Raw genomic sequence first — 1,153,433 nt, 5'->3', positions numbered from 1 at the left:
AGCACATATTTCCTGCTTGACACTTCCTCCTGATGCTGTGACCAAGCTCGTGCACGGTATAATTCTATGCCCCTAACTACTTCAATGTGAGTCTAAAAAATCACTGTTGTTACATGACAGAAACTCTCACAGGTAAACATTATACACTCCTAATTATCATAGAATTACAGTGCAGAAGGAGGCCATTCGGCCCATCGAGTCTGCACCGGCTCTTGGAACGAGCACCTTACCCAAGGTCAACACCTCCACCCTATCCCCATTACCCAGTAACCCCACCCAACACTGAGGGCAATTTTGGACACGAAGGGCAATTTATCATGGCCAATCCACCGAACCTGCACATTTTTGGACTGTAGGAGGAAAACGGAGCACCCGGAGGAAACCCACGCACACACGGGGAGGACAGGCAGACTCCGCACAGACAGTGACCCAAGCCGGAATCAAACCTGGGACCCTGGAGCTGTGAAGCATTTGTGCTAACCGTGATGCTACCGTGCTGCCCTAATATGGGTTAGTTGGTCTTTTATGCGGTACTTAAACACGATTGTGCAAAGTTCGATTCAAACTTCAGCCTGCGGTGAAGGTGAATGAGGAATAAAACTAAAGTAGAAGATTAGAACAACAATTTAATCAAATCTGTCCTTTATTTGAGGGGCAAGAAATAATGTTCTTTGAATAATACAACTTTGAAGCATTATATGGATAAATATACTGTGGATAAATCCATTGCAAGTTTCACCCATTCACTTTCAATGTCCACTTCCTGTGGTTAATTATGTAATGTGATGGAAGCATTCAGAACTTATTGATAATCAGGTAAGGGCGCAGTGTGTGCAAAATGAGCATACGCACGTTACAAAACCCCTCTGTAGGCTCAGTTGTTTTTATGCTGGCAGGCTGAGTTTTTCAGAGATTGTACTCGGGAGGAAATGCAAAGTAGCAACATCCCGTCCTGAGTGAGCCCCCATAGCCGCAAAGGGTTTGATGTGTTGCAAAACACTATCAATGTCCTAACTCATTGTAAGGTTAAAAAAAAGCAAGCAAAACTCCATCATGACCTGTCTCACTTTGTCAGAGAATTTTAACGCCCCCATAATCTCCAGATACCCTCCCTGTAACCTCCTGACCCTCTTCCTGAAGCCTCATGATTCTATCCATCACTTTGGTCTCCTGATGCCCTCCTCTCAACCTCATTAGTCCCTCCCTGCAAGATCCTGAAATCTCCCCGCAGCCTCCTGAATCTCTATCAGAAACCTTCTAATCCCTTTCTTGCAACTTCCGGGTCTGTTCCTGCAACCTGCGAACCCACTATCTGCCAACCTCTGACCCCTTCCCTGAGACCTTCAGGCTCCCTCTAAACCTGCCTCCCTAAGATGTCCAGAACTTCTGTACTGTGTTCTCCAGTCCTCCAAAACTGAGAACTCCAGACCTCCAACGCCAAGATTTCCAGTTCTCCCATTCTGAAATTTCTAAAAATCCCTTCCTGGGGTCTGGAGATACCCTATCCATGATTGGCCAACCCTCGGCTCATGATCCAACCTTCAGTCCCCTGTTCCATGATCTCTCCACCGACCACACATCAGTCCCCATTCTCTGGTGCCCAGCTGTGAACCTGAACATCGGGACATCAGATTTTCCTGAACAGGAGTCAGCCAGCTTCCCAATCTGGCCAGCTGCAACGCAGGACACTGGTGATAAAATTCAAGTGAGCTCCTGCCAGTAAATTCAGCTGGAACTGTTTTTCCCAATTTTCGATACTTCCTGGCTGCTGCCAGCTTCTCACACACTTTCCCCACCTCCTTGTAAACATCAGAGCCAAAGGGCTGCATGTTATTTGTCATCTTTCACAGGCCAATTTTGCAGATGATACAAAGGTGGGAAGGAAAGCACGTTGAAAGGAGGATGTAAATAGAGATATATTGACAGGTTAAGTGAGTGGGTAGAGACTTGGCAAATGGAATTCAATGTTGGAAAATGTGAGATTGTTATTTTGGAAGAAAGAATAAGAAGGCAGATTATTATTTAAATGGAGAGAGACTGCAGAAAGCTTGTGGGGGGTCCTTCATGAAACCAGTAAGCTAGCACACAGGTGCAGAAGATAATAGGAGAGGCAAATGGAATGCTGGCTTTTATTTCAAGGGGGCTGGAGTACAAAAATAAAGAGGTGTTGCTGCAAATGTATACGGTACAAGTGTGGCCATATTTAGAATACTGTGTACAGTATTGGCCCCCTTATTCAAGGAAAGATATATTATTACTGGAGACAGTAAAACGGAGATTAACTCGGATGATCCCGGGTATGGAGGAACTGCCATGTAAGGAAAGATTAACAGGTTGAATCTGTACTCCTTCGAAGTTCAGCAGAATGAGAGGTGATCTGATTGAAACATCGAAGATTCTTCAGGGATTAGACAGGGTAAAGGTTGGTAGGATGTGTCCACTCATGGGAGAGTGCAGGACCAGAAGGCATAGTTGGCGAAGAAGGGGGTGCTCATTTAGGATGGATTTGAGGATGAATGTTTCCTCTCCAAGAGTGATGAATTTTCGGAATTCTTTACCCCAGAAAGCTGTGGAGGCCGATTCCTTGAACACCTTCCAGGCTGAAATCGATAGGTTTTTAACCAGTAGGGGAATTAAATGTCACAGAGGTAAGTCAGGAAAGTGGACTTAGTGAGTGTTAGATCAGCCATAATCTTATTAAATGGTGGAGCAGGCTCGAAGGGCAGAAGCCTCCTCCTGTTCCTATTTCTTACAGTATTATGATGGAGGGAAGGTCATTAATGAAGCAGCTGAAGAAGATTGGGCTTAGGACACTAAGCCAAGGAACATCTGCAGTGCTATCCTGGGACTGAAATTATTGATTTCCAACAGCCACAACCATGCTTGGTGTGACTCCAACCAGTGGAGAAATTTATCCCTGATCCACATTGACTCCAGCTTTGCTGGGGATCTTTGATACCGCACTCAGTTAAATGTTGCTTTGATGACAAGGACAATCACTGTTACCTCACCTCTTTGTCCATGTTTCAACTAAATATGTAATGAGGTCAGGTGCTGAATGGCCCTGGCAAAACCCAAATTGTGCATCAGTGAGCAGATTATTGCCATGTAAGTGCCACTTGATAACACTATTGATGATCCATAAGAACATAAGAAATAGGAGCAGGAGTAGGCCATCTGGCCCCTCAAGCCTGCACCGCCATTCAATGAGATCATGGCTGATCTTTTGGGGACTCAACTCCACTTTCCGGCCCGAACACCGTAACCCTTAATCCCTTTATTCTTCAAAAACTATCTATCTCTATCTTAAAAACATTTAATGAAGGGGCCTCAACTGCTCCACTGGACAAGGAATTCCATAGATTCACAACCCTTTGGGTGAAGAAGTTCCTCCTAAACTCAGTCCTAAATCTACTTCCCCTTATTTTGAGGCTATGCCCCCTAGTTCTGCTTTCACCCACTAGTGGAAACAACCTGCCCGCATCTATCCTATCTATTCCCTTCATAATTTTATATGTTTCCATAAGATCCGCCCTCATCCTTCTAAATTCCAATGAGTACAGTCAGAGTCTACTCAACCTCTCCTCGTAATCCAACCCCTTCAGCTCTGGGATTAACCTAGTGAATCTCCTATGCACACCCTCCAGCGCCAGTACGTCCTTTCTCAAGTAAGGAGACCAAAACTGAACACAATACCCCAGGTGTAGCCTCACTAACATCTTATACAATTGCAGCATAACCTCCCAAGTCTTAAACTCCATCCCTCTCTAGCAATGAAGGACAAAATTCCATTTGCCTTCTTAATCACCTGTTGCACCTGTAAACCAACTTTTTGCGACTCATGCACTAGCACACCCAGGTCTCTCTGCACAGCAGCATGTTTTAAGATTTTATCATTTAAATAATAATCCCTTTTGCTGTTATTCCTACCAAAATGGATAACCTCACATTTGTCAACATTGTATTCCATCTGCCAGACCCTAGCCCATTCACTTAAACTATCCAAATACCTCTGCAGACTTCCGGTATGCTCTGCACTTTTTGTTTTACCACTCATCTTAAGTGTCGTCTAGAAACTTGGACACATTGCACTTGGTCCCCAACTCAAATCAGCTATGTAAATTGTGAACAATTGTGGGCCCAACACTGATCCCTGAGGGACACCACTAGCTACTGACTGCCAACCAGAGAAACACCCATTAATCCCCACTCTTTGCTTTCTATTAATTAACCAATCCTCTCTCCATGCTACTACTTTACCCTTAATGCCATGCATCTTTAACTTATGCAGCAACCTTTTGTGTGGCACCTTGTCAAAGGCTTTCTGGAAATCCACATCCATTTGCTCCCCATTATCTACCACACTGGTAAAGTCATCAAAAAATTCCACCAAATTAGTTAGGCACGACCTGCCCTTTATGAACCCATGCTGCTTCTGCCCAATGGGACAATTTCCATCCAGATGCTTCGCTATTTCTTCCTTGATGATAGATTCCAGCATCTTCCCTACTATCGAAGTTAAGCTCACTGGCCTATAATTACCCGCTTTCTGCCTACCTCCGTTTTTAAACAGTGGTGTCACGTTTGCCAATTTCCAATCCGCCGGGACCACCCCAGTGTCTAGTGAATTTTGATAAATTATCACTAGTGCATTTGCAATTTCCCTAGCCATCTCTTTTAGCACTCTGGGATGCATTCCATCAGGGCCAGGAGACTTGTCTACCTTTAGCCCCATTAGCTTGCCCATCACTACCTCCTTAGTGATAACAATCATCTCAAGGTCCCCACCTGTCACAGCCTCATTTCTATCAGTCACTGGCATTTTATTTGTGTCTTCCACTGTGAAGACTGACCCAAAATCCTGTTCAGTTCCTCAGCCATTTCCTAATCTCCCATTATTAAATCTCCCATCTCATCCTCTAAAGGACCAATATTTACCTTAGCCACTCTTTTTTGCTGTATATATTTGTAAAAATGTTTACTATCTGTTTTATATTCTGAGCAAGTTTACTCTCATAATCTATCTTACTCTTCTTTATAGCTTTTTTAGTACCTTTCTGTTGCCTCCTAAAGGTTTCCCAGTCCTCTAGTCTCCCACTAATCTTTGCCACTTTATATGCTTTTTCCTTCAATTTGATACTCTCCCTCATTTCCTTAGATATCCATGGTCGATTTTCCCTTTCTACCGTCCTTCCTTTTTATTGGTATAAACCTTTGCTGAGCACTGTGAAAAATCGCTTGGAAGGTTCTCCACTGTTCCTCAACTGTTTCACATAAAGTCTTAGCTCCCAGTCTACCTTAGCTAGCTCTTCTTTCATCCCATTTTAATCTCCTTTGTTTAAGCACAAAACACTAGTGTTTGATTTTACCTTCTCACCTCCATCTATATTTTAAATTCCACCATATTGTGATTGCTCATTCCGAGAGGATCCCTAACTATGAGACCATTAATCAATCCTGTTTCATTACACAGGACCAGATCTAGGACCGCTTGTTTCCTCTTAGGTTCCATTACATACTGTTCAAGGAAAATATCGTGGATACATTCTATAAACTCCTCCTTAAGGCTGCCTTGACCGACCTGGTTAAACCAATCAACATGTAGATTAAAATCGCCTATAACTGCTGTACCATTTCTACATGCATCAGTTATTTCTTTGTTTATTGCCTGCCCCACCATAATGTTACTATTTGGTGGCCTATAGACTACTCCCTTACCATCCACTCTGTCCTTCCGAATAGTTTGATACCCTCGGATATTTAACTCGGATATTTAACTCCCAGTCTTGACTATCCTTTAACCATGTTTCAGTAATGGCCACTAAATCATAGTCATTCACGATGATTTGCACCATCAACTCATTTACCTTATTCCGAATACTACGAGCATTCAGGTACAGTACGCTTATGTTGGCTTTTATACCTGTTTTGAATCTTAACACCTCGATCAGTAACCTCTCCTAAGTTATATTTCCTCTTAACTTTTCTCCTAATTATCCTTGTCGTTGAACCCATATCTTCATGTAACAACCTGCCGCATCGCTTACCATTTAAGTTTTTACTTTCTGTTTTATTCCTTTTAGTATTACTGGGTCTATTCAGTGAGCTCCCCTCAGTCACTGTACCTTGTACTGTCGCTTCTCTGCCTTAAACTTTCCCCCTTACTGCCTTTTGTTTCTGTCTCTGTTTTACTACATTCCGACTTCCTTCATTGGTTCCCATCCCCCTGCCACATTAGTTTAAACCCTCCCCAACAGCTTGAGCAAACACCCCCCCCCCCCTAGTACATCGGTTCCAGTCCTGCCCAGGTGCAGACCGTCTGGTTTGTACTGGTCCCACCTCCCCCAGAACCAGTTCCAATGCCCAGGAATTTGAATCCCTCCCTCTTGCACTATCTCTCGAGCCACGCATTCATCCTATCTATCCTGACATTCCTACTCTGACTAGCTCGTGGCACAGGTAGCAATCCTGAGATTACTACCTTTGAGGTCCTACTTTTTAGTTTAACTCCTAACTCCCTGAATTCAGCTTGTAGGACCTCATCCCGCTTTCACCTATATCATTGGTGCCTATGTGCATCACAACAACTGGCTGTTCAGCCACCCCCCCCCCCAGAGTGTACTGCAGCCGCTCCGAGACATCCTTGACCCTTGCACCAGGGGGATCCCTTCCATCACTTTGCTGATGACTGATAGCATGGTAATTGCTTAGGTTAAATTTGTCCAGATTTTTGTACAGGATAACTGAGCAATTTTCCACATTGCCAGGTAAATGGCAGTATTGTAGCTGTACTGGAACAGCTTGGCTAGGAGCACGATAAAGTCTGGAGCACAAGTCTTTCGTACTATTTACGGAATATTATCAGGGTCCATATCTTTGCAGTATCGAGTACCTTTTGCAGTTTCTTGATATCATGTGGAGTGAAGTGAATTGGCTGAGGACTGGCATCTGTGATGTTGGGGACCTTAGGAGGAGGCCAGGATGGATTATCCACTCGGCACTTCTGGCTGAAGATTGTTGCAAATGATTCAGCTTAGCTTTTGCCCAAATGTGCTGGACTTCTCCATCATTGAGGATGGAGATTTTTGTGGAGCTTCTTTTGCCTGTTTAATTGTCCACCACCATTCACGACTGGATATGACAGGACTACAGAGCTCACCTCTGATTGGTTGATTGTGGGATCGCTTAGCTTTGTCTATCACATCCTGCTTACATGTTTATGAGAAGAAAGAATAGACAAATACAAAATGGGACGTTTTAATCTAGCTACCCATGGAGAAACTGTCCAGATCGGATCAATGCTGATCTTTCATGCCACCTGATTTTATGCACCATTAATGTCACCAGTGACTTAGCAGCAGGAGTGGGCACCTTTGGGCACAAAATGGACTGGCCACCGTAATGGCTACCAACAGATTTCTGGAACGTAAGATTGGATGAGAATCCCACTTGGGAGCCTCCATTTTAATAAGTCCAGAAGAAAGAATACGTAAGGGCTTAACGTTCATCATGTTTGACATGAGTCTACAACTATCTTCATGTTCTCCTTCAGACTTGGTTTTAAAATCAACTGTTCAATGAAGAACATCAGTTTCAGCAATTTTTGAACAAAGCCTAAAAATGCATTGCTAATTACTGCCAGTGAATTGCATTTTGACTTTGGTTTCTAAGGTAACAAACACTTTATTTGAACCCTGCACGCTGACCTTTGCTTATTGATGTTGAACATTTCCTTGCTTTCTGCTTTTCATTCAAAAGCAGTGCCTAAGTGTCTTGAGCACTCAGTAATTATCATATGTTCTCTCTTTGTTGTGAAAAATTTGTAAATCGACGGGGGAACGGGGGGGTGGTGGGTGGGGGCAGAGAGCGAGTCTGACATATACTGTGCTGCGACAGTCTCTGTTGTCCAATAGTTCCATGCCTCATATTAGCTCCATTCAGTGAGAGGTAGTGGATAGTTTGACAGTAAAAATATTTGCATTGATAAGGCATTAGCATTTTGCTTTTGTTGGTGGGATTTGGTGTAGAACCTGTATATAAAACGCTTCAATATCTTTCTCGAGAAAGAAAGTCCAGTAAATTTGTAGGCTTTGGTTTCTGTCATACTTGATCTCAGATTCGGAAACTTGTCAGACATTCATGAGGAGATTGCCAGCTTTTAACTTTTCTCAGCTCCACTGGATTGTTCCCATGATGCTAGGGTATGAACAGGGATGGTCTACACCCAGTGGAAGATAAGGTTCGGCCCATTAAAGTTTCCCGACCCCAAAGAACACCTCTGAACTCCGCTCGTTCCTAGGCCTGGTAAAGTATTACAGAAAGCTCAACACCAACCTTGCCACCTTATTGGCTCCACACCATATACTGTTGAAGAGGATCCAGAAGTTGTTCTGTGGTGCTTCACAAGATAAAGCATGCGCCGGAGTAAAGGAGCGTCTGTCGTCCACACAGCTCCTCGCTCACTATGATCCAGCTCGACCGCTAATCCTAACATGCAATGCCTCTCCCTATTGCATTGGGGCAGTGCTGGATGACAGATAGGATGGTGGCACAGAATGCCACGGAATGCCCAATGGCTTTCGCCTCAAGGTCCCTGGCAGATGCTGAGCGTCAATATGCTCAAATCGAGAAGGAGGGTTTGGTGGTAATATTTTGAGTCAGGAAATTCCAATAATATGTTGCCACTGCTCTATTGTGACTGACCACAAGCCCCTGCTCAGCCTATTTAGGAAGGTTAAGGGGATCCCCACCCATCGTATCAGCTAGAATTCAGCGTTGGGTGCTTCTACTTGCCACATATGTATACATACAACATCACCCGGGTATGCAGATTTCCCATTCCGACACTCAGTTGTCTACCATTGCCATAGGTTCCCCTTCGCCAGCAACTTTGGATGAAATGATTGCCACTCTTAATTTTACAGATAACCTTACCAGTGATGGCTACTCAGGTGCATACATGGATGCAGCGGGATCCGAGACTGGGGAAACTCTGCCACATGCTTTTGAGCACTGGATGGAGGGGACCCTTCCTGTAGCCTCCAGCCTTTCTTCCAGAAACTCTTAGAGCTCAGCATGGAGGAGGGTGTCATATTGTTGGGACTTTGTGTATTAATCCTGCCACAGGATCAGCAAACCCTGCTGAAGGACCTACACAGTGGGCACCTGGATACATATAAGTTAAGATGTTGGTACATAGTTATGTCTGGTGGCCCGGTATCCATAGGGACATTGAGAGTCACACGCAGCTACCAGGTGTGCCAGGAGCATCAGAACCTCCTGCCGGCGGCCTCCCTTCATCCATGGGAATGGCCGGGACGTCCATCGGTGCGACTGCATGAGGACTTTGCACTGTCTTTCATAGGGTCCATGTTTCTCGTCATCATAGAAGTGGCTTGACGTGTACAAGATGGCCTCAATGACATTCAGGGCTATGATAGAAAAACTCCAGTGCTTGTTCAGCACCCATGAGATACCTGCGATCCTGGTAATAGAATTTACAGTGCAGAAGGAGACCATTCGGCCCATCGAGTCTGCACCGGCTCTTGGAAAGAGCACCCTACCTAAGGTCACCACCTCCAGCCTATCCCCATAACCCAGTAACACTAAGGGCAATTTATCATGGCCAATCCACCTAACCTGCACATCTTTGGACTGTGGGAGGAAACCGGAGCACCCGGAGGAAACCCACGCACACACGGGGAGGATGTGCAGACTCCACACAGACAGTGACCCAAGCTGGAATCGAACCTGGAACCCTGGAGCTGTGAAGCAATTGTGCTATCCACAATGCTACCGTGCTGCCTAGAATGGAAATGGAACACGTATGGAATGTGTAATGGAAATGGGACGCCTTTCATGAGTGAGTCATTTGCCATGTTTACAAAATGAAATGGCATCTGGCATATCAGAACTGGCCCCATCCCTCATCCAACAGCCCGGTGGAGACTTTCAAAAAAGGACAAAAAGAAAACAACCACGGGCTCCAAGGGTATGCAATTGACACAGTTTCTTTTTAACTGCATATCGCCGCACATAACAATGGGAATCACCCCTGCACAACTGCTGATGGGCCAAAGGCTTAGAACCCGGCTGAGCCTCACATTTCTAAACTTCAGCAGGAAAGTGGAGGTGCAGCAGGAAGCACAGAATGGAACAAGGACTTGAGGACTCAGGGGATGCAGTCTATGCCCGTAACTTTGAAGACGGGCACTTTGACTCCTAGGTTTTGTGCTGCAGAGAATCAGACTGGTCCTGTACAAAGTTAGGATCCAGGAGAACGTTCAGTGGAAGCATTTGGACCAAAGAAGCAGGAGCCCACGCTCTGCAATGCCCAACCGGTAGCAATGACGTCCCCTCCATGCCAGGAACTGCCCCTCAGCCAGGGAACACAACCATCTGTATCCAAACGCCTGGTCTAACAGGAGGAGGATACATCCGGCTCAGAAATGGACACAGAAGTATCCATGCAGACAGATGATGTTATGTCCAGGACCGAGGTCCGGCAATAACACTTTGGAGGTCGACCAGAAAAAGGCGGTCGACGAACCTATTTTCACTACCCGATCCAGAGACACCACAAGCTGAAGCACAGCCTCTGGCAAAGCGGCATAGAAGGCCCCCATCATTGGCGACTGAAGCGGAACGTTCGAACTTTCAGGGGGGCTGGGGTGACATAACCCCCATGAAGACTACAGAGAAACCATTGTTGATCTCCCTGTGAGACTCGTGGGGGCGGAGGCCACCCAGCTGGAGCTTGTTAGAGGCTACAAATAAAAGCCGGCCCAAACAGAGCTCGCAGTTGCTGGTTGTCCTAACAAGGACAGGATTTGGATAGAGTTATTGCCGTGAGCTATGGTACATAGTTCAATACATATTTGTTTTCATGATTGCTGACATCCTCAATTTACTGACGTTTCCATGATAATCAATGATATTTTCATTGCACCATTGCTCAGCTTTCAATTCCAGAGTTTTATGAAGTGAATTTAAATTCCACCAGCTGACCTCATGGGATTTGAACCTACATCCCCCAGGAATTAACCTGAGCCTCTTGTAGCCTGTTCTAAATGAGGCCAGTTTGAATGTAGGGTGACAACATTTCTCACTAGTACAAGGCACAGAATCCATGGGCTGGATTCTCTGCCCCGCCGCACCACATTTCCATGTCACCCTGCCGGCGGGTTGCTCCGTTATGCCAGCCGGTCAATGGGGTTTCCCATTGTGGGGCTGTGGCCATCTATAACGGCCGCCCACAAAGGATAAAGGGAATTGTGGTCAAGCCAGGACACAGACAGTGCACAGCCTCTGCGTATTGAGCAAAGGAAAACCAGGCCGAATTGAAACTTGCACCTGTTAAAGGTCAATCACCGATTTCCCCAGGACAATAGACTCAAATTAAGAAATAGCAACAGTAGCAGACTCCCCGGCGCCACCTCCCCTTATTTGGAAAGGCCTATGGACTTGGAACAATAACGACAGGACCCGCCCAGCCATCAAGGTACCCGCCAGTAATTGACCAGTATCGATCAGAGTGATCGAGACCTTATCGATCCATTGGATTCTGAGTTAACCCCACCCAGAAGGGCACGAAAGAGGATGAGAAACCCTGCACACTAGGGATCGGCCTCTTTTGGGACTGGCCTGTGTCCACTCCAATTGCAGCAGTACGACCAGCCTAGTTCAAGAACACGATCGCTACCTGAAAGAGATGAGCCGCAGCTGAGACAAACCTGACGCTTTCCAACCGACACACGTGGGGACTCAGATAAAGGCCTTATCTGCCCGCACAGAGCCGGTCATCCAGAAGTTAAATAAAGATCATCTTAGTTGATAGATGTAGTTTAGTGCGTAGCCACTTGTATCATTGCACAGAGAGATAAGTCTTGTGTCTAATAATAAACTAACATACTGGTTGTGTGGTCATTTGGTTAATACAAGAAACGTACTCGCTGCTTGTTGTTTGATAATAAAGTGGCAACAGTGCTGCCCCATGCTGCCAGGAAACCCCCAGGCTGCGGGCAAAACGGAACATCCCGCGGGCGGAGAATCCAGCCCCATATCTCCAACTAAATCATTGGTCTAACACATTAGGGGATACATGCAGTAAATTTTATTATGTATTAATCCATCTGTGAGATGAAGTACCCTGCAGAAATCGACTGCTGTGGCATTAATGGTGATATAGAGACTGCCACTTTTGGTCTGTCATCTGTAGTAGCAATGTGTCCAGTTAATAAATATGGTGTGGCAGTCATAGCACAGTAACCTGTCGCTTTAAGTCGCCCTGCTTGACATGGTTTTATTTTAAAGTCGAATATGTTTCAGGGCATGCATTTCTGATTTATGCTACGTTTTTGTTTTTTATGTCATCGTCATCGCGTGTGTTGCACATCATCGTTGCCGTCGCCATTGACATTGTGTGTCATCGCTGCTCATCGCTCATTGTTTGATCTAACGTCAAGCCTCGTGCCATGATGCCAACATTGTGATCCAAGTGAGGCGTTTGCACTTAAGGGAACATCAATATTTGTTTTAATAAAACGCGGCAGCAAAGTTCTGAAGAAAAAATATCCAAACCAACAGGATATTTTTGAAAGCAAAATGTGGAAGTCAGAGCTGCTCATTTCTACGAAGGAAAGGCCGACTGCTTGAGTCTGTAAGCTAATGTATGTTTTGGAGCCCCGGGTGTGCCTGCTGTGGGTGAGGCACAGAAGTCATTTTGAAGTCTGTACAAGAGAAGCTACTGTACACAGGTAAAATTGCTTGACTTATCTCATGGTTTGGAAGAACAATGTAGGGTACAATACTTAACTTCCAGGAGGCTAACTCTGCAATTATCCGATTCATTTTGTAGCCTCAAGTCTGCAGCAGGTGAAGCAGGGGGACCAGCACTATCTGTCTTCAAGGGATCCCCTAAATCCAGTGACAAGAATGGCTGTGCAGCAGCTAGGGCCACCACATAGTCTCTCCCACCCAAGCCAACATACCAGCGTCAAGGCACTAACTCGCTCACACCCACCTCCACTGAAATGCTTTAGGGAGGTGGGGGCATAGTGGCAATGTCAATCCATGCCAGTGATCCCCACATCCCGTGAAAGAATAAAAAATAAGACACGAGGCGGACTTTTCCAAAATCGGCAAAGGTCAATAGCAGGCAGGAAAAGTGCCGTTGAAGTCGCCATACCCAACAGCAGTTCTCACCATTGTATCCGGGATTTAGTCAAAAAATTGGCAAGAAGCGGGTCGCACGTCACACTGGTGGGATAGGCTCTGATTGAGCACGCCCCGCCAGCAGCTTAGGTTTTTGAAGATTGGTGCACTATGTAGAAAGGCCATCCCAGTGCACAGGCGTTAACCAAGAACCTCAGAGGGCAGTGCCTGGGTGGTGCCAGGGGCAGTGCCGAGGTAAGCCAGGGGCAGTGCCCAGGCAGGACCTTCTTCTTCCTGAGTAATGCACCCACCTGTGCTCCTCTAGGAGGTCAAATCGGCAGGTGCATGCCTTGGGAGTCCAGTCGGGTTTCACGCTGGTCTGCCCTCACACCGACATGAATGGATTGTCTTATGGGGAGGGCGGTGGGGGAGTGAGTCAGGCATAGAAGCCTGATAACGTTATACTAATGTATGGAAATCATGTTCCTGACATTGAAACATCAGGAATCCTTTTACATCACTTTTTTTATAAATGTTTTTTATTGGGTTTTTGAACAAAGTATATTTACCGTTATGTACACAGAATAAAATATATATACATATAAAAGAGAAGTGCACACACAAAAAAAACAAGAAAAAAAGATAAAATAAAATAACTGGTAGGGCATTATGCACGGGCTCAACAACAACAACTATGTACAAGTGGCAATATTATTTTGAACACATAAGTCGGCATCTGTTTGTCGGGGGCGGGGGGAAACTGGGGAGGTACATATACATTTGGGTGCCGGAGAAACAATTACAGAGGGTAATACGGGAATGGATCTGGTGTTGGTGTTGTCACTTGCTTCTCCCGGACAGGTTTCGCTACCGTTGTCGTCTCATGTTCACCTCCGCTTCAGCCGTTCGTCCCGTCTTTCGCCCGTATTTTCCTTGCTCTCTGTTCCTGTAGATACCAAGTTTGTTATCGTTTCCCGTGCCCTCCTTCCGGCTGTCATTCCCTTGCCTGCCCCCCCCCCCCCCCCCCCCCCCCCCCACCACCACCACTCTGGTTCTGCTCTATTGTTCCCTGTCTCCTTCCTCTTCCCTTCCCCTCCATTGTTCCCTGTCTTTCCCCCCCCCCCCCTCCCCCCGGTCTATCCCTCCCTCACGCCTTGGCTACTTTCCCCTGATTCGTGGCTAACTGGCTATTCTTCTGCATGTTCGTTGGCTACAAACAGGTCCTGGAACAATTGGGATGAATGGCTCCCACATTCTGTGGAAGCCGTCGACTGATCCTCGGATGGCGAATTTGATTTTCTCCATTTGAAGAGATTCTGAGAGGTCAGACAGCCTGTCTGCAGCTTTGGGTGTTGCTGCTGACCACCAACCGAACAGGATTCTACGGCAGGCGATCAGGGAGGCAAAGGCAAGGGGGTTTGCCCTCCTCCCCACGAATAGATCTGGCTGGTCTGATACCCCGAAGGTGGCCACTCCTTTTACGTCACTGGTGGGAAGGAGACAATCATGTCGTGCTTTTACGTCTGCATGAAACGCGATTTGGGCCTCTCGTGAGCTTTTGCACTCTGGTCGCCAAACCCTCTTGGAAGAAACGGGAGAGGAAAATCCTGGCCACTCCAATTTTTGCTGAGAGGAAATACCATTTCCGCAATGAAATCCATGCACTTCTAAGGTATTTGGATGGGGGAATTTGAATCAGTTACCGAAGGAATGCATTTAGCGACACCATATTAAGAAAGGGGAAGGGATAAGAATGATAATAAGGTGGGAGGTGGCGTGCATGATGGAGAAACACCAACATAGACCACCTGGAAAATAACCTGTTTCACTGCTGTAAAGAATACCGTGTGGAATTGTTACAACCAAGTGGAACGTGAATGCCTTTCAGAAACCAAGCCCACTTCAGTTTTTAGCTTTCAAGTTCAGGCTTCAGATAAAACATGTAAACTGAGTTACATAGAAATAGGTAGAATAAACAGTAGAGAGAGACTGTTCGACCGAACCAGCCGATGTAAATTCTTATGCTCTATTCAAGCCTCCTCCAATTATTCCTCATCAACTCTATTCCATTCTCCCTCATATTCTTAACTGGTTTCCTCTTAAATGCACCTGTACTATTCACAGCAACCAGTCAGCAAGTTCAATCTTCTCATTACTTTCTAGGTAAAGAAGCTTCTCCTGAATTCCATGTCAGAATTCTTGGTGACTATCTTACATTGATGGCCTCTAGATTTGCTCCTCTCCACAACTGAAGACACTCGTCTATCAAAAGCTTTCAGATTTTTTAAGTCATCCCTTGGCCTTCTCTTTTCCAGAGAATAAAAGACCAGTCTCTGGTACAGTTTAAAAATGTAAAATAGGTCTCTATTCGTTCTTTCAATATTTTATTGAGAAATTCAGTCAACTGTGTACAAATCTAGGTAGAATGTTGGGTGATGTGCTTCTATGGTTTCCACAAATGTGGCTTTGAATGTCTTCAGGTGGTGAATGGGAATTCTCCAGAGTTGGCCTCGGATTATTTTGCATGTGTTTTTTACCTCTCTCAGGAGATTCCATAGTTCCTGATGGATGACAGGTCATGCAGCTTAATTGGGAAATAACTGCATGGGAAAGGCACAGTGGGCCAACTAGTCTTTTGCTGTCTGTCATTTTCATAAGTTGAGAATCGGTTTGAGAAAAATGTAACAAGCTGCTGATAACACTGGACTCCTGGTGATGAACGGTCTTGTTCAGGCTGTACCTGGAGCAAGAGCCAAAAAGGCACATCAGCCAGAATAGATTTCAGTTCTCTCTTGTACTACTACTGGTCTTCACAGGCAGTTGCAGATGTTGTGTGGGGATTGGGCGCTACTCTGGTCAGCAATTGCCAGTATTAGCAGTTAATGCATGCAAATAATGGCTGTTGACAAAGCAAACTTTGCAAAGTAAAGAAATAAATGATTTGATCGACAATATATTTGGTTTTTTTTGTCGAGCTCATGAAAGTACTCATGCTTTTGAGAATTTGGCTACTTACTTTTCCAATTTCAGCATCAAATATTTCCTCCTCAGGGAGAGCATGGAGTGGATGAAGGCTAAGCTCGCTTTACTCTGCCTTAGACAACATTAGAGTAGAGAAGGCCTAATGCATCAATGCACAGAGGCGGATTTACAGTTAGTGGGGCCCCCCCGGCCACCTTTATTTCTGCCCCCCTTCCCCAACCTTAAACCACTCCCACCCACCCTTGCCCCACAAAATTCAAAGATGGAAGCCACAAAAAAACACAAAGTGACTGTTTCGTCACTTGCCATAGAATTTACAGTTTAGAAGGAGGCCATTCGGCCTATCGAGTCTGCACCGGCCCTTAGAAAGAGCACCCTATCCAAGCCCACACTTGAACCCTCCTTCCGTAACCCAGTAACCACAGCCAACCCTTTTGGGCACTAAGGGCAATTTAGCATGGCCAATCCACCTAACCTGCACATTTTTGGACTGTGGGAGGAAACCGGAGCATCCGGAGGAAACCCACGCAGACATGGGGAGAACGTGTAGACTCCGCACAGACAGTGAACCAAGCCAGAATCGAACCTGGGACCCTGGAGCTGTGAAGCAACTGTGCTAACCTCTGTGCTACTGTGCTGCCCACTGCATCTGTAAAAATGCATCTGTATAAAAAATTGCTGAATTGCTGAAATCCAAGTTTCCCTCTTGTCAGAAGTACGATATAGATGGTCGATATTGTGATGTGTGTCTTGAGGCGAGCAAACATGGAACTTGCTGATGAGGAGCGAGATGGCAAATTCAGCCCATGATATCGCTGCAGCACAGGCGAGTGCAGGATAGAATGAGCCAGTCCAGTGCAGGAGCAAATACTCCAATCAACAAGATGCCTATGCTGCCATTCAGTATTTCAGAGTCTCATTCAGTATCAAAAATAAAGTTAACATCCATACTTCCTCTCACAAAATCAATGAAGTTATTGCCATAAATTCTCGTAAGTGGAGTCCAGTGCGTCCAAGTCCAATATCAGTGGTTCTGTCTGGCAAGATTCCGTTCTTTGTCCGAGAGACTTTCTGAAGGCCAGTCTTCAGAGCAATAGCTGTAGCCATTATATCAGACCAGCAACGGTCCATTTTGAAAAACCAAACAGAGGTTGCCTCAATGAAGACCAGAAGTTTGACTCTGGTAAGATCACATCTCAGTACTTTCCTCCAAGATCACTCCTTTTCAAACTCAGCCGATAACGCAAAATCAACTTTTCCAGATAATGTACAACTTTGAATGACTGCACACATAGCTTTAATATGAGCTTTGGAAGCTTCATGATCAGCAATGCCTTATCGTTCCATTGTCATTTCAGAGTCCATTTCTTGTTCAACTTTTTCAGGCGATATGGCATCTCCAGAAATCGGCAAGTTTAACCCATCAGTTAATTCAGCCATACCTTTGGATGAGGATGAACTGTTCAATATTTCAAACTTTTTAAGGTAAAATTACAAACTGTTTTTTTGCCAAGCTTCATCCTCTTTCCCCACCTTTAATTTCCTGGTGTCACTTCATATTGCTGTAGAAAATTATCTTGATTTTAGGCAGCTGATAAAATGTCAGAAAGAGCAGGAACGTCAATCATATGTTTTTATCAAGCTCTGCAAAAAAATCATCTTTTAACTTTGAAGCTGTGATTCTGACCATGGATTTCAAATAACACTCTCCTCTCCTCCTATTCACCCCCCCCCCCCCCCCCCCCCCCCCTTCACAAACTCTCTCTCCCCTTGAACCCTGCAACCCCATCGCAAACTGTCCCTCCATGGAACCCAGCCCTCACACTCTCCCTCACTGTAAGTCTGCAACCCAATCCCTTCCCTCTCTCCCTCCCGCTGCACCCTCACACTCCAGTCTCCACCCACATCCTCTCACAATCTCCCCCCTACCCTCCACACTCTCCCATTCTCACTCACCACGCATGCCTGGGGTCTTCAAAGCAGACTGCCTCACCCACGCTATGTCTCCAACATAGCTGGCATGCCTCTCCCTCACCTCGGAGCATCCGTTGCGCGTGCAAACCTAGTGCGCGGCTCCTCGTGGCTGGTTTTCGGGGTATCACCCCTGCCTTTGCAGGATTGGGAGGGGTCTGCTCCGCTCTGCTGCCGGTACAAACCTGCCCCACTCGGCTTTTCCTCTGGTGGCTGTGGGGCATCACGCACTGTGGCTGGCCTGAGGGGGTTCATTCTACTGGCACAAGCCTTAACAGCTTCCCTTGTCAAAGCCGGCCACCTCACCTCGTGGTCTCACGCCGCCTGCTGCCAAGAACCTTTACTTTTCCCGCTGTTCGATACTCATCCAATCAGAGTCTGATTTTGCTCTGTATTTGCTGCTGATAGGCTCATTTGTTTGAGCCTATCAGCAGCAAATACAGAGCAATCCACCTCTGATTGGATACCCTATCTACTCTGGCCCTTTCAAGCTGACACTTACCAGGTCTGCCATGGGGTTGGGATTCTGACCCGAGGCATTGTGTTTCATTGTAAATCCACCTCTGCCAATGTAGCATTCCAATTAAATCCTTCTGCCCTCTCTATTAGTGCCAATTTAGTGCCAGGTATAGACAGTTCTGTTGTGGATTCATGCCCAGAAATGCACTATCTCTGTCCCTTCTTGTGGGGAGCCGAAAGTCAGAGAAGTCTAAGCTGCTTTCAAAAACACACTACAAATGATAGCCAACCCCACTGCCCCGGTCAGGCTCTTCGCTCCCATGGTTAGCATAAATGCTTCACAGCTCCAGGGTCCCAGGTTCGATTCCCGGCTGGGTCACTGTCTGTGTGGAGTCTGCACGTCCTCCCCCTGTGTGCGTGGGTTTCCTCCGGGTGCTCCGGTTTCCTCCCACAGTCCAAAGATGTGCGGGCTAGGTGGATTGGCCATGCTAAATTGCCCGTAGTGTCCTAATAAAAGTAAGGTTAAGGGGGGGGGGGGGTTGTTAGGTTACGGGTATAGGGTGGATACGTGGGTTTGAGTAGGGTGATCATGGCTCGGCGCAACATTGAGGGCCGAAGGGCCTGTTCTGTGCTGTACTGTTCTATGTTCTATGTTCTTCACCAAATCTTGAGAACACATTTGTATGCTAAAGTTACTGGAATTTTATAGATAAAAAAATCTATGAGGTCTGTTGCCATCAGTGCTTCTGTGGTTTCAACAGACTATTAAATCCACATGCAAACCATCAGGAAAACAGGAGACATTTTTTGCAACATTATTGTAATGTTGTCATATAACAGGAAACAAGCTTATGTGGCTAGTTTAATTCAATTGGAAACAAATAGACTGCAAATGTCAAAGATGAATAACGAAGGTGTGAAGGCAAATGGTTTGATATGGCCATGAACAGAGGGAGCCAGGAGAATAAGAAATTACATAAGGCAAAGAAAAGAAATGGTTTGTAGTTGGATCCTGTATTTCAAAAGAGAACATATAGGATTGGATGTTTGTAAATAGATGAGGCAAAATACTGCAAGTGTACCAGCCCGTACCAGCCTCCCGGAATGTGGTGACTAGGGGCTTTTCACAGTAACCTCATTGAAGCCTACCCGTGACAATAAGCGATTTTCTTTTTTTCATTTCAAAATATAATAGCTGTAAATTTAAAAAAAGGGGAATGACCAATTTTGGGAAAAGGAACTTCTAAAAGATTGTAGAAAACAATAGAGAGAGAGAGAGAGAGAGAATGTGTATGAGTTCCCAAGACCTCTGAACACCAGTTCACTGGCACCCTCAGAGAATATCCTAGAGGATTAGGGAATTGTATGGTAAAGTTACTGGAATTTTATAGATATAAAAATCTATGAGGACTGTTGCCATCAGCAGGAATTTATTTCCGTCACACGGTCCCATTCAATCCCTGTGACTGTGCCATCTCCCCCTGGGACTATACCATCTCCCTCTGTGCCTGTGCCAAATCAGCCAGTGCCAGGGCAATGCCACCGATGTTGCCAGCCATGGCATGCCGTGACTGGGCCACGCTCAGAAGTGCCGCTGCAATTTCCAGTTGGCTCTGGCACATGGCTGCCTGTGAGATGGCAACCCTGCCCTGGTCCTCGGCCAGCGCCAGCACAGAATGCTCCAGGCCTTTGGCATGCTGATCCATAGCCAAAACCCTCCCCTCAATGCCTCCACCGTGGTCGCCACTGATGCAGTGTTCGACTGGGTGGCACGCATGGTCAGCACCACCTCCTGCTCCTGCAGGCGGTTGGACTCCTCCAACTGAAAAAAATGAAATGAAAATCGCTTATTGTCACAAGTAGGCTTCAATGAAGTTACTGTGAAAAGCCCCTAGTCACCACATTCCGGCGCCTGTTCAGGGAGGCTGTTACGGGAATTGAACCGTGCTCCTGGCCTGCTTGGTCTGCTTTCAAAGCCAGTGATTTAGCCCAGTGTGCTAAACAGCCCCTTGCTAAACTGCACCTGCAGGTGCTGGATGCTCGCCAACAACCCCTCATGTAGTCCCTGGCTCTGTGACTGCATCTCCACAATCGATGGGACTGTCCGTTCCAGAAGCTCAAAACCGGTCTGGATGGCAGCTGGTCCCTGGGGTCCATCTGCCCTCCGACCGTCCGTCCCCTCGTGAGATTCCACCTCCACATGATGTACCGGAGCAGCCATGTGGTGAGCACCAGACAGTGTCCCATGAGCCTCTCCACTGAAATGCCCAATCGTGATGAGTGTCTCTGGGATGGGGGAAGGTGTTGGAGACAGCTGTGATGGGAAATCCGTGTCATCTCCAGGCACGGGCTCTGGGGTGTCCTGCATCACAGGAATATGGCTTCCATCCATGCTGCTCTCCTCACCGCTGGTCGGCACCCAGGCGGGGGGGCTCCAGCTGTGGCACTGGCTGGGAGCGGGGTCACCAGATGGACCCACCCTATCATCAGCAGGTCCTGCAAGACAAGACGCATGATTAGACCGCGGGTCGGGGGGAGGGTGGAGGCGAGGATGAGGGTGAGGGTGGGGGTGGGTGTGAGGAGGGTGTGGGGGTGAGGATTGGGGTAAAGGTGAGGATGGGGGTAAGGGTAAGGGTGGGGTTGAGGGTGAGGTATGAGAATGGTCTGGGGGTGAAGGTGAGGTTGAGGGTGGTGCCTCACAGCTCCAGGGTCCCAGGTTCAATTCCGGCCTCAGGTTACGTGTGTGTGGAGTTTGCACTTTCTCCCTGTGTCTGCGTGGGTTTCCTCCAGGTGTTTGGGTTTCCTCCCGCAAGTCGACAGCAGTTCAGGTTCGGTGGATTGGCGATGATAAATTGCCCCTTAGTGTCCAAAAGGTTAGGTTGGGTTACAGGGATAGAGTGGAAGTTTAGGCTTAAGTAAGGTGCTCTTTCCAAGGGCCGGGGCAGACTTCATGGGCTGAATGGCCTCATTCTGCACTGTGATTTCTATGATTCTATGCTTCTGGGTGCGGCGCCAGTTTTGCTGATGTGGAACTCCACAAGACCTGTGTTTGCATCAATACTTAGTCTCAGGAATGGAGAATCCAGCCCTATTTATATCAAAATGTCTCACATTAACTTCCTAATAATTAAAACAGATGTTTATGTTTTATAAAGTGTGAGTGCTTACACATCGCCACTTTCCTGGTGACAGGTATACACTAAACAGTGCTGCAACATGTAAGTCTTAAATCACCCGTACTACTGTGGTGTAGCTCATCGGTAGTGCATGTAAGGAAAAAGGTTAAAACCTGTCTCTAAACCTATTTGCCAGATCAAAAACTGTAGATTAATCTGGCACAGACTGGCCAGAGTAGGTAATATGTATCACTTGCTCGAGCTCACGGATTAGTGTTATGTAGTGTGTGCTAAATTTATCCATTTTGTCCCCATCTGCTAATTCAATTCTGTACGGTATTATTAGCAGCTGTTCCAAATGAGTGGTGTACAATGTAAAACAATGCACGTTGCCCTGATTGTACTCTGTAATGAATCAAACAAATCCTATTTCTGGCATGAACGGTTTCATTCTGCGGAGCAGGGAAGCTATTTGAATTGCAGGGCGAAGCATGGATTAAATCGCTGAAAGGTGGGCTGAGCTGGTTGTTTCCCAATTATGGTGTCAGGCTGCAGTTGGTGCTGAAGCTACGCCCTCATAAACCCTGTGCTCACAACCCTCAAAGAATCTGTGAACGTGGACATTGTCTCTCGCAAGGCAGGTCTTAGCAGAAGGATTCCGATTCCATCCAGCAGATGCAGTACACAATAGACAGTTAGGAGCCCTGGTAGAACTTTGAATGAAGTGCTCCTTAGAAGAACTCAGAAGGTCTACTGATAGGTATCAGAGAATACTTCAATCAGATACATATATAGCAATCCAAGAATGTGTTTTACACTTTATCGGTAGATCCTAATGAGACCTTCTCAAGAACTCTTCAAATGTATGCGAGGGCTCCAAAATGTCTAATGTGCATTGGCTTTCATGGCCAGAAACCAGATCGTTCCTCTGTGAACTGTGTACCCCCAAAAGGGGATTTTGATGCAATATTAACACTATTTGCAAGGGGGGCTGCACCATAGGTGGGGCCAACTATTTCATCCACTCAGTAGGCCCTATAAACAGTTTCTAATATCAATGCTTGCCAGTGCAGTCAGAGTGCCCCACACAACAAAACCCAAATAATGTCAGAGAGTAAAGATGGAGTTAGGGCTTTTCACCAAATCCATTCCTGCTGAAGGAATAGTTCACTGTGTCCTTTAATATCACCATTTATTGGAACGGATTTGGATCTGATTTTGATCCATTCATATGTGAGGCACTGGCCGGGATTCTCCCCTACCCGGCTTGGCGGGGGAGTCCCGGCATGTTGGAGTGGTGTGAACCACTCCGGCGTCGGGCCGCCCCAAAGGTGCGGAAGTCTCCGCACATTTAGGGGCCAAGCCCTCACATTGAGGGGCTCGGCCCGCGCCAGAGTGGTTCCCGCTCCGCCAGCTGGCGTGAACGGCCTTTGGCACCATGCCAGCCGGGGCCAAAAGGACTTCGCTGGCCGGCGTAAGTCCGCGCATGCGCCAGAGCGTCAGCGGCTGCTGACGGCATCCCGGCGCATGCGCAGGGGAGGGGGTCTCTTCCGCCTCCGCCATGATGAAGACCATGGCGAAGGCGGAAGAAAAAGAGTGCCCCCACGGCACAGGCCCGCCCGCCGATCGGTGGACCCAATCGCGGGCCAGGCCACCGTGGGGGCACCCCGGGGTCAGATGGCCCCGTGCCCCACCCTCCCACCAGGACCCCAGCGCCCGCCCGCGCTGCCAATCCCGCCGGTCAGGTAGGTGTTTTGATTCCCGTCAGTGGGAGAGGCTTGACAGCGGCGGGACTTCGGCGCATCGTGGGCCGGAGAATCGCCAAGGAGGGCCCGCTGACCGGCGCGGCGCGATTCCCGCCCCGCCGAATCCCTGGTGGCGGAGAATTCAGGACCCGGCGGGGGCGGGATTGATGCCTGCCCCGAGCAATTCTCCGACCCGGTGGGGGGTCGGAGAATCCCGCCCACTATGCAAGCCACAAGAATATACAAATAAGATTGAATCAAAACTATTTTATTTTACACTACCAAACTAAAATGAAGTTCACACACTCTACTGAGTTACAGATAATAAACTAATAATACTGAATCTCTAGTACAGTATTCAATATCCTATCTATTAAACTACACTATGACTTGACCTATATGTCTCTATTCAACTTTAACTCTGCTCTCTTCATGTTCTCTTCAGCTTCTTCCAGAATTCCTAGAGCTGCTGTCTTATATACAGTGAATTAGTGACCCCCTATATTTACATAGATTCAGATATTAACCCTTTACTATACTGTCATTATACATATCATTACAAAATCAATTGGTTAATTGGCAACAAGAGCGTTGGCCAAGGACAGTGTTCTGCATGACAATGGTCAGTGATTTGTTCCTGTGTGCTGCTTTATGAGAGAACAGGGTAGAAGCATTTAGACTTTGGAAATTAAAGGAACTCTCTCTCTCTCTCTGTCTGTAAAATATGTATCTGAAGCAATATGCCCATCTAACTGCAGGAATATGCCATCTAACTGCAGGATTATGCCATGTAACTTCAGGAATATGCATTGTAACTGCAGGAATATGCATTGTAACTGCAGGAATATGCCATCTAACTGCAGGATTATGCCATGTATCTGCAGGAAAATGCCATCTAACTGCAGGAACATGCCGTGTAATTGCAGGAATATGCCATTTAACTACAGGAATATGCCATCTAACTGCAGGAATATGCCACATATCTACAGGAAAATTGCAGCTAACTGCAGGAATATGCCGTGTATTTGCAGGAATATGCCATGTATCTGCAGGAAAATGCCAGCTAACTGCAGGAATATGTCATGTATTTACAAGAATATGCCATGTTACTGCAGGAATATGTCATATAACTGCAGGATTATGCAATGTAACTGCAGGAATATGCCCTGTAACTGCAGGAAAATGCCCTCTAACTGCAGGAATATGCGATGTAACTGCAGGAATATGTTGTGTAACTGCAGGAATATGTCGTGCAACTGCAGGAATATGTCGTGTAACTGCAGGAATATGTCGTGTAACTGCAGGAATATGCCGTGTATCTGCAGGAATATGTTGTGTAACTGCAGGAATATGTCGTGTAACTGCAGGAATATGCCGTGTATGCCATGTAACTGCAGGAATATGTTGTGTAACTGCAGGAATATGTCGTGTAACTGCAGGAATATGCCGTGTATCTGCAGGATTATGCCATGTAAATGCAGGAATATGTTATGTAACTGCAGGAATATGTTGCGTAACTGCAGGAATATATAGAACAGTACAGCACAGAACAGGCCCTTCGGCCCTCGATGTTGTGCCGAGCCATGATCACCCTACTCAAACCCACGTATCCACCCTATACCCGTAACCCAAGTACTGTAACTGCAGGAATATGTTGTGTAACTGCAAGAATATGTTGTGTGTCTGCAGGAATATGTCATGTAACTGCAGGAATATGTTGTGTGTCTGCAGGAATATGCTGTGTAACTGCAGGACTATGCTATGTAAATGCAGGAAAATGCTATGTAACGGCAGGAATATGTTATGTAACTGCAGGAACATGGGGCTGGATTCTCCGCCCCGCCGCGCCACATTTCTGCCTCAACCTGCCGGCAGGATTCTCCGTTACGCCAGCCGGTCAATGGGGTTTCCCATCGTGTGGCAGCCCCACGTCGTCAGAAAGCCCCAGACGCCGGGTAAACAGAACAGGGATTGTGCTGGTTGGTGCCAGGGGATTCTAAGGTACAAGCTTGAAGATCAGATATTGGAGGGGGAATAGGAGGTGCCAGCCAGTGGATTGGGGGGAGGTGGGCGGGGATTGGGTAATTGAGGGGTGGCAGGCGGAACTGATGCCAGGAGAGAGGTGGCAACCTACCGTTGCAGTTTATTGGAGGTCATTTGTCTTCTTCCAACATTGGACGGCAGTACTTCTGGTCATGCTGCCCGCACTGCCAGCTGCTGCCACTGCCTTCTTGCTACTGGTGTTCCGAGCCAGTGAGTGGTGAGAGAGCATTTCAAAGCAGTTCTCCCTTGTTAACAGCGAGCCGCTGAGATGTGAGTCGGGTCAATCAGATGGCGAGGCAGTTGGGCATGTCGAGAATCACGTGGATGCTCATTTTCGGCACTAAATGCTGTTGCATATGGTCCGTGATGTCGCCAACATGGCCACTGAGAAACACCCTGCCAAATGCGGCCAAAAGCGCACTTTAACTTTTTTCCATGAATCGGACCCTCTGTTTCTGTTGCCATACCTTTTGTCTTCATATTTAAGCAAAGATATTGCAATATTTCAAAAGTCTTCCAACTCACCAGCTGGCTATTCTATAAAACGTCTCCCAGAAACTTCATCCGGGACTTTTAACATAGAAGAGAGGTTTCGAGTTAGTGCCAGCTACAGCAAATGGCAGTACACTATTATTTATTTTTACACTGGCAAGGTGCTAATGCGAAAAAAGATAAAAATTGTAATTCAGCAGATTGTTGCATTTGTACCTAAACCATTTGGAGCAACAAGAAAACAGTTCATGTTTTGTCTCCCAACAACAACCAAACACAAAGGTCTATCCAATGATAATAGAAATGTTTAATCTCCCTGTTTGCAACCCAGTACCAAAATACTCATATCTTAAAAAATATATTGAAAATATATGTGTCTTAAGCACTCTTGGCCCTCTCATCTCATGTTCCTGTGCATGCAACCATGGGGCACTCAAAGGCAAGGCCTTCATATATGTATTATTGTGCAGCATACATGCAGAATGGAAAAAGGCAAATTACTGCGGATGCTGGAATCTGAAATGAAAGAGAAAATGCAGTAAAATCTCAGCATGTCTGGCAGCTTCTGTAGGGAGAGAAAAGAGCTAACGTTTCGAGTCAGATGACTCTTTGTCAAAGCTGCAGAATGGAAATCTTAGTTCCTATCATCCTGATATTCTATCAACATGGCCTCCTTCTGCACTGTAAATTCTATGATTCTATGATTTACCTATGCCGACATTCCCCATTCATTCTTTCTGTGTCAATAGTCATGGCTCTGACCTGTTAGGTGTCTCTGTGCAGTGAGTTTCTAAAGTTAACCAATTCTGTGGCCATCTTGTATATTCAAAAGTAACTTATTTTCAATTACTGATCGTGGACTATGTTTTTAATGTTACCATTTAAACAATTTAAAGATAACTGCTTCAATGTTGGCTTGCTTTGAAATGTTTTCCCATTTGTTATAAAAAGCATTGGGCGGATCGCCATCGCAGAATTCGTGGACTTTCACGACAGAAAAACTGGTGCCACACCAGGACTGATTCCGTGATTATTAAGTGGCAGCACCAGTGCCACGTGAAACATAATCGATTCCGATGAAAAATGGTGCGGGATTTGCCGGGTCCGTGATTGTCACTCGGGAGGCTGACATGCTGCAGCTGCACATACACATTACACTCCCCACACACACTTATCCCAGCCAAAAAGATGGCACTGGTTGTGCTGGAGTGTGTCCAAACAGCTGATGGGTCTGCTGGGGCCAGAGGCCCCCCCCCCCCCCCCACCCCGGGGACACCTATACGGTCAGTGGCACTAAGTTCAAAGTGGGCTGTTAGCGGTGTGCGCAGTTGTCTGGCTGCCTTGCCAGCTGCGGCAATGGTATTCCATTCCCGTCCACCCCGACCCCATAGCCCACCTCCTACCCACCCCTCTCTACTCCCCCTGGCCCTGGCAGAAGCCCTAGGACCCCAACCAGCGGCACAACTGTTAGCAAATTATGGCGATGTTGGACACTTTCCGTACTCTTCCCCCCCCCCCCCCCCCCCCCGGGTGAGGGAGCAGGAGGTGAAGGAGGCGATTGGGAGGATGCAGGCAGGGAAGGCAGTGGGGCCTGATGGGTTCCCAACTGTATTTTATAACAAAGTTTAGGACAAGCTGGCATGGTTGATGGTGGGAATGTTTGAGGATACGATAGGTAGGGGCCTTGCTGCAAACGATGAGGCAGGCTTCCATCTTGTTGTTAAAGAAGCAAAAGTAAACGGTGGAGTGTGGGTCATATAGGCTCATACCTCTGTTGAATGTAGATGCCAAGATATTGGCGAAGGTGTTGGCATCAAGGTTGGAAGGGTATTTCTCGTGGGCCATTGGGGAGGACCAGACAGGGTTCATGAAGGGAAGGCAGTTGTTCTCGAACGTGAGGAGGCTGCTGAATATGGTCCTTTCTCCAGCAGAGGGAAGGGAGATGGTGGTGGGGCTGGACGCAGAGTTTGATTGGGTGGAGTGGGGTTACTTGAGGGCAGTATTGGAGAGATTTGGAATTGGGCCGATGTTCGTGACGTGGGTGCGGCTGTTGTAAAAGGAACCAATGGCGAGTGTTCGCACTAACAGCATGAATTTGGGGTATTTCGCACTGCACTGGGCTACGAAACAGGGGTGCCCTATGACCCCCTCTGTTGTTTGCATTGGCTATAGAGCCGTTGGCCATTGCACTGAGGAGCTCGGGGTTGTGGGATGGAATGGTGAGGAGGGTGGTTGGAACATATGTCCCTATACGCCAATGATCTGCTGCTGTATATTTCAGAACCGAGCACATCAATGGAAGCATAATGGAGCTGCTCCAGAGATTCGGGAAGTTCTAGGGGTTGTGGTAAACCACATTATTGCATGATATGTATTGTATTGTATTGTGCATGCTTGTGCATGCCTGGGCTTGTCCAGGCTGGCTCCGCCTGTGGCTCCTCTCCTTAGGCTTATGTATAACTGATGTACCATCAATTGAACGTGAGACGAGTTGCTGAACAAAAGTATGGCTTTAATCTACTAGATGTTAGCCCTGCGGTCGATTACAGTAGAAGGACGACCGCCGGGAGTACTGGGTATTTATACCCCCCCCTGGAGGCGGGGTTAACTCAGCCTCTCGCCCAATCGGGGAGCCGTCACATGACTGGTCTCAACCAACCGGTCGAGAGGCACATGACCGACCAGGGCCAATGGTAAGCCGGTGTTCTGCACCAATGGCAGGCAGCTATGCTAATCATACCACCACAATAACGGTGGCAAGTCTCCACCTCCGGAGACTCTCCAGCAGCCCCTGGAGAGCCCAAGTGGTGGTCATCGACTATAGCCAGACCATCGACCGGTACAAGCAGCTCGATGCGTACCCCCTCCCTCGCATATCTAACATGGTCAATCAGATTGCGCAGTATCGAGTCTTCTCCACAGTCGACTTGAAGTCCGCGTACCCACCAGCTTCCTATCTGCGCGGAGGACCACCAATTCACTGCCTTCGAGGAAGATGGCTGCCTCTACCACTTCCTCAGGGTCCCCTTCGGCGTCACCAACGGGGTCTCGGTCTTCCAAAGGGAAATGGACCGAATGGTTGACACGTACGGGCTGCGGACCATGTTCCCGTACCTAGACAACATCACCATCTGCGGCCATGACCAGCAGAACCATGACGAGAACCTCTGGCGCTTCCTCCACACCGCTAAACTCCTGAACCTAACTTATAATAGAGAAAAATGCGTCTTCCGTACAACCCGCCTAGCCATCCTCAGCTACGTCGTGGAACACGGAGTCCAAGGGCCCGACCCCGACCGCATGCGCCTCCTCCTTGGACACCCCCTTCCCCACTGCCCCAAGGCCTTGTAGAGATGCCTGAGGTTCTTCTCGTACTATGCCCAGTGGGTCCCCAACTATGTGGACAAGGCCCGTCCAATATAAAATCCACTATTTTTCCCCTGACTGCTGAGGCCCGACTGGCCTTCAGTTGCATCAAGACAGATCTTGCCAAAGCTGCACTTCTATCGGCCTGACAGAGCATATCTGGTAAAGGCCTCCCGCCCCTTTGAGCGCCTCAGCATGGACTTCAAAGGACCCCTCCCCTCCACTGACCGTAACATGTACTTCCTCAACATCGTTAATGAGTATTCCAGATTCCCCTTCGCCATCCTCTGCTCTGACATGACCTCTGCCTCCGTTTTTGAAGCCCTGCATAGTCTTTTCACCCTGTTCGGGTTCCCCACCTACATCACAGTGATCGGAGCTCCTCCTTTATGAGCGATGAGTTGCGTCAGTTCCTGCTCAGCAAAGGCATTGCCTCCTGCAGGACGACCAGCTGTAACCCGGAGGGAAATGGACAGGTGGAGAGGGAGAACGCGACGGTCTGGAAGGCCGTCCTTCTGCCCCTACAGTCGAAACGTCTCCCAGTCTCCCACTGGCAGGAGGTCCTCCCCAATGCGCTCCACTCCTTCCGGTCGCTCCTGTTTACAGCCACTAACGAGACTCCTCATGAACGTATGTTTGCCTTCCCCAGGAAATCCACCTCCGGAGTCTCACTTCCATCCTGGCTGACAGTCCCAGGGCCCATCCTTCTCCAGAAGCATGTGAGGAGCCATAAAACTGACCCCTTCGTCGAGAAGGTCCAGCTCCTCCATGCAAACCTCCAATATGTCTACGTGGCACAACAGGACAGGCGGCAGGACATGGTCTCCCTTCAGGATTTGGCACCCGCAGGATCCCCGGCGACCATCACCACCACCCACCCTACACCATCTTCCCCCGCCCCTGCCCACCTCCCTCACAAGATGACACCCACAGGCCCACCGGCGACAAGCACCACCACCTCCGCCCATACACCCCCCCCCCCCCCCCCCCCATCGCTGACTCAACATCTGGGTGAAGAAGAAGACGACAGCACGCTCCCGGACGGGCAGGTCCCGACGGCGGCACCCACACCACAGCCGGGACTGAGGCGATCACGGCGGAATGTCAAGGACCCCGACAGACTTCACCTTTAAGACCACGTCACCCCCGCCGGACTCTTTTTTTAAACAGGGGGTGAATGCGATAAACCACGTTATTGCATTATATGTATTGTATTGTGTATGCTTGTGCATGCCTGGGCTTGTCCAGGCTGGCTCTGCCTGTGGCCCCTCCCCTCGGGCTTATGCATAAAGGTGGCAAGTCTCCGCTTCTGACCCAGTTCAGGTCCAGAGGCAGGAGGCTTGCTGTTTAGTGTATTAAAGCCTCAGTTACGTTCATCACTCGTCGTGTGTTATTGATGGTGTATCAGGGGTATAAATTGAATCTAGGAAAAAGAGACTATTTTCTGGTCTCCCCACCGGGATTGGGAGTGGGGTTGGGGGGGCTGCCATTCCTCTTGGTGACAACCCACTTTTGGTATTTGGTGGTGCAGATAGCCCGACATTGGGCAGGACTTAGGAAGTTTAATTTCAGTTCCTTGGTAGGAAGGGTGAAGGCCGATTTGTCGAAGTGGGACAATATGTCATTGGCGAGCCAGGTACAGGTAGTTAAAATGAATGTTTTGCCACGATTCCTGTTTTACTTCAAAATCTGTCGGTCTTTTTACCTAAGACCTTCTTCAGGGGGGGTGGGCAAGTTGATCTCCTCCTTTATTTGTGCGGCGGGGGTGAAGGTGGCCAGGATTAGGAGGGTGGTATTGCAGAGGAGACAGCAGGTGAGCAGGTTTGGTCTTCCAAACTTGCTGTCTTCCTATTGGGCAGCGAATGCAGAGAAGGTGAGGGGCTGGAGCAAGGAGGGGCAGGGCTCTGTGGGTAAAGATGGAGGCGGGCATTTGTAGGGCATCGACGCTGTGGGCACTGCAATGGTGCCGATCCCTGTGGCCCCAGGAAAGCACTCGGTGAGGTGGATAGGAGTGGCCACATTGAAGATTTGGAGGCAGCTTAAGCAGCACTTTAAGCTGGCAGCCAGGTCAGGGGGGAGATGCCGATCAGAGGGAATCATGGGTTTGAGCCAGGGAGGATGGATGCAAGGCTTCAGGTTGGATGAGAAGGGGGATTAAGGAAAGTAAGGGTTTGTTTCTTGGGGAGGGCGATTCATGATTTGAGAGGAGCTGAGAGAGAAGTATGGGTTGGCGCAGGAGGAAGGGGTTAGGTACATGCAGGTGTACGACTTTGCAAGGAAGGTTTTCCCAACCTTCCCAATGGCCCTGGCCTCCTTGTTGATGGAGATGGTGCTGTCAGTGGGGGCGGGGGGGGGGGGGGGGTGGCGATTGGAGAGGGGGTTGTTTCGGCGGTCTACAGGAGGCTCCTAGAGGAGAATAGGGTGTCCATGAGGGAATTAAGGCAAAGTAGGAGGAGGAGCTCGGGTGGTGGTGGGGGGGATACTGGAAGAGGGACTGTGATGTGAGGTGCTGGAGGGTGAATGCCTCAACCTCGTGTGTGGGGCTGGGGCTGACACAGTTGAAGGTAGCTGTGATACCCTCAATCACGACACAGGAGAGAAGATAGATGATTCAAAGGCTTTAATCATCTGAGAACTGTACAGCAGCCGAGAAGTGTGCTCATCACATGTTGCCTGAGTGAGCCTTATCTTATATACCGTTTCCTGGGGGCGGAGCCAGAGGCGGAGTCCCCCAGGGTTCCAAGCCTGGTCTTAAAGGGCCAATGCATTAAAGGTAAGGTACCATTATATCAGCTACTGATAACATTCATCACATTCACCCCCTGTTTAAAAAAAAACACATAGTCCGTCGGGGTGAAGTGGAGTTACAAGTTCAGTCTTGCAGGTGGTTTGATCGTCCGTGCTGACTTTCTCTGCTCCGGTGGTGGTGCCGTGGATACGGTCGGTATTGATGGTGGTATATCCGGGAGCACGGTTGACTGAGCCTTTGCCCGCCTTGAAGCGGGGGTGGGGGGGGGGGGGGTATCCGGGCTGACTAGGGTGATTGGTGCCGGTGACAGCTGGGGGGGGCAGGGGGCGCTATGGGGGGGGCGCTGTCGGGGTCGGTGCGGTGTTGGGAGCGTCGGTAGGAGGGGGGGGGGGTCGGTGGGGATAGCGTCGGGGTCGGTGGGCGAGCCAGCGGGGTCGGTGGGAGAGCCGGCGAGTGCCAGGTCTCGCAGGAAGACGGTTTCCTGCCTGCCGTCGGGGTGCTTGACTAAGGCGTATTGAGGGTTTGCGTGTAGCAGTTGGACCCTCTCGACTACGGGATCGGATTTATGGCTCCTCACGTGCCTCCGGAGTAGAGGCGGTCCTCTGGGCGGATAGGGAGTTGATGATAGGCCAATTTTAGGTTGACCGTGGAGAATACCCGATACTGGGCGATGTGAGTCACCATTTCTGCTATGCAGGGAAGTGGGTAAGCATCGAGTTGCGTAAAGCGGTTTATGGTCTGGCTATAATCCACTGCCATTCGTTGCTTTTCCCCGGAGCGAACTACCAATACTTGAGCCCTCCTAGGGCTGTTTCTGGCCTCTATGACCCCCTCTTTTAGTAGCCGCTGAACCTCTGACTTGATAAAAGTCATGTCTTGGGCACTGTACCGCCGACTCCTGGTGGCGATGGGCTTACAGTCGGGAGTGAGGTTCGCGAAGAGGGGGGGTGGCGCAACTTTGAGCGTCGCCAGGCTGCATACCGTGAGTGGGGGCAGGGGTCCGCCGAACTTCAGTGTCAGGCTCCGGTGGCTGCACTGAAAGTCCAGATTGAGCAGCAGGAGGGCGCAGAGTTGAGGAAAGATGTCAAGTTAAAACGGGTGTATTCAGGGCCTTGAATTGCGAGGTCAGCGACACAATACCCCGTGATTTGAACCAAATGGGACCCAGAGGCGAGGGCGATAGTTTGGGAGTCGGGGTGAGTGCGCAGGGAGCAGCGTCTTACCGTGTCTGGATGGATAAAGCTCTCTGTGCTCCCTGAGTCGAATGGGAAGGGAGTGTCGTGGCTGTTGATTCGCACCCGCATCATCGAGTTACGCAGGTTTTTCGGCCGCGATTGATCGAGCGTGATCGCTGCTAGTTGCGGGTAGTCAGAGTCCTCGGTTAAGTCGGACTCACAAAATGGCCACCTGGAGTCACAAAATGCCCACCGCCGTCGGTCGCACGTGTCGGGGTTTGAGGATGGCCGCCGCCAAGATGGCCGCTCCCATGACTCGCACGAGGTCGATGACGCATCGGAAGTGGGCGTGTCCGGCCGCCACGCGGCTGCGTTGCGGGGCCTGTGAGACCGGGAGCTTGATTTCTGGGCCTGGTGAGCATTCTTGATCGTGGAGGAGAGTCGGTGGCCCACCCGGGCATGTAGTAGCTTGCGAGCGCCGTCGACATCAGTCGCTGAGGAGTCAATATAGTCATCAAAACACCGCAGTCAATATTAAAAAATTTCCGGGGCCTCTGGCGACCGAACGTCTAGGTTGAGTTTCTCCGGCTTTAGAGCGCTGTCCATCTTGATGTGTCTGATGATTAAATTGAGATACCCTCAATCACGACACAGGAGAGAAGATAGATGATTCAAAGGCTTTAATCATCTGAGAACTGTACAGCAGCCGAGAAGTGTGCTCATCACATGTTGCCTGAGTGAGCCTTATCTTATATACCGTTTCCTGGGGGCGGAGCCAGAGGCGGAGTCCCCCAGGGTTCCAAGCCCGGTCTTAAAGGGCCAATGCATTAAAGGTAAGGTACCATTATATCAGCTACTGATAACATTCATCACAGTAGCGTACAGAGCACACTTCACAAAATCAAGGATGAGCAGCCGGCTGTTCGAGGGGGGAGGATGTCTGTAAGCGATGTGAGAGGGGTCCCGCGAACCATGTTAATATGTTTTGGTCCTGCCCGAACCTGGAAAGGCTTTGAAGGGCGGTGTTCAGTACAATCTCGGGGGTCTTGCACATGGTGTGGAGCCTGTTCCCCTGGAAGCCATATTCGGGGTGTCAGACCGGCCCGAGTTGCAGGCGGGAGCAGGGATGGATGCTTTAGCCTTTGCCTCGCTGATCGCTCGTAGGCGGGTCCTGTTGGACTGGAGGTCAGCTTCTCCAACTGTGTCCCGGCGTGGCGGGGGGGGGACCTGCTGGAGTTTTTGACCATGGAGAAGGTGAAGTTCGAGCTGAGGGGGGGTGAAGGAGGGCTTCTACAACTGTTGGGGTTTGTTCGTTTTGCACTTTCGGGAGTTGCTTAGCGTTGATCGTTTGGGGGTGGGGGGTGTCAGGGAGGTACCGGGGCTTCTTTTTCTTTTTGGTTTTGTTTGGTTGGGGTTGTTTTTGTTTTTTTAGTTTGGAAATGGTGAAAATCTGTTGAATAAAAATACGTTTAAAAAGTACGCGGTGAAGACAAGGTAAAATTTTGTTTTAAAAATAGGAAAGAGAGAAATGGAAAAAGCGAGGAGAAAAGTACTCCTCGTGAAGACTGAAGAGTGAAGCATTTTAATTTAATCCCTCCATTCTCCCCTCCCCGCTGCCTGTTTTTGCATGGGACTCATTGACAGGGTATTCAAATAAAATGTCGCAGGACTTGTGTACTCGGGAGCTTACCGCCTGCTCCATACTCCCCCCCCCCCCCCCCCCCCCCCCCCCCCCCCACCATCCCGGTTCCTAGCCCGAGTTGAAATGGGGGAATTCCCTTTTTAAAAAGGAAAATGCATACTGAGAATGCGAGAAACGGAATCTATAAAAGGAAGGATTGAACAAATGGAAACAAAAGGTCAATATCACTACCACTGTGAGGCTTTGAATCCATTCCTCACACGAAGGTTTTATACAGGCTTTTCTCGACGCAGAAATTTAACACGAGCATTAAGCCTGAAATTTGTTTGCTGCCAGAAACTGTCATCGTGTATGAGTGGATAATACTACAGACACAGGGCAATCCAAATAAAAACAAGAAATGTTAGAAAGGCACATTCATTCAGTCAAGTCGGTTTTTGAATTTTACAGCATGTAATCCTTCAAAATTCTCAAAACGTAGAACAAACATTTTCCTTCAAAGTTATAAAATACAACAGTACATGCTCATCGGAATGTTAAGTTTCCACCCTAGTCTAGAGTTTTCAGCTCAAAGAGCCTCAAACAAGTCACATCTTTTGTGTAGACTTTTCAGTGCAAAAGGCGGCCATTTGGCCCATCGAGTCTGCACCGACCCTTGCAAAGAGCACCCTACTTAAGACCACGCCTCCACCCTATCCCCGTCACCCAGTAACACCATCTAACCTTTTTGACACTAAGGGGAAATTTAGCATGGCCAATCGACCTAACCTGCGCATCTTTGTACTGTGGGAGGAAACCAGAGCACCCGGAGGAAACCCGTGCAGACACGGGGAGAAAGTGCAAACTCCACCCAGACACCCGGCGCTGGAATTGAACACAGGACCCTGGAGCTGTGAGGCAGCAGTGCTAACCACTGTACCACAGCGGTGCCCACGGCGCCCATATAGCTGTGACATATCTGGAGGAGAGTCTGCTCTGCTCTCTAGAATTGCAGGGATAAGCCTGAATTACATTTAGAGGTGACGGTAGGATAGCCAAAAAGATTGCTGAATCCCAGTCTGCCAATCCAGCAGAGCTCTTGGTTGCTCAAACCCAAAGAACTGGAGCCTGATCTCATTTTAAGGGGACAGGATCACTTTCATGGTCAGGATGTGCCATATAAGTACATCACACTGACATTCGCCTGGCACATTAGAGTAGGAGGTCCCATAGGAAGCTGGTTTTTTTAGACTTGTGATCCCATTGAAGCTATTGGTGGATTATCTTAAAGTGACTAATCTTGTCTGGATTGAGTGCCTTCAATTACAGGACTTTTGACGCCTTTCCTGAATCCCAATGGGATTTTTACCTTCTTATAGCTGCCAAGGATACGGTGGCTAAAATTATCAGAGTAGTCTGGCTCATACTGTTGATATTCATAGATATTACAGTACAGAAGGAGGCCATTCAGCCCATCGAGTCTGCACCGGCTCTTGGAAAGAGCACCCACCTCCACCCTATCCCCATAACCCAGTAACCCCACCCAACACTAAGGTCAATTTTGGATACTAAGGGCAATTTAGCATGGCCAATCCACCTAACCTGCACATCTTTGGACTGTGATATTCATGTGGTAGGTGACTGTGGGAGCAGGTAGGAGACCTATCCTCCCTTCACCACCCGAATCTTACCACCGCCTTTCCACATATGCACAAAGCACAAAAAGCCAGGGTTCAGCCCTGGTCTCTGGCCCCTCGTCTAGCTGTGCCACTGGAGAAGTGCTACACTCCCAAATTGAATATTTGGATCCCTAATATTAATATTACAATGCGATTATTAAATAAATGTTTCAGTACATGTTTGGTGTGTTGTATCATTGTGCACGTTGGTTATCATCAGTGGTGCAAGTCTAAATGTGATATTTTCACAATTATAAATGTTAAAACTGAAAGTGGCCATAAATGTATCTGGAATATCTGCTTGGTTAGTATCAGGGCTGATAAATGTGCAATAAAATAAAAACAAAATACTACGAATGCTAGAAATCTGAAATAAAAAAGAACATGCTGGAAAAACTCAACAGGTCTGGCAGCATCTGCAGAGGGAGGAGCAGCGTGAACAGGCTGGATTCTTCCGCCATGCCCGCCACAAGAATGCCACGGGCGAGATGGCGACAATGGAGAAGTCCATTGACCTCGGGCGGGATTCTCCGAATAGCGGGCGGACGCAGCCGGAGAATCCCGCCTCACATTTCAAGTCCAATGCGACTGTTCTTCGGAACAGCAAAATCCACTCTTTGGACTCTTCCTCCTTCGAAGAATCATATTCAACTTGAAACATTAAATCTGTTTCTCTGTCCACAGATGCAGGCCCCCCTGATGAGTTTTTTCAGCACTTTCTATTTGTATTTCATTAATGTGTACGCTGGCTACAGTGCCATGCAAGCGGTGGTCTCTGTTTCCATTGGCTCCTCAGCAGTGTGAAGTAGAATCCTACATGCAAGCCAGTAAGGATGCGAGCAACAATGCTCAAGCTACAAGCAATCCAACAGCTTTGAAGACAAATATTCTCTCCTTTATATATTATTTAGTAATAGAGAAAGGAACCAAAATGGAATGTTGCACTGCTTTCACCCAATGTTAAATGGTGCTCACTATGCAGACAGCTACCATTTGTAATAACGTGTGTGGCCTTTACATAAAATGAAGAGACTTCAGAGTGATTATGAAAGTTCTTTTGATAATTATGTCATGTGTTAGGGAAGGATGTTACGCAATACAAATTCTATGATTATATCACTGTACTTGTTTATTCCAGTTATTCATTGGTTAGAATAGTCTATCATATATTGCATTCACTATCTACAACTTAGAAGGTAGAGTTTAATTGGTACAATGTTGTAATGCGTCAGCTTTACTGAATCACTTGGGTTCCACACAGTGCTTACTGAAAGCTGATTCCAGGATGTGGCCGTGATGTTAAGCTATATTCTAATGTCTGACTGCTGTGTCAATGACTGGTCAATTTTGGTTGTGACATCAGAGTTCAGAACCATCCTTCCTGGGTGGGGTTGAGCATGGTCCAGATGGTTAATGTGTCAGCTATTGTGGAGCATGTTCCACACTGACCAGCTGCAGCAGCGAAGTGACAACAGCTACCAAGAGCCAAAAGATTCCAGTGGCTGTGTCTTTTTGCGACAATGTAAAATGGTGATAACGAGTCTGGCTGTTGGCTTTTCCCCTCTCTCTATTTTTATATACCTGGACGCAATTGGAAATAAAATGCAGGACAGATGTAAAGCACCTGCCAATTCACGGCCACTCATTTTACACAAACACACAAAGTCAGAATCAGCTCCTTTTCTTGAGCCAAACTGTTTTCTAAAGTGTCTTCATTCATATTGAACAGGGTAAGATAGCTTGCTACACTTCAGGGCCATTGTTAGTGAAAACCAAAGGCTTTTCCCATGTTGGTAAGAGGAGGAATCATAGGTTCCCTATAGTGCAGAAGGAAGCCATTCAGCCCATCGAGTCATTTATCTCAAGAGGATTGGAATATAAAAGCAGCGAAGTGCTACTGAGCCTTTATAAGGCTCTGGTTAGGCCCTATTTGGAGTACTGTGTCCAGTTTTGGGCCCCACATCTCAGGAAGGACATACTGGCACTGGAGCGTGTCCAGCGGAGATTCACACGGATGATCCCTGGAATGGCGGGTCTAACATATGATGAACGGCTGAGGATCCTGGGATTGTATTCATTGGAGTTTAGAAGGTTAAGGGGAGATCTAATAGAAACTTACAAGATAATACATGGCTTAGAAAGGGTGGACGCAAAGAAACTGTTTCCGTTAGGCGAGGAGACGAGGACCCGTGGGCACAGCCTTAGAATTAGAGGGGGTAAATTCAGAACAGAAATGCGGAGACATTTCTTCAGCCAGAGAGTGGTGGGCCTGTGGAATTCATTGCCGCGGAGTGCAGTGGAGGCCGGGACGCTAAATGGCTTCAAGGCAGAGATAGATAAATTCTTGATGTCGCGAGGAATTAAGGGCTATGGGGAGAATGCTGGTAGGTGGAGTTGAAATGCCCATCAGCCATGATTGAATGGCGGAGTGGACCCGATGGGCCGAATGGCCTTACTTCCACTCCTATGTCTTATGGTCTTATGGTCTTATGGAGTCTGCATCGGCCCTCCGATAGAGTACCCTACCTAGGCCCAATCTCCTGCACTATTCCCATAACCCCACCTAACCATTGGGCAATAAGGGGTAATTTAGCATGGCTAATTCACCTAACCTGCACATCTTTGGACTGTGGGAAGAAACCAGAGCACTCGGAGGAAACCCACGCACACACGGGGAGAATGTGCAAACTCCACATGGTCACCTGGGATCGGAATCGAACCTGGGTTCCTGGCGCTGTGGGGAAGCCATGCTAACCACTGTGCCTCTGTGTTGCATCACTGAAAGGGAGGACAATGCTGGTTTGATTATGTATTCCATGATCTGTGGAATGTTGTGCAGCATCTTATGTCATTAGGATCAGGATCTTTGTAATCTTCCTTTTATCTAACAAAATTCACAGAAAAGGTAATCTCCAAGTGCCAAGACATTTTTGATTCCATGTGCCCAGGAACAGCAAAAGTAACTCAGGAGGGAGGGAGGGAGAACTTGCGAGTGCTTTTCCAAATATGTGACATCACAAGACCTTGTCCATTCTGTCCAATGATTTTCCAATTTGTACTGGTGGCAAGGACATGAGAGTTGGAATGCGCCATTAATGCCTTCCATAGAACTACAGACATTACAGGGCAAAATGCGCCCATTCAACCCATCATCATGTCTGTACTAACTCTGTGCTGCAGAAATCCAAGTTAATCCCACTGTTCCACTCTTTCCATGCGACACTGCATTATTTTCTGCACTATTCAATTTAAAACGAATAATAATCTCGGTTTCAAATACTCTCTCATGCAAAGCATTTTGTTCTAAAATAATTCTTTACCCAGGAATTTTTCAAAACTACTGCCTTTTAGTGATCATTTGAAATCCCTTCTCACCAACTCAACACCCAGTGTAAATAATGTTTCCGTATTCACTGAAAGAGGACTATTTGGAATTTTAGAAATCTTTATTGAATCTCTGCATAATCTTCTATGCTACAATGGACATCATAATAGCTTTCCAAATCTCTCATTATTATAATTAACTTTAGTTTCTTGTTCATGGAAGCATCCTGTCGAATGTATGTTGAACATTTTCTCTTGCTTTAATGCCCCTTTCTATGATAGGAACATAGGAACATAGGAATTAGGAGCAAAAGTAGGCAATTCATTCCTTCAAGCCTGCTCCATCATTCAATCAGATCATGGCTAATCTCGACTTGGTCTCAAATCCTCCTCTCCACATGTTTCCCATATCCTTTTAACCTGTTTTTTTAATCAAAAATGTTTCTTGAAAACATTTAATGATTCCGATTCCACCGCACTATGGGGCAGTGAGTTCCACAAATTCACCACCTTCTGCGGGAAGTAGTTCCTCCTCATCTCAGTTCTAAATCTACCGCCTCTCAACCTATACCCATCACCTCTCGTTCTAAATTGCACCATAAAAGAGAACATTTGGTCTACGTTTACTTTATCATTCCTGTTCAGCATTTTATGCACCTCGATCAGATCCCCTCTCATCCTTCTAAACTCTAGTGAGTATAAGCCCAAACTGTTTAATCGCTCCTCATACGTCAAACCATTCATCTCCGGAATCAATCTGGTGAACCTCCTCTGAACTACTTCCAAAGCCACCACATCCTTCCTCAAATAAGGAGACCAAAACTGGACACAATACTCCAGATATGGTCTCACCAACACCCTAGACAATTGTAACAACACTTCTCCACTTTTATATTCCAGTCCTTTTGCAACAAACGCTAACATTCCATTTGCCTTTTTACTTACATGCTGAACCTGAATACTGACTTTCTGCAATTCGGGCAACCAAAGTTGTGAATTGCCCAATCAATGTTTTGTTTAAATTCATCATGTTCTATGTTATAAAACCCCAATATCTACTGGCCAATTTTACAACCATTTCTGTTTACCAAGGTGATTAAACATTGTTTTGACAGGCAATTAAGGCAGTCATTTGACTATAAGTGAGATTCAGGACCATTTCCAGGTCCTGACCCTGCACTGGCTGTCAGGACAACCATCAAAGGAGATCTTACCAGAGGCAGCCAATTGAGAAGTTTCCTCTGGGACTGCTATCCAATGAAGGATGGGGAACAGTTCCTTGGTGCTATGAGCCCAATCTGACCTGTAGCCTTGGAAGAATGGTATCTGGTTTCTGGTTGCACTGCGTTGATGCTAACTACATATTGTGGTTAGGATGAGACCTGGTAACGCTGCTTTTCACATCTGGGCAGTCTCACGGCCAGAGGTGGGCACTGTTACATTGTTTGCTCCTTTTGTATCTGACAGTTATGGGAGCCACAGGAAAACAAACAATTTCCAACAAAAACATTGGTTCTATATTATAATTTGAACTGGAACATACATGTTTCATATATGTCTTACTCTGTTGGTCTACACTTACAACTCTTGGCTCATGTGAGATGTCTTTTCCTTCAGGGATCATTTTCTTCAGGGATTCTCCACTTGCAATCTCTGAATGAGTCCACAACAGGCATTCCCACTCTTGGAAGGGTATCATGAGGGCACCTCCATCTTTAGGTGAACTCTGAAGAGATACCGATTCAATGAAGTGAACAGTGGTGACAGCTACGAGGCCACCCCGCTGAAGCTGTGGCCCACTGATGGCTGTAGCTCAGATAAGTGCAGGGTTAAAGCAGGAGGTCTTGTGGAAGCCTCCCCTATCACAGCAGGCCAACTACCAGCAAGTCGCCTCCACGTACCTGCCAGGATTAGTTCTCAGTTGGAGTAGTGGGGATTGAAGGGGGACATGGGACCCAAGAGGGAGCAACAATCGGCACACAAATACAGGTTGATAATCCTTTATCCTCAAACCCAAAAACAGAAAACATCAAAAAACTATGCTTTTTATTAACTTCATTGACTTTTAGCGTGGGAAGAATAATCATAGAATTCATAGAATTTACAGTGCAGAAGGAGGCCATTCAGCCCATCGGGTCTGCACCCAACACCTCGAAATGGGAATGCGTCAGCCGGCTTAACCCAAGAGATATTTCTCACAAAACTCCTCCCAGTCTCGCCTTCAAGGCTGTGGGACCTGGAAAATCCCACTCGGTGTAGGCAGAGATTTCAACTCTTGGTGTGTATGTGGCGGTAATCCTGATGGAGCAAATGCTTACTTCAGCTCATCCTAATCCATCTGGTAAATGATTTTTTAGGAACAGCTCAATCATAGTAAACCATGCTTCATGAGCTGATGAATGTGGCCCACCGACAAGGGAGTTTGGAGGCACTTGCATTCACCTCAGAGTCGGCATGTGTCTTCACAGGGACCGAGCCAGCAGACAGCCAGAGTCAGGGTGGTGCCACCTACTCTGCTGCTAATCTGCTTACATGTTGGGCTGACACAACCTGTGACAGAATCGCTCAGCTATCACATGAAAATGAAAATGAAAATCGCTTATTGTCACGAGTAGGCCTCAATGAAGTTACTGTGAAAAGCCCCTAGTCGCCACATTCCGGCACCTGTCCGGGGAGGCTGGTACGGGAATCGAACCGTGCTCCTGGCCTGCTCGGTCTGCTTTAAAAGCCAGCGATTTAGCTGAGTGAGCTAAACCAGCCCCTTTACATTAAACCCGGGCATGGATCCTCCTGCACCTTTCGTTTTGTCTGTTATCTCATAATTCCCTGCTTATTAAACCTTGGCAATGGCTACTAATGGTTGTGCTGTCTGTTGAGCCTTCCTGTAGGCCTCCAGAATGTTTTCAGTGCCACTGCCTCCCCTTTAATTGTCCACGTGCCCCTAAGTTGTATTTCAACTTAAATCTGTGCTCCCGTGACTGGTGTCCCCCGTACACATGAGAACTGAGGTCCTCTTCCAACCAGCTCCCACAGTAAAACACATCCCCCCATTGATTACGATCAATGGTGAGATCCTGGTAAACGTGGACCATTCTCCATTGTTTGGGAGTGCCCTGTTCAATCAGGCGGACAGACAACAAAATTCATCATGGTCTCCAATGTGCCAGCTCAGTCTTCAGCTATCTGAGGAAAATGTTTGATGACCAGAATCTAAAGTCGTTGTTACAAGGCAGCAGTGAGCCCCCTGCGTTCCCATATGTTTGGGAGTCTCGGGCAACCTCAAAGCGCTGGAGAAATACCCACAATTATTTGTGGCTTCACACGATCCTCCGAATTCGGTGGCAGGAAAGTAGGTTGAACAGCAAGCTGCTTCCGGGCACCGGTCAAGCCAACTTTCCCAGCATCAAGGCGTTAATCTCTCAAAACCAGGTCCACTTGGGAAGGCATGTCATTCATAAGCCTCACACCATAGAGCAATGATCACCCTACTTAAACCCACGTAACCCGTATACCCGTAACCCAACAATCCCCCCATTAACCTTACACTACGGGCAATTTAGCATGGCCAATCCACCTAACCCGCACATCTTTGGACTGTGGGAGGAAACCGGAGCACCCGGAGGAAACCCACGCACACACGGGGAGGACGTGCAGAGCCCCCAGAGCAACTGTTCTACTTAGTTTCGAACTGTTCTACATTTCTGTTTGCTATTGTCAAATTGTTTTAACTTGTCTCTGTCATAACCTCCACAAGGACCACGGGGAAGCCATTGTCGACCTCCTCATGGCATCCCGTGGAGTACAAGCTTCCCAGGTAGGGGTTAGAGACCATCTAGCTGAAGCTTCTTAGACCTACACATAAGTGCCGGCCCAAGCAGTGCCTGGAGCTGTCGGTTATCCCGGATTGGATTGTGGAGAGTTACTGCCGTGGACAGAGTACTGTATATAGGTTAAAATAAACCCTTGTTCTACTACTACTGGCTTCCTCAGTTACTAAACTGGCGATAAGGACAAAGGAGACTCCAGGCTCGCTTGTGGAACTGCCCAGCCGCCCCGGAAATTTACTATCCTACAACATGTGGACATAAAGTTCAAGTTGCCGCCACCATTCTGTGAGCTAGAAACCTTTGATGCAAGCCTGAAAGACTGGTGCCAGTACGCTGAACGCATGAGGTACTTCATCCAGGCTAACGCTATTCTGGCCATCTGCAGGGCCCTGGCTTTTGGAGTCATAATGAGTCTCAGTTACCCGGCTGCATCAGATTCCAAATCGTTTGACGCGCTGCTGGCATTGGTAGCTGAACATGATGATCCTAAACCTTCTCTTATCATGCAATTGTAGAGGTTTAACAGCAGTGCAATCTCCAGTGAATCGGTCACTGACTTATTCTCCTGCCCTAGACAACGGGCAAGCATTGCGGGTTCGGGCCGTCCCTCTCAGTAATGTTGAGGGATAGGCAGCTTTGTGGGATAAACAACAGAGACACTCAGAGGAAGCTGTTGGCAGAGCCCATTGTAGACTTAAACTGGGTCATCGAGCTGCCAGTGTCCGATGAGCAAGTAGAGGAAGGGGTGCGGGAGCTGCGAGGGTCCATGGACTATGGTATCCATAGTTTAGCCTGCCTTTCATTTCAAACGCTCACTGCATCATGAACAATGCCAGTCAAGCCAGATGAACTCCAAAAGGGCAACCGTTGCCGGGTCAAGCGCTCGGGAGCCACCGCTGACCTGTGGGATACCTCCACTGAGGGTGAAGTGTAGAGCCAGTCACATTGTCAAATGTGTGTTTGGTGGACACATGATGGCCAGAGCCACCATGTCCGGCACAGAGATTGCCGTCCAAGGCAGCCGCCGAGATCAGCGTTAGCCAAGGCCTTGCACTTATCCCCCCATACGTAGCCATGAAGGTAGCGCTGATCTGGGTCACATTACAAGTAAACGGTCATCTTGGAGTGATGGGAATGGGCACTGGAGCTGTCGTCTCAACCATGGACCATCAGGTTTTCCAAAAACTGCGCACAGGGATCATACCACTGACATAACGCAATACCAAGGCGAGGATAGCAACCTATATCGGAGAACCATTGAACATTGTGGGGACCACCGTAACTCCCATAACATCCAGGAAACAATCAGTCCGACTTCCGTTGATTGTGGTACAAGGACCCTGGCCCAATTTGCTGGGGCGTGGTTGGTTGTGAATCCTCAGTTTCAACTGGCAGCAGGTTTTTCGGATGGGCACCGGGAATCTGTATGACATCCTGGACAAATAGCCTGAAGTGTTCCAGGATTCTCTGGGCAGAATGTCTATATGGATCCTGATGCTCAATTTAGGTACTTTCGGGTGAGGCCTGTACCTACGCATTGCTTGCCAAGGCTGACGCGGAGCTATAGGGTGGGATTCTCCGACCCCCCGCCGGCCCCCACCGGCCGCCGAATTCTCCAGCGCCGGAGATTCGGCGGGAGCGGGAATTGCACCGCGCCAGTCGGCGGCCACTCACTGCGCCCCCCCCCCCCCCCCCCCCCCCCCCAGCGATTCTCCGACCCCCAATGGGCCGAAGTCCTGCTCATAATATGCAGGTCCCGCCGGCGTAAATTGGACTAGATCCCTTACTGTCAGGACCTGGCGGCGCGAGTGGGCTCCGGGGTCCTGGGTCGGGCGCGGGGCGATCTGGCCCCGGGGGTTGCCCCCACGGTGGCCTAACCCCCGATCGGAGCCCACCGATCCACGGGCGGGCCTGTGCCGTGGGGGGCACTCTTTTCATACCCGCCGGCTGTGTCAGCCTCCGCGATGGCCGGCGCGTAGGTGAACCCCCCCTGCGCATGCGCGGGGATTACGTCAGCTGCTGCTGATGCTCCCGCGCAAGCGCGGACCCACGCTGGCCGGCGGAGTCCCTTCGGCCCCAGCTGGCGGGAAGGAAGCACTCCAGCGCCGGCCTTGCCCCTGAAGGTGCGGAGGATTCCGCACCTTTGGGGCGTCCCGTGCCGGAGTGGTTCATTCCACTCCGCTCCTCCCGCCCCACTGGGTACTGAAGAATCCCGCCCATAGCAGCTTAAGGATCTGGAGATTATACGCCCGGTACAATTTGTAGAATGGCCCGCACTGGTGGTGCTGGTGATGAAGCCCAACAAATCTGTCCAACTCTGCCGTGATTAAAAGATTAGCGTAAACAGAGATTCATGTCTGGATCAATACCCAATGCCCAGAGTGGAAGATCTGTAAGCATAAGTGGCTGGATGGTCCTTTATGAAACTCAATATGAGCCACGTCTATTTGCAGTTGGAGCTAGATCCAGCATCCAGAAAATTTGCAACCATAAACACTCAAAGAGGGTTATTTGAATAAACCCCGCTCCCATTTGGGATCTCAACAGCCCGGCGATTTTCCAGCGAGTAATGGAGAGTATCCTGCAGGTTGACCAAAGGTGGTCGTCTATCTAGATTATGTGCTCATCGCGGGCACCACCGAGAAAGAGCAAATGGACAACCAGCAGGAAGTGATCAGGTGGTTTTCCCAAGTGGGTGCCCAGCTGAAGAGGAGCAAGTGTGTGTTCCATGCAAGAGCAGTGACTTATTTGGGATACAGAGTGGACAGGGATGGTCTGCACTCAGTGGAGGACAAGGTGCGGACCTTAAAAGGCGTCCAAACTCCGAAGAACAACAGTGAACTCCAGTCGTTACTAGGCCTGACAAATTATTATGGGAAGTTCACCAACCTGGCCACCTTATTGGCTCCTCTTCACGTATTGTTGAAGGAGGACCAGAAATGGTTCTCTGGTGGCTCACAAGACAAAGCATTTGCGGGGTAAAAAAACATCTGTCATCCACACAGCCCCTCATTTATTATGATCCAGCTTTGCCGCTTATCCCAATATGCGATGCCTCCCCCTATGGCACCAGGGCGATGCTGGACTACAGGTTTGGATGACGACATGGAATGTCCCATCATTTTTGTCTCGAGGACCCAGGCGGAAGCTGTACAACAGTATGCCAAAATCGAGAAGGAGGCCTTGGCGGTAATTTTTGGAGTTAAGAAATTCCACCAATATGTTTATGGGAGGCAGTACTCCATTCTGACTGACCACAAACCCCTGCTCAGCCTTTTTAAGGAATTTAAAGGGATCCCACCCAATGTATCAGCTAGAATTCAGCATTGGGCGCTTCTACTCGCGGCGTACGAATATTTGTTTCAATACCGCCTGGGTACGCAGATTGCCCATTTCAGAGCTCAGCGTAGAGGACAGTGACATATTGTGGGGAGCTCGTATAGTAATCCCGCCACAGGATCAGCTTTTACCCATCTGGGCACAGAAAAAGAGGTCAGAACTTCCCCAAAAATGGGTAAAGTGTCAGGTTCTGACTGAAAACCGGTGCAAAGCAAGTTTTCCGGCAAGATCTTCCCACACTTTTTTGAAGCGAGGGTGTTTCGTGCCATTATTGTGAGGGGCGGGGCCTGAAGGCGCAGGCAAGCCCAGCTCAACAGACATCGGGGTGCTGTTTTAAAAGCGATGTCAAACTGAAATTAAGAATACTCCTCCACCCCATGGACATCGGGGCCCCCCAATCAATGATCACCGGCCCCACCAACATCCCCCCTCCACTGCCCCTCCCCCAAGATTCACTGGCATCAATCCCTCCCCGCTCCTCAAGAGTCGCAGGCATCGGGGCATTAGGGCCCACCCAGTGGGTTTTCCTATAAGCCCTGGACCTGTCACTACCAGGCCCACCCCATTCAGGCCTCTCCTCTTCAGGACCCACCCCTGCCTGTATCAGTTTGCCACTTCTAGATTGGCACTGCCAAGCTGCCAGGGCACTGCCCTGCCATGTCTCTGACCACCCGATGGTTACACTGGCCTGTGAGCCCTGGCATGGTCATCACATCTGGTCTCTATCTCAGTCGGTATCAGTACCAGTACTGATTCCCACTGACATCACTTCACACCGGCAGGTGGGAACATCTGGCATTCCGGAAATATTTGGCCTTCCGGAAAAATTTGGCGTCAACCTGCTATTAGGCAGCTCGGTGGCGCAGTGGTTAGCACTGCTGTCTCACGGCGCTGAGGTCCCAGGTTCGATCCCGGCTCTGGGTCACTGTCCGTGCGGAGTTTGCACATTCTCCCCGTGTTTGCATGGGTTTCACCCCCACAATACAAAGATGTGCAGGGTAGGTGGATTGGCCAGGCTAAATTGCCCCTTAATTGGAAGAAATTAATTGGATACTCTAAAAAAATTAATAACAAAATTAAAAAAGAACTGATATTAAATATTTAAATATATTAAAATGTATAGTAATCAGGTTCACGTCCTCACTGGGCATGAAGCTGCTTTTGTCAATCTGAAATCTTCCATTATGGCCCCTCACTTGGGTTTCTGGCCTTAACGGGACTTGCACTGGGTGTAAAGGGCCCAGAAAATCGCGCCCCCAAAAATTTAATCCGCTTGAAACTATTTATATTAAAAAATTCTCTTTATTTTCCGAACAAGGGGTGGAGTATAAGGAAGTATACCATGAAAGGGGCCGAGGCATGTTTGTCCATAGAACTCTGAAGGCAGAAGGGCAGGTTAATAGGTTGGTGAAAAAGGCAGATGGAACATTTGCCTTTATCACTCAGGGCATAGATTACAAAAGCAGGGAGGCCATGATGGAATTAAATAGAATTTTGGTGAGGCCACAGATGGAGTACTGCGTGCAATTTTCATTGCCACATTGAAGGAAGGATATAATTGCACTGGAGGGGGTGTCGAGAAGATTCACCAGAATGGTGCCTGGGATGGAACATTTTAATTTATAAAGGGAGGTTGGAAACGCTCGAGTTGTTTTCGCTGGAGCAGAGAAGACAGAGGGACGACCTGATTGAGGTGTACGAGATTATGAGGGGCATGGACAGGGTGGATAGGGAGAAGCTGTTTCCCTTGGTTGAAGGGTCAGTTACGAGGGGACACAAGATCAAAGTGAGGGGTGGGAGGTTGAAGGGTGGCTTGAGGCAAAATGCTTTTACCCAGAGGGTGGTGAGGTCTGGAATGCACTGCCTAGGACTGTGGTTGAGGTGGGATGCCTCACATCCTTCAAAAAATACTTGGATGAGTACTTGGCATGCCATTACATATGGAGCAAGTGCTGGTAAGCGAGATTACGTGGGCAAGTCAGGGTCTTTTGTGCGTTGGTGCAAACTCGATGGGCCGAAGGGCCTCTTTGCACTGCAGTATTTGTGATTCTGTGATACAGGACAACTATAGGTGCTGCTGCTCCTGTGAATCTGCAGCCTTTGTCCTTCTCGCTGCTAGAGCTTGTGCAGTTGGCTGGCTCTGTTCCAGGATACTTGAAGACTTGCTGCTGCACTGCTGCCACGCTGCACAGGTGATGGAGGGATTGAATGTTGAGGGTCCTGGATGGAGTGTCAATCATGTGTCTGCTTTATCCTGGCTGGTGTCTGCTTCCTGAGTGGTCTGGAAGCTATAATCATCCTGGCAATTGGAGATTATTCCGTCTCACTCCTCACTAGTGCCATTCACTTGGTTGTTGGGTTTTAGGGAGTCATGAAGTCAGTTAGCAGCCACAGGATTAGCAGGAAGAGTTCCAGAGGACTGAAAAGTGGCTAATATAACACCGCTGTTTAAGAAGGGAGGCAAGCAGAAGATCGGATATTATAGGCCTGCTAGCCTGACTCAGGCCATTGGTAAAGATTAGATTGTGGAGTACTTGGAAGTGCATGATAAAATAGGACTGAGTCAGCACGGCTTTGTCAAGGGGAGGCCATGTCTGACAAATCTGGTAGAGTTCTTTGAGGAGGTAGCAAGGAAGTTAGACAAAGGAGAGCCAGTGGACGTGATTGATTTAGATTTCCAGAAGGCCTTTGACAAGGTGCCGCATAGGAGACTGTTAAATAAGTTAAGAGCCCATGGTGTTAAGGGCAAGATCCTGGCATGGATAGAGGACTGGCTGACTGGCAGAAGGCAAAGAGTGGGGATAAAGGGGTCTTTTTCAGGATGGCGGCATGTTACTAGTGGTGTGCCTCAGGGGTCTGTGCTGGGACCATGACTTTTCATAATATACATTAATAATCTGGAAGATGGAACTTTAGGGCACTGTTAGCTAAGTTTGGGGCTAAGTTTGCAGGTGATACAAAGATCTGTAGAGGGACAGGTCGTATTGAGGAAGCAAGGGGGCTGTAGAAGGACTTGGACAGGCTAGGAGAGTGGGCAAAGAAGTAGCAGATGGAATACAATGTGGAAAAGTGTGAGGTTATGCACTTTGGAAGGACGAATGGAGGCATAGACTATTTTCTAAATGGGGAGATGCTTAGAAAATCAGAAGCACAAAGGGATTTGGGAGTCCTTGTTCATGATTCTTTAAGGTGAATGCGCAGGTTCAGTCGGCAGTTAGGAAGGCAAATGCAATGTAAACATTCACGTCGTGAGGACTAGAATACAAAATTAGGGATGTACTTCTGAGGCTTTATAAGGCTCTGGTCAGACCCCATTTGGAGTATTATGAGCAGTTTTGGGCCCTGTATCTAAGGAAGATGTGCTGGCCTTGGAAAGGGTCCAGAGGAGGTTCACAAGAATGATCCCTGGAATGAAGTGCTTGTTGTATGAGGAACGATTGAGGACTCTGGGTCTGTACTCGGAGTTTAGAAGGATGAGGGGGGATCTTATTGAAACTTACAGGATACAGCAAGGCCTGGGTAGAGTGGACTTGGAAGGGTGTTTCCACTTGTAGGAAGAACTAGAAGCAGAGGACACAATCTCAGACTAAAGGGATGATCCTTTAAAACAGAGATGAGGAGGAATTTCTTCAGCCAGAGGGTGGTGAATCTGTGGAACTCTTCACCGCAGAAGGCTGTGGAGGCCAAATCACTGAGTGTCTTTAAGACAGAGATAGATCGGTTCTTGATCAATAAAAGGATCAGGGGTTATGGGGAGAAGGCAGGAGAATGGGGTTGAGAAATACATCAGCCATGATTGAATGGCGGAGCAGACTCGATGGGCCGAGTGGCCTAATTCTGCTCCTATGTTTTATGGTCTTATGGTTTTTTAACAAGAGGGAGAGAGAGAAATCTGGAGGGGTGATGCCTGAGCTCTGGCCCCCTACACAATATGAACAGCAGGCTGCCGAGATGGCAGACCATAAGGAGCAGAAGTAGCTTATTCGGCCCATCGAGTCTGCTCCACAGGGATGACCATGATCTGCCTGTACCAATGGCGAGGTCAGTCTCCTCTGGGCATCTAATGAGGAAGAATGCATAATCCAGAGATCGTCCCTAACTCTTCCTGGAGCAGATAGACAATAGCTCAGGATGAACAGCAGCTCCACACCTTGCTGGACCTTGTTGTCATGAGAACCCTCTGGGCCAGACTTGCTGCCATGTGACCTGCAGCATGTAGCGAGGAATAGAAAATGAGAAAGCGCTCATACAGCTCCATATCTTTAGTAGGGTTCCCCTTTAGTTGTGCAGTTGTACTGACCTTGATGAGCAAACCCTCCTCCCAGCGATGTTTTTCACTTGGATATTGGGGTGTCACCATGGTGTGGAGCTGGTTCTGTTCTCAGAATGGTGTATGTTTCATTTCAAACTGCCTCCCCGATCTTTTAGCCTCCCCTAATCACCCTTCCTCCATTCTGACCAACTCCCCCCAGTGTCACCCTCACTCTCCCCTTGGTTACCCTTGAGCCTCCCCCATCACCCTGACCCTGTCTCTGTTAATCTGCACATGCCTTACTTCCCTTCTGAGCCAACACCTGTCACCGTCCCTATGGCCACCCTGATCCTCCCCACTCCTAAATCCAGATCAACATCCTTGTCCCCCTCAATGGCTGCCTGGATGAAACCTATACCCCCCCCCCCCCCCCCCACCATGTCCCACTTCCCCCTCTCACAGTCACTATCCTCTCATATCACCCGCACAGCCTCTCCCTCCCCCTCCCCCATGGGAGTTCAATGTCGACTCGACTGATCCCTTCCTTTTTTTTTAGTGAACATTTTCTTCAAGGCATTTTTACATACACACAAAAAAAATTCAGCAGAACAAAACAACTCAATGAACAACCACACCCGACCTACCTCACTGATGCCACCCCCCCCCCACATCTTGTCTTCCCCATTTTAACCCCCTGATAACGCACCCAAAACCACTCCCCCCCCCACCACGCCACCCTTGCTGACCCCTCAATCCTCTTTAAAGAAATCGATAACTGGCTTCCACCTCCGGGTGACCCCCTCTGCTGACCCCCTCAGAACAGATTTGACCTCCTCCAGCCTCAGGAATTCCGCTAGGTCACTCACACACACTCCCGCTTACAGTGGCTCTGGCTGAGATTCCCTGAGTGCACGGCGCGTCAATGGGTCTCCTGGCCCATCGATTCAGCGGCCCACAGGGGGCCAGCACGGTGCCAGAGTGCTGTGCGTTGCTCCGGTGCCGAAAGGCAGCCCTGCACTGCCGGCGCAGGTCCACACCTGCGCGCGGCAGGCGGCTCCGCGCCGGTGCATGCATGCAAAAGCTGTCTCCCTCCCGGCGGCGCAATGGCTGCCTTCGCGCCGCCGGCACGCAACATAGCGGAGCCCTACAGCGGGCCCGCGCGGAAGGCCCCCTCTAGATCGAGGGCGCCCGCCAATCAGTAGTCCCTGATCTTGGGCCTGGACGCCGTGGAGGCCCCCCCCACCCCGATTCTGATCCCCCCCCCCCCCCCACCAGGATGGCCACCACAGCCGTGGGTCCGAGTTCCTGCCGGCTGGTACCAGGTTGGAACCATGCCGGTGGTAACTTGGCCGGTCGACCGCAGAGAATCGCCGCGGGGGGCCTCTTTCAACGGCTCCGACCGGCGCCACGTCGACTGCACAGCTGCGATTGCCGCCGTTTCTCTAGCCACCAGAGAATCGCATCCCGGCGTTGGAGCGGCGTGGCAGGAATTTCCGCGTAACCAGTGATTCTCCGACCAGGCGCGGGCTTGGAGAATCCCGGCCTCTGTGTCTCGCCACTCTCGCAAAATCCTTCTCCAGGCTATCAGGGAGGCAAAGGCCAAAGCATCGGCCTCTCTCAATGGTGCTTCGAAAATGTGTTCCTTCTTCCTCGACCGTGACTTCCCAGCTACAGTTGTGGACAGGGCCCTCAACAGTGTGTAGTCCATCTCCCGCGCCCCTACCCTCGCCCCCTCCACTCCCTCTCAGAACAAGGATAGAGTCCCTCTCGTTCTCACATTTCATCCCACCAGCCTCCGTATGCAAAGCATAATCCTCCGCCATTTTCACCAACTCCAGCGTGATGACACCACCAAACACATCTTCCCTTCACTCCCTCTGTCAGCATTCCACAGAGACCGTTCCCTCCAAGACAATCCAGTCCACTCCTCCACCATACCCAGTACCTCTCCCATCACCTATGGCACCTTCCCATGCAATCGCAGAAGGTGTAACACCTGCCCCTTTACCTCTTCCATGCTTAACATTCCAGGCCCAAAACACTCATTCCAGGTTAAGCAGCGTTTCACTTGCATCTCTTCCAATTTCATCTACTGCATTCGCTGCTCCCAATGTGGTTTCCTCTATATCGGAGAGACCAAACGCAGACTGGGTGATCGCTTTGCTGAGCATCTTCGGTCTGTGCGCATTCAGGATGCTGACCTTCCTGTTGCTTGCCATTTTAACAAAAGACCCTGCTCCCACGGCCACATGTCTGTTCTTGGCCTGCTGCAATGTTCCAGTGAAGCGCAACGCAAACTGGAGGAACAACATCTCATCTTCCGGTTAGGCATGCTACAGCCTTCCGGTCTCAACATCGAATTCAACAACTTCCGAATATCAGCCCCACCTCTACTCATTTGTTTTCATTTCATTTTAACTGTCTTTTACCATTTCTTTCTTTCCTGCATCTTTCCTGCACCTTTCTCCTCTTTGCTTCCCCCTTCCCCTCCCCCCACACCTACAGCTCATCCTCTGATGTTAGTTTCCCTGCTGTTTGACCTTTCACATCTTTTGTCCTCTCTGGGGACTGCCATTAACACTCTTTCCCCTTGGTATCTGTGGCCGTTAGCACCCGGTTTCCCTGGGTTTCTGTGGCTATGACTCATCTTTCATTCTCACTCCACAGTATAAATATTTCCCACTCTGTCTGTCTGTTAGCTTTGACAAAGAGTCATCGGACTCAAAACGTTAGCTCTTTACTCTCCCTACAGATGCTGCCAGACTTGCTGAGATTTTCCAGCATTTTCCCTTTCGCCTCTCTCATCACCTGGACTCCCGGGACTTTCGACTCCCCAAATAGTACCACCTCTGGATCGGAACCACCTCCACACCCAGAACTTCGGACATCATGTCCAAGAACCCCTGCCAGAACCCCCTCAGCCATGGACATGCACAGAACATGTGGACATGATTCTCGGCCCCCCTGCGCACCGCCCACACCTATTTTCTACTCATGCAAAGAACCTGCTCATTCTTACCACCGTCATATGAGCCCTATGCACCACTTTGAACTAGATGAGGCTTAACCTCGCACATGACGAGGACACGTTCACCCTCTGCAAGGCCTCCGCCGATGTCTCAGTCCCCACCTCCTCATCCCATTTATACTTAATGTCTCCCACTAGAGCTCCCTCCACCAACTCCTTATAGATATCCAACACCTTCCCCTCCCCTATTTCATCCTTCAACAGCACCTTGTCCTGCAACCCCGGGGGAAGGCAGGCCAGGAAAGGACGTCACCTCTCTCCTTATGAAACTCTGATCCTGCAGGTACCTAAAGCCATTCCTCCTGGGCAACTCAAACACTTCCTCCAAGTCCTCCAGCCCCGCAAATCAGTCCCATATGAACAAGTCACCAAAGCGCTCAATTCCTGCCTGCTGCCACCTCCTAAACCTTGCAACCACCCCCACCGACGCAAACTTATGGTTATTACAGATCGGCGCCCATACTGAGGCACCCTCCAGCCCCAAATGCTGCCTCCACTGCCCCCACACCCTTAGGGCCAACACAACCACTGGGCTCGTGGAGTACCTGGCCGGTGAGAATGATAAAGGTGCCAACGACAAAGCCCTCAAACACATACCCCCACACAATACCACCTCCCCCGCTCCCATACCAACCCCTCCCACAAGGCTAATTTCCTAACCATACCAATGTTCGCCACCCAAAAATAGTTCAGCATCTTTGGCAACATCAGTACCCCCCCCCCCCCGACTCGAGAAAGCCCGCCTGACCTGGGGGGTCTTCCTCACCCAGAGATCAGCCCATCGACCTTCCTAAAAAATGACTTGGGAACAAAGATTGGGAGGTTCTGAAATACAAACAAAAACCTCTGCAGCACCGTCATATTCACTGTCTGCACCCGCCTGCCAGTGACAGCGGCAACACATCCCACCTCTTAAAGTCCACCTTCATCTGCTCCACCAGTCAAGCAAAGTTCAGTTTATGCAACTGTGCCCAACTCCGTGCCACCTGGATACCCAAACATTTGAAACTCACCGTCACCACCCCATACGGCAACTCCGCTCCTTTCCTGCCCTCTGGCCTCAACCAGGAACACCTTGCTCTTTGCCATATTCAATTTGTATCCCCGGAATCTGACCAAATTCCCTCTGGGTCTCCATGATGCCTCCGATACTGCCTACCAGGTCCGAAATATATAATAACAGATCATCCACATACAATGAGACCATGTAATCAGCCTCTCCTCGCCCGCTCAATTCTTCTCCAGTCCCTCAATGCCCGAAGCGGCATTGCCAGTAGTTCTATCATCAAGGCAAAAAGCAATGGGGAGACTGGCATCCCTGCCTCGTCCCACGATGTAACCCAAAGTACCCCAAACTCACTTGGTCCGTCCGCACACTCGCAACTGGCGCCATACACAACAACCGGAACCAATCCACAAACCCTGCCCAAATCCAAACCACAACACCTCCAACGAATACACCCACTCCACTCAATAAAACGCCTTCTCTGTGTCCATCGCCACCACTACCTCCACCTCCTGCCCCTCCGAAGGCACCATAGTTACATTGAGTAGCCTCCTCATATTCGCCGACAACTGCCTTCCCTTCACAAAACCGTCTGATCCTTGCCTATTACCCCCGGCACACAGTCCTCAATTCGTGATGCCAACACCTTCGCCAATAAACTTGGCATCCACGTTCAATAGTGATATCAGGCAGTATGACCCACACTGCTCCGGATCCGTATCCTTCTTTAAAATCAGGGAGATAGAAACCTGCAACAATGTAGAGAGGTGATCCCCCTCTCCCTTGCTTCATTATACACCCTCACCAGCAGCAGCCCCAGGTCCGCCCCAAACATTTTATAAAACTCTACCAGGAACCCATCTGGACTTGACCCTGCTTGCATCGGCCCCATACGATCTGTCACCTTCCTCAGCCCAATTTGGGCCCCGAGCTCCTGAACCAGCAACTCCTCCACTTTGGGAAACTCCAATCCATCCAGCAACCGCTGCATCCCCTCCTCCCTGGCCGGGGGACACCGACTCATAGAGCCTCCTCTCACAGGCCTCGAACACCTCATTCACCACTTTCGGCTCCATCACTACCTTACCCTTATCAACCTTAACTCTACTAATCTCCCTCACCGCCTCCGGTTTTCTCAACTGGTAGGCCAGCATCTTACCTTTTTCCCGTACTCATACAATGTCCCTCTGGCCAACCGCAGCTGCCCAGTGCCTTCCCCATAGAATCTAACCTCAACGCCATCTGGCGCCTCTGCCTCTCCTTCATCAATCCTGCCTCTGAGAATCTCCTGTCCACCCTCAAAATCTCATCCACCAGCCTTGCCTTCTCCTCACGCTCCGCCTTCTCCCTACGTGCCCAAATTGATATAAACTCCTCCCTAATTACCACAGCTTAGCGGCTTTAAACTCCCCCATGTCGTTCAGCTCCATGTACCCCCGAATTACAGCCTTGCTCCACTCACTCATCCGCCACCAACTCCATATCCAGCCTCCCATGCGGTCATTGGGCTTCCCTCTGAACCGCCCGCAAATCTACCCAATACAGCCCAAGGTCAGTAACCACAATAACAAATACTCTTGAGTTGCCACCCCTGCCAGTAGTGTCTTGCCCAACACAAAAAAGTCAATCTGGGAGTACACCCGGTGCACATGGGAGAAGTATGAAAACTCCTTTGCCTCGACTTCCCAAGCTTTCATGTCCCCCCCACCAACCGCTCCATAAACCCCTTCAGATCCTTCGCCACTGCCAATACCATCGACAACTTGGTACTCGACTGGTCCAAGCTCGGATCAATGACCGCATTAAAATCACTCCCCATAAACGACCGATGTGAGTCTAAGTCCACAATCTTCCCCAACACCCGCCTCATAAAATCCACGTCGTCCCTGGCATAATATCCACTCATGTATATCATGAGATGCAGACAGGCAGTGATTGACACACAGGATAACCAATGAACACACACGACACAGAACAACCAATCACCAGACAGGACACCACCACTATAAGGCATTAAGGCTCTCCCTCTCTCACAGGACATGGCTAGGGAGATAGTCGCAGTGCACAGGCCAATGAACATCATCACCATGTGATAGAGAGCTAGTCTTGTCAAGCCAGTAGGAGGTTATCAGTTTGGTTAATAGAATGTCAACCCACAGCAGATTATGTACAGCAATCAACAGGTTCAATAAAACAGTGTTGGACCATCTCCTGTGTCAGAAGCCTGTTTCACTTTTTACTGCATCCAGTTGCAGTCGATGTTAGACCAACACAGACAACACATCATGGTACCAGAGAGCTATTAACTCTAAGAAACATACCTCGAGTGAATCAACAACGACCAGCATGCAGCCATCCAGCGGCATGGAAAAGATCCAACCTCCTCCGCAACTCCGGATCTCCGGCAACCACGGCGCCAGCTGGAAAGCCGTCAAACAGAAGTTCCTCCTGTATAGCGAGGCCTCCGACCTCGAGGCAGCATCGGATGCCCAAAAGATCGCGCTGTTCCTGTCCACTGCGGGGGACCACACCATCCACATCTATAACTCGCTCACGTTTGCCGATGGCGAAGACAAGACGAAGCTCAAGACGGTTCTGCTGAAATTCGACAACCACTGCGACATTGAGGTGAATGAGAGCTTCGAATGGTCCATCTTCCAACAGAGGTTTCAGGGTAAGGATGAACCTTTTCAGTCCTTCTTGACCCATCTCCGCATCCTAGCGCAGTCATGTAATTATGACTCGACGGCTGATTACATGATCCGGGATCAGATCATTTTCAGGGTCCAGTCCGACTCCCTGCAGGAGCAGCTCCTCAAAATCAAACAGTTGACCCTCTCCGTTGCCATCGAAACGTGCGTTGTCCATGAGCATGCCAGGAATCGTTACTCCAGCATCAGGGCAGCAGAAAATGCAAAACTAGTCTCCCATGAGGCAGAAAGGGTGCAGGCCATAGCAAAAATGCAAGGCCTGAGCATCGAGGAGAGTGGCCGTTTCACGCGCTTTTCCCGGGTCCCTACGGATGCGCGCCACAGCCGGGTGGACGACGAGGCTGAAGACCCGATGCGCATGTACGAAAGTCAGCCGACCACACTGCGCATGCGCGATGGCGCACGGAACGCACTGATGTCAGCGTCATGATGTGTCCAAATTGTGGCTCCGCCCATTTAAAGCGGCAATGTCCAGCCAAAGGAAGGCAATGTCTACAGTGTGGAAAGCCTGGGCATTACGCGGCCTTATGCAGGTCCGCTCCACCGACCAACAGCCAGTGATCCCAGCTGCAGCGCAGACGTGTCCGCTGCGTACAACAAGGCATGCAGGATTCAGATCCCAACAGCCCAACGGACCCCGGTGCTGACTGCCTTGAGTCTCCATACCTGGTGGGCATAATCACCACGTGCGAGCTGGCCTCCACCGTGCCTGCAAACCGCCTTTCAATCCTCACTGTGGATTCTGACGACGAGTGGTGTGCTGTCGTCACGATGAACCAATCATCCGATTTAAATTGGACACTGGCGCATCTGCAAACCTCATATCACAGTCGGACCTCGACAGCATCTGAGTCCAACCTAGCATTCTTCCACCAGCCTGCCAGCTCCTTGACTACAATGGCAATGCCATAGCTGCCAGGGGATTGTGTCAGCTAGGTTTATCTCGCAAGGCAATCAAAGCGACGTTACGATTCGAGATCGTCCGGCCTGACAAGGCATCCCTGCTCGGTGCTCGCGCATTCAAACTCCTAAATCTGGTCCAGCACGTCCATGCCATGTCCTCGACACCGGCGACTGCCTCGCCCAATGTGAATCTCCAGGCTGAGATAGATGACATTCTCACGCAATACCACAACGTGTTTGATGGAATGGGCATGCTCCCATATCGTTACAACATATTGCTCAAACCGAATGCCATCCCAGTCATCCATGCACTGCGCCGTGTGCCGGCCCCTCTCAGGATCGTCTGAAATCGCAGCTACGAGAGCTCCAAGACCAGGGTATCATCACAAAGGTCACGGAACCAACAGACTGGGTCAGCTCCATGGTCTGCGTCAGGAAGCCCTCTGGTGAACTCTGCATTTGCATTGATCCCAAAGACCTGAATCGCAACATCATGCGCGAGCACTACCCGATCCCAAAGCGTGAAGAGTTAACCTGTGAGATGGCTCATGCCAAATTCTTTACCAAGCTGGACACCTCCCATGGGTTCTGGTAGATACAGCTGGACGAGTCCAGTCGGAAGCTGTGCATGTTTAACACTCCGTTCGGCAGGTATTGCTACAACCGCATGCCTTTTGGTATCATATCAGCTTCCAAAGTATTTAATCGCATAATGGAGCAAATGATGGAGGGCATCGAGGGGGTGCGAGTCTATGTGGATGACGTGATCATCTGGTCCACGACGCCTCAAACAAGTTTTCCAGAGATACATGAAAACGGCCTCCAGCTCAACAGGGCCAAATGCTCATTTGGTAGGGCCGCTATCAAGTTTCTGGGTGAGCACATTTCACAGTAGGGTATGCAACCTGACGCTGACAAGGTGCTGGCAATCAATGCCATGAAGACCCCAGAGGACAAAAAGGCGGTCCTCCGTTTCCTCAGGATGGTGAATTTTCTCGGGAAATTCATTCCCAACATGGCATCCCACACTACAGCCCTCCGGCATCTCGTTAAAAAGTCGACAGTGTTCCAGTGGTTTCCCGCACATTAAGCGGACTGGCTTGAGCTGAAGGCGAAGCTCATCACAGCCCCAGTACTGGCGTTCTTTGACCCAATCAAGGATACCAAGATATCCACAGATACAAGCCAGGATGGCATTGGGGCGGTGCTCCTCCAGCGAGGCGACTCCTCGTCCTGGGCTCCAGTGGCATACGCCTCCAGGGCCATGACTCCGACCAAACAACGGTATGCCCAGATCGAAAAGGAGTTCTTGAGTCTCCTGACAGGAATAGTCAAGTTTCATGACTACGTATACGGCCTGTCAAAGTTCACGGTGGAAACAGACCACAGGCCTTTAGTCCACATAATCCAAAAGGATTTAAATGACATGACACCTCGGCTGCAGCGAATTCTTCTTCGTCTCCGCCGATATGACTTCGAACTCGTCTGCACACCGGCTAAGGAGCTGATTGTCGCGGATGCCCTATCCCGATCCGTCACCACGCCGTGTAAACAGGGCGACTTCATTCGCCACATTGAAGCACAGGTGCAGCTGTGTGCCAGCAACCTCCCAACCACTGATAAACGGGTTATACAAATACGCGAAGAAACTGCCAAAGATCCCCTACTGCAGCGCGCGATGAAGCACCTCGCCCATGGCTGGCAAAAGGGGCAGTGGCCCCAGTTCTTCAATGCTAATGACAAGCTGATGGTTGTTGAGAGGATCCTTCTTAGAGTAGATAGAATCTTCATTCCCCAAAGCATGCAAAACATGGTGCTCAGACAGATCCACGAGGGTCACCTGGGGGTCGAGAAATGTCCTCGGCAGGCAGTTTATTGGCCTGGTATCAGCCAGGACATTGCCAACACAGTCCTCAACTGCACAACATGCCAGAAGTTTGAACCAGCTCAGCCCAAGGAAACGCTGCAACAGCACGAGATCGTGACCTCTCCGTGGTCCAAGGTGGGGATAGACCTCTTTCGCGCCAATGGGCGTGATTACGTGCTCCTGGTCGACTACTTCTCCGGCTACCCGGAAGTGGTGAAACTGTCGGACCTCACGTCCATGCCCGTCATCAAAGCCTGCAAAGAGACGTTTGCCAGGCATGGGATACCACTCACGGTAATGAGTGATAACGGTCCATGTTTCTACAGCCAAGAGTGATCCGGCTTTGCACGATCCTAACACTTTAGTCATATCACATCCAGTCCCCATTACTTGGAATCAAATGGGAAGGCCGAGAAAGGGGTCCATATTGTCAAGCGGTTGCTGCAGACTCAGCCTTGGCTTCAACCTGGCGCTATTGGCATACAGGGCAACCCCTCTGTCGACTGGTTTGTCTCCGGCGCAGTTGCTCATGAACTGCAACCTGAGGACGACTGTTCCAGCCATCCATGTTCCAGACCTTGACCACCTCACGGTGCTGCAGAAAGTGCAGCGATCCAGGAACTAGCAAAAGATCACGTATGATGCTCATGCCACGGATCTGCCTGCGCTGGCTCCAGACGATGTTGTTCACGTTCAGCTGCCTGAGAGAGGTTGGTCAGCCCCAGCTATTGTCGTCAGACAGGCTGCTCCCAGGTCTTTCGTTGTCCAAATGGCTGATGGCTCGAATTTACGCTGCAACAGGAGGGCGCTGCGTAAAGTTCCCTGCCCATCACCCGACCACACTTCTCCGCATGTCATCATGCCTCCTCCGGATGTCTTGTACCACGAGGCCACCAATCTGGCAGCGATCCCACCTGTCCACAAGGCCACCGAGATGGCAGCCATCCCGCCTGTCCAGGTGCCGGCGTCCCCCCCTCCACCTCTGCGGCGATCGACGAGAATTCGCCGCCCACCACAAAGACTGAATCTATAGACTTAAATCTTGTAAATTTTGTTCAGTTTGCTCTGTATCTGCACGGTAGACACCTTCCCATGTATGTGTTCATTCATTCCCCACTTGTACATAATTATGCATGCATATACAGCCACGTTCCAAAATTTATTTTAAAAGGGGGAGATGTCATAATATCCACTCATGTATATCATGAGATGCAGACAGGCAGTGATTGACACACGGGATAACTAATGAACACACACGACACAGAACAACCAATCACCAGACAGGACACCACCACTATAAAGCCCATAGGGCATTAAGGCCCTCCCTCTCTCTCAGGACAGGGCTAGGGAGATAGTTGCAGTGCACAGGCCAATGAACATTATCACCATGTGATAGAGAGCTAGTCTGGTCAAGCCAGTAGGAGGTTATCAGTTAGGTTAATAGAGTGTCAACCCACAGCAGATTATGTACAGCAATCAACAGGTTCAATAAAACAGTGTTGGACCATCTCCTGTGTCGGAAGCCTGTTTCTTGTTTTACTGCATCCAGTTGCAGTCGATGTTAGACCAACACAGATAACACATCAGTCCCAGTTTGGGGCATAAATATTTACCAGAACCACCGGCACCCTCTCCAACTTCTCATTACCGATCACATATTGCCCCTCCAGATCAGCCACAATGCTCCCTATCTCAAATGCAACCTGCTTATTGACCAACACCGCCACCCCCTCCTCTTCATATCCAGCACCGAATGGAACACCTGCCGCACCCATCCCATTCTCAGCCTCATCTGATCCCCCAACTTCAGGTGCGTCTCCTGCAAAAAGTAATGTCTGCTCTCAAACTGCTCAAATGCGTGAAAACACGTGACCGTTTAACTGGCTCATTCAACCGCTTCATGATCCATGTGACCAGCCTGGTTGGGGGCTCCCTGCCCTCTTCCCCTGCCAATAAGCCACATCCCTTTTTAGGCCAGCCCCCAGCCCGCGACATCCGTCCCTCCAGGCCCGCCCCCGGATTCCACTGCTATCGATCCCTTCCCAATGGCACTACACCAACCACACCTATTTCAGCAACCCTCCCCCCACCCTCAAACAACAAACCAACCCTCCCCCCCACCCTCAAACAACAAACCAACCCTCCCCCCCATGCCTTCCTCCTGGCAACCCCCCATTTAACTCCCGTTAACTAGCCCGCCAGCTAGCATGGTGGCCCCCACCCAAGGGCTATAAACACCCCTCCTCCCTCCAGTTCCCCTGCACCCTCCCCGGACCATCCCGACCCCTAAAGAGGGTCAAAAGAAATTCTCACCATTACTGTTCCCCCGTCAAGACCTGCAGCGGAATACCCACTCCCAGACACTTTAAAAAGCACACAAAACTACTCCAAAGTTCAATGTACTCACACTCCTCCCAGTCTATTATCCCTCATAAATTCCATTACCTCCTCTGGCGTGTCGAAATAAAGCTCCTACCCACTTTGGAAAGTGATCCATAGGTGGGCCAGATATAATACCTCAATTTCACCTCCTTTTCAAAGAGGGCAGCCTTAATCAAATTAAACTTAGGCCTCCTCTTTGCCAGCTCCGCACCCAGGTTCTGCTTCACCCGCAATTCACTCCCTTCCCAGGGTACACTTCTTTATCTGCCATTGGAGGATCTTCTCCTTGTCCAGAAAGTGGTGCAACCTTGGCCTTGGCGGCTCACCCGCCTGCGGCTTTCTCCTCAGCGCCCTGTGTGCTTGGTCCACCTCCAGGGACCCATTAAAGGCCCCTTCACCCATCAATCTCTCCAACATACTTGCCACATACACAGCAGCCTATGCACCTTGAATGCCTTCAGGCATCCCGACAATCCTTACATTTTGCCTCCTGAGGCGATTCCCCAGATCCTCCACCTTCTCCCTCAGCTTCTTCTGTCTCAATTCTTCTGAGGGCAATTGCTCCTCGCATTCTCCCACCGCCTCCTCCACTTTCTGGATCGCCTAGGCCTGGAACTCCAGCCTCTGCACAACCCTCTTGATCCCAGGTCTCAGAGGTTCCACCACCTTGGCCAGGTCTTCCAGGGAATCTTTCTTCTGCTGCAGGAGCTTATTGTTCAGGAACTCTGCCAACTGCTCTGTCGACCACTGGTCCAGCAGCGCGCTTCCCTTGTCCTCCGCCATCTTCACCTGTGGTGCCCCATGAAGACTCTCCTGCTCCCGCTGCTCTTTCTTTCTTGCACCATTTTGTGTCTGCAGATCTGTCCACTAGCCACACCAGAGGAGTAATACCTTCCCTAGCCACTCCTGTATCATTTGCCCTCAAATACTATGCCCTTCAGGCAGGGGAAAAACCGAAAAATCCGCCTCGAGCAGGAGCCACCAAATGTGCGACCACTCACTCCATGGCTGTCACCAGATGTCAGAATAACCCCTTCCTTGAAACACTCTGGCCCCACCCCATCCGCTTATCTCCCCTTTCCCTCTTGTGCCTTCATGCATCCACCACAATGCCTTCCTTTTCTTTCCCCCTCACTCCATCCACACACACAGCCTTCTTCTCCTCTGGATATCCTCCCCTTTGGGTCCTGCACCCATCCACCTCCCTCCCCTCTTTGGGCCTTCCGTGCACATCATACCTGTGGCCAGCTCCTATTGTGCAGCCACCTTCAGTACCAAGCTGAGTGCTTTTAAATTCTTTCACCGGGTGAATGCGCCGAATATCCAATTAGGATACAGAATAGCGTAAATACCCACTGGGAAGGGGAGAAGATTTCACAGTTTGCACACAATTCTGGTCCGTTGGGGTTCTAATGAGCATGCACGAGAGACAAAATGGCTTTTTGCTGAGATTCAATGGGAGCCCCAATCACCCTCAAGGTCAGGAGAGGACAATCCTGACTGGTTTCCTGACAGCAGGAAAGTCATTTTCTGCTCCCCACCCCAACATATCTTCTGCCCCCACCACCATAAATCCCGTGGATGATAGGAGGACAGATTCTATCCATAGTCTATTATTATCAGCACTTTCATTTTTGTCAGCCTTCTGAGTCCATTATATTTTCTAAAGTCCTTTACAATTGTGCTAACTTTCTGGGCATTAGTACTGCGATTATTTTTGATGTTCACTTGCTATAAACAATTGCAACTCATAAATACTACTTTCCATTAATTGTTTTATTATAGCAGTGAACCTGATGCTCCCCTAAATGTGGTTAATAGCCTTTGGAAATTCATTTTGCTTCAATTACTTCCAGCGTAAAAATCATTCACTTAATAATTGAGGCTCTGAGCTCCTCTCATCTCTCATTTGATAAATGCACTCAAAGTGGAACTTAGCCATACTGAATGGGAAAGTCTCAGTCTGATCCCTTGTTTGTGCTGCGTTTGCTGCTCTTAGCAATAGGTACTTTTGGGTTCAGGAAGGGAAAAAAGCATCAGGTATCCTCTATCCAGTGGCCTTTTGCCAGAAGATATACAACAGAACGGGTAAAGTATGGGGTAGGAACATGTCCAGATGTATAGCTCCCATGTTCAGCTATCCAGATGATGTCCACTAGGGTTACATTCAAGAATGGCTGCCTACATAAAGAATCTCAGAAGGTTGGGAGGGGGGTGGTATTGTATAGGGCATGAGGGACAACTGGTTCCTAAACAATGCCACAATATGAGTTGGTGAGATGAAATTGGGGTGCAATGTAACTATTTGTCAGGTGCGGAGCAGGCATAAAAACATACTAATTTAGCAATGAGACAGCATGATGTGTTTGATCTGCGTAGGCATTGTTCCCACCATGAAAAGTTTAGTCACCATTTTACAGACTGAGATACCCTCAATCACGACACAGGAGAGAAGATAGATAATTCAAAGGCTTTAATCATCAGAGAACTGTACAGCAGCCGAGAAGTGTGCTCATCACATGTTGCCTGAGTGAGCCTTATCTTATATACCGTTTCCTAGGGGCGGAGCCAGAGGCGGAGTCCCCCAGGGTTCCAAGCCCGGTCTTAAAGGGCCAATGCATTAAAGGTAAGGTACCATTATATCAGCTACTGATAACATTCATCACACAGACGTCCTAGGTGATTACCTAAAACAAACTTCAGGCCCCCTGATTGTGTTGATTAGAGGTTTAGTAGCTCTTGAAGGAGCATTCTTTAAAATTAGTAGACGATGAGAAGGATGAACATGGCTGGGATTCTCCGATCCTGCGCCTGGTCCCACCACCGCTCCAACGCCGGGCTGCCGATGCTCCGGCGACCGGAGAATTGGCGGCAATTGCGCCGGCGCAGTTGCCGCGGTGCCGGTCAGGGGCTGTTGAAAGCGCCCCCGCCCCGGCGATTCTACGCGCTCGACGGGCCAAGTGCCCGCTGACGTCCGCCGAATCCCGCCGGCGTCATTTGCATATGATCCTATCCAGCGGGACCTCAGCTTTTTAGCTGTGGGACCCATCCTGGTGGGGGGGGGGGGGGGGGGGGGGGGAGCCAAATCTGGGGGGGTGCCTCCTGTGCAATCACCAATAACATTTTAAAATATTTTAAATCTTACTTTGAAGTCAGGAGGAACAGGCATTGCAAGTGCCAACCCTCCCCTCCATAACCCACCCCGAGCCTCCACCCAGGACTTCTTTAACTGTCTTTGTCAACGAGGCAGTAGCTCTATATTTGTTTCTCCCATTGGGTGAACTGCCTGTGGAGACACAATCAGCATGCAAAACTGGGCCCAAGTGTGTCAATTAGGCCTTCGAGCCTCCAGCTTGTAGCATTGAGTCCAAACCCTTATAATGAACCCAGACTAATTACTACCCCAATGTAACTGGGACACAGCAAAATAAAATGGTCATCATATCTAAAAACTGTAGACGGGTAATTATGATTTTGAGAGGTCCAGTTAATGCATGGAGAAACTTAATTTGCAAATGAAGAGTAAATGCGAATTCAGGAAATGAATATTACATTTAAATAACTTGGTGGATTTTTTAAATGTGGCCTGTAGGGATGCATAATTAATTTTATACAGTTAATTATCATAAAGCTTCAAACCAGGTTTTACATTGGTGTTTAATTCTTAAACTATTGTCAGAAAGAAGCACAGACAAAGGCAGATTAGATATAAGTAGGAACTTTTTGGACTATTAAGAAATTGTGAACATGTACTCCAGTCCTGAGAACTTGCCGTTCTTCACGTACATCCGTGGTGCTGTAAGGAAGATTTCCACATTTGCAGGTTATCCCAAAGTACAAGACAGAATGAATATTGAGGAACCCAGGCAACCAGATTCAGGAAAATATACATCTCTTCGGATAATGGGTCATAGGTGTAGGGTACGGTATTGGTAAATGTAAATTTGTCAGTATGTGTGTAAGACATCAAAAGAAGTATTATATTTTCTTAAGAAGTAATATATGTTAATCAGAACAGTAGTGTTATATGTTTATCCAGAGAAGGGTCCAAACTTTATTGGAAATAAATATATGAAACTGTGTTAGCTTAGTCTGTTCCCCTATCAAACGTTGATCCGAGCCTTGCTGCAGTGTGTGATTCTGGTTGTCATAGGCAGTAGAGAGTGGAAAGGTAAGTTACAAAGGTTATCATAGAATCATTGAATCCTTACAGTGCAGAGGATGCCATTCAGCCCATCTAGTCTGCACCGACCCTTTGAAAGAGCAACCGACCTAGATCCAATCCCCCTGCTCTGTCCTCGTAACCCAAGAACTCCACCTAATTTGGACACTAAGGGGGCAATTCAGCATGGCCAATCCTGTACATCTTTAGAGTGTTGGGGGAAACCGGAGCACACGGAGGAAACCCATGCAGACACGGGGAGAAAGTGCAAACTCCATACAGTCAGTCACCTGAGGCTGGAATTGAACCTGGGTCCCTGGTGCTGCGAGGCAGCAGTGCTAACCACTGTGCCATCCCAAAATATATTTTTAAAGAAAATGTCTTCTTATTGATTTTGATGTCCCTTGCAAGTTTCTTTTCATAATCCATTTTTTTTTAAAATTCTAATTAAGGCGCAATTTAGCATGGCCAATTCACCTAACCTGCACATCTTTGGGTTGTGGAGGTGAGACCCAGGCAGACACGGGGGGGAATGTGCAAACTTCACACGGACAGTGGCCCGGGGCCGGGATTGAATCCTGGTCCTCGGCACCGTGAGGCAGCAGTGCTAAGCACTGTGCCACCGTACCACCCAGATGCCAAATAATGAGGAAAGATTAAGATGATTGGGCTTTTTGTCTTTAGCCAGGAGGAGACTATGAAGTGATCTAATTGAATTGGTCCAAGTGTGCTGTTCACAAGATAAAATTGGACGCCAGAGAGAGCAAGGAGCATCATATGGTGGAATAGTTCATGGATTTGTGGCTGAGGGAAAGCAGTTGGAGTGGATACAGTCGGCCCTATTTTAGGAATGTACAGTGGAGGGCACCTCACTTACCAACTACACAACCAGAAAATTATGGAAACATTTGTTCTTCGAATGTGTGCATTGCTGGCATTTGCCCATCCCTAATTGCCCTTGAGCTGAGTGGCTTACTGGGCCATTTCAGAGAGGAGGTGTTAAGAGTCAACCACATCGCTGTGCGAGTCTGGAGTCACATGTAGGCCAGACCAGGTAAGGGCGGCGGATTTCCTTCCCCAAGCAGGTGGGTTTTTACAGCAATGGCTTCATGGTCATCATTAGACTTATAATGACAGATTTTTATTGAATTCCAATTTGACCATCTGCCAGGGTAGGATTTGAACCTGGCACCTTCGATCATTGCGTTGGGTCTCTGGATTACTATCCAGACAATACCACTATGCCACTGGCTCCCCTTGAACTCTCAGTACCTTCATTTTAACAGGCAGAAAAACATTGATCGAACAGTGGGTGACAGGAAAGTTGGGTGATGGGGTGTGGATGGAGTTAATCGATTTAGAAAAACCTTACCCATTTGGCTGGGTGAACTATTTCATTGTCACAAATATCAATAGTCCAGATTTAGCTGTAAAAAGAATGGTTTGTGAATATTGATGGTGTTGTTAGTGTGAAAATCAGCAGACAGGGATGGTACGGAGGGGATACCCGTGAACTGTGAATCATTCCAAGCATTTGCACCAATCCACCATTAACTTATTGAAAAAGTAATCTTGCCCTTAACGTCTCAGTGATTGTCATGCCATTTCTGAATTTGCATTTAACTGCTCCTTAAACTTACCACAGAATGTTAAGGTTAGTAAATAAATGCATAAATGTCAATTTAAATTAATATTTTAAAATTTAAAATAAATTTTAATTTAATTTAATAATTATTCAAAGGGGGAAAGCCAGAAAGTGAACAATTGGAAGCATGGGGTGGAATCTTACGGCTAGTGCAGGCTAAACACCCCCCACCACCACCACCTCTCCCGTCCCTCGCCCCCGTGAAGTCTATTGTGAATTGTACCACCAACTTTTTTAAATATCAGATTAACTTTTCCTTTCTGCCTTACCTTCTCCCTCTAAACCAACTTTCCTTGCCCTCTGCTAATTTCCTTTTTGTCCTTGATCTGACCTTGAATTCACCCATTGTAATTCATCCTCATTTCTTCCTCTGTTTATTTCTCAGTCCCTTCGCTCTAATTGTTTAAGGATCATTATTATTTGCCCTGTTCTTTCCCAAGCTCCAGAAGCCCTGATGCCCTCGCCATGCAATTCTCAGCTCGCACTTCCAGCAACTTGCCGGGTAATTCTTTTTCAACTGAAATACAAACAAATTTAATTAGCAGGACACATGGTGAAGTGCCCCACTCTGGCAAAATCCGGGCTTACAGAGTCAATGCTGCATGACTCATTTCCAGTTAGTACATCTTATGTTCTCTTGAATATCTTTATGTCAATTGAGCTGGAAAATGACGGTGTTAAAAACGTAGTTAGACAGTTACAATCCATGCTCACCAAGAGGCTGACATTTAAGTGGCTTTAACAACTGTGGATAGAATCATTAAGCCCCAAAACTGTTAAACAGTGCTTTAAAAATCTGATGACCAGCTTGTGTGTGGAGGATTGACGTAGCTGGAGCCACAAGTTTATCACGTTTTATTATCTTGTCCTTTTTCTGTCTTCTAATCTTGGGCTAGTCAAAATAATGGAGGAACTCCAGCAGATTCTGAGGGATATCTCAAAGTGCTCAAAACTTGTTTAGGGAAGGAACCTTTATAAAGTAAACTGTTGTGAAGTTTGTGTTTCTGTATGAATAATATTTAGTGATGACCTGTGACATAGACTGATTAACACCTAAAATAAATCTTTTTGAGATGTAGTGCAGAGTGTTATGTGAAAGGTTTGTTTTAAAGTGCATTATTGTTTGGCTGTTGTAAATTATTGATTGTTCCAGTCCCAATAGTTGCCTGCTAATTCATCTCCCCCCTCTCCTCTTCTCCATACCAAACTCTTCTGCTGGATTTAGTCATTGATTTTAGTTTCAGATGCTCTACATATTTTATAGTGCATTACATAGATTATTGAAATCTTACAATCTGACTGGCTGCTTGGCTGGCATTAATCTCCGTTAAGATCCAGTATTCTTAGGTGTTCAGTTGGGCATTATTTCACAAAGCGCTACTCTGTGGATTCTTAAAGTGACCATGAATCTCGCTATCCACAACTCACTATAGGCTTCTGTTTTTGAGTCGTGACCTTGTGCTAATAAACACTAGCTTCATTTGATCGTTGTAAGATAGCTATGTATGCAAAGGACCGCAGCACTCTCGGACACAAACATGCACAAGGTGTTATACTCAAAGTTTCTTAATCCATTTCTAGAACCACAATGTGCAGTGCGGTTAAAGACCATGGGTGAAATTCTCCTAACAGGAGACTAAGGGCGCGATTCTCCGACCCCCACGCCGGGTGGGAGAATCGCGGGAGTGCCGGGCGATTCCCGCCACGCCGCCCTGGCACCCACACGCGATTCTCCCACCCCCCCAAAACGGCGTGCCGCGTTTCACGACAGGCCACTCTGAGAATCGCCGCTCGCCGTTTCTAACAGGCGCCGGCCAACCTGCGCATGCGCAGGTGGCGTCATTTAAGCGCCGCCGGCCGTGTCATTTACACGTCACCGCTTTGACGCGGCGCCGCTCCTAGGCCCCTGGGGGTGGGAGAAATAGGGAGCAAGGAGCGGCCTCCGACGCCGGAATGAAACACTCCGGTTTTCACTCCGGCGTCGGCACTTTGTCTCCCGTTGGGAGAATTTCGCTCAAAGTGCCGGCGGCGCTTAAATGACGTCACCCGCGCATGCTGTCCTCCCTGACGGGAGGACATGGAGGATTGATCTTGCGGGGCGGCGGAGGAAAAGAGTGCGTCCTTTAGAGACGCCGGCCCGCCGATCGGTGGGCACCGATCGCGGGCCACACCCCTACTAAGCACCCCCGTGGTGCTCGATCCTCCCTCCCCCCCACACAGGCCGCACATGCAGTGTTAGAGTGCTGTTCACGCCAGCAGCGACCAGATGTGGTTGGCGCCGGCGTGAACCCGTCGGATTGGGCAGGCTGCTCAGCCCATCCGGGCCGGAGAATCACCGCTCGCCTGTTAGAAACGGCGAGTGGCGATTCTCCGAGCGGCCTGTCGTTTTGGGGGGGGAGTGGGAGAATCGCATGCGGGTGCCAGGGCAGCGTGGCGGGAATTGCCCGGCACTCCTGCGATTCTCCCACCCGGCGTGGGGGTCGGAGAATCGCGGCCCATGTTAAAGTCTCTGCTGGGGTTTATGTTTCAAACCAGTCTCGTCCCATCCCTCTTCATCTAGCCCTCTCACCAGATCCTTCTCTCCCTTTCTATCTGGTGATTATCTAATGTGGTAGAGAGTTCCACATTGAAACCATTTTCTGGGTTAAGGCATTGTGTCTAAATTTGCTGTTAGATTTAACAATTTAGTGGCGCGCTTCAACCAAAAAAATGATATGTCCGATTTCAGGCACGCTTAGCGGGGAGATTCTTGACAACTGCAGTGCCATGAAACACCCCGCTATTCAATGGTACTTTGCTCTTTTATTTTGGCCTCGGGGAGTTTCTCTACACCAAGGCCGCCCTCTGCTCCTTGTGGATCGGGGCGCCATTTTGGAAGGTTGCCCCAATATTTTTGTTTCCCACCCAAAACTTGGGGAGGACCCCGGAATTATCCCCTCACCCCCATTCCCCCTCCTCCCCACCCCCAGTAAGGCCCCACCCCCAGTAAGGCCCTCCTGGGCCTGATCCCTGGAAGTGCTAACCTGGCACCTGGTAACCTTGGCACTGCCAGCCTGGCACCCTGCCAGGTGCCAGAGGCTATGCCAGGGTGCCAGGATGTTTCACCTCATGGGAGAGTCTAGGACCAGAGGCGTGCCAATTTAAGAATGAGATGAGGTGGAATTTCTTCTCTCAGAGGGTTGTAAGTTTTTGTAACTCCTTGCCACAGAGAGCTGTGGGTTATTTAAGACTGAGATGAATAGATTCTTAATCAGTAAGCGAATCAAGGGTTCTGGGGAAAGGGTGGGGCCTCACGGTAGCATGGTGGTTAGCATCAATGCTTCACAGCTCCAGGGTCCCAGGTTCGATTCCCGGCTGGGTCACTGTCTGTGTGGAGTCTGCACGTCCTCCCCGTGTGTGCGTGGGTTTCCTCCGGGTGCTCCGGTTTCCTCCCACAGTCCAAAGATGTGCAGGTTAGGTGGATTGGCCATGCTAAATTGCCCGTAGTGTAAGGTTAATGGGGGGATTGTTGGGTTACAGGTATACGGGTTACGTGGGTTTAAGTAGAGTGATCATTGCTCGGCACAACATTGAGGGCCGAAGGGCCTGTTCTGTGCTGTACTGTTCTATGTTCTATGTTCTATGAAAGTGGACGAGAGGAATGTCAGATCAGCTATGATCCTATTGAATGGCAGAGCAGGCTCGAGGAGCCAAATGGCCTACTCCTGTTCCTATTTTTGTTTTGAAAGAAATGTTATTGAAGGCATTTTTAATATATACATGTTCAAAAAAATACAAAAGCCAACTGCGGCAACAGGTAACAAAATCCTTCCCACCCTGCGTTTCCCCCCCCCCCCCCCCCCAACCACAGCCGCCGCTCAACCCCCACCACCCTGATACCCACCTCCCTTTTCCAACCTATCTCCCCGCCTCTTCTGCTAATGACTCAACACTCTTTAATAAAGTCGATAAACAGCTTCCACCTGAAGGTGAACTCCTCCACCCCTCGAATGGCGAACTTAATTTTTTCCAAGTGGACAAAATCTGCCAAATCATTTATCCATATCCTCAAACCCCCCCCCACTTCCACCCCGACCTTTGGCGGCTCCAAATCCCGGCAACACAACAGAATGCCTCCTATCGGGGAGTCAAAGGCCAAGACGTCGGCTTGTCTGCCCCCTGGACTCCCATATCCTCCGAAACTCCAAATATTGCAACCTCTGGACTTGGAGCTACCTTTACCACCAAAATCTTTGACATTACATCTGAGAATCCTTCCAAAACTCCCCCAATCTCAGACACGACCAAAACATGTGCACTTGGTTCGCCAGCATCCGCCACACACCGCCCACACCTATCCTCCAGGTCTGCAAACTTTTCTCCTTAAAAAAATCCCTGAAGTACTCTATCCCCGCCTGCCGCCACCCCCGGAACCTCGCATCCAAGTGCGGCGGAGCAAATCTATGATTGCCGCAAATCGGCACCCAACGCGACATACCTTCCAATCCAAAGTGTGTCTACACTGGTTCAAAACTCTCAATGCCGATACCACCAACGGACTCATGGATACTGAACCGGTGAGAATGGAAAGGGTGCCAACAACAGTGCCCTCCAGCTCGACACAGGGCCATCTCCATCCGCCCTCACATCGACCACTCCTCCACTGCTCATTTCCGACCCATTGCGATGTTTGCTGCCCAGTAGTAATTCAACAAGCTTGGCAATGCCTACAGCCCCCCACCTCCTGTTGATCCCTCTTCAAGGACACCCTCTTCACCAGTGGACCCTTCCCTACCCACACAAACCTCAAAATCAACCCATTTACCGTCATAAAAAGGGACCTCGGAACAAAACTCGGAATGTTCTGAACTATGAACAGAAACTTTGGCAGCACTGTCATCTTCACCATCAGCACGCAGCTCACCAAAGACAATGGCAACACATGCCACCTCATGAAGCCCATCTTCAATACTTCCACCAGCTGCAGCAAGTTCAGCTTGTGCAGCTGAGTCCAATTCTGCGCCACCTGTATCCCAAGATAATAAAAGCTCGCCCCCACCATCCGAAACGGCAATTCTCCCAGCCTCCTCTCCTGTCCCCGTGCATTAATTGGGAACACCTCGCTTTTCCCTATATTCAGGTTATAGTCTGTAAGGCGGCCAAACTCACCCAGAATCCCCATGATCCTATTGAATCTCCCGACCGGGTCCAAAATAACAGCAGGAGGTCATCTGCTTACAGAAAAACTCTGTGCTCGCCACCCCCCCTCCCCCCAACTCAACCCCTCTCCACCCCACGAAGCACCATTGCCAACGGTTCTATCGCTAGGGCCTATTTCTTATTCTGATGGTCTTATATTACACCTCATCAATGTTGCTTCACAGAAAGAAGAAAATCTTTATGGCTGAGCTACAAAAATGCATATCCTATCAATCTTTCAGTACCGAGGGGACTTTATATTTTTCATGAAATGTAAAAGAGTAAACAAGAGCAAAGACAGAACAGTAACTGCTGTTTGAGAATCGTTTGTTGTAGCAGTATTAGGGACATGAATACACTTTACTTACAGACTACAATTAGAGAGAGAGTTTTTTTCTCAAAAACATTTCTGCACAAGTTAACTTTTATTAACATTCTACTTTTATTTAAATGCTTCATTTCTCAAATTTGACCTCCTATTACTTCCCAGAATCAATTGTGTGATGACTGTTGCAGAGCTGTGACGTTCCTGGGATATGGTCAGTTGTGAAATCTGAGGTCTATGGTGCATGGCAGTTCATGATACTGCAGAGAGGTGAAAGATCACTCATTGTACAAAACAAATTTGTGCAAAGTACAACAATTTGAGTGTGAAAAATATTACAATTAAGAAAAGTCCTCAACCATTCCTCAACTAAATGTTCCTCATCGCTGATTCTATCAATATTTCACTTTGCAGTCAATTATGCTCTCATAATATTTAGCTCAAAGATTTAAAAAGCTGTAGCCAATTCTATATTCCATGTGTGAACCCCAAGGGCAGCTTTGTACTGACTTTAAGATGCAGTGTATTTATACCCTGAAGCATGCTCACTTTAGACTAAAATCAGTATTGCTGTAGGGCATTCCCACTGTACAGACAGTGTAAAAATAATTGCAATTTCCAACTGTCTCAAAGGTATCCCTTCTCACATCATTCCATGTGAGTGTTCCTGGGATTTCAATAATTACACACACCAAAACATATTATACATCTTGAAATCCAATAACCGTCCACATCCAGTATTTCTGTGAGTCAAGGTAGGTGCCGTAACTAATCTGTTCGAGGAAAGTGAAACCTCAGATATTAAGGAATTCTGTTTTATTGTATTAATTCTTATTGACATATTTACATTACCATAAAAGTTCTCTTATTTTTGATTCTCTCTCATTATTCACTCAATGATGTTTCTCTGCAATGACAGCAATGTCATTATAGATGCAATGCTTGTGTGAGACACCTCACGTCAATACTTCATTCTTATGCAGATGATCACAGGGAATAGGTTTTACAATGGCTATCCACATTGGCCATCATGTCATTAACCAGTATTTCTCTTTGAAAAATTGGTACCATGGCAGCACAGGCAGACTAGGTGCAGCAATGACAGGAGGTATCCTATTTAAAATTAGTGCTCAAACACTCATTATATTTTTGGCAATGGACCTTTCTGTTTGCCCAATTTCTTGTGGCAGTATGGCTCTCATTGTTTGTAAACTAGGGTCCTGAGTCATGTCAACAGCAGTTAGCCCTTGTCGCCCAGTCACCCTTTTGTTTGCTGTCGTGGGTGAAGTACAGCTGGCATAGCAGACTGCTGCAGGCTGAAGGCATTGTGATTGCTGACAGGATACTGGGCAATGACGTGTATGGTACACTACCTAAGGGCATACACTGCTGGATGTTGAGGGACGGGAATCCCTTTCAGTCCAGGTACATGGATGAGTTGACATGAAGCATTGTGCCTGCAATCAATTACACACTGCATCCATTGGGGAGCCTACTTAATGAGCCAATCCTCGTGCTTGCTGTCTGTTTCTCTCTCTGGCAAAAGGGAATTAAATGAAATGAAATGAAAATCGCTTATTGTCACGAGTAGACTTCAATGAAGTTACTGTGAAAAGCCCCTAGTCACCACATTCCGGCGCCTGTTCGGGAGGCTGTTATGGGAATCGAACTGTGCTGCTGGCCTGCTTGGTCTGCTTTCAAAGCCAGCGATTTAGCCCAGTGTGCTAAACAGTGAAATGATCTCTCTTTGAATCAAAAGCTTCAGTGGCCTCCCTCATTCAACAGTGTACTGCAGATTATGAGATGATGTTGCTAATATCTACAACAGCAGCCTGGAAGGAACTGGAAATATCAAGGTTCATTATCATGGTCACCCACAGCCATTGGCAACGGGTTCCTTACTCTGCTGAGAGGTTGGAGTTGTGGCAACTTTCAGCCAAGATCTTCAGGAATTGCTCCCTGAACACCTTAGGTGAATAACGCTTCCTGTTGAGGGACCTTCCCTCCTCCTCCTCCCTCTTCCAGCAGTTTGTCCTGTTTTGTGTGACCTCAGCTCATTCTCCCAGTCACACTCGATTGTAAGAGGAAGGCTCATTTGTGCACTCATTTCAGGGACCAACGGATTTTTGCAGAAGCCTTAATGTCAGTAAAATGTATCGCTACACGTTTCAGATCATAAGTAGCTAAGGCCCCAGCACTGATAAGTCCACAAGCACTAATCACTTTACTAGAAAAGAAAAAAAAGAGAAAATTGTTTATTGTCACGAGTAAGCTTCAATGAAGGTACTGTGAAAAGCTCCTAGACACCCCATTCCGGCGCCTGTCCGGGGAGGCTGGTATGGGAATCGAACACGGCCGCTGGCCTGCTTGGTCTGCTTTAAAAGCCAGCGATTTAGCTCAAGGGGCAAAACCAGCCCCTAATAGGGCATCCAGTGTGTTTTGCATTAAATGTGTGCATGAGACGCTGAGGATCCATTTAACCCTCAAAAATTGGGACTTCCTTGACACATTTTGCCTTCTGCCTGTCTCAATATGGATGCTTCAATGTGGATAGTTAAGTGTCACCGTGTTTGTTGCCCTGCTTACATGTCACACATCCCTCGTAGAGGGGGCTGCACTGAAATGGATCTCTAAATACCATTAGTTTCCACTCAAACGTCCACAAAAAGTGTGAGGTCTTCCTTTGCGCCAACCACAAAATCAAGGCCACTGTTTGGTTATAAATAAGAAACAATATCAAAGGCAAAAATTAGCTTTTACTAATAGTACCATGGATGTGCTTGCTGATAGATTTCCTTATAGCACAAAACCAGTTTCTCTGTGAGTAGGTTCCTGTATATGGAATACTGTGCACATTGGATTAACAATAGGGAACAGATGGAAAAAAATATAGCTGGGGAAGATTTAAAACATACCTCTTGGGAGGCTTGTTTGGAGGCTAGGGTGAGGGTGGCTGTGTAACTAGGCAGAAGGGTGAAGGGTGCAGATCCGGCTGCCTTCCTGACTCCCCAGCCCAGATCAAGCTCTGGGCAGGCAATGTGGTGGATGGCCTTCCCGCACAGAAGTCAATTGAAGCTCTTAAGTAGCCATTTAGAGCCAACTTATGAGCTTCAACCTGCCACCACAACAGTGGTTGGCAAACTCAGAATCCAGGAAGACCACCCAGCTCACCCTGATAGCTATGCCTGTGGCCTAAAACAAAGGGTCCTTTGTTCCCAGGCATGAGAAGTCCAGTATTTGGAGGAATGTGCACTCTGAAAATCCACCCCAAGCATTGCTTTTGATGGCCCACCTCCCACCTCACAGGCACCCTCTCCTCCCCCCTTGTTGCCACCTCTCCCCCTCCCCGTTACCCCCATCCCGGCCACAATGATCTCTCCAGGGATTCAGCATCAATCCCAAGTGCAATACCGGCATTGGCACCACTCCTGGTGGAGCCTCCGGTGCTGGAGAGCTGCCAGCCTCTTATTAGCCAGTAGCTCCCATGGGCAGGATTTCTACCCTGCCCATAGCTTAATTTGAACAGGAGGCCCAATGCTGTCCAGGTAAGTGCCTGATTGTCTTGGAATAGTTTCAAGCCTCCCAGAGAAAAATGATCGCAATAGTTTTTCAGCGGTGGACAGGACCTCCATTGCTGGCACTAAATTCTGACCATTAGCTTTCCCAGGACAAATACACATACTTATGTATCATCTACACGTGCTTTTTCACTTATCCATGTTTGGTTATATTATTTTTAGAAGTGGTTTTCTCAGTGAATGCTCACAATGTGAAGGTTAAAGTTCTATTATCAGCACTCTAAGTGAGTGTGTTATAGATTTTACAGCACTGTAATGGCCAGTCACTACATCGATATTCATATTGATTGAAGGTTTTGCTTGTAAGCTGGTACTGCGCTGTTTGGTAAGATGTATATTGCCTGCACCAGTTTGTAAAGCTGAGAAGCATTCTGCAAGCCAAGAACTTATATCAGCTGTTGATTATATTGCAAAATTACAATGATTAAACTACAATTGATCTTGCTTTGAAGCAACCATATATGTATATTCAACATAATTAACATTCCAGTCCCAAGAACTCACCTCATAATCGTATCTATGGAAATGCTTGCAAACGCATTAATGATTTATTACGTTTTATACTTTGTTTCAGTGTTGAATGCACAGCCGTAGTTTTGAAGTGGGTCTGTCACACTTAGGGAATTATGTTTATTTCCGAATGCATAAAAGCCCATTATTAAAAAGGGCACTTATTTTCTGCTCCTTTTAAAGAAATAATTGCAACAACAGAAAATACTCTGTAATTGGCTTTGTGAAATAAGCCTTATTCACTGCAAGGCATCACGGCTGCCTTAACAGCAGAATAATCCATTGGATGTTCGATGGTATCATGCTCCAGTCCTGGTCAAACAGCTGTCCTCTTGACTTACTGTAAGAAATTCCATGGGAGGTCTGATGGACTGACAGTAATAAAGTTAGTCTTGACATTTGAATAGTTTTACATTGTGAGATTAGGCTTTGTTTCAGGGTCACATTGTGTGAACTAAGAATGTTTAAAAATGGCTGGCCCAAGGAGTTTGGATTTCTCAGAAGCTTCTGGCAGTCTGAAGATTAATATGGGATCAAATAGCAACAATAATTGATGAATATCAAACAAAATTGATGACAAACAAGGTATCGAGATTCACTTCATGAGTTGCTTGTTACCACTCCATGTGCGTGTTTTTCCCCTTTATTTATAGTTTAAGACTAATTAGCAATAGACTAATAAAGTTTATTGGAGGTCAAAAGTCATAAATCTGGTTCAATCTTGTTCCAGGGCTGTAAAATTACTGGCACACTACATGAGCAGCTGTCTCCTTAACCCAAGAATTACACACAGTATCTAATCTCTTCCTCTTTAATCATCCACAGTTCTCTATCATGTCAGTGGCAATCTCAAAATGTGGTACTGATTTATTGAATGAATATTATTGCAGTACTAAGTGGATTTTTTTTGATTATCCGATTTTCAATAACTGTATTCTTCAGCTAATTATATAATGAACTACATGATTTATGTTGAAAAACAAAATCCACAACAGGCCCTAAGTTGTTTTTCCGATTCTGAAGTAACTTCTGGGCCATCAGCCTTTTGTCATAAACAAAGTTCATACAGGCTGCAGTTGTTCTTACCATTGTTACAAAGATTTATGAGCAAATATTAAAGGGGCAAGGATGCTTGGGTAGATAGCCATGAGGGTGGCACAGTGGTGCAGTGGTTAGCACTGCTGCCTCACAGCGCCGAGCACCCGGGTTCGATCCTGGCCATGGGCCATTGTCCGTGTGGAGTTTGCATATTCTCCCCATGTCTGCGTGGGTCTCACCCCTCACAACCCAAAGATGTGCCTGGTAGGTGAATTGACCACGCTAAATGGCCCCTTAATTGGGAAACAAAAGAATTGGATGCTTTAAATTTATAAACAAAACGGATACACAGCAATGAAAATTAACAGGGATTTTCTGTTTATTTTATTGCAGTGGTAATTATTTTAATCTGTATTTTTATTTAGCACACCTACTTGTAAATTCACTGTATAGCGGAAAACTAAGTGGTTCTTACCCTTGCAAAAACTCATTTTGGATTGTTTTAATTCTAAGTCCTGCTTCTGTCATTTTATAGGAAACTTGCCACCCATTTTCTTGCAACAGCTACCTCTTCTTATTAAAGTGGTTGTGTGCTTCGACGAGGCAGCACTTGCTGACAAATTAGGTGAGTGTGCCTGGGAAAGTACAAGAGTGACCCACAATCTCCCAATACTAATGCAAAAAACTGACAGAATTTAGGTGAAGCAGCTGGTTGAGAATGTTTTGTTTCCAATAGCAAAGTGTCTCGTTAATTAATTATTTACTCGGTGGCCGAATGAATGTATTATCTGGTTTTCTTCAAGTGAGCAGAATACTACTGTGATATCTTTTTTTTGTCAATTGAATGTCAAAGAGTCATGGAGTTTTTACAGCAAGAAATAGGCCCTTCGGCCCATCATGTTCACGCTGGTGGTCAAGCACCTGTTTACTCAAATCCCATTTTCCAGCACTTACCCCGTAGCCTTGTATGCCATGGCATTTCAAATGCTCATCTAAATACTTCTTAAACGTTGAGAGGGTTGGAGACTTCCAGTGGGGGCTGTGAGGTAAGCGGTTGCACATAAGGTGGTTCCCGCTTACAAGTTTGGATTTTGGCCCTTTTTCGCTGGTGAACAGGCGCAGTTTTGGGAAGAATGGTGGAGTAATTGAAGTTTGTTGGTTTCTGCTCCGGTATGGGATGTCCACAGGGTACTACACAAGAAAGAAGTCGAGTAAAGGCCCATTATCAGACTCAGAAGGCCTTTGTGGCAGAGTGGAAGAAAAAATTACGGAGCCCACGCTGTCCTCCCAATGGACAACGGGGAGGTTGTGGAGTTCCTTACGGGGATATTCCAGAAGCAAAGACAGGCGAAGTTGGAGGACTGTACAAAGCGATTGAGGCGATGGTGGCACCCATTCGCGTGACTTTGGATAGGGTGGAGTCAGGGCACAACGATTCAGGAGGTGGAGGAGACCACAGTGACCTGATTGCCTCTTTGGAGGCAGCAGTGGCGTTGTTGGCAGAGGCCCAGAAGGTTTTGAAGGCCAAGGTGGATGACGAGGAGAACTTGTCCAGGCACCATGGCCTGAGAAATGTCTGGTTGCCAGAAGGCATTGAAGGCACGAACGCCACTGAGTAGGTTTTTTGGAAGCTGGTGGGGAGGGGGTCTTTGTGAACTCTCTCCCGAAGTGGACCGGGCCAACAGGTTGTTGCAACAGAAGCCCAGATCTGGGGAACCACATTGGGGGGTCATAGCCCACCTCAGTAGATATCTGGACAAGGAGCTGATTTTAAAGTTGACGGAGGCCACGTGAGAGAGTAGATGAGAGGGCCGTACCATCCGAATTTATCAAGACATCAGGACAGAACTGGCAAAACAACAAGCTGGGTTCAACAAGGCTAAGGCGACGGTCTACGTGAGGAAGGTGCAGTTCGGAGTGGTGTGCTGGGCTAGGTTGTGGGTCACATTCAAGGACAGAGACCATTATTTTAATACACCAGAGGAATTGAATGACATTGTGAGGAAAACTGGACTGGGAGGAATCTGATTGTGGTTGTTAGATGTTATGGAGTTTTGAATGTTACATGTTCATGTTTCCTGCCCTAACTGTACTTTTGCTATATTGTTTTCTGTTCTTTCTTTCTCGTGGTAGTGTGGGAAGAAGGGCGCTTTTTGGAACTGGGTGGGTTGGTTGTCTGAAGTTGAAGGGGGGTGAAGGTTGAACGGTGGGGATGGGGGAGGATTGGTGGCTGGGAGATCGGGGGGGGGGGGGGGTAGAGTGCTGGCAATGAAGATTTATTTGTTTATGGGTTTGTGTGAGGGTGGTGACGGTGGCCATTTTGGGTGGGCCTGGAATCCAGGTAGGTTTGGGCCCTGTTGGGTCTCCTTACGGGTGGGATATGGGTGATTTAGTTGGGGGGGGGGCAGGGACCCCCAGTTAGGATGGTTTGATCCCAGCCTGTCACTGTCAATGCGGAGTTTGCACATTCTCCCCGTGTCTGCGTGGGTCTCACCCCCACATCCCTGGTAGGTGGATTCGCCATTCTAAATTGCGTCTTAATTGGAAAAATATAATTGGGTACTCTAAATTGATTTACAAAAAAGGATGGTTATGTGGAACGTGAGGGGGCTAAATGGTCCGTTTAAAAGGTCCCGGGTGTTTGCACATTTGAAGAGTTAGAAGACAGATGTAGTCGTTTTGCAGGAGATACATTTGAGGGTTCGGGATCAGATGAGGTTAAGGAAGGAATGGGTGGGGCAGATATTCCTTTTGAATTTTGATGTGAAGATATGGGGTTGGCAGTGATGATTAACAGGAAGATAGCATTTGCAGTAGCCAGTATTATGACAGACCCGAGGGGGTGATATTTAATAGTGAGTGGGGCATTGGCGGGCACACCAGTGGTTTTAATGAACAACTATTCACTGAATTAGGACGGCTCAGACTTTATCAAGAAGGTGTTGGTGGCCAACACCAAGCTAGATCTGCATCAATTGTGTCTTGGACCTAAGGATGAACGAGTTCCAAGTCTTTTGTAGCTTCAGGGATGGTAAAAGAACTGACAGTGTTCATGAGGCAGATGGGGGTAGGATGGATCCGTGAAGGTTTAGAGATCCGAGGGAGAGGGACTTGTCCTTCTTCTCGTTAGTGCATGGTGTCTATTCCCGAATAGATTTCTTTGTGGTGAGGAAATCGTTATCCAAGGTGGTGGTAGTGGCTGAGTACTTGTCGATTGTAATATTGGACCACGCCCCACATTATGTGGATATGCAGCTGGAGGACGGCCAAGCCCAGCGACCCCGTGGAGATTGGATACGATGCTCCTTGCAGATAATAAGTTTTGTGAAAGGGTAGCCTCGGCCAACGGGAACTATGTAGCTTCTAACAAGAATGGGGAAGCATTAAAGGTGGTGGACAGGGTTGAGATAATTTTGTATAAGGCCCACAGAGATGCGGTTGGAAAGGTGGAAAGGCAGAGGTTGGTTGACTCCATTCTGGAGGCGGATCGGGCAATACTCCACGGCCCTGACTGCGGAGTTGTTAGTGCAGAGAGAGGCTGCAGATTGAGTTCAAGCTGGAATTGACGGGGAAGGCTGTGAATGAGCTTTGTCGCTTGCAAGGGGCATTTTATGAGTATGGTGAGAAGGCCAGCAGGTTATTAGCTCACCAGTTGAGGCGACAGGCAGCAGCATGGGAGATAGCCCAGGATAAGGATGAGGGGGAAGGGCTGGTTACTGCTCCAGATAGGATTAATGGGGCATTTGAGGCTTTCTACCAGGGGCTGTACAAATCTGAACTTCCGGAGAATGATGTGGGGATGGACCAGTTCTTGGATGAGTTGGACTTCCTGGTGGAGGAGGGGGAGAAGGCGCAGGGGTTTGGGGCACCGCTGGGGCTGGAGGAGATTATGGACTGTAATGGTTCTATGCAGTCAGGGAAGGCACCAAGGATGAATGGCTTCCCAGTGGAATTCTACAGTTTGCGACTCGTTGGTACCACACTTATTGGGGATGTTTAATCTCTGACTCGGGGGTGCTGCCAGTCATGTGGTGCAGGCATCGATCTCTTAGATCCCGAAGGACAAGGATCCTGTGGAGTGTGTGTCTTACAGGCCTATTGCACTGTTGATTGCTGACGCAAAGTTATTAGCCAAGGTGCTGGCAATGTATCTGGAGGGATGCTTGTCGGAGATGATCTCTGAGGACCAGTCGGGGTTTGTCAAAGGCCGACAGTTGTTGACCAACATCAGGAAACTTTTAAATGTGGTCCTGTGTCCCTCCTTGGGGAAGGTTCCAGAGGTAATCATCTCCATGGATGTGGAGATGGTATTTGATCGGATGGAGTGGAGGTATCTCTTCGAGACTTTGGCCGATTTGGATTTGGGCCAATATTTATCTCCCGGGTTAGGCGACTGTATAGGCCCCCCCCCCCCCTCCCCATGGCTAGTGTTCAGGGTACTTCCAGTGTATAGGAGCACAGGGCATGGATGCGCGCTGTCCCCATTATTGTTAGAGCTGGCGATTGAGTCATTGGCCATTGCGCTTAGATCATTAGGTAGGTGGAGGGATATAGAGAGGGGGGAGGAGCATAGGGTGTCACCTTACATGGACAGCCTGATGTTGTACATTTCAGATCCTCTCTCTCAAAGGAGGAAAGTGGAACTGTTGAGGAAGTTTGGGTCCTTCTCAGGGTACAAATTGAATGTGAGCAAGAGTGAGATCTTCCCAGTGAAACCCCTGGAGAAGGAACCAGATTTGGGGAGGCTGCCGTTGAGTTTGGCCAGGATGCAGTTTTGGTATTTAAGGATTCAGGTGGCTCATGACTGGGCCTTTCTGTATCAATTGAACCTGGTCCCCCTCATCCTTAACCTGGGCTACCTCCCATGCAGCTGCCTGTCGCCTCAACCGGTGAGCCAATTCCCATCCGGGGGGGGGAAGTTTGTTCAAGGGTCTGCAGGTGCTAAACATTGTTTGTAAGGAGCTGTCTTTGTTCCCTTGGCTACCGGGACCTACACGTATGGACAGGATGCTATCTCGAGATGAGTCAGTCTGGTGGAGGGGGTGAAGGGGGACTTGAAGAGGTGGGATACCCTTCCATTGTCCTCGGTGGGGAGTGTGCAGACGGTCAAAATGAACATTATGGCAAGGTTCTTAATTGTGTTGCAGTGTCTCCCAATCTTCCTCCCTGAATTTTCTTTTTGTAAGGGTTGATATGTTGATGTCGGCCTTTGTCTGGGGGGTAAGACACCCAGGGTTTGAAGAGCTTTCCTGCAGAGAGCACAGCAATCTGGTGGGCTGGCGCTGCCAAATCTGATGTTCTATTACTGGGCGGTGAACATCGAGAAAATGTGAGGGTGAATGAAGGCGCTGATGTCGATGTTGGGAGCGGATGGAGGAGGCTTCCTGTGTAGGTTCTTGTCTAAGAGCGTGTTTATGGCTGCTCTCTTTGACCAGGTGCACTACGAGCCAATTTAGGCAGTATTTTAAATTGGGAACAGTGTCATTACTGTCACCAATCTGTGAGAACCATAGATTTGTGGCCTCCAGGATGGATGTAATTTATCAGATTTGGAAGAGAGAGGGTGTCGAGAGGTTCAGAGGTTTGTTTGTGGAGGGTAGGTTTGAGGGACTGGAGGAGAAGGTGGACATATTTCAACACCCGAGGGAGAGCTCGTTTAGATGTTTGCAGATGCTAAACTTTGTTTGTAAGGAACTGTCTTTGTTCCCTCGGCTACCGGGACCTACACTTATGGACAGAATGCTATCTGGAAGTGGGATGGGGGAGGGAAGATATCCAATATATATGGGTGGTTGTTGGAGACAGGCAGAGCACCGTTGGAGGAAGTGGAGGGGATGTGGGAAGAGGAGCTGGGCCTGGGGCTGGATGGAGGGGTGTGGAGTGAGATTTTGCACGGGATGAATTCCACCTCATCCTGAGCCAGATATAGTTTAAGGTAGTTCACTGAGCGCACTTGACTAGAGCGCGCACAAATGGATTCTTCCCCAGAAAAGAGAAGGTGTAAGCATTGTTTGAGGGGGTTGCCAAACCTTTCACACATGTTCTTGTCCTGCCCTACGTTATCTGAGTTTTGAGCTCTTTTTTTGAGACTATGTTGGAGATTGTGGAGGTCAGGCTGGAGCCGTGCCCATTAGTGGCGATCTTTGGGATGTCAGACTCGGCTGCTCTCCTGGAGGGGAGGAAGGCTGATGTACTGGTCTTCACCTCTCTGATAGTCTGGAGGCGAGTCCCATTTGGATGGAGATCGTCGGCCTCAGGCACCGGCATGATTGGGGACTTGGCAGGGTTTCTGAGATTAGAAAAGATTAAGTACATCATTAGAGGGTCGGAGGAAGGCTTCTATTCTCGGTGGAAGTCATTTATCACTTTCTTTAAAGACTTGTTCGTGCCCAACAACTAGGGTTGGGGGAGGGGCATGGAAGTAGTGGATTGTGGGGGCTGGGGGAAGATTAGAGTTATTATTGTTATTTTGTTTGTTAAAAAATAAGAAATTGTTTGTATTATGTTGGAACGTTTTGTATGTTTTAATCTAAAAAATTTTGGAATAAAAATATTTATTTTTAAAATAATGTTGTGAGGGTTCCCGCCTCCACCACTCCTTCAGGCAATGAGTTCCAGATTCCCACCACCCTCTGGGTGAGAAGTTTTTCCTCACATACCCTATAAACCGCCTGCCCCTTACCTTAAATCCAAAGCTCCCGGTTATTGACCACTCCACTAAGGGCAAATGTTCCTTCCTATCTATCCTATCGATGCCCCTGATAATTTTAGGCGTCACAATCAGGTCCACCCTCAGCCTTCTCTGCTCCAAGGAAAACAACCCCAACCTAACCAGTCTCTCTTGATAGCTGAAACGCTCCTGCCCAGGCAACAACCTGGTGAATCTCCTCTGCACCCTCTCAGTGGCACAGCAGCGGGTGACAGGCTGGAGGTGCAGGTGCACCTGGTGCAATAACACGCCCGGAATCCACATGATGCCATTGCCAAAATTTCAAATGTGAACTGTGTCCCCGGGCATGAAACAACGCAGTGGTACGCGTCTGTCCGCGCCTGATTCAGATCGGTCTTGACCGCGGTGGACTTTCTGCCCAATGTCCGGGATGAACAGACTCATGTCCAAAGGCGTCGCCTGTGCAATGCCAGTGGTGGCGTGCGGTGTGGCCTGGTAACAAAACAAAAACCGGGCCTATTTTATTCATGGCCCGTTTGAATGCGGCGGCATGGTGGTGCAGTGATTAGCTCTGCTGCCTCACGGCGCTGAGGACCTGGGTTCAATCCCGGCCCCCAGTCACTGTCCGTGTGGAGTTTGCACGTTCTCCTTGTGTCTGTGTAGATCTCACCCCCACAACACAAAGGTAGATTGACCATGCAAAATTGCCCCTTAATTGGAAAAAAAGTATTCGGTACTCTAAATTTATAAAACAAAATGACCTGTTTGAATGTCTGGATCGCCTGTTCAGCCAACTAGTTAGACACTGGGTGATATGGGTCGGTCTGCATGTAACCAATGTTGTTTGCAGTCGTGAAAGCCCCGAACACCACACTGGTAAAAGCTTCCCTGTTGTCGTAGACCAGCACTTCGGGAATGCTGTGGGTGCTGAATGTGTGCTCAACCATACCACAGTCACCCATATGGTGATTGGCTGCATCTTGTGGACTTCCAACCACTTCTAATGGATGTCCACAAAAATCAGGAACATTGCCCCCTGAAAAAGACAGGCAAAATCAATGTGGAGGTGAGACCATAGTCATCCCCACCAGAACATTCTGGTTTCCTTGGCATGGTCCACAACACTGAGCCAGCTATCTCGGTGTCCTCGGCAGTCCTGGACCACCAGACGTAGCTGCAAGCCAGCATCTTCATCTTGGACACCCCCTGGTGCCTGTTGTGGAGGTCTGATAAAATGGAGGCGTGCCCAAGATCCAGGATGACCGCCCGAGTCCCAGTGACACCATCCTCAAGATCTTTGAGGTATAAGCCTTTAGGTCTTCAGGCAAAGCCCGGTGCGGGGCCCGTACAGAATGATGTAGCGGACCCGGGATAACTACGGGTCCGTCTGGGTCCAATCCTGTACACAAGCCGCTGTGACTGGCAGGGTATCCATAAAATGGAGGGTGGCAACGACTACTTCGGCCGCGCAGGTGCCGGCGATTTGGCGGAGAGGGGGAGGTGGCTTAATGCATGCGCCTAGGGAATCTTTGTACCTGGCCAGTGCTCCCAAACATACTCGTACGTCGCCAGCTGCAGGGCCCAATGATGGATCCTAGCTGATACGAGAGGGGGAGTCACCTGATCCTCTTTAAATAGACCCAGCAACAGTTTGTGGTCGTAATGACCGTAAGTGCATATCCATAGACGTATTGGTGAAATTGCTTCACACCAAAAACGATAGCGAGTCCCTCTTTCTAAATTTGTGCATAATTATACTACATGTCGGCGAGCACTCTGGACTCAAACATTATGAGCCGTTCTGAGCAGTCACCCATATGATGGACAAGGACAGCCCTCACCCCATAGGGCAATACGTCGCAAGTCAAAAGGAGCTGCTTGGCAGGGTCAAAATGGGTGAGCAGTTTGGAGGAGGACAACTGCTGTTTCGCTGCAGAGAATGCCTCCTGCTGTGGCTAGGCCCATTCCCAAGTGTGTCCCTTTTTTTCAACAACCGGTGGAGAGGGCTGAGTAGCATCACCAGATTTGGGATGAACTTCCCACAATAGTTAATTGCCCTCCAGGGATGTGGGCCTGCTTGACAGGCCATACCTTGTCCTCTCCAGGCTGTGCCATGGCGGTCCACCCTATAATCCAAGTATGTGACCTTGGGGGCATTGAAAACGAATTTCCCCCAATGGAGATGGACACCAGCCTTCTCAAAGTGCTGGAGGACTTTGGCCAAGTTCTCCAAAAGATCCTCATCGGATGATCCAGTAATGAGAACATCGTTGAGGTAGAAAGCTACACTGGGCAAGCCCTGCAGAACGTTCTCCGTCACTCTTCGAAAAATCGCGCCTGCTGAGGAAACTCCAAACAGCAGCTGATTATACTTGTATAACCCCCCGAGGTCTTTGAGGAAAGCCTGGGAACAATCAAAGAAGCGGTGGCGGCGAACCACCAGCAGGGGTCCAGGACCAACTGCAGGTACTCATGGCTCATGTCGAGCTTCGTGAAAGTCCTGCTCCCGCTGAGCTTGGCTGAGGTCCTCAATCCGGGGAGCAGGTAATGGTCCAGATGGGAGACACAGTTTACCATCAACTTGTAGTTGCCACACAGACGTACAGAACCATCAGGCTTCAGTACGGGCGCCACAGGGGTGGCCCAGTTGGGGAACTGAACAGGGCAGATAATGCCCAATCTCTCCAAATGGTCCAATTCAACGTCCATTTTCAGTCATAAGGCATATGGGACCAGTCAAGCTAGGAAATAGCGGGGTGACACTAACGGGTCCACGCTGATCCTGGCCACCGGTCCGTTCGTTGTTCCCAGGCCTTCCTCAAAGACCATGGGGAATTTTGTCGAACCCTCTCGGGGCCATTCAGGCACGTACGGCAGACTCTGCCAGTCCAGTTTCAGGTGTCATAGCCAATCATGGCCGAACAAACGTGTTCCTCCGCCGTGGGCCACCACCTACAGTAGATGTGTCGATTGTTGGCTCTATGCCAAAAGGATGAAAGAGTTGCCTGCAATCATAGAATTTACAGTGCAGCAGGAGGCCATTCGGCCCATCGAGTCTGCACCGGCCCTTGGAAAGAGCACCCTCCATCCTATCCCCATAACCCAGTAACCCCACCCAACCTTTTTGGACACTAAGGGCAATTTAGCATGGCCAATCCACCTAACCTGCACATCTTTGGACTGTGGGAGGAAACCGGAGCACCCGGAGGAAACCCACGCAGACACGGGGAGAACGTGCAGACTCCGCACAGACAGTGACCCAAGCCGGGAATCGAACCTGGGACCCTGGCACTGTGGAGCTACTGTGCTAGCCATTGTGCTACCGTGCTGCCCATAATGGCCAGTGGCTCTCTGTGTATGTGGCCAGCCTAGCGTCGGTATCACGGGGTGTCAGTATCCATAGGCCGGTTTGAATTCTATCAAACGTGCAGCGGCTAACGACCCAGACCACCACTCTGGTACCGAGTTCCATATTGATGGAGTGTCCTTCTCCATCAGCATTACCTGTATCAGGGCCACCCGTGGCATGGTTACTCAGTGCAGCTGCTGATAGGAATCATCCTCATCGTCCACATAGTATGCCCGGTCACGAGACGGGTGGACGCACGGGTGTGGCGGTGGCGGGCATGATCCTCCCGGGACCATCTGGGGCCTTGGTCCCGGCATCCAGCCAACTACCTGTGGCCACTGTCTAGCTTTCCTTGTTCATGAGATCTGTCTCAGCGGCCCTCAGGTGCCCTGCGGATGTGACCTACGTCTCGGGGACGTACACACCACTGCTGAGCGTGCCGTTCCAGGAAAACCTGGTCGGCGCTCGGTTTTGCATTCCAGAATAAGGACCGCTATCCCTTGGAGTTCTTGGACCCCTAGCTCAGCCCTCTCGCGGGAGACGGCAATTATGACCGCCCGCCATAGAGTGAGATGAGTCTCCGTCAAAGATTTCCACTGAGTGGTTGAATCACGGATGCCACCAACAAATCAATCTCGGCGAGTTTACACAATCACGCCAAAAAAGTCACTGTTGGACTCCCTCTGTAAGAACACAAGGTTAAAGTCCAACGGGTTTGTTTTGAATCACTAGCTCTCGGAGCGCAGCTCCTTCCTCAGGTGAATGCCCTTGTCTATTCCGGGGACTGGAGAATCGTGGAAGTGGCGTCGGACCAGATTCGGCATAAATGCCCATTCTCCACCCCCACGCCGGAGGCTCGGAGAATCCAGCCCAAGGTACGCTTGAAATTGCTCAATCTTTTATGTTGATTTGGCCAATTCTGGGCAAATAGAACCAGCGCAACCCAGGAGAAACTTTACCCCAAGGTATTTTTCAAAGGAAATTGTCCATGTTAAAATTTGATCCATTGTAGATAGCAATAAAATAATTATGAAAACAAATTGTTTCAATGAGAATTAAATTTTATTGTTTTAACTAATACTTGCAACTTGTGAAATCCAGAATTAGATAAATGTCTCAATATATGATTTTCATAAAATCATAGAATCCCTACAGTGCAGAAAGAGGCAATTCAGCCCAGCGAGTCTGCACTGACCCTCTGAAAGAGGTCCCGACCTAGACATCCTATCCCGTAATCCTGTAACCCCACATAACCTTTTGGGCATTAAGGGGCAATGTTACATGGCCAATCCACCTAATCTGTACATCTTTAGACTGTGGAGGAAACCGGAGCACCCGGAGGTAACCCACGCAGACACGGGGAGAACGTACAAACTCCACGCAGTCACCCAAGGCGGGAACTGGACCCTGATCCCTGGCGCTGTGAGGCAGCAGTGCTAACCACTGTGCCACCGTGCAGGACCTGATTTTATATTTTCTTTGAGTTTGTGTTGCTACAAAATTAGACTAAGGGCTGAATTTTGAATAAGGCAGCTCCTGATGGTGGGATATTCCGGTCCCACCAATGGTAAACCCCCTGTGGCAGGTTCCCCAGTACAAAGTGGTGTTGACTTCAGCAGAACTGGAAAGTCTTACTGCCGGCCAATGGCGAGCAGCGAGCTGCCTCCACTGCCGGCCAATGGCGAGTGGTGAGCTGCCTCCACTGCCGGCCAATGGCGAGCAGCGAGCTGCCTCCACTGCCGGCCAATGGCGAGCAGCGAGCTGCCTCCACTGCCGGCCAATGGCGAGCGGTGAGCTGCCTCCACTGCCAGCCAATGGCGAGCAGCGAGCTGCCTCCACTGCCGGCCAATGGTGAGCGGTGAGCTGCCTCCACTGCCGGCCAATGGTGAGCGGTGAGCTGCCTCCACTGCCGGCCAATGGCGAGCAGCGAGCTGCCTCCACTGCCGGCCAATGGCGAGTGGCGAGCTGCCTCCACTACCGGCCAATGGCGAGCAGTGAGCTGCCTCCACTGCCGGCCAATGGTGAGCGGTGAGCTGCCTCCACTGCCGGCCAATGGCGATCAGCGAGCTGCCTCCACTGCCGGCCAATGGTGAGAGGTGAGCTGCCTCCACTGCCGGCCAATGGCGATCAGCGAGCTGCCTCCACTGCCGGCCAATGGTGAGAGGTGAGCTGCCTCCACTGCCGGCCAATGGTGAGCGGTGAGCTGCCTCCACTGCCGGCCAATGGCGATCAGCGAGCTGCCTCCACTGCCGGCCAATGGTGAGAGGTGAGCTGCCTCCACTGCCGGCCAATGGTGAGCGGTGAGCTGCCTCCACTGCCGGCCAATGATGAGCGGTGAGCTGCCTCCACTGCCGGCCAATGATGAGCGGTGAGCTGCCTCCACTGCCGGCCAATGGTGAGCGGTGAGATGCCTCCACTGCCGGCCAATGATGAGCGGTGAGCTGCCTCCACTGTCGGCCAATGGCGAGCAGTGAGCTGCCTCCACTGTCGGCCAATGGCGAGCAGTGAGCTGCCTCCACTGCCGGCCAATGGCGAGCGGCGAGCTGCCTCCACTGCCGGCCAATGATGAGCGGTGAGCTGCCTCCACTGCCGGCCAATGGCGAGCGGCAAGCTGCCTCCACTGCCGGCCAATGGTGAGCGGTGAGCTGCCTCCACTGCCGGCCAATGGTGAGCGGTGAGCTGCCTCCACTGCCGGCCAATGGCGAGCGGTGAGCTGCCTCCACTGCCGGCCAATATCGAGCAGAGAGCTGCCTCCACTGCCAGCCAATGGTGAGCGGTGAGCTGCCTCCACTGCCGGCCAATGGTGAGCGGTGAGCTGCCTCCACTGTCGGCCAATGGCGAGCGGTGAGCTGCCTCCACTGCCGGCCAATAGCGAGCGGTGAGCTGCCTCCACTGCCGGCCAATGGCGAGCGGTGAGCTGCCTCCACTGCCGGCCAATGGTGAGCGGTGAGCTGCCTCCACTGCCGGCCAATGGCGAGCGGTGAGCTGCCTCCACTGCCGGCCAATGGCGAGCAGCGAGCTGCCTCCACTGCCGGCCAATGGCGAGCAGCGAGCTGCCTCCACTGCTGGAAAATACGATTTGGAGTGTTTCATTTCAATTTCAAGCTTTGTCATTTCAAGCTTTTCTTAAAATAGTTCACCTGTTCACAGGTTTTTATTTCCCTTGTCAGGATATAGATGAGACCATAAGAAATAAGAACAGGACTAGGCCATTCAGCCCTAATAACTTGCTCTTTCATTTAATAAGATCATGGCTGATCTAACATTCACTACAGCAACATTCCTGCCTTCTCTCTGGAAAGTCCAGCATTTACTGTCCAATCTTAGTTGCTGAGTGTAAAGTCTCAGGCAAGCGACCACTCGGAAGCGACGACTGTAGAAAAAGTATGATTTATTTGCTGATATATTTTCATCTCCTACTCCCCGAAGGGTCTCCAGCGCCCAGCCCACACTTGGACCGGGGTATTTATGTCCCAGCAGTCTCTGGTTTAAGGGGGTAGCTCTGTCCCCCTCACCTGGGTAGATCGTACTCAGATGAGGCCACAGGGACTCCAAGGTTGCAGATCACAGGGCCTCCTGAAGGGTTATAATACTGAGGATTGATAAAACAGAGTGGCTCGCTAAGACACTTGTGGAGGTAGTTAGGAGTCAATCATGTTGTTGGGGGGGTGGCACGATAGCACAATGGTTAGCACTGTTGTTTCACAGCTCCAGGGTCCTAGGTTCGATTCCCGGCTTGGGTCACTGTCTGTGCGGAGTCTGCACATTCTCCCCGTGTCTGCATGGGTTTCCTCCGGGTGCTCTGGTTTCCTCCCACAAGTCTCAATATTTTCAATTCTCCCTCTATGTATCCGGACAGGCGCCGGAGCGTGGCGACCAGTGGATTTTCACAGTAACTTCATTGCAATGTTAATGTAAGCCTACTTGTGACAATAAAGATTATTATTATTATTATTATTATTACTAGGGCTGGAGTCAGATACTAAGCAGACTGGGTAGGAATGACAGGTTTCATTCCCGAAAGGATAGGCACATGAACAGACGGTGTATAGAAGGATACAGACGGTTAGTCGAGATAGGACACGTGATCGGCGCTGGCTTGGAGAGTAGAAGGACCTGTTCCTCTGCTGTATTGTTCTTTGTGAAGGACCCTAGTGAACCAACTGGGCTTTTTTGACAAGCTGGCAGCTTCAGGTTCACTCATACCGGTAGCAGCTTTTTAATTTTGAGGTTTTTTTATAAAAAGAACTGAATTCATCTTCTCAAACTGCTCTGGTGGAATTTCAACCTGGGTGCATTTCCTGATCCTTTACACTTGATGCAAATACAATGTTGTAAACTTTACTGCTCAGAGTCAGGGTCTGTGCTAGTATTTTCACCTCACATTTGCAATAATGATGTCACAATATTTGTGGCTACTTTACATTTATGAACCTCAAAGACATAATGAGTAATTCAGAGAGCGCACTTTACAAATTCACTTTCATTTAATTTTGAGTACAGATTAGACTTTGAAACTGGGCCCAAGTCCCCACAGGGACTTAAAAATGCACAGAGTAAACTGTTAAAGCCAGAGGTTCTTATCTAAATTGAAAGGCAGTGGCTGATTTCGCAGCGGAGGCTCTGTGTGGTAAGTTATGGCTTATTCTGTCATCAGTCTCCACCTGGTCCTTCAGATCAGAAAGCGAGCAGTCCTCTTCCCTGCTGAACAGCCTCGATCCTTTCATCGAAGCACCGCAGCTTAGAAGTTCCCTGTTAGTTGTGTCTAACTACTTGTCTGAAAAACCCCCTCTGAGCGTCCCTGAGGTGAATCAGTTTGTAAACATTCTACAAAAATGATACCAGAACTTGATACTTGCATCAGCTTTGATCTCAGCTTTTCAACATTACAAATTTGCCAGTGCTTCCATCGGAAACAATGCAACTGTCTTAAAGGATTCAACATGACTCCCTTTGTGCCTGGCTGAAAGCTCAGAATCCAGCTCATGCAAGCGATATCTCATGAAGCCACAATTCTTCAAAACCAAATGCAAAACTCACTTAATTCTTTTAAGAAGATTAGCCCTTGTGTTATGGGCCAGGGTTTAGAGAACCCCAAAGTGTATCATGGAGTTCACCTGATCCACAACTTTCAATAGATTAGAACATAGAACAGTACAGCACAGAACAGGCCCTTCGGCCCTCGATGTTGTGCCGAGCAATGATCACCCTACTCAAATCCACATATCCACCCTACACCCTATACCCGTAACCCAACAACTCCCCCCCCCTTAACCTTACTATTAGGACACTACGGGCAATTTAGCATGGCCAATCCACCTAACCTGCACATCTTTGGACTGTGGGAGGAAACCGGAGCACCCGGAGGAAACCCACGCACACACGGGGAGGACGTGCAGACTCCACACAGACAGTGACCCAGCCGGGAATCGAACCAGGGACCCTGGAGCTGTGAAGCATTGATGCTAACCACCATGCTACCATGCTGCCTTTTTTTTTTCATTGGACAGATTGTGGTATGGGGAGCACACAGCCCACTCTACAGGTGTGGTAGAGCAGAAATGGAAAAGTATTTTTAAAAACAAAACAATGTTTATTCTATGAACTCAAGTTAATCTTTTTAAAACGTAGTGGACATCTTAGCAACCATCAATTCAAATACAACCCCCAAGGAATACAACACTAAGTAATCCTTAATAACTTCCCAAACAACATCCAGTAGACAAAAGAAGCACCTTTTAACAGAAGCATATTAGATTTACATTCACTACTGAGAACATTTATAATTCTGAATTCACCAAATGATCAAGAGATAGTCTTTTCATGGCAGACAGGTCAACAGTACACCTGCTCTATCTGGCTTCAGCTCCAACACTGAAAATGAAACTAAAACACACCCTGCAGCAAACAGCCTAAAACAAAAGTAAAAAGCTGACAGACAGCCCAGCTCAACCCACACTCTGGTCAGAGCTCCATTATTGGAGAATTCCGCCCCTTATGTTCAGCATAAATTGAATTTAAAAATTGTTTTTTAAAATCATTGTGCGAGAAACCAACCCCACCCACAGACTGTGCCTGTCGTGAGTTAAGGAGGCTCTGCAAATTACATTGATAAACACATCTTCCACTGCATTGTTGGTAATAAATCAGGAAAAACATTTTAATGCAAGGCAAAATATAAATGTTCCAAAATGCGACTGAATTGAGCTGACTCTTGGAAGATTTTATGATCGCAATTTATGGAACTAAGCTTGAATGCAAATTTCAACCACTTTTTCACTTTGGAAAATCACTGCAGCTTCAAAGGCAATTTGTGACCATTTGCCTCCAAAGCTGAAACTCAAGGCAGAATTCAGTCCCCTCTTCCATGGTGAGTTTGGTGATGGGAAGGGCATTTAGTCAGGTAGAACGGCAACGTGCCACCTTCCCACCTCTTTCAGAATTAAATCCAGAGCAGGAAGGCTTATGGATCGCTTTCCCAACCCTCTGTTAATTGAGGCTCTTCAGTGGGCAATTAATGCCTAACATATTTACCCAGCAGTGGGCAAGCCTGTCATCATGTGGGAAACCTGAATGAAGTGTTGATTTTGAGAATTCAAGGGGTGGGGGTATCTACATTTGGCTGGCAGCTCTCAGTGAGTGGGACTTCCACACTGGGGTCTTGGATCGTGGGGAAGGCCCATCACTGGCCATTTAAACACTGAGAGGACTTAATTCAGTGGATCTTCTTGAAAAGAGATTATGTGGGACACTTGCCAGCTCTGCACCTGGCACGTGATACTCCCCATCACCTCCATTAAATCCAACCCTCTATTGCCAAATATTTTGCCTTTTTTCTTCCACTTTGTCCAGTTTTCTGCTGTTCTCCATTCAAGGTACTCCAGCCTGAAGTCTGGCACATCAGCAGTTCTCTATTACCTCACCCAGGCAACCATTCTTCATGTGTAAGCCTTAACAATGAGCCTCCATTTAAACATGGAGGCCATCTGTTATAACCCACACGAGACCTACAGGGATGGACCAATTAGCTTCCCCGTAAGCCACATGGAATAGGAGCTTCCCTGCTGAGGTTGGGGCCCAGCAGCAGACTCTGTCGTCAAAGCTGACCCAGATGGGGGCCGAGCATGAGTAGTCCTGATTGGGATCTGGAGTGTATATAGTCTACTTTGTAATAAAGTAGTTTCTTTATACTGCGAGATCTGCACAATGGGCACCCAGGAATATCAAAATTATAGTGCTCACCCAAGGTTATGCCTTGTGGCCAGTTCTGGATGTGGAGATAAAGCGACTAACAGTGTGGCCTTTGCCAGGAGCAGCAGAGGCTCCCACCCGCTGTGCCTCTTCACCCATGGGAATGGCCAGGTCAGCCTTGGGGGCAGCTTCATGCTGACTTTGCATTCCTCTCCAGGGCTCCATGTTTCTAGTTGTTGTGGATACCCATTCAAAGGAGCTAGAGGTCCACAGGATGCCGTCTACTACTTCAAAGTCCACGATTGAAAATCTGCGACTCTCATTTGGTAGACATGGTATCCCAGTTTGGTCACCGACAATGGCATGCCCTTTAATAGCAAAGAGTTTGAGGGCCATATGGTCCCCTACCACCCAGCTTCAAATGGGCTGGTCGATGTGGTGGTGCAATCTTTTAAAAGAGGCTTGAAGAAGCAGACTTTGGGGTCACTCAATGCACAGCTGGCCAGATTTTTCATTTGTTACCGTTAAATTACACAGGCTGCGACCAGCGTAGCACTGGAAGAACTTTTAATGGGCCGAAGACTCTGGATCCGCCTCACCCTCGCTTGCGTTCCCAGACATTAACAGGAAAGTACACCATAGTCAGGAGCATCAGCGCGTTGCCCAGACAGGCAAATGCAGACCACACAGTTCGGACTGGGTAACACAATTTACATTCAAAACTTCAGTGACAGCACCAACTGGGTCCAAGGAATGGTAGTTCAACAGACAGGGTCAGTTTTATACATGGTGTGGGCTCAGGGCCGAGTGATGAAGAAACATGTAAACCACCTCAGAAGCATGAGAGCTGCTGTATGCGAGACCCCCTCCGGAGGTACAGTTTCGAATCAGACAGACCCAGCACCAGGGCATTCATTGCGTTACCCCAGAGGGCCAGATACAGAGATATGGGAGATCGAGGACTCTGAGTCCGATATGGAGACTGAGACATTGAAAGCTTCTAACAGTGAACAGGCCGGAGTACTTTGGGGTCACTCGATGCACAGCTGGCCAGATTTTTCATTTGTTACTGTTACATTACACAGGCCGCGACCAGTGTAGCACTGGGGATCAGAAAGGAAACTGCGTTTGCCGCCTAGATATATGCCTCCTGATTCAGCCCCACAGGCACAAAAGATGCCCCCATGGGCAAAAATGAGCAAATGCCCTCTTGCACCACTTTCTTCAGATGGGTCTCCGGACTTTGGGGAGGGGCAGGGAGGGATGTTACAACCCACACGAGACCCACAGGGATGGACCAAACAGCCTCCCTGTGAGCCTTGTAATCCCCAAGCTTTCCCGCTGCAGGGTGGGGGCCCGTCAGTGAAGTAATGGACTCTGTCCAGATGGAAGTAGAGCATGAACCGTCCCGGCATATTCTTGGAGTGTACTGTATACTAGATGGAATACCCTTCTCTTGACTGGATGCATCCAACTAGAGCAACACTCAAGAAACCCACACCAGCCAGGACAAAGCTGCCCAATCCACAAATTGAAACCTTGACTTCCTCCACCAATGCACAATGGCAGCAGTGTGTACCATTGACAAGATCGTAGCAACTCATAAAGCCTCCTTCAATACCACCTCCCAAACCCCCAGCCTCCACCACCCAAAAGGTCAAGGGCAGCAGACACATGACAATGTCACCAACTTCAGTTCCCCTGCAGCCCCACAGACGACTGGCTGACTCGCTGGGTCACTCGGTAGATTGGCAGCACCAAAGATCCAAGTATTTGAGAGTAATGCTTAGCTGTGTGTAATCACAATATATAAATGCTTTGAAAAATCGGTCTATGAAAATTCAACCAGAATTTTAAACCTCCTGGTTTTTTAATCCTGGGCTTTACTTGCCATTGTTGGGTGATATTTGCAAACTATTAGCCCAAGTGCGTAATGGTTACTGTTTGCAAACAAGCCTTCCATTAATTGGAATGCCACCCTGGGATTAGCATCCTGTATAAGTGGTCAAATCCTCCATTCTCACAGCTGGACACGGTGGCTTAACATGCCAGAAGATCAAGAGCAAAAAACCCCATTTAACAGAAGTGAGTCGAACTTACATAGAACATAGAACATAGAACAGAACAGCACAGAACAGGCCCTTCGGCCCTCAATGTTGTGCCGAGCCATGATCACCCTACTCAAACCCACGTATCCACCCTATACCCGTAACCCAACAACCCCCCCCCTTAACCTTACTTTTATTAGGACACTACGGGCAATTTAGCATGGCCAATCCACCTAACCCGCACATCTTTGGACTGTGGGAGGAAACCGGAGCATCCGGAGGAAACCCACGCACACAGGGGGAGGACGTGCAGACTCCACACAGACAGTGACCCAGCCGGGAATCGAACCTGGGACCCTGGAGCTGTGAAGCATTTATGCTAACCACCATGCTACCCTGCTGCCCAGAACTTGTTTTCGAAATCACTGATATTATCGTTCCAACTGCAGTAAATCTATCAGTTAACTGAATTTGGCAAATAAAGTGAATGCTAATAGACAACATGCTGAGTGAAGAGCAGTTCAATAGGCAGTCGGGCTTCTATTAGCACGGTCTATTGATTTGGAATAAAACTATTTATGTGGGAACTTTATATCGGTCCAAATATGTAAGACCTATTTTGTACCAACTGTGCTAACATCATTTTCAAACAAGTTTAACCTTTGACCATAAATGGGACTTCAGTGGGAATTTATGAAGGAGTTAATGATTTAGTAATATTCCACCCCTCTTCTCCTCTCCCAAAATTGGAAGCTTGTTTGACGATTCCCACTTTGAATACAATTCCATTGTTCCATAATCTCATTTCAAACCCTCACCATTCCTCACATGTAAGCTTAGCTGGTGAAATGTGGTAAGATATTCTACTGTATGGGTCTTTGCGGCTGAACCTGTTCCTGGTGGCATTGATGTGTGCACACAGGAACTTTCAGCGGAATGCGAAGGAGGAACCAGAACCGTAGTCATTTGTGCATTTTGAGATACAGGGTCGCTTTGCCCAAAACAACTGGCACAAAGAACTGGATTCTCCGCACCCTGATGCCAGAATCACGGCCGGTGCTGGGGCGGAGAATCTATTTCCCCGCACGGAAACGGGATCAGCGCCGGTTTCCCGATTCTATGGGCCCCGAAAAGTGACGAACTCTCTGAGTACACCACACCACCTAGCATCTACCTGAGGCAATTTCTTGAGGCCCACCCCACCATTCTGCGCCCCCGACTGGCCGAAGTCCTGATCGCGTGGATCTAATGTTGTCCTGCCGGTCAGGATATTAGCGGCCACCCTGGTCGGGGGTGGGCCAAATGGAGGGCAGGGAGGGCTTTATAAGTGGCCAGGCAATGTTTGGGTCATTGTCGGGTGTGCGGCTGATCGGGGGGGTCTATTTTCAGGGTCCCACTCTGTGGTCCAAGTCTGCCATGGAGTATGGCGCGGCCGCTGGAGGCCGCCGCCGTGCGCATGCGCGGCTTCAGACTGGGAAGTGCAGGGGCCCGTATCCACAGCAAAAGCTGATAGATTTACGCCAGGTCCCTGCTGGCCCACTACAGGGCTAGGAATATGTGGTCCTTTCACGCCAATATTTCTGGCGTGAAAAGTCTACAGTTTTGAAGCTAGCGTGGGGACATAGTCCCAAAAATAGAGAATCCAGCCGGAAGCCTAAATTCTGATACACAGGGTTTCTAACCTTCAAGATAGGAAAGGCTATCACTCAAGTCCCCTCTCCCAATTTTGGGGGACAGTGGCATGTTATTGTTCTCCTGATCCAGAGGCCCAGAACTAATAATCTGGAGACGCGAGATCAAGTCCCACCATGGCAGCTGGGGGAATTTAACTCAAATTGACTAATTAAATCTGGAATGAACTGTTTGTCTCATTAATAATGACCATGAAGCTACCAGATTGTAGTAAAAACCTGCCTGATTCACTAATCCGTTTCATGAGAGGAAATCCACAATTCTTAATCAGTCTGGCCTACATCTGACTCCAGATCTACAACAATGTGGTTGACTCCTGACCGTCCTCTGGAAATGGCCCAGCAAGCCTCTCAGTTGTATCAAACCACTACAGAAAACAAACCACTACCTACACCACATGGATTGCAACAGCTCAGGAAGTTGGATCACTACGATCTTCTCGAGGGCAATGAGGCAATAGATTGTGGTACTGCCAATGATTCTCACATCCCTAAAACAAATAAAACAAATAAAAATAGGGATGCCCAAGTCCCTACAGGAAAGTCTGTACCCACCCCTCCTGCCAACCTCGGCAGAGCTGCCAGCCCTCTACCTTCTACAAAAGGAGCCGTGGAACAGCATAAGGATTTTGCTAAAAAATTGTTATTAAAAATTTGCTCATTTTCGGGCATGGGGTTGATGATTCAGAACCTACCTCCACCCATTTCTATTGGTGCAGGCAGCATACAAACTCATTCACCTGATTTTAGCATTGGTCTGGGTGTGGCTCATGCTGATAGCTGCCTGAGCACTGAGCAAGGCACCATGCAGCCTGAGATGAGCTCATGTTGTGCAGCCAGCCAGTTCTTCTTAAAGGCAGTCTGTCCCTTTTAAAGGGGAGCTGCACGCAACTGAAAGGAGCTGTTGTTGGCTTCCTGTACTGGCACTGGCTGAATGTCAGAGCATGTAGCACTAAAGAAGAGAGATAGCTTCAAGTTTCATGAACATGATACTTTAGCCATAGATGTGGACTGGAGGAGAGAGGCCATGTTTCCGCAGAAAGCCCCTCAAGAACCATTGTCACAGGAATCACCGCAGGTGGCCAGGGAGGCCAATATCCTGACTCTGGTTTAGAAGACAGCAGTGCCACAAGAATTCTCATGGCCTCATAGAGGTGCTCGAGGTCAGTGAATGCATCTTCAAAAAGTACCCCATGCCCACCACACCACCAGCTCCTCTCGCTGCTCAATGCAGCACTAACCCATCAGCCCTCCCTGGTGCTCAGGATTACACTAACACTCAGATACTCCATCTCACCCTCACACACATTCCAATTATGCGAACTTCAGACCCAACTCCTGCTGTTTCCACATAGTTCCAGCTGTTCAGTGTGGCGGGCACAGAATTCAAACACAGTACAATATCATTATTCACATTCTGCCTCATCTACCTCACAGGCCAAGATTGCCTGGGAGCAGAACAGAACCAGGGAGGGACCAGGATGCCTATGTTCCCTAAACTCTATAGAGGAGATGTTTCTCTACGTCAGGAAGCCAGCTGCGACAGAGCCCCAGCATTCAGTGTCAGGGTGACGGTGTTTACCTTCCCTATGCCTCTTCTCAACTCACAGCTCCTGTTGTCATGCTATCAGGCAATGATGAGCTAGCTGCTGATGGTGTGACCAGGCATTTTCTGTTTCCGAGTCTATCCCTCCTACCCTCATTAAACCTTCTCCTTCTGATTTCCTGCTTTCAAACACACAAATATTCCCACCTCCTGAGCCACAGCTCATCATGAAGTAGAAGAGAAACAGCTCAGCCTTAAGAAGAGGCTCAACAGCACAGCCCTAATGTAGAGGTTCATAATGTAGAGGTTAATCAATTACAGCCCTAATGTAGAGGTGCATCACTTGATCTGACACCCACACCCACCAGTTCTGGTTGATCATCAAATATTAAAGTGGAGGAATTTGGTCCAACTTGACAGAGGGTATCACACAGAACTTGCCCTGGCTGCACCACTGCTCCATTTCCTTTGTGCGCTGCAAAGACACTAGTACCTGCTGCCCCCAATAGCTTTTACAGTCTTTGTCTAGACAACTCAATGAATCCTTTGCCCTCTGTTAGCAATTTACCAGAACACCTCCCAAAACACTCTACAGTGAAACTTTGCAATAGCAGAAGTTCACCTTGTACACCTTAGCAGCATGTTGGGTGTCTCACCTCTTCAATAACGCTATCAATGGGTCCTTCACAGGGGTGTACAAATGTTCTTTGGTGAGTGACAAGCAAATGCATTGAAAGGACCCACATGATCCAAGTTTGTAAATCATGGGTCAGATCAGTCATTACAGCTGTTTGATATTGCAATCTGGCTAGCTGGGAAACTACAGGGACATGCATGATACATCCATGTGATGTGCCCTTCTCAACATGGGATGCCAAGCAGACCATGCTGGAAGCAACGAGGAGTACTGTTTACCTCACTCACTTGTCCATCAGCTCCCATAGTGCTGGCTACAGCAGCACTATGAAGTCTAATTTTACGCCTTAGATGGTGAAGAATACAACTCCATTAAAGCTAATACACTGGTCTTGTTTCAAAGGGATGGAGTCGATGTTCATTTTGGTGGGGCTTTTACTAGAATTGCCTCTGGAATACTGCAGTCCACCTTAGTGACAAGTCAGGAAGCATATATTGGCCATAAATAAGATACAACACAGATTTATGAAAATTAAATTGGGACGGGATTTTGTCCAATAGCAGCAAAGTCCAATTGTGGACAGGAAAAGCGGTGTTGAGACCGCGGACGGTAATGGCAGCTTTCTATTCCATGTAATGCTGGACTTAGAAAAAGAGGAAGGCAGCAGTGCTTCCACAACATATTGCTGGTGGGCGGCCTCTGGTTAGACTACCCATCATCAACTCAGCGCTTCGATAATCCAGGTGCCATTAGGTGGCACGATAGCACAGTTAGGTGGCATGGTAGCACAGTGGTTAGCACTGTTGCTTCACAGCACCAGGGTCCCAGGTTCGATTCCTGGCTTGGGTCACTGTCTGTACGGAGTCTGCACGTTCTCCCCGTGCCTGTGTGGGTTTCCTCCAGGTGCTCCGGTGTCCTCCCACAAGTCCCGAAAGATGTGCTGCTAGGTAAATTGGACATTCAGAATTCTCCGTCCGTGTACCCGATCAGGCACCAGAATGTGGTGAACAGGGGCTTTTCACAGTAACTTAATTGCAGTGATAATGTAAGCCTACTTGTGACAGCGAAGATGATTATTATTATAATAAAGGCCACTCCAGCACAGAGTGAGCACACCAGAAAACTGGCACCTCCTGGCACAACAGGAATCAAACTGGCATCAAACTGGTATCCCTGGCATCCTGGCACGACTCTCCCCCTTCTGAGCACTGTGCTCACCTCTGACCTCCACTGGGAGTGCTGCTCACCAGGTGAAAGCCTTCTGAGACCAGTTGTTCATCGCACCATTCTGATATCACGCTGCTGTGGATGCATTGTATGACGTGGTGGTTTAATTCCGATATATGGACCCAGTAATGACATGCAAATCTATTACAATGAGGTCCCCATTGTTGAACGACAGGAAACGTGGTCCGTCACTAACAGTGGGAGGCAGTAGTCACTTCCTGCTTTTATGTCAATATGAAACACAACCTTGGCCTTTTCACGATATTCCCTGCTCGCATCGCCAAACCCACCTGACGCAAACGGGAGCAGGAAAATCCCAGCCTGGGACTAAGGATTTAAAGAGTTAACATCATAGAATTTACAGCACAGAAGGAGGCCACCCGGCCCATCGAGTCCGCACCGGCTCTTGGAACGAGCACCCCACCCAAGGTCAACACCTCCACCCTATCCCCATAACCCAGTAACCCCACCCAACACTAATTTTGGACACTAAGGGCAATTTATCATGGCTAATCCACCCAATCTGCACATCTTTGGACTGTGGGAGGAAACCGGAGCACCCGGAGGAAACACACGGGGAGGATATGCAGACTCCACACAGACAGTGACCCAAGCCGGAATCGAACCTGGGACCCTGGAGCTGTGAAGCAGTTGTGCTATCCACAATGCTACCGTGTTGCCCAATTAAATTATGAGAGCAGGTTACATTAACTTTATCTGTGTTTGTGTGAGTTTAGAAGGTTGAGATGTGACCAAATTAAAATAATTAAGGGTCTCGATGGTAGATACAGGGAATATATTTTCTTTGATGGGTAAATCCTGAAATGGGGTTGCAGTGGGAGGGGGGATACATTTAAAATTTGAGCAGGGCCATTCGGGAGAGCAATCAGGAGGAAACATAAACAAGATATGCAAAGAGTAGAGGAAATCTGGAACTGTCCCAAAAGATCGTGGGTGCTGGGGCAATTGAAATTTTTAACATTGAGATCAATAGATTTTTATGAGTTGAGAGCATCAAGGGATATGGGCCAACTTGGGTAGGTAGGGATGAGGTACAGTTCAGCCATGATCAAATTGAGTGGTAGAAGAGGCTTGAAGAGTTGAATGGATTACTCCTGGACTGCAGTATACATCTAGTCAGTGCCTTAATCAACTGAGCTACCGGGGGAGCTCATAAATTGTCCTTATGTTATTTGTTTTACTTTATTGATTGATCATTCATTGTTCTGGTACATATTTTTAAGCACTGAGCATTAGGCATATTTTCCACTTAATGAGATTTCCTTTCATTGTATGTCTTTAGACAGTGCCTTTCAGTCAACGTTGCATTGTCTGTCCGGGAATAGTGTGCCAGATTCTGACAGTCTCCAAAAGTGAATTAAAGCTGCAGTGTCCTGTAACTATTGCAAAGTTATTTACCGATGAACGAAGGAAATACTGTAGTTATTTACCAGGGCTGGTAATCCAAAATTCTGGACTAATGATCTGTGAGGCATCAATTCAAATCCCACCAAGACAGTTGGTTAATTTAAATTCAGTTAATTTTTGAAAGACCCATTTACAGGAGGAAGGCATCGCCAGCTCGTCCAACATTTATTGCCCATCCCTAGTTACCCTTCAGAATGTGGTGGTGAGCTGCCTTCTTGAACTGCTGCAGTCCCTGAGGTGTAGGTACACCCACAGTGCTGTTCGAAAGGGAATTCCTGCATTTTGACCCAACAACAGTGAGGGAACGGAGATATATTTCCAAGTCAGGGTGGTGAATGACTGAGAGGGGAACCTCCAGGTGGTGGTGTCCCCAGGTATCTGCTGCTCTTGTCTTTCTAGATGGGAGTGATTGGGCGCTTGGAAGATGCTGCCGAAGGAACCTTGGTGTGTTCCTGCAGTGCCTCTTGTAAATGGTATACACTGCTGCCACTGTTCACTGATGAAGGAGGGATTGAATTAATGGAATGAAATAAATCTGCAATGAAAAATGAAGCTGGGAATCAGGAGTGGATGTATATTTAAAATGGCACTCCCGGGTGGCATGTCAGTTTCCTGAAGCCTCTGAAACATGCTGGAATTTTCAAAGTGAGGACAGGGCAGAGGTTATAGGGTGGGCGGAATCAGGAACCTGCTCAGATCTAATTAACGGCCCGATAAGCTCTGAATGGAGCCATGAAGGGCCAGAAGGCAATTTCAAACTCATAAATCACTGAACCAAACAGCCTGGTGTATGTGAGTACACAGCTGTCAGATTCAATGTGGGGACAAATTAGTGATCTTTTTTCTGATGAGAAATTTTTGGCATGAGCTGATTTTATCCCTGATCAGGTATAGTATCTGTCAATTGGCTGTTTAGACACTTCTGGGCAGCTGGCTCTCCAAGGTGCTGCCTGCTCTCCTCTGCAAAGGCAGCAGCAGGCCCCATCATGGCTTCCATCAGCCTTTGCCCTATTACAGTGCAGGCAGCTCCCACCCCCTGGTAATGCCCAATGCTACCAATAGGGAGAAAAGCTCAATCCCATCCCAATTAGGACATATACATTTGAAGACTATGTTTCATGAGCTATGCAGATGTAGTGTAGGGTCAGGACTTGAAGATGACCCTGGCTTTGGGTTACTGACCCCGGACTGAAAATAAAACCCCTTGTATAATTATTAGTGACTATTATGCTAATGGAGTGTCATAAAAAACAATTTGGTTCATTCACATCATTTAGGGAAATAAAATGCATCCTTACTTGCTCTGACCATTGTGGTTGACTCATAACTGCCCTCTGAAGGCAAGTTGTTCTGCCAAAATTTTACAATAAGAGTAAAACCGGATGAACCACTAGGCATCAAACTCGGGCACTGGATCCAAACATGGCAAACAAAGGCACACACTTCACAGTCAATGCTGCAAAGTCCACCTCACTAACAGCTGGAGACCTGTACCAAAATTGGGAGAGCTATTGCACAGACTCATCAAACAACAGCCTGATATATTCATGCTCACAGACTCAGACCTTTTAGCCAATGTCCCAGACGCCTCCATCACCAGCCCTGGGCATATCCTGTCCCACTGGCAGGACAGACCCACCAGAGGTAGGGGCACAGTGGTTTACCTACTGCCGCGGTTCAAGAAAGCAGCTCACCACCACCTTCCCGAGGGCAATTAAGGATGGGCAATAAATGGTGCTTGAGCCAGTGATGCCCACAACCCGTAAGTGATTTTTTAAAAAAGGAGGGAATGGCCCTGCAAGTCCTTAACATTTGCTCCAGATCACACAAAGTTTCATACTATCGGGCCAAACATGGGCATGGGAACCTCCTGCTGATTACCATCTACCACCGTCTCTCAGATGATGAATCGGTACTCCTCCATATTGAAGAACACTTGGAAGATACACTGAGAGTAGCACGGGCACAGAATGTACTCAATGGCCACCACAGGCTGTGACTCAGTCATAACACTGCTGACTGAGTCCTGAAGGACGTAGCTGCCAGATGGGCCTATGGCAGATAGCGAACACATCCAAAATGAGGAAAAATCAACAACCCCAACATCTGTAACATCTTTACTGGAACTAATCTTCCCCAGGCATTTATTAGTGTGTTAGAGAGCAAAATTTGACACAGAGTCACGTAAGGAGATATAACAGCCAATGATCAAAAGAGAGGGGAAGAAGATGAGAGATTTGGAAAGGAAATTCCAGAGTTTAAGGTGTAAAAAGCCAAAGGTACGGCCATGAATAGGGAAATGATTAAAATCAGGAATGCTCAATGGACTACAATGTGGTGAGCTGATCTTGGAGGGGTTTTGGGCTGTTGGAAATCACACAGATAAGGAAGACAAGAACTCATTGTAGCAGCACCACACAAAGGACACCATTTGGGTCACCTTGCCAGTGCTTTTCCACTGCCTTGCTCTTTCCACATGACTATAATATTTTAGGCCCAGAGCGTTAGTGCATAAGAACCCGGGCCAGGTGACTTGAAACAAAGCGCCATGAAAGACTAGTGTCCCACATAGGGGACAAGGAGTGTGGGGGACAAAAAAAATCCCAAAAGGAAGTTCGGGGGGCAGAGGCAGTTGAATTAAGGAAAATGTGGGGAGCACGGTGGCGCAGTGATTAGCACTGCGGCCTCACGGCGCTGAGGACCCGGGGTCGATCCCAACCCCGAGTCACTGTCCATGTGGAGTTTGCACATTCTGCCCATGTCCGTGTGGGTCTAACCCCCACAACCCAAAGATGTGCAGTGTAGGTGAATTGGCCATGCTAAATTGCTCCTTAATTGTAAAAGAAAAATAGGGTACTCTAAATTTTTTTTTAAATTATGGAAAAAGAGAGGAGCAGAGAAACATGCTCCAAACTCGAAAAGACCTGTATGGAGCAGACTTTACGTGAAGTAACCAGCCAAAGGCTGGTGGCTGCGGGCTGCTGGGGCAGAGGGAACCCTTTGAAGCAGTCGCGATCTTCTATGCATAATCGAAGATCTGAAATTGTGCTATGAGTTGATGTTTGAGTGTATTTTCGGAAATCCAGGGGAACAGAACCTTCGGTGACAAGATTGAAACCCTGTGAGGTGGGCCATTCACAGAATCACACAGTGCAGAAGATGCCTTTTGGCCCATCGAATCTGCACTGACACATGAAAAATGCCCCACCTACCTATCTGATCCCATTTGCCAGCATTTGCCTCATAGCCTTGAATGTTCTGATGTGCCAAGTGCTCATGCAGGTACTTATTAAAGAATGTGAGGCAACTTGCCTCTGTTGCCCTTCCAGGCAGTGCATTCCAGACCATCACCATGCTCTGGGTGAAAACATTTTTCTTCAAATCTTCCTGAAACATCCTGCCCCTCACCTTGAACTTGTCCCCTCGTGACTGACTCTTCAACTAAGGCTCCCTATCCACCCTGTCCATGCCCCGCAAAATCTTGTACAACACAATCAGAATGCCTCTCACTCTGCTGCTGTGCTCCAATGAAAACAACCCATGCCTATACAACCTCTCTTCATAACTTAAATTATGAATTTAACTTACTCACTGAGAAAGCGCCTTGAATTTCAAACTTTGTCTACTTTAAATGAAAATATTATCGGTCCTTAACCAGATTCTACCAACAACTTGGGGTTCTGGCCAAAGATCATAACAGCCTTGGAAGAACAAGCCCAGCGTCACCTTTCTTTGCAGATAACTGACATCACTCTTCCCTGGTACCATTCCAATAAATCTTTTCTGCACTCTCTTTCAGGCCACGGCATCCTCCCTGAACTGTGCTGCCCAGAATGGAACATACTATTCCAATTGAGGCCAAACCAATGATTTATAAAGGTTTAACATAATGTCCCTGCTTTTATATTCCATGTTTGAATCTCTCCAATTAGATTGGTGGCCTGGATACAGTACTGAGACGGCTCTTATGTAATTCACAAATGACCGTATTTATGACAGTGACCAAGATTAACTGACCCTCTGACCTTTCTTGACCTGTTGCAGCTTTCAACAGAGTTGACTACATTGTCATCAAACATCCCCCTGGTCCTCCCTATGGGGGAAACTTCATGACTTTGGTTCCGTTCTTATCTTTTCAATCATAGCCAGAGAACAATCTGCAATGGTTTCTCATGCCAATTTCACTCTGTTGCCTTGGGAGTTCTGGAAGGGTCTATTTTTGGCGCCTAACCCTTCTATTTCTTAACTAGATGGTTAAAAGCAGAACATCAGGCTCCACCTGTCTGCCAACAATACTCAGCTCTATTCATCTGTACCTCTTTTAGCCCCTCCCCTCCAATGTATCGCTCTGTTTGTCCAACATCCAATATTGGAGGAGCTCATATTTCAACCAACTAAATATTTGGAAGAGTGTCATAAACTTCATTCCCTGTCCACTCTTCCCAGCCGTGGTAACCATCATAAACTGAGTAAAAGCGTTCACAACCTTGGTTTTGTGTTTAACTCTGAGTTACGTTTCCTACTGATATCCACACCATCATCACGATCGCCAACCTCCGCCTCAGTTTAAGTGCTTGCCTCTGACCTTTCATCAGCTCACCTGCTGCTGAAACCCTCATTGACGCCTTGACTATTTTAGTACCCTCCTTGCCAACCTGCCTTCCACTCCACATGAACTTGAACTCATCCGGAGCTACTCCCTGCATCTGCATGTTTCACATCTCATCCACCCTGCATCCCAGCAAGCTTCACTTGTTCTTGGTCAGTAACACTAAGGGCTAAATTGCCCTTAGTGTCCAAAATTACCCTGAGTGTTGGGTGGGGTTACTGGGTTATGCGGATAGGGTGGAGGTGTTGGCTTGAGTAGGATGCTCTTTTCAAGAGCAGGTGCAGACTCGATGGGCCGAATGGCCTCCTTCTGCAATGTAAATTCTATGAACACCTCCTTATCTCTGCAAACTCCTCCAAGCCTATAGCCTTCCAAGATATCTGTGCTCATCTAATTCCGCCTTCGTGACCTTATGGAACCATCAATTCACCAGACACGTGTTTCCGATATGAATCTAGGCTTTATTCAACTTACCTCAGAGCCAGCCTGTTACCCGTTGATGAACTCTTAGTGAACTCTGGACAAGGGTCTTTATACAGCTGCACTGGGGGGGGGGGGGGGGGAGTCATGGGCGGAGCCAAGGGTGGAGCCTAGTACAAGTTCCTGAGTACTCCCGGCGCTACTCCCCCTAGTGGCAGGATAGCGCTACTGCACTTACAAAGACAGTGTGAATTAACATATATACATCTATATATTACATTCACCACATGACCATCCCCAATTTTAATCACCCTGCGAACAGCAGCCATGCCTTCAGCGGCCTGGGTCTTAAACTCTGGATATTCCCTCTCTAACTCTCTCCTCTTTTCCTCAGACCCTACCTCTTTAACAAATCACTTGCACATATTTTCTAATCTCTCCTTGGTTAAGTGTAAAAAGAAATCAAGATATTTTTATTGATATTGCTCTTGTTAAGCACTTGGACCTTTATTGTTTGTTAAATGAACTTTATAACTGTAGGTTATTGTTGTGCTCTACTCTCTATTCATAAAGGTAAGGACCCCACCTGCATTTTAACAGCACTTCCAATTTATCCTGTCAACTTCAAAGACTTGTGTACGTAAAACCTGAGGTAGCCATGTTCCTGAACCCCCTTTAAAATTGTACCATTTCGTTCATAATCCCTCTCCCCTGCATTTTATTCCAGTAATGTTTCAGCAAGGGATTACTGAAGTTTAGCACTGAATAAAGAGAATGCCCATTTCGTACTTCTCTACATTATCTGGCATGTGTTTGCTTGTTTCACCAATCTGTCGCTGTCCTCCCAAAATCTCCTACGAACATCGAGAAACACAACGATGGTCAAAATATTGCTGTTTGGGAAAAAAAAGTTGTCTGAGGTCACCAGCTCTTCAGATATTGGGTTTTCCCCATGCTGAGTACCTGTGGAATTCAATATAATCACTTGTCAACCAGAAAAAGGAAGACATTAAGTAAAGATATAGAGAACCGAAGCAAGGCCCAGAAAAAAGGACACATCTCTAGAGAAAGACCATCGACTGAAGGAACTGGGAGAATATCACAGCATGACAGTATGGATTTTAATAAAAACCTTTGCAAGGTCTCGAGACCAATTCATTCCAATGACATATTTTGATAGTTAGAATACGCATCTTCTCTTCAAACGTTGCCTGAGGAGAGAATGTGGCTGAATTTGTCTGGGGAACCTCCCACTCACTCGCGATAACTTCACAGATCTGCAGAAACCCTGGAGATATAGTTAGTAGGAGGATCGAGTGGATAGTCAAGAAAGCCTCTGTGGATATTCCGTATTCTCTTCCCAATGGGGAGTTGGGTTACAGCCATAATAATATCTATGTATAAGCATCCTTAATGGAGGTATATTGAATGAAGAAATAGTATAATCATACTTAGGAATGTGGACTTAAGGATTTCTACTTTCCTACATTTCCTATAAAACATGGAAAATAGGAGCACAAGGAGGCCATTCAGCCCTTCGTTCATTATGATCATGCTGATCATCCAACCCAATAGCCTTATCTCACCTTCCGCCCATAGTTTTTGATCTCTGATTTAACTGGTTTTCTGAGGATTTGAATGAAATATGTAAGTTGCAAATTCAATAACTAGGCTGGATGCAGCTATGCCAGATCATTTTTAAAGAGGCAAAATGAAGGAACAAAGCAGCTTGAAACCAATACGATGGATATGAAAACCTCTCTCTTTTCGTTACTACATGGGCACTGACATAGGAGATTCCATTTAGTAGGGCTGAAGTCAATTGTGATGCATTGGACTATTTGTACTTTTTGTGAATCAATAACAGGAAGCTGAAGTTCCTGTTCCTGGATCCAAAATACAGTGTTAGTGTAACATTTTGTTCAACAGATGCTGCACACTGACAGAATTACCAGTTCCCCAATTTTATTAATTTAGAGAACCCAATTATTTTTTTCCAATTAAGGGGCAATTTAGCGTGGCCAATCCACCTAACCTGCACATCTTTGGGTTGTGGGGGTGAAACCCACGCAGACACGGGGAGAATGTACAAACTCCATACGGACAGTGACCCAGGGCCGGAATCAGCACCGTGAGGCAGCGGTGATAATCACTGTGCCACCATGTCGGCCATGCCTCCTTATAAATAACATATGGGCCGGTATTCTCTGAGCCTCCACGCCAAAATGGTGCTCGGCCGCGGGGCAACCGGAGAATCGGCGGCAGTTGCACGCGCGGTCAAGTTCACATATTGATCCACCCGACGGGAGCTCAGTGTCACGGCTGAGGTGGCTGTCCTTGTGGGGGGGCAGAGCAATTAGTCTCTGGGCAGGGGGGGGCCCTCCACAACAGCAAGGACCGCAATCGGGCGCCACGGATCGGCGGGCGTGCGCGATCTGGAGAGACCTACTGTCTTCCGCGCCGGCCTGCTGTGTGGCTCTGCCATGTTCCATGGCTCCTCCACGAGCATGCGCGGACCCGCAGCGAGCAGTGCAGGGACGCGTATGGCAGCTGGAGCAGCGCGGAGCACTCCAGCGCCATGCTGGCCCCTGTGGGCGACAGAATCACTGGGCCAAGAGGCCCGTTGACGTCAGCGTTAAACACTCCAGTGTTTACGCGGCGTCAAAACGTAGCCGCATTTTTGAAGAACACCACCCACAAAGTTAGCTGCATGGAGAAAGATTGAAGGCAGTGTTACCCTTCATGAATTTCTTGCTGAAAATTTACTGGAATAAAGTATAAATTCGTACATATCAGCCATATTCAGTAATGGTAGAGTCAATCCTGCTATATAGTACTCTAATCACCAACAGCTCATCATCTAACCTGATTTATTAGGTAGAACCTGACTTCACTGGGCATGAATGATAGGCAATTGTGTGTTTGTTTATGAACCATTGCTTTATCTAACCACAGACCTAATAGAAACAGCTTTTATTAAATGACAATAAAAAACATTTAGAGCATATCTGATTCTGTAAGTATGCCAAATGGTTTTCCTTCTAATTTTCCAAGTTTATTAAGACTATGAGTGTACAAGATCATGAGGGCATGGACATGGTGGATAGGAAGCAGCTGTTCCCCTCAGTTGAAGGGTCAATTACGAGGGGACACACATTCAAGGTGAGGGGCAGGAGGTTTAGGGGTGACTTGAGGAAAAAAAGCATTTACCCAGAGGGCGGCGACGGTCTGGAATGTATTGCCTGGGAGGAAGGTAGAGGCTGATTGCCTCACATCCGTTAAAAAGGATAAGGCGTGGCAGGAGAACTCAAAGTCTTGGTTTGCTCCACCTGCTCCATGTGGGAGGCCGGGAACATTTTTGTGCCTGGAGCCAGCATGTGTGCAGGAAGTGTCTCCAGCTGCAGCTCCTGGAAGCCCAGGTTTCAGAGCTGGAGCAGCAGCTGGAGACACTGTGGAGCATCCACAAGATGGAGTGTGTTTTGGATAGAACGTATAGAGAGGTGGTCACACCGCAGGCTCAGATTCCACAGGCAGAAAAGGAATGGGTGACCACCAGGCAGAGCAAGAGAGCAAAGCAGGTAGTGTTTGATAATTCCCCTGCAAAACACATATACTGCTTTGGATACTGTTGAGGGGAATGACCTCTCAAGGGAAAAGCAGCGACAGCCAAATTCATTGCACCACGGTTGGTTAGGTGGATACCTATGCTAAATTGACCCTTAGTGTCCAAAGGTTAGGTTGGATTACGGGGATGGGGAGGAGGTGTGTGCTTGTGTAGGGTGCCCTTTCCAAGGGCTTTTTCAGACTCGATGGGCTGAATGGCCTCCCTTCTGCACTGTAGATTCTATGTCATTTATTCTTACTGATTGTGGTCTTTGGGTCTGAAAGTCAGGGATCCAGTTGCAGAGGGCGGAGACAAGTCCGGGGTTTTGGAGTTTGGATATGAGCTTGGCTGGGATTATGGTGTTGAAGGCGTAGCTGTAGTCAATGAATAAGAGTCTGATGTAGGAGTCCTTGTTGTCGAGATGCTCCAGGGATGAGTGTAGGGCCAGGGAGATAGTGTCTGCTGTGGACCGGTTGCGACGGTATGCGAAGTACAGTGGATCTCGGCATTCTGGGAGTATGGAGTTGATGTGCCTCATGACCAGCCTCTCGAAGCACTTCATTATGATCAATGTCAAGGCCACTGGACGATAGTCATTGAGACACGTTTCCTGGTTCTTCTTTAGCACCAGTATGATGGTGGTCTTCTTGAAGCAGGTGGGGACCTCGGAACAGAGTAGGGCGAGGTTGAAAATGTCCGCGAACACACCCGCCAACTGGTCCACGCAGGATCTGAGTGCACGGCCAGGGATCCCGTCCGGACCTGTCGCCTTCCGAGGATGCACTTTCAGGAAGGCCGATCTGACTTTGGAAGCTGTGACGGTGGGTATGGGTGTGTCCGAGGCTGGTGGGCAGTTGACAGAGGTTGATGGTTTCCTGCTCGAACCGAGCATAGAATGCATTGAGTTCATCGGGAAGGAGTGTTCTGCTGACGGAAATTCTGCTTGGATTCTCTTTGTAGCCCATTGTGTTGTTTAAGCCTTGCCACAACTGACGAGAGTCTGTGATGTTAGTCTGTGACTCTCGCTTGGTCTGATATTGTCTCTTGGTATCTCTGATAACTTTTATAGGTCGTACCTGGAGTTTTTGTGTCGGTCAGGGTTGCCTGATTTGAACGCCTCAGACCTGTCCTTCAGTAGGGAGTCAATCTCCCGATTAAGCCATGGTTTCCGGTTGGGGAACGTACGTACTGCTTTCTTTGGCACGCAGTCTTCCACACATTTGCTGATAAAGGTGAATACGTGGCTGAAGACATGGTGTGAGGGAGAGGGTTTCAGATTCCTGGAGCATTGGGACCAGTTTCTTTACCCAGAGCATGGTGAATCTGTGGAACTCGCTACCACAGAATGTATTAAAGGCCAAAACATTGTGTAATTTCAAGAAGGAATTAGATATAGCTTTTGAGGCTGAAGAGATCAAGAGATATGGGTGGAAGGCAGGATCAGGATGTTGAATTTTTGATCAGCCACGAACATAATGAATGGCGGAGTAGGCTCAAAGGCCCAAGTGGCCTTCCATTGCTTCAATTTTCTATGTCTCTATGTAAGTACCTGGCGCAGTGGTTAGCACTGCTGCCTCACAGCATCGAGGACCCAGGTTCAATTCTGGCCCTGGGTCCCTGTTCATGTGGAGTTTGCTCATTCTCCCACAACCCAAGGATGTGTAGTATATGGTGATTGGCCATGCTAAATTTCCCTGAAATTGAATTTTTGTTTAAGTACCTGGATAAGAACTTCACACGTCATAACATTAAAGGCTGTGATGGGATTAGTTAGGCAGATCAGGAGTGGGATTTAATCACCAGGGGGCGCCGTGAATCCCGCCTTGCTGCTCCGACGCCGGCTGCTGAATTCTCCGGCACTGGTTTTCGGGTGGGGGCAGTGATCACGTTGCATCGGTCGGGGGCCGTTGGCAACACCCCCCCCCCCCCCCCCCCCAGCAATTATCCGTGCCCCAATGGGCCGAGCGGCTGCGCGTTCCTGGCCAGTCCCGCCGGCGTGCTGTGGACATGGTCCATCCTGGCGAGACCTGGCTTGTCGGCCGTCTGGCGGGGTCCTCGGGGGGGTTGCAGGGGGATCCGGCCCCGGCGAAAGGGCCCCCACGGTGGCCTGGCCTGCGATCGGGGACCATGGATCTGCGGGGGGGGTCTGTGCCATGGGGGCACTCTTTCTTTCTGTGCCGGTCTCTGTAAGGAAACCCCCTGCATATGTGCAGGAAACATGCCAGCGGTTCTGCACATGCGCCAGAACATGCCAGCGGTTCTGCACATGCGCCAACGCATGCCAACCTGCGGCGGCCCTTCGGCACCGGTTCGCACAGTGCCAACCTTGCCAGCACCGGCCTAGCCCCAGAAGTGCGAAGGATTCCACAACTTCCGGGCGGCCCGACGTTGGAGTGATTCACGCCGCTCTTGGCGCCGGTACGGGCCGCTCTGCCAAATCCGGGAGAATCCCGGCCCAGGTGTTTGTGATATGTCGGTGGAGACTAGATGGGCTGAAGAGCCTCTTCTGCTCTGTATTACTATGTGAATCTGTGATTAAATAAAATAACTGAAATACTCAAGTTAATGAATTTGAGTATTTATCACTAAGCTCCAGGAACCCCACGTAATCGTTAATGTTCTGATGGCATATCATTTTTCAATTTATGTTGTGTAGAACAATCTTTACCTCTGTAAGATTCATACAGAGTAGCATCTGCATTTGGGTAGTTGGTTACAACCTGTGTCACTGAAAACCAAGATGTTCAGTGGACTGTTGGACCATATTGCTCTCAAGTCTGTTCACTCTCCAAAGGGACTCATCGAAGAGAGACACTGTCAGATAGAAACACTACAGAATAGCTTTTTATACACATTTGGAAGCTGCTGTCAATAGCTGGCAAAGGTTCTGAGCTATCCCCTCAGTAAAACTAATTACTTTTCTCTTAAAACATACAGCGAATCGATCTGAGGATGTAAAAAGCTAATCGTAATGGTCAGGTGCATCAAAGGACCCCCAGTGAAACCAGATACAAAGTGTGGCTGGCAGCTGCCTCCTCTCTTTTGGTGGCTGTAACCTCAGGCTTTTGCCGTGACTGGGTTTATTCAGGTATAAACTGCTTAAAGGGGCAGGTTAAAATGGCAAGGCCTGAGGCTTGATCTGTCGAGTTGAGAAGAAGTTAATAGCTGTCATTACCTCTGTCCAGATCATGATAAATTGGTGACCAGACAAAAAGGAATCAGATATCAGGACTTAAAAAGTTGGAAGTTATCCACTTTCAATTTTTGCTGATGGATTTGTCACTCATTAGGATGAGGAGGTTAAAGTTTCTGACCTTTCCTTTTCAATAAGTGTCATCAGAATAAGCAGTAACTATGAGGACTTCACATGATTTATCACGTATCATTTATAAATGACTCAGACATCATGCTAGGTATTTTGTTTTAAAATGTGATATTCTCTATTTTTTGATGGTCAAATTTAATAAAGACATAAATAGAGTCAACTTTTTTTTTGTCAATAAAATCGAGAGGCTGGATCTACGGAGCAGCAGTGCTAATGAACAGATTTCTGCTGCGCTCAAAGATTCTCCCAACCTGACAATGATGTACGTTTCTTCCAGGACCTTCCAATTGTGGCTGTCACAAAAATGTGCAGCAGCCCTCTGGGGACTCTGTCAGAGAAGAATAGATGCAGGGAAAGATAGGACACACCCCCTTTTGTGTGGCCTAGCTGCTCTTCTCACTAACCTAACCTATTCGGTAGAGCTTGATTCACTGAGCTTGAATAATAGGCAACTGTATATCATTTATGGACCATTGGTTTTTCGAATCACAGGGGGTAATCAGGTCCAGGGGTTGGTCGGGTCAGAGGCAAGGTCGGGTTCGGTCACGAGGTTGTTGGGTGAATGGGTGGATTGGATTGGATTTGTTTATTGTCAAGTGTACCGAGGTACAGTGAAAAGTATTTTTCTGCATACAGTTCAGGCAGATCGTTCCATACATGAAAAGAAAAGAACGTGGGACAAACATAAAATACACAATGTATATACATAGACACAAGTATCAGGTGACGCATACAGGAGTGCAGTACTAATCAGTAGAGAAGATGTGTGAAGAAATCAGATCAGAGCGTAAGAGGGTCATTCAGGAGTCTGGTAACAGCGGGGAAGAAGATGTTTATGAACCTGTTAGTGTGTGTTCTCAGATTTTTGTATCGCCTGCTCAATGGAAGAAGTTGGAAGAGTGAGTAAGCTGGGTGGGAGGGGTCTTTGATTATGCTGCCCGCTTTCCCCAGGCAGCGGGAGGTGTAGACAGAATCATTGGAGGGGAAGCGGGTTCCTGTGATGGACTGGGCTGTGTTCATGACTTTCTGTAGTTTCTTACGGTCTTGGGCCGAGCAGTTGCCAAACCAGGCTGTGATGCAGCCAGATAGGATGCTTTCTATGGTGCCTCTGTAAACGTTGGTAACAATCAATGTGGACATGCCGAATTTTCTTCGTTTCCTGAGAAAGTATAGGCGCTGTTGTGCTTTCTTGGTCGTAGCGTCGACATGGGTGGACCAGGACAGATTGTTGTTGATGTGCACACCTAGGAATTCAATGCTGTCTTTAAAACAGAGCTAGATAGGTTTTTGATCAATAAGGCAATCAGGGGTTATGGAGAGAAGGCAGGAGAATGGGGATGAGAAAAATATCAGCCATGATTGAATGGCAGAGCAGACTCGATGGACCGAGTGGCCTAATTCTGCTCCTATGTCTCATGGTCTTATGGTCTAACCATCTCCACCACAGCCCCGTTGATGCAGACAGGGGTGTGTACAATGCTTTGCTTCCTGAAGTCAATGACCAGCTCTTTGGTTTTGCTGGCATTGAGGGAGAGATTGTTGTCATTACAACACTCCACTAAGTTCTCTGTCTCCCTCCTGTATTCTGACTCATTGTTGTTCGAGATGCGACCCACTACGGCTGTGTCGTCAGCAAACTTGTAGATGGGGTTAGAGCCAACTTTTGCCAGACAGTAGTGTGTGCATAGGGAGTATAGGATTGGGTGGGTGAGTGGGTGAGAAGGGTATGTGTGTAGTTAGATAGGTAAGTGGGTAAGTGGATGGGTGCTGAAGTGCATGAGTGGGAGATGGGTTGGTAGGTGGGTGCTGATGAGCACGAGTGGATAAGTAGGTCGGTAGATGAGGTGAGTAAGTAAGTCGGTACTAAGGTGCATGAGTGTGTAAGTGGTTAGGTAGGTGAGGTGGGTAGGTAGGTGTGTACTGTGGTGCATGGGTGTTAAGTGGGTAAGTAGATGAGGTGGGTAGGTATGTGGGTACTGAGGTGCGTGACTGTGGAAGTGGATAGGTGGATGAGGTGAGTAGGTAGTTGGGTGCTGAGATGCATGAGTGAGCAGGTGGGTAGGTGGCTGAGGTGAGCAGGTAGGTGGATGCCGAGATGAGGGACTGGGTAAGTGGGTAGGTGGGTGAATATCCAATCATCCGGGTGAGGTTGGGGGCTAGGCGGGTGTAGAGTTCGATAGATTGGGACGAGGGTTAATTAGGTCGGCTGAATGGGTTTTCAGGTCAGGCCGGTGGCTGGTTGGGTCTGTTTGGATGTGTGGGGGATAGTCAGGTCGGATCGGGGGTGTGGTCAGTTTGAGGGGAATATTTGGGTTTGTTCAGGTGGCGGGGTTAGTCAGGGCAGGTTGGGTGTTAATCAGTGTGGGGAGGTCAACTGTGGGATAATCCAAGGTTTTAATCTAACATTTCCGTGTAACATTGTGGCTTGAATCACAATATAGTCCAGTTCAAATCCTTGCTTCTGACCATTGACTTGGGGCATGATCCAACTGAAAAGAAATAGAGTCCATTCTGGGCGGGATTAGCAGGGACATTCCTGGTGCTTGTGGCTATCTAACAGCACTCTGTTTTTTTTTAGTGCCCGGCCATGGAATGCTACCCCTGAGGCCGCACTCAGCCTCATTTCCTGCGGAAGTCCTCAGTGCAGGATGACATTGGGACGGCATTTTTAAATGGTGTCCCGATCTCTCGACCCCCTCCCACCTCCCCGCCGGCGACACAACCTACTGACTCTGTTGCAAGGTCCTCGGGCACCCTGCCACCACCCCCCACCCCCCCCCCCCCCCCACCCCCCCCACCCCCCAACACCCCTCCTCAAGTGGACAGGGCACCCCTGGGCCAAATCCCTGACGCAGGTGTCCAAATGGCACTATTAGGGTGACAGCATAGCAGTGCCAAGGTACCAAGCTGGCACTAGCAGCACCAGGGTGCCACCCTACCCAGAGGTCGACCACCCCGGGGGACCTCTGATCACCTGGGAGGCTCCACCCCCACCCAGGTACTATTCCGCCTGGTCCCCGTTTTGTGGGGACAAGTATTGAGCAGCACCTAGCTGGGGTCTCCTCAGCGAGGCCGATAGATGGTGGGAGGCCGTTAGAGCCGGTGACAGCATAGCTAAGTGGGTATATAAACTCACTTGGCTGTACGAGACTAGGTCCTGCCCATTGTAGCCGGTATCCAGATCGCACCATTGGAAGTCCTCTTCCGGGATCTCCCAGCCACATCTCACCCTGAACATGGTCAGTAGATCACGCCCTTGATAAATAATCACATTTCGAGATATATTAACAACTTAAACATTATCAGCAAGCATTAGACCAAATCAATTCATGGCATGCTCTATTTGTTGATGATTTTAAACTGACTGCTTTAAATATGCTCTGCTTGCTCTTTTTGAATCAGATATATGTGTGTTCATTAACGTTGACTGTCTTTTATTGAGGGTGTTCCAACAAATTGGAAACTGATTTTCTGAAAACCTGATGTAATGGAGTTATCATTTTCTGCCAATAATAAGCTTGGAAGAATTAGCTTACTGGAAGTTTGTTGTACAAAGTTAGTTCAAGGTACTGCCAACAGCACTGAGGTTGATGGAGCAGGTGGCAAGGTAAAGCTGAATGTCATTGACATGCATAAAGTCATTGTGGCACAGACGCCATTCGGTCCATCGAGTCAAAGATAGTTCTTTGGAGAGAAATCCAGTCAGTCCCGTTCCCCAGCTCTATCCCTGTAGCTCTGCAAGTTTATATATGTGATAAAATCTCATGCTTTCTGATAACATCACTGTTGTGTTATGCTGCTTCAGATAACACAGGCTGCTACTTGATGCAGTCTTAACTAAAGGATGCTCCAGACTCTGAAATTAGTTCAACGTGTTTATTGAACTATTAACACAATTCTCAAATGAGTTTGACTCTCTGCTAATCTAACTGTAGTAACTCAGTCTAACTGTGCCAGCTTGCTCTAAGCCACGTGCAGTGTTGTGATGCTGCTGAACAACCCTGTCTAACTCTCTAGATGTCTGTCTGTGGAAAGAGGCAGGGTGTGAGTGCCTCGTCCCTTTTACAGTGTTTATGTCATGCCCCCTTATGGTGATGCCACCTCTGAGTGTCCTGACTGCCCATTGGTTGTGTCCTATTCTGAGTGTTCATTGGTTGCATATTTGCATATCATGACAATCACTATTACATGTCTCTGTAGCACATTGTTACTGGTGAATCTTACAAACTGTCCAAACATCCTCTGTTCAGAAGAGTGCCCATACTGCCCAATATTTAACAATGCAATAGCATAATAGTACCCCTTGTGATCTGTCTTTCATTTATACTCCGCTCTTTTTGAAGATAAACTGAAATAATTGGTGAAACAAGATGAGATATGAATCAGTAAACTGAACTATTTTCCTGACATACAAAATGAAGCTGATAGAAAATTCCTCTTAACCCAATCCGGCAAGGTAGCACAGTGGTTAGCACTGTTGCTTCACAGTGCCAGGATCCGAGGTTTGATTCCCAGCTTTGGTCACTGCGTGTACGGAGTCTGCACATTCTCCCTGTGTCTGCGTGGGTTTCCTCCGGGTGCTCCCATTTCCTCCCAAAAGTCCTGAAACACGTGATGTTAGGTGAATTGGACATTCTGAATTCTCCCTCAGTGTAATCTAACAGGTGTTATAGTGTAGGGACGAGGGGATTTTCACAGTAGCTTCATTGCAGTGTTAAAGTAAGCCTACTTGTGACACTAATAAAGATTATTGTTATTACATTATTCTGTAAAAAGGCCAAGAACTAATCAGCCACGTCTGTCTCAAAATGTTCCAATTTCTTGTTTTTTGGGGATAATCTGGACCTCAACCCTGTACTTTATCGTCTCTTGGTGTGATTCCTCTCACAAGTCTCCCCAGTGATTTAACATCCTGACCAACATTGAGCAGAAACTGAACTGGACGGGTCATATAAGTACTGTGGTTACAAGAGCAGGTCAGAGGCTAGGGATCCTGTGGTGAGGAACTCACCTGACTCCCCAAAGCCTGTTACCATCCACAAGGCACAAGTCAGGAGTGTCATGGAGTACTCTCTACTTGCCTTGATGAGTGCAGTACCAACATGACTCAAGAAGCTTGACACCATTCAGGACAAAGCAACCCACTTGATTGGGGCCCCTTCCACAAATATTCATTCTCTTCACCACTGAAGAACAGTGGTATCAGTGTGTACCATCTACAAAATGCACTGCAGGAACTCACCAAGCCTCCTGAAACAGCACCTCCCAAACTCACGACCATTACCATCTAGAAGGACGGAGTAGCATATACTTGAGAACACCACCACTTGCAAGTTCCCCTTCAAGTCACAAATCATTCTGACTTGGAAATATATCACTGTTCCTTCACTGTCACTGGTTCAAAATCCTGGAATTACCTCCCTAATAACCCTGTGGGTGTACCTGCACCACATGGACTGCAGCAGTTCAAGAAGGCATTACCTTCTCAAGGACAATAATGAAATGAAGTGAAATGAAAATCGCTTATTGTCACAAGTAGACTTCAGTGAAGTTACTGTGAAAAGCCCCTAGTCGCCACATTCCGGCGCCTGTTCGGGAAGGCTGGTAAGGGAATTGAACCGTGCTGCTGGCCTGCTTGATCTGCTTTAAAAGCCAGCGATTTAGCACAGTGTGCTAAACCAGCCCGTGTCTGGCCTAGCCTAGCCTAGCCGGTGAAGTCCACATCTCATCTCATGAATAAATATATATATATATATTTTAATGCCAGTAGACCTGCGAATTAAGAACAACTTCTTCTTGGGGTGTGGGTTTGAAGAAAATCTTTACCACTCAGGGGGTCTTCTTGGGCAATGGCACTGGACAGAGACAACTGACCCTCATGGTATTGGTTTGAAAGGGTCTGTGAGCTGTGGCACCACATGAACTGTCCACTGACTTTACTGTACTGCTCCAATATCATCAGGCTCTGGCATTCTTCATGTAAAACTGTGTGAACTCAACCGTTTTTATTGACATACAATCTGCCCTCATATCTAAAATTCTCCAGTTCTGGTAACATTTCAAATCTCACTAAATCTGCAGGATAGGAATATGTGGCTAGTTTGACTGATCATAGCACTAAGGAGTAGAGATTTGATGGTCAGGTGTTGCAACAGGAGGAAATCAAGTGGGCAGCTAATGAGCTTCATAGAAGAGCTAAGTTGGTGACAGCAAGATGGAATGTGAAAGAGAGTCCATGGAGTAAGGAAATGTGGAAGCCTGAGGGAGGAATCAGCAAGAGGAAAGCTGGAAGGAGTCAGAAAAGTCAACAGCAGCAAACTGAATTCCCTGGATGCATAAAGGTCAATAAGATCCTTACATTTGCAGTTAGATGTGGGAATGACTGAAGGACACAATTTAACATGAAGAGATATTTTGAGGTGATCTCAACCGAAGAGTACTTGACTATGAAAAGGAAGTGGCAATGAATCTTTGAGATGTTCAAGCCAAATGATCAAGGAACTTTAAGGGCAGGTTCTTTGGTGTGGCCATTCTTACATCAGTCCTAGATTCACTGCAACAGTAACATTCATTTCTTGAAATTTTCACGAAGATGTATTGGCCAGAATTCTTCAGCCGTCTGTTGGCGGCGGGATTTCCTGGACCCGCTAGCAGCTCACCCCTGCCAGTAAGTTTCCTGGCGGCATGGGATGACTTCAATTGGAATTCCCATTGACAGCAGCGGGACCAGAAAATCCTGCCTTCAGTGAATGGCGCGCAGACCCCACCCCCCCCCCCCCATGTTCCATGTCCTAATTTCTTCCAAAACTGCACAGCATATCCATGGTAGGTTTTTAAAGTAAGAGAGCCTGAGAAAATAATGAGCTTGATTTTCTCAAAGATTATAAATAATATGTAATTTATAAGCTTGCCTCAGTTATTGACACACACCACATACCAATTGCACTGGAATAACTCCGATCCATTCTCTGGCTGTGAACAACAGGAAATAAGACAAAATCTGGGTCACAGGCTGGGGATAGGCTACTTTGAAACAGGATGCTGCACAGCTAATCTACTTTTTTTTAAGGAGAGATCTTGCTTTTGTCAAATAAAATGGCCTACCGATGTGAGGTACACAATACACAACATGCTCTTTAGTTGATATCATTTTGTGAAAACAAGTTCTGCTGATTGAATGGAGTGAGTGCTGTCAAAGCTACCATTCTGCTTGTTCATTTTATGGGAAATAAAGCATCTTATTTGAATCAGACCATGCCTCTGCAATTATATGCCCCAGCTAACTCTCAGGCAATCGCTAGCCCAGCCAGTGATGCCCATATCTCATGAAACAAATGAAAAAAAAGGGCAGATTTGAAGCAACACACCTCTAAAAGTATTCCACTCATGTCAGAAGGTGGGCACTGCTGGTGAGCTCCCAGGCTGCACTGCCACAGAGGATAGATATAGGTTAGTCGCCGTCAACTCCAACAAACCGGAGATGTTCGGATCAGTTAAGAGAGTGATCAACACCAAGAAGGCCTGAATTTGTAAAAGCAATATATTCGCTATGCTTACCATATTTTACCAAATAAATAAAATATCAACAAAGTCCACACAACATAAAGGGTACTGCTGTATTTAAGCAATTATACCCACATCTGCTTTGTAATTAAATCTTCCTTATGTATCGTTGAGTGTTATGAAAATGCACATCAGAACTAAATTGTACTCTTTGAATAATGTAAGATTTTGTAGTGATTGATTTCAGCAATACACAGTTTATGTATTCGCACTGACCCCATGCTTTCTGCCCAAGGGTTCTTGCCAATCATGAAGCCAGAACCCAGGGGGGAAAGGGCAGAGGTCAGTGATGTGAGCAGACAACTTCTGACATAGCTACCAACCAGTGTTATTTAAAGGTCAAAGTCTGCTTCTGTGTCAGTTTCCTATAATTGCACAACAGATTAGGAGCATTTGTGCATGCCAGGTGCTAACTCGTAAAGTTGTGTCCTGTCCCTTTAAATAATTCCACATTAACTTCGCAGCAAGTTACAGGTTCGCTGCATTGACAAGAAGTCAAACAAATAAATTTCATGCTCTTAATGATTAACAAAGAAGCATCAAGCATTTCCAAACTTTGGCTGCTTCAATTGGGAGGTCTCCTACTTTAGCTTGTCTGTTCGACAGCTGTTACAGTACAAACTGCTAATGACACAGTTTTCAAATGGTTCACATAAATGGTTTCAAACATACCTCTATAGTAATGAAATCAGGCTGGATGTGACACCTCTATTAATTATTCAACAGATTAAATAGAATTATGGATGGTTCAGAGTGAGTAATAAAGCTGTTATTTAAACACGGAATTTAGATGATATCATAAACCAGGGAGAGCAATCTTTGAGTAATTTATCATCGCTGCCTGAACCCCAAGATTGAATAATTACTCCCAACTGCCCATTATTTTTCCCTAATACACATTATGACGTAAATTAAATGAAAACAATGTTAATGAGAGCTAAAAGCTGTGGCAAAATTACTTTGATTGAAGACTCTGAAAGGTCATTGTGAATGTAATTACTACACAATGATACTCTCATGTGATTCAGAGAAGGCTAGAATCAGGGAATTATTTAGTAGATCAAAAGCAAAGCTATAGGACCATGGGGACCATCAAATAAGTACTATTGTGAAAACAATGCCTTTCGAGTTTTGAAGTAAAACCAGAGACGATTCTGCTTTAACGTTTCAGATTGATTAATTAACGACATGTAGCTTCCTTTAGCTGAAGAATGCAACAAGTCTCTACCATAAATGTCACTCATACTTCACAGCGTGTTTTGTGTGACAGGAGTTACACTGCTATAGGGTTGCACTAATCCTCCTGGTGTTTTCTCCCTGTCTCTCCTCTTCTGGGCAAAGGTGGGAGAAGCCGACTTAACAAGGTGAGTTTGAATGACAGCGAGATTAGAATTGGAATCCCCCCTCTTCTAGCTAGAATGATTGCTACTTTTTCAGTGAGCCATCTAGGCGCTAAGTGTGCTTGAATACATTTTGACTGCAAGAGACATGTCGAAAATGATCAATTCTGTCCCCTTTCTCCAGGATGATGTCTGACTGAATGTGTTGGGACTCTCTTATCTGACATAACATTTAGGGCCATTTCATCTGTAATGCTTCATAAATGTTTGATTTACTTCCTGAAACTATGGTATTCAAACATGACAATAAGAGACAGCCCCTAATACGGTGTCTTGAGAAGGTACTTTATAATTCATATTTCAGTCCACTAACAGCAGTCCATGGATCAAACTGAACTGCTGATGGGGATTTCCCGTAACTCATAACACTAAGAGCTACTAATAGCCTGCAGTTTGCAAATCTGACAGACATGGCTACTGCCACTCATGGGTCCCTCTGCGCATTACTAGTAAGTTGCAAGTATACAATATTTAGCACTGCACAGAACTAGTGAAATTCCTCCACATAAGAATGATGCAATGCAGTGGATACTTTCTCAACTTCTTTCTGCATTTTGCCTCAATAATATTGGTGCAAGTTCAAATAATAAAGTAATAATACAAAATGTAACTGCAGCAAAATCTCACCCAAAAAGTTCCTACCAAACCTCAGTGTTGCAAACCAAATTGGTTCCTTGCAATGTAACACTCACACCATTCCAAACACCGGAGAATCTAACCACCACCTTTTGACATTCGCTGCCATTACCATCGCTGAATCCTCTCACCATCAGAATTTTGGGGGTTTCCATTGACCAGAAACTGAACTGAACTAGCTATATGAATATTGCAGCTTCAGGAGCAGGTCAGAGGTTAAGAATCCTGCGGTGAGTAACTCACCTCCCCAAAGCCTGTCACCATCTAGATGGCACAAGTCAGGAGTGTGAAGGAATACCCTCCACTCGCTTGGATGAGTGCAGCTTCTACAACACACAAGAAGCTTGACACCATCCAGGACAAAGCAGCCCACTTAATTGGCACCCCATCCAGCACCTTCTGCATCCACTCCCAACATCACCAATGCACGGTAGCAGCAGTGTATAGCATCTACAAGATGCACTACAGCAACTCACCAAGGCTCCTTTGCCAACACCTTCCCAACCCATGACCGCTACCATCTAGAAGGGCAAGGGTAGCAGATGCATGAGGCACCACCACCTGGATGTTTCACACCGAGCCACACACATTCTGAATTGGAAATATACTGCTGATTCTCCACTGTCACTGGGTCAATATCCTGGAACTCCCTCCTTAACAGCACTGTGGGTGTACCTACACCTCATGCACTGCAGTGGTTCAAGAAGGCAACTCACCACCACCATCCTTCTCAATGACAATCAGAGATTGGCAATAAAAATGCTAGCCTATCAGCAATGTCCATATCTCATGAATGAATAAAACAAAGTGAAGTGGCAGTGAGATTACTAAAAGCATTTGCAAATTCTAATTCTCCATACTTGATCTTACCAGTTGTTGATTTACGTGTCTCCAGATCACTTATTGAGGAACAGCGTTATGTCGTCTGTAAACTGTACATACCAGAAAATCCTAGTTTAGTATTGTCTAATACTGTAGGCACTAGCCACCTGCATGTCCTTGCATTTCTGATTAGTAAATAAAAATTACACCATCATTGAGCAGGTGATCATTTGCACATCGCATCCACGTGTAATTCAACCTTTGTGTACATTTGTTTGTTTGCAGAGTGTGTGAGTGTGGGGAGCTCTGTTACTTCCATGGTTACGGAATGATGGTAAATGTGGGTGAAGATTCCTGTGAAGTACAGTTACCTGTACATGGCTCGTGTAGCTAAAGGGTTTGTATTGTGGTGTAAGCAATGTCATTGTAATCCCAAATCGTGAGCCAGCAAATATTATTGGCCAGCTCAGTTCTGTAAATGGTGACAGATCAGATAAAGCTTCTACTCCCCATCACTATCAGGCAATTCCTGCTGGAAAATGTGGAAGTATGGATTTGAGTGATAGTTGGCTGAGGTGAAATATGTAATCAAAACACTTTGTTGATACTCACTGTGTTGAATCATCTCTGAAGAACCAGAGCACCATGGCATCAGATCTCAGCTATTGTCAGCAGTTTCAGGAGAATGGGGAGAAACTTACACTCGGGAAGGTTATTTTACTTAGTGGGGTTGGGACCGAACTTATTCAAAATAATTTACTGTGTTTTTAGGAAGGCGATATTTGGATGATTTTTTAAAATACCGTTGCTCCCCCAATTAAGTTAATTTTATGTTTGGTTGGTCCATTCCCTTTTAAAAAGTGGAAAATTGCTTAAAGTCCTCCTTCGTATTGAAACAAAAAAGCAAAATATTACGAACATGTGAAATAAAAACAGACAATGTGCTGGAAAGACTCGACAGGCCTGACAGCAGCTTGGAGAGAGAACCAGAATGTTGAAGAGGTACATGGACTCGAAAGGTTAATCTCTGTTTCTCTGTCCAACGCTGCTGCCAGACCTGCTGAGATTAGCCAGCATTTTCTGTTCACATTTTTAATTCTTATTTCCTTCTGCTATCCATTGGTGAGGTACTATATTGGATATTAGCATCATTTGAAACGTAACTGCAAAAGGCACATAAATGTCGTGGCTGGAGCTGATGAGAGGCGAGGCATTTTGCAGTGAATGGTCCACCTCCAGAACTCCCAAGCCACCCCACCACCTGATACCAGTCCGGAGTGTGATGGAATGCTCTCCCGTTGCCTGAGCTAGTGCAGCTCCAACAACATTTGAGAAACTTGATGACATCCAGCGCCCCACCCACTGGTTGAAATAACCACTCCCTCCAGCATCAGCATGGTTTCTTTGACAGCATGTTTGAAAGTTGAGTCATCCAGCACCTAATAAAGACAAGCGTAGCAGGTTCGTGACAAAACCAACACCTCCAGGGTCCCCTGCAAATCATACACTCTCTAAACTCCATCATTGTCACAGAGTTAGAATTCTGGAAATCTCAAACAACATTGAGGGAGCATTTTCAGCGCGTGGATTAAGAAAGAAAGCCTGCCATCACCTCCTCAAGGGCAACAAGAGATGGGTGAAACAATGACACTCTGTCAGTGAAAGCCATAACTCGCTAACGAATTTTGAAAAAAATGTCCTGTTTGGAACATGCTAGGTACGATTCAACAAAAAAAAAATCTATGTCCTGTTTTGGGCGTGTTTAGCGGGTTGTTTCTCGACGGCTGCCGCACTCAAAAACACCCCACTATTCAACGGCACTTTGCCGATTTTTGTTTTGGCCTCGGGGAGTTTCACTCTACTGAAGCTGCACTTGAAACATTTCCTGCTACTGAGCTCAAAAGATCATTGTGTGGCTGCTTCAATCCTCCCCCTACCCCGTGCAACCTCAGGGAGGCCCCCCGAGAACACCCTTTCATCTCCCCTCCAACTGGTAAGTCCCTCGCCAGACCCATCCCTGGCACATGGGCACCCTGCCACTGCCAGCTTGGCACCCAAACTGGCAGGGGAGCTGTCCATATGCCAGAGGGAATGCCAGGGTACCACCCTGCCCTGTCCCCGACCACCCGGGAGTCTATAATGGCCTGGGAGCCCCCCCCGGGTTTCATTATGACTGGTCCATGTTTGTGGAAAGCAGTGCGCCCTAGCGAGGTCCCAGGCACAGCCAGTCCCGGGCACCAGGAGAAGCCCGCGAACACATATTTAATAGCTCATTTAAACATGCAGAACTGAATCACACATCGTGAGGGTGTGATCCAGATTGCGACGTCTCACGAGATTTCGTTCTGATACCAAGTCGGGCGTGGCGAGGCCGCTGAATCGGGCCCGTGGTTTTCCGGAGGGTGTGTGAGTCATTGGCCTTTGTAATTGCTGTCAAAGTGAATCCTGAGGTCAGTGGTTGTTTTCATTGTGAAAATCTGAAGTGAAAGGATTAAAAAATGCTCTAAAAGACGAGAAAGCAAGGAAAATCAAAGCTGACAACCAACTCATCAAAAAGGGAATGAGAGGAGGAGGAACAGAAGTTTAGTAGAAAAATGCAGACAGAGTGAAGGACAAACAAAATCTCACATCACCTTGGTCGCTAAGAGTGCAATCCAGGGACAATAGGGCAAAGATGTGTTTGACAGAAATATTAAACCAATGAGATATTGGTTCCTTTAAGGTGAGTATCATGTTATGCACCATTATATAATGCATAACTTTTGAGATTCACAGGGTGTGATTTTACTGGCATTGTAGTGACAGGGAGTTAGGGGGCTGGTAAAATGGTGGAGGAAATTATCAGAGTGAAACCCAGATACCTTCCTGTCCCCCTGGATAAATTTCTCAGGGGCAATAGGGCAATGAGCAAGCAATTGAGCAACCAAATGACAGCTTTGAAGGGCATTTAAAATGTTCCCTGAAGCACACCGGAGTTCTGTGGAGCATCATTAGCTCACCTGCTTGAAGGAAAAGAGAGCTCAGAGACAAGTAAGTGGTGGCTGCAGAATCAGAATTCCTACAGTGCAAAAAAAGGCCATTTGGCCCATCATGTCTGCACCCACCCTCTGAAAGAACACCCTACCCAGGCCAACTCCCCACCCGATCCCCGTAACCGCACCTAACCGGGGCATCTTTGGACACTAAGGGAAAATTTTAACATTGTCAATCCACCTATCCTTCACATTTTTGGACAGGGAGGAAACTGGAGCACCCAGAGGAAACCCACACAGACACGGGGAGAAAGTGCAAACTCCACACAGTCACCCAAGGCCAGAATGGAACCAGGGTCCCTGGTGCTGTGAGGCTGCAATGCTAACCACTGTGCCAGCGTACTGCCCCGCGTCAGCTGCAGGTTTCAGCCATTGAAACCAGCTGGCTGACATTCAGGTGATGGATTGGAAAGTTGTAGGGATGGCACAGTGTGAATGCCCTCTTCATTTGTGCAGGAGCACTCTAGGTTTGAGGTCAGTGCCTGGGCAGTGCCAGGGAGATGTGCAGGCAGTACCCAGGCAAGACCTTCCCCCTTGAGCGCTGCACTCATGTGAGCTCCCCTGGGAGGTCTGCACGTCAGCTGCATGCTTCGGAAACCAGTTGTGATTCACACTATTCTGCTGTCACGACGCCATGGGTTGATTTGCTGATGGAGGGATAAGTCCAGCGTTTCGACCTGAACATTTTATTAGAATGATGTTTCCGGCGTTGAATATTGGAAAACGCACCCTGTCACTGCCGGGGGAAGAGAACAATTGTGATGTGTGTTTACGCCAGTGAAAAATGGAGCTTCATACTTCTTGCGATATTTTCCGCTCCTGTCGTTGAACCCAAACGATGCAAACGGGAGAGGAAAATCCCGGTCAATGTCTCACTTACTCAATTCATCCACACTATCATTCATACAAAGGTTAGATCCAGATAAGGTAAAATCAATAGAATTACGATGTTTGATTGCCTCAGTCGCTCTTGTGGCAGGCCTGTAGTGTCTCAGATGAGTTGTTACTTTAGTTGAAGTGAAGATTGTGTGCAGCAGAGGTTTTTCAGTAGGCTGGGAAGCCTCTGACAATTGACTTTAGAGTAGGTTGTTTCTCAGGTGAACTTGAAGTTGGGACAGGTTAGGGAGAGTCCTTCTGGCATCTTCAAGGTACAGTTGTTTATTCCCTTGGCTGCCTCGTTGATGTGCAGTTGGTTCCATGGTTGATGCATTTCTCTCTGCAAAGCAGCAACTTGGTGTTTTGAAAGCAAGCAACAAACATGACTGTCTCATCATGTAGCCTGCCACAAGTCTAAAGTCCTTTTCCAAATAAGGTGGGTGGCTAAGTAAGCTCTACATCCTGTGTGGTTGCTTTCACAATTTCTGAATTTGAGATAGCTGCTGTCTGTGTATCCGAATGGCCCATTCAATTTGAAATGACCCTTTACCACGAGTTCTGGAAAAGGCATTGAGCCAAACTTAGTCTAGAATATTCCTTTTGTCCCCTCTTGAGACGGGGGTGGGTGGGGGTTGGGAGGTCAATCCACAAGATAAGCAGGAGGGCCTCAGACAACCATCTTCTTTGTAGCCTTTAGTGTTTTTTAAAAATGTCAAGTATTGACTGAAAGTTCATAATATACTGGAACATGTCATTCTCACACATATAACACTTTGACATTCAGCAAGAGACTGCTACACAATGGAACACCAAATACTACTCGGTGGATTTACGTAAAAACCACCTGGTGCTCCTGTGTTATGCTGTCCCAGCATATCCAGTTGATTTGGAGAGAGACTGCTGCCTTTTCTGCTCCCATGCAGGGAATGACCATGGTAGATGACTTCTGGCTGCCCACCCCTTCAAGGGGCCTGGCACATGGGGAACCACCTACATGGGACACTCCAGTTATCAGGGTATTTGGGAGGCCATTCCTCCAGCCTTTTAAGGTCTATATGCCCTTCACTGCTGAACTGGAGTGGTTGAAAACCTGGAAATAGTTTCAGGCATCTCAGGCCCATCTGGCCTATCCATTGATCAACACAAAGATGAGGCCGTACTGTGGAGGTCAGATCACACCTCCTGCAATCACTGGGTTATGTTCTGCATGTGGTTCTGTATGAAGGTCACCATTTTGTCAATGGAGGAGCTGTGTGCTCACAGATCAGAATCATAGCACCACTGATAGCAATGATGGACTCCTCCATTATATATCCATGGGAACAAACAGCCTCTGTCAACTCGAGCATTCCACACTGCCTTTCCAACATCTGCCACTTTGCTGACGACTCTCAGGGCTGAGCAACTGTATGAAGTTGAGCACTCCAATGGGGAGTGATCTCAGATGTCACTGCCTCCAATAGTTGCCCATAAATATCAGTGCTGGCTGCTGCCATCCCTACTATCCACATGGTAATGGCCACCAATGTGAGGATTGACACCGGTGGAGGGTATGCCAAGTTGATATAGTCCTATCTCCTCAGATGCAGGATCCTTCTCAAAGTCTGGTCTGATTAGTAAGTTCGCAGATGACACCAAAATTGGTGGAGTGGCAGGTAGTGTAAAGGGTTGCCAGAGGATACAGCAGGACATAGATAGGTTGGAGACTTGGGCAGAGAAATGGCAAATGGAGTTTAATCCAGACAGATGTGAGGTGATGCATTTTGCTAGGTCTAACATAGAGGGGAAATATACTGTAAATGCCAAAGCTCTTGGGAATATAGAAAGTAAGAGATATCTGGGCGTGGAGGTCCACAGATCTTTGAAGGTGGCAACAAAAGTGGACAAGGTAGTCAAGAAAGCATACGGAATGCTTGCCTTCATTGGATAGGACATCAAGTATGAAAACTGGCAAGTCATGCTACAGTCGTAGAGTACCTTGGTAAGGTCACCCTTGGAATATTGCACACAATTCTGGTCACCACATGCCAGAAGGATGTGGAGGCTTTGGAGAGGGTACAGAGGAAGTTTACCAGGATGTTGCCTGGTCTGGAGGGTGTTAAGTCTGCAGAGAGGCTGAATATACTTGGACTGTTTTCATTAGAACAACGGAGGTTAAGGGTTGACCTGACAGAGGCCTACACAATTATGAGGGGCATGAATAGAGTGGATGGGCAGGCACTCTTTCCCAGGGCGGAGGGGTCAGTCACCAGGGTGCATATTTTTAAGGTCCATGGGGCAAAGTTTAGAGGAGATGTGCAAGGCAGGTTTTTTTACACAGAGGGTGGTGAGTGCCTGGAATGCGTTGCCAGGGGAGGATGTGGGAGAAGATACATTAACAGCATTCAAAAGACACCTCGGCAAATACATGGACAGGATAGGTATAGAGGAATATGGCACAAAGAGGTGCTGAGGATTTAGGCCAAGGGTGGTATCATGACCGGTCAGGCTTGGAGGGCCGAAGGGCCTGTTCCTGTGCTGCATTGTTTTTTATTCATGGAGTCCTGGAGCCATCGCCATTTCTTTATCTACTCCTGGACCTGCAGAAGAGACAAGAGTGCTGTTCGTCCAAGTATATTCAGCCTCTCCGCAGACCTAACACCTTCCAGACCAGGCAACATCCTGGTAAACCTCCTCTGTACCCTCTCCAAAGCCTCCACATCCTTCTGGTATGTGGTGACCAGAATTGTGTGCAATATTCCAAGTGTGACCTTACCAAGGTACTCTACGACTGTACCATGACTTGCCAGTTTTCATGTTGTACTATCAATCAACTCCTGCTGCTTGTTTCTGATCTGGAACCCGCTGTGTTCATTAAGGCCAACAAAAAAAGCCATTCCTAATACTCATCAGAAGGTTTGATGTCCACATCCATATCATTACTCTCTCTCTCTATGGGCTCCACACCTTGCCTCACCAAGAGGCTGCACTGCTGCAAGTTACCATACTTCCATTAGCTACACCTTTAACGGTGTTACTAGAGCTTTGAATAGCACATCACATCCAGCGCTTCTCCACTCTTTGGCATTGTGAATGATGTCAATGCATCATTCAATTCAACCTTGATCGACAATGAGCCTCCTGTGTGAGGGTATTCTGTATCTCAGTTTGGGTGCTGGTCCCTGGTCATGATCAATGGCAAGGGCCCCCTCACCACACATCTTTTAAGTGTTAGTTAGGGCATCCAGGGATATGTTAATGTGAATGCTGCTCACTTTGCTAGACCTCACTAAACCGTTCAATCACTTGCAGTACTGCATTCAGGTTCTTGCCACCGCTCCATGGCTGTTGACCTCCTCATCGACCTTCAGCAATGCCTTCCTCTTGAGACGGGCTGATCTTCTCTTCCTGTTTCCTGTGAAGAGCACCTTTCTCCATTCCCTCACCGCCTGCTGGACAACTTCCAGAGAAGCATCACAAAATCCTGGAGCCTTGACTCCAGCCATTCCTTCACAACCTGCCTTGCTCAGCTTCCTTTCCAATGGCCTCTGTGTGCAGCCTGCATGAAGGTTGCTCAGTGCCCTTTAAATATGTCACCTTCCTTTGATATGCCACGATTACCTGTCATTCACCATTCATTACAGTATTGGTCAGTTCCCCCACTTGCCAGACATTAATTGTCTGCAGACAGAAAAATCCCCAAGGGTGTCCTGCTATTCGCCCATGCAGCTAAGCAATCTGAATTTGACTTCAGCATTGGATATTCTGGGGCAGCACGGTGGCCTAGTGGTTAGCACAGCTGCCTCATGCGGCTGAGGTCCCAGGTTCGATCCCGGCCCTGGGTCACTGTCCGTGTGGAGTTTGCATGTTCTCCCCGTGTCTGCGTGGGTTTCGCCCCCACAACCCAAAAATGTGCAGAGTAGGTTGATTGGTCACACTAAATTGCCCCTTAATTGGAAAAAATAATTGGGTAATCTACATTTTTTAAAAAAGCATTGGATATTCTCCAATTTAGGGAATTCCTGCCCTTAAAGCCATTTTTAAAAATTGTAACGGTATCAAGAATGACAAAGGTGGTCTTTATGCTGTCATGCCCAGTACAATCATGTCATAATATGAACATTCGGTCAATAATTTTAAAAATTGGACACAAACAAACTGTTACGATGGCTGCTACAAATCATGTGCCCTTTGACATTCGGACCACAGACATTATAAAGTACCAGGGGAATACCAAAGTAACTATAGACAAAGTAAGGGTACCTCACAGCCATCTGTGGAATTCACACATCTCACTGTTTAAGGATGGGTCAACACCTAAAGACTATGGAGTTTCCAGACTGCCTATCTCTTTGTCAAATTGTCTTATTAGTCTAAAGGGGAGATCAAAACCCAATGGTTTGTCAACTTCCCATTGTATCATGATGGCCTTCCCCATCCAAATTAGACTGGGTAGGCCACAAAGGTGTTAACCCAGCTGTCATGTGGTCATAGCTGGTCCCAGCAGATCCAACAGAAACCTAAATCGTCAGCAAATCTCAGAACCAGTCTCTGAAATGAGCTACAAGTCATCAAGCATGTTCCAGTTTCAAAGTTCAAAGACTGCATTAACTGTGATCTGTATAAGGGCACTATATTTTTTCCCAGTTGAGACTGGAAGGAAAATATATATACACATCTCCGTAATTTGAAAAAATTATTTTTCTCTCTGATTTGCAAAATGGACAATTGCTGGGCTGATATGACGACTCAAACTGATCACATGCTAGCTTCTGGATGTCTCTGAGCAGTTTTAAAGCTAACCTCAAACACCCTGGAAGATAACAGTCCTTGCATCATCTAAACATTCTAGCCAAGCCAACAAAATGGCTTCGCGGACAAGCTGTCTGACCCAGCCAGACCTGAACAAAGACAGCTTTTTGCAAATCCTAGAGGGGATTTTCTCACCTTACTCACCAGTAGGATCTTCCAGTTTCAACAACGGCAACCCACCACCACAGGTTTCCTGGTGATGGAGCGTAGATCCAATGGGAAATCCCACTGTCAGCGGCGTGACCATAAACACGGGGGGGGGGGGGGGCATAGAAAATCCTCCCCCTCCAGTCTCCAATAATTTCTAATGGCCTAAATATTACCTGTTCCAAAGCAAAAATGCTTTTAACCAGAGGCATTGTTTAACAAATTGAAACCAGTGTCACATAACTGAGACTTAAGCTGTCTGAAGTTGTCGAATTAACAAGCTGTTGAAGTTCTAGACAGTCACTGTTTGACCTCTGAAGAGAAACAGTAGCTCTAAGGCAAGCAACCTGCACTGTCTACCATCTTACCATCGAGCAGGTGACATGAGAAAGAACTCTAGCCCTAATCAAAATTGCTAACGACTGAAACTTGGCCATCAAGATTAATTGAACTTGATGTGCCTTTTCCCTGTGGAAGTCACATTTGTTGAAAGACGGATCATCCTGCAACAGTCAACCACGTTCTGAAGAGACATTCCACTAGGCCTCTGATTCTGGACTCTGGACACCACGTAAAACCTTAACTTGTATTTTATTGTGGCCTGGCCCTAAACCACCTTCCTTTTCTTTTATCCCTACTTGTATTGTATGAGTGAAAAGAAGTGGACATTGTGAAACCTCTTTCCATCATATGTGTGTGTGTGTGTGTGTGTAAAAATAAACCAAACCCTTTATTTTATCTTATCTTGGTTTGCTGTGTGAGTTATTCCTACAGGAAGGGAACACCCTAAATTTAAGGGTTGGGGGTAGTACGTCACCACTGAAAAAGGGGGAAACAAAATAAACACCTTTCTGTTTACGGGTGAGTTGCACGAGGAGATATCAGGGCATTTTTAATGAATCCCCCTCCGGTCCATGACATTTTATTTGTATCCAATGTGTGAGACTGAATATGTGATGTTACATTAATTTGGGGTAAATGTGTGAGATAAATAACCCTCTTTCTTTCAAATTCATGAAAGCTTGCTGCTGTGGAATGCACACTCAAAGGATAAGAAAGGCCTTCAAAAGAGCAGTTAAAAGTTTTAGGTATTTGGGGGTGCAGGTGGCAAAGAACTGGGGGACCCTCCACAAGTTGAACTTTTCCAGACTGGTGGAACAGATGGAGGAGGAGTTTAAGAGGTGGGACATGGTGCCGCTGTCGCTGGCAGGGAGGGTGCAGTCAGTTAAAATGACGGTCCTCCCGAGGTTCTTGTTTTTGTTCCAGTGTCTGCCCATCTTCCTCCCCAGGGCCTTTTTCAAGAAGGTAACGAGTAGTATCATGGGGTATGTGTGGGCACATGGCACCCCGAGAGTTAGAAGGGTCTTTTTGGAGCGGAGTAGGGATAGTGGAGGGCTGGCGTTACCCAACCTTTCAGGATATTACTGGGCGGCAAATACATCGATGGTACGAAAGTGGATGATGGAAGGGGAGGGGGCAGCCTGGAAGCGCATGGAGAGGGCGTCCTGCGGCAACATAAGCTTAGGGGCACTGGTAACGGCACCATGGCCGCTCCCTCCCACGAGGTATACCACGAGCCCAGTGGTGGCGGCCACCCTCAAGATCTGGGGGCAGTGGAGGCGACACAGGGGGGAAGTGGGAGGTCTGATAGGGGCACCACTAAGAGGGAACCACAGATTTGCGCCGGGAAACACAGGAGGGGGATTCCAGAGCTGGCAGAGGGCGGGTATTAGACAACTGAGGGACTTGTTTATAGAGGGGAGGTTTGCGAGCCTGGGAGAGCTGGAGGAGAAATTTGGGCTCCCCCCGGGGAACACGTTCAGGTACCTCCAAGTGAAGGCATTTGCCAGACGACAGGTAGCGGGGTTCCCCGCGCTCCCCGACAGGGGGGTGAGTGATAGGGTGCTATCAGGGGTCTGGGTCGGGGAGGGGAAGATCTCGGACATCTATAAGATTATGCAGGAGGCGGAGGAGGTACCAGTAGAGGAGCTGAAAGATAAGTGGGAGTTAGAGCTGGGGGAACAGATAGAGGACGGGACATGGGCAGACGCCCTGGAGAGGGTCAACTCGTCGTCGTCATGTGCGAGACTAAGTCTCATTCAATTTAAGGTACTGCATAGAGCCCACATGACGGGGACAAGGATGAGTCGGTTTTTCGGGGGGGAAGACAGGTGTATTAGATGTTCGGGAAGCCCTGCGAATCATGCACATATGTTTTGGGCATGTCCGGCACTGGAGGAGTTCTGGAAGGGGGTGGCAGGGACGGTGTCGAGAGTGGTGGGGTCCAGGGTCAAGCCAGGATGGGGACTTGCGATCTTCGGGGTTGGGGTGGAACCGGGGGTACAGGAGGTGAGGGAGGCTGGAATATTAGCCTTTGCGTCCTTGGTGGCTCGGAGGAGGATCCTGATTCAGTGGAGGGACGAAAGGCCTCCGAGTGTTAACACCTGGTTAAACGACATGGCAAACTTCATCCAATTGGAAAGGATCAAATTCGCCCTGAGAGGGTCGGTGCAGGGGTTTTCCAGGCGATGGCAACCCTTCCTAGACCTCTTGGATCAGAGATAGAAACTGAGGCCGTGACAGCAGCAACCCGGGAGGGGAGGGGAGGGCGGGAGGGAGGGGGGAGGGGGGGGGGGGGGGAGGGGGGAGAAAGACGAAGGAAGTACGGTAGCGGTGGTGGCACGGGCAAGGCCTGCCCGAGGACGCTGCTAGAAATGATAAGTTGGTCTGACTGTCGGTGCGCCGGCGGGGGGGGGGGGGGGGGGGGGGGGACGCGCGGGTAGGGGGGGGGGGACTTTTTTTTTTTCTCTTTCTTGTTAAGTAGGGGGGTTTGACTTTGTTTTGTTATAATTTAAATGTGAATGTAGGGGGGGTTAAAATGTTTGTATTTTGAAAAATTCAATAAAAATTATTTAAAAAAAAAAAAAGGATAAGAAAGGAAACATTTATTTCCATTCAAAACATACTAATTATGGGCAGTAAGAGAGCAGATATATTCTGTCCATGACAATATTATATCACTGACACTGTCACAGTGTGTTTAACCAATCACTCCCTGCATAATCTTAGTTCTTTACTTCAAATCCAATGTGTCATTCCACAATTCAATGGTTTCATTTGAACTAGATTTTTAAAAGCTTGCATTAAACAAGGCCCAAACTTAATTTTAGCCATTTTCTCGGACAAAAATCCCAGCAATTCTCAATGCTCCAATTTCCACGTTATTGAAATGAAAGCATGCTACTCGGATTTGCCAGTGTTTAAAATAAAGGATTTTGCAGTGAATTTTAGTATACTGAGTGAAAAGTTAAGATGGTTTTGCCTGTTGCAGAAGCATTCCTCGAGAGAGACAACCCGTCAATGGGATAAAGGTTAATTTGAAGATAAGTTGGAAATAGAAAATGGCACAGTTGGTGAAGAATCTGCTCAACGTCTGTACCTTGAGGAAGAAAAGTCTAATCCATATAGCATTCCAATTGAATTAGTTAGAATTCAATCATGAATGAAGTAATCTAAGCTAAAAACAGAAATGAAAGAACTTCAACGGCAAAGAGGGGAAAAGAGAAAGAAAGGGAACTGCAAAAACTTCTTCCAGCAGGAAGAAAAGGAAAAAGGCATAGACTTTACATAGAACATAGAACAGTACAGCACAGAACAGGCCCTTCGGCCCTCGATGTTGTGCTGAGCCTTGTTCGAAACCAAGATAAAGCTATCCCACTCCCTGTCATTCTGGTCTGCTCCATGTGCCTATCCAATAACCGCTTGAAAGTTCCTAAAGTGTCCGACTCTACTATCACAGCTGGCAGTCCATCCCACACTCTAACTACTCTCTGAGTAAAGAACCTACCTTGGACATCCCTCTTATATCTCCCACCCTGAATCTTACAGTTATGCCCCTTTGTAACAGCTACATCCACCCGAGGAAATAGTCTCTGAACATCCACTCTATCTATCCCCCTCATCATCTTATAAACCTCTATTAAGTCGCCTCTCATCCTCCTCCGCTCTAAAGAGAAAAGCCCTAGCTCCCTCAACCTTTCCTCATAAGACCTATCCTGCAAACCAGGCAGCATTCTGTTAAGTCTCCTTTGCACCCTTTCCAATGCTTCCACATCCTTCCTATAGTGAGGTGACCAGAACTGCACACAATACTCCAAATGTGGTCTCACCAGGGTCATGTACAGTTGCAGCAGAACCCCACGGCTCTTAAACTCAAGCCCCCTGTTAATAAACGCTAACACACTATAGGCCTTCTTCACGGCTCTATCCCTTTGAGTGGCAACCTTCAGAGATCTATGGACATGAACCCCAAGATCGCTCTGTTCCTGCACATTCCTCAGAACCTTGCCTTTGACCCTGTAATCCGCATTCAAATTTCTTCTACCAAAATGAATCACCTCGCACTTATCAGGGTTAAAATCCATCTGCCATTTTTCGGCCCAGCTCTGCATCCTATCAATGTCTCTTTGCAGCCTACAACAGCCCTCCACCTCATCCACTACTCCACCAATCTTGGTGTCATCAGCAAATTTACTGACCCACCCTTCAGCCCCCTCCTCCAAGTCATTGATAAAAATCACAAATAGCAGAGGACCCAGCACTGATCCCTGTGATACACCGCTGGTAACTGGTCTCCAGTCTGAAAATGTTCCATCCACCACCACCCTCAAAGAGTAAAAGGAAAAGAAAGCCTTGGATTCCCATGAGAGAGGAAAGCCAAAAGATTTGAACCTGACAGAGAGAGGCTTTGATGACATACATAGTGAGTAGCAGGGTGACTAGATGATGAGTCAGTTTTAACTCTTAATTGATTTTGCAAGCAATATTCACTTAGTACCTAAATCCTCTGAAGAAGGAGTTGAAATGCATTGTGTATCATTTAAGAAAGTTGTTACCAAGTTACAGTGGCCTCGAGAAATTTGGACAATTCTATTACAAGGATCAGACCTATGTGGAATTTGCGAGAGAAAAAGAAATGGGATTTGATAGATGGTATAGAGCGATGGAGTTTGAGCAAGATTTTGAAAACAAATTGGAAGAATTCAAATCCCACCTAGCAGACCACAAAGTTTCTAAAATGAATTAGACTATAGGTGTGACTGATGGTTACAAGCTATCCCAAAACACTGGGGCAGTAGCAAATATTTGTTTGCAAACCAACACAGAAATAAGAGAAAATATAATGAACAACTGTAGAAATAAGAGAAAAGATCATGAACAGCATACTTGTTAGATAAAAGCAAATTACTGCAGATGCTGGAATCTGAAACAAAAGAGAAATGCTGGAAAATCTCAGCAGGTCTGGCAGCATCTGTAGGGAGAGAAAAGAGCTAACGTTTCGAGTCCAATGACTCTTTGTCAAAGCATACTTGTCAGAGCAGAAACAAAAGACAGAAGCTCCTCAGATCTGTTTGTAAAAAAAACTGAAATGGGCAATAAATATGATTCAGGAACCAATATGTTTTTTCCATGAGTGAGGTCAAGTAAAGGTCAAGTAAAGGCAGATTGTAAGAGATTAAAACCCAAAAAGGTAACACTTATCAGCATGCATGGCGTGACTTCAGAAAACGTTGCACGAATAGGTAATAATAATAATTGCTTATTGTCACAAGTCGGCTTCAATGAAGTTAGTGTGAGAAGCCCCTAGTCACCACATTCCGGCGCCTGTTCAGGGACAAACCAGTATCTTTGAATGTATTTACTGTTGGTAGAAATCAAAGAGTAGAGGATTATAAGGATTTTGTGTTCGTGGATGAGATCTTTACATCTTTATTCAGTGAAGCAGGCAAACAAATAAATATTTCAAGGGATTTAGGTTCAGCCCAATCGCTAATGGTGGTAAGTAACGCAAATCATCCTCTAGAACCATAGTGGGAAATCTGCAACCCACACGCTGAAGGCAGTCCCTCAGGGTTCTGAGTGCAGCTGGCTATACATTTTGTTTTTTTTGATAAACAATTTTAATGAAGTATTTTTTGGCATTGTAGACAGTAAAATTACTGAACGTGAAAACAAAAGGATTGTACAATAAACAAAGTACACAGTGCAATTGCCCTTCCCGTCCAACCCAGATCTGCCTAATTGACCCCTTACATTCCCCTAACCTTCCCCCCCCCCCCCCACCACCACCCCCCTCCCTCCCCCCCACCACCACCCCCCTCCCGCTCCCCTGCTGACAATTAATTCTCCGCAAAGAAGCCAATGAATGGTTGCCACCTCCGGGCGAACCCTAACAACAACCCTCTCAAGGAGAACTTGATTTTCTCCAGGCCCAATAAACGCGCCATGTCTGACAGCCAGGCTTCCGACTTCGGGGCCTTTGACTCCCTCCAAGCCAGAAGTATTTGTCTCCGGAATACCAGGGAAGCAAAGGCCAAAACGTCAGCCTCTTTCTCCCCCCCGGACTTCCAGGGCCTCTGAAACCCCAAAAATCGCCACCTCCGGACCCATAGCCACCCTTATGTTCAATACTCTAGACATGACATCCTCGAACCCCTGCCAGTATCTCCTACGTTTTGGGCACGCCCAAAACATGTGGACATGGTCTGCCGGTCCTCCCAGACACTTTAAACACCTGTCCTCTACACCGACGAATCTGTTCATCCGGGACACTGTCATGTAGGCCCAATGAATTACCTTAAACTGAATCAGGCTGAGCCTGGCACATGTTGCAGTCCCATTAACCCTGCTCAGGGCGTCCGCCCACAGGCTCTCCCCAATCTCCCCTCACAACTCCTCCTCCCATTTGTGCCTCAGTTCCTCAGTCTGCATCTCCTCCGCCCCCATGAGCTCCTTGTAAATATCCAAGACACTTTCCTCCCCCATCCATCCTCTAGACACTACCTTACCCTTAATGGCAAGAGTGGAAAAGATGGCACCTGCCTGCGCAAAAAGTCCCGCACCTGAATATACCGGAATTCATTCCCCCTCATCAACCCAAACTTGTCCTCCAGCGCCCTCAAGCCAGGGAAGCTCCCTTCCAAGAACAAATCTCCCATCCACTCAATCTCCACCCTCCGCCATACCCGATAACCCCCCGTCCAACCTCCCCGGAGCAAACCGATGGTTGTCACATATTGGGGACCAGACCAATGCTCCCGTTGCTCCCGCGTGCCTCCTCCACTGTCCCCAGATCTGAAGGGCCGCCACCACTACAGGACTGGTGGAGAAGCGCGCCGGCGGGAACGGCAGAGGCGCCGTCACCAATGCCCCCAGACTGGTACCCCTATATGAGGCTGCCTCCATCCGCTCCCAAGTCGACCCCCCCCCCCCCCCCCCCCCCCCCCCTCCCCACCACCACCACCAACCACTTCCTTATCATGGCTATGTTAGCCGCCCAATAATAGTTGCTGAAATTCGGCAGTGCAAGCCCCCCTTCCCCCCCCGGTTCCGCTTGAGCATCACCCTCTTCACTCGCGGGGACTTGCCCCACCCATACGAAGCCCAAAATGATCTTGCTTACCCTCTTAAAAAAAGAACGTGGAATGAAAATGGGGAGACACTGGAACACGAATAAGAACCTCGGGAGGACCTTCATTTGAACAGTCTGAACTCTCCCAGCTAACGGCATCCCACCACCGGAACTCCCCTCGCATTTGATCTACCAGCTGGGACAGGTTCAGCTTGTGTAGTTGACCCTATTCCCGCGCCACTTGTATTCCCAGGTACCTGAAACTGTCCCCAACTAGTCGGAACGGCAGCTCCCTCAGCCGGTCCCCTTGGCCCCTCTCCTGAACTACAAACATTTCACTTTTTGTCATATTCAATTTATACCCCGAAAACCGGCCGAATTCCCCCAGGGTCGCCATAATTCCATCCATCCCCGCCATCAGGTCCGAATCGTACATTAGCAGGTCATCTGCATACAATGAAACCCTATGCTCCACACCCCCAACCCCGAACCAGCCCCTTCCAACCCCCAGAAGCCCTCAGAGCAATTGCCAGCCGCTCTATAGCTAGCGCAAATAGCAGTGGGGAGAGGGGGCACCCCTGTCTCGTCCCACGGTACAGCCTGAAATAGTCAGAAGTCGTCCTGTTTGTCCTCACACTCGCCTCCGGGGCCTGATATAACAGCCTGACCCAGTCGATGAAAACCACCCCAAATCCAAACAGTCCCAGCACCTCCCATAAGTAGTCCCACTCTACCCGGTCAAATGCCTTCTCCGCGTCCATAGCCACCACTACGTCCACCTCCTTTCCCTCGGGGGCATCATGATTACATTGAGCAATCTTCTTATATTCGCCCCCAGTTGCCGACCTTTAACAAACCTTGTTTGGTCCTCCCTAATAACACTTGGCAGACAATCCTCAATCCTAGTGGTCAAAAGCTTTGCCAGCAGCTTGGCATCCACATTAAGAAGGGAGATCGGCCTATAAAACCCACACAACTTCGGGTTCTAGTCCCGTTTTAAAATAAAGGAGATGGTAGCCTGCAACATTGTCTGGGGAAGCACCCCTCTGTCCCTTGCCTCATTAAAAACTTTGACCAGCAGCGGCCCCAGTATCTCGGAGAACTTTTTATAAAATCCATCCGGCCCCGGGGCCTTACCTGACTGCATGGCCTTTAAGCCCTCTAATATCTCCTCAACTCTGATTGGGGCACCCAGCCCTTGTACTAGCTCCCTGTCCACTTTTGGGAATGTCAGGCCGTCAAAGAAGCATCTCATCCCCTCCAGCCCCGCGGTGGGCTCCGAGCTATAAAGTTTGCAATAAAAGTCCTAGAAAGCTCTGTTCACACCTGCCGCATCCCCTACCAAGTTACCGCCTCCCTCCACCACTTTACCTATTGCCCTAGCCGCCTCCCTCTTTCTGAGCTGCTGAGCCAGCATCCTGCTGGCTTTCTCTCCATGTTCATATATCGCCCCCCTTGCCTTTCTGAGCTGCTCCACTGCCTTGCCCGTGGACACACCCCAAACTCCACCTGCAGCCTCCTCTGTTCCTTCAGGAATTCCGCACTCGGGATCCCCGCATACCTCCTGTCAATCTGCAGAATCTCCGCTAACAGTCGGTCCGTTTCTGCCCTGTCCGCCTTGTCCCTGTGAGCCCGGATTGAAATCAGCTCCCCTCTCACCACTGCCTTGAGCGCCTCCCACACCACCGCTGCTGAGACTTCCCCCGTATCATTGACCTGCAGGTACTTTTGTATACACTTCCTCACCCTCTCGCACACCCCTCCATCCGCCAGCAGTTCCACATCCAGCCTCCACTGCGGGCGCTGGAAGCTCTCTTCACTCACCTGAAGCTCAACCCAATGCAGGGCATGGTCGGAAATGGTGATTGCCGAATACTGCGCATCCACCACCCCTGTCAGTAGATCCCTACTCAGTATTAAAAAATCAATCCGGGAGTAGACCCTATGAACGTGCGAAAAGAAGGAAAACTCCTTCCCTGTCGGCCTACCAGACCTCCACGGATCGGCCCTCCCCCATCTGCTCCATCTACTCCCTCAGCTCTTTTCCCATTGCTGACACTCTGCCCGATCTTGAGCACGACCGGACCAGGCCTGGATCCATAACTGTATTGAAATCCCCTCCCATAACCAGCTTGTGGGAATCCAGGTCAGGTATCTTCCGCAGCACCCTCTTTATGAAATCCGCATCATCCCAGTTTGGCGTATACATGTTGACCAGGACCACCTTCCTCCCTTCCAGCCTACCGCTAACCATAATGTTGCGACCTCCCCCATCCGAAACAATATTCCCCACCTCAAACTGCACCCGCTTGTTCACCAGAGTCGCGACTCTCCTGGTCTTAGCGTCTAGCCCTGAGTGGAATACCTGACTAACCCAGCTCTTCCTCAACCTGATCTGGTCAGCTACCTTCAGGTGCGTCTCCTGCAACATTATCACGTCCGTCTTTAAAGCCCTAAGATGTGCGAACACTTCAGCCCTCTTCACCGACCCATTTAGCCCCCTAACGTTCCACGTAACCAGCCTAGTTGGGGGGCACCGCACCCCCCCTCCCCCCCCTTGCCGGTCAGCCATCCCCTTTCCTGGGCCTGCCCCCAGCCCCTGCCCCGTGCCTCTGTAGCCCCGCCTCCTGGCAGCGCCCATCCCCAACCTCTTCTCCGCTTCTAAAATCAAACCCCTCCCTCGTCAGCCAAGCAACCCCTCCTGCTCCCCCCCTAGCAACAACACTCTGCAACCTAACCCCATCCCTAATCTGATTGTATACCCCCCCCCCCCCACTGTGCTCCCATAGAGTAGCTCACCCAGCTAGCCTACTGGCCCGCGGCTCTGGCGCCAGCATGTCTCCCACCTATTGTTGCCTACCTGCCCTCCCCCCGCCCCTCAAAACCATCAACCCAGCCCCGACAGCCACCCCCTTTAAGAAACAGACACCACCCAAAGTTAGTATAAAGCAAAACAAAGCCAAACTTTCGCCATAATACAAATCAAAGTAATACCACTCAAAATAATACAAAGTCAAAAATCCCCAACACCAACCCCCTCACAACACAGAAAACCCACTGAAATCAAATAATTTTTTTAACGACTTTCCCCTTTTTAAACAAAACACAATTATCAAAGAGAAAAGCCAAGAACGAAAACAAACAAACGAATAAATCAATGCAAACAGCGTTTGAAATGAGCAGAAAAAACAGTTTCTCAAACTTAGAGCAGAATGTTCTCAATTTGGCACCAGTCCTTTCTTCCTGGCAAACTCCATAGCGTCCTCAGGCGACTCAACGTAGTGATGTTGGTCCTCATGCGTAACCCAAAATCGCGCCAGATACAACAGACCGAACTTAACCTGCTTCTTTAACAGGATCGACTTGACTTGATTAAAGCCTGCCCACCTCTTGGCCACCTCCACGCTTAGATCTTGGTACACCCGCAAAATGCTGTTGTCCCACTTACAGCTCCGCGTGCGCTTGGCCCATTGGAGAATACGCTCCTTATCCAGGTACCTATGGAACCTGACCACCATCGCCCGAGGGGGGTCTCCCTGCCGCGGCTTCTTCGCCAGCGCTCTGTACGCCCGATCCACCTCCAACGGTCGGGGGAAAGCCCCATCTCCAAGCAGCTTCTGTGACATGTTCGCTGCAAACTCCCCGGAATCAGCCCCCTCCGCCCCCTCCGGGAGGCCGACAATCCTTAGGTTCTGCCTATGGGACCTGTTCTCCAAATCCTCTACCTGTTCCTGCAGCCTTTTTTGCCGGTCCCTCAGCATCTCCACCTCCATCTCCACCGCCGTCTGGTGTTCCTCTTGTTCAGCTAGCGCCTTCTCCAGTTTCTGGATCGCCCTGTCCTGGGCATCTAGCCTCCGCTCCATCCTCTGCACTGTTTCCTTAATTGGGTCCAGACATTCCCATTTCTGTCTGGCGAAGCCTTCCCGGATGACCTGCATCAGCTCCTCCGTTGATGGTTGGGTCAAAGCCCCAGGGGTCTGTACACTGGCCTCTTGTCCGCTGCTGCAGCCAACACCCAGCTCGAGCCTGACTTTTGTTTCTTCCCTTTCGATCTCTTCGGGCTCTCTGTTCCATAAACCAATATATACACCGAACACTTGTTCACTGTTTCTTCAAATCCAGCGCTTAAAAGCACAAACAAAGTCGGGGGGAAAGGTCCGAATGTCTAGCCAGAGCGGAAGCCATCAAATGTGCGACCTACTCTCTCATGGTCGCCACTGGAAGTGCAATACATTTTGTTGACCATTGCCCATGCAGGGTTGCCAGATTCCACTGGTTTCCGTCACATATTTTTTTCCTACCGGTTTAACTAAAGTGATACAAATGTAAAGCAAGTGCATGTGAAGTGATAAAGTGACTGCACACAATGGCTGTGAGAACTGCGTGCTCCTTCTGCATGTAATGCAAGCACTGCTATAGTTCAATCGCTGCAGCCTGCCTTAAATGCAAGAAGTGCAACAGATGCATGGAGGGAAACCTCAGTGCTGAATTGGGAATTGTCTGCACATCCCTGAGTATCAATCTAAGAAACCCTGTGGAAGACGGATTCAACCAGAAGACGCACTGAGTATGATGTAAGCCAGGTAAGCGTAAGTATTTATTTTGTGATTACCATTTGAAGTTAATGACAGTTCTATTAATATAGGAATGATTAAGCATTTTCTGTAACTTGTCATGGCATATTCGTTGTGCATTAAATGTAGTTAATCTTATTCATGGGGTCATGATTAGTGCATAACCCAATTTCAATCTTGCAGCCCACTGAGGTGAAGGAGGGCCGCATCATTGGCCTAGGTTTGTTATCACTGCTCTAGCAGGTATGCAATTTCGACTGTATTGATTAAGAGTGAAAACCATTCCATTTCATAAAGTTAATTTAAAATATGGTTTTGTTTCTGATATTGTAATGGTGGGAATTGTACTAATGTGTACCTATTAATGGTGTTGATTTTATACGAGGAAATTACCATGCTGGAGAAAAAGCCCTGCACTGTAAATTCTATGATTCCATGATGATCCGTCCGGTGATGCCAATCAAGACCAGCGAAACGGTAACAATTGAAAATGTATCAAATACACCAAGTGACGAATAGAAATCTGTAACTATTTGTCCTCAGACTATGAACATTACAGTTCCAACTAAAGATGTGTTTAATGATTCAGGAGCTTAAGTTACAAGAATATTGAACATCAGACTGGCAACAAAGAGATACACGTAGCTGCAAACAAATATAAGCAAAATTAAACCTGCTGGCAGAATCTAATCCACAGTTTTCAAAATAGCATATAGTAGCAGCACTCCAAACTGATGGAGAAACAAAGAAACACAGTGCATTAAAACAAAATGATTTGACAGTAACTATTACTGATACAGTGGAGTTACGTGGAAGATGTGAGTCTGGAATGTGAATTCAAACCTCGGAATGATGGAGCTGTTACTCTTGAGAGAGAGAAGTTATGCAAAGTTCATGCTGAGTCAGGGAAATACTTTAAAATAATTCATAAACTGGCTGGATAAGAGTATGGCTGATTATTTGGCTGATCATCAATGTGACCTTAATGAGATTCATAAAGCAGCAACGGAGAACCATAATCCTGCATTTAAATGGGAGAAGGATAATTCAGTTGTTTAGCTGGCTGATACTTTTTTTAACAACGTGGACTATAAAATCCCAACATCCATGGAAGTGAATGGAGATTCATAGTTAAAACTTGAACAAAGAGGTTTACAGACTGTGTTTAAAAGTCAACTCCCAGTTGACAATGTAATGTGGATTTCAAAGAACAACAGGACACACTGAAGTCACATGGGAAGAGGAGATGTGATAGAAGATTTTGTCTCAATTTACAGCTTACGCCTAATAGAATCTGAAAATCACAAGGATTGAGAAAGTTATCCAAACTAGACTAATTATACCATGGTTTAAACAAGGACACTGGGAAAATATACAAATGAGGCAAAGTGAGAAGAGCGATATTCTGCAACATATAATGGAAGGCAAGACCACCAGCAATAAACTCAATTCACATGTATATGAGAGAGAAAGACTTTAAAAGACTCGTGTAAATTAGATTTTAAACCCTAATGGTTATATACAATTCATAGTGATGTGTTAATCCATGTCAGAAAGTTGATGTGGATTGTGTATTGGTGAGATGGGACAAAAGGGAAGATATTATTAAATATACTATATGTAGTAAGTTAGTTGTTAAAATATGCAGAATGTTATAAGTTATTTTGTTTTGTATGGTATTTTTGAAAACTCGTCACTTTAGTGAATATTTTTCATCTTTTGGGGCAGTGTTACAAATATGATTTTGATGAGATTGTTATGTTTTGGAACTGTCTCCTTATTTTAAGAGAGAATGAAGGCCTCATGTGACCTGTTATCAATTCTGAGAACAAGCTTTGCTGGCTTGTTTTCTGGGGGACAGTGAGGCCCAAATTGATTTACTAGGAAGAAGGTACAGGAGGTTCACACCTATAAACAATGACCAAAGCAGCTGTGCTGATGGTGGGTTGACCTTTAGTCTCCAAGTCTCACAAGGAGATGTTAGGAATATCAGGCATTTAAAATAGTTCAAACCATTTAATTAATTTCAAGATAGAATGAAGTTGGGAACCTAGGGGATATCTATTTACATTTCTACCAGATAAAAGGCCGATGTGCTTCCCTTTGCCATGGAGATGGGCTTTGGAAAGGGGCAAGTCCATTCGAAGCCATTGTAAAATTGGGTTGCAGTTTTCATAAAGACATTCCTGAGCCTCAGAGACACATCAGTCTGCAATAATCTGAGAGAGCAAGCAGAGGGATAGAGGCAGCAAGTCTTTATTGTTCACCATGCTGAATACGGGTGGGAGCTCAAACTTGAATTGAAGAGACCAAATTTGTGAGGATTTAAAGGAGGCTAGAAGATTTGCCCAGCTTTGGATGGAGGGAGAAATCGCTGGGGTAAATCTCAATATGAAGGTTAGTTCAGGGGTGAGAAGCCATCTGACTAGAAAAGGAGAAAGGAAATAGCTATCAGGAACTAAGAATCATTTTGGACTGATTCCTGGAGAATGAAGTGTAAACGTAATGAACAAAGTAAACGGGAATCAACAATCATTTTAAAAGACAAGTGAGAAAACATTTTTGCAGTTTAGAATAAAAGTTGCCGATTGAAATCCTGTTTGGTCAATATTAATTTTAGTTTGTTTATTACAATAAAAGTCTTAAAACTTGAAATCTTTTGGTCTGATCCTTCCAGCCAGACACTGGCAATTCAAATACTTTTCTAAAATGTATCAGTCACTACAGGGAACACAAACCTGTGATAGACTGTGGGTAAGGTAATCAGGAGCATAGGCTTGTAAATAGCTTGGTGTTAGAATGTAAGTATTTCTGTGTCTTGATGCATAAACCAAAGAAAGTTTACTTAATGACTAATAATTGCCAGAAATAGAACCTAGTAATGAATTAATTAACAATGTTAGAATCTGTCTATTTTGAATGACCAAGGCAATTATCTTGTATCATGCAAATGTATCTGTATTTTAATTCATTGGTAACCACAAAAGAATGGGGAGAGTTATCCTGAAATCTTTGAAATTTGAATGGCAAAAATTAGAAAAGTCAACAGCCTGGTTTGCTGAAGGCTGACAATATTTATTGCTGTATTAAATGTAATGATGTTGATAGTTGTCACATCACAGGGCAGGTAAAGATGAAGGTAGCCTTTCAGTCCATTTGATTTAATCCTTCTATAATATTAATCGTAGTCCTCGATTACAGCCTCTAGCTGTTTTTTAAAGGTGTTGTGTTAACTCTGTCTAACTTTTGCAGTTATTGATCCTCTTTTGTGTCATGATATAGTTCCTATAGATGCCCTGTAGAGGGTGCCAACTGAAAAGGATCTCTAAATACCAGGAGTAGCTGCTCAAAAGGCAGAACAGTGTGTGGGCAGCTACAAGCATGATAAATGTTGAGTGCAATTTCATCACTGCTGACCACAGAAATCTGGGCCAATAATGTGATTACAGGTAATTGCCACTGAATTATTCTGGGCCACCTCCTGCGGTAAGTTAAATCTGCAAACACTTATTTTATGTGAGATCTTGAGCCATCTCTATCTATTTTATTATAAATGATATTTGAGCATTGCATTCGAATTGAGTTGAACCGCATAGCATGCATCGCATTAGACATGCACAAAACCCTGGCTCCTCTTGATGGCTCAGTGTGTTACTGCCATATTATGTGGCATTGTGCCGCAGAGACCAGGGCATTTCTAGTTCCAGTCACTGGTCTGCACTATCATGGTTGATCTCACCTGACAGTGACAGCATTTTATCTGGACTTGTGGTATTCTGTGTATGGTAAGCAGGATATCGACCCTGATAGGTACCCAGTGCTTCATGCTGCAAGGTTTATATGTTTGAGTGTTGGTGGAGATAGGACAACGTTCACTCTGATGCCCTCGGCAATCAAAGAGTCTGTCAACACTTGCTGCCCAAATTCACGTGTGAAACTGACAAATTGACCAGGGTACTTCACTTTGCCAGTCTCTGAGTACTCTCTTTGTCAGGGGGGTGGGGGGCTTGGAAAAAAATGAAGGGACTTAATGCTTAAGAAATTCTGATCTAATTCAGTACAGCAGAGGCTGATCAGTTCATTAAATCGAACAAATTGGGGGAGGAACAGCCACAGCAGTAATGAAAGCCACATGGGCGGAAAAGAAAAGAAGAATCAGAACAAGGAGCGGAGGACAGACCGCAAACAGAGACAATAATAGCATGAACTGTACACATTTGTTTTCTGTTTGGCGCAGGACTGTGCTGCCTCGTTTTCGGGCTCATTTCTTCTCTCAATGCGATGGGGGGGAGCGGAGCAAGGGAAGCAAGGATGGGAAAAGCAGACAGGAGCGCGAGACAAGGGCTGGAAGGAGGAAGGTAAAGAAAGGCCAGGGCTGTGCAAGTACTGGGAGGAGAGACACCGTACCAGCGAGGAGGGCCAACACAGGAGGGCAGGAAAAAGGGACGGCCGCGCGTACCTCTCAGGGGAGAGGGAGCGCCTGGCATGAAGAGTGGGGGGGGGCAGAAGGGGGGGAAGAGCACAGTGGGCGGACAGAGGCACAGGGGCTGGGGGGGGGGGGTGAGAGGGGTTGGGGGAACGCAGAACAAAAGAGAAGCAAAGAGAAGGTTGAGGTAGAGAAACAGGACGGACATAGGCCTTGCCAGGCATGGAGCAGGGTGAGGAACCAAGACAAACAGCCACTCGTGGGGGGACCCAGGGCGAAGAGAGACCCCAGAGTGCAGGGGTACATCCACGTGGCATACACAATGCTGGCAGCCATGTTAAGTGCCCCCTGGACAAAGGGGAACCCCGGAGTGCAGGGGCGCATTCACCGGATAAATCTGGTTGATCCCGCAGGCCCGGGGGGGTCAGAAACCTCCCCACCACAATTGTTACCTGGAACGTAAGGGGACTCAACGGCCCAGTGAAAAGATCCAGAGTCTTCGCCTACTAAGAAGCCTAAAAGCAGACATAATCTACCTACAAGAGACGCACCTGAGGGAGAAGGACTGACTGCTGGTAAGGAAGGGCTGGGTGGGACAGACATACTATTCATGCTGCAAGACGATGGCTAGGGGGTAGCAATACTAATTAACAAGAGGACGAGGTTTACAGAAACCAAGACAGTTACGGACCCAGGGGGACTGTACGTCATGGTCAGCGGTATTCTGGAAGGGGCACCAGTTGGTAAATGTGTACACTCCCAACTGGGACAACACAGAATTCATAAGGAAGACCATGGTGGAAATCCTCGATCTTGACACACGCCGACTGATTATGGGGGCGACTTTAACTGCGTGCTGGACCCACTGACCGACCGATCTAACCCCAGAGCAGAGAAAAGAACTGGCATGGCGAGGGAAGTAGGAGCTTTCATGGAGCAGATAGGGGCAGTGGGCCCATGGAGGTTCCTGCACCCAGGAGAGAAGGAGTTCTCATACGTTTCACAAGTGCACAAGGTGTACACCCATATCGACTTCTTTGCAATGGGGAAATCGGTGCTTCCAGGGATCAAGAGAGCAGAATATTCAGCAATTGTTATCTCCAACTATGCTCCATACTACATGGATGTGAGGTTGGAGACAGGCCGTGCCCAGCGCCCCACATGGAGAATGGACACGGACCTCCTGACCAACAAGGCCTTCTGCCAAAGGCAACTACGATAGTAACAACCAAAATGGGGCGGTCTCACCCTCCATGTTTTGGGAGGCACTGAAAGCCGTGATTAGAGGAAAGATCATAGCCTACAAGGCAAGCAGAGATAGGGAAGAGAGGGTGGCCAGGCAACAACTGGTGGACTCCATTCTAGAAGTTGACAGGAAATACTCCGAGGCCCCGAATGTAGAACTGCTGGCGGAGAGGATAAAGCTGCAAATGGACATCAACTTGCTGTCCACTGGAAAGCAGTGCACCAACTCAGCCAGACATGGGGGAACTTCTACGAATATGGAGACAAGGCTAGCCGCCTATTGGCTCACCAGCTGAGAAAGCAGGCAGCCATGAGGGAAATAGTGCAGGTAAAGGATAACAGAGGCAGACTCATAACAGAGCCAAATGAGGTCAATCGGGCATTTGAGAGCTTCTACCAGGACTGTACACCTCTGAGCCTCCCAACGGGAACGCAGGGATGAAGCAGTTCCGAGACGGACTGGAACTACCAGTTGTGGGGGATCTCAGACGGGGGGAACTGGAAGCAGCAATAGATCTGGGAGAAATCATGGAGAGCATCAGCTTCATGCAGGCAGGGAATGCATCATGACTCGACGGATTCCTGGCGGACTTTTACAAAAAATTTGCACCTGGCCCCACACCTAAGGGACATGTTCGAGGACTCACTGGCAGGAGGCACCCTGCCCCCACGCTAGCGCAGGCCACAATTTCACAGGTACCCAAAAAAGATTCCCCCCCCCCCCCCCCCCCCCCCCCCCGGGAGAGAACACCAGAGTTGATCATCTCCCTGGACGCAGAAAAGCCTTTGACAGAGTCGAATGGAACTCTTCGAGGTACTGGAACAGTTTGGGCTAGGAGCAGGGTTCACCACCTAGCTGAGGCTCCTGTACAACGCTCCCAAAACGAGTGTCCGAATGAACACCACCAACTCTGGATACTTCCAGCTACAGAGAGGAACAAGACAGGGCTGCCCACTGTCCCCACTCTTGTTCGCGCTAGCGATCAAACCCCTGGCGATAGCCCTGCGGGATGCGAGAAGCTGGAAGGAAATCCGGAGAGGAGACAGAGAGCACAGAGTCTCACTCTATGCAGATGACCTTCTCCTTTATGTCTCAAAGCCACAGGAGGGAGTGAAGGCAATACTGCAAACCCTGAAAGAGTTTGGAACCTTCCCGGGCTACAAACGAAACCTGGGCAAAAATGAGGCATTCCCAGTGAACCGAAATGGGGAAGGGGCAGAGCTGGAGGGGCTCCCATTTAAAACAGCCCAGAACAGATTCTGCTACCTGAGGATCCAGATAGCCAGAGACTGAACACAGATTCACAAGTGGAACCTGACCAGCCTGGTGGAGGAAGTAAAAAAGGACCTTCAAAGGTGGGGCGCACTCCCACTCTACCTGGCGGGGAGAGTGCAGATGATCAAGATGAATGTACTGCCAAGGTTCCTTTTCCTGTTTAGATCCATACCGACATACCGATCTTCATCCCCAAGGCCTTTTTCCAAAATGTAGACAGTCTAATCATGGTGTTTGTGTGTGTGTGTGTGTGTGGTTGGGGGGGGGGGGGGGGGGGGGGGGGGGGGGTGGTAAGAACCCAAGAATTCCCAAACCGACACTGCAAAGAAGGAAAATCAAAGGGAGCTTGGTTTTACCAAACCTACAATACTACCACTGGGCAGCAACCGCAGAATGAGTGAGGGGATGGGTACAAGAACCCGGCACAGATTGGGTACAAATGGAGGAGGCCTCCTGTAAAGGAGCAACCCTCCGGGCCCTGGCTACAGCAGCACTCCCAACCCCTCAACAAGATACTTAACCAGTGGTGGCGGCCATGCTGAGAATGTGGACCCAGCTGAGACAACACTTCGGCATAACTAAAATATCCCCCATGGCCCCCATCTGCGGCAATCACAGATTTCCCCCAGCCATGCTAGATACCACCTTCAAAAGATGAAAGCGGGACGGGGTGTTATGGGCCAGGGTTTAGAAAACTCCAAAGTATATCATGGAGTTCACCTGACCGACAACTGTTTATTGATTTTGGTTACGAGGAGCACACGGGCCTACTTTTCAGGTGGCTTACAAGAGGCTGTTTAGCACAGGGCTAAATTGCTGGCTTTGAAAGCAGACCAAGGCAGGCCAGCAGCATGGTTCAAATCCCGTATCAGCCTCCCCGAACAGGTGCCGGAATGTGGTGACGAGGGGCGTTTCACAGTAACTTCATTTTTTTGAATCCTACTTGTGACAATAAGAGATTTTCATTTTCATTTTCATTTTTCAGGTGTTATTCAACAGAGGCCTTAAGCACTTTTAATCAAAAACAAAGTTTGTTCTACGAATTCAGTTAACATTTCTATAAACACACACAGTAAGCATTTTATCAACTAAAAATATAAATACCCCACACAGCTACAGTACTCTATATATATGACCCTAACTAACTGCGCGTTCAACTGTTTTAATTTCATAACAACATCCAATACCAGAAAATCCCTTTCACCCAAAACAGTAGGTTTGCATTCTTTACACAAGACAGTTATCACATTTAAATTATCAAGTGATCTGGACACCTTTTAACATGCAGAGAGAGAGAGAGACCAAATAAACCTTCTTTGTCTGAATACAGCTACCAACAGTGTAAACCAAAAGTAAAACTCAAAGCCACAGCCAGCTCCACCCACACAATGACATCACTGCAGCCATTTGAGAACGGTGCCCGAGGAGCCCGAGGGCCAACCACTCCACATGTTCTGGGCTTATCCCAAACTTACTGGGTTCTGGGCAGCCTTCTCCGAGGCAATGTCCAAGGTTGTGGGGGTAAAGGTGAAGCTGTGCCCAATAGTGGCAATCTTCGGGGTATCGAACTACAGATGGGGAAGGGGGCCAACGCCCTTGCTTTCACTTCCCTAATCGCACGCCGGAGAATCCTGCTCGGCTGGCGATCAACAGCACCCACACACAGCTGCAGACCGGCTGGCTGACCTCTGGGTATTTCTCCACCTGGAGAAGATTAAGTACATCCGAGGGTCGGAGGAAGGCTTCCTGGATACTTGGGGGCAGTTTGTCGTCCTGTTCCAAAACCTGTGTGAGGCCAGCAATGAGGAGTAAGTTAAGAATAAAATAACAAGATAGATGAGGAACCAAAGTACTGCCCAACCCTGGGTGTGGGGGGTAGGGAGGGAGGGGGGAGATGAAAGGAATGTGGGGAAACCACTAGAGATGAGAAGAGAAGGGAAGGGGGTAACCCCCCCCCCCTTTTCCCTGAAAATAAAATCAAAACACAGGTGAAGCGGAGGGGGGGGGGGGGGGAAGGAAGGGAGGGGGAGAGGAAGGGAGTGGAGAGGGGGAGGCAGGAGGGGAGACGGACTATAAACCGATCCAGAGGGTGGCGAAATGTATATAGGGTCAATTAAATGAAAGACAAAATAAACCTCTCTGTGCAATAAAGTAAGTTAACGGGGGTAAGAAAAATGTCTATATATATGTATACAATTGTTTATAAAGATGAGAAATGCCAATAAAAAGACTTCAAAAAATAAATAAATAAATAGGGATTCATTTGAGTATTTGGCAAACCTTGCAGTAAGCAAATTCATTCCCTCCCCCATCTCGGTCTATTCATTGAACATTTACTGGCTTTTGTGTACCACTGGAGCAGAATTCTTTGTAACTCCTGAGGTGACAGTCTTGTTAAGAATCCTGAGTGTTTCAAAGAAAGACTAAGACCGGCCCCGGCGGTCAGCAGAGTTCATACAGACCTCTGGAAGAGGCAGTCCACCTCCTAATAATCAATGTCTATCTTGAATTTAGCAACCAGGCCGCAGTTGGATGAGCGAGACAGGATGCTTTAGAATTTTTTTCCCCCTGTTTAATAAGTGAACGTGGGCTGCTGGGTGGATTACAAGTCATTTCTCTCACATTCTATTTCTTTGTTTCAGGATGACTCCTCTTTGAAAGGAAAACATAATTTTTGTTGAATCCTTGTCATCATAATGTGCTCTCTCAGCTTGTGTTTCTGTGGGATTTTATATTTGTGTCTTCTAATCTCAAAAGAAACATAGTGTTCTTTGGCATTTTTCTTTTAGCGATGTTGGCACGCTGAACTGAAAGGAAACAATTGGGCTTTCTGTTCAGGCGCTAGTTCTTGCAATTCTCCTGAATACAGGTGTGTGGTTCTATTGATTCCATAAATTGCCATGTCTTATTTTGAATGCTGCTTTTCTGTTTCAAAGATTGTGATTCTGGACTCGTATGACCTTGGAAGAAGAAAAGCATGAAGCTTCTCTACAGAGATGGAATTCCTCATTGTTAGATACTTCTTTATTCTCTTCTTCCCCTCTTCCCCTCTTATTTTGTCGTGTTATCTCTTTCTTTTTTCTGCACACCAGAAAATTGTAATGATTCTATACGATAGCTTCTCTTTCTCTCGGGGGTTGCTACTGGCAACGGCGTGTAGCTTTCTGCGAGCTTTTCTGAACAACAGTTCAAAATAGACAGTGGTGATGTTTTCCTTGGCTCCTCACAGTTCAAGCAAGGCGCTTCCTGTGACAGTTCTTGAACAAAACTGTGTCATGCTCAATGGATGTTCCTCATCCCTTCCTATTTACATCAGGCCCAAAAGCTTTCAACCAGGCAGCGACCTATATGGGTGAGACCTGCAGCTGTGCGGTCATCTTAGAACCAGAGGAAATGTTGTTGAAGCACAACGCATTTCAAACTCAGTCTGCCCTATTTTTTTGACAGATGTTCATCCCTGTTGTTCGCTGTTTTGTGTGTGTCACCATCTAGGTCTCGCTGTTCACACCAGATTCCAAACCGCACACTTTTGCCCTGGTTAATTTTGCATGTTTGTGTGAGGTCAGTCCCTTTGATGATAAACAGAGACTGTTAAGAGTAAAGTCGATTCCAAGTCAGTTCCTTTCAGCTGTAGCAGAGATACAGGTGTGATTTTTCACAAGGAGGTTAATCTTTGATGAAGAACAGATTTATCACACAGAAGTTTGTTTTGCACTTGGAATCGATGTTCTCGTTTGCGTGAACTTTAAATGCTGAGTCAAGTCATCCTTATTACCAAATCCTGCCAGGACCTGCTGTTGGCTTGGCACTGGTTGAGGCACCAATGTTTGTTCCACCTGTATGCAGGCTCAAGCAATATGTTGGTAACCCAGTGCAGTAGTAAACATTGATCATGTCCACTCTCACACCATTGTGCGGCATATCCTTTCCATTACTTGATTACAATGTTTCATTTATTGGAAAAGTGACTACATTACAAAATTACTTCATTGGTTATATAGCATTGTGCAATGTCCTCAAAGGTGCTATACAAATGCAAGTTTTCTTATCTCATTGAAACTGAGCAATTTGTAATTGAATACTCGCGATCAATAATCACTAGAGAAGGAAACCCATTTGCATGGCTAACTAGATAAAAGAATGTCTTCTCCCATGGGTTATATGAGAAGAATCATACATGGATCAGTAGAGACGGAATAATTTCCAAAATGGACCAGTAGAGAAGGAACACTTTCCTATAAGGATGAATACAAAAGGAACACTTTCCATTGGGAACATTTTACAATTGGACTAGTCAGAAGGAACACTTTCCTTAAGGGACCAATTGAGAAGCAACACTTTCCTATTGGGACTGGTAGTTAAGGAACACTTTCCTCAAGAGACCAATAGTGAAGCAATACTTTCTTATTGGAACCAGTAAAAAAGGATCACTTTCCTTTAGGGACCATAGAGAAGGAACACGTTCCTATTGGACCAGTAAAAAAGGAATACTCTTCTTTAGGAACCAGTAAAGAAGGAACATTTTCCTATTGGGACCAGTAGAGAAAGAGCACTTTCCTAAAGGGACCAGTAAAGAATGAGCACCTTCCTTTAGGGACCAGTAAAGAAGGAATATTTTCCTATTGGAACCAGTCGTGAAGGAATACTTTCTTATAGGGACCAGTAGACAAGGAACACTTTCCATTTGAGACCAATAGAGAAGCAACACTTTCCTATTGGGACCAGTAGTTAAGGAATACTTTCCTCGAGAGACCAGTCGAGAAGCAACACTTTCGTATTGGGACCAGTAGAGGAGGAACACTTTCCTTTAGGGACCGAAGAGAAATAACACCTTCCTTTAGGAATCAATAGTTAAGGAACACTTTCCTTGAGAGACCAGTAGAGAAGCAACACTTTCCTATTGGGACCAGTAGAGAAGGAACACCTTGCTTAAGGAACCAATAGAGAAGGAACACTTTCCTATTTGACCAGTAAAGAAGAAACACTTTCCTTTTGGGACCAATAGATAGGGAACACTTTCCTTTAGGGGCCAGTAGACAAGGAACACTTTTCTTGAGAGACGGTAAAGGTTGAATGTTAGCCTGTCAGGTGTTTGGGCGCAGACCTGGCTGTTGGGGTTTGATCAGAGTATGCTTGGGAGTCGAGGGGAACTAGACCTGTACTGTACTGTTATACTGTTCTGTATATAAAATTCTTCTAAGTTAAATAAATCACCATTGTGATTTACCACTGCCTTGCAATACAGCAGTACCCACAACATAAATAAGACCAGAAAAGAGGTTCTGCTTGGGAATTATGAGCAAGTAGGGGCTAAATTAAAAACCATAGCCAAAAATCTAATAATCTCTGCATTAGTAGCTGAGCTACAAACAAATCCCACACAATCCCACAGCCAATGGATCGGGCCTAAGCTCTGCAGTACTGCTACATCCAGACATGAATGGTGGTGGACAATTAAACAACTCACTGGAGAAAGAGGTTCCACAAATATCCCCTAGATCCTAGCAAAACTGAGTCAATGGGAATCTTGAGGAAAACTCTCCACTGGTTAATCTCATACCTGGCACAAAGGAAGATGGTTGTAGTTGCTAGAGATCAATCACATTAATGCCGTGATATCACTGTAGGGGTTCCTCAGGATAGAGTCCTCGGCACAACCATCTTCAGCTGCTTCATCAGTGGCCTTCCATCCATCATAAGGTCAGAAATTGGGATGTTCACTGATATTACATAATGTCCATTTGTGACTCCTCAGATAGTGAAGCAGTCCATGCCCATATGCAGGAAGACCTGGACAACATTCAGGCCAGGTCTGATAGGTGGCAAGAAATTGAACTGGATCAGTCACATAAATTCTGTGGCCACAAGAGCAGGTCAGAGGCTGGTAACTCACCCCCGACTCCCTGAAGTCTGTCCACCATCTACAAGGCACAAGTCAGAACGGGATGAAATAGTCTCCACTTGCCTGGATTAGTGTAGCTCCATCCACACTCAAGAAGCTCAACAACTTCCAGAACAATGCAGCCAGTTTGCTTAGCACCCCATATCCACCATCTTCAGCATAGGAACAGGAGTAAGCCCATCGAGCATGTTCTGCCATTTAGTTAGATCATGGCTGATCAGCTACTTAAATTTCCATATCCCTTGATCTCATTGGTCTTCAGAAATCTATTGATTTCTGACTTGAACATGCCCAATGACTGAGCTTCCACAACCCTCTCGGGCCCAGAATTCTAACGATTCACCACCCTCTGAGTAAAGAAATTGCTCCTCATCTCACTCTTAAATAGCCCACATCTTATTCTGAGATTAACAGATCCTGACAATGCCCATTCCCTCCACCACCGACTGTGGTAGCAGTGCAGCAACTCACCAAGGCTCCTTAGACAACACCTCCCAAACCTGCAGCCTCTACCACCTAAAGAATGACACGGGCAGCAGATGGATTGGAACACCGCCACCTGCAAAGTTCCCTGGCAAGCCACACACCATCCAAACTTATAATTATATTGCCATTCCTTCACTATCGCTGGGTCAAAATCCAAAATGATGGAACTCCCTTTACTGCACTGTGGGTGTACCTACACCATGTGGACTGCCATGGTTCTTCATTCACCTGAAGAAGGAGCCGTGCTCCGAAAGCTCGTGTTTGAAACAAACCTGTTGGACTTTAACCTGGTGTTGTAAGACTTCTTACAATGGTTCAAGAAGACAGCTCACCACCTTCAAGGGCAGTTAGTGATAGGCTATAAGCATTCTGGCATAGCCAGTGATGCCCACCGCCTGGTAACTATGATTAGGGGCATATATGTGGCTCTCAACGATTTGTTTGAGAAATATGTTTCAATTCATGGGCACTGGCAGGAGCACCAAGCAAAGTGGGAGCTACATCACTTAGGTGGGCTTGACCTGAACTGTGGCTGGGACCAATGTTCGAACGAGTCATATAACTAGGACAGTAGATAGAGCATTAAACTAAATAGTAGGAGGAGATGCGGCAAATCAAAGGAAACAATCAGGTAATAGAGAAGGGCAATGACAGGGATAGTGTACAAACCTAAAAGTGCACCAACAGATAAGGCCAGAGATTGTAAAAATGGTAAAAAGACAGAGTTCAAGGCATTGCATCCGAATGTGTGCAGCATTCGTAACAAAACAAATGAATTATTAGCAAAATGGAAATAAATATGTATGAACAGGTAGCCATTACAGGGATATAGTAGATTCTCAATATTGATGGGTACTTGACATTTTGAAAAAAATAGGAAGCTAGGAAAAGGTGGAGGGGTATCTCTGTTAATTAAGGACATTATTAGTACTTTAGTGAGAGATAACCTTAGCTCAGAAGAGCAAGATGTAGAATCAGTTTTGGTAGATATACAAAAAAAGGAGATAAGGGGTCACTTGTGGGAGTAGTTTTAGGCCCCCAGCCAGTAACTATACTATCGGTTGGAGTATCCTGGAAGAAATAAATGGAGCATGTAAGAAAGGGACGTTAATAATCTTGGGTGACTTTAATCTACATGTACACTGGGCAAATCAGATCAATGGTGACAGCCTAGAAGATGAGTTCATAGAATGTATTTGGGACAATTTCTTCGGGCGGCCTATTCTAAAGTCAACCAGGGATCACGCTATTCTAGACTTGCCAATGAGACAGAATTCATCAATAACCTTCATCAGAATTCATCAATAAAGGAGACTCTAGTTGACAGCGATCATAAAATGATAGAATTTCACATTCAGTTTGAAGAGGAGCATGGTGGGTCTTATAGTAGAATTTTAAACTTGATTAGAAGTAATTATAAAGGTATGAAGGCAAAGTTGGTGAAAGTGAACTGGGAACAAGGTTACTAGGTAGGACACCAGAGATGCAGTGGCAGGCCTTTAAGGAGATATTCAATAACTTTGATAGGGTGATACCGGGACGATGTTACCTCTTGTGGGGAGAATAGAACTAGGAGATACAGCTTAAGAATAGGATGCGGGATTCTCCATTGATGGAATTCTCCGCTCTGCTAGCAATGCACCCACGCCCGCAGGTTTCCCGATGGCGTGGGATGGCCACAATGGGAAAGCTCATTGGCCGGCGGCTAGAACAGAGGATCCTGCTGCCGGCGGGGGCAGGCCAGACAGAGAATCCCACCCATGATGTCTTCTTTTTAGATGAGATGAAATGTGCTTCTCTCAGAGGGGTCATTAGTCTGTGAAATTTTCTTCCTCAGAGAGCAGTGACGGCTGGGTCATTGATAGATTTTTGATAGACAAGGGAATCAACAGTTATGGGGGGTATACAGGAAAGTGAAGTTGAGACCACAATCAAATTAGCCATGATCTTATCAAATAGCGGAGTAGTCTCAAAGGGCAATGTGGTCCACTCCTCCAATGTCCTAGTTCCTATATTCCTCATACCATCTGTGTCACTTCATCCCCTTCTACCCACTCCCCATGGCCTCTTATACCCTCCATGCTAATTTGGAGAGAACTCATACCAAAGCATGACCCCTCGCCACCACACTTTTCTGTTAAACCCTTCATGCCAACTAATCCAGTAACCCTTGTGGGCAGACATCAGGAACTGAGAATAAATAAAATAAAGTTCTAAGCGCCTATTACAGAATTCACTATAGCTAAGAAACACTCTCATTGATAAAAGCCCATTCAATACATTTAAATCAATCCAAGCCCTTAATCCCGTAAAAATATACATGTCCTTCAAGTACCTAAACCCTTATGTAAAAAATAAACATTTGTGTTCATAGCTCATATCAAAGACAAGTAATCCTGTTAAAATCATTCAGAGCTGTCAATCAAACTGTAAATTTACAGCCCCCAACCCCAATGTAATAATGATAGGTTGTGGAAGCAGTTTAGCAGCACTGTTGCTGTAATGATAATCCTCCGTCTTATGTCAACATACATCTATTCAAATTGTAAGCACTGATTGTTTTTTCAGCTGAGAGTCACAGCAGGCTGGTTTTTCAAAATGTAAAGGGCAGGTGTTTTAAATGACTTGAAAGCTTGACAATTACATAGAACCTATTAACCTTTCAAACACATTAACCATTGTAACAATCCCAAACTGATACTTGAACCTTTTCTAAAGTCTACCTCCACCTCTGCCAAAGGGTTCTCAGCCTCTCCAAAAATCTCTGGTAAAGTTAGACCTTTTCGTCAAATGTCTAAAACCCGTGGGCCGTGTTTCAGAAAACTGGTGACAAAATTGCTTCTGTGTCAAGGAAGTTGCACTTTTAAATGTGCTATTGCCTTTGTGAACTGTGGATGTGTGAAATATGTTTCACCCTCTTTCCCCAGCAAAAATGGTGGGTGCCTGGTTTGGGTGTTGAACCTCCAGAATCAGGGTTCCAGCATAATTTTGGCTGCAGTACAGAGCCCTTTCAACTCAGCATAAATTCAGGCCCAAATATCCGGGTAATGTTCCCTTTCTTGATGCATCAAAGGAAGCTCGGACTCGAACTCATCAACTCAGAGCTGAAGTTCTTCAAGCTGCAGACATTTACTACATATGTGGTTGTTTTGGATCCCGGTTTGGACATGCTACAGCTGCAAAACATCACCGACTCTGACATTGCTATTGTGTTTTATTTGACTAATTAGGTTTCAAGTTATAAATTTAATGGAATCCTTCTATATCCCAGTACTGGTTTAACCTACTGTCCACATTTGGTGGGATAAAACCTTTTTAAAAATCACTAAAGAATCACCTACCTGCTCACCTAATTAAAGCCTTGAATATTCTCCAGCTTCTGGAGGCTGCAAAAAGATATAAAACACGGAAGCTCCTTCCCCCTCTGCACTGAGTTCCCATCTACATTGAATTCCTAAGTTTAAACTCATACCTCGTTGCACTCGAGCCTCATCACACTGTGCCCCCACAAGCAGTGACTGCACTTTAAAAATACTTGAATGCCGATTAAAGATTGTTGAGATATCCTGAGGGTGAGAATATGCAACATGAATGCAAGTCTTCCTTTAATTCTATGAGAACTATGACAGTCGTAATGTATGTGAGTCCAACCTATCTTCAACCAACTGCAGTGCAAAATATTTTGCATGTGAGTCATTCAAAAATGAATGCAAATGACAGTACCAAATAGGATGTGGATACATAGGCAACAAACTTATTATGGAGGAGGATATTAAAACATATAGCATAGAAGGTGTTATAGAATCGTGATCTATGCAAGATCTTTTACAGTGGTGTTGGTAATCGAACACAAGTATTGTTCAGATAGGCTTGTCAGTGTTTTATTAAAGTTGTGGGAATATTTACTCGCAAGTTATTTTTTAGAGAAATCTCCTGGTAGTTTTCTGAAGTCATGCATGCCTTTTCCGTTTGTTGTAATTGACTATTTTTCTCCATCTACTCACTTTGATTTTGTTTTTAACCTGTCCAGTTTTCTGTCCGTCATTTCTAATTGGTTTCATCATCTGCGATGTGCTCCCATTTGCTATTCCTTAATCTTCTCTGTATCCCTCTGAAGGGTGATTAAAGAGCTGAAAGATTAACTCGGTTCCTCTTCACAGATGTTGCCTGAATGGCTGAGTATTTACAACATGTTCTGCTGTTTTTCCCCCGATTCCAAAGACGTGCAGTGTTTTGCTTATGTTCTGCTCTAGGCTTATTCAGATGGAGAAAATCCAATTTTTACCTTTGTCCCTTGGACATTGCCTGGGCGTTGCACAGAAATCGAAATCTGATAGGAAAGTCAATCATGGAAACTGCCCAATATTCCTTTTTTTCAAATGAATGAAAGGAAAGTGTTCAAGAGTTATGTAAAGAACATGCAATCCTCCCTGACAGATTTTTTTCTCTCTGTTTGTGCTCAAGCAATAGCTAATGTCCAGACACTAAACATAAAGTTCTACTCCAATATATGTAAGGCAGCTGATATTAACCTTCCTTAACCTGTGCGACCACCTCTGCTCACAGTTCACACAGTGTGATTTGCTGCCTGAGTGGAGGAAATTTGTTTTTAAAATTCCAAGATAGAGTTGAGCGCAGCAATAGTTGAACAGTAAATTCAGCAGCAAACAGGAGTGAGATGGACATGATTGACCAGGGAACCAGTAGGGGTTTCCCTGAGAGTCTATGGCTGTGATCTGTTTTGGCCCCCATGTCCCCGTAAATCACCTGCACTTAATACGAGGAATTATCAGTTTATTCTGTTCTTCAACAATCCAAGAATGACAGTCAAAAAACACACTCTCTTGCAATATTCCAAGATTTAGCCGAGTTGCACACTGTTAAAGCTCAACAGATTTGTTCTAAAACTGTGGAGAAGCACAGCTGTAATGTGTTGGAGCTTTGCTTGTCCTATGTATTTGTGTTAGGTCTGATGAGGCAGTAAAATATGATTGCAGCAGAACCGATGTCTGTAATCTGGTGCAAAATTAATTGCATGCAAATAGTACATAAAATAGCAATCAACAGCAATTAGGCTCACTGTTCTTTGCCCAGGAAAGACTATGGGCTGGATTCCCTTTTGGCGGGATCCTCCATTTCGCCGGCAGCGCACTCACGCTCGCGGATTTCCCGAAGGCATGGGAGTGCCCACAATCGGAAACCCCACTGACCAGCTGCCGAGACGGAGAATCCCTCTGCTGGCGGGGGCACGCTGCACCAGAAAACGGGTGTGGCGGAAGGGAGGACCCCTCCCTATATATGTTGCTATAACTAACACATCCACTGTGACACACCATCGTGGCCAATCGCACAAAGAGGCACTACAAGAGATGTATTTTCTTCTGAAAAGAATTAAAAATTCAAGACTGGGAGGTACCTTAAATTTCAGAGGAGGTTCACCACATTGATTGGATGAGGGGTTTGTCTTATGAAAAGAGATTGAGAGGTTCAGGCCTATACTCTCGAGTTTAGAAGAATGAGAGGAGATCAAGTTGAGGTATATAAAATCATAGAATCCCTATATGCAGAAGGAGGCCATTCAGCCCATTGAGTCTGCGCTGACCCTCCAAAAGAGCACCCGTGATAAAAGGTATTGACAAAGTAGATGTAGAGTGGATGTTTCCTCCTGTGGGACAATCTATAATGAGAGGTCATAGTTTTAGGGTAAGGGGTAGCAGACTTAAAACAGAGATGAGGAGAAATTACTTCTCTCAAAGGTTTGTGAATCTGTGGAATTCACAATCCCAGAGTGCAGTGGATGCTGAGACTCTGAGTAAATTTAAGGAGGGACAGATTTTTAATTCATAATGGATTGAAGGGTTATGGAGAACGGGCAGGAAGGTGGAGTTGAACCCGAGATGAGATCAGCCATGATTAAAATGAATGGCGGAGTGAGCTCGAGGGGTGAATTGCCTACTCCTGCTCCTAGTTCTTACGTTCTTATGTAGCTACCATCACCTTCAAATATTCCCAATGTAGAAAAAAAACAATGTGAGGTTATATGATGCTTTTAACATTACACTGGTGCTTCACAGATGGGCATACAGGAAACTAAAGACTGATTTTTGCTTCACAAAGAAGTCAAAGGTTATGAGGAGCAGGCAGGACAATGAAGTTAAGGCCAGAATCAGGTCACCAGGATTTTATTGAACAGTGGAGCTTGCCTATTCCTATTTCTATTTTCTTTTTCCAGGTTAAAAAACTTAATGTTTCTTCCAAAAGATGGCACCACGAATTCCCAGTGTCACGTTGTCAGCCTGGAGCCTGTGTTGAATTGTCTGGAATGGCGCTTGAACCCACAACTTATGACACAGGAGCAAGAAGAGTGGTACCACTAACTAGTATTATACAGGAATGTTCATTAACCAATAACTAAGTAACCACGGCTGAGCAAAAATGGACTGCTCAGATTTGGAAGTTGGGGGGGGGGGGGTCGATGTGGGAGCAAGTAGAGGCGGCATCATGTAAGTGCACGGGTTTGATGGCATTGGTAACAAAAGAAGAACAAAGAACAAAGAAAAGTACAGCACAGGAACAGGTCCTTCGACCCTTCAAGCCTGTGCCGACCATACTGCCCGTCTAAACTAAAATCTTCTACACTTCCGGAGTCCGTATCCCTCTATTTCCCATCCTATTCATGGGTTTGTCAAGATGCCCCTTAAACGTCACTATCGTCCCTGCTTCCACCACCTCCTCCGGCAGCGAGTTCCAGGCACCCACTACCCTCTGTGTAAAAGACTTGCCTCGTACATCTCCTCTAAACCTTGCCCCTCACACCTTAAACCTATGCTCCCTAGTAATTGACCCCTCCACCCTGGGAAAAGTCTTTGACTATCCACCCTGTCTTTACCCCTCAGAAATTTGTAGACCTCTATCAGGTCGCCCCTCAACCTCCATCGTTCCAGTGAGAACAAACCGAGTTTATTCAACCTCTCCCCTCCATACCAGGCAACATCCTGGTAAATCTCTTCTGCACCCTCTCTAAAGCCTCCACATCCTTCTGGTAGTGTGGTGACCAGAATTTGACACCATACTCCAAGTGTGGCCTAACTAAGGTTCTATACAGCTGCAACATGACTTGCCAATTTTTATACTCAATGCCCCGGCCAATGAAAGCAAACATGCCATATTCCTTCTTGATTACCTTCTCCACCTGTGTTGCCCCTTTCAGTGACCTGTGGACCTGTACACCAAGATCTCTCTGACTGTCAATACTCTTGAGGGTTCGACCATTCACTGTATATTCTCTACCTGCCTTAGACCTTCCAAAATGCATTACCTCACATTTGTCCGGATTAAACTCCATCTGCCATCTCTCCGCCCAAGTCTGAAAATGATCTCAATCCTTCTGTATCCTCTGACAGTCCTCATCGCTATCCGCAATTCCACCAACCTTTGTGTCGTCCGCAATCAGATCAGTTACATTTTCCTCCAAATCATTTATTTATACTACGAACAGCAAAGGTCCCATCACTGATCTCTGCGGAACACCACTAGTCACAGCCCTCCAATCAGAAAAGCACCCTTCCATTGCTACTCTCTGCCTTCTATGACCTAGCCAGTTCTGTATCCACATTGCCAGCTCACCTCTGATCCCATGTGACTTCACCTTTTGTTTCAGTCTGCCATGTGAGACCTTGTCAAAGGCCTTACTGAAGTCCACATAGACAACATCCACTGCCCGACCTGCATCAATCATCTTTGTGACCTCCTCGAAAAATTCTATCAAGTTAGTGAGACATCTAGCTAATACGTCCATTTGCTTCCAAATGGGAGTAGCTCCTGTCTCAAAGAATTCTATCCAGTAATTTCCCTACCACTGACGTAAGGCTCACTGGCCTGTAGTTCCCTGAATTATCTTTGCTACCCTTCTTGAACAAAGGAACAACATTGACAATTCTCCAGTCCTCCGGGACATCACCTGAAGACAGTGAGGATCCAAAGATTTCTGTCAAGGCCTCAGCAATTTCCTCTCTTGCCTCCTTCAATATTCTTGGTTAGATCCCATCAGGCCCTGTGGACTTACCTACCGTAATATTTTTGAAGATGCCCAACACCTCGAATTTTTGTATCTCCATGTGACCAAGGCTATCTACACACCCTTCTCCAGACTCAACATCCACCAATTCCGTCTCTTTGGTGAATATTGATGCAAAGTATTCATTTAGTACCTCGCCCATTTCCTTTGGCTCCACACATAGATTCCCTCCCCTGTCCTTCAGTAGGCCAACCCTTTCCCTGGCTACCCTCTTGTTTTTTATGTATGTAACGGCGCCTCTGCCGTTCCCGCTGGCACGGTACTCCACCAGCCCCTTGGTGGTGGCGGCTCTGAGAGTCTGGGGGCAATGGAGGAAACATGTGGGAGCAGAGGGAGCATCAGTCTCGTCTCCAATCTGCAATAAACATCGGTTTGCCCCAGGGAGGCTGGATGGAGGGTTTAGGAGATGGCAAAGAGCAGGGATTGAGAGGATGGGAGATCTGTTCATAGAGGGGAGCTTTCCCAGCCCGAGGGAGTTGGAGGACAAATTTGAATTGACGGGTGGGAATGAGTTTAGGTACCTGCAGGCGCGAGATTTCCTATGCAGGCAGGTCTCAACCTTCCCGCTCCACTGCCAAGGGGGATACAGGACAAGGTAGTTTCCAGAATATGGGTGGGAGAGGGGAGGGTTTCAGACATTTATAAAGAACTCATGGGGTCAGAGGAGATGCCGACCAAGGAGCTGAAACACAAATGGGAAGAGGAGTTAGGAGGAGAGATAGAGGATGATCTCTGGGCGGATGCGTTGAGTAGAGTCAACACGTCCACAACATGTGCCAGGCTCAGCCTGATACAGTTGAAGGTCGTTCACCGGGCACACATGACAGTGCCCTGGATGAGCAGGTTCGTTGGCCTCCATGGTAGCCCGGTGACAGATACTATTGGCTTGGAGGAACTCAAAGCCCCCGAAGTCAGAGACCTGGCTCACTGACACGGCTAGCTTTCTCTGTCTGGAGAAAATCAAGTTCGCTCTGAGAGGGTCAATGTCAGGGGTCGTCCTGAGGTGGCAGCCGTTTGTCGACTTCTTTAGGGAAAATTAACTGTCAGTTTAGAGGGGGGTGCAGTTTAGGCTCTAGTTTAGTTTAGATTAGTGTGTAAGAAAGGTGGGACCTGTGAGAGAGGAAGACAGCCTTTGCGCTATGTTTATATTTGTATGTACACTGTTTCTTCTGTTATTGTTATAAAATCATAAATACCTCAATAAAATGTTTATTAAAAAAAAGAAATGGACTGCTCAGTTATTAGAACAGTGGCAAATGGAATTCAACCCGGAAAAGTGTGAGATCATTCAGATGGGAAGGGGTAACAAGGCCAAGGATTACACTTTGAATGGTAGGACCCTAGCAAGTACTGAAGATCAGAGGGATGTTGGAATGCATATCTACCAATCCCAGAAGGTGTCAGGGCAGGTAGATAGGGTGGTTAAGAAGGCATATGGAATACTTGCCTTTATTAACCGAGGCATAAAATACAAGGATACAGAGGTCATGCTGAAACTGTATAAAACACTGATTAGGCCATGGTGGCACGCGGCACAGTGTTTAGCACTGGGACTGCGGCGCTGAGGACCTGGGTTCGAATCTCGGCGCTGGGTCACATTCTCCCCGTGCCTGCATGGGTTTCACCCCCACAACCCAAAGGTGTGCAGGTTAGGTGGATTGGCCACACTAAATTGCCCCTTAATTGGAAAAACAATAATTGGGAACTCCAAATTTATATTACAAAAAACACTGGTTAGGCCACCACTGGAGTACTGCATGCAGTTCTCTTTGCCAAATTAGGATGTGACTGCACTGGAGAGGGTACAGAGGAGATTTACCAGAATACTGCCTGGTTAGATGGTCTGAGCTATCAGGAAAGATAGATAGACTGGCTCTGTTTTCCTTGGAGCGGTGAAGGTTGAGAGGGAACCTGATAGAGGTGCATAAAATTAAGAGGAACATAGATAGGGTGGATAGAACATAGAACATAGAACAGTACAGCACAGAACAGGCCCTTCGGTCCTCAATGTTGTGCCGAGCCATGATCACCCTACTCAAACCCACGTATCCACCCTATACCCGTAACCCAACAACCCCCCCCCCTTAACCTTACTTTTATTAGGACACTACGGGCAATTTAGCATGGCCAATCCACCTAACCCGCACCTTTGGACTGTGGGAGGAAACCGGAGCACCCGGAGGAAACCCACGCACACAGGGGGAGGACGTGCAGACTCCACACAGACAGTGACCCAGTCGGGAATCGAACCTGGGACCCTGGAGCTGTGAAGCATTTATGCTAACCACCATGCTACCCTGCTGCCCCATAGGAAGGCACTTTTTCCATTCGTAGAGGAGTCAATAACCAGGGGACATCGATTTAAGGTAAGAGGTAAAAGGCTTAGAGGGGGGTTGAGGGGAAACGTTTTCACCCAGAGGGTGGTAGGAACTTGGAACACACTGAGGACGGTTGATTCAGAAACTATCGCAACATTTAAGAAGTATTTAGGTATTCACTTGTGCTGCCATAACCACCAGGACTATGGGCCAAGTTCTGTAAAATGGGATTAGTGAAGTCATATTTTTGTTGACTGGTGTGGACATGATGGGCTGAATGGTCTTCTGTGCTGTAAACTTCGATGAAACTATGAAAATGGAAATTCTTTCTACATTCATTGAATCTTCTAATGTCGACCCAATGCACCACTAGCATTCAATTTCTGATAATATTATGTCCTGATTCTCATCACAGTGAAATTTAAATGAAGTGCTCATTTTGAAGTAATTGTTTTCGAAAAATGAACACATTTTCCCTTTTAGTAGTTTAAGAACTTCTTCCAGAGAAAATGTTAATGACTGAGAACTCTTTGTAAACAGTTGAAGTGGTTTCTATTCAAGGTTCAAGGTGTCAAGATCGGATCCAAAACATTTAGAAAGGGCTTGATGTTTTAAGTTCATATTTATAGATTTCTCAAATTCTAAGTTAACAGTTTGCGCACTGAAGGGGATTTGTGACTCTTCAAATGCAAAAGTCTACAGTTCTGTGTCATTAATTTCATTGATGTTGTTTTCACTTTTTAAAAATAAATTTAGAGTACAAATTATTTTTTTCCAATTAAGGGGCAATTTAGCATGAGGGACGAGGCCCACGCAGACACAGGGAGAATGTGCAAACGCCACATGGACAGTGACCCAGGTTGGGATCGAGCCCGGGTTCTCGGCGTCATGAGGCAGCAGTGCTAACCACTGTGCCACCTTGTCGCCCTCAATGCTTTTTTCACACAATGTTATTGATGCCATCTCATTTTCCACTGACGTTTAATGCTAATGGTTTACCATTGCTGTGGTTGTGACCAAATGGATGGGGGTAAGTAAAGAAAGAAGAATTTAAAGATTTGCATTTATATAGCACCTTTCACAATCTCAGGACTTTTAAAGCGACTTAGTGCAAATTAAGTCACTTTGAAATGTAGTCACAACAAGCTCCCACAACTGCCACAGCGATCAGTGCTGGGGCCTCAACTTTTTACTATTTACATAAATGACGAGGTTGAAGGGACTGAAGGTATGGTTGTTTAATTTGATGATGATACAAGGTAGGTGGGAAAGTAAGTTGTGAAGGAGACATAAAAGGGTGACAGAGGTTAAGTGAGTCTATTCTGGCAAATGGGCTATAGTGTAAAATTGCCCATTTTGGCAGGAAGAATAAAACAGAAGCATATTATCTAAATGGTGAGAGATCATAGAGCTTAGAGATGCAGAGGGATCTCAGTGTCCATGTGCATGAATCACAAAAAATTAGAATGCAGGTACAGCAATTAATTAGGAAAGGTAATTGATTGTTATTGTTTATTACAAGGAGAATTGAATACAAGAGTGGGGAGGTTGTGCTTCAGGTATACAGGGCATTGGTGAGACCACATCTGGAGTACTGCATACAGTTTTGGCCTTCTTATTTAAGGAAGGATGTATGTGTGTTGGAAACAGTTCAGAGAAGCTTTACTAGACCGATACCTGGAATGGGAGGTCTTATGAGATAAGGTTGGATAGGTTAGGATTGTATCAGATACAGCTTAGAAGATTGAAACGTACAAGATCCTGAGGGGCATTGATAGGATAGTTGTGGGGAGGATGTTTCCTCGTGTAAGAGTATCTATAACTAGGGGTCACTGTTTAAAAATAAAGGGTCACCCATTTAAGACAGGGATGAGGAGAATCTTTTTTCTCCCAGATAGTACTGAGTCTTTGGAACTCTCTTCCTCAAAAGGTGCTGCAAGCAGTGTCTTTGAATATTTTTAAGGCAGTGCGTTAGGAAAACAAAGGACGTTTTAAAGGATTTAGATTTGTATTGATAAACATTAGAAATGGGGTATAGTTTTAAATCTGTTTAAAGGGTAAAACCTACAGTTAGATTCCATGTTGGACAAAAGTATTTGTATGTGTGGGGGTTGGTAAAGTTCCAACTGTGTTTCTATTGTGCTTAGAGAGGGCTATGGTATGAGGAATAAATAAACTAGCAGTGGTTGCTTAGCAACTGGGGCCTGATAATGTAGAAAAAATGTTTCAGTTTAGATAATTTGATTGCTCTTGGAGATTGGTAGGGAGAGAGAAAGCAGCTCTCACAGCTCTTCTAGAAGCAATTGATTTAGAAGGCTGGAGAGGGCACATCTCTCTTAACTTTTCCAGGAGGAAAGCCAAACCATGGAGCAATGGTTAAAAAAGCCAGTGCAGAGATCTAAAATAAGTTAGTTAAGGCTACTAGAGAAATGAAGAGAAGTTGCTAAGGTGTCTGAGGTTAAATGTACTAGAACAGAGCTGAGAAGAAAGCTGAGATGCCAGGAAGACATCTGAAGTGGTTTTCATGTTTGTGAGATTTTACTACAGCCTGTGGAACATGACTTGAAATAATTGTTGAAATTGGTGGCTGGGTCTCAGATTTGTGTAGAAGCAGTTAAGACAAAGGAAACCTGAAAGAAGAGGTGTAACATCCTGGACTGGATTGGATTTACTGTTAAAAGTGGAGCGGAAGCTTGGGTTAAAAGAGTCATATGTAAACCTGGATTGGATTTCGGAATGCAAACTGCTAAGGGAAAGCATTATTTTGAGAGAATATTTTAAAACTTGCATTTGGGAGTGGAGTTTGGAAACTCTCATGACCATCATCTCGGAGGAATCTGAAGAAAAAATCCATAGACATCTAACTTGGGTTCAGAGTGGAGTGCATGTATTTGACCACAGTCATCTTGTGTGCTTAAAAGGGACTTTTTATGTTAATAAGACTATTGTATTGTGTAATCCATGTTAATCTTTAAACATGAGTGTGTTAGTTAAGCTAAGGGAGGTAGTAAATGGTATTGTATTATAATCCTATATTTCCATGTTTAATAAATGTTTTTCTTGTTGTCAAAACTTATTAGCGGTCCTGTGACTCGGTTCCCTCGCTCAGTACTACACTGAAGAATCACCCTAAATTTTTCTCTCTAGGTTCTATAGTAACTATTTTTCATAAGGACATTGGGAGTCCACACTGAATAAAATAAGAACCACATTTTATTTACACAAACGATGTATACAGTACCCTATAGATCCCTACCGGATTCCTCTCTGGTCGGTGCCTTACTAGCCATCCTCATATACATTGGTAAATTGAGATACCGCCCCTAGTTGGGGAACCCGTACTCTGCAAGGAGCACAGGGAAGACAAGCATTCCCACCCCTTGGGTCCCATGGGGGATATTACACCACTGCTCCTGACTTCTGAATATTACAACTTATGAGCAGTACCTTGATGAGCAGCACCAAAAGCAGCACTACACCACCCAGCCATATAATAAATAATTGGAGTTAACTTCTCATTAGAAAGACCTCCAACCATATGCGATCATGAGAGTGAAAGGGTGCAAGGGTTACTAGTTACGTACATTAGAACCAGTTCGCTCTTTATTGCTGGGCTGGACACATTCCTCTCCTTTTGCAATGGCAGTATCAGACATTAAAAACACCAAATCACACCACAGAGATAGTAAGTTATTGAATTGGAGCCTTCACTATCAGGGCCAAACCATGATTGCTCACTGTAAGCATCGTCACTATCCATCAATGAATTTCCTCCCCCCCCCCCCCCACCCAACACTAGAAATCTCTCCTCTGTTGCATTCTCAACTGGAATCTGCTGCAGTGCAAACATTCACCAGTGGTCAGCCTCACAATGTTTGAATGAAGTTTTCAGAACATTCTGTTCTGAGAATTGGGTATGGTCAAAGATCTTCTCCAACACAGTGACACAGGCACTTTAACTTCTGAGTTTTAAACTGGACACATGCTTCAGAAAGCCTCATTTGCAAGCTTGGCCCTTGTGCTATAGGTTCCAGTAAATAATGTACATCCGCTTTCAGATTCATCTGACTCAAATCTATGACCTAATTGCTGTTGATTTTAAATTGTATGCAGTTTGCATCTCGCAGAACTGTTTAAAATATTGGAAAGCTGCAGGATTTGAGGTATGCAAATCTCAGACCTGTAGGCGAGTTCTAAATCCTAAAATAGTACTGCATTAATCAATAATCTGTTAATATGTAGCCTTGAGACTAAGGTTAGTAATGCAGCACGAAGCTGGATCCAAAAGCAATCATATTAATATTCCAAGTATTCTATAATGGAAAAAACCTGTGCAGAATATGTTTAACATTTCACGTTATTCCCAAAAGACATAGACATAGAATTTACAGTGCAGAAGGAGCCATTTGGCCCATCGAGTCTGTACCCGCCCTTGGAAAGAGTGCCCTACCTAAGCCCACACCTCCAACCTATCCCCGTAACCCAGTAACCCCACCTGACCTTTTTGGACACTAATGGCAATTTTGCATGACCAATCCACCTATCCTGCACATCTTTGGACTGTGGGAGGAAACTGGAGCACCCGGAGGAAACCAACGCAGACACGAGGAGAACATGCAGTCTCCGCACAGACAGTGACCCAAGCCAGGAATCGAACCTGGGACCCTGGAGCTGTGAAGCATCAGTACTAACCACTGTGCTACCATGCCACCCCATGTGCTACCGTGCTGCCCCCTGTGCTACCGTGCCAACCCGCAGGAGTGCTTAAGCAACCTCGTAAATGGAGGGAATATCTGACGAGTTAGAAATAAGTCTAAACTTCATAAATAAAGATGACTAAACAGCAGAAAAACCACTAAACTACATGGGTAGCATAGTGGCACAGTGGTTCGCATTGCTGCCTCACAGCGCCAGGGACGTGGGTTCAATTCTGACTCTTGTCTATGTGGAGTTTGTGCTTTCTCCCCATGTCTGCATGGGTTTCCTCCAGCTCCAGTTTTCTCCCACTGTCCAAAGATGTGCATGTTAGGTGGATTGGCCATGATAAATTGCCCCAAAGGTTGGGTGGGGTTATGGGGATAGGGCAGGGACTGGGCCGAGGTAGGGTGCTCTTTCTGAGGGTCAGTGCAGACTTGATGGCCCCCACTGTAGGCAATCTATGATTCTATATGCAATTGTTGAATAGAAAATTGATGTAGCAGTGAAGGACAATGGACATTTCACAGATGATAGACGCCTGATATATGGCACTGTTATTAACTGCACCATCATTTGTAGCTTTGCATTTGCAATATTTGTGTGATATAGTTTACAAACAAGAGAAATGCAATTCTTATCAGTGGGATTTTGGTCACCTGCCGTCCTTTCATTGTAGATTAATTGATCGTGTGCCACTGGTTTCCAACATTGCAGTACTCATTGTGGAATCAGCTTGTTATCAAAGTACAAGTGCCCATGCAATTCAGCTATTTAGTAGTTTTGTGCAACTGAACCTTGATCAGACATTTGTTTTGTGCTATTTTATTCAGATTATGATTTTGTTATTTAGTTGTAGTCTGTTATTTATGCTTTGCTGATGATATCCATAGGGCGAGATTCTCCCAAAACGGGAGAAATCGTAAAGCTGCCGTAAAACCCGGGCGGGTTATACGGCAGCGCGCCCCTTCCCGACCGGGGACCGATTCTGGTCCCCGGTCGGGGCTAGCAGCCCGACGCCGTAGGCTCCGGCAAGACGGGCTTAACGAAAATCGTTAAGCCCGCTTGCTGGAGTTAGCGCCGGCTGACGCGTCATATGACGTCAGCCGCGCATGCGCAGTTTGGAATACTCCAACCCGCGCATGCGCGGGTGACGTCATCGCGTTTTTGCGCGAAACCCGCGCAAGCGCGGGCCGGGTTGCCCCTCAGCCGCCCCGCGAATGGATACTGCGGGGCGGCGGAAGGACAAGTAGTGCGCGGGCATCGGGCCCGCTGCCCGCGATCGGTGCCCACCGATCGCGGGCCCATGGCACCCTTGGCACGGCCGTGGTACTGCCGTGCCAATCGGTGCCATGGTTATTAATAGCGAGTTTGTGACGCCGTTTTCACGAACGGCAAGACCAGGTGTGTTTGCCGTTCGTAAAAACGGCGGAAAGGGCTGGGACTTCGGCCCATCCAACAGCTGAGAATCGCTGCCGGCCGTAAAAAAACGGCGGCAGCAATTCGGGTCGGGACTTCGGGGGGGGGGGGGGGGGGGGGGGAGAATGGCGGGAGGGCGGCAAAAATGTCGGGAAGGCCCTCCCGCTATTCTCCCACCCGTCGTGGGGGTCGGAGAATTTTGCCCATAGTGTCTGTATGATTCTTTGTCTATTTCCTCATAGCTTCAAATAATTATCAAATCATACCTTAGAGCTAATGATCCAGATGCCTCCATCACCACCTCGGGTAAGTCCTGTCCCATCTAAGGACAGCAGGCAGTACACTGGTACACCATCAGAATGTGGTGGCTGCGGGAGTTCTCAACATTGTCTCTGGCAGCAGGTTGAACCAGACAAGGAAATCTCCTGCTAAATATCATATGCCACCCTCCTGCAATTGATGGGACCAGTCCTCCTCCATCTTGAATTTCACTTGGAAGATGCAGTGGGGATGGGAAGGGAACAGAATGCACTCAGGGTGGGAGACTTCAATGCCCAACCCCAAAGGTGACTCAGTAGCACCACATCTGACCAAGCTGGCCAAGTCCTTTTTTAAAAATTTAATTCAAGGGATGTGGACATCACTGACTAGGCCAGTATTTATTGCCCATCCCTAACTGGCCTTGAGAAGATGGTGGTGAGCTGCCTTCTTGAACCGCTGCAATCCATGTGACGAAGGTACACTCACAGTGCTGTTCGGGAGGAAGGTCCAGAGTTTTGACCTTGTGACAGTGAAGAAACTGTGACATATTTCCAAGTCAGGATGGCGAGTGGCTTGTAGGGGAACTTGCAGTTAGTGGTGTTCCCAGGTGTCTGCTGCCCTTGTCCTTCGAAGTGGTAATGGCCATGGGTGTGGAAGGTGCTATCTAAAGAGTCTTGGTGAGTTGCTGCAGTGCATCTTGTAGATGGTACACATGGCTGCCGCTGTTTGTCAGTGGTGGAGGGTTTGAATTGTGGAAGGAGGAGCAATAAATCAGGCTGCTTGGTCCAGAATAAATCTTGATTGCTGTTGGAGCTGTACTCAACTAGTTAAGTGGAGAGTATTGCATCACACTCCTGACTTGTGCCTTGGAGATGGTGGACAAGCTTTGGGGAGTCAGGAGGTGAGGTACTCACCACAGGAATCCTAGCCTCTGACCTGCTCTTGTGGCCACAGTAGTTATATGGCTAGTCCAGTTCAGTTTCTGATCAATGGTAACCCCCAGGGATGGTGATAGTGAGGGATTCAGCAATGCCATTGAATGTCAAGGGGTGAAGTTCAGATTCTCTCTTGTTGGAGATTGTCTTTACCTGGCACTTGTGTGGTGCAAATGTAACCTGCTGCTTGTCACCCAAGCCTGGATATTGTCCAGGGCTTGCTGCTTTGGACATGGGCTGATTACCAGTGGGAAGGCCATTTTTACCAGATTGGGCCAGTGACAGTTAGCGACAGATTGGGTCAGCGAGAGAACAAACAAGAGGAAAAAACTGCTTATCCTCATCCGCATCAATCTGGCTATTGCAGATGCATCTGTCCATGCCAGTATTGGTAGAAGTGTCCACCGCACGGTCCTTGTGGGAATCAAGCCTGGTTTTCATGCTGAGGGCACCTTCCATTGTGTCATGTGACAACACCACTTACTGCATGGAACAGATTCAGAACAGTTCAAAACTGGGCACCCATGAGATGCTGACGGCCATTAACAAAAGCAGATTTCTGTAAATGTTGACTTCCAGCATCCGCAGTATTTTGCTTTTGCTTTGTACCACACTCTGTAATCTCATTGCCCAGCATGTCCCTCACTGTACCATTACCATAAAGCCAGGGGCCAACCCTGCTTCAATGAGACGTGTAGGAGAGCATGCCTGAAGCAGAATCAGATATTCCTAAATATGGAAACAGCATGCGATAGCGAGAGCTAAGTGATCCCATAACCAAGGGATCAGATCTAATCTCTACAAACCTGCAACATCCAGTCATGAATGGTGGTGGACAATTAAACAAATATCTGGAAGAGGAGGTAGAACATAGAACATAGAACAGTACAGCACAGAACAGGCCCTTCGGCCCTCGATGTTGTGCCGAGCAATGATCACCCTACTCAAACCCACGTATCCACCCTATACCCGTAACCCAACAACCCCCCCTTAACCTTACTTTTTAGGACACTACGGGCAATTTAGCATGGCCAATCCACCTAACCCGCACATCTTTGGTTTCACAATTTCACAATTGGTTTCACAAATATCCCCATCGTCAATGATGGGGAAGCCCAGCACAACAATGTAAAAAGGCTGAAGTATTTGCAACGATCTCCAACCAGGTGTCGAATGGATGATCCATCTCGACCTCCTCCTGACATCCCCAGCATTTATAGATGTCAGCCTTCAGGCAATTCAATTCACTCCATATGATGTCAAGGAAAGGGGATAGTGATAGGAGGGGGTGTGGGCCAATATAGGGTGTATTTCGGAGGGTTGGTGCAGACTCGATGGGCTGAATGGCCTCCTTCTGCACAGTCGGGATTCTATGATTCTACAAAAGGCTGAGCACACTGCGCCCAGCAAAGCCTTTGGGACCAAACAACATTCTGGTTGAACTGAACAGTCGACAGAGGGATCATGGAGGTTAAGTGAGTGGGCAAAAACATGGCTGATGGAATATAATGTAGGAAAATGGGAAGTTATGCACTTTGATAGGAAGAATAAAGGAGCTGAATATTACTCAAATGGAGAAAGACTGCAGAAAGCTGCAGCGCAGAGTGATTTGGGGGTCCTCGAGCATAAATCACAATAAAGCCAGCTTTGCAAGTTCAGCAGGTAATAGGGATTGTTGGCCTTTATTTCAAAGGGAATGGAGTATAAAAATAGGCAAGTCTTGCAAAACCTATTCTGCACCTGGAATACTGTGAACAGTTTTGGCCCCTTATCTAAAGAAAGATTTACTGGCATTGCAGGCAGTTCAGAGAAAGTTCACTAGGTTGATCATGGGTATGGAAGGAGAGGTTTAGCCTGTGCTCATTGGAGTTTAGAAGAATGAGAGGTGGCCTTACAGAAACAAAAAGGATTCTCAGGGTACTTGACATTATATATTATAAAAGCTGAGAGGTTGTTTCTCGCTGAGTCTCGGACCAAAAGACGTAATTTCAGAGTAAAGGATCGTCTATTTAAGACAGAGATGATGAGGAATTTCTTGTCAGAGGATAGTGAATCTGTGGAATTATTTACTGCAGAGAGCTATAGAGGCTGGGTCGTAAAGTATAATCAAGGCTGAGATAAATATATTTTTAATCAGTAATGAAATCAAGGGCTCTGGGTACAGGGCAGGAGAATGAAATTGAGGATTATCATATCCGATCCAGCATGACCTAATTGAATGGCGAAGCAGACTCAATGGGCCGAATGGCCTACATCTGCTCCTACATGTTATGATCTTATGAGGACCTGTGTTCCAGAACTAGCCATGCCCCACGGAATAGGACGAAATAAATGGTGTTCTTCACCACCACACCCAGGCCACAAGCAGCATATCATTTAATTCTTGAACCATTATAATCTCTCAGAGATATTTTGTGACTTCTTCTAATCAGCTGAATTTTTTGATTTTAAAATCAGCCATGCTGATTAAATTGGCTTTGGCACCAGTGTCTAACTTGAATTGGACCACTGTACCATTCACTTCAAGTGGTAGCAGCCGTTTGTCTTCATCAACATCATTTATTTTAAATGGAGCATCGGTTTGCATTTATTTTAAGTGCTGGAGAATTTTTATGTATCCAAAAAATTATTCTTTGTTATTACCCCAACAAACAGGTTTCATCACTGGAGACTGTGTCATCCACTGTGCTGACTGACCTGGGGGTGAACTTAGAGTAACAATTCTGAGCAAAGTGACTTTTTTCCTTTGCATCTGGAACAAAACTTACCAAACACTGGACACTGCCTGAATTTGTGCCTTTTTTTTTAATAAATGTTTTTTATTGAGTTTTCATATTTTATATCCGACAAATTACAAATTATTAGAGAGAGAAAAAATAAATTAAAAAATACGCAAAAATTAACATGTATATTTACAGGTAAGCATCTTCATAACTACAACTGTGGCCGCCCCCTTTAGCCGGCATACATATTTTACATTCCCCAATATGGCCGAGGTACATGTTTATAGGCATTTATTTACAGTTTGGTTTTGGGCCTTAGCTAGCCATCAAACCCCCATAACGAACCCGTAGCCCCCCCCCCCCCCCGGCTACTTCCCCCGATTCCCGTCCATTTTCCCCTGATTCTTGGCCACCCATCTATTCTTCCTCTTGTACGTTGGCCACAAGCAGGTCCCGGAACAATTGCATGAATGGCTCCCACGTTCTGTGGAAGCCGTCGTCTGACCCTCGGATGGCGAATTTGATTTTCTCCATTTGGAGAGATTCCGAGAGGTCGGACAGCCAGTCTGTAGCTCTGGGCGGTGCTGCTGACCGCCAGCCAAACAGGATTCGACGGCGGACAATCAGGGAGGCAAAGGCAATGGCGTCCGCCCTCCTCCCCAGGAATAGATCTGGCTGGTCTGAAACCCCGAAGACCGCCACTATCGGGCATGGCTCCACCCTCACCCCCACCACTTTGGACATAGCCTCGAAGAAGGCTGTCCAGTACTCCACAAGTCTGGGGCAAGACCAGAACATGTGGGAGTGGTTGGCCGGGCATCTTTGGCACCGTTAACATCTGTCCTCCACCTCCGGGAAGAACCTACTCATACGGTTTCTTGTTAAGTGGGCTCTATGTACCACTTTTAGTTGCGGCAGGCTGAGCCTTGCGCACGTGGAGGTGGAGTTGACCCTATGCAGTGCTTCGCTCCAGAGTCCCCACCCTATCTCAATCCCCAGGTCGTCCTCCCATTTCATTCTTGTTGCGTCCAGTACGGTGTCGTCCCTTTCTACCAGTCGGTCATACATGTCACTACAGTTCCCTTTCTCTAGGATACTTGCGTCCAGTAGGTCTTCCAGTAGTGTCTGTCGTGGCGGTTGTGGGTACGTCCTTGTCTCCTTTCGTAGGAAGTTTTTGAGCTGCAGGTACCGTAGCTCGTTCCCCCCAGCTAGCCAAAATTTCTCTGTCAGTTCGTCCAGTGTTGCGATCCTGTCGTCCGTGTATAGGTCCCTAACTGTCAGTGTCCCCCCGTCCTGCCTCCACCTTTTGAAGGTGGCGTCAGTCAGTGCTGGTGTGAACCTATGGTTGTTGCAGATGGGAGCCTTGGAATTTGTGCCTTTGACCACATCTTTTACACAGTAATATTTTGCCCTGATCTTTAACCTGTTTGTTGGTGTGCAAGGAGCTGCAAGAGGTTTCCCGCCTTTTTTCAGAATTTTTCCACCTTTTTGGAAAAAGGGCAGCAACCGGAGTGCTTTCCTCCAAGAAGACACCGCCATTACTGAGAAACATTTTAGAATGCTGTGCTGCTAGCTTGTGAGCCTGACAAAACTTAACTGTTCCAAGGACATCTCCGATTCCCTCAGCAACCATTCCCTCAGTTTATTTTCATTCACACAAAATACAATTTGATCCTGAACCATGGAAGATTCCACTGCAGCAAAATTACAGGTTTTAGCTTTTAACTTTAAATCAGTGATAAAATAATCTATGGACTCTTCTGTCTTCAGTAAACGTAATCCAAACACATAGCGTTCATAAATTTCACTCTTTCTGGGAATGCAATGTTCATCAAATCTTCGAATTACTTTGTTAAAATTTTTACTATCTTCATCGTTTGCAAATTTAAACGTTTTAAACAAACAATTGCTTTGGGCCCTGCCACTGTTAGGAGCATCGCTACCTTGCGCGAATCTGATTAATCTCCTAATTTTACTGCAGTAAGAAACAGATTAAATTGTTATTTAAACAAATGCCAGTTGTTTTCCATTACCATGAAACCTGAGACTCATTGGTGGCTTCAACGACTCCATGTGATTCATTCACGCAATCTGCAAACTCTTCAAATCTTTGTAGACCTTGTGGCAGGCTTCACTCGATGATGTCATAGTTTTTTCTCAGTGTTTAATACCACCCAGGCCTGGTACCATGTACTGTTCTTGTTGAATGGCCTGATTTATATTACAAGAATACTTGTAGCTAAAGCTATCAAGAATTTATTGACATTAACTCTGGGTCAAATATATACAAAACAACAGATGAATAATAGTCTGAACATGCACAAGCAACCTCTCTCCCAGCTCCCTAGTCAGTCTGAGGTCACCTGACTCTAACATTCACTAATATTATAATGAGACTCCTAGTAGTCAGTCGGTGAATTACAACACAACCCATGATATCACTACACAGCTAATGGATATAAGCGAGCACTCAGCAGACAGGCAGGTATCAGACTATGGCATAGATTGAGGAGCACCAGCGCTCAGCTCTTTGTGGGTTGTCAGAAAAGCCCCCCACCTCCTGCCCTCAACAGTGACCCGCTGGCAGTGATGACACATAGTCCCAGCACCCTGGATTGATGTCATACAGACCCTGGGAGGGTGGGAAATGGGGGGACGGTACGGTTGAGGGGGAAAGGGTAACAATGACGGACTAGGCCACGTCCTACATGAAGCGGGTGATGATGAGGGCCTCCTTGGCCCTCTGGGCTTGCCGTACCTTGCCGCTGCCACCTGTCCTCCAGCCTCCGGTTGGTCCTGAGGTTCCTCCCCGGAATCGTCCTCCAGCCTCTGCTGATCCGACGCCTCCTCTTTGTTCTCATCCACCTCTTCGGAGCAGGCCACATGTTCTTCACCTTGAGCACATCGCCCTGCTAGTGTGCCAGGTTATGGATGACACAGCAGACCACTACAAAGCAGGGGACCCTCAGGGGGAGTGTACCCAGGGCACCACCGGAGCGGTTATGGTATCGGAACCTCATTTTGAACAGACCGGCGCACTGTTCAATGACAGACGAGGTGGTTGCATGGGCCTCATTGTACCAGGTCAGTGCATAATCCACTGCCTTTTATATTCCTTTGTATGAAATGTTAAAAATGTAATCAAAATTATTTCCCCAAAAAATCTTCACAAACCAATCAGCACAAAGTTAATTCACCTTTTGCTTCACTTAGTACATCTTGTGGTATACTGGACCCCAATCCATGATTATCGTTTCTTTCACAGTTACAGCAGTGGAACAAAGTGTGACTCTGAGAAACCACCTGTCTACTCCTGAAACTTACAATGTAAAGCAATATAAGATTCAGAAATCTTCATCTCTACTTGGTTAAAATGGGCGGCAATCATCAAAAATTGCATTTTTTGCATTGTGGAAAAACAGCCGCAGCACTGAAAAAAATAATATAATTGGAGTAAAATTACCCTGAGAAGGAACTGCAGTATTTCTAGTATATCGTTCAGAGAAATGCTGTGCTAATACTAATGCTTCAGGATACAGGAAAAGGAGGGATAATAGATAGTTAGTCAAGTCTACTGAGAAGTATTATGAGTCACATTCTGTGTGTGAGAGGAAGGAATTGGTCACATATTTGATGCAGGAAGAATGACGGCAGGTAATCAGATATACTGATTCATTCATAGCAGGACATCCTTATTTAGATGTTTCTCTTTCCCAGTTTCAGTCCAGTGATTGCCTCAAAATGTCACAATCCCCATGGTTTTGGCTGCTCCGATGTGTCTAAGAGCCTGGAGCTGTCTACAATAGCAGTCTCTAACTGCAATGAAGTGTGGAATTCCATAAGGTTTGTCTTGGTTCTGTTTCAGCTCCAAGGTAAATTGTGGAAATGCAAATAAAGGGTTACTTTCAAAGAGGGGGTGTAATGGCTTTACTTTTAAACGCTTATTAATTCATAAATTGAGATAAATATACATGCATTGATAGGGCAAACAATTCTGTTTGACAGCGGACAATTTTACTCCAGTGGTTTTGGATGCTTGGACTGGAGGCACAATCTAACAATTAGAACCAGACCTTTCAGGAGTGAAATTACGAAACACTTATACATGCAAAGGGTAGCACGGTAGCATGGTGGTTAGCATAAATGCTTCACAGCTCCAGGGTCCCAGGTTCGATTCCCGGCTGGGTCACTGTCTGTGCGGAGTCTGCACGTCCTCCCCGTGTGTGCGTGGGTTTCCTCCGGGTGCTCCGGTTTCCTCCCACAGTCCAAAGATGTGCGGGTTAGGTGGATTGGCCATGCTAAATTGCCCGTAGTGTCCTAAAAAGTAAGGTTGGGGGGGGGGGGGGGTTGTTGGGTTACGGGTATAGGGTAGATACGTGGGTTTGAGTAGGGTGATCATTGCTCGGCACAACATTGAGGGCCGAAGGGCCTGTTCTGTGCTGTACTGTTCTATGTTCTATGTTCAAAGGGTAGAATGTAATGCTCTCATCTGATGCAAGTTTAGAGGCTGAGGGACGTTTAATTGTGTGGGTGGATGTCAGGTGGAAGCCACATCGCCTTCCCATCTCTGCCGCAATTAAGTCTGGGGCAGGAGACAGCCACACCACTTAATTAACTATCTTGAATTGGGACAGTGGTCAGGGACAGGAGGGTGTGACTATCAGTGAGGCAGATAGAGGTATCCAGGAGGTAGGATTTTGTGAGTCTCTGTCCTTGTCCTTATCCAGCAGGTTTGAGATCCTTGCTCCCTATGTGGTTGAGAGAAGGGACTGTAGGAAGGATGAGAAAATTGACCACAGACAATGGTACAGAGAACCACTCAAGTGGGGAGAAAAGAGAAATGTTAGCCTAATTGGGGATAGAATATTTGGGGGCATACACACAGTTCTCTACGGCCAAGTTTGAGAGCCCCAAAGGCTGTGTTGCCAACCTTGTGCCAAGGTTCAGGAACTCTCATCTGGACTGCAGAGAAACTTGAAGTGGGAGGGGAAAATCCAGTTGTTGTGGTCCACCTAGTTATCAACAATATAGGTAGAAGAAGGAGAGAGGTTCTGCTGAGGGAATATAAGCAGCTCAGGGCTAAATTAAAAAGCAGAAGCAAAAAAGTAATAATCTCTGGATTACTACCTGAGGCATGAGCTAATTGGGACAGGGTCAATAAGACTAAAGAGATAATTTTGTGGCTCAAAGATTGGTGTGGGAGAAATGGATTTAAATTTGTGGGACATTGGCATGACTACTGGGGAGGAGGGAGCTGTTCCGATGGGATAGGGTTGACCTGAATCATGCCGGGAGCAGAATGCTGGCGAATCGCATAACTAAGGCTATAGATAGGGCTTTAAACTAAATAGTGCAGGGGAGGGTTCAGTTGCATGGAATATTAGAAACTCAAAGTTCAAGGAGAAGGTAGGAGCGCGGGTTAGTGATGCAGTTGATTGTTACCAGAAAATAAAATGAAGAGACAGAACAGGTGAACATCATATTGCACAAAGGAATCAAACAAGAGTAGTGAAATTTGATAATAGAACAAACTTAACACTTTGTATTAAAGCATTTGGAATAAAATCAATGAGTTATCAGTGCAAATAGATACAAACGGTGTTAAGTACTGAGACATGCTAGGAGGGGTCCTAGCCTTGGGGGGGGGGGGGGGGGGGGGATACCGGGTTGCTGCTGGAATGGCCAGGAAGGGGCTGGTGTGGGACGGGGGGTAGGTAGAGGAGAGGCGTTATCGTCATGGGGAACGGGTCGGGCGGGGTGTGCTGGCCTGGGGCGAGCAGTCGATGAGCTATGGCTAGTCGGCGGGGGAGGGGGGCGGGGTGCCCTCTGATCCGGCTGATCACCTGGAACGTGAGGGGGCTGAATGGGCCGGTTAAGAGAACTAGGGTATTTTCTCATCTGAAGGGGCTGAAGGCGGACGTGGCTACGCTCCAGGAGACCCACTTGAAGGTGGCGGACCAGGTTCGTCTGAGGAAGGGGTGGGTGGGGCAGGTTTTCCACTCAGGATTAGACGCGAAGAACCGGGGGATGGCGATTCTGGTGGGGAAGAGGGTGGCGTTCGAGGCGTCTGAGGTGGTGTTGGACAAGGAGGGCAGATATATTATGGTGAAGGGTAGGCTGCAGGGAGAGAAGGTGGTGCTGGTTAATATATATGCCCCGAATTGGGATCATGCTGGCTTTATGAGGCGCATGTTGGGCCACATTCCGGACCTGGAGGCAGGGGGCCTGATCATGGGGGGAGACTTTAACACAGTGCTGGATCCCACACTGGACCGGTCCAGTTCAAGGATGGGTAGGAGACCGGCGGCGGCCAAAGTACTGAGGGGGTTTATGGACCAGATGGGAGGGGTGGATCCCTGGAGGTTTGGGAGGCCGAGGGCGCGGGAGTATTCCTTTTTCTCCGATGTCCATAGGGTTTACTCCCGAATAGATTTTTTCATCCTGAGCAGGGGATTGATCCCGAAGGTGCAGGATGCTGAGTATTCGGCCATAGCAATTCCAGACCATGCTCTGCACTGGGTCGATTTGGAGATGGGGGAGGTGTGGGACCAGCGCCCGCTCTGGCGCCTGGATGTGGGGATACTGGCTGATGAGGAGGTGTGTAGGAGGGTCCGGGGAAGTATTGAGGGGTATCTTGAGACCAACGACACGGGGGAGGTCCGGGTGGGGATGGTCTGGGAGGCTCTGAAAGCAGTGATCCGGGGGGAGCTGATTTCCATCCGGGCCCATAGGGAAAGGAGGGAGAGGAGGGAGAGGGAGAGACTGGTGGGGGAGCTCCTGGATGTGGATAGGAGGTACGCGGAGGCACCGGAGGAGGGGTTGCTGGGGGAACGGCGTAGTTTTCAGGCCAAGTTCGACTTGTTGACCACCAGAAAGGCGGAGGCACAGCGGAGGAGGGCGCAAGGCGCGGTATATGAGTATGGGGAGAAAGCGAGCAGGATGTTGGCGCATCAGCTCCGTAGGCGAGATGCGGCTAGGGAAATTGGTGGAGTGACGGATAAGGGTGGGAATGTGGTGCAGAAGGGGGCAGAGGTGAACGGGGTCTTTAGGGACTTCTACGAGGAACTGTACCGGTCGGAGCCACCGATGGGGGGGGGGGGGGGGGCATGATGGAGAGCTTCATGAACAAGCTACGTTTCCCAAAGGTGCAAGAGGAGCTGGTGGAGGGGCTGGGGGCGCCAATCGAGTTGGAGGAGCTAGTCAGGGGGATTGGTCAAATGCAGTCAGGTAAGGCGCCGGGGCCGGATGGGTTCCCGGTGGAATTTTATAAAAGTATGCAGATCTGGTGGGCCCCCTGTTGGTGCGAGCCTTCAATGAGGCATGGGAGGGGGGGCTTTGCCCCCGACGATGTCACGGGCGCTGATCTCTCTGATCCTGAAGCGGGATAAGGACCCCTTGCAGTGTGGATCATACAGGCCTATCTCACTCCTCAATGTTGACGCTAAGTTGCTGGCGAAGATCCTGGCCACCAGGATAGAGGACTGTGTGCCAGGGGTGATACACGAGGATCAGACAGGATTTGTCAAGGGAAGGCAGCTCAACACGAATGTGCGGAGGTTGTTAAATGTTATTATGATGCCGGCGGTGGAGGGGGAGGCGGAGATAGTGGTGGCGCTGGATGCAGAGAAGGCGTTTGATAGAGTTGAGTGGGGGTACCTGTGGGAGGTGCTGGAGCGGTTCGGATTCGGGGATAGGTTCATCAAATGGGTGAGGTTGCTCTATCAGGCCCCGCTGGCGAGTGTAGTTACCAATGGAAGGAGATCAGAGTACTTCAGGCTCTACCGTGGGACCAGGCAGGGGTGACCCCTGTTCCCCTTGCTTTTTGCACTGGTGATAGAACCTTTGGCTATGGCGTTGAGGGAGTCAGGGAGATGGAGGGGTCTGGTGCGGGGTGGGGAGGAACATCGTGTATCGCTGTATGCGGACGACCTGCTGTTGTATGTGGCGGACCCAGAGGGGGGAATGCCGGGGGTGATGGAGCTGTTGGCTGAGTTTGGGAGCTTCTCGGGCTATAAGTTAAATCTAGGCAAGAGTGAGGTATTTGTAGTACACCCGATCAGGAGGAGGGAATTGGGAGGCTCCCATTTAAGAGGGCAGTGAAGAGTTTCAGATACCTGGGGGTGCAGGTGGCCAGGAGTCCTTTTACCAGGATGTTGCCTGGAATGGAGAGTAGGTCATACGAGGAAAGGTTGAGGGTGCTAGGCCTTTTCTCATTAGAACGGAGAAGGATGAGGGGCGACTTGATAGAGGTTTATAAGATGATCAGGGGAATAGATAGAGTAGACAGTCAGAGACTTTTTCCCCGGGTGGAACACACCATTACAAGGGGACATAAATTTAAGATAAATGGTGGAAGATATAGAGGGGATGTCAGAGGTAGGTTCTTTACCCAGAGAGTAGTGGGGGCATGGAATGCACTGCCTGTGGTAGTAGTTGAGTCGGAAAATTTATGGACCTTCAAGCGGCTATTGGATAGGTACTTGGATTAGGGTAGAATAAGGGAGTGTAGGTTAACTTCTTAAGGGCAGCATGGTAGCATTGTGGATAGCACAATTGCTTCACAGCTCCAGGGTCCCAAGTTCGATTTCGACTTGGGTCACTGTCTGTGTGGAGTCTGCACATCCTCCCCGTGACTGCGTGGGTTTCCTCCGGGTACTCCGGTTTCCTCCCACAGTCCAAAGATGTGCAGGTTGGGTGGATTGGCCATGCAAAATTGTCCAAAATTCTATGATTAACCTAGGACAAAAGTTCGGCGCAACATCGTGGGCCGAAGGGCCTGTTCTGTGCTGTATTTCTCTCTAAGCTTAATTTTACCAGGCTTGTGGAGCAGATGGAGGAGGAATTCAAAAGGTGGGACATGGTGCCGCTATCACTGGCGGGTAGAGTGCAGTCCGTCAAAATGACGGTTCTCCCGAGGTTCTTGTTCCTCTTTCAGTGTTTGCCCATCTTTATCCCTAGGGCCTTTTTTAGGAGGGTGACTAGCAGCATCATGAGCTTTGTTTGGGCGCATGGGACCCCGAGGGTGAAGAGGGTCTTCTTGGAGCGGGGTAGAGATGGTGGGGGGTTGGCGTTACCCAATCTCTCGGGGTATTATTGGGCGGCCAATGTGTCGATGGTGCGCAAGTGGGTGATGGAGGGGGAGGGGGCAGCATGGAAACGGATGGAGAGGGCGTCCTGTGGAGATACAAGCCTGGGGGCCCTGGTAACGGCGCCGTGGCCGCTCCCTCCTACGAGGTATACCACAAGTCCGGTGGTGGCGGCTACCCTCAAAATTTGGGGGCAGTGGAGGCGACATAGGGGGGAAGTGGGGGGCTCGATGGAGGCTCCGTTAAGGGGGAACCATCGGTTCGACCCGGGGAACATTGATGGGCGGGTTCCAGGGTTGGCACAGAGCGGGCATCAGACAGCTGAGGGGCCTGTTCATTGATGGGAGGTTTGCGAGCCTGGGGAAGTTGGAGGAGAAATTTGGGCTCCCCCCGGGGAACATGTTCAGGTATCTGCAGGTAAATGCGTTTGCTAGGCGGCAGGTGGAGGGATTCCCTTCGCTTCCCGCGAGGGGGGTGAGTGACAGGGTGCTTTCGGGGGTCTGGGTCGGGGAGGGGAGGATATCTGATATCTACAAGGTAATGCAGGAGGTGGAGGAGGCGTCAGTAGAGGAGCTGAAAGCTAAGTGGGAGGGGGAACTTGGGGAACAGATCGAAGATGGGACATGGGCTTATGCCCTGGAGAGGGTTAACTCTTCCTCCTCATGTGCGCGGCTTAGCCTCATCCAATTCAAGGTGCTGCACCGGGCCCACATGTCCGGGTCTAGGATGAATAAGTTCTTTGGGGGTGAAGATAGGTGTGTCAGGTGTTCGGGGAGTCCAGCGAACCATGCCCATATGTTCTGGGCATGCCCGGCACGGGAGGGGTTCTGGAAGGGGGTGGCGAGGACAGTGTCGAGGGTGGTAGGATCCAGGGTCAAGCCAGGCTGGGGACTCGCGATTTTTGGGGTTGGGGTGGAGCCGGGAGTGCAGGAGGCGAAAGAGGCCGGTGTGCTGGCCTTTGCGTCCCTAGTAGCCCGGCGGAGGATCTTGCCACAGTGGAAGGATGCGAGGCCCCCAAGCGTGGAGACCTGGATCAATGACATGGCGGGCTTCATTAAGCTTGAGAAGGTCAAATTTGCCCTGAGAGGGTCGGTACAAGGGTTCTTTAGGCGGTGGCAACCTTTCCTCGACTTTCTGGGCTCAACGATAGGGTACTGGGTCAGCAGCAGCAGCAACCTGGGGGGGGAGGAGGGGAAAAAAAGGGGGGGGGGAACGTTGACTATGTTTGCTTGTTTAATTTTAATTTATTTTTAAGTTCTCTTGTTGTTTACTGGGTTTGGGGGGGCGGGGTGGGGGGGTGAGACATGCGTTGATATGGTCTTGGGGGTGTTACAGTTATTATGGTGTTTTATTGTTGCTTTTCATTATTTGTTGTTATATTTTCTGTAAAGAATTCCAATAAAAAAATTTTTTTTTTTTTTTTTTAAAGTACTGAGACATGGTTACAAGGAGTCCAGTCTGGCGGAAGAATATCCAAGGGTACTCAGTATTTCGGAAGGATGGACAGGAAGAAAAAGGAGGTGGTGTAGATTTGTTAGTAAAGGAAGGGATCAGCGGTGTATCGTGGCCAATCCACCTGACCTTCACATCATTGGGCTGAGGGAGGAAACCGGAACACCCAAAGGAAACCCAAGCAGACAGGGGGAAAAATGTGCAAACTCCACACAGACAGTCGCCCGAGGCCAGAATTGAACCCGGGACCCTGGAACTGTGAGGCAGCAGTACTAACCACTGTGCCACCGCACCTGGAAAAACCAGGGAGCAGGTTTTTCTGGATTTGGTACTCTGTAAGAAGGAGGGATTAATTAATGACCTCATAGTTAAGGATCCTCTAGGGAAGAGTGATCATAGCATGTTGGAAATATATATGCAGCTTGAGGACAAGCTGGAGTCCCACACTAGCATTCTGGAGTTAAACAAAGGTAATTACATAGGCATGAGGACAGTTCTGTCACTAATGGATGGGGCAGGAAAAAGACAGGACAATTGCTCAGCTGTGGATGTTGTTTAGGGAGATATTCAATTTCTCCCAACTAAAATATATTACAAAAAGGAAGAAAGATTGTAAGAGGAGGAAAAAACATTCATGGCTGAGCAAGGAAGTTAGTGATAACATAAAGACAAAAACAAAGGCATAGCATATTGCAAAGGCCAGTGGCCATCTGGAAGATTGGGAAACTTTTAAAGATAAACAAGGGTTACTAAAAAGGTTATAAAAAAGCAAACAAAAATCATGAAAGAAAACTGTCGCAAAATATAAAAAAGGTATAGCAAAAGCTTCTGTAAATATATAAAAGGGAAGAGAGTAGCTGAAGTAAATGTTGATACCTTGGAGGATGGGACCGGGGAGTGGGGAACACTGAAATGGCAGAGATGCTAAATCAATATTTTGCCCCAGTTGTCACGGTGGAGGACACTAGCACCATCTCAATAGTGACAGGTAGCACAGAGGTAATAGAAAGTGAGGAACTTAAAACAATCATCAAAAGAGAAGAAATTATGAACCAAACTATTGGGATTGAAGGCAGACAAGTCCGTAGGGCCTGATGGCCTACATCCTAGGGTCTTAAAGGAAGCGGCAGTGGAGGTAATGGATCTATTAATTATAATATTCCAAAGTTCATTGGATGTAGGAAAGGTTCCAGTGGATTGTAAAAATGCTAATGTAATGGCCCATATTCAAAAATGGAGGGAGGCAGAAAGTAGTAAACTGTAGACCAGTTAGTTTAACATCAATTTTTTAAAAAATAAATTTAGAGTACCCAATAATTTTTTCCAATTGAGGGGCAATTTAGCGTGGCCAATCCACCTACTCTGCACATTTTTGGGTTGTGGGGGCGAAACCCACGCAGACACGGGGAGAATGTGCAAACTCCACACGGACAGTGACCCAGAGCCGGGATCGAACCTGGGACCTCAGCGCCGTGAGGCAGCTGTGCTAACCACTAGGCCACCGTGCTGCCCTAGTTTAACATCAATTGATGGGAAATTGTTAGAATACATTATTAAGGAAGCAATAACAGCATATTTGGAAGTCAAAATGCAATCCATCAGAGTCAGCGTGGTTTTATGAAGGGTAATTAGTGTTTGCCTAATTTGCTTGAGTTCTTCAAAGATGTAACAAGCCAAGTGGATAATGGGGATCCTGTAGATGTAGTATATCTGGACTTCAAGAAGGCATTTGATAAGGTGCCTCACAAAAGGTTAATACAAAACGTAAGAGCACTTGGGGTTAGAAGTAACTTATTAGCTTGGATAGAAGACTGGCTAACAGACAGAAGACAGAGAGTCATGATAAATTGGTCTTTTTCTGGTTGACAAGATGTAGCTATTGGGGTGCCACAGGGTTCTGTCTTTGGGCCCTTTTTTGACCAAAATGGATAACCTCACACTTATACACATTTTATATTTTGCGATAATTTTCTTTCAGAATTTTTGTTTGCTTTTTTATAACCTTCTCAGTAAACCTTCTTTATCTTTAAAAGTTTCCCAATCTTCCAGATGGCCACTGGCCTTTGTAATATGCTATGCCTTTGTTTTTGTCTTTATGTTTATAATATATATTGATGAATTTGATGTCGGGATAGAAGGTACTATAGCCAAATTTTAAGATGCCACTAAAATAGGTGCAATGAGGAATGAGCAATGAGCAAAAATAGGTGTAAGTTGCAATGAGGAAATAAGAAATTTACAAATGGGTATGGATAAGTGAGTGAGCCAAAATTTGGCAGATGGAGTTTAACGTGTTTAAGTGTGAGGTTATCCATTTTGGTCAAAAAAATAGAAAGGCAACTTATTATCTAAATGAGAGAAACTTCAGAGTGCATTGGCACAGATGTACCTGGGCGTCCTCATGCATGAATTGTGGAAAACTACTATACAGGTAATCAAGACGACAAATAAAATTTTGCCATTTATGGCTAAAAGAATAGAGTATTTTGTCATTTATTTACGGGATGTGGGTGTCACTGGCTAGGCCAGCATTCATTACACATACCTAGATGCCCATAAGAAGGTGGTGTGAGTTGCCTTCTTGAACTGCTGCAGTTCTTGATGTGTTATTACACCCACTGTGTTGTTAAGGAGGGAATTCCAGGAGTTGCCCTCGTGACACTGAAGGAACGGCGATATATTTCCAAGTCAGGATGGTGAGAGACTTGGGGGGGAACTTCCAGGTGGTGGGGTTCCCAGGTATCTGCTGCTCATGTCCTTCTAGATGGTAGTGGTCATGGGTTTGGAAGGTGCTGTCTAAGGAATCTTGGTGACTCACGTGATGAAGGAACTGCACTCCGAAAGCTGGTGATTCGAAACAATCCTGTTGGACTTTAACCTGGTGTTGTAACTCACTTCTTGGTGAGTTACTGCAGTGCATCGTGTAGATGGTACACATGGCTGCCACTGTTTGTCAGTGGTGGGGGGTTTATATGTTTATGGAAGGGGGAGCAAGCAAGTGGACTGCTTTGACCTGGATGGTGTTGAGCTTCTTGAGTGTTGTTGGAGCTGCACTCATCCAGGTAAGTGGAGAGTATTCCATTACACTCCTGACTTGTGCCTTGTAGAGGTGGACAGGCTTTAGGGAGGGGGGTGGGGGGGTGGCAGGAGGTGAATTACTCGTCATAGGAGTCCCAGCCTTTGACCTGCCCTGGTAGCCACAGTGTTAATGTGGCTAGTCCAGTTCAATTTCTGATTAATGCTAACCCCCCAGGATGTTGATTGTGGGGATTCAGCAATGGTAATGCCATTATATGTCAAGCGGTGATGGTTAAATCCTCTCTTGTAGGAGATGGTCATTACTTGGCGCTTGTGTGGCACGAATGTAACTTGGCACTTGTCAGCCCAAGCCTGGATGTTGCCCAGGTCTTGCTGCATTTGGAAATGGACTGCTTCATCATCTGAGGAATCGCAAATGGTTCTGACCATTGTGCAGTCATCCACAAACATCCCCACTTCTGACCTTATGATGGATGGGAGGTCATTGTTGAAGCAACTGAAGATGGTTGGGCCTAGGACCTATAAAAATAGGTAAATGTTGCTGCAACTGCAGAAGGCATTGATGGATCGCACCTGGAATATTGTGTACAGTTTTGGTCTCCTTCTTTGAGGAGGGATTACTTTAGAGGCAGTTCAGAGGAGGTTCACGAGATTGATTCCAGAGATGAGAGGTTTGTTTTAAGAAGCGAGATTGAGCAGTTTAGGCCTATACTCTCCAGAGTTAAAAGAATGAGGGGAAATCTAATTGTGGTATATAAGATGATAAAAGTTATTGACAAAGCAGATGCAGAGTGGATGTTTCCTCCTGTGGGGCAATCTAGAATGAGAGGTCATAGTTTTAGGATAAGGGGTAGCAGATTTAAAACAGAGATGAGGAGAAATTACTTCTCGCAAAGGTTTGTGAATCTGTGGAATTCACAATCCCAGAGTACAGTGGATGCTGAGTAAATTTAAGGAGATGGGCAGATTTTTAATTAGTAACGTGTCAAAGGGTTATGGAGAAGGTAGGGATAGTGAAGTTGAGGCCAAGATGAGATCTGCCATGATTGTATTGAATGGTGGGCCAGGCTTCAGGGGCTGAATTACCTAAGCCTGCGCCTAGTTATTATGATCATATGAAAGGCTTGCCGATGGCCTTCCCACTGCACCTCCAATTGAGGCCCTTAGGTGGCAACTATTATCCATTTAATGGCCTTTTCCCACCATCATTAGGTTGGGCAGTCTCCATTCAGAAATCCCAAAACATCCCTGGCAGATTTGAGAGATGTTCACTTCCCAGTGTCCTGTTTCCAACTACAAAATATCCAGTTAAAATAAAACTTGAAAGCTTTTTTTTTACCTTACAAGGGCTCCAGCTGCTAAGCAATACCTACATACCTCTGCTGGCCTATTTATTCTTCACACCGTAGCCCCCTCTACGCACAACAGAAACACAGTTAGAACTTACCCAGTCCCCACACATACAAATACCTTTGTCCAGCATAAAGCTAACTATAGGTTTTACCCTCCCAGGCACAGAAAGATTGAATTCAACACACTTAAAACTATATCTTATTTCTAATGTTTAACAATAAAAATATAAATCCCTTAAAATAACTTTTGTTTTCCTAACAAGAATTAAGTTACAGAAGGAGTCACAAGATGATAGCAGGGGAGCGGCTGCATTTTCGTGAGCTCCAGCTGTGCTCATCTTTTAATCCTTTTTTTTAATCCATTTGCACATTTCTTTTTTGTCTTTTTTTGGTATTCATAGTTTTTAATTTGTCCTGAGATTTATTGGTCAGTATTTCAGCATTACTGAGTTGAGGCAAATGTTTAAATCCTCGCTGATTTGTGGCAGCTGGAGGGGGTTGGAGTGGAACCTTCTCATTAGTGGTACAGCTGCCTTTGGGAGGCTTCCATTCAAGATGGTGCAGTGTGTTCAACGGATATTGGCTGCTGGTAATGATGTTGATCGGTCTGAATGTTTCAGCTCGGTGATGCAGGTAGTATAATTTCAAGAGTTATGAGGTGTTTTTATGGAGGTGCAGGAGGAAGTTCTGGTAACAAAGAGAGCATTGCCCTTGGCAGATCAAAGGAGCACATTTAGCCCTAACTCTGAGGCCTGAGGTTGGGTTGACTTTCCAACCCCTGTACCTGTGTTGTCCCGATGTCGGTTGGGAGGAGTTGGAGATTGCTGAGCAGGTCGGGCCATACCTCCCTGCTGGAGCCTGGGAGGTTTGCCTGGCCCGGTTCAGCTGAGATGGCATGTTGGAAACAATGAGGTTTCGTCCTTGGATCATTGAAATCCTTGGAAGATCCTGAAGGTTGCTCACCATTATTGACCCTGCTTTATCCTTGATTTCTGCTTTCTTCGTGATAATTATGGTGTTGTCTGTTGATGTTGTCAACTTATTTGTTTGTAGGGAAGTGAATTAGTGCGGTATGATGTCCTGCACCGTTGATTATTCTGATTTAATAAGTCTATATCATGTTAAGATGAACGTTGAATTTATGATGTGTGCAGAGTATCTTTATCCTAATGTATCCCCGGCGCGAAGACGAGCAGAGCCAGAGTGAGAGGAGGGGTGGAGGGTTTGATAGGTGTAATTCTGTCCTCGCTACATTTGAGGAAGGTCCCCTCAGTGAGATTAAATCTCATTTTTTGTTTAACGCCCTTTCCCTTTTCAGGCCCAGGCAGATTCTGTGCTATCCTGTTGACGACTGAGATTTGTTTGGCTAGAATTGATTAATGGTGGTACCTGGTCCTCTCCTTGTCATTCTGTAGTTATATTACAGCGATCAGTTCTGGCCTGGGCCTGGACAAGAAAAGAGTTTAATTTAGGGTGTGAGTTTTAATCAATTTCCCACTTGGTCCTGGGGTTCTCGAGATATTGTTTTCTTCCTTCTGTCATTTTGTTTCAAAGGTGTAGATCTGTAATGTTGCCTGTATGGTGCAGATGGCACCTGTCACCATGAAGGGAATATGTTGGGGATTTTGTCCCTGATTCATTCGGTTTTATTTGTTCCCATTCTTGCAGTGACTGTTGTTTTAAGCTGAACATGTTGTACATTGATACTGATGGCTTGTTTTCTTCCTCTTTTGTTTGTTATGAGGCAATTTTTGTAAAAATGTAAAATTCCAATAAAAAGACTTTATTAAAAAAAGATTTACGTTGGAAATTAGCCGTGATTTTATTGAATGGCGGGCGGATCAGACTGGAGCGACTAAATGGCCGACTTCTGTTCTCATGTTCCTAAAAGACACTGAAAACCTATATTACAGCTGGATTTTAGTGTTCCAAAACAAGAAACAATCTTTAAATGTGCAGACAGCAACTGATAAAATGTTTCTGTCAGTTAAGAATCACCTGTAATTTTCTAATCTCTTTGGTGCCAAACATCATTAAGGTACTTGGCTGGCTGCTCATAGAAAAATACGTAAACCAATTCTACTGGCAAATTTCTGCAGGATCTTTTTAATCTCCGTGTAACAAAACAAAAACGTCCTCCTTCCCCCAGTGCAAGCACCTCCTATTGAGTGAGCAGAGAACAGCTGTGACCTGTTCGTCTGCCCTTACTGCTGGCGAAGGATATGTGTTGATGAACAACCATGAAAGAAGAGGACAAAAGAGGGAAACCTGTATTTAGCAATAACTATATCCTTTGCATGAGCTCAGTGTAGTTCAGCAGGAGAGGAAAAACAATTTCAAAGTGCAATGCCCAGTGAACTTAACAACTGAAATGTAATCATCAGTAACTTCAAGATGTTGGCACATTATAAATACTGTGATCATCAGTTTGATTACACCCATGCAATTCTACCACCATTCAGTTGGTGTAAATAGAGCATTGTCCAAGAAAGTGGATCAACAGAAAGAGCCAATGACCCAGGTTAGTGCATGGTAAATTTGTGCTTTGTGGGCATGTGCGGAGTCTGCACCGGCATGCGTGGGTTTCGTCCGGGTGCTCCGGTTTCCTCCCACAAGTGCCGAAAGATGTGCTTGTTAGATGAATTAGACAATCTGAATTCTCCCTCAGTGCACCCGAACAGGCGCTGGAGTGTGGCGACTAGGGGCTTTTCACAGTAACTTCATTGCAGTGTTAATGTAAGCTCTTCTGTCCTGCGGGACCAGGAGCTAATGTAGGACAATGAGGACAGGGGTGAAGGGTGAACAGGAAATAATGCATAATAAGTTATGGTCAAAGGAGTTTGGGATGAGTTTACAGAGAATGGTGGATGGAAGAAACAAAAACAGAAAATACTGGACAATCTCAGCAGGTCTGGCAGCATCTGTGGAGAGAGAAGGAAGCTGATGTTTTGAGTCTGGATGACTCTTTGTCAAAGCTAGTTTCAGGTTACCAATGGCCTGACACAACATTTTCCAGTGTAAACAGACTGGTGGAAGTTGAAATTTGTCTTTATCCCACCCACCTTACAGTTTGTTATATTTTCCCACTCCAACTGGCCTCACTTCCATCTTTCCCTTCCAATCTCACCTTTGGGAAAGACCCTTCATCCATTTTGTTCCAGTCTCAGGAACTCTAAACCTAAATGTACTGTGTACTGTAGAATAGTACTCCTGAATATATAAATGAGACCAGGACTTCACATTTTATGGATCTCTGGGACAGGTCTTGGAGACAGCAGTAAATCCACTCCTTCTTACACTTGGCATTGCTCACAATCACAGGCAGCAAGCTGATATATTAAAATTGGAGAGCTAGACATTTGATCAGTGTTAATATAAAAACATGCTCATATTACCCTTTTATCTATCCAAAACTGCCTATCTAAATCTCACTGTTCGCTGATTGTTTTCAACTGTATGTATATATGAGATGGCATAACGAATATCTGGCACTTGGCTTAAGGCAGTAATTCAATTCAAGGGTTCGATTCAGGATCATAAACCACTCAAGCTTGCTTCTGTGCTTTATGACATTAGGCCATTCAACAGAATTACTGCTCTCTAACTTGCTGTCCTCTATCTAGCATCCTATATATAATGCAAATAAAGTATTTTATCCCCTTGGTATGTTCTGAAAAGGAGATACTAGTGTGTTGAGCCTTTGCGTAATTTATACATTTGCAATTTATCCTGATTCCCCATCATTTTTCATATAATACCAGCTATTCAGTCATAATCAAAATGGAACAAAGAATTCTTAATCAATCGAAAACATGGAATAGTGAAGGCCATTCAGCCCATTCAATGCTGTTGCTTAGACAGTGTTGTGCACACTCAAGTTTAATAGTATACTTACAGTATTTAATTCGGTCCATGACATTCCAAAATTGCACAGCTGCATATTCTTGTCAACGAAGTAGTTTAATAATAGCACCTTGAAAATAAAGGCCATTGTCTTTGCAGTGTACACAATCATGCTGTACATCACTTTAATATACCAAGCTTTTAACCTATTTTCTATACCTTCACAGTACTGAGGATAGCAGGAGCACCGCTACGTGTTTGCTTCACATTCTGTACATTTTATTTAGCACAGTTGAGATGTAATAATTTGATATATTATGCCTTACATTGCTGCGCCAAGCTGGGATATATTTAAATAGCAATGTGATCAGGCAGCCATGATTCTGCCCATCCACACTGTTGTTTGGTGTGGAAAGGTAGAACTCCACATTTTACACTCGAACACATGCATTGCACACTGGCCTTTCACTGCTGTTGAGATAACTCATGATCAGTACTAGCTGCTACTCAGGTAAACTGTTTTCCAAATCCAAACAAAATCTACAGTTTTATTTTGTGTTTGGCATCCATGTTTTACAACATATCTGATGCATTCGCACATGTTAAGGAAGGTCCCAATAGTAATGTTTATTATTTTAAGATTAACCTGTGTGTAGTACTCTATCACACGATAAACTAGCTTCATTTTCCATATGAGTGTGTCAGTCTCAACTTCCATGTTTTGATTGTAACGTCTCTAAGAAGTGAAGCTGGGATTTCCTGCAACTGAGCTGTCAATTGCTGCCACTGATAAAAATCTTAGGCTACATAGATCTGTATTGTTTACCAGCAATCCATTGCAGATTAAATTCCAGTGAACTCTCAAACGATTGTTTCATCAATTTAATCTTTCAATAAGCACAGCATGGTACATTAAGTGATCCCTGTCACTGAAGTCAGCTTTGCCACCTCCCAGCACAGGCAGCAAAAGACAGCGGCAGCCACTCTACATTTCACCTGGCAAAAAGTTCCCTGCAGGGTCTTGGGGGTGGAGGCAGTAGGGGTGTAATTTCCTACTCATAATTGTATCAGAAAGTTAATGTGAGTTCAAGAACTTCCAAACTTTATAAATTGGCTGATTTCCATGGTAAAATTATGGGTGAGAGATGTCACCATGAAGCTTTGCTGCAACAATTTGTCAAGAATATTTTTATTGTAATCTGTCAAAAAAAATTTTAATGACACAGATGAATAGGGTCTACCATTTCCTTATTGATAGCAAGGTGGAAGAGTGTTTCTCGTGTGATTCCATGTGACTCTCTACTAGATCTCCTGCTCTGCTTGGTAGATATTAATTGTTTAAACCTAGGTGGCAAGACTAAGTTTGCAGATGCTACAAAAGTTGGCCGTATGGTTGATAGTGAGGAAGAAATCTATAGACTTGGATATCAGCGACAGGTCGGGTGGGCAGAAAAGTGGCAAAAGGAATTCAGTCTGGAGAATATGTATATGGGGAGGGCAGACATAACAATGGAATGCAAGCTAAATAGTATAAAACAGAAGTGGGAGAGGAGCAGAGCGACTTTGGGGTGCATGACCACCGATCTCTGGAAGCAGCAAGATGGATAGGTAAGGTAGATAAGAAGGCATAAGGGATACTTTACTTTCTCAACCAAGGAGCAGGGCCTCAGGTACTGTTAAACTAAATAGTGGGGGTGGGGGTTCAATTGCATAAACAATTAGAAAATTAAAGGAGAAGGTTAACGATGAGGACTTTAAACTAGTTAAAGTAGGGGAGGACTCAGGAGAGGTTCGTAAAGTTTCCAGAACAATAATGAAACAGAGGGTATGGAAAGCGGCAGGAATCTAACTTCAGACATCAACAGATAAGGGGGCAATATGAGAAGGTGAGCAGTCAACGCAGGATTGAGGGTGTTGTACCTAAATGCAAGGTAAATGAGCTTAAAGCGCATATTTAAATTGGTGGGTACGATATTGTGGGCATCATGGGGACGTGGCTACAAGGGAATCAGGGCTGGAATCTAAATATCCAAGGATAGGGGAGGCAGTGGTGTAGTCGCTGGACTAGTAATCCGAGACCCAGGGTAATGATCTGGGGATCCAGGCTCGAATGCAGATGTTGGAGTTTAAACTCAATAAAATATCTGGCATTAAAAGTCTAATGATGACCATGAAACGATTGTCATTGTCATTAAAAGCCTATGTGGTTCATTAATGCCCTTGAGGGAAGGAAATCTGCCACCCTTACCTGGTCTGGCCTGCATGTGACTCCAGACCCTCAGCAATGCCTCTTAAATGCCCTCTGAGATGTCCCAGCAAGCCACTCAGTTGTATTCAACTGCTACAAAAAGACAAGGAATGAAACCGGACGGACCACCCGGCATCGACCCAGGCACCGGAAACAGCAACGGTAAACCCAGTCCTGCCGACCCTGCAAAGTCCTCCTTACTGACATCTGGGGGCTTGTTCCAAAGTTGGGAGAGCTATCTCACAGACTAGTTAAGCAACAGACTAACATAGTCATAGTCACAGAATCATACCTTACAGACAATGTCCCAGTTACCACTTATCAGCATTCCTGGGCATGTCCTGTCTCACCGACATGACAGACGCAGCAGAGATGGCGGCACAGTGGTACACAGTCAAGAGGGAGTTACCTGGGAGTCCTCAACATCGACTTTGGAGCCCATGAAGTCTCATGGCTTCAGGTTAAACATGAGCAAGGAAACTTCCTGTTGATTACCAAATACTGTCCACCATCAGCTGATGAATTAGTACTCCTCCATGTTTTTTTATAAACATTTTATTGAATTATCAAATATAAACTGTAATACACATATAGCCAAGATACACATACAAAATAACTTTCACAACAACTAAATTCAAATCTGCCCCCCTTTACTCCCCCTCTCCCCCAAGCCCTCTAACGTGTCCAGGTCCTTAAAGAAAGAAAGAAATGGCCACCATCTCTGGTAGACCCTCCCCATTGAGCCTCTGATGTTGTACTTGACTTTCTCCAGATGCAAGACAGATATCAAGTCTTCCATCCAGTCTGATGCCCTGGGTGGAGGAGGGATCTCCAGTTGACCAATACCCACCTCCTGGCTATTAAGGAGGCGAAGGCAAGAACATCCGCCGTCATTCCCAAGCAGAAAGACAGGAGATAGGTTTCCTCATCCCACCCCACAGATTTCTGGTGTACACCATCGGAGTTGTCTGTTTCACTGGCTGGTCAATGGGTTTTTCCATGTGGGGCAGCCCCACGCCGTCAGGAAACCCCCCGGGCTGCCGCCAAAACACAAAATCCTGACGGCAGAGGATTCAGCCCCTGGAGTCCGAAACCCCAAATATTGCAATCAGAGGGCAAGGTTCTAAGATTGTCTGCAAAATTCTGGATATTGTGTCAAAAAAGGAGGCTTCAAGAGAGTCGGTGGCAGAGGTGACTGTAATGGCATCACTAAGGAGAAGGTGCCAGGGAAGCTGAAAGTTCTGAAGGTTGATTAATGACCTGGACCATATGGACTACGCCCCAGGGTTCTGAAGGAGATAGCTGAGGAGATTGTGGAGGCATTGGTGGTGATCTTTCAGGAATCACTGGAGTCAGGGAGGGTTCCAGAGGACTGGAAAATGGCTAATGTAACCCCGCTGTTTAAGAAGGGAGGAAGACAGAAGATGGGAAATTATAGGCCGGTTAGCCTGACTTCAGTCGTTGGTAAGATTTTAGGGCCCATTATTAAGGATGAGATTGCGGAGTACTCGGAAGTGCAAGATAAAATAGGGCTGAGTCAGCACGGCTTCGGCAAGGAGACGTCATGCCGGAATGTTAGAATTCTTTGAGGAGGTAACGAGGAAGTTAGACAAAGGAGAACCAGTGGATGTGATCTATTTGGATTTTCAGAAGGCCTTTGATAAGGTGATGTTCAGGAGGCTGGTGTTAGTGATGAGGCATTGACATGGATAGAGGATTGGCCTACTGGCAGGAAGCAGAGAGTGGGAATAAGGGAGTCCTTTTCAGGATGGCAGCCGATGACTAGTGGTGTTCCACAGGGGTCAGTGTTGGGGCCACAACTATTCACAATAGACATTAACAATCTGGAAGAAGGAACTGAAGGCATTATTGCTACATTTGCAGATGATACAGGAACATGTAAAGGGACAGGTAGCGCTGAGGAAGCGGGGAAACTGCAGAAGGACTTGGACAGGCTAGGACAGTGGACAAAGAAGTAGCAGATGGAATATAATGTGGAAATGTGCGAGGTTATGCACTTTAGTAGGAAGAATAGAGGCATAGATTATTTTCTAAATGGGAAAAGACTTCAGAAATCTGAAGCACAAAGGGATTTAGGAGTCCTAATTCAGGATTCTCTTCAGGTTAACGTGCAGGTTCAGTCAGCAGTTAGGAAGGCAAATGCAATGTTAGCATTCATGTCGAGAGGGCTAGAATACAAGAGCAGGGATTTACTTCTGAGGCTGTATAAGGCTCTGGTCAGACTCCATTTGGAGTATTTTTTCAGTTTTGGGTCCTGTATCTAAGGAAGGATGTACTGGCCTTGGAAAGGCTCCAGAGGTGATTCACAAAATGATCCCATGAATGAAGGGCTTGTCATATGAGGAGTAGTCAAGGACTCTGGGTCCGTACTAGATGGAGATTAGAAGGATGAGGGGGATCTCACTGAAACTTGCAGAATACTGAGAGGCCGAGATGGAGTGGACGTGGAGAGGATGTTTCCAATAAGAGGAGAAACTATAACTTGAGGGGACAGCCTCAGACTGAAGGGACGATCCTTTAAAACAGAGATGAGGATGAATTTCTTCAGCCAGAGGGTGGTGAATCTGTGAAACTCTTTGCCGCAGAAAGCTGTGGAGGCCAAGTCACGGAGTACCTTTAAGACAGAGATAGATAGGTTCTTTATTAATATGGGGATCAGAGGTTATTGGGAGAAGGCAGGAGAATGGGGATGAGAAACACATCAGCCATGATTGAATGGCGGAGCAGACTCAATGGGAAAATGGCCTAATTCTGCTTCTATATCTTATGGTCACCACAATACAAGGAGAATGTGATCAAGCTGGAAATGCATACAGAGGAGACTTATGATGATGTTGCAAGAACTGGAGAATTTTAGCAATGAAGAAAGTTTAGATAGGCTGAGTTTTTTTTTGGATCAAAGGAGTTTGAGGGGAGGTTTAATTGAGATGTATGAAATTATGAGGGACCTAGCTGAAGTGGATAGGAAGGACCTATTTATATTATCAGACGGGTCAATAACAAGGTGCAAAGATTTAAAATAATTGGCAGAGAGGAGTTGAGGAGATATTTTTTTACCCATGGGTAATGTGGCCTGGAACCTACTATCGATAGGATGTTAGAGGCAAAAAATCTCTCATCGCATTTAAAAAATACTTTTATATACGCTTGATGTGCTGCAAGCTACAGGGCTAGGGACCAAGAGCTGGAAAGTGGAATTAGATTGGATAGCTCTTTGGATAGACATGGGTTGAGTGGCCTCTTCTATGTCATAAACCTTCAATACAAAAAGATTGAAGAAAATTACACCAAAGTCAAAGTCAAATATACAATACAAAATCTTTAATTTAGGTGATGATTATTATTATTGAGCCAATATTTCTAAGGTTGTTCTTGAAGAAATTTAAAAATTGCTTCTACTACCTAGGCTTAAAGCAGTTCATTATGATCCCATACAATATTTTTTTTAAATAAAGGCCGTTATCTGATTTGTAATGACTCCAAAAGATCCAATTCAGGAGAAAATTAATTAATTAATGAATACGTTAAATAATTTCCCACTATACAGCAAGAAAAAAATTCCTGTTTTGCGGTGCCTACAGTATAACTTGAACCGGGATTAATTTGCGGCGCCAGAAGGCTGATTGTTGCAGTATATGGGAATACTGTAGTATCTGTGTTCACTTTTAAGTTGTCGGTAAAGATGCAATGCTGCAGTAAAGAGAGTTTTTAGTTGGATGTAACCACGGCCATATTTGTAAGTGGAACTGTTCCATTCTCATGTAGTGGCATCACTCACCTTGATGAGCAAAATCTGTCACCAAAATATATTTATAAAATACTTTGATGCATTTGTCTCCCGAACAAATACTGCATAACAAAGAAAGTAGGTAAACTGCTTTGAAGGAAAGAGTTATGTTTGAGCACAGTGATATACATACAGTAAGTGACATGGTCACACGCACTATTTATCTTTCACACAAATCTGCAATTTGCTGACATTCATCCCACATAAACTTTATGTATATGTAATAGTGCAATTATATATTTCCTACTGACTTGATCTTGTGCATTAACCATTAGCTCACTGGGTTATGAGATGAGAGAGGATGTTTTCAATATTTAGTTTCAAGCTCAGAGAATTTACCAACACATCTGAAAGGGGATCATCGGGTTTCTCATTCCAATGCAGTGCTGTGTTTCTGGATATAAGTGCAGACAAATTGTGAAATCTGAGCATTGGACTAATTGTCAGCTCTTGCCCATGGCAAACACGCCTTTCATACTTTCTCCCTTTATGTATGAGCTAGATGTCATGAAAGCTTGGTATTAGTCACTCAGCCCTCGTCGACCATTGTCAATGCCAAAGTACTGACTCTGTAAACACAAGAATATGTTTCCTGCTGAATGTGAAAAGGGAAATATTACTATACAATATCAAATCAAAACTCCTATGTAATGAGAACAGCAAAAATAATTTAGATGAAATGAAATGAAAATCGCTTATTGTCACGAGTAGGCTTCAATGAAGTTATTGTGAAAAGCCCCAGTCGCCACATTCCGGCGCCTGTCCGGGGAGGCTGGTACGGGATGAAGATCATGTCAACAGAATATTGGGCACATTGAGATCTGGAATCATTTTAATGTCTGTTTCTACTTCAAGTCATGGGGTAAAGTGAATCGATCTGATTCCGAGCATTGTAGCAGCTAATTAAATATTATTATGCACGTTATGCTAATTCCCTGAAACCTGCAGTGAAATGATCCCAATGTCGAGAATAGCTACAATCACATGATTGACTTGCACGGACCTGACATCACCCATCGCATGAAGAATGATAGTGGCATCTTCATGAAACTAAACAAATATATAGTAGATAATTAAAATCAATTTTTAACTAGACAGCCTGATTACTATAACTTAAAAAATTATTTGTAATTCACTTATACCTGTATGTACACAGCTACTAAGAACAGGAAACAGAATAGCCTCGACCTCCATAATGACATGTTGACCATTGAATTAGGAGACATTTCCCAAAATTAAAAATCATCGGGCGGAATCTTACCAAAATTTGGCACTGTTTTGGTTCCGGTGAGAAAACAGGCGCAAAACCTGCCGTTGGTGGGAAATCTCACGGAATATTGAGCCTCTTTAACAATTTTTAATTTTAATCATGTGAATCACGTTAATTTGCAACTTAATTTTTGCAATCAATGGGGAGCTCCATATAAACGCCTCCCCAGTACTTGTTCCATTCGAAGGGATGGCCGCCAAGGAGCCAGCACTACATTTCTCAAAGGGAGTCCTGACCAGAGTCCTGGATGCAGTGCAGCAGAGGCTGGTGTCCTCTATCCACGGTCCTGCATACGTCCATCCAGCAGGGGCCACTTCTGCCTGGGAGCTAGTGGCAAACTGAGTCAGTGCCAGCTCACTGCAGAAAAGGATGGGGCAGCAGTGCCGCAAAAAGATGAATGACCTTCTTCGTGTGGCCAGGGTAAGTCTGTGCCCTCCAGTCTCTCACTGCACCCTCGCATCTCCAAGGTGATCTCTTAGTCAGCCACCACATGGGTTGCCAACATCTGCCACAAGGCCCTCTTTTACCTCACACCCCCCAACCCCCATGGTCCCCTCCAGTATCTACTCTGCTCTTCAAATCCCCAATCCCACTCAGTGATGCCTTACCCCTGACCATTCCCCATATCCCTCTCAAAACACTGGTGTTAGGTGAAAGGGCAGTTGAGTGGATGCATGAGACCAGCAACTGCATCCACGCCGGGTGCCTCATGATGTTGAATGGGATAAGTAATGATAGACATCACCATGCCTTGCATAGGAGGACATATCAGTGTTATCTGTGTAATATTAACGCTTATTTGAGCCAACCCTTCCAAAGGGTTAAGAACTTGGCTTCAATCAGTGACACTGATGCTTAGCTCTGCAGATTTCATTGGCACAATTAACTAGTCAAGGAAGGGCATGGTAGCATTTCAGGAAAATGTCCCTCTTGTGGAAGATGAGGGACAGCTGATTGGAGTGAAGAATGGAATTAGTATGCCGAGCACTTCCCAAGAGGGCACCCTCGTTCTCCCAGGTCACAGGAGCTGCAGAGTTGACTAGCCTTCCATCGGCTTCAGCCATCCATCCCAACACTAATTGCAGACAGTCAAACATCTCTGACAAGTGGATTTGAACTCCCAAGCAGCTTCACCCCTTTGTCCTCACAATGTTCTCTGAGTGTGGGGCTTAGCTCACACTGCAGTCGTTGTCCCTGCAGTGAAAGGGTCTTCATGCCCCATGAGGCAGATATGCACCCCATTCCTGATTCTCCAACTCTGCCCCGTAGCCTGGCCACCCAAGAACCTCACAGTCGCCCCAGTGCTGACTGACCATTTATATATTCACCTCTCCCCACCCACTTTCCAGCTCCCCCTCTGGAAGGGCGCTCCATCAGCGGTGATTTAGACACAGGAAGTGCTGCCTGCATGCCAGCCTTCAAACCCCATTAAAGCAAGGGTTGTCCCAACATAAAGGGTGGTAAGATCCTGCCTCCAAGTTTGTGATGCTGAAGGCCACTTCTATGCCAAGCTGCACATACCTGTGTCCCCCACATCCAATCCAGTGCCCCCTGGTTTTCAACACTCTGGAGGGTGATGGCTGCCTGAGCGTTGACCTCTGAAATCCCCCTCGAAGGTAAGGTCGCCAAGTGCACATTTATGTAAAGCTTTTGTAAATAATGCCAGTGGTTGGCAAACTATCCAGTGCTGGGAGAAGTCCCGAGTGAGTGCTTACTAACGACATGCTAATGTATTAAAATGAGTTTCCTGGTCTTCCGCGGTGTGTTTCACATTACCCCCTCCCTTACCCAGTGAGGGGGTTTGAAAATTGTGACCTCGCTGGAGAGATTTGCGTTTTCCAATTCTCTTTGGATTTTGTACCCGCATTCCCATGCACAGCTAGTGTGGGCTCAAAATCACCGCCATTATTTCCTTCAGTACTCAATTTGTCCCCTACAGACACCAATTTCTGACATTGTTTATCAAAAGCAAATATAGTTTGTAGAGAACAATTTCTAATACCTTTATAAACATATATGGATGTTACTTAAGTATGATCCGAAAAAACAATTCATTCATTTTAGTCCAATTGATTGTTACACCGAAAGTTAATGATTTTCATCTTTTAGATTAATTGATGAACAAGATATTACATTGGGATGCAGAGGCATGAATTTAGCAGAAAAGCTAAATAATATAATCGTAATATCTGTCACCATTTAAAGCTCTGTTGCTAATGTGCTGGTGGATCAGCTAAAGTACCATTATAAATCTTTACCATGGCCATCAGAAAGGGCGTCCTAAACCTACGAGTCTTATACTCCTGGAGCATGTTGTGTACTTGTCATGCTGAAATCAATAGCTTTTATGCCCATGTAAAAACACCAAGCGATCTCTACAACTGTGTCTATACTGAGCCTGGAATAGCAGTATTTTCCAGCACCTGAAGAATTCTTTCCGGTCCTTCAGATCAATAAATGCTTGTTTCTCCCCAGACGATTTAGTATTCAATACAGCTGTCATAGGTTTTAAAACATAGGAGGTTTATATACATTTGTTATTGGATGTTAACTAAGATTTATATGGTAGATGTTGGCCATTGAGGACAAGGTACTATGCTTCTTATCTTTGTTCATTTATTGACAGGAATTGGTGTTGTGCTGATCCATCATTGAGTGTCACTGCAATGTGCTCTTGACTGCAAGCATTTAAAATGAAATATAGGAACTCACCAATACATTGTATGATGACTGCCAGTGGCTTTGAGTAAACCACCTTACTTATAATTAATCAATTAAATCATTTTATCAAAGCTGCATGTTAAACCGTGTGAATTCTGAGGATTAAAGAGTGATTATGTACATGGGTGATCTGAAAATAAGCAACTCTGTTAGCAAACCCCAGTAAGTTGGAGGTACGCATTTATTGTTTATTAATTTTAATTAAAGGGAAGGGCAATCTGAAGGAAGAATCTGTTTTGTTCCTGTTTTTATCAGCTCAGGATACTGAAGTGTAATTGAATTTCCAACAAATTTCTCATCAACAAAATAATTAATTTATTGGGTCATCTGGGTAAAAGGTGCAATTGGCCATCTATATATTTGTTTTATTCCATTATTTTCTTTACTTTTTGTTATACCCTCTCTATTTAGAATGCAATTCCAGATGACATTCTGTATCTTTTGTAATTTGGGAGTTGGCGGGTGATTTCTCTCTGCTTACATTGGTTTTATAGTCGCTCAGCCCAAGTTTCTTTATGTCCACTAAGCTTCATATCCAGTGTAACAGAAACAGTACTTGATTTTCACTGTGCCTCTACATGCTTTCTCTCCACTGTTATAGCTGTGTTTTTCTTTCATTTCAGCCCAATTTATAGATGCTCTATTATCAGTGAAACATTGGCCGGAGTTCTCCAGCCGTCGCTGGATGCCAAGATCCTCACCATGGCCATCACCGACTGCACGACTCCTTGGACACCTTCACTCATAGTGCTGGCGTCGTGCACCAGGCTCTCCATTGCAGTCACCACCCGAGTAGTTTTGGCCTCGGTGCCACGCATTGCCGGTGACATCTGTGCCCTTAGCCTCTGGGACTCCTCCAATCCACTATGGATTTGCTGGAGTGACACTGACATTTCCCTGCATGGTATAGCCTCCCACATTGTTCAGGCACAGTGTCCAGGAATCACAGTCTTATTGGGATTCTAGCCAATAACTCCCATATGCTACATGGCACGGCAACCCACGGGAATCAACTTGGGATGAGAGAAGTGCTCACTTAACTACCATTGCCAGGGACTTCCAGTGCCGACATATAGTTGGAGGTGGCATGTGAGGTGCCTCCTGATAGAGCTTTTGGTTTTTGGCCCTTCGCACCCAGTGTTTGGGAGAATTTATTAGAATTATTTGTGTGAAAGTCTTAGCCGACCAAAGGATGTCTAAAATCTAGGAAAAGAATCCGGAGGATAAGGGGATGAGTGAACGTCTGCCAGCAAGTTCAGTGAAGAGTCCAGCGGGAGGAAAAATGGTGGGGGCAGGCCTGTCAAGTGGGGCCACACCCATTACGGTGGATAAGCTGGCCGAAGTGATGGCGGGGTGTTTGAGCGGTTGTTTTCTCAGCACTTTATAAGCATCGCAAGAAGATGATGACCTCCCTCAAGGACTGGGGGATGAGACTCTTGTCCCAATGAAGGAGGCTTTGGCAAAGATGTCAACAGAGGTGTGGGAGCAAGGAGAGATGTTGAAGGGAGTGGAGGAGGCATTGTAGCAGCACAGCAACCAATTCACCTCGATGGGAGAAGAGCTGCCGAGGGTGGTAGTGTAACAAAGGGATGATGACCTGGAGAACAGGTCAGGAAGGCAGAATCTAAGGATTGAGGGACTGCCTGAGGGGGTGGAGGCTGATGGCGAACAACCCCGCAAAGTACTCCAAGTCAATGGGGAGGGAGGAGGACCCCCTCCCTCTGAGTTGGACAGGACTCTCCGGTCGCTCTGGCCAAAACCAAGAGCTGTGATGGTATGTTTCCACAGCTATCAGGTGAAGGAAAAGGTGTTGAGATGGGTGAAGCTGAATCGAGAGGTGAAATGGGGAGGCGTTGCTTTTCGGGTTATCAGGATCTCACGGCGGAACTGGCGAGAAGGCGGGGGGGTGGCCTTTGGTCGGGCAAAGGTGGAATTGTATCAAAGCAATGTGAGGTATGGGGTGGTCTACCTGGCAAAGACACAAAACTCCAAGGACTTCTACTTTGAGATGGTGGCGGAGGTGTTCGTGAAGGCTGAAGGACTGGGACTGAATTTGGACGCTGGTGGTAGTAATCTTTTTTCTATCGAGTTTTTGTTTCTTCCCCTTTCTTTTCTGTTTGTGTTTTTTCCCCTCTGCTTAAATTGTATTTGGGAAGGGATGGACTGAGGCTTTGGAGTGATTGGTTGGGATTTGCTTCTTTTGGGTTTGAGGGATTACTGCTGTGTTGGGAGTTTGGAAGGTTCGGGTGTGGGAGGTGTTGATGTTGTTTTTTCCTGTGTGGGGGAGGGAGCTCTGGCTGGGGCCCCCTCGCTGGCAAACGTGAGTTGGCTAGTGAGCAGGCGAGAGGTAGGGAGAGGAACTGCAGTCATTGGAACCTATATGGACAGGTTTTCGATGGGCCTGGGAGCATGTGAATGGTGAGGGAATGGGGACTGATAGAAGGAGCGGGGGCAGGTGAGAGACCCCTGGTCCAGGTGGCGACCTGGAACGTGCAAGGGCTGGGGGGGACCGGTGAAGTGAGGGAGAGTTTTCCAGCATTTGAAGTTGCAAGAGTCCCAGCTGAGAGTGAGGGGCCAGTTAAGGCTTCAGAAAGTTGGGTGAGTCAGGTGTTCCACTCGGGCTTTGATAGTAGGGCCCCGGGGGATAGCGATTCTGGTGGGTAAGAGGGTGAGGTGTCTGATCAGGGGGTTAGGAACGTTATAGTAATGGGTGCTGTGGAGGGCAGGTTGGTGGTATTGGTTAGCGTATACGCCCCGAATTGGGGTGACATAAAATTCCTGAAGAAGATGTTGACTGACACACCAAATTTGGATACGCACCAGTTAATATGTTGTCTGCGCTTAACAGGGAATTGGGAGGGGCGGACCCATTCTGGTTTCTGCACCCACGGGATAGGGTGTGCTCGTTCTTTTTGCCAGTACACAATGTGTATTCAAGGATTGAGTTTTTTGGTATGGGCAGGGCGCTGTTGGCAGGGTTGAGGAAGGCAGAATATGAGTTTGGAGAGAAGGCCAGCAACTTGTTGGCGGGCCAACTCCACCGTCAGGCGACGAGAGAGATTGTTCAGGTTTGGGATGGGACAGGGGAGCTGCTGATGGCACCAGAGCAGATAAACAAGGCATTTGAGGAGTTCTGTGAGGACCTGTATAAGTTAGAGCCTCCAGAGGATGAGTCGGACTTGAGGGAGTTTTTGGGGGGGATTGGAGTGCCCCGAAGTAGGAGAGAAGGAGAGGGCAGGGTTAGAGGAGCCAGTGCAGGTGGGAGGTGCGGGTGGGTAAGACAACAGGGCCGGATGGTTTCCCAGTGGGTTTTGGATAAGTTGACGTCGCTGCTGATGGAGTTGTTTGAGGATGGGTTGGCTAAGGAGGCACTGCCAGAGACAATGGGACAGGCATCCATTTAATTGCTGCTTAAGAGGGACAAGGACCCAGTGGAGTGTGAGTTGTATAGGCCTATATCTTTGTTGAATGTGGATGTCAAGATATTGGCCAAGGCGCTGGCGCTTAGGTTGGAGGAGTGCCTCCCGAAGGTGATTGGGGAGGATCATACGGGGTTCATAAAGAGTAGATAGTTGTCGCCAAATGTGCGGCATTTGTTGAGTGTGGTGCTCTCTGTGGCAGAAGGGAGGAGGTTGGAGGTGGTGGTGCTGGATGTGGAGAAGGCGTTTGATTGTGTGGAGTGGAGCTATTTGTTGGTGGTGTTGGAGAGATTTGGGCCTAATTTTGTGGCATGGGTGAAATTGTTTTATAAGGATCCAATAGCACATGTGTGCACAAATTAGATGAATTTGGGGTACTTTCCGTTGCATCGGGGAATGAGGAATGGGTGTCCTATGCCCCCCCCCCCCCCCTTCTGCTTGCGCTGGATATAGAGCCCTTGGCCATAGCACTGAGGTAGTTGGATAAATGGAAGGGGATAGTGTGTGTGTGTGTGTGTGTGGGGGGGGGGGGGGGGGGGGGGGGGGGGGGGTAAGGTGGCCCTGTATGCTGATGATTTGTTGCTGTATTTCTCTAACCCAGGATCTTCGGTGGGGAATATAATGGGACTTCTTCAGAGATTTGGAGCTTTTCCAGGCTATAAATTAAATTTGGGAAACAGTGAATGTTTTGTGACGTCTTTTCCAGGGGTGGGAGTCGAGGCGTGGGGGTTTCCATTTTGGGTGGCAACAACTCAATTTAGGTATTTGGGAGTGGGACTGGCTCCGTAAATTGAACTTTAAAAATCTGGTGGGCAGGGTCAAGGCATATCTATCGAGATAGGATAGCCTTCCCCTAGTATTGGCAGGTTGGGTGCAAGCAGTTAAGATGTTCATTTTGCCGCAGTTGTAATTTTCATTTCAAGTGCTTACTGGTCTTTATGCCAAAATTGTTTATGGGGGCGAATAGGTTGGATTCGACGTTTGTGTGGGCAGGTAAAGTGGCGAGGATTAGGAGGTCGGTACTTGAGAGAGGGTGACAGTCGGGGGAAGCTTGGCCCTTCCGAACCTGTTGTACTATTATTGGGCAGCGAACGCGGAGAAGGTATGGAGTTACGGGAGGTCAGTGGGGAAGGCGGGCAGGGGTTAATGCCCACCCCCCTCTTTACTTTGGAAATCGAGAACAATTTGGGGCAGGATATCTGCAAGGAATTGGAGAGATTGTGAGACTGACCACCAGGTGCGGTTTCCATCCTGTTACCCTCTAATCCACCTTTACATTGCCTCCCATCTCTCAGGATGCCACCCGCTTGAGCTGGAAGACCCTGCCCTGCCCGTGCACTACCGGCCACAGCAGGGGTCCAAAAGCACTGAACCCCAGACGTGTGTAGTTCCCCCCCTTGCATCTTTCCCGAAACCCCCCCCCCCCCACCACCACCCAGCACACACACCTCTGGTCGTGGGGGTGTCCCCAATGCTGCGGCCCAGCTCTATGGTGTATGATTGTTGGCTGCTCTCCCTGTGGTTGTGCAGCCTCCAGTGTTAAGGCAAAGTGTCAGGGCCTCAAAGTCTGATTGGGATGCTGGGCGGTCACATCCACTTTTGACATGGCCCACCTACCCACGGGAATCCACTTGGAAGCTGTGAAGTGCTCACATTTCTAACATTGCCAATTCCCAATTTGCGATAGCCTCCCGCTGTGTGGTCAGAGGCCGTCACGATTAGTGGGGGTTAAAGTGACCTGCACCATATTATCACAGACAGGGCTCTGAGCTGGATGTGTTTGGTGGGATGGACAGGCAGAAGCTGAAGTTGCCCTGGTGTGGGTATACACAATTCAGGGAATGGCATGTTCGATCCATAGGTGCTGAGCCCCCCCCCCCTCCCCCCCCCTCCCTCCCCCCTCCCCCCCTCCCTCCCCCCCTCCTCCCGCCCCGCAGCCTAGGACTGATACCCCCACCGGCGGCGGCTAACACTCCAACCGGATCCCTCCCCTCCGGGGACACCCAAAGCCCCACCTCCCCCCCTCCCCGAGCAGTGGGCAGCAGTGTCCCCTGGTTGACTGCTCGTTTCCCAAAATGCTTACTTACCTCCTCCGATCCCCACAGCAGCCATTTGACTAGCGTCAAGTTTTTAAATAGGTGTGTTAAATAGCATCCGCCTGACCGCTGGTTGGGGATCTGGTTAGGTCACGGGTGGCCGTTCGATTAGGGGACCTCCCCGTTAATGGGATCGATATTGGCCTTAATTGGTGATTATTGGTTTCTCGCCTCACCACGGAGGGTTCCGGATCTTGCCAACAAGAGCAGGCTGGTTAAATCAGAAACCAATTGCCGCCTGGCGCTCTTCCCGATTTCTGACTCTCCAGCTGTCTAACCGGCCCCTCGGATTCACGCCCGGTGCGGCCGTTAGAGTGCACACTTGAGCTCAATATTTGCCCAGATTGCCAATTGCACCATAAGTGGAATGCTGACCAAACATCCATTGACAGCCTTTTATCCACCATATTAGTATCTTCAATTAGATTGACCAACTGACCTGCCAACATTATTTCGGCGGGGGGGGGGGGGGGGGGGGGGGGGGGGGCTGGGGTGGTGTTGTGGTATTGTCATTGGACTTGTAATGCAAAGATCCAGAGTAATCCCCTGGGGACCTGAGTTCAAATCCCACTACAGCAAATCATGAAATTCAAATCCAATAAAAATTTGGAATTAAAAATGTAATGATGAACCTATCATATATTAATCCCCATCAGGTTTACCTGAGGAAATCTTTGGCTGATTAAATGGCCTAGTGAACCACTCAGTCCAAGGACAGTCCACATCCAATGAATTTTTTTTTAATTGACTCTCTTTCATCAGCCAATACTTACTCAAAGGTTTGGTTATTCCCTCCAATTTAGCATATCAAAGAATCTATCAAACACCTCATGATTATATCGAGGAAATGATAATCTATCTATGGGGTTCCATGCACTTTATAGGGGGCGATGTTAAAAGTGAAATGATGTATATTTAAATTCTGATGGTTCCGAGCTGACTTGCCCTGGCTATATCAAGCCGCAGCCCAGATCAGAATCATTTTTCCTCACAGTGATTGACAACAAAATGTCTTGAATCTAAGATTTCAGCTGGAATGCAGAATGCACAACGTCCATCATTTTAAAAACAAATATTAATGGATTGGGACTGGATAACCTCAAATAGCGGCACTGTAATGAACCCCAATTGGCTTTATTGGTTGGCCAATTGGAGTATGAGCTCCCTCAATGATAGCTCATTGAGGGGGCCCATATAATCACCTGTGTAGGCTTTGTGAGCCAGTCTTAAGTTGACTGGACTGCTAGCAGCACTGTTTGTAGCTGCTCCTGTAATATCGTTATTGTAAATAAATATTGATGTGGTGACGGAACTCCTGCCTCCCGTGGATTACTACAGGCACCTAAAATCCATCCTAGATCTCTTTCTGTCTATTGATTTTCCAGTTTGCCAAGTTGTCACTTTGCAGTTGAAATGTTCCAACCATTGGTCTCACAACAAAATGGCCAACAGTGTGTTGTTCTATGGCTATGCACTGAAGTGGAAAGGTTTTAGCGCCGGTAGTCTACATCTTGATGTAAGGCTCGATTTAATTTGGACTTCAGACTCTTCTATACACTACTCTTTGCAGGCACATTTTGCTATTACAAAGTAGTCATTCTTCTTATCAAGGGGTTCCTCGCAAAGATTCAGTTCTTCCACTCACCATAATGCAACTTCGTGAAAGACCAGAAAAGCAGGGTATAGTTTCAGTCATCATAGTAATAGCATGAAAAACATTAAAATATCTGACGTCGTGGCAACGATACAAACTATTTCCATCTGTGTGTTACCGATCTAGATTCATTTGGCCTCCATCAGGCAAACAAGGCAACATTTCTACCTGAATGTTAGAAAGTATTTACAGTGGATTTAGAATTAAAAATTAAGTTTGACTGACCTTTCACCTTTTGGAACACTACTCTATTGTAATCCAACAGATAAGCCTCAGCAGAGAAGACCTCGTGCGTGAATGCTGTGAAACCTCAATATTTTATCACAGAACTTTCTTCACGGAAGAAAAGAAAACAATCTGAATAGTGATCTATTGCAGGCAAAACAAGGCTAGTGACTTGGGGGATTCTTATATCAGTGCGTACTTTTAGGACTAACTCTGTAAAACAATCTATTTGTACGATGCTTTAGAAATTCAGTTCTGAGAAAGGGTAATCTGATAAGTACAGTGCTGTCTGGTCCATTTTCCCGTTGCTTTCAATTAGCATCCATATTGTGCTTTTATTGTTAGGTTGAGTTCTGGACAGCGCGTTACTTGATGGGCCTGGCTTTTTCTGTTGTTAAAGATTCAGCCCCAGATTCAGGATCGTGGAACTTTTAATAGCTGTTCCATTAAATCCCCAAGGGTAGCAGGTTCTACAGGGTCAATCATAGAAAGATGACCATGTTGAAGATGCTGACTTGCGATTGTACATCTAGCAAATATTGATCACTGAAACATATTTGGAGCCTTGCATCACTGAAGTTGCTTACAAGGGATATTCTATCAGGTCAGCTAAAAACAGTTAAAGCTGCTCTGTTATGATGATGAATAGCCCTCCCTTGACAGATTGTTCTTATTCACCCAAAGCTGCAATTTGTACCTTCCTTTAGGCCACAACCTATTTGATTTTCTTTTCAGATGACAGATTTATTGCTATCTTATGGAGGAAACACAAAAGGTATCAAAGGCTTGGTTAGACTACAAATGTAAAATGTTGAAGCTAGAATCTAATGGATTCAATGCTCCTTTGCTCAATTTATAATTGATTTCCATCTTTATAGTATTACAATTTTGTGCCAGATAAAATAAACCCGATCTGATATTTTTTTTTTAGATATTTTAATCCTCGCACTAATGCTTTTGACAGCTTCAAATGTGACTCGAAACTTCAACTGCATATTTACTATGGTCTTTCTCTGCTTTTATGTAAGTGTGCGCGACTGAAGAATACAATGGTGTCCAGCTTTCTCAGGGCTCCAGAAGCCACCACAACGGTGATGTATGTCACAATACTGCGAATGGATCCCGAAACCTAACATAACAGCTATACCTTTGTGGCTCAAGAGAGTTTGGAGCGTTGTGTGGGTTCTGCAGCAAACTGCAGAACTCTGAAGTCAGGTACCAATTCCATTGGAAAGAATGCGCAGCTAACGAGAAGTCTGGACGTTTTCCAGTTTCATGCTGATGTGATTGCAGGATGTTTTCAATACTCCATGCTGACCCGGCATGCATTATCCATACAAGCAAGAGAGAGGTTAAAACATTCACTCTGTGACCTTGCGAAACCTTGTGAAACTAATCATTTGTTCTGGTAAAGCAATGCAATAAAGAACATCATCAGAAATGTTTGTCGCCCAGCAGGAGAGGCCATGCTTCCTGAACAGAGTGAGTACCAAACTTGCAAAGCTGACTGCTCTGACACTCAGATCCCTGTCACTTCATTCCAATGTATTGAGTTAAAGAAAATAAATAATGCCTTCCAAAACCTGATGAAGTCCCGAAATGTTTTACAGCCAATAAAGTACTTTTATGTATTTGTAATAGAAACTACTCTGAACTGTAGTATAAGGGTCTGGCATAAAAAGGGTTAGCGTAGGACTGGAACAAGAACGAAGAACAAAGAAAATTACAGCACATAAACAGGCCCTTCGGCCCTCCCAGCCTGCGCTGATCCAGATCCTTTATCTAAACCTGTCGCCTATTTTCCAAGGATCTACTTCCATCTGTTCCCCGCCCGTTCAGATATCTGTCTAGATGCATCTTAAATGATGCTATCGTGCCCACCTCTACCACCTCCGCTGGCAAAGCGTTCCAGGCACCCACCACCCTCTGCATAAAAAACTTTCCACGCACATCTCCCTTAAACTTTCCCCCTCTCACCTTGAAATCGTGACCCCTTGTAATTGACACCCCCACTCTTGGAAAAAGCTTGTTGCTATCCACCCTGTCCATACCTCTCATAATTTTGTAGACCTCAATCAGGTCCCCCCTCAACCTCCGTCTTTCCAACGAAAACAATCCTAATCTACTCAACCTTTCTTCATAGCTAGCACCCTCCATACCAGGCAACATCCTGGTGAACCTCCTCTGAACATGAACATCGCTTATTGTCACGAGTAGGCTTCACTGAAGTTACTGTGAAAAGCCCCTAATCGCCACATTCCGGCGCCTGTCCGGGGAGGCTGGAACGGGAATCGAACCGTGCTGCTAGCCTGCTTGGTCTGCTTTAAAAGCCAGCGATTTAGCCGAGTGAGCTAAACCAGCCCCTTTAAAGCATTAAATGCACCCTCTCTAAAGCATCCACATCCTTCTGGTAATGTGGCGACCAGAACTGCACACAGTATTCCAAATGTGGCCTAACCAATGTGCTATACGATTGTAACATGAACTGCCGACTCTTGTACTCAATACCCCGTCCGATGAAGGCAAGCATTCTGTATGCCTTCTTGACCACTCTATTGACCTGCGTTGCCACCTTCAGGGTACAATGGACCTGAACTCCCAGATCTCTCTGTACATCAATTTTCCCCAGGACACTTCCATTGACCATATAGTCCGCTCTTGAATTTGATCTTCCAAAATGCATCACCTCGCATTTGCCTGGATTGAACTCCATCTGCCATTTCTCTGCCCAACTCTCCAATCTATCTATATTTTGCTGTATTCTCTGACAGTCCCCCTCGCTATCTGCAACTCCACCAATCTTAGTATCATCTGCAAACTTGCTAATCAGACCACCTATACCTTCGTCCGGATCATTTATGTATATCACAAACAACAGTGGTCCGAGCACGAACCCCTGTGGAACACCACTAGTTACCCTTCTCCATTTTGAGGCACTCCCTTCCACCACTACTCTCTCTCTCCTGTTGCCCAGCCAGTTCTTTATCCATCTAGCTAGTACACCCTGAACCCCATGCGACTTCACTTTTTCCATCAACCTGCCATGAAGTCCATGTATATGACATCTACAGCCCTTCCCTCATCAATTAACTTTGTCACTTCCTCAAAGAGTTCTATTAGGTTTGTAAGACATGACCTTCCCTGCACAAAACCATGCTGCCTATCACTGATAAGTCTATTTTCTTCCAAATGTGAATAGATCCTATCCCTCAGTATCTTCTTCCAACAGTTTGCCTACCACTGACATCAAGCTCACAGGTCTATAATTCCCTGGATTATCCCTTCTTAAACAAAGGGACAACATTAGCAATTTTCCAGTCCTCCGGGACCTCACCTGTGCTCAAGGATGCTGCAAAGATATCTGTTAAGGCCCCAGCTATTTCGTCCCTCGCTTCCCTCAGTAACCTGGGATAGATCCCATCCGGTCCTGGGGACTTGTCCACCTTAATGCCTTTTAGAATACTCAAAACTTCCCCCTTATGCCGACTTGACCTAGAGTATTTAAGCATCCATCCCTAGCCTCAACATCCGTCATGTCCCTCTCCTTCGTGAATACCGATGCAAAGTATTCATTAAGAATCTTACCCATTTCCTCTGACTCCACGCATAAATTCCCTCTTTTGTCGTTGAGTGGGCCAATCCTTTCTCCAGTTACCCTCTTGCTCCTTATATACGAATAAAAGGCTTTGGGATTTTCCTTAACCCTGTTAGCCAAAGATATTTCATGACCCCCTTTTAGCCCTCTTTATTGTGCGTTTGAGATTTGTCCTACTTTCCCGATATTCCTCCAAAGCTTCATCAGTTTTAAGTCGCCTTGATCTTACGTATGCTTCCTTTTTCATCTTAGCTAGTCTCACAATTCCACCCATCATCCATGGTTCCCTAATCATGCCATTTCTATCCCTCATTTTCACAGGGACATGTCTGTCCTGCACTCTAATCAACCTTTCCTTGAAAGGCTCCCACATTTCAAATGTGGATTTACCCTTAAACAGCTGCTCCCAATCCACATTCCCTAGCTCCTGCCGAATTTTGTTATACTTGGCCTTTCCCCAGTTTAGCACTCTTCCTTTAGGACCACTCTCGTCTTTGCCCATGAGTATTCTAAAACTTACAGAATTGTGATCGCTATTCCCAAAGTAATCACCGACTGCAACTTCAACCACCTGGCCGGGATCATTCCCCAATACCAGGTCCGGTATGGCCCCTTCCCGAGTTAGACGATTTACATACTGCTCCAAAAAACTCTCCTGGATGCTCCTTACAAATTTTGCTCCATCTATGCCTCCAACACTACATGAGTCCCATTCAATATTGGGGAAGTTAAAATCTCCCATCACGACCACCCTATTGCTCCTATATTTTTCTATAATCTGTCTACATATTTGTACCTCTACTTCACGCTCGCTTTTGGGAGGCCTGTAGTAAAGTCGCAACAATGTTACTGCACCCTTCCTGTTTCTTAGCTCTACCCATAGTGCCTCAGTGCTCGAATCCTCCATAGTGCCCTCCTTAATCACAGCTGTGATATCATCTCTGACCAGTAATGCAACTCCTCCACCCCTTTTACCTCCCTCTGTCCCTCCTGAAGCATCTGTATCCTGGGATATTTAGTTGCCAATCTTGCCCTTCCTGAACCAAGTCTCAGTAATACCAATAACATCATATTCCCAGTTACTAATCCAAGCCCCAAGTTCATCTGCCTTACCTGCTACACTTCTCGCATTAAAACAAATGCGGATTCTCCAAAGTGAGTCCATCCGCAGCTCCAGAGTTATCATGCGGGCTAACAGGAGCTGCACCTGGATACATGAAGGAGTCAGGGGCATCGGCCGCGTCCCTGAACTCCCACATTGAGCACGAGGAGCATAACACAGGTACAGTGCCCTCCCACACAGCGATGTAAATGAACACATGACCTGAGTCTAGAGGGAAGTCTTGTGTTGGACAGAGACGTAATTAAAGGCAAGCATGAAGAAAGTTCCTGGTTTATACCTTACACTACACATATGTACATAGTTATAAGTAGTTAACACTTATTGTTAAACTAGGCAAGATTCAGAATCTCTTTGTGAAATTTAGCAAACTGCACACAACAACTTACAACATAGTGGCAGTAGCCTACAAGAAGTTTTGAAACTTGGCCTAAAGGTCACCATTGATACAGAGCATAAGCCAGGGGCAGCAAGGTAGCGCCGTGGTTAGCACTGTTGCTTCACAGCACCAGGGTCTCAGGTTCGATTCCCAGTTTGGGTCACTATCTGTGCGGAGTCTGCATTTTCTCCCTGTGTCTGCGTGGGTTTCCTCCGGGTTCCAGGTTCTCCGGTTTTGTCACAAAAGACGTGCTGTTAGGTGAATTGGACATTCTGAATTCTCCCTCCGTGTACCAGAACAGGCGCCAGAATGTGACGACTAGGGGATTTTCACAGCAACTTCATTGCAGTGTTAATGTAAGCCTACGTGTGACAATAAAAATTATTACTGATTAATTATTAAGATAGCAAAAGTGTTCGCCCAGAGATTCTGCCTACGTCTCGTGAGATTTGCATTGGAGACAATAACGGGAATTCTCCGACCATTGTGATTCTCTTTTCCCACTGGCAGCGCATCCCCACCCATGGGTTTCCCATCGGCATGGAGTGGCTTCAATGGGAAATACCATTTTGAGTAGAGGATCCCACTGCCAGCGAACAGCGTGCCACCAAGGTACACACAGCTGGGGGACCGGAGAATCCTGCCCAATATACATTCAGGGAATAAAGGAAACAACGACAGACACACTTTCCAGTGCAAGTCAACCTTCCAGCAAAATGTGATGTTAACCTGATCCGGAGCTGTGCTAAACCACTGTAGTATATTATATGTGTATTGTGGTAAACTGCTACTGTATTACATGTAATCGTAAACCACTGCCTGATGGCTCTGCCTCCCCTCAGGCTCGGTACAAAGGTGCCTGGTCTCTGCCTCTGCCCCAGTTTGGGATCAGAGGCCAGGAGGCTTTCCGTTTAGCTTATTAAAGCCTCAGCTACGTTCACTACTCGTCTTGTGTTCATTGATGGCGCATCAATTTAATAAGCTAAACTTCTAAGATGAATTAATCGCTCAAGCCTGATCGCCTGGAGCTGGACCCACAGGCAGCCAACGCCACTGCAACATTCGAGCACTGGCTAAGCTGCTTCGAAACTTACCTCGGATCCTCCACCGGAGACTTCACCAACCTCCAAAAGCAGCAAATACTCAACGCACGGGTGAGCCCGCCTCGTATATGGAGGCGATAATGCTGCTGAAGGGACAATATGTAAAATCTGTAAACGAGCTGTATGCTAGGCACCTTCTTTCCATGAGGCAACAACGCCCTGGAGAAGCACAAGCTGAATTCCTGCGTGCCTTGTGGGAACTCGGCCGGAACTGTGCTTGCCAGGCGGTATCGGCTACCCAATACACGGAGCTGTTGATCAGGGACGCCTATGTTGCAGGCATTAAATCGAACTACATCGCCAGCTATTGCAAGAAGGGGGCAACTCGGCCTCCCAAAGACAGTGCAGCTCTCAAACTCGCTGGAGGCGGCTTTCCAGAACATGGAGGCCGACACCTCCAACCACGCGGCACCCTCGCGGACGCCGCCATCATCTGACTCAAGTGCGCCGCAAGTCTGTGCAGCGCAGCAGCCCGCCAATGCCGGAAGCACAAAGTGCTACTTTTGCGGCCAGGGTAAGCATCCCAGACAATGCTGCCCTGCACGGAACGCGACTTGCAACGGGTGTGGGAGGAAGGGCCATTAGCGAAAGCCTGCCAGGCCCGATCTCTCCCTAAAACTCCTAGGCCCAGCAGCTAGTATCCAACTGCCGCGCCACCCACCATGTGCAACCCATGGGTGCCGTCATCTTTGCTGCCACCTGCCATGTGCGACCCATGGGGGCCACCATCTTCGCCGCCATCTTCAATTTCGCCCGTCACGCGGGACCCATGGAGGCCACCCTCTTGGGACCACTCCGCAGCCTCCCGGGAGCCCTACTCACCCGGTTGTACGCTGGCCGCCGCTATCTCCGACCGGCCTACCAATCACCTTCCGAAGCTCGCCTTCATCACGCTCGACCAGTCCCAGCCTCATCACCTCACAAAATCTACGATGACCGTCCGGATCAACAGGCACGAGACGGCCTGCCTTTTTGACTCCGGGTGCGCAGACAGCTTCATACACCCAGGTACGTTAAGGCGCTGCTCCCTCCCAATTTTACCCGCGAGCCAGAAAATCTCCCTGCCTTCCGGATCACATTCAGTAGACATCCGGGGGTACTGTGTTGTGACCCTTACTTTACAAGGCGTAGAGTACACTAACTTTAAGCTCTACGTCCTTCCTCATCTCTGCGTTGTCCTATTACTGGGGCTCGACTTCAAGTGCCACCTCCAAAGCCTTACCTTAAAGTTCAGTGGACCCCTGCCCCCCACCCACCCCCAACCATCTGTAGCCTCTTAAGGTCGCCCCACCCTTGCTCTTCGCTAACCTCACCCCGGACTGTAATCCCATCGCCACTAGGAGCAGATGATACAGTGCCCGGGACAGAGCCTTTATCAGGTCGGAGGTCCAGCGACTCCTACGAGAGGGGATCAATTAGGCTAGTACCAGCCCCTCGAGAGCCCAAGTGGTGGTCGGCAAGATTGGGGAGAAACACCGGATGGCCATCGACTACAGTCAGACCATCAACCGGTACACGCAGCTCGATGCGTACCCCCTCCCGCGCATATCTAACATGGTCAACCAGATTGCGCAGTATCGAGTCTTCTCCACAGTTGACTTGAGGTCCGCGTACCACCAGCTCCCCATCCATCCAGAGGACCAAAATATACTGCCTTCGAGGCAGATGGCCACCTCTACCACTTCCTCAGGGTCCCCTTCGGCGTCACCAATGGGGTCTCGGTCTTCCAACGAGAAATGGACCGAATGGTTGACCTGTACGGGCTGCGGGACACGTTCTCGTACTTAGATAATGTCACCATCTGCGGCCATGACCACCAGGACCATGACGAAAACCTCCGGCACTTCCGCCACACCACTAAACTCCTTAACCTCACCTACAATAAGGAGAAATGCGTTTTCCGTACAACCCGCCAAGCCATCCGTGGCTACGTTGTGGAAAACGGAGTCCTAGGGCCCGGCTCCGACCACATGCGCCCCCTCCTGGAACTCACCCTCCCCCACTGCCCCAAGGCCCTGAAGAGATACCTGGGGTTCTTCTCTTACTATGCCCAGTGGGTCCCCAATTATGCGGACAAGGCCCGTCCACTTATTAATCCCACCATTTTTCCCCTGACGGCTGAGGACTGCCTGGCCTTCAACTGCATCAAGGCAGATATTGCCAAAGCCGCGATGCACGCTATGGACAAGTCCATTCCATTCCAGGTGGAGAGCAATGCATCGGACTTTGCTCTGGCTGCTACCCTCAACCAGGCGGGCAGGCCCGTTGCTTTCTTCTCCCGTACCCTCCATGCCTCCGAAATCCGACACTGCTCCGTCGAAAAGGAAGCCCAAGCCATTGTAGAAGCTGTGCGACATCGGAGGCATTACCTGGCCAGCAGGCGTTTCACTCTTCTCACTGACCAATGGTCGGTTGCCTTCATGTTTAACAATACACAGCGGGGCAAAATCAAGAACGACAAGGTTCTGAGGTGGAGGATCGAACTCTCCACCTACAACTACAAGATCTTGTACCAACCAGATGCCCTATCCCATGGTACATGTGCCAGCGCACAAGTAGACCGACTTCGGGCCCTCCACAATGACGTCTGTCACCTGGGGGTCACCCTTTTTTTCACTTTATCAAGGCTCGCAACCTGCCTTACTCCATCGAGGGGGTCAGGACCGTGACCAGAGACTGCCAGGTCTGCACGGAGTGCAAACCACACTTCTATCAGCCAGACAGAGCGCACCTGGTCAAGGCCTCTTGCCCCTTTGAGCGCCTCAGCATCGACTTCAAAGGGCCCCTCCACTCCACGAACTGTAACGTGTACTTCCTCAACATTGTTGACGAATACTCAAGATTCCCCTTTGCCATCCCATGCCCTAGGTGGCACATCATGACGGACAACAGGAAACAGTCTCCCTCCGGGATTTGGCACCTGCAGGTTTCCTAGCGACCATCACCACCACCCCCGACCCGACCCTACACCATCTCCCTCCACCACTACCCAGCTACTTCAAGATCTGGCACCCGCAGGCCCACCGGCGACCATCACCACCACCGCCGCCCATACACCGCCCCCCCTCCACTGACTCAACTACTGGGTGAAGAAGAGGACAACACGCTCCCGGACGAGCAGGTCTCAACACCGGTGCCCACACCACAGCCGGGACTGAGGAGATCACGGCGGAAGGTCAAGGCCCCCAACAGACTTGATCTTTAAGTCCACTTCAGCCCCGCTGGACTCTTTTTTTTAAAACAGGGGGTGAATGTGGTTAATGTAGTATATAATATGTGTATTGTGGTAAACTGCTACTGTATTACATGTAATGTGGTAAACCACTACCTGATAGCTCTGCTTCCCCTCGGGCTCGGTATAAAGGTGGCTGGTCTCCGCCTCTGCCCCAGTTTGGGATCAGAGACCAGGAGGCTACTCATCTTGTGTTCATTGATGGCACATCAGGAGCTCAAAACATACCCTCAGTTGGTGAGAAGACACCTGAGGGCTCCCAGAAGTAAATGTCAGCATATCCACCAAAGACAAATGGCGGACCCACACAGCGGCCCAGCCCCGACAATATAGGCCCCCCACCAGGGCAGCACAGTAGCACATTGGATAGCATTGTGGCTTCACAACGCCAGGGTCCCAGGTTCGATTCCCCGCTGGGTCACTGTCTCTGCAGAGTCTGCACGTTCTCCCATTGTCTGCGTGGGTTTCCTCCGGGTACTTCGATTTCCTCCCACAGTTCAAAGACGTGCAGGTTAGGTGGATTGGCCATGCTAAATTGCCCTTAGTGACCAAAAAGGTTAGGAGGGGTTATTGGATTACGGGGATAGGGTGGAAGTATGGGCTTAGGTGGGTCGGTGCAGACTCGATGGGCTGAACGGCCTCCTTCTGTACTGTATGTTCTATGTTCCGATCGTGCGCGGCCACCGATCGGTGGCCTCCAATCAGAACCCTGGTCGTCCTGGAGACCCCCCACCCCCCCGGTGACGGATCCCTCTACCCCCCACCTGGGTGCCGCAGACTGGGTCTGCAGCTGCCACTCCGAGTGCCTGCTGGGTGGAACCATGAGTGAGCCACGCCAGTGGGAACTCGGCCAGCTGCGGGCTGAGAATCGCCGTGGGGGCCTCTTTCAATGGCCCATGACCGGCGCCATGTTGAACACGCGCCGGCCAGCAATTCTCCGGTCCGCGGGAAGACGTCGGTCCTGATCGCGGGTCTGACGCCCCGTTCTCCGCCCCCGTGCCAAGCGCGATTTCGGCGTGGAGGCTCAGAGAATCCTGCCCAGTGTGTCCCAGCATGGCCCTGACAAGGTGAACCTTGCTGTGGGCCAAGGAGGTAAGTATTTAATGTATGTGCCCCATTGGAGAATCCCCTCTCCCCCACAACACAAATCCTGCCCACCCCACCACTAACTCCCCCATCAGAGCCTGCCACCAGAGATCACCATCAGAGACCCCATCAAAGACCCCATCAGAGACTCCCATCAGAGACCCCATCAGAGACCCCATCAGAGACCCCATCAGACCGCCTCACCAGAGACCCGCATGAGAGATCCCCATCAGAGACCCCCAGCAGAGAGCAGCAACAGAAACCCCCATAAAATCCGCACGAGAGACCCCCATCAAACCACCTCACCAGAGACCCGTATGAGAAACACCCATCAGAGACCCCCAGCGAGGAGCAGCACCAGAGACCCCCATAAAACCGCCACCAGATCCGCACCAGAGACCCCCCCATCAGACGCCCCACCAGAGGCCCCCACTCCCCCATCACTCTCATCAGACCCCCACACCTGAGATCCCCATCAGAGACCAGAACCCCACCAGAAACCCCCGAATCAGACACCCCCATATCAGAGGCCCCCATATCAGACACCCCCATATCAGAGTCCCCCATATCAGAGGCCCCCATATCAGAGGCCCCCATATCAGAGGCCCCCATATCAAAAACCGACAAATCAGAGACCCCCATCAGAGACCCCCATCAGGGACCCCCATATCAGAGGCCCCCATATCAAAAACCGACAAATCAAAGACCCCCATCAGAGACCCCCATATCAGAGACCCCCATATCAGAGACCCCCATATCAGAGACCCCCATATCAGAGACCCCCATATCAGAGACCCATATCAGAGACCCCCATCAGAAACCCCCATCAGAAACCCCCATATCAGAGACCCCTTATCAGGGGCCCCCATATCCAACACCCTCATATCAGAGACCGCCATCAGAGACCCCATTATCAGAGAAACCCCCATATCAGAAACACCATGGACGAGATTCTCCCCTGCCCGGCGGGGCGGGGGGTCCCGGCGGGACGGAGTGGCGTGACCCACTCCAGCGTCGGGACGCCCCAAAGTTGCGGAATCCTCCGCACTTTCAGGGGCTAGGCCCACCCCGGAATGGTTTGGCCCTGCCGGCCGGCGGGAAAGGGGCTTGGCGCCACACCAACCGGCACCGAAGGACCTCGGCTGGCTGGCGCGAGTCAGCGCATGCGCGGGAGCGCCAGCGTGTGCTGGCGTCATCCCCGCGCATGCGCCGACTCACAGAGGGATTCGCTTCCCCACCGGGAATAGCAAAGGACCACAGCCTCCAGTGCGGAAGAATAGAGTGCCCCCACGGCACAGGCCCGCCCGTGGATCGGTGGGCCCCGATGGCGGGCCAAGCCACCGTGGGGGCACCTCCCGGGGCCAGATCCCCACGCACCCCGCACAAGAACCACGATGCCCGCCCGCGCCGCCAGGTCCCGCCGGTAAGGGACCTACTCTAATTTACGCTGGCGGGACTGGCAAAGAACGGGCGGGACTTCAGCCCATCGCGGGCCTGAGAATTCGTGGAGCCCCAGGACCCATTGAGTCGCGCCGGTCCCCGCCATTCTCCCAAGCGGGCGGCGCGACTGACACCGTGGCGATTTTTGGGGGCAGGATAATTTGGAGGACAGCAGGGGCGGGATTCAGATCGATCCCCGGTGATTCTCCGAACCGGCGTGGGTTCAGAGAATCCCGCCCCATATCAGAGACCCTCATATCAGAAACCCCCAGATCAGAGACCCCCCATATCAGACACCCCCAGATCAGAGACCCCCTCATATCAGAGACCCCCTCATATCAGAGACCCCCTCATATCAGAGACCCCCTCATATCAGACACCCTCATATCAGACACCCTCATATCAGACACCCTCATATCAGTCCCCCAGATCAGAGTCCCCCAGATCAGAGTCCCCCAGATCAGAGTCCCCCTCTATCAGAGACCCCCAGATCAGAGACCCCCAGATCAGAGACCCCCAGATCAGAGACCCCCAGATCAGAGACCCCCAGATCAGAGACCCCATATGAGTTCCCCCCAACAGAGACCTCCCCATATTAGAGACCCACCCACTCAGAGACCCCCCCCCCCCCATTAACCACCATTGTCTGGAAGCTAAAGTGAGGGGCAGACAGATACAGTGAAAATCTCTGCTTTTCCACTCACCTGTCCCTCACACTTGCTGTCTCAGACAGAGATGTAGAAAGCAGCAGCTGTCACTTCATAGAAAGCAAAACCACATAATAAGGCTTTAAACTCCCTCAGATCCTTTGGTCTGCAAGTCTCCATTCACTTTCAAAGATAAATATATTTTAGTCCGCTGTAATTAGCAGGGAAATAGCTGCAGAGAGCCAGGTGTCTGGATTGTTTATTTTCATTTTCTTTCACGCTTGAATGTGTCTCAAGTACTCTGCTTTGAATCTAACCATAATGTTTATAAACATCTAGGAGTTACGTGCTTTCACTTCCTCTTTTTCACAGCAGAAAGCACTTAACTGCTTTTTATGTGGTCAGGAGCTGACAATCATAGCTATTACCCTGTCTGGTGGGGCTATCTGGTGGGGGTCTGATGGGACAGTCTGATGGGATGGTCTTAAGGGAAGGTCTGATGGGCTCTCTGATATGGGGGTCTCTGATATGTGGGATCTCTGATGAGGGTCTCTGATGATGGGGTCTCTATTATGGAGGTCTGATAGGGGTCTCTGATGGGGGGGGGCGCTGGTGGGAGGGTCTGATGGGGAGGTTCTGATGGGGAGTCACTGGAAGGGGGGGCCTAATGGCAGCAGGACCAGAGAATTTCACCGGCAGAGAACAGCCAGAAAACTCCAACCTTAGTCAGTTTTTTGGAGCCTGTGGAAAGTCTCGCTGAATTCACCCACACTTAGAATTTTTTTGGAGTGGGGATCAAAAAGGGTGGGCAAGGCCAACATTAAGGAGATCGGGGTGCCAGATCTCCAGAAAACCCCAATAGCACCCATTCCCTACACACCAGGAGAGACCCTCCCCTTCGCATTTATAGATATCAACCACCCTCATTACGGGTACCAGTGACACCCCACTATGGGGTTGCCAAAGGCCCCCTTTGATCTCCCCTTCCCTTTCAGGCCCCACTCCATTTCATGCCTCCCCCTTTCATGCCCCTTCACTTTTCGGCCTCCCCCTATCGAGCCTCCCCTTCATGGCCAAGCTGCTTCTTAAGCCATGCCGCATGGCAGCGCCCCTTTGCACCCTGGCACTTCCCCTGGTTTCCCAGCAGTGGCCCTTGGCACCCAGACTCATTTAAATATGCAAGCCTGATTAACAACCAACGAGGGCATGATCCAGATTACCTCATGTCCCACGGGCTGGGAGCATTGCGCTCCATTCAGCGACCGGCGGGAACCCTATTTAGGGGCTCTCCTGCTATTCCCAGAGATGCAAGTGTAGAATCACGGCCAACATCTTCGAGCATGGAGCAAGCTTGGTGCACTTTAATTACACCCTCCTACCAGTGATGGTGCTGTAGCACTTTGATGTGTGTCTTCCAATTCTACACTTTGTACGGCAGACATCACAACAATGCCCTCAGCCAAATTGATATGCTATTTACCTATGAATAGTTGTACAGAATCAGAGTATTGTTTTCTGGTAAGTACAGAATGTGACTTTAAAATGGAGACTAAATTACACCTGTAATTCCTGGTCAAATTATTCCCCAACCTTAAAATTCTGCTTTGCTTGAAGCCTTGACTGCCTGTGAACAGTGCCCTGGTAGATCAACTGGTAATCTGTGAAAATGCCATTGGCCTGGTTACAGATGGTCCACTCTGTCTCTTAAAGAGATGTTTTCACATTGCTTCAATTCTGCATAAAGTCCCGTTTCAATTATTTTGATCATTTTATCCAGCCTGTCTATCTTTTAACCTTCTCAAACTCTGAACTGCTGAAAGTAATGTCACCCATGTTTCTCAACATGGCTTGCTGCACTCCCATCAGTTTTATTTTTTCACTTTTTTACTGGACACTTGGTTTATGATCATTACTGGCTCTTAAGGGGAGACTTCTTGGATTGTTTATATATAAAGGTACCTGGCACATGCTGCACTGTGCACCTGCAAAGGGCAGACTGCACATTTTAGTTCTCTAGACTGCTATGGTGATACAGAATCGGTTTGACTAACCGTAGATCGTCTGCAGAGCTGAATTGATCAAGGGACATCAAAGGAGTTTCTGAAAAAGGCCACTTTGTATTACTGGAATACCAACAGTCAGATAATTGGAAGCCCATCAGAATCGAGGAGGCAGGAAAGTGAGATGAGTAAAATGCTAGATGAAGGCAGATTTGAAAAAAAAATACATGATTTTATTTCTGTCAGGTGTGTCACTAACAAAAATAACACCAAAACTCTACCTCTTTTTTTGCTGAATGCATAAAATTTAGGTGAGAAAAAAGTCTTAAAAACACAATAACGTCATTTCTTTTAAGACGCTTATTTGATTGAATTTAAATGGCAAAAAAATATTGACAAATCCCTGTGTGTTCGGACAACGTATTTAAACACTACACTCTCATCTCTAATAGACCCAGGAAGCATTAAGGCAGCAGCCCGCATAGGGAAAGGGAGAAGACACGGCAGGATGCAGTTGTGTCTTGAAGGGAATGGCTCAAGGTCAGCACTGACCATCGAAAAGATTAATAATGTAACAAAATAGGAAACGCTTATTTTTTGCTGAATGTATGAAATTTAATTGGTGACATGTGTTGACAGCCTATTGGTTCTTGTTAAGTTCATTTTCATGATGGTTTTAGTATTTTTCTGGGGGTGGTAGAGGGGAATGGAATTCCTGAATAATTAGGAAAATTTTGCAATAAACCAAGAGCTTGAGAAACCTTTTTTTAGGCGGTGCAGGTGCCTTTCGGTGCTGCAGCAGTATTGGTCAGATAAGCTGCAGGAGGTTTGCAGTTGAATTCTGGTAGTGGGACATTTGTTGGTCTGCCTTCCTCCTGGGCAAGTGACATTTGCCAGTGTGGCTGAGGGGGTCCCACACAGCACAGCACATCTCTGATTTATGCTGTACCTGGTACACTCAGAAATGAGGCAACATTCTCCGTTCGGTCAACTATGTTCTCCCGCCGGAGTTGAATTGCTGCTGATTTGTGCACCTGCGATTCCCAATCCTCAGCCATGCTAATTTATGCATGCCGAGGATTGAGAGTGATTCCCGAGGAAATCCTGTTTACGGCTGCCATTTTGAGCAGGTAGCCCGATACCAAGGCCCTGCGGCTGGCCACTCCTTTCCTCCGCATGGCACAGCACCCCCACGCACCATGGACCAGCCCCCCTCCCCCAGATTTTCTTCCTCAAAGTATGGGGGTGACCCGACCCACCCACACTCCCCCCAAGATACCCCCTGAATAGGGGACCCCCAGAGACCCCCTGTGTAGGGGAACCCCCCCCCCCCCCCACAGAGACCCCCTGAATAGAGGGACCCCCCTGAGACCAACTGAATAGAGGGATCCCACGCCTGCCAAGAAGCCCTGAATAGGAGAGCCCCCAGAAGCCACCTAACTAATGGGACCCCCCCTCAGATAGCCCCAAACTAAAGGAAACCCCAAGACCTCCCCGCCCAAGAAAAGAGACCCCAGTCTGGAAGCTAGAGAGCAGTCCAGACAGGGGCTGTGAAAAGAAGTTGTAACATCACATCTAAGCTCTGTAGTCATCGAATCATAGAGTTTAGAGTGCAGAAGGAGGCCATTGAGCCCATCAAGTCTGCACAGGCCTTGGAAAGAGCACTCTACTTAAGCCCACACCTCCACCCGATCTCTGTAACCCAGTAACCCCACCTATCCTTTTTGGACACTGAGGGCAATTTAGCATGGCCAATCCACCTAACCTGCACATCTTTGGACTGTGGGAGGAAACCGGAGCACCGGAGGAATCCCATGTAGACACGGAGAAAAAGTGGGAACAGTCACCCAAGGCAGGGTTGAATGCGGATCCTGCCACATCCAGCTGTGTATGGTGATGGACAATTAAACAACTCACTGGAGGAGGAGTTTCCACAAATATCCCCATCTACAATGATGGAGGAGCCCAGCACAGATGTGCAAAAGAAAAGGTTGAGGCATTCGCAACAATCTTTCGCCAGAAGTGCCGAGTGGATAATCCATCTCGGTCTCCTCCAGAGGTCGCCAGCACCACAGATGCCAGTCTTCAGCCAATACGATTCACTCCATGTGATATCAAGAAATGGCTGAAGGCACTGGATACTGCAACGGCCATGGGCCCTGATAATATTCCAGCAATATTACTTGAAGACTTGTGCTTTAGAACTTGCCGCACCGCTAGCCAAGCTGTTCTAGTACAGCTACAACACTGGCATTTATGCAGCAATGTGGAAAATTGCCCAGGCATGCACAAGAACAAGACAAATCCAACCCAGCCAGTTACTACCCGATCAGTCTACTCTCCATCATCAGCAAAGTGCTGGAATAAGTCATCAACAGTGCTGTCAAGCGGCACCTACTCAGCAATAACCTGCACACGGATGCTCAGTTTGGATTACGCCAGGGTCACTCAGCTCCTGACCTCATCACAGCCTTGGTTCAAACATGGACAAAAGAGCTGAATGCAGAGGTGAGGTAAGAGTGACTGCCCTTGACAGCAAGGCAGCATTTGACTGAGCATGGCATCAAGGAGCCCTAGCTAAACTGGAGTCAATGGGAATCAGGGGGAAATCTCTACGCTGGTTGGAATCATACCTGGCACAAAGGAAGATTGTTGTGGTGGTTGGAGGTCAATCATCTCAACTCCAGGACATCACTGTAGGAGTTCAAGCTGGCACCCTGATGGTGGGGATGTTTGAAGAGGCGATAGAGAAGGGGGTGTTGCCATAAACCTTGGGGCAGGCATCGATCTCCCTGTTGCTAAAAAAAGATAAGGACCCGACGGAGTGTGGGTCGTATAAGCCCATATCACTTCGGAATGTGGACGCAAAAATATTGGCCAAGGTACTGGCGGGTAGGCTGGAGGAGTGCCTCCCGAAGGTGATAGGTGAAGATCAGATTGGGTTCGTGAGAGAGAGGCAGCTTTTTCAAACATTAGAAGGGTATTGAACGTCGTTACGGCAACAGCAGAGGGGAAGGAAACAGTGGTGGTTGTGGTATTGGACACTGAGAAGGCGTTCGACCGGGTAGAATGGCAATTCTTGATGGCAATTCTGGAGCGGATTGGGATTGGACCAAGATTTGTGAACTGGGTAAAGCTACTATATAAGGAACCGAAGGCGAGTGTCCACACAAACAATATCAGTTCAAGATACTTTCCTCTCCACCGTGGGACTAGGCAGGGATGTCGTATGTCCCCCCTGCTGTTTGCAATTGTGATTGAGCCGCTGGCCATCACGTTAAGAAGTTCGGGGGTATGGAAAAGAATAATGCGGGGCGGGGGGATAGAGCATAGGGTGTCCTTATATGTCGATGACTTGCTGTTATATGTGTCGGAACATAGTGTGTCGATAGGGGGAATATTGGAGCTGCTGCGAGTGTTTGGGTCTTTCTCTGGGTACAAGCTGAATCTAGACAAGAGTGAGTATTTTGTGGTATCCCGGCCGGGTGTGGGGGCAGGGGTGGGGTGGGGGGTCTGCCATTCCGTAGGGCAGCGACTCACTTTAGGTATCTAGGGGTGCAGGTTGCCCGGCGGTTGGGGGGGGGGGGGGGGGGGGGGGGGGGGGGGGGTGCTCCACAGGTACAACATTTCTAGTTTGGTTGGGAGAGTGAAAGCCGATCTGGCAAGGTGGGATGGTCTCCATCTGTCACTGGCAGGTCGGGTACAGGCAGTTAAAATGAACGTGTTGCCACGATTTCGGTTTATTTTTCAATGCCTGCCGATTTTGCTGCCAAAGGCTTTTTTCAGGGAGATTGAGGGAAGGATTACCTCGTTCATATGGGGAGGGAAGGTGGCCAGAGTGAGAAAGGTGCTGCTACAGAGGGGAAGGCAGGCAGGGGGTTTGGGTCTCCCGAACCTGATGTACTACTACTGGGCGGCGAATGTGGAGAAGGTGCGGAGCTGGGTCAGAGGGGTTGATTCCCAGTGGGTCAGAATGGAGGAGAGTTTATGCAGGGGGTCAGGATTGAAAGCACTAGCAACAGCGCCGCTCCAGATAGCCCCAGGGAAATACTCGGAGTTCGGTAATAATAGCTTCATTGAGAATTTGGAGGCAGTTCCGCCAACACTCCGGGTTGGGGGCAGGGTCACGGGAAATTCAGGGGACCCACAGATTTGAACCAGGGAGGTGGGATGGAAATTTTCGGAAATGGGAGGAGAAGGGGATTAAGACACTAAAAGATTTGTTTCTTCGGGGTTGGTTTTCAGGATTGAGAGAGCTGGAAGTGAAGTATGGGCTGGTGCAGGGGGAAATGTTTAGATATATGCAGGTTCGAGATTTTGCAAGAAAGGAGATACAGAACTTCCCGGAGGAGCCGGCCTCCACGTTGCTGGAGGAGGTGCTGACGACAGGGGGACTGGAGAAGGGGGTAGTGTCAGTGGTCTACAGAGCTATTTTGGAGAAGAAGACACCGCAGGAAGGGATCAAAGCAGAGTGGGAGGAAGAGTTGGGAGAGGATATGGAGGAGGGGTTCTGGTGTGAAATGCTGCGGAGAGTGAATGCCTCCACCTCGTGCGCGAGGTTGGGGCTGATACAGCTGAAGGTGTTATACAGAGCACACATCACACGAGGGTGAGGAAGAGCCCATTCTTTGAAGGAGTAGAAGATGTGTGTGAACATTGTGGGGGGGCCCCGCTAATACGTTCATATGTTTTGGTCCTGTCCAAAGCTAGAAGATTACTGGAAGGAGGTTTTTAGGATAATTTCTAAAGTGATGCATGTGGAACTGAACCTGGGCCCCCGGGAGGCCATATTCGGGGTGTCGGACCGGCCAGGGTTGGAAACGGGTGCGGAGGCAGATGTTGTAGCCTTCGCCTCATTGATCGCCCGAAGGCGGTTCCTGATAGGTTGGAGAGCAACCTCTCCACCCTGTGCCCTGGCGTGGCGGGGGGACCTGTTGGAATTCTTGACCCTTGAGAAGGTTAAGTTTGAACTGAGGGGAAGGATGGAAGGGTTCTACAATTCGTGGGCATTATTCATTATGCACTTTCAAGAACTGGATAACATCGAACATTAGTTGGGGGGGGGGGGGGGGGGGGGGCGATGGTGTTAATGGGGGCTATGGGGGATTCCTGATTCCTTTTTGGCAGTTGTTTATGTGAACGTGCGGGCTAATGTTTGGGGGTTGGTGGGTCGATGTGATCGTTGTTATTGTTATGGGGATTGACATATTTGTTACTGATTATTGTTTATTGTTGGTGGGTGTAAATTGGGGAGAAAATGCGAAAAAGAAGGAGAGCAAAGAAATATACTTTTTTTAAATCACTGTAGGAGTTCCTCAGGGTAGTGCCCTAGGCCCAAACTTCTTCAGCTACTTCATCAATGATCTCCCTTCCATCATAAGGTCAGAAGTGGGAATGTTTGCGGATGACTGCACAATGTTGAGCACCATTTGCGATTCCTCAAATGATGAAGCAATCCATGTCCAAATGCGGCAAGATCTGGACAATTTCCAGGCTTGGGCTGACAAGTCGCAAGTTACATTCGCGCCATACAAGTGGCAATGACCATCTCCGACAAGAGAGGATCTAACCATCGCCCCTTGACATTCAATGGCATTAACATTGCAGAATCACCCTCAGTCAATACCCTGGGGTCTACCATTGATAAGAAACTGAACTGGACTAGCCACATTAATACTGTGGCTACCAGGGCAGGTCAAAGACTAGGAATACTACTGTGAGTAACTCACCCCCTGACCTCCCCCCCAAAAGCCTACCCACCAACTACAAGGGACAAGTCAGGAGTGTCATGGAATACTCTCCGCATGCCTGGATGAGTGCAGCTCCAACAACACTTAAGATGATCGAAACCATCCAGGACGAAGCAGCCCGCTTGATTGTTCCCCCTTCCATAAACATTCATACCCTCCACCACCGATAGACAGTGGCATCCATGTGTACTGTCTACAAGATGCACTGCAGTAATTCTCCCAGGTTCCTTAGACAACACCTTCAAAACCCACGACCACTACCATCTAGAAGGACAAGAGCAGCAGACACCTGGGAACCTCACCACCTGGAGGTTCACCTCCAAGTCACTCACCACCCTGACTTGGAAATATATCGCCGTTCCTTCACTGTCTCTGGGGCAACATCCTGGAATTTCCTCCCTAACAGCACAGTGGGTGTACCTACACCTCAAGGACTGCAGCGGTTCAAGAAGGCAAGTCATCACCATCTTCTGAAGGGCAACTAGGGATGGGCAATTAATGCTGGCCTAACCAACGATGCCCGCATCCCGTAAATTAATTTTAAAAACCATCAACTGGGCATACATCTGCTGGCTCAGACAGAGGAAGCCCCTTGTGTCCATTCATGGAAAGAGAAAAGCAATGACTTGTGTTTAAAACCTTCAGATACTCTCGCTGGAAGCCATTCATTCATTTCTCTAAGTGGGCTGCGATTGTCAGCTTCCACAAACACAGCTGTTAGTCTTGCTTCATTCATCTTCCTTCATGGATGAGTACCTTAAGTGCTGTGACCACGATGTATACAAACATCAACCAGTTCCAAGGGAGTTCAGTGCATTGACTTAGCGGGCCGGGCATCACACTACCGGGCCCTCTCAATTCTGTGGTCCTGCGGGCCGGGAATCATGTGGGCGCAGATTACAACAGGTATGTGCCATGATATGCAGACATGCACATAATGAGATACAGACAGGCAGCTAATGAGCACAGAGAGCTGGACATAACCAATAAGCAGGCAGAATACTTGGGGGTGGTTTCCCATTATAAAAGGCACAAGGCACTCACACTCTGCCTCTTTCCACTAGGGACATCTACAGAGTGAGTCCGGTGTATATATCACGTAACGCATACAGCACGTGGCTAAGAGCTAGTCTGGTTCAGTCAGACAGAGAGATCACATTTAGGTTAGCAGAGAGTCGAACTCACAGAGAACTGTGCTAACTGTGTGACAGGTTCAATAAATCAAATTAGGGGGCCTCACGGTAGCATGGTGGTTAGCATCAATGCTTCACAGCTCCAGGGTCCCAGGTTCGATTCCCGGCTGGGTCACTGTCTGTGTGGAGTCTGCACGTCCTCCCCGTGTGTGCGTGGGTTTCCTCCGGGTGCTCCGGTTTCCTCCCACAGTCCAAAGATGTGCGGGTTAGGTGGATTGGCCATGCTAAATTGCCCGTAGTGTAAGGTTAATGGAGGGATTGTTGGGTTACGGGTATATGGGTTACGTGGGTTTAAGTAGGGTGATCATTGCTCGGCACAACATCGAGGGCCGAAGGGCCTGTTCTGTGCTGTACTGTTCTATGTCTATGTCTAAATTGAACTAACTTCAAGTTCTGGAGTCTATTTCAGTCATGGCTGCATCCAGTTGCAGCCCATGTTATCTCAGTGTGCTTAACATGACAGTATGGACAAACATGGCCTGACCTGGTGGACCTTACCATGGCCGGGAAATCCACCCAAGACTGATTTACATCCTTCCACTGGCGCGCAAGCGGGAACCCCAATCCCGTCCCCAGCGGGGGGCCGGAAGATCACCCATTTTTACCCCTGTTGCCCAATTCTCCACCACATCGGGAGCCCCACTACCAGCGGCGGGAGTGGAAATTTAGCCAATGTCTATCAATGCACTCCCGAATGACTAGTGTGTGCGTATAGTGGATAACTGCAAGTGGACTGGACAGCAGAGGAGAGCCATGTGTGTGTGACTGTAAAATAAATAGTGCCAGTGCACTTCTCCAGGAAACAATACAAATTTTCTTTGTTTTAACCCTAACAATCTTAGTTGCATTTATGCTGAGGTTTCTGAAGTTCCTGTTTATTCTGCAGGGTGACACTAGGTAGGCTATAGGTCAGTTACAATTTCCTCCCAGCAACCAGGGTCCAAATTCTGCTTGCTTCAGCAACACTCTTAGATTATATTATAATTCTAAAACAAACTAACAGGTCAGACGGAGGCCATTTAGTCTGTCTTGCCAGTGCAACTCTTTTGAAAGAGTGACTTAGCCGTGTCTCACAGACATTCGCCTTACCTGTAATTCAAGGGAAATGGACAACGATTTGCAACACACCCCATTCAGAATTTGTTTCCAGTTTAGTATTTTTCTCACCCACTTGCATGTATTCATTCCATCTAGTTTAGAATAAGTCCAAGCTGCAGCTGCACTGGACTAAGACTTTTAAAGGAAGGACTTGGCGACCGTTAGAGTTCCAGTTCCCCGCTGGACGAGACACGGGAAAAATGGGAGGAAGAACAAGGGATTGAAATAGGGTGGGGACTCTGGAGCGAAGCACTGCACATGGTCAACTCCACCTCCACATGCACAAGGCTAAGCCCAATGCGGCTGAAAGTGGTGCACAGAGCCCACCTAACTAGAACCCAAATGAGCAGGTTCTTCCTGGAGGCTGAGGACAAATGGGAACTGGGCCAGGGAGGTGCGGCCAACCACACCCACATGTTCTAGACATGCCCCAGACTTGTCAGGTTCTTGACAGCATTCTTTGAGGCAATGTCCAAGGTTGTGGCGATGAGGGTGGAGCCAAGCCCGGAAATGGGAGTCTCAGGGTATCAGACCAGCCAGAACTCTTCTTGGGGAGGGGGGCCAGTGCCCTTGCCTTCCTCATCACCCGCCAAAGAATCCTGCTCGACTGGCGATCAGCAGCACCACCAAAGGCTGTAGACTGGCTGGCCGATCTGTTGGAGAAAATCAAATTCGCCATCCGGGGATAGAAGGGGGCTTCCACAAGACGCGGAAGCCATTCACCAACATGTTCCAGGACCTGTTTGTAGCCAACAACCAATAGAGCGGGGGGAGGGGGAAAAGAGAGAGAGAGACAGGATTAGGGGACACACACACACACACACACAAAAATGAGCCACAGATAGCAAAGGGGGAAGGGGGGCAGAGGTGGAGGGTGGTAAAACCCCACAAGAAGACCACGAAACACAAGGGGCACAACTGCAGGGGAGAGATACAGGGTAAAACAAGGACCAGAGGTTGTAGCAACAAGTGGAGAAGCACAAGCCAGGGCCAACAACAGGCAGGGCAGCAGGCGCAGACCAGGCAAATAAGGCCCACATACACCGAAGGGAGAGAAGCAGGCAATTGTAAATATGTATAGCGAGCCTCACCTGTTTGTACTTTGGTTGACATTTTCTCTCTTGTATAAACCAGAACCACACCCAGATTGCCTTTGTCAAATAATACTCACAGGTAGAACACCTGTAATTAAATTTTCAAATTAAAATATGATAAAACCAATAAAATATTTAAATAGTTGGGGAGGTGAGAAAGGTGGAGGTATTTGTTTATATTGTTGTATGGGGAGGGGAAGTGGAGGGGGTTATTCCTCTTGTTATGTATTATTATTAGTAAACTTTGTATTAAAATTGTAAAAATTTCATTTAAAATATTTTTTTAAAGTAAGTATGGACTTGAAGTTATATCGCATCTTCCATGACCTTAGATTGTCTCAAAGTGTTTTGCAGCCAACAAGGTATTCAGATCCCTACGATCTTCGTCCCCAAATTCTTCTTCACCAAGGTGCTTAATATGGCTTTTATGTGGGCTGGAAAGAACCACAGGATGCACAAAACTATCCTACATTGAGGGCAGCGCATGGGAGGGCTTGGTGCTAGTGAACCTCTTCCTCTACCACCCTCAGACAGGGTGCGGGGGTGGCTGGGAGAGATGGAGGCAGATGGAGGAGATCTCCTGCATTGGAACATCAATTCAGGCACTTGCCACTGCCACACTCCCATTCCCGCCAACCAAGTACTCTAGAAGCCCGGTGGTAGCAGCCAAACTAAGGACCTGGGACCAGCACAGACACCAGTACAACTTGGTACCATGTCTGTTGCAGCCCCCATCTGGAGAAACCATAGATTCCTCCCGGTGAAAATAGATGCGACAAACAAAACGTAGAGACAGGACGAAGGGTACCACAAGTAAGGGGCATTGTTGCTTCACAATGCAGGGATCCAGGTTCGATTCCCGGCTTGGGTCACTGTCTGTGCGGAGTCAGCACGTTCTCCCCGTGTCTGTGTGGGTTTCCTCCAGGTGCTCTGGTTTCCTCCCACAAGTCCCAAAAGACATGCTTGTTCGGTGAATTGGACGTTCTGGATTCTCGCTCAGTGTACCGAACAGGTGCCAACGTGTGGCGGCCCCCACTCATGCGGCTGCAGGGCACCTCACAGACCTGCGACCATCACCACGGCGGCCACTATTGCTGGTTGAACGCCAAACGCCATTGTCTGCAGGGTGTGGAAGGCCAACAAGTTAGCATGGTGCATACTCCCATGTCCAACCAGGTTCGACGGGCTACACGGTGACCCTGGTTGGCACTGCTTTCTCATGCATGTCCCTCCCCCACTCCCGCACCCCTACCCCATCAGTATCTTGCACCACCGGTGTCCCCGGTCCTGGCACCTATTCCTGCTATCAGAGGTACCGTTGGCTTGCACTGCCCTCACTGGGGGCTGCCTTGGGGCTGGCCCAGGTGATCCCCCGGTGGGTGGCGGCCAGTTGGGCGAGGTGTTTGGTGGCGGGGGAACGCGATGTGACGGGGTGTAGGGTGTGGGGGTGGGTGCACCCATACGGTCGGTGGCACTGTGTAGAACCATTGGGCGAAGGTGGGTGCGCAGCAAGATGGATGCCATAATGGCGGTCGGTGCCTGGGCATTGCTCCAGTCCTGTGGGGGGGGGGGGGGGGGGGCTGTTTGGCCTGTCGCCCTCATCCTCCTCATCGGGGCAGGATTCGTGGACTTCCATGACAACAAAACTGGCGCCGCACCTGGACTGATTCAACGTCCATTGAGGGGCTAGCACCAGTGCCATGTGAAACACAATCGATTGCTGGATTCGCCGGGTCCACTATTGACACTCAGGAGGCTGACAAGCTGCAGCCGCATATACGCACTTCACTCCCCACACACACCATCCCAGCCAACAAGCTGCAGCCGCATGTACGCACTTCACTCCCCACACACACCATCCCAGCCAACAAGATGGCAGCAAGATGTGCAGCACCAAGGTTCACAGATGCCGAATTGGAGACCCTGATCGATGTCGTGGAGGAGAGGGGATGACCCTATACCCGGAAGGAGGCTTCCACCCTGTGCTGTTCGCCATGCCTGGGCACAGGTGGCAGAGACCATCAGCGCCATGCGCAATGTTGCTCGTTCTGGGTAAGGGTGCTTTACACTCAATTTGGCTCTGTTTCGTTCCTTAGCTCTAGAGTCGCCAGGTATCGTTAAGATACCGCCACAAGTTTCAAGTTCAAGTTCAGACCAATAACTCCATACACCAGTTAGTAAGTTCAAACAAGACACGTTTATTATAATAGTTATCTACTAATCATGCATATAAAACTACAAGTCTAGGCTAATCCTACCACTAACAGGCCAATACTTATCTGGAATAAGGGAACTGCCGGATCAGGGAACAACGGCCTCTAGCTTTGTCCTGGATCCGCAGGCTTCCAGTCGGTGTGGACGAAAAGGCTCAGGAGTTTCTACTCTCGTATCGTGCGTTGTGTGACACTTACTTGGTGGTGGCTGCTGACCAAGCCTCTCCTCTCCGTGGTCAAGTTCGAGAGCTGCTACAAAGGTGTTCTTGTTGGGAGGGCCGGCTGAGAGAGCTGGTCAAGGAGAGGCTGGCTAACAGAGCGAGCTGGGGTCGGGGTCTCTGTCTCATACCTCTCCCAGGGTCTCGCGCCCACCTGGGCGGACCCTCTATACACTCGCAATCGTTTGGGTCTATTCCCAATCGATTGATTTGAATTTCCCCAATAACGGGGCAGTCCCTCGATCACTGGGCGGTTCTTGGGGCTTATTGTTTTGGACTTCTCTTGGCGCCGAGAAGTCTGGCCTTCTATTCACTGTAGCGATTTGAGTTAACTTGTTTCCATTGTACCTGGGAATCACCCGGTATCACCTCATTAGTATGCTAACTTGTTTCTTTCACAGTGCTGTCTGGTTTCTGCAGCAGTCAGAATACACAAGCGCTTGCTGCTTGCTTTTGCAACATGTCCATTTTCCCTGCATTCTTTGTAATCTTCCATTTTGTGTTGGGCAGTGGCCACCCCAGGTGGCTACAGCAACACCACCCAGACCGCCTGCAGTGTCAGACAAAACTGCACAACCTCCTTACGGAAGCCAAGGTGAGTAGGTAGCATTGTTCCCCTGGCACCAACCCCCGTCCCACACACCCAAAACCCCACCCCGCCCAGCAGCCGGAGGGCAGACCAAACCCCACCCTGCTGCACATGCTAGCACCCATACCATCCGCCATGGGTGCCCTGGCCACTGAGACCACCAGTTTCCTACCCCCAGACTGTCTAACCATGTGCGTCTTCTTCTTCCACCACCCCACCGCCCCCCAAGAGAAGGCCGCCCAAACCGTGGTGGGTGGGAGAAGACTGGAGGGGGACCGCCGGGCCTGGAGCTCCTCACCTTGTCTGAGTAGAGGGCCCTGGACGTGGTTGGTGTCCTCGAGGAAAGGGATGTTGTCGAGGTGGAGATCGGCCGTGGGCAAGTAAAACCCCGCTGAGTTGCAGTTCCCCATGTCACGTATGTCAAACCCTCCCAACACCACTCCACGCTCACCCTCACCCTCACCCCTACATCACCCTCACACCCACCACCCCCATTCTCCCCGCGGTCTAATCATGCATTGTGTCTACCAGGACCTGCTGGTGATGGGATGGGTCCATCTGGTGTCCCCGCCCCCACCCCAGTCACAGCCGGAGCCCCCCCATGAGCCGAGGAGCGATGAAAAGAGCAGCTTGGAAGCCAGCCCTCCACCCGAGATGCAGGACATCCTGGAGATCGAGTCCGAGGATGACACTGACCTCCTGTCACAGCTGTCTCCAACAGCCTCCACCATCCCAGAGACACTCTCCTCAGTTGGGCACTTGAATGAAGAGGCTCCTGGGACACTATCTGGTGGGCACCACACAGCTGACCCAGTACAGCAGGTGAAGGTAGGAGAAGCCGAGGGGGCGGACAGTCGGAGGACGCTTTTGACCCCAGGGACTAGCTGCTGTCAAAATGGGTTTTGGGCTTCTGGAACAAACAGTCCCATCTATAGTGGAGATGCAGTCACAGAGCCCGGGATTGCATGAGGGGCTGTCGGCGAGAATCCAGTACCGGCAGGTGCAGTTGGAGGAGTTGGGGGTGGTACTGGTCATGCAAGCCACCCAGGCCAAAACCGCACGTGGGCGGCCGCAGTGGAGGCATTGGGGGATTCTGTGCAGGCATTGGCCGAGGCCCAGGACAGGGTTGCAGCTTCACAGGCATCTATGTGCCAGAGCCACCTGGAAATTGCAGCGCCACTCCTGAGTGTGGTCCAGTCACAGCAGGCCATGACTGTAAACATCGACGGCATTGCCCTGGCACTGGCTAACATGGCGCAGACACAGGGAGGTGGCCCTGTCCCAGGGAGAGATGGCGCAGTCACTGGCTGATGTGACACAGACCCAGAATGTGGTGGCACAGTCAGTGGGTCATGTGACACAATCTCAGAAGGCGATGGTCCACTCCCTGTGCTCCATGCCGCGAGCATGCGGACCCTGGCCGAGACCAGAGCGAGCCTCCAGGACTGGCAGTGCCAGGTAGTGGGGAGCTCAGGAGATAGCTCAGCTTGCACATCCGTCCCATGGAGTAGCCCGTGGGCCATCGGGCACCCTGAGGGAGGAGGAAGTGATGGGGCCCGTGCCAGTGACTCCCGCAGGGGAGGTGCCAGAACACCGCAGCAACTATGACTTCCCCCCCACCCCCTCCTGTTCCTGGTGCATCTGGTGGACAGCGGGCAAAACAGCAAGGGACCATGCCACTTGCGACACCCGAGCAGCAGCCGGGCCCATCCAGGTCCAGTCGCCACAGAAGGCAGCCGCCAATGGGGACCAGGTCGCAGGGTGCTAATCACAGCAGGCCGTCTCCACCTTGCATCCAGCCCTGCCGGAACAAACCTACAGTTACTGCAGATCGGTGCCCACACCAAGGCACCCTCCAGTCCCAAATACTGCGTCCACTGCCCCCACACTCTTAGGGCCAACACCACCACTGGACTCGTGGAGCACTGGCAAGAACGGTAAAGGCGCTGACATCAAAGCCCTAAACTCGTTCCCGTACACGACGCCACCTCCATCTGCCTGCACACTGACCCCTCCCCCACGACCCATTTCCTCACCATTACAATGTTCACTGCTCAGTAATAATTTATCATATTTGTCAATGCCGCCCCCGCGCCCCATTCCAAAAATGGCCACCCCCACCCCCCATGCGGGGTCTTTGCTATCCACACAAACTCGGAGATCAGCCCATTGACCTTCCTAAAGAATAACTTGGGGACAAAGATCAGGAGGTTCTGAAACACAGATAGAAACCTAGGCAACACCGTCATTTTCACTGTCTGCACCCACCCTGCCAGCGACAGCGGCAACACATCCCACCCCTTAGAATCCACCTTCATCTGCTCCAGCAGTCGAGCCATGTTCAGTTTATGCAATAGTGCCCAGCTACACACCACCTGGATACCCAAATACCTGGAACTAAGCCCACCACCCTAAATGGCAACTCCCCCAGTCCCCTTTCCTGCCCTCTGGCATTAATTGGGAACACCTCACTTTTTCCCATGTGAAATTTATATTCCAAAAAGCTGCCAAATTCCTCCCAAATCTCCATAATACCTCCAACACTGCCCACCGAAATATATATCAGATCATCTGTGTACATTGAGACCCTATACTGAACACCAACTCGCCCCTCCGCTCAAACCCCCTCCAATCCTTTGATACCCTAAGCGCCATTGCCAACGGCTCTATCGCCAAGGCAAAAAGCAATGGGGAGAGTGGGAACCTCTAACTCGAACCCCTGGTGTAGCCCAAAGTACCCAGAACTTACTCGGAACGTTCGCACGCTCATAACTGGCTCCTTATATAGCAGCTGGACGCAATCCACAAACCCGTGCCTAAACCTGAACCACTCCAGCACCTGCAGCAAAAATGCCCACTCCACCCGATCGAAAGACTTCTCCGCGTCCAACATCACCATTACCTCTACCTCCTGCCCCTCCGAAGGTATCATAATTACATTGAGTAGCCTCCTCGCATTCGCCGACAACTGCCTTTCCTTCACAGACCCCATCTGATCCTTGCCTATTACCCCCAGCACACAGTCCTCAATCCACGTTGCCAGCACCTTCGCCAATAACTTGGCATCCGTATTCAATAATGATATCAGGCAATACGGCCCACACTGCTCCGGATCCTTATCCTTCTTTAAAATCAGGGAGATGGAAGCCTGCGACAATGAGGGGGGGGGGGCGTTTGCCTCTCTCCCTCGTTTCATCATACGCCCTTGCCAGCAGTGACCCCAGGTCCACCCCAAACATTTTATAGAACTCTACTGGGAACCCACTCAACCCCAGGGCCTTATCTGCCTGCATCGCCCCCATACCATTCGTCACCTCCCTCAGCACAATTGGAGCTCCAGACCTTGAACCAGCCCCTCCTCCGACTCGTAAAGCCTCCTATAAAAGGCCTCAAACACCCTTTCACGCCCTCCAGGTCCATCACCACCTATCCTCATCATCGCTAACTTTACCAATCTCCCTCTCCTCCTGCTGTTTTCTCAGCTGATGGGCCAACATCCTACTTGCCCTGTTCACCCTGAAGATCTCATCCACCAGCCTTACCGTCTCCTCCCACTCTGCCTTCTCCTTGTGTGCCCAAATCAATATACACTTCCCTCTGACTACCACCTTGAGTGCCTCCCACAATGTGGTGACTGTGACCTCCCCCGTGTCCTTCAACTCCATGTAGACCCGAATGGTAGCCCTCACTCGCTCACACACCTCCTCATCCGTCAGCAACCCCACATCAAGCCTCTACTTCGGCCGTTGGGCCCCTCCCTCAAGCCACCTGCAAATCTACCCAATGCGGCACGTGGTGCTCGGAAACCACAATCAGACACCCTCCCACCCTCCTGCCCCACCAGCAGCTCCTTGTCCATCACAAAAAAGTCAATCCGTTAGTGTGATTCTTACTGTTTAGCTAATCGGAATTCATTACGTTATGCCTCCGCACTGCCCTTTATATCTAGTTTCTCGACCTGACAAATTGCCTATTCTAACCTCGAGTGTCGGACACAGAAATGTAAAGCTGCAGTATAAAATTATCTGGAGAATGAAAGCCCTCTGATAACCCTATCTTGCACTCTTCTATTGTCCTGTTTTTTGATTGGCTCCTTACAATGTCAATCACCCTTCTTGGTCAAACAACTGCTGGGTTTTCAAGCTGATAGATCAGAATGTATATGTGATGCAGACATACCGGGCATTGTTGGAACAATCTACAAACAGAATCACCACTAGTTTCTGCTCAGCTTTAATTCGAAAGGGGCAAAGGTCAACCATGAAAAATGGAGCAACATTTTAGACTGTATTCCATCATTGGCAAGTTGTCTTTCAGAATAAGGATGGCATCTTGATCAAGGGTTTGATCAATACCTGGGGCATTTGGGTGGTCAATATATTTCCTCCCAAAAGCTTTGTAAAGTTTACTGGTTCAAAATGTGAAAGTTGAGCATGCTCACATTCAGTAGAGATAAATTCAAAGTTTCTTGGTGCAGTTTGGTCACTGATTTTTCTGCCTCTTTCAATCTTCCCATTTCTATTATGCAGCTTTAATACACAATAGAAGGTATTGTAGCATTTGGCAGTACCTGTAAACGGGGCAACATCAGCTCAGCTATCCCAATATACACATAGAGCTATCCCAATATGCACATAGAATCGAAAGCTAGAGCGTCTTCTCGTGTCCATTAAAATGATGCCCAGCTTGGTCAATTGTAATCCTCACCTGAGTCAAGCTGTCCCACATTGGTGACAGCACTCACAGAATTGGAGTCAAACGCTTGCAGATTCAAGCCTTATTGCAGGACCCGAGCGCACAGTCTCGGCCGGCACGGCAGGGTAGCACTGAGACAGTGTTAGACTGTTGAAGCTGCTGTTTTCCGCATTAGAGTTTAAACAGACTGCCCTCTCATGTGGATGTAAACCATGCCACAGATCTATGTGAAGAAGAGCAAGAGAATTCTTCTGATGTCCCATTTGGTATTTCTCCCACAACCAACAACACCAAAGATTTTGACTGGTTATTTATTCAATTCCTGTTTGTGGGATTTGCTATTTGCCATGTTTCCCTAAATTCCGACAGCGGCTATGCATTCAAAAGTAATGCAAAGTTCTTTGGAATGTCCTGAAGTTATGAAAATGATGTTACATGAATGCAAGGTCCTCTTTCTCATTTCAACACTCCTTAATTTATTTCTCATTTTGTTGTTCTTACAATTGAACAATCGTGTATGGGGATGACTGTCCCATTTAGGCTGGTGTTAAGGGACTGTTTGTATTTGGTAGGATTTCCTGATCTCATTAAATTTTTCTACATTCAAGAATATCTACTTGTTATCCAGAGGATATTTGAATCCCTGTGTGCTGATCTGCAAATGTGGGCAGACATCGTCCATATAAATCACAGTTTACATGTCAATTAGGCATTTTCAAGGTAGCCCCAACCATCTTTGCTGAGTCTTTAGTAGAATGACCCTGTAAAACTAGCATGAGCCAGTGACAATCTTATTCATGATGATGTGGAGATTACTGAGATGAAAGTTTCTTGAGATGCTTGATGTAAATGAGCTAACAGTTGCTCTGCATACTTCCATCTTGGTTTTGGATTATCAGGCAATGGTGTTCCTGTGAGCGCTTCATCAGACAGACAACAGTCATTTCTACTGGATGAAACCTTTCCTGCCAAGGGATGGATCTGAGATAGATAGCAATAAGCCTAAGTCACTGACTAGTGTAGTGCTAATCGGCCTACCCTAATACTGGATCTACTCAATAAGAGTGACTCAATCCAAAGCAATTTAGTCAGATTTTTTCAAATAATTAGAACTAGCATTTATATATCATTTTACAAAATCCTGAGGACATCCCAGAACCTTTCAGATCCAATTAATTATTTTAGAAATCCATTCATTGTAGCTCTTTAGGTAAATAGTTCAAATGTAAATAGGGCAGCACGGTGGTTAGCATAAATGCTTCACAGCTCCAGGGTCCCAGGTTCGATTCCCGGCTGGGTCACTGTCTGTGCGGAGTCTGCACGTCCTCCCCGTGTGTGCGTGGGTTTCCTCCGGGTGCTCCGGTTTCCTCCCACAGTCCAAAGATGTGCGGGTTAGGTAGATTGGCCATGCCAAATTGCCCGTAGTGTCCTAAAAAGTAAGGTTAAGGGGGGTGGGGTTGTTGGGTTACGGGTATAGGGTGGATACGTAGGTTTGAGTAGGGTGATCATTGCTCGGCACAACATCAAGGGCCGAAGGGCCTGTTCTGTGCTGTACTGTTCTATGTTCTTACTCAAAAGGGTGTGAACGCTGGATCTAGTGAAAATTTCCAGACTTTGATTGGCAATTTTTTATTAAGTGAAGTGTCTATGAGAGACAAAAAGGGGATATATACTTCAAGGTGTAGGGTAAGGCTAGATTATTTAATTTGCATTTTGTATCTGTATTTACTAAGACAGATAGTGCTGTCAAATTATCAAATTGGAACTGGAGATGGTGGAGGTAATGAATGGGATGAAAACTTTTAGTCTCGGTGTCGTGGAAAGTTGGCGATGCTTATAGTGAATAAGTCACCTGTTTCAGATAGATTATATCCCAGGTTGCTGAAGGAAGATGGGGGTAGAAATAATAGAAGAACATGCCACAGTCTTCCAATCTTCCCTAGATATGGGGAAGAGGCCAGAGGATTGGAGAGTGGCAAATTTCACACCCTTATTCAAGAAAGATTGTATTAACATCGAGGAGCTACAGGGAGGTCAGTTTAATATCAGTGGTGGGTAAGGTTTTAGAAAGAACAGGGGAGGTGGTGGTGGTGTAGTGGTATTATTGTCGGTCTAGAATCCAGAGACCCAGGGTAATGATCTGGGGTCCCTGGTTCAAATCCCACCATGGCAGATGGTGACATTTGAATTCAATAAAAATCTGGAATTAAAAGTCTAATGATGACCGTGAAACTATTGCTAATTGTCATAAAATCCCATCTGGTTCACTAATGTCCTTCAGGAAAGGAAATCTGCCTTCCTTACCCGGTCTGGCCTACATCTGACTCCAGACCCACACAGAGATGCGGTTGAATCTTAAATGCCCCCCTCTGAAACGGCCCAGCTTCAGTTCAAGGGCAATTAGGGATGGGAAACATTTATTGGCCCAGCCAGCGATGCTCAGATCCCAAGGACAATTATTTTTTAAAGTCAGATGAAACATAATCCGCACTTAGCTTGGGTTAATAAAGGAAAGCCAGCACGGATTGGGCTTGTCTAACCTAATTGGATGTTTTTGAAGGAGTTACAAAGCAGGTTAATGAGGGGAATGTGGTTGATGTTGTCCATATGGATTTTTAAAAGGTGTTTGACAAAATCCACATCTCTTCCTTGAGCCCAACTTTGCACACAGCAAGTCCTGCACTCTTCAAATCAGCCTCCTCTCATTCACCAAGTGGGCTTCTCTTCGAGCAGGACTCAGTAATCTGCTTAAATAGTCTGATCAAATGGCACAACTGATTCTTATTACACTGATTCCTCATCAGCGTGTCAGGAGACATCCTGTGGCCATCTTAGTCGGGGAAATTCTGTCCAGAAACTGGAAGATAATACGGGGGAAATACAACCCTTCCAGTACACAGTCCTCGTAGAAGCACTATATATATATAAATTTGCCTTTGATGCCAAACTTGGAGGTATGGCAAATAGTGAGGATGATGCCAGTCGACTGAAATAGGACATAGATAGGCCAACAGAATTAGCAAACAAGTGGCAGAAGGAATTTAAAACAGAAGAGGCAAATGATGCATCTGGACAGAAGGGATTGGGAGAGATGATTTACATTAGTGACAATACTTTAAACAGCATGCAGGGGCAGAGGGGCCTGAGGGTTCAGATGACCAGCCATACTGAGAGAATAACTAGCAAAGCGTAAGGATCTTAGGCTTCATCACTAACGGTATTGAGTACTAAAGCAGGGAAGTGATGCTGAACCTTTATAAAGCTCTGGTTAGACCACAATTAGAATATTGCGACCCGTTCTGGGCCACCACACTTTGGTGCAAATGTCCTGGAGGGGGTGCAGAGGAAATTTGGTTGGGTACTTGAGGAAATTAAATGTGCAGGAATATAGGGATAGATCAGGGGAACAGGACTGACTGGACTGCTCGAGAATGAGCTGGGATGCACATGATTGGCCAAATAGCCTCACTCTGTGGTGTAATGACTCCATAAGCAAGCTTTTACTGGCCCCTGGGTGGTGGAACAAAATAATGAAGAACTATATCTTGGATTTGGTACTTGGTAATGAACCAGGACAGGTGATAGATTTGTTAGTGGGGGAGCATTTTGGAGGTATTGACCACAATTATGTGACTTTCACTTTAGTAATGGAGAGGGATAGGTGCGTGCAAGGTTTACAATTGGGGGAAGGGTAAATACAATGCTGTCAGACAACATTTGAAGTGCATAAGTTGGGAACATAGGCTGCCAGGGAAGGACACAAGTGAAATGTGGAATTTGTTCAAGGAACAGGTTCTGCGTGTCTTTGATATGTATGTCCCTGTCAGGCAGGGATGAGATGGTCGAGTGAGGGAACCATGGTTGACAAGAGAGGTTGAATGTCTTGTTAAGAGGAAGAAGGAAACTTATGTAAGGCTGAGGAAACAAGGTACAGACAGGGCGCTGGAGGGATACAAGATAGCCAGGACGGAAATGAAGAAAGGGATTAGGAGAGCTAGAGAGGGCATGAAAAATCTTTGGCACGTAGAATCAAGGAAAACCTCAAGGCCTTTTACACATATGTGAGAAATATGAGAATGACTAGAGCGAGGGTAGGTCCGATCAAGGACAGTAGCGGGAGATTGTGTATTGAGTCTGAAGAGATAGGAGAGGTCTTGAACAAGTACTTTTCTTCAGTATTTACAAACGAGAGGGGCCATATTGTTGGAGAGGACAGTGTGAAACAGACTGGTAAGATCGAGGAGATACTTGTTAGGAAGGAAGATGTGTTGGGCGTCTTGAAAAACTTGAGGATAGACAAGTCCCCCGGGCCTGACGGGATATATCCAAGGATTCTATGGGAAGCAAGAAATGAAATTGCAGAGCCGTTGGCAATGATCTTTTTGTCCTCGCAGTCAACAGGGGTGGTACCAGGGGATTGGAGAGTGGCGAATGTCGTGCCCCTGTTCAAAAAAGGGAATAGGGATAACCCTGGGAATTACAGGCCAGTTAGTCTTACTTCGGTGGTAGGCAAAGTAATGGAAAGGGTACTGAGGGATAGGATTTCTGAGCATCTGGAAAGACACTGCTTGATTAGGGATAGTCAGCACGGATTTGTGAGGGGTAGGTCTTGCCTTACAAGTCTTATTGACTTCTTTGAGGAGGTGACCAAGCATGTGGATGAAGGTAAAGCAGTGGATGTAGTGTACATGGATTTTAGTAAGGCATTTGATAAGGTTCCTCATGGTAGGCTTATGCAGAATGTAAGGAGGCATGGGATAGTGGGAAATTTGGCCAGTTGGATAACGAACTGGCTAACCAATAGAAGTCAGAGAGTGGTGGTGGATGGCAAATGTTCAGCCTGGAGCCCAATTAGCAGTGGTGTACCGCAGGGATCAGTTCTGGGTCCTCTGCTGTTTGTGATTTTCATTAACGACTTGGATGAGGGAGTTGAAGGGTGGGTCAGTATATTTGCAGATGATACGAAGATTGGTGGAGTTCTGGATAGTGAGGAGGGCTGTTGTCGGCTGCAAAGAGACATAGATAGGATGCAGAGCTGGGCTGAGAAGTGGCAGTTGGAGTTTAACCCTGACAAGTGTGAGGTTGTCCATTTTGGAAGGACAAATATGAATGCGGAATACAGGGTTAACGGTAGGGTTCTTGGCAATGTAGAGGAGCAGAGAGATCTTGGGGTCTATGTTCATAGATCTTTGAAAGTTGCCACTCAAGTGGATAGAGCTGTGAAGAAGGCCTATGGTGTGCTAGCGTTCATTAGCAGAGGGATTGAATTTAAGAGCCGTGAGGTGATGATGCAGCTGTACAAAACCTTGGTCAGGCCACATTTGGAGTACTGTGCGCAATTCTGGTCACCTCATTTTAGGAAGGATGAGAAAGCTTTGGAAAAGGTGCAAAGGAGATTTACCAGGATATTTGCCTGGAATGGAGAGTAGGTTTTACGAGGAAAGGTTGAGGGTGCTAGGCCTTTTCTCATTAGAACGGAGAAAGATGAGGGGCGACTTGATAGAGGTTTATAAGATGATCAGGGGAATAGATAGAGTAGACAGTCAGAGACTTTTTCCCCGCGTGGAACAAACCATTACAAGGGGACATAAATTTAAGGTAAATGGTGGAAGATATAGGGGGGATGTCAGAGGTAGGTTCTTTACCCAGAGAGCAGTGGGGGCATGGAATGCACTGCCTGTGGAAATAGTTGAGTCGGAAACGTTAGGGACCTTCAAGCGGCTATTGGATAGATACATGGATTAGGGTAGAATAATGGAGTGTAGATTAATTTGTTCTTAAGGGCAGCACGGTAGCATTGTGGTTAGCACAATTGCTTCACAGCTCCAGGGTCCCAGGTTCGATTTCGGCTTGGGTCACTGTCTGTGTGTAGTCTGCACATCCTCCCCGTGTGTGCGTGGGTTTCCTCCGGGTACTCCGGTTTCCTCCCACAGTCCAAAGATGTGCAGGTTGGGTGGATTGGCCATGATAAATTGCCCTTAGTGTCCAAAATTCTATGATCTATGATTAACCTAGGACAAAAATTCGGCACAACATTGTGGGCCGAAGGGCCTGTTCTGTGCTGTATTTCTCTATATTTCTCTATATCGGAGCAACTCCCCAACGCAGACCCAACTAAGGGAGGAGGGATGTTTGTCAGCAATGGGCTGTGAGGCAGATTGGAGGGGGTGATGAAAAGTTCTACTAAGGGTCATTTTATGGAACCATCAGTATTTTGCCAATGGTGGGGTGCCCCAACTGTAAGGTGATGCCACCAGTTTAATGGAGGCAGCCTCCTGGCAACAGTCCAGGAGCCTATAAGGGCTCTATTACCCCCCCCCCCCCCCCCCCCCCCCCCCCCCACAAACACCCTCCGAGGAGGCTGGAATAGGAAAGAAAGCCTCCATGACTGCAATTCATGGGGGCTCCCCATGGCCATCCTGTATTTTAATTACTACTTACCTTTCCAACGGCTCCTCCATATTGAGTTGCCCTCAAGGTCCCTTGCCTGCCTTAACAATGTTCACCTCTCCTGGTGGACCTAAGGTTTCAGAGCTGCCTGCCCTCTGCTTAGGTCAACAACATCCACCACACTTAATTGGATGACTATCCCACTGACGGCCAATTTGGATACCACCTGCAGTAAACCCACTGAGCTTGTCCCGTTGCCAACAAGTGCAAACTCCAGACCAAATTTCATCCCGAAGTCGGTACTGAAACCTGTGGTCAAATCCAGCCCGCTGACTCCATGACAGTCTACTGAAGGGTGGAAGATGACATCCGATCTCCAGGGACCACATGGCACATATACTTTTGGTGAACAGTTTAATGGAGAAGGGTTCTTTCTTTTATCCATTGATGGTATCAGTTGAATGATTGAGCAGGGGTTGGTGGGGAGACAGAGGGGAGGGTGGGGGGAGATGTTTGGTGTGTATAATCCTTTCCTTTGCAGAGTAGTTATTTTCTCAATTTAGCATTGTGGAGTGGATATTCTTCATCTTCATCTACTCACAGAGGAGCATGCGTGACTGCAGTTTGACTTCAATCACTAGAATTTTACACACTCTAAAATAAAAACAAACATCTCCTACAATATGCACAAAAAACAAACATACTACACACACACACAAATACATGCTAAACACACACAGATATACACACCACACACATACATGCACTACACACATACACACACAGATTCATGCACCACATACACGCACCACACACATACACACAGAGATACACAAACCATACACACACACAAAAACACGCATACACACAGATACTCACAAAAGCACACCATGTACAGATACACTCAAAAACAGACACAAATAAACATACAGATACACACACCACACACACATGTATACACAAATACACACAGAAACTGACACACATAACCACACACAAATACATACATGAACAGATATACACACACAGATGCACACAACCCTGACATTCATTCCTGTAGCACTGATTAAACAAGTTGATTACTATATTGCACTGCCAGTTAAAACTACTTGTGTTCGCACTTTAAACCCAGGTCAGGGAGGTAGGCTGGCAACTAAGCAGTTTGATTTAATGAGCAAAAATTGTCAAACAGGTTGTGAAATAGTCTCTTTATCTTTAATCTATTTTGGGATTTGGTGAACATCAATCCAGCTGCCTGGTATAATATTGCAGAAATGTTGATTCAGTTAAAGAACATTTTATTAAGCCACAGCAAAGAAAGTCCAGCTACAACTCCAAAGTAGTGCCACAATAGAACCATTCCTTCATCTCTCTTGACTTCTGCTTCTCAAAGATAGGCATCTCTGGAGGCAATGGCAACAATCTATGTGTGCAGTTGATATTGCTACATGGGTGATAGCCCCTGACTGAAACTAAAGTTTCATTTAACGCAGGGATTTTATTTTGCACAATTTTCTTTCCATCTGAATTGAAAAGTTATGTGATGCGCGAAAGCAGCAACATCGCAGAAAACAATTAAGACTGATATTTTAGAGTGGTGGTCTCTGATCTATTTAAATGAGCTCCCAAAGTTATTGTGTAACAATGCTCGTATTTTCCTTCAGACAATAAACATATTACAAGTTCTGCCTCTAATACCTGGTTAAATATTAAAGCTCTACTTCCCATCCTGCAATTGCGATGCAATTAAGTGTCCACAAAGTCCATGACAAGATTATATAGCCTTCTGGGAGAATTCACAATGGAGGTCGATCCAGTTGTTCTATTTTGTTTTGCAGGACACAGATCCAGCCTGGCAGATGCATGTTACAGCATCTTATAATCTCCTCCATCATTGGCGTGATAATATTGTTAAGTCTAGCACACAATTCAAACAAATGTACATACAGAAAACTGTCAGCTACCTGTACAAGAGCAAAGGTACACGTGGTGTTGATAGTGCAGCAGAGTCAAAGACTTATTTTATGTTGCTCCTCTCCAGATGATAAACCTCAGTCAAATCACTGATCCACTAAGAATGTTTTGTACAAATCTCTTCGATTGTCATTTCTAAGTGACCGTTTGGACAGGCTCATCCGCTGGTAAAGAAAGATCATTTAAGCAGCTTTGTTTTATTGACAGAGGGCAGGTTTACAATCCCGGGGGAGTTAAAATTTGTTGTCCAATCCTTCCTTAATAGCAGATCATCACCTCGTGACTGTTGACTAACAGTCAAGCAATTTTGCAAAGCTGTAAATCGATGCAGCATATGTATTATTAACTTCATGCAGTATTGTGTTATTTTAACTTAAAACAGTATTTGTGTAGTGAAGAATGTATCCAATTGTCAGATCTTGTTGCCGTTTTAGTACTTGGCATTCCAATGGAGGCTTGGTGCAAACATGGCTGACTGGTTAATGGTTAAGCGTACTGTTTGCACTCCCATACATTAATTTGACTGCAGCAGCACAATAGCAACAGCTGATGAAAGTACAGGCTTGTAAAGAAAGGGTTCTTAACAGTTCAGGACATTGCTATGACATGCCCATCAAAAACATGCAATACAAAAGGCTTAGTTAGCATATTGGATCAGTCGAAAAGTTTGTAGCTGTGATCACATTTGAAAGAAGTCTTAAACATGATTAAAATCAATATAGTATCTTAATTTTGAGGGAAAATACATTATTATTTTCCGTTCCAATCTTTTTGTAATGTTGCATCTTTGCTTTTTGGCTGTATTTTCATTTTGTGTTTATCATAACTTGTTTGTTTGCAAACAGCCAATATATCAAACATGCATCATCATAACCCTGGTGTCATTGTGTTCAAAATGATTCAGATTTTCATTACCTATCCCAATGAAATAAAGCCATGAGTGAGCAGTTTCTCCGGAGGGTGGTACCCATTCAATATTGTTTACTCCTTTACACTTAGTTTAATAAGAATTTCTGAATCAGAATGTTTCACAGTATTGAGGCATTTAAAACAGCAACATCCAGTGCTGAGAAATCATGTGGATACTGCAGTAACTGCATGTTGAGGGACACAAATTCCTCTCCTGTGTTTATAAAGGTTGGGGTAGATGCTGTTATATTGGTTCCTAAGATACAGGAGCAGAATTAGGCCAGTTGGCCCATCGAGTCCGTTCTGCCATTTGATCATAGCTGATCTCATCCTGGCCTTAACTCCATTGTACTGCCTGTTTTCCAAAACCCTTCAACCCATTACCAATTAAATATCTGTGTAATTCCTCCTTACATTTACCCACTGTCCCAACCGCACGCTGGGATAGCGAATTCCACAGATTCACAACCCTTTGGGAGAAGTAATTTCTCCTCAACTCTGTTTTAAATTTGCTACCTCTTATCCTAAGACTATGACCTCTCATTCTAGAATGCCCCACAAGATACACTCCACGTCTACTTTCTCCACTCCTATTATCATATTGTATACCTCAGTTTTATCTCCCCTCATTCTTCTAAACTCCAGAGAGTATAGGCCTAAACTGTTCAATCTCCCTTCATATGACAAACCCCTCATCTCTGGAATCAATCCAGTGAACCTCCACTGAACTGCCTCCAATGCCTACATTTTTTCTCAAATAAGGGGACTAAAACTGTGCACAATGCTCCAGGTATGGTCTCACCAATGCCTGATATAATTGCAGCAACACTTTCTTACCTTTATACTCTATTCCTTGAGCTATAAACACCAACATTCCATTCACTTTCTTTATTATCTGCTGTATCTGCATGCTAGTTTCCTGTGACTCATGAACGAAGACCTCCAAATCCCTCTGCAAATTATGGAGAAGGGTTTCATTTAGCTGACTCGGGTATAATACTGAACTTCTGTAGTTCATAATATCGTCCTCCATAAGTGTTCCAGTTGTTCCAGTGGAGTATACTGGTGTAGTTGGTAAACAAAAAAAGATTTCTCAACATTTTGCCATTAAAGATTGTCCCTTTTAAATATTTAGAATAAGCTATTTTTTCATTCCGGGGAATGTGATTTCACGATAGAACATAGAATAGTACAGGCCCTTCGGCCCTCGATGTTGTGCCGAGCAATGATCACCCTACCCAAACCCACGTATCCACCCTATACCCGTAACCCAACAACCCCCCCCTTAACCTACTTTTTTTTTAGGACACTACGGGCAATTTAGCATGGCTAATCCACCTAACCCGCACATCTTTGGACTGTGGGAGGAAACCGGAGAACCCAGAGGAAACCCACGCACACACGGGGAGGACGTACAGACTCCGCACAGACAGTGACCCAGCCGGGAATCGAACCTGGGACCCTGGAGCTGCAAAGCATTTATGCTAACCACCATGCTACCGTGCTGCCCCTTTCTTGAAATATTGGTCCCAGTGCCACAATAGAATGTTTATGGCCTATAAAAATATGTCTGGTTGCAGCCAATAACAAAACCATTATCTGTTTCACCTAATCTTAAAATTCCTTCAAAATTTTATTTAATCTGTGATGTGAGTAAAAACCTTGAGAAAAGATTGCCTTCCTATAATATAATTGTAAATGCATTTGCAAATGCAATTGTAAATACAAGGGGCTGGTTTAGCTCACCAGGCTAAATTGCTGTTTTTTAAAGCAGACCAAGCAGGCCAGCAGCATGGTTCGATTCCCGTACCAGCCTCCCCGGACAGGCGCCGGAATGTGGCGACTAGGGGCTTTTCACAGTAACTTCATTGAAGCCTACTCGTGACAATAAGCATTTTTCATTTCATTTATAATCTTGTTAGAGTTTGGCTCCGCTGCAGCACTCTTAACTGTCAGTCAAAAGGTTGTAGGTTCAAGCCCCACTACAGGGGTATTTACACATAATCTAATATGCAACAGTGCAGCATTGAGGGACAGTCACACTGAGGGAGGGTCACATTGAGGGAATGTCGCACAGTTGAAGATCCAATGGCATTATTGAAAGAATAGAATGGAGTTTTCTGGCCAGCTTGCTTCCTTCAGACGACACTGGCAAAAGCAAATTAATGGGTTACTCGTCTCATTTACTTGTTGTGGAACCTTGCTATGTGCAAATAGACTGCCACATTCTCCAGATAATGTCAGTGGCTTCAGTTTAAAAGGTAATCTGTTGAAGAGGTTCTTTGAGGCGTGCTGGGGCCTAATGTATAATTACAAGTCAATTCTTATGAATATCATAAGGAGGAATGTTTCCTTGTGAATGAAGTTAATATTAAAATGGTTTAACATCAGGGATGGAATTCTCCCATCCTGCCATGGCGGGTTTGGTGGTCAGCGGGAGCAAAGATGCCAGCGGGAGCCGAAAAGTTGGGATCCCACCGGCATAAAGTCATGTTGCAATTCCCTCAATAGTGGGTTAATGGTATCTTGGTCTTCCCACTGGCTGTTGGTGTGAGTGCCATTTGTATTTGTTTGCATGCCATGAATGTTCATTGAAACAGTTGCCTGCTAGTGTCCCGTCAGGCTTGCCAAACATGCGTCATGCCAGTGTGAATTTACATCAGTCTGAATCCCGACCTCTAAAGAGTGATGTGGACAAGAGAGTCCTGAGGTCGCATGAGACTTCAAGGTGAGTGCTACAAAGGCCTTCTGCTGGAGTGTACCACTGTTACTGAAGCTCTGTACACCATTCTGCCGGGGCAGACAGGTTCTTACCCTTCATCTCCAAACCAAACTCATCTTCATGGACAACACCATGCTGCTGGGACATGCGGGCCCTCCTGTGTCACCGGGTCGGATCAGTACTGTGCCTGGGGTTGGAGAGTCTCCTTCCTCCCTGGTGCCGCACACCAGCATCTATCTGGACAGCATTGGCATGTGTGACTCATATAGCCACCACAACAAAGGTACAAAGTTTGACCAGTGGTGGAGTGAGAGGTGAGGGGAAGGAGGGAGGGGCAGTAGGGCGAAGGCTCACAATGGCAGGCATAAAGGAAAGGAGGTGGATGAAGAAGACGAACAGTGGATGGCAGAGGAAAAGAGGGAAGACCGAGGGGAGAGAATCAAGAAACAGCCTTCTTCTTGAGGCTGCTGGCCTTTTCCCTCTGGGTTGCTGACATCCTGCACAGTCTGGTGAAGACAGGTGGGCTGGAGAGAGTGTGCTGCTGTTTAAATATGTGCCAAACCTTGTAAACGCAAATGCTAGTTATATCATTGGGGGAATTACCTTGTACAAGCTGTGGAACATAATGGGACAAGTAATCACTGTGTGAGTCCCAACTCTTTCTCAGCTCCACAAAACAGTTGACATTAATTACTTATGCAAAAATATTAGGTTCTGTAGTGCCATCAAACTGTGCCCAAGTGTCCATGTGTTTGTCCTCACCACATTCAGTATATTCACTAATATGTACGTTAATGCCATGCGATGACTGTGATGCGCAGTAGTACTAACCTAATCAGCCATTTTGATGTTTACTTGAGCCAGGAGATTGACCTTTACTGGCTACTTGTAAAATCGCTAATTATTTTTCCACTTTTTAAAAACTTTGGAGGTTTTCTCATCCTCGGGTCTGAATTCTATTTATAATTCACTTCATTTATGCTGGCCCCATAAAGCATCCAGGCAGACTTACTACACTGCATCTGATCTGTAAACTCTTCCTGTACTTTGCCAATAAGGGTGAAATCACAATCCTTGGCATAGGATCTCTCACTTAACTGATTGAAGCTGGCACACCGACCATCTGAACTCACACTAAGTTTCCTCGCGTCTATTCCTGTCGGTGGAGCAACATTTGGCTCCATTGAGGGTGTGCTGCAGCTGGTCTGGGGATTCAACTGTACCTGTAAAAAAAATGGATTTTATCAGAATATAAATATATCAAACCCTGAAAAAGCATCAGGTACCTTAGTGCATATCCTTCTCCAAGACTCCCTACAAGTACACTATTGTTGAATGAGGTAAATGCTGTGAGGTAAAAGCTGAGCCCGAAATCCATCAACAAAGTTATTTTTCAAACCTACTTTTGTGGACATTCTTTCTGAGTGATTCTGTGAACTCCAGCACCTGGTCGTGTTGATAATGTATTTTACAAAGTGCAATTAAATAAAGGTAAATACACCAATGTTTTATGGCACTAATAATTAAACTGAGTGTTGCTGGATCTCCTGCCAGTAAGTGTGTAGAACCAAGAAGATCTGTTATTGTTTCATTGCAAGTAAATCTGACCATGACCAGGAGGACATCCTTGTTGCCACAGTTCCTCTGTGCATTCCAGTTGTTTGCATTGGGATCATTTTAACCCAACTCAGCCAGTGGGGAACCAGCAGCAATGGGTAAAAATGCCTGTTTTAAATCTCATATATTATTGCTTCCCACTGACTTCCATGGAAAGTAAAATTGTGCAGAATGGAATACCCACATTGTACCTGATCTCATCCAGCTTCCTAACATGACTCCACTTTTTACTGTCAGAAGGGTTTATTGGTATTGTATGATTATCAACTTCACCCTCAGACCCAAATAGCCCATGGCTGGAAAGGGATCCACAAATGGAACCTCACCAGTCTGACGGAGGAAGTAAAAAAGGACCTGCAAAGATGGAACACACTCCCACGCGGGGAGAGTCCAGACGATCAAAATGAACGTACTGCCAGGTTCCTCTTCCTGTTTAGATCCATTCCGATCTACATCCCCAAGGCCTTTTTCAAAGTGCTGGACAAACTTATCATGGCGTTCGTATGGGGGGGGGGGGTAAAAGTGCTAGGATCCCAAAGAAGGTCCTACAAAAAACAAAATCCAGCCCTCCCAAACCTACAATTCTATCACTGGGCGGCAACAGCCGAGCGAGTAAGGGGATGGATCCAGGAGCCAGAGGCCGAGTGGGTGCGTGCGGAGGAGGCCTCCTGCATGGGGACCTCCCTCCGGGCCCTCGCCACGGCAGCACTCCCATCCCCACCCAAAAAACACTCCAGCAGCCCAGTGGTGACAGCCACCCTCCAATCCTGGAACCAACTGCGGCAGCAATTTGGCCTGACCAAAATGTCGGACAAGGCTCCCATCTGCAACAGCCATAGGTTCACACCAGCACTGACTGACGCCACCTTCAAAAGGTGGAGGCAGGACGGAGGGACACTGACAGTCAGGGACCTATACACGGACGGCAGGATCGCAACACTGGACGAACTGACAGAGAAATTTCGGCTAGCCAGGGGGAATGAGCTACGGTATCTGCAGCTCAAAAACTTCTTACGAAAGGAGACAAGGACGTACCCACAACCACCACGACAGACACTACTGGAAGACCTACTGGACGCAAGTATCCTAGAGAAAGGGAACTGTAGCGACATGTATGACCGACTGGTAGAAAGGGATGACACCGTACTGGACACAACAAGAAAGAAATGGGAAGATGACCTGGGGATTGAGATAGGGTGGGGACTCTGGAGCGAAGCACTGCATAGGGTTAACTCCACCTCCACGTGCGCAAGGCTCAGCCTGACGCAACTAAAAGTGGTACATAGAGCCCACTTAACCAGAAACCGTATGAGTAGGTTCTTCCCGGAGGTGGAGGACAGATGTGAACGGTGCCAAAGAGGCCCGGCCAACCACGCCCACATGTTCTAGTCTTGCCCCAGGCTTGTGGAGTACCGGACAGCCTTCTTCGAGGCTATGTCCAAAGTGGTGGGGGTGAGGGTGGAGACATGCCCGATAGTGGCGGTCTTCGGGGTTTCAGACCAGCCAGATCTATTCCTAGGGAGGAGGGTGGACGCCCTTGCCTTTGCCTCCCTGATTGCCCGCCGTAGAATCCTGTTTGGCTGGCGGTCAGCAGCACCACCCAGAGCTGCAGACTGGCTGTCCGACCTCTCGGAATCTCTCCAAATGGAGAAAATCAAATTCACCATCCGAGGGTCAGACGACGGCTTCCACAGAACGTGGGAGCCATTCATGCAATTGTTCCGGGACCTGTTTGTGGCCAACGAACATGAGGAAGAATAGTCGGGTGGCCAAGAATCAGGGGAAAATGGACATACGGGGGTTTGTTCTCATGGTTTTATGCTTATTTATTTTTCTTGTTAATTTATTGTTTTTGTATTGGAGGGTAGGGGTTACTGTTTTTCTCTGTTGTGATAAAATTTGTTGTTGAAAACTTGAATAAAAATTATTTGTCTGATGGCAAGCTAAGGCCCAAAACCAAATTGTAAATAAATGCCTATAAACATGTGCCTCGGCCATATTGGGGAATGTAAAATATGTATGCCGGTTAAAGGGGGTGGCCACAGTTGTTATTATGAAGATGCTTACCTGTAAATATACATGTTAATTTTTCTAATAATTTGTAATTTGTTGGATATAAAATATGAAAACTCAATAAAAAACATTTCCAAAAAAAAAACTTCACCCTCAGACCTATAGAGGTCCACTTGCTTCCATTTAGTTGCAGATTCTTTGTTGTCCACTCTTTTGCAATGCTGTGGGACTGTGATACCCACATGCTAATTAGGAGCTGTAGACATCCAGGAACACATGGAACAAATAGTGATCATCTAACCAATCCCTTCCCATTCAGTCAGCAGTTAGGATGTTGGCACAAATTCATGGTACCTTCAGAAGGAAGGTTCAACAACATTTCTATGAAAAATCAATAGAAACAAAGCTCCAGAGCATTTATCCAACCTTCACTTCTGATGTTATTCACCTTTCTTGGAATATTTCCATGCTCCCTGCAGCGAAACAACAGTCATATTAAAAACAGCTCTTTATAATGCCATTGTTAACCAGACTCATCCAACTCTTATTTTCCAAGATGTCAAACATAACATTGACCACTTTAACTGCAAGTCTCTACTGGATGACGAGAAGATGGAGAACCGTCACGTCTCCTTGGATGAGAAGGAAGTCGAGATGGGCAACAAGGGGCAAGGGGGGGGGGGTGGAATAAGGACCTCAGGCAGTGGCCAGAGGGAAATTGGGCACAAGGCTAGGGACGCCCTGAATGCCTCCCGCTTTGGGGTGACTGGGTCTAAGGTGGCCAGATTTGTCCTCCCATGGGGTGTGAGACCATTAGACTCGTGCTCTGCCAGTGGGAGATCACCATCTTGACCTCTCCTTTCATGGGCAGGGTGTGAAAGCAGTATGACTGGATGATGCAGGAGGATGATGATAGCTTGCAGTGAGAATAGTGCAATGCTTCTCATATCCTCAGCGATTGTCTGACTCCTGCCTGACAGACACGTGAGTGTGACCTGCCACTGAACAGGGTGATCTGGGGACGATGAGACCCTGAATGACACATCTCGCCTGCTGCTGCCTTCTCCAAGGTCAGGGGTCCCGGTCTAGCTGGGCCTCCATCTACTGAGGACATGGACAGACTCTCACAAGGAGGTGTGTGGGGCGGAGACTGCCAGGATCATCCGTGTATTCTAATGTCACAATGGAAGGGGGGGAGAGCCATTCATCTTCCATTCTCTCAGGGAAAATGATGGAGGGTGTGTTGTCTGGGGGTTGACAGAGCATGCCACAATTACGTGAGAGCAGGGAGGAAGTTTATGGGTGATCAATGTAACGTTTATTATATTTGATGACTTATCGCTACTGATGCCGAAGTTCATCTGTGTCCACCATGTGACTATCTTTTCTTTGCGTTCCTCACTCTCGTGCTATGTAAATGTGTATTCCCAGGATCTACAGCTGGGGATGAGGTGGCCTGGTGACTTCCATGTCCTGTTGCATGAGATGACCTTGGCAGGTATCCCCTGGAGGGCCAGGGCATTGAGACTGTCTGCTTTCAGGCTACACTGGAGTTGCAGTGCTGCCCTCTTCGGCATGCGGTGCTGGAGGTGTGTCGATTACAAGGAGGGGGGAACTCAGATGGGCTGGACGTCCCCAGGTTCTCCTGGGTGGAAGTCCCCAGGCTGTGCATCTGCCGATTCTTTTCCCTGTGGGTGCCAGGGGCCATGGGGAACCTCCATTGGATAGAGGGGTAGGTGGAGTGAAATCCAGCCATCCTCCGGTGCTGACACTCATGGATTCCCATGCCTGCACCATACAACCATGCAGTTGATGGCCTACACAATGTAGCTCACATCCTCCGAGGTGGAGTGCATGACCTGGACCATGGAGAGGACATTCTCCGCCAATGCATATCCTGCACCAAGTTCTCCTGATGATTCCACCTTGCAGACTCGCCCTCGTTGCCTCAGAGTGACAGCCCAATCTCTCCGGGCAGAAGATGATGGAACTCCTCCAGTCAGCCTTGCCATCCAAGGGATCCCTGGGACTTCCCAGCCTCTGCCTGCTGTGGATCAACAGCTTGAATTGCTACAGGATCTCTTATTTTCTCTTTTAAAGAGAACCGATAGTCCGGTTGATTGGAGGTATCAAAAATACAACTTTATTGCTAATTATTCACTTAAATACATTTAAATAAGAACTGAATCAAAACTGAGAAACAAAATATTAAACAATACATACAAGGGTCAAATACATGGCAAAAAAGCATTAAACATAAAAGCATAAAGAAATCACTTTAAACACAAACTAACGGATAGATTATTCAAGGGTGGCACTGTAGCACAGTGGTTAGCACTGTTGTTTCACAGCGCCAGGGTCCTAGGTTCGATTCCCGCTTGGGACACTGTCTGTGCGGAGTCTGCACGTTCTTCCCATGTCTGTGTGGGTTTCCTCCGGGTTCTCCGGTTTCCTCCCACAAGTCCCAAAAGATGTGCTTGTTAGATGAATTGGACATGCTGAATTCTCCCTCAGTGCACACAAACAGGGGCCAGGGTGTGGCGACTAGGCGGTTTTCACAGTAACTTCTTTGCAGTATTAATGTAAGTCTACTTGTGACACTAATAAAGATCATTATAATTCAGGAACAAAACCTTGACCACAAGGTCTTACTTTTAAGGGAATCCTTATCGATGGTCTAATCCCTCATTTACTCTCATTGGTACCTAAGTCTCAGCTGAAACCTCCTGATTTGTTCAAATAGATGTCTGTTACTTAGACTAGAGGATAATTTATTAATTAAACATTGGCCATTACTTAAGATTGACTGGTCTCAATCAGGAATAATTCAGTGTCTACGTGCGTCGCCTTATGAGAATGGGATTCTCATATCACGGCTAGCCATCAACCTTGCTGTAACTAATTATTTGATACATTTTTATCACTGAATGCGCTGGAATACAATGGTCTATTCATTATATGAAATATTTGTTGACACAATGTCTGAATTTCTGCAGACATGAACCTAAAGTTCAATAGTTTATTCATTATCTGAAACAATGACTATCTTTTCACAGTCATGGAAGGTATTTTGAATAATTCCATTATTTTAGCTATGCACTCAATCAGTACCTAAAAACATAAACCAATAACTCAATAAGCCCATAATCTATCAAGTACTCACCAGTGAGTTACCCAGAAGCCTGCCTACTACAGGGCAGCATGGTAGCACAAGTGGATAGCACTGTGGTTTCACAGCGCCAGGGTTCCAGGTTCGATTCCCCGCTGGGTCACTCGGAGTCTGCACGTTCTCCCCTTGTCTGCGTGGGTTTCCTCCGGGTTTCCTCCCACAGTCCAAAGACGTACAGGTTAGGTGGATTAGCCACGCTAAATTGCCCTTAGTGACTCAAAAGGTTAGAAAGGGTTATTGGGTTACGGGGATAGGGTGGAAGTGAGGGCTTAAGTAGGTCGGTGCAGACTTGCTGGGCCAAATGGCCTCCTTCTGCACTGTATGTTCAATGTTCCATGTTTATTCCCACCGAGGTGTGCGTATTACCACTGGTAGAGGATATGGGTGACAGCTGTGATGCCTCTTCAATGCTCATCTCCGAGATGTCTCCCTTGGAGCTGCTGGGGCCTGTAGTCTCCAGAGGCTGTGAGGTTCATCCGGGTTGGTTGATTGATTGATTTCCAAGCGAAGCGAGATGGCATTAGTGCATCACAGGGACAGACTGATGGAAGAAATTTAACTCAGGTGAGATGTGCACAATGGCCAGTTTTTGAGGGCCCTCGCTTTTGTCTCTTGCCCCACTTTACCTTCTGCCCAGGTGCCAACCAATTCCTTGCCAGCAGTTCAAGGGCTCTTTCCTCAAAGAGGTTTTTTTAGGGTTTTGAGCTTGGGCATAAGTCTGGGAGATTGTACCTGCTCACGTCGGTTGTGCTCGGGTTTATCCAACAATGAGACGGATGTGGAGAATGTGGGCAGGAGTTATGTCAGGTGAGATGGTGAAGAAGTCTGACCTGCATGGGAGGTGAGTGGGAGTGGGGATGTGAGGAGCAGAGGAACTACTGGGGAGATAATGGGGAAGGGAGAGGATTGGCATGATAGGTGTTGGGACCCCTTGATGTGGCTGGGAATGAGATCACCGTGGACATATGATGGTGCGTTAAGGGGTGCAGCGGGAGACATGAGGAGGCAGACATATCCTGGCTGCATGAATAAGATCATTAATCTCCTTCCAGCATTGAAGGAGTTAGCTGGTACTCACTATCGCAGCCACTGCCTCACAGGCACTATCGCAGCCACTGCCTCACAGGCACTATTGCAGCCACTGCCTCACAGGCACTATTGCAGCCACTGCCTCACAGACACTATTGCAGCCACTGCCTCACAGGCACTATCGCAGCCACTGCCTCACAGGCACTATCGCAGCCACTGCCTCACAGGCACTATTGCAGCCACTGCCTCACAGGCACTATTGCAGCCACTGCCTCACAGGCACTATTGCAGCCACTGCCTCACAGGCACTATTGCAGCCACTGCCTCACAGACACTATTGCAGCCACTGCCTCACAGACACTATTGCAGCCACTGCCTCACAGGCACTATTGCAGCCACTGCCTCACAGACACTATTGCAGCCACTGCCTCACAGACACTATTGCAGCCACTGCCTCACAGGCACTATCGCAGCCACTGCCTCACAGGCACTATCGCAGCCACTGCCTCACAGGCACTATTGCAGCCACTGCCTCACAGGCACTATTGCAGCCACTGCCTCACAGGCACTATTGCAGCCACTGCCTCACAGGCACTATTGCAGCCACTGCCTCACAGGCACTATTGCAGCCACTGCCTCACAGGCACTATTGCAGCCACTGCCTCACAGACACTATTGCAGCCACTGCCTCACAGACACTATTGCAGCCACTGCCTCACAGGCACTATTGCAGCCACTGCCTCACAGACACTATTGCAGCCACTGCCTCACAGACACTATTGCAGCCACTGCCTCACAGGCACTATCGCAGCCACTGCCTCACAGGCACTATCGCAGCCACTGCCTCACAGGCACTATTGCAGCCACTGCCTCACAGGCACTATTGCAGCCACTGCCTCACAGGCACTATTGCAGCCACTGCCTCACAGGCACTATCACAGCCATTGCCTCACAGGCACTATCGCAGCCACTGCCTCACAGGCACTATTGCAGCCACTGCCTCACAGGCACTATTGCAGCCACTGCCTCACAAGCACTATTGCAGCCACTGCCTCACAGGCACTATTGCAGCCACTGCCTCACAGGCACTATTGCAGCCACTGCCTCACAGGCACTATTGCAGCCACTGCCTCACAGGCTCTATTGCAGCCATTGCCTCACAGGCAGGGTTGGTGACCTTGCCTGCTGGACATCTGGCTGATCGGGGGTAGAGGATGTCATACCTCTGCTCGAGACCATCCAGAGGTTTGCTGAGGGCTCCCTTCCGTGAAACGTGGTGCTAGGTTCCTGACAGGCATCCCCTGACTGGACTTGGAATGAGTGCTGGGGAGGTATTTAAAAGGTGCGCCCCTGTGGCGTTAACAATTGCACACAGAAGACTCGATACGGTACAAGAGAGGCTTTATTACAGTGAGATGCTATTCCTTCGGCTGCAGCTGTAGAATGGCATCTCAGAGAAACTTATGAATATTTATACAGCTCCCTGAGGGCGGAGCTGGCCGGCAGGGGCTTACCAGCAAACCTGTAATACAGGTACGGCCATACATCCCCTAATGCAAGCACACACATATATACAGTGGTAGAGATCACCACATTCACCTCCTGTAACAAAAATGAGTCCGGCGGGTGTGACGTGAAACTATAATACATAAAGGTGATATAATTAATGAGGGGGGGGGGGGGGGGGAAGGAACCAAGAGTCCATCGGGCAACTCTGTGCCCATCACAGGTTGAGTCGGACCGGCGGTCGGACGTTCCGTTGTGAGCGACGCAGCAGTGGTGGCGACATCTGCACAGGCGGTGTCGGCGACGACGGCGTAGGTGCTGGTGGTGTTGGTGCTGGCCAGTGGCGGGATGACTCCGGGAGCGAGCCGAAATCTTCCATGTCCTCTAGTGTGGGCAGGGGAACAAGAGATAGACCTGGTGGGGCTGAATTCGGGGGCGCAGGAGAAAAGGTGGGTAAGGAGGAGTGTGGGCATGGGATCGGCACCCGAGGGAGCCAGGTCCCTGAGCGAGACTGTATCCTGGCGGCATATTGGGGGTTCACGTGGAGCAAGCGTACCTTGTCCACCAGAGGGTCTGCCTTGTGGTACCTTACATGCCTACGAAGAAGGACTGGCCCTCGGGCAGCGAGCCAAGTCGGGAGCGACACCCCAGATGTAGACTTCCTAGGGAAGGCAAAAACACGTTCATGGGCTGTATTGTTAGTAGCAGTGCACAGCAGTGACCGAATGGAATGGAGCGCATCAGGGAGGACCTCCTGCCAGCGAGTGGCTGGGAGGTTTCTGGACCATAAGGCCAGCTGGACGGATTTCCATATCGTCCCGTTCCCCCTCTCTACCTGCCCGTTTCCCCGGGGGTTGTAGCTGGTTGTCCTGCTGGAGGCGATACCCCTGCTGAGCAGGAACTGACGCAGCTCATCACTCATGAACGAGGATCCCCTGTCACTGTGGATATAGTCGGGGAAACCGAACAGAGCGAATATGGAATCAAGGGCCTTGATGACGGTGGCAGACGTCATATCCGGGCATGGGATGGCGAAGGGGAACCTAGAGAATTCATTGACCACACTAAGGATGTAGGTGTTGCGGTCGGTGGAGGGGAGGGGCCCTTTGAAATCCACGCTGAGGCGTTCAGAGGGGCGGGACGCTTTCACCAGGCGCGCACGGTCTGGCTGGTAGAAGTGCAGCTTGCACTCAGCACAGACCTGGCAGTCTCTGGTAACTATCCGTACTTCCTCGACGGAGTAGGGCAGATTGCTGGCTTTGACCAGATGGTACAAGCGAGTGACCCCCGGATGGCAAAGGCTCTCGTGCAAAGCACGGAGCTGGTTCACTTGTGCACTGGCACATGTATCTCGGGAGAGGGCGTCTGGGGGCTCGTTGAGCTTGCCGGGGCGATACAAGATCTCGTAGTTATAGGTGGACAGCTCGATTCTCCACCGCAAGATTTTGTCGTTTTTGATCTTGCCCTGCTGCGTGTTGTTAAACATGAAGGCTACTGACCGTTGGTCAGTGAGGAGAGTGAATCTCCTGCCGGCCAGGTAATGCCTCCAGTGCCGCACCGCTTCAACGATTGCCTGGGCCTCCTTTTCAACAGAGGAATGTCGGATTTCGGAGGCATGGAGGGTGCGGGAAAAGAATGCCACGGGTCTGCCTGCCTGGTTTAGAGTGGCGGCAAGGGCGACATCTGAAGCGTCACTCTCTACTTGGAAAGGCAGTGTCTCGTCTACTGCGTGCATCCCGGACTTGGCTATGTCAGAGCGAATACGAGCGAAGGCCTGTTGTGCCTCGGCCGTGAGGGGAAATTGTGTGGACTGGATCAGTGGGCGGGCCTTGTCCGCGTATTGTGGGACCCACTGGGCATAGTAAGAAAAGAATCCCAGGCAGCGTTTGAGAGCCTTGGGGCAGTGGGGGAGGGGAAGCTCCATGAGGGGTCGCATGAGGTTGGGATCGGGCCCCAGTAGTCCGTTTTGGACTATGTAGCCGAGGATGGCTAAGCGGTCTGTGCGGAACACGCACTTCTCCTTGTTATAAGTGAGGTTGAGGAGACATGCGGTGTGGAGAAATTTGGCAAGGTTGGCATCATGGTCCTGCTGGTCATGGCCGCAGATGGTGACATTGTCTAAGTACGGAAACGTGGCCCTAGTCCGTACCGGTCAACCATTCAGTCCATTTCTCGCTGCAATACCGAGACCCCGTTAGTGACGCCGAAGGGAACCCTAAAAAATTGATACAGTCGACCGTCCACCTCGAAGGCAGTGTAGGGACGGTCCGATTTACTGATGGGGAGCTGGTGGTAGGCGGATTTCAGGTCAATCGTTGAGAAGACCCAGTACTGTGCAATCTGATTGACCATGTCAGATATGCGAGAGAGGGGGTACGCATCGGGCTGTGTGTACTGATTGATGGTCTGGCTGTAGTCCACGACCACCCTGTGTTTCTCCCCAGTTTTAACCACCACCACTTGGGCTGTCCAGGGACTGTTGCCGGCCTCGATAATACCCTCCCGAAGCAGCCGCTGGACTTCGGACCTGATGAAGGTCTTGTCCTGGGTGCTGTACCGTCTGCTCCTGGTGGCGACGGGCTTGCAATCCGCAATCAGATTGGCAAAGAGGGAGAGAGGGTCAACCTTGAGGGTCGTGAGGCCGCAAACGGTGAGGGGAGGTAGGGGTCCGCCGAATTTGAGGGTGAGGCTCTGGAGGTTACATTGGAAGTCCAGGCCTAGTAAGAGTGTCGCACAGAGGTTGGGAAGAACGTACAGGCGGAAATGGTTGAATTCAACGCCCTGTACGGTGAGTTTAACCAGACAGAAACCCCGGATCGGGACAGAGTGGGATCCGGAGGCCAGGGAGATCCGCTGGTTGGCGGGATGGAACGCGAGGGAGCAGCGCCTCACCGTGTCCGGATGGATGAAGCTGTCCATGCTCCCGGAGTCGATGAGGCAGGAGGTCGCGTGGCCATTGACAAGCACCGTCATGGAAGCGGTGGCCAGGTTGCGAGGACGGGATTGGTCGAGCGTCATGGAGGCGAGTAGCGGGCGATCGACCGAAGAGTCCGACGAGTCCGATGAGTAGCGGCAGTGACCCGGGTCCCGTGGCCTAGTCCCGAGGGGAGGACAAAATGGCGGCGTCTGGAGCACCTGCGGGGAAGATGATGGCGGTGCCCATGCAGCGCACGCTGTGGGGGCGGGGCAAGATGGCGGCGACCATGGAGCGCACATGGAGTCGGAGGATGAAGATGGCGGCGCCCATGGTGCGCACATGGCGGAGGCGGTGAAAGATGGCGGCACCCACTGATTGCACGTGGAGTCAGGGAAGGAAGATGGCAGTGCCTACTGATCGCACGTGGCCCCGGGGGCGGCGGACAGCAGGGCCCATTGCGCGATCGGCTGCGGCTAGGGGGGGAGTTCGGGCGCGATAGCGGCAACTGCGTGGGACTGACACACCGCTGCATAGTGGCCTTTCTTTCCACAAGACTTGCAGGTCACGGTGCGGGCCAGGCAGCGCTGGCGGGGGTGCTTCTGCTGACCGCAGAAGTAGCAGTGGGGACCCCCAGTGTGCGTGGTGTGGTGAGCAGCGCAGGCATACTGCGCGGGAGAGGCCCCAGTCGGGGGGTCCGGTTGCGGGGTCCACGAGGGGTAGGATGGGTGGGCCGCGCGGCTGGCAGGATAGGATCGCACATTACGGGAAGCGGCTGTCATTGAGAGCGCTAAGGTCTTTGTTGCCGCAAGATCGAGAGCGGCCCCTTCCAGCAGTCGTTGCCAGATGGGGCCCGATGCAATACCCGATACAAATGCATCCCGCATGAGTAGATTTGAATGTTCCGTGGCCAAGACGGCCTGGCAGTCGCAGTCCCGTACTAGAGGGGTAAGGACCTGCCAGAATTCCTCAATCGACTCACCCGGTTGCTGAGCGCGAGTGGCAAGTACATGTCTCGCAAACAGAGTGTTCGTCGATTGAGTGTAATTCTCTTTGAGCAGTTCCATGGCCCGGGCATAAGTAGGCGCGTCCTGAATCAGCGGGAACACACTGGAGCTCAACCTTCAGTATAGAGGTTGTACCTTCTGAGCCTCCGATGGTGCAGGGTCCGCTGAGGAGATGTAGGCCTCGAAAACAGCCAGCCAGTGGTTAAAGTCTTTCCTGGCGTGTGGCGATTGCGGATCCAGCTGCAGGCAATCAGGTTTGATTCTGATGTCCATGATGTTGGAAAATCTCACTGTAATAAATTGTGGCGCTAACAATTGCACACAGAAGACTCAATACGGTACAAGAGAGGCTTTATTACAGTGAGATGCTATTCCTCCGGCTGTAGCTGTAGAATGGCATCTCAGAAAAACTTATGAATATTTATACAGCTCACTGAGGGTGGAGCTGGCCGGCAGGGGCTTACCAGCAAACCTGTAATACAGGTACGGCCATACATCCCCTAATGCAAGCACACACATATATACAGTGGTAGAGATCACCACAGCCCCACTTACAGAGATTAGTGGTGTGATTCTCTGGCCTCATTATGAAGTCGCTCGAGCAAAGTGAGGCCAGTGAATAGCGGGAGGCTGACACGCTGCAGCTGCATATACACATTACACTCCCCACATACTCCACACTCCCCACTCATCCCAGCCAACAAGATGGCACTGGTTGTGCTGGAACATGCCCATACAGTTGATGAGTCGGCTGGGGCCTAGGGGGAGTGGCCTGGAGGAAAACCTATACGACCCATGACCCTATGTTTCACAGTGGACTGTTAGCAGTGTGCGCAGCTGCATGGCTGCCTTGCCGGCTGCGACAATGGTGTTCTGTGCCCACCACCCCGACCCCACATCCTGGCCATCCCCCGCTATTCCCCCTCAGCCCTGGCAGAAGCTCCTCGACCAGCGGCACAACTGTCAGCAAATTATGGCGATGTTGGACACTTTCCGCACCCCCTCTCTCTCCCTCAGCAGCCACGACATCAGTTTCACGATTCTTAAACGCACAAGTGAACCGCACCGTCGGGAATTCGGCCCGTCGGAGGCAGAGCACCACAGAGGCCCCGGAGAATACCGGGTCGGGCCCGCTAATGACATGCAAACGGTGTTTACCATTCGTCCGTCTGGACCTCATTGACGCCGCTGTTGAGGTGATGGAGAATTGCGATTTGACGTCACATCGGCCTCCACTGCGAGTTTAGCGCCAGAACCTATTCTCCGCCCAATCGTGGTTCGTGATCTCTGCGTCAGACAACGGAGAATCCCGCCCCCTAACATGCAAAGCTATGGGCCACGTGCTGGGAAATGGGATTCGTGTAGATTAGAGTATTTTTTTCTTGATGCAGGTTTGATGCGCCAAAGGGCCTCTCTGTGCTGTGTGATTTTATGATTCTGTGATCAGAAAATTCCGCCCAATGTTTCAGGTTAATGAAGGGTCATTCGGTTCTTAAAGCTTTGCTTCATGTTAGTTTGCAGTCTGAATTCCATAATCTCTCTTTTGTTCATCAATGTGTTTTTGAATATAAGTTACCTAATGTTGTGAATTATATTTGAAAGGTGGCCTCAATAATACCCTTGATGCAAGATAAAAGCAATTCCCCCCCCCCCCCTCTCAACTGATGAGTCAGTATTCCACCATGTTGAACATCACTTTGAGGAAGCACTGAGGGTGGCGATTCCACAGAGTGCCCTCTGGGTGGGGGGACTTCAATGTCCATCAACAAGAGCATTACTGGCCAAACTGGCCAAGTCTTGAAGGGCATATCTGCCAGGCTGGACCTGTGGCATGTGGTGAGGGAACCAACAAGAGGGAAAAATCTACTAGACCTTGTCCTCACCAATCTGCCTGAACACAGACTCATCTGCCCATGACAGTGTACATAGAAGTGATCACCTCACAATCTTTGTGAAGGCGACTGACCACTGAGGATATCCTCCATCGTGTTGTTTGGCCCTCCCACCATGTGAAGTGGGATAGGTTTCAAACAGATCTAGCAGCACAAAACTCAGCATCCATGAGGCACAGTGGGCCATCAGCAGCAGCAGCAGAATTGTAGACAACCACAGTCTGCAACCACATGGCCCACTCTACCGTTATCATCAGGCCAGAGGATCAACACGGGCTCAATGAAGAGTGCAGATAGGCTTGCAAGGAGCAGCACCAAGAAATGAACTGTCATCCTGGCGAAGCACAGTAAGAAGTCTTACAACACCAGGTTAAAGTCCAACAAGTTTGTTTGGAATCACTAGCTTTCGGAGTGCAGCACCTTCAGGTGAGTCATCCTGGTGAAGATACAACGCAAGACTATTTACATGCCAAACAGTGGCAGTAGCAAGTGATAGTCAGAGATAAGTGATCTCACAACCAACAAATCAGATCAAAGCTCTACAGTCCTGCAACATGCAGTTGTGAATTGTGGTGGACAATTAAAGCACTCACTGAAGAAGGAGGCTCCACAATAGCCCAGCACCTCAGTGCAAAAGACAAGGCTGGCATTTGCAGCCATCTTCAGTGACGAGTGGACAATCCATCTCGGCCTCTTCCAGAGGTCCCCATTGTTGCAGATGCCAGTCTTCAGACAATTCGATTCATTGCACATATTATCAGGGAAAGGCTGAAGACACTGGATACTGCAAAGACTATGGGCCTTCATAACATTGTGGCAATAATACTGAAGACATTTTGCCCAGAACTAGTAGTGCCCCTCTGCAAGATGTTCCAGTATAGCTACAACAATGTGGAAAATTGCCCAAATATGCCCTGTCCACAATATGCAGGACAAATCCAATCCAGCTAACTAATGCTCCATCAGTCTGTTCACGATCATCAGTAAAGCGACGTGGGCTCAACAACAAAACTATCAAATTGAACTTGCTCAACATAATTGCTCACTGACACTCAGTTTGAGTTCTGGGAGGGCCACTTCATTCCTGATCTCATTACAGCCTCAGTCCAAACATGGACAAAAGAGCTGAACTTCAGACGTGAGGTGAGAGTGACTGCCCTTGACATCAAGGCAGCATTTGACTGAGTGTGGCACCAAGGATTCTAAGCAAAATTAAATGGAAATAGGGGGAAAACGTTCCACTGATTAGTCACACCTGGCACAAAGGAAGATGGTTGTGGTTGTTGGAGGCCAATCATCTTCGTTCCAGGACATTGCTACATGAGTTCCTCTCGGTGGTGTCCTTTACCCAGCCATCTTCAGCTGCTTCATCCATGTTCTTCCCTCCATCATAAAATCAGAAGTGAGTTGTACGCTAACAATTGCCAATGTTCAGCACCAATCGCAACTCCTCAGATACTGAAGTAGTCATTGCCCATATTCAACAAGACCTGGCCAACCTGGGAATATTTCTGGATGGGCTGATAAATGCCAAGTTCATTTGTGCCAAACAACTGTTCGCCAATAGTTATCTCCAATGAAAAGGATCTAACCATCGTCCCTTGCCACTCAATGACATTACCTTTGCTGAACCTCTTGCTATCAACATCCTGGGGGTTACTGTTGACCAGAGACGAACTGGAACAGTCGCATAAATACTGTGGCTGCAAGAGCAGATCTGAGACTAGGAATTCTGGAGAAAATAACTCACATCCTGACTTCCCAAAGCCTGTTCACCACCTACAAGGCACATGTCAAAGGTGTGATGGAATATTCTCCACTTACCTGGACAAGTGCAGCTCAAACACTCAGTAAGTTCAACACCATCCAAAACAAAGCAGCCCGCTTGATTGGCATCTCATTCAACAACTTAAACATCCACCCCCTCCACCACCAATGCACTGTGGCAGCAGTGTTTACCATATCCAAGATGCACTGCAGAAACTCACCAAGCCTCCTTAGACACAACCTTCCAATCCCACAACTGTCACCGTCTAGAAGGACAAGGGAAGCGGTAATATGGGAACACCACCAGCTGGAAGTTCCCCTCCAAGTCACTCACAATCCTGACGGGGAAATATGTTGCCATTCCTTCACTGTCGTTGAGTCAAAGTCCTGAAACTCCATTCCTTTTTATAAAAATATTTTATTGAGGCATTTATATTATAAATTTTAACACAATGAACACCCACACACCAAGAACAAATCCCAGCCAGCATGGCTTACATAAACATTAACATCCCAATGGTTCCCTACCAACGTAGCCCCTACCATGTCCACCTTCCTCTGCCTCCCCTTTTTAACAGCCCACCCTCCCCGCCCTGACAGCTTTGTCCTTTCCAAAGAAGTCGATAAATGGCTGCCACCTCGGGGCACACCCTAACATCGAGCCCCTCAAGGCAAACTTGATTTTCTCAAGCCTGAGAAACCCAGCCATGTAACCCACCCACAGCCCCGACTTTGGGGGTTCCGAATCCCTCCATGAAAACATGATCCGTCTCCGGGCTACCAGTGTGGAAAAGGCCAAGACATCGGCCTCTCACGCCCCCTGGACTCCCGGGTCTTCTGACACACCAAAGATCGCCACTTCTGGACTCGGAACTGGCCTTATCTTCAAAACCTCCAACATGACATGGGGCTGTTTAGCACAGGGCTAATTTGCTGGCTTTGAAAGCAGACCAAGCAGGCCAGCGGCACGGTTCGCTTCCCGTAACAGCCTCCCCGAACAGGCGCCGGAATGTGGCGACTAGGGGCTTTTCACAGTAACTTCATTTGAAGCCTACTCGTGACAATAAGCGATTTTCATTTCATTTCATGACATCAGCAAACCCCTGCCAGAATCCTCCAAGACTCAGACATGCCCAAAACATATGGACATGCTTTGCGGGCCCACACTGCCCACACCTTTCGTCCACCCCTTCAAAAAACTGTGCTCATCCGGGCCACAGTCATATGTGCCCTGTGGACCACCTTAAATTGTATCAGGCTAAGCCTGGTGCACAACGAGGGCACGTTAACTCTCCTCAGGGCATCCCACACGCAGCCTCCAACTCCCTACCCAACTCTTCCTCCCACTGCCCCTTCATCTGCCCTATCGGGGCTCCCTCCCACTCCATCAGCTCCTTATAGATTTCCGATACCTTCCCTTCTCCACTCCCATTTTTGAGGTCACCTCATCTTGTAGCCCCTGGGGCAGCAGGTGTGGAAAGGTAGATACCGGTCTGCACACAAAGTCCCTCACCTGCAATTAGAGGAACCCATTACCACCGGGCAGCTCAAACCCCTCCTCCAGCTCTACCAAGGAAAGCCCCCATCTATAAACAGATCCCAAACCGCTCGATCCCCTCTAAATCCCTCATCTAGCCGCCCCCCCCCCCCCCCCCCCCCACCACCACCCCCGGAGCACATCAGTGGTTGCCATATATCAGTGCTCACACCGAAGCACCCTCTAACCCCATGAGCTGTTGCCACTTTCCCCACACCCTCAGGGCTATCACCACTCCCGGGCCTCAGGAGTACCTCGCCGGCGAGAATAGTAGAGGCGCCGTTAACGGTGCCCCCAAACCCGTGTCCCGATATGAGGCCGCCTCCATCCACTCCCATACCGACCCCTCCCCCACTACCCATTTCCTGACCATCGCTACATTCGCCGCCCAATAGTAATTTATAAAGTTGGCGAGCCAGCCACCAACCCCCCCCCCCCCCCCCCCCCCCCCCACCACCCCGGTCCCACTTCAGCAACACATTCTTCACCCACGGGGCTTTACCCGCCCACACAAACCCTGACATCACCGCATTCACTTTCATAAAAGCTCCTTGGGAATGAAGATTGGGAGGCTCTGAAAAGCAAACAAGAACGTCGAGGGGACCGTCATCTTGACCATCTGAACCCTAAGGGCCAATGATAACGGGAGCGCATCACACCGCCTAAAGTCCCCCTTCTTCTGCTCTCCCAACCAAGTCAAATTTTACTTATGCAACTGCTCCCACCCCCGTGCCACCTGAATACCCAAGTACCGGGAAAAAAAACCCCCCCCCCCCCCCCCCCCCCCCCCCACCACCTTGAATGGCATCTCCCCCAATCTCTTCTCCTGCCCCCTCGCCTGGATCGGGAAGACCTCACTCTTTCCCATATTCAATTTGTACCCCGAAAGCTTACTGAATTCCTCGAAGATCCCCATAATTCCTCCAATACCACCCAACAGGCCCGAAATATACAGGAACAAATCGTCCGCATAAAGCGAGACCCTGTCGTTCCACCCTTCCCCCCCCTCCCCCTCCCCCCCCTCAGCACTATCCCCTGCCAGTCCCTCGATGCTCTCAACCCCATCAGCAGCAGCTTTATAGCCAGGGCAAAGAGCAATGGAGAGAGTGGAAATCGTTGCCCCTTCCCCCAGTGTAGCTGAAAATAGTCCAAGCTCACCCAGTTCATCTGCACACTCGCCACCGGTGCCTGGTACATCAGCCGGACCCAATCCACAAACTCCTACCCAAACCAAAACCGCCCCAAAACCCCCCACAATACTCCCACTCCACACGATCAAATGTCTTTTCCGCATCCATGGCGACCCGCACCTCCACATCCCGTTCCTCGGGGGGCATCTTTATCACATTTAAAAACCTCCTAATATTAGCCGCCAGATACCTCCCCATCACAAGCCCAGTCTGGTCCTCCTCTATCACCCCTGGCACACAGTCCTCTGAAACTCCATTCCTAACAGCACTGTGGGTGTACCTACACCACATGGACTGCAGCAGTTCTAGAAGACAGCACACCACCAGCTTCCAAGGGCAATTAGAGTTGAGAAACAAATGGTGGCGATGCCCACATACTGTGAGTGAATTTGAAAACTAATACATATTTTAAGAGAAGCTTTAAATATTTGGGGTTGTATTAGGATTGGATTCCATCATCACCATCACACACCACATTGGGTGGAAATGTATCAGAAAGAGCAGACAAGAAACGTCTGTGATGTCTTCTGATATGTCTGATCTAGTAAAAAGAGATAATAGTGAAGTATGTAGCACTTTGTACTGATGTCCTCATCTTCCATGTTAATCTGTATACTGCACAAACTGAGTGTAATGGTGTTTCAGGTTAAAAAAGATGTTACTTTGTCACAGTCAGAAATGAGTGGTACAGTAAAATTGCATCATGCTTTTGACATTTCTGCCGTCATCACACCTGAATTGTAGTGTATTTTTTGGAAAATGTAATCATAGATGACCTGGCAAGTTCCTTGCTTTGTCAAGACAATTCGAATGTCAGTTGTTGGATTGTGAATTCTGAAATCTAAGTGTGAAATGTACTAATGTTGTCTGAAATGCATCAATTATTCATGTTAGTTACAGTGAAAATCTGTTCTGTGCAATAGATTTGGAGGGGTATAAGAGTTGTTCATTTATAAACAGCCTCGAATAACAGAACAACATAAATATCCTTAGCTAGCATTTGCCCCAGATTTTAGAATGTCTTATATATGTGTGCAATATATATTATTAACTGCACAATGTACATATGTCTATGATTATGGAAAGGTATTAATGTAGCATTGGACTTTCAGACAGTGTAGGCACAATTCGGAACATGGCAACTCATCTGTCTACATTGGATGAGCTTCATTGGTTCTTGGCTGGTCCACTAGATGGAGCACTTAACATCCCAGCCCTCCGCATTAGATGGTAGGCGACTGGGATCTAAAACAGGAAACGCCAAAAAGCCAAGGTCTGCCCAAAAAGACATATCTCTAAAGTTGGGTACAATTAAATAAAACATGTACTTAGACTCTTCCAGTAAAAGGCAACATATGACAAAGGGTGGTCAATATGGGGGAACCTCAAAGTGGCATTAAAGCAAGGCAAGAGGAAATGAAAGATTGTCCAAATGCAGATCCATCAGTAGTGCCACCTTTTAAGAATTACTTCCAAAACATTGCTGTTAATCTTAACATGTTATTATTGTCCTTTTTAAGGCTAAATGTGAATGATGTCATAAAGAGAGCTGATTTGAATGAGTTACTTAAAGCACTTATATACTTATCACAGAGGCCCAGAGGAGTGGTGTGCAAACACTGACATGTCTCCATAAGATATTCTCCCATTTATGCTTAATGGTGTTGTCCCTTCTCCAAATATTTTTTCCCAGTAATGGAGAAGTGGAGACTGACCCACAACCCATAAACACAACCCATAAACACAACTCATAAAAAGGTGGGTTTCTGATGACATTGGGGGTCACCACTCTTAGCATACGAGTGACTTTTGCCCAAAGGTTTTATAATCAAATGAAACCATTTAGTGCTGCATGTTGTAAAGAGAGACTTATAGAACTTAATTTGTTTTCATTAGAAAAACATAAGATTGAGTGAATGTATCTTTTAGGTTTTTAAATGATCAATGATATGAACATAAGAAATTGACAGATAGGGAAAGATAAATTGTTTCATCAAACTTATTCCATACCATGCTAACTCCGGACCATGGTGATGCAAACAGCTATTTAAATTTGATAAAGAATGCAGAACTATAAAATATGAGGCTCAAGAAAGAAACAATTTTTCCTTCACAATAGACTTCCAGGTGTTCCCATTGTTTTAATATTGATACAAATAACTAAGTAAAAGATCTGCTTCAGAATGAGACTGCATGCTGCTGGTAGGGGCAGTGATGACAGACTGGGGGTATACTGAATGGGTTGTCACAGATATCTGTGCTGCAGCCCCAATTGTTTCTAATCTACCTAAATGATCTGGATTCAGAAACACAATGCAATATGGTCAAATCTGGAGCAGAAACTAAACTAAAGGAATGATATTGTAATCTGAAGGAATGCCTAAGGAACTGCAGAAGGAGCCCAACAATATTTGCAAGTGGGCAGAACTATGGCAAATGAAATTGGAACAGATACGTTCAACACACTACAAATTGGAAGGAAAAGATGGAATTAATTCCCATTCAATGGGATGTGTCAAACTGACTAGGGGAAAGCCTGTGAGTAATAGTGGATTGAACACTTAGCAGTCCCAGTTATTTTAGTGCAGCAATCATCAAGGTAAATGGAATGCTGCATTATAATGACAGATCAGTTGATTGTAAACCTCAGGTCCTCCCTACCTTAGCTTAATTTATGTTTCTCTCTTATCTTTCATCATGTCCTCTCTAAGCTCATTTTTCCCATGAGATCCATCCCCTGCTCCTTTGATTCTATTCTAACCAAACGGCTGAAGGTGAAACTTCCCTTCCTGGTCCCTTTGTTAGATAATGTTGTTAACGGTTCCATCTCCTCAGGTAGTGTTCCTGGCTCTTCAAATCTGCCATCATCACTCCTCTTCAAATAACCTACACTTGACCCCTCGGCTTTTGCAAACTACAGCTCCATCTCCCACCTTCCTTCCTGTCCAAAGTCCTGGAATGTGTGTCACCTCTCAAATTTGGGCCCTCCTGTTCTGCAAGCTTGAATCCCTGCAAATAGGTTTATCAAAGTCACAGCCTGAGTGAACTTGGCCATGATAAAATATCTCCCGTCAAACTTGTTGACATGTCTGCAACCTTCAACAGGGTTGACCACATCATGTTTCTCCCCTGTCATCCAGCTGGGTGGGACTGCCTACTTCAATTCTTATCTATTCAGTAGTAGCCATTGAATGACTTCCAATGACTTCTCTGCTCAGTTCCACACTAATTTCACCAGTGTTCCCCAAGGATCTATCCTTTGCGCCTCCTATTTCTCTTCTGCATGCTGCCCTTCTACAACATCAGCTGAAAAAGTAGTCAGGTTCCACATGTGAGCTGACAGCCCTCATCTCTAAATCAATGCCACACTCACAACCCTTAACTGTGTAGCCACCTAAAATGGACGCTGAGCTACAAAATAAGCCAAGCGCTAAGACTGCAGGGAAACAGGCAGTTTAGCCAGAACAGCAGTCTGCAAAGAGAGCATTTTGCATTCTGCAAGTAGCAGAAACCAGTTTGGGCTCAGGTGAGAAGACCTTAGCTAGGTGCGAATGGCAAAACGCTTTGCATGCTAATGAGGCAATCAGACCTGAACACCCACACAATAGAAACATTTGATTCTGAATGGACACATTTGAATCAAGGCCCAGACATCGAGGCACCAGAAACCTCCAAACAAAAGGGCATAAGAAACGCCCCCCCCCATCACGGAGACCCCCTCGCATTGGGGAATTAAAACAGTATCGATGAGGAATTGACCCAATAGATATCCAAAGGTTAAAGCCCGCCCAAGAAGAGGGAAGGACAATGGGATCCCTATAAAAGACAGGGACCTCGTGTTGTCCGGTCTGTTTCTGTGCTCCGGCTTAACTTCGGTCAAGGTCTGTTTTCCGTGCTCCGGCCCTGACCAAGAACTTGAAGATATACTCTGACTCCAGCCGTCGAGCACCAGCCGCCGAACCGTAAGTGCCAGTACGACGCTCGCTACGCGAACTAAGCCCGCTAGAACCCCCAGTGACCAGAACGCTTGCTGAAGGTTGCAGCCCAAGACCAGGACGAAGGCCTCGCTCCCTGACCTTGCCTGTTCCTGTTAGATAAGTATTCTGATTACTTTAGTTTAGTCATAGCTTAGTCTCTTAGTGTGTGCATGAGTATTTATTATAACTGTATAATAAATATTATCGTTTGGACCTTACTAATCGGTGTATCGTCTTTATTACTTTGAACTTGACCTTGGAATACTCGTGACGGTGTCTATACGGCACCTGGCGACTCCTAAGCTGAATAAATACATAGAACAGAGCCTAGTGGTGTTAAGCACTTGGAAGTTAATACACCCCAATAAACGCGTTTTGCGCCCATAGCAAAACGTGCAACAACTGCCTCTGTTTTGTCAGACTACTTAGAACATATAGTGCAGAAGGAGGCCATTCAGCGCATCGAGTCTGCACTGACCCACTTAAGCCCTCACTTCCACCCTATCCCCATAACACAATAATTCCTCCTAACCTTTTTTGGTCACTAAGGGCAATTTCTCATGGCCAATTCACCTAACCTGCACGTCTTTGGACTGTAGGAGGAAACCGGAGCAGCCGGAGGAAACCCACGCAGACACGGGGAGAACGCGCAGACTCTGCACAGACAGTGACCCAGCGGGGAATCGAACCTGGGACCCTGGCTCTGTGAAGCCAAGTGCTATCCACTTGTGCTACCATACATGACTGACATCCTCCAACTAAATTGGAACTAAGGAGGACACTGTCTTTGACCTCATCGAAATCTGCTCTCAAACCACTGACCCCATCCCTGGTAACTGCCTAAGGCTGAACGTGACCATTCACAACATTGGTATTATAGTTGGCACCTAGTTGAGCAGATATCCTCTGCAGCATTGCCTATCTCCACCCTGCCTTGACTCATCTCGTGCCCAAACTCTCATCCATACCTTTTGCTATCTTTAGAATTGGCTATCCAATACTCACCCGGCCAGCCTCCCATCTTACACCGTCTGTAAACATGAGTTCATCCAAAACTCTGCTTTCCCCTCCCCTAAATCACCAAAGCCCCATCAACCAATTGTGCCTCAACTTTCCCAATCCTGATCCAGCAACGGCTCAATTTTTAAATTCTAATCTTTTTTTTAAATCTTTCCCTGATCTCAAACTTCCTTATTCCTGCAACTTACTTCTCCGCCCCTCCAATTCTGGCCTCATGTGCAACTTTAATTTCCTGTGTTTTACCATTACTGGTCACAGCTTCATCTGCCTAAGCTCTAAGCTCTAGAAGTCCCTCAATAAACCTCTTTGCCTCTCTATTCTCCTTTAAGATTATCTTAAAACCTACTGCTTTGACCAAATGTTTGACACAAAGAAAGGAGGAAATCAGTCTGAAAAGGGAAATTGGAAGGTTAAGTGAGTGGGCAAAGATTTGGCAGATAGAGTATAATGTGGGAAAATGTGAACTTGTCACATTGGCAGGAAGAATAAAAAAGCAGTATACTTTTTAAATGGAAAGAGATTGTGGAATTCTACAGTACAGAGGAATCTTGGTGACCTTATACATAGATCACAAGAAGTTAGTATGTAGATACAGCAAGTTATTTATTGCAAGGGGAAAGGAATACAAAGGCAGGGATGCTTTGCTACAGTTGTACAGGACATTGATGAGGCCACATCTAAAGTAGCATGTAGAGTTATGGTCTCCTTATTTAAGAAAGGATATAATGGCATTGAAACAATGCAGAGATGGTTCATGAGGCTGATGCCTGGGATGTGGAAGTTATCTTATGAGCAAAGGTTGGACAGATTGGGCCCATATCTATTGGGGTTTGAAAGATTAAGAGGTGACCTTATTGAAACATATCAGATCCTGAAGGAATTGGCAGGGTGGATGCAGAAAATGTTGTTACCCTTGTAGGAGAAACTAGAACCTGGGGACACAGTTTCAAAATAAGGGGTCTCCCATTTGAGACTGTGATGAGAAGGCTCCCCACCTTCAGAGGATTGTTCTTCACCAGAGATTGGGGGAGGCAAGGTCATGGAATATTTTTTAAGGCAGAGTTAGAAAGATTCTTGACTGATGAGGGAGTCAAAGGTGATAGGTGGTAGACAGGAAAGCCAAGGCCTTGACCAGATCAACGATGATTTTTTTCAAATGGCCGATCAGGCTTGAGGAGCCAAATGGCCCACTCCTACTCCTAATTTGTGTGCCCGTAAGTTTGCATCTGAAGCTTCTTAGATAGTTTTGCTGCACTAATGGCTCGATACATAAAAGTAAGTAGATGGTGCTCTGGAACGTCATCTTAGGTATTGCATTCAGCTCTGATCAACAAGAATAAAAATAAGCACATAAGTTGTTTAGAAAAGAAACCAAGGGCTTGATTTCATGGCCCTGAAATTAAATCATACAATAAAAGAAAGCAAATGTTTAACGTGTTTTTCTGAAATTCCATCCTGCACTTTTGTTTTACGTGACAGATGTGATAAAAGTCGTTCATTTGCGTTAGTCTATGTTTGACTTGATGGCCTGACGCTTTCAAATCAGTCACAATGAATTTGAAGCATGATTCAGTTTTTTTTAAAGAAACAAATCCAGGTCCTCACAAAAGTCAACACATTTGTTGCAAAGATGAATCAAATTGATTTTTGAACTGTAGGCACCTCGCCAATTTTGGACAAGCACAAAGTGTGTAACATCTGCAGTTTTTTGTGTGACAGTAACTATATATGTTATGAAAATGAAAACACAGTGAACAGTTAGTTAGTGGGAGTTAATTGAACCCACTGGAATATTCACAGGAACGGATAAAATACATGAACATAATTCTTGTAGTTGGTGGAGATTATAAGGAAAGAGCTACATTTATCAGCATTAGATATAAAGGAATTGCTTAACATTACATAGCTCATTTTTTTCACTTCATGGGTCAGATAATAAACTTTCTACTATATTGTATTATATATCAGTTAGATTATTTGCTTCTTCTTTGTTTGTTTGGTAAGTTTACTTTATGTTGTAAACTTAACATGAGTTCTGATGTGATGCTCTGTCACTTCAAAAACTGGAGAGAGACCCGGTGCAGCCATAAGATAAATTCCAGTAACTTAAAACTACTTAGGATTTGCTGTTGATTATCCCAGAAACATTCCTGGAATTATGTCTCAATGCCAGGATGAACGGTCTTGATAGTTTGCAGAGGTGGAGCTCAACAATGAGAGTAATCTTGGATATGAAAGTTGAAATAAGCCACAGTAATAATCACAGAATGATACAAAATAGAATGAGACCATTCAGCCCATTGTGCTGGTTCTTTGAAAGAGCTATCCAATTAGATCCAATCGCCTGCCCTGTTCCCATAACCCTGCATGTTTTGCCTTCAAGTATTTAGCTAATTCCCTTTTGAAGCTATGATTAAACTTGCTTCCAATACCCCTTCACGCAGTGCATCCCAGATCATTCCAACTCTTGGCTTAAAAAGAATCTCCTCATCTCACATCCAGTTCTTTTGTCAGTCACCTTAAATGTCTGTCCTCCGGTCAATGGCCATCTTCCTCTTATTTACCCTATTAAAATCCTTCATTATTTTGAACCCCTCTGTCAAACTTCCCATTAACCCTCTCTGCTCTAAGGAGAACAACCCCAGCTTATTTTATCTCTCCATGTAGCTAACGTCTCACACCTCCATTGCCACTCCAGTAAATCTCTGCCAACTCTTTGACATCCTTCCTAAAGTATATTCCGCAAATGAGCAGCAGTGTACAAAAGATTCAAGAATATATCAGGCGGGATCAACCTATTCATGTAAATGAATTAAGGACTTTTCTGGAAAATTAGCACGAAGAATTCCAGAAAAACACATTTAACATTCTGACACTAATACACCACGGCATTGTTTCAGTGATCTTGTGGTGGAGGATTCAGTTGTGTAAAAAGGAATGCTCCTCAGCTTTGAAAGCAGCTAAATCAGCGAGGGCTAACAGAGACACATGGAATAGGAATGGAAGGGAAAATCCTGAATGCCAGTCCAAGTTAAGCTATGATTGGTTTAAAGGGAAATAGGTGTAAATGGTTAAAAATAGCAAGTATAGGACTAATATTAGGAAGCACCTCTTCATACAGGGTGATCAATACCTTGAATTCTTTAAATGGTAGGAGAGTAGAGACAAAATCCTGGAGTCATTCAATAGCTGGTAGGATTTTGTATTGGGAAGGCTGGTGCTTGCTATTTAAGGATAAACTGGAATTCATTTTTCCATTTTCTTTATTTTTGAGAGGATATCTAGTGTCAATACCAGCAGGGCTGGTTGAATATGCTCTCCATGTGTGATCTCTGGACTGCTGGGACCTGGAAAATATCATGTTGAGGAGTCTTAACCTGCCCCAGATTATATAATGCAGGATCTAAGAATAGTTGGGTTTTAAGCATACATATAAGGGGGGGGGGGGGGGGGAAGCTTTGCAGAAGCATTCCTCGGGCAAGAAAGGATTGTATATGTTCTGCAGTAGGTAGGTAGGATGTTTGTCTGAAGTGTTTTGACCAATATCTTAACATTTGAACTGTGTGTGTGTTCATGCCCTGTTCAGATCAGCACCTCCTCAAACTCACTTTTCCTCATGCCATCAACACTAGGAACATAGAAATGTTCAGAATCAAATACCCAATGGAAGTAAGCACTGGAGCAAAAATGCACGATTAAGTTAATAATTATGGTAGCAGTTCTAAATTTAAACAACATTGAAACAATCAGAACAAAACGAAATGTATGGTAAAGTTAGCCATGGCTTTCTTTTGTAACATGCTTGATTTTTAAAGGTTGGCAACATTTTCTCTTTCCAGAACAATGACACAACTGTACTTGCCATTTAATGTATAACTAGGCCTTAGTGAATGAGTGTGGAATGATCGATAAGGCTGGAGCTGAGTCAATGCCTGGGAATATGTCCAGTCCACAGTGTTTAGCAATTGAAATGAGCATTTTCTTTCCTTTCCCCCTGCCAATTCCCACCCCCTTCCATCCAATTCCTGATGTTGTTAGAATGTTCTCCCTTTTCCCAAATAATTTCCTAAAAGGTCAAGCGAATAAAAAAGCATTTTTCCCCACGACCTCATCAACACCAGATACCAGGCCAGAACATGTATGGCTTCATTGTCTGTATTCCTCGCCTGGTTCCTCCACTCAGTAACTCTCTGGGATATTGCTGGAAATGAGAAACATGGAAGAATGGGTGCACTGCACGGAACATGAACCAAGTGAAAGGCTCACACACTGCTGATGACCCCTTCCATTTCTGTGTAAGAGTGTCTTCTCCAACCCTCACGCACCAGTGGTATTTTTGACCTATAACTGAGAGAGTAAGCAGGTAATTACAAAAACGCTGCGCCCAAAATGTCCGATCACGTTTTTGCAAACAAAATAAAAGGGACTAGTATTAAAGTGACTCGCAGGAATCCGCAGAAGTGTGTTGATAATAAAGGGAATATCTACAGTTCACTGACTGGGTTGCTAATGACACAAACATGTCGAATCACAAAGCATTCGTTTGCAGATGCCGAAGTACGGTTCGGTCAGGTACTTATCCACAGAATGTGATCTCTTGACCCTCTGCCAGCACCTAAAACTCGAGTGAGCCGGAGGCCCGCAACATCTCTCACTCCTCTCCTAGTTAATCATTGATCTGCCATTATCTGAACAGCGTTCTTATCTTGCTTGCTTGTCAGTTTATAACAGGGCTTTCTTATCAACCTGGGCAACATCATGTGGCCATGCTGGGCCTGTAGCAAGCCACCAATTGCCCATCCTTCTCACTAAAGGGCAGCGTGTAATGGCGCGCACGGTTCACTGCAGGTCGCTGATCAGAGTCCGGCCAGACACATGCATCGCAGCCTCCACACATCTGCACTGATGTTTTAATTCCAGTTTCTGCGAAGGTTACCAAACTGCACCTTCTCGTCCCAAGGTCGGCAAAGTTTACAAGCCGCGCCTGTGTCGCTTGATGTTTTAAGCTGCACATTCAAGGGCGTCAGATTGGCAGCTAATAATGTCCAGTGGCCCTTCCTTCGGCAACTCACAGGCGGCCACAACCCCTGACCCAAGAACTCTTGGTAAGTGGGACTTCATTTGTTGAACGCTGCCGTTCAGACTGTGGGGGATCGAGAGATCTGACAGCACTCGGGCATGTTCCAGGCAAGGTGGAGCTCACACACACCCGCTGTGAGCTGGGGAAACAGGGGAATAAGCGAAATGAAAATCGCTGATTGTCACAAGTAGGCTTCAAATGAAGTTACTGTGAAAAGCCCCTCACAAAAATGGGAAATGTAGCAATGCGTGACTTCGCCCCTCTTCAGGCTGCTACTGTCGTTGCTGGGGACTTAATAAAGAAATCTGGCTGTCAACTGGTAAATTCAGCCCCTTCCTGTCGGCGGCTTCTGCTTATTTAAACCCCTGGTCTATTGATGTATTTGAATAAATTGTCACGTCTTAATTCTTCGAAGAATTCTTGTTTCTCTTAGAAACGGAAAGGCCCTTTACCTCCATCGAGTGAAAAGGGTTCAGTTCAAGGATAGGGACCATCTGTGACAGAGGCGGTTAAGATTCCCTTGTCGGATTTTCCATGGAACGGGGAAATATTATCCTGAAATAATGCCCCCCTTCCCCGGGAAGGGCTGCCTCCCGTCAGCTGGGAACACTGAAGATTGTTTTGCAGATGGTGTGAGTGGGCACACGCTGCCCCCTTTGCCAGGTCCTGGCTGCGGAGCTGGCACCAAGGCGTTGTGGGTCGGTGGTTGTGCCGGCAAACTGCACCGCACTTGGGTTCTTTAAAACGGGCCTGGAACCGGTCATGGACAGGCCTGGCTCAAGGAACAAGGTCGGTGCCACTCGGTCAACTCCGGGTACTTTAACATTAAAATTGAAGACAATTTTTCCCCAGTTGTAACTATGCAGGACGAAGTGCCCTGACAGTATAAAGTACACTGAAAGTTTTGGTAATAGGCACGGACATTCATATATATAAAATTATTGATGTGTTGCATTTCGCGCCTGCACTTTGAAGGGATTTGAAAATGAACATAGAGTATAGCTTCCTTTCACTGAGTATATCTTTGAATTTCCCAACATACTCCCTTTGAGTTTGGGGGTTTGCACACTTGTATTTCCCCGTACTAAACCCGAAACTATTCCCAAATCGCCCGCATTGCTAAATGCGTTGGGAAAGGCGTGTGGTTCCTGAATCCCGGGATCCCAGGAGGAGAGCAGCCGGATCCACTCACCCGCTGCTGAGGACGGGGCTGAAGTCATTTCGACCTGTTCGTTTTTACCGAAGTCAAGTGGACAAATAAAGATTCCAAAGGCAGTTTGGTGTCAGTGCGGGAGAAGGAATTGCTGAAACAGCGCTGCAGGAAAACTTGAGAAAGGTAGGCACATTCAGAAAACAGCAATTAAGAATAAAGGGAGATGTATGTCGGTGTCCGCAGGTGTGGCCCGAGTGGATATAGCATGATTAAAATAATGATTGAGAATTACCAGGGAGTAAGATTGATAACCGGTCTATGCGACTATCTTTGTGGAAGTAGTGAGAGTGTATTAAAGGACGCGTGGATGGACAGGTTGACAGACAGCCTGATAGATCAGTGACAGACACAACTGTCCAAATCACATGGCTTACTCGTGTGGTAATAACACAGGTTTGGATTGCTATATATTTAAATAGTCAAAACGTAACATCTTAATCAAATTCAGGATGGGCGTTCCCTGTTATCAGCTAATTGCAGTTCACTTCACCTTATTGGTCATGTATTTTTTTATCATATAGATATATTTATCAAGGCGAGAGAAAAAAGGGCTGATAAGTTAATACAAATATGAAGTGTGTCAAAAAAAAAAGCCTGGGAGGGAGGCGAGCAAATGGCAATAATTGAATTTTGCCCTGTGTTTTATTCCTGGCTCTGCTGAATTTGTGCGCGAATTCCTGAGACTTGGCTGTAATGTATTGACGGGGGTTGGGGGGGGGGGGGGGGGGGGAGAGAGAGAGAGAGAGAGAGAGAGGGGGAGAGAGAGAGAGAGACCTTTCCAAGCATGTGAGCTATCAGGAGGCACTGAAGAATAGTCTGGCAGTATTAATGACGGTCGCTTTTCAAAGGGACAATGTGGGTTTAATCTGGGCTAACTCGCTCCGGCTAGTATTACACTTGCAGTGGAACTGGCAGACAGCAACACACCAGGTTGTTTGGTTGGAATACAAGCTGAAGTCTGTTGCGACTCCCGTCAATCGACGTGAATCTCTCATAGCGGACAGATTAAAGATCAGGATTGGAGATTCGACAGTCAAGGGCGAACTCCTGGAAGTTTCAAATGGAGATTGGGGAATTGTTTCCCTGCCAGCCCAGCTATTTGATGTTGAAATGAAGAGCGCTTCCATCAATAAACTACCCAAGCTGGCTCAGTCACCACTACCCACTGCACCTTTTTACCTGCATTTGTCACATCTCCGCTCTCGCCAGAGACCTTCAGTCGGAGTGGCAGCTCTCTAAATTAATTGAGGGGGTTCTTTCCCTGCATTGAATGGGTGGGAAATTGAAGGGAAGAAGCGCCGACTGATCGAAGTTGCAGGATCGAATACGTCGTGACTTCTCATCAAACTACCAGTTTGTGTGAGCATCGCTTTCTGTGACAAAACTCACTCGCTGTGCACGAGTCGGGAACACAGTGCCTGGGGAATATTTACGGGCAGTCTGAGGTTGGCTTTGTGAGGGTCACGTGCAGCTGTATTGTAAAGCTGAAACAGCCAAACACCAAACTATTTCAGTGTTTGTTTTTCGCCCCTTCTGGAAATCCAACTCACCCCGTTCTTTTTAGATGGTCTGGAAAGAAGCGAAGCTGATTGGGACCGTGTCCTTTAAATTGCATTCGTGCAGAATCGAATGACAGGAATATAAACAGGTTGATAATCCCAAATTACACCAGAAATCCCTCCAAAATATCCCGCTATTTCGCACCATTTTATTAAGATTGTCATGTCATTTAAAACTTGTTTTGTATTCAACTTAAATGACGTGAATGATTCTGCAAAACCAACTGAGGGGGTATAAACAGAATCAGGGTGAAGTTAGTAAACTGTTCCTGGTTAATTGCAACTAATCTTGTTCCACATCGAAGCAAAAAGCCGTGGGTTGATCGTTTAAGAAATGCCGAGGTGCAAAGGTTCTCTTTTGATTCACCCGGGACTGTGTCAGCCTTTGGAAATAGCAGATACAAATCGTCTGGAAATTGCTTGCTTATTGGGCCAAGGTTCCCAAAGTACCTAATGAAGCCGCTTTCTGTGCACACCCCACCACCAACTTCACAACTTGCCCTTCCTTCTACTGCCGTCCCGCCAGGGGCTGGGAGTCCCGCCAGGGGCTGGGGTCCCGCTGCCGTCCCGCCAGGGGCTGGGGTCCCGCTGCCGTCCCGCCAGGGGCTGGGAGTCCCGCCAGGGGCTGGGGTCCCGCTGCCGTCCCGCTGCCGTCCCGCCAGGGGCTGGGGTCCCGCTGCCGTCCCGCCAGGGGCTGGGAGTCCCGCCAGGGGCTGGGATCCCGCTGCCGTCCAGCCAGGGGCTGAGGTCCCGCCAGGGGCTCGGATCACGCTGCCGTCCCGCCAGGGGCTGGGATCCCGCTGCCGTCCCGCCAGGGGCTGGGGGTCCCGCTGCCGTCCCGCCAGGGGCTGGGGTCCCGCTGCCGTTCCGCCAGGGGCTGGGATCCCGCTACCGTCCAGCCAGGGGCTGGGGTCCCGCTGCCGTCCCGCCAGGGGCTGGGGTCCCGCTACCGTCCAGCCAGGGGCTGGGGTCCCGCTGCCGTCCCGCCAGGGGCTGGGGTCCCGCCAGGGGCTCGGATCACGCTGCCGTCCCGCCAGGGGCTGGGGTCCCGCTGCCGTCCCGCCAGGGGCTGGGGTCCCGCTGCCGTCCCGCCAGGGGCTGGGGTCCCGCTACCGTCCAGCCAGGGGCTGGGGTCCCGCTGCCGTCCCGCCAGGGGCTGGGGTCCCGCCAGGGGCTCGGATCACGCTGCCGTCCCGCCAGGGGCTGGGGTCCCGCTGCCGTCCCGCCAGGGGCTGGGGTCCCGCCAGGGGCTGGGATCCCGCTGCCGTCCAGCCAGGGGCTGGGGTCCCGCCAGGGGCTCGGATCACGCTGCCGTCCCGCCAGGGGCTGGGGTCCCGCTGCCGTCCCGCCAGGGGCTGGGAGTCCCGCCAGGGGCTGGGATCATGCTGCCGTCCCGCCAGAGGCTGGGAGTCCCGCCAGGGGCTGGGATCATGCTGCCGTCCCGCCAGGGGCTGGGGTCCCGCTGCCGTCCCGCCAGGGGCTGCCACCCTTGACTCTATCTCTAGCCACCATGTGAATTGTGAGAACATATATGTCAAGTATCATTTACGATTCTACTTGCTGGCGTGGATAGTTTGTTAAAACTTCCTGCAAGATTTGATGTGACACATGGAACAGTAACAAAGCCCTACATACAGGAGGATGTCAAATTGGATAGTGGTGAAATACCAGTGATACTGTGCAAAGTACAGGGAGGATTATTCCCATTTCATTTCCTTACACTTTATTTCAGGAAGAATGTTGATACTATCCGGGAAAGGGGGAGGGGCTCCTGCTCCCTAGTGTTGTTCTATTGGCTCACTCGAGCTGACGTTCGGTCCGGCTGAAGTCCCGATTGGTCGGCGGGCTCCAGGTCGCTTGTAATCAAGGCTGGGAAAGCGCGGGTGAAGAGGAAGCGAGAGATTGAAGTTCAGGCAAACCCCTCAATGCAGCAGGCAGACTAGAATGAGTCCATGTCAGTCTGACCCGGGGGAGGGGGACAAGCCATGAGTCCTGACTCTTCCTATCACACACGCTAACACACAGACACATACAGAGAGACACACAGACACATACAGAGAGACACACAGACACATACACAGAGAGAGGCACACACAGACACAGGGAGTGAGACACACAGACACATACACAGAGAGAGGCACACACAGACACAGGGAGTGAGACACACAGACACATACAGAGACACACAGACACATACAGAGAGGGAGACACACACAGACACATATAGAGAGAGAGACACACACAGGTACATACAGAGAGACGCACACAGACACAGAGAGTGAGACACACAGACACACTGCTCGGTGAAGTTACACTCGATCTCATCTGCAAGTCAAGCTGTTTGTATCGCGCTCTGTGTCTCTCCCCGTTCAGGTCTTCGGTTACTGGACGGAGCGTCTCCCCACAGCCAGGCCGGGAGTAGTGCCATGCTGCCCAAAGCCGAGGCAGAATCCATTGCTATTACCCGCTCGCATGGGGGTCGGATGCCGGGAACAATGCACGGTAAGGGAACTGCGTTTTGTACTCAACAACCTGGTCAGTTCATCGATTTAATAAACCGCTCATCTGAGGACACCGGGCTTCTGGGCGACCCCGGGGTGGGTCGGGAGGAGCGGGGGTGTCAGCTCTTTGAGCTATAACACGTTAGGAGCTCAAAACTGGATAACAGGACAGTTGATATTTGCGTGCCTTGTCAATCCCAATGCTTCTATGATGCAGATAGGCTTCTTTCTGTGGAGGTGTCCAGAAGTTCAGCGATGTTAAAACAAGAGACTGGATTTGGACGAGTGTGATGTGAACCGTGTCTTGCTGTATTGACTGAGTTGTTCCTGTGCGTTTGCTCTTGTGTGGTTGCACACTCACAGCTCCCTTTACAAACTGACAATTTCACTAACTCAAAAAGTTCATTTCTCTCCCCTCTCTCTCTCTCTCTGTGAGGGTGGAGTAAATGTCTGTTAATTCCTCAGATGAGAAGTGTCAGGCTGGTTTTAGACCTGATGTTCGAGCTCAGGTTGCAGACAGCGCACGAAAGTCTTTTCTCCGCCGTTCAGAGTGGGGGGGGGGGGGGGGTTGCAGATAGTTCAGGGTTATCCAGAAAGGATGCACTTGGATAACCAATTTCACAGCAAAAGCGGAAGGAACTTTGTGTAGTTACATGAAGGTTCAAATGTCACTTTGTCAAAAGCGTCACCGCTCAAAGCTGTACATCGGGCTACATGGACGCACCTAATATTGGCCTGTGAAATAGCCGGTTAGCACACCCCCATCTACTGAGCAGGCCTACCCTATGTCGACCTTTAAATCAGGGGCAGAGAGTCATGGACAGAACCAGTGTAATGTTTCCGAAATGTAAAAGAAAACAATCCCAATTCGGTATGAATTTGACCTGAAATCCTCATTGACACAGACAGGGAAACGTGTCTCTCTGCGCTTCATTGCTGGCCAGCTTGGATCAATTGGAACGAAAAGTTTCTGCGCGTTTTGATCTTGCCCCCAGGCCGGAGGTACAGCCACACAACCGTCAGTTTTGTCTTTTATTTAATCGCCGTGTAATTTCTGGCTCGATCCGCTGACACTTCCAGGCAACACCCCCGCTGCTTTGTCCCTTTATTTTGTGTGTGAATGACCGGGTTTAAGCCCCCCTCCACACTCGGGAAATGAATGCTGAATAGCTCACTTCCCCGGGGCTGGACTTGGAGCGGCTGCACTGGGAACTGGAATGGGGATTTTCCATGGGACACTCCGGATTGTCCTGTTTATGAAGCAAACCGGGCCTTTCTGTAAGAACACATTGCTTCAACCGGTCCTCACCACACTGCTCAATGACAGAGACTTGAGTGCTTACTGTCTCCGGTAGCGCGGCCACATCATTGACTGTATGTTCATCCAAACCAGACAAAATCTTGAATTCCTCTTCACCCCTGGCCTGGCGTTTTGACCTGTGTGTTTAACGCTATTTGAATGATCCTGCCTGGTCAGAACTGCAGCAGAATCTCGTCATGCCCGCACCAAGGAATGATGTACCCCTCTCCTCTGAATGTTTCCCCTTTACTGACACCAAGTATGTTATTCCTCTTCAGACTCCTCGCACACATCATCATATTGCTGCTGGCTTTATCTTCCTTTCGCGGTGTGAGCAGTTGGACTTTTACTTTAGAGCTTCCGCGAGCTGAGCCCAACCACTGGAATTCCAGGGAATAGTGGGAAAGGCCAGGGGCCTGGGAGAGTCTGCCTTTGCAGAGCTTGGCCCGGGAGTGTCTGCCTTTGCAGAGCCAGGCCTGGGAGAGTCTGCCTTTGCACAGCCTGGCCCGGGATAATCTGCCTTTGCAGAGCCAGGCCCGGGAGTGTCTGCCTTTGCAGAGCTTGACCTGGGAGAGTCTGCATATGCAGAGCCTGGCCCGGGAGTGTCTGCCTTTGCAGAGCCAGGCCTGGGAGAGTCTGCCTTTGCAGAGCCAGGCCCGGGAGTGTCTGCCTTTGCAGAGCCAGGCCTGGGAGAGTCTGCCTTTGCAGAGCCTGACCCGGGAGTGTCTGCCTTTGCAGAGCCTGGCCCGGGAGAGTCTGCCTTTGCAGAGCCTGACCTGGGAGTGTCTGCCTTTGCAGAGCCAGGCCTGGGAGTGTCTGCCTTTGCAGAGCCTGGCCCAGGAGAGTCTGCCTTTGCAGAGCCAGGCCTGGGAGAGTCTGCCTTTGCAGAGCCTGGCCCGGGAGTGTCTGCCTTTGCAGAGCCAGGCCTGGGAGAGTCTGCCTTTGCAGAGCCTGGCCCAGGAGAGTCTGCCTTTGCAGAGCCTGGCCTGGGAGTGTCTGCCTTTGCAGAGCCAGGCCTGGGAGAGTCTGCCTTTGCAGAGCCAGGCCTGGGAGAGTCTGCCTTTGCAGAGCCTGGCCCAGGAGAGTCTGCCTTTGCAGAGCCAGGCCTGGGAGTGTCTGCCTTTGCAGAGCCAGGCCTGGGAGTGTCTGCCTTTGCAGAGCCTGACCCGGGAGTGTCTGCCTTTGCAGAGCCAGGCCTGGGAGAGTCTGCCTTTGCAGAGCCTGACCTGGGAGTGTCTGCCTTTGCAGAGCCTGGCCCGGGAGTGTCTGCCTTTGCAGAGCCTGGCCCGGGAGAGTCTGCCTTTGCAGAGCCAGGCCTGGGAGTGTCTGCCTTTGCAGAGCCAGGCCTGGGAGTGTCTGCCTTTGCAGAGCCAGGCCTGGGAGAGTCTGCCTTTGCAGAGCCTGACCTGGGAGTGTCTGCCTTTGCAGAGCCTGGCCCGGGAGAGTCTGCCTTTGCAGAGCCAGGCCCGGGAGAGTCTGCCTTTGCAGAGCCTGACCCGGGAGTGTCTGCCTTTGCAGAGCCTGACCCGGGAGTGTCTGCCTTTACAGAGCCAGGCCTGGGAGTGTCTGCCTTTGCAGAGCCAGGCCTGGGAGTGTCTGCCTTTGCAGAGCCTGGCCCGGGAGAGTCTGCCTTTGCAGAGCCAGGCCTGGGAGAGTCTGCCTTTGCAGAGCCTGACCTGGGAGTGTCTGCCTTTGCAGAGCCTGGCCCGGGAGTGTCTGCCTTTGCAGAGCCTGGCCCGGGAGAGTCTGCCTTTGCAGAGCCAGGCCTGGGAGTGTCTGCCTTTGCAGAGCCAGGCCTGGGAGAGTCTGCCTTTGCAGAGCCAGGCCTGGGAGAGTCTGCCTTTGCAGAGCCTGGCCCAGGAGAGTCTGCCTTTGCAGAGCCAGGCCTGGGAGAGTCTGCCTTTGCAGAGCCAGGCCTGGGAGAGTCTGCCTTTGCAGAGCCAGGCCTGGGAGAGTCTGCCTTTGCAGAGCCTGGCCCAGGAGAGTCTGCCTTTGCAGAGCCAGGCCCGGATAGTCAGCCCAGCTTGCTCGCAGCTCCAGAAAGCACCTGTCTGGCGGGGTACACGTGCGCATCTGTGTTATTCCAACCACTTTAATTCAGAATATTACAATAAGCATATAAATAACGAGACCCAGGAATAGAGCAGCTCACATAGTTCTGTAAATAGCAGAGGCAGCCGCAAGGGGGGTTATCTATCTTAGAAAACGAAGCGCCGCCCCGCTGAATCCCAACCAAGACTGCCATTGACACTTTTTTTTTTAAATCCCCAAATTGGGTGTTGGGGAAGGAGAGGATCGTTTCTCGGTTCTCCCGTTTTGTGCCACTTCCTAATGTGGAACCTCCTTCCTCAGGCGAGGGTGATCTGCTTTGTAAAATCGAAGCGGTCTTGCTGGACACTTTTGCACATCAGAACGACCAGGAGTGGTCCTGGCGGATGAGACAGGCGCCAACTCGGACAGAGCCCGCCGCTGCTTTCACATCTTAAACTCCTCAGATGAGCCCCAAGTCCAGCGGCAGTTTTAACTTTTTGTTTTTGGTTGTCGAAGCCACTCGCGGGGAAAGCACCGAGTTAACATTTCACCTTTCCAAAAGAGAGAGAGAGAAACAGCTTCTTAAGGAATGTGAACTTTGAAACCATCAACACAGCCCGAAGGAAAGGATTAGACCCGTTTACCATCGAATATTTCAGTAATTACAGGGAGCATCCACATATTTCCCTCTGTCTGGACATTTCACAGCTCAGACCTAAGAGGTGTACATGTGTGGATGTACACACATCTGTTTGTAAGCCTTCCAGATCAGGTGCTTGGCAGATCTCGTTGGGGCAAAGTTTTGCTGAAGGATGTTTCTCACTTTCCCCCGTCCCAATAATCAGTTTCTGATCAAAAACAGCATTCAACACTCGTCCAGTCCAGCTGAGCACTGCTAATTTGCAAAGGTTGGGGTTGGGAGGGGGGTCAGTAAATAGAAATCTCCAGCGAGGTATTTTGAAAGAAAATGCATTCTGTTGAAACCGGACAATCGTTCATACACAGCGGAGGCAGTGAACTTGTTCTTGTTGTGATCTGCAATGGTCGGCAATGATCTGCTTTCCGCTCAGAGATGCAATGGGAAATGTTAGATGTGATGTGAGCAACAACAACAAAAAAAAATCTATTTTATGGACCGTGACTTGTCTTTCAAATCCAGCGAGGCTTCCTCTGGTTGCATTTTGTAAGTGATCCAGTGTCCTGACCTGACAGTGATCTAAATACCAGACAATCTCTGGCACTGCAGCCAAGCAAGTCGACACAGAGGACAAATCTCAATATTTCCATCTCCCCCCTCCACCCGGACGCGTCTCTCTGAGATATTTTATTGGCCCGGTCTTGTGGCCGGGGTGATGCTGTTCGACTTGTCGCTGTTTCTTTTGTGGGACGGCGGATGCTGATGGGCCTTAGAAGGTGAGATTCATCTAGCTTTTAATAAAGGCTCTTTAACAGCGAGGTTCCAGCATTTAGAGAGGAAGACCTTAAAGGCGGGACCCTTGCAAGTATAGAAAGAAGGACTTTTATTAAAGATTGAGGTTCTGACTTTATAATAAAGGCAATTAAAGGTAAGTTTCTACTTTTTAAAAAATGTGTTCGCCATAACCAAGTTAAATAAATGTCAGGCAATCCAAAATGAGATGAGCACGGCGCTACCAAGGCGAACGGCACGTCGTAAAATGCACAGGTTTGCCGTGTTCAACTTCCATTCTGAATTCGCCTGCAGAATCTTCCAGAGTGACCTTTCGAAACTGAGGAACGTGCAGGGAGATCAAATAGGAATTAGTGAGAATTTAGATCCCGCCTCAAGCTGATAATCAATCAATAAAATAATGTGTTAAAAAAAAACAAGCGTGAGGGAATGGTTCTAAAGTTTAATATTGCAGAGTTTGGTTTGCAGTCAGGCGGGATCTGTATGGTTTCAATTCCCTCAACCCAAGTTGCCGGTCGCCTCCATCTATTGAGAGCGCTGTAGATAAATTCCACTCTGGGATCTTTTTGTATATATATCTCCCAAAGGGCGTCAACCCACCTTGTCCTGTGCCGGGATGCAGGCCCCCAGTGAACCCGACGCACAGCAAAAGAACCCTCTTTGAGCAGCTGTCTGAATTTGATTCGTCCCCATAAAGTTTCTCTCAATAGTTATTTACATTTTATTGCAGTCACCTATCCGCTGACGCCAAGCACCTAAGTCAGTCTGAGAGTCAAAACAACTTTGCCCGAATTTGAATTCTTGAAAGTGACCTGAAATTGACGAGCTTTAGTGTTGAAACAAAAAGGACCCACCCGTTTTTGTCAGTTTCACAAGGTGCGTTACCATTACATGCACGTTTTGGTTACTTTTCCTTCCTCTCTCCGCCTGCTTTCTATCAGTAAAAACCGGTGTTAAGATTCCAGCTCTTGTTATGTGATGGTCAGTAAACCCTTTATTTTTTTGTAAATGGTCATGACCACCCCCCCCCCCCCCCCCCCCCAAGCTTGAAGTTAAAAAATACCCCCCCCCTCCCTTCCCATCCCCCTCCCATCCAATCGCTTCCTCCCTCCACTCCCATCATTTCGGCTGTTAGATGCTCCCAAGTTCGTAAGTGTCTGGAGGGAAGGGAATAAATAAACCGCGTGTGCATCCCCCTTCCAAGCCGGACTCCGGATCGATGCTGTATTTATAGCGGAACTGATTTACACCCCGGCGCGGTGTCATTACAATTGACTTGTCTGTCTATGTGTGTGTGTGTTTGCACACATTGTGCTTTCTGAAGAAGTGTGCTGTTCTTCCCTCTCCGCAGCCACCCAGTTTAAGATGATGGAGTATGCCTACGATGAGGATTTGGACGAGTTGTGCCCCGTTTGCGGTGACAAAGTCTCGGGCTACCACTACGGCCTGCTCACCTGTGAGAGCTGCAAGGTTAGTGTCGCTGGCCCCATTCCCCGCCGCACCTTGCGGCTTGGCCATCGGCGTGCTCCGGACGGGTCGGGTGGGGGGGGGGGGGGGGGACAGGTCGCATTTGTGCAGCTACTCATCCCACCCCTCCCCCCGCCCAGGATTTGGCCTATTTTAACACACTTTTAATCCAAACTCTATTTCTCCTTTTGGCAACTTTCTGCTCCCCGGCTCTAACTGTGGGAAGAAGCTTCGAATGTGTCCAGTCTCCCGGCCGCTTCTTTTGCACTCATTACAGTGGATGGTGCCCGGGCCCGGGGGGAGACCTGGACCTCCCAGCTCACCCATCCCCCTCAATGCATACCTACCCCACTGGGGGGAGGGGGCCCTTCCAGCTCACCCCATCCCCCTCAATGTACCACCCACCCACTAAGGGGGGGGGGGGGTCCTGGACCTCCCAGCTCACCCCATCCCCCTCAATGCATACCCACCCCACTGGGGGGGAGGGGGCCCTTCCAGCTCACCCCATCCCCCTCAATGTACCACCCACCCACTAAGGGGGGGGGTCCTGGACCTCCCAGCTCACCCCATCCCCCTCAATGCATACCCACCCCACTGGGGGGGAGGGGGCCCTTCCAGCTCACCCCATCCCCCTCAATGTACCACCCACCCACTAAGGGGGGGGGGGTCCTGGACCTCCCAGCTCACCCCATCCCCCTCAATGTATACCCACCCCACTGGGTGGAGGGGTCCTCCCAGCTCACCCCATCCCCCTCAATGTACCACCCACCCACTGGGGGGTCCCGAACCTCCCAGCTCACCCCATCCCCCTCAATGTACCACCCACCCACTAGGGGGAGGGGGACCCACCAGCTCACCCCATCCCCCTCAATGTACCACCCACCCACTGGGGGGTCCCGAACCTCCCAGCTCACCCCATCCCCCTCAATGTACCACCCACCCACTGGGATGTGGGGAATGTTGAAATCGGGAGCAGCTTCCAGGAGACAGGGCTCCACAAGAGCTTCATTGGACTCCAAAAGAGCTCCAGGAGACAGGGCTGAATTTGATAGAACCTTCCAAAGGTGCGACTTTGAGCGGACTTTCATGTCCGGGACAACCCCTCCCGAGACCCACAAGCCGGGCTGCTTGTCCGCCGGGTGCTGGAATAGATAATTCTGTCCACAACCTGGATATTCAGGAGACGGGCTGCACCTACAGCTCGTATTCCTGTCGTGGTTTCTCACTCCCAACTAACGGCTCTCCAAACTGCATCAGATGAAATGTGCAGCGGCGCTTTGCAGGTAAATGTCTTGCTGGTTTCAGTGATAGCGAGGCGCTCCTCCAGCGAGGGCGGTTGGGGCTGATTCTCGGGCTGGGTGAGCGTTTTATTTAATCCCCACCCCCTACCGAACGGTAAAGATGGAGTTGGTTACATGCCCCCCTCTCTCTGTTTTAAGGGTTTCTTCAAACGCACTGTTCAAAATAACAAAAGGTACACGTGTATAGAAAACCAGACCTGTCCCATCGACAAAACACAGCGGAAAAGATGCCCCTATTGCCGCTTCCAAAAATGTCTGAACGTCGGGATGAAGTTGGAAGGTAAGAGACAACTTTCGGCTGAGTGTCTCTGCCGCCGGTTCAGTTGTTTGATGAAGGGGTTTGGAATGAATTGACTTCCCCGGGACACAGAAGCCCCCACTTCAGACAGCAGAGGAAGGGTTAAGTCAAGCAATTCGGGTAAAATCTAAACACAAAATAAAGCGGACACAAATCGAGTTTGATTTGATTTGAAATATTCTGCCATGTGCAGGGTTGGATGATATTGTACAGCATCTAGCTGTGAAGTTGAATTCTGTTGGCAAGTCCACAGCAAGCACAGGGAAGCTGGATTATCTGAATCACACACTGTGTTCGCTTCTTGTAGTTGACCCAGGACTGGAACAGCGAGTGCTTTAACCTCCCCCTCCCTCAAAAGGTCCCGGCGTTGGGGTTGACAATGTAATATCACAGATAGCAAGGCGCGGGTTCGCAACTAAACCTTTCACGGGAGTGTAGAAAATAACTCCGAGGGACTTAGTATTCTGAATGGTTCGACAGGTGGCCACGGGAGTTACCCAGAAACCGAAAATCAATTGGAAAAAAAAACAACTCAAACTGATTTTAACCAAATCAACAAATCAGTATGTTACCTGATTTTTAAAAAAACGGAATTCACAGATTGTTCAATGATAGCGCTCAATTAGTAATAAAGTAGCAATGTCAAACAGCAGTTGGAACCAACATGTACTGTCTTCAACGTGCACACAACTATATATAATATATAAATATAGATCTAATTGTGTGAACGTTCTATATCAGCAGTTGAAGGCATTGCTGTAAATTCTTGTTAATTTCAGGGCATTTGTGCAGTAGTTTCCACTTACTATTCTGCAGCCTATGGGGTCAGAATCATTTGCAAACTGTGCGGACTCATTGTAACTTGACCATGTGTCTATTTCCATGCTGACTGGGAAAGTGACAGTGCAGTCCCTGCAGTGTGCGGCTCGCTGTCCATCCCCACTCATTCAATCTCACCGCCCAACTGAAGCAGCTGAATTACGCATTCGGAAGTTGAGCGACTGACTGTACCGCCCAGTTCAGAATGCCATCCTGCCGATGGATATATACTTAACAAATATTTCAACTGGTACCAGCCCCTGGAAAGGTCTTTTAATCCTTCTGTAATGGAATTGATAAAAGTATACTGATGCACTTTCGCTTTATAATTAATAAGACATCCAATGTCACAATAACATCCAGGGTTCCAGTTTGTCGGAATTTGCTAATACTAATAGAGTGTTGTCCTTTTTCATTTACATTTATTTCCCCTTTCGGCTGCCATTTTTTTGCTGCCGATTTTTCTCCCGCTCTCCCTTTAACAGCAAGATTGGGAGATGTTCCCGTGGCTGGCAGACAGCCTCTACCCCCTGTAAAATTGTGCCCGAACACGGCCGCTCAATCTGATCCTGCCTTACCTGCACCCAGAGCCGGAAGCCTAAACCGTTTTCCCTTCCAAGCGTTCCCGCTCTTTAATTGTTATCCCAGGGAATGCCGAAGCTATTTGGATCGTCCCCACCAGCCAGCCCTCTGGATAAGGTAACCTCGGGATGAAGCAGGCTGGGAGCTGCCTGACCCATTCAGTACAGGAGTCCGGGGCTAATTGTGCTGTGGACATGTACTGTTGTTGAAGAATCACCTCCAGGATAGATGAGAATCGCAAGCTGGAAGGCTCACACAAATGAGAGGAAATCGATTTTGGACAGTGAACTTCTGAATGTTAGATCCTGTTATTATTTACATTATATCTCTAGCCTCTCGCCCGCCAATCAGAATCAGCTAGGAATGATTTCTGTACCGGAAAGGACCAGAAACCGAATTCCGTTCTTTTTAATGGATTCTGAAAACAAATGTCAGTTCTCACACTCAAAATCAACCGACATCATAGTGGATCGCCTCATTTCCATGAGCAATCTGGGCCCTCTACCAAACCGTGGTCACTTGGAAGTCTCCCACATCTTCCTATACCTTGGCACAATCTCTTTCCCACACCAGGCCATTCCAATCTGCTCCGTCCGCTTTCTTTTTGCATTTAATCATCCTCTCCGTCCTACACTGCGCTACACCATGGGGGTGTCAATATGTTTATTGTCCATTTTCTCTGGGTAGAGGATATACATATAGTTTTGTCAACGTTTCTGGTTTTGCAAAAATAAAAATCTTAATGTGAGGACATTCTCACAAATACATTTACGTTGTCATTCCACGTGAAGGACACTTTAACTCAGTGTGCTTCCTCATTACACTACATTATATATTATTTATGCTTGCCCTGTCTAGTGCCACTCTTTGGAGGACAGTGTGAAGTATTCGAGGGGTTCATCAGCTGATCGGCTACATTGTGAATGTTCCTCTGGTGGCCATTTTCAAATGCTGGAGGGGTCTGTGAACCCAGGTCCTTCTGATTGACTGGCATGAGTGCTACCGATGCACTCTGTATGTTAGTTAATCTGACCTATCACTTCCCATTCCTATAAAGCTACCTGCAACTTTCCCCACAACTACCTCACTCATGAGACAATGCTAGTTTAAAACTACATTTTTCTGCAATCCCCACTTCAATGCATATCAATGCACATCATTTGACATCAGTCTAACTTCAGTTAATTGCATTTAACCCTGAAGTATTTAAGGAATTAGGGATGTGAGTCACAAACACTTCTAGAGTTATTGTGGCTGTAATTCATCATTGTCTTCAAATGGCCACTTGTAGATGTAAATCTTTGCATCCAACATAATAGCTATCTTGCATAGTTTGACAATTTATTCATAAATAAGCAGAGACAGAAAGTCTTGCATTTAAATAGTGCCTTTCACAAAGTATGTCCCAAAGCATTTTACAGCCAAAGATTACCTTTGGAGTGTAGTCATTGTTGTGATGTAGCGCAGCAGCCTATTTGCACACAAGATCCCACACACTGCAATGTGACAACGACCAGATGAATCCCGTTTTGTGATGCTGATTGAGGGGTAAATGTTGGCTAGGATATTGAGGGTAGCTCTCCTGCTTTTCTTCAAATTACTGTCAGTGGATCTATCGCTACCACTTGGGAGGAATGGCATCTATGGCAGTGTGGCGCTCCCTCCGCGTTGCACTGGAGTGTCAGCTTAGACTTTTGTGCTCAGAACCATTCAAAATAATTCTTCTGTAAATTCTCAAAATAAATAGATTTAAACAAATAGATTTAAACAAATTTTAAAAATTAGGACTATATGAGAGAGATTTTGTTTTAAAAAATCTCATACAAACTGCATTATATGAGCTTCGTATTATTCCACCATACAGGCAGGAGAGGCAGTGGTGTAGTGGTATTGTCACTGGTTTTGTGATCCATGATGATGCTCTGGGGAGTTGGGATTAAATCCCACCATGGCAGATGGTGAAATTCAAATTCAATTAAATCTAGTGATAATAATGAAACCGTTGTTGTAAAATCCCATTCACTAATGCCCTTTAGTGAAGGCAATCTGTCGTCCTTACCTGGTCTGACCTACATGTGACTCCAGATCCATAGCAATGTGGTTGATTCTTAAATGCCCTCAGGAGTGGCATAAATGCTGGCCCAGCCAGCGATGCCCAAATCCCATAATCAAATTTTTAAAAAGGCATGTCCTGTTCCAGGAATGAACATACTGGATATCAAACAGACAGCCACTGAAATGTTTCTATCAGTATTTCTATGGTTCATACTGCTGCCAGAACTAGCATGTCTTTTACTGTGTAATGACGGCATTTTTAAACAGACTTTTAATGGAGATCATTCAAAGTTAAATATGCGACTGAATTAAAAATGAAAATTACTCCTATCTCCCTACAATTGTAGTCAAATTTTATATTTAGACTCGACCACTGCAAAATTCTGAGATGTTTTGATGGCAAATATATATTGCAAACAAATGAACACACTTATTATAGGCACATAAATGCAAGCACTTGACCAGACATCATGAAGCCAAGAATGTTTTCCCAAGGGTATTCACAATTAGTTACTGGTCTGCATTCTACCATGTAGGTTTGAACCTCTAATTGTCAAAAGTTCTTATAATGGATACACAAGGCTTGTAATAAATTTTTAATGTGGCACTAATCCCAAAGATAAAATGCTCCAATTGTAACCTCAACTATAAGTCACAGCAGTTTCAACATGTCATATAGCTGTCAGAGGTTTCTGTTTTTCTTTAGTCACCAATAGCCAAAACTGGCTCAGTTGGAATATTTCAGTAGCTGTTAGATGTTCTCAGTGGTGACAGACACTACTGTGACAGAGACCATTAAAACAAATCCCAAGGCATCTGCTGAATTGGATTTGTTTTAATTATTTTTTAATTCCTGAGATATTAGAAGATATTGCGGTGACATTGGGGCTCTCAATGAGCTTGTGTTTGTTCACATGGGAAATATTAAAATGGGGCTTTGCTAATGTATGGCTACTTTATAGCACCATTCAAGCAGGAGGATGAAGGGAGGAGGCAGAAACACGAGCAGAAGGGGCTGAAAATAGAGATTAAACATTTTCTACCTTTCATGACAATAAGATCGGCACGGTGACTGAGAAGACATGGTGCATTGAAACAGACAAAGTCAAAAGTTTAAAAGTAACAGTTGATTAAGGAATTTTCAGAAGTGCAATCACTGTAAAAACTCTATTCAATAGTATTTTTTCTTCATATAAGCATCATTCGAATGCATGTAATGTTAGGATAATCCCCTTTCTCAGAAAGATAACGTATGAAAGAGTACTCTGAAAATTAGATGGATTTCTAAAGAAGAGGCCTTTGATATTAATGGGGCTTGTTAAGACCCTAAGTCATACAAACAACCTTTTCTTCATTTATTTGTGCAGTACACGTCAATGTTTCTTTGCTTTGATTTTTCCCTCACTGCCAATATTGAACATGAGGTGGTTTGCCCCAGTAAAGAGTATTCAGTCAATCTAGAGCAGAACTGTACAGTGATATTTTAGGACATGTAAACACCCAAAGTACAGTCACATGTGTGACTGCCTGTATGAAAAGCCCGCTTCTGTCAGATGAACGTAAACTAAACTGAAGCATAAGCTTGCGGGCACATTTTCTGTGTAATAAAGATCTCTATTGCAACGTGAAATTCTAATCAGTATGTAAAGTATAATGCTAAGAGCCACAACCCGGCCAGAAGGAATTCATTTCACATCTCTATTTTTTGGAGATGCACAAAGCATAAACCTGGACTGTAAAAGCAAAACACTGCAGATGCTGGAGATCTGAAACAGGAATGCTGGAAAAACTCAGCAGGTTCTGGCAGCATCTGTGGAGAGAGAAACAGAGTGTACATTTATGACTCTTCAGTTCAGTTCCAAAGAGGAGTCATATGGACTTGAAATATTAACTCTGCTTCTTTCTCCACAGATGCTGCCAGACCTGCTGAGACTTTCCAGCTCTTTACGTGTTTAGTATGAACATTCACAACAGGGCAGCACTGTGGTGCAGTGATTAGCACTGCTGCCTATGGCGCTGAGGACCCGGGTTCGATCCTGGCCCTGGGTCACTGTCTGTGTGGAGTTTGCACATTCTCCTGGTGTCTGTGTGGGTCTCACCCCCACAACCCAACGATGTGCATGGTAGGTGGATTGGCCACACTAAATTGCCCTTAATTGGACAAAAAATAATTGGATCCTCTAAATTTATTTTAAAAAACATTTGCAACTAACCTTGAACTAATTTGCCTTTGTATGCATAATATTTATTTCCTTATTTTTCCATGTTTGAAAAACAAATCAAAGCAATGTGAATTTTATAGAATGAATATACATGTTCCCTTTTGTGCATCATTTCTGTACTGATTTTTAATAATGTATGTATTCCACAGCTGTAAGAGCTGATCGCATGCGTGGAGGTCGAAACAAGTTTGGTCCAATGTACAAGCGGGACAGGGCTCTGAAACAGCAGAAGAAAGCTCTGATACGAGCAAATGGACTTAAACTAGAAGCCATGACTCAGGTGATGCAGACAATGCCAACAGACCTGACGATATCTTCTGCTATCCAAAACATCCACTCAGCCTCCAAAGGCCTACCTCTTAACCATCCTGCCTTGCCACCAACAGACTATGACCGAAGCCCATTTGTAACATCTCCGATTAGCATGGCAATGCCGACACATGGCAGTCTGCAAGGCTATCAGACCTATAGTCCTTATCCAAGTCGTACTATCAAGTCAGAGTATCCAGATCCCTATACTAGCTCCCCAGAGTCTCTAATGGGCTACTCTTACATGGACACCTATCCGACCAGCTCTCCATCTAGTATCCCACATCTTATAGTGGAACTCTTGAAGTGTGAACCAGATGAACCCCAGGTACAGGCCAAGATCCTCTCCTACCTACAGCAAGAACAGGCCAGCAGGGGAAAACATGAAAAGCTCAACACTTTTGGGCTTATGTGTAAGATGGCAGATCAGACCCTTTTCTCCATTGTTGAGTGGGCTCGAAGCAGCATATTCTTCAGAGAACTTAAGGTATGATTCTACTTTTGAACTACAATTATATTACAATGCTATTGAGAGAAATACCCATCCATTTTGTGGCTTAATGCCTGAAGATTGATGGCCCATTAATTTGTGATCTATTTGACATTTTAAAATGGCTAGCTACATTAAAGCACATTTTCAATACAATGGGGTAGACTTTCTTCTGTATCACCTGAGTGATAATGATTGCCCGGTTGAAGAGTCAGGGTGGAAAAATCATGAGGGGAAGGGTGACATTCTGATTACAAAAACGATTTGATTTTCCTTCCATTGGCAAGATCCATCATAGATATGCTGTCTCCCCTCCAGCATTCCACTCAGGCAATACTTTACATCCAGGTGCTACAGATGGAAATGTGCTTTAAGTGCGTTCCTGATCTGAATGGTGTAGTGTTAACATATCACACCCTCCTCAGGCCTGCAGTGATTGTTTACCATTCTGGGATTTGTGTCATTATATGATCTAAAAATTTTTAGATGTGTTTTGGACCATAATCTAATTTCCACAAAATATTGGGCATAAATCTAAATCAGTGCTCCTTAGTTTGTATTTGTATCTACCCTTTTCACTAATAACATTAAAGGGGAACATGTAATGCCATGCATTTTATATCATATCTTCTATTTGGATCATATTAGAAGTGGATTTTGGGTAAGATAACTTTAAATTTCATGTGGTCGAACTGTAATTAGGAGCTGATATAGATATAGCTGTATTTGTTGTAAAGATAATGGATGTGGATTTGATGAAAATGTAAGAAGATGTTTTAAAATTACGTATGCATTTGGGGAAAAAAACTTGCCCAAAATATATTTTGCAGGTAAATTACCATGATGATTTTTAACTGCAGAAGTCTGAAAAGTTAATAGTTTCGGCTATTTTATGTTCTATGCGTCATTCATGAATAGAGACAAAAAATACTTTGAAGTTCATTATATTTTTATCACTCTGCTGCCTTCAAAAACTGCCATTTCACTGTCTGCAGATTTTTAAATACAATATTACATAGCACATGGGAAATGCACTGTGTGTGTGGTAAATGTTGAATTTAGCATGTCATGAAACTCATGATCATTCACTCGATTCATTGCCCACGACTCAAACCTAACTACAAAAGGAATATTATCTGGTCAGCCCCAAAAGGTTGATGTTGTTTTCAGATCAAGGTTGGAGTATTAAACAGCTGTCATGAATGACTGAATTTAGTGAAAACATTGGTTGCAAGTCCCTTTCAGATCAGAATATGCACAAAGCTTGTTCATAAGGAGTGTTTCCATATACAAGTTAATGACTTTCTGACTACCTTCTAACTGGCAAACATAATGTTAGAGTGTAAATTGGAGAACTAACTGAGATCCCACTTTGCATCACTTTTGATGTTTATTTCAGTTGACTTCAGAGGAAAATGGGTTGCTGACTCATTATCACTCATTCTCCATGAGAGCATAAACAGATCTATCCTAATATGTTTAAAAAGTGCGCATAAGGAGTGCGAATCAGCAGGTACTGCAGGTGTTCTCGTAATTGAGGACAGGACTCCAGTAATTTCAATAAGCACCTGATTTAGGCCTTTTATACATTCTGATGTGACAATTAAAGGAATTTCAAAAACGTTCTCTCCCATTAAACAACCCTCTTCTAAAGTACAGTAAGAAGTCTTACAACACCAGGTTAAAGTCCAACAGGTTTGTTTCAAACACGAGCTTTCGGAGCACGGCTCCTTCTTCAGGTGAATCTGAAGAAGGAGCCGTGCTCCGAAAGCTCGTGTTTGAAACAAACCTGTTGGACTTTAACCTGGTGTTGTAAGACTTCTTACTGTGCTCACCCCAGTCCAACGCCGGCATCTCCACATCATGGCTCTTCTAAAGTGTTAGCCATGGTGTGCTGGATAGCATTCTTGCCTTGGAGTCATTAGGCTGTGTGTTGAAGTTCCATGCCAGGGACCTGAGTGCTGAATGCAAGGCTGACACTCTAGTGCAGCCCTGAGGGAGTGCTGCACTTTCAGAGGTTTCATCTACAGGGTGACATGTTAAACTAAGACCCTATCGGCTCCCTCGGGTGGATGTAAAACTACCTTTTCTGCCTAATGAGATTGACCTCCAGGTATTTGGGGAGAGTGTTAGTTTTGAGTCGGAACCTCAGGTCTCATATGCCCACCTTGCTTTTGCTCATTAATGCAGTTCCAAATTTAGATATAAAAACGGGTCTCCTTCCATTAGGCGCAGGGAAACTGCAATGGTGGAGAATCTGGCAATTGCTTTGAGAGCCCAGTGGAACACCCCCCCTCACTTATCTAAACCAATATATCATCGTTTTGCAGTGAAGAGCATTCAAATCAACCCAAACTTTAAATTCTGTTGTCAACCAAAATTTAAAAAAATTGAACCATAATCCATGTGAAAGCCAGCCTAGAAAAAAAAATTGTGAAAAAATCTGTTTAGGAAGGACGCATGTTAGTCCTTCACCATTCCACAATACACATGCTAGAATACCAAGGAATTTGGAGATTTGGGGTCTATTTTAGTTTACATCAATTGAGCAGTGGGTGAGGTAATGTTTCACCAGCCCCATGGCCAAATCAGTTGTCAAGGTCAGCCCTCATTTAAGTGGAATGGGCCAGCTTCCACCCCTAATTGTGCTGCCTTGGAAAGCCCACCATTTGGGAGGGCGGGAAATCAGGCTGGGCACTTTCACAGCACATTAAAGGGAGCAGAAAGAGAGCAGCAGATTTATGTGGGAAAACTTAAGAAAATTCTTACGGCTTAAAAGTTCCAAAAAAAGACGGAAGAAAAGTAATTTGCAGCCACATCCCACTTTTATCAACTGAAGCTTAATCAGTGCTGCAAATGTCTTCCAACTTGCACTGCCTATGGTTTGTAGGTGAGTTAAGGAAACAAAGGTGGCAGTACAGGTTGGCACCAAAATTGTTTTTGAGTCAAATGCTGATTTAATGATGTGAACAAAGCTTCTGCCCACTTGTGGCAAGACTGCTGATTGGCAAAATTGATTATAAAATCAGCACATTCTGGAATTACTCAGGTCAGGCAGCACCTGTGGAGAGAAAAACCAGAGCTCATTTTCTGTCGGATGACCTGATGAAAGATGCCTCTTGACCTGCATTTGTAGCATTTTCTGATTTATTTCAGAATTGCAGCATCTGCAGGATTTTGCTTCTGTACTCGTGCCTAGCTTGATAAAATCCAGCAGTAAAGTTGATCATTTGTTCTATTATTTTCCTCTGCCTCTTCCCCTTGACACCGAAAGATGGACAATTCCATGCCAAATATCAGTGTCACTTCCCCCTTCCTCACTTCTGACTTCTAGATCATTCATCTAGATCACTAGATAGGTCTGATGGACTGTAATTTGGCAAGCAAAGTATAAAACAATCTGTAAATGTATATCTGAGACTGAATCAATGCCAATATCTTTCTGCTTTCATATCCCTTCAAATATCAGTCAGTAACTGTCTCCAGCCTGCTAAATAAAATAACTCACAGTTTTTGAAAGGTGTTATCTATGCACAGAGGCGAAATAACCTGGCAGAGAATCACCAGAATCAACATCTATAATTTAGATTTTTCCACATTGCCATGTGTTGATATAATTTATTCAGGAGTTAATTCCGTGTAAAAGATGAAAAAAATTTAAAATGTGCCATAGAACATATTTTTGAGCACAACTAAAAATCTTTTGCTGTTTACAGTGGAGAAATTGCCAGCTAGGCTTGCCTCAGTATTATTGTGAAATAAAGTCCAAGTTAATATTCCAGTTTTCTTCTAAATTAGTTACATGGAGACCTCTTCACAAACTGTCTCTTACTGGTCCCAATGGATCGTTCCTGTTGAAACATCCCTACTGTGACCAGTTCAGAGAAAGATCAGAATACTACAATGGCATTTGGATTTTTTGCATTTAGGATTGCTTTCTTAGTGTAAATCCCCATGCACCTTACAGAATGTGATTTGAAAGGTTGACAATAGATTGCTGTTTGCTCCTTGTTCCTTCTGCCCCAGCATCGGAGGCCAACCCTTTAGCCACCAAAATAATATTGCACGATCCGTTTGCTTTGTAATTCCTGTCTCCAACTTAGAAATTATCTTCATGCAAACATATTTCTTCAAACTCAGTCTGTCACCTTAAACTCCCTGGAGGCTGATTGTGACTGTGTGATTGAGTAAAACTGGTGCCAATGAGTCAGCGGCATTTTGGCAAATTTCCGTTGACTTTGATGAAAATAAAAATCAGGAGTAATTGCCAATTCACGATCACCTATCTTACAGTCATGAATCACTACAGTGCAGAAGGAGGCCATTTGGCCCAGTGAATCTGCACTAACCCTCTGAAAGAGCACCCTACCCAGGCCCATGCCCCCATAACCCCACCTAACTGTTTGAACACAGTGGGCTAAACAGCTGGCTTGTAATGCAGAACAAGGCAGCAGCGCGGGTTCAATTCCCGTACTGGCCTCCCCGAATAGGCGCCGGAATGTGGCAACTAGAGACTTTTCACAATAACTTCATTGAAACCTACTTGTGACAATAAGCGATTATTATTATTAATTTAGCATGACCAATCCACCTAACTGCACATCTTTGGACTGTGGGAGGAAACTGGAGCACCCAGAGGACACCCACACATACACGGGGAGAATGTACAAACTTCACACAATGACCCAAGGCTGGAATCGAACCCAGGTCCCTGGCGCTGTGAGGCTGCAATGGTAACCACCGTGCCACACACTATTCCCACAAAGTCAAAATTGACCCCCCTTGCCTTTTCGAAGATGTTCAGAAGCATCATTCTACAGGGCAAATGCTTGCTAAGTATAAACTGTGTTGTACTGGATACATTCTGGTCCTGCTGGCTTGTTCTTGTTCAGAGGTCTCCATGGTAAGCAGTCCAGAAGAATGCTAGAATACTTTGTGAAACTTTGTTTCACCAGTAAAATGAAACATAACAATCCTGGCTCTTCCCTTTCTCCAAACCAAAAGTGTTGTTCATCCTGGTGACCAGCTGTTTTCAATAAGGACAGTTGTACTCGAGCTATTGTTACTTTCAACGTGGAAGCCAAAATGGTGTCAATCAGCATTAAGTGACACAAGAGGCATTCACTTTCTGCCCTCAGATGAACTGTTTTGGACAACTGTTGCTTTAATGTTGCTTCCTGTTTTGGTGCAAGTACGTGCTCTGAGGTCTCTGACTGGTGTGACACCAGAACGATACAGTGTGCACATATTCGATGCAAAGGAGTATTAATAGATGGGAATTGGCAATGGAAAGTGTCATGTTTATTAGAATTGTAACAAGCCTTTGATACTTTGTTCATTTAACACCATCACTGATATGAGGGTTGAAACTTTGTTACTGGTCCCAATTCCTGCTTCCCTAGTCAGCCCAGTTTCTCAACCCAGTTTAACACCACACCAACAGATTGATACAGCATTAAGTCAAAAGACTTAACTCAAAACAATATTCTTATGGATCTATTTTTTTTAGAAAATCAATTGAATGGAGATTTATTGAAAATAAATAAACAGTGGGTTGGTTAGTTCAGTTGGCTGGACTGCTGCTTTGTGAAAAGGTTATTCAGGAAGACCCAGCCTTCCCAACCTTGCCCCTCAGGTTAAATCACCACCAGTCAGCTCTCAAAGGGAGAACAGCCTATGGTCCTCTGGGACTGTGGTGACATTTACATTGAAAATAACAAGCAAAGCAACAATGACTAGCAGAAAAGCAAGGAGCGGATCATAACTGGAATGCACTGTATTCTTAAAATGCAGCTGGTGAATCTATTTGCTTTCGTTACCTTCGCATGCACAATTGAAAGGAACTGCCATCAGCTTCAATGACATTCACTTGACTTATTTTTCACGATGTAAGGTCTGGTTAACAAATGGCTAAGTGGCAAAGGGCAACATTTCGCTGCAGTGACATGCTCTGTCTGGGAGTGGTGGCAGACAGCAAGTTCCTGACCTCTGCCAGTTCATTGGCAGGAGATGCTAAGGGGAGGCTTGGTGAACTGCACACAAGGAAGCAGTGGGTTAGGGAGAAGGAAATCGATTACAAGTAGAATTCTGACACACTTCCCCATGCCCAACCTTTGCATGGCATTGGTAGAAGCTTGGACACATACTGCTTGTTCATCAGCTCATTCAAGCCAAGATGATTGACTAGCAGGTAGATGAAGGGGGGGAAAAATGACTTGAATGCAACAATCAACTGCAGTAAAGATAAAGTTCTCTCCAGTCCTGTACTGATTAGTGAGCAATCAGTACAGAGTTAGATACTTAAAGGCTGACTGTTTGCAGCCTTTTCAGTTTTTCGTGCTCTTACGTCTGAGTCAAAAGTTTTGTGAGTTGAAAGCTTGTTCCAGGATTTCAGCATGCATTTGAAGCTAGAAATCAGTTTGGGAATGCTGTGAGATCAATGATAAGCCATGGTTCTGTCTGCTTGTTCAGGTGTGTGTGAAAGATTCAGTAACATGAATGTACAGAAGCAGAGAGTTGTCCATGTGTACTGGCCAACACTCCTCCCTTAACCAGCAGCATCAAAACCAGATTAACTGATCAAGTTTGTGGCTGATGGTCACCCATATTGAGCTTCTTTCACACCATTTTTAAAATCATGTTAATTACAAGCTAACCACTGAATAGGAATTGTTGCTTTGGTTACCCCCTACAGAACATTGTTAATGTAAACTTATTGAAATGACCACCCCATGGGAATGCCAAAAACTATGCTCAGCAAAGGGATACATGATCCAGCCTTTCCACTTTCTCTTGACATATTTTAATTCCCTTGTATTTGAGTCAAATGGTTCAGTCGTGCATCCCCCCCACCCCCCCCCCCCCCCCCATCCCTTGATCCCTTTAGCCCAAGAGCTAATTCCTTCTTGAAATGACACAATTTTTTTTGCCTCACCTACCTTCTGTTGTAGTGGATTCCACAGATTCACCACTCTCTGGGTAATGAAATTTCTCCTTACCCCAGTCCTAAAAGATTTACTCCTTATGCTCAAACTATAACCCCAAGTTCTGGATTTCCCCCACCATCGGAAACATTCTTTCTGAATCTACTCTATCAATTCCTGTTATAATTTGATAAGTTTCTATGAAATCCCTTCTCACTCTTCTAAATCCCAATGAATATAATTCTAACCGATTTAGTCTCTCCTCATATGGCAGACCTGCCATCCCAGGAATCAGCCTGGTAAACCTTTGGTGCTCTCCCACCATAGCAAGAACATCCTTCCTCAGATGTGACAGCAGAATTGCACACAATACTCCCGGTGTGGCCTCGCCAACACCCTGTACAATTGCAGTAAAACATCCCTATTCCTATACTCAAAACCTCTTGCTATGAAGGCCGACATATCATTTGCCTTCTTTACTGCCTGCTATAGCTGCACGTTTACTTTCAGCGACTGATGCACGAGGACACCAAGGTCTCACTGAGTATCCACTTCTCTCAATTTACAGCCATTCAAATAATAATCTGCCTTCCTATATTTGCTACCAAAGTGGATTACCTCCCATTTATCCATGCTATACTGCATCTGCTGTGTATATGCTCACTCACTCAGCCTGTCCAAATCATGCTGAAGCATCTCTGCATCCTCACCACAGCTCACTCTCCTACTCAACTTTGTATCATCTGCAAATTTGGAGATAATACATTTAGTTCCCTCGTCCAAACCATCAATATATAATGTGAACAGTTGGGTTCCAGAAAAGACCTCTGCAGTATCCGACTAGCCACTGCCTGCCAATTGGAAAAAGACACAATTATTCCAACTCTTTGCTTCCTGTCTGCTAACCAGCTATCTATAACTACCCGCAATCCCATACAGGGTGGCACGGTAGCACAGTGGTTATCACTGTTGCTTCACAGCAACAGGTGTATGGACCAGGGTCCCTGGTTCGATTCCCGGCTTGGGTCACTGTCTGTGCGGAGTCTGCACGTTCTCCCTGCGTCTGTGTGGGTTTCCTCCGGGTGCTCCGGTTTCCTCCCACACGTCCCGAAAGATGCGCTATTTGGTGAATTGGACACCCTGAAATCTCTCTCAGTGTAGCTGAACAGGTGCTGGAGTGTGGCGACTAGGGGATTTTCACAGTAACTTCATTGCAGTGTTAATGTAAGCCTACTTGTGACAATAATAAAGATTATTATTATTACACTTTAACTTTACATAGTAATCTGCTTGTGAGAGCTTGTTGAAAGCCTTCTGAAAGTCTAAATAAACAACATCCACCAATTCTCCCTGGTCAACTCTACACTATCAAACAAAGTCAGAAATTGCATCCTATCTGATTGTAACCACGGTGCGCTATCCATCCTAATTCTCCTTGACTTGTCTGCAGTCTTTGGCCCAGCTTACTACACCGTCCTCTTCCCAAGCTTCCTTTTGTCCATGCTTACCCATCCAGTAGCCAGAGAATCTCCTGCAAATTCCTTCGCTCCCTGCCTGTATGGCTTCATTTCTGAAGTCATCCAAGGATCCATCTTAGATCCCCTTCTTTTGATTAGCTACATGTAGACATTAAAGAAGTGGAAAATGAAGACCTGGTTTATCTTGTGCCTTTCCTGACCATCAGACCTCCCAAAGCAAGTTTACAGCCAATTAAATACTTGAAGTGTGGTCACAGTTGTTATGCAGGAAATCTGGCAGCTAATTTGTGCATAGCAGGCTTCTGCAAATAAAATTGTGAAAAATGATCAGGTAATCTGTGATATTGACTGAGGGATAAATATTGGCCAGGATACCAGGGATAACTCCCCAATTCTTCAAAATAGTGCCATGTAAACTTTTTTGACCAACTGGGAGGACTGATGGTGTCTTGATTAATGTCTGATCTGCAAGATAGCATCTGCCACAGTGCAGCACTCCCTCAGGAGTGCCAGCCCAGATTGATGCCAGGGAGTAGGAGGTGAACTCACGCCCATCAGACATAGGGATGCGAATGATACCAACCAAGTCCTGGTTGACACAAAACCCTTAAAGAAAGAATGTCAATTTCCATATGGACGCTGATGACACCCAACTACACTTTACCACCACGTCTCTCTACCTCTCCACTCTCGCTGTGTTGTCAGACAACTTGTTATTCCCTCCTTAAAACTCTCCACCTCTTTACTGCTCCCTCCTGCTTCAGATCCTCCTCTTCCATTAATGCTGTGATCACCTGTCCTGATGTTTCCAATGTGGCTGTGTTAAATTTTGTGTCATTACATTCCTGTGAAGCACCTTGGATGTTTCACTACAACTGGGGCTGGTTTAGCACAGTGGACTAAACAGCTGGCTTGTAATGCAGAACAAGGCCAGCAGCGCAGATTCAATTCCCATACCAGCCTCCCCGAACAGGCGACTTGGGGCTTTTCACAGTAACTTCATTGAAGCCTACTTGTTATATTAATATTATTATTATTATATGAATATTGTTTGCCATCCAATTCTGGGTGAACCATATTTTCCTCCAATTTAATACTGGGAAGATGGAAGCAATCATCCTCTGCCCCACCACAAACCCTATTCTCTCACCACCAATTCCATGCCCCTCTCTGACCACTGTCTCATGCAATTCCCAACCTTGGCATTCTATATGATGCTGAAGTTAGCTTCCAACCCTGAATCCTCTCTATCATAAAGTTCATCTTCTTCTACCTCCACAACAGCACTCATCTCTGCTCATGCTTAAGCTAATCTGTCAAAATCCTCATGTTCCTCCAAACTCAGCTATTCCAATTCCCCCCTAGGCAACCTCCTGTTTACCACCCTACAAAAAGGTGGACTCATCCAAAACTCTGTGGCACATATTTGAATCTGCACCAAGTCCCATTTTACCATTGCCCCTGTGCTCGCTGACCTATGCTGGCTTCCAGTCACACAACATTGTATGAAAGGCGACATGGTGATAAGAGCAGATGCAGAACTTGCACTTGTTCTGATAACCATCCCATTCAATTGAAAAAGGAACGATTTCAGAAAATGACCTGTTCCATTCCTTGTTGCTCAAGTAAAGGCATAATTTTGACATTTTCGAAAACGCATTTAAATTGGTTTGTGAAGTGAGTGTACAGGCAATAAATGTAAAATTACACCCACACCTTCCAGATGTTGTAATTACTCCAGTGTGTGCAAGGAAGTTGGCAGATAGATTTTATATTAAAATGGTGCAGCATCTGAATGCAGTTGACATTAAAGTCGTGTTAGCGTGGTACAGCATGTCAAAGTACCGCAGTTGATCTCCTACATTCTCATAGCACAGGTTAAAAGTCTTTTATTTTTAACTTTCTTGTTATTAATAGGTTCATACCTCTCAGAATCAGGCCTGACTCTCTTAACTATGTAATAGAGTAAGAGTTTTAAAAATGCTTTCAATGTTTGGGTTATATATTTTATCTGTTTACTCAAATCATATTGTAGTATTTCCAACTTTAGTTTTTTAAATGACTACAATATAATGGCCATACAGCTTTTTCTTTGCATGGCAAGCTGTTGAAAATACAAGGTGATAAAGTCACAAGGGAAGCCAGGCATCTGGGACCTGAATGAACAGGGCAAGCAACTGTGATTTTGTTAACTAATTCAACGAGTGGATTATAAAATTAATAGCACATGAATTGTGAAGGAATTGAAATTAGAGTGGGTTAATTCAATGTCAAATCAGGTACAGAAGGAGAAAAAAAGGAAGGAATAATTGGATTTTTAAAGGTTTGTTCATGGGATGCTGGGCCAACATTTATTGCCCATCCCTAATTGTCCTTGAGGGGGGCATCTAAGAGTCAACCACATTGCTGTAGATCTGGAGTCACATGCAGGCCAGACCAGGTAAATTACACATCCTAAAGGACATTAATGAACTAGATTTTTTTTAGTACAATCAACAATGGTTTCATGGTCATCATTAGACTTTTAATTCCAGATTATTTTATTTGAATTAACTTTTCACCATCTATCATGGTGGGATTCAAACCCGGGTCCCCAGAATATTACCCTGGATCTCTGGATTACTAGTCCAGTGACGATACCACACTGCCACTGCCCCCTTTTGTACGTCACTGCCTCCTCATTAAGTGAGGGGAGCTGAAGTGAAAGATAAACTTTAAACATTTTTAATACTACAGCAATAATTAAAACCTAAAGGTGAGAGATACCACACTTATGATCATCAATTTTCACCAGTGGCTGGGCTGACAGACAGAAATTAACATATATCATGTTGTTAAAAAATTACTTTACTGAAATGTATGATGCGTAACGTTTTGTGGTTAGATTAGTTTATTTCTATGCTGCAAATGCAGGAACTTCATGCTTTTCATTGCATTTCAATGGTGAGGACGACATGGAGATACTGTTTTCACAAATGGCAGTTTCTCAGACAGCAACTGTTGAATATCTACGATTATTCAGATATCTGCTCTCACCTGAAGTTGCTATATTATTTGCGCATAAATAATATCAATAGTCATTAGTCTAAGCATTATTTTGACAGCAAGTAATGGTGCATTATTAAATTTACCTTGTATTTTGTGCCCTCCTTACTTGGGCATAACACTGTCTTGCACGCAACTGGGCACACCTACCAATAGGGAGAGCTTCAAAAGCTCTAGTAGTAGCAGATCCCTACACCACAGCATTGCTAATGTCCCTCTAAGGAAAGTTAACTTTGTGCTGACCTTTCACTGGCAAAGCCACAAGAGATCCACGGGGTGATAGAAAATTGTTTTCCAATCTCCCCACCAATATTGCACTGTGACAACTTCTGTGGTAAACCACACAGTTCATGTCATTCTTACACAGCTCAATAGATTAGCTTTATGGCTGCAATACTGTACATGTCTTGACATTGTCGAGCTGATTTTTCTGGGTCCATGTCTGGTAGGGAGATCAAATGAATTGCTGAAGGTTTCATCAAATGACTTTTCTCCCACACTCCAGCCGTTTGTCAGCCAATAAATCCATGTTTGTGACACACTGCTTTCCTACACCAATAGTTAAGCAAAAAAAAGTATTACTTTATTGGATGATACTTGACTGTCAGCCATTCAGACTTTTGCCTCCATTTCCAATATTTTTATATCTGGTAAAGAGAAATTTTCAAAAGAAATGATTTTTAAAATGTATTTTTTTAAACGTTCCAATGTTTTTTCTCCAGGGTTGCACACATCAGTGTCCTGGAGATTGATCTTCAATTCCTGGGGACTCCAGGCCAATCCTGGAAGGTTGGCAACCCTCTGGCAATTCAGGAACATTTCACTTTGTAACTGCTTCCAAAAATTGGGAATCTAGGCGAATTGCAGTACCCACGTTTCAATTAATTAATGGATATGCCACACATTTCCTCCAACTGGACATCAGGAAAATATAGTCATATTCTGTGGCCTCATCATTCCAATATCAGAAGCACGTAACCCAACCCTCTTAATCCGTAAACTGTCTGTGTCCATGTGCAGAAAGACCTGGACAACAATCAGGCTTCGGCAGCTAAGTGCCAAGTAACATTCATGCCATACAAGTTCCAGGCAATGGCCATCTATGACAAGAGAGAATCCAAGCATCTCATCTTGACATTTAATGGCATTTCCTTCACCGAATCCACCACTATCAACATTCTGGTGGTTACTATTGACAAGAAATTGAACCAGACCAGCCATATAAATAATGTGAGCAAGTCAGAGACCGAGTATTATGTGACAAGTGACTCACCTCATGACTCCCCACAGCCTGTCCACTATCTACGAGGCACAAGTCAGGAGTGTGATGGAACACTCTCCACTTGTCTGGTTAAGTGCAGCTTCAACAACAGTCAAGAAGCTTTAAGATATGGAACGGTATAAAGAGAAAATGGTGGGGTGCGCAGGTCGGCCAGTGTGGGTCGCGAAGGCCGGCCGGCATAGGCTGCGAAGGCCGGCCGGCATGGGTCACGAAGGTTGACCGGTGAAGATCGCGAAGGTAGACCGGCGTGGGTCGCGAAGGTTGGCCGGCGTAGGTCAGCCGGGTTGGGTCGCGAAGGTTGGCGGTTGGTAAAAATGGGTCCCCGGAAAAAAAAAGTTTGAAAAACACTGATCTGGAAAGGCAAATGCAGCAGATACATGGGAACCCCACCACCTGGAAATTCTGTTCCAAGTCATTTTGACTTGGAAATATATCACCATTCTGAAATGAAATGAAATGAAAATTATTTCACTATCCTTGGGTTAGAATCCAGGAGCTTCTTCCACTGTGGGTGTACCTACACCACATTGCGAGTAATTAGGGACTGGCAATAAATGCTTGCCTAGCCAGTAACCCTGCGTCCTGTGAATGAATAAAATAAAATTCTCTGTAACTGACTGACCTTTCATACCGTTCCATATCTTAACCTCCTTTCCTCCCTTTAAAAATTGCTTTACAAGCCAGCATTTGAACACATTGAAGACTGTGTGAAGCACATCATTTGGAGAGCCGGTGCACACACCATGTGCCGAAGGGCCTCCTTCTGCGCCGCAGGAATTCTGAGCCATTTTTCTGTATTGAGGGCACAATGTAATTGCAAAGTTGTGGTAACCTAATTTTTATGTGGCAACTTTAAATTGCAGGATTAAAATTGTAACAGAATTTGTTTAGACTGACAGCTTCAGTCTAGTGTTTGTTGCACTGCGCTGTCCCTTTAAAATTGGCGCGCAGCCGCGCACTCACTCCCATCTGAAAAGGGAACAGGCAGTTTACTGCCTGGGTTGCAGCCTGTGCAAGTTTAAAGAGGACATTGGAACAAAACCTTTTTAAAGCAAGCTAAACCTCGAATTGCTGAAAGATCCTGAACATTGAATTAGTGCTAAATAAAATGGAAAATTAATACGCAAATGAGCATAAAATTTATATGTATATATTAAAGGAAACAAGATTCTAGCTGGTTGGTTTTAGTATTCAATGATTTGGCCAAAGCTGATTGTTCTCTGAACTGCCTGAGGTTATGGGAGAGTTAGAGTGATTGAAGCTATTCCATTCCCTGGATACTAAGAAGCAAAGTAGGAATTGGCTGTACCCGTTGCAACCAACTGCATTGGTAACACATTATCCCCGGCAGCTCTCATCCGATACTCATCATTTTCATTTCAGTTCATCAGTTCTTCTAACCGGAATTCCAAATACACCACTTACCACAATCAGTGCAATACTACCATCCAAACAAATAAAGCATTTATAACTCCCCCACAATGCCAACTCCGTTACTTTTTCAAAAGTCTCTTTTTGGAGTCTCGTTGCCCCCCATCTCTGGTGTGACAATGTGACTGTGGTGATGGTACCGCGATAGGCAGAGAGTCACTCGCCTTCCTGTAAATCGCTGCTGGTTTCTGCTGCCCTGTCTGTGCCGATATTAAATGGACAGTTGGGCGAAGACGTTGTTTAACAGGCAGCATTGCATTCTTCAAAGTGCCGAAGTTATGAGTCCCTCCGATAAAGCAAATTAAAAATAAAGGGAAGAGATCCGCTCCGGTGGCAGAATTGTCATCGCTCTGGGGGCAGCGATTGACACAAGAATCCGGGGAAATCATCATTGAACGCAGCCAGTTGTTGTGGTCTGTAGTGCAATGGGTGGAGCCGATAACTTTCAACAGGGAATTTGATAAATACTGTACAAGAGGGCAGCAGCTAATTGGGCTGTTCTTCCAAAGAGTCAGGATTGAATAATGGGCCGAACGACCTCCGCTTTGTGTTGTGCAATTTAGGACGTTTAAAAGCCCGTGGTCAGTTTAAGCATCACTGGGATTATTTTAATCACAGAATGCTATCCTAGCCTATGGAATTTCTATTCTGGACATCGCCACATAGTTTTTAAGTGCTTGATTCAGAGATTTAACAACATTTGTTTTATTTTAATATATATTAAATGTTTACCGTCAGTCGAGTGTATTCGTAGTTTGGGTAGATCAGTCTCTTTCACACATGCTCTGCTCCAGAAAAGTGGTGGGGGAGTGGATTTGGGAAAGATCCTCCCCCTCTCCTGCACAGTGACCACTCGCACTCTTGTACTCGCCTCTCCAGGTGTTTCCAGCTGTGTGGCCTTGCACAAAGGAGGAAATGGAGAGGGATACTGGTAACAATTACAATTCCCCCTCATCGGGCAAGAGCTGGACCAGTTTTCAGCTCATAGACTGTTCTCGCCTGCAATCGATCCTCTCATTTGAAAACAGCCGCTCTTCCCAGAACACCAGGGTAACACTATATTCCCAGCACCGATGTTTCTGATTGAATTGTAGAAGGTTCAGCTGGCGTTTGGAGTGATCTGGACCGTTCCTTTACAGCCGCTTGACTTACAGGGGTGATGGTTTTGATCTTTCCCTTCCTGTTTCCAGCAGTAGTTACAGTGAAGTTTATGCATTTGTCGGCTGCCTTTAAGTCTGTTGATATTGATCTGCATTCATTTCAACTTGCAGCAATAATTGAATTGGCTGTCGCAGTGCAAGGATAGAGGGGAGTTTATGAGCATGTGTGACTTTGAACATGTTAATATAACTGGCCAGGTGGCATCTCCTCCCATTCTTTATCGATGCAACTCACCAATCGATTGCTATTGTTACCTGTCCGCATGTTTTTAGCCATTAGTTATTTCTTTATTGTTCATCTCCAGACTATTTAAGAAAAATCATGTTGAAATTTCCATGACCTCCTGGAGATCAATTCATTTGTTTTCAAAAATTCTACACTTTATCTTCATTTTGGTCGTGATCTTTTTGTCCTTAAAGATTCTTCCAGTTTTATTTTCTGACATAATCTTTATTAGTGCCACAAGTAGGCTGACATTAACACTGCAATGAAGTTACTGTGAAAAGCCCCTAATCGCCACATTCCGCCTCCTGTTTGGGTACACAGAGGAAGAATTCAGAATATCCAATTCACCTAACACACGTCTTTCGGGACTTGTGGGAGAAAACCGGAGCACCCGGAGGAAACCCCGCAGGCACTTTTCTCCCTAGCCATCCCATCTCTTATTCTATCGACCTGGGCACATTCTTTCCATGGATTTCTCGGTCTGCTGCTCTGTCACCCAGAAACTAAGAAAGGGTTCTCATGATAAAATGCATTCCTTGAGCCTCTTGTTCTCTTCCCCCCCCCCCCCCCCCCCCAGCCCCCCAACCCATCCCACTCACTTACACACACATATGAGCTTGACAATCACTTTTTGGGGATCACAGAAGGAGGCCATTCGGCCCATCAAGTCTGTACCTAACCTGTGAAAGAGCACCCCAATTCTGGCCCATTCCCCTGCCCTATCCCCATAACACCACCTAACCGTTGGACATTAAGGGGCAATTTAGCATGGCTAATCCACCTAACCTGTGCATCTTTGGGCTGTGGGAGGAAACCGGAGCGTCCGGAGGAAACCCACGCAGCCATGGGGAGAATGTGCAAAACTCCACACAATCACCCATAATCCGAATCGAACCCAGGTCCCTGGTGCTGTGAGGCAACCGTGCTAACCACTGTGTTGCCATGCTGCCCAAATACAGTTTGAGGCTAGAATGTGAATTTCCGCAATGGGTTTCTGACGCACTGGTGGAACAACTTCAAAACTACTCTAATCAGTTTCCCACTTACATATTGGAAGTTTTATGCTTGATTTGATAAAGCTAAAATGATTAGGATATCTTGCAATGCCACACCATCTCAGTTTCTGGCTGACGGTTACCAAAGCCTACACTAGGATGTTATCTGCCGCTAGATACTTACAGGAGCAATTATGCCAACTGCCATTGCGCTGTCCTGGTCAGCATTAATGTTCAATGGAACGGGGGCTGTAATAATTGCTTTCTACTGCTAATTGATCAATTTTTGAATTGGAATGTCCATGCACACACATATTCACACTCTCTCTCTTCCTCCCACTTAAATATCTCTAAAGTCTTGTTATCATTGGAGTAGGTCACCAATCTCAGCATGTCTTTTAAGTTTATGTTGGGAACACCACTATCTGCACAAGGGGTCCATTCATCAGGAACCAGCAACCCTCAGATCTCTACTAACCCTGACATGAAATCAGCTTAGTAGACTTGGAGTTCAAGAGCATAGGAGAAATCCCACGTGGTTTATTTTTAGTAAGAGTGACGGGCAAATCATTTGAAAAGAGATACTTCCTTCTTTCAATGATTTGCTTGTCAATTTGAAATCAATTACTTCTATATTGAAAATGAAAAAAGGAATGGGAGTTCCAAAAGCAGTGGTTTGTGCATCCTCCTGCTGATTGGAAGTTGGTATTGTCAGGAAATAGATTGCAGTACAAAAATGTTCACTGGGGAATGGTGAGATGGGGGTTTAGTCTTTTACTGCCAAGAATTTCAGTGATTTCCAGTGATATGGTGCCAATGACCAATGTAATGCAACCAATCCCTGAAAGACATCAATCTTCAGATCACAATCGACAAATGTCTGTGGTTCCGATAGCTAATTTAAAATATTCTGTGCAGCATTAATGTTTCACGGAAGTTTTTCTGTATGGGAAGTAGTCAGCATAATAACTTGGAAGTTGTAGCTCCTATCTATTCCAAACTGTTCTCTCTATTCTGTTTAATGGGCCCTGCATAAAATGAATTGTGGGGCTACCTCAGTCCAGTTCACAGTTGAATAAATGCCTACAACACTCCTCATTAACAGTCCAACTCGAAAAGGTATAACAAGTAGACTTGAAGGGAGGGTGGAAACTAGATTCAGAATAAGTTTCTGGGTGGAATAAATCTGTGAAATTGTTAATGTGTTTGTTAGGTTTCATGGTATATTTAATTTTCCAACATTTGAAGTGAATCTGGTCTATCATTTTTATTGCACTACTGAATTATACAAATTTTAACCCTTAATGGTTTGGGAGAATGGTTTTTAAGCAGTAAAACCAGGCTACAATGTGGGTGGCTTGCAGAGGCAATAGTGTGTCAGCTTGATGATTGGACCGGGAAATTGAGTTAACACAACTGATGAATCACTTCCTACGGTACTCCCATTAGAATTTGCAATCTTCACAGACTGAGAAGAGGATTGTGCTTCTGTGTACAACTAAAACCTGTAATAATGTGTGTCGAACAGAAGCTCATTATCATAATCTCCCTTTTAAGGTGCTTTTCAAGCTAAGTTCCACTGTTGATAGTACAATCAGCCCAGTGCCTAATAAGAACACATTTGCCAGTTCCCATAAAATTGCAATAATGAAGGTGTTGTTTGCTTAACATATCAAGTTAATTATATTGTTTAATACAGGGTATGTATTAACATTTAGTTCAAATTAACTTGAAGAAGCATATATTATTTGACTGCTGAAGCTTATCATGTAGATTTCCTCATTGTCAGGACGCCGGGAGAAAAAAAACACAAATATATCACAGGTTCTTGCAAGTCCTCAAGCTCTACTTGAACTTGTAAATATTACGTGTTAATTAAATAGCCAAATTTGAAGCAATGTGCCCCAGAACAGACTCAATATAAAACTACCGGAGGCTAAAGTATTGCATCCAATCTCCCTGCCTCGTCCATACTTCACATATTCCAGAAGATCAGAAGCAGTGGAGGCGGTAGCACAGTGGTTAGCACTGCTGCTTCACAGCTCCAAGGACCCAGATTCAATTCCAGCTTTGGGTCACTGTCGATGTGGAGTTTGCACATTCTCCCCGTGTGTGCGTAGGTTTCCTCTGGGTGCTCCGGTTTCCTCCCACAATCCAAAGATGTGCAGGTGAGGTGGATTGGCCGTGCCAAATTGCTCTTTCGTGTCCAAAATGTTAGATGGGGTTACTGGATTACAGGGATAGGGTGGAGGCATGGGTTTAAGTAGGGTGCTCTTTCCAAGGGCTAGTGCAGACGTGATGGCCCGAATTGCCTCCTTCTGCACTGTAAATTCTATAATTCTATTTTCTTTTAATAAATTTAGAGTACCCAATTATTATTTTCCAATTAAGGGGCAATTTAGTGTAGCCAATCCACCTACTATGCACATCTTTGGGTTGTGGGAGTGAAACCCACGCAGACAAGGGGAGAATGTGCAAACACCTCACGGATAGTGACCCAGGGCTGGGATCGAACCCGGGTCATCAGCTCCGCAGGCATCAGTGCTACCACTGCGCCACAGTGCCACCCTGATTCTATGATTCTAGTGCAACAATGAGTGGGTCGGTGCAGACTCAATGGCCTGAATGGCCTCCTTCTGCACTGTATGTTCTCTGTTCTAATAATAATTACAAAAAGTGAATTCAGACCCAGACATAAGAAAGGCATTTTTGGTTAGGATCGTGTTCTCCATGAACAGAGGATCTTGTTTTAACACTTTCTAATTAGATTAAATCTGGAACTGAGTATCCTCAGTCCTGACGACATATAAGAATATCTCTTCACTTGACACTTCCACATTATCAGACCTCACAGCAAGCCTAAAGGAAGCCAGAAAGTGGTACTTCGCCAGCAAATATTGAAGGTAGAATTGCCACCAAGTATTTGGAGCGGCACAGTGGCACTGTGGTTAGCACCGCTGCCTCACAGCTCCAGGGATGTGGGTTCGATTCCAACCTTGGGTGACTGTGTGGAGTTTGCACTTTCTCCCTGTGTCCATGTGGGTTTCCCCTGGGTGTCCCGGTTTCCTCCCACAGTCCAAAGATGTGCAGGATAGGTGGATTGACCATGCTAAATTGCCACTTAGTGTCCAAACATTAGGTGGGGTTATGGGAATGGGGCTTGGGCCTAGGTAGGGTGCTCTTTCAGAAGGTCAGTGCAGACTCGATGGGCCAAATGGCCTCCTTCAGTACTGTGGGGTCTCTATGATTCTATGAAGGTAAAATGGAAGAAAATTTGGGACCAATCACTTAGAAACACCATTTACCAAAAAATGACGGAGAGCCAATTCAATATATTTATTGTGCTGCACACGCATACACTCCGCAGGTACCAGGTTGTGGCAGCTGAATGCTGTTGAGAATGGCACCAAACTCAAATACCTATATGCACCTTCTCACCATGTTCCCAAATTCCATGCAGTGATTCAGAATGCTATTGAGCCATGACTATGATTGAAATCTTCTTCAGAGCCGTATACTTACCTACTTGTCCTGGCTTCAAGAGTATGAGGACTGCCTGTGCTATGAATCCTAACACATGTCACACTGCTAATAGCAAGAAACAACAAAGGTTGCAAAATAGATATGGGAAAGAAAGGCCATTTAGTAGGCTCAGCACATCCATATAGAATTTGCAGTACCGAAGGAGGCCATTCGGCCCATCGAGTCTGCACCGGTTCCTGGAAAGAGCACCCTACCCAAGGTTAACACCTCCACCCTATCCCCATAACCCAGTAACCCCACCCAACACTAAGGGCAATTTTGGACACTAAGGGCAATTTATCATGGCCAATCCACCTAACCTGCACATCTTTGGACTGTGGGAGGAAACCGGAGCACCCGGAGGAAACCCACACACACACGGGGAGGATGTGCAGACTCCACACAGACAGTGACCCAAGCTGGAATCGAACCTGGGACCCTGGAGCTGTGAAGCCATTGTGCTATCCACAATGCTACCGTGCTGCCCGAAAGGTCATCTCATTCTCTCCTGTTATGACATTCAGCTTAAATGATTCCATAGTTTTAAAGTCCATGACCCCATCAAACAATGCAAGCCCTTTGAAAAAAATTTCTAAAATCAGCTCTAACTTTCCCTTTTATTAGTTTTGAACCTGAATCTCCTTGACCTACTGTCGTCATTCAGTTTGAAGCATTTTTTAATGTACCTATTCTATACCATTAATTATATTATACGCTTGTATAAAGCAATATCCCAATTGTTTCCTCTTAATGTTGAAAAGTTGATTTTTAAATCATATGTCTAATAGTACAAATCAGTTTCAAGCTCGATTCTTAATTTTCACCAGGGTACAAATGTCTCTCTTGTGTCAAAAAACGTGGACATGGTACTTTTAAAAAAATATATTTTTATTCTCCTTTTGCACATTTTCTCCCAAATTTACACCCACCGACAATAAACAATAATCAGTAAGAAATATGTCAATCCCCATATCAATAACAACAATCCCATCCTCTCACCAAACCCCAAACATTAGCCCGCATGTTCACATAAACAAATGGCAAAAAGGAATCAGGAATCACCCATAGTCACCATTAACACACACAGTCCCTGGACATGGTACTTGAAGCGTAAGCTGGCTAGACAACTATACCATTGCCATATGATTTCCTCTGATTTGCATTTGAATGTTTTGACCATTTACTCTTGTCAGTTGCTGCTCCACATGCTTAAATATGTCCAGCGTCAAAACTACCAAAGTCCCTAGATCCTTTTCAACTTTATCCTTACTTACGTTGGCTCCCTTCATGGACTGCTCAAGTCCTTTTTGATTTGTTCCTATTTGTGGAAGATTAAACTGTTCATACTCTATCCATTATCTGTATTTCCTGAAATGCTTCTTGAGAATTAAATGTCCATCTTAGTCTGGTATCATGTTTCAGTTTGAGTTCTGAACCCAAGTCATTGATGTAAATCAGGTATAAGCCTAAATAGCAACACTCTGTCATGCTCTTCGGAAATCAAGATTTACCCACCTGTTATGATAAGTCCCTCCTCCATGGACAAGAAATGTGCAGGTACTGACCTATTACATAGAACTACGATGATATTGGAACAAGTGTTGCTGTTCTTATCCAATTTTCTTCAAAAGATTGCATGTACCTCAATTGTTAGTTGTTAAATTTCACTTGGAATGATACTTGTTTATGTGTAATGATTAGCTCGTCGACAGCTGTATTGGCTACTGACTTGCATGAATGTTAAATTCAGAAATGTGAATGGAAATTGGTATATAGAATAAAAATAGAAGCTTAAGCACCAACAACACAAGGTAACATTGGGAAGTCTTACTCCCTGATGCTCCCATTGTTTACAAAGGGAAAAAGTGAACTCCTGGCAACATCATTGAATCACACAGTAGAAACAACAGATTACCTACATTTAATGGAATAGCACTTAAAGAAGTAGGATTTAACTGAAAATTGAATATCTCTCTTTTTTTACAATGCATGGCTCAATATATAGAACTTTACCATGGTGCACAGATGGATTGTACACAGTATCTGATTAATGTCTCTTAAATTCACTCCATTCCTCTATTGCATTCACTATTCTGTTTAAACTCCAACCAGACTGTGGAAGGAAGCTCACATTCAGCTCTTGTTTCAGTCATGTTGGAGCTCCTTACCAACATTTTTATCGAGCCTTTTCTTCATTAACCGATAACAGAATTTGATTTCTATTTTCTCAATAACGACAGAGCATTTATAAAAGATAAGTGTGTCAAACTTGTTTACTCATCAGATTCTTGTTGAAAACTGCATGCCATTCTTAGAACACAATAAGAAATATTCTTGGCAGGAAACTGTATTTGATTTTCAAAGCTTCATTGTGCTGCGTCTTTGTTGGGAACAAGAATTCCTCAAACTGAAAAATGTTTCCACTGAAAGAGTTTCTAAAATCGGATTGTTCAGATTTCTTCAGGATTCACCTGTGTGGTGTATCCACTAATTCCAGATGGACAGGAACTTATAATGTACAATCCCTTTCTGTGTTTCCCCTTCAAAAACTGAAAAGAGCGTGTAGAAGGTTTTCAGTCAGCACTTCACAACACATAATTTGCAGGTGCCTCTCTTAAAATAGCCGTAAGAGACACTGTAAATCTATGTAGGGTGAGTTAGAAAATGTCTCACAGGCCTTAACTCATAGAGACCGCACAACGTATAACTGTAATGGGCTGCTGAACTCAAGGTACAGTAATATCCAGTGACCTCCTCATGTTTGCAAATATCATGATTGTGAACTTGTGATCGACAAAATAGTCCCTCTTATTGAAGGTTAGCCATCTTATCAATTCCAGAACACCCATATATCATGTTCCTGCTGGTTTGAGGGTGAGGAGAGACTTATTGCTCCTAAAAAAAAAAAACCTGTAAAATTAAAGCCTTTTGTGCATTTAAAACATGCAATATTAAAAATTAGCGATATAATGTTTGTAAAATTAGAGTTTGGTATGACAGGAGGTTCGCATTCACAGAGTTCATTATATCGGGAGGTTTGCATAACTAAAGGTTTGTAATTGCAGAATATCGCAACAGCAAGTTTATAACAAAATATGTTGTTGCAAGAGACTTGAAATGCAAGAGAATGTTAACATTTGTAATTGGTAACAGAACGTTTATAATATGGGTGCTGTATATTATAATTGTGGCTTTTCAATATCAGACTGTGTTATAATAGAAGGTTGCAATGTTAGCCTTATTACACTAGGTATTGTGCAATATCAATGTTTGTTATAATGAGTTTACTATTCAGTTTAATACTTAAAGCCAACTAATACTAGAGTAGATTATAACAGGAAAGTAAGGTCAGTTTATTTTAATTGAAATTTATTGAGTTTTTTTATTAATTGGTGGGTGTATTGTGACAGTTTTTATTGTGTAATGAAAAGATTTTAATTAGATAGCACCTTACAAGACCTTAGGACATGCCAAAGTGCTTTTACAGCCAATTGATTAGTTTTGAATTAATACTGGTGTAATGTAGGTAATGTGGAAGGCAATCTATGCCCAGAAAGTCCCACAAACAACAGTTAAGATTTTTGTAGCTATTTTGAAGGACAAATTTTGGCCAGAACACTGGAGAGCAACTCACCTGCTCTTCTACCAAATAGTGCAATGTGTTGTTGTTGCTGAGAGGGCAGATGGGGACTCAATTTAACATCTCATTGCAAAGGCAACACTGGCTCTTGGTCTGGAGTGGGACCTGAAACTACAAACTTTTAGCTCAGAGGACTGAATACTAACTGCGCAATCATGGCTGATATCTCCTTATTTTACAATCTTTGTTTCTCCTCCGTCAGCCACTTCATTCTTTTGTCCATAGGCTGGGAGGATATAGGGATTACTTGCAGGCTCTCCACAGTAGAGGCACTGCTGCTCAACAGTAAGTGCACACAAATGACGTAATTTAGTCACCACTGGTAGGTAAGTGGGCTGAAAGCTGGTAATACCGCTGTCAACCAAGGCAACTTTGACGCATATCTTGAACGTCACTGCAGAAGATTCAGAGTAGTAATATTATATATCATTGCCCATATTGTTTATAGTTCCTACACCAGCAATGAAAATAAAACTGAAAGCTGAGTATAATTTTCACATGCAGCTCTCTGGGTACACTGTGGAATATCACTGTGGATGCTGATATCTCAAGAACAAAGGCACATCAATCACAGAACATATCTTGAATGACCCTGTCCATCAAAACCACCATTGCTTGCGATATTTCACAAATACAAAATAATATGTCACTATCTTTGTCGAGTGTATCTATCCACTGCAGTGGTTTGTATGTTTGGGCTGATGTTTTCCATGAGAAAGATCTTATGATTCATATGAAGCCACAGTAATTTAGGGGCCTTTATACATATGAAGTGATGTCACTTCATATAGGCTGGGGTTTCTCTGCTGGGCTGTTGCTGTGAGGATAAATTGATATTAGAAACTTTGTGTAGTAGCAGAGGTGACTGGTGGAATCTCAGCTGAGGTAACTGGCCATCAAATCTTAAAGAGGGGATAAAAGAGGGGATACCTCTTTAGGTATTTTTACATACCAACGTCTCTGTGCTGCCACCACTATACAACAAAACTGCAGAGCTGTTGGCTCGCTTGAAGCTAGGAAGTGTTGGAAACTGGCAAATTATTTTGTCTGAAGCGTTGGTGATCTTCTGTGATTCAATAAATACTAACATCTTGTACTGATCTGGCAATTTAACATTTCAGCAGGTGAATTAAATCAGAACAATCTCAAACAGGCGGGAGGGTTTTGCATTGACCCAGCATTTCATATCAGAGGGAAGGCAAACCTAATATGGCTGACTCATTGTGCTGCAAGTTGGCATTGTGTTGGCTCACCATCGAGCAGCCTTCATAGCAGCCATTAACAGGCCTCAGGCCTGAACGATCTCGTCACTCCGACTGGAACAGATGACACTGTCGACGACAACTGGAATTTATATAACACCTTTAACATAGCATAAACAATTCAATGTACTTCACAGGAGCAATTATCAAACAATATTTGTCATTGAACCATATACGGAGATATTAGGAAAGATGGACAAACACCTAGTCAAAGAGTTAGTACTCCAAGGAGCATCTGAAAGGAGGAGAGAGGGTCCTGCAGCAGCAGGTAGGGAAAGAAAGATGAGTTTAAAATAAAATTCAAATCAACTAAATTTGAATAAAATGACATCAGAAGTTCCTCCAATGGCTCACTGGTGAGAGGTCAGGCCATAGCTGTCAAGAAGATCCCAGACAGTCTGTGCTGAGTTAGTCAATCTCAGCCTGGGTTAGGGCAAGGGCTGTGAAATGTGGTGAAATAAACACAGAAAGTGCTGGAACCAAAGAGAAAATGCTGGAAAATCTCAATAGGTGTGGCAGCATCTGTAGGGAGAGAAAAGAGGTAACGTTTCGAGTCCAGATGACCCTTTGAGATTGAGATATATCAATCTGTTGAGCTTTTCCAGTTGAGATTTTTCAGCATTTTTTCTTTGCTTTCAGATTCCAGCATCCGCAGTAATTTTCTTTTATACAGAAAGTGCTGGGATTACACCGTGGGTCAGGCAGAATCTATAAAAAGAAACTATGTATTTTGATTATGCACCCTGTAACCATTTTTTTTCTCTTTACTGATGCTGGTTAACCTATGCATTTTCCATTTGATGTTACAGTCACTTGGTGCCTTATTTTTCAGTAAATTGCAGCCTTGTTATTGAACTTGTGTGTTGCAAAGTTTCCAGTTAAACTATTTTTGCAGAGAGGTGAACAACATAGGCAGATATTATTGACTGGGCCAGAGAGAAAGAAATCAAGTAGTCCCGACTGAGAACGAAACCATCGAAAGTAAACCTGAAATCATTGCTCAGTGAAAATAAAAAAAAAGCAGATGACAATTAATCGATAGAGCATTGTTGAAGAAGGATGAGTTTTCCATGCCTTCCTTTTGATACTGTACCAAAACTTTCAATGGGAGTTAACATAACGGATCTCTGTAGTTCAAGGATCTGTGAGGTGCAGCATCATATTCCAATCAGCTCTTCCCCATTTCAATACCTAAAGGCAACATAAGAATCACTGAATAGAATAATTAGCCCAAACTTTTCAATTCGCTGAAGGCTAATGGAGAAAAGAGTTCATTCATACTGTTAAATACTGTCTGATGACATTTTATGAAGTGCAAAAATGATAAAATCATGAATATATTTATGGTCTTGTCAAGTATTGAGCTGGTTGCAAGGACGCTTATTAATTATTACAGCAAGTGAGCAGCACACTGGATAATTTTATAAATTGCCTCACTTTTACAATTTTGAATTATTTTAGAAATATAATAGTAAAAATTATCTCCAATAAACAAAGGACAGTTCTGATTCAGAATGGTTATGATTAATTGCCCACTTAATTGCTGTTTGGATGAATACAGAGTGCAACACATGGAAAATAAAATTAGCATTGTGTTTACAAGAGGTTGTTGTGCTTAGAATAAATTAAGTGAAGTTTAATGTGGAAAAGCAGAAAAAGGACAGTATGGTGCATTTGATGAGCTTGATGTAAACTCTTCCTGCTTATCAGCACTATTTGAAGGCAGCAATAGTCATTTTTTAAAGGGACACTCAACGTCTTGGTGGACAAGCAGCCATGTTTATTTCCAAAGAAAGGATGTTGTGATATAGGTGGGGTTAAAATAGCAGCTCGGTTCTAAGGTACTGTAATGTCCCTAGTCATACTACCACAATCACCATCGACCTTACTTAACACTCATGAGGAAGCAAGGCTTTGCTAGCATTTCTCTCTTCCCAAGCAAACATAAATTTAGTGAAAGCTGTACTGTGAACAAAGGATCATGAGAAATAGGAGGAATAGGCCATTCAGCCCTTTGTGCTTGGATCCCTCATTTAGTAACATAATTGATCTTCTACCTTCAACTCCTGATGAGGCGGTATCTCATAGAAATCTACAAATTTCTAACAGGACTAGACAAGGTAGATGTAGGAAAGATGTTCCCGATGGTGAGGGTGTCCAGAACCAGGGTTAATAGTCTAAGGATACGGGGACTGAGGTGAGGAGAAATTTCTTCACCCAGTGAGTGGTGAGCCTGTGGAATTTGTTGAGGCCAAAACATTGTATGTTTTCAAGAAGGAGTTAGACACAGCTCTTGGGGTAAAAGAGATCAAAGGATATGGGGAGAAAGCGGGAACAGGTTACTGAGTTGGATATCAGGGGTATGAAGTCGGGGAAGGCCCCTGGGCAGGATGGGTACCTGGCGGAATTTTATAAGGAATTTGCGGCAGACCTGGCACCACATCTGTTGGGGGCGTTTAATGAAGTACTGGAGAAGGGGAAGTTGCCGGAAACGATGACGCAGGCAGTCATCACACTAATCCCCAAAAAAGGTAAGGATCCAGTGGAATGCGAGTCGTATCGACCCATATCACTATTGAACATGGATGTGAAAGTATTGGCTAAGTTGTTGGTGGGAGGATGGAGGACTGTGTCCCAGGGGTGATTGCAGAAGATCAAACAGGCTTCGTGAAGGGCAGGCAGCTCGTGAGTATTATAAGACGGCTGTTGAATGTGGTGGTGAATCCGCCGAGGGCTCTGGTACCAGAGATGGTGGTGTCCATGGACGCGGAGGAAGCATTTGATCAGATGGACTGGCGGTACTTGTTCGAAGATTTGGGAAGGTTTGGGTTTGGGCCGAGATTTGAGGCATGGGTGCGGTTTCTGTATGTGGCGCCAAGAGCGAGGATGAGGACGAAGGATATGAGTTCATGAAGCTTTGACTTACAAAGGGGTACGAAGCAGGGGTGCCCACTGTCGCCATTGCTGTTTGCGCTGGCCATAGAGCCATTGGAGATGGCTCTCAGGGGGTCGGCAGAGTGACAGGGGATAACGAGGGGACAGACGGAGCATCGGGTGTCGCTCTATTCTGATGACCTCTTGCTGTATGTTTCCGATCTGTTGGAGAGTATGGGAAGGATTATGGGCCTGTTGGTGAGGCTTGGAGGGTTCTCAGGGTACAAGCTGAATGTAGGGAAAGGTGAGGTATTCCCGGTGAATGAGCTGGCACAGCGGGCTAATTAGGGGGATGTCATTTACAGTAGCGAGGGATAGGTTTATGTATTTGGGGATTCAGGTAGCAAAGGAATGGACTGGGCTCCATAAGTGGAACATAACAAAGCTGGTGGAGGAGGCCAGGGAGGATCTTAAGAGGTGGGATATACTGCATTTAACATTGGCGGGGAGGGTCCAAGTGGTGAAAATAAATATTCTGCCGAGGTTCTTATTTTTCAGGCTCCCCTGATCTTTATACCAAAGGTCTTTTTTAAAGTGGACACAATCATCTCTGACTTTGTATGGGCGGGGCAGGTGGGGAGGACCCAGCTACAGAGGCAGAGGCAGCAGGGGGGGTTGGCGTTGCCAAACTTACTTCATTATTATTGGGTGGCAGTGGTGGGAAGGAGAAGGGGTAGAGTGGGCTAGGATGGAGGAGGAATCTTGTAAGGGGTCTATTTTGAGGGCTATGGTGACGGCAGCATTGCCAATAGCTCCGAGTAGGTATTCAGGGAGCCCAGTGGTGCACTCCACGGTGAAGATATGGGGCGCAATTCTCCACTCCCCATGCCGGGTGGGAGAATCGCGGGAGGGCCGGGTGACTCACGACACGCCGCCCTGGACCCCCCCTGCGATTCTCCCACCCCCCCCGCTTGCCGAATCGGCGCTCGCCGTTTTTCATGGCGACCGGCGATTCTCCGGCCCGGATGGGCCGAGCGGCCTGCCGTTCCCGACCGGTTCACGACGGCGGCAACCACACCTGGTCACTGCCGTCGTGAACATGGGCGCCAGATGCTCGTTTGTGGCTTGTGGGGGGCGGAGAGGGGAGTGAGCACCACGGCCGTGCTCGAGAGGGGACTGGCCCGCGATCGGTGCCCACCGATCATCAGGCCGGCGTCTCAATGGGACGCACTCTTTCCCCTCCGCCGCCCCGCAAGATCAAGCCGCTATGTCTTGCGAGGCAGCGGAGGGGAAGACGGTTGGAGCCATCAGCCATCGTGATGTCAGATCCGATTGCCGGGATACACCCTGTTGGAGCTGGCCAACCTGCGCATGCGCGGCTGACATCACTTAAGCGCCGCCGTCTCGTCAAGGCCCGGCGGCCGAGAATAATGGAGCGCCGTTCCTAGCCCCCCCGGGTGGGGGTGAATAAGGTGCGAGGAGCGGCCTCCGAGGCCGTTGTGAAACTCGGCCGAGTTAACGATGGCCTTCCCGATTCATCGCGGAGGCGGTGAATTCCGCCCACGGAATCAGCTGAGGAGGCATTTTAGGGTGGAAGGGATGTCGGCGCTAACGCCACTGTGCGAGAATCATGGGTTTGAGCCGGGGAGGATGGATAGTGTATACAGGAGGTGGAGGGAAGTGTGGCTGGTCAAGGTGAGGGATTTGTATTTGGAGGAAGGGTTTGCCAGTCTGGAGGAGCTCAGGGAGATGGTTGAGCTGCCGAGGGACAGTGAGTTCAGGTATCTACAGGTTAGGGACTTTGCATGAAAGGTCTGTAAGGGGTTTCCTAGATTGCTGGGATACACCCTGCTGGAGCGACTGCTGCTTCCAGATGTGGAAGGGGAGGGAAGAATTGGGGATATATATAAGTGGCTGGAGGGGGGGGGGGGGGGGGGGGGGGGGAGGCGAGCAGGTGGTGAAGGTCAAGGAGAAATGGGAAGCAGAGTTGGGAGGGGAGATCAATTTGGGAGTATGGAGTGAGGCACTGCGAAGGGTAAACGGGACCTCCTCTTGTGCAAGGATGAGCCTGATACAGTTTAAGGTGGTGCACAGGGTGCATATGACTCGGACGAGAATGAGTGGGTTCTTTCAGGGTAGCAGATGAGTGTGAGAGGTGTGGGCGGGGGCCAGCGAATCACACGCACGTGTTTTGGGGTTGTGAAAAATTGGGAAGATTCTGTGCGGGAGTGTTCGCGGTCTTAGCCAGGATAGTGGAGGAGGGAGTGGACCCGTACCCTTTGGTGGCGATATTTGGGGGTTTCAGAGAAGCCGGAGCTCATGGAGAGGAGGAAGGCCGATGTCATGGCCTTCGCCTCTCTAATTGCACTGCGACAAATTTTGCTGGAGCGGTGGTCGGCATCGCCACCGGGGGTAGCAGCATGGTTGGGTGACCTGTACAACTTCCTGCGGTTGGAGAAGGTAAAGTATGAGTTAAGGGGCTCAGCAGGCGAGTTTGAGAAAAGGTGGGGGATGTTTGTGATCGTGTTTGAGGAGCTGTTTGTCACGGGGGGGGGGGGGGGGGGGGGGGGGGGGTGATGGGGAGAGTGGGGGGTGAAAAAGGAGAAAAATCTGTACAAACTGTATAGCTGATTGTTGGGAAGTATGTTTCCCGGGGTGTTTATTTGCTGTAACCTACTTTGATACAAGCTTGTTATAAAATGCGTCTAAAAAAAAAAGCTTACTGAGTTAGATGATCAGCTATGATCCATACTGAATGGTGAAGAAGGCTCGATTGGCCGAATTGCCTAATCTGCTCCTATTTTCTATATTTCTATGTTTCCTACTCAATCCCTATATCACTCAATTCCCTTAGCATCCAAAAACCTATCAACCTGTGCTTTGAATATATACAACAGCTGAGCATCCGCACCTCCCTGCGGTAGAGAACATTATAGATTACTTCTCTGTTTGACTGATCCCTTATTCTGAACTGTGACCCTTAGTTCTGGACCTCCCAGGCAGGGGAGACATCCTCTAGCATCTGCATTCTAAAGGCCCTTAAGAATTTTATATGTTTCAATGGGATCACCACTCATACATCTAAACTCTTGGGAATATAGGCCTAGTCTACTTAGTCTCCCCTCAGAGAGCAATCTCGCATCTCAGGAATGAGTCTAGCGAAGGCAGGTTGCACTTCTTCATTTGGGAAGGAGGCCAAAATTGTACACAGTGCTACAGTTGTGGTCTCACTAAGAACCTACATAATTGCTGTAAGGTTTCTTCACTCTTCAGCTCCAAACTCTTTGTAATAAAATCAAACATTCACTTTCATAAGAACATAAGAACTAGGAGCAGGAGTAGGCCATCTGGCCCCTCGAGCCTGCTCCGCCATTCAATTAGATCATGGCTGATCTTTTGTGGACTCAGCTCCACTTTCCGGCCCGAACACCATAACCCTTAATCCCTTTATTCTTCAAAAAACTATCTATCTTTACCTTAAAAACATGTAATGAAGGAGCCTCAACTGCTTCACTGGGCAAGGAATTCCATAGATTCACAACCCTTTGGGTGAAGAAGTTCCTCCTAAACTCAGTCCTAAATCTACTTCCCCTTATTTTGAGGCTATGCCCCCTAGTTCTGCTGTCACCCGCCAGTGGAAACAACCTGCCCGCATCTATCCTATCTATTCCCTTCATAATTTTAAATGTTTCTATAAGATCCCCCCTCATCCTTCTAAATTCCAACGAGTACAGTCCCAGTCTACTCAACCTCTCCTCATAATCCAACCCCTGCTTACTGCACCTACATGTCAACTTTGGTGACCTGTCTACAAGTACAACAAGGTTCCTCTGAATAACAACACCCCTTATCGCTCACGTTTTAAAAAATATTCTGCTTTCCTGTTTTTCTTACCTAAGTGGATAACTTCACATTTCACCACATTATATTCTGCTTGTCGTGTTCTTACTTAACCTGTCAGCATCCCTTGTAAGCTCCTTTCATTGCTCCTCACAACCAAAATACCCACTTAACCTTGTATTGTCAGCAAACCTGGAATATAATACATTCAGCCCCATCATCTAAGTCATCTGCAGTTTGTAAATAGCTGAGACCCAAGTACTAATATTTGCAGTACCCTCCTAGTTACAGCCTGTTGGCGCAAAATGTCCCATTTTTTACTATTCTCTGTTTTCTGTCCATTAACTGATCCTCAATCCATGCCACTATATTATCTCTAATGCCTAAACCCCAATTATATTTTATAACCTCTTGTCTGGCATCTTATTGAATGGGTTTTTCCTTATGAATTGCATCCGACAGTTTCCCCTTATTTACCTTGTGAGTTACAACTTCAAAAACCTCTTAACAAGTTTGTCAAACCCAATTTCCCTTTGATAAATCCGTATTCACTCTGCCCAATCATGAAGCGTCCCTCTTTTAAGAGAGTAACTTTCAGTCAGTGCTGCAAAGCATGTTTTGCATTTTCACATTTTCACCTGCTTATGTGTCCTGAAACTAAATCCATCAAAAAAAACATTGAATTTTTAATGAATGTAGTGCTGATCTGCTGTTGGCTGGTTGATCATCAGACAGATGGAAATGTGTGAAAGAAGAACAAACTTCTCCATTGAAAACATTGGAGCAAGTGAGGGTGATGCCGAACCAGATCTCTCTTGCTCGGCTGCTAATGGTTAGCTCCAGAGTGACATTGGCAAGGGCATCTCCATCTCTGCCCAATTCACTACCCATACCAGAGAGATGTAGGAGATGGGGCAGAAAGCAGAGAGAAAAAAATTGGAATTGCAAAAACAAATCATGAAAGTGTAATGGTCCTGAAATATATCAAACATTTTACCAAAGTACTGAAACAATTTTAGAGCAGTTTCATCTAATAGGTTGTATCAGATGTGGTTTAGTTGGTCACACTCTCACCTGAGTCTGAAGATTTGGGGTTTGTGTCTCAGTTTAGAGACTTGAGCACAAAGTCCGGACTTCATCATGATGAGCACGACACTGTCTCCCCTCTCAGGTGAACACAACAATTCTCGTGGCACAATTTAAAAGATGAACAGGCTAGTTTTCCCCAATGTCTTAGTCAACATATAGCCCTCAGCCATCCGCACTTAGAAAATACAGATTATCTGGTCATTATCTCACTGCCATTTGTGGGAGCTTGCCAGGTGCAAATTAGCTGCCACGTTTCCAACATTAGAGCAATGACTACATTTTCTAAGTATTTCATTGGCTGTCAAGCATTTTGGCACATACTGAGCTCAGGAAAGGTGCTATATAAATACAGGTCCTCTCTTTTTTGCATCCAATGCATTTCAGAATTGCAATGTCCAATTAAAAATAAACTTGGATCAGAGTAAAAACCAGGAAATATCACTTGCTTTTTGTTGCTTATGCAGCCTGATTGTACTGTGTGACTATAAATACACAGTGAAGAGAGATGCTATTCTTAGCTGAGCATACACAAACCAACTGTTTACAGCAGAATCCTAAATTGGTCATTGGAAGATAACTAGTATTGTGTCAAAACCTTTTCAGAGACATATTCCCATCAGCAGTAGTCCCAGAGGTCACCAGAATAACAACAACTTGTACTTAATACGCCTTTAATGTAGCAAAACGTCTCAAGGCACTTCACAGGGGTGTTATCAAAAGAAAGCTAGGCAGCAAGCTATGTAATATTACATTAGCTTATTGAAAGCTTGATTAAAGGGGCATGTTTAATGGGTGGTACAGTGGCACGGTGACACAGTGGTTAGCACGACTGCCTCACAACGCTAGGGACCCGGGTTCAATTCCAGCCTTGTGTGACTGACTGTGTGGAGTTTGCACATTCTTCCCATGTGGGTTTCCTCCGGGTGCTCCGGTTTCCTCTCACAGTCCAAAGATGTACAGGTTAGGTGTAATGGCCATGCAAAATTGCCCCTTAGTGTTCAGACATGTGCAGATTCGCTGGGGTCATAGGGATAGGGTGGGGAAGTGGGCCTAGGTACGGTGCTCTTTCAGATGGGCCGAAAGTCCTCCTTCTGCACGGTAAGGATTCTATGGAGGAGAGAGAGGAAGAGAGAAAAGAAAGGTTTTAGGAATTGACAACGCAGCTTTGAGCTTAGCTAATGGAAGCTATTGCTGTTAGTTGTGAAGCAATGGAAATAGTGGATGCAAAAATGGCCACAATTGAAGGAGCGAAAAGGTCTCTGTGGGTTGTAGGCTAGAGATAAACATAGCAAAGTGTGCAAAAAGGACCCAATGTACAATAATTCTGTTCTACCAGCTGTGTTTGAAAAGTATACAAGTCTACTTGTATCCATTCTTAGACAAGTAGAGTATATCAGCTACATCACTCATTGTCCCTCTGCGAGAATACAGAGAAACAACGTGTAATTTGCTCATGCCTAGCTTTAAGAGGGAAGGAAAGCAGCAAGATCACTTTGAAACAAGCTGTATGTTCAAGCTTTCCTGATATTAGCTGAAGAAAACAAATTGTAATAATAAAAGCAGAGAAATACAGGATGGTGCAATTTCTCACTGTCTAACTGTAAAATTGCTCTTTAGCAATTTTGAGAGCTAGACCTATTCTTTAACATGTTGTTGCTTTTCTCTTCATACTGAGACCATAAACTGGCCCTGTATCAGAAAGAAAAAAATAAAATCTTGCCTACGAAACCTTTTTTAAATCACAACGAGCTAAAGCACTTTTCTAAAATGAAATGTTTGGATGTGTAATCACTGTGATATTGTTGGATGCATGGCAATCAGTTTGCACAGAGCAAGCTCAAAACAATCAAATAAATGACCAAGTCGTCTGGTTTTGGCTGAAGGACAAATATTGGACAGAACACCCAGGCAAACACCTTGGCTCTTTTTCTAAATAATGTCAGAGAATATTTTACATCCACTTGAGAGAGGAAAACAGTTTTACATCTAATCCAAAAGATGGCACCTCTGACAATGCAGCACTCTCTTTGTACTGTGTTGGAACATTAGCCTACATTTTGCACTCAGGTCTCTGGAGTTGCACTTGAACACATTACTTTCTGACTCGGGTGAGAATGCCACCAGCATAATAACACATTTGATTTGTGAAATTACACATAGTTTGATCAGACGAACAACAAGATATTTGTTGACATTTGAGAAATAGTGTACCCATGGACTTTTACAGTGCTGAGGGAGTCCATTCGGCCCATCAAACTTGTACCAGTTCTTGGTAGGCTATATCAACTTAATTTTTCAAATATTTATTCATATTCCTTTTTAAAGCCTTATGAATTATTTTTCTCACAGGTTACCTGGCGTTTAATAATCCTTTACATAGGAGCAATTCACCAAACCTATTTGTTCTTTAATGCTAACATTACATTTACAATATCACCGATGAGTGGAAGTAATTCTTGATTTAAGCTCTCAAAATCTCTGATTATCTTTAAAGACCTCAATCAAATCTCCTTTTGACCTTCATTGTAATAAAATGGTGGCAGGTTTCTCCAGGACCTCGTCGTAGCTAAGACCTCTTACTCCCCAGTATTCAAGGCCACAGAGCTTCCTTTGTTATAGAAACATAGCAAATAGGAGCAAGAGGAAGCCATTTAGTCCTTTGAGCCTGCTCCGCCATTCATTATGATCAAGGCTGATCATCCAACTCAAGTCTAATCCTGCTTTCCCGCCATATCCGTTGATCCCCTTGGCCCTAAGTGCTATATCTAACTACTTCTTGAAAACATACAATATTTTGGCATCAACTGTTTCCTGTGGTAACGAATTCCACAGGTTCACCACTCTCAGGGTGAAGAAAATTCTCTTCATCTCTGTCCTAAATGGTCGACCCCATATCCTCAGACTGTGAGCCCTTGTTCTGGACACACCCAGCATCAAGAACATCCTTCCTCCATTTAATTGTCTAGTCCTGTTAGAATTTTATAGGTGTCTGTGAAATCTCCCCCCCCTTCATTCTTCTGAACTCCAAAGAATAGAATCTTAACCGATTCAATCTCTCCTCATAAATCTGCCCTGCCATCCCTGGAATCAGTCTGGTAAACCTTTAGTGCACTCCATCTCGAGCAAGAACATCTTTCGTCAGGTAAGGGGACAGAAACTATACACAATATTCCAGGTGTGGCCTCACAAAGGCCTTGTATAATTGCAGCAAGACATCCCTGTTCCTGTACTCGAATCCTCTCGCAATGAAGCCAGCATACCATTTGCCTTCTTTACGCCTGCTCTAACTGTATGCTTACCTTTAGTGACTGGTGTACGACGGCATCCAGAACTCGTTGCCATGCCCCTCTCCTAATTTATGGCCATTCAGATAACAACCTGCTTTCTCATTTTTGCTACCAAAGTGGACAACCTCGCATTTATCACATTGTAGCACAGTGGTTAGCTTCACAGCACCAGGGCTCCGGGTTTGATTCCCAGCTTGGGACACTGTGCGGAGTCTGCACAATCTCCCTGTGTCTGCGTGGGTTTCCTCTGGGTGCTCCGGTTTCCCCCCACAAGTCCTGAAAGACATTCTGTAAGGCAATTTGGATATTCTGAATTCTCCCGCTCTGTACTTGAACAGGCTTCGGAGTGTGGCGACCAGGGGCTTTTCACAGTAACTTCATTGCAGTATTAATGTAAGCCTACTTGTGACAACAAAGATTACAAAATATATATATACTGTATCTGCCATTCATTTGCCCACTCAACTTGTCCAAATTACACTGAAGGATCTCTGCATCCTCCTCACAGCTCACCCTCCCACCCAACTTGGTGTGATTTTCAAATTTGGAAATATTACATTTTGTTCCCTCATCTAAATCATTAATATATTGTGAATAGCTGGGGTCCTAGCACCATACCTCACTAGTCACTGCCTGCCAATTTGAAAAAGTCCTGTTAATTCCTACTTCTTGTTTCCTATCTGCCAACCCGTTTTCTATCCATCTCAATATACTACCCTAATCCCAGCACTTTAATTTTACAAGTTAATCTCTTAAACTGGACTTTGTCAAAGGCCTTCTGAAAGTCCAAATAAACCACATCCACTGGCTCCCCCTCATCAATTCTACTAGTTACATCTGCAAAGAATTCCAGTAGATTTGTAAAGCATTTTTTCATCTTCATAAATCATGCTGACTCTGTCCGATCCTGTCACTGTTCTCTCAGGACTCGGCTATAACATGTTTGATAATGAATTCTAGAATTTTCCCCACTCCTGACATCAGGCTTACTGGTACATAATTCCCTTTTTTCTCTCTACCTCCCTTTCCAAATAGTGGAATTACATTAGCTACCCTCCAATCTTCAGTAACTGTTCCAGAGTCTATAAAATCCTGGAAGATGACCATCAATGAAACCAGTTTTTCTAGCGCCACTTCCTTAAGTACTCTGGGATGTAGATGATCAGGCCCTGGGGATTTATCAGCCTTCAATCCCATTAATTTCCCCAAATGCTTCCTCAAAGAAATCTTACTTTCCAAGGCTGGTTCTTCACTTCATGAAGCCGTGCTGACTTACCCACCAAAGACTTCATCCTTCCCTACGTTTTTCATTTTCTCCTTACTCAGGATAGCCTCTCGACATTTTACTCACACATGTCTGATTCATTGTCCTATCATTTCCAGTGCAGTCTTGGCCAACATTTACCCATCAAACATTCCCAGCAATTACTGGTCAGAGGTCACAACTGACCTTGTACAGATCTGCACTGAAAGACCTAATGATCTCAGTACCTCAAATTTTACCGCTGTCAATGTTCAGTTGAGTGTTGTGTCCTTTAATAACGATTCTAAGTGCCCAGTTCCACTGGTGTCAGCAAGCTCTCTGTGCAACCAATCATGGTAAAGAATTCTCAGATAGCAAACTCGGAAATGAAGAGCACTGATAATGAAATTGTTTTTTAAAAATTGTACATAGAGCAACATAAGGATTTGGATATATATATATGATAGAAGCTGAAATATCATGAACAAACTTTAATTATTTAAAAACATTATGTTTAAAACTGCTAGCAATTCAACATTATGAAGAAATTGAACAACATTCCACTATTTTCCACTACTAGATGTTGCTCAGCAATTGTTCCAACTCAGATTCCCGTTACAAACCAGGTGTAACTTTATATGGGGGTTCGAACAGTGATATGAAATTGAAAAAATGGAAATTCTTGCCAATTAAATGGTTTCATTGATTTTTGGCCCTGGATCGGGACAGTACACAGCCTGTGACAGAACGGTGCATGACAGACGATAACTTCGGGATGTCTGTGTTAATCTGCATTGCCCAAATCCCGAGGTGCTGCGCAGATCGCAACAGTTCAAAAATAGCCCTTAGGCTGTGATCGGCTTTGGGACACCCCAAGGATGTGGAAAGTGCCAGATAAACAAATCTAAATAACTATTTCACTGCAGAGAGCTAATGCAAATACTAGTGATGCGAATAACGACTGAGATATACTACAGATATCTAACAGATACTCAGTTTGCCAAGTGCTGACTGAGGCCTGGAATACTTGCGGAATATTTTGTGCCTGGATGTGATTTACGACTGTGAGTGTGCTGCCTGGATCTGGAATGCCGTTGATGGAAGTGAACGGAAAATCAGTTCGGAGTTGTGCTCTGTGATCAGAAGTGACTGGGAATCGAGATGGGATGATGGGGGGGGGGGGGGGGGAGGACGAGGGAGTAAAGCAATGCAAATCTAACAGAATGAGTATGTCGTGCTTTAGAGGTTGTTTTTATTTTTCCTGTGCGGATTGGTTGCAGATTGCTCAGCCAGATGTAATGCCAACAATTTCCAGTTTCCTTCTGCAGGATTTTGTAGCTGATTCACTCCAGGGCCCAGGCCACTCACACTGTCTGCGTGTATCAGCCCGAGAGACGGAAACAGATGGTCTGGGGGACAATACAGCTTTTGCTGTCAGCAGCAATGCGCTGTGGCTCTTTTCCCATTCTGTAATTGTTTAACAAACTGGAAAGAACGCAAGGGAGTAATTCCTGCCTTGTGAAGAACACCTCACCGTCATGGGGCAGCTCATTGTTCGGAGGGAGAGCCGGCACAGAGCCAGCAACCCGACCGACACCCGTCACGTGCTGCAAGTTTCCAGACTGCCAAATGGCGGGCTAATTTTAAAGAGCTCTCTCCCTCGACCTGAGTGTACTCTACTGCTTTCAGATAACATTTAACAGGAGCGTTCAGGATCAGTTTGGATACATTCAAGAGGGGACCAAGAGCACAAAGTTGCTCTTAATTTGTTACTAATTGGCGGACTGTTATCATAATTGGTCGCCTCATTAAGAGATATCTCCTGATGATTGGTGTTAGAAATGAGGAGAAAAATGCCAACTTGATATAGGAAGGTGCATTTTCCGGAGACTGAGAAACATTGTATTGAATTTACAGCACAGAAAGACACTATTCAGCCCAACAAGATTATGCTATCCTTTAAGCTCCACATGGACCTCTTCTGGCCGTACTTTATTTAAATCCCCTACCGTTTCTTTTTATCTCTTTCTCCCCCAGGCACTCATGCAGTTTCCCCTTAAATTGATAAAGTTATTAGGGAAAGGCTTTCCTCTGTACTGAGCAATGCTGTGCCTCATTGGGATCACTTACTGGGGGAACTAAATGTCTAATCTAAGAAAGTATTAATTTTCCAGCACTACAGCCTCAACTGGTACTTGGAAAAATTTTCCTCTGTACTCTTCCACTCGGGAATTTTCACATGAGGTGCACATTGAGTTAGTCGATGGTCACATTAATTTAAAATGTTCAACAGGTTTTCCTTGAATTCAGTCCTTGAGGGCATAGAGGTTACGGTTTATGGAAGATTGTTTCAGTCCTTAATTGTTCTGGGGGGGGGGGGGGGGAAGGAGGGGGAAGTATGTTGGGGGGGGAAAGAGGGAGATGTATGGTGGGACATATATAGTTGGAGCTGTTAGTTATGAACTCTTTCAATGGGGCCACATTTGAGCCAAACTTAATGATCAGTTGTAATGAGAAAGCAAGTTTTCTATTAATGTCATGAATCTCAAAAGAAAATAAAACATGTTGTTATGATGAATTGGGTAAATATCCTGTTGCTATAATAAAAAGTGCAAAATGCTGGAAATGCTCAGCAGGTTTGGCAGCAGCTGTGGCGAGACAAACGGAAGCCTGTGATCCTTTATCAGAACTGAAAGGTGAGAAATGTAATAGGTTTTGAGCAAAGGTGGGTGGGTAAAAGGCCAGTGATAGGATGGAAGAAAGAGGAGCTTCAATGCCTGACAGGGCCAAAGCAATGGTGATGTGGCGAGACAAAAAACAAGAGATGTGCCAAGAGAAAGTGTGCTGCTGACTGCTAATTAGAGAAAAACTGAAACATGCAAAGAAAAGGAACACAAAGGGCATCATGATTATGATCTGAAATTCTTTATTTTTACATTTTTTTAAAATTTAGAGTAGCCAATTATTTTTCTTTTTCCAATTAATGGACAATTTAGCAAGGCCAAACCACCTAACCAGCACATCTTTGGCTTGTGGGGGTGAAACCCACGGCAACATTGGGAGAATGTGCAAACTCCACACGGACAGTGACCCAGGGCCTGTATTCGAACCCGGGTCCTCAGCGCCACAGTCCCAGTGCTAACCACTGAGCCACATGCCGCTCCTTTGATCTGAAATTCTTGAACTCAGTGAGTCCAGAATGTAATGTTCCCAATCAAAAGGTGAGGTTCTGTTCCTAAAGTTTACATTGAACTTCACTGGAACACTGCAGCAGACTGTGGGCAGTGATGACAGCATGAGAGCAAGGTGATGAATTAAAATGGCAGGACATAGGAAGGTTGAGGTCAAACAGAGATCTGCAAGTGGTCACAAATCTGCATTTGGTCTCCCCAATGTAGAGGAGACTGCATTGTGAGCAGTGAGAATAAGATAATAAATCACTGCTTTACCGGTAAGGTGTAAATGAGGGGAGTAGAGAAGAGAGAAAGGCCAAGTGTTACAGCTCCCTGAGTTATTTTTATATAAAAAAAGTTTTTATTCTCCTTTTTCATATTTTCTCCCAAATTTACACCCAACAATAAACAATCAATAAACAATAATCAATAACGATTGTAATGTCAATCCCCATATCAATAACAACGGTCCCATCCTCCCACCAAACCCAGACATTAGCCAACATGTTAACATAAACAAATGACAAAAAGGAATCAGGAATCACCCATAGTCACCATTAACACATACAGTCCCTCTTCCCCCCAACCCTCCCAGCACCCTCCCGCCATGTTCGATGTGGTCGAATTCTCAAAATGCATAATGAATAACGCCCATGAATTGTAGAACCCCTCCATCATTCCCCAGAGTTCAAATTTGACCTTTTCAAGCGTCAAGAATTCCAGCAGATCCCCCCGCCATGCCAGGGCACAGGTGGAGAGGTTGATCTCCACCCTAACAAGATCCACCTTCAGGCAATTAGTGAGGCGAAGGCTACAACATCTGCCTCCGCGCCCGTTTCCAAACAAATCAAATGAAATCCTGTTCTTTTATCACCTGTTTGTTTCATCACTTCATCGGCAGCACTTCAATTTTCAAATGTTCATCGTTGTTTCAAGTTCGACTCTTGGCCTCCCGGCCCCCCTCCCCCGGCTCAATTCTGTAACCTCCTCCAGCTGTACCATCTTCAGCACTCCGCCAATTCCAGCATTTTCAGTGTCCCTGATGTTTTGCACTCCACCATTGTAACTTCAGTTGTCTCAGCCCCAAGCTCTGAAAATTTCCCCCCATAACCACTCCCCCAATCTATCGCTCTCCTCTTTGAACTGCGATTTTACTCTGCGAAATTCACATAATAGCTCATGCGGGAAATAAATAAATTACACTGATGGAATATTGATAGTTTTTCTGAGATTGGGGCATATGGAACGAGCTAGAAGGAAGGTCAAGAAGCGTGACACCATTCAGGCCAAAACAGTCTGCTTGACTGACACGCACCTACAAACATTGACTCCCTCTACCACTGACTCACAGTAGCATCCACAGAATGCACTGCAGGAACTCACCAAGCTCTTTAGATAGCGCCTTCCAACCCATGATTACTACCATGCACACACGGGGAGAACATGCAAACTCCGCACAGACAGTGACCCAAGCCAGGAATCGAACCTGGGACCCTGGAGCTGTGAAGCAATTGTGCTAACCACTATGCTACCGTGCTGCCCTGATAGGTGGAAGTTGACAAAAATGTTATGGACAAAAAGACAAAGGGAATGTAAATGGTGGTGATCGTGACTAGGAAGGGTGTTTATGGTGACACATTTTGATCTCTTAATGTGCCACCATCAGCACCTTTCTTAGTCATTATCACCGCATTCCCTTTGTCTTTTGTCCTTGACACCTTTGTCAATCTCCACCTATTGCTGGCCCTGTATCCACTGCATCACCCCACTGCTCCATGCCAAACCGCCCCCCCCCCCCCCCAACAACAGTATAAATGTGACCCTATTTCCTGTTCTCTGTAGCTTTGACAAAGAGTCATCCAGACTCAAAACATTAGCTCCCTTTTCTCTCCACAGATGCTGTCAGACCTGCTGAGATTGTCCACAGTGGGCTAAAGAGCTGGCTTGTAAAGCAGACGAAGGCCAGCAGCACGGGTTCAATTCCCGTACAGCCTCTTTGAACAGACGCCGGAATGTGATGATTAGGGGCTTTTCACAGTAACTTAGGGCAGCAGGGTAGCATGGTGGTTAGCATAAATGCTTCACAGCTCCAGGGTCCCAGGTTCGATTCCCAGCTGGGTCACTGTCTGTGTGGAGTCTGCACGTCCTCCCCCTGTGTGCGTGGGTTTCCTCCGGGTGCTCCGGTTTCCTCCCACAGTCCAAGGATGTGCGGGTTAGGTGGATTGGCCATGCTAAATTGCCCGTAGTGTCCTAATAAAAGTAAGGTTAAGGGGGGGGTTGTTGGGTTACGGGTATAGGGTGGATACGTGGGTTTGAGTAGGGTGATCATGGCTCGGCACAACATTGAGGGCCGAAGGGCCTGTTCTGTGCTGTACTGTTCTATGTTCTATGTTCTATGTTCATTTGAAGCCTACTTGTGACCAAGCGATTTTCATTTTATTCAGTATTTTCTATTTTTGCTTCAGATTCCAGCAGCCACAGTAATTTGCGATTATCAGTTACAACTGAACTGTTTATAAGCTGATGTATAACAAAATGGTTGAAATGCAGGGCTAAATCTTTTACTATACAAGCATCTTAAAAAGAGCCAGCTGATGCATGTTGCCTGCATAACCATTGAATTCTAACCTGGTATCAATAATGTTTGAAGAACATCCAAGGGAGTAGCGAGGTCTTAATGGAAGTGAATGGCACTACGAAAGCAGATCGAGTACAGAAGCTCCTAAACTCTTATTGATCCAGCAGCCATGAAAGGTTTACCCCCTTATATCCCCAATTGGCTCTGCGGAGAGGTTGTGCAGTTTAATGCTGCAATTGGTTGGCACTTCTTTTCTTGGATTGTTTGGGTCACAGCACAACCTCTCATTTGATTGGGTTCTCCGTTCAGAATACAAACTCCCCCTTCTCATTGCCATCTTCCCAGCTGATTGTGAACACAGCAAAGTTGGGCTCAGGCAGCAGGCTGATGCCAATACTAATCCCCTGGCACATACTGGCATTGAGGGGGGGGAAAGCACCTATTGGGCAGACTAGGCATCCAATGCGGAGGGGAGTTGAGGACTGGCAAGAGTATCTTCAGTTTTGGTTTGTTGTGTCATAACATCCATAATCTGAATCGAAATGCAAAGTGCATTTGTGTGAGATACGCTCAGCTGATAATGCAGTCCTGACCATACTCGGTCTCTCAGGTGCACTCAGATAACCACAACACCAAACATGACATTCGTCCTTGTAAAGGCACTTTGGCCTGCAAGGTCACTGAAAGGGTTAAAGGTGCTTGCTTGGTGTATCATTCTCTAGTCTGCGTCCAGCAGTGACATGTATCTGAAAAAAACTGGGTGAAGCTTGGCAATTGACTCCTTGTGTTTAAAAAAAAAACATATTGCCATAATGCCTGCTTTGCAGTTAGCTCTAACAAATAAAATGAGTTAATTATTTAATCTGGGATGCAGAGGCCTGTCGTTCTACTCACTTGACAATCTTTTTCCCCTCACGTCTGTGTCACAGAGGTCACCTGGCGCAGGGCTGACAAACTGCCTTTCACTGTCACAGTGCTCCTGGCAGAGATTTGTAACCATGTCCCTGCTCCAGTGGCTTTGAATTATTCCACAGCCCCCTCTGTTTTATATTACAGAGCAGGAAGATGAACAGGGAGTGAGAAAAAAAAATCAAGGGCAGGGGATCATCGTGAAGGACAAGGGGAGACAGGTGTGAGGTTAATGACTCTAAAGTGTATCCACCAGCGCCTGTGGCTTGATATATGGTCTTCGGACTTGAAACGGGCATTGGCTTTTAAAAGATATATTATTTCATTTGAGAACTAGCATTCCAAAGTTCCTGCATTTGTCCACTGATAGATGATCTGCTGTCCGCAGTTGGTGATGGCGTGTGAGTTTTGCTTTAACCTCATCCCGTATGTAAAAATGTTGCTGAGCTCTTCAACCTCAGATTCTGGCGTGTGCAAGCACTGCCCAGGAGCTGCTGGCTGGCTGCTATTTCCGAATCTGCCAGTAACAGTATACGCTTGTTTGGGAGAATTATAGGTGGGTGGGGGGTGGGGGGGAATTTGGAGGAGTTTCCATATCTGTTCATTCATAAATAACGCGGTAACAAGCGAAGCTGTCGAAAAAGAAATTACATCTGAGCCAACACATGCTCCAGGATTCCTAAGCCAAGCCACCTGAGTTAGTATTTTACTGGACAGGTCAACAGCTCCTGTGCACTCCATGCATACTGAGTGGGCAAATGGCTGGGTTATTCAGTTTGCCGCTCACTTGTGGTTCTGATAATTGATTGTTCCCACAGGTTAATGGTTAGCTGGCAGCCAAATCAGCGGGCAGGATCTTCAATTCATTGGAGCTGGATTAATATCATAGCCCCTCCCCCTTCACCGTCAACCAAGTCAATGAGTTGATGCGGATCATTAGGACAGCTAGATTGAATTGTCACCAGTACCAGGCATCTGTCAAACTAAAGCAGAATACTGTGGATGCTGGAAATCTGGAATTAAAAATAAAAAACTGAAAATGCTGTGGACATTCAGCAGGTCTGGCAGCATCTGTGGAGAGAGAAACTGTTAGCGTTTCACGCCGATGACCTTTTCGCTCAGTTCTATGTGTTCCTAATTTTCCATTTTTATTTGTCACTCCTTGCAATGCTACAAAAATGACATTTTGTGTTTCGATTTTCCTATGATTGCACAGCATATCTATGAGTAAGAGAGGGGTTAACATACACTGTTTAATCCTATGATGCACAATCAATGGACACTTCCAGGTACCGTAATACCGCTAATCATACTACCACAGCCTGTTAGAGAAATAATTGAATACTAGCTGGAAATCAGGCCAGGATTTTGGAGTTAATTTGGAGTGAACGAACAGTGTTAACCATTCATTACACTTAAGCGTGCCCTCACACTCACCAAGAGCTTTCCTACTGGAATTTGCACTAAATAAAAATCCTAACCAGCACAGCAACCTCTACGGAGCATAGGGACCTGTGTGAATTCAAGCAGATTTAAAATTCCTTACTGAGATATGCAGGCCACAAGATTGAGCTCCAGAGCATCATTGGTGCCAGTGCTATGGAACCCAGGAACCCTGCTTCTGGACACGTCCAGCAGATGCATGTGGTGCCAATGTGAGAGTGCAGAATGAGCAGATATTGGTGCCAAATAGCATCTAACTCTGCTTTGAGGTCTGACTGCCATTTAGCAGCTCACAGGTCCTGTTATATCCTCTCTTAATGATACGCATGAGGGAACCCTCCACCCACCAGTGTTATTTATTGGGACGTTCAGGTGGAACCTTTTTTTTTACTGTGGCAGGACTGAATCCAAATATTGCGCTCGGTGCTTTTGGAGGAGTTTGGAAAAGCTTTATGGTGCATGGGGAATAATGCTACACTTTGACAAGAATAGAAAAGGAGTTGGGGTGCCTGTCAGCAGGAGGATTGTTTTCACTAATGGGAGCTACAGTCCCTCTTGGACTGTAATGTGCCAGGCAGCAGGGAGGAGAAGCTGTGCACTGAAGGATGGGAAGGGCTATCAAAAGAAGCCCGTGCCCACCAAGGATATTCAGAGAGTATCTCTTCCTCCTGCCACCTCAATGAGGAGCAGTGTGGTAGGCAGCTATGATTCACCAGGCAGTGATGCTAACATTTGACAGTTTGTCAAACAGTGCTGCATGATGGGAGTGACAGAGGCCCTGTGCAGAAGGGCAGGAGACTCCATAGTCTTCTCACTGGCTATAGATAATCAGGAGCAGTGTCTTTACCAGGCTAGTGAGATTCACAGTGGTGCAGGGAGCCATAGATTCAACACATGTGACTCTGCAGGTCCAACACATTAACAGGGCTATGTAAGGGATACCAGTCTGTGCAGTATCATGTACAGAATTATGTTGGTGAATGCACACTATCCTGACAGCAGGTACAACATATTTATTTTGAGCCTGTCAGCCGTAACCACCAGTGTCCTGAAACAAGTATTCTGTTGTCTGGATTGTTTAGGGGAGCCCTGATCAGGTACCAAATTCATAGGGGTCTGCTGCATCTCCCAAAACTTGGCTGTTGTGAGGATACGGCCCTTTGAAGTCAGGCCTTGGGAGGAGGCATTTGGTGTACCTTCTGTCTGGACAGACTGTCTGGGACCATTTGGCTCCCCAGAAAATTGATCCGTCCATTACCTTTACTCCATCATTCTCCACCTTTCAATCGATCCACATACCATCACAACTTCCTCCTGGATTAAAATCCAAAAATAACACACACTACCAAAATGATTCCATAGCAGCTTTATCCAACAATATTGACAATTCTACAAATAAAACTGAACTGTTCACTTTGTGCATTCCCTAAATACATCCTCTTGCCTTTAGCTGCCTACTGTTCCTTCACAATACTATACCAGTGGTTGCAGCAGAGTTGCTGGAAGCTTGATGAATTTTCATGGAGGAGACTGCAGGTGGTCTTGCAGGACACTCTCAAGCAGTTCTGGGCCATGAGGCCTGGACTTCAGACTTCCCTACCTTGGCTGGTTGGAAGAAATCAGCAAGGACCCTGGTGGACTGGCAGTGATGAGAGCCTGATAGGGCAGCAGTGGGCACACCACAGAGCTACGTCCACTCCCCTGGGGAAGCGTTTCAGCAACCTTGTAATCTTCTAGATCACGGATCACTGGCATCCCGTGGGAGCCTACACTCCCCTTTGAGCATGTGAATGGACAGCTATAATGGCAGCAGTCTACACCATGGCTGGGTCTACAACGTCTCCCAGAATGTTGACCATTGCGTGCATGCCAGAAAGGATGGTCTCCAAACTCTGTGCAAAGCCCTCCGCAGCGTTGGAGATGGACGTTGTCTAAGCACCTTGACAGTGATAGCAGGCTTGTCACAGAGCCCCTTAATGCTCTAAGCATGTGCAGCAAAGCACGCTTGTACATCAGCCCATTAATGTCCTCATCTAGGTCTTCTGCAGCTGAACCTGTCTGTGAATATACCCTCTGGTTAGCTTTCACAGATGTTATTTTTACCTATTCCTAAGCAACAGTGGACGCATGTCCCAATAATTAATCACGTGAAGATTTATACGACCATTTAATGTATGCCCAGTGCCAGTATCGGAGCTGGTGGCTATGATTATCAGATCAAGTGATGCTGCTTTTCCATCAGAGGTCCGCTGTCCATCACAATGAGGCTAGTCTAGTTGGCCAGGTGGCTAAAGTTTAGTAACTGAGAACAAAAATGTGGAAGGGTAAGGTTGATGTGAGGGATGTGGGGATGGGATGCAAAGCATGAGGTCCATGATTGCACCATTTGCAGTTTGCACATCATTTCAAATAGCAGGATGAGGGTGAAGTGGAAAGTTAGTAGTTGCATAAGGCAGGAACAGCTCATCCTCAATATTCCTGTCCATTCCAGATGAAGCCATCTTAGTCACTGCCACCCTCCTGATGCAGAGCATCATATCCTTCAAAGGGTGAGGAGATGGAGGTATTTCTATCCCCTGCTGGTTCTGTGCAGCTCCCTGCAGTAATTCATTACCTTGCACTGCAAGAGAGAGCGAAATGCATCATTGATTGTGTTGTAAGGTGCTTGTGTGATGTGCCTGCCATAGCTGAATAGCTGGAATGAAATGCATGAGGTGGTTGTGAGGCTGGCAGAATGGCAAGCGTGTGGGTGGTGAGGTGGAGCATCTGAATTTAAGCCACAAATCCTGATTACTGATGGCTGAGTGTTGGGGCTTTAATGCATTTAGCAGCATGGGAGGTTTTTGGTGTGGTGGCAGGAGATGGCATTTGAAGATGCATTCACTGACGTTTTTTAAAAAATTCAAATTAAGGGGCAATTTAGTGTGGCCAATCCACCTACCTGCATATCTTTGGGTTGTGGGGGTGAGACCCACACAGACACGGGGAAAATGTGCTAACTCCACATGGACAGTGTCTCTGGGGCCAGGATCGAACTTGGGTCCTTGGCGCCATGAGGCTTCTACATTCACGATGTTGACCACTTGTGTGAGATCATTGAACTTTTTCTGGCACAGCAGCCAGGTCCTCGGGACAGACTCTGAGAATTGACCTTCCTGATCATCTATTCCCAATACAGGGCAGACGCCTAGGGCCGCTTGGCCCCCCCTGTGGAAATACAGCTTGTCCTCTACTCGAAGTACATCAGACAACACAGGAGCCCACTTCTGGCCTGCTGCTTCCATTATCAGTCTTCTTCCTTCCATCCAAGACTTCCTGAGACTGTTCCACCAACTGCTGTGCTCTGAGTGCAACAGGAGATGGCTGCCTTTAAGAAATGTAGACTAGCTGCATGTCATGCCAGCCACGTACACAGCTGGGGAACCTGTTGAGCATGCAGCCAGACAGCAGCATGTTACACACACCACAATCATGGCGATAAGCAGGCAAAAAGGAAGTTTACATGCTGCCCACCTCAACGGGACTGAGCGCAGGGATCACAATGCATGATTATTCTCCCTCTACATTTTGCTTTCAGTACATGATTTTACGTTAACTATTCTAACTTACACTTCTTAGTTTAGACTCAGAGAGGAAAAACTCTGTTGAGACCCTGTTGATGGATGCAGGGATCACATGCTTAACCTGCAGGGTCTTAACAGACATTTTCCTCTCTTTGGTCTAAACTGAGATAGTGAAATGTAAAAGCATGTATTGAAAGCAAAATATAGAGTAGGGAGGAAAGATGGAATTAAGAGAGATTAAAAAAAACAGAAAAAAATGCTTAAAACTACATATATATTTATTTTAAAATCTCCAACATTAAAATCTGAAGAATTACTTTGCAGTGCCAGAGAAGATGTTTTGAGGTAATTAGAACTTTATCATGTTATTAAAAATTCACTTACATTTGAGTGCACAAGCTCGAATGCTTGCTGAGTTTGGTGGGTATCTCGCAGATAAGTAGTCCTACTTCAAATTTAATCTCAGAGTTCAGGTGAGTTTACAATCTATTTAAGGTATGCTCTTGTAGCTTTGATTAGATTACTGCCTTATCGTTGCTTCTAGATATCTGTAATGCACCACTTATAGCACAAATATGGTACAGTTTTATGATGTTACCACTGATTTCCGAGAGGTATTTCTAATTTCATAGAATGATTACACTTAGTGATCAAGAACTGTAGATATCCAAATTGACAATAATATCCAAAGGTTGAAATGTGATGTGTTTTCCAGCAACTATTATTCTTGGGTATATCATTCAAAAACAATGCACCTCTCCATATCACACTGTTATATCATCCACTCACTAGGCTGGCATCAAATCATGTCATGTTTAAACATAAATTCAGCCTGAGTATTGCTTATAAAAAGAGACATGCTATCAAAGCTTTTCATCTTGCACCCATCAGGACAGCTTGCAAGAAATTACCAACATCAAAGGGGGACAACAATTCATACTGCATGAGAAGAGAGTGCTGATTGGTTGGCAAGTGGATTCTGATTAGTGGAGGAATTGCCATAGAGAATGCAGTATGGAACAGTTAACTGCCCAGCTTTGTTCAAATTCAAGCCAGGCAGGTTGACTCTGGTCAAGACATTGCCCAGGAGAATCCATGATGTCCTGACCAGTGCAGGATGAAAAGCATTGATAGCCTGTCTCTTTATCAAGCAATAAATTCCCTATATTTCTAACCTTCCCAACATTGTGATTAGCAAATCTCAATGCCCAGCTGCAGCCCTGAGAAAGTTATTGAAAATGCATATGATAGCAAAACATCCAATAACTGTGGCATTAACAACAACTTGTATTTATATAGTGCCTGTAATGTGGTAGAACATTGCATGACACTTTACAGGAGCATAATCGGATATTTTTCAATCAAGAAATTAAGACCCTTTTTAAGGTTAACCAGATTTATTTTTTCCTGCACGTTTGATGTAACCTGGCAATGCTGGCTTTGTCCCTGCAAACAGTTTGTGTTTTTGCAGAACTTATTAAATAAGTAGCATATAATTAAACAACAAGATCAATAGCAGGCGAACATAAAGCTTTACTGCCCTCATTATTATCTCTCTGCTCCACTGCTGTAAATCTCCAACTGGGACAGAGGCTGAGTAGGTCTCCAGATTTTTCTCCGGATCAATGTCTCCACAGCTTTAAATACGCTGGGGCGCATTTGCTTGTTGGTTTATAAGGAGCTGACAGTTTTCTAGTTGTGCTGGGAATGAGGGTTGAGTGGGACACATTGGAATGTCGGCTTGGAGCCATGACATGAACACTCCTACATTTACGACTGATTTCTGACGTGCAAATAAAATGTATGTCAACAACGGCGAGAAAGATATCTCTGACAAAGGGAGGGTAGGCGCATGGGCAGAGGCACATTTAAAAGAGGACAGAGGTTGCAGCAGTAGCCCCTCATTAGTTTTACCAATGAAGTCCTGGAGGAAAGGAATTCTGTTGGTGGAGTCACATGAACAGGAAGGAGGACTGGGGTCAAGTGATTCATAAATATTTACTGTTTAAAACACAATCAGTGAGCAAAGTGCAAGATGGCATGCTACGAGGCAAGGCGACCACACATACCAGGTTCTGAGTGTGGCCTTTCATGAGCAGGCAGAAGAGGAGTTCAGTGACACCCCTTTGAACCCCAGAAGGACTTACAACTCATAGGCTGTGAAATGGGAGTTCACATGGGAAAAAACTAAGAGGAGACACAACAACCCTGCAGACTGTGAGTAAAAATATCTCAAAACTAAGACTGCTAACTCTGGTTGGACCCATTTCAAGATTTTCAATCATGTGATCATTGGCCTCCAATAGCTCCACCCAGTAAGGGAGCATTTTGTAAGCTCTCAAACATTTTTGTAACTAATAAACAAGAATGTTCAAAGAAAATGACAAAACCATGCAATTCATTTTGATGGCCCTTTGATTTTCCCCCTGGGTTTTGCTTGCAGCAGCATCCAGGAGATTAATGTTCAATTCCGGAAAACTCCAGAGTAGTATTGAAATATTGGCAACACGACCTCAAACACAAACGTCATCTGGTTAATTAATCCAAATATGGCCGTCATATCTCAGCACAGCCTGAGGCAACTTTAGGTGACATCCCCAACAATGGGTACGGCAGTAAGAGGCTGGGAGGAAAATAAACTTTTTTTTTTACCAACTGACTTTGCAAAAATAATTCTTTAAAAATGTTATTTGGAGCCAGTGAAATGAATTAATGAAAGAGTTAAGAGATCACTATCCAATAGATGATCTGACTAAATTTCCTTCATTCCAACATTGTAATGAGGTGACAATGGTGGTAGGTTATTTTTTATATTTGTTGCTGGTAATTTGTTTTGTTGTTTTTTTAGTGAAGAAACAAGTTTTGCCTTAATGCTAATTATACCCTCCAAATGCTATTGATCCAGATCCTTAGTCTCTTTAGAAATTATTCTGTAATACACTGTGCTGAAAATTGACCAGGCAAGTTTCACAAATACACATTTTCCGGTCAGCTTTGCTACCAGATGTTGTTGAAAATGGATCTTGCACCTCCAGCATTTGCACACCTCCGCACAAACCCAGTACTGAGCAGGGCATGAATGTGCAGCCTCAAATAATTGATGAATAGACTATCTCTGAACAGTACACCTTCACAGTTATCCTTGTTGTAAAGCTTGAAGGAGACATGCACACTTCATTTCTGACACCCACTCACCTTTCCAACACCGTCTTCAATTCTCGCCTTCACCTCTGGTTAGTGCATAGAAAATTCTGGCTTGCAAGCGGAAGTTCCCCAATGATGAATGTCTCTTTACAAAAAAAAAACAAAAAAAAATACAAATCAATTGAACATCACAAAATGGTTTTCTCTTTGTGCTTGACACAGGCAGTACAGAAGATGTACAGTAGGTTGTATAGATTTTCTTTCATTGGGCACCGATTGATGACCCCACAGTACTATTCGTTATAAAGCCAAACGTTTTCCAACTGGCACTGGGTAGGAAGCATTAAATGAACCTTTTTGTTCAGGGCAATGTTTGTTTACTTGTCAAAATGATGTCCAAGAGATCTTTTACATGACCTCAGATTGTTAAGGATCCACTAGTCATCCTGTCTGTTTTATTATGCACTTATTCTGCAATCTGTTCCACCCTGACACTGGGGTTCATACAATTTACAAGGAGGCCATTCAGCCCATCGAGTCTGCACCGGCTCTTGGAAAGAGCACCCCACCCAAGATCCACACCTCCATCCTATCCCCATAACCCAGTAACCCCATCCAACACTAAGGGCAATTTTGGACACTAAGAGCAATTTAGCATGGTCAATCCACCTAACCTGCACACCTTTGGACTGTGGGAGGTAACCGGAGCACCCGGAGGAAATCCACGCACACACGGGGAGAATGTGCAGACTCCACACAGACAGTGACCCAAGCCTAGAATCGAACCTGGGACCCTGGAGCTGTGAAGCAATTGTGCTATCCACAATGCTACCGTGCTGCCCATGAAAGACTTTGCATTAAGCTAGCAAGCAGGAGACCGGAGCTCTGTGATGTCGTTCAGACTCAGACAGTAGGAAGGAAATGTGTGTGGCGTTCTGTATGTGTGTGTGTGTGTGTGTGTTAAAAGGAAAGATTTAGGGCTTTTAGTACCTCTGGAGAATTCTGATGCAGAAGTGTTAGCAGCAAGGAGGGATCTGTTCATTCACTTGTTGCTTTGATGTAGGATGAGAACTTGGCACAGTGCAAGAGGTACCAATCTGTCTGAGGCAGGCTCTGATCTTGGCATCCACAGGGAGAGATTTCCTTAAGCTTCTTATTATGACGGGAGATTAGTCATAACCACAGCACCTCGCCAACATAATACACTCTATATTAATTTATATATAAACAATAGAAATCTTGTAAATGTTATTGTTTCACTAATCTAATTAGAGCCCTTTCATTAAATCCTAGTAAGTGTAGAGTCAATGAAATTTTAACAGTGTTTGTCAATATTAGCTATCAGGCGTTTGTTTGATTTTACTGCTGAACATTTATTCTCGTGACTGTTTGTTGATTATTCTAAGTGACATGAATCCTTTTTCATGACCTACCCAGAGACTATATTTCAAAGCATCACAAATCAAACAAATTTGTGTAGCGACTTTGTAAAGTCAGTTTGTCAGTGCTGCAGTTTAATTATTAGGGGCCATTAAATGAAGATTTTGGTGGACTGTTCAAGACTTAACTGGGTATATTTCCCTAAAATTCTCGGAAGATCATCGAGTAAGGGAGCAGAAAATGTCAAATTCTGAAAATCTTTATGGGGCTGAAAGGAGGAATATGTGGTTCTGTAAATCCAGAAATGAAGTGTGCCTTTTGTTGTAGTTTCGTAACCTACTGTCAAACTTAACAATTCTTTGAATATCAAAAGTCCTGTCAGTTTTCAAAATTATAGCAACTTTTCATCCTGGAACATCTGGTGAAGTGATTCATATAGAACTCTAATACATGGCTATCAGAAAGAAACATTTGAAAAGCCCTGTTCTTGGATAGCAGAACATGAAATCTGTGGAGTCAGACAGAAGATTTAAATTCACTGAGGTAAATGTTAATCTCAGATGGGATTAAAAAAAACAGGTGATGTCATATCAACTGCCTAGGGCACATCCAGCCCAGTATTCAATTCCGTTGACTTCAATATATGATAGGACATTTGATCAGTCATCAAAGCAATATAACGTGGTTTGCACTACCAATCAAGGCAAATTTTATATCCCATTAAATACTATTAAAAAAAAAATAATAATTTCAATTTGCCAGCTGCTTATTTGCCATAGCCACATTCCTGCACTTTGAAAACAGTTAAATGTTGGAGCATGTACAGCAGTAACCTTTCTCTCCCTCCCCCACTAGTGTGCCCCCCACCCCCACCCCTTACAATCCTCTCCACACTACAGCTCAAACTTCAGATACCAAAACATACACAATTTTTTTTTTTGGTCTCCAAGCAGTGTAGTAAAACAGTAATGTAGATCGATAGATAAAAGCTTCACTTGCACTTTGGTCCTGAAGTACCTTCTTGTCTTGCACCATGAATCTCTGCAGGGCTGCTTCTGAGGAACAGCTATCGTGCTTATTACATGTTAATTTTCACAAGGATTGATTTGTGTGGCCCTCCTGACACAATCTTGATCATTCCAATGATTACTTCATCTTTGGAAAATTTGTAGCTGTATTGTGCAGAATTAACATAGATTATTGATTTTCTCCACGATCAATATATCAATATTTTCATATTCCCAGCACTGATATACCAATGTTTCAATATTCCCATCACCTACAGAGTGCTTAAAAAAGACAATCGATGAGAGAGAGAGATAGAAAAAATAGTTTGTGCTTCCACATTATTGGCATCAAAATGAGTTTCTCATCAGTGTTAAGAATCCATTTGGTAAATGCTCAGAGCAGACTTTGACATGTTTTAGTGAGGGTAGCAGTAACTGCCACTACTAGCACATCAGATTTCTGGTTGCCAATAACTAATTTATGATATTGCTCATTGAACATTATATAAAAAAGCGTGATGGTACAGAATGTTCAGTCACAGTTTGTTAGGGACCACATTGCAGAAATTAATCAGTGGAAATCTACTTCAGTCAGTTAACTGAGATGTGTTTTTCTACGCTTCCTATTTTGAGTTGAACGGTGCATACCTCTTGGCTATTTTTGCTAATGTCAGGTTTCCAAGATGCATGTGACACGTGTATGAGGAAGTATTTGCAAGCTGAAAATTTGTGCATGAATGCAGATTGTGTTATTGACAAGCGAGGTTATTTAGCTTTACAGTTAGACTCCCAAAGGAGGGTCGCACTAATTAATAGGAAGCAGGGACCTTTGACCTGCATTACTCTTATTTTGGAAATGGGGAGGTTGAATAGAATATAAACCTTAGCGCTGGTCAGAGTTCACCTTTAGGAGTCTGTTAATGTTGTCTCTGAGGGAATTGATCAATCTCCGTACCTCAACATATTGATCCACAGCCCCATCAGCCCATCCCACTTGGCCACCATCAGTTGGTGTGCAAACGAAGATTCCAAAGAACCAATAGAAAATGTCTTGTGAGACAGACTGAGTGTATTTACATTACCATTTCATTTTAGCAGCCTGCTGCTTGCCTTTGCTGATATGTGGGTGATAGCAGGGAGGAGCAACTTCTAATTGTTTCATTGATTCCCAGACTCCCTGAGGGTATTCGCATCAGGACAAGAGTTTGTAACCACGTTTTCTTTATTTCACTAAATCATTTTAGAAAAGTCAGATCAGGAGTGACCAAATCGTGGAAATTTATGTATTGTCCTAGACGTCATTTTATTTTTCCAAACACCCTACTGTATTCCAAAACCAAACTAGGTACATATAGATTGCATTAAAATAGAAACAATTTCGACCAATTTATGGAATTTCTGTAATGCTGTCATGAAATGTAGTAACTTTAAACACGCTCTTTAATAACCAATAACAAAAGTGTTCCTGATATGCCAAGCTAATAGGAGTTTGAAACTGCTAAACAGATTATTTAAGACACATGGATAACCTTCAGTAGTTAGTTTGTCCCATGAGATTCAATAGGATTTTCTGTTAAACCTTTAATAACCTAACAAGCTCCAAGGAGGTTTTTGAATGGAGTGACAAGGCTGCTAGATAAATTGTGGGATCTGCGCAGTATTACTGTAGTGTTTCTGGATGATGGGCATAGAGCCCATTTCATTCAAAGCTGAACTAAAGATCACACATTGAAAATTTGTACTGCACACGTTTAAAGTTGAAACATGGGCATTATTATGTCCATCATTCTTTTATATTAATGAGTTCCAAAAAATCAGATTAAAATATGCAGAGCTGTTGGCCCATGGGATTTACCTGGAAAATAAAATCAGTGCTGCCGTACTTTGTGCATTGGGAAGGGGATTTCTTTGACACTGATTCAAGTCTACCCCCTATGGCTGCACAACCCTCTGGAAAAAAAGTCAAGGCAGGGCAGATATTTGGGAGATCATGTTTAGACATGAATCATGTCACGTGGAAGCAATAATCTCAAAACACAGTCCATAAATATGATCGAGAAAGAGAGAAAAAAAATTATAAACCAAGTTACCTTAGTTAACTGGTTTGGGGGCTGCTGAAAGATCTGACAGTCAAAGAAATCCAACTCCTGCTCTGCTCATCAGTAACATATTTTAAACAAGGGTCCTTCAGCAGGTGTTAGGCAATATGTCAGGCAACATATTTACCATCACTTGTTTTAGATGGCTACCCAGCATGCCTAAAGAAATAGGCCCCACTAATTTAGCTCTAATGCCTACACAGATTAGGCAAAGTCCAACTCAATGATGAATTGCTACAGTTTGCATCCGTTTTACATCCGAAAATTGGGCACAACGAAGACCAATTTCTACCCAATATTGTGTGATAAAGATCATATGAGAAAGAACTTATACAGGGTTCCAAAATGGTTGAAAATATACTTTGATGACTATCCAATGGGTTGGCACCTGCACCATCCTTCAATTAGTGAAATTCCAAACAGAGCAAAAGCTGTCAATTTTTGCTCTTAAATTGAAACTAAAATGGGCTGGAATTTTATATTTCCTAACCCTGGGGGTTAAATGACAGGGTGCAGGAAAGTGGGAAAGCTTGCTGTCAAATTTGATGCTATGCCAGCTGTGCTGTCCCTGCTGTCTACTATCCCCCGCCCACCTCCACTGCAATTTTAACAGTGGCAGAGAAGGCATCACCCATGGGACTATTGAAGCCCTTATAGTGATCACTTTAAACATTTCGTCCTGCTGTCTCTGGGATTTTACCTATGGCAGAGGAGGCCGGCGGCAAGAGTCCTTGCGGCCACAGGTGAAATCTGGCAGATTGGTGGCTGGGCAGGGGTAAGGATCTCCTTTATGGACCCCCATTTCACCCACACCCCCATTTCCCCTTCCCTTACACCCTACCTATCCGTATTCCACCCCTCTCACCAGACCCAATGAGCCTTCCCGAGATGAGACCCCAGATTTAGCTATAACTCCAGTTCCACTGCAGTTCACTGTCCTCGGGAACTGCTGCAGTCCCAGCAGTGGCCGTCGCTGGAGGCACTGATGGGACTAGAGAGGGCTGCGGCCATTTGACTTGACAGCAAGTGTCCGAGGCAGGACTTTCTCCTTGATGTCGTACAAACCAATTAATCTCCCAACTCACATTGATCGTTGTGGGAACCCCGCTCACACTATAAAGTTAATGCTCTTTTGAGACTAATAATAAAAGGCCAGTTCTCATTTCGCTCATATAAACGAAATGTAGAGGCCATAATAATCTCTCATCAGATGAACTGGATCGGGCATATCAACAGAATGCCGAACTCGAGATTGCCCAAATTGGAGCTCCACTCAGAACTATGCCAGGGATCCCATTCACATGGAGGCCAAAAACATTTGAAAGACAATTTTAAAGCCTCCAGGAAGATCTGGTCTATTAACATCAGCACATGGGAAGCAGACACCAATGATGATGAACAGAATGATGAGCCTGGTGAAAAATGGTGTCAAGACCTTCCAACCAACAGGAGCAGCCCCTGAGAGAGAACAGCAAGAGAGACAGAAAAAGAGGGCAGATGGTTGAGCCAACAATCTACCACAACCTCTCCCAGTCGACAACCAGTGTCCTCCCTGTGGAAAGTCTATGAGACAAAGGTAGGGTTCATAAGCCATCTGTGCACCTACACCCAACAATGAAAGCTCCCTTCCATGCAGTTATCCGTAGAAAAAAAACATCCTTGTGATGAAGAATTGCTCATAGACACAACCAAGAGACAACCACTGTGTTGGAATTATCACCACACTCTTTAAGAAACTCACTGTGAGTAGTCGCTTAGCAGAGAATATATCGAAATCCCTCTTTAAAATACACTCGACACCCAAGATTACATTATAATGTGTTGAGATTTTAAGTTATGTTATTATACTCCTTGAAGAATTTTATCTTGCAACGGGTAGTAATTTCTGTTTTCTCTTCCAATCTTAATATATATTATTATCAAAATATCAAACCTGTCATTTCAGAGAAAATATGGGAAAAAGAGTGAGGTGAAAGACCAAAAAAAAGAATCAGTTAAACAGCATGACCTTGAAATTAGTTTTATTCGTCCCTTATTCCAAAGTCTCTTTTAATTTGCTGATAAACCTTCAATTGAAGGTTTCCTAGTGATGTCATTAATTCCTGTTATTTAACAAACTTTGCGCAACAGCCTTGGTCAGATTTATTTATTTTCTGTCCCTGTGGGACTTTGCACATTCTACCCGTGTTTGCGTGGGTTCCACAACCCAAAGGTGTGCAGGGTATGTGGATTGGCCACGCTAAATTACCCCTTAATTAGAAAAAATAAATTGGATACTCTAACTTTATAAAAATGTTTTAAATTTATTTTCACCCAGCGTGATTGTGTTGGGAGAAATGAAAAGATCACAGGCAAAATTCTCCCCTACCCGGCGAGGTGGGGGTTCCGGCGTAGCGGAGTGGCGCCATCCACTCCGGAGTCGGGACTCCCCAAAAGTGCAGAATTCTCTGCACCTTTAGGGGCTAGGCCTGCGCCGGAGTGGCTCCCGCTTCACCGACTGCCGCCAATGGCCTTTGGCGCCACGCAGACCGGCGTCGGAGCTGGTCGAAAGGCCTTCGCCGGTCGGCGTGAGTCCGCGCATGCGCCGGAGTGTCAGCAGCCGCTGATGTCACCACTGGCGCATGCGCGGTGGAGGGGGTCTCTTCCGCCTCCGCTATAGTGGAGGCCGTGGCGGCGGCGGAAGAAAAAGAGTGCCCCCACGGCATAGGCCCACCCGCCGATCGGTGGGCTTTGATCGCGGGCCAGGCCACCGTGGGGGCACCCCCCGGGGTCCGATCGGCCCGCGCCACCCCCCCCCCCCCCCCCCCAGGACCCCGGGGCCTGCTCCCGCCAGCACAGAGGTGCTTTAAACCACGCCGGCGGGAGAGGCCTGACAGCGGTGGGACTTCAGCCCATCATGGGCCGGAGAATCGCGCGGGGGGCCCGCCGATCGGCAGGGGGGGGCCCGCTGATTGGCGGGGCGCGATTCCCGCCCCCACCGATTCCCAGGTGGCGGAGAATTCCAGCCACGGCGGGGGCAGGATTGCTGCCGGCCCCGGGCGATTCCCCCACCCTGCGGGGGGTCGGAGAATTCTGCCCCACCTTTTCAGAAAGAGACTTCTTCCCAGTCTATGACTGGGGGAATGATTTGGGTCAGCTCTGCTTACCATCTGGATTAAACAGCCCCATTGTAGACAGCAACGCTCTGGAGAAACAAATTCACCTCTAGATTTGGCTGAGGTGGTGGAGGGGCGCAATATGGTGGTGGGTGGGGGGGGGGCAGGTAGACGGGGAGGGCGAGCATGAGCGGGAAAGCGGCTGGATTTGAGGGCATAAGATTTCAATCAGGCCCCCCCCCCAAAAAAAAAGGGTGAGCCATGGATGAATTTGGTTTACACTGACGCTGGAATCTCCAGAGCCAAACATGGTAAAACACCAGAGAGGTTGAGGTCTGGAATCTGGCTGTGTGGATCTGAGTGAGATTATAAAACAAGGTTGGTCAATGTGTGAATCCACTTGTGTGTTTAAACAAGAGGCACAGGCTTAAAGAAGGATCAGAGTGGAGCAAACAAACCAACAAATGCAGCCTGAGATTCCCCCCCCCCCCCCCCCCCCCCCCCCCGCCCCCGGGGTAGAATGTTTACTGCTTCAACTGCAGAATCTTTTAAAATCATATACCGCATTTCACGCAAAATACATTCTTCCAGCATTTTGAAGCAGAGCCTATACAATAACATTTATTTACAGCACCGTATTAGAATGATTGATCAGTCAGTTTCTAAATCCCCTGACCTCGTACAGATGTTTCCTGAATCCACTAGTGTGAATGCTGAAGCTCCGGTTACAAATTACTGCTGGTGACATTAAGGAACAAATGCTTGATGAGTTCTGATGACATTCCTCGGCCAGATATTGTAATGTTAACACTTTGGGCTTCATTTTTTTTAGGTTGACCTCCCTGGGCAACACTATTCTGTCACCTCTGGGACCTGAAATTCATATCGCAAGATCACAAGATTAAATTGGATGAGGAAGGTCATTTTGCCTATCCTAGTTCATCCATCCAGAATGACCCTGTACTCACCCCAAGTCCCCACTGCAACATCTAATTGTTTCTGTAATGACCAATCCCTGGTTTTTACCGCCACCATTCTACCAGGAAATGCATGCCATGTATTGATCCCTCATTGTGCCACCAGCCCCCAACTCGAAATGTGCCATTCGTTAATTAGAACCTGTAGCCCCATCACTTGTGATTCAATAAAAACAGAAAATGCCAGGAACATTCAGCAGGGGTAGCAGCATCTGTGAAGACAGAAACAGAACTAGCATTACAGGTTGATGACCTTTTTGTCAGAACTGCTTTTCCAAATTAGTTTGAAATAATATTCTAGGTTTGCCTAATCCGCGCTGACTGCTTTTTGTTTATGGCTCGAAAAGACCATCCAATATTTAACAGGATGAATGGTCCTACATGAAATGAATTTATGTCGCCAAATTTTAGTCCTTCGAGGAAATGTTCCCGCCAGTGAAAGTAATTTCATCAGCAGAAACTGGATGACAGGGAAAAGAGAAATAGTGAGCACCAAAACCTGCTGACTCTCTACTCCCTTCACAAGTGACGCACTCCCCACTACTGCTGCTCATTCTTACACAGAATTGCAAGTGTTTCATTTAGCCTTGATATGCAAAAAATGTAGCTGTGGTTATTTGTCTTTGCTGATCGGTTCCTGCATTGAACTACGCCCAGCATATTAACATGGCAAGAAGGGAGATTTTACTGGTATCTTCAAAATATCTATGCTGGTAGAGAACTGGTTAGATTCTTTTGGGATACATGCAGTTTGAACTGGCAAACTTCAACACTATCCCATCAGCACCGAGAAGGCACCCATGGTGCAGGCATAGTCAGGGGCGTTCCTTCGAAGCTGAGACTTGAGCACAAACTCTAGGCTAACTCTCCGATGTAATCCTGAGAGTGAGCGGCATTGTCTGATGCTCCCCGTTCTCGGTCAACATCCCCTCTGCCCTCACAAGTAGAAGATCCCATGACACAATTTAAAGAAGAACGAGGCAGCTATGCCATCGTGTCCCGGTCAACCAATATCAGTAAATGTCAATGTCAATCAAAAGATTCTCTTGTCATTTCACTTTGGTGTTTATGGGACCGAGCATGAAAATTGTCTCGCACAACAGTGACATACTTCAAATGGGCAGCACGGTAGCATTGTGGATAGCACAATTGCGTCACAGCTCCAGGGTCCCAGGTTCGATTCCGGCATGGGTCACTGTCTGTGCGGAGTCTGCACATCCTCCCCGTGTGTGCGTGGGTTACCTCCGGGTGCTCCGGTTTCCTCCCACAGCCCAAAGATGTGCAGGTTAGGTGGATTGGCCATGATAAATTGCCCTTAGTGTCCAAAATTGCCTTTATTGTTGGGTGGGGTTACTGGGTTATGGGGATAGGGTGGAGGTGTTGACCTTAGGCAGGTTGCTCTTTCCAAGAGCCAGTGCACACTCGATGGGCCGAATGGCCTCCTTCTGCACTGTAAATTCTATGATAAATAAATATTATTTGACTGTGAAATACGTTGGAATGTTCTGGCATTGTAAAAAGCACTATATACAAGTTTTGTTTCATTCTGTTGGTGCCAAAAACAAAGAATGGGCGACACGGTAGCACAGTGGTTAGCACTATTTCTTCACAACGCCTCGGTTCCAGGTTCGATGCCCGGTTTGGGTCATGGACTGAGCGGAGTCTGTATGTTCTCCCTGTGTCTACATGCGTTTCCTCCGGGTGCTCCGGTTGCCTCCGACAAGTCCCAAAATATGTGCTTGTTAGGTGAATTGGACATTCTGAATTCTCTGTGTACCCGAACAGGCGCCGGAATGTGGCGACTAGGGGGTTTTCACAGTAACTTCATTGCGGTGTTAATATAAGCCTACTCGTGACAATAAAGATTATTATTATTACAAAAATGTAATTCTGCATTCAACCCATGGGACTGAATTTTACAAGTGGCAGGGTTTTTCACTCTGTTATCCCAAGAGTTGGCAGGGAAAACATCAAAATGGCGGTAATTATTCAGAGCCGCGATTTATGCCTCTCCCTCTCCATACTGCCTCAGCAAACTGCTGGCCAATCTGATTGGCTGGCAGTTCTGTAGACCTAGCAGAACCACCAGGAGCAACTGGAACTACAAGCAGTCTCCAGATCCAAGTCATGGGACTGGGTCTGGAGGTCATGTGGTGGTGACAGGAAGGGAGGCCTGAAGTGTATTGGGGCAGAAGGTTGAGGATCCTGTTGGCAAGGCAAGGTGAGGTGGGAACCTCAGAGGAATAGACATGCGGCGGGAGGGGTGCCCTATGCTGAAAGGGGGCCAGCAAGGGAATCCCTCTCCCCTCCTTCTCACTTGAGGCCTGATCAGGATCACCCACGAGGCACCCCCTCCGGTCCCTGACCTCCTCCCACCAGCCTCAAAGTTAAAGCCGATCAGGTAGCCACTTGGGGAACTGTACCCCCAAGACCTACAAATCCAGTGCTGGGGAACCGTGAATTTCTGCACTTGCTGTCGTTCATCTGGGACTATTCAATGCTCGGCGTGTGGAAAATATAAAAACGTTTCACAGCATTTTAATTCTTCAAGTCAAAATGCAAACCATCAGCCAGAAAATGGCCATGATTACTTGCAGGTTAGTACTGGCTTATTGTCACAAGAGGGCAGGAATCGGCAGCAAGGTCTCATCATGGACATATTATGGATAAAATAGTTATTTTTGTAAGATATCCTGCTTACCTTTAACACATTAATAAATGTTCCATGAAAGATAAACAGGACATTTAAAAACAACATTCTAGTTGGGGAATTTTAAGTGCAGCATGGAAGAATTCTGTCAAGGTGAGTTTTTAGCCCATGGAAAATGGGTTGGGGGAGATGGGGAGAGTTGCTAGAGAATGGAGATAGGAGAGTACAGAGAAAGAAGGAGGATAAGAATGAAAGGAATGCACACAAACAGTTTTGGAGATTGACCGTCCTCCAGACACTGGGTTTCATCCTTATGAGTGGAAAAGACCTTCTCCCTCTCATTAGTATTGAAATTACACTGAAAGGGGCAAAAGTCAGTTCTGCAGTGTCAGCTATTTACAATCTCATATTAGTAACTTGGATGAAGAGGCAAAGAGTAATTTTTCTAAATTTAGTGACAATACAATGCTAGGTGGGAATGTAAGCTGTGAGGAGGTTACAAAGAGGTGGCAAAGAGATATAGGCAGATCAAGGCAGTTGACAACAGGGTGGCAAATAGAGTATAACGTGAAGTATGATGTTCACTTTGGTCACAAATATAGAACAGCAGAATATTTTTTAAAAACACGACCTTTGTAAAGATGCTGTTGTTGAGAGAAACTTGGATGCTCTCATAAAAGGAACACATGAAGTTAGCATGTAGGTACAGCAAGCAATTAGGAAGGCAAATTAGGGGCTGGTTTAGCTCACTGGGTTAATTCGCTGGCTTTTAAAGCAGACCAAGCAGGCCAGCAGCACGGTTCGATTCCCGTACCAGCCTCCCCGGACAGGCGCCGGAATATGGCGACTAGGGGCTTTTCACAGTAACTTCATTGAAGCCTACTCGTGACAATAAAGTGATTTTCATTTCATTTATTGCGTGGGTATCGAAGTAGAAGAATAAAGAACTCATACTACAATTGGATAGGGTTTTGGTGAGACAACAGCTGGAGTACTGCGTGCAGTTTGGTCTCCATTTTTAAGGAAAGATATAATTGCATCGAAGGCAGTATAGAGAAGGTTCACTTGATTGGACTCTGGTATGAGAGAGTTGCCAGACCACCAGAGGCTGAGTAAACTAGATTTACACTCTCTGGAGTTCAGAAGAGTGAGACATGATCTCGTTGAAATATATAAGAATCTGAAGGCACAACAGGGTGGATACATAGAATATACAGTACAAAAGGAGGCTATTCTGCCCATCAAGTCTGCACCAACCTACTTAAGCCCTCACTTCCACCCTATCCCCATAACCCCTCCTAACCTTTATGGTCACTAAGGGCAATTTATCATGGCCAATCCACCTAACCTGCATGTGTTTGGATTGTTGGAGGAAACCAGAGCACCCGGAGGAAACCCACGCAGACATGGGGAGAACGTGCAGACTCTGCACAAACAGTGACCCAGCGGGGAATCGAACCTGGGACCCTGGCACTGTGAAACCACAGTCCTATCCACTTGTGCTACCGTGCTGCCCATACTGAGAGGTTGTTCAGAACATGGACACGTTTGACATTTCTTTCCTCAAAGGATTGTGAATTTTTGGAATTCTCGACCTCAGAGGGCTGTGAATGTTCCATCATTGAACATATTCAAATTTGAGATTGAAATTTTTAATCTCTCAATAAGAGGTTATAGGAACAGGTAGCAAAAATGGAGTTGAAGTCAAAGATCAGCCATGATCATATTGAATGACAGAGCGGGTTCAAGCGACTGTAGGATCTGTTGCTGCTCCTGTTTCTTATGTTCTTATTTCCCTGGAAGTAGCAGCAATAGCCCTGCCGAGCTACGATGAGGGGAGGTAGCCTGGCAATTATTCCATTCTTCCGCAGTACTTATCTACTGAAGACCCAGACTGGGGAGCATTGAATCTGCCACAAAGTCTCTTGCTTGCTAATGGTATATAAGTGAGATTATCTCTTTCACATCGGCAGCCTCTCTCTAAGTCGCGGTAATCCTACAGGGTGTTTAATCGCAACTGATTCTCCACCCAGGCAAAGAGAGAGCTGTTACTGCAGATTCGGAAGAATGGGTGGAAATCTTGCTTCACCTGAATCAACCCTTAAAGAAGAGAATCCTGGCTGCTTGCTGCAACAAATATGATAGCTTCACATAACATTTTGATGTAGCCTTTTCACAGCAGCTGCTCTATGTTATTTGGAGCAATAGACCCTTTTAGTAACAATATTTCATTTGAGTCATGCATTGTTGTGTTGTCATAATTTGAGAGTAAGGTTAAAGTTCCTGCCTTCAATATCAGGGCAGCATTCAAATAAGTTCAGCATCAAGGATCCTCAGCAAAACGATGGTCAATGTGGAGGTCAAAGGGAATGCTGGATCAGTAGCTGAAATCATATCTGACTCAAAGGAAGATGGCTGTGATTGTTAGAGACCAGTTATCGTAGTTTCAGAGCTTCATTGCAGGGGAACTTATGGAAGTATTCGCAGCCCAACAATCTTCAGTTGTTTTATCAACAGTCCCTGTGTGATAAGGGGCATGATCTATCAGTTTGCCCGGGTGTGAATCCAAGCGAGCCGGTTAGATCGCGGGAGAGTCCGAAATCAGGAACCGCGCCAGGTGCCGATCAGTTTCCTATCTCACTGGCCTGCTTCCATTGGCAAGATCCGAATCCCACTGCGATGTGGCGAGAAACTAATAACCACCACTAAAGGCCACTCTCCATATCGTTAAAGGGAAGGACCCCTATAGAACGGCCTCCCATGATCTAACCGAAGCCCCAGCAAGAAATCACGCGCGTGCCGATTAGTATTGGTCCACGCAAATGTGGACCAGGCATCACGTCACCTGGGAGTCTCCTCAGCATTGGAGATTCCTGGGTGGTCAAGGACAGGACAGGATGGCATCCTGGCTCTCCCTCTGGCATCTTGGCACTGCCAGCCTGGCAAGGTGCTTGGTTGGAACTGCCATGCTGGCAGGAGCATTGCCAAGGTGGCACTGCCAAGGGTCAGGGTACGTGGGGGGCCATGTTCAGGAAAGGAGAGTTGTGTATGTGTGTGTGAGGGGGGCGGGGGTGAAGGGTGGGTATGAAGTGGCTTCCGGAAGGTTGGGGGGAGGTGAAGGTCCAGGGCCCCCAAATGACACTGAGAAATCTTTCCGTTAGAATCGTCCCCGTCCCCCCCCAAGGTTGTGAGTGAGGAAGCTCAATGCCTCCACCATGTTTAGTTCCAATCTCAATTGATAATCAAATAGTTATGCTAGCAGAGTCTGGTTACAATCTGGCTTGGACTGATACATGGCAAGTAAAATATACAACCCATATGTGCCAGCCATCTCCCTCGACCTTCAATGGCATCGCCATTATTGCAGTATCAATCAGCCATATTAACACTTCATCTGCAAGATCTGGGAAAAACCTGCGTAATCTGCAATGATTGACTCCACCCCTAACTCCTCAAAGCCCATCCACAATTCACCAGCCTTAAATCGGGTGGGGAGGGGGGGCGCAACGGAATAATCGCCACTTAAATGATGAATGGGACTACAGCAAAACTCAAGAAGCGCACCGCCATTCCAGTAGAGGAAACATAATTTGATCTTTGCCACTATTATTGGGTTCAATATCTATTCTCCTAACAAACACTGTCTGCAGCAATGTATAATCTATACGATTCACTGCAGCAGCTCACAAGGTTATTTTAAAAACCTTGTTACTTTGAGCAGGAAGGAAAAGAATGTTGTAGGGAACTCCACATTTCCATCAAAATAAACTAATCTAACTTGGTCATCATGTAGCAACATTCCTTCATTATCGTGAAATTCCCTACTTAGCACCATTACAGAAGCACTAAAAACATGAAGGCTGCAACGGTTCAACGGGAAGACCCACTGTGGCCTTCTCAGAGTAACAATGGTTGGACAGAACCGTAGAATTTCAACAGTGCAAAAGGAGGCCATTCGGCCCATAGGGTCTGCACTCACCCTCTGAAAGAGCACCCGACTTAGGGTCACTCTCTTGCCCTATCCTTGTAATCCCGCCTAAACTACAGGGGCGGGGATTCACCCCTACCCGGCGGGGCGGGGGTCTCGGCAGGATTGAGTAGCGTGAACCACTCCGGCGTCGGGCTGCCCCAAAGGTGCGGATTCCTCCACACCTTCAGGGGTTAGGCCCGCCCCAGAGTGGTTGGCGTCCCACCAGCCGGCGGGAAAGGGGCTTGGCGCCATGCCAACCGGCACCCAAGGGCCTCCGCCGGCGTCATCCCTGCGCATGCGCAGAGGGATTCGCTTCCGCACCGGGAATGGCGAAGGACCACAGCCTCCGGTGTGGAAGGATAGAGTTCCCCCATGGCACAGGCCCACCCGTGGATTGCAGGCCAGGCCACCATGGGGACAGGTCCCGGGGTCAGAATTCTGCCCCACATCTTCAGACTCTGAGAGGAAACCGGAGCACCCGGAGGAAACCCACGCAGACATGGGGAGAATGTGCAAACTCCACGCAGTCACCCAAGGTCAGAATTGAACCTGGGTCCCTGGTGCTGCGAGGCAACAATGCTAACCAGATTGTAGAAGCAGCCTCAGCAGCAAAGGCTAGGTCCTGAGAATAATTTTTTTAAATAGCTGGAAGAAAATGTTACTGTGATTCTCTGCATTCGGTAATAATTCCAAAATACTTTATCACTCTGGGAAACAACCTCATCATTAGCTATTGAGTGGTAAGCTCAATACATCTGATTAATTGAAAGATGCACAGTATTAGACAGTAAACTCTTCCTTAAAAATGTCAGAAATAAATTTCTGCAGTTTATTGTTAACCACTAACCCTTTCTCAGTGTCATAGGTTTCATTACCAAATTGTGACATCAAAGAGACTTCAAGAAAGAAGGGAATAGATTGGCTAAAAAAAGGCATTTGGAATTAAAATCTAAAGTTTATTGTAATACATCGCTAATAAATAGTTTAGCACACTCAAACAGTATTCAATTGGCCAGACCGTGCACAAAAATATCTGCTTTCAAATATAAATCTACTTTGTCATTAGTAAATTCTGAGTTTTATTTAGTCAGTAAAGAACTTATTTAAACAAATCCTTCTATGTTTTATTCTTCCAAAATATAATTCTCAACATAAGAATGGATCAGTTGGACAAACTGAAACTGACACAGTAATTACAATGTTTATTTTTGCTCTGTTATATATTGGAGGGACAGTAGAGAAAATAGCCAAGGCTTACATCTCTTTGTCCATTGACACCTGCCATTTGGGGTTCCCATTCAGAGTTTCGAGTTGAAAGTCTTGGCCAGGTCCAATCATAAACAAGGAGAAAGCTTGCCAAAGGAACGGAGCACAAATTATACGTTCCTATAGTGCAGATCCTGGTATGTCACTGCTACCCAGCATCAACCCTTTTTTGAGATATACCAGAACATCCTTGTCTGCCCAACTTACCCCGATAGGACAGATTAGAAAAAAATATTCAAGGCAAGGAAAAAGTAAAAGAGGGAGAAATGACAACCTGCCTAATGCTAATAATGACCTTGTGCACTCTGTCAATGATGAGGTTTTCACAATATACAGGATTCAGTGCACTTTGGCAACGTACAAAATTCTCAATGTTTTAACTGGTAGAGTTTAAGGAATTTGCAGTTACAGTTAAAACACCTCACTATTTGCACAAGTATCATAGTTAAAATTGTGACTTTTAAGAGTGCTTTTGTATTTTTAGATTAATCTGAGAAAATAGTGTTGAGTTCCAGAATCTTCAGTTATCAAGCCTGTTCTGCCATTCATTTAGATCATAGCTGACTTTAGCTCCATTTACCCACCTTAAATTGTACCCTTTTGTTTTTAGAAAATATTTTTATTGAGGCATTTATAATTTTAGCAATTTTTGAACATCAGGTTTCAACGGGAATAAAACAATATAACCAACACCCCCCCCCCCCCCCCCCCCCCCAAGTAATAAACCCAGCCAACGTGGCTTACAGAAACATGGCTTACACAAACATGGCTTCCTCAGCCCCCTTTCTACTGGTTCCCCTGCCCTTACTCGCTCCTCCCATGCCTCTTTTTTTCTTAAATTGTACCCTGACTGAACAATCTCAGTCTTGAAATCACCAACTGTCAAACATCCACAGCCTATTTGGGGGAGTAAATTCCAGATTTCTCCTACCTCTTGTGTGAAAAAGTGCATCCTTATTTCCCTCCTAAATGGCCTACCTCCTCATTCTGGAGTCGACATAAGAGGAAATATCAAATTCTTTTAACATGGAATGGGAAGGAATGTCAGTCCCGAACCGACGGTTAAACAAAGCCATTATGCACTTTCGGTAGCCTTGAGGAGACGAGGGTGGAACTTTTTCCCCTCAGTGGGAGGAAGCCTTGCCCTGGAGAGCTGCAGGCTAATCTGATTGGCCAGCAGCCCTGGCAGTCCGAGTGGCACCAGAACCCAATACTGTGTACTGTTAGGACAGACAGCAGGTAGGCCCCAAGATGAAAATGACATGGCCTCTGGAGTGAGGTAAGTCTATGATTGTGGATGGGGAAGGATTGTGGAGCCTATGCAAGAGGGCCAGGGGCATGGTTTTGGTGGCCAGGTGGAAAGTGACAAACTGGGCTGGGCAGGGCAGCCAGCAATGCGCCAAAGGCTCCCCTTTCAGGATGTATATCCCTTCCTTCCCACCTTTTAACCAGTTGTGTTAAATAAACCTTTCCATTCTTCCCTGCCTGCCCACGCCAACCGTGGGATATTTAATTTGTTAAGAAACTCAATTTTCCGTTTATTTTTTAAAGTGGCAGGTGGACTACCGAATCTGGCGCCCGTCCACCTACTGTTTATGGAGAGCGGGTTGAGAGTGGGCCGGCAGGCGGTGAGCTAGCCACCCACCTATGTTTCATACCCCCTCCTTCACTGAAGAAAGTGCTAGGAAGGGGCCGTAAAATCCAGTGCTGAGTATTTCGAGTGGATTTTCTCTGCTTAGTAGATACCATACTGTCAAATATTTCAGTGGACGTAAGATGACTGGGGACCTGGAAATTTCTCAAGTTGCTCAACTACATGAGAAAACAACACTTTGCACCTCTGATCCTTTGATGAGATTTGTGGGAGTAAACTTTACAGGCATCTTAATGTCGTATTCGGAATCAATTACTTCAGCAACTTGACAGCTGTGTTGATCTGTATCAGGCGACTATTTATCCCTGGTGAAGGGAACTGTAAGCATAGATGCTTGTCAGCAGTAACTGGCCTAAGGGACTAAAGCCAGGTGGCATTTGGTGACTAATGTTAACGGATAGCTGTACTAATCAGAGTCAGAGCTACTCACCAGGAACATAACCAATACCCTGTAGTAGAAATGCGGCAAAGTGATTAGTAAAGATAATGGAGGTGGCAAGAGCAAACTTACTTGGTTTCTGAAATCCCAAGAGATTTAGTTAACACCGGAAAAACATGAGAATACCTGTATATGGCATGACTGTTTGAGATTTCCATTCATGTTTAATGCATATTAAGGTATGTCATAGTGTTGCTGCCTGAATTTATTTCAATCATAACAGTAAGCAGTGTAATAAACAAAGTGTTTCCTGAATTTAAGGTTGTTTCAGAGGCTAGCGTTTATAGTGATGGGTGCCTTCCCCTGGGTGACTTGTGTTCCCTGGAACATATATCTACCACTGTGCTGAGGGTCCTGAGTTCTGACATTGTGCTGGGTATAAATATCGTGTTCTGATTCACCTGAGTAGAACAGTACCTCCTGCCATCTGGTCAGGGAATGCTACTGGCAATGCTAATGGACAAGTTACATCTGAGTTTTAGAAGATTATGAGTCGGAAGTTTCTCAGAGTTGCTCCAGGTCCTGCACTGCAACCTCACCAATGCATGTTGCCCATCCCACTTAGGTGCATAAACTGGAGTTGCCACCAAATTTTCAGTGGAGACACAGGGACAGGCAGGAGCATCTCAAAGGAAATTTCCAACCGATACAGACCTGTAGAAAACGAATAAATGCAACAGCTTCAAATGGAATGATATAGCTCCAGAATGTATTGAGCTCAAAACTTACTCTGAATTAAAGTTTGGCAGCAACTAAACGTGCACCAGGACACATGCTTTTAAATTAAGCCACAGCCTATTCAGCATCCATACATGAAATCCTAAACAGATACGAATGGAGATCCTGGGGTCATTTGCTTGACTTCTAACATGTTGGCATCTTTTCCAGTAGTTCAGAATCCATAATAAACTAAAGAATTAGACATCTGCGAACTTTAAACAAGAACTGCTTTCTCAATGTCATTTTTGAGAATTGGTTTTGTTTTGCTTTGTAGATTAAAACTTAATTTCCCAACAGCAGCAGATAATTTATTACTGGCAGACACATTGCAAAGTGAAGATTTAGACCTGGTCTTAAGCAGTTAAGAGCGCTTGAGCAGCACTTGAGGTATGTCTATGCTCACTTTAGTCTGCAGACATGAACATACAGATCTGGCCCACAGAATGACAAGTGTCTGCATCAAATGTAGATGGTTAGCATTTATGATTGGGAGTCAAGAACTTTCAGTCATTAAGTCAAGTTACTGTATTTCTTCCACTATCATCAACATTTGATGGGGAAAGGAATTAAAAATATTTTTGTGAAGTTTGGACTACAAATTAGTACTTAAATGAATGGAGTAAAATATTTGCATTGTTGTCTGTGTTACCTGTGAATTTCCTAAATTACAACAGTGCCTACATTTCAAAAGTACTTCATTAGTTGTTAACCGTTTTCGGACATCCTGAGGTCATGAAAGGGACAATATAAATACAAGTCTTTGCTTTAAATCTGTGTGTCTGTATCACACTCAAGCTCAACTTCTCTAAGGCAATGAAGCATGGGCAATAATTACTGGATCTGCTACTCAGACCCATATCCCAAGAATGAATTTTTGAAAATGCAGTGATACACGAAGATCAATGAACAGTGGTTATGGAAAGGGTAATTCTCAATTTTAAAGCCAAATGTCAGGGAATTGAAAGCCCAGGTAATAGGGTGCGATTTAATAGCTGTGTTGCACCCAGTGAGGGTCTGTGCATGTCGATTAGATTGTGGGAGAGGCCCAAATCTAGACCACATCGGGATTGCGATCTAAGCGGCTCGCATCTAGGCGGGATTCGGATCTCGCCTAGATGCAACGCGATGCTAATTGAGGCCAGTTAAAGGCAATCTCTATCTCATTAGCGAGATGGCAGCCTGATCTAATGACCTCATGTTATCTAACTGGCTCCTCAGTGAGAGGTCATGCGGGCGCTGATTAGTATTGGTCCACACAAATGTGGGACAGGCGCCATGGCACCTGGGGGGGGTGTCCATTGGATTCCCCTGGGTGGTCAGGGACAGGGCAGGATGGCACCCAGGCTCTCCGTCTGGCACCCAGGCACCTTGGCACTACCAGGTTGACACCTTGGCACTGCCACCCTAGCACTGCCAAAGTGCCCGGATGGCACTGGCAGGGGCACTGGCAGGCTGGCAGTACCATGATGGCATGTGCTAGTGCGGCACTGCCACAGGCCAGGGCCTGAGGGGGCCATGCCCATGAAAGGAGGGAAGAAGGGTGGGGGTCGAGAACAGCGGGGGTGGGGGTGGGGGGTGCGAAAGCAGGCATGGGAAGCTCTGAAAAGGAGGGCTCTCAGCAACCTCATAAGAGTGTCCTCACTTGGGGGTGGGGGGTGAGGTAATGCCCATGTGTGTGGGGGTGACATTGCCTACGGGTGGGGGGGTGTGGGGGACCCTCAAACTCACTTACAGATCGGGACATCCTTTCAAAATGGTGGCCTAATCTCCGAGGAGCTGGTTTAGCTCAGAGAACCTGAAAAAATGACATTAAGTGTGGTTAGATGGTGTTGAGGACAAACCCCCAGCTTGAAATGACATTTAGAAACTTTTCCGTTTGACCACGTCCATATTCTAACATGATTTTGCTTAGTTTAACATGCAAATGTAACAATGGAGAATGTGGATTACAATTGTTACTGACAGATGAGCGGTACCAAACTTGTGAGACATCTATGGGTTGAACGTATAAGTTCATAAGATATAGGAGCAGAATTAGGCCATTCGGCCTATCTGGTCTGCTCTGCCATTCTATCATGGCTGATGTGTTCCTCATGTACCTTCAATGTTACAAACCAAGAGCTGGTTTGCGAAATCAGACAGAGCATCTCCTCCCTAGAACACATGGCCTAGGAGCAGGAGTAGGCAATTTAGCCTTCCGAGCCTAAACACTCTCAATGCGATCATGGCTGATCCCTTCCTGGCCTCAACTCCACTGTTCTGACTGTTCTCCATAACCCTTCAACCCATTACCAATTAAAAATCTGTCTAACTCCTCCTTAAATTTACTCACTGTCCCAGAATCTACCACACTCTGGGGTAGCGAATTCCACAGATTCACAACACTTTGGGAGAAGTAGGGCGCGATTCTCCGCTGCCTACGACGGGTCGGAGAATAGCGGGAGGGCGTCCCCGACATTTTTCATGCCCTCCCGCTATTCTCCCCCCCCCCCCCCCACAACGGCCGCCCCACGACACGAATCGCTGCTCGCCGTTTTTACGGCGAACAGCGATTCTCCCCAGGCCGATGGGCCGAGTTCCCAGGCCTTTGGGAACACACCTGCTTGCTGCCGTCGTAAAAACGGCCACAACATGCCCGTTCTGGGCATCCAGGGCCCCGATTGGCACGGCAGTACCACGGCCGTGCCAAGGGAGGCATGGGCCCGCGATCAGTGGGCACCGATCGTGGGCAGTGCGTCCGTAACGGACGCACTCTTTCTCCCTCCGCCGCCCTGCAGGATCAGTCTGCAGGGCGGTCGAGGGAGATGACGGCCCCGCGCATGCGCGGGTTGGAGCCGTCTCATCCGCGCATGCGCGGCTGACGTCATCGTGCGCGTCCGCCGGCGTGACGCTTGGCGCGCGGATTTAGCGACGGTCGCTAAGGCCGCGATGCCGTGGTTCACGGGGCCCCACTGCTAGCCCCGCCCGGGGGGGAGAATCTGGTCCCGGGAGGGGGCGCGGAGGCTGCCGTGAAACACGGCCAGTTTCATGGCAGCCTTTACGACTCGCCGCATTTGCGGAGAATCGCGCCCGTAGTTTTTCCTCAAATCTGTTTTAAATTTGCTGCCTCTTATTCTAAGATTATGACCTCTCATTTTAGAATGCCCCACAAGAGGAAGCATCAGCTCCATGTCTACTTTATCCAGACCGTTTAGCTTTTTTTATTCCTCAATTAGATCTCCCCTCATTCTTCTAAACTCTAAAGAGTATAGGCCTAAACTGTTCACGTGTGTGTGTGTGGACAAAAGGCTAGAAACCTAGCAAAACTGGCTCTAATGATCATGTGGTGAATGCACTGCCTCAAACTGAAGCCACCAGACCAGTAAGCTCTCTGATTCAGTTGTCTGTGATAGTTAGCTGCTCCCACATTGAGGGGTACAATTTCCAGTCCCACCTGCCTCGGTAACCATCACGGGCGGGATGGAAATTTGGCTGACTATTTAAAGGTCCTCGGATGGGAATTTCCAATCTCGGGGCAGGCATGTCCTGTGAACGACCTGCAGCTGAGTTTCTGTACTACCGAAAGTGTTCAGCAGAGAGAGTGCTGAGTTGCACTGCCTTTTGAATCAGTCTGTAAAGTGCAGAACAGATCAAAAGTCACACTATGACTTAAACGATGACTGAACACACTAAAGCTCTGAGGCAAGAGACTCCTATCTGCCTTTTTATCAGGATTTCTTCCCACCTAGTACTGTATTAACTCCAACCCGTAGGTGTACAATTTGAACTAAGGGGCCTCAGGCACACTGCCCAGTGAAGTTTTCCTTGGTCAAGAAGTGTTGCAGATCCAGGATCTCCCTGCCCCACATCATTGTAAGCAACCAACAAGCATGGAGCACAATATAAGAACGCCATACACTGGAATTGGTCTCCCATCAGCTGAAAAATGAAAGGTTGCATGTATACAATGACGCCTTTCATGTCAGGACATCATAAATTAATTTGGGGATGGTGAATTACTTAAAAGTGTAGCCACTGTATGGAATGTGTTGACCAACTTGCACATAACAAATTCCCTGGAATAACAATGTGATAATGACCAGAGAATCTGTTGTGACGCTGGTTGAGGCAAAAATATTGGCCGCAATGTGGAATGGTACACCTTGATTTAACACGGTAAAAAATACTTCCACTATGGAGAGAATATGACAATTTTCCCTTTTCTTAAGGAGAGTGATAAATAGTCATTAGTGGAATGTCACAGAATGTACAAAGGATGATTACACAGCAGAGATAAGAGGAACACAGATGTCATTTTGCCTCTATATTAGAGAAATTTTTCTTCTGCTCTGTTTACTAACTTCATTTATCAGCAACAGTTTAAATGAACTAATGTGAGGAGGTGTGGGAAGAGTAACGTATGCAACAATAATACCCTTGTTCAGCCTTTGACTCCTCCATATTTGATGACACCTCAGGCATTTCTTTGGCTTGCAGCCTCTCTTGCTTAAGATAACCCCTTACTATAATAGAATTAATAATAAATGATTGTACAGACCTTGTCACAAAGTCAGCAAATTACTTAATTAATAACTTTAACAAAGGCAGTTCATGCCAGAGGAAACACCGATAAGTTATATATTTTGAGATACTGAAGGAGCTACCGTATTTGATTGTGGGTAAAAAAAGACGTTGAGTGGAATTTTCCCATAATTTGTAAGAGTGCTTGGCTCTGACTGAAAATCAGCGAGTATCTGTCCAGGCTAATAACTCAGTTTTCAAATCTACAGCCATTCTGACAAAAAAAATTGGAGGTGTGGTTTACGCTGTAAGCCTAACAGGGCGGGGCTGATACAGTCAGCAAGCCTAGCACCACAGAGATTGCGGCACAATCTTTTTTTCAAAATTTAGAGTATCCAATTATTTTTTTTTCCAATTAAGGGGCAAATTAGTGTGGCCAATCCACCTACCCTGCACATGTTTGGGTTGTGGGGGGGGGGGGCGAAACCCACGCAAACATGGGGAGAATGTACAAACTGCACACGGACAATGACCCCGAGACGGGATCGAACCTGGGATTTCAGCGCTGTGAGGCTAACCACTGTGCCACCGTGCTGCCCGTGGCACCATCTTTAAAGGGTGCCCCGATCAGATGAAGTTTAACTCCACCCACCCCTATGGAAAGGGAGGACTCCCTATCATAAAGGTATTGGGAACTATATTTGGTTGCTTAATTGGAATTAGTGGCAGGTGGAGTTAGTAAGTTAAAGTTTTTCCTTTTATTTAAGAATAATTTAACTGTTAATTGTAAAGGCATTTCTCTGGGGGTTAATTCTGTGTTTAAATTAAAGTTTATTTTAACTGAAAACTATTGGCCAATGTTATCATTCCTGGGGTGAAGTATCCTTTCCTTACAGTTTTACAAATTGAAAAATTAGTTGGGGTTCTCATCCAGTATCGTAACAAACGTTGGGGTCTGGTCCTGTATCCTAACAGAAATTGGGGCTCTTTACTGGGATTAAAAATTCTAATTCCTTGTTTCACCTGAGATTATTGAATTTAAAGACAGTGGGTATGAGGAACTAGTGCTTTTTCCTGGTGTTGAATTTTGTCAGTGTAAATCGGGAGTGATTTGTGAAATGGCTCTTTGAGTGACTTAGTTTCCTGAATGTGGAAGAGGTCATGCGGGGTAGTTTGCAAAGAGTAGTTAAAACAAAGTTTTTGTATTTGGCGGGCAAGCTGCAGTTCACTAAAAGATACCTATTGGGTCAGAGTCATCTCTCCTGAGGTCAAGTATCCTTTTCTCACAGTTTTACAAATTGCATATTGTTTGGGGTTCTCTTGGCGGGAAGGGTTGAAACGATAAAGATGACGGTCTTCCCGAAGTTGTTCTTTGTGTTTCAGAGCCTCCTGATTTTTATTCTCAAGGCGTTTTTTAGGAGAGTGAACGCAGTGATTTCAGAGTTTGTGTGGGAGGGTAAAACCCTGCAGGTGAAGAAGGTGCTGCTGGAGCGTGGGGTTGGGGGGGGGGGGAGCCGGAGTTGGCTCTCCCAAACTTCATGAATTACTACTGGGCGGCAGTCACAGCGATGGTCAGGAAATGAGTAGTGAGGGAGGGGTCGGTTTGTGAGCGGATGGAGGCAGTCTCAGGACACATGTTTGGGGCATTGTTAACGGCACCTCTGCCATCCTTGCTGGGCAGGTACTCCACAGGTTCGGTGGTAGTGGTGGCCTTCAGGGTGTGGGGACAGTGGCGGCAGCACCTGGGGCTGGAGAGGGCCTTGGTTTGGGCACCGATATGTCTCAATTATGGGGCAATTTAGCGTGGACAATCCACCTACACTGCACATCTTTGGGTTGTGGGGAGAAACCCACGCAGACACGGTGAGAATGTGCAAACTCCATACGGACAGTGACCGAGGGCCGGGATCGAACCTGGGACCTTGGCGGATTTCGGAGGTGGCAGCGGGTGGGGATCAAGCGGTTTGGGGATTTGTTCATTGTCGATGGCTTTCCAGAGTTGGGAATGCAGTCGGAAAAATTCCCAACTTGGAAGAAAATGCCCTAGATGTTTTAATTTCCATTTCTGAGGGCAGGTGTTAACGGGAGTCAGGCCCACCATCCCTGCTAACAATGCAGATGCAGCCGCAGAGGTGCTGCTGCGTGCCTAGTAGGGTTGCCCACTCTGGTTGGACATATTCCTGGACGTCTTACCACATCACCTCCTGACTCCAACACCCCTGCCCCTGCAAGCCCATACTCCTGCCTTTGGTCCCCAAGGCACCCAACCTCATGGTGCCCCACCTTCAATCAAAGAACAGAAAGTCTTCATCACATCACTAAATGCTGCCCGACTGTCAGTCAAGTTGTCTTCTTCCTCAATTCTGATACTTTTCATTACAATTAGCCAGAGTGTTGAAAGAAAGACACACTTTAAGAAGGACTGATGGACATTTGAAGTGGTAATCAGCTGTTTAACTAACCTGAGGGTCACTGTTCCTCGCACTTTGACAAGTTTGTATCTTGCAATAAATGGCAGCTAAACAAATATTGCAGCTTACAATCCCACTTTAGTCACCTTGCGAAGCAGTTGACATATTCACCCCAAGTGTTTACAAAAATTGCTGATCATGTGCAGCATTTTAATCCATTTTGAGAGCACTACTGTAGCAAAATTACTGAAAAGGGTCCTTCTCAAAACTGGTGGCCCAGAAATTCCTTGAATGTATTAAATATGTTAGTGACCCTTCAGGGTGGCGCAAGAAGACTTTCAAAACCACTTCAGAAGTTGTCACCCAAGTTTTAAACATTAGTCAATGCTTTGATGAAGCCGTACAAAGTCATGTTCACTTACTGTTGAATTCTTGGGTGCGATTTAATGGGGGGAAAGAAGAGTCTTGTTTTAGGCACGTTTCAAGTGCCAAGAACGACCCCGCTATTAAATAGAGCTCTTTTTTTCGGGCCTTGGTGAGGAATGCCCCGCCGATGCCACACGTACATCATTCCTCAGCTCATCAGTGCAGGAAGAGATTGAGGCGCATTTTTAAATGTCGCCCTGATTTCTTGACTCCCACCCTCTCCACCGCAGACTCCGAACCCCACCCCAACGCCCAACTTACTGATGGGGGGGTCCTCGAACCTCCTCCTCCCCACCTCATAAGGGCACTCAGAGTCCCGATCCCCGACACGAGCAACCTGGCAGCCAGTCACCTTGGCACTGCCAGCCTGGTAATGGAAAGGAAGGGAGGGGTGTGGAGTACCCATCGCCTTCCCGATAGGAAGCTATTCACCTAGTGGCTGGGAATGTCATGGATGGCCTTCCTTCCTAAAGGCTAATTGAGGCCACTAATTGGCTAAATAATGGTCATGTAAGGGCCTCTTCCCACTTGCATTGCCAGAACCCTTCCACTGCATGGAGAGTTTCCTATAAAAGCTGGCAGCTTCGCTGGATTCTGAGATGGGCACTGATTCCTAAGCTGGCATTGTTTGCCCCACAGAGGATACACCCAGAAGGAAGAGTAACCCCCATAGAATCAGCCAACCACTGGATCTCACCAACAACCCACACCACAACCCACCCCGCTCCTTCTGGGGCCTACTTGGCTCATCCCAGAAATTCCAGCTCCGCCTAACTGGGTTCCAGGGTGGTGTCCATGATGCAGCTGTGGGCTGGTTGCAGTTCCAGCAGTAGCCGTTGCTCCTGGTGCCTCTGCTGGGTCTGAAGTGTTGTTATCACTCTGATTGGCTGTTAGCTCTTGGAGGTAGAATCTTCTCCCTTAAAGGGCCAGAACCGTATGGCCAGGGAATAAATTGCCTGGTGGACACCAGTAAGGGATTGTGATCCCACAAACGGTTGAGGTGGGGTTGCTCCCAGCTTTCCTGCCATCGAGGCCACTGCCACCTGTGTGAATTCAGCCCATTTAACGGAGAACAGAAAAACATGTTATTTTTCTTTCTTTTTCTTTTAATGCAACCTACAATTCGATTTAACTGCTTTAATTACTGTGATCTTGAAGTTTTATTAGAAATATTGTGGGTGGTGCTCCAGCCGCATTATTTCGGGAGACTTCCGGGAGAGCCATGAGACAGCATTTGTGCCGGGCACCAAATGGTTTCCGATGGTCCTGGTCCACTCCAGCTGGCATCATCAGGATCACTCCCAGAAAGGGCGAAAACCTGACGTGAGATCATTTGCATTCATGTTAAACTCAATAATGTGATTAAAATTGGATGTAGCCTTACGGTTTGCTCACTCCCTTATGCCCCTCACAGGAAGTCACCTGGGCACACATCACTACTAGTCCTTAAAAACGGGGACCCAGTGCTCTGAGGTGGAGCAGAGAGCTGAGTGCCCCTCTCCACTTACCTCCAGGAAGCACACGAGATCAGCAGCCGCTAGCCATATGCCCAGGGGAGAGAGGATTCTTCAAGGGAGCTGGAGGTGGGGAACTCGGGCTGGGCTGGGGGAAGCCAGGTCAGGGGTCTCCCCCAGGATGGGGATCACCCATAACAGGGCAAAGCACAGCTGCAGCCTGTCCTAAAGTCTCTAACAGGATAGGGCAATCCTGCAGTTTCTCTCTTAGAGAAGCATTTCACTCCCCTTGAAGCTTTGTTCGGCTCTGTGGTTTCAATGTTCCAGTATGATTGCTTTTCTCCCTTTGTTCTTGCTTGTTACATTGAATTTTACACCCCATTGACTTTTATAAGCTTCTTGATTGACAGCTGAAGGCTATCTCAAAGGAGGGTTTAGCTTTGTTTGTTTTTGTAGAGCTTCGTGGTCCATTAACTCTGCTGTGCGTCCTCTTTTGAGCAGGTGTCCTGTCTGACATGACCTGTCTGAGTAGAATTCTTTTCCACTCTGAAGTACTTCCCAGAAAGAATAGATGCTCTGTCTGACAATAATTTTTTTGGACTGGATCTCTTTCAACCTCTGCTGCCTGCACAGCATGCATGCACTGGAGATACCTTTCCACCATAGGAGCAGTTGAGACCACTCATACATTATAGGCCAAGGGTTCCTCAATTAGGGCCATCTCACAGCCACTGTTGAATTCTCTGGATAGACGTGTTGAGCACGCCAGAGAGCTCTGAGGCCTTTGTGAAAAATGAAAATGAAAATCGCTTATTGTCACGAGTAGGCTTCAATGAAGTTACTGTGAAAAGCCCCTAGTCGCCACATTCCGGCGCCTGTCTGGGGAGGCTGCTACGGGAATCGAACCGTGCTGCTGGCCTGCTTGGTCTGCTTTAAAAGCCAGCGATGTAGCCCAGTGAGCTAAACCAGCCCCCGGGCTGCCAGGAACATGACTGGACAGTGCCCTGGCACTTAATCTGGCACCCTGGCACTTCCAAGGGGTGGGGCCTGAAGGGGTGCCTGAGGTGGCTCCCTGAAGGAAGGGATCTTTGGTGACCCCAAAGCAGGGTGCCACTCACTTGGGAGGATTACAGTGATTGGGAAGGTGGTGCTTTCCCAGTGAGAACGGTTGGAGGGGGAGGGTATTTTCCGGTGAGAAAGGGGGGTTGCCGATGATAAGAGGGGGGCGGGGGGGAGCTGTGGGGTTATTCTGAGAACAACGTTCTCTGAGGTTCTGGCCTTGTCGGTGTCTTCGAGTCCCGCACTTCACATTTTTGGTACAAATTGCCCTGGGATCAAAAGAATTTTTAAGCGTGTGTGGATTGCATTCTGGATCACGCCAAACCATCGGGCAGGAACCACATCTCATTTCTTAGAAATCTTTTGGGAGAATTGCGCCGATTGTTTTTAAAGTATAATTTTTTTTAAATCACAAATTGATCATTCCAATTATATTTCAAATTAGTTCATATGATTCATAGCGATTTGAAACAAAATACAATTCAGATGTTTCAAACCACCTTCTTATCGGTGGACAATACACAGGCTGTGGTCGTCTTTTGTGCCATCTGTGACTCAGAGAGGAATAACACGATTTGCTTGGCAATGACGCCAAGGTTGCACAGAATTCTTTGAACTAAGGCCTTCCTTGCACAAACATATTATTCCAGTTTCCTTTTACTTACGAGAGATCATATTTATAGTATTCATATCTGAAGCAGAATTACCCAAAAGATGTTTGTTCCCACTTCCAGGTAATCACTGACTGCTAATTATAGACACTACTATATTCCTCTGAGTCCCACCATGGTTTTTCCTTTAGTTCTCTGACTGTAACCTTGATGTAATTACAAAACTGGTGTGCGAAACATCAAGACTTGGAGAAAGGTGCAGAATTGTGTAACTATTGCTTTACTTCTGATGTTGGCCCAGAAGTATTGCTGCCATCCTCACTATTCTGAGGGGGAGAAATACCACATTGGTAACATAGAACAGTACAGCACAGAACAGGCCCTTCAGCCCTCGATGTTGTGCCGAGCCATGATCACCCTACTCAAACCCACGTATCCACCCTATACCCGTAACCCAACAACACCCCCCCCTTAACCTTACTTTTTAGGACACTACGGGAAATTTAGCATGGCCAATCCACCTAACCCGCACATCTTTGGACTGTGGGAGGAAACCGGAGCACCCGGAGGAAACCCACGCACACACAGGGAGGACGTGCAGACTCCGCACAGACAGTGACCCAGCTGGGAATCGAACCTGGGACCCTGGAGCTGTGAAGCATTTATGCTAACCACCATGCTACCGTGCTGCCCTTGCCTAACATTGAAGAACATCCTGTGAGCTGTTCAAGTAGCGGCCCACAGGCTGCCTGCCCCTGGGGAACTGACATAAGTCACCAAAAGTAGGATTACGTGAGTTTCTCCCCTTCCGGGTTTTAATGTAACTGATTTAATATGGTTTAGTTTCACATGGCATGAGGTGGTTTGGTTTTTAAACAAAATTCTAGTGACTATTCGGAAAGGTGCGATACAATCGAAGCATCTTGAGGAATTAATCAAAGGCTGATCTTGGTCAGATTTTTATGGTCATATTTTCTTTTTTGAATTGCTGTTTCCCCCAATTTGAAGCTTTAATGGGTTTACAGTGAATGGCAACTATATGGCATATAAACAGTAAAAGAGTGGTAAACAAGGAATTAGGGACCTAAAAGGGTATTTATTCATGGAGGGAAGGAAACTGGCTGAGATACTAAATAACTACTTTGCACTTGTCTTTACCAAGAAAGAAGATGCTCCCCAAATCATGGTGAAAGAGGAGGCAATCAAAACACTTGATGGGTTTAAAATGTATAAGGAGGAGGCATTGGGTATTAGTTAGGCTATCTGCATTTAAAGTTGGTAAGTCGCCAGGATCAGAAGAGATGCATCCAAGGATACCGAAGGAAGCTTGGATGAAAATTGCAGAGGCACTGGCCATAATTTCCAATCAGCCTTGGGTACAGGGTTGGTGCCAGAGGACTGGAGAATTGCAAATGTTACACCCTTGTTCAAAAAATTGTGTCAATTATCCAGCCCAGCAACCAAAGGCCACTCAGTTTAATCTCGGGGCTGGGAAAACTTCTGGAAATTATCATTCTGCACAAATTGTTTAGTCTCTTGGATAGATTTGGATTAATTAAGGAAAACCAGTATGGATTTATTAATGGCAAATTGTATTTAACTTATTTGATAGAGAGTTTTTTGATGAAGTAACAGAGGGGTGATGACTTCCAAAAAGGCAGATAACTGACTTCCAAAAAGGCAGATAACTGACTTCCAAAAAGGCAGATAAAGTGCCACACAACAGACTGATGAGCAAAGTAGGAACTCATGGAATAAAATGAAAGTAGTAGCATGAATAAAATATTGTCTGAGTGACGGGTAGTGGTGAATAGATGTTTTTTAGATTGGAGGAAGATTTTTGGTGGAGTTCCTGGACTTTGGTGTACAGGGTACAATTTCAAAATTTGTGGATGCACAAAACTTGGAAGTATTGTGAGCTGTGAGAAGGATAATGTAAAAACACATAGACAGATTGGTGGAATGGGTGGACAAATAGCAGATGAAATTTAATGCAGGAAAGTGTGAAGCAATTCAGTTTGGTTGGAAGAACGGGGAGAAACAATATAAATAAAGGGATACAATTCCGAACTTGGAACTGTCACTGGGTCAAATTGCTGGAACTCCCTCCCTGATACCACTGTGGGTGAATCTACACCACATAGACAGCAGCGGTTCAATATGGCAGCTCACCGTCATTTTCTCAAGGTTATTTAGGATGGGCAATGATTGCTGGCCTAGCCAGTGATGCCCACATCCCTTGAATGAATTAAAAAAGCACAATATGTTGACGCCAGCCACTTGACTATCAGAAAGAAATCTACTGACTTGGTCGATGCACGGTGGGGTGGCACGGTAGCACAGTGGTTAGCACTGTTGCTTCACAGCTCCAGGGTCCCAGGTTCAATTCCCAGTTTGGGTCACTGTCTGTATGAAGTCTGCACATTCTCCCTGTGTTTGCGTGGGTTTCCTCCGGGTGCTCCGGTTTCCTCCCACAAGTCCCAAAAGACCTGCTGTTAGGTAATTTGGACATTTTGAATTCTCCCTCAGGCGCCCGAATGTGGCGACTAGGGGCTTTTCACAGTAACTTCATTGCAGTGTTAATGTAAGCATACTTGTGACAATAAAGATTATTATTATTACATGTCATGTTGTAGCGGGAATTAATTCAATGACCTGGATAGCTTTTCCTTATCCATCCTTTCGGTGACTAACAATGGTATTTCTCAGCAGAATGTACAACACATCTGGGAGTACAAACGTATAAAGTTCAAATCTCCAGTCGTCAATTATTATTAAACAGTTTAGACCTTTGATGTAATATAATCAAGGTGATCTTGCAAGATTAAATATTGAAATTTTCAAAATTTGAATTGAGTTGGTTTGCATTGTCAATTTGAATTTGCTGCACCACATTTTGATAAAATAATTAGTGGCATTTTGTCAATTTATAACTGAGCCATACGGGACCTCCAATTTTGAGATATTAAACTGATTGGAGTGCAGCATTCTGAAGCTATATTTGGTATTTTGTTTACACTTGTGGAATACCAACTCAATCTAATATATTTAGAAACATGATCAAATTGAGAAGAGAAAAAATAAAACAGAATGACAATGTTGCGGTCATGTTATAAACAATTACAATAAGTTAATCATAATGTATATTTTTGTCATCCATAAATTTTAAACCATGTTGACAGACGCCTTGCGTCTATACAGATATACTATTCTGGATGCAAGATGGAATAATTATATTGTTAAATCCATTGACACCTGTACAATGGTTACGTCGCACTCCAGATAATATTCCCTCATTGTCCAATGCAAAGACTCAACTCCCTATGAACTGAAATACAACCTTTTGAGAATAGTATTCTCTGATCGCAGATCACAGGGTGAACAATCAATCAGTGATCCTGATGAACTCTGCATTGAAAATAGTGCAGTTCTGGAAGATAGCACACCAACAGACTGTTAGTCTTGGACAGATAGAATGAATAATACGAAGATAGATTAACACAGTGTTTTAAGAGAAGTAGCAGATTTAGCCTGGTTATAAAAGGCCATAACGTCCTGGATCCCCAGTGTTGGACTGAGGGGATGTGAGGTGGTGGTGGTGGTGGAGGGGGGAGGGGGGGGGGAGGGGGGGGGAGGGGGGGTTTATCCTGAAGATGTGCCGGGGAATCCCGCTTCGAAGTTCCCACAAAAGGAGTTTGTCCGCCAATTGTCCAGAAATGCTGACTTCCCCTGGGCTGGGAACCATCCGACAAAGCAATTGAAATTGCTAACTTTGGATGATTCTGCCAGGTTTACACTCATAATTATTCTGAAAGAGTTAGAAGTAAAAAAAAACACTTCTAACTTCAGAGTAACTAACACCCAGGCCAAGTCCTACCTCTTCCCCCCTGCTAAGTACCCTCCCTCCGGCCTGCCCCCTCAGACTCCACCCCACTTTCTGCTTACACCCCCCTGACATCCAGCCCTCCACCCGTGATGTTCAGACCACTCCTCCACCCCCCATGACCGCTGATGTCTGGATTTCAATCCCCATGTCCGGATCACATCTCATTCACTCACCTTAGACATTTATCTTCCCCCTTTCGATGGGACGTTTAAACTCACCTCCTTTATAACAGCTAGTGCTGTAAAAAGGAGGCATATCCTCTTTTGCTCTGTTTCTTTTTCATTTTGCTGCTGGAGTCAGGGACATGCTTTATTTCAGTCTCACCCAGCTTGAGTCATGAAGGTCGGGCAAGACTGACGCTTTCCATTTTGAGGCAGGTAGGTCGCTACGGAGTGACATTCCATTACTGATTGTCGCTCTGAGGAAGTTATGGGAATATCTTTTTCCCATGGGCAGCACGGTAGCACGGTGGTTAACACAGGTGCTTCACAGCTCCAGGGTCCCAGATCGATTCCCGGCTTGGGTCATGGACAGCGACCCGGGGCCAGGAACTGTCTGTTCTCCCCATGTCTGCGTGGGTTTCCTCCGGGTGCTCCGGTTTCCTCCCACTGTCCAAAGATGTGCAGGTTAGGTGGATTGGCCATGCTAAATTTCCCTTAGTGTTCAAAAAGGTTGGGTGGGGTTGCGGTGATAGGGTGGAGGTGTGGGCTTGGGTAGGGTGCTCTTTCCAAGGGCCGGTGCACACTTGATGGGCCGAATGGCCTCCTTCTGCACTGTAAAATCTATGATTCTATGTACTAACTCCCAATGTCACTTCCAATTAAGGGGCAGTTTAGTGTGGCTAATCCATCCACCCTGCACATCTTTGGGTTGTGGGGGTGAAACTCACGCAGATACAGGGAGAATGTGCAAACTTCACATGGACAGTGATCCGGGGCCGGGAAAGAACCTGGGTCCTCGGCACCATGAGGAGCAGTGCTAACCACTGCGCCACCCGAAAAGGAAGAAGACTTGAGCAACTGCCTTCAGCAATCTTGGTAACCTGGATTATGCATTCATCAAAAATTTTTTCATTGTTTTTATGTGAGAAATGAATGCTTAGGAAGTCCTTTATTATTCTTTGCAAACAGAGCTAGAAAGAAAGAGGAGAGTAAAGACTTTACTTATAGATGTATCTCTCTCTCCTCTTGGATGGTATAAAGGAAGATAAACAAATATTATTCATCATGAATAATCCACAATGAAGCATTCTTTACTCTGTCAACCACCCATGTTTGACAGGTGACAGGATGGTTTCTTGGATACCAGACAAGGAACTGACATGCACTCAGGATGCAGTCAAACTGTGATAATCTTGCTGAATATTGATAGAAAAAGTAATCGATGCAAGTTTAAGAAATTTATCAGCATTCAGGCCTGCACATTCAGGAGAATGTCCCATTCTGTGAACCTGACTCCTGGGAAAACTGCCCCAGATGATCAGATTTTCATTCCAAAGGGGTGGGAGGTAATGGGAGTTATGCCCACTGCCCTCAGAAAAAGTCCGGAGGCAGCACAGTGACTGCCCAGTGCGGAGGTGGGCTGGGCGAAAGGGTGGCATCGATGACTCGACTCTCCTTTTCATTTTGCTGTGTAGGAAAACACAAAAGACAGCCCTCTAGCCCTCACCCCCTCACAGCCACTCACCCTCACACATTCTGCAAGCTCCATCAATCTTATCCATACCAGCTCATGCCCCCAACCAACCCAATGGCCGCTCATAGCATCCATGCCAATCGAAGCCCCTCAACCAACTACCATGACCCATATACACTTGAAGCCAATCAATGTGTAGGATCTCTTATTTTTAAATAAGAGACGTGGGTCCAGTGGTAGTTTGAGATTGAATTTTATTGCAAAAATCTAGTTAGTACTACACTTTCAAATACAAAAATAGAAGAAATAAAAGCCCAGCAGGGTATAAGGAAGAAAACAATAGAAAGAGAACAAAGGTGAAGGGAGCGGGCAACATGTGCACCAGTAACTTTATACCTGCACGATTTGATACAGCCCCCTCTCTGCCCACTGTTGGCTTACAGGTTTTGAATTGTGACTTCTAAATAGTGGTCCTTCCCATCACTCACATTGGTATCTAACTTACTGGCTGTATTTACTTTGTTACATTGTCACATTTGTAGTCTGGATTCTGAAAAGCTGATGTATTCCCACAGTATACTTTCCCACAGCTACAATATTTTAAAAACTAGATTTTAATATTTCCCCATACTATATCACTCCACACATCCCAGGGCCCTTTATAGCATCTGTGCTAACTTAGTGCCAGCTCATGCCCCTAACCCACCACCCTTTGCCCTTACACCCTCCATGCCAACTCACTCAGTATCTGTCATAAGCAGACCTCAGGACTCGCGCTGAGAGGAAGTAAGATAAATTTCTAAGTGAATGTTGATGAATTCACTATTTAAAAAAAAAAACACGTTGATAAAAATGATTTAATCCCTAAGAACAGCAAACATTTGTGTTCACAGCCCCACACCAAAGATGAATAATCACTTGGAGCTGTCAAATTGTTAACTGACAGACACCTGACTGTGATAATGATATGTTGTGAAATCAAGCATGCAACACAAATACTATAATGATAGCCCTCAGGCAAATGTCAGCAGACAGAGTGAAATAGCAAGCATTGTTTTTGGTTTAACCTGCAGGCAAACTTTAAAAAAAATTTAACCCTAGGAGATTTTAATTTCTGGGCTGATTGCCAGTTGCAATGAGTTTTGACAGTTCCCTTAACAGCTTGACTTCTCTCTTGACAGTCCTCCTGACAGCTTGACAGTTCAAATGAATTTATCCACTTTCAGCACAAATTCATGTCTACTTTTAACAATATCAAAGGACACTTGACCTCTCAAAAAGGGCAACTTCACTCTCCAACGGACAACTGACCTTTCCCAATGGTGTCCCTGGACCTCTCCAAAGAACTCCGGTAACGTTAGACTTTCTCCCGACAGGTCTAAAGTTCATATGTTGTGTTTTGGATACTAACGGAAATTGGATCTGACCGAAGGCAGCTGCCTCCATGAAACCCCCCCTAGTGAAAATGGCAAGTACGGAGATTGGGCAGGAGACTTCCAAAATCGGCCCTCTGACATTTTTCATGAGCCAGGGTCCCGCTCCATCTGTGTGAAAGTTCAGGCCTCAGTGCTTGGCAGACAATGGGTGGGATCCTACTGCCTCCCAGCCACATGTTTCTGGGTGATGGGAGGCATTGCGCCATTTGCTGCCATTTTGATTTTCTGGTCTCGCCACTGTCAATGGAAATTCCCACTGAAACCAGGCCACGCTGCTGGGAAACCCACGGCGAGTATGGTTCTGGCAGGACCAGAGAATCCTGCCGGCATTAACGGCCGGAGAATTCCAGCCATTGTCTCCCAATTCCTCTTAAATAATCCACTTAATCAGAGGGGGGAATAAAACTTAAACTTGACAAATGTAAATTAGCCAGCTTTGTTTAGATTTGACCTCCCCCAATACAGACAAATATAAACAGCTATATGGAAGTTCATAAAATATATTTTCAACTTGTGTCATTACTGGCAAGTGACAAATTCCAAGCAAGTAATAGAGCAAATTTTCCTAGTTTTTTTTATCAGCTTTCAAGGTATCTCACTACATGCGAAGGTTTGATATATTTAGTCCAATATGTACAGATTCATGATTTGAAACAAAACAGATGCTTGAGTTTTCCATAGCATAACCTCAAGAAATAAAAAATGAAAAATGAATGAAAATCGCTTATTGTCACAAACGGGCTTCCAATGAAGTTACTGTGAAAAGCCCCTAGTCGCCACATTCCGGCGCCTGTTTGGGGAGGCTGGTACAGAAAAGTGGGTGGGATTCCATTCCCCCAGCCGTATGATTCTTGGAGATGCCGGCGGGATTCTATCTTCCCACCGCTTGTCAATGGGATTTCCTTTGGAGCCACCTCACTCTGCTGGGAGACCCATGGACGGGGTGTGCTGCTGGCGGGAAAATAGAATCTCGATGGCTGGAGAATTCCGGCCAGTATTTATAGATGTAATTTTATTCTAAAACCAATGTAATATAAATTCCCAGTGGATTTTTTTTACCTTTAGGAATAATATGCTTCAAATATAGAATGCCTCTTTCATTCCTGAGAATTAGTTCCTCTGCCCAGGTGAGTCTATATATTGGCAAATTGACTCGTTTCAATGGAGGGAATGTCGCCAATTTCTATAGGAGACAGAAAGGTCCTTCCTGTTGTTCCTATTTATCCCGTTTGTTCACTTATTTCCCCTTTCTTTTATTTTTGTTGTTACATTTTTGATATATGGATTATTTATGGACATGCATCTTTAAAACAGCCTGTATAGACATAGAATTTACAGTGCAGAAGGAGGCCATTCGACCTATCGAGTCTGCACCGGCCCTTCGATAGAGCATCCTATTAAAGCCCACACCTCTGCCCCATACCTGTAACCCAGCAACCCCACCCAACTCCTTTGGACACCAGGGCAATTTAGCACGGCCAATCCACCTAACCTGCACATCTTTTGACTGTGGGAGGAAACTGGAGCTCCCAGAGGTAACCCACGCAGACATGAGGAGAATGTGCAGACTCCGCACAGACAGTGACCCAAACCGGGAATCGAACCTGGAATCCTGGAGCAGTGAAGCAACAGTGCTACCCATTGTGCTACCGTCACACCCTCAAGCAAAAGAAAGCAGTGGCCTGTGCCTCCAATTCAAACTGACGATTTCAGCAGGAGGAGAGGTCACTGTGTTAGTCTGAGCTGGTTCAAGCCGGAGCTGTAGACTGACAGGCACCAAGATTAGCTGGGATTCAGTTTGATTTATTTGGCTAATGGCCAATGAATTGACCCAAAAGGCTGTGTTCTGCCCGGTAACAGGCGGTGGTTGGATATTATTCCAATGCAAGACTTTTCAATGTCCCGAGGTTCCAGTTTGGTTTCAGTTTTGATTATGGCAGCCTGATGAAGGGATCTAATTAACTCTCTCCAAACAAAATCCAACTAATTCTCTCCAGGACGTCACTGTGAGGGCTGACTCTCTCTCCAGCAAGTCAGGGAGTCATTCTCTTGAGACTGCAGAGGCCTGAAGTCAAACCATGAGCTTAAAGCCAGGTTTGATGTGAAACGGAGTGTCTTTACAGAAAGATAGAGTCCTGACTGCAACCTCGAGCTGAAGACCCAGTTTGATGAGAAATAAAATGTCTCTCCAGAAAGCCTGATGCCTGTGAGTACTGCATTTTCTAACTTGCAGTGACCCCCAATAAATAACTCTGCAAAGAAGACCATTACTGACTGTAAAGCAGAGACTGTAACCAACAAGCGTGTGGTGAGGAAAGTGTGCTAAAGAACCACCATCTGAAGAAAAGACTTACCTTTTGACCTTCATCCTTATTATTTTCAGCACTTTCCACTCCTTTGTGTCTTGTGTGTGTGTGTGTGGGTGGGTGGGTGGAGGGTGGGACAGTTAAAGGGGGTAGTAGGTATTAGCTTGTTGTTATCCGTTTTTATTTACTGCACATTTCATGATAATCCTTGGTATAAATAAATAGTAATCATGTTTAAAATTACACACCTGGTGACTGTAATTATTCGACGTTGGGAATTTCTATAAGAATAATTGGTTTATTCACTTGTGTTGTGACTCTGTGATGAGTGGGGCTGGAATTGAGCACGTACTTGCCCAGGGTGTTGTAACAGAGAATGGGCATCAGGGAAAAGGTCAAATTATCACTAGCACATGGATCCTTTGCACAGATGCACCTATTCTCTTCCTCAGCAGCTGGCCATTCATTCTTTTCTTAGAATTATGTTTCATTCACTTGTATGATTTCACAATGGGCACTGATTGTAACACACAGAAACTCTGAAAACATACAATCTCCCAATACACACGAACCCAAAATCCATGTGTCTATATAGAGAGAGAAGATTTCAGTTAAGTATTTATTGATTACCTGTCAGCCATTACAAGTTATATATTGAAGTTATTAATATTGCCCTGAAAAACTTAAGGTGAAGACTGCATAGTTATTAAAAGGCTATTGATACTATTGATGCCATGTTATTACAGGATTCTTTCATTTCTCTTTTGCGGCAAAAGCTGCTTTATTCAGATGTTTAATTATTTTTCAAACTTTATTCCAATGTTTCGTTTTTCTTTTCAATTTAATCTAATAATGAGAAATTGTGCAGTCCTTTCAGTGTTTGAATCAGTCTTTGTACCTGTCTTGGCTGCGTTACTGAGATGGAGCTGGAGAGATGCTGCTATTATCTGCACATCTCTGGCAAAGTGTTAAACTAACCCAGTGTATTTTTGTGTTTGGCAGGTTGATGACCAAATGAAACTTCTTCAGAACTGCTGGAGTGAACTTTTAATCTTGGATCACATATATAGGCAAGTGGCGCATTGGAAAGAGGGTGCAATCCTCCTTGTTACTGGGCAACAGGTAAGTCTGGATGAGGTTTTCTTGACTCCAAAAAAGGTCTTGGGCACAAGTTACCTTTCTCTGACCTTTTCATAATATTTGATTTAGAGGTCAATGAGAATGCATGATTCAATCTTGCTTTTTTCCAAACGTGCCCAATGTTTGCTTTCGGCTCTGTGATAGGAAAACAAATGTCTCTCAGCATAGAAATACTCATCAGCATGCACTCATAATTTGTTGTTGATTGCTATAACCATTCAATGTTAACCCCCTCCATTTGGGATGGTAGTGGTTACGTTAGCGGACCAGTAATCCAGGGGCTGGACCGATAATCTCAGTTGGAGAATATCAAACGTCTGGAAATAAAAGACAATCAGCAATTTAAATAACAAATGGTCAGGAATCTGTTGTCATTAACAACCTAACGGGTTCACCAGTATCCTTCTGGGAAACAAACCTGCAGTCCTTACCTAGTCTGGCCTACCTGTGACCCCAGCAATGAGGTTAATGCTTATTTGCCCTCTCCTGTGACCTCACAAGCTACTCCGTTGTCTCAAACTGCTACCATTGTTTCAGGAAACTGGATTATCACAGAATTATACATGAAGGAGGCCATTTGGCCCTTCACATCTCCACGATTTTGCTTTTGCCCCCAACGAAGGCCATGTTACTCCATCAGTGATACCTCATGGGAGGTGAAAGGTACACTTCTGCTTCAGCTCTGTCAGTGTCACAGACTAACATCTGCATTCTGCCAGAATTTATGAATGCATGTGGTTGACAATGATCAGATACTATTAGACCATCTCAGGGCAGTTAGGGATAGGCAATAAATACTAGTCTTGCTGATGGTGCCCACATTCTGAAAAAAAATAAGGAGTCATGGATTGCTTTCAATTACTGAAAAATCTATTTTTTTTTTACACTTCTGGGAACCAGTTATAAACCAGTTTTAACCTTGCGGTATTGCAATGAGCAGCTTTATTCTATTAATTAATTTGATGTTCCATCTGAATGAATCTACTTTCTAAAGGTGATGATGTAGAGCTGCATAAAGCTTCTTTTTGAACGGTAGTTTTTGTCATGGTGTTTCAGAACTTCACTCTGCGATTCCTTCTGAAGAATTTAATCATTATTTCAAGCTCCATTTTTGTCACTTTATTTTTCAAATATAACTAACGGGTGTTTGAATGCCTCTTAAATGCTGCAGTCGGAGACATCTGACTAACTCCTGGGTTTTGATGGAAGTTCATACCTGAAACTTTAGAACATAGAACATAGAACAGTACAGCACAGAACAGGCCCTTCGGCCCTCAATGTTGTGCCGAGCCATGATCACCCTACTCAACCCACGTATCCACCCTATACCCGTAACCCAACAACCCCCCCCCCCCCCCCCCCCAACCTTAACCTTACTTTTATTAGGACACTACGGGCAATTTAGCATGGCCAATCCACCTAACCCGTGTGGGTTTTCTCCGGGTGCTCCGGTTTCCTCCCACAGTCCAAAGATGAGCAGCTTAGGTGGATTGGCCATGATAAATTGCCCCTGAGTGCCCAAAAGGTTAGGCGGTGTTACGGGGATAGGTGGGCTTTCCAGGGGCTGGTGCAGACTTGATGGGCTGAATGGCCTCTTTCTGCACTGTATATTCTATGATAATTCTATGATAAGTCCTCTCTTACTCTTCTAAACTCTAGTGTTATACAAACCTAACGTCTCCAACCTTTCCTCATAAGACAACTTGCCCATTCCTCGTTGTAGTCTAGCAAACCTTCTCTGAACTGACTCTTAAAATTCACCAGCAATTGATGTACCCTTCTTTCATTTACATTATTAGTACTTATTGTTCATCACTGCTTTATTTTCTCTGCCCTGCTTTTCTGATGACAGTATAAGCAGTAGAAATTATTTGGCAAAGTTATGGAGCCCAACAGTGGGATGGAGATAAATGAGCAACTGTGGAGAGGTAATCACAAACCTAGGGTGCTTCAGCCATGCTGTCATTTTAAATTAGCTACATGCAAAAAGCATTCTCTGTAACATTTCATCAACATAACTTTGATTTATAGAGCACTGTCAATACAGATAAATGACCTAGTTCAAAACAAAATGGATCCTGTCTCAAGGAAAGAGATGTTAGGAATGGTGGCGAAAAGTTTGGTCAAAGTTTGAAGGAGGGATTTAGGGCTGGCCTTTCAGAGACAGACCTAAATTGCCGAAGCTGCAACCAGCTAATTAGGGGCAGGGGGGATGGGAAACACACAATGATGCCATTGGAGGATACAGAGGGAAGAGGCCATGAAAGAGTTTAAACATATGGGGTTAGAATTTGAAGTTTGAGGCGTCGAAGAACCAGGAGTCAATGTAGCTTAGCAAGGCCAGGAGTGATAGGTAAGTGGAAGTTGATGCAGGATAAGATACGAGCAGCAAAGTTTTGGATGAACTGATGTTTCCAAAAGTTGAAGGGTAGGAGCAACCCATGGTGAGCATTTGAAACAATCAACCGTCAAGGGGAGAAGCTACTGTGCTACAGTAACCACCCTTTCCTTTAAAGTAATGACAGTGGAGAATTGTGTACTCTTAAGAAATTACGTGCTTATCTGGTACAGAATTATCCAGTCTTTCTAACCTTTTCCTGAATAACTGAACTTCAAATATATAGAATCAGTATTTTTTTAAGGATGCAGCGCTCTTAATTCATTCTGTGGTTATGAGCTGTAAATGCTTAACAGTAACAAAATACTATTTCCAATCTCAGTATCTTTCATAAGTTTATCTTCCCAGTATGATGGCCCCTGTTTGTTTGCTGACGTGTACTTTGGTGTTTCAACCCTGGAGTCTCTCTGGTCACAGAGCTGTGGACACGTAGTAGATCTCAATTGTATGAGTGCACAAGTCACACCATAGAGAGTTTTCACGTGATGTTTCATCATGTGAACATAAAAATATTTACAAGTACCATTCTATAGCTTTGCCTTGTGTGCTCAAAATTGTTTTACCTTCAAGTCGTACTTTCTCCAATCCTGCAGTGGTTATTTTGATCAGAAATCTACAAGTCATTCCCCTGTGCCTGCAGAGCATAAAACACCAGCTATCAGAGTGTGACTTGCACACTACTCTTTAAAGTAATTAAAGGACGCGGCAGCTTAAATTACTGGCCATGACTGGCATGTTCCTTTGTTACTTAATCAATAGTTCTTGAGAAAGTTCCCTGCCTCACTGGCGCTAATTTTTCTGCAGGCTTTTGTTTGTTATCTAGTCTGCACATAACACGATAGGTTTGATATATTGTGTGTGACATAAGAAAAGCAGCCAAAGGCTAAATAAAAGGAATAACAATTTTTTTTGTCTTATCGCATTATCTGCATGCAGACTATTGTTTGTGTTTTGATTGGTATCCTAACAGCAGGTTATTTATAATTAAGGCCTAATGCTTTGATGCTTCTTCAGAGAAGCCTAAAGGATTTTAAAAGCTTTGAAGTTTTGCTGTAATATGTTGCAGAAAAACAGCTTAGACCTGCTAGATTAAGTTGTTTTGGATTTTTTAACTAATTATAATAAATAAAAGTCAGGTTAACGTGTAATTAAAATGTATCTTAAGGGGTTTTCTTTCCCCAGCAGAATGCACATGCTTCTACTTTACATGCTAACCTCCAATGTTTTCTATATCAATAAGTTAACAAAGTCCATTCACCAAAAACATTTCCCGCTTAAAAAAGTTAACATCCCTCTCCAAGTCACACGCCATCCTAACTTGAAACTGCAATGCCACCCGGTCAAAATCCTGATGCTTCCTGACTAACTGCACTGTGGGTATGCCAAGATCACATGGATTTGAGATGGACAATAAATGCAGGCCCTTCCAGGAATTCCCACATCCCTAAACTAAAAATTTCTCAGGTCTTCAGATACTGTAGTTCATAATTGTACCCTGCAAAATGGCACTAAACCATATTGACTCAATTCCCATCTTTGACCTTGGCCTCAGTTAATATCTGATAGTAGCCACAATGGGAAAGTGGTGGGAGGGACATGAGGGCAGTTTTTAAGAGTTGATGGGGCACTTTAAAAAAAAAAATAATTCAAGGGGTATCGGCTTCACTGGCTAAGCCAACATTCAATGCCAATCCCTAATTGCACTTGAGAAGGGTTTTGAACCGCTGCAGTGGTATCCCTACATTACTGTTCAGGAGGAAATTCCAAGATTTTGACCAAGTGGCGCTAAAGGAAAAATACTATATTTCCAAGTCAGGATGGTGAGTGGCATCAAGCGGAACTTCCACCTTGTGGTTTTCCAATGTATCTGCTTCCCTTGTACTTCTAGAAGGTAGTAGTCGTGGATTTCGAAGGTGCTGCCTAAGGAGCCTTGTTGAGTTCCTGCAGTGCGTATTGTAGATGGTACACACTGCTTCTGGAGTGAATGTTTGTAGAAGGGTTGCCAATCACGCACTTTGTCCTGAATAGTGTCAAACTTCTTGAGTGTTGTTGGAGCTGCATACATCCAAGCAAGTGGAGAGCATTTCATCATACTCCTGACTTGTGCGTTGTAGATGGGGGACAGGCTTTGGGGAGTCACGAGGTGAGTTACTTGCAGCAGGATTCCTAGCCTCTGGACTGCTGTTGTCGCCACAGTATTTATATGGCTAGTCCAGTTTAGTTTCTGGTCAATGGTAACCCCCAGGATGTTGATATCCTGTGGGGATTCAGTGATGGTAAGGCCTTCGAATGTCATGGGGCAATGGTTGGATTCTCTCTTGTTGGAGATGGCCATTGCCTGGCACTTCTGTGACACAAATGCTACTTGCTACTTGTCAGCTCAAGCCTGGATAAGATCCAACTCTAGCTTCATTTGAATATGGACTACTTCAGTATCTGAGGAGTCATGAATGGTGCTGAACATTGTGCAGCCATCAGCGAACATCTCCACTTCTGACCTGGTGATGGAAGGGAGGTCATTGATGAAGCAGCTGAAGATGGCTGGGCCTAGGACACTACCCCGAGGAACTCCTGCAGTGATGCCTTCCTCACGGTAAGGCACCCCATAGTTGGAAGATTTTCCACGCAAAGAGCTGCTAGCCAATCAAAGGCTGGCAGCTCTATTGAACAACTGTGCCAATGGAGAGGTAGTAACTGCTGCCAATGTACCCGGGATCTGTATTTCAACCACAGCTGAGTAATCGCAGGAATGGGGAGCCGGAGGCTGAGGGGCGGTTCGGGAGAAGGGGGGATTGGCAGCAAGGGTGGGGTGATTGACTCAGTGCAAGGACCCCTTTTCTCGATGCCAGGTCAGTCAGTCAGTCACTGCTTGTCTTTGAAAGAGGGAGCCTTTTTCTGGGAGCTTGTAGGCAATCCTGCATGGGTTTGCTTGTCATTCCTGCTGCTCTGTTAATATCAGTGGCCATGGGATGAGGCTTTTAAATTGGCATTAATTGCCCTCTTAAGGGCCTTAATTAATGATGAGGCAAGAAGGCCGTCCATGGGACTTCTTGTCACAAACCGTCAAATGAAATCCCCTTCGGCCACCAAACTCATCGCAGGGGAGGGCATTAAATTCCACCTCTAAATTGGTTTGACCAACCTATGAAAGATTGGTTAAAAACCATTGCCAATTCTGAATTCTACCCCGCAGTCCCTTTCTGTGAAAGAGGGAGATTAAGATTGTGTAAATGTGCAAAATGTTGAGTGAAGATAGAGTTTGGTTTGACTAAGATTGGTCACAAGCCAAATAGATATTTAGATTTGGTTCATTCTGCTCGCATACAAAGAAGGACTGCTGAAGTACCAGAGGCTCACTGTAACAATGGATTTGGCTCAGTAAGCACAATAATGTAAGTGACTGTCTTCATTGCTGCATGTGTATAACATTTCACAACACTTCGAAAACAGCATCTCATTTCATAGCTCTTTATTGACCCACTGAGTTGAGGTGAGTTTGAATCATTCATATTTGATTTGAGTATCTGGGCCAAGAGGCTCTACTTTGGGCACAATTAGTGGTCCTGATGCACTCAAAATTACATTTGTTTCATAAAGTGAATTGTTTGCCCTTTAACTGCATTTGCACATTGCCAGATGACAATCAGATGCATTTTAGAGCGTAATTTTGTTTTAAAATTTTTGCATTAAAAATACCTCTTGGTAACCTGGTGCCATTTTATTAAAACAGGGGAAAATGGTTTATCACAAAAAATAAGTACCATTAATCAGAGTCACTAATTCTTGATCTATGAGTAACCCGATTATATACAACCGAAAATGGCTTTTATAACTTGTTCAGAATCATTTACCAGTTACACTGACCAAAATAGTCAGTATCTAAGTGCAGAATCTTACGGCCCATCGCAACGAATCGGCACTGGAAAATGCAGCGAGCCGTTTAAAACTTCATTGACTTCAGTGAGACGGGAAGATCCCACTGACAGGAGGGCCCCAAGTAAACTTTTTCAAAAAGCTATTTAAGGTGACTATTAGTGTCCTACAATTCTTCGGAACTCTTCCTCAACATGTGGTGGAAGCAGAGTCTTTGAATATCTTTGAGGCAGAGGTAGACAGAACTTTGATAAACAAGGGGGTGACAGGTTTTCGGGGGTAAGCGAGGAATGTGGAGTTAAGGTTACAATCAGATCAGCCATGATCTTATTGAAAGGCGGAGCAGGCTCAAGGGGCCGAGTGGCCCACCCCTGCTACTAATTTGTATGTTCAGCGGGACATTCAAATTGGTAATACACATTGGTCAGGTGCTAACGGGCGCTGTTTGATGTCCAAGATGGTGTGTGCAGTGCACATACACACTTCTGTGGAGGGATGCACCAGATGCAATATTGGTGTGGGCATTAGCGTGGGCGCAGTGAGCGGCCATTGGAAGAAAGAAGCGTAGGTAGATAATGATGCAAATCAGTGTGCAATACTAGTGCCACTATTCTGGAGCTTACTGCTCTCACTAATGCTATTTTTCTAGCCTCGTGTTCAGCAGCAGGAAGGAGCCCCCACCAATGCACCTATTTAGGGGTTAGTTGCTGATTGATTTCTTCTGGTCATTGCTTCATAGTTTGCTGGTGAAGGTCACTGACCCTTCCCTTGGCAGAGAGAAGCAGGCAGCGCAAGCACACAGCTTTGCTAGGATAGCAGACCTCCCCATTATGTAGCGTGCCATTGATTGCACACACAGTGGGCACCACCCCAGAACTGAGAGAGTTTCTATTTCCTCAATCTCCAGTTGGCCTGTGACCAAAGGCAGAGATTTATGCACGTCAATGCCCAGTATCAGGCAGCAGCCTTTGTTCTATGCATTCCACTGTACCAATTGTATTTAAGCCTCCACAACAAACCTGAGGGTGGTTACTGAATGACCAGGGCTATCTGCTGACCAGGTGGCTGATGATTCCAGTGTGCAGCCCACATGTTTACAGCCTACATACGCTCAAATCCTATGTGATAGAGCAGATCATTGGCACGCTAAAACAACCCTCCCATCGCCTGGACCATCCTGGAGGAGCCCTACTGAACTTGACAGACCAGGTATAAGATCCATGGTGGTCTGCCGCATGCTGCACAACCTCACCAATGTTGCCTTTGTCACCAGCTGCATGACAAGTAGCTGAGGAGCAGGAACATGAGGGGGATGAAGCGTAGCAGCAGGAGGAGGTGGAGAAGGCAGAGGCCTCAAAGTAAACATTCCAAATCAAATATATGATTGAGAGTGAGTCACCTAATCACTCTACTTTACTCTGTCAGTGCCTGCCTTTGGTGTACCTTTGCCTATCCCAGTGCTCCTGGTGCAATGCTACCCCGGTGGCTGCAGCATGGCTGGTGGAAGGCTGTTGACTTTCAGAGGAGGAGACTGCAGATAGTCCTGGGAGCAGATCTGGGCCTAGAAACTCCAGCCTTGCAAGGCAGTAGTCTTGGCTGGTTAGCTGGCAAAAGCATGGCGGGAGTGGCAGGGGTGAGCGGATGAATGGTACCTTCCTGAGAGAAGGCAGCAGGTCTGTGCTTCATGGAGCCACTGTCATTCTCCCGTGTGGGCGGTGCCTCAGCAATCCCCGAATTATGTTGCAGGATAGATTACTGGTTTGCTTTGACTCCCTGCAAACCATTCTGTATTGTAATGCACAGCCATGATGGCAGAAAACTGAGCTTGGGTGACTTCAATCTGACCTTTCAGTGCAGAGGTTGGAGGCTTCTACTTGTACTGCAATGGAACTTCTACATTGGCCACCAGATGCTACACCACAGTTGGACCCCAGGTATCCTCGTGGAATTGGCCACCACTTCCATTCATAAAAAGGTGGAAGCCAATCTCTGGGCAAACCTCAGCACCAAATTGGTATTGGATTCTCCCATGCTACTTAATATTGATCACAGCTTTCCGACAGGCCTGTCAATGCAGCAACCTTTTTTGCTGTGGATAGTAATCAGGCTTATTCTGTAATCTGTCACATCAAAGTGCTTATCTGAGTCCTCTGCTGCAGAACGCCTGCACAACCTCACCCTCCATTCAGGTGGCATGCTTGATGACCATTTCCACCTTGTCCAATGTCCCACCACATGTAGATCCCGCCTTTATGCTATCCTCATGTAACGTGCTGTGTCAATATCTGAACCGGTAACTGCAAGTGCGAAATCAATGTGCCAAGTCTTCATTGTCACTGAAAGCTTGGTGTTCCTCCAGCACTTGGCCAAGTTACAGTTCTTAGGTATTCCAAAGGAGAAAGGCACAAGGTTAAGGATGTGGTGTGGGGGGCGGGGAGGGGCAAGTAAGAGGCACATGCTTCTGCTATCTGCAGCTTGTAAATCAGAAGGGGTGGGATGAGGTGGGGAGTAAGGTATGAGAAGAAAGATTTTTTTTTTTTTTTTTTCTTTTTTTTTTAAATTTAGATTACCCAATTATTTTTTCCAATTAAGGGGCAATTTAGCGTGGCCAATCCACCTACTCTGCACATTTTTTTGTGTTGTGGGGGCGAAACCCACGCAGACACGGGGAGAATGTGCAAACTCCACACGGACAGTGACCCAGAGCCGGGATCGAACCTGGGACCTCAGCGCCGTGAGGCGGTTGTGCTAACCACTAGGCCACCGTGCTGCCCTAGGTATGAGAAGAAAGATGAAGTGCAAGCATGCTGCCGTCTTCAGTGGTTCCACTGACCTTGGCCTCAGCAATGAGTGTGCGGACAATGAGCAGCAGCAGATGTCCCATTCAGCCAGCTCCTGCTGCCTCTGGTTGTGCACTACCTTGTCCTGCAAGAGAGAGGAAAGTATGGCAGTGAATGTGATACAATGGGCACGATTCAGTTACCGCATTACGCTCGAAGGAGAGCACGACAACCTGTTAAATAGCAGGAGAGGCCAAAAGCGGGAACTGCAGTGGGTGCCAGTCTGTCCGCAATCCAACAGGCCCGCTCCCGTAGGCAAAATCAGGATCCTGCTGTAGCATGGCGAGAAACCAATCAGCACCATTTAAGCCCAATTGATGGTAGCCATCTCCTATCCGAAGGCCTCCCGCGATCTAATCGCTTCCACAGCAAGTGGTCACACTGGCGCTGATTTGTACTCCTTTTTAAAAACATGAACCTCGCGAAGGGGCTGCTGTGGGGACCCGAGGAGGCGAGTAGCCATCTTAGCTCACAGTACCAGGGTCATGTACCCGGCCTGAGGGTGGGTAAGTGCAATGGGGAGGGGATCAGCCCCCGGTCCAGGTAACATTATATGCGAGTGCCTGGGGTATAGGGTCAGTGGACCAGGGAGTAGGAGCCCCCACTACAGAAGAGGTGCATGGGCAGGGCATGCTAGGTTGGTGGGGGTGTGGTAGGAGGAGAGCAATGGAGGCATTGGAGCGCCCAAGGATGGAAGACATTGTTGTTTATCAATCTCACACCCTCTCCCAATTCTTTACAGATATTGAATGTGGTATTGCTGATTATCTGGACCTCACGGACCTTGCTCTAGAGGTGCTGCTGGCAGGACGGGCGGCCAGACGCTGGAGAAGGTGATGGCAGCAGCATCTTCGACGGAGGCTTGAGGCAGCGGCCCATGTGCAGGACCCGCCCCACACGCTGAGGACCCGGCCATCCGTCGGGCCAGGGTGAGACCTAGAGTAGGAGGACTGCGATGGGCCACGGTGTACAAGCATCACTGGTCTTTCGAATAGATGACGGATAGCTCGTGCTGCAGGAAGCTCCTCAGCAAGCAGACTGTGCGACATCTGTGCCGTGTCTTCATGGACTTGGCACCAGATGGAGAAAGAGGATACCCACTCCCAGTGGACTTCAAGGTCACTGCAGCCCTGAACCTTTACGCCTCAGGATTATTCCAGGGCTCGAGCTGGGCTTGTGTGGCATCTCGCAAGCTACAGCGCACAGGTGCATCCAAGGGGTCACGGATACCCTGTTTGCCACAGCCGACTGTGTAAACTTTGACATGGACCAAGCCCAATAGGATGCCCAGACAGCAGGATTCTCCGCTATTGACGGAAGCCCCTTGACTACTTGCGTGCACCCAGTCATATGGGCGAGCCCTACCTCAACAGGAAGGGGTTTCACTCCCTGAACATCCAACTCATGTGCGACCACAGCCTGAAGATCATGCATGTGTGTCCACGCTTCTTTGGGAGTGTGCACGGCAGCTACAAGTGTGCAGGACAGCTACATACTGTGGCAGTCGGACATTCCCAGTCTCTTCGAGGACCACCCCAGGATGGCCGGTTGGCTCTTTGGGATGAGGGATAATCGCTGAGGACCTGGCTAGTGATGCCAGTACGTAGGCTGCTGACCGATGTAGAGACTCGATGCAACGGGGCCCGTGCGGCTACCGGGTCTGTCATTGAGCAGTGCATTGGACTGCTGAAAATGCGGTTCCGTGCACCGACTGATCTGGTGGTGCACTGCAGTACACCCCCAGAGAGACGCCCACTTTGTGGTTGCCCTGTGTCCTCCACAACCTGGCAAAACAGTGGGCGACGTGCTGGAGGTGAAGGAGGAGAAGTATGTGGCCACCTCCAAGACAAAGGCGGTCGCAGAAGACCAGGAGACTCCGGACGAGGAGGGGCTGGGGGCGTTCCTGGGGAGGAACCAGTGGACCTGGGGAGAGCCAGACGCTGGAGGACAGGAGGCAGCAGCAAGATTCCTGGAGGCCCAGGGAGGCCCTCATCCTCGCTCACCGCATAGGCCTGTTTACATCAATCCAGGCTACTGAGACCGTATAGGCACTATCAGCAAGTCACTGTTGAGGGTAAGGGGATGAGGATATCCCATTGAGCACTGGTGCTCCTCAATCTATGCCATAGTCTGACCCCAGCCTGTCTGTTGAGCGCTTGGCCACACCAAGCATTGCTCACGGGGGATCCAGGACCCCCCCATGTCTGGGGGGATGGGGCATTTGATTCGGCTCGCATTGCGGAAAAAAGTGCCAGAGGAGTTGTACTGGTTCTGGTGAAGGATTTTTAATGTCTGTCACATAATAGTGTCAACCACTGCCCCGATGATGCCGGCTCACTCTCCCCAACACCCCCGCCCCGCCATGCCCTCTCAGTTATCCTCAACGTGCTCAGCCTTCTGTGCTCTACTGCTGCGACTAGGTGTACCCCAGCCATCTTCTTACCACGTCCTGTGGGTCTTCGTGCCCCTGGTGTCGCGGGTGTCGGGAGGGCCTTGACCCACTTCCTGGCGGCACATGCACAGCTGGGCCACTCTGTTCCGGAAAGTGCTGACACCGAGATGCTCAGAGGGGTGGTACCCGCGGGAGCTGGTGGCCACTGTCGCCTGTCCATAGGATGGGTCCGGGTTAGCATTCTGGTCGGTGCCCCTAGGGCTGTGGGGTTCACCGCGGGACGGAGGGACAGCTGGTTCCTGTCCCGGCTGCCCCTGTGTCGTCTGGCTCTGTCAGCCCTGGCAGCTCCCCAATGTCTGCAGCACCATGTCAGTGCCCTTAGTGATGCTCCTCAGTGACTGGGACATGCTCTGCAGCACCTCTGCAATGCCCACCTGCAACTGGGACAAGCTCGGCAGCGCCACGGCTGTGCCCATCTGAGAATGGGACATGTCCCGCAGCGTCTCATCAAGGTCCGCTTGGTACTGGGTCATGTCCCCCAGCGAGTCGGACATTCTGACAAGGCTTTCATGGACTGACCCACGCCATGGACCCTCGACTCATGCTGCTGACGTCATGTACCAGACTCTCCACTGCAGTCGCCACCCTAGCAGTGTTGACCTCGGTGCCATGCATTGCTGGCGTTATCTCCTGCCCCCGTAGTTTCTGGGACTCTTCCAATCAGCTATGGAACTGCTAGAGGGTCGCTAATGTGGGCAGCATAGGTGGGCCAGGGCATGGCACGGTGCTGGGCAGGGGCGGTGCAGGTGCACTCTTGTTTGGGGGCATCTGGTGCCAACTCTCCTGTGCGGCCGGTTGTTGACCTTCTTGCACCACTGGAAGCCAGTCCTCCTGACATGCTGCTGTAGTTGCCGGCTGCTGCCATTTCCTCCCAGGTGGCACTGGCTGCCCTACGGCTGACCTCCGGGATCCTCGGGGGAACAGAACATCCTTTTTGGCCTCAACTGCCTCAAGGAGCTTCCCCTGGTCTACATCCCTGAATCGTTGGGCTGGACATCGCGGTGCCATGTATGCGGGTGGAGTGGGGTTGGCTGTGCCAGGGCAGTTTAAGTGCTGCTCTACTTTCGCAGGGGGTTGGTGAGCGGGTCCGGGTGAACCAGCTGGCGAGCCATGATTTGCGACGTGAAGTCCGTGGAGCCTCCTTAATTGGACGAATTAACGTCGGATTGCGGTGACGGCCTCGGCGGGATGGGCAGCGGGAAGCTGGCGGACGGTCCCGCTTGCTCCCACACTTAGAAACTTTTTCATGCCGCGTCTAACGTGATTGGGTGACGTGGCTGTCATGGTTGAATAACTGTCACTGTGAAAGCTGTGCGATGTAGTGTGAGGCTTGCTGACGTGCTCAGTGTGTGAGGGTGAGCTGAAGCAATGATAGGACTTTTAATGAGTTGTGACTGACAAATGTTTGTTGGTAGGTGTGAGAGTGGGAGTGTGGTGCGCTGAGCAGAGTGTGGTGCAGATGGTGGGATTTGAAGAGCGCAAATCTTACCTTGACCACTTGAGCTTCTTGCCGCACTGCATCCAGGTTCATGGGCTTGACTCCTGGCATTGAATCTCAGGGCTGTCTGCTCCAACTGCCTTTTGCCTATAGCCAGAATTTTCTGGACCTCTACAGTGGATACTTGCATGGCCAATGTGGAAAGCCATTCAAATGTCTATTAGCATCAATGGGACCGGAAGATCCTGCCAGTGGGATGTGCTGGAAAACTCTGGCCTGTGTGTCTGACCCTATGTGAATACTTTACATCTCCTCCACCATAGCCTCCAGTATCGCATCTGAAAACATTGGAACCCACATTCTCCTACGCCGTGCCATTAATCAATGTTTCTAGGGCAGGTTCAGCTCACAAATGTCTCCCAGTACTGCCACCTACCACAACGTATCTCTGCTTTAAGAGATGCAAGCTGGGTTTAACAGTTGCAGGCTAGGATTAGCAGGTGCCAGCCACTCACAATAAGGGCCCCCTGCTCAAGGAACCATTCAATAAATAGTGTGGTTAGTGCTGGCTGGCTGCTGCTATCACGTACAACAAGCTGAGCACGAGCAGAAAAATCTCCTTGAACAAGAGAAAATACTCCCGACCTTTTCATCTTCCTGCATGTCCCATTCTCATGATCAGTTCTGTACTGGTATCACGCTCTACATGTAAATGTGCATCTGAAGTACAGGTGACTAAATCCTAAATATTTGACTCAGCTTTCCAAAATTCCCAACGATCCCTCATGATTGTGAGTGCTACTCTAAACAGGAATTTCACAGAACTTGATGTAGCAAAGTTGAACTTAAAAATTACCTCACTTTCAGCTGACAATTTACTCTTCAAAACCCAATATTTGAATCAAATAGCCAAACCACTTTTTCTCATCGGAGCCTTTTGAATTCTGGGGTTTTGACGCAGCGGAAAGTCTGATTCACTCTGCGTATCGAGAATCCTCAAGTGTAATCTCACCTCAGCATCCTCTTTAGCATTATTAGATCATTTGAGTTGTGCTTCTGCCTGTACAAGAGGCATGTGGATAATGTGTTGCTTTTAAGTTGTCCTGATTCATTTGTTAGCTGCTAGGGGGTGCTTTTGCTTTAGCAGTAAGTTGCCCTTCTTCCCATTATTGTCCCTGAGTAAACCTCCCTCTTCCACCCATTAAAACTCGGTTTACATTCATGCTGAGAAACAAGAAGGGCCCAATTCTTTGTTGTCTGCTAGCGTATAAGTGTTATATTTCTCTAGTATTTGCATACTTTGATTAATGAACATCTGGTGTTGCACTGTCACTGGGGAAAAGCTGGATGCCAAACAGTTCATTATCTTCTATTATTTTACACTCTATTAAAGTGGCAGGTTTCAACAAGCATCTCCCGACAAAGTTAGTTTATTAGGAAGAGCTTGTTAATAGAACATTGTCCTCCTGTTGCTACTGTTTCAAGTACATCAAGCGGATGTCAATGTAACATCTTGGTTGGATGTGTAGTAGCACTTTGTACTTCTGTGTTGCACATTTAAAAAAGACTTAAAATATGATGATGAAAAGTGCACAGGCTTTGTCAAATCTGTTTTCAAAGTTTTGTGGTAAAATAGATTCACAAATATAACTATTTGCTTACAGGGCATGCTGCCCAGCAGATGGTGTTCATGATGGTCAGGAGGATTGCAAGTATCTGTAGCTCTCTGGTTGTAACACCTTTCAGGGCATCAGCAGAGTGGCACAGTGGTTAGTACTGCTGCCTGAGAACACCAGGAACCCGGGTTCAATTCTGATTGCCATTCGGCCCATTAGGTCTGCACTGACCCTCTCTGAAGGAGCATCCTATCTAGGCCCACTGCTAGACACCCTTTTCAAAGAATGGAGACAGGATGGGAGGAGGCTAACAGTCGGGGAATTTTACATGGGGGACAGACTGACAGAGAACCTGGGACTACCGATAGGACAGGAACTTAGACACCTCCAGTAAAGCACTTTCTCCGCAAGGAAATGGTAGAGTACCCCAGGGTCCCTGGGAACCACATTACTGGAAGATCTGATAAACATGGGCAGTAAGGAAGGGGGAAACTGTGGGAACATCTACGGGCAGCTACTGGACTGGGCAAGACTGCCACTGGATGAAGCCAGATGAAAGGAACTGGAGACAAGAGTTGGGGTGGGTACTCTGGAGCGAAGCACTGGGCAGGGCCAACTCCACCTCCTCCTATAGAAAACAGTTCATACAGTTCAAGATGGTGCACAGATCGCACCTGACCATAGCCCGAATGAACAGGTTCTTCCCGGAGGTTGAAGAGAAACTTGAGCGGTATCAGAGGTGCCTGGCCAACCACACCCACATGTTCTGGACTTGTCCCAAACTTGTACGGTTCTGGACAGTCATCTTCGAGGCAATGTCCAAAGGTTGTGGCAGTGAGTGTGGAGCCGTGCCCGAGAGTTGAAATCTTCGGGGTAGCAGAACAGCCAGAGCTACACATGAGGAAGAGGGCCGACGCCCTAGCTTTCGCTTCCCTAATCGCATGCCGGAGAATCCCACAGCTGCAGACTGGCTGGTAGACCTGGCGGAATTTCTCAATTTGGAAAATATCAAGTACAACATCCGAGGGTCAGAAGAAGGTGGCAGTTTGTCGGCCTATCCCTAGACCTGTTTGAAGCCAACAGCGACTAGGGAAAAAGCTCGAGATGGGCGAAAGCAGACAGGGGCACACAACTCTAAGGGGAAGGGGGGAAGAAGAGAGGAAGAAACTCAGGGGAACTGCAGGGAGAAGCATGGGGGTGGGGGAGGCTCCTCCACCCTCCCCCTCCTAACCCACAAGGCTGGCAACAGAAAACATAAAGGGAAGGGGGGGGGGGGGAGAGAGAATAGGAGCTAGGGGACAGAACACCCTGAACGAAAGAGGGGATTGACAATGAGGGGCCAGAGAGGGGGGCACAGGGAGAGTGGAAGTGCCTGCCCCCCCTCTCTCTCTCTCTCTCTCTCTCTCCCCCCTCCCCCCCAACTTCAAGTGTTTTATTCTTCTCTTCCCTTCTTTAGATTTCTCAAAGCCGGACAGGAACTGCCAAATGATAGGCAGGCACTCTGGGGCCTGAGTCAGAGCTTAAAATGACCATGTGTGGATGCATTCCCTATTCCTCCTTGTCCCTCTATCACAGAAAAAATATCTGCTTCTTAACTATTGCCATTGTTGCTTAAAATGGAAATGGTCACTGTTTGAATTTTCTGACATCAATATACTTCCTTTGACAGGGTACATCAATGTCTTGCACTGTTTCAAATACTTATTTAATTCAATCATTTGGCCCTTCCATCCTTTGCTCAATATGGACATGTTATTTACAGCACATTCACAGAATGATGCAAGTCATTCCGCTTCACAGGTCTCTGTCAGTGTTTATAAGAGCATAAAAAATACGAGCAGGAATGGGCTATTCTGCTCCTCAAACCTTCTCTCAGTAAGATGATCTCAACTCCACTTTTCTGTCTGCCCCACATAACCATTGACTCCCTTGCTTTCAAAAATTTGTCAATTCATCTTTGAATATGTTCAGTGATGTGGCTTCCACTGCCCTCTGGAGATGAGAATTCCAAATGCCAATGACCCTCTGAGAGAAGAAATCCTTTCTCATCTCTGTCTCAAATGGGAAACGTCTTATTCAAAACTATGCCCCTGAGTTCTAGATTATTCTCCACACATACATCATCCCAGTTTACTTTCCCCGACCTTGTTGCCATAGGCTTCTATTCCTTTCTCCCTCATGTACTTTTCTAACTTCCCCTACATCTATGCTATACTTCAATCACTCCATGTAGTATCATGGAGATTCAGCAAGTTTCATGTTCTAACTATCAATTAGTTATCAACTAGAGATATATGTATTGAATCAAACAGTATTATGTAAATTCTTCTGGCTGCGTGATGTGTGTGTGAGTCCCTTAAACCAGTGAAATACAAGGACCAGAGATTGTGGCCCCTTTGTCCATCACTTGATGTCAGCAGACAGCATTGTTTTCCCACTGGCCGATTCTATGAGGCTGAATGTTGGTTCACACTTCATACACCCACATTGCAGATAGGTATATCGCAGGACAAAGAATGACCAATACTTCAGGAGGTCCCCTGAAATTACATACAAATAGATCAAGCACTAAACTCACTCTGTCCGGAAACATGTAGGTAGCATCATTAACATACTCTTTGACACAATTAAATTGCTGTGATTTGATTGACACCTTTGGGTGCTCATTTTACTGACATCATTATTTATACTGATCCATTGTGAGAGAAAGAGCTGGCTAGCATCTAAAATTCTCCAGGCTTGCAGTTAAAACTAAAGATTCTACTCATCATATTTACCCAATAAAAAATTCCAGTCTGCCTTGTTTTTAATTGCAAATCCTGCTCCAGGGACTGGCTCGCTTGCTTAAGAGGCAGCAATGTTCCATTCACCACTGAACATACTGCAGTCAATTATGGTAATGAATTGTCAATAAATATAAAAATTTAATATAGTCGGCTCGGAGTGAGTGGCAGATATGGACTTGCCTCACAGACAAATCTGCTACCGCTGCAAATATTAAGTGCACCTGAAAGCTGCTGGCAGGCGGACAAGCCTATAAGGACCTACAGCACAGCTCAGGGAGTTACCAAGCCCAATGGACATGTCCCATGTGATCGCATTTCACCGCGTACTTTGAGACGTCATCCACATGAACACTGTAAAATACTTCACAGTTAAGATCAAAGGTCTATATTAAAAATGAACACAAGAAAGCAAATTTGGATTTCCTCTTAGAGAACACCATTTCCTAATGAGGTACTCCTTTAACAAGTACTGCGTACTTGATATCTGATTGCTAGGATTAAATAAGGGTTGTGGGAAACCACACCACAAAGAATGGCTTTGGGCTGTATCCTCTATTAATCTGTGCTCCATTGTTAAACCACAAAACTCATGAGTAAGCACTTATCTCCTCGCTCAGAGATTAAACAGCATTTCATTTCCGATGTGGTCAAATCTGAAGTTGAGGCAGAGAACATAAAGATAAATCCTCGGAATAAAATTGGCACTGTGAATTACAAATTTTAAAGATCAGCTTGTTTTGTTTTTTCCAGGTGGATTTCTCTGTAATCGCCTCACAGGCAGGGAGCACTCTCAATAATCTCATGAGTCACGCTCAGGAGCTTGTACTGAAACTTCGCTCCTTACAGCTTGACCAGCGAGAGTTTGTGTGCCTCAAGTTCCTTGTACTCTTCAGTCTAGGTAAGTCTATCCTATTATCATTCAACCTTATGTTATTGCATTCAGCCGGACTCCCTGAACTAAGAAAGTAGACTAGTTGGCTCTCAGGTTAAAAATTTATGGGCAGTTATGAAGGTATTTGTGCTGTCAATCATCGATGTAGGGAAAAGATACAAGACAACTTCTATCCACCGATCAACAGAAACTGCTGGGTGATAGGTACTCCTATAACGAAAACACAGGATAATCTTTGAAATGATTGAGGAACATAATTTTATAATTTGCATTATTTTCCAACAGAAATGAGAACTGAATTTGTCTCCTCCATTGTGCTATAACAGAATTCATGGAAATATAAATGCGGAGCAACTTTTTTTCACTGATTTTCTTAACACATATTTTTATATTCATGAATAGCAGTGTGGTGATTGTCCCTTTAAGGGCAACACAGCGGAGTAAGGGTCACAAGGCCTGTGTGACCAATTGGGACTCTGAGTGTTGAATCATCCCATAATGAGAGAAGCTCCTAGGCAGAGACATTTTGGGAGCGAGCTATAGCCATGAAGGTGTTGTGCAATTCTTATTAATAAATACCTTTTGTATTCATTAATGAAGGCTGTGAAAGTGCATCTTTACAAGCAGGTGCCTGAGTTGTTGACAGACAGCAAACTTAATGAGTTGATTAGATTATCTCATAAATTATAAGAATAAGCCCAACTCAGCTAATAACCATTAGTCAAACCCCCAAAGAGAGAAATAATTGCCAAACACTTTTTATGTAAAGGATGTGTGCACACGCACACTTGCTCGCTCTCAGCAGCCAGCGTGTAAAAATATGCGACTTATCTACTGTCCCCAATTTCCCACCTAAATGTAAAAGTGAACATTTTCTAAGTAACATAAAAACTCGTCACACAGTGATTGTTTTATTCTGTTTACATTCCTGTCTGTTGATAGTGATGGTTGCTGTGACTGCCATTGATGGCAAGCACATTACTTTTAGTTGATCCATAATGATATACTCAATGGGCAAATCATCGTAATGACACCAATGCAAGTTTAACAAGTGATTTATTGGCAGTGAGACCATCACATTCATCACCTAGAAAATAACAAGTCAGTATATGTGTTTACGAATATCCAGAATATTATCAATATTTGAATCTGGATAATTTATAGATTTAAAAAGGTTGCTTCTGCCTATCATTGGAATGGTGCTAGGCATCGCAATGGTTTCAATTACCCCTCCCCAACAAAAAGAGAGATTTTGAGACTGTCACTTGATCAACAGCACCCTGTTCCCAGCCACTACTGTGGCCTTCACTAGTTTGTCTGGCTTCTCAAATTAGGCGGCTGTGAAGCAAATGCATATCCAACCTACATATTTCAATTGGGATCCTTTGATGCCCATCAGACCCTAATGCCTTTTTAGGACACTACTAGGGGAAGGGTGCAGCACAGATTCCATCTCATCACCATCTGACAGCCCAATCAAAGAAGAGCCTGAATTTAAATACTCCTGTGTTTATGGTGGGCCAAGAGGAACATAGCTGTTCGACTCTAGAATCAACAAAAGATTTTTAAAAACAGGGGCCGTGATTCTCCCAAAGGGAGCCAAAGTGCCGACACCGGAGTGAAACCCGGGGCGCGATTCTCCCAGACAGGGAGAAATCGTAAGGCTGGCATCAAAACCGGGCGGGTTTGACGCCAGCCTCCCCCTCCCCGACCGGGAACCGATTCTGGTCCCCGGTCGGGGCTAGCATGCCGCGGCCGTGAACTCCGGCACCGCGGGCTTAACGAATTTCGTTAAGCCCGCTTGGCAGAGTTTGCGCCGGCTGACGCGTCACATGACGTCAGCCACGCATGCGCGGATTGGAAGACTCCAACCCGCGCATGCGCGGATGACGTCATCGCGCATTTGCGCGAAACCCGCGCATGCGCGGGCCGGGATGCCCCTCAGCCGCCCCGCGAAGTGATACAGCGGGGCGGCGGAAGGACAAAGAGTGCGCGGGAATCGGACCCACTGCCGTGCCAATCGGTGCCATGGTTTTTACGAACGGCCAGACCAGGTGTGTTTGCCGTTCGTAAAAACAGCCGTAAAGGGCTTGGACTTCGGCCCATCGGCCAGCTGAGAATCGCTGCTGGCCGTAAAAAAATGGCGGCAGCGATTCGTGTCGGGAGTCGGGCGTGGGGGGGGGGAGAATAGCGGGAGGGCGTCAGACTAGCGTGGCCGTAAAAATTTACGAACCCCGCTATTCTCCGCACCGTCGTGAGTGCGGAGAATTGCGCCCCCGGTGTTTCACTCCGGCGTCAGAGGCCGCTCCTCGCCCCCTATTCTCCCACCCCCAGGGGGCTAGGAGCGGCGGCGCGTCAATCTCGGGTGCCGGGCCTTGACGCTTGCGTCAAAGCGGCGCCGCCTGAATGACGCGGCCGGCGGTGCCTAAATGATGTCACCCGCGCATGCGCGGTTGCCGTCTTCTCCTCCGCTGCCCCGCAAGACATGTCGGAGTGATCATGCGGGGCGGCGGTGGGAAAAGAGTCCGTTTTTCAGAGACGCCGGCCGGATGATTGGTGTGCACCGATCGCGGGCCAGACCCCTCCTGAGCACCCCATTGGTGCTCGATTCTCCCTCCGCCCCCCACAGGCCCCAAACGCAGCGTTCGCGCGCTGTTCATGCCAGCAGCAACCAGGTGTGGTTGGCGCCGGCATGAACCGGTCGTATTAGGCAGGCCGCTCGGCCCATTCGGACCGGAGAATCGCCGCTCAACCGGAGCGGCGATTCTCCGAGTGGCCTGTCACAAAACGTGACACGCCGTTTTGGCGAGGTGGGAGAATCGCATGCGGGTGCCAGGGCGGCGTGGCGTGATTCGCCCAGCACTCCTGCGATTCTCCCACCCGGCATGGGGCCGGAGAATCGCACCCAGGATGTGGGGAATGGGTTATTCTTTCGAATAGCTGATCTATGCATTCCTTTTACTGATTCTGGGGCTTTTCATAGTTTCCTCCAGCAATTTCTCCCATTTGTTACCATCTCTCTCCAATTCCTGATTCCACTTACACCATTCTTATAATCTTTCTTTTATTTTTCCTCTCAGCTCTATAGTTAATTCAGTAAACGATCTGGAGAGAAACAGAATATAACTGGTACCTCACGTCCCCCTGCATGGGTGAACAGTGTATCCCTAATTCTAGTATGATATTGATGACCTGCTAACTTCCATTGTACTTTCTCTGATCATAATATGAGACGGCCAATCGAGGTTGAACCAGAATTGATTGCATTTTGATTGTTGATATTCTGGAATCTGCCCCATTTGCATTGTATATTTAAGAGGCCAATGGAGGAATGCCTGCATGGAGAGAAGTGGCTAACTTTTATTATCTAATTGAGCAACTTTCTTCCCAAAGAAGGTGGTCCTCATGGGGCAGCAATGCAGTATTACGATCCCAGACTTGACCCCAGCATTGGCTAGGATATTGGACCAAAACCCTAATATTTCAGTTTATTTTGTAAGACTGTGCAGAAAGAATGATTTGCTTTAGAAGTGATTGCATGAAAAAATAGGGCTTTGGAATTTTAAAACAAATCTTTATTATGATTACAATGTAAAACTTTTTAACTTCATACCCGAAAAGAACATTTAACCCTTACATTTAACCCTTAATACTACTACTCAGTTCCCCATTAAACAACAAGAAAAGAAACATGCAGCTCTCAATCCATCTTTAAAAAATCATCAGGACATGGAGTATTATTGTTTTGCAGATCAGATTTTGGCCAGGTTAGAATCCCTGCAGACTCTGGCTGAATATCTTCAAATAGCTGCTTCAACTGGGTTGTTTCTGCCTCTTCCTTGTCTTCAGGCAAGACTGCTCTGTTTTAAATATTATTACTCTTTTTTAAACTATCCTACTGGGAAAAAAAACTGCCTTTACTTGTGGATAAAAAAAAACAAGGGTTGCGAGATCAGACTTCAACTCTTCTCTCCAAATGATCTTTCAAAAATCTCTCTAAATCTCTTTCTCCCACCAGCACTGACATCATCTCCCCAAGCTGAAATACAAATTAACTTTCCAGGGAACTAAAGCACAGTAACTCCCAGGGACACTCCCTAGTCAGACCACAGTGCACTAGCCCAGATTGAAAACCGCATTCCTCTGTCAATTTCACATTCTGGCTGCTAAAAGCTCCCAGGACCTGCAAAACAAAATTATTTAAACAAAACAGGACCACTGCAATCAATCACATTCTAACCCCAGCCTTTTAACCCTTAAATTGCCCAATACATTTCTAATCCAATTTTCCTAAAATTCTCCATTCGTCACAGCAGAAAATTAGTTGTTTAATTCTGTGGGCTGTTTGGCTTATTCAGTGATATGGGGAACAAAATACTTTGTATGGGTACTGTTATCCAACATTAATCCATTGAGCATTTCAATCCTAGTTGAGGAGCAAGTTAAATCTCCATAAAGGTAGATGCTGAGTGGGAAGAGGATCATGAGTAAGAAGTATGAGTATTGGAAGATCATGAAATTACCTGAAGGAAATAGGGAGGGAAGGCCTACATTCAAATGATCACTGCCATACCGTGGTACATAAGATTGGTACAGCGAATGGAGATAATTCAATAATCAGGAACACCAAACTATATTTTCAAAATTCTCTGAAGAGAGAGCGGTAGAATTATCAGTCATGGTGAATTGCCCACATCAATCAATTGCTCAGTCCATCACAGATTCTGAGTCATTAACAGTGACATTTGTGCAGATTTAGCTCCGTCTTTCCTGCAGACAAACTGTCCATTAAGATGAATATTCACTTGAGAGACGGACTGATGCACCAGCTCGGTAAAATGTCCCTTCAAGTCTGGGACTTGTGTTCAACTCAGGCTCAGAAAAATAGGATTAAACTCTGCACAGTCAGCCATCTGTATAGGCTGTCTGTGAGTGACCTCAACCACTTGTACATCTTGTGCATTTGTAATTGTACATCTCAATTAGGTCACCCCTTTAAAAACACGTGTGTAAAAATATGAGGGACATTGATGGGCTAGATATGAAGAAACTTCCCCCTTAGTAGAGGGGCCAATAAGCAGGGGGCAAAGATTTAAGGGAAGGGACAGAAGATTTTAAAAGGATTTGAGGAAATATTTTATTACCCAGAGGGTGGTGAGAAACTGGAACTCACTGCCTGAATGGTTGGTAGAGGCAGAAACCCTCACAACAATTAAGAAGCATTTAGATGAGTACTTGAAACGTTATAGCATAGAACCATAGAATTTACAGTGCAGAAGGAGGCCATTCGGCCCATCGAGTCTGCACCAGCCCTAGGAAAGAGCACCCTACCCAAGCCCATGCCCACACCTCCACCCTATCCCCATAACCCAGTAACCCCACCCACCCACAAGGCTACGGACAAAGAGCTGGAAAATCGGATTAAATAGAAAGGTGCTTGATGGGCAGCACAGACACAATGGGCCTTTCTGTGCTGTAAAGCTCTGTGACTATGACTCTAATCTGGTTACCTGTGAGCAAGGGCACTGGGAGCCAAAATGCAATTATCATTAAAATGGGAATCCCACTCATATTGGAGGAAAGAGAAATATAACGCCACGGGATTGTTGGTGTTAAAGCAAGTATTTGAAGCAGCACAGAGGTCAGAATCTAGTCTTGCTAAGTATGATCTGAAAGCACTTGATGCTGACATTGAGAGGGAGAGTCCATAACACAGCACTGATACCCTTCACTTTCATGAGGCAAAAAATTTAATCAGTGGCAAATTATATAGTAAACATCCAAATAAACAGAAAGGATTGAAGTCCTAATCCGAAAAGCTTTTTCAATGTCCATTCACCGTTTACACTGGATGTGAAGCAGATAAGAGAAATGACTTGCTATTGATCCTCTCTATTTAGAGATTCTTTACTTAATCAAATATTTAGGTGGAATACTGATGTACATCTGACATATGAGCAATGTGAAATGTGGTTTCAGCATTCCATCAACACCTGTTTCATGTATTAGCTTGGATCAGGCAAAAGAGCTGGGTGTGTTTGCATTACAAGAAGCAAAAGCACAGCCACGGTAATCACGTTATCATCTTCTAGGCACCAATATCTGTGCAGAGCCTTTAGGATTCAGCAATCGTGAACTTATATCCATTTGCACGGGAACTCTGTGTTTAGGCCTGCATACATCTGCATTGAAGTTATTTGCCATTCAGAGAGAGGACCGTGGTGTGAGAAAGCTGTTTTACTTTCTCAAACCTTGTGATTGTACTGTGTTCAGAACGCGGATTGTTAACCAGTTTCCCCAGTGACGTCGGCAGTCATTACTTGGCGTCACTGTGTAGCAGTCATTTAAACATAGCATTGGACATGCAAGCAGGGCAGATATAAGTGTTGTGCATCAGCGAATTTGCTTTTTTTTATTCATGGGATGTGGGCATCGTTGACAAGGCCAACAATTCATTGCCCATCCCTATTTCTCCCTTGAGAAGGTGGTGGTCAGCTGCTTTCTTCAACCACTGCAGTCCATGTGGTGAAGTTGTTCTCACAGTGATGTTAGTCAGCGAGTTGCAGGATCTGGACCAAGCGACAGGTAATGAACAGCGATATAGTTCCAGTTCAGGATGGTTAGTGACTTGGAGGGAAACATGGATGTCTGATTCCCATGAACTACTCGGTACCTTCCAGTTGGTAAAGTTGCGGGTGCCCTCATTATACCACATTCACATTACATAGACTCATCCATTAGAAGCCTGCTCAACAGTGGCTTCAAAAGGTAAAGGTTGAGACGTTACAGAATCCAAGCAAGTTGAATTTTAAGATACTGTAATAATCATGGAAAACTCAACAGCTGGCAACCATATATGAGTAAATGTTTTCAAGCCCTTTGGCACAGTTTGAGTTTGACTTCTTTTATATGACAAGGTAATATATCCTGGCTTCCCGTGAGATGTTGCAAACGAAACCTTGGAGCAAAGCGGTACTTTTCTTCATGTTAATATTACACCTGTATTGAAAAAAGATGAACAAAATTCTATAAATGACATCAAAGAACATGGCCGCTGCATATCATATTAAAAATGTTTGATCCTCTTTCATGTTGGTCATTGTCAATTTTGACACATCAAGCAAGTCTCATTTCTATTGAAATAAGCTGGAAGGAAAAGTCCGGCGTGTACTTTGAGGCTAAGCAGATATGTAGAGAGCTCAGGTTTTAATTTCAGGGATAAATCCACCTCTTTCCTCCTCAGAATTTGATTATAAAACAAATGCATCCAGGTCAGTTGAAGCTGAAACATTGATATATTGAGATTAAGCGTGAAATTGTAAAACTGGAGGAGCTAGGTCATTGAACAAGGTTCTGAATATCATCTGCCATGGTGAAAAGTTGGTAAACCAACAGCATCAATTTGGAGAGAGCTGTGACAGTGAGGTTTCATTAGATGGGTAGCAGGATGACTAAAGTGCAGTATTTCATGTAATTCAGGTAAAGTGACTTTTTCATGGACTGGTCAATGATTGGTCACAGGCCGGTGCACACACCTGACAGGCTGTGCATGTGCAGGATGAATGCCTTAAGTTTTAAAGGTCGTTTGCTCTTGCTCTGAATGATAAATATTTATGTCAGAAGCACAGCATTCTCTGCCATATTATTGATGGCACAGATTTACCTCTTAACAAGACTGCTCATAGTAAAGGTACTGACTTTAGTTTATTATCTGCAATGTAAATGTATGGGGCGGAGGATTGCTAGTGCATAAACTGGAGCTGTTTCATTATTTGGCCTAACTCTGGTTTGTGAAACTGTTTGTATTCAAATACTGAATTACCTGTTCCACAATGAGCAAGTTAAATAACTTTAACCATTAGATCACTCTTATGCTCAGAAAATATAACTGTCATTAACCATGGCTCCTTGCCTGTTTAGTTTCTATTTTAAACCGGTTGTAAAGGTTTGTTGGCTATGTGAGAAGCTGCTATAAGGATGTGGCATCCAATATAGGAAGCACTGCGAAAAAGGTCCAAGGTGTGAAGCCACATAGAATTACATATGATCTTACGGCACAGAAGCAGGCCATTTAGCATGTGCCAGTGTTTATGCTCCATACGAGCCTCCTTCATCTCGCCTTACTTCATTTCACCCTATCAACATACCCTTCTATCCCTTTCTCCCTCATTTACTTATCTAGCTGCTTCCTAAATGCGTCAATGTTAATCACCTCAGCTGTTACACGTAGTACAGAGCTCCACATTCTCAGAGTAAAGATGTTTCTCCTCAAATCTTTGTTGGATTTATTAGTGACTACATTATATTTCTGATCCCTAGTTTTGGACTCCAGGTGAGTATGGTATTTCAAGGGTAGAAGTGCCAATAATTCAGTTTCAAATTCAATATTACATTAAGCATATTTTAAAGCTAAAAACAAGAAATCAAAGCAATTCATGTCTTGATTCCCACTATTGTGGAAACCATGCTGAAGAGGTCACATTCAGTTTAACAACAACATGTACTTATCCAGCACCTTAACATAATCAAATGTCTCACGGTACTTCACAAGAGTGTTAAGAAGCAAAATTTGACACCAGGCTGCATAAGACAATATTAGGGCAAATGGACAGCAGTTTAGTTAAAGAGTGTCCTTAAGAAGCGCCTTAAAGGAGAAAAGAGAGCTTTGGATGGACTTCCTGAGCTTAGGGCCTATGCACCTGATGGAATGGGCAGCAATGATGGAGCAATTAAATTTGAGGATACTGAATTCTGAGCCAGAATTATATGAGCACCGATTACTCATTTGGGGGATCTCGGCATCATCCAGCAGGGGCCATTATCATGAGTGGCTAGCACTATTTAAAACTAGCCTGCACGTTTTAACAGGGAGGTGATATTCTGACTGGAGCTGGTGATGGTGGCCATGCAGGAAGTGATTCAGACCGGAACAATATTGAGGAATCGCACAGCATGGAAGTGCGCGGACTCCAAGGTTATTGGATACTGCACTAACAACCTTGGTAAACAGGGTGGGAAAAAGGAGCGATTTCCTGTAACCCCACTGGGAAGGAGGTTCTCTCAACACATAGTCAGAAGGCAATGGGAGCAGATAGCTATGGAGGTCAATGCCAAGAGGTTTGCCCCGAAGACCTGGATGTAGTGCCACAAGAAGTTCATATGACCTCACACGAATGGCCAGTGAATACATCTTCAAATTCCATATCCCAACAATTGTATTACAAACCTCAGGCACTGCTAAACTCACTCATTTAATAGGCCTCCCACTCACATCTCACAGCTTGAACATACTGCTAACTATTCAACTACAACAGACACAACACTCAAATGCATTGCACCACGCTCACTGAAGTACTTCTTTCTTTCTTGTAGGACACAACCGTAGCTAGTAGGAGTGAGCTGAAGGGGAAGAGCTGGAACTGCATGCCCTAACCCTGGAGGAGATGATGCTGTCCATCTTTAGGATGATTATTTACTGAGGCCATGGCCAGCCGTGGGGCTGAAACCATTAAGGAAGTCAGAATGCTCATATCTAACCATAGTTGTGACACCCTACCACCTCATTACACACACTCTCCTCATTTACAAGTTGCAGATGGTGTTGGCTGTGTCTCTAATTTCTCCCACTCTCCCCACTCCACGAGCTGAATAATATGGGGCGCGTGGATTGCACACCACCCCCACCTCTGTTCACCCCCCTCCCTGGAAACCACATCGGCATGGAACCAACATGCTCCATGCCAACCTGCTCCGCAACCATAAAGCACTGTGGGCATGAATAATGTGGGCTCAGTGGGATTTTGGCTCCTTATTGGGGTCAAAGCCCTGCCTTCTGGAGCAGCCAGTCAATCGGTTTGGTCAGAAGTTTCATCAGTCCTGGAAGCATCAGGAAGACAACAGTGGCTGCTGCTAGGGCTGCTGATGAAGAAAGGACCCCAAGGCCTTGGATCCCTGGTATAGGTAAGTCTGGAACTTGTACTGGGAAGGTTTGGATAGGTTAGCAGGGCAGAGTGGGGTGGGGTGGGAAGGAAGTGGGGGGGGGGGGGGGGGGGGTGTCATCTCAGGATTGGACGCCCCACAGTCGCAAAGAGCCCCCAAAGAGCTAATCCTCCCTTCCTTCCAACCCTTTTATCACTTGAGGTAAAAAAGCGGTCTTCCTGCTCCCATTCTGCTGCCCCCACCAAGTGGATTCTGGCATGGGCAGCGTATTATCTGTCATTTGCTTGATAAAAAGTCTAACTTATCCTCAATTGTTCATTTAAATATGGCAGATGGATGCCAAAGTTGGCAGCCTGCCCAAACCTTGTATTATGGGGGTGAGCTCAAGGATCGCTAGGCAGAAGGTGGGATGGGTGCCCACATATTGTACAGCCCCCCTCCCATTTCAAGAGGGACAATGTAGCCAGGTAGTGGAGCAATGTGGCAGAGTGATGATGAAAACGTAGCAGCACCATTTCATTTCCCACTCGCAGCCACCAGCTCAGATACTGACATTGTGCATATCTTCTAGGATAGATTAAAAGCCGAGTTCTCATGTACTGGGACAGCAGCCACATGTGAACAGCAATCAGGACAGAGGGAGAATACAGCTAAGGTGCCGCTTGTCAGGGTGAGAGCACACCAGCGCTCCATTGCAGTAAACTCACACAAGGGGCTGGATTCCCCGCAGCCCGACGCCCAAATTGCGGCCGGCGCCGGGGCCGAGAATCCAGTTTGACACCCTACTCGGGCCAGTCGAAGGTTCGCCGATTCTCCGGGCACCGAAAATCAGAGGCACCGTGGAGTACGCCGTGCCGCCAAGGTGCCATTGCCACAGGCCCACTCACCAATCCTCCACTCCCGATGCCGTGGAACGAACCACCTATTGCTAGTCGGGATGCTTGCGTGGCGACTGCAGAGTCAGTCCGCAGGCGCCCTGGTCAGGGGCAGGCGGATCTGAGGCGGGGGGGGCTTTATAGGCGGCCAGTTATTAAATGTACAGGGATTGAGGCTGGGGCACACGGCCGATCGGGGGGTCTCTTTCTTCGCTGGAGGCCGCCACTGTGCGTATGCGTGGCCTCTGACCCAGAGGTGCAGGGGCCTGTATCTGCAGCAAAAGTTGTGAGATTCACTCCGGGTCCCTGCTAGCCCCTGCAGGGCTATGAATTTATTGAATTTATTTGCAGGAATTTTAGGAGTAAAACTTCACCATTTTTACGCCGGCGTGGGGACATGGGGCGGAATTCTCCGACCCCCCGCAGGGTCGGAGAATCGCACGGGGCCGGCGTAAATCCCGCCCCCACCGTGGCCGGAATTCTCCGCCACCCGGGAATTGCCGGGGGCGGGAATCACGCCGCGTCGGTCGGCGGGTCCCCCGCGGCCATTCTCCAGCCCGCAATGGGCCAAAGTCCCACCGCTGTCAGGCCTCTCCTGCTGACGTGGTTTAAACCACCTCTGGTGCCGGCGGGAACAGGCGGTGCGAGTGGGCCCCAGGGTCCTGGGGGGGCACGGAGCAATCTGACCCCAGGGAGTGCCCCCACGGTGGCCTGGCCCGCAATCGGGGCCCACCGATCGGTGGGCGGGCCTGTGCCGTGTGGGCACTCTTTTTCTTCCACCGCCGCCACGGCCTCCACCATGGCGGTGGCAGAAGAGACCCCCTCCACCGCGCATGCGCCGGGGTGACGTCAGCGGCTATCGGCCAGCCGTGGCGCCGGTCGGCGGGGCGCCAAAGGGCGTTCGCGCCGATTGGCAGAGCGGGAGCCACTCCGGCGCAGGCCTAGCTCCTAATGGTGCAGAGAATTCCGCACCTTTGGGGAGGCCCGACACCGGAGTGGTTCTCGATACGCCGGGACCCCCCCGCCCCGCCGGATAGGGGAGAATCCCGGCCCTGGTCTCAATTTCGGAGAATCCAGCCCAAGGACTTTGGGGAAACCTGTCAAAGAAGGCTGATGGCTATATATAACAAAATGATTGGTTCATTGGGAAGCCTACCAGGGAACCTGTGGTCATGGAGGAGCCCGGCACCAACCTGACACTAACATAGAGCTTGGTGTCCATCCTTTCCAACAAGGAGGTAGCAGCCATCTGCATTCACACACTTGTGGACCCAAGCATGAAACAGCATAGATTGTCTGATGTTGCAGCTTCCATTACAGCAGAAGCAGCAGAACCCAATATTAGAGTGTTGCAGTGGAGGCTCAGACTGCTGTTATGCAGTTCTGTTTGCTGCCATCATGGCTGCGAATACCAGTGTTCAAAGGGTGTCACAGCAGTCCAGCAATCTGTCCTCTGGCAGGTTACTACCATTGCTGAGGCATCTCTTCCCCCCCCCCCCCCCCAACCCCAGTTCGTTCCCCACTGCCCACCCAAGGGAGTGGCTGTGGCTCTGTGATGTATAAACATTTCCCCCCCTTTTTTTGATATAAATTTAGAGTACCCAATTCATTTGCACAGTGGGCTAAACAGCTGGCTTGAAATGCAGAACAAGGCCAGCAGCGCGGGTTCAATACCCGTACTGGCCTCCCTGAACAGGCGCCAGAATGTGGCGACTTGGGGCTTTTCACAGTAATTTCAGTGAAGTCTACTTGTGACAATAAGTGATTATTATTATTATTTCCAATTTTGAGGGCAATTTAGACTGGCCAATCCATCTACCCTGCACATCTTTAGGTTGTGGGGGCGAAACCCATGCAAACACGGGGAGAATGTGCAAATGTCAGGGACAGTGACCCAGAGCCGGGATCGAACCTGGGACCTCGGCGCCGTGAGGGAGCAATACTAACCACTGTGCCACCGTGCTGCCCATGTAATGTATAAACTTGCTCCCCTTTGTCAGGATGATAATATTTGTCCTCATATTTCTGACACATTGCCAGGGCAATGTCAGCCAGCCAGCCTAGATTACTCCTGCCCATGTCAAGAGGGGCCTTCTAGGTTCAGAACTGCTCAAGGTAGACTTGCAAGAACATCTGTAGCCTCACACACTGAGGGCGGAATTTAATAGAAACATTTCTAAGTTCATTTGTGACGGATTTCTCAGGGAGCCAGTGAGGTCAATGATGAGTCAGAGTACAGGAAGGAGATAGAGAACTTAGTGGCATGGTGCAATGACAACAATCTCTCCCTCAATGTCAACAAAACTAAGGAGCTGGTCGTCAACTTCAGGAAGTGAAGCATCAACCACGCCCCTCTCTGAATCAATGGTGCCGAGGAGGAGATATAAAGCTTCAAATTCCTAGCTGTGCACATCACCAACAATCTGTCCTGGATCACCCACATTGGCTTTATGACCAAGAAAGCACATCAGCCCCTAAACTTGCTTAGGAAATTAGGGAAATTTGGCATGTCTCCAACAACTCTTACCAATTTCTATAAAGTACCATAGAAAGCATCCTATCTGGCTGCATCACAGCCTGGTATGGCAACTGCTCGGCCCAAGACCATAAGAAACTACAGAGTCATGAACACAGCCCAGTCCATCATGTGAGCCCGCCTCCCATCCTCCTTGGGAAAGCAGGCAGCATAATCAAATACCCCTCTCACCTCTCTCCAACCTCTTCCATCGGGCAGAAGTTACAAAAGTCTGAGAACACGCACTATCAGATTCAAAAACAGCTTCTTCCCACTGTTACACGACTCCTGAATGACCCTCTTAGGGCCTGAAGTAGTGGTATTAACTGAACTGATCTTCCCACTCATCTTCTCTGCAGTGGTAGCACTATATACCGTATACTCCACCCCCTGTCTATGTTTATGTATTTTCATTATGTTTCCTCATGTATTTATCATATGTTCTATGTTTTCATGTATGTGCGATCTGCCTGGACACAGGTCAATGCTTTTCACTGTACCTTGGTACACATGACAAGGGGCGCGATTCTCTGGCCTTGTTCCGCTCTTGCTCAAGCAAAATGAGGCTGGTGAATAATGATAATAATAATCACTTATTGTCACAATAGGCTTCAATGAAGTTGCTGTGAAAAGCCCCTAGTCGCCACATTCCGGCGCCTATTCGGGGAGGATGGTGCGGGAATTGAATGCGCACTGCTTGTCTTCTTCTGCATTACAAGCCAGCCGTTTAGTCCACCGTGCTAAACCAGCCCCTGGTGGGAGAATAGTGGGAGAGGCCAAAATGCAATTTTCTACTACCGTAGGTGAAATCGGGATCTCGCCGTAGCGTGGCGAGAAACCAATTATCATCACTTAAGCCCTATTTCCGAGAACCACCCCCTATACAACTGCCTTCCATCATTCAGCGGCCTACCCAGCAAGTGGGCACGCTGATGCCAATTGGTATTCCTTTTGAAAAACATGAACCTGGCGGAAGGGCTTCTGTGGGGAGCCAAGGAGGTGAGTAGCCATCTTTGCTCACTTGCAAAGAGCCCGGGGGCGCTGGTCTTACCACCCCAGTGCTCGTTGGGGGATGGGGGACCCTTGGCTGGGGGTGGGGGACACTCTGCAAGGTGTGCTACCATGGAGGGTAGGGGGAGGGTGCGCTGGGGGGAAACCGCTCGTGGCACCACCATGCCAACCACTGGATTGTGTGCATCCGTTTGAGGTGCAACCCTTGTCCCTGCCCGTCTGCCCCACCGACCACCCATAGCCCCCACCAACTGCCGAGGCCTCTGGCCCTATGGATCTTGTGGAGTGTTGCTGACAACTCCCTCTGAATGTCCCAGCCACTCCCTCACGTCTCATCAGCTCCGGGTAACCCTTCCACAGGCTCAGCATCAGACTGGGACAGCTGGGTCCTGGGGTCCAGCAGCATTCCCGACTGCTGTGTCACCTGAGGGTTCCTGCTTCAATCTGACATACAGGGGCAGCACGGTAGCACAGTGGTTAGCACAGTTGCTTCACAGCTCCAGGGTCCCAGGTTCGATTCCCGGCTGGGTCACTGTCTGTGTGGAGTCTGCACGTTCTCCCCGTGTCTGCGTGGGTTTCTTCCGGGTGTTCCTGTTTCCTCCCGCAGTCCAAAGATGTGCAGGTTAAGTGGAATAGCCATGCTAAATTGCCCTTATTGTTGCAAAAATGTTAAGTGGGGTTACTGGGTTATGGGGAAAGGGTAGATACGTGGGCTTCAGTGGGGTGCTCTCTATAAGTGCCGTTGCACACTCGATGGGCTGAATGGCCTCCTTCTGCAGTGTAAATTCTATGATTCTATGATCAGTAACAGTGTGGTGCTCACCAGATTGTGCCCCAGAAGCCTGACCACTAACATTTGCCACCGAAGTTTGTGTATCTCCCCTGGTGAAGGGTGGGGATGACTGCTGTGATGCAACTATTACTTTGGTGTTGAGGATTCTTATGCCCGGCCCACCACTGCCAGTCTGGGCCCTCTCCTGCCGATTGTGGGAGAGCTTTTCCTAAGAAGGCACAGAAATGGCATTGTTAGCCACAAAGGTGGGGGGGGGGGGGGGTGAAGGAGGGGTTGAGGGGGTTTAAAGGTGGAGGGAGAGGAGGAAGGGTTGGGGGGAGGGTTGAGGGGGGGGTAGATGCTCCATTGGGGGGAGGAGAGTTCTCAGGTCTCAGGGGGGTGGAGGGGGGTGGGGGGTGGGGGGGGTGGGCTATGATGTCTACTCACTCATGCTGCCCAGTTCAGGTCATTGACCTCTTCCCGCACTGGAGGTCAGTCCTCCTGGTCACACTCCCAGTGCTCACAGCTGCTGCCATCTCTACCCAGGCAGCAATGGATACCCTATGGCTAACCCTCCGGGACCCCCAGGGGAACAGGACATCTCTCCTGGCCTCCAAAGTGACTAGCAGCCTCCCCAGATAAGTGTCCCCAATATTGAGGCTGGTCTCCTCGGCGCTATTGTAGTGAGCTGGTTGGGGTTGGCTGAATAAGTGCTGCTTAACCTTGTTTTGTCATAGAATTTACAGTGCAGAAGGAGGCCATTCGGCCCATCGAGTCTGCACCGGCTCTTGGAAAGAGCACCCTACCTAAGGCCAACACTTCCACCCTATCCCCATAACCCAGTAACCCCACCCAACACTAAGGGCAATTTTGGACACTAAGGGCAATTTATCATGGCCAATCCACCTAACCTGCACATCTTTGGACTGTGGGAGGAAACCGGAGCACCCGGAGGAAACCCACGCACCCACGGGGAGGATGTGCAGACTCCACACAGACAGTGACCCAAGCCGGGAGGTGGGGGGTGGGGGGGAGGGGGGCTGGCGAGCATGGTGCCGGCGAATCAGTTGGCGAGCCTTCATTTGCGTCGAGAAACTTGTGAGGCCTCGTTAAGTGGACCAATGAATGTTGAGTAGCATTGCCGGCCTCGCTGGGCCGAGCGTCGGGAAGTTTGCTGAAGTTCCCGCTCGCTACCACATATAGAAATCTTTCCTGATAAATACGCCCAACAAATCTAAATCTAAATCCCCACTGCTATCGAATAACACTTCGTCACTGTTTTGGGCTGTGGGGAGTTTCTCATTGGTTTAGCCCACACTTAGAATTTTTTTCAGCACTGGGGAGCTGAACTGGGGAAATTGGCACGCCATTTAGTTTTTTCTTAAATTCAGAGTACCCAATTTTGTTTTCTATAATTATGGGGCAATTTAATGTGGCGAATTCACCTACCCTGCAAATCTTTCAGATTGTGGGGTAAGACCCACGCAGAAACGGCGAGAATGTGCAAACTCCACATTGATTGTGACCTGGGGCCGGGATTGAACATAGGTCCTCGTTGCCGTAAGGCAGCAGAGCTAACCACTGCATCACCGTGTCGCCCTAGGGGCCACCATTTTAAAAGTGTACCCCAATGTCTAAATGAGGTTGTGGGTCCACCCATGGACAATGTCACCCCCCCCACACAAATGGGAATTACCCCACATCCCCCCAAGTGTGGACACTCAGATATGGGGGTTCCCTGTCTTCAGGCCCCCCCACACACACTTACAGGGCTCCCCCCTCCAGGACCCCCACCCGTCACCTCCTCCCTCCTTCAGCAGCTGGTACTGCTTTGTGTGACCTCTTTCCATTCTCCAAGTCATGTGTAATCCAAGGGGAACAGTTACTAATGTACCTATGGGAGAAAGTGGTTTGAGCAGAAGCCTTCAGGTCAACAAGACATCCCAGAGCACCTGCCACACCACTCCCCGTAGACTTTGAGAACTTGAACTAATAACAAACAGCACCAAATACTTATAGAATCGAAGCAAAATCCAGGAGCAATCAACTATGTTAACCTGTAAATAGTTACAGATAATTAAAATAATATTTGAGGTGGAGGAGAAGGGTCCTTACTGCTGTAGTTTTCTGAGGGCAAGAGAGATGGATGCTGATTGATGTTATTATCTGCATTAATATGGTGTCTGGCACGATTCACCCCAAAAGTATGTGCCTATCCCCAGCTGCCGCCAATTTTGTTTTCAACAGCTTTTCAAAATGTACAGTTAATTTTTGTAAAAACATGTTATGTTTCTAACTACTACCGTACTACTTTTTCTTTTAACTCAAAGCTCTGTTCAAACAACCATCAGTTGAATTGATGCGAAGCTAAAAGGTAAAGTCTCCCCCTTTGAGGGGGAGAGCTGACTGGTGGTGATTTAACCTGAGGATTACCACACCTTAGGCGAGAAGCAAGGTTGAGAAGGCGAGGCCTTCATGAATAACCTCAGCCGGTACAGGAATTGAACCTGCGCTGCTGTGAACCAGCTGTCTAGCCAATTGAGCTAAACCCCAACCCCCATCCCCATTGATGCATGCTCGGCTGCAATTGGATATAAATTATTTAGCTATTTACATAAATGTAGGACAGTGGGTTGCCAGAGCTCATGATTTCTCGATGCATTTTCCCCCTGTACCTTTACACAAATTAGCCATTAATAACAATCAATTTATAATTCTGATATTTAACCCTAGTTGATGCCCTGTGAGTTTTGATGACAGTGCTTTTAGCAAGAGTGAAGTGACTTCTTTGAATAACTAAGTGTTTTCACATAATACAGTCTCTGAGGTAAGTGGAAATAATTCAAAGGACATGTGTAAATTGCAGAGCATAATTAACAACTGATTTTTAACATTTGTCAGCTCAATCTAAAATTGTGGTTAGAATGAATGAAAAGAAAGACTTGTATTTCTAAAGCACCTTTCATGACCTCATCAAACAGGGGCTGTTTAGCACAGGGCTAAATCGCTGGCTTTTAAAGCAGACCAAGCAGGCCAGCAGCACGGTTCGATTCCCGTAACAGCCTCCCTGAACAGGCGCCGGAATGTGGCGACTAGGGGCTTTTCACAGTAACTTCATTTGAAGCCTACTCGTGACAATAAGCGATTTTCATTTAATTTCATTTCATCCTGAGTATGTTACAGCCAGTGAAGTACTTTTGGAGACGACACTGTTGTAATAGGAAACATTGCTGCATGAGCCAATACAGAAATTGGTATCCATAAAAGGATTATTCCGTTGGCAGCTCAATATTATGGGGCTAGTGATTTGGAGAGTCTGTCATTTTATATAATTCCTAGCCAATGAGTATCTCTGAGGAAATTACAGTCGCTCCTCAACTTGTGTTGCTTGTTATGCTAATTAAAGGGAGTGGGTGGGAATGTCCATATCATGAAGAAGGCCTATAGTGTGTTAGCATTTATTAACAGGGGGCTTGAGTTTAAGAGTCGCGGGGTTATGCTGCAACTGTACATGACTTGGTGAGACCACATTTGGAGTATTGTGTGCAGTTCTGGTCACCTCACTATAGGAAGGATGTGGAAGCATTGGAAAGGGTGCAAAGGAGATTTATCAGGATGCTGCCTGGTTTGCAGGATAGGTCTTATGAGGAAAGGTTGAGGGAGCTAGGGCTTTTCTCTTTGGAGCGGAGGAGGATGAGAGGCAACTTAATAGAGGTTTATAAGATGATGAGGGGGATAGATAGAGTGGACGTTCAGAGACTATTTCCTCGGGTGGATGTAGCTGTTACAAGGGCGCATAACTATAAGGTTCAGGGTGGGAGATATAGGAGGGATGTCCGAGGTATGTTCTTTAATCAGAGAGTGGTTAGGGTGTGGAATGGACTGCCAGCTGTGATAGTGGAGTCGGACACTTTAGGAACTTTCAAGCGGTTATTGGATAGGCACATGGAGCACACCAGAATGACAGGGAGTGGGATAGCTTGATCTTGGTTTCGGACAATACTTGGCACAACATCGAGAGCCGAAAGGATCACACCCCCTTTCAATGTGGGGCCTCTTTTGGCCCCAGCAGTGGGACTTTGAAGTAAGCAGAAAGATTATATTACTTCTTCAGAATAGAATTTGTGCCCATTCAGATAACTGTGAATTTCACTCTGTTTGATAATGAGTGCCTTTCTGAGAACTCTAACATCGATTTTGTGGAGGAGGTGGGGGGGGGGGGGGGGGGGGGGGGGGGGTGAGGTGAGGGGGAGCGGTGTGGAATCAGGCAATGGGGATTGCCGAAGGTTGTCAGATACATGCAGTAATTTAAAGTGAGGGGCAGTTTTGAAGAATTCCACAATCTTGCTGATTCTCGGACATTTCTTTCAGTCTACTGTTTTGGATATCCTCACTGATGGTCCTCTCATCAACACAGCTGCCTGCTTTGGCCATTGAAGATATTTGATATCATTTTGTTCCCCAGATTGACAGTGGGTGCCTGTTCTGTTGTGGGATTTCTACCATCCAGTATTGTGAAGCTGATAATGATGGGGATTGTGATATGTGACATCATCCATTATTATTGCATATGTGGGCCTCTGTGGCGTCTGGTGGAGGTGGCATCACTTGTTGGAGCATAGAGGAAGTGGGGATCTCTGCAACATAATCCTTAACAATTCTGCATCCCTGTCCTCACCATTATAGCTGTCAAACCTGCAGAGAAAATACGGGAATTGTTGTTAGAACCACAGAATCCCTCCAGTGCTGAAGGAAGCCATTCAGCCCAGTGAGTCAGCACCAACCCTCCGAAAGAGCACCCTAGGCCCACTCCCCTGCCCTACCCCCCGGACGCCCACCTAACCTGCACATGTTCTATAGGCAGGAAAGGTGGACACAAATCGAGCTTCAGAAAATCTGAATTTTACTACTTGCTAGATAGTTCTGATGGCAAAGCGTTAGGGTCTCTTTAGCGATAATGCTTTTGTGATTCAGCTGGCTGACATGGCTGTGGGTTGCGCTTTCTAGTATCATGAAATACGTTTGTAAAATGCAGGACATTTTCAGTTACATAGGGGAGTAATCATTGTTGTCTTTTTTGTGCACATATTATTTCTCCCAATCAAAAACAATGCTGCTGGAAATGTGAAATATAAACAAAAAATGGCGAAAACACACAGCACGGTAGCATTGTGGATAGCACAATGGCTTCACAGCTCCAGGGTCCCAGGTTCAATTCCGGCTTGGGTCACTGTCTGTGCAGAGTCCGCACATCCTCCCCGTGTGTGCGTGGGTTTCCTCCGGGTGCTCCGGTTTCCTCCCACAGTCCAAAGATGTGCAGGTTAGGTGGATTAGCCATGATAAATTGCCCTTAGTGTCCAAAATTGCCCTTAGTGTTGGGTGGGGTTACTGGGTGATTAGGATAGGGTGGAGGTGTTGAACCTGGGTAGGGTGCTCTTTCCAAGAGCCGGTGCAGACTCGATGGGCCAAATGGCCTCCTTCTGCACTGTAAATTCTATGATCTATGATCTGGCAGCATCTGCAAAGCGAGAGTTAATGTTTCATCAGGACTGGAAGACGCCAAAGATTAATAGTTTATGAACAAGTACAGCTGCAGGGAAAAGGGAGTTGGGTGAGGGTAAGGGAAGAGAATGAAAGGGAAGGGCTGAGACATTTCCCAATATTCACTTCTCTCCTTAAGGCAGTGATTCTTGCCCTCTTGCTTATTCAGTTGTGTCCCTAGACTGTGAATGTTGACAGACTATTGAGCTATAAAATATCCATTGCTTCCATTATAGCACAGAGAAAGGATAGTGACTGTCAGCACCCTCCTGTGGCCATTTGTATATGTATGTATATTAATCAAACTGGATTAAACCAGTTTTCACTTGGTGCTCGACTTTATGTATTTATATCCTGCAAAGGTAGCACCAAGGATGGATCTAGCTTGAGGGAGACCTCCGATTTCATCTTGCCCCACACCCTCCCTGTCAGGATTTGTAGAAGTTCAAAAGCACAAAGTTGTGGGATCTTCCACCCCCCTGTATTCTGCTCCCTTGTCCTGCACTCAGTGAGGAGATGCCAAACGTTTGAGGAGTGCCTGCAATGACAGCCACCTTGCATCCTTATGTCTCTGAGTAAATAAAGATCCATCTTGCAGCTGGGTTTCATTGAGCTCACGCTTTGTGGGATCACAGATGGTAACATCAAAACTGGGTCCAGTTTTACTTGACAATTAGAAGGTTTGCCTTGCTGAAACATGACCATTCACGGAAGGCTATGAAAGACCCATTTGAATGCTTTTCAGTAGGCCTCAGTCAAGGAAAATCATTGTATACTTGTGCTGTATACTTTGTCTGTCTCCTGAATATTGGAAAACACAGGTTAACTTTCAACTTCATCATCTGCTTCCAGCTTCTCCAGATGGTGGGGATTGCATTCAGAATTTGTACCAATACAGTCAACACAATTGTCATCTGGTGTCGAGCCCCAAACTGCCCGCCAGTTCAACTGCCCTTTAGCCCACTTGTTGAAAGAGCACTGATAGATCACTGAATGAAAGTGTTCAATAATGTCACTGATCCATCAAGATGTATGTAAAACAAAGATTTTGGAATGCGATTTCCTTCTTGACCAAACAAAACCCCTTGTCTTTAAAGGCAGCTTCACACATTCTGCACTAAGAGCTCACAATCTGGGAAAATCAAGGGAAGTCAATCACCTCAAAACACAAGCACATATCTCATAATGCTCTGGTCCCATCACCTCATCAGTATGATAGGAAAAGATATTCAGTAATCAGCACATGACGAGAAGAAATGTTGATTTGTAATACGGGTGAACACAGTTAGATTTGTAATGCGGGTGAACACAGGAATAATACACTTGCTCCACAGTTGGAGCAAGTGTATTATTCCTGTGAAAAACTGGGATCTTTGGCGTCCTTCTCATGACACTAATAGCTTCTTGTATTGCTAAACGATCTCCCCCATGGATCAGCACAACAATTGTTGATTAGTCATTACTTGGAAGACATTGTGTAGGAGGGCCATTGTTCTGAGATGACAATGCCAGTGCAGATTTTTGACCCGAGCGTTACAGACTGTAGGAGAAATTGGAGCAAATTAATTTAGAATGATTTAATATTCAGCACTTTTGTACAATGACAATCTTCCAGGAGAGCCATAATGGTCAGAGTGCTGATTCTGCTGAGTTACAACAGAGCTTGGTTTTTCACCTGCAACCCTTCCAAATGCTGAAACCTGGAAGTTGGACTGGAGTCTCACAGTCCTTGCAAATTATCACGGTCAAAATCTCTATTGGGATGACAATTGGAAGATTAGTCAGTGGTGGCACAGATGTGCCAACCAATTATTCTGTGTAGTCAACAAACATAGTAGCAAGGTTGAAAGTCAAGAGAGACAGGCAGAATGAGTGAACACATGCAGAGTCAACACTCAATATTTCCACCAAAGGCTGTATTTTTAGCCCTCACTGGGGGTGTGAACAGAGAGGTCAGATGAGGGATTTTGTGCTGCCAGCCAGGGTGCTGGCTTCCTGGCTCCATCCCATCCATGCATCAATTTGAGCCACTTAAAGGCCTCACAAGGCCTGTTGATGGAGGCCGACCAGGGTTCCCCCTCCCTCTCTTTGCCTGGGTGCAGCTCCTCCACTCCCCACGCCTGCATGATGTACGCTATGGTGGCCTATTTGCAAAGGCCATTTTTATTTGAAATTTAGAAAGAAAGTGTCTCCATTTGCCTCAGTCATGCTGCTTTTCAAGCTGGAAGGCCTCTTCATAGATATCATAGAATTTACAGTGCAGAAGGAGGCCATTCGGCCCATTGAGTCTGCACCGGCTCTTGGAAAGAGCACCCTACCCAAGGTCAACACCTCCACTTTATCCCCATAACCCAGTAACCCCACCCAACACTAAGGGTAATTTTGGACACTAAGGGCAATTTATCATAGCTGATCCACCTAACCTTTACATCTTTGGACTGTGGGAGGAAACCGGAGCACCCGGAGGAAACCCACGCACACACGGGGAGGATGTGCAGACTCCGCATAGACAGTGACCCAAGCCGGAATCGAACCTGGGACCCTGGAGCTGTGAAGCAATTGTGCTATCCACAATGCTACCGTGCTGCCCTTCTTGGGCAAAATCACAGGTGAGTGACTGTTCCCCACAGAATGCGGGATTTCTGACCTCCATTTGATTCTGATGGCAGGGATTAGAAACCTGCAGGGAAACTCTGCCCCAAGCAGAGTGGACGAGCCAGTGCGATGATTGTGTAGAAAAGCAAGTGTATTATTCCTGTGAAAAACTGGGATATTTGGTGTTCTTCTCATGACACTAATAGCACATAAGATTGATTGCAACACTGAATATCCCGAATTAACACAGGAAAATTGCAGAATAAGATGGTTTGCTAAATCCAAGCACTTTAGTCCATGAAAATTGGTGAGATAGTTGTTAACAGCTACTGATGTTTGTTTGGCAGGGGTCAATTAAAGTGTGATGGAATAGAACAGCAGGAAAAATGTGAATCAAAAAATACCTCATGTGGCCCACAGATGCTTAAAAAGCAAATTTGCTGTACTGCATTGATTTACTAAACCGTGGACAAGACACACACTGACAATATATGATGCCCATTAAATCAGCTGTAAACAGCCAGATCAGATAGAGTCTGTGACTTCATTTTAATTCCTAGCCAAGGAAGCTAAAGTAAGTGCGGGTTAATAGAGTTTTAATCCAGTACAATATGGCTTTAATGGGTAAAACAGTTAGGGCCTGCATTAACCAATGCTGGCAGAGCAGATAAGCAGCAATTTGTCACTAGCTACATTTGACCGGGTGCCTGTAAAATGAAGTGCCAATAAAAAGAAGGTTAGACATTACTTGACCCATGTTCTCTTCATTCAGCAACTTGTCTTTGCACTGAGCACAATCCTGAAACAAGCACCAAGTGACTGGCACCACATTACAATCACTGTCAAGCCTTAGATAAATGTAGTTCATTTAAAAATGAAGGGTTTATCAATGGGCAAATAATTGCTGAGCGCTATTGATTCCCTGCATCTCACTCAACCTAGGACATCAGGGTTTGCTGAAATGGTAAACATTTAATCAGCATGCATGTCAAACAATAGATTCCATTCAGCTGCTGCAAGCCAATGCAAAGAAAGACCAAAAGAGTTCAAACACCACCATGACCTGACCTGCCAATACATATTTAATCTACTGTGTATACCTGTTATATGGTGCAGGAGAGGATATATTTTTTGCTTTTTCCTGCCTGATAACAGAAGCATTAGCAAATTGACACTGCCGTCTGTGGATTGTCTTAAAGACAAGATCCAGAGGTTGGTGGTATTTGAGGATCACAGCGGGGGCTGATAATATTTGCCGAGTCTGACAGGGCTTGCTGTCCCCTTCCAACCAAGAGGTCAGGGCATTGTAATAGTAAATCTGAGTGCCCTAGCCTCTCCATCATGTTATTGCACAGTTTCTGATGCATTGCATACATATATACATACATCAGTTCTACTACGTAAGCATGGGTCACAGTGCACTGCAAATTCAATATTTTTATAAAGTTGGGTGATTATCCCTCAGCAAATAAAAAGACAATGAGCTCATTAAAGCAATAATTGAATATTGGCACAGAGTGTGTGAAGGCAGCTGGTTCCCTTAAATTAGAACTATGGGTCGTCTTAAAAGCGAAATGCACAGGGTCTGATGATATTTGCAGAGCACTGGGGCTACACATTCCCACCTTTATTTTATGCCATGTTGCAAAGCAGGGAATTACAATATGCTGTCACATAAGCCTTCAAAGACAGGTAATGCCAACTGATCAAACTGAACAGTAACTTGATGTCGGTTTCCTCTGGTGCTGAGCACACTATTAGTTGCAAATGGATTTCTAAACAACAGATTTACTGTTTCACTGCACCTCTCACTGCAGATTCATCCACAATCAGAAATGAAATTCATACTACAGGTCAAATATCCTTTATCTGTACATCCAAAAATCCCACTCTTTTTGAAAAGCTTTGCAGTTAATTTGTATGTTAATATAATGTTCTATTACAGGCATAACACATGTGTTAACAGTTAAGAAGTAGAGTGTGAGAGTTGGAAATGGAGAAAAAACCCCTTATTTATAGACTACTGCTCGCCTCGGCTTAGGCTATTGTAATGTTAGTAAGTCTAGGCCTATCGTATATACGGTAGATCCAAAAATCCAAAATATCTGAATACGAAACGCTATCGGCTCCAAAGCTTTCAGATAAAGACTACTCGACCTGTAACATTTATAATCACGATATTTTTCTGTCACAGAAATTTCTCTCTGGGCTTAAATAATTATATTGTTTTAGGAAATGTTAATGGTGCAATATCAATTAATGAGCAGTCGCTTATCAGGTCACATTATTTGAACAAAGCATTTTGGAAGTTGAGGACACCACATTGGCAACATTATCATTTGTCATTCAAACAGACATCTTATTACCGTAAGGAAAGCGTCTATTTAAGGTTTAAGGTCAGAAGTACCTTTGTTAATTCATAGCCCTGGTGGTTGAAATCACATTGCCCAATACTAGTACATGTTTTCTGTTAGAATAATTAAACAGCAAAAAGTGGAATTTCAAACAGCTCCATTTACAACTGCATTCCACCCCATTAATGATTTGAATTCGTCCAGATTGGCAGCAAAACGACCAAAAGGGTTAATTTGAGAATAGACATATTCCCAAAGAATGATTCTGAATGGTTGGTTATCAACTGTGCATTATTTTCTGTTTGAATCCTCGGAAAAAAATAACCTAATTAACCACAGATACTATCAGCTGTCAAAATTGATGTTCATTTCTTTATAATGTGCATACAAGGGAGTTTGTGGTTACGTACTCCAGGGACAAGAGAACACTGTTTGCAAATTACCATTTCTTAAATATATGAAATAATTTTAAATTCCGTAAAGATTGATTAACATTCAGTAGCAGTGACGGTTCGATATTTACACCTTTGAGAGTTGGCAGAAGCACATTATGGTGCATAAAACTGCTAGTACGTCTTAATTAACTGCAAGATAATAGGAGTGTTTTTTTTCCAGCGAGCAAAGCAGTTTGGCAGCTCCTGGATATAAGTCATTTCCAAGTTCAGAGTTTAAGAACAATCAATATGGACATAAGACAGAAAGAGGGGCACGTGCTGGGAACTAAGAGTATTGGGCTCTTTGAGGTGTGACAAGCAAAAGGATCTGAGAAATGTTAAAAAGAATCAAAAGGAAAACTCAGGAAACAAGTTAGGGACACCAGAAAAGACTGCTGTGGTAACCAATGGTTGTAAACTTATATTCAAATTGAAGCACCAGAAGGTGAGCGTCCTGAGTAGGGGGACATTTTACTATTATACATTGCAACTCACTGTGCGCTAGGACCTTGTTCCCTAAGAGAGTGTTTTTATTCACATAATATGCTGAAGCTGTTAGTTGTGTGGCAAGTATCTTCAAACAGATAAATATCTAATAAAGAACAAGAAGTATAAATACTAATAGATTTGTTTGAAAGAATTAATCTAAATCCTGTGTTGTGTGGTTACGTTGACACTCCTGCTTTATCACTGATAAACTCCTCTAATCTAACCAGCAGAAAACAAATACTCCAATTGTGACTGTAGCACCAGATCACCCCGACAGTCCCAGTTTCTTCATGTTTCCTTCATTACACTGCAAAATAGCAGCAAATGAAAAATGAAAAAATGAAAAACACTCATTGTCACGAGTAGGCTTCAAATGAAGTTACTGTGAAAAGCCCCTAGTCGCCACATTCCGGCGCCTGTTCGGGGAGGCTGTTACGGGATTTTTATTGTGTGGGCTTTATAGTTTCATGTTTATTGCTGGATTATAGCGACACGTTCAAAACTTTTAGCCGTCCACTCATCAGGACAGATTTTCAGAAATACCAATTGTAAAGGGGGCAACAATTTATACTGCATGCGGAGAGAGCGCTGATTGGTTGGCAAGTGAACTCCGATTGGTAGAGGTGTTGCCATGGGGAATGCACCAGTGAACAGTTAACAGCCAAGCTTTTCTTTAAATTCAAACTAGGCAGGTTGTCTCTGATGGTCAAGACATCATCATGGGGGGTGGCTGCCCCTCCCCAGGCTTTTGTTCAATTGAAAAAGGCAGAAATCCTGATTGTGCTAAGATTAAATTGGTGGTCCTTGTAATTATTAACACAATCAGTATTGTTTATCTGGTGCTGTGCAATCAGAGTCACATCTAACATTACGCAACCATGTTTTGAGTTTGGCAAGCACAGGCTGGTTGGTTAGGGTCAGTACGTTCCCTATTGCGAACAACTGAAGGAATGTGCTGTTTGATACGTCCCACCAGCAATATTCGCAGAACTACCAAATGAATAGTTTCATGTTTACACAGTGGAGCACCAACTATCTAAAATAACAGAAGTGTTGAAATAATGAGGAAGGGTAACTTGATGAAGCTGAGATACGCAGCAAACTGTCAATGGAACAACTAAGATATGGAAGGAAGTCAGGGCACTATAGCCCTGGGCCTTTAAGGTAGTTCATAAAAATAGAACTAACCAACAATTTGTTAAAGTAGGGCATCTCATGGTGTGCCCTATTAGACTTATTCCTTCACCCAGCAGCTCAAAACCTTTCACCCTGTAGTTAGCTGGAAGTGTGAGCTGGTAACACCACAGTGAGGGCAATGGGCCACCTAGGATCTTCGGGAATAGTAGAACGAACAGTTTGTCGCCTTGGCCAAAGAAATGTAAAGACTGACAAAGAAACAGAGAAATGGGTGAGAAGGGAATAGGGTGAATTAAAATCAAATTTGACGCAGAAAGATAAATGAAGTGTGCCATGAGAAGAAGCATTCAACCCATCAAGGCTGCACCTCCCACAGATCGGACATGGCTACCTCAATGATGAACTCTTGCCCCACCCCCAGAAATGTTTTGCTTCCTTCCGAATACTTCTGTGAATCAAAACATGTCTATTCATAAACAGCCAAAATACTGCAGACGCTGAGATAAAACAGAAAATTCTGGAAATACTCAGCAGGTCTGGCAACATCTGTGGAGAGAGGCATCTCCCGAGATCTACCGGCCACATCCTGTCCCTATAGTGGCAGGACACAACTGGTACATCATGCCCAAAATGTCAGCAACCAGAAACTTGGGTCATGGTTTTCCGGCAGTGTTGCGCTCATGGGTGAGCACAACGCGGCTGAAGAATCCCGGGAGAGCTCTCCAGTGAGCCTCCTGACAATCTCCATGCCTTGCGAGATTCTCCGGAGTCCCGCAAGATATCGGAGTCGGACCCCGGCCCAAATGGGCGGGACCGAATGACTCTCACGCAAGTAAGTCTTAAACCTACTTACGGCCTACCTGCTCGGGATCCACCGGCTCCCCTCGATTCTTCGGCCTCCCCAAGGAGGCTGCAGCCGGGCGCTGATCAGTGCCAGTCCACACCAACATGGACCAGGCGGAATGGCACCAGGGGGACTCCCTGGTCACTGGAGACCCCAGGGTGGTCAGGATCAGTGCATGGTGGCCCCTTGGAGTGCGGGCACCTTGGCATTGCCACCCTGGCACTGCCAAGGTGCCAGATGCTGCCAAGTCAGCAGGAGCACTGGGTGCCAGGGTGGCGTGCAAGGGTGCCCGAGTTTCAGGGTGGCATGCCGAAGGTCAGGGGGCGATGGGGGCAATAGCCATGAAATGAGGGTGGAGGGGGGGTTTAAAGGGTGCAGGGCAGGTAAGTAGGGGCCTCCGGGAGTATGGAGGGGTGATGGTGGGGGTCCTATAAGAGGGTTTGGGGGGCCTGAAGAGGAGGGACCCCAGTGACCCCATAGTGAGGTGTCCTCACTTGGGGGTGGGGTAGTGTCCATGTGTGTGGGGGGTGACATTGCCCATGGGTTTTGGGGACCCACAAGCTCACTTAGAGATCAGGGCACCCTTTCTAATGGCGGCCCGATCTCGGAGTTTAGCTCCCCAGTGCTAAAAACAATTTCTAAGTGTGGGCTAAACCGGTGAGAACTGCCCAGTGCCCAAAAAAGTGACTAAGGGCTAGATTCTCCTGCTCCGCCTGCCGCAATAACGTCACGAGCGAACAGCGCGAATGGAAAAATCCATTGACGTCGGGTGGGATTCTCCGGTCGGTGGCTGAAGGTGGCCATAGAATCCAGCCCTAAGTGTCATTGAATAGCGGTGGGGAACTCGCCAGCAGAGCTGGCGGGAAACTCCCTGAAAAACCCGCACAAATTAACTTCGAAATATTTTGGGAGAATAGCGCCCTTGAATTCACTCGGTGTTTGTCATTTTAATTGTCCACCTTGCTCTCAATCTGTCCTCGATATCCTGCTGAGTTCCAATGAAGCTGACCATGTTTTAAGAACAGCACCATGGGCGGGATTCTCCGATCGCCGATGCTGAAATCGCATTCGGCGATCGGCCTGGGAATCCCCGTTTATGCCGGAATTGGGGGTGGCACCATTTTTGCAAAGCTTTGCCTGCTCAAAAACGCCGTACTCGGGGAGTACGCCGCACGCCTTGTGGACGGCCTCAGGACGCCACCTGAGGCCCTCCCCCCCCGATGCTCTGCCCCCGATGGGCCGAGTCCTCGCCGGCATGAGGCGCGTGTGCTCACACCGTTTGGGAACGTTGCGTGGCGGCTGCAGACTGAGTCCAGTACCACCACAGTCGGGGGTGGCTTTGGCGGGGGCTGGGGAACTTGTGGGGGGTATGGTCTCGGGGTGGCGCGGCGGCAAACGGGGTCTGTTTTTGATAGGCCGGGTCTGCGTGCGGCTGCCGCCATGTTGCGTGGCTGCCGCATGCCACCGCCATGCGCAAGTGTGGCCACGGACCCGGCCATTCTCTGGCTGTATCCGCAGGTAAAGTCGGGGTGCGCAGCTGCTAGCCCCTCACCGGGTGGAGGATCGGTGCGGGGGCGCCACCGACTTTCTGGTAGTAAGACCAGACCAATCAGAGAATCCAGCCACATATCTTTTGATTAAGTGCTTGACATTAAACTTAACATTAGGTTCAACAACTTCATACCATAACCTCTGCTCACATTTTCTTTCCTTTTCTTTGCAGGTATTGACTTCCCTCTTGTTTTTCTCACGATTTTGCTTTCAGGTGACGGCTGTTCACCATTCAGCTATCCACACCTCCAAGATGCATCTTTTGTTCCTTTACCTCTCCATTGCCTCCCCCCTGGCCAAGCAACACCACCACGTGCTATTTAACCTATCCTGTCTTCCAGTCTATCACAGACCTCTTTTTTCCCTCTTCACATTCCCAGCATTTTCTGATTTTAAATTTATTCATATCCCCAGTGATGTTGGCCCAACATTGCTGTTCACGTCAGAGGAGGGGAAACATTAGAAATACAATGGCCCAATACTGAGATCAGAGATGAGGTTTTGATCAGAGACTGAACTAACTGCTTCTGAGTCAAACACTTTTTTGCTGCTGTTGCACATTCTGGGCTTTTGCAGCATTTTCTGTTTTTGCTCCGGTTATCAGGTTTTTATTGTTTTTCCTCCCCTGGGGAAAAAGAAAAGTTGAAGTCGAGGAGATACTCATTTTATCTGGAATGACAGATCAAAATCGAGGGAAATCTAGGAATTCACTGGGTTTGCAGAGGTTGCCATATACTTTTCATCTTCTGTGAGTCTTTTGTAATTGAATATTGCATTGCTTGTGGTCAAATTTTGTAACATAAATTTGTTAACAGGGCAGAAACTCTTCAGTTGCCAGCAAGAAACAGTGAAAAACCCTATAAAACCTATAAAATGCTAACAGGACTGGACTGGGGAGATGCAGGAAGGAAGTTCCCGATAGTGGGTGCATCCAGAATCAGGGGTCATAGTCTGAGGTTACGGGGTAGACCATTTAAGACAGAGATGAGGAGAAATTTCTTCACCCAGAGAGTGGTGAGCCTGTGGAATCTGTTACCAGAGGAGGTAGTTGAGGACAAAACATTGTGGGCAGGATTCTCCGTCTTGCCGCACCCGTTTTCTGGTGTGGCACATCCCGTCGGCAGTGGGACCCTCCGACCTGCCAGCTGGCCAATGGGATGTGCTATTGTGGGCACCTCCACGCCATCAGGAAATCTGTGGGTGTGAGTGCGCTGCCGGCGAAGCGGAAGATCCCACTGATGGAGAATCCAGCCCTGTATGTTTTCAAGAAGCAGTTAGATATCGCACTTGGGGCAAAGAGGATCAAAAGAAAGCGGGATTAGGCTATTGAGTTGGATGATCAGCCTTGATCATAATGAATGGTAGAACAGGCTCAAAGAGCTGAATGGCCTCCTCTTGCTCCTATTTTTAATGTTTCTATGACAAAGGAAGCTCTGTGGCCATTAATACTGGGAATGAGACGTCTTTACTACAAGGAGATCCTGGAGAAACCTGCCACTATTTTATTAAAATGAAAGTCGAGGAGATCTGATTGAAGTCCTTAAAGATAAAAAGAGGTTTTGAGAGATAAAGGGCCGAATGGCCTCTTCTTGTTCCTATTTTCTATGTTTCTATACATAAGATAGTCATTGTTAATCATGCAAATAGCATGTTCTAAAGAGGGGCATTTAGTGCATTTCTCTGTTCGTGAAGGAGCCATAATTTCATGTCAGAGACCATGATAAAGTGGTGGAGTCTTAAACCACATTTTGATCATAACAAAATGTTTCAAAGGGATTTTTAAATATGAACAATGAATGGAGATACTTCATTTCCTTAGACCATCATTCTCAAGTAGTCAGTGTGCATGGATTGTCTCCAGTTGAATTTTATTTGCTTAGAATTTCAGGGTATTAATCTAAATGATGCTGCCATTGCATATCAGCTCTGGGATGCATTTGAGGTCAAGAAGATTATGTCTTTCTTAATTTTGCTTCACAGTGGCAGGTTGGTATGGTTCACAGAAAATCATTCGCTTTTTGGCTGTTTCAGAGTAGGTCTGTGCCACAAAAAGATGACTTCTCATAAAGTTTGCTGCTTCACCTGAGAGCAGCCTGTGGTGGTTGTCCCCTTGGTAGGCGTGATCAGCTGAGGGGGTCACATGGTCTGGGTAACCAATCAGGAACCAGGGTGGGGATCTCCCTGGCAAATGTGGTTTTCTGTATCAGCTCGATCCTGGAAGCTGACTTGCAGCCATGACAAACCTCTGCATTGTAGTTATATGGAGATACACATTGCAGTTATTTACCGCAGTGGTGAACGGGAAAAATTACAGTCAGTCTGGATCATAGAATGTTTATGGCATTTAATTCAAGAATTAGCCCGACAACGATTGACAACATAGTTGTTTAGTTGGTACTGAAGGTAACGTGGAAGGATCTATTTCAGACGATCACTTAAGCAGGAGGCTTTGAATAATCTTTATTAATGTCACAAGTAGGCTTACATTAACAGTACAATGAAGTTACTGTGAAAATTCCCTAGTCGCCACACTCCAGTGCCTGCTCTGGATACACTGAGGGAGAATTCAGAATGTTCAGTTTACCTAACAAGCACGTCTTTCAGGAAACTGAAGCACCCGGAGGAAACCCACTCAGACAGTGACACAAGCTGGGAATCGAACCCGGGTCCTTGACGCTGTGAAGCATCAGTACTTACCACTCTGCTACCGTGCCGCCTTCATTGGTAAGGTAAAATAGTGTATCCTTATAAGGAAGGAAGACTTGCATTTGTTTAGGGTCTTTCACAACCTCCCAGAACACAATGTAGTACTTATGAAGTGTAGTTGCTATTGTAGTGTGGGCAAAGTGCCGGTCAATTGCACCTGGTAAGATTCCACAAAAAGCAATATGATGATTACCAGGAAGTCCACTTAGTGATGCTAATTGAGGGATAAATATAGATATAGAGATATAGAGAAATACAGCACAGAACAGGCCCTTCGGCCCACGATGTTGCGCCGAACTTTTGTCCTAGGTTAATCATAGAATTTTGGACAATTTTTCATGGCCAATCCACCCAACCTGCACATCTTTGGACTGTGGGAGGAAACCGGAGTACCCGGAGGAAACCCACGCAGTCACGGGGAGGATGTGCAGACTCCACACAGACAGTGACCCAAGTCGAAATCGAACTTGGGACCCTGGAGCTGTGAAGCAATTGTGCTATCCACAATGCTACCGTGCTGCCCTTAAGAAGTTAACCTACACTCCCTTATTCTACCCTAATCCAAGTACCTATCCAATAGCCGCTTGAAGGTCCATAAATTTTCCGACTCAACTACTACCACAGGCAGTGCATTCCATGCCCCCACTACTCTCTGGGTAAAGAACCTACCTCTGACATCCCCTCTATATCTTCCACCATTTATCTTAAATTTATGTCCCCTTGTAATGGTGTGTTCCACCCGGGGAAAAAGTCTCTGACTGTCTACTCTATCTATTCCCCTGATCATCTTATAAACCTCTATCAAGTCGCCCCTCATCCTTCTCCGTTCCAATGAGAAAAGGCCTAGCACCCTCAACCTTTCCTCGTATGACCTACTCTCCATTCCAGGCAACATCCTGGTAAATCTCCTTTGCACCTTTTCCAAAGCTTCCACATCCTTCCTAAAATGAGGTGACCAGAACTGCACACAGTACTCCAAATGTGGCCTGACCAAGGTTTTGTACAGCTGCATCATCACCTCACGGCTCTTAAATTCAATCCCTCTGCTAATGAACGCTAGCACATCATAGGCCTTCTTCACAGCTCTATCCACTTGAGTGGCAACTTTCAAAGAACTATGAACATAGACCCCAAGATCTCTCTGCTCCTCCACATTGCCAAGAACCCTACCATTAACCCTGTATTCCGCATTCAGATTTGTCCTTCCAAAATGGACAACCTCACACTTGTCAGGGTTAAACTCCATCTGCCACTTCTCAGCCCAGCTCTGCATTCTATCTATGTCTCTTTGAAGCCGACAACAGCCCTCCTCACTATCCACAACTCCACCAATCTTCGTGTCATCTGCAAATTTACTGACCCACCCTTCAACTCCCTCATCCAAGTCGTTAATGAAAATCACAAACAGCAGAGGACCCAGAACTGATCCCTGCGGTACGCCACTGATAACTGGGCTCCAGGCTGAATATTTGCCATCCACCACAACTCTCTGTCTTCTATCGGTTAGCCAGTTTGTTATCCAACTGGCCAAATTTCCCACTATCCCATGCCTCCTTACTTTCTGCATAAGCCTACCATGGGGAACCTTATCAAATGCCTTACTAAAATCCATGTACACTACATCCACTGCTTTACCTTCATCCACATGCTTGGTCACCTCCTCAAAGAATTCAATAAGACTTGTCAGGCAAGACCTACCCCTCACAAATCCGTGCTGACTATCCCTAATCAAGCAATGCCTTTCCAGATGCTCAGAAATCCTATCCCTCAGTACCCTTTCCATTACTTTGCCTACCACCGAAGTAAGACTAACTGGCCTGTAATTCCCAGGGTTATCCCTATTCCCTTTTTTGAACAGGGGCACGACATTCGCCACTCTCCAATCCTCTGGTACCACCCCTGTTGACAGCGAGGATGAAAAGATCATTGCCAACGGCTCTGCAATTTCATTTCTTGCTTCCCATAGAATCCTTGGATATATCCCGTCAGGCCCGGAGGACTTGTCTGTCCTCAAATACTGGCCAGGCCACTGAGAACTGCCCTGTTCTTCTTTCAGAGAATTCCTACAGCGCAGAAAGAGGCCATTCAGCCCATCAAGTCTGCACCAAGCCTCCGGAAGAGCACCCCACCCAGGCCTCCACCCCACCCCGGAACCCCACCTAACTTTTTTGGGCACTAAGGGGCAATTTAGCATGGCCAGTCTATCTAACATGCACGTCTTTGGACTGTGGGAGGAAACCAGAGGAAGCCCATGCAGACACAGGGAGAAAGTGCAAACTCCACACAGACATTCACCCAAGGTCAGAATTGAACCCGGGTCCTTGACGCTGTGAGGCAGCAGTGCTAAACGCTGTGTCACCCAGTTCTTTGAAATAGTGCCACAGAATCTTATACATTCACCTGAGAGGGTGCTCTGCTTCACATCTCACTTGAGCGATTGCACCTCCAGCAGGGCAGCACTCTCACTGTACTGCACTGGAGTGTCAGCCTAGAGCTTTGTTCCCAGGCCTCTAGAGTGCAGCCTGAACCCATGAACCTTCAAAGAAAAAAGTTGCCTCCTGAGCCATGGTTCACGCATGATCAAGGAACATTTATGTCATCTTAGATCAAGTTCTGATATTGTTTTTTATCAGTGAGTACCAGTGACCTCATGGGGGGAACTGGTTTGGAGAAGCTGATGGAGTGAAAATATTAAAATACAATAGGTTAAGATATAAAATAGCAACACTTTGTTTTGCTGGTATTTATTCAGCCGTAAAAACATTAGCACTTAAAACTTCTCTAAACTAATATCAGAGGGCATACCATCAAGACTAAAGCGTTCAGATAAAAATAAATCAGCAAACCAGAGAAATAAAAGGAAATGAAATGGATAATGCCCGAAAGTCTTTCTGTAAGATGAGCTCTGTAAGTAAATGGGGGAAGTAAATAGTGAGTTAATTTTGTCGTTATCATAGAATAAAAGCAGAGGCAAATAGAAAGATCATTGATTATTGCAAAGTGGTACAGTATTAGAATCGTAGCAGCATCTTTACACACTTATGTGGATTGGAATGTTTACAGAGGAAAGGTTTGTCATAAAGTCATAGGTTCCAAGCACCAGACACATATTGACTCTTCAAATGGTGATGTGCTTATTTGTTACAGCAGTCTTTTTTTCCACCTCATCACAAATGTTATACTTTACCTTTCCTGTTGATGTATCAAGTGTCACTGTTAGAACCCACTACAAGAAAATCAATATCCACTCATCACTATCGGACGTATGAACTAAGTGGGGAGTATCACTCTGTACTATCAGACTCGCTGTTTAATGAGCACCAAAGACTGGAGTATGATAGCACAAAGTGATTTAATGGATTTGTTTACCAATCTTCTACTCTCCTCCTCCATCAGGATGGTTCCCTGCTGTTTCTGTCTGAATTGCACATAGACGTCTCTTTGATTAGCCCCGATCTGTAGCTCATGAGGGATAATTCTCTGACTTCAGATTTCTAGCGAGAAGCTTTACCCACTGTCTGTGCCTATTGGAAATCTGGGTACACAACACATTGATTTTCCAACCATTTGAATTAATGATCGGCGCAATGTCTGACATACTTCTGAATTACGGACGCGTACTTCAGGCAAACACCTCTGCACCAATTCAGAACGTTAGCTGTTCGTGTAGATTAAATCAGTCCATTTGAATGACTGCAGAACCAGCTATATTCCTCTACCTTATCTTTCTTGATCTCTCTGCTGCCTCTGTTTGCTTGTCTAGTCTTGGATGTGTCATCATTTATTTCCAGTCATCAGGACCAATGTTTTAGAAAGTAGTCAAATCTATCCACTTATAATTCATACTTGCCTACATTGGAATCCATTTGTGATAGTTCTGATGAAAGATCGACACATGGAAACAGGAAGTCTGTTTTCTCTCCAGGGATACTGCCTGCCCTCCTAAATAAATCCAATGTTTTCTGGTTACGTTTCAGATTTTCAGCATCTATTGTATTTTGCTTATATATCAGTGTCTCTTTGCACCTCCACTGCTTCTAGCATTTCATTATTTCAAAAATGTCACATCATGGAGCGCCTGCCCTGGATCCCAACTCACCGTCCCCTGCTACTCACCCAGTTTTCTAACCAAATCAATAATTTGTCTTCAGTTCCATGGATTTCAACTTTTGTTGACAGCCTCTCATAAGAAACGTTATCAAATACCTTCTGAAAGTCCCCATAAATAGCATCCATAGATATTTTCTCTCTCCAAATGTTGAGTGTTTCCAGCATTTTCTGTTTTTATTTCAGATCTCCACCATCCGCAGTATTCTGATTTATGATGCGTAGACACTCCTCTGCCCATTTCTTTGGTCGGCTCTTCAAAAATCTCAATCAGGTTCGTCAGGCAAAAATCCCTCTCTGATCAGCTGAAAACTTTTGAAGAGTTCAGTCACCCAATCATTAATAATAGATGGTGGGAATTTCTGGACAACAGATGTTGGGCTCACTGGCCTGTAATTCCCTGGTTTCCCAGTCTCACTTTAAATAGCAGAGTGATGTACAATTTCCCAATCTAAAGATACAGTTCATGAATCGACAAACACCTGGAAGATTATAGTTCGGACATCTGCAGTGTTCTCACCCACTTCCTCTCCCTGGGATGAAAACCATATCTATCTGATCCTGGGAATTTGTCATTCTTTAGTGCCATTTTTTCTGAATTACTGTTAGTTTGCTTATATTAATTTTGGTGAGTGGCAATCTGTGTTTCAATATGAGTCTTAATGGAATGCCCAACATGCTACCCTGTTCTTCTATGGTAAATACTGAAGCAAGGTGCTCATTCAACATGTCCACCATTTCTTTATTTTAATTTACAATTTCACCATTATCAGTTTTTAAGGAGTTCATATTTTTTCCGATCACGCCTTTTTGTACCTCACAAATGCACTGTTTCTCGTTGAACATGAGGAGGTAATGTCTCTGTCCTCCCTTTCCTTCCTCTCATCATTGTTGGCTGTGGCTTCAGCTGTTGAGACCCTAAGATCTGAAACTTCCTCTCAACTGCACCACCCTACACTGCACCAACCTCTCTTCCTTTAGGGACCGTTTCGAAATGCAGCAATTTGGCCAAGACTTTAATGACCCAATCTAACATGCTTATATAGTTAGATGAGAAGGGTTGAAAGAAGGCTTTTGTGATGCATAAACACAGGAATAGACCATGTGGTGTAAAATTACAAGTCTTTCAATAGATACTTTTGCTCAGTGAACCATGAACCCTTGTGAAGTATTTCTGAGATTTCTCCTACCTGTAAGGTTCAGTAGAAATATAAGTTATTGCAGTTATGAATTCGAAATTATATAATTCTGACTTCCATAAGGCTGTCAAATGTCAATCCTCAGCACAGATGAATTGCCAATGCCGTTACATTTTATTTTCCACGAGTAATATTTCATATTTACTTTGTTCTCAAGTATTCCATGTGCTCCTGAAATAGACACTTCAGAAATCAATGGAAATTGAAAGTAATTTCCAGTCCAAGGTTTCAGTGCTACCTAGTTAAAGGGTTAAAGTGAGATGGAGGGTCTTTCTTTGTTTCAGTTTTCCTAATGGTGGTCGTTGGGAATTATACGCAACTTGGCTTTCACGATCCCAGGACCAAAATTTCACATTGCTCGGGCGGGCACGCACCTTACCTGGAACCATGTAACATCGCACGTCCCACCGTCATCTTGCACATGCAAAATAGTTTGCTCGACAGTCATGCGTGAGAGTTAGAAATGTGCCCATAGATGATCAAGCCGGCAATTGAGCTCATTCAGGTGCCCAACTGAACACAATTTTACGTGGTCTGTCTGCGTTTACTGTCAGCGGCCATGACAATTGGCCAGGCGGCCGTTACATTTTAGCTTCAACCTCGATCCAGGGTGGGATGAAGTGCCATGGCTGCAATAAAATTTAAAAAGGTGTCTGGGAGACTGAGGTTTGTGTCTCAATGTGCTGCCGAGACACTGCATAATTATTCCATCGCTGTTTTTTTTTACTGATCTGCAGCTCCCTGAGGCAGCTCCGCAGCGACTGTTCGCTCTATTTTGTTACGCTCTTGACTTAGCATAAGCTGCTTCCTTGATGTACACTCTGACAAAGGAAGGTTCAGACTTGGAGATAGCTTTAACACATTTATTAAACTGTTCACGATTCTCCTACTTGGATTCGACTCTCCTGTTAATCCTGCTATAGCTACTCAGACTGACGAACCAGTCTGCTACAATCCACGTGGTGGGTGTGATGTGTTTCAAATCAACCCTGTGTACTCACGAAGTGTCTCCACTGGAAAGAGGAAGCTCATGTGTGCTGTGTCCTTATATATGGGTTGGTATAATGCCCCTCTGTGGTAGTGTCACCTCTGTGTGTATCGTGAATGCCCATTGGTCGTGTCCTATCTTACAGACCTATTGGTTGACTGTCTGTGTGTCATGTCTCTGGTGCTCCCTCTAGTGTCTAGCTAGTCTACGTGTATTTACATTAACCCCTTGTGTATTTACAGTGATGCATAGCACCACATCCTCCCTTTTTTCGTGTTACATATTTTCTGTACACTGTTAAAGAAAATTGAACAAAAACAGGTAGATGAGTGATGCTATGTACAAGTTATGATAACTGTGATGACTATACCATAGTATACAAGACCAAATAATAGTTGCAATGACTTTGAGGATAAGACAATACAAAATAAAAGTTATGAGTCCAATAGTTCATGAATTTATATGGTCTGTTATGGAAGTGTCAATGGTGACGTTGTCAGTCCACTGTGAACGCCGTCAGGGTCCTGGTGTTTGGTCATCAGGAGGTGTTCAAGTGTTCTGATCACTTCATTGACTGATTTGGAGTCTGTTTCTTTTTTTTCGATGCTTATGGTAGCAATTCTTGATGCCATCTGTCCTGAAAGGTGGGTTCCCTGTCGGTAGTGCAGCAAACGTGAATTAGAACATAGAACAGTACAGCACAGAACAAGCCCTTCGGCCCTCGATGTTGTGCCGAGCCATGATCACCCTACTCAAACCCACGTATCCACCCTATACCCGTAACCCAACAACCCCCCCCCCCCCCCTAACCTTACTTTTTAGGACACTACGGGCAATTTAGCATGGCCAATCCACCTAACCCGCACATCTTTGGACTGTGGGAGGAAACCGGAGCACCCGGAGGAAACCCACGCACACACGGGGAGGACGTGCAGACTCCGCACAGACAGTGACCCAGCCGGGAATCGAACCTGGGACCCTGGAGCTGTGAAGCATTTATGCTAACCACCATGCTACCGTGCTGCCAATTGGTAAGATGCATCGTCCTGCCATGGTATGTCATTGTACTGAGCTGAGCAGTAACAGTGTCCCTCATGGGCAGAGTTGTACCTTGTCGTACCAGTCGTTGTTCCATTGTTGTTGTTTCTGTCGTGCTTGCTGTCGACGTTGTTGTTGTGTTGGTTGGTTTTGTTGTCGTGTTTGTGGCGCTCAAGGACCACACTCTGTGGATAATATGAGTCCTTCACACAGTTACTCGTGTCAGCGTGCTTTGTGGCATCTGCTGTTTCCTTGAGCGTGCCGTCACTGAGTTCGCGGCGCTCCCCGTCTGGAGTCATGTCCGGCTTACTTGAATCAGCTTTGGCTTGTGGATGCCCCCCGTCTGGAGTCTGGTCTGTTTCACCCGAGTCAGTTTTGGCTTATCGATGCTCCCCGTCTGGAACCCTTTCTGGTTCACCTGAATCAGCTTTGGTTTCTTGCCGCTCCCCGTCTGGAGTCATTGCAGGTTCACTTGAGTCAGCTGAGGTTTCTTGATGCTCCACATCCGGAGTCAAAACGTTCAGGAATGCATTTGCTTGTGGAGAGGCTCGAGAGAATGAGGTTTGAAGTAACATGGTGTCACCGGAGTCACCAATAGTCTCACCGTGATTGTCGAATGCCTCTGTACACACTAGCTGAGGTCTGTCACATTGCACATCTTGTATGGGAAGTGGGATGCTGTAGTCACTTGCCGCACATACAGTAGGTAGAGCCTCAGTGTCTTCTTGTTGTTCACTTGAGCTGGGTGTACAGAGGCACTCGACAATCACGGTGAGACTATTGGTGGACTGTCAGAGTCTTCTTCTGGTGGCTCAAACAATCTGGGTGGACTGTCATAGTCGCTTTGTTGTTCACTGGAGCGTGGAAGACTGTCATAGTCTTCTTGCTGTGCACTTGAGCATGGCAGACCTGCATCGTCTGCTGCTGGTTGCTCAGATGAGGTTGCTAGACCCTCATGGTCTTGTTCATGCAAGGACTGCGCTCTAGAGTCTTGCGTTGCTTCTATCATGGAGGCTGTCCACGAGCTCGCTGTGGAGCCTTATGTCACTGGAGTCACTTTCTGTGTGGAGACATGCAGCTGTCTTGCTGTGGAGTCTTTCATCACTTTCTGTGTGGAGGCTGGGACCCTTCGTGGTGTGTGGACCAGTCTCTGTGTGGAGTCAGGGACTCTTCGTGGTGCGTGGAGCACTCTCTGTGTGGCAGCAGGCCGCTCTCTGTGGGCTTGTACCGCTCTCTGTCTCTTGGCGTCAGGCTGCAGCATAATCCTGCACTGACGAGTCGGGATGTCATATATGTTGGGCTAAGGATTCCCCAATCTGAAGAAATCGTCGTCAGGGTCTTCAATGTACAAGACGTCTAGTTGCAGTTCGGATTTGGTACTGGGGTAGCCACCTCCCAAGATGAAATCATCGTCTGAGTCGTTATCTTCCAAGACCATATCATCACGTTTTGTGTCGGAGCTGGTATTGGGCTCGTGATGTCCAAAGAAGAATTCAAGGCCTGAGTCATAGTCTTCAAGGACTGTATCATCTCTTTGAGCGGTGCTAACTGCTTGTTTCAGGGTTCTGCGGAGGTTACTTTCAGCTACTGGTCGCATTTCTGGCATTGTGCTGTCGTTGCAGGTGAAAGAATCGGGTTTTACGGCTTTAAAACTGTTGTTTCATGTTTTGGGACATTTCCCCTTTAAGTGGGCGTGGTCCGGGGCCTCTGATGTTACGAAGCGTGTGACGTAGGTCGTAGGAAGCGATTGCGCATGCGCATATCCCTGTTCCTTTACTTGGGGCCTTTTTCGCAATTGTGCATGCGCAAACGGACCTTCCCGTTCTGTGCGCTCTTCGCGCAACTGTGCATGTGCAGCACCTTTTCCAAGATGGCTGCAAATCAAAACTGCCGTTCGTTGCTGCAAGCCTACCTCGTGCTGAGATTTGGGGCCTCTTTTACCGTTTTTTCTTGTATGTTCCTCGCAGAATTCTTGGCATTTGTCCAGGACTGCCGAGAAGTCGCTCTTGTTTTGCCCTTTTGAGTATTTGAAGGTCTGGAAGATTTCAGCTCTCTTGGACCCACGATGGTAAGCAGAAGCTTTATTTTCTCTGCATCCGCCACGCTACCTAAGTCGGACGCAACCAAGTAGATCTTGAACCTCTGCCTGAATGCACGCCAGTTTTCACTGAGATTGCAATAGTACCTGAGCTGCTGTGGAACCGGAATCTTGAACATCATCTTGCCTGGCTGCTGTTGCTGGTTGTCACTGTTTGCTGAGTTGTAACTATATGAATTTAAACAGTTCACTCCTTGGTACCATGTTTTGTTATGCTCTTGACTTAGCATAAGCTGCTTCCTTGATGTACACTCTGACAAAGGAAGGTTCAGACTTGGAGATAGCTTTAACACATTTATTAAACTGTTAATGATTCTCCTACTTGGATTCGACTCTTCTGTTAATCCTGCTATAGCTACTCAGACTGACTAACCAGTCTGCTACAATCCACGTGGTGGGTGTGATGTGTTTCAAATCAACCCTGTGTACTCACGAAGTGTCTTCACTGGAAAGAGGAAGATCATGTGTGCCAAGTCCTTATATATGGGTTGGTGTAATGGCCCCTTGTGGTAGTGTCGCCTCTGTGTATATCATGAATGCCCATTGGTCGTGTCCTATCTTACTGACCTATTGGTTGACTGTCTGTGTGTCATGTCTCTGGTGCTCCCTCTAGTGTCTATCTAGTCTACGTGTATTTACATTAAACCCTTGTGTATTTACAGTGATGTATATCACCACATGCTCGAGGGAACACAACGGAAGGGCTGGCCCGCACCCTCCCTTTCCTCAGCAGCCGCCTTCTTCCCGTCCTTCCCAGCAGTGCTGCGCCTTTCCCAGTGCGTGTTTTATGCCAGCTGCCAGTTAATTGGTCCTGATTTGATTACCTGCAAATGCCTGCATTCCAAGCATTGTCCAGCATCTCTGACTTTGTCTATATAAATGTTTCTGGAACATACCTCGCCATTCACCTGAGGAAGGAGCTGCGCTCCGAAAGCTCGTGTTTGAATCAAACCTGTTGGACTTTAACCTGGTGTTGTAAGACTTCTTACTGTGCTCACCCCAGTCCAACGCCGGCATCTCCACTTCATGGCCAGTTAATTGGGCAGTCAACACAAAATCGTGTTCTGGGACCAACCGTGGCCAGAAGAGCATTTTGCGCCTTCTTCCAGACCCACTGAGCGCGTGCCCCCGAACAAACAATTCAGGTCCAGGAGAGACTAAAGCTGTGCTACCTCATTATCCCACTATTTTCCCGTGGTAGCTTGAGGGAATAATGTGTACCTGTTAATTGTAACCCATTGAAATGGCTGGGAAATCCCACTGAATATGTTAGAGTCGGTGTGCAGTGCTGAGTTGCAGCAGAATGATGTTTTCTCTCCCTTCAGTTTCTTTGCAAAATGCGGCAAAACCTTCAGAAAAAAATCACTGATCTTTGGCACATGGCACAATTCACAGCACGATTTCCAGTTTGTGAAGAATGGAGATACTTACACTGCTGTAGAGATCGAAAGTTAACTTTCCATTCCTGAAATAAATAAAGTTCAGCAGCTGTGCTTGTTAGGTGAATTGGGCATTCTGAATTCTCCATCAGTATACCCGAACAGGCACCAGAATGTGGCGACGAGGGGATTTTCACAGTAACTTCATTGCAGTGTTAATATAAGCCTACTTGTGACAACAAAAATTATTATTATTATTATTTAAAACCCTCAAAACTTCAAAGGCATGGCGAGTTCGAGGACAAGCCTCTTGAATGTTTTCATCGGATGCAATGGAAACATCAATTAGCTGAAGTCCTTAACATTGAATGACAAAGCAAGTGAGATTGTGAGGACCAAGCAGGCTCACCTGTTCCATTAAAGGTAAACAAAAATGGTGGGTCGCGAACGTCAGCCGGCATGGGTTGCGAAGGTTGGCTGGCTTGGGTCATGAAGATGAGTTGCGAAGGTCGGCCAGCATGCGTCCCGAAGGATGGCTGGTTGGTAAAAATGGGTCCCAGCAAAACCGTTTGAAAAACACTGCTCAAGAGGATGACAAAAACACTTTATAAATGTCTTCAAAGCATCACTGAAGAAGTCCCATATCCTCATCGACTCATGGGAGTACCTGGCTTGTGATGACCAAAATGGAGAAGTTTTATTTGGGAAGGTACTGAACACATCAAGGGAATTTATTTGGAACACACACAGCCGAAGTTGAGGTATCGGAGAGAGTGCTCAAAGCTCTGAATAACTCATCAACCCAGCCTTTCAAGCATGGCCTACCAATCGGTAGATTGGACTTACCAACCACCTCAGAACCCATCAAACTGGAGTGGAAGCAAGTCATCCTCAATCCTGAGGGAATGCCTAGGAAGGAAGGAAGAAGGTTGTGGAACAATGAAAATAGACTGAGGAATATTCTGGCGCAATCATGGGAGCCGAAAGATTCCTTCTCATAAATCCTGAACAAAACTCCTTAATGCCACCTGCATAGTTTTGTGGGGTGTGTTTTTTTTTGAAACAGTTCTTTCATCTTCCAAAAACTTCAATCATCAAGAACTTGATCTCCAGCCATAATGTGCAAAGTGGGCTGAGCGCCAATAATAGGCACTCAAAGATGAAGGCCAGTGTTTTTGCTGAATGTTGATCTCACAAAACAGGCATGAAACAGTAACCAATCCCAGGATTTTTTATGTTCACTCAAGCTTTTGGAGTGGACTTTGAACCTAAGAAGCTGTGACTTCGAGATAAGAGTTTTAACATTTGGTCAAGTCTGACACTACTGTCCAGGGAGACGTTTCTCTGATTTCATGCCGCTGGAACATTACGAATGCAAGCTTTTTGTGTCCATGAGTTCCTATGAGGTACTTTGATCACCACATAGACTATCTGCAACACTTGCCACACAAAAGAACTCCCTCGCATCCTGAAAGCTCTGAGCTCGACTCAGCTCAAGTCTTCCTTCCGTGAGAGCAACGGTGAAGGTGTTGTCCCTTGCAAACTGCATTTGATTCTTGATACATGTGAACCCTGCAGATTGCTTCATGTGCTTTGGAAGCATTTGTCCGCCTGAAAGGTTCATGCCGTAGTAACATGCACACGTAAAGGAAGAACCTATTCAAAAAGTCTTCCCGAAACTTAAGATTTATATAGTTGTGTGCTACATACATATTATATAAAATCTGTATTCTTGGTAATGTTTATATTTCTCATGCTGCACTAAAAGTTTTCGATGTCCATTTTGAGCATCAAGAAAATACTTGGTGATGAGCTTTATGAGCACATCAGTGAGAAAGATTTTGGCAGCGGACTTTGTGTTGCTAATAGCAGGAGGGAGAGGGGTGTTGTGTGAGGCAGGCAGGGAAGGAGGGGTTTGGAGGTAGTTTGTACTGGGAGGTTGGGGCCTGATGTTTTCCAGATGGGAGTAACAGAGTTTGTAGCACAGCTGGGGAGGGAAGAACCTGGAAGGTGAACTGCAGATGCAGCAAGATGGAGGCTAGTATTGGTTCCAGGTCAGTGCACATGTGTTTTGAAAAATATTGCATTGCAACATCTGCACAAACCTCTTATGATATACGAAAAAAATGCTGTTCATCCTTCTATGAGTGCGACCAAATGCTTATGAAATTAAAGATTGCAGAAGCAGAACTGAATGTTGGACGCAGAGCCAAATGCTGAGGGATGGGGCTAAAGGTACTCTAGTGGGATGGAGGATCAGGGAAGCAATCTCAAACCCTTCTTAATAAATTTTATTCTGAGTAATGGATCACTGTTGACTATCTCGATAGGGAGCAGGGGCATCTTTCGATCTCTTGTATCTTGAAATAATTGTTTTGTTAAACCCCAAACAATTTGAAGCAGCAGCATCTATACCAAATTTATCAATTATTTATTCTTCACCTTTATTGATCCGGTGCTGAGGTTTATTTTTTATTATTTATAATGGACACGCCTTCATTTCATGCTTCTCTCATATCTCAGAAAAGCTTTGCCATCATCAGTTTAGTGAAGATGGGATGGAGGGGCTGAAATGACACTTGTCAATAACTTGAACTAAATAGCACAAACAAGTACAAAATGGGGCTTCCGCATGCGTATCTACTTGACAACATTACTGACAGAAGGAATTTCTCCAAACCCAAGTTGTTCATACAATTTTAAAACAGGAACAAAGTTATTGTATTTCACAAAGCATATTGAGGAGAATCAATGATGAAATATCCCAGTGAATCTAAAGTGGCTCTTGTTAATTGCAAATTTGAACAACCTGATTCAACTGATAAATGGGTAGCTTTTAGTACAAGCCGTTACTTATTGCCCAGTTAGTGTATCAAAGGAGTGAGGCTGGTTGGTTGAGAAAATCTTGATTGTTTTTATTGTGAGATCATGAGCCTTTTCCTTCCTATGACAGAGGGGGCAGCGTGCTGAATTTCCTCTCAGTCAAATGCAGCATACCAGGACTCTGCTGCCTGTGAAGCCCTGGAGCTATTTGCACTTTTGGCGACTAACATCATGCCTCCAGAAGGCCCGAAGGCTCCATGATTGCTCTGGGCAGTGAAGAATTTTTTCATTTTCATACAATAATGTTTTGATCTCCAGGGTGCCCCTGGGATTCCTGCAGGCCGTGTAGACTGATGGGGACCTGGGGCAGTCACCTGAGTTTGGACATCCTTCCTCCCCCCTTCAGATGAAGTCACATTCCACATTTGCAGTCTTAACCCTGTCCTTGCACAAAGGCCTGGTTACACTTTGTTGGAAATCCCAGGGATGCACACTGGAGATGGAGGCCTAACATGTTCCCAATTTCTCAATGCTGTGCCTGGGAACAGGGCACTTTTCAGCAACAGAAGAAAACCTATTTACGAAAGCACTCAATGGAATACTTTTATAAGATCATCCATTTTTCTTGAAGCATGTAAGGAAAAACAAATACAAATATTCCCACAGACCAGTGCAATGGAAAATATACCCCAGTTTGTGCCGTATCTGTGTTTTAACACATGGTGGGAGAAAAACCTCTGGAAATTTTGCCTTAATGAGGTTTCTTTACTGTGCTTTTGAAACAGCTGAAATGTTTACAGAGCTCCCATGAACATTGATAAAGGTTCAGTGCTGTTATTAATTCATCCATAATGACTTTGGGAATTTTCCTCGGAATAAACAAATGTAAATGACAGCGAGTTTCTCCAGTCAGCAGGTACTGCCACTTATTCCATCGTGAAACTTTGAAAAAGAAAAGAAAAATTTACAATATGGATTACCTGTCCTTCACACACAAAATATACATCCCAAGACACTTCAATGAATTATTAATTAAAATTTGTCAAAAAATTATTGATGGAAGCTTAGCTTTAATGACCTCATTAGGTGAGTAGTTTCCAACCGCAGGCCTGTGAGGTTCCATAGGTTTTGCAACAAGACCAGATACTTGACCCCAGAATGATTTTCTGTCACTTTAGGCCTCTTCTTACCAATAGTCAGTGAATATTAAATTTAATTCAACTCTTGCTGCTTACCATTTCAGAGCGGAAAATCTGCTAGTGTATGTACATTAACAGATGTAAAATATTAATAAAATCTTATCTAGTCTTATGCACTGTGTACTACTTGCTAAAATGCGCTCAGTTCACCCAACAAGTATATCTGGAATATTAGACAGTAGATCTTAGTTACAAAGCACTAACATCATTCGGGGGTTTTGACAATTTCATTAATTTTGTGAGTGCAAAAGTCAGGCAGATCATATGTACAGTTGCATCCAGATATTATACTGCTGTGAAGCAGAATGGTAGTATGATGGACAATGTAGTTGCCAAAATAAAACCTGATTGTGCTGTAATGCGTAGAAAATACCTTTTTTACCCCAGCACCTTTGGCTTATCGCTACTTCCTCCACACTCAGTGGACTGGAAATTGAATGGGGTTGTAATCTTTACCAGTGCAAAATGGGCATAAGAAACAATTTCTGAGACCAACATCCCATGCCCAAAGGATACATAAAAGATGTCCAACCCTCTGTTGGGTTGAGCCATTTTCAAGTACGCCTGGCAACAACCTAAAGTAGTTGATCGATAGGCCCTTACATATGTAAATGAAGGCAGAAAATGCTTTGGGATGAGTGAAACAAGAACCAGGTCGTCTCCATTTAGGAATCTTCAGAGGTCATTGCCGCGACCGACCACAGGCAAGTGTTTCTTTTAAAACTTTAAAAGAGTTGTTTTCCTGACTCCGAAGTATGGCAGCCCCATGTTGCGCTAACCCCTTCCTCCTCCCAGCCCCCAGAATGGACCCAGATGTATTTTCACCCAAATAGATATAGTTCTAATAGAGGAATGGCAAAAAGAAAGTCAATTACATGAGTGAAATTAATTGGCACAACGCTGCTGAGGATGAGTTGATCTGGCGGTGAGAAGGTATTGGGGTGGGGGAGGGGAACGCACATCTCAAATGACTTCAGAAAGACATGCAGTGTTTCCTGACTTGTTCTTGGAAATTAAGTAGTGTTCTTTACCTATTACAGCGGGGGAATGTGCTTGTGTGTTTGCTCCCTTCACATGTCTCAATTAATAGGTCAGTCCATGAAATAACCATTGTGTTTCATAAGCACACAAACCCCTTTAATGTAGATCCCTTGGAAAGAAATCAACATTTCTAACTTTAAATTGTTTGCAGGTTCTATTCCTAAAGTTATCTATAACGTTACTGCAAACAAAATGTTACCTGTTTTTAACTGCAAGCAATTTGGAATCATGGAGTCATTTATGACACAGATGGAGGCCATTCGGCCCATCAAGTGCATGCCAGCTGCCTGATGAGCAATCCAGCCAGTCTCATTTCCCCCTCACTTCACTCAAAGGGTTGTGAATCTTTGAAGTTCTCTACCCCAGAGGGTTGTGGATGCTCTATTGTTTAATTTAAGTCTGGAATTAACAGATTTTGGTTTCTCAGGGAATCGAGGGAAAAGGGGAGTGGTTGAGAAAAAGTAGTTGAAACCCAGTCTCAGCCACGCTCGTATAAAATGTCGGAGCAGGCTTAACAGGCCATATGGTTTCCTCCTGCTCCAATTTCCTGTGTTCTTGCATATTCCCCCATAGCCGTGAAAGTTTATTTTATTTAAGTGCCCATCCAATTTCCCCTTGAAATCATTGATCGTTTCAGTTTCTGCCACCATTTTAGGCAGTGTGTTCCAGGTCATTACCACTCACTGCACAAAAAAGTTCTTCCTCCCATTCCCCCATATCTCTTGCCCCAAATCTTTAAATCTGTGTCTCTTAATCCTTGTACCATCAGCCAATGAAAAGAGATTTTCTCTGTCTACTGTAACAAAGTCTACTGTAATTTTGTACAAATCTAACAAATCTCTCCTCAATCTCCTCTGCTTCAAGGATAACCCCCAGCCTTTCCAACCTCACCTTGTAACTAAAACTCTATATTCCTGGAGCCATTAGAACATAGAGCATAGAGAAAAACAGCACAGAACAGGCCCTTCATCCCACGATGTTGTGCCGAACTTTTGTCCTAGGTTAATCATAGATCATAGAATTTTGGACACTAAGGGCAATTTATCATGGCCAATCCACCCAACCTGCACATCTTTGGACTGTGGGAGGAAACCCACGCACACACTAACCCTAACCATAACCCAAACTAACCCTAACCCTAACCCATTCTGGGAAATCTCCTTGGCACCCTCTCAAAGATGTTCACATCCTTGCTGAATTATGTGGGCAGTGATATTGCCCTGGATTGATGCTGTTGGAGCCTAACCAATGGTTGATAAAGGTGTTGTGTTAAGTTAATTCGTGTAACATAAGCTGCTTCTTTGATGTAGTCTCTACGAAAGGATGCTCCAGACTATGAAATTAGTTCAATGTATTTATTGAACTATTAACACAGTTCTTAAATGAGTTTGACACTCTGGTAATCTGCCTCTCTAGTAACTCAGTCTAACTATACCAACTTGCTCTAAGCCACGTGCACGGGTATGATGCTGCTACTGATCAACCCTGTCCTACTCTCTAGGTGTCTGTCTGTGGAAGAGGCAGAGCCTGTGTGCCCTGTCCTTTTATATGGGTCATGTAGTGCCCCCTTGTGGTAATGCCACCTCTGGGTGTCCTGATTGCCCATTGCTTGTGCCCTGTTCTAATGACCCATTGGCTGTATGTCTGCATGTCATGACATCTCTGGTGCTCCCTCTAGTGGTTACCTAGTTGTAGTGTATTTACATTAACCCCTTGTGTATATACAGTGATGCATATCACTACATCCCCCCTTTATTTTGTGTTACATATTTTCTGTACTTTGTTAAAGAAAATTGTACAAAGCAGGTAGATAAATGATGACATGTACAAGTTGTGATGATATTGATGATTATACAATACCAATTAACATTTATGAGTCCAAACTTTAGGAATTGGTACGGTCGAGTGGCTTGCTTCTTTTGTCGTTGGAGTGGTGATGTTGATGCTGTCATTTTCTTGTGAACGCCGTCAGTGTTCCTGTGATCATGAGGTGTTCGAATAGTCGATTGACTTTGTTGTCTGATTTGGACTCTTTTTTTCTATGCTTGTGGTAGCGATTCTGTATGTCATCTTTCCTGAAAGCTGGTTTGCTTGTTTGTAGTGGAGCAAACGTCAATCGGTGAGATTCGGTATCATGCCATGGTATGTCTGCACTCTTGCCAATGTCTTGAGCTGTCCTGTCACATTGTCCTTCATGTGCAGAGTTGTAGCATGTCATCCAAGTCGTTGTTCTATTGTTGTTGTTTTGTTGTGTTTGTCGTGCTTGTTGTTGCTGTTGTTGCCTTTGTTATGCTTCTTGATGTTATTTTTGTTGTTGTTCTTGTAGGTTTTGTTGTGCTTGTTGCGCTCAATGACCGTTCCGTGTGGATAATTCGAGTCATTCTCAAAGTTACATGTGTCAGTGTCCTTTGTGGTATCTGATGCTTCAGTGAGCGTTTCTTCTTGAGGATTGTGAGAATGATCTGGTGTGGCATTGATCTTGGTGACATCACTCCTTTGTGGTTGATGTGATACCTCTTTGATTCATAGATTCATAACTTCATAGATTCCTTGGTGCTCTGTTTGTGGAGTCATTTCTGTTTCACTTGAATCATCTTTGGTTTCTTGATGCTCCTCGTCTAGAGTCAAAATCTTCAAGATTTCATTTTCTTGTGGATAGGCTCGAGTAGATGAGGTTTTAATTGATGTGGTCGCACTGGACTCACAAGTAGTTTCACTTGGATTGTCGAGTTCCTCTGTACATACGAGCTGAGATCTGTCAGTCTCACTGTGATGTTGCACATCTTGTATGGGAATTGTCATGCCTTCATCACTTGTCTCACATACAATGGGTAGACCTGCAGTATCTTCTTGTTGGTTAAATAAGTTGGGTAGACTTTCATAGTCTGGTTCTAGTGGTTCAAATAATCTGGGTAGACTGTCATGATCTTTTTGTTGTTCACGTGAGCATGGTAGACTTGCATCGTCTTTGCTGATTGCTCAGATAAGGTGGATAGACCTTCATGGCCTTGTTCATGCATGGACTACGCTATGGAGTTTTAAGTTGCTTCCACTGTGGAGTTTCTCAACGAGCTCGCTGTCGAGACTTATATCGCTCTCTCTGTGGAGTCTGGCATCGTTCCCTGTGTGGAGTCGTGCAGTGGTCTCGCTGTGGAGTCGATCTGCGCGCTCTCAACGGAGTCGTGCAGTGGTCTCGCTGTGGAGTCTGTCATGGCTTTCTATGTGGAATCGGGGACTCTTCGTGGTGCGTGGACCACTTTTCGTGATGCGTGCACCACTGGTGTGGTGTCAGGCTGCTCTCTGTGGGCTTCGTCTTCTTGGGTATTTGACAGGTTGCTGTCATCCAATGTATCGATGAGCTGCCATGGCATCATGGTATTGGATTTGTCTACCTTGAGTAGAGTTGTGTTGAGCTTTGCAACCGTGTTGCTGATGCAATGATCCTCAAATCCGAAGAACTCATCCATATCTGAGTAGTATTCTTCAATGTACAAATCATCTCTTTGTGGTTCAGATGTGGTATTGCGCTCGTTATAGCCAATGATGAAATCATCTTCTGAGTAGTATTCTTCAATGTACAAATCATCTCTTTGGGTGGTGCTAACTGCTTGTTCAAAGGCAGCGCCGGCCCTAGGCTTGCTGGCGCCCCGGGCAAGCTGAACTTCAGCGCCCTTCGGGGGGGGGGGGGGGGGGGGGGGGGGGGGGGGGGGGCGGGGGGGGGGGCCTGGGGGGGCGGGGCCGAGGCGGGGGCGGCCGGGGGGGGCGGGGCTGAGGCGGGGGGCAGGGGCGGGGCCGAGGCAGGGGGCGGGGCCGGGGAGGGCGGCTACCGCGCATGCGCTGGTTGGCACCGGCCCAACTGCGCATGCGCGGGACCCGAGTCTCTGGCGCCCCCTAACACATGGCGCCCCGGGCGACTGCCCGAGTTGCCGTTACCTTGGGCCGGCCCTGTTCAAGGGTGCTGTGGAGGTTATTTTCAACTGCTGGTAGCAGTTCAGGCATTGTTCCGTCTTTCGAGGTGAAAGAATTGTGTTTTGTGGCTTTAAAACTCTTCTTTTTAACGTTCGGACATTTCCCCTTTAAGTGGGCTTGGTCCGGGGCCGCTGACGTCATGATGTCATGCGTAGGACTCCATTGCGCATGCGCATGCTGAGGTTCCTTTACTGTGCGCTCTTTTCGCAACTGCGCATGCGTGGCCTCTCGCGCATGCGCAAAACACCGTTTTGCCGATTCGTGTCTTCTAGGGAAATGCGGATGTGCGGACTGGTCTGGCTGGATACGCGCAAGATGGCTGCCAATCAAAACTGCCATCTGTTTCTTCTTCAACTCTGCCTCGTGGTGAGTATTCGCGCCATTCTTACCTATTTCTTTCGTCTCTACCTCGCAGTGGCTGTCGAATTTTTCCAGGATGGTCTGGAATTCCGTTCTGTCCTACCCTTCTGAGTATTTGAAGAAGTTGAAGATCTCTATTGCATGTTCACCCACAATGGTGAGTAGAAGAGCTAACGTCCGAGCATTGGCCACACCATGTAGGCTGGATGCTTCCACGTATGGTAGGAATTTACGTTTGAACGAACGCCAGCTAGCACTAAGATTGCCATTGTGCTGAGTGGATGAGGAGCCTGAATCTTGTTCCTCATGCCTGGGTTCGATTGCTGGTTGTCTCTAACCTTGCTGAGTTGATCTAGAGAGATTGAACAGTCACTCCTGTACCATGTTGTGTTATGTTACTTCGCGTAACATGAGCTGCTTCCTTGATGTAGTCTCTACGAAAGGTTGCTCCAGACTATGAAATGAGTTCAATGTGTTTATTGAACTATTAACACAGTTCTTTTTGCCCCATGTATCTCTGCTTCTACTATTGTTTTATCTGATTCCTCTTCCTGAGTAAACACTGGTACAAATAACTCAAGTGTCCTAACCTGACTCTATGCCTCTAAGAATATATCAGCCTCCTTGTCCTTAATAGGACCAATTCCACCTCTTACTACCCACTTGCTATTTATATGCTGGCAGAAAAGTTGGGGGTTCCCTTTTATATTGATGCCATTTTATTCTCATACTCCCTCTTTTTCAATCTAACTTTCCTCTTCACCCCCCTCCCCACCCCATTCAACCTATTGTACTTCACCTGGTTTTCACGTGAAAGATTCACCTGATATGTATCACAATCAACATCCTGGGGGTTACCATTAATCAGAAACTGAACTGGACTAGCGATATTAATACTGTGACTACCAGATTAGGTCAAAGGCTTGGAATCCCACATTGAGTAACTCACCTCCTGATGACCCCCCTACAAAAAAAGTCATGTCCACCATCTACAAGGTGCAAGCCAATAGTGTAACAGAACACTCTCCACTTATCTGGATGAATACAGCTCCAACAACACTCCAAAAGCAGCCCGCTTGATTGGCACCCCTTCCACAAAAATTCAATCCCTCCACCACCGAACAGTGGCAGCCATGTGCACCATCTACAAGATGCACTGCAGTAACTCGCCAAGGTTCCTTCGGCAGCAACTTCCAAACTCACGACCAGTATCATCTAGAAGGACAAGAGCAGCAGATACCTGGGAACCCCACACCTGGAGATTCCCCTCCAAATCACTTACCTCCCTGACTTGGAAATATATCGCTGTTCCTACACTTCTGCTGGGTCAAAATCGTGGAACTCCCTCCCTAACACCTACATCTCAAGAACTGCAGTGGTTCAATAAGGCAACTCACTACCACCTTCTGAAGAGCAACTCGGAATCGGCAATAAATGCTGGCTTAGCCAGCGAAGTCCACATTATTAAAAAAAAGATATTTTTTTATTGTATCACAATCCCTCTCTCCCTCGCCATCCATTCCTGTCAGTCTCTAGTTCTAATTTACGATGGATAGATCCCATTTCATCATGTTGAAATCAGTCCTCGTTTGATTTAAACTTCTGTATTAGATTGTTCCTTGCTCTTCTTTATTACTAATCTAAACCTAATAATATGATGATCACTATTACCCAAATATTCCCCACAGGCACTTGGTCCACTTGGCACAACCCAGATCTCAGCAATGCCTCCTTCATGGTAGGGCTGTGAACATACTGATCAATGAAGTTCACCTGAACACATTTCAGAAAATCCTCTCCCTTCTTGCCTTTACACTAACATTCCTCAAATCTATATTTGGGTAATTGAAGTTCACCAGTATCGCCACTTTCTATATTTCCCAGTGACCCTTGCCAACAGAGGGAATGCAGCAAGGTTACCATTTTTATTCATTCTTGGGATGTGGGCATCATAGGAAATGTTGTCATTTATTGCTCATCCCTGGCTGTCCTGAGAATGTAGTTGGTCTACTTGTTCAACCACTGGTGGCAGATTGATATGGGAGTTACAAAGACAGCAGCTTTCCTTCCCTAAAAGACAATAATGAACCAGTTCAGTCATTCGGACAGTTTCCCGATTACTTTCACTGACTTTATTTCCAGGCGTATTTTTCAAAACTGAATTCTTCCATTGAAATGATGGGATTTGAACTCACATTCTCTGGATAATTAGCTTGGATAATGCCAGTAACATAACCATTGCACTTCCAATACCATATCGCTGTCAATCATAAATAATCTCTCCCCTGTTGCAAAATATGGATATGTTGATAATGATTAGAAGCAGCCTTAATGCATGCCGGGAGTTCACTGCACAGACCACTTAGCCACAGTCTGCACTTGTTCAACCTTTGAGCATAGTCTGCTGCCTCTTTCCAGCAAGATTTGAGTTGGCATAGCAAGAGCAGCAGAATGCCCCGTTAACTTAGGCGTCGGATTCCTCAGAGGGATCAGCTTCGAACTGAAAACATTGCTAGAAAATGTTCTTAACACATGAGGGGCAGAGTGCAGCTGAGTTTAATTGATCCTTGGTAACTTTTCTATGTTTTTCTGATAACACTGCCAACTTTATTTTCAGCACTAAGTTTCTGACCTGAGGGGAAAAATGGCAGCCAAAAAAGGATTTTCCAAAAATATTTTGGCCAATTCAAATGATCTTCCATTTTAATGGTGGGTTCTGCAAGCTGGTCACTCAGGATTGGTTGCTTTCATACATCCTGCTGAATATTTAATAGGATGTTTACCTTTCCACATGCAGTAGGTACTTTCCCTTCCTCTTCAGTTGAAAATTTGTGTATATTTTACAAACTTGAAATTAAAAGCGAAGGATACACTAAATTTGCAGTTGAAAGATGTGAGGTGTACAGCTTTGTAGTGGATCCCCACACCCTCGGCATTGCTCAGTCAAGTCAGCGGAAGGAGTTTTCTAAGAACAGGTGGTCGATTCTCCAAAATGGAGATGAAGTGTTCGCGTTTCACGACGGCGCGAAACGGGCACAGGGACGACGGATTCTGTCCCCCACAGGGGGCCAGAACGGCACTGGAGCTGTTCCCGGCGCCAAATGGTCACCAAACAAACCCGCGCATGCGCATTTGGGCCGCGCCAACCTGCGCATGCGCGGGGGACTTCTGCAGCGCGCCAGCCCCGACTCAACATGGCGTCGGTGCCGCGCAGGAATGTAGGCCCTGGGGGGGGGGGGGGGGGGAGAGGCCGGCCTGCAATCGGTGGGCCCCAAATGCGGGCCAGACCCCATCGGAGGTGCCCCCCGGGGACAGAGCCCCCTTCCCCCCCCCCCCCCCCCCACCCCACAGTCGGCCCCAGGACCCTACGCATAGAGTTCCCGCCGGCAGCGACCAGGGGTGAATGACGCCGGCGGGACTCTGTCGTACCCGCGCGGCCGCTCAGCCCATCCGGGCCGGAGAATAGGCGGCGCCGCCATTTTCAGCGGCCGGCGCTGCGTCAAACGCGGTGGCACAATCGGCGCTGATTCTCCGCACCTCGGAGAATTGTGCGCCAGCGTTGGGGCATCGTGGCACGGTTGCAGCAATTCTCCGGCCCGGCGCGGGACTCGGAGAATCGCCCCCGGGAGCTGGATAAATGCAAGACTCAGATCACTCAGTCTCACTGCTGATTGATTAACAAAGTTATAGTTTGGCAAGCCACTGGATGGGGGCACCATCTTTAAGTGATTGGCTTTTTTTTTAAAGTACAGTAAGAAGTCTTACAACACCAGGTTAAAGTACAACAGGTTTGCTTCAAATCACTAGCTTTTGGAGCACAGCTCCTTCCTCAGGTGAATGAAGAGGTGGGTTCCGGAAACATTTATATAGACAAAGCCAAAGGTGCAAAACGATACTTTGAATGAGAGCGTTTGCAGGTAATTACGTCTTTACAAGTCCAGATGGAGCAACTGGAGAGAGGGATAACCACAGGTTAAGGAGGTGTGACTCTGTGATTATCCCTCTCTCCATTTACTCCATCTGGACCTGTAAAGACTTAATTACCTGCAAAGACTCGCATTCAAAGTATCATTTTGCATTTTTGACTTTGTCTATATATATGTTTCTGGAACCCACCTCTTCATTCACTGAGGAAGGAGTTTTACTCCAAAAGCTAGTGATTCGAAACAAACCTGTTGGACTTTAACCTGATGTTGTAGGATTTCTTACTGTGCTCACCCCAGTCCAACACCAGCATCTCCACATCATTCTTTTAAAGTGCAATTGCTCCGGTCAGCCAGAGAGTTACAGATGTTTTAAAGTACTGCGTCAATAAGGTACTTTGTTGTTTTGTACATTCTAAATGATTGACTCACATTCTCCTTAGCGTGAAAAGTCTTCACTAAAGTGTTCAGCAGAAAAGAACATTGCATGAACTGGTGTGGCAAATTGTGTTGATCACATATTGTAGAGAGAAGTGCGGAACATTTACTGGAATAACCCGATCTCACGGTTCTGCTCCTATTCACTCATTGACAGTGTCCTCAGAAAAGGTGACTGATTTTGTGACTTTTACCTCACTTCCAGAATGTGTCCGCCAGCATGTAACACTGTGTTGAACTCGGGTTTGCATCTTTTGTCACTTATTTTAAGGGCAGGGGCAATCAAAAGTATTTAATATTTATATCGAACCTTGAGCGGATACTGGGCATTGTTACAAACATTTTTGTCTTCCAATTGAAAATGGACAGTTACTAACAGGCATTCATACAGCTGGTTCCAGCAGCAGCTCTTGGCATTATGTACTACACAGATTGATTGTCATCTTTATTACTCTGAGTGATAGCTGCATTAGAGAGATCGATTATCATCTTTACCAAACATTTCTCTGAGCCATTTCTATTTATAGTACAGAGGAGTTGAATGCATATATGTAATGTTACTGAATATATATCGGCAGCAGTTTCACAAAGTTACTTTTCTCTAGCCAAATTTCTAAGAGTCAGAGGAACCAGAATAACTTTCTGCACTTCAGCAAAACTAAAGCAGCGATCTTGCTCAAATTAACGTCTACACAAATCCTTTGTTATCTCCTCTACCCCACGCCAGCTCATCCAAAATCCACTCCCACAGCCTCCCTACCCCCACTCCCCCACACCCAATTTGCACCCACACTCTCCCACAACCAGCCCAGCCAATCCCCACACCCCACCCCACCTAATCCTCATGCCCACCCACTCCTCCTTACTCCAGCCCACCCAATCTCCACCTCCATTCCCCTACAACCAACCCACCAAATCCTCACTCCCCCACACCCCAGCCGACCCAATCCTCGTCCCCACTCCCCAGTCCACCAGATCCTCATCCCCACTCCCCCACATCCCAGTCCACCCAATCTCCACCTCCAGTCCCCCACACCCCAGTCAACCCAACCCTCGGCCCCACTCACCTACACTCCTGCCCACCCACTCCCCCACACCGCAGCCCTCCCAATCCTAACTCAAACTCTTGCGCACCCCAGCTCACCAAATCCCCACCTCTGCTCCTCCACAACCAGCCCACCTAATCCTCATCCCAATTCTTCCACACCCCAGGCCATGCGGATCATTGGAGCATCTTTTGTCACTTATTTTAAGGTGCTTCTCCATCTTGGCTTAGGAGTTTGGAGAAGAGATGAAGTCCTCTTAATCAACATGTCTGGGAGCATGTGCAGAGTTTCCAACACAACCTTGCTCACCCCTTTAGCGTTCCCTGTCAATCAACTATTCTCCCTTTATTCTACACCACTCTAAAATTCCCCCTTCAATGTTGACTCCTTTACCATTGCCCCTTACTCACTCTCCACCCCTTACCATTGTCCCTTTACTCACTCTTTGCCACTCCTCCATTCCCCCTTTACTCTCCACTTCTCTACCTCTCCTTTTATTCATTCTTTACCCTGCACCATTTCCTCTTTACTCACTCTCTACACTGTACCATTCTCTTTATTCACTCTCTACCCTCCCGTCACCATTTACTAACTTCCCCTCTTTACTCAGTCTCCGCCCCTCTATGATTCCTCTCACTTTTCCTTTTCAGACTTGATCCTTCTTTAAATTTTCTTTTTTTTTTAAATAAAATTTAGAGTACCCAATGAATTTTTTCCAATTAAGGGGCAATGGCCAATCCACCTGCCCTGCACATTTTTGGGTTGTGGGGGAGAAACCCACGCGAACACGGGGTGAGTGTGCATACTCCACACGGACAGTGACCCAGAGCCAGGATCGAATCTGGGACCTCGCTGCCATGAGGCAGCAGTACTAACCACTGTTCCACCATGCTGCCCTTTCTTTAACTTTCCTTTGATCCTCCTCGCAGTTTGCTTTTTATTTTGTGCTCCTTTGCTATTCTTCCATTCCTTTTGTTCCAATCTCCTTTTTGACTTTTTGAACTTCTTTATGTCTCTCTGCTATTGTTCCTCCCTCACTGTTTCATTGCTACGCAAGAAATAGGAGCAGGAGTAGATCACATGGCCCGTCATTCAATACAATTTGATCTTGTGCTTTAACTCCACTTTCCCGTTCTTCACATCTCTCAATTCCCTGAGAGACCAAAATTTTGTCTATCCCAACCTATTGTTCTGTATTCAACAATAGAGCATCCACCACCATGTGGGTAAGAGAATTCCAAAGACTCACAACCCTTTGTGTGAAGTAATTTCTCCTCATCTCAGTCCAAAACAATGGGCCTCTTATCCTAACACTGTGCCCCTGTGTTTTTGATTTCCCAGCTAACGGAAACAATCTTCCAGTGTTCACCCTACCAAAGCCCTTCAGAATCTTGTATATTTCAATGAGATCACCTCTCATTCTTCTAAACTCCAGTGAATATAGACGCTTTCCCATCTGTTCTTCGTAACCCTTCAACACATTGCTAATTAGATATCTGGCCACCTCCTCAAGTTTTACTCCAAGTGCCGACATCCACTGCACTCTGAGGTAGTGAATTCCATCGATTCACAACCCTTTGAGAGAAGCAATTTCTCCATATCTCTGTTTTAAATCTGCTACACCTTATCCTAAACTATGACATTTCATTTTACAATGCCCCACAAGAGGAAGCATCTGCTATACGTCTACTTTGTCAATGCCTTTTATCATCTTATATACCTAAATTAGATCCCCTCCCATGTTTCTAAACTCTCGAGAATATAGACCTAAACTGCTCAATCTAACCTCCTCTGAACTGCCTCTAATGGAATGACATCCTTCCTCAAATACGGGGGTCAAAACTGCACATAGTACTGCATGTGCGGTCTCACCAATGCCTTGTATAGTTTCAGCAAAACCTCCCTACTGTTATACTCTATTCCTTTCGCTATAAAGTTCAAAATTCCATTTGCCTTCCTTATTACCTGCTATACCTGCATGCTGGTTTTCTGCGATTCATACACAAGGACACTCAGATCCCTCTGCACCGAAGCATTCTGAAGTCTCTCTCCGTTTTGATAATAAGTTGCCTTCCATTTTTCTGACTAAAATGGAAAACCCCACATTAAACTCCACCTGCCAAATTTTGGCCCTCTCACCTAACCTATCCATATCATTTTGTAAATTTCTTATTTCCTGATTGCAACTTCCAATCCGCCTATTTTAGAGTCAGCTGCAAAATGTAGCTATAGTACCTTTTATCCCTCCATCCAAGTCAGAATATACACTGTAAAGAATGGGGCCCCGAGGACCAAACTCTGTGGTACCTCACTAGTTACATCTTGCCAACCAGAAAAAGACTCATTTATCCTGACTCTCTGCCTTCTGTCGGTTATCCGGTCCTCTATCCAAGCTAATAAATTACCTCTAACCCCATGTGATCTTACCTTGTGTATTCACGTGCCATGTGCCTAACTAATTGCTTTGTTGGACCTATATGCTAATACAGAACACATTTCTGTGTATTTTGTACATGTACACCCAAGTCTCTCTGGGTGGTGTACCCAGCAAGGCTTCAAGTCATGTACGTGCCGAAAGATCATTATTTCAACATGTTGGTGGAGGCCTTTGTTAAAGGACGCAGTCTTGGACTCGGAGAACTGTGACGGTTGTTGATGGGATGGGTTCGTTTGGGATTTTGTGTATAGTGTATATATTTGTTGTTATTCGGGATTTGCGTATGTTTTAGAGGGGTTGGGGGGACCAATGTGGGTAGGGGGTAATGGTTAAGGTAATAGCAATGGAAATACATGGTCCCAGGTGAGAATTGGAACATTGCAGGAGTGTTGGATTTTGTTTTCCATATGTGCAACGGGAACAGGCATGGGAGCTTCTTTTCTCTCTGTTCGTTAACATGTACCCTGAATGGGGCTGTCTTGCTGGCAGCAAGGCTTTTAGCTAGCGACCGTAAGCGTGGTAAGGGGAGGAACTTCAGCCTGTTGGTCTGTTGGCGCATGGTAGCACAGTGGTTAGCACTGTTGCTTCACAGTGCCAGGGACCCGGGTTCAATTCCCGGCTTGAGTCACAGTCTGTGTGGAGTCTGCACGTTCTCCCCGTGTCTGCGTGGGTTTCCTCTGGTGCTCCGGTTTCCTCCCACAAAATCCCAAAAGAAGTGCTTGTTAGGTAAATTGGACATTCTGAATTCTCCCTCAGTGTACTCGAACAGGTGCTCCCGGAGTGTGGCGACTAGGGGATTTTCACAGTAGCTTCATTGCAGTTTTAATGTAAATCTACTTGTGACACTAGTAAAGATTATTTTTATTATTAACTCTCCATTTAAATAACATCCTGCACCATGGTGCTATGGACAGTCTGATAATCCACCCTGCTGTCCTTCTACTCATTCAAACAGGTAGTTGAGTTTCCCTATACCTGCCTAACCCGTAGTCACATCCTTTTGTCCCTGACCATTGACCAACTGTAAAGTTCTGCCTAACCTAAGGGGTGTGACTGCCTCCTGGAACAAAACACCCAGATAAAACTCCCACCCACCCTGATGCCCCCCCCCCCCCAATGTCTGAAACTCAGACTCGAGCTCAGCCAGTCTGAGGGAATGGCGTAGTGGTATTGTCGCTGGATTAGTAATCCAGAGACCTAGGGTAATGCCCCAGGTTTAAATCCCACCATGGCACGTGGGGACATTTGAATTAAATAACAAAATCTGGAATTAAAAGATGACCATTGTCGATTGTTGTTAAAATCCCATCTGGCTGATTAATGTCCTTTAGTGACGGAAATCTGACATCCTTATGGTGGTGGTGGGGGTGGTGGGGGGTGTGTGGAGGGAGGTTGGGAGTAGGCTGGTGACGCATTTGGTTTATTGGCTGGGATTAGGTGAGGATGGAGGGAGGTGCCATTTTGGATGGGCCCAGGCTAGTGAGGGGACAGATGGTGGAGCAGGTTTTGGATTAGGCGATGATGGCAGACCTCAGCAGTGAGGGGGGTCAGCATTGTAACCTGGAATGTGTGCAGGTTAAATGGTCCAATTAAATGGTCTTGGGTGATTCCGCACGTAAAGAATTTGAGGGCCGATGTGGTTCCTGCAGAAGACACATCTATGGGTGAAGGATCAGGTGCGATTAAGGAAGGGATGTGCGGGGCAGACTTTCCACTTGGGGTTTGATTCTAAGTTGAGGACGGTTGTGATCCTGGTCAGTAAGAAGACGGCATTTGTGGTGGCCAGGGAGGTGCGGGACTCAGGGCGTAGGTTTGAGATAGTGCGTGGGCTTTTAATAGGGAGTCATTGGCAGAAGGGAAGAAATTACAGGGGCAGTTTGATCGGTTGACAATGGGGAAGGTGGTGGGTCAGTTTCACTGGTTATAGGGTGGGGGGGAGGGTTCGGTATCAGTATGGGGCCTGCTAGTCCACCAGGTAAGGCGGGAAATTGTGCAGGGTGGGGGGGTGGGGGGTGGCATTGGTGACAGCACCATGGAAAGTCAATGAGAGTATAAGGCCACTTAATGAGGGTTGTATAGATCTGAACCCGGGGGGAGGACACAAATGTGGGGCACGTTTTGGATGGATTGATGTTTCCGGAGGTGGAACAGGAGAAGCAACAGGCATTGGAGGCGCCATTGGGGCTGCAGGACATAATGGCGTGTGTGGGGTTGATGCAATCCGGGGAAGGAAGGGCTGGGAATTGGGATGGGGTGGGGGGGCCTGGAGTGAAATAATTCATCAGATCAACTTGGCCTCCTCTTGTGTGAGGATGAGCGTTACACAATTCAAGATGGTGCACAGAGTTCATATGACACGGTCCTGGATGAGTTTTTTTCCAGGAGTGGAGGATGTATGTGAGAAGTGTGGAAGGCGGCATTCGAGACCATCAAACTTAAATGGCCCAGCCCAGGTATTTACATTTTGTATAAAACCCCTGAATTAAAGATGTGTACTCCCTGTCTACAATTGGTGCACTGGGCAGTTTTCATCTGCGTGCATTTCATTCGGAATTTATAATGAACAAGATAATTCTGGGAAAAGGGGACGATAGTGACATTTAAGGGGCATCTTGACAAATACATGAATAGGGTGGGAATAGAGGGATACGGACCCAGGAAGTGTAGTAGATTTTAGTTCAGACGGGCAGCATGGTCGGCACGGACTTGGAGGGCCGAAGGGCCTGTTCCTGTGCTGTACCTTTCTTTGTTCTTTGTTCTCTTTGTTCTTTGAAAATGACTGTGCCTATCCTAACCAAACGACAGTGGAATCCTTTGAATTGATGCAAAGGCCCAAAACGAGTTAAGTATGTTTCGTTCTTATAATATTTTAACCATTTGCTTCAAAAGGTATGTTTCAATTGGCTGCTCAAAGCTCTAGTAAACACAATTGCTGGCTACACACTAGGGCAGGATCTTCCCTTCAGGGTGGGAAACAGAGGTTGAGATATTCTCCAGGTGCCAATGCCACCCCCAAGGGAGTACAGTCACTCATTATAATTATCACAGAGGCACCCCTTTAACTGCCCTGGAGACAGCCTCGTTGTCCAATTGAGGATGGACTCTGGAAGTTGGAGGGCCAATCAGAGACCTTTCAGTTTGAAAGGATGATCAAGCTGCAATAGAGGGTAGGTAGGGAGAGGGTGCTTCAAGATGAAAAAATGGGGCCTTGCACACCCGTGGATGTGGAGTGATGTGTTGGAGTCCCTCAAGAGGCAGCCTGTATACTGCTCCTGCACTCAGGCAGACAGGGAGGGCACCTTGGCCTGCGTGGAACACTGGCCCCACGGTTTGTTGCTGGCAGGTTTCCTCCAGGTACCTAAACTTGTCTGCATCCAGATCCCACAGACTGACTGGAAAACCTCAGCCAACCTCCTTTAATTGGACTTGATAGGGTCTTATTGAGCTGTGGTGGCTGCTTGTCATTTGCAGTTAAGCCATTCTGCTGACTCTCCCATTTCACCTCTGCAAAAAAAGACTCAGAGGTGGAATACAGCTGGGGGCACTGCACGCTGGCCGATGGGGCTATTTTAAACTCTCACCTGCCTCTGTTCCTGGTCCTGGTATGGTGCAAAATTGAAAAACTACTTTCTTATCTATCATAAATGGTAAAAGAAAGATTTTAGTCAGCTGGCATTGAAATATTTGTCCATTGGTAATTGCATTCCAATAATCCTGCTGTGACTACATAACAAATTGACCTTTCAGCAAGAATCTCATTATATATGAACTGAATGAAGTCCTAATGTCAGCTATGACGTCCGCTATCAGGAAAATACAGCTGTAAGCATTGGCAACAGGTTCAACTTAATTTATATGTTGAAAAGAATTAGTGTATAGGAAAATGTACAGTTGACAGTTCATAAAGCCAATAATAATCCCAATGTTCAGATGATAATAACCACTCAAGCTTTGGCCTTGCAGTTTGCGACACGCACTGGCCTGCTTTCTGATGTCATTTTCTACTGGATACTGCCACTCATCCATTATTCTCTGTGTTATTGCTCCATAGGTAATTTCTAATGCTTTATGTTTAAAAGTTCCCCTTTTATGTGTTAAGTTCTCCAACAATACCAGTAATTTTGGCTGAAATTTTACAGGATCTCCCAGAGTGGGTGCTATTGGGAAGGCTTGTAAAATGAGGTGGAGTGGCTGGAGATACTGTGCCTGTCACTCTTCCAGCACCACTGCTATTTTACTTGAGTCTGAGAAGGTGGCATTGATGCCCTAAAGTGGACAATTAACTGCTTCAATGTCAATTAAAACCCATAAATGGCTAACTGAGGGCCTCTCCCTGCCGCCGCCAGTGTTTTACCTGGAAGCATCCTTTCAGGTTTGGGGTAGGGGAATGGCGGTACCCTCCTAATCAGCCTGTGACCCATGGAGTGCCCTCAGCAGCAAGGACTTACACTGCTGATCAAGCCCCCCATCATCAACTTCAGGATCAAATCCCAGCCGCCCCCTCAAACCAGCGAGTTGCACAAAAAAATCTGCATGTTGGGCCCTCCTCCATGTTAGCTGGTCCAGTCCTGCTGCAGCAGTGGCCGTTGCTCTCAACTGCGTTATTCTGTCTCAGATTAACCCGCGGCTCTTGGGGGGCCTTAAAAGTGAAGAAACCTGGACTGCAGGCAGTAATTGCCCGAGAACTGTAAAATCCAGTCAGTGTTTCCATGATCAGCCGAGGCAGAGTTGCCCCATACACACTAACTGAAACTTACTGCAGTTCTATAAAATCTCGACACGAGTGCATTTACCATGTGTAAAACTACTCCAACTAATCTGAAAGCATATTTTGAAGGACCAATGGGTAGATTAACCTTAGGGAGGCAGACAGACATAGCAAAATGGCCAGAAATGCTCTTCTCTTACAATGTTTATTTATTTAAAAGCATGACCAAGGTGTGACAAAACTGAGAGGTAGGAAGTAAATATGGAAACAGGAAGTGCATGTTGGGCATAAAACTTTTGACAATAGATATGTAGATCTGCAGTTGCATCACACACAATGCAAAATGTAATTTTCAGGTGAAGCAGGGTTCAAGGCCAGGAAATAATTAGACCAAGGCATATAGAGACCATTCAATCTCCATTATGAAGGTAGTATGACAAATTTACAAAGACAGTTTCCATTATAAATGTGGACATAAGAATGTATAATGGAAAAGTTGGCAAGAAGTGCAGAAAGATATAAGAATCGATCTGTTGTGGCATTGAACATGGTGAATTGAGACCAAGTGCGGTCTTCAGATGTAATGGATGTGGTGGACAAGGAATAATTGAACGATAGCACACAGACATAATTCAATCTCTTATTTCTATATTTCTATTATAAATTGCTATGCTCACATTTAAAATGGAAATGTCTGCGTAAATGGCATATGAACACTGTAATTATACACTCCCATAAGTAGCAGCAGTCAGCATGAAAAGCTTAAGTAGGCGGTGTTATTATGAAGGTATACATGGAAAATTATGATGGAAAAAGTTTTATTGATATACTAGTAGGCCTCCTGTGGTATTGTTCTCATGAGTATGGGGATTTAGTATATTATTAATGTATGGGTTTTATATCAGTATATGTTTAAGGGGTATATGTGGACCACAGATTTATAATGATTAAAGTCAAATTTCATTTTTATTAACATGTATTCTTTACCAGTTTCTTGGAACAGAATCCCACAACTCTGTCCATCATTCTATGAAAATTATACATAAGTAGCCACTATGCATATATTATACATATATATGGCACAAGTTTTTAAAAAACATATTGCGATTTGCAAATGTGTAGCATCTTGAAAAGTCTTCAAAGTTGCAATAATGCTCTGTCTGTGGAGCTTTAATTCTTCAAAATCTCTAAAGTCCTGACTGTTGCTATCATGTTGTACATGGTGTGCGTGAACAGTTTGGGCTCTTTGAATTCCCATGAGCTGTCACCATGTTGTGTATTTTTCTATCCATTAAATACAAATTCACAAATCATTCAAGTAAGACTGATAAATTGATCAATAGAGGGGTTTTATTCAAAGATTACAGTAGTTCGCACAAGTTGCTGGTGAGCTCTCAATAGTACATCTTTCTTCATCATCTAACACATTCCAACTACTGTGTCAGTGACAGATTACCTCGTATTCAGTCTGATGATGTACATAGATTATGAACATACTCATTTAAAGACATACTACAACAATAGTCTTCCCTGTCAATGCAATAAAAATAAACTATCCAATGTAATAAATGCTACTGTTAACATTACTGGAATAGTTTGACAATGAAGGTAGCTGAGTTATTTTGTGATGGCAGGAGATGGTTGTCACCGGAATGTCACAAACCCTATTAACACGTGATCACTATGTCAATAGTCTGACAGAAGAAAGATGAAGATTTAAAAAATAACAGATTTATGGCTATAATCATCTGAATTAGAACAAGATTAACACAGTCCTTCAAATAGTATTTTACTTCACTTTCCTACATTAGGTAATATTGTATCCAGGTTTCAGTCACTGTCATACATAGCCAGTAAATGAGAATATAGGTGATGCAGTTCTGAAATATAGCTCGGTTCCTCTTACTATTTAAATGCGATCATAGGTTGCAGGAAACTTTCTTCACCACAATCATATCCGATCACTACACAAAAGCATCATGTGAATTTGAGTCACATGAATAGATTTTTCAGAGTTTCTGTTGGAATCTATAATCGAAGCAATGGTTCTTTGTTTTTGGAAGCGATCTCAACTGAGACCTGTAAGGGTTCTTTTGAGTCCAATCACAGCAAATAAATAACCAAGAATGTTAAACTATTTAATTTATCTTGGAATAAAATTATCAGGATATTTTGCATACTGCATAATATTAAAGATTACTTTTTGTTCTTTATTCAGTTTCTAAAGTTGTTCATTCTCCGGAGCTTTAACAGCCCAGTAAAGTTACTGTGATTAGTACCAGTCTCTAGAATACTCTCCTATTCTATAAGGTTAAACTTTTCCCTTTCATATTGTTTCCCTCTAACATGTTATTTTCCTTCTCTGAAAAGCTAGATAGAGAAAACATGTATCAAACAGAGATCCAAAGATTTTTTATTGACATTAGAAATGGCACAGTTGCGAAAGTTTCAATAGTTTGTGCTGTCCAAGCATCTTTTTCATCATTCATGCACACAGAAACTGTGGGTGAATTATATGGAAAAATCTTGAAGTTCATTTGTGGTGGGTTTTTCAGGGAGTTTCCCACTGGTTCTATCGGCATGTTCCCCACCGCTGTTCAATGGCACTTTGTCACTTTTTTGTGCCCCTGAGAGCTTCTCACCGGTTTAGGCCACGCTTAAAATTTATTTTAGTACTGTGGAGCTGAACTTAGAGATCGGGCCGCCATTTTGAAAGGGTGCCCCGATTTCTTGAGTGAGCTTTTGGGCCTCTCAACCATGGGCAATGTCACCCCCCACAAACATGGACACTATCGGTCCCTGGGGGTCCCCCATCTTCAGCCCCCCCCCCCAAGCCACAATATAGCACCCCAGCTCTTCCAGGACCCCCACCCATCACCCCCTCCCTAACCTACCGCAGGCCCCTGCTCTGCACTCCCCCCCCTCCTCCAAACCGCCTCCCCCCCTGCTCCCACCACCCTCATTTCATGGGCATGGCACCCTTCTGGCCCCTGACCCTTGGCAGTGCCACCCTGACACTCAGGGACCCTTGCATTGCCACCCAGGCAGTGCTCCTGCCAGTTTGGGCACCTTGGCACTGCCAAGGTGCTCGTGCCAAGGTGCCAGCTGGGCAGTGCCAAGGTGCTCGTGCCAAGGTGCCAGCTGGGCAGTGCCAAGGTGCTTGTGCCAAGGTGCCAGCTGGGCAGTGCCAAGGTGCTTGTGCCAAGGTGCCAGCTGGGCAGTGCCAAGGTGCTTGTGCCAAGGTGCCAGCTGGGCAGTGCCAAGGTGCTCGTGCCAAGGTGCCAGCTGGGCAGTGCCAAGGTGCTCGTGCCAAGGTGCCAGCTGGGCAGTGCCAAGGTGCTCGTGCCAAGGTGCCAGCTGGGCAGTGCCAAGGTGCCCACGTTCCAGGGGGAGGGCCAGGGAGCCACTCTGCACTTAGCCTGACCACCCAGATGGCCCGGAAGATACCCCAGGTGCCATTCTCCCTGGTGCTCGCCTGTGTGGACTAGCACTGATTGGCGCCCGGCTGCAGCCTCGCTGGGGAGGCCGTAGATCCTGGGTAAGCTCGCCAAAGTCAGTTTAAAACCGACTTCGGTGAGTGGTATTTGGTTACACCCCTTTATTGCGTTTTCTGACTCCGACACCTCATGGGACTTGGGTAAATCCCGCGAGGCGTGAAGGCTGCCGGGGAACCCGGGGGAGGCCTCTCCTGGCATCCAGCAGCTGCACCGCTCTCGAGCGAGAGCACAACGCGGCTGGTGGATGTGAGTCATAAATGTATACAAATGTCTTGTCCTGGGAACTTTTCACAAGGACAAATCAACCTTTTGATTGAACTCACTTCAATAATTCAGTGCTCCATTTAACAGGAATACCTGCCCTGGACAGAAAAGTAGTCATTATGAATCATGCAAACATAAAGAATTATTTATATGAACCAATATTATAAATGTTATGGTGGCATTGCAGTTGTGTTTTGCATTTAAGCATGGGAAAATTGTACGAACAGAAGTGAATGGAGCGAGCTTCTGTACAATACTGTGAGCGATCTACCGGCTGTTCATGTCAGTGGGATATTCTAGTCCCATGGCGGCACACTGGGTTTCCCGGCGACGAGGGGTGCAGTCACCAGGAAATCCCATTGACAAAGGCGGGGTCGGTAAATCCCGCCGGCAGGCCGCCTCCGCTGCCGATACACACGGGGCAGGTTGGTCGGTAAATGCCGCCCACATCTTTTTGCCACGAGAGCAATTCTCTCAAATCAATTGTGCGTACAGAGTGACAGTGCAATCATTTTGGAAAGTAGACAGTATAATTTCACTCAGAGTCATCTAAGTCTTTGTTGTCCATAGTGCATTCTGTTGGCATAACCAATGCATCAAGAGTTTCCTCGAGAGTCTTCCCAATCAGGTGCCAGAACTGATCTCCGTTTATGAATCTTAATGACACACATAAGATCTTGCAGCGACTTGGTAGGGTGGATGATGAGAGGATGCTTTCCTTTATAGAAGGGACTATAACCAGGGGACACCGTTTAAAAATGAGGGGTCTCTATTTTAAGTCAGAGATAAGGAAAAACATTTTTTCCAGAGGGTCATTGGTGTGTGGAATTCTCTTCCCCAGAGAGCAGTGGAAAGTCCTGGAAATTGACATCGGGTCAGGATCCCAATGTCATCCCGCCCTCTTCTGGCATTCCTCGTTGCGGGATTGAAGGCGAGTGGGCAACCCCCTTGGACCTATTGGGTAAGTAATTAGGAGGTTGTTGAAGTAGTTAAGATGAAAAATTAAGACCTGTTTTAATCCTGAATCCTGTATTCCCCAGACCTGGAAGCTACTTATCAGCCTGACAACAATTTACCTGGTTCACCGCAGTGGGCAAGGTTTTGATCAGTTACATTCAAGAACACCAGCCATGGCCATTGAAACACTGCTGTTCAAAGCACTTTTTGACATTCTCTGGGAGGAGGTGGTTGCAAACTTCTTGAAAGGCACTTTACTAGTCTAACACTTTACCCATCTTCAGCTGCATTTCTCTGCTGTCAACCACGGCACAGATACAGTTTACGCAGCTCCAGCTTCCACCTCTGCTGAGGGTCAAGAGCGGAAGCCGTACCATCACAACAGCTCCAGCAGCAGCAGGAAAGACTCCACCAACAGTACCTGCTGCCTTCTCCTCAGCCACCTGCCCCTCCACAGGCTAGGTGGGCTGGACATGAGACCTCAATACAGGGTCTACAGACTCTCTGAACATGTCTAAGCACCAGTGCCTCCGGAGGCTCAGGCTCAGTGGAGCAGGTGGGTACACATTGCCAAAGGTTGACAAAGTGCCTGAGGCCACCCATCCCAACCTCCCAGGGGCAGAGCTTTACCATCCTGTCACAGCAGGGGTGGGGGGTGGGAGAAAATGCGGTGAACCATTCCAAAGTCCGTTGACTTTGTTGGGATCGGAAAATCCCACTGACAGGAGGGGTCACAGAGGTCTACAGCACAGACCAAGATGTCTGCGCTAGTTAGAAACAACCACCTAAGTATTCGAATCCCATTTTGCAGCACTTGGTCCATAGCCTTTTATGCATGGCATCGCAAGTGCACATCTAAATACTTCTTCAATGTTATGAGGGACTCTGTCTCCACCACCTTTTCAGGCAGAGAGTTCCAGACTTCCACCTCCCTCTGGATGAAACGTTTTTCCTCACATCTCTTCTAAATCTCCTGCCCCTTACCTTAAATCTAGGCCCCCTGGTCATTGATCCCTCCACCAAGGGGAAAGGTTTCGTCCCGCCTATTCTATCTATGCTCCTCTTAATTTTATACATCTCAATCATGTCCTCCCTCCATCTCCTATACCCCAAGGAAAGCAACCCCAGTCTATTCAATCTCTCTTCGCAGCTGTAAAAGTCTGCCCAAGGTCTCTGCCTCTCACCACGTTGTGTCCTTTTCTCCTGCAAGGAGAGAAAAGCAGAGAGGTGTGAGTGTTAGAAATGGCTTGTGTGGAGTGCAGGGAAGGCACCATTGTTTAGCGTAACTGTGAGGCATGGGGGCAATAATCTGAAGGTGTGTTTCTGAGTTGGCTACTTGAATTGTAATGTGAGATTAGGAAATAAGTGGAGCTGCAAGGGATGTTGACCTCAGGTGCACTGTGAAGAATGGTGGGAAAGTCTGAGTGCAGGGCTTGATGAGAAATTGCTACGCCACTCGCCTTTCCTGATCTCTTCAGGTATGCATCCTTTGGGTGAACTGCCTCCAGGTTGGAGAGACCACATTTCTGCTGCTGACTACCTCGGTCACTTCCATCCAAGCCCGCTTGGTGGAAAAGGTTGCCCTCTTCCTCCCAAGCTTGGGGCACTCATCTCACTGCAGCCCATCTTATCCCCCAGCAGGACTGACAGGTTAAGAGTGAGAGACCCAAGAAACAGCTATCCCAACCTTCTCTCCATTCCTGTAGTTGCTGCAGTCTCAGAAATCCAAACCCTGTTGAACCTTTGTAACCCATGGACTGGTCCCTTTAATTAGAAATCCTTCCCATGATAGAATGGCCACATCTTCCTGCCCACTCACTCTGATTGGTTGGGGAACCCAATGCCAGGTGCACAAATCAGTGAGCCTGGTTCCCAAACTGAAAATAGTCCTGCCATTCTGACAGAGGCTGAGGTGAGGATACTATGCAATTGCTTCTGACATGCTAAAAATTGTCAACACTGTCTTTGATTTTAAACAGTCAATTCTGTTTTTATTGGGGTAATGTTTTATTTTTGTGCCAAACAGTATTTTGCTTATATGTTTTAATGTGGATTTCATGGATAACAATTTTAGTCAATAATTTATTTGTCCAACAGAGTTGTTTGTTTGATCCCGCTGAGGTGATGGGAAGGCATGGTGGGCAGTTTAGGAACTCTTAGGTGGCCAATTAATACATGTCAGAATGAGTTGTTAAATTTGTGATATAGTTTGCACATTCTCCCCATGGGTCTCACCCACACAACCCAAAAAGATGTGCAGGGTAGGTGTATTGGCCACACTAAATCGCCCCTTAATTGGAAAAAATAAGAATTGGGTACTCAACTTTTTTTTTTTTTAAATTGTGATGTAGTATCTCTTGCAGAGCAGACAATAAGTATAGACTTTCAATTCAAGAGAGCATGGCATTGTAAATAAGAATCAATTTGACAATCAAAATATCGTGTAGCTAATATAAGTTATATAGTTTTCCTGCAGGTTCTCTGTGAACCATACAGATGAGAACAATCCTGTCATCTGGACTGGGCTGATTGAGAGATCCCAACCAGGAAGGCGATGCAAGCACGACAATTCACTCAAGTGATGGGGGCATCGCTGGCTAGGCCAGCATTTATTGCCCATCTCTAATTGCCTTTGAGAAGGTGTGTTGAGCTGCCTTCTTGAGTTGCTGTAGTCCATGTGGTGTAGGTTCACAGACAGTGCTGTTAGAAAGGGAATTCCAGGATTTGGATCCAGTGACAGTGAAGGAACAGCGATATATTTCCAAGTTGGGATGGTGAGTGGCTTGAAGTGGAACTTCCAAGTGGTGGTGTTTCCAGGAATATGCTGCCCTTGTCCTTCAAGGTGGTAGTGGTCATGGCTTTGGAAGGTGCTGTCTAAGGAAGCTTGGTGAGTTCCTGCAGCACATCTAATTAGCCTTAGCTACCTAGAGCAAGGGAGAAACAGCTCCCAATAATTATCCAACTACCTTTACTGGATGAACAAGTGTGTGGGCATCAGCAAGATGAGAATTGGTCATGGCTGTGATGCCTCTGGAGTTAAGTTGATCAATCTAATGATCATTATGTTGTGATTTCATGTTGACCTCAATGCTACAACCAAAAACAGCCATGTGATGGTACAACATTTTGGGAAAGCAGATTTTGAAGCTATGAGAAAAGTCCTAGGGAACATTAATCGGGAAAATAAGGCGCGGCTTATGGGATGGGATCCTCCAGTCCCGCTAAAATCAACAGGGATTTGAAAGACTTGTCGCATCCACCATGGGGAAACCTGTGGGACTGGAAAGTTTCGGTGCATATTTCAAAATAGAACAGGAAAATTATATTAATAAAGGAAGATACTGCAGATGCTGTAAATTGAAATAAAAACAGAAAATGCTGTCTAAACTCAGCCGGCTGGCAGAATCTATGGAGAAAGAAACACAGTTAACCTTTCGTGTCTATATGACCGTTCTACACAACAGTTCTGTATAGTTCTACAGTTCTTTAGAAAGGCCATAGGAAAATTACATTGATGGCCATATGTCAGGGGAACACAAAGAAATCAATTATTCGACTATAAAAGAGAAAGATCAACAGACTTTTAAAGAGTAGAGAGTATGCCTTGCTAAAACCAGCCAGTAGACTTGAGTGCCAGTTTCATGAGGCATCATCATAGAATTATAGAATTTACAGTGCAGAAGGAGGCCATTCAGCCCATCACGTCTGCACCAGCTCTTGGAAAGAGCACCCTACCCAAGCCTACACCCCATCCTATCCCCATAACCCAGTAACCCCACCCAACACTAAGGGCAATTCTGGACACTAAGGGCAATTTAGCATGGCCAATCTACCTAACCTGCACATCTTTGGACTGTGGGAGGAAACCAGAGCACCCGGAGGAAACCCACGCAGGCACGGGGAGAACGTGCAGACTCCGCACAGACAGTGACCCAAGCAGGGAATCAAACCTTGGACCCTGGAGCTGTGAAGCAATTGTGCTAACCACCATGCTACCATGCTGCACTTTTTTCAAGTGATTTGAAAATACCTGAAGAAGGTGACAGATCAGGATTCATACCAACGACTATAAGCATAGATAAAGGAGACAAATGGAGAAGGAGTAATCAAAGATACTTTGTGGGTATACATTGGTGGAATTGATGATTGGAGATAGCAGATGGGGTTCATATATTTAAAAATTAGAGCATGGGTGCTCTTGAAAATTGCTTATTGTCACAAGTAGACTTCAAAAGAAGTAACTGTGAAAAACCCCTCATCACCACATTCGTTGCCTGTTGGGGGAGGCTGGTACAGGAATTGAACCCACGCTGCTGGGCTTGGTCTGCTTTACAAGCCAGCTATTTAGCCCACTGTGCTAAACCAGCCCCTTAGTTAGAAGTCCGCTAGCCTAGAACCTGTGGTGGGGAACATAACTGAGAGCATTCTATAGAATGTTAAAAGAACACAGATATCATAAGCAGCAATTAGCATGGTGGTCGGAATCAGACCTAGCAAACTAACAGTCCTTTGAGGCAGTAATGGATAATCGGGTAGCTGTGCTTGGATTTTCAAATGATGCTGAACAAACTTTCTTCATGGGACTAATAAGGAGGATTAGGACTTGCAGGTTAGATGATTAAATAGGCCAGATGGATTAAGACCTGGTTTAACAACAGAAGGGCGGTGAAAAATTGGAAAATGGGCATGATCGAGGACTGCTGTTGATCACAATACTTATAAATATTATAGAAGAGTAATACCATTAAAATTGCTGATGAGGTGAAACTCTGTGGGCAGATAATGAGTTGAAAGTAAATTGGTCCCTGTCTATGTAAAGCTGATCAATTATGTAGATGGGCTGAAATATGGCAGAAGATTCTTAATGTGGTTTTAAATAAAAGATAATGCATATAGGAACAGGTAATCATTAAGCGAAAGGGTTCTATTTTATAGCAAGCTAGTGGATTTGGAATTGCATGAAGGCCAATCCTATGGAATCCTTTCAGCAAATGCTTCCCATTATAGGGAGTGCATCTGTATAAATTCAACAAGTGGTTGGGCGAACCAAACAAAAAATAACAAAGCAAATCTAAATAATAAAGATTAGTACTGCCCTAGACTAGAAACTGAAAACATTTTGGAGTGGACATTGATCATACTCTGATCTACATGAAGAAGTTACCAATAAGACAAGTGAGGTGTTGTGATGCATATGGGAAGCAAATGTGAACAAGTTAACAGTGTAACCATTCAGATCAATGAGCAATCTACAATGTGTCAGGTTTTGGTCACCCTCACCTCCAAAATCATACAGATACTTAAAAACTTATCTAAAGTGATGAGGACGGATTGAGGCATTGGGACAATGTGAAACAAGGCTCACTGGAGAAATGAAGACTGAAGGGAGACATCCTGGGGGTCTTTCAAATAATAATGGGGAGTGAAATTGAAGTAATACTTTACTTGGGAAATGGGTATATGACTAGAGAATCACAGAAAAATACAGTGCAGGAAAGGCCTTTCAGCCCGTTGAGTCTGCACCGCCGCATGAAAGGCACCTGATCTGCAAATCCTAATCCCATTTGCCAGCACTTGGCCCATGGATTTGAATGTTAAGATGTACCCAGTACTCATCCAGATACTTTTTAAAGGATGAGGCGACCTACCTCTACCACCCTCCCAGGCACTGCATTCCAGACCGTCACCAATGTCTGAGTAAAAACGGTTTTCCCCAAAACTCCCTGACCTCCTGCACCTCACCTTGAACTTGTGTTCCTTCGTAACTGACCCTTCCAGTAAGGGGAACAGCTGTTCCCTATCCATCCTATCCAGGCCCCTCATAATCTTGTACATTCTGATCAGGTTGTCCCTCGGTCTTCTCTGCTCCAGCAAAAAAAAAAGCAAGCCTATCCAACCATTCTTCATAACTAAAATGTTCCATCCCAGGCAACATTCTGGTGAATCGCCTCTGCACCCACTCCAGTGCAATCACTTTCTTTCAATAATGTGGTGACCAGAACCGTATACAGTTCTCCAGCTGAGGCCTCACCAATGTTCTATATAACTCCAACATGGCTTCCTTGCTTTTGTAATCTATGCCACGATTGATAAAGGCAAGTGTACCATCTGACTTTTCATCACCCTATTAACCTGCCCTTCTGCCTTCAGGGATATATTTACAAACATGCCACGGTCTCTTTTTGTTCCTCAGGATTTCCCATGTGGTTCCATTCATTGAATATTTTCTTGTCAAATTGCTCCTTCAAAAGTGTAACACCTTATGCTTTTCAGGATTAAATTCCATCTGCCGCTTTTACCATCCATCTAAATATCTTTCTGCAATCCAAGACTCTCAGACTCACTATTAACCACCCGGCTTATCTTTGTGTCATCCGCAAAATAACTGATCCTACCTCCCATATAGTCATCTAAGTTATTTATATAAATGACGAATAATAGGGGACCCAGCACAGATCCCTCTCGTACACCACTGGCCACTGGCTTCCTGTCACTAAAGCTATTTCCTACCATTCAACCAGCTTTGAATCCACCTTATCAAGCTCCCCTGTATCCCATGTGCATTTGCCTTCATTATAATGCTCTCACGTGGGATTTTGCCAAATGCTTTGCTAAAATCCATGCAAACTACATCAACTGCACTACCGTCATCTACACTTAATCAGTGCTCAAAAAATTCAATCAAATTTGTTAGGAACGATCTCCTCTGACAAAACCATGCTGACTATTACTAATAAACGTTGCCTCTCTAAGTGGAGATGGATTCTCTCCTTCAGCGTTTTCTCGATTATTTTCCCCACCACTGATGCGAGACTCACTGGCCTTTAGTTCCCTGTCTTATCCCTACAGCCTTTGTTAAATAGTGGTGGTGATGTGGAGATGCCGGCGTTGGACTGGGGTGAGCACAGTAAGATAGTTAAATAGTGGAACCACATTTGCTGTTCTCCAGTCCTCTGGTACTTCTCCCATGACCAGAGAAGAATTAAAAATTTAGATCAGGGCCCCTGGCAATCTCCTCCCTCGCCTCCAACAGCAACTTGGGACACAATACGTCCGTCGTTGGAGATTTTTCCACTTTAAGCCTGCCAACACCTCTAATATCTTGTCCCTCCCTCTGACAACTTGCTCAATAACCTCACAGTCTCTCTCCCCGAGTTCCATATCCGTCACCACATTCTCTTGGTGAAGACAGATCTAAAATAGGGTAAGGAATTTGGTGTCCTTCAGAAAATTGTACTCTTTATCACCTGACATGAAGAATGGCTACACTGGCATAGTGCCAGAGGGTGCCTCGCAGTTGAAGAAGACACTAGAGCACGAATCCACTCTCTCCACCCTCCAATCAGCCTCACCACCTTTAGAAGAGCAGGAGCAAAGGGTTGGAAAAACGAACCACTTCATTTTCGCAGAATAAACAATGACTTTGAGAGCCTACATTATACAATGAGTGATGCATTGTACAGTAGTCAATAGGAAAAGTGATGAAAAAATGATTTCCAAACATTACCTTGTGGTGTGAAAAGGTTCAGTCCTCAAAAGAATCTGCCAAACACGCAAACATATTTTGTGTGGTTTTGTCACGTACACAAACTCTGCGAGACAGAGTGCAGTGGCTGAAAGGACTAATTGGCTCTTGAAAAAACCAGGAATCAACATATAATAGCTGCATTAGCGGTTCAACTGAACAATATGTGCAACAAAACTCACAGTCTGCCATACACTGCACACTATTAACTCACAGTGATAGGCACCACAAGATTGAAGTGGGGCTGGTTCATGCAAACAATTGGTAATTAATCCCTAAGTGAATAATATTTAATGTAATATAAAATATATCACAGCACAGTGATCTAAAAGACGCTGCTTTCCCACTGGCTATGATTAATAATTATTCACAATTCAAGATTTGCTTTGAAAATTCTTCTCCAGGTCATTTACTTACATCTTTATTTTATTTGTTCTTTTCTCTTTGGAACTGAAATGTATTCTGAATGTCTTGCAGATGTGCTTAGTCCACACGCATAATTTGGTCAGCTCATGGTGCTGAGACAATAATAATGCAGTCAATTAATAACTTAACTGACTCTAAGATTAGAAATGATTTTACGTAAGTTCAGAAAATGGAATGGAGGAGGAGCTCCCAGCACAAGGGGCGAGTTTATAACCCAAGGAGAAAATAATGACTGGTATTGATTTAAATTACTTTCCATGATTTGATGGATGGAAATAATCACAGATCAATCCCTGAACACTATTGAGGTTTGAAGATAGACCACAGGTCACAGTACTGTATCCCCAAAATGCCTTTGTACAAATATCTGCCATGTACTCCAGGACTCTGTTTTACTTGGAGAGTAGCAAGAAGAAGCCTTCCTTGGAGACCCTAAGTACAGAGTGCTGCTTAATGGCAACATTTTTTTAAAAATCAGGAATTAAAACATAGAGGAACATTTACAATAGAGGTTCTGGAAGTTCAAGATTACTTTAGTTGTCACTGAGTATAGACAGTAGTCAAAAGTGAATCAGACCACTTTAAGGTGCAACTCCTTTCATACTGTCCTTTCACCACAGAAGGAATCAGTGCGAGTTATGAACACTTAGGGAACCTTTAGGAAAGTGGAAATTTCAAATGTGCTTTTTTAATATAGGCATAAGGTCAAAGGGCATTCCAATGTAGTATCCTTTATGAAGGACATGCACTTCATTTGCGTACAACTCATCAGTCAGGAAGAGTCTCTGTCCGAAGGTTTGTGCAGCAGATTATTTTAGGAGCTACTGGAGTGTACCAGATGGTTCATTAGCAGTGCATGCACAGGTCAGAGCCTTTCAGAATCATTTAGAGATGTCAAACTGAAACAAGGGCATTCTCAGCTTTTAACCACAATTTACAGCCAAAGGTTTGGATGTTAATTCAAACCTCGGGTCAGTAAATTAATCAGGGCTTAGAACTGTTGTATTATGTATATTTTGGATATATAGGCAGCAGAAAAGGGGCTGGTACTCGGTCATGTTGTAGCTGTCAGAATATTTCCGAGCACAGTTTCTCACTCTGAATGTTAAACACCTTAACCTAGCAATTACAAGCCATACCAAATGTTGCCTAACTTGCCGCTGTTCTGTTTGTTCTTTTACAAACATAAAGGAAAACTAACAGCCTCCTCTTCTCAACAGGACAGCAATTCATAAATTCTTGAAAGTGAAAAAACACAGACCTTAATATAATTACCCCTAACCTTTTTACAGATGTTGGTTAACATGCTGTGTATTTGTAACATTTCAATTTTTAATTAACATGGATAATTCTATTTGTCCCTAGTTCATTAAGGAGCAATGCAGCTGTTGAAAAAACTTTCCATTGATTACGTTTATTTTATATCTTTAGCGTAGAGTACATCTGCAAATGACAAATGAAGTGCTTTTCCCCCTGCATCTCCTTATTTGTCCCTGCCCCCCTTGTACGTCATCCCCTTTAAAGAGTTATTAATCATGGATCAAATGTCTCTTTCAGATGTAAAAAACCTGGAGAACTACCACCTTGTTGAAAGTGTCCAGGAACAAGTTAATGCGGCATTGCTAGACTATACGATGTGTAACTACCCTCAGCAAACGGACAAGTTTGGGCAGCTTCTCCTGCGATTACCAGAAATCCGGGCCATCAGCATGCAGGCCGAAGAATACCTCTACTACAAGCACCTAAATGGAGATGTACCCTGCAACAATCTTCTCATTGAAATGCTGCATGCCAAACGGGCCTAAAATGACATCCACGGGGCCTTTGCATCTTGAGCAGAAATTCGAAGCTGCAAGAAACAACTGATTTTTTTTTTAAAAAACAAACATTTCAGTGCACTAGATGGAAAGAGGACAACATAATGAGATCCGTTTATCATTACATGAGTGATGTATCAGGGTATTGCCATGGGATCTGATAACTGTGAACCCAACACACCTGTGCTACACAGTCCCCCTATCCCCTACCTCCCAAAGGAAACCTCTGTGAGGCCTTTAAGGAAGCGCTTACTCATATGAAGTTCACTTTGTCAAACTGACCAAATTAATAACGCATAATTGTTTCCAATTTGTTTAGATTGACCATCAATTCTAGGAAATTTAAGAATAAGCATGGGAGTTGTGCACTAATGGCAATATGGTTGGGCCTTCGAGTGCACTAAGAAACCCTTAGATTTCAAAGCATGTGGGATACAAAGCAAATCTGGTAACAGTAATGAGCCATCATAACCTTCTCAATCCCTCTTCTTCCCCAAAGCTCTATCCCCAGTGACCATCGATGTGGTACCTGATAGGGGATCAAAAGGCTCGCCTGTAGTTGGCTTCACTCTACATTTGCTCGTTCAAATCACAAGAGCCTATCTATGTGTGAGGCCTGCAAAGGCTGCAAGGAACCATCTGTCAAGCAATTAGTTTGACAACCACCTCACCTACCCATTAGGTTTTTTTAGCCAAAGCGAACATGTTATTTGAAGTAGACCAAAGCCTGCTGCAGAACACTAACGAGAGAGGGGAATAAAACTATAACTGACCTAGAATTTAAAAACTCATCTCACATTCACAACTCTTAATACTTAACATACTAGTATTAAATTTGTGATGTCACAGTTAAGTGAGTCTTGCCTTATTTCTGTGAATCTGAATATATGGAAGAATATAATTGAAGTATTAATACTGTAAATTCAGCAAAGAAAGGTGTTTACATTTACTAGCTCCTGTGGGAAAGAACTGTGATGATCTGAATTGCAAAGCAATGATTTCCTTAATTATATTTGATTGGTAACTTTTTTACCAGTACTTAATTATGTCGTGAGACACTAAAATCAAAAAGGGAATCTCACTAAGACTTTAATTTGAACAGACAGATCTTTGGCCACATGATCACTTGTAGAGATTGTATAAACAATTAGTTCTTTTTTAGGACTGTTGGCTTTGTTATTGGAATAGTACCGTTTATATTGTACATCATAGTTTAAACTGTAGACAATTATATCACTAATTTATTTCTTCATTGTTTCACCTTTGTGTAAGAGAGCAAGAATAACAAAGCCAAACAAATGCATTTGTTCACTGTAGCGCCTTTTGAAATCAGCAGCTACAGCCAGTTCAGGGACAAACGTATATCTTAAAAAGAATCACACAGTTCATTTAAATATATATTATATATATATATATATAGTACAAATCTGAAAATGTAATAAAAAGGGTAAATCTGCTGCAAATGATGTGAACTATGGCTTCATCTTTAGCTGAATGGAAAGATTTAAAGTTAAAATCTTGCATTAAATAATAAATTGTCTTGTAAACTGTATGTTCTATACCAAAGACTGTAGTTAGCTTATGTTTTCTGTATTCCATGGTCTCACTGCAGTGCAGAATGTAAAACCGTGATACTTACTTCAATGGACACAAGCACTCAACTCGCTTTGTCTGCTACAAAATGCAGATAGGTGGACAGTGTCTCCTTTCTGTACCTTAGCTGCCTGCTTCAGGTCGTAGGAAACCCCTTTACTGACGTCTTACAGAACATTGTAAAGTTAATTCTCTTGTGTTGTTTACAGTTATTCTGGAGAGTATTATATGGGTGCATTGCCCAGAATTCAATCAGAACAGTTCTACCTTGCAATTTCAAGGAAACTGCCAGGCCAACAAAGGGTTTCCAACACAGTGAGTTGTAAGAAACAGCTGTGGTAATTGTTTCACCTGGCAAGTCCTGGTAGTAAATATAAACAGATGCAGAAATCACAAAATAATGTTAAGCTTTTACTGTTTTATTATTGTGCTCCTTTGTGTGAACAGACATTCTGTCTTGTCAGTACTTTGTATGTATTGCTGATGTTCTGCAGCTGCATTGGACTTTAGACCATTCAACTCCTACTCAGTGTGCAGTTACTTGGTTCATTACTCGAAATGTACTATAATAAGTGGAATGACAGACTGTCACGTCATTTCTTGCCAAGAGTTTCTTTACACTGATGGAATTTTTCAGTATTTCAATAAATAATGGTATGCGTGGCATATCACTTGTTGAGTCCAAAACTTTTGTCATGTTTTCATATGTGGACCAGCTTTTGGTTTAATTAAAGAAACTGCAAAATGAACATTGAACAGCAATGTTTGTTGTCAAAAGTAACTAATCTGCAGTGACAATTGCATTTTGCCTCGTGAAGAAAGTTTTCCATCCCCACAAACACACACCCCTCTGGTGTCATTATTTAGCCATAGCAGCGAATCACTCAGAATCCATTGAGTGAGACATCCGTGCTTGACACCAAACTCCCCGCAGCAACTGCTCTAATCGGAACTCGGTCATGGCAGGATATGCTCAGAAGGACAACGGAAACTCTTTATGGATGTTCTCAAAGCATCCCTGAAGAGATCAAATGTCCCCGCCAACTCATGGGAGTCCCTGGAATGTGACTGACCAAATGGAGAAGGTTTATTGGAGAAGGTGTCAAGCACAGGCTCTTTGCCAGGAGGCAAAGTTGAGGTGTCAGTGAGCGACAGAAACCCCCCAAACAACTCATCTGCCGAACCTTTCAAGCACAACCTGGCTCTCATGTGGCTGCGGCTGCAGATCATTGGACTAATCAGCTATCTGAGGACTCATCAAATTGGAGTGGGAGCAGTTCATCCATAATCCCAAGAGAGTGCCTAAGACTATATTCAATTGGACTGTTCCTGTCATGTTTAACATGTGAATAGCATAGCAACAAAACAATTTATGATAATCACAGTTGGATTCTATTTGAACACCATGGGCGGGATTCTCTGACCCCGACCACTGGGTCGGAGAATCGCCGGTGGGCGTCGTGAATCCCACCCTGCCGCTCCGACGCCGGCTGCTGAATTCTCTGGCGCCGGTTTTCGGGCAGAGCGGAGAATCGCCAGTGGGCGTCATGAATCCCACCCTGTCGCTCCGACGCCGGCTGCTGAATTCTCCGGTGCCGGTTTTCAGGTGGAGACGGGGATCACATCGCACTGGCCATGTGAAATGGACATGGTCCATCCCGGCGGGACCTGGCTTGTCGGCTGTCTAGCAGAGGCCCGGGGGGGGGGGGGGGGGGGGGGACACGGTGGCCAGGCCCGCTATTGGGGCCCACTGATCTGCGGGCAGGCCTGTGCCGTGGGGGCACTCTTTCTCTCTGCGCCAGTCTCTGTAAGGCTCCGCCATGGCCGGCGCGGAGAAGAAACCGCCTGCGCATGTGCAGGGAACACGCTGGCGGTTCTGCGCAGGTGCCAGAACATGCCGGAAGTCCTGCGCATGCGCCAACTCGTGCCAGCTGGCGGTGGTCCTTTGGCACCGGTTGGCGCGGCGCCAACCTAGCCCCCGGAAGTGCGGAGGATTCCGCAACTTCCGGGCGGCCCGACGCCGGAGTGGTTCGCGCTGCTCTTGGCACTAGTACGGGCCACCCCGCCAATTGCGGGAGAATACCGCCCCATATGTTTTAACATATACTATTTCTGAGCATCCCTTCTTGCTTGATTCATAAATAGCTATCACTTCTGGAATCAGTTTCTGCCCTGCACAACACCAAGATTCGTACACATGCACTAACTTTTATAGTTGTCACAGGTAACAGTTGCCCTCGTCATTTTTAAGTAGAAGTTGGGATCTGAACCTTTCCCTGATAAAACATTGAATCTTTTCATCCATCTATCAATGATCAATTTGACGACTGCATTACCTTTTGAAGTTCATCATATCCTGGTCTAAAATTTAAACATAGCAGTGGGATGACACTATTTCAGAATCACAAACGTTCTGTAAAAGGTGAAGGAACAGCCAATGTTGGAAATCACAAACTGTAACAGAAAGTGGCAGGAATACAAAACAGGCCACGCATTCAGCATCTGAAAGAGAAAGGTAAAGTTAACCTTTCAGGTATTCACCTCAAACATTGAGCTATCTTCCTTTGTCAAATTTATCGTATTTTCAGATTTTCTTCTCCTCTAAATGCATAACAGGGAACTGTTTTTCTCTTCAATATACTTGGCATTATTCCCCTCCTCCCCAACTGCTGGAACTCCATGTTGAGTTACAGCTTCCTGTACATCGGAACCCTCCTGGAGCTCTTCCAAAGGGCCATTATTCATATACTGTAGCAGGATTCTATAGAAGGATATGCACGTGGGGCACAATCACATCCAAATTGACCCTGTTCTCACCTTATGTCCACGCACATGTAATCCCAGGAAGGACCAGAATATCCTGGCTCATTTTATCCTTCTGCCCGGCCTGACTCACCCCAGCTAATCCAGCACAGTAAGAAGTCTTACAACACCAGGTTAAAGTCACACGAGCTTTCGGAGCACTGCTCCTTCCTCACCTGAGGAAGGAACTGTGCTCCGAAAGCTCGTGTTTGAAACAAACCTCTTGGACTTTAACCTGGTGTTGTAAGACTTCTTACTGTGCTCACCCCAGTCCAACACCGGCATCTCCACGTCATGGTAATCCAGCACAATCAGGGAAGTAAACCAATACGATGACAATGCTCTGGTCAGACCACTGTGTCTAGTCCTGGTTGCCAAGAAACAGAAAATATTCAAAAGAACTGGGATCAGTGCAGTTCAGAGCCACAAATATCGGGACGAGATTCTCCATTGGCTGACACCGAAATCAGGAAAGACGATCGGGTTCCGATGCCAAAATCAGTGGTCGCTGATTTGACTCCAAATCGCGATTCTCTGTCACCTCGACAGCGGCGCAAATGCTTTCCGGAACGCAGGTACAGTAAACACCTTTTGTATATCTCATTAGCAGGCCTGATCCGGTATTCTCCAGGACCTTCCTGATTCTCTGGCTCCGATGGGCTGAGTTCCCAACGGCACGGTTCACTTGTGCTTTTAAAAATTGTTAAACCGCCGTCATGGCTGCTGAGGGAGAGAGAGAGAGAGAGGGAGAGAGAGGAGGTAGGGCATGGAGAAGAGCCACTGCAGGCTGCTGGGCCAGACACTGGCCGGGCTGGCTGGGGTGGGGGGATGAATTGGGGGAAACAGGCTGAGCGGCTGGGGTGACCCCCCGCTGGTGTGGTGACCCCCCCCCCTCCCACCCCCCACAGGTACAGACCGCCATTACCACGGCCAGCAAGGCAGCCATCTTGCTGCGTGCCCCACTAACCACCCACCCTGGCCCCTGGTTCTGCAGAGTGACACCGACTGTAAGGTGATGGGGCGGACCCATCAGGTGTCCCTGCCCCCCAGCCAGTGCCACAGCCGGAGCCCACCAGTGAACCGAGCAGCGATGAGGAGAGCAGCTCGGAAGCCAGCCCTTCGCCCGAGACGCGGGTGACCGGAGCTCAGGTCGGAGGATCAGAGTAATTCCCTGTCACAGCTGTCTCCAAACACTCCACCATCCCAGAGACACTGCATGTTAGTGAAGAGGCTCCTGGGACGCTATTGGGTGTGCACCACACAGTTAACCAGGTACAGCAGGTGGAGGTAGTAACACCAGAGAGGTCCTACTACCCCTGCAACCTACATTCGGCACCCCCTACCCGGCCACCACCCACCGGCGGCCTACCCAGGGCAGCACCCACAGTACTCCTTATGGGGTCCTTCCAGGTGCCGAGTGGGAACCTCTCCGGGATTTCACAGACCTCGGTGCACATGTGCATCTGCGCAGTCACGGAGGCCCTATATGCCCAGGTGGCTCAATACATCCATTTCAATGTGGACCGAGCCCACCAGAATGCCCGGGCAGCTTGGTTCGCTGCCATTGAGGTGTCAGGGCCAGGAGGTGATCGAGCCCGGGCCATCCACAGGATCCGCCCATTTCCCCCTATAACTAAATTGCGCCCTGCACCCGGGCCAACGTAACTGGTGTGTAACTTCCTGGCCTTACGGGCCCCAATGCTACATCTAGGTGGTTCCCCAGATGGTGCAGCAGGAGTAGAGGCAGCGTGCTGTGATTACTACCTGCGACATGGGTCCCTGTTGGCGGTGGTCTTCTAGGGAGACCGGGCCTGGATGGGCCCGGCTGCTGCTTGGTTGTCCTGGGTGGGGTGGTGCCGCCCCGTTCTGCCCGCTGCACTCTGATCTCGACCAGGGTCTGCATGCTCGTGACCATGGAACACAGGGAATGGACCATCTCCGTCTGGGACTGCAGCACATCATGCTGTGACTTTACCACCACTTCTGGGTTTGTGTTACATTAGCCAGTGACCACCTCCTGCTCCTGCAGGCGGTTGGACTCCTCCAACTACACCTGCAGGTGCTGGATATTCACTGACAATCCCTCATGTAGTCCCTGGCTCTGCGACTGCCTCTCCATCCGCTGTTCCTCCACGCGGCCAAGAGGGTCTTCAGCTCGGCATGGGTAAACCTCGGGGCTGTTCTTCTCGCTGTCATCTTCTTGGCTGGGATGGTGTGTGTGGGGAGGCAAGTGTGTATATGCGGCTGCAGCTTGTCAGCCTTTGTGTTTGAATTGCAAAACAGGCAATCTGGTGCCGTTTCTCATTAGAATCGATTGTGTTCCACATAACGCTGGTGCTAGTCCCTTAGTGGTAGCAGAATCAGTCCAGGTGTGGCGTCAGATTTTCTGCCGTGAAAATCCATGATTTCTGAGTTGGCGGCAACACTTAGTCTCAGAAATAGAGAATCCCGCCCAATCCTTACTCAGTAATTAGAATTATGGAGAAAGTCCAGAGAGGCTTTGGGGAAATGTTCATATGGATACCACCCTGATCATGGGGCAACCAGCTAATGAACATTGACTGCCTTTCCAAGGCCTGACCCAAAATGACACCCATGTCAGTTTGCACCCAAAACAGGTGAGAGATTTCTTTAAGTATTTAGATCAGGGTCGTTCATCCATTATACGACCGCAACACTATTGTCACGTTGTAATGGACCGGCATGTGCCTCAAAGATTCTACTGATTGGGCCTAGTAATCCTTTTAAAGGCTGTGGTACTATGACTAGGGGTATTACGGTACCTGGGAGTGCGAGCTGCCATTGGTGCAGAGGGCTTGCTGCTCATTGGCCCGAGTATCGTGTTCCCTGTATTCTTATTGCCAAGAGGTAGGTAGCTCTGCCTACAAGGCGGGGTATAAGAACCCGTGTTCCCCAGCAGCCAGGCCATTTCTGTATGTCTGCTGCCGGGCTCACTTCTTGCTGATCAAAGCCTTTCGTTTCGGACTTCACCTACGTTTCGTGTCCATTGATTGTGCATCAAAGGCCAAAGCAGACCATTCCAAAAAGAGGTCCATTCTGCACTCATGCGTCACCAACTGCAGGGTACTCTGGTCCAACCATGTGGTTCGGCCATCTCGTGCTGCAATTTGGTAAGCAGCACCATCGTTCTGCCTGATTAGTGCAGCAAACCTGATTTGGTCCCTTAGCCTTTTCAATCTAGACAGAGGTATACCAAACAGTAAAAGTTAACTCAGAATATTATTTAAATTGAAACTGTCAGGCAAGAACTGGGAGGCACATTTCAAACAGCAAAAGATGTCTTCATGGTGATCGCGTGGAATCTTTCTTCATACAAAGATTGATAAATGCGGGAAATAGAATAAATCAGAAACTGAAACAATGGGATTTAAACTTTGGGAAATGTGAGGGTCTCTCTGAGTAACTGTAGGCCAAGTAACATTGCTCATTGATAATCACATAATTAACTTGTGATTCCGCCAATCACCGGGGAAACTCAACCTACCTTTAATTCCAATTCTACCTTCCATTTTGTCTATCTCTATATTTCCAGACTTCTCCTGGTCCATAAACAGTTTGCCAGCCAAGGTACCAGGAAAGAGTGAGCTCAGATGTACGATCATGTATTTTCCCTTCACTATGTGGCAAATCTGTTTGCCTCACTAATGCCTTGTCAGGTATACCAATACCTTTGAGCTGTGTTGGTCTGATGCTGTCTGACCCACAGTGTTTCAAGCAGTTTCTGTTTTTATTTCAAATTTCCAGCATCCGTTACATTTTGTGTTAAACCCACACCTTAGTGTGCTATGACACAGCCGTCTGGTTAATCAACAAGTTTGAACACTGGACCTACTCATTATTACCAAAACATTGGATTAAAAAAGGTTTGGTGTATCTTATCTTGTGAAACTTGGGCCACATCAACATTCATAGATGAAAAAGATACATCTGACAAAATTGTATTGTAGTACAGAATAGTTGACAGCATAGAAAAGCTGTACACATAAGTAAGTAGCCGTGTTTTACAATATTCAAAGAGCTTCTGAGTGTGTACCTACAGCATTTCGAGAAACTACAGAATTACTTGAATTAAACCATTAATTTCACTTACTTGTAGAACCAAAATCAGGCTCGTGAACAGGAATTAGCACAACACAGTACAATCAATTTGAAATGTATGACACGGAGTAAGTGGCAATTTTGTGGCCTGCCAGAAATCCCACCAATTTGTGGGGGCTTCAGTTCTCACGTTTCCCTGTTAATTTATCACAATTGCAACAATTGTGATGATGTACCTTTGCCTTCACATAAAAAGGTGACGGTTGTTAATTCTACTTGTCCCATTATGTCAGTACATCACCAGTACTGCGACATTTCCACTCCAGAAATGAGACACTTTAAAACTACAGGTTCTAACTAAAAGATATTTGCAGCATTCCGATTCCTTTCTGTATCGGATAGCTTTGTATTATCATGCTCTCAAGCCAAATGTTTAGTGCACCCTGCAGTTCCTTAAAGCAATCTAATATCATCTTTCTATGCAAAATTCCAACAAGAATCAACACTGCTCCTCATTCTTATCGACTTAACTGATTCACATTATTGACTTACTTAAAGAGCAACACAAATATCCAGTTACCGTTCATAATTAGGACAAATCCTGATTGATGCTGAAAATGGTTAAAAGTGTTATACTCCCATTTAATAAAGGAATCTGCAGCAGTGTCTGCTGTTTTGTTTTCATTTGTACTTTTTAAACTGGGAAACTTTGACCGCAGTCTTTCCTATGTGGCTTCGTTACTAGAATTCATTTAACTATGACTTCAGCTACCTTCTTTATGTTGCCAATCAAACTTGAGATAAAAAAAGCCCGATAAATATTTTTTGTGACACGTCTTAAAATCAAAAACTCTATATGCCATTCCTCATGGGAGTGTTGTTGGTCTCATATATTTGAGTCAAGTAGAACAGAGATGGAGCTAAAATGGAGGCTTACCTCCCTGATCTTGCGAATGATAGAAAACTTCTAGGTACAGTCAAGGGCTTCACCTTTAATGATGACAGAATACCCATTATCAATCTGCTTTATCTGTTACCTTAAAGACACTCAAGAGCTTTCTACGGCACACACAGAGGTTCCACCATAGCATCATCACTTTCTAACCCAATGCACAACACAAGTCAGAAGGACACTTGTCATCTTGACTCATCAGTCCAAATATAAGCTGCCAACTCGCTTCAGTGACATGACATTTAGCGAGGAGCAGGAGCGATCCTCGAGCTCTGCGGGAACGTGCAGACTGCAGCCATCCTCCATATCCTCCTGTCTGCTGGAAAAGGGACAGTCAACTTTGCAACCCTGTAGGTAGATTGAAAAAAAATGTGTTAGGTTCTGGCAAGGAGCAGCATTTCTTTTTCTTTACGAGCTTAAATGTCCCGGAAACTATTACTATCTATCAAAAGAGTTATGGGTGAGTGATTTGTGCTCCCAGTGGTAACTGTCTGGTCCCTTTTAATTGGTTTGAGTTGTACTGACAGATACCACCTGTTCCTGTAGAATTGACCCAACTGCAGCCGTTAAAGCTGATGGACATTTTTTTCACCTTACTTGCCTCTCTGAATGTTCATTAATCATCGGGCATCAAAGTTATTGCAGTAAATATTCCAGTATTATTACCGTTGCCGATTCAAAATTTAAATTTTAAGTAATATTTTTGAAAAGCAAATTGCATGCATTGATGTTGACATCAACTTATTTCTTTTAATAAACATAACTTTTGCAATTCCTTCCATTTGTTGCTAGGCTTCATAAAATAAGAATGGCCACGCAGTAAATTCTATTGAAAAAAACCCTAGTTTTTGGAATGTGGTTTACATCAACCACCAATAAAAATAAATAAATTCACAGCATTCGGAGATATTTTTTAGATTGTATTAATGAAAGCTTTTGATTTTTCCTCCTATTCAGTGGTTACAATCTATGAAGCCTGATGCCAACATTTCCAACATTCCTTTAATTAACAGAACAATGGACACGCTTTAGAAAACCAATCTGTCATTTTATAAATAAAAGCACACAATTCAGCCTCTTCAGTCACAAAACCTTACTGTGGCATTTAAATTGTACAGACGTGGCATAAAAGATTCAAGGCTACCTACAATCGAAAGCCCAAGCAAGTGGATTGACAAAAAGAAATCCATTTGCCAGAAAAAAGAACTAAATAAAAGATGTCATCCTTTTAAAGATGGCTTTAGTGAGAATTCAATTCTCATGTTAGCTGTTTTACTTAATCATGTTTTTTTTTCTTTCTTTTCAGTAACTCTGCGCAAAGCCCCAACACATATTGGATCTGGACCCATGTATATGCTCTGAGCCACTCTGAACAAGCTTGCTGATAAGCAGCCCAGTGTACCAACTATTTCCTTGTGTATGACCATGGACATTCATTGGTAGCCTGGGGCCTCAGGGCCTATAACTGAGGCCTCTGCAGTAAGACAAATATGTAATGCCACCCTACAAATAGGTAATGCATCCCCTACACTACCCATGTTCTTGCATGTAGTGGCCAATGATTCACCACGCAATGATTCTCCTCTAGCCTAACCTCTGAAGTACATATGGTGCCAGTCTTTGAGCTGGTGCTGGCTAGGACCAGATTGATCTCCTCTTTCTAAAGTGGCAGAGGGTGTTCAATCTATTCAGCACTTGAAATAAAAAATAGGGACAAGCGTTTGCTTTGAATATGAAGGAAGAGGAGAGCAGGAAGTGTGGCAGGAGAAAGCAGAGGCAATTTATCATACAGAACATGTGGAGTGAGAAAGAAACAAGAAGGGTAAAAGAGGATAAAGTGTGAAGCCACCCAGTATGACATCTCCTCCAGCATTGTCAATGCATCAGTTATGACGCTCCCCTACATGTGACAGCTAGCACCTCGTCTGCCACAGCGAACAGGATGTGTAGACAGGATCAGACCCCTACATGTGACAGCTAGCACCTCGTCTTCCACAGCGAACAGGATGTGTAGACAGGATCAGACTCCACTTCACCACCTGCTGCAAGTTGTGTGCAACCGTCTCTGGAAAGAAAGATGACAGTTTTCTTGCAATATTTAGTGAATGTGACTGTGCCAGTTGAATACCTTCTGTGATGTATGTAAAATGTGAGGTTTGTGAGAGTGAAAGTTGCAGTAGTGGTGAGAATAGGAACACAGAATGAGTGATAGTGTTACTACATCTGGGCTAGTGCACGGATCCAATTTCAGCCCCACTTGACCCGGAGTCACAACACAAGTGAATTAACCAATAATTCTTAGAAAAAATGGCCCTTGGCTGTCCAATAATTACAGTCACCAGATTTGCATAAATACAATTACTGTTTATTTATAACAAGACCTATAATGAAATCTGCAGCAAATACAACTGGTTAACTATTATCTAATTCTTAATTCCCAAATTTAACTTGCCCCCACCTTCTCTACACACACACAAGCACACAAGACAGACAAACACAAAGGGGAAGAAAGGGGGTTAAAAACATAGAACATAACAGCGCAGTACAGGCCCTTCGACCGTCGATGTTGCACCGACCTGTGAAACCCCTCTGAAGCCCATCTACACTATTCCCTTATCGTCCATATGCCGATCCAATGACCATTTGAATGCGTTTAGTGTTGGCGAGTCCATTACTGTTGTAGGCAGGGCATTCCACGCCCTTACTGCTCTCTGAGTAAACATAGTAAAATTCGAATGAGAAGATTCTTCCCGGAGGTGGAGGACAGATGTGAACTGTGCCAAGGAGATCTGGCCAACCACATCCACATGTTATGGTCTTGCTCCAGACTTGCTGGGTATTGGACAGCCTTCTTCGAGGCAATGTCCAAAGTGGTGAGGATTAGAGTGGAGCCATTTCCGCGTGTGGCAGTCTTCGGTGTATCAGAACAACCAGATCTCTTCATGGGGAGGAGGGCTGATGCCCTTACCTTTGTCTCCCTGGTCTGCCGCCGAAGAATCCTGCTCAGCTGGCGGTCAGCATCACTGCCTAAAGCAGCAGACTGGCTGTCCGACCTATCGGAATTTCTCCAAGTGGAGAAAATCAAATTCGGCATCCGTGGGTCGGAAGAGGGCTTCCACAGAACATGGGAGCCATTTACTCTGCTGCTCCAAGACCTACTTGTGGCCAACAACTAGGTAGCCAAGGACAAAGGGAGAGTAGCCACAACAGAGAATGGAGGAAGGGAGGGGAAGGGGGTGGGTCCGGGGAAATAGGAAAGTACAACCAAACCCAACAGGAGAGCCAGGGGCCACAGGGGAGGGGGAGGGGTGGGAGAGCTGGGAAAACAGCGGTGGAAGTCAGGAGGGAGAAAAGAGAGGGGAACATAGGCGGGGGATGAGACACAGGGGACCACAACGGCCACAGCCTCAGCAAAAGCGGCAAGGAGAAGACAAAAGAGCGAAAAGAAGAAATGGCATAAAATCCATGCAAACAGCTGAAGCCAATCGTGATGTAAATAAATTTAGGGGTACTGCCGAGGTGCTCCCTTGCAAAATTCTCCTGTTCTGTTTGTATTTATATCTTTTATGTATACCAAAATCCAATAAAAGCATTTTAAAAAACAGAGAAAAAGAGTCTTTGTTTCAGATAGGTGTTTCTAGCACATTGCTCCTGTTTATACTTTGCTTTCAGTTTGAGGATTTTATTGTAGATTATTCAGGTCTCTGTAGTTTTAAGAATACGGTACTCACAGTCTTTCTAGAGAGAGAGAGAGAGAAAGTCCTGGAGCGGGACTCTCCACTTCTCAGACTAAGCGTTGACAACAACAGAGAAACCGTGGACTTTTACAACAGAAAAACCGGCTCACCTGGACTGAGTCTGCTACTGTTGAGGGGCTAGCACTGGTGCCGCATGGAACACACTTGATTCCACTGAAAAACAGTGCGGGATTCGGCGGGTCCCAGATTGACACTCGGGAGGCTGACAAGCTGCAGCCGCACATACACATTACACTCCCTGCACAGGCTAATCCCAGCCAAAAAGGTGGCATGGATTGTGGAGTGCACCTTTACAGCTGATGGGTCAGCTGGGGCCATAGGTGCCCTGGGGGTGGACACCTATACAACCTACGGCCCTAAGTTCACAGTGGGCTATCAGTGGCGTGTGCAGCTGCATGGCTGCCTTTCCGGTTGCGGCAATTGTGCTCCTTGTCCATCCACCCTGACCCCACAGCCCACCTCATGGCCACCCCTCGCTTCTCCCCCCCAGCTCTGGCAGAAGCCCCCTGGTCAGCGGCACAGCTATGGTGATGTTGGACACTTTCCGTACACCCTCTCACTCCGGTTTCATGATTTTTAAAAGCATAAATGAACCGCACCGTCGGGAACTCGGCCCATTGGAGGTAGAGAATCGCGGAGGCCCTGGAGAGTACAGGGTCTGGCCCGCTAGTTTTATGCAAATGGTGCCTACTGTACGTCCAGAGTGAAATGCATTGGCACTGTTTTCGAGGTGGTCACGGTTTTTGGCATCGGAAGCTATTCTCCGCCGAATTGCATTTCCCGAATTTGGCGTCAGCTAACTGAGAACCTTGCCCCTGGTCTTTGACTGCAACCTGTTATGGTTTTTCTGCAGATTCATTTATTCAGGTTCTCTGCAATCTCAGGAGAACAGCCCTCACAGCCTTTCTGGAGAGAGAGAGATGAAAAAAACAGACTTGTCTTTCTTTGTCCCGAAATCAAACTGAAACTCCTTTGGACTTTGAAAACCATTCCACTGGGATAGAATCCAATTGCCACCTGCTACCGGGCAGAGTACAGCCTTTTGGACCAATTCATTGGCCTCCAGCCAATCAATCAAATCAAGTCCCAGCCCATCTCTCTCTTTCTGGTGCCAAGCCTGAAACCCATGTTCAAACTAGCAGAGTGTTCTCTCCTGTAACTTCTGAATTCCTCATTCTATCTGCTGCTTGACTTAAAGATGTCCATTAATCACCCATGGATCAAAAATTATAATGGCAAAATAAAAGAAAGGGGAAATAAGGGAATAAACAGAAAGGACCCTTACAGTAGAAGGAGGAGTAGGTATAGTGTTTGCAGGAGAATTTTGTGAGTAGTGAGGCTGGAAGTGGTGAAGATCTGAGCTGAATGTAAGGGAGCAGGATTATTATCTCAACAATCCTGGTGAGGTCACTGATTTTTTTTACTGCTTTGCAGCCTTGGCCTGGGAGCTCGGCTTCTGGCATTTACCTCCTCATTTACTTGTTCCCATTGGTGGTGAAGGAGTTGCCTGGAGGGCTTTCTGCCTCCCTGAGGGAAATATGGTCTCCCTCATTCTGTCTAACCACTGGACCAGGGCCTCCAATACAACAACAGAGAACCTGAGGTCCTGTTTGGCAGATCTTGAACCTGTATGTTTCTTCAGATGCCTCCCTCTCCATCTGCCAAGAGAACACACATCCCCTTTAAGTAGGTACTGACTGCCTTTAAGTAGCATCAATCAAGCCCAATTTCCCACCTCCTGTGAACAGGTGCACAGCCAATGAATAGGACTGGTTGTCAGCTTGAGCCACAATAATAAGCTGATGGCAGCAATTTCATGGTGTCCTGCGATTACATGAACAGGGATAAGCAGCACCACCCAATCTGGGCCTGCTCTGAACCTACACATCCACACTCTCCCTATTTACCTGTTTTTATGTGCAATCTCATTTCTAGGCTATTGTATCCGAGCCAAAAAACAGTCAGAGTGCTATTCAGCTGCAAAACTATTGTGCATCCACTTTGTTAAATATAGTACAGGCATTAGGACAGAATGGTAGCATGATGGTTAGCACAATTGCTTCACAGCTCCAGGGTCCCAGGTTTGATTCCCAGCTTGGGTCACTGTCTGTGTGGAGACTGCACGTTCTCCCCGTGTATGCATGGGTTTCCTCCGGGTGCTCCGGTTTCCACTCACAGTCCAAAGATGTGCAGGTTAGGTGGATTGGCTATGCTAAATTGCCCTTCGTGTCCAAAATTGCTCTTAGTGTTGGGTGGGGTGACTGGGTTGTGGGGATGTGGTGGGGATGGGGATGGGGTGGGGGCGAATGGCCTCCTTCTGCACTGTAAATTCTATGATTGGCTGAAATTGCCACAGTGGACAGTTCACTTTTTACATTTTAAAATGTGTGACACATTTCATATTCCACAGCTCAGGTACAGCTGCTTTGCAAACGGGCACTATTATTACCACAGAGCAAAGTTCTCAAAGTGTGAGCTGCAGGCTGATTCAAAATGCAACGCCATGGGCAAATGAGAAAACAGACCAGAAACTTCACCCACAACACGCACATAGAAATTACAGTGCAGAAGGCCATTCGGCCCATCAAATCTGCACCGGGCTTGGACAGAGCACCTAATTTAAGCCCACGCCTCCATCCTGTCCCAGTAACCCTTCCTAACCTTTTTGGACACTGAGGGCAATTTATCATAGCCAATCCAACTAACCTGCACATCTTTGGACTCTGGGAGGAAACCCACGCAGACACGGGGGGAACGTGCAGACTCCGCACAGGCAGTGACCCAAGCCGGGAATCGAACCTGGGACCCTGGAGCTGTGAAGTAATTGTGCTAACCTGTGTGCTACCGTGCTGCATGATATTATATGAACAGGATTGGCTTCTACTTGGACTAGCAGGCACAAGCCATGAGCAACAACAATGTAGTTTTATAAGAAAAATGTACATTACTGTTAATTTTAAAAAATATAGTTGGAAGATACATTTTTTAGAGGGACATTATTGAGATTTATTTTATAACATATATTAGAGTGTTTTAAATAAACCTATTCTCTTGCAGTACTAATGCTTTGCATATTAAAATGTCTATCTTTTTGTTTCAGCATGAATCAATCATTTACTTATGCTATGTAATAAGAAAGTAACACTTCTGCAGTGATAAATCAAAGCGGGATGTAGTACGATCATTAGGTGGGCTGGGGTTTTTTGCCCTGCCTAAGTGGTCCGCCAGCAAAAATGACATTTGTACATTGATGTATAAATAAAAGACTGCTAAAATGGCATGAGCAATACGCAAACAAATGTATTCGTTGTGGGCAGGTGATATTTTGAATCAGATGATCCATCCCAAGCAGATTGCAAGTAGCCTGTTAAACAGCGTTGCAAACATCCGTGTGCAACCACCTGACCAATACCGTCCAATCTCTAGACATGAAAATGCTAAAAGTAGCCAGTTCCACTGGAAGATAAATTTACCTCAGCAAAATGCACTTAAATGTCAGGTCTTTTTACATCGATTGTCTCAAATGTTGCAGCTGAAACATTGCACTAACAAGTGTTACTTGACTGACTTGAACCCCCTTGAGTGTGTTGTTCTCAAGCCTCTGTAGAGCTGGAAACTAGTCTAGTGGCAGTTACTAAATCAGAAACAGCTTTGTTGGTTCTTAGCACCAAATAATGTGCTTAGACTAGAGATACATCCCATTCAGCCAAATTGTGATCAAAGGGAATATTGGATTAGCAGAGGGAATATAGTTTGCATTCTGTAGCAATTTAGCACTGTTTCTTGTCACTATAAGCACCGAACTGCCAACCTGTCAGCGACCTATCACAGCTCCAACTTGTTAGACTGCCACCTCCTCAAGTTCCTGTCAAAGTCAACAGCTCTTACACATGGGAGCCTAAAAGAGAAAGAGAATATTGGTCTGGGAGATTTAAAAATGCTTCGGGATTAACAGGGTGTGTAACAAGGGGATGCTTTCCAGGATTGTGTGGAAGTGTAGCTCATGAGGTTACTGAAGTTTTGTTAGAGTAAATCATGCACTGTATAAAATTAAGTAAATGCAACATTTAACCAAAACCTAAATTGGCAAAGAGCAGAAAACCTGGAATTACATATCTGAGAGCTGATGTCAAAGGCAGTAATTCGTTGTCACGTCGACAATGAAGGGGGAAAATATCAGAAGAAATTTAGCACATTTTTAATGGTGGTTTGTGAACACTTATCAATCCATTTATTACATTCCCAAACAGAAAGCTTGGCCTGAATTTTACATTCCACAGTCAGGCGCACACGACCCGAATGCACGTAAAACTGCACAAAATGACTTTGGCTCCTTTCATGCAATACTGAGGACGGCGGGAGAGTGGGTGGGCAGGTGTGGGTGGGAGTTGGATCCACACCGCCCACAATTAAATGGTTAATTAAGGCCATTAAAAAGTCTATTGACCGTGATTTTACGTTGTCCGTGCAATTTTGCTCTCACTGCACAGGCAAAACAGGCATCTGGACGATCCTTTTTTTCATGATGTCATCCAAAGGTGGGATAGAAGGGCGCTGCCACTGTGTGTAGTGAGGAGTTTAGGTGTAGTTTTCTAATGGTCGCTTAGTGAAATTTGACAGCTTTATCTCTCTTTTTAGCTTCTGTCTTTGCGTTGCTAGCCTTCATTTCAGGAGTCATTAATATCGCCAAGGCTGCTGTAGGATTTATACCATGTGATGCCTTCCGGTCACCAGATAACTTGCTGTTTCTCTGGTAACTGGGATTCTCTATTCGACTAGTGTGCCCTCTTCCATGAAGGAAGGCAGGGGCAGAGGGACAGGGGACAGGAAGCTAGGTGTGCAGGCAGAATCCAAGGGAGCGCAGGCACAGGGGATGTAGGGCCAGAAGGCAGTGCAGGGCCAGAAGGGAGTGAAAGGTCGAATGGGCCACAGAAACCTCCCTATCCAGAGTGTACAGGCAGCAATCCAGCTATGTCAACATGTCAGAGGTGCAATGCCAAAGCAGACTCCACCTCTCCAAGGAGACTGAGACCTCCAGATATTACATGATTGGGCTGGAGATCACCTTCAGCTGTGTGGTGGCCACCCTATACCAGTGGCTCTAAAAGTCACTTTAGCCCTCAACTTCTATGCCTCTGATTCTTTCCAGGGATCAGTGGGGGCTCTATGTGGAGTGTCCCAGTCTGCAGCCCACAGTTATATCAACCTGGTCACTGAAACTCTGTTCAGACAGGTCATGATATTTACCAGACAAACAAGGTCAGCCAGGCTGAGTGAGCCAGAGGTTTTGCTGCGATTGCTTCCTCTGCATCCAGGGTGCTATCAGCTCCACTCATGTGGCCAGCAAGGCACCAGTGGGTGAGTAGAGTGCTTTCATGAATGGGAAAGGCTTCTACTCCATTAATAATGTGAGCACAAGATGCAGATTCTGCAAGTATGTGGAAGGGACCCTGGCCGCTCCCATGACGCAGTCTCCAACGCTCACAGGTGCCAAGACTGTTTGACACTCCAGCTCGGCTGAATGGTTGGCTGCTGGGTGTCAAGGGCTACATTGAAAATGTGGCTCATGATGCCACTCCAGCACCCAAAAGACAGGTTTAATTGGAGTGATATCTCCACAAAGGCGGTGTTAGAGAAGTTAAGATGCCTGGACCATTCAGGGGGACGACCGGAATCCTCCACAACATTTGTTTCTTATAGTCATTGCATGCTGCACCCTCCACAATCTGACTCTGGCAATGGGAGATCAACTAGAGGATGAGGATATTGAGGCAGCTCCACATACTGCAGATGATGACTGCAGTGGTGGGTCATAAGAGGTGCCTGGGGAAGAACACAGTGAGGACCTGGAGGCAGACTTCTGGAACCTTCAAGGAGACAGGGACACCAAGGAAGCCTTGATTCAACAAACCTTCAACTAGGCGGCCAAGGCATTGCTCCTTACTAAAGGTTTACAATGACCTGCTCCATTTAACCCAAAGTCCACTTAGTACCTGTGCAATAACGTGTGTAGTCTCTCATGTCCAGCATGTGACACTGGCATGCCCTGCTCCTTTAAAACAAGTGAAGCATACTTAGGCCATTAACACAAAAGCAAAGTGTATATGCCTTGGCACTTACAGATAATGAGTTTTACATTATAAGGTGTTAACAGCCACATCTGTAAACAACTTAACAAATTATGATAGAACAGAAAATTAACAGTCAAAAGTACCTCTTGTGTTCACGGTGATATAAGCATGTTTGTGAGTGCTGCATCTTCATCACCCCTTCATCACTTCATCATCAAAATTTGCACATGACTCACTGGATACCAAACAAGGCCAGAAACCTGGGAAGATTATGCACTTCCTAAGACCAGGAAGACTGTGGTAGTCACCACTGTTGTATTGTGTATACTGCATACAAGGGTATTACGGTAAGGCCCCTGTACTGCAGGTGCGGGGGTAGATCCCTGCCTGCTGGCTCCACCCAGTAGGCGGAGTATAAATGTGTGGGCTCTCCGAGCTGCAGCCATTTCGGCAGCAGCTGAGGGAGCCTCCACATCTCTGCGTAATAAAGCCTCGATTACTCTCTACTCTCGTCTTGTCGTAATTGATAGTGCATCAAAGACTAAGGGAGGGACAGGGAGAAATCGTAAGGCTGGCGTCAAATCCGGGCGGGTTTGACGCCATCCTCCCCCTCCCCGACCGGGAACCGATTCTGGTCCCCGGTCGGGGCTAGTATGCCGCGGCCGTGAACTCCGGCATCGCGGGCTTAACGAATTTCGTTAAGCCCGCTTGCCAGAGTTTGCGACGGCTGACGCGTCACATGACGTCAGCTGCGCATGCGCAGATTGGAAGACTCCAACCCGCGCATGCGCGGATGACGTCATCGCGCATTTGCGCGAAACCCGCACATGCGCGGGCCGGGATGCCCCTCAGCCGCCCCGCGAAGTGATACAGCGGGGCGGCGGAAGGACAAAGAGTGCGCGGGAATCGGACCCGCTGCCCGCGATCGGTACCCACCGATTGCGAGCCCATGGCACCCTTGGCACGGCCGTGGTACTGCCGTGCCAATCGGTGCCATGGTTTTCAAAATCGGGACTTTACGGCCGTTTTTACGAACGGCCAGACCAGGTGTGTTTGCCGTTCGTAAAAACAGCCGTAAAGGGCTTGGACTTCGGCCCATCGGCCAGCTGAGAATCGCTGCTGGCCGTAAAAAAACGGCGGCAGCGATTCGTATCGGGAGTCGGGCGTGGGGGGGGGGGGGAGAATAGCGGGAGGGCGTCAGACTAGCGTGGCCGTAAAAATTTACGAACCCCGCTATTCCCCCCACCGGCGTGAGTGCGGAGAATTGCGCCCTAAGACTGCGACAATAGCAATGCCTCTACCAACTTCAGATCAGTGAGCTGCATACAGCCTGGAATCTTCCTGGGCTGCAGGTCCAATTTCACATGGATTGGTACATTTACCAATTGAGCTATCACACCTCGCCCCACAATCTGCCTTTGTAAAGGGAATTTTTTTCTTGAATCTGTAAAGCAAAGGGGTTAGGCTTACAAGTGACCATGAGGTACACCAAACGATCTCCTTGCAACATCAGATTTATTGTTTCTTTCCAGACATGAGCAGTTGTACAAGTTAGTCACATGGTCCAGCCTAACAAACAGAAACAGGGTTGCAACTTAACTGATTTTGCTGAAAGAAAGCTCTTTTGGGAGCACAAATACATATTCAGATTTCAGTCAGCCTAGGGCAGCACACAGGTTTATAAAATAAACAATAATGTGACCATTTGCACACTCTCAAGCTCCTACTGATAAACAAATTAAGTGTGAGAGGGAAATAATCACACATCTTGCCTCTGGCGGCCAGGCATTTCCATGCCTGCTGAATTCCAATTGATTTCAATCGGGGAATTAACCTCTGCCACTGCCATGTACCCAATGCCTAACGGGGCTCTGCCCTCTTTGCTTGTAAAGACCACAGAGAGTTACTGGAGAGTGAGAAGCCTTGCCCAAATTGTAAAAATATCAGAGTCTGCCTTCAGTTTCCCCAACAGGATAGGATATGCCAAATCTATCAATGCGGCAACCTCACACCCTTGGCAAAGGATCATGCAAATAGATACCATATTAATAGATTACTGAAACAATATCAGATAGATCACAATAAATTATTTTGAACATTTACCTCACAGGGACAATCAATGATTAAACATCAATAAACAAACCAAAAGCTTGCCAGTATTAGGTGAATTATACACAGCTGAAGTAAACCCTGTAAGTAACAGGCTTCTGGTCATTTCCTCACTCATCATTTGTCTATCTTTTATTCGCACATATGGAAGGGCCTGAATGAAGAATAGTGACAGTTCCTGAGCCATCTCTATTTTCGTGCACACAGTCTCCTTCTTTCTTTTGAGTGTTGCTTTGCTCCATCCAGTGCTTCCGTGTTGCCTTTGCACAGGCTCTGTAAACTCAGTGCCTCACAGTGTGGGCTGGCAGCACTCGATGTGTTACATGGCAATTGGTTCTGAGAGTTCACCATATGAGAAATCGGTATCATTGGGTTAGCAAATAAACAGATTGTGAGGACTGGAATTTCACAAAGCGCGCAGAAGTAATCAGATCAGTCATATATCGTGGGCTGGAGTTTCCGTTTCTGAGGCTCAAGTGTTGACTCCAAGGGAGAATCTGTGGACTTTCACGACAGAAAAATTGGCATCACACCTATATCGATTCTGGCACTAATAAGGGGCTAGCACCGGTGCACAATCAATTCTAGTGAGAAACGGTGCAGGATTCGCCGGGTCCGTGATTGACACTCAGGGGACTGACAAGCTGCAGCCGCACATACACATTACAATCCTCACACACATTATCCCAGCCAAAAAGATGGCACAGGTTGTGCTGGAATGCGCCCATGCAGCTGATGGGTCATCTGGGGTCAGAGGGCACCAGGTTGAAAGTGGGCTGTTAGCGGTCTGCATGCCTGCCTTGCCTGCTATGGCAATGGTGCTCCGTGCCCATCCACCCCGACCCCATAGCCCACCTCCTGGCCATCCCCCACAACTCTCTCCAGCCCTGGCAGAAGCCCCCCGGACAGCAGCACAACTGTCAGCAAACTATGGTGATGTTGAGCACGTTCTGTACCCCCTCTCTCTCCTTCAGCAGCCGCCACGCCAGTTTCACTATTAAAAGAACAAATGAACCACGCTGTCAGGAACTTGACCCATTGGAATCGGAGAATTGTGGAGGCCCCAGAGAATACTGGGTCGGGCCCGCTAATGATACGAAAGGTGTCTACTGTACCTGTGGTGTGCAATGCATTGACGCCATTTTCGAGGTGATGAAAAATCGCGATTTGGCAGAATATAATCGGCGCCTGTCCCAATTTTGGCATCGGAAGCCATTCTCCAAACGCATTTCCAGATTTCGGCGTCGGCTAACGGAGAATCCCGCCCCATATGAATGTTTACTTCTGGATTACATCAATGAGTACCCACACCCAGGTTCCGTACAAGTATGCAAGCATGCAATGTCAATATAGCTTCCCAATAGACCATCCCAATGCTCTATAAGCCAGCCCCCTCCATATTTTTCAGCAGTCAACACACTGCTGCTATAATCAACACACTTATTTTGGGTTAGGTGTTATCTTAGATTAGCTGCTATATCAGATATAATGAGAAATCAGATTTTCTGCTAGTCAACACTTCAAAGCTGACTCTTCCAGAGCCTATCAAAACAAAACACAAAGCTCAGAGTGGTACAGTGGTTAGCAATGTTGCTTCACGGCGCCAAGGACCCGGGTTCGATCCCGGCCCCGGATCTCTATCCGTGTGGAGTTTGCACATTCTCCCTGTGGCTGCGTGGGTCTCACCCCCACAATCCAAAGATGTGCAGGCTAGGTGGATTGGCCACGCTAAATTGCCCCTTAATTGGAAAAAAAACGAATTGGGTACTCTAAATTTATTTATTTTTTAAAGAGAAAAAAAGGTTACTGCAGCTCTAGCTTTGTTTGTCTTTCTTACTTTCCCTTCTCATTGCAACATTCCCCCCAATCCCCCTCCAACCCATGACATTGCTGAGGCATAGTTCCAGCGACCTTGCCCACTTCCCAGTACCTTGCACAGCCAACTTTTCATCCTATGAGAATCTAAACTATGTTCACCCAGCTAACTTTTCATCCTACGTGAGCCTGAATTCTATCACTGCTTCAGACTTCAAATCTCATCTAAAGTTCACACATGCGCACTTTCAGCAATGGCTGCAAGGTAAAAATCAGGAGTGGGCAGATTAGTGATTTCGCCCCCTACTAACCCAATGGTGCTGATGTCAATTGTAGCACCTCAAATATTTCCTGGCTGAGATGAATCATCTGTGCAGCAGTCAGATAACTAGCCCGGAGTCATTGAAGTGTATATTCAATGACTCATCCATTGACATAACCAGTGAGGCCTCAGTGAGGTTATCGGTGTGTTTTGGTTTTCTGGGCTGGTTAGAATTGACCGATTTATTGTTCTTAAAATGCTGGAATTGTTGGAGCTGGCATACAGGTTGGGAATCGATTTATTAAAGTCATTGCATTTTGGCTGATGGGGAGATGCAGCAGGTGCCTCAAATCAATCTAAAAGTGTAGGGAGATGCATTAACTTTACCATCAAAAATAAAACTACAATCACACTGGTACTGCAATGTGATACTGGTATGTCTGAAATGAAGCAGTTTACAGAGTGCTCTCCTGTGTTGGCCTGTTACAACCAGGACTAATATTGGTCTCTGAGGATGCAACAGTCTTTTCAATAGGTCAAGGTGTTTGTCAGCATTCACTCGGGAACATAGTGGGAGTTGAGTAGCCAGTTTAGACACAGTGGTGGGATCTGGGTTTTGATGTCACTTTTAAAATGTAAATATTGTGAAATCTTATATGCTGAGTCCAAAGTAGAAAGGACATCCTGGTTCTGTTTTTAATGCACACTATCAATCTGAGATTCAAACAACTGTACAAAAGGTACTTAATGTGCACCTCCGGTATATTAAATGTCATCGACTGTCCTAACAAAAATAATTCCACCGGGCAGGAGTGTCCTACTTAAGTACAAAGGAACATTATAAATCTCCTCCCTCGAAACAGGTTGCTTTGCAGCAGATCACGGAGGCTTGGCTAGCCAGTTCTGTACAATGAGTTAAAAAGATGATTGTTAATCAGCATGCAAACGAGAGATCCTGTTCATAGGCTTTGTCTGCCAAGTTTACTGCAGGTGGCCATAGCATACAATAGAAGTACCACGTCTTGTTGGATGATGGTAAGTCATCCATTGTACCACGGTACTTTCCACAATCCACGCTTTTACTGGGTGAGGGATAAATGTGTGGTGAGTGGAGGGGGTGGTGCAAGGATTGGGGGAGTTGCTTGGGTGCGAGTGTTAAAAGCATCCCCTATATCACAGTATGGATTACTCCACAGGTTTCACTGCAACAAACCTACAGAGACAGCCAGAAACTGGGAGGAGAGTAAATAACAGTTCATTTTGAACTCTATTTTTGCATTGATTTTCTGACTCAAATGTAATGTACAGTTCAGAAAGGCACAAAAAAAAACACTTGTGTTGTGGGCATCATAACAAACATAAACCTCCAGTACTCATGAGAAATGTGCTGAGCAGCTTCTCACGGATATTCAACTATTATTTATACTTCTCTTCTCGTAAATATTTTTCATTCAATAAATGTTGTTTCACCACCGTGAAATAACATTCCGGGGAGAATTGGTCTGGTTACAACATTCTAAGTTGCTTCAGAATGATTTTCTCTGGCCAGCAATACCCATAACAAATTGCGATCAGAATGGATTTGGCAATTCTATTAGAAATATTATGAAAGGAAATTTTTATGAACGTACTCAAATGAATACTCAGTACATAACCAAATTGTGACATTTAATCTCCTCTTATTGCCAATTGCCACTTTCCAAATGGCCTAAACAGGGAGGGGGAGAGTCAACAAAAAAAGTAACTCATGGACAGTGTTCATGGTTGAAAGCATTGCGCCCATCTCTTCTACAAGGTTTTGCTGTAAACTAGGGTGGAATTCTGCGCACCCTGTTGTCAGTGGCATTTTGTTGCCCTGCCCCCACTGTGACAATTGCTCCCTAGATTGCAAGTTGCACTCAGAGCTTCCTGGGGTAAAATGGAATTCCATGTCAGCCAGTGTGAGGCAACCTATTTCAGTAAACAGATAACCCCAGTAATTATACTCTGAACAGAAGTGAGCTCAGCACAGTGGAAGAGTTGTGGAGCTGGCTGGGTTCTGCCCACCATGACGCCGACATATAGAGCTTTCCATCGGCATTCACCAGCTGGGCCGAGAGATCTGTTTCTGTGCCAGAACTACTGTGCAGCATTGTTTATAAAATTTACTTTTCAGCTTGACATCGATATGGAATAAGTATATATCATTCCCCTGTCATTTCTGGGCATTTTAATATTGCACTACGCAGAATATTCTAGTATTTCCAAAGATTATTTTACAATTTATGGTGTTTCTTTGGAATCAGGAACTTAAAAGCGGACCCATTTCTATATGCTGAAATTCGTTTAACATTTCGCCATTGTAGAAAAAAAGGAAGATATTTTTCTAGCACCTTTCATGAACACTGGATTCCCTAATGCACATTACAGCTAATGAAGTACTTTTTCAGTATAGTCACTGTTGCAATATAATAAACACGGCAAAGTCCCACAAACAGAAATGTCATAGTCTACCAGGTAAGCTGCTTTTGTTAATTATTGCCATAGAGAGAGTGCAATAAATGTTCACCAGACTTGTTCCTATGGGACTGTCCTATGAAAAGACTGGAAAACTGGGCCTGTATTCTCCAGAGTTTCAAAGAATTAGGTGATTTCATCGAAACCTACAATATACTTAAATGTTGGACCGTGGCACAGTGGTTAGCACTGGGTTCAATTTTGGTCTTGGGTGACTGTGTGGAGTTTGCACGTTCTCCCTGTGTCAGCGTGGGTTTCCTCCGAGTGCTCCGGTTTTCTCCCACAAAGGATCCAAAGATGAGCAGATTATGTGGTTTGGCCATGATAAAATTGCCCCAGAATGTGTGATTTTGGTGGCGTTATGGGGATAGGGCAAGGTGAGTGAGCCTAGATAGGGTGCTCTTTCAGAGGGTCGGTGCAGACTTCATGGGCCGAATGGCCTCCTTCTGCACTGTAGGGATTCTATGAATTCTAAACTGATAGACATGGTAGATGCAGGCAAATGCTTTGCATAGTTGGGGAGTCCAGAACCTGGGAACATAATTTGAAAGGGGGAAGGCATTTAGGCTTGAGATTAGAAGAATATTTTGTACTCAGAGGGTTGTGAATCTTTGGAATTCTCTGCCTAGAGGGCCGTGGGAGCTCAGTCATTGAGTTTGTTTAAAACAGAGACTGACAGATTTCTAAACACCAATGACATAAAAAGCTGTGGGGATTGTGTAGGGAAAACAGCATTGAAGTGGATGATTAGCCATGATCATATTGAGTGGCGGAGCAGACTTGATGGGCTGAATGGCCTACTTTTGTTCTTACGTCCCTATGATTGAGAGATAAATATTGTCTGGGACACAACAGCTTAAATTTATTGTTACAGACAAGAGGGGGTAAATTTCAACAGCACAAATTTTTCCTCTCACCTCCCAACTATAAACAGTAAGATGTTTTGATTTGTTTCCTCTTCACAAGCAGTGGCATATTTCCTCTCAATTTGGATGTAATCCAATTTTCTAATAATAACCCCACGGTAAACTCAAAGATGGAATGAACACAAAGGGTTAGTTCATTTTCACACACTCAAAACGTGAAACGAGAGTTCACAACTTCCCCCTCACCTTCAAAGTGGTAAAAAAAATGAGATAGAGAAAAGAAAGATTTATGGTACGGAGACCACAGAGGGAATAATTGTTTCTTGCAAATTCCAGAGTCCAGAATAAAAGTCCAATGAAATATTTCTTCAGGGAGGTTGGTGGGCTAAAACCCAATGATATAGGATTCACTTTGCAAGTGGTGTTGACTTCACATGATGAACTAGATATGCAAAGAGATCAGTCTTGTAGGTGATGGTACAGGGTTTCCAGCAGAAGCCGTGTTGATGGGGCCAGGTGTTCACCTGGGCAGAGCTCCTTCGCTGTTAGGCAACCAGTCAGATGATGAACAGCAGACTGAGTTTTGCAGTTCAGCAAATCAAGATTACTAGTTCCACAAGCCAGAGGCCCATGTCATGTGACTCCCACCTCTCAACACTGCATTTCACAAAGGGTGTGGATCCTTTGCCTAGATCACCAAGATTGTAAAATATCTCAATGTTTAAGAATTGAAAGGAAGGTTGCAAGCTCTTTGTCCTAGCAGCCGAGGAGACTACTGTTGGCCAGCGTGGGTTATGAACTGCAGATGGCCATGGTATAGCTCTCTTTGAATTTAGCCTGTGCAGCCCACAGGGCTCCTCAGAGATAATGATGTGCAGGGTTTCCCAATACTGCCATATGGCTTCTTTTGTTTGAGGGTCACAGACAGACATAGATTCAGCCATTTTTAAACATCTTTGATTAGTTTTTAAAATTTCTGAAATAACCATGAGGATATCTATATCTATATTTATATTTATGAAAATATACAGTGCGACATTTTAGCCCCTCACATTATATAACACTTTTAAACAGTGAAATATCCTAAGGTTCTTCACAAGAACATTTTAAAATAAAGTATGGCACTGAGCCACATAAGGGGATATTAGATCAGATGGCCAGAAGCTTGGGAAAGAGGTAGATTTTAAGGAGTATCTTAAAAGAGGAAAGCAAGATTGGGAGGGGGGTGTAGAGAGGGCATTCCAGAGATCGGGGCCTAGATAAAGGAAAGCTTGACCACCATTGGTGGAGCAATTACAATTGAGGGTCCAAAAGAGGCCATAAGTAGACAAGTACATTTACCTCCAAGGATTATAGGGCCACAGAAGATTACAGAGATAGGGGGAGCGAGGACATGCAGGGATTGCAAATAAGGATCAGAGTTTCAAAATCAAAACATTGCTTAAGCTGGAGCCAATGTGGGCCAGCGAACACAGGGGTGATGGAGAACGAGACTTGCTGCGAGATACGACACAGGCAGAAGAGTTTTGGATGACCTCAAGTTTACAGAGGATAGAATGTGGGAAACAAACAAGAGTTGGAATCGTTGAGTCTAGAGATAACAAAGACATGATTGAAGTTTCAGCACCAGTGTGAATTCATGAGATGTTCCGGAGTTGGAAATAGGCAATCTTAGTGATGATATGGATATGCAATCAGGAGTTCATGTCAGGATCAAGTGTGACAGATTGCGAACAGACTGGCTTAATCTCCAGGTTAAGGGACAGTTTGTAGTAGGCCACAACATTTGGACTTTCTCTGGATACAATGGCTTCAGGCTTCTCAATATTTATTTGGAGGTCATTTTTGCTTATCCAGTAGTAGATGTCAGGTAAACAGTCTGATAATTTAGCAACCATGAATGAGCCAAAAGAGGTGTGTCGAGGAAGAGCTGGGATGACTCCTCTGTTCTTCAAAGTAGCGCATTGGGATTATTTACGTCAACCTGAAGGGAAGATGGGGCCACAGTTTTATTGTTTCATCTAAAAGATGGCACCTCTGACAGTGCAGCACTCACTCAGGCAGAGGAGTTTTGGATGACCTCAAGTTTACAAAGGATAGTATTACCACCCCAGACCAGACCCCAACAGTGGCTAGAATACTGGACCGAAATCCTAATACTTTTGTTTATTTGAAAGACTGTGCAGAAAGAATGATCGCTCAAGCAGTGATTGCATGAAGAAATAGGGCTTGCTTATTTTTAAAACAAAACTTTATTATGACTACAATATTAAACTTTGTTCACTTCACACCCAAAAAGAGCAGCTTACAATTTAAACTCTACTACTCAATTTCCCATTGTATAACAAGACAAGAAACATACAGCTCTCAATCTATCTTACTGTGGGAGAATTGTGGATCAGGCAGATCAGAATTCCACTCCTATATCCAAAGTTTCTCCACCAACTGCCGCTCTCCACAGCTTCTCAAAATGTCTCTCTGCCTTCCTCGACTCCACCCAGCAATTACCTCATCTCCCCAATCTGAAAAACAAATTAACTTTGCAGGCTGTAAAGCACTTTAACTCCGTGGCACTTTCCCAGTCAAACCACAGTCCATTAGCTTAGACTGAAAACACAATCCATTGTCAATTTTGCCTTTTGGCTGCTAAAAACACAAAAGGCCCTGCAAAACATAATTATTTTTTTAAAAAGCAGGACTATTGCAGTCAAGCACTCTAACCCCAAGTTTTTAACTCATAAATTGCCCAACACTTAGAATCTAATATTCCTAATGTCTTCCAGTCATCACACCTCCCCCCTAACAAAAATGAACCAATGTAAACAGATAACTTCATTTTTCTGAAATCCCTTTTAACGTTAAACATTTCTTTAGATTACATACAACTTATACTCTATACAGTATATAATTTTACATTTTTAGACAAGCTAACATCAACATAAATATAGCCCATTTTAGTCTTTACACATGTTACAATTGTGATAAAACATCAGCAATCATATTTTCTCTTCCTGCCACATGTAGAATTTGTAAATCAAATGGTTGTAATAATAAACTCAATCTGAATAGTCTTGCGTTTTGTGTTTTAAATTTGTCCTAGAATTATAATGGATTATGGTTTAGGTATACAATTGTGTCAGATAAATTGTTACTAATGTAAATATTAAAATGTTGTAATGCTAATACCAAACTCAATGTCTCCTTTTCGATGGTCGAATACTTCTTTTGGTGAATGTTGAGTTTCCTAGAAAAATACCCGATTGGTCCTTCAATTCCTTCACCATATTCCTGCAGCAGTACAGCACCAACACCCACTTCACTTGCATAAGTTGCCACCGTAAAAGGTTCAACATGGTTAGGTGTCAGCAGAAACCACTCATGCCCAGAAATCTCAGAACTTCTCTCCTCGTTGATTGTATTCAAAATTCTCTAATAGCTTTCGTCTTCATGTTGCGTAGAACCATCTGACTATGTCCAATGGTATGGCCTAAGAAGGTGACTTGAACTTTTGCAAATTCACTCAGCCAAATTTACCACCAAGCCAAATTTACCACCAACCCAGCTTCCTTTAATTGATCAAGTAATTGTTTTAAATGTTCCAAATGTTCTTTGCATGTTTCGTTGAACATCACCAAATCATCAATGTACACTGCACAATTGTGTAGACCCGAGATAACCTTGTTAATCTTTGGAATGTTGCTGCTGCTTTCTTCATTCCAAATGGCCTGACCTTAAATTAATACAGACCATTTGGCATCACAAAAGCCAAAACTTCTTTTATCCTGTCTGTTAAAAGCACTTGCCAATATCCTTTAAGTAAGTTAAGTTTCCTTCTCACGGTAGAAATTAAATTTAGCCAAGAGTGAATATTTGTGGTGTCTCGGCCGGGGGTGGGGGCAGGGGTTGGGGAGATGCCATTCCGTAGGGCAAGGACTCATTTCAGATACCTGGGGGTGTAGGTTGCTCGGATTTTGGGGGGGGGGTTTGTAGGTACAACATTTCTAGTTTGGTGGGGAGGGTGAAAGCTGATCTGGCAAGGTGGGACGGTCTCCCTCTGTCACTGGCGGGTCGGGTACAGGCTGTTAAAATGAACGTGTTGCCGCGATTTCTGTTTATTTTCCAATGCCTGCCGATTTTCCTGCCAAAGGCATTTTTTAGAGAGATTGAAGGGATAATTTCCTCGTTCATATGGGGAGGGAAGGTGACCAGAATTAGAAAGGTGCTACTGCAGAGAGGAAGGCAGGCAGGGGGTGGGTCTGACGAACCTGATGTATTATTACTGGGTGGCGAATGTGGAGAAGGTACGGAGCTGGGTCAGAGGGGTTGACTCCCAGTGGGCCAGAATGGAGGAGAGTTTGTGTAGGTGTTGGGATTGAAGGCACTAGCAACAGCGCCGCTCCCGATGGCTCCGGGGAGATACTCAGGGGGCGCGATTCTCCGCTGCCCACGGCAGTTGGGAGAATAGTGGGAGGGCCTCCCGACATTTTTTGCGCCCTCCCGCTATTCTCCCCCCCCCCCCCACGCCCGATCCACGTCGCGATTCTCCGCGGCCGGTGGGCCAAGCGGCCGGACCTTTACGCCCGTTTTTTCACGGCAGCAAACACACCTGCTTGCTGCCGTCGTAAAACAGGCGCTGGATGCCCATTTGGGGCACCCAGAGGCCCGTTTGGGGCGGGAGCAGCACCGTTGTGCTCGGGAGGGGACAGGTCCGCGATCGGTGCCCACCGATCGTCGGGCCTGTGTCCAAAAGGGACGCACTATTTCCCCTCCGCCGCCCGACAAGATCAAGCCGCCACATCTTGTCGGGCGGCGGTGGAGAAATGCAGAACCGCTCATGCGCGGGTTCCATCAATGGCGTGATGATGTCACCCGCACATGCGCGGGTTGGAGCCGGCTCCAACGTGCGCATGCGCGGCTGACGTCATACAGACGCCAGCCGCGCGTCATCTTGGTGCGCGGCCTTAACGACGGTCGTTAAAGACCGCAACGCCGTGATTCCCGGGGTCCCGCTCCTCGCCCCGATTTGTGGGGGGGGGGAGAATCGGGTCCCGGGAACGGGCGTGAAGGCTGCTGTGAAACATGGCCAATTTCACGGCAGCCTTTACGACTCCGCATTTGCGGTGATTCTCGCCCAGGGAGTCTGGTAGTAATAGCTTTGTTGAGAACTTAAGAGGCAGTTTCTCCAGCACGTTGGTTTGGGGGCAAGGTAAAGGGAAATGTCGATTCGGGCGAACCATAGATTTGAGTCAGGGAAGCGGGATGGAACTTTTCGGAGATGGGAGGAGAAAGGAATTAGGACATTAAAAGATTTGTTTCTAGGGGTCAGTTTGCAGGATTGAAGGAGTTGGGAGTGAAGTATGGGCTGGAGCAGGGGGATATATTTAGATACATGCAGATTCGAGACTTTGCCGGAAAGGAGATCAAGAGCTTCCTGGTAAAGTTGACCTCCACATTGCTGGAGGAGGTGCTGACGTCAGGGGAACTGGAGAAGGGGGTAGTATCAGCGGTTTACGGAGCTATTTTTGAAGAGGAGAAGGCACCGCTGGATAGGATCAAGGCAAAGTGTGAGGAAGAGTTGGGAGAGGGTATGGAGGAGGGGTTCTCGTGTGAGGTGTTCCAGAGGGTGAACGCCTCCACCTCGTGTGCGAGGTTGGGCTGATACAGCTGAAGGTGGTATATAGAGCAGACTTCATAAGGGCGAGGATGAGCCGGCTCTTTGAGGGGGTAGAAGATGTGTGTGAATGTTGTTGGGTATGGAGGGTAACCACGTTCATTTGTTTTGGTCCTGTCCAAAGCTGGAGGATTACTGGAAGTAGGCTTTTAGGGTAATTTCTAAAGTGATGCGCATGGAACTGGACCCAGGTCCTCGGGAGGCCATATTCGGGGGGTCGGACCGGCCGGGGTTGGAAACGGGTACGGAGGCAGATGTTGTAGCCTTCGCCTCTTGAGAAGGTCAAATTTGAACTGAGGGGAAGGATGGAAGGGTTCTAAAATTTATGGGCGTTATTCATTATGCACTTTCGAGAATTGAATTACATCGAACATTAGGGGTGTTTGGGAGGGTTGGGGGGAGGGGGACTGTATGTGTTAATGGAAACTACGGGTGATTCCTGATTCCTTTTTGTTATCTGTTTATGTTAACATGCGGGCTAATGTTTGAGGGTTTGGTGGGAGGATGGGATTGTTGTTATTGATATGGGGAATTACATTGCATTCGTTACTGATTATTGTTTATTGTTGGTGGGTGTAAATTTGGGAGAAAATGTGAAAAAGGAGATGAATAAAACTATTTTTTTTTAAAAGTAGGTGTCAAATTTGGTAATAAAAAGTGCTTGTCCCACTTTTCAACACAGTCTTCCAAACAATGAATAGGATATGAATCTGACTTCATAACTGTGTTGACCATTCTATCGTCCACACACAATCGTTGTGTTCATCCGGTTTTGGTACCATGACAATCGGTGAGCTCCAATTGCTGGAGCCCACTTCGATGATATCATCCTTCAGAATGCTGTCGATCTCCTTTTGTGCCTGTGCTAACGTTAGTGGATTGAGCCTATTTGGATGTTGTTTAATGGGAATAACATTTCCTATATCTGCGTCATACATAATTACTTTCATACATTACAATTTATTCCCACGTAGGGTTCTATGTGTCTGTAATAACCCTTCTACGTCATTTTGATTTGCCTCCGGAAGGTAACTCAATAATTTATCCCAATTTTTAAATACTTCCTCATTATTCAATCTAATTTGAGGAATGTCAATTCAGAATCATCTGGATTTATCTCTTCTCCCTGAGTTACAATGACAACTATTTCCTCCTTCTTTCCTTCTCTATCAAAATACCTTTTGAGTATATTAACGTGACACACACTATGAGTTTTCCTTGTCTGACATTCTTATCAAATAAGTCACTTACCTCAATCAATTTCCTTTCAATCTGATATGGACCACTAAATCTTGCTTTTAATGATTCACCTACTATTGGAAACAAGGGACGAAATTCTCCCCTACCCGGCAGGGCGCGGGGTGCCGGCGTAGCGGAGTGGCGCCAACCACTCCGGCGTCGGGACTCCCCAAAGGTGCGGAATTCTCTGCACCTTTAGGACGCCGGAGTGGCTCCCGCTCCGCCGGCCGGCGCGAATGGCCTTTGGCGCGACGCCGCTCGGCGTCGGGGCTGGCCAAAAGGCCTTCACAGGTCGGCGTGACACCGCGCATGCGCCAGAGCGTCAGCGGCCGCTGGCGTCACCACCGGCGCATGCGCGGTGGAGGGGGTCTCTTCCGTCTCCGCCATGGTGGAGGCCATGGCGGCGGCGGAAGAAAAAGAGTGCCCACACAGCACAGGACCGCCCGCCGATCGGTGGGCCCCGATCGCGGGCCAGGCCACCGTGGGGGCACCCCCGGGGTCCGATCGCCCCGCTCCCCTCCAGGACCCCGACGCCTGCTCACACCACCTGCTCCCGCCAGCACAGAGGTGGTTTAAACGACGTCAGCGGGAGAGGCCTGACAGCGGCGGGACTTCGGCCCATCACGGGCCGGAGAATTGCCGCGGGGGCATGCCGATCGGTGGGGCGCGATTCCCGCCCCCGCCGATTCCCGGGTGGTGGAGAATTCCGGCCACGGCGGGGGCGGGATTTACGCTGGCCCCGGGCAATTCCCCGACCCTGCGGCGGGTCGGAGAATTCCGCCCAAGGTAAGTACTTTCTACCCACTAACAAAACTACAAGGGCGTGATTCTCCGCTGCACACGACGGGTCGGAGAATAGCGGGAGGGCCTTCCCGACAATTTTCACGGCCTCCCGCTATTCTCCCCCACTCCGGCCGCCCCCCGACACGAATCGCTGCTCGCCGTTTTTTACGGCGAACAGCGATTCTCCGCAGGCCGATGGGCCGAATACCGTGGAGTTTACGGCCGTTTTCACAGCCGCGATCACACCTGCTTTCAGCGTTCGTGAAAACGGCCGCAAAGTGCCCGTCCCGGACAACCATGGCACCGATTGGCACGGCGCACCACGGCCGCGCCAAGGGTGGCATGGGCCTGCGATCGGTGGGCACCGATCGCGGGCAGCGGATCCGATACCCGCGCACTATTTGTTCTTCCGCCGCCCCGCAGGATCAGTCCGCGGGGCGGCTGAGGGGCATGATGGCCCGCGCATGCACGGGTTTGACACGTCTGCGTGATGACGTCAGCCGCGCATGCGCGGCTGACGTCATCGTGCGCGTCAGCCGTCGTGACGCTTGGCGCGCGGACTTAGCGACGGTCGCTAAGGCCGCGATGCCGTGCTTCACGGGGCCCCGCTGCTAGCCCCGCCCGGGGGGGAGAATTGGGTCCCGGGAGGGGGCGCGGAGGCTGCCGTGAAACACGGCCAGTTTCACGGCAGCCTTTACGACTCGCCGCATTTGCGGAGAATCGCGCCCTTATTTGATTTCTTATCGGCCTCTTTTTTTAATCACATGTTCTGACAATTGAAGATATTTCCTAGCTAAATCACCAATCCTAGTTAATCTCTCCCTAAAATTTGACACATAGTCCAACACCGCTTTCTCTTTGATCAATGAAAGTGTTTCTCTCACCTCTTGACCAAAAATCAATTTGAATGGACTGAATTTAGCTGATTCATTAGGTGCATCTCTATTTGCAAACAGTACAAATGGAATTCCTCTATCCCAACTCTCCAGATAATCTTGACTATAGACCCTCAACATGGTCTTTAGAGTTTGACGCCAACTTTCTAACGCCCCTTGTGATTCCGGGTGATACGCCATTCAGGCCCTCCCGCTATTCTCCGACCCGTCGTGGGCAGCGGAGAATCGCGCCCTTAGTCTCCCGATGGGAGAATTTCGCCCATGGTTTGTGACAACTGAACCTCAGTCTCCCTATCGGTGCTCCTCAAGTTCTCTTCTTCCTGTCTCAATCAGTGGCTTTGTGATCTGGTTACCACACAATCAGGAGACATGGCTGGACATACTTCTTGCAACATCTCAGTTGTTTGACTTTTCACTGGCTTTTCAACCACAGTAGGTTGCACTCCCACCTGTGAGCCATTACCTAAATAAACTACCCCTGAAAAAAGGTAATTTTTCTATTACTCCTCCTACCACTTCACCAATTTTCACTGGACTCTCTAACCTTACCTTACCTAGTGGCACACTACTGCTCTCACCACTAATTCCACATATTAACTACCACCTTTTCTGGCCATGCTCCTTCCAAACTACATATCTCCTTACCTTTTACCTTTGAATATTGACTTGCTCCCATATCCCATAAAATCTTAATCTCCTTACCTACTCCGCCTTGTACATGAGTAAACCATGGCAGCACGGTGGTGCAGTGGTTAGCACTGCTGCCTCATGGCGCCGACGTTCCAGGTTCGATCCCGGCACTGGGTCACTGTCCATGTGGAGTTTGCACATTCTCCCCGTGTTTGCGTGGGTTTCGCCCCCACAACCCAAAGATGTGCAGGCTAGGTGGATTGGCCACGCTAAATTACCCCTTAATTGGATAAAATTAATTGGGTACTCTAAATTTTAAACAAAAGTACATGAGTAAACCGTTTGATTGCTGAATACAGGGTTAAAGGCAGGATTCTTGGAAGTATGGAGGAACAGAATGATCTTGGGGTCCACGTACATAGATCCCTCAAAGTTGCCATCCAGGTTGATAGGGTTGTTAAGAAGGCGTCTGATGTGTTGGCTTTCATTAACAGGGGGACTGAGTTTAAGAGCCGCGAGGTTTTGCTACAGCTTTATAAAACCCAGGTTACATCACACTTGGAATGTTGTGTCCAGTTCTGGTCGCCTCATTATAGGAAGGATGTGGATGCTTTGGAGAGGGTGCAGAGGAGATTTACCAGGATGCTGCCTGGTTTGGAGGGCAATTCTTATGAAGAGAGGTTGAGGGAGCTAGGGCTTTTCTCACTGGAGTGAAGAAGGAAGAGAGGTGACTTGATAGGTGTGTACAAAGTGATGAGAGGCATGGATAGAGTGGATAGCCAGAGACTTTTCCCCAAGGCGGACATAATTTTAAGATGATTGGAGGAAGGTATAGGGGAGATGTCAGAGGTAGGTTCTTTACACAGAGAGTGGTGGGTGCATGAATGCACTGCCAGCAGAGGTGGTGGAGTCGGAGTCATTAGGGACATTTAAGTGGCTCTTGGACAGGCACATGGACAGCAGTAAATTGAAGGGGTGGAGGTTAGGATGGGTTAGGTTGAACTTAGATTAGGATAAATGGTCGGCACAACATAGTGGGCCGAAGGGCTTGTATTGTGCTGTACTGTTCTATGTTCTATGTACCCTCACAATTACAAATCCTTTAAACGTTCTGGTATCTGCTTATCCACCAGCCTCTGAACAGGCTGTACACTCTGTTGCACCTGTCCACTGGGACAATGGTTTTTCCTCCCACTTTAGTAAACGCACTGACTTACCATGTTTTACTGTGTCTGTCTTTCCCAGTCTTCTCTTAAGCCACCAACACTGTGACTTCACATGTCCAACTTTATTACAATGAAAACACGTAAGTTTTCTTAACTCTCTTCCCCAACATAGGTTTCCTTTATACTGAGGCATAATCTCACAACCATCACCGTCTGCACCTCATCGGCATTGACGACCTGTGAATTTCTCATTTCCCCAGTTTTTATCCTTGACCAATTGAAACTGATGTTGAAAACCAAATTTTGCTTTATGAACCAATTCAAAATCGCCAGCCATTTCTGCGGTCTGTCTAGCAGTTGTAATTCTTTGGGCGCAATTCTCCCATAGGGAGACTAAGTCCCGACGCCGGAGTGAAAACCGGAGTGTTTTACTCCGGCGTCGGAGGCCGCTCCTCACCCCCTATTCTGCTGCCCCCAGGGGGCTAGGAGCGGAGCCGCGTTATTTGCGTGCGCTGGGCCTTGGCACCGCGTAAAAGCGGTGCCGCGTAAATTACACGGCCGGCACCACGTAAATGACGTCACCCGCGCATGCGCAGGTTGGCCGGCGCCAACCCATGCATGCGCGGTTGCCGTCCTTCCCGCGGCTGCCCCGCAAGAAAATGTTGGATGGATCTTGCGGGGCGACGGTGGAAAGGAGGTCCTCCTTCAGAGAGGCCGGCCCGCCGATCGGGGGGCACCGATCGCGGGCCAGGCCCCGTTTGAGGCCCCCCCCTGATGCTGGATCCCCCCTCCCCCCCCCCCCCACTGGCCGCCCCCCCCCAGCGTTCCCGCGCTGTTCCCGCCGGCAGCAACCAGGTGTGGACGGCGCCGGCGGGAACCTGTCGTGTTCGGCAGGCCGCTCGGCCCATCCGGGCCGGAGAATCGTTGCTCGCCCGTTACAAACGGCGAGCGCCGAAGTCCCGCCGCTGGGAGGCTTCTCCCGCCGCCGAGGTTTGAACCACCTCTGGAACGGCGGGATCAGCGGCGCGAGCAGGCCCCCGGGGTCCTGGGGGGGCGGGGGGCAATCAAACCCTGGGGGGTGCCCCCACGGTGGCCTGGCCCGCGATCGGGGTCCCCCGCTCAGACACCGGGCCAGTGCCCTGGCTGCACTATTTTCCTCCGTGGCCGCCACGGCCTCCACCATGGCGGAAGCGGAAGAGAACCCCGCATCGCGCATGCGCCGGCAGTGACATCAGCGGCCGCTGACGTCACTGCCAGCGCATGCGCCGACCGGCGAAAGCCTTTCGGCCAGCCCCGCTGCCGGGGGCGCCGGTTTTTTGCGCCAGTCTTCTGGTGCAAACCGCTCCGGCGCGGGGCTGGCCCCCAAAGGTGGGGAGAATTCCCCACCTTTGGGGAGGCCCGACCCGAGTGGTTGGCGCTACTCCCCTACTCCGGGACCCTCCGTCACGCCGGGTAGGGGAGAATGCCGCCCAAGAAAAGAAACACACAGACCTCAATCTATCTTACTGTGGTTGAACTTTGTTCTCAACATCAGGCAGATCAGAATTTAACTCCTCTTTCCAAAGTTTTTCCACCAACTGCCTAATGTTTTCAAAATGTTTCTCTGCCTTCCTTGGTCCCACCCAGCAATGACATCATCACCCCTAGCTGGAAAACAAAAATCTCTGCGGGCTGCAAAGCACTTTAGTTTGAGTTTACCAGTCAAACTACAGTCCATTAGCCTAGACTAAAAAATACATTCCTTTGTCAATTACACCTTATGGCTGCTAAAAACACCCAGGCCCTGCAAAACAGATTTTTAAAAAAACATAACCATTGCAGTTAAACACACTCTAAGCCCAGGTTTTTAACCCTTAAATTGCCCAACATTTCAAAATCCAATATTTCCAAAGTCTTCCAGTTGTCACAATAGAATGTGGGAGAGCAGCCAGGAGTTGGATTAGTTGAGTCTAGAGATAACAAAGACATGAATGAAGTTTCATCAGCGATGAGCTGAGACAGGGGTGAAGTCTGGAGATATTCTGGAGATGCAAATAGGCAGTCTTAGTGATGATATGGATATGCAGTCACAACCTCCGCCCGGCACTGGAGTGTCAGCCTAAATTGTTGTGCTCAAGTCCCGGTATGTGACTGAACCCGTAACTTGCTGACTGAGAAGCAAGACTGCTGCCAACTGAGAAACAACTGATGCATGTCAACAAATGTTTAAGCTAAAGGTAACTTCATTCTGGAGGCCATTCCTATGACCTATTGTAGAATGCCCTATGACTGTGGATTAATATAGCACACGTCACGTTATAATTCTATCCACACAAAAATTGCCAATTGCATGTTCATGTAGACATTACTTTTTTTTTTAACACAAGGGACAAAGGAGTCAATCTATTAAAAGAAAATTTGCAGCATTACCGTGATATTGAAGTGAATTCAGTAAAGATTTGTGTCAAGATAGGCACATTGTGCACACATTCATTGTTTACATTCATGACCTCTGCTCTTCACAGCTGTGTTCTGACTGATCACAAAGCCTACAGCACTCGTACAAAAACCACATGCTCCTCAAATGTCCGCTGAAAGCTTGAAATATCTCTGGTGTCAAGTAAGTTAAGGGTTATTGCAACAGTTGTGGACACTGCAACTTTAGATATCATCAAATTTATACATCAGTGTGCATGAAATGTGTATATATGTCTCAAATAACATGTTAATGTTCTGTTTTGACATCTTGTTGTCGTTTCTTCTCCTTCCAAACGTGGATTTCTTTGATGCCTGCTTATTCTCTGAATCAAGCTCTTCCCAAAACATTTTGAAGGTGAGAACTATTACGTTTAAAACTAATTGGTCAAAAGGGAATATACCAGAGAGAGAGAGAGAAAAGGAGGTTTGAGACACAGACTCTATCAATACACATACATATATTTTCACAGATCTCTGTGGTATGAATATATTATTTTATAACCATAGGCCTGTTATTGATAGTGCAATAAGGAAAGTATTGTAAGAGCTATTCTAACATTTGAAACAAAACGTGCATTAAACAAAGGGCTTCTTATTTATAAGTGATGCAAAGAATATGGGGCAAGAAACTGGAATAAATCATTGTACAATAAGTGAGCAAGATCTTAATAGTTCTTCCATGTAAAGTAATTTATGACAAATTAAGTAAATTTGTTTTTTTCAGCATTTTCTACTTTCTTTTGTAATCTGCTTTTAGTTACAACTTTAACTGCATAAAAGAAACTTTCCTCCCCACAGATAAAAGTGAGAGGTAACATTGGGCGCGATTCTCCGCACCCGCGGAAAATCGCGAAGTTGGCCGTGAAAACGGCCGGTTTGGCGACGGCCCGACACGACCCATTTCCCGAGGTATTCACGTCCGGGAAATGGGCTAGGAACGGGGCCGCGTCAATCACGTGCGCGATGACGCCGGAACGCCGGAACGCTATGAATACGCCCACGTGACGCCGCCCGACGCCGTAAAAAGGCGCGGGCAAGCACAGAAACTGTAGGCCAAGATGTCGGAGCTGAGGAGAGCAGCCCCGCAATTTGTGGAGGCTGACATAGAGATGCTGCTCGATTCCATCGAGCAGAGGAGGGGCATTATCTGCCCGCATTGAGGGCATCGCCATCCTGCCAGCGCGGTGCGCCAGGCCTGGCATGAGGTTGCTGCTGCCGTCAGTGCTGTGGGGCAGACCCCTCGCTCTGCTGACCAGTGTCGGAAGAAGATGCACGACCTCACCAGGGCTGCCAGGGTAAGTGCCAAGAGGGTGCCCCCGGGTCACAACCATCACTCCCCCCCCTTTACTTAATCACCCACCTCCCCCCCCCGGCACGAGGGGTGGAGGGGGATTGGGGCAGATGAGTTGAGGGTGGTTCACAAAGTTGTCACAGACCCAGCGCTCTGGCCCCTGTGGAGAGATGCAATCGTCTTATTACAACTTGACCCCCAAACTGTGCCAGTATCTGAACGGACTGCTGATACCTGCCGTATTGTAATGATCTACCTATGCCCCCTCCCCCAACAGGACAAGACCGCTCACAACACCCGTGAGCGGAACAAGACGGGAGAGGGTTCGCCTATCCTGCGGCCCCTCACCACTTCTGAGCAGAGGGCTCTAGACCTTGTTGGCGGATCTGCCACCCGGGAGATTGCGCAATGCGAGGTTGGCGGAGCTGCAACAAGTGAGACAACCCTGCATGACAAACACCCCCCCTCCCCCATCCTCTGTCCCTTCACACACCCTGCCCACTGGGACACCTCCCCCATCCTCTGTCCCTTCACACACCCTGCCCACTGGGACACCTCCCCCATCCTCTGTCCCTTCACACACCCTGCCCACTGGGACACCTCCCCCATCCTCTGTCCCTTCACACACCCTGCCCACTGGGACACCTCCCCCATCCTCTGTCCCTTCACACACCCTGCCCACTGGGACACCTCCCCCATCCTCTGTCCCTTCACACACCCTGCCCACTGGGACACCTCCCCCATCCTCTGTCCCTTCAAACACCCTGCCCACTGGGACACCTCCCCCATCCTCTGTCCCTTCACACTCTGCCCACTGGGACCGTCCAGCGCCCGGCCGAGCGTCTCTAAATAAGCCGTTTCATTCTCTTCCCGTGGACGTGATGCCGAACGACCAGGGCCGTCTGGCTCCAGACGGACACAGGCATCTGCCCCCACCTCACCCGGGGCCGCACGACAGAGGGTGCCCAATCAGCGGGGAGTCCCATCCTCCCCAACAGAATCTGTGGAGCAGGACGCCCAGAGGGCGGCGACACCCCTAGATGAAGAAATGGCCCGCGAACGCCCTGCGGCCTCTCAGCGGGCCGATGACATTGAGGAGGCATCCACCCAAGAAGACCTCATGATAGCGGCACAGCTTTCTCCAGCACCATCCACCATCCCAGAGACACTCACCCCGGCTGGCTTATTTAGTGATGAGGCTCCTGGGTCACAATCTGGGTCGCACATCACAGCTGAGCAGGTACAGCAGGTGGAGGTCGGAGCAGCCGATGGCCCGGACTGGCGGAGGCCAGGCCAGGCCCAGCATGCAGCTGGCTCCCAGATATTTTCAGATTTCCTGGACTTTCTCAACCCACCCGCACAGCCGATGCATCAAGAAACCCAGGGAAACAATGACGGGATGAGGGCTGTCTTCCAGACTCTGCAGACGCTGTTAGAGGAGTCGAACTGCGTCCACGAGCAGGGAGTGGTGCCGCTCATGGCAGAAACCCAGGCCGACACCGCACGGGTGGCATCCGCGGTGGAGGCAATGGGTGAAAGAATTTCGGCCATGGGTCAGGTTATGCAAGACGTTGGGCTTAATGTGCACGCGTCATCCTCGGCCCTGGACAGGGTTGCCCTCTCACAGGCAGCAATGTGCCAGAGCCAAAACGACATTGCCGGCGCGCTGCGGGTCTTGGCCGAGTCTCAGCAGGTCATGGCCCAGTCGCAGCAGTCAGTCGCGGAGAGCATCAACCGCCTGACACACGTGCTGGATGGCATCGTGCACTCACAGGTTGAGGTCGCACAGTCCACGGCGGGAATGTCTAACTCCCTGGACTCCGTCTCTGCAAACCTTCGGATCCTGGTGGATACCGTTGCAGGCCTCCAGGACTGGCAGCGCCAGGTGTCGGTGGCGCGACGGGGCACCTCCCCGCTCGCACCTCTGTCCCAAAGTGAGGCCCGGGGGCCACCGGGCTCCCCGAGGGAGGAGGAGGTTTCGGGGCCCGTCCCATTAACTCCATCACGGGACGTCCCGGAATTCTCGGCCTCCCCCCGTCCCATCCCTGGTGCATCGGGTGGGCAGCAGGCAGAGCAGGGTGGCACAACGTCACCTGAGACGCCCGCAGAGCAGCCTGGCCCATCAAGGCCGGGTCGCCCCAGGAAACGCTTGCCGAAGGAGAAACTAGTCGAAGGGGGCGATTCGCAGCAGTCCTCCTCCACTCCTGCTGCATCATCTGGGGAATCACTTAGACGTAGTGGTAGGGCCCGTAAGGCAACAAAGATAGACACTGAGTAAGTTGGCACGGGTGAAGGGCACAGTTTAGTTGTAGGGGCTAGGGCACCTGTAAATGTTTGTTCACATTAAACGCACTGTTCCACCTTACTTGTAATACCGTGTGATTGTTCCACAGCCACAGGAATCGTGATGGTGACCGAGTGTCACTGGGGTTGACGAGCGGTGAAACTTCGGTGCCGGGTGTGCAGTCCCTTCCCCCCCTGGGGGGTGGGCTGTCATCATTCCACATGGCACTGATCACACCCGCTGACACAGCCATCGATGTTGTGCCATACCGTCTGGACCCAGTGGTAAGGGTGATGTCGAAGTGGAGCAGCGTACACTGAGAGGGGGTGGGGGGGGGGGGGGGGGGGGCGGTTGTGGTGGTGGCAGTTGTGTGTTGACCCTCTGCACGACTAGCGATGCAGGTGGTGGTTTGGTGTTCAGCGGGGACGTCACATACGACGCATGAACCGTGCTGCCACCAAGGTGTCGCGTGCCCGCCGTCCTCGCCGGGTCCGTCGTGCCGCCTCCGGGACATCACCAGCACTTGGGTTGTGTCTGCGTGCTGCGCCCGCCACTCCGCCAGCCTCCTCCTCCTCCTCCTCCCGCTCCTACTCCTCCTCCTCCGTGCTGGCACCAATGGCTTGTCCCTCCGCCTCCTGCAGCAGGTCATCTCCCCTCTGCATCGCGATGTTGTGCAGCGCACAGCAGACCACAACAGTGCGAGCGACCCTGTCGGGCTGGTACTGCAGGGCCCCTCCGGAGCGGTCCAGGCATCTGAATCTCATCTTCAGGAGGCCAAGGCAGCGCTCCACCACACCCCTGGTTGCTGCATGGGCCTCGTTGTATCGGGTTTCCGCATTGGTCTGAGGCCTCCGTATAGGCGTCATCAGCCAAGACCTCAGCGGATAACCCCTGTCGCCTAGCAACCAGCCCCTCAGCCGGGGGGGACGCCCCTCAAACATCGCGGGGATGTACGACTGCGCCAGAATGTAGGAGTCATGCACACTCCCTGGGAACCTTGCACAGACGTTCATGATCCTCATGTGGGGGTCGCATACCACCTGGATATTCATGGAGTATGTCCCCCTCCTGTTTGTGAACACCTCCCTGTCCCCTGCAGGCGGGCGCATGGGGACGTGAACACAATCGATTGCCCCCTGCACCATCGGTATCCCGGCCACGCTGGCAAATCGACGAGCTCGTGAGTCTTGAGTTGCTCGGTCCTCGGGAAAGGTGATGTAGCGATCGGCGATGGCATAGAGGGCGTCGGTCACATCCCAGATACACCTGTGGACCGATGACTGGGAGATCCCGGAGAGGTCCCCGCTCGGAAGGAGCCGGTCGCATAGAAGTTAAGAGCGACCGTCACCTTGATGGCAACTGGGATCGCGTGTCCTCCCCCCGTTCCACATGGGGCGAGGTGCGCCATGAGGTGACAGATATGTATCACCATCTGCCTACTCAGCCGGAGTCTCCTCCTGCAGGTGATGTCCGGCATTGTTAGGAAAGAGATCCGGACACGGTACACCCTCGGCCTTGGTTGTTGCCTCTGGTGTCGTGGTTGCACCCTCACTCTCTCCTCTTCCTCTTCCTCCTCCTCCTCCTCCCCCCCATGCTGCTCGACGACTGGCAACTCCTCGGCCCTTCCCTCTGCTGCTGCAGCTGGCCCTGCATCCACTGCGGGTTGTGGGTGTGGATGCTGCTGCATCTCCAAATCCAGTAGAGCGGCCCCAATCACTGCGCAGAACATAGCCGTTCTGTTCACAGACATTGTGCTAACCTACAGAAGGGTGGTGGGGCAGAGAAACGGGACATGTTAGACGGAGGTTAGTCGACAACTCGGCAGCCGCCAGCCACGGGATACCTGTGTGTCCTGGTGGCCTGGACGCGCTGCTGACACGCGGGCAGCCTAACCCCTGGTCACTTTCTGCATCCAACATGCAGTTAACTACGTCCTCTTCACCGATGCGTCAGTGGCCTGTGTCCGTAAGCCACAGGGGAACCAGCGGCCTTGTCCTCGTGACCGGCACGCCATGGCATGGTGGCAGACATTTTGTAACCGGGGTTGGACGGGTCACTCGCTCACTCTCTCCCTACCCCCCCACTCCTACTCCCCCCCGTCTCCCCCACTCCCCCCCTCCAACTCCCCCACTCCCCCCTCCATCTCCCCCACTCCCCCCTCCATCTCCCCCACTCCCCCCTCAGTCTCCCCACTCCCCCCTCAGTCTCCCCCACTCCCCCCTCAGTGTCCCCCACTCCCCCCCGTCTCCCCCACTCCCCCCCTCCAACTCCCCCACTCCCCCCTCCATCTCCCCCACTCCCCCCTCCATCTCCCCCACTCCCCCCTCAGTCTCCCCCACTCCCCCCTCCATCTCCCCACTCCATCTCCCCCACTCCCCCCCTCCATCTCCCCCACTTCCCCCTCCATCTCCCCCACTCCCCCCTCCATCTCCCCCACTCCCCCCCTCCATCTCCCCCACTCCCCCCCTCCATCTCCCCACTCCCCCTACATCTCCCCCACTCCCCCCTCCATCTCCCCCACTCCCCCCCTCCATCTCCCCCACTCCCCCCCTCCATCTCCCCCACTCCCCCCCTCCATCTCCCCCACTCCCCCCCTCCATCTCCCCCACTCCCCCCTCCATCTCCCCCATTCCCCCCCTCCGTCTCCCCCACTCCCCCTTCCGTCTTCCACACTCCCCCCCCCCCCCCGCTCTGGACCCCCCCCTCCCGTTCTCGGGGATGCCTTCCCCGTTGTGGCCAGACTCCAGCAGTGCGCTAAGCGGTGCGCTGAGCGGTGCGCTCACCTCCTCGAAGCTCTCGTCAGCCAGCACGACTGGTTGACGAACTTGAAAAGCAGCTGTGTTGGCCGGCGTGAAAACAGTGCGTGATGACGTTGGGACTTCGGCCCATCCGGGTCGGAGAATAGCGGGGGGCCAATAAGTAACGATTCTGGTCGTGTCGGGGGCGCGTTCGAGGCGTTTGCCGGGAATGCCGACGTGTAGTTTGTGCGGGGTTCGGAGAATAGCGAGAGGGCGTCGGACCAGCGTCGCCGTGAAAATTTGCACCGCCCGCTATTCTCCGAACCGGCGTGAGTGCAGAGAATCGCGCCCATTGTACCTTTTCAATGTTGGGTATAGTTAGAATCTGTTCAAAAATATTGGAAAAGTACGTGATCATTACTGTAAGTAACTGACAGTGATTATCCAATTAATTCAATTGACCCACTCTATACAATCTTTAAACATTTGTCTTTTAGATTAGCAATAATCCAGGTTTACCAATAGACGAGGGGCAGCACGGTGGCGCAGTGGTTAGCATTGATGCCTCATGGCGCCCAGGTTGCAGGTTCGATCCTGGCCCTGGGTCACTGTCCGTGTGGAGTTTGTACATTCTCCCAGTGTTTGCGCAGGTTTCACCCCCACAATCCAAAGCTGTGCAGGGTAGGCAGACTGGCCACACTAAATTGCCCATTAATTGGAAAAAAAAGAATTGGGTACTCTACATTTATTTTGTAAGAAAGATTTACCAATAGACTCCTTTTTAACTCCTAAAAGGCAGGACAAAGGGATGTTTAAATCATTGCAGACTATTCTTTCTGGGATCTTTAACACCTTGTGCATCCCAGTGTGGGACACATCTTTCCTATCCTCGATCTGGGAGAACTTTTTAAAGTCTCCTCATTAAAACTGTTAAAACCTTCTTCAACCATTTCATTATTATGCATTTTACAGTATTTCCGATATTTGCATATGAAGGAAATGAATGAGAATGTAAACAGTGATGCCATAACATTATAAGCTACTTATGTTCCAATGGCCTCATATTCCCTCATCTTTAGGAGCCCAATAGGTGAAAGACACCAGGTGTACATGCCCCAGGAAAGGGCGCAGTTGTCCACTGAAGGCTGGAGCCTCACTCCGAGCAAGAAACAAAACCAAATTATAGACTTGATAGAGCTGGAGTTGAACTCCTGGCTGTCAGCAATAGATAATAGCAACTAGAAGACACCCGGCCTATGGATTGACCTCAAGGTGTACGGAGATGAGAATGGAAACTTCCCTGATGAGTCTCCAGCATGTTCCAGGACTCATGCAGACTCAATATTCTCAGGGAACGGGCAGCATGGTGGTGCAGTGGTAGCACTGCAGTCTCACGGCACCGAGGTCCAAGGTTCGATCCCGGCTCTGGGTCACTGTCTGTGTGGCACATTCTCCCCGTGTTTGCGTGGGTTTCGCCTCCACGACCCAAAGATGTGCAGAGTAGGTGGATTGAACATGCTAAATTGCCCCTTAATTGTAAAAAATGAATTGGGTACTCTAAATTTATAAAAAATATATCCTCAGAGACCCAAAACGCAGAACTTATCTGATCCTTGAAGAACTACAGTATAGAAATCCGCACAATGTCAGAGTCCAGTGCAGTGTAAAGGTATCCCACAGACCACAAGCTTTTATTTGAGTTCAACTGTCAAAGGAGCTGCTGACAACTCTAGACAAAAATCCAACCTTGAATACACCTCAATAATCAGTCTGCTTTTGTAAGTCGCAGACCTAACACGATTTTGAAATACTGTGTAAACTTGATTAGATTTTGTGGGCGGGAATCATTGAAACTAACAGTTAGAGCACTGGGTGATCCTACCAGGAATATAATTGTGGGTAATTTATTTTTCAAGTAATTTTCAATTAAAGCGGTGTGTGACATTGGCCACTTTGGGTTTTTTAAAAAAACTGTACCTCTGTAGGATATTCACAAGATTCTCATTGTCAAAGAACTGAAGAGCTAACTACAACAATGGGAGGGACTAAAACACTTCCAACTACTGTCACTGGTCATCCTAAGGGGGTGAAAGGAAAAACAATCAAAAACCTGGTTAATTCAATGTGATCTGAAATGATAATGTCCCTGTTCTCGCCATTGAGATGGACTGAACTGCTGAGGGCTTCTAGAGTTTTTATCTTCATGAATAGCAAGAGGTGTTTTGAATTGAAACAATGGGAAGATTCAGTGTTGACAAACCTGTCAAGAGAAAAAAGGTCATGCCCACCAGCACCATATACCTTCATTTATAGAGACAAAAAAACTGTAAATAACATTCATCATCCTTAATGTAAATGGTAACTTTCTGCACATTTTGGTTAAATGTATAGAAAAAAATGTACATAATTTACTGAACTGAATTCAGCAGTGCACAATGTACAATAATCTTGAGGCAAACAGTTACATTTTACAATAATGCAGTGATAATTATGTAGCGATATAGACTTATCTCATTTTGTAATGAGGCCATCTGGGCATTAGTTCAGCCTGTTTATTGATACAGTTGCTGGATGGCTTCATTATGAATTTTGTCTGATGTCCAAGATTGGTTAATGGACTAAGCTGTGCAGGCAATGTTGACACAGCTTTGTTTGATTGACGTCTTTATTACCTTGGAGGAACCTGACCTTTCTTTGAAGCATTTTTCAATGCCTGTGTGTTTATTTGCACAAGATTAAGAGGCTTGATGTGCAACACTTCTGATTAACAACATTTAGGGAGACCGTTTTTACAATGGTCAGCTTCAAAGCCTCATTGCTTATTGTGTCATTTTCACAAGCATTTTAAAGACTTGTCAAGCTTTCCAGTGTCTCATGTGTTCTGTGCATAGAGGATACTGCAAGACTGGGCATGGAGGATGCATGAACAGCATGGAAGGAGCATGGGGGGGGGGGGGGGGATTAGGAGAGGGCATGGGAGATATGAGGTGGGATAGGAGACACACTGGGCATGGATGCATGAATAGGGCTTGAGGGAATATTGGGGGCATGAGTGGGCATGGGAGACAAGAGGGGGAAAGAGGGTCTTAAGGATGAGGGGACTGAAAGTTTGTGGTCCTGGCAGTCATGGTTACGATGAAGTGAATGTCCCAGTAAATGACATTGGGCTTTCAAGTCCACCAGCCTCACTTACGGCCATTCCGGTGCTGCCTCGGGCCTACCTCCAGATGCAAGAGGCCTGACTCCATCCCACCCCACCAACCTGCCCTACCTCCCAGGCACAAATATACGGCAGGTAGGAGCTTCCATAATGAGGTAGGCTCGCAGAGTCAGGAAGTTTACTAACTCCCTCTGCTCATCTCCTTCACGAAAACCCTTTTTTGTTGATGTTAAATAGTACTAAAAACGAGAAAGGTGGTCATATATTTAGTGCTGGACTCTTCTGAGCTTGAACCAGAAAATGTACACATATGCACAATTAACCCCTGTACATCTTTCACAATTTACAAACAAGTTGAATAATCTAGAGTTATTTATCCAAGTTAATTCAAGAGAGTCCTTGAAAGGGACAGGTTACATTAAACACAACAACAAGATAGCATTTCTTCCAATTTACAATGAATTGTACCAAAGGAGATTGGATGGCATTTTAAAATCATACAAGGCGGCTTTCAACAAAACTACTATTAATCCAAACTTGAATTTCAGAAGACAAACAAATAATTTTATCCTAAATCTACCAATTACCTTACTGGATTGTAATTCATTTGGAATATCCAATACCTTGTGCATAATACAAATACACACACACTTGATCCCTGGTTATTTTCTGGAAGTGAAATCTCTATAAAACACATGTTCATTGTTTAGTATGCAGATTTTTATTCTGTAATTCTGTGTCCCCCGTGCTCAACATCCATTACTCTCCCTCACATGCAATGACATGACTCATTGTTCTTCTTAAGTGATGGTTTCCTTACTTATCCAGTTAACTCATAATGACATGCTGTCAGCTACCTTGCACAATTCAAACAAGGAAGGAGGAAACCATGTTGTATATATTAGACAGAACAACAGGCTCTCTTCGGCGATTAATTAGAGGCCTCAATGTTGAGGTTGACTTTATGTATGGATGAGGCCCCATTTACTTCACTGCACGAGTGACAGCAGGCCAACAAAGGTCTGCCAAAGTCTAGGACGCAGGCTGTTCTGAGAATCACCTCAGAAGCTGGATTTTCTGAGCGGGATATAAACATAGACAGCCTCCTTCTATTGCTGCCATGGTGGGCTCAGCCTGTACATTCAGGACAGTAGTGTGGTGTATTGTCATTTTAATTTTTCACCCTGCTTGCACTCTGGTTTCTCTACTCTCTGCTTTCCACACTAATGAAGGTCTACAGAAACTTGATGAACATCACTTATCTTTTCATTAGGCATGTTGTAGCCTTATAGAACATTAAGATCAATAATTTCAGATCATAACCTCTGCTTGTATTTTTTCCTTCTAGCAAGTTGAAGATAATGATTCTGAATTTGCCTAGCTCCACTGATTCCATCTTTTCCTATGATCATAATAGGAGCAGGACTAGGCGGCACAGCCCCGAACGCCTGCTCTGCCATTCAATAAGATCATAGCTGATCTGATTTTGGCCTTATATCCAATTTCCTGCCTCATCTTGAGGCCCTTACAGGTCAGAAATCTGTGTAACTAGGCCTTGAAAATATTCTATGATCTAGCCTCCAGTGAACACTTGAGAAGGGAATTCCAAAGACCACTGAGAGACGAAGGTCCTCCTAAGAACCTAAGAAATAAGAGCAGTAGATCACATGGCCCATCGAGTCTGCTCCACAATTCAATATGGTCATTGCTGTTCTTCGATTTCAACTGTATTTTCCCGCCCATTCCCCACATTCATTGATTCCCTGAGAGACCACAAATTTGTCTATCTCAACCTTAAATGTATTAAATGATGGATCATCCAGGACGTTCTGGGTAGACAATTCCAAAGATTCACAACCCTTTGAGTGAAGAAATTTCTCTATATCTCAGTCCTAATCGATTGGCCCCTTACTTGAGACTGTGCACCCCCATGTTTCAGATTCCTCTCAAGTCCATCTTAAATGGGCCACATCCCTTATTTTTTCCCATTACCATTCCCTTTACCTATCACCATCACCCCTTTTGTCAGTTCATCTCTCTTGCCTTCTGCCCATACCTTCCTTTTGTTCTTTCCTTCCTTCTGATTTTGTTTAAAAGCCGTTACATCTCTAGTTTCAATTCTAGCGAAAAGTCACTCCACTCCAGCATCCCTTCCCAGCAGCAACTGGGTGCCACGCCAACTCACGCATGTGCAGTTGGGCCGCGCCAGCCCGTGCTGGCGTTGTTGGGCCGCGCCAACCCACAAATACACGGGAGACTTCCTCAACGCGTCGGCCCTGACACAACATGGGGATTCAGGGGCCGGCAACGTAATAAAATAGGGCCGGGGCTGGAGAGGCCGCCACACTGATCGGTGGGCCCCGACCGCAAGCCAGACCCCATTAGAGGCCACCCCCGGTGAAGGAGCCCCTCTTCCCCCCCCCCACACAGACCGCCCCAACCCTACACGCAGAGTTCCTAGTGGCTGCGAGCAGGTGTGAATGGCGGCGGTGGGACTCTGCCGTTTCTGCGCGGCCGCTAGGCCCATCAAGGGAGGAGAATCGGCGGCCCGGCTGCGGACAGCGCGCACGACCGGCGCCGCGCCAAATGGCCCGGCGCAAATGGCGCTGATTCTCCGCTCCTCGGAGAACCGTGTGCCGGTTTCGGAACGACGCCGCGGGAAAAAATGCGCGAACGCCGAATCTCCCATACAGCGCGGCATGGGAGAATCCCGCCCATTAACTCTGATTCCCCCCAGACATTTCCAGACATACTGGGCGGTATTTTCCGCTCTCCCGATAAAAATCGGGATGGCTGTCGTGAAATCGGCCGAGGTTCACGACGGCCTCGGGGCCCACTCCCCGCACCTAATTAACCCCCACCCGGGGGGCTAGGAGCGGGCCTCCATCTTTCCCGGCCGCGACCTTGCCACGCCGGAAATGATGCGCAAAACGGCACATTTGTGAGGTCATCCGCACATGCGTGGGTTGCCGGTTCCAACCTGCGCATGTGCGGATGACTTCATCACGCAGACGGCGCGAACCGTGGATGCACGGTGACCGTCTTTCTCCTCAGCCGCCCGGCAAGACATGGCGGCTTCACTTTGCCGGGCGGCGGACAGGAAAGAGTGCGTCTGTTTTGGACGCTGGCCTGACGATCGGTGGGCACCGATCGCGGGCCTGTCCCCTCCCGAGCACAGTTGTGGTGCTCCCCTGCCAATCGGGCCCCTAGATGCCCCAAACGGGCATCTGGCGCCCGTTTCACGAATGCAGCGACCAGGTGTGACACTCACCCAGCAGAGGGCAGCAGAGCAGAGCTACTGATCAGCTGTTCTGGGGAAATTTGCATACGTGCAGTGCGGTCAGCCTAAGTTGAAGGTGAACCTGCGAAGGAGACCCAAGGAGTTTGAGTGAAGGCAAATATCCAGCAGAGGGCAGCAGAGCAGAGCTACTGATCAGCTGTTCTGGGGAAATTTGCATACGTGCAGTGCGGTCAGCCTAAGTTGAAGGTGAACCTGCGAAGGAGACGCAAGGAGTTTGAGTGAAGGCAAACATCCAGCAGAGGGCAGCAGAGCAGAGCTACTGATCAGCTGTTCTGGGGAAATTTGCATACGTGCAGTGCGGTCAGCCTAAGTTGAAGGTGAACCTGCGAAGGAGACGCAAGGAGTTTGAGTGAAGGCAAACATCCAGCAGAGGGCAGCAGAGCAGAGCTACTGATCAGCTGTTCTGGGGAAATTTGCATACGTGCAGTACGGTCAGCCTAAGTTGAAGGTGGTTTGTGGAGGGGCTGTTGTAAAGTGACAGTTAAACCCGAAACACATCGTGAGTGTTTCCCACCCTACCTCCTCCTCTAACCAACCCCCCCCACCCCACGGTGGTTGGGAAGCGGGAGCAGGGGCCTGTCGTGAAGGTGAGTGAGTGCCTTTAAATTTGCTTACCTTTCAGCAGGGTTTGAGGTAATATCAGGTAAGCTCTTCCTTTCTTTTTCTTTTTCTTGTTTTTTTTAAAAATCTAGAGGTGATGTCAGGGAAGGCAGTACAATGCTCCTCCTGCAGAATGTTTGAGGTGAGGGACGCCGTCAGTGTCCCTGCTGATTTCATCTGTGGGAAGTGCACCCAACTCCAGCTCCTCAAAAAACGTGTTAGGGACCTGGAGCTTGAGCTGGATGAACTTCGGATCATTCGGGAGGCAGAGGGGGTCATAGATAGGAGCTTCAGGGAAGTAGTTACACCAAAGACTGGAGATAGATGGGTAACTGTAAGAGGGACTGGGAAGAAGCAGTCAGTGCAGGGACCCACTGCGGTCGTTCCCCTGAGTAACAAGTATACCGTTTTGGATACTTGTGGGGGGGGGGACTTACCAGGGGTAAGCCATGGGGTACGGGCCTCTGGCACGGAGTCTGTCCCTGTTGCTCAGAAGGGAAGGGGGGAAAGGAGTAGAACATTAGTAATTGGGGACTCAATAGTCAGGGGCACAGATAGGAGATTTTGTGAGAGCGAGAGAGACTCACGTTTGGTATGTTGTCTCCCAGGTGCAAGGGTACGTGATGTCTCGGATCGTGTTTTCCGGGTCCTTAAGGGGGAGGGGGAGCAGCCCCAAGTCGTAGTCCACATTGGCACTAACGACATAGGTAGGAAAGGGGACAAGGATGTCAGGCAGGCCTTTAGGGAGCTAGGATGGAAGCTCAGAGCGAGAACAAACAGGGTTGTTATCTCTGGGTTGTTGCCCGTGCCACGTGATAGTGAGATGAGGAATAGGGAGAGAGCGCAATTAAACACGTGGCTACAGGGATGGTGCAGGCGGGAGGGATTCAGATTTCTGGATAACTGGGGCTCTTTCTGGGGAAGGTGGGACCTCTATAGACAGGATGGTCTACATCTGAACCTGAGGGGCACCAATATCCTGGGGGGAGATTTGTTAGTGCTCTTTGGGGGGGTTTAAACTAATTCAGCAGGGGCATGGGAACCTGGATTGTAGTTATGGGGTATGGGAGATTGAGAGTATAGAGGTCAGGAGCACAGATTTGACTTCGCAGGAGGGAGCCAGTGTTCAGGTAGGTGGTTTGAAGTGTGTCTACTTCAATGCCAGGAGTATACGAAATAAGGTAGGGGAACTGGCAGCATGGGTTGGTACCTGGGACTTCGATGTTGTGGCCATTTTAGAGACATGGATAGAGCAGGGACAGGAATGGTTGTTGCAGGTTCCGGGGTTTAGGTGTTTTAGTAAGCTCAGAGAAGGGGGCAAAAGAGGGGGAGGTGTGGCGCTGCTAGTCAAGGACAGTATTACGGTGGCGGAAAGGATGCTAGATGGGGACTCTTCTTCCGAGGTAGTATGGGCTGAGGTTAGAAACAGGAAAAGAGAGGTCACCCTGTTGGGAGTTTTCTATAGGCCACCTAATAGTTCTAGGGATGTAGAGGAAAGGATGGCGAAGATGATTCTGGAAAAGAGCGAAAGTAACAGGGTAGTTGTTATGGGAGACTTTAACTTTCCAAATATTGACTGGAAAAGATATAGTTCGAGTACATTAGATGGGTTGTTCTTTGTACAATGTGTGCAGGAGGGTTTCCTGACACAATATGTTGACAGGCCAACAAAAGGCGAGGCCACATTGGATTTGGTTTTGGGTAATGAACCAGGCCAGGTGTTAGATCTGGAGGTAGGTGAGCACTTTGGAAACAGTGACCACAATTCGGTGACCTTTACGTTAGTGCTGGAAAGGGATAAGTATACCCCGCAGGGCAAGAGTTACAGCTGGGGGAAGGGCAATTATGATGCCATTAGACATGACTTAGGATGTGTAGGTTGGAGAAGTAGGTTGCAAGGGTTGGGCACACTGGATATGTGGAGCTTGTTCAAGGAACAGCTATTGCGTGTTCTTGATAAGTACGTACCAGTCAGGCAGGGAGGAAGGGGTCGAGCGAGGGAACCGTGGTTTACCAAAGAAGTGGAATCTCTTGTTAAGAGGAAGAAGGAGGCCTATGTGAAGATGAGGCGTGAAGTTTCAGTTGGGGCGCTTGATAGTTACAAGGAAGCGAGGAAGGATCTAAAGAGAGAGCTGAGACGAGCAAGGAGGGGACATGAGAAGTCTTTGGCAGGTAGGATCAAGGAAAACCCAAAAGCTTTCTATAGGTATGTCAGGAATAAAAGAATGACTAGGGTAAGAGTAGGGCCAGTCAAGGACAGTGGTGGGAAGTTGTGTGTGGAGGCTGAGGAGATAAGCGAGATACTAAATGAATACTTTTCGTCAGTATTCACTCAAGAAAAAGATAATATTGTGGAGGAGAATGCTGAGACCCAGGCTATTGGAATAGATGGCATTGAGGTGCGTAGGGAAGAAGTGTTGGCAATTCTGGACAAGGTGAAAATAGATAAGTCCCCGGGGCCTGATGGGATTTATCCTAGGATTCTCTGGGAAGCCAGGGAAGAGATTGCTGAGCCTTTGGCTTTGATTTTTAGGTCATCATTGGCTACAGGAATAGTGCCAGAGGACTGGAGGATAGCAAATGTGGTCCCTTTGTTCAAGAAGGGGAGTAGAGATAACCCCGGTAACTATAGGCCGGTGAGCCTAACGTCTGTGGTGGGTAAAGTCTTGGAGAGGATTATAAAAGATACGATTTATAATCATCTAGATAGGAATAATATGATTAGGGATAGTCAGCACGGTTTTGTGAAGGGTAGGTCATGCCTCACAAACCTTATCGAGTTCTTTGAGAAGGTGACTGAACAGGTAGACGAGGGTAGAGCAGTTGATGTCGTGTATATGGATTTCAGTAAAGCGTTTGATAAGGTTCCCCACGGTCGGCTATTGCAGAAAATACGGAGGCTGGGGATTGAGGGTGATTTAGAGATGTGGATCAGAAATTGGCTAGTTGAAAGAAGACAGAGAGTGGTAGTTGATGGGAAATGTTCAGAATGGAGTTCAGTTACGAGTGGCGTACCACAAGGATCTGTTCTGGGGCCGTTGCTGTTTGTCATTTTTATAAATGACCTAGAGGAGGGCGCAGAAGGATGGGTGAGTAAATTTGCAGACGACACTAAAGTTGGTGGAGTTGTAGACAGTGTGGAAGGATGTTGCAGGTTACAGAGGGACATAGATAAGCTGCAGAGCTGGGCTGAGAGGTGGCAAATGGAGTTTAATGTGGAGAAGTGTGAGGTGATTCACTTTGGAAAGAATAACAGGAATGCGGAATATTTGGCTAATGGTAAAATTCTTGGTAGTGTGGATGAGCAGAGGGATCTCGGTGTCCATGTACATAGATCCCTGAAAGTTGCCACCCAGGTTGATAGGGTTGTGAAGAAGCCCTATTGTGTGTTGGCCTTTATTGGTAGAGGGATTGAGTTCCGGAGCCATGAGGTCATGTTGCAGTTGTACAAAACTCTAGTACGGCCGCATTTGGAGTATTGCGTACAGTTCTGGTCGCCTCATTATAGGAAGGACGTGGAAGCTTTGGAACGGGTGCAGAGGAGATTTACCAGGATGTTGACTGGTATGGAGGGAAAATCTTATGAGGAAAGGCTGATGGACTTGAGGTTGTTTTCGTTAGAGAGAAGAAGGTTAAGAGGTGACTTAATAGAGGCATACAAAATGATCAGAGGGTTAGATGGGATGGACAGCGAGAGCCTTCTCCCGCGGATGGAGGTGGCTAGCACGAGGGGACATAGCCTTAAATTGAGGGGTAATAGATATAGGACAGAGAGCAGAGGTGGGTTTTTTACGCAAAGAGTGGTGAGGCCGTGGAATGCCCTACCTGCAACAGTAGTGAACTCGCCAACATTGAGGGCATTTAAAAGTTTATTGGATAAGCATATGGATGATAAGGGCATAGTGTAGGTTAGATGGCCATTAGTTTTTTTCCATGTCGGTGCAACATCGAGGGCCGAAGGGCCTGTACTGCGCTGTATCGTTCTATGTTCTATGTTCTATGAAACGGGCGTGAAGGGCCGGCCACTCGGCCCATCGGGCTCGGAGAATCGCCGTTCACCGTGAAAAACGGCGACCGCCGATTTTTCCAAGCCGGGGGGGGGGGGGGGGGGGGGGGGGGGAAGAATCGCTGGGGTCGCCAGGGGGGCGTCAAAAATGTCAGGAGGCCCTCCCTGCGATTCTCCCACGCCGCGTGGGGAGTGGAGAATTCCACCCACTGAGTATTTCCAGCATTTTCTGTTTTCTTTCAGATTTCCAGCATCCTCAGTATTTTGCTTTTATATTAGTGTGGTGTCTTGATTCACTTCCTAGCTTACATGTTACTTCACCATTGACATGCTGGTTCAGTGTCAACTTAGACTCTCCAATTCGCCTGGACTATAAGCAGGGGCATGAGTTTCAGGTCCCAGTGGGAGCGTGTGCAGAGACAGGAGGGCGCAAAAGTTCACAATGCCAACAAATGTGGTCAGGTGGCACCATCCCACCAATGGACCACTTTCCTGGATGTAGAGGTGGGTAGTCAATTAAGGAGATTAAATGTCCACTTAAAACCTCTTGTCAGGAACCAACTAGAATTTTCCAGTCAATCTCCGTGACGCATTAGAGACGAGACATGAAGAAGGCCTTCGAGCCGCAGATTATGGGACCAGTACTCCAAGCTGGCTTTGAGGTCCCTTCCCACCTGCCTCGCCGTAGCTACGGCCAAAGGCCCCACTGCAGAGGGGCCTTCCCTCCACAAGGTTGGCCTGGCTGCTGAAGCCATTGTAAATATTAAAGTTTAGAACATTGGAGAGAGGGAGGCAAGCTCTCTGTTCCTTACCGGGACTGCAGGCTTCATCTCCTTCGCAGTTGGAGGGCCACTTTTGGATCTCCAGCTTTGGGAGCCTGACCACATTGGACAGGCCCACTGGTCACTAATTGGCCAATTCAGTCAAAATCACTGCTGGGTGACTGTCCCCCATACAGTGCAAGGTTGTGACCTCCATTGACCCCAGTGTCAAGGTCCTGATCCAAAATCTAAAACTCTGCCTCTGGTCTTAAAAAGCGAGACGTTCATCTGAACCCCTCAATAGTGTGACTTTTGTTCCATGGTTTAACACTAACTATTACAGACAGCTTGCGTGTTTATAATGGGCAGCTCCAGAAACCAAAAGGGGTACTTAGTCAGCACATTATTTTCAAGTCCCATTATGATTACATTAACTAACCAAACATCTAATCAGTAACTATGGTTTCAGCACTTTCACAAACTGATGCCATGCAACTGATCGTTACGTCACTGAACCCCATTTTAACTGGTTAACTATACTTGGCTTTTGCAGCCTTAGATCCTTAGATTTAAGATCATTACAGAACTTCCTGATGTAGCTGGGAGCTACCTGTTTAAACATGCATCTGTCACAGTGAGAAGAACATCTGCTGAATCTATCAGCTGGCTAAAGTGCTAGTGATCTTAGAATTAACATGAAATCAACACTAGTTTTAAATAGTTCTAAGGTCAACTGGTACAGTAACCAATTGATGAGTCGAAAGGTAGTGATATAAGGCTTAATCCTGCTCGCTAAATCCAATTACACACAGGTTTTCCTTTAGTTGTATAGATGAGTTTGGGCAAGATAGCTGCACAATGGGCGATCAGTACCACGGAGCATTTTAAACAGCTGATAAAACAAATTGCTGTCCCTTTTCTCTCGCCCTTTCCTCTTTCGTAGTCAACTTTGTTTTGCACCATTCATTTGGTTCATAGCTGTCACTCTTGCAGAGCGCGACAAAGCATCTCCTGGCAATTTAAACACCTGACTGCACCATACAGCTGAGCAACATCATGGGCATCGGTATAGGAACCAGTTGGCCAAACCGAACATTTCAACACTGGCCAAATTAATCACGATAACTGGATTTGACTGTACAGTTTGCTGCTCACCCGACTCACTGACATTGCAGAACGTTTACGTAATTTGGTCCTGGGTGAATTTGAAGTCAACAGTAACCCATTCAAAGTTTGAATCTGCAGCCTGCAACTTCCAAAAACATACACTGAACAGACAATTTAAATGGACAAATAACTTGGCTACAAACTAGCCTGCGATAAGCAGCCCGTATTCTGGTCTACTTTTCACTCCAGTACAATGGCTTCAATAAATATTTTAAAAATCTGTTCATTAATGGAAGCCAATTAAGATTAGCTCCAATGAATGTCCTGACCTATCAGGTGTATCTGATTACCTTAGCATCCAAACTGACTTAGATACGTTGTTAAATTCAGTTTTTCTCCCCCCCCCCCCCCCTCTTTGGTAGAATTAAGTTAATCTTGTGCAAATTTAGCATTGCAATAAGTTAAATCCAGGCATGTTCCTATTTCATGAATTCCTCTTACATACCTAAAAAAAAAACATGTTGAGTGCTATAGAAATTTATTGCTGATCCCACAAAGCTTTAGATCTGTACCATCTTATTAAACTTTTATGAAAAATCAATGAGTTCAATCCTGTTATAGACCATACCACAAACCTCCGTCAGCTGTGAACTAAGGTTGTTGAATACATGTATTACTGTTTGTGCTGCAATGGTCCAGGTTTGGAGACAAATAGAATTACTTGAATCTATATACCACCAGACTAAGACAGACTCAAAGTGGTCCAGGCCTGTAATTTGTATTAATGATCACTTCTTGTATTAAGTGATCCCAGTCTGGCACAAACACTTCCCCAGTTCCAGCAGTAATGATTTTAATGGAAATTGCACAGTCATTTGTCTCTCAGAGCAGATTCTAGCGCGACAAGAGAGCAAGCACAGAGGTCTCTGAAGACCAATGACACACTCTTTCCACTACTTTCAAACGTACAGTTTGAGTACAGCAACAGAATTAAAACCAAGTTTCTAAAAACCTAAACCTGAATCAAAATAAAGTTGAGAAAAATCTGTCGAAGTATTAGATCAAATTATAGTCTATTACTCAACCATGAGAACATGGTTCTTTTTAACATGTTAATTTGGATTATTTGTAATAATGCCTTTCTTAATGAAACAATCTATACCAGCGTCAAACACATGGACAGTATAGTGACTTGCTGTGCCTGGACCAGTAAATAATGGCACAGGTATTCCATGCCCAACCCCTCCTCCGTACCCCTATTTATTAGAAAGGATAACACAAAAACTAAATAATTTAAAAGTGTTTAGCTTTCACTGATCCTGAAGTTGAAGAACTGGGCCAACTATTTGTATGTACTTTCAAGTCAAATAAAAGCATCATAGAGTAAGCAAGGAAATAAACAAAGAAAACAAAAAACATCTTTTTGAATAGTGCCTTTCATGATCTCCGGCCTTCCCAAAATGTTTTACAGTGATATAATAGGGAGATATTAGGAACTTGGGTCCAGATATGGGGTCCAAAATGTAGTGGACAATTTGGGGGTTAAACAGACTCAAAGATAACATCAGACTCAGAGGGATACGCCCACAGCCTGAGTTACCTTGTTCCATTCAGACTTAACCTTGTTAACGGGGTGCCCCAGTTCACCAAGGATGATCTACGCAAGATCCATTGTCATTCTGGACAAGCCATTACCGCATTACATGCAGTTTCTTACCCTTAACGTTAGTTCCCATCGAACAACACTTTTCATGAAAATCCAGCTTGTGTTCCACCTACACATGCAGGCAAAGGCGACACTTGCATTTAGGAAGCAATCTTTCTTCTGTTCAGGACATTTGTTCAGAATCCTTTTCCAAAGACTTCTCACTGTTGCTTTTTTCATGACCTCTTCGATGGCTGCTTACCTCCTTTTTTCCTTGCCTGTTCTAAATCGATTCTCTGTGAATTTGGACTGCTTGATTTTCCACTCCAGTTTACACAAAAGACCAGGGGCGGGATTCTCCAACTCCCCGCCAGGTCGGAGAATCGGCGGGGGGCGGCGTGAATCCTGCCCCGCGCTCCAACGGCGGCTGCCGAATTCTCCGGTGCCGGTTTACGGGTGGGGGCAGGGATCACGCTGCGCCTGTCAGGGGCCGTTGGCAGTGGCCCCCCCCCCCCGGCATTTCTCCGGGCCTTGATGGGCCAAGTGGCCATCCGTTCCTGGCCAGTCCCGCCGGCGTGAAATGGATATGGTCCATCCCAGCGGGACCGGGCTTGTTGGCCATCTAGCAGGGTCCTCGGGAGGGATCCGGCCCCGGGGGGGACCCCCACAGTGGCCTGGCCCGCAATCGGGGCCCATCGATCTGCGGGCGGGCCTGTGCCGTGGGGGCACTCTTTCCCTCTGCGCCGGCCTCCGTAAGGCTCCGCCATGGCTGGCGTGGAGATGAAACGCCCTGTGCATGCGCAGCAAACACACCGGCGGTTCTGCACATGTGCCAGAACATGGCCAGCTCGTGCCAGCCAGCGGCGGCCCTTCAGCACCGGTTGGCATGGCGCCAATTCCTCCAGCGCCGGCCTAGCCCCCGGAAGTGCGGAGGATTCTGCATCTTCCGGGTGGCCCAACGCCAGATTGGTTCACGCCGGTCTTGGCGCCAGAACGGGCCGCCCCGCCAATTCCGGGAGAATCCCGGCCCAGAGCTATGCCATTCATATGCTGGTTCCTAATATCGCCCCATCATGACAACAGTGAATTATATTTTTTGACATCTAATCACTGCTGTAATGTAGGAAACATCTGTTGAACAGCACGACACTCTAACTGCTCAGCTATCCACTGAGCATCTCTGTGACTTGATACTTGGAGCAACATTCTGAAGTTCTTAGCCCATCTTGATGACAGACTTCCATGCGTCCTCCGGAGGCTGTGTGGGTTTTTGTTCATTAGTACAAATCAGACCTACTAACTGTGAAGAGAATCATTCCAAAATGGACAAGAACATTTGAGTCTCTTCAAATGTTATTCCATGGACTGGGTCAGTGCACCTTAAATGGCCTTATCACAGTCCAATTAATTAATATTAAAAAATAATGAAAGGAAATTACACCTGGCTGCCCAACTCATTCTGTTCAAACCACTCAGTGAAATGAAATGAAAATCCCTTATTGTCATGAGTAGACTTCAATGAAGTTACTGTGAAAAGCCCCTAGTCGCCACATTCCGGCGCCTGGTACGGGAATCGAACCGTGCTGCTGGCCTGCTTGGTCTGCTTTAAAAGCCAGCGATTTAGCCCAGTGAGCTAAACCTGTTGATCAGCCCCAGTTGATCTGATGATAAAATTGCTTGAGAAAAGATGGAGGATTATTGCTTCTTTCAGCTTTCTGTTTCCAAAATGGCACATCTTTCAAAGTTATCAAAAGTTATGCTCAGGGTAACAACAAAACACAGACCTTCTAGGAAGTGATTATATCCTGAAAGACAGCAAATCAGTTAGAAACTCCTGCTGCTTTCCTGTTGTTCTCTGTATCCTACATCCTCCCATGGGAACACCATCCTGCACCACACTCCTAAATCTGACTCACTACAGACAGGAAAACCCACGTGCTCCCCGGTCCCTAACATCCTCAATAGTGACTGTTCAGACATTGGGAGCTTGATTTTTTTTTAAAGGGCAACTTCAGGAACTGCAGCTCTAAAGCAGCGGAACAGAAATGATAAAAAGAACAGTCAACTCACTCTGAGCAGGAGTTCACTATGAGCTTCACGTGAAAGTTATCTTTTAAAGGGACAGCAGTGTGAAAATAAAAAAATATTGTAAGAGGTTCCAGATTGCAGAACTTCAGGTTGTGGCATGTCGGAGAAGGTCGCACACTAGGTAGCTCCCGCCATGGTACTTTCTTTGGTCCTTCTTTGCCCGGATCCTGGGGAATTTTGGTGAACAAACTTGGCACATCTAAAGGTTTAGTGAGACTTTCAATGAAATAATGTTGAAAATCTCAATAAAAGCTCGTAGAAAGAAAGATGTGAGTGGAAACCCTTCGACGGATTTGGAAAGTCCACGTGGCTCACCAGGAGGGAAGATGGTGAATACAACTCCAGCAGGTGCATCCGCTCCTATCACAGAGGATATGCTGCCAGGGGTACTGGCCACCGAGTCTGAGAAGCACTTTGGGAAGCATTTTGAAAAACAACGGCAGGTGATGATGGAAACCCTAAAAACGCCGATTGAGGAGGCGCTTGGTCCGATTCGGCGGAGAACACCTCAGAGGCTGTGAAGGAACACGAAGAGGTGCTCAAGGGAGTGAATGATGCTCTCTCAAGGCATAGTCAACAATGTTGGAGTCTCAAAGAGGTGTGGGCGGGGGCCAGCGAATCACAACCAAAAATCAATGTTTTGGGGTTGCGAAAAATTGGGACGATTCTGGGCAGGTGTGTTCGCAGTCTTAGCCACGATAGTGCAGGAGAAGATGGCTCTGGACCCATTGGTGGCGATATTTGGCGTCTCAGAAAAGCCGGAGCTCATGGAGAGGAGGAAGACCGATGTCTTGGCCTTCACCTCTCTGATTGCACGGCGGTGAAGTTTGCTGGAGTGGATGTCGGCATCGTCTCCGCGGGTAGGGGCTTGGTTGGGTGACCTGTACGACTTCCTACGATTAGAGAAGATAAGGTTAAGGGGCTCTTCAGGGGGGTTTGAGGAAAGATGGGGGATGTTTGTGACTGTGTTTAAGGGGCAGTTCGTCGCGGGACGGGGGGGGGGGGGTGAAAAAGAGGGACAATCTGTTCAGATTGTATAGTTGATTGTAGGGAAGCATGTTTCTCGGGGTGTTTGTTCGCTGTAACCTTTTTTTTGATATATGTTTGTAATAAAATACATTTTTTAAAAAAATGTTAGAGTCTGAAGTCTCGCTAGTGGCGGGAAGTGGGGGGGGGGGGGGGGGGGGGGGGATCCTGAAGGCTAACATGGATGATCTGGAGAACAGGTCAAGGAGACAAAAGGTTTCGGGGAGTTGCCAGGGGGGATGGAGGGCGTGAATCCCACTGATTATTTTTCTCAGATGTTCGGTCAACTGGTGATGGTGGGGGGTGGGGGGTGGGGGGGGTGGGGGGTGGATGAACAGATAACCCCTCCAGAGGTTGATAGGGCCCACCGAACTCTCCAACAGAAGCCCCCGCCGAATGAGCCACCACGGACAGTGTTTGTAAGATTCCACAACTTCCGAGAGAAGGAGAGGGTTCTGAAGTGGGACAAATATAATTATTGGAGGGTTATTTTTCTGACACAGTACAAAGAACAATACAGCACAGGAACAGGCTCTTCGGCCCTCCAAGTCTGCGCCGATCATGAAGCCAGTCTAAACTAAAATCTTCTGCGCTTCCGGGGTCTGTATCCCTCTATTCCCATCCTATTCATGTATTGTCAAGATGCCACCTGCTCCCCGCCCCCCCACCTCGCCCCCCACTTCCCCAGCAGCGACTTCCAGGCACTTACCTGCCTGTGTTAAAAACTTGCCTCACACATATCCTCTAAACTTTGCTCCTCGCACCTTAAACCGATGCCCCCTAGTAATTGACTTTTTCACCCTGGGAAAAAGCTTCTGAATATCCACTCTGTCCATGCTGCTCATAATTTTGTAAACTTCTATCAGGTCACCCCCCGTCATTCCAGTGAAAACAATCCGAGTTATCCAACCTCTCCTCATAGCTAATAACCTCCAGAGCAGGTAACATCGTGGTAAACCTCTTCTGTACCCTCTCCAAACCAAGCATAGTGTGGCGACCAGAATTTTATGTAATATTCCAAGTGTGGTCTAACTAAAGTTCTGTACAGCTGGAGCATGACTTGCCAATTTTTATACACAATCCCCGACCGATGAAAGAAAGCATGTCTTCTTGACTACCTTAGCTACCTGCGTTGCCACTTTCAGTGATCTGTGGACCTGTATGCCCAGATCTGTATGCCATGGGGCGGCACGGTGGGACAGTGGTTAGCACTGCTGCCTCACAGCTCCAGGGTCCCGGATTCAATTCCGGCCTTGGGTGACTGTCTGTGCGGAGTTTGCACTTTCTCCCCGTGTCTGCGGGGTTTCCTCCGGGTGCTACGGTTTCCTCCCACAGTCCAAAGGTGTGCAGGTTAGATGGATTGGCCATGATAAATTGCCCCTTAGTGTCCAAAAGGTTAGGTGGGGTTACTGGGTTATGGATCAGGGTGGAGGTGTGGGCTCAAGTGGGGTGCCCTTTCCAAGGGCTGGTGCAGACTCGATGGACCAAACGGCCTCCTTCTGCACTGTAAATCCTATGATTCTCTATGATTCTATGATCTCTCTGCCTGTCAATACTTCTAAGGGTTCTGCCCTTTACTGTATACTTTCCACCTGTACTAGATCTTCCAAAATGCATTACCTCACATTGATCCGGATTAAACTCCATCTACGCAAGTCTCCAACCGATCTATATCCTGCGGTATCCTCTGACAATCCTCATTACTATCCGCAACTCCACCAACCTTTGTGTTGTCTGCAAACTTACTAATCAGACCAGTTACATTTTCCTCCAAATCATTTGTATATGCTACAAACAGCACTGATCCCTGTGGAACACCATTAGTCACAGCCCTCCATTCCACCGCTACCCTCTATGACCTAGCCAGTTTTGTATCCATCTTGCCAGCTCACCTCTGATTCCGTGTGAGTTCATCTTTTGTACCAGTCTGCCATGAGGGTCCTTGTCAAAGGCCTTACTGAAGTCCATGTAGACAACATCCACTGCCCTTCCTTCATTATCGTCACTTCCTCAAAACAGCCGATCAAGTTAGTGTGACCTCCCCTTCACAAAACCATGCTGCCTGTCGCTAATAAATCCATTTGTTTCCAAATGTGAGTAGATCCTGTCCCAAAAAGTATCTCCAATAATTTCCCTACCACTGATGTAAGGCTCACCTGCCTGTAGTTTCCTGGATTATCCTTGCTACCTTTCTTAAACAAAGGAACAACACTGGCTATTCTCCAGTTCTCTGGGACCTCACCCGTAGCAAATGAGGATACAAAGATTTCTGTCAAGGCCCCAGCAATTTCCTCCCTTGCCTCTCTCAGTATTCTGAGGTAGATCCCATCAGGCCTTCGGGACTTATTAGAACAGTACAGCACAGAACAGGCCCTTCGGCCCTCAATGTTGTGCCGAGCAACGACCACCCTACTCAAACCCACGTATCCACCCCATACCCGTAACCCAACAACCCCCCCTTAACCTTACTTTTAAATATTTTTTTTAGATTTTCATAATGCTTTTCAAGACACCCAACATCTTTTTGATAACGACATGACCCAGACTATTTACACACCCTTTCCTAGACTCATCATTCACCAAGTGCTCGCACATTTCCTCTGGTGCCACACATAGATTCCCTCCTCTGTCCTTGAGTGGGCAAAACCCTTTCCCTGGCTACCCTCTTGCTCTTTATATAAGAATAAAAATCCTTGGGATTCTCCTTAATCCTGTTTGCCAACAACTTTTCATGACTTCTTTTAGCCCTCCTGACTCCTTGCTTAAGTTCCTTCCTATTTTCTTTGTATTCCTCAAGAGCTTCATCTGTTCCCAGCGTTCCAGCCCTTATGAATGTTTCCATTTTCTTTTTGACTAGGCTCACAATATCCCTCGTTATTCAAGGCTTCTGAAAGTTGCCATAATTACCCTTCATCCTCACAGGAACATGCCAGGAACAACTGGCATTTGAAAGACTCCCACATGTCAGATGTTGATGTACCCTCAAATAGCTGCTCCAATCAAAATTCTTCAGTTCCTGCCTAATATTGTTATAATTAGCCTTCCCCCAATTTAGCACCTTCATCCAAGCACTACTCTTATCCTTGTCCACCAGTACCTTAAAACTTACTGAATTATGGTCACTGTTCCCGAAATGCTCCCCCACTGAAACTTCAACCACCTGGCTGGGCTCATTCCCCAATAGCAGGTCCAGTAGAGCCCCTTCCGTAGTTGGACAATCAACATATTGTTTCAAGAAGCTCTCCTGGATGCTCCTTACAAATTCTGCCCACTCTAAGCTCCTGGCATTAAGTGAGTCCCAGTCAATATAGGGGAAGTTAAAATCACCCACCGCAACAACACTGTCGCTTTTACATCTTTCCAAATTCTGTCGACACATCTGCTCCTCTATCTCCCGTTGGCTGTTGGGAGGCCTGCAATAAACCCCCAACATGGTGACTGTACCCTTCCTATTCCTGATTTACCAATATTGCCTCGCTGCATGAGCCCTCTGAGGGGTCCTCCTGCAGTACAGCTGTGCTATTCTCCTTAACCAGTAATGTAACTCCCCCACCACTTTTACATTCCCTCTCTCCTGCCTGAAGCATCTGAACCTTGGAACATTTAGCTGCCAATCCTGTCCCTCCCTCAACCAAGTCTCTGTAATGGCAACAACTTCATACTTCCAGGTACTAATCCAAACTGCCTTACCTGTTATACTTCTCGTGTAGAAACAAGACCACCAGTCCCACTGTGTTCAGCAACTTCTCCCTGTCTGCTCTTCCTCTCAGTATTGCTGGTCTTCTTCACCAATTCCCCCTCAGTTATTTCACCTGTTGACCTTCTGCTCTGGTTTCCACCCTCGCCACACTAGTTTAAACCTTCCCGAATGACACTAGCAAAACCTCTCAACCAGGATATTTGTGCCCCTCCAGTTTAGATGCAAACCGTCCTTCTTGTACAGGTCCCATCTGCCCCCGAAGAGCTCCTAATGATCCAAATATCTGAAACCCTCCCACCTACACCAGCTGTTTAGCCACGTGTTTAACTGCTCTATCTTCCTATTTCTAGCCTCACTGGCAAGTGGCACAGGGAGTAATCCCGAGATTACAATCCAAGAGTCCTGTTTTTTAATTTACTACCTAACTCCCTAAACTCTCCCTGCAGGACCTCGTCACTCTTCCTGCCTATGTCATTAGTCCCAATGTGTACCACAACTACTTGCTGTTCACGTTCCCCCTTCAGAATGCTCCCTGCCTGTTCAGAGACATCCTGGACCCTGGCACCAGGGAGGCAACATACCATCTTGGAGTCTCTTTCACATCCACATAAGGGACTATAGAGTCCCATTTGACTATTGCTTTTCTGTGCTTTGTCCCTCCCTGCTGAACAACAGAGCCAACCATGGTGCCACTGTTCTGTCGGCTGCTGTTGTTTTCCCCTGATATACCATCCCCCACAACAGTGTCCAAAATGGTATACTTGTTAGTGAGGGGGCTACTAACTGCCTGCCTCTTCTGGCGGTCACCCATCCCTCATTCGGTGTCTACGGCTTTTTTTGGCTCACATTTTGGGTGGGGCTAGCAGTCATCTTGGGTGCGCCTTGGGCCTAGGTATTTGGTGTGGGTATGGGACAATCCTTTGTGGTGTAAATGGCTGACTCTGGGTTGAGGGGCGGGGGTGAGAAACCCTTGATTGGGTTGGAATGTGCGGGGGTTGGGGAGAGTAGTGAAGAGATTGAGAGTTTTCTCTTACCTGAAGAATTTAAGGGGAGGATGATGAGCTTTTGCAGGAGAGTCACTTGTGGGTGATGGACCAGACCAAACTCAGGAGGAGGTGGGCAAGCCAGGTATTTCATTCGGGCTTCGCCAGTAGGGTCCGGGGGAGAGGGGTGGGTGGCAATTTTAATTAACAAGCGGATTTGCTTCTTTGTGGATGAGGTTGTGGCAAACCTACGTGGCAGGTATGTGATTGTTACTGGGTTATTGGCGGGGAAGCTGGTAGTATTGGTAAATGTATATCTCGAATTGGGATGCTGTGACATTTAGAAGGAAGCTGTTGACCTCCATCCCGGATTTGGACACACAACAGCTGATCTTAGGGGGGGGATTTAAATTGTGTTCTGGAACCGAAGTTAGACTGTTCTAAGCTGAGGTTGTCGGCTCCTTCGGGGGTAGCGAAGGCGCTGTTAGCGTTTATGGAAGAGATGGGGGGGGGGGGGGGGGTGGCAGACCTGTTGCGGTTCATGCATACAGGAAGTAAAGAATTCTCATTCTTTTCCCCAGTTCATAAGGTATACTCCAGGATCGACTTTGCTGATGGGTAGATCTCTTCTTCCCAGGATGAGGAAAGCAGAATATTCGGCTATAGTCATTTCAGACCATGTTCCAAACTTGGTGGCGTTGGTTTTAGAAGTGGACTTGTTCAACGTCCGCTATGGAGACTGGATGTGGGGCTACTGGCAGATATGTGGTTTTGTGGGCGTATTTCTAAGGCTACAGATGAGTATGAAAGGTTCAATGGGGATGGGTCTGTTTCTCCCTCCACGCTGTCGAAGGCCTTGAAAGCGCGGTTATCAGAGGGGAGATTATATCATACAAGGCACACATGCATCGGGAGATAAGGGAAGAGCATCAAACGTTAGTCAATGATATTCTGGAGGTGGACCGCAAGTATTCAAGTGACCCTATGCCAGAGCTCCTGGTGAATAGAAAGAAACTGCAGATGCAATTCGATTTGCTGTCTTTGGGAAAGGCGGTGCATCATCGGCAGCGTTCGAGGGGGATTATCTATGAGTCTGGGGAGAAGGCCAGCCATCTCCTGGCTCACCTGCTGAGGCAGCAGGTGGCCTCTCGGGAGATCATTCAGGTCAGGGACTCAGGCGGCAAGCTGGTGCCCCCCAGATAGAGTTAATGGTCATTTGAGGCTTTTGATAAGAAACTTTACAGGTCAGAGCCACTGGGGGGAGGGGGTGGCGGAGATGTTGGAGGGTCTGGAGTTTCTGTAGTGTGGTGGGGGGGAAGGGTTGGAGGCACTGTTAGGTCCTGGGGAAGTTTTAGCAGCTATAGGACGGATGCAAACAGGTAAGGCCTCAGGGCCGGATGGGTTTCTGGTAAAGATATATTAGACATTTGCCAGTCAGTCCTGTTGCTGGTGGATATGTTTCAGGATTCTCTGACCAAGGGTTCCCTTCCGGTGACACTGATGCTGGCATTAGTTTCCCTTTTGTTGAAAAAAAGATAAGGACCCGATGGAATGTGGGTCGTACCATCCTATTTTGTTGCTGAATGTGGATGTCAAGGTATTGGCTAAGGTGCTGGCGTTGAGGTTGGAGTCTTGTCTCTTTGGAGTGATAGGTGAAGATCAGACAGGATTTTTTAAGGGCCGGCAACTGTCGTCTAGCGTCCGGCAACTGTTAAATTTCATTGTCTCCGCGCCCGCGGGGCCTGTTCCGGAGCTGGTTGTGTCTTTGGACGTTGAGAAGACATTTGCCAGGGTGGAATGGAAATATCTGTTTACCGTTTTGGAGAGGTTTGGGCTCAGACCAAACTTAGTTTCTTGGTACATGTACTGTATAAGGCCCACTTGGTTAGTGTGCACACCAACAACTTGAGTTTGGGGTCATTTCAATTGGTTAGGAGAACAAGTCAGGGGTGTCCAGTGTCTTCCCTCTTATTTGTATTGGTGATAAAGCCCCTGGCCATGGCTTTGAGGGCTTATAGAAAGTGGCAGGGGATAATTAAAGGGGTTTAGAACATGGTGTGCCACTGATTTACTGCTTTATGTAACGGCAGGTCCCCACTATGGGTGATACAATGGAGCTACTGCAGAACTTTGACTCTTTACCGGGATACAAGTTGAATCTGGGAACGAATTAGTATTTTTCAGTTGACCCCACGGGGAGGGGAGCCATAGGGGAGGGGGTGCTTCCTTTTCGCTTTGCCAGATCAAGCTTCAGATATCTGGGTGTTTGAGTGGCCTAGGATTGGGCCCAACTCCATAAATTGAACTACCTCAATCTGGGAGTAAGGTCAAGTCTGATCTGCAAAGGTAGGACAACCTTCCCCTGTCCTTGGCAGACAGGGTCCAGTCTGTAAAATTGAATATTTTTCCACGACTGCTGTTTTTTTAAATGTCTTCCTCCCTAAATCCTTTTTGGGATTGTTAATAAGTTGCTAACAACTTTTATATGGGCGCGTATGACTCCGAGAATCCACAAGACAGATTTACAGTGAGACAGACAATTAGGGGGCCTGGTGTTGCCTAATTTACTTTTTTTATTATTGGGCGGCCAACATGGAGAAGATTGGTGCAGCGACCTGGAGGCCGCTTAGGTGCGGGTTGAGGCGGGGCCATGTAAGGGGTCTGGATTGGGAGCACTGGTGACAGCTTCCCATTTTCGGCAGCAAAATATTCTGCGAGTCCGGTGGTCATATCTACTATGAGGATTAGCGACAGTTCAGATACCATTTTAAGCTCTGGTCTCTGTTGAAGTTGGCCCCTATTTGTGCCAATCACCTGTTTGAACTGGCAAAGCTAGGCACCTTGTTTGGGAAATGGAGGAGAAAAGAGCTGGAGAGGTTAAAGGACTTGTTTTCGAAGGGCAATTTTCCAGTCTGGAAGAATTGACAGTGAAATAAGGGCTCATGGGGTTGAATGCGTTCAGATTTCTCCAGGTTCGGAATTTTGTACAGAAGGCCTTACCAACATCACCGCAGACATTTCTTATAGAAACGATCCTTTTGTTTGAGAGGGCGGAGGAGGGTAGCACATCTGAGAGGAAGTGAGCCAAATTTGGGCTCACTTTTTTGCCAAATTTGGGGTGTTGGACTAGCCAGGATTGCAGACAGGGGCTGAGGTGGATGTTCTTGCCTTCGCCTCACTGATTGCCCGCCGGCGAGCTTTGCTGGGTGGAGGCCCCCAACCCTGCCCAGCACCTCGACGTGGTTACGGGACCTAATGGAGTTTCTGTACCTGGAAAAGGTCAAATACACCGTGAGAGGCTCATTCAAGAGATTATACCGTAAGTGGCGGTAAGGAACTAATAACTGTCAGTTGCTAGTGGGAGGGGGGCTGGAAAGAGGGTGGGTATGGGTTGTGTGAATTTGTATACATTTTAGTTATTTTTTTCTTGTATGTTGGATGTGTGAATTTGGACAAATTAAATTTTTTGTGATATTTGGTAAAAGTGAAAAACTTTAATTAAAAAACAAATGTAAAGAAAGAGGATTGAGATTGCTTCTAAATCGAGGGGGCGAGCCCTCTGACTGCCCACCTCCAAATCACTCCCCAGGAAATTCAACATTCAGTCCTCTTTCCTTTGAAAGGGAGATATGTGTGAGGGTGAGTATAATCAGTGGTTAATTTCTGTTGTGCTATAGATGTATTGGCCTTTAGCAACAGTACACAAAGCAAACAGCTCTCTAGATGCCATAGGTGCACAGAAACTGAAGTGTCAACTGGCAGATTTGAACAAGGGTGATGTCAGATATGCGAGCCAAACAATTAGATATCACAAAATCTGTCAATAGGCTGTGTGCAGGTGAGTGAAGCAACACTTACAGGTCAAGGCTGAGGAATGTTAAAGAACCTCCTTATATTGAAGACATTAATAATGGTGGTCTCATGGAGCACTTCAACATAGCGAGTTGAAGGTGGCAGACATGCTCAGTCCAATGCTTTGTTGCAAAATGTGGCTCACTTATTTTATCTTCCCTGCCCAGGGACGATCATTAAACTGTTTGTGCACCCGGTGTTAGGATCAAGAATGCATGACCTACGAATTTGGTGTCAGTGGATTCAATCGTGGCTTTCAAAATGGAATTGGATGTTTATCTAAAGAGAAAATATTTGCTGGGCTGCTCTTGCAGAGAGCTGACACAGACACAATGGCCTATGCCTGCCCTGTTATCAATCTGTGATTCAATGAAATGAAAAACAAATCATTACAAATGAGCTGAAAATGAGGTACAATGTGTAAATACCCTACGGTAATGTATGAACTGAAGCAGGCAACAAAACTGTTGATCCATTCACGTACCTTAACAATAAGTGGCAATTGTGGTCATGAGATTTATCATATCAGTACATTAATACTACAAATGGAAATTCAAAGTGAAAAGGCTTTAACTTGCACTAATGCTGCAATTATACTATTAATACAATTCTTGTCTAGTATTAAGGACCCAGTTGATGTTTGGCTTTGCTTTATATTCAGTTTTGGGTTTCACACTCAATCTACACCATGCAAGGTTAGGTTTTGTGCAAATCTAAAATCACAATGAGTCTAAACAGGTGGTGTAAATATACTGTTAAAGAGAAGTATTTTCAAAGCAAGCTATTAAATACCTTGCAAAGATGCTTCATAACCAACAGCTTAGCCTGGCTAGATGTATGAAGTTAATAAAATGTGCGTAACAGTTTCCTGTATCCTAGATCAGACCATCTTCAGTTGCTTCATCAATGACCCTCCCTTCACTGTTTGGTTCGAATGTTTGCTGATGATTTCTGTGTTCGGGTCCACAGATACTGAAACACTCCATGCCCACATGCGACAAGACTTGTACAACGTTCAGGCTTGGGCTGATAAGTAGCACATAACATTTGTGTCACATAAGTCCAACAAGAGAGAATCTAACCGTCTCCCCTTGACACTTAATTACATTACTATCTCTGAAACCCCCAACACCAACATTCTGGGGGTTGCTGGTGACTGGAAGCTTAACTGGACCAACTATGATTACAAAAGCAGGTTATAGGCAGGTCAGGGAATTCTGCAGTGAGTAACTCATCTCCTGATTCTCCAAAGCTCACCTTCTGCAAGGTACCAGACAAGAGTGTGATGCCATATTTTCCACTTGATTGGATGAGTGTAGGTACAATAATACTCAAGAAGTTCGACACCATCCAAGCAAAGCAGTCCACTTGATTGGAACCCCACTAACCACCACCAACATATAGGAGCAGCAGTATGCGCCATCTACAAGATGCACAGGACAACTCAACAAGGTTCCGGCAGCAGCACCTTCCTAACCTACATCATCTACCTCACAGAAGAACAAGGGAAGCAGGTGCATGAAAACACCATCACCTGAAAATTCCTCTCCAGGTCACATAGCATCCTGACTTGGAATTTAAAAAAAATTTGTTTATGGGACGTGAGCGTCACAGACTGGGCCGGCATTTATTGCTCACCCCAAATTGCCCTTAAGGGGGCAGTTAAGAGTTGACCACATTGCTGTGGATCTGGAGTCAGTCACATGTAGGCCAGACCAGGTAAGGATGGCAGATTTCCTTCCCTAAAGAACATTAGTGATCCAGATGGGTTTTTACGACAATGGTTTCATAGTCATCTTTAGATTTTAATTCCAGATTTTTATTGAATTCAAATTTCACTATCTGCAGTGGCGGGATTTGAACCTGGATCTCTGGAGCATTACTCAGTGTCTTTGGTTTACTAACCCAGCGACAATACCACTATGCCTCCCCATATATCGCTGTTCCTTCACTGTCACAGGATCAAAACCCTGAAACTCCCTTTCTAACAGCACTGTGGGTGTATCAACATTGCATGAACTGCAGTCCAAAGATGTGCGGGTTAGGTGGATTGGCCATGCTAAATTGCCCGTAGTGTCCTAATAAAAGTAAGGTTAAGGGGGGGTTGTTGGGTTATGGGTATTGGGTGGATACGTGGGTTTGAGTAGGGTGATCATGGCTCGGCACAACATTGAGGGCCGAAGGGCCTGTTCTGTGCTGTACTGTTCTATGTTCTATGCAATGGCTCTAGAACTTTCTCAAGGGCAATTAGGGTTGGGCAATAAGTGCTGGCCTTGTTGGTCACATTTACATCCCATGAAGAAGTAAAACTTTTATTGTAAAATATTCTAAAACTTAGATCTTGCATTCGACAGTAGACAGAAGGCTGAAACCTAGATGGTTTGTATTATTGCAGAGTGATTGCAGTGAATAGCCCAAATAAACATCAGGGGCGGGATTCTCCGCCGGCCAAAGCCAAAATCGACAAAGGCGATTGGTCGGAGAATCGGTAGTGAGACCAAAATTACGGCTGGCACCTCCCGGAATGCCATGCTCCGGTGTCTCGACAGCTGCGTCAATACATTCTACTCTGCACGTCCAGTAAACACTGTTGGCATATCATTAGCGGGCCTGACCCGGTATTCTCCGGGCATCCGCCATGTTCTGCCTCTGTAAGGAGGAATTCCCAACGGCGAGGTTCACTTGTGGTTTCAAAAATTGGGTAACAGGCGCCGTGACTGCTGAGGGAGAGAGAGGGGATACGGAAAGTGTCACATATCACCATAGTGTGCTGACAGTTGTGCCGCTGGCCGAGGGGGCTTCTGCCAGGGCCGGGGGGAGCAACGGGAGTTGTCCAGGAGGTGGGTCGTGGGGTCGGGGTGAACGGGCACAGAACACTATCGCCGCAGCCTGCAAGGCAGCCATGCAATTGCGCACAGCGCTGACTGCCCACTGTGCATTTATTGCCACGGGTTGTATGGATGCCCCCCCAGGCCACCCCCCTAGCTACCCTCTAGCCCTAGTCGACCCAGTAACGGGATTGGCACGCTCCATGCAACCAGTGCCATCTTGTTGGCTGGGGTGATTGATTGAGTGATTGATTTGATGTATTGTCATGTGTACCGAGGTACAGTGAAAAGTATTGTCCTGCATACAGTCCATACAGATCATTCTATACATGAAAAAACATAGGACATACATAAATACACAATGTAAATACATAGACACAGGCAGAGAGAAGGTATGTGAAGAGACCAGTTCAGCCCATCAGAGGGTCTTGTAACAGCGGGGAAGTAACGGTTTTTAAATCTGTAAATGCGTGTTCTCAGACTTTTGTATCTCTGGGAGAATACCCCAGGTATTGGGAGAGAGAATCCGCCATTGGGAGGGGTCTTTGATTATGCTGGCCACTTTCCCAAGGCAGCGGGAGGTGTAGACAGAGTCAATGGATTGGAGGGGTTTCGTGTGATTCACTGGGCTGTGTTCACGATTCTTTGTAGTTTCTTACGGTCTTGGGTTGAGCAGTTTCTACACCAGGCTGTGATGCTGCCAGATAGGATGCTTTTTATGGAGCATCTGTAAAAATTGGTAAGAGTCAATGTGGATATGACAAATTTCCTTAGTTTCCTGAGGAAGTAAAGGCACTGTTGTGCTTTCTTGGTTGTAGCGTTCACGTGGGTGCACCAGGACAGTTTGTTGGCTGAGTGTGTGTGGGGAGTGGAGTGCTAATGTGGGCTGCAAATTGTCAGCCTCTCGAATGCTAATCCAGACCCCGGCGAATCCGACACAGTTTTTCATTGGAATCGGTCGTATTCTACATCGCGCCGGTGCTAGCCCATTAATGGTTCCTCAATTACTCCAGGAGCGGCAGCAATTTCGCTGTCGTAGAAGTCCACCGGTTCTTTCCCGCACTTAGTCTCTGAAATGGACAATCCCGCCCCAGATACTGGTGGTAACTGATATGTGGGTGATATGGGGTAAGGAGACAGGGGGGGGGGGGGGGGATGAGCACGGTTTGAAGATATTAAAGAATGGCTTGAAGTGAAGAGAAACCAAATTATACAACCTTCTCATGATCAAGGGATGTTCATCATTAAAGTTGCCAAATCTTCACGATCACAAACAGCACCTGGTGAAAGCGATATGTCCACACAAACAGGCCCAACATCTGCCCACGTGTTGCCAAAACTGAACTGAGTGGAGTGCGTTTGCAGAGTGGACTTGATCTGGATATGAACAGAATTAAAAACCATTCTGCAGCTTAAACCTTCCCCCATCTTCTTATAACCGTACAATCCTTGGCCTTGATTTTACTACACACGTTGCAATTGGTATTCGGTCAGTAACTTAGAGCTGTATGTTGCTATCTGGTATTTACAGCTGACAAAAGGCAGAACTGTGTGCCTAAATCTCCACAGGCGTTTTCCCACTTCCAACAAGCAATTTTGCCACAATCACGTTTTCTCTATAATCAAAAATTTGTCATTAGTCTACAATTTCCCAAGATGCATAGGCTACATGCTGGGAAGCTGCGCAATCATTTAATTATGGTAAATAAATTATAGACTGTCAGAGTGGCTATGCGGTGTGGCTGAACAATCAAAACAATCTCCATATCATTGGTGTAAATGTATTGCATAATGTTTCACAGCAGTTTGTCTCGCTGAACTGATCCAGTTCAGCCTGAATCCTTTGAGAAATGAATTTCTGTAGCAGTCTGTTTAATATCACAGTTACTCCTAAAATTATATTCTGTGAACGTTTAATGTTGTAAGCAACAATAGGAAACTAACTTTAACATTCTAACCTCACCATATTTCTGGATAATGTACAATTGTGGATCTGGATTGATTTATAATCTAAAACTTGATAGATGCTGTTTATACAACTCTTCCATTACACAACTCTATACACTAATAGTAGGAACCCCATATCCACTCCATCACTACGATCACCTACTTCCACCACTGTAACGTCACCAGACTCTGCCCCTGCCTCAGGCCATCTGCTGTTCAAACCCATGCCTTTCTTCACTCTGGACTTAACTAGACTAGTTTATCGTTCTTCAAGGGATTGGTGCAGTTATCTATTCTAGCTAATTCCTGTCTCCTGGTATAACACCAGCACCAACTTGCATTGATGTACCATTTATAGTGTGGCATCAGGCACTTCACCAGAGAGCTATTAAACAAAACTTGACACTGCCCACATGTTTTGGGCATGCCCAGCTTTAGAGAAGTTCTGGAGGGGTGTAGCGAGGACGGTGTCAAGGATGGTGAACTCCAGGGTTAAGCCAGGCTGGGGGCTTGCAATATTTGGGGTTGCAGGGGAGCCGGGAGTGCAGGAGGCGAAAGAGGCCAGTATTCTGGCCTTTGCGTCCCTGGTAGCCCGGCAAAGGATTCTGTTGCAGTGGAAGGATGTGAGGCCCCCAAGCGTGGAGGCCTGGATCAACGATATGGCGGGGTTTATTAAATTGGAGAGGATGAAATTTGCCTTAAGGGGATCTGTGCAGGGGTTCTTCAGGCGGTGGCAGCCGTTCCTAGACTTCCTGGCGGAGCGTTAGGAGATGGTCAGTAGCAGCAGCAACCCGGGAAGGGGGGGGGGGGGGGTTTGTTTATGTTGGAGATTTATTATTGTTTATTGGTTATTGTTTATTGCTCCCTGTTGACGTTCATTGTTTATTTGTTTATTTAGTTTCGCTGTTTCACTGTTCTGTACAGGGTTGGGAGAAGTTTCTATTTTTCTTTTCTGTTATTTATAATGTAAAAATTTCGAATAAAAATATTTAAAAAAAAAGAAAACTTGACACTGAGCCGTGTAAGGGGACATTCGGACATGTAAGCCAAAAGCTAGGTGAAAGAGGTAGCTTCAAGGATCATCTTAGAGGAGGAAGGAGAAAGGAATGGAGAGGTTCAGGAGAGAATTCCAGAGCTTGGGCCTAGATGCTGAAGACTGTAATCTCTAACAATATATTGGTGAGTTTATTAGTGAGCCTGTGCTCCCTAATTGTGTTTAGAACATAGAATCATACAGTACAGTCGACTGTAGCAGCTCTTTGAAAATCCCATTCCCTTGTTCTTGCCCCATAGCCCAACAAATTCTTCCCTTCAATATTTCAGCTTTTAAAATCAGGGGAATATTGGTAAGTAGATTTTCTTTTTTCTTTTTCTTTTCATTGGTATATTTATTTTTTTCTGGTTTTTTTTGGAATTGTAGTTGTATAAGTTAACCGAAGGTTTAAGACATGGCAGGAGAACCCCGACCCGTGTCATGCTCCTCGTGTGCGATGTGGGAGCTCAGGGACACGTCCACTGACCCGGACTCCTTCACGTGCAAGAAGTGTGTCCAGTTGCAGCTCCTGTTAGACCGCTTGACGGCTCTGGAGCTGCGGATGGACTCACTTTGCAGCATCCGCGATGCTGAGGACGTCGTGGATAGCACATTTAGCGAGTTGGTCACACCGCAGGTGTAAGTTACTGAGGGAGACAGAAAATGGGTGACCAAAAGACTGAGCAAGAGTAGGAAGGCAGTGCAGGTGTCTCCTGCGGTCATCTCCCTGCAAAACAGATATACCGCTTTGGATACTGTTAAGGGAGATGGCTGACCAGGGGAAGGCAGCAGCAGCCAGGTTCATAGCACCGTGGCTAGCTCTGCTGCGCAGCAGGGCAGGAAGAAGAATGGCAGGGCTATAGTGATAGGGGACTAAATCTTAAGGGGAATAGACAGGCGGTTCTGCGGACGCAATCAAGACTCCAGGATGGTATGTTGCCTCCCTGGTGCAAGGGTCAAGGATTGGAGCGGCTGCAGGACATTCTGGGGGGGAAGGGTGAACAGCCAGCTGTTGTGGTGCACTTAGACACCAACGATATAGGTTAAAAATGGGACGAGGTCCTACAAGCTGAATTCAGGGAGTTAGGAGTTAAACTAAAAAGTAGGACCTCAAAGGTAGTAATCTCAGGATTGCTACCTGTGCCACGGGCTAGTCAGAGTAGAAATGTCAGGATAGATAGGATGAATGCATGGCTCAAGAGATGGTGCAAGAGGGAGGGATTCAAAACTCTGGGGCATTGGAACCGGTTCTGGGGGGTGGGACCAGTACAAACTAGACAGTCTGCACCTGGGGAGGACTGGTACCGATGTCCTAGGGGGGTGTTTGCTTGAGCTGTTGGGGAGGATTTAAACTCATGTGGCAGGGGGTTGGGAACCAATACAGGAAGCCGTAAGGTAGTAAACAGGGACAGAAACAAAAGGCAATGAGGGGGAAAGTGTAAGGCAGAAACGCCATAGTCAAAAATCAAAAAGGGCGACAGTACAAGGTACAGTGACTGAGGGGAGCTCAGTGAATAGGCCCAGTAATACTAAAAGGAATAAAACGGGAAGTAAAACATAAATGGTAAGCGACGCGGCAGGTTGTTACATGAAGATATGGGTTCAACAACAAGGAAAATTAGGAGAAAAGTTAAGAGGAAAGATAACTTAGGAGAGGTTACTGATTGAGGTGTTTAGATTCAAAACAGAGGTATAAAAGCCAACATAAGTGTACTTTACCTGAATGCTCGTAGTATTCGGAATAAGGTAAATGAGTTGATGACGCAAATCATCGTGAATGACTATGAATTAGTGGCCATTACTGAAACATGGTTAAAGGATGGTCAAGGCTGGGAGTTAAATATCCGAGGGTATCAAACTATTCAGAAGGACAGAGTGAATGGTAAGGGAGGTGGTGTAGCTCTGTTATTTAAGGATGACATCCAGGCAATAGTGAGGGATGACATCGGTGCTATGGAGGATAAGGCTGAATCCATTTGGGTGGAAATCAGGAATAGTAAGGCAAAAAAGTCACTGATAGGAGTAGTCTATAGGCCACCAAATAGTAACATTATGGTGGGGCAGGCAATAAACAAAGAAATAACTGATGCATGTAGAAATGGTACAGCAGTTATCATGGAGGATTTTAATCTACATATCGACTGTTTTAACCAGGTCGGTCAAGGCAGCCTTGAGGAGGAGTTTATAGAATGTATCCGCGATAGTTTCCTACAACAGTATGTAATGGAACCTACGAGGGAACAAGCGGTCCTAGATCTTGTCCTGTGTAATGAGACAGGATTGATTAATGATCTCATAGTTAGGGATCCTCTCGGAAGGAGCGATCGCAATATGGTGGAATTTTGTGCTTAAACAAAGGAGATTACAATGGGATGAGAGAAGAACTAGCTAAGGTAGAGTGGGAGCAAAGACTTTATGGAGAAACATTGAGGAACAGTAGAGAACCTTCCGAGCGATTTTTCACAATGCTCAGCAACGGTTTATACCAACAAAAGGAAGGACGGTAGAAAGAGGGAAAATTGACCGTGGATATCTCAGGAAATAAGTGAGAGTATCAAATTGAAGGAAAAAGCATATAAAGTGGCAAAGATTAGTGGGAGACGAGAGGACTGGGAAATCTTTAGGGGGCAACAGAAAGCTACTAAAAAGGCTATAAGGAAGAATAAGATAGATTATGAGAGTAAACTTGCTCAGAATATTAAAACAGATAGTAAAAGTTTCTACAAATGTATAAAACAAAAAAGAGTGGCTGAGGTAAATATTGGTCCTTTAGAGGATGAGAAGGGAGATTTAATAATGGGAGATGAGGAAATGGCTGAGGAACTGAACAGGTTTTTTGGGTCGGTCTTCACAGTGGAAGACACAAATAACATGCCAGCGACTGATAGAAATGAGGCTATGACAGGTGAGGACCTTGAGATGATTGCTATCACTAAGGAGGTAGTGATGGACAAGCTAATGGGGCTAAAGGGAAACAAGTCTCTTGGCCATGATGGAATGCATCCCAGAATGCTAAAGGATATGGCTAGGGAAATTGCAAACGCACTAGTGATAATTTATGGTATGGCAAGCTCTTTCCTTTATTTTCGCATAATGCAGGCATAGGAGCAGGATACCTGTGGGAATGTTACCCTGCTGGAAATGAAGTCAGAGTTTGCGTAGGTTTCGCCCCCACAACCCAAAGATGTGCAGGGTAGGTGGATTGGCCACGCTAAATTGCCCCTTAATTGGAAAAATTAATTTGGTACTCTAAAATTAAAAGAAACGAAAATGAAGTCAGGGAAAATAAAAGATGTGCAGTACCAGGGAGTAAATGAAATGTTCAATGAGGAACAAAGGGATATTTCTGAGATGCCACCACGGTTCCAGTTTCAAAATCGGCTAATTTCAAGGGAAAGCCAGCTAACCTAGCCCCACATAGACCACTCAGTTTGGAATCTCGGGGCCAGCTCATTAGAATATTGCTGGGTATTGCAAGGATACAAGTTCTGCTGGATATTGTGAAGAGGCCTAGAAAGCTCAGATGGAAGGGGAGTAGGAGAAGACAATGACTGGACAGAACTGCAGCATTCAACATCAGAAGTTTCCTTAAAAGGCACCCTTGTAGCAAAAAAACGCACATTTTTCAGGCAGTGATCTACATATCTTATTAATCAGGGAGAAGAGGGCATATGGCAGGAAGCTTTTTCACCATGAAAAAGGAGATGACTTTTAATAATCCTTTCACCACGACCAGTAAACTTCTGCAAAGAAGGAAAAAACCTAATGACCTGACAAGGGCAGCCGAGGTAAGAGATGAGCCCAGTGTGTGCCCCAAGTGCTCTGCATATCCTTTGATGCACAATGCTACTCTTCACCTTTGCAGTATCGTTCAACTGCCCCACTCGAGTGGTCTGAGCCTTTTTCAAGTCCCACTCTTAATCTGAGTGCCTATCTTCCTTCACAGTCTCTTGTCTAGCCTTAATAAATGATCATTCACATCCCATGTCTTTTCCTCCTTCAAGCTCACAGAATCGCTTTGTTTTTGAATGCTAACCTCATGAACTGAATACTCTGTGGCATCGTCCATGTGTATTTCATATTGGGTGCGATCTATCGGCCTCGCCACACCCAAATCAGGACATAATGTGAGAGACCTCTTATGAGATTTACCGGTCTCGTCCCACCTCGTGGGATTGATCTGGATCCCTCCCATTGAAGTCAGGACCCAGATTTGCATATTCAAGTGAGCAGTTAGTCCCACTTGAATATGTCTATGCTGGATCTACCCAACGAGCGGGTGCCGTTTAGCACTGGTTTCAACCAACGTGGACCAGGTGTACGACACAGGACTTTGTTTCATTTCCATTAAATTGCGCCCATTATCTGTATTCTTTCCATGACAGAAAACAACCCTAATACCAGGGAGAGGCTGGTTAGTGGGGAGGGATTGCTGAATATTTGTTTGTTGATCACATGAGGGAAGCTATAGTGGAGGAGATGCTCTGTCCATGCTGTGGATGATAGAGAAAAGAGTGGCTGGGTGCCCACATTTGGTTTGTGGTTATAATGTGCTTTTTTCTGTTGTGTGGAAGCACAACCAGCCTTCTTTCCAGCATCCCCCAAGACCATCTTTAACCTCTTGTCTTGTTCCTTCCTTACAGATTTCAAAACAGAGGAAGCAGTATAATGGGGCAGAAAGATCAGGAAGAAAGATTATCAAAGGCCTCTCCTCAGGCGCACATCAGCATCTCATCACCCACCACGTTATTTGTCTGATCAGATTCAGCCAGCAGAGGAGACTCAACCAAAAGGAAACAGGATAGTGGACCCTTTGAACTACCCAATTCACAGAGCAGAGTACAGCCAGAAGAGTCGGAAGTGGAAATTGAGCCAGTCAGCAGTGGCTCAGTAAACATTAACCGTCCATTCAGAAGCCTGAGACTCAGAACTGCTGTTGGCTGAAGGTCACATGTGTTGCAGCATCCCCAGGATGGTTGGAATTGACTAAGTGATGGCAGAGTCCAAACTCCGCTCCAAGAACACGATCCAGAATGAGCTTTTCAACCACCCTGCACCCTGGAAGAAGTAGCTGTTCCACAAAGTTCTGCATTCGTGCCCACTGATAGGGAAGACTCCAGACCAGTCAGTTTTTAAGACATTTATTCTTTCCTGAGATTTTGGTTTTGTTGGCAAGGCCAACATTTTTTATCCATCCCTAATTGCCTTTGAAATGAATGAATGGCTTGCTATCACCAATTCAGAGGCAGTTAAGAATCAAATTGCTGTGGGTGGAGTCACATGTAGGCCAGACCAGGTAAACGTGGTGATTTCCTTTCCCTGAAGGACATTAGTGAACCAGGTGGGTTTTTATAATGATCAACAATGGTTTTGTGGTCAAATTTACTGAGACCACCTTTTGATTCCAGGGGCAGGATTCTCCGAACCCCCGCCGGGCCGGAATATCGCCTGGGGACGGCGTGAATCCCGCCCCTGCCAGCTGCCGAATTCTCCGGCGCCGGGGTTTTGGCAGGGGTGGGAATCGGCCACTGGGTACGGCTCACCCCCGCCGATTCTCCGGCCAGCGATGGGCCGAGCAGCCACCCGTTTTAGGCCAATCCCGCCGGCGTAAATTAGACCTGGTACTTACCGGCGGGACCTGGTGCTGCAGGTAGCCTCCGGGATCCTCGGGAGGGTGCAGGGGACCTGGCCCCGGGGAGTGCCCCACGGTGGCCTGGCCCACGATCGGGGTCCACCGAACTGCAGGTGAGCCTGTGCCTGGGGGGCACTCTCTCCCTCCGCATCGGCTGCTGTGGACCTCCGCCATGGCCGATGCGGAGACGAACCCCCCTTGCAATGTGCATTTCTTCAAGCATTTATTTGTTTTTGAAGTTCATATTGAATTTGTATTCACTACCCTATCAGACAATGCATTCCAAATACTAACCACTCACCCCACAAGAAAGATTTTCATAATTTCTTCTGTGGTTTTTTTCCCAATACTTGAAATCTGGGCCGTCTGATTATTAACTCTTCAGTCATTCCAGAGATGCAACCTGCCAAGGATCCACCAATGCACTCTGTAACTCTGGGTGGGATTCTCCAACCACCCGACGGGTCGGAGAATCGCCGGGGGGCGCTTGAATCCCGCCCCCGGGGATTTGTCGGGGGCGGGAATCGCGCCACGCCAGTCAGCGGCCGCTGGTAGTGGCTCCCCCCTGGCGATTCTCCGGTCCGCGCTGGCTTGAGTGGCTGCCCGTTTTCGGCCGGTCCCGCCAGCGTATGTTACGACAGTTAATTACTGGCGGGACCTGGCTCTGAGGGCGGCCTCCGGGGGTCCTCGGGAGGGCGCGGGGGGAATCTGGCCCGGGGCGGGGGGTGGGGGGGGGGGTGCCCCTATCGTAGCCTGGCTCGCGATCGGGGCCCACCGATCCGCGGGATGGCCTGTGCCATGGGGGCACTCTATTCCTCCGCGCCAGCCGCTGTAACAGTCCGCGATGGCTGGCGTAGAGATGAACCCCCCCTGCGCATGTGCTGGGATGACGCCAGCACACGCTGGTGCTCCCGCGCACACTCCGGCCGGCGGAGGCCCTTCGGCGCCGGTTGGCATGGCGCCAAGCCCCTTCCACGCCAACCGGCGTGGCGCAAACCACTCCGGCGCTGGCCTCGCCCCTGAAGGTACGGAGGATTCCGCACCTTCGGGGCAGCCTGACGCCAGAGTGCTTCACGCCACTCCTTTGCACCGGAGTTGCCCGTCCCACCGGTTTCCGAAGAATCCCGCCCTCTGGCAGAGAGGGGGATACCTCATTTCCAAATGATTCATGCTAGGGCCACCTTTCACGCACCTAGAAACAGCACCATAATAGGACAGAGGGGAAGAGGTGCAAGCACAAGGGACAAGTGCAACATCGGTATCCCTGAGCTGATGTATTTCTGTGCAGTCCACTCTCTGTGGGAGCGGTTTGCTTCTCCAACTCCACTCAACACAATACTAGGGAGTGTACCAAACCCAAATTCTAGCAGTCCAATGGTTGCTCTATTTTAATGCGGGTGATCATTTGTGCATCATGTTACCTCTGTTCTGCTTCATCGCTGGTTCTCCAGAACGGTGTCATCAACATTAGAAGTAGATAATTATCCCCGAGACCTTGTCTGGTAACTGAAATATTTTTCGCACACAAGATGAATGAACAAACAAACTTGCTTTTAGGTTTTCACAACCTCAGGATGTGCCGAAGTGCTTTGCCAATGAATTACTTTTGAAGTACAGTCACTATTATGCAGGAAACACGGCATCCGATGTTTGCACAGCAAGGAGCAATGGGCTTAATGACGAGATAAACTGCTTTTGTGATGTCGTTTTGAGGGCTAATTATTGGTCAGGACAACCCATTCAAACCTGCAAATCCATTAAAATTCCAGACTGTGTTGCTTTCCATTTTGTATGTTATTACAAAGGATGGTCTCTGGTTTAAAAGGTGGGGCTACTATTTTTCTGTGCCATTGCTAGAGCAAGATGAATAATACGGGACTGGTGTATCATTAAGCATCATGTGTGCTTTTGCTGTTAACATTAGCTTCTAAAATATCGAGAAAATACTAAGGATTAATATTAAATTATATAAATGGCATTCCCAGGATATTTACCTCAAGGTAGGTCAGACCAATGAAACAAAAGATAACTAAATTTATTTGGTGAAAGGTAAGAACATTTGGAGCAATTTAACAAGCAAATATGGAAGCAAAGCCATGCAGGGAGTTGCAAGTGGATGGTTAGCAGCTTGAGTTGTGGTATTGGAAGGACAAGTTTAAATGTATCAAATTATCTTTTATCATCACCAGCTTTTTCTTACTCCCTCTGTATTAGCCATTTCCTCATTCATTATGGAATAACTAAGAAATCCGTTTGACCGGAATCATGCATGACATGTAATAATAATCATTTATTGTCACAAGTAAGCTTCAATGAAGTTACTGTGAAAAGCCCCTAGTCGCCACATTCTGGCACCTGTTCGGGGAGGCCGGTACGGGAATTGAACCCGCGCTGCTGCCTCGTTCTGCATTACAAGCCTGCTATTTAGCCCAGTGTGCTAAACTAGCCCCTGTATATAAGCAGAGAGAAGTGCATTGCTACAATTGTATTCTGTCTATGGTGCTTAATTGATTCTTAGTAGGGAGCAAATCTGCTTGACCAGTAATCCATCCACAAGCATCCAAAAAGCATATCATCCTGTGCTAAAATAAGACACAAGTCACCTGAAATTCTGACGTCAAAAGAAATAGCAAGTAAAAAAACTGGTGCTTTTTCAAATCTGAGTTCTGGAGTTTAGTCAGATGGAGGACTCCATAACATGTGGTTTAAATTAAGTACATCATGTTGCAATTCCAAATGGCACAAATACCCAATAGCTGTTCAAACAAATAAATCTTGCAAAAACAATAACAGAAAAAAGTCTGACATCATGTTTGCTTCAAAATATGTTCGTGGAAGGCTAAGTAATGTATTATCATTTTTGTTTCATATTCTACTTAAAAATATTTTCTGAGTTCTTTTATACTTCATTTTCTAATTATTATGAGTAACTGTGTCATTTGTTGTATCCTGAGAAAACTCTGGTTCATTTGAGGACAATGTGCAGTGCAGCCATGGACTCAATTTGATCCAGTAAACAGATTTTTAAAAATTCATTCAGGGGATGTGTGTGTTCATTCAGGGGATGTGGCAGCGCCATCAGTTGCTGTCTATCCTTAATTGCCCTTGAGAAGGTGGTAGTGAGCTGCCTTACTTGAACTACTGTAGTCCATCTGGTGTTGGTACAGTCACTGTGCTGTGAGGAAGAGAATTCCAGGATTTTGATCCAACAACACTGAAGGAACACCCAGCCAGAATGGTGGGGAACGTGCAGGCAATGGCGTTCCCATGCACGTTCTGCCCTTATCCTTCTAGGTGGCAGAGGTGGTGGATTTTGACAGTGCTGTCAAAGGAGCCTTGGTGAGTTGCTGAAGTGCATCTTGTATATGGTACACTATATATAAAGTAATTTCTAACCCAAGGGTATTTAGGTAAAAATAAATTCTTAATACAAAATATATAACCAGTGGATCTGGTGAAAGAAAACAGTTATTTGAAAAATAAATTGCACAAAGTAAAAAAAAAATAGAATGTTGTTTGAAATGGAGCATTGTAAAATTGCTGCAGGAAAATTCTGCAGTAGGAAAGGGGAAATTCTGGATTTTTTTAATAGGAACATGTGGAGGGTTTCAACCACAATGGCTTAAAATTGCGGTGTCTGTAAAATTGAATCCAAGAATTTGCACATCCCTGGCCACCCCACACACAACAAGCAGAGTAACGACATTCACTACTAAGCATCAAAACCGGTGCATAAACTACAAAGAAACAATGAACTATTGTACAGTAGACCACACCCTTTCCCTACACTGGTTGACAGGTCTATGAAAATTAAAGGTAAGCACCAATACATACCCTGCATTGGAAGAATCAGATATCCCCATCGTCAAACCTGCCAAACTCTACAATACATCATGCCATTTTTGCTTTTGGAAAATATTAAATGTTCCATTTTAAATTTAAAATGGCATCCTAAATGACAGATAACGATCAATTGTTATTTTTGTAAGAACATAAGTAGGAGTAAGTCAAACAGCCCCTGCACTAGTGTTCAAAAAGAATATAGTTGATCTTAAATCACTTTTTCGCTTTCCTGTCTGATCACCATATTGATCACCTTGATTCCCTTAAAATACAGAAAGCTATTGAACTTGATCTTGAATAAATTCAACAACCAAGCATTCAGAGCTCTCTTGGATCTGTCCAGAACTGGAAATCAGCTGTGGGAACAGCACCTGTATTGACATGGGACCCATTCCTGTTCAGAAGCTGTGGGAGCTGTACCTTTACAGGAGCTGTGAGAGCAGTACCTGCACAGATGTTGTGGGAGTAGTCCCTGTACAGAAGCAGTGGGAACAGTACCTGTACAGAAGCAGTGGGAGCCGTACCTGTACAGAAGCTGTGAGAGCAGTACCTGTACAGACGCTGTAGGAGTAGTCCCTGTACAGAAGCTGTGGGAGTAGTCCCTGTACAGAAACTGTGAGAGCAGTACCTGTACAGACGCTGTGGGAGCCGTACCCGTACAGAAGCTGAGAGAGCAGTACCTGTACAGACGCTGTAGGAGTAGTCCCTGTACAGAAGCTGTGGGAGTCGTACCTGTACAGAAGCTGTGGGAATAGCACCTGTACAGAAGCTGTGGGAGCCATACCTGTACAGAAGCTGTGGGAGCCGTACCTGTACAGAAGCTGTGGGAACAGTACCTGTACAGAAGCTGTGGGAGCTGTACCTGTACAGAAGCTGTGGGAGCCGTACCTGTACAGAAGCTGTGAGAGCTGTACCTGTACAGAAGCTGTGGGAGTCGTACCTGTACAGAAGCTGTGGGAACAGTACCTGTACAGAAGCTGTGGGAGCTGTACCTGTACAGAAGCTGTGGGAACAGTACCTGTACAGAAGCTGTGGGAACAGTACCTGTACAGAAGCTGTGGGAGCCGTACCTGTACAGAAGCTGTGGGAACAGTACCTGTACAGAAGCTGTGGGAACAGTACCTGTACAGAAGCTGTGGGAGCTGTACCTGTACAGAAGCTGTGAGAGCAGTACCTGTACAGAAGCTGTGGGAACAGTACCTGTACAGAAGCTGTGGGAGCTGTACCTGTACAGAAGCTGTGGGAACAGTACCTGTACAGAAGCTGTGGGAGCCATACCTGTACAGAAGCTGTGGGAACAGTACCTGTACAGAAGCTGTGGGAACAGTACCTGTACAGAAGCTGTGGGAGCCGTACCTGTACAGAAGCTGTGGGAACAGTACCTGTACAGAAGCTGTGGGAGCCGTACCTGTACAGAAGCTGTGGGAACAGTACCTGTACAGAAGCTGTGGGAACAGTACCTGTACAGAAGCTGTGGGAGCTGTACCTGTACAGAAGCTGTGGGAACAGTACCTGTACAGAAGCTGTGGGAACAGTACCTGTACAGAAGCTGTGGGAGCTGTACCTGTACAGAAGCTGTGGGAACAGTACCTGTACAGAAGCTGTGGGAACAGTACCTGTACAGAAGCTGTGGGAGCTGTACCTGTACAGAAGCTGTGGGAACAGTACCTGTACAGAAGCTGTGGGAGCTGTACCTGTACAGAAGCTGTGGGAGCCGTACCTGTACAGAAGCTGTGGGAACAGTACCTGTACAGAAGCTGTGGGAACAGTACCTGTACAGAAGCTGTGGGAACAGTACCTGTACAGAAGCTGTGGGAGCTGTACCTGTACAGAAGCTGTGGGAACAGTACCTGTACAGAAGCTGTGGGAACAGTACCTGTACAGAAGCTGTGGGAGCTGTACCTGTACAGAAGCTGTGGGAACAGTACCTGTACAGAAGCTGTGGGAGCCATACCTGTACAGAAGCTGTGGGAGCCGTACCTGTACAGAAGCTGTGGGAGCCGTACCTGTACAGAAGCTGTGGGAACAGTACCTGTACAGAAGCTGTGGGAACAGTACCTGTACAGAAGCTGTGGGAACAGTACCTGTACAGAAGCTGTGGGAGCTGTACCTGTACAGAAGCTGTGGGAACAGTACCTGTACAGAAGCTGTGGGAGCCGTACCTGTACAGAAGCTGTGGGAGCCGTACCTGTACAGAAGCTGTGGGAGCTGTACCTGTACAGAAGCTGTGGGAACAGTACCTGTACAGAAGCTGTGGGAGCCGTACCTGTACAGAAGCTGTGGGAACAGTACCTGTACAGAAGCTGTGAGAGCCGTACCTGTACAGAAGCTGTGAGAGCAGTACCTGTACAGAAGCTGTGAGAGCAGTACCTGTACAGAAGCTGTGGGAGCTGTACCTGTACAGAAGCTGTGGCAACAGTACCTGTGGGAGCATAGCAAACCAGTGGGAACCAGTGGTGTTCCTGATATTGAAATCCCTAAACAAGCACGCAGTGAAGCATTCGCTGGGAATCCTATAGTCATATGATTTTGAAACAAATCTGGAGGATCACTTCGGCAAAAGCTAATGGAGGGATTTCCATGTAGTTTCATACCTTGGTGAATAACTGGAATACCTGTGGAGAAAGCAAAGTGATCTCCGGGAGAGTCTGTGGCATACCTTTGGGTTGGTATCAGGAAAAGTGAATTTGTCTTTAAGGTTCTTGTAATGTCTCTGGGAACTATTTGGGGAGGGGGGTGGCAGATGGGGACCATTGGTTCTTAGTGGCTTGCTCCCACAGCAGATTGCCAACTCCTGACAGATGCCTTGGGCAGGATTCTGCGGGAATCGGCGGGGCGGGCAACTCCGGTGCGGAATCCTCTGCACCTTCAGGGGCTATCAGCCATGACTGAATGGCGGAGCAGACTCGATGGGCCAAGTGGCCTAATTCTGCTCCTATGCCTTATGGTCTTATATAGGTTTATCTCTCTTTTGAACGTGCACGCCAGGCTTTTGGCTAAGGTGCTGAAGCTTCAATTTGAGTCCTGTGTCCCGGACATAATTACAAAGGGCCAGACAGGCTTTGTGAAGGAGTGGCAGCTATCAGCTAATATGTGGCCATTTCTGAATGTTGTCCTCGCCCCTTCTCCAGCCCCCGAACCAGAAGTTTGTGAGAAAGCATTTGACAGGATGGTGTGGGTGTACCTTTTTGAGATGTTTAGGGGATTTGGACTTGGGCAGAAGTTTATCTCATGGGTTTGGCTGTTGTATAAAGCCCCTGCAGCCAGTGTATGCAGAAATTTGGCTCCTTTTCGGGCTATAGGTTGAACCTGGAGAAGAGTGAATATTTCCGCTGTCCCCAGCCGGCAGGGCCCAGACAATTAAGATGAATATTCTGCCAAAGTTCTTATTTCTGTTCCAATGCGTCCCCATTTTCCTTAAAAAGTATTTTTGCCAAGGTGAACAAGTTGGTGACCGCTTTTATTTGGGTGGGTAAGTTACCAAATTCATTGGATGTGCCTTCAGAGGGATCGGCAGTCTGGGGACCTGGTGTTATCCAATTTTCTCCTTTATTATTGGGCGGCCAATGCTGAGAAGGTGCTAGTTGGCTGGGGGAATTCAGACTCCATATGGAGGGGATGGAAGAAAGTTTGTGCAAGGGTTCGGGTTTGCGAGCTTTGGTTACTGCTTTGCTCCCGCTCTCTCCAGCGAGGTATTCTTTGAACCTGGTGGTGGTCTCTACGTTAAAGGCATGCAGACAGTTTAGGCAGCATTACAAGCTGAGTGCCGTGTCACTGCTGGCCGCCTTATGCGGTAACCATTTGCTTATGCCGTCGGGTTTGGATGCGACGTTTAAGTCGTGGGAAGGAAAGGGCTTAGAGTGCTTTCGGGATTTCTTCATGGAGTTGGGAGTTCTCGGCAAGATTACAACTGTCAGGAGCACACTTGTTGCAATATTATCAGGTACTGATTTTATCCATAAGGCTTGTTCTAAATTTCCCTTAGCGCCACAACCCTTCCTTCTGGGGAGAATCCTATCGTTGCCATGATCTTGGGGGCGATGGAGCATTTCATATATTTATGGTCAGATCTTGTCAATGGAAACTGCTCCACTGGAGAGGATGAGGGAGAAGTGGCAGGGGAAGCTGGGACCCATTCTAGGTGAGGATGTATGAAATGAGGCCCTTTGTAGGGTGAATTCTACCTCCTCCTGTGCAGGGCTCAGCCTGATTCAGCTTAAGGTGGTAAATAGGGCTCACCTAACTAAGGCTATGCAGAGTGGTTTCTTTGATGAAGTGGAAGACAGATATGAGCTGTGCTCTCGTGGGACCGCTAATCACACCCACATGTTCTGGTCATGCCTAAGGGTGGTAAGCTTTTGGGTCTCCTTCTTTAACACCGTGTCAGCAATTCTTAACATTGATCTGGTGCCTTGTCTGTTGGTGACCATGGTTGGAAGACATCATGAAATTTCTATATTTGGAAAAGATCAAGTACACTGTCTAGGGATCGGTGGAGGAGGTCTATGTGAGGCGACGGCCATTCATCTCACACTTTAAAGAATTAGTCACCATCAGCTGTTAGAAGCGGTGGGTGGGGCGACGGTTAGTATTAATGTTGGGAGTAGGTTATTTTTGTTAGGTTGTTGGGAGTTGTAAGGCCAGTTGTGGGCATCTTTGTTTTTTTTTTAAAAATAGATTGTTATTATGATACTGTACTATGTATGAGTCACTTTTTGGGCTGTTTGTTATAAATGAAAATTTTTTAATAAATATATTTAAAAAAAGAAAATAACATCTCTGTAATTTCTTATTATTTCTCCTCTAAGGCACCTACATTTAACTACTCTCGTCATTTAAACATCTTGTAGAAGCTCTTCCAATTTTCTCAACCCCTACCAATCCTCAGGCTCACTACTATTCTTGACAACAGTACAAGCTTCAACTTTAGATGCAGTGTGATCACCTTTAATCCGTCACAGAAATGGTCATATAACACTGATGCTTTGGTAAGCATGCCAATTACATAGGCTGAATATATTTATAATCTTATAAACCAGCACAGCAAAGTGGTACCTCAAACAAGCAACAGGAGGCAACCAATAAAGCCGGGGTGGCCATACCTTCTGAATCTTAGAGACGCATACAATAATCTTCAGACATTCAAGAGTCACAGGACATGGACAAACCTTACAGACACATTTCTATTGCTATTGCACACACTTCTGTGAGGAAACCTTCAGCGTCTTTCTCTCTAATCTATCAGGTTTCCTTCACACACAATTCAGATATGGCAGAAACAAATCTGTTTCCCTTGTCACACATCAGAGGTAGCACATGCTCCCTACTTTAGCTGACATTGACAGTGTGTAAAATGTGGAAAATCAGTCAGGAGGTTAAAAGAAAAGATTGGTTTTACTTGGGGAAAAAAAGTTGCCACCACTACTGAACAACGCATTTGAATACCTGTGCCACAACACAGTAGACTTCTACATTCCTGTCTGTATGAATTATTTTCTCCCTTTCTAGGCAGAGGCCACAAGCTGGAGGGCCAGCAGTGAGAAGGTGGATCAGGGAGCCAAAGAAAATGCCGCTGAGGGTCATGCGGCTCTACTAAAGACCAGCAGGAAATGACACAATAAATCTGGGAAGGGCATGCAAATAAATTGCTGATCTAAACACTTCTCCCAGTGGTCCTGCATGCTCTCTGATTCTCTTACGCTGCGGAGCTCTTCATGGCCAAGGTTGCAACCGACTGTTTATCTCCCTCGAATGCGTGATTTAAAGAGTGTCACAGCCCAAAGAACGAGTTGCACTCTCCGCATCAAAGAGCCACATGCGCCGCAGTTTGGCGACCCTGCAATAAAGTCTCAAATGAAAATCGCTTATTGTCACGAGTAGGCTTCAAATGAAGTTACTGTGAAAAGCCCCTAGTCGCCACATTCCGGCACCTGTTCGGGAAGGCTGTTATGGGAATCAAACCATGCTGCTGGCCTGCTTGGTCTGCTTTCAAAGCCAGCGATTTAGCTCTGTGCTAAACAGCCCCTCATGCAGTTTTCAGTGATAGATGATGTAGTTGTGCTTTATAATGACAGATCTGTTACAACGAGCTGTAGCTGGTTTCAAGGCAGCTGGAACAGTTTTATCCCATTTTAAATCATCAAAGGCCCAGATGAAAAACAACAAAAGTAGCAATTATTGTTTTGGATTACTGTTGTAGGAAAGTAGAAATTTCTTTGCACACTAACGAATTAGTTCCCGCTTTGAGCTGAGATTCCTCTGTTCAGCACTCGAGAGAAACTGTTGTGAACATGTTAATTGCTTCATTAAAATAGCATAAAGAGGAGTCTCACCTGTAACCATTAACCAATTCATTAAGGGCACAGAGGAATTTCTGCTCCAAAGTGCCATTATTTGTATAACGTTTTCAAGATTAATAAGGTCAAGATTACATTATATGCTGTTAATGGACACCATATTAACATCAGATATGGAAACATATTTAGAGATTGCATTTGTTATACTTTAGATGGCAGCGGAAAAAGCTATTCCATGATGGAACTGGGAGACACAGATAAAGCATTTTGTGCCTTGATCCTTTTGATAATCAAGTGTGTTGTCTGATTTTATGACTACTTTCTTAGGCTTCCAAGCACCTACATTCTGAAATTCACATTTGGCACTGATTCCTTCCATCCCAAAACTTGCAATTGGTCAGAGGCACAGGCCAGTATTGGAGTCCAGGAGATCAGAAGAGATTGGGAGAGATCAGGATAGGAAGAAGGCAGACAGTTGAAGCAACACAGAACCAATAGGAATAGGAGGAGACCATTCAGCCCCTCAAGCCAGTTCCACCATTCAAGTAGCCCATGGCTGACATACACCCCAGCTCCACCTGTCCCATAGCTTTGAATGTTATCACTAGTGATTTGAAACAAACTTGTTGGACTTTTATCTGGTGTTGTAAGACTTCTTACTGTGCTCAGCCCAGTCCAACGCGGCTTCTCCACACCATTTTGAACGTTGTGACATTTCAAGTGCTCATCCAAGTACTTTTTAAAGATTGTGAGGATTCCAGCCTATCTATCCTCCCAGGCAGTGCATTCCAGATTCCCACCACCCTGTGGGTGAAGATCTTTTCCCCTCAAATCCCCTCTAATCCTTTCACCTTAAAATCATGCCCTCTGGTCATTGACCCTTCAATTGCAGTACTGAGGTTCTGCGGCACTGTTGGAGGTGCCATCTTCCAGATGAGACAGTAAACCAAATCTGCTCTCTCAGGTGAATATTAATGATCCCATTGTCCTATTTTGAGCATGAGCAGGCGAGTTATTCCTGGCGTTTTAGCCAATATGAATCACCCAATCAAGGTCAGAAAATATAAATTATCTGGTCATTATCAGAATGGTGTTTATGTGAGTTTGCTCTATGCAAATTGGCTGTTGCATTTCCTACATTAGAACAGTGACTACATTTAAAGGCACTTCACGGACTGTGAAGCGCTTTGCAACATCCTGAAGTCATAAAATGCACTGTATAAATGCACATCTTTTTTTCTAATCACCAGAATAACACGTTGCATTGGTGTAAAGTGTCTAAAAGATCAATATGATTGAGGGGTGTGAACAGATAAGCGTCAGGTTATCAGGGAAACTGACAGACACAGTTATATAGGTTCTGGAGTGGACTGGAGTTGGGGTATCACTATGACTAGACCATCAGTGAATTTAAATATGATTAGATAATAACATCACTGGAGAACAGAAGTGCATATTTTTATATCAGTGCATGAAATAGAACTTTGTGAGCACTGAACTGAAATTGAACATCAATGTTATGACGGCCCTCGACTGCAGGGATGTTGTATTTCACGGACACCAGGTCACCAGGGACAGACCCCAGATGAAAATACAACAGAATGGCGGTGATTTCCCAGCCTCGCTGTGGTGGGACCCATTGCAATGAGTGGTGTGGGCCAGACTAAAGTCCACTGACTTTCTGCACAATCGGAGATCAGCTCTCCAGCTCATTTGCACTCTTTAAAATGCTTCTTAAATGTTGGTCAAGCTTTTGGTCATCTGCCCTAATGGACGCGATCCTCAGGCCTCGTTGAGCTCTTGCAAAGTACGGTGAATAGTGGGAGAGGTAGAAAACGAGCACTGCGGCAGGCGCCAAACAACTTGCAATGCAACCGGCCCGCTCCTGTAGGCGAAATCGTAATCCTGCCGTAGCATGGCGGGAAACCAATTATCATCACTTAAGCCCCATTTTCATAAAATTAACGGGAGCAACCCCAAATTCAACGGCCTCCTGTCATTTAGCGACCTCCCCAGCAAGTGCTCACACTGGCGTCGATTAGTACTCCTTTTGAAAAACGTGAACCTGGCAGAAGGGCTCCTGTGGCGAGCTGGGTAGGTGAGTTGCCATCTTCGCTCACAGGCAAAGAGCCCGGCGGCTCTGGACTTGCTGCCTCTGTGGTTGGCAGGGGGGCACTGGAACCTCGGCTGGTGGTGGGGGGGTGGGAACCAGGGGAAACTGCTTGCAGCACCATCATGCCAAACCCTGGATCATGTGTACCCGTTCCAGGGCCGTTCCGTCTGCCCCACCGACTGCCAAAGTCTCTGACTGCGCGGATGAAGGCTATTGCTGATAGGGAATTGGCAATCATGGTTAAGTGAGCACCAAGTGGATTCCTGTGGGTGCGCGGGCCATGTAGCATGTGAGAACCATTGCCTAACATCCCAATCACTATCTTCATGCTTGGACACTGTGCCTGAACACTGTGGGAGGCAAAACCACAGATGCAGCAGGCAACATCTGAACACCCAACGGATGGGACAGAGCTCCGGGGACATGTCCACGGCCAGAGGGTGAATGAGTGCTACAGGGAGGGGGAGGTTGGCCCGCATGCAGAAGAAAGTGACAGAGGTGTCATGCTGGTTGTGCGCAAGTGTTCTTAATGTGTCACGGGTATCATACAGTTCCCCACCTCCGATGGTGCCGCCCCACTCTCCCCACCATCCCCTCACCCCCCCACCCACCCCCCAGCGTCCTCAGTGATCCTTGATGTGCTTTGCCTTCCTAACTCTACCGCTATGTCTCGGTGTCTCCCCAAGTTGCACACCTGAGGCGGAGGCAGCCAGCTCCTTATTCATCCCGTGGCCTTCAGTGCCTCTGGCGGGTGTCCTCTGGGGGCTCTGAGGCCAAAGGACCCCGGCGCACTTGTCAACATGCACAGCACAGCACAGTCCCGTGTGCTGGCATCGAGATGCGGCCCCATCAGAGGGCTGGAACTCTAGGGAGCTGGTGGACACCGTCGCCACTCCATGGATGGATCTGGGTTGGCACCCAGCACCCTCTCCTCCCGGTCGGTTCCCATAGGGCTCTGGGGTTCCCCTTGGGACGGTGGGCAGCTGGTTCGCGTCCTGGCTGTCCCTGCATCATTTGGCTCTGCCACCCTGTCAGCTCCCTGATGTCTGCACCAAGATGTCTACGCTCTCAAGGATGCTCCTCAGTGATTGGGCCATGCTCTGCAGTGCTGGAGTGTCCCTCTGAATGTCCCAGTCATTCCCTAATGTGTGTATCAGCTCCGGGTAACCCTGTAGCAGAGGCTCAGCATCAGACTGAAACCCAGTTGGGTCTAGGGATCCAGCAGACCTCCGACTGCTATCTTGCCTGTGGGTTCCTGCCTTCACCTGATGCGCATCAGCAGCTGTGTGGTGCTCACTAAATTGTGCCCTAGAAGCCTGACCACTATCATTTTCCACTGAGGTTTGTGTATCTGCGCTGGTGGAGGGGAGGGATGACAACTGTGCCGCGTCTATTATGGTGGCATCCTCGGAGCTCTCCTCTGAGCTGTTCTCATGGGAGGCTGGGGAGACGGCCACCTGGGATGGGCCGGCGCCGTCGGCTGGAGGACCAGCAGGAGACTGGACATGTGGTCAGTGGGAGGGATGGGTCCGTCAGTAAGGCAGTAACAACTCAAGTTTGACAGGTCCTTTGACTGGGGCCCGGTAGTTTCTCACCGTCCTCGGCCAGCCCAGTCACCTCCGGGGACCGCACCCAGGGCCGGTTTTAAGCCTATTTGACCAATTTCATCAAATTGGGCCCCGCGCCAGCGGCGACAGAGTTACCATTTGAAGCCTTTTCTGTATTCTAAGAGGAACTATAGGGTAGTTTTTACTTTTGGGGAACGCACCACATTACCGTCGACAAATCCTTCAGCCCTGCGCCGCCAAATCCTTCCGCCCGGGTAAGTAAGTTTCAAAATTTTAGTATATCAAGCATTTAATGTTTTTTTTTGGTTAAAGACGAGCATACTACACGAAATATAAACATACATAAATTTTTACTTTTGTAGAGCCATTACTTTTCTAATTGGGCCCGCAATTCCTAGCACCGGCCCTGACCGCACCCCGAAGGTGGTTAGGTTTCTTATGTCCAAAACCCCAACGCCAGTCTGGGCCCTCTCCTGGCAAGTGTGGGAGAGCTTTCCTGACAAAACACAGAGAGGGCATCTTTAGCCACACATGTGGTACACAGTGGTGGGAGGAGGGGTGTGACGGAAGCGTTGGTGGGGTTGAAGGGGGGGGGGGGGGGTGGTGGGAGGTTGGGGTCACATGGAGGGTTGGGGGGTGGATGCTCGCCTTTGGGTGGAAAGATCATGGGGGAAGGGGCAACGTTGGTGTCTACACACTCATGTTCGGTTTAGGTCATTGACCTTCTTCCTGCACTGGATGCCAGTCCTCCTGGTCACACTGCTGGAGCTCACAGCCGCCGCCACCTCGTCCCAGGCAGCACTGGCTGCCTTGGCTGACCCTCTTGGACCCTCAGGGAAGCAGGACATCTCACTTGGCCTCCACTGTGTCTAGGAGCCTCCCCATATCTGCATCCCTGAATCTTGGGGCCAGTCTCCTGGGTGCCATTGTTGCGGGCTGGCTGTGGTTGGCTGAGCAAGGGCAGCTGAAGCGCTGCCCGACCTTGTTAGCACTCTGAAATGGGTCAAGCTAGCCACTCAGTTATATTCACTACGAAAACGCCAAAAAGGAATGAAACCGGACAGACCACCCGGCATCGACCCAGGCACCGGAAACAGCAACGGCAAACCCAGTCCTGTCATCCCTGCAATGTCCTCCTTACTGACATCTGGGGGCTTGTGCCAAAGTTGGGCGAGCTGTCTCATAGATTAGCTGAGCAACAACCTGACATAGTTATACTCACAGGATCATACCTTGCAGACAATGTCCCAGACACCACTATCACCATTCCTGGCTATGTCCCAGCAGGCCAGACCCAGCAGAGATGGTGGCACAGTGGTACACAGTAGGGAGGGAGTTGCCCTGGGTGTCTGGACCCCAAGACATCTCATGACTTCAGGTTAAACATGGACAAGGAAACCTCCTGCTGATTACCACGTACCGGCCACCATTGGGGGCAGCATGATAGCATAGTTGCTTCACAGCTCCAGAGTCCCAGGTTCGATTCCCGGCTTGAGTCACTGTCTGTGCGGAGTCTGCACGTTCTCCCTGTGTCTGCGGGGTTTCTTCTGGGTACTCCGGTTTCCTCCCACAGTCCAAAGATGTGCAGTTTAGGTAGATTGGCCATGATAAATTACCCTTAATGTCCAAAAAGGTTAGATGGGGTTACAGGGATAGGGTGGAGGTGTGGGCTTAAGTAGGGTGCTCTTTCCAAGGGCAGGTGCAGACTCGACTGGCCAAATGGCCTCCTTCTGCACGGTAAATTATATGATCAGCTGATGAATCACACACACAATTTACAGTGCAGAAGGAGGCCATTCGGCCCATCCAGTCTGCACCGGCTCTTGGAAAGAGCACCCTACCCAAGGTCAACACCTCCACCCTATCCCCATAACCCAGTAACCCCATCCAACACTAAGGGTAATTTTGGACACTAAGGGCAATTTATCACGGCCAATCCACCTAACCTGCGCATCTTTGGACTGTGGGAGGAAACCGGAGCACCCGGAGGAAACCCACGCACACACGGGGAGGATGTGCAGACTCTGCACAGACAGTGACCCAAGCCGGAATCGAACCTGGGACCCTGGAGCTGTGAAGCATTTGTGCTATCCACAATGCTACCATGCTGCCCTCCTCCATCTGTACTCCTCCATGTTGAACACCACTTGCAGGAAGCACTGAGGGTGGTAAGGGTGCAGAATATGCTCTGGAGAGGGGACTTCAATGTCCATCACCAAGACGTGCTCAGTAGCCTGGTACATCCCCCACTCTACTAATACCACCAGGCCAGTGGATCAACCCAGGCTCAATGAAGAGTGCACAAAAGTAGGCCAGGAACAACATCAGGACTACCTAAAAATGAGGTGTCGACCTGGTGAAGCTACAACACAGGACTACTTGTGTGCCAAACAGCATAAGCAGCAAGTAATAGACAGAGCTAAGCAATTCTACAACAAATGTATTAGATCTAACCTCTATAGTCCTGCCGCATCCTGCTGCGAATGGTGGTGGACTATTAAACAACTCACTGGAGGAGGAGGCCCCACATGTTTCCCCATCCTCAATGATGGAGGAGCCCAGCACATTTGTGCAAAACACAAAGTTGAGGCATTCGCAACAATCTTCAACCAGAAATGCCAAGTGGATGATCCCCTCTGGAGGTCCCCAGTACCACAGATGTCAGTCTTCAGCCAAAATGATTCACTCCATGTGATATCAAGAAATGGCTGAAGACACTGGATACTGCAATGGCCATGGGCTCTGACAATATCCCAGCAACAGTACTGAAGACCTGAAGCTGGATTCTCCGCATCCCGACGCCAAAATTACATTGAGCGCCGGGGCGGAGAATCCAGTCCCACTCATGGAATCGGGACCAGCGCTGGTTCCTTGATTCTCCAGCCTCCAAAATGCGGTGTATTTGGAGAGTATGCTCCACCGCATATCCCCTACCTGTGGCCATTGCCAGAAGCCCGCCACGCTATTCTCCGTCCCCGACCGGCCAAAGTCTCGACGGCGTGGGCCGCTCATTAGTCGGCAGCCGCCACAGTTGGGGGCGGGCCGATAGGAGGGCACTATTTGCACTATCCAGCTCTGCAGACTGAGTCTGCCATGGAGCAGTGTGTGGCCGGTGGAGGCCTCTGCCGTGCGCATGCGTGGCCTCTGACCCGGAAGTGCGGGTGGCCGTGTCTGCAGCTGGAGCTGTGAGATTCACGACAGCTCACTGCTTGTCCCCTGCAGGGTTGTGAATATGTGGCCTTTGGCGCCAGTTTTCCTGCTGTAAAAGGCCAGTTTTCACGACGGCGTGGGGACCTAGTCCCTGAAATGGAGAAACCAGCCCCTGTGCTCCAGAACTCGCTATACCCCTAGCTAAGCTGTTCCAGTACAGCTACAACACTGGCAGGAGGCGATTTACTCGCCATAGGCTTCCTCGCCTTTGACCTGCCCTGGTAGCTGCAGTATTAATGTGACTAGTCCAGTTCAGTTTCGGATCAATGGTAACCCCAAGGATGTTGATTGTGGTGACTCTGCGATGGTGATGCCATTGAATGTCAAGGGGCGGTGATTAGATCCTCTCTTTCATAGAATTTCATAGAATTTACAGTGCAGAAGGAAGCCATTCGGCCCATCGAGTCTGCACCAGCTCCTGGAAAGAGCACCCTACCCAAGGTCAACACCTCCACCCTATCCCCATAACCCAGTAACCCCACCCAACACTAAGGGCAATTTTGGACACTAAAGGCAATTTATCATGACCAATCCACCTAACCCGCACATCTTTGAACTGTGGGAGGAAACCGGAGCACCCGGAGGAAACACACGGGGAGGATGCGCAGACTCCGCACAGACAGTGACCCAAGCCGGAATCGAACCTGGGACCCTGGAGCTATGAAGCAATTGTGCTATGCACAATGCTACCGTGCTGCCCATTGTAGGAGATGGTCATTCCTTGGCACTTGTGTGGCACGCATGTAACTTGTGGAAAATTGCCCAGTGCACAAAAGTCAGGATAAATCCAACCCAGCCAATTACCGCCCTATCAGTTTACTCTCCATCATCAGCAAAGTGATGGAAGGAGTCATCAACAGTGCTTTCAAGTGGCACTTACTCAGCACTAACCTGCTCACGGACGCTCAGTTTGGGTTCTGCCAGGGTCACTCAGCTCCTGACTTTATTACAGCCTTGGTTTAGACATAGACAAAAGAGCTGAATGCCAGAGGTGAGGTGAGAGTGACTACCCTTGACATCAAGGCAGCATTTGACTGAGCATGGCATCAAGGAGCCCTAGCTAAAGTGGAGTCAATAGGAATCAGGGGGGAAACTCTCCACTAGTTGAAGTCATACCTGGCACAAAGGAAGATGGTTGCGGTGGTTGGAGTACAATCATCTGAACTCCAGGACTTCACTGCAGGAGTTCCTCAAGGTAGTGTCCTAGGCCCAACCATCTTCAGCTGCTTCATCAATAACCTATCTTCCATCTTAAGGTCAGAAGTGGGGATGTTTGCGAATGACTGCACAATGTTCAACACCATTTGCAACTCCTGAACAATATCCAGGCTTGGGCTGACAAGTGGCAAGTTACATTCGCGCCACACAAGTGCCAAGGAATGACCATCTCCTACAAGAGAGGATCTAATTACCGCCCCTTGACATTCAATGGCATCACCATCGCTGAATCCCCCACAATCAACATCCTGGGGGTTACCATTGATCAGAAACTGAACTGGACAAGTCACATTAATACACTGGCTACCAGGGCAGGTCAAAGGCTAGGATGTCTATGGCGAGTAACTCACCTACTGACCACCCCCCCCCCCTCCTGACCCCCCCCCCCCCCCCCCCCCCCCCCCCCCCACCCAAAGCCTGTCCACCATCTACAAGACACAAGTCAGGAGTGTAATGGAATACTTTCCACTTGCCTGGATGAGTGCAGCTCCAACAACACTCAAGAAGCTCGACACCATCCAGGACAAAGCAGCCCGCTTGAATCCTCCCCCTTCCACAAACATTCAAACCCTCCACCACCGATGAACAGTGACAGCCGAGTGTACCATTTGCAGGATGCACTGCAGGGTGAGAGCAGCAGATACCTGGGAACTCCACCACCTCTAGGTTCCCCTCCAAGTAACTCACCACACTGGCTCGGAAATATATCGCCGCTCCTTCACTGTCGCTGGGACAACATCCTGGAACTCTCTCCCTAACAGCACAATGGGTGTGCCTACACCTCAAGGACTGCAACAGTTCAAGCAGGCAACTCACCACCACCTTCTGAAGGGCTTCTGACACTGGGATGGGCAATAAATGCTGGCCTAACCAGCGAGGACCACATCCCGTAAATGAATAAAACATTGTCTTTAAATGTGGGGCAGATTTTAGTTTAGGCTGAGCAGTGGGAGCCCTTGTCATTTCTTTCTGCGGTGGTCGGTGTAATTTAAATGCAAACGGGTTCTTTTTTTTAACATTTTATTAAGGCACTTAGGGTTTTATAACAATAAAAGGTACAAATACACATGTAAACGTAGTTCAGGGCGTAACGCATCACTCCATCTCCTGCCTAATCTAGACTCCCCCCTACCCCCCATTCTCGCTAACCCCCTCCCGCTTACTGAACTGAATCTGCTGACAGTTTTGTTTTCTCCGAAAAAGTCGATAAACGGTTGCCACCTCTGGACGAATCCTAACGTTGATCCTCTCAGGGCAAACTTAATTTTTTTCCAAGACTGAGAAACCCAGCCATGTCACTAACCCAAACCCCTGATTTTGGGGGCTTCCAGTCCCTCCACGCTTGTAATATCTGTCTCCTGGCTACCAATGAGGCAAAGGCCAAAACATCAGCCTCTCTTGCCCCCTGGACTCCCGGGTCTTCCGACACTCCACAAATCACCACCTCTGAACTCGGCGCCACCCTTGTTTTTATACCGCGCACATGACATCCGCTAATTCCCGCCAGAATCCCCTCAGCTTTGGGCATGCCCAAAACACATGGACATGGTTTGCGGGCCCTCCTGCACACCTCACACACCTGCCCTCTACCCCAAAAAATGCAAACGGGGTCATAACTGTCCAGTGTCAGGCATCACCCAGGTGATCAAAGCACTCAAAGGGTGGAAAACCCAACTCCATTCGGTGCCAGCCAATCAGAGGGTGACAGCTCGCCATTGCTTCTGCTACTGCTGGTAATGCGCTGACGACTTCACCAGGAACCATTGTTGGATCCCTGGTGACAGGTGAATGGAGTTCGATGGGGGCTGCACGGGTTGGCGTTCGGCATCCCCTCCTCTTCCCAACACCAGGTTTCTCTATTGCATGCTTCACGAATGAGGGAAACCCCAGTAAGCTGCTGGCTGTTAAATTGCTGAGTCACCATTACATTCTGATGAGCTGAGGAATAATTGGCTTGCTGTGGCTTATTAGTGAGCCTAACTGACATCCTGCCATTGGTGTGTGGGATTCCCATTTTGGGCGCTTCCCTCCCAGACTAAATTAATTAAGTCACGGCTGTGAACAGTGAACTCAAAAAGGGGACAAGAGGAAATGTTAAAAGTCAAAAGAAGAATTTATTGAATTATACAAAGTTGCAGCATGGGAAATGCTTTCTATTATTTTGGATCTTAATATTAAAATGCAAGCAGGTTGGTAGTTATTAATATGAATCATGCAACCTTCACAGACTAGAATAACTTTAGTACATTTTCACTTGATGAGCATTGAGCCTTGTACAAAAGATAAATTGATTACATGAGCTAATGGTTCAGCACGAGCATTCACAGCAAATTTGAGTTATATTGTGCTGATCTGATCCAGGCCGTTACCTTTAGAGGCTGAACGGGTTTTAAACTCATTTTCTATGACAGATAGATCTGTGGCTGAAAAATAAAGCAACTTTAAAAGATGGTTCAGTAAGATGAAGAGTTGAATTTGGTTTCAAATTCATTCTCGAGGGCTCCAGATACATAGAAAATGTTTTACCTGCCAGATAACTTCACGACTAATCTTCCATTACTTCTCATCAAGCTCGACTAATTTGAGAAGCTTCTAGAAATGGGCCTAACCATTTTTGAGTTGCTCAGTTATCCTCAATTTCCTGGAAAATAAATGTTTCTGATCCTTTATTTTTAAGCATAGAACCTAGTGTAATGGCGCAATAAGCATTTTGATAATCCATGGTGACTTCTAACCTTTAAGAAGCACAAATACAAAGAGATTTGGCTTTCTTCAAAACGAGTTATGTTTGTTTATAAACATTTTATTACAGAATACCTCTCCACCTATTCCCCTGTGACATGTTTAGTCATATTCTTTATGTGCTTATCAGAATGAAGGATGTCTCTGCATAGAAATAAATATTGTTCCACTTAATGTGTTGGAAATAGATGGATAGAGTACTGAGAGGTGCAGCAACCCTAACCCTAATCCCTACCTGAGAAGAGAATCACATTGATATTGTTCTGTTCTGGTTTGTAAATCCTGGCCATCGTGGAATCGAGAGAGGGACGGAAGTTAAAGGGATTTTTATGTTATCCGTCATCTGCTGAAAGCTTGATTGACATTACTGTTGCTAAGTTGTGTGATTTCCCTGCAACTGTCAATAAAACAGGCAAGCAGACATCTTTACACCCCTTCTCCGAGGTGTATCAAAACACAGGCCTCCAAAAGAAAGACTAGTACTTATACTGTCTTTCTTTGGAGGTCTGTTTAAAACAGCCTGGGATGGGGAATAAAGACGCTCTTGCTTGGGACAGAAAAAAGACCAAGTTCTCAAATGATTGGTCCCCATAAAACGTATGAGCAGAAGTAGGCCATTCGGCCCATCGTGTTTGCTCCGCCATTCAATCAGATCATGACTGATCTAATGTAATAATCTTCAACTCCACTTTCCCATCTTATCTCCATAACCCTTGATTCCCTTTGTGATTAGAAATCTGTCTATCTCAACCTTCAACATACTTAATGACCCAGCCTCCACATCCCTCTTCTATGACGAATTCCACAGATTCACCATCCTCAAGGAGGGGAAATTTCTCCTCACCTTAGTCTTAAATAGGTGACCCCTTACACTGAGATTATGCGCTCTGGTGCTAGACTCTTCCATAAGGGGAAACAACCTCTCAGCATCTCCCCTGTCAAGCCCCTCCCTCCCTCTGCCTATACTCTAAATATGTTTTATTTTAAATTACTTCAAAAATTCTCAGATAGGGTATATTAATCCAGTTCCATTTTTGTAACTTGGGTGGAAATCGAACACAAACAATACTAGCTCTCTCATGACTATAAAAATACTAACATCAAATATGTTTGTACTGCCTCAGTCAAACAGTAATAGGACACCAGTGATTAAATTGACCATCTCATGCAGAAATGCTGAACAATTAGCTAGGGTGGGGATATGGAAAACCCACAGTCAGGCCACATTGGTGAAGTAGAACAAAAAGCTTTTAAATCAATGAGTATATGTGATTCTGATACTTCGTGCCAAAAGTGGAAAAAGTGACACTCTTCCCCACACAAAATTCCACAAGAAGGTACAGACGATCAAAGAATCTTTTTTATGAAAAACATGTGGGAATCTGGCAAGTCCAATTACCAAAATTCTAAATTACGAAGGAATATTCTGTGTCTGACGCCGTTCTTTGGACATAGGCATGTAACTGGCTGCAAAGTGATTCTAACCGCAATGTATTAGCTAGAACATTTGCCATGAAGTACTGTTATTGAGGGTAATATTACATTGTAGTTTAGTGTTGGTTTATGTTATTTGCTGAAATGAACAGAGAAAGCTACTTGTTTGAGTAAAGCATTAAAGACAATTCTAGACTGAAGTCCAAAGGCAGTTCAAATATAATCTTCAGGCTGCAAACAATGTGCATTCAACAGACAGAACTTTCCTCAATATCTGGTTCTAGGGATAATCTTTTGGCACAGTAAGTGGCGGATGTTCATTTGCATGACTGGCTATTAACTGCTTTTTGCTCAATGATTATTTTTCAGTGTTGGAGGTTGGTTTGAAACTATTTGCTCCATGAATGAAATATTTTACTGCTTTGTTTTAAAGACTCAGCAGACAGAGGATAATCACTAATATGCAAACCCCTTTTGCTCCAATTAAATCACTGAAAAAAAGGAAGTCCTCTCACGTTAACTGTTTCAACGTCTTGTGCATATATAGAATTTACAGTGCAGAAGGAGGCCATTCGGCCCATCGAGTCTGCACTGGCTCCTGGAAAGAGCACCCTACCCAAGGTCAACACCTCCACCCTATCCCCATAACCCAGTAACCCCACCCAACACTAAGGGCAATTTTGGACACTAAGGGCAATTTATCATGGCCGATCCACCTAAACTGCACTTCTTTGGACTGTGGGAGGAAACCGGAGCACCCGGAGGAAACCCACGCACACACGGGGAGGATGTGCAGACTCCTCACAGACAGTGACCCAAGTCGGAATCAAACCAGGGACTCTGGAGCTGTGAAGCGATTGTGCTATCCACAATGCTACCGTGCTGCCCCCGATCTGCAGAACGCGACTGGGACTACGGTAAGAATTTACTGACAGATGTTCATCGGCACCCTGGAGTGAGAGGACTGCTGGTATTCACTAACTGAGTCAAGATGCCCCACCCCTCTATCCCTCACCCCGCCAAATTCTCTCACTACCCCACCACCAGCCTCCCCCCATAATCCGTCACCACACATAATCTAACTTTTCCCTCTATTAAGTAAAAGAAAAATATTGGATCACTTTAGGAATGTGAAATTAACTCTGACTAATACATTAATGGGACCACATGCCGATCCATATTCAATAGTGAAAGCACACTGACTAAAAGAACGGGGAGCAAAGGAATGAGTGCTGGTCTCCAGCCAGTGCCGAATTATTTAAGTAGACAAAAAGACGAACTCTTCTGCAAGAGCGAGTTAGGAAAGATATGACTCATGCTTCAAAAGTATTACGGGATGCTTATGAAGAAAGTGCGAGTAATGTATGCAAAAAATTATTACAGACTGAAATAAAACATTTAAAAACTAATAAATAGCAGCTGGACATTGGCTTATAAATAACAACTCCTTCTGAATAACTAACGGAATACGATGCCACCTAGTGCTACGAGCACTCTGTATACTAAAGAGAACTGAATAAGATATTTGTTGCAGGACATAAAAGATTAAATTCACTCTTGTAGTTTTCAAATAGTGATCTTTTCACCCTAAAGAGGTTGCTAGGCAGCTTGCAGCATTGAACTTGGCAATGTGCCTGTAATTTTGATATTGCAAATATTTCTATAGTCAGTGCTAATAAAAAGTCACTTCTGCGATGATGGCACTGCCCTCGCTCACGTCATCTACACCCTCCTTCAGATGATTTACTTTAAATTGTCACTGGGACTGTATTAATATTTCCGGGAGATTTCTCTCACAGGAAAGTTTGGTGACTGAAGGAAAGAAAAAGTGGTGGTTAATACCAGCACCACTTCACCAATTTGCTGAATTTTCTTGTTATTAATTTACGGGATGTGGGCGTCACTGGTTAGGCCAGCATTTAATGCCCATCCTTATCTGCCCTACAGAAGATGGTGGTGAGTTGCATTCTTGAACCACTGTAGTCCCTGAGGTGTAGGTACACCCACTGTGTTGTTAGGGAGGGAGTTCCAGGCTTTTACCCCAGCCACAGTGAAGGAGCGGCGATATATTTCCAAGTCAGGGTGGTGAGTGACTTGGACGGGAACTACCAGGTGGTTGTGTTCCCAGGTATCTGCTGCTTGTCCTTCGAGATGGTAGTGGCCATGGGTTTGGAATGTGCTGTCGAAGGAACCTTGGTGAGTTACTGCAGTGCATCTTGTAGGTGGTACACAGGCTTCCACTGTTCGTCGGTGGTAGAGCGACTGAGTGTTAGTGGAAGGAGGAGCAATCAAGTGGCTGCTTTGTCCTGGATGGTGTCGAGTTTTTTGACTGTTGTTGGAACTGCACTCATCCAGGCAAGGAGAGAGTATTTCATTACACTCCTGACTTGTGCCTTGTAGATGGTGGACAGGTGTTGGGGGGCGTCAGGAGGTGAGTTACTCATCATAGGATTTCTAGCCTTTGGCCTTCTCTTATAGCCACAGTATTAATTTGGCTAGTCCAGCTCAGTTTCAGATCAATGGTAACCCCCAGGATGTTTATTGCTAGGATTCAGTGATGGTAATGCAATTGAATGTCAAGGGGCGATGGTTAGATCCTCTGTTGTAGGAGATGGTCATTGTCTGGCGTGAATGTAACTTGCCACCACAAGCCTGAATATTGTCCAGGTCTTGCTGCATTTGGACATGGACTGCTTCATTATCTGAGGAGTCACGAATGGTGCTGAACATTTTGCAGCCATTCGCAAACATGCCCAGTTCTGACCTTATGATGGAAGGGAAGTCATTGATGAAGCAGCTGAAGATGGTTGGGCCTAGGACACGACCCTGAGGAACTCCTGTACTGCAGCTGAAACAATTGACCTCCAACCACCACAACCATCTTCCTTTGTGTCAGGTATGATTCCAACCAGCGGTAAGTTTTCCCTGATTCCCACTGACTCCAGTTTTACTAGGGCTCCTTGATGCTATACTCAAGTCAAATGCTGCCTTGCTGTCAAGGGAAGTCAATTTCATCTCACCTCTGGCATTCAGCTCTTTGACCATGTTTGAACGAAGGCTGTAATGAGGTTAGGAGCTGAGTGACCCTGGCGTAACCCACACTGAGCAGGTTATTGCTGAGTAAGTGTGGGCGGCACAGTTGCACAGTGGTTAGCACTGCTGCCTCACAGCGCCAGGGACCCGTGTTCAATTCCCGCCTTGGGTGACTGTCTGGAGTTTGCATTTTCTCCCAGTGTCTGCATGGGCCTTGGTGGAGCCTCTTTCAGAGAGCCAGTGCAGACTTGATGGTCCGAATGGCCTCCTGCTGCACTGTAGGGATTCTATGATTCTATGAAGTGCCGCTTGATAACACTGTTGATGACTCCTTCCATCATTTTGCAGATGATAGAGAGTAGACTGATGGGACTGTAATTGGCTGTGTTGGATTTGTCCTATTTCTTGTGCACAGGACTCACCTGAGCTATTTCCACATTTCTAGGTAGATGCCAGTGTTGGAGCTGTACTGGAACAGCTTGGCTAGGGGTGCAGCAAGTTCTGGAGCAAAAGTCTTCAGTACTATTGCTGGGATGTTGTCAGGGCCCATGGCATTTGCAGTATTCAGTGCCTTCAGATGTTTCTTGATATCACATGGAGTGAATTGTATGGACTGACGACTGACATCTGTGATGGTGGGGACCTCAGGAAGGGACCAAGATGGATCGGCCACTCGGCACTTCTGGCTAAAGATTGTTGCAAATTGCCTCAACCTTGTCTTCTGCACATATGTGCTGGACTCCTTCATCATTAAAGATGGGGATATTTGTGGAGACTCCTCTTCCAGTGTTTTGTTTAATTGTCCACCACCATTCACGGCTGGATGTGGCAGGACTGCAGAGCTTAGATCTGATGTATTTGTTGTGGAATCGCTTAGCAAGTCTATTACTTGCTGCTTATGCTGTTTGGCACACACGTAGTCCTGTGTTGTAGCTTCACCGAGTTGACACCTCATTTTTTGGTATGCCTGATGTTGCTCCTAGCATGCTCTTCAATGAACCAGGTTTGATCCCCTGGCTTGGTAGTAATGGTAGAGTGGGGGATATGCCGGGCCATGAGTCTGCAGATTGTGGTTGAATACAATTCTGCTGCCACTGATGGCCCACAGTGTCTCATGGATGCCCAGCGTTGAATCGCTAGATCTGTTTGAAGTCTATTCCATTTAACACAATGGTATTGTCACACAACGTGATGGAAGGTATCCTCAATGTGAAGATGGGACTTTGTCTCCACAAGAACTGTGCGGTGGCCATTTCTCCCGACACTGCCATGGACAGATGTATCTGCAGCAGACAGGTTGGTAAGGATGAGGTCAAGTTTTTTTTCTCTATTGTTGGTCCCCTCACCACCTGGTGCTGCAGTCTCGCAGCTATGTCCTTTAGGACTTGGCCAACGTGGACTGTGGTGGTACTACTGAGGTGGTGCTACTTGGTGATGGACATTAAGGTTCCCCACCCAGAATGTTTTCTGGGCCCTTGCCACCCTCAGTACTTCCTCCAAGTAGTGTTCAACATGGAGGAGCACTGATCCATCAGCTAATGGTGGACAGTACATGGTAATCAGCAGGAGGTTTCCCAGCCCATGTTTAACCAGAAGCCATGAGACTTCATGGGGTCCAGAGTTGATGTTGAGGACACGCAGGGTAATTCTCTCCCGACTGTATACCACCTCTGTTGTGTCTGTCTTGTAGGTGAGACAGGACATACCCAGGAACGATGATAGTGGTGTCTGCATATCTGTAAGGTATGATTCTGTAAGTATGTCTATGTCAGGCTTTGCTTGACTAGTCTGTGAGACAGCTCTCCCAACTTTGGCACAAGCTCCCAGATGTTAGTAAGGAAGACATTGAAGCATCGACATTGCTGGGTTTGCCATTGTTGTTTCTGGTGCCTGGTCGATATGAGTTTGATTCCTTTTTCATGATTTGTAGCAGTTGAATGCAACAGAGTGGCTTGCTTGGCCATTTCAGAGGGCATTTAAGAGGCAACCATATTTCTGTGGGTCTGGCCACATGTAGGCCAGATCAGGCTGGCAGTTTTCTTTCCCTAAAGGACATTAATGAGCCAGATGGGTTTTTACGACTATCAACAATGATTTCATGGTCATCATTAGACTGTTAATTCCAGATATTGTATTGAGTTTAAATTTCATCACCTGCCTTGATGGGATTTGAACCAGAATCCTAAAGATCATTACCCTGGGTCTCTGGATTACTAATCCTGAGACAATACCACTACACCACCACCTTACCTTGTTTCTAAACCCTTGCAACTTGTGTGGATTTTGGATGCCTCCTTTTAGATAAAAATCTTACAAAAACAACTCAATTATATTGTACTACATGTTCACGTCAGAGTAAGCTATTATCCAAAGAATGGCAGAATGCTACACAGATAATTGAGTAGCCAGATCTTTGCTGTGAGAGAAAAGGAACATCATTGATGCCTTATTTGGTATTTAGTTCACATATACATAGTCAACAGAACTTTAGTCATCTTAGAATATCTCTATCACCAACATGCAAAGTGTGTGGGACATCATTCAACTTAGTTAGTGGATGTGATTCAATGACATGCGCCATGTTCTCCAGGACATTTGCTGGCATCTTGGAGACCCCACAGGAGAAGGTCTGAGTGCAACTTCCCTGACCACAGTTCCTAACCACCCGCTGTTCCTACCCGCAGCATGGCCAGTTGAATCCTTGTTGGTGGCCTGTGTGGACAGTGATGCAACGGTGATTTGTAGGAGCTTCGCCATTCCTTTCTCGACACCACTGAGTTGATAAGAAAAAGCCACAAGGTTCGGGAAAGTTGACCATTGGGTATCTCAAATTGGTGAATAAAACAATCTGAAGTGAATTGGCCTCGTGATTTTCTCACTAAGTCTATTAACCACTTTTGCAACCACCTCCAAATGAAGATATGGAGGAGCTAGATTATAGAGAACTGCTAGCCATGTGAAGGGTACAATGTGCCTGCCACACGACATATATCATGCAGTTGCAGATACAACAATTAGGAAGGCAAGTGATATGTCAGCCTTTATTGCAATGGGGTTGGAGTAACATACCTGCATACTGTTTTGATCACCTTACCTCAGAATAAGCTGGATGATGCGTCCAGTGATGATATATTGATAACAATACTGCAGCAATGGCATCTCAGCTGCTACTCTCACAAGGAAACAAGAGTTGAGCTGAAGCAACCTGCTTTGTACCTTGTTTATTTTTATGTCCTTGATCCGTAAACCATTACGCATTTGCTTCCCAGATCATATAAAAACACCATCCATGCAACAAGCCAGCTCATCAAACGTAGACTCAGAGAAAAGTAGAAAACACACCGACGCCCTGCTGCTGTCCTTACTGCCAGTTCATCATACTGCTCATAAATACTTCCAACAGTGGTGTTGGTTCCAACCACAGCAAATTAAAAAGTAAATACAGCAGTTAAAAATTGCTTTTAAAATATCTGCAACAACACGAGTGCGCAGTGTGCTTATTCAGCACAAGTGCATGAAGATAGGGTGACTTAAAAGAAAAAGATCGGTTTGATTTGGCTTTTAGTTTTAGAGTGATGGTGGGAGAACAACTGAGTTTATCTGAAGTTATTTATCAGGGGAGGAAACTAACAATAAGAATGGCAGGGATTGTACATCAGAGTTTAAATGGACAGGGAAATATCAGTTTCCAAGTGGCCGTGGTAAATAGGTCCAACTCCTGAGCTTGGGCAAGTGACACTGCCAATACATTCAACCCATTGGTCAATTCTGTATCTGAATGATCCTGATAGATGAGCCCAACTCCTGAACTAGACTTGGCCATAATGATACAAATGCAATTTCTGAGATACACCTTTTTGAAGTGGCTTGCCAATTCAACTACAGACTATGAAGAAGTCCAGGTTTTAGAGAAAATTGGCAATCATAAACAAGGTACAAAATTCAGTCTCTTAGTTCAGTTGTCTTCCTGTGTGAACAATAACCGTTCTGACCAAAATATGTTTAACAAACATTTTTTTAAAATCAATCTACAGATAATGATGATGAAGAGAATTATGTGTGGAAATGTTGGACTTTAAAATAGAACATAGAACATAGAACAGTACAGCACAGAACAGGCCATTCAGCCCTCAATGTTGTGCCGAGCCATGATCACCCTACTCAAACCCACGTATCCACCCTATACCCGTAACCCAACAACCCCCCCCTTAACCTTACTTTTTATTAGGACACTACGGGCAATTTACCATGGCCAATCCACCTAACCCGCACATCTTTGAACTGTGGGAGGAAACCGGAGCACCCGGAGGAAACCCACGCACACAGGGGGAGGACGTGCAGACTCCACACAGACAGTGACCCAGCCGGGAATCGAACCTGGGACCCTGGAGCTGTGAAGCATTTATGCTAACCACCATGCTACCCTGCTGCCCTAAATTACATAAATCTGCCCTAAATCTGCTCACATAAATTATGTGAGTTTTTTTTAAAAAATGGACACAAACCCACAAATGGCCGAGAATGTACAATCAGCCACTGACAGGAATATCTGCAGGGTGATTGTCTGATGGACATTGGAACCTCTCCCTGTTTCCCGACAAGATACCTTTAAAGCATCCTGAGACTGATTACCATCTCCGGTAAAGATGAAGTGATATAATGACCATCTCATTTCAAAGGACCCTGGGCGTGATCTTCTGAAAAGGGAACAAAGTTCCCGAGTGAGCGCGTTTAGCCGCGTGTTTCCCAGCACTCACAGTGCCGAGAGACACGTGGCTATTCAACGCTACTCGTGTTGAATAAGTGGCCTAAATGGGAAACGCGTGGCTGACACCGCACATAGACCCATTTTTTACAACGGGAAACTCCACTCGCCGGAACTGCCCGTTGTAACGAGAGACCGGGACACCATTTTTAGATTCTTAAATGGCATCCCAATCTCCGAGGGCTACAAAACAAAAACCCCGAGCTCCCCCTAGCCAAAACGAAACATGGGAGAGTCTCCCAGCCTCCTCATTGCACCCCGCAACACCCACAGTGGGTATGCCTGGCCCAAACGCACCCTGCCAAGGTGCCAGGCTGGCACTGAGGGGGCACACAGGTGTCACCAGCAGTGCCAGGGCACCACCCTGCTCAAAGGTCATGCAGCTAGGGGCCTCCGGTTCCCTTGGAGACCCCCACAAATGCCATTCCGTCTGGTCCCTGTTTATGGATATGCAGATTTGCCAAAACGTGATCCTGCAAATTGTGGCTGGGATTCTCCTTGTAACGCATTGCGTGCCGGGTGGATCTCAGAAGCAGCGTCTCCCGACTTTCCCCAGCCATGTTGCACCGCAGCGAGATGTTTTCCGGCGCAGCATGACCGGAAAATCGCGCCCCCTGTGTGGCAAGCCTGGACGGATGAGTGGATTCCGTTTTCCATTTGGAATAAACAAAGAAGGGGGTCTGGCTGTGTGTGCTCTGTGAGCATAAGCAGCTAGCTATAAGTGTTCAAACTGAAGATATGTGATACAGTAACAGAAGCAATCGGCAGTACCTCTGCAAAAAAGCCATTCTTTTGCCGGCATTTATATCTCTCTCTCACTGAGAAAGTCAGCCCAGTCAACAAAGTGATAGCAGCTGGAAAGAGAACTGAAATTTCTGCACCAAACCACAGAACACAGGAATTGAAGAACCAAGTATTCATTTACCAAAGTCAAATGTACTGGAATCAAATCATAATAGCTACACACTTCATCTACTCCTTCTGAATCAAGGGCTGTTCCAGAAAACCCTTTTTTTTACTATTCTCACTTCTAATCTGTATCAATGTATAGGCATGTGCTTTACCTATTTAGCATGAATAAACTTACTCTATATTTAACTGGTTACGTTTTCTCCTTTTTAAGCATAACTTTTGGGTCTGGAAAAGGTACTCACAGGAAAGGGAACTTTGTTAGATTCAAATCTTGTTGCTGCCAGCAGAGGGGGTTGAATTCAGACGAAGCCTATTCATCCTCACTCACCCGGGTTTGTAACAATTTGGGGGTATCGCAGGCGGATGAAGACCAATCAAGGGATCTCGCCCAGATCAAAAAATTGGGGAACCTCACCTGGGGATGGTTATAACAGCAGAGAGAAGATGCAAAATAACAACAGAAGATGAGAAATACTCTGCAGATTTGGAAGCCTCTGTGGATAGAGAAACACAGTTAAGGGCCTGAATTTTACATCCCCCCACCACCCCCCAACACATACACACACTCCCTCCACAGCGGTTTTAGAGGTGGGGGGGGATGCAGGAGAGTGTGAAATTGCATGGACTAGAGATCTTTTGGGATCCCAACTCCTGCGACCTGGTTGCAATTTTGCAATGGGATGGGCAGGGCCTCAGATTAGAAGCCCGCTCTTGCCCCAATTCAGGCCCTTCATTAGCCACTAAAGGGCCTTTTCCTACCCAGTTTCAATTTTTAGACGGGCAGGCGCCGGAGGGATCAGAGTTGGAAAGAGAACATTTTAAAATTCTATGGGCCTGATCTTCCGGCCTCATTTTGCTCTCGCTCAAGCAAAACGAGGCCGGTGAACGGTGGGAGAGGTCAATAACAAGAACCGCGCCAGGCGCCAAACAGTTTGCGACGCAACCGTCCCGCTCCCGTAGGCAAAATCAGGATCTCGCTGTAGCGAGGCAAAAAAACAATTATCACCAAATAAGCCCAATTTCCATACAATTAACGAGAGCCACCCCATATCCAATGGCTTCCCATGATTCAGCGGCCTCCCGAGTGGTCACGCTGGCGCTGAATAGCACTCCTTTTGAAAAACGTGAACCTGGCAGAAGGGCTTCTGTGGGGAACCGAGGAAGTGAGTAGCCACCTTTGCTCACAGGCAAAGTGCCCGGGAGTGCTGGGCTTGCCGCCCCAGTGCTTGGTGGGGAGTAGGGGACCCTCGGCTGGAGGTGGGAGACCCTCCACAGGGGTGGGCAGCCATAGGAGAGGGGGTAACCAGGGGGCAACCGCTCGCAGCACCACCATGCCAACCCCCGGATCCTGTGTACTTGTTCCAGGGACAGATCCTGTCCCTGCCAGTCTGCCCCACCGACCACCCATAACCCCCACCGACTGCCGAGGCCTCTGGCCATGCGGCTGAAGGTTATTGCTGATAGGGAATTGGCAATCGTGATTAAGTGAGCATTTCACACATCCAAGTGGATTCCTGTGGGTGGGCACTGTAGCATGTGGGAGACTTTGCATAGCATCCCGATCACAGCCAGGGAGGATGCATAGTGTATATGGGAGATGGAGGGAAGTGGGGCTGGTCAAGGTGAGGGATTTGTATTTGGAGGAAGGGTTTGCCAGTCTGGAGGAGCTAAGGGAGAGGGTAGGGCTGCTGAGGGGTAGTGAGTTCAGGTATCTGCAGGTTAGGGACTTTGCACAAAAGGTCTGGAGGGGGTTCCCTAGGTTGCCGGGATACACCCCGCTGGAGCAAATGTTGCTTCCAGATGTGCAAGGGAAGGGAAAAATTGGGGATATATATAAGTGGCTGGGGGTGTAGGGAGGTGAGCGGCTGGTGAAGATCAAGGAGAAATGGGAAGCAGAATTGAGAATGGAGATCAATTGGAGAGTATGGAGTGAGGCACTGGGAAGGGTAAACGGGACCTCCTCTTGTGCAAGGATGAGCCTGATACAGTTTAAGGTGGTGCACAGGGTGCATATGACTCGGGCGAGAATGAATGGGTTCTTTCAAGGGGTAGCAGATGAGTGTGAGAGGTGTGGGCGGGGGCCAGAGAATCACATGCACATGTTTTGGGCTTGCCAAAAATTGGGAAGACTCTGGGTGGGAGTGTTCGCGGTCTTGGCCAGGATGGTGGAGGAGGGAGTTATGTGGGGTTTCAGAGAAGCCCGAGCTCATGGAGAAGAGAAAGGCCGATGTCTTGGCCTTCGCCCCTGATTGCACGCAACAGATTTTGTTGGAATAGCAGTCGGCATCGCCACCGGGGGTAGCAGCATGGTTTGGTGACCTGTATGACTTCCTGCGGTTAGAGATGATAAAGTATGAGTTAAGGGGCTCAGCGGGGGAATTTGAGAAAAGGTGGGGAATGTTTGTGACCATCAGCCTTCATTTGAGGTGAGAAGCCCATGAGGCCTCATCAAGTGGACCAATTAGTGTTGAATTGCATTGCCGGCCTTGTTGGACCGGGAAAGCCATTCCCGCTCGCTACCACACTTAGAAATGTTTCCGGAGAATTGCGCCCTGTAGCACAGTGAGGAAGGTGGGGCAGAGGATGCATCTATCAGAAACCCCCTTCTCACTGGGGGCACTCTCCCCTCAAGGAACGGACAAATCTGGACCTCCGCCCCAACCAGGCCTATCCATCAATACCCCGATGTCCTCCTCGTTACATCCTCCAAACCTCCCCCGCTCCCAATTAATCCCCCACCCACCCCTCTCTAGGCTCCATGCCACTTACTTTGGCCCCTTGTCTCGGCACTTAGTCCCAGGCACATTGCTGCAGTGCCTCTTCCGACCACTGTAGTGCACTGCCTGGATGGGCTGGAGAACTGTCGACTAATCTAATCAGCCAGCAGCGCTCCAAGGCAGGAACCATGTGAAGGCCCAAAGCCCATCTGCTGCCAATCAACGCTCATGAGTCCGAAAAATAGCTGTGGGCCCGCTGGATTCAGCGGAGGTTGTTCTCCATCGGCACCCTAGGGGTTCTAAATATTCAGGCCAATGTTTCAGATGTATCCTGCATGCTTCATCCAATACCGGTGCTTATGTAGTTACATTGTATACCTTGTGTTGCCCTATTATGTATTTTCTTTTATTCCCTTTTCTTCCCATGTACTTAATGATCTGTTGAGCTGCTCGCAGAAAAATACTTTTCACTGAACCTCGGTACACGTGACAATAAACAAATCCAATCCAATCAAGATCACTACTTTCATCACTGATTGCCCATCCCGAGTTGCCTTTAAACTGAGTGGTTTGCGTGGCCATTTCAGAGGGTATTTAAGAGCCAACCACATTGTTGTGTGTCTGCCGTCATTAGGGCATCAGTGAATCAGATGGGTTTTTATAACAATCAACAGTGGTTGCATGGCCATCATTCGACATTTAATTCCAGATTTCCTGTCATGGTGGGATTCAAACCCGGGTCCCCAGAGGATTACCATAAATCTCTGGATTACTGGCCCAGTGACAATACTACTACACCAGCCCTTGCCCTCAATATCCAATCATTTCCTTATACAATACCAATGCATTCAGTTAGACTCCATATGAAAGGCTGCAATGTCAGGTTTGCCAGCAGCACCTTCTTCACATTGCTGGGTTTCAGCGAGGCACCACTCGGCCCAAAATGTCATTGTTACTATTTTGTACAGGCACATACAGCAATTCAGAGTTCACACAGGCTGTGGAACAACAGAATATCATGTTATGGGATGGTTAATCTGTCAGGCTGTCAGTTCATATCAAATTGAACTTCATATTAGTCCCAATGTGTAACCTACTCCTCAGACTGATCTGTAACATTCAAACCTCACTATTTTCACTGCCAACATGAGATTAGATTTTGTAAGATGTCAGGCCTGATTTGATCATTAATTGACAACCTAAATCAGGTGTGAACGATTTGGTGAGTACGTATTAAAAACTTCATCAAGAAAACCCGCGTTGGGGGAATGTGATACATGTGATGTTACGGTATGGGGGGGAATTGTGGGTGTTATGGGGCTGTTAGTTGCATATTACTGCTTTTTGCTATACTTTTTGTTATATTTTCTGCAAAAAATTCCAATAAAAAAATTTAAAAAAAAAAAAAAAAAAAAAAAAAAAAAAAAAAAAAAAAAAAAAAAAGAAAACCCGCGTTGCCCTGATTTCAAAAACCAGTCAGCGGTCATTGTTGCTTGCACTCAAATAATGGTTTTCTCCAGCATTAAATATCAAACTTCCAGACGTGACAGACTGAGCATTTGTACAATGATGGAGACTAATTATTACTTTCACCATAAATGCTCTTCAATATGAGATGCAATAATCTACATGGTGCATGATATTCAACCCTCACTGTGCAATCTATTGGACTGAGCACCAGAGAATTTGAAAGGCCTTTGATTGAGCAACACGTCAGGCTCATCCTCTCACTGATCTGTAATAACTGCTCAAATATTTCATATAATTTATAAAAAGCCACATGTCGTTAACTGTCATCAATATAAAGAAGCAGAATTTCCTTCAAACCTGCTTCCAGGGCATATGGAGAAAATTTAATTATTGCTAACTAAGGTCAGAGGAATGACAGATCGGCCATTTTGCGCCGTGGCACAGCCCCGAAAAAAGAGCAAATAAATGTATTTCAGTTCATCGGGTGGGATTCTCCGTTCCCCGACGCCGATATCGTGATCGGCAATTGGGCAGAGAATCCCTTTTGACGCCGAAATCTGGGGCGCAGCCAGTTTTTGGATGCTCCGCCCCCTCCAAAATGGCATCATCGGTAAGTACGCCGCACGCTGTTGGGACATTACCTGAAGGCTCTCCCCCCGATGCTCCGCCCCCCAATGGGCCGGGTTTCCAATGGCATGGGACACGTGTGCTCTGAGTTTTCATCAGACTCGCATGGCGGCTGCGGACTGTGTCCAGCACCGCCACAGATGGGGGGGGGGGGGGGGACCATTCCGCTGGCCGGGGGAGGGGCTTTGGTGGGGTCTGGGGCAACTGATGGGGAGTGGTGCGGGGGTAGCGAGGGGGGTTACAGGGGGGGGCACTATCTGCCAGACCGGGTCTACGTGCGGCCATGGACCCGGCCATTCTCTAGGCGTTTATGTTGGGAACGCCAGGAATTTTACGTGGCGCGGCTGCTAGCCCCCCACTGGGCGGAGCATTGGTGCGGGGGCGCCGCCGACTTTTCCATCGTAAAACTTGACACTTCCTCCAGACATAGCCTCAAAATCGGAGAATCCAGCCTATAGTGTTTCATAGCAGGGCTGATAAATTCATGATTTTGGAGCATCTACTTAATTGGTATCAAAATGAAAACCTTAGGCCCTAATATTCCTAGGTTTAATAAATTGATGCTTATTGCAGGTGCTGAAAGCACGGGAATTAAGATTCCAACAGATTACTTGAATGATAAATGAGTCCGTTCTCAATGATTCTCTGGGGTGAAAATACGCAGCTGAGGGCAGCCTGGTCAGGATGTTTAACTCCACACAGGCAAAACAGGAAACTAAACATCTTGATATTGGATTGACAGAGGGGCCTGAAATTAGCAAACTGAAAAACCAAAAAGGACAAGGTTTGGACCACATCAGGTGGCATGGCACACCAGTACAGAGCCCCCAGTGTCACAGTGTTCGCCTGTGGGGTCAAACTTCAGCAGAACCAGAAAAACAGGTTGCAAAAAACAGGATGTCATCTCCTGGCGCTACTGATAAAACCAGACTACTCAAATGATAACCAAGCCTTATCAAGGCACAATGGTCAACCTTTGCTAAATGTTTGAGTATTGCCCAGGAGGAGCTAATGATGCAAGGTGAGTGAAGTGAGTTCTGGACATTTCAAGAAGTGTCAACACTTTCAAAACATCAATTTTCATTGCAATTGCAGAATCAGAAAACCACCATTGTTAGATACATCAAGACTACATTGTGCAGACCTCATATAGATCTTTAATCAACTTCCCAGCAAGCTTAGCATCTCACGGCTTCAATGAAAGTGGACTTCAGGGATGAGGAGAAATGCATTGCTGCCTGCTTTAGACAGAATCACTGCCTGGCTCCACACAGACCTGGCATGCTACATATCATTTCAACGATCAGGAGTCCGATTGAAATCAAATGTCCACTTAACACATGGAAAGAAATAGAGGAAAAGGCACCACTGGAAGGGATCAAGGCAAAGTGGGAGGAAGAGTTGGGAGAGGGTATGGAGAAGGGGTTCTGGTGTGAAGTGCTCCAGAGGGTGAACGCCTCCACCTTGTGCACAAGGCTGTGGCTGATACAGCTGAAGGTGGTATATAGAGCACACCTCACAAGGCCGAGGATGAGCCGGCTCTTTGAGGGGGTAGAACGTGTGTGTGAACATTGCGGGGGGGCCCCGCTAATCATGTTTTGGTCATGTCCAAAGCTGGAGGATTACTGGAAGGAGGTTTTTAGGGTAATCTTTAAAGTGGTACACATGAAACTGGACCCGGGTCCTCGGGAGGCCATATTTGGGGTGTCGGACCAGCCGGGGTTGGAAACGGGTGCGGAGACAGATGTTGTAGCCTTCGCCTCATTGATTGCCCGAATGCGGATCCTGTTAGGGTGGAGATCAACCTCTCCACCCTGTGCCCTGGCATAGCAGGGGGGGGTCTGCTGGAATTCTTAACTCTTGTAAAGGTCAAATTGGAACTGAGGGGAAGGTTGGAGGGGTTCTACAATTCATGGGCGTTATTCATTATACACTTTTGAGAATTGGGTTGCATCGAACATTAGGGGGGACTGTATGTGTTAATGGTGACTATGAGTGATTTCTGATTCCTTTTCGTTATTTGTTTATGTTAACATGTGGGCTAATGTTTGGGGGTTTGGTGGGAGGATGAGATTGTTATTGAGATGGGGATTGACATTGCATTCGTTACTGATTATTCTTGGTTGTAAATTTGGGAGAAAAAGTGAAAAAGGAGGAGAATAAAAATATTTTTAAAAAACACATGGAAATAAACAGTGAAGGAGGCACCATCTTGTTGTTAGAGCCTGTTGCTGCAACGGGAACAGAAATGCAACATTTTGAACTGGGTGTGGGAATAGCTCTGTTTTCTGTGGGTTACTGAGGGAGACAGAGCGAGGAGTGTCAATATAAATAGTGAGAGTGAAGAGTGTCTGTGTGAGAGTGAGTGAAGAGTGTCAGTGTGTGAGTGAGAAAAATGTGTCCGTGTGAACTACGAGAGTGAAGAATGTCAGAGTGAGAGTGAGTGAAGAGTGTCAGTGTGAGAGTGAGTGAAGAGTGTCAGTGTGAGAGTGAGTGAAGAGTGTCAGTGTGAGAGTGAGTGAAGAGTGTCAGTGTGAGAGTGAGTGAAGAGTGTCAGTGTGAGAGTGAGTGAAGAGTGTCAGTGTGAGAGTGAGTGAAGAGTGTCAGTGTGAGAGTGAGTGAAGAGTGTCAGTGTGAGAGTGAGTGAAGAGTGTCAGTATGAGAGTGAGTGAAGAGTGTCAGTGTGAGAGTGAGTGAAGAGTGTCAGTGTGAGAGTGAGTGAAGAGTGTCAGTGTGAGAGTGAGTGAAGAGTGTCAGTGTGAGAGTGAGTGAAGAGTGTCAGTGTGAGAGTGAGTGAAGAGTGTCAGTGTGAGAGTGAGTTAAGAGTGTCAGTGTGAGAGTGAGTGAAGAGTGTCAGTGTGAGAGTGAGTGAAGAGTGTCAGTGTGAGAGTGAGTGAAGAGTGTCAGTGTGAGAGTGAGTGAAGAGTGTCAGTGTGAGAGTGAGTGAAGAGTGTCAGTGTGAGAGTGAGTGAAGAGTGTCAGTGTGAGAGTGAGTGAAGAGTGTCAGTGTGAGAGTGAGTGAAGAGTGTCAGTGTGAGAGTGAGTGAAGAGTGTCAGTGTGAGAGTGAGTGAAGAGTGTCAGTGTGAGAGTGAGTGAAGAGTGTCAGTGTGAGAGTGAGTGAAGAGTGTCAGTGTGAGAGTGAGTGAAGAGTGTCAGTGTGACAGTGAGTGAAGAGTGTCAGTGTGAGAGTGAGTGAAGAGTGTCAGTGTGAGAGTGAGTGAAGAGTGTCAGTGTGAGAGTGAGTGAAGAGTGTCATTGTGAGAGTGAGTGAAGAGTGTCAGTGTGAGAGTGAGTGAAGAGTGTCAGTGTGAGAGTGAGTGAAGAGTGTCAGTGTGAGAGTGAGTGAAGAGTGTCAGTGTGAGAGTGAGTGAAGAGTGTCAGTGTGAGAGTGAGTGAAGAGTGTCAGTGTGAGAGTGAGTGAAGAGTGTCAGTGTGAGAGTGAGTGAAGAGTGTCAGTGTGAGAGTGAGTGAAGTGTCAGTGTGAGAGTGAGTGAAGAGTGTCAGTGTGAGAGTGAGTGAAGAGTGTCAGTGTGAGAGTGAGTGAAGAGTGTCAATGTGAGAGTGAGTGAAGAGTGTCAGTGTGAGAGTGAGTGAAGAGTGTCAGTGTGAGAGTGAGTGAAGAGTGTCAGTGTGAGAGTGAGTGAAGAGTGTCAGTGTGAGAGTGAGTGAAGAGTGTCAGTGTGAGAGTGAGTGAAGAGTGTCAGTGTGAGAGTGAGTGAAGAGTGTCAGTGTGAGAGTGAGTGAAGAGTGTCAGTGTGAGAGTGAGTGAAGAGTGTCAGTGTGAGAGTGAGTGAAGAGTGTCAGTGTGAGAGTGAGTGAAGAGTGTCAGTGTGAGAGTGAGTGAAGAGTGTCAATGTGAGAGTGAGTGAAGAGTGTCAGTGTGAGAGTGAGTGAAGAGTGTCAGTGTGAGAGTGAGTGAAGAGTGTCAGTGTGAGAGTGAGTGAAGAGTGTCAGTGTGAGAGTGAGTGAAGGGTGTCAGTGTGAGAGTGAGTGAAGAGTGTCAGTGTGAGAGTGAGTGAAGAGTGTCAGTGTGAGAGTGAGTGAAGAGTGTCAGTGTGAGAGTGAGTGAAGAGTGTCAGTGTGAGAGTGAGTGAAGAGTGTCAGTGTGAACTGGGAGAGTGAAGATTGTCCGTGTGAAATTTGAGTGGAGTCGTATTCCAGCATCCGCAGTAATCGATGCTTCGGATAAGGGTTCCAGCACGTTCTTGAAGGATGTGACAAACAGGAACTGAGTTTTGAGGATGGGAATTTGGGGCAGAACAGAAGTGCCTCCTGTGTGAGCTGGAAGGAGTAGAGAGAAGAATGCTTTCTTACCCACTGTGACAACCACATAGCCAATTTTCAAACCAGATTGCAATCAATTTCTGCCTTGTTTACCAGCTCTGCAAGTGAGAGGATAATAGTTGTACATGCAGCGAGCTGGTACAATTCATGCCTTGCCATTCTTTCAAAGTAACTGCAAGTGAATATTCTTATGAGTTTGTGACAAGCTATTGCTGAAATTTTGCTAGTTTTGTTATGGTTTGTTATGCAAATCGTGTTTATTCCCGGCATAAAAGGAGAAAATTGGGCTCCCGATGTTTGAGCTTTGCATTGTAAATACTGCATTGTTAATGTGTATAGCTATGTTTTTATCCTGGTATTGGATGTTTGCTCTTGATTAAAATCCTACTAACAGAAATGTGCTGGGCTGAGTCAGCAGCAGTGAATTAATAAAGAATACACCTATTGACATGCTGTCTACTTTTGATAGACGATGAGATACATGCTTACTGAAACCCGCACTGGGTTTGTACCTTCTTTACCTCAATTTGTAAACCGAATTTGCAACTCTCGACTATTAAAATTACACGTGCACAATAACAAATTGCCATGTTCATTACATGATCTGAAACAATGTTTTCAGACACAATGGGCGGGATTCACCATAACCTGACACCGAAATCGGGATCGGCGGTCGGGCGGATAATGGCTTCCGACATCGGATACGGGGTAGGTGGCAGTTTGATGACTCTTCGCGATGCTCCGCCCCCTCCAAATCGGTGTCATCGGGACACACACCGCGCGCAGTTACAAGGCCGTTGGCGGGTCTTCAGCCGGCCCACCAGTGATGCTCAACCCCCGATGGGCCAGGTTTCCAACAGCACAGGCCACGTGTGTTCACAGAGGTCGGGGAACCCGGTGTGCCGTCTGCGGACAGTGTCCAGCACCGCCAGACTCGTCCGGGATCCGTGCCACTAGCCAGGGGGGCTTCTACTTGGACTTGTGGGGGAGTGGTGGGGATGACAGGGGGTGGGCTGTGGGGTTGGGGTGGGTGGGTTAGGGTTCCAGCGCGGCCAACGCCATGTTTTCCGGCGCGACCGGTGCAGCCCTGCACATGCGCAGCCCTGGACCGGATGCTCTGGCCATTTTCCGCATGATCCGCGGGGTGGTTCACATAGCACCGGTGCTAGCCCCTCACTGGTACCGGAATCGGTGAGGGGGTCGCGCCGATTTTCCCATCGTGTCCCACCTGCGATTCTCTGTTGGCGCCGGCAGTTAGCCGCAGGGACTGGGAGTTGAACCACAGCGCCTGACTTCAAGGCAAGACTGCAACCAAATGAGGTTTTTCAAAGGCAATATTTGCCCAAGAACCCTATGGGAAGTATGGAGGAGTAAAAAACAGTTGTTTAAATTATTCGAAAATATGAGGAAAGAAAGTAATCATTTTGACGGAGTTGTAAAATGTAAATAAACAACATGACTGGCAAATTAATCGAAGATTCTGGGCTGGATTCTCCACTGCCCTTTGCTGGTAGAGATGTTCCCGATGCAGCAGAGAATCCAGTCAGCCAAAAAACGGATTGGTGCCTTGTCCAATGCTCCAGTCCCCCATTGGCGGCAGCATCGAGGTTCGTACCCCGCGCAACACATTTGCATCCTGTTAATGGGCTGGGCACTGGATTCTCCAAGCCTGTGTGAATCTCCGGTCCTCTGAGCTGGGATTCAGGTGGACGCGAATTGATGCAGGAATGTCCCAGTGTGGGCCAGACACGGTGGACCTTGCGGTGGGCCAATGAAGTAATTCTTTAGGGATTTGACCCCAAAGTCCATCGGAGGGCCACCTTACCCCCCCCCCCCCCCCACAATGCAAATCCCCACCACCACCCCCTCTCCAGAAGCCCCCCACAAGAGAGGCTTGCACCAGAGACCCCCCCCCCCAATAAGAGAGACCCCACCGTAGATCTTCCATAAGAGGAACCCCACCAGAGGCTCCACCCCCCTCCCCCCTCCCCCCCCCCCCCACCCCCCCCCCCCCCCCCCCCCCCCCCCCCCCATCACAGAGAACCCTGTCTGGAAGCTAGAGAACAGTCCAAACAGAGAGTGAAAAACAACACTGCATTAAAACTCACCTGTGCAATGCACCTGCTGCCCAAGAGCTGTCAATCATAGCTAGATGTTTATAAATATTGCGGTTAATTTCACAGCAGGCTCCTTGAAACCTTCTCAAGCGTGAAGGAAAATTAGACTAAACAATCCAGACAGATGGCTGTGTGAACACTGTTCATCACAGCCCAGTAAAATCAATTTTACATTGATGTGAATGAAAGCCTTGTAGATTAAAGATCTGAGGGGGTTTAAACCCAGTTGATGTGGTTCTCCCTTTCTAGGAATTTACAGGTGCTGCTTTCTCTGTCTGAGACAGCAGGTGTAGGGGAACAGGTGAGTTTTAAAGCAGTGATTTTTTTTTCACATTTCTGTTTGGCTGCTGTCCAGGTTCCAGGCAGGAGCCTTTGTAATGGGGGGCTTCCAGGCAGGGGATCTCTGTCACGAAGGGCTTCCAGGCAGGGTTATCTCTTATAGGGGGCTTGCAGACAGGGGCCTGAATTATGGGAGGTGTCTCTGATGGGGTCTCACTTATGGGTGGCGGGGGTTATGGTGGGAGTCTCTGTAATGGGGATCTCTAGTGGGGGGGGGGTCAGGTCACCCTCGTACTGTGGGCGGGCGTGACCCAGAAAATGACATGGTGTGGGGGACGGGGGAATTGTGTTCTGGAGGGGGCCCAGGCGCTGGAACTTGCTACCAGGCCGCCTGTTCAAAATGATGGCTTGATAGCAGGATTTGCAAAATAATCTTTTGCAAATTTGCATGGTGTAGTAATCCACGGGAGGCAGGAGTTCCGTCACCACACCAATATTTATTTACAATAACGATATTACAGGAGCAGCTACAAACAGTGCTGTTAGCAGTCCAGTCAACTAAAGACTGCTTCACATAGGGTGATTATATGGGCCCCCTCAATGAGCTATCATTGAGGGAGCTCATACTCCAATTGGCCAACCAATAAAGCCAATTGGAGTTCATTACACCCCCCCCCCCTCCCCCCCCCCCAAAGGTCCGAGGAATTCCTGCCAGCTGGCATTCCTCTGAGCTTCTTCCTGCTCCTCATGTCTGGGTCTGTCATCTCTGTGTCGTCCACCGGGTCGTTCTCCGAAGTGGGCGGGGTGTATCTTATAGGTGCCCGTCTTTTCCTTGACGACCTCCTTGGAAGTTGTTCTTCCTCCTCCTTGGGGAGAGGTGTCGCGGCGGCCTCGTCGAGTGTGTCCATCTCCGACTCTGATGACTGGATAACGGGGTCTGGAGAAATTGCTTGGGGCTGGGGTGTGGGTATCCTTTCCGTCTGGGCTATCCCAGCTTGAGGCGGTCCTGCTTCACCTGCCTCCAGGTGTGGTTCCGCTGCCCTTATTTGGTCTAGGTGTTTCTTCAGCACCTTACCTCCTATTGAAACCTCATAGGATATGGGCCCTGTTTGGGACTCTACCGAGCCTTTGACCCACGTTGGTCCATTCCCATCATTCTTGACCCAACCGGTGCCCCCACCTGGAAATGTCTCTGCTGCCGACTATTATCATGCCCCCTGCGTTGGGCCTCCTGTTGTTTCTCCACTTTCCCTGTTAAATTTGGGAAAAGGAGACTCAGCCTCGTTCGCAGCCGCCTTCCCATTAAGAGTTCAGCTGGCGGTATGCCCGTTGTGGGATGCGGTGTGATCCTGTAATCAAACAGCCAGCGGGAGAGCTTTGTGTCTATTGACACTGCCGGCTGCTTCTTGAGTCCCGCTTTAAGTGTCTGGTCCGCTCTCTCTGCCAGGCCGTTGGTCGCTGGATGGTAAGGGGCCGTTTTGATGTGACGGACTCCGTTTTCCTTCAGGAATTTTCCAAATTCCCCACTTGTGAATGCCGTTCCATTGTCCGACACCAATACCTCTGGAAGTCCATGTGTTGCAAACGAGGCCCTGAGCTTTTCAATTGTCGATGCTGTGCTTGCCGTGTTTACCCAGTGGACGTCCAACCATTTGGAGTGGGCGTCCACTACCACCAAAAACATTGAGCCCATGAAAGGGCCGGCGTGGTCAACATGCAGGCGGGTCCACGGTCTGCCTGGCCATTCCCACGGGTGCAATGGCGCCGCTGGTGGCACTCTTTGCCCCGTTGGCACTCCTGGCACCGACGTACCAAGGCTGCTATGTCTGTGTCCAAACCTGGCCACCAAACGTAACTTCGAGCTAGCATCTTCATTTTAGACACCCCTGGGTGTCCGTGATGTAACTCAGTTAAGATTGCCTGACGGCCCTGAGCTGGGACGATTACCCGGGCTCCCCATAATAGGATACCGTCTTCTACGGTTATTTGGTCCCTTCTGCTCCAGTATGGGTGCATCTGGGGCTCCACTGGTCTTTCCAGTTCCCCTGTTAGCAGTAAATGCTTCATCTTGGCTAAAACTGGGTCTTTTTGCGTCCACAACTGAATATGTTGTGCGTCTACTGGTAGGGAGTCCAAAAAATTTAGAGTCATTACTGTCTCCTCTACTTTTGGTATTTGCGGCGGAGTGTCCGTGAGGGGAAGTCTGCTCAAAGCATCTGCATGTGCTACTCGTGTTCCCGGTCTGTGCTCCAGAACGTATCTATATGCCGCCAGTAGCAACGCCCAGCGTTGGATTCTAGCTGATGCAATCGGGGGTATTGACTTGTCTTTTTTTAATAACCCTAATAACGGCTTATGGTCCGTCACTATGGTGAATTTCCGCCCGTACAGATACAGGTGAAATTTTTTTACTGCGAATATCACCGCCAGTCCTTCCTTCTCGATTTGAGCGTACTTCCTCTCAGCCATCGCCAAGGTCCTCGAAGCATAGGCTATTGGCCGTTCTTCCCCATTCCTTCCTCTATGGGCTAAGACGGCTCCTACCCTGTAGGGGGATGCATCACAAGTGACCACCAACTCCTTCCTTGGGTCATAATGCTCTAGGACACTTTCGGATGACAGCTGTTCCTTAATGTCCCTAAATGCTCGGTTTTGGCGGGTGGACCATTTCCATTCTTGCCCTTTTTTTAGTAGCTGGTGGAGGGGTTCTAGGATGGACGCCCTATTTTCAATAAATTTCCATAATAGGTTACCAACCCTAGAAATGATCGTAACTCCTGGACCGTGGTGGGAGCTGGGGTTTCTTTTATTGCCCTTACTCTGTCTTCTAATGGATGTAAGCCTGACTTGTCTACTTTATATCCCAGGTACGTCACTTGTGGGGCCAGAAAAACACATTTTTCCCTTTTTAGCCGTACGCCTGCCTTTGCGAAACGCCTGAGCACTTCCTCCAGGGTCCTTAAGTGTTCCCTGTTTGTCCTATCCGTGATTAAGACATCGTCCAAATAAATCGCCACCTGCAGTAGTCCCTGCAGAATATTTTCCATCGTACGCTGGAATATAGCGCAGGCTGATGACACTCCAAAAGGTAGCCTAGTATAACGAAAAAGGCCCTTCAGGGTGTTGATCGTAGCGAACTTCTGGGAGCCCTTGTCCAGTTTTAACTGCAGGTAGGCGTGGCTCATGTTCAGTTTTGTGAACAAAAGCCCACCTGCCAATTTGGCATTTAGGTCGTCTATTTTCGGGATTGGGTATTTGTCCAGCAGTGCGTATTTGTTTACTGTCTGTTTGAAATCTCCACAGAGACGTATCGAGCCGTCTGGCTTCAAAATTGGTACCACCGGCGCTGCCCATTCCGAGAACTGTACTGGTCTGATAATGCCGTCGCCGTAACCTTTCTATTTCGTCATCTACTTTCTTCCTTAATGCAAAAGGTACCGGCCTGGCCTTACAAAATGTCGGAAGGGCTTCTGGGTCCACGTGCAAAGTTGCTTTGGCGCCTGCGATTTCCCCCAAACCTTCCTGGAAGACCTCCGGGTATTTTTGGAGTACTCCACTCAACTGCCCGCTTCCACTCTGGAAAATTCTCATCCAATCTAATTTTAGGTCTTTCAGCCAGTTCCGTCCAATTAAGCTTGGTCCGGAGCCCTCTACTATAGTCAAAGGTAATCTGAGCAATTGTTTCTCATATTCCACGGGTACATGAGTCGTGCCTAGAATTTCCAGGGGTTCCCCCGTGTAGGTTTTAAGTTTCGTCAATGTTTTTGTTAGGGTTAGTGGCTGGAGTCCATCTTTGATTTTTCTAAATGCTGCGACTCCCATTACTGATACGGCCGCACCCGTGTCTATTTCCATTATTGCCGGCCGCCCGTTCACCCGTGGGGTAATCCTAATGGGTTCTGCTTTCTTCGTTGTAATATTATATAATTGTTCCCCTTCGGAGGAGGATGGGGCGTCTAGGTTGTGTACTTCCCTGCGTCCCCACCTGCTATTCCTCTTTTGCCACCTCCTTCTAGGGTTTCTGTCGTTGTTACCCCACTCTGTCTGGTGCCAGAAACGGTCCTTCTCTGTTGGGGGAGCCTCAGCCGGTACTTCCCTCTGTCTCCCGTTAGTCCTGGCAGACTTGGAGGCAGTTCTGGGGTTTTTCTTTTTCCCTCTATTCCTCAGGTTTTTCCTGAGAGCGGCTATCTGGTAGCAGGACCCGTTGTGGTAGTCCCTCTCACAGGTATCTACCTCCATTGGCGTGCCCTGTAGTTCCTGCGCCTCACTTGCTGCCTTTTCTAGGGACAGTGCGAGCTGTAACGCCTGCCTGCAGTCTAGTTCTGTTTCCGCCAACAGGCGTTTCTGTATTGTGAGGTCATTTATACCACACACTAACCGGTCCCGAAGCATTTCATTTAGCGTCGGGCCGAACTCACATTTTTCCGCCAGCCTTCTCAGGCGGGTCAAGAAATTCGTGACTGACTCCCTGTCTTCCCGCTTCGCTGTGTAGAATCTGTACCTACGCAAAATTAGGGCTTGGTTAGTCCAGTCAACTAAAGACTGCTTCACAAAGCCTACACAGGTGATTATATGGGCCCCCTCAATGAGCTATCATTGAGGGAGCTCATACTCCAATTGGCCAACCAATAAAGCCAATTGGAGTTCATTACACATGGCAAGGGACAGTGAATCGTGTCTGATTTACGCTTCCAGCGCGAGCGCAAATCAGAGGCAACTCATCTCCGGCAGGAGAATACGGTCTCGCAAACGGAGAATTCCAGCCAGTAAATCGACCATGGAAGGTGTCCTGGCATTACAGCACCCTGGTCATATTTGTGGATCTTGCAATGGAAGGTAGAACAAGATAGATCTTTCAAAATATAACTAACAGAGAATCAGAGCCTTTGGGAGGAAAGCACACTTATTCTTAATTGAGTGATGGCAAAGCTGGTAAATAAATTGTTACAATTATGATAGCAGTGGAAGGTACAAGGGTGAGGGGGGTGAGAGCAGGGCAGAGGGACTAGTTTTGGGTAGTAATGACGAAGAGCTCACAGTGACACCCATGTTCAACGGCCTTCTTTCGTGCATGTAGAGTTCTACAACTATAACTGTGTATTTTGATATTAGCATATATTAAATCAGTGATGTGGTAGTTTGCTTCGGTACATTCAATGTTGGATGAACTGTGATTGCATTAAGGCTGGAGCAGCAAACATTAAAAAATCTTATACCAGGTTCTGGTCTATTGATAAGCAACACCCTGGAACATCTACTGATGATTAAAGAAATGGTTCAACTTCCAAAAAGTTCCACACAGTTTCAAATTCTGTTTGCCCTTCCTTCTAAAGGAACACTCACAAATTGATAGAATTATGGAAGCGATTTCAATCCATCCACTTAGAATTTAGAAATGGGTTCACACTTTAATATTTGCTCTGGTCTGTAATACTGGCTGTCAGTCATAAATCGGAGTCTACTGCAATGATGTAATCAATGCCTCTGCTCATAAGTCACTGACATCCAATCAGTTGTCACCTACGAACAGCAGACAATTCCACACATCTGATAGTGAGCATCCTTACGGAAACCTTCATTTATCATAACGTCCAAATTGAACAGAACCAAAATCACTTCTTCCCTGGGAACCTATAATCTTGTTAGTATTGCTAATTTGTACAATACAAATTGTGAGGGATATCCAGGTTTAATAAGCCAATACAAACGGCTTATAGCAATCATAAGCGGAGTACTGACTCCTACTGCTATTATTTTGAAAAGGTTGAAGTCTCAAAAGAATATGTAAATCAATTCACATTAAATGCTCTGCAGTCACAGTTCCTCACTGAATGTTATTTAAGGAAAAACACAGTACATAAAGCATAGAGGGTATAATTTTGAGGCTGTTAATAACCATTCGATATATTGATAATGAAATCTTGAAGGACTTGATCGTGTAGTGGGGTTAAGGTTCTTGCTTCAGTTTTCCATGCTCGTCCATCATAGCATGCTATGATTCATGAACAGATGCCACGCAGAAAGTGAGTTAGAGTGTGTGAATGAATGTGCGAGTGACTGTGTGTCAATGTGTTTGTGCACATGCTTACTTCATTTCCAAGTGAAGCAGGGATGGGAAAGGAGGTTTGAATGGGAATTGTCCATCTTATTCTGTGACAAGTCAGATTATATTTAGTTGAACTAAGCGCTACATTGGCAGTGGCCAAGAAAGAGTGGCCAATAATCTGGTGCAAAAATAACAGCGTGATTGACGCACACCTATTATTATTCAAATTGCTCAGTCACAAGTATACAATACTGATTTCATCACAGAATGATTACAACAGAGAAGAAGGCCATTCAACCCATTGTGTCTGTGTTGGCCCTGAGAAGGAGCAATTCACCTACTGCTACTCCCCACAGTCCTGCAAATTTTGCTTTTTCAGATTATGATCCAATTCCCTTTCAAGAGCTTAAATGACCCCATCTCCACCACATACTCGGACAGTTCGTTTCAAATCTTAACCATTCACTCCTTGAAAAATATTTTTCCTCAGGTCGTCATTGCTTCTTTTGCCAATTACCTTAAATCAGTGGCCTCTGATTTTCGATCCTTTCACCAGTAGGGATTTCTTGCTATCTTCTGTGTCCAGACTCCTCATGATTTTGAATACCTCTCAACTTTCTCTGCTCCAAGAAGAATAGTTCTTAATTCTCCAATCTTTCTCCATAAATGAAGAAGTTCCTCATTCCTGGAACCATTCTCTGCAACCTCTCTTATACCATCACATCCTTCCTAAAGTGCGGTGGCCAGAACTAGGTGCAATACTCCATTTGAGGCCAAGCCAATGGGCGGGATATACCGGCTGTTCACGCCGGTGGGAAATTCTGATCACATGCCAGCGCAAAGGGTTTCCCGGCAACAAAGTGTGCAGTCAACGGGTCATCCCGTTGACAATGGTGGGACCAGTTAATCCTGCTGGCAGGCTGCCTCTGCCGCCAAAAAACATGCGGATCAGTGGTCGGTAAATCCCGCCCAATGTTCTATTCATGTTTAACATAACTTCCTTTCTTTTGTAATCTATGTCCCCAATAATATTGCCCAGGATGCTGTAGGCTCTATTGACTGGTCTCTCAACCTGTCCTGCCACCTCCAATGATTTATGCACATACACACCTCGATTCTTCTGTTACTGTATCTCCTTTAGGATGGGTAGCCTTTATTTTATTTGTCTCTGTTTTCTGCATTAAATTTCATCTGCCCCTTGTCCACCCATTCCACCAACCTGTCTGGATTTTTTAAAAGTTTTACACTCTCCTCCACATGCTTTACAATACTTCTGAATTTCGTATCTTCCCCAGATTTTGAAATTGTGCCCAGCACGTCAAGGAAGAACAGGGGTCCGAACACCAATCCCTGGAGAGCTACACTATAAAATCTGTCTTTAGTCCAAAAAGGAACAGTTCACCATTCCCCGGTTCGTATTATTCAGCTAATTTCATATCTATGTTTTTTTTAAAGAAACATTTTATTGAGGTATTTTTGGTATTACAACAACAACAAAATAATCAATATACATGAAACTATAAACATAGTGCAAAAGCTGTCTCCCTCCCTTACAGGTCCCACCTTTATTAACCTCCTACTCTAAGCTAAACCCCCATGCATACTTCCCGGGGCAAACCGGTGATTGTTACAGATTGGGGACCAGGCCGATGCTCCAACTGCTCCCACATGTCTCCTCCATTGAGCCCAGACTCTCAGGGCTGCCACCACCACGGGCCTGGTGAAGTACTGTGCCGGCGGGAATGGCAGAGGCACAGTTACCAATGCCCCCAAACTGGTACCCTTGCATGAAGCCGCCTCCATACGCTCCCATGGCGACCGCTCTCCCACCACCCACTTCCTGATCATGGCTATATTTGCCGCCCAGTAATAGTTACTAAAATTTGGCAGCGCCAGCCCGCCCTCTCCCCAACTCCGCTCAATCATTACCTCCTGACTCGCGGGGTATTGCCCGCCCAAACAAAGCCAGTGATCACTTTGTTGACCCGTTTAAAAAAGGACCAAGGAATAAAAATGGGGAGCCACTGAAACACAAACAGGAATCTCGGGAGGACCGTCATCTTAACTGTCTGCACCCTCCCAGCTAATGAACAATGGAAGCGCGTCCCATCTCCGAAAATCGTCCTTCATTTGGGCTACTAGTCGGGCCAGATTAAATTTATGCAGTCGGTCCCATTCCCGCACCACTTGAATGCCTCGGTACCTAAAGCTTCCCCCTACTAATCTAAACTGCAGCTCCCCCAATCGCCTCTCCTGTCCCCTCGCCTGGACCGCAAACATCTCACTTTTCCCCATTTTTAGCTCGTAACCCGAAAACCGGCCAAATTCCCCTAGAATCCTCATGATTTCTTCCATTACCTCTATTGGGTCCGATACATACAGAAGCAGGTCATCTGCATAAAATGAGACTCTGTGCTCCACCCGTCCCCAGACCAGCCCCTTGAAGCTCTCAGAGCAATTGCCAGCGGCTCTATAGCTAGCGCGAACAACAGTGGGGAGAGGGGGCATCCCTGTCTCGTCCCCTGGTGCAGTCTAAAGTAGTCCGATGTTGTCCTATTCATCCGTACGCTTGCCACAGCAGCCTGATATAGCAACCTGACCCAGTCAATAATGCTCCGCCCAAATCTGAACCGTCCCAGTACCTCCTACAGATATTCCCATTCTACCCGATCAAAAGCCTTCTCTGCGTCCACTACGACCACTGCCTCCACCTCCCTACCTTCCGGGGGCATCATGATCACGTTTAATAGCCTTCTTATATTGGCCACCAACTGCCTACCCTTAACAAACCCTGCCCGGTCCTCCCCAATAACGTCCGAGACACAATCCTCAATCCTCGAGGACAAAATTGTGGCCAGCAGTTTGCCGTTCACATTCAACAAGGATATTGGCTGAAGGACCCACATAGCTTCGGGTTCTTGTCCTGCTTCAGGATCAGCGAAATCGTGGCCTGCGACATCGTCGGGGGCAACACCCCTCTATTCCTTGCCTCATTGAACATCTTCATCAACAACGGTCCCAATATCCAGGAGAACATTTTATAGAACTCCACTAGGTACCCGTCTGGCCCCGGGGCTTTACCCGACTGCATGGCCTTCAGACTCTCCACTATCTCTTCTAACACCGATCGGGCCCCCAGAACTTCTACCAGCTCCCGTCCACCTTTTGGAAATTCAGCCCCCTAAGAAGTGCCTCATCCCCTCTGGCCCCGTAGGGGGTTCTGACCTGTACAGCCTACTGTAGAAATCCCTAAACGCCTTATTCACCCCTGCTGAATCTCCAACCAGGTTCCCATCTCCATCATTTACTTTCCCTATCTCTGTGGCTGCCTCCCTCTTTCTAAGCTGCTGTGCAAGCATCCTGCTGGCCTTCTCTCCATACTCCTAGATCGCGCCCCCCCTCGCCTTTCCCAGCTGCTCCACCGCCCTCCCTGTGGTTAACAAGCCAAACTTCGCCTATAGCCTCCGCCGTTCCCTTAAAAGCCCTGCCTCTGGGGTCTCCGCATACCTCTTATCGATCTGTAGTATCTCCTTTACTAGTCGGTCCGTCTCTGCCCTGTCTACCTTCTCCCAATGGGCCCGTATCGAGATCAGCTCCCCTATAACCACCGCCTTTCGTGCGTCCCAGACCACCGCTGCTGACATTTCCCCCGTGTCGTTGACCTGCAGGTAGTTCTGAATACATTTCCTCAGCCGCTCACACAACCCTTCGTCAGCCTCATCTAACCTCCAGTACGGGCGCTGGTTACTGTCTTCACTGACCTGCAGGTCAACCCAGTGCGGAGCATGGTCTGAGATTGTGATCGCCGCGTACCCCATGTCCACCACCCCCGTCAGTAAAGTCCTGCTCAGAATAAAGAAATCCATCCGGGAGTACACTTTATGCATTTGTGAGTAGAAGGAGAACTCCTTCACCCTCGGCTGCCCAAATCTCCATGGGTCCACTCCCCACCATCTGCTCCATGAACCCTTTTAGTTCCTTTGCTATTGCTGGCACCCTGCCTGTTTTTGAGCTTGACTGGTCCAAGCCAGGGTCAATAACTGTGTTGAAGTCCCCTCCCATGACCAACCTGTGCGAGTCCAGGTCCGGTATCTTCCCCAGCATCCACTTTATAAACTCCACATCAACCCAATTTGGTGCATACACTTTTACTAATACCACCTGCACCCCCTCCAGTTTCCCACTGACCATAATGTACCGACCCCCCACATCCAAGACTATTCTACACGCCACAAACACCACCCGCTTATTGATCAGGATCGCGACCCCTCTAGTCTTTGAATCTAATCCAGAGTGAAAGACCTGACTGACCCAGCCTTTCCTCAATCTAATCTGGTCAGTTACTCTAAGGTGCGTCTCCTGCAACATTACCACGTCCGCCTTCAGTCCCCTCAGATGCATGAACACACGTGCCCTCTTGACCGGCCCATTTAGCCCTCGTACATTCCAGGTGATCAGCCTAGTTGGGGGGCTCATTGCCCCCCCCCCCCCCTTTGCCAATCAGCCATCCCCTTTTTTGGACCAGCCTCCAGCCCGTGCTCCGCGCCTCCACCGGCCCGCCCCCAGGCACCCTCCACCCCCAACCTCCTCTCTGTCCCTTGGCCCAAGTCCTTCCCTCATCAGCAGAATATCCACCTTCTCCAGGAGCTTCTTTTGTTGGTCCCTCAGCATCCCCACCTCCAACTCCACCACAGTTTGATGTTCCTCCTGATCAGCCAGCGCCTTCTCTACTTTCTGGATCGCCCGATCTTGGGCGTCCAATCTAATCTCCAGCCGCTCAATTGACTCTTTTATTGGGTCCAAGCTGTCCTGTTTCTGCTTAGCGAAGCCTTCCTGAATAACTTGCATCAGCTGCTCCGTTGACCGCTGGGTTGACGAACCAGAGGTTCGTCCTCCGCCATGCTGTCTCCCGCTGCAGCTTCAGCCCAAGCCTTTTCTGTATTTCTGTTTCTGCCTTTACAAGGACTTCTAGTCCTTCTCTCCATGCACCGAAGTGGGAATTCAGTACACAATTGCCTCTGTCATCAATTTTTAAATTCAAGTCCTGTAGAAAATCGGGGGAAAAGGTCCAAAAGTCCTACCCGAGTAGGAGCCACAAAATGTGCGACTTACCCCTTCATAGCCGCTACCGGTAGTCATTTCATATCTATGTTGTCCCGTTTATTCCATGAGCTTTACCTTTGCTCACAAATCTGTTATACGGCACTTTATCAAATTCCTTTTGGAAGTCCACATCAACACAGTAGCACGGTGGTTAGCACTATTGCCTCACAGCGCCAGGGACTTGGCTTCAATTCCACCCTTGGGTGACTGTCTGTGTGGAATTTGAACTTTCTCCCCATGTCTACGTGAGTTTCTTCTGGGTGTTCCGGTTTCCTCCCATGGTCCAAAGATGTCACAATTAGGTGGATTGGCCATGATAAAATTGCCCCTTAGTGTTCAAAGATGTGTAGGATATTGGGGTTACAGGGTTGCAAGGATAGGGCAGGGAATGGGCCTAGGTAGGGGTGCTCTTTCAGAGGGTCGGTGCAGACTTGATGGGCCGAATACCCTCCTTCTTCATTGTTGGGATTCTATGAAACAGCAATACCCTCAACAACCTCTCTATTACTTCATCAAAAAAACTCAAGCAAGTTAATCAAATAGAATTTTTTCTTGACAAATACTGGCTTTCCCAAATTCATCCACATAAGAGAGCATATGCAATCTTCCATTCTTCTGCTACCGCTCCAAATCTAAGGTAGATTGGCAAATTATGGCCAGTATCTCTGCAATTTCCGCACACCTACTTCAGTGGCCTTGTATATATCTCATCCAATCCTGGTGCCTTATCAACCTTAATCACAGACAGACAGTCTCCCAATACCTCCTCTTAATAACCCTGAAACTCCTCCAATGTCTGAACTACCTCCTCTTTCATCATGACCTAAGCAGCATCTTCCTGGGTAAATAAGCCACTTAACAATCATACTCATCAATTGTTTTAGGAAAAACAAAATGTTCCAAAAATTCACAACTCTTTCAGCGCTTATAATGAAGCAGACCGTCTCAACCCGAGGTCAACAGGGTCAGTTGTGGTGGTCATCCTGACACTGATGTGAATTTTCACCCCAATTTATGCATGTGTTTAAGTAAGTAAATGTATTATATAATAATAATCCTTATTAGTGTCACAAGTAGGCTTACTTTAACACTGCAATGAAGTTACTGTGAAAATCCCCTAGTCACCACACTAGCTCTGCATGTATCATATATGTATATATATACATATATACATGTATATATTTACTATGAGTGTGCTTATGGGCTTATTTGTACTATGTACACATAATGCTGATTAAATATAAAGGAAACAAATTAAATGTTTTCAATATACTCAGTTCTGCAAAGGTTAAGTCAGCATCTAGACATGTTTATCAAATATAGATGATCTCAGAATGAACTCCGCTACTAATATAAAACAAGGTTGTGATTTTAAAAGCTTAGCAAGTGAAAGGAAAGCCTACACCCTGAGTTAAGTGCTCCATTGTACCTTAGTGGAGGCCACTGGGCTCTGAGAACAGCACGACAACTCCTCATCAGGTCCTCGTGGCAGGCTGGGGGTTGACAGCTGTCCTAGAGAACAAGAGGAGGAAAATTAAGGAAAAAAAGTCAAGTAAAAGGTTGCTGCAATTTTATTCAACCATCCAGGACTGCAGCAAAAGTGTCAGCCGTGCTATTTGTTAAAGGGAATTTGAAAGCATGGGTTCACCTTGATGTGCAGTTCCAGAGATGTCAGCCACATTCTGGCACCTCCCCTTATTCAAAAATAGGCGGCCTCACAGCCAAGTCCTACCCCAGCTTGATGCTTATGTGTTACACCATGAGACTCAATTAAGGTCAACATTTAAAATGAGATGAAACAACACGGTAGCACAGCGGTGAGCACAGTTGCTTCACAGCTCCAGGGTCCGAGGTTCAATTTCCAGCTTGGGTAACTGTCTGTGCGGAGTCTGCACGTTCTCCCCGTGTCTGCGTGGGTTTTCTCCGGGCGCTCCGGTTTCCTCCCACAGTCCAAAGATGTGCAGGTTAGGTGGATTGGCCATGATAAATTGCCCTTAGTGTTCAAAAAGGTTGGGTGGGGTTACTGGGACGGGGTGGAGGTGTGGGCTTGGGTAGGATGCTCTTTCAAGGGCCGGTGCAGACTCAATGGGCTGAATGGCCTCCTTCTGCACTGAAAATTCTGTGATTCTGTGAACTTACAAATTAAGCAGGGAACTTTGGATTGGCTTCTTCAACAGTACTATGTTGCCCATAAGGTCACTATGTACTGTGTTTACACTTTTACCTTATACATGGACTAATTCACAGTGAGGGATGCATTTTAAAAAAAATTTAGAATTTAGAAAAGTACTCCTCCCCCCCCCCACTTCCCTTTGAATAGTATTGGTTCATGATGAGATACTGTTCAAGGGATGACATTTATCTTCTGGTTCCTCTTCTTTTCAACTATTCATCATGGATGATCCTCAACAGTGAGTATCTATCCAAAACTGGGAGGCATCAGGCCCAAGTTTCATCTCATCTTCACTCTTATGTTTGCACACAAGCCATTAGGTGTGTTTGGAGTGAACAAGTGCACCTATAAACTCAGAAGAACTGCATTTTCTTAAATCGCCATCCATCATCGTCTGTAATAATACCCCAAGTTTGTCTACAGGGCTTTACTGTGCAAAAAGGAAACACACAGGATGATAATGAGCAGTGGAACAATTGCAACTGGGGATTCAGTCTAAGGATGAACATTCAGATTAGGTTTGGATATAGAATTCCATTTAGAATTTGTTACCTCACTATCAAATGAGAAGCTATTTAAGACAACTCCGTCACTTGTATTATATATTTGCCAAATTTATCCCAAGACACTTCACAGGTGCATTACAATGTAAAATTTTATACCGAGACATAAGGAAATATTAGGGCAGATGACTGAAAACTTGGTCAATGTGGTAGGTTTTAAGGAAAAACTGTAGGTCTAAAGGACGAAAGAGAGGTAGAAAGGCGGAGAAGTTTAGGGAGGGCATTCCAGAGCTGAGGACCTCAGCAACTGAAGGGATAACCACCAATGAAGAAGCAATCAAAATCAAGGATGCTCAAGTGGCATTGAAATTAAATGAAAATCGCTTATTGTCACGAGTAGGCTTCAATGAAGTTACTGTGAAAAGCCCCTAGTCGCCACATTCCGGCGCCTGTCCGGGGAGGCTGGTACGGGAATCGAACCGTGCTGCTGGCCTGCTTGGTCTGCTTTATAAGCCAGCGATTTAGCCTTGTGAGCTAAACCAGCCCCTTACCCCTAAAGAGCACACTTACCTCAGCGGACTTTGGGGCTGAACAAGGTTACAGAGCAAGGGAGGGATGAGCCATGGGAGGATTTGAGAACAACAATGAAGATTTAAAAGGAGCCGTTGCCTAAATGGAAGACAATGTAGGTCACCGAGGAGAGGGTGATGAGTGAATAGGACTTGCTGCAATTAAAGACACGGGCAGCGGAGTTTTGATTTACCTCAAATGGGAGGTTGGCCAGGAATGCGCTGGAGTAAGTCTAACGTGTGGGAGTGAAACCCCCCACACACCTGTAACCCTCCCCCCCCCCCCACTAGGAGGGCAGTAGACCCCCCACCCTGCACCACATGCATCCCATGCACATTGGCTCTGGTATACAAGTTATGCGCTCTCCCGTGTCCCATGTCCTTGCCCATCCTCATCATCCCCTGCATCCTCCTCGGCAGAGGAGGCCTGACGTTCATCCTCCTCCTCCAGCACGTCACCCCTCTGCTGCGCAATGTTGTAGAGGACACAGCAGACCGCCACAATGTGTGCAATCCTCCCAGCATCAAACTGGAGGGTCCCATCAGAGTGGTCCAGGCACCTGAACCGCATCTTCAGGATGCCGAAGCACCGCTCGATCACGCCCCTGGCCGCTGCATGGCCGTCGTTGTAGTGGGTTTCCGTGGCAGTCTATGGCCTTCGGATAGGTGTGATCAACTGTGACCACAGCGGATAACCCCTATCGCCCAGGATCCAATCCCCCAGCCAAAGGTGCCCCTCGTTGAGGCCGGGAATTGTTGAGTGTGCCAGGATGAAGGCGTTGTGCACACTGCCCAGGTATAGGGCACAGACGTACATGATGCACATCTGATGGCCATACACCAGCTGTACATTCACTGGGGAACGCCATTCGGTTTGTGTAGAGTGGCCTCTCATCTGCTGGTGCTCGTAGGGCGACATGCATCCCTTCGATCACCCCCTGGGTCCAGGGCACATCAGCGATGGTGGCGAACCCCGCTGCCAGGGCATCCTGATGGGCTTGGTTCATATTGAAATGGATGTATTATGGGTGGCATGGTGGCACAGTGGTTTGCACTGATGCTTCATGGCGTCAAGGACCCGTGTTCTATCCCGGCCCTGGGTAACTGTCCGTGTGGAGTTTGCATATTCTTCCCATGTCGGTGTGAATCTCACCCTCACAACCCAAAGATGTGCAGGGTAGGTGGATTGGCTATGCTAAATTGTCCCTTAATTGGAAAAAAATGAATTGGGTACTTTAAATATTTATTTTTAAAAAAGAAATGGATGTATTGTGCCGAAATATAAGGCATATAGGGCCTCCATGGCAGCGCAGGATGCACCTGAACTTTGTGAAGTCCCCGACAGGTCCCCACTCGGCACCTGGAAGGGCCCTGTGGCGTAAAAGCTCATGGCGACCAACGCTTTGACAGCCAGCGAGAGCGGGTCCCCTCTCCATTCACAATGTGCCAGATATGCCATGATCTGGCAGCTATATCGCATTGTCGCTCTGCTCAGCCGGAGTCTTCGCCGGCATGCCCGGTCTGGCAGGTTCTTAAATGACAGGCGCTGCCGGTACACTCAAGGCCTCAAGGGGCATCCATATGGCCGGTGAAACTCTGCAGAACCAGGCGCCAAGGTGTCTGATCACTGGGGTGCGCAGCAAGATGGCTGCCTTGCAGGCCACAGCAATGGCAGTCCATGCCTGGGCACCACCCCAGTTCCGTGGGGGGCCATCCCCACCCCACAGCCTTCCCTTTCCCTCCCCCTGCAGCCCCCCCAGCCAGCCCGGCCAGTTTCAGGATCGGCAGTCCACCGTTGCTGTGTCTTACCTTCTCTCTCCCTCATCAGCCACGCTGCCAGTTTCACGACTTTTAAAAGCACCAGAGAAACCTCGCCGTCGGGAACTCACTCCGGTAGAGGCGGAGGTTCACAGAGGCTCCAGAAAATACTGGGTTAGGCCCGCTATTGATGCAAACTGTGTTTACTGTACATGCAGAGTGGAACACATTGACGGCACTGGTGAGGCCCCAGAGAACAGCAATTTGACGTGAAACCAGCGCCCTCCACAATTTTGGTGTCATAACCGATTCTCGATCCAATCGCATTTCCCGATTCTCGATCCAATCGCGTTACCCGATTCAGACTATGGATAATCCCGCCCAATGACTTTTGTCTTTCCAATAGCACTGACAAGCCAGTCTTGTTGAATCCTTCTGTAAGGTCCAAAATACAATTTTCAAAATTACAGGCAGACCATGGAGACATCTGAGGCTACACTATTAAGTAAACCTAATAAATCACTGAATGGGCAGGCAGGGACTCAAATACAAGCTAAGATCCAACCTTTCCTTCAATCCGGCCTTCCCTCCACTCACCCCAACACTGTCATTGCACTGAACCTTAACTGTCCTCTTTATGTTAATTTTCCTCCAAGCTCTAATTATCAATGGCGATAGTTCTGATCTTTAATCGCTGGCTTTGAAAGCAGACCAAGGCAGCAGCCTCCCCGAACAGGTGCTGGAATGTGGCGACTAGGGGCTTTTCACAGTAACTTCATTTGAAGCCTACTTGTGACAATAAGCGATTTTCATTTCATTTCATTTCATTTATTCCTTCAGCAATGCATAATTGCTCAAAGGGACATTATCAGTGGATTCATCTATGCAAAAGGAGTGTGGGTACAAATTAGCATTGTGGTGATTTCTGTACAGAGCAATCATCATTGTCAGTGCTTTCTCAGCCTTATCAAGCTTCACTGACGACTTGTGTGCAGGAACTAACAGTTTTAGGTTTTGAACACCAATGTCCACACATAAGTTTGCAAAAGTAGAAGGGGAACCTGTTGGGAAGAAAATCCAATTCATGTCATAAAAAGTAACAAAACATTAGCTATTGGATCTGGTAATTTCAGGAGAATAGTATGTGTAATGTTAGGAATCTTAGTTAATCATTCATCATTACAATTCTGTCACAAAAATAGCATTTGCCTTTTAAATTCGAATCTATTCCATTGCCTTGCGTCTGATGACGATTAATAATTTGATAAGAACAAATTATTTAAAGGAAAAAATGCACAATTTAAATCTCCAACTTGAGGGACAGAATGAGTTCACAATATCTCTGAATTAATTTCGGGAATTCACTTTTTTTTGCCTATTTGTCGCATTTAAATGTTGGGAAGTTGAAAACGGAGGCTGGGAGTTGTGAAGGAAGCAATACCTGGAACCGGCATACTTGGCATCCTCTGACCGCTTATTTGGAGCACAAAATAAACTAGACGTAACACTGGAAGTTGATGTAACCAGCTGGAAATAGCAGTTCACATCTTGTGCACTTTGTTTAAGCCATCTGGATGTTCCATTGTGTTTGGTCAACATCGACTGTCAATGTGTGACAGTTGATATATGTTTAGTTCAAGTAAACTGCCGTAGCCTGCTCCTGGGACTGCGCGCTTCGGGTTTCAGCGTTTACTGGAAATTTCTGTCAAACTGCAACAGAGTTGTCTGTATCCTCTGTGGCAGCGCTCCAAATTCCTCGGGCATTTTATCAGACCGGTGTTCTGCTTTAGTGCTTTATAGGTTATGAAAACTATGCCAAAGTTCTTGTGGGCAGCTGGTTGAGTGTCAGCTGACAGGAATGATTTTTCAATATGTACTACAGAATAAAGAGAAGGGGTAGTCCTGTGAGAATCAGAGTTCTGTTTGTTTGACAAGAAACCCGTTGGACAAACCAGGCACATGAAAGAAGTTGCACAATTGCTGTTTGATGTTCTTCTGCCTCTGCAGCACGGAGATCTGACAATAAGGACTTTATGGAAGTACCTGCGGAAGGCAAGCATTTTCTGCTAACTGCACAAACACATTGCTACATTTAAAGCTTCGTAACATAGCTGTGCGCCCGCCAGACCTCGACAAATGGATCCCGATTACTAACTTAATTTTGTTTTATACCAGTTTTAGTCAATAACTCTTCACCAGCTTCAATAGACTTATGAATTCTGCTTATTTCATACTCAGCCCGGAAGTGTTCTCGTTCCCTCAGAGATAAAAAAAAAATCAATTGGCGCAGTCCCCAAATACAATATTTGTCACAAGAGGATTATTTTGCTTGCCACTGCGATTTGACTTTTGTCCTCTTGTGCTCCGCTCCATGGTGAGGTCAGGTTGCCAACCCTCCCGGATTGTCCTAGAGTCCCCAGAATTGGAGATTAATCTCCAGCAACCCAGATGAAACAATCAATCAAAGGCCCATCAAACAACTCTTTCGCTTTTTACCTTTCTCTGAGCATTTTTGTTTCTTGGTTATGGAAGATGGAAAAGAAAAGGGTAGAACAGTTGGAATTGAAATATGACTCCTCCAGGAATACGTCCCACCAAAATTGCTGGGTCGGGAGAGGAAAAAGAGAGATTATGTAATGTACAACAATAAAAAGACTGGGTGGGAGATCCTGGATTGAGTCCTCGATCACACTGGCCTGAAGCCAACTTCCAAATAGCTATAATATTTGAGCCAGTATGATTCCAGATGGCACAATTAGGCAAGGTTACTTGACAATTTTGCTTCAGATTCACTCCTGCATAATCAATCTGGCATTGATTTAATGATGTGTTTAACCCTTCCAGTTTTGTGAATAGTAATTGCACATTGCAGGCAAGCAACCAAATCAGAATTTGCACTCCTCTCTGAGGAATGTGCAGCCCAGAGAAGCTAAACATCACCTCAAAACCATGTCACAGTTAGAACTTCAGGCTAAAAGAGCCAGTTTAAACGATTGGTTAAAAATATCGGGCGCAATTCTCCAGACAAATTTCTAATTGTGGTAACGAGTGGGAATTGTAGCGAGCTTCCCAGCGCTTGGCCAAGCGAGGCCGGCAATGCAATTCAACATGAATTGGTCCAATTAACGAGACCTCACGGGCTTCTTTCCGCAAATGAAGGCTCACCAGCTGATTTGCCGGGACCGCGCTCGCCAGCCCCCTGCTAACAAGTTAGAGCAGCACTTTAGCTGCACTTGCTCAGCCAACCCCAGCCAGCTCACAACAATGGCATCGAGGAGACCAGCCCCAAGATTCGAGAATGCTGACCTGGGGAGGCTCCTAGACGCGGTGGAGACCAGGAGGGATGTCCTGTTCCCCCGAGGGTTCCGGAGGGTGAGCCACAAGGCAGCCAGTGCTGCCCGGGATGAGGTGGCAGCAGCTGGCAGCTTGGGGAGTGTGACAAGGACGATGGGCCAGCAGTGCAGAAAGGTCAATGACCTGCACTGGATACCACAAGTGAGTAGATACCAATGCACCCCCCACCCCGCAACTCCCCATGCAACCCCCAACCCTCCCTCCCCCTTCAATCCCCCCTTAACTCCACCTTCACACCCCTTCTCCCACAACTGTGAACCATGCGGTGGCTAACGATGTCCTCTCAGTGTCTCCTCAGGAAAAGCTCTCCCATAATTGGCAGGAGAGGGCCCAGACTAGAGGTAATGTGCCAGACGTAAGAATCCTCATCTCCTTCGAGGAGTGGGCCCTGGAGGCGACCAGTGTGGCTGAGGACAGATTGGTCAGCCATGCGGATGCTGGCAGACTCCGGATAGGTGAGGAACCACCGGGCTACACCCAGAGGACCTGCCAAATTTGAGTTGTATTGCATTTCTGACTGATTGACCATCCCTCACACTGACCACATGTCCATTCTCCTGCAGGTCCTCCAGCTGACGGAGCCGGCCCATCCTGGGCAGAATCCTCTCCTGACTCAGAGAAGAACAACTCGGAGGAGAGCTCCGAGGATGCAACCGCAGTCACGGCACAGCTGTCATCCCCACCCCCTTACTACCACAGATATACGCAACTCGGTGGGACATGTTAGTGGACAGGTTTCAGGGGCACAATCTTGGGAGCACCATACTGCAGATGATGCAGATCAGGTGAAGGTAGGAACCCCCAGGCGAGACAGCAGTCGGAGGGCTGCTGGGTCCCAGGACCCAGCTGGGTCCCAGCCTGATGCTTAGCGTGTGGAACAGAGGTACCCAGAGCTGATGGAAATGATAGGGACCAACCTGGGCGTTCAGAGGTAGATGTCAGCGAGATCTCTCCAGCAGATGCATAGCTGTTTGGAGGAGTCCCAGAGGCTAGGAGATGGCCAACACTGCTAGGGTGGCAACCACAGTGGAGAGTCTGGAGCACAAAGTCAGCAGCATTATTGAAGGTGTCCAAGGCATGGCACAGTCAGTGACTGCCACGGCTGAGGGTCTCGGCGGGATGTCTGACTCGCTAGGGGATGTCACCCAGCACCAGACCAACCTTAATGAGGTCCTGCGGACATATCCCGCTCTCAGATGGGCATGGCCGAGACGCTGAGGTGCTTGTCCCAGTCACAGGTGGGAATGGCCGAGGCGCTACCGAACATGTCCCAGTCACTGAGGAGCATCGCTGAGGGCGGCGACACAATGGTGCCGACCATGGGGAATTGCCAGGGCTGGCAGAGCCAGATGATGCGGGGGCAGCCGGGGCTCAAACCAGGGTGCTGTGGGCAACGACCGGGAGGAGGGAGTGCCGGGTGCCAAGTCGGACCTGTCCCATGGAGTGACGATGGTGGGCACCAGCTCCCCGAGTTCCACCCCTCTGATGAGGTCATATCTTGCATACAGCACACGGGACAGGGCGGCATGGCTGTGCATGTATCGCCGACAAGTGAGCCGGGGCCCTCTGGCCTCAGAGCCCCGAAAGGACTCCCGCCTGGGGCATCGAAGGCCATAGGACGAGGTAAGCAGCTGGCTGCCTCCACCTCTGATGTGCTTCCTGGGGAAACACCAAGACGCAGTGGCAGAGCTGGGAGGGCCAAGCACATCGAGGACCAGTGAGGGCAACGGGGAAGGGAGGAGCGGCACCATCAGGAGTGATGATTTCACAGCACATTAAACACCTTTTCGCAAAACCATTATGATGCCTCTGTCACATCCTTCTGCAATGCGGGCTGACCCCCGGACCCTTTGCCCATCTCCCCTCCACCCCCATGGCAGCCCACCCCTGTGGAAGATCCCCCAGCCCCTTCACTGAGCACTGGGGTGGCAAGTTCTTTGCCTGTGAGCAAAGATGGCTACTCAGCTCCCCACAGAAGCCCTTCGGCCAGGCTCATGTTTTTCAAAAGGAGTACTAATCGGCGCCAGTGTGACCACTTGCTGGGGAGGTCGCTGAATGACGGGAGGCCTTTGGATATGGGGTAGCTCTCATTAATTGTATGGAAATGGGGCTTATGTGGTGATAATTCATTTGCGCCATGCTACGACGAGGTCCCAATTTCACCTAGTGGAGCATGCTGGTTGCATTGGAAACTGTTCGGTGCCTGCCGCGGTTCTCGTTTTTGGCCTCTCCCGCTATTTACCGGCCTCGTTACGCTTGAGCGAGAGAGCAACAAGGCCAGAGAATCGTGCCCATTCTATCCAACAAATGCTAAATCTAATTCATACTTATTGGTCCAAAATTAATTAGATAGCATTTGATGTTTACAGGTCACTTTTTCGTGATGTCAAGTTTCTTAGATTCAATATTCAGGGAATGAAGCAAAAGACAGACAGGCATTCAGGCTGTTTCCACAGACCTGATCTGGATCAGTGCAATTCAAATTAAATCGCTAAAAGTGGCAATGTTTTTTAATATGTACTGCAGAATAAAGAGAAGGGCGAGAACTGTGAGTTAGTCACGCTACACCATGACAATTTAATAATGTATCACTGGTATCTTGCTGAGCAGATTTAAGAAAAATTCAATTAGTTATATTCTAACTGATTCAGTCTGTTTCTGAAAATGATATCAATATAACCTTAAATATATTTTGTAAAATGCTTGATTACTAGCTATATATCTGCATTGAATGAGATAAGGGCAACACGGTAGCATTGTGGATAGCACAATCGCTTCACAGCTCCAGTGTCCCAGGTTCGATTCCGGCTTGGGTCACTGTCTGTGCGGAGTCTGCACATCCTCCCCGTGTGTGCGTGGGTTTCCTCCGGGTGCTCCGGTTTCCTCCCACTGTCCAAAGATGTGCAGGTTAGGTGGATTGGCCATGATAAATTGCCCTTAATGTCTGAAATTGTCCTTAGTATTGGGTGGGGTTACTGGTTTATGGGGATAGGGTGGATGTGTTGACCTTGGGTAGGGTGCTCTTTCCAAGAGCCGGTGCAGACTCGATGGGCCGAATGGCCTCCTTCTGCACTGTAAATTCTATGAAATCTATGAATACAGCCATTGAATGTTCGGTTCTTAATGAATTCAGTTGCTTGACTTTAATTTACACAAAATAAACTTTTTAAATTTGCCCACAGTAGATCCAAAGAATACCTACAGTGCAGAAGGAAGCCATTTGGCCTATCGAATCTGCACCGACCCTCTGAAAAAACACCCTACCTATGCCCATTCCCTCGCCCTATCCCTGTAACCCCATCTAACCTGCACATCTTTGCACTGTAAATGCTGGTGAGGGTGCAGAGATTTACTGGAATGGTACCAGGCATGAAGGACTTCAATTAGGTGGTGAGATAGGTCTCCTTGGAGGGTGGGATGTTAAAGGTAGACTAAACAGAGATAGTCAAAATTATGACAGGTTTTGATGGATGGGATACGAAGATACCCTTGCCATCGGTTGGTAACCAGAGGATGTAGATTTAAGACAATTACCAAAAGAACCAGAGGCAAGACAGGAATTTCTCTTATGTAGAGAGTTGATATGATTTGCCTGCTGGGCGGAGGAAGGAGATCCAATACTAACCTTCAAAACAAAATTAGATAAACACTTGATTTTGTCTACATGCAGGGTTATGAGGAGAGAGCAGAAGAGCAGTACCAGTTTGGATAGCTTTTTCAAAGAACTAGCACAGGCACATTTGTGCTGTATAATCTATGATTCTGTGGCATCAGTGTAATCCTAACTACCATCGGCCACATACAAATGGCACTGGCTGCTGCAGTTTGTTGTCACAATGGATGCTATAGGTCCTGTGGAATAGAAAACTTCTATGAAGAGAGAAAAGTTGCTGATCTTTTAGAGACTTCTGTTATACTGTACTTAAGGTTATCCCGTGCCCACTGCAAGAAAGAATAATGGCAATCTTTTGTTACCATCTGATTTGGAACCATTAAGATTCAAAAATAAACCTGAATATCTTGTTGTAAACAATAGTTCTGTACCACAAGATTCCACATTCTTTCTTAACAAAACAAACTAACAAGCAATGTTAATTTAACAATATTCTTTATGCTCTCAGGTTTACTTCTTACATCCCCCAATAATTATCTTATAAGACACATCAATCTTACTGTTATTAACCTCTGTAGGTAAGTTTATTAGTAAGTATGCCGCCATCCTCTGGAGAATTCTCTTCAGCCCAAGCTTTCTGAGGTAAAACTTTGATTTACCATCTCTTAAATGTGGAAACCTTGGTCTCTTGTTCTGGTCACTTTTCCAATACTTCCAAGCTAATCCGATTTTTCAAAAAGGCATTGAAACCCACTGTAGATTCCCCCTCCAGCTTCAAGCTAGACAATCTTCAAGCATCTGTTCCTCACAAAATTCAAACCGAGATTAAGCCACGTCCGTCTTCCACATGGTCAATGATGAAGTTAATATTTTACACTGCTTATATTGCAGGTCTATTATTAATTCATTTTGGCTAACTTCTCTCAGTGAGCTGCCAACCACACAAGGTCCAAACTGCAACTAAGAAACTCTCCCAGCAAACATCCAGATGAATTGAAACCATAAAGCCTTCCTCAACTCCATCCAGCTCCATAACAACATTGCCTGCTCTGGTCTATCCTCAAACCAATCTTTAATGTAATTATCCCTCATTTACAATTTCAATTTAGATCTGATGGAGTAAATGGATTTTATAACCTTTGGGTTTCACTGAATGCTTTTAAAATAATTTAGCACTGACTCCCAAAACAAAAACATCTCTGCACTGCACTTCTTTAAAACCAGTGTAGACATCACATCTCCAGCTAAGTAAGTCCATCTACTGTTTTATAGCTCCTCCTCTCCTGATTGAATTAAACAAACATAGGTAATCTCCTGAACTTCCATTTTCTGGCAATAACTAAAGCCCAGCTTTTTAAATTACCATTACTTCACAATAATAGTCTTCCCATGAACTAAACATTACCTCGAAAATATCAACATGAACCATGAACTAGATATTCACAATGCTATCCCTAATATCCATCAGTCCACATGGGATTAATGCTGATTGTTCAGTAGGAATCAAGTGAAATTCGGGAGCATGTAATCAACTGTTATTTGATTTTGTGGTTGCTATTATTTGTACTTTTGACCTAATATTAAGAATTTCCACATCCTCTTCCCTCTTTTCCCATAGTCACTTGACATGAACTTCCTAAAATCACCACTGATTTCATATTGTCACATATGTTTTGAATGTTTATCCTTCTTCCAATTTTTCCATTGTGGGATATTTGATCATGAAACTTTACTTCTCTTGCTAACAGGTTTGGGATGCTATCCTGTGATTGGTCACCGGGGGAGGGGTGTGATGGGAACACACATGCAGGCCTGGAACCCACAGACACGGATGCCGAGATCCGGAGGGAGATTTTGGAAGAGGCAGTCTATTAATTGATTCCTCTCTTGGAGCTCCCATCCAATACCGGAGAGCCAGCCGAGGCCATTCACACTGGATGACTGACAGCCACACTGTTAATGTAGGTTAGAGAACAGAAATACTCCCTCAAGGGGAGGAGCCCTCTGAAGTGTTTGCAAAGTTTAAAAATAAAACCGGACTGGACTGGGCTTCCCCTCCAAAAGGCGTGATTGTAGCTTTCCTCCTCTCACAATTGCGGCAGTAAGGGTAGCATGGCGGGTTTTAAATTTATCATGGCATCAATGGTCCCCCGGCCTGCCAGAGGAAGGCTGCCTCCAGTCATTGGGCTCCAACCTCAAAGGGGGCCTGCATGCAGTCAAGAAAATTCCAGACGACCTCTGATTAGTGCCCTAAATGGACAATTTACTTTGCCTAATTGGCTATCCATCGCTAATAGGCAGGTAGTTGTCACATCCCGTCCCTCATAATAGCGTGAAGATGGGACCATGGTGGTAGACTGGCATGGCAGCTGATAGCAGGAAATTGCCAACATGCCTGCCTCTAGTCCTGCCTCTGAATCGTCATGAAAATTTAGTCCCTTGTGTCTGTGAATCATATGTACTGCATTAGAGTTAGGGTAATGTTTCAGCAATTAAACATTGCTTTGTATTAAATATCCTTCAACATAAAAACAAAGGTTTGCAGAAAATGAGCCTTTTAAATATTGCATTATATTAAATTTGGCTGTACTAAATTTTGGAAAACAATTTTACAACCACAGATCCTACAACCTGGGACCTGGGGCACAATATTAATGGAACTGTTTATTCAGTACTGTACATATGAGTCTTAGATTTCTCTGGCACAAAGTGAAATAGTTTCTAAATTTTATAGGTTAACAAGGAAGCACAAGGGACTTGAAAAGAAAAACTATATAATTATTGTAATTTTAAAATTGCTTTCAACAACCCCCGTTGTAATTGTTATGCACTGATCTTTAAACCTTCTTCCAAATCATGGTAAATCATTAACCAAGGAAGAGGAAGCATACTGAAAATATCCTTACATATTTACAGAGTAGAAGCATTTTATACAACTAAATCTATAGGACACTATAAAGTAAATTCAATTATAATTTAAAAACAAGTTGCTTTGTAACCAACGTAAAGGAATTAATGATATTTAAATTGTGAAGATGATAATTTTGCTGATGAAGTTGTTGTTTTCTCTGGTGCCCTATTCATTATGTAAAGTTAAAAAAAAATGTATTGTGTGTCTGTAGTACTCCCATTTCTTAATGATCTCCTGCACCTGCTCATCTGGTACATTTTTAATTAACACTCTAAGGAGGTTTGTCAGTAGTAATCAAAAACATTGTCACTTATAAAGCTGTGGCAAAAAATCAATAGTTTTTCATCAGAAAGGGTTATTTCTGGCATAAGTGAACCATTTAATTGCTTCATTCCAATAAACAAAACTGCACATTTTAATGACTTGATTCTATGAATCAATACAGCCATACATTTTATTAAGCAGCAACATGTGGGAAGATATTTTGAGTCCTACCAATCAAGGCAGAAGCATTTTCCTTATTTTCATTTACTTGGTAACTGCAATAAGTATCAAAACCCACGCAGGTCCATGATTTATACAGAGGAATTGACCCCCATGGCAGTAACACAGTGATGGGTGACTGGTTTTCAACAGTAAGCTACTGGCACTTGACAAAGTGCCTGAAGCAGAATGAATTCACTTCTTTTTGCCTCACTCATCAACAGGCGCTGCCCTGACCCCCTCGTCCTGACTGATGTGACAGGGACTTGTCTTTTTGACTGTGAGAAAACCTATTGGTGGGGTTTATTTTTCCAACATTCTCCAGGTTCACTTTTCATTCACCTTCTTCAAAAAGAAGCACAACGCAGAACATGAAAGGATTTTCAAAACGAACATAACATTTGCGTACAGTTTAGAAACCATGACACTGAGATGCAACTCCTGACAAAAAATAAAGAAGAGCATTAACTTTCAATTCTCCTACAGGCATTGCTTCACAGCTCATGGCTATTGCTTTTTCAATTTCTCCCCAGAGAACCAGGAGTTATTACCCTTGTCGATGGAGGAGAAAGGGATGTTATTCCCCTGTCACCCACCCAACTCTGGCATATTCCCTTCCCTGATCTATAGCCTTCCATAGGAAAAAAAGTGTCTGACATGCTGTTAGTTCTCAACTATGTCAGATTCATCTACCTGTACCACTGGAATTATTTTCCAGGGCTAGAGTGACACAATGTCACAGGAGTCAGAAGAAAAGAATTTCAAAACAAATGTGGTGTGTGAGACACCAGGTATAATGAAGCAATCACAAAAAGGACATATTTGAAGCTTAAAGTCTGGGTTTAATTATTAGCTAAGGTTACAATAAAACAAACAACCCCCTGTGTTTTGAACAAGTCGGCAAGTCTCTTAAATTGTTCTAGTATGTGGTAAAAAAGTGTGGAAATTAGAGCATTTTAGGTCTAAACCAAAGAAAGTAGCACCAATAACTGATTATTTTTTCTTTTACCTAATGACGGAAGAAAATAAAGGCTTTTTCTGTGGTCAATGAATGTGCTTTTATATCGTATCTCCGAAGTATAGATTTTTCTCTGCAATGACAGTCCCACCTAAGCTGTGCTTTTAAGTACTTCATATGTAAACAAAACATTAAATATCAAATTCTCCACATATTTCGATGAGGACTCACTTTCCTGATATCTTAACAGAAATACATGAAAATATGCTTATCTGAGATGAAATATATATTCAGTTAATATAATTTGTAGCCACTTAGAACCAAATATTTTAATTTTTCAGTCTGAAAAACTGGAAAAGTACTAAGCATATACAAAAGGCTCGTAATGTGGAAAACAGTCAAAGTCTGGGAATTTTCAATTACATCAAATTAACATTACTTCAGACAGCCTGGTTTATTCAGTACACCTGTGATTCAATGATCCAAAAATTCATTATTAGGTGTTTTTTTAAAATATGCAGTCATAACAAATATCAACTTGGGACATAATGTAACCGTATCATTAAAGTTCCAAATAAAAATAGCAAACTGCACACCGCTTCACAAAATATTGGTTAAACTGACAAAAGATTTTGTGTCAAAACCTCTGCGCGCTGTTCTGAAGGTGTTGGAAATGTTTAACAAGTTGAGTTTCATTTTCCCGAATGTAGAATGCACACATATTTCTATGCTGGAAATTACTGTGCTGTTACAGGTTAATTTTTATGCTCGGGCATAAACACGTTTGGTAAGTGCCATTATAAGAAGAATGGGACACATACTGGAAATGGAGTGAATGTGGCAACACTCAATGCATAGTGGTCATGACACACTTTATTTACTGTAACTGAGCTGCAATTAATGCCAGAATCGGAGGAGCACCAGCTGTTAAATGGTTGACAAAGAGGGGAAGTTTAAAGCTAGCTTGGACTTGAATTTAACAGTCCCCTTAGGAAACCGAATCTGAGGTCAAACATTTTTTTAAATTTAAACTGTATTGTTTTTTTTGTGGTGCATGTCATTCCTGGGGATTCTTCTAAATTAAACTTCACCCAGGGCGTATTCTCACGGAACCAGCAACCAGTGTCGTGCTACTGTAATTTTATTTTTTAACTATGGGGTACACTTTAATTAAATACATTCAACTCAACTCAAAAGAAGTTGCCCATTTATTTTACAAATTTACGAGAATGGTTTTGAAACATAAATACCTGAAATGTGAAGCATAACATTAAAAAGATCGCAGTGAGAAATGGCCATCTAGCCAAGTCCTATGAAGAGACCATGTGCAATCTGCAGGGTTAGAGACAACTTTCAACTTACTATTTTTAAAAAACCTGAAACGATGAATAACCACAACCTCAAACAACATGAAGCAGGATTAAGTTTTTTTTTGCTGGTTTCACTCCCTTCTCAAGGTAATCAAGCAAACCTTTCAGGATACTGATCTAGTGTAGCAATCTACATTATTCAGTCTGATTGGCAGCGTTATCACCCATTGAATGGGGGAGTGCTGAAACCGAGACTCTCAGTTTGTTCTGGTTGTTCAGGCAGGTATGTCGCCATTGTGAGAGGAGAATGGAGTTCTCTCAATTCCATGATGGCATCCCTCCCTCATCCAATACCAAAACAAAATTGGTCATTTACTTAATTGTAGAATCTTGCTGTGTACAAAATGGCTGCCAGATTTTGCCTATAAAATAAGAATCTTGTAACTTGAACAGATTCTCCGAACCCCCGCCGGGTTACAGAATCGCTGGGGGGCGACGTGAATCCTGCCCCACCACTCCGCGCTGGCTGCCGAATATTCCGGCGCCAGTTTTTTGGCGGGGGCGGGGATCGCGCCGCGCGAGTCGGGGGCTGTTGGCAGAGGCCCTCCCCAGCGATTCTCCGGTCCCCGATGGGCTGAGCGCCCGCCCGTTTTCGGCCAGTCACATCGGCGTGGATTAGACCAGGCCCGTACCCGGTGGGACCTGACTCTGAGGGTGGCCTGCAGAGTCCTTGGGAGGGGTGCCGGGGGATCCGGCCCTGGGGGGTCACCCATGGTGGCCTGGCCCGCGATCGGGGCCCACCGATCTGTGGGCAGGCCTGTGCTGTGGGGGCACTCTTTCCCTCCGTGCCGGTCTGTGTAATGCTCCACCATGGCCGGTGCGGAGAAGAAACCCCCTGCGCATGCGCAGGAAACACGCCAGCGCTCCTGCACCAATTCACACCAGCCAGCGGTGGCCCTTCAGCGCCAGCCTAGCCCCCGCAGGTGCGGAAGATTCTGCACCTTCCAGACGGCTCACGCCACTCCTTGGTGCCGGTATGGCCCGACCGCCGGATACCGGAGAATCCCGGCCCAGGTTTCTGAGTGATGTGATAAGGTGCTGTATAAATTATCTTTTTTTTCTTTGACTGCTTTACCTGACGTAGAACTTCCATGGTGCCACACAAGTCTGATAGGATATTTAATCAGCTGTGACAATGCTAATCCTTATCACTTTCAATCTCATTCTGAATCATATCTTCATTAGTCTCCTTTAAAAGACATGATTGGCATAAAATAAAACACACCTTTGTTTTAGTAATTAGCTCAACATACCTACTGCTCACTGAGGAAGGAAATAGTTTCTAATCTCTGCTTTCAGCGGGAGCTGATCGCTGCTATGTCTGTGTACTTTATTTATGCGAACACGACTAAATTAAATAATCTCTTCATTAAATCCACATTCCTCACTTTCTTTTAGAAGATCTGGATCATGTCCTCGTTCAGTTTTTTTTTGCTGATGAAAATAAATTCAAGGACTTCTACTCAGGAGAGGAGCTATAGTTTTACATCCTGGGACCATCCTGGTCATTTTCACAGAACCCTCTTCAATAAAAAAAGGGGAGAATTTGCATTTGCGTAGCACCTTTTTCAACCCCGGGTCATCCCAAAGTACTTCACAGCCAATAAAGTACTTTTAAAGGACAGTCACTGTTGCGATCTTGGATATATAATTTTTTTAAGAGTTGCTTAAAATTGCATATATCAACACATGGGGCAGAGTTTTGAGGAGCCCATCTGACTCTGGAGACCTTTAAATATTGTGGATGGGACTCGGATGCTCCGGTATATGCCATTTTTGCTGGGGAAAGGGGAGGCCAGGGTGTGAATCACAGTTGTGGGAAAACCAAACTCAGTGGGGCCATTTGAAATTACTGCCGAAGTTCAAACACACCCCTTTCTCTGTTCAGCGGCGTTAATTCACAATGTGAGAGTCGTGACCTGATGGAGGAGACATACACAATTTCAAAGGGCAGAAAATATCTGTCATTATCTGAAGTTATTTAAATCCACAACCCTTTATATATGAAAAAAACTAAGTTGCAGCTGGCAGTTAGAATATGAAAAAAACGCACACTGCTGGAGTGCATTGATTGACAGGCTTTAGAAAGAAAATTACTGGGCGGGATTCTCAGGCGGCGTGATTCTCCGTTTTGCTGGCGCACGGGGGTTTCCCTGATGGCATGGGGCTGCCCCACAATGGGAAATCCCATTGACCGGCCGGCGTAATGGAGAATCCTGCCAGCGGGTCGAGGCTGAAAAGCGGCTTGGCAGAGCGGAGAATCCAGCTCACTATCTGAACCTGCAGTTTCGATACTCTTCATTGTTGACAAATCCCACAGGCTGCTATTATAGCTGAGCCTGTTATGAATGCTAGGCTGAGTTTCAACAGTCAAAAATCACTTATCTCAGCAAGGGGCTAAGTTAGCATTCTGATTGACTGCTTTAAGCGGCTATTAAAGGATTAGCTATCTAGAAATTTGTTTTTATAATATACTGACCACTTAAGATGATTTACATTCTTTGAATGTGTTTCACAAATGAGAGATTTTTTTTCTGTACCAAGTGAGTATGAGGGAGAGCTCTATTCGATTTTTAGAAGTTATTTTATTTCTATCTTCACATGACTCCTAAAGGCTGTCCATAGAGGATATGGGTGATAACTATAGGGTTGGTAGAGGGCATAATGTAGGATGGAGATAGATGGGGATATAAGATACTTGGAGCTGGCAAAAGGGTGGTGAAGGGTGAGGGCTAAAGGGCCTGACCATCTTTTTTAAAACTGGGCTAAAATCTTAAAGTACTGAGGCAAGCCTTCCAACCAGCCTGCCTTGGCACTTGCCTGCCTACAAGGCAACCTCCAAACAGCCTCCAGAGTTAACAGGCCTGACTCGAACACATCCCCGTCCCCCTGGAGCATTTCCATGGATACAGGTCCAACAGGTCAGGAGCTTTTTCAACTTGAGCTTCCCGCTTCCACGGCCAAAACCCCACCTATTTTCATTGTTCATTAAAGTTAGTGAAAATGATTACCAGTTTCACCATTTTATACATCATTCACGAAGGAAAATATACCTCACAATTCCGATGTGCTAGGGTATGAATAATTTTTGAGAGACGATCTGAATAAATTTTTAGAGCTGGCAAGACTAGAGAATCTGTTCTTAGAGCAGAGACGGATACCATAGAATCATAGAATTTACAGTGCAGAAGGAGGCCATTCAGCCCATCGAGTCTGCACCGGCCCCTGGAAAGTGCACCCAACCTAAGCCCACACCTCTACCCTATCCCTGTGACCCCACGCGTTCTTTTTGGACACTAAGGGTAATTTAGCATGGCCAATCCACCTAACCTGCACATCTTTGGACTGTGGGTGGAAACCGGAGCATCAGGAGGAAACCCACACAGACACGGGGAGAAGGTGCAGACTCTGCACAGGCAGTGACCCAAGCCGGGACTCGAACCTGGGACTGTGAAGCAACTATGCTAACCACTGTGCTACCGCACTGCCCCTGGGGAGATCAAGAAAATAAGGAAAAACTGATCTCATTAACAGAAAGTTTGGTAACGAGAGACACAGATTTCAGATCATTTTAAAAGAACTAGAAGAGAGATGAATAGAATGTTTTTTAAGTATCTATAAGTTGCACAACCCTGCCTGGTGATAAAGAGTCAGCGCTCTCTTTCCAAAGGGAATTGGATGTGTACTTGAAAAGAAAAACAATTGCAGAGCAATGGAAAAAGAGGATGGGAATGTGGCTGATTGGGTAACTCTTTCAAAAAACAGGCATAGACAAGAGATAGAGATAGAGAAATACAGCACAGAACAGGCCCTTCGGCCCACGATGTTGCGCCGAACTTTTGTCCTAGGTTAATCATAGAATTTTGGACAATTTGTCATGGCCAATCCACCCAACCTGCACATCTTTGGACTGTGGGAGGAAACCGGAGCACCCGGAGGAAACCCACGCAGTCACGGGGAGGATGTGCAGACTCCACACAGACAGTGACCCAAGTCGAAATCGAACTTGGGGCCCTGGAGCTGTGAAGCAATTGTGCTATCCACAATGCTACCGTGCTGCCCTTAAGAAGTTAACCTACACTCCCTTATTCTACCCTAATCCAAGTACCTATCCAATAGCCGCTTGAAGGTCCATAAATTTTCCGACTCAACTACTACCACAGGCAGTGCATTCCATGCCCCCACTACTCTCTGGGTAAAGAACCTACCTCTGACATCCCCTCTATATCTTCCACCATTTATCTTAAATTTATGTCCCCTTGTAATGGTGTGTTCCACCCGGGGAAAAAGTCTCTGACTGTCTACTCTATCTATTCCCCTGATCATCTTATAAACCTCTATCAAGTCGCCCCTCATCCTTCTCCGTTCTAATGAGAAAAGGCCTAACACCCTCAATCTTTCCTCGTATGACCTACTCTCCATTCCAGGCAACATCCTGGTAAATCTCCTTTGCACCTTTTCCAAAGCTTCCACATCCTTCCTAAAATGAGGTGACCAGAACTGCACACAGTACTCCAAATGTGGCCTGACCAAGGTTTTGTACAGCTGCATCATCACCTCACGGCTCTTAAATTCAATCCCTCTGCTAATGAACGCTAGCACACCATAGGCCTTCTTCACAGCTCTATCCACTTGAGTGGCAACTTTCAAAGAACAATGAACATAGACCCCAAGATCTCTCTGCTCCTCCACATTGCCAAGAACCCTACCATTAACCCTGTATTCCGCATTCAGATTTGTCCTTCCAAAATGGACAACCTCAACTTGGGCAAATGGTCTCCTGTGCTGTATGATGCTGTGAAATTCATCCCAATATTTGATTCACTATATCGATAACATACTCACTTTAATTACATATTCTCACCAACTAGTCAATGATCACAGCAGATCATTCCTCAGGAAGCTAGGCTGTAGTTCAGTGCAATACTGAAGGAATGCTGTACTGTTGGAGATGTAGAATTTCAGTTGGGATGTTAAACCCAAGGTGCTCTCTGCCCTTTCAGATAGACATAAAAGAACCCATGGCGCTGCTTTGAAAAACACCAGGGGTGTTCTCCCAAGCATCTGGCTAATAACTACCCTTCAATCAATGTTACAAAACACAGATTATCTGGTCATTATCACAGTATTGTTAGCGGTACTTTGTGGTGCATAAATTGACAGCTCTATTTCCTACATTACAATATTAACTCGGCTTTAAAAATACTTCATTGGTTGCAAAGCGCTTTGGGATATGCTTAGGTGATGAAAGGCACTATATAAATGCAAATCCTTTTTATCTTTCAAAGCGATCACAATACCTAGCATTTAATTAATAATGTGTCACATTTGGTATTTTCTAAACTATCCATGAAATTAATCGACACTGTAAACAATTGTGCCACCATCTAATATCAGAAGTGCTTGACTTGCTGTGTGTCACATTCCTGATACTGGCCACATTGTTGAAAGAAGCACAGAGCGGAGGTCTGGCTTTTCTCGGAGAAGGAAGTGACCATTGACCACACTTGTGCCCCTCATAATGCCCACCTCGACAGTGGTCATGGAAAATGGTCTGAGCAGATCAGCATGTCGATGCTTCAAGCTGGGAAACTGCATTGTGCAAAGAGAACCAAAAATAAGAATAGGAAATGAGTTTCATATTTTATTTTTGTAAATACTGTATTTTCTCCCCACAGCCTCTGATAGTAGTACATCTGTGAGAGAATACCACAGAGCCCCTCTAGCTGTACTGTCTCCTCATTATGCAATTTTCTCCACCACTAATATAATTCAAAACACATTTAACATGCAGCGACACTGCTCAGGCAGCTTTATGCTGTGCATTGCAGTCTTAGAATTGGTTTCTTAAGGGAATTGATTAAACTCACATACAAACTGATGAAATGTGTAAAGTCTCAGATAATTGCCTTCCATACCATCACACATTTTAATAACTATAAGCATAATGATCTTTGATCCTCCCTAGAAACTGCATGAATTATAGAATCAGGCCTATGTTATGTATTTTGGTGACTAGCGAGGACATATGATTTTTATGTCACAAGTGAACCTGGTCACTCAGAAGTGAAGGCATAAATTGTTTCTGTCAAGTAGATTCACAGAACATCTCAAAGCTGTATACCTCAACAACAGGCATTTGATGAGAAGAACATATAACAATGTGAAATCTTACCAATCCAGAATGATCAGAATACAGACCAGTATTAATTCGACCCAACGGGTGGAGAACCAGTGGAAGGCCCACATCACTTCTGTGGGAAAGGCCTGACCTAATAAAGAGCCTCTCAGGTGCTTCACAGGTGTTTAGTCCCAGAGATGGAAATCCTGCTCCCAACCAGAGGCCAGCAGCTCTCCGTTGCTGTGAGCATCATCTGGATTGGGATCACGCAGAGTACTCAAATTTTCAATATTTTCCCAGATCTTCCAAGACCAGACATACGACCCAAGATACATGTCGAAATACTGCGGAAGTCAGGGTCCCCTGACCTCCATGAGAATTATTTGGAAAATTTGGCCTTCCGATAGGCATTTCTCCTGCTTCCCCGAAACGCTCTGAAAATGTCTCCCTATGTACCGATCCTCATAGTTACCCACGAAATGTTAGACTGGAAAATCCTAGCCTGAACCTGAGGAACAACAGAACTGACCCTACCACCACCCCTCTCCCCCCACCACCGACCGCCCCACTTGACCCACCCACTAAACCCCCAGACTAGCCCCGACACAAATACCCCCAACCACCCATATATCCCCAATTCCTCGATCTGACTTGGCTAATCCCCTGCTGAACACCAAGCTATCCTGCCAACCAGAAATATCTGCCTACTCCCCTCCTGACCCAACCTGACTAGCCTGAGATCTGACTACTCCTCCTGACCCAACCCAATTACTTCCCTCCACCCACCTGTCACCTCACCCAACTACCACCCTACCCAACCCCAACCCTACCCACCTGCTCCTCACCCACCTGCCATCTACCCACTTACCTACACATTTCACTAACAACCCTTTACCACCCAGGTATCTCCGATGACCTGCGAGACTCTCCGATGTCGTTCTGCCTGTTCAACATTTGTGTGGACCAGCACTGATCTGCACCCAGCCGCAGCCCCACTGGGAGGACAGAGAATAGAGGGAAGCTGGTGCATCCCGGGTAAGTAGGTCTTATGTAGCTTTAAGACCTATTTCCAGGAGCGCCATTTGGTCACGCCCATTTTTGTGCGTGAGTTCTGACCCCAACGCCTCTCGGGACTTGGGTGAATCTCGCAAAGCGCGGAGGCTTCCGGGGTGCCCATGAGAGGGCTCTCCCGGGATTCTCCGGCCACGTTGTGCTCTTGCTTGAACGCAACGCGACCAGAAAATCCCGCCCATTATTTTATATGTAGATATTATGTGCAAGCTGACTCCAAACAATGTTGGTGAATAGTATCCCAATCAGCGATGCTCATGGAATCGTCACTGTGAATGGATTTTAACATAAAGGTAAAATTTATCGCTTTCAGTTCCAGTGACAATTGTATGATAGTGCACAACTAGAATTAGACTAGGAACTGGCCAATGGAGGGAGGCATTAGAAAGGGTGATCAAACGTTACCCACAGCTCAGAATGTAGTTCATAAACCACCAAAGGAAACTTTGATGGTAGCTTTCACAAGGATTTTCTGTTTGAATATTATGGTTCATCACTCTGTTGGCATAGTAACAGAACATCTCTTTGTATTAACTTAACACATTTCAGGGCGGCACGGTGGCGCAGTTGTTAGCACTGCTGCCTCACGGCACCAAGGACCCGGGTTCGATCCCTGCCCCGGGTCACTGTCCATGTGGAATTTGCACATTCTCCCCGTGTCAGTCTGGGTTTCACCCCCACATCCAAAAGGTGTGTAGGCTAGGTGGATTGGCCACGGCGGCTCCTTAATTGGGAAAAAAATTAATTGGGTACTTTAAATTTTTAAAAAACTTAACACACATCTCACCTTTTACAACAGATTAATGTGCGCTGGGCAAGAAATGTAGATTGTTTTTAAAGGGAGAACGAATTTAGGCACAGTTTTAGAGAGTGGGGACAGGTTTGCTGTGTTCCTTCTTGTTGGCACCAAATATTTATGCAATTGTGATAATCAGCCTGCTGATTTGTGTTCTTTATTGAGGCTATTGTTGTCTTAATCACCTGTGGTGGTAGACTCAGACCTCAGTTAGTCTCTTTCAATGACCAGGCTATTTGTGTTTAGATGGCGGCCTTCTGTCTTGTATGATCATGATGTTTAGGCTGTGGTGGTAGACTCTCATGTTAAACATACCTTACTCTGACATGGCACATTTACTACAGAGGATGACAGTGGGCCGAGAAGGGCGCACAATTTACAGGCCTCTGCTTTTCCCAGCCCCTGTTCTTGGCCAGCTGAGCTTCTTGTTTCTTGCCTTTCGAAGCCCTTCCAAATAGTAAGCTTACAGAGGTCACAGCATTCAGCGACTGTCTCTCAGTTGTCAGTGTTAATGTCCATGATTTTCACGCTGTGCTTGCCGGCGTCCTTGTAGTGGAGCTGTGAACACCCAGGAAGTTGTGATCCAGTAGCTTGGTGGTCTTTGGGTACACTGCCCTCATTCAGCTGAAGAATATGGCTGAGCTAGCACAGACATCATTGGAATCAGTGTTTGCTGATGGAATTGGCATGCTCCTGGGCTTCTGAGGTGGTGACCTTGGCCTGCCAAGAGTTGCCAGGGATACGTCGGAGATAGGGAAGATGGAAACTGTTCATCCTTTCTCCTGTCTAATCTTAATATTAATTAGTGTCATAAATAGGCTTACATTAACACTGCGATGAAGTTACTGTGAAAATCCCCCAGTCTACTACGGTGGCTGCTCAGGTACACAGAGGGAGAATTTAGAATGTCCAAATTACCTAACAGCACGTCTTTTGGGACTTGTGGGAGGAAACTGGAGCACCCGAAGGAAACCCACGCAGATACGGGGAGAATGTGCCGGCTCCGCACATTCCTGGCCCAAGCCGGGAATCAAACCCGGGACCCTGGCACTATTAAACAACAGTGCTAACTGTGCCCACATGCTGCCAATCTATGTTATCCAGGTCTTAACACTGTCAAGGAGAGCACTGAGGTCACAGACTTCATGGCCTCATAGTCTGGTGTTCTCAATCAGGTTGCTGTTGTTCCACACTGCCTTACTCAGCTTGGGCCTAACAACCTCAGCGTTTGTGATAGGTGCGTTGAGTCCAGGATCAAGTGGCAGATTGGCGGTGATGTGGAGCTTAGATATGTGAAGCTGTCACCAACCTCCAGTGCAATATTGTCAGTTCTGATTGGAAGTGATATAGTAATGCCCTGGATCCATGACATTTTCTTCCTGATGCTGATGGCCAAGCCAAATTCTTTACAGGTAAGAAAGTCTGTTCATTTTCTGTTGAGAGTGTTCCTCAGTATTAAATGTTAGTTAGCATCAACAGCGTAGAACTACTCTTGATAAGGACTTGACACATGTTTGTTTTGGATCTTAAGAAGGCAAGGATGAACAGCTCCCTGTGGGTTCGGGCATGGAAGTAGATACCTTGGTGCATGTGACAGCAGCAAAGCTAAGAATATGCCAAAGAGTGTTGTGCCAAAAAAGAACCTTGTTTGACTCTACTATGGAATTAAAAGGCTTCCATGTTGCCCCGTCATAGCTGACCTTACTCATCAGGTCATGAAAAGAAGATCACATTGGGCAACTTTGGTGATCAGCCATTTTCTTCAGGGGCTTAAATAGACCGCCCCTGCTCAAACGCTCAACTGCCTCAGTGACATCGATGAAGGCAATTGGCCGGATTAGATTGGTCCTGCTTTTTTTGGACAGAAAACATTTGGACTATTTTCCACATTCTTGGGTAGATGTGAGTACAGTACTAGTACTGGAAAAGCTTGAGTCAGGGCGCAGCTAGCTCTGGAGCACATGTCTTCAGTACGACAACAGAAATGTTGTCATGGCCCATAGCCTTTGCTATATTCCGTACCTTCAGCCATTTGTTATCATGCGGGATGCATCAAATGGTCTGAAGACTTGCATCAATGGGAACCTCGGGAAGAGATCAAGATCGGTCATCCACTCAGCACTTTTGGCTTAAGATGGTTGGCTTAAGATAGTTGTAAATGCTTCAGCCTCGTCTTTCACACTGAAATGCTGGGATCAGCCATCACTGAAAGTGATGTTATTTTGGCAGTTTCCTTCTCTAGTTAGTTATTTAGCTATTGACCATGATTCACGATTGAATGTAGTAGGACTGCAGAACTTTGATCTGATCCACTGGTTGTGCAATCGCTTGGCTCTCTCTTGTTTTGCTTCTTAGCATGCATACACCCCTATGTAGAGTGAGTGGTATGCTGGGCCATGCATTTACAAATTGTGTTGAATGCAATCTTTCTGTTGCTGATCACTAAGATGTCCAACTTTTAGCTGCTAGATCCATTCTGATTCTATTCCATTTGGCAAAATAGTATTGACATGCAACACAATGAAGGGTATCCACAATGTGAAAATAGGACTTTGTCTCCACAAGGACAGTGCAGAGGTCATTCCTACCAATACTATCACGGTAAGAAGTCTTACAACACCAGGTTAAAGTCCAGCAGGTTTGTTTGGAATCACTAGCTTTCGGAGCGCAGCTCCTTCTTCAGGTGAGCGCCAGTCACCTGATGAAGGAGCTGTGCTCTGAAAACTTTGATGGGCTTTGAGAAAGGGGAGGGAGTAGATGCATGCTTACACAATCTGGCGATTGTAAATCAGAAAAGACTGTGGGATGAGGGGGAAGTGGAATATGAGGAGGATTGTGTAGGGAGTTACCATGATCTTCAATTGTATCAGCACCGTGGTTTGGCATGACCTCAGCAATGAGGTCACCGACACATTCTCCTCCATCAGAGTGAGGACATTCAAACTGCTGATTAGGTGCTGCCACCTCTTAGCTCATCTTTTCCAGCGCGAGGGAGAAATGCATCAATGAATATGGTGCCATGTCTTTGGGTGATGTGGCTGTGATGGATGACTAGCTGACAATGTGTTCCAGCTGTAAAATGTGGGCGTGAGGTTGCAGCAATGCTAAATCCATGAAGTGAGGTGCAGCTGTAAACATTATGGATAAATCATGATTGACAGAGATTGCTGGCAGGTAGCTGATTCAGGTAGCTGACCAGAAGTATAAATGTTTCTTTGAACAGTGTGTGAGGCTAGTGATGCAGTGGGTAGGTTATGGCAGTTGAAGATGCATTCACTGACCTTGACCATTTAAGTGATGTAATTGAATGTCTTGCAGTACTGTATCCAGTTAATCAGGGCTTAATTCCCGTCATTGACTTTCACAGTTAGTTTTTCCGACTGCCTTTGCGCAGTTTATCTGGTGAGCCTTGTGGTGCCTTATCTACAGATGATTTCTCTCCTCCTCACTACCTCTTCTACCAAGGCATCCAATACAGCATCACAGTAACATAGGTACTTCCTGTCCTGCTGTGCCAAAATGTAGTGACCTTCTTGTTCACACCTTTTTCTGCATCTGCACCAACCTGACTGCACTGTCCCTTTAAGAAGTTCAGGCTGACTTTAGGTTGTGCATGCTAGCTTTAAATGGTGCAAACCGTACACAAATTTGGGTCCCCTGCTGAGGGACGAGGCCACTCTGCATCTTATGTGACACTGACTGCATGCAGCTCTCCTGTAATTTAGCAGCCACTACAAAACGCGTGTGCCTCCTGCATGGAAGCAATAAGCGTGGATCATCACCAATTGCGATACCCATGTCTATTTTTGAGTTTTGTTCAGTTTTCTGGCAGTAAAGTTCCAAACCAGAAGTATAAATGGGGAAATACGATTTACATTTAAAAGATTAACAGAAAATTAACATTTAATAAAGATTGAGGAATACAGATGAAATTAAGGAAATGAGACAAGAGACTGAGAAAAAAATGTTGAAATGTTTTTTAAATCTGCCACATTATTTTTTTGTCTGAAGGACTGAGTCTCCATGCTTCTTGTGTTCATTTTTCAGGACCAAAGAGGTTATTCGGCAGTAATTATCACTTAACGCATCGCTAAAAACTCAATTACTCCTGAAAGTACCAGCCTCAACATTTTCAGTTATTTCTGGTGCAGAATTGGTAAAGTACAGCACATTGACATTGTTACCAGCATTTCAGAGCAGGCTTTATTGGTGAAGACAGTAACAGCACACGATGTGGAGGAGTGGGACATTTCTGACAGAAACATTGGAATCCAACATTTAACAATATATGTACATTTTCCAAATTCCTGTCAGGTCCATTATAAAGCTTGAGGCTGGCAGGGCAGGTTGGCTGAATGGTTAATAAAGTATATGGGATTCTGGGCTTTATAAATAGGGGCACAGAGTACAAAAGTGAGAGGGTTATGATACATTTATGCAAAACACTGGTTCAGCCTCAACTGGAGTATTGTGTCCAATTTTGAACATTCTAAAACACATTTCAGAAAAGATGTGAAGGCCTAAGTATTGCTATCCTGGACCATACACACAACAGTTGCTAGGATACTGGACAGAAACTCCAATATTTTATTTTATTTGTAAGACTGTGAGGAAAGGATACTTTCATCCAGGAGTGACTCCATGAACAAATAGGGGTATGGTATATTAAAACAAACTTTATTACTAACACAATATTACTAACTTTAGCACAAAGAAAATAGCTTACAATTATCAGTTAAACAATGATTAACAACAAAATGAAACACCTAACTGCTGTCTTCCATCTCCACTCGAGCAATCTCAGGTCAAAATCCACATTTAAATAGAGTTAGCAGACTCGTGAATACTTGATGTAAAGTGATGTCTTGGATAAACCGCTTTGAGAGAGACCTTTCAGGAACCAGCTTGCAGATTGTTGCCTGTGTCAAGTACTATTTAACTTGCCAGCCTTTTCAGAAACTGCAGTTGTGTTCACAGGCAAAATCTTTTTAACTAAACTGCTTTAAGTGGTTAGTTTGTTCACAGACAGATGAAAACTGAACTCCAAAACTCAATACCTGACTTCTGGCAGCCCCTGGTTCCTCCCATTAACTACATCATCTTACTAAAGCTAAATACAATGTCTCGAGCTAAAAACAAATGTCTCTAATTAGCTACTCCCCAGGGAACCATCTTTATAAAAACTAATTTCCATTAGCCCTACTTCAGGTAAACAATATACATGGCTGGAATGAATGATGATTTCATATTTACGATGCTTTAATTGTACGTCTGTAACCCAAGTGTCTGCTGGTCTTGTAAAGCAGGATTTTAAAGAAAAAATACTACAGCTGTCGCACATACACTAATCCAGGCTTTTAGCCTTACTGCACCAAATGCAGAGAATACAATATTTAATTCCTACATTCGAGGCTCTCGGTAGCACGATGTGAGGGGGGAACGCGCATGAGGTGGCTCCCGCTGGAAAGCTGATACTTTGCCATTTTATCTGGTGCCATGGACCATTTACTTCTCAGGAACTCTGGTAATTTGGCGGGATAGAGTTTTCCTTTCTTGGAGCTGCCCAAAGGGAAGCAAAGCCCAGAGGAATGCGAGCTGAAACCCTTCGACTGATTCTGAGGTTTCTCAGGAATCATCTGAAGGTCAGATGGCAGGCGTGGCTTCTTCACCTCCAACAACTCCACTAACGGCCGAGACTCTCACCAGCATTTTGCCGAGCGAGTTTGATAAGCGCTGACAAAGCCTGTCGGTGGATGTTAAAATATCTCTTCAAACAAAAGTAAGACTGTCAAACCCCATGGGGCTACAATGAAAAGTATGGAGGCGGCATTATCGGATCACCTCTCTGGAGGCTGATCTTACTTTGGTGGTTGAAGCCAACAAATACTTAAAAACCAAACTGATTGACTTGAAGAATAGATTCAGGAGGCAGAACATTCGTATTGTGGGGTTACTGGAGGGACTGTGGGCCACACCCCTACTGAATATTCCTCGGATATGTTGGATGAGGGTGCATTTACATCCCCCCAAGAATTAGACCGAAGCCTCAATCTGGAGATCCGTCTCATGCAGTGATCGTAAGATTTGATAGTTTTAAAGAAAATGAACAGGTTCTTTGATGGGCAAGGGAACATTGTGATCTCAAGTGGAAAGTCCACTGCATTAGGCTACACCAAGACAGGAGTGGGTATCTGGCAAAAAGAAGAGCTGCTTTTAATGGGGTGAAATCCATCTTCTACAAGAATGGACTCAAGTTCGGAATGGTCTACCCAGTTCGCATTCGAGCGACGTTTGGGGGAAAAGACCCCTTTTTGACATGCTGGGAAATGCGTACCCCTTTGTTTAAAAGGTCAAGTTAGATGCCGATTGATCTATTTTATGGCTCTGTCGACGGGTGTGGTAGTCACCACTAGTAGTATATTACATGTATTACGGCACTGCCCGTATAGTAGAGGTACATGGGTAAATCCCTGCCTGCTGGCTCCGCCCAGTCGGCAGCGTATAAATGTGTGTGCTCGTCGGTGCTGCAGCCATTCTGGTTCCAGCTACAGGAGGCACCACATCTTTCTCAATAAAGCGTCGATTATTCCACTACTCTGGTCTTTGTGGTAATTGATAGTGCATCAATTTATTGAGCAAGATTTTTTAAAACGATGGATCTGCGCATCAAGCCTGATCATCAGCAACTGAGCCCTCAAGCAGCCAACGCTACGTCTGCCTTTGACCACTGGCTAGCCTGCTTCGAAAGCTACCTCCAAACAGCCGCTGAGGAACCCTCGGACTCGCAGAAGCTCCAAGTTCTCTATTCACGGGTGAGCCCTGACATTTTTCCTCTCATCTGGGATGCGCCCACCTACTCCCAAGCGATGGAGCTCCTGAAGGGACATTACGTTCGACCAGTCAATCAAATATGCGCCAGGCACCTCCTGGCCACGAGACAGAAACTCCCTGGGGAGCCTCTGGACGATTTCTGGCATGCCCTGCACATCCTAGATAGGAACTGTGACTGCCAGGCAGTTTCGGCAGTCCAGCACACCAATCTTTTAATTCGAGATGCTTACATTATGAAGTCTGCGTGCGTCCGCCAGCGGCTACTGGAAGGGAGTACACTTGATCTTGCGGGAACTAGGCAGCTACTAATTCGTTAGAAGTGGCCTCCCGTAACATCCAGTCCTATGCCCCTGACCGCGCAGCACCCTCGTGGGCATCGTGGGCCGCACCAGCTGCCGACTGCAGCTCACCGTTAGCCTGCGCCACGTGACAGCCAGTCAACTCTGGGGGGCCCAAGTGCTATTTTTGCGGGCAAAACAAACACCCCAGGCAGCACTGCCCGGCGCGGAGCGCGACCTGCAACGGCTGTGGGAAGAAGGGACACTTTGTTTCTGTTTGCCAGGCCCGGTCGGTCACCCCTGTTTCCAGGCCCGGCGTTCCGACACCCGCCATGTGCAACCCAAGGGCGCTGCCATTTTCCCCTTCACAAGCCACGTGCGGCCCGTGGGCGCCGCCATCTTCTTCACCACAGGCCACGTGTGGCCTGTGAGTGCTGTCATCTTTGATGCCACCCGCCATGTCCGCCCCGCGGGCACCGCCATCTTCGGCGCCATTTTGGACAGCGCCTCAGGACCCCTACTCGTGTGGCCGTTCATCGCCTGCCGCGACCTCCAGCACCGCTGACCAGCCCGGGATCTCCCAGCATGTGTTGCAGCTCGCCTCGATCACCTTGGATCAGTCCCAGCCCCGCAACCTCATGACCGCAACGACGACGGTGAAGACCGATGGCACAAGACATCTGCCTTTTTGACTCTGGGAGCACAGAGAGCTTCATCCACCCCACTACGGTAAGGCGCTGCTCCTTACTGGTACACCCTGTCACCCAGAAAATCTCCCTGGCCTCCGGATCCCATTCTGTGGAAATCCGGGGGCATTGCTTCGTGACCCTCACCGTCCAGGGCATAGAGTTCAGCAACTTCCGGTTTTACGTCCTCCCCCACCTCTGCGCTGCCCTGTTACTCGGCCTGGAATTTCAGTGCCATCTCCAAAGCCTAACCTTAAAATTCGGCGGACCCCTATCACCGTATGCGGCCTCACGACCCTTAAGGTCGATCCACCTTCCCTGTTTGTGAACCTCACCCCGGATTGCAAACCCATCGCCACTAGGGGCAGACGTTACAGTGCCCAGGACAGGACCTTCATCAGGTCGGAGGTCCATCGGCCTCTGTGGGAAGGGGTCATTGAGGCCAGTAACAGCCCCTGGAGAGCTCAAGTGGTAGAGGTGAAGACTGGGGAGAACCACAGGATATTCATTGACTACAGTCAGACCATCAATTGGTACACGCAGCTCAACGCATACCCCCTCCCACGCATATCTGACGTGGTCAATCATATTGCGCAGTGTTGAGTCTTTTCCACAGTGGACCTGAAGTCTGCCTACCACCAACTCCCCATCCGCCCTGAGGACCGCCAATACACTGCGTTTGAAGCAGATGGCCGCCTCTATCACTTCCTCAGGGTTCCCTTTGGCATCACTAATGGGGTCTCGGTCTTCCAGCGAGAGATGGACCGAATGGTTGACCGGTACGGACTGCGGGCCACCTTCCCGCACCTAGATAACATCACCATCTACGGCCATAATCAGTAAGACCACGACGCTAACCTCCTAAAATTCCTCCAGACCGCCAAACTCCTTAATCTCACGTACAATAAGGAGAAATGCGTGTTCCGCACCAACCGCTTAGCCATCCTTGGCTATGTCGTGGAAAATGGAGTCCTAAGGCCCGACCCCGACCGCATGCGCCCCCTCATGGAACGCCCACTCCCCCACTGCCCCAAGGCCCTGAAACGATACCTGGGGTTTTTCTCCTACTATGCCCAATGGGTCCCTAATTATGTGGACAAGGCCCGCCCACTCATTCAGTCCACAGTTTTTCCCCTGACAACCGAGGCCCACCAGGCCCTCAACCACATCAAGGCGGACATCGGCAAGGCCACGATGCACGCGGTCGACGAGTCCCTCCACTTCCAGGTGGAGAGCGATGCATCAAATGTAGCTCTGGCCACCACCCTCAACTAGGCGGGCAGGCCCGTGGCCTTCTTTTCCCGCACCCTCCATGCCTCCGAAATTCGGCACTCCACTGTCGAAAAGGAGGCCCAAGCTATTGTGGAAGCTGCGTGACATTGGAGGCCGGCAGGAGATTCACTTTCCTCACTGACCAACGGTCAGTTGCCTTCATGTTTAATAACACACAGCGGGACAAGATCAAAAATGACAAGAACTTGAGGTGGAGGATCGAACTCTCCACCTATAATTATGAGATCTTGTATCGCCTGGGGAAGCTCAATGAGCCCCTTGATGCCCTATCCCACGATACATGTGCTGGCGGACAAGTGGACCCACTCCGGGCTCTCCACTATGACTTCTGCCACTCGGGGGTCACCCGGTTCTTCCATTTCATTAAGGCCGCAACCTGCCCTACTCCATTGAGGAGGTCAGGGCTGTCACCTGAGACTGCCAGGTCTGTAAGGAGTGCAAGCCGCACTTCTACCGGCCAGACAGAGCACACCTGGTGAAGGCTTCCGGCCCCAATAGCTCTCTGCATGGACTTCAAAGGGCCCCTCCCCTCCACCGACCGCAACACGTACTTTCTGAATGTGATTGATGAGTACTCCCGGTTCCCTTTCGCCATCACATGCCCCGATATGACTTCTGCCACAGTAATTAAAGCCCTCCACAGCATCTTCACTCTGTTCGGTTTCCCCACCTGCATCCACAGCGATTGGGGATCCTCTTTTATGAACGATGAGCTGCGTCAGTTCCTGCTCAGCATGGGCATTGCCTCGAGCAGGACGACCAGCTACAACCCCCAGGGAAATGGGCAGGTGGAGAGGGAGAACAGGACGGTCTGGAAGGCCGACCTGCTGGCCCTGAGGTCTAGAAATCTCCCGGTCTCCCGTTGACAGGAGGTCCTCCCCGACGTGCTCCACTCCATCTGCACTGCCACTAACGAAACCCCTCGCGAACGTGTGTTTGCCTTCCCCAGGAAGTCCACCACCGGGATCTCGCTCCCAACATGGCTGACAGTTTCTGGATCCGTCCTCCTTCGGAAGCATGTGCAGACCCATAAGTCGGACCTCTTGGTCGAAAAAGTCCACTGCTACATGCGAACCTGCAATACGCTTACGTGGCACACCCCAACGGGCGCCGGGACACAGTCTCCCTCCGGGGCCTGGCACCCACTGGATCCCCACCCACGACCCCCGACCTGACACCGCCACCCCCCCCCCCCCCCCCCCCCCCGTGTCACTCACCCTCCCTCCTGCGAACCTCACCGCAGCCCCTGCCCCAGTAGGATCCGTCCTCCCACTGGTTCCACTCAGGGGTGATGAATATGAGGACTACACGCTCCTGGAGTCACAGGTGACCAAGCCGACGCCTGCATCACCACCAGGACAGAGGCGATCACAGAGGAGGGTCAAGGCCCCCGACAGACTTAACTTGTAATGTTGTCCACTACACCCGCCGGACTCTTTTTTTAACAGGGGGTGTATGTGGTAGTCACCACTAGTAGTATATTACACGTATTACGGCACTGCCCGTATAGTAGAGGTACATGGGTAAATCCCTGCCTGCTGGCTCCGCCCAGTCGGCAGCGTATAAATGTGTGTGCTCACCGGTGCTGCAGCCATTCTGGTTCCACCTACAGGAGGCACCACATCTTGCTCAATAAAGCCTTGATTATTCTACTACTCCCGTCTTTGTGGTAATTGATAGTGCATCAACGGGCACTTCACATTTCATGTCCAATGTTTGGGTGTGCTCTTAATGCCTTAGGTTACATTTGTGCTATTTGTTACTTACATCAATCTATTGTTACTTGTCTCTTTTCATCGTTGTTGTTGGGGATGATAGTTAACTCTAGTGTGGCATTGTTTTAGAAGGTTTTATTTTCCAGTTGGGATTCTCCCCTCGAATATAGGTGTTGGTTAACAGGAGAGGTGTCAGAGGATTTTCTGCAGCTCAGTACAATAGGTTTTTAAAAATTAGATTAGAGTTTGTGTTTAACTTTGTTTTGTTAACTGTAGGATTTAGGATATAATCTACACTGTCTGTCACTGCTTCGGTATGGCGTATTCGGGTCGGGGTGATGGTTTAGTGTTAGTTTGCTGACGGTGTCTGATGGTCTTCCTTTGTCGTGTCATCTGACTTGGCTCGGCGGCCATCTTGCGTGGATCTTTTAACTATATTTTTTCAGTGTCCTTTGGTGGGTTTCTCTTTTTGGGAATGGCTGACTCTGGATTAAGGGATGGGGGAGGATCTCCAATCTGTTTGGTTACCTGGAATGTAAGGGGTTTAGCTGGCCCAGTAAAACGGTCGAGAGCATTCGCCCAACTTAAGAGTCTGAACTCTGATGTTGTTTTGTTACAGGAAACCCACTTGCGTGTCAAGGATCAGAACCGGCTACACAAGACTTGGGTTGGGTAGGTTTTTCACTCCAGTTTCAATGGCAGGGCCAGGGGTATGTGCAATTTAATTATTTTTAAAAAAATATATTTTTACTGCAAGATTTTCATTTTATATAAACAAACATATCACACACATAATCCGATTATACAAACTAACAGAAATAAATATTATACCTCTTTGAATTCAGCCTAGACACTATGCGATTAAACTATACACTTGTGGCACGCATTTTTCCAGAGTGTTTAATATTTACAGATTGTGACAGGTACGGTAGATTAACAAAAATAATAGAAGCAAAATGAAAAACTCCCCTTGGTGACGCCCGAGGGAAAGGCGGGTATTCCCATCGTACAGCAGCTGAGGGCAAGGCCCACTGAAGGTGGTGAGGCCACATCTGGGAACTTGGCCCTTCTCTTGGGGCTGTAGTGCTGATCATGGGCCCCCAGGCCCCCGTTGTATCTTACGCCTGTCACTTTCCTTGTGTTCTGGGTGCGACCTCCTCCCCTCCCACCTCCTCTCTCCCTCCCGGGTTCCGGTGCCTTCCCTGACTCCATGGAATTGATGCATTCAAAATCTCCTCCAGTCCTAACAGTGCTTCCAGTCCTTGCTTCTTTTCCTCCGTCACAGCTGGTATGGCCAGCCTGTCCAGGAACTGTTCAATCTTCCGAGTGCCCCTTTGGGGACTCGGAGGTGTACATTCCCCAGTCGAAAGTCCCAAAGGCTCCGTTGATCTCGTATGAAGCAGTGACTACCCCTCCCATTCCCATTCCTTACCTGGACTATCGCTCTTGTGACATCCTGTTTTCTCCGCTGGAAGCATACATAAGATCTAGGCGACTTAAAACTGATGAAGCTTTGGAGGAATAGCGGGAAAGTAGGAAAATCTCAAACGTGCAATAAAGAGGGCTAAAAGGGGTTGTGGTGATGTACATCACTGTAAATACACAAGGGGTTAATGTAAATACATGTAGACTAGCTAGACACCAGAGGGAGCACCAGAGACATGACACTCACACACTCAACCAATAGATCAGTTAGATAGGACACGACCAATGGGCATTCACGATGCACACAGAGGTGACACGGCAACAGGAGGGCATTACACCAACCCATATATAAAGGACACCAAACACATGATCTGCCTCTTCCCAGTGGAGACAGTCAGTGAGTACAGACACAGGGTTGATTCAATATCACTCCCATCACGTGGATTGTAGCAGACTGGTTTGTCAGTCTGGGTAGCTATAGTAGGATTAGCAGTAGTGTCGAACCCGAGTAACAGAACTGTATATAGTTTAATAAACGTGTTGAAGTTATCTCCACGTCTGAACCTTCCTTTGCCAAGTGCACCACAAGGAAGCCGCTTATGCCACACTGATAGCATAACAAGACAGGGGTCATGAAATATCTTTGGCTAACAGGGTTAAGGAAAATCCCAAAGCCTTTTATTCGTATATAAGGAAAAAGAGGGAAACTAGAGAAAGGATTGGCCCACTCAAAAACAAAAGAGGGAGTTTATGCGTGGAGTCAGAGGAAATGGGTGAGATTCTTAATGAGTACTTTGCATCGGTATTCACCAAGGAGAGGGACATGACGGATGTGGAGGCTAGGGATGGATGTTTAAATACTCTAGGTCAAGTCGGCATAAGGAAGGGGGAAGTTCGGGTATTCTAAAAGGCATTAAGGTGGACAAGTCCCCAGGTCCGGATGGGATCTATCCCAGGTTACTGAGGGAAGCAAGGGATGAAATAGCTGGAGCCTTAACAGATATCTTTGCAGCATCCTTGAGCACGGGTGAGGTCCCGGAGGACTGGAGAATTGCTAATGTTGTCCCTTTGTTTAAGAAGGGTAATCCAGGGAATTATAGACCTGTGAGCTTGACGTCAGTGGTCGGCAAACTGTTGGAGAAGATACTGAGGGATAGGATCTATTCACATTTGGAAGAAAATAGACTCATCAATGATAGGCAGCATGGTTTTGTGCAGAGAAGGTCATGTCTTACAAACCTAATAGAATTCTTTGAGGAAGTGACAAAGTTAATTGATGAGGGAAGGGCTGTAGATGTCATATACATGGACTTCAGTAAGGCGTTTGATTAAGTTTCCCATGGCAGGTTGATGGAATAAGTGAAGTCGTATGGCGTTCAGAATGTACTAGCTAAATGGATAAAGAACTAGCTGGGCAACAGGAGACAGAGAGTAGTGGTGGAAGGGAGTGTCTCAAAATGGAGAAACGTGACTAGTGGTGTTCCACAGGGATCCGTACTCGGACCACTGTTGTTTGTGATATATATAAATGATCTGGACAAAGGTATAGGTGGTCTGATTCGCAAATTTGCAGATGATACTAAGATTGCTGGAGTTGCAGATAGCGAGGAGGACTGTCAGAGAATACAGCAATATATAGATAGATTGGAGAATTGGGCAGAGAAATGGCAGATGGAGTTCAATCCAGGCAAATGCGAGGTGATGCATTTTGGAAGATCTAATTCAAGAGCGGACTAAATGGTCAATGGAAGAGTCCTGGGGAAAATTGATGTACAGAGAGATCTGGGAGTTCAGGTCCATTGTACCCTGAAGGTGGCAACGCAGGTCGATAGAGTGGTCAAGAAGGCATACAGCATGCTTGCCTTCATCGGACGGGGTATCGAGTATAAGAGTCGGCAGGTCATGTTACAGTTGTTTAGGACTTTGGTTAGGCCACATTTGGAATACTGCGTGCAGTTCTGGTCGCCACATTAGTAGAAGGATGTGGATGCTTTAGAGAGGGTGCAGAGGAGGTTCACCAGGATGTTGCCTGGTATGGAGGGTGCTAGCTATGAAGAAAAGGTTGAGTAGATTAGGATTGTTTTCGTTGGAAAGACGGAGGTTGAGGGGGGGACCTGATTGAGGTCTACAAAATTATGAGAGGTATGGACAGGGTGGATAGCAGCAAGCTTTTTCCAAGAGTGGGTGTGTCAATTACAAGGGGTCACGATTTCAAGGTGAGAGGGGTAAAGTTTAAGGGAGATGTGCGTGGAAAGTTTTTTTACGCAGAGGGTGGTGGGTGCCTGGAACGCTTTGCCAGCGGATGTGGTAGAGGCAGGCACGATAGCATCATTTAAGATGCATCTGGACAGATATATGAACCGGCGGGCAACAGAGGGAAGTAGACCTTGGAAACTAGGCGACAGGTTTAGATAAAGGATCTGGATCGGCGCAGGCTGAGAGGGCCAAAGGGCCTGTTCCTGTGCTGTAATTTTCTTTGTTAGTAGGTGGTTGGCCTTGGTCCCCGTGTTAATAAAAATGTTCCTTATGCCTGACGGAGCTGGTTCACTGCTTTCCAAGTAGAGAGCGGGCCAAGTTCCAGTTGGAACTGTCCCCCCCTGCCAGCAGCCCCACGGTCCAACGATGTGCAGGTTAGTTGGATTGGCCATGCTAAATTGCCCCTTCGTGTCCAAAATGGTTATGTGGGGTTACTGGGATAGGGTTGGAGCGTCGGCCTAGGTAGGGTGCTCTTTCGGAGAGTCAGTGCGGACTCGATGGCCGACTGGCCTCCTTCTGGACTGTAGGGATTCTATGATTCTAACTCCCTCCATAGACGGCATCATGAAGATGTTTAATACCTTTGGCTCCTTCTCTGGCTATAAATTCAATCTCGGTAGGGGTGAGACCTTTCCACCTCTCGAAAACAAGTTCTCGCTATTTTGGGGTTCAGGTGGCCCACAATTGGGCCTCACCTCATAAGTTAAATTACTCAAGCCCGATTAATAATGTTAAAACGGACTTACGGAGGTGGAACACTTTCCTCCATCTCTGGTGGGTAGGATCCAAACAATTTAAATAGATGTACTTCCTAGGTTTTGTACTTACAAGATTTCTATTTTTCTTTCAATTTCTCCCCATTTTTCTACCCAAATCCTTTTATATTAAGGATAACATCTGCTTTTATTTGGATGGGTAAGAATCCAGACTCTGCAGAATTCTACTCCAAAGGCACAGATAGACAGGGCTTGGCTCTCCCAAATTTGTTTTACGATTGGGCTATTATCATCCAAAACATTCTGTTGTGGATCAGTGACCCCAATTCTATTTGGGGCTACTTCTACTTTCCATGCCATAATTACTGCACTGTTGCCCTTTTCCCCCACTAGATTTTCCTCAAAACCAGTGGTGGTCTCTTCACAGTTTTGGCAACATTTTAAGCTCCTTTCCCTGTCTTCCCTGGCCTCTATTTGTAACAATCACCTTTTCTTACCTTCTGGATTGGACTCAACATTTGAATCATAGAAAGCAAATGGACTTGAGTATTTTGGGAATCTATTTGTAGAGAGGAGGTTTGCCTGTTTTAGAGAGCTGGCTGACAAATTTCACCTACCAAGATTCTAGCCTTTTTCTTTATTTTCAAGTTCGTAACTTTTCGCGTAAGGTTTCCCCTTCCTTTCCTTTGGTTCCACTTTCCTCGTTGCTGAAGAGGACTTTATCCTTGTTCAGCATGGTGAGGGGTCTATTTCGGACCTTTATGGCTATATTCTCGCATCGGATCCCGCCCCAATGGGTTAAGGGCGAGGCGGGAGAGTGACTTACTAGTGAAGCTTGGAGGGAGGTCCTTTACAGGGTCAACTCCACGTTCTCATGTGCCCAGTTGAGCCTAAGTGAGTTCAAGATGCACTTGACCAAGGCAAGGATGAGTGAGGTTTTTCAAAACGTTCAGGACAGATGAGACTGCTTGCTTGCCCAGCTAACCACGCGCACATGTTTTGGTCTTGCTCCAAACTCGCCAGCTTCTGGGCTTCCTTTTTTAGCACTATGTCGGAGATAAACCGGGTGGTTTTAAGCCCATGTCCATTAGTAGCCATATTCGGGGTTATGGATTCACCGATGTTTTATTCTGGGGTCGGGGCAGATGTTGTCATCTTTGTCTCTCTGATTGCCCTGAGGCAAATATTCTTTAGTTGGAGGTCCCCCATTCCGCTCAGTGCTTCTGCCTGGTTGGCCGATTTAATATAACTTCTACACTTAAAGTACAGGAGAAAATTAAATGCACCATTAGTGGGTCAGTGGAGGTGTTCTACCTGAGATCTAGATCTGTCACCTTTTGTGTGGGTGGGGTTAGTTATAGTTGTTTAAGTTTAATTATGATGTTTTTGTGTTATATTTGCTTTTTGCTTGTAATTTTAGTTTCTGCGCTCTTGCGTTCTCATTGGTTGCTTGTTCGTTATTTTCTGATGTAAAACTTCGATAAATATACAAAAAAAAAAGAAATTCCTCCATTCATCGCATTCAGAAAAGATAGTGCCTGGGATGAGGAACTTAATTTATATATACAAATTGCAGAAGCTGGGGCTGTTCTCATTGGAGAAGAGAAGGTTGAGAAATGATTTGATAGAGGTATTAAAAATCATAAGGGCTGTGGACAGAATAGACCGCGAGGAATTGTTCCGATTGGATAAGATCCAGGACACTGATTTAAGGTGACTGGCAAAACAAGCAATGGCAAAACGAGGGAATGTTCTTTTAAACAGAGTGAGTGGTTAGGATCTAGAATGCAATTGTTGAGCCAGACTCCATTATGGCTTTCAAAAGAAAATTTGATCATTATCTGAAGAGGAAAATATTGCAGGGCTACAGGGGAAAGGCAGGAGTTTGGCACTAGGTCAATTGCTGGCTCCTTCTGTACTGTAACCATTCTATGATTCTTCAATGATTTTATGATAGCCTCACTATAATTTCTGATATTATTCGTTCTCTGATATCCTATGAACTCTGATAGGTATATTCTCCTCCATAGTTCTCTGTAACCCTCATGAAAGAGAAAGAGAATCCATACAAAACAATCTCGTTGACGCCACATAGCAAGTGCACTACTACATTTGGGAAATAGCCTGGTAGTTTACCAAATCCAACATTTTTCAGATATTTATGAGTGGTTTCACTGAATAATTCAATATTCTGATCACTTTACATTGACATTTTATTTGATATTTCTGATAAAAGGTTGTGCCTCAACAGACAACTGTTGTAACTCAAAAGACACAGCTAAAACAAAACTCACTCTCATTAGTAGCGGCTGGGTTTTCATAAATGACACTGTTGTCATAGAAAGACAGTTTGCAAATGCCTTGCAGGTTGGTTCCATCTGTAACCTGTGGCCCATCATCTTTAGCAAGGCTTTCCGACCCTGTCACAGGTGAACTAGCAGGTCTGGAGCTGGTCAAAGAGCTTGATGGTCGGGAGGTAGCACAGTTCTGTAAAACAGAATACAAATAAGGTTTGAATTATTTGTTGATCTCACTGAATTCAAATTCAGAATCAGGTTTTAGCCCTTTGAGAACTTTTCAGTCAGACATCTCATACAAAAATGAATCGCCCTATTTTGTTTTTAAAAGTACAACACTGCAGGGTAGCACGGTGGCGCAGTGGTTAGCGCTGCTGCCTCATGGCGCCAAGGCCCCAGGTTCGATCCCAGCTCTGGGTCACTGTCCGTGTGGAGTTTGCACATTCTCCCCGTGTTTGCATGGGTTTCGCCCCCACATCCCAAAGATGGGCAGGCTAGGTAGATTGGCCACGCTAAATTGCCCCTTAATTGGAAAGAATGAAGTGGATACTCTAAATTTGGAAAAAAAATTACAACACTGCAAATGATCTTGGAATAGAAAAGAGAAAAGAACTGAATGAAAATTCTGGAAAGCAAAAATCAAAACAGAAAATTCTAGAAATACACAACAGGCCAGTCAGTATCTAGAAAGAGAAAGAGCAGGTTTATTGTTGCTTCAGGTGTGTACCCTGTAAAGTGCATCCAGTCTTCAAAGTCTAGTTATTTATCTGTACCAGTTAATGGTATCTCAGAAAATTAGCTGAAAGCTGGAAATATTGACGGGAATGAGGAATCACAAATGCTGCTGGAACTTGCAGGCCAAACTGGAACTGCAAGTTGCTGAATGGCCTTCGTCACCATGATATATGGAATGCTGGTTTTGCTGAGTATTACAACCCAGTAAACAAGTTATTTCAACTGGGCACGTCCGAACACTCCTGAAAGCTTCCAAAATGGCTAACATTGTGGCGACACTTCTAGATTTGATACACAACAATTCCCCACAACAATAACCAGCTAGCACCAGTGCCTATATCAATCTTTCCATGGGTGGTTTTTGACTGGGTGGAAAGGAAATCCCTGGAGCTAATTTCTAACTGATGTCTGGTCAAATGTGGTCATCTCCCAAAGGCCTGGAACTCGGTTCCAATGTCAGGAACGTAGAGTTGGGCCTTCCCGGGCTCTGCAAATCTGACCCGGGAAGGTGCGAATTTTATTCAGAGGGTGGCGGGGCTCTATGGAGATTGTGCCCACCATCCCTGGAGTGAGTGCAGAAGCTGCCGGGTGCGGAGGCAAGCTGGGCAGAAAGCCTGTGCCCCGGCACGGTGTCCAAGATTTTCAAAAAAGCCATAAAACAAATGAAAAAAGCCGTACAGCTCTCATTACCCCCTACACATTCCCCATGCCCCCTCAAACCCTCCTACCCATACCCTCCATGCCAGCCCATGCCTCTCTACACACCCCAATGGCCAAGTACAGGGGTAATTAAGCATCAATCGCATTGTTGTGGTATTCGAGTCACATGTAGGTCACATCAGGTAAGGACAGCAGATTCCCTTCCCTAAAGGACATGACTGAACCAGATTGTTTTTAGAACAATCCTATCATTACACGATCACCATTGCTGATATTCGCTTTTTAATTCCAGAGTTATTTAATTAACTGAATCTAAATTCTCCAGCTGTCATGGTGGTATGTGAACTCATATCTCTGGATCATTAGTCCAGGCCTATGGGTTATTAATTCAGTAACGTAACTATTGTGTTATCATTCCTGGGAATTATCAACTGGTAAGACCAGGTTTTTCATAAGTTTTTTGTCCCCATTGAGCTATTACCCAATGTCAACTACAATTCATAACTACATTATTTGATATAGTTAGATAGCCCGGATTATTTAAACATCGATCTAATTCAGTGATAGCACTCACAGATCTGAGTCAAAAGGATGTAGGTTCAAATCCAGTTTCAGCACCTGAGCACGATCCAGGCAGGCACTTCAATGCAGTACCGAAGGTGTTCTACATTATATTTTTTGATAGGACATGAATCCAGTTCCCCATCCACCTTCTCTGAACCCATCGTACTGTCCAAAGAGCAAGGGGTTACTCCCAACTAACCCCGCCAAAATTCATTGTTTATTTATCTCATTCCACAATAGGACTGCTATGTTCAACTAAAAGCCAACAGTGTCTATGCCTCAATAGTAATCATTGGATATGAAACATTTAGGGACACCACAAGGAGGCAAAAAGCAGTTTATACATACAAGTGCGTTCTTCTTTGGTATCTGAGCACCATGGACCTATTTAAGGCCTAATAATGAAAATAAATCATTGATAGCATTCAGATATTTTAGGAGTCCAAATAAAGGATAAATACAGAAAGAACTTAAATACTACTTTCTACTACCCTCTGGATGCCAGACAAGCAAATACCACTGGTATTATCCCAATGATAGTGGAACTCTAGCTGTGTGGGCAAACATAAAGATTCAGATATTGACTGGCAAGGAGTCATTCTATCTGTCTGATTTGGAGCAGTCCAGCATCGTATATTAATTCACCGCAGCCATTCTGTTTAATTTATGAAATGAAATTAAATGAAAATCGCTTATTGTCACAAGTAGGCTTCAAATGAAGTTACTGTGAAAAGCCCCCAGTCATCACATTCCAGCGCCTGTTCGGGGAGGATGGTACGGAAATTTATCCTGTACTACTATCTATATCTCAGAGCTGATGAGTGCTGAGAGTTCTAAGAGTTACTTTCTAGTTTTTCTCTTCAATTTAGAAATGAACTAAAAATTACTTTAAGTTAAGAGAATGTAAGTTTTATTCCAGCCTTGAAACAGAGGTATTCAAGCTTTCTGGGATGTTTTCTTAACAGTTCTCAACCACAGGATACATTGAGGGTTCAACCCTGATGTTTCGGAGCATAAACCACATCCATGACAATCACAGTCTTGCGTTTAGCATGTCCAGTGTGGGTGATGGAGTCCCTGATGATATTTTTCAAGAAGCCCTTCACAACCGCACAGGCTTCCACATAAGTGAGGTCGGAGATGCATTTAACGCCCCATGGTTAGGGAGGTGGTCACACTGCAGGTTAGGAGCATACAAGTAGAGGGGGAAATGGATGACCACCAGATAGTCTAAGAGAAGCAGGCAGGTAGTGCAGGAGTCCCCTGAGTCAATTTTACTTGATAATCAGTGAGTCCCTGAATATTATCTTGGGTGGATTTTCTGGTGTCTTTTCGGACCCCTTTAATGAGGCCTTAACCTCTTCCGGACAGCCTGCCCAGAGACAATGCCTAGTGGCGATATACAAGCTCACTGAGAGCTAGCTTAAACTGGTTTTCAGAAGCTGGGATCAGTTGTTTTTCAGGGAGCATATAAACAGTGCTACCATATCTGCGCTGATAGTGAAAAATGGGAGTACCAATTCTGACCCCTATAGGGGGCCAGCACGGCGCTGGAGTGGTTCACACTGCTCCAGCCTCCCATTCCGGTGTGAACTGTGTGCTGCCCCAACCCACGCATGCGTGAGGGCCTCCCGCAATGTGCCGGCCCCAACACAACATGGCACGGGAGTTCAGGGGCCGGCGCGTAAGAAAATAGGCCCGGGCAGCGAGAGGCCGGCGCGCCGATCGGTGGGCCCCGATCACGGGCCAGGCCCCATCGTAGGCACCCCCTGGATGCCTACGAACACATCTCCAGGAATTGTCATCCACCTAGCTGCAGAAACTTGAGGCGCTGGGTTTGGGACTGAAGTGGCGAATGGATCACTGTGATACATCTGCAAGGCACAGAACCACATGGATAGCGTGGTTAGGGAGGTGGCCACACTGCAGGTTAGGAGCATACAGGTAGAGGGGGAAATCAGTTGATTATTACTTGATAATCAGTTTTCCATTTTGGATGCTGGTCAGGGCGATGGTTTCTCAGGGGACTGCAGCCAGACCCAAGTCTGTGGCACCACGGGTGGCTCAGCCACACAGGAGGAGAGGAAGACTGGAAGATCTTTAGTGACAGGGAATTCAATAATCAGGGGACCAGACAAATACTTCTGCAGCAGTAAGTGTGACTCCCTAGTGCCAAGGTCAAGGATGTCATGGAGTGCTGCAGGATGGCCTTCTAGAGGAGGGTGAAAAGCCAGAGGATGTGGTCCACATATAGTAATGACATTGGTAGGAAGATGGATGAGGTCCTCTGAGCAGATATTAGGGAGTTAGGAAGAAAATTTAAAATAATGACTTCAAGGGCAGTAATCCTACTATTATTCCCAGTATTGTGTGTTAGTGAGCATAGGAATAGGATGATTGATCAGCTGAATACGTGGATGGAGTGTTGGTTTAAGAGGGTGAGTATCACATTTCTGAGGAACTGGGACCAATTCTAGGGAAAGTAGAACAAGTTGTACCTTAACTGGACTGGGACTAATATCCTCACTGGGATGTTTGCTGCTGCTGTTGTGGAAGGTTTAAAGTAGCTTGTGAGAGGGTTAGGAACATGAGAAGTAGCTCAAATTGGGAGTAAAACTGGTAACAGGAAGTAGAGAAGTGGCAATTGAAATTAGAAGGCAGGAAAAATGAAGGTGAGCATCACCTAAACTTAGAAGGCAGAATAATGTCTAAAAGACAAAGTTGAAGAGACTGAATGGACACAGCATTCACAACAAGGTGGATGTTTAAAGGCATAAATAGAGATAAATGGGTATGATCTAATTGCCATTACAGAAACATGTCTACAGGGTGACCAAGAGTATTCAAAGATATTCAACATTTAGGAAGGACAGGCAAAAAGGAAAAAAAGGTGGATTGTGATGATAAGGAGGGATGGGATCAGTACATCAGTAAGAGAGGATTTCAGATCAGAAGACCAAAATATAAAATCTGTTTGGGTGGAGCTGAGAAACAGCAAGAGGCAGCAAACGTTTGTCCGAGTTGGTTATTGGCCGCCAAACAGTGTTGGTAGTGTGGGGCATGGTGCGAACCATGAGGTTAAAGAAGCATGCACCATGGGTAATACAGTAATCATGGGTGACTTCAATCTGCAGATAGACTGGGTAAATCTAATGAGCACAAATGCAGTGGAGAATGAGTTTCTGCAGTGTGTTAGGGGAGGTTTTCCAGAGCAGTATGTTGAGGAACCGACTAGAGAACACAATATTTTAGATCTAATATTATGTACAAAAAAAGGGTCAATTAATGATCTTGTTTTTAAAAATGTTTTTATTAGGGTTTTCTTTTAACAAAACAAAGATGAAAGTGAACATACACAGAAACTATAGACATTGGTTACAATTCACATTTTTTACAAGTGCCCAGTTTTGACATGGCCTCCTAATCCCTACAGCACGATAGCACAATGGTTAGCACAAATGCTTCACAGCTCCAGGGTCCCAGGTTCGATTCCGGCTTGGGTCACTGTCTGTTTGGAGTCTGCACATCCTCCCTGTGTCTGCGTGGGTTTCCTCCGGGTGCTCCGGTTTCCTCCCACAGTCCAAAGATGTGCGGGTTAGGTGGATTGGCCATGATAAATTGCCCTTAGTGTCCAAAATTGCCCTTAGTGTTGGGTGGGGTTACTGGGTTATGGGGATAGGGTGGAGGTGTTGATCTTGGGTAGGGTGCTCTTTCCAAGAGCCGGTGCAGACTCGATGGGCCCATTGGGCTCCTTCTGCACTGTAAATTCTATGTAAATTCTATGTGTCTTCTTTGTTCATTGGTTCATCAAACCTGGACCTATTGGGGTAGCGTAGTGCTAAATATGTTGCTTCGTGTTAAGTTGCCCGCGTGGGGTATGGTTTGCTTCTGTGCCTCTTTGCTCCCTCCCTCCTTCTCCCCCCTACAACCCCCCCCCACCCCCCACCCTCCCCCCACCCCCCCCCCCCCCCCCACCCCCCCCCCCCCCCCCACACCCCCCCCCCCCCCCCCACAACCCCTCTCACTTTCCGTTTGTGCCTGTGGTTATTCTGTGGACCCCCCTCCCCCAGGTTTATTTGCTGATGGCCACAAACAGGACTTGGAACAGGTTGGTGAATGGTTTCCGTGTCTTGTGGAAGCCCTCTTTCTTCATTTGGAGGTTATCCAATAGGTCGGACAGCCAGTCCACTGCCTTGGGTGATGCTGCCGATCACTAGCTGAGCAGATTCTTCGGTGGACGATTAGGGAGGCACAGAGTAGGGCGTCGACCCTCCTCCCCATAAAGAGTTCTGGTTGTTCTGATACCCTGAAGACTGCCACGTTTGGGCATGGCTCCACCCTCATCCCCACAACCTTGGACATTGCATGCCTCGAGGAAGGCTGTCCAGAACCCAACAAGTCTGGGACATGACCAGAACATTTGGGTGTGGTTGGCTGGGCCTCCCTGACACTGTTCACATTGTCCTCCACCTCCAGAAGAACCTGCTCATTCGGGTTCTGGTTAAGTGTCCTCTGTGCACCACCTTCAGCTGCATTAGGCTTAGCCTTACACAAGTGGAGGTGGAGTTGACCCTGTGCAGTGCTTCACTCCCCACCCAAATTCAAACCCTAGGTCTTCCATCTCTGGTCTCGTCCAGTGGAGAGTGTACCTTTTCCAGTAGTTGCCCATACAGGTCCACTGGCAGTTTCCACCCCCAAGTTGTCCATGTCCACTAGGTCCCCTAATAACGATTGTTGCAGCACTTGCAGGTATGTCTTTGTTTTCCTACATAGGAACTTTTTAATTTGCACGCATCTTAACTAGTTTCCCCCGGTCAGTTGGAACTTCCCTAGTCAGTTCCCCCAGTGCTATCAGTCTGTTGTCTGTGTAGAAGTCCTTAACTGGTAGTGTTCCCCCCTGTAATGATATCATGGTTATGTTGCAACTCACCGACTGACTACTAGGAGTCTCATTAGTATATAAGTGAATGTTAGAGTCAGGTGACCTCAGACTGATTGGAGAGCTGGGGGAGAGGTTGCTTGTGCATGATCATATTGTTACTCATCTGTTGTTTTATATATCGATGACTCACAGTTAATATTAATAAATTGTATATAGCTTTAGCTACAAGAGTTCTTGAACTATAAATCCGACAAGAACATTACACCCGTGTCCGGACTCCACCTTTTGATGATGGCGACCATTTTTTGGCTGGCGCAAACCTATAATTGTTGCAGATGGAGCGCTTGATGGACATTTTCGGTTCGACCGAAGTGCTGCCTTAGTTGGTTCCACGACCAGAGTGTGGCTATCACCATTGGGCTCTGGGCTTGTTGAGTTCTTAGTCAGTGGGGAAGGCAGCGCTGCCTTGGCCAGGGATCAGAGGGATGTTCCCTGTGCAGAAACACTCCTCCATTCTTCCCCATTCAGCTTCCCGTTCCTTTATCCTTCTCTTTACTCTTTCCGCTGTTGCTGCCGTTCTTTGCAGGACTTTTATGGGGACCCTTGGTTCCTTTCCCCCCCCCCCCCCCCCCCCCCGCGCACACACACACACACGCAAACACTATGAACTTTTTATTTTTACTGAGTTGAAAAAGGCCTTGGGGATGTAGATTGGGATGGATCTAAATAGGAAGAGGAACCTGGGCAGTACATTAAGCTTGATCATCTGCACCTCCCCGCCAGGGAAAGTGGGAGTGTGTCCCACCTTTGCAGGTCCTTTTTGACTTCCTCCACCAGGCTGGCCAGGTTCCACTTGTGGATCAGTGTCCAGTCGAGGCGATTTGGATCCCCGGGTAGCGGAATTTGAGTCGGCCTTGTTTAAATGGCAGTCCCTCCAGCTCTGCCCAACTCCCTTGTGGGTTCACCGGGAAGATCTCACTTTTGCTCAGGTTGAGTTTGTGGCCCAAGGAGGCTCCAAACTCTATCAAGGGCGTCACGATTATCTTCATGCTGCTTTGTGGGTCTGCAACGTAAAGGAGCGGGTCATCTGCATAGAGCGGGACTCTGTGCGCTCTGCCTCCTGGGTGCAGTCATTATCACGTTCAGCTGTCTACCCTTAACAAAGCCTGTCTGGTCCTCTGCAACCACCTCTGGTGCGTAGGTATTCAATCACCTGGCTAGGATTTTCGTGTCTACATTGAGCAACAAAATGGATCTATAGGACTCACACTGTGTTGGGTCTTTGCCCTTTTTGGGTATCAGCGAGATTGAGGCTTGTGCTAGTGTAGCGGCTGGTTGTTTCTCGCCAGTGAGTCCATGGACATTTCCTGCAGCTGCAGGGCCAGTGCTATCGGGAATTGTTTGTAGAAGTCCGCCAGGAATCCGTCAGGTCCCGGCGCCTTCCCCGCCTCCATGGAGTTGATGCTCTCCATGACTTCTCACAGTTTTAATGGTGCTTCCTATCCTCCCCCACAACTGGCATGTCCAGTCCATCGATGAACTGTTTCATCCCCAAGTCCCCTTCGGGGGGCTCAAAAGTGTGCAGCCCCTGGACTTCAAATGCCTCGTTGACCTTTTCCGGTTCCGCTACCAGTTTCCCCTGCTGTCTCTAATCTGGGCTATTTCTTTTGTAGCTGCCTGCCTTCTTAGCAGGTTAGCCTGCAGGCGGCTGGCTTTGCCTCAGTGCTCGTATAGGGTCCGCAGTGCTGCTTTCCTCATGGAGAGCAGGTCAAAGTCCCATTTGTAGCTTTCACCTCTCTGCAAGGAGCTCTATGGTTCGGGCCCGCAAAGTATTGCTGGTTTACCTCCAGTATGGAGTTGACTAGCTGTTGCCGAGCCACCCTCTCGTCCTTGTCTTTTCGTGCTTTGCAGGCAATAATTGCACCCTTGATCACAGCCTTCAGTGCCTCCCAGAATGTGGATCGTGAGGCCTCCCCACTCCAGTTGTTAGTAATATACTCATTATGGCCTGTGATATTTTCTCGCAAAAAGCCTCGTCGGCCAGGAGGGCCGTGTCCAACCTCCATGTCTCTACCCTCATATCTAAGTAGTGTGGAGCCTGGTCAGAGATTATGATTGCGGAGTATTCCGTTCTTACTATCTCGGGAAGCACCGGTTTCCCCACTACAAGGACGTCAATCCAGGTGTATAGGTTATGTACCGAGGAGAAGAAGAATTCCTTCTCCCCTGGGTGAGTGAACCTCCATGGGTCCATTGCCCCCATTTTCTCCATGAATGTGCAGAGTTCCCTTCCCATATTAAAGGCCTTCCCTGTTTTGGGGTTCGACCCTCCAAAGTGGCTGCTTGTGACGCTATTGTGTCCCAACTCGCCACACATGGCCTGTTGTAGCCAGCCGAGGGCTGTAACCATCCTTGTCCCAATGGTCCCCCTATGATTCTTTCCCGCCTGTGGTGATATGATTTGCATACTGGTCTGCCATTGTGGCAGAACACCGGCTTACCATTGGCCAAATTATACCATCTGGAAGACCATACTACTGGCCCTCCGGTCCAGAGATCTCCCTATTTCCCGATGGCAAGAGGTTATCCCCTATGCCCTACATTCAATCCGCTCACTCCTCTGTACCGCAACTAATCAGACACCTCATGAACGTCTTCTTGTTTTCCCTAGGAAGTCATCCTCCGGATCCCCTCTCCCGACGTGGCTGGCCGCCCCCGGACCCATCTTGCTCCAGAAGCATGTGCGGGTGCACAAGTCCGACCCGTTAGTGGAACAAGTCCAGTTACTCCACGCTAACCCGCAGTATGCGTATGTGGAGTACCCCGACGGTCGGCAGGACACGGTCTCCCTCCGGGACCTGGCACCCACCGGCGTGCGGCCTTCCCCCCCTTCCCCACAGACCCCCCCCCCTGTTTTTTTCACCCCAGCGCCCCACTCAGGTCACCCCTTCCCCATCCATGGCGTCTCCACAGCCAGCTCGGGTGACGGAGACTGTTCAAGGACCATCGCTCCCGGACTCCAGGACGTCAGCGGAACCACCACCATCGGCTGAACCGACGTCACCTACTCCACTGCGGCGGTCTGCCAGAACGTCACGGGCCAAAAAAAGCCTGATCGAATCGTTCTAAATTTCGACAGCTCCATGGACTTCTGTGTAATATCGCTTATTATCTGGGCCAGTGGGAAGCCCCCAAATTCGATAACAGAAAGGAGAGAAAATTTTTGTCCTCCCGGCTGCTACTCATATCACCAGTTCTCTCCCCCCACCACCCACCCCGGCTCTCATTCATACCCCCCCCCCCCCCCCCCCCCCAGGCTTCTTTCTCCGCAAGGGGTGAATGTGGTGATATGATTTGCATACCTGTCTGCCATTGGGGCAGAACACCGGCTTACCATTGGCCCTGGTCGGTCATGTGCCTCTCGACCGATTGGTCGAGAGGCTGAGTTAACCGTGCCTCCTTGCCGAGGTATAAATAGTCAAACGTCCGGCGGTCGTCCATTTTCTTGTAGACGACCGCAGGGCTAAGTTCTAGTTTATTAAAGCCTAACTTTTGTAAAGCAACTCGTCTCTCGTACAATTGATGGCACACCACTGCCCCTTGTCTTCGCTGCCCCCTTTATTATTGTCCCCCTCCCTACCCTCCTTTCCCCATTTAATCCCCTAGCTGCCCCCAATTGGTGTTGTGTTCCCCTCCCCCGTTGCCAGGCACTCTCTCCTCTGCAGGATATGCACCAAGGTCCCCCCTTGCACCTATCTCATGGTGCTAACTTGCCTGCTAGTTTGGTGGACAGCCTCCTGGGTTCAGTTAAGTGTCTACACCTCGCCCGCTTTATGGTTCCTCTCCTGTTTTCCTCCTCACCCTCTCCTGTGCTCCCCTGCCCTCATCTCTTCTTTCCTACATTTTGGTTCCCGTATTCAGAATGAGGCAGTGCAGTCCGTACAAAGTGTTTCTCAGGTTAATTCTGTCCTTTTGGTGATCTTTTCACCGTTGCCTTTGCTGCTGTTTCCCAGTCCGTTGCTCTGGACAAATTTGTTCCACCATGTTGTACGGCGCGACCACTGCAGATCATCGCCTTGCGCAGGCGCGGCCACGGACCCGGCAATTCTCCAGGCGTTTATATCGGGAAGGTCGTGTGTTTTACGTGGCGTGGCTGATAGTCCCTTGACGGTCAGAGAATCGGTGCGGGGGCGGCGCCAACCTTTCATCGTAAAATCAGACACTTCCTCCGGTCATAACCTCAAAATCGGAGAATCCAGCCCCAAGTAATTGATAAAAGGGAGAATAGAAAATGAATGTAAACCAGCATAAAAATGGACCGTAAGAGCTTCTTTAGATATGTAAAAAGGTAACATCTGGCAAAAACAAATGTAGGCCCATTACAAGCAGAGTCAGGAAAACTTATGGGGAACAGAGAAATGGCACAGAAGCCAATGATTACTTTTTGTCTGTCTTCACGGAGGACAATACAAGAATTCTCCCAGAATTAAAGATCTAAGGGACTAGAGAGAATTAGGAATTGAAGAAAATTAGTAATTAGTAGGAACGTTGTTTTGGAGAAATTAATAATTGATAGGTCCCCGGAACCGGATTCTTCTACATCCCAGAGTGTTAAAAGTGGTAGCTATGAAGATAGTAGATGCATTGGTGATCATCTTCCAAAATCTAGAGATTCTGGAATGGTTCCTGCAGATTGGAAGGAAGCAAATGGCATCCACTGTTTAAGAAAGGAGAGAGAAAAAAACTAACTACAGATCTGTTAGCCTTACATCAGTGTAGGGAAAATACTATAATCTATTCTAAAGAATGCGAAAATGGACACTTGAATGATAATGATCTGATTGCACATAGTCAATGTGGACTTACGTATAGGAGATCATGTTTGACAAACCTGTTGGAGTATTTGTGGGATGTTACTTACAGAATTGATAAAGAGGAATCGGTGGATGTAGTATCTTACGATGGGAGAATCTCGCCCAATATTTCCAAGTTACTCAGAGCACTGTGAATCTTTGGAATTCTCGATCCTAGAGGACTTTGGCAGAGGATATTTCAAGCAGAGATTGATAACGACATAAAGGGTGGAATTTTATTGCCCCGTCACAGTGGGGGTGGGGCAATAAAATATGGTGAGATGTTCGAAATTCCATTGGTGTAAAGTTCCACCCAAAGGGATGGATAATATGGAAAAAAGGCATTGAAGTGGATGATCAGCCATGATCATATTGAATTGGCTCAACAGGTTGAATTGTCTACAACCTGCTCCTGTGATCCTCTGTCCTGGATGGAAAAAGTGAGTGCAAATATCATTATCATATAATTTACATTGCAGAAGGAGGCCATTCAGTCCATCGAGTCTGCACCGGCCCTTAGAGCACCCTACCCAAGCCCACACCACCACCCTATCCCCGTGATCCTATCTAACCTTTTTTGGAGACTGAGAGCATAGCCAATCCACCTAACCTGCACATCTTTGGACTTTGGGAGGAAACTGGAGTACCCGGAGGAAACCAAAGTAGACACGGGGAGAATGTGCAGACTCCGCACAGTCAGTGACCCAAGCCGGGAATCGAACCTGGGACCCTGGAGCTGTGAAGCAACTGTACTAGCCACTGTGCTACCAGGCTGCCCACAGCTTACCCAACACCAAATGCCTCAGTCCAATGTATTCAATGCAACTAGAGTCATCTTGGATTGTATTGCTGTTGTGCTACACCTAGTATTATTTTCCATTTGTAACTTGATCCCAAACCTATATTTATTTCTCCCAAAATCTAGCCATGACGTACAGTTTTTCCATATTTCCTATGATACCACAGCTGCAAGAACATTTAATGAATATTGTGCACCACTTTAAACCCAGTACACTTTAAGACCTACTTGAGAATAAAGCTGAAAATGGAAAGTATTAACTTAGCAAGAGTGCACTTTCATTGTCTAATTCTTCTTGTATCTTGTCATAACTTGAATTAGGACCAAAAACTAATCTGCTTCCAATTTTATTCCATATTTCATTCTTGTCATAACACCGTGTGGCAAGTATTGGAAGACTGTCATTTTTTATTGTGAATATGCTACAGGACAGCTTTATTTCATGAAGCAATTTGACACTGTGCCTACCACCTGCAGGTCAGTTAGGTCATCTGCCACTGCGGGTCCTGGCAGGTAAGACGACTTTTTCAGCATCGGCTCTATTGCAGTCCATAAAATGAAAAGTACAAAGTCGTGAATCTTATGCTTTCAAATCCATGTCCGTTGGAATATGACCTACAGAATAAATCACCGCACAAAGACCACAATAACTAACATCAGCACAGTCTTCTCTGAAATGCAAATGCCTGCTGTATTGTGTAAATCTGCAGCATGACACCATCAACATGAAAACAGGGAAGGATAAACAAAAAAACACCACCTTCTATTTAACAGCCGTTTAAAAATACACAGGAACTACATTGCTGACCAATATTAAAAAAATAGGCAAAGTTCAGAATATACAAGAAACGGTAAATTAGAATAAATTAATTTCAAATTCTACATTGAAGACTGTAGTGTTCTAGAGCAGGAGTGACCATGTTGTTGGCTTCATGTATCAGAGAGCCAGGCAAAAAGGTTAATTCCATGTTCCACTAATTTACATGGATCTCAAGCTTGATGCCAACAGAGATTGCTGCTAGGAGTTAGAATGTTTTCATCAATGAGGCAAAACAATCTCCAGATGAACCAATTTGAAATGGCAGGGGCGGCGCCAGAAAGTAAGAAACATAAGCATAAAATGGAGCCTGGACTTTGAAGTCCAGATGGCCAAGCTGTGGGTGGGGGTGTAGATTTAAGTATGGTTGGTACACACAGCTGCCACAGTACACTAATGGTGGAATGGATGTTTATACCAAGGGTTAGGTGCTGATCAGTAACATTGTCCTGGATAATGGCCAGCTTCTTGATATTTGTTGCTGTGGAGAATGTTCTATCACCTTCCTGATCTGTGCCTTGGAAGTTCTGGGGAAACTTTGGGAAGTCAGGTGAGTCACATGGCATGCACTTCTGTATGATTTCCTCCTAATATCAAACGTTCATAATCATAGAGTTTTACAATACACAAAGAGGCCATTCGGCCCATTATATCTGCACCGGCAATCAAGCACCTATCTATTCGAATTCCAATTTCCAGCACTTGGTCAGGCGCCTTGTATGCTATCTTGTGCAATATTAGAAAAATGCCCAAGAACCAGTCTCAATAAAGTAAGCTTCGCACAAAAGAAAGTTTACAGGGTAGCTGTTTCAGGTCGATGACCTTTCATCAGAGCTGGTAAAAGGTAGAAATATAAGAGGTTTTTAAAGAGGTGAAGTAAGGAAGGGTAGAAAAATAACAGAAAAGATGTGTCATGGGCTGAAAAATGGAAAACATTAAATGACAAGAGTGGGTGGTAATGGGTCAATAAAGAAACAAAGGATTTGTCCTGAGGTGTAAAAGGATGAACAATCATCAACTGCCATCCAAAAGCAAAAATGAATAAAAACCAACACATACATATATACGGAACACAACAGCTGGCTGGGTAAGAGATTATAATCTGAAATTGTTAAACTCACAACCTTCTGGACTCAACACTGACTTCCACAATTCCAGACAGTATCTCTGCCCCCATTTTCTTTCTCTCTCAACAGACCGTGGCAAGTTTCCTCGTGCCTGTTGACTGACCACAATTCAAGGATTGAATTGATCTACCCAATGAATCTGCTGAAGCTTGTAATGGTTACTTTTGATTCTTCAGGATTAGTTTGGCAATGATTTATAACATATTGAGGTTTATTATACAGTGGCAGGCACCCCCTCATGTTATTGGACCCAGAAGATTGCAAATACCTGAAGGCAGTGGATGGGGGAGTTTATTTTGATTAGGGAGCATAAGGTGAGGGCCGAGTGGGCAGAGAGGCTGAGGCTGATGGAGGCCATTCAGGCGGTGGACCAGAGATACTCGACCCCGCTTGAGAAGCCCCTGCTGCAGAAGGGGCAGAAGCTCCAAATGGAATTTGGGTTAGTGCCGACAGAGAAGGTGGTGGGTGGGCTGAACAGAGCCAGAGGGGCAGTGTATGAGTATGGGGAGAAGGTGAGCAGGGTGCTCACGCATCAGCTGAGAATGAAGGCAGTGGCGAGGGAAATTGGGCAGATACGGTCAACAGGAAATGGAGCTGGAGGAAGTAAATAGGGGTCTCAAGGCTCCCTTTGGAAATTGTACAGCTCGGAGGCCCCGGTGGGGGGTGAGAGCATGAGTCAGTTTCTGGATGGGCTGGAGTTCCCAAGGGTGGTGAGGTGAGGATACAGGAGCAGGGAATCCTGTTGTGGATTGTGTAGGGACGATATAGTCGGGGAAGGCCCAAGGCTCGGACAGGTTCCAAGCGGAGTTTTCTAAGAGGTTTGGGATGGAACGGGGGTCCCTGTTAGTGTAGATGTACAATGAGTCAATGGGGAGGGGAATGCTTCCTCCCACACTGTCAGGGGTCTATCTCCCAGAGCAGTGTGGGTCGTGCCGCCCGATATTGTTGTTAAATGTGGATGCAAAGCTACTGGCGAAGGTGCTGGTGGTATGGAAAGAGAATTGTGTGCCGTGGGTGATAGGGGAGGACTAGACAGACTTTGTGAAGGGGCAGCAGCTATCGTCCAAGTTTCGGATGCTATTGAATATGATAATGATGCCCTCAACAAACCGGGAGGTGGAGGTGGTTGTGTTAATGGACATGTAGAAGGCCTTGACCATGTGGAATGATTGTATTTATTCGAGGTGCTTGTTGAATGGGTGCGGTTGTTGTATAGGGTTCCTAAGGCGAGTGTGTGGACCAACAGTCTCAATTTTGTGTTGCACTGGGTGACGAGGCAGGGATGCCCAATTTCCCCTTTGATGTGTGCCATAACGTTTGAGCCATTGGCAATGGCACTTAGGGCTTCGATGGCGTGGCGTTCAAGGGGGGCATGGAGCACCGAGTTTCTTTATATGCTGGTGACATCTTCTTATATATTGAGAACCCAGTTGAAAGTTTCAACAAGATTATGGGGATCTTGGGGGCATTCAGTCGTTTTTCAGGGAATGAGCTCAATAAAGGGAAAAATGAGGGGCGCGATTCTCCCAAAACGGGAGAAATCGTAAGGCTGGCGCCAAACCCGGGCGGGTTTGACGCCAGCGCGCCCCTTCCCGACCGGGAACCGATTCTGGTCCCCGGTCGGGGCTAGTAGCCCGACGCCGCAAGCTCCGGCATCACGGGCTTAACGAATTTCGTTAAGCCCACTTGCCGGAGTTAGCGCCGGCTGACGCGTCATATGACGTCAGCCGCGCATGCACGGATTGGAAGAATCCAACCCGCGCATGCGCGGATGACGTCATCGCGTATTTGCGCGAAACCCGCGCATGCGCGGGCCGGGATGCCCCTCAGCCGCCCCGCGAATGGATACTGCGGGGCGGCGGAAGGACAAATAGTGCGCGGGCTTCGGGCCCATGGCACCCTTGGCACGGCCGTGGTACTGCCGTGCCAATCGGTGCCATGGTTATAAAAAGCGAGTTGTTCCCGCCGTTTTTACGAACGGCCAGACCAGGTCTGTTTGCCGTTCGTAAAAACAGCGTAAAGGGCTGGGACTTCGGCCCATCGAACAGCTGTGAATCGCTGCCGGCCGTAAAAAAACGGCGGCAGCGATTCGTGTCGGGAGTTGGGCGGGGGGGAGGGGGAGAATAGCGGGAGGGCGGGAAAAATGTTGGGAAGGCCCTCCCGCTATTCTCCGACCCATCGTGGGGGTCGGAGAATTTCGCCCGAGGTCTTTCCAATCAATGCCCGGGGGGAGTTTAAAGAGGTTGCTGTTTCAGTTGGTCGGGGTGAGCTTTCGTTATCTTGGGATGCACGTGGCACAGAGCTGTGCCCAGCTGCACAAATTAAATCTGGCAAAGCTAACGGAAGGAATAATGGAGGATCTTCGGACGTGGGATGTGTTGCCCTTGTCGTTGGCTGGAAGGGTCCAGACAGTAAAGGTGACAGCGTTGTCAAAAGTTTTGTGTGTGTTTTAGAATCTCCTGATTTTCGTACCAAAGTCTTTTTTAGTAGGGTGAATTAAATGATACTGGGTTTTGTGAGGGCAGGCAAGGTTCCCTGGACCAGGAGGGAGTTTCTGGAAAGGGATGGAGGGGCATAAAACTGAAGAATTGGGCAGAAACATAGCAATGATTAGGAAGTTGGCGGTGGATGAGAGGCTGGTGTGGGTTGGATGAAGGAGGTTTTGTGTAAAGGGACTAGTCTGAGGGAGCTGTTGTTGGCGTCTCTTCCGTTCTCGCCAGCCAGATAGTCCACGGGTGCGGTGCAGTATCAGCCTTGAGGGTGTGGAATCAATGTAGGCAGCACTGTAGGATGGAAGACATGTCCCTATGGGCGCCAATTTGTCACAACCACAGGTTTGTTCTGACGGGGCTGGTTGTAAGGTTGCAGGGCTGGGGGTGGCTGGGGATAGAGTATTATCAGCATCTCTGTGTGGGGGGTACATTTGCAGAATTGGAGGAGCTTGAGGAGGTGTACTTGCTGCCAAAGTGGAATGGGTTCAGGTACAGCAGGTGAGGGACTTCTTGAGGAAGAAGATAGGTGTGTTCCTGCAGCTGCCGCCTCCAGCACTACAGGACAAGGCGCAGTCCAAGGATGAGATAGGCAGGGGCAAGGTGTTGGATATATATATATATATATATATAGGGAACTGATGAAGAAGGCGCACCAGCGGAGGAGATGCAGGTGAGGAGAGGCTGATGTAATAGCCTTGCCTCCCTGATCGCCTGGAGGCAGACTCGAAGCCGCCAATAGCAGGAGTGTGGGTGAGTGACTTGGCAGAGTTCCTCCACCTAGAAAAAGTCAAGTTTACCATAAGAGGGGCAGAAGAGGGGTACTCCGCAAAATGGAAGCTGCTCATTGACTTATTTAAGGGACATTAACACATCAGCAGAGGGGGCCTGGTTCTGCGTGTTTTGTCTTGAGGGGCTGGGTGTAAAAGAGGGATGGAGGGAGTGGCACGGGGGAATAGTGTTCATTATATATGGTTTGCTGTTATTGTTTGCACGTTTCTGTTCTGTATATATTTGAAAATGCCTCCAATAAAATATGTTTTTTAAAAAAAAAATTAAATAAGGGATCCTGTCTGACTTGGAAGGCCCTCGTGTCGCAGAAGGGGAGAAAATGGCGGACAACTGGGAGGCTGATGGAATTTCTTACATAGGAGTTCAAGAAACAGGGAAACACGGTCTCTGATGACCTGGCGAAGGCAACTGAGATGGCGGTGGCATCCATTCGTATAGCTTTGGACAGGGTGGAACAATGGCTGGAGGTGCAGGTCTTGACGATTCAGAACTTGGATGGGACAGTCACGGAGCATAGTGATCGGACTGCTTCTTCGAAGGCAGAGGTGGCCATGTTGGCAGAGAGGCAGAAGGTATTGAAGGCCAGGACCGATGACCTGGAGGATTGTTCCAGGCGTCAGAATTTGAGGATCATCAAGCTGTCGGACAGCATGGAAGATACAAGGGCCACGGAATATGTGGCAAAGATGCTTGGGAAGCTGGTGGGGGAGGGGGCCTTCGCGAACCCTCCCAAAGTGGACCAGGCCCACTGGTCGTTGAGACAGAAACCAAGGCTTCGGGAGCTGCCGCGGGCGATTATAGTCAAACTCCACAGACACTTGGATATGGAGAGAATCCTGGGGTGGGCGAAGGACACGCAAGAATGTAGTCAGGAGGGTCATTCCGTCAGGATTTATCAGGACGTCGGTGTAGAACTGGGAAAAAGGCGTGCAGGGTTTAATAAGGCCAAGGCAGCTCTTTATAAGAGCAAGGTGCGTTTTGGAGTGGTTTACCCAGCTCACCTTCGGGTCACGGTCAAAGATCGGGACTATTATTTTGACACGCCGGAGAAGGCAAATTACTTTGTAAAGAAGCATGGACTGGGGGAGAATTGAATTACACCTGATTTTTGGTTTTTTGATGTGTTCTCCTGTTTCTTTGCCTGCTTTCTGGATTTGCGGTTTGTTTGTTTTTTTTACCGTATTGGGAGAAATGTTTGGGGGAGAGGGATTGGATGTGGGTTTATGTGTGGTTTTTTTTTCTTTCCTGAAATGTTTTATATTAAAGATGGATTCGGGTAGGGGCTCTTTGCTGATCCATTGTGTCGTAAGTTGATTTTTCCCCAGGTGGGGGTCACCTGCTCGCAGTTATGCTAGTTAAAGACAGCAAAATGGGGGAGAGAACTGCGGCTGGTTACCTGGGCAAGGTGGGGGAGGGGGTTGTTTATATTGTTCATTAAGATAATGAACCTGGGTTGGTTGGGTTTTCTTTGTTTGGGATGGGGGAGGGACGGTGCTTGTTGGAGCTGGGTGGGGCTAGAGGGGATGGGGAGGAGTAGATTACTGATAACAAGGTTTCTTTGTTTATGTATTGGTCTGAAGGGGGTGAAGCAGCCATCTTGGGGGGGCCTAAAGCTGGTATAATTTGTGGCCCTGGAAGACTTCCTTGTGGATGGGATATGGCTGATCATAGTAGAGAGGGCTGGTTTACATGGAAGGTGAGGGGGTTAAATGGGCCAGTCAAAAGGTCCTGGGTGCTTGAACATCTAAAGAGTTTGAAGGCAGATGTGATTTTCTTGCAGGAGACACATCCGAGAGATCGAGACCAGACAAGACTATGGAACGGGTGGGTGAGGCAGATATTCCACTTGAGCTTTGTGCGAGGACGAGGGGGATAGTGGTGCTGATCAATAGGAGGGTGACCTTGTCAGTGGCTAATATTTTGGTAGTCTTTGGGGAAGAAATGCGATAGTGAGTGGGGTGTTGGCAGTTGCTCTGGTGGTCTTAGTGAATGTATATGCGCCCAACTGGGATGACACGGACTTAATTAGAAAGGTGCTGGTGGCCACCCCCGAGCTTGGCTCGCGTCAGCTGAGTATGGTGGGGGGAGGGGGGGGCTGCTTTAATTTTGTGATGGACACAAGCTGGTCAGGTCATGCCCAAAATCCTTTACAACATCAGGGGTGGCAAAGGAGCTGCTAGTGTTCATGGAACAGATTGAGGGGGGTCGTGTGTGGGTTGAGCCAGCTGCGTGGTGCGAGAGGGACATTTTACCTGTATGGGGAGAAGGCCTTGGCTCAGCAGCTGAGACAGCACACAGCCTCTTGCGAGACAGCTCCGGTTAAGGACTCAGGAGGAAGGTTAGTTCCTGCTCTTGAAAAGGTTCATGGGATATTTGGGCCATTTATTGGTGCTTTAACAAATTTGAGCTGCCGGAGGGAGACTAGACTATGGTACAGTTTCTGAATGGGTTAGTCTTCCCAGTGGTGGAAAGGTAAAGAAAGCAGGAGCTGGAGGCGCCACACGGGCTGGAAGAAATTAACTATACTGGTCCAATGCAGTCCAGGAAGGCAGTGGACTTGGACGGATTCCCTGTAGAATTTTAGGGCGCGATCTTCCTGCCTTGTTATGCTCTCATTCAAGCGAGGCTGGTGTACAGCAGGAGGTGCCAAAAACGAGAACCGCGCCAGGTGCTAAACAGTTTCTGATTCAACCATAATCTTTATTGTCACCAGTAGGCTTACATTAACACTGCAATGAAGTCACTGTGAAAATCCCCTAATCGCCACATTCCAAAGCCTTTTCAGGCACACAGAGAGAGAATTCAGAATGTCTAATTCACCTATCAGCGCATCTTTTGCGGCTTGTGGGAGGAAACTGGAGCACCCGGAGGAAGCCCACGCAGTCACAGGAAGAACGTGCAGACTTCACCTAGATAGCGACCCAAGCCGGGAATTGAACCCGAGACCCTGGCGCTGTGAAGCCATAATGCTAACCACTATGCGAGCATGTTACCATCCCACTCCTGTAGGCAAAATCGGCACCTCAACATAGAGAAGCAAGAAACCAATTATCACCACTTAAGTCCAATGTCCATGCAATTAGCAAGAGCCACACCTTATCCAACGGTCTCCTGTCATTTAGCGTCCTCCCCAACAAGTGCCCACACTGGCGCCGAAAAATGTGAACCTGTCAGAAGGGCTTCTGTGGGCAGCCAAGGAGGTGAGTAGCCATCTTTGCTTGCAGACAAAGAGCCCGGGGTTGCTGGGCTTGCCAACCCAGTGCTCGGTTGTGGTAGGGAACCCTCGGCTGGGGGTGGAGGACCCTCCGCAGGGTTGGGCCGACTTAGAAGGGGGAAGGGCACGGAGGAGCTGGGTGGGCAACCTGGGGGAGGGCAACCGCTAGCAGCCACCATGCCAACCCCTGGATTGGGTGTATCCATTCCGGGGGCAACCTTTGTCCCTGCTAGTATGCTCCCTACCACCCATAACCCCCACCGACTGCCGAAGCCTCTGGCCATGCGGCTGACGTCTATCACTGATAGGGAATTGGCAATAGTGGTTAAGTGAGCACTTCACACATCCCAAGTGGATTCCCATGGGTGGGTGGGCCATGTAGCATGCGGGAGTCATTGCCTAGCATGTGGGAGTCATTGCCAAGCATGCAAAGCACACCTTGATGCCTGGATGCTGTGCTGAAACACTGTGGGAGGCCACACCACACACATAACAGCCAACATCCGAACAACCAGCATTGTTGGCGTCGCTGCCACGCATTGCCGGCGATATCTCCAGTGCCCATGGTCTCTGGGACTCCTCCAAGCGGCTATGGATCTGCTGGAGTGACGCTGATATCTTCCTCTGAACACCCAGGGTGTTTCCTATCGTCTCCATCAGCTCCGGGTACCTCTTTACCACAGGCTCAACATCAGGCTGGGACCCAGCTGGGTCCTGGGTTCCAGCAGGCCTCCGACTGCTGTCTTGCCAGGGGGTTCCTGCCTCCACCTTATGTACATCAGCAGCAGTGTGGTGCTCACCAGACTGTGCCCCAGAAGCCTGACCACTAACATGCCCCACCGAGGTGTGTGTATCTGCTCTGAAAGAGGGTGCGGAAGACAGCTGTGCCGCGACTATGACAGTTGCATCCTCGGAGCTCTGCTTTGCGGTGGTCTCATGGGAGGTAGGAGAGGGTGCCTCCCAGGATGGGCTGGCGCCATTGGCTGGAGGACCTGCGGTCAGTGCGAGGGATGGGTCAGTCAGTAAGGCAATAACAACTCATGTTTGACAGGTTCTCCGGGTGGAACCCAGTGGTTCCTCACTTCTGTGGCATCTGCCAGCCTCCGCATGTGTGACCACCCCATCTTCAGCCACCCCAGTCACCTCTAGGGCACGCCCCTCGAAGGTGGTGAGGATTCTTAGGTCTGACACCCATATGCCAGTCTGGGCCCTGGCCTGACGATTATGGGTGAGGTTTTCCTGAGGAGACACAGAGAGGGCATCGTTAGCCACACGTGTGGTTCACAGTGGGGGGAAGAGGGGGTTGAAGGGAGGGTCGAAGGGAGAGTGTATGCTCCTTTGGGGTGGGATGGAGGCCATTGCTGTCCAGTGTAGGTAGTTGACTTTTACCGGCACTGAAGGCAGATCCTCCTGGTTACACCCCCGAGTTCACAGTTGCCGCCACCTCGCCCCAGGCAGCGCTGGCTGCCCTGTGGCTGACTCTCCTGGACCCTTGGGGGAACAGGACATCCCTCTTGGCCTCCACTATGTCTAACAGCCTCCCCAGGTCAGCGTCCCTGAATCTTGGGGCTGGAGTCCTGGATGCCATTGTTGCGAGATGGCTGGGGTTGGCTGAGCAAGTGGAGCATAAGTGCTGCTCGACATTATTAGCGAAGGGCAAGCGAGCACATTCCTGGCGAATCAGCTAGCGAGCCTTCATTTGCGGCATGAAGTCCATGAGGCCTCATTAAGTGGACCAACTAACATTGAATTACATTGCCAGCCTCACTGGGCCCTGCACCGGGCAGCTCGCGGCAATTTTTGTTTGCTACCACTTCCTCGGAATTGTGTCCTTAGTCCCATGGGAGGGGACGGATGTTGCTGGCCACACTGGCGCAGATATCAATCTCCTTAATTTTGATGGATAAAGATTCCATGGAGTGTGGGTCATATCGGCCTACGTTTCTGTTGAATGCTGATGCAAAGCGGTTGGCTAAGGTGCTGCTAAGGAGTGCCTGCCGGGGGTAATTTTTGAGGATCAGATGGGATGTGTGGAGCAAGGTTCTGCGTAGGATTAATTCTACCTCCTTGTATGCAAGGCTGAGTTGATTTATTTTATGTGGTACACAGGGCGCACTTGACCAGGACACATATGAGTGGGTTCTTCCCAGGTGTAGAGGACAGATTCATTGTTCGAGGGGGCCGGCGAACCACTCTCATATGTTTTGGTCTTGGCCTAAGTTGGTTACGTTCTGGGCTTCCTTCTTCGAAACAAGGTTAGAGATTTTGGGATGTAGAGTGGAGCCTTGCCCAATGGTGGCGAGTGTCACACTTGCCGGGGCCACAGGAGGGGAAGAAGGCTGATGTCTTGGCCTTCACCTCTCTAATAGCTCGGAGGCAAGTCTTGCTCGGATGGAGGCTTCGGCATGGTTGGGGAATTTGTCAGCATTCCTGCATTTGAAAAAGATAAAGTATGCTAGAAGACAGGGTTTACCCAAATTGGGGGTCGCGACCTCTAGGGTGGATCACGGGCGGGTGTCAGAAAGGTCACAGAGTTAAGGATCCCTGTCTGCACTTTTGTTAAGGCGGGAAGTGAGAGTGAGTGAGAGACAGAACTGCAACCGAAGAGATGGGGAAAATATCAAAGCAATGAATAGTCGCTAAGCTTACTCACTATGTGCAATTAATGTCTTGTGCTGGGCTGTGTGCTTCCTCGCTCACTGCCCATAGCCCCACTCCCGACTTGTTGCAACTGCTCAGTGTTGGGAGGCAGTTGCTGTCACCAGAATCCATTGAGCTGGAGATTTATTTTGACCCACACTAAAGCACTGACCCCTCAACACTTTGGACCAGAAGTAGGTCCCAGAAATACTCTTGAGTGACATAGCATCCGAAATCTGCGACCGTTGCCTCGCAGAATGATAGTGGCAGCTGGTGCATGGCAGGTTGCCCTCTAAATCTCAGCTTTATGACAAACTATTTTTGGAATGGTGGCAAGAAGGATAATGTTTTGGGTACTGAAATGGGAAGGTAAGTGATTCTGCATTTTTATAAAATATTAATTTGTAAATATTTCAAAACCTTTAATGGGTTTTCTGATATCTGTGGGTGCAGTCTTTCAATTTCACAAAAGAACTGTTCCTTTGGCTTCCCACAATTGGTGTGATGTGGAAATGCACAGACCTCCTCAGGTTTTGCTTGATAACCGGTGGAAGTTATGGGGAAATGTTGCCGACGGAGATTAACTCTAATTAGAGTCGATCATAGAATAGCGTTTCTGGATCTTCCGTCATAGCAGTATTTTGCATTAGCAATGGCATAAGGCTAAACACCAGAAAGATACTGGATAACGATTCTGAACATGAACACTATATAATCTTCTTTCCTTCCCTTGCCTGACGCAAGAAAACATTCGTGTCCCAAACACTGCCTTGAGTTAGGGTAGACTGGAAAAGCGAATGTGGTCGGCCAGTTGTCAAAATGGGTCCCAGGAAAAAAGTTTGAAAAACACTGCAAAAGAGATTTGGCGGAGGGGTTTTAATCTAGATGGCTGCCGTTCATTACCTTCTTTAAGGAGCTGGTTTTGTCAGGAATTGGGGGGTGGGGTAGGGGCTGGGTTGTGAGGTTACTTTCATGAAAATTGTAAAAATTTATTTGACCATTTTGTGTGTCATAATTGAAACTTTTTTCAATAAAGGGCATCACGGTAGCACAGTGGTTAGCACTGTTGCTTTACAGTGCCAGGGTCCCAGGTTTGATTCCCGCTTGTGTCACGGTCTGTGCGGAGTCTGCACGTGTCTGCATGGGTTTCCTCCTGGTGCTCCGGTTTCCTCCCACAGTCCAAAGATGTGCAGGTTAGGTGGACTGACCATGCTAAATTGCCCTTAAGTCCAAAAAAGGATAGGTGGGGTTACTGGGTTACGGGGGAAGGGTGGAGGTGAGGGCTTAGGTAGGGTGCCCTTTCCAAAGTGCCGGTGCAGACTCAATGGGCTGAATGGCCTCCTTCTGTACCGTACATTCTATGATTCTATGATAAGATTTTTTTTTAATGTGTACAAGCAAAGTGGGAGGAAGAGTTGGGAGGGGGGAAGAGTTGGAGGCTGGATTATGGGAGGAGGCCCTGCGGAGAGTTAACACTTCCTCGTCAGATGCCAGGCTCAGCCTGATCCAATTCAAGGTGGTCCAGAGGGCTCATATGACTGTGGTCTGGATCAGCGGGTTCTTTGAGGAGGTGGGGGACAGGTGTGGGCGATGTGGGGGAAGTCCTGCGAATCATGTCAACATGTTCTGGGCATGTCGAAGGCTGAGGGGCTTTTGGCAGGGATTTGTGGGCGTCATTTCAGAGGTCCTGCAAGGGAGGGTGGCTCCGAGTCCAGAGATGGTGATCTTTGGAGTGTCTGAAGACCCGGGAGGGGAAAGAGAGGCCGACGTTTTGGCCTTTGTTTCCCTGGTGGCCTGGAGATGGATTTTACTAGGATGGAGGGACTCGGAGCCCCCAACGTCGGGGGTTTGGATTAGCAACATGGCAGGGTTTCTCAGGCAGAAGAAAATTAAATTTGCCTTGAGGGGTTCGTTACAGGGGTTTGCTCGGAGGTGGCAGCCATTCATCGACTTCTTCGAGAAAAATTAGACTGTCAGCAGGGGGGGAAAGGGGAGGCATGGAAGTGCCGAATAAGGGTAGGAAAACCAATAGCGGGAGGGCCGGCGGTATGTTTATATAAGCCATGTTGGTTGGGGTTTGTGTTTGGGGGAATGATGGTTATGTCGTTGTGGGTTCGTTGGATGTTATTGTTGAAAGGTGTTAAAATTATAAGTGCCTCAATAAAATATTTTCTAAAAAAACATGTACAAGCACAAAATGGTAGGAAAGTAACTGCTCCTTCACATTGTAAAGTTGTGCAGCACATGCTCATAATAAACAAAACAAAGAACAAAGAAAAGTACAGCACAGGAACAGGCCCTTCGGCCCTCCAAGCCCGTGCCGACCATGCTGCCCGACTAAACTACAATCTTCTACACTTCCTGGGTCCGTATCCCTCTATTCCCATCCTAGTCATGTATTCGTCAAGATGCCCCTTAAATATCACTATCGTCCCTGCTTCCACCACCTCCTCCGGCACTCACTACCCTCTGTGTAAAAAAACTTGCCTCGTACATCTACTCCAAATCTTGCCCCTCGCACCTTAAACATATGCCCCCTAGTAATTGACCCCTCTACCCTGGGGAAAAGCCTCTGACTATCCACTCTGTCTATGCCCCTCATAATTTTTTTTAAAAAGAGAAAAAAGAGCTATCCCTTTTAATCATGGCCTGTGATCCTTGTCAGGAACATGGGCACATAACTTTGGACGGTTAGGGGTGTGCTCCTCCTAAATGGATCGGGCAGTGAGAATTTTTCTTGAGCACACCGCTATCCTGTTCAATTATATTTCTGGGCTTGGTATGACTCTTATAACTAGTTCTGCTTTTGTGCCCATGTTCCTGACAAGGACCACAAGCCATGGTTAAAAGGGATAGCTCTTTTTTCTCTTTTTAAACAAATTTAGAGTACCCAATTATTTCTTTTCCCAATTAAAGGGGCAATTTAGCGTGGCCAATTAACCTAACCTGCACATCTTTTTGGGTTGTGGGGGAGAGACCCATGCAGACACTGGGAGGATGTGCAAAAGAGATAACTCTTAATGTCACGCCATAGCCAGCCTATGGTCCAATGGTGGCACAGAGAACGGATGCAGGATGAATAATGCAGGACTGTGGCAGAACACAGGGCTCTGGCCCACAAGATGGGCTGCTTGTGGTTAAAAACAAGCCAGACATTGAAGGTGTGGGTACTCTCTCTGTTCAGACAGGTGCCAGGATGATGATGAAGAATGCAAGAAAACATAGGTGCAGTCTATGGCCATGATGTTCCTACCTTGCTGTGGATCGGATTGGATTGCATTGGATTTGTTTATTGTCACGTGTACCGAGGTACAGTGAAAAGTATTTTTCTGCGAGCAGCTCAACAGATCATTAAGTACATGGGAAGAAAAGGGAATAAAAGAAAATAGATAATAGAACAACACAACATATACAATGTAACTACATAAGTACTGGCATCGGATGAAGCATACAGGGTGTAGTGTTAATGAGGTCAGTCAATAAGAGAGTAATTTAGGAGCCTGGTTACAATGGGGAAGAAGCTGCTTTTGAGTCTGTTCGTGCATGTTCTCAGACTTATGTATCTCCTGCCCGATGGAAGAAGTTGGAAGAGTGAGTAAGCCGGGTGGGAGGGGCCTTTGATTATGCTGCCCGCTTTCCCCAGGAAGCGGGAGGTGTAGATGGAGTCAATGGATGGGAGGCAGGTTCGTGTGATGGACTGGGCGGTGTTCACGACTCTCTGAAGTTTCTTGTGGTCCTGGGCCGAGCAGTTGCCATACCAGGCTGTGATACAGCCCCGCCGCAGGAAACGTGGCACACCAGCCAAAGTCCATTGACTTTCGGCAAAACCGGACGATCCCAGCAGTGGGTGGGGCCGGAAAATCCCCTCTATGGCACATTGGACCCGAGGGAAGCTTAAAATGTGGGGCAGCTCAGCACTCTCACACTCCAGCTTTCAGATCAAACGTTAAACTGAGGCCCCATGTGCCTGCTGGGTGGGTGAAAAAGCTCCCACCATTATCTCAAAGAAGAACAGGGGAGTTATCGCCTGTGCCCTGGACAATCTTTATTCATCATCAAGATTACAGAAAACCGACTATCTGGTCATTTGTTGCTGTTTGTGAAAGTTTGCTGTGTGAAAGTTAACTGCAGGGGTTCTTACATTACAACAGTCACTACACTTCCACAAATACTTCATTAGCTGTAAAGCACGTTGAGATATTTGGCGTCATGAAAAGGGCTTGCAACTCTTTCATTTTCTCTTTACCTACTTCAATCTTTTCTTGGGAAGGTGTCGTTGATGCTTCTCTTGATAAAAAAAAGAGTTGTTTTGATTGACGTCATGCAGTAAAATGGGACTGTCACTGATGAAACGTGGAATGAGCCCATGGTGTAAATGTTAAATGACTTTGACAATCAAAGGCAGTTTGAAGTTCCAACTGTGGCTGCAGAATGTGACAAAATTCAATGACAGGTTTCTTGGTGAAGCACAGACACCTCATACACTGCTCCTCAGTTAAGTTGTTATCGGAAATGGTCCCCAAAGACCCCCTATAGATTTGATCACCTGCACAGCAACCATTTCCTTTCGTCTGCTCTCAGATGCTCCCGCTCTCTATCTTCTCCACTGCTCCCCCTTGCCCTCTAGAAGACTTACCAGACCACTCATGGCTGCAAAATACACCAAACCTGTCCAGCACCAACAGACCTCAGAATTCAGTTGTGGAACTCAGAAAAAGGCAACAATTACAGCCCAGAAATTAGCCAGCAGCCTAAGGCAACAAACCAGCAACTAACCTGCATGAAGTAGAGAAGCCCTTTAATCACACTGCTGCAGAGTTCTTGTGTCTCTTCAGTTGCAACAGGATGTTGGCTGAGTTAATCATATGGTGAGTTCAGCACGTGTTTCATGGTACACGTGCTCAGTCATCATGGCGATGGCAAAATGAACAAACTTGGGCAGTGGTCACTAGAGGTTTGTGCACAGCATGGACTTTGTGTCACCAACATTTTCTTCCAGGGCAAATACCAGAACATAGCACCATGCAAGACCTGGCCACTGGCACCAAGTTGACCTGATGATCACCAGAAGACATGGGCCAGGATTTTCCGAAATCCCGGCCAAGTGTTGGCGCCGGCGTAAACACCGGAGTGGTGTACGCATGCGTCAATGGGCCCCCTGGCCCAGCAATTCACCGGTGTTCAGGGGCTAGGACGGCGCCGGAGTGCTTCGCGCTGCTCTAGTGCTGGAAAGGCAGCCCTGCATGGCCAGCGTGGGTCCACGCATGCACGTGGTGGCCGTCTCCACGCCGGCGTGGAGCAACATGTCGGGGACCTAATGGCGGACCCGCGATGAAGGAGGTAGGCCGCCTCCAGATCACGGCCACCCGCCAATCGGAAGTCCCCGATCGCGGGCCTGAACCCCATGGAGATCCCCCCCACCCGGAGATCCTCCCGCCATCCCACCAGGACGTCCACAGAGGCCGCGGGTCCGAGCTCCTGCCGGATGGTACCAGGTTTGAACCACGGCAGCGGGACTCGGCGTGGGTTCGGCCCGTCGCCCGGGGAGAATCGCCGTGGGGGCCTATTTCAGCAGCCCCCGACCAGCGCCGCAGTGACCGGAGAATCGTTGGCCCCGCGTCGGAGCAACGTGGCGGGGATTACCCGTCGCGGGCTCGGAGAATCCCAGCTATGATCTGTCCAATGTTCTTCAGACCTCCACTTATCACAGTGCAGATTGTAATAATGATCATTTGCTTGTCAGCAGCAGGTGAAGGTGCAACCACAGGAAAATACTTAAACCCAAACATAAAAACCTGCCAAGAATCAACATACCTCACACAATGGAAGATGACAAATCTCATAAATTCTCAGGATTTCTCAGGCAGTCTCTTCCACCTGAGGGCTCACCAGATAATTTTGCTAATGCAGGGAAGTCTCTATGATCATTCAGCTATGAACCTACTTTGGTGAAGGAAGGAACTGGAACAAAGTTTGATTTGAGACCCATCTTGCAGAAATTATTCCTGTCGTTGAAGCGAAGAGTGCAGCTCAGCTGGCTTACAACCTGATATACCTTCAATTCACAGTGAGGCAGAGAGAGCAAGTGAACAGTAGGCTTTATTAGTCATGAACTTGCCTAGCTAGAGTCAGTAGGACAGATGAATGCCGGCCACAGGAGGCCGGCCTATATATGGCCCTGGTGTGGGCGATGCCAGAGGCGGAGCCATACCGGGGTTACAGTACAGTACCTGGAAGCAGTTCATAGCACCACTTCCAGGTCATAGGTCACAGGTTACGGTGTCATGCATGCATTATGGTGAATACATTCACCACACAACCAATGTCCTAACCCTAAAGCATGTGAAAAATTGTATGCTAGCCAAGGTATTTGTGCAGAAGATAGCAAAGTACATGTCAACAAGTATTGGGTTAATCTATGTGAAGAAATCCGCTAGTGACATTAAAAACGCTGGCAAAAAAATGCTTGACCCCAACATCACCAAAATTACTCCTTTGAAATCCATAAATGGGGTAGTATTCACTAACAGGAACAAGTAAATTGTCTGCAGGATAGAGCACTCTCTGAGCTAAACTCGTGTGAGACAGATATCTCTCTGCTTGTGTTTGATCTTCTGCAGCTACCTGACATCTTTGAGCTTTGTGAGGAACCCTCATGAGTTGATCTTGAAAAGGTCAGTGACGCCCGATGAACAAGAATGCACCTGGAAAGGACAGAATACCAGCCAAACTACTCAAGAAAGGAAAGTTCCAGCTGTCATACCTCCAGGAGCTTCTCCTCCACTGCTGCAGAAAAGGCTCAATCCCACAGGATATGCAAAACACAGGCATCAAGAACAAAGGTGATTGAAGAGGTTGCAACAACTACCAGAGCAGGTAGAAGGTATTTTTTTTTCCAGAGTCATTCTAACAAGGGTCCATAGTCAAGACAATGGAATATAACCAGAGGCAAAATGTGGCTTCAATGTAGATGCATCCACTAGAGACTTGGGGCTGGATTCTCCAAAAATGGGGCTATTCCCCATTTTGTGGATCTCACAAAAGTATTTGACAACATATGCAGGATAGGCCCCTACCTCACAGTAGAGGAAATTAGATGCCCTGCCAAGCTTCCCAATCTCATTCTGCCCTTCCATGGCACCATCCAGTTCATTTGGGTCCACTGCTAACAATTTTGAGACCAAAAATGGGGTGAAACAGGGCTCCTGATCTATTCATTCCTTGCCAACATGGAAGGAGTGTACCTCCACGCACATTCTCAATCTGCCAAGATGGAAAGCTAAGACAATAGCGCAACATGTTCTGGTCAGAGAGAGGACTTCTGGCTGCTGATGATGCGATACTAGTTGCCCAAAGAGAAGACCAGCTCCAAAAGCTCAGGGATATTCTGCCTCCTGCTTGTGTCTTGCTCTCCCTCACTATCAGCATCATGAAAACTGTAGTTATGGACAGTTCTGTCTCCGTGTGTGATCAGACTCACCAACATACCACAGAAACCAGTCAGCAAATTCTGCTACCTTGAATCTGCAGTGACAGAGAACCTGGGTGGGATTTTCTGCTCCGCTGCACAGGTTTTCTGGTGCGGCGCGTCCCCGCCAGCAACGGGATTCTCCGTCACGCTGTGGGCATCCCCAAGCCCTCGGGAAATACCTGGATGTGGGTGCGCTGCTGGCGCAAAGGAGAATCCCGACAGCGGAGAATCCAACCACCTGTCTCTTGACAAAGAACTCAGCACTCGGCCATGGCATCCAACAATTGTCACTGACTAATTAGCAGGCATGGAAAAACAATTAGCTGACCCGGGAAACAAAGATGCTAATCTTTAAGACCCGTTACTCAGGACATTGCTGTGTGACAGTGAAGACTGGACAACTTACACCTACCACAAAAGAAGTCTCAAAAACATCCATCTCCATGTGTTGGTCACCTCCGCAGCATCGGATGGAAAGACAATGCCATCAATGAAGTAATACTTTTGAGGCAAACATGCCAAGCATGTTGTCACTATTTAAACAAAGACGGTTTCACTGCTTTGGGCTTGTGCACAGAATGCAAGATGGCATTATCCCCAAGGATGGGCTATATGTGGGCGGCATGGTAGCACAGTGGTTAGCACTGTTGCTTCACAGTGCCAGGGTCCCAGGTTCGATTCCCGGCTTGGGTCACTGTCTGTGCGGAGTCTGTCTGTGCGGAGTCTGTCTGTGCGGAGTCTGTCTGTGCGGAGTCTGCACCTTCTCCTTGTGTCTGCGTGGGTTTGCTCCGGACATTCTGAATTCTCCCTCCGTGTACCTGATCAGGCGCCGGAATGTAGTGACTGGGGGTTTTCACAGTAACTTCATTGCAGTGTTAATGTCAGCCTGCTTGTGACAATAAAGATTATTATAGGGAGGGAGCTCATGACATGTGACCAGCAGGTCCTCAAAAGCTACGATTTAAGGATTCCATCAGAAAGACATGAAAGTCCTCAAAATCAATCACAAGTCGTGGCAGCACGATGGCACAGTGGGTTAGCACTGCTGCCTCACAGCACCGAGGTCCAGTTTCGATCCCGGCTCTGGGCCACTGTCTGTGTGGAGTTTGCACATTCTCCCCGTGTTTGCCTAGGTTTCGCCCCCACAACCCAAAAGATGTGCAGGGAAGGTTAATTGGCCACGCTAAATTGCCCCTTAATTGGAAAAAATGAATTGGGTACTCTAAATTTATAAAAAAAGAAAAAAAAAATCAATCACAAGTGGGAAACTCTGGCTGACGATCAATGACGACACCAGTTGTGGGCAGGAGCTCACCACCACCATGATATGAAGATTCAGAAGCTCCAGAGCAGTTGCCAGTCCTGCAAACAAGGTGTAGCAGAGATCATCCTGCACCACCAAGAGACAATTTCATGGCACATTAGCAGACAACGCCTTTCCGGAATCGATTTGTTTAGCCACCAAAAGAAGTGGAGATGATCTCACCACATTTCCACGACTACATTCCCATTATCACTCGCAGATGGAAGGTCGTCAATCAAGTTCAGCTCTGAGGCAGACAATTCCAGAAATGTTATTTACAACAAGCATAGAAGCCTGACTTAAATATTAAAATGACTATTTTCAATACATGCAACATGTTATGGACATATGAGCAGCACGATCCAATGTGACAGAAGGCACTACTCTGGAGTGGAATGACCTTGCGCATGTCGCCCACTTCATAGATACCCATTTTACATGGAGCATAGCCAAATTTCTAGGCAACATCTCCAATGAAAGGAAGAAGGCTAGGCAGTAAAAGTATGTATATATTTTTTCAAAATGGACTACCTTCCTTCACCGGCAGCCCCTTCAAAACATGGAAAATCACTTTGTGTTACCAACAGTATGTCAGCAGCCTAAATATATTACAGACTGATCATTTTTTACAAGTCACAATCTTTGTAGTGTCAACCTGTCAGAGGTCAAAGGGGAAAACATGCAAGATTCCCAAATCAATCTGGCTGTAGAAACTGTCTCATTTCATTTCAAATTACCTGCTGTGCCTGCAGTCTGGGACAAACTGCCTGTTCTCATAAAGCATGACAACTTGGGTCGAGCTAATGTGATCATTCATAATGGACAAGTCATGCGGTAGCTCCTATTAACTATTTTTAAACCAGTTCACTGAGGTACATGATCTCTGCCAGAAGCACAAAACATAAATACACTGTTGACAGGTTAATGCCAAAGGACAACGCTAAAGGGATTTGAAACTTTGTAGCTTTATAACAAAGTTGGCTCTATTTTCCCTGGCCTCGTGACACAAAGTGATTCAGTGGAATACATACATTGATTTTTTTTTTTAAAAATTTTAACGCATTTTATTCAAACTTGTATCAAAGTAGGTTACAGCAAATAAACACCCGGGAAACATTCTTCCCAACAATCAACTATACAATTTGTACAGATTTTTCTCCTTTTTCACACCCCCACTCCCCATCAACCAACACCTCCCACCCCCCCCCCCCCCCCACCCCCTGCGACGAACAGCACCTCAAACATGGTCACAAACATCCCCCACCTTTTCTCGAACTCCCCTGCTGAGCCCCTTAACTCATACTTTATCTTCTCTAACCGCAGGAAGTTGTACAGGTTACCCAACCATGCTGCTACCCCCGGTGGCGATGCCGACCACGACTCCAGCAAAATTTGTCGCCGTGCAATCAGACATGCGAAGGCCAAGACATCGGCCTTCCTCCTCTCCATGAGCTCCGGCTTCTCTGAAACCCCAAATATCGCCACTAAAGGGTCCGGGTCCACTCCCTCCTCCACTATCCTGGCTAAGACCGCAAACACTCCCACCCAGAATCTTCCCAATTTTTCACAACCCCAAAACATGTGCGCGTGATTTGCTGGCCCCCGCCCACACCTCTCACTCATCTGCAACCCCCTGAAAAAAAACACTCATTCTCGCCCGAGTTACATGCACCCTGTGCACCACCTTGAACTGGATCAGGCTCATCCTTGCACAAGAGGAGGTCCCGTTTACCCTTCGCAGTGCCTCACTCCATACTCCCCAATTGCTCTCCATTCCCAACTCCGCTTCCCATTTCTCCTTGATCTTCACCCACTCGCCTCCCTGCTCCCCCAGCCACTTATATATATCCCCAATTCTTCCCTCCCCTTCCACATCCGGAAGCAGCAGTCGCTCCAGCAGGATGTATTCCGGCAATCTAGGGAACCTCTTCCAGACCTTTCGTGCAAAGTCCCTAACCTGTAGATACCTGAACTCACTACCCCTCGGCAGCTCTACCCTCTCCCTTAGATACATACATTGATTTTAACCATTCAATTCATTAATTTGGAAAACAAACATTGCGGACTTTTACAGTGAAATATTTGTGCTATTTATATCCCTTTGCTACTAGAAAACCGCTAACTGAGTAATTAATTGATGCATTGACCAACTCATCTAACTTCATTTATCATACAGAGACTCAGATTCCATGCAACCACTAATTTTTGCTGTTCGAAAGATTGCTGGAAACTTGCTGGCACAAAAACTTAAAACTATCAATTATATGGCAGTGAGTTTCAAATTAAGCATTTTCTTTGTTTCCGAACAAGGCCTCTTTCAAAATAGTTAACATAACTCTGGGGTTAATATGGTAATTACACTATTATATTTCAATTATATCGTCTCAATAATTAACGCACTTTGCTAGGATTTTACAGTTGTAATGATGGTTAAACTGTCGGCGGTGACCTCATTACTCTGCGAAACTGATGGTAACCTCTGGCATCTTTACATGCACAGTTAAATGTGGGAATTTAGAAGTTGCTGTCAGTGATACCCCACTCCTCCACATGACGCACAGATGGAAATCTAGGAAACCATGTGATTTGATGTGAACTTCCACTTTTTCTGCTTGCTGCAAAAATCTTGAAAAAGATACACCTTGCTTGAAGCAGCATGCTAAGTCACAGTTACTTTTGACTAACCTTTCTGGCTCTGAAAAATTACATGTTACAATTTGTGAAATGTTAAAAAGTCTCCATTATGAAAAACATTCCACGGATTTTTAAAGCAATAGGTTGTTTTATGTTTGAACTTCTAACTTAATCCCATGTGTATGTTCCAGTCTTTAGTTTGCGCCCCTTCTGCCTGCTCAGTAGGGGGATGGCAGGGGCGGTATGTAAAATAATAATCAATGGCATTATTTCAAACAAAGACAGGGATTATTGCAGGTGGCCTCGCTAATGCTTATCCTTCAGTCAATAATGGAAAACAGAGTATCTGGTCATCATCACATTGCTGGTTGTGGGAGCTTTCTAGGTGCAAATTGGCAGCTGTATTTCCAACAGTGATTAACACTTCAAAAGTAATTTATTGTCTGTAAAGTGCTTTGAGACATCTGGTGGTTCGGAAAACACAATTATAAATGTAAATCTTTCACTCAAAGCCCCCGAGTGTAGAGACGTGGGTTAGTGACGTGGCTGGGTTTCTCAACCTCGAGAAAATAAAGTTCGCCTTAAGAGGGTCAATGGTCGGGTTCACCCGGAGGTGGCAGCCGTTCGTCGACTTTCTCGGGGAAAATTAAAATGTCAGCAGATGCATTATTCCAAGGCGGGGGGGGGGGGGGGGGGGGGGGATTGTTGTTGATTGAGGTGGGTGAAGATTGGGCTGGGGGGGGGAATGTTTATTTTACCAAGTTGATGGCAGTGTTTATGTTACTGTTATAAAAAAATTTCAAATACCTCATTAAAATATTATTTAAAAAATAATTAAATAAATGTAAATCTTTCTTACTCTGTAAAATTATTAAAAAGTGAAAGGTGTTTGGTGCGATTTACTTCTTAGTTTGCTGCCTGTGAAAAGTCTCCAATGTGACTGGTTGCTTAAACTGATTGTTGACATCACTATTGTTAGATACCAGAAATCCTCTTGAGCTGATACCGAATTAAATTCATGCTGGTAAAGGTAAAATCTGTGCTGCAGAGATTGTTAGATCTTTATGGGCAGTTTGCTTCGAGGTCAGCAGTCAGCACTGTCACTTTGGAATTGCCGGAAAATCTCTCTCCCTCTCCCGGTTTGCTTTTGTTCTACAGTCTTATAATTATTGTTCTTTTTAATTTCGCTTTCTTGATCTGTCCCACTTAGAGTCAAAATTTTCTTTCCAAACGTCTTTTTTCATGCTTCAAAGGACTGATTTCAACCTTTAAGGATGTGGCGATAAACCAGGAGGTAGTAGATGTTTTCACAGGAGCCTTTGCAGTGTCAACATTGTGCATTGTCAGGTCAGGTACAGAATTCTCTGGCTTTGTAATATGTCACAGCCTCAGAAGAGCAATTCATCCTTCCCCAATGTGTCAATTTAATATACTAGCCATCTTGCAGTGAGATAGTCAGTTAAGGACTTTGCTTTCCTTGCTGCGATATATTTGTTGCTGCACTGATTAACAAATTCTATCTCGATTCATTCTTCCTTATTTTAGTACCTCTGTTATAGCCTTTTCATTGGGAACATGTTAGCCAATAGGCCAAAAAAATATAGGATTCAAACCCCATGGTCGCAACTTCGGTGAAGTTGGCCCAAACCTAAATGGATTGAAACTGTGCAACCTCATTACACACAGGAAATGGACAGGCAGTTATCGTATTAATCCAGGCAGGGCTGTAGTTCAGGGGCTCAGGGCCTTTCAACCTATGCAAGCAACCACAACATGGGCTGATGGATCCCCCTGTTACATACCTCACAAAATGGACAACAGACGTGCAACCTATATATGTCCCACAACGCAGATCAACAAATTGGCTACCAGTTATACATGCAACAACATAGGGCGAGAGATTCATTATCTATTATACAATCAGCAACTTGGGTAACAGGTCTATCAATAGCAATGCAAGGTTTGATTTTTCCCTTTAATGAAGCTACTGCCAAAGAAAAGCCAGAAATGGTGTATGGTGATATACATCAAACCCATATCATTGCCCATTTTTAGACCTTGCTGCTTATGTTCAATTTTACCCTCAACACTTAACTCATTGCTTCAACAAAGAAAAGTACAGCACAGGAACAGGCCCTTCGGCCCTCCAAGCCCGTGCTGCCCATCTAAACTAAAATCTTCGACAATTCCTGGGTTCGTATCCCTCTATTTGCATCCTATTCATGTATTTGTCAAGATGCCCCTTAAATGTCACTATCGTCCCTGCTTCCACCACCCCCTCCGGCAGCGAGTTCCAGGCACCCACTACCCTCTGCGTAAAAAACTTGCCTCGTACATCTCCTCTAAACCTTTCCCCTCGCACCTTAAACCTATGCTCCCCTAGTAATTGACCCTTCTACCCTGGGGAAAAGCCTCTGACTATCCACTCTGTCTATGCCCCTCATAATTTTGTAGACCTCTATCAAGTCGCCTCTCAACCTCCGTTGTTCCAGTGAGAACAAACCGAGTTTATTCAACCGCTCCTCATAGCTAATGCCCTTCATACCAGGCAACATCCTGGTAAATCTCTTCTGCACCCTCTCTAAAGCCTCCATATCCTTCTGGTAGTGTGGCGACCAGAATTGAACACTATACTCCAAGTGTGGCCTAACTAAGGTTCTATACAGCTGCAACATGACTTGCCAATTCTTATACTCAATGCCCCTGCCAATGAAGGCAAGCATGCCGTATGCCTTCTTGACTACCTTCTCCACCTGTGTTGCCCCTTTCAGTGACCTGTGGACCTGTACACCTAGATCTCTCTGACTTTCAATACTCTTGAGGGTTCTACCATTCACTGTATATTCCCTAGCTGCATTAGACCTTCCAAAATGCATTACCTCACATTTGTCTGGATTAAACTCCATCTGCCATCTCTCCGCCCAAGTCTCCAAATGATCTAAATCCTGCTGTATCCTCTGACAGTCCTCATCGCTATCCGCAATTCCACCTACTTTTGTGTCGTCTGCAAACTTACTAATCAGACCAGTTACATTTTCCTCCAAATCATTTATATATACTACGAACAGCAAAGGTCCCAGCACTGATCCCTGTGGAACACTACTAGTCACAGCCCTCCAATTAGAAAAGCACCCTTCCATTGCTACTCTCTGCCTTCTATGACCTAGCCAGTTCTGTATCCACCTTGCCAGCTCACCCCTGATCCCATGTGACTTCACCTTTTGTACCAGTCTACCATGAGGGACCTTGTCTAAGGCCTTACTGAAGTCCATATAGACAACATCCACTGCCCTACCTGCATCAATCATCTTTGTGACCTCTTCGAAAAACTCTATCAAGTTAGTGAGACACGACCTCCCCTTCATAAAACCATGCTGCCTCTCACTAATAGGGGGGCAGGGGGGCACTAATGGGGGGCAGCACGGTAGCATGGTGGTTAGCATAAATGCTTCACAGCTCCAGGGTCCCAGGTTCGATTCCCGGCTGGGTCACTGTCTGTGCGGAGTCTGCACGTCCTCCACGTGTGCGCGTGGGTTTCCTCCGGGTGCTCCGGTTTCCTCCCACAGTCCAAAGATGTGCGGGTTAGGTGGATTGGCCATGCTAAATTGCCCATAGTGTCCTAAAAAGTAAGGTTAAGGGGGGGGGGGGTTGTTGGGTTACGGGTATAGGGTGGATGCGTGGGTTTGAGTAGGGTGATCATGGCTCGGCACAACATCGAGGGCCGAAGGGCCTGTTCTGTGCAGTACTGTTCTATGTTCTATGTTCTAATACATCCATTTGCTTCCAAATGGGAGCAGATCTTGTCTCGAAGAATTCTGTCCAGTAATTTCCCTACCACTGATGTAAGGCTCACCGGTCTGTAGTTCCCTGAATTATCCTCGCTACCCTTCTTGAACAAAGGAACAACATTGGCTATTCTCCAGTCCTCCGGGACATCACCTGAAGACAGTGAGGATCCAAAGATTTCTGTCAAGGCCTCAGCAATTTCCTCTCTAGCCTCCTTCAGTATTCTAGGGTAGATCCCATCTGGCCCTGGGGACTTATCTACCTTAATATTTTTCAAGACGCCCAACACCTCGTCTTTTTGGACCTCAATGTGACCCAGGCTATCTACACACCCTTCTCCAGACTCAACATCCACCAATTCCTTCTCTTTGGTAAATACTGATGCAAAGTATTCATTTAGTACCTCGCCCATTTCCTCTGGCCCCACTCATAGATTCCCTTGCCTATCCTTCAGTGGGGCAACCCTTTCCCTGGCTACCCTCTTGCTTTTTATGTACGTGTAAAAAGCCTTGGAATTTTCCTTAATCCTATTTGCCAATGACTTTTCGTGACCTCTTCTCGCCCTCCTGACTCCTTGCTTAAGTTCCTTCCTACTTTCCTTATATTCCACACAGGCTTCATCTGTTCCCAGCCTTCTAGCCCTGAAAAATGCTTCCTTTTTCTTTTTGACGAGGCCTACAATATCTCTTGTTATCCAAGGTTCTCGAAATTTGCCGTATTTATCTTTCTTCCACATAAGAACATGCCGGTCCTGAATTCCTTTCAACTGACATTTGAAAGCCTCCCACATATCAGATGTTGATTTACCCTGAAACATCCTCCCCCAACCTAGGTTTTTCAGTTCCTGCCCAATATTGTTATAATTAGCCTTCCCCCAATTTAGCACATTCACCCTCAGACCACTCTTATCCTTGTCCATCAGCACTTTAAAACTTACTGGTACATTTTACTGATAATGCAATATTCATTGTGTATTTAATCAATTCAGCTGTGGTGCAGCAATTTAAAGTGGATAACTAACTCCTTTCAAATTCTATAAGAGGATGGTTATAATGATGTCAAAGTTATTCCATGTGCTTCATTTATTCCATTTCTAAAATTAATTCATAATAAGTAAAATGTACTCAAATAGCTAAACACATCATGCACAACAGCCAAGATAATAACTTAGATAAAACACTATTTAATAAAGAACATTTTACTTACTGAAAAGTTCAGAGCTTTTCTTCTTTCTTTTAGTCTTTTGATTGTACTCCTTACCTGTAAAACAATAAACAGGATCATGCTTGAAGAATAGTGCAGGTCTCTGAAATAAGGTAGCCCTTCAGTTAAACTGCAACACCTCAACTGCACTGATCATGTCAAGGCTCAAGTAAAATTTTTATTTTACTCAACGTCTAGTCTTTATGTTGGGTAGAATTTAATGTTCCCTCGTGGGTAGTGGGGATCATATAATGGGAAACGAAGCTACAGGACAGAGAGTATCACTGCCTTCCTACTTCATACCTCCCCCCCCCCCCCCCCCCCCAACGATTAATTCCAGGGCGGGATGGGTGGAGGGTCACCTACCCACCATGGGAAGGGGAGGGAGCACAGGTGGGCAACGGAGGTCCTTACGTGGCCAATAAAGGATCCCATTCTGCCCTCGCTGGAATTCACCCAATGGTTTGTAGGGACCACACCATGAGGGAAAATCATCAGGTAAACCCGAGCAGTTATGCAGTCTGCCTGGTGGTGAGGTGTTGGGGACAGGGGTGAGAGGTGTTGGGCGGAGCTCCTTCTCAGATGCCCTGAGCTCAATGGAGGCACCCAATTGCAGAAACAGAGGAATCCTCTGGAAGTCATCCCACCCTGCCCATAACAATGACCCCTCCCTCTCCTCCCACCAAGCCTCACTGTCTAGCTGCTGCAATTTTGCCCAATCACCGAGGTGCAGGGGTTCTAGTAATGATAATCAGCTTTAGGTCTTTTGCCACTGTGTCCAGTGCACCACGGGTACTTGGAAATTGTTGCTCTCGGATTGGTCAGAAGCTGTCAGAAGTGGGGCATCAGGGCAGCACGGTGGCGCAGTGGGTTAGCCCTGCAGCCTCACGGCGCCGAGGTCCCAGGTTCGATCCCGGCTCTGAGTCACTGTCTGTGTGGAGTTTGCACATTCTCTCCATGTTTGCGTGGGTTTCGCCCCCACAACCCAAAGATGTGCAGGGCAGGTGGATTGGTCACTCCAAATTGCCCCTTAATTGGAAAAAATGAATCGGGTACTCTAAATTTATAAAAACAAAAAAAAAGGAAGTGGGGCATCTACCCCACACCAAAAGGACCAATCTAAGGGTTAGAATCATAGAATTTACAGTGCAGAAAGAGGCCGTCATGATATGCAAACATGCAACCAATGAACACTCAGAACAGGACACAACCAATGGGCAGTCAGGACACTCAGAGGTGGCATCACAACAAGGGGGCATGACATAACACTATAAAAGGGATGAGGCACTCACACCCTGCCTCTTTCCACAGACAGACATCTAGAGAGTTAGACAGGGCTGATCAGCAGCATCACACCCCAGCACGTGGCTTAGAGCAAGCTGGTACAGTTAGACAGAGTTACTACAGTTAGATTAGCAGAGAGTCAAACGCATTGAGAACTGTGTTAATAGTTCAATAAACACGTTGAACTATTTCAGAGTCTGGAGCATCCTTTGGTTAAGACTGCAGGGAGTTAAGACTGATTCTCCGGCCTTGATGGGCCGAGACGCCGCGCGAAAATGGCAAAGTCCCACCGGTGCCGTCCACACCTGCTCGCAGCCGGTGGGAACTCTGCGCGCAGGGTCAGGGGGCGGCCTGTGGGCGGAGGGGGGGGGGTGGGCTCCTTCACCTGGGGGGCGGGGGCTCCGATGGGGTCTGGCCCGCAATCTGGTCCCACTGATCGGTGGGCCGGCCTCTCCAGCCCCGGCCCTATTTTGTAATGTGGCCGGCCCCTGATCCCCCACGCCATGTTACGTCGGGGCTGGAGCGTTGAGGAAGTCCCCCACGCATGCGCAGGTTGGCGCGGCGTCCAGTTGGCACCGAGAAGGGAGGCTGGAGCAGCGTGAACCGCTCCAGTGCCTTGCTGGCCCCCTGTGGGGGCCATAATCGGTAGAGGCCACGCCCGTTTTGCGCTATCGTGAAATGTGACGGCGTTCACGACGCGTGGATACTCTGCCTCCATTTCGGACAATCCTGCCCCCTGTCTCTTTTTTCAGCAGTACTCAAATTAGGTATGTGTGAAATAGTATTTGGAGAACACCACCCTATATTTCCACTCGCAATGCATGGTGCCAGTCTGTGGTAACAAAGAAGATTTTGCATTTGAGCCACATCAAAAAGGAGGAAAAGCATTCGCAAAAACAAAGAGAAATTTTACCACATGAAACTATCAGCATATTAACTTTGTTTTTAAAAAGAAAACAACTTAGAGGCAACTGAAAACCGCCCGAGAAATTCTGAATAATAACAAATGTATTAGATAACAGCCAGTATTCATTTACAGAATTACTTGTAAAAATTAATGTGTCCATAAAATTCTTGCCAGTTCTCTTTAATTTAGAGTTCCCCCGCCCCCCCACGAAAAAAGCTCTCTTCTCTCACGGAAAATCTAGAGCTATTTTTCAAGTCAATGTAAAATAGATGATTAATTGTTTTTCTGAGTTTTTCCAGCTCTTTCAGTTTTTATTTCAGATCTCCAGTATCCACAGACTTTTGCTTTTATATTAGATTATTAATGGTCAGTTCATGTAATCTAAGTAATCAAGTGTCAGTTTTAATAACTCAACAATATGTAATGCAATGTAGAAATACCCTTTGTTAGACTTGCTTCAACGATAATATTGATGCAGATGACGAAATTGCAGATCATGTACATAAGCAGGGGCAGGGAGAAGGGATGGGTTTTAACCACTGATCCAATCAGTAATCACTCATTCCTAATGTTCATCATGAAAACTAACACTCAATGCGGCACCGGAGATGTGAAATGGTTTTTAAAACGGCAGAATTAGAAATCATAAATAAAAACAACCACCCATGTCGGGGCGGGGAAAAAATTGAAAGTGACGCATAGGCTGTGAAAACAGAGGAGATGGCTGCTTTGGGCTTTAAGTGATCATGTGTCACACATAGCTCACAGAGGCACTCAATTTGTATGGCTTGTGTACTCGAATATTGACACAAGGTTAGAAGTTGTAGCTGAACAGATTGAAGTTGCATGCACCCACTTGAAGGCTTGCCAGCGGTTAATGAACAGGAACAATAGGCTGTGCACATGTAGGTTATCTACTCGTGATACAGCTTATAATACAGTGCATCCTTATGATGCTGTACCTGTCTGACTTTGCAAAAGCAATTTATTCTACATCCATCTCACTTACCTTGCTGTCCAGAATGTATTGCGCTCCTTTAAAAAAACGTAGTTATATTGTTTTATTTTACACCCAGCACTTTTTTTCAAATACATGGCCATTTTATTCTCCAGAGTAGAGAGAGAGAGAGACACTTACTTACAGGCTGCTAAACCAATATGATATCAAGTTTCCAAAGGCTGGTATTCTAGAGTCAAGGGAGATTCTAGCCTTGGCAACCACAGTGGGTAATCCTTTTTGAATCAGGACAACTTTAACACATTACAGGATGTTTAAACTCTGATAACCAGATCACAAAGGATAGAATACTTATAGCCCAGTCTTTCTACTCTTGTAAACTTTTATTTACGGAGGCACATATTACATATTGTGCACCGGCAACCAACAACCCAAATTTCAACCTAATCCTATTCACTCTTTTGGGGCAAAACAAATTAACCAATCACTGTGTCCATTTATACTCTTTTGGATTGGCCCAATTAAACTAAATGAAACAAACTAAGGGACAAATCAAAATAGCAGCCCCTTAAAGGGCTACTGCATCACCCACTCCAATATATATGAGCACTGTATTGACAACACAGCTCACTTAATATTGTGCTGCCACCTGGAAAAATGTGTGCTGATGGATGAACAGGGGCTGGATTCTCCCCTACTCGGCGGGGCGGGGGGTCCCAGCGGGATGGAGTGGCGTGAACCACTCCGGCGTCGGGCCGCCCCAAAGGTGCGGAATCCTTCGCACCTTTAGGGGCCAAGACCTCACCTTTAGGGGCTAGGCCCGTGCTGGAGTGGTTGGTGCGCCGCCGGCCGGTGGGAAAGGCCTTTGGCGCCACGCCAGCCGGAGCCGAAGGGACTCCGCCGGCCGGCGGAAGTCCGCGCATGCGCGGGAGCATCAGCGGCTGCTGACGTCATCCCCGCGCATGCGCAGGGGGAGGGGTCACTTCCGCGTCAGCCATCGCGGAGGCTGATGCCCGACGCAGAAGGAAAAGAGTGGCCCCACAGCACAGGCCCGCCCGCAATCGGTGGGCCCCGATCGTGGGCCAGGCCATCGTGGGGGCTCCCCTGGGGCCAGATCACCCCGCGGCCCACCCAGGACCCCGGAGCCCGCCCGCGTTGCCTGGTCCCACCGGTAAATACCTTGTTTAATTCACGCCAGCGGGACCGGCATAACTTCGGCCCATCGTGGGCCGGAGAATCGCCGGGGGGGCCTGCCCCTGCCAAATATCCGGTGCTGGAGAATTCGGCGGCCGGTGGGGGCGGGATTCATGCCGGCCCCCGGCGATTCTCCGACCCGGCGGGGGGGTCGGAGAATCCAGCCCCAGATCTAAGCGCATCATCAGGCAGATCCAATTGGAAACTTCAGATTCCAATTTCATGTGTGAATCTAATTCAAGATTTTGGGCTGGATTCTCCGTTGCACCAGCTGCGCACCCACGGCCAGGGATTTCCTGATGCAATGGGAAACCCTAGGCGGGATTCTCCGCCGGCGGGATTCTCCGTTTTGCCAGCAGCCCGGGTGTTTCCCAATGGCGTGGGGCTTCCCCACAATGGGAAACCCCATTGACTGGCTGGCGTAACGGACAATCCCGCCGGTGGGTTGGAGAAATGTGGCGCAGCAGGGCGGAGAATCCAGCCCCCCATTGGCCGGCTAGCGGGACGTAGAATCCCACTGTTGGCGGGAACTCTCTGCAGCAGAAAACTGGTGCACCGGGATGGAGAAGCCCGCCCTCTGTTCTTTACATTTCCAAACCTAGACTGGATTTACATTCCCATCTTGCGCCCATTACAATCTGCCAAGCTTTGCCAGAAACAAAGCCAGTGGGGCTTCAGGTACGTCTTTGTTATGATGTGAGAACGTCTACATCAGGCCAGATCCAAAAGGCACTACTGAAAGTGACCCAACTGATCCAATCATACTGATGGAGATTAATTGGGATCTGTCACAGCTTTTGCAGTTTATCCACGATGCAGAAGGTCACAGCTGACTGTGAATAATGCTCACCACATCACATGCAGTTCTGCATTTGAGAATTATCAAAAAATGCCAACTCTGTGACTTATGACATGAATTCTTTTTGACAGAACACAAATTTCAACTTTACAATTAGCAATGAATGATATAGTGTTGCCACATGTTGTTCTTGTGGGATGGATCAGACTAAATCCACACGTCAGGCACTGCTAATGGAATTTGCTATTTAGGTGATGTTGCCATGGATGTCACCACCTCAGTATATTAAATGTACCCACATTGGCAATCCCATTAGCAATCAGGGAACAAACAGCAGTGGGCCATTCAGACCCTGAAATCTGTGTTTGATCCTAACTGATCTGCATCCGAACTCCATCCATCCAGAGTTCGAAGCATTGGAGTCTCATTCTATTCATGTCGATTTCCTGTTGGCCATTACACCATTTTCAAAAAGTTTTAAGAGTTGCAATGGGGCATCTGGAAGGAAGGTCGGCACAATGAAGTCCAATTTAATGCTCACCAGTGTTCAAGGTGTTCCATTGTCCTCAGCGCTGAGAGAATAGCATGGTGGGAAGCAACAACACTTGCTGGGTTGCTGTTACAATGCACTATCCAGTAGACCATACAGTAAGTGTTCATGCATGGACCTCTGGTAAAGACCGGATTTTGCCCACTAGTGAAACTCTGACAGACAAATAGCCCAACAGTCACTGTCCAGCTGATGTACAAATAATGGCCATTCAACCATGATACTGGAGGTTGAAGCCAGCCATGGCATCACACTCCTGCATGCAGAAGGGCAGGAAGAAAGTCAAAGGGTAGAAAAGTTGAAAATAAATGTTTGATAAAAAGAATATCTAAGCATGTTGTCACAGAGTACCTGTTTGCACTGAGGTTTGATATTTTCCACTATTTATCACTTTGATTAAAATAAATGGGAAGATCTTGCTCAGTCACAATGGCTCACTGCTGATGGTCACTGACACTGCAAACACAACGGGCTGCACCAGCGAATCAGAACTGAATGTAGGGGAAATATAACAAAACACTGATCAAAAGCAACTTCTTAAAATTAACTCAGTAGAGGAAGCTCCTCATGAAAGCCAAAGCTTCTACTTTCAACCTCAAAAGCAACGGCTAGGCAAACCGCAGGAAGTTATTCAACCAAATTCTGAACAAAAATCAAGCCAATGTGTCAAATCTCTTGCATGAATTTGAATGTAAAATACACTGTGTCCAAGAGTTGTTGAGCTGTCACCACACTCCGGCAGAAAGAACTTTCTATTGAATCAATGAAGTGGGCAGCACGGTAGCACAAGTGGATAGCACTGTGGCTTCACAGCGCCAGGGTCCCAGGTTCGATTCCCAACTTGGGTCACTGTCTGTGCGGAGTCTGCACGTTCTCCCCGTGTCTGCGTGTGTTTCCTCCGGGTGCTTCGGTTTCCTCCCACAGTCCAAAGATGTGCAGGTTAGGTGGATTGGCCATGCTAAATTGCCCTTAGTGACCAAAAAAAAGGTTAGGAGGGGTTATTGGGTTACGGGGATAGGGTGGAAGTGAGGGCTTAAGGGGGTTGGTGCAGACTCGATGGGCTAAATGGCCTCCTTCTGCACTGTATGTTCTATGGCTATGGCTATGTGCATTGCTGCTTCAAACATTTGAGACAAAACCAAAATTCACTTTGTGTGTTCCTGTAAATAGGTGAGGCAATACAGCTAAATATGCCAGTGAAATATCTTGGGCCCAATAACCAGACAGAGCACAGAACAGTGCAGTGATGGGGGTTGTTGGACGGGAGAGGATTTACAGACAGGAAACCGGGAAGTATAGGTTTCTTGCAGATCTTAACGAATGTAATGGTAGGACCTGTTTTAAGTTTTAATTCCTGCCTCCACACATTATAAATAAAATAAAGTTAGTATTTCATGGTTTTTTTTGTTATTTTTGACTCCCACGTGTCTTGAGGAGGAGGGGGACATTAAAATAATAATAATAATAATAATCGCTTATTGTCACAAGTAGGCTTCAATGAAGTTACTGTGAAAAGCCCCTAGAAATATCCACATTTCTGGTAATTGCTCAAGTCTCCTTTCATCATAATTTTATTTCTATATATATATATATATATTACTCACTCCACACCCATAGGTTCTGCTAGAAAAAGTATGTGCGCCTCTCCATGTAGGGCTGCAACTTTTCACCGAACATTTCGGTGACCAATCTTTAAAATGCTTCGGATTTGCTTCTGTGGCTTCAAACAGAAAATCATGAATTTATTCAAAGGATAATGGCTGGAGCAGAAACCTAAAAGGGCCAAAGTGCCCTTCATTTACAATTCTTAATGGACCTGTCAGAGTATTGTTAAAACCAGCAAAGCAACACATACATCTTCTCAATTGAATTCATTTTTTAAATCAGAAGTGATCATTTGAAATAAAGTGCGAACGCATTTGTTGAAGAATTTGGTAAGCATAAACTTGATGTGGTTTTGAATAGAAGTGGAATCAAGGTGACATTGATCAGCTCTCAGAAGGTTCAAGACCAGGTCAGATCAAAGTTTAACATATGGCGACTTTCCCCTTATTGCTCAAAGCTGAAAAAGCAATGAGGCCAATGTGAGTTCTAACTACTGAACTGTAGAAATAGTAACTGCATAATTTACATTCATGCATGATATTACATATAAACACATATTTTATACAGTAATAGAACATAGAACATAGAACAGTACAGCACAGAACAGGCCCTTCGGCCCTCAATGTTGTGCCGAGCCATGATCACCCTACTCAAACCCACGCATCCACCCCACACCCGCAACCCAACAACACCCCCCCGCCCCTTAACCTTACTTTTTTATTAGGACACTACGGGCAATTTAGCATGGCCAATCCACCTAACCCGCACATCTTTGGACTGTGGGAGGAAACCGGAGCACCCGGAGGAAACCCACGCACACAGGGGGAGGACGTGCAGACTCCACACAGACAGTGACCCAGCCGGGAATCGAACCTGGGACCCTGGAGCTGTGAAGCATTTATGCTAACCACCATGCTACCCTGCTGCCCCTAATACTAATATGGTCATGGATATTGAGCACAGTGCAAAACGTATACAGTTCATTTTGTATTAACCAGAATTCTCAGGTTCTCCAGCAGATCTTGCGTGTTATGTATACAGTGAACTGAATATTATGACGTCTGCAAGAGCAGCATAGGGAGGTGAAGGGGACCAGAAAATGGTGAGAGGAGATTGGGGGGGGGGGGGGGGGGGGGGGGGGGGGCAGAGAAGAAACGAGGTGAGGTTGGAGTACCAATCCCATTCACACTGTTATGGCATTTTACCAACAGCAGAAAAGGTGGAGGAGAACATGCCCCCGTCCAGAAGTCAATTATGCCACTTACGTGGCCAATTAAGGGCCTTTTCCCGCTGTTGTATTCTACCAGCTGCGAGCTGACCTTCCGCATATGGGAGACTGCCTGGTGAATTTGTGACATTATGTGAAATGTTCAGATTACAATGGGTTAATGTCATATCATAATTAACCACTAGATGGAGCTAGGTGCAGAACTATATAAAGCACTGACTCACAGGCTTCTGGGAGAAGGCTGCAGAAGGGCAGTGAGAAAGTGTAGAGTACAGTTATAGATAGAGTGTAGAAACTTGTGTTAGTAAAGTGTAGATGTAGATTACTAGATTATTGTTTACTATTGGAGTAAGTGGTCAAGCTTTAATAAGTCATGTAAACAAAAGTTAGCTTTGTTAATGAACTTGGCTTCTGTGGTCTTTGTTAACACTACAACATCCATCCTAATAACAGAATCACAAAGAACACCACAGAATTCTTCCCCCCCCACCCCCAGCAATAATCAGTAATAACCAGCTCCCGGCTACACTCCCCCCCCCCCCCCCCCCCCCCCCGCCCTCATCAGGCAACCCTCCCTCCTTGTTGGCCGCAGCAAACCCTGATCCCACTTATCTCGCCATCTCTCCTAGCCTGGTGCAGTTCCGGCAGTGGCCACAACTCCCAGTGGCGCTGCTCGGACTGAAGAGCTGCAGGCCTCAAATTGGCTGGCAGCTCTTCGGGGCAGACTCTCCGTACTTAAAGGGACCAGAGCCCTGATGGAAGCATACTAACTGCACAACAGACCTGAAATCTGGTTGTAATTCCCTTCAAACAACCAAGGTGGGGATGCCCCAGCATTCTGTCCCAACTAAATTCAGCCCAGTGTATTTTCCATTATGAGCTTCAACATTTTCTGAAGGGCATTACACTTTGTATCCCATTGCTCCTTCAGTTAGAAGCAGAGTTCTCAGAATTACTTATGCTATCTAGCTTCCATCGACAATAAATATGTAAAACTTGTTTACATGCTGGGCTGGATGTAGCTCACAGAATGGAACACGTGAATCTCAGTGAAGTCAGAGGCACTGCATTCACTGTCGAATGCTTCAGCAAAGCACACATCCCATTTCTGCCACTCCACCTGTCCAGTGCTTCATTACAGAAGTACAAACTTAATACAGACAGCAAGAAAAGAATGATAGACAATCTTAAAGCTTTGCCCAAGTTGTCACATCTTGAGAAAAATACCTAATTGAAAATACACTGTTTAAACACCATGCAGGACCAATTATAGGGAAGCTGGCTGATTACTGTGCAAAATATCATTGGTGTTGTGACTGTAGATTTCTCAGAAACCAGCTGCAAAGAAAGTCAGACAGTTTTCTGACTGCGATTTTTAGACTGTTTATTCTTTGTGGGCTACACATTCTGTTCATTGACTGAGGGCAGGCAAGAAAATCTCGCAAGTCACTACATAGACTAAAGGAGTTACTATGGCACAATGTTGTAGGTTTGTGCAAATCCATGTCTTGAATCAGTAAATCCTGGAGGTAATATATTTCATATTAATGTTAAATATTAAAACAATGACCTAATAATGTGAAGTCCATAACTTTGTATGAGATTATATGTACATTTGGTTCTCATAATTCAATAGGTTGAAGTTTTATCTTCAAAGTGCATTACATACATTAAGAGAATGATGCAAAGCATATCCATCGACAGAACATGTAAATATCAAATATAATGGTGAGACTCCCACATAACGACCCAGATCTTCCAGCCTCAAGATGCACTATGGGACCCACTGGCAGTCATAGAAACATACATGGAAACAAGAAGGAGGAGGAGGCCATTTGGCCCTTCGAGCCTGCTCCGCCATTCATTATGATCATGGTGGATCATCAAATTCAATATCCTGATCTTGCCTTCCCCCCATTTTCCTTTACCCCCAAGAGCTATATCTAATTCCTTCTTGAAATCACACAATGTTTTGGCCTCAACCACTTTTTGTGGTAGTGAATTCCACAGATTCACCACTCCCTGGGTTAAGAAATTTCTCCTCGCCTCAGGACTAAAGGTTTACCCCTTATCTTCAAACTATGGCCCCTAGTTCTGAACTCCTCACCATCTGGAACATTCTTTCTGTATCTACTCTGTCCAATCCTGTTAGAATTTTATAATTTTCTATGAAACCCCCCCCCTCCGCCTCACTCTTCTAGACTCCAATGAATATAATCCGAACTGACTTAGTTTCTCCTCATATGACAGTCCCGCCATTGCAGAAATTAGCCTTGCAAACCTTTGCTGCACTCCCTCTATAGCAAGAACATTCTTCCTTAGATGACCCCTAGTTCTGGACTCCCCCCTCACCACCATCCGGAACATTCTTTCTGAATCTACCCTGTATAATTCTGTTAGAATTTTCTAAGTTTCTACGAGATCCCCTTTCACTCTTCTAAACTCCAATGAATATAATCATTCCTCAGATAAGGAAGGACACCAAAACTCTACACAATACTCCAGGTGTGGCCTGGCCAATGCCCTAAACAATTGCAGTAAAACATCCCTATTCCTATACTCAAATCTTCTTGCAATGAAGACCAACATACAATTTGCCTTCTTTACTGCCTGCTGTACCTGCAAGCTTTCTTTCAGTGACTGTCCAACACATTTGTGGGCAGCACGGTAGCATGGTGGTTAGCATAAATGCTTCACAGATCCAGGGTCCCAGGTTCGATTCCCGGCTGGGTCACTGTCTGTGCGGAGTCTGCACGTCCTCCCCGTGTGTGCGTGGGTTTCCTCCGGGTGCTCCGGTTTCCTCCCACAGTCCAAAGATGTGCGGGTTAGGTGGATTGGCCATGCTAAATTGCCCGTAGTGTCCTAATAAAGTAAGGTTAAGGGGGGGTTATTGGGTTACGGGTATAGGGTGGTTACGTGGGTTTGAGTAGGGTGATCATGGCTTGGCACAACATCGAGGGCCGAAGGGCCTGTTCTGTGCTGTACTGTTCTATGTTCTATGTTCTATTGGCTCCATGGGAATTATCCAGGAAGTTTGATCTTCTGAGGGGTAATTTCTCTGCTGCCTGGGAAACTCCACAAAAGTCTGCATTCTGAGTTAGAGTCTGTAGCCATCTCAGATTGCCACCTGCAAAGGAACATGGGAATTATGGCCAACCCAGGACTCAGATAGACTCAGAGCTTGTGTGTATATTTGCAACCCAGATAGCTAGACGCAATCGAAACCCCTGCTTGTTTGCATTGTGATGGCCCATTTCCCCAGAACAATAGGACTGCACTGAAGAAACCGGTACAGATACAGACTAATCGGCGCCACTCCCTTTACTCAGGGAGCCCAAACAGCCAAGGTCAATGACCGCTAGGGACACGCCCAGCCATCAAGGCACTCGCCCCTTTATTGGCCAAAATCGAAGGCAGTGATCGAAGCCTGTCGAATTATTGGGTCCAAGTTAAGGACCACGCCAAAGAGTGCAAAATTCCTGAGGAATAAGAAGAGGCACAGCCATGTGCTTGGTCTCTCTTGGATCCTGCCTATGCCAACCCAAGTGCAGCATAACGACCAGACAGACAAGTTGAAGACCAACGATCGCTACCAGACGGATGAGCCCAGCAGAGACAGAGTCACTTCTTCCACCCAGTCACGCAAGATCCAGACAAAGGCCTTATCCATCTGCATAGAGCCGGTTGCCCTGATGTTACGTATAGGTTATTGTAGTTGTTAGGTGTAATTTAACTTGCAGTGTTTTGTGTTGCATGTCGAAGTAATCCTTGTGTGCAAATAAACCATCTTTGAACTTGAACTGACAAACTGGTTGTGTGATCCTTTAATCGATATCCGGTAAAGCCTTGTGGTGGTATAATTTGATACCTGGCGACTCTAAAGAGCATCATTATTAATTGGCAACATTAATTGGCGACTTCGGTGCCGATTGGCAACAGGTCTTCGGACAGTCCTGACTCACTTAGCTGAATATTTACCCAAGCAATGTTAGCCAGAGAAATCCTAGTGTAACTTAAGGGGAACTATACAACTGACCGCCACACCCCTGACACCCCCCTCGACCCTCCTACTGCCCCATCCCAACCCAACCTGACTCTGGCGTGTCCCCAACTCCCCCAGTTTTCCCTGTACCCCCAACTCCCCCCGACCTTAACGTCCTAATCCCATAACACTTACTTCACTGTCCCTACAACATTCATTCACTAACACACTGAAAAGTTGTTTAAAGTTCCCAAAGCTTTTCAGTGTGTTAGTGAGCATTTCCAAGAATATGGCAGTGAGTGCCGTAAAAAGAGTGCGTGGCTTCTGCACAGATTCCCTTTGCTGGTGTCACTGAGGTTTCCTACGCTGATTAAGGTCTGGTGGATCCACCATCGAATGTCTAATCGGAAAGACTGGCGGAAGCTAAGTGATCAGGTTTGTTGCTGATTAGTGTTGGAAATCGTCGGGGTTCTGACCAAGATCAGAAGATTGCCTGTTTAATGTGAAGCAGGCAGCAGGCTAACGTCATGATTGCAGCTTAGAGCCACAGCACGTACCCTGCTGTTGGGTGGTTGCATATCCCATGAGGGGGCCAATATCATGAATCATGAGAGATTAGCACCAGTTAAAGCCAGGTTGCACCTCAGTAAGGTTAGCTATATTGTGACTTCATCAATTGCTGAAAGTCATTCTACAATTGATTCTGACCTGGGAAAGAAAGAAGAATAACACAACATGGGAGAGAGTGAGTTCAAGGATATTCATTGGTGGAGAAGTGGTAAAGGAGACGAGTTGCCTTGTATCCACTAGGGGCCGTACAGTCAGAAGGCAATGGAAGCAGATACTGTGAAGGTCGGGGGGGGGGCAAGCCCCAAGGAACTAGTTGCAGTGACACCAAGACGTTCAATAGGCGCGATTCACCACCCACCACGCTGCGTGGGAGAATAGCGGGGGGGCCTCCTGACATTTTTCACGCCCTCCCACTATTCTCTCCCCCCCCCCCCCCCCCCCCCAACGCCTGACCCACGCCACGAATCGGCGCTCGCCGTTTTTTACGGCGAGCGCCGATTCTCCGAGGCCGATGGGCTGAGCGGCCGGGCCTTCATGCCCGTTTCAACACAGCAGCAAACACACCTGCTCGCTGCCGTCGTGAAACGGGCGCCAGATGCCCGTTTGGGGCATCTGGGGGCCCGATTGGCACGGCAGTACCACGGCCGTGCCAAGGGGGGCATAGGCCCGCGCGTCCGTTTCCCTCCGCCGCCCCGCAAGATGAAGCTGCCACATCTTGCGGGGCGGCTGAGGGAACAAACGCCAACTGCGCATGTGCGGGTTGCCGTTCTACAACCTGCGCATGTGCGGCCGACGTCATCGGCTGTGTCAGCTGGCGTGACGCTTGATGTGCGGCCTTGACGACCATCGTCAAGGCCGCGCCGCCGTGACGCATGGGGCCGCGCTCCTAGCCCCACCCGGGGGGGAGAATCGGCCCGGAAGTGGGCGTGAAGGCTGCCGTGGGTCAGGGCCTGTACCATGGCAGCCTTTACGATTTTCCGCAATTGCGGAGAATCTCGCCCAATGTCTTTACACAGAAGATGTGGAGATGCCGGCATTTGACTGGGGTGAGCACAGTAAGAAGTCTTACAACATCAGGTTAAAGTCCAATAGGTTTCTTTCGAATAACTAGTTTTCGGAGCACTGCTCCTCCCTCAGGTGAATGAAGAGGTGGGTTCCAGAAACACAGATCGACAAAATCAATGATGCAACACGATACTTTGAATGCGAGTCTTTGGAGGTCCAAACCTTCACAGGTCCAGACGGAGCGACTGAAGAGAGGGATAATCACAGGTTAAAGAGGTGTGAATTGTCTCAAGCCAGGACAGGTGGTAGGATTTTGCAAGCCCAGGCCAGATGGTGGGGGTGAATATAATGCGACATGAATCCAAGGTCCCGGTTGAGGCCGTACTCATGTGAGCGGAACTTGGATATCAGTTTCTGCTCAGTGATTCTGCGTTGCCGCACGTCCTGAAGGCCGCCTGGGAGAAGGCTCACCCAAAGATCAGAGACTGAATGCCCTTGACTGCTGAAGTGTTCCCCGACTGGAAGGGAACCCTGGGCCCTTCATCGTCCAGTACTTCCTCGGAGCGGAGAAACTACGACATCTTCTTCGCAGCCTTCAACACGTCATCAATGAAGATGAACATCATGCCAAGGTCATCCCCACACCCCCACTACTTGCCTTCAAACAACCGTGCAACCTCAAACTAACCATTGTTTGCACAAGTAGTCTACAGACAGGGCACAGGGCAAGAATAGAGCAGATGCCAGCTTGCTAGAGGGCAAGACTCTGAATTCTGCTGCAGATGATTCAAATCAGCAGTGTACGGAAGGTAACCAACAGACCTGCACACACTGAATTGCTTGATGCATTGGCAAGCCTGCCAGAAAGCCTGAGTTACTGTCACAGACCATTGAGAAGTCTGGCAGCAACTTCAGGGCATGAGGCAGAGGCTGGAGCACATTCTTTCCTCCTTGGAAGTGGTGGCACAATTCTGTGGACTCAACAATGATGAATTCTCTGATATTTGATGTCTTTGTTTTCATTGCAGCACAAGTAACCTTCACTAAAAGTCAGATTGCTGCAGTGGAAGCTCATGGAAGGTTAGCTTGCTGCCATCTTCGCCAAGAGTGGCAGTGCAAAAAGATGCTTGTGGAGTATCATGGCATTCCAGCAATTACCTTTGCCCCAGGGGAGTGGCAGTGGCTCGCTCCCTGGGAGCACAGGCTTGTTGCTTTCTCTCCGAATAGAAGTATTTGTCCTCTCACCATTTCTATATCCTGTGCCCTTGCTGTTGCCTGGTAGCCAGATAGCACAGGCAGTTGCCACCCATACCAGGATGGTGCAGTTCACATTCAAAGGTCAGCACCCTTCCACAAGCAATGCTGTAGTCATTGAGACAGCACTGTGCGGGAGCACTGGGGCAGGCAAACACAGATGGAATATAGGCACAAAGAGAATGCACAAGGATAATTAGTTGCCTTCTATGTGCAACATGGAAAGATTTCATTTGTAAATGTAGTCTGGAATGTTTCGTTTGTGGTGGCTTTTACTTTTTCATTGTGACTATTGTGATGGTCAGTGTTGGAGGCGGGAAAGTAATGTGTTGGTGAATGGGAACTGAAGTTGTGGTAATGCACTCAGATGAGTTCTTCAGAGACAGCCTGATTAGAAAGGGGCAGTTTGCTGTCTGCCTTCTGTTCCTCAGCTACTCACCGTACAGATCAATCCCCCTCACAACGGGAAAGTTGTGCAGCATGCAGCCAACCATTATGGAACTTGAGTACTGAAGCTCTCTTGCAAAGCATCCATGCAGAAGAAGCATTGTTGTGGTAAAACCTCAGATTTGACATATGACACCCACAAAGCAATATGCATGGAATCAATGGCATCCTGCATTAGAGTTAGGGTTAGGGAGAATACTGCCATTCTAGCAAAGCCATGTGCTCTCTCTGTCAGCTACTCTCTGGCAAGAGAAAATGAAACACAGTTAGCTCTCAGTGAATAGTGTGTATCAGTGATTGCCTTCATAGAACAGCAGAAGGCACACTGTGAGATGTTGTAAATATTTCCAGATCCAGGCTGGAAGGAGCCAGATGCATTCAAGTGCATCGCCATGGTAACCTTCACAGCCTCCAGCATTGTCATCCTTGTCCTGTTCAGAGATTGAAGTTGTGGCTGTAGCAAATGCCAGATTTCAGTGAGGATATACCTAGGGAAGAGCAAACAACTCAAAAGCTGTTTGTCACCGAGGTTCAGGTAAGGGAACTCCTTCTTGAACATTCTGAGCAGGTAGGGCCTTCCACTGAGAGCACTTGGCCTCCTCTTCCAGCAGCTCATCCTGCTCTCAATTCATTCTCCCATTCAAACTGTATTCCAAGGGGAATACTATTAGTGCCTGGAAGAAACTGTGTAGAAGCCTGAGGTCAGTAAACACTGCCATCATCACCTACCACCTGGGGTAGTGTCCTTCCTGCTAGTTAATATGTGTTCAGCTGCATGTGATTAAAGAAGAGCATTAGCTGGAGCACTGAGATCCAAAATGGCTGTACTCCAACCAGATCAGCATTGTACATTGGTTAACATAGTGATCCGTCTACACTGATATATTTCTGCTGAACATTCACTACACATGAACCAATGCTCTCGCCAATATGGCATCCGATGTGACTCACTCCAGAAGGGGTTTCACATACCCTCGGATGCCATTTTGGACCTCATGATTCCTGTAGCATCCAAACACCAGGCGCTTGTACTTCAAATTTCAAGGCATTCATCTTCTGATTGTGGTGAAGGCCTATGCTTGAACCTAATAGTTTCCTTTCTCTGAAGACATTGCCTGACTTGCTGACTGCTATTAGCATTTTCTATGGGTATTTTTTATGGAAAGAGAGCTCATTTCCACTAAAGTTCTGCATGGTTATTGTTTTGGATTGATAGGATCTCCTGTCATAAATGCATTGTTTATCACCCACCACTATCTCAGTAATTTATGCTTATCTAATCCATCCAGATACTTGATTTCAATAACATGCAACCAGAAAGGAAACAATTGCTGCTGTAAATTACATCATCCTCTTCATATAAGCAAAATGGGCCTTCACGACCTTAACACTAACTGTGTGAGTATACAACACAACAGTTCCGCTGCCTTGTTCTGAAAGCCAATAAAGCATGAACTTCAGCAGAAGCGATATACGAAACAAGGCATTCTGAAAAAAATAAGCTGACCTCGTTTCCTTTTGAAATATTCTGCTATAAAGCAGTGCTATAGAAAACGGGAATATGCAAACATCTAATAATATAGCTAAGATCAGGTGGACAATAATTACCACATGACTATTGCCCTACAGGGTGCATACTCCTTATAGAGGAGATGTACAGAATTCCTTTGGTTGTGGGGACAGACAAGTCCTTTATCGTGCTGATGCTGCTCGGCTAAGTGATAGCAAAACAGGTATCTCACCCTACCTTCTGATTCAGATGAAGTGACATCCGGGCAGTGCAGCAGTCACCGTAGGCCTTTGTGTCAACAACTGTAAGGTCATAGGTAAAGAAGCCACACACCCTTTTATACGGCACTAGCTGCCATAAACCAGATACGTTTAAAGGAGCAGCCAGATTTAAAGGTTGGGCTGGGCCTTATGGTGGGATTGGAGGAGGGTGTCGGTTCAAGCCTGGGGGAGGGGATTGGTGAAATGTCAGGCCCTGTGCTGGGGTATGGGTGTAAGACTCGAGCCTCTTGCATGGAGGTTGACAGTCAGGCCTGGCGGTAGTGGGGTTGGACTTTGGCCTGGCGGGGAAGTGTCTCTGAGGTGGGGGTGGGGGAATAGTCTCCATGGGAGAGTCCTGTGGGACGGTAGTCAGGGGCTGCGGCAATCCCATGGCAGGGGGATCCCACGGGGGGTTGTTGGTGGGTGGACGATTCGGGTGCCTCGGGGGCAGTGGCCGGAGTGTGAGGGGAGTCCCCTGGGGGTTCCAGGATGTTGAGGGTGTCCAATGGGAGGCTTGTTTGGGACTGTACAACATTTGCCAGAACCTAGAATTAATTTTAATTATTTTGACTTTTTCTGGTAATTATTGTTATATGGCAATCAGAAGCATCTGAAGTTTGCTCTTTAAATCACAATTTCTGATGGTTCCCAGCGCAGAGCAATTGTCCAGAGGAAGTTTATAATTTCCAGGCAATTGCTGTGCAAAACCTATCTTGAAATTTCCAGTGGGAGCGTTGATCAGTATATCTTTAGTTACCCCCAAATACAATGCCCTGGAGCTCAGAAGGTACAGCCAACATCTATAGGGTCCTTGTGAAGAGGATTTGTGTCACATTGACACTGTAGCACGGAACCAAAGTCTGGAGTCAGTGTCACGCCTCACACTGGAGTGCAGCTGTGTACAGTTCCACAGAGGTATGAGGAGAGTGTTTTACCTTCATTCACATTAGATCTCACTACATGAGTAATTGTGCTGAATGTAAGAAATTGCCATATTTTATATTTGTTTTTTGCAGTGGTTATTAAAACCTGGATTAAGATGCATACAGACAGTATGACTGCTTCAGCTGTGATTCAAGTGTCATGAAAGTAAGGTATCACAGAATAATACAGTGCAGAGGAGGCCCTTGGCCCATCGAGTCTGCACCAACGCATGAAGGACACGGCAGCACGGTAGCCTTGTGGATAGCACAATTGCTTCACAGCTCCAGGGTCCCAGGTTCGATTCCAGCTTGGGTCACTGTCTGTGTGGAGTCTGCACATCCTCCCCGTGTGTGCGTGGGTTTCCTCCGGGTGCTCCGGTTTCCCCCCGCAGTCCAAAGATGTGCAGGTTAGGTGGATCGGCCATGATAAATTGCCCTTAGTGTCCAAAATTGCCCTTAGTATTGGGTGGGGTTACTGGGTTATGGGGATAGGGTGGAGGTGTTGACCTTGGGTAGGGTGCTCTTTCCAAGAGCCGGTGCAGACTCGATGGGCCGAATGGCCTCCTTCTGCACTGCAAATTCTATGATATCTATGATGACACCTCACCTGCCTACCTAATCCCATTTGCCAGCACTTGGCCCGTGGCCTTGAATGTTATGATGTGCCAAGTGCTCATCCAGGTACTTTTAAGGATGTGAGGCAACCCGCTTCTACCACCCTCTCAAGCAGTACATTCCAGATTGTCACCGCCCTCTGGGTAAAAGCATTTTCCTCAAATCCCCCCTAAACCTCTTGCCCCTCACCTTGAACTTGTGACCTGTTGTAGCTGACCCTTCAACTAAGGGGAACAGCTGCACCCAATCCACCCTGTCCATGCCCCTCATAATCTTGTACACCTCCATCACACCTCTGTCTTCTCTGCTCCAGCAAAAACAACCCAAGCCTATCCAACCTCTCTTTATAACTTAAAATGTTCCATCCCAAGCAACATCCTGGTGAATCACCTAGCATCCCCTCCAGTGCAATCACATCCTTCCTATAATGTGGCGACTGGAATTGCACACAGGACTTCAGCTGTGGTCTCACCAAAGTTGAATACATCTCCAACATGATCTCCCTGCTTTTGTAACCTATGCCTCGTTTGATAAAGGCAAGTGTCCCATATGCATATTCACCACCCTATTAACCTGCCCATCTGCCGTCAGAGATCTATGGACAAACACGCCAAGGTCCCTTTGTTCCTCAGAACTTCCCAGTGCCAGGCCATTCATTGAATACTTCCTTGGCAACTTATTCCTTCCAAAGTTTATCACATCACACTTTTCAGGGTTAAATTTGATCTGCCTCTTTTCTGACGATCCCATCTATATCTTCCTGTAACCCAAGACACTCAACCTCACTGTTAACCCATCCAGCTAATCTTTATGCCATCCGCAAACTCACTGATCCTACCCCACATAGTCATCTATATTGTTTATATAAATGACAAACAATAGGGGATGCAGCACAGATCCCTGTGGTGTGCCACTGGACACTGGCTTCCAGTCACTAAAGCAGCGATCTGTCATCACCCTCTGTTTCCTACAGCTGAGCCCATTTTGAATCCATCTCATCAAGTTACCCGGTATCCCGTGTGCATTTGCCTTCTTTATAAGTCTCCCATCTGGGACCTTGTCAAAGGCTTTGCTGAAATCCATGTAAACTGCATCAACTACACTACCCTCATCTACACATCTGGTCACATGCTCAAAAAATTCAATCAAATTTCTTAGGCATGACCTCACTCTGACAAAGCCATGCTGACTATCCCTAATCAAACCTTGCCTCTCCAAGTTGAGATAAATTATCTCCTTCAGAATTGTATCCAATAAGGGCAGCATGTGGCGCAGTGGATAGCATTGGGACTGCGGCACTGAGGACCCGGGTTCGAATCCCGGCCCTGGGTCACTGTCCATGTGGAGTTTGCACATTCTCCCCATGTCTGCGTGGGTTTCACCCCCATAACCCAAAGGTGTGCAGGTTAGGTGGATTGGCCATGTTAAATTGCCCCTTAATTGTAAAAAAAAATAATTGGGTACTCTAAATTTAAAAAGCAAATTGTATCCAATAATTTCCCTACCGCTGATGTGAGACTCGCTGGTCTATAGTTCCCTGGCTTATCCCTACAAACGTTCTTAAATAATGGGACCACATTAACTGTTCTCCAGTCCTCTGCCGCTTCCCCCGTGGCCAGAGAGGAATTGAAAATGTGGGTCAGAGTGCCTGCAATCTCCTCCCTCGCTTCCCACAGCATCCTGGGACACAATTCATCCTGGAGATTTGTCCACTTTTAAGCCTGACAATACCTCCAATGCCTTGTCACTCCCTATTTGGTCAAGAACCTCACAGTCTCTCTTCCCGTTCCACATCTACCTCCTCACTCCCTTAGGTGAAGACAGATGTGAAGTATTCGTTCAGCATCCTACCAATGTCCTCTGGCTCCATCCACAGCTTTCCCTTTGGTCGCTAATGGGCCCTACTCTTTCCATGGTTTTCCTCTTCCCATTGCTATACTTGGAATCATAGAATTTACAGCAAAGGAGGCCATTCAGCCCATCGAGTCTGCACCAGCCCTTGGAAAGAGCACCCTACTTAAGCCCATGCCCTCCACCCTATCCCCGTAACTCAGTAACCAACCTAACCCTTTGGACACTAAGGGGCAATTTAGCCTGGCAATCCACCTAACCTACACATCTTTGGACTGTGGGACGAAACCGAAGCACCCAGAGGAAACCTACGCAGACATGGGGAGAAAGTGCAAACTCCACAGAGTTACCCGAGACCGGAATTGAACCGGGGACCCTGGAGCTGTGAGGCAGCAGTGCTACACTGTGCCACCGTGCCGCGTGTAGAGGATCATGGAATTTTTCCTACTTTTACCAGCCATAGCTTTCTCATATCCCCTCTTTACTCTCCTAATTGCTTTCTTAAGCTCCATCCTGCACTTTCAGCACTCCACCAATGCCTCCGTTGATTTGCTCCCCTTGTATTTGCTAAAAGCCTCTCTTTTCCTTCCCATCCTATCCTGGGGCGGGTGGCATGATGGCACTGCTGCCTCACAGCACCAGAGAGCTGGATTTGATTCTCACCTTAGGTAACTGTCTATGTGGATTTTACACATTCTCCCTGTGCTGTGGTTCTGTCTCCTCCTACAGTCCAAAGATGTGCAGGTTAGGTGGATTGGCTATGATCATGTGCAGAATTATGGGGATGGTGCGCGGGAATGGACCTACGTAGAGTGCTCTTATGGAGAGTCAGTGCAGACCCGATGGGTCGCATGGCCTCCCTTTGCACTGACGGAGTTCTATGGATTGATTTGCAGGTGAAGTGTTCTGCTAATAGATCTTGAGAACCGTTTACTTATTTACAGGTAGCTAGCTAATGGAATGTTGTTTACATCATTTGAAGGGCCCTGGTGTGTAGATAATTTATGAGGGGCACTTTGTTTGCTCCTGGCTAAACAAGTCAAGGAACATCTTGTAAAAAGAGACAAAAGAATGCCGTATGCTTTTGGTACAGATGATGTAGTCAATGGGAGGAGCCAGGTCAGTCTGAAAAGTCAGTTGGAACTCTCATCTGAACAGTGGTGTTTCAGTATGGTCCTGAAAGGTTCTCTCCAAAGATTCTACATCGAAAAAAGCAAGTAGAAAACTGGTTTTAATTTCATTCGGGAGTGGTATTTAAAATATATTGATTTACTTAATTATTATATAGTGGCAGGTTTAGGAAGTTAAGGTTTTCTCTTTTACTTTTGTTAAAAAAATTCTTTTATTAAAGATTTTCCATTTTACAATAAATTTTACAATAAAACCCACATTACCAACAGCAGATGATACACAAAAACCCTAACCAACCATATCCAACCCATCCAACAAGAGAAGGAACAAAACCAAAAACAAACAAATCGAGACATCCCAAAAACTCTCCCCCTGGCTCAGCAACTGACAGTGACAATAGCTCCATTATATCACCCATAGTGAGGGCAGGGTCCATAACATAAAGCAACAGATCATCGGCATATAGAGACACCTTGGACTGGATTCTCCGATTCTGAGACTAAGTGCTGAAGCCGGTGTGGGAACGTGGCATTTTCCGACTGAACAAACGGCACAAAATGGCCACCGATCCCCCATCTTGTGGGGGGTGGGCTAGCAGGCATGCAGCATAGAGCACCCGGCTCTAGCTGCGGATACAGCCGGAGAATTGCCGGGTGCGTGGTTATTTGTTATTAATGTGGTTAATTCTGTGCTTAAATGAAAGTTAGTTTAATATAAAAAATACCTATTGGTCAGCGTTATCGCTCCAATGGAGGGATGTCTCCACCAGTAGGAAAAACTAGAACCCGAAAGCACAGCCTCAGACTGTAGGGGCGATCCTTTAAAACTGAGATGGGAAGGAATTTCTTCAGGCAAGCGGGTGGTGAATGAAGAACTTGTCATATGAGGAACAGTTGAGGACTCTGGGTCTGCACTCATTGGAGTTTACAAGGATGAGGGGAGACCTTATTGAAACTTACAGGATACTGCAAGGCCTGGATGGAATGGACGTGGAGACGATGTTTCCACTTGTAGATGAAACTAGAACCAGAGGACACCATCTCAGACTAAAGGCACGGTCCTAAAAAACAAAGATGTGGAAGAATTCCTTCAGCCAAAGGGTGGTGAATCTGTGGAACTCTTTGCTGCAGAAGGCTGTGGAGGCCAAATCACTGAGTGTCTTTAAGACAGAGATAAAAAGGTTCTTGATTAATAAGGGGATCAGGAGTTATGGGGAGAAGGCAGGAGAATGGGGATGAGAAGCATATCAGCCATGATTGAACGGCAGAGTAGACTTGAGGGACTAATGGCCTAATTCGGCTTCTATGTCTTCTGGTCTTATAACATTGCCTCACAGTTTTGCAAATAGAAAATAGATGGGTTCTCGTGCGGGATCCTAACATAATGCCACATGCATAATGCATAATGCACATGCTTCAAAACTCCTTGCACTGGCTAAATTCAATTGTAGATGCACCCTATTGTTTACACAATTTCCAGGGAAGCGTTTTTACATAACAGTGCTGATTGGAGTCTCTGTGGGCAAAGTAGCTAACAGGACTCACTTTCTCCAAAATGGTATTTCAAATTACGATAACCAGTGTCAAACAAAGTGTGAAACAAATTCTGAATTTTCCTTGCCGGAGTCTCAGGCAGCAACCATCTCTGAATCCTCTGGACATTTCTGCTGTTCATATTCTCTTCAAAACTTTCACACTCTTGGCTGACTTTCTAAAGTTGAATAATATAACTGCAAATTTTCTAATTAGCATTACAATAATATTTCATTACGCTGTCTTCCATCTTCCTCAACCCTTTTCCAAAGTGTTTCCTACAATCGATGTGTAGCAAACGGAATGAATCCATGGACTGTTCCAGACATGGGTGATGTAACTTTTTGCATTCATTCCGTGGTTTTCACATTAGGAAGCCATTAAGGCACTTCAGAGGCACATAATAGGACAATTACTGGCATTGAATCAAAAGAGGAAATATTAGGACATGGGGCGATACACTTGGTCAATCTTTTTAAATTAATTTAGGGGATGTGAGCGAGCTAGGCCATCACTTATTGTCCATCCCTAGTTGCCCTTGAGAAGATGGTGATGAGGTGCATTTTTGAACCGTTTCGGTCCATGAGTTGTACATAACACTCACAGTGCTAATGAAATAAGTTTCAAGGAGGGCCTGAAGAAAAAACGTTTTGAGATGGATGTCCAGTTTTGGGCCAGGGTGATTAAAAGTCAATGGTAGGATTAAGGGAGTGCAGAATTGGGGGAACAGAGGTCCGGGAGGGTTGTGAGGCTGGAGGAAACAATAAGAATGAGGCCGGACCATGGAGGAAATTGATCACAAGAAGGGAATTTTAAAATTAATGTGTTGGGGGGACCTGAAACAATGCTTAACAGCGAGCACAGAATGATGTGTGAACTGGTGCATGTTAGAACCTGGACAGCAGTTTTGAATGAGCTCGAGTCTATGAGGGTGGAAAACGGGTGGCTGGTCAGGAGGGCACTGGAATAGTTGAGACTGAAAGTAATAAAAACATGGATGAGCTTTTAGAAGCAGATAATCTGCGGCAGTGCAATGTGTTATAGATGTGGAATTAGAACATAGAACATAGAACGGTACAGCGCAGTACAGCCCCTTCGGCCCACGATGTTGCACCGACATGGAAAAATCTAATGGCCATCTAACCTACACTATGCCCTTATCATCCATATGCTTATCCAATAAACTTTTAAATGCCCTCAATGTTGGCGAGTTCACTACTGTTGCAGGTAGGGCATTCCACGGCCACACCGCTCTTTGCGTAAAAAACCCACCTCTGACCTCTGTCCTATATCTATTACCCCTCAATTTAAGGCTATGTCCCCTCGTGCTAGCCACCTCCATCCGCGGGAGAAGGCTCTCGCTGTCCATCCTATCTAACCCTCTGATCATTTTGTATGCCTCTATTAAGTCACCTCTTAACCTTCTTCTCTCTAACGAAAACAACCTCAAGTCCATCAGCCTTTCCTCATAAGATTTTCCCTCCATACCAGGCAACATCCTGGTAAATCTCCTCTGCACCCGTTCCAAAGCTTCCACGTCCTTCCTATAATGAGGCGACCAGAACTGTACGCAATACTCCAAATGCGGCCGTACTAGAGTTTTGTACAACTGCAACATGACCTCATGGCTCCGGAACTCAATCCCTCTACCAATAAAGGCCAACACACCATAGGCATTCTTCACAACCCTATCAACCTGGGTGGCAACTTTCAGGGATCTATGTACATGGACACCGAGATCCCTCTGCTCATCCACACTACCAAGAATTTTACCATTAGCCAAATATTCCGCATTCCTGTTATTCTTTCCAAAGTGAATCACCTCACACTTCTCCACATTAAACTCCATTTTCCACCTCTCAGCCCAGCTCTGCAGCTTATCTATGTCCCTCTGTAACCTGCAACATCCTTCCGCACTGTCTACAACTCCACCGACTTTAGTGTCATCTGCAAATTTACTCACCCATCCTTCTGCGCCCTCCTCTAGGTCATTTATAAAAATGACAAACAGCAACGGCCCCAGAACAGATCCTTGTGGTACGCCACTCGTAACTGAACTCCATTCTGAACATTTGCCATCAACTACCACTCTCTGTCTTCTTTCAACTAGCCAATTTCTGATCCACATCTCTAAATCACCCTCAATCCCCAGCCTCCGTATTTTCTGCAATAGCCCACCGTGGGGAACCTTATCAAACACTTTACTGAAATCCATATACACCACATCAACTGCTCTACCCTCGTCTACCTGTTCAGTCACCTTCTCAAAGAACTCGGTAAGGTTTGTGAAGCATGACCTACCCTTCACAAAACCATGCTGACTATCCCTAATCATATTATTCCTATCTAGATGATTATAAATCGTATCTTTTATAATCCTCTCCAAGACTTTACCCACCACAGACGTTAGGCTCAACGGCCTATAGTTACCGGGGTTATCTCTACTCCCCTTCTTGAACAAAGGGACCACATTTGCTATCCTCCAGTCCTCTGGCACTATTCCTGTAGCCAATGATGACCTAAAAATCAAAGCCAAAGGCTCAGCAATCTCTTCCCTGGCTTCCCAGAGAATCCTAGGATAAATCCCATCAGGCCCCGGGGACTTATCTATTTTCACCTTGTCCAGAATTGCCAACACTTCTTCCCTACGCACCTCAATGCCATCTATTCTAATCCTCCACAATATTATCTTTTTCCTGAGTGAATACTGACGAAAAGTATTCATTTAGTATCTTGCTTATCTCCTCAGCCTCCACACACAACTTCCCACCACTGTCCTTGACTGGCCCTACTCTTACCCTAGTCATTCTTTTATTCCTGACATACCTATAGAAAGCTTTTGGGTTTTCCTTGATCCTACCTGCCAAAGACTTCTCATGTCCCTTCCTTGCTCGTCTTAGCTCTCTCTTTAGATCCTTCCTCGCTTCCTTGTAACTATCAAGCGCCCCAACTGAAACTTCACGCCTCATCTTCACATAGGCCTCCTTCTTCCTCTTAACAAGAGATTCCACTTCATTGGTAAACCACGGTTCCCTCGCTCGACCCATTCCTCCCTGCCTGACTGGTACGTACTTATCAAGAACATGCAATAGCTGTTCCTTGAACAAGCTCCACATATCCAATGTGCCCAACCCTTGCAGCCTACTTCTCCAACCTACACATCCTAAGTCATGTCTAATGGCATCATAATTGCCCTTCCCCCAGCTATAACTCTTGCCCTGCGGGGTATACTTATCCCTTTCCATCACTAACGTAAAGGTCACCGAATTGTGGTCACTGTTTCCAAAGTGCTCACCTACCTCCAGATCTAACACCTGGCCTGGTTCATTACCCAAAACCAAATCCAATGTGGCCTCGCCTCTTGTTGGCCTGTCAACATATTGTGTCAGGAAACCCTCCTGCACTCATTGTACAAAGAACGACCCATCTAATGTACTCGAACTATATCTTTTCCAGCCAATATTTGGAAAGTTAAAGTCTCCCATAACAACTACCCTGTTACTTTCGCTCTTTTCCAGAATCATCTTCGCCATCCTTTCCTCTACATCCCTAGAACTATTAGGTGGCCTATAGAAAACTCCCAACAGGGTGACCTCTGTCCTATATCTATTTCTCCTCTCCTTTCCTGTTTCTAACCTCAGCCCATACTACCTCAGAAGAAGAGTCCCCATCTAGCATCCTTTCCGCCACCGTAATACTGTCCTTGACTAGCAGCGCCACACCTCCCCCTCTTTTGCCCCCTTCTCCGAGCTTACTAAAACACCTAAACCCCGGAACCTGCAACAACCATTCCTGTCCCTGCTCTATCCATGTCTCTGAAATGGCCACAACATCAAAGTCCCAGGTACCAACCCATGCTGCCAGTTCCCCTACCTTATTTCGTATACTCCTGGCATTGAAGTATACACACTTCAAACCACCTACCTGAACACTGGCACCCTCCTAAGAAGGCATTTTGTAGCATATGAGATCGGAAACTCAGCTCAGGGTCAAATAAGATCCTGTGGTTAGTTACAAACAGTCTAGTTCATCTAAGATGGTGGCCAGGGAGGGGATGGAAATAGTAGCTAGGGTTTGTGGCAGGGGATGAGCATGATGGCTTTTGATTTTCCCAATATTTAATTCCAGAAAATGCCAGTTCATCTATGACTGGAGGATACAGGACAAGCAGTGTGACAAGATCGAGGCAGTAGAGATGATGGTGAGGTTCAACAGGGCGTTGTTAGCATTCAAGTGGAAGCTGAATCCAAGGATGGAGTTCCCCCTTGCCGCCGTGGTGGGTTTGGTGTAGGGCAGGCGCAGATAAACTAATGGGAGCCGAAAAGTTGGAAACACGTCGGTGTAAAGTTACGTTGCAATATTCCCAATGCCGAGTTCACTGGTAGGTGGCACGAATGCCATTTTCATTCATTTGCATCTCATGAATGCTCATTAAAACAGCTGCTCACTGGCATCATGTCAAGCCTTCCAAATCTTGTGACAGGCCAATGGGAATTCACATTGGCGTCAAAGCTGATTGCTAAAGAGTGGTGTGCACAAGTCAGACCTCAGTTCACCAGAGACTTCAAGATGATTCTGAAAAAGCCATTCTGCCACAGTGCTGCACTGCTCCTGATGTGCTATTCACCACTCTGCCGGGGCAGACATATTCCTGCCCACATCTCCATGCTGAGCCGAACTTCATGTACAGCATCGTGCAGCTGGACCCATGGACCCTCCTGTGTCACCGAGTCAGGCCAGTATCGCACCTCAGGTTGGGGAGTACATGCGTCTCCTTCCCTGTGGTGCCACACACCAGGATCTATCTAGACGGCACTGGACTGAGGGGCACATACAGCCACCACAATAAAGGTCCGAGATTAAACCAGAGTTGGAGTGCGAGGTGTTATTGGGGGTTTTGTGGCCGCACAAAGACAAGTAGGCAACATGGAAGGAGGGATGTGCAAGGGTGAGAGGGTTGGGCGAGGGCTCACGATGGCAGATAAAGGGGCTAGGAGGTGGATGAAGACAATGGGCAATGGAAGGTAGAAAGAAGACCAAGGGGGTGGAAGCTGGTCCCCAACAAGGCTGCATGGAAAGCTCACAAACAACGGGGTCAAAGGGATACCACATCATAGGCTGGTAGGGGATTGATGAAGATTCCAGAGGCGGTAGGTAGAGGTTCACTTGGGGCTTGGATACCTCGCAAGTAATGGGCTCAGGGTGGGTGGATGGTTGAATTGAGGAACGGCCTACTTCTTGAGGCTGCTAACCTTTTGCTTCTGGGCTGCTGACATTCTGCGCAGTCTAGAAATGGCAGGAGGGCTGCAAAGTGTGTTATGCGTGTGCTGGACTGGTATTTAGATATGACGCCAAGACCTTCAAACCTGCCAGCTGAGGGTGGGTGGACAAATCAGCTGCCAGTCCCCCAGGTGGTTTGGAGCAGAACTTGGCTGTGCATAATTAATCAGATTCCAAGCGCAGAACCTGGCACGGGATCCTGCCATTCTGGTTGGCGGGAGAGGCACTGCTGGAGCTGCCCGCCACCGCACCTCATCTCAATTGGGAAGAATTCCATCCCATGTCTTTGGATGATGTCGCTGGTATCAGCATGAAGATGAGAAAAACAGGGACCCGGGATAAATCCATGAGGAACTCCAGAGGTCATCTAAGGGTGTAAGGTACCTAGTCTGACATAGGCTAAAATATTCACATTTCCATCTGTCAAACCTTCCTTAAGTAAGTCATTGGCTACAGGAATAGTGCCAGAGGACTGGAGGATAGCAAATGTGGTCCCTTTGTTCAAGAAGGGGAGTAGAGATAACCCCGGTAACTATAGGCCGGTGAGCCTCACGTCTGTTGTGGGTAAAGTCTTGGAGAGGATTATAAGAGATACGATTTATAATCATCTAGATAGGAATAATATGATTAGGGATAGTCAGCATGGTTTTGTGAAGGGTAGGTCATGCCTCACAAACCTTATCGAGTTCTTTGAGAAGGTGACTGAACAGGTAGATGAGGGTAAAGCAGTTGATGTGGTGTATATGGATTTCAGTAAAGCGTTTGATAAGGTTCCCCACGGTCGTCTATTGCAGAAAATATGGAGGCTGGGGATTGAGGGTGATGTAGAGATGTGAATCAGAAATTGGCTAGTTGAAAGAAGACAGAGGGTGGCAAATGTTCAGAATGGAGTTCAGTTACGAGTGGCGTACCACAAGGATCTGTTCTGGGGCCGTTGCTGTTTGTCATTTTTATAAATGACTTAGAGGAGGGCACAGAAGGTTGGGTGAGTAAATTTGCAGACGACACTAAAGTCGGTGGAGTTGTAGACAGTGTGGAAGGATGTTGCAGGTAACAGAGGGACATAGATAAGCTGCAGAGCTGGGCTGAGAGGTGGCAAATGGAGTTTAATGTAGAGAAGTGTGAGGTGATTCACTTTGGAAAGAATAACAGGAATGCGGAATATTTGGCTAATGGTAAAATTCTTAGCAGTGTGGATGAGCAGAGGGATCTTGGTGTCCATGTACATAGATCCCTGAAAGTTGCCACTCAGGTTGATAGGGTTGTGAAGAAGGCCTATGCTGTGTTGGCCTTTATTGGTAGAGGGATTGAGTTCCGGAGCCATGAGGTCATGTTGCAGCTGTACAAAACTCTGGTACGGCCGCATTTGGAGTATTGCGTACAGTTCTGGTCGCCTCATTATAGGAAGGACGTGGAAGCTTTGGAACGGGTGCAGAGGAGATTTACCAGGATGTTGCCTGGTATGGAGGGAAAATCTTATGAGGAAAGGCTGATGGACTTGAGGTTGTTTTCGTTAGAGAGAAGAAGGTTAAGAGGTGACTTAATAGAGGCATACAAAATGATCAGAGGGTTAGATAGGGTGGACAGTGAGAGCCTTCTCCCGCGGATGGAGGTGGCTAGCACGAGGGGACATAGCCTTAAATTGAGGGGTAATAGATATAGGACAGACGTCAGAGGTAGGTTTTTTACGCAAAGAGTGGTGAGGCCGTGAAATGCCCTACCTGCAACAGTAGTGAACTCGCCAACATTGAGGGCATTTAAAAGTTTATTGGATAAGCATATGGATGATAAGGGCATAGTGTAGGTTAGATGGCCTTTAGTTTTTGACTTCCCATGTCGGTGCAACATCGTGGGCCGAAGGGCCTGTACTGCGCTGTATCGTTCTATGTTCTATGTTCTAACGTTGCAAGGCCACGGATTAGCAAAAAAACTTTATGATTTCTGGGAAGCAGCCAATCAGTGTTGAACATGGCTGATTAGTCTTCTGATATTGCACCACGTTTTACTCACAATGATGCTTTGTTGAAGTTAGCAAAAAAAAAGATTTAAAACATGTGAATTTTCTTTTAATTCATTCAGGAGATGTGGGCATATCTGGTTAGGCCAGCATTTTTTGCCTATCTCCAATTCCCATTGTCTCCAGTTTTGTTAGGGCTCCTTGATTCCATAATCACTCAAATGTGACTTTGATATCAATACAGTCACTCTCTGGATTTCAGTTATTCTGTTCACGTTTGAACCAGGGTTGTAATGAGGTCAGGAGCTGAGTAATCTTGGCAGAACCCAACCTGAACATCAGTGAGCAGATTATTGCTAAGGAAGTGCCACTTGATAATACTGTTGATAATCCCTTCCACCACTTTACTGATGATCGAGAGGTGACAAATGAGGCGGTAATTGGCTGGATTGGATGTGTCCTGCTTTTTGTGAACACCTAGGCTATTTTCCACATTGTAGTGTTGGCCCAGTATTGTAGCTGGACTGAATCAGCTAGGCTAGATATGGCAAATTCTGGAGCACAAATCTTCAGTACTATTGTCAGAATATTGTTTGGGGTCACGGCCACTGCCTGTAAAAATATTCAGCCTCTGAACAAAGGGAGCAATTTGAGGAGGTGAGACGTAATTTCAACACCCTTCACAGTTATATAGTGGCTTTCATGTAATAAAATGGCCAAAGGTGCCTCACAGGAGCATTATAAAACAAAATATTGGCGCAATTCCTAGTGACCGGAAATTCCCACCTGAGGTCAACATCGTCCCCATCCCGTCTGTGGCGATCTTGCGATGGGAGTGGCTGAAGAATCCAGCCCTATGTTGAGCCACATAAGGAGATATTGGGTCAGATGACCAAAAGCTTGGTCAAAGAGGTAGCCTTAAAGGGGAAAGTGAGGTAAAGAGGTTGACAGTTGGAAGGAGGGAATTCCAGAGTTTGGGGCTCAGGCTACTGAAAGCATAGTCAGGGATGAGCAAAGATATCGCGGAGGGTTGTGGGGCTGGAGAGGATTACAGGTATAGAGGGGACGAATTCATGGAGGAGTTTGAAAACAAGGATGAAAATTTTAAAATCTGCACTCTGACCGGGAGCCAACATAAGTCAGTGAGCACAGTGGTGATAGTTGAACAGGACTTGATGCAAGGCGGGACATGGTCAGCCGAGTTTTGAATGACCTCAGTTTCTGGGGAGTAGAATTTGGCAACCAGTCAGAAGTGCATTGGAATAATCAAGTCTAGAGGTACAAAGGCATGAATGAAGGTTTTAGCAACAGATGTGCTGAGGCAGAGGTGAAGTTGAGCAATGTTATGGAGGTGGAAATGGCGGGTCTCAGTGACGATATTATATGTGGTTGGAAGCTTCTCTTGAGGCCACATAGGACACCAAGACTGTAAGCAGGCTGGTTTACTCTTAGACTATTGCCAGGGAGAGGGGCTGAATTGTTAACCAAGGAATAGAGTTTGAAACAGGGATCAAAAACAATGGTTTCAGTCTATCCAAAATCTAGTTGAAGCAAGTTTTTGCCCATCCAGTACTAGATGTCAAATAACCATTTGATAATTTTAGAGACCTTAGAGGAGTTGAGAGAGGTAATGGTGAGGTAGAGCTGAGTGTCATTAGAGTACACATGAACACAAACTCTGTCCTTTCACGTGACATTGCCGGGGGCAGCATGCAGATAAAGATTGGAATGGGCCAAGGTTAGATCCTCGGGGACAAGAGAGGAAAGGGTGCAGGGAGGGGAAGTGCATTGCAGGTGATGCTCTGGCTGGGGTTAGACAGTTATGAATGGAACCACGTGAGAGCAGTTTCACCTAGCTGGGTGACAGTGGAAAGACATTGGAGGAGGATGGTGTGGTCAACTGTGCCAGATTGCGGAGAGGTCAAGAAAGACGAGGTGGGATAGTTTAGCTTTATCATAGAGGAAGTTATTTGTGACATTGTGAAGAATGGTTTCAGTACTGTGACAGGGCAGAAACCTAATTGGAGGGATTGAAACATGGAGTTCCAGGAAAGATGGGCATTAATTTGTGAGGTGACAACACATCCAAAGGGCTTTGAAAAGCAAAGGGAGGTTGGAAACGGATAGTAGTTTGCAAAGATAGTGGGGTCAATGGTTGATTTTTAGAGAAGAGGGGTGATGATGGCAGATTGAAAGAAAAGAAGGCCAACACCTGACAAGAAAGAACCATTTGCAATATTGTCTGACACTTTAATTTGAAATCTAGCATGTGTTTCAAACCACTCAACCATTTACTCTCATGCTATTTGAGTCCCTTATAATCAGATTACAGGCTTGTAATCATTCCCTGCTATTTGTTCGTTCTGTATGTTGTCCACCAGTGTTAAAGCATAAATTCCTGCACTGCACGTCTCAACCTTTGCCCTAAATTGCTTAAACTCAGGCTCATCAATATTTATATGCAGCCAGCTGCCCTTGTAAATGACCAATGTTCTGGCCAGTCTTGTTACCAATTTCCATGGTTAACGCACTACATTCTCAGGAGAGCAATCAATTCTCATGAGAAGCTCATTTCTATAATGAATGTCTGCCACATACTTTATTTAAAGAGACTATAACATGTGCATTGATACCATATCACACTTGTACCTACATGTCAGAGGCAATGAGAGATTTGTCCCTGTTAGTAGGGCACAGAATCTCATCTCAACGTCTTCAAACTACTATAGTACTCCAGGGATATGATTGTCAATGTGATTTTTAACCATTTGAAGATGAAGCAATTTTCAGTGTCAAAGGAAAATGATAGCAGAGTTGAGACGTGTAATCATCCAGCCTGGTTTTCTACCTGTGGTTGTGCAAGAGTGGGCTAACAGTTACTCACAGAATTTGTGTACACAAGGACATTGCTCATTGACCTCATCCCTCATTCCTCTTTCCATGTGGAAAATAAGAAACACCATCCAGAATTTTCAAACTACTACAGCAAATTACATCAAACTTTAATTGAAATATCTGTATTCTAGTATTTACTGCCCCATGAAGCTCTTATTGAGTTCTTGGTAGCATCATTTTAACAAAACGGGCCCCAGTCATACCTTTTCATTCAGTTGTGCACCTAATAATGACACAATCATTTACAAGGTAAATTACGCAATGCCAATTTTAATCATTCTAGTTATAGTTGATTTTATTCCTGAGCCATCTCTATTGAGTTTACTATGGTCATGTAATCACTCTATACAGGTCTTTTGAAATGTATGGTTATGGAAGAGTATAGAAATTCAATTTAGTGGTATATTCCACCTTAACTGATGTTATTCCTCTGTAAGAATATCTATTTATTTTCACGTTTGGTATTTCAATGCTTTCACTGTTGCAGTCGAATAGAATTGCATGCTTATCCACTCTTATGGATGTTCTTGGTGGAATGAGTGCACACATTCAAGAGTCAACTCAATAGAGTTATGCTAGAAGGGAGCTACATTTGACACATGTGAAAAATAGTTTTTACTAGCTGTGAGAGAATAACCTTCAGTGACAAATTAAGCAATAACGCCCGTTTGCTGTATTGGGAAATTGAGGATAGGCTGGACAATTGAAGGATGAGACCACGGGTCCTGTCCTTCAATTGCCTGGTATACACTGAATTCTCTTCGGCTGCATATGTAGAAACATGTTTCCGTTAAATTGTCATAGCCTCGATGTACTGAAGAGACTGATGGGCAAACTGATCTATTTTCTTGTGGCACCACTTTCACCTCAGCTCACCTTCTATCAAGATTGAAACTATGGCTTCAAACCAATTGGAATTGTTCACGAAACATTTTTTAAATCTTGAAATTTGATCTTACAATGCAAATTTACTAAACTACTTCTGATTGGTATATTTTATACATATATACATTGTCAAAGCAATTACTAATGGGTTTTAAGTGGAAAATAAATAAAATATGAAACTAATGCTATTCTAATGCAGCACAAAAACCATTAGCAAACAGATATATAGATCAACTGTTTCTCCTGAAAAATGATCGAAAGATGGTCAACAGAGATATACAGAAAAACCTCATGAGAACTAAAATATTAATGTTATACTTGTTAAATTTTTATTCAACATTACCTCTACAAGATCGTACACCTTGGTATTAATCTTTCAGCGCTCGTCTCAAGATCAGTCTATCAGGCGATGAAAAGTTCTAAATCTTAAAAAGCCATCACTCTGTAAACTTAGCTTGTTTGAAAAATAAAATGGACTTTGAAATATTGGTAAGTGACTATGAGAAATGTGTCCTTTTCCATCTGGTTGTCAGTGTTTAATGGTAAACCAGAATGCATATGGGGCAGTCCAAGCATGAAGGGCAGTAGGACACTCATGCGAAGAGCTGCTCTGTCCTTCTGTGAGATCTGAAGCCTGTCACTTCTCTCATCCAGACTGTCAGCCTTGAGACACTATAACTAGCCTTACCTCTGTGTTGTACACTCCATATATCAGAAAGATGAAGAGACCCTATAAAGACAAAAGGAGGGGAAAAAGCTGTTAACTGTAATCATTTTTTTTCACTCGCAATTCTGAAACAAAGTTTGCTGAGAACAAACACAAAGAGGCTTTTGCAGCTGACAAGGTCAATTTTTATTTTTCAATTTCATGAACCAGAGCTCAAGTATCTACCACAGAGGAAAGCAGCACTTTACAAATCTCTGCGAGCCTTCATTGTTGGGTACCAGGACAATTGGGGTCCTTGAAAAGAAACTGGTGCCATTGAAATTGCCACCACAATTAGTACAACCAGTTTTGATGCAGAACCTCATCAGTATGAATAATATTACACATTTTGCATCGTTACAAATTTAAACCCAGTTCATAGCAACACAAAACATGCAGCATAAATTTTGCTGAAGCTGCACACATTCAAGGTTTTGCACCATTCTGACTGTCGGTTCAGTTCTCCTGACAGCACTGTTGTCTGCGACATCAGGTCAAAGGTTAAAGCCCACTCCAGAGCCAGGATTTTTAGGATGGTGGGGTTTGCTTTCCCTCCATCCAAGGAGTCAGCAGAGATCACATTCGCGCTGATACTGCCTTCCCTGCAGTCATTTAATGTTCCAATAAGGGTTTTTCGAGTGGAGGTGGGATTTCCATCCCTCCCTCGAGAGGAAGTCCCACCTCAAAGAGCTGCGAGCCATTCAGATTGGTTAGTAACTTTCTCATCCCAACAGCGCAAGTAACTGCAGTGGTTGGGACTGGGACTATAAGCAATCCCCAAAGTCTAAGTCCCAGAAGTCCAGGACCACGTAGGTTTGTGGGGTAGGGAGGTGAGGCCCAAGGAGATGGGGAGAAGGGATGGTGGGGGTGTGCATGGAGAGGTTGGGGAGAAAGGGAGGACATGCAGGAGCAAGTTCTTTTTCGGGGCAGCCAATATTAAAAAGAAGATGGTTATGGAGGTGTCCTCCCCTCCTCTCTGCTCGAGGCCTGAACAAGCTGACATTTCAGGCTTCCCTCATGCCCCTGAACTCTTCCCACCCGCCTGAAAACTGAGGCTTGGTGTTAAATGGTCCTTAGGTAGTCATTAATTGGCCGCTGAAGAGCTTCAATTGGGGCAAGGGCGTTCCAGATGGCTAAGGACTCCATCCCTGCGCAAAATTGAGGAGTGGCCGGGGCAGGGGGGAGCTTGGTGGGAAGGCCATCCAAGAAATTTTACAGCCATTCCCTGCCTACAAACGTACCAGTGGGAGAACGTAACATTCTGCCACAAGATTTCACACATATTCAACTACATTCTAGGTTGTCAATTTAGTGCAGCATTGTCGGAGTGCTACATTGTCTGACATGGTACCCTTTAAATAACCTATGAAACACGGGCCTTGCTTAGCAAAGAAGATGGGGAAAGTCACAAGGCAAGAATCAAAGAGCAGGAAAGTTCCTATAGAATCCTGATCAACCAGCACAATCAAAAAAATGAGTCATTCATCCCAACCCTACACAAATTAATTATAATGATTAATTAAGTACTTTAGAAAATACACTATTTAAATGCTAATTTAACTTCAGCTGTGAAGTCTTGCACCACTTTGTTTTCATGTCAGTGTTTAACTATTGTGTGTAAATGTTATTTTAAATTTAAAAATCACCTTGAACATTTTAACAAAAACTAACAGAACTGTTTGCTCTTCACCAACATTAGGTATCTGACTGGTGCCACAAAAGCAATTTGAGGAATGCTAAGGCAGCAGAATAATTTGCACTGCCTGTTCGCATCACTTTGAAAACTGTACTCATGTAAAACCAGTCTGTGCCATAACAAATGAGTACAGGAATAGGAGCAGGCTATTCAGCCCTTCCAGCCTGTTCCATGCCAAAATTAGATCATGGATGATCTAAGACCATAAGACCATAAGACATAGGAGTGGAAGTAAGGCCATTCGGCCCATCGAGTCCACTCCGCCATTCAATCATGGCTGATGGGCATTTCAACTCCACCTCCCAGCATTCTCCCCATAGATATTTTTATCCTAAATGCAGCCATCTACCCCTTCTCCAAATTCCTGAGTGCCCTGGCGTGCAAAAAGCTAATCAATATCAATTTAAAATTACTAATCCAAACAGCATCTACTTTCTATAGGGGAGGATCTACCCTTCCAACCACGTTTTGCATAAAGAAGGGTTTCCCAATTTCTTTTCTGAATGGTCTGGCTCTCATTTTACCGCTATACCCTCTTGTTCCAGACTCCATTAGGAGTTTCTGCCTACCCTTGCATTTTCTTTCAAAATCCCAAATCAAATTACCCTTAAACTCTTGATATTCCAGGAAATACAAGCCGAGATGATAAATAGTTTCTCCTCAAACTAACTCTTGGAGCCCTGGTAACATACCAGGAAGTCTGTGCAGCATTCATTTCAGGGCCAAAAAATCCTTTGGTGCATGGTGCCCAGGATTGTCTGTGGTACTTTAGATGTGTCTATAACCAGGGCTTTGTATAACTGTAGCAAAACGTCCTGGTTTTGATATCCTGGTGTATTGATTACAAAGGTCAAAATTCTATTAGCCTTTTAGATTATTTTTGCACTCAATTATTACATATTAGTGATCTTTTGCATGTACCCTGAAATCCCGTAACAGCCTCCCCGAACAGGCGCCGGAATGAGGCGACTAGGGGCTTATCACAGTAACTTCATTGAAGTCTACTCGTGACAATAAGCGATTTTCATTTCATTTTCATTTCATCTCTTTGGACTTTTTCCATTCCAAATCTTCCACTGTTTCAAAATTACTTGGGTCCAACTTCCCTGGTCCATAATGGATGACCTCATACTTGTCTGGATTGAAACCCATCTGCCACAGTTTTGCTTCCCCATTTAATCAAGCGATCTCTCACTGTAACGTTATGCTCCCATTATGTTTATTCCCAATCTTTGTATTAGCAGCAAGGTGGATATACATTACTCAAGTCTGTTATCCAAGTCATTACTAAATATAGTAAATAGTTGAAGCCCCAGCACAAATCTTGGTAAGACAACAGTCAGATTCTTTTAATTCAAGTATATACCCATTATGCTAACTTTTCTATCATCTAACCAATCGCCTAATCAGGTCAATAATTTGCCTTCAATTCCATGAACTTTAATTTTAGCAATAATAGGACTCCCATTTAATAATGTGCTACTGTACTATATTATGAACATGTACCCACAAAGAAAATTGCAAAAGTCAAAGAATATTTACTATTGAAGAAATAACCAACTAAAGAAAAATGGAATCTAGCTTTGGATAGAAGGCTGACTCTTATATTAATATATTGTGGGTACATGTTCATAATATAGTACAATAGCACATTTTTAAATGGGAGTTTTATAATTGTTACTGCTAATTCTACTGACTATTATTATAAAGAGATTCCTCTTCAAATGACAGAAGAATAATTGTGTGATCAGGACATGTAGTCTAATGACCCCTAAAGTTAAGGATTGATTTAATTAAACACAACACAAATCGTATGCAACATTATAGAATGCTATCAAAAGGTACCATATATTTTTCCCCATCTTTCCTTCATTAGAAGTATTTCCAGTGTATTGAATCATCACTTTCGGGGAATTTTCCCAGGCCAATGGAGGTAGTTTCCAAGGTAAACAGGGTGGGAAATTCCCAGAAAGTGGCTTCAATTCAGGATCTCAACATGACCCCACAGGCAGGCAGCTTTCCCCTGGGGTGGAATTGCAGGAGAGCAGGGTGCCTCAATGGGTCTGGTATGTGAGTACATTAGAAGTTCAGGCAGTTAAAGCAGCAATTAAGACCTGTTTTAGCCCTGTATCCTGTATTCCCCACCTACGGAAGCTGTTTCCCGGCTTGTAGAAAAACTCACTGTTGTCACCAAGGTGAGGGAACAGCATCTTCAGTGAAACTAACAATCTTGGGAGGCTTTGATCAGTTACACTGAGGAGCTGCAGCCATGGTCAGCTGAGAGGTTGATGTTCAAAGTACTTATCTCAGAATGCTTGACAGGTGGTTGGAAGTCACTTCATTTATGCAGCACTTCACTCATCTTCAGCTACACACTCGTGCTATCAGCCTTCACCATGGCACAGAAACAGTTTATGCAGCTCCAACTTCCACCTCTGCTGAGGGTCAAGAGCAGAGACCACATCATCACAAAAGCTCTAGCAGCAGGAACAACAGCAGGAGTGGCTGTTTTTTCTTCAGCTGCAGCATGCTCCTCCACAGACAGAGAATTAGGCACTGAGATCCAGCTGGAAATAGGCAAGACTCCTACCTAGATCTCCTTCCCAGTGGACCACGTGGGTATGCATTGCAATGGCCGTGAGGGGCGTCACTGGAGGCCCACTCTGTAGTGATATCATGGCTGTGTTGTAATTCACCGACTGACCGCCAGGAGTCTCATTAGTATATAAGTGAATGTTAGAGTCAGGTGACCTCAAACTGACTAGGGAGCTGGGAGAGAGGTTGCTGGTGCGTTGTCATACTATTATCCATCTGTGGTTTGTATATATATGACCCACAGTTAATGTTAATAAATTGTTCATAGCTTTAGCTACAAGTGTTCTTGTAATATAAATCAGGCCATCCAACAAGGACATTACATGGTACCAGGATTGGATGATATTAAACACTTGAGAAAAAACTATCACATCATCAAGTGAAGCCTTCCACAATGTCCACACAAATTTGAAGATTTTGAAGACTGTATAAATGAACTACATAAAGTTGTTTAAGCCACTAATGAGTCTCAGATTTCCTGGTAATGTGGACAGCAACTGGCATGTGTTTAAACAACAATTTAATCTGTTTCTTACTGCAGTAAATTTAGGAGATCAATCAGATTCACATAAGGTAACAATGCTCCTAACAGTGGCAGGGCCCAAAGCAATTGCACTGTGTTTAATACATTTAAATTTGCAAGCGGTGAAGGTAGTAAAAATTTAAACAAAGTAATTCAAAGATTTGATTGCAACCCCAGAAAGAGTGAAACGTATGAACACAATGTATTTAGATCACATTTAAAGAAAGCAGACGCGTTCATAGATCATTTCATCACTGATTCAAAGTTAAAAGCTAAAACCTGTAATTTTTCTCTGGTGGAATCTTTCATGATTCAGGACCACATTTTGTTTGTGAATGAAAATAAGCTAAGGGAATGGTTGCTGAGGGATTCGGAGCTGTCCTTGGAACAAACAGTTAAGATTTGTCAGGCTCACGAGCTAGCAGCATAGCATTCTAAAATGTTTCTCAGTAATGGCGGCGTCTTCTTGGAGGAAAGCACTTTTCCCAAAATGGCGGGAAACTTCTCAAAAAAGGCAGGAATGTTTCTGCAGCTTTTCACACACCAACAAGCAGGTTAAAGATCAGGACGAAGTATTTCAGTGTAAAAGATGTGGTCAAAGGCACAAATTAAGGCAGTGTCCAGCGTTTGACAAGTTTTGTTCCCGATGCAAAGGAAAAAAATTAGTTTGCTCAGAATTGTTACTCTAAGCTCAACCCCAGATCAGTCAGCACAGTGAATGACACAGTCTCCAGTAATGAAACATCATCGTTTGTTGGAGTAATAACAGAGAAGAAGAATTTTTGGAGACATCAAAGAATTCTCCAGCACTTAAAAAAATGCAAACCGATGCTCCATTTAAAATAAATGCGGTTGATGAAGCCAAATGGCTGCTACCACTTGAAGTGAACGGTACAGTGGTCCAACTGAAGTTAGACTCTGGTGCCAAAGCTAATTTAATCAGCATGACTGATTTAAAATAATCTAAAAATTCAGCCGATTAGAAGTCATGACAAAATATCTCAGAGATTATAATGATGCAAGCATTAAATGTTATGGCCTTGTGACCTGAATGTGGTGGTGAAGAACACAGTGTATTCCATCACATTCTGTATTGTATCCAAGGGCTTGATTCATTATTAGGTAATCAGTCCTGTGAAGAATTAAGTCTAGTACAGTTGGACTATAGTATCCACAAAGGATTGGATCAACACTCCCACGATTCTGAGAACATTATCATCAAGTTCAGCGATGTGTTCACTGATTTTAATGTACTAACATCCACCAACGAGATACAATTTAAGGAAGATGCATTATCTAAAGCACCGATACAAACTATTAGTGGTGAAATTGCTGAAGGTGTAGATCTGCAAGTCAATCTCATTTTTATCCACCACCCGCTTCAGAAGTTACCAAGACGATAGAAGAACCTACCAATGAATGGGGTAAATTACATGGTATGTGTGAAACAAAAATATGGTGATGCTCGTCTAGGCATGGATCGCAAAGATGTGAATGAAAAAAGTGCACATATTGCAAAACAACCATTACGGAAAGCAATGGATAGCCAACCTGATCCATGTCTCGCAAAATCATGTTACAAAGCATTACCATTGTCACATGGTAGATCGCCAGCAGAGTTACTCATGATTAGAAGGTTGTGCAGCACACTTGGAAAAGGAGGAGAATGCAGTGGTACTGCAGCAAATGCAAAACATGAAAGTAAAACAAAAGCCTACAACTTTACCACCTGTGAATAGTGATGACATTGTGAGAATAGAAGATTCAGGCAATTGGTCGAGAAAAGCCTTTGTACTTGAAGAAGTAGCACCTCGTTCCTACAATATACAGGCAGAGAAAGGGTTGGTTTTAAGAAGAAATCATCGCATGCACTTGAAAACCAGAGAAGACTTTCACAGCAACATGATGGATGATGAATCTTCATCAGAATCAAAATCAGCTGCAGTGTCAGATAGTTCATCAGTTCCTGAGCATGAGAATGTCATGGAGAACATTGAATCTACAAGTTCTGAGCAGCAAGGTCAAACTTTGAGAAGATCAACCAGTGTCAGAAGAAACCTGATCGACTCAATTTGTAGATTTGGATGATTGAGCTACAAGTGTTCTTGAAATATAAATCAGGCCATCCGACAAGAACATTACACACTCACCTTTCCCCTCACCCCACGCCTCTGCCTCTCACCAACTTGTGCCGCTCTCTTCCCCCGCAAGAGGAGAAGGCAGGGATATGTGAGGTTTTGTACTGGTTTGTGTGCAGGGTGGGGAAAGAACATTACTTGTGCAGTGTGACTGTGAGGTATGGGGTGAGAGGACAACAGGCTGAGAACAACTCTCCGAATTGGCTGCTTCGATGGGGATATGAGATGAGTAGTGAATAAAACTGAAAGGTGTGTTGACCGGAAAGTTACTGTGCAGGAGAATCCTGGGCAAATCAGAGTGTGGGGATTGATACCATAAATTCCTACACCGCTCATTTTTCCCCCCCTCCTGAGGTCCTGGATCCTTTGGGTGCACAAGTCTCCAACTTGCATGAAGTACATTCCTACTGCTTATTTCTTTGGTCACTTCCATGCCTGCTTCATCAGAGAGGCTGTTCTCTTCCTCTTGTCCTCGAGTGAGCTCACCTCACTGCAGCCCTCAGGAAGACCTCCAGGTAAGAGTGAGAGGCAGTGCTGTCGTGGTAGTGTCACTGGACTAGTAATCCAGACACCCAGGCTAATGATCTGGGGAGAAATGCCATCCCGGGAACTGGTGCAATTTAAATTCAATTAATAAAATCTTGAATTGAGAACTCAATGATGGCGACCATGAAGCTATCTTCGATTGTCGTTAAAAAACATCTAGTTCACTAATGCACTGCAGGGAAGGAAATCTGTCATCTGATCCCAGTTTGGCATACATGTGACTCCAGGCACACAGCAATTCTTAACTACCCTCTGGAATGGCCTAGCAAGGCACTCAGTTCAAGGGCAATTAGGGATCTGCAACAACTGCTCGCTTTGCCAGCGATATGTACAGCCCATAAAATAATATATTTTAAAAGTTTGGGGGGGGTACAGGGAGGGGCATCCTTCCCAGTTCCCTTCACTCCTTTGGGAGTTGCAGTCTGACAAAGCCATGTACTGGTGAGCTTTTCTGAAATATGCCATGGCCCCGATAATTAAACATTCTTCCCTTGACAGAATGGGTGTGTCATCCTGCTTGCCCTCCCTAATTGGTCAGGATGCCTGAAGGCAGGATGACAATTGGTTTGCTTTGGGAAAGAGCAACGACAATACCAACACATCATGAATTCAGGCTCCAAATCAAATAAGGGTCCCATTGGCCTTGTGTAAAGGGACCTGTCTGAGGGCACTATTGTTGGCACCTCTTCTGGTCTCGCCAGCCAGATACTCCACGAGCCCGGTGGGGTATCAGCGTTGTGGGTCTGGAACCAATGTCAGCAGCACTGTAGGATGAAAGGCATAGAGCAAATGCGGAGAGTCGTAAAGGCTGCCGTGAAACTGGCCGTGTTTCACGGCAGCCTCCGCGCCCCCTCCCGGGACCCGATTCTCCCCCCCGGGCGGGGTTAGCGACCGTCGCTAAGCCCGCGCGCCAAGCGTCACGGCGGCTGACGCGCACGATGACGTCAGCCGCGCATGCGTGGATGGGCACCGATCGCGGGCCCATGCCACCCTTGGCACGGCCGTGGTGCGGCCATGCCAATCGGTGCCATGGTTGTCCGGGACGGCACTTTGCGGCCGTTTTCACGAACGGTGAGAGCAGGTGTGTTTGCGTTCGTGAAAACGGCCGTAAAGGCCTGGGAACTCGGCCCATCGGCCAGGGGCGAATCGCTGTTCGTCGTAAAAAACGGCGAGCAGCGGTTCGTGTCGTGGGGCGGCCGTGGGGGGGGGGGGGGGGGGGGGGGGGGAAGAGAATAGCGGGAGGTCGGGAAAAATGTCAGGAAGGCCCTCCCGCTATTCTCCGACCCATCGTGGGCAGCGGAGAATCGCGCCCATAGCGTTGTGGATGCAGATTTGTGGTAACCAAGGGTTAGTTTCGGTTGGGCTGGATCCGAGGTTTCGGGGATGGGGTGGTCAGGGATAGAGTATTTTCGGGACCTGTTTGTGGAGGGTATGTTTGCGGAATTGGAGGAGCTTGAGGAGGTGATCTTGCTGCTGAAGGGGAATGGGTTCAGGTACCTGCAGGTGAGGGATTTTCAGGAAGGAGTTGGGTTTGTACCCATGGCTGCTGCGTCCAGCGCCACAGCACAAGCTTCTGTCTTAGGAAGAGATAGGCAAGGGCAAGATGTTCGATATATATGGGGAGCTGATGGGGAGGGCACTCCAGTGGATGAGGTTTGACGCAAGTGGGAGGAGGAGTTGGGAGGGGCAATGCAAGCCGGGGTGTGGAGTGAGGCCTTGAGGAGGATAAACACTTCTTCACTGTGTGCAAGACTGAGTCTCATACAGTTTAAGGTGGTGCATAAGGTTCATATGACAGGGCCTAGGATGATTAGGTTTTTTCTAGGGGTGGAAGATCGGTGTGGGCAGTGTCCGGGGGAGTCAGGTGAGCCATGTCCATATGTTTTGGGCATGTTCAAAGTTGGAAGGGTTCTGCAAAGAGTTTGCTCATGTACTCTAAAAGATCTTTGGAGTGGAGCTGGCGGCAAGCCGATGGTTGACGATTTTTGGGGTGTCAGAGGATCCGGGAGTGCAGGTGGGGAAAGAAGCTTATGTGGTAGCCTCCCTGATAGCTGGGAGGTGGATTTTGTTGTGCTGGTGGGACCCGGAGCACTGAAAGTGGAGGCATGGGTGAGTGACTTGGCAGAGTTCCTCCACCGAGAAAAAAAATCAAGTTTGGCAGAGGAGGGGTTCTCCACAAGATGGGGGCTGTTCAGTGACTTCTTTAAGGGACAGTAACAAGTCAGTGGAGGAGGGGAGGAGGTGCTGGGCTTCTTTGTGTTCTGTTTGGAGGGGCTGGGTGTAAAAGGAGGGGATGGTATGGGGGAGTAGTGGCGGCAATTGTACATTGTTAACTGTTGTTTCGTTTGCCTGTTTCTATTCTGTATATATTTGAAAATACCTCCAATAAACTATTTTTTTTAAAAAGGGCCCCATTGTGTTGCCAAGACTAAAGTAGCAAACTTCTGTTCAATATCTTCATTCCAGTAGATTAACAGGTCAAACAGCTCACCGCAACTAATTTTGTTTTTTAGTATTGTTCCTGGTTTTATTTATTCGACAATGGATTTTTTGTCTTTATTACACTGCAGAAATAAAATGCTAAACATCAACCTACAGCGAAATAAACTGGATGTCCAAAGCTCTGATGAGTGCAATGATTGACCTTAGGGGTTAGCCCACATCGCTGGGTCAAAATGTTGGAACTCCCTTAATCCTAACAGCACTTTGGGTGTACCTACACCACATGGACTGCAATGGTTCAAGAAGGCAGCTCACCACTATCTTTCCAAGGGTGATTAGAGATGGGAAATAAGCTGTGGCCTTGCCAGCGATGTCCACCTCCCATTACAAAATATGAACAGAAAATCCACAGCTCACTGAGAGGCCTGTGTTTTTTCTGCAACAAATAGCTAACGCGTTTAGCCATGTGTTTCCCGGCGCTCGCAGTTCCAAGAAACACATGGCTATACAACCATCGGCGACTCGTGTTGTATAAGGGGCCTCAGCATGGTGCAGGCGGCCGAGGCTGCACATAGCCCTGTTTCATACGCTGGGGAGCTTGATTCACCGGAACCCCCCAGTGTAGTGAGAAATCAGGACGCCAGTTAAAAATGGCACCCTGATCTCAAAGGCCCTAGAAGCATTCCCCCGGCCCCTCATCCAGCCCGAACGTACTATGGGAGGGTGCCTGCCTGCATCCCCCCCCCCCCCCAACACACACGCAGATCACCCCCAGCCCAATCACATGCACCCACAAATACTGTCAGCTTGGCACCATGGCAGTGCCAATCTGGTACCCTGGCAGTGCCCATGCCAGCTGGCAATGCCACCTCAGCAACTTGGCAGCACCAAGCTGGCACTTCCAGGGCACCACCCTGCCCAACGGGCATGCAGCTGGGGGCCTCTGATCCCCTGGGAGGCCCCCACGAGTGCCGTTCCATCTGGTCCCCATTTGTGGGGAGCAGTGCTGAACGGTGCTCACTCAAGGTCTCCAAGGCAAAGGGGTGAAACCCAAAGCCTCAGGTACCTGGGGACCTGGGGAAACCCAAAGCCTCAGGTACCTGGGGAAACCCAAAGCCTCAGGTACCTGGGATACCTGGGGAAACCCACAGCCTCAGGTACCTGGGGACCTGGGGAAACCCAAAGCCTCAGGTACCTGGGGACCTGGGGAAACCCAAAGCCTCAGGTACCTGGGGACTTGGGGAAACCCAAAGCCTCAGGTACTGGGGACCTGGGGAAACCCAAAGCCTCAGGTACTGGGGACCTGGGGAAACCCACAGCCTCAGGTACCTGGGGAATCTGCACATTAGAGTCAGACTAACTGTGTTGCTCTAATATGCAGATTTGCCAAAAAGTGACCCCACCCACAACGGACAGGATTTAAATCACAACGTCTCACGGGATCACGTTGGATCACACAAGGTGTTGCGAGTCGGGTAGATTCCGGAAGCAGGGTCTCCAGCCTTTTATCAGCCATGCTGCGCCGCAGCGAGTTACTTTTCATGTGCAGCGTGGCCGTTGGATCGTGCCCTCAGTGTTAGAATTTACAGTGCAGAAGGAGGCCATTCGGCCCATCGAGTCTGCACCGGCTTTTGGAATGAACACCCTACCCAAGCCCATACCTCCACCCTATCACCATAACCCAGTAACCCCACCTAACACTAAGGGCAATTTGGACACTAAGGACACTAAGGGCAATTTGGACACCTAACCTGCGCATCTTTGGACTGTGGGAGGAAACCGGAGCACCCGGAGGAAACCCACGCACACACGGGGAGAACGTGCAGACTCCACACAGACAGTGACCCAAGCCGGGATTCGAACCTGGGACCCTGGCGCTGTGAAGCATTTGTGCTAACCACTATCCTACCGTGCTGCCCGTGCTGTTCTTAACATAACATATTTCTTCAAACCTTTGCAGCAACAGCTCATATTTTCCACGGCATCGTCAATTGCAAACTGCAGAAAGATGCTGACTGTTAATGAATAAAAGTCAGGAAATAGCCAAGGAGTTAATTTAAGTCTATATGCAGTCTAAATTTCTAATCAATGTAGATAAATTAATAAACCCAATGCATTGATTAGTCTTGCCACACAAAAGGTTGCTGCATAAGATAACGATGCATGGCATTAAGGGTAAAGTAGTAGCATGGATAGAGGATTAGTTAATTAATAGAAAGCAAAGAGTGGGGATTAATGGGTGTTTCTCTGGTTGGCGATCAGTAGATAGTGGTGTCCCTCAGGGATCTGTGTTGGGCCCACAATTGTTCACAATTTACATAGATGATTTGGAGTTGGGGACCAAGGGCAATGTGTCCAAGTTTGCAGATGACACTAAGATGAGTGGTAAAGCGAAAAGTGCAGAGGATACTGGAAGTCTGCAGAGGGATTTGGATAGGTTAAGTGAATGGGCTAGAGACCCTAGACCGGCAGATGGAATACAATGTTGACAAACGTGAGGTTATCCATTTTGGTAGGAATAACAGCAAACGGGATTATTATTTAAATGATAAAATATTAAAGCATGCTGCTGTGCAGAGAGACCTGGGTGTGCTAGTGCATGAGTCACAGAAAGTTGGTTTACAGGTGCAACAGGTGATTAAGAAGGCAAATGGTTCCTGGGGTGGCACAGGGCGGGCATCAGGAAGTTGGGAGACCTGTTTATTGACGGGAGGTTCGCGAGCCTTGGTGAACTAGAGGAGAAGTTTGAGCTCCCCCCGGGGAATATGTTCAGGTACCTTCAGGTCAGGGCGTTTGCTAGGCGACAGGTGGAGGGGTTCCCTTTGCTGCCCCCGCGGGGGGTAAGGGATAGGGTGCTTTCGGGGGTGTGGGTCGGGGATGGGAAGGTGTCTGACATCTACCAGGTAATGCAGGAGGTGGGGGAGGCGTCGGTGGAGGAGCTGAAGGCTAAGTGGGAGGTGGAGCTGGGGGAGCAGATTGAGGAGAGGACATGGACGGACGCCCTGGAGAGGATGAACTCCTCCTCTTCATGTGCGAGGCTTAATCTCATCCAGTTCAAGGTGCTGCACCGGGCCCACATGTCCGGATCTAGGATGAGAAGGTTCTTTGGGGACGAAGACAGGCGCGTCAGGTGTTCGGGGAGTCCAGCGAACCATGCCCATATGTTCTGGGCATGCCCGGTACTGGAGGAGTTCTGGAAGGGGGTGACGAGGACGGTGTCGAGGGTGGTGGGATCCAGGGTCAAGCCAGGCTGGGGACTCGCGATATTTGGGGTTGGGGTGGAGCCGGGAGTGCAGGAGGCGAAAGAAGCCGATGTCTTGGCCTTTGCGTCCCTAGTAGCCCGGCGGAGGATCTTGCTGCAGTGGAAAGATGCGAGACCTCCGAGTGTGGAGACCTGGATTAATAACATGGCGGGATTCATTAAGTTGGAGAGGGTTAAGTTTGCCCTGAGGGGGTCGGTACAAGGGTTCTTTAGGAGGTGGCAGCCTTTCCTCGACTTTCTGGCTCAACAATAAGGTACTAGGTCAGCAGCAGCTGGGGGGGAGGGGGGGAAAGGGGGATAGTGTTTAAGTTAATTTGCCTATTGTTAATTTATTCTGTTGTTTATTGGGGTTGGGGGGTGGGGGGGGGTTTGTTATATGCGTTGTTACGGGTGCCGGGGGGTGTTTATTATTATTATTGTTATTATTGTTTTGTTGATATATATTTTTCAACAAATTCCAATAAAAATTATTTAAAAAAAAAAAGAAGGCAAATGGAATTTTGTCCTTCATTGCTAGAGGGATGGAGTTTAAGACTAGAGAGGTTATGCTGCAATTGTATAAGGTGTTAGTGGCCACACCTGGAGTATTGTGTTCAGTTTTGGTCTCCTTACTTGAGAAAGGACGTACTGGCACTGGAGGGTGTGCAGAGGAGATTCACTAGGTTAATCCCAGAGCTGAAGGGGTTGGATTACGAGGAGAGGTTGAGTAGACTGGGACTGTACTCGTTGGAATTTAGAAGGATGAGGGGGGATCTTATAGAAACATTTAAAATTATGAAGGGAATAGATAGGATAGATGCGGCAGGTTGTTTCCACTGGCAGGTGAAAGCAGAACTAGGGGGCATAGCCTCAAAATAAGGGGAAGTAGATTTAGGACTGAGTTTAGGAGGAACTTCTTCACCCAAAGGGTTGTGAATCTATGGAATTCCTTGCCCAGTGAAGCAGTTGAGGCTCCTTCATTAAATGTTTTTAAGGTGAAGATAGATAGTTTTTTGAAGAATAAAGGGATTAAGGGTTATGGTGTTCGGGCCGGAAAGTGGAGCTAAATCCACAAAAGATCAGCCATGATCTCATTGAATGGCGGAGCAGGCTCGAGGGGCCAGATGGCCTACTCCTGCTCCTCATTCTTATGTTCTTATGTTCTTGACACACCGGGCGCGATTCTCCGCAAATGCGGCCAGTCGTAAAGGCTGCCGTGAAACTGTCCGTGTTTCACGGCAGCCTCCGCGCCCCCTCCCGGGACCCGATTCTCCCCCCCGGGCGGGGCTAGCAGTGGGGCTCCGTGAAGCACGGCATCTCGGGCTTAGCGACCGTCGATAAGTCCGCGCGCCAAGCGTCACGCCGGCTGATGCGCACGATGACGTCAGTCGCGCATGCGCGGATTGGACGGCTCCAACCCGCGCATGCGCGGGGCTGTCATCTCCCTCGGCCGCCCCGTGGACTGATCCTGCGAGGCGGCGGAGGGAAAAAGAGTGCGTCCGTTACGGACGCACTGCCCGCGATCGGTGGGCACCGATCGCGGGCCCATGCCCCCCTTGGCACGGCCGTGGTACTGCTGTGCCAATTGGGGCCCTGGATGCCCAGAACGGGCATGTTGCGGCCGTTTTTACAAAGGCAGCAAGCAGGTGTGTTTGCTGCCGCAAAATCGGCCGTAAAGGCCTGGGAACTCGGCCCATTGGCCAGGGGAGAATCGCTGTTCGCCGTAAAAAACGGCGAGCAGCGATTCGTGTCGTGGGGCGGCCGTGGGGGGGGGGAGAATAGCGGGAGGGTGTGAAAAATGTCGGGGACGCCCTCCCGCTATTCTCCGACCCGTCGTGGGCAGCGGAGAATCGCGCCCACCTTATTTGATTGACAATTGAGTGCTTGGCTTTGTGTACAATCATTGGTCATTACCCCAGTTAGGTCATTAACCTAGTTAGGTCATTAACATAGTGTAACTAAGCTTTTATTGAATTTCCCCTGGGGCACTCGGTAAATCATTTATTCAATTGGTAAATCAATGGATGCCACCTACATGTGCCCAGCTGATGAAGACAATGTAAACAAACTAATTACTGACTGGATCCGTTGAACTACTTATGCCACGAGTCTCAGTGATATCTTTTCCCTCTCTGCTGTTCTAAGAACTCTGCAAGGATCAAGAATCTAGTGCAATGTAATTTGCTCTCTTCCCATTTTTTGGTACAACATATATAGTTAGAAGTGCTGCAATTACAAGACAGATTTACTCGTGTCTATCCTACAATCAGTTGAAACCTTATAGCGATCTGTCTATGTTCAGAGAAGGATAAAATTATATTTTATAGTAGAGCTGGTCTTGTATATTTATCCAATCAGGGCAATTTAGTGATATATTTAGGTAATTTGTAAAATATGTTTGCCCATATCACTGTTCGGATATTTTAAAATAACTGAATATGGTCTTCCTCTGGAATGTCATAAAATTCAGTGTATATATGAAGCTGAAGTCCAAGTAGCTAATTAAGCTCCAAAAAGGCAATGAACTTTATCACCAAAACCTAACGGTGCAAATGATATTCCCAGATGATTATATGTGTACAACAGAAGCAAAATATCCAGGCTTTGTGTATGGTACCTTTCACTGTACTCTGAGTGGGTGCTGTTCTATACAAGTTGAAGAAATCTCAAAGTGGCATTGTCAAAAGTTAAATGTACTTCCATCAATCACAATATTACAGTTAGACAAATGCCTCTCATCATCTCCGCTTATGCAAGGATATCTATTATGTGGTAACTGCTACCTAGTTCAACACTAGTTTGATAAATGTTTCTCTAATTTGTTGAACTCTCCAATAGTGTGTGTATTTTGTGTGTATGTTGGTGAGGCTTATGTTATCGTGGAGTAGGTGGAGGATAGTGATAAATTTGAGGAAGATACTCCAATTGACAAAAGTCAAAAAAATTTTATGAGGTCAAAAAGACCTCAGCTGGTGCTGTTCCTCGTACTTTTCTCAAATTTGCAGGGCAGTAATGATCATTGTCAGAGTTTACCCACCAACCCGGCCACGTGTGTTTTGGCAGCAGAGGCGGCCCGCCAGCGGGATTATCTGGCCTGCCATTGTCAACTGCACCCCTGAAACCCTTGCACCATTGGTGGGACTGGAATATCCCGCTGGCGTGAACAGCCTGTAAATTCCACCCCATGCCTCTGGTGCCTCTCAAAGGGTGAGAACTGTGGCCAGGATTTTCCGTTCCCATCGGGCAGGTATGGCGACTGGAACAGAAAGTATCGTGAGAAGGCTAAAGTCGCATTTCACGACAACGTCCAACCGGGAAATGATTGTTCCCTCCCCCGTCAGTGATGGACCACATTTCCCAACATTCAATGTTGAGAACCTCATTATAATAAATGAACATATAATTATCAGCCCCATCCTGTAGAATCATCCTTTCACATTAAAAACAAAATTCATCCACGGCAGTGAGATATCATAGAACATAGAACATAGAACGATACAGCGCAGTACAGGCCCTTCGGCCCTCAATGTTGCACCGACATGGAAAAAAAAACTAAAGGCCATCTAACCTACACTATGCCCTTATCATCCATATGCTTATCCAATAAACTTTTAAATGCCCTCAATGTTGGCGAGTTCACTACTGTTGCAGGTAGGGCATTCCACGGCCTCACCACTCTTTGCGTAAAAAACCCACCTCTGACCTCTGTCCTATATCTATTACCCCTCAATTTAAGGCTATGTCCCCTCGTGCTAGCCACCTCCATCCGCGGGAGAAGGCTCTCGCTGTCCACCCTATCTAACCCTCTGATCATTTTGTATGCCTCTATTAAGTCACCTCTTAACCTTCTTCTCTCTAACGAAAACAACCTCAAGTCCATCAGCCTTTCCTCATAAGATTTTCCCTCCATACCAGGCAACATCCTGGTAAATCTCCTCTGCACCCGTTCCAAGGCTTCCACGTCCTTCCTATAATGAGGCGACCAGAACTGTACGCAATACTCCAAATGCGGCCGTACTAGAGTTTTGTACAACTGCAACATGACCTCATGGCTCCGGAACTCAATCCCTCTACCAATAAAGGCCAACACACCATAGGCCTTCTTCACAACCCTATCAACCTGGGTGGCAACTTTCAGGGATCTATGTACATGGACACCGAGATCCCTCTGCTCATCCACACTACCAAGAATTTTACCATTAGCCAAATATTCCGCATTCCTGTTATTCTTTCCAAAGTGAATCACCTCACACTTCTCCACATTAAACTCCATTTGCCACCTCTCAGCCCAGCTCTGCAGCTTATCTATGTCACTCTGTAACCTGCAACATCCTTCCACACTGTCTACAACTCCACCGACTTTAGTGTCGTCTGCAAATTTACTCACCCATCCTTCTGCGCCCTCCTCTAGGTCATTTATAAAAATGACAAACAGCAACGGCCCCAGAACAGATCCTTGTGGTACGCCACTCGTAACTGAACTCCATTCTGAACATTTCCCATCAACTACCACTCTCTGTCTTCTTTCAACTAGCCAATTTCTGATCCACATCTCTAAATCACCCTCAATCCCCAGCCTCCGTATTTTCTGCAATAGCCGACCGTGGGGCACCTTATCAAACGCTTTACTGAAATCCATATACACCACATCAACTGCTCTACCCTCGTCTACCTGTTCAGTCACCTTCTCAAAGAACTCGATAAGGTTTGTGAGGCATGACCTACCCTTCACAAAACCATGCTGACTATCCCTAATCATATTATTCCTATCTAGATGATTATAAATCGTATCTTTTATAATCCTCTCCAAGACCTTACCCACCACAGACGTTAGGCTCACCGGCCTATAGTTACCGGGGTTATCTCTACTCCCCTTCTTGAACAAAGGGACCACATTTGCTATCCTCCAGTCCTCTGGCACTATTCCTGTAGCCAATGATGACCTAAAAATCAAAGCCAAAGGCTCAGCAATCTCTTCCCTGGCTTCCCAGAGAATCCTAGGATAAATCCCATCCGGCCCCGGGGACTTATCTATTTTCACCTTGTCCAGAATTGCCAACACTTCTTCCCTACGCACCTCAATGCCATCTATTCTAATAGCCTGGGTCTCAGCATTCTCCTCCACAATATTATCTTTTTCTTGAGTGAATACTGACGAAAAGTATTCATTTAGTATCTCGCTTATCTCCTCAGCCTCCACACACAACTTCCCACCACTGTCCTTGACTGGCCCTACTCTTACCCTAGTCATTCTTTTATTCCTGACATACCTATAGAAAGCTTTTGGGTTTTCCTTGATCCTACCTGCCAAAGACTTCTCATGTCCCCTCCTTGCTCGTCTCAGCTCTCTCTTTAGATCCTTCCTCGCTTCCTTGTAACTATCAGACGCCCCAACTGAAACTTCATGCCTCATCTTCACATAGGCCTCCTTCTTCCTCTTAACAAGAGATTCCACTTCTTTGGTAAACCACGGTTCCCTCGCTCGACCCCTTCCTCCCTGCCTGACTGGTACGTACTTATCAAGAACATGCAATAGCTGTTCCTTGAACAAGCTCCACATATCCAGTGTGCCCAACCCTTGCAGCCTACTTCTCCAACCAACACATCCTAAGTCATGTCTAATGGCATCATAATTGCCCTTCCCCCAGCTATAACTCTTGCCCTGCGGGGTATACTTATCCCGTTCCATCACTAACGTAAAGGTCACCGAATTGTGGTCACTGTTTCCAAAGTGCTCACCTACCTCCAGATCTAACACCTGGCCTGGTTCATTACCCAAAACCAAATCCAATGTGGCCTCGCCTCTTGTTGGCCTGTCAACATATTGTGTCAGGAAACCCTCCTGCACACATTGTACAAAGAACGACCCATCTAATGTACTCGAACTATATCTTTTCCAGTCAATATTTGGAAAGTTAAAGTCTCCCATAACAACTACCCTGTTACTTTCGCTCTTTTCCAGAATCATCTTCGCCATCCTTTCCTCTACATCCCTAGAACTATTAGGTGGCCTATAGAAAACTCCCAACAGGGTGACCTCTCCTTTCCTGTTTCTAACCTCAGCCCATACTACCTCAGAAGAAGAGTCCCCATCTAGCATCCTTTCCGCCACCGTAATACTGTCCTTGACTAGCAGCGCCACACCTCCCCCTCTTTTGCCCCCTTCTCTGAGCTTACTAAAACACCTAAACCCCGGAACCTGCAACAACCATTCCTGTCCCTGCTCTATCCATGTCTCTGAAATGGCCACAACATCGAAGTCCCAGGTACCAACCCATGCTGCCAGTTCCCCTACCTTATTTCGTATACTCCTGGCATTGAAGTAGACACACTTCAAACCACCTACCTGAACACTGGCACCCTCTTGCGAAGTCAAATCTGTGCTCCTGACCTCTATACTTTCAATCTCCCGTACCCCAAAACTACAATCCAGGTTCCCATGCCCCTGCTGAATTAGTTTAAACCCCCCCAAAGAGCACTAACAAATCTCCCCCCCAGGATATTGGTGCCCCTCAGGTTCAGATGTAGACCATCCTGTCTATAGAGGTCCCACCTTCCCCAGAAAGAGCCCCAGTTATCCAGAAATCTGAATCCCTCCCGCCTGCACCATCCCTGTAGCCACGTGTTTAATTGCTCTCTCTCCCTATTCCTCATCTCACTATCACGTGGCACGGGCAACAACCCAGAGATAACAACTCTGTTTGTTCTCGCTCTGAGCTTCCATCCTAGCTCCCTAAAGGCCTGCCTGACATCCTTGTCCCCTTTCCTACCTATGTCGTTAGTGCCAATGTGGACTACGACTTGGGGCTGCTCCCCCTCCCCCTTAAGGACCCGGAAAACACGATCCGAGACATCACTTACCCTTGCACCTGGGAGGCAACATACCAAACGTGAGTCTCTCTCGCTCCCACAAAATCTCCTATCTGTGCCCCTGACTATTGAGTCCCCAATTACTAGTGTTCTACTCCTTTCCCCCCTTCCCTTCTGAGCAACAGGGACAGACTCCGTGCCAGAGGCCCGTACCCCATGGCTTACCCCTGGTAAGTCGTCCCCCCCACAAGTATCCAAAACGGTATACTTGTTACTCAGGGGAACGACCGCAGGGGGTCCCTGCACTGACTGCTTCTTCCCAGTCCCTCTTACAGTTACCCATCTATCTCCAGTCTTTGGTGTAACAACTTCCCTGAAGCTCCTATCTATGACCCCCTCTGCCTCCCGAATGATCCGAAGTTCATCCAGCTCAAGCTCCAGGTCCCTAACACGGTTTTTGAGGAGCTGGAGTTGGGTGCACTTCCCACAGATGAAATCAGCAGGGACACTGACGGCGTCCCTCACCTCAAACATTCTGCAGGATATCAGAATGGCGTGAATCACAACTGGTCTCAGAAAGCGGGCTCCTGGCAAGCAGTACTCCTAGGGGAGATTGGAGGAGAATGCATCACTCAGAGATGATCAGATAGCACCAGGCATGCCATGGGGATTGCCACGGGGGTTCTTCCATATGCTCTCTCCAGAGAGCACTGCCCACCTCCCTGCCCTTGACAAACTCCCTTCAATGCTTGGCTTTCAACGGGGTGAGCACTCAAGTACTTGTCCATAGATTGTCTTGACAGTGCTGAGGAAACAGTGCATATCGGTGTCAATGAGTTATCAGGGGCGGAATTCTCTGACCCCCCCACAGGGTCGGGGAATCGCCCAGGGCCTTCGTAAATCCCGCCCCCACCGTGGCCGGAATTGTCCGCCACCCGGGAATCGGCGGGGGCAGGAATCACCCCACGCCGGTCGGCGGCCTCCCCCCCGCGGTGATTCTCTGGCCCGCGATGGGCCGAAGTCCAGCCGCTGTCAGGTCTTTCCCGCCGACGTGGTTTAAACCACCTCTGTGCCGGCGGGAGCAGGTGGCATGAGCGGGCCATGGGGTCCTGGGGGGGCGCGGGGCGATCTGACCCCGGGAGGTGCCCCCACGGTGGCCTGGCCCGCGATCGAGGCCCACCGATCGGCGGGCGGGTCTGTGCCATGGGGGCACTCTTTTTCTTCCGCTGCCGCCACGGCCTCCACCATGGCGGAGGTGGAAGTGACCCCCTCAACCGTGCAGGCGCCGGGGTGACGTCAGCAACCGCTGACGCTCCGGCGCATGCGCGGACTCACGCTGACCGGCGAAGGGCTTTCGCCCAGCCCTGACGCCGGGTGGCATGGAGCCAAAGGCCGTTGGCGGCGGTAGGCAGAGCGGGAGCCACTCCGGCGCGGGCCTAGCCCCTAAAGGTGCAGTGAATTCCACACCTTTGGGGAGGCCCGACGCCGGAGGGGTTCTCGCCACTCTGGTACGCCGGGACCCCCCGCCCCGCCGGGTAGGGGAGAATCCCGGCCCCAGATCTTCTAAATTCTTTCTACGCGCCATTTGTTCTTTCTGTCACATGTTTTTTGCTGTACCGCTTCCTTCTGCTGCCTGTAGGATTACTTTTCTCTTGATGTTTCCAGTCAATGAAAGCTTTACGCTTCTGCTCAACGAGGTCTATCTCTTGGTTGTTTTCGTCAAACCAGCCATGAAGTTTCCTGAGATCTCTCTTCACAGGTGCTTGAAGCACAGGATAAGAGAATTTTCACAAGATCCTTACAAATCCAGTGCTGAGAAAGACAGTCCAGCCGCAACATCCCCTAACGAGCCGACTTTCCCAGAATCAAGGTGCAAATCATTCAAAACCATTTCTGCTGGGCATATGTATTTATATGCCTGACACCAGCCTCCTGAACAAACTACTCTACTTAGAACTACCTAGAACTCCAGGGGGGGGGCTAGCCCTCCCGAATCTACAATTCTACCACTGGGCGGCAACAGCCGAGCGGGTAAGGGGATAGATCCAGGAGCCAGAAGCCGAGTGGGTGCTTGCGGAGGAGGCCTCCTGCATGGGGACCTCCCTCCAGGCCCTCGACATGGCAGCACTCCCATCCCCACCCAAAAAACACTCCAGCAGCCCAGTGGTGACAGCCACCCTCCAATCCTGGAACCAACTGCGGCAGCAATTTGGCCTGACCAAAATGTCGGACAAGGCTCCCATCTGCAACAACCATAGGTTCACACCAGCACTGACTGACGCCACCTTCAAAAGGTGGAGGCAGGACGGAGGGACACTGACAGTCAGGGACCTATACACGGACGACAGGATCGCAACACTGGACGAACTGACAGAGAAATTTCGGCTAGCTGGGGGGAACGAGCTACGGTACCTGCAGCTCAAAAACTTCCTACAAAAGGGGACAAGGACGTACCCACAACCGCCACGACAGACACTACTGGAAGACCTACTAGACGCAAGTATCCTAGAGAAAGGGAACTGTAGCGACATGAATGACCGACTGGTAGAGAGGGACGACACCGTACTGGACACAACAAGAATGAAATGGGCGGACGACCTGGGGATTGAGATAGGGTGGGGACTCTGGAGCGAAGCACTGCATAGGGTCAACTCCACCTCCACGTGCGCAAGGCTCAGCCTGACGCAACTAAAAGTGGTACATAGAGCCCACTTAACAAGAAACCGTATGAGTAGGTTCTTCCCGGAGGTGGAGGACAGATGTGAACAGTGCCAAAGAGGCCCGGCCAACCAAGCCCACAAATCTTCCAGCAGAAAACTTCATCAACCCAATAACCTGCAAAAAAGGTAATCAGTTAGCAATTAAATAACACAAGAGGAGACCAGACTAATAAAATAGCTCACAGTCATCCTGTCATAAAACAGCTGCTGAAGACTGTACAGGACTACACCAGTAACATCTTTACCAGGGAGAAGGATATGTAAATATGAACTAAGCACCGTGGCAATGGATTTCAAACCACAGTTGAAGACGACACCGTAAAGTGGGAGCGTTTGAGATGTATGTAAAGGAGGCAATTGTTGGAGGTAGTGATGGGGGGGGGGGGTGGAAATCTGAGGGCACAGCATTAATTATGGCGGGGAGGGGGGTTCCTCCTGGTTCCACATTCTGGTAAGTTGAGAAGAATTTACCGGTAGTCTTCTGAGTTTCTGAGTGGTGCCAAGGAGCACTGGTTAGGCTGCTGTCAAGTTTAAAAATTAAAGCTCGCAGCAATTAAGTTCTGACAACTTTTCATCAATTTCAGAAAGAATTGGACAAAGAAATCTCCGTTCAATATTGAAATGAGGCTCACACTCATGTATGAGCCACTAGAACCACCTAAAAAATAACCTGGTCAATTTAACAATGAACGGACATCTATGCAAATTCGGCGCATGTTTCCCCCACTGCTAAACTTCATCACTGCACCCGTTTTACATGTGGGAGATGGTGTAGCCACCTGAGATGGCCACTAACGAACACAAAATGGAAGACTGCAAAGAATGCAGGGAAAACGGACATGTTAAAAAGCAAACAGCTTGCAGAGCAATTATGTATTGGGACAACTGCAGAAACCAGTTTCTGACTGCTGCAGAGACCAGGCAGCGCTGTGAAAGAGAAGTCGTTAGCATACTAATGAGGTAATACCGGGCAAGTCCCAGATACAATGGACACAAATTAAGTATCAATCGATACATTCTATAGGAGACCAGACCCAGTGGCGCCAGAGAAGCCCAGGACAATAAGTCCTAAGAACCGCCCCAGCAACCAAGGAATGGCCCTATGATTGGGGGGTTCAAAACATATCGATTGGGAAGAGGCCCGATCGATCCCAAGCAGGTAAGGGAGTCCGCCCAAAGGGGCGCGGACCCCCTGGGACCTATAAAAGAAAGGTCCCACACATGGTTCAGTCTCCTGTCTCCGGCCTCCGGCTCCAGCCTCCAGACCCCTGACTTCTACATCAGCCGTTGAGCAGCAGCCACCAAAACGTAAGTGCCTAAACGACGACCGCTACCTGAAACCGGCATTACTGACACCCTTGCCAATTGATAGCGATCCGAAGCTTGCAGACCAGAACAGAACAAAGGCCTTGTTCCCTGACCTCGCAGTTCCTTCATAGCTAAGTATTAGTTGTTTAGTGGTAGAAGTAAGTTTAATCTTTAGCGTGTGCATGAGTGTTATTATTGGATTGGATTTGTTTATTGTCACGTGTACCGAGGTACAGTGAAAAGTATTTTTCTGCAAGCAGCTCAACAGATCATTCAGTACATGGGAAGAAAAGGGAATTGAACAGAATTCAAGAAAATACATGAGAATACATAATAGGGCAACACAAGATATACAATGTAACTACATAAGCATTGGCATCGGATGAAGCAGACAGGGTGTAGTGTTAATGAGGACAGTCCATAAAAGGGTCATTTAGGAGTCTGGTGACAGTGGGGAAGAAGCTGTTTTTGAGTCTGTTCGTCCGTGTTCTCAGACTTCTGAATCTCCTGCCCAATGGAAGAAGTTGGAAAAGTGAGTAAGCCGGGTGGGAGGGATCCTTGATTATGCTGCCTGCTTTCCCCCGGCAGCGGGAGGTGTAGATGGAATCAATGGATGGGAGGCAGGTTCGTGTGATGGACTGGGCGGTATTCACGACTCTCTGAAGTTCCTTGCGGTCCTGGGCCGAGCAGTTGCCATACCAGGCTGTGATGCAGCCCGAGAGGATGCTCTCTATAGTGCATCTGTAAAAGTTGGTAAGGGTTAATGTGGACATGCCAAATTTCCTTAGTTTCCTGAGGAAGTAAAGGCGCTGTTGTGCTTTCTTGGTGATAGCGTCGACATGAGTGGACCAGGATAGATTTTTGGTGATGTGCACCCCTAGGAATTTGAAACTGCTCACCATCTCTACCTCGGCTCCGTTGATGCTGACAGGGGTGTGTACAGTACTATGCTTCCTGAAGTCGATGACCAGCTCTTTAGTTTTGCTGGCATTAAGGGAGAGATTGTTGTCGTTGCACCACTCCACTAAGTTCTCTATCTCCCTCCTGTATTCAGACTCGTCGTTGTTCGAGATCCGGCCCACTATGGTCGTATCGTCAGCAAACTTGTAGATGGAGTTGGAACCAAGTTTTGCCATGCAGTCGTGTGTGTACAGGGAGTAGAGTAGGGGGCTAAGTACGCAGCCTTGCAGGGCACCGGTGTTGAGGACTATTGTGGAGGAGGTGTTGGTGTTCATTCTTACTGACTGTGGTCTGTTGGTCAGAAAGTCAAGGATCCAGTTGCAGAGTGGAGAGCCAAGTCCTAGGTTTTGGAGCTTTGATATGAGCTTGGCTGGGATTATGGTGTTGAAGGCGGAGCTGTAGTCAATAAATAAGAGTCTGATGTAGGAGTCCTTGTTTTCGAGATGCTCTAGGGATGAGTGTAGGGCCAGGGAAATGGCGTCTGATGTGGACCGGTTGCGACGGTATGCGAATTGAAGTGGGTCAAGGCGTTCCGGGAGTATGGAGGTGATGCGCTTCATGATCAGCCTCTCAAAGCACTTCATTACAACTGACGTCAGGGCCACCGGGCGGTAGTTATTGAGGCACGTTGCCTGGTTCTTCTTTGGTACCGGTATGATGGTGGTCTTCTTGAAGCAGGTGGGGACCTCGGAGTGGAGTAGGGATAGGTTAAAGATGTCTGTGAAAACCTCTGCCAGCTGGTCCGCGCAGGTTCTGAGTGCACGACCAGGGATCCCGTCCGGGCCCATCGCCTTCCGTGGGTTCACTTTCAGGAAGGCCGATCTGACTTCGGAAACTGTGATGGTGGGTATGGGTGAATTATGGGTTGCTGGGGCACTTGATAGCGGGTTGTTGGTTACCTGCTCAAACCGAGCATAGAATGCGTTAAGTTCATCGGGGAGGGGTGCACTGCTGCCAGAGATACTGCTCGGCTTCGCTTTGTAGCCCGTTATGTTGCTATTATAATTGTGTTATAATAAACTCTAATTGTTTTGGACTTACTAATTGGTGTACAGCTTTATTGCTTTGAACTTCACCTTGAAACCTGTGGCGGTGTCTTTACGACACCTGGCGACTCCAGAGCTTAGAACGTGAAACAGAGCCAAAGCGAGTGTTAAGCACACTCACCCATAACGACCAACAATGAACACAATTACCCACAAACCCCAGAATATATTATCCATGCATGCTTACTCCTAAGTCCTATGTTCCTCTGTCAAGATCTTAAAACACTGACATTTCTTCAACATAATTCACTGCAACTGTATCTCAGTAAGTACTTTCAACAGAAAAAGTGCCAACGTACACTAATGATTTGCAAATCTCCTGATTAACAAGACTCATTTGATTTAATGAGTTCCAAATCAATAGTGAAGATGTTTGCCACTCACTGTACATCCTGAAATTATCTCTTCAATTTATCTTAACTTTATCTACACTAAATCTTGCTGTGGCAAGAATAAATATTATTGCAACCATTTTAAATGTTAATACAAAAATGTTTGAAAGCAATAGGGTAATTTTTCATTGAGGTTTATAATTAAATTAGATGCCCAACCAGTTTATTTTATGTTTTCGGTGTACTTTATAAATTTTACAATTTCAGTTGTTTTTCTTGTCTGGTTTGTATACATTCTTTCAACTTGGTTTGAGTAAGCTCTAAAAATCAATACCTTCCTCCCCCCACCATTTTCTCAGCAAAATAAACTGTCTTTACCCCCTTGATCAATAATCCCATTTAATTTGCTTCAGGGTGAAATTTGCTGTCATCCTGCCATCTGTCAATTCAAATTTCTGGCAAAATAAGTATTATTAGCATAGCAACCATAACCTCGTGTTTCTATAGTTACTGGTTTAGTTGACAGCAGCTTTTAGGGTTGGGTTCCTTAATTGAGGCAGGAGCCCCATCATCGATCCCCAAAAGTGGGGGTTCGGAGAGGGTGGGGGTTGGGAGATGTTACTCTTCTTCGGAGGTCTTCAAGATCCAGAGCCACATCTTGTCTATCAGTAGTCAATAATTGGATGACCATCCCTATTAAGAACTCCTCAAAACTGCCAGCCAATCAGAGGACCAGCAGCTCAGTAGTGCCATCAGGAGTGGAGGGAATGGTGATCACTTGACCGGAGACGGTGAAATGGACAAATCACTACTGCACAGCCAGTTGAATGAGGCCTCGGGATGCCAGGGCCAGTAAGACAGGCCCCAGTAAGTTTGGGGTAGAATTGGTGAAGGCATGTGCCACAGTTGCCCTGCGGCTGCCAGTGCTACCAGGGGAGGGGCCCATCCCAGGGGCAAAGAGTGCCGATTAGAAAGGCCTTACAACAGGCCGCACGGTAGCATTGTGGATAGCACAATGGCTTCACAGCTCCAGGGTCCCAGGTTCGATTCCCGGCTTGGGTCACTGTCTATGCGGAGTCTGCACATCCTCCCCGTGTGTGCGTGGGTTTCCTCCGGGTGCTCCGGTTTCCTCCCACAGTCCAAAGATGTGTAGTTTAGGTGGATTGGCCATGATAAATTGCCCTTAGTGTCCAAAATTGCCCTTAGTGTTGGGTGGGGTTACTGGGTTCTGGGGATAGGGTGGAGGTGTTGACCTCGGGTAGGGTGCTCTTTCCAAGAGCCGGTGCAGACTCGATGGGCCGAGTGGCCTCCTTCTGCACTGTAAATTCTATGATAATCTATGAAACAGCGAACCTGCTGCGAGCCACCATGGTTTACTTTGGTCTCCCCACATGGCAGAGTACATCCCTCCCCATCCCAATAACTGGTAAAATGCCAGAAATGTTGGGAAAACGCTCTTAATTGGCTACTTGAATATCTCGATTGGCGTAAGAGCAGGAGGGCTATGCATCTCCTTTCCCCTCCCCCAATTGGTGAAATGGAATGGCAGCAGGAAGATGATGAACACCCCACCATTTTATGACTACAGTCCAACCTACAAGTGGGCTGATAAACCTTGACCTTCAGAGTTAGCTTGTAACTCCAGCACACCATAAGTTGAAGAAATAAGTATTGCATTCCTTGTAATCGGCATAACTTCTTGATATCTCTAGTTAATATTAAATTTACACTTAGTCAGCAATGTGCAAATATGTACTACCCTTCACAGGCATTTATATAATGTCTTCAATATCAGAAACATTACAAAGTGTTTCACAGGTAAAAAGAAACGTTGGATTGGGGGGAGAGCGGATTTTAGTAAAATAAGGCAAGATCTGGCAAAGATAGACTGGGAAGAGTTACTTGTGGGGAAATCTACAGAAGAGCAATGGGGACGGGGGACATCAATAAGAAAATGGGGAGGGTACAGGTCCAACATGTTCCCTCTAGGGTGATAGGAGAGAGTAACAAGCCCAGAGAACCATGGATGGCCAGAGATATTCAGGATACGACGAGAAGGAAAAGAGAGGCTTTTAGCAAGTGCAAGGGGAGTAAATCAGTGGAGGCATTTGTGGAGTGCAGAAATGCAGGGTAGAGCTTAAGAAAGCAATTAGGAGAGCAAAGAGGGGCTATGGGAAAGCTCTGGCTGGTAAAAGTAAGGAAAATCCCAAGATATTCTATAAGTATATCAATAGGAAGAGGATAACCAGGGAGAGTAGGGTCAATTTGGGACCAAGGGGGAAATTTGTGGGTTGAGTATATTGGTAGGGTGGTGAATGAATATTTCACACCCGTCTTCACCCAAGAGAATGAGAATGTAGGTATGGAACTCGGGGAGAGAGACTGAGGTCCTTGAGTAAATTGACATAGGGAGTGACAAGGTATTGAAGGTGTTGGCAGGCTTAAAAGTAGACAGATCTCCAGGTTCGAATGGATTGTGCCCCAGGCTGTGGGAGACGAGTGAAGAGATTGCAGGGACTCTGACCTAAATTTTGAATTCCTCTGTGGCCACGGGGGAGTGGCCAAAGTACTGGAGAACAGCTAATGTGGTTGCACTATTTAAGAAGGATTGCAGAGATAAGCCAGGGAAAGACAGACCAGTGAGTCTCACGTCAGTGGTAGGGAAACTATTGGAGAAAATTCTGAAGGCGAGAATCTATCACCTTGGAGAGGCAAGGTGTGATCAGGAATAGTCAGCATGACTTTGTCAGAGGGAGGTCATACCTAACAAATTTGATTGAATTTTTTGAGGAGGTGACCAGGTGTGTAGATGAGGGTAGTGCAATTGAATTAGTTTATTTGGATTTCAGCAAAGCCTTTGACAAGATCCACATGGGAGACTTATCAAGAAGGCAAATGCACATGGGATACAGGATAATTTCATAAGGCAAATTCAAAATTGGCTTAGTTGTATGAGACAGAGGGCAATGGCAGATGGTGCCTTTAGTGACTGAAAGCCAGTGTCCAGTGGCGCACCCCCTATTATTCGTCATAAAAACAGCATAGAAGTTTGCGGATGACACAAAGATGGGCTGGGTGGTTAACTGTGAGCTGGAGTCTCTTGGATTAAAGGAGGATAGGTGGGATGGTCAAATGGGCAGATGAAATTTAACCCTGAAAAGTGTGAGGTGATGCACTTTGGAAGGAGTTATTTGACAAGGAAATAGTCAATGAATGGCATGACACTGGGAAGTTCCAAGGAACAAAAGGACGTTGTAAATAGATCTCTAAAGGCAGCAGGTTAATAGGGTGGTGAAAAAGGCATATGGGACACTTGCCTTTATCAATCGAAGCATAGATTAGAAAGCAGGGAGATCATGTTGGAGCTGTATAGAACTATGGTGAGGCCAAAGCTGAAGTACCGTGTGCAATTCTGGTTGCCACATTATAGGAAGGATATGATTGCACTGGAGGGGAACAGAGGAGATTTATTAGGATGTTACCTGGGATGGAACATTTTAGTTATGAAGACAGGTTGGATAGGCTTGGGTTGTTTTCATTGGAGCAGAGAAGCCTGAGGCGGACTGATCGTGTTGTTCAAGATTTTGAGGGGCATGGACAGGGTGGATAGGGAGCAGCTGTTTCCCTTAGTTGAAGGGTCAGTCACGAGGGGACACAAGTTCAAGGTGAGGGGCAGGAGATTAAACTGGGATGTGAGGAAAAACTTTATAACCCAGAGGGTGGTGACGGTCTAGAATGCACCGCCTGGAAGGGTGATAGAGGCGGATTGTTTCACATACTTTAAAAAGTACCTGGATGAGCACTTGGCCAGCTGGCAAATGGGATTAGATCGGGTGTTTTTCATGTGTCGATGTGGACTCAATGGGCCGAAGGCCATCTTCTGCATTGTATTTTCTGAGATTCTGTGTGGCATCAAGTCACCAAAGAGATATTAGGGCAACTGGCCAATAGCTTGGCTAAAGAGGTGAGGTGTGTCTTAAAGGGGAAAAGTGAGCTGAGCAGGCTAGAGAAGGAATTTCAGAGCTTAGGGCCTAGGCAACCAGAGGTATGGCCACCAATAGTGGATTAATTAAAATGAAGGATACTCGGGACAATTGGCGGAGCACAGTTATTTTTTGGAGGGTTGTGGAGCTAGAAATTACAGAAGAAGGAGTGGTCAAGACCATGGAAGGATTTGAAAACAAGGATGAGAATTTAAAAATTGCGTCATTGCTTAACTGGCAGCCAATGTCAGTCAATGAGAAGGTGAGTAATGGCCGCACTGGACCTGATGCAAGCTGGGACACAGTCAAGTTTACAAATCCGTTCAGATTAATTTGTCAGCTCCCTTTCCTGATTATCCCTGGTCAATTTGGAAAGTTTAAGGAAAAAGAACAAAGAACTTTGAGTGTCTCCTCCATTGGTGCCATTAACTGGACGAGAAAGGAACTGGTTCACCTCGAATGCAGAACACTCAAAACTGCCTTCCAGATGCCCTGCTTTTTATTTTGTTGATTAAATATCACTTCTAACAATCAACATACAATAAAAAATGCATTTAAATAATAGAACAGAGTTCTTTATTACTATGTAATTTACGTCAATAAAAACTGCAGCACTATGGTATATTTTCATAGCATAAAATGTTACTTCAAGTCACATTGAGCTGAGTAAAATACAATGAATTAGATATATTATGATTAAATATAATAACTGTGACCATACCTGCTATAAACCTTCACAGAATCTATTCAACCATGTAGTAATTCCCAAAGCTTCGCTATAATGTAGAGCACAAATATTTCTGTTCAAATTTGATGTGATATATCAGTGAAGCATTTACTGCTAAAAAGAGATTGAGAGCAAATGTATCTTCCGCCACTATGAATAAAAGCCCTAGTTTCTCATTACATTGTGACAAGACCCAGGAATTCACTTTAGTTTTCACTTAGGCTTTCTGCCTCAGTTTATGGATGTATGCCTTCATGCTTTTATTCCTTCTTCGCTTCACACATATGTAATAAATGATTATAAATTTCCACAGACGACCGCCTCTCTTCCTCACTCACACTAAGTGCACAAACTTCGGAAGTTGAGAGTAAAACTCAACAAACAGATTTATTTATGATGTTGTCCTTGGTAACCGAAATTTCAATGTACTGATGAAAAGTATGATTAAAGACAGAGCATGCCACGACAAGGAGAGCCAGGGACAAGTTTCTATTTTTCACTGCAAATATATAATAGCACTTGACATCGGTTTCATACAAATTTCACCAGCTACAGCGATGGAAAGAAGCGAGGGGTGGAAATGGCCACTTAAAAAAAAAATTCTATTACAAACATTTCACAAGAAACGGCGTTCAGGATGAGTGACGCCATATCCATTTACCAAGTTACTCTTCAAATTATCAATAGCCCATCTAACTATCTTATCTGCATAACCATCAGACTCTCATGCTTGCAGTCTTCTGAGGAAATATTAAAAAGTAGCCATTATTCACAATTCAGCGGGTGTTATTACAATTGAAAATCAAATCATTTACTAATTCCATGACGATTTCTTAAAATACTTAATCCAAAATTATTCTGTTGCAGAGTACTTTCCCTCCGATTTTGTATCACATATTGATCAGTAAATTAGTGCAAGTTTCTTCAATGGTTTGTTCTTCTGTTTTCACCCTTTTCCACCCCCACCCCCATCCTCTCCCCTTCCGAGATTTTACTGACTGAAGGTCGCGTTTTAACAACTACTTACATGCCTCCCAAAGCAGGATGTAACGGTCTTTCTTTCCAACCATTAGGAATGTTGCCCTCGGATTGTTTTAAGGGTCTGAAGTTGTTGCACCAATTAATTAATGTGAACTGCTGATGTACTCAATTGAAAACACAAAGTGACCTCAACATTTCAGTTGTGATTCTGATAACCCACTAACTTGCATTGGAATGCTTAATTCAAAGATGGAAATAATGTCCCACTGCACCAATATTGCTAATGATTTATCCCTCGTTACCTCAAAAAGGTGACCAATGGGCACTTGAATCTGTACCCTTCCCAAAATAAACACGGGAAGGTAGTGTGTTTTTGTAATAGACTTTTTCTTTCAGTAACACACTCCAGTGACCCCTCCCACTACCGGAAGTATAAAATGCTGCAGCCGTAAGCCCTGCTCTCAGTTCCTCTGGTCGCAGGCTGGCTCAGTTGTAAGACTATTAAAACCACAATTTACTTCCAATCGTGTCTCTAGTGAATTGATGGTCACATCAATTTAATAGTCTTAGAAAACTTGAAGAAAACTACTAGGGAATCAGCCCTCAAACCTGATCGACTAGAACATGACCCGCAGGCTGCAGAGGTGAAATAAATCTTCCTACACTGGCTTCGATGTTTCAAGGCCTACCTGGCTGAATCAAGCACATCTGAGACTACAGAGGAGCAGAAACTCAAACTACTGCACGCACGGGTGAGCCATCGTATCTCTACGCAACTCAATTGTACCACCTCATATACTGAGGCCCTGGCTATGCTCGACCGACTGTACGTGCGGCCGATTAACAAGGTCTATGCGCGGCACATTTTCACGACTCGCCGCCAGCGCACCGCATAGCGTTAGAAGACTTTTTGCGCGATTTAAAAGCCCTTGCTCAGGACTGTAATTTTCAGGCTGTAACAGCCTCCCAACATATGGAACTCGCTGTACGTGATGTATACGTTTCAGGGCTTAGGTCTAACTATGTGCGCCAGCGATTGCTTGAAAAGGGGGCCCAGAACTTGGAGGACACGGTAGAGTTAGCTACGACTATGGAGGTTGCGTTCCGCAGTTTGAACTCATTCCCCGCGCACCAAGCAACCCCATCGTGGGCCCCCGACCAGCGACTGCCCCAAGCCTGCGCCGAGCGGCCACCCACCCACTATGGAGCGCCAGCGTGCCATTTTTGTGGCCAGCCCCAACACCCACGGCAGCACTGCCCGGCCCGCAATAGAGGCCAGTAACAGCCCCTGGAGAGCTCAGGTGGTGGTCGTCAAGACCGGGGAAAAGTTCCGAATGGTGGTTGATTATAGCCAAACCATTAACCAGTTCACGCACCTCGATGCGTACCCCCTCCCCAGAATTGCAGCTGCGGTCGCAAAGGACACTATGCCCGACTATACCTCGCAAAATCAAAAACTCCAAACTCCCCCGCAGTCCAGAGCACTCGCCTCCCAAACTCACAGGCCCGCAGGCCCCGTAATGCTGCAGCGTGTCTACCTACTCCGCCCCTACCCGACATGTGCGACTCATGGGGGCCGCCATCTTGGCAACCCTCCTCCACGTGCGATTCATAGGGGCCGCCATCTTGGACGCCATCCTCCTCGCCGCCGCTACGTGCGATCCACGGGGGCAGCCATCTTGGGCGCCGTCTTCTTCAGCACCCGCCACGTGCGATCAACGGGGGCCGCCTTCTTGGCCATCAACTGAACCGAACCTCAACAACTACGACCTCAGCGGACAGTCATCACGGGGCAGCACAGCTGATCGAGCCGCCGACTACCCGCAACTCAACGCAGTCACATTGGACCAGTCGCGTCCGTAGCGCGGACAGTCATCACGGGGCCACTCCAGCACAGCTGGTCGAGCCGCCGACTACCCGCAACTCAACGCAGTCACGTTGGACCAGTCGCGTGCGAAGCACCTCCAGAGCTCGATGATGTCCGTTAAAATCAATGGGTACAGGACACCGTGCCTCTTCGGCTCCGGGAGCACCGAGAACTTTGTACATCCTGACCTGGTAAGACACTGTTCGCTGCCTATCTTCCCTGCACGGCAAACTATCTCCCTCACCTCGGGCTCACACTCAGTACACATACAAGGGCGCACCGTCGCGACCCTAATGATTCAGGGCGCCAGCTATTCTAATTTCCAGCTGTACGTACTCCCCGACCTCTGCGCCCCACTCTTACTTGGACTCGACTTCCAAGTAATCTCAAGAGCCTCACACTCAGCTTCGGTGGACCTCTACCTCCACTCACTATCTGCAGTCTAGCGACACTAAAAATCGACCCCCTCCACTCTTCGCTAATCTCACTTCAAACTGCAAACCCGTAGCCACTCACAGCAGGCGGTATCGCCTGCAGGACAGGGTATTTATCAGATCCGAGGTCCAACGGCTCCTACATGAGTGAGTCATAGAGGCCAGTAACAGAGCTCAGGTGGTGGTCGTCAAGACCGGGGAAAAGTTCCGAATGGTGGTTGATTATAGCCAAACCATTAACCGGTTCACGCACCTCAATGCGTACCCCCTCCCCAGAATTGCAGACATGGTTAATCAGATCGGCCAGTACCGCATATTCTCCACGGTGGATCTGAAGTCTGCTTACCACCAGCTCCCAATCCGCCCGGAGGACCGCCACTACACGGCATTCGAGGCAGACGGCCGCCTCTTCCATTTCCTCCGGGTCATCTTTGGCGTCACGAATGGGGTCTCGGTGTTCCAACGAGCAATGGACCGAATGGTGGACCAATACGGGCTGCGGGCCACGTTTCCGTACTTGGGCAATATCACCATCTGCGGCCATGATCAGCAGGACCACAACGCCAACCTCCAGCGATTTCTCCAAACTGCCCAGAAACTCAATCTCGCCTATAATACGGAGAAATGCGTTTTCCGCACTACCAGATTAACCATCCTCGGCTATGTCGTGGAAAATGGAGTCCTGGGAACCGACCCGGACCGTATGCGCCCCCTCTTACAACTCCCTCTCCCTCATTGTCCCAGGGCCCTCAAAAGGTACCTGGGATTTTTCTCTTATTATGCCCAGTGGGTCCCCCAATATGCGGACAAATCCCGCCCACTATTTAAGACCACACTCTTCCCACTGTCGGCTGAGGCCAGCCAGGCCTTCAACTGCATTAAGGAGGACATCGCCAAAGCCGCCATGCGGGTGGTGGATGAATCAGTCCCATTTCACGTGGAGAGCGACGCCTCAGAGGTCGCTCTCGCCGCCACTCTTAATCAGGCAGGGAGACCAGTCGCCTTCTTCTCCCGAACCCTCTCCTTTCGGAACTTCGACACTCCTCAGTCGAAAAGGAAGCTCAAGCCATTGTGGAAGCCGTACGGCACTGGAGGCACTACCTCGCAGGTAGTAGGTTTACCCTCATCACCGACCAAAGATCGGTTGCCTTCATGTTCGACAAAGGGGCAAAATTAAAAATGATAAAATCTTGCGGTGGAGGATCGAACTCTCCACCTATAATTACGATATCATATATCGACCGGGGAAGCTCAACGAGCCCCCAGATGCCCTGTCCTGCGGCACATGCACCAGAGCGCAAGACGACCGCCTGAAGGCTATCCACAATGACCTCTGCCACCCGGGGGTCACCCGGCTTGCCCACTATGTCAAAGCCCGAAATCTGCCTTTCTCCACAGAGGAGGTCAAAGCCATCACCAGGATTGCCCGATCTGCGCTGAGTGCAAACCACACTTCTATAGACCAGACAAGGCCCACCTGGTAAAGGCATCCCGGCCCTTTGAACGCCTGAGCATCGATTTCAAAGGGCCACTCTCCTCGACCAATCGAAATGTGTACTTTCTGAACGTCATCGACGAGTTCTCCCGCTTCTCCTTTGCCATCCCGTGCCCCGATATGACCTCCCACACAGTCATCAGAGCCCTGCACAGTATCTTCACCCTGTTCGGTTTCCCCAGCTACGTCCACAGTGACAGGGGTTCGTCCTTCATGAGCGACGAGCTGCGTCAGTACCTGCTCGACAAAGGCATCGCCTCGAGCAGGACTACCAGTTATAACCCCAGGGGAAACGGGCAGGTGGAGAGGGAGAACGCGACGGTCTGGAAGACCGTCCTACTGACCCTCCGGTCCAGGAATCTCCCGACCTCCCACTGGCAGGAGGTCCTCCCTGACGCGCTCCATGCAATTAGGTCCCTCCTATGCACCGCCACCAACCAGACCCCTCATGAACGACTATTTGTTTTCCCTAGGGGCACTACCATGGGAGCTTCGCTCCCATCCTGGTTGAGGACACCGGGCCCGGTTCTCCTCCGGAAGCACGTCCGGACACACAAAACAGACCCGCTAGTGGAGAGAGTGCTACTGCTTCATTCAAACCCTCAATACGCCTTTATTGAATTCCCTGACGGCCGTCAGGACACCGTTTCCCTCCGGGACCTGGCGCCTGCAGGATCCAACACTACCACCACCGCCGAGGTACCCCTCTCACTACACCCCACCCAACCCCCCATGCCCTGCGCCTATAGGTTCCCTTCCCCCTTCCCATGCTCGGCGCCCCCGCGCCTATAGGTTTCCTGCCCCCCCCCCCCCCCCGTCGCCCGTCGCACCGGTCAGGTATGAAGCTCGGACTGAAACACCCCCGGAGTCCGTCCTCGTACCCTCACCGATCGTCACCACCCAGCCACTCGAAGAGGCTGCAACCCCGGTGCTCCGCCGATCCCAAAGGACGACTCGGCCACCAGACCGGCTCAACTTGTAGACCCGTCACCCCCGCCTGACTTGATTTTTTACAGGGGGTGAATGTGGTGAATTCATACTGTATTGTAATTCACACTGTATTGCATTGCATGGTATTATGTCCTTGTGGGCTCTGTATATGAGCCATTGTGCGGCTCTGCCCATAGGGGGAGATGAGGAGCTTGTACAGGGCTCCACCCGTGGCTCCGCACATGGCTCTGCCCATGGCCCCTCCCACTACCGGAAGTATAAAGTGCTGCAGCCGTAAGCCTGCTCTTAGTTCCTCTGGTCGCAGGCTGGCTCAGTTGTAAGACTATTAAAACCACAGTTTACTTCCAGTCGTGTCTCTTGTGAATTGATGGTCACATCACCCAGGGTGGGAGCCACTGCTGTTTGTCAGTCTAACTCCATCTTCCAATTCCTTACAGATATCAAACGCTATGGCAAGGATTTTGGACCCAGCAGAACTTGCCCCAGCAGTGCTGCTGCTACACTGGGCAGCAGCAGCAGTGTCAGCAGATGCTCGAGGCGGCGGACCATGTGCTGGACCCCGTTCCACACCCAGAGGAACCAGCCACCCATCAGGCCAGAGAGGGACCAGAGGGAGAGTCCCACGATGGCCCAGAGAGTACAGGCATCGCTAGTCATTTTACAGATGCCGGACAGCGTGTGCTGCAGGAGAATCCACCCAACAACAAGATGATGCGACACGTGCCATGTCCTCACGCACTGCTACCACCTTGAGGAGGAGCACACCCACTCCTGGTGGCCATCAGGGTCACCGCAGCCCTGACCTTTTACGCATCGGGATCATTCCAGGTCTCGAGTGGGGACCTGTGTGGAATCTCACAGACCCCACTGCCCACAGGTGCAACTGATGAGTCACAGATGCCCTGTTTGCCAGGCGAAAAACTACATCAACTTTGACATGGACCAGGCCCAGCAAGATGCCTGGGCAGCAGGATTCTCCACCATTGCCAGGGGGTAATGGCTGGCACGCATGTTGCTGTGTGGTCACCGAGCCATCTGGGAGTGCCCTACATTAACATAAAGGGGTTCCACTCCCTCAACATACAGCTCATGTGTGACCACGACATGAAGATCATGCACATGTGTGCACACTTCCCAGGGAGCTTCCACGACAGCTACATCCTGGGGCAGTCGGTCATCCCCGGCCTCTTTGAGGACCACCCGAGATGGGCGGCTAGCTCTTGGGGGAATAAGAGGTGCCCGCTGAGGACCTGGCTGATAACGCCAGTACGGAAGCCGAAGACCGAAGTGGAGACCCAGTCCTAAGAGTTTATGTAATCATGAGGGGTGTGATTGAGCAGTGCATCGGGCTCCTCAAGATTTGGTTCCGATGCCTTGACCCCTCCAGTGGTGCAATCAAGTACAATCCAGAGGGTCGCCCACTTTGTGGTGGTCTGCTGTGCCCTCCACAACCTCACACAGCAACAAGGCGACGAGTTGAAGGTTGGTGATGAGGAACATGTGGCCACCTCCAAGGATGAGGATGAGGAGGATGAGGATGAGGAGGATGAGGATGAGGAGGACGAGGATGATGAGGCAGCGTCGGATCAGCACGGGCTGGAGGATGAGCCCAAGGAGGAACCGGAGACTGCAGGACAGGCGACAGCAGCAAGGGTCCGGCAAGTCCGGAGGCCCCTCACATAGGACGTGGCCTAGTCCATCATCGCTACCGTACCCACCCCCATCACCCACCCTCCTAGTGTATGTGTTACATCACTCCAGGGTGCTGAGTCTGTGTCGGCACCATCAGTGGGTCACTGCCGAGGGCAGGGGGTTGATGATAACCCGCAGAGAGCTGAACGCCGGTGCTCCTCAATCTATGCCATAGTCTGACTCCTGCCTGTCTGCTGAGTGCTCGCTCACACACATCACCTGCACGCAGTGTGCCTGGGAGGTTGGAGGGTGGGGGGAGAATGCCTGGCGAGATGGCCAAGGGTTTGGAGGTCAAAATGCATTGCAGAAGAAAGTGACAGAGGCATCACACTGGTTGTGCACAATGGTGTTTATTATGTTTCACAATTCCCCACTCTCTTGATGATGCCCCCCCCCCTTCACCCCTCACCTAGCTCCCTCTCTGCCCGGTGCCCTCAGTGATCCTAACTGTGTTTAGCCTTCTTAGCTCTACCGCTACATCTAGGTGTGTCCACAGGTTGCTCATCCGAGGTGGAGGTAGCCAGCTGCTTACCTCATCCCATGGCCTTCGATACCCCTGGTGGGTGCCCTCTGGGGGCTCTGGGGCCGGAGGGCCCCGGCTCACTTGTCGGCGGCACATGCACAGCTGTGCTGCCCTGTCCCAAGTGCTGGCTGTAAGATGCGGCCTGATCAGAGCAGTGTTAATCGGGGGAGCTGGTAGCCACTGTCGCCACTCCATAGGGCCCTGGGGTTCACCTTGGGACAAAGAGGAAGCTGGTTCAAGCCCCGGCTGACCCTGCATCACCTGGCTCTGCCAGCCCTGGTGGCTCACATGGTCTCTACCATCGTGCTGACGCTATCAGTGATGCTCCTCAGTGATTCGGCCACGCTCTGCAGCAGCTCAGCAATGTCCACCTGCGACTGGGACAAGCTTCGCAGTGCCGTGGCCATTCCCATCTGAGAGCGGGACATGTCCCACAGAACCTCATCAAGGTCAGCCTGGTACTGGGTAACATCCCCCTGCGAGGCGGATATTCTGCCGGCCGAGACCCTCAGCCTTGGCCGTCACCGACTGCGCGACCCCTTGGACACCTTCACTAATTGTGCTGGCATAGTGTGCCAGGCTCTCCACTTCAATTGCCAACCTAGCAGTGTCGGCCTCAGTGCCACGCATTGCCGGCGACATCCACTTCACCTGCTGCCTCTGGGAATCTTCCAATTGACCATGGAGCTGCTGGGGTGTCGCTGACATCTTTATATGAATGTCCTGACCACTCCCTATCGTCTCCATCAGCTCCGGGAATATCTCTCCCATAGGCTCAGAATCAGGCTGGGACCCAGCTCTGTCCTGGGATCCAGCAGACCTCCGACTGCCATGTTGCCTGGGGGTTCCTGCCTCCACCTGATGTGTACCAGCAGCCTGTGTGGTTCTCACCAGATTGTGCCCCAGAAGCCTGACCACTAACATTTCCCACCGAGGTGCCAGTATTCTGCACTGGTGGAGGGTAAGGATGGCAGCTGTGATGCCTCGATCGTGGCTTCCTCGGAGCTCCCCTCTGAGGTGGTCTCCTGGGAGGCTGGAGAGGGGGCCACCTGGATGGGCCGGAGCCAACGGCTGGAGTACCTGCAGGAGAATGGACATGTGGTGAGTGGGAGGGATGGGCCAGTTAATAAGGCAACTCATGTTTGACAGGTCCTCTGGGTGGAGCCCGGTGATTCCTGACCTCAGTGGCGTCCGCCAACCTCCATGTGGATGACCAGTCTGTCCTCGGCCACTCCAGTCACCTCCATGGACCGCTCATCGAAGGAGGTGTGGGTACTTAAGTCTGGCACCCCACCGGCAGTCTGTGCCCTCTCCCATGATTGTGGGAGAGCTTTTCCTGAGGAGACACAGGGAGGGCATCGTTAGCCACATGCGTGGTTCACAGTAGTAGGAAGGGATGGTGTGAAGGAAGGGTTGCGGGGGGAGTTGAAGCGAGCGTTGGGGGTCGCATGGAGAGTTGGGGGGGTGGATGCTCGCGTGGGGGTGGAAGGTTCTCGGCGAGGGGGGGGGGGGGGGGTTGGTGTCTATTCACTCATGCTGCCCGGTGTAGGTTGTCGACCTTTTTCCAGCACTGGAGGCCAGTCCGCCTGGTCACACTGCCGGAGCTGACAGCCGCTGACACCTCATCCCAGGCAGCACTGGCTGCCCTATGGCTCAATCTACGGGACCCTCAGGTGAACAGGACATCAATCCTGGCCTCCGCATCGTCTAGAAGACTTCCCAAGCCTGCATCCTCAAATCTTAGGGCCGGTCTCCTGGGTGCCATTGTTGTGATCTGGCTGGGGTTGGCTGAATAAGTGCTGCTCGACCTCGTTAGCGGGGGGCTGGCGAGCGTGGTGCCAGCAAATTGGCTGATGAGCCTTAATTGGTAGCAAGAAGCCTGCGGGGCCTCGTTAAGTGGACCGATTAACGTTGAATAGTGTTCCCGGCCTCAATGGGCCTGAGATACCCTCAATTACGACACAGGAGAGAAGATAGGTAATTCAAAGGCTTTAATCATCTGAGAACTGAACAGCAGCCGAGAAGTGTGCTCATCACATGCTGCTGAGTGAGCCTCATCTTATATACCGTTTCCTGGGGGCGGAGCCAGAGGCGGAGTCCCCCAGGGTTCCAAGCCCGGTCTTAAAGGGCCAATGCATTAAAGGTAAGGTACCGTTTCAGCAGCTACTGATAACATTCATCACAGGGCCGAGTGCCGGGAAGCTCGCGGCAGTTCCCGCTCACAACCACACTTTGAAATCTTACTGGAGAATGGCACCCACTGTCAGAATTTGGCTTAAGATGTGGCTTTAAAAGCAAAAAGACCAAAAATAAAGTGATTTTGGGTGAGAGTTGCAGGCTATGGGAACTCAAAGGTGTAGGATTGGGCTTCAATACTGATATATTAGTGATAGACAAATAGTAATCCTGTTTCTATCAGCTTGGGAGTGCTTGACAATGACAGTCGGTCCCCAAAGTGTAGAAATATCTGATTACCATGCAGCACTTAAACCTGCAACTTGATCAGCAAATTTGTTTTAAAAAGTACTTTCAAAAATAGAAAACAATATCTGAATTTTGGGCATCTTGAGCTGAGGGTTTAAAATCAAACTTAGAGTGCTTGTCTCTGCTTCGATAAGAATCACACTTAAACTGGCACAATGTCACAATGGCAATGTTTTGGATGTTATTGCTACCAATGTAGTTTAAAGGCATGAAATACGGATAGCTACTGGGGACTTGATGAGGAAGAAATGGCCAGCATATTGTTCATAATTGAGCTAGGGCTCTCGCTCTGTTTAAAACCAGCCCATGTCAATCAACAGAAATGGATTCACCAGCTTTTAAAAGATTACTTTTGTAACTAAAATACTTTCAGTTGTTCTCCGTCAATTTTTCGTAACATTAAAAAAACCACGAACCATTTACCATTATTTTACATCCCAACTAGTTAAGGCAGAAATCTCCATTTTTTTATTCAGTGCCCAATTTTCCTTCCTGGCATCCTACTTAAATGCTTGTGACACTGAACATATGGAGCCAATTGCCAAAAAGTGCGAGAGAGGTTAAATGCTGTGAAAGAGTTCAAACTTTATGTAAAGGACACAGTAATGCCTTTGACCCATCTCACATAAACGCATTAATCATGGTGTTTGAATGCTTTTAACCTAACTTTTCAAAATCTGTAATGAGTGTTTTCATTAAATTATAACTTTCAAGTTGAAATATTACAGAACCCCGACGAGGAACACCAAATTTTCTGAGACATTTTGTCAAGTGAGTCATCAGTCAGACATAAATATATCAATAATTCATGATTATAAAATGCCTAACCGGCTAAATATCCAAAATGTTATGGTTTAAAACAAAACAATTGCCTAGAAATGCGGGTATGTTGACTTTTGGATGAGGTGCAGGCTGCAATCTTCGCACCTGCATGGCAAGGGCCTAAATGTCCCTGAAATTTGGACTCGAGCATCATTAACCCCAAACTGTTGTGGAGGGGCGAGCATTCTGGGAACGAAGGGAAGCAAGATTGAGCTCCTGTGACATCAACCTCCAGGAGGAGAATCTGAGGCCTTGGAGAGAGATCCTGACGTCAGGTCGAGGGCAGGCTCGGAGTCCAGAGGTTGGGGTGCGAAAAGATACAAAAGAGTTTCAGTCATTTAGTACCAATCCTTTGGCGTTTGCTTGTGGATAGTCACATATATATTGAGAAGACACCATAGTGGAAGAAACCAAAGAACTGTCAGCATTGTTTTGAGTGCCTGAAGACGCAAGCACAGCACTATAGGAAAATTACGACCCTAATTTGTGACCAACTTTATCACTCAACACATTACCATTAGGGGTTATTTTTTTTGCCTATGCTGGACCTCAGTCATTCTGAAAAACCAATTGATTTGAATTCTCCTTCACAAACTTCCTCAGAGAGATCAAAAATTCACACATGGGATTTGTAGTCAAAAAACTTCACACAGACCTACTTGAACATTCTTTTGTTCTTTCTCCTGTCCCTCGGCATCCATATTCTCCAAAACCAATGGATGTCCATCTTAGCTTTGCACTGTTCAGTTATCAGCCTATTAGTGTGATGTCAAGTCTGGAATTAACTGGAATGCCAATGCAGATTTTTTTGTCCCGTATTATATGCACTGACTGCCAAAGGTTTCAACATCACAAACTGAGCAGCTGAACTCACTTCCATTGCAATCAGTAGTAACAGCGTATGATCATGTACTCTAATAAATAACAAAAGCAAAATACTGCAGATGCTGGAAACCTGAAATAAAAACAGAAAATGCAGGATAGACTCAGCAGGTCTGTCAGCATCTGTGGAGAGAGAAACAGAGGGCTGGATTGTCCACTGTCGGGATTCTCCGTTGTGCCGGCAGCCCGGGGATTTCCTGATGGCGTGCGGCTGCCCACAGTGGGAAACCCCATTGGCCAGCTGGCAAGTCAGAGAACCCCGGGGGGGGGGGCGTCGCACCATCCCGCCCAGAATTAATATTTCAGGTCCATATGACTTCTTCATAACTGAAGAGGGATAGAAATGTGATGAATTATTTTGTTGGAGAGGGGGGTGGAGGAGGTGGGGCAGAAATAGAAGCTCAGGGATAGATCTGGGGCGGGATTCTCTGACGCCCCGCCGGGTCGGAGAATCGCTGGGGGGGGGCGGGGGCGGAGTGAATCCCGCCCCGCCGACGCCAGCTGCCGAATTCTCCGGTGCCGGTTTTCGGGCGGGGGGCAGGGATCGCGCCGCGCCAGTCGGGGCCCGTTGGCAGCGGTACCCCCGGCAATTCTCCGGGCCCCGATACGCCAAGCGGCCACGCGTTCCTGGACAGTCCCGCTAGCGTCAAATAGACATGGTTCATCCCGGTGGGACCTGGCTTGTTGGCCGTCTAGTGGGGTCCTCGGAGGGGCGCGGGGGGATCCAACCCCCTGGGGTGGGGGGGGCCCCCACGGTGACCTGGCCCGCAATCGGGGCCCACCGATCTGCGGGCAGGCCTGTGCCGTGGGGGCACTCTTTCCCTCCGCGCCGGCCTCTGTAAGGCTCTAACATGGCCAGCGCGGAGAGGAAACCCCCTGCGCATGCGCCAGAACACGCTGGCAGTCCTGCGCATGTGCCAACTCGCGCCGACCGGCGGCAGCCCTTCGGTATGTGTCGCCCCGCCAATTCCTGGAGAATTCCGGCCCAGAGCTAAGAAGAGACTGGCAAAGATGTCATAGACACAAGACAAAAGGGAATTGATGGTGGCATTAAGGACTGAAGAAGTGCTAATAGTGGCAAAAAGTAAGATAGGAGAATTGTTGGTAGGAGAACAAAGATCCCTCTTCAGTGAAAGCAAAAGTGAGCAGCAAATGACAGATGGCACTGTCAAGGAAACAAAAAAATAAAAAGGCAGGTCAAGATCGAGGGAAACGTTCACAGTCTAAAGTTGTTGAACTCAGTGTTGAGTCCGGAAAGCCTAATCAGAAGATAAAGTGTTGTTCTTCCAGTTTGGAATCACTGGAACATTGCAGTAAGGCAACAATGGACAAGTGGGCATGGGAGCAAGATGCTGAGTTGAAATTGCAAGCGACCGGAAGGTTGGAGCCATGCTTGTGGACTGAGCCAATGTGTTCCGCAAAGCAGTTCCTCAGTCGGCTTTTAATCTCCCTAACTTGGAGACTGCATTCAGAGCTGCGAATACATTAGACTAAATTGAAGTAAGTGCAAGGGAAATGCCACTTCACCTGAAAAGATCATGTACTATCCCATTTTATTTACCACGTTGTGAATGGCTGGACTGCGCCTCCTGCCAGGCTCCACGCCTCACGAGATTCTCTGAAGTCCCGTGAGATGCGGAGTCATAACTCCACCCCAAATTGGCGTGACCAAACGCCGCTCCCGGAAATAGGCCGTAAACCTACTTGTGGCCTACTCACGCGGAATCCACCAGCCTCTATCGATTCTTCGGCCTACCCAGAGAGGCTGCATCCGGGCGCCGATCTGTGCTTGTCCACACAAACGTGGACCAGGCAGGATGGCACCCGGGAGGTCTCCTGGGCCATCTGAGACCCCTGGGTGGTCAGGTTAAATGCAGGGTGGCTCCTTGGCCCTTCCCCTGGAACATGGGCACCTTAGCACTGCCCAGCTCGCACCTTAACACTGCCAAGCCAGCAGGAGCACTGCCTGGGTACCAAGATGGCAGTGCAAGGGTGCCCAAGTGCCAGGGTGGCACTACCAATGGCCAGGGGGTGAGGGGGGCCATGCCCATAAAATGAGGGCGGGGGGGGGTTTGAAGGGTGGGTGAATACAGGGCAGGTAAGTAGTGGCCTTGGAGAGGTGAAGGGTGGGGGTCCGGGAAGGAAAAGGGTGCTGTAAGGGGGCTTGGGGGGGTCTGAAGAGGGGGGACCCCCAGGTCCAAATGGCCAACACCTGCACCTATTTTCTATGTTTCCATGTAATTTCCCTGCAGATTTGTTGGGCTGCATCCTTCCCATTAGTTGGCAATTGTATAGACTTCACCGAGCATTGTAACTGGCAACAAGGGTTGGAATTCTGGAGGACCCATCACAGCAAAATAAAGGAACGGGAATACAGCAATTCAGCTCCTTGAGCCTGTTCACTGTTCAGTTAGATCCTGGCCGATATCATAAGTCCATTTACCCGCCTCCAATCCATATCCCTTTATATCTAACAAGAATTTATTGATTGGAGTCTTGAAAATTTCAGCATCCACAGCCTTTTGAGGGAGAATTCCACAAATCTGTGTATAAAGAGCATGCTTCCCGATTTCACTCACTGCATTCTAGAACGAACACTCCACGCATCTTCTCCACTGAGTGTATTCATCTCCGTGTGCTTCTATGCCTATGTATTTATATTGTGTATCTATTGTATGTCCTTTGCTTTTTTTCATGTATGGAACGATCTGTCTGGACTGTACACAGAACAATGGGCGCGATTCTCCGCTCCCCACGCCGCGTGGGAGAATCGCGGGAGGGCCCCCCAACAAATTTCACGACCCCCTGGCACCCCCCACGATTCTGCCCCCCCCCTCCACCCCGCTTGGAGGAATCGCCGCTAGCCATTTTTCACGCCGACCGGCGTTCCTCCGACCCGGATGGGCCGAGCGGCCTGCCGTTTGCGACCGTTTGACGATGGCGGCAACCACACCTGGTTGCTGCCGTTGTGAAATCGCCGTGAGATGCCCGTTTTGGGGCTTGTAGGGGGCCTGGTGGGGAATGAGCACCACGACTGTGCTCGGGAGGGGACAGGCCCGCGATCGGTGTCCACCGATCGTCGGGCCGGCGTCTCAATCGGAAGCACTATTTCCCCTCCGCCGCCCCGCAAGATCAAGCCGCCACGTCTTGCTGGGTGGCTGAGGGGAAAGACGGCCACCGCGCATTCGCGGGTTCGAGCTGTCAGCGTTGTGACGTCAGCCGCGCATGCGCGGGTTGGAGCCGGCCAACCTGCGCATGCGCGGCTGACGTCACATAGGTGCCGCCGTCGCATCACTCTTGGCGCGCCGCCCGGCGGCCGAGAGTTACGGAGCGCCGCTCCTAGCCCCCCGCCGGTGGGGGTGAATTTGGTGCGAGGAGTGGGCTCCGAGGGCGTCGTGACACTCAGCCGAGTTCACGATGGCCTTCACGATTTTCCGCGGGAGCAGAGAATCGCGCCCAATACTTTTCACTGTACCTAGGTACACATGACAATAAACCCAAAGTCCACATTAACTAAATTGGATGATTCTTGATAGTTAAATAGCCTTTTTACACATTTTCTGCATTTTTAAATAACTAACAAATGAAAGTGTTCAAAGAAAATTTAAAGGAAAATACTTTTTCTTTTAAAAACTACCCCGACAATTATTCTACCAGGTTGTTCTCAGCCATCTCCAGCGATTAAACTTTAATTTCTCGTAACAACACGGCAACTGTGAAGGACAGACAGCCCAAAAGACATCACATGGTCACACCAACTGAAAGCTTCATGGACAACAGATTAGATTATGTATGGTGGGTACTGAAGATTATACACAACAGTTATTGAAGATTTTAGACAGTATATAGGATTATAAAAAGCTGATGAAGAACACAACTGAGTAACCGCTGAAATGAAACTCAGAGGATGACAGGCCATGAGTTCGAATTTTTTAAATGCAAATACAAAGAGCAAAGAAAAGTACAGCACAGGAACAGGCCCTTCGGCCCTCCAAGCTTGGGCCGACCATGCTGCCCGACTAAACTAAAATCTTCTACACTTCTGCAGTCCGTATCCCTCTATTCCCATCCTATTCGTGTATTTGTCAAGATGCCCCTTAAATGTCACTATCGTCCCTGCTTCCACCACCTCCTCCGGCAGCGAGTTCCAGGCACCCACTACCCTCGGTGTAAAAACTTGCCTTGTGCATCTCCTCTAAACCTTGCCCCTCGCACCTTAAACCTATGCCCCCTAGTAATTGACCCCTCTACCCTGGGAAAAAGACTATCCACTCTGTCTATGTCACTCATAATTTTTTCGACCTCTATCAGGTCGCCCCTCAACCTCCTTCACTCCAGCGAGAACAAACCAAGTTTATTCAACCTCTCCTCATAGCCAAATAAACCAAATAATAAAATGTAGTTTATTTACAAAAACTATGGCCTAAATTTTGCTGTTAAAATAACAGTGTATGAATGATGTATTATTAAGGTGCAAACTCAGCCAACAACTTGTAACGTGTAAGAGATACTCCATAAATTACAATCTCATACAAGTTGCTGGTCAATTTGCGCCCACTCTGCTGTTAGCTTCACAAAAAACAGCATCTTGTGCTTAAACTCTGTGATTTTTGCGAGGTTATATCCTTTGCCCATTAAACATAGTCTCGTAATTAATAGCATACGTGTCCTTTTAATAATGAGATTATTGTTAATAATGGGTCATCAACCTCTCTGGTCCATAAAGTGAAGAATTAAAAAGTGGAGTTTCATGCCTTCAGATTGTGAATTATTGTTGGAGATTTTTAAAACATTAATTTTAATGTTGTTTTGTATATTTCTATAGTAACAACAAGGGGAGTCCAGCGGGTTTACGGGAAGACGTTTATTCAGCTTTACAGCAGCACATACATCAGGCCCAGTTACACATTACTGGGTCATAGAATTCATAGAATCCCTACAGTGCAGAAGGAGGCCATTCGGCCCACTGAGTCTGCACCAGCCCTTGGAAAGAGCACCCTACTTAAGCCCACAGCTCCACCCTATCCCGTGGCTCCACCTAACCTTTTTGACAGTAAGGGGAAATTTAGCATGGCCGATCCACCTAACCTGCAAATCTTTGCACTGTGAGAGGAAACCGGAGCATCCGGAGGAAACCCACGCACACACGGGGAGGATGTGCAGACTCCACGCTGTCACCCGAGGTCGGAATTGAACCCAGGACCCTGGAGCTGTGAAGCAGCAGTGCTAACCACTGTGCCACTGAGCCGCCCAGGTCCTTACTCCTTTCTGTCAGCTACCACATAGGCCGACCTATTATAGAAATTTTGGCTAATTCCCAGTCCGATCAAGACAAGGGAACAATCATCACCAGCTGGATGAACCTCATGCATGTCACATGCAGGTTATTACACCCCTCCCCCCTCCCAAAGTCCAATAACCCGTTGAAAAAAGACGACCCAGGAGGAGGAAAGGACCAATATAAATATAAGCGACAAAATCAGTGTGACAACCACAACGGCCAAGCGACAACAAAAAGATGCAAAGCGTTTTGGATGGCAGGAGGAACCACCAAACCCAGAAAGGGGGGGGGGGGGGTGCAGAAGCAGGACGGACCAGCCGACACCTCACTGAACATTATGTCCGGCCCAGCATCTGCACTGGGCACACGAAAAGGGCCAAGTCGCTGATGGCCAAGCCTGGGGACGGTGCTCAACTTGGCACCTGACCCATCAACCCACGGTCTAACTGGCACAGCAAAACTCCTAGCCACAGAGGGACAGGGTTTGGGGGGGTGGGTGTGGAGACAGACACCGCCCAGCTCCACAGCCTGTACATCCCTAACGCAGAATGAGGCCTTTCAGCCCAATGTTCTAAAATTAGTACATTAGAGCCATTCAGTTATTCCTACTCTCCTGTCCTGATAAGATTATTGATTAATTCACGTTTTAAGGTGGCAATTCAATGCATGGTTGAAGAGTAAAATTATTCAAAATGCCATGAATATGAAAAGACAGTCACTGTTTCAGATAATGAATTAACTATTGAACTCGAGTGTCTTGTCTGTAGAAACTTAGATATTGTTTCACCGAATGTTTCAATTAATGAATAGACTATTGTATTTCAGTGTATTTAGCAATAAGAATGTATCAATTAATTAGTTACAACAAGGTTTATGGCCAGCAGTGGTGTGCAAAACCTATTCTCATGAGGCTGCGCATGGACACACTGAATTAATCCTGATGGACACCAATCTTAAGTAATGGCCAATGTTTAATTACTAAATCATCCTCCAAGTGACAGACATGTATCTGAGCAAATCATGTCTCATCGGAGGATTAGACACCAATGAGAGTAAATGAGGAATTAGACCATCGATAAGGATTCCCTCAAAGCAAGACCTCGTGGCCGAGTTCAGCCTCCTGAATTCTTGCCTTCAAGAATTCTTGAACCATCCTATTTATTTATTTTAAAAGTGATTTCTTTATGCTTTTATGTTTAATGATTTCCTGTGCAACGTATTTGACCACCTCATTTATTGTTTGATGTTTAATTTCTAAGTTTTGATTTAGTTCATATGCAAGTGTATTAAATTGAGTAATTAGCAATAAAGTTGTACTTTCGACACCTCCAATCAACCGGACAATCAAGTCTTATTAGAAGAAGGTAAAACAAGAGTTCCGACATGTCCTTAAATTTGTGACCTGTTTACTAGCCCTTCTGCCACTGGATTTTCCATGCATACTCTCTTAAAGACCAATCAGGATTTTGAATACATCCATCTCTCCCCAAAAGATAAGTAAATTGATGATTTAAGGTTATAAGACTAAGGGTGTGATTCTCCGGAATCCAAGTGTGGGAGCGAGCGGGAACTGCTGTGATCTTCACGGTGCTCGGTCCACTTAGTCCAGCAACACTATTCAACGTTAATTGGTCTACTTAATGAGGCCCCATGGGCTTCTCGCCGAAAATAAAGGCTTGCTGGCCGATTCACCGGCACCGCACTCTCCAGCCCCCCGCTAACAAGGTCGGAAAGCACTTAAGCAGCACTTGCTCAGCCAACCTCAGCCAGCTCATAACAATGGCACCGAGGAAACCGGCCCCAAGATTCAGGGATGCCGATTTGAAGAGGCTTCTAGACGCAGTGGAGATCAGGAGGGATGTCCTGTTTCCCCAAGGGAACTGACCCTGGAGGGTCAGTTATAGGGCAGCCAGTGCTGTCTGGGACGAGGTGGTGGTTGGCTGTGAGTGCCAGGAGTGTGACCAGGAGGACTGGCCTCCAGTGTGGGAAAAGGGTCAACAACCTATCCCGAGCAGCACGAGTGAGTACACACCAACGCCACCCCCCAAAACCTTTCTGCCTCCACATAAGCATCCACCCCCTAACTCTCCATACAACCCCCAACAATCCCTTCAACCCCCTTGCACCAGTATGAACTACGCATTTGGCTAATGATGCCCTCTCTGTGCCTCCTCGGGAAAAGCTCTCCCGACCAGACTGGCCGTGATTTGTTGGACATAAGAATCCTCAGTGCCTTCAAGGAGTGAGCCCTGGAGGTGACTGGAATGGCCAAGGGCAGAGCGGTCACCAACGCGGAAGCTGCCGGACACCGCATAGGTGAGGAACCACCGGGCCCCAGCCAAAGGACCTGGCAAACGTGAGTTGTTATTGCCTTACTGACTGACCCATCCCTCCCACTGATCACATGCCCATTCTCCTGCAAGTCCTCCAGCCAGCGGTGACAGACCATCCCGGGTGGGCCCCTCTCCAGCCTCCCATGAGAACACGTCAGAGGAGAGCATTAAAGATGCCACCATAATAGACGCGGCACAGCTGTCATCCCACCCTCCACCAGCACAGATACAAGCACCTCAGGGGAAATGCAAGTGGTCAGGCTTTTGTGGCACAATCTGGTGAGTACCACACAGCTGCTGATGCACATCAGATGGAGGCAGGAACCCCAGGTGAGACAGCAGTCGGAGGGCTGCTGGATCCCAGCCTGATGCTGAGCCGGTGGAAGAGGTTATTGCTGAGCTGATGGAGATGTTAGGGAATGGCCATGACATTCCTAGGGAGATGTCAGCGTCACTCCAGCAGGTCCATAGCCGGTTGGAGGAGTTCCAGACTCCAAAACTGCTAGGGTGGCCATCGTAGTTGGGAGTCTGGTGCATGTCATTGGCACCATTAGTGGAGGTGTGCAATGCGTCGCACTTTCAGTGACGGCCATAACTGAGGGTCTCGACAGAATGTCCGCCTCATTGGGGGATGTAATTGGGGGGTATAACTCGGAGCCTCCGGTGGGGAATGAAGGGATGAGTTGGGTTTTGAACGGGTTGGCGTTTCAGAGGGTTGAGGAGACGAAAGTGCAGGGCCTGGGAGTCCTGGTTGGGCTGAGGGATGTAATGGATTGCATGGAATCAATGTGCAGGTGGGGAAGGCCCTGGGTCCAGATGGGTTCCCAGTCAAGTTCTGTAAGAAGTGAGAGTTGGAACAGGAGCCCCTGCTAGTGGTGATGTATAATGAGTCAATGGTGAGGGGGGAGCTTCCCCATATGCCGACTAAGTGTTTGATATCAGTCATTCTAAAGAAGGACAAGGATCTGGGGCAGTGTGGATTGTACCACCCAAACTCGCAGTTGAATGTAGATGCGTAGTTGTCGGGGAAGGTGCTGGCGATGCAGATAGAGGATTGTGTGCCAGGGTGAGAGGTGAGGAGCAGCGGGGTTGGTAAAGGGGCGGCAGTTGTCGGCAAATGTACGGAGGTTGCTTAATGTTATAATGATGCCTTCGGAGGGCCGAGAAGTAGAAGTGGTTGTGGCAATGAATGTGGAGAAGGTGTTCGACCGGGTCAAATGGGCATATTTGTTCGAGATGTTGAACATAGAACAGTACAGCACAGAACAGGCCCTTCGGCCCTCGATGTTGTGCCGAGCAATGATCACCCTACTCAAACCCACGTATCCACCCTATACCCGTAACCCAACAACCCCCCCCTTAACCTTACTTTTATTAGGACACTGCGGGCAATTTAGCATGGCCAATCCACCTAACCCGCACATCTTTGGACTGTGGGAGGAAACCGGAGCACCCGGAGGAAACCCACGCACACAGGGGGAGGACGTGCAGACTCCACACAGACAGTGACCCAGCCGGGAATCGAACCTGGGACCCTGGAGCTGTGAAGCATTTATGCTAACCACCATGCTACCGTGCTGCCCCATGGCGGTTCGGTTTGGGCAGTGGTTTGTGGATTGGGTTTGGTTACTGTATAAGGTGCCCAGGGCGAGTGTTTGGATGAATCAGGTCAGTTTGCATTATTTGGGGTTGCCCAGGGGCAAGGCAGGGGTGCCCGCTCTCTCTCCGCTGCTCTTTGCTCTGGGATTGAGCTGTTGGCAATGACACTTATGTATGCGGACGTCGGGCACCGTGTTCCTTTGTATGCGGATGATCTCCTCCTGTATACGGTCAGGAGCTTTGATAGGACCAGGAGGGTTTTGGGGGAGTTTGCAGGCCTAGAGGAGTTGGAAGGGACATATCAGTTTCCAAAGGGGAATTGGTTCAGATATTTGCAAGTTAGCAACTTCATTAGAAAGGAGGTGCCGTTGTTTCGAATTTTTTTAAGAAAAATTCATTTACGGGATGTGGGTGTGGCTGGTTAGGCCAGCATTTATTGCCCATTCCTAGTTGCCCATCAGAAGGGGGTGATGAGTTGCCTTCTTGAACCGCTGCAATCCTTCAGGTGTAGGTACACCCACTATGCTGTTAGAGAAGGAGTTCCAGGATTTTGTCCCAGCAACAGTGAAGGAACGGCGATATATTTCCAGTTGGGGTGCTAAGTGACTCCAGGTGGTGGGGTTCCCAGGTATCTGCTGCTCTTGTCCTTCTAGATGGTAGTGGTCATGGTTTTGGAAGGTGCTGCCTAAGGAACCTTGGTGAGTTACTGCAGTGCACCTTGTAGTTGGTACACAGAGCTGCCACTGTTCATCGGTGGTGGAGGGTTTGAATGTTTGTGGAAGGAGGAGCAATCAAGCGGGCTGCTTTGTCCTGGATGGCATCAAGTGTTGTGGACCAGCATTCTAGGGATTCTTCGATTCGAAGACCATAAGACATCAAAGCAGAATTAGGCCAATCAGCCCATCGAGTCTGCTCCGCCATTCAATCTGGGCTGATATTCTTCTAAAATGAAAAATCATCCCCATTCTCCTGCCTTCTCCCATCACCTCTGATCCCCTTATTGATCAAAAAACCATCTATCTCTGTTTTAAAGACACTCAATGATTTGGCCTCCACAGCCTTCTGAGTTCCACAGATTCACCATCCTCTGGCTGAAGAAATTCCTCCTCATCTCGGTTTTAAAGGATCGTCCCTTTAGTCTGAGATTGTGTCCTCTGCTTCTTGTTTTTCCTACAAGTGGAAACATTCTCCCCACGTCCACTCTATCCAGGCCACACATTATCCTGTAAGTTTCAATAAGATCCCCCCTCATCCTTCTAAACTCCAACGAGTACAGATCCAGAGTTCCTCATACAACAAGCTTTACATTCCAGGGATCATTCTTGTGAACCTCCTCTCCCTCCTTTCCAAGTCCAACACATCCTTCCTTAGATACGGGGCCCAAAACTGCTCACAATACTCCAAATGGGGTCTGATCAAAGCCTTATATAGCCTCAGAAGTATATCCCTGGTCTTGTGTTCTAGCCCTCTCGACATGAACATAATAATAATAATAATATGCCAATATTGCATTTGCCTTCCTAACTGCTGACTGAACCTGCACATTAACCTTAAGAGAATCGTGAACAAGGACTCCCATGTCCCTTTGTGCTTCTAATTTCCTAAGCATCCTCCCATTTAGAAAATAGTCTATGCCTCCATTTCAAAGTGCAAAACCTCACACTTTTCCACATGGTATTCCATCTGCTGCTTCTTTGCCCACCCTCCTAGCCTGTCCAAGTTCTTCCACAGGCCGCCTGATTCCTCAATATTACCTGCCCCTCTACAGATCTTTGTATCATCTGCAAACTTAGCAATAGTGCCTTCAGTTCCTTCCTCCAGATCATTAATGTATATTTTGAAAAGTTGTAGTCCCAGCACCGACCTCTGATTCATGCACTATGACCCCTATATAAAAGCAAATTACTGCGGCTGCTGGAATCTGAAACGAAAGGGAAAATGCTGGAAAATCTCAGCATGTCTGGCAGCATCTGTAGGGAGAGGAAAGAGCTAACGTTTTGAGTCCGATGACTCTTTGTCAAAGCTAACAGACAGAGAGAGTGGGAAATATTTATACTGTGGAGTGAGAATGAAAGATGAGTCATAGCCACAGAAACCCAGGGAAACTTGGTGCTAATGGCCACAGAAACCAAGGGGAAAGGGTGTTAATGGCAGTCCCCAGAGAGGACAAAAGATGTGAAAGGTCAAACAGCAGGGAAACTAACATCAGAGGATGAGCTGTAGGTGTGGGGGGAGGGGAAGGGGGAAGCAAAGAGGAGAAAGGTGCAGGAAAGGTGCAGGAAAGAAAGAAATGGTAAAAGACAGTTAAAATGAAATGAAAAGAAATGGGTCGAGGTGGGGCTGATCATCTGAAGTTGTTGAATTCGATGTTCAGGCCGGAAGGCTGTAGCGTGCCTAACCGGAAGATGAGATGTTGTTCCTCCAGTTAGCTCTTTTCTCTCCCTACAGATGCTGCCAGACTTGCTGAGATTTTCCAGCATTGTCCCTTTCGTACTATGACCCCGAGATCCCTATGAATCTCAGGGCTCTGCAATCTCCCATCGTTTAGGTAACGAGCTTCTTTTTTTATTTTCGACAATCAAAATGGACAATTTCATACTTTCCTGCTTTATACTTCATTTGCCATATATTTGCTCACTTGCTTAACCTATCTATGGCCTATTGTGGCCTCCTATGTCCTCTTCATAACTTACTTTCTTATGTGTCTTTGTGTCATCAGCATATTTAGCAACTATACCTTGTCCCTTCATCCTTCATCCAAGGCACTTAATTGTAAGAGGTTGAGGCAGTGCCATGATCCTTGCGGCACACCGCCCATTATAACTAGCCAACCAAAAAAAGACATAATTAATTGGGTGCAATATCTATGTGATATATAATCACATAAAAATATTGTGAGAAATTATTTAATCTATTATTGACTATCTTATTTTGCCCATGGTTAAAATCAGTGAGGAACCAATACATATTTGTAATTCAGCGCTGAGCTCAAATTATTCCATCAGTAATGCTGAAGTTAGGTTCCGTTGCCTCGAAACATCATCCTCAATTACGGTAGTGGTGAATTTGACATTTGTTCCCTAACAAACGTTCCTTGATAATTATACATGCACAAGTATCTTCATAAAACTCAAGAAGGCTCTGAGCAGTACACAACTACCGTCTGATCAAATCCAGATTTAACAGAAATGCAGTAAAGGAACTGATAGAAAAGATTGGGGCATCAGCAGGGAAGGCATTTGTAAGTTGTTTCAATCCTGTCATATTTGCCACAATCAGACAGGCAGATGTGTAGGAACAACCTCTGTATGCCCTTCCTCAAATAGGGAAATAAAATGCAAAAAGGGAAATATCCAACCATGGATTTTAATCTATAAATCCATCTTCCAAGACACATTTTTGGCTTCATTTTGAACCCAAAGTTTTACAGCAAATAAGCTTTTTCAATTTAACTCAATTTCTTTATAATGGAGAAAGCAAGTCTAAAATAAAACTTCATGTACCAGAAATGCAGTGGTCAGCTGAACCACACACACTTATATTACCAGAATAATTGAATTTACCACTAATAAATATAATTTTAAGTATGGGCACAGTATCAGTGCAAAACTTTATTATGTGGAAAATTCTTTCAGTTCTCTGTTGCACAGGATTTTACATGTTATATATCGCTGCTGCTGCCATGGGGTCATTTCAAGGGAGACTCTGGTATAAAGCAGTAAATTTTCATTTTGGCACTCACCGTAATAAACAAAGGGAAAAGTCGTCACATTATATTTGCACAGTGGTAGTTTGTATTTATAGGCACCTGCTCACTAAGCTAGTGTTCTTTTGGCAGAACCGAGCTTTATACAATTGCCTTCATATAGTCCTTTGAAAAATTAATGCAGAAAATGACAATCTAACTTGTCAGTGAAGCCATTGTTCATGAACCCTCCGAGAAGGATTACAAGCTCATCATAGTTATCCTTCAATAAATGTTTTACTTTCCCTATGAAATGCAAATCATACATTCAACACCATAAACTATGGGCCAGAGAAGAAGAGTAGCAACAGTCTCAAAACTCCACCATAATGAACAAAGCCAAAATACCCTGCCGCCTCCCGCAATAAGTTTCCATCCAACCCCAACGCAGCCTGAGCTGCCTCCTGCATATTGTTACGACTGGTCCCTAGGTGAAGTCCCAAACTTGTTACTGTTCTAAATGGGTTATCCCCACATTATTATGCTCCTGGGCGTGGAAGAATGATCTGGTTCACCTTCTTTATTCAACCCCCTCGGTTGGTCGCGAAAGGTCAATTAGGAATTTTGGAAAATGGAATTTTGTCCTTCATTGCTAGAGGGATGGAGTTTAAGACTAGGGAGGTTATGCTGCAACTGTATAAGGTGTTAGTGAGGCCACACCTGGAGTACTGTGTTCCGTTTTGGTCTCCTTACTTGAAAAAGGACATACTGGCACTGGAGGGTGTGCAGAGGAGATTCACTAGGTTAATCCCAGAGCTGAAGGGGTTGGATTATGAGGAGAGGTTGAGTAGACTGGGACTGTACTCGTTAGAATTTAGAAGGATGAGGTGGGATCTTATAGAAACATTTAAAATTATGAAGGGAATAGATAGGATCGATGTGGGCAGGTTGTTTCCACTGGCGGGTGAAAGAAGAACTAGGGGGCAAAGCCTCAAAATAAGGGGAAGTAGATTTAGGACTGGGTTTAGGAGGAACTTCTTCACCCAAAGGGTTGTGAATCTATGGAATTCCCTGCCCAGTGAAGCAGTTGAGGCTCCTTCATTAAATGTTTTTAAGGTAAAGATAGATAGTTTTTTGAAGAATAAAGGGATTAAAGGTTATGGTGTTTGGGCCGGAAAGTGGAGCTGAGTCCACAAAAGATCAGCAGGCTCGAGGGGCCAGATGGCCTACTCCTGCTCCTAGTTCTTATGTTCTTATGTTCTTATAAAAAGGATCCCTTCTCTTGTGGATTTCCAGGTCCAAACATAGTTATATTTTAAAAGCAACCAATTCAACCAGGCTTTCTTGAGTTAAAAGAAGAGTGAATTTATCAGTTCGTAAAATGAGAGAAGAAAATAACGCACTAAATACATACACACAGATTAGAAATGAGAAGTAAGTCCAAACATAAAAGTTAAAAAGATATGCAAATCGGTCTTTGGCTTATCTATGAGTAGATGGTGAAATGGTGTGGCTGTTAAGTTGGGTGATTCGGGTAGCGCTGACTTTGGCGGATGAGCAGTTGGTTTGGAGATTCTGCAGGTTAACTGAAAGGAGTTGTCCCGTTTCCTTTTGGATTGTGGCTTTGCTGACTTGCCTTACTTCCAGCAATTAGAGACAAAGAGACATTGCCTACAAGAAGCGGAGATGCCGAGAGAACATTTTTCAGATACCACAACAGCGCCTATACCTCCTCAGGAAACTAAGGAAATTCGGCATGTCCATATTGAGTCTTGACAAATTTTACAGATGCATCAGAGAAAGCTTCCTATCTGGCTGCATCACAGCTTGGTATGGCAACTGCTCGGCCCAAGACCGTGAGAAACTACTGAGAGTCGTGAACACAGCCCAATCCATCACGCAAACCTGCCTCCCTCCATTGACTCTGTCTACACCTCCCACTGTCTTGGGAAAGCAGGCAACATAATCAAAGACCCTTCCCACCTGGGCTATTCTTTCTTCCAACCTCTTCCATCGGGCAGAAGATACAAAAGTCTGAGAACATGCACTAACAGATTCAAAAACTGCTTCTTCCCCACTGTTGCCAGACTCCTGAATGACCCTCTTATGGACTAAACTGATCTCTCTACGCATCTTTTCTATTGTTGTTAGCACAATACTCCGTATGCTTCACCGCATGTCTATATCTATGTATTTTACTTTGTCTATTTATCGTATGCCCTATGACTTTTCAAGCATGGAACAATCTGTCTGGGCTGTACGCAGAACAATACTTTTCACTGTACATCGGAACACGTGACAGTAAATCTAAATCATGGAACATTTGGGGTTAGTAATTTTGAAAATTAACTTTAGCAAAAGCCTGAACTATAACCTAATTTTTTTTTTTAAGTATTTTTTTATTCTCCTCCTTTTTCACATTTTCTCCCAAATTTACACCCAACAATAAACAATAATCAGTAACGAATGTAATGTCAATCCCCATATCCATAACAACGGTCCCATCCTCCAACCAAACCCAGACATTAGCCTACATGTTAACATAAACAAATGACAAAAAGGAATCAGGAATCATCCATAATCACCATTAACACATACAGTCCCTCTCCCCCCACCCCTCCCAGCACCCTCCCCCAATATTCGACGTGATCCAATTCTCGAAAGTGCATAATGAATAACGGCCATGCATTGTAGAACCCCTCCAACCTTCCCCTCAGTTCAAATTTGACCTTTTCAAGCGTCATGAATTCCAGCAGATCCCCCCCGCCATGCCAGGGCACAGGTGGAGAGGTTGATCTCCACCCTAACAGGATCCGCCTTCGGGTGATCAACGAGGTGAAGGCTACAACATCTGCTTCACGCCTGTTTCGAACCCCAGCTGGTCCGACATTCTGAGGGCCCGGGTCCAGTTTCACGTGCACCACTTTCGAGATCACCCTAAACATCTGAATCCACCAACTTTGGACAGGGCCAAAACATATGAACGTGATTTGCGCCCCCCCCCCCCCCCCCCCCCCCCCCCCCCGAAACGTTCACATATATCTTCTACCCCCTCAAAGAGCCGGCTCATCCTCCCCTTTGTAACACCAGCTTCAGCTGTACCAACCCCAACCTCGCACACCAGGTGGAGGTGTTAACCCTCCGGAGCACCTCACACCAGAACTCCTCCTCCGTACCCTTTCCTAACTCTTCCTCCTTGCTTTGATCTCTTCTAGCAGTGCTTTCACCTCCTCCAAAATAGCCCCGTAAACCGCCGATACTACCCCCTTCTCCAGTCCCTGTCGTCAGCATCTCCAACCTAAATTTAAGCACATTTTGGGCACAAATCCCAATGCTGCCAGAGTTGCAACTCTATCCCTCGTACTAAATTTCTCTTCAGTTTAAAAATGTTAAAATCTCTCACTTTTTAACTAAATTGCATATCTGTAATGTTCAGTTCCTTGAAACCAAATGCAAAATAGCTCACACCTGACTTACATTAAAGCAGTTGATTTCCTCATTCTTAAATATTTATATGCACAGACCATGGCCGCGATTCTCTGCTCCGGCGACAGAGTGCAGGCGCCGGCAAGAAAACGGGTGCGTTTTACCTCGCTGCCGGCACCCGTTCCGAGACGGCATTCTCCGGCCTACAAGGGAGCTAGCAGGGGCGTGGCGGGAAGCGCAGGGGCGTAGTGTCGGAGCAGCATTGGAGACCCGGTGCCACGTAAACGACACAGTGCCGCGGCGCACAACAGGTGACGCGAGTGCACAGACCGCCGAAGGGGGACCATGGCGCCATGCCGAGCATCGTCCAGGTAACCTGGAGACGTTGCTGGATGCCGAGGAGACAAGTCTGTACCCCGGATCCAGCCGGAGGGTGCCAGTCAACGTGGCCCGGCGTCTGTGGAGGGAGGCGGGTGCGGCCGTGAGTGCCACCGCGGTGACACCCAGGACTGGCGAGCAGTGCCGCAAAAGATCCACGACCTACTGAGGGAAGCCAGGGTGAGTACCCAGCAGTGTGCCCAAGGCACCAACCCCCCTACCCCCCCCCATGTGTGACACCCACCCCCTCCCCAGGGGTATGGTACAACCACAGCCTTGAGGCACATGGCTGCAGCCACCCATACAAGCCGCGTTGGCCCTGTGCCCTGTGCACCCATGCCAACATAGACCCAACTGCATGCAGTGGACCACCTAACAATGCTGTTATTCCTCCCCCCGCCAGGAAAAGAGTGCCCATAACCAACGGGAGCGACCCTAAACCAAAGGGGGTGAACCTGACCTGTGCCAGCTCACTGTGCACTAGCAGAGGGCACTGGACATAGCCGGTGCACCCGAGGACCGGGAGATTGCCCATGCCGAGGTCAAGGGCGTGCCACCAAGTGAGATCTCCCCCCCTGCCTGGCCCCCTTCCCCTCAGCCCACCCCCCTCATCCCTCTCCCCTTAGCCCTCTACCCTCAGCCCCCTCCCCTCAGCCCACCCCTTCATCCCTCATCCCTCTCCCCTTAGCCCTCTCCCCTCAGCTCTTTCCCCTCTGCCCTCTCCCCTCAGCACTTTCCCCTCAGCCCTCCCCCCTCAGCCCTCCCCCCTCAGCCCTCTCCCCTCAGCCCACCCCCTCAGCCCTCTCCCCTATCCCCTCAGCCCTCTCCCCTCAGCCCTCTCCCCTCAGCCCTCTCCCCTCAGCCCTCCCCCCTCAGCACTTTCCCCTCAGCCCTCCCCCCTCAGCCCTCCCCCCTCAGCCCTCCCCCCTCAGCCCTCTCCCCTCAGCCCTCTCCCCTCAGCCCTCTCCCCTCAGCCCTCTCCCCTCAGCCCTCCCTCATCCCTATCCCCTTAGCCCTCTCCCCTCAGCTCTTTCCCCTCTGCCCTCTCCCCTCAGCACTTTCCCCTCAGCACTTTCCCCTCAGCCCTCCCCCCTCAGCCCTCCCCCCTCAGCCCTCTCCCCTCAGCCCTCTCCCCTCATCCCTCTCCCCTCATCCCTATCCCCTCAGCCCTCTCCCCTCAGCTCTTTCCCCTCAGCCCTCTCCCCTCAGCCCTTTCCCCTCAGCCCTCCCCCTCAGCCCTCCCCCTCAGCCCTCCCCCCTCAGCCTTCCCCCCTCAGCCCTCCCCCCTCAGCCCTCCCCCCTCAGTCCTCTCCCCTCAGCCCTCTCCCCTCAGCCCTCTCCCCTCAGCCCTTCCCCTCAGCCCTCCCCCATCCCTATCCCCTTAGCCCTCTCCCCTCAGCACGTTCCCCTCAGCACGTTCCCCTCAGCACTTTCCCCTCAGCCCCTTCCCCTCAGCCCTCGTCCCCTCTCCCCTCTGCCCTCCCCCCTCCCTCAGCCCCTTCCCCTCAGCCCTCTCCCCTCAGCCCTCTCCCCTCAGCACTGTCCCCTCATCCCGTACTACGACCCACACCCCCCTGCACCTGCCTAACCATGATGGTGTATCGTGTGTTGCAGGGCCACTCGGTGACGGACCTGGAGCACCCGGCGGACACCGCCCGCATCCAGCACCTGGACGGCCAGCCCATGGGGACTCTCGCAGCGACGGGGAGGGCAGCTCCAACAACATCCTCCCGGCCCAGTCCAATGATGACACAGGACACCAGCACACAGGGGACAGACAGACATGAAAGGACACAACACAACACCAACACGGAGGGGACGGACAGACAGGACACACACCCCAGGGGATCCCCGACCACAGGTCCGATGAAGACACTGAGGTTGCATCATAACTATCTCCTCCACTCCCCGCCATCGCAGAGACACTCACCTTGGTTGGCCATGTTAGTGGTGAGGATTCTGGGGCACTATTTGGTGCGCACGCCACAGCCGCTCCGGTAGAGCAGGTGGAGGTAGGAGCAGCCGAGAGGCCAGACGGTGGGAGGGCAGCCCAGCCCCGGCAAACACCTGTCTCCAGGACGGGTCTGGGGTCCCTGGAGTTCCCTCACCCACCCTTAGACCCGATGCAGTCGGGGACCCAGGCGCGTGAGAAGGTGACGGCCGGCTTCCAGCACCTGCAGATGCAAGTGCAGGAGTGCAACCGCGTCCAGGAGCAGGAAATGGTGCCGGTCATGAGTGCTACGCAGGCCAACACCCCACGGGTGGCGTCCGCGGTGGAGACAATGGTGGCGACGGTGTCAGGCATGGGTCTGAGCCTGCAAGGCCTGGGGCTATCCGGGCACGCGGCCTCCGCGTCCCGGGACAGGGCTGCCGTCGCACAGGAAGCCATGTACCAAAGCCAGCTGAACGTCGCAAAGGCTGGCGCAACCTGGCCCAGTCCCAGCAGGCCACAGCCAAGTCCCAGCAGGCCATCGCTGACAGCATCAGCGTCATTGGCCGGGTGATGGACAGCGTTGTACAGAGCCAGACACGGATGGCGCACTCCCTGAACTCCATGGCCGTGAATGTCCAGACCCTGGTCGATACCAGCGTGGGCCTCCAGGACTGGTAGCGTCAGGTGATGCCGGTGTCCCAGGTGCTGGATCCGCCCGCACCCCCGTATCTTGGAGAGCCCAGGGGGCCACCGGGCACCCATGGGCGGGGAGGAGGTGCTGGGGCCCACCACCCACCACTGCCCCTGGTGGGCAGTGGGCAGAACAGGGTGGCACCACGCCATCCCAATTGTCCAAGGTACGGCCTGGTCCATCCAGGCCGGGCTGCACCAGGAAGCAGCCGCCGACAGGGCAGGAATCACAGGAGTCCACCTCCAGTTCTGCTGTACCGTCTGGGGGAACACCTAGACGTAGTCATAGGGCCCATAAGGCCAGAAAGGTAGACGCGGTTGAATGAATTGACACGGGTGTAGGGCACAGATTAGTTAGATGGACTAGGGCACATGTACAGGACGTCTGTTATTAAATACAGTACACTCCTCCCCCCCCCCCCCCCCCCCACCCCCCCCCCCCCCCCCCCCCCCACCCCGCCACCCATGTTGGAACGGCGCCGGCGTGACATCCGGTCGCACCGGTGGGACTTCAGCCCATCTGGCCCGGAGAATCGCTGGCCCACCGGAGAATCGCCGCTACGGCCTTTTGCAGCGATTCTCCGTGCAGCCCGGCGCCACTCGCGCACGGTGGTTTTCACAAGGGTGGTAGAATCACGTCCCGGCGCCGGGGTGGCGTGGCCCGAATCGCGTGGCACTGCGGCGATTTGCCCACCTGGCAGGGGATCGGAGAATCCCGCCCCTTGTACATTAAAGCAATTTATAGAAAGAGTGCACAGTTTTTCACTCTGATTGCAGTTCCAAGTCAAGCCTGCTATCCCTTTGACCCTGAGTCTGTGAAACTGGAAATTTCTATTAGGTTTGTGCCAGCAGCATATTCAAATACTCTGAAGGAGAGTCATATGGACTCAAAACGCAAACTCGGTTTCTCTCCCCATGGACGCTGCGCTTTTCCAGCATTTTCTGTTTTTATTTCAGGTTTCCAGCATCTGCAATATTCGAATTTAGGGTAGCATGGTGGCGCAGTGATCAGCACCACTGCCTCACGACACCAAGAACCCGGGTTCAATCCCAAGCCCCGGGTCATTGTCCGTGTGGAGTTTGCACATTCTCCCTATGTCTGCATGGGTCTCAGCCCCACAACCCAAATATGTGCAGGGTAGGTGGATTGGTTACATTACATTAAATCTCCCCTTTATTGGAACTATTTTTAAAATACATTCAAATTTCGTATTGCATCAATAAAAGATTTGGACTAATAGTTTTTATTAAACCAGCAAAACTGAAATCCAGGTGGACTTCAGTGCCAGCATGAGCAGAAGGCTTTCAGTTGGTTCATTTGAAGGAAATAGAAGGTAGTTGTCATATAAACAAAGTGTTAAGTGTAATGTCAAAGCATAATGTTGCAGACGCTGGAAATCTGAAATAAAAACATAGCTGAAGAAGAGCCATACGAACTCAAAACTTTATTTCGGGGCAGGATTTTCCAGCTGTTTTCCAGTCCATCTGAGTGAACCCCGGCTCTGGATCTCCCAGGGAGAAGAAAGGAAAGGTGATGGGAAAGGAAGAACAGAAACACTCAGGAGTGCTGTGGAGCACTCCTGCTTTGGCTCTACAATTTTTAAATGTACTTTATGGTGATTTTCACCAGTTAGGCCACAACAACACTTAAGGATTTGAGGGAGCAAGCCCAGAAGCTGCTCTGCTCATTGTTCACCAATATATTAAAGCAGTCTTGAAACAGGCATTAGGGCTTTCATTTACATTCCTAAAGGACCTAATGCTAATCTCAGGGAGACACCACAGGTATCTATCTACCTGTGCTAATGTAATAATATCCATACAGCCTTGGTTCTGACAAAGTCTGAGGCATTGACATCTTGAAATTGGCTCCCATAAAACAGGTGGAACCAGCTTCAACATTTGTGTCCAAGGGTTTAATTGCAAACTGCAAGAGACCTGTGGGACATGTTTCAAATTTATAGTTGATAGAAGCAAAAAACAACAAATCCAAGGTAAAAGGAGATTAAGAAATTTGCAAGTGTTGGAAAACTGAAATATAAACAGAAAATGCCAAAACTGTACACTAGGTCTGACGACATCTAAAAGAGAAAAATTGAGTTAATATTTTTGGCTTATACCTATAGTTCTGATAAAGTGTTCACACTGAAAACATTAACCGGGCTTAAATTTTCAGGATGGTGAGCGCTTGGGACCCACCATCCTTATTCAACGGGGAGCGCATCCCCACCAACTGACAGGCCCCCTGCCATTATACACTCAATCGAGTGCCTCGAAATTGGGACTGGGTGGGAAAAGGTAATTGCGTGGACACTTTAGTACCTTAATAGGGGCATGGGTGGGCTGTTTGTTCGGTGCCCTGCCCGCCCCACCGTAAAATTGTTCCTGGGCTGGGCCAAGCAGGATCCCAAAGAGAATTTTGTCCATGCAATTTTAAGCTCCCCCCCCCCAAGAACCCATCGGCTAGGGTGAAGGGGGCATAAAATTCCGACCCAGCTATTTTTTTTCCAGATGCTGACAGGCTGGTTCAGAACATTTTCTGCGTTTTTGAAATAATAAATCCAATTTCAACGCAAATTCAAACATAATCCACAGCAAGAGCAGAGTTTGTTTAAGATCTGTAAAACATAATGAACCGTAGTATTCTGGAGTCTGAAAAAGAACATACAATGCCAACAGGTACCCTTTTAAAAACATATTTGGTACTCTTAACCTCTTGGAAGATGTTAAATAAGCCAGTTTGAGTGGAGAAACAAGCAATTTAGATGGAACTGATAACCCAATTTAGACACGAGGTATGAAAAAAAAACTGGATGTCCAAAATCAAACACCACATCAGGGAAGAAAAAATGCGCCCCACAATTTTTGGATGTAACCCGATCAAAACAATGTTTACCTTTTCAGAAGGAGGGGGACAAAAATAAAATCACATTTTATAAGGGTTCGGTGAGCTGACTAGACACAGTAACTATGATCAGTCAGAAAGGCAGAAGAGTTATTATCTTCACCCTGAACCACCTACTTAATGTGGGGCCACTGGTGATAGTTAACAGAGCCAGGCTGAGGTGACAAGCTTCGGACCTGCATGAGAAAATCCAATTGAAAAGCAGCCAAGGGGAACAAAAGGGTAGAAACAGATGTTCCAGCTACAAAGAGTTACAGGTCTGTAAGGAAAATTTATTACAAAAGCTCCATGCTGGCCAGCCTCAAGAGCTCAACTTTTAATTCTTTTACCTGCATCCACCTACCCCGAGCAGCTCAGTTTATATGGACGCACTCAATGACGGACCATAACAAATTTGCTCTCAACATCATTACCGTGTGTGCAAATGGCATGCAATGGCTTCTAAAAAATCTCTGCCAGCAAAAAGGGAGCCGGCAAAGTCCGAACAAAAAACTTTTGTTACAAACACATGTCCAATTGAATTAGTCCATAAATAAACTAACTTTAAACTCTGTGTGCAGAGAGCCAAAGAAAACAAATCAATGGAAAAATGACACTCTTCATGCAAGAGAATAACAGTTTCGAGTATTATGGGAGGAGGCCTTGTGGTGTAGTGGATAGAGTCCCTGCCACTCGACCAAAGATCTGGGTTCGAGTCCAACGGCAAGGCTTGTTGGCCACCGAAGGAACTTTCAACACAGTTCAATGGGCTAGTAATCAGCTCAGAAATCTTTCCACCACTTCCCCCACTGTTCCACAAAGGATAAAAATAAAATATGGGTGTGAAGATACACTAACAGCAACAGTACTGTAGTTTACCAAGATTAGACAAGTCTGGGTCCATGCATAAATTGTAGGTAATGTTTAGTTTCTTTGGTAGGAAGTCCAGCTTTATCCTGCAGATACAATTTCAGCAGCTCTAAGCCGTGTAGCTCAGTGAACTTTGACCTGTGGTTTGAATTCATGACTGCCTGTCTGCCCCCAGCGGAGTAATACTGACCTGAAACCATATATCCTATTCAGAACCCACAAAAAATAGGGGGCTGTGTCACAGTAAATTGCTAGCAATCAATAGGTAATGATCACTGTGATTTCTGGTCTATATACATTCAAGGGTGGGACCTGTCCTCAGCCTTTTTATTTTGGCCACTCAGCTCGGTCCCACGGTTTTCAAACTAAGCAAGCTGAAGGTTAATGATACCTGGCTTTTAAGAGTCACATGATTTTAGGAAAAATAAATCATTGCTAAATACAGGATTCAGTCCACATGATGCTGAGAGTAGAGTCGTTTAAGTCAGCGTTTGAAGTACTGCACTGACTCAGGGGGGAAACTGTCGCTCCAATTGCTCGCCTCAAAGGATTATTCGCAAAACAAAAGCAGGAATGCAAAAAATTAGTGAGAGAATCACTCAGAATTTCAAAATATAGTTGCAAAGCACTGAGGTCCACAAAAAAAATTCTTACAATGATACTGCTGTTGCCTCTATTGTATTCACAGCAAATAAATATTTGGTTGGTAATTTTGAAAAGCACATAGAGCAGTTATACCAGCTCATTACAGAATAACATTTTGCTTTGTATTTACTCAAGTGGAGCTAATTGTCTAATACACATACAGTGTGTTAAATGAGGTGTCAGCACCCAAAAGCAAACTAGAAACCAGTTCTTGAATGCTGTGGTTATAGATTGTGATGATTATTTTAAATAAAAAGCTGGCACCAATGATAGTTCTGCAAAACAAATCGTTGGCACAGATTTGGTGACATAATAAACTACAACCATTAAAATGTCTCACTGACTATGAAACAGAATTTATTAACCAATCATGACTGGATCATTTAATTGGAGTCATATTTACAAACAAGTGCAGGGTTTTACCAAAGCAAGGCAGCGTCACAATTGTCTTCACTCTTCCTCTATGAACTAAATAAGTCTAATTCATACAATATTAATGGTTCAGATTTTGCAGTACACATAATAGTCCTGCATTTGCTTCGTACAAATGTTTCTTTGTAATATTTATTATTTGTAAAGTTCTATTAATTGATCTAAATGTATTTGTTAACATTTCACGTGCTCTCACTTGGAAAGTTTTATTTAACTTTTTATCAGTTCCAATGTTCAGTAAAACATCATCAAAATGTTCCTCTACTTTTCCACAGTTGCTCAGTAAGTGAGCAGTCCATAGTGAACCTGCTGATTTCAGTCAGGGTAATAGTTGAGATGTTAGGACTTCCGGTGGCGGCCATGAAGGAGTAGTTCACACATTTGGTGGCTCCCGCTTGGGTCGGACCTTTGAACCTTTTCCCCAATTTTCTCTCGGATTTTACTTGGGAAATTGATAGTGGACGCGACTGTAAGGAGGAGTCCCACACCAGTGCATGGAGAGGCGGACAAGGAGTGCTCACAAAGGAAGAAATAGGCGAACAGAGAAGGCCTGGGCTGAAGCTGCAGTGGGAGAAAGCATGGTGGATGACCGGAGTCCTGGCTTGACGACCCAGCGGTCGAAGGAGCAGTTGATGAAGTTTATACAAGAGGGCTTCTCCAAGCAGAAACAGGAATGCTTGGACTAGATTAGGGAATCGATTTGCTCTGCTGGAACAGAGATTGGATGCTCAAGATTGGGCGATCCAGAAAGTGGAGAAGGCACTGACCGAGCATGAGGAACATCAAACAGCAATGGAGTTGGAGGTGGGGTTGCTGAGAGACCAGCAGAAAAGGCTCCAGGAGAAGGTGGAGGATCTGGAGAATAGGTCCCATCAGCAGAACGTGAGGATCGTTGGTCTCCCGGAGGGGTCCGAAGGAGCAGATGCGGGGGCATATATAGTGGGTATGCTAGAGAAGCTAATGGGGGATGGGACATTCACCCGACCCTTGAAGGTGACAGGTCACACAGAGCACTCGCGAAGAAGCCGCGTTTAGGTGACCCCCCCCCCCCCCCCCGACCCCCCGGGTGGTGGTGAGATTGCACAGATACCTGGATAAGGAGCATATTCTACGGTGGGCCAGGCAGACACGGAGCTGTAAGTGGGGGAACAGCATCCTGCACATCTACCAAGACCTGAGCACGGACGTAGCCAGGAGATGAGCGGGATTCAACCAAGTAAAGTCGACCCCTTTCAAGAAGAAGGTGAAGTTTGGACTGCTGTATTCAGCCCGTCTTTGTGTCCCCTATGCTGAGCAACACTTCTATTTTGAGTCGCCCGAGGAAGCGATGGACTTCGCCATAAGCAAAGGGCTGGCAGGAGACTGAGGTGTTTGAACTTTGCTGCAGTGTTCACGTTAAAAATGCTTTTGTTTCACGCTGCCATGGTCCCAAGTTCGATCCCAGCTCTGGGTCACTGTCAGTGTGGAGTTTGCACATTCTCCCAGTGTTTGCGTGGGTTTCACCCCCACAACCCAAAGATGTGCAAGGTAGGTGGACTAAACACGCTAAATTGCCCCTTAATTGGAAAAAATGGATTGGGTACTCTAAATTTATTTTTATTTTAAAAAAATTTTGTTTTTGCACTATATTTGTAATGCCTTCTTTATGGATCCTGGAGTTGCCGCGTATTTTTGCAAGTTATTGTTTGCATTGATACTGGTGGGGGATGGAGGTGTGAATTTGTTATGTAGGGTTTTTCTCTGCTCTTTGTTTCTTTCAGTTAACTGGGCCGGGAATGTTTTCTCTTGAATATGTGTGTCTGAGCGGTTGAGGGTTGGTAAACAATTGGTGGGAAAATGTTTGGCGCCATAGGCGGGGGCTACCAAGCTAGCTGGGTAAGCTGGCTCACGGAAGGGCAGTGGGGGGTGAGCAGATGTTATGCTTGTTGAAGGGGATGGTTTTTATGCTGCCATTATTGGAGGGAGGAGGGGGAGGGTAGAAGGGCTGTGGGCCCCAATTGGGATTGATGAAATAGCAGAAGGGCTGAAGGGAATGCAGTTGGGTAAAGCCCCAGGACCGGACGGGTACCCTGTGTGTTTTATTAAAAGTTCTGGGGATGCTGGTGTCACTGCTGATCAGAACATTTAATGAGGCAAGGAAGGGAGGGATGCTTCCCCCGACGATGCCACAGGCTACGGTCTCACTGATCTTGAAGCGGGAGAAGGATCCAGAGCTATGTGGATCCTACAGATTGATCGCCTTATTAAATGTTGGCGCCAAACTGTTCGCCAAAATCATGTCCTGAAGGATCGAGTACTGTGTTCCGGGTGTGATTGGGGAGAACCAGGCAGGCTTTGTTAAGGGCAGGCAGTTGGCGGCCAACGTTAGAAGACTGTTGAATGTGATCATGATACCCCCAGAGGGTAGGGACATAGAGGTAATGGTCGCAATGGGCGCCGAGAAGGCCTTTGATTAGGTGGAGTGGACCTATCTGTGGGAAGTGCTGGGGCGGTTTGGGTTTGGACGGGGCTTCATCGACTGGGTTAGGCTGCTGCATCAGGCGCCTGTGGAGTGTACGGATGAACAGGTTGACTTCGAGCTATTTTAGGCTGCACCGGGAGACGAGGCAGGGATGCCCCCTCTCGCCACTACTGTTTGTGCTGGCCATAGAGCCGCTGAGAGCCTCAAGGGGCTGGAAGGGCTGGTTCAGGGAGGGATGGAACACAGAGTCTCGCTAAACGCAGATAACCTGCTCCTATATGTTTCTGGCCCACTCGAGGGGATGGGAGAAATTATGAGCATTCTAGGAAATTTTAGCCGGTTTTCGGGTTATAAATTGAACATGGGGAAAAGTGAGATGTTCGCGATCCAGGCAAGGGAGCAGGAGAGGCGACTGGGGGAGCTGCCATTTAGAGTGGTAGGGGGAAGCTTTCGGTATCTAGGCATCCAGGTGGCACGGGAATGGGAACAGCTGCAGAAGCTAAATTTGACCCAACTGGTGGACCAAATGAAGGAAGACTTCCGAAGGTGGGATATGCTCCCGCTATCACTGGCTGGGAGGGTACAGACAGTGAAAATGACGGTCCTCCCGAGATTCCTGTTTGTTTTTCAGTGCCTCCCCATCTTTATTCCAAGGGACTTTTTTAAATGGGTAAACAAGGTGATCTCTGGCTTTGTATGGGGGCGCTGCCGAACTTTAGCAATTACTATTGGGCGTCAAATATAGCAATGATTAGGAAGTGGGTGGTGGGGGGGACGGGTCGGTGTGGGAGTGATTAGAGGCAGCATCATGTAAGGGCACGAGTTTGGGGGCATTGGCCATCCCCGCTGGCACGGTACTCCACCAGCCCCATGGTGGTGGCAGCCCTGAGAGTCTGGTGGCAATGGAGGAAACGTGGGAGCAGGGGGAGCATCAGTCTGGTCTCCAATTGCAATAATCATCGGTTTGCCCCGGGGAGGTTGGATGGAGGGTTTCGGAGATGGCAAAGAGCAGGGATCGAGAGGATGGAAGATCTGTTCATAGAGGGGAGCTTTCCCAGCCTGAGGGAGTTAGAGGAGAAATTTGGATTGACGGATGGGAATGAGTTTAGGTACCTGCAGGCGCGAGATTTTCTACGCAGGCAGGTCTCAACCTTCCCGCTCTTACCGCCAAGGGGGATACAGGACAGGATAGTTTCCAGAGTGTGGGTGGGAGAAGGGAGGGTTTCGAACATCTATAAAGAACTCAAGTGGTCAGAGGAAACGCAGACCGAGGAGCTGAAACACAAATGGGAAGAGGAGTTAGGAGGAGAGATAGAGGATGGTCTCTGGGCGGATGCATTGAGTAGAGTTAACATGTCCGCATCATGCGCCAGGCTCAGGCTGATACAGTTTAAGGTCATTCACCGGGCGCACATGACAGTGGCCCGGACGAGCAGGCTCTTTGGGATAGAAGACAGGTGCGCAAGGTGTGCGGGAGGACCAGCAAACCATGTTTTTATGTTCTGGGCCTCCCCGAACCTCAGGGGATTCTGGCAGGGGTTTGCGGATGTCATGACCAAGGTGTTAAAAACAAGAGTGGCCGAGTCCAGAGGTGGCGATTTTCGGAGTGTCAGAGAATCCGGCAGTCCAGGGGGAGAAATAGGCAGACAAAGAGAACAAAGAAAATTACAGCACAGGAACAGGCCCTTCGGCCCTCCAAGCCTGCGCCGATCCAGATCTTCTATCTAAAACTGTCGCCTATTTTCTAAGGATCTGTATCCCTCTGCTCCCTGCCCATTCATGTATCTGTCTAGATACATCTTAAATGACACTATCGTGCCCGCCTCTACCACCTTCGCCGGCAATGCGTTCCTGGCACCCACCACCCACCCACGTTCTGGCCTTTACTTCCCTGGTAGCTCAGAGACGGATACTATTAGCTTGGAGGGACTCAAAGCCCCCAAAGTCAGAGACCTGGCTCACTGACACGGCTAGCTTTCTTTGGAGAAAATCAAGTTCGCCTTGAGAGGGTCAATGTCAGGGTGCGTCCGGAGGGGGCAGCCGTTCGTCGACTTCTTTAGAGACAATTAACTGTCAGCAGAGAGGGGGTGGGTTTAGTTTAGATTAGTGTGTATGAAAGGTGGAACCTGTGAGGGAGGAAGATGGCCTTTGCGCTATGTTTATATTTGTATGTACACTGTTTCTTCTCTTATTGTTACAAAATCACAAATTCCTTAATAAAATGTTTGCAAAAAAAATAGTTGAGATGTTAGAGTTGACTTCAGTACCTGTGGATTTGGAGTGGATGGAATTAATAAGGCAGGATTCCTACTTTTTATCATTATTCAGGCGCTCACTCATCAGAAGTAGAAGGGTAGTGTTTTCAATCAATAGTTTATGGTTCATATTGATATTTGAGAGGTGGCATTTAGTTCTGAAAAGATTAAAGTGTAACTATAGAAAATGGGGTAAATGAAGCAGCTTGAAGCGCCTTAAAGGTTTGGGCAAGTTGACTTAAGGGGCTAACAGATAGAAAGGTACAGTCATAAAACAGCAGGTGGGCCTACTTAGCTGGAGAATTGTAGACCAGTCTACATGGCTTGCAAAGAAAAGCAGCCCTGAAAATTGTTTTGTTTTGAGGGTTAGAGCGACAGTTATCCTGGAGAGGGGTGAAGCTTAAGAAAGTTCTGGGTTTCAATTTATCTTTGTGTTTTTGCCAGGGGAGTAAGTATTCAGCGGCGGGGCTAAAGTTAAACCAAAAAGGTACATCTGTTAGCAGGCTTCAGGCAGCAAAAATGTTCCTCTTCGTTGGCTCTGTGCAGTTGAGGTTCAGAGGTCCCAGGAGCCATTTGATACCTCTGTGCAATTCGAGCTCCGGACACATCGTGGGGAGCTGAGGATGTGTAAGAAATTCACTGGCTCCATGTTGGAAAGGGATAGTACTCAGAAGAAGCCCTCTCAGCCATTTATATCTTGGTAAGTGGCAGCCAGCAAGTAGAGGCTGGAGAGCAGCCACCAAATTCCAGGGGAACCGAGACTTGGGAGATGAAAGTGAAATCCCCTGGAGGTGCGCAGTCATTGAGACAGTTCGAGTTGAAGTGGCTTTGAGAGAATTCAGAGGCCCGAGGCGCGATTCTCCAAGCCCCGCGCCAGGTCGGAGAATCGCCGCAACCGTGCCACGCCGCCCCGACACCGGTGCGGAGAATTGGCGCCATTTGCAGCAGCGCGTTTGACACAGCGCCGGTCATGGGCCATTATCTGCGGCCAGGCCGCCGATTCTCAGGCCCGGATGGGCCGAGCATCCGCGCGGAAAAGCAAAGTCCCGCCGGCGCTGTCCGCACCTGGTCGCTGCCGGAAGGAACTCTTCGCGAAAGGTCGGGGGTGGCTTATAAAGGCGGGGGGGGTGCTGAGGGGGGCTCCGTCCCCAGGGGGGGCCTCCGATGGGGTGTGGCCCGCGATCGGGGCCCCACCAATCGGCGGGCCGGCCTCTCACCCCCCCAGGCCTACTTTGTTGCGCGGCCAGCCCCTGAACCCCCACGCCATGTTGCGGCGGGGCTGGGGTGCTGAAGAAGTCCCCCGCGCATGCGCAGGTTGGCACAGCACAATTGCGCTTGCGCGGAGCCCATTTGACACCAGGAAGGGATGCTGGAGCGGCATGAACCGCTCCAGCGCCGTGCTGGCCCCCACAACGTCACGTTCACGATGGCGCGAACAGTCTGTCTCCATTTCGGAGAATCGCGCCCCCATTCTTTAAAAGTGAAAGGTTTGGAGTCCCTCGTAAGGGTGCAGTTTCAAAGATTGGTTGATTCACAGTGTTTACCGATGTCTGGGTGGATTGCTCAGAAATACATGAGATCTGTCTTTGTACAGTGTGTTGTGTTCGACCTCAGTTTTCCTGTTAATTCACATGTTTCTCTTATTAATCCTGAGGGCGCAATTTGACTAAATGGGAACAAAATCCCATAGTGAGCGTATTTAGCTGTGTGCTTCCAAGCGTTCGCAGTGCTGAGAAACACAACATTATCAAATGGCAATCAGGTTAGATAGAGGGCTGAGGCCACAAATCGCCCTGTCTTCAGAACTGAGCAGCTCCGCTCACCAGAACTCCTCAGTGTAGTGAGAGATCAGGATGCCATCTCTAGGGCCCCTGACCTGACTCCCAACCCCCCCCACCCAAGCCCCCACTCACTATGGAGGGTCCCCTGGCTGGCTCCCACATCTCCTAACACCCACGCAGGGTACCCTGGTCTGATTGCCACCATGTGCAAAGTGCCAGTTCGGCACTGTGGCAGTGCCAACCTGGTATCCTGGCAGTGCCCCTGCCATCTGGCAGTGTCACCTGCGCACATTGGCAGTTCCAGGCTGGCACCCAGGTGGCAGTGCCAAGGTGCCAGGCTGGCAGTGCCATGGTGTCCAGGTGGCACCAGCAGTGCCAGGGTGCCACCCTGCCCAAAGGGCACGCACCTGGGGGCTTCCGAATCCACGAGAGATCCCAACGAGTGCCAGTCCATCTTGTCCCCATTTGTGGAGACCAGTACTGAATAGCACTCGCCCGAGATCCCGAGTGATCTCGCCCACAATAGGCGGGATTTACATCATATCGACTCATGAGATCACGTTAGATCTCGTGAGGCATTGCAAGTGGGTAGATCCCAGGTGTGGGGTCTCCAGCTCCTATCAGCCATGTTGCGCAGCGGAATGCTGCTTTTCAGGGGCAGCGTGACCATTCGATCGTGCCCTGAATATCAGAGTATAAGGTAGATATTGTAAATTGTTCTATCTTTTTGACCCTTTTATAGTAAACCTTATTGTTCTTTGTTCAAAGTGCCTCAACGTTTGTGGCTTTATTCACTGAGCAAGTGTCTTGAGTCTCAAACTTTATCTAATTTAAACCAAACATTATTGGTCCCTAACCAGATTTTACCAAAAGTCTGGGAGTTTCGTCCAGGATCATAACTATGGACACTGATTGAGGCTATGATCTCCCCACCATTGAATTGCCAGCTGATAATAATTGTCTATGCTCATGCATGAATAATAAGGGGGTGTATGGCAGGACAATGGTCATGGCATTGATCCCCACCAAGGAGCCAGCATACACGATGGAACATAGGAACAGGAATGGGCCATTCAGCCCTTTGAGCTTGTTTAGCCATTCAATTAGATCATGGCTGATCTATATCTTAACTCCATTTTACCATCTTGGTTATGTAACCATTAACATCCTTGCCTAACCAAAGTATATCAATCTCAAGTTTTTAATTTTTCAAATCAACTTAACCTGAACAGTCTTTTGGTTGAGACAGTTTCAGATTTGCACTGTCCTCAGCATGAAAAAGTGTTTCCTGATATCGCCCTTGAAAGGCTGAGATCTAATGTTAAGGTTATGCACACTTGCACAAATATTAGCATCTATCCTATTAACAGCTTTAATCAGCATAAACAACTTAATTAATCATCCTTCTCTATACTCAAAGGAGTAGAAGAGAGGAGAATTTTTAGAAAGAGAAAACAATCTTGTTATCGAGACACATTTAAGAGCTTTAATGTAGAATGTAACCAAAGACAGAGGTTAGATAAAATGCAACAGTGCATGGCAAAGTATATGTGTCTGGCGCAGTTCAGCAACATATGGATTAATTCAAACATAGATATGAATAAATCCAAACAGAAATATTTGATATTATTAATTTAACATATCCCGGGAATTCTGTCCGATCAGATCCTGCAGGGATTTTAGGCCCTGGTTTATTTTTTTTAAACAAGGTCTCAGGAGTGGCATTATGTTACATGCACATGGCTTCTTTAAATGTCAAAGTATGTGTGAATTTTTATTCTAAAATGCGGGTAGCACAGCGATAGAAATGAGAAGGAATGTTTAAAATGACTTCCTTCCATCAGCTATTTAGGCAAACTCCAATCGGTTTTTAAACCCATGAAAACCCAAGATATTCAATACTGAAGAAATTGTTGCTGCTTGTAGCCATGAAAACGTGAACTGTTAGCGTAGCTGAACATACTGCAACTAAACATTAATGATATCTGTCAAATTATTTGTCTGGGAAGTTCACCATGTAAAAATGAGCTTTTTAGTTTTAATTTTTAATTCAGGTCAGTTGTATGAAGTGTTCCAAGTACATATTTACTCATGATCAACATATCACTCCAGACCAATATGTGGGAGTCTCAACAGATTACTGAAGACTTGAAATGGTCCATTTTATTTTAAAAAGATAAAACCCTCTGGGGTTTTATGCTAATCCTGAAAAAGAATTTTAAAAGTTACGGTTGTCCGTAACGGGATAATGAATTGACGATAATACAGGGTAGCTGGATCATAAAAGTAATTTGTTAGGCTGCACGGTGGCACAGTGGGTTAGCCCTGCTGCCTCACGGTGCCGAGGTCCCAGGTTCAATCCCGGCTCTGGGTCACTGTCCGTGTGGAGTTTGCACATTCTCCCCATGTTTGCGTGGGTTTTGCCCCCACAACCCAAAGATGTGTAGGGTAGGTGGATTGGACACGCTAAATTGCCCCTTAATTGTAAAAAATGAATTAGGTACTCTAAATTTATTTTAAAAATATATAAAAGTTGTTTGTTTCTGTTTTGCTGGATTTGAAGGATATAAATGATCATAAAATAAATGTTCCTCATCTGAAAAAACAGGCAAATGGCAGCAGACAATATGGTGAGGAGCTGGTGCAGTTATTTGCTAGGACGGGTCAGGTGAAAGGGTGTTTAAATATGGAAATAAAAGTCTCCACCTGTTGCGGGAATCCTGGAGCAACTTTCAAAGAGAAATGGGAGAGAAAACAGAAGTCATCCCAGGTGTATTTTCTCCCAGCATCAAGTGGTCATACTGAAAGCTCCTCCAAAAGCCAATTTTTTGAAAAAGATTTTTATGGAGCAAATCATGCTCCTCTGGGCCCCACAAAAAATCTGCCCATCCCCACAAGTTCTCACACTTCACCCTGACATTAATCCTTTATGTGTCAGACTCTTATAGTACAGTCTGAACATGAAACTGGCTCGGGCGTCCCAGCTGATGTGTTATGTACTCTAGTATAATACTGGCTGCAACTGGATGCAGCTTTACCCAAAGGATACTCCAGACCTTGAAGTTAGTTCAATCTGATTTATTGAACCAGTAGCACAGTTAGCACAGTTCTTAATGAGTTCGACTCTCTGCTAACCTAAGTGTGGTTACTCTGTCTGACTGAACCAGACTAGCTCTTATCCATGTGCTGGAGGTGTGATACTGTACATACACCCTGACTCACTCTGTAGATGTTCATCAGTGGAAAGAGGCAGAGTGTGAGTGCCTCATGCCTTTTAGAGTGAGATCCCACCCCTGAGTGTCCTGCCTGCTCATTGGCCATGTCCTGTTCTCTGTGTTCATTGGCTGCCTGTCGCTTTATTATTGTGTGCATGTTTGCATATCATGACACCAACTGCCATGTTGGGTGATGTTTGCTGTCCCGATGCAACTGCCAGTTGTCACCCACCCTGAAAATTCCCCCAAAGTGTTTCAAAATAAAGCAAGCTGTGGACCAGTACGCAAGATAGATGCAAATAAATGTGTATCCACTCCAAACACTCACTTCCGAGTACCAAACCCTGTGGGTAGATTTCCACAGCTTGTGATTTTAAGATAAACTCCCTCCGAATACTAGCCCATACCAGCCTCCCCGGACAGGCGCTGGAATGTGGCGACTAGGGGCTTTTCACAGGCTTCATTGAAGCCTACTCGTGACAATAAGCGATTTTCATTTCATTCATTCAATAGGAAATAGAGAGACTTCCCCAACAACCCCCACTCTCCCGATTTGGGATATTGGAAGCAAGTGTTGGCTACACTCGCCTGGAGCCGTCTGCATTTGATTGTGTCTCACTCACCCCGCTGCCCCATACTTCCACCCCAAATGGCATTGAGGCCCGTGCATTACACATGTTATCTGCTTTCAACACACAGTTTACTAATTACATTCAATTACCACCATATTTTTTAGAAAACTAAATCTTCTGTGTAGAAAACGTTAAAGCACTTTCTTGGGCTTTTTTTCTCTGAACTGTTAAACAAATGAATTATCTGTTATGCTGACTTGCAAATTGTCAATCTGGTCTGGAGTTGACAGAAATTCAGAGCGTATATGAAATGACTCGCTGAACTGATGTTCAAAGAATCATTTAAGATCTATTTTGTTGCAATTATGTTGAAATGGAGCAGAACACAAAGATTTACAAAGAATAATGTCACCTATTTGAATACCTCAGCTACTATTTCTACATTTACATTAAATGCTGTACAAAATCCTGATTTGCATACTGTGATCTTCAAGTTTACATTTAAACTGCAGCTGCTGTGAAGCCAAAGACTAACCTCTTAAAGATGTCTAACAGCAGCATCAGCTTGCATTTACATAGCTGTCTCGTTATGTGTGAGATGTCAAGATATTCTGTGGAGGGTTGGAGGAAACGAAGCAAGAGAAAAGTTAGTGGAGGGAATAAAGACTAAGGGCGTGATTCTTCAGCTTCATTATGCTCTCGTTCAAATGAAATGACGTCGCTGAATCGCGGGAGAGGCCAAAAATGAGAATCGTGCCAGGTGCCAAACAGTTTGCAATACTACCGGCCTTCTCCAGTAGGTTAAATCAGGATCTCGCCGTAGCATGGCGAGAAACCAATTATCACCACTTAAGCCCCATTTCCATACAAGTAACGAGAGCCACCCCATATCAAATGGCCTCCCGTCATTCATCAGCCTCTCCAGCAAGTGGTCACGCTGGGGCCAATTAGTACTTCTTTTGAAAAACGTGAACCTGGTGGAAGAGCATCTGTGGAGAGCCGAGGTAAGTAGCCATCTTTGCTCACAGTAAAGAGCGCGGGGGTGCTGGGCTTGCTGCCCCACTGCTCAGCGGGTGGGTGGGAGAGCCTTGGCTGGGGGTGGGGAACCCTCTGCAGGGGTGGGCCAAGGGAAGGTAGAAGCGTTGGGGAGGCAACCGCGCACGGCACCACCATGCTAACCCCTGGATCACGTGTACCCGTTCCTGAGGCAACCCTCGTCCCTGCCTGTCTGCCCCACCGGCCACCCATAACCCCCACCGACTGCTGAGGCCCAGCGCCGGCCCTAGGGTTGCTGGCGCCCCGGGCAAGCTGAACTTCGGCGCCCTTGGGGGGGGGGGGGGGGGGGGGGGGGGCCGAGGGGGGTGGGGCCGAGGGGGGGGGCAGGGTGGGGGGCGGGGCCGAGTGGGGCAGGGCCGAGGGGGGGCGGGGCGGGGGGACCCGAGGGGGGGCGGGGCGGGGGGGCGGACCCGAGGGGGGGGCGGACCCGAGGGGGAGGGCGGGGGGGGGCGGACCCGAGGGGGGGGCGGGGGGGGACCGGGGGGGGACCGAGGGGGGGGGGGACCGAGGGGGGGGCGGACCGCGGGGGGGGCCGCCCTGGGCGAGGGCGGCCACCGCGCATGCGCTGGTTGGCACCTGCCCAACTGCGCATGCGCGGGACCAGAGTCTCTGGTGCCCCCTAGCACTTGGCGCCCCGGGCGACTGCCCGAGTTGCCGGTGCCTTGAGCCGGCCCTGCTGAGGCCTCTGTCCATGCGGATGAAGGTTATCACTGATAGGGAATTGGCAATCGTGGTTAAGTGAGCACTTCACACATGACAAGTGGATCCTCGTGGGCGGGCGGGCCATGCAGCATGTGGGAATCATTGCCTAGCATCACACTTTGATGCATGGACTCTGTGCCTGAACATTGCGGAAGGCAACATCTCATACGCATCAGCTAACATCCGAACACCCAGGGGATGAGACATGTCCACGGCCAGAGGGTGGGTGAGTAGCACGGGGACGGGGAAGACGCCTGGAGAGATGGACAAATGGCTCAGAGGTCGGCCCGCATTGTGTAAGAAGATGACAGGGGCATCATACTGGTTGTGCACAAAGGTGGTTATTGCGTTTGACAATTCCCCACCCCCCAAAGATGCGGCTCCCTCCCCCACACCCAGGCCCCTCATACCCTACCTATCCTCCACCCCTCTCCCGCTGCAGTACCCCACTGCCAGTCTGGGCCCACTCCTGCCGATTATGGGAGAACTTTTCCTGAGGAGACACAGAGAGGCCATCGTTAGCCACACGTGTGGTTCACAGTTGTGGGAGGAGGAGGTGTGAAGGAAGGATTGGGGGGGGGGGGGGGTGAGGAAGGGTTCAAGGAATGGACGCTCCCGTGGGGGGTGGGGGGGGGTGCGTTGGTGTCTATTCACTCTTGCTGCCCAGTGTAGGTCATTGACCTTCTCTCTGCAAAGGAGGCCAGCCCTCCAGGTCAAACACCCCGAGCTCACTGCCGCTGCCACCTCATTCAAGGCAGCACTGGCAGCCCTATGGCTGACCCTCCTGGACCCTCGGGGGAACAAGATATCCCTCCTGGCCTCCACTGCGTCTATCAGCCTCCCCAGGTCACTGCCCCGAATATTGGGGCTGGTCTCCTCACCACCATTGTTGTGAGCTGACTAGGGATTTGGATTTGTTTATTGTCACGTGTACCGAGGTACAGTGAAAAGTATTTTTCTGCAAGCAGCTCAACAGATCATTAGAAAAGGGAATTAAACAAAATTCAAGAAAATACATGAGAATACATAATAGGGCAACACAAGATATACAATGTATATCAATGGGTTGGCTGAGCAAGAGCAGTTTGTGCCGCTCGACCTTGTTAGCAGGGGGCTGGCAAGCGGGGTCCTGGTGAATCAGCTGGCGAGCCTTCATTTGCAGCGAGAAGCCTGGGAGGCCTTGTTAAGTGGACCAGTTAACGTTAAATAGCATTGCCGGCCTCGCTGGGCTGAGCACCAGGAAGCTCGCGGCAATTCCTGCTCGCTACCACATATCGGAATCTTTCCGGAGAATTGCGCCCAATGTCCTATTGCTAATTGGGAACTAGCAATCGTGGTTGAGTGAGCACTTCACAGCTCCCAAATGGATCCCCATGGATAGGCATGCCATGCAGTATGTGGGAGCTATTGGCTAGCATGCCAACCAGACCATGAGGCCTGGACACTTTGCCTGATCACTGCAGGAAGCAACACCACAGATGCAGCAGCCAACATCCAAACACCCAGGGGTTGGGCCCCAGCACCAGGATCATTTCGGCGACCAGAGGGTGGGCGACTGCACTGGGGAGGGGACTAGAACCCGATCCAGATAACGTTACATGCAGGTGTCCGGGGTACAGGATGTGGGGTCCAGTGATCAGGGGCCTCCGCTGCCGGGGGTTCGGGGGCAGGACGTGTTGGATGGCAGGATTGTGCAGGGGGTTGGAAGACACCGCTGGCTGTCAGTCTTTCAAGCTCTCCCAATTCCTTCCAGGTATTACAGAGAATCTTGGACCCGCGGAGGCTGCCTTTGTGGTGCTGCTGGCAGGCCAGGCGGCCAAATGCAGGAGGAGGAAGCGGCAGCAGCGTCAACAGAGACTCGAGGAGGCAGCCAATGTACAGGGCCCCACCCTACAGGCAGAAAACCCGGCCACCCATCAAGCCAGGGAGGGACCCAGAGGGAGGCCGGCAATGGCCCAAGATGTACAGGCATCACCGATCTTTCGAACAAATAACGGACAGCGTGTACCGCAGTAGGCTCCACCTCAATAAAGAGATGGTGCGGCACCCGTGCCATGTCCTTGCAGACTTGGCACCATGTCCAGCAGGGTACCCGCACCTGATGGCGGTCAAGGTCACCGCAGCCCTGAACATTTACAGGGCTCGAGTGGGGACTTGTGTGGCATCTCACAAGCTTCACCCACAAGTGCAGCCGTGAGATCACGGATGACCTGTTTGTTCGGGCAGCCGACTATGTAAAAATTTTGACATGGACAAGGCCCAAGAAGATGCACGAGCAGCAGGATTCTCCGCCATCGACGGATGGCACGCATATCGCCTTGCATTCACTGGGCCATTTGGGAGTGCCCTACATCAACAGGAAGAGGTTCCACTCCCTGAACGTCTAACTCGCGTGCGGCCACCACATGAAGTTCATGCACTTGTGGCACGCTTCCCAGGGAGTGTGCACGACAGCTACATCCTGGGGTAATAGGGCATCACCGGCCTCTTCGTGGACCACCCCAGGATGGCCAATTAGTTCTTGGGGGTTATGGGGTACCCACTGAGAACCTGGATGATGACGCCAGTACGGAGGCCAGTGAATGAATGAATGAAAATCGCTTATTATCACGAGTAGGTTTCAATTAAGTTACTGTGAAAAGCCCCTAGTCACCACATTCCGGCGCTTGTTCGGGGAGGCTGGTACGGGAATTGAACCGTGCTGCTGGCCTGCCTTGGTCTGCTTTAAAAGCCAGCGATTTAGCCCAGTGTGCTGACCGAGGGAGACCCGATACCATGAGGCCCATGTGGCCAACCCGGGTTGTCAGTGAGCAGTGCATCCAACTCCTCAAGAAGCGGTTCCCGATGCCTCGACCACTCTGGTGGTATACCCGCTTTGTGGTGGTCTGCTGTGTCCTCCACAACCTGGCACAGCAGCAGGGCGATGTGCTGGAGGTGGAGGAGGAGAAACATGTGACCACCTCAGAGGGAGAGGATGAGGAGGCGCCGGACCAGGAGGAGCTGGAGGGCAAGCCTGAGGAGGGCCAGCCGGTGGATGGAGGACAGGCATCAGTGGCGAGGGTCCTGTAAGGCCAGAGCGCAGGGAGGCCCTAATCCTCGCCCGCTTCACATAGGACTTTGCCTCGCCTGTCATTTCCCCTCTCAGCCCCCTTCCCACCACCCCCTCCCCCATCCCTCAGCCTTCCCCATCCCTCCTATTCCCAATCCCCCTTCCCCAATGTACTCCCTTCTGAGCCCTGGTGCTCCTCAATCGATGCCATAATCTGACCCCTGCCTATCTGCTGAGTGCTCGCTCACACCCATCATCTGCACGACTCCAATTCCCGACGATGCTGCCCCAATCCCCAAACCCCTCCCCCCACCCCTTCCCCCCCCCCATCCGCTCAACCCACCCTCACCCCTTTACCCCCTACCCCCTCCTTCCCAGTGATCCTCGGCCTGCTTAGCCTTCCATGCTCTACCGCTACGCCTCAGTGTGTCCATAGGATGCACATCTGAGGTGGAGGCAGCCTGCTGCCTCCCATGTCCCATGGCCTTTGATGCCCCTAGCGGGCATCCTTTGGGGGCCCTGGGGCTGGAGAACCCCAGCTCAACATGTCTACAGCATGTGCCCTGTCGTGCCACCTGTTTCAGTTGCTGACTCCGAGATGCACCGCCATCAAGGGGGTAGGTCTCAGGGGAGCTGGTGGGCATGTCCAATCGGCCATGGAGCTGTTGGGAGTGTTCCTGTCATCCCCCTCCGAATCTCTCAGCCAGAACCTAGCATCTGCATCAGCTCTGGGTAAACCTGGTCCAGAGGCTCAGCATCTGACTGGGACCCAGCTGGGTCCTGGGATCCAGCAGACCTCCGACTGCTGGCTCGCCTGGACCATCCAGCCTCTACCTGATGTGCATCGGCAACTGTGTGGTGCTCACCTGAATGTGCCCAGAAGCCTGTCCACTATCGTCGCCAACTGAGGTGTGTGTCTCTGCACTGGTGGAGGGTGGGGATGGCAGCTGTGCCGTGAATATGGTGGTGTGCTCGGAGCTCCCCTCCGAGGTGTTCTCATGGGAGGAAGTTGGGCGGGCGGCTGGAAAACCACCCCAGATGGGCACCATCGGATGTGGATCCTGCGGGAGAATAAACATGTGGTCAGTGGGAGGAATGGATAGGTCTGCATGACATTAGAAACTCATGTGTGACAGGTAACCTGGGTGGGAGCTGCTGGATCCTCATCTCTGTGGCGGCATCTAACTCTACACGTCAGTGGCAGATCTGTCCACGGCCACCAGCTCTCCTTCCTTGTAGGGAGTGAGAGCTCAGATGTACGGCACCCCACTGCTCTACTGGGCCCTCTCCTGTCTGTTTTGGGCCAGCTTCTGCTGTGGGGACACAAAGGGCGCATCGTGAGCCGCATGCATCTGGGGTGGGCGAAATGGGAAGTATGGGGGTGAGCAGCATGGGTGGCACTGCTGCATGTAGGTGGGCCGGGACACAGAAAGATGCTGGATTGGGGTGGTGCCAGGCGCATTCTGGGGGGGGGGGGGGGGGGATGTCCAGTGCCAACCCACCCTTGCGGCCCCAGTCAAGGTCGTTGATTTTGTTACGGCACTGGCTGCCAGTCCTCCTGGTGACGCTCGCTGAGCTGACTGCCGCTGTCACTTCCTCCAAGGCAGCACTGGCTGCCCTGTGGCTGACCCTCCGAAGCACCTCAGGGGAACAGGGTATCCTGTCTGGTCTCTGCCATGGCCAACAATCTGCCCAGGTCGACATGCCCGTATCATGGGGTTGGTCTCCTCGGTGCTATGGATGTGAGCTATGTGCAGTTGGCTCTACAGAATCGGTTTAAGTGCTTTTCTCCCTTGTTAGCAGTGTGCGGTAGAGACTATCTAATAATAAATATAATTAGATAGCAGTGGGGAACTCACCGGCTGAGGCAACGGGAAACACCTTAGAAAGTTTTCTGTTAAATCGAGCCCAATATGTCTATTTACTTGTACCGAGCTTTACATCTGATGGTGGATTTACCTTACAAAAACATACGGCTTAATACCTCTGGCCTAATTTAGGAAATAAAAAAGTCCCAAAATACATTCCTTCATTGATCATTTTAAATTATTCTCATTCTGAACTTATCATTTCATTTGAACCAGTAGTTTCTTTACAATGCCTATATTCGAGTGAATAAAACTAAAATGAGATTGCCACATAATGAACCTCTAAAGCATTCCCAAAGTAAATTGCATCAAGTCTTTTCCGGCAGGATCTTTGTTTCAGATGGAACCAGCTAAAAACATTTGAGTCATATCAAATAAGGGGGAAAAATGTTTACACATACACTTTACATTTTCAAGATAAACTATATTTTGTGTTTAGTGGCAGACATCAGCGTTATTTCTTACAGATGAATTGTATCTTTAAGTGTAAAGTTGATTGACACATACTTTCACATAATGACTGTAATTACAAAGAAAAACAACTACAATCTACATCTGTTCTATGTAACAGGCATGTGTTCCTATTGAAATCACACACAGAATGTCAGAAATGCCAGTTTGACCACTTCACATGCCATGTCAGTTGTGGAAGACAAGAAACAGTTTAATAAGCATCAGCAGCACTTTGTAAACACTTATTAACCAAAGAGAACCAGAAACCATGAATTTCCATTGATGAAAAGAATACAAGCCTTGGCATTTTGTGAAGCCAGTGTTACCAAGCTGGTCAATATACCCACAGGAAGCATACGTTTGAATATTTCACAGACAGAAAGCATAAAGCTGTCACAGTGAATTATAACATATAAAATGAATTCCAGTCTTTAAAAGTAACTATATATTTTGCATCAATTACTTTTAACATGAGGAAGTATGCCACTATTTGAATAACAAAAAGAACGAACGTCATTCAGCCTCAGTGACCTGTCAACTCCTGAAGAACAAGTGTGGATATGATCAAAGTATGTTTAAGCTTGCTATTTAGTCCACTTTGACTTTTTTAGCAACATGGATTTAAATAGCAAGCTTTATTGTAGCTTTCTCCTGCTACACCTCCTGGGTACATGGGGTAGTATGACCCATGGCATCAACATGGTTTGCTTCAATAGAATTTCCTAGTAAGCCAGCTGGAGCAGGTCTCCTGTGTAGTGGAGTTGGTACAGCCAGGTTTTCATTCTTCCACACTCACCTTGAAATTACAAACTTGACATCCATTAAAGCGCCTCATTTAGTAGCCTAGCAAAATGCCAAAAAATGTACTCAGTGAGAGTTCCAGAGCTAAAAGGTTAACTTGATTGGAAACTTGGAACTCAGGTTTTCTGCCTGGGAGTCCACTGTCAAAGCTACCAGGTCATTCACCTTTCAAGGTTAATGGCATTGTTTTTGTACCAACTCCAAAAAGTACAATTTAGTAATTACCCTTGTTTATTATTCAGTGCAGAGTTGACTTAATATTTGAAGTATTCTACCTTACAAGCTGCATGTAAGCATCTTGTACTATTTGAGGTAACCTTTGAGTCCACACTGGGTGAAACAAGTTCAGCAATGCCTTCCTGTACAACTCTTTCAAAGAACCCAATTGTTATAATTTAGCTGCTGGACAGATTCTCAATAGTTTGTCTTTTTATTGAAAGAAAAGGTCAAAAAGTCATAGCTGCCTCATCGTCTGATCCACATCACTCTGTTAATGTGAAATGACTTGGTTTGCTTTTCTATGACACAATGCATTATGAGCTAAACATATTTGATGTGAAACTGTCGCAGACAAAATTATTGCAATTCTACGACAAAGAAGAAATTCCAAGTATATTTACTCCACTTTCAAATTCTAAAAACACATGTTCAACTTCTTAATGCAGTGTTTTTGGCAAAGCCTGTGTATGCATATATCATATAAAAGAGAAAAGGAAATGTGACAATCACTAATGAATTGACTTTATGCAGCAGCTAATGCTAGAGCTGTGGTTTTAAAGAGGTTCTTTTATCAATTAATACGAGTGCCATTGCACCAGTATATTGTATTGAGTCCAGCTATTGTTTTGCAATGATTGTTGCGTTTTAAAGCACTTCCAAATGTCCTACCATGTTCAGCTGCTGCCAGCACTCATAAAAAATGTTGATTTTGCCGTCTTTGCGAAAGCATGCTTCCCCCAAAGTCCTGCCAGTTCAAAAGGGACGCTGCATCCCAAACTTCCACCGGTAAAAAGAGCCAAAATTTCCCTCCAATTTCCACCAGTTCGCAAAGCACCTTCAAAATGCCCCATGTCACAGAAGCAGACGTCTGCCTTCACCGTCCCCCAACCCTGCTCGAAACCCAACCACCTTACAATGGCACTCTGTCCCTCCAATACTGTGACTGCATTGGACTGGCATTACCTCCTCAAATTCCCCTCCACAATCAATTTACAGTGACATTTCCCTATTTTCAGAATCCTGTTTCTTCCTGATCCCACTGCCTCACTTGGACTGGAGATTTTCTGCCACAGGAGATGAAATTATGGATAGTCCATATGCCTAGCTCTGCTTCTAATGGCCTATAGGTCTACGAACAGATAAACTGTTCAATGTGTTACTCTTGACAAACCCTTTGAAGATCCTAGGTCTAGGTTTTGACTTAGTGTAAAACAGACAATAGCAAGTCAGCATCCTCTGTTACATAACTCTCAATTTTTATTTTCATTGACTTTAATGGAAAACGTGCTGCTGACTCTTACCACCCATTTTACATGAGTGCATAAAGTCAAGGACTCGTTTCTTATAGAACAGTACAGCACAGAACAGGCCCTTCGGCCCTCGATGTTGTGCCGAGCAATGATCACCCTACTTAACCCACGTAACCCGTATACCCGTAACCCAACAACCCCCCCCCCCCCCTTAACCTTACACTACGGGCAATTTAGCATGGCCAATCCACCTAACCCGCACATCTTTGGACTGTGGGAGGAAACCGGAGCACCCGGAGGAAACCCACGCACACACGGGGAGGACGTGCAGACTCCACACAGACAGTGACCCAGCCGGGAATCGAACCTGGAACCCTGGAGCTGTGAAGCATTGATGCTAACCACCATGCTACCGTGAGGCCCCCAAATCTTCTAAAATATCTTTCTAAAATTTAACAATTTCTCATATAAATAATTTTTCACACTAAAGTATGAGTTACTAAACTGTGAGAACAGGATTCTCCGCTCTGGAGATTAAGTACTCCTGCCAGCAGAGACTCACTGTTGGTTGCCACTGGTGCTAGGTGCCCAGGTATAATTCCCTTTCCTTTGCCATGCTAATTTATGCATAGAGGCGAGCTCACCAGATTCCATCAGAATCCTGCTATCGGGCCGCCCGCTCCAAATATTCTTTTCCTCAGCAGGAAGCACTTAGCTGCTTTTGATGTGGTGAGGAACTGTCAATCATACCTCAGTTATGCCCTGACCCCTTTGACTCACCGTAGAGTCTACCACGTCAGGGTCATTCTCAGGAAAGCTTGCACCATATCCTTCCGGGAGGATTTCCCGCTGTGGGATTCAGTGCATAACGAAGGGGTGGAAACTCAGGCTTCCAGCCCGTTAATCAGATGCAAGTGGGTGCAAATCACCGATTTGCATCCTCCCTGCAGCGCTGGCCTGTAACTCTCTGCTACTGCCGCAGGGGGAAGGAAGCATCAGAATGAGTACCAATCCCGTTTTACGGCCGGTGCTGCACTCTCTGCCAGATCGGGAAACCTGCTACCGGCATTGGGCAATGGAGAATCCACCCCATAAGTTTACCTCATTTAAAAATATTTCTGTTTCTTCAACTATTTTCATTTTATACGTATTACATAGGAAAAACAACACAACCAATCAGAATTATTGCCCCCCAATCCCTCCCACCACCCCAGACCCTCGCCCAACCCCTCCAAAAACACCTAAACCCTCCCCGTTCCCCTTACGTGTGTTTCCCAACCGGTGGGCAGCACGGTAGCATTGTGGATAGCGCAATTGCTTCACAGCTCCAGGGTCCCAGGTTCCATTCAGGCTTGGGTCACTGTCTGTGCGGAGTCTGCACATCCTCCCCGTGTGTGCGTGGGTTTCCCCCGGGTGCTCCGGTTTCCTTCCACAGTCGAAAGATGTGTAGGCTAGGTGGATTGGCTATGATAAATTGCCCTTAGTGTCCAAAATTGCCCTTAGTGTTGGGTGGGGTTACTGGGTTATGGGGATAGGGCGGAGGTGTTGACCTTGGGTGGGGTGCTCTTTCCAGGAGCCGGTGCAGACTCGATGAGCCGAATGGCCTCCTTCTGCACTGTAAATTCTATAATTCTATGGAAACCCTGGATGAACAGAGATATCCACTGCTCGCTGAAGTCTAGGTCTGAGGCGTTCAAGTCAGACGACCCTGACCTCCACAAGAAAGCCAGATATGATCTAAAGAAATCCATCAAAGATGCCAAAAGACAGTACCGGACCAAGGTCGAGTCCCAGGCTAGCCGCACGGATCCCCACCGTCTATGGCAAGGTCTGCAAGACATAACGGGCATGTAAAATCGTTGGCTCCAATGCACCCCTCCCTGATGAGCTCAACACATTCTATGTCCGCTTTGAGCAAGAGGTCAGCGAGAGCGAGCCCTCCATCCCAGAATCCGTGGATGAACTTGTATTTAAGATCACCATTGCAGACGTCAGAACAGCCTTCTCGAAGGTCAACCCTCAGAAAGCCACTGGCCCGGATGGGGTACCCAGACGAGCACTCAGGTCTTGCGCAGATCAGCTGGCGGGGGTATTCGCAGACATCTTCAATCTCTCTTTATAACAATCTGAGGTCCCTATCTGCTTCAAGAAGATGACCGTTATACCTGTACCAAAAAGAAGTCAAGCAGTGTGCCTTAATGACTATCGCCCAGTGGCTCTGATATCTATCATCATGTAGTGCTTCGAAAGGTTAGTCATGGCACGAATCAACTCCCGGACTGCCTTGATCCACTACAGTTCGCCTACCGCTGCAACAGGTCCACAGCAGACGCCACCTCCATGGCCCTGCAATCTACCCTGGAACACCTAGATAACAAAGACACCTATGTCAGACTCATATTTATCGACTACAGCTCAGCCTTCAACACCATCATTCCTATGAAACTCATCTCCAAACTCTGTGGTCTTGGCCTCGGCTCCTCCCTCTGCGACTGGATCTTGAACTTTCTAACCCACAGGCCACAATCAGTAAAGATAGGCAACAACACCTCCTCCACGATCATCCTCAACACCGGTGCCCCACAAGGCTGTGTCCTCAGCCCCCTACTATACTCCTTATACACCTATGACTGTGTGGCCAAATTCCCCTCCAACTCGATTTCCAAATTTGCTGATGGCACCACCATAGTGGGTCGGATTTCAAACAATGACAAGACAGAGTGCAGGAATGAGATAGAGAATCTGGTGAACTGGTGCGATGACAATAATCTCTCCCACAATGTCAACAAAATGAAGGAGATTGTCATCGACGTCAGGAAGCGTAGTGGAGAACATGCCCCTGTCTACATCAATGGGAACGAAGTAGAAAGGTTCGAATGCTTCAAGTTTTTAGGTGTACAGATCACCAATAGCCTGTCCTGGTACCCCCATGCCGACACTATAATTAAGAAAGCCCACCAACGACTCCACTTTCTCAGAAGACTAAGGAAATTTGGCATGTCAGCTACGACCCTCACCAACTTCTACAGATGCACCATAGAAAGCATTCTTTCTGGTTGTATCACAGCTTGGTATGGATCCTGCTCTGCCCAAGACCGCAGGAAACTACAAAAGGTCGTGAATGTAGCCCAGTCCATCACACAAACCAGCCTCCCATCCATCAACTCTGTCTACAATTCCCGCTGCCTCGGAAAGGCAGCCAGCATAATTAAGGACCCCACGCACCCCGGACATACTCTCTTCCACCTTCTTCCGTCAGGAAAAAGATACCAAATTTTGAGGTCACGTACCAACCGACTCAAGAACAGCTTCTTCCCTACTGCCATCAGAGTTGTGAATGGACCTACCTCGTATTAATCCTCCGCTATGTACGAAATGCATTGTTTGTACAGCATGCAAGAAACAATACTTTTCACTGTATACTAATACATGTGACAATAATAAATAATAAATCAAATCAAATTACCCCCCCCCTTTCGCAATAACCATCTCTTTGAAATAAAAAATAAACGGCTGCCATCTTCAGTAACATCCCTCAATGGCTCCCCTTACGGTGTCCTTGACCTGTGAGGTATAGGAACTCCATCAGATCTCCCAGCCACACTGGGTGGAGAAGCCGACCTCCACCTCAGCAGCACTCTCCTCCGGGCAAATCAGCAAGGCAAAGGATAGGCATTGGCCTCCGCGCACTTCTGCAGCCCCGGTGAGTCCAACGCCCCAAATATAGCCACCAAGGGACAGGGCTCCACCTCAATTTTTAGAATCACCAACATGGTGCTAAAGAAGGAAACCCACAAGCTTGGGACACGATCTGAACATATGCACATGATTGGCCGGACCCCCTGCACAGAGCTTGAACTTGTTCTCCACCCCCGCAAAGAACCGACTCATCCTGGACCTAGTCAGGTGTGCCCTGTACACTACTTAATGTTGTATTAAGCCAAGCCTCACACACAATGATGTGGAGTTTACCCTCCACAGGGCCCACCTCACTTCAATGATTGTGATGCAGTTTTCATGTGTAACTCTAAAATTACATCTTCACGAAAAACAAAAGGCAGAATTTAGATAGATTCCAGTGGAGTCTTTAAACTATACCATATTTGGAGTTTGCGCATTCTCCCCGTGTCTGCGTGGGTCTCACCCCCACAACCCAAAGATGTGCAGGGTAGGTGGATTGGTCACGCTAAATTGCCCCTTAATTGGAAAAATAAAGAATTGGGTACTTTAAATTAAACAAAAAACAAATGATACCATATGGAGGCTTAAATGAAGTTCATCTATATGTAAAAACATAAGAAATAGGAGCAGGAGTAGGCCACACCACCCATTGAGCCTGCTCCGCCATTCAATATCATCATGGCTGATGTTGGGCTTGAACGCCATTTTCCCACCCACTCCTTATGTCCCTTAATCCCCGAGACCCAAAAGTCTGCCAATCCCAGCCTTAAATGTATTCAACAATGGAGTATCCACAACCTTCTCGGGTAGAAAATTCCAAAGATTCACAACCCTTTCAGTGAAGTAATTTCTTCTCATCTGAGTCCTAAATGATTGGCCTCTTATCCTGAGGCTGTGGCCCCTCGTGTTTTAGATTCCCCGACCAGTGGAAATAATCTCTCAGCGTCCACCCTTTCAAGTCCCTTCAAAACCTTTTATATTTCAATGAGATCGCCTCTCATTCTTCTAAACTCCGGAGAACATGAGCCCAATTTGCTCAGCCTCTCATCATAAGACAATCCCTCATCCCAAGGACCAATTGATTGAACCTTCACTGTACTGCCTCCAATACACTTCGATCCTTTCTTAAATGTCGAGACCAAAACTGCACACAGTCTTCCAGATGTGGTCCCACCAAACCCTGAATAACTGCAGCAAGACTTCTTTATTCCTGTACTTCAATCCCCTTGCAATAAAGGCCAACATGCCATTTACCTTCGTAATTGCTTGTTGCACCTGCATGCCAACTTTCTGCAATTGTCATACCAGCACATCCTCATACCAGCACACCCAAGTGACTGTGACCATCAACGCTTACAAGTTTCCCACCTTTTAAAAAGTATTCTGCTTTTTTATTCCTACGACAGTGAATAACTACACATTTCTCCATCGGCCATCTTATTGCCCATTCTCCTAATCTATCTACTTCTCTTTGCAACCTCTCTTGTTTCCTCCCAGCAACTTAATGTTCCACCTACGTTGGTGTCATCAGCAAACTTACATACCTTACTTTCTGTCTCTTCATCTAAGTCATTAATATAGATTGCAAATAGCTGAGGTCCCAACACTGGACCGTGCAGCAATCTGCTATTCACTGCCTGCCAACTTGAAAAAGCCCCGTTTATGCCCACTGTTTTCTATCCATTAACCAATCGTCCATCCTGCTAATATATTACCTCCAACTCCATGAGCCTTTATTTTGCCTATTAGCCTTTTGGAAATCCAGGTATACTACATCTATACTATATCTACCGGTTCCCCTCTTTCTACCCTGCTGGTTACATCCTCAAAAAACAATACATTTGTCAAACAGAAATTCCCTCCAGTAAAAACATGTGGACTTGTTCTAATTATACCATTTTTCTAATTTCATTGTTCAGACTTGCCTAATAATAGATTCAATCTATAATGCCCTGTCCACTCTGCTTTAATGTTAAATATTTGGGTTAGCATCTCAGTTGAAATAATTACAAGGGGAATTTCACGCATGCATTAAGCGAATATTCAAACCATAATTGAGGAACTTATATAATCAACTTAGCTCAATATTGAGAAATACAAATTGAATAGATTGCTATTCCACATTCTTCAATTGTCCTAGAGCTCAACAGCAGCAACAAACTATGGCTGCAGATTCATTGACAGTATCATTTGAACTGCAGCCAAGGGCCGACTGTGGGCAGTGCTCAAAGGGTCATGATAGAATGCTATTGACAGTTTTAGCTGCTGAGGACTATCTGACTAAACTAAGACACAACATGATCACCTGCTTGGTGCAGTCAAAATTCATCTCAATTTGGCAATCACTCAGGCAAGTGATTTCCTCCCCCCCCCCCCCCCAACCCTGCCACAGATTGCTGGTCTGATTGTCAGTCAGGATTTCCAATGAAGCTGTGTACTTCAAAGAGGATTCTTCACCTAATAAACTGCACTGAAAATGGGAGGAAAAAAAGTCAGATCGTACTCGCCCATCAACCAAGTCACAAAGCAGCCCTGCAGCTGGGTATTGGGAATGTGTTTGCAGGTCAGTTACCCTCTAAGAAAAGGCAAAACAATTTAACTGGGAAAATAGCAGAAAAACAGCTAAATATATTAAGAGACGGTGTCACTTTAAAACAGCCAATTAGTTGCATGTCAACTTGAATTTCAATTCTGATTTGGACAAAATCTTTCAAATGTGAGGAGAACACATCACCAGTTCCATGGAAATATTGGGCTACCTTGGTTTGAACAGGAGGAGATGATTTGAAGGAGGGGTTTCCAATTATGGAAAGGAAAAGCAGACTCTGTCCAGTGACTGGGGAGTTTAGAATGAAGGGGAGTAGAAATAAGTTTGAGTGTGAGAGACTTAGAAAGCACGGTAGCACAGTGGTTAGCACTGTTGATTCACAACGCCAGGGTCACATTTTCGATTCCCAACTTGGGTCACTGTCTGTGCGGAGTCTGCACGTTCCCCCCGTGTCTGCGTGGGTTTCCTCCGGGTGCTCCAGTTTCCTCCCACAAGTCCCGAAAGACATGTTGTTAGGTGAATTGGACATCCTGAACTCTCCCTCTGTGTACCCGAACAGGCGCCGGAATGTGGCGACTAGGGGTTTTCACAGTAACTTCAATGCAGTGTTGATAGAACATAGAACAGTACAGCACATAACAGGCCCTTCGGCCCTCGATGTTGTGCCGAGCAATGATCACCCTACTTAAACCCACGTAACCCGTATACCCGTAACCCAACAATCCCCCCATTAACCTTACACTACGGGCAATTTAGCATGACCAATCCACCTAACCCGCACATCTTTGGACTGTGGGAGGAAACCGGAGCACCCGGAGGAAACCCACGCACACACGGGGAGGACGTGCAGACTCCACACAGACAGTGACCCAGCCGGGAATCGAACCTGGGACCCTGGAGCTGTGAAGCATTGATGCTTACCACCATGCTACCGTGAGGCCAAATGATGTAAGTCTACTTGTGAAAATAAAGATAATTATTAAGTTAGATGTCAGGAGAGTAACTTACTTGTTTACCCAGTGGGTTGTGATGCTTTGGATTTGCACCAGAGGTGGATTTGTAACCTAAGTAGGAGTTGGGGATCAAGTGCAATGTGTCCAAGTTTGCAGACGATACTAAGATGAGTGGTAAAGCAACAAGTGCAGAGGATACTGGAAGTCTGCAGAGGGATTTGGATAGTTTAAGTGAATGGGCTAGGGTCTGGCAGATGGAATACAATGTTGACAAATGTGAGGTTATCCATTTTGGTAGGAATAACAGCAAAAGGGATTATTATTTAAATGATAGAATATTAAAACATGCTTCTGTGCAGAGGGATCTGGGTGTCCTAGTGCATGAGTCACAAAAAGTTGGTTTACAGGTGCAACCGGTGATTAAGAAGGTGAATGGAGTTTTGTCCTTCATTGCTAGAGGGATGGAGTTTAAGACTAGGGAGGTTATGCTGTAACTGTATAAGGTGTTAGTGAGGCCACACCTGGAGTACTGTGTTCAGCTTTGGTCTCCTTACCTGAGAAAGGACGTACTGGCGCTGGAGGGTGTGCAGAGGAGATTCACTAGGTTAATCCCAGTGTTGAGGGTGTTGGATTACGAGGAGAGGTTGAGTAGACTGGGACTGTACTCAGTGGAATTTAGAAGGATGCACGGGGGATCTTATAGAAACATATAAAATTATGAAGGGAATAGATAGGATAGGTGCGGGGAGGTTGTTTCCACTGGTGGGTGAAAGCAGAACTAGGGGCCATAGCCTCAAAATAAGGGGAAGTAGATTTAGGACTGAGTTTAGGAGGAACATCTTCACCCAAAGGGTTGTGAATCTATGGAATTCCCTGCCCAGTAAAGCAGATGAAGCTCTTTCATTAAATGTTTTCAAGATAAAGATAGATAGGTTTTTTGAAGAATAAAGGAATAAAGGGTTATGGTGTTCAGGCGGGAAAGTGGAGCTGAGTCCACAAAAGATCAACCATGATCTCATTGAATGGCGGAGCAGGCTCGAGGGGCCAGATGGCCTACTCCTGCTCCTAGTCCTTATGTTCTTATGTTCTGTAGGAGGTGGGGGCCTGATTTTAACTCAATCAAAACCCAATGCACAGATGGTGGGATTTTCCATCCTCCCTGCGGCATGTTCACCAGTGGTGGAGACGGTTTACCATTGGCTGCTGGTGGGTTGTCTACTGTGTTTTGCGTGGCTCGCTGTTTCACCACCAAGGAACCCATCACGGGGGTTTACCTTCGATGGGCCTGGTAGATCCCGCTGGTGTGAAGGGCTGGAAAATGCTGCCCAGAGATAAAATTAGCTTAGCCTTGGTTGGATAGATGGTTGCAAGAAAAGGCAAACAAAAGGATATTGGAACAGAATCCGCACATAGATTAGTGCAAAAGTGGATGACAAACACTAAAATGCTTGGTTCAATGGAATGTTTCTACATTTTCAGTGTAATTTGAATGCTGCAGAGCTATAGCAACACTTCAAAGATAACCATAGTTTAAGGTAAAGGTATTATCTTGTGAATCATGTTTTTATGTCTCCCGTCCATTGACAGATGTTCTATCATTCTGTACACTTTGCTAATTCTATTTATAGCACAGCATTTATTCGAAATTTGAAAGGAAATTATTCTGATGGAAATGTCTAAAAGAAATAGATCTGGAGGGTTTTCAGAAATAAGGTCAGTCCTTTAAAATTGAACTTTCTTTGTACGCCCACTTATTGAATCACAATTGTTTTGAAAGCATGCTGTTGTAGATTATTTTATTAAGAATTTGGCTGAGTTCGACTCGCAAGAGCAACGGCAGAAAAGTTTTAAAACAGGTGCTTTAAAATCAGGTCTTCTTTCACAAATTGTGAAGCACTGAAAGATTTCAAAATAACACACTGGTATTGCATGTGTAGTTAGATTTTATTAAATTTTGCACAATTAAAGACAACAAAAATACTTCAACTTCCCATCCCTCAGCTATCATCAAATCTTCCCTATTGAGTCATGCTGGGGTTAAAACTCCACGGTTCTCCTTCAAGTAGCCAGTTACAGCCCTTAAACCATTAACCCAGCAGAACAGCTAACTTGGCACAGATTGGGACTTGAGCCTTTTCCCAGTCTGTACGGTTCTATTCCACATCAGGTGGTGCACTTACTAATGGAGCTATTGGGACAGTCACACCTGCTTGATGTGACTAAATTTGGCAGGTACTGTCAAACAGTGTTTCCCAGTTATAGACCAGAAGCAGTGCTTCAGAATAGAAAGTAAAACTATACTTGGCAAACAGGCAATAGAGAAACTATTCAGGGACTCTTTCACTAATACAATTGTCACTGGGACAAATGTCTCAGGCAGTGTGACACTGGCTGCTTTCACAGCATCTGGCTGATAACTTTGTCACAAGTGCAGTCACCATTCATCAGATTACAAAAGAATAAAGTGAAAATGTACATTGAAGAAGGCACCTGTCTGTAGGGGTGTGACATGCGGCTCATCGCTTTGTTCTAAAAATACTCATTCCCACTTTCTCTACAGCAAATTCACAAAATAGGAGCTCCAAAATGATGGTTGCAGTGCCATTACAGAATTTGCTTAAACCAGCTGCTCCTCTCGTGGCATCTTGGCATAGAAGCAAACAACTTCCAGAAATTCCAGAGGGAAGAGGGTACATTAGCAGCAGTATAGGGAGTGGGATAAGGAAGCCCTCAGACTGAAGAGGCACAGCTGTGACAGCTGAGAAAGGGATAAACTGGTTCTCAAGTTTCTACACTTATCAAAACAACCATTAATCATAAACAATCACAAGTAAGCCCACCAATCAGGTCATACACATTAGCCCAGTCGTGATGCCATCTAGTATGTATATGTGAATGCTACAAACCTAATCAGTGCAAGTACTTGAGTAGCTACTGGTATTTGCAGATCAAGAACATAAAAGTGTATATTTTAAAGGGGCACCATCACATTTAAAAAGTCTCTGACAAAAGTTGCTTTATTTAAAATTGCACCAAGATGCATCTCTGTTCTGTGAGTTTGTCACAGCATGATGCACAATTCGGCTCTCCCTTCAATTGAAGATAATGGGCAGGATTCTCCCGTACCCGGCAGGGCGGGGGTCCCGGAGGGATGGAGTGGCGTGAACCACTCCAGCGTCAGGCCTGCCCCAAAGGCGTGGAATCCTCCGCACCTTCAGGGGCTAGGCCGGCGCCGCAGTGGTTTGCGCCCCGCCGGCTGGTGTGGAAGGCCTTTGGCGCCACGCCAGCCAGGGCCGAAGGAACTCCGCCGGCCGGCGCGGGTCCGCACATGTGCAGGGGTGTCAGCGGCTGCTGACGTTATCCCCGCACATGCGCAGGGGGGGTTCACCTACGCGTCGGCCATCGCGGAGGCTGACACGGCCGGCGCATAGGAAAAGAGTGCCCCCACGGCACAGGCCCACCCATGAATCGGTGGGCCCCGATCGCAGGCCAGGCCACCGTGGGGGCACCCCTGGGGCCAGATTGCCCGCGCCACCCCAGGACCCCGGAGGAGCCCGCCCGCGTTGCCCGGTCCCGCCGGTAAGGAACCTAGTCCAATTTACGTCGCCGGGACTGGCAAAGAACCAGCGGGACTTCGGGCCATCGCGGGCCGGAGTATCGACGGGGGAGGTGCTGTGAGCAGCCGCCGACCGGCGCGATTCCTGCCCCCTCCGAATCTCCGATGCTGGAGAAGTCAGCGGCTGGCGGGGGCGGGATTCACACCGGGATTCAGCGGCCGGGGTGGGGTCGGAGAATCCCGCCAATTTTTTTCAAATATTACTTTTGAAAATACCATTCCTCTTTAAGACAATCTTCACACCATTATAATACTCTTTTCATAGTGGTTGACGCTCAGCCCAAAATTATCAAGTATCACCAAAGGTTATTTCCCTCACTATTTCATTCCCCACACTCCAGTTGCCCTCAATAATTTACAGCAATATTGCTGCACTGAACTCTTCAAGTCAACCAACCTACACCACATGGACTGCAGTTTAAGAAGGTAGCTCATCACCACCTTTACAAAATTTGATGGCTATAGAAGAATATGACATTCACTGTCAATCCCTCAGCATTCCTTTCGCATGTTCAGTGAAAGGACACATATTATCAGTTCCTGTTACTTACATCTTTACCACGAGAACCGCATACCATCAGAACATTTTTGTTCTATAATTTGTTTCAAAAAACCTAACAAAAATAGTCACCATTGCATTAAAAAGTATTTAGAAGACTAAATTCACGAATGAGGGCTACGACACTGCAGTGTCAACTCTCTGACCCATCTTCCCTTTAACCCATAACAGTGATACTTTGACTTGAATTTGACACAATTGTTGTGCCCAAATGTGTTTGCCAGCTATTGGCGATTTGCGCTTAGCATCAGTCTATTCAGCATTTAGCAACATTACATTTCAAATTAACTATTCCTGCTAAGTAGGGTCTGTATCGCTTAAAGAAACACCCACGTCAGATACCACTAAAATTAACTTCACAACATTCACATTGCATTATTAATGTATCAACATTTAAACGTTAGCCTCAGCCTATTCCAAGAGAATCTGAAATTGTCCTTCATACAGTTATCCTATGTTCAGTGTCCTCTCCATCATTCTGATGTACTATTTTCCTATTTTTCCTGTCTCTTGTAATTTTGTATAACTGAACTGTTTTTTTTTGTTGTTGCACATGGTATATTTATCCAAATGTGTGGAACTTTACTCCCTCCCTCACAGCACAGTGCGTGTACCTACACCACATAGACTGCGGCGGTTCAAGAAAGTAGCTCATCACCACCTTTACAAGCGGAGTAACTTAAAGAGGCAGACTTGTGCTCGGTCTGCATGGGAGATTCGAGGCAAAACCTTTTTACAGCACTGATGCAGCAGTATTTTAGTATAAAATGAAATCAAATTATTTTTATCCTGTGTATCCATTATAATCATGACATTTAACTGACACCCAAGGGCTGATATCCAAGCCTTTGAGCAGTCAAATAAAGAAGTGGCATGATTTAGAGTTAGCAAAAAAAAGAACTTGGAACTTTTAACAGAAAGCATGTCAGTGTATGAATGTATGAATCAGATTGAGAAAAGGAAGGCTCATAGAGGCTTATAGAGAATGAGAATAGTATTGACTGAACAGGAGGTTAGAGCTAAAGGAGAAGATAAAGTAACTTAGTTGTTACATTGACAGCCTAAAACAGATACAGATTTCAGTGTATGACAGGGTATGGGTGGAACATTCTGCTCAGTACAGTTATCTGCAGCTGGGGAAAAGAGGGGGTTAAAATACAAGTTCCATTATTTAAACAATTAAAATTAATTCAGTTACTGTTGATATAAAAAAATATTGTATTTGCCTCCAATTATTTTTTCAAAATTAAAAAGTTAGGATTCATATCTCGTTTTTAACATTGTGGGTTGAAATGACGGAAGTCAAAACTTCGAAGTTCTGCAATGATCTGAGCTGTATTAACAATGAACAAAGCAATTTCGGAAGCCTTCAGGTGAGGAATTAAAATCATCTACACCTCATCTGAAGCGGATTTGAATGCTCGTGAATGCACCACACCAAACAAATTCATGATTTGGATTATTTAAGACTCATTTACAATATCCAGAAATTTCATTACTACAGTAGGTAAATCCAAGCCGAACACCACCTAGTTTCAACCAAATATCTGAGATCAGATCAACCAAGGTGACATAAATAGCATTTCAGATTGTAATTGAAGGATTGTTGCAGAACTCAATATCTCTACTTATTCATCTGAAAGTACTAAATGATACGTATTAATTCCTCACAAAAACAGATGCTCAATCTATTGTGACCTATATCAGTTTCCTTCTGGTATTACCCAGCTGACAAAGGTCTGAAATATAGCCATTTTAAATATTTTCCATTTAACACGGGGAATTATTAGTTCATATAACATTCTTAGCATTTGAGTATACAGTATGCCCGCTGTTTTGAAAGCTAAAACATGCTAATCAGTCACCACAATCCTTGTGTTGTTCAGTGATGATAGACCTCCGTTAAATCAAGGATGCAATAGAATGAAGCAGACTGATTCGTACATAGTCTGTGATTCATATTCACCAGGTCCCACCCAAATCAACTAGAAACACATGTGGAAACAAAAGAGATTTCAAGCAGGGAAAAGTTAAATGTGAATACCTCATTGCTGTTACCTTCCTTCTCAAGCACATGGCAAGAAAATTCCTAACATTTATACACATGCTTATATTTCATTTGAGTTGTTCAGTTAGCTAGATAGCGCGAGCATGTGTTTCAGCATAACAGCAACAGGGCGGGTTCGATTCCCATTCTGGGTGAGGGAGACTTGGGAAGTGCTTCCTCGCCCTGTCCCCGTGAGTGGAAGGCAGTGGGAGCAAACCACCGCTGACCAAAGCTGCCAAAAAGGCTGCTCAGGATGAAACATCAATGAGCCAAAGACCTGCCTTCAGACAGCGCACATATGTCAAGACATGACATATTTCACTTAAAGCTTAAATATTTTTCTTGTGGTCATTGAATAAGTTCTAAAAATGAATGAACTGACACCTTGGACAACTAAACTGAAAATTCATCAAATGTAAATATAAAGATCAAGATATGAGACAAAAGGAAACTCAACAAAGCAAATCCACAAAATATTGTATAAGCTATTACAGAAATACAGAATTTGGCAAAACAAATTAGCAATACTGCCAGTCTTGGTGAGTTTACCAAAAGTACATTTTATCTCACCTCAAACAGCAATAATCTCAAATTCAGGCAATGAAGAAATGGAGCATCATAATAGCAAGAAACCCTTTGAGTAAATGCTAACAGATCTGTCTAAATGAAATTAAGTTCAGTAATGCAAACTGGGTGTTTCAGAGAGCAATCAAAACCTGCCCTCAACTGGGTTACTGCTTTGGCATAATTTATCTGCAGGTATCCATTATCCCTTAGAAAACATCCACTATCCATGCAATGCCATTAATGGGTTCTATTACAATTAGGAAGGTCACAGCCTCTTACTAGGTGATCCCACTAAAGCTTGCAAATAAATTGTTTTATTTTAAAAACTCTCAATTTTTACTCCTGAAGAGCTGAAGTCTACAATACATTGTTAGTCATACTGGTAATAACCCACAGCTGATTAAAACCTTGTACTACTGTACTCATATTTTAGATGTATTTATTTTGGCTTTGCAGAGTAATCCCTTTCTAAATGCAGTGCACACCACACAGTAGAAATTACTTTTGTAATGTTATTACACAAATGCTTAATGCACTTGTACAAACCAACTCTCCCCACTATTTGAACAGAAGCATTAGCCCATATCCCTTGGTAACAATGCAGGCACAAATTCAAATACCCTGCCTTAACTACCTTGCCAATTCATTCCTCACTCACATTCACTTGCATTATGAAAAAAATTCCAAAAGGTGAAAAGGCAAATCTATCGCAATTCAAAGCTCCAAAATAAAAATGGTATCTCTTACGGAACCTCAAGGTTCAGGATTACAGCCATACAATGAAGCAAAGTAACAGATGATGCTGCCACCTGATGGCAGCTATTGGGAAAAAACAGTTTCCCAGAACTGTCACAGTTGCTGACTTGCTAATTTAAAACATACATGTCTTCATACATTAAGAGCTGCAGTGATTAGAGAGAGTGTTGATTAATCATCCCTCAGAATCAATTACTGATCCGCTTATTGCTTTTGCAACCTTTAGCACCTTGTGATTGTGCATGTTTTGTGATCATTATTTGAAGATTTTTCAATTAAGGAAAGTTTAATTTCCTATAATGTTTTACGATTTATATACTTGTATCGATTTGTCTGTATCCCACAATATATTGGGGGGATTTTTGGCTTTATTATCAAATTTAGTTATAGCATATTTTTAAAGTTCCCATATGATAACCATAGGTCACCATTCACAAGAACCACAGTCTAAAAATAAATCCCAACACGCACACACATCTGACAGCAATACTGCAAGGAATACTTAAGTTAGGACCAATACCAACATTCAAAGAGGTTTTTTGTTGAAATGTACACAGTGGTAGATGTAGGGGGCGATTCTCCGAGCCCAGAGCCGGCCGGAGAATCGGCGCAACTGCGTCACAACGCCGGCGCGTGATTCTCCGAGGTGTGGAGAATCGGCGCCATTTGCACCGCCATATTTGGCGTGGCGGGGCCGCCAATTCTCCGGCCCAGATGGGCCGAGCGGCCGTGCCAATATGACAGAGTCCCGCCGGCGCCATTTACCCCTGGTCACTGCCAGCGGGAACTCTGCGGGAACAGTCGGGCGGCAGCCTGTGTGTGGGGGGGGGGGCTCCTTCACTGGGGGGGGGGGCTCCGATGGGGTCTGGCCCACGATCGGGGCCCACTGATCGGCGGGCCGGCCTCTCCCCCCCCCCCCCCCCGGGCCTACTGTCTGGCGCGGCCGGCCCCTGAACACCGACTCCATCTTGAGGCAGGTCTGCCGCGCTAAAGAAGTCCCCTGCGCATGCGTAGGATGGCGCGGCCCAACTGCGCATGCAGGGGTTGGCGCGAGGCTGAGGCGGCGTGAACCGCTCCAGCGCCGTGCTGGCCAGGGGCCAGAACCGGACGTAACCCGGCCCGGGTTCGCGCCGTCGATAAACGCGACGGCTTTCACCCCTGTAATATAATTGAACTTTACTTTATTCCTGGTAGGAAGTTACTATTTTACTCTTTTTTGGTATAATTAGCAACTTTGAATCCATGTTTTTGCTTCCCTGAACACTATGCATCCTGTGAAGCAGCACGGTAGCACAAGTGGATAGCACTGTGGCTTCACAGTGCTAGGGTCTGAGGTTCGATTCCCCGCTGGGTCACTGTCTGTGTGGAGTCTGCACGTTCTCCCCTTGTCTGTGTTGGTTTCCTCTGGGTGCTCCGGTTTCCTGACACAGTCCAAAGACGTGCAGGTTAGGTGTGATTGGCCATGATAAATTGCCCTTAGTGACCAAAAAAAGGTTTGGAGGGGTTATTGGGTTACGGGGATAGGGTGGAATTGAGGGTTTAAGTGGGTCGGTGCAGACTCGATGGGCCGAATGGCCTCCTTCTGCACTGTGTGTTCTATGTACAGCATAACCAGGCAGTGTGAATTCTACTTCAACAGCTACTGTGAATGGACTTTGAGATGGGCTAATGCTGGCTGAGCCAGGACCTATTACAGAATGTTAGGAGCCAAAGGCCTTTAGAGAAAGCTAGTCGACTGCGGCTGTGTGCGTGAGAGTGACGGATGGTATGTCAGGTGGTTGCCGATGTTAACACATCAACGCACTGATATGCTGATTTTCTGCTACCCAATGGCAATTTAAATATTAATGAAACTCATATTTAATCGCAATATTGATCCTGAGCGTTAAAAAATCTACTGAAAAATGTTTGCGGTACCTTTTCAATTATTGCAATATCAAAACAATAAGTGAAAACTGATTCAGCAACAAGAACACATAAAAATTTATTGCCTGTAAATTTGCTTTGCTTCCATTATCTATTTACAAGAGCTTGGATATAATGTATTACACGCATGAACATCCAGTACAACTAACAACAGGCATAAATTCCGAGACCAGTTGAATTTCACTTAATTACCCTGGAGGGAATACGTCGGTATTCTCCAGCCAGGACTCCAGCACTGTAAAACCTAATATTCCTGCAAAAAAAGTTACCTTGGGAGCCAATTTACCAGAAGAGCAGCAATATTATGATGTGCACAAGTTAACAGGTGCTTCAGAAACATTTTAATTCAACATCAATTGTTTGTAAGCACCACAGCTGACAAACAAGCATTCCACCCCCACGCCACCTTCACCTTCATCCCCCCCCCCCCCCCCCCCCCCATCCACTACTGCTCCAAGAGATATTTTGGGGCATACCAATATTCAGAGAGGAATATCCAACAGATTTTGCCGAACTATATTACATGAGACAAGTCAACCTCACTCAGCCCCTGGAATTAAGTCACTATTGTACTGCTCTTTTTTGACACAATTAATATCCTGGAATCCCCAATTTCGTTTCCATAATACTGCACACCTTGAGGAGTTATTGATCATCTGGTCACTGAGCTCACAGCAAAATCCCCTGTATGACTGGATTTTCAGCAATAAAAGCACAAATTACAAATTCAACACGAACAAAACTCCACTTTTTTGTCACAGGTAGACCCTTTCCGCATTATCATAGAATTTACAGTGCCGAAGGATGCCATTCAGCCCAATCGAGTCTGCACCGGCCCTTGGAAAGAGCACCCTACCCAAGCCCATGCCTCTACCCTATCCCCATAAGTCAGTAATACCATCTAACCTTTTGGACACTAAGGGGCAATTTAGCATGGCCAATCCACCTAACCTGCACTTCTTTGGACAGTGGGAGGAAACCGGAGCACCCGGAGGAAACCCACACAGACACGGAGAGAAAGTGAAAACTCCACAGTCACCCAAGGCCAGAAATGAACCTGGAGCTGTGAGGCAGTAGTGCTTTGCACTGTGCCACCATGCCGTACTCTTCTGCTCATTTGTTCTTTTGAAGTGGCGGGGCGGGGAGGAGAGCCAAGTAAGTACAGAAAGTATCACAGTATTCTTAGTAAATTTTTGTCCACCATCGTCAGTGGGCACTCATAACAGGAGAAACAAATCTGGTCATTTCAAGATTTGGCAAATTTATGTAATTAGTACTTCGATAGGGCAACTGTTCTCATTGTTTGGTGTATACTAGAAAGGCTCCAAATGATATGCAAATGCACCATCAACCCCACTTATTCCAATGGCACAGAGCAGCCATTATTAGTGCAGAGTGAGTCAATTTATTTTTGCTTCCAGAAATGCCTCCTTTAAATAGTCTCTATTTGATGCCACTTATTTTTCATTATTTTCTGTAACTTTGCAAAAACATTCTATTAAAGAAATAATTAATGGATGAGAAGTCATATGCAGCACAGCTGTGATTTTTCATTAACTGTTGCAGACTGAAGAGACTCATCGCTGGTGACGTACGTTCATAAAAATCAGCCCTTTAGCTCCCTGTGTTGAGAGAATGAGAGCTGGAGGCTCTAAGTTGTAGTACTTGGAAGTCAAAATCCAGTCTCTATAACAAAGTTTCGCTCTCTCTGGTGGTGGTGGTGGTGGGGTCCAAGTGAAAATAATTTTGGCAATATCAATTCCGCTCTGTCTATGGTCTCCCAAAAACAAATGTCCCAAAAGCAGCACTAATTCGCATTAAATTAGAATCTCCCTCAGACCATAAAGATGGCTGATGTGGGAAATCGAAATATTGCACTGGCATTTTAATTATCCTGGCGGGAGTACATCAATATTCTCCAGTCAGGATTGCAGCACTGTAAACCAAATATTCCTCCGAAAATTTACCTTGGGAGCCAATTTACCAGAAGAGCAGCAACAGTATGATGTAGCTTAGTTAACAGGTGTTTTAGAAATATTTTAATTCAGCATAAATTTTTTGCAAGAAAGCATCATAGCGGACAAGGTATTCTGAGTACATTTTTGCTCCATAGTGTGAGTGGACACTCATAACAGTAAATATAAATCTGGTCATTTCAGTGACAAGGTTTGGAACATTTATATAATCAGTACTTTTATAAAGGCAACTGCTCTCATTGTTTGATGCGTAATAGAAAGCCTCTAAATGATATGCTAATGCTTCATCAACCCCACTTATTCCAATGGCACAGAACAGCCATTATTAGTGCAGAGTGAGTCAATTTATCTTTGCTTCTAAAAAAAAACAGCACCTTTAAATAGTCCCTATCTGATGCCACTTATTTTTCATTATTTTCTTGAACTTTGCAAAAACACTCTATTAAAGAATAGTTAATGGCACTGTATGGGGTCTTTGTTTGAGGCGACAAATTAGAATGATTCTAATTTGTGCTGCCCCTAAACAAAATTCAGGGACTTAACACAAACAGTAGATACAGTCACATTTCTCACTTTGAAAGTACAACGAAAAGTAACATTCACTTTAAATCTAGTCTTGAAAAAATAGTCCTCATTACAGTTGTAAGACATTCACAAATCGGACTGATCAAGTCTGTTGTGCCAGGTTCTTTGGAAAACACGAACCTCTGCTGACACTGGATGCCAAAGTCAGAAATATTCCCCCCATTTGCAGACACAGTACCTACAGGTAGACAGAGAGAACCTTAACCTTCCTCACATTTTTCTGCCGATACTCTTCCTCCACCAAATATGTCAGATTGTAACATTCCCATTGGCAACCCCATTACTGTCAGAAATACTGTTGGGGCAAAATATAATTCAAACAATCGCCACAAAAGGTCCATGAGAATCTTCAGTGGCAGCAGAAAACCAATACAGTCCAAAAAGGTTTGAAATTCAGTTGGTTTGACACTACATTCACATTTCCATGGCCCGATATTTCATGTGGTGTAAATGGTGTGCAAGATATCCAGCTTCCAGATCAATATTTAAGTGAAGCTCTCACCTACTTCAGGTGGGCATGTGTTGCACAGATATTCCTAGCCCACAGGAGTCACACACATATAAGGGGGGCGATTCTCCGCTCCGCGGACCAAGTGCCCACACCGTCGTGAACGCCATCGCGTTTCACACCGGCGCGAACAGGGCCCGGGCACAACCTATTCTGGCCCCCACAGGAGGCCAGCACGGCGGTGGAGCAGTTCACGCCACTCCAGCATCCTTACGCTGTAAGCCAACCCGTGTATGCGCAGTTGAGCCGCGCCATCCTGCGCATGAGCGGGGAACTTCTTACGCGCGCCGGCCCCGGCGCAATATGGCGTGGGTGTTCAGGGGCCGGCCGCGGCGGAATGTAGGCCCGGGGGGGGGGGAAAGAGGCCGGACCGCCGATTGGTGGGCTCCGATCGCGGGCCAGACCCCTTCGGAGCCCCCCCTCCCCTCCCCCACAGGCCGCCCCCCGAGCGTTCCTGCAGAGTTCCCACCGGCAGCGACCAGGGGTGGACGGCACCGGCGGGACCCTGTCGTGTCGGAGCGGCCGCTCGGCCCATCCGGGCCGGAGAATCGGCGCTCGCCGTCTGCGGCGATTCTCCGAGCGGCCCGGCGCGATTCGCGCGGTGCTGGTTTCGGGTGGGGGTGGGAGAATCGCGTGTGGGTGTCGGGGCAGCCTGGCGCGGTTCGCGCGGCTTCGCCGATTCTCCCATCCGGAGGGGGAGGGGGGCGAATACCGCCCAAGAAGGGTGAGGATCGGGTGTGACTGATATTTTTCCATTTTCCCAACTAGGGTGGCTCAAAGTAAGCCTTCCAGTCAAAACTTAACTTCATCCTGGTTTTAGAGGTAGCAGTGAAGAAATGAGCTGGAGGAATTTGGAAACCTAAAAACTTTCTTATTGGTCTCTTCTATTCTTCTTGCAGAGGTGTTACTTAGTTCCCACCAGGGATTGAGGCTGATGTGTACAATCTGCAAATTGCAAAGGGCAGCACGGTAGCACAAGTGGATAGCCCTGTGGCTTCGCAGAGCCAGGGTCCCAGGTTCGATTCCCCGCTGGGTCACTGTCTGTGCGAAGTCTGCACGTTCTCCCCGTGTCTGCGTGGGTTTCCGCCGGGTGCTCCGGTTTCCTTCCACAGTCCAAAGACGTGCAGATTAGGTGGATTGGCCATGATAAATTGCCCTTAGTGTCCAAAAAGTTAGGAGGGGTTATTGGGTTACGGGGATAGGGTGGAATTGAGGGCTTAAGTGGGTCGGTGCAGACTCGATGGGCCGAATGGCCTCCTTCTGCACTGTATGTTCTATGTACTATGCAGGCTATTCACCTGCCGTATTAGATATTGGATTTAGAAGTAGGCAGGTGAAGATAGTTTCACAGGAAATAATGACCACAACTGGAATAGAATTATTGTAGATACACACAGAGCTGTACGTCTAGTGACCTACATTAAGCAACAATGTTTAAATAGACAATTGCTTACACGTGTGTTAAAACAAACGTAAACTACCACTACGCATATCTAGGAGTAAGAATTATCCTATAAACACTTGTCAGCAAAATCTCAACACAAGTGCATATAATTTAAACATATTTATATATCTGCTTCATGACATAAGTCAAAAGCTCCACCCTGAAATGGAAATACTTCAGATCAAGAGATTAGTTTCCCAGCTGACTGAAAAGCAGGTGTCAAAATATTCTTATGTTTTACTGCCAGTCTGCACGGAATTAATTTACATGCAAAATATGACAACTTAATCTTTGCCAGTCATGGAATGCTAACGAAAATAAAATGTCCTGTTCCTACTACAGTTGAATATGAAAAGTTTCCACATAAGGATTGCAATTCAAAGGAAAGTCAATGATATGGGCAGAGATCTGGGAGTATAGGCATTTAGAAAAGCAACAAGTTGGAAAAGGATCCAAGCATTTATTTTTAAGAGCTGCCCATTTATGTAACCCGGATTGATAGAGCAACCATCACTTACCTGCAGGGAATTTAGTATCACAAAGGCATACGCCATTACAACAGAGAGCGGAACAAGGACTCCAGCGAGCCAGGTGAGGCCAAGAATGGGCAAAAGCACCAGAACAGCTTTCACGGCAGCCCTGTAACACAACATTAGCATCAAGTAAGATGGAAAGAACACACAGGATGGTCTAGTTAAAGGCAAACCACAACATTTACTCCTCGCAGGCAACTCACTTGCCAGAGTAACAGAATAAAACTTTCAAAGTAATCGTAGTCATTTCAAAAGCAACATTGCTTCTGGGCACTTTGTCAACTGCACTTTACTCAAGTTGACTGCAAAAAGGGCAAAATAGAAAACTGGGAAAATGGTCACCAGATTTGGGCAATTTGTTCAAGCCAAAAATTGAAAAGGAGATTCTGAAAAGGGGTGCCAGGACAAAATATTATTTGTCTGTTGTCTCCATGGAGTTTGACTGAGCTGCTACGTGTTTCCAGCTTTGTTTTTGTTTCAGATTTCCCACATTGACAGCAATGTTTTGCTTTTGATTTCACAAAAAGAGCAAGTCAATTTTTGCTTCTGAAGAGAAATGATTCAATACTGCCCTCTAGAGGCCTCTTGCCTGTACACCATTTCTCACCTAATCTGATCGTAGGCTTGTTCGATGGGACTGCTATTGACAGCAAGCATAATTGTCCGTCGCTTGGCAGTTGACATGGTGATCAGCACAACCCGCGTGAGCACAAACATGTTCACCTATGTAGCAATTAAAAGCAATTGGATTTTGTTACAAAGTCATAAAAAGTCAACCCAAATTTAGTCTCTTGTAGCACATTTTTTCAGCTAAGATACATATGCAGCAAAATTTAATGTACGCTTCTAACTGCATTGGCATTTTAAAAAGAGCACTGGATGCCCCAAAGCATTGCTCACTATAACTCTGAACATACGCAATTTTTGTAAATTGAGCCAATAAAGACTTGGAAGTTAGGATCCCTCCAACCCCCAGCGCAACAAACATATTAAGGGGAGTGATATTAATTAAATGTAGTGACGGATTCGTGCTCAGTGTGAGGAGTTGAGGATGTTGTTCAGTCACTAAATGTCATGGCAGATGAATTTGAGAATGTTTTATCAAATGCTTTTAATTGATGTCAATCCAATCGAAAAGAATAATCTTATCTGTTAGGTACAAATAAAACATATTAAATGAAGACTTTGCTAATTCATTTTGGCTCAGATGTTACCATCCTCACCTTCCAGATACAATGCTGTTTAAAGGTTCAATCCCCACACCAGAATTTAAGAAGATAAATTCAGCACAGGACTGAAAGGACTGCCAGAGGTTCCACCTTTTCAATGAGATGTTCTGCTGTTCAGATAAACGTTGAGGATCCGATATTGCTAATCAGAGGAGCAGAGTGTTCTCCCATAATTAAGCCAGCCTTCCCCTCTCAACCAGCACCATTCAAAGCAAATTACGTTGTCATGCACTACCTTAGCCTTGTTCCAAGACCTTGCAGTGCATAAAATTGACTGCCACATTTGTCTGCATAACAACAGAAGGCAGCACTTCAAAAATAATTCCATTGGTTACGAAGCAGTTTCGGGCATTCAGAGGGCCTGATACGGTGCAATATAAATACCCACTCTTCCTCTGACAGGAACAACTTATGTTCTGCATTTGCAGCTTCAAACGCAGATCAGAGGAAGAAATCAACCAGTACAAATCGCCCAGCAGTGCATTTTCACAAACTGATTCTATAAGTAACTGTAACTAGTGAGTGTAACAGGTGTAGACAAAGCCAGACACCACGTGCATCCTTAGAACTCTTAGAAGCTAATCTAACTCAAATATTTTACACATCCCTCAGATGCTGTGGTGTTTAAAGTAACATGTCTATCAAAGCGTGTGCATGCACCGTACAGTTGTCCTCACATATCAGTGGAAAATTTTGTCAAGCTCGAATGTAGAAATGTACTCTCCTTTGAATAGTCAAGGCCTAACTATGATCCTTAAATTCACTGGGAAATGGAGCCAGAATGGGGATGAATCATTTTTCCTTACCATCATGTTCCAGTAGTATCAACTTTCAGCCATTACTTTAACATTTTGAACTGACGATTAAAATGGACTCTGCAAATCATGTAACCTTTGACATTGAGCTTCAGGCAGTTCTGAATCTCAAGCAAACACCTAATTAAATATGGGCATTCACAGCCATCCAGGGAATACACACATCCCTTTGTTTAAGGATGGACCATCAACGAAAGAACTATAGCTTTCCAACTGGCTTATCTTTCTGTTTCATCGTAAACTTAAAAAAATCAAAACACAATGCATGTTAGAGAAATGCATCCCATAAACCTTCCATCTTATTATGATGGCACTCATCCAAACTAGACTGGGTCAAATGACAACACAAGATGTGCAATCAATACAACACTCCATTTTGAATAAAGGACTATAACCTTGCACACACCACCTGATGAGAAAGCTATTTTGTCATCTGCTTTTAGAATAACAGCAAGAAGCCAATCTGCAGACTGAGCACCATTAGAAAGTCAACAAATCCTCTATGAGTCATTTAGCAGCCACGGTAATAAACAGCGAAACCTTGAAATTTGGAGAAGTAATCCCCGCAACCTGTAATAACTTCCAAGTTTACCTGCAAACCAGCATCCTGGAAATTCAACTACAAGAAGCCTTGCAGCTTACTGAGAATCCTGTTTTACAAGACCTTCACTTCAACTAAAGCATAAACGACAGGTCTGCCATGAAAGAGACTGAGGCAATCAAATTATAATTGTGCCATTTTACCTTCATCTGTATCTAATCTTTATGTGCATGATAGTATGTGTGAGACAAATGAATGTGACATCGCATTTTTCTAACTATCTGGGGCAAGTGTGTGATAATAAACAACTACTTTATTTTAAAAGCACACAAAAAGCTTTCTGCTGGACTTATTTAACTGGGGCAATCACTTCAGAGGGAAGGAATCATACACTCCTTCCATACAAACATGCTGATCATGGGCAGTTAAAAACATACATTTTGTCCGTGACATTATTATCTTTGGAAGTGGAGAAAGAAGAAAAGGTTTTCACCTCTATAGCACCTTCCATGACCTCATGACATCACAAAATGCTTCAATACACATTGAAGTACATTTGAAGTACTGTCATTTCTGTCGTTCAAAACATGCACACAGCAAGGTCCAAGATACAGCAAGGAGAAAAAGACGAGATAAGTTGGCTGAGGCATAAACGTTGGCCAGGACACCAGGAAAAACTCCCCTGATCTTCTTCAAAACGTGCTGAGAGATCTTTTACATTCAATTGAGGACAGACATGGCCTTGGTTTAATGTCTACCAGATGGACTGCAGCAGTTGTCATGGATATAATTTATGTGTTTGCTTATATTGACCATGATCAGTATGTTTGCATGCAAGAGTTGTGTGCTTTGATACCCTCAGAGTGCCCCAATTAAATAATTCCAGCAGCAAACTTTTTGTGACTTTCAAAATAAATTAGGCTATTTATTATCACACCCCCACCCTGAATTAATTGCAATGTTTCACTCACCCATGTCTCTCACACACACACGCACAAGGATTAGATACAGCTGAGGGTATATATTGTTGAAGCTTAAAATTATCTCAGTCTCTTTGGTGGAAATCTGTAGTTTCTTGGGTTAAGTTGATGCTTTAGCTGAAGTTATTGGCTGGTAAAACAGAATCATTCTCAATAAGTTGTGAGGTTTCTTCCGGCTGAATTTCCAGAAGGCTGATGTTCAGAGAATCTTTAACTGGTTGGGTTTTTCTGCAAGGAACTTCCACTTTCAAGGTATTGCTATTTATTACCTTGGCTGTTTGGATAACTCACCAATATTTTTATGGCTTCCGGTGGAATTCTCTGTCTGCAAGCGACTTTTTGATGGTTTTACAAACAGAAAACAAAATGGTTCCCTCATCATGTGACTTTCACAATTTAAAATCCTTTCACAAAGAAAAGGATGGTGTTGATTTCAATCATCCTCTATTGTAGACTGACACCTTTGTGGTAGTCACCACTGTTGTATTGTAGATATCGCATATGAGGTGTATTACGGTAAGGCCCCTGTACTACAGGTACGGGGGTAGATCCCTGCCTGTTGGCTCCGCCCAGTAGGCGGAGTATAAATGTGTGTGCTTACCGAGCTGCAGCCATTTCGGCAGCAGCTGCGGGAGGCTACACATCTCTGCGTAATAAAGCCTCAATTACACTCTCGTCTCGTCGTAATTTATAGAGCATCAATTTATTACGCAGAGATTTTACAATGTGGATCTCCGCATCAAGCCTGATCGCCTGCTGCTGCATCCTCAAGCAGACAACGGCAAGTCAGCCTTCGCACATTGGCTACCTTGCTTCGAGGCATACATCGGATCTGCGACAGAACCACCCTCAGAGGCACAGAAGCTCCAGATCCTGTACACGCGGCTGAGCTCCGATATCTTTCCCATCATCCGGTTCGCACCGACATACGCTGAGGCCATGGCGTTTCTGAAGGAGAACTACGTTCAGCAGACCAACAAGCTCTACGCCAGGCACCTCCTGTCCACGCGGCATCAACTCCCAGTTGAGTCTGTGGAAGATTTCTGGTGTGCCCTGCCCACCCTGGCAAGGGACTGCGATTGCCAGGCCGTTTTGGCCGTTGAACATACTGAACTTTTAATTCGAGATGCATTCGTCACTGGCATCGGGTCCGCTTATATCCGCCAGCGCCACTTAGAAAGGGCTACCCTTGACCTTGCGGTGACCAAGAAGCTACCGATCTCACTCACGGTCGCCTCCTGCAATGTACAGGCGTATGCCCCCGACCGCACGGCCCACCCCTCCTGGGCATCGTGGACCCCTCCAACGAACACCCCGTCGTGGACCCCACCAGTGGCCACCCCCAGGCCTGCGCCACGCGGCAGACAACCAGCCCTGGGGTACCCAAGTGCTACTTCTGCGGAAAGACAAAACATCCCCGGCAGCGCTGTCCGGCGCTGAGCGCGCTCTGCAAGGCCTGCGGGAAGAAAGGACATTTCGCTGCTGTGTGCCAGGCCTGCTCGATCACCGCTATTGTCCCTGCAACCCCACGTGTGACCCATGGGCACAGCCATCTTCCTCGCCTCAGACCATGTGCGACCCGTGCGCGCCGCCATCTTGTTCGCCTCACAACACATGCGGCCCGTGAGCGCCGCCATCTTCTCCGCTCAGGACCACTGCTCATCGTGCACATCATCAGGCCGCTCATCGCCTGCAACCGCCGCCGACCAGCCGTGTCTCGCTTCTAACACAATCGACCAGTCCCAACTGCACAACGTCGCGACTGCGTCGATGGGCACAAGACATCATGCCTTCTGGACTCCGGGAGCCACTGAGAGCTTCATCCACCCCGATACGGTAAGGCGCTGCTCCCTCGCAGTACACCCCATTAACCAGAAAATCTCCTGGCCTCCAGATCCCACTCCGTGGCAATCCGGGGGTACTGCATCGCCACCCTCACAATCCGGGGGGTAGAGTTCAGCGACTTCTGGCTCTACGTCCTCCCCAACCTCTGCGCTGCCTTGCTACTTGGCCTGGGCTTCCAGTGCAACCTCCAGAGCCTAACCTTAAAATTTGCCGGACCCCTACCACCCCTTACTTTCTGCGGCCTCACGACCCTTAAGGTCGACCCGCCTTCTCTGTTTGCGAACCTCACCCCAGATTGCAAACCCGTCACCACCAGGAGAAGACGGGTACAGTGCCCAGGACAGGATCTTCATCAGGTCTGAGATCCAGCAGCTGCTAGGGGAAGGAATTACCGAGGGCAGCAATAGCCCCTGAAGAGCTCAAGTGGTAGTTGTAAAAACTGGGGAGAAAAACAGGATAGTCGTTGACTACAGTCAGACCATCAATCGGTACATGCAGCTCGACGCGTACCCCCTCCCACGCATATCTGATATGGTCAATCAGATTGCGCAGTACCGGGTCTTCTCGGCGGTGGACCTGAAATCTGCCTACCACCAGCTCCCCATTCGCAAGGCGGATCGCCCATACACTGCGTTCGAAGCGGACGGCTGCCTTTACCACTTCCTTAGGGTTCCCTTTGATGTCACTAATGGGGTCTCGGTCTTCCAACGGGAGATGGACCGAATGGTTGACCGGTACGGACTGCGGGCCACTTTCCCGTACCTGGGTAATGTCACCATCTGCGGCCACGACCAGCAGGACCATGACGGTAACCTTTCCAAATTCCTCCAGACCGCCATACTCCTCAACCTAACTTACAACAAGGATAAGTGTGTGTTTAGGACGAACCGATTAGCCATCCCTGGCTATGTGGTTCAAAATGGGGTTCTAGTGCCCGACCCCAATCGCATGTGCCCCCTCATGGAACTCCCCCTTCCCCATTGCCCCAAGGCCGTCAAACGATGCCTGGGGTTCTTCTCGTACTATGCCCAGAGGACCCCTAACTATGCGGACAAGGCCCGCCCACTCATTCAATCCACCACTTTCCCACTGACGGCCGAGGCTCACCAGGCCTTCAACCATATCAGGGCCGACATTGGCAAGGCCGCGATGCACGCGGTCGACGAGACGCTCCCCTTCCAAGTCGAGAGCGATGCATCAGACGTCGCTTTGGCCGCCACCCTCAACCAGGCAGGCAGGCCCGTGGCATTCTTTTCACGCATCCTCCATGCCTCCGAAATTCGGCTCTCCTCCGTCGAGAAGGAGGCCCAAGCCATAGTAGAAGCTGTGCGGCATTGAGATTCACTCTCCTCACTGACCAATGGTTGGTTGCCTTCATGTTCAACAACACACAGCGGGGCAAGATCAAAAATGATAAAATCTTGAGGTGGAGGATCGAGCTCTCCACCTACAATTACGAGACTTTGTATCACCTTGGTACGCTCAAAGTGCCCCCCGATGCCCTATCCCGTGGTACATGTCCCGGACCCTGCACGTCGACCTCCGCCATCCAGGGGTCACCCTTTTTTAACTTCATAAAGGCCCGCAATCTGCCCTACTCCATTGAGGAAGTCAGGGCTATCACCAAAGACTGCCAGGTCTGCGCGGAGTGTAAACCGCACTTCTACCGGCCAGACCGAGCGCACCTGGTGAAGGCCTCCTGCCCCTTTGAACGCCTCAGCGTGGATTTCAAAGGGCCCCTCCCCTCCACTGACCGAAACACGTACTTTCTTAACGTGGTCGACGAATACTCCAGATTCCCGTTCGTCGTCCCATGCCCCGATATGATATCTGCCACCGTCATCAAAACCCTCAACACCATCTTCGCTCTGTTCGCTTTCCCTGCTACGTCCACAGCGACCGGGGATCCTCATTTATGAGCGATGAGCTGCGCCAGTACCTGCTCAGCAGTAGCATTGCCTCGAGCAGGACGACCAGCTACAACCCCCGGGGAAACGGGCAGGTGGAACGGGAGAATGGGACGGTCTGGAAGGCCATCCAGCTGGCCCTACGGTCCAGAAATCTCCCGGCCTCCTGCTGGCAGGAGGTCCTCCCCGATGCCCTTCACTCCATTCGGTCACTCCTTTGCACTGCGACTAACGAAACTCCCCATGAACATCTCTTTGCCTTCCCCAGGAAGTCCACCTCCGGGGTTTCACTCCCAACGTGGCTGGCAGCTCTAGGACCTGTTCTCCTCCGCAAGCACGTGCGGCTCCACAAGGCGGCACCGTTGGTTGAGAGGGTGCAGCTGCTCCACGCAAACCCGCAGTACGCCTACGTGGCACGTGGCGTACTCCGACGGCCGCCAAGACACAGTCTCCCTCAGGGACCTGGCATCAGCTGGGTCACAACACCCCTCCCCTCTGCCCTGGCACCCCTCCTCCTCCCCCCAACACACCCCACAACAGCCCCCGTCCAGGACGATCCGTCCTCCCCTTGGTCCCACCCGGGGATGAAGATGAGGTCGACACGCTCCCGGAGTCACCGACGCGCTCCAGGACGATCCGTCCTCCCCTTGGTCCCACCCGGGGATGAAGATGAGGTCGACACGCTCCCGGAGTCACCGACGCCCGAACTGACGCCTGCAACGCCACCGGGACTGCGGTGCTCGCAACAAAGGATCAAGGCTCCCAATCGTCTGAAGTTGTAAACTTCTCCTAAAATGTTAAACACCTGCATGTAAATAGCCTTCCACCACCCCCGCTGGACTCCTGTTTAACAGGGGGTGAACGTGGTAGTCACCACTGTTGTATTGTAGATATCGCTTATGAGGTGTATTACGGTAAGGCCCCTGTACTACAGGTACGGGGGTAGATCCCTGCCTGCTGGCTCCGCCCAGTAGGCGGAGTATAAATGTGTGGGCTCTCTGAGCTGCAGCCATTTTGGCAGCAGCTGCGGGAGGCTACACATCTCTGCTTAATAAAGCCTCGATTACACTCTACACTCGTCTCGTCGTAATTGATGGTGCATCAACCTTGAAATTCACACAGCCTAATTTGAATGAAGAAGCTATCATTATAGGATGAAAAGTTGATAAGATTCATTCACATCTGTATTACAGACAGAATTTCAATGTCCTCTTTTGTCCAGTGTCAAACAGAGAGTGACGTTGTCTGGAATTCTAGAGTTCTTTTGTGATAACCCACCTTAAACAAAAAGATGTGTGAATTCCCCAGATGAATGTGAATGCCCATGTTTGATTATAGGTCGAGACTTGGGGGTGTTTGAAGATCAAATGCTGAAGGTCACATGGCTTTCAACAGACATTTTAATACTCTGTGTCCAGTTTTAAAAGTATTGACTGAAAGTTCAAACTATACTGGGGATGACATGGTTCAAGGAGGTGGCTCAACACCACCTCCTCGAGGGCAATTAGGGATAAGCAACAAATACTGAACTTGCCTGCAACACTTAAACCCCATTAAAATATTTTTAAAAATTCATCTGAATGACAGCATTTCCCATGGTACTTAACAAATTGTCAGCCGTGTAAATGTGCTCAAGTTCCAGAGTGGGGCATGTGGTGCAGGCACAGAGTTACACCTGTTGTCCTTTGATTCATGGACAAGTGTCCCAGCACTGAGCCAAATCTGAATAACCTCTGTTGTGTATATTGTGTGCCAGCATCATCCACCAGAATAAAATTAGGAAAAGTCTTGAAGTAAATTGGAAAAACATTGCAACTGCCAACAGCGAGTGGTTAGGATCTAAAATGCACTGGCTGAGTGTGTGGTGGAGGCAACTTCAAATGTGGCTTTCAGATAATTATCCAATTCCCTCTTGAAGAGAAAATCATTGCCGGGCTAGAGGGAAAGGAGAAAAATTAGCTTTGGAACTAGCTCTTAGAGAGTCAGTATGGACATGTGGGGATGAATGGCTTTCTTTAATGCTGTACTTACCCTTTGATTCTATAAATAGATACAAGGAGCCGAGTGGCGCAGCGGTAGCGTGTGGGGCCCATAACCTAGAGGTCAACGGATTGAGACCATCCTCTGCTCTTTATATTCTCACTCATAAATAGTTAGATACAGTGCACTGAAGGCTATAAGCTTAAACATTAATTGATTCAAAACTTAATTGTATTCTTACCATAATAATGAAGATAACTGGTCCAACAAAGGCCCAAATCACTCCATTATGAACATTCAACCAGCAGTATCTGTCTGCAATGTACTTGTCATGTGCTGCTGCCAATGTAATGGTTACTATTAGGACAGGGAGACCTAGAGTAGAAATGCAAGCAATCATTCCAAATAATGGCAAGCTTCAACAGGTAGTCAAGGCAATGACAACTGGTCTGATCCAATTAGAATGGACTGTCACATATTGATAGAGCAAATATTCCAGAATTATAATTGCAGAATGTGCTGCTATCCTTATGTTGATGAACATAGATGATTACTTTGAAGAACAAAAGACAAAAACAATGGTTAGTCAAATCATGTACGCTGATTTTCTACCTTCCATGTTATACAATGTACAATTTTTTCCCCGTCATGAATTTTTAACCTATAATCAGTGCCCTGCCTGCCCATGGGTTCCATGTCCACGTTATTTTCTTCTCCTTTACATTATATCAACAGAACAGACCATGTAAAATGTTTCCTATCACAATCACCAGTTTGTCCTGGGGTGGGGGGTGGGGGGTGGGGGGGTGGGGGGGGGGGTGGGGGGGGGGGGATTGAGAGATTTGGGGATCTATTCATCCAGGAGGGCTTTCCGACCTTGGAGACATTAGAGGCAGGGCCGGCTTAAGGCACCGGCAACTCGGGCAGTCGCCCGGGGCGCTATGTGCTAGGGGGCGCCAGACTCAGGTCCCGCGCATGCGCAGTTGGGTCGGCGCCAACCAGCGCATGCGCGGTGGCCGCACTCCCCCAGTGTGGCCGCACTCCCCCAGGGCGCCCCCCCCCCGGTCCGTCCCCCCGCTCGGTCCGCTCTCCCCCCCCCCGCCCTCGGGTCCGCCCGCCCCGCCCCCCCCTCGGGTCCGCCCGCCCCGCCCCCCCTCGGGTCCGCCCCCCCCACCCCGCCCCCCCCCCTCGGGTCCGCTCCCCCCGCCCTCCCCTCGGGTCCCCCCCGGGTCCGCCCCCCCTCGGCCCCCCCCCGCCCCCCCCCCCCTCCCTCCCCCCCCACCCCCCCCCCCAAGGGCGCCGAGGTTCAGCTTGCCCGGGGCGCCAGCAACCCTAGCGCCGGCGCTGATTAGAGGAGGAGTTTGATTTGCCGGGTGGGAACGGGTTTCGGTATCTTCAAGTGCGGGACTTTGTACGGAGGCAGGTTCCAAGCTTTCCTCGCCTCCCCCTGAGGGGACTGCAGGATAAAGTGCTGTCAAAAACAGGGGTTGGAGGTGGGAAGGTTTCGGACATATGCAGGGAATTGTTAGAGTGGGAAGGGGTGTCGTAGTCAATATTTTTCCCGCTCCTGGACTGTGATAGAAAGATTCAACAACGCTCGTTAAGAAAACAAAACAAAGCTTTATTTGCGAATTACAACTGCATGCAGAAATGGCTGAAACTTGGAGTCGGAGAGCAGTCAAATACAAACTGCTGGGTCCTTCCCAAGTCTGCGCTGTTACAGAGAAAAAGGACAATATTTATACATTATATGAATCAAGATTACGTGAATACAGCTTGGTCAGGAATTCGATCAGAAGTAAAAACAATAAGCAATATCATAAAACTGGCGTCACCTTGCTGAGCTTTCAGGACTCGGGGTCTCATATCATTATCTTGTCTTTTGATCGCATGTTTAAGAAACTGAGCAGACTTGTTTAAGTATCGTAAGAGACTAGTTCTGGCCTATCTTGTCGTATTTAGACTGCTTTGAGTTATGACGAGTTAGTTTAATCAGAGTTTACAGAGTCAGGCAGTTTTTGGAACAACTTGACCTTTCCTGATCTTATTCAGGCTTTAGGTTATGTGAGCTCGGCTTTTCTTACATTGTACCAAAGGTTGACCGGTTTTCCCAGAATGCCATTAGTTACTTTGTACAACATCACAGGGGCTCCTATCAGAGGTGAAGAGGAAGTGGGAAGAGGAGTTGGGAGGGGAGCTGGAAACTGAACTATGGGAAAAAGCTTGAAAAGGGTAAATACATCCTCATTCTGTGCTAGACTTAGCTTGATTTAGTTCAAGGTAGTCCACAGGGCCCACATGACAGTAACCTGGATGAGTAGGTTCTTCGAGGAGGTGGAGGACAGATGTGGACGGTGTGGGGGTAGCCCGGCCAACCACGTTCATATGTTTTGGGCATGTCCGAAACTGAGGGAATTCTGGCAGGGATTTGCAGATGTTCTGTCAGAAGTCCTGGAAGGTAGGGTAACTCCGAGTCCAGAATTGGCAATATTTGGGGTGTCGGAGGATCTGGGGGCAAAGCTGGGGGAGGGAGGTTGATATCCTGGCCTTCTCCTCCCTGGCGGCCCACAGATGGATCTTGCTGAAATGGAGGAACTCAGAGTCCCTGAAGTCAGGAGTGTGGGTCAGTGATATGGTAGGGTTTCTCAGTCTGGAGAAAATCAAGTTCGCTCTGAGAGGATCAATACAGGGATTCGCCCGGAGTTGGCGGCAGTTCATCGATTTCTTCAACAAAAGTTGAACGTCAAACAGTAAGGGGGAAAGGGAAAAGGTGTGTGGGGGGGGGGGGGGGGGGGGGGGGGGAAACAGGAGGCATGGCAATGTTAAATAAGGACAGGGAACTCGGTATACAGGTAATTGGGGACAGGGCAGAAGTGGGGGACGTGGTTTATTGTTTGTTGTTCTCTTAGGGGAGGTATTTTGTGCGTCGACCCGCGTGGTTGTTTTAGAAATTTCAACATGTTAAATTGTGAAAATTACAAATGCTTCAATAAAATATTTTCTAAAAAAAAAATTTTCCTATCTTTATTCATTCAATTTCCTGAAGGAGCGAAAATCATTTATATAAAACTTCATTGAAGCTGACATTTCTGAATATATTCTTTAAATATCTCAAGCTATTTAACTCTGAACGATTAAAATGAACAAGACTGAGGATCACAAATTCTGAAGTTCCACAGAGAATTTAAGCATCACCCTCCATTCTTAACACGAAGGCTTGCAATTCCATTCTGACCCAGATGATGTTATTCAACCTAATTAAAAATATTAATATGAATGTATATAAATTAATATAATGGGCGGCACAGGGTTAGCACTGCTGCCTCACAGCACCAGGGACCCGGGTTATATTCCGACCTTGTGTGTGACTGCGTGGAGTTTGCACATTCTCCCTGTGTCTGTGTGGGTTTCCTCCGGGTGCTGCAGTTTTCTCCCACAGTCCAAAGATGTGCACGTTAGGTGGACTGGCCATGATCAAAGTAAATGGTTGCGGGGATAGGGCAGGGGGATGGGTCTTGGTAGAGTGCTCTTTCGGAGGGTCGTACAAACTTGATGGGCTGAATGAACTCCTTCTGCACTGTAGGCATTCCATGTACATGTAACTGCTTTTATTCACAATATATTTCTCATAACCAAGAAAATATTCTTCTAATTCCCAGTCATCCTGCCGTTTCTTTTATTTAATTTGTTTGGTTTTGCAAGCTGTCCAATTTAAATGGCCTGCTCACATCCAAATTGCCCATGCCTCTCATCATTTCAAAGGGGTCGACATCCCATTGTCTTCTATTCTCCAAGTGTGGGACTGTGATATTCTTATTATATATTAGTCCTATAGTTCTCTCTGAACAGTCTCCAAACCATTACCATCATTTTGCAGGTACCTGACCAGAATCTCACTACAAATTCCAAATGTGACCTTATCAATTAATTATACGACTTCCGGTGGCGGGGATGTGCTGAGAAGTCGCATGAAAGTTGGCTCTGTTTTGAAAGGGGAGAGAAAAAGAGGGATACCAAAATAAAAGAGGGATACCAAAATAAAAAGGTTGGGGGGGGGGGGGGGGGGGGGACAGAACTGCCGGGGAGGGGGGGGGGGGGGGGGGTGGGGGGACAGAACTGCCGGGGAGTGCGGGGCATCACTCCCGAGGGGTGGGGGGGTCACACTGGCGAACATGCTCGTACATGGAAATAAGACGACAGGGGACCGCGGCTCAGTTCTCAAAATGAAGAGAGGGCCTGGCACAACACCATGTCATGGGGAAGAAGGTTAAGGGATGTGGAAGTGGGGAAGGGGAGCCCACAGGGGCACGGGGAAGAGGGGGTTGGTAAGGGCAGGGAGGCCCAAAGGGGATCAGGGAGAAGAAGGGGTTAGGGTGGAGAATGCTGGTTGCAACAGGTCGCAGGTTCAGGCGGCCGGAACAAAGATGGCAGCGGTGGCCTCCAAGTAAAGGGAAACCCTGGCATGCAGGCACATGACCACATGGTAAGTATGGCTAATCCCGCAGGAGGGGAGGGACAGAAACCCTCCATCAGGATAGTCACCTGGAACGTCAGGGGGTTTAGCAGCCCGATGAAAAGATCCAGAGTCTTCACCCATCTAAAGCCTGGGGTCCGACATAATCTTCCTTCAAGTGACATACCTGAGGGAGAAGGACTGTCTGAGGGGAAGAGAGAACTGGATAGGACATACCTACCAAGTGTGCTACAGTACGAGGGCAAGGGGGGTGGCCATACTGTTCAGTAACAGGGTAGCCTTCACAGCGACAAATGGGGCTGGTTTAGCACACTGGGCTAAATCGCTGGTTTTTAAAGCAGACTAAGGCAGGCCAGCAGCACGGTTCAATTCCCGTACCAGCCTCCCCGAACAGGCGCAGGAATGTGGCGACTAGGGGGTTTCACAGTAACTTCATTTGAAGCCTACTTGTGACAATAAGCGATTTTCATTTTCATTTCATTTCATTTCAAATGTGTTGATGGACCCGGGGGGAAGGAATGTAATGGTCAGCAGTGTCCTGGAAGGGACACTAGTGGTACTAGTGAATATATACACCCAAAACCTGGACGACACAGACTTTAACAAAAAGACCAAGACGGAAATTCCAACCTAGACGCCCACTGACTCATCATAGGTGGAAACTTCAACTGTCAACAAGACCCACGGACGGACAAATCCAGCCCCAAATCAGAGAGGAAATTGGCCATGGCGCTGGAGCTGAGCACCTTTATGGAGCAGATGGGGGGGGGGGGGGTGGACTCAGAGGTTCACATACTCGAGGGAGAAGGGCTTCTCCTTCTTCTCCCAAGTCCAAAAGTATAGGCCACATTGCCTTATTCATAGTGAGGAAAACGTGCTTCCAGGTGTGAGAGGGGCAGATTACTCCATAATAGTAATCTCTGATCACGCTCCACACTATGTGGATGTGAGGTTAGAGATGGGTCAGTACCATGGGGGCTAGACACAGCCCTCCTCGTCGCCACGGCGTTCTGTGAGAGAATGCCACAGGCCACCAACAGATAGGTAACCAGCAATTAGAAAGGGGAGGTCTCACCCTCCACATTGATGCACTATCAATTACGACGAGATGAGAGTAGAGAGTAATCAAGGCTTTATTAAGCAGAGATGTGTAGCCTCTGCAGCTGCTGCTGAAATGGCTGCAGCTCGGTGAGCACACAGATTTATACTCCGCCTACTGGGCTGAGCCAGCAGGCAGGGATCTACCCCCGTACCTGTAATACAGGAGCCTTACCATAATACATCTCATGTATCTGATATATACAAACAGTGGTGACTACCACATTCACCCCCTGTTAAAAATAGAGTCCAGCAGGGTTGGTGGAAAAACTAGTTACATATATGTGAGCATTGTAAAATGTACATTTTGGGGAAAGTTCATAAATTCAGCTGATCGGGTGCCTTGATCCTCCGTTGTGAGCGCCGCAGTCCCGGAGGCGATGCAGGAGTCGGCTCGGTTGCCGGTGACTCTGGGAGCATGTAGACCTCATCTTCATCCCCGGATGGGATCAGGGGCAGGACCGATCGTCCTGGAGAGAGGGCTGTGGTGAGGTGCGCTGGAGAGAGGATGGGTGGCGCCGGGGCAGTTGGGTGGTTGGAGAACCAGCTGGTGCCAGGTCCCTGAGGGAGACTGTGTCTTGGCGGCCGTCGGGGTACGCCACGTAGGCATACTGCGGGTTTGCATGGAGTAGCTGCACCCTCTCTACCAACGAGTCCGCCTTGTGGAGGAGAACAGGTCCTGGAGCTGCCAGCCACGTTGGGAGCGAAACTCCAGAGGTGGACTTCCTGGGGAAGGCAAGGAGACGTTCATGGGGTTTGCATTAGTCGCAGTGCAAAGTAGCGACTGGATGGAGTGAAGGGTATCGGGGAGGACCTCCTGCCAGTGGGAGACCGGGAGATTTTTAGACCGTAGGGCCAGCAGGACGGCCTTTCCAGACTGTCCCGTTCTCCCTCTCCACCTGCCCGTTTCCCTGGGGGTTGTAGCTGGTCGTCCTGCTCGAGGCAATGCCCTTGCTGAGCAGGTACTGACACAGCTCGTCACTCATAAGGGAGGATCCCCGGTCACTGTGGATGTAAGCGGGGAAACCGAACAGAGTGAAGATGCTATTGCTTTGCTGACTGTGGCAGACGTCATATCAGGGCATGGGATGGCGAAGGGGAATCTGGAGTATTTGCGACCACGTTAAGGAAATACGTGTTTCGGTCGGTGGAGGGGAGGGGCCCTTTCAAATCAACGCTGAGGCGTTCAAAGGGACGGGAGGCCTTCACCAGGTGCATCATCTGGCCAGTAGAAGTGCGATCCTGGCAGTCTCTGGTGATAGCCCTGACCTCCTCAATGGAGTAGGGCACATTGCAGGCCTTTATGAAGTGAAAGACCAGGTGACCCCTGGGTGACAGAGTCGTGTAGAGCCCGAAGTCGGTCCACTTGTGCGCTGGCACATGTATCTCATAATAGGGCAGCGGGAGGCTCATTGAGCTTAATGGGACGATACAAAGTCTCGTAATTGTAGGTGGAGAGCTCGATCCTCCACCTCAAGATTTTATCATTTTTGATCTTGCCCCGCTGTGTGTTATTGAACATGAAGGCAACTGACCGTTGGTCAGTGAGGAGAGTGAATCTCCTGCCGGCCAGGTAATGCCTCCAATGCCGCACAGCTTCTACGATGGCTTGGGCCTCCTTCTCGACGGAGGAGTGCCGAATTTTGGAGGCATGGAGGTCTGCCTGTCTGGTTGAGGGTGGCAGCCAGAGCGACGTCTGATGTATCGCTCTCGACTTGGAAGGGGAGCGTCTCATCGCCCGCATGCATCGCGGCCTTGTCGATGTCGGCCTTGATACGGTTGAAGGCCTGGTGGGCCTCAGCCATCAGTGGGAAACCAGTGGAGTGGATGAGTGGGCGGGCCTTGTCCATATAGTTCGGGACCCATTGGGCGTAGTATGAGAAGAACCCCAGGCATCATTTGAGGGCCTTGGGGCAGTGGGGGAGGGGGAGTTCCATGAGGGGGCGCATGCGATTGGGGTCGGGCCCTAGAACTCCATTTTGCACCACATAGCCAAGGATGGCTAAGCGGTTGGTGCTGAACACGCACTTCTCCTTGTTATACACAAGATTCAGGAGTTTGGCGGTGTGGAGGAATTTGGAAAGGAATTTGGTCCTGCTGATCATGGCCGCAGATGGTGACATTATCCAGGTATGGGAAGGTGTCCAGCAGTCCGTACCGGTCAACCATTCAGTCCATCTCCTGTTGGAAGACCAAGAACCCATTAGTGGTGCCAAAGGGAACCCTAAGGAAGTGGTAAAGGCGACCGTCCGCTTCGAACGCAGTGTATGGGCGGTCCGCCTTGCAGATGGGGAGTTGGTGGTAGGCATATTTCAGGTCCACTGTCGAGAAGACCCGGTACTGTGCAATCTGATTGACCATATCGGATATGTGTGGGATGGGGTACGCGTCAAGCTGCGTGCACCGATTGATGGTCTGACTGTAGTCAACGACCATCCTGTGTTTCTCCCCAATCTGTTGCTGGCCTCAATGATGCCTTCCCGCAGTGGCTGCTGAACCTCAGACCTGATGAAGGTCCTGTTCTGGGCAGTGTACCATCTGCTTCTGGTGGCGACGGGTTTGCAATCCGGGGTTAGGTTTGCAAATGGGGAAGGTGGGTCGACCTTAAGGGTCGTGAGGCCGCAGAAAGTAAGGGGTGGTAGGGGCCCGCCGAATTTTAGTGTTAGACTTTGGAGGTTGCACTGGAAGTCCAGGCCAAATAGCAAGACAGCGCAGAGGTTGGGGAGGACATAGAGCTGGAAGTTGCTGAACTCTACGCCCTGGATGGTGAGGGTGGCGGTGCAGTATCCCCGGATCTCCACGGAGTGCGAGGGAGCAGCGCCTTACCATATCAGGGTGGATGAAGCTCTCTGCGCTCCCGGAGCCAAGAAGGCAGGATGTCTTGTGCCCATCGGCCTTTACCGTCGTGGATGCGGTTGCGAGGTTGTGCAGCTGGGACTGGTCAATCGTGATGGAGGCGAGCTGTAGCTGATGTTGGTAGGCCCCGGGCTGGTCGGCAACGGTTGCGGGCGATGAGCGGCCTGATGAGGTGCTCGACGAGCAGGGATCCTGAGGCAAGGAAGATGGCGGCGCCCATAGGGCGCACGTGGAGGGCGGCGTTAAAGATGGCGGCACCCACGGGCCGCACAAAGCCTGATGGGGGGGAAGATGGCGCCGCCCACGGGGCCGCACGTGTCCAGAGGCGAGGAAGATGGCAGCGCCCACGGGCTGGGGAAGTCATGGACTTCATGCAGTCCAGGAAGGCACAGGGTCCAGATAGATTCCCAGTGGACTTTGAGAAAAAATTTGGGACGGCATTGGCTCCGCACCTGCAGGGGATGTTCAATGACTTGCTATCAAGAGGCACTCTGCCACCCACGGTGGCACGGGTCTCTCGATCACTGATCCCTAAAAAAAGACAAAGACTGGACGGTGGGCGGGTCATACTAAACACGGACGCCAAAGTCATGGCAAAGGCCCTGACGAGGTGACTGAAGGTTGAGTGTTGGAGGCAGTTGCAGAGGATCAGACAGACTTTGGCAAGGGCAGACAAATAACAGCGAACATCAGATGCCTGGTGGCACGGTAGCACAGTGGTTAGCACTGTCGCTTCACAGCTCCAGGGTCCCAGGTTCGATTTCTGGTTTGGGTCACTATCTGTGCGGAGTCTGCACGTTCTCCCCGTGTATGCGTGGATTACCTCCGGGTGCTATGGTTTCCTCCCACAGTCCAAATATGTGCAGGTTAGGTGGACTGGACATGTGAAATTGCCCTTAGTGTCCAAGAAATGGGTAGATGGGGTTACTGGGTTACGGGGATAGGGTGGAGGTGTGGGTTTAAGTAGGGTGCTCTTTCCAAGGGCCGGTGCACATTCGATGGGTCGATGGCCTCCTTCTGCACTGTAAATTCTATGATTCTATGAACGTAATTATAACCCCACCCGGGAGGAGACACCAGAATTGATCATCTCCCTAGACGCAGAAAAGGCCTTTGACAGAGTTGAGTGGGGGTACCGCCTGAGGTACTGGAACGGTTTGGGGATGTTACCGTTCAAGCCAGCCCAAACCAAATTCCAAAACCTCGGAATCCAAATAACCCATGGGTTATTTGGACCCAGATCCACAAATGGAACCCATCGAGTCTGGTGGAGTAGGTAAAGAGGGACCTGCAGAGGTGGGACTCGCTCCCGTACTCCCTGGCAAGGATAGTGCCGATGTTCAAGATAAACGTGCTGCCTAGGTTCCTCTTTCTGTTCAGATCCATCCCGATCTTCATCCCCCTAACCTTCTTCACTCATGCCATTTGTGTGGGCGGTGGGGGGTGGGCGCGGAGAGGAGAAGAACCCAAGGATCTAAAAGAGCATACTACAGAGTAGGAGGACTGTGGGGAGGGGGGGAGGGGGGCCTGGCCACCCTGAACCTCTTATTCTACCACTGGGCAGCTACCGCAGAAAGAGTACGGGGATTGGTCAAGGAGTTGGGAGTGGAGTGGGTAAAAATAGAGCAGAGCTCCTGTATCGGGACATCCTCCAACCACTGGCCACGGATGCACTCACAGTGGTAGTGGTCACGCTGAGAACGTGGAACCAACTTAGACACCACGTTGGTCTGGTCGCAATGCCCACCATGGCCCCCATCTGCAGGAACCATAAACTCACCCCCGTGACAATGGAAGCCGCCTTTAAAAGGTGGAGACAGGACAAAGAGAAACTGACGATGCGGGACTTATACATATGGCAGAGTCACGACCATGGGGGAACCCGCGGACAAGCTACAGCTACTTAAAGGGAATGAGCATACAGTAAGAAACTTCCTCTGCAAGGAGATAGCAACTCCCCCCCCCCCCCCCCCCCCCCCCCCCGGGACCCCCCGTTACCAGGACACTAACTCTCCTGGACAGATTCTGACCGCAGGCCAACTAGGGGCAGTAACCACGTGGACATGTATGGACAACTATCAGAGGAAGTACGCTCACCACTGGACAAGACACTGGAGAAGTGGGAGGAAGAACTGGGCATGGAGATAGGGGGAGGACTCTGGATCGAAGCGCTACACAGGGCAAACTCTGTCTCCTCATGTTCAGGGCTGAGCCTAACGCAGCTAAAGGTAGTGCTCAGGGCCCACTTGACCAGAAACGCATGAGCGGGTTTTTCCCAGAGGTGGAGGACAAATGTGAACGGTGCCAGGGAGGCCTGGCCAACCACACCCACATGTTCTGCTCCTGTTCCAGACCTGTGGGATACAGGAACGCCTTTTTCAAGGCAATGTCAAAGATTGTTTGGGTGAGGGTGAAGCCATGCTCACTACTGGCGATCTTCGGGGTATTAGAACAGCCAGAACTCTTTATGGAGAGAGGGGCAGACACTCCTCTCCTGGGGCTGGTTTAGCACAGTGGGCTAAACAGCTGGCTTGTAATGCAGAACAAGACAGCAGCGCGGGTTCAATTCCCATACCGGCCTCCACGAACAGGCGCCGGAATGTGGCGACTAGGAGCTTTTCACAGTAACTTCATTTAAGCCTACTTGTGACAATAAGTGATTATTATTATTAGCCTTTATCTCCCTGATCACCCGCCAGAGACTCTTGCTCGGGTGGAGATCAGCAGCACCACCCAATTCCACAGACTGGTGTCCGATGTGGCAGCATTCCTTAAATTGGAAAAAGTAAGGGCAGCACAGTGGTGCAGTGGGTTAGCACTGCTGCCTCACAGCGCCGAGGTCCCAGGTTTTATCCCGGCTCTGGGTCACTGTCCGTGTGGAGTTTGCACATTCTCCCTGTGTTTGCGTGGGTTTCGCCCTCACAACCCAAAAGATGCGCAGGTTAGGCGGATTGGCCATGCTAAATTTTCCCTTAAGTGGGTACTCTAAAGTTTAAAATAAAAATTGGAAAAATTAAAATTTTGCATTTAGGGATCGGAGGAAAGTTTCCACAACACGTGAAAGCTATTCACCAGCCTGTTCCAAGCCTGTTTGTGTCCAGCAACCAATAGGGGGAAGACCCCTGTAGGCCTCAAAGACTGCAAGCCAGTGAACAAAGTCTTTCTTGGCGTGGGGCGACTGTGGATCCAGCTGCAGGCGGTCAGGTTTAATCCTGATGTCCATGGTGTAAGGAAAATCTCACAGCAATAAATTGTGGCGCTAACAATTGTACACAAAGACTCGAATGAAGTACAAGAGAGGCTTTATTGCTGTGAGATACTATTCCTCCGGCGGCAGCTGTAGAATAGTATCTCAGTGAAGCTAGCGCATATTTATACACAAGCTCCCTGTGGGCGGAGCTAGCCGGCAGAGGCTTACCGGAGGAACCTGTATTACAGGTACGGCCATACATCCCCCTACTGCAAGCACACATATCTACAGTGGTTGTATCACCACAATGCCTGTTCATGATTCTGTGCCCACTCAGTCGCTATAATGACGGGCTAACTTGCCTGAATTTGGAGGTCAGTGGCTTCAGAAATAACAGCATTAACTCCCAAAGGAGTGTCCAACCCCTTTGTCTTCTTAAGCTATTTAAAAGGTCTCATGGCTCACATATAAAGTTTAAATCAATGCCCCCATTGACACATATATCTTAAGTTGTATCACTGAAATTAAGATCCTCTGATAGGGGGGGGACGGGGACGACAGTAGCACAGTGGTTAGCACTGCTGTTTCACAGCACCAGAGACCAGGTTCGATTCCCGGCTTGGGTCACTGTGCAAAATCCCTGTGTCAGCATGGATTTACTCCTGGTGCACTGGCTTCTTCCCACAAGTTCCAAAAGACCTGCTTGTTACATTCTGAATTGGACATTCTGAATTCTCCCTCAGTGTACCTGAACAGGCTCCGTAGTGTGGTGACTAGGGGATTTTAACAGTAACTTCATTGCAATTGTGTTGTTCCTCGTGTCTTAATAAAGCTTGTAGTCTCAAAGGTGGAGAAGATGCTTTATTGTGAATTCATTCTGTCTTCAGAGCTTAACTTACGGCTAACTCAAATGCTGCCTGCTTGTGTCTGTGTTCTACAACCAGTTCTGCCTTCCGTGAAGTGTGTCCTCACTTCCTGTCCCTGTGTATTTATAGCTCTCCCGTGCTCCCTCTAGTGCTTGCTCAGTTATATTGCATCTACTCAGATGCTCTGGCTTCTTCCCACAAGTTCCAAAAGACCTGCTTGTTATATTCTGAATTGGACATTCTGAATTCTCCCTCAGTGTACCTGAACAGGCTCCATAGTGTGGTGACTAGGGGATTCTAACAGTAACTTCATTGCAATGTTAATGTAAGCTTACTTGTGACACTAGTAAAGATTATTTAGGATTAGTCAACAACAAGATACACCAAGAACAATAATTTTCAAATCTTCAGGCCCATTAAATTCAAACAGGACAACCAGTGAGTCTGAAATGAGTATCATAGAATCATAGAATTTACAGTGCAGAAGGAGGCCATTCTGCCCATTGAGTCTGCACCGCCCTTGGGAAGAGCACCCTACTTAATCCCACACCTCCGCCTGATCCCCGTAACCTAGTAACCCCACCTAACCTTTTTGGACACAAAGGGCAATTTAGCATGGCCAATCAACCTAACCTGCACATCTTTGGATGGTGGGAGGAAACCGGAGTACCTGGAGGAAATGAACGCAGACACGGGGAAAACGTGCAGACTCCGTCCAGATAGTGACCCAAGCCGGGAATCGAACCTGGGACCAGAGAGCTGTGAATTGACCGTGCTAACCACGATGCTGCCGTGCCGTACAATTAAAACAGAGTTATCATGGATTCGCAGACTTGTGAACCACAAGTGGCCCACATGACACTTTTTTGGGCACCCCAGCCCGATAAACATTTAGTATAACTGCAATGTAGCAAGTAAGGTTAATGATCAAAAATGTATTGAGACATTTATTTTGTGAGCTCACTGTTAATACTGAATTACTCAAACAAGACCAGAGGTCATGCTCAACCATTATCTTAGAATTTTCAGTAAATTACATCCCATGTTCCTGTGGTACAACTTATGATTAAGGAAACATTACTGTGTGCATATTTAATACACATGTTTTGTTCATCCCTCTTGGAATCATGGCATATATAAAATTGAATTTGGATTCTCAGTAATTGCAAAGTATTGCAGGAAATCTGAGAAAAATTTCATTTTTTTCCTACTTTTTTCACATCTTCCTTAATCCTTTAAAACTAAAAGAAGCAGGGGAACTTATCATTGTCTGAAAGATAAAGTTAAACCAAACCTGCAATGCAACTTTTGGATAAACTTAATTACCAACTCCAGCTCCCTTTATATTTAAATTAGATAGTTGTAACAGTAGCATTGATTTTAGCAAAACATGATGGCAGCACTGATGCACCAAAGTTTAAAAAACATTGTTTCAATGGTATCGTGCGTAATCTTCAAGTAACTTACCCCAGCCGATTAGATAGTAATATTTCATTCTCCGTTCTTCACTTAAATTAACAGTAACCACCTTACTCCAGAGGAGCAGGCCTTCCACCATCATCCATGCGAAAGCAGCCATAAAGAACAAGTGCAGAAGAGCGGTCACAGCAGTACAGGCAGACTAAAACAAAGATGCAGTAAATTAGCTGTCTCATCATAAAAATAGATAGAGGCACTAATCCTTTTCTGGTACTTTAGATATTACATACCTTTTTTTTTTGCTGGTTTCAGTTGTAAAATTGCTAATATAGCTGCACTTCTATCACATGGACGGCATATTTGTACTTGTCTGTCTTGGATTTGGGCATTATTTCTCTGTTACACCCGATAACCTGGAGGTTCAGTAATCTTTAGCTGCCATCATGCTGCTCATAATGATACATCCAGCTCTTAGGACACCAACAAGTTCCTCATTGAATACATGAAGTGCCGAGTGCCAACCCCCAAAAAAATTCACTTTAAGTCAACTCCTCTAGTAGGGCAATCTGACTTCAACAACACATCCAGCCCACTTTCATCTGCTCTACATTCTATGTTCATACTTTGTAGTGTGGGGTACCGGAGGCAATTGGGAGATTACTACCTTTGAAGTCCTGTTTATTAAAAAAATTTCTAGCTTGCTAAAATGCCTGCAGACCTGATCCCTCTTTCCACCTCAGTGCCCCCAATGGGCCTATGTTTCAATACAAGTTATTGTATTGGACATTTGCAATACTAAATATTTTGGGTAAAATTGATCTTTTTTAAACATTCTTCCCCTTTTGAACGTGATAATTACATTGTACAACATATCATAACCTTACAGCAAGAACATTTTCCTTTCAACACAGAGAAGTTACTGCAAACCATTCAGGGAAGAGCCGGTGAGTTAAGCTTTCAGCCTAAGTGCATTTGCCTCAAACTGGTCCAGGGTAACACAGGTTTTAGACTTAGAACTCTTCTTAGCATATCAATGAGGTGGGAATTTGACTTGCTTGACCCATTGGGAGTTGGGGAGAATAGGGGATGGTGGAGTCAGGAAACAATCTAGAGGAGGCCACAGAACCATGTAGGTCTGTGCCCCGACCAGGAGCGGGTAGGTGGGGCCTCCAGGCCTCAAAGGGTGAGGGTAGGGCATACAGAATTGCAGGCCTGAGTGGCGGGTGGATCAGACACGTATTTATGGGGTTCCAATCACAGGGATTTGGCCAGGTAGGCACAGTGTTTCCAGCTGATAGGTAGAAAGGCAGTTACCTCCTAATCCAGCAGTTTTGCGCACCAGATTCCTTGAGGCACAAGATTCCTAGCCGGCCTGTGTTAAATTTGAAATTTGTGAATGCCAATGAGGCAAACAGCTTTATTATCATTTTAAACTCGGTCATCAACTTCCTTCCAGTCTCCTTTAAAACCAGAAATGGACACGTTGGGGGCCAGGATTCAGATTTTTAACACTTCAACTTCTCAGCTGACCCATGGCTGTCCATTTCTGGGAGTTTAAAGTTCCCTGCATGGGCTCATGGGTGATACTGAGAAATGCTGTATGACTGTTGAGCTTCAGTATTTATACTTAAAAAATCATTGAGCCGCAAAACAGCACCAGGGCGCGATTTAACACCCAAAAACAGAGTCCCGTCTTGTGTGTATATAGCGGGGTGTTCCTCGCCACCTGCAGCACCAAGAACAACTCATTATGAAACTCTGGGTTTTTGTTGGGCCTCAGCTCATCAGTGCAGGAAGAGATCTGGGCACCATTATTAAATGCCACCCAGATCGTCTCTCGACCCACCCTTGAACTCCCCACCGCCACCTCCAACTCCTCCACCTTACCTCTTAGGAGGTCTTCGAGCCCCCCCTCACCTCACCTCACCACTTAAGGGCAGGGCACCCCAGGGTCCAATCCCTGACACGGGCACCCACCGGGTGCCATTACGCCTGGTCACATTTGTGTGGGCCAGTGCTAAACGACGCCATGGCGAGGTCTCTCAGGCATGAGCGGTCGTTCCCAGGCCACGGGAGAATCAGCCGCCAACATATTTAAACGAGCCTACTGGTTCACTTAAATATGTAATTCTGGATCTCACGAGGCATGCCAAGTGTCGCAAATCTCATGAGCGGTCTCTCGCGAGTTTTAACGGCCTCATCATGTCACCAAGTCAAGCGTGACAAGGCTGTTCGATCATGCCCACTAGTTCCATCAATGAGTTCCACTATCCCGCTCAGCTACCTGGAATACCTCACTTATTTTTATTATACTTCTGTGAAGTGCCTTGGGATCTTTTGCAATAAACTATAGTAGAGGCCTAAACCCTTAACATACCTTACTGTTAGTTGCTGAGTCGCTGCTTAATAACACCACCTGTGCTGCAATCAGAGCTAGAAACAAATTCTTGTGAATTGATGTTCGGTCAGATTTTGGAATACTAGAGATTTAAACAAAAACAAAAATTACAATAATTTGGCAATTTAAGGAATAATTTGTCTGTTAACATCGCCGTTATAGATACAATTTGGACAGGTAAGGGGAGGAACAGTAACTGTGGCTGGGAACTTGTCACATCATCCCAACATCATAACATTTCAACATTTTTGAAATTTAGCAGGACTTATCAAAGTATCTATAAATGAGCAATTTAGCACAATACTTACTCCAGCACTGTGAAAAGAGTCAAGGTCACCACCAGGGCACATAGCGAGGCTCCAGATCCAATGAACGTCAATTTGTTTAAGATCATTTCTGTCTCCAAACCCCACTGTGTAAAACATCAGATCAACAAAATGTTGCTGCAACGGCTGATTTATAGAACATAGAATATAGAACGATACAGCACAGTACAGGCCCTTCGGCCCTCGATGTTGCACCGACATGGAAAAAAAAAACTAAAGGCCATCTAACCTACACTATGCCATTATCATCCATATGCTTATCCAATAAACTTTTAAATGCCCTCAATGTTGGCGAGTTCACTACTGTTGCAGGTAGGGCATTCCACGGCCTCACCACTCTTTGCGTAAAAAACCCACCTCTGACCTCTGTCCTATATCTATTACCCCTCAATTTAAGGCTATGTCACCTCGTGCTAGCCACCTCCATCCGCGGGAGAAGGCTCTCGCTGTCCACCCTATCTAACCCTCTGATCATTTTGTATGCCTCTATTAAGTCACCTCTTAACCTTCTTCTCTCTAACGAAAACAACCTCAGGTCCATCAGCCTTTCCTCATAAGATTTTCCCTCCATACTAGGCAACATCCTGGTAAATCTCCTCTGCACCCGTTCCAAAGCTTCCACGTCCTTCCTATAATGAGGCGACCAGAACTGTACGCAATACTCCAAATGCGGCCGTACTAGAGTTTTGTACAACTGCAACATGACCTCATGGCTCCGGAACTCAATCCCTCTACCAATAAAGGCCAACACACCATAGGCCTTCTTCACAACCCTATCAACCTGGGTGGCAACTTTCAGGGATCTATGTACATGGACACCGAGATCCCTCTGCTCATCCACACTACCAAGAATTTTACCATTAGCCAAATATTCCGCATTCCTATTATTCTTTCCAAAGTGAATCACCTCACACTTCTCCACATTAAACTCCATTTGCCACCTCTCAGCCCAACTCTGCAGCTTATCTATGTCCCTCTGTAACCTGCAACATCCTTCCGCACTGTCTACAACTCCACCGACTTTAGTGTCGTCTGCAAATTTACTCACCCATCCTTCTGCGCCCTCCTCTAGGTCATTTATAAAAATGACAAACAGCAACGGCCCCAGAACAGATCCTTGTGGTACGCCACTCGTAACTGAACTCCATTCTGAACATTTCCCATCAACTACCACTCTCTGTCTTCTTTCAACTAGCCAATTTCTGATCCACATCTCTAAATCACCCTCAATCCCCAGCCTCCGTATTTTCTGCAATAGCCGACCAGTGGGGAACCTTATCAAACGCTTTACTGAAATCCATATACACCACATCAACTGCTCTACCCTCGTCTACCTGTTCAGTCACCTTCTCAAAGAACTCGATAAGGTTTGTGAGGCATGACCTACCCTTCACAAAACCATGCTGACTATCCCTAATCATATTATTCCTATCTAGATGATTATAAATCGTATCTTTTATAATCCTCTCCAAGACTTTACCCACCACAGACGTTAGGTTCACCGGCCTATAGTTACCGGGGTTATCTCTACTCCCCTTCCTGAACAAAGGGACCACATTTGCTATCCTCCAGTCCTCTGGCACTATTCCTGTAGCCAATGATGACCTAAAAATCAAAGCCAAAGGCTCAGCAATCTCTTCCCTGGCTTCCCAGAGAATCCTAGGATAAATCCCATCAGGCCCCGGGGACTTATCTATTTTCACCTTGTCCAGAATTGCCAACACTTCTTCCCTACGCACCTCAATGCCATCTATTCTAATAGCCTGGGTCTCAGCATTCTCCTCCACAATAATATCTTTTTCTTGAGTGAATACTGACGAAAAGTATTCATTTAGTATCTCGCTTATCTCCTCAGCCTCCACACACAACTTCCCACCACTGTCCTTGACTGGCCCTACTCTTACCCAAGTCATTCTTTTATTCCTGACATACCTATAGAAAGCTTTTGGGTTTTCCTTGATCCTACCTGCCAAAGACTTCTCATGTCCCCTCCTTGCTCGTCTCAGCTCTCTCTTTAAATCCTTCCTCGCTTCCTTGTAACTATCAAGCGCCCCAACTGAAACTTCACGCCTCATCTTCACATAGGCCTCCTTCTTCCTCTTAACAAGAGATTCCACCTCTTTGGTAAACCACGGTTCCCTCGCTCGACCCCTTCCTCCCTGCCTGACTGGTACGTACTTATCAAGAACATGCAATAGCTGTTCCTTGAACAAGCTCCACATATCCAGTGTGCCCAACCCTTGCAGCCTACTTCTCCAACCTACACATCCTAAGTCATGTCTAATGGCATCATAATTGCCCTTCCCCCAGCTATAACTCTTGCCCTACGGGGTATACTTATCCCTTTCCATCACTAACGTAAAGGTCACCGAATTGTGATCACTGTTTCCAAAGTGCTCACCTACCTCCAGATCTAACACCTGGCCTGGTTCATTACCCAAAACCAAATCCAATGTGGCCTCGCCTCTTGTTGGCCTGTCAACATATTGTGTCAGGAAACCCTCCTGCACACATTGTACAAAGAACGACCCATCTAATGTACTCGAACTATATCTTTTCCAGTCAATATTTGGAAAGTTAAAGTCTCCCATAACAACTACCCTGTTACTTTCGCTCTTTTCCAGAATCATCTTCGCCATCCTTTCCTCTACATCCCTAGAACTATTAGGTGGCCTATAGAAAACTCCCAACAGGGTGACCTCCTTTCCTGTTTCTAACCTCAGCCCATACTACCTCGGAAGAAGAGTCTTCCTTTCCGCCACCGTAATACTGTCCTTGACTAGCAGCGCCACACCTCCCCCTCTTTTGCCCCCTTCTCTGAGCTTACTAAAACACCTAAACCCCGGAACCTGCAACAACCATTCCTGTCCCTGCTCTATCCATGTCTCTGAAATGGCCACAACATCGAAGTCCCAGGTACCAACCCATGCTGCCAGTTCCCCTACCTTATTTTGTATACTCCTGGCATTGAAGTAGACACACTTCAAACCACCTAATGTATCAAGATACATTATCGTGGACACCTATTTAGTCTCATTTTATAATCCATAATATGCACAATTATCAGAGCTAAGAGTCGATCTAATATATGCAGCAGTACAAAATCAACTTTGTCACAATCATGCCCCATGCCTCACAGTGAAAATGAAGTTGAGGCCAACTGATGAGTCGGGTAGCCCCACATCTCACTGACCCTGCCCTGCTTAAACCTCTCATGGATCACACACTGCCAATACATTTCTAAATGAGCCCTCAATTCACCATCCTTGCATATGTAGCCCAAGCCTGCTCAATCTGCGGAGAACTCCGTACCGTCCCTATGTGCATTATGTTCAGGTATCCTGTAGTTATAACATACCACAACCCAAGAAACTATATAAATGTGACACAATTAAATTTAAACAAAAGACATTTTGTAAATTGAAATGAGTTTTACTTGACGATAGAATAACTTTACTTTGTTTAAAATCCTTGGCATGTATTTTCACTGATTAAGCTCACATGAAAAGATTAGTATGCGTAATGAGTATAAGGATATGGGCTGGGAAATTAGACAGCAGAATTAATGAAAACTTCAAACGTTCTGACAAAGCAATATCATGTTGTTGTTTAAATAATGTTGTGATGCTATGCACATGGCAGTCATCAGGTGTTATTATAATTCATTTTCATTTTTGGTCTGACTTCCTTTAATGTAGGACTATAAATGATTCCTTTGTTGCTTTTCTCTATGCAGCAATACTTCTATTCACAACCAGCCATGAATTTGACAGTATGTCACAAGCAGACAAACCTTACTATTAGTGTGAAAAATGTCAAACGGGTACAAAAGTTATGTTGGATTGTCAAGAAAGCTTTGTTGGTACAATGTAGCAAATGTTCAACTGAGCACTCATACATGCATACAAGCTCTGCATTGTTCCCACTGTGGAAAATTATTTCCAGTCAGGTCTATCAACACATCAATCTCAATGACTCGGTCATACTCTGGCATCCAGGCTGGTTCACACCAGACTCAATATAAATGAGAAAAAAGGGAAACACATACAAGTTCCCACACATTACTCAAATAAGTTGATTCGTGGAAAGAGAACAATCTCCTTGGACTATTTCTTTGATGGAAAGAGACAAGCGATCCCCTTTCTTAATTACAAACGTACCTGTATTTCTGTGAACTGCATCAACACAGCAAAGTTGGTTGTATGGTTACAAAAGCAGATTGTGATCTCAGACTCAAACTGGATCACTTGGCAACCTTGGTTTGACCATCCAGCATAATGTCCATCTCTGAAATGAACATAAGCAAAAGACAGCCATTTGAAGAATATAAATGTTTAAGGCTTTCAAATAATCAGTACAAATAAGTGGATGCTTTGTTAAAATTAGGTTAACTGGGATGCAGATATATATAATTTGTAAAATCATTTTGTGCATCAACTAATAGCTAGCATAAAAATGTATCAGATGCTGCAAATTTGTAAGTAAATGTACTACCCAGTATGAAACAGAATCATCAGGAACCCAGGTAAAATAATGTTAAATCAATTGATCTATGCTTCAAGGTTATGGCACTATTAACTGCCTTAGTGCCGACTGCAAACCATTGCAGTACTTTGCCATATTAATCTTAGACCAATGGAAGTCCATGTTTGCCAATACCCTCGTAGGGCATGATACCTGAAGGAGGTGGTGTTGTGCTGAGTGGGCAGGGAAGAGGAAAGTCAACTTTAGTTCTTTTCATACCCCTCCAATCATTAGAAAATGGAAGAAAAGCCTGGAGTGCAGGAGGCAAAAGAGGCCAGTGTTCTGGTCTTTGCGTCCCTAGTAGCCCGGCGAAGGATTTTGCTACAATGGAAGGATGCGAGGCCCCCAAGCGTGGAGACCTGGATCAATGACATGGCGGGTTTCATTAAGCTAGAGAAGGTCAAATTTGCCCTGAGAGGATCGGTACAAGGGTTCTTTAGGCGGTGGCAACCTTTCCTCGACTTTCTGGCTCAACGATAGGGCACTGGGACAGTAGCAGCAGCAACCCGGGGGGGAGGGGGGGGGGGGGGGAGGGGGAGGGAAAAGGGGGGGGGGGAGACGATGACTATGTTTGTTTAATTAATTTAAATTTATTTTTAAGTTCTTTTGTTGGGGTTGGGGGGGGGTGGGGGGGATATGATACATGCGTTGAGGCGGTCTGGGGGGTGTTACAGTTGTTATGGGTTATTTTGTTGCATTTCATTGTTTGTTGTTATATTTTATATTTTCTGTAAAAAATTCCAATAAAAATTATTTAAAAAAAAGAAAATGGAAGAAAACATACTCTGCCTACAATACCCCCAATGTGAAGAGCCTGCAGACGCCTGAAACCCAAACTATTTGGACAAGGTGCTATCTGGGACAATGAACATTCACAGAATGTCACACGTGTATGTGTAACTGCCTTCATAAAATCACAGGAATAATGGAGAAGGGATGGGGCAGTGGGCCAATGTTATAAGACACTTCTCCAACCCAGCAAAATACAGTGGTTGGCACAGGGCAAATATAAAAATACTTACTGCAGACTGAAGTTCCAAAACACACATGTTGGGGTGGCAAATTTTGAAAAGCCAACCTTTAAAAAGAACATGACACAAAACAAGTCAAATTTGTCAAACTGAATCAGTGCTGGATTTCAACAATACCAGTTTTGATACATCAATCCAAAATAATGTGTTTACATGTACGTTGAATTAAAACATGACTTTGGGAGTACTATGTGTATGTGCTTCACCAGCTTCAATCAACCTTCAAGTAAACATGAGATGACAATACACAATTATCTCTGACCAATTGACAATTTTAGTGGGCAGTGGGTGCTAGATGTATGACTGGCAATGTCTCCCTGGTGCACTAGGGATGTTGAGCTGGGATTATTCACAAAAAATGACTTGCATTTAGCCGGCACTTTTCATAATCATCGGACATCTCAAGCTGTTTTACTGCCAATAAAACACTTTTGAAGTGTAGTCACTATTATAATGTAGGAAACACGACAGCTAATTTGTGCACAGCAAGCTCCTGCAAACACCATACGATAATTATCAGGTAATCTTTTTATGTCAATTGAGGGATAAATATTGGCCAGGTCACCGGCAATAACTCCCCTGCTCTTCTTCAGAATTGTGCCATTGGATCTTGTACATCTACCCAAGCAGTTTAACGTCTCACCTGAAAGACTGCACCTCTGACAGTGCAGTGCTCTCTCAGTACTGCACTAGAGTATTAGCTTGATTTTTGTGCTCAAACCCTGGAGTAGGACTTAAACCTGAACCTCATGACGTAGAAACAAGGATGCTACTGATTGAACTACAGCGAACACAGCAGCCAAGTTACATTGTTGAAGTGGTGCAAAAAAAAATATTTTGTAGTAGTTAACCTAGCACAGCAGGTACTTGATACAGATATCAAGTATACAAACTCACTTCCTTCAAATTTCAGACAATCACCAATGTATGTGCGCATGTATGTGATTCAAATAAATGAAGAACAAAAATGTGTGGAGCAGAATCTTGTGCCCACCATGTGATATTTTGGAGGTGAGGGGCATTTAATCAGGTAGAGCCTCATTCCATTGTCACTGGTATTAACCCAGCAGAGAGTGAGAGCTCGCCATGCATGGAACACAAAAACAAACAAACAAACCCTGGCATGGTTGCTTGCACTGCTAAGTAAAGAACTGCCAATCCCTGCTTCCCTGACCGTCCCCAGTTTCTTGATCCTGTGGGATGGCCTGCTGCTGGACTGTGAAGTGATTGAATGGCACAAGATGTGGCGAACTTTCTCGCAAAGAGGTGACACAAAGGGTCCTGCCGCTCTTCACCTGGTGGCCGAAACACCCACTGCCTCCACAAGATTCTGCTCATGGTGTCTGTTTAATCAGTATAGAAAAGCTAACTCAATATCAAGCACACAAAAGAGACAGATTTGACATAAACTGCAAGTGTTGTGCAGCATTAGTTGCTTGAGGATAGCAGTAAAGGTAGCAAAGAGAGGAAACTGAAATAGATCCAATGCTTGCATCTCCCGTCGAGGCTTTCCAAACTCAGATATAGACATGCCCACCCTGCCTCCTCAGCACACCAGCTGCCTCCAAAGAGGTCCCTGCTTTAGAAGATGAGGGCTCATTGACGCTTGCGCCTGGTTGAAGTACCTCTGGAGTCAAATCTTGGGTAATTTCTTTAAAACTTTCTGCACAACCTCATTTTATCTCTTTAGAAACAAAAAACAAATTGCTAAAAGATGTGTTTGTGAAAATGCCTAAGATACTAAGTTAAACGTAACCATCTAGCAAGATATTCTGGACACGAGAATATATTTTTAGGACAGTAATTTAATCCTATGGTAACCCAGCAATCTGCATAATGATATTCAGATGTCTGAGTGATCTTGGATACAGTCTTTCGTTCACCTAGAGTAATCTTAATTTTTGCCATTTGTTAATTGATGAACTCAATCCAGTAGGTTTCCTACTCTCATTTAAAAATTGGCATGGCCATAAACCATCGATTCTACTTGCTTTTGAGTCATAGACACTGGTCTTTTACATTGGATAAAAAGACTTGTGTTTCATCTAAATGCAGACAAATTGCAAATTAATCCATGTAAAGTGACGGGACTGGTTGACCAGTTGATTGTAACTGGTTAGCAGTCAAGATGATAGAACTTGAACCATTGCAAAACTGGAAATACAGCTTCAGACTCCAATACACGCAGAGAAAACATTCTCAAATGCCCCGAAATAAATTAAGCTCCCTTCTTGACAACTGGGAGTCTGTGTAATTTATCTATCCTGTCCACTATTGGAGAAATATTAATTCAACAATTTTTAATCCACATGGGAGGTCGGATTATCACCGCCTTAAAAATTAGGAGGTGAAGGAGAATCAAGAATTGTGTCATAAACAATGATATGATTCACAAAGGGAATGACACAGGCTCCTGATGCAACACATTGAAAGAGATATACCATAGAGTGCATCTAGCGCATGCTTTGTATTTTTAAAAATTCTGTCATGGAACTATTTTTTAATTAATTTAAGCGATGTAGGCTTCGCTGGTTAGGCCAGCATTCATTTCCGATCCCTAGTTGCCCTTCAGAATTTGGTGGTGAGCTGCCTTCTTCTACCGCTGCAGTCCCCGAGGTGTAGGTACACCCACAGTGCTGTTAGAGAGGGAATTCCAGACTTTTATCCCAGCAACAGTGAAGGAACGGTGCTACATTTCCAAGTCAGAATGGTGAGCGACTTGGAGGGTAACCGCCAGGTGGTGGGGTTCCCAGGTATCTGCTGCTCTTGTCCTTCTAGATGGTAGTGGTCACAGGCTGCCACTGTTCATCGGTGGTGGAGGGTTTGAATGTTTGTGGGAGGGGGGCAATCAAGTGGGCTACTTTGTCCTGGATGGTGTCGAGCTTCTTGATTGTTGTTGGAGCTATACTCATCCAGGTAAGCGGAGAATATTCCAACACTCCTGACTTGTGCCTTGTTGATGGTGGACAGGCTTGGGGGGGGGGGGGGGGGGGGGGGGGCCTGAAAAGCCCCTAGTCGCCACATTCCGGCGCCTGTCCGGGCCGGGGAGGCTGGTACGGGAATCGAACCGTGCTGCTGGCCTGCTTGGTCTGCTTTAAAAGCCAGCGATTTAGCTGAGTGAGCTAAACCAGCCCCATTTCAGAGGTCAGTTAAGAATCAACCACATCGTTGTGAGTCTTGAATCATAAGTAGGCCAGACCCAGGAAGGATGGCAGATTTCCTTCCCTAAAGGACATGAGTAAACCCAGTGGATTTTAATGACAGCGAACTAGATGGGTTTTTAATGAACATCGACAATGGTTTTCATGGTCACCATTACTAAGGCTAGCTTTTTATTTCCAAATGTATGCACTGAATACAAATTCCAATAGCTGCCATGGTGGAATTTGAACCCATGTCCCCAGAGAACTCGCCTGAGCTTCTGAATTTGTTAATTTAGTCCAAAAACCAGCTATAATGTGCTTTGGATTCATTTTGGAAGATAGAGCAGGAGATTAATCAGAACGCAGGGGTTTTGATCTCTTCTCAAAAGTATAAGGAAACAAATTGTCATCTGACAATCTATTCTGCAAGGCCTGTGCGATGTTCGTATGGTTTTCAACATATTGTCGTATAGAAAGTAAGAGGTTGAACGACTTTGAGGAATGCAATTAACTATTGAACAGTTCTTTTAATCTAAAACTTTAGAAACTATAAACTTCATGAATACAGTCCAAATCAAGTAAGACTGTATTTGAGGAATGTTCTCAAGTTGCTTACCACAGCCCTATGTGACAGAGAGTACTGCACAGCAATGGGGATGTTCCTCGCTCTGACTGGATCACGTACAGTTGAAGAGATGACAGCTGTCTGAAGTTGGCTTGTCTGTGAGCTGGAAAACATAATACATCAGGTTATATCAGTCTTTATACTGAAAAAGAATAGGAGAAATTTTCCTATTGTGAATGTAGGAATTTCAGATATATTGGGCGGGATTCTGCAGTAAGGATTAAAAACCTGGGTTAGGCTTTTTGGGAGCCAGAGGTACAATTAAAGTATCGTAAAAGCTTGGGCTAATGGATTTTGTTTATATTAAGAGTGTTCCCTGTGGAGTATCCAGTTAGATACATTGTGTTCATTTAGAAAGATTATGGGCGCGATTCTCCAAAAAAATCTCCAAGTGCTGTAGTGCTAGTGGGAATTGCCGTGTGTTTCCCAGCGCTCGGCCCGGCGAGGCCAGCAACACTATTCAACATTAATTGGTCCACTTAATGAGGCCTCATGGTCCTCCCACCCTGAATGCCAGCTTGCCAGCTGATTCACCGGGACCTCACCCGCTAGCCCCCCTCTGTTAATAGCGCCGAGCAGCACTGAAGCTGCACTTGCTCAGCCAACCCCAGCCAGCTCGCAACAATGGCGCCGAGGAGACCAGCCCCAAGATTCAGGGATGCTGACCTGGAGAGGCTCCTGGACACAGTGGAGGCCAGGAGGGATGTCCTGTCCCCCCGAGGGTCCAAGAGGGTGAGCCACAAGGCAGCCAGTGCTGTCTTGGACGAGATGGCGGCAGCAGTCAGCTCGGGCAGTGTGACCAGGAGGACTGGTCTCCAGTGTCAGAAGAAGGTGAATGACCTACACCAGGCAGCCAGAGTGAGTAGAAACCAACGTCCCATGCCCTCAACCCCCAAGGAAGCATCCCCCTGGCGATCCCCAATCCTCCCTCCATCCCCCCCCCACTTTAGCACTCACTCCACCCATCCCTTCAACCTTCCCTCCACCCAGGCCTTCCCTTCACACACCCCTGCCCAACCATAACTGTGAACCACCCACGTGGCTAGCTATGCCGTCTCTGTGTCCCCTCAGGAAATCGGCGGGCGAGGGCCCAGACTGGCGGTGGGGTGCCGGACTTGAGAATCCTTACCTCCTTTGCGGAGCATGCACTGGAGGTGACTCGTGTGGCCGAGGACAGGTCACCAACGTGGAAGTAGCAGACGCCGCGGAGCTGAGGGACCACCAGGCTCCACCTGGAGGACCTGTAAAATGCGTGTAGTGTTGCCTGACTGACTGACCCATCCCTCCCACTGATCACATGTCCATTCTCCCGCAGGTTCAGCAGCCGACGGCCCCAGCCCATCTCGGGCTGCCCCCTCCCCTGACTGAAGGGAGAACACCTCGGAGGAGAGCTCCAAGCTTCATAGCGCCAGAGTGCCAGTTCGATTCCTGGCTTGGGTCACTGTCTGTGCGTGGTCTGTACGTTCTCCTCGTGTCTGCGTGAGTTTCCTCTGGGTGCTCCAGGTTCCTCCCACAAGTCCAGAAAGACGTGCTGTTAGATCAATTGGACATTCTGAATTCTCCCTCTGTGTACCCGAACAGATGCCGTAGTGTGGCAACTAGGGGATTAGCACAATGATTTCATTGCAGTGTTAATGTAAGCCTACTTGTGACGCGGATAAAGATTATTATTAGCATTAATGGGCACTGACCGGGAGGAGGGGGCTCTGAGTGCCAACCCGGACCCGTCCCATGGGGCGGTGACGGTGGCCACCAGCACTCCCAGGTTCCACCCCTCTGATGATGCTGCGTCTCAGGGTCAGAACACGGGACAGAGAGGCACGGCTGTGCATGTGCCGTCGACAAGTGAGCTGGGGCCCTCCGGCCCCAGAGCCCCTCCGAGGGCATCAGCTAGGGGCATCGAAGGCCATGGGATGAGGTAAGCAGCTGGCTGCCTCCACCTCAGATGTGCATCCTGGGGAAACACCAAAATGTAGTGGTAGAGCTGGGAGGGCCAGGCACGTTGAGCATCACTGAGGGCATTGAGGTAGGGGGGGAGGGGTTAGGTCGGGGGTGGGTTGGGAGTGGGGTTGGAACAGGGCCAGTTGGGGGCAACACTCTTGAAAATGGGGTTTTAAACATCTTTTTGCACAACCGTTATGATGTCTCTGTCACTTTCCTCCGCAATAAAGGCTGACCCCGGACCCTTTGCCTGTCTCTCCAGACAATGGCCCCTCCCCGTGGCACCCACCTACCCTCTGGCCATGGTCATGTCCCGGGAGCTGTCCCATCCCCTGGGTGTTCGGATGTTGGCTGCTGCGTTTGTGGTGATGACTCCCAAACAGTGTCCAGGCATCAAGGTGCGATCGGAATACCAGGCAATGACTCCCACATGCTACATGGCCCGCCTACCCACGGAAACCTACTTTGCATGTGTCAAGCGCTCACTTTTCCACGATTGCCTATTCCCTATTAGCGATTGCCGTCTGTCGAGCAGCTGGAGGCCTCAGCAGTCGGTGGGGCTTATGGGTGATCGGTGGGGCAGAGGGCAGGGACAGGAGTTACCCCCGGAATGGGTTGGGATCCAAGGCTTGGCATGGAGGTGCCATGAGCGATTACCTCCCCCAGTTGCTCTCCCAGCGTCCGTTCTCCCCACCCTCCCATGGCTACCCACCCCTGGGAAGGACGCTCCAACCCCCCGAGCACTGGGGTGGCAAGGCCAGTGCTCCTGGTCTCTTTGCCTGTGAGCAAAGATGGCTGCTCCCCTCCTCGGCTCTCCACAGAAACATTTCCATCAGTTCACGATTTTAAAAAGGAGTACTAATTGGCGCCAGTGTGACCACTTGCTGGGGAGGCCGCTGAATGACAGGAGGCCTCGGGATGGCTGGTGGCTCTCATTAATTGTATGAAAATGGGGCTTAAGTGCTGATAATTGGTTTCTCACCACGCTACTGTGAGATTCCGAGTTTGCCTATGGGAGCGGGCCGGTTGCATCGCAAACTGTTTGCTGCCTGACACAGTTCCCGTTTTTGGCCTGATGCAGGAGCTGCGCTCCGAAAGCTAGTGAGTCCAAATAAACCTGTTGGACTTCACAATAATATAATAATAATAATAATCGCTTATTGTCACAAGTAGGGTTCAATGAAGTTACTGTGAAAAGCCCCAAGTCACCACATTCCGGCGCCTGTTCGGGGAAGCCGGTATGGGAATTGAACACGCGCTGCTAGCATTGCTCTGCATTGCAAGTCAGCTGTTTAGGCCACTGTGCTAAAACCAGCCCCTAACCTGGTGTTGTAAGACTCCTTGCCCATCCCTGTCCAACTCCACATTATATTTTACAAGTCATTCACTCTCATTCATTTACATTACTTTATAATGTATTAAAACATTATAAAAGTTATAGTGTGCATTCTTGCACAGGAGTAGTAGGTACCGTATTCAAAAAGAGACAAGAACAAATAAAGACTACTGGTCTTACGATCAGGAGTAAACTTGTGGAATATCTGTACAATATTCAGCAGCTAAATGTGACATATAGAATGATTGCATAGTGCATTACATGATAGATGTATACTTAGTCAAGTATAATTCAGATCCATTATTTCAAAATTACAACATATCAAATCAGGTTCAGTTCACTCGTATGATAAAGTTCCTGATTCAGTAAATAATAAAATGTACTATAATGTTGCAAATATAAAACATTTGATTGTTTTCATGGTTCAGCAGTGAATTTTCTCATCCTAGTGCATCAGCCGTCTTGCATATATCATAATAAGAATGTGAAATCGAATCAGAAACTGCTAAATAAAAATGGACAGGCTGCTGATTTGAACAACGTGGGCGCGATCCAATGGCCACGTTGCGTCGGAAAAGCAGTTCACCGCGGCTCAGCGTGGCCGATGAAAGCCAGGAGACCACGCTCCTGGGATCAACCCGGCTCGTCACACCTCGTGAGATTTAACACAGTCTCGCGAGACATTGCAATGTGGGCAGGAACACGTTTTGGCAAACCTGCATATTAAAGTGAGTAGTAAGCCTCACTCTAATATGCAGATTCCCAAGGTTCCTGAGGCTTTGGGATTCATCCCCTTCACCTCAGATGAGCGCCGTTCAGAACTGGTCTCCACAAACGGGGACCAGGTGGAACGGCACTCATGGGGGTCTCCCAGGGAATCACAGGCCCCCAGCTGCATACCCTTTGGGCAGGGTGGTGCCCTGGCAGTGCCACCTGGGTGCCAGCCTGGCATTAACGAGGTGCCCAGGTGATCATTTTTGCATGCGCCGATTGGGCCTGGAATGCCCAGCTTGGGTCTTGGGAATTCGGTGATCATTTCGGGGGCCTCAGAGATCAGGACTCCATTTAGAAATTGTGGTCCGATCCCTCGCTACAATGGGCAGTTCCAGCCAGCGGAGCTTCCCACTGTACAAAACGGGGCTATGTGTGGTATCGGCCGCACGTTCCCCATTCAGGCCCTAATAGAAGTCTACTTTTCTGATTGGTAATAAAGTTTAAAGGAAAAAATGATTTAGTGACATTATACTATTAAAAGTCATATATTAACCATGACAGCAGAAAATGCTGAGAGCATGGGAAAGGATCAGATAAGGAAGTCAGTTTGAAAACTGACTATACACTGCAAGGCCACGCTGCAGAATAAACTCATTGTTATCATTACTTGGCAAAGATCCAAGTTCTAGAAAACATGGTGGGAAACAACTGTTTTGATCACACCATGTTATGGAAACATACAGAAATTCTCTCACGCCACATTATCTCTTAAAACCTGATAGACAGACATTTCAGTCAAATTAGATAAATTATAATTATTTAAACCCAATCACAGCCAGAAAGGGGACAGAAACTTAAAGATTATGTTTTCCTTAAGAGACCGGGAGAGAACCTTTTTTCTTCTCTCTGAAATCATCTTTAACCTAACCTTTGAAAGCTATTCTTTTCACAGTAACTTCATTGAAGTCTACTTTTGACAATAAGCGATTATTATTACTATTTTGCTTTACTTTGCAAACCGCTATTTCCTGTTGTTTCATTTTTGTACTGTGCATTTTGAACTGAAGAAATTACCACAAACTGAATTGTATTTTGAATTCAACTCAACCATCTGTATTGGCTTTGGACAAACGAACTTTCTAAATTCTGTACTCGCATAAAATTTGACTTGATCAGTAGACTTTAAAACTGACACAAATAAAGCTATACTTGACTTCACCCAAGAAGCTCAGTCTCAAGTTCTGTTGATTAATATATAGGCAGCGACACATAAATATATTAACAAAGTACAGATCCATCAGGCCCCTTCTATAATGCGAGTCGTGTTGATTAGTCATGTGTTTCTTGGCACTGCGAGCGCTGGGAATCATACGGCTAAACACGCTTGCTTGGGGACTTTGTTCCCTTTTGGGAGAATCACGCCTCATATTTCTCTTTCAAAATGACACTGCTTTCTATACGGTTCTGCTTTTGTTTCAAATCGAATTTGGGTTTATCTATCCGAGAACCTTCTTTATATTATGGTCAAGGTTTTCAAGTCATTGATTTTTAATCTTACCGTTTGTCTGATCTCCCAGTTAGTAATACAGAATCTGAATTGTGAGGTGACAAATGATGTTCCACATTTCGGTAGTAGACGTGTATAAATATTAACTCACTGTACCCTGAAGAAATAAAATGAACACTTTACATTTCTGCAAAGACTTTACATTAAAACATTGAATAGTCTCAACTTTGGGCAGTAACATCAACCACTTATTGATCCCAATCACTCAATAAAAACAACTGGAACTTTGAGGTTACGGCGGCCAATAGTATCACAGATAAACACATACCAGGAGTTCCTTACTGATCATATGAACTCCTTTCATTAAAAGGAACAGAACCTGCAAAGTTGTATTTTCCATGCATGTGCAGACATTCAATAGGCCTCATTAAAGAATAGGGGGTGCGTTTAGAATTTGTTTTTCTGTGGAAGTTAGTTTTAAAATAATTCTCAATAAAGTTATATTAGCATTGATACTGCCATGTCTGAACCTCTTATTTTGAAAAATCACTCTAATTTTTCACACTTGTGGCCCTCCAATCTAATCAAGGGAAATGGTTATGTTGGATTACCCGGTTGGTTTGCCGAGCAATCTTGAGTGAACTACAAATAGGATTGTGGCCAATTTTCAATATGGTGGGCAATATCTGTCCATCCACACTGGATTTGTACACAGATTTTTGGTGATCCCTTTCCTCACCTCTTTGCTAATTTGTATTGTAAAGGCTTCCCTCACTTTGTGTATGATGTTTCTGTATTTGTTATTACCCCTCCCTCTTTCAGGGATGGAGAAAAATGCTGGCCTTACCTGCAAACTCCACATCCCATGAATGAATAAAGTAAAATCCCACCATATTCCATTCCACTGTCACCAACTACAGCTATGCCTCTAATCTCCCTTTCCTCACTAAGGTCCTCAAACTAATTGTTAATTTCCAACGCCATATACCAAACTCCCTCTTTGAATCCATCCAGTCCAATTTCCAACTCCTCTTCAAAACATTGCAAACCAAAATAATGAAATACCTCCTTTGTAATTGTGACCATTGTGCACTATTCCTTCCCTCACACTCTGAAGTGGGAATGCCACCCTTCAGCTCACCCCAGCTATGAAGCTCCATGCATTTATCATCACATTTCTACCTATTTGAACATAGTATAATGGATGGAAGGGTAGCCATTCTATCACCTCCAGATCTTTCAGGGATTTATTTATTCCACCCCACTCATCATCGACACAATTCGCTATGTTATCATCCAGAAATATACGGTCAGCATTCAACACATTCACTGGTGACACTGAGATTCATATTTCCATCAGCATGCACTCTGAGATGAGATACTTCTACCAACTTAACATTGCACTGACCAAAACCATCATTTTTGTTTACATCCATCCTGTCCAGCCACTGGTTGAACTGAATTGAACGATTGGAGCCTATTCCTCCCAGACCTGTACTTCAGATCCTGATTCCTAACCATCAAGGGACTGCTTACTTCCATTTCCACAATGTGGCATGCCTCTGCACTTCCGAAACCATTATTCACACCGTAAAAATCTCCAAACCTCTTGACATAAAACTTATATCCATCACCTTCCATAAACTGGTATCCAAAACTGTGCAGTACATACCTTGCGCATTACTTTTGACTTCTACATTGCCTCCCCACCTTCCAAACCTATCAAATTTAAACTCCTCTATAGTCTCAGCCCACCTTATCTCCACAATCTTTTACAAGTTGTGTGCATCCCCCCCAAACACTCCATTTTTGCACCCAGCCATTTATACATCCCTATTTGTTACTGTAGCACAGCCATCAGCTACCTAGATTCCATTGTCTGGGATTGTTAAACCCTTTAATCTCTCTGCCTTCCTTCAAGAGCTATCTGAAAGCCCATCTCTTTGACTATGCTTTTGGCCAGCCATCCTATTCTCTCTCAGCCTCTGTTTTCATATGTCCACCTTTGAGACATCTTTGAGCGCCTAATAAAAGTCTATATACAAATTATTGTATTTGTAACATTATAAGACAGTTATGTTTTAAAATGTTTTCTTTCATTTAGAGTGAAACAGGGTGTCCTGATAAGAGGATGGTAATCAAACTAAACTCTGCCTGGAGACAGGCTCATGTGTTCTGTAACTGAAAGGTGAAAGCTATTGAAAATCAAGCAATAAGCAATAAAAGGGGTTGCTGAGAGACACAGAGACATTATGATTTTCATTTATTGTCATGTGTATCGAGATACAGTGAAAAGTATTGTTCTGAGTACAGTCCAGGCAGATTGTTTCATACATGAAAAACATAGGACATACAATAAATGCACTATGTAAACACATAGACATCGGGTGAAGCATACAGAGTGTAGTGCTACTCAATAGAAAAGATGCATAGAGAGATCCACAAGAGGGTCATTCAGTCTGGTTACAGCAGGGAAGAAGCTATTTTTGAATCTGTTAGTGTGTGTCCTGAGGCTTTTGTATCTCCTTTCCGATGGAAAAGGCTGGAAGAGAGAATAACCCAAGTGGGAGGGGTCTTTGATTATGCTGGGAGGCAGGTTTGTGTGATGCACTGGGTTCTGTAGTTCTTCACAGCTCTGTAATCTTTTACAGTCTTGGGCCAAGCAGTTGCCATACCAGGCTATGATGCAGCCAGATAGGATGCTTTCTGTGGTGCATGTGTAAAAATTGGTAAGAGTCAATGTGGACATGCCAAATTTCCATGGTTTCCTGAGGAAGTATAGGCACTATTGTGTTTTCAAGGCCATAGTATCGACGTGGGTGGACAAGGACAGATTGGTGGTGGTGTACACACCTAGGAATTTGAAGCTGTTAACCATCTCCACCTCAGCAACACTGAGGCAGACAGGGGGCTGTATGATACATCGCTTCCTGAAGTCAATGACCAGCTCCTTAGTTTTGCTGACATTGAGGGAGAGATTGTTGTCGTCACACCTATCGATTCCCTATCTTCCTCCTGTACTCTGACTCATTGTTGTTTGAGATCCAACCCACTATGGTTGTGTTATCAGCAAACTTGAGATGGAGTTGGAGCCAAATTTTGCCACACAGTTGTGTGTGTATAGGAAGTATATTAGGGGTCAAGTACGCAACCTTGCGGGCCCCAGTATTGAGGACTATTCTGGAGTTGTTGTTATCGTTTATCCTTACTGATTGTGGTATGGGTCAGGAAGTCGAGAATCCAGTTGCAGAGGGAGGAGCCAAGTCCTAGGTTTTGTTGTTTTCATATGAGCTTGGCTGGGATTCTGGTGTTGAAAGCAGAGCTGTAGTCAATGAATAAGAGTCTGACGTAAGAGTCCTTGTTGTCAAGATGCTCCAGAGATGAATGTAGGGCTAGGGAGATAGTGTCTGCTGTGGACTGGTTAAGTGGGTCAAGGCATTCGGGGAGATTGAAGTTGATGTGTCTCACGACCAACCCTCAAAGCACTTCATAATGATAAATGTCACGGCAATCAGATGGTAGTCATTGAGGCATGTTGCCTGGTTCTTTTTTGGCACTGGTATGATGGTGGTCTTTATGAAGCAGGTGGGAACTTCGGAATGGAGTAGGAGAGGTTGAAGATGTCCGCGAACATACCCGCCAGTTGGCTAAAGCAGGATTTGAGTGCACAACCAGGAACTCCATAAAACGTGCCACAACCGACGAGAGTCTGTGTTGTTGAAAATGAAATGAAGAGGAGCTGAAAACGAAGTGGGAGGGGGAACTGGGGGAACAGATCGAAGACGGGACATGGGCTGATGCCCTGGAGAGGGTAAATTCTTCCTCCTCGTGTGCGCGGCTTAGCCTCATCCAATTCAAGGTGCTGCATAGGGCCCACATGACTGGGACGAGGATGAGTAGGTTCTTTGGGGGTGAAGATAGGTGTGTCAGGTGCTCGGGGAGTCCAGCGAACCATGCCCATATGTTCTGGCATGCCCGGCATTGGAGGAGTTCTGGAAGGGGGTGGCGAGGACGGTGTCAAGGGTGGTGGGATCCAGGGTCAAGCCAGGATGGGGACTCGCAATTTTTGGGGTTGGGGTAGAGCCGGGAGTGCAGGAGGCGAAAGAGGCCGGTGTGCTGGCCTTTGCATCCCTAGTAGCCCGGCGTAGGATTTTGCTACAGTGGAAGGACGCGAGGCCCCCAAGCGTGGAGACCTGGATCAATGACATGGCGGGCTTCATTAAGCTTGAGAAGGTTAAATTCGCCCTGAGAGGATCGGTGCAAGGGTTCTTTAAACGGTGGCAACCTTTCCTCGACTTTCTGGCTCAACGATAGGGTACTGGGACAAGTAGCAGCAGCAACCCGGGGGGGGAGGGGGGGGAGGTGGGGGGGGGGGGGGGGGGGGGGGGGGGAGGGGGGGGGGGGGGGAACACGTTGATTATGTTTGCTTATTTTATTTAAATTTGATTTATTTAATTTTAATTTATGGTTAAGTTCTCTTGTTGGGGGGGTGGGGGGAGTGTGATACATGTGATGTTACGGTATGGGGGGAATTGTGGGTGTTATGGGGCTGTTAGTTGCATATTACTGCTTGTTGCTATACTTGCTGTTATATTTTTATATTTTCTGTAAAAAATTCCAATAAAAATTATTTTAAAAAAAAGAAAATGAAATGAAATAAAAATTGCTTATTGTCACAAGTAGGCTTCAAATGAAGTTACTGTGAAAAGCCCCTAGTCGCCACATTCCAGCGCCTGTTCGGGGAGGCTGGTATGGGAATTGAATCGTGCTGCTGGGCTGCCTTGGTCTGCTTTAAAAACCAGCTCTTTAGCCCCATGCTAAACCAGCCCCTATATGTTAGCCTGTGACTCTCGCTTAATCTGGTTTGTATTTGGCATCCCTGATGGCTTTGCGGAGGTCGTACCTAGATTTATTGTATCGGTCAGGATCGCCTGTCTTGCATGCCTCAGACCTAGAGAAGGAGACTGAAATGGCTGCTGTTGTGAAAAGCAGAGGAAAATATTGGTTTCTGTGTTACTCACCAAGTAGGATGCTGGTGAGAACCAGTTCTCTGTTAAAATCTACACAAGTCCTGTTTCTTTAAGAAAAAGGATTTGCCAGAGTGGATCTTGCTGCTAGAAGTCAGTTTGGAGAAGCTCACAAGATTGAATGGAATGACTTTCAAAGGGCACAGGAAGCATTGCCCTATTGTGGGAAGGAGACGGGAGAATGGAGGCAGTTGAATAGCCAGGAAAGTTTGGAATTTAATCTTCAAGACTAAATATCTGCTGGAAGAATGTTGTAAAGTAAAATGTGTCAAAACATATTTTGATTCTGGTAGCCAGTTAATGGGGAAGTACCTTTTCTTTAGCTTGATAATTAGTTGACTATTAAGTAATGTTTAGTCTAGGTTGATTTTGGTTTGTTTGTTACAGTAAAAGTCTTGGAGTGTGAAATCTTGTCCTGCAACTGCTGGGAAATACATTTTGTGTAAGTTATTGGTCCCTTGGGGCTCATAACAAATAAATCAAATAGTTGCGGCACGGTAGCACAGTGGTTAATACTGTTGCTTCACAGTGCCAGGGACCCGGGTTCAATTCCCGCTTGGGCCACTGTCTGTTCAGCGTCTGTACATTCTCCCCATGTCTGCGTGTTTCCTCCGGATGCTCCAGTTTCCTCCCACAGTCCAAAGATGTGTGGGTTAGGTCGATTGGCCATGCTAAATTGCCCCGTACTGTCCAAGAAAAAGTTAGGTGGGGTTGCTGGGTTGCGGGGATAGGTTGGGTGCTCTTTCAAGGGCCAGTGTAGACTCAATGGGTCAAATGGCCTCCTTCTGCACTGTAAATTCTATGATATCAAAGGAAAGGTACCTTTGCTCACTAAACTTTCTAAGCCCGCCAACTCTATATATAATTTCGTTCAATTCTTTATTTCCACCCTCCCACCCACAGTTTCCTCCCCATCTCTCCTGCAAATTACTGCTGACCAGTTTACACTACTTTACCTCAGGTACCTTTCCTTGATTTCCAGATGCAAGTCTAAATGCGCAATGTCGTCAGATTACTTAATATGAAGGCATCGCAGATGTGATCGTATTTAACAACCAAATGTGCACTTTCCAGCAAGGGTCATTGGATAATGTACGAGTGGGCAGCATGGTAGCAGTGGTGAGCACTGTTCCTTCACAGAGCCAGGGTCCCAGGTTTGATTCCTGGCTTAGGTCACTGTGAATTGAAATGAAAATGAAAATCGCTTATTGTCACAAGTAGGCTTCAAATGAAGTTACTGTGAAAAGCCCCTAGTCGCCATATTCCGGCACCTGTTCGGGGAGGCTGGTAGGGGAATTGAACTGTGCTGCTGGCCTGCCTTGGTCTGCTTTTAAAGCCAGCGATTTAGCCCTGTGCTAAACAGCCCCTGTTTGCTTGGAGTCTGCACATTCTCCCCATGCCTGCGTGGGTTTTCTCCATGTGCTCTGGTTTCCTCCCACAGTCCAAAGATGTGCAGTTTAGGTGGTTTGGCCATGCTAAATTGCCCTTAGTGTCCAAAAAAGTTAGGTGGGGTTACAGGGTTACGGAGATAGGGTGGAGGTGTGAGCTGCAGGATGCTCTTTCCAAGGGCTGGTGCAGACTCGATGGGTTGAAGGCCTCCTTCTGCACTGTAAATTCTACGATACTAGAAAGCTGGTTGATAGTTCCTGCGCTTGCCCAGTAGCGCTGGAGTCAATTGTAATACCTCCGCTGTTATCCCATCTGACTCAATGTAGGTTAGGAACCAATTCAGAAACTTTGTATATGCAGGCTTTGCACGCCACCGCCAGTAACCCCACCCCCATGGGCTATGTATTTATTCTTAACTTATTTCATGTCTCCTGTGTTGAAGTAAACAAACATTTATTAGAAGCTTTTCCTCAGCTTAGAAATTCAACCATGGTAACATTAAGAAAAATGGATGAGCAATTTTGGTGGTTAGCATTCAACAGGAAAAGCTCTATTTAAAATTATTAAGACCACAACAGAGGGCGTGAATAATACTATTCAGTGTCACTTACCTAAAGTGAGAAGCCGGGACATCTCTGACCCAGCAATTTGGATTTCATCCACTCGATTCCGAGCAGAAAGACACTTGGGTTTGTAAACAAGGTCACTTTCCAAACTGGGCAGTTGGTTTCCTTTGATCTGCACATCTACAAGATTATATCAGAACAATGTTATGCAAATATTTACTTTCTTTCTCCCTCCTGCCCCTCTCCACTGCCCTGAAGCCATTGACTCACTCCAGGTGCTGAGCACCATCCAGAATTTCACCCAGATTGCCATTATGTGCATGTGAGACTTCGCACCGAGTTTCACCTGACTACAAGATGCATCGCAGACAACACTAATCTGCTTCTTGCCCGATATTCATGTGCACTCACTTCCTAGCAACTAGGAGTAGGAACCCATCTCGACCACTGGTTTATATGTCCCTATCATTCTGGTCAAACTCACAATCCTCTTCTATGTGATTTCCACCACCACTTGTGTCCCCCCCCCCCAACCTCCCAATGTCCTGCTACCCACCCTACCCCAGCACAGCACCTGAGAACTCTTCTTCTGGCACCCAACAGAATGCCAGGTCATTCAGTACAAATCAAACCCTGGCACCTTCCTGGCTTATGACTTTGTTACCAACTGGATAAACTCAATTGTGCCATCATAGAGTAATCTTTTAACAATGCATGACAGTCCACTCGAAGTCGACCAAAATATAGTGAACGAAGCAGATCATCTCAAATATAGCAATTAATGTATTTTCTGCAAGAAATATGAATGGTACCATTATTTGACCTGTGCTTTATCTTCCAGATGAATAGCCTGTGCACTGACCAAAACCAACATCAAAGTTGACGGTGTGCATTAAAGGGGCACCATAATGTATTTGGAAAGCAGTTTTCTCCCAGTTAATTTTAAAAACATAACATAGTGGCATGAACTGTGCTACAACAAATCATCGCAGCATTAGAAAATATATCTATTTGTTAATGAGAGCTTTAAAAACTGGAGTCCAAACAGTTAGAAAAAAAAATCTCACACATCAGAAATAGCTCAACCAAACTCCTGAAACCATTAACATTGCTTTTCAGAAATTAGGCTGCTGCTGAGTAGGTGGTTCTTACCTATGTTCTCAGTTGACAGGACAATACTTTGTCCAATAGAAAGCAAAATATCAGACAGCTTCTCAGCAAGCATATCAACACTGTGAATTATAACATATTGTCCATGGATCACCTGGCAAAATAGAGGTCACAACGTAAGCATTTTCTTCCATGTCCTCACTTGTGAAGAATGTTTCTGAAATCCTCCAATTGCTTTTGATGTTACAGTAGCTAACTTTCTATGTAATGTTTTAAAGCTCCCAAGACAGGTTCACAGTCTCAGAACAGCCTTTTCACAACTACTTGGGTAATTATCATGACTGGGCGCAATTACAGAATCCAATCACTAATAAAATTGGTTATGGGCATGCGGCAAACCGAGAGTTTTTGACTCGAGATACATGTTATTTGCATATTGGGTGATCTTCCATGGTGTTGTTCACACCAAATTGCCTGATCCATTTCATCCCATGTGATATATAGCATACTATTTGTTCCAGAGATTTACAGTGATTGAATAAATGTGAGGGCGTTTGGGTCAAACCCCATGATCTCCACACAATGCATTTGAGATGGGGGGGAACCATATCCAGTAAAGAATGATATACAGTGGTGGAGGATTTGTTTTTTACCTGATGGGATTAAAATTAACATCTCTGAACAATAACGACCTCGCAGATAAATAAATAAATAATTGGGTATTTAAACTAAACAGAATTAATTGACAAAGATTAATTGTGCATTGAAATATTTGTATGCAAAGTAAATAAAAAATGTGAACTATATTGTACACATGTAATGTGTACATGCTTTTAAAACCTATTGTGCAATGTGTATATTCAATAAAATTTATATGGAGTATTTTGTGCTTAGTCAAAATAAACTTTTTAAATAGAATTTACATCTACGAGGTGGAAGAAGTCGATTATTATGCTATTGCGTGTTTGACAGTGGATGCTGTATTGAGAAGGAAGTTCGGGCATGGCGTTTAAGACCAAGATTAGTGGTTAGCACTGCTGCCTCACCGCACCAGGGACCTGGGTTCAATTCCGACCTCGGTTGACTGTATGGAGTTTGTACGTTCTCCCTGTGTGTATGTGGGCTTCCTCCAGGTGCTCCCTTTTCCTCCCACAGTCCAAAGATGTGCAGCTTAGGTGGATTGGATATGCTAAAAACTGCCCCTACAAGGGGTTACAAATGGTGGATTGGGGCTAGGTTAGGGTTCTCTTTCAAAGGGTCGGTGCAGACTCGATGGGCTAAATAGCCTCCTTCTGCACTGTGGGAATTCTATGATTCTAAATGTAAATTATTCATATTGAGGTTTGCACAATTTGAAGTCAGACATGTGAGGGACAAAGGGGAGTTGGAGAAATTGGATGATGAGAAAAGAATATGGGGCATAATGGATGATGTTGATGAGTGGGAGAGATTGGTGGTGGAGGGGAGGTGTTAAATTGGAGACAGGAAATAGTAAAAGGTTAGGGGATTAAGGAGAAGAAATGTTATGGACTGCAGAACGTTTAATGGTGATTGTTAATGAGATGGTTGAACTGAGTTATGAAGAAGAGAGGTAATGCGGTCATGAAGGATGGAAAGTGGGGGAATATTTATGATTTTAAAAGGGAGATATTAGTTCCTGTTTTTGTATAAGTGGTTTAATGATATTTGGTGTTTAATGTGATATACTGTGGAATCAGTATATTGAAATCATGGTGGCATCTATGCCCACTTGTTCTACTATTCACATCTAACAGCATTGCCAAGTTGAAAGTATCTGAACATTGCAAAACCTTGATGAATATAACATAACCAATGCAAGTGATGAAAATGGTGGAGAGAAGGGAGAGCCACTATTATCTCCATAGCTGTACCCAGCCACGGCCTCTCGTTGTATATTGCTACCCTGCCATTACCACCCAAGCTCCAGTCTCCCAAACCTACAGTCCACCACACGTCTAACTTCACATCTGTACAAACCTCAATGTGAACAATTTACATTTAAAACTAATGGTCCTCCTAAACACCATGGCTGGATTCTCCGCAGCCCCACGGCAAAATTGCGTTTGTCACAGGGGCGGGAAATCGTATTTCCCGACCGAATCGGGCCCGCCGCCACTCAGGCGATTCTCCGGGCCCCGGGAATTGCTCATCCGCGAATTACGCCGCGTGGAGGGGTTGCATCACCAGAGGCCCTCCCAGTGATACTCCGCTCCTGACCGGCCAAGTTCCCGACGGCGTGGAACTAATGTGGTATGGCCGGTTGGGACTCAAGTCTGCGGCTGCCCTGGTGGGGGGCAGGGGATCGAGCACGAGGGAGGGGAAGGGCCTTATGAGAGGCCGGGCAGCGATCGAACCCGGTCCGATGCAGCGGCATGCGGCCGATCAGGGGGGCCTAGATTGTGCGTGTTGGTCCGCGGTCCGAGTCTGCCATGGCGTTCGGCGTGGCCGCTAGAGGCCACCGCCGTGCACGTGCACGGACTCAGAGCCAGAAGTACGGGGGCCCGTATCCGCAGCCAAAGCTGCATCAATCTCCCCACGTCCCTGCTAGCCCCCAGAAGGTAAGTGTATCGCCTTTTATTGTTGCAGGAAACTGGGGAGTGCAATGCCACGTTTTTACGCCGACGTGTGGACATAGCCCCATTTTGGGAGAATCCAGCCTGATATCCCAACTTCCCCCCCAATACTGCACCCACTGTCAAACACTCAATAACATAAACATGGGGCCTTCTTTAGGAGAGTGACTAGCAGTATTTTGAGCTTTGTGTGAGCACATGGGACTCCGAGAGTGAAGAGGGTGTTCCTGGAGCGAGGGAGGGATAGAGGCGGGCTGGCGCTGCCCAACCTTCTGGGTACTATTGGGCAGCCAAAGTGTCAATGGTGCGTAAATGGGCGATGGAGGGGGGAGGGGTGGCGTGGAAAAGAATGGAGATGGCGTCATGTAGAGGTACGAGCCTGGGTGCCATGGTAACGGCACCGTTGCCGCTCTCCCCTAAGAGGTTTACCACGAGCCCGGTGGTGGCGGCGACCCTAAGAATCTGGGGACAGTGGAGACGGCATCGGGGGGAAACAAGGGGCTCGATGGAGGCTCCACTGGGTGGCAACCATCGGTTCATCCCGGGGAACAAGGATGGGGGATTTAGGGGGTGGCAAAGGGCGGGCATCAGCAAATTGAGGGACCTGTTTATTGGTGGGAGGTTTGCAGGCCTGGGGGAACTGGAAGATAAATTTGGCCTTCCCCAAGGGAACATGTTCAGATACTTGTAGGTAAAGGCGTTTGCTAGGCGACAGGTAGAGGGATTCCCTCTGCTGCCGTCGCGGGGGACGATGGACAGAGTGCTTTCGGGGGTGTGGGTCGGAGAGGGGAAGGTGTCTGACATCTATAAGGTAATGCAGGAGGTGGAGGAGTCGTCAGTGGAGGAGCTGAAGGCTAAATGGGAGGAGGAACTCGGGGAGCAGATAGAGGACGGGACTTGGGCGGATGCCTTAGAACATAGAACATAGAACAGTACAGCACAGAACAGGCCCTTCGGCCCTCGATGTTGTGCCGAGCAATGATCACCCTACTCAAACCCACGTATCCACCCTATACCCGTAACCCAACAACCCTCCCCTTAACCTTACTTTTTAGGACACTACGGGCAATTTAGCATGGCCAATCCACCTAACCCGCACATCTTTGGACTGTGGGAGGAAACCGGAGCACCCGGAGGAAACCCACGCACACACGGGGAGGACGTGCAGACTCCACACAGACAGTGACCCAGCCGGGAATCGAACCTGGGACCCTGGAGCTGTGAAGCATTTATGCTAACCACCATGCTACCGTGCCGAGAGAGTCAACTGTTCCTCCTCATGTGCAAGGCTTAGTCTCATCCAATTTAAGGTGCTGCACTGGGCCCACATGTCCGGGACTAGGATGAGTAGGTTCTTTGGGGGTGAGGACAGGTGCACCAGATGTTCGGGGAGTCCAGCGAACCACGCCCATATGTTCTGGCCATGCCCAGCACTGGAAGAATTCTGGAAGGGGGTGGCAGGGACGGTGTCGAGGGTGGTTGGATCCAGGGTCAAACCAGGGTGGGGACTCGCGATTTTTGGAGTTGCGGTAGAGCCGGGAGTGCAGGAGGCGAAAGAGGCCGGTGTCCTGGCCTTTGCGTCCCTAGTAGCCCGACGAAGGATTCTGCTACAGTGGAAGGATGCAAGGCCCCCAAGTGTGGAGACCTGGATCAGTGACATGGCGGGATTTATAAAATTGGAAAGGGTTAAATTTGCCCTGAGAGGATCAGTAAAAGGGTTCTATAAACGATGGCAGCCTTTTCTGGACTTCCTGGCTCAAAGATAGGTAACTTGGTCAATAGCAGCAGCAAACCGGGGGGGGGTTCACAATATTGTGTTAATTTGCGTTGTTGTTATAATGCTGTGTTGTTCACGGAGGTGGGGAGAATGTTTATGATTGTTAATATTATTGTTATTTTTGGTATTTTACTATGGTGCGTTATTGTTGTATAAATTAAAAAAAATTCAATAAAAATTATTTCAAAAAAAATAACATAAACATAGACTTCTTCCACCCCACGAATGTAAATTCTATGAAAAATTTATTTTGACAATGTACACGGCTTGTACAAAGAATTTAAGGTTTGTAGTATTAGGTGAGTTAGTAAGTTAGAAAAGGGTTTAGATGTGAAAATGTGAAGAAGGTTTTTCTGGGTTCATGGAACATTGGTGGGTAGATGTGCAAATAGTGTGAGCACATCCTGGAAACTGGAGCTAGTTGGAGTAGTAAGTGAGCACTGAGAAAAGGTGCAAAGGTGGCATGAGCATGCGGGAGAATAAGTGGGAATGAGTTTAAGGGGTAGTGGTGGAGCTTTTGCCACACTGGGGGCATAGTAGGATATCTGGGACTGAGATTTTAGACTCTGGGAACCAGATCCCAGGATATGGAAAAAGTGGAGGAATGGAATAGTGGAGTTGGAATACTAGTACTTGGGAAGTAAGTATTAGATGTGGCCAGGGTAAATGTGGGTGACTGGAGCTTGGGAGGAAAAGTCGGGTCGCAGCATTCAGCAAGGGAGACTCTAACAGTAGAACTATTGAGATAACCGCCATGGAGATAATGGTGGTTCTCCCTTATCCCTACCATTTTCATCACTTACATTTTATTGATTTTGATTATGTTTATACTCGTCGAGCAATTGCAGTATTCAGGCACTCTGAATTTTGCCACACTGTTAGATGTGAATAGTAGAACAAGTGGACACAGAAGCCATCACGATTTCAATATTTTTCTCAGTTCCTGATTTCACAGTCTATTGCATTCAGCATCAAATATCATTAAACCACATATACGATAAACATATAGGATAAACTACTACGCCTCATCTTAAATCTTAAACATTAAAGGTAATATTTTCATTTTAAAAATTCAAAGGATAACACTACATTAACAGAAAACAATCACTCCGTTTTAGCATAACCATCAACCCCTCATGACTGCATTAGTTCTCCAATAACACACGGAATTGTACATTGCGTTAATGGCTGCTGTCTCAATCTGTTTCCAAAAGCATTTATTATGTACGAGCTGAAAGTAATTTGGTTTCAGACAAGCTTCACATAAAAGTTTTGTGGATTAATATTTATATTGCATAGGTTTATTACACTTTCTGTATCAAATCCAAGCTGATTATATATTTAGTTTTATAGTACAATAAAACTTTAAAATAAAGCATTTTTTCACCTCAGATATTATGAACCATTCAAAGGAGCATTCGACGTCTATGATTCTGCTTGCCAATTTTATGTAGTTACTAGCCAAGCTCAAAATTGTTTCTGAGTTATTTGCTTCTGTCTCAAAATCCAGCTCAGCAACATTTCCGAGAAATCGTGTCAATGCTAACAAGTCAGCAGACGTGAGCTTAGCATGGCTTTCATCCGTGGCTTCTAATAACAGGCTGGTGATGTAATTTGCACTCGTCACATTTTGTGGGTAATCACTTCTGTTAAGCAAAAGATAATCTGCAATCTAGAGCAACCAACAAACAGAAATATTTTCACACAATCACAACATGAAACCAATGACTGATAAGTGCATATACTTCCAACAGTTGTCGACATAATTAGTGCAAAATATATTAAAATCGTATTACAATAAAAGTTTAGTTTCAATGATGAATATTACAAAAGCAGTTACTAACAGTCATATTTGAAATGCATGTTGAGCAGCTATTATCTTATTTTTGAATTATTTTTAAATTTGTCAATCATACCATAATAAGACAGGCACAAGCCATTTATTCCCAAGAACTGTGTCAATGGTTATCCTCCACATAAATATATAGTCCCTCCCACATTTACCACCCTGGGTTTGAAACTCTGGGGTGATTTGAGGTCGTGAAGAGGGTCGCTTCTCCCTCCCATCCCCAGAAAGGAAAAAGGCTGCCCCCTGGTGATAAAACGTTGCAGGTGGTCTTAAGCTAAGGACCAGACTCCGACAGCCATACCAGAATATAATAGTGGATGCTGCTGGGACTGCAAGCACTCCCACAAAGAAATGTCATGGATGTCTGAGACAGGTATGTCCTGGGTTGGGGAGGAATCAGGAACGATAAAAAGAGGGACAAGAGGGTTGGGGTCAGATTTTGGAGGCCAGCTGGGGAGGCACAAAGGGATGCAACCTTAGATAGACGGGAGTCATTCCTAAGCACACCCCCCCCTCTCCTCCCCCCTCCCCTCCACCCCCTCCCACCCCCCCCTCCCCCCCCCATCCCCCTCCCCCCCCCCCCCCTCCCCCCCTCCTCCCCCTCCAGAGCCGGTGCAGACTTGATGGGCCGAATGGCCTCCCTCTTGCACTGTATATTCTATGATAACCTTTGATAATAGCCGCTTTCAACATCTGGCCTATCCTTTATTTATTGCATCGATTGGTTAAAATACAAATTAAAAGCCAAGTGATATGAACAAGAATCGTACAACTCTTGTAGTTCAGAATAGAGTTGTAGCTACAAAGCAAAATATGAAGATAACCCAGCATGAATAATCCTGCAGGATGTTTAGTTTCAGAAATATTAACATATGTGATCGATGTGGTTAGAATCTCTTCTGTGCACCATTACAACTTCACTCGGACAATCTTTGACACAGTTGCTTAAATAATCAGATTGTAAACTAGTTTGAAATGAAATTTTATCTGCAAATGATAACTTTTCCGTTTCAAAATAATTTTGTCCCCAAAATGGGGGTTGGCAATTATTTACTTTCATTTAATGATAAATCTCGTGCTGAGATATAATAAAGGTAACCAAGCTCCATTCAAAATAATGAATCGATATTAAAGCATGTTAATTTGTATCTATAAACATTAGCTTTTACTTTAAAACAGCCTACTTTGATCGATGCAAGCAACTCTCTTCTACACCAAGTCCATATTGTGAAGTAACTATTCAAAACAACAACTAATCACTCACTGAAACACCAACAGATTTTTCCTTAACATAGAGGAAAAATGGAGAGGGTGGTAGAGAAGAAAAGTCTTGCATTTGTTCATACGCATCTGAAAAGGGAATAGAAATAATAGAGTATTTTATAAATCATGGTCATTGAATGGCAATTAGCACAAACAGTGATCCAGCTGAAAATTCAAGGGTTTTCTTGCATGTTTCTGGAGTCTTTATAAGGGGGAGTGGCTTATGTCACCCTGCTCAGTCTCAGAATAATAGCAAGTGGACAAAATGGTCCAGTTTATGATGCTGCTGACATCAAATAGTTAATTGAAACTTATAATTAAGTTCTTCTCTGAACACTACTTTGGCATTGTAAATGTAACTTTCATTCAATGTAACAACAGCAATTTTAATATGTCCAAGATATACTAAAAGGAAGTCATGACTGCATTCTGTTCTTGTCCACAAAACTTTATTACCTGTTCTTGTTCTCGGGTGGCCCAGTGGTTAGCACTGCTGCTTCACAGCGCTAGGGACCTGGGTTCAATTCCGCCCTTGGGTGACTGTCTGTGTGGAGTTTGCACAACTCCCAGTGTCTCGTGGGTTTCCTCCGGGTGCTCCAGTTTCCTCCCACAGCCCAAAGATGTGCAGTTAGGTTGATTGGCCATGCTACATTGCCCCTTAGTGTACAAAGATGCCCCTTAGTGTTCAAAGATGGGCTGGTTAGGTGGGGTACAGGGATGTGGCAGGGGAGTGGGTCTGGGTGGGGTGTTCTTTCAGAGGGTCACTCGAGGGGCTGGATGGCCTCCTTTTGCACTGTATTCATTCTTGCCACACTTTTGTGCCAATTTTTGTCAATATTAAATCTTACATCCACATTTATGATATAAACTATGACATAAAACCTTTTCTCATTGGTTCCATAGAGGTTCAATATTGGCCTGCAACTCCCCTGCTACGAAATTCAATCATTTCAATGTCTCCATTTCCCAAATTTGTAAGTTTTCCAATCGCTGCCCCCTAATTCCACTTCACCTAAACACAACACTTGGCCACTGCACATGCAAATGTGCAATGTCACAAACAACTGGTTGTTATCTATAAAGTGTTTTGTGGGCGGCAAGGTGGAACAGTGGTTAGCACTGCTGCTTCGCAGCGCCAGGGACCCGGGTTCAATTCCAACCTTGGGTGACTGTGTGGAGTTTGCACTTTCTCCCTGTATCTGTGTTTCCTCCGGGTGCTCCGGTTTCCTCCCACAGTCCAAAGATGTGCAGGTTAGGTGGATTGGCCAGGCTAAATTGCCCCTAAGTGTTCAAAGATGTGAGGTTATGGCGTTATGACTCAGTTGAGGAGGAACTTCTTCACCCAAAGGGATGTGTATCTCTGGAATTCCCTGCCCAGTGAACCAGGTGAGGCTACCTCGTTGAATGTTTTTAAGGAAAAGATAGATAGATTTTTGAACGTTAGAGGAATTAAGGGTTATGGTGAGTGGGCAGGTGGGTGGAGCTGAGTCCACAAAAAGATCAGTCATGAATGGCGTAGCCGGCTCGAGGAGCCAGATGGCCTATTCCTGCTTCTAGTTCTTATGTTACAGATATAGGGTGGGGGAGTGGGCCTAGGTAGGATGCTCTTTCAAAGGGTTGGTGCAGACTCGATGGGCCAAGTGGCCTCTTTCTGCACTGCAGGAATTCTATGTTCTATGTAGCAGTTCAGCTGTGTATTGGTTATTTCTCTCGAGAAGGTTAACACTGCATCCTGGTGACTGCAGTTTCTTCTGTGTTATCCCCCCCCCCCCCCCCCCCTCCCCCCTTCTCCCTAGCTGGTATACTGGTTCTTGCACCAGGAGCCCTCTCTGGTAGTTTGCTCTAGTGGTCATTCTTCAAAAATGGATCTTAATAGTGAAAAGCAGCATCCTATATGACTACATGGAAGAATTTTAGCCTGTCCCCAAGCAATGCCTAATTTTGCACACAGGCATCAGGATATACTGGACAGCAGTCAGGAGCAGAACCCCGGATAATTTTCATTACCTAACCCAAGGTTGCTGAGGCCAATTAGAGCACTCCACCAACTCCTCAACTGAGGTCAGCATTTGCTCAGGTGTTGCTCTCAAATGCAGCATAGAAGCTTATTGCAACGCAAGTCCTCGATCTCTATACTCAAACTGGCTTCCTGCCATACCAGTGCTCACCATCATTCCACCTGGCCTCTGGCCACAGGCACCATTTGCTACAGCAGCAACAGTCATTGGAAAGGGTTGCGGCTGTCTGGGGAAGCTCTGGTTCAAGGAGAGAGAAAAGGGAGAACTCAGGGCAGCACCAGGAGGAACACGATTAATTAGGCAGGGGAGGAAATAGTACCAGCATACACTTGGGGAAAGACAAGGGGAATCGCGCCAAAGGTTTTGACTGGCTACTAGTGGTAACTATTTTGTGCTTTACTACCATTTATGAGAAGTAAATATGAAGCTGTTTTGTATTTATTTCACATCTGCTTTTAGTTTTGTAAAACTCGTTGTTTTTCCTGTTAACTAAATGACCAGCTCCAAATGATCTATGCAACATCATGTCTAAGTACTCCACCAGCAATTGATAATCAAAGGCTACAATATAGAAAGAAACAAACATGTTTCATTTTTGTCAAAATAACAGAAACTTATTCTGTATGGAAGTAATGTTCATTTAAAATGTAATAATAAACCTAAATTCACCTTTGTTATATCTACAGAGTGCTTCTTTCTGCTTTGAGCATAATTCAGATGTCCATGTTCCAGTTAATGGGTCAAACGCTACACATTGTCCTTTATTAACTGGATGGCTGACATCTGATGAGATGTTGTGAAAAAGAGGCTTGGTTCCATCAACCCACAAAATGTCAAATGGCTCAGTTGTTTGGAATCCATCACCTCCAATGGAATGAAAAAACAAATAAGTGTCTTGAGCTCCAAGTCAAAGAATCACATTGAGTCACTGTCACAAATCCAAGAATCGGACAGAGCGGAATGAGACCATTTAAAAAAATATATTTTTATTCTCCTCCTTTTTCACATTTTCTCCCGAATTTACACCCGCCAACAATAAACAAAAATCAGCAACAAATATGTCAATCCCCATAACAATAACAATGATCCCATCCTCCCACCAACCCCCAAACATCAGCCCGCATGTTTACATAAACAAATGACAAAAAGGAATCATCATCCCCAATACACAGCGGCCCCCTCCCCCCAAACCCTCCCACCCATCCCCCCCCCAAATAATGTTCGATGTTATCCAGTTCTTGAAAGTGCATAATGAATAATGCCCATGACTTCTAGAACCCCTCCGTCCTTTCCCTCAGTTCAAACTTAACCTTCTCATGGGTCAAGAATTCCAACAGGTCCCCCCGCCATGCCAGGACACAGGGTGGAGAGGCTGCTCTCCATCCCAGCAGGATCCGCCTTCGGGCGATCAACGAGGCGAAGGCTACGATATCTGCCTCCACACCAGTTTCCAACCCTGGCTGGTCCGACACCCTGAATATGGCTTCCCGGGGACCCGGGTCCAGTTTTACGTGCACCACCTTGGAAATTACCCTAAAAACCTCCTTCCAGTACTCCTCTAGCTTTGGACAGGACCAAAACATATGAACATGATTAGCGGGGCCCCCTTCCCGCAACGCTCTCACACATCTTCCCCCTTCAAAGAATCGGCTCATCATCGCCCTCGTGAGGTGTGCTCTGTAAACCACCTTCAGCTGTATCAGCCCCAACCTCGCACATGAGGTGGAGGCATTTACTCTCCGGAGCACCTCACACCAGACCCCCTCCTCTGTAACCTCTCCCAACTTGTCCTCCCATTTTGCTTTGATCCCTTCCAGTGGTGCCTTATCCTCTTCCAAAATAGCTCCGTACACCGCTGACACTACCCCCTTCTCCAGTCCCCTTGTCGTCAGCACCTCCTCCAGCAATGTGGAGGCCGGTTCCTCCGAGAAGCTCTGTATCTCCTTCCTGGCAAAATCTCGAACCTGCATGTATCTAAACATTTCCCCCTGCTCCAGCCCATACTTCGCTTCCAGTTCCCTCAATCCTGCAAACCGACCCCTAAGAAACAAATCTTTTGGCGTCCTAATCCCCTTCTCTTCCCATTTCTGAAAGCTTCCGTCCTGGCTCAAATCTGTGGTTCCCCTGAATCAGCATTTCCCTTGACCCTGCCCCCAACCCGGAGTGTTGGCGAAACTGCCTCCAGATTTTCAAAGAAGCTATTATTACCGGACTTCCTGAGTATTTCCCTGGAGCTATCGGGAGCGGCGCTGTTGCTAGTGCTTTCAGTCCCGACCCACTGCATAAACTCTCCTCCATTCTGACCCACTGGGAATCAACCCCTCTGACCCAGCCCCGCACCTTCTCCACATTTGCCGCCCAGTAGTAGTACATCAGGTTCGGGAGACCCAAACCCCCTGCCTGCCTTCCCCTCTGTAGCAGCACCTCCCTCACTCTGGCCACCTTCCCTCCCCATATGAATGAGGTAATCATTCCCTCAAACTCCCTGAAAAAAGCCTTTGGCAGCAAAATCAGTTGGCATTGAAAAATAAACAGAAATCGCGGCAACACATTCATTTTATCTGAGGCTGTTTAGCACAGGGCTAAATCGCCGGCTTTGAAAGCAGACCAAGGCAGGCCAGCAGCACGGTTCAAATCCCATAACAGCCTCCCCAAACAGGCGCCGGAATGTGGTGACTAGGGGCTTTTCACAGTAACTTCAATTGAAGCCTACTTGTGACAATAAGCGATTTTCATTTAATTCATTTTCATTTCATTTCATTTTAACTGCCTGTACCTGACCCGCCAGTGACAGAGGGAGACCATCCCACCTTGCCAGATCGGCTTTCACTCACCCAACCAAACTAGTGATATTGTACATGCGAAGCCCCCCCCCCCCCACCCCCCAAAACTCCTGGGCAACCTGCACCCCCAGATACCTAAAGTGAGTTCCTGCCCTTTCATAGGGTCAGTGCAGACTTGGTTGGCCGAATGGCCTCTTCCTCCACTGTAGGGATTCTATAATCTAGACTAATATTGCTTGAAATCATTCACCTACATTTCTGAGGCTCTTTCAGTCACTTTGGTGCTGACATTTCCCTCTCTGCTAATTTTAGTGAAAGAAGTAAAATTACAAGAGTGACTGCACTTCTAGAAAGTAATTAATTGGTTATAAAACACTTGAGGGAATATCTTGAGGTTGTCTATGGTGCTGTGTAATTGCTAATTATTTTGTTTCTATCTAGCAGCATAATGATTCTAATACTGGACTCATAACCCAGAGGCCTAGATGAATAGGTCTCCAGGCAAAGGGAGACTATTCTATCATAGAATCTCTACACTGCAGAAGGAGATAACTCAGCCCATCGAGTCTGCACCAACGCTCATGACCTATGCATTGTGGAGTCACAAATTCTCCAGCTTCAGATTTACTGCCTGCGACATTATCTCCCCAAGCACTGATTTCTTCTGATGAACCGTACTCTTAACACTCCTCTACATAATCTTCCTTCTCAATAAAAACACCAATAGTTAAAAGCATCTGTTTTCATAGTGGCTGCACGTTAGTGCAGGAGGAATCTCTCTCCTGGCCTTGCTTCTTCCTACCACTAGGGAGCAGCCCTCTCCATTATTCAGCTCCACTGAAGTTTCAAAGAAACTTGAGACAAGTACCACAAGAATCTAATGACATAAGTGTTTGCCATTGCTCGAAAAGCATAATTTGGCTCAAACACTTTCCAGTAGCAAAGCTTCATACACTGGCAACTTCACTTTGACCTTAAAGGAAAAAACTGAGGCGGCATGGTGGCACAGTGGTTAGCACTGCTGCCTCATGGCGCTGAGGACCTGGGTTCGATCCCGGCCCCAGGTCACTGTCTGAGTGGAGTTTGCACATTCTCCCCATGTCTGTGTGGGTCTCACCCCCACATCCCAAAAGATGTGCAGGGGAGGTGGATTGGCCACGCTAAACCATCCCGTAATTGGAAAAAAATAATTAGGTACTCTAAAAAAAAATTTAAAAGGCAAAAACGGAATTATTTGGAATGCTTTCCCCCCAGATTTACAGTATTCATATTTTTAAAAATTTCACATCAGGTGCTTTTAAAATCAGATCGTCTTCATCAGCTTTGATCTCTGAAGCTTTTCAAATTAATCTTCAAGTTTTCAATGAACGCAGGTATATTACAAATGCATCATGTCTGCAGTTCATGGGTTGCTGTTCCCCTATAATTCAGTAACTCTAGAGAAACACTTTCCAGTTCTGTAATAATTAAATAAAGTAGGAGGTCTTGTGGTGCAGTAGATAGGAACCCTGCCTCTGAGTCAGGAGCTCCAGGCTCGAGTTCACCCCAGGACTTGATGGCCAGTGAAGGTACATTCATAACATGGCGAAACAGGTGGACTATCAGCAGGTTCATTATTAATAGACGGTAAGACAAAGAGAGGGAGAGATTCCTAGTTAGCCATGATGGAAAGAAAGTTGGAGCTTCAACTATCACCATCCATAGCTGCAGAGTACAACGTGCATGAAAAAGTGCGTATTTCCTCAACAACTCAAGACTCCCTGAATAATCCGAAACCACCATTAAATAAGAGAAAGAAACTAAAACAATAGTGGTCAGAGGTTCACATGTCGACCCACTAACTTCCCACGATGCAAGGCCTTGCAACAATTCAAACACCTTAAAATTCCTAAAACCTATATTCCATCACTTAGAATGCATACTATATTAGTCCACCAAACAGCCTCCCTCATATAACCCTCTTGTTTAAAAAATGTAGTTGCTCAAAATAAAATAAGAACTTATTTATGACAAATTACCTTTACACTGTGAAAATCCTTTGTATACCTGCACCGTTGATTCAATTTCAAAGATGGAAACATTCCACTGAAAAAATAATCCTAGTGGAATAACAAAACAATCTTCTGCTAGAGCTTGAATCTCACTGGCATTCAAAACACGATCCCAAATGTGGAGCTGTGTAATGTTCCCGACAAAGGATTCATCCTTCCGAAATGAGCCACCAAACGAATCTTGTTCTTGGCCAATGATGAAGACGCCACCTGTTCCGATGTCATCCGAAATGTAAAGTTGCTCTCCAGATGAAATGACAGATCCATCTGCTGCAATGGCCCAGCCACCACCACGCCGGGTCCAGCTCACACACAGATGATGCCACTTGCCATTATTCTCAACCGCCTGTGAATAAGGACTGTGAACACCATGGACAAGAAGCGCGAGCTGAATTTGTTGACCACGGACAATGTTAGCGCGGAGCTGGAATTCGTTGATAAACGATGGGACTGAGTAGGAAAAGACAGTGGAAACTCCCACGTAAGTTGAATCGAATTGGACTTGAGCACAAATGGTCACCGAATGCAGCTGAGGGAACTGCTTCAGAAGCTTGGCATATTTGGTGTCCGTTCTGCCGGAGAATGTCAGAATATGTGAACCAAACGTACCTAAACAGAAGGAGATAAATAATGACTATGCCGTGATATTTTACTCATTGCCGGTGTGCCTTCATCAAACATTATTTCCATTTTTATAGTTTTACCTTGAATAAAAGTGAATTGAAATAGCAGCAACCTTTTTTCAAAGCTGTGTCAGATTACATTTATTAATACTTGATTTATTGTAAGCTGAAGTACTTTTTATCACAAATTAAACCAACATACAATTCTTACTTATCCAAGGATAAGTACTCACCATGTGATATAGTTATCTTTAAAACACTTTGAAGCAATGATACCCCAAGGCACATAGTGAACTGATTAAAAAATTATAATGCCATTAGAATAAGGGGAAAAAGGGATTTAATTGACTAATGGCAAGAGTTTATTGATCCAGAATGAATTGATCTAGGATTAATTTTTCACTGTGCACTGAACTAAAATGTTTTTGTGCAAAGGCTTTTTTCAGACTTATGTATACTTTGAGTTTATCAAAGGGGAACACAACATAATAACACAAAATAAGTATTTTTAAAACGCCGTGCTTATATTGAGAGGGGTTCATGAATAACCAAACATTATCAAGTACATGTTAATGATATTATGCTATACTTTGTATACACACATTTGGTAATGGTTCTATCTATCATGGTTATTTTAGAGTGAAAACTTTGATCAATGATTACTTAATGCAATCAAATTACATGCCCGCGTATGCAACTAATAATACAACGGGTTTCACTCATTTCAACTAAACAGATTAACAACCCACCCAAAAAAGCAGATACAGGTACTGTATCTAGTTAAAGAACATTAACGAATTTACAGGTGAACTTCGCTGTCCAGAGAATTGTAATTTTACAACTTACCTACGTGACAATTTAGATTCTATTTCATTTACAGTTTCAGCTGAAGGGATCTGCACATGAAGATTTGCAAGTTACATCACTCAAACGTTTCTCATATAGGATGACAATGTGGCTACAGCACAGAAGGAGGGCATTTGACAGCCCTGTCCATGCCAGCTCTCTGCAAGAGTGGCTCTTAGTAACTAAGAAAAACTAAGAGTAAATCCTACTCACCTGCCCCTTTTCCATTGTCATGGGAATGTCACTTTAAGAAATGGTAGTCTGCTAAAGTTACTGCAGTGATGTCAGAGTGTGGGTGGAGCTGAGCTCTGGCTCTGCTTTTTAGTTTCACTTTGAGAAAAGCGTGGGTGTGCCTGTGTTTTTTTGGTTTCGTTTCAGTGTTGGAGCTGCAGCCAGCCAAAGAATGTGAAATGTTGTTCTCTCTGCCATGTAAAGAGTATATCTTGATCATTTGGTGCATTCAGAGTGATAACTGTTCTCAGTAGTGAATTTAAACCTGATGTGCTTCTGTTAAAAGTTTTTTTTAAAGTCTTATGGATGTTAAAAGGAAAGTAAGGATTACTTAGTGTTGTATTCTTTGGGGGTTGTATTTGAATTGATGGCTGTTAAGGTGTTCACTGTATGTTTTAAAAAGGTTAACTTGAGTTCATAGAATAAACATTGTTTTGCTTTAAAAAATACTTTTCGATTTCTGCTGTACCACACCTGTAGAGTGGGCCCTGTGCTCCTCATACCACAATCTAGTAAAAGTTGTGGGCCAGGTGAACTCGATGATACACTTTGAGGTTCTCTAAACCCTGGCCCATAACACCATAATACTGACATTTCTCTTTAGGTGCTTAACCAATTCACTTCTGAAAACCACAATTGAATCTACCTCCACCAGTTTCAGACAGCACATTCCACAAAAAATTTATCCACAAAACGGAAGTTCCTCATACTTGGAACTATTGTCAAAAATATTTTCTATCCCCTCTCTGAAGTTTTCTGATCCTTCCTGAAGTGTGGGACGTTGAGCATGAGGACAAAGTGGAAACATGCTGCCAGTACCCTCCCAAATGCTACTCTACAGCCAGTAATTGGAACATCTGCAATACTAACCCAGCATGACTAGCCTTTTGACTTAACCCCAATTTTTAAAAAGTATCTTCTTTGTAGCAATGATGCAGCTGTTGTATGCGGCCAAATTTGCCAATATTTGCACCAAGTGTCTTCTGAGCCTTTTCGACTATACAGGGGTACCAGGCAGGGATGTCCAGGCAGGGAATGTCCGATGTCCCCTTTGCTGTTTGCATTAACAATAGAGCCACTAGCCATGGTACTGAGGACTTCAAAAGCTTGAGAAGGAATAGTTAGAAACGGGGTGGAGCATGGGTCTTGCTATACCCCGATGATTTGTTGTTATATGTAGGGATCCGGAGGCTTTAGTGGGAAGCATTATGGGGTTTTTGCAGCGCTTTGGCGCCTTCTCTGTCTGTATGCTAAATGTAGGAAAGAGTGAATACTTGGTAGTTGGAAAGAGGGGGACTTGTAGATTTGCCGTTCCGGGAAGTCATTTTCAGTATTTGGGGGACCAGATAGGGACTGGGGAAGCTTCGGAGGTTGGACTACACAAGTATGGTGAGGAAGGTTAAAGCAGACCTGCAAAGATGGGACGGTGTCCCACTATCCTTGGCAGTATCGAGTGCAATCGGTTAAGGTGAATGTCTTCCAAAGATGTGCAGGTTAGGTCGATTGGCTATGCTACATTGTCCCTTAGTATCCAAAAAGATGTGTAGGTTAGATTAAGGGGTTGATGGGATAGGGCGAGGGAGTGAGCTTGGGTGAAGCACTCTTTCAGAGGGTCGGTGCAGATTCATTAGGACAAATGGCCTTCTTCTGCATTGTAAGGCTTCTATGATTCTCTGATCTTCTCGAGATTCTTATTTTTATTTCGGTACCTCCCGGTTCCTGTCTAAGGCATTCTTCAGAGAGATCGACCGGCTTGTGACTGGGTTTATTTGGGTGGGTAAGAACCCGAGGATCAGGAGGATGGTGCTCCAGAGGGAGAGACAAGTTTGGCCTTGCCAAACTTTCAGTATTATTATAGGGTGGCCAATGAGGAAAAAGTGCTAGAATGGTGCAGCAATTCGGAGCAGCTGTGGGTCCAGGTGGAAGCAGAGTCTGTGAGGGGGCAAGCCTGGGGGCGTTGGTAACGGCTCCGCTCCCCGTACTGCCAAAGAAACATTCGTCTAACCCAGTGGTAGTAGCCACACTAAAGATATGGAGGAAATTCCGTCAACATTTCAATTTGAAGGCTGCCTCGAGGCTAGCTCCCATCTGTGCAAACCAGTTATTCGTGCCTGCTAGGTCAGATGTGAAGTTCAGAGTGGAAGGAAAAGGGTTGGAGAAGGTGGGAGATTTGTTTTTAGAGAGCCGGTTCGCTAGCCTGGGGAAACGGAAGGAGAAATATGGGCTTAAAGATGCTGATGGGTTTAGGTATCTCTTGGTGCATAGCTGGGTCAAAAGGTATTTTCCACCCTTTTCAGTTAAGCAGCCATCTAACTTGCTCAAGCGATTTTATCTTGCTCACGATCGGAGGTGACCAGTACATCAGGAATATACAAGCTGATAGTGAGGGGAGGAGACGTGCTCAGTTGAGGGTGTGAAGGCAAAGTGGGCAGAGGAGCTGGGGCCGATCTTGGAAGTGGAGGTTTGGAGCGAGGCACTGAGGAGAGTGAACGTGACCTCGTCTTGTGCGAGGCTGAATCTCATCCAGCTGAAGATAGTATTTCGATCACATCTCACAAAGGCCAGATTGAATCGCTTTCTCGATGGAGTGGAGGCTAGACGTGATCAAGGGGGCCGGCGCACCATGCACAAAGTTCTGGTCGTGATCAAAGCTGGTGGGCTGTGTTAGCAATCCTGGGCATTGGGTTGGAGCCTTGCCCACTGGTGGCAAATTTTGAGGATTTGGATGCCGTAGCTCCAAACAGGGGCGGAGGCAGAAATTCTGGTCTTTGCCTCACTTGTAGCAAGGAGGCGGATCCTCTTGGGCTGGAGGTCGACTACACTGCTAAGCACCTCAGTGTGGCTGGGTGACTTCATGGAGTTTTTGCACCTCAAGAACATCAAATTTACCGTGCGAGAGTCAGTGGAAAGTTTTTACCTGAGATGGCGGCCGTTTATAATGTATTTTAAAGAGTTGGTCACAACTAGCCATTGGGGGTGGGGGCGATAGGGTGGGGGGGGGGGGGTTAGTGTTATAAGGGGAAGGGGCGTTTCTTGCTGTTTGGTTGTTATTCTGTGTTATTGTATGCTTTGTAAAAAATAGTAAAAATTAAAATAAAATAATTTCCAAAAGAAAGTGTCCTCTGCTCCGAGCCTCCACGTACAGAACAGAGACCAGAACCTCACTCTGCAGTACAGTGAATCGGAGCTCCATAGCTCATTATCTGAGTCATGAAATGGTTTCAAGAAAGAGGTAGACATTTTCCTGATTTTAAAAAACTGGTTAAAGGGATATGGGCAACAGGTAGGTGTGATGATAGGCCTGTGAATAGTACTGTACATAGTTAGCAATGCAATCTCCAACCAGCTGGTGGCGTCAGACATTGGTCGTGTGACTTGAGACACTCATCAGTTGGCAGTAAGGCATACAGCAGGACAGTCGTATACAGGGTAGTTGCAGAAGAGTTCACAGAGCTCAATTAGTAATCTCATCTGTATACCATTCTGTTTGTTATCTTTCCGCATGTTCATCAATAAATCATCATTCTAGTTAAGTCAGCAGATGTTCTGTGTGCATCATTGCAAATGCAAGGCCACAGAACACAACGTGGTACCAGGAGTGTTGAACATTTAAACGTAACAGCAGAAAAGACGAGGCAAAACCAAACAAAGAATGAAAAAGAGATGATTCCTCCACTGACCTGGTAAACTATGGGCATTGGCGATTCAACGCAACAAACAATGGTGAAGTTCGAGATGGAAGGTTTAAAGGTACCCCACCAGCTTTAAATCTCGAGTAATCTAGGAAGAAATTGGTGTGCTTTTAAGCAGCAATTTGGATTCTATATTGTAGCCCTTGGCCTGCAGGCACAGCCTGATGAGAGGCTTGTTGATTTGCTGCTCACAGTAGCAGGTCCTGAGGCAACAAAACTATACAATACCTTCGTCTGTGACAGCGAAGAGGAGAGCAATAGCTATGATCAGGTTATAAAGCACTTTGATCGGTATTGCTCTCTGAAAACAAATGAAGCATGTGAACGTGACACATTTAGTACGAGTACCCTGAAAGAGCTTCAATGAGAAAACCAGATCAAGATGTGTTATGCAAGTGAGCGGATTGCACAGCAGACCAGCACCTTCAACAAAACATGTGGCGCCGACATGGAAGAAGACACTGGTGCCATAAGCACTGTGACGCAGTCAAAAAAGAAACGTGGTCTCAGTGTGGGTGGCCATTTTGACAGCACTGTGATGCAGTTGAAAAAGAAACATGGTCTCAGTGCGAGTGGACATTGTGAGCGCACCGGTGCGCAGTCCCAAGAGAAATGTGGTTTCAATGCGGGCAGCCATTTTGTGCGGCCGACCAGATCTGTCATCTAATGCCAGAAATGTGGCCACCGACATGGCCCACGGGCCACACCTGGGAAAGTATGTGGCCGTACAGATCATTTTTTGCGTCCCACATTGGGCCAAACAGGGACAATCAATGCAATTGATGAGATGCCCTTGAAGAATTATTTTTCGTTGATCTCATTTCAACCAAGGACACAATGAGTCCGAATATAAAAGAGGAAGAAGTTTCAATGACCAGTTGGAATAACAGTGATGGTCCAGCTGATACCATTGAAAACAGATGGAAAATTCCAATGATGCTGAGTGACATACTGATAAAATGCAAGCTTGACATGGGGGCGAGGGCAAACCTCTTCAGTCTGTGTGATTTCACAGTTCCAGTGAAAGTCATAAATCAACCAAGGCTGCGGATAGACTACAGTGGGAATGAGATTGAGATGCTGGGGAAATGTGAACTCAAAGCATGAGTACAAAACAGAAGTCACATCGTACCATTTTCCATTGTGGACATGAAACGTGAGTCCATCCTTGAGGCAGATGCGATGCGTGTGAGACCCTGAACCTAGTTGAGCAGCTGTACATCCCAGTCAGTGAGCTGGCAGAAGATTACTGCAACTTGCAACTCGATACAGTGGTGCAATCATCTGATGAGATGCAAGCGATAGTGAAAGTGGAGGAAGATCAAGCAGAGACAGAGATGGAGGTTCCAAAGGACTCTTCAGTGTTCTGGTTAGCGGTCTTCGAAAAAGATGATATGCTCAGTGACACGATAGAGGTGCATGATGAGCCCATCCTGCAGCATCTACAAGATGTTTCCATAAATTTCTCAGATCTGGGACAGCCAATGAGCTTCACTCTAGTGTTCAAGTTCGAATCGAATGAGTACTTCACAAATGAGGTGCTCACAAAAACATACCAGATGGAGTAACGGCCTGATGGGGCAGGCTTCTTTGTATTTGCAATCACAGGGTGCACAGGCTGCCACAGCGACTGGAAGAAAGGAAAGAATGTCACACTGAAATGCATTAGAATGAAGCAGTCACACAAGGGTCGGCCTACTCGTAAAGCAGTTACGAAAACTGTATTAAATGACTCGTTTTTCAACTTCTTCACTCCTCCCGAGATTCCAGAGCATGGAGTGTTAGATGGAAGTTCCGCTGAAGACTCGCTGCTGATTTGAAAATAAGTCAATCCCTGTATGAACACATAATTCCACGGGCAGTGTTATATTTCACGGAAGACGACGATGATGAGTATGTGGCTATTGACTCCGATGAAGAGGACTACGATTTGGGCACCACGGTAGCATGGTGGTTAGCATCAATGCTTCACAGCTCCAGGGTCCCAGGTTCGATTCCCGGCTGGGTCACTGTCTGTGCGGAGTCTGCACGTCCTCCCCGTGTGTGCGTGGGTTTCCTCCGGGTGCTCCGGTTTCCTCCCACAGTCCAAAGATGTGCGGGTTAGGTGGATTGGCCAGGCTAAATTGCCCTTAGTGTCCTAAAAAAAAAAATAATGTTAATGGGGGTTGTTGGGTTACTGGTATAGGGTGGATACGTGGGCTTGAGTAGGGTGATCATGGCTCGGCACAACATTGAGGGCCGAAGGGCCTGTTCTGTGCTGTACTGTTCTAATTCTGTTCTAATGTGTCATGGGAGTGTCCCTTTAAGAAATGTTTGTGTCTTATCACATGGCTTCAGTGATGTCATTGTGTGGCTGAGCTGGCCTGTGGCTCTGGGAGTTGGTTTTGCTTTTGCTTTGGGTTTGGAGCTGGTTTGTGGCTCTGAGGTTTTACTTTCATTTTCACATTTGGCTGCTGTAGACTCAGACAGAGAAGTATTTTGGCCTGACTCTATTTTCAATTTTAAAGAGTTATTCCAAGGAAGAAGCCCAATTATTATAGTTACCTACTGTTTTGGTAAAAAGAGGTTTATGGGATCTTGTTATTGAATTGGAACAGCTAAAGGGGGATTCATTAAGGATTATACATAGAGGGCTTCCGGAGTAAGTGGTCACACAAAAGGCAGCTCCTGCCCAAGGTTACAGAAAAGACCTCTTTTTAATCAATACGGGGTGGGATTTTAATGAAAAGACGTAGGTGAATGTTGGAGGAGTACTTTCCCCCAGGAATGGTATGTTTCATGGTTACCAGACCCGGTGAAACAGTGAAAGATTTGGCTGAAGCTGCAGCAAAGAGAAAAGCCTCTTCCAGCATGCAGGCAGGGGAAGGGCGAGCTTAAAGGCCTCAAGCTGACTTGAGGGCCTTTATTAAAGCTGAATTCTAGCAGCAGAAGGAACAACTGTGAAAAGATCTCACCAAGGCCATTGAAGAAGCGGTGACGGCTGCCTTCCGGTGACGGCGGGCGGGAGGCAGCCGCGCGTTGGAGGGCTCCCGTTCGGGAACAGCATTGTCGGGGATTGACGCCCGGTCCTAGGGGCAGCGAAGGCGGTGAAGGCCACGAGAAAGCACAGGGAAGGGATATGTCAAGGTCCAGTAAGAAAACGGCTGTGAAAACAGCTGAAAGTTCGTCGGGGAGTAGAAAGGTCACCGCGGGGTCACCAAGGAAAATAGAGGCTGGAGCATCAGGGGAGGCCGCATTGCTTACGGCTGAAGAAATAACTAAGGTGATGGCTGTGGAATTCGAAAGGCAGTTTACAAAATTCATGGAGACAATGAGGAAGGAGATGAGGGAGGTTTTGAGTGTGTTGGTGGAGGAGGCGATTTCCCCGGTGACAACGGCGGTGGTGAGCCCAGTGGCGGAGGTGCGGGAGCAAGGGGAGGCGTTGAAGGAAATGGAGGAGACATTATTGCAGCACGGTGATCAACTTACCTCGATGGGGAAGGAGATGAGGAAGGTTATGGAGATTAATAAGGATCTGCGAGGAAAAATGGAAGACCTGGAAACAGATCCAGGCGACAGAATTTGAGGATTGTGGGGCTGCCCGAAGGAGTTGAAGGGCCGAGGCCGACTGAGTATTTTGCTGCGATGCTGGTGAAACTATTGGGGGAGGGGGAGGATCCCTCCCGATATGAACTGGATTGGGCTCATCGGTCGTGAAGGCCTGTACCAAAGGCGAGTGAGCCGCCAAGGGTAGTGACTCTGTGCTTCCGTAGGTACAGTGTGAAGGAGAAGGTCCTGTGCTGGGCCAAGCAGAAGCGGGTGGTGCAGTGGGCTGGAGCTGGTATAGGTGTATACCACGACTTTACGGTGGAGCTGGCGAGGAGGTGGGCTGCTTTGAACTGGGTAAAGAGGGTACTGTATATTAGCAAGGTGCAGTGCGGCATTGTATATCCAGCGAAGCTGAGGGTGACTTACAAGCTCAAGGACTTTTATTTTGGAACGGCGGAAGCAGCAGAGGAGTTTGCGAAGGCAGAAGGACTGTGGCAGAACTGAGAAATTGAGAAATGGCTATGTGCCGATGTATCCTCATGACTGTATTTTCTATTTTTTTTGTTTGTTTGTTTCACTGCGTGCGGGTGTATGGGCTAAAGGAGCCAATGTTGTATATATTTGGACAACGGAAGTGATGGGACTTGCACTCGAAGTGAGGGCTCTTTGGGGTCTAGGTGGATATGCGGGGTTTGTGTGCTAAAAGGGGATTTTTGGGCTTTCCTCAGGCCGGGCAAGGGGGAAAGGGACCCGGGCGGGGGCCTCCACGCTGGCCGGTTTAAGCCGGCCAGTGAACATGAGTGATGTGGGGGGAGGGGCTGAGGCCATCAGAGCCTGGCAGAACAGGGTCCGAGTGATCTAGCCAGGGTGGAAAGTTGGGGGTGAAGGAACCGAGGTTGGGGGAAGGGGTTTTACAAGAGGCAGTGGACGGGAGGAGTTGGGGAGGAGTGGGGGGGGTTTACAACTCTTGGGTATCATGTACGGACTCCTTGTTTCTTTTTCTCCTTTGTTTTTTGTTTCCACCGTGGGAGGGTTTGTTTTATTGGATGCATATATTGACAGGTGGGCCGTTGTTTGGGGTGGTGGGAGGGTGGGATCGTTGTTATTGTTAAGGGGATTGATTTTGTATTTGTTACCATTTACTGTCTGTGGGTGGGGTGTAAATTTTGAAGGAAAGTGTGAAAATGGAGAATAAAAATATTTATTAAAAAAAAGGATTATACATAAATTACTATACATGTGTGGGGACTTTATGTTTGTAGTTGATAATAATTATTACTGTGTGTGTTTATACAAATGTTAACTAAATTTGTAGAATAAAGCTTATTTTCTGATTAAAAGCATCTAAAAACTCTGTTGAATAACACCTGAAAGGCAGGCTCTCATGCTCATCGTAACCAAAGTCAATAAACTGTTGCAGGCCAGGTGGACTCCATAATATACTTTGGAGTGGTTAAACCCTGGCCCATAACAGATGATATTTACGAAGACCATGTATATAATGAAGTGACGGCTCAGAGGGTGAACCAGATGAGGACGACAATGAAACGCTAGTAAGATCCGTTTGGCGGGAATGCCTAGGTGATCACAAGGGACGCCCAGTCTGCACAGGACACCGAGAAGTATGAACGCTCTGAGATGGCGCACGCAGAGATGCAAAGTGAGATTGCAGTAGCATATACCTCGAAAAAATTGGATCAGCTGCAAGCAAACTACTAACGGAAGATATAATACCTATTCTGGAGAAAGTGGCTTCAGAGGCATACGGGAAATCATCGCAGACCTATGAAATGGTTCCGGTAATGGACTCCACAATACTGGAGGCAACTCCACCTAAAGATGGGTTAGAGGAGCAGATTGCTGCATCTGTATGCAGCTCCACAACAACAGATGATACTTATACCATGCGGATATGGCTGTATCTGTATGCAGTTCCACGATGACGGATGATATGTATATATTACAAAACAGGATGAGCCATTACTGGGTTCTTCAGGAAAAGATGACCTATGTATTGTCATTTCGAGTGAAGAGGCGCCATCACTTGGGATTCAAGCACAAGATGCAGGGACAGCACCCAACGTTGGGGATGTGGATCCAACTCAGACACCAGAGTGCAAGGCTCTGCAGCTAGCCATTGAAGGTGCAGACTTGACCACGACTGCAATGTCCCTCAGAAGCAGGCCAACACGAGATGTCTTAGCAGACAATTCACAAACTACTGCTTCCATCACGAAGGCTGGCAGCAAGGTGGGTGCTACAAAAGCCAAGGGAAAAAAGAGCAGTCACAAAATCGTTCTCAAAACAAAAAAGAGGAAGAGATAGAGGGTGGGGGATACCGTGAGTCCCACCGATGACACCAAGCAAGAAGACATCGGCAATGTGGCTGACAGGCCAGAGAGTACACAATCACGCAGCAACTAAAATCACTGCGTAAAGAGACGAAAGATGCTGATGACACAGGCATGGCCAATAAGGATACCGGTTTTCAGGACACATCATGTCAAAAGGCTAAGGCACAAAAGACCGGCACGGAAACAAGATTTCCAGAAAGCTGACAAGGCCCCAAACAATCAACAAGGTGATCCCGTCAGAGATGCACAATAAGCTATGCACAAGAGACACATTTTGCAGGCATATCATGTTAATTGAAGCATAGGTAAATCTGTACATACATATGCTATATGTGTTAAAAGATAATACAAATAATGTTTCTGTATATAAATGTTAACATCTCCAAAGGAAGGGGATGTGGTGATATTCCTGTGAATAGTAATGTAAACAGTTAGCAATGCGACTTCCAACCAGCTGGTGGTGTCAGTCATCGTCACGTGATGTGGGGCACTCGCCAATTGGTAGTAAGGCGTACAAATAGTAACCCAGTCTGTATGGCATTCTGTTTGTTATCTTTCCATGTGTTCATCAACAAAACATCATTCCAGTTAAGTCACCAGATGTTTTGTATGCATCAGTGCAACGGCAAGGTCACAGAACACAACAGTGGGAGGTGGATTTGAGACAAGGAAGAGATCAGCCATGATCTGATTGAATGGCGGAGTAGGCTCGAAGGTCTGATTTGCCTACTTCTGCTCCTAATTCCTACGCTCCTACAGCATCCAAAAGGCGGCTTTTTATTTGTAGTTTATTTTACAAAGATAATAAGGATACATACAGATTGGGAGGGACGAGGGGTGCGGCATTCAATGCAGGTAGATCAATCTTCCCCAGCATCATAGGATTTACCAATAACTGGGCCTCTTGAGCACATTCAGAACTTTTATCCTTGCTACCCCATGCAAAAGACCCTTCCGCCTGTTCTTTGTAAGAGGTTTATCTTGTCACTAGTCCTAACTTGTCTTTTTACCAGTTTCTACTTAATCACCTTGTACTGAGATTAAGACTTTACATTGACCAAGATAAGCGCATTAGATATGGTGGACCCTCAACTGAGTGTCTTAAGATTTATACAATTTGCCAAGAAAGGGAAGCATCCTATTTGCTTTGTTAATTGCTGCTCTGTATATGGAAGCCATAGAGATGCCGGTGTTGGACTGGGATGGGCACAGTAAGAAGTCTTACAACACCAGGTTAAAGTGCAACAGGTTTGTTTCGAATCACTAGCTTTCGGAGAGCAGCTCCTTCATCAGGTGTGAAGACCTGATGAAGGAGCTGCGCTCCAAAATCTAGTGATTCGAAACAAACCTGTTGGACTTTAACCTAGTGTTGTAAGATTTCTTACTGTATATGGAAGGCATTGACGTTACGATTACTCCCAGATTTCTTTCAACCTCTCCTTTATTTGGTTCAAAATGTTAGGCTGTAGTGCACCCGTGCTCTCAGCATAGGGTTAGCAGATAGCTGGCTTACTGGAGAGATACAGGAATCTGAATATCTACTCAAATGTAAAGAGGTATATATGCTCACCAAAAGATATGAGACTGCATTTGGGGTCAAATAATGTTACAACACTTTGTATTTGTACATCACTTTCAATTTAGTAAAGCTTCCCAAGGTCCTTTGTAGGAGAAATATGAAATAAAATTTGACGCCAAGCCACATAAAGGGATGTTCAGGCAGTGGTTGACCAAAGAGAGAGAGAGATGATGAGCTTTCAGGAGGGAATTCTCGTGCTTAGGGCAAGGCATCTGCAGGCATGACATGCAATTGTAGAGCAACTAAAATTGGGGTTGCAAAGGTCAATATGTTCAGGGTTCTATTAGTCACTCAGCTGGTTAGCATTTTTCTCGTCCAATGCATACCACCTTGCAGTTATTTGTATTGAATTTAATGTGCCATATTTGTGGCAGATCATTTCTCTGGATTAGAAACAGGGTCGAGAGATAGCGGCTTGTTTGTTGCATGGATCACTGACCGAGTGCATTCAGTAAACTCCCTTCCCAGATTTTACTCCTCTAATTAATACCCACGACCTTTTTCATTTCCATAGCTGTTACACCTCAGCGGTGGCGGCTAGGGAGTGAAAGGTCGCACATTTGACAGCTGGATTTCCATAGGAATTTTCCAGAAGAAGGGTGGAAAAGCGAGAGGAGAAGGAGACGACCCCTAGTTTATGGAGCTGCGCCTGAGAAAAAATGGAAAAAGGAGAAATCAAAAAGTTGGCTGGTAACGAGGACCAGGGTTTGAAGGAGGCAATGGCGGGGAAGCAGGGTTTGACCTTGCCAGCTCAATGGTCGACAGACCAGTTGGTGGAATTCTTGACTAAGAAGTTCACTCAACATCGCAACGAATGTGCGGAGGACCTGCCCCGGGCAGTGGACTCGATCAGGGCAGTGGTCGACTATGTGGAGGAGAGATTGACGACCCAGGGTCAGGCGATCCAGGAGTTGGAGGAGCTGGCGGTGGAATGAGAGGAGCAGTCCACTGCGATGGCAATGGAGATCAGGATGCTACAGGAACAACAGATACGGCTGCTGGAGAAGGTGGAGGACCTGGAGAACCGTTCTCGGAGACAGAATATCCAGATCATCGGTCTGCCAGAGGGGAAGGAAGGATCGGATGCCGGTGCATATGTGGGGAATATGCTAGAGAAGCTGATAGGGAAAGGTTCGTTCACCAAGACGTTAGAGGTGGACCGGACCCATACAGCGCTTATGTATAAGCCCCAGGGGAGTGAGCCCCTGAGGGCGATGTTGGTACGGCTGCATCGGTTCCTGGATAATGAACGCATCATGAGGTGGGCCAGGCAGACAAAACGGTGCACGCATCTTTGAGTGACCTATGAGGGTCGGGAGCTATACTTTGGCTCACCGGAGGACATGTCGGACTTCATGAAGGACAATAATCTGGTAGACAAACAAGGGTGTTAAACCATGACTGTGGAGAACTGAGTTAGAAGCTATGGGTTGCCCTTTTAAAATCCTTAGTCTTTTAACTCTGTAATTTAAGTTGCAATGTTTGAAAGGCTGTTTGAGTTTTTACAGATATAATTCCTTTATCTTTTCCATATGGTCCTGCTTGAAGGTGGCAGAATAGATACGGTTTTGTTAAGAGAGAAGGGGTGGGCCTCTGTGCTTGGACCTTGGGAGGGACTGTTTGTTTGTTTTTTGTGCTTTGTGCCATTGTTTTGGGAACGTCCACGCTGGGTCACTGTCTGTGTGGAGTCGGCACATTCTCCCCGTGTCTGCGTGGGTTTCCTCTGGGTGCTTCTGTTTTCTCCCACAGTCCAAAGACGTGCAGGTTAGGTGGATTGGCCATGATAAATTGCCCTTAGTGACCAAAAAGGCTAGGAGGGGTTATTGGGTTACGAGGATAGGGTGGAAATGAGGGCTTAAGTGGGTCGGTTCAGACTCAATGGGCCAAATGGCCTCCTTCTGCACTGTATGTTCGATGTTCGGTTGGGGGGGGGGGGGGGGGGGGGGGGGGGAAACCCCATGGAGGTTTGGGAGGCCAAGGAGCAAGGAGTATTCATTCTACTCCCAAGTACACAAGGATAGGTAGGATAGACATTTGCGAACTTGACCAAACGCTGTTAGCGGGGGTGGAGGACACTGAGTATTCAGCAATCGTGGTGTCGGACCACGTTCCACACTGGATAGACCTATGGGTAAGCACAGGAAAGGCCAAGCATCCACAGTGGAGGTTAGACATAGGGCTGTTCGCGGAGGATGAGATTTATGAGCAGGTGAGGGAGGCCATTCGGGGGTACATAAAGAGCAATGACACGGGAGAGACCGTGGCAGGGATGGTCTGGGAAGCATTGAAGGCGGTTATCAGAGGGAAATTGATTTTTATTCGGGCCCACAGGGAGAAGGCTGAACAAATGGAGTTGGACAGGTTGGTAGGTGAAATCTTACAGGTGGACAGGAGATATGTGGAGTCTCTGGATGAGGAGCTCCTGAAGGAGCGTCAGAGACTCCAAATGGAATCTGGGCTCCTGTCCAAAGGTAAGGCAGAAGGGCAGTTGAGGAGGGTGAAAGGGGCAATATCAGAATATGGGGAGAAAGCCAGTAGGATGTTAGCACATCAACTGAGGAAGCAGGAGGCGGTAAGGGAAATTGGGAAAGTAAAGGAGATGAGGGGAAAGGTAGTGGTAGACCCGGGAGCGATAAATGATGTGTTTCGCGAATTCTATAATCGACTCTATGAATCGGAACCCCCAGTCGGAGAGGAGGGTATGAAGCAATTTTTCAAGAGGCTAGAGTTCCCGAAGGTAGGTGAGGAGCTGGTGGAATGCCTGGGGGGCCCAATTGGGCTCAGGGAGGTGATAGATGGGTTGGGGGCAATGCAATTGGGGAAGGCCCCGGGACCTGATGGATACCCAGTGTGTTTTATAAAAAGTTTTCTGGGTTACTGGAGCCGCTCCTGGTTAAGGCCTTTAACAAGTCTAAGGAGCTGGGAGTGCTCTCCCCAACACTATCTCAGGCATCGATCTCTCTCATCTTGAAGCAGGACAAAGATCCGGAGAGCTGTGGATCGTGCAGGCCGATTTCCCTTTTGAACATAGACGCTAAATTGCAGGCAAAAATCTTGGCCACACGTATAGAGGATTGTGCCCCGGAGGTAATCGGGGAGGACCAGATGGGATTTGTGAAGGGCAGGCACCTGATGTTCAACATTAGACGGCTCCTGATGTTATAATGATGCCAGCGGAGGGGCGTGAGGTTGAGGTGATAGTAGCTATGGATGCAGAAAGGCCTTTAACCGGGTGGAGTGGAAGTACCTATGGGATATTTTAGGCAGGTTCAGGTTTGGGCAGGGATTTGTGGATTGGGTCCGGTTGCTAAACCAGGCTCCGGTGGCGAGTGTAAGAACCAACTGGGTCCGGTCAGAATATTTTAGTCTCTGTAGGGGGACAAGACATGGGTGCCCGCTCTCCTAACTACTGTTTGCCCTAGCCATAGAGCACTTGGCAATGGCCCTTTGGTCATCGAATGTTTGGCGGGGGATAGTGAGAGGGTGGGTGGAGCATAGGGTCTCGCTCTACGCGGACGATTTACTTCTTTATATCACAGACCCGTGGGGGGGGGGGGGGGGGGGGGGGGGGGGGGGGATGGCTGGAATTATGGAGACACTGAAAGAATTTGGGCGGTTTTCAGGCTACAAGTTAAACATGGGAAAGAGCGAGGTGTTTGAGATTCAGGCACGGGGGCAGGAAAGGAGACTGATGGAGTGACCTTTTAAGGTGGTGGGGAGGAGCTTTAGGTATCTGGGGATCCAGGTGGCTAAGGATTGGGGACAGCTCCACAAATTAAATCTGGGTAAAGCAGTCGATCAGATGAAAAGGGGTTTCTGCAGGTGGGACATGTTCCCGCTGGCACTGGCAGGGAGGGTGCAGACGGTGAAGGTGACAGTAGTCCTCGCGAGACTGCTTTTTTTTGCAATGTCTGCCAATTTTTGTCCCGATGGCCTTTTTTTAGGAAAATGAATGCAGCGATCTCGGGTTTTGTGTGGACTGCTAAAACACCGAGAGTAAAGAGGGCACTCCTGGAACAGGGCCGCGGGGAGGGGGATTGGCCCTCTCGAGTTTTATTAATTATTACTGGCGGCCAACATATCGATGGTCAGGAATTGGATAGTGGGGGAGGGGTCGGTTTGAGAGCGAGTAGAGGCGGCATCCTGTAAGGGTACGAGTTTAGAAGCTTTGTTGATGGCGCCCCTCTCGTTCTCGACGGCTCGGTACTCCACAAGCCCAGTGGTAGTGTCAGCCCTGAGGGTGTGGGGGCAATGGAGACAGCACATGAGATTGGAGGCGGCCGATCTGTGACAATCAGCGTTTTGTTCCGGGGGCGGGGGCTTTAGGAGGTGGCAGCGGGCAGGGATTGAGAGATTTGGGGATCTCTTCATTCAGGACAGTTGCCAGGTGGGAGCCGGTTTTGGTACCCACAGGTACAGGACTTTGTTCGGAGGCAGGTTCCAAGCTTTCCTCGCCTCCTCCTGAGGGGACTACAGGATAAGGTGATGTCAAAAACGGGGGCTGGGGAGGGGAGGGTCTCGGAGATATATAAGGAGTTGATGGAGTGGGAAGTGAAGAGGAAGCGGGAGGAAGAGTTGGGAGGGGAGCTGGAAATCGAACTATGGGAAAAGGCTCTGAAGAGAGTTAATTAATCCTCGTCTTCTGCCAGTTCAAGGTAGTTCATAGGGCCCACATGACAGTAGTCCAGATGAGCAGGTTTTTTGAGGAAGTGGAGAATAGGTGCAGACGCTGTGGTGGAAGCCCGGCGAATCATGTACATACGTTCTGGGCATGTCCAAAGTTGAGAGGATTCAGGCAGGGATTTGTGGACATTATGTCAGAGGTCCTGGAAGGGAGGGTGACTCCGAGTCCAGAATTAGCAATATTTGGGGTATCGGAAGACCCTGGGGCCAAGGAGGGGAGGGAGGCCGATGTTCTGGCCTTCTCCTCCCTGGTGGCCCGGAGTCGGATTTTGCTGGGGTGGAGAGACTCGGAACCTCCAAAGTCAGGAGTGTGGGTCAGTGACACGGCAGGGTTTCCCAGGTTGGAAAAGATCCAGTTCGCCTTGAGAGGATCAATTCAGGGCTTTGCCCAAAGGTGGCAGCCTTTCATCGACTTCTTCAAGGAAAATTGAACGTCAGCAGTAAGCGGGGGCAGGGAAAAGGGGGGGGGGGGGGGGGAATGGGAGGCATGGTAGTATAAGACAAGGACAGGGAACTTAGTACACGGGTAATTAGGAAATAGGGGACGTTGCTTTTAGGTTTTCCGCGTGTGTCGGATTGCGCGGTTGTTTAAGGAATGTTAAAGTGTTAAACTGTAAACTGTGAAAATTACAAATGCTTCAATAAAATATTTTCTAAAAAAAAAACTGTTACACCTCAGCCAAGGCCATTTTTATCACCCTGCCCATAAAATACAATGGGACTCCACAGACTCTAACATTACTGCGCAATAAAATATTGACAACTTGTTGTTTAAAAGTACCATCTGTTTAAAGCTGTGTTATTAAACAAGGTATAAAAATGCATTAAAAAGTACACATTACAGCTGTGGTACTGTTTGGAGATTACTTCAATTATTCCTTTGCCTAAAAAGCAACAATTTCCTGTGCGCATTCTTCAATAACAGCATGAAATAAATTTGTGATTAGTGATGATTATGGTATAATTTTATAATTTAACATTTTTTGGGAGGGAGTATACAGATTTATGCAAGCAATGAGATGAATGAGAATTCAAAGATGACATAACAATATTACAGACAGCTTTTTACATTGACTCATCAATAATTAAACTTTGATTGAAACAAATGTTCTTGTTCCATTCAGCCAGAAAACCTGGAGAACTTTATGTGCACATCAGACTACATAGAACAAACAGTAGGCACACATCACACAAACAATTAAACAACAGAGAAGAGCTAATGTTAGGAAAACAAAGGTAGATTTAAGGGATTTATATTTGCATTGGTAAACGTTAGAAACAAATATAATTTTAAGTGTGTTTAATTTAATGTTTCTGTGCCTGGAAGGATAAAACCTATAATTGGATTTGTGCTGGACAAAGGTGTTTGTATGTGCGAGGATTGATTATGTACCAACTGTGTTTCTATTGTGTTTAGAGAGAGCTATAGCGTGAAAAATTAATAAAAGCCATAGGTTTGTAGATGTTGCTTAGCAACTGGGGCCTTGTAAGGTAGAGACGCTTTTAAGTTTTAGTTTAGCAAATTTGGTGGCAATTGACGATAGACAGTGAGAGAGAAGGCAACTCTCACAGCTCTGCGAGAATAAGTTGGTTTTAGAAGGCTGAAGAGCGAACATCTCTCTCAGCCTTGCTAGAAGAAAAGCAATACTGTGAAGTAATGGTTAAGAAAACAGATGTCGGAAATCTAAAGTCCAGCAAGTTAGGGAAACTAGAGAAATTAAGAGACGTGTCCAAAGAGCCTGGAGTTACATGAATGGAGACCATGGTATGATTCAGAAGAATTCAAGGAAGAGTAAACGAAGTGTTCGGAGTTAAAGATAATTGCAGTAACCTCATTTAAGGTGTGTGATGAATGGAAGCTTTTAGAAAATTTGGATGTAAATGTATGATGCAATTTATGGGTTAAAAGCCTGGGGTTGGAGTGTGATTGACTGCAGTGGTCCTGTTTAAACAAAAACCGGATTCTGTTTTGCAGGTCCTGGGAACTCTGGCATCCAGAAGGTGAAATTGACCAATATGAATGTGTTTTTCAGTCTTGGCTAATGCACTGTGGTTTGACTGAGGGCAGCATCTCTGGGGTGTTAATGTGCTTTCAGTCCCTGGAAAGTTAATTTGTTTTTCAGCGAAGGGAGAAAGATTTTTTGAGAAAGCTTTTGGAGAAGTCTGATCTGTCAATCCTTGTTTTGACCACAAGTAAAACCGTTTTCTCTCCCATTAGGAGAGATTGAAAAAAGAGTTATAATAGTTAAAACAGAGCAGTCTTGTCTGAAGATAAGGAAGAGGTTGAAAAGACCTAGTTGAAACAATGATTTGAAGATATTCAGCCAGAGTCTGAAGGGGTTCTAACATGAGTCTAAAATCTGTTCTATAGAGTAAGTATTGCACTTAAGATGGATTGAGAGTTATATATTTATTTTCTTGTTGTTAATGGGGAATTAAGTAGTAGTGATAAGGGGTAATAGTAGGCTGTTCTTTTTGGGTGTGAAGTTAAAGAATTTAATATTGTATTCATAATAACGTTGTTTTAAAATACAAAAATCCTATTTTTACATGCAATCACTCCTGGAGAAAATCATTCTTTCTGCACAGGCTTACAAAATAAACTAAAATATTGGGGTTTCGGTCCAGTATCCTAGCCACTGTTGGGGTCTGGTCTGGGATCATAATAGATGGGACAGCAACCTTCAGTGATAAATCAAATGTCTGATACCATTTTATAGTGTGGAAATTCGGAGTTAAAGCATTGTGAGTAGTTTGCACAGCAGCCAAAGCAAAGCAATCTAAAAGCGGCTAGTGTAATATCCTGGACTGGATTCGCCTTTAAATTTAGAGCGGAAACTTGGTTAAAAATTGTCATTTGCAAAACCTGGTCTGGATTTCAGAATGCAAACCGCTAAGGGAAAGCATAATTATGACAGAAGGGGACAGCACGGTGGCACAGTGGTTAGCACTGCCGCCGAGGTCCCAGGTTCAATCCCGGCTCTGGGTCACTGTCCGTATGGAGTTTGCACATTTTCCCTATGTTTGTGTGGGTTTCGCCCTCACAACTCAAAGATGTGCAGGGTAGGTGGATTAGTCACGCTAAATGTCCCCTTAATTGGAAAGAAAGAATTGCGCACTCTCATTTTTTTTAAAAAGGGGAACAAATGACAGAAGATTTTGCAGTGTGATTTTTGGAAACTCTCACATGACAATCATCCGGGGGGATTCTGAGGAGATATCCACAAACATTTGCTTGGGGTTCAGAGTGGAGAGTGTATTTGCCCACAGTCATCTTGTGTGCTTCAAAGGGACTTTGTGTTAATGAGATTTATAGATTAAGATGTACTTTGTCAGGGCGGCATGTGGTGCAGGGTTAGCCCTGGGACTGCGGCGCTGAAGACTGGGGTTCGAATCCCGGCCTGGGTCACTGCCTGTGTGGAGTTTGCACATTCTCCCCATGTCTGCATGGGTTTCACTCCGACAATCCAAAGATGTGCAGGTTAGGTGGATTGGCCGCGCTAAATTTTCCCTTAATTGGGAACAAAAATTATTGGGTACTTTAATTTTTTTAAAAAAAGATGTACTTTGTCATTTATGTGAATCCCAAAACCTGTGTGTAATTGTTAAGGTAAGTGGGGGGGGGGGGGGGGGGGGGGGGGGGGAGTAGAGCAGTATTGTATCCTAATCCAATTTTTTCATTTTTCATTTTTAAAAATTCTTGTTGTTAAAACTAATTTGCAGTCTTGTGACTCTCTTCCACCACATTTTATATAATAATGTAAAAGTTACGATCTTTTGAGCCAGTTCCATTCTGGAATCTCCACGTCCAATTATAACACCAACTGGGATTGTAACAATAGAGAAGCATCTCCTTGGACCAAAGAAGGTGAAGGGGAGATTTAACAGTGACAGGAGGGTCAGGAACCAGAGAGATACAGATTAAGGTAACTGGCAAAAGATCCGGGGGGAAATGAGAAATTTACTTAAAGTGTTATAATCTGGAATGCACTGCTGGAAAGAATAGTGGAAGCAATTGAATATGTACATGAAAAATAAACATTTGATGGACTATGAATAAAGTGTAGAGGAGTGGGAGTATTTGGCTAGCTCTTTGAAAGGGCCAACACAAGCATGATGGGCCAAATAGCCTCCTTTCCTGCTAAGCATGTTATGCAAGATTGAATGTTATATATATTGCTTGAGTATTCATCTCAGTGACTTTTGATTGCAAACACAAAATCCAGACAGTTCAACTGAAATGTACAGGGTTTAATGATTGTTACAGTGCCAAATGTTATTTTGCAACACTCTTGTCAAAAGGCTTGAGAACTCGGTTGGGATTTTAGTGTTTGCGATGGGGGATTCCCCCACTGGAATCCCACATCACTTTTCTCTTTAAGACCTGATACAGTTATATGGTACGCAGGCACTTACCTAGACAGTGTAGCGCATCGGTTGGATGAAGTTCCCAATAGTGATGAATTAAGTCTCTACCTCGAGAGCTGCTGGGTCAGATGCAAGGGCATGAGTGTGGCTTTCAATGATCCTGGGTCCCTCAATCGGGCACTGAAAACCTGTGAGCGGAGGACCTGCCACTAGACTGAGGCAGCACGGTAGCACCGTGGATAGCATTGTGGCTTCACAGCGCCAGGGTCCCAGGTTCGATTCCCCGCTGGGTCACTGTCTGTGTGGAGTCTGCACGTTCTCCGCGTGTATGTGTGGGTTTCCTCCGGGTGCTCCGGTTTCCCCCCCACAGTCCAAAGATGTGCAGGTTAGGTGGTTTGGCCATGCTAAATTACCCTTAGTGTCCAAATGCATTCAGGAGGGGTTATTGGGTTATTGGAAGAGGGTGGAGGTGGGGGCTTAAGTGGGTCGGTGCAGACTCGATGGGCCAAATGGCCTCCTTCTGCAATGTATGTTCTATGTAATCTATGTAGACTGCAGTCAAACTGGACAGGGTTTGCTGATCAGCCTTTGGGAGCCATGGAGACCTTTGCGAGTCCTGTTAAATCCCTGAGCCACCAATAAATTCCAGTGCTTTGAGTGGCTCGTTAATGAGTCTAATTGACATCCTTCTGTCAGTGGGCTATTTTCCCATGTCATGGCCACCCCCTCCCCCAGAAGTGGGTATTCCTGGCCTATTACCCCAGCACCCCGCCATCATGCCCACTGAAGTGGATCCATTAAATCCCAGCCATAGGCCTACATAATCTTTAAAATGCAAAAACAAGCTATCCGGCCCAATGAGTCTAGGCCTGCTTATTGCCCCTACACATGCCTTCTCCTTTTTCATTTAACCTATCTATGATTTACTGACCTTGCACTATTGCTTTAATACACGTGACTCAGTAAGTGACAGATACTTTGTTTACTCACTTTTATATCACCATAATACAGAATAATTAAGATAATAAAATCTAAAATCAATACGGTTAACTAAATTGTCAGTTTTGACCTCAGGAGAAAAAACATTTATTTTCAAGGGAAGAATTTATAAAATCTTGTGAAGTCAAGAATGAGGCAGATACTCATGCATAACAGTGCATTACATAAAAATATAAGAAAGCATGGAGCAAGGCAAAACAAATACATCCCAATATTTCCAACAGGCCATCGTAGGTTTTGTCCTACTTATTTAATCTAATTAGAGAAATGCTGCAAAATAACTCCCTACTCTCAACATGTAACCAAACAAAACCCCATAATATTCAACTATCCCTATACCTCAACTAATCCACCCTGATTTTATGTGTCCATAGACAACGGGCAGGATTCTCTGATCAGCGTTTCTTGACGGTGTCAACATGGCCTCTGGATCAACAATTCTGGCTCCTACAGGGGGCTAGCACACAGGGCCGGCTCAAGGCACCGGCAACTCGGGCAGTCGCCAGAGACTCGGATCCCGCGCATGCGCAGTTGGCCGGTGCCAACCAGCGCATGCGCGGTGGCCGCCCTCCCCCAGGGCGGCCCCCCCCGGCTCGGTCCCCCCCCCCCCCGCCCGGTCCGACCCCCCCGCCCCCCCCCCCCGCTCGGTTACCGCCCCCCCCCCCCCCCCCCGCCCCCCCCCCCCCCCCCCTCGGTCCGCCCCCCCCTCGGTCCGCCCCCCCCCCCTCGGTCCGCCCCCCCCCCCTCGGTCCGCCCCCCCCTCGGTCCGCCCCCCCCCCCCCCCCTCGGCCCCGCCCCCCCCTCGGCCGCCCCGGCCCCGCCCCCCGGCCCCGCCCCCCCCAAGGGCGCCGAAGTTCAGCTTGCCCGGGGCGCCAGCAACCCTAGGGCCGGCGCTGCTAGCACAGCACTGGAGCGGTTCATGCCGCTCCAGCTGCTGATTGCGGCGTCAACTGGTGCTCCAGGTTCCGTGCTTGCGCAGTGGCACCAGCGCAAATGCGTACATGCGCAGTGGCTCCCTTCAACGCGCCGGCTTATTTACGATGGCCGCTCGGATCATCCTGGGCCGAGAATTGGCGGGCCGGCCACGTAGAGTGCCCCCGACCAGCGCCACGCCAATGGCGCCAATTCTCCGCTCTAAGGAGAATTGCGTGCCAGCATCGGGGCGGCGTGGCACGATTCGAGCCAGTCACGGGGATTCTCCGGCCCAGCACGGGCTGAGAGAATCCCGCCCAACATATCCAGTAGCACAGTGGTACCATTATACTCCACGGAGTACTTGCTGCTCTCATAGCATTGCAATTCCCAATCTCAGAGTCAAGAGCAGCAAATACTTTTTCTGGTAATCTGCTCAACATTTTCACAGCTCTGTGAAAAAAATCTGCCCCAATCTCCAGGTTTACGAGAAACTTCTCAACTTTAATCTGTGCACTCTTTCTTGGTGACCATAATCTATAAATTAAACAGTCAATTTACATTTACATCAGTAAAAATGAGAATTCTGAATTCTCCCTCTGTGTACCCGAACAGGAGCTGGAATGTGGCAACTAGGGGCTTTTCACAGTAACTTCATTGCAGTGTTAATGTAAGCCTACTTGTGACAATAAAGAAGATTATTAAAAGGTTATTATTAAATGTAATTTACTGGCTATGCTGCCATTCTAAGATGTGGAACATGTCAAGCCTCAATCGGTTTTCTCCAAGGAAAATAAACTCCGCTTTGAAAGTCTGCTCATAATTCAGAGTACTGCACCCCAGAATCATACTGGTCATTTTGTTACAAACTATGGCCAATCATCAATGTCACCTTAAAAATTGGGCGCGATTCAACGGAAAAGTTAATTTGTGGCAGGTTTTTCAGGGAGTTGGCTCTGCCGGTGAGTTCTCTACCGCTATCCAATGACACTATCGCTTTTTTGGGCTCTGGGGAGTTTCTCACCGGTTTAGCCCAGACTTAGAGGGCTGGATTCTCCGCTGTCGGGATTCCCTGTTTCGCCGGCAGCCCAGGTTTTCCCGGTGGCGTGGTGCTGTCTACAGTGGGAAACCCGATTGACCGACTGGCAAGATGGAGAATCCCACCCAGAATTCTTTTCAGCACTGGGGAGATGAACTCAGAGATTGTGCCGCCATTTTGAAAGGGTGTACCAAACTCTAATTGAGTTGTGGGTCCCCCACACTCCCCACACATGAACAATGTTACTCCCCCCACACATATGGTCACTACCACCCCCCCCCCCCCCCAGTGAGGACATCCAGTTCCTGAGGATCCCCCTCTTCAGGCACCCCCTTCCAGGATCACACCCATCATCTCCCCACCTTCCCAGAGGTCCCTACGTACCTGCCATGCACAGCCCACCCTTCATACCACCCCCCCCCCCCACAGCCTTTCATGGAAATGCCCCCCATGGCCCCTGAGCCTTGGCAGTGCCACCCTTGCACTTGGGTACCGTTGAACTGCCATCCTGGCATCCAGGCAGTGTTCCTGTCAGCTTGGCAGGGCCATCCAGGCATCTTGGCAGTGCCAAGGGGCCTGTGTTCCAGCAGGAGGGTCAGGGAGCCACCCTGCACTGACCTTGACTACCTGGGGTTTACAAAGGCCCGGGAGACCCCCGGGGGGTGCCGTTCCACCTGACCCACATTTGTGTGGACCAGTGCTGAAAGGCGCCCATCTGCGCCTCGCTGGAGACAGCGGTCGATCCTGGGCAAGTTTGCTGGAGTCGGTTGCGCGTGTTGTCTGGTCACGCCCCTTCTGGGCATGGGTCTGACGCCTCGCGGGACCTGGGTCATTCCGCGGGGTGTGGCGGAAACCCGCGGCATTGACCGCACCGAGCTTGAGCGGCAATGCAGCTGGTCGATCGCCAGAGAGTATTCAGTGAGCAAATGGGGAAACAGAAAAGGTTCAACCCTCAATGTTATCCAATGCTGGAAGTATCTTCAGAATAATTCGGGCATGGCTGCGCCACTCCCTGCAAAATGAATATCCTCTGAACAACTGCTCTCCAAGCAACATTTGTCACCTTTGCTGCCCTAAAATAATTTGACAAGGCGCTATATAAATGCAAGTTGTTGGTGGTGCTTTTTAAACAGTAAGTACGTGGGAAATTTTCAGTACATAATCCGTTTAAATTCCCAGCAAGTACACTCTGAGGTAAAGTCTACTGGGTTTTGTGCCATTATGTCCAAAAGGGGTGAAAATGTTAAACAGAGCAATTATATTCGATGGCCTCAAGGTCAGAGGATCCAGTATTAATTGTGAATTGTTCTGAGTAAAATGATTTGATAAATTAAAAATGTTGAGATGACTTTTATATCTCACCAGGGCCACCTTCCTTCACAGTCGCACCGATCCACAGTGCTTTCGTCACCCTCATAGATTGCATGAAGCTGGCCAGTTTCTGATTATCTTCAATTGTCCCGATGGTGGTCAGAAATCCAAACCCTTGCCGGCACAATCTCTCTGCTGCTGTCCACTGCAGCTGCTCCGGCACATATTCATAATAGTAATTCCGGTAAAGGAAACATCTCCTGTCCTGTGATATCAGCTGTGATTCTAGGAGGGGTGAGATGAGACATTTCTGTGATCAACTGTTAAGCAGTTAGGGTAAAATGTTTGATTGCGATGCTGAAATCTACTGACCTGCAAGCATGCCACCGACACAGAAAAACTGCGGATAAAATCAAAAACAGATTCAAAATGACATTTGGAACTGGAAGAAGCGCAAACCTGGTGCTTGGCAATATCTATAAAAGTCGTTTTCACTTACAAGGGTGGCCCAGTATGGAAGAACCACTCCGAGGTGCATATTCCTGTGGAGGTGGTAAAAACAACCAAATCGAAAGTCTTTCTTTGGGATCAACCAGGTTTAACATAAGAATGGGACGAGTGTGGCGTTTAAAAAGGACGAAGTAATCAGCTCGGAATCCCAATGTATCCCCAGATCTTTGGCGTTAATGACAAAGCAATTAATTTCCCATTTGTCTTCTCTGTAATACAGCGACTGTGACAAATTTATGCCGAAATTGCCCTTTCCCGTTGTTTAACCTGTAGACACGCAGGCTAAAAAGCAACAGAGGGTTTCCCATCTATTTAACAGTTTAAAAGTACTTCCAGATTACACAAAAGGAGACAGATTTATTTCGCATTCACTTATTACATTTTAACGCGTTTATCGTACCACTCGATAATAACGATTTGAAGTCAGACATAAAACGCATTTATTGCAAATCGCGACCTCACATTAGTCACACACCCAGCTCTGAATTTACACATTCCCGGGGGTGCAATGAAAGCTCATCTTTGTGTCACCCCGAAGTTGGAATGAGTAAAAAAAAGGGGGGAGGGGGATGCAAAGGTGATTTGGTCCCGTGCTGCCCCCATCTCCTACCAGTTGCAGAGATAAAACCGACGTGCAAGCCAGAAGGAATCCCGGGCCATTGGTCATTTCCCTCGCATATGTTTCGAAGTGGAGTCAATGTTCTCGATGCCCCTCGGTCCCTGTCTCGACCCACGCCTGTCTGATTCTCAGCTCGTCTCTCCTTCGCCAATTCAAATGTCGCTTCTCCAAACGATGGTTTTCATTTTCACCTCACACACTCTTGTGACAATGACAAAAAGCCGAGTCTCGAGAAGATGGGTGTTTTGCAAACTTATTTCACGCGTGAACATGCCCCAATACGCAATCCATTCTGAGGGGTGAAGTTGGTGCAATGTACTTCTCAAAAATAGCAATCGAGGAATAAAGAATGCATCCGCCCACCTGGCACGACAGCCTATCCAAATAGCTCTGCTGTTAATTGACAACTAAATTAACCTACCAGGAGTGCTCACTCAAAAGTGCCAAGACAGGTTACAAGGAAGAGAGAAACGTAGATAGGTCCGTTACTTTTTAAAAAAATATTTTTATTAAGGTATTTGAAATGTTTTTAAAAATAACATAGACAATGACATCAACATGGTATAATAAACATTCCCCCCCCCCCCCATCTCAATCTTCACACACCCCAACCAGAAAACAACAGTCCGCCTCCCCCCCCCCTCTTGGAATAATGCATCTGCTGACATTTTAATTTTCCCCGAGAAAGTCGACGAACAGCTGCCACCTCCGGGTGAACCCTACCATTGACCCTCTTAAGGGGAACTTTATTTTCTCGAGATTGAGAAACCCAGCCATGTCACTAACCCAGGTCTCTACACTCGGGGCTTTGAGTCCCTCCACATTAACAAGATCCGTCTCCGGGCTACCAGGGAAGCAAAGGCCAAGAAGCCGGCCTCTTTCGCCCCATGAACTCCCGGCTCTTTCGACACTCCAAAGATCGCTACCTCCGGACTCGGCACCACCCGTATTTTTAGCACCGTGGACATTGCCTTAGCAAAACTCTGCCAAAACCCTCTAAGCTTCGGGCATGCCCAAAACATGTGGACATGATTTGCTGGGTTTCTCGCGCACCTCACACACCTGGCCTCTACCCCGAAAAACCTTCTCATCCAGCCGCTGTCATGTGTGCCCGGTGGACTACCTTAAATTGTATCAGACTGAGCCTGGCACATGATGAGGAGGTATTAATCCTGCTTAGGGCATTTGCCCATATACCAGCCTCAATCTCTCCTCCTAGCTCATCCTCCCACTTGCCCTAAAGCTCCTCCACCGGAGTTTCCTCCGCCTCCGAAAGCTCCTGGTCAATATTTGAAACCTTCCCCTCTCCCACCCAGGTACTGGAGACTACTCTATCCTGTGTCCCCGTGGCGGCAGCAGCGGAAAGGCCGGCACCTGTTTTCTCAGGAAGTCTCGCACATGCTAATATCTAAACCGGTTCCCTGCTGGAAATTCAAATTTATCCTCCAAGGCTTTCATGCTGGGAAAGTTCCCATCTGTAAATAGATCCCGCATCCTTCTAATTCCTCCCCTTTGACTCCTCCGGAACCCACCATCTAGCCTACCGGTACAAACTGATGATTAGTATAAATCGCGGTCCAAACCGATGCTCCCTCCATTCTCTTATATCTCCTGCATTGCCTCCAGAATCTCAGAGCCGCCACCACCACCGGATTGTGGAGTATCAGGCCGGAGAGGACGGAAGAGGTGCCATTATCAGTGCTCCCAAACTGGTGTCTTTGCATGACGCTGTCTCCATCCGCTCCCATGCCAACTCCTCCCCCAGAACCCACTTCCTAATTATGACTATATTAGCCGGCCAGTAGTAATTGCAGAAGTTCGGAAGCGTCAACCCACCCTCCCCCCGATTGCGCTCCAGCAACACTTTCTTCACTCGTGGGGTTTTACCCACCCACACAAAGCCTAAAATAATCTTATTCACCCGCTTAAAAAAGGCCCGCGGGATGAAGATGGGGAGGCACTGAAAAACAAATAGAAATCTAGGGAGGACCGTCATTTTCACAGTCTGTACCATCCCTGCCAGTGACAGTGGGAGCATGTCCCATTTCTTAAAGTCCCCTTCCATTTGTTCTACCAGCCGGGATAGGTTTAACTTATGCAGTGCCTCCCATTCCCGGGCCACCTGGATTCCCAGATATTGAAAGCTCTTCCCTACCACTCTAAGTGGCAGCTCTCCCAGTCTCTTCTCCTGTCCTCTTGCCTGGATCACAAACATCTCGCTTTTCTCCATGTTCAATTTATACCCTGAAAAATTACCAAATTGGTCCGTTACTTTTAAAGATGCAGCATTGATTTATGAGCGGGATATAATTAACCTTATGTCCAAGAACAGGCACAAAATAAACCTTTTAATAAAAACAGAAAATAGGAAGAAGAGGCGATTTGGCCCTTCCAAACTGTTCAGCCATTCATTATGATCATGGCTGATCATCCAACTCAATAACCTAAGCCCGCCTTCACCCTATAGCCTTTGATCCCCTTAGCTCCAGATGCTATATCCAACTGCATCCTGAAAACATACAGGGCGGGATTCTCCGTTGGCTTATGCCAAAATTGCAAAATGTGATTGGGCGGAGAATAGGTTCCGGCGCTAAAATCGCAGCGGCACTGATTTGACGCCAAATCGCAATTTTCTGTCACCTCGACAGCGGCGTCAATGCGGTCCGGAATGCATATCATTAGCAGGCCCGACCCAGTATTTTCCATGACCACCGCGATGCTCCGCCTCCAATGGGCCGAGTTCCCGACAGAGCGGTTCACTTGTGCTTTTAAAAGTCGTGAAACCGCCGTCATGGCTGCTGAGGGAGAGAGAGGGGGTATGGAAAATGTCCAACATCGCCATAGCTTTTTGACAGTTGTGCCGCTGGCTGGGGGGGCTTTTGCCAGGGCCAGGGGGGAGTAGCGGGGGGCAGTGGCGGACTGGGTCTAAAAATATTAGTTGCCAGGAGACTAAGGGGGCCCACCCACAACTACAATGCTATCATTTAATTTTCATAATGAATAAATAAAATTTTCAAAAAATACATATGGAAAAAAGGGTACAATTAAAATTTTTGTGGAAAAAATGTGTATTTCTTAGTAATTACAGTGTACATGTACTGTACATATTACTGGCAGTAGATACCAAATGTAAATACAGAATGTTATAATTGAATTTTCTATTTATTTTTTTAAATTTTAAGTAATTGGTTGATATTTTTAAATAGTTTACTGCACAATTTACACATTAACAGATAGTTCAAAAGCCCAATAGAGCATTGCATGCAGTCCACTATATTAAGAGCAATCGTTTGTGTTTGCTAGATGATTGTGCGAATCTGCCAATAATTGCTTCTGCATCCAATTCATCTAACAATTCCTTTTCAATGGATAGCAACATGTATGATTCCAAATTCTCCTCAGACAGCAAATTTCTTAACCTTGTCTTTATGATCTTTAGCTTTGAAAATGTACTCTCACATTGGACTTGAGTAACTGATAGTGTGCAGATGACTTTATAAAGTTCACAAAGGTTATCATATGCCTTGTCATGAAGTCTAGTGGATGCCAGAATTTTTAGTACACACGATGGGCAAGTGCTGCAAATTTTACAATTGTTGCAACTGGAATCCATATTCTCACCATCATTAAGCAATAGCTTTAATACATCAAAGTTTGAAGCAAAAGAAAACAATTCCAATATTACTTGATCTTTGCTGATTTGTGGAAATAGCTTAATAATACCTTCCAATGCTTCATCTTCAAGGCCCTTCTCTGCAATAGTGTTAAACTTTGCTGGGTCCAAGCAGGACAAATCTTTATACAACTGTTTGTGTTGTACAAAGCATGATTCTAGTGACTGGACAATGCGATCCATTATTAGGTTAAACACATTTACTCGAAAATCAACTAGAGAATCTGAGGAATTTCTTTCATCATCAATAAGCTCATCTGCCATTCTTTTCTTCTTCCTCTGCCTCTTAACTGGCAATGCTGTTTCCAACGCATCAATTTCCAATGTTTGATTTTCATCCATATTCATCTGTGAAATTCTGTCATTACATTTATTTACAAATTCCAAAGCCTTGCTGTGAACGTTATCAAATGTTCTTGTCTGTTCCTTCAACTTTGTTGTAGCTGAATCTACCAAACTTCATGCAGTAAACATATCTAAACCACTTGTCTGTAGATAACTTGATAACGGGGTTGTAGTTTCAAATATATACAAGTAAGTAAATGCTGTCAATATGGTTTCAAACTTTAGAAGACTTTGAAGTAAAACATTTGCTTCATGTTTTGTTTTTGCATCAAACTTTTCTGAATCTTGTATCATTGATAAGCATGTCAATAGGTTTACGAAAGTACTGGCAGCGGCATCATCAAAACGTCCAAATATAGTTGTTGCTGCATTGGATTTTCCTGACCATCTGGTCTCACCAATTAGCTTTAATCGTTTCATTTTTTCTTGTCCTAGATGTTTTCCAACAACTTCTATCCATACAGCCATTCTCTTGTATGATGCTTTCACAAAAGTTGCTATATTCTGGAGCAAATTGAAAAAAGAAACTGTCGGCACACAACATTTTGTTGTTTCAGTTATCACCAAATTCAAGACATGGGCATAGCACCATATATGAACATGTTGATCAGCCACATCAGCAATTTTACTTTGTAAACCATTATACTGGCCATGGTAGCTTGCAGCGCCATCTGTGCTATCAGATAAACATTTTTGGGGGTCAATTTTAAGATGCTGTAATGTTTCAATCAATAGATCAAAAAGTCCCTGTCCTGTACCATCATTACTTGGCACAACTGAAAGTAGTCGCTCACAGATAATACCTTTAAGCACATACCGAATAATAATGCTAAACTGATCGATGGATGAATTATCTTGTGTTGAATCAACCTGAATAGAATAATATTTTGCTTGAGAAACTTCATGACTAATTCTTTCTTTTATCATATTCTTCATAATTTTGATTAACATGTTTATAGTTGTTTTACTCAGGTATGTAACAAGTCCACCACGGCCTTTACTTTGAACCTTTCCTTGTTGCTCTAATCATTTGATTCTTTGTTTAGACTTGTTTTGCACTGCAGAAACGTGAGCTGCCATAATGGGGTCATATTTTGCCATCAACTGCACTGTAGCTAAAAAATTGCCATGATTCAGAACCTCATTATCTAGAGTGTAGGCCGATTCATTTCTGTGACCTCGAAAAGGAAGTGCTTGCTTGCCTAACATCTTTATGATGTCTATAATCCTCATGACAATACTTCTCTGCTTCAATACTTCTTCTTTCCTTTTAATTAGTGATGCTGCAAAAATTTTATCTAAGGGGCCATCATTAACCACACTGATATATTGCTGAGCATTTCTGACATGTGTTGTTGTCGATTCATGTAAAGTCAAGCTCTGGCTAATACGCCTGTAGTCACTAAAGCCACGTACAAAGGGTGATGGATTACAAGTGTTGGGAAACTCAAAGGCTAAGCAGTATGAACAATATAAGCATCTATTTTCTTTGTTATATGTTAGCCATTTTCTTGGGACTGAGTCATTCATAATTTTCCTCTCATACAAACGAGCATCAAATGGCAGATCATCAAGTGGCTGAAGTGGATGTTCAGCAAAAAACTGTTTTAGCTTTGCTCGTGATGGATATTGGAAGATTCCAGTAATTGATCTTTCATTTTCTTGCGTAGGTTCATTTACAGGATGTGCTTCAGAAACCAAGTCATTTATGCTTGAAGGAATATCTGATTCCCTGTCACTAGTTGAAGCTATGTGTTCAGATGTTGCAACTATAGGCAGTACAGATACCGGAACAAGGAAGCCAGAAGAAATATTGGGCCTAAGTTGATTAGTAATGGATGCACTTGTATTTGTCTCTACATTCAAAGTAGCTCTTCTCTGTTCTTGTAACTCGCATGTCATTGCATCATCACCATGAGCATTGTTTCTTGCTTCTTGATTATTTGTTGCAGAACTGGATATTGATGTGGATTGGGCTTGTGGTATTATAAACTCTGTAATAGGCCTGCATCGCTTGGCTGATTCCTTCCTTTCTGCTTCTTTTTGTTCTTTGCGTTTTAGTGACCAGATTTATGCTTTTTCTTTTCCATGCTGGTAGGGGTAATATTCCTGAAATAAAAACTTAATTAAAAATAGCCCACATTGGGAAAAATGAATATTGATGATTGCAAGAATAACTTGAAGGAACGCCAGATAAACCCCTACTTGATAAAAAATATAAAATAACTTACTTATACTTCAATAGGCTATGTTCATTAGTCAATACTACTGTGGCCGTTGCAGCTTCAGAAGAGGAGACAATCCACTGTCCAGTGTTCACACCAGCAAGCAACTGAGACAACTGTTGAAACTTAGAAGTTTGGTCTGACTATAGTAAGACATTAAGAATGGTCCCACGACCAAAGTTAACATGTCCAGTTTGATACCAATGTAGTGTTACAAGTCGCAACCCTTTGAGTTTACCGATCATGGCTTATCACTTCAATATCTTTGACCTCATGATTCACGGTCTAAGGTACCGCTTCTCCTTTTCGGTGACCTCACGACCCTATGTACTGCTTGATATCCTGCTTCGTTCCTTCATACACTGAGTGATTATTTGTTTGTTTCTTTATTGCCTATTTATTTGGTATTGCTCTTTTTAAAAACAATTATATTTTATTAAGTTAGAATACAAATCTCAGGAAAGAAGTTGGAGATTTATTTATCTAATTAATTATAATTTTTAAGGGCCCTTCAGAGATTCACGGGCCCCTTCTTGGCTCTCCGGGCCCCGGACCGATGTACCGGCTGAACCAAGACTACTGCTTGATATCCTTTGAAGTTGCCGACCATCTCAAATCACGAATTGTAACTTTATCTTTAAATTCACATACTCTTGCTGAAAACATGGAATTTCCTTAATTATGCCTGACCCGGGCCCCCCTATTCCACATCCTTCCACTACCTCCCCTGCTTCGTTCCTTTTCATGCACTGCTTATTTGTGTCCTGTTCTTTTTTTTTCTTATTCCTTTTTATTACTAAAACAGTTGTCTGTGTTTGTTTCTTTATTGCATTTTTATTTGATATAGGGGGCCCACTTCATCAGGGGCCCACTTGCCATCGGGCAAGCTGACACCCTGGCCAGTCCGCCACTGGCGGGGGGTGGCTAGGAGGTGGGCTGTGGGGTCGGGGTGGACGGGCAGGGAACACCATTGCTGCAGCCGGAAAGCCATCCATGCAGCTGCACACGCCTCTGCTTGTCCACTGTGAACGTAGGGCCGCGAGTTGTACAGATGTCCCCCCACAGGCCACCCCCCAAGTGCCCTCTGGCTCCAGCTGACCCATCAGCTGCATGGGCGCGCTCCAGCACAACCAGTGCCATCTTTTTTTTAAATTTGTTTTTTCCAATTAAGAGGCAATTTAGCCTGACCAATCCACTTACCCTGCACATCTTTGGGTTGTGGAGGCGAAACCCACGCAAACACGGGGAGAATGTGCAAACTCCACACGGACAGTGACCCAGGGCCGGGATTGAACCTGGGACCTGAGCGCCGTGAGGCAGCAGTGCTAACCAGAGCGCCATCGTGCTGCCCATTCAACCAGTGCCATCTTGTTGGCTGGGATGAGTGTGTGTGGTGATTGCCATGCGTATATGTGGCTGCAGCTTGTCAGCCTCCCGAGTGTCAATCGCGGACCATGTGAATCCCGCACTGTTAGAATCGATTGTGTTCCACATGGCGCCAGTGCTAGCCCCTCCACAGTAGCAGAATCGGTCCAGATTCAGCACCAGTTTTGTTGCCGTGAGGGTCAACACTTAGTCAGCAGAAACAGAGAATCCAGCCCACAATGTTTTGGCCTCAACTATTTTCTGCAGTGACGAATTCCACAGGCCACCCACTCTGACTGAAGAAATTTCTCCTCATCTCTGTCTAGTCTGCATCCTCAGACTGTGACCCTGGTTCTGGACAGGCTTACCATCCAGAACATCTTTCTTGCATGTACCCTGTCTTGTCCTGCTAGTATTGTATAGGTTTCCCCTCTCCTAATTTATGGCCATTCAGATAATTGTCCACCTTCCCGTGTTTGTTACTAAATGGATTGAAATCTGTAACAAAAAAAAACTAGAAAATGCTGGAAAAGCACGATTGGCAGCATCTGTGGTGAAAAAAATGTAAAAGCTTCAGGTTGTTGAACTTTCATCACAACTGTTAAACGTTAGAGATGGAGTTCTCAAGTACAGAGGCAGGAAAGGTGTAGAAGGATGGAAAGGACACATGGGGAAATAGTGAATTGAATGATGATGCTCGTAAAAGGGACTAGTGAGGAGAAAATAATAGAAAATAAAATGGGTCCAGAAGATATGAAAATTATATCAGCAACAGTTGTCCAAACAAAAAAGTGAGCTGTGGTTATGATCTGAAATTATTATTGGAAATACTGGTGTGAACGGTGGCTATGGATGTAGAGAAATGGAGAGAATGGAATACAGTCCTTAGAGCAACATGGGTAGGTGGAAATGTAATAAAATATAGCTGTGGCAGTCAGGAGGTTTATATAGAAATTGGCAGACTGCCGACTTCTGGAAAAGGACACGAGAGGAAGGGAAGACTCAAAAGAGAAATTTTCTAATTTGGGGTGAGAGCAGAAAGTGTCATCGTTAGGGTCGTCAACATACCAGAAAAAGTGGTGAGCGAGTGTAAGGTTGTGCAGGATTAAAACAGTGAATGTCCCAATTATCCCAGCAATAGGCAGGTATAGTTCGGGCCCATCCTTGTTCCCCTAGCAACATATTTTATTCAGGAATTGAGTGGAGTCAAAGTTCAAACATTTTTTATTGGTTTTACATTTATTTATAATAACACTTGCTAGGGCTCTCATACAACAATAAAAAGGAATCTACAAAGACAGGTATATGAAAAGGAAAGAAATGAAAGACAAACAGGTGTATGTCAAAAGTAATATATGTACACTTGTGGGGCCCCTATTTTTGAGCCCGCAGTGGTCGGTTGCCGCAACCGTGCCATTTAATTATGTACATGCTGCCTCCTGGTATTAGAACATACCGGGGGCGAGTTTCTTATCAGCTGGATGTGCTGTTGTGGTCGCACCCATGTGCGTCTTTGCCACCTGTCCCTCCTGCCTCCCCTGCCCTACTTTCCTGCATTTTTCTTGATGACCTCTGTTATGGACCAGGGTTTAGAAAACTCCAAAGTATATCATGGAGTTCACCTGACCTACAACTGTTTATTGATTTTGGTTATGATGAGTACAAGGGTCTGTCTTTCAGGTGTTATTCAACAGAAAGGCAGCCATGCACCTGCCTGCCTGCCCCCCCCCCCCCCCCCCCCCCCCGGCCCTGAGGGGCAGTTAAGAGTCAACCACATTGCTGTGGGTCTGGTGTCACATGTAGGCCAGACCAGGTAAAGACGGCAGATTTCCTTCCCTAAAAGGACATCAGGTCCAAATGGGTTTTTCCAACAATCGACAATGGTTTCATGGTCATTAGACTTTTTAATTCCAGATAATTTAGAATTTTGTTTTAAATTCCTGCTGTGGTGAGATTCGAACCCTGGTCCCCAAATCATTATCCTGTGTCTCTGGATTACTAATCCAGCAACAGTACCACAATGCCACCACATCCCCAAATTGGCTCCATATTTTCTGCAGTACAACAGTGACTGGATACTTCGATAACTGTAAAGCACTTTGGATGTCCTGACACTGTGAAACATATCCAATAAATGCAAGACTTTATTTTCTTTCTTAGTTGGAAGAAATTTCTGTTCATCCCAGACTGGCTGTTTGACAAGCAGTCTGACCACAGAGAGGTTGAAAGCAGACGTGGACAAGTAGAGCTAGGTGTTATCAATACACATGTAGAACCCAATATCATGCCTTTGGATAATGCCTTTGAGGGACAGCACATAGACATGGAATGGGAGAGTCAGGGATAGATCCTTGGAAGACTCAAGAGCCAACAATCATTGGTATGTGTGGCAGTGGTAAGAGAACAATTGCAGAGACATCAATTTCCAGCTCCCACAAATACCAGAATGGTTACTCATGTGATAGTGTCATGCGAATATCCCTTTAAGAAAAGTGTGCTTTATCAAATGGCTGCAGTGATGTCATTGTGTGGGTGGAGTTGGAAGCTCTTTTTGGCTCTGTATTTTGTTTAGCTTTCAGTCGGAGAGCTGTGTTCAAGCCAAGCAGATGTGTATTGATCTCTCTGCAATCTAAAGAATGTCTCCAGATCACTTGATGATTTCAAAGTAACACCTGTTTCTGTAAGGAATGCAAACCTACTGTCTTTGTTAAAAAGGGTTTTTTTGCTTTATGGAAGTTGTTTGGAAAGTGATTAATGGTTATCTATCGAGTATTGTATCTTTTTGGGGGGTTATCAGTGTTGGTAGTTGGTCAGATGTTTACTGTGGGTTTATAAGATGTTAACTGGATTCATAGAATAAGCATTATTTTTGTTTTAAAATACTTAGTTCGCTGTTCCATCACACTTGTAAACTGAGCCCTTGTGCTCCCCATAACCAAAATCTATTAAAAGTTGTGGGTCAGGTGACCTCCATAATATACTTTGGAGTTCTGTAAACCCTGGTGTTCTGTAAACCCTGGCCCATAATAACAGTAAAATACTGATGAAATTTACAGGCAGGTGAGGCTAATTAATACAACACTAATTCTTCCTTGCACCATTCATTGGTAAACAGAAAGTTGCTTTCGATTTGCTTCCTCCTTTGTAAGTTGTGACATATTTTCCAACCCCTCAGTTTTGGCGTGATCCAATTGTCTATTAATAACCCCACAGCAAGTTTGAGATAACTGAACTCTAAGGGTTACTTTATTGAACTCCGTAAAAACACAGCAGGGTCACAACATTGCATCCATACAGTAAAAGAGAGACAGAGAAAATAAAGATTTACAGTAAAGACCACAGAGAAATAAATATTATTTCACACGAGTGTAGAGTCCAGAATAAGTCCAATGAGGTATTCCTTCATGGAGCTCAGCTAGCTGGAAACAATTAATTAACTTTTCCGGTGGTGTTGACTTCACAAAATGTGACAGGCATACAGAGATGATCAGTTCTTGTAGGTAGATGGTCGAGAATTTCAAATAAAAGCAGTGTAAATGGGGCCAGATCTCCTTTTCTATGAGGCTGCTTGCTGGATGGTATACAGCAAACTGAAAAGGCAGTTCCACAAGCCAAAATTGCTGGCTTCACAAACTAGAGATCCATGTCAGGTAACTGTCGCCACTCCACTTTTGCTTTGACAAGAGCTGTGCATCCCTCATCTGAGTCCTTTGTCTGAACAGAGGTGTATTCCAGTTGGGCAGCCTGGGCTATGCAGGTGGCCTTTGAATGGCTCTCTTGAATTTAGTCTGTACAACCCACAGGGGGGTAATTAATGTTCTTCATGGAAAACAAGGCACGCTTTTCTCCAATACTGCCAAGTAGCTCCTTTTGTTCAGGGCCATAGGCTGACATAAATTCAGCCATTTTAAAAGGTCTTTGTCCAGCTTTAAAAATCTACAGAAATAGCCAAGAGAATATCTTTATACATTTCAAGGGTGGCACAGTGGTTAGCACTGCCGCCTACAGCGCTGAGGACACGGATTCGATCCCTGCCCAGGATCACTGTGTGGAGTTTGCACATTCACCCCGTGTCAACGTGGGTCTCACCCACACAACCCCAAAGATGAGCAAGTTAGGTGGATTGGCCACGCTAAATTGCCCCTTAATTGGAAAAAATAAATAATTGGGTGTTCTAAATTTATTTTAAAAAAGGATATCTTTATATATTTCATAAAAATGTATGTGTGAGGTCCCCTCACACTACCACTAGTAAGTAGGTCACCATCGACCTAGATGACCATATGCTGCATTCCCTTTTGAGAAAAAGAGCTGACTGGGGTGATTTAAAAAAAAAAAAATATGTTTTTTTATTCTCCTTTTTCACATTTTCTCCCAAATTTACACCCAACAATAAAAAATAATCAGTAACTAATGTAATGTCAATCCCCATATCAATAACAACGATCCTATCCTCCCACCAAACCCCAGACATTAGCCCACATGCTAACATAAACAAATGACAAAAAGGAATCAGGAATCACCCGTAGTTTCCATTAACACACACAGTCCCCCCCCCCCCCCCCCCCCCAAAATGTTCGATGTAATTCAATTCTCAAAAGTGCATAATGAATAACAGCCATGCATTGTAGAACCCCTCCATCCTTCCCCTCAGTTCAAATTTGACCTTTTCAAGCGTCAAGAGTTCCAGCAGGTCCCCCCGCCGCACCAGGACACAGGGTGGAGGTTGTTCTCCACCCTTATAGGATCTGCCTTCGGGCGATCAATGAGGTGAAGGCTACAACATCTGCCTCCGTGCCCGTTTCCAACCCCAGCTGGTCCGACAGCCCGAATATGGCCTCCTGAGGCCTGGGTCCAGTTTCACATGCACCACTTTAGAGATTATCCTAAACACCTCCTTCCAGTATTCCTCCAGCTTTGGACAGGACCAAAACATATGAACGTGGTTTTCAGGGTCCCTCCTGCAACGTCCAGATACATCTTCTATCCCCTCAAAGAGCCGGCTCATCCTCGCCCGTGTAAGGTGCGGTCTGTACACCACCTTCAGCTTTATCAGCCCCAACCTCGCACACGAGGTGGAGGCGTTCACCCTCCGGAGCACCTCACACCAGAACCCCTCCTCCATACCCTCTCCCAACTCCTTCCTCCCACTTTGCCTTGATCCCTTCTAGCGACACCTTCACCTCCTCCAAAATAGCCCCGTAAACCGCCAATACTACCCCCTTCTGCAGTCCCCCCCGTCATCAGCACCTCCTCTAGCAATGTGGAAGCCGGCTCTACTGGGAAGCTCTGTATCTCATTTCTGGGAAAGTCTCGAACCTGCATGTATCTAAATATTTCCCCCTGCTCCAGTCCATACTTCGCTCCCAGCTCCTTCAATCCCACAAAACGAGTCCCAAGGATTAAATCTTTTAGTGTCCTAATACCTTTCTTCTCCCATCTCCGAAAATTTCCATCCCACTTCCCTGGCACAAATCTATGGTTCCCCCGAATCGGTATTTCCCTTGATCCTGCCCCCAACCTGAAGTGCTGTCGAAACTGCCTCCAAATTCTCAATGAAGCTATTACTACCGGACTCCCTGAGTATCTCCCCAGGGCTGTCGGGAGCAGCGCTGTCGCTAGTGCCTTCAATCCCGACCCCCTGCCCAAACTCTCCATTCTGACCCATTGAGAGTCAACCCTCTGACCCAGCTCCGTACCTTCTCGACATTCACCGCCCAGTAATAATACATCAGGTTCGGAAGTCCCCAAACCCCCTGCCTGCCTTCCTCTCTGTAGCAGCACCTTTTTAATTCTGGCCACCTTCCCTCCCATATGAAAGAGGTAATCATCCCTTCAATCTCTCTAAAAAATGCCTTTGGCAGGAAAATCGGTGCAGCAGGCATTGAAAAATAAACAGGAATCACGGCAGCAAATTCATTTTAACCGCGTGTACCCAACCCACCAGTGACAGAGGGAGACCATCCCCATCCCACCTTGCCAGATCAGTTTTCACCCTCCCCACCAAACTAGAAATATTGGACCAACGGAGCCTCTCCCCCCAAATCCCAAGCAACCTGCACCCTGAGGTATCTGAAGTAAGTCATAGAATCAACAGTGCAGGAGGCCATTCGGCCCATCGAGTCTGCATCGGCCCTTACAAAAAGCACCCTACTGAAGCCCACGTATCTACCCTATCCCCGTAACCCAGTAATCCCCACTTAACATTTTTTGGACACTAAGGGCAATTTAGTATAGCCAATGCACCTAACCCACACATCTTTGGACTGTGGGAGGAAACCGGAACACCCGGAGAAAACCCACGCAGACACCGAGAGAACGTGCAGACTCCGTGCAGACAGTGGCCTAGCCGGGAATCAAACCTAGGACCCTGGAGCTGTGAAGCAACTGTGCTAACTACTATGCTACCGTGCTGCACTCCCTGCCTTACGGAATGGCAGCCCCCCCACCCCTGGCCGAGAAACCACAAAATATTCACTCGTCTATATTTAATTTGTACCCCGAGAAAGACCCAAACACCCGAAGTAGCTCCAGTATTCCCCCTATTGACACACTCGGTTCCGACACGTATAATAAGCCATCGGTATATAAGGACACCATATGCTTTATTCCCCACCCACCCCCCCCCCCGCACTATCCCTTTCCATACCCCCAAACTTCTTAATGCAATGACCAATGGCTCAATCGCGAGTGCAAACAGCAGGGGGGACATAGGACATCCCTGCCTAGTCCCACTGTGGAGAGGAAAGTATTCTGAGCTGATGTTATTTGTGCTGACACTGGCCCTCAGCTCCTTATATAATAGCTGTACTCAGTCCACAAATCTGGGTCCAATTCCAAACCGCTCTAGATCATGGGCAGCACGGTAGCACAAGTGGATAGCACTGTGGCTTCACAGCACCAGGGTCCCAGGTTCAGTGCACTCGATGGGCCGAATGGCCTCCTTCTGCACTGTATGTTCTATGTTCTTTCTATGTTCTAACTGCCATCAAGTACCCCCATTCTACCCGGTCAAACGGTTTTTCGGCATCCAATTCCACAACCACCCGTTTCCTTCCCCTCCGACGGTACCATAACCACGTCCAATACGCTCCTAATGTTTGTAAAGAGCTGCCTCCCTCTCACAAACCCCATCTGATCTTCACCCATCACCTTTGGGAGGCACTCCTCTAGCCTACCTGCCAGTATTTTGCATCCACGTTTAAAAGTGATATGGGCCTATATGACCCTCACTCTGTCGGATCCTTTTCTTTCTTAAGTAAAGGAACTGCCGGGCCCAAAGTTTGTGGTAACACCCCCTTTCCTATCGGCTCCTCAAACATCCCCACCAGCTTATTTTTTAATTTTTTATATTCCACCGGAAACCCATCCGGCCCTGCCACCTTCCCCGACTGCATCCTCCCAATCGCATATTTTATCTCCTGCTCCACTATGTAGCCCTGTCCCCCCTCCCCTAACCTCAGGTACTCCAGCCCAACTGGTGGTGATTTAACCTTAGGCGAGAGGCAAGGTTGAGAAGGTGAGGCCTTTATGAATAACCTCAACTGGTAGAGGAATTGAACCCGCACTTTTGGCCTCCCTCTGCATCATGAGCCAGCTGTCCAGCCAATTGAGCTGACTGGCCCCTACTAACATGAGGCTATTCTGAATAATTAGAATTATATTTAATATCAAGCATTTCTCCTCAGGCACGATTTGTTAAATTGATAAAATACAAAGAATCAAAAAAGGAGTCTTAGCACTAGGGCCAAAACAATAGTTTATTAAAAAATATTGATTATTTTCCCTGCACTGAGAATGACATGATCACAAAGAAACAAGGCACTTTTTAAATACAGAGCAGTAAAGTTAACAGGCATGTGCCATGGTGCAAATAAATAGCTTTGTCCTTATTGCTGTAATATATCTTATCTTGTGCAATTCATCCTTTTTGTTTTTATTATTTCTAGACCGAACAAAGTCAATTGCTAATTTGTATAATGCTAGCCTGGCATTTGCCAGTCTAACCGCATAGAATTATTTTTATTCAACAAAGTCGACAAAATAGAAAAACACAACTGTGTAGCCAGTTTAAATTCATAGGCTCCATTCTCACCAGAGTATATTTCCTTTGTACTTCAAAATATATATTTAGCGCAACTTCTTAAGTGGGATAAATTTCTCCTTCAAGAGAAAGAATATTAATGCCAGGCAGTGTTACTTGGATATATTTCATCATTCAATTCCAGGCTTAAGATTTGCAAGTCACCAGCTGCAGAGTAAAGTTTCCTTTACTCTGCTTTGAAAAATGCACCCAATACGACATCACCCACCCACCACACAAACTATTCAAATTTTCTCCATTGCGGTAATAACCACCATTGCAATAGTAACCATTCTCAGGGACCTTATTTAGACATTGCAAATTAGTCAATTTTCTGACGTGTGCTCTGGCAATAGTTTGAGATATTCCAAAACCATTCCATGCAATAAATTTACAATTTTTTAAAAAATGTAGCGTTTATGCCATTAGACTAAGTTAAAGCGAACAGTTAGAATTCAAACCCATGGTGTCAATGATTTTGTTCCTAATTCAAGGAATAGAGCAGGATGGAACATATGATTGTAAGGAAGATAAACTACACATCATTGACAGCGGCTTTTTTCCACAATTCTTTTTAGGTACTTTAGGTTGCTATCTGCAACAATAATAACCTGTACGGAAGTCTCAGATAACAATGTTAGCTAACTTACATTACTGAATCAGCTGGAAGACATGACTGGGATTCAGCAAAGATCAGACATTCTTCTGTTGGACTATTAATGCGGAGATCTGGTGCTTCAAATTGGATTCTGTGTTTGAATGCTTGTTTCAGTTTGGGAGAAGTGGGTATGAGCTTGAAGGTCAATTTTAAACTGAAAATAGTTAAGAGCAAAAGTAGAAATTTAATCTTTCATTGCTATCCAGCAAAATTTAACAGAACCTTTAAATTTGGAACTTCTGTGGTGTCCAGAAGTTTTCCAAACTGTTATCAATGCCAGATCACAAAAATACAACCTTTGTGGCACAGAATTGCTCTAATCAAAGCATTAATCCAAACTCAGAAGATGCAGGTCCCTCCCTTCAGATCGTTATACAGCAAGTTTCTGATTCAGGCTACACAATGAAGTGAAGGAGCTGAGGAGAGGCTTTAAAGTTCCATACAAGGTAGGATATTACTTAAGGTTATTCCCAAGGTTTTCTAGCTAGCTGAAGAACATGGGTAGATTTTATATTCTAAGCACTTTACCAATGTTTTACTTGAGGTTTGCAGTACCCCCAGAAAGAACCAAAAAAAGTACATCTTACAACCAAGAAAAACCAATTTACAGTATCTCGAGAGTACACAAAAATAAAATTGCAGATCAATGATAAAAAAATTATTTTAATTGTGTCTATTTGCTTTCCTAAGTTTAACATTATACTGCAATCAGTTAGCAAAGTTGCACAACCCAAGTGTAATGAAAACTATTTTCAATAATTTTATAGTTTATAAATTTAAAAGTTTGCTCAAATGTAATTATTTAGTAATATATCAAACCCATTGTACAGCTCTTGGTGAAGGCTTTTCTGATGTTGAAGCTGTTCCTCGGAGTGTGTATACAATTTTCTTAACTCCTCTACTACACCAAGTAGCAGAGTCAACATTTGTGGAAGCTCTGATATTTTTATTGCTATCAGCACAGCTAGAGGTTTTCTTTTCTCTTTGGAGATATTCAATTAAATCAAGGAGTGAATTGGCAGCCAAGTCCACTTCATTGGTCAATAACGGAAGTCCCTTCTTGTCCAGTTTGCTTTCTGTGGCCGAGGATGCATTCACTTCATCAAGTGAGAGAGTCCGAAGCGTATCAAATTTACCAGCCACATTCATCGCTGAACAACAAACCATTTCAATGCACTTCTTCAGCTGCTCATCAGCTGCTTTTTCACCTGCAAAGGTTTATTTTTTTTAAAAATTAGATTTTCCTTCTCCAGCAACAAAGATCAAATTTCTGGCTGTAAAAATGCAACATTACATTGCAATATATAGGAGGATGAGTCTTTAGTTCATGAGTGTTTTAAAATCAAGTGATATTCCCATACTAAATCTGACAAAAAGTGCAAGAGAGAAAATATGGGGACCAGGGCAGGTTAGTTAAATGGAAATACAGTAAGGATACAGAGACTTGGCAATTTATACATAGGTAAGGCATTGAACAAGTATGATATCTAAATGAAGTAGTAATATCTACCCATGAAAAGAATGTGCAACCTTCTCATACTGTTGTACCTTTAATTATCCGTGATTAAACAGCCCAACAAACAAACTCTTTAGCAAGGGAGAAAAATCACATGGTTTTAGTTCCAGCCAAGAATCTGAGTTCTCGGAATGTACTGAAAGTTTACATCCATAGACTCCCTACAGTGAAGAAAGAAGGCTACTCTCCACCGACACTCCGAAAAAGCACCCTACCCAAGCCCACACCCCCATCCTATCCCTATAATCACACCTAACCTGCACATCTTTGGACGCTAAGGGGCAATCTAGCGTGGCCAGCCCACCTAATCTGCACATTTTTGGACTGTGGAGTGACTTCCGGTGATGACATGTGAGAGCAAGTCGCACAAAAGATGGCTCCAGCCAGGATCCTAGTAATTTGATCCATTTTGGCTGGTTTTTCGGGAGATTGTGTGTTCCAGCCCAGCAAATTGATGTGGATAATGAATAGTTGACAGAGGTGAAAAGCCTCAGCGAAAAAAGCAATGAGAAAGAAATCCCCAGCTGGTAGACCAGCAAAGGAATCAGGGGGAGGAAAGGTGGCAGAGGCAGCCACACCCATCACGTTAGAGACAATGGCAGGAGGTATTTTCTTTGGGGGGGTATGGGTAGGCAGCTAACAGTGACCAAGGGATTCACTTTGTCTCACCCATTGGGTGGTGCAAGTGGCCATCTTAGACGGGCATGTAGTGTAGGAACTTGTGATGTGACGCATCACGGTGGTAAGCAAGTCATAGTCTCAGATGACCATAGGCTGCTTTCTCCTTTGAGGGGGAGAGCTGGCTGGTGATGATTTAACCTGAGGATCACCACACCTCAGGCGAGGGGCAAGGTTGAGAAGGCAGGCCATCATGACTAACCATGAATCACAGTGATAATGGCTGACTCAAGGGGGTGTGTGTGTGTGCGCGCGCGTGTGTGTGGGGGTGGGTAAAGAGGCCCCTGACAAGGCAAGTCACCTGGAATGTGCGAGGCCTTGGGTTGGGGGGGGGGATCTGTAAGGAGGGCTGTGGGAGGAAACCCACGCAAACATGGGGAGAACATGCAAACTCCACACAGGCAGTCACCCAAGGCTGGGTCCCTGGCTCTGTTCGACAGCAGTGCTAACCACATCCAGACTTTCATCTAGAATGTCAACTAGCTTACTTCCATGCTGTAAATTTTCTATGTTTTTAAAATTACGGTCACTTAAACTGGGTAAGGAATAGGTTGCCAAAACAGCATTTAGTTCCTTGTGGACAAATTCTGTCTTTACTTTATCACACGTATTGTATTCCCAAAATCTTGTACTGCATTGTCCAATCTGTAGATATAATTGATCATTAGTTTTAGCCTGTAGGAATGCATAGTATTATCCATCAATCAAATGAATCAACAAAGTGTGGTGGATATGCTGCATGATCCCTAGTGATCAATACTTTAATTAAATGGCAAGTTGTAGTTTTAAACAGGGTATTCTATACACAGCTCATACTAAAGGTATGGGGCTGGTTTAGCTCACCAGGCTAAACCGCTGGCTTTTAAAGCAGACCAAGCAGGCCAGCAGCACGGTTCGATTCCCGTACCAGCCTCCCCGGACAGGCGCCGGAATGTGGCGACTAGGGGCTTTTCACAGTAACTTCATTGAAGCCTACTCGTGACAATAAGCGATTTTCATTTCATTTTCAGGTGAAGGCTTTGGCTCTTGGAATTCAGTCTGCTTTTGGGCGTGACCAAATATTAAACATACTAATACTTTGAAGGTAATGCTGATAGCTTAAACTTAAATAACATTCTCTTTAAAAAAAAGTGTATTTTTGCACTTGGATTCACAATGGAATCCAGTCTACTATTGACCTAAAGTGTTACCCGATTGTCAGAGAGCTGATAACCTGTGAATATTTGATATTGAACAAAACCTTGAGTGTTCAAGAAAGTTTGATTTGAAGGCTGACAAGTGAAATTCCAGGAAATAAATCCAGAAAGATTATCCACCGCGAAGTAACCAAACTAATTCCCAAATCACAAAATAAAACAATATTTTCAAGTATGACCCCAAACAAAAGGGCATAAATGACCATCTGGAACCCTTAAAGGAAAACTAGCTTTGCAGGAAACAGGTCTCCAGTCACCGGACAATTATCTACTCCTCTGAAGGAAACAGCATGGCGATGGAGACTTTGTGAAGAAATCTTAGTAAGAGCACAGGGATGACAAATCAGATGTTTTTATTTTCTATTCTGACCACATGGACAGATTACCAGTTAAATAAATGGCCTTCGTTCCAATGGTAATATTTCACTGATTAAATGCTTTGAATATCACAAAATAAAATACAATTCAAAACCAGGCACAATCTCTATCCCAGCATAAGTTCATAAATGATGCCGGGTGGCATAGGTGGAAGCTAGCAGTCTAACAAATGAGCCTGGCATCAAATTTGAAAACAATTACAACTTAAGAAATTTATTTGCAAGTAAGAAAATTTTTTAAAATACAATAGAATACAGTTAAACTTTGGAGATGGGGATATGTGTGAAGTTAAAATGTTTGGCAAAATTGTACCTCACTATTCCGGATAGGCTTCTCTATAGCTAGAATGGTTACAGGTTATAATTTAGAATATTTTACCTCTTAGCACAGACGTTATAATCTGGTACATCTCGTCATAACTTCCATTAAACTTCACCAATTCAGCACTAACGCTGTTCAGGTTCTTTATGGAACTCGGGTGCCAGGTTGGATATCCAAGGTTTAGGGTAGCCATCTTCTTCCAGAAATTTATTAAAAGTTAAAAAAATAACATGAGTCAGATACTCTAAGCTGCAGCATTCAGTAAATTTACCTTAAACACAAATCAGATTGGCATGACAATGCACTCCATTATATCATACAATACAATACTAGCCTATTAAAGCTGGCGAGCTAATGGGCACAACATTCAGTATTGTGTAATGACAACCTTTTTGCAACATAACAGCAAAACTTAAGAGTCCCACAGTATTATGTCCAATGTTAAGTGAGAGTTACTTTGAACCCCTTTGGGAGTGTATTTCTATTCCATCCCTTAAGAACGCACCCTCTCCTTTGGTTCGGACGTTATTCAGACCACCCAAATTGATCTCCCAGTGGGACTCATGGAAGATGAGCTTCTCCGCTAGTGGGTGGAGGTCTGCCCAACTTGGGTAAAGGCCGGCCAGGCTATGTGTGTGTATTTACTACCGTAGACAGATTTCTTATGATCGTTTTTATAGTAACATTGCAGGTACATTAGGCACCGGTAAATACTATAGTAAATGTATTCATAAAAAAAGGATGTTTTCAGACTGCCTTAGTCACATGTAATATATGTGAAAGTTTCAGGGAATAACCAAAAAAATGCGGCAGGGCCTTTTTGTTGTCACCATTAGAAACAAATGGAGAAAAGTCATAGCCTATCTCTTCTGATCATAAAACAGCTAAAATTATTGATCTGCATCTCAAATCAATTGCTCAATAATAGGCAAACTTCTGCTCAGTATTTAACTAGTTGATGTACCTTTAGCACACTCACACAAAAATATTTGGCAATTACCATACTGAATTAGCAGAAATTCCAACAGTTGCAGCATTTTTAAATGAAGAATTGGAGTTTGCTATTATTATCCTTAGTTGTGCGGTGGAAGGAAATGATAAATAACGAGAACAAAAATGATGCTAAAGTAGGCTGATGCTTTGATTTTTAAAAAAAACCACACAAAATACACCAGCCCAAATACCACTGCATGATCTGACTGTTGGGAATGCACCATAGATTGGTTAGCAACTAAAAGAGATAGTTAACTTTAGCATTCAGACATGACACTTCATTAGGAAGAGTTACCCCAAAACAAATTTGTTCTTTTAGATACTGACGGGCCTATTGCAAGTTATTTACAATACGACGACACAGTGTTAGCACTGTTGCCTCACAGAGCCAGGGACCCGGGTTCGATTCCGACCTCAGCTGATTGTGTGGAGTTTGCACTTTCCCCACATGTCTGTGTGGGTTCCCTCCGGGTGCTCCAGTTTCCTCCTATCGTCCAAAGATGTGCAGGTTAGGTGGATTGGCTATGCTAAATTGCCCCTCAGTGTCCAAAGGTTGGGTGGGGATAAAGGATATAGTGTGAGTTTTTTCTTGGGATCTCCCCTATGTATGAAGTTTCATTGCAATCCATCCATTCGTTTTTGAGGTACATCTACCTACCTTCAGTGTCAGAGATACTAAAAGGACATCCAAATATAATCTAATGTACAATTTTGTGATACTTCCAAGCTGTGCATCAATGCAAGCTGATATTATGAAATGAAGAACAAACCGTAACCAAATTAAACTGAACAATAATTTTTTTAACAAGTTTAACAAACAAAAGTAGTCTTCCATAACTATTGATAACCATGTGGTTCTGTGCCTGCTATATAAACATTTCAGCTTGACAGCTTGCTTTATTTTATATAGGTAACAAAGAGCTGGCCATGACAGGAGATACTTATTGGTTTTTCTCTGCCCACTTCAATAAATCACACATTACAATAGAAGTAGCGAGTGGCTTAGTTTGTTCCAGGACGAAAACAGCTTTTCGCTGGGTCTAATAATCTTGGTTTGCAATTTGCAAAACGGCAGACATTTTCTATTGCATACCATGCTCAAGTGCCAAAAGCTTGCAATCTCAACTGTACTAGCTGAATAAGAATTGATTTCCCAATTTAAGTTGAATGCAATGGTGTTACCAAAACAACTTTATCTACTGCAAAAATTAAACTACCCAGCACCAAATTTGTGTTACTGTAGCAACAATACCACATACATCTCCTCAATAAACAGGCCTAATTGATGACAAATAGCAGAGTCCATTCACATAGTAATGGAAAAAGACATTTCAACAAGCAATTTTTTAAAAAGGATTTCAGTCATTAATCCTTTTACGACTCTAATTAATACAATAGGAAATGCAGATTTCATATTGTCTATGCTGGTTTAATCGACAAATTGTTTGTGCTCAGTCAGAGAAGAGACCGTGGTGTGAGAGATAACAGAATCTGGTTTGTGCAGATAAGATTTCCATTGAACACCCAACCCTGCAATAAATAACGGTGCAATAAATAGGTGGGAACATATGGATATATCCAAGGCTCATAAGAGCCCACAATATCATTGCATAGCATTATCCAATTCAGGACATTTTATATTAAAATTAGAAAATTATTTTGAATTAATTTAGCTCAAGTTGGGATACAAAAATATAAGAAATAGATTCAAGATGACCTCTCAACAAATTAGTCATATTAAGCTAAATTATAGCTTTTTAAAACAGGTAGCAAATAAATCATGGTTCTAAATATTATTTCTTAAAGTTACAAAGTACACTTCACCCTAATTGGAAGTTAAAGACTACAAAAGAATAAATTATAATTCTGAATGTTGCTGCTGCATTATCAAGTGATCACAAATTGTAAAGTTCCTCAACTTTCTTTCTAAAAAGTAAGGTACACTAATTGTAAAATGAAAAGAAACTTGAAAGCAACTGCTCTGGCACTCCACTTGCTCATGTAAAACTTTAGTAACTTCAAAAAACTTTTTTTTATGGTGATTAGGTCAACCACTATCCTTCCTTTTCAGCATTCCCACTCTACCTGACAACTGCAGCAAGTTCACCGACAAAACCATTCCTTTGCATAATAAAGACTTTCATCAGTGGTGAAACCCATTTGTTATTACAAAAATACAAACCAATTCAATTATTAAACTTTAAATAATAATATCGTAAGATTATACTGTAATCTTGGAGAAGAGTGCCCCTGCAGTCCACATTACAGTATCACAGTGAAGCAGTCAAGAGCGTGCAGAGAGAGAGGCGAGGCTTCAGTAAAGAGCGCGCGGAGAGAGAGGCGAGGCTTCAGTAAAGAGCGCGCGGAGAGAGAGGCAAGGCTTCAGTAAAGAACGTGCGGAGAGAGAGACAAGGCTTCAGTAAAGAGCGCGCGGAGAGAGAGGCGAGGCTTCAGTCAAGAGCGCGCGGAGAGAGAGGCGAGGCTTCAGTCAAGAGCGCGCGGAGAGAGAGGCGAGGCTTCAGTCAAGAGCGCGCGGAGAGAGAGGCGAGGCTTCAATAAAGAGCGCGCGGAGAGAGAGGCGAGGCTTCAGTAAAGAGCGCACCGAGAGAGAGGTGAGGCTTCAGTCAAAAGGGTGCGGAGAGAGAGGCGAGGCTTCAGTCAAGAGCGCGCGGAGAGAGAAGCGAGGCTTCAGTCAAGAGCGCGCGGAGAGAGGCGAGGCTTCAGTCAAGAGCGCGTGGAGAGAGGCGAGGCTTCAGTAAAGAGCGCACAGAGAGAGGGGCGAGGCTTCAATAAAGAGCGCACGGAGAGAGAGGCGATGCATCAGTCAAAAGCGTGCGGTGAGAGGTGCGAGCTTCAGTCAAGAGCACGGAGAGAGAGGGGCGAGGTTTCTGTCAAGCGCGCAGAGAGTGATGAGGTTTCTGTCAAGAGCGCGAAGAGGGGCAAGACGTCAGTCAAGAACATAGGGACGGGGCGGGATTTCAGTCAAGAACGCGGAAAGGGGGGCTAAGCTTCTGTGAGGAGCGTGGAGAGAGGGGCAAGACATCAGTCAAGAGCGCGCAGAGAGGGGCGAGGCTTCTGCCAGGAACGTGGAAAGAGGGGCAAAACTTCAGTCAAGAGTGTGCAGAGAGGGGCAAGACGTCAGTCAGGAATGCAGAGAGAAGGGCAAGATGTCAGTCAAGAACGTGGAGAGAAGGGCGAGGCTTCAGTCAAGAGCGCACGGAGAGAGGGGTGAGGCTTCAGTGAGGAGCGTGGAGAGAGGGGCGAGACGTCAGTCAAGAGCACGGAGAGAGGGACGAGACTTCTGCCAGGAACATGGAGAGAGGGGCAAGGCTTCAGTCAAGAGCGCAGAGAGAGTGGGGCGAGGCGTCAAGCAAGAGCGCGGAGAGAGGAGCGAGATTTCAGTCAAGAACATAGAGAGACCAGCGAGATGTCAGTCAAGAGCACGGAGAGAGGGGCGAGGCTTCTGCCAGGAACACGGAGAGAGGGGCAAGACTTCAGTCAAGAGTGCGCAGAGAGGGGCAAGACGTCAGTCAGGAACGCAGAGAGAAGGGCAAGGGGTCAGTCAAGAACGTGGAAAGAAGGGCGAGGCTTCAGTCAAGAGCGCACGGAGAGAGGGGTGAGGCTTCAGTGAGGAGCGTGGGGAGAGGGGCAAGATTGCAGTTAAGAGCGCGGAGAGAGGGGCGAGGCTTCAGTCAAGAGTGCGGAGAGAGGGGCAAGGCTTCAGTCAAGAGCGCGGAGAGAGGGGCGAGATTTCCTTGATGAGCGCGGCGGAGAGCGTGGTGAGACTTCAGTCAAGAGAGATGGGCGAGACTTCAGTCAAGAGCGTGGAGAGAGGGGCAAGGCTTCAGTGAGGAGCACGGAGAGAAGGGCGAGAAGTCAATCAAGAGCACGGAGACAGGAGTGAGACTTCAGTCAAGAGCGTGGAGAATGGGCGAGACTTCAGTGAGGAGCACGGAGAGAGGGGCAAGACGGAAGTCAAGAGCATGGAGAAAGGGGCGAGACGTCAGTTAAGAGCACGGAGAGAGAGATGAGACGTCAGTCAAGAGGACGTAGAGAGGGGCGTGACGTCAGTCAAGAGCACGGGGAGAGGAGCGGGCGTCAGTCAAGAGCGCGGAGAGGGGGCGAGACTTCAGTCTACAGCACGGAAAGATAAGCGAGACTTCAGTCAAGAGCACGGGGAGAGGAGCGAGACGTCAGTCAAGAGCGGAGAGCGGGCGAGACTTCAGTGAGAAGCAGAGAGAGAGGGGCGTGGCTTCAGTCAAGAGTGCGGAGAGAGGGCCGAGACTGCAGTTCAGAGCTCGGAGAGGGATGTGGCTTTAGTAGAGTGCAGAAAGGGAGGAGAGACTTCCATAGAATCTCTACTGTGCAGGATGCCACTCAGCACATCGAGTCTGCAACTACCCTCTGAAAGAGCACCATCCCTAGCCGTACTCCCCCACCCTATGCCCACAACCCTGTAACCCCATCTAACCGTTGGACACTAAAGAGCAATTTAGCATGGCCAGTCCACCTTTGGAGTTTTCCTCCTCCAATTTAAAGCTACTTAAGGAAAAGTAAGCGTTCCAGCGTTTTAAAAATAACTTGTACAATTCTTCTACCTGGAATAAATTTAATGTAAGCGTCTTTTTTTTTTTAAACAGACAATTTTATTGAGGCATTTTTTGATATTGTAAACAGTAACAATATACATTAGTGTGTAGATACCAATTACAAAAAACAGTGCAAATAACAGTACCTCTCTCGCAAATAGGCCCGCCTATATCCCCGCGAAGAAGTCGATGAACGGTTGCTACCTCCGGGCGAACCCCGATACTGATCCTCATAAGGCAAACTTGATTTTTTTTCCCAGTCGAGAAAGCTTGCCATGTCCAACAGCCCTACTTCGGTCTTTGGGGGCTTTGAGTCCCTCCAGGCCAACAGTATTCGTCGCCGGGCTATCAGGGAAGCAAAGGCCACAACGTCGGCCTCTATCCCCCTCCTGTACTTCCGGGTCTTCCGACACCCCAAAAATCGCCACCTCTGGACTCATCGCCACCCTTGTTTTCAGTACCCGGGATATGACGTCCGCAAATCCCTGCCAGTATCCCGAGTTCTGGGCGTGTCCAAAACATGTGGACATGGTTCGCTGATCCTCCCCCACATCTAGCACACTTGTCCTCCAGCCCAAAGAATCTGCTCATCCGGGCCACCGTTATGTGGGCCCGGTGAACTACCTTGAACTGAATCAGGCCGAGCCTGGCACATGTTGCGGTTGCATTTACCCTCCTCAGAGCGTCTGCCCATACGCCTCCCTCCAACTCCCCACCAAGCTCCTCCTCCCACTTGAGTTTCAGTTCCTCGGTCCCTGTGTCCTCCACTCCCATAAGCTCCTTATAAATATCCGAGACTCTCCCCTCTCCTACCTCACCCCTGGAAAAAAAAAAATTTTTTTTAAATAATTTTTATTAAAAATTTTTACAAAATAAAATACAAAATATAAACATCTTAGTTCTATTAACATACAACCGCAGTAACACCCCATGAACAATACCCCCCCAGCTTCAATAGCAACTTCAAACAAAAAGAAAAAACAACAACAAAGAAAAAAAAGAACAAACAAGAGGGAGATAGCACCCTCCACAAACCCATGTGCACAGTTCTCCCTCCCCCCAATCCTTACACCCCCACCGGGCTGCTGCTGCTGTCGGCCTATTTCCCTACCGTTCCGCCAGGAAGTCCAGAAACGGCTGCCACCGCCTGAAAAACCCTTGTACTGATCCCCTCAGGGCAAATTTCACCCTCTCCAACTTAATGAACCCCGCCATATCCGAGATCCATGCCTCCACGCTTGGGGGCCTCGCATCCTTCCATTGGAGCAAGATCCTCCGCCGGGCTACTAGGGACGCAAAGGCCAGGACCCCGGCCTCTATCGCCTCCTGCACTCCCGGCTCCGCTGCCACCCCAAAAATTGCGAGTCCCCAGCCTGGCTCGACCCTGGATCCCACCACCCTCGACACCGTCTTTGCTACCCCCTTCCAAAACTCCCCCAACGCTGGGCAGCCCAAAACATATGGGCGTGGTTCGCTGGGCTCCCCGACCACCTAGCACACCTGTCCTCGCCCCCGAAGAACGTACTCATCCTTGTCCCCGTCATATGGGCCCTATGCAGCACCTTGAACTGTATGAGGCTAAGCCTCGCACAGGAAGAGGAGGAATTCACTCTCTCCAGGGCATCCGCCCATGTCCCCTCCTCAATCTCCTCACACAGCTCCTCTTCCCATTTACCCTTCAGTTCCTCCACCGAGGCCTCGTCTACCTCCTGCATCACCCGGTATATGTCCGAGATCCTCCCTCCTCCGACCCACACCCCCGAGAGCACCCTATCCCGCACCCCCCGTGGGGGCAGCAAGGGGAACCCCTCCACCTGCTGCCTGGCAAACGCCCTCACCTGGATGTACCTAAACATGCTCCCCGGGGGGAGCCCAAACTTCCCCTCTAACTCCCCCAAGCTCGCGAACCTCCCCTCCACAAACAGGTCCCTCAACCTCCTAACCCCTGCCCTGTGCCAGCCCCGGGATCCGCCATCAATGCTCCCTGGGACGAACCAGTGGTTCCCCCGTATCGGGGCCTCCATCGAGCCCCCCATTTCTCCTCTGTGCCGTCTCCATTGCCCCCAAATTTTGAGGGTAGCCGCCACCACCGGGCTCGTGGTATACCTCGTTGGAGGGAGCGGCAACGGCGCCGTTACCAGCGCCTCCAGGCTCGTGCCCACACATGACACCGCCTCTATCCTCTTCCATGCTGCCCCTTCCTCGTCCATTACCCACTTACGCATCATCGCTGCGTTGGCTGCCCAGTAGTACCCACAGAGGTTGGGCAACGCCAGCCCCCCCCCATCCCTGCCTCGTTCCAGGAACACTCTTCGAACCCTTGGAGTCCCATGCGCCCACACAAATCCCGTAATACTGCTGTTGACCCTCCTGAAAAAGGCCTTTGGGATAAAGATGGGGAGGCACTGGAACAAGAACAAAAACCTCGGGAGCACCGTCATCTTGACGGACTGCACCCTCCCCGCCAGTGACAGCGGTAACATATCCCACCTCTTAAACTCCTCCTCCATCTGCTCCACCAACCATGTGAGGTTGAGCTTATGCAGGGCCCCCCAACTCCCAGCCACCTGGACCCCTAGGTACCTGAAGCTCTTCCCTGCCTGCTTCAGTGGGAGCCTACCAATCCCCTCCTCTTGATCCCCCGGGTGCACCACAAACACCTCGCTCTTGCCCAGGTTCAACTTATACCCCGAGAAACCCCCGAATTCCCCAAGGATCCTCATCACCTCCGGCATCCCCCCCCACCGGGTCCGCCACATACAGCAGCAGGTCGTCCGCGTACAGTGACACTCGATGCTCCTCCTCCCCACCCCCTCCCCCCCCCCGCACCATGCCCCTCCAGTTCCCTGACTCCCTCAATGCCATGGCCAGGGGCTCAATTGCCAACGCAAAGAGCAGGGGGGACAGGGGGCACCCCTGTCTCGTCCCCCGATGCAGCCGAAAGTACTCCGACCTCCTCCTATTCGTGGCTACACTTGCCATCGGGGCCTCGTAGAGCAGCCTCACCCACCGAATAAACCCCACCCCAAACCTCTCCAACACCTCCCACAAGTACTCCCACTCCACCCTATCGAAGGCCTTCTCCGCGTCCAACGCCACCACTATCTCCGCCTCCCCTTCCACTGCCGGCATCATAATGACATTGAGGAGTCTTCGCACATTTGTGTTCAGCTGCCTTCCCTTCACAAACCCCGTCTGGTCCTCATGTATGACCCCCAGCACACAATCCTCTATTCTCGTGGCCAGGATCTTTGCCAGCAGCTTAGCGTCGGCGTTCAGCAACGAAATCGGCCTATATGATCCACACTGCAGAGGGTCCTTGTCCCGCTTCAGGACCAAGGAAATCAGCGCCCGCGACATAGTTGGTGGCAAAGCCCCCCCTCCCATGCCTCGTTAAAGGTCCAGACCAACAGGAGGCCCAACAGGTCCAAATACTTTTTATAGAATTCCGCCGGAAACCCGTCGGACCCCGGCGCCTTCCCCGACTGCATAAGAACTAGGAGCAGGAGTAGGCCATCTGGCCCCTCGAGCCCGCTCCGCCATTCAATTAGATCATGGCTGATCTTTTGTGGACTCAGCTCCACTTCCCGGCCCGAACACCATAACCCTTAATCCCTTTATTCTTCAAAAAACTATCTTTTATATTGAAAACATGTAATGAAGGAGCCTCAACTGCTTCACTGGGCAAGGAATTCCATAGATTCACAACCCTTTGGGTGAAGAAGTTCCTCCTAAACTCAGTCCTAAATCTACTTCCCCTTATTTTGAGGCTATGTCCCCTAGTTCTGCTTTCACCCGCCAGTGGAAACAACCTGCCCGCATCTATCCTATCTATTCCCTACATAATTTTAAATGTTTCTATAAGATCCCCCCTCATGCTTCTAAATTCCAACGAGTACAGTCCCAGTCTACTCAACCTCTCCTCATAATCCAACCCCTTCAGCTCTGGGATTAACCTAGTGAATCTCCTCTGCACACCCTCCAGCGCCAGTACGTCCTTTCTCAAGTAAGGAGACCAAAACTGAACATAATACTCCAGGTGTGGCCGCACTAACACCGTATACAATTGCAACATAACCTCCCTAGTCTTAAACTCCATCCCTCTAGCAATGAAGGACAAAATTCCATTTGCCTTCTTAATCACCTGTTGCACTTGTAAACCAACCTTCTGTGACTCATGCACTAGCACACCCAAGTCTCTCTGAACAGCGGCATGCTTTAATATTTTATCGTTTAAATAATAATCCCGTTTGCTGTTATTCCTACCAAAATGGATAACCTCACATTTGTCAACATTGTATTCCATCTGCCAGACCCGAGCCCATTCACTTAACCTATCCAAATCCCTCTGCAGACTTCCAGTATCCTCTGCACTTTTCGCTTTACCACTCATCTTAGTGTCATCTGCAAACTTGGACACATTGCCCTTGGTCCCCAACTCCAAATCATCTATGTAAATTGTGAACAATTGTGGGCCCAACACGGATCCCTGAGGGACACCACTAGCTACTGATTGCCAACCAGAGAAACACCCATTTATTCCAACTCTTTGCTTTCTATTAATTAACCAATCCTCTATCCATGCTACTACTTTACCCTTAATGCCATGCATCTTTATCTTATGCAGCAACCTTTTGTGTGGACCTTATCAAAGGCTTTCTGGAAATCCAGGTATACCACATCCATCGGCTCCCCGTTATCTACTGCACTGGTAATGTCCTCAAAAAATTCCACTAAATTAGTTAAGCATGACCTGCCCTTTACGAACCCATGCTGCGTCTGCCCAATGGGACAATTTCTATCCAGATGCCTCGCAATTTCTTCCTTGATGATAGATTCCAGCATCTTCCCTATTACCGAAGTTAAGCTCACTGGCCTATAATTTCCTGCTTTCTGCCTACCTCCTTTTTTAAACAGTGGCGTCACGTTTGCTAATTTCCAATCCACCGGAACCACCCCAGAGTCTAGTGAATTTCGGTAAATTATCACTAGTGCATCTGCAATTTCCCTAGCCATCTCTTTTAGCACTCTGGATGCATTCCATCAGGGCCAGGAGACTTGTCTACCTTTAGCCCCATTAGCTTGCTCATCACTCCCTCCTTAGTGATAACAATCCTATCAAGGTCCTCACCTGTCATAGCCTCATTTCTATCAGTCGCTGGCATGTTATTTGTGTCTTCCACTGTGAAGACCGACCCAAAAAACCTGTTCAGTTCCTCAGCCATCTCCTCATTTCCCATTATTAAAACTCCCTTCTCATCCTCTAAAGGACCAATATTTACCTTAGCCACTCTTTTTTGTCTTATATATTTGTAAAAACTTTTACTGTCTGTTTTTATATTCTGAGCAAGTTTACTCTCATACTCTATCTTACTCTTCTTTATAGCTTTTTTAGTAGCTTTCTGTTGCCCCCTAAAGATTTCCCAGTCCTCTAATCTCCCAGCAATCTTTGCCACTTTATATGCTTTTTCTTCAATTTGATACTCTCTCTTATTTCCTTAGATATCCACGGTCGATTTTCCCTCTTTCTTCCGTCCTTCCTTTTTGTTGGTATAAACCTTTGCTGAGCACTGTGAAAAATCGCTTGGAAGGTTCTCCACTGTTCCTCAACTGTTCCACCATAAAGTCTTAGCTCCCAGTCTACCTTAGCTAGTTCTTCTCTCATCCCCTTGTAATCTTGGATGCTCCCTATCCCTTTGACAACCTCCTCCAACTCGATCGGCGCCCCTAGTCCCTCCACCCGCTCCTCTTCCACCCTCGGGAAACGCAACCTGTCCAGGAAGTGCCCCATTCCACCCTCCTCCACCGGGGGCTCAGACCGGTACAGTTCCCCATAAAAGTCCCTGAAGACCCCATTGACCTCTACCCCCCTCCTCACCACCTTCCCAGCTCTATCCATCACTCCCCCAATCTCCCTGGCCGCGTCTCGCTTCCGGAGCTGGTGCGCCAGCATCCTGCTCCCCTTCTCCCCATGTTCATACACCGCCCCCTGTGCTTTCCTCCACTGGGCTTCCGCCTTTCTAGTCTGGCCTGAAGGCTACGCCTCTCCCCCAGCAATCCCTCCTCTGGGGCCTCCGCATACCTCCTATCCACCTGCACCATCTCCCCTATCAGTCTTTCCCTTTCCCTCTGCTCCCCCCTCTCCCTATGGGTTCGGATGGAGATCAATTCCCCCCTCATCACCGCCTTCAATGCCTCCCAGACCATCCCCACCCGAACCTCCCCGTTAACATTGGCCTCGAGCTATCTCTCAATACACCCCCGGACCCTCCCGGCCACCTCCTCATCTGCCAGCGCCCCACCTCCATGCGCCAGAGCGGATGTTGGTCCCTCTCTTCCCCCAGCCCGAGGTCCATCCAGTGCGGGGCATGATCCGAAATGGCAATGGCGGAGTATTCCACTTCCTCCACCCTCGACACCAGCCCCCTGCTCAGGACAAAAAAATCAATCCTTGAGTAGGCCTTATGTACATGGGAGAAATAAGAGTATTCCCTGGCCCTTGGCCTTGCAAACCTCCATGGGTTCGTTTCCCCCCCCCCCCCCCAATCTGGACCATAAATCCCCTCAGCACCTTAGCCGCCGCCGACCTCCTACCCGTCCGGGACTTGGATCGATCCAATGGGGGATCCAGCACAGTGTTAAAGTCTCCCCCCATGATCAGGCCCCCCACCTCCAGGTCCGGAATGCGGCCCAGCATACGCCGCATGAACCCCGCGTCGTCCCAATTTGGGGCATAAACATTCACCAACACTACCCGCTCCCCCTGCAGCTTGCCACTCACCATCACGTACCTCCCGCCACTGTCAGCCACCACCTTCAACGCCTCAAACGACACCTTCTTCCCCACCAGGATCGCCACCCCCTTCCTCTTCTCGTCCAGCCCTGAGTGGAATACCGAGCCCACCCACCCCTTTCTCAGCCGGACCTGGTCCACCACTCTCAGGTGTGTCTCCTGGAGCATGGCCACATCCGCCTTCAGCCCCTTCAGGTGCGCAACTACTCGGGCCCTCTTGACTGGCCCATTCAGCCCCCTCACATTCCAGGTTATCAGCCGGATCCGAGGGCTCCCTGCCCCCTTCCCCTGCCGGTTAGCCATACCCCCTCCCTTGCCCACCCCCGGCCAGCGTCCCATGCTCTGCCAGTTTCCCACGGCGGCACCTCCCCCCCTCCAGCATCCCCTGCGTCCTCCAGCTCCTTCCTGACCGTTTCAGCAGCAACCCGGTAACCCCCCCCCCCTCCCCTCCCCAGGCTAGGACCCCTCCTAGCCGCGCCCCCCCCCCCCTCTACAGCACTCCCGTGAGCCAGTTATCTTCTGCTGACCCCGGCGGCTCCCGCCCTACTTTCGGCTCCTCCCAACGTGGGACTGCCCCTCCTCCATAGTGCCCATCAACCAGTCCACCCTCCCCCGCTCTTGCGCGGGAGAAGATGACCCCACCCCCTCCCTCTCCCAGCACGGGGACCCCGCAGAAAGCCCACGCTTTCGCCCTGCCGGGCCCCGCCTCCTCCAGGGCCACTCCCATTGTCAGTCCCCCCCCACCAGCTCCCCAAACACCCCGTTTACCCCTCAGTCCAAACCCGTCCACCCAACTCCTGCTAGAAAACCCATAAAGAAAACACCCGTACGGCATCACCCCACCCACCCTACGGCCACCCCACCTCGTACCCTAAACCCCGCAAATACACATACAGTATAAATAAATACAGTATTCTACAGCATCCCCCCTTCGGGGGACCCTCAGTTTGTGTCCAGTTTCTCGGCTTGCACGAAGGCCCACGCCTCCTCCGGGGAATCAAAATAGTGGTGCCGATCCTTGTAGGTGACCCACAGACGCGCCGGCTGCAGCATTCCAAATTTCACCTTCCGACTGTGGAGCACCGCCTTCGTCCGGTTAAACCCGGCCCTCCGCCTCGCCACCTCCGCACTCCAGTCCTGGAAGATCCGCACCTCTGTGTTCTCCCACTTGCTGCTCCGCTCCTTCTTGGCCCACCGGAGCACACACTCACGATCCACGAACCGGTGGAACCTCACCAACACCGCCCGCGGCGGCTCGTTCGGCTTGGGCCTCCTAGCCAGAATTCTGTGGGCCTCCTCCAACTCCAGGGGCCCCTGGAAGGACCCAGCCCCCATCAGCATGTTCAGCATCACCACCACATAGGCCGCTAGGTCCGACCCCTCCAGCCCCTCCGTGAGGCCCAGGATCCGTAAATTCTTCCTCCTCGACCGGTTGTCCAACTCCTCGAACCGCTGCTGCCATTTTTTATGGAGTGCCTCGTGCACCTCCACCTTCCCCACCACGGCCACGACCTCGTCCTCCCTCACGGCGGCCTGCTGCTGCAGCTCCCGGATCGCAGCCCCCTGGGCCGTCTGGGTCTCCATCAGTTCCCTGTTGGTTACCTTGATGGACTCCAGCAGCTCCACTTTCATCTCCTGGAAGCAGCGCAGCAGTCGTCTCGACCCACTTCTTCAACTCTTCAAAACTTTTGCCGGCCGCCATTTTGTCCTTCGGGTCCCGATTTTTCCCGGGTGTTTTCTCCTTCGATTCTCTTCCTGCCCCGCTCCTGGTCTCCACCATGGGACCTCTGGGGCGACTCCTGGCCTCTTCCCACGTCGGGATTCGCCTCACAAGCTCCGTTGGGGGCCTTTAAGAAAAGCCCCAAAGTCCGTTTTTTCCGGGAGCCTCCGAACGTGCGGCTCAGCTGTTCATTGCCGCTACCGGAAGTCCCCCACCCCTGGAAATTACCCTGTCCTGGATCCCCCTTGGTGGAAGGCGTGGAAAGGACGGGACCTGTCTACGTACGAAATCCCACACCTGCAAGTACCGAAAGTCATTCCCCCTCGCCAGCCCGAACTTCTCCTCCAGCGCCCTCATGTTCGCGATGCTCCCTTCCAGGAACAAGTCGCCCATCCTTCCCACCCCCACCACGCTCGAAACCCGCCATCCATCTTCCCCGGGACAAATCAGTGGTTGTCACATATTGGGGACCAGACTGACGCTCCCACTTCCCCCGCAGGCTTCCTCCATTGGCCCCAAATCCGTAGAGCCGCCACCACTACAGGGCTGGTGGAGTACCTGGCTGGCGGGAGCAGCAGGGGAGCCGTGACCAGGGCTGCCAAGCTGGTGCCCCTGCACGAAGCAGCCTCTACCCGCTCCCAAACCGACCCCGTACCCACCATCCATTTCCTTATCATGGCTATGTTAGCCGCCCAGTAATAGTTGCTGAGGTTCGGCAACGCCAGTCCCCCCTCGCTACAGTTCCGTTCCAGCATCCCCCTCTTTCCCCACGGGGACGTCCCCGCCCAAACAAATCCCAGGATGATTTTATTGATTCTTTTAAAGAAAATAGGGAGACTTTGAAAAATAAACAGGAATCTTGGGAGGATCGTCACCTTCACTGCCTGTACTCTCCCCGCGAGGGACAGCGGGAGCGCATCCCACCTCCGAAACCCGCTCCTCATTTGCTCCACCAGCCTAGACAAGTTCAACTTATGCATCTTGCCCCAGTCACGCGCCACTTGTATCCCCAGATACCTAAAACTTTCCCCAACCAGCCTAACGGTAGCTCCCTCAGCCTATTCTCCTGACCCCTCACCTGCCCACAAACATCTCGTTTTCTGCCATTTTCAACTTGTAGCCCGAAAATCGGCCAAATTCCCCATGGATTTCCATAATCCCGTCCATCCCTGCCGCTGGATCCGACACATACAAAAGCAGGTCATCCGCGTAGAGCGAGACCTTGTGTTCTATCCCCCCACTGACCATTCCCTTCCAGCTCTCAGAGCAATTGCCAGCGGTCCTATGGCCAACGCAAACAGCACTGTTCGTCCTTACACTAGCCTCCGGGGCCTGATATAGCAGTTTAACCCAGTCCACAAAGCCTTCTCCAAACCCAAACCGTCCCAGCACCCCCCATAAATAGTCCCACTCCACCCGGTCAAAAGCCCCCTCGGCATCCATTGCCACCACTACCTCCACCTCTGCCCTCTGGGGGCATCATACTCACATTGAGTAGCCTTCTTAGACTGGCCAACAGCTGCCCGCCCCCAACAAACCCCGTTTGGTCCTCCACAATGATGTCCAGTACGCAGCCTTCGACTCCGGACGCCAGGATCTTGGCCAGCAGTTTAGCGTCCACACTAATCAGGGAGATTGGCCTATAGGACCCACAAGCTTCCGGATCTTTATCCCGTTTTAATATCAGCGAGATGGTAGCTTGCGACCTCGTCGGGGGTAGCACCCAATTGTCCCTCGTCTCGTTAAACACCCTAACCAGCACCGGCCCCACTATACCCGAGAACTTTTTGTAGAACTCCACTGGATACCCGTCGGGCCTTACCCGACTGCATGGCCTTCAGGCCCCCCATTACTTCTTCAGCTCTAATCAGGGCCCACTCCCCTCTACCATCCCCATGCCCCTCTACCATCCCCATGCCCACCTTTGGGAAGGTCAGCCCATCTAAGAAGCGCCTCATCCCCTCTGGCCCCGTGGGGGTTCCGAGGTATACAGCTTGCTGCAAAAGTCCCTGAATACCCTGTTCAATCCTGCCGGGTCTCCAACCCGGTTCCATGCCCCGTCCACTACCGTCCCTATTTCGCTGGCCGCCTCCCTCTTCCTAAGTTGCTGTGCAAGCATTCTGCTGGCTTTCTCCCCATACTCATACACCGCGCCCCTGGCCTTTCTGAGCTGCTCTATGGCCTTCCCAGTGATTAGCGCCCCCAGCTCCGCCTGCAGTCTCCGTCGTTCCCCAAGTAGCTCTGCCCTCGAGGACTCTGCATATTCCCTATCCGTCCGTATCATCTCCTGCACCAGTCTGTCTATCTCCGCCCTATCCATTCTGTCCCTATGGGCTCGGATTGAGATCAGTTCCCCTCTCACACCGCCTTCAGCGCCTCCCAGAGCACCGCTGCTGAGACTTCCCCTGTATCGTTGACCTGCAGGTAGTCCTGCATGCATTTCCCCACTCTCTCACACACCCTCTCATCTGCCAACAATCCCACCACTAACCTCCATTGTGGGCGCTGGTAACATTATTTGCAGACCTGCAGGTCGACCCAATGTGGAGCATGGTCCGAAATAGTGATCGCCAAGTATTCTGTATCCCTCAACCCATCCAAAAAGTCCCTACTCATAATAAAGAAGTCAATAAGAGAATAAACCTTGTGAACATGTGAATAGAACAAGAACTCCTTCCCCGTCGGCCGGCTGATTCTCCAGGGGTCTACCGCCCATTTGTTCCATGAACCCACTCAGTTCCCTTGCCATTGCCGGGACCCTGCCCGTTCTGGAGCACGACCGGTCCAGGTCGGGATCGAGGACTGTATTAAAGTCCCCACCCATAATCAACTTGTGCGAATCCAAGTCGGGGATTTTCCCCAGCAGCCTTTTGATGAAATCTACATCATCCCAGTTTGGAGCGTAAACATTCACTAGGACCACCCTCACCACATCAAGCTTGCCCCAGACCATGAGAAATCTACCACCACCATCCGCAACTGTGCTGTCCGCCTCAAATTTAACCCGTTTGTTAATCATGATCGCGACCCCTCTGGTCTTAGCGTCAAGCCCCGAATGGAAGACCTGGCTAACCCAGCCCTTCAGTAATCTAATCTGGTCCGCCACTTTCAAATGTGTCTCCTGCAGCAACATTACATCTGCCTTCAGAGCCCGTAAGTGCGCGAACACACGTGCCCTCTTGACCGGCCCGTTTAATCCTCTAACATTCCAGGTGATCAGCCTGGTTGGAGGGCATCCTGCCCCCCCCCCCCCATCAGCCATCCACATTCTTGGGCCCACCCCCTGCCCATGTGCCGCACCTCCCCGGTCCATCTCTTGGCAGCTCCCACCCCTGACCTCTTGCCTGTTACCTGGTTCAGTTCCCTCCTTCGTCAGCAGATCATCTCCCCCCCCCTTCCTCCGGGTCGTCAAAATAATGCTGCTGTTCCCAGTATGTGACCCAAAGCCGCGCTGGGAAAAGTAGCCCGAACTTGACCTTTTTAAACAGGATCTCTTTAATTTGTCTGTAGGCTGCCCTGCTTCTGGCCACCTCCTGGTTCAGATCCTGGTAGATGCGCAGGACACTGTTGTTCCATGAGCAGCTCTTCGTGCTCTTGGCCCACTGGAGAATCCACTCCTTGTCCACGAACCTATGGAACCTGACCACCATCGCTCAGTACCATGGCCTGCAGTATATGGGAATTCCAAGACGCTCTGTGTAGTTTGGATGATCACATTTGCAGGAAGTACCACCGGACTGACCAGTTTGAGAGCCAGGTTTCCGAGTTTGAGTGTTGGCTGAAGACATAGCAGCGCATCCACGAGGTTGAAAGTTTGTAGATAGCATGTTTTTAAACCTGGTCATCCCACAGTTTAAGACAGTGTAATCAGAGAGGGAATGGATGAACACCTGTCATAAGAAGGGGGGCAGGTAGGTAATTAGAAAAGCTCCAGAGGGCATCTCAGTTAACCATTTTTCTGTGGTGGAAAACTGAGAGTGATAGTTCCTCTGGGGAATGCAGCCAGAACCAAGTTCAGAGCATTGTGGGTTGCTCAACTGCACAAGTAAAAATGGAAGAGCAATAGTGGTTGGAGACTCAATAGTGAGGGGCGCAGACAGGCATTTCTGCAGCTACAGACGTGACTTCCAGATGCTGTGTTGCCTCCCAGGTGCCAGGGTCAAGGATGGCATTTAATGGCTGCAGGGCATTCTGAAGCGAAGTGAGCAGTCAGAAGTCGTCGTTCATGTTGGCAGAAAGAGGGCCGAGGTCCTACAGCAAGAATTTATGTATCTAGGTAGCAAATTGAAAAGCAGGAACTCAAGGTTGGAATCTCTGGATTACTCCCGGTGGTAATGAGTATAAGAATAGGAGCAGATGAATGCGTGGATGATCAGTTGCTGTAGGAGGGAGGGCTCTAGTTTCCTGGATCACTGGGTCCATTTCTGGGGAAGGTGGGGCCTGTACAATTAGGACTGGTTGCACCCGAATCGGAATGGGACCAATATCCCGCAGAGAAGTTTGCTACTGCTATTGGCGGGGGGGGTAAATCTAATTTGGCTGGGGAAAGGGTCACCGTGTGGAGGTACAGTAGGCAGTCATTCATAGCTAAATATAGAATAAAAACCAAGGCACTAAAAGTCAGAGCAAAGATAGACATGTTAAGGCACAAGGAAATATGGCATGGCCGGATGGTATTCATTCTAATATTAGGAGTCTTAAGGGCAAGACTGGTGAACTGAGGGAATTGATTAACTCAAGAGAGTATGATATTACTGCTATCACAGAGACATTGTTGAGGAAAAGGCAGGACTAACAGCTAATATTCTTGGGTACAGAATCTTCAGGCAAGACTGAGTAGGAGTGGGTTGTAAAAGAGAGAGTGTCACAATATTGATCAAGGAGTCAATTACTGCAGTGAGGAGGGATGATATGTTAGCAGGCTCAATTGAGGCCATATGGATGGAACTTAAAAGCAAAAAACGGGCAATCACGTTACTGGCAGTGTATTAGACCCCCAAACAGTCAGGAAGGGTTGGAAGTGTAGATATGTAGGCAAATGTTAGAAGTGTAAAATCAATAGGACAATAATAGTCAGTGATTTCAAGTTCTCCAATATTGTGATAGTCAGTGTGTGAAAGGCTGGGGGGGTACTTATTAGTGCATCCAAGAGAACATTTTGAGCCACTATGTAGAACGTCCTATGAGAGAAGGGGCAGTAATTGACCTAGTTTTGGGGAATGAAGCCAGGCAGGTGGCAGAAGTGTCAGTGAGGGAGCATTTTGGTGATGATGACCGTACTTCAGTAAGATTTACGGTAATTATGGAAAATGGCAAAAGGTGGACCTGAAACTAAGGTTCTGAACTGGAGGAAGGACCGATTTTAATAGGATAAGAAAGGATCTGGAAGTGGACTAGGAGCAGCTACTTGTAGGAAAATTCACATTAGAATAGTGAGAGCCATTCAAAAAGTAAATAGAGTAAAAAGTCATTATATTCCTGTCAAGGTAAAGGGTGGGCCCAAAAAGTCCAGAGAACACTGGATGTCACGGGGAATTCAAAATTGGATCAGGAAATAAAAAGGGAGGCTTATGGCAGATACAGGCGGCTATGATAATAAGCAATTATTATTATTAAAAACAGTGGATGCCTGAGATGAATATAGTAAGTGCGGGGAGGCGGGGCGGGGGAATTTGAAAAAGAAAAACCAGGAGAGCAAATAGGGGGCATGAAAAAATACTGGGGCTCGCCTAAGTGTTTTATAAGTATATTACAGGCAAAAGGGTAACCAGGGAAGAAGTAGGGCCCATTAAGGACCAAAATGGCAACCTGTGCGCCAAAAAGTGTAGGTATTAAGTGAGCATTTTGCATCTGCAGTCACTATGGAGAAGGACAATGTAGGTATCGAAAGCAGGGAGGGGGACTGTGATATAATTGAACAGATTAGCATTGAAGGAGAGGTGGTGTTAGTGGTTTTAACAGGCTTCAAAGTGGATAAATCCCCAGTCCCAGATGAGATGCATCCCAGGCAACTGTATGAGGCAAGAGAGGAGATTGCAAGGGATCTGCCGTTAATTTCCAAATCCTCTCTGGCCACAAGTGAGGTTCCAGTGGACTCAAAGACAGCTATTCAAGAAGGGAAGAGGAGAAGGCAATTACACGTCAGTCCAAAAATGTGCAAATCAGGTGGATTGGCCATACTAAATTGCCACCAATTTTTCAAAGGATAGGTGGAGTTATGGGGGTAGAGCCTAGGTAGGGTGCTCTTTGGGAGGGTAGGTTCAGACTCTATTATTCTATGAGGTCTTACACCAGTGATAGGGAAATATTGGAAAAAATTCTGAAGGACAGAATTAATCTCCACTAGGGAGGCAAGGATTAATCAAGGATAGTCAGCGTGGCTTTGCCAAGGGGAGATCATGTCTAACAAACTTGATTGTATTTTTCAAGGGGTGACTGGATGTCTAGATGAGGACAGTGCCCCTGATGTCTACATGGACTTCATGACAACAATAATAATAATCTTTGTCACAAGTATAGTTACATTAACACTGAAATGACATCACTGTGAAAAGCCCCTAGTCGCCACATTCCGGCACCTGTTCAGGTACACAAAGGGAGAATTCAGAATATCCAAATTACCTAACAACACGCCTTTCGGAACATGAGAGAGGAAACCGGAGCAGCCAGAGGAAACCCACGCAGACATGGGGAGACTCCACACATATAGTGACCCAAGCTGGGAATCCAACCCGGGTCTCTGGTGCTGTGAAGAAACAGTGCTAACCACTGTGCTACCGTGCTGCCAAGTTCCACATGAGAGACTGATCAAGAAGGTAAGAGCCCATGGGATCCAGGGCAATTTGGCAAACTGGATCCAAAATTGGCCGAGTGACAGGAGGCAAAGGGTGTTGATCGAAGATTTGTTTTGTGACTGGTAGTTTGTGTCCAGTGGTGTACCACAGGGATCGGTGCTCGGTCCCTTGCTGTTTATAGTGTATATTAATTATCTATACATGAATATGGGTGGCATGATCAGCAAGTTCACATATAACACAAACTGGTGATGTGGCAAATAGCAAGGAGGAAAGCCAATTACAGGGAGATTGTGGGATGGTCAGATGGGCAAATGGAATTTAACCCTGAAAAGCGAGAGGTGATGCATTTCAGGAGAACTAACAATGCAAGGAAATACACAAGGAATTGTAGGATGCTAGGAAGTACAGAGGACCAAAGGGATCTTGGAGTGCATGTCCATAGGTCCATGAAGGCAGCAGAACAGGTAGATAAGGTGGTTAAGACGACATGTGGGATACTTGCCTTTATTAGCGAAGCATAGAATGTAAGAGCAGGGAGGTTATGATGGAGCTGTATAAAATGCGCATTAGGCCACAGCTTGAGTGCTGTGTGCAGTTCTGGTCAGACAATAAAAGAATGTGATTGCACTAGAAAGGGTGCAGAGGAGTTTCACCAGGATGTTGCCTGGGTTGGAGCATTTCAGCTATGGAGAGAGGCTGTTTAGGCTGGGGTTGTTCTCCTTAGAGTAGAGAAGGCAGAGGCTGAGGAGGGACATGATTGAGGTGTATAAAATTTTCAAAGACAGAGATAGGGGAGATAGGAAGAAACTTTTCCCCTTCGTAGCGGGGTCAATAACCAGGAGGCATAAATTTACGGTAATGGGCAGGAGATTTGGAGGGAATTTGAGGAAAATCTTTTTCACCCAGGGGGTCGTGGGAATGGTGGTAGAGACAGGAACCCTCAAAATTTAAGAAGCACTTAGATGAGCACTTGAAACACCATAGCATATAAGGTTACGGACCAAGTGCTGGAAAATGGGATTAGAATAGATAGGTTCTTTTTTTAAAAATTTAGAGTGCCCAATTCATATTTTTTTTCCAATTAAGGGGCAATTTAGCGTGGCCAATCCATCTACCCTGCACATCTTTGGGGTTGTGGGGGCGAAACCCACGCAAGCATGGGGAGAATGGGCAAACTCCACACGGACAGTGACCCAGGGCCAAGATTGAACCTGGGACCTCAGCGCCGTGAGGCAACAGGGCTAACCCAATGCGTGCTGCCCTGAATAGATAGGTTCTTGATGGCCAGCATGATACTATGGGCCGAAGGGCCTCTTTTGGTGCTGTAAAACTCTATGACACGATCAGTGGAGCTTTACAGCTTTTTTTTTTTTTATTAGAAATTGCACACAGTACATGGTCAGCCACAGCTCAGTAGCTGTCACCCAAGTTAGAAGATTTGGGGCAGCAGGGTAGCATGGTGGTTAGCATAAATGCTTCACAGCTCCAGGGTCCCAGGTTCGATTCCCGGCTGGGTCACTGTCTGTGTGGAGTCTGCACATCCTCCCCCTGTGTGCATGGGTTTCCTCCGGGTGCTCCGGTTTCCTCCCACAGTCCAAAGATGTGCGGGTTAGGTGGATTGGCCATGCTAAATTGCCCGTAGTGTCCTAATAAAAGTAAGGTTAAGGGGGGGGTTGTTGGGTTACGGGTATAGGGTGGATACGTGGGTTTGAGTAGGGTGATCATGGCTCGGCACAACATTGAGGGCCGAAGGGCCTGTTCTGTGCTGTACTGTTCTATGTTCTATTGTAAGTTCAAGACCTATTCCAGAACTCGAGCACAAAAATGAATGTTGACATTGCAGTGCAGTGAGGGAGTGCTGCACCAGTTGGAACACTTACATCTTTCAGATGAGACATTAAACTAAGGTTTCATCTGTTCTGTCAGGTGAATGAAAAAGATTCCATGCGAGCATTTTGAAAAAAAGGTGAGTTGGCCAATATTTATCCCTCAAATGTCACAAAAACAGATTATCTGGTCATTATCACATGTTATTTGTGCGAGTTTGTGTTGTGCAAATTAGCTGCCACATTTCTTACATTACAGCAGAGTGCATGTCAAAAGCACTTCATTAGCTGTGAAGCACTTTGGGATGTCCTGAAATTGTGAAGCCACTATACGAATGCAGGTCATTCTTTTCAGTGTGGTGTGCGTAACATGCATCTTTGAACACAGGAAATAGATGCAGTAACACACCGGGACTGGTGAAATGTCACCTGCAGTAAACTGTTGATCCAGTTATTGTACTTGCTCCCCTCTACCACTATTTTAATTCCTTTCTCTGCTGGAAGAAATGAGTTGAGTGCCAACTCAACTGCAAGCCATTAGTACATCTCACCGAAGAAGTCATTCATATGACAGCCTGGACAGCAAGTGTTCAAAAAAAGCAACAACAATGAGTGTTCCACAGCTGTGTTCAAGCTGGATGTCAGCCAATACCTTAACAAAACAAACATGGTCCTTGAATATCGGACATAAAACAAAACCATTTTTCCACTTCCTATATCTTGGGGCAATAATAGTGTTTCCATAGCTTTCCACCTGAGATCAGCTGGTTCAGCACACACTGGTAATTCATTCCTGGTCAATCTATGGAGAGTGATGCTGTCAGACCTGCCAACTTTATCCAAGATTTTGTTTTTATTTCCGATTTCAAGCATCTGCAGCATTCTGCTTTTGACTTCCCTGGTCAAATGATTAGAAAAAGGGGATTTATGCAATAAACAATTCTGAAGTCCCAATCATTGGATATTGGGCAGCAATTTAGCTTAATGTGTTGCCTTCAGAACACAAAAAAACCCCACAAATTACCTATTTTCAAGTCTTCAACTAAAGGATATATACTCATTACAGATTTTAACATGGAAAAAAAGTCTCACTGAATATGAAGTTTGTCAAAACAAAACTGTTGGTAACTGCAAATTAATGATGTTAAGTAACCTACAAATGTTCCAGATTGTGTACTAATTGAATCAGTGAAATAAAATCATCCTTGCATGACTGCACCAACAATTCTTGCTTTTACAGTGAGAAAAGGAGTTCTACAAAGGTGGAATTATTCCAGTATCTAAAGTAAGGTTAAGGGGGGTGTTGTTAGGTTACGGGTATAGGGTGGATACGTGAGTTTGAGTAGGGTGGTCATTGCTCGGCACAACATCGAGGGCCGAAGGGCCTGTTCTGTGCTATACTGTTCTATGTTCTATGGCCATCTTAAAATAACAGGACAAAATAAAAGTAACAAACCCTTCCATTATGGCTACTGCGATACTCCTTTTGCTCTTACTGAGAAGCAATATAAAGGCTGGAGATTGACAGCGGATAAAAGAAAACAATTAATAGCATTTTTTGTCAAAATACCGAGAGTGATATGGGAAAATCTTGGTGCATTGTCACTTTTACACTACACCAAGAATGAGGTATTAGTTTTATGTTTGCAGCAATGCATAATGGGAGGGCATAAATTCACTGCCCTCTCCCAAGGATGAGCTCAAGGTAAGTGCACAAATGCATCTACAAGTCTTTTTTTCCAAGGGATAGCGCAAACTCAGTCATTCACTACCACAAATTTTACAGTCAAGTATCCCTCGGGTATCTTGCATTTGGGGACATCGCGGACGTTAGCATACCCAGAGTGCAATGGGAGCGCCTCATCCTGGAAGATCAACCATCCTGATTATTGACTCACAGTTTTAAAAAATTGACCTCCCACTTAATATGATTAAACAATTGAAAATAGGTAATATGAAAATCAATAGTTATTGTCTACCCTTGCTTATTCATGACCATTACCTCCAGATGGCTTTGTTAATAATAAATTCAAACTTGGTTAACAAGCCATTTTATACAGCACTTTGGTGTTGTCATCACACCTGACAACACTAATGACAAAAGGGTAGCATATAAACAAGAGTAAGTGGTAGGTTACTATATTAAATAGTAGTATACAAACTGGAGCTTGAGATGTTACATACAAGCATCCCTGACTTGGGCATTTTTTTTTTCTGTGCAATGTTTCTTGCTGGTTAAGTGGTACAAACAACACACTTGCACACAACATACAATGCCACTTAAATATTTCTGCTCATTACTCATCAGAATGAGTTCTATTTATCTTTTGGGCCAAAAAAAGTGTAAATTATAGAAGTATAACATAACAGTAAACGCAGATCTTTGCCCTCACCTTTTTAAGTTCCAGGAGATAATTTTGAATCGACACTGACAGGGCCATGCTCCTCTTCTTTAGTCTCTCAAAAACCTCAAAAAGAAAATGATCATTCTTTTCTACTATACAAAACCAACATATGTGATATGTATAATCACCAAACAACTGTTCTCTTAAATTTTAAGATCTCTGAAATTTCCTGGGTTTACATAATTAAAAATAATAGTTATGCCACACTTGGAGTATTATGCACAGTTCGATCATGAAAGGTTTAATGAAGTAGAGCTCTTTTCTCAAGAAAGTATACAAGAGGGAGAAAGAGAATAGAAATATTGCTGATAAGGTTACATGAAGTAGGGCGCGAGGAAGTTCATGGGGAGCATAAATATTAGCATTGGCCAGCTGGGCTGAGTGGTCTGTTTCTGGTGATGCACTTTCTGTTTTAAGGTTTACTATATATTTTACATGATGCCTTCAATGAATCACGCCAATAATGAACTAAGATATTTCTGAACAGTATGGGTGACCTCAGCTTTTAACTAAACCACGATATACTAAATAATATCCCGTACTCATTCTGAGTATTGAATGCAAAATGGCTGGTATCAGGTATTAGCAACATTTGTGACATGATACAAAAGGCAAGTTGCCCCTTCAGAGAACGAACACAGACACAAAGGTCCAAATGACCTCCTTCTGCACTGTAACCTATCCATGATTCCACCTAATAACAGCCATTTTGCATTGAATATTCTCAAGTCAAAGTGAGTATCTACTATTAAAAGATTGTACTTGGGACACAACTGGTAGGTTAGGCTAAAGAATAGATGCAATTATTGCAGGGGACACTATTAGTGTGCATGCAGCGATTAATATGCTGCGGTCAAGTGCAATTCAGTATAAATTCAGCAAATATAATTTAACATGGAAATAAGGAGGCAAAAGTGGGATCATATACTGGATAGAATAATGTGACAGGTGGATTTGGAAGAGATCTAGAGTTAGATTAATAAATCTATGCAACTTCAAACAGTACTTAGCTGCATTAAAAGACAAATAGGTACTGGGCTGCCAGGGGACAGACTACAAACCAAAATAAGGCAGTAGTCAACTGCACATAAAGTACACTGTGAAAGTCTTGCCAACTTACGGACAGGATGACTGAAGAGAAGCAAAGAAAATAATTTATGGTATTAGGGATAACAATGTTAAACGGATCAAGGAAATTATCTTTTACTTTTGAAAAGGAGGCCTCAAGCTGATCCAATTTCAAAAAACTTCCAAAATGGATCCAGGGAATTAGGCCATTATGCTGAAGGATTTAAGTTGTATGCTTTTCTTAAAGGGGGGGACACTGCAAGTAAGCCAATCATCTTTCCTGTTCCTAGATTCTTAGATGGAGGTTTATTCACAGATAATAATCCAATTCCCTCTTAATGCCTTAACTGAACCTATTGAAATTTCTCCAAATGGAGAGAATCAAATTCACCATCCGATAGGTTGGAAGATCCATTCACCTGACTGCCCCGGGACCTGTTTGTGGCCAACAAACAAATAAACAAGTAGTCAAGAGCCAGGGGAAAGTAGCCAGGACATGATAGAAGGGAGGGAGGACAGGGAGGGGGTCGTGGAGCAAGAGGGAGTAGCCAAATTTGGCAGGAAAGAAAGGGGAGTAGCAGAGAAGGCGGCGGTGGGAGGGGAGGAGAAGGGGTTGGGGGACACGGAGGGAGGGAGGACAAGGGAAGGAGAACAGAGGGGAGCCAGAAGGGAGGAAAGAGGAGGGAACACAAACTGGGGGGGAAGAGCACAGGAAACGACAACGACCACAACAATCTTAGCAAGGCGAAAGAAAGAACAGGAAGAAGGAACGACAGACAGCCGAAGCGGAAGCAAATGGACAAAAAATAAAATAAAACAACTAAGAGACGTTAGTGATATCTGGGGCACCACATAGGTGCCCCTTCCACACGGTTTTGTTTTGCTTGTTTTGTATTTAAAAAAAGAGAAGGGGGGAGAAAGCCCCCCTTACTGCTATGTGTTATGAAATTTTTCTTAGTTTTTATATATATACACTTTCTCTGTTTTTTTTTTGTTTCTCTGTGTGTACATTTGTAAGTATATCATCTATAAACCCAATAAAAGATTTTTTTTTTTTAAAAAGGAAAGGAGGCCATTGCACTTGCAAGAGAGAGCAAGGTTAATTGAGATGGAGGTTGAAATCCCCAGAGATCAAGACTAAGGGAGGAAGGACAAGAGGTTACATTGGTGAGAAATTCAGTGTGGACCTTGGGAGGGGGTTTCAAAAGCGAGAGTCATGTCACAAGCTAAAGTGCTCAAAAAGAACAGAAGGTGCAATAAGAGCAGGAGAAAAGCCCACGGTGGGATATGGTGATATGGACTACTGCAGTAGTTTGGGCAAAGCATATGGAGAGTGTAGTATAACCAGGTGAAGAAACCTCAATAAAGGGGCATCGTGTTGTTATCCTGGAGGTAAGTTTCTGTTAAGGTCATGGTGTCAATCATCTACAAGGCCATGGATAACAAGGGCCTTGTTTGAAAGCAAATGGACATTTTAGAGGGGGTACAGAAAGGATACTGATTTGTAATGCCTCCTCTAAAGATGTTTGGGCCAAAGGCTGCTTGTTCGTCACCTTAAACAAATGGTTTGAGGGGAATGAGACCTCATCAACCTGCCACAGATGACCACTTCACAGTCCTTGTGGAGATGAAGTCCTGTTTTCACATTGAGGAGGCCCTCCATCGATTTGTGTGGCACTACAATTGTGCTAAATGGAACAGATTCAGAAGAGGTCTAGCAACTCAAGACTGGGCAACCATGTGGCACTGTGGGCCAACAGCAGCAACAGAATTGTACTCAGCCCCAATTTGGATCCTCATGGCCCAGCATATCCCCACGCCAGGAGAACAACCCTGGTTCAATGAAGAGCGCAGGTGGGCATGCCTGGAACAGTACTAGGCACACCTAAAAATTAGGTGTTTACCTGGTGAAGCTATAGCACAGGACTACTTGCAAGCCAAACAACACAAGCAGCAAGTGATGAACAGAACTAAGTGATCCCACAACCAACGGATCAGATCTAAGCTCTGCAGTTCTGTCACATCCAGTCACGAATGATAATGGACAATTAAACAACTCACTGGAGGAGGTTCCACAAATATCCCCATCCACAGTGATGGAGGAGCCTAGTACATCAGTGCAAAAGACAAGGCTGAAGCAATCACAATAATCTTCAGCCAGAAGTGCCAAGTGAATGATCCATCTGAGTCTCCTCCAGGGGTCCCCAGCATCAGATGCCAGTCTTCAGCCAATTCACCCATGCGATATCAAGAAATGGCTAAAGGCACTGGATATTGCAAAGGCTCTCGGCCCTGACATTTCCGGCAATAGTAATGAAGACTTGTCCTCCAGAACTTGTTGCACCCCTAGCCTAGCTGTTTCATTGCAGCTACAACATTGGCATCTACATGGCAATGTGGAAAATTGCCCAGGTCATGTCCTGTACAAAAAAGCAGGACAAATGCAACCCGTCAAATTATAGTCATATCAGTCTACACTTAATCATCAGTAAAGTGATGGAAGGGGTAATCAGCAGTGCGATCAAGCAGTACTTACTTAGTAATAACCTACTCACTGACGCTCAGATTCCGCCTGAGGTCACTCAGCATTTGACCTCATTACAGCCTTAGTTCAAACATGGACAAAAAGAGCTGAACTCCAGAGTCCTGTTCAAAGTGAATATCCTAGACATCAAGGCAGCATTTGATTGATTGTGGATTCAATAAGTATCAATGAGAAACTCTTCACTGGTTGAAGCCATACCAGGCACAAAGGAAGATGGTTGTGACTGTTGGAGGTCAGTCATCTCAGTCTGGGACAGCAGTGCAGGAGTTCCTCAAGGTAGTGTTCTGGGCTGCTTCATCAATGACCATCTCCAACAGAGAGAATCTAACGCTTTCCCCTTGACATTAAATGGTATTACCATCACCGAATCCCCCACTGTCCTGGGGGCTACCATTGACCATAAAATGAACTGGACTAGCTATATAAATACCACTAGCTATAAGTGCGAGTCAGAGGCTAAGAATCCTGTGGTGAGTGATTCACCTCCTGACTCCGCAAAGCCTGTCCACCATCTACAAGGCACAAGATGGAATACTCCTGACTTGTCTGAATGAGTGCAGCTTGAACAACACAAGAAGCCTGATGCCATCCAGGACAAAGCAGCCCGTTTGATTGACACCCCTTCCACAAACATTCACTCCCTCCACTATTGATGCAGTGTGCACTATCTACAAGATGCACTGCAGGAACTCATCAAGGCTTGGTGGGCAGCACCTTCCAAACCCTGACCACTACCATCTAGAGGGTAAGGAGGGATAAGGGCAGTAGATACATGGGCACACCTGGAAGTTCTCCTCAATCATTCACCATCATGACTTGGAAATATATCGTCATTCCTTCACTGTCGCTGGGTCAATATTCTGGAACTCTCTCCCTAATAACACAGTGGGTGTGCCTTCACCACATGGACTGCAGCGGTTCAAGAAAGCAGCTCATTACCACCATCTGAAGGGCAATTTGGGATGGGCAATAGCCAGCGAAGTCCACATCCCCAAAAAATGATTTTGTTTTTAAAGTAGAGTGAAATCATTTATTGCTAGAATCAATGCCACAAGGTAACGTTACAGCTCCAAAATAAACAAGTTTTAATGTAAATCATCTTACACTTTAATTATTGGAGAGAATTCACAGGAACAGGATTTATACCCATTTGGAAACAAATGGACTCATTTGCAATAGATAGCATGGTTTTGTGAAGGGGTGGCCGTGCTTCACTAACTTGATCGAGTTTTTTGAGGAGGTGACAAAGATGATTGATGAATACAGAACTGGCTTGGTTACAGAACGCAAAATGTAGCAGTAGAAGGGTGTTTTTCTGAATGGAAGGTTGTGACTAGCGGTGTTCCATAGGGATCTGTGCTGGGGCCTCTGTTGTTTGTAGTATACATAAACGATTTGGAGGAAAATGTAACTGGTCTGATTAGCAAGTTCGCGGATGACACCAAGTTTGGTGGAATGGCAGATAGTGTTGAGGATTGTCAGAGGAAACAGCAGGACATAGATAAGTTGGAGACTTGGGCAGAGAAATGGCAAATGTGAGGTAATGTGTGGTAATGCATTTTGGTAGGTCTAGCATAGAGGGGAAATACCATAAATGGCAAAGCTCTTAGGAATATAGAAAGTCAGAGAGATCTGAGCGTGCATGTCCACAGATCTTTGAAGGTGGCAACACAAGTGGACAAGGTAGTCAATAAATCATACAGAATGTTTGCCTTAATTGGACGGGGTATCGAGTATAAAAACTGGCAAGTCATGCCACAGTTGTATAGAACCTTGGTACGGCCGCTCGTGGAATATAGCGCACATTCTAGTCGCCACACTACCAGAAGGATGTGGAGGCTTTGGAGAGGGTGCAGAGGAGGTTTACTACAATGTTGTCTGCTCAGGAGGATGTTAGCTGTGCAGAGTGGCTGAATAGACTCGGACTGTTTTCATTACAACAACAGAGGTTGAGGGGTGACCTGATAGAGGTCTACAAAATTATATGGGGCTTAGATAGACTCTTTCCCAGAGTGGAGAGGTTAGTCACCAGGAGGCATAGGTTTAAGGTCAATGGGGCAAGGTTTGGAGGAGATGTGCGAGGGAGGGTTTTTTTTTTTTTTTTACACAGAGGGTGATGAGTGCCTGGAATGCTCTGCCAGGGGAGGTTGTAGAAGCAGATACATTAATGGCGTTCAAAAGACACTAAGAAGTGCTGAGGGTTTTGGCCAAGGGTGGCATCATGATCGGTACAGGCTTGGAGGGCCGAAGGGCCTGTTCCTGTGATGTATTGTTCTTTGTTCACATTTCTTCAAAGCTCTCAAATTACCATTATGTATTTACCGGAGAAATAGATCAGTGCCTGAAGGCCTGCTGGCAATGGTGGTACATATGTGGATTACCTTATGGCACTCAGTGATGTTACTCACCACTTGCGATCTTTAATTACCCTCATGATACTGCACATTTAAGGTGACAAACAACTTTTGAAAAATATCTATCTTTAAGAGGCATAAACAAATGCTTTCAACTTGTAAATATTTTACCTAAAGCCCAGCAGTTATAGGCGAGAGAAAGATGGTGACAATTACAAGCCAGGTAAAATTAGTTATTGAGTAGTTACAAATCAACAATTTCAAATATTATCGCATGCACATAGAAATTATTTGAAACAAAGTGGGACTAGTCACATAAATTATGACCGAGATGGAACAGATTGTTCTTGGCCCAGTCGAGGATAAACTTCTGAACAATTATTTTTATTTTCCCCAAAATGAGTTTAGAAAGTCACTTTATATATACCATTACCATCAGGACCACGGGGAAAGGGGAACTGGCAGTAGCAACAATTTTGTGGCATGTTTGGTGCAATAATGTGTTGTGTTAAGCACCAATAAAGCTCCATTTAATAAGACATTACATATGTGCCAATGTCCATTCACTTCTTTTTCACTAGCATTTTGTGTAAGATTTGTCATGAGTGGCAGACGGTGGTTTGAAATCTCACTTAAGTTTGTTCATTCAAGGCAACATTTCAACATTTGCACTTCAATCATATTTCAAACTTAGATCACTACAAACTTAGATAGCATCCAGTATAAACAAAGACATTCAGAAATATTGTGGGTGGATTTAGTGTAGATTTTATTGCACTGAAGCCTGGCTGTCATGTAGAAATTAAAGAAAAGTGGCAGAACTCAAAATTAATTTTAGTTATCAATATTAACCATGTGAAGAAAAGCAACTGTTGAAATAATACATCTGTTACTAAATCCAACCAATTATATTTTTCACACTGAAGATACCACACGGTGAGTTTTAAACAGTCAGATTACCTCGGTCTTGGATGGTCTTTGCAGCAACTTCTGATGTTCTTTTATTAATTTTAGACCAGCATCTAGGAGGCCATCCAATCCAGATTCTGCTCCCTCAACAAGACAGGCCATAACACTCCTCTGTGAAGACATTTAGAACATAATCTAAGCTTAGTATCAAATTAAAAAGAGAGAATTTCTTTGGAAGTCAATTATTTAGATAGCTGCTTGTTTCCAATAATTAACTTTATTTTATAGAAATTACGTTTTACTTTGGACCAGAAAGCTCAGTGCTGTCAGATTCTACATTACAAGCTAATAAAATGTAAAGTTGCCCCTTGCATTTAAGATTTCTTGTAAGTAATGGACAATACCATTTTCCACTGTCAACAATCACATTTCTTTGTATTGTGATCATCTCCCCCAGTCATTGCTTTTTCAATTAGAGGACCCAGTTCCCCCATCTGGGGGGGGGGGGTTCAGAAAAAGGGGACAAAGGAATGAAGGAATGAAAGAGAGAAATCACAAGATTCTATGGTTTCAACAAAATAATTCAAAGAGTCAAACAAAGCAAACACTACTTTGGGGAACCACCTACACTTATATTGTGGTCAATTATAAACTATGAATTACACATTGAATGGCAGAAACAATTAAGACAGATCTTACAAATTGGCTTGGCAATCCACTCTGCTTATATGCCATCAATCTTAGTCAAAAAATCCTTCAAAACTCCATCTTCCTCAAAGAATTTCAGCTCTTCTTCTTTTGGTATTTAGCCAGATTCCCAGCCTACAGCAACACACAGCCACCCAGAGTTCCACAGAGAGTATTGACCAGAAAATGGTACATGTCTGCACAACCTTAACTATGCTTACAACTATCTGGATGGTGTAGATCCACCAATGCTATCCTCAAACAAAGAGCAAAGAAAAGTCCAGCACAGGAACAGGCCCTTCGGCCCTCCAAGCCTCACCGACCATGCTGCCCTTTTAAACTAAAATCTTCCACACTTCCGGGTTCCGTATCCCTTTATTCCCATCCTATTCATGTATTTGTCAAGACGCCCTTTAAACATCACTATCGTCCCTGCTTCCACCACCTCCTCCGGCAGCGAGTTCCAGGCACCCACTACCGTCTGCGTAAAAAACTTGCCTCGTACATCTCCTCCAAACCTTGCCCCTCGCACCTTAAACCTATGCCCCCCAACAATTGACCCCTCTACCCTGGGAAAAAGCCTCTGACTATCCACTCTGTCTATGCCCCTCATAATTTTGTAGACCTCTATCAGGTCGTCCCTCAACTTCCGTCATTCCAGTGAGAACAAACAGAGTTTGTTCAACCGCTCCTCATAGCTAATGCCCTCCATACCAGGCAACATCCTGATAAATCTCTTATGCACCCTCTCCAAATCCTTCTGGTAGTGTGGCGACCAGAATTGAACACTATACTCCAAGTGTGGCCTAACTAAGATTCTATACAGCTGCAACATGACTTGCAAATTCTTATACCCAATGCCCCGGCCAATGAAGGCAAGCATGCCGTATGCCTTCTTGACAACTTCTCCACCTGTGTTGCCACTATCAGTGACCTGTGGACCTGTACACCTAGATCTCTCTGACTGTCAATACTCTTGAGGGTTCAACCATTCACTGTATATTCCCTACCTGTATTAGACCTTCCAAAATGCATTACCTCACATTTGTTCGGATTAAATTCCATCTGCCATTTTGCCGGCCAATTCTCTAAATCCTCCTGTATCCTCTCACAGTCCTCATCACTATCCACAAATCCACCAACCTTTGTCGTCCACAACTCTAATCAGACCAGTTACATTTTCCTCCAAATCATTTATATATACTACGAACAGCAAAGGTCCCAGCACTGATCCCTGCGGAACACCACTAGTCACAGCCCTCCAATTAGAAAAGCACCCTTCCATTGCTACCCTCTGCCTTCTATGATTTAGCCAGTTCTGCATCCATCTTGCCAACTCACCTCTGATCCCGTGTGACTTCACCTTTTGTACCAGTCTGCAACGAGGGAATCTTGTCAAAGGCTTTACTGAAGTCCACATAGACAACATCCACTGCCCTACCGGCATCAATAATTTTTGTGACCTCCTCGAAAAACTCTATCAAGTTAGTGAGACATGACCTCCCTTTCACAAAACTGTGCTGCCCCTCGCTAATACGTCCACTTGCTTCGAAATGGGAGTAGATCCCATCTCGAAGAATTCTCTCCAGTAATTTCTCTACCACTGACGTAAGGCTCACCGGCCTGTAGTCCCCTGGTTATCCTTGCTACCCTTCTTAATCAAAGGAACATTGGCTATTTTCAAGTCCTCCGGGACATCACCTGAAGACAGTGAGGATCCAAAGATTTCTGTCAAGGCCGTGGCAATTTGTTCTCTTGCCCCCTTCTGGGGTAGAGCCCATCAGGCCCTTTTAATATTTTTCAAGATGCCCAACACCTTGTCTTTTTGGATCGCAATGTGACCCAGGCTATCTACGCACCCTTCTCCATACTCAACATCCACCAATTCCTTCTCTTTGGTGAATACTGGTGCAAAGTATTCATTTAGTACCTCGCACATTTCCTTTGGCTCCACACATAGGTTCCCTTGCTTATCCTCCAGTGGGCCAATCCTTTCCCTGGCTACCTTCTTGCTTTTTATGTACGTGTAAAAAGCCTTGGGATTTTCCTTAACCCTATTTGCCAATGACTTTTTGTGACCTCTTCTATCCCTCCTGACTCCTTGTTTAAGTTCCTTCCTCCTTTCCTTATATTCCACACAATCTTCGTCTGGTCCCAGCCTTCCAGCCCTGACAAATGCCTCCTTTTTCTTTTTGACGAAGCCTACAATATCTCTCGTTATCCAAGGTTCCCGAAATTTGCTACATTTGTCCTTCTTCCTCAAAGAAACACGCTGGTCCTGAATTCCTTTCAACTGACATTTGAAAGCCCCCCACATGTCAGATGTTGATTTACCCTCAAACATCCACCCCCAATCTAGATTCTTCATTTCCTGCCTAACAATGTTATAATCAGCATTCTCCCAATTTAGGGGGATGGGTACCAGATTAGGAAGTTAGAGGTCAGTAAAGAGGCAGCAACTAAAGCCAGTAAGTTACTAGATAATAAACTCAATGAGACGAAGGGGAAGAGTACACAGGGAAGAGATGATGAACGCAAACGGACAGGTGGTCTGAGGTGCATTTTTTTTAATGCGAGAAGTGTAGCAGGTAAGGCAGATGAATTTAGGGCTTGGATTAGTACCTGGGAATATGATGTTATTGGTATTACTGAGACTTAGTTGAGGGAAGGGCAAGACTGGCAACTAAATATCACAGGGTATAGATGCTTCAGGAGAGATAGAGAGGGAGGTAAAAGTGGTGGAGGAGTTGCATTACTGGTCAGAGATGATATCACAGCTGTGATTAAGGAGGGCACGAGGGAGGATTCAAGCACTGAGGCAATATGGGTAGAGCTAAGAACTAGGAAGGGTGCAGTAACATTGTTGGGACTTTACTACAGGCCTCCCAAAAGCGAGCGTGAAGTAGAGGTACAAATATGTAGACAGATTATAGAAAAATGTAGGAGCAATAGGGTGGTCGTAATGGGAGATTTTAACTTCCCCAACATTGAATGGGACTCATGTAGTGTTGGAGGCGTAGATGGAGCAGAATTTGTAAGGAGCATCCAGGAGAGTTTTTTAGAGCAGTATATAAATAGGCCAACTCGGGAAGGGGCCATACTGGACCTGGTATTGGGGAATAATCCCGGCCAGGTGGTTGAAGTTTCAGTCGGTGATTACTTTGGGAATAGCGATCACAATTCCGTATGTTTTAGAATACTCATGGACAAAGACGAGAGTGGTCCTAAAGGAAGAGTGCTAAATTGGGGAAAGGCCAAGTATAACAAAATTCGGCAGGAGCTAGGGAATGTGGATTGGGAGCAGCAGTTTAAGGGTAAATCCACATTTGAAATGTGGGAGTCTTTTAAGGAAAAGTTGATTAGAGTGCAGGACAGACATGTCCCTGTGAAAATGAGGGATAGAAATGGCAAGATTAGGGAACCATGGATGACGGGTGGAATTGTGAGACTAGCTAAGATGAAAAAGGAAGCATACATATTCCGGCTTGGGTTACTGTCTGTGCGGAGTCTGCACATCCTCCCCGTGTGTGCGTGGGTTTCCTCCGGGTGCTCCGGTTTCCTCCCACAGTCACAAAGATGTGCAGGTTAGGTGGATTGGCCATGATAAATTGCCCTTAGTGTCCAAAATTGCCCTTGGTGTTGGGTAGGGTTACTGGGTTATGGGGATAGGGTGGAGGTGTTGACCTTGGGTAGGGTGCTCTTTCCAAGAGCCGGTGCAGACTCGATGGGCCGAATGGCCTCCTTCTGCACTGTAAATTCTATGATAATCTATGATAATATCTAGGCGACTTAAAACTGATGAAGCTTTGGAGGAATATCGGGAAAGTAGGACAAATCTCAAACGCGCAATAAAGAGGGCTAAAAAGGGTCATGAAATATCTTTGGCTAACAGGGTTAAGGAAAACCCCAAAGCCTTTTCTTCGTATATAAGGAGCAAGAAGGTAACTAGAGAAAGGATTGGCCCACTCAAAGACAAAAGAGGAAATTTATGCGTGGAGTCAGAGGAAATGGGTGAGATTCTTAATGAGTACTTTGTATTCACCAAGGAGAGGGACATCACGGATGTTGAGGCTAGGGATGGATGTTTAAATACTCTAGGTCAAGTCGGCATAAGGAAGGGGGACGTTTTGGGTATTCTAAAAGGCATTAAGGTGGACAAGTCCCTAGGACCGGATGGGATCTATCCCAGGTTACTGAGGGAAGCGAGGGACGAAATAGCTGGGGCCTTAACAGATATCTTTGCAGCATTCTTGAGCACAGGTGAGGTCCCGGAGGACTGGAGAATTGCTAATGTTGTCCCTTTGTTTAAGAAGGATAGCAGGGATAATCCAGAGAATTATAGACCTGTGAGCTTGACGTCAGTGGTAGGCAAACTGTTGGAGAAGATACTGAGGGACAGGATCTATTCACATTTGGAAGAAAATAGACATAAGTGATAGGCAGCATGGTTTTCTGCAGGGAAGGTCATGTCTTACAAACCTAATAGAATTCTTTGAGGAAGTGACAAAGTTAATTGATGAGGGAAGGGCTGTAGATGCCATATACATGGACTTCAGTAAGGCGTTTGATAAAGTTTCCCATGGCAGATTGACGGAAAAAGTGAAGTTGTATGGGGTTCAGGGTGTACTAGCTAGATGGATAAAGAACTGGCTGGGCAACAGGAGACAGAGAGTAGTGGTGGAAGGGAGTGGCTCAAAATGGAGAAAGATGACTAGTGGTGTTCCACGGGGATCCGTGCTCGGACCACTGTTCTTTGTGATATACATAAATGATCTGGACGAAGGTATAGGTGGTCTGATTAGCAAGTTTGCAGATGATACTAAGATTGGTGGAGTTGTAGATAGCGAGGAGGACTGTCAAAGAATACAGCAAAATATAGATAGATTGGAGAGTTGGGCAGAGAAATGGCAGATGGAGTTCAATCCAGGCAAATGCGAGGTGATGCATTTTGGAAGATCTAATTCAACGAGTGACTATACGGTCAATGGAAGAGTCCTGGGGAAAATTGACGTACAGAGAGATCTGGGAGTTCAGGTCCATTGTACCCGGAAAGGTGGCAACGCAGGTCGATAGAGTGGTCAAGAAGGCATACAGCGTGCTTGCCTTGAGTACAAGAGTCAGTAGGTCATGTTACAGTTGTATAGGACTTTGGTTAGGCCACATTTGGAATGCTGCGTGCAGTTCTGTTTGCCACATTACCAGAAGGATGTGGATGCTTTAGAGAGGGTGCAGAGGAGGTTCACCAGGATGTTGCCTGGTTTGGAGAGTGCTAGCTATGAAGAAAGGTTGAGTAGATTAGGATTGTTTTCGTTGGAAAGACGGAGGTTGAGGGGGGAACCTGATTGAGGTTTACAAAATTATGAGGGGTATGGACAGGGTGGATAGCAACAAGCTTTTTCCAGGAGTGGTGGTGTCAATTACAAGGGGTCACGATTTCAAGGTGAAAGGGGGAAAAGTTTAAGGGAGATGTGCATGGAAAGTTTTTTACGCAGAGGGTGGTGGGTGCCTGGAACGCTTTGCCAGCGGAGGTGGTAGAGGCAGGCACGATAGCATCATTTATGATGCATCTAGACAAATATATGAACGGGCAGGGTACCGAGGGAAGTAGATCCTTGGAAAATAGGCGACAGGTTTAGATAAAGGATCTGGATTGGCACAGGCTGGGAGGCCGAAGGGCCTGTTCCTGTGCTGTAATTTTCTTTGTTCTTTGTATATTCACCCTAGGACCCACTTATCCTTGTCCACCAGCACTTTAAAACTTACTGAATTGTGGTCACTGTTCCCGAAATGCTCCCTTACTGAAACTTCTATCACCTGGCCAGGCTCATTTCCCAATACCAAGTCCAGTACAGTCCCATCCTTAGTTGGACTATCTACATATTGTTTTAAGAAGTCTTCCTGGATGCTCTGTACAAACTCTGCCCCATCCAAGCCCCTAGCACTAAGTGAGTCGCAGTCAATATTAGGGAAGTTAAAGTCTCCCGTCACAATAACCCTGTTGCTTTTACTCCTTTCCAAAATCTGTCTACCTATTTGCTCCTCTATCTCCCGCTGGCTGTTGGAAGCAAAATAAATAGTTGCAGCAACTGCATATTTGCTTATTCTCAGCTTCTGGGTGTTGCCTCTGTCCTCTTTCGTCTGCCTGTACAGACTACTATGATCATCATCTTCATTTGAGATCTGGGGCGGGATTCTCCGACCCCCCGCCAGGTCGGAGAATCGCCCGCGTCCGGTGTCAATCACGCCCCCGCCGTGTCCCGAATTCTCCGCCACCCGAGATTCGGCGGGAGCAGGAATCGCGCCGCGCCGGACCCCCACAGCGATTCTCCGGCCCGCGATGGGCCGAAGTCCCGCCGCTGACAAGCTGCTCCCGCTGGCGTGGATTAAACCACCTCTCGTACCGGCGGGATTGGCGGCGCGGGGCGATCTGACCCCGGGGGGTGCCCCCACGGTGGCCTGGCCCGCGATCTGGGCCCACCAATCGGCAGGTGGGCCTGTGCCGTGGGGGCACTCTTTTTCTTCCACCTACGCCACGGTCTTCACCATGGCGGACGCGGAAGAGACCCCCTCCCCTGCGCATGTGCCCGGCGAAGTCCTTTCGGCCCCGGCTGGTGTGGCACCAAAGGCCTTCCACGCCAACCGGGGGAGCGGGAACCACTCCGGCGCGGGCCTAGCCTCGCAATGTGAGGGCTTGGCCCCTAAAGCTGCGGAAGTGGAGGCCCGACGCCGGAGTGGTTCACGCCACTCCAATACGCCGGGACCCCCTGCCCCGCCAGGTAGGGGAGAATCCCGGCCCCGATGGCTCACTGTCCTTTTATATGGTTCCAACCAGATTCACTCTCCAAGGTTTCAAATCTCAGCTTCTAGTCAATTAGAAAGTGGGAGGGTCAGTTTCCTTTCCCAGTTTCCCTTTTTAAATAGCTTGTATTTTTTGAGACATTCCCTGTGAGACAATGGATTCCATCACATTATTTCCTCAAGTAGGCAATTCCAAACAAGTGTATATACTCTTAAAATTCAGAAATGCATTTAGCAGAGAAATCAGAAAGCATTTTCAGGGTAGTGGAAATCTCGAACTCACTCCCCCAAAACTGACATTTTCAAGCCTCAAATTGATAATACTTTTGCTAGGACAGAACATTAACAGATATGGAACTACAGCAGGAAAATGGAATTGAGATATAGATCTGCCGCGATCGAACTGAATGCCGGAACAGACAAAGTGGTGAATAGCTATCTCCTATTCCTATGAAGAATGCTGGAGGGGAATGTAAAGTATCAGCGAGACTGCAAAGACAGTGCACAATGAAGTCATGGATGGATTTGAATATGAGGAAAGGATTTTAAATTCAAACATTCCAGGCGTCAATTTTATCAGCAGGATGGGGCGAGCAGGTTTTGAACAAGCTAAAGCTTAAGAGAATATGAGAACTGTCGAAGCGGGCATTTAAAAAAGACAAGAAGTGACAGAAAGGTGATGAGATAGGTGCAGAGGCAAACAGACAGCAATAGCTAGGAGAGAGGATTTGAAACGTAGCCCTCAGTGCCAAGGCAACAAATGGAGTCAGTATCAAGGGAATGGAATTTATGACAGGAGTCAAAAGAATGGCTCTGGTCTTCTGGACATTTAGTGAAGGAAATTTGACTCATCCATCACAGACTCAAAAAGTAGTCTTGCACAGCAAAGACTGCTGTTTGTGGGGTGAGCCAACAGAGAATTAAAAGTTGGGATACAAGTTGACCCAGTGCCTGCAGGCGAGGCGACGAAATAGAGGAGGAAGAGGATAGGGCCAAGGATAGATCACTGGAAGATTTCATAGGTGATTGCGCCAAACAATTCATTGCTGGGCAAATCACACTTGACTATAAATCAGGAACTTTGTCATTGAGAAAGAAAATGAAAGAAAAGTAGACAAGCCAGATAAATTAATTATGTTATGTAAAAAGATGGCAAACCATAAGTCTCCCCATATAAATAATTGAAGATTATACAATGTTTGAAAGGGGGCTTGACACAGCTATGATTATTCCAGGAATTTGGGACTCTTAGTAACTTATTTTAAACACCAAGTTAATTTCTATTCCAGTGCCTTCATCCCACAAGAGCCACACCTCTGGCTGATCATCGGGGGCGCATTCAGGCTGGCACAAGTTTGACTCTCCGTTGAGCTGCAAGTGAAGCATCATGAACTTGGCAAACAATCCACTGAACTTTCTAGATTGTTTTAGTATTTCTGCTTTGTATTTAAAGATAACAGATTTAAAATGTATCTGCAGCTCATATAGTGCTTATGCCCATATTTTAACATAAAACTTGTTCAGATGAAGCAAGAACAGAATTCACATTACACATTTGATTTATTAATGCCTGGAATGTTTCATTATTCAAAGCTGGAAAAACACAGTACCTTGTAACTGGGTGAATCATCAATGTTCTCTTCGTCAAAATGCAGCTCCATGCTCATGAATGCTGCCAAATGACCTATGTGCTTTACAAGACTTCTAATTGTTTGGCTTATTTTGTTCTGAGCTTCCATTACCATAGAAGAAATATCTGAATCACAGCCCTGGAAACACACAAACAGGCATCAGCTTGCAACAAGGTATTGAATAAAGCACTAACAGCTCTTCCTCAAGTTTTCAGAAATCTTGGAGCCATACAAAAATGTATTAAAATAAAACTTTGCTAGTATTCAATTTTATTTAAAACAGTTACAAAAAAATTATATTCAGCGAATAGAAAAACAGTTGCATATGTTGGAAATGTGCAACTAAAAACAAAAGTGCTGGGCGGACATGGTCGGTAAATCAGTGTGTGCAAAGAGAAAATGCAAGATAACATTTTAAGCATTGTTCTCAAGCAGATTTCCAGCAGTTTCAGTTTTTGGCCTGCAGAGCAGAGTTCCAAGAAAAAAAACATATTAGAAGGCAATAACAGAAATTAGAAAAAAAAATGTAAATGCAATTTAGTGAATTTCTAACAGTTAGAACTTAGCCTGACAGAATTTAAAATATAAAATCTTGCTTGACCCCATTTTTATAACGACCCTTCTCTCCTCCACCTTCCTCCATTTAAATCCGTGATTTTTATATTGTACACATATTACTTAATTCTACTGGCTTTTCTTATTGTGTTATTCACTCAAGTGCCCTTTCAATGTATTGCGAGGCTGAATCCACAAATCTCTGTGCCCAGAACATCCAATCTTTCCCCAGAGTATAAAATGTGTATTTTCTAACCATATTCTACAAGAGAGGATCTAACCATCGCCCATTGATATTCAATGGCATTACCATCGATCAATCTACCACAATCAACATCCTGGGGATTACCATTGATCAGAAACTGAACTGGACTAGCCATAGTAATACTGTGGCTACCAGAGAAGATCAAAGGCTAGGAATCGGATGGTGAGTAACTGATTCCCCTGAAGCCTGTCCACCATCTACAAGTCACAAGTGTAATGGAATACTCTCCACTTGCCAGGATGAATGCAGTTCCAACAACACTCAAGAAACTCCACACCATCCAGGACAAAGCAGCCCACTTGATTGCTACCCCTTACACACACATTCAATCCCTCCACCACCGAACAGCGGCAGCCATGCATACCATCTATAAGATGCACTATAGTAAATCGCCATGGTGCCTTAGGCAGCACCTTCCACTACCACCTAAAGGTCAAGAGCAGAAGATACCTGGGAACCCCACCACCTGGAGGTTTCCCTTCAAGTCACTCACCACCCAGACTTCGAAACATTTTACCGCTCCTTTACTGTTGCCGAGTCAAAATCCTGGAACTCCCTCCCTCATAACACTGTGGGTGTATCTGCACCACATGGACTGCAGCAGCTAAAGAAGGCAACTCACCACCAGCTTCTCAAGAGTAACTAAGGATGGGCAATAAATGCTGGCTTAGCCAGCGACAGCCACATCCCATAAGGCATAGGTGCAGAATTAGGGCATTCAGCTCATCGAGCCTGCTCCACCATTCAATCATGGCTGATGTGTTTCTCATCCCCAGTCTCCTGCCTTCTCTCCATAACCCCCTTATTAATCAAGAACCAATCTATCTCTGTCTTAAAGACACTCCGTGATTTGGCCTCCACTGCCTTCTGCGGCAATGAGTTCCACAGATTCAACACCCTCTGGCTGAAGAAATTCCTCCTCATCTCAGTTTCAAAGGATTGTCTCTTCAGGCTGAGGCTGTGCCCTCATGTTCTAGCTTTTCCTACTAGTGGAAAAATCCTCGCCACGTCCACGCTATCCAGGCGTCTCAGTATCTCGTAAATGAAATTTGAAAAAATATAGACAAGCTCATATTTACAGACTCTGGAGCAATACTAAATATTTTGTGTGCCCTGGAAGTTAGAAGGTGAAAGGGGCAATTTGATCCAAGTTTACAAGACAATTAGAGGAACTGATATAGGGAGGAGGAGAGAAACTGATTGGCCGGCAACATGCTGAGGTGGGAGTCCCTCCTTAAATTGAGCCATTAAGGGCTGCGGCGTAGCCAGTGTTCCTCTCGGCAGGTTCTCCCCTGTCTTTTTAGCTGGGAGTCAGGTGGCAGGCAGAGAAACCGGCACCTTGTATAATTTAGCCCATCCATTTTGTATTTCAGAGAATTATAAAAATTGATTTTGTAGCTCACTGAACTTATTTTAGATTTCCTCTTGTATCCTTAATCCAGTTTGTTAGCTTCTCTGTTCTAATGTATAAGTGGAAGGCATTTTCAACATGCAAATTAAAATTTTTATGTGCTATTCAAAACTACATTACACTTAATTTCTTGGAGAGCCGTTACGGATCTGCTGCTATACGAAGGGGAAAATACAAATAGAGTCACAACTGCTTTTGAATTTTGCTATTGTGTCTTGCGCGCAGACAATGAACATGAACATGCCTGCAATAGTAGTTGTAAGCTTCTACCCAATGTTCTAACTTCACCAAGCAATTCATCTTCAATTATCCCAAAGCAAGTGTCTTGCGGGACAGTGTCCATCCACAGCTTCATGAGAATTGTCACCCTTTCAAAGATTGACGTGGCTCTGACACAGTAAGTCTGCATGGCTTGATTATTGGTGAAAACTATGTAGAAGAAAAAAGTGAGTCATTAAAGTAAGATCACAATGTGAAATCGTGCACAAGTAAATCGAACCACATAAGGTAATGAGCAATGGCTCACGAGGCTCTTTCCTTTTGTCATTTAAAAAGTTTGCTTTCCCCACCATACCAAGGAGACCTAAGCAGCTCAGCTTTGTTGTCCAAATCTCAGAATAAATGTCTCATACATCATTAAAAAACATGCAGTTATTTGCATTCTCCTTTTAGTTCTAATAAGTTCCATCGTCCTGCTTGCAACTAGATGCAATTTAAAAAAAGACAGAATTGCAGACTTACAATTTTCTTGACTTTCTTCATTTAACTGTTCATAGGATTTGGAGATTTCCATCATCCCCTTATGAAAAGTTAGGAGGTCAGTGATAAGTCTATCAGGAATGTTCTCCTGTGATAAATGATTTCTTCCCAGAAAATCAACAGCTGCACCTATAATTTCCTTACAAACGACAGGCAATGCTGGCTCTGACCTTGTTAAACATATACTTTGAGAAACGTTCAGTAGATCTGTTTCAAAATGTAAATAATTTAATTAGCGAAAAAGCTTGGATAACTATTCAACCTTCCAACTTAACCAATGAATGCAAAATAAATTACTTAATTCAAAAAACAAATTGCTACAACAAATACCAATGTGCACATAAATGCATGTTGCCTCAGCTCTTAATTTTTCTGATTTTATTTCATATGCAGCATTAAAAGACAACATCGAACAGTCTTTCTCGGAAAACTTATGATGAAACCATTAAATGAAACAATGCCTTTTCTATTGGAGACTCATCAATGTTGCAATGGCAGTATTCACGGCTGTAAAGAAGCACGGTGGAGCAGGTAAAATTTAACCAACCACATGCTACACAACTTGAAATTTACAGACCTTATTCAGAGGTTACGTGCATTCTTTATCTTGTCACAGAGAAGCTATTGTGTTGCTTCAAGCTCAACAAGGCGAGCAACTGTCCTGAACTGTGGTGTCCAGAGTTGTCATGGCGACAATTTAATTTTCTTTCCAAAGCATACTTACTACATGTAAAAATTACAACATTCTCACTGCGCAATTCAATAACAAAGTTTGTGCCGACTCTGATAGAGATAATGAAAAAACAATATCAACTGCACTGAAATAAAACATTTAAATGTTGGCAAACTACTCATTCACACTTACTACGTGCATCAGAAATTAGAATATATATTGGAAGTATTCAAATCAAAAGGGTATGTATTTAGTAGCTGCAGAAATTGAAAGTCAACCATTTAGTACTTTCCAAAACATTCTGTCCCTGTGAAATGATAGATTTTAAAAACACCAACCAACATTTCAGCTGGTTTTAAGGTTTTAAAATTCTAAACGATCAAAGAAATGCAGACCATGGCGAGCTGATCCACCTTGTCCAAAATAACAGAACCAGACGACAAGGCTTCCACTTGAAGGGGGGGTAAGAGTTTTAAATTTAAACTATCCCACAGAAATATTATTTCAGTGAGAAAGTGGGTAATCTATTGAACAAGCTCTCTCAGGAGATGGTGGAAGCAGAAATTTGGCCATAACGTTTTTACCTAGCAATTTCTATTTTAAGGCAGTAGGTTGCTAAACTTTGCAGACCATGTCCCAGGTTCCATTCCATTGAGCCAAACTCAGCTGGGACACTAAAAATTAGCTTAAGAATGCAGGAGTTAGGAAGGAGGAAAAATAATTAGGAATCTGGGAGTTTCAAAGTGAAATAAAGACAGAGGTCCATATCATTCACTTTCTATTAGGAGCAGATAGGGATTCTGTTCCTGATAACTACCCATGTCTGTCACAGAGCACGCAAGTACGCAGGCAGGATTGGGCTTGAATTATGGTGCTCTCCAGATAAAATATCTGTCAACGCCATCAAGACTCCTGCAAGAAAAACGAAGGCTTACTGGAGTACAGTCTGTGCCTATGGAACAATATCTCAGCAGAATTAATACCTTCAGAACAAGAAATAGGGTCACGATAGAGTGAAGGCTGACAGAAATAATTGCCAAAAATAAAATATTCATTGCAGCAGCACATGAAAATAAAATAGAACGAATTAATGGAATCCACAGTATACATACAGTAGTATGGTATGGAAATACCTGTAGGATGTGCAGACTGTAGATTCTGAACACTAAGAGCTTGGATTCCTGCTAAACACCCAGATATTCTTTTGCTTTTGAAAAAGCTTCTGCTTCTAAGCATGGAAAAGTAGTATGTAATTTCAGTTGTTTCAAGCAGATCACAAATTGCTGCATTTATACATTGAGCAATATCAAAGTCCTGCCCGATGCATTCACACATTCCAAGTCACAATACAAACAGTACAGCACAGAACAGGCCCTTCGGCCCTCGACGATAAATGTTGGAATATATTCCTGATGGGACAATGGATCCATGGTAGCTTTCTACCTGTTTCATTGAGTATTTAAGTGTTATCTTTAATCTGACCTGAACACTTACTCAAACAAAATGTACGATTCAAGATTACCGCACTACAATAGTGACTGCACTTCAAAATTACTTCATTGGTTGTAAAGCACTTCAAAACTTCCAATGGCCATCAAAAGCACTACATTACTGCAAGTTTCTATTTTTTCTTTATGAGCAATGTTGGAACGGAAAGCATAAGGAAAGCAATAATTTTTAAACACAACATATATAGTATTTCATGACATTGGCAAAAATCACAAAATAAATTCAAATGTGGCAAACAATTCAATTAGTGACACTCCATTAATAATTAGAAGATTTTTTTTGTTCAGATGGTCCTGACTCAGGAAAGAATATTGACATTTGGAGAATTGCGGATTCTATTTTAAAAATCACCAAAGGGATTTTAATTCCGCACCCACCCCCTCAACAGTTAGAATGGATTTAGTCTCATCTGATTGCTGGTAGCCCCAACAATATCTCTCAAAGGAGTATTAGCATAGATCAGGGGTGGGCAAACTACGGCCCACGGGCCGCAAAAAAAAATGTTAAAATTTTTTTTTTTTTTTAATTTTTTATTATTTTTTTTTAAGGTTAATGGGGGGGGGCTGTTGGGTTACTTACTGGTATAGGGTGGATACGTTGACTTGAGTAGGGTGATCATTGCTCGGCACAACGTCGAGGGCCGAAAGGGCCTGTTCTGTGCTGTACTGTTCTATGTCCTATATGAGGCGCCCAGAATCATAACCGGGTGAAGTAATTATTTTACTTAATATACTATGCGGCCCTTTAAAATTGTGAATTTCTGAATGTGGCCGCTGCACGGAAAAGTTTGCCCACCCCTGGCATAGATCATGCCATCTCAACCTTGGGTGTGGAACTCAAAAACATAATCTGCCAATCCAGAAACCGGAGCCCCATCAACTGAACAATGTTGACTCATGCACTGCCAAGCAACCCAAGGCTCTCCTATCCCAAAGTAGGATCAACGGATTCCTAAATCTCGGTTGACAGCATTTAAATAGACTGTTAGAAGACATAAGCCAAACAGTACCAATTTAGAGAAATTTAAACAATGCTGTTAAAATGTGAATGTTCATTATAAAGATCATTCTGTAGTGTTATTTGTGAAGAGGGCAGGAAGTTAATTAAAGCATGGTGCTCAAATCGAGAGATAATTAAATGTCTTTCTGGGAATGTAGGCTTTTAATATAGAGCTTCACTATCTTAAAACAATTCAATAATCGTTTAAATCTAACAATGGTGATTGCTTTTGCTTAGAAATATGTAGCAAGTGAGAATGCCTCAATAAATATCAAATAAATAACCATCAGAGAAGAGACTACTGCATTTGTTATAAACTTTTATGCATGGAAGCCTAAAACAGTACAAATGAACACTTTTTTAAAAAAGGGGCTCAATGCACATTCTCAAATGCACACTTCTTTCCAAACTGAATAAGTTTAAATAAAAAAATTTCCATTGCAGGGTATAAATATTTTAAGGCAGTTTTAAACTATTATTCAACTTCACTAAACTGGTGAAATGTTACCAAGACCTCTACCTATCCTCCTCAACAGCATTCCGTCTAGAATGCAAACAAAGCACTAAGTGTTCAAGACAGAATTACAGCAGAGGTTATTCCAGTGCTTTAACAATACAACAAATGACATGTGGGGCAAAAAGCTATCTTTTTCCAGTTTGTTACCTCATTTCACAGAAATACGTTACAAGTTTTTCAGTAACACAGCTATTGACTGACAAAAGTCACTGTTCTGAAGGACTCTAGCTTCTGTTTAAGTTGGCAAATACCCTGTGAACTGGGCTTTTTAAAACTTGGAACAACAATTTACCAAGCATCATCTATTTCTTAACAATTAGTAAAAGCATTTTAGGTTTTGTTAGCTTAGTGTTGTGTGCACAAGACAACATGATAAATCAGGAGCTATAATATACAAAATATATATTGTATAATATATAAAATATATATTTATTAAAAGCCATATTTATTAATGTTTTAGAAAAATAAAAATCTATGGGAAATCGGTGTAACTTGGAACAACAGCAAATGGATTGTGCCACATAGCATTAGAACATATAGCTTTCACAATCTCAGTAATGTCATCAGAATTTACTGCTGGACACAGTTTACACAAGTCCATACAAAAAGTGTAGTGCACAATTAAGAATGGCATTACACAACTCTGTCAGACAGAAACAAGTGACTGTATTTAGGTTTGGAAGTTTTTGGATCCAAAATGGAGAAGAAAAATTCTCTAAAATGTGAGGGGTGGTGTGGTTGGCACAGGCCAGGTGCGTACGTGTAATAGAGACAGATCAGGAACATGCAGAACAGTACGTGAATGTGTCTGTGTGTGTCAAATACAGTACTACAAATGAGAAGGAACATGGGGAGGGCTGGCCCTCCCGCACTCGCAATACTACCACTGCGCGACCTGAAGAACCTAGAACTAGAACTCGAGGAAAAATGGGAGGAAGAGCTAAGGACAGAAATAAGGTTGGGACTCTGGAGCAAAGCACTGTTTAGGCCCAACTCCACCTCTTCGTGCGCATGGCTAAGCCGTATACAGCTGAAAATGGTGCACAGAGCACACCTGACAAGAACCAGAATGAGCAGGTTCTTCCTGGAAGTGGAGGACAAATGTCAACAGTGCCAGGAACTCAGCCAACCATGTCCACATGTTCTTGTCATGCCCCAGACTTGTAGAGTTCTGGACAGCCTTCTTCAAGGCGATTTCCAAAGTTGTGGGAGTTAGGGTGGAGCTGGTCCAAGAATGGCAGTATTGGACCAGCCAGAACTATTCATGGGGAAAGAGGGCCGACGGCCTTGTCTTTGCTTCTCTAATCACCTGCCGGAGAATCCTACTTGGATGGCGATGAGCAGCACCACCCACAGCTGCAGACTGGCTGGCAGACCTATCGTGATTTCTCCACCTGGAGAACAAAGAAAAGTACAGGAACTTCGGCCCTCCAAGCCCGTGCCAACCATGCTGCCCGTCTAAACTAAAATCTTCTACACTTCCTGAGTCCGTATCCCTCTATTCCTATCCTATTCATGTATTTGTCAAGATGCCCCTTAAATGTCACGATCATCCCTGCTTCCACCACCTCCTCCAGCAGCGAGTTCCAGGCACCCACTACCCTCGGTGTAAAAACACTTGCCTCATACATCTCCTCTAAACCTTGCCCCTCGCACCGTAAACCTATGCCCCCTAACAATTGACCCCTCTACCCTGGGACAAAGCCTCTGACTATCCACTCTGTCTATGCCCCTCATAATTTTGTAGACCTCTATCAGGTCGCCCCTCAACCTCAGTCGTTCCAGTGAGAACAAAGTTTATTCAACAAGTTTATTCAACCGTCCCTCATAGCTAATGCCCTCCAGACCAGGCAACATCCTGATAAATCTCTTCTGCACCCTCTCTAAAGCCTCCACATCCTTCTGGTAGTGTGGCGACCAGAATTGAACACTATACTCCAAGTGTGGCCTAACTAAGGTTCTATACAGCTGCAACATGACTTGCCAATTCTTATACTCAATACCCCGGCCAATGAAGGCAAGCATACCATATGCCTTCTTGACTACCTTCTCCACCTGTGTTGCCCCTTTCAGTGACCTGTGAACCTGTACACCTAGATCTCTCCGACTGTCAATATTCTGGAGGGTTCTACCATTCACTGTATATTCCCTACCTGCATTAGACCTTCCAAAATACATTACCTCACATTTGTCCAGGTTAAACTCCATCTGCCATCTCTCCGCCCAAGTCTCCAAATGATCTAAATCCTGCTGTATCCTCTGACAGTGCTCATCACTATCCGCAATTCCATCAACCTTTGTGTCGTCTGCAAACTTACTAATCAGACCAGTTACATTTTCCTCCAAATCATTTATATATACTACAAACAGCAAAGGTCCCAGCACTGATCCCTGCGGAACACCACTAGTCACAGCCCCCCAATCAGAAAAGCACCCTTCCATCGCTACTCTCTGCCTTCTATGACCTAGCCAGTTCTGTATCCACCTTGCCAGCTCACCCCTGATCCCGTGTGACTTCACCTTTTGTACCAGTCTACCATGAGGGACCTTGTCAAAGGCCTTACTGAAGTCCATATAGACAGCATCCTCTGCCCTACCTGCATCAATCATCTTTGTGACCTCTTCGAAAAACTCTATCAAGTTAGTGAGACACAACCTGCCCTTCACAAAACCACTGAAGATCACGTGCACCATTCGAGGGTCAGAGGATACTGGGAGTGGACAGAAAATGGGGGAGGGGGCTACCGAGAAAAGGACGGGGAGGCCAGAAAACAACTGACAAAAGACCAGAGAGCCTAGAACAAGAGAACGGGAAAGGGAACCCCCGAGGGAAAGCCGTAACAGGGAATGGGGAGGGATGGCACTGCCCACTTGTAAATAACGAATGACTACCCGCTGTACAGTGAAGGGCCCAGAAAAGGGCCCTGAAACAATGAGGGAGGTGGCAGGGGACTGACATAAAGGGAATGAATATGTACAGTGTAATCGGTACAGTCACTCTTGCTGCTTGTATAGTGAACAATATGTAAAAACTTCGATAAAAGATATTTCAAAATAACTAAAAGGGGACTATGTCCAATGCTGGGATTTTGCAAATTGTATCACGTCTGCATAGATTTCTTTATTTTGTATTGCATAAAATGAAAATTTTAATAAAAACATTTTCAAAAGAAATTATACCACGAGTGTAACTTCCACATGTTGCAAACTGTTTTTTCCAATTAAAGTTTTTGTTTTAATAAAGTTGGAGTACCGAATTCATTTTTTTTAGGGGCAATTTAGCGTGGTCAATCCACCTACCCTGCACATCTTTGTGTTGTCAGGGCGAAACCCATGCAAGCACGGGGAGAATGTGCAAACCACACACGGACAGTGACCCAGAGCCGGGATCGAATCTGGGATCTCAGCGCCGTGAGGCAGCAGTGCTAACCACTGCACCGCTCTGCTGCTCCTTTTCCAATTAAAGTTAATACTCTTTCCTCTTAAAAAATTGGAAGCCCAACCTACAAAAAGGGTAATCTTCTGTCCTTTCTGATCATGTTATATCCCTCAAATTCAGAACGCACTGTTTTCAAATCAACTTTGATCGCACAGAAACACATTTCAAAAGCTACTCACCGTCTTCTAGAGAAAGAGGCAGAGAGTGTTAAATCAGTTTCCCAGTCATCATTAGGGTCATAAAAAAGGTCTTCATCTCTAGAATGTGTATTGCCCTGTTGAGAAGATATGTTATAATCCAAATAAGTAAGAATGTTGAAAAAGTAGTAGAACAGACCAGAATATTTGCTCCCATCAAATTTCAGGATTTTTGACCACTTCTCCAACAAAGGTATGGAAGAGTGACTTTAAATGTTGGATTTTGAAGCTAAGTGATTCATTAAGCTTAAAATAAAAGTACCAAGACCAAAGAGCTTGACAATCACCAAACAAAGCAGCAAGTAATTGGTTAACTCTTCTTTGCAATTAATAAACATCTCACACCAAATTGTGTTGAGAAGCCTCTGGTCCAAGTTTCCAGCAGCAGTGTTTCTTATTCATTCATGTGCTGTGGGCATTGCGGGCAAGGTCAGACATAGTGAAGGTCAGCAGTAAAGATGGAACAACAGAGGTCTCAGAGTAAATTATGCAAGTGAAGAGTTCACAAATCACAAGTTGTTTGTAACATTAATCACTCCATTCTGTTACGGACTTTAAATTCATAGTGACTCTTATTAAAGACACATGTTTAGTTTGACCGTCCAAACTTTGTAGAAGTTCCTGATCTCCCTAATGCGGATACGCCAAATTATTAGGTGACAAAAGCAGTACAAATGATCATTTTAAAAGCCAATGAAGAATCTTCTATGCAACAAATACAATTCTTTTCATTAGGGTATTATCTTTCAAACGTTCTGGAAATAACCGTGGGCAGGATAGTCGGTTTCCTCTCCTTCGGCCGAGGCCAGAATCAGGAAACACGAGTGGGCGGAGAATCCGGCATCAGATGAAAATAAGTGATTGGTGCGGGTGCCTGACAGAATGCCATGCTCTGGTGCCTCGACAGCAGCATAAATGTATTCTACGCTGCACATACAGTAAATGCCATTTGCATATTAACGGGCCCACCCTGGTATTCTGCAGGGTTCCTGTGATGCCCTGCCTATGCCAGGGGGAATTATCGCCTGAAAGATTCACTTGAAACAGGCGCAATGGATGCTGAGGGAGAGAGCGGAGATAGGACATGTTCTCAGGGGCGCAACAGTGGTCTGCCGGTCCTACCACTGGCATGGCTGGCTGGGGGGCAGGGGTAGCAGGGAGTGACCAGAAGATGGGCCGCGGCATCGGCGGAACTTCAGGTCCGGGGCGTCCAGGCAAGGACTCCCCTTGCTGCAGCCAAGGTAGCCACCTTGTTGCACACTCCATTGACCGCCCACCATGGCCCATGATTGCGGAGAGCGATACCAGCCGTATGTGTGCACCACCCCCACCAACCCCCCCCCCCCCCCCCCCCCCCCCGTAACAGAGACCATGTATGTCAGGGCGACATAATATTTCAGCTTCAATGTGCATCGAGCCCACCAGGATGCCAGGGCAGCGGGGTTCGCAGCCATCACCGGAATTCTCCAGGCCGAGGGGGTGGTCGACCGAACACATGACCCCATTGAGCACCAGCACAGGGTGGTCTTCACAAACTGAAAGGGGTTCCACTCCATGAACATGCAGTTGGTGTGTGACCACGAGACGCACATCATGCATGTCTGCGCCCAATACCCAGGCTGTATGCACAATGTCTTCATCCTGGTACAATGGATGGTTCCAACACCTTCGAGGTGCATCCCCGGATGAGGGTTTGGCTCAACAGGGGCTATCCGCTGTGGTCGTGGCTGATGATGCCTATCCGGAGGCCACAGACCGACGCGGGACACCCTACAATGATGCCCTTGCAGCGACCAGGGGTGTGACTGAGTGGTGTATTGGTGCCTGAAGTTACGGTTCAGGTGCCTGGACCACTCTGGAGGGGCCAACCATTATAGAGTTAGGAGAACCTCCCACATCGTGGTGGCCTGCTGCATTCTCCACATCACGCATCAGAGGTACATGCTGGAGGAAGAGGATAAACACCAGGACTCGTCCCACGAGGAGGATATGGGGGAGAGCCAGGATGGGCAGGGCATGGGGCCCAGGCAGGTAAAACAACAACATGTGCCAGGGCCAGCACACATGGGATGCTCTAATCGCCTCCAGGTTCGCCAACTAGGGGCCTGGCCAACGGCTGAACAAACATCCCGTTTCACTCCCACACCATCCCGCACCTGCAACCCCGTTTGTGATTTCTACCTACCTCACTACGAGATGCGGGCCCCGAGTTGGCTGTAACAGCGGGAATGGTTCACAGGATGGAGGTTGATGAAGACCCGTTCTGCAATGAGCTCTGGTGCGCCACATCGTTTGACAACATCGGACTCCTGCCCACGAAAGCATAATCCACCGTCCACCTGTGTGATCCCTGAATGCGAGCTGGCTATTTCATCACATGGTCCCACTGAACCCTTGGGGTGCCAGAGGTGGCGACAGAGTACCAGGGCGGTGTTGGCCAGGGGACCCTGGCCCACAGCCCCCTCCAGCAACCGACCGCCCATCCACCCCCTCCCGGCGCCCCCTTTCAACCAGCCCAGCTGACCCCTCACACCCTTCTGACAGAGCACCGAGGTTGAAATGTTCGTAAATAGGTGTTTATTGTGAACAAGTGAACATGTACCTGCATGTTTGTGCCCTAGTCCTTAATACTATCCTGTGTGCTGCACCATGCCAACTTAACTGGTGTCAAACCTTCGGACCTTACAGGTCACAATGCTACATCCAGATGGATCTCCAGGTGGTACATCAGGGGGAGCTGGCTTGCTGCGCTTCTCGCCCGGTGACCGGGGTCCCCTTTGCAGCCATCCTCTGTAGTGAATGGCCTGGCAGTCTCTTGGGAGTCTCTTGGGAGCATGGGGGCCCGGGCAATGCCGTTGACACCCACAGCCATGACCCATTGTGACTGGGCCAAATTCTGGAGCGCCTCTGCAATGCCCAGATGGTGCTGGTACATAGCTGCCTGTGACAGGGCAGTCGTGTCTTATGCCTCAGTCACCATCTGCACAAAGTGCCCCAGACCTTGGACATCTTGACTGTGGCCGATATCTTCGCCCATGGACCTCCACTGCAGATGCCATGCGTGCGGTGTTGACCTGGGTGACACACGTAGTCAGCACGGTCTCCTGCCCCTGCAGGCAGTTGGATTCCCCCTACTGCACCTGCAGGCACTGGATGGCTGCTGACGACCCCTCGTATAGTCCTTGGCCCTATGTATGCATCTCCCAACATCAATGGGCCCACCCTTTCCAGAAGCCAGAGACCCTTCTGGACGGCAGCTAGTCCCCGAGGCCAGGCCAGGCTGCTCTCCGACCTTCCACCTCCTCAGGGATTCCTACCTTCATCTGATGTACTGTTGCACGTGTGTGGTGCGCAACAGTTAGTGCCCCAGGAGCTTCTTCACTAACATGCCCAATCGAGATGAATGTATCTGGGATGGTGGAGGGTGTTGGAGAGAGCTGCGACAGGAAGTTGGTGTTGTTCCCAAACTGGTGCTCTGGGGTATCGAGGGCTGGCATTTGGGGGCTCACGTCGTTGTCTGTTGCCATGGAAGTGACCTGGGGCTGTGGCCAAGGGACACCAGAAGGGCCAACCAAGTGATCCTGCAAGACACAAGACATGATTGGATCACAGGTTGGAGTGGTGGTGTGGTGTGGCGGTTGTGCCATAGGGATACCTCAATTCATCCGGGGGGGGGGGGGGGGGGGGGGGGGGGGGGGGGCACGACACGACAAAAAAATGCGCAGTCTGAGGCAGTCGGACGTGGGCAGCGGGTGGCCTGAATGAATAGGGCACTTGGCCATGACGGGTGGTAAGGGTTTTGGCATGTGGTGTCGGTTGGGGTACAAGCAGACTGCCAGCGGTAGGGTTCAGTTACCCTCCAGGTGGGGATGGGGGGAGGTTATGGGTGGGTTGGGGCTTGGTGCTAGGGGCACGGTACTGGCTACTCACTCTGACCGCCATGAATCGGTCGCGCAGCTTCTTAAGACATTGCTGGTCGGTCCTGGAGGTGGGATCCACGGCGCTCATGGCCTCTGCCGCATGTGCCCAGGCCCAGTGTACGGCGGTGGATGGCAGCCTCCTTTCCACTCCGGGAAACAGGGTGCTCACCTCTCCTCCACGGTATCCATCAGGATCTTGAGCTCTGCATCTGCGAACCGCTGTACCGTTTTTTAAGTTGCCATCTTGTTGGCTGGAACAAGTGTAATTTGGGGACTGGAGTCCCCGCTTATCTGCGGCTGCAGCTTGCCAGCCCCTTGAGTGCCAATCTCGACCCTGGCGAATAGGACAGCGTTTTCCATTGGAATTGCTCTAGTCCCATGTGGCGCTAGCCCATTAACGGATCCAGAATTGCTCGGAACCTGCGCCTATTCCATGGCCGTAGAACACCACTGATTCAGTCCCGGCATGAGTTAAGCCTCTGTAATGGAGAATCCAGCCTCAAGGCTTTTCACCTTTTCCTATTCAAACTGACAAACAGGAGTTTTGCTGTGCAGCTTTCAACTTGCAGGTTTAAAACTAATTTGCTAAATAATTGCCGTGAAGATAGAACATGCTTAGAATCCTCTATTCAGATAGGGCCTTTAAAGAAAAAGGGAAAATTACTGTTTCGCTAAAAATATCAAAAACTGGTAAATGTGAAACAGTAAAAGGTCAGAAAACAGGCAGCATTTTAAAGCTCGTGAAAAGACGTATGTATGACGTAATGCTACAATAAAATTCTATCATATCTTTCTGTAAATCTTCCTACAAGCCTGAACATTTTGCAGTGCACAGAACATGTCAAGGATCTGAAAAGCCCATGTGATCACCTTTTGATTAAACCCCAGTTGAAAAAGACAGATTGCAGTGTCCGATTTTGAGGCCAGGCTAAGTTATGACGTCTGCATTTGTTTTATCAGAACATGTCCAGATTTCGCTTTTATGGCTCATGAATTTCCATGTCATGTGCAAGGATACAACTTAATTTTTGAAGAATTGACTTGATTTTCATACCTCAGCTTATCAAGCCTGAACAGGGATGGCACAAGTCAGAGAGAGTGTGTCCATAAATTCAAAACACGTGAAAAAAAAGCATGATTAGGAAACAAACTTTGACAAAGAATAAAACAATAAACAAGCATCTGAAGTGAAAACCTGTGAATTAGCAAAATATCAATATGCATATTACAAGCACAGTCAAGGTAATATGCATGGTTTTATCCCAAATGTTATTAACTTGGCATCACTACTTCATTGTAAACACAAATCAAGTGCAAGTCATTTTATCGATTCTCCTTTGTATAAATATTTACTTAAATTGTAAATTTAGAAAAAAGTTAGCCATGTATCTTCTGGTCCAATCACTGTTGATGATGCTTTCCATCACTTTGCTGATGATGGAGTAGATGGACAGGGCGGTAATTGGCTGGATTGAATTTGTCCTGTTTCCTATTACATAGAATTACATAGAATTTACAGTGCAGAAGGAGGCCATTCGGCCCATCGAGTCTGCACCAGCTCTTGGAAAGAGCACCCTACCCCCTATCCAAGGTCAACACCGCCACCCTATCCCCATTACCCAGTAACCCCACCCAACACTAAGGGCAATTTTGGATACTAAGGGCAATTTATCATGGCCAATCCACCTAACCCGCACATCTTTGGACTGTGGGAGGAAACCGGAGCACCCGGAGGAAACCCACGCACACACGGGGAGGATGTGCAGACTCCGCACAGACAGTGACCCAAGCCGGAATCGAACCTGGGACCCTGGAGCTGTGAAGCGATTGTGCTATCCACAAGGCTACCGTGCTGCCCCGATGCCTCCTATGTACACGACATACCTCAGCACTTTTCTACTTGCCTGGTAGATGCCAGTGTTGTAGCTGTACTGGAACAGCTGGGCGAGGGACATGCCATGCTCTGGAGCACAAGCCTTCAGGTATTGCTGGGATATTGTCAAGGCCCACAGCATTTGCAGTCGGCAGTGCCTTCAGCCGTTTCTTGATATTACGTGGAGCGAATCATATTGGCTGAAGACTGACATCTGTGATGCTGGGGTCCTTGGGAGAAGATTGAGATGGATCATCTATTCGGAACTTCAGGCTGAAGAATTTTGGAAAAATTCAGCCTCATCTTTTGCAGTAATATGCTGGCTCTTACATCATTGAAGATGGAGATATTTGTGGAGCCTTGTCCTCCAGTGAGTTGCTTTAATTGTCCACCACTATTCACGATTCATCATTCAATTCATCATTGATCTGATGCGTTCATTCTGGAATCGCTTAGCTCTTGTCTATTACTTGCTGCATATGCTGTTTGGCAGGCAAGTAGGATTGTGTTGTAGCTTTACCTGGTTGACACCTCATTTTTAGGTATGCCTGGTGCTGCTCCTGGCATGCCCTACTGCACTTAGGGCAGCACGGTAGCATAGTGGTTAGTACAATTGCTTCACAGCTCCAGGGTCCCAAGTTCGATTCCTGGCTCGGGTCACTGTCTGTGCGGAGTCTGCACATTCTCCCCGTGTGTGGGGAGTTTCCTCCGGGTGCTCCGGTTTCCTTCCACAGTCCAAAGATGTGCAGGTTAGGTGGATTGCCAATGCTAAATTGCCCTTAGTGTTCAAAATTGCCCTTATTGTTGGGTGGGGTTACTGGGTTATGGGGATAGGGCGGAGGTGTGGAAATGGGGAGGGTGCTCTTTCCAAGAGCCGGTGCAGACTCGATGGGCCGAATGGCCTCCCTCTGCACTGTAAATTCTATGAAACTAGAATATGACCCATTCTTTATTGAACCAGGGTTGATCCCCTAGCTTGGTTATAATGATAGGGTGGGATATGTTGGGCCAGGAGGTTGTAGATTTGTGGTTGAGTACAATACTGCTGTTGCTGATGGCCTACAGTGCCTCATGGATGCCCAAGTCGTTGAGTTGCTAGATCTGTTCGAAGTCTATCCCATTTAGCCACACTACATGATGGAGGGTATCCTCAATGTGAAGAAAAAGACTGTGCAGTGATTTTCTACCAATACGGTCATGGACAGATGCATCAGCAGCAGGTGGGTCGGTGTGGATGAGGTCAAGTATGTTTTTCCTTCTTGTTAGTTCCCTCACCACCTGCTGCAGTCCCAATTTAGCAGCTCTGTCCTTTAGGACCCGACCAGCTCAGTCTGTGGTGGTATTACCGAGCCACTCACGGTGGTGGACATTGAAGTCCCCCACCCAGAGTATTCTGCACCCTTGCCACGCTCCTCGTGGGGCTCAAAATGGAGCAGTCCAGATTCATCAGCTGATGATGGGTCTATGTGGTAAACATCAGGAGGTTTCCTTGCCCATGTTTAAGATGAAGCCATGAGACTTCATGGGGTCCAGAGTCGATGTTGAGGACTCCCAGAGTAACTCCCTCCTGACTATATACCACTGTGCCACCATCTCTGCTGGATCTGTCCTGCCGGTGAGACAGGACAGGAATAGTTAGTGGCGCCTGGGACATTGTCTGCAAGGTATGATTCCGTGAGTATGACTATGTCAAGCTGTTGCTTGACTAGTCGGTGAGATAGCTCTCCCAACTTTGGCACAAGCCCCCAGATGTCAGTAAGGAGGACATTGCAGGAATGACAGGGCTGAGTTTGCTGTTGTTGTTTATGGTGGCTAGGTCGTTGCTGGGTGGTCCGTCCATATTCTTCCTTTATTGTGTTTTCATAGCAGTTGAATAGAACTGAGTGGCTTGCTAGGCCCATTTCAGAGGACAATTAAGAATTAACCACATTGCTGTGGGTCTGGAGTCACATGTAGGCCAGACCAGGTAAAGATGGCAAATTTCCTTCCCTAAAGGACGTAAGTTTACCAGATGAGTTTTTACGACAATCGACAATGGTTTCACGGTCATCATTAGACTTTTAATTCCAGATATTTTATTCAGTTTAAATTCTACCAGCTGCCAGTGTGGGATTCGAACCTGGGTCCCCAGATCAATACCCTGAGTCTCTGAATTACTACCCCAGTACTATGCCACTGCTTCTACTTGTGCCCCTCTATAAAGTAGTACACAACGTGTTGAAGTAATATGGCAACATTTCCCTCAGTCACTAGAACGCAACAAATTAGATTTTGGAGTAAGCCTTAGAGAAAATGTTAAACAATATAGTGAGACAGCTTTTATAGATGTGAGACATTTGCTGTTATTACTTTGGCTTCTGAAGAAATCCATAAAATTGGTTTTATAATGGATACGGTGAATAAAAGTAATAGAAATAATCAGCAGATGTTAATTAAGTGGCAAATAGAGATCATAAAAACCTTGTTTCCTTCCGCTAACAGGTCCAGATCACCAAATACGTTTGCTGTTTGTATATGCGTTAAATAAGACACAGAATTGCCGGAACAGTTATTCTAATCTGTTATAATGGGAACAGAACTTTACCTGATGAAGTTCTCTCATTGCTGCCAACTTGCATTCAAATTTTTCCAAGCTCCAGAAGGTGCTAATGCTCAGCTTAGTATTTTTAACCTGTACCCGAATTGGAGTTTGGATGTTTTTATTTTCAACATCAGACTCTTCATGCCTGGAGAAAAGAAAAATACATAAATACATAATAACATTAAAAATAGGAGTTGAAGACGACCACCCAGCCTGCTCTGCCATTCAATATGATCATGGCTGATGTTGAGCTTCACTTCCACTTTTCAACCCATATCCCTAGATTGCCTGCAATTTCAAAAATCAGTTTTTCTCAGCCTTAAATATAAGCAATGATCGCACATCCACCAACTTGTGAGGCAGGGAATTGCAAAGATTCAGAACACTTTTTAAAAATAAATTTAAAGTACCCAATTTTGTTCCAATTAAGGGGTAATTTTAGTGTGACCAATCCACCTACCCTGCATATCTTTGGTTTGTGGGGGTGAGACCCACGCATTCACGGGGAAAATGTGCTAAAGATTTAGAACACTTTTAAATGAAGAAATGTCTCCTCATCTCAGTCCTAAATGATAGGGTCCTAATTCTGAAAATATGTCCCTCGTTCTAGTTTCTCCAGCTAGGGAAATACAACTTATCTTTATCTACCCTGTCAAACCTCTTCATAATCCTGCAGGTTTCAATGAGATCACCTCTTATTCTTCTACACTCTAGAGAATATAGACCCAATTTGCTCAACCCCCCCCCCCCCCCCCCCCCCTCCCCTCCCCCTCCCGGGTCCAATCTAGTGAATCTTCACTGTATTACTTCCAATGCAATTATATCCCTCTTTAAATACGGAGACCAAATCGGCACACAATATTCTAGATGTGGTCTCACCAACGCCCCATACAATTGTAGCATTACATCTTTATTCTTGCACTCAAGTCCCCTTGCAATAAAGACCAATATGCCATTTGCTTTTCTAATTTGCAGCTGCACTGACATGCCAACTTACATGTTCCTTGTACAAATGCATCCACGTCTTTCTAAACCACAACATTTGCAAGTTTCACACCTTTCTAAAGACAAAAAATCTGCTTTTCTATTCTTCATGACCGGAGTGAAAAATCTCAAAATTCTCCACATTATACTCCCCTATCCCACTTTGTTGCCCACTCACTTAAATCGGTCTAGCTCTTTGCAGCCTTTTTGTATGCTCCTCACAGCTTAAATTCCCACCTAGCTTTGTATCGTCAGCAAATTGAGATGGGGATCTAAAACTAATCTAGATTGCAAAATAGACAAGGCACCAAGCACTGATTCTTGCAGAACACTACTAGTTACCGCCTGCCAATTTTAAATGCTCCATTATTCCCATCTTCGACTTCCTGTCCATTAACCAATCCTCCAACCATGCTAATGTATCACCCCAATTTCATGAACATTAATATTGAGTGTGGCACCTATTAAATGCTTTTGGAAATTCAAGTATACATCTACACAAAAAAATACTTGAGTGATGCACAACCATTCAGCAAAGAAATATTTACAAACACAACCTTCAGGCAGGTCATCAAATTAGAACATTTCACTGATATGAATCCTGACCTATTCTGAAAATCAACATGAAGGTTACTATGAATAGCCATTTTCAGATATCAAAATAATTGGTTTGCAGCCAGTGCAAAGGCTGGCACTCCAGGATGTTAAGGCACAAGTGGCAAGTTAAGTGGTTTATGCTCATGATTCAAACCGAAGATTTTTAGTCTTGCTTATTTTATGAAATGCAAGTCGAATAGAGGAAAGGTATTTCCCCAATAGACTGTAGCAGGGAGGGGAAAGTTCTTTTGCAGATTAAAAGAACGGCACAGGTTCTGGGAGCAGACCACCTCAAATCAGGTCTCCCCAAATGTCAGCTCATCTAAATCTCTGTTTCCCATATCCCACTTATCCACAACTGTTCTCACTATCTCCACATTATTTCCAGTCTGCCAACATCTCAAACTAAAATATACAGATGTCATTTTAAAGGGATAACATTGCTCAGCTTCCAGTTAGCAACATTCAAGTTTAATCACCTACATCTAATAGAATTTGAACAATTGCATATATATGAATAAACACATAAACCAGAGGTGATCAACCACAATCTACATAACTTGACACATCAGGCCCAGCGAACCACGCCCATATGTTTTGGGCGTGCCCAGCGCTGGGGGAGTTTTGGAAGGGGGTAGCAAGGACGGTGTCGAGGGTGGTGGGATCCAGGGTCAAGCCAGGCTGGGGACTCGCAATTTTTGGGGTTGCAGTGGAGCCGGGAGTGCAGGAGGCGAAAGAGGCCGGTGTTCTGGCCTTTGCATCCCTAGTAGCTCGGCAGAGGATCTTGCTCCAATGGAAAGATGCGAGGCCCCCAAGCGTGGAGGCTTGGACCAATGATATGGCGGGGTTCATCAAATTGGAGAAGGTGAAATTTGCCCTGAGGGGATCAGTACAAGGGTTTTTCAGGCGGTGGCAGCCTTTCCTGGACTTCCTGGCGGAACGGTAGGGAAATAGGCCGGGAGCAGCAGCAACCCAGGGGGGGGGTTTTGGATCGGGGGGGGAGGGAGAACTGTGTACATGGGTCTGTGGGATGTGGCGGGTGCTATCTCTTTCCCTTTTGTTGTGTGGGTGCTCTTTTGTTTTTTTTTTCCTTTTGTTTGTAGTTGCTTTTGAAGTTGGGGGGATATTGTTCTTGGGGTGTTACCGCGGTTGTTTTGTTAATAGAGTTGAGATGTTTATATTTTGTAAAAATTTCAATAAAATTTTATTTTTTTTTAAACTTGGCTCATCAGAGCAATCAATTGTCAATCATTTTCTATGATGTTTGTAATGTCAAGTGTATCAAATAAGGCAATAAATTGAAATGAAAACTATCACGCTCAGAGAGTGAACTTTCCAAAAACATTGTTCAAATCATGGGGCATCGTTTGCCAGGGCAACATTAATTGTCAATCGGCAATTAACTCTTATGCAAATAATAATTCTAATAGAGTGCTCAGCAATAAGAAGTTTGCCTACTATATTTGGGAGTTATTTTTGGTGACGCTAACCTGCTGAAAACAGTGTGCTTTTTCAAGTTGTTGCTAATATTGTTAGCTTCTTGGATCATCATTGAAAGTTTCATGGAGTTCCAGTATGAATGATCTGAAACACAAGATAGAGGATAAATTATACATCAATTCTGCTTATTTAGTAAAATAAAATAAGTGTTGAACACAGATTGTTCTTCCAATAAAGAGGGCCACACCTGTTCTTTCTTATACCTACAAGCTTCTTTTTTCTATACTTGATCAGGATTTTAAAAATGTATTTACAATACAACATTGGATTTTGGAATGGCAGAAAGGAAAATATAATCGGTGAATAACCTGCAACTAAGTGCTCAGTATATTCCTGGATGAAGTATGAAGAGAGGAAGCTAATTACCAGAGTGGTTCCAAGAGTAGAGAAGCAACATTGGTTTAGCCGAGGGTACAATGAGAAATCAGGATTCATAGCCAAAACTGTAATTTAAATATTCTGACATTATAGCAGCCAATAGTGTTCAGCTGTGTTTGAAGGAGGTTGAGAATAATTTTCATAGGAATCAGATTAGGCTATTCAGCCCTTCAAGCTTGCTCTCCCAGTCTATTAGATTATGGGTTATTTGTACCTCAATTTCATTTACCCAACTTTGACCCATATCTCTCACTTAACAAATATCTGCCATCTCAGTTTGAAAATGCCAAAGGACCCAGAATTCACAGAATTTTAAGGGAGAATTGCAGATTTCCCTTACCCATGGTGTGAAAAGGCGTTTGCTGTTTCACTACTGAAGAGCTTAGTTATATTTTTAAAAGGTGCAATCTAGTTTTGGATCCTTCCATCAGAGGAATGGCAACTCCGAATCAACTCTTCGGAATCCTTTTATCGTTTTAAACACCTTAATTAGATTACCCTTCAACTATTTAAAGACAAGTGACTATAAGCTAAACTTATGCAACACATCTTCACAATTTAATCCCTTCAACTTCAGTATCATTCTGATGTATTGTCACTCTAGACTCTAGTTCTACCCAGAGACGCAGTGCCCGAAACTGAATGCAGTACTCCAGGAGTCTGATGAAGGTCCTGTACAACTGAAACATACCTTCCTTCCCTTTCCATTCCAGCCTACCAGAGATAAAGCGAATATGCATAGAACATAGAACATTACAGCGCAGTACAGGCCCTTCGGCCCACGATGTTGCGCCGTCCTGTGAAACCCCTCTAAACTATTCCCTTATCGTCCATATGCCTATCCAATGACCATTTGAATGCGTTTAGTGTTGGTGAGTCCACTACTGTTGCAGGCAGGGCATTCCACGCCCTTACTACTCTCCGAGTAAAGAATCTACCTCCGACATCTGTCCTATATCTATCTCCCCTCAATTTAAAGCTATGTCCCCTCGTGCTGGACATCACCATCCGAGGAAAAAGGCTCTCACTGTCCACCCTATCTAATCCTCTGATCATCTTGTATGCCTCAATTAATTCACCTCTTAACCTTCTCTCTAACGAAAACAGCCTCAAGTCCTTCAGCCTTTCCTCATATGATCTTCCCTCAATACCAGGCAACATTCTTGTAAATCTCCTCTGTACCCTTTCCAATGCTTCCACATCCTTCCTATAATGTGGCGACCAGAACTGCACACAATACTCCAAATGCGGCCGCACCAGAGTTTTGTACAACTGCAACATGACCTCATGGCTCCGAAACTCAATTCCTCTACCAATAAAAGCTAACACACCGTACGCCTTGTTAACAACCCTCTCAACCTGGGTGGCAACTTTCAGGGATCCATGGACACCGAGATCTCTCTGCTCGTCCACACTACCAAGAATCTTACCATTAGCCCAGTACTCTGCCTTTCTGTTATTCCTTCCAAAATGAATCACCTCACACTTTTCTGCATTAAACTCCATTTGCCACCTGTCAGCCCAGCTCTGCAGCTTATCTATGTCCCTTTGTAACTTGTAACATCCTTCTGCACTGTCCACAACGCCACCGACTTTAGTGTCATCTGCAAATTTACTCACCCATCCTTCTACGCCCTCCTCCAGGTCATTTATAAAAATGACAAACAGCAACGGCCCCAAAACAGATCCTTGTGGCACACCACAAGTAACTGGACACCAGTCAGAGCATTTCCCATCAACCACCACTCTTTGTCTTCTATCAGCTAGCCAATTTCTGATCCAAACTGCTAAATCACCCTGAATCCCATGCCTCTGTATTTTCTGCAATAGCCTACCGTGGGGAACCTTATCAAACGCTTTACTGAAATCCATATACACCACATCAACTGCTTTACCCTCATCCACCTGTTTGGTCACCTTCTCGAAGAACTCGATGAATTTGTGAGGCACGACCTACCCTTCACAAAACCATGTTGACTATCTCTAATCAAATTATTCCTTTCCAGATGATTATACATCCTATCTCTTATAAACCTTTCCAAGACTTTTCCCACAACAGAAGTAAGACTCACTGGCCTATAGATACCGGGGTTATCTCTACTCCCCTTCTTGTACAAGGGGACAACATTTGCTATCCTCCAGTCCTCTGGCACTATTCCTGTAGACAAAGATGACTTAAAGATCAAAGCCAAAGGCTCAGCAATCTCCTCCCTAGCTTCCCAGAGAATCCTAGGATAAATCCCATCCGGCCCAGGGGACTTATCTATTTTCACACTTTCCAGAATCGCTAACACCTCCTCCTTATGAACCTCAAGCCCTTCTAGTCTAGTAGCCTGTATCTCAGTATTCTCCTCGACAACTTAGTCTTTTTCCTGTGTGAATACTGATGAAAAATACTCATTTAGCACCTCTCCTATCTCCCCGGACTCTACGCACAACTTCCCACTACTGTCCTTGACTGGCCCTACTCTTACCTTAGTCATTCTTTTATTCCTGACATACCTATAGAAAGCTTTAAGGTTATCGTTGATCCTACCTGCCAAAGACTTCTCATGTCCTCGCGTGGCTCTTCTTAGCTCTCTTTAGAGCCTTCCTAGCTAACTTGTAACTCTCAAGCGACCCAACTGAACCATCATGTCTCATCTTCACATAAGCCTCCTTCTTCCTCTTGACAAGTGATTCAACTGCTTTAGTAACCCATGGTTCCCTCACTCGACCACTTCCTCCCTGTCTAACAGGTACATACTTATCAAGGACACGCAGTAGCTGTTCCTTGAACATGCTCCACATTTCCATTGTGTCCATCCCCTGCAGTTTTCCTCTCCAGGCGATGCATCCTAAGTCTTGCCTCATCGCATCATAATTGCCTTTCCCCCAGCAATAACTCTTGCCCTGCGGTTTATACCTATCCCTTTCCATCGCTAAAGTAAACGTAATCGAATTGTGGTCACTATCACCAAAATGCTCACCTACCTCCAAATCTAACACCTGTCCTGGTTCATTATCCAGTACCAAATCCAATATGGCCTCGCCTCTTGTTGGCCTATCTACATACTGCGTCAGGAAACCCTCCTGCACACACTGGACAAAAACGGATCCATCTAAAGTACTCGAACTATAGTGTTTCCAGTCAATATTTGGAAAGTTAAAGTCCCCCATAACAACTACCCTGTTATTTTCGCTCCTATCCAGAATCATCTTTGCAATCCTTTCCTCTACCTCTCTGGAACTTTTCGGAGGCCTATAGAAAAGCCCTAACAGGGTGACCTCTACCTTCCTGTTTCTTAACTCAGCCCATACTATCTCAGTATTCGAGTCCTCATCAAATGTCCTCTCAGCCACCGTAATACTGTCCTTGACTAACAATGCCACCCCTCCCCCTCTCTTACCACCTTCCCTGAACTTACTGAAATATCTAAACCCCGGCACCTGCAACAACCATTCCTCGCCCTGCTCTGTCCAGGTCTCCGAAATGGCCACAACATCGAAGTCCCGGGTACTAACCCATGCCGCAAGCTCACCCACCTTATTCCGGATGCTCCTGGCATTGAAGTAGACGCACTTTAAACCAACTTCCTTCCTGCCGGTACATTCCTGCAACTTTGAAACCTTACTCATGACCTCACTACTCTCAGCTTCTTGTGTACTGGAGCTACAATTCAGGTTCCCAATCCCCTGGTGAACTAGTTTAAACCCTCCCGAAGAGCATTAGCAAACCTCCCCCCGAGGATATTAGTACCCCTCTGGTCCAGGTGTAGACCATCCCGTTTGTAGAGGTCCCACCTACCCCAGAATAAGCCCCAATTATCCAGGAATCTGAAACCCTCCCTCCTGCACCATCCCTGCAGCCACGTGTTCAACTGCTCTCTCACCCTATTCCTCAACTCGCTAGCACGTGGCACGGGTAACAACCCAGAGATAATAACTCTGTTTGTCCTGGATCTAAGTTTCCACCCTAGCTCCCTGAATTCCTGCCTTACATCCCTATCCCTTTTCCTACCTATGTCGTTGGTACCTATGTGGACCACGACTTGGGGCTGCTCCCCCTCCCCCTTAAGGATCCCGAAAACACGATCTGAGACATCGCGGACCCTGGCACCTGGGAGGCAACACACCAACCGCGAGTCTCTCTCTTTCCCATAGAATCTCCTATCTATCCCCCTAACTACGGAGTCTCCAATGACTAATGTTCTACTCCTTTCCCCCTTCCCTTCTGAGCAACAGGGACAGACTCTGTGCCAGAGACCTGTACCCCATGGCTAACCCCTGGTAAGTCGTCCCCCCCAACAGTATCCAAAGCGGTATACCTGTTACTAAGGGGAACAACCACAGGGGATCCCTGTACTGACTGCTTACCCCCATCCCCTCTCACCGTCACCCATCTATCTTTATTCTTTGGCGTAACTACCTCCCTGAAGCTTCTATCTATGACCCCCTCTGCCTCCCGAATGATCTGAAGTTCATCCAGCTCCAGTTCCCTAACACGGTTTTTGAGGAGCTGGAGTTGGGTACACTTCCCACAGATGAAATCAGCAGGGACACTGACGGCGTCCCTCACCTCAAACATTCTGCAGGAGGAGCATTGTACTGCCTTCCCTGACATCACCTCTAGATTTTAAAAAAACAAGAAAAAGAAAGGAAGAGCTTACCTGATATTCCCTCAAACCCTGCTCCCGCTGAAAGGTAAACAAATTTAAAGGCACTCACTCACCTTCACGACAGGCCCCAGCTCCCGCTTCCCAACGACCGTGGTTTTTTTTTTTGGTTAGAGGAGGTGGTGGGGGGGGGGGGGGGGGGGGGGGGGGGGGGAAGAGAAACACTGACAAAGTGTTTCGGGTTTAACTGTCACTTGACAACAGCCCCTCCACAAACCACCTTCAAATTAGGCTGACCGCACTGCACGTATTCAAATTTCCCCAGAACAGCCAATCAGTAGCTCTGCTCTGCTGCCCTCTGCTGGATGCTTGCCTTCACTCAAACTCCTCGGGTCTCCTTCGCAGGTACACCTTCAAATTAAGCTGACCGCACTGCACGTATGCAAATTTCCCCGGAACAGCCAATCAGTAGCTCTGCTGCCCTCTGCTGGATCTATTCCATCAGTCTTATTGATTATTTTTTGTTGTAGTGCAGTAGATTTTAAGCAGTGTATACCTGGACACACTAATCTCTTTGTTCCTCCACAGTCCCCAAATTTCTCACCATTATGAGATATTCCAAACTGTCATTTCTTGTATCCAAATTACTTGACCTGACATTTACCCATGCTAAACTCGATCTGCCAGTTTCCCCACATTCTTGACAACCCATATGTCCTTCTGTAACTTGCTACTCCTCTTTCAAGTTTTGAATATTTGGGAATATCTAACTACTGGCAATCTGTGGATTTAGCCTAAGTTACATGTTACCTTATGGCACATTACCTTTATTTTTCTTGTACTATCCTAGCCTCAAAGTTTTCACCTAGATTAGTCGCCAGCAACTATTGAACCAATATATATCTTGCCAGAAACTTACCATGTGTCACACTGAAGTTAAATATATATAATTTTAGAGGTAAGGTTGCGTCACCTTTCAAAAGTGGTAGAGGCTGGCATTGAGATGCCAAGAGGGACAGAGAAAGAGTAAAAGAGGGATTTGAAATCATATTTTACAAATGAAATGATAGTACACCAAACTATATTGATTCCACCTTCCCCACATCCACAGTGCCAATTAAGAATTGCAACTGATAACTGCAGATAATAATTCAAAAGGAAGCACACAGCAAATTTGGAGAAATAACTCCACATTAGTGCATATAACAGCAATAGCATGGCCGGGATTCTCCCTTTTGGGGACCAAGTCCCCACGCCCGCCGGAAAACGAACGAGAATCACTCCAGACTTTTTCCTTGAAAGTCCGGGGTGATTCCCCGTTTTCCACGGGGCTAGCAGGGCCCCGGTGCGCGTCCCGCAGCTCTGGCGGGGCCCTGCTGTCCAGACTGCGCGGCCGCGCATGCGCACGGCGGCCCACCTTGGCGCGGGTGCCACCGACATGGCGGAGCCACATAGCGGGCCCGCGTGGAGTAAGGTAGCCCCCCCCCCCCAGATCACGATGGCCCGCCGATTGATGGTCCCCGATCGCGGGCCTGGCCACCGCTGAAGCCCTCCCCGGAGTCAGATTCCCCCCGCCCCCCCACCGCACGTGTGTCCGAGCTCCCGCCAGGTGGTCCCAGATGTAAACCACGCTGGCGGGAGTTTGGCTGGTCGACCGCGGAGAATCGCCATGGGGGCGTATTTCAGTGGCCCCCGACCGGTGGCGAGACGACCGCGCGGGCACGAAGAATCGTCGGACCGTCGTGGCGGGAATTTCCCGCCCCCTCAAACATTCTCCGACTCGGCACGGGCTTGGAGAATCTCGGTCCATATCTCTGTCAGAGAGTTAAACACTAAATGTGTGATAGTGTAAGAAGATGATTGTCCCATCAATTTTCCAACGAGTAACAGACCAGCTGAATACAGGAATCATGGGCAGGAAATAGACTAATTGCTCAAGCAATTTGTGAAACTGTGTCACTTCATATTTCAAAAGTAGGGCGCTGCGGCCCCGGGTTCGATCCCAGCCCCGATCACTGACTGTCTGTGTGGAGTTTGCACATTCTCCCAGTGTCTGCGTGTGTTTCCCCCCCACATCCCAAAGATGTGCAGGTTAAGTGGATTGGCCACACTAAATTACCCGTTCATTGGAAAAAATTGGGGACTCTAGATTTTTTTTTTTTAAATCTAGGGCGCGATTCTCCCAAAACGGGAGAAATTGTAAAGCTGGCGTCAAACCCGGGCGGGTTTGACGCCAGCGCGCCGCTTCCTGACCGGGAACCGATTCTGGTCCCCGGTCGGGGCTAGCAGCCCGACGCCGCAAGCTCCGGCATCACGGGCTTAACGAATATCGTTAAGCCCGCTTGCCGGAGTTAGCGCCGGCTGACGCGTCATATGACTTCAGCCGCGCATGCGCGGATTGGAAGACTCCAACCCGCGCATGCGCGGATGACGTCATCGCGTATTTGCGCGAAACCCGCACATGCGCGGGCCGGGTTGCCCCTCAGCCGCCCTGCAAATGGATACTGCGGGGCGGCGGAAGGAGAAAGAGTGCGCGGGCATCGGGCCCGCTGCCCGCGATCGGTGGGCACCGATCGCGGGCCCATGGCACCCTTGGCACGGCCGTGGTACTGCCGTGCCAATCGGCGCCATGGTTATGAAAAGCGAGTTTGTGACGCCGTTTTTACGAACGGCCAGACCAGGTGTGTTTGCCGTTCGTAAAAACGGCGTAAAGGGCTGGGACTTCGGCCCATCGAACAGCTGTGAATCGCTGCCGGCCGTAAAAAAACGGCGGCAGCGATTCGGGTCGGGAGTTGGGCGGGGGGTGGGGGAGAATAGCGGGAGGGCGGGAAAAATGTCGGGAAGGCCCTCCCGCTATTCTCCGACCCGTCGTGGGGGTCGGAGAATTTCTCCCCTAATGTTTCAAAAGGCAACACACCTTTACATAAACTACTCTTTTGAGTGTCTAGTCGCTTTTTCCGTTCTTGCTGCATTCTTTCCAAGTCCTTTGTCATCTTTCTTTTCTCAACCTCCAGTGCATCAAGAAACTTTACATGGCGAACGTTAAGATCTTCGAGAGCCTGAAAGGGAACCTGACATAGTTAGCTCCAAGATCATCTTTTGGTAAATTACACCAAAATAATACTTTTGATCATCGTGTAATGACAGATATACTTTTGAAAGAATTAGCATATTTAATTTGAGCACTCTAAGACTCAGCAGAACATTTGGTGTGTCGGTACCAGGTCTAACCATCATATTTGGCCTCAGAATCCTGGACTGCACAACTGCAAGAAGTGCATGAACGTAGACATTGGGAAGAGGCAGAATTGGGCTGAACTCTTGAGATTGCATTACTTGGGCAGCATGTGACACAGTGGTTAGCACTGGGACTACGGCACTGAGGACCCAGGTTCGAATGGGTCACTGTCTGTGTGGAGTTTGCACATTCTCCCCAAGTCTGCATGGGTTTCACCCCCACAACCCAAAGATGCGCAGGTTAGGTGGATTGGCCACGCTAAATTGCCCCTTAATTGGAAAAAAATAATTGGGTACTCTAAATTTATTTTTAAAAAGAGATTGCATTACTTACTAATGTTCATCATTCAGGCTGGCACCTAACTACTGACCACTCGGGCACCAGACATTTGTGGAATCATATTCCAAGCAAGAAGTTTAGCTCTTTGGGAGAGGAAGAGGGCAGAGAATTACCAAAGTGGAGGCCAAAGGTAAAACTTTTCTGTCATAGGACTGATCACAGTTATTTTTAATCCTTCTTGAGCAGAGGCCAGAACACACTCAGTGCCAAGGAAAGAGCGTTTGATTCAGCTTCCTTACCTTTGGACAGATTTATCTTTCAACGCAGCCAAAAGCTGAAGAAATCAACTGCAATTATAACCCTACAACACGGTGGCACAACGATTAGCACTGCTGCCTCACAGTTCCAAGGGACACCGGTTCAATTCCGGCCTCGGGTGACAGTCTGTGTGGAGTTTGCACTTTTTCCCTGTGCCCGAGTGGGTTTCCTCCGGGTGCCTCCCTCAGTCCAAAGATTTGCAGGTTAGATGGACTGGCTATGCCAAAATGCCCCTTAGTGTTCAAAAAAAGTTAGGTGGGGTTACTGGGTTACAGGGATAGGGTGGAGGTGTGGGCTTAAGTCAGATGCTCTTTCCAAGGGCAGATGCAGACACAATGGGTCAAATGGCCTCCTTCTGCACTGTAAATTCTATGATACTAAAATAGATGGATTGTTGTCAATACAAAAACTCAGAAACAAAGCCCAATCATGTGCAACCATTTCTGGAACCTTTGTGTTGCTTTTAACCTCATCACAAATATTCAATATTAGTAAGTACCTACGGCTTTGGATGAAGTGGAAGTGACCATGCACTTAGCCCAGATGGGAAAGACCTTCACCAGAGAGCATCTGCTTTACTCATTTTCCAGAGCACTTTGACAGCTGATCATACTCCGGGAATTGCTGAATGAAGTGCATAATATTGGATTGGATTTATTGCCACATGTACCGAGGTACAGTGAAATGTATTGATCTATGTAAAGTCCAGACAGATTGTTCCATGCATGAAAAACTTAGGACATACATTAATACATAATGTAACTACATAGACACAGGCATTAGGTGAAGCATACGGAGCGCAGTACTACTCAGTAGAGAAGATGCGTGAAGAGATCAGTTCAGTCCATAAGAGGGTCATTCAGGAGTCTGGTAACAGCAGGGAAGCTGTTTTTGAACCTGTTAGTGTATGTTCTCAGGCATTTGTATCTTCTGCCAGATTAGAAATTGGAAGAGAGAATAACCCAGGTGGGAGGAGTCTTTGATTATGCTGCCCACTTTCCCAAGGAAGTGAGAGATGTAGAGAATCAACGGATGGGAGGCGTTTTCACATGATGGACTGGGCTGTGTTCACAACTCTCTGTAGCTTCTTAGTCTTGGGCCGAGCAGTTGCCATACCAGGCTGTGATGCCGCCAGATAGGATGCGTTCAATGGTGCATGGTACATTTGTAAAAATTTGTAAAAGTCAACGTGGACATGTCAAATTTCCTTACTTTCCAGAGAAAGTACAGGCACTGATGTGTTTTTTTGGTTGTAGCATTGACGAAGGTGGACCAGAACAAATTGCTGGTGATGTGCACACCTAGGAATTTGAAGCTGTGAATCATCTCAACCTCAGCACCATTAATGCCGACAGGGGTGTGCACAAGACTTCGCTTCCTGAAATCAATGACCAGTTCCTTAGTTTTGCTGACGTTGAGGGAAAGATTGTTGTCATTGCACCACGCCGCTAGGTTCTCTATCTCCCTCCTGTACTCTGACTCATCGTTGTTCGGGATCTGACCCACTACGTCGGTGCAATCAGCCAACTTGTAGATGGAGTTAGAGCCAACTTTTGCCACCCAGTCGTGTGTGTATAGGGAGTATAGTAGGGGGGATAAGTATGCAGCCTTGTGGGCCCCAGTATTGAGGGCTATCATGGAGGAGGTATTGTTTATCCTTGCTGATTGTGGTCTATGGGTCAGGAAGTCGAGGATTCACTGCAGAGGGTGGAGCCAAATTCTAGGTTTCGAAGTTTTGATATGAGCTTGGCTGGGATTATGGCGTTGAAGGCACAGCTATAGTCAATAAATAGGAGCCTGATGTCTGAGTCCTTGTTGTCGTGATGCTCGAGGGGCGAGTGCAAAGCCAGTGAGATGCCGTCTGGTGTGGACCGGTTGTTGTGGACCTGTTGTGGCGGTATGCAAATTGGAGTGGATAAAGGCATCCTCGGAGTACGGAGTTGATGTGTCTCACGACCAACCTCTCAAAGCAAGTCTATAATGATAGATGTAAAGTCCACTGGGCGGTAGTCGTTGAGGCACGTTGCGTGGTTCTTCTTTGGCACCGGTATTTTTTTTTTAAATTTAGAGTACCCAATTCATTTTTCCAATAAAGGGGCAATTTAGTGTGGCCAATGCACCTACCCTGCACATCTTTGGCTTGTGGGGGCAAAACCCATGCAAACACGGGGAGAATGTGCAAACTCCACACAGACAGTGATCCAGAGCTGGGATCGAACTTGAGGCTGCAGTGCTAACACTGCGCCACCATGCTGCCCTCTTTGGCACTGGTATGATGGTGGTCTTCTTGCAGCAGGTGGGAACCTTGGAACGGAGTAGGGAGAGGTTGAAGATGTCCGCAAACACACCCACCAGCTGGTCCGCACAGGATCGGAGTGCATGCCTTAGGACTTCAGGACCCGTTGCTTTCCAAGGGTTTACTTTCAAGAAAGCCGATCTGACTTCCGAAGCTGTGACAGTAGGTATGGGTGCTTCTGAGGCTGCTGGGGCAGTTGACAACAGTTTGATGGTTTCCTGCATAGAATGCATTGAGTTCATTGGGGAGGGGTGTGCTGCTGCTGGAGAATCTACTCGGCTTTGCTTTGTAGCCCATTACGTTGTTTAAGCCTCGTCACCACAGACTAGAGTCCGTGTCATTAGTCTGTGACTAGCTTAGTCTGATGTTGTCTCTTGGCATCCCTGATGGCTTTGCGGAGATCATACCTGGATTTCTTATATAGGTAAGGGTCGCCCATCTTGAACGCCTCAGACCTGGCCTTCAGTAGGGAGTGAATCTACCGATTAAACCACGCACCACCACAAACTTCATCAGCAAATGTGTAGAAGATGGCGTGCAAAAGAAGGTAGTACGTACATTTCCCCTACGGTGAAACCACAGTTTAATCGGTAGGGGAAATGTACGTACTACCTTCTTTCGCGCCATCTTCTACACATTTGCTGATGAAGTCTGTGACAGTGGCATACTCGTTTAGGTTGGCCGTTGAGTTCTTGAATATGGACCAGCCCACTGACTCCAAGCATACACATGGGAACTTTCCTGTTGCCTCGCACCGCATTGCATGACCTTATTAACTGGATTCTCCCGCTTAAGTTTCTGCTTGTATGCCCGGAGAAGGAGCACCATCTTATGGTCCAATTTTCTGAAGTGCGGTTGGGGGATGGATCAGTAGACACCCTTGATGGTTGTGCAGCAGTGGTACATATAAAACCTATATTACAAAAGTGATTACACTTTAAAAGTATGTAATCGGCTGTACAGTGACTTAGGATGCAGTCAGATTGCGAAAGGCGCTATGTAAATGGAAATTGTTCTTCGTAGCAGAGCATTAACCAAGGGGGCAACCGTGACCCACCTCCCTTTCACTTTTGTCGAGTCTCTCTTGCCTTTCTTTCAAGCAGTGGATTTAAGGGAAGGGAAAGAAAGATGGATTTTTATTTTGGGTAGAGGGAGAGAGATGCGTCAGGGAGCAAAGGATCTACACCCAATCTAGTGACTTATTTGCTTTTCAGTGTGTTGCCGACATCTTTTCATTCAAATTTGAAGCTGTTTTAATCCAACCTGACTGCTAAATATTGCACCTCTTGTCACTATCTCAGATGCTTCTTAGGTCTCTTCCTTCCTTAGCTATGCACATGATCTTTGATTCTTTCAAGTTTCTGTCAATATCTTCACTGGGATAAGTGCTACATGTTTTGTTACCTGTGTGGTAGGTAACATGTGCTACTCAATCCTTGGTTAATGATGAGGTCTTCTGAATCTCGATGAAGACTCAAACTCGTCCAGTAGCAACAAAAGGTTTATTGAGTAACTATAACAATAATTGCACGAGTTCTTTACTTTAACTTTGATATTAGTGATAAGGTTAACAAGAGCTAACTACAGTAACTATATGTAACTCCATTAGCCATCTGAACTTATCTGATACTGCCCTGGTCACAGTGCACCCAAGAGAGATTCACCTAATTGATTCACCTTATGCCCTACTGTTGCAGCGAAAGTAATGCTTTATTGACATGCTGCAAATTCCCAATTACACCTCAATTATCGGATTTAATTGTGCATCGAAGAACTTATTTACTTGCAGCATATGTCACCCAATTTGTCTCACCAGAGTGGAGGAGAAAAAGATTAACTTATTAAATACAAACTACAAATGAATTTCTGAATGGAAGAATTTTTTTTAAAAACCAAATCTTACCAAGTGATACAAATCACAAGTGGTTCAAGTTGCAAGCCTGCCAGATTTGTACCACAGATTAATATTTGCTACCAACAACAACAAATCTTGATGCAATGGATCAATGTACTAACATTATTACAACCCGAACAGGTGCCGGAGTGTGGCGACTGGGGGGTTTTCACAGTAACTTCATTGTAGTGTTAATGTAAGCCTACTTGTGACACTAATAAAAATTATTATTGAAGGTAAGGCTGTAAACTGCTTGACCTATCAAATAGTTTCTTGATATCACTGTACCTGGCTGGTGGCTAAGGTCTCCAGCTCCAGACGTTTCCTATTCACTGCCACCTTTTGTTCAAGTTGTCTATTTACTTTAATTTCTTGGTTAAGTTGATTCTTTATATTCTGGAGCTCCTCAATTTCTTTCTTTTTTTGGCTTTCCTTCACCTGAACCATTAAAATAAGAGATTATATGCTTTAACCTTCATACAATGAAACAAAGCGAACAGCATTATTTCTCAAATAGGAAGACATCAAAATATGTCAATAACGAATTCTTGCATGAACAGGAAGAACCAAGACATATGTCTGACTTGCCCACAGCACTGCACTGCTGCTCACTCTCACAACAGCTATAGTACATCATAGCAATAAATGATCTATGGCAGTGTTTTCATGGCTGTTCCATTGAGTGCCAAACTGTTTAAGCTTCAATGTGTCACCCTTTTTTTCCCCTACACCCTCAATAAGACAATGACCATGTGATCATTTTCATACAGATGTTTTCTCTGCATAAAGTAATTGATGAAATAATATTGCTTTTCAGTAAGATAGATCATATAAAGCGAAACTTTCTGGGTTGGATTCTCCGCTGTCGGAATTCTCAGTTATGCCGACAGCACACCCACATCCGGGTATTTCCCAATGGCTTGGTGGTGTCCACAATGGGGAACCCCATTGGCTAGCTGGAGGGATGGAAAATCCCGTTGCTGACAGCGTGCACCGCACCAGAAAACTGGTGCAACGGGACAGAGAATCCCGCCCTCTATTATTTTGTGACATGAATTGCTATTATGGGCAAAAGTTGTTCATTTTTGCTATTTAATATTAATTATGGGGCTGTTTAGCTCACTGGGCTAATTACTGGCTTTGAAGGCAGACCAAGGCAAGCTGGCAGCAAGGTTCGATTCCCGTAACAGCCTCCCCGAACAGACGCCGGAATGTGGCGACTAGGGGCTTTTCACAATAACTTCATTGAGGCCTAACTCGTGACAATAAGCGATTTTCATTTCAGTTTTAATTTTCAATTACAAACATCATGTTGACAAAAACGTCAAAATGCATTTTACTGCTATATTAAAAATTGGATACAACTGCCATCAGCATAGAACACTGCTAAAATAAATTATGGTTAAATGTGAAACAGTGCTTCATTAAGCTTCCCAGTAAAACTAAAACGATCTCGTCTTTATTATCCTCACACCCCTGGGTCCAGTAGAATACACAGCCCCTCATACTTCACAACTCACTTCATGCACAAGCCAGCAAGGCATCAAACAGCAAAAAAAAGCAAAGAAGGGAGGCATAAGAAAAGTAATTCAGCACATCTTACAGCCAAGTTCAGTAGACAGTTCTTACTGTGCATTCTCTACATGAATAGAATGTTTGAACTGAACAGGTCAGCAGCAGTTTGCAAGTTGCTGACAGCAATCAATATTAATAAACAGCAACTCATATTAGAATACATAAAAAGAGATTACCAATTCCTTTTCTAGTTCTTTTATTTTATTCTCATACAGTGATTTTTGACAAGATAGCTCCTTCTGAGCTATTTGCTTAGCAACTTGGATACCCTGCATCATTTCCTTCTTGGCTTGCAAACGCGCCTCTTCAATTTCAAATTGAAGTCTGCCAAAATAAAAGAAAAAATAAGAGGTAGAGATGAAAACAGAGGACCTAGAGATATCAAATTTTTCCCTAAGATGATTGGTTGAAACAGTAACTCAGTCCCCATTTCTCAGGATGTGTCAATATTTCCATGTATACCAGTACCCTTATGAATCACATATTAATTCTATAGCACAGAAAGAATTAATTCAGTCCACAGCAGTTGCTAAATCTCTAAAAAATCCATCCATTAAGTGGAATTCATCGGACCTTTCCTCGTACTATTAGACTTTGAAAAGCTCTTGTGGATTCTGCTTCCACCACTGTTTCTGATAGTGTAGTCCACATTCTACCAATCCTCAGCTTTTAAAAAAATCTTCTCTCCTTTCCCTAGATTCTTGAATTGTTCGTAATTTATACTCTCATTACTGACTCCCCAATTTACCTCATTCAAATCCCTCAGATTTCTGCCCAATCTTTTCCTAACCTTTCTTCCAATGAAAAAAGCCAATATCTGCAGTGTTTTCTCAGAGGGAAACTAATGACAGAAGTTGGTAATTGTTTGGGAGGTAGGAAATTGTAAGGATAAAGGAAATATTCTCTGATGGGAGGAATGTGGCTATTAGCATTTCCTAGAAAGCTGTACACAGACTTGACCTTTAATATACATATTCATGACTTGAAGGAACAGAGCACAGCACATCCAAGCTTGCATTATAAAAGAGGCACACAGATCAAGCAAATGGGCATAATTGACAGACGGAATTCAATGCGAGGTGTGCGAGGCCAACCATTTTAGGTAAAAGAATGACAAACTTGAATACTTCTTTATTGTTAAGACAAATAATTTAGGTATCCACTTACACAAATAACAAAAGGTTCATACACAAGTATGGGCAGCATGGTAGTTAGCATAAATGCTTCACAGCTCCAGGGTCCCAGGTTCGATTCCCGGCTGGGTCACTGTCTGTGTGGAGTCTGCACGTCCTCCCCGTGTGTGCGTGGGTTTCCTCCGGGTGCTCCGGTTTCCTCCCACAGTCCAAAGATGTGCGGGTTAGGTGGATTGGCCATGCTAAATTGCCCGTAGTGTAAGGTTAATGGGGGGATTGTTGGATTACGGGTATAGGGTGGATACGTGGGTTTGAGTAGGGTGATCATTGCTCGGCACAACATCGAGGGCTGAAGGGCCTGTTCTGTGCTGTACTGTTCTATGTTCTAAGTACAACCCGTAATCAAATATGGAATAAACGCAAAATACTGTGGATGCTGGAACTCTGAAGTAAAAATAGAAAACGCTGGAAAGAGTCAGCAAGTTTGCCAGCATCTGGAGAGCAAAACAGTTCATTGTCAGGACTGGAGAGGGGCAGTTGTTGAACTCAATGCCAAGTCCAGAGATGTTGAACTCAATGCTGAGTCCAGACCAACTTTACAGCATGAACCCGGATTCTTGTTGCTCGTGAGAATAGCGTGAATCTGGTTAATAGGCTTGAGCAGGTTGATATTAAAAAGGATGATTTACTGGAAATGTTGAAAAGCATCAAGATAGACAAGTCTCTTGGGCCAGATGGGATATACCCAAGGTTACTCTGGGAAGCGATGATCTTTACAGGGAAATCTGGCTGTCTGGATACAGAATTGACTGGCCGAAGGAAGACAGCGAATGGTAGTGGATGGAAAGTATTCCGCCTCGAGGTCGGTGACCAGTGGTGTCCCGCAGGGTCTGTTCTGGGACCTCTGCTCTTTGTGGGTTTTTATAAGTAACTTTGAAGAGGAAGTGAAAGGGTGGGTTAGTAAGTTTGCCGATGACATGAAGGTTGGTGGAGTTGTAGCTATTGCAGGTTACAACAGGACATTGACAGGATGCAGAACTGGGCTGAGAAATGACAGATGAAGCTCAACCTAGATAAATGTGAAGTGATTTATTTTGGAAGGTCGAATTTGAATGCTAAATACAGGGTTAAAGGCAGGATTCTTGGACGTGCGGAGGAACAGGGGCATCTTGGGGTTCACGTACAAAACTATCCAGCCGTTGCGGCAAGTGCTCCTCAAACAGCCCCAGCATCACTGTTGTGCATTTCCCAGAACATCTGTTCCCAATGTATGCTCCTCAGCACCTGTCTAAGAGCAATATAATTTCCCCTCCCCCAATTAAATACCTTCCCATACTGTGTGTTCCTTTCCCTCTCCATGACTATGGTAAAGGTCAAGGGTGTTGTGGTCACTGTCACCAAAATGCTCTCCCACCTAAACATCTGACACCTGACCTGGTTCGTTGCCAAGCACCAAATACAATATGGCTTTCCCCCCTTGTCGGTCTATCTCCATATTGAGTCAGGAATCCACCTGACAAAATCTGCTCCATCCAAACCATTTGCACTCAGGAAGTTCCAGTCAATATTAGGGAAGTTGAAGTCACCATGACAACAACTCTGTTACACCTGCACTTTTCCAAGATCTGCCCCCCAATCTGTTCCTCCATCTCTCTCCTGCTATTGGGGGATCTATAGAAAACTCCCAATAAAGTGACTTTCTTGTTTCTGAATTCCATCCATATTGACTCAGTAGACTAACCCTCATCGACTACCTCCTTTTCTGCAGCTGTGATGCACTCTCTAATTAACAGTGCCACTCCCCCTTCTCTTTTACCTCCCTCTCTATTCTTCTTAAAACATCTAAACGCCGGAACATCTAACAACATTTCCTGCCCCTGTGAAATCCATATCTCCGTCATGGCCTCAACATCGGAGTTCCAAGTACTGCTCCATGCTTGAAGTTCATCTCCCTTATTCCTGATACTCCTTTCATTGAAACCGACACACTTTAACCCATCCCACTGAGTGCAACTTTGCCCTATCAACCATCTATCCTTCCTCACAGACTCGCTGCATACTATTTCTGCATGTTCAACAGCTACCTATCCTCTGATCCGTAGCTCTGGTTCCCATTCCTCTGCCAAATTAGTATAAACCCTTTCGAAGAGCTCCAGCAAACCTCCCACCCAGGATATTGGTGCCCCTCCAGTTTAGGTGCAACCCGTTCTTCATGTACAGGACCCACCTTCCCCAGAAGATACCCCAATGATCTACATATCTAAAGCCTTCCCTCCTGAACCAGCCCTGTAGCCACCCGCTCTCTGTTCCTTGCCTCACTAGCACGTGGCACCGGTAGCAATCCTGAGACTACTACTGTGTTTGTTCTGCTCTTTAGCTTCCAACCCAACTCCCGAAAATCACTTTTTAGATCCTCATCCCTTTTCTTAGCTATGTCATTGGTGCTAATGTGCACCACGACTTCTGGTTCCTCATCTCCCCCATAAGAATCTTGTAGACTCCATCAGAGATATCCCTGACCCTAGCACCCGGGAGGCAACATGCCTTCCAGGAACCTCGTTTGCGACCACAGAATCTCCTATCCGTTCCCCTAAGCATTGAGTCTCCTATCACTATCGCATTACTATTCTCCCCCTTCCCTTCTAAGCCACAGAGCCAGGCTCAGCGTCAAAGACATGGTCGTTATGGTGCCCCCTCCCCCTCAACTTTGCCCTATCAACTGTCGATCCTCCCTCACAGACTTTGTGTACTATTTTCCCCTGGTAGGTGTCACAGAACGGCCACAGAGGATCCCTGCACGGTTTGCCCATTCCCTTTCCTTCCCTTGACTGTAACCCAGCTACTCTTGTCCTGAACCTTGGGTGTGGCTACCTCCCTGTAACGCCTCTCTATCACCCCCTCTTCCTCCCGGATGATTTGAAGTTCATCTAGCTCCAGTTCCCTAACGCAGTCTCCGAGGAGTTGGAGTTGGGTGCACTTCCCGCAGGTGTAGTCAGTGGGGACAATAATGGTGTCCCTTACCTCTTAGGGTTGTGGGGGTGATACCCACACAGACATCGGGAGAATGTGCAAATTCCACACAGAAAGTGACCTGGGGCCAGGATCGAACCTGGGTCCTCAGCGCAGTGAGGCAGCAGTGCTAGCCACTGTGCCACCATGCCACCCTTAAAATGGGAAACATCTAATGTTTCTGCCCGGTTTTGAACCGGGGACCTTCATGTATAAGGCAAATGTGCTAACCACTACACTACAGAAGCAACATCTATGAGTGGTTCTACACAACATGAATTGGCCAATGGTTGGGGGATTTGCTACAACCAGTTTTCAGCAAGTTTTCCACATACACGATGAAGGAATCCGTCACATTTGCAAGGACCATATAGAACTTGCATATTGACAGCAATACCATGCAAATGTGCTCATCTGACATTGCTACCTGTGGTAAAATGGACAGCAGCTCAAATTTTGGACGCAATATAAAATTGGACACTCTTGATATAAAATGTCCAATTTTTAATTTAATCAGTCAACTCCAGGACTGGTCTGAAGGGAATTCAAACTTGGTCAAGTTAGACTACACTGAACACATAAACTGCCAGGTCATGGGTGGGCCTGTCCAGTCAATCAGATAATTAGTCCTATTTATATGGATTATTGGTTTGGGTTACCCAGATAAAGTTAGACATTCTGGCACCCAGTATTCCCACCATTACCACATATGGAGAGAGGTTACGTGCAAACAATACTCCTAGGAATGTATCCCTGGGGTTGGGTTCCCGGTGTCCTAGAGAGTAGTAATCAGCAACACCATTGGATATTGCAACCCTCACCACGAGACTTCATTGGCTGAGGGCCAGAGAACTTTCAGGCAAGGCGAGAAGAGGGGTATAAAGATCGACCGCCAGGACCCGCTCTAGCGAAGACTCACAGAGGTAGCCGAGACGATTGGACAACGGAATGGAAGAGACGGAAGGAAGCAGTGTGCGAGACCCACCTTCGCAGACGAAGGCCTTGAGGAATCAAGACTTAGAGAATCGGACCTATAGCTTGACTGAGTCTATCGGCTTGGGTAGTATTAAGAATCTTGGGATTGAGGGCAACTGTTTAATAAATAAATTTGGTTTAATCATACACTTGTATTTGTACTTTGTGCATCTCGCAAAAAAAAAGACACCTGGGTAAAACATTCGAGTAATAAACTGGTCAAATGTCTGAGGTTTTACAGACAACATATTCGCCAGTGTCCCGGTTAAGCAAGCCATAGATATTTGCACTGCAGCTGTATATCATAACTTTCTAGACCCGCTGCCGTGTGTGAAACAGTATTTATTGAACTTATGAACTCAGCAATTCGCAGTTGAGTTCAGCTTTAACAATATCAAGTATGCCCAAATAGAATTCAGTTTTAACAATATCAAGTATGCCCAAATAGATGATGTTGCCATGGGATCCCCTCTAGGCCCTGCTCTCGCAAAACATCTTTGTTGAGTTCCATGGGAAATGCATCTTCAAAAGGAATGACACAACCTCCTACCCCTTTCATGCTCCAATATGTGGTCGATATGTTTACTATATTTGAATCCGCAGCTAAATGCAAGAAATTCCTTACACACCTTAATGAGTTCCATCCTGCACTCAAATTCACCTTTGAAATGAAGCAGTCAAATGAGCTCCCTTTCGTTGATGTGCAAATTGAGAAATCTGCCAGTGGGTTCTCGACTACCACCTACTGCAAACCTACTTGCATTGGTCAATATACTTGCTGGGACTCTTATAGTTCCACATACTGTAAGATTGGCCTTATCGGCAACCTCGTAAAATGCCATTTGCTCACCATGCAAGCTTGATGCTGAAATAGGGCGCTTCAAAGTTATCCTGCAAGATGATGGCGACCCTGATCAGATCATTGTCCTTGGTATATCACATATTTGGTCCCTCATATTCTGTTGAATTAAAATAGAAGGATGTCGACTTCCGATGGTGGCCATGAGGGAGTAGGTCGCACATTTGGTGGCTCCCGCTCGTGCTTTAGACATAGAATAGAACAGTACAGCACAGAACAGGCCCTTCGGCCCTCAATGTTGTGCCGAGCCATGATCACCCTACTCAAACCCACGTATCCACCCTATACCCGTAACCCAACAACCTCCCCCTTAACCCTACTTTTATTAGGACACTACGGGCAATTTAGCATGGCCAATCCACCTAACCCGCACATCTTTGGACTGTGGGAGGAAACCGGAGCACCCGGAGGAAACCCACGCACACAGGGGGAGGACGTGCAGACTCCACACAGACAGTGACCCAGCCGGGAATCGAACCTGGGACCCTGAAGCTGTGAAGCATTTATGCTAACCACCTGCTGCCCAGTTTCTGGACCGACTTTTTTCAGAATTTTGTTTGAGCGGTCGGTGGTGGATGGGACTGTGAGGAGGAATCCCACCTAGCATGCGGAGACACGGTACAGAAGTGGACGCAAGGGAAGGAAGAACTGAATCGAGCAGCCACGTGTAGATTCTGCAGCAAAGGAAAGCATGGCAGATCTGCAGAGTACTGGCTTGGCGGCCCAGTGGACACTGAACCAGCTGGTGGAGTTTATTCGGGAGGGCTTTGCCAAGCAAAAATAGGAATGCCTGGACCCGATCAAGGAGTTGATCACTCGAGTGGAGCAGAAACAGGATGCCCACGATTGGGCAGTCCAGAAGGTGGAGGCAACGGTGGCTGAGCATGAGGAACACAGAAAAGGCTGCAAGACAAGGTGGAGGACCTAGAGACGAGGTCCCGCCGGCAGAACTTGAGGATTGTTGGCCTCCCTGAGGGATGCAAGGGAACGGACGCAAGGGCTTATGTGGCGGATGTGCTCGAGAAGTTAATGGGCGACGGGTCGCTTTCTAGACCCCTGGAAGTGGACAGAGCACACAGAACGCTTGCGAGGTCGCCGCGGGTGAATGAGCCATCAAGGACTATGGTGATACGAATGCACAGATTTCGGAATAAGGAACAGATTTTGCGTTGGGACAAGCAGAAACGGAGCAGAAAGTGAGAGAATAACATTTTGCGCATTTACCAAGATCTGGGGGTCCGGACATGGCCAAAAGAGTGGGTTTCAACTGGGTGAAATAGACCCTTTTCAGGAGGAATGTGAAGTTTGGACTACTTTATCCAGCTCGTTTATGGGTCACCTATGAAGAGCGACAATTTTATTTTGAGTCGCCAGATGAAGCAATAGACTATGTGAACAGCAACGGTCTAGATAAAGACAAAGGTGATTGATCTTTGCTGTAGGGACTCTGCTAAAATTGTTCTGACTCACACACTGCATGAGAAATACCTTTTGTATCTTTTTTGTGTTGTTGCTAAGTTTTGTGAGTTAACTTTATATTGGTGGGAGATGGGTGGGTGAATCTTTGATGTTTTTTCTTTGGGTGTGTTTGGGCAGAAATGTGCCTTTTGAATAGATACGTCCGAGCTTTTGGGGGGGGGGGGGGGGGGGGGGGGGGGGAGAGGGGGGGGAAGAGAACCAGCAGGGAATCAAACCTGGGACCCTGGCGCTGTGAAACCATAGTGCTATCCACTTGTGCTACCTTGCTCGGGAGAAGGAAGAGAAGGCAGAGATGTATAGGTTGGTCGTGGAAATACTTCAGGTAGTCAAGAGGTATGCGAAGGCCCGGGAGGTAGAATTACTGAAGGAACGACGGAGGTTACAGGTGGAACTTGGCTGGTTATCTACGGGGAAGGCAGTGGAGCAGTTGAGGAAGGCGAGGGGGACGATATACAAGTATGGAGAGAAGGCTAGTAGAATGCTTGCGCACCAACTCAGGAAAAGGGAGACAGCCAGGGAGAATGAAGGACAGATGAGGGATCCCAATCTTGGACCCAGCAGGGGTCAACGGGGTGTTTAAGGAGTTTTACAGCAGGCTATACGAGTCGGATCCCCCAGCTGGAGTGGAAAGAATGAGGCAATTTCTGGGAGTGCTGGAGTTCCCAAAGGTGGACAAAGGGTTGGAAAAAAGGGCTAGGAATCCCGATCAGCATTGAAGAAATAGCAGATAGACTGGAGGCCATGCAGTCGGGCAAGGCCCCGGGACCAGATGGTTACCCAGTGGAATTTTATAAAAAGTTCTCGGAGATGCTGGGCCCACTGCTGGTGAGGATGTTTAATGAGGCAAGGGAGAGGGGTGTTCTTCCCCCGACAATGTCACAGGCCTCGATTTCACTGATCCTGAAGCGGGAGAAGGACCCCGAGCTATGCGGGTCTTACAGGCCGATCTCCCTGTTGAATGTTGATGCCACACTGTTAGCTGAAATCTTGTCCTCAAGGATAGAAGACTGTGTCCCGGAGGTGATAGGCGAAGACCAGACGGGGTTTGTTAAGGGTAGGCAGTTAACAGCCAACATTAGAAGGCTCTTGAATGTAATCATGATGCCCCCAGAGGGAAAGGAAGTGGAGGTAGTGGTCGCAATGGATGCAGAGAAGGCCTTTGACTGGGTGGAATGGAACTATCTATGAGAGGTATTGGGGCCGTTTGGGTTTGGTCGGGGTTTCATCGACTGGGTCAGGCTGCTGTACCAGGCACCAGAGGCGAATGTTCAAACGAACTGGCTGATGTCGAGATAATCTAGGCTGCACCGGGGGACTAGGCAGGGATGCCGCCTCTCTCCGTTGCTGTTCGCTCTGGCCATTGAGCCACTGGCTATGGTGTTAAGAGCTTCCAGGGGCTGGTCCGGGTGGGGTGAGCACAGGTTCTCACTATACGCCGACGACCTACTCCTGTATGTTTCCGACCCGCGAAAGGGGATGGGAGAGATCATGAGGATTTTAGGGGAATTTTTGGGGAATTTGGCCGTTTCTCAGGGTACAAATTGAACATGGGGAAAAGAGAGATGTTTAAGATCCAGGCAAGGGGGCAGGAGAGGAGACTGGGAGAGCTGCCGTGCAAAGTGGTGGGAGGTAGCTTCCGTTATTTAGGGATTAAAGTGTCACAAGACTGGGGGCTGTTACAGAAACTAAACTTGACCCGGTTAGTGGAACAAATGAAAGACTTCCGAAGGTGGGATATGCTCCCGTTATCACTGGCGGGGAGGGTACAGACAGTGAAAATGACGGTCCTCCCGAGATTCCTGTTTGTTTCTCAGTGCCAAATTTAAATCAAATTTAAATAAAATAAGCAAACATAATCAACGCACCCCCCCCCCCCCCCCCCCCCCCCCCCCCCCCCCCCCCCCCCCCCCCCCCCCTCCGGTTGCGGCTGCTACTGTCCCAGTACCCTATCGTTGAGCCAGAAAGTCGAGGAAAGGTTGCCACCGTTTAAAGAACCCTTGCACCGATCCTCTCAGGGCGAATTTGACCTTCTCAAGCTTAATGAAGCCCGCCATGTCATTGATCCAGGTCTCCACGCTTGGGGGCCTCGCGTCCTTCCATTGTAGCAAAATCCTTCGCCGGGCTACTAGGGACGCAAAGGCCAGCACACCGGCCTCTTTCGCCTCCTGCACTCCCGGCTCTACCCCAACCCCAAAGATCACGAGTCCCCATCCTGGCTTGACCCTGGATCCCACCACCCTTGACACCATCCTCGCCACCCCCTTCCAGAACTCCTCCAATGCCGGGCATGCCCAGAACATATGGGCATGGTTCGCTGGACTCCCCGAGCACCTGGCACACCTATCTTCACCCCCAAAGAACCTACTCATCCTCATCCCAGTCATGTGGGCCCTATGCAGCACCTTGAATTGAATGAGGCTAAGCCGCGCACACGAGGAGGAAGAATTTACCCTCTCCAGGGCATCAGACCATGTCCCGTCTTCGATCTGTTCCCCCAGTTCCCCCTCCCACTTCGTTTTCAGCAGCTCTACTGATGCCCCTTCCACCTCCTGCATAAGCTTGTAGATATCGGATACCTTCCCCTCCCCGACCCAGACCCCCGAGCGCACCCTGTCACTCACCTCCCTCATGGGGAGCGCAGGGAATCCCTCCACCTGCCGTCTAGCAAATGCCTTTACCTGCAGATATCTAAACATGTTTCCCGGCGGGAGCCCACATTTCTCCTCCAACTCCCCCAGGCTCGCAAACCTTCCGTCGATAAACAGGTCCCTCAGCTGTCTAATGCCCACTCTATACCATCCCTGAAATCCCCCATCCATGTTCCCCGGGACGAACCTATGGTTCCCCCTTAATGGAGCCTCCGTCGAGCCCCCCACTTCTCCCCATGTCGCCTCCACTGCCCCCAAATCTTGAGGGTAGCCGCCACCACCGGACTCGTGGTATACCTCGTGGGAGGGAGCGGCCACGGCGCCGTTACCAGGGCCCCCAGGCTTGTATCCCCACAGGACGCTCTCTCCATCTGTTTCCATGCTGCCCCCTCCCCCTCCATCACCCACTTACGCACCATCGACACGTTGGCCACCCAGTAGTACCCCGAGAGGTTGGGCAACGCCAGCCCGCCCCCCCATCTCTACTCCGCTCCAAGAAGACCCTCTTCACCCTCGGGGTGCCATGCGCCCAAACAAATCTCATGATGCTGCTGGTCACCCTTTTAAAAAAGGCCCTAGGGATAAAGATGGGCAAGCACTGGAAGAGGAACAAGAACCTCGGGAGAACCGTCATTTTGACGGATTGCACTCTGCCCGCCAGCGATAGCGGCACCATGTCCCACCTTTTAAATTCCTCCTCCATCTGTTCCACTAGTCTGGTGAAGTTAAGCTTATGAAGAGCCCCCCAAATCCTGGCCACCTGCACCCCCAGGTACCTGAAACTCTTCACTGCCCTCCTGAAGGGGAGCCTCCCAATTTTCTCCTCCTGATCTCCAGGGTGCACTACAAATACCTCGCTCTTTCCTAAGTTTAGCTTATAGCCCGAGAAGCCCCCAAATTCCGCTAACAGCTCCATCACCCCCGGCATTCCCCCCTCTGGGTCCGCCACATATAACAGCAGGTCGTCCGCATACAGCGATACCCGGTGCTCCTCCCCACCCCGCACCAGACCCCTCCACTTCCCTGACTCCCTCAACACCATGGCCAGCGGTGCAATCACCAGTGCAAAGAGCAGGGGGGACAGGGGACACCCCTGCCTGGTCCCACGATAGAGCCTAAAATACTCAGATCTCCTTCCATTTGTGACTACACTCGCCATCGTCGCCGCGTAAAGCAGCCTCACCCATTTGATGAATCCCTCCCCAAATCCAAACCTCTCCAGCACCTCCCACAGGTACCCCCACTCAACTCTATCAAACGCTTTCTCTGCGTCCAGCGCCACCACTATCTCCGCCTCCCCCTCCACTGCCGGCATCATGATAACATTGAGCAGTCTCCGCACACTCGTGTTGAGCTGCCGCCCCTTGACAAATCCTGTCTGATCTTCATGAATTACCTCTGGCACACAATCCTCTATCCTGGTAGCCAGGATCTTCGCCAGCAACTTGGCGTCTACGTTAAGGAGCGAGATAGGCCTATATGATCTGCACTGCAAGGGGTCCTTATCCCGTTTTAGGATCAAAGAGACCAAAGGCCTTTTTCAAGCGGGTAAATAAGGTGATCTCGGTTTTGTTTGGGCGGGTAAAACCCCACGAGTGAAGACGGTGATGCTGGAGCGGGGCCAGGGGTGGGTGGGCTGGCGCTGCCGAACTTTAGCAACTATTCCTAGGCGGCAAATATAGCCATGATTAGGAAGTGGGTAGTGGGGGAAGGGTCGGTGTGGGAGTGAATAGAAGCAGCATCTTGTAAGGACACAAGTTTTGGGGCATTGGTCACGGCACCTCTGCCGTTCCCGCTGGCCCGGTACTCCCCTAGCCCGGTGGTAGTGGCGGCCCCGAGAGTCTGGGAGCAGTGGAGGAAACATGTGAGAGCGGAGGCAGCATCAGTTTGGGCTCCAATCTGTAGCAACCATTGGTTTGCCCCAGGGAGACTAGATGGAGGGTTTCGGGGATGGCAGAGAGCAGGGATTGGGAGGATGGGAGATTTGTTTATAGATGAATGCTTCCCCGGTTTGAGGGAGTTAGAGGAGAAGTTTGAGTTGACGGGAGAGAATGGATTTAGGTATCTGCAGATTCAGGACTTCTTGTGAAGGCAGCTTCCAACCTTCCCATTCCTACCGCCACGGGGGATATACATGATAGGGTAATACCTAGAGTATGGGTGGGAGAGGGGAAGGTCTCAGGTATCTATAAAGAACTCATGGAGTCAGAGGAAATACAGACTGAGGAGCTAAAGCACAAATGGGAGAATGAGTTAGGGGGAGAGATAGAGGCAGGTCTATGGGCAGAGTCATTAAGCAGGGTCAACACGTCCACATCTTGCGCCAGGCTCAGCCTGATACAATTTAAGGTCGTTCACCGGGCACACATGGCGGTGGCCCGGATGACCAAGTTTTTTGGGATAGAAGACAGGTGTGCAAGGTGTGCGGGAGGGCCAGTGAACCATGTTCACATGTTTTGTGCATGCTCGATGCTTTGGGGACTTTGGCAGGGGTTTGCAGATGTCGTCCACGGTGTTAAAAACAAGGGTGGCACCGAGTCCAGAGGTGGCGATTTTTGGAGTGTCAGAGGACCCGGGAGTTCAAGGGGCGAGAGAGGCCGACGTCTTGGCCTTTGCCTCCTTGGTCGCCAGAGATGGATACTTTTAGCATGGAGGAACTCAAAGCCCCCGAAATCAGAGACCTGGGTCAATGACATGGCAGGCTTCTTCAGTCTTGAGAAAATCAAGTTCTTCCTAAGAGGGTCAACGCCAGGGTTCGTCTAGAGGTGGCAGCCATTTGTCGACTTATTTAGAAAAAATTAACTGTCAGCAGAGAGGGGGGGGGGGGGGGGGGGGGGGGGGGGTAGATGGTCCTTTCACTATGTTTATAGTTGTTTGTATATGGTTTACTGCTACGGTCACAAATCACAAATGCCGTAATAAAATATTTTACAAAACAAACATTTAAGGATGTTTGAAAGTACGAGGTTGGAACCTCCGTTTTTTCTTTATTCTTCCATGTGATGTGGGAGACTCTGGTAAGACCTGCATATGTTGCCCATCCCCAATTGAATGGCTAGGCTATTTCAGAGGGCAGTTAAGAGTCAACTATATTGCTGTGGGTCTGGAGTCACACGTTGGTCAGACCAGGTAAGAATGGGGATTTCCTTCCCCAAAGGACACAAGCGAACCAGGTGCGTTTTTATGACAACAGATGATGGTTGCCACGATCATCATCACTGAGACTAGCTACATGTTCCAGGTTTTTATTCATCAAATTTAAATTCCACCAGCTGCCAATGGTGAGATTTGAACCAGATCCCTAGAACATTTCTAATGAAAGGTCAACAACAAAATATTCACTCTGTTTCTCTCTATAGATGCTGCCTGACCTGCTGAATTTTATTTTGTTATTTTTCCTTAAAGCATTAACCTGGGCCTCTGGATTACTAGCCCAGTGACAGAACCACTACGCCACTGTCTGCTATTTATTATCCAATGTCCCTCAGGATTCCAGAATGCATGCTATCTGCATGAGGTAAATATTCAACTGGAGTTCAACTAATCTTTCCAGTATCAATTCCTTTTCTATTGTTTTCCTGTTTCATCTCCTCTTGCACTCTTTCATTTCAATATGTCCCATTATGTACTATTAAATTATGAGAATGGTTATATTCAAACTCTGCCCAACTTCACATTTATTACATGAAGTAAAATTCACGTCGTAGAGAATTAAAGATAAAAACCACCAATAAAACAAATAAAAGCAAAATATCAGAAGAAAGCAAGCTGTAGTGACAAGGCTACATGCAACATATTGTATTGCCCTTGCTCCAATCACCTAAATAAACACGTGGACAGATAAATAAATAGTTACACAATTTGGAAGTCAACCGGAAAAAAAAATTGGAAACTCACCACTTTAAAAAGATAATCTTACTTGCTCATATCTCATCCATTAAAGATAGAAAACTGAAATGTTGAAGGAATTTGGTGTTCAACATCACATTTTAAATAATTTGACATATTTTTCAAATTACAAAATTATTTTCCTTCATTTCTAACTCACATTTTCAATTATTTTACATGGAACCCAATATAAATTATCTGGAATATTGATTGTAAAATGCTACTATAACACAGTATTTCAAAACAAGCCCCATTGTTTCAAATTTTTGTTGAAAATAAAATCACAGCAAGGAGAAAATGTTATGGGACAAAATAAATGCAGTGCTCCAGCACTAATTTGCACAACCACATATTAGATCAAGAAGGTTCATCAGCTCAGTTGACTAGATGGCTAGAATATGGTTCAGAATAACATCAACAGCATGGATTTGATTCCCGTTCCAGCTGAGGTAGACCCAAGATCTGCCTCCTTGCCCTGCTTGAAGAGTAGAAGACAGTGGCTAGCCACCACAGAAAAAAGAAACAGCCAAGAAAACGATTCAGGAAGAAACATCAGCAGACAAAGTGCAACCTGCATGTGGGGACAGCACACATGAATGAATGTATTGGTCCGAGCATTGACAAGGGAGCATAGCCTCATCTAGTGGCAGTAGTTATAAAAGTCCAGAAGCTACAAAGAAGCAAATTCGATGAGTGTTATATCTGTATTTTAAAAAAAAATACAAACCATAATATTGACAGCTCTACAATATGGTGTACACTTACATCCAGGTGCTTTTCATCTGAAAAATTGTAAATCATAAAGTGAAAAATTAAGTCACAAAATGCATGAGAGCAAGTGACTGTTTTTGAAATTGGGTTAATCGATTGGATTTGTTTATTGTCACGTGTACCGTGGTACAGTGAAAGTATTGTTCAGCGTACAGTTCAGACAGATCATTCCATACATGAAAAAAAAACATAGGGCAAACATAAAATACACAATGTAAATACATAGACAAGCATTGGGTGAAGAATACAGGAGTGTAGTACTAACTGAGCAGTGAAGGTGTGTGAAGAGATCAGATCAGTCCATAAGAGGGTCGTTTAGGAGTCAGGCAACAGTGGGGAGAAGCTGTTTTGAATCTGTTAGTGCATTTCACAGACTTTTGTATCGTCTGCCCCGAAGGACGATTTAATAGATTTAAAATAGTTATCAGCATATATTTTACCTTGCCTGTTGAGCTTGCAAAAGTTCATTTTTTGCAAATTCAAAACCTTTGGGACCCTCTCCAAGCAGTGCACTCCCAGATGATGCTCGTCCACACTGGACCTCCAGAGGATGGTTAAATTTAAAGTAATGATCACCACCCATAATCACTCTGTCCCCCTATAAAGATACAACATAGATTTTTAATTGTAGCAAACATAAAAATCACGGATTTACTAACTTTCTAACATGAATATTGAACAAATTCCCCAGGTCTATCTAATATATTCTATGTAGATTCTCTCCCGCCTCTCACCATCACTTCTCCTTTATCGAAGACACAACTTCTCTTTTTCAAGGAATACATTTACAAACTACTCTGAAGCATCCCAGTACTGCTATGTTTGAGCTGGTTTCCAGGAAAAGAACGGAGGAGATATTTCAGGAAGAGCTGGCACCTCTGCAATAGGCCAAAGGCCCTCCTCTTGTGAACGTTTTATAATTTTAATTCAACAAAGTTGGTCGGATCAATGTGGATTGACATTCCTTCATTCCCCTCTTAAGTAAAACATGTCACCAATGCTGGAAATTCCACCTTCCATCAGGGGTTTATCAATGTAGAGAAACCTAGAAAAATCAACAATCTCCCATAACTCACGAAAACCCACTCCAAATTAACATTTGCTTAATTATGAGATTTTAACAATCAGTTTTCACGGGTTGGGGGGGGTTCCACCCCACCGATGCCACACTTTAGTCGATTACCTGAGCAGGAACGTCTCCTCACAGATCGGGGAGTCCCACCCCCCACTTTTTCAAGCCCCCCGCCCCCGCCCCTAACCTTCCATGGACTCCTGGAACCCCTCCCCCTCACATGGGTCCGACCACTGGCAGTTCCAATTTGACACCCAGGCACCATGGCACAGCTAGCCTGGCACCCTGGCAGTTCCCCAAGCACCTTGGCAGTGCCAGGCTGTCCAGTTGGCAATGCCAAAGTGCCCAAGTACCACACTGCCTTGTCCTGTCCCTGACCACCCTGGTGTCCCTAACAGCCTGTGAGACCACCCCCCTCCACCACCAAGATGCTGGCATGTCTGGTCAAAGCTTTTGAAAACTGTGCTAAATAACGCCCTGTCAAGGTCTCACAGGGATGGCCGTTGACACCCAGGCACGAGGTGAATGCGGCATCCAGGTATTTAAATGAGCCTAATGGCGAGATCCAGATCGCGCCGGGCAAAGAGAGTCGGGTGACTTGCCATAGGCCCGGCGCCCGGTGGGGAGACAGATTTTGGGCACTCGGGGGATTCACCCATTGTGCAGGGATCAATGAGGTGGCTGAAGCGCGCCCCATGACTAATTATCCATTGTACAAACATTTAAGCACTTAATTACCCAATTGATTAAAAGTATTAGGTGGCAACAAATGTGATATTTTTCTCTCTCAAAACAGCTGCTGAAAAGACAGGGACTTATGGTCACAGCTTTTCATTTTGCACTCATCAGGACAAACAGAAGAAAAGAATATTTTAAATTACCTCACTCCATTAAGTCTGTAGTATACATTGTTGTGATTGTTTGAAATTTGGCATTCTGACATTTGCCCTGAGTACAGGACAAAGAGCCCCGATCAGTGCACGACAAAAAGTTTCAGCAACATGTCTCGATTTTCAGCAATATTTAATCTTTGTGCTACCAAGCAATTCTTTATGAAACAGCTTTATCTAATTTGCCTGTCAAATACGTACCAGATCTAATTGGAGAGAAAAGCATCCCCTTTACAAGGGTAGGGTTTCAAACTCTGTGCCAAGAGAGCTTTTTTTTTTTTAAAAAAAAGGAGACTAATGCTGGTCTTAGGTTCACCTAATCAGGAAATACACAATCATTTTTACATCCACAAATGCACAGAAAGATACCTCAATGGTTTTTCTGACCAGTAAATACAGACTGAAGAAGAAAGAGACAACACTCAATGACTTGCGTTTTCAAGATTACTAAACATCAATGTGTGCTGCACAGAACTGGCACCACGGTGTTACTGAATGAAGCTCATCATTCAATGGCCTAATGTGCCGATATCCAACCTTTTAATTGGAACAGCTTCTTCAAGATTAATTTACTGAACGGATCGCAGTCTGTAATAATCCAGTGGAGTGCAGCAGACAATCAACCGTATGGCCCCGAGCCTGCTCCACGATTCAATACAATGATGATCGATCACCTAACTCAACTCCACTCTCCCGCCCACTCCCCATAAGCAGCGATTTTGAGACACCAACAATCTATTGAGCTCAGCCTATAATATACTCAACAACGGAGGATCCACAATCTTCTGGGATAAAGAGAATCCCAAAGAATCACAATCCTCGGAGTGAAGAAATTTCCCCTCATCTCAGTCGTAATGGTTTTTTTAATAATAATCTTTATCAGTGCCACACGTAGGCTTACATTAACACTGCAATGAAGTTACTGTGAAAATCCCTTAGTAGCCACACTCCGACGACTGTTCAGGTACGCTGAATTCAGAATGTCCAATTCCCCCAACAAAAGCACCGTCTTTCAGGATCTGTGGGAGGAAACCGGAGCACCCAAAGGAAACCCACACAGACACGGGGAGAACGTGCATACTCCGCACATAGTGACCAAGCCTGGAATTGAACCCGGATCCCTGGTGCTGTGAAGCAACAGTACTAACCACTGTGCTACTGTGCCGCCCGGAGTTGCAATGGTTGATCCTTTATCTTGAGACCGCATCCCCTATATTCTAGATTCCTCAGACAGATGTATGTAGAATAGTTTAAACTTTGCATAAAGTAGACCAAAGAACCTATTCCCGATACCATGAACCAGCATCTGACAACTTGGACAATTGAAGGACTGGATTAGCAAAACATTGAGACATGAAAAATCCTTACTATTTCAATGGTCTGGTCAGTTTATATTGAACAACAAATCCACTGCCTCTCGCAGCAAGCTTGTACCTACTGTATGCTCTAGCACACAAGCTCTAGTAGGTAGAATTGTTATTATGGTACTAAACTAGCATTCCAGAAGTGGACAGTTCAAATCCCACCCAGGCAAATTGTGAAATAGAACTTGGAATATTGGTAATTTATGGATTAGCACCAGGAAAATATTCTAAAGTCATAAAAAACACAGGAGGTTAATATCTCTTTCAGGAAGGGAACCTGCCACCCCTACAAATGTCCAGCCGACTCATGAATCCAGTCCAATAACTGTTTGGCATTAATGCCCTCTGTCAATTACTATCTTAATTGTAATATCAAACTGGCATATCAGCAATGGCTGAGAATCAGAACAGAATATGCATTGCCCAAACAACCCCACAAAATTCTCCTCACTGACATCTTGGTAAAGAATGTCCTAAAAACCAGTCATGCAAGAGCTCAACAACATATTCAGCCAGCCTCCCATACTCTCTCATCACTCTCCTGACTGTGGCTTGTCGGAAGAATAGACCTTTGAGAGGTGGCACAGGTAAGCGGGTCCTGCGGGTTCTTAAATGTCTCCACATGCAATGGAGTCTCTTGGCTACAGGTCAAAAAACATGACAACCCACTCAACACTCATGTTCCACTTCTGAATCAGTATGATTCCTTGTTGACTGAAAATGGCTGGCTCAAGACATCCCATTACTTTGAAAAATAAGGAAGGTTGCAAGGTCTACTTAAAAACAAACAGCAACTATATGTCCCGAATGATATATGCATAATATATGGGAATATGTCTTACAAAAATCACATTATTGGATTGACAGATTAGACTGCATTAGGAGTAACTTACGTGATGTAGCACCATTGATTCGTCTATAAGGTTTCCATTGACATAAGTATTTGCATCTCCTAATGGAGCAATACTAACTGTACCATTTTGGTTTTGTATGACACTGCAAATAAAAATGAAAGGAACATTTCAATAAAAGGATTACACATTTCATCCATTTTGATGACCATAAAATATTTTAAAAGTTATAATTTTACATCTCAAAATCAATTTATTTTCCAGTTTTTGCGATCATTGCCATGATTTTTTCCTACCCTTCCAAATACTCCCTCTAAAATTGAACACCTCAAGCTATGTACACAAGTCGTCATACAGCCACGAGTGGAAATAGCCCAGGCAGTCCCAATCACAACTTATAGATATATTTAATACAAAATCACAGTTGCAAGAGTCGCTCGACAGAATTTGAAGCAGAAGCCTTGCATCACACATAACTGCACTCACAATAGCTTAAATGATCTAGCTATAACTTGATATAAAACCATCTACAAAAGTAAACAACCAAAATTGCCGCAAACACGATGGGCCTTAACTTCTGATAGAGTGGCAATTGAGTCGGAATGCCACTCTGCTTAGGATGTTCTTACTTGAAAATACAACCAATCCTATCTCGCCCAACTTTCTGACTCAGACTGGGCGAGATCTGGACAGTGCAAGTGTGTCCCCAAGGCCCAACTTTGAGGATTTTGGAGTCAAAGCCATATCCCCTTTTTATGGCATCAGCTGCCATAAACCAGGTAAAGGTTGTTGACAAGGTAAATATATAAGGTAAGTAGGTAGGATTTGGCTGGTGGTGATAAGAGAGTCCCATGGAGAGGAATGTCCCGTGGGAGCTGGTGAAAGAGTCCCGTTGTGGGGGGAGGGGGTGTCAACATGGGTCTAACATTTGAGTAACTATTGATGCAACACAGTCAGAACCACCCAAAGTGTGCGATTTGAAATTCACAATTTATGGATGGTTTCCAATGCAGAGCAATTCAACTTCACGTGGGAAATCTTCACTTCCCAAGCAATTGCCTGCAATCCTTACCTGGGAACTTCAGTTAGTGGAGTACCCCCAGATATGACCCCCTGGAGTTTGGAGATTAGGGCCCAATAGGTTCTTATACTCAAAAACAATTTCCATGGAAAAGTGCACTCCATTATTTAGATTGTCATAATTCATATTTACTCACAGGAGATTCCTTTCGCGATTGATTCCACAAAGATATTCCATGAATCAACCATAAATATTCCAGAACATTAACAGATATTAAAAGTTAGGAGACAAGCATTCAACATGCTTACATATTTTACGATGCAAGTAGCAAACAAGAATCTTCAATAGTTTTCTTCAGAGATGTTGCTAATTGTATTAGGTGGAAAGGAGCTCTAACCTTCAAATAACTCCACCTCTTCCAATACTGAAAACCAGAACTCAAGGAATGCCTGAAACATTCTCCTGAGGTACTGCTCAGGCTCTAGTCAGCAAGCTGAAAGCTGTTCTCTCAGAAATTAACCCCAATTTAATTCTATGCCCGAGAAAAGCAAATACTAACAAAATTGGGATCCAGGTTAACCCAAAAAGGTAGATGTTTCCATCCATCCAACTGCCTGCCACCTCTAGGATTGGTCATTCTCACTGGGGACCAAGCCAATGGATACTAATAAAGGTATGGAGCAGAGGGGAGATGAGAATGGAAAGGTGGGAATAAAGGAATCTCAATTATTTGGGAAATGGACGCAGACTATGGAGGTCATCAGTCTCCTTCCTGCCCAAGCTCCATTTTATTATTTCCCTTGCCCACTGCTCAATACCCTTGAGCCCTTTCCACCCTTATCAGCACCTTGACTCTGTTTTCCCTTACCCACTTGTCTATCTGCCGTTGCTCCATCTTTCCCTACACCCTTCACTGCTTTCCTCTTTACTCTTGCTTTCCTTCGCTTCCCCATAACCTGCTCTTATTTATTCCTCCTCATATCTGGATTCTAAGCCTGTAAAATGACTAGTTAAAAGTATTTATTTTAAATGCTCCCCTATTTGTGCCTTGGTGCTCATTTTTCCCTCCGCCAAAAGTGAGTTTATCAAAGTTATGTAAAATCAATGATTGCAAATGACAAAGACAGTATGACAACTGCAACCATGGCATAAAACAAGCACTGCCGAGCAGGAAATGTGCGGCAATGTGGGGCCTTAATGGATAAAATAGAGATTAAAGCAAATTATAATGATACAGATTATTGAATTGTCACCCCAAAAACTGCAAGTAATATTGCCCGAAAGGAACAAAAATAAAATATCAGGCTTTTTGCCAGGCAGTACACTGAGGCCAACAGAATCATGCACGGTTAACCTCTCCTGCTAAATTTAACACTTAAATCATCAACAACTCCATGAACCACACTGGTTTTAAAAATAAGTTTTCAGCTTGCTCAGCAAAAACAGCAAAACAAACTATATCATGATATAGTGACTCATATGTATCTTTATTATAGTACAAAATGTATACTCAACTAAAAGAGAGCATTTAAGGTTAAGTAAAAGCATTTTACTGCATGGATATGTGTTTTAACCTCTTAAAATTTAACGGTTATTTCAAATTAATACATTTTGTTCCAAATCTTCTGAGTGGCAATGTTCATGGCGAGTCTAAAAACTCCCATAATGCTGATGGGTCAAATAGCCTCCTTCTGCTCTTATTCTATTTCAAAACTACACAAAAACATTAAATTCTCATTTATTTCTTTGCTATTTATATGATCCATTTGCAAATGATCTACTGTTTGCCCAGGTAATAATAATCACTGTAATCCATAGCAATTTATTTCAGGTGACACAGGCCGAGATGTTGCCCCAGAGATGTGACAAGGCATTTATAAATTCAAATTGAATTTTCAATTCCAAACCTCATAAAATAAATCAGGAATACAAATAGATTTAGAGGCAAAAGAACATTATCCTTTTGATGTCTGGCTACACAGAAATTAAAAATTTGAAACTCACCAATGATCATCAGCAATGAGTCCCCCAGACAGCTGGATATCATGCTTTGAGTTTGGTCCTTGTTTTCCCACTCTTGTCTGACCTTCTTTTATCATGTACAAGAGAACCTCTGAAATCTGGGGATCTTCATTGAGATTTACTAGATTTGGCAAACTGTTATCCACTTTAAAAGTGATTCCAGCTTTCTGTAGATAGAAATTTCTATAAGTACGTAAAATGTTCTTCCGTTGCTACGAAATACCAGATATATTTAATGCAAGAATCCAATAATTGAATTGTCTCAATTTGTCAAAGAATTAACATTTGATAATTTCTTGAAAGACTTCCTTTTAGGTCACACTCTCACACCCTTGCCAGCAACCCACGAGTCATTATTGGCCAAAATGTTGAAGAATTTTGTTCAACAAATTATCTATTTGGTGCCAACATGATGAGAAAATGGAACCAAGATCTACCAACTGTGCTAGCATCATGAATCCAAAAGCTAAACCAGATGAATTTTCAGAAAAAGATTTTCTTGCCAGTTGACCAATATGTGATGACCTTTGACCCAGAAGCAGTACATGAAGGAAAACTTGTAATTTCTTTAAAATGTCAATGGAATCTTCAATTGCTTTTAAAAATGCTTGAAAAGTACTTGAGAGTTTACATCAATTGTAAAGGGGCCAACTGTAATTTTCGTTCATAAGAAAGTGGCCCATGTGACTGCAAACCCTTGACCTAGAGCCGTACCAACAGGAAGTAAGTTCAGACAGAAGCTGTGTGGCCAGGAGAGCTGTAGACACAAAGGAGAGCTGAAGACAGAGAACGACAAGTACACAGATGCAGACACAAAGAGAAGGTGAAGGGGGATAGAAAAGAGTAACACCATTTTTGAAGATGCAAATCTCTCCGGAAGGGATCAGTTTTTTTTTTGTTTGGCAGAAAAAGAGGTGGGAACTCCTGAAGGTGCTGTACAAGTTGGCTAAATAGGTCAAAAATCCGGAAAGCTGCACAAATTGCTAAAACAAACTAAAAGGCTGGGTGTTTTCCCAGAAATGGCCAAACTGTAAACTGGGGAGTTATTGGTTTGTTGAGAAGCAACTTTGGAAAGCTACACCATCGGGACTGTCATGACCAGAGGGAAAAAAGGTTTGTAGAAGTGTGCCTTGCTAATGATAACCGTACTTGTAAAAAGTAGAGGTGAAAGCTGTTTTTGCATAGGACTCTCAGTCTACCCTAAATTAATAAAGAACAGCATACTGTGGAACTGTAGCTACGTAATGCCACATGTTGGCAGGGAGTAATGTGGGTGCGTATCAGCCATTACTTTGTTGTACCAACTATTTAAAGTGAAATGTATCTTTTTATTTGAATAATTATTTGCCTGTTAATTCATGTTCAATTCACATTGGTTCGGATTCATGCTAAAGGTGAAAGTTACACAAAGCTTGTTGGTAATTTCTTGATTCGAATAAATTTGGCTATTTCAGTTTACTGTTTCCTCAAGGGTATCGTAACAAACATGTCTGAAACACAAATTTCAACTTGATGGGGAGATTCATCACCAGAGGCTGGGATTCTTTCCACTACTCTTCTAAGTAGCCCAAAGAGTATATTAGCCAAGAAGCTATTACCCCAAAACACTAGCACAAAAATAAAAGAATGAATGACCAAAAATAAGGGATTACCTGTAGTTCCCTTGCTTCCTCAAGTTTTCTCTTTTCAGCTTGCTCCAACCTTTCTCTCCATCTCCTAAAGATGTTATAACAAATATATTTTGATTCCAACAAAGAACTTTGGTGCACCAGTAACAATGTGACAACATTTTTGTAACTTTCACCCAATAATCATCAGACTCAATGCAAATAGCTCAATGGCCCTCTTCGGAGAGTCAGAGCAATAACTATGTTCAACCAACTGTTGTACAACCTGGCATCATGCCCAGTAAAATAAACTATCTTTATTTAAAATGGGAGGCTAATGATCAGTTAAGGTGGCTTCCAAGGAGGATCAGATGATTTACAACTTCAACACAGACTATCAAGCTTCCAGAAAGTTCTGAATTTAATCATAATGGCTGAAGGTCTACCCGTTGAATGGGCATGCTATCCAAGACATAAAGTCAATGGACTCTAGAGTCTATATTCCCAGGTTTTCAAAAGAAGAAAAGCTGATGGGGCCCATTATCCACAAGTGTGAAAGACTACCATTTACTTATTTTGAATATCTATGGCCATTGACAATTTAATTGAAACTGGTTCTCTGATACGGAAATTATTTTATCCACAATTCAGTAAAGACCTGGGGCAGTCTGCAGAAATACACAACAGTTGCAGTGGAAAGCTGTGCCATCTGTGTCTTTCAGCAGTCAAAAGGCTTAAAAGGCTTAAGGCTCCGAGCCTGATTCCGAACTCCGAGTTCACCCGTAAAGAAATGAGACCTCCTACAACATCAACGAGTATCTATCTACATGACCTGCTGAACAGTCTTCTCTGTGAAGGAACCCTGCAGTTAACCCAAATATCCGATCCCAGCGATCTGAACTGATCCAAAATACAATTCCAGAGTGGAGAAGCTTCCTTCTTCATGCGACTCTCAAAGACACATGAACTGTTAACTGTTCCTTGGGTAAGTAAATCTTCTTGAATTGCATCTTTCTTGATTGCGTGGTGTGTGACTGACAGTGTTTGGATATTACAGGGTGTGTGCATGAATAAATAATCCTCTTCATTTAAACCGACAAACGTCTGCTACGAGTACTTTATTTTGTTCTTTCTTACATTATTTTTTCCTTTTTTATATACAAAGGTTTGGCTCGAGGGATGATTTTCAATAGATCGCAGCAAGATAGCCGCTCTGCTGCGTACAAAACCGTGAGCCAGAATCAGGTCGTCTACAAATATTTTAGCACCAGGTCCCCCACGAACATGCTGTGCATTTAGAGAGAGGCGGCACCCATCCAGCCGTGCTCCAGCCCTGAATAGAGTGGCACTCCGCACTGGAGTCGGCTATCCTAGGCCAACCAGTGATCCACGGCGCTAGGGTATTGTTATGTTTCGGCGGGATTCAGACTTAGAGGCGTTCAGTCATAATCCCACAGATGGTAGCTTCGCACCATTGGCTCCTCAGCCAAGCACATACACCAAATGTCTGAACCTGCAGTTCCTCTCTTACTGAGCAGGATTACTATTTCAAGAACACATTTTCATCATCAGTAGGGTAAAACTAACCTGTCTCACGACGGTCTTACCCCAGCTCTAGTACTTTTTAAAAAATTGACCACACATAAATGGGGTTTCAAATCATACACATCTACCTTCTCAAAAATAAAGCCCACAGATTACAGATAGAAGTGAAGGGAATTAGGGTTTCATTTTAACTCTCCTGTTGTAAATCCGGATATTAAAAATTTAAATGCTGGACCAGTTACCATCTGGGGACTAAAGACAGCAAGAGCATAGCCAATGAACAGTGTCATGCACTGGAATATTCCAAATTTCAATTATTAATGAAGACAAAGTGCTTGATCCTTCAACTGGAAAGATTTTTCTGGCACAAATAGCAGTATTAACAAAACCTACCTTGCACACTGTCATTGTTCTACAAATTGAAACTATTAAATGATTACAAAAGCAAAATCATCAATGCACCCGCATCTATTTAAATAAGCGGTTAAATGCAAAATAGACTCATGCCAGTTCGTATAAAGCCTAATATTTGGTTTAAATGATATTTTGGTCTAAACAAAAGTAAAGCCGCCATAGTCACAGATGACTACAGGCTGCTTTCCCCTTCAGGGGGAGAGCCGACTAATGATGATTTAACCTGTGGGTCAGATCACCACACCTCAGGTGAGGGGCAAGGTTGAGAAGGCAGGGCCTTCATGAATAACCTCAGCCAGTATGGGAATTGAAGCGTGCTGTTGGCATCGCTCAGTAACAAACCAGCTGTCCAGCCAATTGAGCTAAACCAGCCCAAATAACTTCATATAAATAACATAACCATTTTGATGTATTAGCTTAGAACTTGCTATTTAGAACCAAATTATTCTGGTTAAATGAATTATGCAGTTAGCGCCCCTTCATAATCACTACTCTAATAATCTGAGAAGCAGCTGTGGATTTTGCAACAACTGCTCAACTTTTGTTCACATGGGCAGCACGGTGGCACAGTGGTTAGCATTGCTGCCTACGGCGCTGAGGACCCAGGTGTGGTGATCACAAGTTAACTAGATGCAATACAACTGAGCAAACACTAGAGGGAGCACGGGAGAGCCATATAAATAGACCGGGACAGGAAGTGAGGACATACTTCACGGAAGGCAGAACTGGTAGCAGGACACAGACACACCAGCTAGTAGCATTTGAGGTAGCCGTAGGTTAAGCTCTGAAGAGAGAACGAATTCACAATAAAGCATCTTCTCCACATTTGAGACTACGAGCTTTATTAAGACACGAGGAACAACACACTGGGTTCGAATCCCGGCCCTGGGTCACTGTTCGTGTGGAGTTTGCACATTCTCCCCGTGTCTGCGTGGGTTTCGCCCCCACAACCCAAAAGATGTGCAGGTTAGGTGAATTGGCCACACTAAATTGCCCCTTAATTGGAAAAAATAATTGGGTACTCTAAATTTAAAAAAAAACTTTTGTTCACATATCAATCTTTCAATAAAGAGGAAGAAATGTTGCGATCCATAAGTTTTTTTTGTGCACTTAACAGTGAAATATGGATGGAAACTGCCCAACTTTATTTTAACCAGAGAATTGGGAGTTCATTGAGTTGCACCGTTGGACAGACAATGCCTTTCCCCATTTAAGTCTTGATACCTTTTGTATAAAATTCACGACATCATATTTTCCACACAAGGGAAAATTGAAAACAGCACAATACTCAAACATTTTCAAAATATTTAATACTGATAGCACAGCCAAATGGATAATTCTTCGTAAGTTTAGAGTCTCAGAAATGAACTTGCTTATATTTTACTGGTTCCCAGGTTGTAGGCGATGCTGCAAAGGGCACATTTATTGTCTATTTCTAATTGACCTGTAGCAATTGTAACAGGCCTTTTCATTGAGCAGCTGCAGTCATTGATGGTGCTGCCATAATAGTGTTAGATATGGAATTCAAGGATATGGAGTAGGTGACAATTAAGGAATAGGTGATGGGGTTTCCAATTATCTTGCATGCCCACAGAGGAAATGCACTCAAATGAGAAATGTTCTTTTAGCAAAGTGAGCTAGGTGAGCCAAATTCCATTTCATCATTCCAGACCTAATATTCTTTTGCAAGCCTGCCTCAGATCCATCACCTTACCTCTGTGACTCTGCCATTTCCCTCTCCTGTTGATTGAGCTTCAATTTCAGAGCATTAATTTCCTTCTGGGATACTTTATACCTCTCAGACTGAATTCCTTGGCTACTCATCTGAGCAGCTTTCAACTTTTCAATTTCTGATTTCAGATCTGATTCAGCGAGGATTCAAAAAAAGTTAGAGTTACATTCATCAAAACTTTGTGGTGCTAAAGCCCCAAGTTAATGCAAACATATAATGAAATAAAAAATAATAAAATAAAAAGTTTCACTGCTCAGGTTGGAATAAGTTAGTGAATAGTAGTTTACTTAAAAATGCATGCAAACAAACGGTGAATTTTATTTTTTACATGTGTCCAGCTAAAGTCAAGGACAACAGAAGAACATCACCACTTGCTGGAAAATTAAAGAGTTGGATATTTCCTGTAATAATAAATAGAATGTCTCACCAAATTCTAAGTCTTCAAAGTGTGTTGGTCATTACAGGGGGGAACCCACTAATGTCAAATATTTTTCAGGTTCAGTTGTTGCAAAGTAAAATATTGTGCTCACAATCAGAACATGAACGATTGATCACATTTTATTGGAGTCAATGTAAATATCTGCTCTTTTCCCAATTCAGCTTCATGTTCAGAAATGTATTGAGTTCCAATGAACATCACTTCGATAAACAGCCTTTTGGCTAAGATGAGTGCGAGGTCAGGTGTAATGCCTGGATCTTGGATGTCTCCTGTTATGGGCCAGGGTTTAGAGAACACCAAAGTGTATCATGGAGTTCACCTGACCCACAACTTTTAATAGATTTTGGTTATACGGAGCACAAGGGCCCACTCTACAGGTGTGATGCAACAGAAATCTAAAGTACTTTTAAAACAAAACAATGTTTATTCTATGAATCCAGTTAACACACAGTAAACATCTTAGCAACTATCAACTCAAATACTCCCCCAAAGAATACAGTACTCTATAAGTAACCCTCAATCTTTCCTAGCAACATCCAGAAGACAAATACCCTCTTTAACAAAGACAGCAGATTTAAATTATCTACTGAGAGCAGTTATCACTTTTAAATTAGCAAGTGATCTGAAGACATTCTTTTTCATGAAGAAAGAGATCAAAATTACACCTTGTTTGGCTGGATGCAGCTCCAACTCTGAAAACGAAACTAAAACACAGACACACACTAGCTTTTTGTTCAAAGTGAAAGTAAAAGGCCACAGACAAAACCCAGCTCCACCCACACTCTGACATCACTACAGCTATTTGATAAACACCCAAAGTACCCCCACTACAGCTATTTTATAAACACCCATTTCTTAAAGGTACTCTCATATGACACTCCCTTGTGGGGACCATGAATTGAATTGGTTGTTGGAGCAGACAAGGAGCTGGATTAGGGGTTTTCCCCTATCCATACTCTGAGCTCTGGCTTTGTAACTCTGATAAAGTATTTTTTTTTTTAATTTAAAAAGTAAAAGATGACTACTAGAATTAATGCCAAATGCCACGGCAAAACTTCCACTGGCCCAAACAACCTTTATGCTATTTTCTATGTTTTCACTTGTACTATTCTGTGATTGGGAAGGAAATTGTTCAATGCATTATTTTTGGCTATTTCTTTCATAGTAGAAGGTTCCAACACACAGACACTTCATTGTTACAAATATATTTGAACTACAAGATAGCATAAAATGGTAAAATGCCAAAATGTGCCATACAGAAGAGGGTTTACTGCCATATCATAGTTGTCCTATAATGAGCAATATAATTTTAAATTAACAAAAATGATTCGACTTTTAAATTACGTTATGTAGCATTCATTGTACTTCCCCACCCACCTTTTAAAATATAGGCAAAGGGAAAAGGCCTAAAGTTAATTTTTTTCTTTTTAGAAAATAACCAAACCTTGTGACGGTCATGAAATGAAAATCGCTTATTGTCACGAGTAGGCTTCAATGAAGTTACTGTGAAAAGCCCCTAGTCGCCACATTCCGGCGCCTGTCCGGGGAGGCTGGTACGGTCATGTTCTACAGTTCAAAATTCCATTTCAAAATTAAGACATTAATTCATATCAAAGCAAACACATGCAAGTTAACTTGTATGGGAAATGTCAAACAACCTCGAATCAATTTTGCACTCGAGTCCTCATTCACTTTCGCGATGTTGATAATCTGGCGAGCCTGTTTGGCATATCTAAGTGTACTAAGAGTCTCCTCTACATTAGAAGCAGATGGGCTGATGGTAGCTATCATAGCTGTTTTTGAATTGCCACCAAGACTGTCTTTCAATAACCTACAATGTATTTCAAATGACCAAAAGAAAAGAATCAGTGTTCCGACATGTCATTCAGTAGTAAATAACATTCAAGTAGAAAATAGTAGCATACATGCATACATTAATTATGTTGTATAAAAAAAGTTAATATATCATCAAGTATGATCTTGCTAAATCTTCAATTAATTAATCCTGCTCGAGTATCCAATAAGAGCGGAATAATAAATAAGCGGATAAAGCTGAGGGATAGGTTAGGGGTTATAGCCCGATTAAAAGATCTATATACCAATGCATGGAGTGTAAGGAATAAACTAGGCAAGCTGCAGGCACAAATTCAAATTGAAGATCATGATGTTGTGGCTATTACGGAGACATGGTTGCAGGATGGTCGGGACTGGGAATTAAATACACCTAGTTATAAAGTTTACAGGTGGGACAGGGATGATGCAGAGGGGGAGGAGTAGCCCTACTGATTAGAAATATCACCACCTCAAATGGTGAGGGAGGATATAATGAGGGGAAAGTATCTGGTGGAGCCCCTATGGGTGGAACTGAGGAACAGAAAAGGATCTAAACTGTAATGGGTGGTGTGCATCGAACCCCTGGTAGCAGTTGAGGAGTAAAATTTTACAAATGCAGAAATTAGGCAAGTGTGTAACAAAGGCAGAATAGTATTAATGGGGGATTTTAACTTACACATAGATTGTGAGAGGCAGACAAGCACCTGTCAGAAAGGTGGTGAATTTCTGGAATGTGTCTGGGATAGTTTCCTGCAGCAATATGTTCTACATCTAACAAGGGGACAGGCAATATTAGATTTAGTCATGAATAATAAACCCAATTTAATTAGTAGCCTCACTATGTGTGAACATTTATCAAATAGTGATCACAACATGATCAAATTCAATGGAGCTTTGAAAGTGAAAAGCGCAAATCTGCTACTAGAATTTAAGACTTGAGTACGGCCAACTTTCATGGGATGAGACAGAGACTGTCCACGGTAAACTGGAAAGATCTGTTAATGGGTCAAACAACTGAAGAAGTGGAGAATTTTTAAAGAAAGATTTAACAAAATACAGAGTGAGTATATACCCAGAGAGGAAAAAGCTCCACTTCACAAAAAAATAGCCAGGGACAACGAAAGAGATTAGGGACAGCGTAAAACTAAAAGAAAGGGCCGACAAAAGTGCAAATCATGGCACAGACCCGGACAAATGGGATAGATGCAAAGACCAGCAATGGATCACAAAGCAACTTATAAGAGGTTCTAAAAGGGATTAGGAAAGGAAATTTGCAAGAACTTTTGTAGTTATATAATGGGAAAGTGGGTGGTCAAGAGTAATGTATGCCCACTAAAAGCTGAAAATGGAGATATTGGGTAAGATTCTCTGTTTGGGAGACCTGGTTCTCCCGCCGGAGCGGAGTTGCACCTGATTTGTGCTCCTGCTGAGAGTGGAATTAGGAAGCGATTCCCAATCCTCAGCTGTGTAAATTTATGCATGCCGAGGATTGCAAGGGATTCCCACAATTGGGCCATCATTTTGAGCGGTCAGCACCCCCTCAATTTTCTGTGCAAAATATTGATTTTAATAGGCTGTGATTGACAGGTTTCCAACACCCCCGGGTGTCAGCATTGATCCGTTCATCTTCCTTCATGGTTGAGTAACTTTGAAGTGGTCTAACCGTAAAGTTTATAAATATCAAGCTTTGATTGTCAGTTCTTGGACCACTTCAAACAGAGTTAAGTGCTGTCAGTTTATAGCTGACCACTTCAAAGTCACTCAACCATAAAAGGAGGGATTGGAAAGCACTTAATTCTGTTTGAGGACGTTCAGGAGTGGTCAATCAAAGCATGATGTTGTATAAACATTGAGATTAGACCACTTCAAAATTACTCAGCCATGAATGGAGATGAATGGAGCAATGCTGACAGCTAAGAACGTGTGGAAGCCGTGATTCCAACCTAGTAAAGTCAATATCAAAGATAAATGAATGAATGGCTTTTAGATCAAAGATCTGAGGGGGTTTAAACACAGCTGACTGATTTTCTCTTTCCAGGAATGACAGGTGTTATTTCCTGTGTTGGAGTCAGCAGGTGTATTGCCCAGGTGAATGTCAAAGCAATGATATTTTTTCACTGCCTCTGTCTGGACTGCCCTCTAGCTTCCAGACAGAGGTCTCCCTTCTGGGGGGCTTCCTGACAGGGGTCTCTCTTCGATGGACTATGGGGTCAATTCCCTTAAAGATTATCCCCATTGCCCATGAGGTCCATTGCATCAGGGCCACGTTTGACAGGACCAGAAGTAATTCTCACCCACGTTATTCCGAGCCCTCATGACCGGAGAATCACGCAGGCCCAGAGAATATGGTGCCTGGCCCACGGGGCGCGAACCTCGATCCCGACACCATTGGTGGCTGGCGCATCGGAAACGCATCAGGTCAATCCCGCTTTCTCCCCAACACCAGATTCACTACCCCATTGGAACTCTGCTACTGGCAGCCCATGGCGGAAAATTCCACCCATTGTCATTGATACTGGTGAAATGGCAGACATGTTGAACAATTATTTTGCTTCAGTATTTACAGTTGGAAAGGAGGATAACTTACAGGAAGTCCTGAAAAATGAATAGCCAATAGAAGATAAGGCTTATTACAATTAAGTACAGCATCAATAACAAGGAAATGTATGGAACTAAAGAGTGACAAATCACCAGGACCCGACAGTTTCAATCCGAGGGTGTTAAAGGAAGTAGAGGAGCATATGGTAGATGCCTTAACTACATTATTTCAGAGTTCACCAGATTCAAGAGTAGCCCCTCTGGATTGGAATATTGCACATGTCACTCCATTCAAGGGTGACAGGGGGAAACCATGGAATTACAGACTGGTTAGTCTAATATCTGTGGTGGGAAAATTGCTGGAGTCTAGAATTAGAGATAGGGTAACTAAACACCTCGAAAAATGTTGGTCGGTCAAGGAGAGCCAGCATAGATTCATGAAGAGCAGATCATGCCTGACAAATCTCACTGAATTCTTTGAAGAGGTGACTAAGGTAGTGGACAAGGTGATGACTATGGATGTTACTTATATGGACTTCCAGAAGGCATTTGATAAAGTCCCACATAAGAGACTGTTTATTAAGGTAGAAGCCCACAGAGTTGGGGGTAAATTATTAACATGGTTAGGAAACCAGTTCAGTGGTCGGCGACAGAATGGGGATAATGGGCAGGATAGAACTAGTGGTGTACCACAGGGATCTGCATTGGGGCCTCAATTATTCACATTATTTATTAACGACTTGGGCGATGGCCTATGAAGTTAAATATCCAAATTTGCTGATGATACAAACTTAGGTGACATGTGCAACATAGGAAATAGGAGGAGGAGGAAGCCAATCGGCCCTTCGAGACTTCTCCGCCAGTCATTATGATTATGGTTGATCATCAAGTTCGGGGTGCAATTCTCTTGCCGTGTTATCTCAGCAAGAGCACAACTTGGCCGGAGAATCCTGGAAGAGGCCTCCAGTGGACCACCCGACAGCCTCCACACCGCGTGGGATTCACCGAAGTCTCGCGAGACGTCAATGTTGGAATTCCGCCCAAAATGGGCGGGACCAAATGACACTCACGGACGTAGGTTATAAACCTACTTATGTCCTACCTTCCCAGGATCCACCGGCCTCCCTAGGGAGGCTGTAGCCGTGCGCCAATCAGTGCTGGTCCACATAAACGTGAAGCAGGCCGAATGGCACCCGGGAGGAGGTCTCCTGGGACATCAGAGACCCCTGGGTGGTCAGGGTAAGTGCAGGGCGGCTCGTTAGGTGCCCCCCCCCCCCCCAGAACACAGGCATCTTGGCACTGTCCAGCTCACATTGGCACTGCCAAGGTGCCTGGATGGCACCGCCAATCTGCCAGGAGCACTGCCCAGGTGCCAGTGTAAAGATGTCTGGGTGGCACTGCCAAGTGTCAGGGGCTGAGCGGCACCATGCCCATGAAATGAGAGTGGACGAGGGTTGCTATAAGGGGGGCTAAAGAGGGAGGTGCCCCAGGGACCCTATAGCAGGGTGTCCTCACTTGGGGGGGGGGGGGGGGGGGTTGTCCATATGTGTGGGGGAGTAGCATTGTCCATGGGTTTCTAGACCCACAAGCTCACTTAGAGATCAGGGCACACTTTCAAAATGGCAGCCCAATCTCGGAGTACAGCTCCCCAGCGCTTAAATAAAATTCTACGTGTGGGCTAAACCGGTGAGAAACTACCCAGGGCCCAAAAAGGTGACTACGGGCTGGATTCTCCGGTCGTGTCCACCCGGCGACCGGAGAATCCCACTAGAGGTCAATGGATTTCTCCATTATAACCATCTCGCCCGGGGCATTCTTGTGGCGGGCAGGGCAGACAAATTCAGCCCAAAATGTCATTGAATAGCGATGGGGAATTCACCGGTAGAGCCGGTGGTTAACTCCCTGAAAAGCCCACCGCAAATTATCTTATAAATTTGGGAGAATCGGGCCCTCAATACCGTCTCTCTCCTCTTCACCCCCCTACCCCACCCCGCCCCCCCATATCCCTTTAGCCCCAAGAAATATATCTAATTCTTTCTTGAAATTACACATTTGGTTCTAAACTACTTTCTGTGGTAGAGAATTCCACAGATTCACCATTCTCTGGGTGAATACATTTCTCCTCACCTCAGTCCTAATTGTAGACAGTCTAGATAACAGCATAGAATTGCAAAGAGATATTGACAGACTAGGTGAACGGGCAAAATTGTGGCAGATGGAATTCACTGTAAGCAAGTGTAAGGTTATCCATTTTAGGGGTAAAAGGAATGGCAGGGTACGTTATAAATGCGAAGAGATTAAATACAGTGGATGTCTAAAGAGACCGGGGGTTCTGGTGTCTAGATCTTTAAAGAGCCACGAACATGTGCAGAAAATAATCAAAAAGGCTAATGGAATGCTAGCCGTTATATCTAGAGGACTGGAATATAAAGACACAGAAGTTATACTGCAGCTGTACAAAACCCCGGGAGGACTGTGAGCAGTTCTGGGCACTACACCTTAGGAAGGCCTATTGGCCTTGGAGGAAGTGTAACCAAGTTTACAAAAATGGATTCCTGGACTATAAGGGTTAAGTTACGAGAAGAGATTACACAAATTAGGCCTGTTTTGGCCAGAATTTAAGGTTAAGGAGTGATCTGATCGAAGTCTTCAATATATTAATAGGGAAAGGGAAAGACAGGGCAGATATAGGTAAACTATTTCCATTGTTTAGTGATTCTAAAACAAGGGGGCAGAGTCTAAAAATTAGGGCCAGACCATTCAGGAGATGTTAGGAAGCACTTCAACACACATTGAGCTAGAACAGTTATTAGTTTTAAATCTGAGATAAATAGATTTTTGTTAAGCAAAGATATTAAGGCATATGAGCCGAAGGGGTTAGGTTACACATCAGCCATGATCTCACTGAATGGCAGGACAGGCTCAGGGGCTGAATGGCATACGCCTGTTCCTATGCTCTTAATTCATTTTTTTTATTTTAGGTATAGCATGCAATTTGCTTAGATCTTATTTAATGAGAGTTTAAAAATTATATGCGAGGCCAGGTTAAAAAAATTAAATTCTATAGAACTATCACTGCTTGGTCAACATTAACTTTCAGAACTGTACAATAATTTATAACTCACCATGTGAGCACCGATTCCCTATAAGGAATAAAGACTTTCTTCTTGGCCTGAAAATATTCTGAAAGTGCAGAAATAACCTTTCCCAAGGTGAAGAGAGATTTATTTATGCTTACACCCTCCTGTAATAAAGAACATTTCAGTGTTTTGTAGTTAAAGGGTAGCTGGCCAGTGATACAGGAGCCAAACATAAAATACCATAAAACTGCACTTCAGAATGTTCAAATTAGACTGAAGACCATTTGGGAGGAATAAGCTTTAGGACAAAAACTGTAGCACTAAATGGGTAAGATCTAGTGCTGAAAATGAATAGAAAATCTTCATCCTTGAATATGTGGTTGCACTAGAATCAAAGGGTTCAGATGATGGCAAGAACCACCATGGTAGGGAAAACCTGGTGATTTAGGAGCCTTCAGAACCTCTTGAGATTGGACAACTTTTTTTTTTAAAAGAAAGTAAAAGTGTATTCTACTATAATATACTTTAATGTGGTATTTAATTTGTTTGGGAAAACATCGTATTCTGTCAGCCACAAGGTGGCACAGTGGTTAGCACTGCTGCCTCACAGCGTAGAGGACCGGGGTTCAATCCTGGCCCCGGATCACAGTCCATGTGGACTTTGCACATTCTCCCCGTGTCTGCGTGGGTCTCACCCCCACAACCCAAAGATGTGCCGGGTAGGTGAATTGGCAACACTAAATTGCTCCTTAATTGGAAAAAATAAGAATTGGGCACTAAAATTATATGTTTTTAAAAATTGTCTCAGCTATATGCGATCTACACAAAAGATTAATGATTACAAAGTAATGACTAAAACCGAAAGAAACAGCCAGCATTGACGAGAGAAACAGTCATTATACATTTGAAACTGATAAATGGCAGAGACCAAAGATGATGTGGCACACATCAGAGGACTGTTGGTGATTAAAACTGACATCCTTCTTGGAGCGGGGTAGAGATGGTGGGGGGCTGGCGTTACCCAATCTCTCGGGGTATTATTGGGCGGCCAATGTGTCGATGGTGCGCAAGTGGGTAATGGAGGGGGAGGGGGCAGCATGGAAACGGATGGAGAGGGCGTCCTGTGGCGATACAAGCCTGGGGGCCCTGGTAACGGCGCCGTGGCCGTTCCCTCCTACGAGGTATACCACGAGTCCGGTGGTGGCGGCTACCCTCAAGGTTTGGGGGCAGTGGAGGCGACATAGGGGAGAAGTGGGGGGCTCGATGGAGGCTCCGTTAAGGGGGAACCATAGGTTCGTCCCGGAGAACATTGATGGGGGATTTCAGGGTTGGCACAGAGCGGGCATCAGACAGCTGAGGGACCTGTTTATTGATGGGAGGTTTGCGAGCCTGGGGGAGTTGGAGGAGAAATTTGGGCTCCCCCCGGGGAACATGTTCAGGTATCTGCAGGTAAAGGCATTTGCTAGGCGGCAGGTGGAGGGATTCCCTTCGCTTCCCGCGAGGGGGGTGAGCGACAGGGTGCTTTCGGGGGTCTGGGTCGGAGAGGGGAAGATATCTGATATCTACAAGGTTATGCAGGAGGCGGAGGAGGCGTCAGTAGAGGAGCTGAAAACGAAGTGGGAGGGGGAACTGGGGGAACAGATCGAAGACGGGACATGGGCTGATGCCCTGGAGAGGGTTAATTCTTCCTCCTCGTGTGCGCGGCTTAGCCTCATCCAATTCAAGGTGCTGCACCGGGCCCACATGACTGGGACGAGGATGAGTAGGTTCTTTGGGGGTGAGGACAGGTGTGTCAGGTGCTCGGGGAGTCCAGCGAACCATGCCCATATGTTCTGGGCATGCCCGGCACTGGAGGAGTTCTGGAAGGGGGTGGCGAGGACGGTGTCGAGGGTGGTGGGATCCAGGGTCAAGCCAGGATGGGGACTCGCGATTTTTGGGGTTGGGGTGGAGCCGGGAGTGCAGGAGGCGAAAGAGGCCGGTGTGCTGGCCTTTGCGTCCCTAGTAGCCCGGCGAAGGATCTTGCTACAATGGAAGGATGCGAGGCCCCCAAGCGTGGAGACCTGGATCAGTGACATGGCGGGTTTCATTAAGCTAGAGAGGGTCAAATTCGCCCTGAGAGGGTCGGTACAAGGGTTCTTTAGGCGGTGGCAGCCTTTTCTCGACTTTCTGGCTCAACGATAGGGTACGGGGACAGCAGCAGCAGCAACCCGGGGAGGGAAAAGGGGAGGGAAAAGGGGGGGGGCCGACAATGACTATGTTTGTTTATTTAATTTTAATATTTTTTAAGTTCTTTTGTTGTTCATTAGGGTTGGGGGGGTGGGGGGATGTGATACATGCGCCGATACGGTCTTGGGGTGTCACAGTTATTATGGGTTATTTTGTTGCATTTCATTGTTTGTCGTTATGTTTTATATTTTCTGTAAAAAATTCCAATAAAAATTATATTAAAAAAAAACTGTCATCCTTAGGTCGCTGGTTCAATTCCGGCTCGAAGGAAGCCCCCTTCCATTTTAAGGGGCTGGTTTAGCTCTCTCAGCTAAATCGCTGGCTTATAAAGCAGACCAAGCAGGCCAGCAGCACGGTTCGATTCCCGTACCAGCCTCCCCGGACAGGCGCCGGAATGTGGCGACTAGGGGCTTTTCACAGTAACTTCATTGAAGCCTACTCGTGACAATAAGCGATTTTCATTTCATTTTCATTTCACATTGACAGGATACTTTAACCCGTCCCATTTAATTGCTGACACAATGGTGTCGGCCATGGCGGTGGCAGAAGAAAAAGAGTGTCCCCACGGCACTGGCCCGCCTGCCGATCAGTGGGCCCCGATCACGGGCCAGGCCACCGTGCGGGCACCCCTCGGGGTCCGATCGCCCCGCGCCCCCCCAGGACCCCGGGGGCCCGCGCGCGCCACCAATCCCGCCGGCACCAGAGGTGGTTTAAACCACATCAGCGGGAGAGGCCTGTCAGCGCCGGGACTTCGGCCCATCGCAGGCTGGAGAATCGCAGCGGGGGGCACGCCGATCGGCAGGGAGTGATTCCCGCTCCCGCCGATTCCCAGGTAGCGGAGATTTCCGTCCACGGCGGGGGCGGGATTTACGCCGGCCCTGGGGGAATTTAGGCATAGACTAATTTCTAAATGGGGAAATGCTTAGGAAATCAGAAACACAAAGAGACATAGGTGTCCTTGTTCACGATTCTCTTAAGGTTAATGTGCAGGTTCAGTCAATAAGGCAAATGCAATGTTAGCATTCATAGAATATACAGTGCAGAAGGAGGCCATTCGGCCCATCGAGTCTGCACCAACCCACTTAAGCCCTCACTTCCAGCCTATCCCCGTAACCCAATAACCCCTCCTAACCTATCTGGTCACTGAGGGAAATTTATCACGGCCAATCAACCTAACCTGCACGTCTTTGGACTATGGGAGGAAACCAGAGCAAACCCACGCAGACACGGGGAGAACATGCAAACGTCCACAGACAGTGACCCAGCGGGGAATCGAACCTGGGACCCTGGCACTGTGAAACCACAGTGCTATCCATTTGTGCTACCGTGGTTCCCATGTCGATAGGACTATAATATAAGGCCCGGGAAGAACTTCTGAGGTTGAATACGGCTCTGGGAAGACCCCATTTGGAATATTGTGAGCAGCTTTGGGCCCCGTATCTAAGTGCTGGCCTTGGAAAGGATCCAGAGGAGGTTCACAAGAACGATCCTTGGAATGAACAGTTTGTCGTATGAGGAACAGTTGAGGACTCTGGGTCTGTACTCGTTGGAATTTAGAAGGATGAGGGGGGATCTTATTGAAACTTACAGGATACTGCGAGGCTTGGATAGAGTGGACTTGGAGAGGACGTTTCCATTTGTAGGAAAAACTAGAACCAGAGGACACCATCTCAGGCCAAAGGGATGTCCCTTTAAAACAGAGACGAGGAGGAATTTCTTCAGCCAGAGGGTGGTGAATCTGTGGAACTCTTTGCCACAGAAGGCTGTGGAGGCCAAATCAGAGTGTCTTTAAGACAGAGATAGATAGGTTCTTGATTAATAAGGGAATCAGGGGTTATGGGGAGAAGGCAGGAGAATGGGAATGAGAAAAATATCAACCATGATTGAATGGCGGAGCAGACTCGATGGGCTGAGTGGCCTAATTCTGCTCCTATGTCTCATAGCTGACTGGCCAGTACCTATATTGTCTTTTATATATAACTGTTTAAAAATAAATCTAGGCCATATATAATAAAGCTTGTAAACCTTATTATAAAAGGATGGCTTACTCATAGAAAGAACATTGACTGCAGAAATGAATATTTTGTTTCGAGTCCTGTTGGGGAATTATTCAAACAAGGACATATACTTTTACCATATTTAAGGTTTTTAAAATATAAATTTAGAGCACCCAATTATTTTTTTTCCCAGTTAAGGGGCAATTTAGCGTGGCCAATCCACCTAACCTGCACATCTTCGGGTTGTGGGGGTGAGACCCACACAGAAATGAGAAGAATGTGCAAAGTGCACACGGACCATGACCCGGGGCCGGGATCGAACCCGGGTCCTTGGTGCCATGATGCTGCAGTGCTAACCACTGCGCCACCATGACGCCCCTTACCATACTTACAGTAACTGATATTTACAAAGTGTATACCTTCAGTCTATCGCCACTGGTCTGAGCTGTGAAGCAACGTTCACTTCCTGCAAGATCCACTAGATTCACTTTGCTCGTCACACAGTGCTCATGTTCCACCTCTTCTACAAATTCTGACTGCAGGTCAAACAAAAAACTTGAGAAGTCCTTTAATAAATTGAGCAAAACAGTTATACTATTAACAGTTGTTGTGGAATTATTTATGTTCATTGCTCCCTCCCTTTATTACACATTTTAATAGAGTTGCCCAGGTTTTACTTGCATGACATTTCCAGAATGCCAGCTTGTACTTAGATCCCCTCCCACTCCCCATGGGGCTGTTTAGCACAGGGCTAAATTGCTGGCTTTGAAAGCAGGCCAGCAGCACGGTTCGATTCCCGTAACAGCCTTCCCGAACAGGCGCCGGAATGTGGCGACTAGGGGCTTTTCACAGTAACTTCATTGAAGTCTACTTGTGACAATAAGCGATTTTCATTTCATTTTTCATTTCATTTCATGTTAAAGGAATGCTAGTCACTACCATATTGAAAAAGACAGCAATGTGATACAGAAATGCAATTCCCACTAACAAATGTAAAATTCATGCCGAATAAATCAAAGCTGATTCCAGTGATATCGTACCTTGGTTTGTGTCATGACAAGTGTGATGACTGAGTGAGACCTAGAACTCTTTTCATTCATGCCAGTGGCTGATGTAGCCCGTTGCTTGTTCCCTAGTTCCAACCAGCCCTAAGGAAGAAATTTTTTTTATTTTTTTTTTATAAAGTATCTACAATAGTGAGTTTATTCTAAAATAAAACAAACCAAACTATATAAAGTCAACTCTTTATGGACTACAAAGGAGAACTATTGTCTTCAATTTTAAATAACAGATACAGCACTTACCCGAATATCTGCATAAGAGGTGACAACATTCCTGGAAAATAAAGTACATAATTGAGCCAATAGAACGTGTACACTGACAGAGATTTAGTCCAAGCTTTGGAATCTCTTCCAGGCAATGGAAAGAGTGATTTAAAATTTAGCATCAGTTTATATATTGTCCCATGTTTACACATGGGTTAATGCTCAATTTTGCACAAGAATAAAGCCCTAGTTTGGTTTCCTCAATAACAATAGGAATTTCCATACCAGAGTGCTTTGTGGTACATGTGCAGCAATAATTATTTAAGATCTCAAAATTGGAGGGCGAGCTCAAAATCCCACTCCATTCTGTCAAGCATAGATATGCAAAATCCAACCTTCTCACTCAGCTTTCTTTCACCTACACTTTGAAGAAAATGACGACTACCTGGAAATGTGGAGATTTACTCAAATATCAGGAAAGCATTCACTTCCACAAAAATATTGAAATAAATGAAAGAATAAAGGCGTACAAACTTACAGTAAGACCTGGACACCATTCAGGTTTGGGTTGATAAATGGCAAATAAAATGCGTGCCACACGTACCAGGAAATGGCTGTCTCCAGCAAGAGAGACTCTAACCATCTCCCCTTGACATTCAATGGCATTACCATTGCTGCGTCCTCCACCACAAACAACCTAGGGGTTCTGTTGACCAGAAACTGACTGGACCAGCGTATAAATACTGTAGCGAGAAGAGCCAGCCAGAGGCTGGGAAGTTTGCAGAGAAACCACTTCATGGTTCCCCAAAACCAGTCCATCATCTACAAGGCAGAAGTCAGGAGTATGACAGAAGACTGCCTGGATGAGTGCAACTCTAACAACGCTCAAGAATCTCTACACTATGTAGGACAAAGCAGCCTGCTTGATTGGCACCCAACCCACCACCCTCAACATTCACGCTCTCCATCACCAATGCACAATGGCACCAAAGTCTACTATCAACAGGATACACTGCAACAACTTACCAAGACTCCTTCAACATCACCTACAAACTCAAGACTTCTATCACCTAGAAGAGCAAGGGTAGCGAATGCATGTGAATACAACCAGCTGCAAGCTCTCCTCCAAGCCACACATCATCTTGACTTGGAAATATATCGCTATTCCTTCAGTCAGTGGGTCAAAATTCTGAAACTCCCTCCCTAACAACACTGTAGGTGTACTGACACCACATGGACTGTAGCAGTTCAAGAAAGCAGTTTATCACAACCTTCTCAAAGGTAATTAGGAATGGGCAATAAAGGTAGCCTAGCCACCAACACTCACATCCCATGAAAGAATTTTAAAAGAATTATTAACTTTTGAGACAATAACAAAATGCTGCTGGCAATAAAATAAACAGCTAAAACCATAAGAGACAACAGAAAAACTAAAACAATTTAAATATCTAGAATGGAGAGAGTGGGGAGGAATACAAATGAGTAAGATGACTGCACGTGCAACATAATTCTGAAAAAGAGAATGTCCCAAATGATTTTTACTCAATGTTTGTGGGTGACAGAATTTCATGTTTATCTAGGAAGTTGAAAAAAGATGAGTGCAGATGACAGTTACATTACTCCATGTATAAACTCCTGAACAATAACTTACAAAGAGAGATCAGCCACATAAGGTCCAAAGACTGGATGTTCTCTTACTCGGAGCTGCAAGCAATAGAATGTGTTTAATTAAACAAGAGAGTAAATATTACAACAGAATCGCTAAGGATCGTACTGTTAATCCCTGTCTGTCCCTGGTATGTTCCATTATTCTTGTTATTTCAATTTTTGTATGAGGACAAAAATTTGCATATGCCTTTAAGATGAACTTCACATTATAATTTTTTTTTAAAAGGAACCGAGAGCAGCATATGCTGATTGGTGATAAGATGACTCATCTTAATGGTCTTGGCTGTCGGACAATGAGCTGTGTACATTGCTGGGTGTATAGCTGACAATCTATGCTGATTCTGGAAGGTTCTACAAAGGGCAGGAAGGATTCATCTGGTTTCTAGTTTTAGTTTGAGTTTTAGTCAAGAAGGTGGAGGGCCACAGCCTGATCTCTCTTTCTGACCTGATGGACTCTGTCTAAAGGTTCAAAGTAAAGACCTTTCTCTCTTTTCAGCCAGGTTGAACTGCAGGAAGTTCAGGGCAGCCACCAGCTGCAGGCAGGGTCAGTTGTTTTAAAAACCCATTTTAAACTCTTGTGTAGGGAATTCTGCTCAGAGAAGCTGTTGGTCCTTCTGGTAGAGTTGGAAACAAATAAGAATTACACAGGCTGGAGGCTGTTCTTTTGAGTGGAGGCCCATGTTAATAAAAATGAAAGTGATTCCCCAGAGGAGTTCTGACTGAATGCACATGCCAGAAGATTCACGTTAGCAATCCAACTGGTGGTCTTAAACACTCCGCATCCTGGGAAGTTAGCCGACTACAACAACATCAAGATCAGCAACAAGGACATTCATCTCTCTTTTTCCATTTTAATCTCCATCATTTTACCCCTTTCCTTTCCTGTGCGTGTCTGTCTTGTGTTTGGGTAGAGGGTGGGACGGTAAAAGTGGAGAATAGTAATTAGCCGGCCTCTATTCCGTTACAGTTCTTTCATATTTCAATTTTGTTTCTGTTATCAATAAAGTTATTGTGTTCACACATGGTGGCTATAACCTATTAAACACACACATGGTGGCTATAACCTATTAAACAATCAAGGGATCAAAGGTTCTGCAAATGTCATAAGAATATTGGTTAATTCATTTAGGTGTTGGGACTCCGGGGTCTGTGGGACTGAAATCGACTACACACTAATCCAAGGTGTTGTAACAATCTATAAACACATGCAATATAAACTGGACTGTTTACATTTTAGACTAAAATATCATTAATAGGAGAAGATCCAGTAGCTCAGCAGACACTGCTGCTTGGTGCGACAAACAAGACAGGGGCTCCAAAACGTAATCCCTAAACTGCATTGATATACCTAGTTTCAAGCAGGGTGTTGAAGTCAGCATAACAACCTGCTTTGATTTCCACATTGTGACATGGAGGGAAACATTTAAGATCAGAAATATTTCATGTTGGCTCACAGAGGCAGCATTGAGAAAAAGGCGGTCACAAAATTTTGCAGCTCAAAAATCTGACTCTCAATCACTCAGTAGAAAAACAAGGACTCAAACCCAGTAATTGTATACCATAAGTTTCCAACATACAATGTGCCTGCCCGGAATAACAAATAAAAGGGTGTGATCCACCGGCCGCATTGCGCTCTCGCATGAGCGCGGTGCGGCCGATGAATGTCAGGGGAGGCCTCTCGTGGACTTCTGGATCTACCAAAGTCCCGCATGGCATCGGAGTCAGAAACACGCCCAAAAGAGGCAGGAGCAAACTACGCACGCCAAAGTCTGTTTTTAATCACCTTCAGCGAACTTACTCAGCATCTAAGGGCAGCACAGTAGCACAAGTGGATAGCACTGTGGCTCCACAGTGCCAGGTTCGATTCCCCGCCTGGTCACTGTCTGTGCGGAGTCTGCACATTCTCCCTGTGTCTGCGTGGTTTTCCTCCGGGTGCTCCGGTTTCCTCCCACAGTCTAAAGACGTGCAGGTTAGGTGGATTAGCCATGATAAGTTGCCCTTAGCGACCAAAAAGGTTAGGAGGGGTTATTGGGTTACTGGGATGAGGGCTTATGTGGGTCGGTGCAGACTCGATGGTCCGAATGGCCTCATTCTCCACTGTATGTTCGATGTAATCTACTGGCCTCCCCAGCGAGGCTGAACCATGCGCCATTTAACATCGCTCCACACAAACGTGGACCAGCTGGAATGGCACCCGGGGGGGGGGATCTCCTGGACTATCGGAGACCCTTGGGTGGGCAGGGTCCATGCAGGGTGACCCATTGGCCCTCTCCCTGGAACATGGGCATCTTGGCTCTACCCAGCTGGCACCTTGCACTGCCACGGTGGCACTGCCAAGCTGGCAGGAGTACTAGCCAAGCGCCCGTGTGGCAGTGCAAGGGTGTCAAAGTGCCAGGGTGGCATTGCCAAGGCTCAGAAGCCAAGTGAGGCCACTCCCATGAAAGGAGGGTGGAGGGGTGTATGAAGGGGGGGAGCTATGCCTTGCAGGTCAGTAGGGGCCTCTGGGAGGTTGGGGTAGCGCGCGTGTGTGTGTGTGTGTGTGTGTGTCTGTGGGGGGAGGGGGTGACATTGTCCATGGGTGGGGTGTGACCCACAAGGTCACTTACAGATCACGGCATCCTTTCAAAACTGTTGCCTGATTTCTGCGTTCATCGCCCCAGTGGTTGAAAACCATCGGAAGTGGCGTATTGTACAGCACATCAAACAATTTTTTGAACAACCATTATGATGCCTCTGTCATTTTCTTCCACAATGTGGGCTGACCCCCGGACCAGTTGCCCATTTCGTCATGCATCCAAGCAACCCCACCCCCTGCCCAAACCTCTCGATGGCGCTCACCCACTCTCCAGCCGTGGACTTGTCCCCCACAGCTAAGTCCCATCCTCTGGGTGTTCGGATGTTGCATGTGTGGTGTTGCCTTCCGTAGTTTTCAAGCGCAGTGTTCAGGCATCAAAGTGTGTTTGGGATGCTGGGCAATGACTCCCACATGCCTATGGCCCGCCCACCCACTGGAACCCACTTGGGTTGTGTGAAGTACTCACTTCACCAATTCCCTATTAGCAATAGCCTCCAGCCACATGACCAGAGACCTCAGCAGTCGGTGGGGGTCATAGATGACCGGTAGGGCAGACTGACAGGGGCACGGGTTTCCACCAGAATGGGTACACATGATCCAGGGGTTGGCATGGTGGTGCCGCAAGCAATTGCGTCCCCATCCCCGTTTCACTCCTAGCACCTCCTGCCCCCACCCTTGGACCCTTGCAGCCCACCCCTGCGAGGTTCCCCCACCCCCACCAAGCACTGTGGTGGCAATCCCAGAGCTCGGTAAGCAACGATGGCTACTCACCTCCTTGGCTCCTCATAGAAGCCCTTCGGCCAGGTTCACGTTTTTCAAAAGGAGTACTAATCTGAGCCAGCATGAACACTTGCTGGGGAGGCTGCTGAATGACAGGAGGCCATTGGAAATGGGGTTGCTTCATTGATTGCATGGGAATGGTGCTTAAATGGTGATGACTGGTTTCTCACCAAGCTGCAGCGAGATCCCAATTTTGCCTATGTGGGCGGGCCGGTTGAATCGTAAACTGTTTGGCGCCCGTCACGGATCTCGTTTTTTGCCTCTCCCCCTATTCACCGGCCTCGTTACGTTTGAGCGAGAGCGCAACGAGGATGGAGAATCGCACCTTAAGTGTCATCATAGAATTTACAGTTAGAAGGAGGCCATTCGGCCGATCGAGTCTGCACCTTGGAAAGAGCACCCTACATAATCCCACACCTCCATCTTATCCCCATAACCCAGTAACCCCACCTAACCTTTTGGATACGAGGGGGCAATTTAGCATGGCTAATCCACCTAACCTGTACATCTTTGGACTGTTGGAGGAAACCGGAGCACCCAGAGGAAACCCACGCAGACAAGGGGAGAAAGTGCAAACTCCACACAGTCACCCAAGAGTTGAACCCGGGACTCTAGAGCTGTAAGGCAGCAGTGCTAACCACTGTGCCACTGTGCCGTAGACAGCGGTGGGGAACTTGCCAGCTGAGTCGGCAGGAAATTCCCTGAAAAACCCGCCACAAATACACTTAGAAATGTTTCCGTTGAATCACGCCCAAAGATTAGCAGCATCCCAATACGTACAAGTGCAGGAGGTGTAACACCTGCCTTTTTACCTGCTTCCTTCCCACCATCAAGTGCACCCATTCCAAGTGAAAGATTAGCAGAAAGAAAAGGAAAAATTGAATCATCAGATACATCTCACATTCTCCTTCACAAAGGATCAAGATTGGCCAAGCAGAAACCTGAACTGCTGACCTTCTCACTCAGCCAAGGAATAACGCAAACTATGGAGAACCAAATTCAAAATAACATTTGAGGGGAAGAGTGAGGTTTTGGATTATTAATAATAATAATAATCTTTATTGTCACAAGTAGGCTTACATTAACACTGCAATGAAGTTACTGTGAAAAGCCCCTAGTCGCCACATTCCGGCACCTGTTCGGGTACACGGAGGGAGAATTCAGAATGTCCAAATTACCGAACAGCACGTCTTTCGGGATTAGTGGGAGAAAACTGGAGCACCCAGAGGAATCTCACGCAGTCACGGGGAGAACGTGCAGACTCCACACAGACAGTAGCCCAAGACTGGAACTGAATCTGGGAACCTGGGGCTGTGAAGCAACAGTGCTACCCACTGTGCTACCATGCTGCAGAATATTCACATTCCGATCTCTGGGCGTTTCATCCTGATCGAATTTATAACACTTCAGGAGAAATTAAACACGAAAACACAATGTAAATTTTTGATTACGTGAACAACTTCCTTCAGACTTACAGACTGTTTTACTTGCATCTTTCCATTTCCACCAACCAACAAATCATGTATTTTCTCGTTGTAGACTTCAAAATAACTCATTTCAATATGGCAAGTAACCTTAAAAAAAAAATCAAAAGAAATACCATTCATCAACATAAGGTCTGAGAAGGCATGTCAACTTCGAGGGAGATAGTTCAGGTGCGGGACTAGATGGAAGAGTTGGTGGTGGCTCTGGAACAGATTAATAAAGGTGCTTGAGGAGTTTTATAGGCACTTGATAAGTCGGAGCCACCAGAAGAGGAGGAGCGGGAGATGAGGGAGTTTCTGGGTGAGTTAGAGTGCCCGAGGTTGGGTAAAGTGGAGAGGGCAGGGCTGGAGGAGCCGATGGGTGTGGAGGAGGTGAAGGTGAAAATCGGGACGATGCAGGCAAGAAAGGCCAGGTGGGTTCCCGGTTGAACTTTGTAAAAGATTTAAGGATAGGCTGGCGCCGCAGATGGTGGGAATGTTCGAGGACGTGATGGACAGGGATGTCTTGTTGCAAAAATTGGGGCAGTCCTCCAGCGCGTTGTTGCTTACGAAGGACAAGGATCCGCTGGAGTGTATGTCATACAGGCCCATATCTCTGCTGAATGTAGACGCCAAGATATTGGCAAAGGTGCGGTTAAAGTTGGAGGGGTGCCTTCCGAAAGTGATTGGGAAGGATCAGACAGGGTTTGTAAAGGGCAGACATGTGAGGAGGCTGTTGAATGTGGTGCTTTCTCTGACAGAAGGAAGGGAGACGGAGGTGGTGGTGGCGCTAAATGCAGAGAAGGCGTTTGATCGGGTGGAGTGGAATTATTTGATGGCGGTGTTGGAGAAATTTGGGATTGGGCCAAGTTTGTGGCGTTGGTGCAGTTGTTGTATGAGGATCCAATGGCGAGCATGCGCATGAATAGTACGAGTTCAGGGTACTTGGCATTGCACCAGGGTACAAAGCAGGGAGGCCCATCTCCCTCCCTTCTGTTTGCAATGGCTATAGAGCCCTTGGCCATTGTGCTGAGGAACTCGGGGTTGTGGAATATAGGGTGTCCTTATATGCAGATGACTTGTTGTATATTTCGGAGCCGAGCTCTTCGGTGAGGAGCATGCTGGGGTTGCTTCAGAGGTTTGGAAGGTTTTCAGGGTACAAATTAAATTTAGGGAATTGCGAAAATTTTATGGTCTCCTCTCCGGTAGTGGGAACGGGGTGGAGGGGGGCTGCCATTTCATCTGGCAGTGTCTCACTTGAGGTATTTGGGGGTGCAGGTGGTCCGAGATTAGGCAGGACTCCAGAAGTTCAATTTCACTAGTTTGGTGGAGAGGATGAAGGCTGACTTGTTGAGGTGGGACAATCTACCCCGGTCGTTGGCGGACCGGGTGCAGGCAGTAAAGAGGAATGTTTTGCCACGATTCTTGTTCTTCTTTCAGTGCCTGACAGTCCTTTTGCCCAAGGCATTTAAGGGGGGGGGGGGGGGGGGGGGGGGGGGGGGGGGGAGAGACAGGCTGATCTCCTAGATTGTTTGGGCAGGGAGGGGCTAGGCATCCCAAATTTAATGAATTACTATTGGGAGACAAATGCAGGGAAGATTCAGAGATGGATTAGGGAGGGAAGGTCTTTGTGAGGGAGGATGGAGACAGGCTCTCGCAGGGGGTCGGGGTTGCGGGCGCTGGCTCCCGATGGCCCCAGGGAAGTGCTCGAAGAGTCCAGTTGTGATGGCCACATTGAAGATCCGGAGGCAGTTGAGGTTAGGAGCTTTGTCGGGGAGGGTGCCGATTAGGGGGTATCATGGGTTCGAGCCGGGGAGGATGGATGCAAGGTTCCGGGGATGGGAAGAGACTGGGGGAAATCAAGGAAATTAAGGAACTGTTTATGAAATGGCGATTTGCGAGACTGGAGGAGCTGGGAGAGAAATTTGAATAGGTGAGAGGCAAAAGATTCAGGTATATGCTGGTGTGGAACTTTGCGAGGAAGCTATTCCCGACCTTCCCGATAGCGCCAGTCTCCTCATTGCTGGAGGCGGTACTGTCAGCAGGGGGGGTTGGAGTGGTGTGGGCTCGGCGATTTATGGGAGGATTTTGGAGGAGGGATGTCCATGGAGGAGGTTACGGTGAAGTGGGAGGAAGAGTTTGGGTGGTGCGTGGTACTGCAGAGAGCAAATGCCTCAATTTGTGTGCAAGGCTGGGCTGATACAGCTAAGGTAGCGTACAGGGCGCACCTGACAAAGTCTAGGATGAGCTGGTTGTTCAAAGGGGTGGAGGATATCTATGAGCTGTGTGTGTGTGTGTGTGTGTGTGTGTGTGTGTGTGTGTGTGTGTGTGTGTGTGTGTGTGTGTGTTTGGGGGGGGGGGGCTGTGAACCATGTTCATATGTTTTGGGCCGGCCCAAAGCTGGAAAGGTTTTGGAGGATAATGTTCAGCACCATTTTGGGGGTTCCACATGTGGATGTGGAGCCCGGTCCCCTAGAAGCCATATTTGGGGTGTCGGACCAGGCGGAACTGCAGGTGGGTGCAGCGGCAGATGTTTTAGACTTTGCCTCGCTGATAGCTCGCAGGCAGGTCCTGCTGGGGCTGGAGGTCAGCTTCTCCATCAGTGTGACGGAGGAAACCTGTTGCCAGTTTTTGGCCTTGGAAAAAAATGAAATTTGCTTTAAGGGGCAGCGAGTGATGGGTTTGTTTATTTTATATTTTGGAGTTGGTTACCGTTGACTGCTGAGATAGGGATGAGGGTGGAGGTTTGGTGTAAATTGTAAAAATGTTGAAAATTTGTGGAATAAAAATACTTTTTTAAAAAATCAACATAGGATCTATGTGTTACCCATGAAATGGAAAGATTTTTACATCAAGCTCAAATTCACTTCCAAACGACATCATACTACAAAATATATCATCCATGATCGACCTTGTTCCAGTGAACCAAGTAGCTAAATAAACAGATCAGAATATGTCTGCCTTTAAAATTTCAACTTCACAGTCTGAAAGGGGAATTTTATTTTAGTCTGAAATTTTAACTTTCTTTTCTGAGGACTGCAAGGATACTCACTTGGAAATTTGCAATCCTTTAAGTGTGCTGATTCGGTTCTGTTGATATTTGGAAAAGCAGTTGCGACTCTCACCAGCTGAGCACAGCAAGGAGGAGCCAGGACCAAGAGAGAGCCCCAGATGGAATGTTTAGACTTTCCCATTCACTCCACTTTTCTGATCACAGGTTTGGCTTCAAATTCCCACCCTGACCTATTCTGGGCTGGGAACCATTCCTTATGTCTCAACTAGCAACCTTCTTCCACCTGTCATTCTTCTGCGACTTTCCACAGGTTTAAGGCTGGAACTGACCTGTGACATGTAGGCGAGACCAGAGAGTTAAAATCATTGGGGTCTCACTGTTTCCTTGACCCCCGCCTAGCCAATTCTTGCTTTGGGACAAAATTAAGCACTTAATGGACTTCCGGTGGCGGTGATGAGTGAGTAAGCCGCGCATTTGGTGGCTCTCACTCCGGCGGGAGTTGTGGACCTGGTTCCCCGGTTTTTTCGGGACTGCTGAGCGCTGGAAAGACGGCCACGGAGGGGCTGAGAAACGGGCGGAGCTGCATGGAACCGCTGGAGAGCAGGAAGCAGTGAAAACGGGAGAGAAAAGGACAAAGGCAAAGTGCAGTGGAAGCTGACCCGGGAGCAAAGATGGCAGACCTACGCACCTTGGACCCGGCGATCCAGCTAGCACTGGAAAACATGCTTCAGGTGATTAAGAGCAGTTTTGAAGAGTTGAAGCGGGATAACTTGGACCCACTTCAGAAGTCAGTGGATCAATTGAACCAGAGATTGGATGCCCAGGACAAAAAAGTTAAGGAGCTGGGGGAAGCAGTGGAGGAGCAGGCGGACACGCAGATGGTACGGCACTAGAAGTTGATGGGTTGAAGGAGAGGCAGAGGAGACTGCTGGACAGAGTAGAAGAGCTGGAAAATAGAGCCCTATTTGCTTCCCTGATAGCCCAGCGACGAATACTGCTGGCATGGAGGGACTTAAAACCCCCGAAGACCGAATTATGGCTTTCGGACATGTTGAGTTTTCTGGGTATGGAAAAAATCAAGTTCGCCTTGAGGGGATCTGTACTGGGGTTCACCCAAAGGTGGCAACCATTAATCGACTTCTTCGCGGGAGATTGAACGTCAGGGGGGGGGGGGGGTTAGAGTAGAGTAGGAGGGATAAATAGGTGGGTAGTGTTTATGAGAGAGGAGCGGTTATGTGCACTATGGTTTGGTTGAAGTGTTGGTTTTCCGTTGTTGTTTGCATATTTCTGTAATCTGTAACTGTTTACAATGCCAAAAAATACCTCAATAAATTGTTTGTTAAAAAAAAATTAATCTCAGCTCCAGGAAGATGTTAAAATAAAAGGAAAATTGTCGTACAAATCCATACTTCAAACCAAAAAAAACAACATATCAAAATTCAATACAATTAGACCACGGCCGTGTATAAAATTTGGCTTTAAAAATACTACCTGTTGCATTTCGGGCTTTGCTACTATGGCGAACAACTGTTCACAGAACCTTGGGATGATCCCCTCATCACTGAAGCCCATCATCCTGTCAAGTAACAAAGACATTTTTTTTTAAGCATAGTGAACTGAACTTGTATGAAATAAATTTGACTATATTAAAAATAGACATTTAATAGAGAGTTGCACAATTCAAATGGGGAGATAATATTCCAATTGTGAACATGTTCTACTTCTCATTGAACCATTTCAGGTGAAACTTCAAATCAGTTCAGTTTTGGATTCAAAGTAATGATTAGTTTAAGCAAAATAGCAATCAGTGCTCCTTGATTTTTACTTCAGTTTCTTTTGTTACACAAAACAAGGTACCCACGAGCTCCTTTGGTTATTGGGGTGGATACAGTTCTGGACACCTGTTATAACAGTATGCCCACACCTTCTCAATTGCCATTACTCCTGATAATCTGACGCGAGTTTTCTATACACTAAAATGCATAGAATAAGATCATGTGACTTCCTCCAAGGACACCTTGTACCTGACCAGCAAATTGGTTGTAATGTTCTCTGTATGCACAGATGCCGATGTCTTTGTAGTTCAAGTGATTAGACAACAGACATCTGGTGGCAGCCATGAAGGAGTAGGTCGCATATTTGGTGGCTCCTGCTCGGGTCAGACCTTTGGACCTTTTCCCTGATTTTTTTTCTTGGATTTTACTTGGAAAATTGATAATGGACACGACCGTAAGGAGGATTCCCACACCAGTGCATGGATAGGCAGACCAGGGGTGCTCAAAAAGGAAGAAATAGGCGAACAGAGGTGGCTTGGGCTGAAACTGCAGCGGGAAAAAGCATGGCGGACGACCTGAATCCTGGCTCGACGACCCAGCGGTCAACGGAGCAGTTGATGATGTTTATCCAAAAGGGCTTCACCAAGCAGAAACAGGAATGCTTGGAATCGATTACGGAATCGATTGCTCGGCAGAAACAGAGATTGGATGCTCAAGATCAGGCGATCCAGAAAATGGAGAAGGCACTGACCGAGTATGAGGAACATCAAACAGCAATGGAGGTGGAGATGGGGATGCTGAGAGGCCAGCAGAAAAGGCTCCAGGAGAAGGTGAAGGATCTAGAGAATAGGTCCCGTCGGCAGAACTCGAGGATCGTTGGTATCCCGGAGGAGTCCGAAGCAGCGGATGCAGGGGCATATGTAGCGGGTATGCTTGAGAAGCTAATGGGGGATGGGACGTTCACCCGACCCTTGGAGGTGGACAGGGCGCACAGAGCACTCGCAAAGATGGTGGCGAGATTGAACAGGTACCTGGATAAGGAGTGTATTTTACGGTGGACCAGGCAGACATAGAGCTGTAAGTGGGAGAACAGCATCCTGCGCATTTACCAAGACCTGAGCGCGGACGTAGCCAGGAGAAGAGCAGGAGTCAACCAAGTAAAGTCGACCCCTTTCAAGAAGAAGGTGAAGTTTGGACTGCTGTATCTGGCCCGTCTTTGGGTGACCTATGAGGAGCAACACTTCTATTTTGAGTTGCCCGAGGAAGCAATGGACTTCGCCCGAAGGAAAGGGCTGGCAGGGAACTGAGGTGTTTGAACTTTGCTGCAGTGTTCACATTAAAAATGTTTTTGTTTTTGCACTATAATTGTAACACCTTCTGTATCGATCCTGGGGCTGCCGTGTATTTTTGTAAGTTAAAGTTTGCATTTGTACTGGTGGGGGCTGGAGATGTGAATTTCTGATGTGGGGTTTTCTATTCTTTTTGTTTCTTTCGGTTAACTGGGCAGGGAATGTTTTCTCTTGAATATGTGATAGGTGGGGAAATGTCTGGCGCCATGGGCGGGGGCTACCAAGCTTGCTGGGCAGGCTGCCTCACGGAAGCGCAGTGGGGGATGAGCAAATGTTATGCTTGTTTTACTGTGCTGTTATTGGGGGGGGATTGCTCTGCTGACAGGGATGGGGCTGTTGCTGGGGGACGAAAGGGAGGTCGGGGACGGAGGCAGCCTGGGTGCGGGCATGCGGATGCGCGGGGCGCGAGCTGGAGACTGGCCTAAGACAGGTGATGGCTGATCAGCGGAGGGAGGGGGCAAGAAGACCACGACCAGGTTGATCACATGGAACGTTAGAGGGCTAAATGGGCCGGTTAAGAGGGCACGCGTGTTCACGCATTTGTGGGGATTGAAGGCGGACGTGGCAATGTTACAGGAGATGCATCTTAGGGTAATCGATCAGACTAGACTAAGGAAGGGATTGGTCGGGCAGGTATTTCATTTGGGGCTGGAGTAAGACTAGAGGAGTCGCAATCCTGATTAATAAACGAGTGTCATTCAAGGCGGGAAGAATAGTTGCGGATGTGGGAGGTCAGTACATCATGGTTAGTGGGAAGCTGGAAGGGCTGCCGGTGGTACTCGTGAATATTTACGCGCCAAACTGGGATGATGTGGAGTTTATAAGGAGGATGTTGGGAAGATCGACTTTTTCATCTTGAACAGGGCTTTACTGATGGGGGTAGTGGACACTGAGTACTCAGCGATCATGGTCTCGGATCATGCCCCACACTGGGTGGACTTACAGGTGAGCAAGGAGTGTGGCCAGCGCCCGCATTCGAGATTGGTTGTCGGACTGTTAGCGGATGAGGTGTGCGGGCGGGTGAGGAAATGTATCCAGAACAATCTGGAAGTTAATGACACGAGGGAAGTCTCGGCTGTAATGGTCTGGGAGGCGCTGAAGGCGGTGGTCAGAGGGGAGCTAATTTCGATAAGGGCCCACAGGAAGCAGGTAGATAGAGCAGAAACGGATCAACTGATAGGGGAAATACTTCAGGCCGACAGGAGTACGCGGAGACCCCAGAGGCAAGGATTTTAAGGGAACAACGGAGGCTGCAGGCGGAGTTCGGCTTGTTAACTACAGGGAAGGTGGTGGAGCAGCTGAGGAAGTCGAGGGGGAGATATACGAGCATGGAGAGAAGGCCAGTAGAATGCTTGCGCAGCAGCTCAGAAAGAGGGAGGCAGCCAGGGAAATTGGGAAAGTGAAGGACAGAGGTGGGAACTTGGTGAGAGATTCAGCAGGGGTTAACGGGGTGTTCAAGGAGTTTTAAAGCAGGCTATATGAGTCAGAACCCTCAGCTGGGCCGGAAGGGATGAGGCGATTCTTTGGGGGGCCTGAGGTTCCCAAAGATGCAGGAAGGGATGGTAGAAGGGCTGGGGGCCCCGATTGGGATTGAAGAAATAGCAGAAGGACTAAAGGCCATGCAGGCGAGTAAAGCACCGGGACTGGACGGGTACCCAGTGGGGTTTTATAAAAGGTTCTCCGGGATGTTGGTGTCGCTGCTGATGAGGACATTTAATGAGGCAAGGGAGCAATATGTGCTTCCCACGAAAATGTCACAGGCCACAATCTCACTGATCTTGAAGCGGGAGAAGGACCCGGAGCTGTGAGAGTCCTACAGACCGATCTCCTTATAAAAATGGTGACGCCAAACTGTTTGCCAAAATCGTGTCCTCAAGGATCGAAGACTGCGTTCCGGATGTGATTGGGGAGGACCAGACGGGATTTGTTAAGGGCAGGCAGTTGGCGGCCAGCGTTAGAAGACTGTTGAAGTGATCATGATACCCCCAGAGGGTAGGGGCGTAGAGGTAATGGTCGCAATGGATGCAGAGAAGGCATTTGATCAGGTGGAGTGGACCTATCTGTGGGAGGTGCTGGGGCGGTTTGGGTTTGGACGTCGTTTCATCGACGGGGTTAGGCTGCTGCATCAGGCGCCTGTGGAGAGTGTACAGACGAACAGGTTGACTTCGGGCTATTTTAGGCTGCACTGGGGGACGAGGCAGGGCAGCTCCCTCTCCCCAATGCTGTTTGTGCTGGCCATAGAGCCGCTGGCAATTGCACGGAGAGCCTCAAGCGGCTGGAAGGGGCTGGTTCAGGGAGGGGTGGAACACAGTCTCGCTATACACAGATGACCTTCTCCTATATGTTTCTGACCCACTAATGTGGAAGCAAGTAGAGGCAGCATCATGTAAGGGCACGAGTTTGGGGGCATTGGTAATGACGCCTCTGGTGTTCCTGCCGACACGGTACTCCACCAGCCCCGTGGTGGTGGAGGCCCCGAGAGTCTGGGGGCAATGGTGGAAACATGTGGGAGCAGAGGGAGCATCAGTTTGGTCTCAAACGGCGATAATCATCGGTTTGCCCGGGGAGGCTGGATGGAGAGTTTCGCCCGGGGAGGCTGGATGGAGGGTTTCGGAGATGTCAAAGAGGAGGGATCGAGAGAATGGGAGATCTGTTCATAGAGGGGAGCTTTCCCAGCCTGAGGGAGTTGGAGGAGAAATTTGAATTGATGGGAGGGAATGAGTTTAGGTTCCTGCAGGCGCGGGACTTCCAACGCAGGCAGGTCTTAACCTTCCCTCTCCTACCAACAAGGGGGATACAGGACAGGGTATTTCCAGACTATGGGTGGGAGAGGGGAGGGTTTCAGACATTTATAATGAACTCATGGGGTCAGAAGAAACGCAGACCGAGGAGCTGAAACACAAATGGGAAGAGGAGTTAGGAGGAGAGATAGAGGGTGATCTCTGGGCAGATGCATTGAGTAGAGTCAACGCGTCCACATCATGTGCCAGGCTCAGCCGGATACAATTTAAGGTCGTTCACCGGGCACACATGACAGTGGCCTGGATGAGCAGGCTCTTTGGGATAGAAGACAGGCGTGCAAGGTGTGCAGGAGGACCAGCGAACCATGTTCATATGTTCTGGGCATATCCGAAGCTTAGGGGATTCTGGCAGAGGTTTGCGGATGTCATGTCCAAGGTGTTAAAAACAAGGGTGGCACCGAGTCCAAAGGTGGCGATTTCCGGAGTGTCGGAGGATCCGGGAGTCCAGGAGGAGAAAGAGGCAGACGTTCTGGGCTTTGCCGCCTTCGTAGCCCGGAGACGGATACTATTAGCTTGGAGGGACTCAAAACCCCTAAAGTCAGAGACCTGGCTCACTGACATGGCTAACTTTCTCCGTCTGGAGAAAATCAAGTTCGCTCTGAAAGGGTCAATGTCAGGGGTCGTCCAGAGGTGGCAGCCGTTCGTCGACTTCTTCAGGGAAAATTAACTGTCTGTTCATTATATTATACACACTGATGATAGTTCACATATCATCACATCCTTCTCTCTTTTAAGAAGGTTACTAAATCATTGCCATGCACATATAAACTGTTTTAATGGGTCAAATTGAATGCATGCAAATTTTAAATATCCATCATTTTAAGAAGTCTGTACCAGGCTTGTATTGTTCACAGATTTAGTCTGTCAGATTGCCTTTGATGTGCAGGGCGTTCTTTGTCTTGAACTTGTGGTGTTTAAATGTCTTACCGGCTTTGCTGCCAACCCAACTTTCAGATAAGTTTTGATGGAAGTGGTTCCGTTTTATTTGGCTTCAGGGATTTCCTTGCTATACCAGGATTCACCGTTGTGCTGTTCAATATTGGCTGGTGTCCATGTGCTGCAAGGGCAGTCATCTCAGCGTTTTGCTGCTTTATGATTAGCCGATTGTTTTCCATGATTCTTTTATTTTGGTTTAGTTGTTCTTGCCGCTGCGGAGATTTGCGTTGCATTGTTTATTATCTCATTTGACTCACGGTTTTGGTCATTGCACGCTCTCGGAGGCAACCATGTCCTCTGAGCCCACTATCCTTTCGGTGGTAGCTTGGCAGTGCTTCTTTCTGAGCAGAGCTGCGGCCTGAGCTTTGGAGCTGTTCTCCGGCATCTGTTATGTCTTTTCATCTATGGCCGCTGTGTGCGCCACCTGTACGAAGTCGGTCTCGGTGTCTTGAATTTCTGTGTCGCCGATTTCACAGTCACTGAACAATTAGTCAAGTTCAAATAAATCATCGTCTTGGTCGTTTGGTCGCTGGACTAGTGCCCCACATGCTGTCAAGCCTAGCAGTGGTCTCCTGTTCGCCTCTACAACCGCAAATTCCACCAATTATATGATTGTTCATTCACCTCTACTCGCAGAGTGCATTTTCCAAGCGTCTTAATTCGTGCGCCGTGGTATTCTGTAAGACTGCGCTCATTGACTGGCTGAATGTGTGGCTGAATGCACATCTTATGGAGGTTTGCCTCATTTATTAAATTTGCTCTGGCACCAGTGTCCGTTTTGGTGAATGTGCTGGTTTGATTTATCATTAGCTATCAAATGTCTACCTGGCTTGTTCCCATTTCTTCTATCTCATAGAATTGTTCTGTGTCTTCTTCAATGATATCGATGAAGAATGAATCTTCATCACCATCTGTTGCACTGGTGTGCTCATCTTGCCTTCTCCGGTCATCATTTTGTAATGTAGAAGCGTCGATACTCGTGTAATTTGCATAGTAGATGCTCCTCGGCACCAGTGTTAGTTCCATGGACTGGCATTGCTGGGCAAAATGGTTGCACTTTTAGCATCTGGCACACATTTTGCCATATGCAGGGCTGTGCATTTTGCCGCACCTCAGGCACAAAGGTAGGTGTTCCAATGGTCTTCTAAAATGGCCATCACCCCCATGCTGACCACGTTGGTGGTTTTGCTGCGACACAGCAAAGATGGTGTCGGTCTCGCTTTCTCATTTGGCGCCACTTCCCTGTGTTTGAATTTCCGTGAGTTGCTGCAAAGCAACTTCGCTGGCCTTGCATGTCCATATTGCACCGGATAAAGTCAAATCATGTTCACGCAGCAATCGTTCGCGGAACGTGTCACTTTTAAGTCCATAAACAATTTGGTATTTGATTAATGAATCCTGCAGTTCTGCAAAATCACAGGATTGCACTTTAAGAAGCAAAAGTTTGTTGCAAAAGAGTCGAATGCGTCACATAATTTTTGTAACCACATACGAAAACATATCGCTCAAACGTTACATTTTTCGTTGGATGGCAGTAGTCATCGAAGCGTTCAATTATCTTATCGTAGCTTTTCCTGTCATTCTCTGAGGCAAGCTGGAACGTGTTATATAAGTTTATTGCCTGGGGACCAGCTACAGTCATCAGTAGAACTATTTTCCTCTGATCGGAGGCCTCCTGAAGACCCTGGGCCTCGAAGTAAAAAGTAAATTGTTGTTTAAAAGCACACCAATTGCTGTCTACGTTACTAGTCGTGAGGAGTGGGCCAGGAGTCCTGAGTGCTTCCATCATTTCACCTGGTCGTCTCGCGTTTCGCAGCTGATCTCTTTCTTGTCGAGTCTCCGATTATCCTTTTCAATTTTTCTTGCCGTATCTAATTTTTCCTAACTGTACTCGTTTGGCACTCACTCCGTGGTACCATGTAATGTTCTCTGTATGCACGGATGGCAATGTCTTTGCAGGTGAAGTGATCAGAGAACATACACAAAACTGTTTATTAACTAACTAAAACACTAAAGCGTTTCTATGATGTTTACTATGATTACATTTGGATACTATGGTTAAATACCAATAATTACGATTAACTAGTATTAATTACTATTGACTAAGGAGCTACCCAATATGTGACTGGGCTCTACGCCTGCTATCCACGTTCTGCCTCACATGTGTCTGTGTTCCAGTAACATGACCTGTGATCTCGCCACCTGTGGTCGGATGTTAGAATTGCCATCTAGATATGCAGGCACTAATGTTTATATACAGTTTGGTTATTATATTATATGCACAGATGATAGTTCACATATCATCACATTGATCACCACCAACCTTCAGGAATGTTAGGAATGCTTCAGTTTTTCGAATAATTTACTTTAAACATTGTAAACAATAGCAATGTGACAATATAGTGCTCAGAAGTTTCTAACTATTAAGTAATCAATCTGCACAAAGTAACTTCAAAAAAAAAGTAGGCAATAGAAGTGTTACTTGATAGCATTGTGGATGTCCGTTTCCGTGATGGAAACGGCCATCCACAATGCTATGAAGTAACACATGCTTAGCAACAACCTGCTCGCTGACACTCAATTTGGGTTGTCTGGGGTCACTCAGCACCTGATCTCATTACAGCCTTGGTTCAAACATGAAAAATAAACAGCTGAATTCCAGAGGCGAGGGTACAGTGACTGCCCTTGATATCAAGACAGCATGTGACAGAGTATGACATCAAGGGGTCCTAGCAAAACTGGAATCACTGGGAATCAAGGGGAAAACTCTCCACTGGTTGGAGTCGTACCAGGCACAAAGGAAGATAGTTGTGGTTTTTGGAGGTCAGTCAACTCAGTCCCGGAACGTCACTGCAGGAGGTCCTCTGGTTAGTGTCCTAAGTCCAACCAACTTCAGCTGTTATGCCAAAGGACCTTCCTTCTATCATAAGGTCATAATTGGGGGTGTTCACTGGCGATTGGACAATGCGCATTTTGCGACTGGTCAGATACTGAAGCAGTCCGTGTTCAAATGAAGAGCTGGACAATATCCAAGTTTGGGCTGACAAATAACATTCAAACCACAAGGGGCGGCACTGCGGTGCAGAGGTTAGCACTGCTGCCTCACGGCGCGAAGGATCTGGATTCAATCCCAGCCCCGTGTCACTGCCTGTGTGGAGTTTACACATTCTCCCCATGTCTGCATGGGTCTCACCCCTACAACACAAAGATGTACAGGGTAGGTTGATTGGCCACGCTAAACTGCCCCTTAATTTAAAAAAACATTCAAACCACACAAGCATCAAGCAATGACATTCTCCAATGAAAGAGAATGTAAACATTGCTTCTTGACATTGCAATCCCCAAATATCAACATCCAGGGTGTTACCATTGACCAGAACCTGAATTGGACTAACATAAATAGTACAAGAGCAGGTCAGAGGTTAGGAATCCTATGGCGTGTAACTCACCTCCCGACTCTCCAGGGCTATCCACCATCTACAAGGCATAAGTAAGGAATGTGATGAATATTCTCCACTTGAGGGTTTGACTGCAGCTCCAACAGCCCTCAAGAAGCTTGATATCTTCAAGGACAAAGCAGCCTGCTTCATCAGCGCCCCATCCACAAACATTCACTCCTTCCACCACCGACCCACCCTACTGTCTGCAGGATGCACTGCAGCACCTCAGCAAGCCTCCTTAGGCAGCACCTTCCAAACCCACAACTTCTACCATCTAGAAGGAAAAGGGTAACAGACAACACGTAACAGACACTACCCATCTGAAAATTCTCATCCAAGATCAGTCACTTGGAAATGCATTGCCATGTCTTCACTATCGTTGGGTAAAAATTCCTCTTTAACAGCACTGTTGGTGTACCTACACCACATGGACCGCAGCAGGTAAAGGCATCAGCTCACCACCATCTTCTCAAGGCCATCTGGGACGGAAAATAGATGTTGGCCGAGCCAGCAATGCCCACAGCCCATGAACAAATAAAAGAAAATGTTCATGAAAGTGGAGCATTTTATATTGTTAACAATTATCATAGTTACAGTAAAGGACAAATTTAAAACTGTACAAGAATCTGGAATGGCCTATGTAGCACAATTGGATTGATAAGGTATCTATCTCAAAAAATTATTTTCAGTGAATTGTTCTCAGACACTATAGTTGAATTTTGAAACACTCCTTTCACTAAGCATAATATTGATCTTACCTGGGCTACGGTTAATAAAAATTCATAGTAGAATGATATCCAGACATAATAACCTAGATATTTTATAATGCATTATTAAAACAACTAGCTATTATAAATTTCTATCCAGACTTACGTATATGACTTTCCAGAGCCAGTCTGGCCATAAGCAAACAGACATGTGTTGTATCCTTCAAAGGCTTTTTCGAGCAGAGGAAATCCTATTTTCTTATACACAGTTTCCTGGTTTGAAAATTCAGGATGGAACTCATCAAATGACCAAAAGGAAAAGTCGTAAACAAAGGAGTAAGTGTGATTGGTTTCTGGATGTTGCACAATTATGTCTTGTCCTTTCATGAAAACTACTTGCTGTGAATGTTCTATTTTTTCCCTGAATAAAAATAAGAGAAACATGTTCAACACAAATATATAGAACATTGTCATGGTAACAATAAATAAAAGTTGAGAAAAAGGAAAAAATATCTCTGTTGCCCTTTAATATCTGTGTGGTACTGTTCAGAGTACTGACTTTGTAATCTCTTTCTATAATAGTGACAGTAAGAAATCTTACAACACCAGGTTAAAGTCCAACAGGTTTCTTTTGAATCACTAGCTTTCGGAGCACTGCTCCTTCCTCAGGTGAATGAAGAGGTGGGTTCCAGAAACATATATATATATAGACAAAGTCAATGATGCAAGACGATACTTTGAATTCGAGTCTTTGCAGGTAATTAAGTCTTCACAGGTCCAGACGGTGCGACTGGCGAGAGGGATTGTGTTGCAAGACTTCTTACTGTGCCCAACCCAGTCCAACATTTCCACATTATAATAGTGACTACGCCGATGCTGCATTTACTGAAAAATTGTTTGCAGCATAAGTTTTTTCATCCACATCTCCAATGCCACCTGTACTATGGTTCCCATTTTAACTGCGAGAAAGTTCTATACATTTTCCAGGAAATTGGATGCCTATGGCAAGGGGTTTGTGGGAGTTAATGATGCACAATGCTGTAACATGTTCAAACAGCAAAGGATTAAAAGATCAGATGGTCGTCTTGCCTCCTGTTCACATGTTCACCTATTACTGCTATCACCTGTAAATTATTTTTAAAACAATAAAGAGAGCTCACATTTTATAATTTGATGGAATGAACAGATATTAGCACAGTACAGTCATAGGGACACAGAATGGTGATGGATGGGTTTGCTCCAACAGTTTCCAATCTCAGTCATATCAAACCATGAGTGAAGAAATTAAAGTGAGATAAAGCATTACTTAATTCACATACCTCCAAGAATCAACTGGAGACTAGTATAAAAAGTTTCCCCATCTTCTCACGCAAAATTGGTATATGGTGCAGCAAAGAAGGAATAAAATTAAAGGAATCTCCATACAAATTAAAAAAGATACAATTTTATGGGGGGGGGGGGTCGTTTGTTCAACTGTGCAGAACACAATGAATTGTTCTGAACCAGTAATTACTGTTTATGAAAAGGTCATTCCCATTGTGCAGTAAATCTTAGAGCTAATCACTGGATAAGATGCATTGAAGCATAGAAACTGGGATGCTGATGTTCTAATTTTAATAATCTTGATTGTCACAAGGAGGCTTACATTAACACTGCAATGAGGTTACTGTGAAAAGCCTCTAGTCGCCAAATTTCCAGTGCCTGTTTGAGCACACAGAGGGAGAATTTAGAACGCCCAAATTACCTCATAGCACGTCTTTCAGGGCTTTTGGGAGGAAACCGGAGCACCCGGAGGAACCCCACACAGACACGGGGAGAACGTGCAGACTCCACACAGACAGTGACCCAAGCCGGGAACGAACCTGGGACTCTGGCGCTGTAAAGCCATAGTGCTAACCACTATGCTACCGTGCTCTCAGGATGAAATTGAGTACTCCTATTAAATTATGCAGTAAAAAGAAGGTACTGTTCAATGTGGCACTGAGCCATTTGAACAGCAAGATCCTAGTCTTGATTCCATGTCTGTTGAGTTAGCAGATTTTAATTGTCGCAAAAGCAGTCACTATAATTCACCTCAGCACTGAGAAGACAGAACACTCTTGAAGTGTAGGTGATTTTACTATGAAGAAAAAAGTTTAGATTGAATAAATTCAATCATCAAGTTAGTCATACATGACAGAGCTATATCATTAAAATGTTTAGAAAGAACAAAATTCCATTTTTATTGCACCATATTCTCAGGACTTTGCAAAGTGCTTTATAAACAATTATTACATTTGCAGTCAATATTGTGTAGACAAGCATGACAAGATCCCACAGACAGCAAACATTGCATTGCCCCATGTGATGATACAAGAATTTAACAGAGAACAGTAGGATAACCCAAAAGTCGTTCACCAAAAGTACGCCGCTCGATTACCGAACTCTGCAGTTTTACTGCACATCCTCGATTTCTAATTATGTACTTCGGCACAGATTGAATATTTTAATTTTTAGCACCAGCATTTGAAAATTGCCTTTTTGCTATCTTGAGCGTTGCATGAGAATTAATTCAATCCTCCATTTGTCACTCTGGGGCAGGGGGAGGTTTTATTTGCTTTTATTTATATATAGCATCTTCCAAGTAATGCATGCACTGGGATAATGAGATACACTCAGCAATCCTTTCCATTTGCCAGAGACTGAAAGATTGCTCTAGCTGCATTGCCATGTAGACCTCATTTCATGTGTTTTTTCACAATATAATTTGCATCTGTTTCCATCTGGGGCGGCACGGTGGCACAGTGCTGCCTCACAGCGCCAGGGTCCTGTGTTTCATTCCGACCTCGGGCGACTATGTGGCGTTTGCACGTTCTCCCGGTGTCAGCGTGGGTTTCTTCCAGGTGCTCCGGTTTCCTCCCAGAGTCCAAAGATGGGGTGGATTGGATATGCTAAATTGCCCTTATAAAGATTTGCAAGATTGGGGATTGGGCCTAAATTAGGATTCTCTTTCAGAGGGTCAGTGCAGACTCGATGGGGCAAATGGCCTCCTTCTGCACTGTAGGGATTCTATAATTCTATGATTACTGTAACTCTTTGCTGTTACCATGCATATTTTAAGTTTCTACTTTTTCGGTATTTCACCCAGAGGCCTGAAAGGTTTTGAAGTGCATCAATGTCCCGATGTAGGAAATGCAGCAGCAAATGAGATAATTACAGATAATTTGTTTTGGTGATGGTCAAAGAATAAATATTAGCTGGGACATAGGGGAGTATTCCCCTTTTCTGACATGGGATAGTTTACATCCACCTGCACAGAAAAGGGTCACAACATTTCCAACAGTGCAAATTCCCTCAACATGGCACTGGCGTAACAACCAGGATTACTTGGCAAAGTCTCGGGAGTGGAACTTGAACTGTGCTCCTATCCTTTTGATTCAGAAGAGATTGTGCTATTAACTAAACCATAACAGGCACAGAGTAAGATAAAAACAAACTTCAGGTACATTGGCAACAGCAAAATCGACTCAAGCTTAAAAATTAGACTAATAAACCATTAATATACAAGATTCAAAGCTTGGCTCTGCTCCATCTAACATTATTTCCCAATGATCCACCTTAATTGCTGAGCCATTTAGCTTGCTTTGACTTTGATTTGTGTAAATTTAGAGAGTTGAAGTTTTTGCTGTATTTGACGGTGTTCAAAGATCCATCTGCCCTATAAACTATGCTTTCCACCCCCCCACCCCCCTCCCCCCCCCCACCACCCCCATAGGGCCTATAAACTTATTTGAAGGCAAGCACCTTCTTATCCATTGTCGTTTTGCTAGAGACCCTTTCCTTCACTTTACTGTCTCAAAACAAAAAAGGAAGATTTACCTACACATTGACCACTGCAATTAGAAATAGTTCCAACAGCTCTCACAACAAAAAGCAGCACTTGCATTATTTAACACAACACTTTATTGTTGGGGAAGATCCTGGACCTGGACTCACTTAGGCTGATCGGGGAGTCACAACTTTAATACGGTTATAGACATAGATCAGAGGTTGGATCGGTCGAGTTCAAGGACAGGAAGGGTGACAGCCACGGCAAAGGAGCTAAAGTCTGTAGATCCATGGAGTGTCGGCCGGCTAAGAGCGACTGAGTTTTTTTTCCCCCACGTGCAAAAGTGACTCCCAAATTGATTTTTTCGTTTTGGACCGGGATTTGTTGGCGGGGTCGTAGATGCAGAGTATTCGCCGATTGTTGTGTCGGACAATGCCCCCACCCTGGGTGGATTTACGGGTGAGAAAGGAGGGGGATCAGTGCCTGCAATGGAGATTGGATATAGGACTGTTAGCAGATGAGGAGGTGTGTGCGCGGTTGAGGGAGGCCATCCAGAATTATGTGGGGATAAATTATCACAGGGGAGGTTTCGGCAGTAATGGTACGGGAGGCACTGAAGGCAGTAGTTAGTGGGGAGCTGATTTGGTACGGGCTCATGGGGAGAAGGTGGAGCGGGCATTTGAGGAAGGAGGTTAGGGAGATCCTCCAGGTGGATGTAGAAGGTACTCGGAAGCCCCGGAGGTGGGTTTGTTGAAGGAGTGGTAGAAGCTGCAGATTGAGTTTGGTTTGATATCCACAGATAAGGTGGTGGGCAGTTGAGGAAGCAGAGAGGGGCGGTGTATGAATGTGGGGAGAAGGCCAGAAGGATGTTAGCACACCAGCTCAGGAAATGGGAGGCGGCCAGGGATATAGGGGGGGGGAAATATGATTTTGGACCCAGCGGGGATGATAGGGGAGGTTCAGGGGGGGGTGGATGCCAAATTGCTGGCCAAAATTTCGGCCTCAAGTATAGAGGATTGTGTTCCGAGGTGATAGGGGAGGACAAATGGGATTTGGCAGTTAACAGCCAACGTTAGACGGCTCTTGAATGTCATCATGATACCCTCCGAGGGGAGGAAGGTGGAGGTTGTAGTCACTGTGGACGAGGAGAAGGCCTTCGACCTGGTGGAGTGGAAGTATTTGGGGGAGGTCCTGAGGCTGTTTGGATTTGGGCAGGACTTCACTGACTGGGTTTGGTTGCTTGTGCGGAATAACAGGGTGAGCTCGGACTTTGGGGGGGGGGGGGGGGGGGAGAGAAGAACTACCCATGTATATTTCTGACCCAAGGGGACGGGATGGGAGAAATTAAGGGAATTTGACCGGTTCTCGGGGTATCAATCGAATATGGGTCAAAGTGAGATTTTTGTGATCCACGGGAGGGGGCAAGAGAGGAGACTGGGGAAGTTGCCGTTTAAATTGGTGGAAGGGAGTTTTTGATACCTGGGAATTCGAGTGGCACAAGGATAGGAGCAGTTGCATAAATTAAATCTGGCCCGGTTAGTTGAACAAATGAAAGAGGAATTTCGGAGGTGGGACATGCTCCCGCTGTCACTGGCAGGGAAGGTACAGACTGTAAAGATGACGGTTCTCCCAAGATTTTTGTTTGTTTTCTAGTGTCTCCCTATTTTTACACCAAAGGCCTTTTTAAGCGGGTTAATGCGATGATCCCTGGGTTTGGGTGGGTGGGTAAAACCCGCGAGTAATGAAAGTGCTGTTGGAGCAGAGCCAGGGGGGTGGGGCTTGGCCCTGCCGAACTTTAGGAATTACTACAGGGCGACAAATATAGCCATGATCAGGAAGTGAGTAGAGGGGGAGTGGTCGGTATGGGAGCAGGTGGAGGCAGCATCACGTCAGGGCACAAGCTCAGGGGCACTGGTAACGGCACCTCTGTCGTTCTCGCCCGGTACTCCACAAACCCGGTGGTGGTGGCGGCTATGAGGGTTTGGTGGCAGTAGCGGAAGCATATGGGAGTGGGAAGAGCGTCGGTGTGAGCTCCAATTTGTGGCAATCACCGGTTTGTCACGGGGAGGTTGGATGGGGGGTTTCAGAGGTGGCAGAGAGCAGGTATTGAGAGGCATGGGGACCTGTTTATCAATGGGAGCTTTTCTTGTTTGGAGGATTTGGAGGAGTTTGAATTGCTGGGTGGGAATGGGTTTCACGATCTGCAGGTGAGGGACTTTGGACAAAGGCAGGTTTCAACCTTTTCACTTCTCTGGCCACAGGAGACACAGGATAAGGTCATTTCAAAAACAGGGTTGGGGCAGGGGAAGGTATCGGAAATTTATAAAGAGCTTATGGAGTGGGAGGGAACCCAGATAGGGGAGGTGAAGCGCAAGTGGGAAGATGAGCTGGGTAAGGGGCTAGAGGCAGGTCTGTGGGAGGATGCTCTGAGTAGAGTCAACACGTCCTCATCATGTGCCAGGCTCAGCCTGATACAATTCAAGGTGGTTCACCGGGCACACATGACGGTGGCCAAGACAAGCAGGTTTTTTGGGGTGGAGGACAGATGTGTGAGGTGTGCAGGAGGGCTCGCAAATCATGTCCACTTGTTTTGGCCATGTCCGAAGCTTAGAGAATTCTGGCAGGGATTTGCCGATGTCACGTCCACGGTGCTAAAAACAAGGGTGGCACCGGGAGTTCAGAGGTGGCAATCATTGGAGTGTCGGAAGACCCGAGAGTCCATGCGGTGAGAGAGGCTGACGTTTTGGCCTTTGCCTCCTTGGTAGCCCAGAGACAGATCTTATTATCGCGGAGGGACTCAGAGCCCCCAAAATCAGGGGTACGGGTTAGCGACATGGCCTTGACAAACTTGAAACTTGGGAAAATCAAGTTCGCCCTGAGAGGATCAATGTTTGGGTTCGTCCGGAGGAGGCAGCCGTTTATCGACTTTTTCAGGGAAAACTAAACTGTTAGCATATGCAATAAGAGGGGGGGTTAGTTTAGTTTAGGCTGGATCAACGAGAGGAGATGGAGGGACTTGGGAATTGTGTGTATAAGCTATGTTGGCTGGGTATGGTTGTTGGTTGGGAGGGGATGTTACGGACTGAATTATGTTTACATTTGTATCTTTTGTTGTTATAAAACCATAAATGCCGTAATAAAATGTTTGTTAAAAAAATATATATATCCCTCAATCAACATGACGACAACAAATTACTGTCATATTGTTTGTAGGAGATTGATGTACTGAAATTAGCTGTTATAATTCATACAATCATAGAATTTACAGTGCAGAAGGAAGCCATTCGGCCCATTGAGTCTGCACCGGCCCTTGGAAAGAGCACCCGACTTACGGCCATGTCTCCACCCCATCCCCATAACCCAGTAACCCCACCTAACCTTTTGGGCACAAAGGGGCAATTTAGCATGGCCAATGCACCTAACCGGGACATCTTTGGACTGAGAGGGGAAACCGGAGCACCCGGAGGAAAGCCACACAGACACGGGAAGAAAGTGCAAACTGCACACAGTTACCAGAGACCGGGTCCCTGGAGCTGAGGCAGCAGTGCTAACCACTGTGCCACCATGCCGCCTGCATCATAAGTCAATACACTCCAAGAAGTACTTAATTGATGATAAAGAGCATTGTGGGGAGGCGGTGAAAGGCACTATATAAATGCAAGTCTCTTTTATTTTATAAAACAACATGGGGGTTTGTGGTGAGAGTGGGGGAGATAAGACTATTTCTTCAAAAACCTAAGAATTGAGCTTTTTGATGTTGAATTTCAAAACTTTACTCAAGTCCTGAGAATCGGAGTCAAGCAATTCAATTTTAATATGCAATTGTTTCATACACTTACTTATTACTGAAGGGCCTCACTCGAACAGCCACAGCCACAGCACTGTTTTCTCCATTTAAATATTCGTTCCCTGCACATGGGCTCTGTGTCGATATCTCCTCTTGCCTAAGAGTTCCCCTCATAAGTGTTCTATTTCTTGGTGGTTTTTGATCTCTGTTATCAATCACTGAATTTGTAGAATATTTTACGTTATTGTTCCCAGCATCCATTGTTGGTTTCGAGATTTGGAAGCCTTTGACCATTGTTTTAACAGAGTAATTAATTGGGGTCTTAGTTTCTTGCTGATGACCAATCTTCGTCATTTTGATACCATCAGTCGTTAAAGTTCTATTTCGAATTAAATTCTGTTCAGTGGGTATTTTAAACGTACTTTCTTCAGCCTTTTGTTGGTCATCATTTCCATCAGGTTTATCAGCCACCCTCTTTTTAACCGGTGTTGTTGATGGTTTGCTTAAGGTTTGCAATTTATTAACAGTTGTGCCTGAAGTTGTCCGATAGGAAGAGGTTATTGGATTTTCCAGTTTCTTACCAAGTGAAGCTGGCTTTGCACTTGCAGAATGATTGCTTCTGGTATCTCCAATATTTTGCATTAAAGAAAGCTTAGATGATGCAAAAGCTGTGGAATTGGTGCCTTTGTTTTGCAAGTGGTTATTTGTTCCCAACATTGGGGCATTTTGCACTTTGCCTTGTGCATTTTCCTTCAAAATGCTATTTCCATATTCAGAGTTACCCACTTTAATACGGCGCTGCAACGCAAGTCTTCGTTCTCCTTCACCTATATCAGCATTTATATTAGTATCATCATGATCACTAACATTTCCTTTATCTACAGTTTTTCTTCTCTGGAGGATTAACCTACTCCCAGATTTGGATGGCATCGGGGATCCTAAAGTTCTTTTACTAGCAGACACTACATAAGTCTTATTAATCTCATTGCTTTTATCTCGGGACAATGTTGACTGTCCCTGTGTCTCATGGTCCTGCGCTTCAGATGTAGGTTGTGGACCAAGACCTATGCTTCCTTTCTCCAGAACGTTGACGGGATTGTTCGGCACTGAACGCAGAGCACCAATTACCATAGTTCGATTTCTGGAAGACATGGTATAAATAGGCATTTTACTTAGTATGATTTTGATGAAAGTAACACCTAAAAGTAATTATACTCCCTTTAACTAAAATATTTAACGTAGAACAGAAATAATCTCAGCAGCCAAGAACCTTTCTTTGATGTAGACATGTTTACAAACTGTGTCTGAAATATACAAAAAAACTATCACAATACAGTTAATCAAATATTTTCAATGTTTTCAGTAAATGTATTTGAGGTAAGTTTTTTTTTTTAAATAGCCATATGCAATGAAAATATTCAGGTTCATTTGTTTTACAGTATTTAACACTCCAGGAACAAATAAAATGAATGATCCATATACATGTTATAGTAAATTTTGTAACCATTACTAACTTGAGAAGCAAAAGAGTTTGTAAAATGATCAGAGGCTCCTTTTTAAAATCATAGATTTCACATTAACTTATTCTATTTAATGCTGTATGACTAAAACATGAAGACTGTTCCAATGAAGTAAAAATTGCATTTAATTCTGCCAATTTTGAAACAGAAACATCAATATTAAATTTTTATTTTTCTACTCCCCCCCCCAAATTTAGCTCCACAATTGAACATCATCAACACACGGTAAATCTGAGCCAGGCTTCCTTCTTTTATAAGTCAAATATTCTGGATTTTTTTTCTACCATCTCTTTGGGTGTGAATAAATTTACTGGGAAATGTCAGTTTCCTAGAAAAATTAAGTATCCAAATACAGAATGAGATATTTTACAAATTATTTTTTGCTGGAGTAGAGAGGTAAATATATATGTGCTCGTATTGGCCCATACATATTTTTAGAAATGTTGAGGTGTAGTTTGTAGTAGATACTGTACCACATACTGTACATTATCTGCATGCACTACCTCAAAAAAGAGGAACATTTATATTTTCACACTAACATGCAGAGGTTTAACAGGACAAAACAAAATTATTTCACAAAAGGGTCTTCCAGTCTTACTGGATCTTACTTGTTAATAAAACATGCAGAAGGATACCCAAGCACAGCTCGGAACAGCTCCACTTCCCAAGGAAATTAATGTGCAACAGTGCTGTCACTTGAAGTACACTCAAGGTGGGATCAGAAGCACACTGCAATTGCATTCAATGCACCAAGAATCCATTCTGCAATTATCAGGACATCTGCTGTGATTAACCCGTGGGATGCAGCTTTAATGAGCTCTCAGCTAACTTTAATTGGCATGTCTCAGTCAGTATCAACACAGCAGCTCAGCTTTAGTGAACAAGACAATAAGTTCTGATCTGTTTTATATAGCTTGTAAACAGAAGCGGATCTGTATAGCCATTTAGTGGAACTGTTCCGAGCTGTGCTTGGGTATCCTTCTGCCACAGCATGCGAGTTCATCAGTTCGATCACTACAATGCATTTGGCTGCTTTTGCTACAGCCCGTTCCCCTGGGCCACAAAATCAAACTCCCAAGGATTCTCCCATTTCCTTATATGCCCTTTTTGAAATCATCAGGAGACCCACCTCATGCTCCCTCAACCCCTCTAAACTGCTCACCTCCCAACTTCTATTCTTGGTCACATGCTAATGAATAATCTAAACAGTTCCTCCCTTTAGGTTTCATAACCCACCTCTTCCCTCCCCCCCCTCCCTACCCGCCCTCCCTCCCCCTCTCCCCCCCCTCTCCCCCCCTCCCCCTCTCCCCCCCTCCTTCCCCCTCTCCCCCCCCTCCTTCCCCTCTCCCCCCCTCCTTCCCCTCCTCCCCCTCCTTCCCCCCTCCTTCCCCTCCTCCCCCTCCTCCCCAACAATCTCAACAATTAGGTTTTGTCCCGCACTGTTGGTGAGCTCTGAATCATGAACCAGCAAACTTAGTTAACGGATTCCCTCAATATTCTTCAGTCCTAGCAAAGTGGGGGGTGAGCTGAAGACCAATTGGGGGGGGGGGGGGGGGGGGGGGGGGGGGGGGTGGCGGCGGTGTAGACTGCTGACGCGTAGGGTACTTTCAAGGTGGAGGGGGAGGATGGTTGTAGTTGCCCCAGGGCAGGTGCAGGGCATGGGCCACAGACTTGCCTAGGAGAGGTTATGGTTGATCGGCAAGGGAGGGGTGCTCCCCAACCAGGCTGGTCACATGAACATTCGGGGACTGAATGGGCCAGTCAAAAGGGCCCGTGTGTTCACGCACTTAAGGCAACTGAAGGCGGATATGGCTATGCAGGGGCCACATCTGAAGGTGGGGGACCAGGTGAGGTTAAGGAAGGGATGGGTCGGGCGGGTGTTTCATTCGGGATTAGACTTTAAAATGGGGAGGGGAGGGGGGGGGGGGGGGGGAGAGAGAGAATCCTGGTCAATAAGTGGGTGGCATTCGAGGTGTGCAATATAGAGGCGGACCCAGGAGGTAGATATATTATGGTTAATGGGAAATTGGAGGGAATGGCCGTGGTATTGGTAAATATATATGCCCCAAACTGGGATGACATCGAGTTTGTTAGACGGGTGTTGGGGAAGGTCCCGGACCTGGACTCGCATCGATTGATTAAGGGGGAGATTTCAACACGGTCCTAGATCCAAGGCTGGATCAGTCGAGTGCCAGGTCTGGGAAGGTATCAACTTTGGCAAATGAGTTGCGGGGGTTAATGGAGCGCATGGGGGGGGTTGATTGATCCATGGAGATTTGGGAGGGCAAGGAGTAAGGAGTTTTCATTCTACTCCCATGTGCACAAGGTGTATTCACAGATAGACTTCTTTATGTTGGACAAAACACTGCTGGCAAAGGTGGTAGATGCTGAATATTCAGCGATTGTGGTGTCAGACCACGCCCCACACTGGGTAGACCTGCAATTTCACAAAGGAAAGGCCCAGTGCCTGCAGAGGAGGTTAGATGTGGGGCTGTTCGCAGAGGAGGTGGTGTGCGAGCGGGTGATGGAAGCCATTCGGGGATATATAAAGATCAATGACAACCAGTGAGGTTTCGGCTGGGGTGGTGTGGGAGGCACTGAAGGCGGTTATGGAGGGTGGGGGGGAGGGGGGGGGGGGATCTCATCTCAATTCGGGCCCATAAGGGGAAGGCTGAGTTGGTGGAGGGGGGCGGTTATCGACAGATTGGGGGCGATGCAATCCGGTAAGGCCCCGGGACCTGATGGATAGCCGGTTGAGTTCTATAAAAAGTTTTCCAGGCTGTTGGGGCCGGTTCTGGCAAAAGCGTTTAATGTGTCACAAGGAGCTGGGAGTGCTCCCCCAACGTTATCCCAGGCATCGATTTCCCTTATTTTGAAGTGGGATAAGGATCCAGAGAGTTGTATGTCACATAGGTCAATCTCCCTGTTCTATGTGGATGCGAAATTGCTGGCAAAGATCTTGGTCATGCGCACAGAGGATTGTGTTCTGGGGGTAATAAGGGAGGACCAGACGGGATTTGTGAAGGGACAACACCTGATGTCCAACATTAGGCGGCTCCTAAATGTAATAATGATGCCTGTGGAGGGGCGCGAGGTCGAGGTGGCCATGGGTGCAGAAAAGGCCTTTGATCGGATGGAGTGGAAGTACCAGTGGGATTCCTGGGAAGGTTTGGGTTCAGGCAGGGATTTGTTGATTGGGTCCGATTGCTATATCAGGCACCAGTGGCGAATGCAAGGACCAGCCGGGTTCGATCAGAGTATTTTAGTCTGTGCAGGAGGACAAGGCAGGGGTGTCCATTCTCCCCACTACTGTTTGCCCTGGCCATAGAGCCTTTGGCAATGACACTGAGGGCATCGAACATTTGGCGGGGGATAATGAGAGGGAGGGGGGGGGAGGGGGGGGGGGGGGGGGGAGAACATAGGGTCTTGCTCCATGCGGATGATTTGCTCCTTTATATAACAGACCCGCTTTTGGGGGGGGGGGGGGGGGAGATAGCAGGAATTATGGGCTTACTGAAGAGTTTTGGCCGGTTCTCAGGTTACAAACTGAATATGGGCAAGAGTGAGGTTTTCGCGATCCAGGCAAGGGGGCAGGAGAGGAGACTGAGGGAGAAGCCGTTCAAAGTGGTGGGAAGGAATTTTAGGTACCTGGGGATTCAAGTGGCAAGGGACCGGGCTCAGCTTCATGAATTAAATTTGGGCAGGGTGATTGAGCAAATGAAAGGAGACTTCCGCAGGTGGGACGTGCTCCCGCTGTCATTAGCGGGGAGGGTACAGACTGTGAAGATGACAGTCCTCCCGAGATTGCTGTTTGTGTTTCAGTGTCTCCCAATCTTCAGCCCCAAGGCATTTTTTTAGGAAGATGAACGCGGTGATCTTGGGTTTTATATGGTCCGGGAAAGCCCCGAGGGTGAGGAAGGTCCTTCTTGGGCAGGGCGTGGACGGAGGCTTTAGGGGGTGGCAGCGCGGAGGGATTGAGAGATTTGGGGATCGCGTCATTGAGGAGGGTTCCCAGAGCCTGGAAGAGCTAGAGGAGGAGTTTGAGTTACTGGGTGGGAGCCGATGTCGGTTCCTGCAGGTACGGGATATTGTCCGGAGGCAAATTCCAAGCTTTCCTCGCCTCCCACTAAGGGGGCTACAGGATAAGGTGATGGCTGAAACAGGGGTTGGGGAGGGGAGGGTTTCGGAAATATACAAGGAACTAACGGAGTGGGATGGGGTTCCAATAGGGGAGGTGGAGGAAGTGGGAGGAAGAGTTGGGAGGGGAGTTAGAAGTCGGGCTATGGGTGAAGGTCCTGAGGAGTGTCAATGCATCCTCGTTGTGTGCCAGGCTCAGCCTGATCCAATTCAAGGTGGTGCACAGGGCTCATATGACTGTGGCCCGGATGAGTATGTTTTTTGAGGAGGTGGAGGACAGGTGTGGGCGGTGCGGGTGAAGTCCGGCAAATTACGTACATATGTTTTGGGCTTGTCCTAAGCCGAGGGGATTTTGGCAGGGATTCGCTCAAATGTCATGTCTGAGCTCCTGGAAGGGAGGGTGACTCCGAATCCAGAGATGGCAATATTTGGAGTGTCGGAGGATCCGGGTGCCCGGGGGGTTGGGAAGAGGCCGACGTTTTGGCCTTTGCCTCCATGGTGGCCGAAGACGGATTTAACTGGGATGGAGGGACTCAGAGCCTCAAAGTCAGGGGTGTGCGTTAGTGACGTGGTGACATGGTAGGGTTTCTCAGGCTGGAGGAGATTAAGTTCGCTTTAAGGAAAACTGACTGTCAGCAGGGGGGGGGGGGGGAGGGAGAGGAGTTGGGTATGTTTTTGCATGTGTTGGAACGCTCTGTCGATTAAAATGATAGAATTATAAATGCCTCAATAACAAAAATATTCTTCAGTCCTTGGCATAGTCAACCATCTTCCTCTATTGCCCACCTGAGGGAGATTTTTCTAATTTAGTTCCACTTTTTTTATTCTCCATTTTCACATTTTCTTCAATTTTGAACCCCATCAACAAACAGTAAACGGTAACAAATACAAAGTCAATTCCCTTATCAACAACAATGATCCCATCCTCCCACCACCCGAAACAGCCCACCTGACAATATAAGCATCAAGTAAAACAAACCCACCCAAAGTGGGAAAAAAGAAAAAGGGGAATTAGGGATCACTTATACTCACCATTGACATTCAGTCCACCCCCCCAACCCCCCTAATATTCAATGCCATCCAATCCCCAAAAGAGTACCATGGATGACACCCATGAATTGTAGACCCCCCACCGCACCCAGACTCCTCCCCTCCACTTCCTCTTGTAAACGCCTCCCCCCAACTTTTCACCCCGGCTAGACCTTGCCGGAACCTGTTCTACCAGGCTCCAATGGCTACAGCCCCTCCCCCACCTCACTCCCGTCACTGACCAGCTTAAACCGGCCTGCGTGGAGACCCTTGCCCGGTCTCCTTCCCCCTTGCCCGGTCCCAGGAAAACCAAGAAACCCCCTTTAGCACACAACCCCCGCATACACACCCAAGCCACAAAAAACTATCATTTCAAATGAAAGTCCCATCTCTTCTCTTGTCCAAATATATACAGCGTCAACTCATTTAGTACATACACCAACACGTAGTGAAAAAATAAAGTTACTTGAGGCTACATCGGTACACGACCAATTCTCAATTCTGCCAGTCCTTCTGCCTTCGCAAACTCCTCCGCTGCTTTCGCCGTCCCAAAATAAAATCCTTGGATTTGTAGCTCAACTTAGCTGGATATACAATGCCGCACTACACCTTGCTGATGTACAGTGCCTTCTTCAACCGGCTAAAGGCAGCCCGCCTCCCTGCCAGCGCCACCGTAAAATCCTGGTATATACGTATACCAGGTCCAGCCCACTGCACCTCCCGCTTCTGCTTTGCCCAGCACAGGACTTTCTCCTTCATGCTATACCTACGGAAACACGGAGTTACTACTCTTGGCGGCTCACTCGCCTTTGGTATAGGCCAAAGAGCCCGATCCAGTTCATATCGGGAGGGATCGTCCCCCTCCCCCAATAGCTTCGCCAACATTGTGGCAAAATACTCCGTAGGCCTCAGGCCTTCTACCCCTTCAGGCAGACCCACAATCCTCAGATTCTGTCGACTGGATCTGTTTTCCAGGTCTTCCATTTTGGCTCGCAGACCCTTGTTGGTCTCCTCCGCAACTCCTTCCCCATCGAGGCGAGTTGATCACTGTGCTGCGATAATGCCTCTTCCACTGCCTTTTGTGTCTCATCTTGCTCCCGCATCGCCGCCACTGCGCTCGATACCACCGCCCTCACCGAGGTAATTGTCTCCTTCACCAGCACTTTCAATACCGTCCCCATCTCCTTCTTCATCGCTTCCATGTGTTTTGTGAACTGTTTTTCAACTTCCACAGCCACCACCTTGGTCATTTCTTCTGCTGTGAGCGATGCGGCCTCCCCTGGTGCTCCAGCCTCTGCTTTCCTTACAGTTCCTGCACTGACTTTTTCACTCACCAGCGGACATCCGTTAACCTCCTTTTGCACAGCCATTTTTCTCCCAAACTTGGACATTTCTCCTCCCTGTGCCTTCTTACAGCCTTTTCAGCCTCCGTTGCACCTGGGACAGGGCGTTAAAACTCCAAAATTCCTATTCCCGAGCAGGACTCCTCCAGTGTGCAGCTGCCTCCCACCCGCCATCACCGGAAGTCCTAGTTCCACTTTTAACTATCCAAACAGAGCAATAGCATCAACATAACTTCTCTTTCCATCGCATCACCATTACTCTGTAATCCCAACAACCTAACCTAAATCTATCCATTTCCATATCTACATGTTATTCCGTAACACATCTACCAAATATTCTGCATCCAAAAATATCAAGCCAGGTTGTTAGATTGCTAGTTCAACATCTAGTCCTGGAAAAGCCACAAGCTGTGGCTAAATATTCCATATCTTTACCCTTGATTCCATTTCCTAACCGGTCTCAGGTTAAACCAGACTATCCACAAACTCAGCATTCTATTTTACCACCAAGCTGATCCTCTGATCGCATATCCTCTCAATCACAATAGTGGTTTACTCCCACCTCAAACATCACACATCTGCTCATCAGCTGTCAAAACAATCATCCACATTTTGTCACCAAAAGATGGAACTGTTTCTATTGCTCCCCAGGTGAGCCTCCTGTCTTCCACCTTTGATAAGTCCCAGTGTATCTAAAGTGGTTGCTTGCATCCAACCCCACATCATACCCTGTTCACCCATCACCACACTGTGCTCACTGATCTACCTTGGCTGGCAGACCCCAACACCTCAAATGCTCGACCTCATCTTTAAACCCATCCCCATAGCTAACATTCTCCAGTTCGACAACTCTGCATTCCACCAACTCTCCAGAATGGGGGAAGGAGCAGAATTCAAGCAGGAGGATGAGAATTTTAGATCAAGTTCTGGGAACCAAGAGCCAAAGTAAATCAGTGAGGACAGGGGTACATGGGTGAGCAGTTTGGGTCAAGTTCAAGTAAAGTCTGTAGGTGCTGGAGCAGACTACCACTGAGCCAGTTGGGAGAAATCCCTCTCCTTGACTTGAGGACTTGTCTGATGAGGAAGTCGGAAAGTACCCGTTGGGCACCAGGACGAAGTGAGCAACTGGTTCCCAAATCCACAATAACAACAACCCCCCGCGTCCCCCGTCCCCCGTGTTGTCAGATCTCGGGGAGTAAAGGCGATCTCGAGACACAACCGACACTCGGTAAAGGAAAAAACGGCATCAACATTGTTTTAAAAAGCCCATGAGTCCGGGAGAGGCAGTTAGTGGGAATACCGGGTACTCCGGGCTCGCTCACGCGAGACTCACCTCCTCGCGCCCCAAACTCCTGGTCTCGCTCCGCGAGCCCGCCGAGCGCATTCGAAATCCACAGCCCGCGTTTGATTGGCTCATTGCATCATACTGACGACATGAGGCGTGACGCACAACTGCTTGCTTGCGCAATTGGCCAACTGTTCCTGGCCAAGGTCTGTCCCGCCCCCAGCCCAGCTCCGCCCCCGCCCCAGTATCCGCCCCTGCCCCAGTATCCGCCCCGCCCATCCCCAGGCCCCATCCTTTGGTCCCACCCCTCATCCCAGGCTCCGCCCCGCCAGCGCAGATCGGCTCCGCCCCGCCTCCAGCCAAGAGGACGCAGTTTAAAAATGAGAGGTCTCCCATTTATGACGGAGATGAGATTTATTTTCTCTCATAAGGGTTGTTAGTATGTGGAATCCTCTTCTCCAGTGAGCAGTGGAGGCTGGGTCGTTGAATATTTTGAAGGCTAAGTTAGATTGTTGGGAATCAAAGGTTATGGGGGGAGTCGGATTGTCAGTATTGAGGCTATAATCAGTGAAGCTGTGATCATATCAAATGGCAGAGCAGACACGAGGGGCTGAATGGCCTACTCCTGCTCCAAATTCATATGTAGGTATGTTGATGTAGTGTACATGGACTTCCAAAAGGCATTTGGCAAAGTGACTCACAAGATTTGTGAGCAAAGTTAGTGCTCAAGGAATAAAAGGGATAGTAGCAACATGGATATAAAATTGGCTGAGCAAGTGTAGCACGGTGGTGCAGTGGGCTGGCCCTGCTGCCTCACAGCGCTGAGGTCCCAGGTTCGATCCCGATTCTGGGTCACTGTCTGTGTGGAGTTTGCACAGTCTCCCTGTGTTTGCGTGGGTTTCGCCCCCACAGCCCAAAGATGTGCAGGGTAGGTGGATTGCCCATGCTAAATTGCCCCTTAATTGGAAAAGTTAATTGGGTACTCAACTTATAAAAACAAAATTGGCTGAGCAGTGGTTAATGGTTGTTTTTGGACTGGGAGGTTTAGAGTGAAGCTCCCCCGGGCATGGTGTTGGGGCCCCTGCTCGTTCTGATTTTGAATTTACAGGGCACAACTTCAAAATTTGTGACTGATACAAAACTTGGAAGTATTGTGAACTGTGAGGAGGATAGCGTAGAACTTCAAAGGGACATACACAGGTTGTTGGGAAAGGCGGACAAATGACAGATTAAATTTAAGACAAAGAAGTGTGAAATGATTTGGGTTGGTGGAAAGTATGGTGGTAAGACAATGTAAAACAAATTGTATCATTCAAAAGTGGGTGTAGGTCAGAGGGACCTGGGGTTATGTGTGCATAAATCACTGGAGGTGGCAGGATAGGTTGAGAGTGCGGTTATTAAAGCATACATCATCCTAAATAATAAAGCTCTGAAGAAGAGTTATGTGGACTCCACGTTAACTGTTTCTCTCTCCACAGTTGCCAGACCTACAGAGTTTTTCCAGCATTTTCTGTTTTAATAGAGCATCCAAGACTACTCACAAGGGCACAAGAGTAGAAAAGCAAGGAAGTTCTGTGAAATTTGTGTAAAACACTGGATTGGCATCGACCCGAGTGTTGCATTCAAATGAAATGAAAATCGCTTATTGTCACAAGTAGGCTTCAATGAAGTTACTGTGAAAAGCCTCTAGTCGCCACATTCCGGCACCTGTTCGGGGAGGCTGGTACGGGAATTGAACTGTGCTGCTGGCCTGCCTTGGTCTGCTTTAAAAGCCAGTGATTTAGCCCAGTATGCTAAACCAGCCCTAGACACCACACTTTAGGAAGGATGTGAATGTATTAGAGAGGGTGCAGAAATTATTCACAATAATGGTTCCAGAGATAAGAAACTTCAGTTAAAAGATAGAATAGGAAAGTTAAGACTGTTTTCCTTGGAGACGTGAACACTGAGAGGAGTTTTGATAACGGTATCCAAAGTCATAGATAAGGAGAAACATGCTATTGGTGAAGGATTGAGAACCGGATGGCATAGATTTAAGATAATTGGCAAAAGAAGTGATGGCAACATGAGGATTTTCTGTTCACACAGACAGTGGTTCGGATCTGGAAGGCACTTCCTGAGAGATCAATTGAGGAATTCAAGATGGAATTGGATAATGATCTGGAAAAGAAAAATGCACAGGGCTATGGGGAGAAGGCAGGTGAATTGCTCCTTCAGAGAGCCAGTACAGACTCAACAATCCAAATGTCCTCATTCTGTGCTGGAGCCACGCTGCGACTGTGTGAAATATAAGGGTCAATTATAAATACCAACTGAAGTGTAAGTAGAGTGAGGCATTTCAAAGTACCATGCACTGTGTTGTCCTGCATGGAAAGAAATGGAACTATATTTTCCTATGTGTAATATCATATTTGAATGGCTCTATTGTACTTTTACAAATTTTATTAAAGTATTTTGTTTTAAAAAATAGAACAAATTAAAGTAACGGGGCTGTGCCAACATTCTTATAACCAAAATATATTGTAATTAAAAAGTGAAATAACTTGAAGAGCAAAAACAGATTGTAAAGTCTCAGGCAAGCAACCACTTGGAAGCGTTGGCTGTAGAAAAATTTGGTATTATTTTATACACTCCTACTCCCCGAAGGGTCTCCTGCTCCCAGCCCACACCTGGGCCGGGGTATTTATATCCCAGCCATCCAAGGGAAAAAGGGGATAGCTCCACCCCCTCATCTGGGTAAATCGTATTCAAGTGAGGCTACAGGGACTCTGAGGTTATAACACTGATCTAAAAATGTGTATTTTACTGAAAACATTGGGACGCAAAAATGTGTAGTTGAGATATAAATGAATTGCAAATCATAAATTTATAACATATTAAAACATCAGCTTATTTCTGAAAACACATTTTATATTGTCATATTTTTATCATTCTTGTGTCAACGTTTCCATTATAAATACCTATGCGAACGGATATATGTAAGGGAAACGCCATGGAGCTTCTTATTGCTGCAATTACACATTCCAACCAGGGAGAGGCTACTGTGAGGCCTACTTCACCCAATGACTGCAATGTGCAAAGCAGAACCACCCAGGCCAAGATTTCTCTACTTACTAAAATTGCATATTTCATATTTCAAATGATGAAAATGACACAACATTAATATAATTCTGTTTTTCAGTGATAACTAACAGATTCTTTTAGTTCAAATTCTGTTAATTTATAATACTAAGAATCTTTATTAGTATGACAAGTAGGCTTACATTACCATTGCAATGAAGTTACTGTGAAAATCCCATTGTCGCCACACCACAACGCCTGTTCAGGTACACTGAGGGAGAATTTAGAATGTCCAATTCACCTAACAAGCACGTCTTTCGGGACTTGTGGGAAGAAATTAAATGAAAACCGCTTATTGTCACAAGTAGGCTTCAAATTAAGTTACTGTGAAAAGCTCCTAGTCGCCACATTCCTGCACCTGTTCGGGGAGGCTGGTACAGGAATTGAACCCGCGCTGCTGGCCTGCCTTGGTCTATGGAGCACCAGGAGGAATCCCACGCAGACACCGGGAGAACGTGCAGACTCCGCACAAACAGTAACCCAAGCCGGGAATCGAATCCGGGTCCCTGGTGCTGTGACACAACAGTGCTAACCACTGTGCTATTGTGCCTCCCAATTGAAATATATATATTCAAGGCCTCACTGAAAAGTCTGTGCCCAGCCTACAGTATGAATTGCTACACACACTGAGGTAATCCACATTACCACTTTCTCTGGAATTATTGGCACAGGATTTGGTGCTGAAAACAGGGTTCTAACTTTTTTGTTCTGAATTTCCCTTATTCAGTTTTGGATTTTAATTGTGGTCAATAAGTATAAAGGCTTGGGGAAGGGCAGCACGGTGGCACAGTGGTTAGCATTGCTGCCTCACGGAGCCAAGGTCAAAGGTTTGATCCCGGCTCTGGGTCACTGTCCGTGTGGAGTTTGCACATTCTCCCCATGTTTGCGTGGGTTTTTCCCCCACAACCCAAAAGATGCGCAGATTAGGTGGATTGGCCACACTAAAATTGCCCCTTAATTGGAAAAAAAAATAATTGGGTACTTTAAATTTATATTAAAAACAAAATAAAAATAATAACGGCTTGGGGCAGGTGAACAAGCTGTTTTTTTTTCTTTCTGGGCCAATTCAACGTGGACTATTTTTCTGGAGGAACAATGTACAGAATTGTAGAATAAATCAATGTTCAAGTACCAATTAGTTATCACGCTCTCAAGCTGCTGATATTTGATCTTGGTGTTCCGATTTTAAGCAACAACACACAAACAGCCTTTTCCAAATCTCCAATGGCAACAAAACTTGACAAGGACAGACCAAGCAATAAGAATATAAGTATAAATTCAGCTGAGCTATCTGTGCTTTGATTCTAAATTGCCAGGGTTGGATACTGTGTCTGGCCACTTCATGTTTAGAGTTGTATTCTGTTTCAAAATGAAAATAACTGCAGCATTATGATACAAATGTAATGCTTTCCATCAGATTTAGTGCAATGAATCAACAAATAATACTCAGACATAATGCCTAGATTTTAAGGTGGCAAAGATGCTGAAACTGTCAGCCTTTGAAGTCATTACTCCACTAATATTCCTAAACTCGTACAGACATAGCATAATATGGAAATCCACAAATTGCTGTCAGTGATTCTGTGTTCCTCCATAGGGTGCACTGTAGACTGCAATTTACTTTGTAATTAGGGTATCAGGAAACATTCTGGTACGCTGTTACTTCAGAGCTACTGCTAAATACCTTTACTTGATCTGAAAAGCTGTCATATTTGTGGTTTGTCAAATGTCTCCAGAATGTCTCTTAATCCAATCACAACTATTTATTTCACTATATTGAAATTTAAAATAAAATTGAAGACTATTAAGCGATTTTTAACTTCCTGTTTCCCTTATGTAAATATTCTACTTAATTGGTTCCTTACTTCCCAATTAAGGGGCAATGTCGAGTGGCCAATCCACCTACCCAGCACATGTTAGGGTTGTGGGGGTGAGACCCACATAGACATGGGGAGAATGTGCAAACTCCACATGGACTGTGACCCGGGGCCGGGATCGAATCCGGATCCTCGATGCTGTGAGGTAGCAGTGCTAACCACTGTGTCGCCATGCCACCCCTGGTTCCTTACCAACTTACCAACATCACTGCTACATGCCAAAACATCTGCTAGGCTTGCCCTATGCTTTAAACTGCTGGCGGAAAGGGGAAATTCCCACCACAAGATCGTTTTGCACAGCTTTCTTTGAGTTCAAAGTGTCCAGCGCCCTTGCTTTGCCGCCAACTTCAAAATCCTGGCCACTATTCCAAAGTTAAAAAGCAAGAACGTGGTAACAATGCCTTGAAAAATCACTTTGAATGTTCAATTAATTTGTAGGCCTGTGTCACAAGTCTATTGCGACAAGCATATTTTGCATTAACCTCTCCTGCAAGAAGTCTGAATTTGTTGCATTTATGTGTGTGTCATATTACTCAATAATATTGAGCCGAATAAGCATACCTCAAGGCTGTAACAATAGGACCACCCCCTCCCACCTTTATAATCGGAACTGAATATCTGTGTCATTTGCAGTTGGTTCCACATGCACCTCTCCAAACATTTTAAAGACAGATCGAGAAAACATAAAGACAAGGTCAGATACAAATCATTAAATTGGTTTATTTCTCAGGCAACTAATAAATAATATGGGGTGGCATGGTTTCGTCCAGGTGTTCTAGTTTCATCAACAGTCCAAAGATGTGTCAGTTTGATCACTGTTTTGCAAACTTTTTTTCCCGAGACCCACTTTTACCAACTAGCCGACCTTCGGGAGCCACGCCGGCTGACCTTCGCGACCCACACCGGCCGACATTTGCGACACACCATTATTGCTTACCTTTATGAGCCTGCTTGGTCCTCACAATCTCACTTGCTTTGTCATTCACTGTTACATTTCTGCGAAGGACTTAAGCTAACAATTTAAGTTCTCGTTGCATCCTTTGATAAATATCAAGACATTTGTCCTCAAACTCGCCATGCTTAGTCTTCAAATGCCTTTGAATATTTGAGGGTTTTAAACTTTCATTTGCCAGTACTTCCCTGCATATAACACACATGGGCTTTACAACCTGATTTGCAGTGGCACAATTAAAGTCATATATCAAGAAATCCTCGTTCTAATGCTTTGTTCCTGATTTCAGTTTCTTCTTAATTGTTTGTTCACTAGAGATCATGGAACTCTGTATACTGCTCACACCAGCACTGCTTTGTCCTGCCGTGGACTCTCCTGTGAAGCTCTCTCCAGTGCATTCAGTTGTGAGATCCTGGCCTCTTTGTGTCTCCAGCCCTCTCTTTCTTATTACAAAATAATCCATCTTCAGTTCTTCACACAGTCCTGTTGCTTGCTTATTGGCAGCAAAAAAATGGAGGAATCTCTCCTCCATGATTTCACGCCCAAAGCACAGACGCACAGGGCCCTTGGCGCAGTGTGTGTGCAAGGTGCATGACTTTCTCTCTGCCGCTGCCTATGGCAGAAAGACTCCATTGTTCATATTCAAAGGTTGGTAACAAAGAACAAAGAAAATTACAGCACAGGAACAGGCCCTTCGGCCCTCCTAGCCTGCGCATATCCAGATCCTTTATCTAAACCTGTCGCCTATTTTCCAAGGTCTACTTCCCTCTGTTCCCCGCCCGTTCATATATCTGTCTCGATGCATCTTAAATTATGCTATCGTGCCCACCTCTACCACCTCCACTGGCAAGGCGTTCCAGGCACCCACCACCGTCTGCGTAAAAAACTTTCCACGCACATCTCCCTTAAACGTTCCCCCTCTCACCTTGAAATTGTGACCCCTTGTAATTGACATGCCCAATCTTGGAAAAAGCTTGTTGCTATCCACCTATCTCATAATTTTGTAGACCTCGATCAGGTCCGCCCTCAACCTCCATCTTTCCAACAAAAACAATCCAAATCTACTCAACCTTTCTTCATAGCTAGCACCCTCCATACCAGGCAACATCCTGGTGAACCTCCTCTGCACCCTCTCTAAAGCATCCACATCCTTCTGCTAATGTGGCGACCAAAACTGCATGCGGTATTCCAAATGTGGCCTAACCAAAGTCCTATACAACTGTAACATGACATGCCAACTCTTGTACTCAATACCCCGTCCGATGAAGGCAAGCATGCTGTATGCCTTCTTGACCACTCTATCAACCTGCGTTGCCACCTTCGGGGTACAATGGACCTGAACTCCCAGATCTCTCTGAACATCAATTTTCCCCAGGACTCTTCCATTGGCCATATAGTCCGCTCTTGAATTAGATCTTCCAAAATGCATCACCTCGCATTTGCCTGGATTGAACTCCATCTGTCATTTCTCCGCCCAACTCTCCAATCTATCTATATTTTGCTGTATTCTCTGACTGTCCTCCTCGCTATCTGCAGCTCCACCAATCTTAGTATCATCTGCAAACATGCTAATCAGACCACCTATACCTTTGTCCAGATCATTTATGTATATCACAAAGAACAGTGGTGTGAGCACAGATCCCTGTGGAACACCACTAGTCACCCTTCTCCATTTTGAGACACTACCTTTCACCACTACTCTCTGTCTTCTGTTGACCAGCCAGTTCTTTATCCATCTAGCTAGTACACCCTGAACCCCATACGACTTCACTTTTCCCATCAACCTGCCATGGGAAACTTTATCAAACGCCTTACTGAAGTCCATGTATATGACATCTACAGCCCTTCCCTCATCAATTGACTTTGTCACTTCCTCAAAGAATTCTATTAGGTTTGTAAGACATGACCCTCCCTGCACAAAACCATGCTGCCTATCACTGATAAGTCTATTTTCTTCCAAATGTGAATAGATCCAATCCCTCAGTATCTTCTCCAACAGTTTGCCTACCACTGACGTCAAGCTCACAGGACTATAATTCCCTGGATTATCCCTGCTATCCTTCTTAAACAAAGGGACAACATTAGCAATTCTCCAATCCTCCGGGACCTCACCCATGCTCAAGGATGCTGCAAAGATATCTGTTAAGGCCCAAGCTATTTTAACCCTTGCTTCCCTCAGTAACCTGAGATAGATCCCATCGGTCCTGGGAACTTGTCCACCTTAATGTCTTTTAGAATACCCAAAACCCCCTTCTTTATGACGACTTGACCTAGAGTATTTAAACATTCATCCCTAACCTCAACATCCATCATGTCCCTCTCTTTGGTGAATACCGATGCAAAGTACTCATTAAGAATCTCACCCAGTTCCTCTGACACCACGCATAAATTCCCTCTTTTGTCTTTGAGTGGGCCAATCCTTTCTCTAGTTACCCTCTTGCTCCTTATATACGAATAAAAGGCTTTGGGATTTTCCTTAACCCTGTTAGCCAAAGATATTTCATGACCCATTTTAGCCCTCTTTATTGCGCGTTTGAGATTTGTCCTACTTTCCCGATATTCCTCCAAAGCTTCATCAGTTTTCATTTTTTTGAAATAATTTTTATTGAAATTTTTTTAATTTACACAACAACATCAAACCATACTAAAATACCAACGATAACAGTAATAACAACAATCATAAACCTTCGCTCCTCCCCAATGAACAATCCAACATATTAACAAAGTTAACCCATTGTTACGTTACACAACCGTAGCAAAAAAAAACCCAATATAGAAACTGTAGTTAGAAACACCCCGCCCCCCCCCCCCCCCCCCACCCCCCTCCTGCTATTGACCAAGATACCTATCTTCGAGCCAGGAAGACCAGAAAAGGCTGCCACCGTTTATAGAACCCTTTTACTGATCCTCTCAGGGCAAATTTAACCCTTTCCAACTTTATAAATCCCGCCATGTCATTGACCCAGGTCTCCACTCTTGGGGGCCTCGCATCCTTCCACTGCAGCAAGATCCTCCGCCGGGCTACTAGGGACGCAAAGGCCAGAACACCGGCCTCTTTCGCCTCCTGCACTCCCGGCTCCACCGCAACTCCAAAAATCGCGAGTCCCCACCCTGGTTTGACCCTGGATCCAACCACCCCTAACACCGTCCCCGCCACCCCCTTCCAGAATTCTTCCAGTGCCGGACATGCCCAGAACATATGGGCATGGTTCGCAGGACTCCCCGAACATCTGGTGCACCTGTCCTCACCCCCAAAGAACCTGCTCACCCTAGTCCCGGACATGTGGGCCCGGTGCAGCACCTTAAATTGGATGAGACTAAGCCTCGCACATGAAGAGGTAGAGTTGACTCTCTCCAAGGCATCCGCCCAAGTCCCGTCCTCTATCTGCTCCCCAAGTTCCCCCTCCCATTTAGCCTTCAGCTCCTCCACTGACGACTCTTCCACCTCCTACATTACCTTATAGATGTCAGACACCTTCCCCTCTCTGACCCACACCCCCAAAAGCACTCTGTCCATCGTCCCCCGCGACGGCAGCAAAGGGAATCCTTCTACCTGTCGCCTAGCAAACGCCTTTACCTGCAAGTATCTGAACATGTTCCCTCGGGGAAGCCCAAATTTATCTTCCAGTTCCCCCAGGCTCGCAAACCTCCCGCCAATAAACAGGTCCCTCAATTTACTAATGCCCACCCTTTGCCACCCCCTAAATCCCCCATCCTTGATCCCCGGGATGAACCGATGATTGCCACCTAGTGGAACCTCCATCGAGCCCCCTATTTTCCCCCTATGCCGTCTCCACTGTCCCCAGATTCTTAGGGTCGCCGCCACCACCGAGCTCGTGGTAAACCTCTTGGTGAGAGCGGCAGCGGCGCCGTTACCATGGCACCCAGGCTCGTACCTCTACATGACACCATCTCCATTCTTTTCCACGCCGCCCTTCCCCTCTCTATCACCCATTTACACACCATTGACACATTGGCCGCCCAATAGTACCCCAAAAGGTTGGGCAGCGCCAGCCCGCCTCTATCCCTCCCTCGCTCCAGGAAAACCCTCTTCACTCTCGGAGTCTCATGTGCCCACACAAAGCTCAAGATACTGCTAGTCACTCTCCTAAAGAAGGCCCTGGGGATAAAGATGGGCAGGCACTGAAAGAGGAACAAGAACCTCGGAAGCACCGTCATTTTGACGGACTGCACCCTCCCCGCCAACGACAATGGCAGCATGTCCCACCTCTTGAACTCCTCCTCCATTTGATCTACAAGTCTGGTGAAATTATGTTTGTGAAGAGTCCCCCAGTCCCTGGCCACCTGCACCCCCAGGTACCTAAAACTCTCCCCTGCCCGCCTAAGCGGGAGCCTACCAATTCCTTCCTCCTGGTCTCCAGGGTGCACCACAAACACCTCACTCTTGCCTAAATTTAGTTAATAACCTGAAAAGTTCCCAAACTCAGCTAGCAACTCCATCACCCCCGGCATCCCTCCCACCGGGTCTGCCACATACAGTAACAGGTCAACGGCATACAACAACACCCTATGGGCGCAATTCTCCGGACTTACGAAAAATCGGAGAATAGCGGGCGGCGTAAATTTTAACGGACACGCTGGTCCGACGCCCTCCCGCTATTCTCCCCCCCCCCCCCCCCACGCCCGCCCCCCTACACGAATCGCTACTCGCCGTTTTTTTAAGGCGAGCAGCGATTCAACCCTGGCCGATGGGCCGATTTCCAAGGCCTTTACGGCCGTTTTTATGAACGTAAAACACACCTGGTCTGACCGTTCGTAAAACGGCCGTAAAGTCCTGATCTGGGGAACCATGGCACCGATTGGCACGGCCGTGGGTGCCATGGGCCCGCGATCGGTTGGCACCGATCGCGGGCAGCGGGTACTTAACCCGCGCACTCTTTCTCCCTCTGCCGCCCCGCTGGATCCATTCGCGGGGCGGCTGAGGGGCATACCGGCCCGCGCATGCGCGGGTTTCACGCATATGCGTGATGACATCATCCGCGCATACGCGGGTTGGAGTCGTCCAATCCGCGCATGCGCGGCTGACGTCATCTGACGCGTCAGCCGTCGCTAACTTTGGCTAGCGGGCTTAACGAAATTCGTTAAGGCCGCGATGCCGGAGTTCACGGCCACGCGATGCTAGCCCCGACCGGGGAGCAGAATCGGTTCCCGGTCGGGGGGGCGGAGGCTGGCGTCAAACGCGCCCGTTTTTGACGCCAGCTTCCCGATTTTTCGTAACTCGGGAGAATCGCGCCCTATGTTCCTCCCCACCTCGCACTAAACTTCTCCACCTCTCTGAATCCCTCAACGCCATCGCCAGCTCGATTGCCAATGCAAACAACAAGGCGGACAGGGGGCAACCTTGCCTGGTCCCTCGGTAAAGCCGGAAGTACTCCAACCTCCTCCCATTCGTGGCCACGCACGCCATCGGGGCCTCATATAGCAGCCTCACCCATCTAATAAACCCTTCACCAAATCCAAACCTCCCCAACACCTCCCATAAGTACCCCCACTCCAATAGATCGAAGGCCTTCTCCGCATCCAGCGCCACCACTATCTCAGCCTCCCCCTCAATCGCCGGCATCATGATGACATTCAACAATCTCCGCACATTCGTGTTCAGCTGCCTTCCCTTCACAAAACCTGTCTGGTCCTCGTGTACAACCCCTGGCACACAGTCCTCTATCCTGGTGGCCAGGATATTTGCCAGCACCTTGGCATCTACGTTGAGGAGAGATATGGGCCTGAATGAACCGCACTGCTGGGGGTCCTTGTCCCTCTTTAAGATTAACGAGATCAGCGCCTGCGACATCGTCGGGGGCAAAGTCCCCCCTTCCCACACTTCATTGAGTGTCCGCACCAGCAAGGGGCCCACTAGGTCCACAAACTTTTTATAGAATTCCACCGGGAACCCATCCGCCCCAGTGCCTTCATTGACTGCATCTGCCCGATCCCCTTAACTAGCTTCTCCAGCTCAATCGGCGCACCCAACCCTTCCACCTGCTCCTCCTGCACCTTCGGGAAAGAAAGCCTGTCGAGGAACCTCTCCATTCCCCTCCTCTCCCCCGTTGGCTTCCCTCTAACTGTCTAGTAGCTGCATCCACCCCAGTCATAGACTGCTGACCACTTGCCGACCAGTGCTTCAAGTTGTAGGAGTGCAAGCAGATGTTGTGCCGGCCATTGAACAACTTGACCATGGAGCCGCAGGTCGCATACTGCCAATCGGTGGTGAAGGATCAGCTGAGCAGCGGTCAGAGGATCAGCACCAGAGCGGAGCTCCAAGCTGGGGCCGCCACTGTCAGCATCGTGCACCCACGCGGTCGCCCATCAGTCCCATTCCCCACCACCCCCGCACATGCGCGGTGACCAGCACACAGCCCAGCCTCGTGCTGCCCCTCCCCCTCAACGGCATAATCATTCGGGGACTGCCCGCAGCCGGCAATCGTAACAACCGGTCACGACCGTTAGGGGGTTCTTCCTGTGATCGATAATGCCACAACCGATCACTCCATGACCCTCCCGACATCCACCCGTGACCCACCTGCGGGTCGCGACGCAGAGTCTGAAAAAGCCTGGGATAGATGGATTGGCCATAATCAACGCGTGGGGTTAAAGGGATAGGGTGGGGGAGTGGGCCTAGATAGAGACCCTTTCGGAGGGTTGCTGCACATTCGATGGGCTAAATGGCCTCCTTCTGCACTGTAGGAATTTATTTTTTTAGAAAATATCTAATTGAGGTATTTATAATTTTAACATTTTAAACAACAAAGGGATTAAATACACTCAAAAACCCTACTGTAGGGATCTCATTTACATATGCATATCTTAGTTTTTCTTTTACTTTTGTTAATTGGCATTTCTTGGTTTTGTGTAATAATACAAACTGATTAACATAATACACGTCCCATCTCAATCGGATGGGAAGCTGCTCAAACATAATCACTTCGAAATACAGTCTTGCATTCTAAGCTTCTGAACCTGGCAAAAGCCAGCATAGCACCTACTGTTTCAAAATCTGATGTCAGTTTGAGTCTCTGTCCCTTTCCTATTTACCTGTGTTCACAATGTAAAGGAAAGTAATGCATTATAACTACTGCCGGTAGTTATGCGAGATGTTCATTGATTATGGAGACAAACACAACCAGAACAATTTCTATTTATAGTTTTTTCTTAACAAACAATTTTATTGAGGTATTTTTTGGCGTTGTAAACAGTTACAGATCATAGAAATATGCAAACATCAACGTAAAACCAATACTTCAATCAAACCACAATGCACATACCCGCTCCTCTCCCATAGATACTACCCGCTTATTTATCCCTCCTACTCTACTCTAATCTCCCCCCCCCCCCCCCCCCCCCCCCCCCCCCCCTCCCCTGCTGACGTTCACTCTCCTGCAAAGAAGTTGATGAATGGTTGCCACCTTCGGGTGAACCCCAGTACAGATCCCCTCAAGGCGAACTTAATTTTTTCCATACCCAGAAAACTTGACATGTCCCAAAGCCATAATTCGGTCTTCGGGGTTTTGAGTCCCTCCATGCCAGCAGTATTCATCGCCGGGCTATTAGGGAAGCAAAGGCCAGAACATCTGCCTCTTTCTCCCCCTGGACTCCCGGGTCTTCCGAAACCCCGAACATTGCCACCCCTGGACTCATCACCATCCTTGATTTCAGCAGCCGGGACATGACCCCCGCAAATCCCTCGCAGTACCCCCTAAGCTTAGGACATGCCCAAAACATGTGAACATGGTTCGCTGGTCCTCCCACGCATCTACCACACTTGTCCTCTACCCCAAAGAATTTGCTCATCCGAGCTACCATCATGTGGGCCCGGTGAATGACCTTAAATTGAATCAGACCGAGCCTGGCTCATGTTGCGGTTGATTTTACCCTACTCAGGGCTTCCGCCCACAGCCAGTCCTCCATCACCCCGCCAAGCTCCTCCTCCCATTTGAGTTTCAGTTCCTCCGTCTGGGACTCTTCCCCCTTCATGAGCATCTTGTAAATATCCAAAATTCTACCCTCTCCTCCTTCTCCTCTAGAGACTATTCTGTCCTGGATCCCTATTGGTGGGATGCGTGGGAAAGATGGGACCTGTCTGCATACAAAGTCCCGCATCTGTAAGTACCTAAAGTAATTTCCTCTAATTTCTATTTATAGTTGTGCCTTTAATGTGACAAAAACATCCCACTTCACAGGAGTATTAGAAAGCAACAGTTTACACCAAAGCTACATAAGGAACTGAAAAGGTCGATGACCAAATGCTTGATAAATATTGTGGATGCTGGAAATCTCTGATATGAACATAAATGCTGGATAAACTCAGCAGATCTGGCAGCATCTGTGAAAAGTAATGGAATTTATCCAACATTTTCTGATTTTAAAGTGTTTAAAGGAGGAAAAAGAGGTGGAAGACAGGTTGAGGATGGAAATTTCAGAGCTGTGGGGCAAGGTAACTGATCATGATATGACAATCAACATCCTGGAAGTTACCATTGATCAGAAACTGAACTGGACTAGCCACATTAATACTGTGGCTACCAGGGCAGGTCAAAGGTTAGGAATCCTACGGCAAGTAACTCACCTCCAGATCCTCACAAAGCCTGACCTCCATCTCTGAGGCACAGGTCAGGAGTGTAATGGAATACTCTTCACTTGTATGGATGAGTGCAGCTCCAACAACACTCAAGAAGCTCAACACCATCCGGGACAAAGCAGCCTGCTTGATTCCTCCCCCTTCCACAAACATTCAAACCCTCCACCACCACGAACAGTGGCAGCCATGAGTGCCATCTACAAGATGCACTGCAATAACTCACCAAGGTTCCTTAGACAACACCTTCCAAACCCACAACCACTACCATCAAAAGAGCAGAGATACCCACCACCTGGAGGTTCCCCTCCAAGTCACTCACCACCCTGACTTGGAAATATATCACTGCCCCTCCACTGTCGCTGGAGCTACATCCTGGAACTCCTTCCCTAATAGCACAGTGGGTATACCTGCACCTCAAGGACTGCAGCGGTTCAAGAAGGTAACTCACCACCATCTTCTGAGGGGCACATCCCATAAAAATGAATTTAAAAAAAAGATGATAATGAAATGCTTATTGTTATTGGTCTTTGGGGGAAAAACTAACTCATTTTATTATAACCAACTTTCATCTGGGTACTTTTTTAAATCTTGCATGAATTCAATTTGCTTCAAATACTCAATTTATTTTAACTCTTACAGGGTCCTTGTTTAGCGGATCATTTAAAAGCCAACATCTCTGAGAGTGCAGCACTTCCTCAGTACAACCCTGGAGTCTCAGCCTAGATTTTTGTGCTCAAGAGGCTGGAGTGGGCTTTGAACCCTCAACCTTCTAACTCAGATGACAGTGATACTAACTAATCCACAGCTGACATCAATAGGAGGACAGAGAACCAAACTCGGCTGTGAGTTCCTCTAGTTAGAGAGAATTAAACTGAAAAGTTATGTAAGGCAATAATTAACTGTCAGCCTGCCAGATTCTCTTCTGGAGAGATTCTCAAGGAGAACATGAAACACATTGTTCTCTGAAGTGAGAATGTGTCTTTGACACAGTGCACAAAGCTGAATTTTCTACCTTTTATAAAACTTCAACAAAAACATTTGCAGTTTATAATTACTCTGGAAGCTGCGTAGTTCATCAGGAACCACACCTCTTCCTGGACTCTGTTTGTCTTTTCTTCTTGCCTGCCCTAAAGCCTCAGTGTTGAATGAAAGCAGGAAAATTACAGATTTCCTGAACCTGTGTCATCACAAGCTAAAATATCGGTTCTAATCACTTCCACCAGCGGCATTTCCACCTCGATAAAACGTTCTATTAGAGTTTGGTCCAAGCTTACATTGAATTATTTAGGAAGCTACAGTATTCAACTCTGACATGAATGCAGTGATATCCTGCTCGAACTCTCCGCCACCAACACCCTTGTCCCCCCAAACACCCCTGTGCTGTCAGGCTGCTTGTCTGATATGCAGTTTAGATGAGCCTTAACTTCCTCCAGTTAAATACTGAAAAGGCAGAAACCATCATCTTCAACCCCCACAATAAATTGTGCTCCCTCACTGCTGACCCCATCAACCACCCCAGCCATTTTACAGCAAAACATTCAGTCTCGTGAGTCCTGTTCAGCTCTAAGTTGATGATCTGTCCCCATATCCTCTCTTCACACAGAGAGTGATCGGCCTGTGGAATTCTCTCCCACAGGAAGCAGTTGAGGCATAAACATTGAATGTTTTCAAGAAACAGTTTTTCGGGCGGGGGCGGGATTCCCGCCACGCCGGTCAGGGGCCATGGCAGCGCTCACCCCCCCCCCCCCCCCCCCCCCCCCCCCCCCCGGCGATCCTCCGGGCCCCGATGGGCCGTGCAGCCGCCCATTTTTGGCCACTCCCGCCATGGGTTACTCAGGTCCCACACGGTGGAACCTGGCAGGTGAGTATGTGTGGGCAGTCCTTGGGGGAGGTGCGGGGGGAACCAACCCCAGGGGAGGCCCCCATGGTGGCCTGGCCCGTGATCAGGGCCCACCAATCTGAGGGCAGGCTTGTTCTGTGGGGGTACTTCTTCCTAACACGCCGGGCCCCTGTAGGTTTCCGCCATATAGGCCGGGGGCCAGCGCGGAGAAGAGAACCCACCCCGCACATGCGCCAAAATACCCCGGCCGGTTTGCGCATGCGCAGAATCACGCCGGCGGTTCCGCGCATGTGTGAGATCATGCCGGCCATTCCGCACATGCGTGAACTCACGCAGTCTCTTCGGTGCCGGCTTGAGCAGCACCAACCCCTCCGCCGTCCATCTAGCTCCCTAGAAAGGCGAGAATTCCTCACCTTGGGGGGCCATTGACGCCGGAGTCATTGGCATCTGTTTTCCCGATGGCGTGGGGACTTCATCCCCAGGAGGGCGAATCCCAGCCAAGGTGCATTCGGATCATGTGCCTGCATACTTGCACCACCTGCTGGTTTTGATGCTAGAACTACAACAGTAAAACAAATAACTTACAATGCACATACAGATGATGATAATCTACTCATATTACTTACAGATGATAGTCGACTTATCATCACACGCCAAACTCTTCCTATTTGAACTCTGGTCTTTGATTCTGACCTTATAAATCACCCATCCTTTCCGTCTCCATTGGTAATTGTATCCTCAGTTGCCTAGATTCTGTTCTCTTTATTTGTCACCCTAAAACTTTATCCCTCCACTTTGCTCCCTACTTTCAAGGCATTCGTCAGGACTCAACTTCTTCAACAATATCCAGATTTGATGTAGATTTCTTTATTTTGGTGAATGGCGAGTTACGCACACTAGGAGGTTTTTTTTTCCTTTTGGGTAATAATGTAAAGTGGGTGATATCAGATCGAACGCCCATTGCATACCTCTCCCAATTTTCCTTTGATTGACTTGGACAGAAAGAGGAAATTGACTTATTGTTTAATGGACAGCTGGTCCTATATGGTTTATTTTGCATTATGCCAAAAGCTACAATCACCCCCAAAAATATTCTGAAGTGGCTGAATGCCCTGTGGGAACTCATTATTAGGTGAAAGTGCTGATCCATAATTCTTCAAACAGTACATTTCAGACCATCAGGAAGGGAACTTGAGACAAATTATTTACCCTGCTCATTGAATTAAATTGAAAATGCAAGCTATTTTTATGGTTACGTTGCAGGTGCAATTGCTTCTCCAAATCTTCTCATTTGTGTATTTTCATTAAGGGGAAGCTTTGAACATGGATGTATTCTTGTACATTTTTCTAGCATGATTGAAAAATTATTAATTTTGCTTAAAATTAATCAATATTTTTCTAATATCCTTTGGAATAGCTTTAAATTGGTCAAAGATTTTGATCTTCCTTGTAATAAATAGAGCCATTATAATGTTGTATCTGGACTTTTCCCATCACTGACATCACTGGAACAGATGAGAAAATTGGACACACATGGGGCGTAATTCTCCCATCGGGAGACTAAGTGCCGATGCTGGAGTGAAAACTGGAGTGTTTCACTCCGGCGTCGGAGGCCGCTCCTTAGCCCCTATTCTCCCAAAACCGGGGGGCTAGGAGCGGCACTGCGTATTTACGCGCCCGGGCCTTGGCGCCGTGTAAATGATGCAGCCAGCCGCATAAATGATGTCCCCGATGCATGCGCAGGTTGGCCGGCGCCAACCGGCGCATGCGCGGTTGCCGTCCTCCCCGCGGACGCCCCGCAAGAAATGTCGGATTGATCTTGCGGGGTGGCGGAGGAAAGGAGGTCCTCCTTCAGAGAGGCTGGCCCGCCGATCGGTGAGCACCGATCGCGGGCCAGACCCCTTTTGAGGCCGCCCCCTGTGCTGAATTCCCCCCTCCTCCCCCACAGGCCACACCCCCAGCGTTCCCGCGCTGTTCCCACCGGCAGCGACCAGATGTGGACGGTGCCGGTGGGAACCTGTCGTGTTGGGCAGGCTGCTCGGCCCATCCAGGCCAGAGAATCGGCGCTCGCCCATTACAAACGGCGAGTGGCGATTCTCCGACCGGCCAGCCGTAAATCTCACCTCACCGATTTGGGGGGTGGGGGGTGAGAATCGCATGCGGGTACCAGGCGGTGTGCCGCTCCCGTGATTCTCCCACCCAGCGTGGGGGGGGGGAATTCCGCCCATGGTGTTTCTGTGAGGCCAGAAAACTAATAATATTTCATGAGAGGCACTGTATGTTCCTTTTTATGGCACTGTATGTTTTCCAAACTCAGCTTCGGGAAGCACATTGAACACATTGAATAGAAATTCCTTTAATTTGATTTTCCTTTCCATTTAAGTAATTTAAAAAATTGGTGACAAAATTATGTTGTTACTTTGTGTGCAACATGTTCCATAATTCCTTTCTAAAATATATTTTCCATTTTTATTTGCATTTTTTGCCTCAACATGTCGTTTGCAATGTGAATGTGAACAGGGATCAAGAGACACAACCATATACTCTTATACATTATTGCCAATATTGTAGGAGGCCTCCTGCAACCAATGTAGTGTTATCTAGGAATGTTTAATAACACCCATTTCTTATTTAACTACTAATTACAAATAGATTATCGATAAAATTATTACATGAACTGGACAGAAAATTGTACTGCAATTTTAATGCAAATAAAGTTTTATTGTCCATTTAAAAATTAAATAATTAATTTTAAATCTTAATGTGAAAGAGTTAATTGTACATGTAGTCACTGAAATGTAAGATTGTTTGATTGCTGTTTCCTCCACGAAAAATAGATCAGGAAATTAAAAAAAAACAATCTTTCCTGACCAAAGGAACATTAATTTTCATTGGGTTCTTTGAAGGGTGTGAGTGTGCTGAAGAGTCATTTGATGTACAATTTCTCAACCCTAGAATTGTTCATATTTTAAATTAAAAGTAAACAATTAGATTACATTAAGATGTTTATTTCCTCCTCGTGTTTGCGTGGGGTTCACCCCCACAACCAAAAGATGTGCAGGTAAGGTGGATTGGCCACAATAAATTGCCCCTTAAATTGGAAAAAATTAGTTACTCTAACTTTGAAAAAAAAATTATATTTTCATCACAATTTGAAAATACTGAATCCATAAACAATATAAACTTAGAATAAATAGCAATACCTTAATGGGGGTAATTATAAAGCTTCCAGGTGCAGTGGGAACAAACCACAGTTGAATACAATGCATCATTAAACTAATTTTATTTGCATCTTTACCTAATTAAGTTTAACTAATTAATTTTCGTGCATGGTGCAAACAGACAATATTACAACAATTTACAGGATGTGATGTATACGCTAATTGGGTCCTCATTCACAACTTCCTCACTTCATAATAATAAGTTATTGTCACAAGTAGGTTTCAAATGAAGTTACTGTGAAAAGCCTGGTATCCGGTAAATTTCTCAAATCAATTGCTCGAAAGCTAATTGCTCAAAGTCAGTTGCTCGAAAAATTATTTCTCGAACTATCAATTGATCGAATGATAGATTGCTCGAAAAGCAGTACTTCAAAAAAGAATACCCAAGATGAACAAGGTTCATTACATAAAAAAGCAACTAATTTTTGTTAGAAAATAAAAACAATTAATTGGTTCAATAAATAATACCAACAATTACAATTCATAATTTTATTAGTCTTTACAATTTATAAAAAGTTTAAAAGATTTTAGTAAGAAAAAAATAAAGTTAAAATTCAGGATTGCCAATATATGTTGGCTACTCCATTAGTATGCAATATTGTGTGCAACACTTCTTAAATATTCTTCTACATTTCCCGTTTCGTTATATTTTGATACAATATCCTGTAATCGTTGTGCGCAGTCACGGTATTTTTTTCTGCTCCCAGCTGTACTCACACCTCCCACAAATTGTTCGATTTTCTTGTTTTGGACATTTCACGTTTCCAATATATCTTATTGTTCAACGCTTTGTCCTTAATATATAGGTGACCATCCAAACATAATTTCTTCTTTCCTTTTTCGCTCGCTATGAAACTTATATCCATCTTGAGGGTTCAAGGTTTCCAGAATTAATGGTATTTAGCAGTGGTGTTTAGCGGTTAA

At 46.6% G+C, this 1,153,433-nt stretch overlaps 3 protein-coding genes, 1 long non-coding RNA gene and 1 other non-coding gene across 16 annotated transcripts; 2 read left to right on the top strand and 3 right to left on the bottom strand.

The window, feature by feature from the left end:
- Positions 1–291,508: 291,508 nt before the first annotated feature.
- On the top strand, positions 291,509–504,144 carry nr5a2 (nuclear receptor subfamily 5, group A, member 2). Of its 8 annotated transcripts, none has more exons than XM_038794817.1 (9): positions 291,509–291,788; positions 296,909–297,037; positions 303,148–303,266; positions 304,703–304,844; positions 310,690–311,336; positions 403,430–403,549; positions 421,721–421,868; positions 491,981–492,100; positions 501,605–504,144. In XM_038794817.1, exons 1-9 carry the CDS (start codon positions 291,725–291,727, stop codon positions 501,850–501,852), a joined length of 1,737 nt encoding a protein of 578 aa, XP_038650745.1. In that variant the 5' UTR covers positions 291,509–291,724; the 3' UTR covers positions 501,853–504,144. The 8 variants fall into 8 exon arrangements, with proteins under 8 accessions (XP_038650745.1, XP_038650749.1, XP_038650748.1 ...); XM_038794818.1 differs by lacking the exon at positions 291,509–291,788 and adding an exon at positions 294,171–294,335; XM_038794819.1 differs by lacking the exon at positions 291,509–291,788 and adding an exon at positions 294,580–294,624.
- Positions 504,145–509,988: 5,844 nt separating this feature from the next.
- On the bottom strand, positions 509,989–957,234 carry LOC119964807 (adhesion G-protein coupled receptor D2). Its single transcript, XM_038794816.1, has 24 exons — positions 956,916–957,234; positions 956,168–956,195; positions 955,847–956,080; positions 929,598–930,239; positions 925,466–925,660; positions 922,780–922,865; positions 921,054–921,338; positions 915,338–915,449; positions 914,231–914,365; positions 907,255–907,360; positions 901,697–901,808; positions 897,929–897,984; positions 896,543–896,669; positions 892,365–892,468; positions 892,036–892,138; positions 889,707–889,860; positions 875,997–876,130; positions 867,066–867,181; positions 866,444–866,564; positions 757,706–757,747; positions 722,399–722,452; positions 682,424–682,616; positions 640,679–640,761; positions 509,989–511,618 (listed from the first exon to the last, which is right to left on the bottom strand). The coding sequence occupies exons 1-24, from the start codon at positions 956,970–956,972 to the stop codon at positions 511,469–511,471; spliced, it is 3,429 nt and encodes a 1,142-aa protein (XP_038650744.1). The 5' UTR covers positions 956,973–957,234; the 3' UTR covers positions 509,989–511,468.
- A 15,039-nt stretch (positions 957,235–972,273) lies between these two features.
- kif14 (kinesin family member 14) lies at positions 972,274–1,133,026 on the bottom strand. Of its 4 annotated transcripts, none has more exons than XM_038794811.1 (30): positions 1,132,952–1,133,026; positions 1,123,642–1,124,730; positions 1,116,161–1,116,415; positions 1,106,478–1,106,562; positions 1,101,986–1,102,084; positions 1,097,139–1,097,191; positions 1,095,527–1,095,557; positions 1,095,263–1,095,370; positions 1,094,642–1,094,758; positions 1,090,045–1,090,163; positions 1,084,207–1,084,379; positions 1,082,092–1,082,239; positions 1,078,464–1,078,527; positions 1,076,794–1,076,978; positions 1,073,811–1,073,913; positions 1,070,032–1,070,189; positions 1,055,006–1,055,153; positions 1,053,543–1,053,692; positions 1,048,147–1,048,288; positions 1,040,247–1,040,340; positions 1,037,179–1,037,320; positions 1,028,784–1,028,878; positions 1,023,274–1,023,368; positions 1,021,450–1,021,674; positions 1,020,953–1,021,137; positions 1,018,457–1,018,615; positions 1,009,413–1,009,532; positions 1,002,474–1,002,548; positions 977,420–977,558; positions 972,274–974,481 (listed from the first exon to the last, which is right to left on the bottom strand). In XM_038794811.1, the coding sequence occupies exons 2-30, from the start codon at positions 1,124,718–1,124,720 to the stop codon at positions 974,087–974,089; spliced, it is 4,941 nt and encodes a 1,646-aa protein (XP_038650739.1). In that variant the 5' UTR covers positions 1,124,721–1,124,730; positions 1,132,952–1,133,026; the 3' UTR covers positions 972,274–974,086. The 4 variants fall into 4 exon arrangements, with proteins under 4 accessions (XP_038650739.1, XP_038650741.1, XP_038650743.1 ...); XM_038794813.1 differs by having other exon boundaries at positions 977,420–977,555; XM_038794815.1 differs by having other exon boundaries at positions 1,023,274–1,023,362.
- LOC119965510 lies at positions 1,001,821–1,001,992 on the bottom strand. Its single transcript, XR_005460534.1, has one exon. It is a non-coding gene; the product is annotated as a U1 spliceosomal RNA (small nuclear RNA).
- LOC119964806 lies at positions 1,077,510–1,135,737 on the top strand. 2 transcript variants are annotated; one of them, XR_005460367.1, is made up of 3 exons: positions 1,077,510–1,077,924; positions 1,079,070–1,079,403; positions 1,134,992–1,135,737. It is a non-coding gene; the product is annotated as an uncharacterized LOC119964806 (long non-coding RNA). The 2 variants fall into 2 exon arrangements; XR_005460366.1 differs by lacking the exon at positions 1,134,992–1,135,737 and adding an exon at positions 1,082,448–1,082,540 and having other exon boundaries at positions 1,077,512–1,077,924.
- The last annotated feature ends 17,696 nt before the right edge of the window (positions 1,135,738–1,153,433 follow it).

Source organism: Scyliorhinus canicula, chromosome 4 (assembly GCF_902713615.1).
Source record: "Scyliorhinus canicula chromosome 4, sScyCan1.1, whole genome shotgun sequence".
Taxonomy (NCBI): Eukaryota; Metazoa; Chordata; class Chondrichthyes; order Carcharhiniformes; family Scyliorhinidae; genus Scyliorhinus; species Scyliorhinus canicula.
The sequence above is the reverse complement of the archived record's forward strand: the minus strand, read 5'-3'. Positions and strand labels throughout refer to the sequence as shown.

What these genes read in the sequence shown, in the direction of transcription:
- kif14 (XM_038794811.1), bottom strand. Translation starts at nt 1,124,720, where the DNA reads ATGGTAATTGGTGCTCTGCGTTCAGTGCCGAACAATCCCGTCAACGTT. An exon ending in AGGAAGCAAGGGAACTACAG is followed by an intron (nt 1,076,979 to 1,078,463) that starts GTAATCCCTTAT and finishes TTCTATCTACAG; the next exon opens with AAAGCTGGAATCACTTTTAA. An exon ending in AAAGACCATCCAAGACCGAG is followed by an intron (nt 1,002,549 to 1,009,412) that starts GTAATCTGACTG and finishes TTTCTTTTTGAG; the next exon opens with GTTTTTGAGAGACTAAAGAA.
- nr5a2 (XM_038794817.1), top strand. Translation starts at nt 291,725, where the DNA reads ATGTCCAGTGGCCCTTCCTTCGGCAACTCACAGGCGGCCACAACCCCT. An exon ending in CCCTGACCCAAGAACTCTTG is followed by an intron (nt 291,789 to 296,908) that starts GTAAGTGGGACT and finishes CTCCCCGTTCAG; the next exon opens with GTCTTCGGTTACTGGACGGA. An exon ending in AACCCCCTTGGACCTATTGG is followed by an intron (nt 492,101 to 501,604) that starts GTAAGTAATTAG and finishes TGTCTCTTTCAG; the next exon opens with ATGTAAAAAACCTGGAGAAC.
- LOC119964807 (XM_038794816.1), bottom strand. Translation starts at nt 956,972, where the DNA reads ATGACCAATGGCCCGGGATTCCTTCTGGCTTGCACGTCGGTTTTATCT. An exon ending in TTTTGGAACTTCAGTCTGCA is followed by an intron (nt 896,670 to 897,928) that starts GTAAGTATTTTT and finishes TGTTCATTTCAG; the next exon opens with AGATGGACATTATGCTGGAT. An exon ending in CAGTTATCTTCATTATTATG is followed by an intron (nt 867,182 to 875,996) that starts GTAAGAATACAA and finishes ATTGCTACATAG; the next exon opens with GTGAACATGTTTGTGCTCAC.